This window comes from Mustelus asterias, chromosome 11, assembly GCF_964213995.1.
Source record: "Mustelus asterias chromosome 11, sMusAst1.hap1.1, whole genome shotgun sequence".
Taxonomy (NCBI): domain Eukaryota; kingdom Metazoa; phylum Chordata; class Chondrichthyes; order Carcharhiniformes; family Triakidae; genus Mustelus; species Mustelus asterias.
The window spans coordinates 75098272-76207118 of NC_135811.1; the positions used below are offsets into that span (position 1 = coordinate 75098272).

Sequence of the window (1108847 nt, forward strand, 5' to 3'; positions counted from 1 at the left end):
CATGACAGTAAGTCAGTCATCCATGTGGAGAATTGGCACTTGGCTGAGGTATTTATGGAGGGTTGCCAGACCATGTGATGACAGCAGCAAGAGTTATCACGTTCAAGTCTGAGATCACGTACCAACCGACTCAAGAACAGCTTTTTCCCTGCTGCCATCAGACTTTTGAATGGACCTACCTTGCATTAAGTTGATCTTTCTCTGCACCCTAGCTATAACTGTAATGCTACATTCTGTACCCTCTCCTTTCCTTCTCCCTTATGTACTCTATGAACAGTATGCTTTGTCTGTATAGTGCACAAGAAACAATGCTTTTCACTGTATACCAATACATGTGACAATAAATCAAATCAAAAAAGATTGAGGAAACTGGGTCCCTAAAATTTCAAAGAATGAGGGGTGACTTTACTGAAATTTTAAAGTTCAAACAGGGTATGCGAGGGCGGATGTAGATAAGATGTTTCCCCCGGCTGGTGAGTCTAAAACCGGGACAGTAAGGGTTATGGCTGTGAACTAGCGACTGAGAGGTTGTGTGTTCATAATCAAACTTGGGCAAGATGTGAAATAGTATTCATTGAATGTAGTTATTTTTGGTGCCATAAAAGCTGTCAGATTGTTGTCAGAAACAATTAGTTTGTGAATGCCCTTCAGGGAAAGGAATCTGCCAACCCTATTCACACTGACTCCAGTGCCACAGCTGGCTGATTTTTACTCTGGTAAGTTTCCAAAATTAAGTTGGCACAGTTAGAGAAATCTAAAGTAAATTCCCAGCAATAATGGTCCATTATTGCGGCACGATAGCACAGTGGTTAGCACTGCTGCTTCACAGCTCCAGGGTCCCAGGTTCGATTCCCGGCTCGCGTCACTGTCTGTGTGGAGTTTGCACATTCTCCTCGTGTCTGCGTGGGTTTCCTCCGGGTGCTCCAGTTTCCTCCCACAGTCCAAAGATGTGCGGGTTAGGTTAATTGGCCAGGTTAAAAATTGCCCCTTAGAGTCCTGTGATGCGTAGGTTAGTGGGATTAGCAGGTAAATATGTGGGAGTAGGGCGTGGGTGGGATTGTGGTCGGTGCAGACTCGATGGGCCGAATGGCCTCCTTCTGCACTGTAGGGTTTCTATGATTTCTATGAATGGCATCTGGGTAATTCGAAGTTGTCAATTAAAAATCCTTGCATTCGTATAGAGCCTTGGTGAGAGCTCATGTGAAGCATTGTGTGCAGTTTGGTCCCCTTTTCTAAGGAGGGATGTACTTGCCATAGAGGGTGTGCAATGGATGTTCACCAGATTAATCCCTGAGGGGGCGGGACAATCTTATGAGGAGAGATGCACTATCGAAAGCATTCTTTCTGGCTGTATCACGGCTTGGTATGGCTCCTGCTCTGACCAAGACCACAAGAAACTACAAAGGGTTGTAAACGTAGCCCAATCCATCACACAAACCAGCCTCCCATCCATTGACTCCATCTACGCTTCCCGCTGCCTCGGAAAAGCAGCATAATCAAGGATCCCACGCACCCTGGACATTCTCTCTTCCACCTTCTTCCGTGGGAAAAAAGATACAAAAGTCTGAGGTCACGTACCAACCGACTCAAGAACAGCCTTTTCCCTGCTGCCATCAGACTTTTGAATGGACCTACCTTGCATTAAGTTGATCTTTCTCTGCACCCTAGCTATTACTGTAACGCTACATTCTGTACCCTCCCCTTTCCTTCTCCCTTATGTACTCTATGAACAGTATGCTTTCTCTGTATAGTGCACAAGAAACAATACTTTTCACTGTTTACCAATACATGTGACAATAATAAATCAAATCAAATCAACAAAGATTGAGGAAACTGGGTCCCTAAAATTTCAAAGAATGGGGTGACTTTATTGAAATTTTAAAGTTCAAACAGGGTATGCGAGGGTGGATGTAGACAAGATGTTTCCCCCGGCTGGTGAGTCTAAAACCGGGAGACATAATCTCAGGATAAGGGGCAGGCCATTTAAGACTGAGATGAGGAAACATTTCTTCACTTAATGGTGATTGTTTGGAGTTCTGTATCCCGGAGGGGAGTGGAGGCTCAATAACTGAGCATGTTCAGGACAGAAATTGATATCATCGAATCATAGAATCCTACAGTGCAGAAGGAGGCCATTCAGCCCATCGAGGCTGCACTGACCACAATCCCACCCAGGCTCTATTTCTGTAACCCCACCATATTTACCCTGCTAACCCCCTTGACACTATGGTTAATTCAGCACGGCCAATCAACCTAACCTGCACATCTTTGGACTGTGGGAGGAAACCGGAGCACCCGGAGGAAACCCATGTAGACACGGGGAGAACGTGCAACCTCCACACAGACAGTCACACGAGGACAGAATTGAACCTGGGTCCTTGGTGCAGTGAGGCAGCAGTGTTAACCACTGTGCCACCCCAAATAGATTTATGGATACTAATGATTGATTACAAGGGTTATGGAGATATTGCAGGAAAGTGGCTTGAGGTAGATGATCAGTCATGATCTAATTGAATGATGGCGCAGGCTCGATGGGCTGAATGGCCTATCCCTGTTCTTTCCAGCTTGGAGATCAACAACAAAAAAGGAAAAAATATAAACATGTGAATTTGAACCACGTCTATACTTTGTATTGAATGGATGGTGTTCTTGAGTCAGTTATAGCTGTTCAGAAACTTCTGGAACCATTGTGATATATCACATTTGGCTTCAGAACACAACAGCATTATTTATAACAGGGTTAAATATTTTTACATTCATTTATTTTCTGATTCTGTCAGAATCCTTTTACAATGTCAATAGCATATTGATTGAAATGTTTATTTTTTCCAGATGATTGGACTGGTTCCTGAATCTGCTCAAAGCAGCTTAATAACATACCTTTGATGAATAATATTAGCTGAGTTCCTGTTACAAAGAGGTAGGAAAGCAGGGTCATGACCAGTAGCCAACTTTCAATTCATCAAACTTCTCAGGAATTCTCTTAGAATCACTACTCTCCCAGTACAACACCCAACTGCATGTTACCATATATAAAGGCCACAGGCTTGAACACATATAGCACGCTGTCAGGTATCAACAGAACAAGTAACACCCTTCCCTCTCAAAGGGCAACAGATCGAGAGGCTGTTTAAGGAGAAAAAAATGGGATCCTTGGCTGAATAATTAGAGGCATAGAGTACAAAATCTAGTACTTTAAACTTTATACCAGCTAGGCCTCATCATTACGTTATTCACCACCGAGGTCTTCACAGACTGGATTGTGAAAGAACAGAAAATTCCAATGGATACAGAGGCCGGAATTTTACCGACACGCCCGCCCCGATTCCGGTAAAATTCCACCCAGAGTGTCAGAATGCATCTGACAGCTTGAAAACTGTACTAACTACTACATCTGTTCCAGCAGCAGCTGATTATACAATTCAGTTTAAGTTAGCTATTGTGGCCAGTGATATGGATGTTGGTGCTCTGTTGCTACAAGATGCTGAACTGGAAATTGAAAACCCAGCAGAATACTTTTCATGAAAGTTGAAAGTATACCAGAAGAAATATTCAACTATAGAGAAACAGACTTGGTGTTAGCCTTGAAGCGTTTTGAAGTGTATGTTACAATTATTCAGGCAGTTATGTATATTGACCACAACCCTTTGAAATTTCTGGGGACAAAAATGGCAGACTGTTTCAGTGAAGATTATTATTGCAGCTTGTGGGCGGCACGGTAGCACAGTGGTTAGCACTGCTGCTTCACAGCTCCAGGGTCCCGGGTTCGATTCCCAGCTCGGGTCACTGTCTGTGTGGAGTTTGCACATTCTCCTCGTGTCTGCGTGGGTTTCCTCCGGGTGCTCCGGTTTCCTCCCACAGTCCAAAGATGTGCGGGTTAGGTTGATTGGCCAGGTTAAAAATTGCCCCTTAGAGTCCTGGGATGCGTAGGTTAGAGGGATTAGTGGGTAAATATGTGGGGGTAGGGCCTGGGTGGGATTGTGGTCGGTGCAGACTCGATGGGCCGAATGGCCTCCTTCTGCACTGTAGGGTTTCTATGATCTATGATCTATGGTGGCCTTGCCACTGATGCCCACATCCCTTGAAAAAATAGAGGGAAAGATCCACCCTTCCTCTGTGAACTCCATATAATCCTCAATTCCTACCTCCCACAAATGTTTATGTGGCATCCCCTTAAATATATTTATACTGTTTGCCTCAACTACTCCCTGTGTTTTTTTCGGAACCAGCAGTTCTGATGGAAAGTCATATTGACTCAAGCTCTGTCTTTCACTCCACATGCTGCCAGGTTTTCCAGAATTTTCTGTATTTATTTCAGATCTCCAGCATCCACAGTATTTTGCTTTTTCTTTACCTCGACAAAATTTCATTCTGATTCTAGTTACATCAGGAGGCTATTCAACTCCCCAGACATTGAGATGGGTGCAGGGGTGGGGGTGGTGGGAGGGGGGGGGGGTGCGGGGGGGGGTTCCGGTCTTCAGGATGTTGAGCAGACCACAGGGATCTTTTCATTGCCCCCAATGTGAGGGAGCTGGACCATCCTGTCTCCACTTTAAAATGTTCACCCTTGTTTTCAAATCACCTCCACAATTTGTCCCCTCCCTATCTCTGTAACACCCTCCACAAGTGACATGGTGGCACAATGGTTAGCCCTGCTGCCTCACAGCGCCAGGGACCCAGGTTCGATTCCCGGCTAAGGTCACTCTCTGTGTGGAGTTTGCATGTTCTCCCCGTGTCTGCGTGGGTTTCCTCTGGGTGCTCCGGTTTCCTCCCATAGTCCAAAAGACGTGCTGGTTAGGATGCTAAATTCTCCCTCAGTGTACCTGAACAGGTGCCGGAGTGTGACGACTCGGGAATTTTCACAGTAACTTCATTGCAGTGTTAATGTAAGCCTACATGTGACAATAATAAGTAAACCTACAACCCACCAAGATCTCTGCGCTCCTCCAGTACAGGCCTCTTGCTCATCCTCCATTTTAATTGCTCTACCATTGCTGGCTGTGCCTTCTGCTGCTTGGGTCCCGAGAGAAATTCCCTCTCTAAAACTCTCCTTCTCTCTTCTCCTTTAAGACTCAACTGAAAGACTATCTCTTTGACCCGTCTGAATATCTCCTTATGTGGCTTAGTGTCAAATTTTGTCTGAACACGCTTCAGTGAAAGGCCTCGGGAAGCTTCGCTGCTTTTAAAGGTGCTATATAAATGTACATATTTGTTATTTTAATGGTGGTCATTAGCATGGAATGGGCAAGCTGTTAATGCTGGACCTGTGCCCACACGCAGTTTGCCAATTGGGGACAAGACATAAGGAATCCAAAGGTTCCCCTGATGGTGGAGATTAAACTGTCAATCGGCAGTCAGGGCTTTGGTTACAGCAGCAGTGGCAATGAAGATTTCTGTGGGATCACACTGTGCCTTATCCCAGGAGAATCTTAAGATAGAACCATACCTTAACTGTTTTCAGAGTGAGCTGCAACAATGCTTCTTGAGACCCACTGGAGTGAGGCCTGTCACTGGGACCTCCATGTAATTGCTGTGGTTAAGAGGGGAGCTCCGCTGCCTCTGACGCATGGGTGCCAGCTTCACTTTGGAAAGCTGATACCGTGAGGGGGTATTTTGGAAGAGCTGCCTTTGAGATGAGGAGAATGAAATTTTCTCCCTGTCAGGTGAATGTAAAAGGTCAGCCTTGGACTGAGGGCTCTCAACCACATTGCTGTGGCTCTGGAGTCAGATGTAGGGCAGACCAGGTAAGGACAGCAGGCTTCCTTCCCTAAAGTGAACCAGATGGGTCTCTACAACAATTGACAATCGTTTCATGGCCATCATTAGACTTCAAATTGCAGATTTTTACTGAATTCAAATTTCACCACCTACCATGGTGGGATTTGAACCCAGGTCCCCGGAGCATTACCCCTGGTCTCTGGATTCCTAGTCCAGTGACAATCCCACTATGCTGCTGCCTCCCCATTGTGTTATCTCATATCCATCCCTCAACCTATAAATAACTAGTCATTTAGCAAGTATTTGTGGGCTCTTGCTGCGTGCAACCCATTTCCCTCCATTTCACAGGTAACTAGACCTCAAAGATGCAGACATTTTCACCCTATGAATTGGCTGTAGAGTACTTTGAGGCATTAAATCATAGAAGAAATCATAGAAACCCTACAGTGCAGAAGGAGGCCATTCGGCCCATCGAGTCTGCACCGACCACAATCCCACCCAGGCCCTCCCCCCACATATTTACCCGCTAATCCCACTAACCTACGCATCTCAGGACTCTAAGGGGCAATTTTTAACCTGGCCAATCAACCTAACCTGCACATCTTTGGACTGTGGGAGGAAACCGGAGCACCCGGAGGAAACCCACGCAGACACGAGGAGAATGTGCAAACTCCACACAGACAGTGACCCGAGCCGGGAATCGAACCCGGGACCCTGGAGCTGTGAAGCAGCAGTGCTAACCACTGTGCTACCGTGCCGCCTTCAAGCCTTCAGTCCTAGCTCCCTTACAGACCCGAATTTGAAGGCCGCAGTGAAACTGCATCTCTCAAATCCTTGAGATCAGGTTAGGTCAGCACAGACGGGTTTTATGTTCCTCCGCCACAGCCTAGATGAGGCATTTAGCCAGTGAGGCATCAAGAAAGCTCAGCTTTCCTTCCTCTTAACACCTAACCGTGTCCCTTGGGGTCGGTACAGTGCTGCGAGGGACAGCCATTTTAAATGATTACACAAGAAACAATGACAGACTCTAAAATTACAAGCTTGTATTAGCCAAGCTGCCCGGTTATGTCAAATGTCTAATCTCTGTAAAGAAGTTAAACTAGCCCTAAAGTATATATCTTCTCTAATAATAGGCAGTTGGCAGTGATTACAAGGCTGCCTTTCAGTCAAAGGGTTTAAAAGACTTCATAAACTGTGAGAGCGAAGCTTCGGTGCTTTACGACTGTCAGTAAAACCCCAGAGATTACAGTTTTACCAGCTAATTTCTTTTGGTGTATTAGGTGGCATAACAACAGGGTTGAGTCAGAGACAGCTGGAATAAGGGCAGGTGTCTCGTACATTTGACCCTGACAGTCACAGGGGAGCGCAGAAGGACCTGCAGAAATTATAGTGTTTCAGCAACAGGCAAGTAATAGATTCTTCACCACCTAATGGATTCTCGAGCAAGGCCAGTTCAAGCAGCGGTTCACCCTGTGTTTGAACTGCTGCGCCTAACAGTGCAGGTGAGGGCACTGCCTGGGAAAATGATTCACAGGGAGAGCGAGCACTGTGTGATGGTTTGCCTCGGGGATTGTGTGTGGGCTGCTTGGATAGATAAGCAGACAGTCACATCTCCTTCATTGTGAGCGGGTCTCGCTCATTCTGGTTAAATAACTGGCCAATTCTGAGGCACCTCACAGAATTTAACTAAATCTTTTTTTCTACCTAAACCTCGCTCAGAATGTTTCCATATTTCTCCTGGGCTCAGTTCTGGGAACTGACAACATCAGGAGGGACATTCTGCCTTGGAGGGGGTGCATTGAAGTCTTGGCTGAATTGAGGCATAATGAGGGCAGGTTGTGTGAATTGGGTTGCGATACAGCTGTGTTGTTCAGGAGCAAAATCAGGAGATGCTTTTTCACACCCAGGTTAATCAAAATGAGCAGTTCTGTCTCGTAGAAGACTATGGTTACGAGGACAATTGAAACTTTCAAAGCTGTGGCACAGTGGTTAGCACTGCTGCCTCACAGCGCCAGGGACCCGGATTCAATTCCGGCCTTGGGTCACTGTCTGTGTGGAGTTTGCACGTTCTCCCCGCGTCTGCGAGGGTTTCCTCTGGGTGCTCCGGTTTCCTCCCACAGTCCAAATATGAGTGGGTTAAGTTGATTGGCCATGCTAAATTGCCCCTTAGTGTCAGGGGGATTGGGAGGGTAAATATGTGGGGTTACGGGGATAGGGCCTGGGTGGGATTGTTGTAGGTGCAGGCTTAATGGGCCAAATGGCCTCCTTCTGCACTGTAAATATTCTATGATTCCATAATTAGGTAAGTGTATTAAGGGTATAGATCAGAGGCGCGCAAATGGAATTGAGGTTCAGAGCAGCCAATATCTAATTAGATGGACACAGTAAGAAGTCTCACAACACTAGGTTAAAGTCCAGTAGGTTTATTTGGTATTGCGAGCTTTCGGAGTGCTGCTCATTCATCAGATGAGTGGAGAGGCGGGTTCACAAACCCACTGAAAAACCCTCTTAGGCGAAAGACCCAGTTAGATGGAAGAACTGGCTCAAGGGGCTGAATGGCCTGCTGGAGTTTTGATCTTTGCACTTTGTGTGGGGGTGTAATTAAACAATTCTTCTCATCCTGGGGCGAGTCACCAGGATTGCTTCATATTCTTGTAACTCTTCTGTTTGCCCTACTATTGGTGGTGTGACTTCAGATGTGTCTTAAACCCTATCTCCTTTTCCTACCTTCTGCCTCAATATCTCTTTATGCAGCTTGGTATCACATTTTGTTCAGTCATGCTTATTTAAGTACCTTTGGATGAATTGCTACGTTAAAGGTGCTATATAAATGCAATTTATAATTGTTGCTGCCTAGTGTCACAGCTATATCTGTCCAATGGAGGATAGTGGCAGCGATACACAATGGGCCAATGGCATCAAACGTTTGCTATGACATTGAGCCGAGCAGGACTGAGAAATAGTTCTCTTTGCATCTTGGGATTACAATCTTCTACATCGTGGTTGAGGGGTGGAGGGTTGCTGCATGTTGAGGTTGTTCATGGCAACAGCTAACACCAAGGGTGAGATTCTCTGGCCTCCCTCCCCCACGGCGGGAGACGGCAGGCCGTTAGCCGGGGATGGGATCATCTGGTCCCAATGCTGACAATGGAATTCCCCATTGTTCCCGCTCAGTGCCGCTGCGGCTGGGCTGTGCCGTCAGCGGGACTGGAAGATCCGGCCGGAGTGAAGAGCCGGAATGTTCCGGCCCAAACTCTCCTTTAGGAATCTCCATTCCTGCTTGGATTTACCCACAGCAAGTGCCCAGAAACTACAATTTGATGACAATCAGGAAACTTGCCTGGAATTTTCAGGCTGTTTACACCCTGCTGCCGCTGCAAGCCAGGACAGAGTATTCGGTGCTCAGCCAAATCCCCATTCACTGCAGCGGGACTGGAGAATGCCGCCAGCATGAACAGCCGGAAAATCCCAGCCCTTAGAATCATAGAATCCCTACAGTGCAGAAGGAGGCCATTCGGCCCATCGAGTCTGCACTGACCGCAACCCCACCCAGGCCCTACCCCCATAACCCCACACAATTACATTGCTAATCCCCCTGACACTAGGGTCAATTTGGCATTGCCAAAGAACCTGACCCACACAACTTTGGACTGTGGGAGGAAACTGGAGCACCCAGAGGAAACCTATGCAGACGCAGGGAGAAAGTGCAGACTCTGCACAGACAGTGACCCGAGGCCGGAATTGAACCTGGGTCCCTGGCGCTGTGAGGCAGCAGTGCTAACCGCTGTGCCACCCCTTGGGTTTAATACTATTTGGTTGAGGGACAAATATTGGCCGGGACACCTGGAAGAACACCTCTGCAACTTATTCTTCAAAAATATGCTTTATTCACAAATGAGTAAAAGTGCATTGCAGAACAGTTCCAATTTAACATTACACAAAGTGCATTACCGATCAGGTTCTTTGAATATGGGTTACATGATGTGCTTCATATCACTTACAATTACAGGGCTGAATATAAAATATACAGTTTCTGTCACGCAGGAAGGGTCTGATGGGGAGGGCCTTTCTCACCATCAGCCAGATTATGGCTTCGTGCTTGTTTGACAGTTCTGGCGATGAGTCATTCCGCCGAATGACTTTGACAGTCTGCTCAGGGAACCATCCAACATGATGCACCATCTCCTCCGGAGGGCCTTGTGGACATTACATGTAAACCACTGCCCGATGGACTTGTGGTCAAAGGTGTTTTTCTGCACAAACATTTCCACCATGCCATAGCCTAAGTGAATGGAGCATTCCCTGGCAACATAGCCAGAGTCATCCTTCACAACACCAGGGGATCGAGAACCTCAGCACACAGTGACAGCGAGCTTCTACACACAGCTTGATGCAGTGGCACAGAAAGATGCCCATCAGGGTGGGTGCTATGTTGTGTACATCGCCCCCCACCATTTGTCTGGAGATTTTTACAGCATATCCCTGTGGACACAGTCCAGCTCTGATCTGCATATAAAGTGGAAGATGGAGCAAGCATCCACCCAAGCGGGGAATTCTCGGATCTGCAGGACATACAGCAACATGAGAGCATCTCACCCCTGACGACTGCGCTCTTGCCTGCAATGGAGAGGGGGCAATGCTCTCACTGCCTCAGTTCCTGTTTCACCATCACCAAATGCACCTTCCAATTTCTGGTATATGATACTGTCTTTCTTCAACATAACGCTATAAAAGCAAATCACACAGTCATTTATTTCTCCCTCTTTCTGCGTACTGCCTGTCACATTAGCCCTTGCAAGATCAGGAACTCCTGACTCGCTAATCGGTGATGGAAAGGAAGTGGTGATCGCGACAATCTACATTCTGGAGTTTTCAATATGGAGGAAAAGTGCAGTGGTTGAGAGGAGGGGAGGGGATGGAGAGTGGGGGGTTATGGGTTGGGTGGTGAGTGTCCGGGGGGGGTTTTAAGTTTAAGTTTATTTCAATTTTATTTATTAGTGTCACAAGTAGGCTTACATTAACACTGCAATGAAGTTACTGTGAAAATCCCCTGGTTGCCACACTCTGGCGCTTGTCCGGGTACAATGAGGGAGAATTTAGCACGGCCAATGCACCTAACCAGCATGTCTTTGGACTGTGGGAGGAAACCGGAGCATCCGGAGGAAGCCCACGCAGACACGGGGAGAACGTGCAGACTCCGCACAGACAGTGACCCAAGCCGGGAATCGAACCCGCATCTCTGGCGCTGTGAGGCAGTAGTGCTGACCACTGTGCCACCGTGTTGCCCTGTGGGGTGGGGGTTGGGGGGAGATGCAGATGGGAGGGGGCCAAGGTAGTGCACAGGCTGTGGAGGGGATTCTAGCACGGGGGCAGGAGGAGGGGTGGAGTATGATGGAACGCAGATGTTTTCGCTGAAAAGACATTGGGCAGAATTGTCCCAAATTGCACAGAGTGTTGGCTCAGGAGAAAAATCACTGTGAAGCTTGCAGGCTGCACGGCCAGCTTGTCTCTCCATGTTGAACACGCACTCTGTGCATTTTCACAGAGCAAGCGAGATTCACACAGTCAGCTGGAGGGACGGGGCTTAACGACGCCAGCTAGGCCCAGAATCTCAAGATCAAAAGAGCGCCCGATTCCCCAACTTAAATAAAAGATCCTCCTCCCACAGACATCAGGAACCCCATGCTCCAAAGCATCGGGCTCCCCCCCCCACCCGCCACACCCCCTCCCCCACCTCCCCCTCCCCTACATAACACAAACATCGGGGTGACCCAAATCCCCCCCATCCTCCAGCATCAGGGCTCTCCCTTGCCCCATCCACCATACAAAAGGGAAACCCTCAATGGGGTTCCCCATTTGGTCCATCCATGGCAGTGCCATCCAGGGTGGCAAAGCCAGGGTGGCACTGCCAGGGGGGGCAGATCCCTTAGCATCTGAGGGCTATACTTACATGTGCACCCCCATTGTGTTCATCATGACCTGGGTTTTCATTTTTGAAAACCGCTAGTGATTGGCGCTGACATGTTCCTATGCCACCTTGGTGGGAAGCTACGCCGTGGATAGATGTTACGGCGTCATGCCCATGACTATATGTCAATATATTGAAATTTATGGAAATCAGGTTCACGCCCTTTCCTGATTATGTCCCAGGCTGGGGGGGGGGGGGGCGGGGGGTGGCGTGGGGAGGGGGGTGGTGGCGGGGGGGGCGTGGGGAGGGGGGGTGGCATGGGGAGGATCTTAAACTGAGCTCTCACTGACACAATTCACATTCTTGGCCACTTGTGAGGTTTAGCAGCCAATGGGAAATTTGAGCCCATTTCTAACAGGGCGGCTAAATTGCAGCGATAACTTGTGTTATATTAAATTGCTAATGTGCGCTACAACTTGTGATGAATGGAAGCGCAGAAATCTTAGGATCACATTACATAGAAAGATATACAGCACAGAAACAGGCCGTTCAGCCACACCAGCTCATGCTGCTGTTTATACTCCACTTAAGCCTCCTCCTGTCTTTCTCCATCGAAATCTATCATCATAACCATCTATTCCTTTCTGCCTTGTATGTTGGTAAGCTTCCCCTGATGTGTATCTATATCACTGGCTTCAACAACTCTGTGAGTTTCATATTTTTGCCACTCTCTGGTTAAGGAAGTTACTTCTAGAATTCCCCATTGGATTTCTAGGTGACAAGATTATATTGGTGGTCCCTCTGCTTTCTCTCTGTAACCACTCCATCAAAACCTTTCAGAATTTTAAATACTTCTATTAGGCCAGCCCTCACTTTTTTTTCCAAGAGAAAACATACCCAGCCTGTTTATATTTTGCTAATATATATATCCACACATTTCAGCTATCATCTTAATAAATCTAGTAAAGTACCATCTCCAGTACCTCTGTATCCTTAGAATATAGTGAACAGAACCATATTCATACTCTACTTCATGTTCTTACTACAGCAACAAATTACTCAAATTTTCTATCCCTCCAAAAATATGCTCATTTTTTTGATGGCCTTGCTAATGTATGGCACAACTTTTAATGATTGATGTAGCTGCTCCTCAGCCCCCACCTAGACTTGCACCTTCCAAGTACTAAGTGACCGCTCTAATTTTCCCATCAAGATCTACCCCCTCACAAATGTCTGGGTTGAACTTAATTCACCAATTGTTTGCTGCATTCTTCAAGTTTATTAATGCCTGGCAACATGGTGGCGCAGTGGTTAGCACGGCTGCCTCACAGTGCCAGGGACCCGGGTTCGATTCCCGGCTTGGGTCGCTGTCTGTGTGGAGTTTGTACATTCTCCCTGTGTCTGCCCGGGTTTCTTCCGGGTCCTCTGGTTTCCTCCCACACTCCAAAGGTGTGCAGGTTAGGTTGATTGGCCATGCTAAATTGCCCCTTAGTATTAGGCGGATTAGCAGGGTAAATACGTGGGGTTATGGGGATAGGGCCTGGGTGGGATTGTTGTTGGTACAGGCTTGATGGGCCGAATGGCCTCCTTCTGCACTGTAGGGATTCTGTGATTCTATTGTAATTTATAGCAATCCTCCTCAATATTGACGATTCCCCCAATTTAGTGTCATCCACAAACTTAAAGATTGTGGAAGGGATTCTCCGGCCGCGCTCGCCTCAAAACCGCACAATCCCACCCGAGGTAAATGGACCTTTGCATGGTCCGCCCCCCCCCCCCCCCCCCCCCCGCTACAATTCGTATGGTGGGCGTGATGGGGGAATTCGGGCCTGTGTTTTCGATTCCAAAATCCGAATCGTTAATGTAAGTTGTGAACAGCAGTGGTCCCAGAACTGCTCCTAGTGGAACACCACTTCCACTCTCAGTCATCCCGGACTGTCCTTCACTCCCACTCTCTGCTTTCTGTTTGAAACTCCTAACAACCCATCCTGCCACTCGCCCCTCTGACTCCACATTCTCTGACCTCATTCCTTGCAGAAAATCAACTACTTTTCAAGTACAATCACTTTGGTGAGTTGGATTGGCCATGCTAAATTGCCCTTTCGTGTCAAGAGGATAGCTAGGGTAAATACATGGGGTTGTGGGGATAGGACCTGAGTGGACTTGTGGTTGGTGCAGATTCGATGGGCCAAATGGCCTCCTTCTGCACTGGAGGGATTCGATGATTCTATGTAGGAGGGCAGCCAATCTGCACACTGCAAGGCTCTACAAACAGCAGTGAGATTTTGACCAGATAATCTGATTTAGTGACGCTGGTTGAGTGATGGATATTGGGGAACTCCCCTGTGCTTCTTTGAATAGTGCCATAGTGCCACATGGGGCCTCAATGGTTTGTGACAGCCACACAGCCTCTGAGACTCAAAGATCTCACATTGAAATGCTGGGCTGCGCTGGGCAGCTCAAACCATGACTCTGTCAAAGCCACTTTCCTCTGAATCAGAAGGTTATGGGTTTTAGTTTCCCCGAGTATTTGAGGAGTTAACCCAAGCTGGGACTTTGCTTTTTCACAAGCGTCACTAACAGGTGGAGGAAACGCCTCGCTGTCCAGATCAACTGTCCACTTCCAATCGTATACAAGTTAACTCAATTCAACTTGTTGTTTATGGAGCCCTGTGGTGCAAAAAGGTAGCTGCTGTATTTGCTGATATAAGAACAACTTATTTCATCAAAGAGCTTTGGGATCTCTCTGCTTTGTATTTGTAAATTATTTTTACAGGTGGCCTCAGTATCACTGGGTTAGGAAAAGGAGATTAGCATGTGTGTCTGCATCATAGAGTCACAACGCAGTAAAGGCCCTTCAGCCCATCGAGCCTGCACCAACAATAGCTACCACTAAAGGTGCGCTAAACTCATTTTCCTGCATTTGTCCCATATCCTTGAATGTTATGACATTTCAAGTGCTCATCCAAATATTTTTTAAAGGTTGTAAGGTTTCCGGCCTCCACTTCCCAAGCAGGGCATTCCAGATTCTGTGGGCGGGATTTTCTGGCCACACTGGCCCCAAGATCGGAAAATCCTGCCCGAGGTCAAGGGACCTTTGCATGGCCCTGTACCTGGACCCTGTACTGCCCGCTACGATTCCCGTGGTGTCTCTGTGTTTTATCTGTGTGTCTTTGTCAATGTGTCTGTGTCTGTCTGTATCCATGTGTGTATGTGTTTGTGTCTGTGTGTATGTTTGTGATTCTGTCTGTGTCCATAGGTGTGTTTGTGTCTGTGTGTGTCTCTGTCTGTGTGTACGTGTGTGTGTGTGCATTGGACAGGGTGGAGCATGTCTCCCACAGCCACGGTCCGGTGGACATTCACCGCTTTGCTAGATGAATATTGACCCCCTCCCCCACCATCCCCCCCACCTCGGTTGATGAACTGGAGGCGGGTCCACCAGGGGACAAACCTCGTCAGGAGAGGAAGGAAGGAAGTCGGAAAAGGGAGAAGAAACCAATGGTCCAGGTTTTGCAGTCAGTAAATGGTGCTAGCCATTAATGACAATTAGAATATTGAAGCAGTTCTGCTCACCACAATATATAAAGAATATAGAGGTCTGGAGAAGGGGCAGGCAGATTTACAAGTCGGATACTAGACATGTGTGGGTTTTCCCATCAGTAAAGGATTGATAGATGGCTGGATGGATGGACAACGGGGGTAGGTGTGACCTATTGTAGGCCTTCAAGATAATACACTGTCTTGTTGGAATGGTAATAGAGAGAATGCTTCCTCTTGTGGGGAAGAGCATAACTAGAAGCCACCAATATCGTCACCAAGAAATCCCATAGGGAATTCGGAGAAAGTTTCTTCACCTAAAGAGTGGCAAGGAAGTGCTTAAAGAAAAAAGCATAAATGCATTTAAGGAGAAACTAGCACGCATTTACTGGAGGAGGGAATAGAGGATTCTGAAGGTAGATTTGGATGAGAAAAGCTGGGAGGAAGTTTGAATGCAGCATAAATACTAGCTTGGGTTGGTGAGGCTGTCTCTGTATAATGGCCTGTATCTTTCATAATCCTGAGTGATCCTGCTCACCGACTGGTCTTCTGTGGCCTTTTGCACTGGAACAATCTGTGATGAGCAAGCCTCTTCCAGCACCACTCTATTTATGGGTGGCACAGTAACACAGTGGTTAGCACTGCTGCCTCACAGCGCCAGGGACCCGGGTTCAATTCCGGCCTCGGGTGACTGTCTGTATGGAATTTGCACAATTTCTCCATGTCTGTGTGGGTTTCCTCCGGGTGCTCCGGTTTCCTGTCACACTCCAAAGATGTGCAGGTTAGGTTGATTTGCCATGCTAAATTGCCCCTTAGTATCAGGGGGATTAGTAGGGTAAATTAGAAGATTAGGGCACACGGAGTTGGGGGTAGTGTGTTAAAGTGGATTGGGGACTGGCTATCCGACAGGAAGCAAAGAGTCGGAATAAATGGGTGTTTTTCCGGTTGGAGGAAGGTAACTAGTGGCGTGCCGCAGGGATCGGTACTCGGGCCGCAACTATTTACCATTTATATAGATGATCTGGAGGAGGGGACGGAGTGTAGGGTAACGAAGTTTGCAGACGACACAAAGATAAGTGGAAAAGTGAATCGTGTGGAGGACGGAGAAGATCTGCAGAGAGATTTGGACAGGCTGAGTGAGTGAGCAAGGATATGGCAAATGGAGTATAACGTTGAGAAATGCGAGGTTATACACTTTGGAGGAAATAATAACAAATGGGATTACTATCTCAATGGAAACAAATTAAAACATGCTACCGTGCAAAGGGACCTGGGGGTCCTTGTGCATGAGACGCAAAAGCCCAGTCTGCAGGTACAACAGGTGATCAAGAAGGCAAATGGGATGTTGGCCTATATCGCGAGGGGGATAGAATATAAAAGCAGGGATGTCTTGATGCACCTGTACAGGGCATTGGTGAGGCCGCAGCTGGAATACTGTGTGCAGTATTGGTCCCCTTATATGAGGAAGGATATATTGGCATTGGAGGGAGTGCAGAGAAGGTTCACCAGGTTGATACCGGAGATGAGGGGTTTGGATTATGAGGAGAGGCTGAGGAGATTGGGTTTGTACTTGTTGGAGCTTAGAAGGATGAGGGGGGATCTTATGGAGACTTATAAGATAATGCGGGGGCTGGATAGGGTGGAGGCGGAGAGATTCTTTCCACTTAGTAAGGAAGTTAAAACTAGAGGACACAGCCTCAAAATAAAGGGGGGTCGGCTTAAGACAGAGTTGAGGAGGAACTTCTTCTCCCAGAGGGTGGTGAATCTCTGGAATTCTCTGCCCACTGAGGTGGTGGAGGCTACCTCGCTGAATATGTTTAAAGCGCGGATGGATGGATTCCTGATCGGTAAGGGAATTAAGGGTTATGGGGATCAGGCGGGTAAGTGGTACTGATCCACGTCAGATCAGCCATGATCTTATTGAATGGCGGGGCAGGCTCGAGGGGCTAGATGGCCTACTCCTGCTCCTATTTCTTATGTTCTTATGTTCTTATGTTCTTAAATATAGATAGATAGATACCCTACAGTACAGAAAGAGGCCCTTCGGCCCATCGTGTCTGCACCGACCACAATCCCACCCAGGTCCTACCCCCATATCCCTACACATTTTACCCACTAATCCCTCTAATCTACACATCTCAGGACTCCAAGGGGCAACTTTAGCATGGCCAATCAACCTAACTAACCTGCACATCTTTGGGCTGTGGGAGGAAACCGGAGCATCCGGAGGAAACACACGCAGACACGAGGAGAATGTGCAAACTCCACACAGACAGTGACCCAAGCCGGGAATCCTGCGTACACGCCGACAGATTGATTTGGCATCATCCTGACATTGCATACTTGGACAGAGCCATTTGTGGTGATTGTCCCTTTAAGGGCAACACAGCAGAGTAATGGTCACATGGTCTGTGTGACCAATCAGGACTCAGGGTGTGCAATTGTCCCATGGTGAGAGAGGCAGCGACGTTTTGCTGTACATTTCTCATTAATAAATCTTGTTGTGTTCACTAGTGAAGTCTGTGAAAGTGCATCTTTACACCTGTTCAAGCATCACCTGTGCTTTCTACTCATGAAAAAAAAAGCATCAATTAGCAATTTGGGCCCTATTTCTTAGTGTTGATTATAAAGGGTGGGCAGCCTGATTGCAGCTAAGTTACATTTTTGCAAAGAGGCTGGAAGTTCCCTGGAATGTTTTTGGGGATGTTTGCTGGTGAGTGTTGCCATTCAGCACTTCCTCGTCACTTCATGAGGGCCTGATCTGCAGCTGTACTTAGAATCATGGAATCCCTACAGTGCAGAAGAGGCCATTCAGCCCATCGTGTCTGCACCAACTCTGACAGAACTTCTGACCCAGGCCCTCCCCCCTCACCCTATCCCCGCAACTCCACATATTTACCAGGACTAATCCATTTAATCTACACATCTTTAGACATTAAGGGGCAACTTATCATGGCCAATCCACCTAACCTACACATCTCTGGAGTGTGGGAGGAAACCGGAGCATCTGGAGGAAACCCACGCAGACACGGGGAGAATGTGCAAACTCCACACAGACAATAACCCAAGGCTGGAATTGAACCCGGGTCCCTGGCGCTGTGAGACACCAAGTGACGGGAGGCTTCTTCAGTTCTATACTGTTGCTCTCTTTACTCCTCCTGTGGTTGCTGTGTCTGAGTGTCTGAACGTAGCAACTCAGGAGGGGGATGATTGGTTTGAGGGAAAGGGTGGTCGGATGGAAAGCAAGATGTTCTTGGTAGCTCCATCAATAGTTTGCATTTCATGTTGGGGGCAGGATGAGGATGTGTTTGGAGATGAGATGGACATAAGGCAGGAATGCGCCATTATCCTCAATGTTCACAACCCCATAGCCAGTGGCAAGTAATACTGAGAGCCATCTCATCCATAGGGCTCAGGGAAAGGCAGCCTCTTTGTCCCTAACCAGCTCTGCTCCTCTCTCCTTTTGTATGGAAGGAGAACACATTGTCTGCCAATCTGCTAGCACTGCTGCTATATCGGTGACAGCATTCAAAATGGCACAAAAACAGGATCTTAGAGGAGATTGGGTCTCTTCCTTCATTAGTGGTTGTATTGCATATAGAGTGCCTGTCATAGCTGACTGGCCGGAGCTATGGGGAGGCAGAGAGAAGTGGGTGTGAGCCTGGTAGCTTTGGTAGGTGTGTGAGAGTGTGGTGGAGTCAGTGCATGTTAGGCCTGAGTGCTACTGGGCGAGCGATGGGGGTGTGATGCATTCAGCAAATTGAGAGACTGATGGGACAGTGGGTTAGAGATGTCAAGTGGAGATGAATTCACTGACCTTGTCCACCCACATGATGTAATTAAACTTCTCCTGGAACTACTGTTAGGTCATCAGGTCTAGACTCCAGAAGTTGATTTTTCTGACCACCTGTTCTCACTCCCTTCTGGATCGTCAAGGGCCATGGCTTCTCTCCTTGTGTCTACCTGCATCAATAATACCTCCAGCACTGCGTCCCTACGGCCCCCACTCTCTGTCCTGTTGTTTAGCAGGAAGAATTTACATTATAGTGATCTCCCTGTGCATCTTCTCTTTGATGTGGAGATGCCGGCGTTGGACTGGGGTAAACACAGTAAGAAGTCTCACAACACCAGGTTAAAGTCCCAACAGATCCAACCTGTTGGACTTTAACCTGGTGTTGTGAGACTCCTTACCAACTTCTCTTTAACAGGCAGCTTGCTTTAAAGAAGAGGAGCAATGTTGTTGGGGCCTCCTACTGTATGTAACGTTTGCTGGCAGCATTTAGAAGCAGAGAGAGGACATGTCCCCTTTTCCACCTTCTCTGCCACTTTTTGTTTGGCTCACGTCCAACCTTTGTTGCCCCTTGCAATGCCTTGCCCTTATACTGTGGCTTGTTGTCTCCTTGTCCCCTGGAGCTTTTCCATTTTTATTTATGTTAGTCTTTTTTTGTGCGGAGTGGTGGATGGCGGAGGGGGGGGGGGGGGGGGGCAGGTGGGGGGGCGGGTGGGGGGTGGGTATTTGTGTGCTGGGGGAGTAAAGGGAAAGAGTGGTTCATTGGTTCAGGGGTATGTGGGGGGAAGGAGAAACTTGAGGAGGTAAAGAAGGGGCCTGAAGGAGGAGGGGGGTCGTGGGGGGGGCGGGGGCTTGTGTACTGCATTGGGTAGAATCCCGAAATATTCTGTAAATGCCTGGAGCGGCAGTGGTTAACAAAGGAGACGTTTGAATCAGTGTTGGGGGTGTACCAGTTAGCATCACAATCATCCAGACAAAGTGGGTACCTGAACTTTGAATGTTGCCACCTTGATCTGTACAAGTGCGGGCACGCCAAATATTTCCAGGCTTTGGAACCTAGATAAGGAAATGTAAATTGGAATATTGAATTCAATGTCAAACCAAGAATAGAAGCAAAATAAAGGGTGGAATTTACTCCTGCACATCCCATCCCCCCACAGCAACACCACCCCCCCCCCCCCCACCCCCACCCCCCTCCACAGGTGAGCCTGGAGCATTTAATTGGGCAAGAGGGTACGGGATTGGGGACCTGGCTGCTCTCCTGCCTAATTAAGTACAGGGTGGGAAGGTGCTTGCCCGATGCCAATGAAATCTCGACAAACCCTTAAATCCTCTTGTGTTTTCTTGCAGTCTCTAAGGTGGTGGGGGCAGGGGGAGGGGGGGTCACTCATTCAAAGCCGCAGTGCCTGAGTGAGGGATCTGTCATTGAGAAGGGGACCCGCTGAAATTCTGCCTGCTCTTGCCTCCAATCACCCGCCTGCCCCCTCCTGTGACCGCCACCCTCGTGACCTCCACCCCATGACCCCCTTCCCGCCTTAACCCATCTTTGGCCAAGGTTCCTCGTTGACCCTGGCCCTCTAGTGGTTGCATTGCATTGCCAATGGTTATCTCTGCTCATGGTGATGCGGATAGCACCCACCAGCCTATAATTGGCTGGCCATTCTCAGGGGGTATAATATTTCCAACCACAGGGTCCTCCTCACTTACAATCCTGACTTGAAAATATTTAGTTATAATAAGACCATAAGATATTGGAGCAGAATTAGGCCATTCGGTCCATCGAGTCTGCTCCACCATTCAATCATGACTGATATGATTTTCATCCCCATTCTCCTGCTATTTCCCCATAACCCTTGATCCCCTTATTAATCAAGAACCTATCTATCTCTTTCTTAAAGCCACTCAATGATCTGGCCTCCACAGCCCTCTGTGGCAATGAGTTCCACAGATTCACCACCCTCTAGCTGAAGAAATTCCTCCTCATCTCAGTTTTAAAGGAGCGTCCCTTCACTCTGCGATTGTGCCCTCAAGTTCTAGTCTCACCCACTAGTGGAAACATCCTCTCCACGTCCACTCTATCTAGGCCTCTCAGTATTCTGTAAGTTTCAATTAGATCCCCACTGTTCCTTCACTGTGGCTGGGCCAGAATCCCGAACAGCACTGTGGGTGTACCTACACCACAGGGAATGCAGCGTTTCAAGAAGGCAGCTCACCACCACCTTCTCACGGGCAACCAGAGACAGACAATGAATGCTGGCCTTGGCAGTGATGCCAACATCCCGTAATTAATAAAATAATCCTTGAGAAGGCCCACATTGTCCACTTAAGTGCCTGACGGACACTTAATACTAGTGAGCCTTCCCCAACGGTTGTGATGGGGGCTCCCACAGGTTCTCCAACTGGAGACCCCCATCGCAAACATTAGATCCTATCCAAAGAGTGGGAAAGAAAGATTAATAGTGACAGAGAGAGATAAAAATGAGAAAGAAAATGCTAAAAAGCCATCAATTTATTTTTATTTTCTAAATCTCCTACAATAATAAAATAATTACATGCACTAGGGTATATTTCTTGATGGATATAATTTAAAAACAGAGAAATGATTTTAAGCTAGTATAGAATCTTCATTAGCTAAAACCCAGAGCACTGTGTATAATTCTGATTGCTGTCATATGAACAGGGCAAAGGAGAAAGGGCAAGGAAGGCTGGAGCAGGGTGATGCCAGAACTGAGAGGTTCCACCTATCAGGAAAGTTTCAACAAACTAGGACTCTTTATTCTAGAACAGTGGAGATTGAAAGGTAACCTGATAGAGATCTTCTAGATCATTGAAAGATTTGATAAGCTCGATGTAGAGGAGAGATCTCTGCATGCCGGCAGGACTAGAACTGGGGAGTGTAAATATAAGATGATGGTGGTTGTATTCATGCAGGGAGCTGCTGTGGGGTGTTGTAGCCTGGAGCTTTGGGTCGTGATGGTAGAGGCTCCACTTCCTTGCTGTCACGTTAGTAGGGTGGTGAAAAAGCCATATGGAATACTGACCTCTATCATCAAGGCATAGATTACAAACGCAGAGAGGTCACGATGGAATTATATAGAACATTGATGAGGCCACAGCTAGAGCACTGTGTGCAGTTCTAGTCGCCACATTATAGGAAGGATGTGATTGCACTGGAGGGGGTGCAGACGAGATTCACCGGAATGCTGCCTGGGATGAAATGTTTAAGTTATGGAGTGAGGTTGGATAGGCTTGGGTTGTTTTCATTAGAGCAGAGAAGACTGAGGGGGCGACCTGAGCAAGGTGTACAAGATTATGAGGGGCATGGACAGAGCAGATAGGGAGCAGCTGTTCCCCTTAGTTGAAGGGTCAGTCACGAGGGGATACAAGTTCAAGATGAGGGGCAGGAGGTTTAGGGGGGATTTGAGGAATAACATTTTTACCCAGAGGGTGGTGATGGTCTGGAATGCGCTGCCTGGGAGGGTGGTGGAGGCGGGATGCCTCACATCCTTTAAAAAGTACCTGGATGAGTACTTGGCACGGCATAACATTCAGGGCTATGGACTAAGTGCTAATAAATGGGATTCGGTGGGAGGTCAGATGTTTCTCATGTGTTGGTGCAGACTCAATGGGCTGAAGGGCCTCTTCTGCACTGTATGACCCTATGATTCTATATGGTTGATCAGGAATCTCTCTCTGCCTCTTACTGTTTGTCATTGGTGTGTGTTGGAAGGATTCCACAGGTTGAAACAAAAACAAGTCATCTAGACTCAAAATGTTGGCTCCATTTTTTCCCCACAGATGCTGTCAGACCTGCTGAGATTTTCCAGCATTTTCTGTTATTGTTGCGGATTCCAGCATCCGCAGTATTCTGCTTTTATTTTTTCCCAGGTTGATGCTGTTTGGCCACTTTATGAACATCCCTTCCTTGACCATCAAGACCTGGGAGGTGGGACTCAAACCAGGAGCTTCTGGTTCAGAGACAGGAACCCTACCCACTGCGTCACAAGAAATTGTAAGATAGTCACTAATAAATCCAACAGAGGATTCAGGAGAAATGTCTTTGTCCAGATAATAGCTGGAATGTGAAAATTGCTACCCTGAAGGGTGAAAAAGACAAATAGCGTACATGACTTTAAGAGGAAGTCAGTTACACAAGGAAAAAATAATAAAAAGATACATCGGTGGGGTTAGCTGAGGAAGTTTGTGCGGAGGTTGGTGTGGAGCATAAACACTGGCATGTAACTGTTAGGCCAGATGGTCTGTCTGTGTGCTGTAAATGCTTCATAATAATTTGCCAAATCTCAATGAATGAGATGTGACACTTAAAAAATTATTTTTCAGTAACAGAGAGCTTGTTGTCAGACTTACACTGCAATAAAAATTTCCTTTCACCGTAATGGACAGGCCCAAATATTTTCTGGCGAGTTTACTTTACGGCAACTCTCATATTAGATATATTGCCCTTTGCTGTATTTCAATGCTGAATATCCTGCTGATGGTACTAAAGTAGTGAGGCTTTTGGGGGAGCAAGGCCAAGCAAACAGCACCTTCCTGATTTCCACATTTAACTACACAAGTTAAAGAGGTCTGTAAAATATTGAAGGGCATAGATCAGCTAGATAGTCAACATCTTTTCCCAAAAGTAGGAGAGACTAAAACTAGAGGGCGTAGGTTTAAGGTGAGAGGGGAGAGATACAAAAGGGTCCAGAGGGGCAATTTTTTCACACAGAGGGTGGTGAGTGTCTGGAACAAGCTGCCAGAGGCAGTCGTAGAGGCGGGTACAATTTTGTCTTTTCAAAAGCATTTAGACAGTTACATGGGTAAGATGGGTATAGAGGGATATGGGTCAAACGCGGGCAATTGGGACTAGCTTAATGGTTAAAAGAAAGGGGGCGGCATGGACAAGTTGGGCCGAAGGGTCTGTTTCCATGCTGTAAACCCCTATGACTCTATGACTCTAAGTCCCAATTTTATTGTCTGATTTACTCTTCACTAAATGGCCCCAGCATTATTTTTAACCGCAAATGTGGATGATTGAAACAGAAACATAACTTGAAAAATCCAATGATATGTTCTGGGTGCTTTGGCAAATAAAACCCTGCAATTCATCCTGAGTAGAAATTAAAATGTTGGTTTGGAAAAACCTCTTTCACTGCAGAAGTGACTAAAGAGGTGATAATTCTACCCAAGAAGCTTTTTGTTCATTGCTTTATTACAGCAAGCCCCAGAGATCATTCCTTTCCAGTAGCAGATCACATCCCGACTGCCTTGCCTAGTTTCACCTCCTCACTATTTTCTCAGCTAATTTGCTGAACTGTTAATTCCTGCCTGACACTGTTTGAAAGGTTTCCCTTTCATGTTGTCAGGTTTCATCTCCTGGGTTTTAGGGGCCTTTTCTTCGCAGCCTCTAATGACAGTGAGCCTGATAAAAGGATTAATAGTACTAACAATGGCGGTGTCACTGATCCCCTCCCCTTCCACTCTGGGTAATGTCAATCGCAGCCAATGCTGATAACTCTCACATTGATGTGAGGAAAGGAGCTGTCAGGACAGGCACCTTTATTACCTCAGCAGGGGGCAATATAGGCGGGGGAGTGGGGGGGGGGGGGGTGGGGGGGGGGGGGTTTGAGGGGGAATGGGAAGCTATTTACTGAGGCTTCATCCCTCCCCCACTCCATGATTTCTCGCACAGATTTTATTTATCAGAGTAGCATCTTAGCAAACAAGACAGCAACAAATATCTATCAATTCTATCTTTCTATCTGCAATCGACTCACAGTCTATTGTGTATCTGTCAGCCTTTTGCCTGTATGTCTACTTACCATCTATCTTACAGTTTACAGTGTAACTATATATATCTATTTGGGTGCCAACTGTCAGCTTGTTATCTATCTAGTTACCTGTCTGTTGGCCTGTTGTTTTGTCTATTTGTCTAGTTATCCCTCTTACAGTGTGTTGTCTGTCTGTCTGTATCTATCTATCTATCTATCATCTATCTATCTATCTATCTATCTGGTTTACTATCTATCTATCAGTCTATCTAGTTTTCTATCTGTCAGTCTATCTGTCTGTCTATCTATCTACCTGTCTGTCTGTCTATCTAGTTTACTGTCTATCTGCAGTTATCTATGTACCAGTCTACTGTCCGTCTTCTATCTGCATAGCTACTTATCTGATAATATTGCCTCTATTACACAGGCAAAGTGATTCTGTTTACATCAAATGTTCCAGTAACAGGTAAATGTGATTTGAATTATGCAGACATGACAGTGTGAATGTTTAATGTACATGTAGCAGGATCAAAATTTCACTCACGATAATTTTTTTTAATGCTATGTCTCACAGAACCGCATGTGTTTCTAAGGTTTCTACCCTGCCCTGCTCCCCACACCACTTGCTCAATGCTACATTCCTTTGCAACAGGTCTTTTGAAAACTCCCAAGTACAGGGTAAAAATTCTGAAGTAGCAAATTCTGTAGTCACGATCTTGGAGCACGTCCTCTGAGACAATCCCAACATTTGTGCTTCCACACAGCGCTGTGGCTCACCCACCAACAGCTGCCCACAATGAACAACTGGGTGCCTATTCGGGTAAGCGTTCTCCAAGGCGGCCTTCACGACACACGACGGCGCAGAGTCACTGAGCAGAGACTGATCGCCAAGTTCCGCACACACGAGGACGGCCTCAACCGGGATATTGGGTTCATGTCACACTGTTTGTAATCCCCACAGCCTGCCTGGACCTGCAGAGTTTCACTAGCTGTCCTGTCTGGAGACAATACACATCTTTTTAGCCTGTCTTGATGCTCTCTCCACTCACGTTGTTTGTATCTTAAAGACTTGATTAGCTGTAAGTATTCGCATTCCAACCATTATTCATGTAAATTGAGTCTGTGGCTTTATATGCCCTGTTTGTGAACAGAATTCCCACTCACCTGAAGAAGGGGCTTGGAGCTCCGAAAGCTTGTGTGGCTTTTGCTACCAAATAAACCTGTTGGACTTTAACCTGGTGTTGTTAAACTTCTTACTGTGCCTGGAAAGTGGCAAAGCTCCCAAAGTAAGAACTGGACACCCAGTTGCATTATGAGATATTAGGACAGGGTAACAACATTCTGAACATAGAGGCAGATTGTAAGGCTCTATCTTAGGAATATAAGAAATAGAAGCAGGACTGGACCATTCGGCCCATCAAGCCTGCCCTACTATTCAATACCATCATGGCTAATCTCTGGATTCAACTCCACTTCCCCACCCATTCCCATATCCCTTGATTCCCCGAGAGACCAAAAATTTGTCCACCTCAGCTTTAAATGCAATCAACAACGGAACATCCACAACCCTCTGGGGTTGAGAATTCCAAAGGTTCACATCTCTTTGAGGGCGGCACGGTAGCACAGTGGTTAGCACTGCTGCTTCACAGCTCCAGGGTCCTGGGTTCGATTCCCGGCTCGGGTCACTGTCTGTGTGGAGTTTGCACATTCTCCTCGTGTCTGCGTGGGTTTCCTCCGGGTGCTCCGGTTTCCTCCCACAGTCCAAAGATGTGCGGGTTAGGTTGATTGGCCAGGTTAAAAATTGCCCCTTAGAGTCCTGGGATGCGTAGGTTAGAGGGATTAGCGGGTAAATATGTGGGGGTAGGGCCTGGGTGGGATTGTGGTCGGTGCAGACTCGATAGGCCGAATGGCCTCCTTCTGCACTGTAGGGTTTCTATGTTTCTATGAAGGAATTCCTGCACATCTCGGTCCTAAGTGATCCCGAGACTATGTCCCCCTGTTTTAGATTCCCCAGCCAGGGGAAACAACATTTCTAAATTCACTCTGTCAAGCATCTTCATAATCTTGTAGGTTTCAATGATATCACATCTCATTCTTCTGGACTCCCGAGAACATAGACCCAATTTAAACAGACTCTCGTCATAGGACAATTCCTTCACCCCAGGGACCAATCTCGTGAATCGTTGATGTGCTGTCTCCAATGCAAGTTTCTATTATATTTCTATTATTTTATATTTCAGTCCCCTGAACCAGGTGCCACCTCTTCCACTCATAGTAACAGCTGGTGTTGTCACCATCTGAATTTCATCTGTAATTCTGGCACGTGTTTCATATTCAACATGTACACCCAGCACGTCACAAACAAATACTCTCTGCCTGACTGTGACTAACACACTCGGAGAGCCAATATCAATGTGTAGGTCCCACATCCCTAAGCAGCATTCTAAAATCTGGAAGGTCCCAAAAATCAGGTTTTGTCCTGGAAAATACAACCCTCATCCAGCATTGCAATCCATCACATAACCGGCTCACAGCGCACTGATGTCCTGCTCTTTGAGTCTGCGACTAACAGTGGAAACCAGCCTGATCCAGGCCCTATCCCTTTCTTTCCCCATCTCGGCTGGGTCCAGCTCAACTCAAAATCCAGAAAATCCCTGTATCCAGTACACATCGGGACCCAAGCATCCCAGATACAGGGTCCAGGATCACTTCCCCTTTTTAATTAATTCTCAAAACACAGGGAATTGTGAAATCGATATTGTCTGTGGGATATTCAATATCGCAGTGAAGCAAGCAATCGATCTCTCTGAAAATAGGAGGAATGATGGGAATCCAGCCTCAGAATTTGGTGAGGTCAGTTGAGGTCAGCTGCTGCATTTCATTTGATGACAGAACAAGCCAATTCTGGAAAGGCAAAGTCTGCTGCATATGAAGTTGCCCCTTGCCGGTACTATGGAATGTCCCTTGTTGCTACTGTGGGATATCCCTTGTCGGTGCTGTGGGATGCTACTTGCCAGTGCTACAGAATGTCCCTTGCTGCTACTGAGGGATGTCCCTCACCGGTGCTACGGAATGTCCCTTGCCAGTGCTCTGGGATGTCTCTTGTCAATGCTGAGGGATGTCTCTTGCCGGTGCTACGGAACGGTCCTTGTCGGTGCTGTGGGATGTCCCTTGTCAGTGTTGTGGGATGTCCCTTGTCAGTGTTGTGGGATGTCCTTGCCGGTGCTACTGAATGTCCCTTGTGCGGTTGTTTGACGGCAAGAAGTGGGGGTGTGGGGATGGCCTTGGCAAGATGTTCGTCTTCATCAATGACATGTTGAAGGCGCCGGAGAAGATGTCGTAGCTTCTCTGCTAAATATGCCAACATAAAGATGTTGGCATATTGAGGTGCAAATTGGTCCCCATGGCTGTTCCGTGTGTCTGGATGAAGAACTGGTTGTTGAAGGTGAAGACATTGTATCATCATAGAATCCCTACAGTGCAGAAGGAGGCCATTCGGCCCATCGAGTCTGCACCGACCACAATCCCACCCAGGCCCTACCCCCACAGTCCAGGATGAAGCGGATGAGTTGTAAAATTGCATCTGGAGATTGGCAGTTGTCGGCGTTGAGTACTGAGGCAGTTGCAGCAATGCCATCGTCGTGAGGGACGCTGGTGTAGAGTACCGAGACATCCATTGTGACGAGGAGTGCTCCTGGTTCAACTGCTCCATGTGTGCTGAGTTTCTGTAGGAAGTCCGTAGTGTCGCGACAAAAGCTGGGGGTTCTTTGTACAATGGGTTTCAGGATGCCCTCGTCGTAGCTGGAGAGATTCTCGCACAGGGTCCCATTGCCCAATACGATGGGATGGCCGGGTGTGTTTGCCTTGTGTATCTTCGGGAGGCAGTAGAGATCTCCAACGCGGGGAGTACGTAGGATGAGTGGGATCACAGGCAGAGACACAATGGCCGGAATTCTTGTACCTCGCCCACGGCTGGGATTCTCCAGTCCCGCTGCAGTGAATAGAGATTTGACTGAGCACCAAATTCTCCGTTGTCGCTGGCAGCGCCATCAGGGTGTGCGAGACCGGAGAATAATGACCAACATCCTGTTCGACAACTGTAGTTTCCTTGACACAGATGTTGAAGGAGAGTATGAACCAGATATGGGATGGATGATTCATGAGTCTTTGGAGCTGGTCTTCTGTCTGGGCAACATCAGTATTCCACACTTTGTCTTGGTTTTTTGTTTTGATAGATCGAGTTTCCTGTCTGATCATGTGTAGAGGTAGAATCCTTCCTGATTGGCAGGGAAAGCATAGGTCAATAGGAGAGAGGAAAAAATACAGAACAGAGTAATAGAAACATAGAAACTAGAAGCAGGAGGAGGCCATTCAGCCCTCCGAGCCTGCTCCACCCTTCATTTTAATGATGGCTGATCATCAAATTCAATATCCTGATCCCCCTTTCCTCCCACATCCCTTTAGCCCCAAGAGTTATATCCAATTTCTTCTTGAAATCAGACAACGTTTTGGCCTCAATTACATTCTGTGGTAGTGAATTCACCACCCTCTGGGTGAAGAAATTTCTCCTCATCTCAGTTCTAAAAGGTTTACCCCTCATCCTCAAACTATGACCCCTAGTTCTGGATTCCCCCACCATTGAGAACATTCTTTCTGAATCTAATCTGTCTATCCCTGTTAGAATTTTAGAAGTTTCTTTGAGATCTCCTCTCACTCTTCTAAGTTCCAGTGAATATAATCCTAACCGACTTAATCTCTCCTCATATGACAGACCTGCCATCCCAGGAATCAGCCTGGTAAACCTTCGCTGTACTCCTTCTATAGCAAGGACATATTTTCTCAGATAAGGACACCAAAACTGCACACAATATTCCAGGTGTGGCCTCACCATTATGCCCTATACAATTGCAGCAAAATATCCCTATCCCTATACTCAAGTCCTCTCGCTATGAAGGCCATTTGCCTTCTTGACTGCCCGCTGTACCTCCGCACTTACTTTCAGCGACTGATGCAGGAGGACTCCAAGGTCTCGTTGAGTATCCACCTCGCTCAATTTGCATCCATTCAAGTAATAATCTGTCTTCCTATTATTGCTACCAAAGTGGATAACCTCACATTTATCCAGATTATACTGCATCTGCTATGCAGATGCTCACATACTCAGCCTTAGAATCAACTACATCATTATCCACCTTGACAAAGAATTCTACCATATTATGGTCACTCGTCCCCAAGGGTTCTCTCACAACTAGATTGCCAACTGATCCTTTCTCATTGCACAATATCCAGTCCAGAAGACCCTTGTTGGTTCCTCAATGTATTGCTCCAGAAAACCATCCCATATGCACTCCAGAAATTCCTCCTCTATTGTACCGTGACTAATTTGACTCTCTCAATCTATATGCAGATTAAAGTCACCCATAATCACAGATGTTCCTTTAACACATGCATGTCTGATTTCCTGTCTAATGCTTTTCCCAACATTACCACTATAGTTTGATAGTTTGTATATCACCCACACCAATGTTTTTTGTCCCTTGTTGTTTCTTAACTCGACCCATACAGATTCCATATCATCTATGCTAATATCTTTCCTCAATATCGTATCAATATCATCTTTAATCAACAATGCAACTCCACCACCTTTTCCTTTCCATCTGTTCTTCCTAAACACTGAATAGCCCTCAATGTTTAATTCCCATCCATGCTCACCTTGGAGCCACGTCTCCGTAATGCCAACTATATCATCCCCCTTTACATCTATCTGTGCAAATAATTCATTCATTTTGTTTCGAATGCTCCGAGCATTCAGGTACAAAACCTTAAGGTGGGCACTTTTAACATTATTCCCTTTCCTACTATTTTAGACTCAGTCCTGATCTGACTCTGACCTTTGATTTCTCTGCCTATCACTTTCCTTATTCTCCTTACTGTCTTTTCTTCTTGTTCTTAATTCCCCCTTAGTAGTGACTAAGACATGACCCAGTTTCACCTTAATCTCAAATATGCGAGAGGTGGAGCTATCAAACTGCATGTTATCATGGAAGGACCATATGAGACTGCAAAGCTTGGGAGGAGAGCCGATTTTCCTTAGTAACTGGAAGAGACCACCCCTGTTCACAGTGTCAAATGCTTTTGTGAGATCCACAAAGGCAGATAGAATGTTGTCTGTTGCTCTCTGCCCCTCCTTTGAAGCTGACAGAGGAAGAAGATCATGTCTACCATGGATCTGCCTGCTCTGAGCCCACATTGGGCATTAGGCCACATTGAGTTGGCTCGTCATTGCAGCCTCATTAGATTGTCACTGAGAAAGGTCTTCCCAGTGACGCTGAGGAGTGAAATGGCCCAGTAATTGTTGCAAAGCCCTTGATCACATTTGTTCTTCTGTAAAGTAGTGATGTTTGCATTATGCATTTCCTATGGGACAGCAGTGGAGGAGGTCACTGCTGAGGTCTGGTAGCTGGTGGGGCAGTTCAGCTAGTGTGAAATAAGGTGTGAAACTAGTGTCATGATTAGGTGAGGAAAGTTGCACAAACTCCATTTTTCCCACTCCTTGGGTGATTGTAACGCTGTTTCTGTATATAAGGATAAATGTGCCAATTCAGTGTATATATTTAACAATTTATGTGCTCGTTGCAAAGAGTTCAGTCTGTCAGCTTTCTTGAGTTTAAAAGATAAGGGGTTAGTTCTTATTGTGCTAAAAATCCACCCAGTTAAAGGTTTTTAAAAATATTTATAAAGGTAAACACACTGTCTCAATCTACACACGCACCCACAAACATGCAAAAATACACGTTACAAAGTAGAAGAGGTTAACTTTTGCCAAATTAAGATTCAACAACAAAAGGCAAAAATATAAAGAGTTCAATGATTATGGATCCTTCACCTTTGGTAATGGTGGAGATAGCTCTTGGGCTATGGTTGGTCCTTAGGTTGTTCTCCTGGCAATGTTGTTTTGGAGTTTGAAGTTTTCTTTAGAATTCCTCTTTTTGCTGTCTACGGTCTAATATAAACAGGGAGGGTTCACTTTAGCTGAAAGAGAGGGAGAGGTAAGCAAACTATTTGCTGCCTTCAGATGTTCCTTCTGTAGACTGCCCTTAGCAAGCGGTGTTTTGTCATAAAATGGAGATCCCAATCATATGACTTCTCTCTCCATAATGATTGAGTAATCCACACAAGGTAATCAGTTAGTTCATATCATATCTGGACAGACCTTGGCTATTGTGTTATAGGCTAGGTGATTCACTTTTTAATGTCTAAGCTATCATACTAATTAACTCATTCTTCCACACTATGAGCCAGGAAATACATGACACAATAACTCTAAGTACCCATTGCTTCTCTAGAATCAAACCTGATGGAATAGAATGTGGCTTTTATAGTGATGCAAATGGTGGCAACCATTTTATGTTTCAAGCCATCTTTGAAGTAATCCTTGATGTGAGCAAGTGTGAAATTCCACAGACGTGTTGTCTAGAAATAACAGAGCACCTGAATAAGAATGGTTCGATCAAGCAGACGCAGCATGGATTCATGAAGGGAAAGTCGTGTTTGACGAATCTACTGGACTTTTATGAAGATGTCACTAGTGCGGTTGACAGAGGGGAACCGGTGGATGTGGTGTTTTTAGATTTCCAGAAGGCGTTCGATAAGGTGCCTCACAAAAGGTTGCTGCAGAAGATTGGGGTACACGGAGTTAGGGGTAAGGTGTTGGCGTGGGTTGGGGATTGGCTATCTAACAGGAAGCAGAGAGTTGGGATAAATGGGTGCTTTTCTGGTTGGCAGTTGGTGACCAGTGGCGTGCCGCAGGGATCGGTGCTGGGGCCTCAATTGTTTACCATTTACATAGATGATCTGGAGGAGGGGACTGAATCTAGGGTATTCAAGTTTGCTGATGACACGAAGGTGAGTGGGAAAGCGAATTGCGTGGAGGACGCGGAAAGTCTGCAGAGAGATTTGGATAGGCTGAGCGAGTGGGCGAGGATCTGGCAGATGGAATATAACGTTAGCAAATGTGAGGTTATCCACTTTGGAAGAAATAATAGTAAATTGGAATATTATTTAAATGGAGAAAAATTACATCGTGCAACTGTGCAGAGGGACCTGGGGGTCCTTGTGCACGAATCGCAAAAACTCAGTCTGCAGGTGCAGCAGGTGATCAAGAAGGCGAATGGAATGTTGGCCTTTATCGCGAGGGGGATAGAATATAAAAGCAGGGAGGTCTTGCTGCAACTGTACAAGGCACTGGTGAGGCCGCAACTGGAGTACTGTGTGCAGTTTTGGTCCCCTTATTTGCGAAAGGATATATTGGCCTTGGAGGGAGTGCAGAGAAGGTTCACCAGGTTGATACCGGAGATGAGGGGTGTAGCTTATGAGGAGAGATTAAACAGATTGGGTCTGTACTCGTTGGAGTTTAGAAGGATGAGGGGTGATCTTATAGAGACATATAAGATAATGAAGGGGCTGGATAGGGTAGAGGTGGAGAGATTCTTTCCACTTAGAAGGGAAACCAGAACTAGAGGGCACAGCCTCAAAATAAGGGGGGGCCGGTTCAGAACAGAGTTGAGGGGGAACTTCTTCTCTCAGAGGGTAGTGAATCTCTGGAATTCTCTGCCCATTGAAGTGGTGGAGGCTTCCTCGTTGAATATGTTTAAATCACGGGTAGATAGTTTTCTGATCGATAAGGGAATTAGGGGATATGGGGAGCAGGCGGGTAAGTGGAATTGATTCGCTTCAGATCAGCCATGATCTTGTTGAATGGCGGGGCAGGCTCGAAGGGCCAGATGGCCTACTCCTGCTCCTATTTCTTATGTTCTTATGTATCTTAGTTGTAATCCATATTGGAAACTTCCAGAAACTTGACCAACTTGTCGTTGCAGACTTGTCAGGTGACCTCTAGCAGCTATCTTAAGTTGCCACTCTATCTGTTTTCCTTATTATCTTGAAAATTTTGATCAATGAATCCCTTAATCTTCTCAATTCCAGGGAGTACAATCCTTGTTTCTGTAATTTCATGCTTGCAATTTAATCCTCAGAGTCCAGGAATCATTCTAGTAAATCTGCCCTGTACTCTCTGCAAAACCAATCTATCCTTCCTGAGGTGAGGTGCCCAGAACTGCTCACAGGTATTCCAGGTATAGTCTAAACCAGGGTCTAATATACCTGAAGCATGACTTGTAATCCTCGTATCCGGTGGCCAGTTCACCGTACAGAAGGCCTTTGGGTATATGGTCATCATTCATCTGATGAATGTGGCTGAGTCAGCGCAGATGTCATTGGCTTAGTAATAAGTGTATGGTAAAATCTTGAAATTAATTATAGACTCTAATAATTTCCAAGCAACAGATGTTAGGCTAACTGGTCTATAGTTCTCTGGTTTCTCTCTCTCACCTTTCCTAGATGTGTTGCATTTTGCACTGTGAGTATCCCATTGACAAAGAATATGATATAATATACACAGAATAGTGAAAACGGTTCCAAAACCTCGAATAAACTTGCATTCCTCCAACTCTGGCCTTTTGTCATCTACCACTTCCTTCATTCCACCAGTGGTGGCCTTGCCTTCAGCCATCTAAACCCTAAGCCCTGAATTTTTATTTTTATTTCTTCAGAAAATGTGGGCATTGCTGACTGGGCCAGTATTTATTGCCCATCCCTGATCGCCCAGAACTGAATGATTTGCTTGGCCATTTCAGAGGGCATTTTAGAGTATTGCTGTGGGTCTGGAGTCACATGTAGGCCAGACCAGGTAAGGTTGACAGATTTCCTTCCCTAAACGACATTACTGAACCATATGGGTTTTAATGACAATCGACAATGGTTTCATGGTCATCATTAGACTTTTAATTCCATATTTTTATTGAATTCAAGTTTCACCATTTGCCGTGGCGGGATTCGAACCCGGGTCCCACAGCATTACCCTGGGTCTCTGGATTGCTAATCCAGTGAAAATATCACTACACCACCAACTCTTTTCCTAAACCTTGCAGCCTCACTACTCCTTCTTTAAGATGCTCCTCAAAACGTACCTCTTTGACCAAGATTTGTTTGACTGTACTTAAGTATCCTTCTTTGGATCAATATCAATTGTTATTTAATTATATCCCATGAAGCACTTTGGGACATTTAACTCTCTAAAAGGTGCTATCTAAACACAATGTGTTGTAGAAGGAGGTGTTTAACAAATCTGTAGAAGTATTGTGGAGGCTGGAAGGTCAAAAGGTTAATCAAGAACAGGCAAGAACTTTCTGCCTCCAATCCCAACCGGCAAGATGTTGTGTATGGAGATCTACTGGTGCCACAAATTACTGGACATTCTCCAAACAACAGAATATGGAGGACAAAATAATGGAGAGACACAATAACAATTTCTAGAGATCATGCCTGCTCTCTCAGGTGGATATAATAGATTTGATGGCATTATTCAAAGGAGAATTAAATTCTCTTGAAGTTTTGGCCAACATTTATCTCTCAACCAATACGAGCAAGAACACATTGACCGTAATTCTCCAGTCTCGTTCGCCCAGCCACTGTTTCCAGGGAGAATGGAGAATTTGGCGCTCCATTCACTGCAGCGGGACTGGAGAATCCCTGCTGCGGGTGAGGTCGGAGAATTCTGACCATTCCAACTGTTGATCTATTTAATGGGTATTTGTGGGGTTCTGCAGTTTGTCTGCAAACTTTTTCCGACATTAAAACAGTACGCTTTATTTCATTGTTAGTGGGTCACGTCAGGGTCACAAAACCACGATATAAAAGTGCGATCTTTCTCTACATACAGTTCAAAGTTCAATTATAATGAATATTACCAATGGATATGTTGTGGTAGCTCCCAGTCGAGGAAGACTGGTGGTCCAAGCACAGAGGTGTCAATTGATATGTACAGGTTATTGGATCTTCCTCTAGATGCTCAGCAATGCCTTATAACACTTTGAAGAGATTGTCTAAATCCATTTTTTCATTGGGAATCTGTGGAAATCACAGATAGGATAAATATAGAGATACACTATCACACTAGCTATGCATTCCACTTTCTTAATGCTTCACACTGACATTACACTCATTGGGTGATGTAGAAAATGTCTTATATTCATATCTCACTTTTTGAAGACTATTTGCTGAAGTGAAGAATGCATTTGTTCACTTTCTCTTGTTATCCCAGGACATTATGCTGGCACGGGGTGGCATAGTGGCACAGTGGTTAGCACTGCTGCCTCACAATGCCAGGGACCCGGAATTGTGGTCCGGTTTCCTCCCACAGTCCAAAGATGTGCAGGTTAGATGGATTGGCCATGATAAATTGCCCCTTAGTGTCCCAAGATGTGTAGGTTAGGGGGGGTTAGTGGGGTAAATCTGTGGGGTTAAGGGATTGGGGTGTGGGATGGGTCTGGGTAACATGCTCTGCTGGAGAGTCGGTGCAGACTCGATGGGCCAAATGGCCTCCTTCAGCACTGTAGGGATTCTATGATATTATGATTCTATGATTCCTGCAGGGGCTCCTCAAGGTAGTGGCCTAGGCCCAACCATCTTCAGTTGCTCCATCAATGTACAGAAATGGGGATGTTCACAGTTGATTGTACAATGTTCAGCACCATTCGTGACTGTTCAGATACTAAAGCAATGCATAGACAAATGCAGCAAGGCTTCGAAAATATTTAGACTTGGGACACTAAATGACAAGTAACATTCATGCCAGACAAGTGCCAGGTCATGATAATCTCCAGCAAGAGGGAATCTACCCATCTCCCCTTGAATCTCCTCCCATCACTGAATCCCCCGCTATCAACATCCTGAGAGTTACCATTGGCCAGAAACTGAGCTGGATGAGTCATATCAATACTGTGATTACAAGAGCAGGTCAGAAGCTGGGGAAGCTGTGGAGAGTAACTCACCTACTGACTCCCCAAAGCTTATCCACTACTTACAAGGCTGAAGTTTGGATTGTGGTGGAATACCCTCCATTTGTCTGGATGAGTGCAGCTCCAACAACAGTCAAGAAGATCTATAGTACCCAGGACAAAGTTGCCCACTTGAATGGCACCCCATCCACCACCTTCAACATTCCCTTCCTCCACCACTGATGCACAGTGGTAGCAGTGTGTACCATCTGCAAGGTGCACTGCAGGAACTCACCAAGGCTCCTTGGACAGCACCTTCCAACTCCATGGCCACTACCATCTAGAAGGATAAGGGCACTATTATATGGGAACACCACCACCTGGAAGTATCCCTCTAAGTCACGCCCCACTATGACTTGGAAATATTATTGCTGTTCCTTCACCGTCACTGGGTCAAATCCCTCCCTTACAGCACTGTGGGTGTACCTACACCACATGGACAGCAGCGATTCAAGAAGGCAGCTCACCCTCACCTTCTCAAGGGCAATTAGAGATGGGCAATAAAATGCTGGCATCCTAAGAAAACAGTAGTCACAGCTTTCAACCAACTCATATAACTCATTCAAGAAAGAGATTCTAGACTGTTGGACTCATTTGTTGAAATTTGCTCACTCTAAAATTTTATTACTTTTTAAATTAAAGTAGGTATCGAAGAATTTCAGAACATCATCAAGCTTAGCTGAAGACTAATTTATTCCTTGCCTCGCAATGATGTACATAATCAGCCGTGGGACCATCTGCTCACAATAGAGTATAGATTTGTTCAGACTTTGTCTTCTTCTGTAATCCTGAAGCTATCACGTGTCTTGAAAATTATTTCATCGAAGTCACAATTCTGCTGGTTCTTGTTTCAGCCCAAATCAGTTTGGTAAGGTCGATTTATTATTCGAGGTTGCTTTGCAGCCTAGGGGAGCGCAGCTTTAAATGTTGTGCCACTTTTAAAGATGGCGCTTTTCAATGTTTCTTGCTGTGTTTGTTGGGTTTGTTGGGCTCCCCAAGGCAATCACAGACCCACCATCAAAGGAATCAAATTCTTGCAGCAATCTTTTTAATGGAAGATTTGGGTCCTTTCGAACATTCTCAAAGCACATCAAAGCGACTAAAAGGTGATTCCCGATCTCCAACTTCTTCCCTCTTACTGTCAATGGAGCTCAGACGCTGTGTGGATTGGCGCCAGCCCTGAACCCTGGCTGCGGTGACCAGTGAAATGGACTGCCCTGACTGATCAATGGCCCAAAGATCCACAAAGGCTAGTCTAGCCTTAGAACTGAACCTTAGCTGACCCTTGCCACACTACCAGACGGACGTGGAGGCTTTGGAGAGAGTAGAGAAAAGGTTTACCAGGATGTATTAGCTATGAGGAGAGATTGAACAAGTTGGGATTATTCTCCCTGGAAAGACAGAGGCTGAGCGGTGACCTAATAAAAGTTTATAAAATTATGAGGGGTATAGATAGGGTGAACAGTTGGAAGCTTTTTGCCAGGGCAGAAATTACAATTACAAGAGGGCACACATTCAAGGTAAGGGGGGAAAGGTTCAGTAGGATTGTGTGGGAGAGGTTTGTTTATACAGAGGGTGATGGGGGCCTGGAATGAACCGCCAAATGAGGGGGTCGAGGCAGACACGTTAGCAACATTTAAGACTTATCTGATTAGACTATTGAACAGGCGGGGTATAGAGGATACGGGCGATTGGTCTGGATAGAACAAAGTGATCAGCGCAGGCTTGGAGGGACGAAGGGCCTGTTCCTGTGCTGTACTGTTCTTTTTTCTACATTCCTGGACTCCACACATGCTCTGGTGAAGCCCCTTAGCTCCACAGTCAACCATTCTTCTGCCACTAAGTCTCCACGCCTACAATGGAGTCCCTCTTTAGGTGATCTCTGGCTGTGTCCTCAGTGCAGCTGCCCCTCAGCCAGGGCTGGATGCTGTTCCTTCAGTTTTTCAGACTCCAAGATCTTTCACCAACTTCTTTGGTCCTGGGTTCACTCATCAGCTGCCACCATGTTGTAAGATTTTGCTCGGAAGGTATCATTAAGTAGCTTAGGGCTTTCTCAGGTTGAACAGTAGTGTTTATTGGTAACACATAACTATTTGCACATGCACAAAGTATAGCCCAAACTATGAGCTAACTCCATGTTGGCTTCGACTAGACGCTTCTCCATACAACTCTGTCTTCTATCTACTGTCACGTGTCTCTCTACATCATACTGTGGGAAATACTATTCTCCAGTTCCACATTGACTCTTGCTATTCCGAACACCTTTATACTAAAAGGACACATCCAAAAATACAGAGGAAAATAAGAAATGCAATAGAGGAGGATATAGAAAGTATATTTTAGGGTTCTATTGAAAGTGGTTGTGTGCTGGAGGATTGAACGCAGAGTTAACCTGGGGAATCAGCACCGTCCAGCATGAAGCTCTATGGAAGATAACTTATAGACTTTGGTAAGCCCAAACATCTTGTGTGGCTAATACGAGAGCTTTCCAGAAATGCTTCAGGAGTTGTCAGAATTGCTGATGGGCATACAAACCAATTCCAGTTTGAGAATGGAGTTAGGCAGGGGTGCGTCTCTGTCACAGATGCTGTTTAATACTGTTGGAGAAAAGATAATAAGGTTGGTATAGGAAGAGAGATGTGGCTGCAACACAGGAGGTTGTAGGATATGGATTTTGAAGTATGCAGACAACATCACACTCACAGCCAGAACAAGGGAAGCACTGGAGACTGCGCCAAGCTGGTCAAAAGACATGGGGAGTCTTTTGGACTGGACATAAATGAGGGGCAGAGACCAACATTGTGGCTCTATATGGCAATGGAAAAGTCAAAATTGGAAGCACTGAGGTAGGGGCAGTGAAAAAGTTCAAGAACCTTGCCTCGATGATAAACACCAAAGTTACATCAAAGAATGAAACCCGGGTTAGATTAGATGTGGTGAGAGACACAAGCAGTGGCTTTTTCTTGTATGGAAGACCAAAGGCATCAGTATGAAACTGAAAAGGAGTCAGGTGCAGTCGCTCGCGGTGATCGTTGCACTCTAAGGATGCAGGAGTTGGACTCTGAGGAAAGAGGATGAGAGCAGGATTACAGCCATTGGAATGTGGGTAATGGCAGAGAATGCTCAGCCTCAGCGGGCTGGACAGAGAGACAAATGAGTGGATTAAATCAGGAGTTCAGGAACCTGGAGGGTTTTGAAGTAGAGTGAGAAAGATAGCCCAGTGCAGACATTGTCCTGGCAGCAATTGAAAGAGAAATTGAGGATAATAAAACAGAAGAGGAAGAAGATAAATCAGGATAACATTGAGATGAAGACTGAAGGAGGCTTGAAGAAAGTCAGAGAAAAAACAACAGTGACATTAAGGAAATGGTGACAACGGACAAACAAATTGAGAGGTTAGAGCAATCAGGAAAGATTGAGCAAGTTGGAGTCTTTTCTCTAGGAAAGAGAAGGTTGAGGCATTTTCTTTGCTCATTCATGGGATGTGGGTGTCTCTGGCTAGACAAACATTTATTGCCCATCCCTAATTGCCCTTGAGAAGGTGGTGGTGAGCTGCCTTCTTGAACCACTGCAGTCCATGTGGTGTAGGTACACCCACAGTGCTGTGAGGGACGGAGTTCCAGGATTTTAACCCAGTGACAGTGATGGAACAGTGATTTTGTTTCAAGTCAGTATGGGAACTTGCAGGTGGTGTTCCCATGTGTATTTGTTGCCCTTGTCTTTCTAGGTTGAAGGGTTCACAGGATTGGAAGGTGCAATCGCAAAGCCTTGGTGAGTTGCCGCAGTGTATCATGTATATGCTACACTCTGCTGCCACTGGGCGTCTATAGTGAGGGATGGTGGACAGATTCTCAATCAAGCGGGTTGCTTTGTCCTCATAGAATCAAAGAATCCCTAGAGTCATAGAGGTTTACAGCATGGAAACAGGCCCTTCGGCCCAACTTGTCCATGCCACCCTTTTTTTTTAAAACCCCGAAGCTAATCCAAATTGCCCGCATTTGGCCCATATCCCTCTATACCCATCGTACCCATGTAACTATCTAAATGCTTTTTAAAAGACAAAATTGTACCCGCCTCTACTACTACCTCTGGCAGCTTGTTCCAGACACTCACCACTCTCTGTGTGAAAAAATTGCCTCTCTGGCCACTTTTGTATCTCTCCCCTCTCACCTTAAACTTATGCCCTCTAGTTTTAGGCTCCCCTAGCTTTGGGAAAAGATATTGACTATCTAGCTGATCTGTGCCCCTCATTATTTTATAGACCTCTATAAGATCACCCCTCAGCCTCCTACGCTCGAGAGAAAAAAGTCCCAGTCTATCCAGCTTCTCCTTATAACTCAATCCATCAAAGAACAAAGAACAATACAGCACAGGAACAGGCCCTTTGGCCCTCCAAGCCCGCGCCGCTCCCCGGTCCAGGATTGAATCCTGAATCCAGGATCCCCGCCCAATTTTCCAGCCTATCTACATCCTAATATCCTATCCACCAAGCTGTCCCTCACAGCTACGATGCTTTGTCCATCACAACCTATTAACTCACCCCCACCCCCCCATTCCAGACCATGTGATCTCCAGGGAGAGGCGAAAACCCAGAGTGAAAACCCCAGGGCCAATATGGGGAAAAAAAATCTGGGAAATTCCTCTCCGACCCCCTGTGGCGATCGAAACGAGTCCAGGAGATCACACTGGCCCTGATCAGAAAATGCTTCCCAACCCTATTCATTTCCACTTCTGCTTTACGAACACCATCTGAATTTCCTGCCCCCGAGACAGGTTCCCAACTATCTGCAGTCTCGCTCTGTACTGGCACCAGCAAGATGATCATAGAATGAAGCCTTGAAACGAGAAACAAAGAACAATTAGCCCGCGCCGCTCCCTGGTCCAAACTAGACCACTCTTTTGTATCCCTCCATTCCCACTCCGTTCATATAGCTGTCTAGATAAGTCTTAAACGTTCCCAGTGTGTCCGCCTCCACCACCTTGCCCGGCAACACATTCCAGGCCCCCACGACCCTCTGTGTAAAATATGTCCTTCTTATATCTGTGTTAAACCTCCCCCCCTTCACCTTGAACCTATGACCCCTCGTGAACGTCACCACCGACCCGGGGAAAAGCTTCCCACCGTTCACCCTATCTATGCCTTTCATAATTTTATACACCTCTATTAAGTCTCCCCTCATCCTCCGTCTTTCCAAGGAGAACAACCCCAGTTTCCCCAATCTCTCCTCATAACCAAGCCCCTCCATACCAGGCAACATCCTGGTAAACCTCCTCTGTACTCTCTCCAAAGCCTCCACGTCCTTCTGGTAGTGTGGCGACCAGAACTGGACGCAGTATTCCAAATGCGGCCGAACCAACGTTCTATACATCTGCAACATCAGACCCCAACTTTTATACTCTATACCCCGTCCTATAAAGGCAAGCATGCCATATGCCTTCTTCACCACCTTCTCCACCTGGTCCCGGTAATCTTTTCTGCACCCTTTCTAGTTTAATAATATCCTTTCTATAATAGGGTGACCAGAATTGCACACAGCATTCCAAGTGTGGCCTTACCAATGTCTTGTAAAACTTCAACAAGACATTCCAACTCCTGTATTCAATGTTCTGACTGATGAAACCAAGCATGCCAAATGCCTTCATCACCACTCTGTCCACCTGTGACTCCACTTTCAAGGAGCTATGAACATGTACCCCAAGATCTCTTTGTTCTGTAACTCTCCCCAATGCCCTACCATTAACTGAGTAAGTCCTGCCCTGGTTCAATCTACCAAAATGCATCACCTCGCATTTGTCTAAATTAAACTCCATCTGCCATTCGTCAGCCCACTGGCCCAATTGATCAAGATCCCTTGGCAATTGGAGATAACTTTCTATGCCACCAATCTTGGTGTCATCTGCAAACTTACTAACCATGCCTCCTATATTCTCATCCAAATCATTGATATAAATGACAAATAAGAGTGGACTCAGCACTGATCCCTGAGGCACACCGCTGGTCACAGGCCTCTAGTTTGAAAAACAATTCTCTACAACCACTCTCTGGCTTCTGTCAAGAAGCCAATTTTGGATCCATTTAGATACCTCACCCTGGATCCTGTGAGATTTAATCTTATGCAACAACCTACCATGCGGTACCTTGTCAAAGGCCTTGCTAAAGTCCATGTAGACAACATCAACTGCACTGCCCTCATCTACCTTCTTGGTCACCCCTTCAAAAAACTCAATCAAATATGTGAGACATGATTTTCCACTCACAAAGCCATGCTGACTGTCCCTAATCAGTACTTGACTCTCTAAATGCCTGTAGATCCTGTCTCTCAAAATACCTTCCAACAATTTACACCTGCACCGACAACAATCCTACCCAGGCCCTATCCCCGTAACCCCTCATATTTACCCTGCTAATCGCTCTAACCTAGGCATCCCAGGACACTAAGGGGCAATTTAGCATGGCCAATCAACCTAACTCGCACATCTTTGGACTGTGGGAGGAAACCAGAGCACCCAGAGGAAACCCACGCAGACACAGGGAGAATGTGCAAACTCCACACAGACAGTGACCCAAGCCGGGAATCGAACCCAGGTCCCTGCAGCTTTGAGGCACTGTGCCACTGTGCCGTCCTGGGTGATGTTGAGCTATTTTGGAAAGAGCCGATAAATGTTTTTAAGATTATGAAGTGGTTTGATAGGCTAGACATAGAAAAGATGCTTCTGTGGCGGAACGAGTTAAAAACTAGGAGCCATAAATACAGGATAGTCATAATAAATCCAGCAGGGAATTCAGGAGGAATTTCTTAACTCAGAGAGCAGTGAGAATATGAAAATCTATATCACAAGAAATAATTGAGGTGAATAGTATAGATGCATTTAACAGGAAGTGAGATAAATGCAAGGGAGAAAGGATTGGAAGTTTTACTCTCAGGGTTTAATAAAGTAAGGCAGGAGGAGGATCATGTGGAGCGTCAACACAGATCGAAGCGAATGGTCTGTTTCTGAGCCGCAAGTGCTGTGTAATTCTACGTGAGGTAATCTTGTCCTCCCAGTAGGTGACGCTGGTGTGCACGCAAACTATTGAGGTATCAGTAAGTGTTGAGATTCTGATCAGCTAATTGGGTACAGGAGCAACTGTGGCGGGCAGAATGGCCTGCGCCTGTCTGTAATGTTCCTAGGATACCCTGTTCTGATTGTGACCTCCCACCAGACATCATGGGTTCCTTAGCATCGTGTGAGTAACAGGATTTTCATGGTCGAATAACCACACTCTCTTGTTGTTCCTGCTCCCAAGTGAAGAATGAGTGGCAGCATTATCTAGCTTTGGGCTGGGGGGCTTGTGGATACGGATCACCGTAAGTCTCCAGGGGGAAATGGGGTGAAAATCAATTAAAAGCAGGATTAAAGAGAAGCAGAAAGAAAGTGCCAAACGATTCCAGTTAATTTGAGGTTTGTATTTGCAAAATTTCACTTCAGCTTTCTTGTAGCCCAGAATGACAGCCTGGGATCAAGACTATAGTCTATTGGAGGAGGCAGTTAAATAGGCTTCAATGAACGGGTGATAGGGCACATTTAACCCCTCTCTAATATCTGTCACCATCAGTCACCAACTCCTCCCTGCCTTTCTCTCACTTATTGTTCAGTCCTGTCTCCTCTCTCTTGCTGTTCCACTCCCTGACCTCACCCTCCTCACTTTTAATCAAAGAATAAGAGAAAAACAATTAAACTCTTACAGATGCATAGCAACTGACTGAGGCATGCGCCACAAGGGCTGGGAAAACACTTCCAGGCTGATTACTGATTGAGAAACAAGACAAATAAAAAAGAGACGACAATGGGGTAAGAATGTGTAATTGGCAATAGGTCAGGATTCCAGCACAGGCCTGATTGATAGCGGAGAGAATCGCAGCTACACACACAAAAAAAACAACGCAAGGACCCCAGCCACCCTGGACCAGCCACAGAGCTGCAGAACTCCACATCTTCCCCTTTAATTCAGAGTCTTAAAGGGGCTGTGCCACCTGAAATTTTTTAACCGGATTGACAAAAATATTAATACTGGGTTAGGCCTGCTGTTTCCCAGTCCTTTCAACACATGGGAATACCTATCCAAGTTTGCGCTCCTGTTGTTGGAGGGAAGGGTGGCAGTGGGGGTGCAGGTAGGTGTGGTGGGCAGGGAAGGGAGGGGACCACATCCACAAATGACATAAATTGGACATTTTGTGCTTTCCACCAATTTCTTTTTTAATTCATTCAGGGGCTTTGCTGGCTAGGCCAACATTTATTGCCCATCCCTAATTGCCCTTGAGGAAGTGGTGGTGAGCTGCCTTCTTGAACCGCTGCTGTTGCGTAGATGCACCCACGGTGCTGTTCGGAAGCGAGTTCCAGGATTTTGAGCCAGTGTAATGGATGAAGAGCTGTCACTGACAGTTGCCTGGAATCTCAGCCTGTGGTACTACGTGTAGAGTCTTGTCAGGAATGTAAATCTGGAAAATGAGGCGGTTGTTCCTGGGATGAGTTTATCAGCTTCACCCGGGTGGTTATACCTAGGAAATTTAGATTTATGCTCAGGACACAGATTGCAAATCCATTAAAAAAGATGCAGTTGCGTTTATTTTGATTGGTTGAACATCTGTAGAACAACGGTAAAAGTGTAGTATACCTTCCTTTCTTTGTGCTTCTCACCTGCTGCCATCTCCAGATGTTAAAATCCACTCTTGGCATCAACTAAACTCTATTTTCTGATTCACCACATCTTCTCTCCTACACTTTTCAACATTTTGATGTCTTAACCTTGGTCCTTCTCTTTGCAGTGTCAATAGAAATGAAATTGCTTCTTTAGGCTTGGCAAGGAGATTGAAGAGAGGTCACCCCTCCCAACCTCTTGAAAGATCTCGGGAGGCCCAACCTTGAGCAAGCAACTCAGTTGCATCTGTTTGTCATGGAGAACCTGGTCCAGCAGTATGCCCAGTTTCTGGCAGCAATGTACAGAGACCTGCTCCCTATCACAGTAGCCACATGCAAGCTTTTGCTGTGGCCATGCGAGAGGGAGATGGAGCACCTTGGCCTCCCTCCAGGTGCCATTTTCCCTCAAGGAGTCCGGGATGGGCCCTCTGGCACACAAAGGGAGGACGAGAAGGAGCCTCAGGCAGACACCCCTGGAGCCTGCGCCTAGGACTCTCCAAGGTTGTCCATCCGTTCTGAGTCCGTCTGTTTGCGATCCTACCAGCTCCAGCCTCTGGGACTATGAGTATTTAGACAGGAAGATAAAGAGTTTGCATCTATGCAGTGCCATGTCAGATCTCTCAGAAAGAGCCCAACGCAATTCACAGAGAGGAATTCTAATGAAATGCACTCACTGCTACTGTCCTGTAATGAACGTGAATTCTGTAAAAAAAGGGAGTGTTTTAGATCCTTAAGACATTGGGTCAGTTCTAAGGGAGGTGGGGCCTGTACAGGGAGGGTGTCCTCGTGAAACTGCGGGATTGGGTGGTTGTGGGGGGGGGGGGGGGGGGGGGGGCGGCAGGGTTCAAACTCACTTGGCAGGGTGGGAGGGGAGGAAACCAGGAGCTAATGCTAGAGAGGGACGCCAAAGTGCATGACATGTTGGACGAGACCAAGAGTACGGGAGTGGGAAATGGTCAGTTATTACGTGGGCTCAATGTAAAAGGGCAAGTAACAAAGTCTACATTAGGGTGTTGACATTGGCAGCTTTTGTTCGCAATGGAGCTATTTAACTGCTGATGGAGCTGTGCCTCATTACAAATCCTTCTAGCATCCCCTGTGTCAGAGGACATCTGGGTAGCCTATCAAAGTTCTGAAAGTGTAGTCTTCATTATAAATGTGGTAGCCAATTTGCACACACCAAACCCCCACCAACAACCATATAATGATCGGATAACCTGATATTGGCAGAGAGATAAAAACTGGCTGGGACACCAGGGGAAAGCTCCCCTGATTGTCCTTGAAGTAGTGTCATATATTTTTTACCTTCACCTGGCAGGGCAGGTGGGGAACTTAGCTTAATGTCTCATCCAAAAGACTGCGCCTCCAACAAGGCAGCCCTCCCTCTGTACTGGGGCATCAGCCGTGATTGTTTCAAGTCCTGGATTCGAAACCAAAACTAGCAACTCAGAAACAAAAGTGCTACTAACTAAGCCGTGGTTAACACTCAAAGAAGCAAATGAAATGCAAATGCTGAAAATCTAAAATTTAAACAAAGGATAATGTCGGAACCACAATCATCAACACCTGAAAAGGGAAATGATTGGTCAACGTTTGTGATGAAGGATTTTCACCCGAAACTTGAAGCTTTCGTTGTTCTGTTTTCAGATGTTGCTGAGTTGGCAGTGTGTTACCCGCAGCTTCTCTTTGCATTTTACAAAGATACACTGATTAGTAAGTTTCCTTCAGTGGACATTGTCCTGAATGATCGAATGCCTGGGAGGCAGGGGGAGTCAGTTTGATCCTTATAGAGTGTCTCTGCACATTACCCTACCCATCAGGACTGGCAAACCTTTTATTTGTTTCATTAGAAAGGGTCCAGTATGAAAACCTTCCCCGTGGTACATGTTCTGCTATTAACTGTAAAGATTGGTGTTTCAAGCACCTCCTGAGACAGGAGATTCCAATTCATTAAGGATTTTTTGGGGGGAGATTGAATTGAACTATTTCCTCTGGTGGGTGAGTCCAGAACAAGACGCATCGCCTTAGAATTAGAGCCAGACTATATAAGGGCTGTCACGAAGCACTTCTTCACCCAAAGGTTCATAGGAATCTAATCAAACCCTCTGCCAAATAGTTGTAGAAGTTGGAAGTCAATTGAATACATCAGGGCTGATACATGTGCGTTTGGTAAAAGGATTAAGGAATATGGAACCAAAGGAGACAAATGGGGTTGAGATGGCATTACTGCCTCACAGCGCCAGGGACCCAGGTTCAATTCCGGCCTTGGGTGACTGTCTGTGTGGAGTTTGCGCATTCTCTCTGTGGGTTTTCCTCCAGATGCTCCGGTTTCCTCTCACAGTCCAAAGATGTGCAGGTTAGGGGGATTAGCGGGGTAAATGTGTGAGGTTATGGGGATAGGGTAGGGGAGGAGTGTGGTCGGAGAGTCAATGCAGATTAGATGGGCCAAATGGCCTTCTTTTGTGCTACAGGGATTCTATAAAAGATACACATCAGCCATGATCTAATTGATTGGCAGAATGGGCTTGAAGGGTTGAATGGCCTATTCCCATTCATATATTTCATAGTTACATGCCCTTCCTGTTGAAATCTTGCTGTTGTATTCAGGAGGAAATTGTGCAGATGGTGCGTGGGTGTTATTTCTAACTCAATCAACTGATCCGCCTACTAAATAGAAAGAGCAATCAAGCCAATCTTTGGATTTGTGGTTCTTGAGCAGAAACTGTTTGTGACTCTCCCCATAGCAACTCCCCACCATTAGAAATACACTTTTCTGACTTAATCTTAATTTAAGATAAATTATGTCACCCAGTTGTTGGCAATGCTGGGAGGCTGGCAATGGTCAACAATGGGTAACCCATGAAGAGGTTGGAAAAGTGGATGTTCAGCACTCTCGGTGAGCGCCCTGCTGTGTCTTTGGCAGAACTGGCTGGAAAATAAGCTACAAAAACTGGGAACCCTCAAATTCACAGAAACCAAGACTGAGATAAATGAGAAGGAGAAAGTAGCCAGGAGGGAACAACACTAAAACCTAGAGTGTGATCATAGAGAGCCCGAAGGAAAGACTCCAAGATGGTCAAACTCATAGTAACAAATGTAGACAGTGTGAATTCATTGAAAAGCTCAGTAATATAAAGGCAGCTAAGATTGTATACATCCTCCACGAGGAATAATCCACAGGAGGATTACATGTACTAACCTATTCAGGAAAAAAGTTTGTCACCAGCTCAAATATTTTTTTCACTTGGAGCAGAAAGAGACTATAATGTCTACCCAGAACCACACGGCTTCACAACCTTCATGATAGCAGCCAGGGAATGGGCAGCAAATCCCTGCCTCTGAATTTTTGAGATGTGATGAATTGAGGTTGTCTACCAGTAACACAGACTTAGAGAAACAACATTTCCCCACATTCTCAGGGCGGCACGGTGGCACAATGGTTAACACTGCTCCCTCACCGCGCAAGGGACCTGAATTCGATTCCTGGCTTGGGTCACTGTCTGTGTGGAGTTTGCACGTTCTCCCCATGTCTGTGTGAGTTTCCTCCGGGTGCTCCGGATTCCTCCCACAGTCCAAAGATGTGTGGGTTAGGTTGATTGGCCATGCTAAATTGACCCTAGTTTTTGGGGGGATTTGCAGGGAAAGTATGTGGGGTTACGGGGATAGGGTGGGATTGTTGTCAGTGCAGGTTCGATGGACTGAACAGCCTCCTTCTGTACTGTAGGGATTCTATGATTCTGTGCTTCCCCTCCCCGAGCCTCGAAGCTTACGTCTGATGAGCTGCCATTGGACAATGAACTGACACCCAAAGAGCTGGAGCCTTTGGGAGGAGAGGGCCAAGAAAACTGAACGGGAAAAGCCACGGTTCATCCTCATTTCACATGTAGCAATCATAACCTGCTGAGCCACAGAAGGAGATATTAAATGTTTCTCCAAAGCAGTAGGTTCTGAGGCTGCATCTTAAAGGAGGAGAGGGAGGTAGAGTGGTGGAGATATTTAAGGATGGAATTCCAGAGCCTGTGGCCTTGACAGCTGAAGGCAAAAACCACCTATGTTGGAACAATAAAAATAGGAGATATTGGAGATGTCAGAATTATCGGAGTGCAGAAGACTCAGAGAGCTGGAAAGTGGGCTGAGATTATAGAGAGAACCTCCACCAGAGGTAATGAGACCGTGAAGGAATTTGGAAACAAAGATGAAAATGTTAAAATCAAGGAGTTGTCAGATCAGGAGGTTAAAATTTGGAGTCAGAATCAATTTGGTCTTAGAATGGCCATCTCCATTGCATGTTGGTACACTGGAGTATTAACGAGGGATCCATTGGCTAAAGGCTTGGTTCTCCCACAATGCTGATGTCTAAATCTCAGCTGTATAACTTGGGGAAGCAGCGAGCACAGTTCAGGGAAAAGGTGGAAGCAAATTGTAACTCACCCAACTCTCAACAAACCATTGACCAAAAACTGAACTAGACTAGCCATGTAAATACTGTGGCTGCAGAGCAGGTCAGAGGCTAGGAATACTGCAGTGAGTAATTCACCTCCTCACCCTCTAAAGGCTGTTTTTGTTTCTACAGTATATAAGTCAGGAGTGTAACGGAATGCTGTCAAATTGATGAGTGCAGCCCCTCAAGAAACACTCAAGAAACTCAACACCATCCAACACAGAGCAGCCAACCTGGCTGGCATCCCATTCACCACCTCCACCATTCAGTCCCTCCATCACCAATACACAGTGGCAGCAGTGTGTACCATCTACAAGCTGCACTGCAGCAACTCACCAAGGCTCCTTAGATAGCACCTTCCAAACCCTTAGCAACTAGAAGGACAAGGGCAGCGGATACCTAGGGAACACCACCACCTGGAAGTTTCCCTCCAAGACACTCATCTGATTTGGGATAATATCACTGTTCCCTTACCGTCGCTGGGTCAAAATCCAGGAACTGCCTTCCTAACAGCACCGTGGGTGTGCCTACACCTCATGGACTGCAACAGTTCCAGAAAACAGTTCACCACCAGCTCCTCAAGGGCAGTTATGGATGGACAATAAAAATGCTGACCTAGGCAGACCCACGTCCTGTGAAAGTATACAAAAACATACACTAATACATCGATTCACATTTGATAGTTAGACTGTCAAAATGTGTAGGCTTTATGGTTTTATTTGCTTTGGCTCAGAGAGCAACACTTTGCCTTTGAATCAAAAGACTGTGCGTTCTAGTCCTACACTAAGGACTTGCAAACATAATCTAGGCTGAGATTCCTAGGCAGTACTGAGAGTGCGGGGCTTTTAGATGTCTGTTCTGCCCCGTCTGCTCTGCCCCGTCTGCTCTGCCCCGACTGCTCTGCCCCGTCTGCTCTGCCCCGTCTGCTCTGCTCTGTCTGTTCTGCCCCGTCTGCTCTGCCCCATCTGCTCTGCCCCGTCTGCTCTGCCCCGACTGCTCTGCCCCGTCTGCTCTGCCCCGTCTGCTCTGCCCCGTCTGTTCTGCCCCATCTGCTCTGCCCCGTCTGCTCTGTCCTGTCTGCTCTGTCCTGTCTGCCCTTCCCCTTCTGCTCTGCCCCGTCTGCTCTGCCCCTTCTACTCTGCCCTGTCTGATCCGCCCTGTCTGATCCACCCCATCTGTTCTGCCCCGTCTGCTCTGCCCCGTCTGCTCTGTCCTGTCTGCTCTGTCCCGTCTGCTCTGTCCCGTCTGCTCTTCCCCGTCTGCTCTGTCCTGTCTTCTCAGCCTCATCTGTTTTGCCCCATCTGATCTGCCTCGTCTGATCTGTCCCAACTGCTCTGCCCCGTCTGTTCCATCTGCTCAGCTCCTCTCTCAAGTGAATATAAAAGATTCTATTTGAAGGGGATTCCTCCTGATATTCTCATCAATACATTTCCCTCACCAAACATTATCAGAAACAGATGATTTGACTATTTATCTAATTTGCTGAATGTAACTTAAACGATTCCATTACAAGTACAAGTTGTGAAAGATGCTATGTAAATACAAGTTCTTCCTTTCTCACCCCTGCAGTTAAAAGATAATATATAATAAATATATCGCGCCCTTCATCAGCACCAGACATCCCACTGAGCTGAGGGCCAATGATGCGCCTTTCCAAGTGTAGTCACTGTTGTAATATTGGAAACAGCAAACAGTTAGCGCACAGCAAGCTCCCACAAACAGCCCTGCGATAATGGCCAATCATCAGTTCATGCAACATTGATTGAGAGATAAATATTGACCAGGACACAAGGTATAACTCCCCATTCCGCTTCGAAATGAGGGCAGACATCTCACTGGTTTAATATCTCATCAGGAAAGTGCACCCTCCAACACTGTAGCATTCCCTCAGTGCGGACTAGATCTTTGGTTTCAAACGCGAGAATAGGACTTAAATCTAAAACTTTCTAACTCAGAGAGATTAACTGAGGCACAGCCGATACTGTGTGTGCTGGTAATGGGAGATACTTCACTAAGTGGGCATCACACTGAAGGGTTTAAGTTGTGTTTACTTTACCTTCGCCCGAAAATAAACAGGTTAATGTCTGTCTGAAAATAGCACATGCAGGGATGTGCCCTGAGTTCCCAAAGTGTCAAACCTTCAGGAATAATAACTGAAAGTTTTGGAAATTCTCAGCAGGTCAGGCAGCATCTGTGGAGAGAGAAAAACTCTAAACCGTACCAGAAAATAGCAGAGTGTTGCCTCCGGTGAGAAAACAGGTGTGTTCTTCACCAGAGGGGGAGTTCTCCCGTCCCGCCCGCCCGCCCGCCACAGGAATCGTAGCAGGTGGGGGGGGGGGGGGCCGGAACACACAAAGGTCCACTGACCTCGGGCGGGATTCTGCAGTTTTGGGGCAAGCGCGGCCAGAGAATCCCATCCCAGATCTCACGACACCGATGTCATGTCGGCACAATGTCAATATACCACAAGGAGGAGGGGGGTCAACGTCTGGCGAGGCGATGGTTAATATTTAAATATATTCAAATAAATGTAAAGTAGGTTTACACCCATTATGGGCGTGAACCTGATGATGTCACTGGCGAGGTAGGGAGCGGGGGGAAGATACAACATCACATTCTCGTCCACTGGAACTGTGATTTCTGGACCTTGAGGCGCAGCTGGTATTTGCACAGACGGCGAAGGTTGGCTCAAGATCACCCTAAGATTTCAGTCGGTGACTTTTCATCAGAACCAGATCACGTTGTCCGAGGTTCTCTGGCCTCCCCTCAGTGTGTTTCTTGGCAGCGGGGGACGGTGTGCCATTCGCTGACGTGGGATCCTCTGGTCCCGCCGCTGTCAATGGGAGTTCCCATTGAAGCCACCCCACAGCATCGGGAAAACCCACGCTAGGGGGCGCGCCGCTGGCATGACCAGAGAATCCCACCGGCGTGAATGGCTGGAGAATTCCCGCCATTAGAAATGCGATAGGTTTGGAGCCTTTGGAAGGGGACTGGGAGGGTGGGAAGCAGAACGCAAGGGAACGTCCGTGACAGGGTGGCGGACAGTAGAGATTGAACGGCAAGTTGATGAGAATGTCATTGTGCCCCCAATGCCCCAGCAGTGAATTCTGCCCATATACACCCGCCTTCAGAATTTCAATGTAACACCACAAAATATCCTCGCACACTGACACCCGGTTAATCCTGCTGGCTGAGGTTGGAAAACGCATTCTCCACTAAGTTTCAGACCAACCCAATGGAAACAAACACACGGCCAGGTTTTCAGTTGCGGACGAGTCACAGAATGCTCACAAATAGACCTTATCAAAGGTCACTGGCTGTGTCCAATGCTTTCGACCACAACGGATTTCAATACAATCCAGCCCACCCAGGGCACACCCAGAGATGTCACTGGGACACATTGGTGTCAGTGTATTATTAATCGTGTCTGCGCACTCATTCATAAAGTGCACTGAGGATTGTCAAAGGCCCCCAGAAAACTTCTTTACACGTGTTCAGCGTGTCCGCTTGTGGTGAGGGCTTCCCCAGGGGGAAGCAGCGCGGCACATTTACAACAGAGGTTTCGGCAGATTCCAGTGAGGGGGAGGGTCCTACTCCCCTACCACCCCCACCCCCCCCCAAAAAAACATATCTACCCCCCTGCCCCCCCACAGAAACATCACCCCCCCCCCCACTCCACAGGAACAGAGTTCACCCCCCACAGGAACAGAGCTGCCTTCCCCACCCTGGGCCCTGACAACATACAAACACACAAATCAGAAGCAGGAGTAGACCACTCGGCCCCTGGAGCCCCTACCGCCCTTCAATAAGATCATGGCTGATCTGCTTGAAACCTCGAACCCCACATTCCTGCCTACCCCCCCAATGACCTTCTTGCTGTGCAAGAATCGATCGAGCACTGCCTTAACAATATTCAAAGACTCTGCTCCCACTGCCTGTTGAGGAGGAGAGTTCCAGAGACTCGCGGCCCTCATGAGAAAGATGTTCTCTTCAGCTTTGCCATCCTGTACTGGTGTTCCGAGCGCAGAATGAACACTATCTGCTGTTGGGCGTCGCAGGCAGTGCGGCTGAGGCGCTCTAAGGGTTAATGAGATGCTGCCGATAGTCGCCACCGCTCCGTAACAATGCTTCAGGGTCATTGCTCTGCTGCGCTGACAGGAGGTAGCAGTCGGCTTTCGGCCCCCTTCTGTTCGCGGGGGGAACCTGCTCCAGTGGCTGCCGGGTTGACTGTGCGGGCATTGTGAACTGACTCGATCGCTGCCTTACTCTGGCAGCCTGCCTGATGGATGAGCTGGGCTCTGGCTGTACACGCAGCTTTTCCCACGTGAAAGAGTTGAGAAAATGTGTCATTCTATTTAATAAGAGAAAAAGAGAGTGTTGCTCGTCCCCTCCCTACAATTGGCTCAAATTAAACTGCGCCGAGTCTCTCAGAGGCTACTGGGATTATACATTCTTCCGACAGGCCGATGTGATTTTCTCCATTGTTGCTAATAATGAGGGTTTGAATACTTTGGTTCAATATTCCTGTTTCTTAGCCTTATTTATGACGGTTTTACCTCCAACTGGGAAAAGAATCAGCAAGGGTTCACCAAATCTGTTAGCTTCTAGCTGTTAATTGTGTTAACTCCAGAATGTAATTCCCTTTCCAGTCAGGACTGAGGCACAGAGTTTATCCACCCAGTTTCTCACTGGTAGAGCTAATAAAGGGTGAATTATGCCCTCAGTTCATGGCTCCTTCTTCTATGACCCATTTAGTCTTTGTTGGCAGATACAATCGCCCCTGGGCACCTGCCCTGCAACGGGAATCTTCCAAAACTCCAATTTAAATTGCTTGCTTTGGATCCGGACTCTCTTACCTGAATGGTTCATAGAATCCCCACAGTACAGCAGGAGGCCATTCGGCCCATCGAGTCTACACCAACTCTCCAACAGAGCATCTTATCCAGGCCAACCCCCCCCCCCCACCCCGCCCGCACTATCCCTGTAACCCCATGAATCTACCCCACTAATCTCCCTAACCCACACATCTTGGGACACTGAGGGGCAATTTAGCACGGCCAATAAATCTAACCAGCACGTCTTTCGGACTGTGGGAGGAAACCGGAGCACCCAGAGGAAACCCACACAGACACGGGGAGGATGTGCAGACTGCACAAAGACAGTGACCCAAGGCGGAATTGAACCCGGGTCCCTGGAGCTGTGAGGCAGCAGTGCTAACCCAGGAAATGTTAGGAAAATAGAAACCATTTCTAATTCCTGGGTAACTACAGTACTGACCCTCTAACCCACCACAAGACTCCTTCTTCTGACTTATAGAACCATAGAACCATAGAAAATTACAGCTCAGAAACAGGCCTTTTGGCCCTTCTTGTCTGTGCCGAACCATTTTTTGCCTAGTCCCACTGACCTGCACTTGGACCATATCCCTCTACACCCCTCTCATCCATCAACCCGTCCAAGTTTTTCTTAAATGTTAAAAGTGACCCCGCATTTACCACTTTATCCAGCAGCGCATTCCACACTCCCACCACTCCCCCACTAGACTCCACCAACTAACACCCCTCATATCTCTCCACTTCCCAGACTACCCGTCTAACACCCCAAGGGACTCCAAATAATCTTTCGAGATGCCCCTCATGATCCCCCTCAACTACTCTACCTACACCCCCCTCAACTAACCTCCACCCTTCCTGACTATCTTACTGATCTCCTGATCCTCCACAGACCTCCCAACTCCCTAACCCCAACTACACCCCACCCCCTCAACTATTCCCCTAAACCCCTCTACCCCTCCCCATGGAAACCCCCTAGTTGCCCTCACTGGCCACCCTCCCAGCTGATTACTGCCCAACCAAGTGACTACCTGACACCCCCCCTCAAGCCTGTCACTCGTACCAGCTTCACTGGCCACCCCTTCCCCCACTGACCAACGAACCCCATCCCATTGACCACCTGAATCCCCCCCCGCTGGCCAACCTCTCAAAGACCACATGGCCCCACCACTGACCATCCTCTCCCTCTGACAACTGACCCCCCCCTTACTGGCCCCACAACTGACCACCTGATCCAACCCCCCCTCCCAACCCACTTATCTTTCACGCTGACCTTCTCCCTGCTTTATTCCCAGTGGGTGACCTTTAAACCTACCCCCTGTACAGCATATAGCGCTGTGAGGAAGGCAGCGTGGCTTCCTGTTCACTGACCTTCCTGCAGGCCTGGGGATCCCGCTACTCTGCTCCTCACTCATCCAGCCTGAGTCGGAAGTCCGGGTGAGAAAAGTGTGGCAGCTTTTCAGGGCAAGTAGCTGAGAGCAGAGTGATTGAGACTGTGATTGCTACTCCAAGGATGTTCTGACCCCATGTGGTGTGTGTGTGTGTTGGTGTGTGTGTGTATATGAGTGCGTGTGTGTGTTGGTGAGTGTGTGTGTACATGTGCGTGAGTGTGTGTGAGTGTGTGTGTACATGTGAGTGTGTGTACATGTGCGTGTGTGTGAGTGTGTGTACATGTGTGTGTGTGTGTGTGTGTACATGTGCGTGTGTGAGTGTGTGTGTACATGTGCGTGTGTGTGTGTATGCTCAGCATCAGTCTCTGTTGTGAAAGCTTCCACAGTCAAACAGCTTCCAACACTCACCACCTCAGTTTAGACATGAGGAGTAGTTGTTCGGTGATACACTGACGGGCACCTCAGCTGCCAGGCCCAACATGAGCCACCCAAAATTCAGAAATCCAATTACTGATCTGATGCCACACAAGCTTCTTGCAGTTGCCACAAAGAATAAATCATCCGGAATCTGTATCACAACACGTGGGTTTAGTTAGTGGAAATGGACTCACTGGCAGAGCAATAAGTATCACACCTGCTGACCTGGCTCCCGGGAACAGTCACCTGTTACATCAATGTTGCGTTAACTAGTCAGACACACTGGGATTTTACCACCGCGCGCACCCCAAAATTGGGGCAGGTGCAGTTCGCAGAACGGAATTCTCCGCTGGCCTCGGGTGGGATTTTACGGGCCTCGCCCGAGCGCGGTGGTAATATTCTGGCAGCTCCCACATTTCGACACTGTATGACCCCTCACTGCACCCTCCTACAGCTGATTGTCTCCACTAACGTTTCACAGGAGCCAGGTGTCGATGCAAGTGACCGTGAACCGTCCGTCTCAATTCCAGATTATGACCTTCTGCCACCCAGAATTAAGAGGAGCCATTCAGCCCCGAAATGCCAACTCTGTCTCTCTCTCTCCTCAGATGCTACCTGACCTTCTGAGTCTTGATGTGGAGATGCCGGCGTTGGACTGGGGTAAACACAGTAAGGAGTCTAACAACACCAGGTTAAAGTCCAACAGGTTTATTTGGTAGCAAACGCCACTAGCTTTCGGAGCGCTGCTCCTTCATCAGGTGATATCCAGTGCGGTCGGGATCACGCTGGAAACCAGCGGGAACAGCAGCAGACCTCCCACTCACCTGACGAAGGAGCAGCGCTCCGAAAGTTAGTGGTGTTTGCGACCAAGTAAACCTGTTGAACTTTAACCTGGTGTTGTTAGACTTCTGAGTCTTGCCAGCATTTTATTTCAGATATCCAGCATATCCATCCAATGAACATGATGGAGGCTGCACGGGTGTTTCTGGCTTAAGAATGAGTGTACACTGATGAAATTAGCACAGAACAGGACCTTTGAGCTGGTGGCCTGAGCTAACAAAAGATACTGAGGATAGGTCTGATGTGGGTGACAGTGGAAACTGTTCAATATTTTCAAATCCCTTTGGAACAGAATGACCAAGAAAAGTATCGATCTCAAACAAAAACAGAAAATTCTGGAAAATCTCGGCAGGTCTGACAGCATCTGTGGAGAGAGAATAGAGCCGTTGTTTCGAGTCAGGATGCCCCTTCATCAGAGCCCATCTATCTGATAGCATCTATCTCACCAGTTCTCAAATGGTAAGGATTTGAACTCAATAAAACTTCCCGAACGCTCTCTCTCCCTTTTCCATGAATACCCTGCTATACGCTCACTATTCGACATCCTTTGAAGCGTCGCACTGGATTTGAAAGATTAACTATGGTCGGGATTCTCTCGTTCGCCCCACCCCTGCTGCCAGCAAAACCGGGGAATTTGGCGCTCAGCCAAAACTCCAGTCACTGCAGTGGAACCGGACAATCCCAGCCGCGAGTGAAGTCGGGGAATTCTGGCCCATGTTTCCCTCTCCACAGATGCTGCCAGACACGCTGATTATTTCTGTTTTTATTCCAGATTTCCAGCATCGACAAGTTTTTCTTTATCTCTTTGAACCGAGGCTGTTATCTTTGCTGTTGCCTCCTCGCTTGAGTGCTGACCTTTGTGCGATGATGCTTCATGAGGAACTTTCAGTTGGGACAGGCGCTATACAAATGCAAGCTCTTGTTATTGTGGGGTGTCCTGATGCTGAGGCAAGTGCTTTATGTCACAAAACTTCAGTTCTACAGGGGAGCCTCGCCCAGAATGGTAACCCGCCTTTGCTGTTTTTGGAAGCTTTTACAGTTTCTGCCTCTGTGTCACAATGTCCCCAGACAGCAGACCTGAGGACTGTGTTCATGGAATGACCACTGAATCACCGCAGCAACCTGTGAACCACCCAGTAATGGAACAATGGAAACATGGTCCCAGGAAAGGGCCCATTTTAGAAGGTTCAAATAGCACTGAAACAATCAGCATCTGAAAGAGGGTAAGTGGCACAGTCCCAACCTGATTTGGAAACCTAGTTTTCAATACGATAAACTCATATTCTTTTTATCAGCGGAATTCTAACAACGCCCCATTAAAGATTAGAGTTGGAGCAGAGAGTGTGCCCCAGGAATGAGTGAGTGGAATTCTGGCGCCATCTCCTGCCTGATATTTGCAAGTGTCTCGGCCCATGTGGAATTGTAACAAAGTAAGAAGTCTCACAACAGGTTGTAACACCAGAATTGTAACAAAGCCAGAAACAAGTGGAAACTAGGCATCAGATCAGGTGGAGAAAACGATCTTGGGAATTGTCCCTTTCCCAGTTTCTGAAAATTAATCTCTCCGCAGACAGTGCCTGTCCTTCTGAATCTTTCCAGAGATTTTATAAAATATTGCCTCGGGTTTCTGTGTTATTATCACTTACCATAGAATCCTACAGTGCAGAAGGAGGCCATTCAGCCCATCGAGTCTGCACCGACTACAATCCCACCCAGGCCCTGTCCCCATAACCCCAGGCATTTCCCCTAGCTAGTCCCTTTGTCACTAAGGGACAATTTAGCATGGTCAATCCACCTAACCTGCACATCTTTGGACTGTGGGAGGAAACCAGAGCACCCGGAGGAAACCCACGCAGACACGGGGAGAACATGCAAACTCCACACAGACAGTGACCCAAATCGGGAATTGAACCCAGGTCCCTGGCGCTGTGAGGCAGCAGTGCTAACCACTGTGCTACCGTGCTGCCCCAAATCACTCTTTTAAATGTTCATACTCTTTTAATCTGTCTTTGTATTAATTAGAATTCATCATTTGCACTTTAAGAGACTCACTACTTAATTTCTCTCCCTACTCCCCCCTTGTTTTTAAACACATTCCTCCTTTGGTTGTGACTCTGTGGAATTCCAGCTCTTGGCCGGAATTCTCCGGCCGTTCACGCTTCGCCACACGGCCAGCAAGGATGGAGAATCCGGAGCTCGGCCAAATCTCCGTTCACTGCAGCAGAACCAGAGAATCCTGCTGGCATGAATGGCCGGTGAATCCTACCCCTTGTATTTCACACGTAAGAAGGTTGTGGGCTCAAATCTCACTTGATGAGTTGAGGATATCATCTGGGTTGATGCAGCAGCGCAATAGTGAGGAGTGCTGAATTGTCAGAGGCGCTTTCAGATTGGACACGCACTCGAAGCCCCTCTCGCAGGTGGATGTTAAAGATCTCATGACAATTTTCAACGAAAAGCAGGAGAGTTCCTCCCCTTGTGCCGGCCGATATAAATCCCTCAATCTAAATCACTAAAAACGGAGTTTTCCAGCCACCTATCTCGTTACTGTCTGTAGGAACCCACTGTGTACAAATTGGCTGAGTTATTTCCCTATATTACAGCTATGTGACAACACTTCAAAAATATTTAATTGGTTGTAAAGTGCTCTGGGACTTCCTTAAAGATGTCGTATAGACACAATGTTCTACTGAAGATATTGATTCGACAGCTACAAACACCTGCATTTATGTAGCACCTTCAACATCCTGAAGAGCTTCACAGGCAAAATTTGACATCCAAACAAAGAAGAAGAAAGTGGGATGGCACAGTGGCACAGTGGTTAGCACTGCTCCCTCACAGTGCCAGGGATACGGGTTCAATCCCAGTCTTGGGTGACTGTGTGGAGTCTGCACGTTCTCCCCGTGTCTGCGTGGGTTTCCTCTGGGTGCACCGGTTTCTTCCCACACTCCAAAGATGTGTAGGTTTAGTTGGTTGGCCATGGTAAGTGCACGGGGTTACAGGGATTGGGCTGGGAAGGATGCTCTTTCGGAGAATCAGTGCAGATTCGATGGGCCAGATGGCCTCTTTCTGCACTGTAGGGATTTTAAGGTTCTAAGACATGGTGGGATAGGTGGGCATTGAGGCGGGGAGGAGTGGTGTGGATAAAATCCTTGTCAATGAGAGTAGGTTTTAAGGAGTCTCTTGAAGGAGGAAAGGGATTTGGAGAGCGAAAGTCCCAGAGCTTGGAGGTTTGGGAGCTGAAGGCATTTCCCCACTGCCGGAGAGTAGGAACACAGGAAGGTCGGACTTAGAAGCAGGATTAGACCATTCGGCCCCTCGAGCCTGCTCTGCCATTTAACATGACCATGGCTGCTCTGGTTGGGGCCTCAACTCCACTTTGCCATCTGCTCCCCCACACACCCTCACAATAAACCTTCACTCTCCTGTCTATCAAAAACCTGTTTAACTCAACCTTGAATATATTCAGTGACCGAAGCTCCACTGCTCTCTGGGGAAGAGAATTACTCAAACCAACGATCTTCTGAGAGAAAAATATTTGTCCTCAGGCTTAAAAGAGAGACCTCTTACTCTTCAATGGTGCCCCTGAGTTCTCGTATCCCCCAGAAGAAAGAACAGGGATATGCACAAGAGGCCAGATACGGAGAAACTCAGAGTGTTTGGAGGCAGTGGAGATTAATGAGAAAGGGATCTGCACATGCTGGTTCCTTTCTAGGGCATAATTCCAAAGAGCCATAGAGTCCCTACAGTGCAGAAAGAGGCCATGCAGCCCATTGAGTCTGCATTGACTCTCCAAAAGAGCATCTGACCCAGGCCTTGGGTCACTGTCTGTGTGGAGTTTGCATGTTCCCCCCGTGTCTGCGTGGGTTTCCTCCGGGTGCTCCAGTTTCCTCCCACACTCCAAAGATGTGCAGGTTAGCTGGAATGGCCATGCGCAGTTGCCCCTTAGTGTCCCAAGATGTGTGTGTATTGGGTGGATTGGCCATGGCGTATGTACAGGTTGCAGGGTTGGGGCAGAGGGAGGGCCTGGGTGGGATATTCTTTTGGAGGGTCTGTGCATACCTGATGGGCCAAATGGCCTCTTTCTGCACCGTAGGCATTCTATGCTTCTATGGTACTGCCATCAGTGCAAGAATTTCCTTCCCTAAATATGGAGAACAAATTTGCACACAGTACACCAGGCGTGGTCTCACCAAAGCCAGGTACATTTTAAACAAGAGTTCTTTCTACTTGTACTCCAATCCCTTCCACAAAGACCAAGATAAGTGGGGTTACGGGGATAGGGCCTGAGTGGGATTGTTGTGGTGCCGGCTCGATGGACTGAATGGCCTCCTTCTGCACTGTATGGATTCTATGAAGATGCTATTTGCTGTTGTAACTGTTTTTTTGCCTGCATCCTAACTTTTTGTGTTCCTTGTATGAGTCCACCCAAGTCTCTGACCATCAACATGTGTAAGTTTCAGATATTTTCACAAATATTACGCTTTTCTATTTTTATGAATGAAGTATACTACTCACTGTGTGCTTGTCCAAATCATTAATATGGGTTGTGAATAGCTGAGGTTCCACCACTGATTAATACGGCATTCCACTAGACACAGCCTGCTAACTTGAAAATGCCACATTTATCCCTACTCTATGTTTCCTGTCTGTTAATCAATCCTTTATCCATGCTAATATATCACTTCAACTCCCTGCGCCCTTATCTTGTATATTAATCTTTTGTGTGGCACCTTATCAAATGCCTTTTGGAAACCCAAATGCACTACATCTACTGCTTCCCCTTTATCTACCCTGCTAGTTAATCCTTCAAAAAACTCTAATAAATTTGTCAAACAGGATTTGCCTGTCATAAAACCATGGGATTTTCCAGTCCTTCCTGCTGGCTGGATCTTCCAGTCTCGATGAAGTAGACTCACACTGTATATTCTCCAGCAGTGGGATGGACGAGCCATGCAAAATACCGTGGACTTCAACAGGACCAGAAAATCCCACCAATGGCCAATGATGGCCGCCTCCATTGCTGGAACACCCACGACGGGGAGGTGGGGGGGCGGGGGGGGCGGGGGGAGTGGCGGTGCTGGAAAGTTCTGAACTACACTTTTCTAAATTCTTGTTACAACTTCCTTGATGATAGGTGCTTTCCTGATGTCTGATATCAGACTAAACTGGGCTGTAGCTTCCTCTTCCTCTCTCCCTCCTTTCTTGAATAGAATTCACCGGCACCCAATCTGCTGGGACCATACCAGGATCTCGCAAAGTTTGGAAAATCACAGCCAGAAAAATCTCTTCAGCTATCTCTTTTGCAACCCAGGATTTAGGCCATCAGGTCAGGCAGATTTGTCACATTTTAGCCCCTTGAGCCTCTCAAGTAGTTTACTTTACTTCTTCTCTGCTGACATTACCTACCTTAATTACCTCACCCTTATTAACCTGCAGGTTACCCTCTATTTACGGTATATAACTTATATTTTCTCCCATGAAGACCGACACAAAATACTTGTTCAACATCAATTCCATTTCCTCATTTCCCATGATGATGTTTCCCTGTTTCTGCTTCTAAGGGACCAATGTTTACTCACAAACACGCAAGGGCCTTGCTGTACTGCCCTGGCCACCAACACTCTCCTGCCAGCCCAGTTACAGTGCCTTTTGAGGACTGGTGTAAAACTGGGTGACCTCATTATGTATGCTTGGCTGTGAGCCCACACCCAATAATAAGGTTCACTCAACAGAGTTTCTGTTTTGACAGCTGGAGAGAACTATTGGTTTTGATTGATTGACATCTTTAAGTGGTTATCATAAAATGTTCTTTCTGTAACCTCTTTGGTGAATGTCACGATGTTTATCTGCATAAAATTAAGCTATATGGACCAGAATTCTACTGCCTTGCCCGCCATTAATCGGAGCAGGCGAGGGGTGGACAATGGAAATGTCCATTGACCTTGGGTGGGAATTTCCAGTCCCGCCCAAGCAAGGCCGTAAAATCCCGCCCACGATGTTCTTGCAGCCTCTGCTATTGATATTTTAAAGGATTGCTTGATTGACACTTTTACAGGGTTGTAGGAACATCAGTTTTTTTTCAAAGGAAAATTTATGAGTAGGTGTTTTTTCTGAGAAGTTCCCCATATGCCATTGTCTGTACATGTCTATAATGAGTGAACGGGAATGGAAGGGCCATGAGTTGGCATGGAGGAGTTAAGGGACTATTGGGAGATGGGTGGAAAGCATGAGTTGACATTGGGCTAGAAGGAGGCATGGTGGTGGGTGGGGGGGCATGAGTTGACATTGCGCTAGAAGGAGCCATGGCAGTGGGTAGGGGGCATGAGTTGGCATGGGTGCTATAAGGGGCCACAGAGAGACAATTGCACCATTCAGGGGACTTTCAATCAAGGCAGGCCTAGTGAGTTAGAACATAGAACAGTACAGCACAGAACAGGCCCTTCGGCCCACGATGTTGTGGGAAATTTTCTTACTCGAGCTGCCCACATCGGTAGTGAAAATGGAGGCAGTTTGCTCTATTTCTCTCTCCACAGATGCAGACAGACCTACTGTGCATTGCAAACATTTCCTGTTTTTATTTCATATTTGCAGTGTTTTTTTTTCATTGAGACAATTGTTTGAAACAGGGTAAGACTGCTTCTACACCGCCCCATTAAGTATTACCAGGACAGATATAAACATTAATCAAAAACGGACAAAAGTTCTGGTGACACCAACCCACTGAACAACCTTCGTCTTGGAGTAGTGCAGTCTGATACAGTTCCCCTTACGCTCTCCAATGGTTACTCGGTGTCGACACATTGTAAATGAGTGTGTGAAAATTTGTGTGGTTCAAGTACTTGTAGCAAAATCAGTCGCATTCTTTCAAAAACAAGTTGACAATGTTGCCAAAACTAGCAAACAGACGTAATCTTCATGAAGGCGTTCACAATGTCGTTACACTTAGCAACCAGAGGAATTTGTACCCCAAGCGCCTTAATCCCACCTCGAGAAGGAACCCCCTACTGCACCACTGACAAGTCCATTTCCTACAGTGGCATTGTGTCTGAGGCATGTGAAAACTGAAAAAAAAAAGAAGTTTTAAAACAGAAAAAGAGCAAAGTTAAAAATAAGACAACAAAGAATAGCAGGAAGAAAAGTGGTCTGACAGAGTGAGCACAGGAAAAGGATTTAATTGGTGTTTTTAATGCTAAGTTATGATTTCGGTATTTAGCTTCATGTTTTGAGACTATTTTTGAAACATGAGTAACTTTATCTCAGCACAAGTGTTCATGAATTGGTAACAGACAGAACCGGTGAGGGACAGCAAGTTCGCTGAACCTACCCCAGAGTCTGAAGGTTAAAAATGGTTCTACACGATGTACGTGCCTGGTACCAAGGAAGACCTGAATGGAGCTTCAGTCAGCCTCACATTCACCTCTCACGTTCTGGACAGGGGAGGTCAGCAGGCATGAAGTCTCCATTCTGGCAGAAAGGACGCACTCGCATTTATTCAGCACCTTTCAAAACCTCAATATCCGGAAGCACTTCATGAACAATATAATATTTCTGAAGCGTAATCACTGTCATCATGTAGGAAATTTGTGCTCTCGCAAGTTCCCACAAACTTGCGTGGAGTGCAACACAAACTGTGTGGAGTTTGCACATTCTCCCCGTGTCTGCGTGGGTTTCCTCCGGGTACTCCGGTTTCCTCCCACAGTCCAAAGATGTGCGGGTTAGGTTGATTGGCCATGCTAAAATTGCCCTTTAGTGTCCTGGGATGTGTAGATTAGAGGGATTAGCGGGTAAAATATGTAGGGATGTGGGGGTAGGGCTTGGGTGGGATTGTGGTCGGTGCAGACTCGATGGGCCGAATGGCCTCTTTCTGTACTGTAGGGTTTCTATGATTTCTATGAAACACCAATGAAATAAATGATCAGTAACATATTTTGGGTGATGATTCAGGGATTAATGTTGGTCAAGGCACCAGAGAGAACTCGCTTCCTCTTTTTCAAACAAGATCATGAAGTCTTTTATATCCACCTGAGAATAAACATGTCGGCTGGAATTCTCCAATCCCACCGACAACGCAGCCCCGCCTATTTCCCATCGGCATAGGGTGACGTCAATGGGAATTCCCATTGCCAGCGGCAGGACCAGAGAATCCAGCTGCTAGCAAACAACTTGCCACCTCCCGCTGGGGGAAAACAAGCACCTGGGAGGCCGGAGAATCTCACCCCTTTATCTGAAATGTAGCATTTCCTAAATACTGCACTGAAACATCAGCTTAGACCATGTGTTCAAGGACAAAGCAACTTGATTGGCAACCCATCCACAAGCATCCAGTCCCTCCACTACTGATGAACAGTGGCAGCAGTGTGTACCATCTACAAGATGCACTGCAGGAACTCACCAAAGTTCCTTAGGCAGCACCTTTCAAACCCACAACTGTTATTTATCATCTAGAAGGACAAGGGCAGCAGATACACGGGAACACCACCACCTGGAAGTTCCTCGCTGGGCCACACACCATCATGACTTGGAAATAAATCGCCGTTCCTTCACTGTCGCTGGGTCAAAATCCTGGAACTCCCTCCCTAACAGCACTGTGAGTGTACCTACACCTCAGGAACTGCAGCAGTTCAAGAAGGTAGTTCACCACCACCTTCTGAAGGGCAATTAGGGATGGGCAACAAATGCTGGCCGAGCCAGTGATGCCCACATGCCGTGACTGAATAGATTAAAAGTCCCTGGAGTCAGTCCCATAGATTTGTTCAGTTAATTAACAGCTAGGAATATTATCAAAACAAAGTTCATAATCATGATACTTATCCTCTGGAAAGTTCTCAAATGTTATATAGTAAAGGCTTAAAATCATATACACCTTGTCTAGTATGTTTTACTTGAAGCAAATTTTGGTTGTGTTGAGGATTATTCTCATTGAAAACTTTATACATTATCTTGGACCATGACACCATTGAGGATAACGATGAGATGGAAAATATAGATGACCACTTAAAAAGAGGGACCCAGAACCCCTGATCACACTCTGTGCAGGAGGACTTGACATCTAGGGTGCGATCTTCCCCTGGCCATCTATTGATATCATTGCACAAGTTGGATAATCTACCAGAGGATAGTGGACTTATCAGCAAAGGCTGACAGGCTTTTACCCATCAATACCCCCTCCACACATTCAGACCAGAATGAAAGTTTCATTTGATTTATTCTTGTCACCTACATTGGGATACAGTGAAAAGTATTGTTTCTTGCACACTATTCTGACAAAGCATACCGTTCATAGAGTACATAGGGAAGAAGGAAAGGAGAGAGTGTTATAAAGTGAATGTTCATCTCCTTCCATTCAAATGGTTCACAAAGCTATGCATCCTGCTAACACCCAGATGGACAGTCAGATGATCACATGATGCAATGTCATCCAATTGAGTGGGGCACTGTTGGCCCAGCCGGTTGGTTGTCTGAAGTATGTGCTCACCTCACCGGGCAAAACCCAACCACTTCCCTCAGTTTAGCTCTGGGATGCAATCCTTCAGCCGGGATAGTTTCAGGGGCCGTTACACAGTGGGTGGTAATGACCTGGAACTTGCTGCTCATAAGGGTGGTGGAAGCACAAACAGTCAATGATTTCAAAGGGAAATTGGATAGGCACCTGAAGAAAATAATCTTGCAGAGTTACAGGGACCAAGCAGGGGATAGACGCTAACTGGGTTGCTCTGTGGGAAGCTGACAGTTACTCGATGGGCTGAATGGCCTCCTGTGCTGTAACTGACTATATGACTCTGTCATCTACTGAATTTGCAGAGGGGAGCCAGTGGATGCTGAATCTTTCCAGGTGGCATGTCAGTAAAGCAAGACAGTGGATGCGCATGGCACTCACTGCCAGCAGGAACTTACATTCCCGCCATTGTCCATGGGGTTTCCTGTTGAACACAGCCCTTGCCACCGGGAAATGCACGGTGGGTGTGTCCCGTCAGCGGAAACATAAAATCCCACTGGCTTAGACGGCAGCAAGAGTTCAGCGATGGACTTTCCAACACTTAATAGACAATCCTTCCTGGAAGCTAGTAGGAAAACAAATGTAGATAATAATATTGCAATTTACTTAATTTTTTTAATTGAATAAATAAATATTTATTTGTTCATTTATACATTTTTATACCTGTGGACAGAAATACTTTGTAAATTGATATATCTTAATAACACGCACTGGGCAAGTCTTGTGGCATAGTGGGTGGCTCTGTGCACAAGTCCCCTCCACCAAGGCTTGCTGGTCAAGGAACCTGAATTCATATCATGGCCAAACAAGTAAAATATAAAGCTGAAAATATTTCCAACACAGATCCGTGGCAGACAGCAAGAGTGGGAGAGATTTCTGGCCATCTGTGCAATGGAAAGAAAGTTGGAGCCTCTGCCATTGCTATTCATGACTCCAGAGTATAACATGCATGTACATGTGCATGTCATCACAGCCACTCAGAGTCTGAGTGAACTGCAACAAGCCACCACCTATGCATTTTTAAAAATTCATTTATGGGATGTGGACATCGCTGGCTAGACCAGCATTTATTGCCCATCCCTAATTGCCCTTGAAAAAGTGGTGGTGAGCTGCCTTCTTGAACTACTGCAGTCCCTGAGGTGTAGGTACATCCACAGTGCTGTTAGGGAGAGAATTCCAGGATTTTGACCCAGCGACAGTGAAGGAACGGCCGATATATTTCCAAGTCAGGATGGTGAGTGACTTGGGGGGGGGAACCTCCAGGTGATTGTGTTCCTGCTGCCCTTGTCCTTGTAGATGGTAGTGGTTGTCTAAGTGTGGGAGTCAGGGAGAAAGCATCATCTGCTGACGGGTTCAGAAGTGGATTTGTAGGGATGGGTCGATCAGTGTATTCATACAAATCCTGCCCTCAGGAGTTAGACAGGTGAGGCAGGGTCAGTGAAAGAATGGTTTATGTAAGGATGCACTTTGCAGGTACCACAGCCCTTTCACATTCCATGCTTTTTTATGTTACTAAATCACCAGGAAGTTTTGTTTGGGTCAAGTTTCTCCCCGTGCCTGAATGAAGGTTCCATGTATGCCACCAGCCCTCCAATATCTCAGTAGAATGTCCATTCTCCATGTCTGTGTCTAGACACTGGAGGGTGGTAGATTAGTTGATTCTGAACCCCAGTCTTATGCTAATTTAACAGCCACGGCAGCTGGATAGTGATCAGGTCCAGTCATCCTCAGTGAATTTCCCCCTCTCGGCTTGGGTTCCTGAGGTCCATTGTGTCCTCCAACTGGGTGAAATCAGAGCACCCAGTGTTGAGCGGGGCCTGAACTGGAAGGTTGTGCTCTGCAGGGATAGGTGACATCCTGACTGCCTGGCAACATTTCCATGCCCTATCCTTCATCTGTCACACCTGCCCCTGAAGCTAAAAGGGTAGGTGTACACCTGGGCTTGATTTTAATTTCGGGTAATGGTGTATAAAATGAATAATACCAGTTTTGCTGCCCAATATACAGGATGCCTCAAGTTATCTTCCATAAAGTCAATAGTAGGGAAAATCACACAGGGTGTATAATGGGTGGTTAATTCTATATTGTCTGTTTTACACCATTGACCAAAATTGACCGATTACTCCACGACCATCAATACCTCCAGTAACTGTTAAGTTTTCAAAGAAATGGCGCTCAAATCTGTTGCTCCTATCTCTCGCCACTCATTTCCAAAAATCTCACTCACAAGGAGGGTTCAGTGGAGGGAACCAGCAAGTGGGAGTTTGTAAAAAACTTGGATTGGAACAGCCCCATCTCGACACTTCTGCACCATCAGCACTCATACTTTCACAACTCCAGAGCTCCAGCTTTGGATCAGAGCTAGATCCTGAATAGGAAATGCAGGTCCAGGGAAGGGAAGCGAGCAGGAGAGTCGGCGAGCAGGAGGTTCAGCGAGGGCAAGGATTGATGAGTGGATGACTCAGGGAGCAGGAGAAGTCGCGAATTGGTGGGTCAGGCAGTGGGAGAGGTCATAGGTCAACGGGTCAATGAACAGAAGAGTTCATAGGTCAGTGGGTCAGGTAGCAGGAGGGGGCCACTGGTTGGTGGGTCAGGGAATGGGAGAGGTCACAGGTCAATGGGTCAATGAACAGAAGAGTTCATAGGTCAGTGGGTCAGGGAGCAGGAGGGGCCACTGGTTGGTGGGTCAGGGAGTGGGAGAGGTCACAAGTCAGAGGGTCTGGGAGCTGGAAGGGTCACAGGTTGGAGGGTCAGGGAGCAGGACAGGCTGCAAACCAAAGATTTGATAAGAGGGAGGGTCTGCAATGACCATAAGGGTCAGCGAGTGGAATGTGCGGCTTGTGGAAGATTCCGGGAGCAGGATGGGTGACAAGTAGAGAGTGCTGAAAGTAGAAAATTACCATATATCTTCTATATTTTAAATTTTATTTTATTTTCAAAGTTATTTTATTTACCAATGTAGGAACGTAGCAAACAACATATTTCAAATTAGGGAATATAATATTTTAATATTTTCTTTTTCTGATGAGGAAGGTCCTACAGAACGGAACCTCATTAGCTTTAATGAGAAAATGTGATTCGCTTAAAGTTGGCTCACTTAAAGTCACGATTTTCAGGAACGCAACTACAAACTTTAAGTAAGGACTTGCTGCACAAATCCTTCATGTCCAGCAGTAGTTTAATTTTTTTTATATTAATTCGCAGGACATGGGCGTCGCTGGCTGGGCCAGCATTTATTGCCCATCCATAGTTGCCCTTGGAGGGCAGTTGAGAGTCAACCACATTGTTGTGGCTCTGGAGTCACATGTAAGCCAGACCGGGTAAAAACGGCAGATTTCCTTCCCTAAAGGACATTAGTGAACCAAGTGGGTTTTTCCGACAATCGACAATGGTTTCATGGTCATCAGTAGATTCTTAATTCCAGGTATTTTTTATTGAATTCAAATTCCACCATCTGCCGTGGCGGGATTTGAACCCAGGTCCCAAGAACATTAGCTGAGTTTCTGGATTAATAGTCTAGTGATAATACCACTAGGCCATCGCCTCCTTATTAACTATGGATTACATGCTGATGGTTAATACTCCAAGAGTGTGCCAACAGTAAGGAACCTGGAGAACAAGTCATTGGTTAAGTCATTGAACGAATCACCTGCAAATGATTTGAAGAGTAAGAGGCAACTTGACTGAATCATATAAAATCCTGAGAGGACTTGACAGGGCGGATATGGAAAGGATGTTTCCTTTAGTGGGAGAATCTAGAACTAGGGGCCACTGTTTAAAAATAAACGGTTGTCCATTTAAGACAGAGATGAGGAAATGTTTATTCTCTCAGAGAGTTGTGAGACTTTAGAGTTCTCTTCCTCAAAAGGTGGTTAAGAATGAAACTCCGAACATCTTTAAGGCGGAAGCAGATGGACCCTTGCTGAGCAAGGGGGTGAAAGGTTACTGAGGGTAGGCGGGAATATGAAGTTCAAGTTAAAATTTGATCAGCTACAATTTTACTGAATAGCAGAGCAGCTCAAGGAGCCGAGTGGCCCACTCCTGCACTTAGTTCATAGGTTTGTACGTTAGTAACATTAAATATTAATATTACATATTAAATGCTAGCCTACTGACCAAACACAATATTAAACCATACCCTGCCAATTCAACACAATATTAAACTAGACCTTACTGGTCAAACACAATGTTAAACCATAGTCTGTCGACCATAGACCATATTAAACCATACCGCACCAATCATGTGCTGCCAATGAGCACTAAGTCTTTATTTATTCATTCATTACGCCAGTTCCTAAACTGCAGAAATGAGCTTGACATTAATCCACTGTCTCTCCCACAAGTCTCAGAAAGATTTTTTTGACATCTCAAACCATAGAATTGCAAAGGTTCAAAGTCACAAAACAAAATGTCAAACTATCTAACCAGCTTAATAACTCCAGAAAATGCATTCTCAAGCTCATTTAAAAAAAATCCATTCTTAAAGTTCCAAAGCCAATGCTCAGAGTGGAGAGGGCAATCCCGAATCCATTCCTTGCTTGCTCCAAAAATCAAATTCAAACTCCAATTGAATCCAATTCGTGGTCTCCACAAGAGAGACTAACAGGATCCAAGCATAAGGCTGAGACATCCTTCAGCCTTCAAGTAAAGATGACCATGTTCATTATCTGGGGTGCTTGGTAGGGTTCTGCTGGATATGCAGGTGGCTCCTATGACAGACTTGTGCCCAGAAGGTTCAGCTGTAAATAGGACAGAGTACTGCAGCGTTTTGCCTGAGCTGCTGGTTTCCCCTCTGCATCTGATATGCTTTGGGTTTTGAAGGCGTGGCACCTTTCTCTAGTTGGTTGCACCAAGTGCAGCAATCACGGATGAGCTTCTCCCAGGACTCATAGTCGATATCAAGACTCCTAAATGAAGCCTTCAGGGTGTCCTTGTATCATTTCTTTATCTACCATGGAACCACACCCCAGACTCAAGCTCTCCATAGAACATTTGCTTTGGTAAGTGAGTGTCAGCCATTGTGGTTACATGACCAGCCCAACTCAATGGTGCCTGTCTCAGTACGGTGTGGAAGCTTGGCATGCCAGCTCGGGTGAGCACCTCAGTGCCTGGGATTTTGTCATTTCATCTGACCTTCAGAAGTTTCCGAAGGTAGCTCGTGTGGAAGTGACTGTGCCTCTGGGCATGATGTTGGTGTCCAGTCCAAGTCTCGCATGCGTAAAGCAGAGGAACACTTCAGCAGTGATGGTCATTCAGCCTCTGATCTTCGGGTAAGCGTTCTCCAAGGCGGCCTTCACGACACACGACAGCGCAGAGTCGCTGAGCAGAAACTGATAGCCAAGTTCCGCACACATGAGGACGGCCTCAACCGGGATCTTGGGTTCACGTCACACTATCTGTAACCCCCACGCCTTGCATGGGCTTGCAAAATCTCACTAACTGTCCTGGCTGGAGACAATACACATCTCTTTAACCTGTGCTTAACGCTCTCTCCCCTCACATTGTCTGTACCTTTAAAGACTTGATTACCTATAAAGACTCACATTCCAACCATTATCTTATAAATTGAGTCTGTGTCTACGTTTGCCCTGTTTGTAAACACAACTCTTCACTCACCTGAAGAAGGAGCAACACTCCGAAAGCTTGTGCTACCAAATAAACCTGTTGGACTTTAGCCTGGTGTTGTGAAACTTCTTACTGAAGCAGAGGGGGCAGGACTTTGCTTTGTACACTTTCAGTTTGGAAGGCAGACTTACTCCCCTTCATTCCCAGACTGATTTCAATGTCTGCTGAAGGCTACACTTGCTTTGTCAATTCTTGCATGTGCCTCGTCGTCAGTGTAGACAGCTTGAGATTCTGTGCCACCAAGATAAATGAGCTTATCCACTCCAATACGTTCAGTTTAAGGACTGAATCTTTGGGCTTGAGACGGGGCTCTCCTGGAGCAGGCTAGTACATTACTTTAGTTTTCTCAGTTCTAATTGGAAGGACAAAGTTGTCGCATGCACTGGAGAACAAGTCCACGCTATGTTGCGGTCCAACTCTGAACCAGCGGCAGGTTGGGCAAAGTCATCGATAAACAGGAAATTGCCGAGGGTGTCCTTGGACACCTGGATCATTGTCCTGAGTTGTCTCAGGTTGAGCAGATTCCCCTCCATGTTATATCTGATTTTGATGCCAGGTTCACCATCATGGAAGACATTGGAGAGCGTGGCAGAGAAAAACATGCTGAAGAGGGTTGTCACTAGCAGGCAGCCCTGTTTAACTCCATTAGTGACTGGGAATGGGACAGAAGACTCACCATCATCCAGACCACACACAGGCATGTCACTCATCACAATTATGATGAATTTCTCAGGGAAACCGAATTTCAGTGTCATCTCCCAAAGGCCCGAATGGCTGACGGTATCAAAGGCCTTGATCAGGTTAACAAGCTTGGTGTCGAGGTCCATGTTCTGTTCTTACCATTTCTCCTGGCACCATCTAACTGAAAACACCATACCAGTGGTCCCTCAACATTTTCTGAAACTACATAAACTCTCTGACAGACGATTCTGGTCGAGATGTTGCACCAAGTGCTTCAGAAGGATTCTGGTGAAGATTTTACCAGCAATGGAGAGGAATGAGATTCCTCTGTGATTGATGCGAGATTGGCCAGTTCCTTTCCGTTTGTACAGGCGGACAAAATGGAGGCACTTTTGTATTCCTGCCGGGAGGTTCCTTGCTTCCAGGTAGACTGCAAGTTTTCAATGAGCTTCGTGACCAGGCATTGACCTCCAGCTTTGTGGACCTCAGCTGGGATAACATCAATTCCTGTCGTTTTGACGCTAGGCAGGAGTTTGATTGTGTTTGTTGTTTTTAACAATGTGGAAGGGTATTCAAGAGAGCAGTTGATGATAACTATGATTGCTGCTTCATTGATGGATGGAGGCCGATTGAGGAGGTGGGGTTTTTTATTCACTCAGGGGAAATGGGCGTCGCTGGTTGGCCAGCAGTTATTGCCCATCCCTAGTTACCCGAGGTCAGTTATAAGTCAACCACATTGTGATGGGTCTGGAGTCACATGTAGGCCAGACCAGGTAAGGACAGCAGATTTCCTTCCCTAAAGGACATTAGTGGAACCAGATGGGTTTTTCCAACAATCGACAATGATTTCATGGTCATCATTAGACTTTTAATTCCAGATTTTTAAAAATTGAATTCAAATTCCACCATCTGTCATGGTGGGATTTGAACCCGGGTCCTAGAACATTAGCTGAGTTTCTGGATTAATAGTCTAACGATAATACCACTAGACCATCACCTCCCCACCTAACCAGATTTAGGATACAACCCTTGAAACTTTTCCTTCAAAGCTCAAATGTCACCCTTGTGTCAATGTCAGCCATAATGCCCACCCAGATAAAAAAACAACAGTTCCACAACTCGATTGAGCAGGCGCCTACCACACAGAGCGCAGAAGCGAATTGGCGAGACACCGCCTACAATACCCTATTTTCAACATATGGGGAGCAAGGCAGGAAAAATGCTGACTGGTTTCACTGTTATGGAACCTGCCATTGAAGCTGAAAGGGTTAATAATCACACAAGCTTAAAAATCACATAAGCTGCTGTAAGAAAAAAAAGGTCTTTATAAAAAGTCTTCACAGATAAGCACCAAGGCCTTTAGTCTGAAAGAATTAATTAAATCAGACATCGGAAGCTGGCGTAAATTGAGTGACATAAAGACAGAGTCACAAGCTGGGACAATGATAACTTGTAACAATGATGGATTAGGTCAGGATTAAACCTTCACGCTGATTGGATATTATAATTAAACAAGCATGAGGTGATTATGATTGGTTTTAATATCTGTACCTTATGAATGATGTAACCTTAATCAATAACTGAGATTGGATAGAAATAACTCTTGGACCTTGATTGGTATATGCTAATTACTTGTAATCAAATTTGAAACTATAACTGCTTGTGTATTCCTGATTTCTGGGCTCTGGCTAGTTATCGGCACTAACTTTTGACTTCCCAGGAACTGAGCTATACTTGCATTAAAACAGCTGTTTAAGAGAACTTTGTGACTTAGTCTGGTTACTTGAAGGGTAAAATTGTGATCAATTTAAAGGCTGACATCAAAGCCCACAACAGATGCCAAGCAGTCCACTCTCCTTAATTACCAGAGAGGTCTGAATGAGAAGGTTCTAAATGTGCTAAGAGCAGTTTGAAGTGAAGCCCAATAAAATGGTAAGCAGTGTTTCACTGACTACTGTCCACAACTCTGTCAGAGTAACCAGATGCTATTCAACATAAGGAACGTCAGGGGCACACATGAAGGAATCAAAAAGGCAACAGGTCCATCAATAAAGAAAACTGTTCCTTGAAAGCAAAGGCAGGGGATGTGATTAAAGACTGCAATAAACAGTTGGCGAGATGGGTGGAATACTACCTTGAGTTGTACTTGAGAGAGAACTCTGTTACCGAGGAAGCTCTGGACACCTCAGAAAGACTGCCTGTCTTGGGCAGAGTTGGATATTGAACCCACAGTTGAGGAGTTTAGCAAAGGTATTGACTCACTCACCAGGGGTAAATCTCCAGGTGCTGATTCTATACCATCTTAACTCATCACATACAAGAAATCAGCATTCCTGTAGCATCTGCATTAATTTCTCTATTTTTCCTGGGGGGAGGGGGCTGTGGCCCAGGATGTGTGTGATGGAAAAGTCATGACTCTCAGAACAGGGAGGCCGGAATGATTGCTATATTTGTCAAGGCATCCCTCTGCTGAGCCTTGTGGGAAAGGTATTTCTCTGTGTTGCCCGAGTCAGACTGTAGCTCCAGGCTGAACGCTTCTACCCCCAATCCAAGTGTGGCCTCTGGATGATCGATGATTGACCTTCTCAGTCCAGCAGCTGCAAGAGAAACACTGTGAACAAAGGAGATCGTTATGTATTCCATTCATCGATCTCACCCAGACATTCGGCCATGTGAGCAGGGGCAGTCTATTTAAGCTGCTGGAGAAAATTACTTACACACCAATGCCACTCTCTTCATGGCAACAGGATGGGTAAGGTCAGCTATGACTAGACGACATTGGGACCCTTTAAATCCGCATTGGGGTCAAACATTGTTGAGTTCCAACATTGACACTCTTTGGCATATTCTTCTCTTTGCTGCTGCCATTTGCCTTCAGGTCTTGTCTACTTACAGACCCAAACAGATGGAAAGCTGTTCAGTCTTGCTTACCTTAGGTCTAAGACAAAGGTGTGTCAAGTCCTTATGAGAGAGAGAGTTGCTGATTCTGCACTAACATTTCAGACTGAGCAACAGATGCAGCAATAAATGGACAGACTCTCACACACCGGTAAAGAGTTTGGATTGGCCATCAGCATCAGGGAGACAAATGTCATGGTCCAAGATGTTGCCATACCACCATCCATCAGCATTGGCAATGTAACGTTGGAGTTTATCGATTCCTTCACATATGTGGGCTCCACAATCACCAGCAATCTGTCACTTGACGCTGAAATCAAAAAGTGCAGCACAAAAGCTGCAACTGTTAAGAATAAGTGAATGTGGAACTCCAGCAACCTGACTGAGAACACCCAACTGTGAGTTAACCAAGCCTACATCCTCAGCACATTCATTACTATGGTGAAACCTGGACAACACACGCTAGACAGGAGAAAAAGCTGAATGGTTTCTACCTTTGCTGTCTCAGATACCTACTCGGCATCTCTTAGCAGGACAAGGTCACCAACTGAGAGATGCACTCATTGCTAAGCCAACAATGTCTGCACTGGTTGGGCCATGTTCATTGGATGGATGATGGCTGTAAACCTTCTGTGTGGTGAATTAGCGACTGGGTCACGGCCTCTCTGGCACCCATACCTCCACTACAAGGACCCTGCAAGTGAGATATGAAGATGGCAGATCTTGACACTGACAACTGAGAGATAGTCTCTGACATCTGTGACCTCCGAGGGCATTGGAAGAGGAGAGATGAAATGAAAAGCTCAGAAAACAGAGGCCAGAAAATCGTGCACCTTCCCACTGTCATCCTCTGTAGAAAATGCAACAGAGACTGCCATGTCAGAGTGAGTCACACCAGGTGATGTTTAACATAGAGTAGACCAGAGTAGCACAACTTATCTTCATACAAGATGGAAGGCTACCAGAGAGGAAAGGTGTTGAGGGGTACGGAACCAAGTTGGGTAAACGGAGCTCTAACATAGATGAACCGTGCTCTAATAGAATGTCAGAACAAACTTGAGGGGCTGAATAGCCACTTCCTGTACCTTCCTACCAACATAGAGTGATACTTGAACCATCAAATTGACCTCGATATGTGATTGTTCCAGTCCCATTGAGTGAGAGTTATTGTTTCCAGCGCAAACTCATAAAACCTATTCCTTGATTTCAACATGGAATAATGCAGACAGTGGGGAGATTGTGTACAAAGCAGATTTGGAGCTCATGTGGAACCAGAGAAATATCCAGAGGAATAAGATTCCTCTGATTCCACAGTTGCCAATCTTAAATATTGCCGATGAGATTTGTAGCTGAAACTTTTTCTCTTGCACTCATCAGGACAAACGCAAGAATGCCAAATTTCAAAGGAGTTTTTACTGCAGGAAGGAAAGTGGGCTGATAGGTTGGCAACTCTACTCAATTGGCTGGTGTGCCGCCCTGGAGAAAGCAATGGAGAACTATAGACTTCCCAAGCTCCTGGGTAATTCAAAAAAAGGCACAAAGCTAGAATATATTCTTTCGTGTGCAGGGAGTGGGTCCCTGTGTATGAATGTCTGTCAGTTCTACAACTGTAAACGAGCCATGTTATGTGCTCAAGTGGTTTTCTTAAATTGGTTGTTCGTGTAGCTATTAGCGCACTCAGAATTGTTTACCAAGTGCTGCTCAATCATGAAATCACATCTAATGTATTGTTTTGGGTTTTGCAAGCGCAAGCTGGTTGAGTATAGTCTGTATTCTGCCTATTATGAACAACGGAAGGAACATAGGGCAGAATTTTACCATCGATTTATGCCTCTTTTGTGGCAGGAAAATATCGTAAAATCGTGCGTAAAGCGGCGAACGCGAATGGCGTCGGTTTTTGTGACCAGCACAATTTTACAACACCCGGATTTCCCGTGTGGTCAGCCTCTCACTGGAAATGAACAACAGGCTTGTTAATTTTTTGAAATTTATGGAAATGTTAATTTCAATGTGTTTAGTGAGCCTGGCACTCAATTGTCAGGACTCGCTTGCCTTTACGGACTCGCTGGGCGAAGTTCTCTCCAGTGAGGAAAACACCTGCTCCCCATGAACGGTGAACAGTCATGTTGGCCTCACTGGTGGAAATAGAGGCCATTGAGGAACCCTCGGGGAGGCCGAGTGCAAGTCAGGGGTGCCCCTTGACAGCGGTACCCTGGCACCTGGGCAATGCCCACTGGGCAATGCCGGGGGGGGGGCCTGTGGGGTAGGGCCTGTGTGGGGCCAGGGCCAATTTGGGGTGAGGCCTATGGGGGAGGGGCCAATGGGGATGGGGCCTGTGGGGGGTGGGGGGCCGCTGCCACTCTGCATGCACCAATGTACCCGGGGGAGAGAGGGGGTCTGCGATCGGTGGGAGAGGGAGGGGGGCTGCGATCGGTCTGGACAGTCGGGGGGTCAGCGGATGCTGCATCTTGGGCCGTGGGGCCCCACGATTGTGGGGAGGGTTGCTACTTGAGGCAGCCTACAATAGCAGGGAATGACAGCTCTCTCTCTGTCTGTCAGATCCCTGTTACTGTTAATGCGCATGTGCAGCATCAGAGGTCTACACATGCGCAATACCTCCCTCTACAGGCTGTCTGGTGAGTTAAGCTCTGCCCACAGCCTCTCTGGCCAGGAACAGATTAATCCAATATTTCAGAGACAGAGTGCATAAGATTGGATATAAAAACTTGCCCAGAAAACAGATCTGGAACTCTCCCATTTTCAGACTGGCTGGACACTTAGAAAAAATCTTATAAAATTCCAACCGTACTATTTGATTCGAACAGTCAATCATTGGGATGCATGGCGCACAAAGCTAGCATCGCACTGGCATTCATACATGACATTGCTCAATAGTGTGGTAGGAAAAATGTATTTTTGCTCTCATGGAAACATCCTGTTCTGGCAAATACCATTTGCTTGGCCAATGCATAGAAGCAGCATGAAACAGCTTGCTGTTCAGATTTTTAAGATACTTTACCTTTCCAGGGTAATTAGAATCAACTTGTCAACCAATCAGCACCCTTTTTCCTGCAATATAAATTGTTGCGACCATTTGAAATTTGGCATTCTTGCATTTTTCCTGATGAGTGCAAGATGAAAAACTTTAGCAACATGTATCTCTTTTCAGCAATATTCAAGTTCTGTACCACCCAGCGAGTGTTTAATTACCAATCTACACTACAGGAAATGGTCAAGAACTTCAAGTTTCTATGTGTCTATATCATCAACAACCTGTCCTGGTCCCTCCACGCCGATGCTATAGTTAAGAAAGCCCACCAATGCCTCTACTTTCTCAGGAGGCTAAGGAAATTTGGCATTTCCACTACAATTCTCACTAATTTTTACAAATTCACCATGGAAAGCATCCTTTCCGGATGTATCACAGCTTGGTATGGCTCCTGCACTGACTAAGACTGCAAGCAACTACAAAGGGTTGTGAACGTAGCCCCATCCACCACACAAACCAGCCTCCCGTCCATTGACTCTGTCTACACTTCCTGCTGCCTCAGAAAAGCAGCCAGCATCATCAAGGACCCCACGCATCCCGGACATTCTCTCTTCCAGCTTCTTCCATTGGGAAAAAGATACAGAAGTCTGAGGACTTGTACCAACCATCTCAAGAACAGCTTCTTCCCTGCTGCCATCATACTTTTGAATAGACCTGCCTTATATTAAGTTGATCTTTTTCTACACCCTAGTTATGACTGTAACTCTACATTCTGCTCCCTCTCCTTTCCTTCTCTGTGAACGGTATGTTTTGTCTGTATGGCGCGCAAGAAACAATACTTTTCACTGTATACTAATACATGTGACAATAATAAATTAAATCAAAGATGGGCCTACTCTTTTCAAAAGACAGAAACTTTAATTAAATAGGTTTTGGAAAATAGATATGAATAAACATGTGTAAATACCAAACCAGACAAAATATATCAAACTGTTCAAAATCTGGGCAAAATGCAATAAGCACACCAACAAATCACATACATATACTGTCATCTGAATAATAAACTGATCCAAATTGCAGAGGTGGCAATAAGCAGTGTGATGGCACAAGGGTGCAGATGCTGGAGTGGGGGCATTTCAGATACTCGCTCCTCCATTTTGTAGATCACTTCCATCCCTCACTTAACATAGCTGCCAAGTACAGCCATGCCTCACATAAGATGGCTGCCGACAATCTCAGAAGGAACTGGTGACCTTCAACCCAGAAGTGCTTCCACCTCAATCTTGGAGAAGAAGTTCAGCTGCAAACCCTTAAATAGACTATATAAGTAGATCACCGAGCAACAACAAAAAGAGGAAACCTTAGGGTGAAAGCAAGGAGGGCGTTGGATGCCTGTGGGGATTACATGCTGTGTGCTTTGTAGATTATGACCAGGGCTGGACAATGAACCTGCTTGGAAACCTGACCACAGGCTGTATGAAAACCTGCCTCGGTAACTTGAACAATTTTTCTGTTAATACAACCATGAGCTCGGCTTCTTGTCTTCACATGTGTTCATCAATAAATTGTCTATTTGACTTGGTCTTCTGGTTGCCTACTTTGTGTCTCTAAACCCGACCTCTATCGTCGCCTGACCCCTTGCTACATCACACCAGATATTTACCCATGAAGGGAGAAGTATTGTGGGCTGTCTCTGAGAGGGCTGAGATTGACAAAAAAAACAGCTACTGCTAATTCTGGAATTATTAGTGAAATGTTCAGTGTAAATGTGCACCAAACAAAATAGTCCACACAAGATGCAAATCTGGCAGCCATTCATTCACTGCCCTTGAATTTGAGAGCTTTCTAGGCCGTTTCAGAGGGCAGTTGAGAGTCAACCACATTGCTATGACTCTGATGTCACATGTAGGCCAGACCGGGTAAGGATGGCAGATTTCCTTTTCAATAAGAAGATGATTGACTCCAAAAATGAGCATGGGAAAAATTACAAGGCAATGAACAAATAAGGTCTAACTTTTCAACTTAAAAATTATTTTGTAACAATCCCTTACCTTTAGTAAATAACTTCCATTTAGATATTATTGAAATTTTATTTTGATTTCTGAAAATATTCGCACATACAACGGCTGCCATTCTGATCTCACTTCAACCTTAAATCCAATCTCAATAAAGGGAAACCAGAATCACATCATAAATACTCACAGTATATATCCCTCCAAGCTTACATAAGTTTTTTTTATTTGTTTGTGGGACATGTGTGCCAACATTTATCGCCCATCCTTAGTTGCCCTTTAACTGAGTGGCTTCCAAGGCCATTTCAGAGTCAACCACATTGCTGTAGCTCTGGAGTGACATATAGGCCAGACCAGGTAAGAACCGCAGATTCCCTTCCCTAAAGGACATTAGTGAACTAGATGGGTTTTTCCAACAATTGCCAACAGTTTCATGGTCATCAGTAGATTCTTAATTCCAGATAATTTTTTTACTGAACTCAAATTCTACCATCTGCTGTGATGGGATTCGAACACAGATCTCCAGAACATTAGCTGAGTTTCTGGATTAATAGTCTAGTGATAATACCACTAGGCATTGCCTCCCTGGGTAGCCTAAAGTGGGAATAAGTGTAGCCCAAAGAGGGATTGCAAAATAATAAAATCTCAGTAGCATGACTGTAACTGGAGTAAGTTTTCCCACGATCTCAGCAACTTCTTAACTGCAACAGGTGAAAAATAGTGGGCAGCCTATAAGTGATTTTCTGTGGGTCCTGGTTGAGGCTTTGGGGACGGACACTTTACACCCGAACGTGTGCAGGAGCAGGACAAACAGTTGGCAGTCATGAAAGATTCGTCAAATGTTATTTTCACCTGAATCAGTCAGTCTTATGAGAAAACGACCGGAATTGTACTGTCCTGCCCGCCACGGGAATCAGAGCGGGTGAGAGGCGGACAATGGGAAGGTCAGTTGATCTCTGGCAGGATTTTATTGTTTCGGGACGAGTGAGGCAGTAAAATCCATTGTGTCAAGGATCAAGCTCTTGTCACAGTCAGTTGACTAATGATTTATGAGCAGAGTTTTTACTTGGCTCAGAAGGTGGGAGTAGAGGTGATTTTGGGGAGAGGCACTGACTCTGTTATGCTGACACCAGTCTGAATGTGGTGGATAACCAATGGAATCCCTTGCGGGTTTAAATTAAGGATCTTCTCCAAACACCGAAAGGATTTTCAATCCAGTGCATGGGTTAACTCTCACACCAGGAGGTCCACTGTCAAACTGTGGCAGCCTCCCACTGTGACTATCTGAGGCTGTAATCTATTTGGAAGCTGCCACTATGAAAATGATATATTGTGGGAGGCTTTCCCCCTGATGTCTGAAGACCTGAATCCTCCAACTTTACTCATTTATGGCTGCTCACATGGAAAGATGCTGCTCTCCTATTGGCCCTCCAGACTGGGGAAACTGTCTGCCATCCTTCATTGTCTGATTGTCCTGGAGCAGTTGCCTCCTTCAAAACTGTCCTTTTCCAAGATGGCGCCGGAGCGAGGCGACTCCTTGTGAGTTGTCCCCAGCAACATACCCTCTAATTCTATCCTGTACTCTTGTTCTTCCCTGCTGCCATCAGACTTTTGAATGGTCCTATCATATACTAAATTAATCTTTTTCTTATTCTATTTTAGTCACCCGAGGTCGGATGACAGAATAAACATTTGTTCTGTCTCACGGGAAAGATTATAAGAGCATAAGGAATCGGATCAGGAGTGGGTCACACTGCTCCAGCATTCTGTAAGATCAACGTGAACATCCCACAAACAGTTAAATCAACTTATGGGGTCAATAAGGAGAAAGTGTTCTTGTTTTTGAAATGTTTGAGAATGGTTTAAAGTAATTGGTAAAACAGGCAAGCGCAGCATGAGGGGAAACGCTTTCATGCAGCGAGTGGTTAGGGTTTGGAATGCACTGCCTGAGGGTGTGCTCGAGGCAGGTTCAACTGAAACATTGAAAATGGAATTAGACTGTTATCTGAAAAAAAAGAATGGGCAGGATTATGGGGAGAAGGTGGAAGAATGGCACTAGGTGAATTGCCCATTTGGAGACTCAATGCAGATACAATGGGCCGAAGGGCCTCCTTCTGCATTGTAACACTTCTGTGATTCCTGTGATTCTGAATAATTCTCACATCTCTTGATTTCCTTGATGTCCAAATATCCATCGGTCAGTCTTGCACTGACTGAGTATCCATAGTCTTCGAGGCAGAGAGTTCCAAATTAAAGCCTGAGAGTTAGGAGCAGTAATTAAAATGACATTAAGCCGGTCTAATTCCAGTTCCATCCCATTGGGACCCATAGCAGCAAAAGTGGTCTTTCACCAAAGGAAAAAAAAAGTTATGAAGCCCCTTTCATAACCTCATGTCCCAAAGTGCTTTATAGTCAATGGGATCCTTCCAAAATGTAGTCACTGTTGGAATGTAGCAAGCGCATTCTTAATCTGGCCACATCCTACAAACAGCTAAATGATTTGAGTTAGTGATGTTGAGAAATATTGACAAAGTTATCGGGGGAACCTCCCTGAAACTTCTTTGAGATAGTGCTGTACTCAAGTCAAAGGTGACTTGTTGTGGCTTCAACAAATGAATGATTTATTATCAATACAATATATAGACAAGATGAGGGTCTGACAGAACTACAATACATGTCTACGCTCTTCTCCTCCCTGGCTCCAACTGAGATCCCTCCCGTTCCAGGGCGCACACCCTTGCTCCCGATTGGCTCAGCTTCCCCCGCAGACTCTCCATAGGGTCTGGCCCGATCACGTGACCCTCAAAGGATCGCCCCTTTAAAAGGGGCCACTCTGGCATAAATATGGGATCTTTTTACATCCATCTGAGGCAGCAGATGTGTTCTTTATTTAACATCTCATTTAAAGGATGGTGTCTCCAACAATTCACACTCCCTGAGTACAACACTAGAATGTCAACCTGAAGTGATACTTAAACCCAGAACCTGTGACTCAGGTGAGAGTGCCACCAATCAAGCGATGAGGAAAGGTTGGGTAGGTTCGGCTATTATCCATTGGAATTTAGAAGAGTAAGAAGCAACTTGATTGAAACATATAAGATCCTGAGGAGGCTTGACAGGGTGGATGTGGTGAGGATGTTTCCACTGGTGAGAGAGTCTAGAATGAGGGACTGCTGTTTAAAAATAAGGCGTTGCCCGTTTAAGATGGAGATTAGGAGAATTTTTTTCTCTCAAAGAGTTGTGAGTCTAAGACTCTCTGGAACTCTCTTCCTCAAAGGGTGGTGGAAGCAGAGCCTTTGAATATTTTTAAGCCACAGATAGACAGATTCTGTATAAGGAAAGGTGTGAAAGATTATCGGGGATAGGGGGAAATATGGGGTTGAGGTTCCAATAGATCAGCTATGATCTTATTGAATGGCAAAGCAGGCTTGAGGGGCCGAATGGCCTACTCCTGCTCCTAATTCATAAGTTTGCATGTATGTTCGCATGGCTATAGCAAACTCAGATGCATTAATTTTTGAAAGCATGTAACGCAAAATCATGGATTTCCATCCTGTAAATTGGCAATCATTTTCCAGAAAATTCAGAGGCTGGGAGCATGAAATGTTATTATTTGCTCTCCCAGTGGGCACCACAGGGCTGCACATTGGAATTTAGGCCGTTTCTATTTGTCCAGACTATTTCCCAATTTTTCTGCATGCACCCCCTTTGATGAAGGGATAAATGCTGTATTAAAGTGAGCAACTCCTCTGGCTCTTTTTACCAAATTCCTTCAAACTTTGTCTTCTAGTGACTGACCTTCTGGTCAGTGCAAACAGTTTCTTTACTTACTTCATCAAAACCCCTCAGAAGCTTAAATGGAATAAAAGGATAAATCAAAACCCCTTTATTGTGAGACGGCAAAATAATATATCATCCTCCTATCAGCTATTAATTGTTGTGTGACGAACTATGATGCCTAATCCTAAGCCCCTGAAAGATCTCTTTTTTTAAACTTTTGTTTCTCCCAGTGAACTTTGTGCTTGTTGTGATGAGGAATGTAACTCCCAGGAGCTGGAGTGATTCCCCATTTCAGACACTCTGTCATGACATCAAGCTTTCCAGATCAGCTATAGCACAGTTCCAGGGTGAATAAGGCTCCCTCTACTTAACACCAACAATGACTGAAAAGAAGCACTTTCAGAGACTCCATTGGTGATCGCAAGAGGTATTTATTAATAAGAATTGTTTAGCTGCCACGTCGCTGCAGCTAGCTTCCACATATCTCTTTTCCTGAGAGCTCCATCCCCTGGGGTGGTTCCCCACTCTGTGTCCCAATTAGTCACCCAAGTCAGGTGGGCGGCATGGTGGCACAGTGGTTAGCACGGCTGCCTCACAGTGCCAGGGACCTGGGTTCGATTCCCGACTTGGGTCACTGTACGTGTGGAGTTTGCATGTTCTCCCCGTGTCTGCGTGGGTTTCCTCCACAGGCTGAAAGACGTGCTGGTTAGGTGCATTGACTCAAACAGGCACTGGAGTGTGGCAACTAGGGGAATTTCACAGTAACTTCATTGCAGTGTTACTGTAAGCCTTACTTGTGACTAACTTTACTTTAAACTTTTACCCCTACTCTGCTGTGTTGCCCTTAAAGGGACAGTCACCCCAATGACACTCACCTCTGCTTCTCTAGTTGGACCAATAGTTAAAAGATACATGGTGTAAATTTCATCATTGAATGCTCTTGGAAAATTGTGCAGGTCACAAATTCAACACAACCACTCCCATGCCTGAGGTCTCCATTTACATTTCCATGATATCCGAAGCCACACTGGCTACATTGTAAACTGTAGACTAAACTGTAATGTTAACCCCATATTATATGAAAAACTATTTGGATTTATTCACAGATCTTAGCCTAAGATTTTGGGTGGAATTCTCCAATCATGTTCGTCCTGCCACCCACTGCCAGCGACAATGGACAATTTGGCGCTCAGCCAAAACTATTCACTGCAACGGCACCGGAGGATCCCAGCCGCGGACAAGATTGGATGTTTCTGATGCTTATCTTTGGCTTTCACTACTTTTGGGCGCAAACAGGAATCCGGAATTAAAGTGTACGCCTTTCACAACTTTTGTTTGTTGTTATTTGGATTAGCTTCTTCCCATACTATATTTTTGCCTCTGCTATTTCTTTTTCGCTTCCCTTCTGAAATTCAGTCTAGTTCTCATTTGTATTATAAACCATGATAACTATCATTTGCCCCTTTCTCAGCTTCATTTTATTCTCTAACTCTTTCATCATCCAGGGAAGTTGTCCTATCTTTCCCAGTAAGAAGTTTAACAACACCAGGTTAAAGTCCAACAGGTTTATTTGGTAGCAAAAGCCACACAAGCTTTCGGAGCTCCAAGCCCCTTCTTCAGGTGAGTGGGAATTCTCCACATCATGACTACCATCGACACTGCAAACTGCCGGCTCCAAGTCGAGAGGATCTCCAAGAAGATCGCGCATATCGACACAGACATCTTTACCCCAGTCCAACGCCGGCATCTCCACATCATGACTATCTTTCCCACTCATGGGAATGTACCTTGACTGTACCTGAACCATCTCCTCTTTAAAGACAGCCCTTGGTCTTTCACAAAGTTGCCCACCAATCTTTGGTTCCAATTTACCAGGAACAGACCTGTCCTCCTCCCATTGAAGTTGACCCTCTTCCAATTAAATATTTTTACTCTAGATTAGTCCTGGTCTTTTTCTATAAATAACCTAATACTGTGATCATTGTTACTGAAATGTTCCCCAACTGACACTTGTTCCAGTTGACCCACTGCAAGTTCCCAAATCAAATTCAGCTATGCCTCCTGTCTCATTGAACGAGCGTAGTATTAATCAATAAAACTCCCCTGAATGCACTTTCCTCTCTTCTCTCTGTCCTTTATACTGTTAGTATCCCAACCGAAATTAGGATAATTAAAGTTTCCCATTATCATTACTCTCTAGCTTTTTTTTGCAATTTCCAAGTTATTATATTTCCTGCTATCTTATATATTACACTCAGCAGCGTAATGACACCTCAAATGTTACTTAACACTAATCTCTCCCTCCACCACTGTAACGGTCTCCTTAATCAATTCTCTCACCCCTTCTTTTTTCTCACCTTCCCTATCTTTCCTGAATGCCTTGTGACCAGGAATAAGCTGCTCTACATTATTGCTATAACATCATGTTCCCACCAGGCTATTTGCACCTGTACCACACCAACCTTATTTACCACACTCCACACATTCAAATTAATGTCCAATTTAGACCTTATTGTATTCCTTCATAGTCTGTTCCCCCCCCCACCAATACCTTATTATTTTTTGCACTATTTCTAACTGTGTCTCCCAATCCTTCGTGAACCTTGTTTTCCCTAATTAATGTTATATTTTGGTGTTTACACCTCTTCCATTTTAGGTTAAGCCCTCCCCAGCAGCACTCGCCGACCACCTCACATGGATGACGGTCTACATTCTGCTTAATCATGACCATTGGGACCGTAGAGATCCCATTACCCCAAAAATCAATCACAATATCCCAGGATTCTAAACGCCTCCCTCCTGCACTATCCCTCCATCTACATATTCATCTGCTGATTCCTGGTGCATGGCACGAGGAGCAATCCAGATATTACCACCTTTGCAGTCCTGATAACTCATCACTTTCCTAGATCCCTACATCCGCTTGCAGGCCTTCATCCCTCTTTCTATCCACAGCATTGATAACGGCACGTGACCCAACCAGCTGAACAGTTCCATTGAAAGTAGCAGACATAACTTAATAGTGTAGATCTGTGAACAAGGGTTAGCTTTAATTAGGAGAAGAAATCCAGCCAAGGAATGGAGCTTGCCACTTAAGTCGTTTTAAAGATCCAAATGATAGTGAAGGTTTCTCTTTGACCTCCTCAGCTCCAGCTTCAGAAAGCCCCTTCAGGTTGTTTTCCTTGGGGGATGTCATCAAGGTGTACAAATCTATGAGGGATATGGATAAGGTAGGTAGAAGAAACTTTTCCCTAGCAAAGTGGTCAATAACTGGGGGCATAGATTTAAGGTCAGGGGCAGGAGATTTAGAGGGGATTTGAGGGAAAACTCTTTCGCCCAGAGGGTGGTGGGAATCCGGAACTCGCTGCCTGAGAGGGTGGTAGAAGTGAGAACCCTCACAACATTTAAGAAGCATTTAGATGGGCAGTTGAAATGCCATAGCATACAAGGCCACAGAATGCGCGCTGGAAAATGGGATTATGATGGCTGGCACAGACACAGTGGGCTGAAGGACGTCTTTCTGTGCTGTTTCCATGATGAGATGACGGTTCCTCTGGAAGTCCCTGTACTTCACCCGTACCAACTGATCTATCTACACACATGGCAGGATCCATCTTCCCACTAGGCTTTTAGCTGCAAGTCCTCCACTAAAATGTTTGAGATGGGTGGCACAGTGGTTAGCACTGCTGTCTCACAGGGACAGGGACCCAGGTTCAATTCTGGCCTCGGGTTATTGCCTGTGTGGAGTTTGCACGTTCTCCCTGTGTCTGCGTGACTTTCCTCTAGGTGCTCCGGTTTCCTTCCACAGTCCAATGATGTGCAGTTTAGGTGGATTGGCCATGCTAAATTGCCCCTTAGTGTCAGGGGGACTAGCAGGGTAACTAAGTAGGGCTATGGGGATAGGGCCTGGGTGGGATTGTGGTTGGTGCAGACTCGATGGGCCGAATGGCCTCTTTCTGCACGGTAGGGATTTTATGATTCTATGATATGAACCATGACCACGAGCTGTTCACCCTCCCTCCTCAGAGTGATCTAGTGCTACTCAGTGACAACCTTGATCCTGCCATCAGGGAGGCAACATACCATCCTGCATTCATGCCTGTTCCCATAGAAACACCTATCTGTCCAATCTTACCATTGGTTTCCCAATCTTCCTCCTTCCCCCTATACAGCTAAGGCACCCATAGACATGGCTCTCGCTGCACTTCCAGAGGAACCGTCATCTCATCATGGAAACAGCACAGAAAGACGTCCTTCAGCCCACTGTGTCTGTGCCAGCCATCATAATCCCATTTTCCAGCGCGCATTCTGTGGCCTTGTATGCTATGGCATTTCAACTGCCCATCTAAATGCTTCTTAAATGTTGTGAGGGTTCTCACTTCTACCACCCTCTCAGGCAGCGAGTTCCGGATTCCCACCACCCTCTGGGCGAAAGAGTTTTCCCTCAAATACCCTCTAAATCTCCTGCCCCTGACCTTAAATCTATGCCCCCAGTTATTGACCACTTTGCTAGGGAAAAGTTTCTTCTACCTACCTTATCCATATCCCTCATAGATTTGTACACCTTGATGACATCCCCCAAGGAAAACAACCCCAGTCTTACCAGACTCTCCTCATAGCTGAAAAGCTTCAGCCCAGGCAACATTCTGGTGAATCTCTTCTGCACCTTTCTAGTGCAATCACATCCTTCCTATAATCTGGTGACCAGAACTGCACACACTACTCTAGCTGTGGCCTTACAGAGTGTTTTATACAGCTCCATCATAATCTCCCTGTTCATATATTCTGTGCCTTGGCTAATAAAGGCAAGTATCCCATATGCCTTCTTAACCACTTTATCTAACTATCTTGTTGCCTTCAGGAATCTTTGTACAAGCACTACAAGGTCCCCCTGGTCCGCAGTAGTTCCAAGTGTCCTACTGTCCATTATGTATTCCCTTGCCTTGTTTGTTCTCCCAAAATGCTTCACCTCACTTTTCGGGAGTAAATTCCATTTGCCACTGTTCTGCACATTTGACCAGCCAGTCTAAAGTATCCTGTATTCTAAGGCTTTCCTCCTCACAAGGGACCCAGCACCAATCCCTGTGGTACTCTACTGGAGATAGGCTTCCAGTCACACAAATAACTTTCGAACATTACCCTTTGCCTCCTGCCACTAAACCAATTTTAGATCCAATTTGCCAAATTGCCCTGGATCTCATGAGCTCTTACCTTCTTGATCAGTCTCCCATATGGAACCTTGTCAAAAGCCTTACTGAAGTCTATGTAGACCACATCAACTGCACTGCCACCATCTACACACCTAGTCACCTCCTTGAAAAATTCAATCAAATATGTTAGACATGAGTGGGATTTTCTGGCTGCGCTCACCTCAAGACCGGAAAATCCCAGCCGAGGTCAACAGACCTTTGCATGGTCCTGTCCCGCCCGCTACAATCCCCGTGGCGGGCAGGATGGGAAAATTCCACTCATGATCTCCCCCTAACAAAGCCATGCTGACTATCCTCGATTATTCCTTGACTCCCTCCAAGTGCAGATTAATTCTGACCCTCAGAATATTTTCCAATAATTCCCCTCTTCAGAATTCGGAACTGTTAGAGAATGAGATGCATTCAGGGGATTCCTGCAATATCTACTCGGTCCTCCTTGACTGCTTTGTGGTCATCCATTCCCTCTCTACCTCCACACCCTTACGCCGCAGTGTGAGCACATCCATTAATGGGCGATCCAAGCTCACGGAATTGCCGCAATGATGACACCTTCTGCTCCAGCTCTGAAATCCAGAGCCTGAGTTTCTCCAGCTGATGACGCTTCCTGAACATGTGGTTGTGCAAGAAATGAGAAACACCCTGGAGTTCCCACATGTGACACAATGCGCATACCATGAGGCTGACGTGCCTGCCATGCTTTTATTTATTAGACTAACTAAAATCTCACAGAAATAAAGACGTATGAAAAAGTAATAAAAAAAACCTCCAGTATGTGAATATCCTCGATACGAACCATCCCATTTACAGGAACTATTTGGCAAAAACTGGCATCGGTCAGAAATGCAAGTTAACAAAAAGGTGCAAAAAGAAATTTACTTGGTACAAAGATTTTGGCATTGAAACAATCCTCCAACGTCAAATTACTAAACAAATTCACGTTGCAATGTCATAAATAGCTTCACTAGATATTTGGCTCTGCCGTTTATTCAGTTAAGAGTTGCAGTTTAATAATTAGGTGTTTAGCAGAGTTACCCACTTTGCTGAGTTCCCACCGCCTTTGGAGCTGAATGCGTTGTTTATTACCAACTCCCATCTCATCGTGACTGCTTGTCAGATTGCCTGCGGACCCCAAGCCCTGTCTGATAGTCTGATAGATCAAAGAGTCGGACAGTGGAAAATAATTTAGACAGCTATTCAGTCCGACTGGTTTAAAGAAGCACTCGGCAGAGGCAAGGCTGTTATAAAACCATCAGTGTTTTCCCCAGTGTCTGTGGATACGACACAAAGTCCCAGACAATGACCAGGAAACAGAGTGTCATTCAAGCTCGCGAGCCACATCGAATCGGATTCATCGTCTTCAAGCTGCTTTCTTCAACTAAAATGGACCCTGACCACAGGATATCTGTAATCAAACTAGACTCTCATCCTACTTTCATTTTCTGTCTAACATCTTTCAACAGTCACGGAGGATTGAAGATCTGACCCTCCTGTCAGTAGCTGTCAGTCTCTCCTATTCCCCTTTTCTTAGGCAGAATAAATGATATCTGCCCAGCAGTTTGATGTGAATGGTCCCAGACATGCAATCTGCTGGGATTAGTCTCCTGAAGACCCATTTTAACCATTAATCTTGCTTTTATGAAGATCTTGCCCATACCAGGTCCAGTGTGAGGAGCACTGAGGGTGGCACATCCGTCAGTGTCATGAGGAAAAAAGGAGAGGTTTATTGGAATCCCGCCGAGCTCTACCCCCTGCCAGGTCCCCTCATCCCTGTGTCTGAGCAAGTCAGAACTAATCACCAGGCACAAGAGCACAAGTGATATTTAACCCTTTCAATGGCAGAAGCCAAACACTTGACAGTATTTACAGAAACAAAGCATGAATGCTGGAAATCTTAAATAAAAACAGAGAATGCACAACAAGTCAGTGAAATGTGCTCCCAGTAGATTGGAAGAATAAAATGGCAGAGGTTCTCTCAATTAAATATTTGTCATTAGTTCAGTGTCTGTTTCTGACTTTTTATTTTTCATAATAACTCAAATTATCCACAGTTCTGAGATTATTTACAAACTGAGCCCCTGGTGTTCGTTCTCAGTTAAGAGTAAAATAAACCACGGAACTATCTCAGAAAAACGGGAATGTTTGTCCACATGTTCTGACCAATATTTATCTCCCAGCCAACATCATGGCAAACATCGACTGCATTCATTGTACACCTCCTGTGAAAAATCCCGTGTGGACAACTATGAAGTGAAATCTGACCAAGATAAACATTGCTGTTAGTGAGACCTTGCTGCGTGCAAGTAGGCATCACATTTCCCCCACATTATAACAGCGACATGGGACGGGATTTTCTGGCCGCGCTCGCCCCAAAACCGGAAAATCCTGCCCGAGGTCAGTGGATCTTTTCATGGCCCGTGACCTGCCCGCTACGATTCCCATGGCCGGCGGGACGGGAAAACTCTCCCCCCCCCCCCTCCCTACATTCCACTGTAAAGGGCTCCAGAACGTTCTGAACTCCTGCAGTCGTGAAGCAGATAAAAGGCATAAAATTCAATTGTCCAGCACTGCTCTAAAAAAGCACTATGGATACCTGCCTCTATTTCCCTGACGGTGTTCTGCAAGTTTACAGGCACATGTAGGTGTGACCCCTGTTTGTGCCGGAAGGTGCTGATTTAGCACTCTCCTGACGTCACGGCAGTTCAACAGGTTTTTATGATTCCAGGATTCCAAAATCTGGCAACAAAAATGTAGGTACCACCTGTATTGTTTATTCATCAAGAAAAGTATAAACTGCAAGCCAGGCCCTGCAAGTATGTTATTTAAAGGGCTAGTGTGGTGATTGTCCCTTTAAGGATCCATCTGCAAATTAAGGGTCACTTGATCCGGGTAACCAATTCATAGAATCATAGAATCCTACAGTGCAGAAAGAGGCCATTCGGCCCATCGCGTCTGCACCAACCACAATCCCACCCAGGCCCTATCCACATATCCCTATATATTTACCCACTAACCCTTCTAACCTATGCATCCCGGGACACTAAGGGGCAATTTAGAATGGCCAATCAACCTATCTGTGGGAGGAAACCGGAGCACCCGGAGGAAGCCCACGCAGACACAGGGAGAATGTGCAAACTCCACACAGGCAATAACCCGAGCCGGGATTCGAACCCAGGTCCCTGGAGCTGTGAAGCAGCAGTGCTAACCACTGTGCTACTGTGCCGCCCATACAATCATAGAATCCCTACAGTGCAAAAGGAGGCCATTTGGCCCATCAAGCCTGCACTGCCAACAATTCCACCCAGGCTCTATCCCTATAACCCCATATATTTACCCTGTTAATCCCCTTGACAATAAGAGACAATTTATCATGGCCAATCAACATAACCCGCACATCTTTGGACTGTGGGAGGAAATCGGAACACCTCGAGGAAACCCACGCAGACACAGAGAAAACATGCAAACATCACACAGTCACCTGAGGCCGGAATTGAACCTGGGTCCCTGGCGCTGTGAGGCAGCAGTGCTAACCACTGCGCCACCATGCTGCCCTTTGGGGAGAAAAGTGGGGATCAGCCTGGTCAGTTCAGGTTTCTGTTCCAGAACCTTCTCAGGAACTGACTGCAGCCATGAGGCTACAGGCCTCTGTATAGTTTAACTTATAAATAAGCGTGTTGTTGTTTTTCCCTCAACTGGTGAGCAAGAATTTGGTGATGATGATTTTCAAAGATCGATCCTCAGACTGAGTATCCAATTTACAATGAAGTTGAGTGAAGTTGAGACAAAGAAGAGTAATTTCAGAAATGTCCCTATTTGGATGGATAGATTCTTTTGACGCTTCCGTGGAGGACTGGACATAATACATAGAGCGTTGGGGCTATTACTTTCAGGCCAACGGAATAGAGGAGGAGGGGAAGAGAAAGACAATCCCCCTGAGTACATGTGAAACCCAGGTTCACAATTTGATTCGCAGTCTCAAAACTCCAAGTATGCCCAACTCCAAGTCATTCAGTGAGATCATTGAATTGGTAAAGTCACATTTCCATCCAAAACCATCGGTCATATTGCAGAGATTTAAGTTTAATTTAAAGGGGAAGAGCCCCAGGGGAAACTATTGTGACTTATCACCAAGTTGAAGCAAATCTCGGAACACTGCAACTTTAGAGCCACTTGCAATGATATGCTGCGGGACAGATTGGTCTGCGTGGTGAATAATAAGGCTATTCGATGGAAGTTACTAGCAGAGACAGACATGAATTTTAAGTATGTGTCGGGGACAGTACTGGCATTGGAGAGTGCTGGAAAGGGTGCACATGAGTTACAAAGTGTGCAAAATGTAGTTGTTCACCGATTAGGGCGGGAACCTGCAGTCAGCAGTGATGCCAAAGTGAAGATGTGATAGTGAAGCTGGAAGTGAATTCAACCACAAATAAAGCAGGAAGATTTAGAAGAGGAAATCAATCGGCAAAGATTGAAGCAGAATGTTAGCATTAGCCCCCTGAATCCTGCAGGAATGAAGAATGTTTTTTCTGTCACAGGAAGGTCCATTTAAGGCATCGGTGCAAAAGCAAGTCAAGTCTACCTAGTAGCCGATTAAGTAGAGCATCACAAAAATATAACGATGAAAAAGCTTGCACCAACGATTTAGATGTTCACTCCTTGTGTAATGTGAAAGCGGGCAAGGTAGCCCCTGTTACTGTAATGCTCCCAGTTAGTGAAAAGCCTCTTAAGATGGAAGTAGACATTGGGGCATCTGCTACTGTGATAAGTCAACATACATTTTGGTTCTTGAGAGAAGGAGCCCAGCCATTGAATTTAAAGAGTACTGCAGCAAAGTTAACAACTTACACAGGAGAAACCATAAAAATAATGAGTACAACAACAGTACCTGTAAACTATGGACAATTGTCTGCCCGGCTCCCTATAATAATGGTGTCAGACGAAGGACAAAACCTTCTAAGCTTCGATTGACTTAAGGAAATCAAGACCGAGATTTCCAAGTGCGGGAAGGGGCAGCATGGTAGCACAGTGGTTAGCACTGCTGCTTCACAGTGCCACGGACCTGGGTTTGATTCCCGGCTTGGGTCACTGTCTGTGTGGAGTCTGCACGTTCTCCCCGTGTCTGCGTGGGTTTCCTCCGGGTGCTCCGGTTTCCTCTCACATTCTGAAAGAAGTGCTGATTAGGTGCATTGACCCGAACAGGCACCGGACTGTGGCGACTAAGGGAATTTCACAGTAACTTCACTGTAGTGTTAATGTAAGCCTTACTTGTGACTAATAAATAAACTTTACTTTACTTTAAGGAGTGCTGTTCAGACTGATGAAGAAAATTGAGAGCATCTTCCGTGACGAGTTAGGCAGATAAAAGGCCTGCGGGCAAAAATCTATGTGAATCCAGAGATGGCCAGTTGATTTTTTTAGGGCAAGACCAGTACAATATGCCTTATGGGAAAAGGTGGATACTGAATTAAAGAGATTGGAAGAACTGGGCAATATGCAGCCAGTTCAGCTCATAGAATGGGCAGCAACCATAGTCCCTGTGTTGAAGCCAACAAGACCATCTGTATCTGTGGGCACTACAAGTTAGCAGTTAATCAGGCTGCCAAGTTGGGTAATTATCCAATCATGAAGACTGAAGTTCTGTATGCAAAGCTGGCTGGAGGTAAATCTTATATAGAACTGGATATGAGTCACACACATCAGCAACTTGTATTGGACAACACTTCCTAAAGTTATGTCACCATAAATAAGACCATAAGACATAGGAGCAGAATTAGGCCCCTGGACCCATTGAGTCTGCTCCGCCATTCAACCATGGCTGATATTTTTCTCATCCCCATTCTCCTGCCTTTTCCCCTGACCCCCTTATAATACACAAACGTTTGTTCCAGTATACGGGCCTGCCCTTTGTTGTGTCGAAAACATGTGCTATTTTCCAGAGGACAATGGGAAGTCTATTGCAAAGGTTGCCACAAGGTATAGTATACCTTAACGATGTTCTCTGGATCAACAGCAGGCAAGTACCTAGCTAACTTACAGGAGGTGCTAAAGAGATTTCAAGAGGCTGGAATTCGCCTCAAGCAGGAGAAATGGACTTTTCAAGCCACCAAGGTAGCCTACCTGTGGTACCATGTAGATGCAGAAGGATTACACCCCATGGAAGACCAGGGGCGGAATTTTCCTCTCCTGCCTGCCATGGGAATTGTAGCGTGCGGGACAGGACCATGCAAATGTCCGTTGGCCTCAGGCGGGATTTTCCAGTCTCGGGGCGAGCATGGCCGGAATATCCTGTCCAAGGTCAGAGCCATAAAGGAGGCACCAGCCCCAAAAGCACATCTGAGCTCAAGTCATTTTTAGGAATGGTGAAGTAATATGGGCATATTTTAATCAAATTTGGCAACCTTATTGACCCCTTTGCACATGCTGCTCAAGAAGCACTAGCGTCGGTTTTGGAACCCCCCCCCCCCCCCGCCCCGCCCCCCGCAGAAAGAAGCTTTTAACTGAGGAAAGCAATTGCTGCATTTTTCCAACATGTTGGTACATTCCCACCCTTCTCAGAAATTGGGGTTAACCTGCGATGCCTCTCCCGATGACATTGGTGTGGTGTTGTCCCATGAGATGGATGATGGATCCGAAAGGCCAATAGGCTGTGTGTCAAGAATCCTCTCAGAGACTGAAAAAGGCTGCCCACAAATTTAGAAAGAAAGATTATCAATAGTTTCTGGTGTCAAAAAATTCAAGAGGTGAGAATGTCTGTGATTGCTCTGTGTTTGGGTGATATGCCTGCCATAGCGGAAAGCTGGAGGCATGTGAAGACAAGGGAGAGGTGGGTATGAGGCTGACAGCATTGAATGATGTGCAAGGGTGGGGTGGAGTCTCTGGACATTAGCTGTGAGTCCTGAGTGCCAGGGGTGGCTGCCGGGTGAGTGATGGGGGTGTGGCACATTGAGCAACGTGAGAGACAAGTACAGTAGCTAGGAGACATCATGTATAGATGGATTCACTGATTGGCGACTCACATGTAGCCCTTGTACTTGTTCTGGCACTGTTGTCAAGTTATCAAGTTCAGACTCCAGGAGTTGATCTCCCTGACCACTCGTTCCCACTTCCTTCTGAGCGTGGCCTTGAGGATTTCATGGGACCATGCTCTCTCTCTTCCCATCTATCTGCATCATTAATGCCTCCAGGGTCACATCCCTCACTGCGGATCTCTCTCTCTATCCTAATGTTCACTTTATGCAGCAATATTCCTGTGCAGCATCCCTTGAAGTTATAGCCTGTCTTTAAGAAGAGCAGATTGCCTTTTCCTCACGGAGTGCAAATAGATCTCCAAACCTCAAGCTCTGTAAGGGGCTTGGTTGCAGCGTTCAGGAGCAGACAGCAGGGCTGGAGGCAAATTGGACAGAGACACAATCATGTAGATGAGGAGGTGGGTACCTTGACTGAAAAGGACATGGGCAGCTTACGAATCATGACTCCTCACCCAAAAACACAGTCCAATTTCTGGCCCCAAGCTCTTTCTTGTTAAAACTTCTTGATATTTTGGACCATGGGTCAGGATTGTTGAGGCAACTGTGGCATCCCTACCTCCATCCAGGGGGAGCTAGGTTGTGACATAGATCTGGTTCTATCGAGCTATAATATGACATGGGTTGGTGATAATGAAGCATACAACTGGCAAACACTTGGTAAGTGATGGAAGGATTCCTGAGCTGATTATCAGCCGTTTGAACTGTGTGATGAATGCTCCTTCCACGGCCAACAAGTCCTGATGTTGGACTCAAACCTGGAACCTCTGGTCCAGCAGTAGGGGTGCTACCACTGTGCCACAAGGTGATAATGAAGCATACCACTGTGTCACAATCACCCCCTGAAAACTGTTTAAACTCTTTGAAAATAAATTTGGAGCCTTTCTTAATTAATTAGAAATTAAATATGTTACCCTTGTGGCATTCTGGGAATCGCAACATTTTTCAGGCCAGGCAGTTACACTTTTCAGAACGCATTACTGATGGGCCCGTAACTTCCTCTGAGTGACAATCAGCGGTGGGCGGGTTGTCGTTCTGTAGCGACTTAACCTGTGCTTACAGTGGAAAGCGCCTGCCTCAGTGATTGATATCAATTATCCTCACGTTTCAGCAACATGTTCCCCAAGTCACTGATCATTTCCAATTGGTCACAAAATAGTAAATCTCGAATGTGGCAGCAGCCTTGTTGCACCCCATCACACAAAATATTAAAACATAGCTCTTACATTTTGTGTGTTTCTTCTTCTCAAAGGTATTCCACTCACTTTAGCAGATTTTTCTGTTCAAGAAGAAGTGGAAACAAAACAACTGCTGTCACCTACCTGTGTGTGTCTCTGTGAGACAGCCACACTCTACCTTTTTGGATCTGGATTGTCTTAGACAAAGGTCAGACCATATTTAAAGTTAAAGTTTTAAAGTTTATTTCTCAGTGTCACAAGTAAGCTTACATTAACACTGCAATGACATTACTGTGAAAATCCTCTAGTCGCCACACTCTGGTGCCTGTTCGGGTACACTGAGGGAGAATTTAGCATGGTCAATGCATCTAACCAGCACATCTTTCAGACTGTGGGAGGAAACCGGAGCACCCGGAGGAAACCCATGCAGACACAGGGAGAACGTGCAAACTCTGCACAGCCAGTGACCCAAGCCGGGAATCGAATCTGGGCTCCTGGCACTGTGAGGCAGCAGTGCCACCGCGTTGAACAGCAAGAAGGTGTTGACAGTGAAATGACAGACAAGTGCGCTAATCTGCTTTTAAATGTGTTTTAAAGCTAAGTATCACCTAACTTCAGTGTTAATATCCTCTCTTCTGTCTGAAGTTCAAGCCCTACTTCAGTGCTTTAACTGGCTGACAATTCCGTGCGCTACAGTGGGAGTGCTGTATTGTTGGAGTGCTGTCTTTCAAGTGTGATATTAAACAAAGGATCTGTCTTTCTGTTCATAGAACATCACAGCGCAGTACAGGCCCTTCAGCCCTCAATGTTGCGCCAATCTATGTTGTGAAACCAATCTAAAGCCCATCTAACCTACACTATGTTCAGTTCAATATAAAAGATCCCATGGCATCATTGAGCAATGATGTGGAGATGCCAGCGTTGGACTGGGGTAAACACAGTAAGAGTTTTAACAACACCAGGTTAAAGTCCAACAGGTTTATTTGGTAGCAAATGCCATTAGCTTTCGGAGCGCTGCTCCTTCGTCAGATGGACTGATCCATCTGACTGATTCCATCTGACGAAGGAGCAGCTTGGCATTTGCCACCAAATAAACCTGTTGGACTTTAACCTGGTGTTGTTAAAACTCTTACCATCATTGAACAAAGCAATTTTGTTTAGAGTGTATCTTCACACCCACACTGATTTTTACCCTGAGGGAATAGCTAGGTAAGTGGTGGAAGGATTCCTGAGCTGATTATCAGCTGGTTGAACTGTGTGATGAATGCTCCTTCCGTGGCCAACAAGTCCTGATGTTGTACTCAAACCTGGAACATCTGGTCCAGCAGTAGGGGCGCTACCACTGTGCCACAAGGGCTCCCACCAAAGCAATGAATACAAAACAGGACGTTTGCAATCAACAATATGTGCACAATGCATGTACATGCATTGCATCAAACTGCTATAAAAGAGTTAAGATGTGGAGATGCCGGCGTTGGACTGGGGTAAACACAGTAAGAAGTTTAACAACACCAGGTTAAAGTCCAACAGGTTTATTTGGTAGCAAAAGCCACACAAGCTTTCGAGGCTCTAAGCCCCTCCTCCGGAGCCTTCAACATGTCATTGATGAAGACGAACATCTCGCCAAGGCCATCCCCACACCCCCACTTCTTGCCTTCAAACAACCGCACAACCTCAAACAGACCATTGTCCGCAGCAAACTACCCAGCCTTCAGGAGAACAGTGACCAAGACACCACACAACCCTGCCACAGCAACCTCTGCAAGACGTGCCGGATCATCGACACAGATGCCATCATCTCACGTGAGAACACCATCCACCAGGTACACGGTACATACTCTTGCAACTCGGCCAACATTGTCTACCTGATACGCTGCAAGAAAGGATGTCCCGAGGCATGGTACATTGGGGAAACTATGCAGACGCTGCGACAACGGATGAATGAACACCGCTCGACAATCACCAGGCAAGACTGTTCTCTTCCTGTTGGGGAGCACTTCAGCGGTCACGGGCATTCGGCCTCTGATATTCGGGTAAGCGTTCTCCAAGGCGGCCTTCGCGACACACGACAGCGCAGAGTCGCTGAGCAGAAACTGATAGCCAAGTTCCGCACACACAAGGACGGCCTCAACCGGGATATTGGGTTTATGTCACACTATTTGTAACTCCCACAGTTGCGTGGACCTGCAGAGTTTCACTGGCTGTCTTGTCTGGAGACAATACACATCTTTTTAGCCTGTCTTGATGCTCTCTCCACTCCCATTGTTTTGTTTCTTAAAGGCTGGATTAGTTGTAAGTATTCGCATTCCAACCATTATTCATGTAAATTGAGTCTGTGTCTTTATAAGTTCTGTTTGTGAACAGAATTCCCACTCACCTGAAGAAGGGGCTTAGAGCCTCGAAAGCTTGTGTGGCTTTTGCTACCAAATAAACCTGTTGGACTTTAACCTGGTGTTGTTAAACTTCTTACTATAAAAGAGCTAAGTCATAATTATAATGAAATAGTGTTCAAAGTTTTAACTTTATGGAGATTGTGTTCATGTTTTTAGCATATGTGAAATCTGATCTTGTTTCTCATAAAAACACCCAAACCTTTCTTCATTTCCGATTATTCTGATCACTTTATTTATAGAAAGATTTAGTGAACAAACTGTGAGGTAACGCGAGTCACATCCTCAGGATTTCCCAAGGAACCTCACAACCAGTGCATTATAGTCACTGCCATCATATTGGCAAAAATAGCAACCAATTTTCACACTGCGAAATCTCATAAGGATAATTACACATTAATCTATTTCAGTTGAGGGAGGAATGGTGCGTGGAGTGCTGAGAATATTTCCAATTTATCTTCCCTTGTCTGAATCTCTCCATTTGGGTTTCTGCCCTAGGCACAGCATCAAAATGGCCCTAGATGAATTCAGAAATATCTTCCTCAATCAATCCACACCCATTGATGTGATTGACTGTGCAATCCAACTCTTGGAACTACACTTGCTTGGTTCCACTCTTAATTCTCCAGCTTGGCCAGAGCATCTTCCTTTCTCTGCACTGTTCCCTCTAGAGTCCCACAATGATCTATCCTTGGCTCCAACATATTCCACATTTTCATGTCACCCAGTTGGCAGCATCATTGACAGGTCAACTTCCAAATGTAAGCTCACAACTCTCATCTCTCCCTCACCTTCACCTGTTTTGAACAGAGGTCACCACTACCTCTGTGTTGTCAGACTGCTGATCCAACATGCAGTCCTGGGCAAGTTGCAGGTTCCTCCATGCATTGGGGAGAGTGTCCATTGTCTCAGGCCCCCGTCACAAAACTTTAGTTGTGCGACTGATGCCATCCCTCTCTCTGTATAATCTTTCAAGTTGAGGTGTCATATTTGATGCAGAGTGTGTTCCTAATCTCATAACCCCGCTGTCATAAAGATCACATTTCTTACCTCCACATCCTTACTACCCAGCACATTCATTTCTGAACCCTCCTCCCTGTCTTTATCACATTCAGACTCAATTATTCTGATGCTCTCCTGGACAACTTCCTCTCCTACACCCTCAGTACATGAGACTCATCCAAGCAATCCATCTCCTGCATCCAGCTTTATTTACTCATCATCTGCCATTGCTAATCTACATTAGTTCCCTGTTTCTCAACACACCAAATGTAATATTCTGATCTTTGATTCAATAACTTTATGGCCCCACACTTCCCTATCTTTGTGCTCTCCTCTAATCCTACAATTCCACACTCCCCAATTCCACATCTTCAACTCTAGTCTCTTGTGTACTCTCCCTCCCTTCGTTCTAGTATTGGTACTTGTCCCTTCCACTGGTTAAGCCCCACACTATAGAGGGGAGGTGATGGTGTATCGTTATTGTCACTGGACTAATAATCCAGAAACCTTGGTTCAAATCCCACTTTTGGCACATCATGAAATTTGAACTAAAAATCTGCATTTAAGACCTTAATGATGACCATGAAACCATTATTGATTGTCATAAAACCCCATTTGGTTCACTGATGTCCTTTAGGGAAGGAAATCTTACCTGGTCTGGCCTACATACATGGTTTAAAGAGCATTACAACTTCTAAACAATGATACCTTATCCTAGTTTCTACCTTTTCAAGTGTTCTCTTGAGACAAACTTCAGCATGGAGAAGAATTCTGGCACATATATCCAGGAGGATGAATTTTGGGTGGTTCAGTGCTGAGCACTGCTGCCTCACAGCCCCAGGGACCCAGGTTGAATTCTGGCCTTGGGTCACTGTCTGTGTGGAGTTTGCACGTTCTCCCCGTGTCTGTGTGGGTTTCCTCCGGGTGCTCCAGTTTCTTTCCACAGTCCAAAGATGTGCAGGCTAGGTGGATTGGCAATGCTGAATTGCCCTTTAGTGTCCCAAAATGTCTAGGTTAGCGGGATTAGCCATGATAAATGTGTAGAGTTATAGGATTAGGGCAGGGGAGAGGCCTGGGTACGGCACTCTCTGTCAGAGTCGGTGCAGACTTGATGGGCCAAATGGCCTCCTCCTGCACTGTAAGGATTCTAAGTTCCCCCCCTAAACCTCTTCCCTCCAATTCCTTCTCCCCTTTAAAATGTTGAAAGTTATTTGATCATCTTTCTGATGTCACCCACTTAGGCTTGATTTTTTAAATATAATGACTCTGTGGAGTGCCCTGTTCTAAAACACTGGGATCTGAAGGCCTGCAACAATATCCCTGGAATAAGAGAGCTATGTAGTTACAATCTGAGGGAACTGTCAACCATAATAACCAAATTTACCAAACAACTCCCAACTGAAGAAATTACAGACAAAATTGCACTTTTTGCAACTATTTCTTTAACGTGAATCTGAATCAACACAAATTAGACCTGAGTTAACAGGCAAATGATACTTCAAATAGAAAAGTAAATTTCACTTTAAATAGTTGATATAACCAAGACTGGCCTGCACAACCAGAAGCACCCACATCACTCCCTACAGATATGTGAAACAACATGCAGTTCTCAGCCTGTGGCAAGTAGGAACTCTCACTTTTCCATTCAATTGATTCAGCCTTTGGGCAGCTGCATTCCACCTGAGAACACCAGACAGCTCCTTCTTAAATGTGTTTTTTTCTGGCTACATGACTTTTTAGATCTTAATTTCCTTCCCGTTGATACTCCTTCCAGGTCAGGATCACCAGGTCACATGGATCAGTATTTCTTATTATCCAAAAAAATTGCAATTGATCCCTTTACTATTGATGCAAACTCTCAGAAGTCATTTTCAGATGTTCTTAAAAATAGTTACAGATTCCCTAGACATTTTAAAGAAATTACAATTTTTCCTTACTGTATTGCTTCTGAGTGAAAGATCATCACACTCTGCCTCCCCCTTGGGAAAAATAAACTTTACCATGGAAAAATTATCTTCACAATAGTATTTAGAAACAGTGAGTGGGGTTTTACGGCCTCGTACGACCCTAGACCGGAAAATCCTGCCCAAGGTCAACAGACCTTCCCATTGTCCGCCCCTCGCCCGCTCCGATTCCTGTGGCAGACGGGGCGGTAGAATTCCAGCGAGCAAGTTCAGAGCATAAAAAACACTCCAACTACATTTTACACAGGATGTCTCCTGTTTTACAAAGCCAGGTCATGACAAACGTACATTTTTTTGTTTGCAACCCCATGAAACCTAATATTATAGAATCATAGAATCCCTACAGTGCAGAAGGAGGCCATTCAGCCCACCGACTCTGCACTGACAACAATCCTACCCAGGCCCTATCCCCATAACCCCAAATATTTACCCTGCAAATCCTCCTGACACTAATTATCTGGCTTTAAGATATTGTTGCCATCTGTTGTTCCTTAAACTCTTGACAGGGCATCTTCTGGAATTTTTACAGTAACTTCCTCAGGTATTAATGTTAGCCCACTTGTGACACTAATAAATAAACTTTAAAAACACTGAAAAAAAATGTACTTGTTACATTCTGAAACAATATCCAAGTCTTCAAAAAAAAAAGGTTTCAACCAACTAAACATCTGAGTTGTCCTTCAGAATGATTGAGTTCACCTCATCCTCTTTAAATTCAGGATCATTCCGAACTTGCTATTCCCTGATTTAAATCCCTGATTTAACTCTTAAAGTTTCTTTTCCAGGATTAACACTCACTTTTGCGCAAGCAGTTCAATTTTCTGTGAGCAAAATCCTCTTTAGCTGTTTTAAGAACTTAGTTAAGGTTATGTCGATGTTCAGCGAAGAAAGCTTGATATTCTTTAATATTCAGTTCACAAATGTTCTTGATTTATTTTTTTTCCTCCTTCTGCATTTGAGCTTTGTTTAATTCTGTTTTAGCAAGAACAATTGCCTTTTCATTTTGAAATTTTGATTTACATTCAAGAATATGTATCTTTTCTCACAGCTCCATAATGTCAGCTTTTCCATTCTCTTTCACTGCTCTTGCTTGCATCATTAGTTCTGAATACTATTGCTCAATGCTTTGCCTCGTTTTGCTTGTAGTTTTTCTGCATTTTAAATTCAGATGGCTTTACACCATTTGAAACTGCTATTAACTTTTCCTCTTCAACCTAATGCTCCAATGTCATTTTTAAATTAGCAGGCTGAGCTTCTGCCTCGGTGGACACATCATAGAAATCATAGAAACCCTACAGTGCAAAAAGAGGCCATTCGGCCCATCGAGTCTTCACCGAACACAATCCCACCCAGGCCCTATCCCCATATATTTACCCGCTAATCTACGCATCCCGGGACACTAAGGGGCAATTTAGCATGGCCAATTAACCTAACCCGCACATCTTTGGAGTGTGGGAGGAAACCGGAGCACCGGGAGGAAACCCACGCAGACACAGGAAGAATGTGCAAACTCCACACAGACAGTGACCCAAGCCGGGAATCGAACCCAGGTCCCTGGAGCTGTGAAGCAGCAGTGCTAACCACTGTGCTACCGTGCCACCCCATCTTTAACCAAACCTAGTACCAGGTTTAGAATCAAAGAAATCATAGAAACCCTACAGTACAGAAAGAGGCCATTCGGCCCATCGAGTCTGCACCGACCACAATCCCACCCAGGCCCTACCCCCATATCCCTACATATTTACCCACTAATCCCTCTAACCTACGCATCTCAGGAGACTAAGGGCAATTTTTAGCATAGCCAATCAACCTAACCCGCACATCTTTGGACTGTGGGAGGAAACCGGAGCACCCGGAGGAAACCCACGCAGACACGAGGAGAATGTGCAAACTCCACACAGCCAGTGACCCAAGCCGGGAATCGAACCCAGGTCCCTGGAGCTGTGAAGCAGCAGTGCTAACCACTGTGCTACCGTGCCGCCTATGTTTACAAAACATAGTTTGGTTTTTATCACCCAGCTTTTCATGTACAATTTCAGTTTTAATAGGCTCAATGGTTTTCACAGAAACACTGGAGTCAGTGATACCTTATTCTCAGTCAACTCATTTCCCAACAAAAAATCAACACTTTCAACAGGTAAAGTAGGAATGACACAGACAGTGACAGGACCAGTAACTAAGCAACATTTTAAATTAACCTTATTCAAAGGAAGAAGTAAAGAGTTTCCATCAATATCCTGAATCAATCCCTTTTTATTCAGCAAACCATTTGGAGAGTTTTGTGTCACCTCCCAACATCAGTGATTGTGCTGATCTTGTATCTTTAAGGATAATTGTCGGCTGCCTCACCAGATGAACACGGGGACACTTAACTCTCGAGCAAAAAAAATCTTTAGCGATTTCCATCATATGATTCAGTGAGTGTGGGGAGACACCTTGCTCGTTGTGAACTTTACCAGTCAAGGCAACCAGACGGAACACCTCTTAACTGAACAAACACGACAGGTTTGATTGTTAACTTCCAGCATTTAGCCTTTCTTATGATAGAAGTAACATGTTGGGGTCCTCTTTAACTAAACCTGCCGCCTGAACCTTCACTTCTACCAACCCGAGGAGGGCCTGGGTCTTTGCCTTTTCCACCTATCACAGCACAGACTGAACATTTGGCATCATTGACTTTCTTCTCATTCTAGTTCCTCTGGAGAGTTTCAAAGTGGGACAAGTTATTAATCATCTATGAGTTAGCTCATAATTGTCTGTCATTACCATGACTTCCCTTATTTTAGAAACTTAATGGTCTTCCAGGTGAGACCTTAATCACAATAGGAAACCATTTTTGAATTACCCCACCAACACTATCTCCCTAAAGTTATTTAAGTTCAGTTCCACATTTATTGACCTATATCACCAATCAAATACCATTACCTTTTCCTGGCAAATTCTACACAGGCCTAGCCTATTCTTTTTCTCAAATGTTTACATTTCTGCCAGCAGGTCTATGCATTAACTCATAAGCATTAAGTGTAGCAGTCTTTACTTCCTGGGAGTCACACAAGTGCTCTGCTGGGAGAGTACACCTGAAAAGCCTCCTCCCTCCAAAACACTTTGTAGAAGCAGAGTTGCTCTTTTGGTCCATTCAGATTCATATTCGGATTGGTAGAGACATTGCTATAGCGAATGCACCAGAGAGCCATTGTCCTCCTTGCTTTTATTTATTCAAAAAAGGGGCAACATCTGGAGATATTCCTTCTTCCTGCAAAGAATAGGTCCCTGAAGATAAATATACGTTGCTTCTAGAGCTGAGCTACCAACCAATTCGTGCTCCTTGCAGTATAAATTGTTGTTCCCTTTGAAATTTGGCATTCTTGCATCTGTCCTGATGACTGCAAGACAAAAAGCTTCAACAGTATGTCTCTTTTCTCAGCAACACTGAAGTTTTTTACTGCCAAGCAAGTACTCATATTTATTCCTCTGAACAAAAATATGCATACTTTTGTGGGGTGTGTTTGGAGTTCAGGGCCATTCAAGGTTCTCAGTTACCGTATAATTTAACTATAACTATTTTTCTGGAAGTTAAAGGTTTATGTTACTATGTTGACTATTACCTACGCCTTGATTCCCCTCATGCATTTGCACATGTGCCAGCAGCTCCCTGGTATGTTTGAGTTGTGAGTCTTTCACAGGATGTTGATAGATTAAGCGTGGAATGGGGTTGGTGTGGGGTTAGATTCACAGCTCAGCCTTAACTTACTTTTACTTACACCCATGTACATTTTCTATTGGTGTGGCGATGCCGGCATTGGACTGGGGTGGGCCCAGTATGAAGTCTCAAAACACCAGGTTAAAGTCCAACGAGTTTATTTGGAATCACGAGCTTCCAGAGTGCTGTTCCTTTATCAGATCACTCACCTGTCCAGTAAAGGTCTATAGTCAATAAAAATTTTGGTTGATTTTTCCCCCTGGTCTTACTATGCTAGAAACTTGGAGGCCAAATTTAATGTCCCAAATGCCACAGATACTGTGTAACAATGTTGCCAGAAGATACTTTATCTATGAAGAAACTTACTGTAAATCCAATAATGTATATATTTTGTTGTCTTTTTATAAGGGAGAAGAACATGCTTCCTTCTCCAGGAAGAGTGAAAGTATTTGTTTGAGTTACTTGCTGCTTTGTTTGTCTCCTATCTTCAACCTGCACTTGCCCCTGAAATATTGCAAGTTTTAATTCATTTGAACTGAAGAAGTGTTTTTTCCTCTTGCAGACATCATTCATCTGCCCTTCTACCTACAGCTCTTTGTACGAACGCTAATTGCTTGTTTACAGCCTTTTGGAAAGAAAACAGACAAATAAATCAAGCATTTTAAAATCCTTTAAGCACTTTGCCAGCTCGAAAATCTTTATGATTTACTTTCAATTGTTTCTGTCCTTGTAAATTCAATTAATTTTTAAAATATAGACCTGCAAAAGATAATAATTATGCCAAGCAAACAAAATGCTGCAGACCCTGCAAATTACTTTCAGCTCCAACTCATTCAACAAAAGTTCAGAATAAAGATCATGGCAGATGCTCCAATACAGTACTGAAGGAGCACTGCATTGCCAGAGGTACAGTACTGAGGGAACACTGCATTGCCAGAGGTACAGTACTGAGGGAGCACTGCATTGCCAGAGGTACAGTACTGAGGGAGCACTGCATTGCCAGAGGTACAGTACTGAGGGGGCACTGCATTGCCAGAGGTACAGTACTGAGGGAGCACTGCATTGCCAGAGGTACAGTACTGAGGGAGCACTGCATTGCCAGAGGTACAATACTGAGGGGGCACTGCATTGCCAGAGGTACAGTACTGAGGGGGCACTGCATTGCCAGAGGTACAGTACTGAGGGAGCACTGCATTGCCAGAGGTACAGTACAGAGGGAGCACTGCATTGCCAGAGGTACAATACTGAGGGGGCACTGCATTGCCAGAGGTACAGTACTGAGGGAGCACTGCATTGCCAGAGGTACAATACTGAGGGAGCACTGCATTGCCAGAGGTACAGTACTGAGGGAGCACTGCATTGCCAGGGGTACAGTACTGAGGGAGCACTGCATTGCCAGAGGTACAGTACTGAGGGGGCACTGCATTGCCAGAGGTACAATACTGAGGGAGCACTGCATTGCCAGAGGTACAATACTGAGGGAGCACTGCATTGCCAGAGGTACAATACTGAGGGAGCACTGCATTGCCAGAGGTACAGTACTGAGGGGGCACTGCATTGCCAGGGGTCCTGTTTTTCAGATGGAGTGTCAGACTGTGGCCCCACTTGACTGCCTAGCTGGATGTAAAAGATCCCAAGTCCCTATTTCAAAGATGAGCAAGGTTATCCCCGGTTTCTTGCCAATATTTATCGCTCAATCAATGTTGATTGTACATCACAAAAACACAGATTATTTGTTCATTTTTTGACAATGCCATTAGTGAAAGTTTGCTGAATTAAAATTAGCGGCCGGGTTTTTTTTAACATGACAGCAATGATCACATTTCAAAATGTACTTCATTGGCTGTAAAGTGCTTTCAGACAACTGGTGGTCATGACAGGTGCTATATAAATGCAAGTCTTTCTTTCATTTCTTCCTTTTTTTTCTTTCAATGTGAATTTCCGCTTAAATTTTCACCGGCCCATTTCAGATTCACCCACATTCATCGGTATCCCCGTGATATTTATCCTTATTTTAACGACTGCTTCCACACATCATCTTGTCCACCCACTCTGCAATGTGCTGCTGCAGGCACATTCTTGAACTTTCTCTTCAGTGCACCAGCTCACTTTATTCCAGAGCTGTGTCAGGGGAAATGTGTTTTCTGAAGATATGTTTTTGGATTTTTTTTCCACTGGCTGGATTTTAAATTGGAATCCTCTGCAGACAATTGTGTGGTTTTTTTTGAAAAAAGAAAGCCCAGACAGATCTGCTACAAAACCCAATTTCACATTCCACAAAATTGGAATGAAGAGAGAGACAATCAACCCATGGAGAGCATCTCCTGACTATTCAATCCACACTCAGACTCTGCAAATGTTTCTGAGACGAGACATTTACCTGCTCTGAAACAATAACTGCAGCGGACATGAACTAATCAAGTCCCTCTGGAATATGCAGCCAGCAAGGTGTTTCAGAGGAACCCCTGTCAAGCAGGAGAGAGGAATAAGTGAATAGAACAATGCTATATGGAAGCAGGCTGCTGGAGTCATGTACCTTTTCTCCCTCACAAAGTATTGTGTCCAGTCTGTAAAGTGACGGCTGTGAGAAGGAATCAACTCTGAACCAAGATCTTTTAAAACATGGAAATTTGCTCCATACAACTGCATCGAGGGGAACAGCTAAACAAAATGTCTGCAGTGTTGAATTGCAGGTCCATCAAGGAAGAACTAACCCTCTGCTCCATTCTTTCATTCGTGGGCAGTCAATCCTGATAAACTTTTCCTCTTACTCTGCCATCTGTGCTTGTGTGTAGGTGAGCCCAGGTGAATGTGTGTGGCCATATGAAGGGTGTTTTATTTTATTTTAGCACGAGAGTAGTTTCAATAAACGTATCTCTTTCTTTGTTTAGATTAATTGAGTAAATCTCTATCCTCGGCATGTACATAGTGAGACACTTAGCGAATCGGCAAAGCACACTGTAATGACTTCAATCAGGCCATTGCGGTTGGCCTATTGGACTATGAACTCTCTGACTAGGAAGTCAATTGATGGGTCAATCAGGGAGTCTTTTCAAAGAACAAAGATCGAAGAACAAAGAACAATACAGCACAGGAACAGGCCCTTTGGCCCTCCAAGCCCGCGCCGCTCCCTGGTCCAAACTAGACCATTCTTTTGTATCCCCCCATTCCCACTCTGTTCATGTGGCTATCTAGATAAGTCTTAAACGTTCCCAGTGTGTCCGCCTCCACCACCTTGCCCGGCAGCGCATTCCAGGCCCCCACCACCCTCTGTGTAAAATATGTCCTTCTGATATCCGTGTTAAACCTCCCCCCCCTCACCTTGAACCTATGACCCCTCGTGAACGTCACCACCGATCTGGGAAAAAGCTTCCTTGAATTTACCCAGGAGTGTCAGTTCTCTGGCACTCCCGAAGGTAGACTGCTGACTGACAGCACTCTGTGTACTGCTGTTGGAATTGTAAATAAAGGGATTTTGGCAAAGGGACCGTTTTGAGGAAGGACTTCATTTAATTAGTAATTAGTAAGCATGATCCTGACCTTCCAGTGATTCGTCATTTTAATTTGCCTCTTTACTCTCAGTCTGACACCTCTGTTAGTGTGAAGGGCAAGGCCGGCAGGAATAGGGAACACTGGATGACTAGAGATATTGAGGCTCTGGTCAATAAAAAGAAGGAAGTATATGTCAGGTATAGGCAGCTGGGATTAAGTGAATCCCTTGAGGAGTATAGGGGATGTAGGAGTACACTTAAAAGGGAAATCAAAAGGGCAAAAAGGGGACATGAGATAGCTTGGGCAGATAAAGTAAAGAAGAATCCAAAGAGATACTACAAGTATATTAAGGGCAAAAGAGTAACTAGCGAGAGAATAGGGCCCTTTCCAGATCAACAAAGTCATCTAGCTGTGGAGCCTCAGGGGATGGGTGAGATCCTAAATGAATATTTCTCGTCAGTATTTACCGTAGAGAAAGACAGGTAATTTGGGGAAGTAAATAGTGATGTCTTGAAAAGCACCCATATTACAGAAAACGAGGTGCTGGAGGTCTTAAAATGCATAAAGGTAGATAAAGAAAATAGAATTTAATCAATAGTAATTTTTTTAGTCATTTATTAGGGTTAAAATTTTAAAATGTGAAGTCTTGATTCATTCTTTTGGCTATTAACTGGAAGCTTGATTGTTTTTAAGTTATTTGTCTCTCTGGGGATTTTAGCAATTCACAGACCTTCCCTTTTGTTCTTTCCTCCCCTCTGCACTCTCCCTGACCATTTTTAAAAATCATTTATGGGCTATAAGCTTCATTGGCAAGGCTAGCATTTGTTATCTATCCCTAATTGTTCTTAAGAAGGTGTTGCTGAGCTGCTTTCTTGAATCGCTGTAGTCCATGTGGCATAGGTACACCCACAGTGCCGTTAAAGAGTTCCAGGGTTTTGATCCAATGACAGTGAAGGAACACGGATATAGTTGCAAGTCAGGATGGTGAGTGACTTGGAGGGATTAAGGTTAGGGTTAGGGTCCCATGAGCCTACCACCATTATTCTTCTAGGTGGTAGAAGGTTTGGAAGGTGCTGGCAAAGGAATCTTGGTTAGTTGATGAACTGTGTCTTGCAAGTGGTACACACTGCTGCCACTATGAACTGGTAGTAGAGAGAGTGGATGTTGAAGGTGATAGATTAGGTACCAGATCAAGTGGGCCACTTTGTCTTAGATGGTGTTGAGTTTCCTGAATATTGTTTGGGCATTCAGACAGGTGGAGAGTATTCCATCACACTCCTATCTTGTGCTTTGTAGATAGTGGGCTTGCATAAAACCTACTATATCTATAATTTCTTCAGTTCAGACAAATCACAGAATTGTTACAGTGCAGAAGGAGACCATTCAGCCCATCATGTCTGTACCAGCTCTCTGCATGAGCAATTCACTTAGTGCCATTCCATGCCTTCTCCCCGTGACCCTCTACATTCTCAGATAACAGTCTAATTCCCCTTTGAATGCCTTGATTGAACTTGTCTCCACCATACTCTCAGGTACGGCATTCCAGATCTTAATCACTGGGTGAAATTACTTTTCTGCATGTTGCTTTTGCTTCTTTAGCCAATTACTCCAAATCTGTGACCCCCCTCGTTCTCAATCTTTCATGTATCGGGAACAGTTTCTTCCTATCTACTCTGTCCAGATCCCTCATGATTCTGATTTGATTTGATTTGATTTATTATTGTCATATGTATTAGTATACAGTGAAAAATATTGTTTCTTGCGCATTATACAGACAAAGCATACTGTTCATAGAGAAGGAACAGAGAGAATGCAGAATGTAGTGTTACAGTCACAGCTAGGGTGTAGCGAAAGATCAAATTAATGCAAGGTAGGTCCATTCAAAAGTCTGATGGCAGCAGGGAAGAAGCTGTTCTTGAGTCAGTTGGTACGTGACCTCAGACTTCTGTGTCTTTTTCCCGGTGGAAGAAGGTGGAAGAGAGAATGTCCGGGGTGCGTGGGGTCCTTGATTATGCTGGCTGCTTTTCCGAGGCAGTGGGAAGTGTAGACAGAGTCAATGGATGGGAGGCTAGTTTGCATGATGGATTGGGCTACATTTACGACCTTTTGTAGTTTCTTGCAGACTTCAGCAGAGCAGGAGCCATACCAAACTGTGATATAACCAGAAAGAATGCTTTCTATGGTACATCTGTAAATGTTGGTGAGACTCGTAGCTGACATTCCAAATTTCCTTATTCTTCTTAGAAAGTAGAGGTGTTGGTGGGCTTTAGGATCATAGAATCCTACAGTGCAGAAGGAGTCCATTCAGCCCATCAGGTCTGCACCAACCACAATCCCACCCAGGCCCTATTCCCATAACCCCATGCATTTACCCTAGCTAGTCCCCCTGACACTAAGGGACAATCTAGCATGGCCAATCCACCTAACCTGCACATCTTTGGACAGTGGGAGGAAACCGGAACACCCGGAGGAAACTCACGCAGACATGGGGAGAATGTGCAAACTCCACACAGACAGTGACCCAAGCGGGAATCGAACCGGGTTCCCTCACACTGTGAGGCAGCAGTGCTAACCACTGTGCCGCTTTTTTATCGGCACGGGGGGACCAGGACAGGTTGTTGGTGATCTGGACACCTAAAATCTTGAAGCTTTCAACTGCTTCTACTTCGTCCCTGTTGATGTAGACGGGGGCATATTTTCCACCACGCTTCCTGAAGTCGATGACAATCTCCTTCATTTTGTTGACATTGAGGGAGAGATTATTGTCATCGCACCAATTCACCGGATTCTCTATCTCTTTCCTGTGCTCTGTCTCGTCATTGTTTGAGGTCTGATCCACGGTGGTGGTGTCGTCAGCAAACTTGAAAATCGAGTTGGAAAGGAATTTGGCCACACAGTCATAGATGTATAAGGAGTATAGTAGGGGGCTGAGAACACAGCCTTGGGGGCACTGGTGTTGAGGATGATTGTGTATCAAATCTCTTCTCAACCTTCCCATCCCAGGAAAAAAATTTCAGCTTCCAATCTATCTTCATAATTGAAGTTCCTTATCCCTGGAACCATTCTTGTGAATCTTTTCTGCATTCTTTCCAATGCCATCACGGGCACGATTTTCCACCCTGCTACACTGGTCAAGTAGTTGTACCTTGTATTTTATATTATGTTCTTCCAACCAAAATAAATCACTTCACATTTCTTCATATTGAACTTCATCTGCCACTTGTCCAACGATCCACCAACTTGTCTAAGTCCTTTTGAAGTTCTACACTATCCTCAAAGTTCACAATGGTTCCAAGTCTTGTATCTCCCACAGATTTTGAAATTGTGCCCTGTACACCAAGGTCTAGGTCATTAATATATATCAGAAAAAGCAAGGATCCTATTACTGACGTCTGAGAAACTCCACTACAAACTGTCCTCTCACCTGAAAGAACATCCCTGAACCATTACTCTCTGTTTCCTGTCATTCAGCCAATTTTGTATCCATGTTACTTTTATTCCACGAGTTACAACTTTGCTCACAAGTCTGTTGTGTGGCATTGTATGGAATGCCTTTTGGAAATTCATGTAAAACACATCAACAGCGTTGTCCTTAACCCTCTCTGTTACCTCATTAAAAACTCAGGGAAGTTAGTTAAAGATGAATAACCCTGAACAAATCTGTGATGGCTTTCCTTACTTAACCTGAATTTGTCCATGTGACTATTAATTTTGTCCTGAAAAAGCTTCCTCACCACCAAAGCTACAGTGATTAGCCTGTAGAATCACAGAATCCCTACAGTGCAGAAGGAGGCCATTCGGCCCATCGAATCTGCACCAACCACAATCCCACCCAGGCTCTATTCCCGTAACCCCACATATTTACCCTGCTAATCCCCCGGATACTAGGGTCAATTTAGCATGGCCAATAAACCTAACCTGCACATCTGTAGTTGCTGGGCTTAGCTTTATACCTTTGTTCAACAGTGGTGGAACATTTGCAATTATCCAGTTCCCTGGCACCACCCCTGAGTCTAGGTAAGATGAGAAAATTATTGCTGGTGTCTCCACAATTTACATTCCCACTTCCCTCAGTATCATTGGATGTAACTCATCTGGTTCTAGTGCAGTCCTATGTCAATTTTAAATTTAGACAGTTCATCTAATAACTCCTCCTTATCAATTTTAAATCCTTCTTGTGCATTAATTACCTCCTCTTTCACTATGGCCTGTGTAGCATCTTCTTCCTTGGTAAGTGCAAAGTATTAATTTAATACCTCAGTCTGAAGGACCATCCACAGATGCTGTCTGACCTATTAAGTGTTTCCAGCATTTTTTATTTTTGGTTTAAGATTTCCAGAATCCTATATACATTATTTGTAAAATGTATGTATTAGTGTCACAAGTAGCCTTACATTAACACTGCAATGAAGTTACTGTGAAAATCCCCTAGTCGCCACACTCCAGCACTGGTTCAGTTACTCTGAGGGAGAGTTTAACCTGGCCAATGCACCTAAGCAGCATATCTTTTGGACTGTGAAAGGAAACTGGAGCACCTGGAGGAAACCCACGCAGACACAGGGAGAATGTGCAGACTCTGCATAGACAGTGGCCCAAGCCAGGAATCGAACCCGGGTCCCTCACGATGTGAGGCAGCAGTGCTAACCACTATGCCACCGTTTTTACATTAAGACTATTCAAAAATGAAAAATATACAGAATTATTTTAATAACGCTATGATTTTGCTCTTTGGTTGATTGCAGCAGTGTCCAGGAAATTAATCCCTAATTCATTGGAGATTCCACGACATTGAGTTGAAAGTCTTATTGTTCCAATGGGACATATTTCAACTTTGTTTTTTGACTTACTGTCACCAACAATTAAGGACTGGGCAATCATAGAATAGAATCACAGAATCCCTTCAGTGCAGAAGCAGGCCATTTGGCCCATTGCGTCTGCACCGACCACAATCCCACCCAGGCCCTATCCTGATAACCCCATGCATTTGCTCTAGCTAGTCCCCCTGACACTAAGGAGCAATTTAGCATGGCCAAACCACCTAACCTGCACATCTTTGGACTGTGGGAAGAAACTGGAGCACCCGGAGGAAACCCACGCAGACACGGGGAGAACGTGCAAACTCCACACAGACAGTGACCCAAGCCAGGGATCGAACCTGGGTCCCTGGCGCTGTGAGGCAGCAGCAATAACCACTGTGCCACCGTGATGCCCAGAAATTTTCCACAAATATTAATCTACATGTCCTCTTAAGGATTAATTGAAGAAAAGTCTATTGAACTTTTTCAAATTAATGTGACCATCAACTATGCACCTCTTGTGAAAAGTTCCCAGTGGAAGAGGTAAACCACATGGTGGTACAGTGGTTAGCACTGCCACCTCACAGCTCCAGGGACCTGGCTTTGATTCCTAGCTCAGGTCACTGTCTGTGCAGAATCTGCACATTCTCCCCGTGTCTGTGTGGGTTTGCTTCGGGTGCTCTGATTTCCTCCCAGGTGCATTGGCTATGCTAAATTCTCCCTCAGTGTACCCGAACAGGTGCCGGAATGTGGCGACTAGGGGACTTTCACAGTAACCTTATTGCTGTCTTAATGTAAACCACAGCGGCACGGTAGCACAGTGGTTAGCACTGATGCTTCACAGCTCCAGGGTCCCGGGTTCGATTCCCGGCTTGGGTCACTGTCTGTGTGGAGTTTGCACATTCTCCTCGTGTCTGCGTGGGTTTCCTCCGGGTGCTCCGGTTTCCTCCCACAGTCCAAAGATGTGCGGGTTAGGTTGATTGGCCAGGTTAAAAATTGCCCCTTAGATTCCTGGGATGCATAGGTTGGAGGGATTAGCGGGTAAATATGTGGGGGTGGGGCCTGGGTGGGATTGTGGTCGGTGCAGACTCGATGGGCCGAATGGCCTCCTTCTGCACTGTAGGGTTTCTATGATTTCTATGATACTTGTGACACTAATATAAATAAACTTTAAACCTTGCCAAGTACCAACTCCCAAATAGTTAAAAATAGCAATTAAACACTTTCTTTCTTACATTGTAAATCTGAACAACCAAGCGGGATGGAATGGAATTAAGGGCAGTTATAATCAGGATCTCTCCCAAACCTATCACATTGAGTCCTATCACACATTGAGGTGATCTTTCTCCTCACCCATCAGTAACTGTAACACTTTATTCTGCACCCTCTTTCCTTTCTAGTTTAAGTTTATTTATTATTGTCACAAGTAGGCTTATGTTAGCACTGCAATGAAGTTAATGTGAAAATCTTCCCTGTGTACTCTATGAATGGTATGTTTTGCCTGTAACAGTTGGCAAGAAACATGTATCCCAATACATGTGACAAGACTTTTCACTGCATCCCAATACATGTGACAATAATAAATCAATTCAATTCAATAGAAACAACAAGTGCCAACCTTGCTTGTATATACTGTTGGTTCCCATTCTGCTCTGTGCAGAGGAGAAAAACTACATTACCCACAATCCCATTGAGTCACAATGCGCATGCTCCAGGAGTGTGTGTGTGCGGTCACAGCACCGCCTTGCTGCGTAACCTACCTCATAAGTCGGAAGCGGCGGTGCGGCCCCGCCATGTCCTGGCGCTGATTGGGTGACCGTGCGGGATGACATCAGCGGCCCGATGACTAAATGGCTGGGGGAGCCGTCAGTCAGATGACGTTGAGGCCGCGCGGGCGGCGGGGGGGAGGGAGGAGGTGCGCGGGTTCGGTTGCGCCGTGGACGAGGAGGCGGGGGGAGGGGCGGGAGTTGATGTGATTGTCGGCGAGGAAAAAAAAGATGGCGGTAGCGGCGGCACAAGTGGAGTTCCAGCGCGCTCAGTCCTTAGTCAGCACCGACCGGAACGCCTCCATAGACATCCTGCACAGTATCGGTGAGTGAGAGCGGCCCGGGGGCCGGCCCAGTGGAGGCGAAGGGGGCGGGCAAGGAGGGAGCGGCCGGCCGAGCGGCTGCCTGGAGCGCGGATGGAGGGGGGGTGGTTGGAAAGACTAACGCTGCTGACTCACTGTGAGAGTGCGGGGCCCGGGGCCTAGTCTGCACTCACCCTCTCTCTCCCCGCTGTACTCCCCCCAACAGCGGGCAAAGGGGAGCCTGGCCCCATGAGGAGGAGCTCATAGCAAGCGGGCATCTCTTCCCTCACCCTCCAACTGCAATAATTGCGGCCAGGCTTGGGGAGCTGGATCCACCGGCGGATGAATGGAGGAGCGCCCGGCAGAGAGAGAGGTTTGAGATAGTCACTCTCCCCAGAGCATGGCTCCCACACAATTCTCTCTCTCTCTCTCCGGCAGAAAATACAAGTCACTTCAGGGAGAATCCAGCAAAGGGTTGATGAGAGGCAACTGGCCAGGAACCTGACCTGGATCTCCCAATGAGGGATCGTCCAAAAAATAATTTGTATTGATTTTAAAAGGCAAGCATTGGAGAAGGGGGAAAAGTAAATTTAAAAAGATCAAAGCATTGGAGTGGGAAGGTAGTCAAGGGAGGTCTAATTCCGAGCAAGCGACTGTGAGCTGATTTACTGAGTCATAGTAGGAACAGGCAGACATATCACCCAGAGTAAGTCAATGGGAGTGAACAGGGCCAGGTTAGAAAGTAGTGATATCGGGCAGGAAAATACACCAAGTCATTTCGCCAGGAGTTTCTTCCCAGGGTGACCTCATCAGTTTGCAGAGGGTTCTGGCACCAAATTTCTTTGACAATTGGACACTCTGGTGTAAAATGAGCTTTATATGAAGACAGGCCACAGTTTCTTGGTCAGTTTTGCAAGCAGGGGTGTGATGATTATGTAAATTAAGTACAGTACTCAAACTACTTTCCTGAGCATTCATAAGGGAGAGCTGAGCACTATACCCAGCATGCCCTCAATGGGGAAAATAGTGGTAGGCCGGAGAGGCCAGGTCACAACAGATCAACTGGTGTTTGGAAAAGATTTCACAAGTCGTGATTGACATGAATGAACAATGTCCAGAATGCATACACCACTAATATGCATAATTAAAATGAACTGAAATTCAATTGCACTCTTTATCTTGTGCATATGAATTTCATGTCGTAATAACCTGAACAAAGTTTCAAGACATTGTTACACTGGTTATTAACTTTTCTGTAACACAGGATCCATTTTTTAAAGATTCATAGCATGTATCCATGTATGCAATTTGAATACACCTGAGTTTTGAAACTTAAGTATTTTCTATTCCATTGTTTGGGTAGTATTCATGTACAATTGGAAAGTGTAAACAGTTGAAGCTATCACTTGGTCCCTGTCTGAGTGAATGATTCATAGTAAGGATCTGATTCATAAGGGATTCGATTGGATGAGTGTCTGACTCATCCCCCATCGATCAGGGATTGTGTTTTTTCAAGTTTGATACTTGTATTTACAGCAAATATTTTAAGCAAATTAAAAATAAATTGCAGGAAACAGTTGTCATGTCAGGCCGCATTTGAAGGGTGAATGGTCCAAGTAGGGGCAGCACGGTGGCACAGTGGTTAGCACTGTTGCCTCACAGCGCCAGGAACCTGGATTCGATTTCCTTCCCCTATCTGCGTGGGTTTCCTTCAGGTGCTCTGGATCCTCCCACGGTCCAAAAGATGTGCTGGTTAGGTGAATTGGCCATGCCAAATCCTCCCTCAGTGTACCCGAACAGGTGTCAGAGTGTGGCGACCAGGAATTTTCACTTCATTGCAGTGTTAATGTAAGTCTACTTGTGACAAATAAATAAACTTTAAATTTAGGACACTTCTTCAGATACATATCTAACTAATTCTGTTTTTGGACAGCTGGTTTGTTTAAAATTGTTGATAGAAAATTGGTGAGAATTTGAAATCTGTTAAAAATCTATTAACATTATTAAATATTATTTGATATGCTGCACGAGATCTAAACTTTACTCCTAGATTGTGAGTTGTCTATAATGGCCCTTTGGTGCAGAATTGTATCTCCGGTCTAGTTTTGCAGGGTTTTTTGTTTTGACAAGTTCTCATAGAAATCATAGAAACCCTCCAGTGCAGAAGGAGGCCATTCGGCCCATCGAGTCTGCACCGACCACAATCCCACGCAGGCTCTACCCCCACACATTTACCTGCTAATTCCTCTAGGCTACGCATCTCAGGACTCGGGGCAATTTTTTTTTTTAACCTGGCCAATCAACCTAACCCGCACATCTTTGGACTGTGGGAGGAAACCGGAGCACCCGGAGGAAACCCACGCAGACACGAGGAGAATGTGCAAACTCCACACAGACCGTGACCCAAGCCGGGAATCGAACCCAGGTCCCTGGAGCTGTGAAGCAGCAGTGCTAACCACTGTGCTACCGTGCCGCCCTGTAGTCTGTATTAACTTAGCAATTTGCCATTAGCTGAGGCTGATTGAAAGATATTTGAATGCAAGTTGAGTTTTATTTTAGTGACTTGTTGGTATTTAGCTACTTGTCTTTTTTTTTTCAAGTGTTAATGTTTAAACACTTTTAATTCTCTTGTGCTGTCTCGGTTTTGCATTGTCCAAAAGTTATGTAAACTGTAATATCTTTTGGGTAATAATGTAGAGAGAAAATCTCAATTGAAGAGAAGTTTTCTCGGGGTCAGATGTGGTTAGCAATAAGCTATCAAATGCATTTGGAAGGTGATAAACTTGTTTCTGAATGTGGCCTTGCAAATGTTCCTTATTGACAAGTTGAACAATTCCTCAACTCGACTATTTGCCTATGCTTGGAAGCAGTACACTCTTTATCATGACTCACTGAAATTTTGGACGGAACTTTTATGGTTGTCAAAAAAAGCAAACATTGTTTTGGTGCTATTGACAGTAGAATCACATACAAAAGCAAAGAGAGTGTTGCTGTAAGTTCTTTGTCTGATTTGTCTGATCTTCTGTACCAAGTTTGAGACTGCAATCTGTTGTACTTGGCTTGGAAAGTAAACTACTTGATTACACATGTGCATCACTTGTTGAGTAAATTAGATTTTTGCCAGATTGCTTTTTTGATGCAGCGGAAGACCTTGTAAGGTGAAGCTGTTTGTAAAGTTTCAATTTAGCTGTATAACTGAAAAGCCAAACGCTCATGTATCCAATGGATACATGATACAAGAAAAAAGAACTAATGTACTTCCAGCATGTCTAATTTATTACAATAACAAAGTGTATTTGTAATAAAACATCCCAAGGCACTTCACAGGAACATTATACACTTAATTTGTACTCTACTACATATAGAAATATTATGGCAGCTGACCAAAAGTTTGGTCCAAGAGGTACATGTTAAAAGTTTCTTTAAGGAAGATGGGGTGATGAGCTTTAAAGAGGGAATTAGAGCTTGGGGTATGGGGAGCTAAAGGAGACCGACAGCAGAGGAATGCAGATATCTTGCAGGATTGGAGGAAATTGGAGATGTAGGGTGGCCATGGTGGGATTTGAAAATATATCGAGTCATTACCAAGAGCCAGTGTCAGTCAGCGTACATAGGGATGAATGGGATTTGGTGCGAGTTAGGATACAGTCGGCAGTGTGTTAGATAACCTTGAGTTTACAGAGGGCACAAAATAGAGGCAAGGCAGAAGTGCATTGCAAAAGTCAAATCTAGAGGTAGTAAAGGCATGGATGAGAGTGATAGCAGCAGTTAAGGTGGGGCAGTCAGGCAATGTTACAGAGCAGGAAATAGGCAGGCAGTCTGAGTGACGGCGCGGTTATTTCAGTACATTCCACCATTCCCTTGATCACACATTGTTACCAAATTCCAAATATTCGCTCCACAGCCACACTTAAAAGAGAAAAATCTATCATTGAGCAGCATTGTACACAATTCAAGTGGACTTGCTGTGAACATTTCTCTTGTACATCAAATTCCTGCTTCTGTTGTATGACATTTGAGGCAGGTTGCATAAATATTAATTGTGCACTTTACATTTCAAGTGTGTTGATTTTTCATTGTGTTTTATAGTGTAGTCTCATAATTGTCTTTATGATGTATTTTGTCCTGTTGGCAACCTGGATTGTGCAAACATATATTTTAAAACCACAGTGCTGATGTTATTGCCAAGTCTATATCTGATTTGATCTTTGGTCCTGGAATCTTGACAGTTTTTCTTTTTGATATCCATATTTAACCATGAATTCTTTAATTGATAGAAACAGTTTTAACTTAGGTTGTGAATGTATTCAACTCTTGATCATCATTTCTCTTGCACTAAGATTGAGTTGAGAAATCTAAATAAAGTTTAGTGGGAATCTAGCATTTTAAAAATTTAAATGATGTAGCGTTACTGAAGATAGCAAGTGATTTTATGATTTATTGTCAGTCTTCAAATAAATGTTTCAATAAATGAGAAAGAAATATATTGGACTTGTGTTTAAATTGAAAAGTTCCCCAATGGCTCATTCAGTGAGTGGGTCAGATACGCAGTAGGACCAAACAAGCACAAAGGTCTTGCTTTGATTCCTGTTTCTCAAGTTAACTAATCTCAGCAATGGGGATGCTTCAATTAACCTGGGTTGTGTTCCTGCTCCTGATCACCATCCTGTGACTCTTCCTGAATTTGGGTGTATTTGGTGATAGTGTATTTGGGTAGAAATGATGACCATACGTGGATGTCATAACATGGAAACAGGCCATTTCGCCCAAACAGCCCGTGTTGGCATTTACACTCCGTGCAAGCTGAGAGTTCTAAAGGTAAGGGAGGTTTAGGCTCAACTGAATTGCCACTTCCCATCTCCAGTAGTTAGAGGCTGCTGGCACTCTTGTCAAGGCTCACATGCAGATAATGTCACTTGGGCTAGGTGCTGTGAAGCTATGATAACGAGAAGCAGCTGCCAGCAGATGAGACAAAGCTGGGGCAATGTAGAAGGCAGAGTAATTTTTAAGCCTTAAATGACAAATCATAGAATCCTAGAGTGCAGAAAGAGGCCATCTGGCCCATCAAGTCTGCACCGACCACTATCCCACCCAGGCCCTACCCCCTTATCCCAACACATTTGCCTGCTAATCCCTCTAACCTACGCATCTCAGGACACTAAGGGGCAATTTTAGCATGGCCAATCAACCTAATCCGCACATCTTTAGACTGTGGGAGGAAACTGGAGCACCCGGAGAAAACCCACACAGACATGAGGAGAATGTGCAAACTCCACACAGACAGTGACCCAAGCCGGGAATCGAACCCAGGTCCCTGGAGCTGTGAAGCAGCAGTGCTAACTACTCTGCTACCGTGCTGCCCCTTATTACTGAATCTTATTACCTGGGCATTTTGTTCTGCAATCATTTTTAAAAATCAGTTTCTAATATATTTTTCCTTCTGTTCAGTTAAATGGTAAGCACTGATGGAGTGATAGTGGTTCTCAGGTTTGACGCTGAGCGAACAGCATTTACAGTTGGTACTGAAGCACATTTTGATTATATTCAGTTATGGCACTTCAAGCTTGGTACCTACTTCAAATCTGAGCCCCAACAAAAAAATAATTGTGATTAACCAGTTATTAATTTAAGTATTAACAAAGAACAATACAGCACAGGAACAGGCCCTTCGGCCCTCCAAGCCCGCGCCGCTCCCTGGTCCAAACTAGACCATTTTTTTGTATCCCTCCATTCCCACTTCCTTCCAGTGGCTATCTAGATAAGTCTTAAACGTTCCCAGTGTGTTCGCCTCCACCACCTTGCCCGGCAGCGCATTCCAGGCCCCCACCACCCTCTGTGTAAAAAAAGTATTGAAGCGTGTATTCATAAATTTTAAGACTATTTTAATGAACAGTCACGTTTATTTTACAAATAAGTGCATTCCCCTTCATAATTTACAAATTAATACATTTCATTTGGTACTAATATACGTCAGAGTTGAGGCAAGAGTGATTGTTCTTTAGTGCAGTTGATTAGTTAGGCCTGAGGAGAAGGAAGCTGTGTGCTGGTGGTTGTAGTGTTTGGTGTCAGTAGATACTCTTGGCCAAAGTTGGGATGTTATCCTTGTCACAGGAAAAGACTGCATGTTTCTTTAAGAATGAAAATGAACTTCACTAAATTAAGAGATATCTTGTGGTGCCTACTGTTTGCAGGGCACTCTTGGGTACACTTTGTAAATGGAAAAACATGTTGCTTTTTAAAGATGCAAAGAAAGCATTGCATATTTTCAATCTCTGAAATAGAAATGCTGACTGCCCTCGATATTCTGCACCTGTGAAGAAAGCTGTTTTGAGTGTAAACCCTTTGTCAAAGTTCATCTGTTCTCCTCACAGTTGTTAACTGACATACTGATTATTTCAATCATCTTCTTTGGCCTTTCACAAAGTGTTGAATAGTTGTCCTCTGGTACAGAGGCATAAGTAAAAGTTAATGCGGTAATATATTATATAGGTAAAACCATATGGAAACTAATTAGTGGTCATGCTCGAAAATATCTTCAATTCAAATCTTCGTTTTCATAATTTACTTTTATTAATGTCCATATAGTCCAAAACTGAGAAATTGAGAGTAATGTGATGGTGTTGGGAGTCTAAATAATCATTATGGATGGAAAAAGTATGATGAATAGAATGCTGAAATGTTTATATTTTCTTTTGTCAACTGTAGTTGGCTTGTGGGTGCATGTCATTATTCGTAAGTTGTGCACATGCTGAACTTTTGTATACTGTATGACTGTACTTGGGCATGTCTGGAGAGGTAATGGTGAATGGTTCCCTGACTCGATATCTTGGGTGGAGCGCACACTGATTTTCACACATCTCGTTATATGGTCTTTTCACCTAAACAGTGCCTGAATTCCACACTTGTGTGTTGGTCCAGTGCAGCAGTGAGGGTGTTTTGAAGAACATGCAGTTAAGGTGTATCTAATAACATCTTAGAGAATAAAGTAAACCCAGATTATCAAGATGGGTGAACATAAATGGAAGTGAGTAAAAGTCATAATTATCAGTGAAACGTCTTTACTGAGTGCTAAATATATTGAATAATCTACTAAATAAGGTAACCAGAGTGAAGGTGCTGGCCTTAGCTGAACAGTAACATGCTACGCAATAGGGTCATGGGTTCAAATCCCACTCTAGAGACTTGAGTGCACAATCTTAGCTAATTGTAATATTGCTTTACTGAAGGAGTGCTGCTCTACTGGGGGCTCTGGTTTTAAAACCAAAGCCCTATATGCTCACCTAGCTGGATGTATAACATTCCAAGACTTTATTAGAGGAGTAGAGGTGTTCTCCCATGGCCCTGGTCGGCATTTAGCCCTCAATCAATACAATTTGAAATCAATTACCTGACCATTTTTATTAAAATAGCAATATAAATAACTAAATTTGCTGTCATATTTCCTATATTACTGATCATACTTAAAAAGTGCTTCATTGGCCGTGAAGCTTTAAAGACATCCCAAAGGCAGGACAGGTGTAATGCAGTTAGATCTGGGAGGGATAATGAAATTAGGAAAGAGTTTCAGTGGGTTTATTGGCCTTTTCCCGTTCCTGAGTGCTGACCATCTTTACTGTAATTTCCCCAATATTGTTGCATTCCAAAGTGGTGATCTTAGTTTGCTGCTTGCACGACTGACATGTTTATGTCCTAACCCCTAATTACAAGTAGCATCCAAGCAATCTTTCTTGTGATTGGTTGTAATTGCATTTTGAGGCATTTTTATAACATCACAATGATTTAATACAAATGAAAGAACCATTCTAACATGAAATAGGATGTATGGGTATTAATGAAATACATTGCTTAGGTTGCATAATTCTTTGCCCATGTGCAGAAAGGGTTTCCTTCAATTTCTTCCTTTTTAAAATCTTAAAAATGCTTGGTTTAAGAAGTTCTCCAGTTGGAAGATGGGTGGAACACTCGTCAGCACAAGTCAGTGTAAATTTTAAGAATGGCAGGAAAACCCCAAGATGCTCTGCTTCCTGGATATAAAATGCCTGCTTCTTCAGGCATATCTCTGCTGTTTGAAAGACTGCTCACTTCTGCTTCAATGTTTAGCTGCAGTTTCCGCCCCCTCCCATTCCAGTTTTCTTATGACTTATCTCATTTATTATATAAATCTTGCTCTTGTGTAAGGGAATTTTCAGATGATTTTGGAAGGCTTGTGCCATCTTTATGAAGCTTGTTCTTTGAGGGCTCAAATTGAGGTATTCTAGTGTGGAGATCAGCCCTGCAGAGTCCCAGAAATTGGAAGCATCACAAGTTGAGCAGACAGAACCCTGCATCCAATACTCTGATCTATGCTACTGTAGCCTGACTTTGTCCCATGTGTGACGAAAGCTTTGCAGGTTCAGTCTTTTACTACTTTTAAATAAATCTGTGCCATTATTGTGATTGTTGCTCTGCATCAGTGCTAAGCTGAAAGGTCTGTTGTAACTTCAGAGCAAAACATTGCTTGACTGTAGGGGTAGGGAAACAGTTTTAGGAAGGCAAAAGTATAAAACCAGGTTCTAGCTGGAGATAGGAACTTGAACTGCAGCAACTGGTCATGATGCATAGTGAATTGTTCCCTAGAATTGAAAATTGATGTGGAAGTATCTTTATTCTCCTGCTCCATATCCTGACTTGTCCCTTGTCAATTTCATCCATTGTTGGTGTACTTGCTGACCTACATTGGCTCCTAATCAGACAATGCTTCAATTTAAAAAGAAATCTCGTCCTGGTCTTCAAATCCCTCTATGGCTTTGCCCCTTCCTATCTTCGCAATCTGTTCCATTGATCGGTGGGATGTTGCATTTTTTTCGGGGAGACTTTGAGGATGTTCCTGAATGTTCCATTTGCCGCCTGGTAACTGCTTGCTGTGGCAAAGCTTGGAATTGAGCACTTGTTTTGGGAGTCTTGTGTCATGCATGCAGATGATGTGGCCTGTCCATCAAAGCTGACCATAAGATCATAAGAACTAGGAGCAGGAGTAGGCCATTTGGCCCCTTGAACCTGCTCCGCCATTCAATAAGATCATGGCTGATCTTTTTCTGGACTCGGCTCCACTTATCCGCCCGCTCAACATAACCTTTACTGTTCAAAAATCTATCTTTGCCTTAAAAACATTCGATGTAGTAGCCTCAACTGCTTCACTGCGCAGGGAATTTTACAGTTTCACACCCTTTGGGTGAAGAAATTCCTCCTCAACTCGGTCCTAAATCTGCTCCCCCTTATTTTGAGGCTGTGCCCCCTAGTTCTGGTTTCACCCACCAGTGGAAACAAATCGCTCTGCTTCTATCTTATCTATTCCCTTCAGAATTTTATGTTTCTGTAAGATTTCTCTCTCTCTCTACCCCCCCCCCCCCAAAGCACACCCAGATCCTCTCTGCACAGCAGAATGTTGCAATATTTTACCATTTAAATAATAGTCCATTTTGCGTTATTCCTACCAAAATGGATGACCTCACATTTACCAACATTGTACTCCATCTGCCAGACCCTTGTCCACTCACTTAAACTATCTATATCCCTTTGCAGACTGTGTCCTCTGCACACTTTGCTCTACCACTATCTTAGTGTCATCTGCAAACATTGACACACTACATTTGGTCACCAACTCCAAATCATCTATGTAAATTGTAAACAATTGCGGTCCCAACTCTGACTCCTGAGGCACACCACTTGTCACTGATCGCCAACCAGAAAAACACCCATTTATCCCACTCCTTGCTTTTTGTTACTTGACCTCTATCCATGCTAATACATTACCTGTAACGCCGTGCATCTTTATCTTATGCAGCAGCCTTTTGTGCAGCACCTTGTCGAATGCCTTCTGGAAATCCGGATACACCACATCCACAGATCCCCCATTGTCCACTGCGCTCATAATGTCCTCAAAAAATTCCACTAAATTAGTTAAACATGACCTGCCTTTCATGAACCCATGCTGTGTCTTCCCAGTGGGACAGTTTCTATCCAGATGTTTCACTATTTCTTTCTTGATGATAGATTCGAGCATTTTCTCCACTACTGAAGTTAAACTAACCTGTCTATAGTTACTCGCCTTTTGTCTACCTTTTTTAAACAGTGGTGTCACATATTCCCGGCCTGGGTCACTGTCTGTGTGGAGTTTGCACATTCTCCTCGTGTCTGCGTGGGTTTCCTCCGGGTGCTCCGGTTTCCTCCCACAGTCCAAAGATGTGCGGGTTAGGTTGATTGGCCAGGTTAAAAATTGCCCCTTAGAGTCCTGAGATGTGTAGGTTAGAGGGATTAACGGGTAAATATGTGGGGGTAGGGCCTGGGTGGGATTGTGGTCGGTGCAGACTCGATGGGCCGAATGGCCTCCTTCTGCACTGTAGGGTTTCTATGATTTCTATGATTTGCTGTTTTCCAATCTGCTGGGAGATTTGTCTACCTTTAGCCCCATTAGTTTACCTAACACTGCTTCGTTAGTGATAATGATCATTTCTAGGTCCTCACCTGCTATAGCCTTGTCACCAATTTTTGGCATGTTATTCGTGTCTTCCACTGTGAAGATCAGTGCCTGACAGAGGACACTGATATTGGAACACCTTGAATTTCATTGTCCTCCCTGAGAAGAGGCTCCCAAAGTATGAGAAATGATCCACATTCTCAGAAGACTAAGGAAATTTGGCATGTCAGCTACCTTTACAGATGCACCATAGAAAGCATTCTTTCTGGTTGTATCACAGCTTGGTGTGGTCCCTGCTCTGCCCCCAAGACCGCAAGAAACTTGCGGTCTTGGGCAGAGCAGGTCAAGAATGTAGCCCAATTCATCATGCAAACCAGTCTCCCATCCATTGACTCTGTTTACACTTCCCGCTGCCTTGGCAAAGCAGCCAACATAATTAAGGGCCTCACGCACCCCGGACATTCTCTCTTCCACCACCTTTTGTTGGGGAAAAAGGTACAGAAGTCTGAGGTCACGTACCAACCGACTCAGAACAGCTTCTTTCCTGCTGCTATCAGACTTTTGAATGGACCTATCTCGCACTAAGTTGATCTTTCTCAACACCCTCGCTATGACTAACACATTCTGCACTCTCTCCTTTCGTTTGCTATGAATGGTATGCTTTGTCTGTATGGCGCGCAAGAAACAATACTTTTCACTGTTTGCTAATACATGTGACAAATCAAATCAAAAACATTGTTCCAATGACTTGATGTGGATTTTGATGGTTGAGGAACAGTGTTGTACAGCAGAAGCAGGCTAGTAGAGGACTGTTGTCTTCTGGATGTTTAGCAGAAGGCCCATTCTCCATCCACCTCTGTGAATAGTCGATGACAGTTTGGAGCTCAGCCTCTGAATGTAACGTAATATACTAATCTATCAAGTTGAGTTCTTGGTTTTGTTTGATGTTGGCAATCTCCATGGCCAAGCTTCCAATACTGGGGGGTTGTGATGTCCAAAGGGGCCGTGAGACAATATTCTGGTACTGCGAACTTTGCAGCAGCAATGCTTGTTATGGAGCACTGACTGAATGTTAACAGCTGCAAGGTCCCTCTAAATCCATATGTTTGTTTGAGAGGCATATATGGCCTGGTTCCTGCTTCAGAAAACTAACTGAAAAGGCAAGTATTGGAAATATGTGAAGATTAAAAATTCTTCTCAACACCCTTTTCTCTCCCGCCTTTTCACACACGCGCGCACACTTTGTCAACTCGAATTGGGGTCCCAGTGGGGATATCCGGGTGGCCCAAGGATTCTGTTCTTTGAGCTATAGGTTAATTACTTATGCCAGGTTATTCTTCACAACTCGATTGGTCAGGAAAAGATTAGCTTTCAGTCACTATCGTTTGTTTATTTCAGAAATAGATTTGTCCAAGTTTTTACTCGAAGAAGGAATTTGTTAGGGTTTATAAATGTTTGAACATAATTCGATCTGAAGTTGGCATCTTTCATATTTCCCTGTCCAAAACCAGTTCCAAAATTTGTGTGTAAATAGTCTGGTGTGGGCATTGTATTTCAATGGAATGTGAAAATTGGAATCCCTTTCCAAATGAACATTATACTTCAGTCTAGGTATTCATTTGCATCTATTTTAGTTCAGTTGGTTACTTCTGATGGTATAATCAAGGATTCGCAATCTCGCTCGCTCGTGCGTGACATCATTGCTGCAATTCTCGAATACATCTGTTTGAAATTTAGGTTCTTTGTACTGGGTTGCGGTGGGGGAACTCGGTCACCTCCAAGCAAGTTTCCTGGAATGCAATTAACATTCATTTAAAGATTTTAAGTTAATTGGTTTCCTCTCCCCAGCCAAGCTTCAACCACTTTCCCAATCAAGACTGAGTCTTTTTTTACTTTGGTTGGTGAATACTGTTGATTTTAATAAATTAAAAAATGCACCTTCAGAAACAATGTATGGAGAGGCGGTAATAAATTAGGAGCTTGGGGAACTTTTATAATTAAAACTTTGATATAAGATATGCAATTTGCAAATTACTTGAGTAAAGTTGCTGAAAGGAAGTTCAAAGAGAACTGCTTAAATTCTGATTGGATTATTAGTTTTAATTCAGTTTAATGTTTGGCAGACATCTCTTACTGCTTACTTGTGGTTTTGAAGGCAGGTGGAAAGAGATTAAAAAATAAATTTTTAGTCTGAAAATGTACACATTCCCTGGGGGGAATTTTCCTGTCCCACCCGCCATGGGAATCGTGCAATGGACCGCTGACCTTGGGCGAGATTTTCTGGTTTTGGGGCGAGCGTGACAGGAAGACCACACCTCTGTCATTTAACAAATTTGCTCTAAAGGAACAAAGATTTCACAATGTGACTTTCGCAGCAAGTTTGGTGACCATTCCATAGGAAGCTTGGTAATCTGTGGGGGTAGGCAAGGACAAATGTGATGGTGATAAATGTATGGGTGAGTGACCTTAGTGGTGGTGAGCTGTGATAGAAAGATTTGACATGCAGTGCGAATAGAAATTAATTTGATCCAGTGCTGTTGTTATGAAAATTATTGACAAGTTTCAAACTGCTGCTGATTTAGTCAATATTTAAGTTTAAACATCAATGGGTTTGAGTTGATGCAATTTCATGCAATTCATTCCGTAGTAACCGGTTATTATTGGAGCACATGGTACTTATAATGAAAGCAGTCGTCACATTTAAATGAGTTAGTCGGCATCAAGCTTACAAATGTGAAATACAAAAATAACTTTGTAGTAACAGTATGCTGGAACACTGTTTCTCTGTCACATAGAAATGACAGTTATACTGTCATTTCTATATCTGACTGATGCCTCTGATCCTTTTGCCAGAAGCTACTTTTTGGTTTTTTGGGAATTCCTTTTTCAGTATCTCCTTCATTAGGTGATGCTAAGATCTAGTGAGTTACCTTCTGTATTTGTGTTGTTTTTTAAGGTTTCCATCTCTAGTTAAGGTGCCATAATTTCCAAATGGAATGAAAAATGCATGTTCACAATAATTGTGTAAACTGTTTATAAGATTTAAAGTGCGTTTTGTGCCAATCAATCACTTTCTAAGTGTCATTACATTTCGAGTTCTAAATCCTCATGTCTTCTTTGAAATCTATCCTACTCGTTATTCACGTATGCAGGATGTGCAATATGAGAGGTTGATGCTTCTTCGATGAGGTAGCTGATGATTGCAGATTCCTACCATACAGCTGAACATGTGGTCTTCTCACTTGCTTAGCTGCTTGGTACCACCTTGTTACAGTTGATTCTATGTCAGCGGGGCCCTCTAGAGTTATTGTTTCAAGTCCATGTGACTCTTCAGATCAGAGACTCTTAAGAGTCATACAGACTCAAAACTTTAACTTTGTTTCTCTCTCCACAGACGCTGCCAGAACTGCTGAACCTTTCCAGCACTTTCTGCTTTTATTTCAGATTTCCAGCATCTGCAGTAATTTGATTTTTATTGTCACATTATTGTGTCATGTCACACAGGACTTATTGGGCTATGATAACACAGTCAACTATCTCAGGTAGACCTACATTGTTTCTGGAAGGAGAAAAAGTGGTGGAATAGTTCCTCCAAAATATCTGTATCGTGTCTCACGGAGAAGAAATTTATAAGAGGTGAACTTTATTATTCAAAGAACAAAGAAAATTATAGCACAGGAACAGGCCCTTCGGCCCTCCAAGCCTGCACCAACCATGCTGCCCGACTTAACTCCTCTTGTTATCATCTTTCATGACATCAGCCTACTGCTCACATCCCAGGTTTTTGGGTAGGCACCAACAGTGGGGTAGCCCCTCTCCAATGTCATGAGCTCCGCTCCGAAAACTTATGGTATTTGCTACCAAATAAACCTGTTGGACTTTAACCTGGTGTTGTGAGACTTCTTACTGTGTTTACCCCAGTCCAACGCCGGCAACTCCACATCATTCATAGTGTAAGACAGAGCATGTCATAAATTATGGGAAACCAAGAGTAAAATGAGGAACTTGGATAATTAACATAACTAAAGAAAAAGTCCAGTGAAATTAATGGACTAAAGACCAATAAATGCTCTGGATCTGATGCCCTTACACTCCCCACCCCCCTCAAACAGGCATTTAGGCAACTAGCTATGGAGATGCTGCCCACATTGATTTTGATCTTCTGGAAGTTATTATATTCCAGAATAACCCTTGTGGATTAAAAGGGAGCCAGTGTAATCCTTATGCTTAAGTAAAGAGAGATGGGAAACAAAGAGCTATCAATTACCCTGACAGTTGATATCAGTGAATTACATAAGGGACTGAGTGTAATATGTGCCAATTCTGCTAACAGTGTAAATCTGGACAGAGAAGTAAGCTGTCAGAAGTATCTGAAGAAGCTGCAAGGGAACATAGACCCGTGAGTAAATGGGCAAGAAGCTTGCAGGTGGATAAAGTGAAAGTGTAAAATTATCCACTTTGGATGGAAGAATAAAAAGTGTTTTTTTGAATGGTTAGAGACTAGTAACTAATGATATTTGGATGGATTTGGGGCCCTTGTACACAAATCATGGAAAGGTAACGTGTAAGTTCAGCAAGTAATTAGGAAAGCAAATAATATGTTTGCCTTTATTGCAAGGGGGGTTGGAATATAAGAGTGAGGAAGTCTTGCTGCAATTGTATAGGACTTTGGTGAAATTACACCTGGAATGTTATGTATAGTTTTGGTCTCCTTGGCAAACAAAGACTATACTTGCCTTGGGTGGGGCTGGAATGGTTCATTAGCGTGATTCCTACAGTGAGAAGCTTTCCTATGAGGAGAGATTGCTTAGAATGGACTTTTATTCCTTAGGGTTTCAGAGAATGAGGTGATTGCGCTGAAATGTGTAAGACTTTGGGGCCTGACTGCGTAGATGCTGTTTCTCCTGACTGGAAAGTCTAGGATTAGAGGGTATTGTCTCGGGATAATGGGCCAACTATTTAGGGCTCTAATGTGGAGAAATTTCTTCACTGGGGGATGTAAATCCTCAGCATTCTCTACCCAAGAGAGCTGTGGGTATGCAGTTGATGAGTATATTCAAGACTGAGGTTTGGTACAAGGGGATATGGTGAAGAAGTAAAGCTGATGAAGTTCACCCATGACCTTGTTGAATGGTGAAGTGCTGTCAATGGACTGTATGGCCTATCCTATTTCCTGTTATTTTGTAGTGGTAATTGAGATTGCTGAAGATGTTTTTTTATATCTCCAATTCAACCCAATCAAAGTCCAATTCAAAGTCTCAACAAGTGAGACATTCCAGGTCCAAGCTGACATGCCAGGCAAGCCTCTTCCTGTCTTGAGCTAGATCTATATGATCCAAGCTGATTGGAGCAGGCATTGTACCCCCTCCAAGACTTGATCTCATTTGCATCTTAGCCAAAAGGTCTAGATGCCACTTTTAAAAAATTGCTTCAAATGAAGCCTCAGTGTAACCTCATGACTTCAACCAGTTGCAGGACTGCCGATACTATGCTTGATCTTAGCCAAAAGGCTGAGAAGCAATGAAGATGTTAGATTAAGAAAATGTACCCCTAGCTTTACACTTAACACTGGTTATGCGATTGCATGAGATCCTCTTTATAGCACATCCCTTATACCACAATGCTTCATTGGTTCCTGCAAGCTACATTTTAGCAAGTGCTAACTGGCATCAATTGTGATAAAGCCAGCTGTGCTTATCTACCCTTTTACATGATGGTTCATATCAGAAAGAGGTCTCCAGGTTTTATCATGCAATGCAGAGTCAGATGCAGTTCTATATGTAGGGAGTTAACTGATGAAATGTGGAGCGACCGCTAAGAAGATGGAGGCAGGCATCCACTTATTTGAGGCAAGAGAATTGAGCGAGTGCCAACAAAACATAAATTTAGAAAATGAACTTTTTAGAAATCCTCCCTACGACCCTGTGAATTTGTTGAGTTCTATATTTTGTTATACATCAATTTTTGTAGCACACTTGATTAGACACTGTTCTCCTTCTGTGGTGGAGGAAATGTTCAAGAATGTGTGTACATATTTGATACTGGACTGCTTGAGGGACAGTTTGGTTAAGTGCCATTACGGATTTACCATTTGAGCTTGGGTGTCAGGTGGACTATTTAGACTCCTTTCCACCTCCGTCCAAAATATTCATGATCTTATCCCCCCCCCCCCCGGCATTTAAATGCAGCCCTCCCTCCTTTTAAATTCAGGTTAGAGCATACATTTCTCCTGCTAAATGTAATAGAGGATATATCCATGTTAAAAACCATCTCTTCCAATGTGCTCTTGTAAAAATTGTTACTTTTGTTTGAAAGCGCAACTTCATTATTTAAGAAAGGGTGAGAAATCAGGAAATGATAGACCTATTGGTATAATGTCTGCTGTGATACATATTAGAATCTATAATTAAAGACAGAGAAACTTGAGCTAATTAAGAGTGTCAACATGGATTTGTACGGGTTGGTTATATCTAATGAGCCTAATTCATTTCTCTTTTATAGTCGTGAGGAGGGAAATGTCTATGGATGTAATTGGTTGGAGAAGGCACTTGAGGTTCGATGTAAGAGATTGTTAACTAAAGTTAAAGCGCATGGAATTAAAGACAAATTATTGTCCTGACCAGGAGATTGGTTAGCTGTTAGAAAATAAAGTACAGGTGTAACGGGTGTGCAAATTGGAAGAAAATAACCAATGGTGTTCCAGAACTATGCAAGGTCTCAACTATTCACTATATTCATCAATGACTTGGATAACACAATGGAGAACCATATGCAAGTTTGCCTTGCCTCAAAGGTTGGTGTTATAGTAAGAATTATAGAGGAAAACATAAAATTAGAGAGACATTGATAGATTAGGTGAATGGGCAAAACTGACAGGTGGATTCCAATACAAATAAGAGTGAAGACATCCATTTTGGACTAAAAATGGATAAATCTGAGTTGGCAGTGGAAGTTCTTCCTTTATTTGAGTTAAGACATCGCACAGGGTTGCAAGTTACTGTGATGGTTCTTCATGTGACTGTTGATTCTTGACCTGTGGATCTTTGTGCCAACTGATGCCCTCATCGATCTGAGTATTTAAATAGTGAAAGACTAGAAGCTGTGAAGGTCCAAGAGAATTTAGATGATGATTTTTGCAGGTCACTACATATTGTGGTAGTCTGGAACAAAGAATAATCCAAACATTAATGGATTGCTGGCCTTTGTTTTCGGAGCACCAGAGTATAAGAAGATAGAAGTCACGCGACACCGAGACAAAGCCCTAGTGAAACCATATCTGCCTAGAGTTCTGGACATACACCTTGGGAAACACATATTAGCATTGAAAGGACAGCAGCACAATTACCAGAATGTCATCAGAGTTCAAAGAGTTGGATTATAAAACAAAATTGCATTAGTGTTTTTCACAACCAGCAAACACCAGAATGCTTTACAGCTATCTGTAGTGAAGTACTTTTGAAGTGCAATTAGTTGTATGAAAAGCTGCTAATTGCATTCCGCTAACTCCCAGAAACAGCAATGCGATGGCCAGATCAACTAAAAATTTGTGTTGATTGAGGGAAACATGTTGGTCAGGACACTGGGGATAACTGCCCTGCTCTTTGAAGTAACGTCTTTTACATTCTTTGGAGCCGATACATGGAAAAGAGGGTACTTCCGGTGCAGTGAACTGTCAATACTACACGAGTGTCAACCGAGGAGAGAATACCTAAACTCGGGTTGTATTCCCTGGAGCGTTGATGGTTTAAGGGTGATTTAATTGACGTTTACAGTAGGGGTGGCACAGTGGTTAGCATTGTTGCCTCACAGCTTCAGTGACCTGGTTCGGTTCCCAGCTTGGGTCACTGTCTGTGTGGAGTTTGCGCATTCTCCCCGTGTCTGCGTCGGTTTCCTCCGGGTGCTCTGGTTTCCTCCCACGCTCCAAAGATGTGCGGGATAGGTTGATTGACCATGCTAAATTGCCCTGGGATGTGTAGGTTAGAGGGATTAGTGGGGTAAATATGTGGGGTGAAGGGAATAGGGCCTGGGTGGGATTGTTGTCGGTGCAGACTCAAAGGGCCAAATGGCTTCCTTCTGCACTGTAGGGTTTGTATGATTCACTAGATGACAGACTAGCCTGCACATGCCCAAATGCAGTGACATTATTTTAAATGTCACTGCCAATGAAGTCTCAGGCAGCTGCTTATAACAAAGATCTTGCTGACCAATTGCGTGCACCCAAGCAAATAAACTCTGCATTGACAAATTCCGCTTGGCATGCATGTATGTATTGTAGTCTGAAAGTCAGTTGAAAAAGTTCAAGTCCTGTACCCCTGGCTGTGCTCACCCCATTGCTGGCTCCCTCCCCGGCAGGGCTCGACTGTGCCTTGACCGCATCCAGGTCATCAAAGGCCACATTGTGAGACCCGCAGGCTGCCCTCAACATACCTGGAGATGCTAGGTCTGCACCTCACACCAGCACATGTAAATATTTCCAAAAGTTACGTGGACCCAGTAGGGCTGAACTGGTACGAAAACGGAAAATACTGGGAAATCTCAGCAGGTCTGGGCAAACGTTTAAAGAGAGCAAACTTTTAAAGAGAGCTAACGTTTAAAGTCTGGGTGACTCGTTGTCAGTGCTCGACCCTCTCCACAAATGCTGTCAGATCTGCTGTGATTTTTCCAATGTTTTCTGTCTTTGTTTCAGATTCCAGCATCCGCGGTAATTTGCTTTTATCTTGGGGTTCAACTAGTGCTTTATGTTCTGGCAAGTATGTTAGTCTTGTACTAAATAGAAATGTTTAATTGGTGTGAGCTCATGTGGACAGAGGGCAATATGAACTTGTTTGCCAATTACAATGTGGATGTCTTATGTATAGTCAGAAGTCTCACAACACCAGGTTAAAGTCCAACAGGTTTATTTGGTAGCAAATACCATAAGCTTTCGGAGCACAGCTTCTTCGTCAGATGGGGTGGATATCTGTTCTCCAACAGTGCACAGACACAGAAATCAAGTTACAGAAGTTCTGTATTCTGTAACATTCTGTAACTTGATTTCTGTGTCTGTGCACTGTTGGAGAACAGATATCCACCCCATCTGACGAAGAAGCTGTGCTCCGAAAGCTTATGGTATTTGCTACCAAATAAACCTGTTGGACTTTAACCTGGTGTTGTGAGACTTCTTACTGTGCCCACCCCAGTCCAACGCCGACATCTTCACATTATGTATAGTCAACAGGTGACAATGTGAGAACATTATTGCAAGGACATGTGCCGTTCATGGCCAGAAAGTAAAGCTGGTGAATGGATGATCCTTATTGACAACAAGGTCTTTTTGGGAGTGGGTCAAGTTGAGATGTTCCCGTGCGTCCACCTTCATGACTTGGCCATTGGCAGCAGTCAGTTGTAGCACCCCTTCAATTTAATTCTCTAGTTCCTCGTCCCATTTGTTAGATGAGGCATACACTTCCTCATCCTTCCTGCAGACTGATGTTCTCACCCCTTCTCCAGGTCAAGTTGTGTAGTGCAGAGCACATAATGACTATCCAGGCCACCCTCATTGCGTTGTGCTGCAGGGTCCCCAAAAGCAAAGACCAATGGTTTCCTCCATAGGGTTCCTTTATTGTGCCATGACCAGATTTACCTCTTCTGCCTCACTGCAAGGGGTTCTGACGGCATCTTCAACCAGATCTGAGCAAGGTGACCATGTCACAGATCTAATTTGTGGCCATGGGACAAAGGGATATAGACACCTGTAGTAACACTGCATTCAAGCATTGGCATGTGGCTGCTGACTGAATATCATGTTATTCGCATCTTGTGGTCACAGGCGATCTACATATTCAGCAAATAGGGTTAGGGTTGATGAAAGCTGCCAGATAGTCTTCTGCCGTGATGGCAACATGTATGCAGCCTATTGTATCCTGAACTCTTTCAGAAACCTGGCCATGGCTTCAAAACCCATTGCCCAACACCTGGAAGTCCTCATCTGTTCTGAATCTTGTGTGCTCTCCAACTCTCTTCTGCAACGCACTTGTAACCTTTGCAGTGGTGAATGGCAGCTTTTGAGATTCTGCACGTTACCAGTTGATCCCTGGGAGGAACTGGAGTCATGGGAGGTGTGGGGAGGGAGAGAGAGGGGTGTGAGGAAGAGTGGGGTCAGAGGCAGGAGGGGTTGCAGGGAAATGGTGGCAGGGCAGGGGCAGGAAGGCATGTGGCAGGGGATGGCAGAGGCAAGAGGGCATAGGGGCGGTGCAGAGTGGAGGAGGAGGGCAAGGGATTGGAGGCATGAGTAGGGGGAGGGGAAGTGGAGGAGGTGAGGGGGCAGAGCGGAGGTGAGGGGGAGAGTGGCGGGGGGAGGGGGTAGAGCGATTGGGGGGGGGGGGAAGTAGGGAGTGGGGTGGGGGCAGGCAGAGGGTGGGAGGGGAGGAGGCGGAAGGGGGAGGGAGGGGTCGATGAGAAGGACCAAGTCTGCGAGAGAGGGGCAGAAAGGCAGAGGGTATGAGCAAAGGGTGGCATTGAGGGGGAGGCCCCCCGGAGAGGGGGGGGGGGGGGGGGTTGCTCCTGACACCTGGTTCTCCCTGTCTCCCCCAACCCTGGGATCTCAACATGTTTGTCAGCCTATCATCAATAAATGTGGGAGAGAAACGGCATGTTATTTGGAGGAGCAGCACCTTGCAAAATTCTCCTCCTTTCCTGTCTGATTGGCATTTTGAAAACTGATTCCAGAGGCCACAGAGGATGACTTCACAGGACGCAATCTGGGCCGGAGATTGGACAAGCCTGTTGTAGCTCTTCTGCTGAGCTCCTTTCATATCTTGCCTATTGATCTTGGCCTGATCTCCCAATACTGCTTGAATCTCATCTGGCCTAAATCTCACTTTCTCCTGCTGTGCCGTAAATTATGGTTTTTGTAGCACTGTCGGTATATATAGTGGGATTCTTCAGGGTCCTTGTTTTCTGTTGCCTCGCTCTTTATTGGGAGCAGTGATACAGTGGTTAGCACTGCTGCCTCACAGCGCCAGGGACCCGGGTTCGGTTCCTGACTTGAGTCACTATCTATGTGTAGTTTGCACATTCACCTCAAGGCATGGGTTTCCTCCAGGTACTCGTGTTTCCTCCCACTGTCCAAAGATGTGCTGGTTAGTTAATAAGTAAATGGTTAATAAGTATACTTTAAAACTACTTTCCAAGAAAGCCTTGATAAGCTGTTGGAGTGTATGTTGATATAATTTTCTACCTTTTTTCTGCAGGTCTAAATAGGCTCCTTGCGTGACTTGGTGCCAACCCCACTTCCCTGGTACACAGAGTTTCTAACCTGCCCAGCCTTGCTTGATTGTGATAACCTCTTTATGGTGTGCTTTTGTGAACCTTTCGTTAGTGAGCTAGCAAGAGTTGATCAGCACAGATGGATTGGTGGTCCTTGGCTTTTTATTGGCAGTGCTAAAAGGGCTGAAATTTTCAGGAATTGGTAGAAAGCAGGGCATTGAACCTAATTGACTCCCAAGAGAAGGAAACACAGGTTCAAATTGTCTCCATCTGCACTGCAACATCACAGAACTCAATGATTCCAAATCGGGATGGTGTGTTACTCAGAGCGAGACTAGCAGATGTTGGTGTTACCATGAACTGAGAAATTATAAACTCTACTTTGATATAATTGTCACAATGTCAGCTGGAGTTGAAACTTCATGTGGCAGCGTTTTGTAAAACACTCCCTTTAAATTGTAACAAGCAAGCCTCAGTGGCAAAATCCAAAAACTGTGCAAAGTTTGAATGAATAAGCTTGTGGCCTAAAGGTTAAACGTTCATGGATCAATGTGTTACATTTACATCGCCTATATTCAAGGGAGCAGTATTGAGGTGGGTGGCAGGGAGGGGGAGGAGTGTGATGGCCAGGATAAGTACTAGGTTTAATTGGCGACAAAGTGCAATTGATGTGGCAGGCTGAGGCAGATGCTGGCCAGTTGGAAAATTGAAAGTGCTGTGCCATTGTAGGCATCAGGGTTCAAAATACAGGGCTGGGTGCAGAAGGTGGGTTTGCCTTTGAAAGCAAATTTGGCTACAATGCAGTCTGTCCTTTCATCCAAGTCACTAATATAAATTCTAAATAGTTAAGGCCCAGCAGTGATCGCTGTGGCACTCCACTTATTACAGTTTGCCAACCTGACAATCCATTTGTCCTGACTCTGTTATGTCAGTTAGCCAATCCTCTATCCATGCTAATGTACCAGCACCTTAAGCTGTTATCTTGTGTGGTAACATTTTGTGGCACCTTATCGGATGCGTTTTGGAAATCCAAATGCACTACATCTAATTATATTCCTTTATTTACCCTGCTTGTTACAATCCCAAAGAACTTCAATAAATTTGTCAAATATAATTTCCCTTTCCCAAACCATGTTGGTTCTGCCTGATTGTATTATGGTTTTCTAAATATTCAGCTACTACATTGGCAACAACATTTTCCCCATTACCAATGTTAGGCTATGGTTTCCTACTTTCTATCTCTCTCCTGTCTTAAATAGGGGTGTTACATTTCTAATCATAGAATAGAATCCCTACAGCGTAGGAGGAGGCCATTTGGCCCATCGAGTCTGCACCGACCATCCCCTATCCCTTTAACCCCACAGATTTATCCTGCTAATTCTCCTGACACTAAGTGACAATTTAGCATGGCCAATCAACCTAACCTGCACATCTTTGGACTGTGGGAGGAAACCGGAGCACCCGGACAAAAGCCACGCAGACATGGGGAGAACATGCAGACTCCACACAGACAGTGACCCAAGTTGGGAATCGAACCTGGATCCCTGGTGTTCTGAAGCAGCAGTGCTAACCATTGTGCCACCGTGCCTCCCTTAATCTGCTGGAACTTTTCCAGAATCCAGAGAATTTTGGAAAAATGCAGCCAATGCATCAACTATTTCTGCAGCTTCTTGTTTTAAGACCCTACAATGCAGGCCATTGGCTCCAGCGGACCTGTCAGTCTTGAGTTCCAATAGTTATCCTAATACTTTTTTTCATGAGTGATTGTTTTAAGTTCATCCCTCCATATTCCCCTGCTTTCCTACTGTTCTTGGGATGCTTTGTGTTTTCTCTTGTGCAGACAGGTAGCAAATACTTATTCAAAGTGTGCCATTTCCTTGTTTTCCATTATTAATTCCTAGTCTCGCTCTCGAAAGGATCAATGTTCATTTTATTTCCTCTTTCCCATATATATTTTATATTTTTGTACAAGCTATTGCAGTCTGTTTTATATTTCTTGCTAGTTCTCTCTCGTACTCCAATTTTTCCGTCTGTCATTCTTTTTCATCACCCTTTGCTATTTTCATCCACTCGACTCAATGCCACAAAGCTTTACATAGAAACATAGAAGATAGGAGCAGGAGGAAGCCATTTGGCCCTTTGAGCCTGCTCCGCCATTCATTACGATCATGGCTGATCATCCAACTCAATAGCCTAATCCTGCCTTTTTCCCATATTCTTTAATCCCATTCGCCCCAAGTGCTATATCCAGCCGCCTCTTGAATACATTTGATGTTTTGGCATCAACTACTTCCTGTGGTAATGAATTCCATAGGCTCGCCACACTTTGGGTGAAGAAATGTCTCCTCACCTCCGTCCTAAATGGTTTACCCTGAATCCTCAGACTGTGACCCCTAGTTCTGGACTCCCCCTCCATCGGGAACATCCTCCCTGCATCTACCCTGTGTAATCCTGTTAGAATTTTATAAGTCTCTATGAGATCCCCCCCTCAACTCCAGCAAAAACTATCCTAACCTAGTCAATCTCTCCTCTTACATCAATCCTGCCATCCACGGAATCAACCTGGTAAACCTTCGCTGCACTCCCTCGAGAACAAGAACATCCTTCCCCAGAAAAGGAGACCAAAACTGCACACACTACTCTCGGCGTGGCCTCACCAAGGCCCTGTATAATTGCAACAACATATCCCTGCTCCTGTACTCAGCCTCTTGCAATGAAGGCCAACATGTAATTTGCCGCCTTTACCTCCTGCTGCACCTGCATGCCTACCTTCAGTAACTGGTGCACAAGGACACCCAGGTTCCACTGCACACTCCCCTCTCCCAATTTACAGCCATTCAAGTGGTAATCTGCTGCCTTGTTTTTGCTTCCGAAGTGAATAACCTCACAGTTATCCAAATTATACTGCATCTGCCATTGATTTGCCCACTCGCATAACCTATCCAGGTCATTCTGAAGGATCTCTGCATCCACATCACTGTTCACCCTCCCACCCAACTTGGTATCATCTGCAAACTTTGAGATGTTACATTTTGTTCTCTCATTCAAATCAATAATATATATTGTGAATAGCTGGGGTCCCAATACCAATCCCTGTGGCACCCCACTAGTTGCTGCCTGCCAACTTGAAAAGCACCCATTAATTCCTACTTTGTTTCCTCTCTGCTAACCAGTTTTCTATCCATCTCAATACACTTGCCCCAATCCCATGCGCTTTAATCTTACACAATAATCTCTTATGCAGGACTTTGTCAAACGCTTTCTGAAAGTCCAAATATACCACATCGACTGGCTCCCCCTTGTCAATTCTACTAGTTACATCTTCAAAGAATTCCAGCAGATTTGTTGAGCATGATTTCACCTTCATAAATCCATGCTAACTATGTCTGATCCTGCAACTGCTTTCTAAATGCTCTGCTATAAAGTCCTTGATGGATTCGAGAATTTTCCCCATTACCGATGTTAAGCTTACTGGTCTAGAATTCCCTGTTTTCTCTCTACCTCCCTTTTTGAATATTGGAGTGACATGAGCTACCTTCCGATCTGCAGGGACTGTTCCAGAGTCTATAGAATCCTGGAAAATGACCACCAATGCATCCACTATTTCTGGAGCCACTTAAGTACTCTGGAATGTAGATCATCTCCTGGGGATTTATCTGCCTTCAATTCCATCAATTTTCCCAGCACCATTTGTATACTAACAGTGATCTCTTTCAGTTCCTCCCTCTCACTAAATCTTGCATTCTCCAACATTTCTGACATCTGATTTGTGAAGACAGAACCGAAGTATGTATTCAGTTGTTCGGCCATTTCTTTGTCCCCTCTTATACATTCCCCCGTTTCTGTCTGTAGGGGATCGACATTTGTCTTCACCACCCTCTTTCTCTTCACATATCTATAGAAATTCTTAGTGTCAGTCTTTATGTTCCCTGCAAGCTTACTTTCGTACTGTATTTTCCCCTTCTTAATCAATCCCTTGGTCCTTCTTTGCTGAATTCTAAACTGCTCCCAATCCTCAAACCTATTATTTTTCTTGGCCGATCTGTATGTTTCTTCCTTGGATCGGATACCCTCTTTCCTTTGTAAGCCATGGCCCTCTTACTCATTTTGCTTTTATGCCAGACAGGAATAAACAATTGCTGCAGTTACCCCATGCGTTCCTTGAATGTTTGCCTTTGCCTATGTCAATCTCTGTCATCCCTTTAAGTAACTCTCCCCAATCTATCAAGGCCAACTCGTGTCTCATATCCTCAAAGTTTCCTTTATTAAGATTTAGCACCATAGTCTCCGAATCAACTGCTTCACTCTCCATCTTGATAAAAAGCATTAGCTGGCTCTTTCTAATATTTCTCGTTGGCTTGAAGCTTTGCCTTTTTACCAATCCTCCCCATCCACAGCTTGCCATGTATACCTTCCTGTGGGTGCTATGAATCTGAAATAAAAATGAGAATTCTGGAAAAATCCAGCAGTTCTAGCAGCATCTATGGTGAGGGAAAGTTATTTCAAGACCTTGTGACACTTCAGAGGAAGAGTTATATGGACTCAAAATGTTAGCTCTGTTTTTCTCTCTGCACAGGTGCTGCCAAACCTGTTGAGATTTTCCAGCAGGTTTTCAAGCTTGCCGGTCTTGTGTAATTGAAGTCCGAGGCTAAATACAGTGTGCGCCTTGGGACTACCTGTTCTGTTGTGCAGATCATCTCGGTGCCCAGTTCATGTGAGCCTGTTGATATAGATCTATTTCTAGACCATTGTTTCAATTATCAGGACCCAGACTGAATCGGTATGTTAGTAGCAATCTAATTTGGTATTTGAAAGTAAAAAGATTTGCTGGACATTATAGGCAAAATTTGTTTACACATGGTGATCAGCCTGTTAATTACTCATGGGTTCCTGCGAAGGGTGTCTCACTCAGTCATGGCAACATTGGAAAGCCAGATCTATAAAACTTGCAATACAAATTAGTCACCTGCAATATTTATGGACTGCATCCTGTGTAAAGTTTCCCTTTCCTGGCCCTTTCAGTTGACCATCTAAAGTTGCACAGCTGGTTTTCCTGAGCGTTTTTACATATTTAAAACTCTAAGCACTAACTTTGTGAAGTACTTTTCTTCAACAGCTAAATGTTGTGTTTTATAAAACCATCGAAGTCTGCTTTAGAAGATGTCTACCTCCTTCCAAGTGATGGATCTGCAGGCATTTTAACAGTATATAAAAAGCCCAAGCTAGTACATTTTTCCAAAGCTACTGGACTAAATGTCTCATTTATTCTATCTTTCAGTGAAACGGGATATCCAGCAAGATGATGAAGAAGCTGTCCGTGTTAAGGAGCAGAGCATTCTGGAGCTGGGGGGTCTCTTAGCCAAAACAGGGCAAGCAGCAGGTAAAATATAGAGCAGTTGCCTCTCTAATTGGGGTGGTATATGTGCAGCAAGATGTATTGAGTGCCCGTGAGGCCTATCTACAAAACGTGTTTCTATTTAGAGCATTCTGTGTCCGTCTATTGCATTAAAAGGTAGTATGCTGCATCATAGAAGAGAAAAACCGGTGCCCAGTGATCCTTGCTTGTTTTTTTTTCAATTTGCAGATTTGCAATAGCGCCGATGTTTTTCAACTGGACCTATCCTGTGTGCAAACTGAAATAATTTTGGTAGCATTAGTTGAATGAGTTTAGAGCTTGAACTAACTTCTTAAAAATCTTTTTCTTCAGAGTTTCTGGACATTTTCAGTGATAAAGCACAAGGAGGCCATTTGATGCATTGTGCCTATGTGAGGTTTTTTTTGAAAAAGCTATCCAATTAGCCCCACTCTCCTGACTACCAACAGTGCTACATTTTCCCCTTCAATTATTTATCCAGTTCCCTTTTTTAAAAGTTACGATTGAATTCGCTTCTACCATGCTTTCAGGCAGTCCATTACATCATAACTCATTGTATTTGAAAATAATTCATTTTCTTCTGGTTATTTCTTTAAATCTATATCCACTGGTTTTCAACCAACCTTCTTGCTTAGAGATATAGTTTTTGAATATTGTAGCTTGGGGAACCTCTAATTTCCCATTGCTTTCTCATGACAATACCTCAGGCAATCAGTCAACTTGCCAGTCAGTCGGCACACTTTTGTCCTGCATTGTAAACTGTTGTGACTGTGATTTGGCATTCTTGTCCTGATGAGTGCAAGATGAAAAGCTTGAGCAGCATGCCTCTCTTTTCAGCAAGATTCAAGGACTGCTACCAAGTGACTGTTCAAATATTTGCTGTAAAAGGGTGCTTCATTGTCGCCTTTTCAGGGCAGTGTGGAACTTGTAGAGTAATTGTTGGCAAACCTGCCCCATGCAAGTCCTTATGGAACTGTATCAGTGATAAATTCTGCATTGGGTCACTGATTTGCATGCTTTTGTATAAAAGGTATGCTTATGTTTTTGATCATATGCTAAATAAAATGTCATCTCCAAGAAAACACTCACTTTTGAGAATGGAAGCATTGCGAAACAAACCGTACCCCATAATTTATTAATCAGTTCCCATTTTAAAATTGACCCCCATCTTAAAATTAAATCTGAAGTGAACTGTACCTATAACTCCAAGCTGGAATGCACTTTGTCTAATTTGATGCATGGATCATAATTCACTTTTTATACTAAAATATAAATTGATATCCAATTGTGACTCCCCAGTGGAAGTACAAAACTCCTGCTTTATCTGTGAAGTTTTTGGCAAACCTAAAAATCAATTGCATACTAAGAGAGCTCCAAAACCTAGCAACATATTTAAAAATCTTCTTTCATGAATACATTAGCATACTCCTAAGGAGACATTGCCCTTCTTTCACAAAAACACACTTTATTTCTTTGTTTCACCCTTTCTCTTTGAATTACTCCAATAATCAAGATTTGGGCAATAGTAATTAGGTGACAGACCATATCTAATGTGCATTTTCTAGAGTTTGTGGGCAACCACTGTGAAAGTGATCTGTAAGTTCTAATTAAGTAAAAGTTGGAAAATGCTCTCGAGTGTTTATTGGTTTCTAAGCCTTCAAAACATCTTCATTATAAAGAGAAAGTGCTGAACTGGTACCACTAAATTATGACTGGCCAAGAAATTCTGGATCTTGTTTTTCATTTTGCATATAATGGAACTCTGAACATTTGAAATTCATTCTGCCTCTCTTAAAGAGCTAGGGGGACTGCTGAAGTACGTCAGACCATTTCTAAATTCCATCAGTAAAGCCAAGGCTGCTCGGTTGGTTCGGTCTTTGCTCGACTTGTTCCTAGATATGGAAGCAGCAACTGGTCAAGAGGTAAGAGCGAACAGTGGTGAACAATTTAGCTGCCCAATGCTGATTTTCTGTTGAATGTTTAATCTTCCAAATAAAATCATAGAACCTAAATAGAGTAGCATTAATGTCATGACCAAAAGCTGTTGGACTGCAACATCTCATGCATACCATTAGTTCAGTGAATCCCACCAGCTTCGCGGACATGCATGGATAAAGGTCAAGTTGAAAGCCTAGTCCATCAATCCTTACAACTGTTGGTTGTTGTATGGTGAAGGGGAATTGCTAAATAAGCAGCAAACCACCTAATGCAATTTCACCATGGCTAAGTGATGGTCTCATTTGAGAATGGAGTATCTCGTCTAGGCTGGCGCATCTTTGTGATGCTGAAAGAGTACTGCACTTTTGTGATGTCGTCTTTCAGATGAGGCCCCATCTACCCTTGTGTCTGTAATAATCCAGGACACTTTCTTTGAAGAAAAGCAGAGGGGGTTCTCCAGTGTCTTAGCCATGATTCTCAGTGATCAACAATTTCACTCTGCATACCATGGCCCCACAGACAACAAAGCTGCTGGAACCTTTCTACACATTATTGAGACTGCAAAAGGTGGCCCACTAGATTGTATTAACATAATGGATTTTTGTTTGCATAGTTATATAAAGTGCTGTGCCCTCGCATCAGAAATAATTTAGCTTGCTTTTCCTTGTACTTGGCCATTGTGGAACTAACTGAATTGCGGTCTTCACAGGTTGAATTATGTTTAGAATGCATTGAGTGGGCAAAATCTGAGAAGAGGACGTTTTTACGCCAGGCTTTGGAGGTATGTTTCTGAATTTAAAATTGGTCTTAACAACGGAAGTAGTAATAAATAATATCCAGTTAAAGTCTCTGGTTCATCCATGAATTCAGAAGAAACTTCTGAATCAATTATTTTTCAATTTAACAAATGGGTGTTATTTTCATTTTTTTCTGTAAGTTTCTCGAGCAAATTACTGAAAACCCTTTTTGCAACAACGAGAAATCTTTTGACTAATTTTCCATTTTCAGTTTTTTGGCGTTGTAGATTTGGGGGAAAAAAACTTTATGTAAAATCATTGTTTTCGTTTTCTTGTATCATGTGGAGGAATCCCTAATGTTAATTTTGACGTTCAATGCATTGAACTACTAGAATTTTTTGATATTCAGGACCTTGCTAGTTTCCTATGGTAGCGAGAGAAATCATGTTGACCCAGTGCTTGTAAACTTTCTAGCTAGCAGCTGGTTGTATTGCTGCAGGAACCTTTGAACATGACACCGACCCACTGTCCTGAGTAAGGGAGTTGAATGACTGTTAGTAGTTTTGACTGAGCACTTCAACTATGGAACTTAGTTGCCTGTGGTGTGATTCATTGCAAAAATGGGGCTTCCAGATTTGTAAATCTGTATCTTATGAGTAAACACCTAACATTGCAGAATTATTGTTAGTTTGTCTGCTAGAAATATTAGTTCAGAATAGAAAAAGTGTGTACACACCATTTGTACTTCTAATCCATCGTCATTGACTTTAAAATTAGTGATTTATATTTCGGAGTTAAACTAAATCGCCTCACCATTGACCTTTGATTTTTTTTTAGCTTTGTGGACGGATTACTGAAGTTTCAGGCATGCAAGGAGAACTTAAAACTCGCTCTGATTTGCGGGGTTGGTGTTGTGGTGTAGAATGATAAATGTTTGCAAGGAGGTATCAGCCAGGAAAATTGCGTAGATAAATTTGAAAAGGGAAATGTGGAATAATTTTCAAGAAGTTTGTGAAACATTCACAGCTGAACATTTCCCAGAATCTTAATGTGCTTTAAAGTTTGTCTCAAAATATATAAAAATATCCTCAAGTCTGATATTGTGAGCTTGCTGTGTGGGAAGGTGCAGGTGAAAACACTCATACTTAGCACTCTGCATTATTTTAGTATAGCAACTTTCTTGAGAAAGGAAATCCTTGTTTATATTATGGATAATTATTTCAGCACCAAGCCTAAGTTCATAAATAACTACAATGTACAAAGTTCATAAACTGGGCATTAGTTTGATCCAATATAGTATTACACACTGAATTGCATAAGGGAAATTGGTGAGTAGGAAATCTGCAACTAGGCTCTGACTGTTGATTTGGATGTCTGGTGGCTCCAATTGCTTGTTTGAGTTAAAACAACTGAGGCTGGAACCTGCTAAGGGAAAAGTCCTGTGGAGTGAAGGTATGAGGTCCTTGAATGTGGCCCTTGAAACTTTGGGTACGTCAGAACAGTTGTGAAAATAGATGATTGGCACACCATAAAGCTACGATGATGTTTAGGGTTATGGTGTAGGCTTGTGTTCATCCACCAAAGGTTTCAATGCCACATAAGTTATCTTGTATTCCTGTTGCTAAAGATGTTTATCAGGATCAAAAAGTTCTGCTTAGTTAGTCCGAATGAATTCCAAGTCTGATGTTCAACAGGGTCACAAACATTCTCGGTATCTGGAGGAATCATCAAATCTTGTGGTTGACTCAGTCGGGAACAATCTTCTTTGATGTTGACAAAGTTCCTGGAGTGTAATGTGCGGATAGGACATAACCAACAATTTTACGAGCAGGGGGTGAACTCTATGCTATGTTAAAGATGAAGTGCAGCCATGAATGATGTAAATGTCTAGAAGTAATGATTTTGGAGCTAAGTGTTAAGGATTGTTGACTTACCTTGAAGCAGCCCATTTGAGGCTAGGAAACTGGCACTCCCCCTCTGTAGTTAGTATTTCTAACTCCAAGAAGGGAGATTTTAAATTAATAAGGCATCTTGCTGATTGCAACATCACCATCTTTCTTTCTTTTTCCTTATGCATCCTTCCTTCTCTAGAATGTTTGGCAAATGTATTGCGGCAAATGGGCTATAATGAAAACAGAACAGGATTTAATTGCCATGATTATTGTCTGAAGCAGGTTGTAGTGTAGCTTTAAATAAAATTTGAATGGTGTAAGTCTCCAAGAAAGTCGCTTATACTGCTTTCATGCACTGTAAGACTTTCAACCCTAGTGCTCATATCACCCTCTTGGAGAATTTGGAAGCCCATTGAATTTTATTCAGGTTGCGTACTTAAGCTCCAAGGTCCCACAGACAGTTGGAAAACTTGCTGAATATATTTGTACGTCTGCCCACTATCACCATTTCATTCAATACCTATAGGGTGTTGGGTAGCATAGTAAAGGGCAGTTTCAAGAGTATGTTTCATTCATTTTTGACTTGCTGTCCACTTAATGACTGAAACTTGCATGTCAGTTGTCTAGTAGCCAGTTAGGAATAGAACAGTATATTTCTAACATCTGTTGACTTTTGAGGTCAAAGAGCCATGCTTGATAATGGAAGATTATGGTGGCACTTTGATCTTCAGGCAGATTTAATTGTCTGATAATTGAATCACAATCACATGGACCATATGACCCAAAAGATTGTGGGTCTACTGACTAGCTGAACACATGGCGAAACTTATAGGGGTGGACAAGTCGTTGAAGCTAGAGTTATTCCCCCTCTGCTTTGCATAACACTGCAAGGCTGTGCTAACATGGATAGGATGAAAAGGAGCTGGAGTCTTGCCAATGTTCTTTGTTGTTAAGTTGCATGTTCAACTCCATTGTTTTGCAAAGCTTTGGCTTAGCCAACTTGCATTTAGGGCAATAGTCTACATTGCATATCAGGAATACATTGCCCACTTTGTAGATTTTGTCTGTTTGGTTTGAAGACTGGTATCAAGATAGACTTATTGTGTGTCAGCTGAGGGACAAAGTGGTTGTTTGTCAGCATATTTTGCTTAGGATATGGAACAAAACCCAGCATCTGTAGACAAACCAAGTGTTGTTCTTGTTGCAAGAAAATTGCTTTCTGAAACTCTACAAAGTAGCTGTCGTTTGTAGATATCCATGGATTATTTTATAGGAGGTATTGCATTAGAATTATGCTTATACTATCTAGCTTAGTTTGATTACTATCATGGTCATTATTTAGTTCAAAATATATAAGCTACTGCAGACAAAACTCATCTCTGTTGCATTTAGCTAAATCAGTGGGATGTTCTTCTGATGCAAACACATTTTGTTCAGATAGCTGAAGTGTACGAATCAATTGTAAACTAGTTGTAGTGACATTGTTCTGTGGATGTTCAGTTAACTCCAATCAGCTTTTGCAATTAAGGGTGGTAAATGGTCACTGCACTAGAGGCACAAACTAATTCTCTGGGGCTGTGCTCAAATCCCACCATGGCAGCTGAGGGAGTTTAAATTGCATTAATTAATATCTGAACTAAAACAACTAATCTCATTAAAATGAGATGATTGGAATTATTATTTATATCCTCTAAGAAATTGACGTTGAATATGACAGTAAAAAAAATCTAAGTCTGTATTAAGAAAATATGCAAGCCACTTCAGACAAAACCTGATGAACCACCCTGCATCAACCTCTGCACTAGAAACACCAAAGGCACTGACTGCCCTGTTGACACTGCAAAATTCTCCACTAACTTCTGGGGACTTGTGCCAAATTTAGAAGAGCTGTGCCCCAAACTGGTCAAAATGTCTGATTCACTGAATCAAACCTTACAATCAATGTTCAAGATTCCTTCATCACCATCCCCAGGTATATCCTGAGTAGCAGCACTGATTGAGCTAGTCCAGCCCTGAAGGCCATACCTACCGGATTTGGCCAGTAGTAAGGGGTGAGAGAACTAACGAGAGGGAAAAGCCTACTTGTCCTTGTCCTCATGAGTTCACCAGTCGCAGCTGCATCTGTCCTTGGCAATATTGGTGGAAATGACCACCACCTGCTCCTTACGAAGACAGTCACATTGTGGACTCACTTCATTGTTTTGTGTGGTACTGTTACTGTGCTAAATGATGGAGCGGTTCAAAATTGGGCTCCCATAAAGCAGCAGCAACAGAGTTGTAATCAGCCGCAGTCTGTAACCTCATGGTCCTGGCATATATCTCACTCTACCATTATCAAGCTAGGGAATGAACCCTGGTTCAATGAAGAGTGCAGGAAAGCATATCAGGTGCATCAATCGGCATACCTGGAAATAAGATACCGCAACAGAATCAGCATGTAATGGGTGGCGCAGTGGTTAGCACTGCTTCCTCTCAGTGTCAGGGATCCGGATTCGATTACTGGCTTGGGTGACTGTATGTGAAGTTTGCCCGTTCTCCCTGTGACTGTGGATTTCTTCCTGGTGCTCCTGTTTCCTCCCACAGTCTGGTTAGGTGCATTAGCCATGCTAGATTCTCACTTGGTGTACCCGAAAAGAAGACAAGAGTGTAGTGACTGGGGGATTTTCACTAACTGCATTGCAGTGCTAGTGTAAGCCTACTTGTGACAATAAATAAACTTAAACTTGGAGCTAAGTAATCAGACCAAAGTTATGCAGTCCTGCTACAGCACTGGACTCAACCCAAATGCCCAGGCTTGTGCTCTGGGGATTCGGGTTCAAATCCCACCATGACAGCTGGAATTTAATTCAGTTCATAAAACCTGGAATTGAAAATTAGTCTTGGTAATGGTGACCATGAAACCATAATTGATTGTCATAAAAACCCATCTGGTTCATGAATGGCCTTTAGGGAAGGAAACCTGTCATCGTTCCCTTGTCTGACCTACAAGTGACGACTTAACTGGCCTCTGAAATTATTTAGTAGGCTATTCAATGCTTGCTAGCGATGATCACAGCTCATAAAAGAATTTTTCAAAGTATAATGGGCAATTAAACAACTAACTGGAGGGAGAGACTGCACAGATATCAAAATCTTCAGTAATGAGGGATTCCAACATGTCAGTGCAAAACACGAGGCTGAAATACTTGGAACCATCTACATTTAAGTGAATGATGCATAGCCTGCTCCTAAGGTGTCCACCATCATACCAGTCTTCAACAATCCAATTCATTCCAAATGATGATAAATGGTTGAAAGGTACTGGATTCAGCAAAGGCAATGGATCCTGATAACATTGGGACTGCGGTACTGAAGACTTATTATCCCAAATTAGCTTTAATCATGTTGTCTTAGAGTACAGCTACAAAACTGACATTTACCTGGCAATGTGGAACATTGCCCTGGTATGTTCTGTCCACAAGATGTTGGACAAATCCAGTGAGGATAATTCATAGAATCATGCAGCACAGAAGAGGCCCTTCGACCCATCGAGTCCGCACCGACACATTAGAAACATCTGAACTCTCACCTAATCCCATCTGCCAGATACTTGGCCCATAGCCCTGGATGTTATGATGTGCCAAGTGCTTATCCAGATACTTTTTAAAGGATGTGAGGTAACCCTCCCAGGCAGCGCATTCCAGACTGTCACCACCTGGGTAAAAAAAGATTTTCCTCACATCTCTTCCCCCCCCCCCCCCCCCCCCCCCCCCCCCAAATCTCCTGCCCCTCACGTTGAACCTATGTTCCCTCGTGACTGACCTTTCAACTATGGGGAACAGTTCTTTATCCAACTCTGTCCATGTCTCTCATAATCTTGTACACCACAATCAGGTCGCCAGTGCAATCACATCCTTTCTATAATGTGGCGACCAGAACTGCACACATCACTCTAGCTGTGGCCTCACAAGTTCTATACGACTTCAACATGACTTCCATGTTTTTGTAATCTATGCCTCGATTGATAAAGGTAAGTGTCCCATATATGCCTTTTCTACCACCCTAACATGCCTTTCCGCTTTCAGATATCTGTGGACAAACACGCCAAGGTCCTTTTGTTCCACAAAACGTCCTAGTATCCTACTCTTCTTTGAGTACTTTCTTGTCAAATTTCTCCTTTCAAAGTATATCAGCTCACCCTTTTCAGGGTTAAATTCCATCAGCCACTTACCTGCCCATTTGACCATTCAGTCTATATCAACTTGTAGCCCAAGCCACTCTGCTTCACTGTTAACCACCCATCCAATCTTTGTGTCATCAGCAAATTTACTAATCCTATCCCCCACATAGTCATCAATGTCATTTATATAAATGACGAATAATAGGGGACCCAACACAGATCCCTATGGTATCCCCTGGACACTGGCTTCTAGTCACTAAAGCAGCCTTCTGTCATCACCCTCTGTCTTCTACAACTGAGCCAATTTTGAATCCACTTTATCAAATTACCCAGTATCACATGTGAATTTACCTTAATTCTTGTTCTGTCAATCTACTCTTTATCAGCCAAATAATGGAAGGTATCAGTGTCAAGTGGCTCTTAGCAACATCCTGCTTACTGATGCTCAGTTTGGGTTCCACCAGGGTCACTCTTACAACCTTGGTCCAAACATGGATCAAAGAGTTGGACTCAAAAGGTAAGGTGAAAGTGATTGTCCTTGACAATCACAACTCCTGAATCTCCTCACCACTGAATCAGTCAGCATGCAACAAGACCTGGATGGCATTCAGGCATGGGCTGATGAGTGTTAAGTAATATTCTTAACCACACAGGTCCAAGGCAATCTTTGAGAGAATCTAGCCATCTGCTCTTGCCGTTCAACAGCATTACCGTTGCTGAATCCCCATCAAAATTGTGGGCGGGTTACCATTGACCAAAAACATAATTGGATCAGTCGTAGAAATACTGCAGCTGTAAGAACACATCAGAGGCTATGAAACATCAGTTTGAATAGATCTGCACACCACCTCTACACCAGTTTTTCATTAATGACCTAGACTTGGATGTACGATGCACAGTTTCAAAATTTCCAGATGAGACAAAACTTGGATATATTGTTCACCATGGAGAAGAAAGAGTTAGACTTCAAGGGGAAGAAAGCACCAGTAAACTGGTGGAAGGAGTGTGCAGGTGGCAGATGAAATTTAGTGCAGAAAAGAGTGAAGTGATGAAAAATGTGTGACGGTGAGTAGAACTAGAGCCACCAGCGAGTATATGTGCACAAATGGTTGAAGGTGAAAGTACTGGTCGTGAAAATAGTTTAAAAAACTGTACAGGATGCTGGACTTGACAAATACAATATAAATTACAACAGCAGAGGTTGTGATGAACCTTGATACAAACTTGTTTCAGCCTGAAAGAGAGTATTGTGTTCAATTCTTAGCATTCCAACTTTGGAATGATGTGACAGCTTTGGAGATGCTGCAAAAAAGATATCCAAGAATGGTTTCAGAAATGAGGAGCTTCAATTAGATTGGCGAAGCTGAGTTGTTCTCAGACAAGAGAAACTTGAAGAGAGATTTGATAGAGGTGTTAAAATTCTTGAGGGGACTGGACAGACCAGATAGAAAATATTTCCATTGATGGCAAGCCCAAGAATCGGAGGACATCAATTTAAGATGGATAGCAAAAGAAAAGTGACTTGAGGCGAAACAATTTCACACTGAGGGCGAGATTTTCCAGCCGCACTCTCCCCAGGCCGGAAAATCCCTCCTGAGGTCAATGGACTTCTGTCTGGTCCATGTCACACCCGCTACGATTCCTGTGATGGGTGGAACCGGAAAATTCCGCCCCGAGTGTTTAAAAGTGGGGATGCATTTCCTGAATCTGATGGAGGCAAATTCAATTGTAGCTTTCGAAAAGGAATTAAATAAGCTCCTGGCGAGAATGGAGAAAGAGTGGGACCAACTGAGTTACTCTTGCTGAGAGAGAGCACAGGGAAGGATGAGCCAAAAGGCCGCCGCCTCTGTTGTAACCATTCAATGATTGTGATAAGTTTACTTTGTTCTTGGACACGCATAACTTGTCACTTGCATTGCATATGAATTAGGAGCTGGAGTAGGCCACTCAGTCATGGCTAGTCTGATTTTAACCTCAACTTCACAGTCCTCCCTACCCCAATAACCTTTCACCCACTTGCTTATCAACAATCCATCTCCCTCTGCCTTAAAGATATTCAAGGACTCTGCCTCAACCATCTTTTGAGGAAGAAAATTCCAAAATCTCCTGACCCACCTGAGAGAAAAAAATCCTCATCTCTATCATAAATGGGAGACCCCTTATTTTTAAACCTTGACCCCGAGTTCTCATTTCACTTTGTCAAGTCTTCTCAGGATTTTGTGTTTCAATCGAGTTGCTTCATAGTCTTCTAAACTCGAGCAGATACAAACCTAGCCTGTCCAACCTTTTCTCATCAGATAAGCCACCCATTCCAGTTATTAATCTAGTGAATTTCCTCTGAACTATTGCATTTAAATCATAGAATCCCTACAGTACAGAAAGAGGCCATTCGGCCCATCGAGTCTGCACCGACCACAATCCCACCCAGGCCCTACCCCCATATCCCTACATTTCTTACCCGCTAATCCCTCTAATCTACACATCTCAGGACACTAAGGGGCAATTTTAGCATAGCCAATCAACCTAACCCGCACATCTTTGGACTGTGGGAGGAAACCGGAGCACCCGGAGGAAACCCACGCAGACACGAGGAGAATGTGCAAACTCCACACAGACAGTGACCCAAGCCGGGAATCGAACCCAGGTCCCTGGAGCTGTGAAGCAGCAGTGCTAACCACTGTGCTACCGTGCCGCCCAGTTACATCTTTCCTTATGAAAGACCGGTACAATACTCCAGATGTGGTCTCGCCAGTGCAGTACAATGAGATCCCATAAACTCTAATGGGGTTACCACATATATACCCGTACAGATTTGGCATTGTTGGTGAGTGAAGTGTACATTTTAGTTTTGTATCCCAAGGAAGAAATGTACATGCAATATTCTGTAAGACACCTTAAGCTGTTGTATTGTCTGTGTTATTGATTAAAAGGCAGGCTTATTTACATCTATCAATTTGTGATGCAAAGAGCAGTAATGCTCTAGCTTTCGGAACAAGGTCAGAAGACGATTCATGTCAGATTTTTACTTGAGCAATACAAATCCGTACAATACCAGGTACGCGCGTGTAAAGTTAAATTAGTGACTTGAGCATGGCCCTTAGTGCTGAGCGTGAAGAAAGTATGATTGTATCTATAAAGAATCAAATTTGGTTCTTAAGATCTGAAGCATCTCTTCTGATCAGTTTGGGCATGCACATTTAGTTCTGATAACCTGCAAATTATATGTTGACACTTCAACAAAACGTTTGCCCATGATAAGGCTCTTGATATGTTGACCAATGCAAACACTGACTTCCATGGTTTTTATAACATCAGTGAGCACGATTTTGCTGCCACGGCTATTGTAATTTTTTTAATGTTGGCATTTTATGTTCACCAATACCAAATTTGTTTTGATAATGTTGTGTAAATAAGATGATTTTTTAATTATTTAAATAATAATCTTTATCACCAAATGTTGTGCATTTTTTAAATATCAACTTCAATTTAGCAGAGATTGACTAAGAGTGCAAGAGCACTAACTAGTGTAGCCTGATCCAGCTAATAACTAGTGCTTGCAGCTAACTGCTTGATCCTGGTGCTGAGGGTAGTTAATTGGCTTAAAGATGCAATTTAATGAGCATATTTTAAAATCTTCCATTTGTCATCATACGAGCTCTGCTGACATGCACATTTGAACAGTAATCAAACCACTTTTAGATACATTATTTTATTTGGATTTTATCCATAGTGGTTCCTTGCACTTTGAGTGCACTTTCCATGATGATTTGCTCATTATTAACTTCCGGCTGAAAAACTCACTTGGTTATCAAAAATAATTGGTGATGGCAAAGGAAATGTAAAGCAGCATAACACTGCATTTCTCCTGATTTAGTAGGGCTCAGATCTTGACTGTGGGTGCAAAAAAAGGAAACTAGAAGAAATAATTCAACTGCCCTGCTGCTGCAGAACTTTTTCTTGTTCCATTTTTCATCAGTCTAATTCAAACCGTTAAACTATTTTTTCACAATGCAACTGCACCTCAGAATAATTTTGTTACATTGATGTTTTTAGATGTTAGGATGGCTGTCAGCTAAGTATGGGTAGATCTTAAAAGATTTAAAGATACGGAAATTTGGCAAAGGAGCTAAAGGATTTTAAAAATACTTTTAAAAGTATAATTCAAACTATAAAAATGACTTGAGTTCAAACTTCAGTTGAAACACGTACATTTTAACTATTTTAATATTTCCTATACAGGCTCGCTTGGTTTCTCTGTACTTTGACACTAAGAGGTACCAGGAGGCATTGCAATTAGGTAACTATTGATACTGCCTTTCATCTATTGGGTAGCTAGCCTGGGAGCTGTGATCATTGTGGCAGTCAGTATGTTGTGGGTGGCTTGTGTTCTAAACTTCAATCCAAACTTGCTTCAAGGTAAATTAGAATGCAAGAATTTCCTCATCTTTCACTATCTCTTGTATATCTACGGTGATGGTGGTCATGAATTAGCACACAGGTTGAGTACTGCTGGTCTAAGTGCTGCATTTTGTTATTGGTTTGAAATCTGTGATTGCTTTAAGCTGTGTATGTTTTAGTTTGGGAAATGTATGGTTTTTTTAAAGCTGTTTTGGGTGGCTCTTGTGGTGACTGATTAGTCAGATACTTAAAAATGCTCAACTAGGTAGTGCAATCAAATGATCTAAACACTGCTCCCTGGGAAAACTATACTGAAATTGATTTAACACCAAGATATGAACACATACTTTTAAATTGTGATTTTAATTCAAGTTTGAGCCTAGTATTGACCTATTTAATATCCTGAGATGCTTTGTTTTGTTTTGAAACTGATTTCAGGATAAACAATCTGAATTTCCATATTTTTGTTGAGGTTCAAGAAGAAATATAGGAGTTTTTTTTTTATAGGGTCTTTATTGCATCTCTGATATGCATCTCCAAGAACTTCACAAAGTAGTACACTTTTAAGTGCTGTTACCATGCTTCAAAACAGCAGAACTATTTCTGGCCTCAGTTTAAAATGAGGCCAGTGTGTTGATTTTTGTATCTTGTTAGTTTGAGGAATATTAAGTCCCTTGCAATGCACTTCACAAAATATTTTAAGGCATTTCTCCTGAACCATTTTGGTTATAGCCATGATGGCTTGCTCTATCTAAGCCATTGGTTCTTTTCAGTGTACAACATACAAATTCCACTAGGGGTCAGAGCTCTACAAATTTTGGCTTGTGCATCCCTGACAGTCCACTAGAGGCCAGCACACTATTTAAGTATAATTGGATTTAGTTACAGGATATATGTTGGCACAGGTATGCTGAATTTTCACTGTTTTAAATTTCGGCTTTTATTTTTATAGTTTGAAAATATTTCAAGAGACTAGCCTTTATTTAGCACCTTTGCTGTATCTTGGAGAGACATTTCAAAGGCCCCTCCCATACCAAAGATGCATATCCTACAAAATTGAGTAGTTAACAGAATGGGTATTAGATTATTTTATTCATTAGCATGTATGTCCATTGCCCAAGTTATTAGTGTACAGGAGTTTGCCTTCATTCTGTCCATGTTAAACCATGTTCAAGATCTGTCAAAAAAAGCCAACTTGGATTTCCATTTTTATGCTTTGCACATTGTTTTCAACCTATGCCCAGCAGCCAGATACCATTGCTAATCAGTAATTTCATCTTTTCTGCTTCAATTTTTTTTTTCAAGTTTAGTGACCTAGTATTAAGTGTCGAGAGATGCAGCACCCTGTATATACACTGGCGCCTAAGTTTGTCTGAATTTTCTTGTCTGTTCTTGAAAGGTTTGAGGTGTTCTGCTGGAAGCGCAAAGTATGGCTGAAGTGAGAGAGCCGGGTAGTTGGGTATTGAAGAGGTGTGCTCCTCCACTTTTCAGCAGTGTAACAAGTGAGACAATAGCCAAGACCTAAGATCAGATCATCCACTTGTATTTGGACCAGAGAATGACTTTTGACCCTATTTTTAAAGGGCTTCCCATCATGGCTGTTTGGATTTGGTCAATAACCAGCCAAGCATACGTCTAGACAAGTCTCCGGTTCCGTGTCTCATCTGTTAAGTTATTGTATCTCGACAGTTAGAGTTGTGCTTAGTGACCCTGTTTCAGAATTTTTGCTCTTGACCACTTTACTGTGGCTTTGGCTGGAAATATGCACCTGTAAACATTGGGTGATAACAATGTTCCTGTTAAACTGGGTTTTCTGAAAGAGCAAAATAATTAATGTACGAGATGCTTTTTACTGATTGGAACTGGTCTTGTCAGCTCGCCCTTTTCTCCTAGAGGTGACCTAGACAATAGCTGTAGAGGAGAGGAAATGAGGTTTAAAGCTAAGTGTGGAAAGTGAGTAGTCTTGAGTGACAGGTGATGCAATGCAAGTCAAACTTTGACTCGTTTAGACCTTGCTTGTAAAAGATTTGGCTCAGAAATTGAAATTCACATCAGCATTGTAAACCGTACTTTGTGTTCATTCAGATGGTGGTGACTGGCCATTCTGAAAAGGTTTTTCCAATTATGCAGTGTCTTGAATACTGTGGAAATGCGCTCACACCAGCATGCACACATGTGCGCGCACACAAATTACTTAGAAATCTAGAACACTGCACCCCAAAAAGCTCCCAATGCTTGACCAGTTGAGATTATCAAGACGAAAATGTTGGGGAAGGATATCCTGGGTAGAGTGAAGTTGGAGTTAAGTTAAAAGTATGGATGAGCCATGATCTAACAGTGTAACGAGAAACAGACTTGAGGGGCTCACTGGATTATTGTTGGGTTACTATATGTGTTTGATTGAAACATTTTGATGCACTGCGCATTTAAAATTACATATTTTGTGATCCTGGGATCTGACATTAAGAATCTCAATCTCATCTCAACTATCCTTATGTTAATTAACTTGGTGTTAGTTATGTGATATATCTTTATATTGCAATGTATTTTAATCCAGGGATATCTCAAGAATTTTGTAAATTTATCAAGCCAGAATAGTCCATATGGATACAATCCAAACTGTCCCAATTTGTCTGCAGCTACATTTCTAAAACTCGTAATCCTGAATCATATTTGGCGACAGCAATGATAAATTTTAGAAATATTCAATAAAAACTTTTGCCATTTCCGCCAAATGATGCTCATGCTAAACTGAAGCAGTCCAAAGAAGGAAGAGGCATACAAATAGTTCAGAAAAAACAGCAGACCTGAGAATTTGGAGTAGTTTAGAATTCAGCAAAGGAGGACAAAGGGCATTGATTTAAGAAAGGGATAAGAGAGTAAGCTTGCAGGGAACATAAAAACTGATGAGTAAAGGATTGGTGAAAACAAATGTAGGTCCCTTACAATCAGAAACAGGGGAATTTATAATGGGGAACAAAGAAATGGCTGACCAACTAAGTACGTACATTGTTCTACCTTCACAAAGGAGGATGCAAATAACGCATCAGAAATGTCAGGGAACCCAGTCTTTAGTGAGGGAGGAGCTGAAGGAAATCAGTATCAGTAGGGAAATGGTGTTGGGGAAATTGAAGGACAATAAATCCCCAGGGCCTAATAATCTACATCCCAAAGAAGTGGCCCTAGTAATAGTGTATACATTGGTGGTCATCTTCCCAGATTTTATAGACTCTTGAACAGTTGCTACAGATTGGAGGGTATATAATGTAACCTCACTATTTAAAAAGTGGGGATAGAGAGAAAACAGGGAATTATAGACAAATCCACCTGAGGTCGGTAGTTGAGATAGCCAAGCACTTGGAAAACACTGACGGGATCAGGCAGAGTCCAAATGGATTTACAAACGGGAAATCATGCTTGACAAATCTGCTGGAATTCTTTTGGGATTTAATTGGTAGAGTTGACAAAGGGGAGCCATTGGATGTGGTTTATTTGAACTTAGAAGGCTTTTGACAAAGTCCCACATAAGAGATTAGCATGTATTGAGATGGATAGAAAACTGGTTGGCAGACAGGAAACAAAGAGTGAGAATAAACGGGTCTTTTCCAAATGGCAGTCAGTGACTAGTGGGGTACTGCAGGGATCAGTGTTAGGACCCAGCTATTCACAACATTTAGATTTAGATGAGGGAACAAAATGTAATATCTCCATATTTGCAAATGATGTAAGATTGGGTGGGAGGGTGAGCTGTGCAGAGATGCTTCAATGTGATTTGGACAAATTGAGTGGGCAGATGCAGTATAATATGGATAAATGCAAAGTTATCCACTTGGGTAGCAAAAACAGGAAGGCAGATTATTATCTGGCTATAGTTCAAGAGAGGGGAATGGGCAACAAGACCTGGGTGTCCTTGCACACCAATTGCTGAAAGTAGGCATGTCGGTGCAGCAGGCGGTGAAGTCAGTAAATGGTATGTTGGCCTTCATAGTGAGAGGATTCAAGTAAAGGAACGGGGATGTCTTGCTGTAATTATACAGTTCCTTGGTGAGACCACACCTGGAATATTGTGTGCAATTTTGGTCTCCTTATCTGAGGGATTGCCTTAGAACGAGTGCTATGAAGATTTACCAAACTAATTCTTGAGATGGTGGGACTGACCTATGAGGAGAGGATTGTGTTGATTAGGATTGTATTTACAAGCATTTTAAAGAATGAGGTGAGGAGGATCTCCTAGAAATCTAAAATTCTAACAGAATTAGACAGTTGATACAGGAAGGATGTTCTTGATGGAAAGGGATTCCAGGGCCAGGGGTCATAGCCTAAGGATACGGAGTAAACCATTTAGGACTGAGATGAGGAGAAATGTCTTCAGGTGAGCCTGTGGAATTTTTACCACAAAGAAGTTTAGGCCAAAACATTGTATGTTTTCAAGAAGGAGTTAAATATAACTCTTGGGGGTTAAACAGATCAAAGGGTATGGGGGTGAGGTGGGTGGAAAGTGAGAAGAGGTTACTGAGTTGAATGATAATGAATTGTGGAACAGGCTCTCGGGGCCAAATGGCTGTCTCCTCCTATTTTCTGTTTCATTTTTGTGATCAGTATTCATTAAATGCAGATTTTTGAAGTTTCTACACTTAATTAGATTTAATATTCAAGTTGAAGTTTTCTGCCAATTTCCTGATCTCTCATGTTATGGATGATTTTTTTGTAAATGCTTCTCAAAAGAATTATGTTCCTGCAGTACCCAAACAAGGAGACAATGGAAATGGTGCTCCCTGCTCAACCTCATAGCTCCGCACCACAACCTTTGCTCACTCACCTGCTGCTCTTTCATGCTGTCTGCCTCCATTGCATTATCCTCCCCATGACCCTTGTCCATTTCTACCCTCTCCAATCTTTCATGAAGCTGACCAATTAGAATAAAGTACAAGCCTTTGTTGGAAAGAAGCTGTTCCCTAATTGTACCCAAATCCATAATCAGGACAGAACATTAGCAGGTAGCTGCTTGCCCACCAAGTTTAAAAAGCCAAACGAGTCAGAAGAAATTTCGCAACTGGAAAATTTGAGTGAAAATTGGGACTTTATAGGATGAATAATTGTCCCTTATCTGATTTTTGGGCCACAGTTTAGGCCGATTTTGTCACCTTTCCCAAAGAGGTTCAGTGTCTTCCTTTTTCCTCCTGTGCAGCACTGCTGACTTTTATTTTCCAATGTCATGGGAACTAAATAAATGCAAGTTGTTGATCATCCTTCACCATCAAGTCAGAAAATGTGACAATTAGGTAGATAAACGGGAAATGGTTTAAAGGTAAAATCTCAACTTTTCTTAATTCGACTTTGTCGCCAGTAGGATTAGTATTGTTTCAAACTGACGACCCGTATTTCAGAAATACTTCTGAGAGCTTTGGTTTAGTCATGTGAATTATTACACCATTTGTAAAATCCTACTTGATACAGATTTGGAGCTCATCTTTTTATAAAAAAAGCTAAATTTCCGAATGTTTTTCAGGATCACAGTTGCTTCGTGAGCTGAAGAAGATGGATGACAAGGCACTTTTGGTGGAAGTTCAGCTGTTGGAGAGTAAGACATATCATGCTCTGAGCAACTTGCCAAAAGCACGAGCTGCCCTGACCTCAGCACGAACAACTGCAAATGCAATTTATTGCCCACCCAAACTACAGGCTGCACTTGATATGCAATCAGGTATGGAATACAAATAAAACATGTTACCTTTTTAATGCATCACAGTAGGACTTTTCCTTCCATTTACCTCATCCATGTCTTTGTCAAGGCCATATTATCGATGTGATCATTCACAACTTCATGGATGGTAAGGATCTTGTTCACAAGTGAATGGATGTTCTGGGATGAGGTGCAGAGATAATGGCCAATCCATTGGCAGAGTCCAAAGAAGTAGCGATGGGAGCAATGAGGGGGACTGAAAGGAGTTGGGCAAGATTAGCCCTTAGCAGGGATAAGTGCAGAGAGAGAAGTATGTGTTAAATGGGGTATGCTTGCTGGAAGGCAGCAACCAATACTTCAGTGGGTCTGTTGGACAATGGCAAGAGAACTAAGCCTGTGACGGTAACAGAAGAGTAGATGAGTGCTGAGGAATTGTGAAGATAGAGTACCCAAGGATAGAGAAAAGAGGAGAGGCACAGTGGTGAGAAGGATAAAGAGGAAAAAGGAAGAGAAAAGTGAAATTAGAAATTGATGGACTTGGAACTGGAGGAACAGCCAAAATGGATGTGGGATTTTTTCCTACTTTTGAAGTGGTTACATGCTAGGTCAAGATAATTAGGCCTTGAAATGCATGGCTTGTTGGGACAATGTGGGACAAGCTAGTTTAAAATCAGAGGTCTGATAAACCTGATAGTCGGATGGAATTAGCAACAGACTTTGGTGAGTGAAACCAGGTGCTTTCAACAGATGTATGTATTTCAAGTAATATACATATTTCCTGTGGCAGTATTAAGATTGCTGTTGCTGGCACTGAGACTTCTACAAGAAGACAAAGACAACTATTGGTGCCTTTGAATGGATCCCTGGTCATTACTGCTGATAAATATAAAAGTTGCAATAGCAAAAGTGCCATTTTGTCAACTATCCAACTGAGAATCAATTGCAATGAAACGAGTTTGATAGTTTCCCATTAATTTTAAAGGCCAGTAAGTAATATGCTGAAAACTAATTCCCCAGCTGTCCCCATTGGTCAGACCAACCACTGACCAGCTAAGATCCCTTGAAGGGAATTTAACTGAGGCAACCTGAGATCATAGAGCATGTCCTTCAGCAATAGCCACTCCTGCCTAGCCTTCACAAGAAGAATAGTAAGTTGGATTCATGCTGATGTTGATATCTTTTGTGTTTTTCTTTCAGTCATTGTACCGGTTGAAGTAGATCAGATGAAATGCTGTTAATCAGAAGGGTAGATCTTGTCTAACCGTTCTTAGCAGAAAGTCAACTCTCTCTAGAGCTGCCAAATCCCAGGGTGCCCCCCTGACCACCACTCCCAATGAAGTCATTGGGCGTTTTGAGAATCCAGGCTTTTAAGGCATTCCTGCTGTCATTGGTTTGGAACAGTTTAACCTAATACTAATTGAAATACTGTCCAAGTGGAGTTGCCCAATGTCTATTTGCCTGCTGGAGGTGTACAATGGGGAAATAGTTGATCCAGGCAAGAAAATAGCCTTCCTCTAAACCTGGCTGCAAATTAGTTTTGTGTTAATCTGAGATTGTTGCTTCTAGGTATTATTCATGCTGCTGAAGAGAAGGACTGGAAGACTGCTTACTCCTATTTTTACGAGGCATTTGAAGGATATGATTCTATTGATAGTCCCAAAGCTATCACAGCATTGAAATATATGCTACTCTGCAAAATTATGTTAAATACGTAAGTTTGAAAGCTTTTGATCAAAATTGCTTGTGCCGGGTTCGAAGGCAATCAAGGGATGTGGGGTTATTGTAGGAAGGTGGAGTTGAAGTGAACAGCCAGCCATGATCTCAATGAATGTCAACTCAGGTTTGTGCACCATATTACAGGCAGGAAAACACTGAACACATGGGGGAAAGAAATACATAATGTGAAGGCTTGGAGGCCAAAAAACTGATTTTGAAGGTAATTTCAGAATAATGCTGACACTGTGATGAAGGGCAGCACAGTGGTTAGCACTGCTGCCTCACATTCTGGCCTCGGGTGACTGTGCAGACTCCGCGCATTCTCCCCATGTCTGTGTGGGTTTCCTCCAGGTGCTCTTCCCACATTCGCAAAAATGTGCAGTTAGGCTGATTGCCCATGGTAAATTGCCCCTTAGTGTCAGGGTGATTAGCAGGGTAAATATATGGAGTTACAATGGGATTGTTGTCAGTGCTCGATGGGCCGAATGGCCTCCTTCAGCACTGTAGGGATTCTATGATATATGGGTTTAGGTGTCCAATTTATATTTTGTAGAATTTCTTGATGCTAGTGAAGACCGTAGCACATTCTCCTTTTCTTTTGACTATACTTAATGAAGATCAAAATTTGTGGTTTTGAAAATACTTGTGGAACTAATGCTGCAGAACGCCTTTTAAGCTGATGTCCACAATAACCTAAATATGTGGTATTTCAAAGATGCGTTACTCCATTGTGATGGCAATGCCTTCGCATTGCCTTGTGTTGGGGAGGGAAAAGGGTGAAGCTTGGTCAAGGGTGAGCTTTAGCAAATTGTATTTCAATATTTGAAGAAATGTGGGTCACTTGGCAATTTTCAATGTTTTTTTTTCAGACCAGAAGATGTGCAGGCATTGGTGAGTGGGAAGCTTGCACTCCGATATGCTGGCAGACAGGTAATAAAAAATTAAACGTTTAATTTTGGGAAAAGGGGGAAGATGAGAAGAAAGAGTAATGAATGTTTTCTTAGCATAGATTTTGTCTGTTACTGATGGATGGTTTTGGATCTTTTGCCTTCAATTTACTTGGTGTATGCATTTGTTTCCTTCCTATTATGTTTTGAAATCTGGCATAGTATGTTGCATTGTGGGGAAGTGTAATCTGTTCTCACATAAATGGACCGTGGGTTACTGGAAGATTTTGTCATCCATGCAGTCATGACCCAGAGTTGATCTTGACATCCATTTCCATGTGCGTATTACAATCGACAGGACTGGGCCTTTCAGGGGAGATTTATGACCATAGTATGGGCTACCTTTCATGGGTAGCCCTAGACTATATTTGAAGAAAGCAAGATGGAGTTGTCAATGCATTTACTAAGGACCCTTTCCATTTGGCTAGTTTGCAAAAGATATGAACAGTATGTGGAAAAACAGATGTGAGGCCAAGTCATTGGTAATTTCACCCTCTTCCCAATTAAGTATCTGAATTATTTTCCCACCTTCTCCAGGTCTGGATCTCTGGTGTGTTAGTGGTCTAGCGCAATTTAATTTTTCCATCAATTTTTCTTGCCTCCTGAAGCTATCCTTAATACTGGCAGATCTCTGGTATCTCACCCAAAAGCTTTGCAATTTGAACTTAGCAGATGTTCAGCTGTAAAGAGCATACACCTTCTGATGTGCATACACTTCTAGTCAGAATCAGAAAGCCTAGGACTATCAATTGTAGCACTTGTAGTGTGCTAGCTAAGATCAGTTGATTTTCAGACATTAAGGAACAAATCTACAGTCTTCATTCTCTTTATGGCATGGTTCCACCACTGGTCATACGTTTGCCCATTACGTGATTAGTGAGCATGTGGTGTCACTTTTGAAATTTGTAACATTCATGAAAGTTAGACTGTGAAGAAAAAGGATTTGAGCCTCGCATTTGGCTGAATTATTGTCTTTCCATAGAGTTTGTGTTTCAGCTTGAAGCATGTTGAGCCATGCAGATAGTGATGTATAACTGAGAAGGTAAAGTTTAACAGATTGAAAAAAGCATCAACTTTAGCACTGCCTCACAAATTCACTGAAAAACATGACCAAAAAGCACAAAATAGAGCTATGGATAGAGCAATATTCGTATTGGCCTGGCAAGGATAGTAAATTATCAACCTACTGTCCTCTCTCGGTCCTGACACACACACACAATTGGACTGTTATTGGCTTTTGTTGAAAGTTTGGAGTGAAATGGTATGACGCTTCGATAAAACATGAGTAGGTGATAAAATAAGTTTTGCTATTCTTTTGTGCTGCTAGTATGTTTAAATGGTGATTGTAGTGGACTCCAACTGCAACTAGTAATTGTACCTCTGTTAACAGTTACTTTTTGATTTATTTTAAGACCGATTCACTAAAATGTGTGGCCCGAGCAAGCAAGAATCGATCGCTGGCTGATTTTGAGAAGGTAAGCTATCATGAAACTCAATTGAAATTAATGAGAAATTTCACTCTTCACTGATTGCAGAGCCAATAGTGAAAGGGATGAGGCTTGCTGGGCCATGAAGTTCTAAGTAACCATGTTAGCTGATACCATATTTGACTTCTCGTTGCACAAGAAATAGAAGTAAGTTTAACCTATTTGTGGAGGAAAGGTTTCAAAGCTTCAATGAAAGGCTAATATATGTTAGCCTTTATCGAAAGAGGATTCAAATGCAGGAGAAGCAATGTCTTAAGTTGTATAGAACCTTGGTTAGACCGCACCAGGAGTACTCTGTGCAGTTTTGGTCCCCTTACCATAGGATATTATTGTCATAGGGGGAGTGCAGCAAAGGTTCACCAGACTTGTACTAGAACTGGCAGATCTGTCCTATGACAAAAGATTGAGGAAACTGGACCTGTCTCAAAATGAGAGGTGATTGCATTGAAACCTACAAAATACGAGAAGGGAAAGACAAGGTAGATGCAGGTAAGATGTTTCTCCTGGCTGGGAATCTAGAATATGTGAACAAATATGTGAACAGAGTTCCCACTCACCTGAAGAAGGGGCTTGCAGCTCCGAAAGCTTGTGTGGCTTTTGCTACCAAATAAACCTGTTGGACTTTAACCTGGTGTTGTTAAACTCCTTACTGTGTTTACCCCAGTCCAACGCCGGCATCTCCACATCATGGGAATCTAGAACCAGGGGCACAATTTCAATACAAGGAGGAGGCCACTTAGGACCGAGATGAGGAGAAATATTTTTACTCTGATTGTAAATCTTTGGGATTTTCTACCTCAGATGGCTGTGGAAGCTCAATCATTGCATATGTTAAAATTATTGATTTAAAGGGATGTGGGGATAGAGTTGGAAAAAGGGGCAAAAGGGATTGAAGTGGATGTTGTCCATTTAGGAAAATTATCCATATAAGGAATGGGATTTTGGCCTGCTATTTCACAACACAGGAAGTGTTCCACTGGGAGTTGCTTGTCCTCAAATATGACCATGTACTGTGAATAGCTGGTGATAATACATGTTTGTAAACTTGTAGCAGTTTATGCTCCTCAAAAGTTTGTTCACTAGATGTTAGCAAAACGTACTTACATCACTGAGTTGCAGTTGCTCTTAAAGGCTATTTATCCTAATGGTATTGCCTTTGATATTTATTTTGTGGCAAACATGTTTGTCAGGGCATTTTTATAAGCGCTGTTTCATTAATGTCACACCCAGCTTGAAGCAAAGTAATGTGCATCTTTGAACAATTTTCACATTGTTTGTCAAGACACTTGCAAACGATTCAAAGTAACATGTTAAGATTAGAAGAAAACTAAGGATTCAGTAGTGTGTTTATGAACTGTTGGTTGCTACAGTGATTAACGGGTTAATATTGATATTATGTGACTTGATAGTGGGATAAACATGTCCTTTTGAAACCAAAAATCTAAATTCAAACTGGCTGGGAATTCACTCAGACTTAGTGAATTTTCTGTTAAAGAATTTAAATGGCATCTTCCGCAACCACAGAACACCACAAAGCATTTTGCAGCCAATTAAGGACTTTTGTAATGTGTAGGCATTATGTAATGTAGAAAACAAAGCAGCCGGTTTGCTCCCAACAAGTTCCCAGAAATAGAAATGTTATCATTTATTTTTGGTGTTGACTGGCTAGAACACCAGGGATAACCTTTTCTTTGAACTAGGGCCGTGGAATCTTTGGTGCTCATTGGTGAGGACTGACAGGGCCTCAATTTAATATCTCTATCAAAAGATAAAGCCTCTGACAGTGCAATGCTTCCTCAATTTGGCACTGGAATGTCAGTCTAGTTTTTGTGCTCCTGGAGTGGGACTTGAACCCACAACTTTCTAACTTGGACAAGATTGGTGCTAATGGAACCATAGCAGATCTACTTGTTGCAATACGTAAGAATACGAAAGAGAGGCATTTGGATGGGCGTCTTCTATCGGAACAGTTCCTTTATTAACTGTCACTGGTGCAAAAAATCATCTTTAGCCAAGACTGGTGGCAAACAGCCACAGGTTAAATGCAAATGTCTGTTATTCTAGAATAGTTGACCTGGGGATTTTTGTCACTGTGCCAGTTACCCATGATCGGGCCTATCTTGTTAAATTTAGTCCTGTTTAAAAAACAAACTCATCAACCACATGAGCGTTACTTCAATTTGCTGAAGTTTGGGTTATCCTGTGAATTACAATTCTGTCCTTGTGTTCAGGCTTTAACAGATTTCCAAGCAGAACTACGGGATGATCCGATTATCACCACGCATCTGGCAAAGCTGTATGACAACTTATTGGAGCAGAATCTTATCCGAGTGATTGAGCCTTTCTCCAGAGTTCAGGTAATTGCAAGTATTTATGAATGAAACAAAGTCCCCATTTTACTTTTATACAATAGGTCTGGGATCCATCTTGAAATTAATTTCAATCTCTTAACTTCCATGACATTATTACAAAAATATTGGCTGTTTCAATATTGGTCAAGTGTAAACTGTTGATGGTTAATTTATAGTGGATTGTTTCTGAAATTAACACCACTTTGATTGCTAGAATGGTGTGTAGCACCCATGTATATCAGAAGATAGCATCCCTTTAGGTTCCCTTTTGTGTCTGTGTATTCTACTAGTTAGCTAATTTTTGTCATTGGGGAGATTAAATGCAAACTGGGTGACCGCTTTGCAGAACACCTTCACTCTGTCCACAAGCATGATCTTGAGCTTCCTGTCCCGTGCCATTTCAGTTCACCTTCATGCTCTCATCCTTGCCTTTCTATCCTTGGCCTGCTGCAATGTTCCAGTGAAGCCAAATGCAAACTGGAGGAACAGCACCGTGTCTTCCGATTAGGCACTTTACATTGAGTTCAACAACCTCCGACGGTGAACTCTGTCTTCCATTTTGATTTTTTTTCCCCTCCCACCACTTCTTCCCCACCTCCCCTACATGCCAGTCTGTATCTTGTTTTCATGTTTTCCTTTCAGAAACTGCTGGCCCTTGTTCTTTTATTAACACATTTTGCTCTTGCTTTCTGACCAGGCTGATCTTTGTCGTTATTAACACCATCTTTAATACTATCATTACCTGTCCATGCAGTTCTTACCTGGAGGGCTACCAAGCGGATAGTTGCCATCTTATCATTAATCTTAGTCAATGCCAAAAAGGTGTCATTGGCAACCTTTCCCAAAACAGAGGCCATATTGATACTTTGGCTGCACCATACCATAGAAGCAGGATAGAGAAGTGCTGAGTTTCCATGATAGTCCTCTTTCTCCTTGCAGGAGAAGGGAGAGGGGACAAAAAAATGTGAGGGATAACATAGCCAAGGTAGCATGATGCACGCCACTGTGCAGGTAACCATGGATATGCATGGTTATCACAGATCCATTTGGTTCCATTGAGAGGGTTCGGTAATGAGATCAACTGTGTGCCATTAGGGGCACAAACTATGATGTTAGCACCACAGGCAGTAAAAGTTTCCCAACATGATGACATTATTGCCTTGACACTGGAAGCATCATGGAGCTCTTGGTAAACCTTTATGAAGCTCACGCAAGGATGGTTCGCAGGATATATTAAAGGAAGGTTGATACCAACCTGTGTACCAATATATCTGAGGATGAGCAATTGGTAATGTCATTCAAGGGTGAGGGGGAAATGGGTTCCATTATTGAAACACCACGAAGACGTGTTCAGAGGATTGAGTGGGAAGCCTCTTATTGGCACCCCACCTTGCCCATTGAAAGGAATTTGCGAACAAATCCAACATTGAGAGGTTAAGCATGGGTATAGGACATGTAAAGATAAGTAACCTGTAATTCCCTAGGGGAGAGCTGGACAACCTTGGATGATGGATTCGCTGCACTCAAAAACATTAAAATTAACATGAAAATGGATATAATAAACGTGATGTCAACAAACACACTGGCTTGATTGTTTTGGCAATCAATTAACAGTATCTAGACTTAGTCTTTCTCTGTGGAGCTCTTTTGATGTGTGACACGTGGATCCAAGTTTTCTTGCCTTTGACTTTCACTGTGGAATGTGTGACGAGCAGAATGTGGTGGGGACCTTTCCAATTAGCATTAAGCAGTTCATATTGAGGTTTCGTGATGTATACCCACTCGCCTTGAACGATTTTGTGTCCGCCTTCGAGTGCCATCTCCCAAACAGCAACAACCTGTTGGAAACGGAATCTACAGCTTTGGTTGGTACTAGCATCTACATATTGGATGATAACCGAATTAGCCTGCAGTATCACTCGAAGGTAGTTTCGTAATGCCATATGATCAACTGTAGGGCTATTGTGGAATCCCTGAGTCTAGTCCATATGTACTGTTGTTGGTCTATTGCAAAAGCAAACCAAGGTTGAATCTCAGGTGCTAAGGGAACAGCCCAAAAGCCATTTGCCATTTTCATTACTGAAAACCACTTGTACTATGGTGAAAGGATGCTAGAGATGGTTAAAGGATTGGCTATCAAGGGGGCTAGTTTATCCACTTGTTGATTAGCATTCCTATAATCTATTGTCAATCTCCATTCTGTTCGCTTTCTTCACTGGCCATACAAGACTGTTGGATACACTTGAGTTTTGATCAATATTCCTCTCTCCACTAACTGATTCACGATGGGCAGGATTCCATCTATTGAGGTCTGGCTAATGGGATACTGCCCAGTGGAAGCATCCCAGTAAAGGTTACTGGGTCCATTTGTAACTATGCACAATCATTCTTGACCTTAGCCCAAACCAGGTGTTCCTTCAGTTTGTCTCCAAGAGCCTGATATTCCAGATGACTTTTCCCTTGGAGAAAAACAAAGCCAAATCCATCTGGGTGAGCACCTACGTGACTGGTCGTACCTTACACGCGTCTCGATTCTGGTCCCAGCTGTAATATCAGAGGAACTGTCTCTCACATGTACATCTGTTTCCCAGTTGTCCACCTAGCCCAGACAGGGGAACCTGTGGTAACTGATTCCTGGGTATATATGTTAATTCTGCTCCGGTGTCTTCACCTACCCTCACATTCACATGAAGGCTGTCGGCTCGTTGTTGCAAGAAGGCCAACAGCAGTAAAGTGAGGGTAGTGGCTACTCCCATTTTTTGCCACTAGCAGGGCTGCTTCCTGCTGTCGGGCAGAGAGTTGTTCAAACTGCTCTATTAACTTGTCCGGTTTGTCTTTAGCATTCTTCTCAGAATTCCCGTTCTGCCTTCCCTTGCCTCGCCTGCGTGATCAACATGTCTTTGCCCAATGACCTTCGTATCCACAATTATGACCTCGATCTAGGCGTCTGTCATTGGTTGAATGCACTGTCACTTGCGCAGCTCTAACATTGTTATATCCTGTTCTAACTGATTAAGGTATGTAACTAGCTGAGCCTCGGTAATGCCTTCCTCTTCCCAGTCGGGTTCAGCATTTTGGATAATTCCGATTTCAGGCCAGCTACAAACGCTGATTTTTAACGGCATCAACACACTTCCATCTATATTTCCCACAATTACTTCCCAAATGCCTGAGTGCTCGAGCCACATTGTCCTAAACTTTTCTTCACAATCAGGGATTTCTTCACTCACTGCTGACATGATGCTATTTTACTCCAGTCTGTCTTGCTTGGTGTGTATGCTGTACACAATCTAATCTGATTCCATCCTCCCTTAAGTTCTGTCTATCTTGACCCAATCCTCCTTGTGCAGCCGTCAGTAACGTCACACTTTTTTTTTCCATCTGGAACCATAAAGGGTAATATCTGCATACCGTCCAACGGATGAAGCCCATAAATTCCTTTCAAGCGTTTCAAAGCATCCCACGTTTTTGCTCCACTTTTTTTAGGATGAGGTATTTCCTTAGCCCATTTACCATTTTCTGGGTCTGTGGGTACATGGACTGCCGTGTAACCATATCTGTTCTTGGTACAAGTGACCCCATCTGCATCTGCTCTTTGAAACTCAATCTTTACCCTCTTATATTTCAAGGGAAAAATATTCTTAGGTGTTTCCTCCTCTCCTTCATTCTCCGAGTCCTCCGAGGGAGAAGACTCATCTCCCCCATAAACTTCCCTTAGCTGTCTTGCCTGTACCTGTTCTATTTGTTCCAGAACAAGATACATCCTGGGAATAGGTATTGATAGAGGTTTACTGTGCTTCAGGATCGCAATCTTGTTTGCTAGTTTCTGACAGTTCAGTTTTTCCTCCTTCAGAGAGGTACATACTGCAGCTAATTGATCCTGGAGTCCCTTAACTCTGTGCGACCTATAGTTTTGTTTCGCTGTCTAAGTTGACTCACCACAGTGAGGGACCAGCGAACACGGTCCTTGCTGGGCAATCTCTTGGCTTTCCCCCACGCTCGCTTAATATCATCCAAGGGCCACTGTCCCTTGGCGGTTCCATACTTCAGTTCAATTTTAATGAATGTTTTTAGTAAATCGAAATGCTGTCCTTCAAGCTCATTCAGTTGGTGCATCGTTCTTGCTCTTGCTTCCGGAGGGGCCATGCCACCCTTTTCTGTGGTAGGTAAGAGACTTTTGCTATTCTTTCCTGCCACCTTTCACTCCAAGTTTGGGAGTCTCTAGCCGATTCGGATCAATAATGACCATGGGCTAGGCCTTAGCGGAGAGAGTGCACTGAGTATGCGGCCTCGAGCTGAAATCTCTGGATGAGGTGTTCAAAGAATATGGAATCTCACAAGCAGCTGACTTAGTCGTGTAACGGAGAAGAACTTTTGATAAGAGGGTTTCTTACCTCTCAGCGCCAGTGGGTCTGTGGGGGGTGCGTGGGTGCTCCTCAAGTCGAGATCCAATTGGTGATCCTGTTAATGATGCCAGAATTAGATTCAAGAATTCACTGACAAGTTGGGCAAGTTTATTAGTTCATTCAAGATGTACACCAGCTTTTTAGTCGCTCTCTCTCTCTCTCACACATGTAACATGATGAACTTTCAGCAGGGATTATCCCATGTGAAAATGTTAATAAAAATATACCATAAATTTTATATAATGAGTGGCTTCCTACAACAGCATCTTCCCAACCCGTACCACCTAAAAAGGCAAGGTCAGCAGATGCATGGGAACGCCACCTGCGTGTTCCCATCCAAGTCCAGCGTGATCCTGACTTACAATTATATCAGCATTCTTTCACTTGTTGCTGGATCAAAATCCTGGAATTCTTTTCCTAACAGCACTGAGGGTGTTGTTGCAACTCATGGACTGTAGCAGCTTAAGAAGCCAGCATGCCACCACTTTCTCAAGGGCCTGTACGGATGGATAATAAATACTGGCCCATGCCATGAAGCTCACGTTCCATTAATGATTTTTTAAAAAAAATATCTCCAACTGACCAGTGACCCAAGTGTGGTCATGGCTAGTGTATTTCATCTGGTAGCTTTTGATTTGATTAGATGATAGCTGGGATGGATTCCTTTCTCAGCCAGAGTTCATTGTTTAAGCTGAATACATCTAATGTCGTCCCCACCTAGCTGATGATCTGGTTGTTCTGTGGAAAGGTTAGGAGATGATCCCATTCATACTCCTTCACATTGATTGTCTCTAGGATTTTCTAGTTGGGTTGGCTGTACATATTGGATTGGCTCTATGTAATGGCTATGGAATTTATCGGACAGTGATGCAAGCTTCCAACAATTTTGGGAGCGGCAGTTTCAAGTCGCCCCAGTGTGGCCACAGTCTTTTTTAAAATCCAATCAATGGTTTTGATCCTTTTTCAGTCTTTTTATAAAGCTTGGCTTTCTAACACTCCACTTGCCTGGATGAGTGCAGCTCCAATAACACTGGCAAAGTTAATCTCCAAACAGGACAAATCAGCCGTTTGACACTGCACCCATCACCTAAAACATTCACTCCCTCTCCTACTGACAGTGGTGATGGCAGCATGCACTATATTCAAGATACACTGGAACAATTCACCAAGGCTCCTTCGAAAGCATCTTCCAAACCCACAACTTCCATCATTTAGAAAGACAAGGGCAGCAGATGCATGGGGCTGCCACACATGCAAGTTTCCCTCCAAACCATGCAACATCCTGACTTGGAATTATATTACCATGCCTTTACTCAGGGTGACCAACCATCTTAGATTTGGTCCAGTGCCAAAGTGTTCCTTTCATTTTTCACCGGGGTTTGGTCACCCTACCTTTGACACTATAATTGGATCTAAATTATGGAGCTCCCATCCTGCACTCTGGCTGTACCTGCATCACAACTATTGCAGCAGTTCAAGAAGGCAACTCACCACCACCTCATGGGCAATTTGGAATGGGAAACAAATGCTGACCTTGTCAGCGAAGCCCACATCCTATGAAGGAATTTAAGTGTCAGTTAACAGCACAAAACCAGGCTGTTCTGTCCTTTTGAGTCCATTCTGGCTCTCTACAGTGGTCATCTCTGCTTCAGGTTTTTGCCCCATACCATGTAATAAGAAAACAAAGTTGTTCCTCACATTATCTCTCCTGTATCTCTTGCCCAAAACTTTAAATCTGTGTCCCCTTGTTACCATCAGTTTTTGGGAACAGTTTTTCTTTGTCCATCTTATTTGAACCTGTTTTATAATCTTGTACCAGATCTCTTCTCGACCTCCTTTGTTCTAAGGAGACTAACCTCAATTTCTTCAACCTAAACTTGTAGGTGAATTAATCTCTGGAACCATTCTAGTAATTTTAATTAATTAATGGGCTTGGCCATCCCTAATTGCCCTTGAACTGAATGACTTGCTTGGTCATTTCAGAGTCAACCACATTGCTGTGGGTCTGGAGTCAAACCTGGCCAGACCAGGTAAAGGACCGCAGATTTCCAGGTGGGTATTTAAAACAATTGACAATGGTTTCATGGTCATCATTAGAGTTTTTAATTCCATTTGCTGTGGTGGGATTTGAACCCAGGTTCCCAGAATGTTACCCTGGGTCTCTGGTTTACTAGTCCATTACGCCACCATTTCCCCCTCACTCTTGAGGACATTCGCACACTTCCTAAAATGAGGTGACTGGAACTGCACACATTACGTTAGTTGTGGTCTAACCAGAGCTTTATAAAGGATCAGCATTACATTACTATCCTGCTTTTGTACTCATTACTTTTATTTATGAAACCCATATGCTTTGCTAACTCGTCAAATGTATTGCCATGTAAGGTTGCCATTACTTTCAGACTGCCTACTGTTGTTTAATAAAGGCTCACTACTGTAAATATTTAAATTGTCATTTTGAATATTTTGTTATATCCACTTTTAGAAGTAGTAAGAGTGTAATCTCTTTGGCAAACGCTCTTGAACATTAAGTTGAAAGATGCAGCTTGTGTTGATTGTGTTTTGAAGATCCTTGCATGCCATTATGGCACATGATTTGCAACTGTTTCTTTTAATCCTGCCTTTTTAGTCGTGATCTGGAGATAGCAAAATAAAATGCTTTTTTCTTAATCTTACAGATAGAGCACATAGCAAGTATTATAAAACTATCTAAGGTAAGTTATCATTAATATTTAAGCAGGGAATGCAGAGCTGTGAATTTTGTTGATGTTGGTCTGAATCTTCAGCTTGACTTGCTTTCATCTCGGGCATAAGAGCGAGGACTGCAACCTCAGTCCAAGATTAGAACATATAATCTTCAGTGGATTGTTGAGGGAAACATTAAAATGAAATTTGCACTGTTTAGATCTGGTGGTTCAGATGAGAATTAAAAAGTTCAGTAAAAAGTCATTAAACATCATTTAAAAAGTTGCCATTATCTTATTCAAATATTATGTCATTGCAACATTCATCCCTGAGCCAACACGCTAAAAGTAGATTAACTAGTCATTGATTTTATTATTGTCGGGGGTGATCTTGCTGCAAGTACAATGACTGCCATGCTTCCCCATGTGTACATCTTTTCAAAGTAATTCATTTTGGTCTGCATGTGCTTAAAAGCATTTCAAAAGGTACTATAAAAATATAAGTTTATGTTGAAAATCTGCTTGATGCTTTTCTGCAGCAGCAACCTTATTGAGATGCCGCTAAAACTAAATGACCCCAAGCTGAAGCACTCTTCAGTTCCCTGGTGCTTGACTAACTGCAGTTGAATCTTTCAGACTAGGAAAGTCCCATGTAATCCTCTTCCTTTTGTTTAGTCAGTTGACCCTTGGCAAAAGTGCTACAATTAGCTTTGGCTAAGGTGGGCAATTGGGCAGCATTCGTGCACTTAAGTTTATCCAGGGACAAACTCCACTGCCCCCAAATTCTCCTGATGGAGTAGCCAGATAATACTCTAAACGTTAGACTTTACTCGAGAATAATAGACTCTGGAGCTGATTCCCAGCAGGGAATTAACACCACCAAGCAGAAAGGAAATTGGGGATTAAAACTGCAGTATAGTTCAGTTACTATAACGAATTATCTTTCACAACAATTATTGGGTTAATTTAAGATATTCTATAAACTGATGTTTTCTCAAATATTTGAATCTGCACATTCTGTAACAAAGCGAGATCCAAAGTAATGAAACAAGAGAATTATTTACACTCCCTATTGTAATCTGGTTTCTGAAAGTTTTCTAATTTGATACAGTGAAACTATAAAAGTTTCAACCTCCAACTGGCATCCTTCACCTTGTGAGAAACAAAAATAGAACCGGGTTATCTCCTTGCTCTACAACTGAAGGTCTTATTTTTGATTCTTTTTCTAGGGGAAAAACAGTAGTCTTTATAAAAAGCAGTTTTATTTTTAGTTATGCTATGTGGCAACTGGCCTCACAATCACACTGCACTGTTTCTCAAAGCCAAGCAAATGAAATTCACCTTGTCTCCCAGCGCCATTACTACTCAGCGTTCCCACTGGAGCAATGAGGGTGTTCTGAGTTGGGAGTGAATTATATGACATTTTTTAGTGCTGTATTAATTTTTCTGTTGTTGACAATGCATAAGAGTGCAGATGGCTGGTTTTATAATATGTAGTGATTCAATCACTGACCTCATGAGGTTATGTCCCAAGTAGTTCTGAGTTACAAACACAATAACACTCTTGTCAATGAGTCTCACGTTTTTATCCAGGCTTTGGAATTGAGCAAATTCACTGCTTGTTTGATTTAGGGAATTCATAATGGGGAAATGTTTTAATTAACTTCACGTCTATATCCATCCATGAGGTTGATGGTTAAAGCTATTGACCCAAGTGCTACTGAAATGATGACACTGTAACAGACCATCAAGTAAATTGATAGTTTCATTTTATCTAGAAACCTGCTAAGCTTCCCAATTAGTTATGTCGTTCCTTGGAAACTTGATTCGACTGATTTTTGAAATGCCATCCGCTCTGGTTCAGCCAAGATGGCAAAAGCCTTGGCAATTTTGTCCTGGATAATTCTACCAAAGTGACATATCTTCAGCTGGACAACTGTAAAATGCAATGTGGAGCTAACACTGTCCTGTAATTCTAGGGTGATGTGGAAAGGAAACTCTCTCAAATGATCTTGGACAAGAAGTTTCATGGTAAGTGTTGAACAATTTCTATATTGAACACAGGAGAAGCTGCAACAAAGTTAAAATCATACCCAGCTCTGACACGCACAATAATTGAAGCAAAAAAGAATTTTCCATGTAATTGGTTTAACTACATAACCTGGTCATGGTTGCAATTACAATTTTAAATGCAATATCTTTAAGGGCTAAAATTTTTGTCGAGTTACTTTTTATCTCTTCTCTTAGTCCTCAATAATTCATCTCAAGACACGTATGATTTAAACTTTGATCACATCTCTTGTTTGAAATAACTTTTTACCTGTTCCAGATGGGACGGAAGTACTAGCTGCAAGTGGCATTTTTGTTCCAGTATGCAGTTCCGTACTGCATGTCCTACAATATTCCTTTTGGCTGTTAGAAATGCCGTGCAGAATCTTAGATCGCTTTATGTTTAAAAATAAGTTAAATGGGGTGATTGCTTTTTATTGCCTTTAACCCTGTACATATTAGGATATTTTAAGCTATTAAAATAACCGACTGACCTATGGTTACTAGTGTGGGCAAATTGTCTCGAAGATTTGTTGGTATCGAAGGAACCAACCTCATCAGTATAATTAATCGAATAACATTGCTGTTCTCGATTGTATAATTTCACACTGGAAATTGTACATTATGTACCTTTTCCGGTATTGGATTGATGCTTCTTTAGATTTTAAAAAATATATAGTAATCCTAGCAAGGTAACTAGAAGATAAAAATATTCCTAGCGTGTTCTATTTCAGATCACATTTGTATTTTTTCTTGTATTTACTTCAGGTATTTTAGACCAAGGCGAGGGAGTCCTGATTGTGTTTGATGAGCCTCCAGTAGATAAAACATATGAAACTGCGCTTGAAACAATCCAGAATATGAGTAAAGTAGTGGACTCGCTCTACAACAAGGCAAAAAAGCTAACATAGGTGAGTGTAATATAATGTGAGAGACAGCATCCCTTTTGTAAAATAATCCTGTATAGGTGTAGCTGACGTTATGTGTCGTACCCAGCGGATATCTATGGTTCATACTGGAGGGTAATGCATTATTCATATGGAAGTATGGTTTCATTCCATGAAATTGGACATCGTGAAATGTTTTCTCTACTTTCAGTTTGAGCGGCTGCCTGGCGAGGCAAAAATCCAGCAACGGGCCTAGGCATGTGAGCCTGTTACAGCTGATATTAATTTAAAGACCAAAAGATTAAATATGTACCTTTCACAGTCACATTTAGGAACCACAATAGAATTCAAAGGGATCATTCTACTTCTACCATTTTTCTAATCAAACAAAACAACTTTCATTTTGAGTGTGGTTAGCTTGCACCATCAATTTATCTTGCTCAAACTCTATTTTGTTCCCCTCTCCCAACAAGTTGGGGTAGCAATCCCAATCAATTAATTTTGTCTCTTTCTCACAGCCAGATAATCAGCATTTATAATGCATTAGAAATGTATTCTTTGGACCTGTTTTATATCTACCTGTTAAATTTTAAATTCCAGTTTCTATGTTTTATAATAACTTGTCATACTATAATTATACACATCAGCCAGTGGAGACTGTGCACAATGCAATTCTTTCTGCACTCTGTCCAAATATCCACCTTTCACCCTGCTTTAATGTTAGCCCTTGACGCCCTATGTGGGAAATTGGTTAATATTTTTAAAAATCTTACAAAAGTGCACACTTTTGTTAGATATTCCTATGTCTGCATTTATATTGAAAGTGTGTATATAGATTAGTCACAGTGTAATTACAGCAATGTTGGAGCCTCAGTTTGGGGTGTCTCCGCTTCTTCACCTGTACTGCAGAGAAAATCCAAGTACTATTATTGCTTCCTGAGTTGCCGAGCATTTTGCTGTCTGACCAGGGGACAGAATGAAACATTTTAAAATAAGGTCTGAATTACCCTAGTAAAATTGAAACTTGGCATACTATCCTGCAGGCAAATTCAAGCCTGCCCTCCAGATCTACTTCATTTAAACACTAAAATAAAAACAATTTTTGTGGATGCTGGAATTTTGAAATAGAAACAGAAAATGCTAGAAATACTCAGGAGAGGCAGTGTCTGTGAAGGGACAAACAGGTAATATTTCGAGTTGTATGTGACTCTTCTGAACAGAAGGAAGATGCTGTTGAAGTTTGGAGGGGGTGGGGGGGAGAATTAAAAGGGAAAGTTGGGTAGAGGGCAGGAGAGATTAAATGGCAGATCCAAATGGATAAAAAGCAAAGGGAGTGGTAATCGTAAAAGAAACAAGGATTTGTTCAGAGTGAGTCTGAATGGCAGGATAATGAACACTGTCTGAAAGCAAAAATATGAAAAATAAGATTCAAATTAGCACAGCAAAAAAAAAATCAAAATGGGAGACAACTTTCACGTCGAACTCTGAACCCAGAAAGCTTCAAAATGTCTAATCAGAAGATGAGGTGCTGTTTATCGAGCTCTTATTCAGCTTCACTGGGGCACTGCATCAGGCAAAGGACAGAAATGTGACTGAGAGAGCAAGCTGGTGATAAAATGGCAAACAACTGGAAGCTTGGGTCAAGTTTAAAGACTGAGCAGAGGTACCCCACAAATCAGTCACCCAATCTGCCTTTGATCCACCTCATGTTGAGGAGACCACATTGAGAGTAGCGAATATGTCATGCTGAATTGAAGGAAGTTCAAGCAAATCATTGCTTCACCTGGGAGAAGTGGGTGGGGGGGGAAGGAGGTGAAAGAGCAGGTGTTACACCTGCAAATACATGTGAACGAGCCGAAAGAAGGCGGCGAGGGTGATTGAGGAGTGGAGCAGGGTGTTAACAAGAGAATATCAGTCTCAGAATGTTGACAGGGGAGGGGAGAATGTATTTGGTATTGGCACCATGCTGGAGGTGGTGGAAATGGCAGTGGCCAAATCTTTGAATATGGAGGTTGGTGGGGTGGAAAGTGAGCACAAGGGGAACCATGTTGCAGTTCTGGGAGCGAGGGGAAGGAGAGAGACTGGATGAGAGTTAAAATAGAGTACACTCGCTGTTCAATTCATATGTGCAATACCACTGGTATATTTATTATATACGCTAACTGGAATTAACCTCTCTTACGCAGTCCATTAAGTTGGAGGGGTTACAGAGAGGGGGTAACTTTTCTACCCTTCAGTGGCATCAGCTCGAGGCAGTGTTTCTGGCGTACACACCAGCAAAAAGCAATTGAATTGAAGCTACAATGCTAATGAAGCTAAAATATTTTATAGAAAGATATTAAAACAAAATATTTCATATTATTTTAAACAAGACTCCTGCCTTATTTGTCATAGCAATCCTCTTGTAACTGGACTGTTTCAATGCGGAGATAGATTTTTAGTTCTCCACTAAAAACCAAGAGGCCATACAGTTTGTGAGAACAGGATTTGAATGATTAAATGTGTTGCACCAAGCTCATCCAGGTTATAATGTCCTCTTGGTTTGAATTTATAATTTCTGATTATCTTTTTTTTCAATTAACTGATTACATTACTATCTTCCTCCTCATAATGGTGCTTACTGACATGGGCTATAATTCCATGAGTGAGGCACCTTTTAGATTCCATCCTCAATATGCGTGAGCCCACCAAGTCTGGAGCTGGTTGACCAGCCATCAGCATCCAAGCTCATTTAAGATTCCCACATGCACACATTTCAAATTAATTAAATTTGAAGGATTTGAAATCTAGTTCTGTGCTACAGGATTAGCCCTTCCTTTGATGGATTTTTATTAGTGAATATCATCTGTTGGGAAATCACTTTCTTCTGTTCGTTTGTTAGCCTTTCATCTTGTGTATGCAGCATACATAACCTAGAGATTTTACAGCATTTTATTACATTAGCAGAGAGGAAATTAGACCACATAAAGGCAGCCTTGATGGAGTCATGACAGGAGTCAAAATCTCCACATGTTTTCCCATCATCTTGGGAGCAGATTCTAATTGCCATAAGTGTTATTTTCTTCTCTCTCTCCCTTATGTTCTATATGGTATTAAAAATGTTCAGATTGTAGATTGCTCCCAGTGTTGATGCTTGAAATGTGCTTAGTGTGGGCCAATCATGTGGCTCACAAAGACTAATTAAATACCTAAAATGGAAACACAATCTGAAGGTTCCCCTATAAACGTTGCTTTTGTGTTGCACTGGCATTAAAAGCGAGCTTTCGGAGCACTGCTCCTTCACTCACTTGATGAAGGGGCAGTGCTCCGAAAGCTTGTGCTACCAAATAAACCTGTTAGACGTTAACGTGGTGTTGTGAGACTACTTACTGTGCCTATCCCAGTCCAATGCCAGCAACTCCACATCATGATTCAAGTAGCTCAAACCCAACATCCTGCCTGCTGTACCTTTCTTTAAGCCAGCTTCCAACTGCTTGCTTTGGTCCCAATCTACCACCTATTCACTCGACGCTAGTCTATAAAAAGCAAACGAGTCTTTTGTAGGTTTCCTAATGATCACAATTACTTCATTGTGTTGTGAAACCTTTGTCTTAAAAACGGTCACTTTCATCTGTCCATTGGTGTTCTTATTAATCATTTGCTGAGAGGTCTCCTGAAGTAATGCTCCTTTTCAGTGAGGGAAATTAATTTTGTAAGTAATCAAGCTTAATTGACCAGAAATAAATTACCCTGTCATGTTGTTAGAATTTTGTGCTGTTCTATCATAAAGCATTACAAAATAATGCTTCTTTCCTCTAGAATAGCAGTCAGTACAAAAGGGATGCTTCTACCAGCACGTAAATAGACAGAGTGGATTCTTTAAAGATATGTTGATGTATGTTTATAGGTTCAGGGCAAGGTTTGATTATTTGACAAGTTCTTTGTAACTGAGTTTAGAGAAGAGAAATCTGACAAAATATTAGAAAAGGAGGTGGTATTGAAAAGGCCAGCCATGCTAAGGGCAGATAGGTCACCTGGTCAAAATGGCTTGCATCCCAGGTTGTTAAAGTAAGTAATGGTGGCAGGAGTAGATGTCTTTCCTTTAATCTGTTATACTGCCCTAGATTTGAGGGAAATACCAGAATATTGGGCAGTGGCACATGTCCAGGAAAGCGTGCAAGGCCAGTCCAAACAACTGCAGTAGCTAAAGGTTTTGGAATCCATAATCTGGGTGAAGTTTGACTTTAGGACCAACCAACACATTTGTAAAAGGCAGATCGTGTTTGACTAATTGATTTTTAAAAAAAAATAACATGGTTGATGAAGGGAATGTGGTGGATGTTGCCTGTACGAATTTTAAAAACTTTTGAAAAGTGCCACTTAAAAAGGCTAGATAACAAAATTGAGGTTTGTAGAATAAGTATCCAGTTGGATAAAAAATTGACTTAATGACAGAAACATGAGTAGAGGGTTGTTTTTTAGACTGGAGGGAAGTGAACAGTGGTGTTCCCCAAGGGTCAGTGTTAGGACCATTCATTTTTTAAATTATATATTTATGGCTTGGATTTTAGAATAAAGGGTGAATTTTCTGAATTTGCTGATGATACCAAACTTGGAGTGACAAATGTAAGGATGATATGAATTGCTTGCAGCAGGACACAGGCAAGCAGAATGGCCAGAGAGCAAGGTGATGCATTTTGGCTGAAGGGCTAGTGAGAAGCAGTTTCGACTTAATGGCATAATTCTAAGGCGTGTTATGCACAGAGTACGTGTGCATCGATCTTTGAAAATGGCAGGACATGTGGTTAGCAAAATTTTTGGGTTTCACAAAGGGAGGCATTGAGTAAAAAAGCACGGAAGTTATGCTGAACCTTTTATAAAGCTCTAGTTAGGTGCCATCTAGAGCTTTGGATCCAGTTCAGGTCATCACACCTTAGGATGTGAATATCCTTGAGAAGGTGCAGGGGCAATTGACCAGAGTGGTTCCAAAGATGGACGGATTTTTGTTAAGATTAGGTTGGAAAGGCTGGGCTTGTTCTGTTTGAAGAAAATGAGATTGAGGGAAGATTTGATAGAGGTATACAAGTTATGACAGGCTTGGATAAAGTTTGAATGGGAAAAGCCCTTTCTTTGGCTAATGATAGAAGGTCCAGGTACGTGGGTTTAAGATTTTGGTGAAGAGATGCAGGGGGAATGTGAGGAACATCTTTATGCAGGAAATGTCAATGACCTGGAACACACTGCCTGATGTAGAAGTGGAGACGGTCAGTAATTTTGAAGCAAATTAGATGGACACTTGAAGGAAATAAACTTGCTACAGGGATCTGGGTGAATGGGACTGACTAGATTTCCCGCCTCTTCTCTCTCTCTCTTCACTCACCCTCTCGCCAGCGTAATAAAGTTAGCAACCAAATTTATGCTCTCTAATTCCATGATAACACTTCTGAGCTCAAATTCTGCACACAGCTTGAGGCTGGGATTTCCGTAGCCTGGTTTAATGCATGTCTTGTGTAGCATTCAATTGGCCATCTCCAACTATCTTGTATATAAATCACATCAGCACTCATCAGAACCTTGAAAGAAATTGGCTCTATATTTTTAGTGCGGTGTTTAATTTACTGCTTTGACAAGTGAGGGAGTTCTCTAGGGTCTTGGCTGGAGATCAAGGTAAGGCAGTGGCTTGGAAACCTTTCCCAATTTAATCGATCTTTGAGTGAATTTATATGCAGATTTCGCTATACACCTAAGTGGCACAAATTTGTGGGAAACTCTCAACCACAGTAGCATCCTAAATATAATTTATCTAGAAATATAAACTTGCTGCTTTGCAGGTCAAATGATTATAATGCTGGCCTGCTGTTTCATAGATATCTGAGAATGGCATTTTGGACTTGCTGTGATTAATTTTGAACATTATTAAACCTTGATTTGGTTCCTTTACTCCCTTCCCATAAATATACCACAACTTTAAAGTCTTTACGTTAACTGATCTCAACTGTCTTGTCATCTTTTACACACATTTGGAAAGATGTGCTGCTTTGAAGCTGTAGCTTAGTTCAGGGAAAGGTCAATTTATATGTGTGCAGCCCACTGTCAGATCTCACCGAATGCAGATCAGCAATACATGTTGGTTTGAAATATTATATGCACCCACATGAACTTCCTTTCACACTTCAACTAGCCCAATCAATGTATTCTTCTCCTTTCTCCTTCATGTGTTTGTCTAATTTCCCCTCAATAGACTGTGCTGGTTGTCTCAACTATTCCTTATTGAATTTATTACTGGATATCTTGTAATTAAGGGTCGTAGTCATGGTCTCTTCAAGTGGAAACGTCCGTGTCTGTCTCATCCAGCTTTTTAATAATCTTGACGATCTCTATCAGGTCACCCCTCAATCCTTTCTTGTCCAGAGTAAATAGCCCCAGCCTATTTCAGTCTTTCCTGATAATTCTAACCTTTCAGTTCTGGTATTATAGTGAGTGTTTTTATACCTTCTCCAGTATTTCTATGTTCTCCTTCTAATATGCAGGCTAGTACACAGTACTCCAAGTGTGGCCCGTAAGGTTTTACAAAAGTGAAATATAAAATGTTGTTTTTCAGTTTTATCCCTCAAGAAAGTAACCAGTGTTTTGCTTTGTTATGGCTTTATTAACTGGCACCTTTACTGTGGTAATCTATCCTTCTGGTCCCCTACCAAATGCTCATTTCCCAAAGAGCATGTGGCCTCCTTTGCTCTCCATGACACTTATCTATATTGAAATCTATTTGCCAGTTACGTACCCATTCTGCAAGTTTATTGATGTCTTCCTGCAGCTCTTCAATGTTGACTACAAATCTGCAATTTGGTGTGATTTAAACATTTTCAAGTTGTATACCTAATTCTCTGGTCCCAGCCAAATCTTTTGCACGATATCATTTCTTACCTTTTTGTCAGTCTGAGTGACAATCTTTCATCCCCTACACACTCATCTTGTAGCCAGCTTGCAATCAATTCTAAGACTCGTCCCCTGACTCCACATGTTCTGACCATAGTCACATGTCCAATGTGTATCTTATCAAAGGCCTTTGGAAATCCAAATATATTATGTCTGAATTACTCTTATCCACTCTTTCTGTTACTATCTCAAAAGAATTTAGTACGGTTGATCAAACATTTTTCCCTTTTGAGATCCGTGCTGACTATTCATTATATTTTCAGTTTCTAGATGTTTTCCTATTGCACCTTTTGACCATTGCCTGAATTACTCATTGTGTAATAAATGCCTTCGATTCACACAGCTTAAGTTATCCACCAGCAAAGGCAAGTTATTTCTTTGGATTCTTCTGTCATTGGATGTACAGAGCACAGATAGTTAGAACCTCAGATGACTAACCTGGCACCTTATTACTGTTACAAATGAGGATACTCCATGACGTGATGTTATTGGGTGCGAGACTAACTCCTCAGTCTCTAACCATGTTGCTGGAGTGAGGTGGGGCCCTGTGTCTATATTTACTGTTCCAGTTTAGTATTAGTGCAAACCCCACTTTTCTTCTGTCATAGCTGGTGTGTGATTCCAGGCTTAGATGTGTGAATGTCATTTCTGGATGTTTGAGTATTTTAAACAAGACTTTAGGTTTGAAAAATATGAGGCACAGTCATCAATGATTTTTAGTGAATAATATGTGTAGCATTGTTTTTCCATGCCCAAAATACTAAATTTAAGCCATTGCAAATAAAAAGTAATGTTTCAGGTTCATTTCTGTTTTGTTTATTAAACAAATGTTTTATTTAGGGAATTGCAAATTTTATTAAGTTGAGAATTTGCAATGACAGTTAATTGTATTTTCATTTTTTTAATAAAAAGCAGATTTCAGTTTCTGACATTTGTAAAGTTTGTATTCACTTGGTAATTAAGAACAAAAATGATTGATAAAAGTGAGACCAAAAAAGTCATCTGGTTATTTTGTTCATAGAATAGTTGGGCATGAAAATTACTGTACTTTGAAATTAAGAGTAGTGACCATGAATTTGGCATGGTAGAGAGATTTTGCCTTCAGCACAGAAGATTGGATGTAGAGTCTGAGATTAGGGGTGGGATTTTCCAGCTATGTTCACCCCAAAACCGGAAAATCCCACCCAAGATCAATGGATGTTTACATGGCTCCCCCCTGCCCCAGGATGGTAAAATTCCACCCTAGGTTTGTCGGCTGACCTACAAACTGAAATAAACGACTCCTGATCTGCCTCTTAAACAGCCGAACTTAAATTTTAAGGTTACATCCTCCTGTTCTGGATTTCTCTGTCCACAGAAATAGTTTATCTGTCTCCTCCAATGAATCCCTTTATCACTTTCTATTATATCATTTCTCAATCTTCTAAAATCAAAGGAAAACAAACCAAGTTAATATAACATTAATTTAATTAAATTATAACAATTTAACCTGAGTATTAAGGGCGGCATGGTGGCACAGTGGTGAGCGTTGTTGCCTCACAGCGCCAGGGACCTGAGTTCACTTCTAGCCTCGGGTGACTATGAAATTTGCACATTCCCCCTGTATCTGCGTGGGTTTCCTGTCCTCCAGGTGCTCCGGTTTACTCCCACAGTCCAAAGATGTGTGGGTAAGGTGGATTGGCCATACTAAATTGTTCCTTCGTGTCAGGGGGGGATTAGTGGGGTGAATATGTGGGGTTGCAGGGACAGGGCCTGGGTGGGATTGTTGTTGGTGCTGGCTCGATGGGTCAAATGGTCTCCTTCTGCACTGTAGGGATTCTATACCTTTTTTGAAGTTCTAAAGAGACAATCTGGTCCAGATGGTGTCCATTTTCAGCTCGCAGTCTGTTGAGCGCATTGTCCCTGTGGCTGTTATAATGGCTAATGGACCAAACGATAACCTCCTTCGGTATCAAATCAGTTTGTGACAACTTAGACCGATCAATTTTTGGTGGTGGCAAAGATGATTTGTCTTTTTTTTTTCCTATGAGAGCTGTGCTGTGTGTTCAAGTAGATTTTTCTTTGACTATAAAGTATGTAACCAATTTCAGCTTTGTCAGCCCGGCATTTGTGCAGCTTATTTAGCTGTTTTGTTTTTCCTCCCACAGAGAGCAACTGTGTTCCAGAGAGTTGGACTGTGTGACAGAAGAGAACGGAGCTTGGAGAAATGCTAGGATTTTTTCAGTGTGTCCTACTTTCAGTCTGAAAGTTTTTAAATCCCTCGTCAAACTCATTCTGTTCAGAACAAGTTTGTTCCGGTTTGATGTAGCCTTTAGCCAGCAGGTTATCAGGGGATGGTATGACATTTTTTTAAAAATCCTTTGTCATATTTTGTCCTGCTCTTCATTCTATTGAGGGTTTAACCAAACTCTCGCTTTGTTATATCCAGAGGTTTTTGGTTGACCGTTGACCCATGCTGTCTCTGGACCTGGCTGACATCACACTGCTTTTGACCTGACTTGTTTTCCAACAGTTTCCTACACATGCCGTCGCTGTTTTGGTTCTTGCCATCAATATCAAATGTACAAACGGTTCTTGCTAACCAACAATTATCAGGTATATCTGATGTTCAGATGAGTTCATAAATAAAGAAGAAAACATTTTTTTTCAAAGTGTGATGTGTGCTTTTATTTTTAGATTTCTAAATTAGTTTTGACGAGAAAGAGCAAAACCTGTGCGAAAAACTGTGTATATTGACTATTGGAATTCACAGGTATCAAAGAACCTTATTTTGGCTTCCCCACAGATGTCTGAATATTTTGAATGCAATGTTATTGATGAGTCATTCATAGTGTACATATTTTCTGCTTTATTTGTGAGCGTCTTTTGAGATCAGGGGAAAGGAAGAGTGTCTTAGGCTTTAATTTTTTCTGAGTTGGAATGACATGAGAGCTCTTTAAAAATGGCAGACTGAAACTGATTCCAGCTCCCATTCCAATGTCTGGCAACTTTTGTTAATGCAGGAAAAAAGCTGTTGGTAGCCAGTCCACATACAAAGAAAGAACAAAAAAAAGTACAGCATAGGAACAGGCCCTCCAAGACTGTGCCGATCATGCCCTAACTTAAAAAAACCTCCTGCCCTTACTCAGTCCATGTCCTTCTATTCCCTCCTTATTCATGTACCCATCCAGATGCCTCTTAAATGTTACCAATGTGCCTGCTTCCACCATCCTCTGGCAGAGCATTCCAGGCACCCACCACTCTGCGTGAAAAATTTCCCTCGGACATCTCCGTTGAACTTTCCCCCTCTCACCTTGAACCTGTGCCACCTTGTAACTAACACTTCCACCCTTGGAAAATGCCTCTGACTATCCATCCTGTCTATGCCTCCTGTAATTTTGTAGGCCTCTATCAGGTCTCCCCTCAGCCTCCGTCTTTCCAGTGAAAACAATCCTAGTTTATTCAACCTCTCCTCGTAGCCAACACCCTCAAGACCAGGTAACATCCTGGTAAACCATCTTTGCACACTCTCTAAAATTTCCACGTCCTTCTGATAATGTAGGGACCAGAACTGCACGCAATACTTCAAATGCGGCCTAACTAAGGTTTTATATAGTTGCAACATGATTTCCCAACTCTTGTACTCAATGCCCCGGCTGATGAAGGCAAGCATGCCATATGCCTTCTTAATCACCTTGGCCAACTGTGTTGCTACTTTCAGGGAACTGTGAAGCTGCATGCCCAGATCCTTTTTGTATGTTAATATTCCTAAAGGTTCTGCTATTTACAGTATAATTCATACCTAAATTTGATCCTCGAATGCATGACCTCTCATTTGTCCGGATTAAACTCCATCTGCCATTTCTGTGCCGAAGTCTCCAAGCTAGCTATATCCTGTTGTATCCTCTGGCAATCCACAGCACTATCGGCTACTCTGCCAATCTTTGTCATCCGCAAACTTACTAATCAGACCACCTACATTTTCCTCCAGACTATTTATTTATTATATATTAACAGAAGTCCCAACACTGATCCCTGCGGAACACCACTAGCTACAGATCTCCATTCTGAAAAACACCCACTGCTACTGTCTTCTATAACTATGCCAGTTCTGTATCCATCTAGCCAGCCTACCCCAAATACCAAGTGATTTTAGTTTTTGTACCAGTCTGCCATGTGGGACCTTGTCAAACTGCTTACTGAAGTCTACATAAACTACATCCACAGCCCTTCCCTTATCAATTTTCTTTGTCACCTCTCCTAAAGACTCAATCAAGTTGGTGAGACGTGACCTTCCCTGTACAAAACCATGCTGTCTGTCACTAACTAGTCCATTTTCTTCCAAATGTCCCTCAATATCTTCTCCAAAAGCTGCCCCACCATTGATGTCAGGCTCCCTGGCCTATAATTTGCTGGATTATTCCTGCTTCCTTTCTTAAACAAAGGAACAACATTGGCTATTCTCCAGTCCTCTGGAACGTCGCTTGCAGTCATAAAGAATGTGAAAATATCTGTTAAAGCCCCAGCTATTCCACCCCTTACCTTCCACAGTAACTGGCCCCAGGAATTTATCTACCTTAATGCAATTTAGGATACGCAACACTTCCTCCTTTGATATATTAATGTTCTCGAGAATTCACACACTTATCCCTGACCTCAACATCTGTCATGTCCTTCTCCTTGATGAATACCAATACAAAGTACTCATTAAGGAGTTCACCCACTTCCTGTGGTTCCACCCATAACTTTCCTCCATTGTCCTTGAGTGGGCTTACTCTTTCTCTTGCTCCTAATATATGCATCAAAAGTCTTGGGATTCTCCTTGACCCTGTTTGCTAAAGACATTTCATGGCCCCTTTTAGCCCTCCTAATTTCACATTTCAATTCCTTCCAACTTTCATTGTACTCCTCAAGGGCTTCATCAGTTTTTAAATGCCTAGATCTATCATATGCTTCCTTTTGACTAAATTTACAATTTCCCTTGTCATCCATGGTTTCCGAATCCTGCTATTTCTATCCTTTTCGCAGGGCCATGCCTATCATCCACTTCAATCAATTGGCCTTTAAAAGCCTCCCACATGTCAGACGTGAACTTGCCCCCAAATAGCCAATCCACCTTCCCCAGTTCCTGTCTAATTCGGATGTATTTGGCCCGCGCCCAATTAAGAACCTTCACCCGAGGCCACTCTTGTCCTTATCCACGACTCCACAAAATCTTATGGAATTATGGTCGCTGAGCCCAAAATGCTCCTCCACTGAAACATCGATCCCCTGGCCTGGCTCATTCTCTATACCAAGTCTAGTATGGCTCCCTCCTTGGTTGGATTGTCAACATACTGTATCAAAAAGCTCTGCTGGAAACATCTAACAAATTGCTCTCTAAGTGAGCCCCTGGCGTAAGGGATTCCCAGTCAATATGGGAGAAAATTAAAGTCACCCATCAGAACTACCCTGCTTTTTTCACACCTTTTCAGTATCTGACTACAAACTGCTTCTCTCTGTCCTGCGGGCTGTTGGGAGGTCCATAGTAAACTCCCAACATGGTGATTTCACCCTTTTTATTCCTGAGCTCCACCCATAATACCTCACTACAAGATCCCTCCAATGTGTCCTCCCTTAACATAGCTGTGATGTGCTCCCGAATCAGCAATGCAACTCTCCCACCTCTTTTGTTTCCCCTTCTGTCCTGTCTAAAACAACAATAACCTGAAATGTTAAGCTGCCAGTCCTGTCTCTCCTTTAACCATGTCTGCATAATTGCAATTACATCATAATTCCATGCAGTAATTCAGGCTCTCAGTTCATCTGTCTTACCTGTTATACTTCTTGAATTGAAGCAAACTCACTCCAAACCTACAGTCCCGCTGAGCCCTGTGGCTTCTCTCTGCCTGCTCTTACTCTGCGCTGTTTTTATCTCGGTCTCTCTTTCCCCAATCTCTACACTTACTGGCCTGCGGTTCTGGTTCCCACCCCCCTGCCACACTAGTTTAAATCCTCCCAAACAGCACTAGCAAACCTCCCACCCAGGATATTGGTGCCCCTCCAGTTCAGGTGCAACCTGTCCCTCTTGTACAGGTCCCACCTTCACCAGAAGACATCCCAGTGATCCATATATCTGAAGCTATATATCTACATGCAGCACTCCTGCCCTTGCTAGGTACATTGTGGAGTCCATTATTGTGGTGGGCAGTTCAACCCTCATGCCCTCCCCTTCCCCGAGTCCGGTCCTTTCTGGAAATAGGTATATTCATACGCCTCAGGGAGGAGAACCTTGGGGAATCTCAGCCCTGAGTCATCAATCAAATAAGAAAAATAGCCATTCAGTATTCCCATGGGAATACATTAGACCTCTTAGCTTCTGATAAAGATGTCAATTAATCTCAGCCATTTATATGATCAATGTCTGGAGCTTCGATTTACTTGAGTGAGTGGGAATAAGTAGTGGGAAAAAACTTAAAAGAAGCATGAGATTGTTGCAAGATAGGTCAATCAAGCAAAACTCTTCCTCCCTGCCCCCCACCGCTGCCACCTTCTGCAGCTGTCTCAACATGGCTTATTGCGATCTAAGTGCATTAGCCATTCTGGGAGCTCAGCCAGACATTCATAAAATGGTTATCTGTTTTGCCTGCTTTTGTTGATAAAGTTACCAGATGCCTTTATAAATGCTGGACTGAGCTTCAAGAATGGCTAATGTGCTTAGATTGCAGCGAGCAATGTCATGTAGCTGCAGAGAGGAGTAGTAAAATAAGTTGTGACAACGGTCATCCTGACTCAACGATGGCTCTATTCTCTCTCCACAGATGCTGTCAGACCTGCTGAGATATTCCAGCATTTTCTGTTTTTGTTTGTTTGATATCATTATTATCTTGTAATATCTTGAAGATTTCATTGCCTGTATGTTTATTTACATCAGAATGAGTTCTGAAGTGAATTTAAGCTTCTGACATTTATACTATGAATGGCTGCTTGATTGTCACTTTTAAGAAGTTGTTAGCTGAGCTTTTGTTTTTGAAGGGTCTTTGCAAAGCATCTGCTTATTGTTTCAGTTTCTGAATTATTTTCAGACTTGTCGGCCTTGCCAGTGGCTCATGGGTTCTGTACAGAGTGGATACTAGAAGAGTGGTTTTGGCAGATGCATGGGGGTATATGGAGGGGAGAGGGGGGTTTACTACTCTGCTGATGTCCCAGTAAACAGAGTCGGGCATTCCTGCTGGTGTCCCCATCTGTTGGCCTCCGTTGCCGCCTTGAGCCTGCCTCTGGAGGTGGCAGGCCCAACTCCCCCCTGCCCCCTCCCGGGCCTAACCGGACCGGGGCCTTTTGAAAGGAGACTGGGTATTTCCTGGCTCGATCTTCCCACTTCCACAAAAATCCAATCCTTTGAAACATCAATATCGACGCTACATTAATTTTATATTGAACATCAATGTGTTCGAAAGCTTTTGGGAAGGCTGAACCAAACATTTTAACTCAGCAGTTTGCTGCGGTGACCAGTGTAATTACGATTACCTTCAACTGGTAAGAATATTCTAACTGGGGAGATGGATTATTTTCAGGGTAGAGTGATCTGCATGTGTTTTTTTAAATGACTCTACAGTTCAAGGTCACTTGAGCATAATGATTGCTTGTTAATCTGGTGCACTAGTCGCTGGCCCCTTTTCAGAAGTAACTTTTTTAGAACCAGCACACTGTTTCTTTATGACTAGCCCATGCACTCATAATTATTTATAGTGGTACCAAATTTATTCAGTTACAATTGATTTCCATGATGTGAATGAGCTACTAGATGCTGGTTTGATTCAGAGCATGATGTTTTATCTGTGGTGTTAATGTAAATTTGGAATGCAATGGAATGATATTAAAATTACAAAGTGTTAGTTGATATTGTAGTGAGAGCAGCAGAAGATATATTGTTTCCAGCTAGTTACACCAGATGACTGAAGGTTGCACTGACGTGATCATCAAGCCCTGTGTTATTTTTTTTTTAGCTTTGGATAAGTCTTTTTTTATTTTGGAATAGAGCATTAAGTGACATTGCGAGATGAGCAATTTAAATCCGCGAAGCTGTCTTTAACTGGTGGCCGTATTACGATCACCTTGCTTTTCGGAGCACACTTTGACCGTGACTCCAGATTTCCCAGAAGTTGAACCTCTGTCGGCAGAAACAGCAGTTATTCTTTAAAACTTTGTGGGCAGATTTGGTACATGAGGGAATGTGAAGGAATAGCTGTAAGAATGGCATTGTGCAGTCTTTTGCAGTGTGATTATGGTGGTTTGCTTTGGGCACCTCACCTCAAAGTGCAGTGGAATACGATATCTTAGTTAGAAAATGCCAGATAAAAAAGAATAAAACTTGGGTGCCCCAAACGGAGAATGTTCAGCTCACAATCGGATATAAACCTTGCATGAAAAGTGGGAATTTTGCAAAATAAGAATACTTGCAGAGGTGAAAAGTTAAAAATCTTGGAAATGATCTCAAACCCAAAGAGAAATTGATTGAGGACAATTGCTGTTTTACCTGGATTATTTTGTGCTCAAGTATTTTGACAAAAATCCTATCCAGTTAATTAAGTAACACCATGTTATTTAACAAATCAAGATAGTTTCACTGACTGTTCTGAGAATTTTTGTTGTTGCTAAAACTGATTTAATGAGTAGCTGCTGGTAATAATCGCCATTAATTATACTTTGGGATGGTACATGCTGTATCTTTTTACTTGGGGTGGGGGACAGGGGGCGAGGGCTGTTGAGGCTAATTGTAGATTTATGTCACTACGTTAGATTGATCCTAATTAGAATGTACAGATCTTGTGCACGGATCTCCTCCATTACCGGCACCTGTCTTTTTATAATATATATAGACATTTTATATATATCTATTCATGTCTTTGTCCATATGAAATATTGGATGATGTTGAGGATGTTTGCATACTTCCACAATGTAAAAAAAAAACTAAATCTTTGATTTGGTGCATTTTAAGAGTTTTTAATTAAATGTTATGAATGTTTCACATCTTGTACAGTGTTTGTTCATATAGTTTTGGGGTTTTACTCACCACGAAGGTTTTTCTCTTCAAACTTTTGAGCTGGAACACTAATATCCAGGTCTGTACTTTCAACCAAACAGATCTTCTGTAAGATTGTTACCTTATTTGTTTAGTTTTCATGTGTGAGTAGGGATACAGGAAGATAGTCCTTCTCTAGATCCCTCCAGGTGGCAGATGACCTTCCTCTACTACGCTGTATCCTCATTCTGAGTTGCACAGCATTTTCGTTGTCTTGGCCAGCAGGTGGTTTGCCTGTTATCTCGCTCCCTATTTTATATTTTACAGTGTTCATTTTACCTTCACAGTTTTTCTTAATCTATTGAGAATTTTTGTTTGAATTAAAGTGAAAGGTTTTATTTTTCTCCAAGTTCTTCTACACATGTTTAAGGAGTCAATGGGTGTGAAACCTTCAAGGGACGCTCCAGCTTTTTAGAGGCCTAAACCATAGAATCCCTACAGTGCAGAAGGAGGCCAATCCACCCATTGAGTCTGCACTGACTCTCCGAAAGAGCATCTTACCCAGGCCCACCTGTACTCTATCCCCATAACCCTGTACATTTACTATGGCCAATCCACCTAACCTACACGTCCCTGGGCACCGCGGGCAATTTAGCATAGCCACTCCACCTAACCTGTTCATCTTTGGACTGAGGAAACCACCCAGAGGAAACCCAAGCAGACACGGAGAATGTGCAAGCTCCACACACACACACACACACAGTCACCAATGCAGGAATCAAACCTAGGTCCCTGGCACAGTGCTAGCCACCGTGCCACCTTTGGCTCTAGTTATTGTTTGGTTATAATTTTTTTTCACCTCCATAGGTCCTTGCCTACTGGTGTCACATGCCTTCCACTCTTCAAATTTTGGATTGCTCCCATGCTACTGTAGTAAGACATTATCTGGTACTGTTAAGTAGCCCTGAGCACAGCATGTGAATCAGTGGCATTTGCTCTATCAGTTGCTTTAGTGAGTGTTTTGTTCACAACAGGTGTGTTTTTGGGGTCTGAGATTTGTATGTTGCGCATATAAAGATTTCCACTTTGAACTGAAGTAACAAATACAATCTAAAATAATCACTTCCTTCACCATTGTACAATGTTATAACCAATCAGTCAGTTAAGGGACAGAGAGCCATTGGTTTCACCCAAAATGGGAGATGGTTCTGTGAGAAGTTACCAAGGTTCTGAGTGACATTCTCATCTTCCTTGTGGGAAATAGCTTTATTTTTCCTTGAGGACCTCGAGCAAATTATGTTAATTTAGGAGACATCTTTTATAAGCACCAGGCCATGTTTTGCAACAAAGCAGTGATGCTGTCTTGGATTATGAGGCTATCTAATAACTTCAAGCAATTTTCTCTGCCTTCATACAAGCTTCAACTTGAGAGAGCACTTACTTGGTAGAACCTATGATGTTGCACCCAAGCTGGTCTGTTCGGTTTAATGCTTCCTAAACTACAAAGAACATTTAATTCTTGCCTTACCAATTGTTGAAATTACGTTAAGTTCCTGTCTCTAGCTTTGATGAATTACCTCAAACATTCTGTCCTCATCTTATTTTTCCTTTTTTGCCCCAGCTTCCACGTTATTTAAATAAAATCGCAGGATAGGCAGGGAACTAAAACTGTTCATCCTTTGTATATTTGAATCTTGACTGCTAAATCTGGAGCACATTGCTGTGCCAGCCACAAAGAAACATACATCAAAATGAATGGCAGAGCAGGATCGAAGGATTGAATGGCCTACTCCTACTACTTGTTTCTAAGTATAGTCGCTGTTGTAATGTAGGAAATATGGAAGCCAATTTGTGCACAGCAAGGTCACGCAAACAGCAATCAGATCCTTTGTTTTTACTGATATGAATTTGGGGATCTCAGCTGCTTGTCGAACAACTCCACAGCAACAAGAACTATTCTGGATGGTCTACCTATCATTCAGAAATAATGTTGAGCGATTTTAAGCACACCATGACCTGGTGAATGATTTCTCCTCCATTTCCATTGTAACCAATATCTTCACTTAAGCCAGGAATATAAATGAGCAACATCCATAGCAAGACTAAGTGTAATGATAACTTCAACATTGGTGTGAATATTTTTGCTTTTGTATCTTTTTCCAAACTTCAGTAGTGTTATTTATCAGAGTCTCGCTGCACTTCACCCTGGTATCTGTAAGTCTCTGACTATGGATTGAGGCTGCAATTGCACAATTACTGTGTAGTAAGTGATAATGCTTAACAGCTACCATTCCACAATCTCATAGGGTCTGTTTCTTTAACACGGATGCAAGTCTTTATTGAAGTCACTAAAGCAGGCGCTGGGAATTTCCTTAGAATTTTGATTGATTTTTGTTAGGTTTGGCACAAAAACTCGACATGCAAATCAGGAGAATTTGAGCAGGGAAGTTGGGAGGAATGTAAGTTGCAACTCTGGAGTATATAATAATTTTCATTTTTAAAGCACTTTTTGTTGGTCTTTACCTTGCTGTTTTTTAGATTCTATATTCTTGATTATTCTCATTGAGTTGTAACTCTACTGTGGAGATTGTCTTCACTAGTCTGCTTTCTACGTTTGCTGGTTGATTAAACTACTGAAATTATCCTATTCCTAGAACAGATCTTTCTCTCATGTACAAAAAGTGAAAATATCACTTCAGCATTTTGACTAAATTTATTTAGCACTAAACAATTGAATAAATAATTTGTTCACTTACATTTGTACTTCATATAGCTCCTCAGAGGAAAAAAAATGTTTGCAATGTATTCAAAAGAATAGAGATTTACTATAAGGATTTTAATTGCTGCCCAATTTGTCTAAGTTTGAGATATCTTAAATTTAAGATTCCAACAGTTGAAGTTAGGGAGCATTTCAACGTGGAGGAATAAACAGGCTCATTGAGTAACTTTGTTAAAAGACACATCTTAGTTGTGTTTTGTTTTAGGTTTTAAAAAAAACTTAAAGTCAATCCAGTCAAAATGGTGTAGAAGGAATTTAAAAGGTGTTTTTAGAATAAATAGTTGGGACAATGGTCATTAATATAGCATCCTCATTGTCCAAGAGTTGTAAATCATGGCTCAAGCCTGTGGGGCAAGGCGAGCAGATGGGCCCCAAGGACTACCTCAGCTAGCACAGTAAGAAGCCTCACAACACCAGGTTATAGTCCAACCAGGTTTATTTGGAATCACGAGCTCTCGGAGTACCGCTCCTTCATCAGGTGAGGATTCCAAATAAACCTGGTTGGACTTTAACCGGTATTGTGAGACTTCTTACTGTGCCCACCCCAGTCCAACGCTGGCATCTCCACACCTCAGCTAGCACAGAGATTGAACCCACCTTGTTGCTGTTATCCTGCACCACACTAGCCAACTGATTCCCCCTTGATGGCTGTTACATATTTTAAAATGAAAAGTACAAGAATAACTGAAACAAAAAAAAAGATTGTGGCGACTGGGTGAGTGTGGTGCAACTCAATTCAAACTTAGGCGGTGATAGGGAAAGAGCAAATTGAGGGGCTGGAGAACTGCCTATAAAACTAATTTGATACAATGGTTGTATATAAATACTGATTTTATTCTCCCTTCGATCTCTGGTCTCCTGGACTTCCAACAAAATTATGGATAACTCAAACTGCCAAGTGATATGCACAACTGAATAAATAACAATATTGTTTGTATTATATGGCTTGCTTCCCCTCTCAAGCTTGTTATCTTTCAAGGCTTTGTTGAATTGCTACCAATGATTATCCCCAGGGCAGGGTTTTCCAACAGGGTGGACTTGGCACTGAAGGAGGGTGGGATGGAAATTCTGCTCGCTGACTCCTGAGTCATGTCATATCACAGCTGCATGGAAGGAAATCTCCCCTCCCATTGAAAGGTTGTGATGGTTGCATGTGGGCAGTCACAGGAGCAGAAACACGAGCAGCTGAATTTGAAACCAGTTTCAAGCCATCTGAAGACTGCAATGTCTTCATGTGCATGTCAAGTGTGTGACGATGTCACTAAACATGTGGCATGGCCATACTGGTGTCAGTTTCTCTTTACAAGTTCCTCCCAATATATAACATTTTTGGCAATGAAAAGTGTAAAATATTTTGCAACAGCAGCAGACACCACGAAGAACAAAATAAGTTTGCTTCCAGTGTCCTATCTGCTAGGATGTTAAAGGTTTTTGACTTGATTTTATTTGTTCCTGAAAATGTGTAGCTGCACTCAGTTGAACAGGCTACTGCAGGGTCCTAGTGTCCATTGAATTAAACTACTGACTACATTGCCTTTGGTGAGTTAGTTCTGATGAGTTTCACTGACAGGCCATCTACAACTTAGAAAACAAAGTTTGTGAAGTTTCAATAGAGTTCTTTGTTAACATTTCCCCAAGGGACATAATTGTGCATTAGGAATGCTTGTCTGAGTTTCAAAAGCTAGTAATCTCAACAGCAAAATGAGAGTTCAGAACTTGATTAACAATTTAAAGAGGCTGTTAAAGGATTAGTTGTCTTTGATGTGGGATCTGAATTTTTTTAAAAAAATTCTATAAGAGGTTAAGCACTTGAGATTTAAAAGCTTTGCGTTCCTTTTAATTTGCCCACCTCGTGCTTGCCCACCCCCACGGTTGCCTATGCTCCATTTCTGAGGTCAATGGGCCTAACTCTATCCTTTAAGGTGTTGAGTAAGGTCCAGTGAGGTGGGAAATTTCTCGACTCGAGTTAGCCCCTTCAGTAACAAAAATCTTACTGTAGTTGTACAGACCACCAAACAGTAAATGTGGAGCCTATCTATGGTTTAGGCTGGGACTCTAGTATATATTTATTGAAAGATAGGGTCAATGGATAAGTTGCAGCATACACAGATTAAGTACAGACCACCAGAACTCCGGACAGGTAAGTGTTTGAGATGTGTCCCTAGTGGCTTCCATCTAACAATATTATTTAAATTAAATGGCCTCTTTGTAATTTTGGTAGTGTTGAGGTCAAATAATTTTCAGTCCCATGAATATATAATTTGCATTTATTGCAAATATACATGCACCACTGAGTTGCATCATGTAAAACAACGAGCAACTTACAACTTCTCTGCTGTATATCTGGCAGCAAGAGCTAGGGCTCGGCTTAAATGGGTCAATGATGTGGTTCAGGTGGAGCATTGCTGGATACCAAAGGCAGTATGCTGCAGCCACAGGACATTAACTTGGATATAAAGACAATCTGAAAGTTAACCTCAGCGCTTGCAAGCTGCATCCCAACACGTGGGAAGAGAATGTCGGAAATAACAAATGGAGAAGTCGCTGCTTTCTGAATCATCTTGTGAGTAAGAGCAATCAAGTGTCTTCAGGCCAGGTGAGCACAGGGAAAAGCCAATGACTCCACCTATCCCTCCAACACTGACTTCATCAGCAGTCGGTTACATAAATCAAGACTTGGCCTAATTCCACACACGAAACAACATCAGTCTAGTTTTTTTTAAACTTGCTGAACACTCTTCCGCTGATGCAACAGGAGAATCCATCATAGCAAAATATATTTATACATCAGTTGAAAAAAAATGAAATTAACTCTGAATTGATACTTAAATATTTTAATTTTAAGATACATGCAATTAAAACTTTTTGTGGCTTTTGTTCCCATAATTCAAAAATAGTTTCTAATGCAGATTCAGAATCCCTGATATAATGGTTGCAACCATAAAACATGTACCTTGAACCAAAGACATTATAAGTATGATACAATGATATTACTCATTTATTTTGAGAATGATGATTTTCATTAAAGTAATCATTTGAAACTGTAAAGTGACTTGTCCTTTATCCCCAGATTAAAATCATGGCAGCGCGGTGGCACAGTGGTTAGCAATTCTGACCTAGGGTGACTGTGTGGAGTTTGCACATTCTCCCTGTGTCTGTGTGGGTTTCCTCTGTCTTCTCAAGTTTCCTCCCACAGATGTGCAGCTTAGGTGAATTGGCCATGCTAAATTGCTCCTTTAGTGTCCGGGGATGTGTAGGTTAGATGGATTCCATGTGTGGGGTTATGGAGATAGAGTGGGGGAAAGGGCCTGTGGAAGATGCACTGTCAGAGAGAGTTGGTGCAGACTCGATGGGTCGAATGGCCCCCTGCGGCACTGTAGGGCTTCTATAATTTATCAAATGGAAAATACTGCGGATGCTGAAAACCTGAAATAAAAACAGAAAATATTGGGGAACAAAAGCTCCGGTCTGGTAGCATCTGTGGAGGGAGAGAAACAGAATTAACATTTAGTCCAGATATGACTCTGATCTGTTGCATGCAGTCCTCTGTTTATTTTCTTCCCCTAATTTTTAAAAATGTTTTTTTCATGTTAATACAACCTAACTGGGGATGTTTAGGAGGGAGCCGCGGGTTTCACACCCCTGAATATAATCAGGCAAAAGTAACCTCCATCTGCAGTGACCTACAGTGAAGTGGAACTCAGTTGTTATTTCTGAATTAGTCAGGCGATGTCGCTCTTGGATGGGATTTCGCACAGAGCGCTGGACCTGGAGTCTCTGTAACACTAGCCAGAGAGACATGTGGAAGGAAATGTGCAGAGCACAACGGATTCCTGGCTCCAAATCATTTAAATGACTGTATTTCAGCCAAAGCCTCCCATCAGAACCCATGATAAAAACCCACTGCACACTGAATTAAATTGCTGTAAAGCTGACTGTGCGAGTGTAAACTCACACGAGGAAATAGACCAATTTTGGAAGAGAAAAAAAATGTTTCCTGTTTAAAACGGAAAACGATAGACAGATTCTATCCTCACAACTTGAGAGGGGAGCGAGGAGAACAAGTTACACTTGGGAGATTTTCTCCAGTCGAGAACGTTGCATTTTTATTAACTTTTAGTCCCAAATGAATTCAAATTGTCTTTTATTTCCCTTGATCAGCTCGGAGAAAATAAATCTACGGTTATTGAGAACATTACAGCTCCATCTGCCAGGGAGGATGTGGGCAGAATTGCAATGTACCCTGTCTGTCGCTTCACAGTGAGGACATGCTGACTGGGTAGAGAGGCGGAGCTGGGAGTTAACCCATTCATTTCCACTGTCTCTCCCCACGTGCAGTGCTGTTTGACAGTTATGCTGCTGAATTTCGCAGTAAGAAGTCTCACAACACCAGGTTAAAGTTCAACAGGTTTATTTGGAATCACCAGCTTTCGAAGTGCTGCCCCTTCTTCAGGTGATGGCCATTCACCTGAGGAAGGAGCAGCGCTCCAAAAGCTCATAATTCCAAATAAACCTGTTGGACTTTAACCTGGTGTTGTGAGACTTCTTGCTGCGCCCACCCCAGTCCAACGCCAATTCCATATCACGGAATTTCACAGTGGGGAGGAAACATTTAAAAACCTAAGTCAAAATCCTGGCCTCTCTGTCTCTATATCAGAACAGTAGGTATACCTACAGTGTGAGTAGGGAGGGGATGAGGCTTAAGAAGACGGCTCACCACCAAGGGCAATTAGGATGGGCAATGATGCTGGTCCAGCAGGGACACTTTCCTGCGATGTGGGCCAAGATCAATATTTGTCTCCCACCCCTCATTCCCCTTTAACTAAGTGGCTTGCTAGGCCATTTCAGAGTCAACCACATTGCTGTGGCTCTGGAGTCACATATAGGCCAGACCAGGTAAGGACGGCAGATTTCCTTTCCTGAAGGACATCAGTGAAGCAGATTTTTTTTTTTTGCAACACTCAGTGACAGTTCATATAGTCAATAATACTAACATTTGCTTTACCCAGATTTATTAATTTAAGTTAAAATCCCTTCCAATTGCTGTGATGGGATTTGAACCTATGTCCACAAAACATTAGCCTCAAGAACACGAGTCCAGTGACATAGGGCCGAATGGCCTACTCCTGCTTCTAGTTTCTATTGTAAGTATACCACCACCTCCCCAGTGTTGCATACCAATTTGCTGTATAAAATTGACAAGGTTGCTCCAGACCCACAACAATGTGCTTGACTCTTAATTGCCCTGGGAAATGACCACTCAGGAATGGACACCCATTTCCCATCAAAGAATGAAGAGAAACGATGCTACATAAACTCCACGCAACTGATCAGGCTACGGCTAAAACTTATTTCAGGTTATTTTTGTTCTCTTACAGTTGGGTGGCAGATACCTGGAGACTGAGGAAAAATGAATTATAATACTTCAAGTACATGTAGGATTACAGAAGAGCCAGAATGTGTGAAAATGTAGTAAACCAAGGGGCTGCAATAACGCTACAAGAGCCCTCATATCTGATCAATGTCAGGTTAACCTCAAGTTTGTTAAGTTCATGCAACAACTGCCAAACTGTTGTACGTAAAATTATTTTAACAGCTTTTGGGCCAGTACTTTTGTTTTATGGGCTGGGTAGGACAGGTGGAAGGGGCAAGGGGTGTATCATCCAAAAGACTGCACTGGAGTGTCAGCGCAGATCTTGTGCACACAGAAGACGTGTTCTTAATGTAGCCAAATGAGTTGATGATCAGCCTGTGAATCCTTTCAATAAACAATGTCAATAGACAGTAAGGATGGGAGAGTTTCCTGATCAGACAGACTGCAGAAGACAATGGCAAACCACATTTTGCCAAGCATCATCATGAACCAGTGGAAGTCCATGGCCACAAATCCCCTCTTAGGACATGGTACCTGACGAGGAGGAAGTTTTAATGCGGTTCAATGTGCTGCCTTAGTGTAGGGACAGTAAGAAGTCTCACAACACCAGGTTAAAGTCCAACAGTGTCTTTATATACCCTGTTAGTAAATTGAGTTTGTGTCTGTACATGCCCTGTTTGTGAACACAAGTCCTCACTCACCTGATGAAGGAGCTTGAGGCTCCAAAAGCTAGTGCTGCCAAATAAACCTGTTGGATTTTAACCTGGTGTTGTGAAACTTCTTACTGTGCTTATCCCAGTCCAACGCCGGCATCTCCACATCATTAGTGTAGGGACACATAGCACAACAAGTACCCAATGCAATGATGACTTGATCATTTTGTTTTAGCGATGTTGATCGAGGAATAGGCCAGGACACCAAGATCAGCTCCCTCATATGTCTTCAAACTTAAATCCACAAACTTCTTGTCTGACCCACACTGAACCACAGGTGACAGAGAATAAAATAAATGCCTGCAAGTGACTATGAGGCAGTAATATAATTGAAGGTTTCATGATTCAGAGTAAACTCTCTGGACAACAGTTGAATGGTTTCTAATGGTGCAAACCCAGGGATTAGCTCACTGCCTTGAAATTGCTTGGGTGGAGAGAACATTCTACTGCAAAAATAATGGATGGTTTTAGTCAATTCGATTTGTGTTTATAGGGACAGCAGCTGTCAACCCAGATGTCAACACCAGCATCATGTCATCAATGTCATCCTGATGTTCAAACTAAAATATAAATGATAATGATATTTGTGCTTTCTCAATAAACATTGAGTTCTGCGGCCATTATATATTAAGTAGCAGCTAATGACTGTCTGGGGTCGACTGCAAGACAGCAAAGAGTTTGGACAAAATGGCAAACCACAAAGCAAGGCTTCAATGTATAACCACAGTCTTGGTTCCAGGATTAGAAAATGTGTGCAGTTGCCTGCATGAGCTAGCATGTTATAAATATGGTATACTGATATCTGCGCTTAGAACAGCACCATACAAGGTAATAACCAAATTGCTGCACTTCATATGAAAGAGAAAGGAAAGTACTTAGATTTCTATACCATCTTTCACAACCCCAGGACTTCCCAAAATGTTTTACTGTCAATTAACTGCTTCTGAAGGGTTTTCGTGGAGATTTTGAGGTGCAGTGATTACATCCCTGCCTCTGGCCAGAAGCTTAGGGTGCAAGTCCCACTCCAGGACCTGATGGCCATGGCTGGTGTGTGCATAACATGGCCAAACTAGTTGATTATCAGCCTATAAATCCTTTCAACGTGCAATGTTAATAGACGGTAAGAGTGGGAGAGTTTCTTGGTCAGCCATATTGCAGAAGCTATTGGCAAACCACTGCAGTGCTTTGCCAAATAAAATCATGGGCTCTGATAAAGGGTCATCCAGACTTGAAACGTTGGCTCTATTCTCACGCCATAGATGCTGTCAAACCTGCTGAGATTTTCCAGCATTTTCTGTTTTTGTCGTTGATGAACATGGACCAATCCAGTGGAAGTCCATGGTGGCCAATGCTCTCTTTGGGCATGGTACCTGATGAGGAGGAAGTGCTTTAATACAGGTTAATGTGCTGCTTTAATGTAGGAAAACACAGCACAGTAAGCGCCCAATGCAATGATGACCTGATAATTTTGTTTTAGCGATGTTGGTTGAGGGGTTGTGCGGAGCTTCCACTTCACCAAAATAGTGACATGGGATCGTTTATGTCCATCTGAGAGGGTCTTGGTTCAACATCTCATCCAAAGTATGGCACCTCCAATAGTTAAGTACTAACTCAGTTCAGTATTGAAGCCTAGATAGACCTCATGCTGAATTAATAATAGATATGTATATATAATGTGGTCAGAAGCATTGATCAGAGATTGGAAATTCTGTAATGGCTAACTCGCCTCCTGATTCCCTGAAGTCTGTCCATCATCTACAAGGCACAATTCAGGAGTGTGATGTTAAACTCTCCACTTGCCTGGATAAGTGTGACTCCAACAACAGTCAAGACGCTTGACACCATCCAGGAGAAAGCAGCCCAGTGGATCAGCATCCCATCCACCCACCACCTTAAATATTCACTCCCTCCAGCACGGATGCATAGCAATGCGTACAATCTACAAGATGCACTGCAGTAAGTTGGCAAGCCTGCTTCAACAGCACCTGCCAAACCTGCAGCCCCTACAAGAAGGACAAGGGCAACAGATGCACAATGACTACCTGCAGGTTCCACTCCAAATCAGACATCATCCTGACTTGAAACAATATCACTGTTCCTTCACTGTCACTGGGTCAAAATCCTGGAACACCTTTCCTAACAGCACCACAGGTGTACCTCCACCAGATGGCCAGCGGCAGTTCAAGAAGGTAGCTCACCGCCACCTTCTCAATGGAAATTTGGGGTGGGAAACAAGCGCTGAATCTGTGAGCAATGCCCACATCCCATGAAGCAATAAAAAAGCCTTTGGATTAAGACCTGGACCTGCTGCCTTCGAGCTACCCACTAAGACACAGTTCACAACTTCATGTCTGCCTCAAAAACACAGTTAAAAAGAAAATCTGTAAAAGTGGATCTAAATCAGAAGCTCTGGAAATAGACAGCAAGTTAGTCCACACTGTAAAGAGAAAAGCAAGCTGATGCCTAGGGCTGGCTAAAGTTCCCCTCAGAATGCCACTTTGTTGGTTTCTGTTTACAGTTGAGCTTAACATGGCATTTTTGCCTGAGTTTTTGAAATTTACTGCTTTGCGTAAAATATTAATTTAAATGGCAATTTAAAAAAAAAACTTGTCACAAATTATGCCACAATCTGATTAACCCATCTAGGCAATTCTTTGGGACTTCCCCAAACTCCTGGTTACTCAATCACCTCATGTTGATAAGCTTCATCAACAAGTTTGTCAAGATAATTGAGGTAAATCATTCCCTTGACCTTATCCCAGTTTTTAAAACCAACTTTTGAAAAGCTCGCAATCAGCCCTTAATTTTGTATTGTTGGTTATTACGGCAACCATAATTATAAACAATGATCACACCCGCCCCAGCAAACTCATTATAAATGTGACATCGTTTAAAAATAAAATTCCCCACTCTACCATCGCTCAGTGTAGGATATGTGCTGATTTTGTAACAATATGTCTAATCAAGAACTTGTTCATCTTCTGTGGCATGGCCCACGAGGAAAATTAAAACCTCTCTTCCTTTAACTCTTTCTCCCCTCACTCTCTAATTCTATTTGCGTCCCCTATGTTTCTCTCTGCCTCCCCCTCTTTCAGCTGTCATGAGCTCTCACTTATTGTCGTCTTTCTGTTTGCCCTCAAATATTTGACCACTGTTTGGTCCCATTGTTAGTCCCTCTTGGATATGTTCCTATTCAGTTTGTACAAAGTGCCCACAATGTTCCTTTACTGACATAACATTAGGGCGGAAGGTCCATTATAAATTCACAGAATCACTGAATGTTTATGGTCCAGGGAAAGACCACTCTGCCCATCGTGCATGTGCTGAGCCACCTTGCCTAATCTCACTTTCCAGCATTTGGTCTGTGCCCTTTGCTGGCTACAGCACTTGATGTGTGCATCTGGACTCATTTTAAATGAGATGAGGGTTTCTGCAGTGAAATCCTCTGGGCGAAAACATTTTTCCTCATCCCCCCTCTAATTTCTCTATCAATCAATTTAAATCTATGCCCCCGAGTCACTGGCCTCTCTGCTAACACCCACGGGATAAGAGAAACTGGAGGTTGCTGTTAGGCTGAGGAGAAGTAATGACCTTAAGTCAGAAATGAACATGGGTGGGGGCTTGACCTGGAAGTTAATAGCAGATCTGGCTCCAGATGCTCCTCTTGATGTAGTTGCATTCGATCCAGTGATAACCCTTGCATTTATAAGGTTGACTCTGTAACTCAATAATGTCTTCTGAATTATTTGTCCCAACGCTATATTCCCACATCAAAAATACTCAAACTTTTTTTTTGTAGCTCTTTTCAACTCTTCCACAGCACATTTCACCAGTTGCTGGGAAAAACTTAAAACTAAATAGGACTTTGTACAATAACACAAACACTCCCTCTGCTACACCTCATGCAGCAATGTTTTCTTGCATAGTTTATGTAGGATAAGTGATCTGTGGCAAGTGTCTGCTTTAGGGATTGTATAATTACAAGTTTGTTCTATTTTCCTTCTTGCAGTCTCACAGAACTATTACAACACAGAAGCAGGTCGTTCGGCCCATTGTGTCTGTGCTGGCTCGCTGGATGAGTAACTCACTTAGTGCCACTCCCCCGCCATCTCCCTATGACCCTGCACATTCTTCTTTTTCAGATATCAATCTTTTGGATGCTATGATTAAGGCTGCCTCCACCACATTCTTAGCAGAGCATCCCAGACCCGAACTACTCATCACATGAAAAGCTTCTTCCCTGTTCTGCATGGTCAACTTCAGGACATTAGTTTAAAAAAATGTGAGTAAGTATAGAACTCACCCAAAACAATACCTAGAAAAGTTAATATGCTTTGGAAAGGAGGCATTTGGACTTTTCACAGTGTCATGACTTTCCAAAGCATTTTACAGTCAAATAAATAGGTTTGAAGTTCGTGTAGGAGTGCGACAGCCAATTTGCATGTAGCAAGCAATGAAATATAAATCACAGAAAATGCTGGAAAATCTCAACAGCTCTGGGAAGAGAGTTTATTTATTAGTGTCACAAGTAGGCTTACATTAACACTGCAATGAAGTTACTGTGAAAATCCCCTAGTCGCCACACTCCGGTACTTGTTCGGGTACACTGAGGGAGAATTTAGCATGGCCAATGCACCCTAAGCAGTACGTCTTTCAGACTGTGGAAGGAAACCGGAGCACCCGGAGGAAACCCATGCAGACATGGGGAGAATGTGCAGACTCTACACAGACAGTGACCCAAGCCGGGAATCGAACCCAGGTCCCTGGCGCGGTGAGGCAGCAGTGCTAACCACTGTGCCATCCTATGAGAAACTCTCACAGAGAGATGCTGCCAAACCTGCTGAGGCCTTTTCTGTTTTTGTTTCAGATTTCTCCTGAAATTTTGCTTCTGTGAACCACAGATTTGTTTGTCGTTATTCAGTGGACACCTTGACTGCTCTCTTTGGAAACACCCATTTTAAACTGAGCCATTGGCGGCAGCAAAAGGGTTAAAGCGACATTATAATACGTTTCCCCTATTTGGAAGGCGCTGTGTGTTATGACTGGAGGGGGGCGGAGTGTGCGAGGCGGAGGCAAAAAAAAACAGTTTCAGCGAGGAAGCGGCAGATGCAGAAAGAGGATCAGAGAGAAAGAGACGGGAGGGGAGGAAAGCGAGGCGTTTGCCGGGAGGGAGAGGCAGGCGGAGGCCGGCACACACCATCCTTTCTGCTCTGATCCTGGTTTTCACCCCAGGGCAGGACGCTGGCCCCAGCTCCCGCAACATGCAGCTCGGAAAGCAACCCCCGGTTTAGACACACAGCGAGACAAGACAGAGAGATTTCACCCAGAGGGAGCGGGGAGAGGGGGTGGGGAGAGACACTTCTTCATCCCCAAAGGCCGACCGGAGGAGGATTCATTCTGTAACCGGGAGGAGGGAGACGGAGCTGCCAGCCCAGCCTCGCAGCAGAGGAAGGAAAGCTTTGTGTGTGGATTTGGAGAGATTGGAGAGCCGTTTTGCTGCAGCGTGTAGTGTGCTCCAACACTGACACACAACCACTAATCTGAGTGCAGCTTTTCAGCAGCAGATTGGAGCTGCTGGGGAGAGAGGGGAGAACCCCCGGACACTGAGAGACTGCAGAAGATCTGGATTATATCTTGTTTTTTTATTTTCAGTTTATTTTGCAACTGCAAAGGGAGATCTGTGAGCTGGGGAGAGGACAGCCCGCGGTGAGAGCAGCCCAAAATCCGCAGCATCCTGCCAGAGGCTGAGAGAAGCCAGAGATTCATCGGCACCCACAGGGCCAGTGCCAGCCTCACCCCCAGGGCCAGTGCCAGCCTCACCCCCAGGGCCAGCCATGGGCACCGTACTCTCTCTCTCCCCCAGCTATAGGAAGGCGGCCCTCTTCGAGGATGGCTCGGCCACGGTGGGTCAGTACACGGCGGTGCAGAACAGCAAGAACTCCAAGGAGAAGAACCTCAAGCGGCACTCCATCATCTCGGTGCTGCCCTGGAAACGCATCGTGGCCGTCTCCAGCAAGAAGAAGAACTCCAAGAAGGTCAACCCCAACAACTACCAGAACAACGTCACCCACCTCAACAACGAGAACCTGAAGAAGTCGCTGTCCTGTGCCAACCTGTCCACCTTCGCCCAGCCGCCTGCCCAGCGCTCCAGCCAGCTGCCCAACAGCAAGAGCAACATCTGCTCGGTGAAGAAGAGCCCCCAGCAGAGCAGCGCCAGCCCCAGCTCCCCCAAGAGGGTGATAGTCCAGGCTTCCACCAGCGAGCTGCTCAAATGCCTGGGCGAGTTCCTGTGCCGGAGGTGTTACCGCCTCAAGCAGCTCTCCCCCAGCGAGCCGGTGCTGTGGCTGCGGAGTGTGGACCGCTCCCTCCTGCTGCAGGGTTGGCAGGACCAGGGCTTCGTCACCCCGGCCAACGTGGTCTTTGTTTATATGCTGTGCCGGGATGTGATCTCCTCGGAGGTGGCCACCGAGCACGACCTGCAAGCCAACCTGCTCACCTGCCTCTACCTGTCGTACTCCTACATGGGCAACGAGATCTCTTACCCACTCAAGCCTTTCTTGGTGGAAAGCTGCAAGGAAGCCTTTTGGGAACGCTGCCTCAGCATCATCAACGGCATGAGTGCCAAGATGCTGCAGATTAACGCCGACCCCCATTTCTTCACCCAGGTCTTTGCCGACCTGAAAAACGAGTGCAACCAGGATGATCGCGGCCGCATCCTCATCGGCTTGGATCGGTGACTGCTGTCCCCACCACTTTGCTGATTTCCAGAGACACCGACACTTTAATACATATACACCGAGAATCGATGAGAGCGTGTAACCGATACCTCGATGGACTTGAGTGTGCAACATTTTTCTTTTCTTTAGTGTCTTGGGGGTTCTAGTACAGACAAAAAAAAGGGATTTATTTCCATGCTGCTAAAAAAAAAGTGTTTTAGAACAAAAATTTAAAACCCGTCCTGCAAAAACGGCACGTTTCATTTCCTCCTCCTCTCTCTATCTCTCTTTAAATCGCTCCAGTGGTTATTGTGCATGCAAAAAGTATGTGTGTCCCTGAAATCTATATTAGTACAACTGACTAGCAACACTCCACGCGGCAAAAAGAAAACACAACAAGGAAAATATTGAGTATTTGGACATTTTTTTTGATTATAAATGTTTTAAAGAAGTATTTATCAACATGGAGACGAAGGGATTTAACAGCGACAAAAAAAAAACACAATAGTTTCTATTGTTTCCCGTTTGAAATCAGGTGATAGCGGAAGCTGCAAAGATGTGCCATTTTCACGCGGAAAGTCTATTCGGAGAGACTTCAGCTGTACATTCTGAAAGTGCTAATATTATGAACATGTTTCCCAGTGCAATTTGTTATTTAAGGAGAAGAAAATCTCTGTTGACCAAACGGTGTTATGTGTTGTATGTTTGTAGGGTGTATGTTTGTATGTGTATGTGTCGTATGTTTGTAGGGTGTATGTGTGCGTGCGTGCGGGTGAAATTGAGAATATTGGTGTCACAATGCTGTAAACAGCGGTGGCTGTGTTTTATGTTGATTTTTTTTATTTCTATTTATTTTTGTACTGTGATGAATAAAATGCACTGATCATTCATGACTGACTGAGCCTGTTTGGGAGTTTTATTTCAGATAATAAGGTGACATCCGTTAGAGCATGACTCTTAATTACTGATAATGTTAAAACAAAACATTTCTCAGTATGTCTTAATTTTTAATTTAATTCTGCAAGAGAAGTTGAGTATTTTTATTCTAAGGCAACAAAATGGCCTGGTTATTTGTGCCATCTCCCAGTTTATTCATCAATAATCCAACATTGCCATTGTATTATCTTATTTTCTGCATCCTTTGTGTACATTTAACATTTGCATTGGTCATAAGTCTCCAAGAATTATTTGCAATCTTGATGCTTTTATTAATTTTTTCAGTGCCTGAAATTTTGAATTGCTGTATCAAATTACCGACGCAGTTATATAATTTCTCTCTGAATATGTTTATACATGCCACAAATTATCCTCAAAGGGAATGATACAGAAATAAACACTAGGCTCCCAGCAAAACAAGGAGGTCTTGATTTTATGCATGTTAAAAATTCCTGTATTTCCTGTTGTCCTTGACTGTTTAGATATGAAAATAAGTACAAGGTAACAGGAACCGTCCAAAGCAACATTATGATATATCATCCCTATGTGAGGTTGAGATATTTTTCATATGTGAGGCTTTCTGGTGTTTTGCATTGACCTGAATCTGAACTCATCTTCAACCATCTCTCTTACCTTCTCTGAGGCCAGTTCTCCTCATCCAATAGCGAAACAGGGTTCAATGCTAGCAAGGCACACAAAACAGACAAATGCGAGTTGTATTCTTTCAGAGAAATATACATTGTTTTATCATCCTTTAGTGAGTTTCCAATTCTTCCCTGCAAACTACATCTATTCTGCTGCTTCTGAAATTGCTGCTTTTCTAATACAGGATTCCAATCTTCCTGAGCCTGTGAGGTCAAAAATTAACATTTAAAAAATTATTATTTGGACCTCTTGAAGAACTTTGCATCCTTTCTACTAATTCAAGTTCCACGTGGGGTATTTAAATGCATAGAAAATTTCCCATTACCAATTTTATTTTTGTGTAGGGGAGGGAGATACATTGAGACGTTTGGTCTGTGGAAACATCCAGAACTCCAGAATCTGCAACTACATTGTGACAGATGACAACAAAAGCCTTGGAATTGTTGGCAACAACAACTTATATTTATATAACACCTAAATTATTCCAATGTGCTGTAAAGGAGCATTAAACAAAATGGGGCACAGCACTTTACAGTGTTAAATAGTGCTGCAAGAGCGTGATCAAAAATTGTAATACAAATTAGACATTTCTATGACTTTTAATATATAGATACAGATGAACATACTGCATTGGCTATAGATAGCTCTAAGACCTGAGAATTTATCTCATTAAAGTTGATGAAAATAACATTTTCTCTGTTAACTCAGGATCCTGTATGAAATGAGCCGACCCTGTTCCCTAGTGGGAGTGAGCAGCATTAAAATTGCCCCTAATTTGTTACTGAATTGGCAGACATGGGAATGGCTGGCACGGAGAATTGGAAAATGTTACAAAGTTACATCAGAGTTTTTCTTCTCAGATTTAGAGTTAAGATATATCATTGCAGCAGTGTTGATGTTAGAGCAGATGAATGGGAATGTGCACTGATAGCCAGTCCTTGATGAGCATATTCTCCAAAGGTCAGTACTGTAGTAACAAAAGCATAAATAAAGATCATCTCAGCCTTTTGACTAAGATCGAGTGTAGTTCAGATCAAAACCAAGATGGGGTGCAATGCCTTTTCTCATCAGCTTGGATCTTGTACGTCTCTCTTGTGGGGCCATGAATTGGATTCATATTGAATTTGGTTTTTGGAGCGAGCAAGGAGGTGAATTAAGGGCTTGCTCTGTCCACTCTGCGCAATGGCTTTGTAACTTTACGAATGGAATAAATTTTTTTTTAAAGATAATAGAAATAAGGCAATGTTGTTTATCAGTTTAAACACTATATTCTGCACCCTCTACTTTCCTTCCCTATGTACTCTATGAATGGTATGTTTTGTCTGTATAGCGCGCAGGGAACAATACTTTTCACTGTATCCCAATACATGTGACAATAAATCAAATCAATTGAAAATTGCATGTTGGAAATACTGTAGGTTATGTATGGGATAAAAAGATAAAAACCAGAAATCACTCAGCTGACCAGGCAGCATCTGTGGAGAGAGAAACGGAGCTAAAAACCTTTTATCAGAGACTGGACATGTTTTAGGTTTTGCCGTTATAAAACAATAGTGACTACATTTCAAAAGTAACTAATTGGCCATAAAGTGTTTTGGAATGTAATGAGAATGTGAAAAGATTTTCCATAATGTGAGTTCTGTCCTTTCTGAAGGGAAAAAGGGAGATGGAAAAATAATCTGCCAGAGTTCCTGCTCCTGTTTCCATTGGGAACGATGTATGTGTGAATACCAGGTCAGGACAGGATTGGGTTTGGCCATAATGTCTCCTCTCCTCAATAATTCAATAGATTAATGACACTCTGCCCATTCTCACAGGTGGAATCAAATGCCCAACTTGAGCTCCCACCTGTAATGAAAGAGAAATGGAGTGAAACCAACCCCCTCCCCAAAACCACCTCAGTCGTTATTGCTAAATTAATGTCTGGAAGAATGTTGGACTGATCTCTGACCCAGAGGATTTTATACATTGAAACTCGACATTAACCTCACTGTTCCATAGTTGTATTCAAAATGGCCAAAGCTACATGTTAGTACGTGGGATAGAGAATAAGATGGGCATGGGGAGTTGCTGAGCTACCAAACTGATGGGTCCCAGGGTAAGAAAGCCCAGTTCATGTAGTCTTGTGCCCAAAGCTACAAGAAAAATAACAGCTGATATAGATATTATATTTTGATTGAGCATAATGGGGAAGCTGTGTAGATAGGGTGAGATGGAAAAAGATACACCTTCAGAGAATCATAGAAACCCTACAGTACAGAAAGAGGCCATTCGGCCCATCGAGTCTGCACCGACCACAATCCCACCCAGGCCCTACCCCCATATCCCTACATATTTACCCACTAATCCCTCTAACCTACACATCCCAGGACACTAAGGGCAATTTTTAGCATGGCCAATCAACCTAACCTGCACACTACCTTGGTCACTATAACAAGTAATGCCATAAATACAATATTTCTGAAAATCAATGTTTAATGGGTATTGAACAGGGTGGACCTTCACAGACACACTTGCAAGTTTGATATTCATATAATAATCAGAGCCCTCCTTCCCTGAAATTTGGCATTCTTAAGAAGTATTTGTACAGTTATAGGTTTCCTAATATTAATGCACAATTTCTATCTGTAGAGCTTCTGTTCACAATCATGAAGTGTTGGACTTATTTACACTGTTTTAATGGGGTCCCTGATCTCCACTGTATGGGACTAGAGGAGGAATAGCTGTAGAGTGTCACTAGAAGCAAATCCTTTTTTGCTGAATTTAGTAGTTAATCCCATGCACAGGAGCTATTTAAATGGTAAATGGGCTCCGCACCATCCTGTAACCACCAGATTTCCCCCAGCACCCAGGATTGCCATGGGTCAAATGACAGTATGATGCACTTTTGCCCTTTGAATATTATCTCAGTAACCTGTTCTCCCTAGGCAGAGAATCAAAACATCTCAGAGCAACTGAGATTAGGTAGAACAAAAAAGGGGTGAGTTTTGTCCAACTTTTGCAAATCATACAACACATTTGGTGGCCTCTGCCTACTGCTTGGCTGCCAGTACTTCCATACTACGTGGCAGGTGTTGAAAATGAATGTATCCCTAAAATGTTCTTCTCTCCCTATTCTATTTTGAAGGGGATTAAACTGTACGAACTGCCTCAGAATTTTTCCCACCAGAATATTACCAAATCTCTGAGTGCTATCTGTGTCTTGATTGATGTCCTTCAGGAAGGACCTGTTGTTGTGTCAAAATACTAGTTATAGTCAAATGGAAACAGGAAATGCTGGAACGACACAGCAGGTGTCTGCATCTCTCAAGACAAATAGAACTTAACATAACTGGAAAAACAAAAGGCGAGGGGAGAACAACAGGTAGAATTCAGGAACTGATGCTGGTTAATGGTTAAATGGTCAACAATTGGTGATTAATAATGTAAAGATAATCTTCATGGGACAACAGAGAGGCAGTCTTGAAAATGTTTTGTCTTTTAAGTTTAATTGTAAAACTGGGGGAATAGCATTATAAAATTATGCTTTGCAGATTTATTCTATCATATTATTCTGAAAGATTAAACTCTTTGCAAGCCATTGTGCAGTATATGGACCACAATGCAGATTAATACTGCTTTGAATTGCACACCTTAAGGTTTTTAATTTGGTTCTAAGCAATGGCCCAGGATTTGCAGTCATTCCTGGTCAGGAGATTCATGATGTGGAGATGCCGGCGTTGGACTGGGGTAAACACAGTAAGAAGTCTCACAACACCAGGTTAAAGTCCAACAGGTTTATTTGGTAGCAAAAGCCACTAGCTTTTGGAGCACTGCTCCTTCGTCAGGTGAGACAAAGGAGCGGCAAGCGCTCCGAAAGCTAGTGGCTTTTGCTACCAAATAAACCTGTTGGACTTTAACCTGATGTTGTGAGACTTCTTACAGGAGATTCATGGCATAGATTGGAGCGTGGGGGAGGGTGGTGGCTGGGTGGGGGTAGTGCTAGAGGCGTGTCATTGAGGACCGACATAGTGCCAGTAGGAGTTGAAGGGATGCTGGAGCCAGCCTATTCTACAGTTACCGGTGTGGCTTGACGTGGAGGGCAGAGGACTCATACCTATTCCTTGACATTTCTCTCTAAAATCATTTGCAAATTGCGCATCTAGGGAATTACATATATATTTGAAAATGTATGGGGAAAAACGCAGTGAGTGGTACTAATTGGATAGCACTTTCAAAGAGCCAGTTTAGACATAATGAGCCAAATAGCCTCTTTCTGTGCTGCCGGATCCTATGATTCTATGCATTTTGAGTGGCAATTGTCCAAGTATATTGTCAAACAGGTGTCAGGTTGTGTTATAACAGGATATTATTTGGAACAGAAGTTGTGTTTTTCATGGAGAGCACAGAACATCTATAATTCCTGAATTAAAGGGATTAAGAATAGTTGATCCAATGTGGGTGATAGTGCACCATCAAACTGCAGAGCCACAGATTGTTGGGAAGTAGATTTAATTCCCCTTCTCTACTGAGCTGCTGATCTCAGCTATACTGCTACTGCTGGCTCGCAGCCCAGATCAGATATTTCACCATGAAGGAAAATCTAGATAGGCTCCCTTGCAAGACCTCCTGGAAGCTAAAGGATAAAGGATGACATTGTCATCAGCCTTAGAGGTGGCCGCACGCCTTTTCAGCTGTGGGCTGGACAAGGAAGAAATAAAAACAGGAAAAGATAGCCTGCTTTCTTGCTCAGTGATGAATGCATTGTAGAGGATAGGACTATACATATTTTCGAAAAGATTCATGAAGCAATATAACACAGATGGTAGTGTGATGTTAGATGTGGTTTTATAGAGATTACAACATAACACTGAATACTTGCATTTATATAGCACCTGTATGTGGAATAAAGTCCCAAATTGCTTTGCAGAACGTATTTTGAGAAAGTGATATCTAAACTACTTGTGTACGGACTATAGCACCATATTAGAATCATTTCAGATTATAATGTGATATTAGCTGGTTTGTATAGATTGCAGTGTGATATTAGTATTGGTTTAGTATGGATTACAGTGTGATATACCCACCATATTATTAGAATATTCCATCCTGCATCATTTCCAGTATTACAAAGTCAGGATTCATTAGACCCTTTGTATGAAATCATTGATAACTGTCTCTTGTTCACTGCTGGTGTTGTTCCTTGCATACTGTATCAATGTGAGGAAGGGACAGGAAAATTGATTTCATAAACTCTATTCAGGTTTTTTTGAAGTGGTGATAGGGATGAGTTTAAATCAGCTCAGTTTACACCCAAGCACATAACCAAATACTGAGTTCAGCGTCAGTAAAGAGAATGCTGCTTTTTCCTCTTTGTCATTATTTTAACTCAAAAACACTGTCCAGAAAAATAATCATTCATGGAGAAAGCCAACAAAATACTTCAGGATGAGTTGTGGATGTTGGCAAGATAAAGGCCCAGAAAATTGAATGTGACCATAAGACTTAGGAGCAGAAGTAATCCCCGTGTGGGTTTCCTCCGGGTGCTCCAGTTTCCTCCCACACTCCAAAGATGTACGGGTTAGGTGACTTGGCCATGCTACGAATTAGCCTTTAGTTTCTCAAGGTGTGTAGGTTAGGGGGACTAGTGTGGTGAATATGCGGGATTACGGGGGTAAGGTGGGGGGCCTGGGTAAGATGCTTTGTCAGAGAGTCAGTGCTGGCCTCCTTCTGCACTGTAAGGATTCTAAGTAGACCATTTGGCCCATTGAGTCTGCTCTGCCATTCAATGAAATCATGACTGGTCGAATATGATAATCCTCAACCCAACTTTCTCGCCTTACCCCATAACCCTTGATTCCCTTACTGATTAAAAATCTGTCTATCTCAGCCTTGAACTTACTTAACGACCCAGTCTCTACATTTCTCTGCCATAAAGAATGCTGGAGGCATGTCCAGGGAAGAATCCTTACACCAGAAGAGATCCAATATCGTGCTTCATTACTGATGTATTGCAAACAATAAGAGGCATTTTGTCAATGAATTAGGATTGAAGATCGATTCAGCTATTGCAATGTCAACAGTGATCCCATGATGATGTGAGTTGTGGTGGTGACCAGGAAGAATGGGATGATCAGGAAGGGAAGTGATCAAGGAAAGAGGGGAGGGTGACATGGGAAAGCGAGTGACTAGGAAGGGGCTGATCATGTCAGAGGGTGTGATGGGGTTTAGGGTGGCGGTGTCAGAAGTTAATGATCAAAGGAGGCCTCAAACCAGCATTAAGCACCTAATTGGAATACAAAATGGAATTGATGCCTATTTCAGGTGTGTATGATGTGATGTTTACCAATATGCCATGTGCAGGCGCACTCCCGACTGCCATGTTAGAGGGTTAGGACACTGATGTCCAGGAAATAACTGCGGTACGGCTAATTTCTAGGCCAAAATGCATGGGTCTCTCTTGGACTATTAGGGATGAGACATTCATCATTGCTCTGTTTTTAAGCATGAAAGAGCTGAAATCAAGTAACCGCTTTAAATAATCACTGCATTAGAAAAGCTTCAATATATTATTGTGGTGGGCTCGAACACTGCCTTTCCATCTATGACTAGGGAAGGTGATGGCCCAGTGGTATTATCGCTAGAATATTAATCCAGAAACTTCAGCTAATGTTCTGGGGACCTGGATTTGAATCCCGCCACGGCAGATGATAGAGTTTGATTTCAATAAAACATTAATATCTGGAATTAAGAAATTACTGGTGACCATGAAACTATTGTCGATTGTTGGAAAAACCCATCTGGTTCACTAAGGTCCGTTAAGGAAATCTGCTGTCCTTACCCGGTCTGGTCTACATGTGACTCCAGAGCCACAGCAATGTGGTTGACTCTCAACTGCCCTCCAAGGGCAACTAGGGATGGGTAATAAATGCTGGCCAGCCAGTGACACCCATGTCCCATGAATGAATTTTTTTTAAAGTAGGGAAGACGTTTCTATTTGTGGGGAATCCAAAACTAGGGATAAGTGAATATTAGAGTCACTAAAAATTCCAGAAGAAATATCTTTACTCAAGAGAATGTGGAATCAGCTATCTTAGGAAGCAATTGAGGGAATAGTGATTTGCTGGCTGTGGCATGAAGGGTGTGCAATAAATGCCAAATCTTTCCCAGCGCCTACATATTTCAAGTTTCCAAAATTTCTCACTCTCAACTCCGAACAATTCCTGCTGGTGTATGCTTCCAAGGATTTCACATTGGGAAGAAATGGAAAACGTTTAATAGGAACACCGATGAACTTTCTCCCCACCCTCTCTGTGTTCTTGAACATATTGTTTACAGTTTTACACTCCTTACAATGCTGTGAATTGTTCCTTTTTTTCAAACCATGTTTTGAACATTGCACTCAGATTTGCATTGTGTTCAAGGAAGCAGTCGAAAGGAAGAATTTCTTGATTTTGAGTCTCCAACTTACTTCAAGAGAAGAAGTAGGCAGTAAACCTTTGACCATCTTCTAAGTATCATACTTTACTTTTGATAAAGGATTCCAATTACTGTGATCCAATTCCAATTATTGGAATCACTGGTTCATTTTTAAAATTAATTTATATTGCTCTAAATTTGTGATTAATAATGTTTTCTCTGTCCTGTGCCAATAATCCCTACAATTAATAAACATTCCCAGGAATCCCATGTAAAGAATGACACACTCCCAGGGATCCCATGTAAAGAATACCACACTCCCAGGGATCCCATGTAAAGAATACCACACTCCCAGGGATCCCATGTAAAGAATACCACACTCCCAGGGATCCCATGTAAATAATTCCATCTTCCCAGGGATCCTCTGTGATTATCCACATGCGCCTCAAAACCCTCGACAATTACTGACACAGTCCAGGGACCTCTTGTCCTGAATTTTGAAGGACAGTTTGAGATACCCAAAGAAAGATAACCCATTAGAAATGGCAGAATGTTGAGTTACTGCATAAAACCTCAGAAAAATAACTCTGGTCAGTTAGTCAGGGAATATAATAAATCTGGGTCATTAAATCATGGATGTACAGAAATCTGATGATTTTGGGGACCTGCAAAGGCTCAGGGCTCGAGGTTTAACCCTCAGAGTGGGATTTTCTGGCCGCCTTCGCCCCCCCAAACTGGAAAATCCCATCCAAGGTTAACGGACCTTTGCATGGTCCACTCTCCGCCCACTACAATTCCCGTGGCGGGCGGGATGGGAAAATTCCAATCCCCGCCCCCCCACCACCACCCCCTCCCCCCCGCCGCACACCCCCCACCCTGCACACCTCCCCCTTCCCCCACCCCCACCCCGCACACCCCCCCCCCTTCCCCCACCCATTGTCTGATTTCCTGATCTTGTGTGATTTCTCTTAAATATGGTTTATGCTTTAGTTTGAATGCACACACTGTGATGGTATAAAATGACCAGGATTATGTGACTGGTACAAGACACTCCTTGAACAGATTTCACTGCAGCTTTTACAGAATTGCTACGCTGTATTGTATAGATTTCTTCAACTGAAGGACCTTTGTTTAGAAACTATTCATTTTACGAGAACAGAAATAGGACGCGGAGTCAATGTTTGACCCCTGGAGCCTGCTCTGCCATTCAGTGTGATCACGGCTGAATCTGGCTTTAATTCCACTCTCCTGCCTATCCCCTTTGTTAACCTTTGGTCAAAAGTGTGTCTAACTCTGCCTTGAATATATTTAATGACCTGGCCTCCACTGCTCTCTGGATGAGTCAATTACAAGGATTAATGACCCTTGAAGGGAAGAAATTCCTTTTAATTTCTGTCATGGATGGGAGACCCTTTATTTTGAAACTTTGCCCCTCGTTCTAAATTCTCAGCAGCCGCTTAGTCAAACCCCCACCAGAATCTTACACATTTCAATAAGATCATCTCTCATTCTTCTAAAGTGCAATGAATACAGGCCCATCCTGCTGAACCTTCCCTCATCAGAGAACACCTTCATCCCAGAAATCAACTTAGTGAAGCTCCTCTGAACTGCTTCCTGTGCCACTATATGTCATTTTAAATAAGGAGGCCAGAACTGTACACAGTGTGATTTCACCAATCTCCAGTACAGCTGCAATAAGACTTAGTTACTTTTATATTCCATCTTCCCTGCAATTATGGCCAACGTTCCATTTGCCTTCCTAATTAGTTACTGTATCTGCTTGCTAACTTTTGTGTTTCATGTAGCTGGACACCCAGATCCCTCTGCACTCCAGCATTCTGCAGTCTTTCTCTGTTTAAACAATATTCTGCTTTTCTAATCATCCCACCAAAGTGGCAACTTCACATCTTCCCACTTTGTACTCTCCCAATTTTTTGTAAACCCAATTAACTATCTATATCCCATTTCAGACTCTCTGGATTTGACAGAGCCAGGTCTAGTGAGGCAGGTACGATTTGTCAGGAAAATTTTCAGCTTGATACATCACCCCCGGATAGCTGGATTTTCATTCTGGGGAGGCAGGATGTGCTGGAGTTGGACCCCTCAGGTAGTCACAAGGGCTGGTGAGTGCTGAGCGAGTTGGCTAAAAGGCCTGCCTCAGTGCTCTGGGACTTCATCCCAGTTGTAATAAAGTAGTTAGGCCCACTATCACCCACACAACCTCAATCCCCCCACCCATGCCCTATCCATGTCAACACATGCTCCTGCTGCCCCCCCCCCCGCCCCACCGCTCCATGGTTCCATTATCTTCCATGCCATTCTATGCCCTCTCTACCTACCCCCATTGTCTCTTATAACTCCTATGCCAACTTAATGCTAACTTATGTCTAGACATGCTGTCCCCACCCACCACCCTTTGTTCTTACACCCTCCACCTATTCACCCTATATTCATCATGGGCAGATCCTGGGAGTCATGTTGAGATGAAACAAAATAAAGTTCCAATTATCTATTGCAGACTTCACCATGTAAAGAACACTCAAATTGAAAACAGCGAATACATTCAAATCCCTTCAAGTATTTGTAATCATAACCCCACATCACAAACAGATAACTCCTCAATCACCTTCTGGAACTGTCAATCAAACTTTGAACTTACAAGTCCTCTGTTGTGATCATGATAGATTTGGGAAGCAGTCAAATAGTAAAAGTACTTTAAAGATAGCTCTTATATACAAATAGCTACTGAAATTATAAACACTGATTTTCTTTTCCACTGAGAGACACAGCAGACTGTTTCCCATTCAAAAATTTAAAGAACAGGGGATTTAAAAAACTTGACAGCTTGACAGTTCCACAGACAGTGTTTACCTTCGATGTACATTCACATCTGTCTCATTATACTTTGAAAATTGTGAGTCACTGCGGGACTGCGGGATTTCACTGCAGGAAATGGACTGTGTTCCAATGAAATTGGGGCCCGTTTGAACTTTGCATTGAATTCGAATGGCCCATTTGGGTTTGGGTTTCCCATGTGTGTGAATCACATCCCACCTCCATCCTCCCTTACCCCGATTAAAATAGGAAATGTTGGAAATGGGGGAGGAACCTCTAGATTCAGGGTCTTGGCCCATTTTGGCTCAGACACAGAATCTCCATGGCTGCATGAAAATTCAGACCTTTGTGTCCTCTTCAGAACTTGCTTTCTTACCTATCTTTGTATCACCAGCAAATGTGGCTCGCCATTAACATAGAATATATAAATAATATAGAACCAATGGAGCTGCTATCTCTGTAGCCACCTCATTTAAGACCCTGGACAGCAGGCCATCTGGTCCAGGGGCCTTGTCAGCTCTTAGTCCCATTAGTTTACCCAATATCTTTTCTCTACTGATAGTGATTGTTTTGAGTTCCCATTCCCTTTTGCCTCTCGATTTTCTGTCAATCTTGGGATACTTTTTGTGTCTTCTAACGTAAAGACAGATACACAGTATTTGTTCAAAGTTGGTTCCATGTCCTTGTATATAATAATTTAATATTAACAATGTAATAATATGAATCATTTCCTTGATGAATTCCCTCGTCTCATCCTCTAAGTGATCAAAATTACCTTGTCCTGGACCCCCAGAGGCCGTTTGGTAACTTAGCCAAATTGCTGTACTTGAGCATCATGAACCAAAATTATTGGCGGGCCTTTCAACCCTGGTGGTGAAGGGAAGGAGTTTGGACAAGCCTGACCTTGCCCTCACCTTGCTATATGTGCATTTCAGTAAGAATTGTTGATCTATTTTTCCTATTCATTCATGGGGTGTGGGCATTGCTGGCAAGGCTTGATAAATGACTTGCCAGACCCAGGAAGATAAGAATTGTCAGTTTAAATTTCATATGCAAGTCGCAAAGGGGGTTTGCACTGATGACCTTCTGACATACTAGCTTATCAATTGATAGCTGACAGGAAGAAAATAAAATGCAAATTATCTGCAGATAAAGAAGTTCTATTTCTGTGGAATAATGGAGGAGGCCCAACAACTCACGGACAGCTCATGGGTTGGGAGCCTTAGAACAGAAAATGAAATCACAGTCATGAGGAGGCCACAGAGAGAGCAGTTAAGTTTAAGTTTATTTGTTAGTGTCACAAGTAGGCTTACTTTAACACTGCAATGAAGTTACTGTGAAAATTCCCTAGTCGCCACTGTTCAGGTACACTGAGGGAGAATTTAGCATGGCCAATGCACCTAACCAGCACGTCTTTCGGACTGCGGGAGGAAACTGGAGCACCCGGAGGAAACCCATGCAGACACGGGGAGAATATGCAGGCTCCGCACAGACAGTGATCCAAGCTGGGAATCGAACCCGGGCCCCTGGTGTTGTGAGGCAGCAGTGCTAACCACTGTGCCACCATGCATGGGGGTCCTTCAAATTAGTTAGGGACCGCTGAACATTGAGTCAAGCTTGGGGATCAGAAACAAACAAACTGATGTAATTGCCATGGCGATGGTGTAAAACGTTTTGCTGTATGTGTGTGAATGGAAGGAGGTGACCTGAAGTGATCAGTGATGCACTGGCAAATGTGCCCACTCACAGCTGTTGATATGGTGTTGGAGTTTTCCCCAACAGGATGCCCCGGCCACTCCAGGAAGTGCTGGAGAACTCCTCTGTGAGCTGCTCGTATAGAATAGTGAACAGAATAACGTGAAGGAAGGAGCAGTGGACTTTTTTTCATTGTTGCTATGGAGATATGCAAATATGTTCCCCTTTTAGCTTTTGTATTTTTGTATCCTGTGTTTCAATTCATCTGGTCTATCAGTGTGGGCAGGAAGTCTTTATTCAGGCTACCAGGAGGTGTCAGAGACTGCCCAGTCATGGCACCAAACCACCAGCACCCCCTGCGACCACCCCCTGGGCACCCAACCCACTAGTATGTTCCCTTCCTCCAGCTTGATAAGAGTCGATGGTATTGGAATTAATTTATTTTTCAAGTGTCAAGTTCCTATATGGTTTTGCCCCATTCCTATAAAACTAGAGCCTGTTAATTTAAGAAATATCCCCTTATTAAAACTCAATAAACCCCAACACCTGGCTTGGAAGTCGGAAATAGCAAAAATATAATCATTGTGATGTTTCTTGGATAAAATGGGAACTGACGGTGTGAGATCTTTTCCTCTCAGTTTTTCCCTCGCCAACTGTGCATCTTACACATGTCAATTCCCTCCATGATAATAACGTGCACCCGAATATCATTCTTATTGCAATAAAATATTCCAAGATGCTTTGCAGACCCATAATCAGACAACAGGAAATTGACATTTAGAAGGAGAGATGGGCAAAAATAACCAAAAGCTCGGTCAAAGTGGTAGGTTTTAAAGAAGGTCTTTAAAAGAAGCAAAGAGGCAGAGAGATTCACCAAGGAAATCCCAGAGTCAAGGGTTTAAATGGCAGAAGGCACAGCACAAATGGTCAACTAAAAGGAATTGGGGATGAGGAGCTGAAGAACTCTCCGAGGCTGTAGGGCTGAAGGAAGTTATAGAGGACCATATGGAGATTTGAACACAAGGATGAGAGTTGTAAAGGCAGTGTGTTGGTGAACTGGAAGCCAATGTAGGTCATCAAGTACAGAGGTGATTCGTGAACACTTCAGGATACGGCAGAGCAGTGGTTGTGGAGGGTGGAGAATGGAAGGACAACCCGGAAAATATTGGAATTCTCCCTTCCTCAGATCTTCACTACCCCTTTACATTCCTTATAGAGGGAATGGTCACACCTTTCCCTCTATAACTTCCTTTACAAACAGGCAGCTATATTCAACACATGGCTCTTTATACTTCTTCTCTTCCCCCTCTTTCTTGAAGATCCTGCCTTTGTACTCGGATGTGTTCATTGTGCCTGGGCAAACATTCACCCAAGAGACCAATTTCCCCACCTCACCTCCTCTGATCTGGAGCCACTGACGACAATTGTCGATTCACTATTGTTACCCTGGCTGAGCTCAGCTGACTAATCGGAAGGTGAGCCTCAGTGGGGATACCAGTTGCAAATGTGGCTCAACATCACACAGAGAATGCCGTCATTCACCAGATATTAGGTTTTCATTTTTAAATGTAGTTTTCTGGTCTTCCTCTGAGACACCAAGCAACAAGTTGTATTGATATACAAATCCATAATGTCCTTCTCCTTCTCCACATGCACTGCGAGATAGCAGTGGTTACAGTCCTCACCTTTAGCCAAGAAAAATATCGCAAGTTGCTTCACAGCAGAATTAACTAAGAAAATTTGACATGGAGACAAATACTGAGATATTATGGCAAATGGGCGAAAACATTGGTCAAAGAGATAGGTTTTAATGAGTATCTTAAAGCAGAACGTGTGGTAGGGCAGTGGAGAGGTTTAGAGAAAATTGTAGAGCTTAGGGAATTAAAATAAAAAGGCTGGAATTGGCTGAGCACAAATTTCCCAGAGGGAAGAGATTCCAGAGATAGGGAAGAGTGAGATTCGGGAGGGTTTTGAAAAAGGATGACAGTTTTAAAATTAAGAAGCAGTATTTCCCAGTCCCGCCACAGCAGGGATCATCCAGTCCAGCTGGAAGTCAATGGACCTTCGGCTGGTTTGCTGAATCTCCCATACTGGATCTTGCCAGAAAATCCCGGCTGTTAAAGGCCAATTCAAGCTATTAAAAGCATCCCATAGAATTTTGCAGGAGTTTTATCAAATTTGACATTAAAGGTGTTCTGTCAGGTACGATTGAAAGGATGGGATTTAAGCAGTGACTCAAAGGACAAGAGAGAGATGGTGAGGTTTAGGTAGCAAGCTTCAGATCTTCAAGGCCTAGTCAGCTGAAGGTATGGCTGCTAAAGATGGAGCGAAGGAAACCAGGGAGGCACGAAAGCCCAGAACCCTTGGAGAGATCAAATAACAATTGCTATTAACAATCAATTGCTTCTGTATTCTTTGGCTGCCCATTTTGGGGTTTCACTATTTATGCACTATCCTCAGCCAAGAGACAGAGGAAGCACCCTAATCTCAGTCATCTAGAATTTAGCTGCAGAGGGGATGCACGAGAGGTGACTTTTCTGGAAACCACCTTCATGTATCTGTTCCTCATTTGGCAATGAGACTGCTGGCTGACTGCTTTGGCAGTCCATTGCAGAATACCCAGAGCACATTGCAGAGTACCCAGAGCACATTGCAGAGTACCCAGAGCACATTGCAGAGTACCAGAGTCCAGCGCAGAGTACCAGAGTCCAGTGCAGAGTACCAGAGCACATTGCAGAATACCAGAGTCCATTGCAGAGTACCAGAGTCCAGTGCAGAGTACCAGAGCACTTTGCAGAGTAACAGAGTCCAGTGCAGAGTACCAGAGCACTTTGCAGAGTAACAGAGTCCAGTGCAGAGTACCAAAGCCCATTGCAGAGCACCAGAGTCCATTGCAGAGAACCAGAGCACATTGCAGAGTACCAGAGTCCATTGCAGAGCCCAGTGCAGAGTACCAGAGCCCAGTGCAGAGTACTAGAGCCCAGTGCAGAGTACCAGAGTCTAGTGCAGAGTACCAGAGTCCAGTGCAGAGTACCAGAGCACATTGCAGAGTACCAGAGCCTAGTGCAGAGTACCAGAGCCCAGTAAAGAGTACCAGAGTCCAGTGCAGAGTACCAAAGTCCATTGCAGAGTACCAGGCATAGTGCAGAGTACCAGAGCACATTGCAGAGGACCAGAGCACATTGCAGAGTACCAGAGCACATTGCAGAGTGCCAGAGAGCTGCCTCATATTTTCAATGATTCTTTGGGGATCTGATATTTGTGAAATAAACTATCCGGTGTTTGCATGAGGCTTTACAACAACCAAAATCTTTAATGTAAGCTTTCAGTACAATCTGATTTTGAAAAAACGGTTCTAAGCCTAATATCTGGGACAAATAGACCAAATACAAAAGAGTTTGTGCTTTAGATAAACAACACAATGCTTCTAGCCTGTCAGAAGGTCGAATTCCTACTCCACACATGATAAGCTTCTGACTTGTTTTTCACAATTCAATCATTCTGATGGTACATGTGATGTAGAATTGTGCTGGAAATCCCCCAAACCCGATTCTAACCATGCTGTTGGAAGGTGTTTTCTCACAGCTGAGTTAATTTGCCTTACACTTTCTATGCAATGTGGAAGTAGCTTTTTTATGTTTGTTCTCAAGATGTGAGTAACCCTGGCAAGGTCGTCAATTATTGTCCTTCCCTTGTCCCGCGAAGGAGGCGTGGACCTTCTTATTGAAGCCAGTGTACCACTGGATTCGTTAGATCGCATTAGGGAGCTTTAAGTGTCAACCACACGGTGTGAGTTGGACTCCCATGAGCTCAGAGTGGGGAGGAATGTTATGTTTCCTTCCCTGAAACAATAAGTTTTTACAAAATACCAGCAGGTTTTTTTTGGTTATTCCCTCCAGCTTCAGACCACAAATAATCAGATTTATTGAATTCAATTCCTTAATCGCCACAATGACGTTTGTATTTATGAACTCTGGGTCACAAATCGGTGTGATAATTAGCAGAGAGTGAGGAAACAAGACAATGAATTGTGGATGATATCAGGTGTGGCTGGCTAATCATTCTATGTAGTAGCAAAAGGTGTGGCTTTTGCTGCCACATAAACCTGTTGGACTTTAACCTGATGTTGTTAAATTTCTTACTGTGTTCACCCCAGTCCAACGCCGGCAACTCCACATCATGACTGCTCATTCTATGACAATCATGATAACCTTTGCAAAAACAAGCAGAAATAATTGTATGCATAACACATAGAGGAATTTCATTTCTTAATGAAATTTGTCATCCCCTCTCCTCAAGTGATTCACTGGCCGGAATTTTCCAGATCCTCCGTGGCGGGTTTGCCCATGGCCACGGCGGGTTTGCCCGTAGCAGAGGCGGCTCACCATTGGCCACCGGCAGAACATTCTGATCCCGCCAAAGCAATTTGCAATGTCCGCCCGTCTGGCTGTTGGGGGCCCATAGTGAGGGTGGGGAGGGGGAATGACTTCAACGAGACCAGAAGATCCAGTTTGCCATCAATTGTGGGATGAAGGGAATGTTGGATTTGGATGAGGCCAGAATTGGAGGATTACACATTTCCCTGAGGATTATAGGGCTTGAGGAAGCAACAGAGATAGGGAGGAACAAGACCCAGGAGTAATTTGAGAATGAAGATGAAGGTGGTGGTGTAGTGGTATTGTCAATGGATTAGTAATTCAGAGACCCAGGGTAAGAACATAAGAACTAGGAGCAGGAGTAGGCCATCTGGCCCCTCGTGCCTGCTGCACCATTCAATAGGATCATGGGCTGATCTTTTCCTGGACTCAGCTCCACTTACCCGCCCATTCACCATAACCCTTAATTCCTTTACTGTTCAAAAATTTATCTATCCTTGCCTTAAAAACATTCAATGAGGTAGCCTCACTGGGCAGGGAATTCCACATATTCACAACACTTTGGGTGAAGAAGCTCCTCCTCAACTCAGTCCTAAATCTGCTTCCCCTTATTTTGAGGCCATGCCCCCTAGTTCTAGTTCGAGAAACAACTTCCCTGGTTCTATCTTATCTATTCCCTTCATAATCTTATATGTTTCTATAAGATCTCCCCTCATTCTTCTGAATTCCAATGAGTATAGCCCCAGTCTACTCAGTCTCTCCTCATAAGCCAACCCTCTCAACTCCGGAATCAACCTAGTGAATCTCCTCTGCACCCACTCCAGTGCCAATATATCCTTTCTCAAGTAAAGAGACCAAAACTGTACACAGTACTCCAGGTGTGGCCTCACCAGCACCTTATGCAGCTGCAACATAACCTCGCTGTTTTTAAACTCCATCCCTCTAGCAATGAAGGACAAAATTCCATTTGCCTTCTTAATTACCTGCTGCACCTGCAAACCAACTCCTTGAGATTCCTGCACAAGGACACCCAGGTCCCTCCGCACAGCAGCATGCTGCAATTTTTTACCATTTAAATAATAGTCCATTTTGCTGTTATTCCGACCAAAATGGATGACTTCACATTTACCAACATTGTACTTCATCTGCCAGACCCTCGCCCACTCACTTAGACGATCTATATCCCTTTGCAGACTTTCAGCATCCTCTGCACACTTTGTTCTGCTACTCATCTTAGTGTCATCTGCGAATTTTGACACACTATACTTGGTTCCCAATTCCAAATCATCTATGTAAATCGTAAACAATTGCGGTCCCAACACTGATCCCTGAGGCGCACCACAATCACTGATCGCCAACCAGAAAAACATCCATTTACCCCCACTCTTTGCTTTCTGTTAGTTAACCAATCCTCTATCCATGCTAACACATTACCCGTAACACCGTGCACCTTTATCTTATGTAGCAGTCTTTGGTGTGCCACCTTGTCAAATGTCTTCTGGAAATCCAGACACACCACATCCACAGGTTCCCCATTGTCCACTGCACATGTAATGTTCTCAAAGAATTCCACCAAATTAGTCAAACATGACCTTCCCTTCATGAACCCATGCTACGTCTTACCAATGGGACAATTTATATCCAGATGCCTCGCTATTTCTTCCTTGATGATAGATTCAAGCATTTTCCCTATTACAGAAGTTAAGCTAACCGGCCTATAGTTACCCACCTTTTGTCTGCCTCTTTTTTAAACAGTGGCGTCACATTTGATGTTTCCCAATCCACTGGAACCACCCCAGAATCCAGTGAATTTTGGTAATTACCACTAGTACATTTGCTATTTCTCCTGCCATCTCTTTTAGTACCCTGGGATGCATTCCATCAGGACCAGGAGACTTGTCTACCTTTAGACCCGTTAACTTGCCCAACACTACCTCTTTCGTGATAATGATAATTTCTAGGTCCTCACCTGCCATAGCCTTCCTGTCATCAATTTTTGGCATGTTATTTGTGTCTTCCACTGTGAAGACCGACACAAAATACCTGTTCAATGCCTCAGCCATTTTCTCATTTCCGGTTATTACATCCCCCTTCTCATCCTCTAAAGGACCAATGTTTACTTTAGCCACTCTTTTTCATTTTATATATTTGTAGAAACTTTCGTTTTCTGTTTTTATATTCTGAGCTAGTTTACTCTCATAATCCATCTTACTTTTCTTTATAGCTTTTTTCGTGGCTTTGTGTTGACCTTTAAAGATTTTCCAGTCCTCTAGGTTCCCATTAATCTTTGCCACTTTGTATACCTTTTCTTTCAATTTGATACCCTCCTTTATTTCCTTAGATATCCATGGCCGATTATCTCTTTTTCTATGTCCTTCCTTATCACTGGTATATAAGTTTGCTGAGCACTGTGAAAGATCGCAGTGTCCCACCATAAAGTTTTTGCTCCCAGTCTACCTTAGCCAACGCCTCCCTCATCCCTTTGTTGTCTCCTTTGTTTAAGCACAAGACATTGGTATTAGATTTTACCTTTTCACGCTCCATCTGTATTTTAAATTCAACTATACTGTGATCGCTTCTTCTGAGAGGATCCCTAACTGCAAGATCATTAATTATTCCTGTCTCATTACACAGGACCAGATCTAGGATAGTTTGCTCCCTCGTAGGTTCCATTACATACTGTTCAAGGAAGCTATTGCGGATACATTCTATGAACTCCTCCTCAAGGCTGCCTTGACTGACCTGGTTTGACCAATTGATATATAGATTAAAATCCCCTATGATAATTGCGGTACCATTTTTTGCTTTGAGGATCTGGGTTCAAATCCCACCATAGCAGATGGTGAAATTTGAATTTTTAAAAAATCTAGAATTAATGGGTGACCATGAAACCATTGTTGATTGTCATAAAAACCCATCTGGTTCAATAATGTCCTTTAGGGAAGGAAATCTGCCTGCCTTACCCGGTCTGGCCTACATATAACTCCAGAGACACAGCAATGGCTAACTCTTAAATGCCCTCTGAAATGATCTCGCACTCATGCCCTCATTCATTTTAAGGGCAATTAGGGATGGTCAATAAATGCTGGCCCAGCCTGTGACACCCACATCCCACAAAGGAATTAAAATAAATCTGATGCATTGGTAGAAATGAAACCTCCTAGAGCCCAACGACCAGGAGGCACACACAAACCTACATACAGACCTCTGGGTAAATCCTGGTCTACTTCTCTATGAATGAACTTATCAAGAGCATTACAGGATGGGGAATTGGAGTGGCTAAAACCTTCTTGGATTTTTAAAAGCTCTATGGTATTGGTTAGAAAATCAAATGAAATAATGACAGCAACTCACCCGAACGCAGCTGCCAGCAGGAAAACCGGAGTGTTTCCCGCTGCCATTAGCAGTGCCTGTCAGATGGGATTCATCCATTCATAGCATTTATAAATATGCACAACCTGAAACACACTGACCAGCCCTGCTTTACAGAGATCAGGGTGACTTTTTTAAAGGGCGCCCCAATCTCAATGTTGAGAGACAGGCTCCCTTCCCCCCACAACGGACATGGTGCCCACCACTGATAGGGGGAGCACTCCAAACTCCTCAGCACAGAGGGGCATCCTCCCCGTGCCACTGAAAGACAGGTCACCCCCCCCCCCCACCCACTCCAGCCAGAGGCCACAACTGACCACCCCCTCCCACCCCTCTCCCACCTTGCCCCCTGCAACAAGAGAGACATTCTGAGAAGGGGTTCCTTCAGTCCCCACTCCTCTCAGGCCCCCTAACCACACGGTGGTCTAACACCCACCTGGTTCCCATTTTAGCCCAGACCCCAATTTACACTGCTGTCGGGATTCCCGTCAGAGGCTAACGTGCCCGGTGAATCCCGGCCAATCTGTTCTCTAAATCAACAATGTAATTCTGTCAACAAGATGGACTCTGTGAGGGCCATGGGAATGGGAAGCGCTGATTAATGAATTTCTGTAAGAGGTAATTCCCTGGACTTATCCTTGTTTGCTATATAATCATAAGGCTGGATCAAGAACTCAATTAAGATACTTAATCAACATGGGAATCTTGTAATAAGTGCAAAAAAATGTGATATTAATCTTTATAAAACCTGACTTCATGGTAGCCAACAGTCCTATGTCTGCTATTGCAGTCCATTAAAACAGCCTCAGGATATGTGTTGCAACTGCTGGTTGAATAGGAGAGTATCGTTGGACATAAATGTGAGGTTATTCACTTTGGCAGCAAAAATAGGAAGGCAGATTACTACCTGAAAGGCGGTAAATTAGGAGAGGAGAGTGTGCAACGGGACCTGGGTGTCCTTGTGCACCAGTTGCTGAAGGTAAGCATGCAGGTGCAGCAGGCGGTAAAGAAGGCAAATGGCATGTTGGCCTTCATTGCGAGAGGTTTCGAGTACAGGAGCAGGGATGTGTTGTTGCAATTATACAGGGTCTTGGTGAGGCCACACCTAGAGTATTGTGTGCAGTTTTGGTCTCCTTTTCTGAGGAAGAATGTTTTTGTTTTCAAGGGAGTGCAGCGAAGGTTTACCAGGCTGATTCCGGGGTTGGTGGGACTGATGTATGAGGAGAGATTGATTAGGTTAGGATTGTTTTCGCTGGAGGTCAGATGAATGAGGGGGGATCTCATAGAGACTTATAAAATTCTAACAGGACTAGACAGGGTAGATGCAGGGAGGATATTCCCAATGATGGGTGAGTCCACAACCAGGGTCACAGTCTGAGGATTCAGGGTAGACCATTTAGGACAGAGGTGAGGAGACATTTCTTCACCCAAAGAGTGGTGAGCCTGTAGAATTCATTACTACAGGAAGTAGTTGATGCCAAAACATTGAATGTATTCAAGAGGTGGCTGAATATAGCACTTGGGGCAAATGGGATCAAAGGTTATGGAGAAAAAGCAGGATGAGGCTATTAATTTGGACGATCAGCCATGACCGTAATGAATGGCGGAGCAGGCTCGATGGGCCAAATGGCCTCCTCCTGCTCCTATCTTCTATATTTCTATCTCTCCTCGCCAGTGTATTAGAACGTGCTCTCTTTCATGCTCCCCTTTTGCCCTGTGACTGCGACTTCATGTCCCTGCCTAAAGCTTTCTGACTCCTCACTTCCCACTAATTCATTCAGGCCCTCCTTAGTCCATCTTTCTGACCAATAACAATCATCCCTCCTAATATCTACCCTTTGACCCGGTCTGTGTTTTTTTTAAGCACTTTGGGATAGGTTTCTCCAATAAAAGGTTGGTGGGGTTGTGGATAGTCTGGAGCGATGTCAGAAGTTACAGAGGGACATAGATAGGATGCAAGACTGGGCGGACAAGTGGCAGATGGTGCCATCAGTGGTGGTGGAGGCGAATTCAATAGGGTCTTTTAAGAGACTCCTGGATGAGTACATGGAGCTTAATAGGATGGAGGGTTATAGGTAGGCCTAGAAGGTAGGGATGTGTTCGGCACAACTTGTGGGCCGAAGGGCCTGTTTGTGCTGTAGTTTTTCTATGTTCTATGTTTCTATTAAATGCAACCATCCATTTTCACCCATCCTGGTAGGACGTTGAGTGCGAGATGGAAGAGGGCCAGCGAGGTAAGTTTTAAAATGTAATTTAGGAACCCTTAGGGGACCAGGAGGAACAGAAATATTCCAATGGGCCTCACAGGGAAGCTTTGGGACTCCCTTGCCCTGGGAACACTGCCACCTATCAAGCCACCCCCACCCTCCTGATGACTGCTGGGGACCAAACCCATGAGTCCTCAACTGTGGTCTCCTGTTGTTGGATTCTCACTTTGGCCTGATGGAAAGTTTGGCCTGATTTGGCCAGTACGCCAGGACAATCTGTCGAAATGATGTCTCGCTATCTTGCAACAAAAGCACAATACTGCGGATGCTGGAAATCTGAAATAAAATCAGAAAATGCTGGAAAAGCTTAGCAGGTCTGGCAGCATCTGTGGAGAGAAACAGAGTTAATCATTGGAATTTTCCATCTGTTTCCGCTGGTCGGATCTTGCGGTTCCCCAGAGCGTTCTCCAGCAGAGGGGGATGCATAAAACAGGAAACTCCATTGACAGCGGCGGGACCAGAAGACCGGAAGAGGGCCAAGTCCGCTGCCATGAAACATGCCGCGGGGGTGCATGGAAAGTCCCACCCAATGTTTAGAGTTTGTATGACTCTTCTTCAGAGTTAAAATGAGGGAGAAATTATATGCATGTCAGCTTTCCAAGCCCAGCACTTGGCGGGATTGCCACCTACTTTGGGAACTTTCCTAACCCCTTAAGATTGGGATCTGCTATCTTAATATCTTACTTGAGATGTTGTTGCAGGTTCTTTAAAATTCTATTGCTGCTGGGACTGGGCTAATCGGATTGCACATTTCTGACACGATGTAAATAGTGTCTGGGCTCCTTTTGTTTTCTCATGTCATTAATTACACGCAAAGAAACATGGAGACATGAACCAGAGAAGGAGGATTGATGTTTCAATGCCCTTTAATTCAGCCGTTGTGCGAAAATGTAAAGCTCTCTGGAGAGATATAAATAATGATTACAGATCTAAACAGATCTGCAATATATCTACATATCACATAGGCAGCATGGTGGCACAGTAGTTAGCACTGCTGCCTCTCAGTACCAGGGACCCTGGTTCGATTTCTGGCTTGGGTGACTGTGTGTGTGGAGTTTGCACATTCTCCCCGTGTCTGCGTGGGTTTCCTCCGGGTGCTCCGGTTTCCTCCCACAGTCCGAAAGACGTACTGGTTAGTTGCATTGGCCATGCTAAATTCTCCCTGGGGAAGGAGGTGGAAGTCGTAGACATCATCTCAGTTCAGCTTTATCGAGACACTGAGCACAGGGCAAGGAACAGGCTCTAGGAGAACCATTTTGCTCATGTTTCCAGTCAGCAGCTGCCAGTCCTGGTATTAGTTATGACCGATACCAGTTCCTGAATTGCTGTTATTGCTGCTTGACTGGCAACAAATGGAGAACCCCATAAGGCTGACTTTATTTCCCCATATCTCAGAGTTAAGTTGGAAGAGGCAATGGGAGACTAGGTTAAGTTTTACAATTGAGCAGAATCTGAACGTTTGCTCTGACATTTTTAACTTCTCGATAAATCTAATTTGTTGATTATAGCTTGAGATACGCAGTTGGAGACACCAGGAGAGTACAGAATAAGTCAGACTATTTGCAGTGAGCTTATCAGCAACTTCAGAAATGTAATGCTGATCCCACAATTTCTATGCTTCAATTTCTGGGAAGTGAAGGCTCGTTCATCGAACAAGAACCCAAATCATGAGTTATTTCCCCTAAACAGCACTCCTTATAGCCCAAGTCCATCCAAGATACTGCTCCCATTTCTGAGTGAGCTCCAACATCCTTTCATCTACTTCTGAATAAGGCTCAAGAAAGGGCTTGTCACCTGCCATGAAAGTCATCTTTGTTGTAACCTTTTACAGTGTCATATTGTTTATTGGTCACTCCTATAGCAAATACTATGTGAAATCCTCTTCCTTCAGTGACAGAAGGGAATCACCTTACATATGCCTCCTCCTCAAACATCATCTCCCTACTCTTCCTAGAATGTCAAAGAGTTTTAAAATCTGGAGACCTTACACTGGGCAAACCCAAATTAGAATGTGGAACCGTAAATTCAAATTTACCACCCAATTTAGTGAGGGGGAAGAATTGAGGGAGATCAATGTTAGTAGAGAAATGGTGCTGGGAAAATTGATGGGATTGAAGGCGGATAAATCCCCAGGGCCTGATAATCTACATCCCAGAGTACTTAAGGAAGTGGCTCTAGAAATAGTGGATGCATTGGTGGTCATCTTTCAGGATTCTATAGACTCTGGAACAGTCCCTGCAGATTGGAGGGTAGCTAATGTCACTCCAATATTCAAAAAGGGAGGTAGAGAGAAAACAGGGAATTATAAACCAGTAAGCTTAACATCGGTAGTGGGGAAAATTCTCAAATCCATCATCAAGGACTTTATAGCAGAGCATTTAGAAAGCAGTGGCAGGATCAGACACAGTCAGCATGGATTTATGAAGGTGAAATCATGCTCGACAAATCTGTTGGAATTCTTTGAAGATGTGACTAGTAGAGTTGACAAGTGGGAACCAGTCGATGTGGTATATTTGGACTTTCAGAAAGCGTTTGACAAAGTCCCGCACAAGAGATTATTTTGCAAGATTAAAGTGCTTGGGATTGGGGTAAGTGTATTGAGATGGACAAAAAACTGTTTGGCAGAGAGGAAACAGAGTAGGAGTTAATGGGTATTTTTCAAATTGTCAGGCAATAACTAGTGGGGTGCCACAGGGATCAGTGCTGGGACTCCAGCTATTCACAATATATATTAATGATTTGGATGAGGGAACAAAAGTAACATCTCAAAGTTTGCAGATGATACCAAGTTGGGTGGGAGGGTGAATTGTGATGAGGATGCAGAGATCCTTCAGAATAACCTGGACAGGCTGGGTGAGTGGGCAAATCAATGGCAGATGCAGTATAATTTGGATAAATATGAAGTTATTCACTTTGGATGCAAAAACAAGAAGACAGATTACTACCTGAATGGCTGTAAACTGGGAGAGGGGAGTGTGCAATAGGACCTGGGTGTCCTTGTGCACCAGTTACTGAAGGTAAGCAGGCGGTAAAGAAGGCAAATAGCATGTTGGCCTTCATTGCGAGACGTTTCGAGTACAGGAGCAGGGATGTGTTGTTGCAATTATACAGGGCCTTGGTGAGGCTACACCTACAGTATTGTGTGCAGTTTTGGTCTCCTTTTCTGAGGAAGGATGTTCTTGCTCTCAAGGGAGTGCAGCGAAGGTTTCTGCAGGCTGATTCTGGGGATGGCGGGACGAATGTATGAGGAGTGATTGACTAGGTTAGATTGTTTTCACTGGGGGGGGGGGGGGGAATGAGGGGGGATCTCATAGCGACTTATAAAATTCTAATAGGACTAGACAGGGTAGATGCAGGGAGGATATTCCTGATGGTAGGGGCATCCAGAACCAGGGGTCACAGTCTGAGGATTCAGGGTAAACCATTTAGGACTGAGGCGAGGAGATATTTCTTCACCCAAAGTGTGGTAAGCCTGTGGAATTCATTACCACAGGAAGTAGTTGATGCCAAAACATTGAATGTATTCAAGAGACAGCTGGATATAGCACTTGGGGCAAATGGGATCAAAGGTTATGGAGAAAAAGCAAGATTTGGCTATTAATTTGGACGATCAGCTACGATCGTAATGGCAGAGCAGGCTCAAAGGGCCAAATGGTCTCCTCCTGCTCCTATCTTCTATGTTTCTATGTAATTCCTGCCAGCAGCCATTTTGACTAGCATGGGAAATGTGGAAGGTTGTGATCCAATGCCCACTCTTAGTGATACTGCGTTCAGCTTTTTAAATGCCTCATTTTTGATTTTCCCCATATTTGATGTCTGCAGTATGGTGGACAGGTGCCTGAAAGTTGAAACACATCAGGTCATCAACTTGTGAACCTTGGGGGAAGCTTATTGTAGAGGTGGGAACATTTTGATAGGCAAGTTTAAAAGCTGTTGCCAACTTCAAGTGTCATAATTAGATGCTTTATATGTTAAGAATGTTTTTAATACAGTGATCGATCATCGGGCTCTGTCCTTAAAAGATAAGTGATCATTAATTTAGCCAACATTCTGTAAGTGTCCAGATGCATTGGAGTACTTTTGCCAGTTGACAAAGTGCTCTTCCCCATTCAACAGTATTGAGAATCAGATATTGTCAACTGGACCCTATGTTTTGATTTTGACATTCATTTAAATTATTGAGCTTTGCCTCAGGGACTGCAGCGGTTCAAGGCAGCAGCTCACCACCACCTTCTGAAGCGCAACTAAGAATGGGCAATAAATGCTGGCCTGACCAGTGATGCCCGCATATCATTAACAAATTTTAAACACTATAAGGGAGAATACAAGCTTTGTTTGGTATTCAGTTTTACCAGATAAAAGGATTAAAGTGTTTTGTAGGGGTTTTTGAATGGCTGTGCATTTTGACAGGTCTATGAACACTTAAAAGGAGTGATTTTTTAAAAGAGGAGTTTGAATGTTTGTGTTTGAAGGAGTTTTATGAGTTGGTAAGAGGAACAAGTTTTTTTCAAGTGTGTTATGACAGGTAATTATTTTATGAATATTCAGAGTTAGGGTTTGTGAGTTCTGTTCTTAGGGGATGCTGGCTGAGTGGACAAGGCAGATGCATAGGAATGTATAAGGAGTTTATGAGACGTGGAGAAGACATTGGGGTATGAAGGAGGCATAGAAGGTGGGTGAGGGCTCGGGGCCTTAATAGTTAACTACAAAACTGGGATATTGTTCCTGTAAATGGCGGTGGGCCTATTTGATTTGATTTGTCACATGTATTAGTATATACGAAAAGTATTGTTTCTTGCGCACTATACAAAGCATACCATATATAGAGAAGAAGAGTGCAGAATGTAGTGTTACAGTCATAGCTAGGGTGTAGAGAAAGATCAACTTAATGTGAGGTAGGTCCATTCAAAAGTCTGATGGCAGCAGGGAAGAAGCTATCTTGAGTCAGTTGGTATGTGTCCTCAGACTTTTGTGTCTTTTTCCCGATGGAAGAAGGTGGAAGAGAATATGTCCAGGGTGCGTGGGGTCCTTAATTATGCTGGCTGCTTTTCTGAGGCAGAGGGAAGTGTAGACAGTGTCAATGGATGGGAAGCTGGTTTGAGTGATGGACTTGGCTTCGTTCGTGGCCCCTTGTACTTTCTTGCGGTCTTGGGTAGAGCAGGAGCCATACCAAACTGTGATACAACCAGAAAGAATGCTTTTTAATCTCCTGTGCTGGCCATCCCCTGCCTCCATTCCCATTTAGATCTGTTTTGAAAGGTGGCAGCCCCAAATCCAGCCCACCCCAGCTCCCCAAGATGAACAGAACATGAGCTTGTGGGATTAGTCAGAATTTGGGAATGAGATGTTGAGAAATAGCCCGACTTGTGATTTTTGAACCTATCATGAAAATCAGGTTTCTTATCTCTCTTCGCCTTTCCTCCCTCCCACAATGGACAGATTGTTAATACCGAAGTTTATTACAACCTCGACTTCTCAACTAATGACATATTCTCTTCTGTCTTTCTCCAATCTTGTGCGTGTCCATATCTCTTCATTTTGGTTTTTTAAGTTCAAAATACCGACTAACCACATATGATAGCATTTGTTTATCTAGCAATCTTTGGAAGGGTTTTACTACTGGGACTTCACTGTTTGGGGGAAATTGGGGGGAGGTATTTATCGGCTTCAAGTTGCATTCTATGTGAATGAATAAAATTTGACAAGTGATACAGAAGCATTTGAACTGTACAAACAAAAAATTCAAAAGACACCAAACAGTACTTAGAAATGTTCTTTTAATTAATGAAAGCACTAAGTTCTCATTCTAGTCTGGGACATATCAAGCAATTACGAAAATAAATTCATTGTATATCCTATCACGGCTATAACTGGACGAAACAGATCAGAAAAACAACCAATTTACAAATTTAAATTGCATTTCAAATAAAATTGCACCATAACTTTTGATTGAAGCAAAAGAACAGAAAAACTTTTTGTTTTACAAAAAAGTTGCACTTTTGATAGAGTAGCAAGTAGCCACGTTTCATGGTTCATTTGAATTCTGTATATTAAATTTCTAAATATAAAGCTGATTTATACATGATACTCGATACATTAGTGATTAAATACACCATCTTATTACAATTGGCAACATTTAAGTCAATACCTACAGATTCCAGCTGCACATGTTCTAATGATTTGAATTCCAGGTTATTTAGGCACTTAGTGAGCAATGATCTGTTGCTGAATCTTTGTATTTCATTTTTTGTGATCTTTCAGTTCCCTTCTTCTGCTCCACCCCCCCCCCCCCACCCCCACCCCCACTATCTCCTCCTAAATAGGGGAAATCAGCTGCTGCAGTACAAGGCCAACATGCTCAAATACTTGGCACATCACCAAAACTGATCTGTGAGCACTTGACTATGGCAGGGACTGGGGTGACAGAAAACAAAATACTGGGTCACTTCTCTCCTTGCAGCCTGTGACATTGTGCACTTCCCACCCGACAGCACAATAGGTGTAGATGAGGCCTCCCTCAGCTCGTGCACCGTAACGCTAATGTTAGAAGCACGGCCCATGTCAGTCACCCTTCTGGCCTCTGGGTGAAGTGAACAAAATGCATGCAGGCTTAGAATTCCCACTTCAGGTTGCAGATGTGGAAGTAGTGCAATTTTATCCAAGCCAATGACCTTCAACTTAATGGTCAGATTTGACAAAGAGCAACCTGATCGAAATGAGGCAACTAGTTCAATAAAAAAAAAATGATCGGTTTGGTGTCTTAGCTGAGCAGGAATGCACAACCTTCCATCAATCATGAGCTCTGAAAGCTATATTAAATCCTTCTGAGGCTGGAAAAATCATTGACCATTCAACATAACATTGCAGATTACTGAGGATGCATCAAGCATGTTTAATTTGAGCTAAATAAATAATAATCAAGGTCTAACTGATGGCAAGCAGTATATGTGTATATCTTTGGTCGTTAATTCTTTCGTTGAAATATATATAGCTGAGTGTTAATTAGTAGCACTGCTTACTGATTTTCCAGGATTAATCTGTATATGGACAGGAAGGAAAATCCATAATCACCTCTCCACAGTGTGGCTTGACCTATTCTTTTAAAAAAAAATGGTACATTGAAGAAAAAGGGCTGTGGATGAGAGTCAATCTGTGTGGTTTTCGTCATAAGCCAAGTAAAATAGCTCTTTAATGTTACATGATAGCTAATGATAAATGTGGGTGATTTATATCCCGTGTTGGTTAAAAGGCACCTGTACCTGTACACCAACAAAAGGATCTCTTGTACAGCTAAATCCACTGAAGCAAATATTTTTGCTAAAAGGCACGGCATTTTCTTAATGAGTATATATAAACACAACAACTGAAGAACAGTCAAGCTTTCATATATTTAAAAATTATAATCTAGAACATACCCTCTGTCTAGCCAGTCACTGACTGGGTTAGACAGGTTCGTAGATTGGACGATGAGCTGATTGCACCCACCACAGTATCACATGGAGACTGACCACAGGGTCGAGCTGTAATGAGTGGGAAGTTGCAACTTCAGTCTGCCCAGCTTCACAACCATTTGAACAATATAAAGAAAAACAGTAATGACAGGAAAATGATCTCATTTGTGGGTGTCAGATAACATTGGCCTACAAGAGGGAAGTGGTTTAAAATCGCAGAGATGAAAATTTCAATGGAAATCATATTTAGCGATATTTTAAAGAAACAGTACCGACAAGGTCCTTTTATTCTCCAGTTGCCATGGCTTCGACATCACTGTTAGAGCACTGTGTTATGTGGACTGCAAAATTATAGGAAGAATGAATGAATGAACTTATATTTGTGTAGTGCCTTTGACATCCTGGCATGTTCTAAAGTGTTTAACAGCCAGTGAAACATGTTGTTTGTAAGCAATCACATCAGCCAGTTTTCACAGCAAGGGCTCACAAACAACAATGACCAGCAGCTATATACCATGACCAGCTGAGGAATAGCTTTTGGCCAGAATGCCTTTCTTTGGATCTTTTGTCTTCACGTGAGTAGGCAAGACAGGGATTGATTTTATGCGTCATCTGAAATGTGGCATCTTTGACAGTGTGGCATTCCCTCACTCGAGTCCTGGAATGGGATTTGATTCTATGATCTTCTGACTCAGGGTGTGATTATTACCACAAAACATGGCTGACACTGCAGAAAGTTATGCTGAACTTTTACAGCCAAGCATTCTACTGGAAATGCATTCCACATCTGAGGGAAGCAAGACAGGTGAACCCCCTCAGCGGTGTTTCTTCACCAGAGCTCATGGTAAATTATTTGCCACTTTCAGATGCTGATCAACTTACCCTGCTGTTACTTATTTCTTTCACCTGTGTGAATTTCTACTTAAACAATTTTCCAGACTACAGTGAGATCCAAATATTAACCGTGTTAAACATCTTTGTTCTTCCGATCTCCCATTCTAACGTTAGTGGAGATTGGGCAGCCTTTCAGAAATGTGACTCTCTTGGTGGTTACCTGTCATAATGTAGACAATGTTCCACAATCAGGAAACTGTTGCCAAAGGAAAATAATCACTGTTATTTTACTGTGAACTTCTGACGTGTGGTTACAAATCTTGTCGAAAATTATTCCCCCCCCCTCCCCCCTCCCACCCAAGAGAAACCAGTAAAACTTGGAAATGACTGGTACTGGTGAAAACAGGATTTTCATTTGGAGGTACACAAGACCAGTTCAGATCAATAGCTGTCATTTCTCTTGTTTTACTGTGTCTTTCCCCCTTCTTCAAAAACCATAGTGCAGAATTGAGCGCCTAGCGCTCCCAATTTAAAATATCCCTTTGTATTATAAATGCAAATGAACACCAGTCTGATTTACATTTATATCCTGCCTTATCCTTTGTAGATGCTAATGGAAATACAGTAATGAAAAATGGAGACCCATTGCACAAGACAGGTGCAATGTTTGTGCTAAAATAGAACTGCAGAAATATAAGTCTGTCACTTGATGCCACTGTGTGAATGCAGCTTTCAGTCCTCCTGTTCTCCTGATTGCCATGTTGTCAAGTAGGAATTATGGTAATGAATGAACTGTCTCCGCTGATTCAGGGAGGAAGCATGGGGTAAGAGTGAGGAAGCAGAGAGGACATATTGGGCTGATATTTCACCTTGAATGGTTAGGCCCCAGTACCACCTAACAGCCAGCTACAGGTGGCTACAGGTGGCACTGACTGAATCCTGAGGAACAGGCCATGTTCCCATTCAATCCGCTGCATTGGTCTCAGGCTAGAGGCAGAGGAAGGGGAAATTAAAATGCAGGAAAAAAAAGATTCTCATAAAAGATTTAAATAATTTAATGTCAAACCTTGTGATATGTTGTGGATAAAAAAAAATTTGGTTGTGAATCTACTTTCATGCACGCTAAGTTGACACAGTCTCACTTTCCTTGCAAGCAGGATGTGACAATGTGACCAGAAACTGTGGTGGAGGCACAGTAGAATTACTGATCTGATTAAGCCAAGTTTCAAAGTGTACATGCATTCAGGGGAGGTAGGCAGAAGTGGGAGGTGTGATAAACTTAGACTGGTTCAAAATTTGGCCCATGAGCAACATTAAGTATTCTCTTTAAAGCTAGATCCAGAAGCAGAAAATGATTTGCAACTGAGAGTTTTGTTCCTTTAGAAAAACTGGATGAGAGGAGAAAGGTGACCTGCTTTTTTTTTTAAACAACATTGTTTATCGTCTAAAACTTTATGGCGACCATGGGCTGGATTTCCATTTCTGAGGTGGGTAGCAAGTGTTTGGAAAATTATTGGTTTGTTCCTGCCTTGGGAGAGAGTGTCCACAAGGATGGGGTTTTCATTGTGTGTGTGTGTGTGTGTGTGTGTGTGTGTGTGTGTTGGGGGGGAGGGGGGGGGAGCTGCCGAATGGGATAAAGTTCGATGGCAGCCACAAGGGATCCTGGGTTCAGAGGCAGGCTGTTTGCAATGCTCCTATGGACCCTCATTCTTCCATGACAAGCAATGCTCCCCCCCCCCCTCCCCCCACAAACACAACTCACAGGCTCTCATGCCAATCTATGGCACTTCCTTGCCCATTCACCCACTTTACAAGAATCAATAAATCCTTTAGAGTTGTCAGGATGTGTCATAAAAGCTTTGAAAAAATTTCATTCATTAAATTTCATTCATTCCATGTAAAAAAATCCTTTGCACTCCAGCTTAATAAAAGTATTAGGACCATTTAAATTACTAATAACTGAAATTGCAAGCACTTCAAACTTCTTTGTCTTGTGTAAATAAACATTATGAAATTAACAGCATAGGTTAGAGCGCTAGAACTGTCATTAAGCAATGGGGCTGAGGTGTTCCAACAGGCTAATGGATTACTGGCCTCTTAGCTAAGCCTCATTCTATGCAATGTATAGTGGGTGAATGAGTTTGGGACACAAGGGGTTGTTTGGTGGGGGGGAATGAAAGATTTACAAGAGGGGCATGATGAGTCTTGGTGGTAGTTTGGGCAGGAGGGCATACCTTGGCATGGTGAACACAAGGAGGACCTTTTGAACTTACCTTCCAAAAGGTCCCAGCAAACAGTCTAAGGTTCACAATTCCTTAGAGGTGCCATGAACCACTACTCTCTGAAAAGCTGTCCCGACACCATGCAAATTGTGGAGGACTGTGAAATGCTTTTCCTTGCCATGGAGCTGGCCAGGTCAGGAGTGCAGGATGTGGGGACTCCTGAAGATTGGAATGTGGTCAGGAATCTTGGATTTGGGTCTTGGCCACCATTTCTAAAGGGTTCCTGATTCACCCCAACTTGGCGAAAATCCAGCCCTATACTAATTGATCACGCATCACAAGGACCACAGAATGAACTGTTTGACTCTATCTTCAGACAACAGTCTCAGTCTAAAAAATTATCCTAAACAGAGTAAGATTAATTCAGAAATTCAGACCCGATTCATTGCTGAACAGACACTTGAAGCCAAATTATTGACACAGGTGCTGGGACTCTAATTATGAAATATAGATTCTAAATCTGTAAGTTCATTTATCATTTTCATGATGTAGAATCTTGCTCCATATCTTTCTGGTATTAAAATAGAGGTTACTTCATTTAAATAAAGCAATAAATATTGAGTGCAAAAGTCCATAACCCTGAAAGACTACAGACTAGAGCCCGCTCTGCATGATCGTCATGTTTAAGGAGATCCAGGAACGAGGGAAAGAGGGAAAGAGAGACAAAGTCAATTCCAACGGGGTAGATGTCAAAGAATGTCACAAAGTATACTGAATACAGTAAAGCACTTAATACAGGTCAGACAGAAGAGGTGCGACTACTGAAAAGCAATACTTTTGAACTGAGTGTTTATAATGTTTAGCACGAACCAGTGCTGGCCTTATTCCCCCTGCTTCTCCCCCCCTCCCCATCATTAATGTTGCCAGCTTATGAATGAATTGACACTGAATGGCAAAGCTGGCTTTGGACAAATTAAACTTGAAAAGGCCGAGATTATTGCTAGTTTCCAGGCCAGGAAAGGACAAATCCCGAGCGCGTCTTGGTGAAGTCAGGCTGTGACTGGTTGATTTTGGTCTCCACCATGATGGTACACTTCTTTCCGTGCATGGAGCATTGAATGGGGTCACATGCTTTCACTTGGAAATGCCTCTTCTCACTAGAAACAGGGGAAAAAAAATAAAGACATTTAATCAACGTGCCTTTTTCAAATGGTTTCAAGACAACGCTCAAGCTTTCTGACAAGAATTACCATTACTGCATCGGCGTTGGTGCTGACCAAGCTAAGGGAAACTGGCAACCTTCATTATTTCATCATTCTTTGGTTGTTTTGCAGGAGCTAATTAGCATGTACAGCCCTTTTCAGAGCCACACTTCCAGCTTTTAGCACTGAGTGAGGTTCTCTCAACGACAACCCCACAGGGATAAGTATCCAGTCCCAAACCCAGCTGAGCACATTGGCAGGTTTTCAGGATTCATGGCTGTTGTTCTAAACAATAAAACTCCCTGTATAGCCTTTAAAGTCAGCAGTTTTGGTTTTGATTATTATGGATAACAACAGACAGAAATTTGCAGCAGTTTCAAAACACACATCCACGTTATCCAGATGGTGATTCTTCAGTTCTTTGTCTTTTGAGATTTTTTCTTGTGTAGACATTAGAACAGTACAAACACAAGTTTACAGTCAGCAACAAAATACATGGAACCTGGATTGAATCATTGCAGCCTTGCAACGCAGTGCCAGATAATCCCTCAGGGATTAATTAATTAGACAAATGTTGAGCTGAAAAGCTTGAAATCCTGTTATAAAATGGTGTCTGACAATGGCACGTTGGTCACCCCAGGGCAAAATAAAAAGATTGATTTCTAGTGCAGGTTTGAGGCAGCATTGCCTGATCCTCTCTGACACTTGTAGGCCATTTTCACAATTATTTAGCTTTAAGGTCATTTAATATTTATACTGGAGGGGGAGGAGTGTATAAAAACAACACATCAGCTCAAGTTACACGTCTGATGTACCAAGTCACTAGTCCTCATGATTTTGCAAAATGTGACCTGGCACTTAAAACAGAGAGAGAACTCTTATGAATATACAATAACTTCCCACTGATTGTCTAGTAATACTGGGTATTCATCTGAATTTTGGTAATCCCTGGTGTTGGTTAGCCACAATAGGAACTGGACTGAAATGTTTGACACACAATGCTCAGAATTTGAACATTTTGTACTTTACTCTCTGTGGTTGTTAGTGCTAAATTTGAAGTTCACTTGGCCTAATCACTCCCCATTTCTGTCAAACGCCAAAACATTACCCAGGAGGTGAAAACAGTCCAGTAGTTCCAAACCAACAAGATTACAATTTGGTTAAGACTCTTCTTTCTCCTTGTTTCAAAAGCCAAAACTGTGCAGGTTAGGTTGACCCTTAGTGTTAGGGGGATGAGCAGGGTAAATGGGGGTTACAGGGATAGAGCCAGGGTGGGATTGTTGTTGGTGCGGGTTCGACGAGCTGAATGGCCTCCTTCTGCACTGTAGGGATTCTATGTATCATCTCTTAAAAATACATTGTGCCTAGGCCACGTGTAGTATTTCCTAGCCCAATTTCCTGATGTACCCTCTCACAAGCAAACAGGGATGATGAATACACACAATATGCACAATTAAAAGATCAGCCAGGTAAGAGCAATTGAAAACCTTTTCTCTTTTAACAAAATGCAGTATAAAACAACAATATTTTATCAAAACTCGCAGTGCATAAGATTATACATCCAGATATAAACAGCACTTCCTCAATGTGAACCCCATCTCAATGTAAAAATCTCAACCATTAACTATGTTGAAATGAATTACAACAACAAAAATGAATTAACTAATTAAATTGTTACAAATCCAGTTTATATGTTTTTATAAAGTCAAGAGAGTCAGGGGTTAAAATAATTTTTCTAATGTTTACTAACTACTGGTAGTTTCAGGGCTCAAGGCTGATTTAACACTGATAAATCTTCGATGAGCCAAAGAACTGGACTTTCACAAGAATTATCTTGTTCTTGAACAGACAGTGGAAAATTGCAATTTAGGGATTGCAGGTTGGAACAATTTCCTTTTACATCCTTTAGCATTTCGAACCAATAAACAATGCTATGATTTTCAAATTGTGTTTATCTTACAGTCACTTGATTAACACAAATATTTGAGCATTTATTTGCTGACAGCTTGTGTGTGATGTGGATTTTTGGGCTGGTAATGGAGCAAAATGCAGCGATTCTAATACAAGGCTGAAGTGAATGGTAAATGGGTATTTTTCTGGTTGTCGATCAGTGACTAGTGGTGCGCCTCAGGGATCAGTGTTGGGACCGTAATTGTTTACGATTTACATAGATGATTTGGAGTTGGGGACCAAGTGTAGTGTGTCAAAATTCGCAGATGACACCAAGATGAGTGGAAGAGCAAAGTGTGCAGAGGATGCTGAAAGTCTGCAAAGGGATATAGATAATCTAAGTGAGTGGGCGAGGGTCTGGCAGATGGAGTACAATGTTGGTAAATGTGAGGTCATCCATTTTGGTAGAAATAACAGCAAAATGGACTATTATTTAAATGGTAAAAAATTACAGCATGCTGCTGTGCGGAGGGACCTGGATGTCCTTGTGCAAGAATCACAAGGAGTTGGTTTGTCGGTGCAGCAGGCAATTAAGAAGACAAATGGAATTTTGTCCTTCATTGCTAGAGGGATGGAGTTTAAAAACAGCAAGGTTATGTTGCAGCTGTATCGGGTGCTGGTGAGGCCACACCTGGAGTACTGTGTACAGTTTTGGTCTCTTTACTTGAGAAAGGATATACTGGCACTGGAGGGGGTGCAGAGGAGATTCACTAGGTTGATTCCGGAGTTGAGAGGGTTGGCTTATGAGGAGAGACTGAGTAGACTGGGGCTATACTTATCGGAATTCAGAAGAATGAGGGGAGATCTTATAGAAACATATAAGATTATGAAGGGAATAGATAAGATAGAAGCAGGGAAGTTGTTTCCACTGGCAGGTGAAACTAGAACTAGGGGGCATGGCCTCAAAATAAGGGGAAGCAGATTTAGGGCTGAGTTGAGGAGGAACTTCTTCACACAAAGGGTTGTGAATCTGTGGAATTCCCTGCCCAGTGAAGCAGTTGAGGCTACTTCATTGAATGTTTTTAAGGCAGGGATAGATAAATCTTTGAACAGTAAAGGAATTAAGGGTTATGGTGAGCTGGCGGGTAAGTGGAGGTGAGCCCACGAAAAGATTAGCCATGATCTTATTGAATGGCAGAGCAGGCTCGAGGGGCCAGATGGCCTACTCCTGCTCCTAGTTCTTATGTTCTTATGTTCTAAGAAATGATCACTCTTTGCTTAATACAAATCTGCCAATACCAATTCACTTGTATTTCCAGAATGTTGTGGATTGAAGAGGGAGACCATACCAGCAGTTAATAAACATTAGAGAAATTATTTTAACTCCTGGCACTTGATTTTATAAAAACATAAGTGCTGACAACATCATCAGAGGGCTGGCTGGGAAAAGTTAATGCGCCCATATGCATGAGCAAGCTGGATTAACAATCAAAATAACATGTCTGCTGTTTGTCCCATGATTATTGATATTAGTTCAGCTCCATCCCACTCTCTAACTCCAGGCTTCCTTCAGCCTAGCTTCCTCAAACAGGAGATTACTGAGATAAGCTAAATTTTGGATCGGTTCTTACAGGACTGATGGGACCTTGTTTAAATTCTGTATGATAATATCCCTGTAAACAACTTGCAATTTTTAATATATTAAAGCTGCCATTTGTTGATGTGCCCATTCATAAGCTGGTATTCCCCCACATATTAAGGGCTGCACCACGGAGAATCCGCACTACATTTTAAGTCTACAGTATTTTAGACTGATTAATACCAACCTTGTCCTGTGACTGTGTCTATGAAGGGAATTAGACATTCTAAGTTCTACATATCATTTATTTAGTTTGAATTTGAGATTTTGAGGCTGGATGACAGCTGTGATTCTAAAGGGAGACTGTTTTGCTGCAAGGGATTAAACTCTCCCAACTCAGTGGGACATTGCACTTTCATCTTCTGCCATCTGCTTCAGCTTCCTTGTGCAACACACACTCTTTCTAACCTGACTTATGTCGTGCTTTTTTTAAAAGGAAAGAATCCTTTCAAAAAAAACATCCTTGTGTTCCTACCACAATTTAAAGTGACAGGTGTTGGTACTATGATTGGGGAATTTTGTCTTTCAATTCAAAAGATCATTCAACCATTCTTTCCCTGCCCCCAAAATTCAATTTCAAAATTTATCAATATTCAATACAGAAGGCGGTCATTTGGTCCATCAAACCTGCACCGACTATCCCACCCAGGCCCTATCCCCATACCCCCATATATTTACCCTGCCAAATCCCCTAACACTAAGGGGCAATTTGCCACGTCCAATCAACCTAACACGCACATCTTTAGATTGTGGGAGGAAACCGGAGCACGCAGAGGAAACCCATGCAGACATGGGGAGAACGTGCAAACTCCACACAGTCACCTGAGGCTGGCATTGAACCCAGGTCTCTGGCACTGTGAAGCAGCAGTGCTAACCACTGTGCCACCGTGCCATCTGTATCCTATAGACTCTTCCCTCTGCGACCTTGTGGCTGCGATGAACATATGAATTAGGAGCAGAAGCAGGTCACTTGACCCTTTGACTCAGCTCTGGGTTGATCATGGCTGATCTGACTATAACCTCAACCCCACATTCCCACCTATCCCCAATAACCTTTCATCCGCTTGCTCATCAAGAATCTATCTACCTCCGCCTTAAAAATATTCAAAGTCTTTGCCTCCACCGCCTTCTGAGGAAGAGAGTTCCAAAGACTCACAAGCGAGAAAACATTTCTGCTTATCTCTGTACTACATGGGCGATCCCTTGTTGGTGAAATTCATTTAACAACCAGGTCATATGAAGGACCGTAAATTCTAGAAAATTAATCCAGCTCTTTTAGTGAGTGAGTACTGGTTAATGCTTATGCTACAAGTGCCTTCTAAAGCCTTTCTTTCATGAAGTTGTGTCCAATAAACTTTAGTTTCTTGTGATACAAGTGGCCTCACTAAGACTGAGCAGTTGTTTTCACAATAGTTTCATTGCAGTGTGAGTCTAAGCCTACTTCATAGAATCATAGAACCCCTACAGTGCAGAAGGAGGCCATTCGGCCCATTGAGACCACAATCCCACCCGATTCCCATAACCCCACATATTTACCCTGCTAATCCCCCTGACACTAAGGGTCAATTTAGCATGGCCAATCAACCTAACCTGCACATCTTTGGAATGTGGGAGGAAACTGGAGCACCTGGGAGGAAACCCACGCAGACACGGGGAGAATGTGCAAACTCCACACAGACAGCGACCCGAGGCCGGAATTGAACCTGGGACCCTGGCACTGTGAGGCAGCAGCGCTAACCACTGTGCCAATGTGCTACCCAGGGGACACAGTGGCACACCTGTGACTAATAAATAAATAAACTTTAACTTTGTGGATGGTTGCATTAATCAGGAGCTACTGATTAGATAGCACAAGTTTAGGATTTAAAAGGAAAGAAAATGACTCGAATTTTGTAAGCACATTCCGTGACCGTAATATGTCCCAAAGCAAGGAAGTGTTTTTGGACTATAGTCACTGATACAATATAGGAACCACGGCAGACAATCTGCACACAGCAAGATCCCACAAACTGTAATGCGAGGGTGCAGACAATCTGTATTTTTAGTAATGCCAGTCAAGAGATAAATATTGGCAAGAAACTGGTGAGAACATCCCTGCTCATTTTCAAAATTGAGAGATGCCTTTTTAACATCTCCTCTGAAGATTGGCACCTCTGACTATTGGACTGGTGTATCATTTTGCATTATGGGCTCAAATTCCAGGAGTGGGGCTTGAACCTACTACCTACTGACCCAGAGGCAAGAGTGCTACCAGGAAGCCACAGCAGACACTAGTAACTTAAGTTTAGGACAAGAGGGCTGAGTGAGATGAGGAGGTCCACAGTTTTAAAGCTTTCAGAAGAAGCATGGGTTAGAGAAAAATGCATCAAGTGAGATAAGCAAACTAGCAGCAATTAATACAAAATGGGGGAAGCTTTGTGCTGTGATTAATGCGCACTGAGGGTTGGACTGAGACAGCTGGAGCTCATTTCACATCCAGCAGACAGATAAACTTTTCAGCCACTCAGTGTGGGCTAGATTTGGGAGGTCTGGGAGATGAAGGACTGATGTCTAATCCAGGCTCCCTCCTTTGGGGTTTTGAAAAATAAGTGTAACTGTGTTCAGTTATTCGCAAGCTTGTATATTTCTGAACAAAAATCTTACAGCAGATTTCAGCATCTGAGGGAAACCACTCCACAAAATGGCCACCTTAATATAGAGTCATTTCACTGTGCACATTGCTGAACAGGTGACTCAATTGAAACTGCAACTAAATTTTTGTTTAATTCATACATAGTGCTATCAAAGTGAGTGATAAGAACTTCAGTATATGGTTTTAAAATAAAATGGTGGTTTTTAATCAAAAGCCATAACTAGTTATTATCCATATGATTAAATTCTCCCATTGTGGTTATAGGATTTTATTCATAGTCAGGAGCTGGAGACCTTTTCCATTTTGTGCAATGCCCCAAAATTCTTCTCTTAGATCTGTCGGTTTAAGCAGTGGGAACTTTGTACAAGACTGCCTACACAATTAGGTGCAAGGAGTCTGATGGAGGAAATCTGTTCCTCAGCTGCTGTCTGTACTTTATTAAGAATCCAGTGATCCATGGTCCTGAACCCAGTAAGGATCGCAGTACAGCTGCCTTTGGTAGACAGATTACTAAATCAACCCTATGGATTTTGTACCAGAAGCTAAACAGTACCAGACACTCAACATAAAATGAGGGTTGCATCTTTCATTGTTCTTTGACTGACATGTTTGTTCTCTTATTTTTATGTTGTAGTAATGGGACCAGCTGGAACATGGTATCTAAAACACTTTCTGATGCTGGTCAAGTCCCAGTAGCTGCAGGCAGTGGCTTTGCACAGACATTGGAAATGCCACGGTGCACATGGAAATGTATAACCACTCTCAAATTCCCTGGATCTGATTTTGACTGGTGTCTCACCAGACTGAGCAAATGAAAGATGAGAGATCAGACTAGAAAGTAGCAAAGGCAGTTCTGATACGGATCATTATGCATTCTACAAACCGACTTGGCTCTGAGTGTTGAACAGGAGTGAAACAAAGCTACTCCAGTCCAAAGTGATTTATTTACTGATGGGGGAATCTTACTGGATCCTTAGCAATGCAACCACAGTGCAATTCCGATGGTTGACATTCCAATTTCAGCACTACTTTTACAACACTGTAGTGTAAACTCGTCAAAAAATCCTCGCCAGGAACTAGTTTGCACAGATTGTCTGACTACTTTTCAGTCCTCATACACAAAAGGGTATTTGGCTAATTTAAGTCCCTCAATATCACCATTCTATAGTTCTTGCAGCCCAAACTGCCCGAACAGCCTGCTGCAATGTCTTTGGGATGTGACTGGCCTCCAACAACCATTCATTATATTTTGTGTGCCTGATGTTATTCCCGTAATTCATGGGCTTGAATAGAAAACTGTCCACCCAACGCAGCTGGATTCTCCAATCCTCAATTTCCGGCCTCTTGTGCATTTTAACTGCTCCACCATTGACGATCAGGTCTTTAGCTGCCTAAGTCTGAAGCTCTGAAATCTGCTGTCTGTCCCTCTCCGCCTCTCTGTTTTCTCTTTTCCTTTACGACACTCTTTACAAACTACTACTTTGGCCACACTTTTAGTCACCTGCCCTAATATCTCTTTTACGGCTTAGTGTCAAATTTTGCTCGGTAAAGTCCCTGCAAAGCACCTTGGGACATGTCGCTATGTTAAAGGTGTTGAATAAATGCAAGTTGTTGTTGTAGAATGATCCTATTCTATTCTTCCAGGTTGCTGGATTTTGTCAGGCCTGTTAAGGATGTGCAGTAAGAAGTCTAACAACACCAGGTTAAAGTCCAACAGGTTTATTTGGTAGCAAAAGCCACGAGCTTTCGGAACAGGCTGTCCCTTCGTCAGGTGAGTGGGAGTTCTGATTACAAACAAGGCACAAAGACACAAACTCAATTTACATGAATAATGATTGGAATGTGAACCTTTACAGCTAATCAAGTCTTAAAAGTAAAGACAATGTGAGTGGAGAGAGCTTTAAACACAGGCTAAAGAGATGTGTATTGTCTCCAGACAGGACAGGATGTCCCGAGGCATGGTACATTGGGGAAACCATGCAGACGCTATGACAACGAATGAATGAACACCGCTCGACAATCACCAGGCAGGAGTGTTCTCTTCCTGTTGGGGAGCACTTCAGCGGTCACGGGCATTCAGCCTCTGATCTCCGGGTAAGCGTTCTCCAAGGCGGCCTTCACGACACACGACAGCGCAGAGTCGCTGAGCAGAGACTGATAGCCAGGTTCCGCACACTTGAGGACGGCCTCAACTGGGATATTGGATTCACGTCACACTATCTGTAACCCCCACAACTTGCCTGGATGTGCAAAATCTCACTAGCTGTCCTGATTGGAGACAATACACATCTCTTTAACCTGTGCTTAATGCTCCCTCCACTCACATTGTCTGTACCTTTAAGACTTGATTAGCTGTAAAGACTCACATTCCAATCATTATTCATGTAAATTGAGTTTGTGTCTTTGTGCCTTGTTTGTAATCAGAACTCCCACCCACCTGACGAAGGGACAGCCTGTTCCGAATGCTCGTGGCTTTTGCTATCAAATAAACCTGTTGGACTTTAACCTGGTGTTGTTGGACTTCTTACTGTGTTTACCCCAGTCCAACGCCGGCATCTCCACAACAAGGGTGTGCAGCACAGAGACAGCATCATAGCATCTAATTGCTCGGTCAGTCCTGTGCAAACATTTCACAACTTAACCTGACATAGACTGAAGTTCAGGTTTATATGGAAAGGTCCCATCTCCTTGATTGCAAACAATACATCCGTTACACATTTTTCTCTGATGAAGAAGCCATTGTGTCACTGGGCTGAGACCAGGACCAATGGGAGGCCATTAACAGGAACAAGTGGGTTTCAGATACACTCAAGAGGTTTACTAAGTATAGCTGACTGAAGCTACACACATAAAACACCATGTTTCCTGTCCTGGTTGCTGCTCCGAGGAAGAACTCTGCACGGTAATGACTCTAGAAGCCCGAATGGAACGGAACATAGCTTATTGTGGAATGCAAGTAAAACCACTACCGTGGTGTACACACACTGCCTGAGTCTGCCGTACAGCAGGGAGATCAATCAGTGATTCCCCATGGACTTTGTGGGGGTTATCACATGCACACAAACTTCCGACAGCAGCAACATTTCAGGACAGCTAGACAACTGGCTTCAATAGTAAAAAGAATGCCACATTTCTTAAATTCTCAAACTTAAAAGAATTGTGAAGTTACTTGTCTTGAAGCAGTCTTTCAACACTAAATGCTCAGCAGGTTCAGGATGGTTGCAACATGCACTGCCCTAACATGGAATCTATATTAGAGATAGTGATGTGCTAAAGGTCAAATCAGGAAGTTTGGGACAATCACAATTCTTTACAAAGTAGCTTTATTACTTCTGTGGTAACTTTTTAAAGTTTAGGTGCTTTACAAATCAGGTATTATGAAACTGATAAATACACTTGTTATACCCAGTTTCACACACTCCATTACTTGTGCAAAGGATGTGTTACAGTTGCAGTGAGACATAAATAACTTGTGTCATGCTCACGCAAGACTGCAAGACTCATAGTTAAAGACAAGTAGTTGTGCATTGGCACACTGATTGTGCCATATTCTCCTAAAGATGTACATTCAAGGTACAAATGATCAGATAATGTATTCAATGCAAAACACAAATTTGAACAATCTGGAATAGACTAGTTTCTACTGTTCACTCTTGGTAGTTATGACCATACCAAGCCTTGAATAGGATGGAAAGGACATGACTGAATACGAGAATTCTGTTTTACCCATTTGCTGTCCCCAAAGAACTTGCCACACTGAACAAAACAATTGTTCAGGCCCGACCTTACCTTGGTAGTGTTTTGTGCAAATATCTGACAGCACCTACATCTGAGCAGGTTTAGTGCAGTTTATCTTTATGTGTTGCCTGCCTAGCATATAACAGCTGTTGCTAGCATAACACGAGCAGGATTTGTGGTTCAGCCACTGATGCATCTGTCACAATTGTGACTGTGGTCATTGCAAAACGTCTGCTTCTGCGGATGTTATCTGCCCGTCACACTATCTGCTGTCAGCAGCCTCTCACTGGTGCACAGCAACCACGGAACCACTTATGAGCACAGTGCTGAGTTCTCACACATGTGAAGCAATTCTATAACTGTTTCAATTCACAGCCAGTGCACGGATGACAACTTAGACTGTATTAGGTTTGTTTTCATGTGGAGGAAACAAATTCAGTAAGTTACACGTGTTCATTCCTTGAAACAGCCAAAGAGCAGAAGCCAATGTCATGGATCACATATCAGAGAGTGCACTTAATTAAATTACTCATATCAATACAGCATTCTTTTTATCTTTTTAAAATTATTATATATTGAACTTCAGTTTATTGCTATTAGCTTTGAAAAACAAAATGACTGCACTTCAGAATTACAGGAAGTGAGGGGATTTTCTCTGCAGCCTTTAGCTTGCACTGTAACTTTCCGGAAATGTGAGCTGATAATGGGAGCTTTCGCGAAATGTAAATCAAGGAGGATTAGCAGGAAAGCTCCCCAGTAAGGTGGCTGCGCTGTGGAAGCCCATTCATCGTCACCTCACAACATTGCTACAGCACTTCCTCAGGGCAGTGACCTTGGTTCAACTGTCTTCAGCGGGTTATCAATGACCTTCCCTCTATTATAAGATAATAGTGTAGATGTTTATTGATGGAGCAGTCCATGCTCACATGCAGAAAAATCCGAGAAAACAACAGGTTGAGATAATAGGTTGTAAGTAAGTAAGTGGTGTAATGATATTGTTCACAGACCCAGGGTAATGGATAACCCAGGTTTGAATCCCACCACAGCAAATGGTGGAATTTGAATTCAATAAATATCTGGAATTAAAAATCTAATGATGACCATCGTAAAAATATATCTGATTCACTAATGTCCCTTAGGGAAGAAAATGTACCAACCTTACCTGGTCTGGCCTACATGTGACCTCAGAACCACAGCAAATTGGGAGAGCTTCCCCACAGATTCAGCAAGGAACAGCCTGACGTAGTTATACTCAAGGAATCATACCCTACAGATACTGTCCCAGACAATGTGATCACCATCTCTGAGTATGCCCTCTCTCACCAGCAGGACAGACCCAGCAGAGGTGGCAGCACAGTGGTATACTGTCAGGGAGTTACTCTGGGAGTGCTTAACGTTGACTTTTGACTACATGAAGTCTCATGGCACCAGGTCAAATGTGCGCAAGAAAACATCCTGATGATTATCATGTACCGTTTCCCCCTCAGCTGACAAATCAGTACTTCTCCACTTTGAACACCACTTGGAGGAAGCACCCAGGATGGCAAGGGTGCAGAATGTACTCTGGATGAGGGACTTAAATATCCATCACCAAGAGTGGCTTAGTAACACAACTACTGACTGAGCTGGTAGAGCTCTAAAGAACATTGCTGCTAGACTGTGCCTGCGGCAGGTGGTGAGGAACCAACAAGAGGAACATGCTTGACCTTATCCTCACCAAACTTCCTGCTGCAGATGTATCTGTCCATGACGGTATCGGTAGCAGTGACCACCACATAGTTCTCGTGGAGACTTCACACTGAGAATACCCTCCATTATGTTGTGTGGCACTACCACTATGCTAAGTGGGATAGATTTCAAACAGATCTAGCAACTCAAGACTGGGCAACCATGAGGTGCTGTGGGCCATCAGCAGCAGCAGAATTATTATCAACCACATCCCCCACTCTAGTATTACCCACCAAACCAGCGGATAAACACTTGATCAATGAAGAATTCAGGAGGGCATGCAAGGAGCAGTTCCAGCCATACCTAAAGGTTAGATGTCAACATGGTGAAGCGACAACACAGGACCACTTGCGTGCCAAACAGTGGAAGCAGCAAGTAACAGAGAGAGCTAAGTGATTCCATAATCAAGAAATCAGATTCAAGGTCTGCAGTCCTGCCACATCCAGTTGTGAATGGTAGTGAGCAATTAAACAAGTTACTGGAGGAGGAAGTTCCACAAATCTCCTTATCCTCAATGATGGGGGAGTCTAGCACATCAGTGGAAAAGATAAGGTTCAAGCATTCGCAACAATCTTCAGCCAGGAGTGCCAAGTGGATGATACATCTTGGCCTCCTCCGAAGGTCCCCAGCATCACAGCTGTAGATCCTCAGGAAATTCAATTTGCTTCATGTGATATCAAAAAATGGCTTTAAGCACTGAATACTGCAAAAAACTATGGACTGCAATAATGTTCTAACAATAGTACTGAAGATTTTTGCTCCAGAGCTTGTCACACCCCTAGCCAAGCTGTTCCAGTACAGCTACAGCACTGGCATCTACCCAATAATATGGAAAATTGCCCAAGTATGTACTCCCCGCGTTGGAGATCTCTACTGCCTCCCGAAGATACACAAGGCAAACACACCCGGCCGTCCCATCATATCGGGCAATGGGACCCTGTGCGAGAACCTCTCCGGCTATGTCGAGGGCATCCTGAAACCCATTGTACAAAGAACCCCCAGCTTTTGTCGCGACACGACGGACTTCCTACAGAAACTCGGCACACATGGAGCAGTTGAACCAGGAGCGCTCCTCGTCACAATGGATGTCTCGGCACTCTACACCAGCATCCCCCATGACGATGGCATTGCTGCAACGGCCTCAGTGCTCAGCGCCAACAACTGCCAGTTTCCAGATGCAATTTTACAACTCATCCGCTTCATCCTGGACCACAATATCTTCACCTTCAACAACCAGTTCTTCATCCAGATACACGGAACAGCCATGGGGACCAAATTCGCACCTCAATATGCCAACATCTTCATGCACAGGTTCGAACAAGACTTCTTCACCGCACGGGACCTTCAACCGATGCTATACACTAGATACATCGATGACATTTTCTTCCTTTGGACTCATGGTGAACAATCACTGAAACAACTCTATGATGACATCAACAAGTTCCATCCCACCATCAGGCTCACCACAGACTACTCTCCGGAATCGGTTGCATTCTTGGACACACGCATCTCCATTAAGGACGGTCACCTCAGCACCTCACTGTACCGCAAGCCCACGGATAACCTCATGATGCTCCACTTCTCCAGCTTCCACCCTAAACACGTTAAAGAAGCCATCCCCTACGGACAAGCCCTCCGTATACACAGGATCTGCTCGGATGAGGAGGATCGCAACAGACACCTCCAGACGCTGAAAGATGCCCTCATAAGAACAGGATATGGCGCTCGACTCATTGATCAACAGTTCCAACGCGCCACAGCGAAAAACCGCACCGACCTCCTTAGAAGACAAACACGGGACACAGTGGACAGAGTACCCTTCGTTGTCCAGTACTTCCCCGGAGCGGAGAAGCTACGGCATCTCCTCCGGAGCCTTCAACATGTCATTGATGAAGACGAACATCTTGCCAAGGCCATGCCCACACCCCCACTTCTTGCCTTCAAACAACCGCACAACCTCAAACAGACCATTGTCCGCAGCAAACTACCCAGCCTTCAGGAGAACAGTGACCATGACACCACACAACCCTGCCACAGCAACCTCTGCAAGACGTGCCGGATCATCGACACAGATGCCATCATCTCACGTGAGAACACCATCCACCAGGTACACGGTACATACTCTTGCAATTCGGCCAACGTTGTCTACCTGATACGCTGCAAGAAAGGATGTCCCGAGGCATGGTACATTGGGGAAACTATGCAGACGCTGCGACAACGGATGAATGAACACCGCTTGACAATCACCAGGCAAGACTGTTCTCTTCCTGTTGGGGAGCACTTCAGCGGTCACGGGCATTCGGCCTCTGATATTCGGGTAAGCGTTCTCCAAGGCGGCCTTCGCGACACACGACAGCGCAGAGTCGCTGAGCAGAAACTGATAGCCAAGTTCCGCACACACGAGGACGGCCTCAACCGGGGATATTGGGTTCATGTCACACTATTTGTAACTCCCACAGTTGCGTGGACCTGCAGAGTTTCACTGGCTGTCTTGTCTGGAGACAATACACATCTTTTTAGCCTGTCTTGATGCTCTCTCCACTCCCATTGTTTTGTTTCTTAAAGACTTGATTAGTTGTAAGTATTCGCATTCCAACCATTATTCATGTAAATTGAGTCTGTGTCTTTATAAGCTCTGTTTGTGAACAGAATTCCCACTCACCTGAAGAAGGGGCTTAGAGCTCCGAAAGCTTGTGTGGCTTTTGCTACTAAATAAACCTGTTGGACTTTAACCTGGTGTTGTTAAACTTCTTACTGTGTTTACCCCAGTCCAACGCCGGCATCTCCACATCATGTCTATATACAAGAAACAGGACAAGTCCAACCTGGCCAATTACTGCCCCATCAGTCTACTTTCAATCATCACTAAAATAATGGAAGGTGTCATCAACAGTGCTATCAAGTGGCAGTTGCTTAGCAATAATCTGATCACTGAGGCTCAGTTTGAATTTCACCAGAATCACTCAGCTCCTGCCCTTATTGTAGCCTTAGTTCAAACATGGACAAAGGAACTGAAAATCCAGTGGTGAGGTGAGAGTGATTGCTATTGACATGAAGGTAGCATTTGACTGTATGGCATCAAAGAGCCCGAGCAAAGCTGAAGTAAATGGGCACCAGGGGAAAAACTTACTGCTGGTTGGAGTCATACCACAAAGGAAGATGGTTGTGGTTATTCATCTCAGTTCCAGAACATCACTGCAAGTAGTTCCTCAGGCCCAACCACCTTCAACTGCTTCATCAATGACCTTCCTTCCATCATAAGTGTGAGGATCTCAGCGTAGGGTGCGGAGGTTGGTGGGGAGGCCAGGGGGAGGGAGCAATTGCATGGGTCAGACCTTTTGGTGTGGGGATGCCCAATGTTACAAGAAGGCTACTGATAGAGGCTCCCTCCCACAACACTAATCGTTCCCCCATCTCCACCCACCCTTTCTGCCCAAGGCCTGAACAGGGTCACACTTCAGGCTTCCCCCTGCTTCTGAACTCCTCGCGCCAGCTTGAAAATTGAAGTTGGGCAGAAATCATCCCTGAAGTGGTCAGTATTTAGTCACCTAAGGGCCTTAATTGGGGAAAGGGTAAGTGGGCTGGCCTAGACCTTGCCCATCCCTGTGTAAAATTGCAGAGATGTTGGGTTGGGGAGGAGCCCGTGGGAAGGTCATCCGAAAAGTTTCACAGTCTAGTCCCTGCCTACAAACCTGCCAGAGGAGGTAAGTAAAGTTTTGCTTATGGAAGCACTTTATATTTAAGTTCCCTTGTAAGCCAAACATCATCCTGACTTTAACAACAGCTTCTATTTATTTAGTGATTTTAGGATAATGAAGATGTCTCAAGATGCTTCACAGGAACATTATAAATCAAATTTGACACTAAGCCACATCAGGCATGATTTGAGCAGATGACCAAAAGATTGGTCAAAGGGATAAGTTTTATGGTTCATTTTGAAGGAGGAGAGAGAGAGAAAGAGTGGCTGAAGTTTAAGATGGGAATTCCAGAGCTTGGGACTTAGCCATCTTGAAGCACAGCCATCAATGGTAGAACAATTTATATATTGGGGATGTGCTGGTGGTCAAAACTGGATGAATGCAGATAATTTGGATTTGGACATATATTGTCATTTGTTTATTAGTACTGGAGCAAAGTTTTGGAGTTCTCTACCTAATATACTTGTGGGAATACCTTCACCACATGAACTGCAGAACAAGACACAACATCAGCTTCTTGCAGGCAACTAGACATGGGCAATATATGCTGGCATTGCCAACCAAATTGTAAAAACACTACCTTTATTTTAAACAAATTCCTGATTTAAATTACACAAAAACAGATGTTCATGCTTTAAAACACATCCATTGCTCCAGAAATCCGAGAAACATTGAAAGCTCCAACAATTTTTAAACAGTTGTACAAATAACTGAAGCTTCAGTGAGATAAATGACAGGCTGATATGCATATCTGTACTTGTTTGATTTGCGGAAGTTAGAAAGGCCTCAGGGTCAAAAACGATATGATGTGATAATATGTGACTTCACATATTACAATGCATCTCACAGCTCACCTGGGAGGATCTCGGATCACCTGTTACAATGCAGAGTGCATTCCCTCAGTTTCTTCTTGACACCGAACCACGATTTCCCCTATAACTGCTGAAATCCTAAGCCTTGCTTTATCAATCTCTTTAACACTATCAGCTGTTGCTCAGTTGGCAGTCTTCATGCTCAAATCAGATGGTTGTGAATTCAAATCCCACTCTGGAGATTTGAGCATAAAATCCAGGCTGACACTCCAACGCAGTGCTGAGAGAGTGCTGCATCATCTTAGGTACCATCCTTTCAGTGAGACATTAAACTGGAGCTCCAACTGCTCTCTCAGGTGGGTGTAAACTATTACACTGGTCTGGAGCGAGGAAGCTATCCCCAGTGTCCTGACTGACATTTACTTCTCAGCCAACAGCTCTAAAACAGATCATTTCATCATTAGAACATTGTTGCTTGTGGGAGCTTGCTGTGTGCAAATTTAGTTGTTTTCTTTAAAGTGCAACCATGACTATGCAGCAAAAGTTATTGCATTGGCTGTAAAATGCTTTGGGATGTCCTAAAGCCATGAAAAGAGCTATAAAATATATTTTATTGTAATTACCCAACTATACAAGTCATAATTCATTCAGTGCTACAGCCCATGCACCTATCTAAAATCTTGCATATTTGACATTCATGCTGCAAGCTTTGGGGTTCCCTGTATCCAAGTAAGTTGGCTTCAAGATTCTCATTCACCTTTGCAAATCCTCCGTGGCCTTAGCCCAAGCAACTTCACCGACATCCTTCAGTCATATTAAAAAAACTCGTGATATACTTCAGTTAGTGAGTTACTGGTGAGAATAGCTTTAGGCAGGAATTAATTTCACAACTACATCTATACCCGTTCAATAGTTGCAAACGTATATTCCAATCTCATCTGTGCAGATTCAATCAATAGAATCAGAGAAATAAAGATGAAAAGATCCTATCTTTGGGACTTCAACCCGTGTGGGATCTAATTATTGTTGTTGGTAAGTTTTACTGGTGTTTGTTTTTAGCTTTTGCCTCAAGTAGATTGCTGTTCAGATACTTTAAATTGATAGGAATTCCAGTCAGAGAGCTTTAGTTGATAACAAGTTACTGCGCAGACACAGAATGAGTAGGAATTGTCTTTACAGATAAGAGATTCAGCAAGGCAACAAACTTTGTTAGCCCTAGTCTGGGAAAGCCACTTGCCATAGGTCTGGAAAATTAGGCAGTGCATCAAGTTATGGGAGCTATTCCTGTTAAAACTGAAATCCAGCTAATTGTATGAGGTAATACTTTTAAGTGTGTGGATTTTCTCAACCAGAGAGAAAGAAATGTATACATGTGTACATAAAACCAATCCCCTCGAGCAGAAATCTGTGACACAGAACTCTGTTACCTTGTATTCTAAGCGTGATGCTATAGATGCGTAATTATTAATTGCTATCATGATATGCTCAATTCCTATAAAAGTCAATAAATCAATAAATGCCTTGAAAACCCTTTGATCTTTTGGGATTATATATAATTCTAAATGTATGTTCCAAAAGTTGTATAAATGAAATGCCATTTTTAAAATCTGTATCAGATTAATCAATGAGAACTTGTAGAAATTTTTCTACAAAGTGCTTATGGCACAAAAACAGGCAATTGGCCCAATAGCTCCATGGTGCTTTTTATGCTCCACATGAGCCTTCTCCCATTTCCCTCCATCTAAACCCTTCAGCATATTCTGTTATTCCTTTCCCTCTCGTGTGTGCTTATCCAGCTTTTACCGAAATGCAACTATGCCACTGGCCTCAACTACTCCATGTGGGTTGCAAATTCCACATTCCAAACACTTTCTGGAAGCAGAAACAATAAATGGGCCATTACACTACTGGATGTATTCCATAGACCAACAACTAGAAAGTCAGGGTGTCATGTTGCAACTTTAAAAAACTTTGGTTAAGCTGCACTTGGGAGTATTGTGTCCAATTCTGGTCGCCACATTACAGGAAGGAGGTGGAGGCTTTGGAGAGGGTGCAGAAGAGGTTTGCCAGGATGCTGCCTGGATTAGAGGGTATGAGCTATAAGGAGAGGCTGGACAAACTGGGATTGTTTTTTCTGGAGTAGCGGAGGCTGAGGGGAGACCTGATAGAAGTCTATAAAATTATGAGAGGCATAGACAGGGTTGACAGTCAGAATCTTTTTCCCAGAGTTGAAATGTCTAATACTAGAGGGCATGCACTTAAGGTGAGAAGGGGAAAAGTTCAAAGGAGATGTGAGCGGCAAGTTTTTTTTTTACATAGAGAGTGGTAGGTGCCTGGAATGCACTGCCAGGGGTAGTGGTGCAGGCAGATACGATAGGGATGTTTAGATAAGCACATGAATATTCATATAAAAATAATCATACATATGAAGATGGATATGGACCAAGGGAGGCATCATGTTCAGCACAACATTGTGGGCTGAAGGGCCTGTTCCTGAGCTGTACTATTCTATGTTCTAAAGAAGCAAATTCGCAGGGAAATTACAGAGAGATGCAAGAACAGAGTCGGCATGGACCATGGTATTGTGGAGGGAAATGAAAGGGCAAGCAAAGGAAAGATATGTCTGGTAGTGATGGCGTGCTGATGCTATCAGGAATGGTGCAGAGTTATCATTCAACATGGAGGCTGGTGGGGTCAAAGATGAGGGCAAGGGGAATCCTATCATGGTTCTGGGAATGAGGGGTAGGGGTGAAAGCAGAAGTGCGGAAAATGGGACTGGCACATTTGAGGGTCCCAATAACCTTGCGGGAGGAGTCATTGGATGGCGAGAAAGGAAGACCTGTCAGGTTGAATGATCAGAACAGAGGTGAGTGAGAGGGAGAAACTGAGAGAATGGAATGTACCCCTTACAGTAAGCGGTATGTGAAATATCCATAGTCAGTGATGTTTTAGTGAATATTTGTTGGCAGCCTATCTCCAGAAATGGAGACAGGGAAGTCAAGGAAGGGAAGGGAAAATTCGATGATAGTCCATGTGGAGCCAATAATCTCTCCATGGCCTCCCCCTTCCCCATCTCTGTAGGCTACTTCGGACAAACAGCCCTCCTAGAATTCTGCATCCAACAATTATTGCCTCGTGTATCCTCTTGATCCTTTGCCCCACCGTTGGAGATGGGACCTTCCCTAAACCTCTCCAATATCCTCCCTTTTAAAACCTTCTTTGTCTCCTGTGAAGCACCATGGGATATTTTACGATGTTAGAGATGGTTTTGTAAATGCAAATATAATAGTAGAAATGACTGGATGATGATCCAAAACAGGAATTCAGGCTAAATTTCTTATTTTTAATTGTAAGTGGACAAAGTGTTGAGCTGATAGGAAATAATGTTGATATTCCTTTACTCTTACTAATGGAGTAAAATTCTAGGACTCTGTAGCAAAACAATTGCCTTTTTAGATGTTGTAAGAGTCTAGAGTGTAGCCCAATCCCTCTATTTCACCCAGATGTGTGCCACTGGTTCTTGGTCTGTCTCTGTATTTGTTTTTCTCTCTCTCCTCTGAATAATTGGTATTCAGCTTAGACTAAGGTGAGTAAAAAGTAGCTGTAAGCTGCCACAGTAAACCCCCGAGCAGCTGGTCATTCTCATTGGGTCCTGGCCAAACACCAATTTGTGCTGAGATGGTATCAAAAGCTGATGCTTTAAGGCGGAACACAATTTGTGGTTTTTTTGGATTCACTGGATTTGAATTGGCTTTGGGCCGACTACTGGTACCACCACTGCTGACCCCACATAAGGCAAAGGGAGAAGAGTTCAGACTCCATGAGGGATAGAGAGAAAATTGCAAGCCCACAGGAGAACAATGCGGTGGGATAAAGAAACGAGTGAAGACCCACACAGGGTGAAAGAGGGAAGAGTGGACGCCCACACGGGGTGAGAGAAGGAAGTATTCTTCCACTGAGCCAAGGATGACACTTGAAACACAACACTAAAACAAAGTTCTATATGCCTCCCCTTATGGGTATTGGGACCCTATCACAGTTATAAATGAAGAATGAGCATACGGGCAAGGTACTGCAGGGCATCAGGAACATGTGGACATATACCACAGCAAGAGCCAAAACCTTGGAAGAGATCAGAGGGAGGAGGAGAAGAAAAAGCAAGACAGAAAATGAAATGAGAAGCAATGGAATATGCATTGCCAATTCAGTTTTGTGCAGTCAGCACAATGCTGCATGTAATTTATTTTCAATTTTAATGCAAATAATTTGTAAAGTCATGAAATAGTCTTTTGTAACAGCTTGCATATTAGTTAGCTGCATGTTGTGACATTTAATTGACTATGGATTTGTGCACTCATCTATAAACAGTTTGAAGTGGCATTACTGCTTGCTGCCTGTCTGACTAAATCAGGATGGGTCTACACTGGGCAGGAATTCAGTGCTCAGTGACACCTGTTCACCCAATGGGTTTTGTACAGATTTAAGGATTTAACCTTTCATTTCTTTGAGGTGATGCTGTGTTAGTGGGTTGGTGTTGTCACAACGACATCAGAGGTTTTGTAACATAATTTAGCCAAATAAAAATAAGAACAAAGAAAACCCAGACTGCAGTCATTTGCAATGTTGTAACCATCGTTTACAAGTGATGCCACGATGGGCTGAACTTTACCATGGGCTTTGGAACCACAATGTGACACCAGCAGAGGAATCATACCGGAGGTTAGCCACTTCAGGGCCTGCAGTTCAATTAAGGATAGCAGGCAGCCTCCCAAACAGAGGGCAGCAGCTCCAGAACTTCAGCAGACTACGAGAGCTGGGCTTGGCTCAGCCAAATGAAAAATCTTGGGAGTTGGTATCATTTAAAAATCAGGCTGGTTGAGAGGGGAAGCCCCCTCCAATCAGAGGCGAAAGGCCTCCAGGGGGATTGTTGGCACCATTCCTGCCTGTGGCTCCCACTATGGGGCATGGAACCTCTGGCTCCAATGACCCTCCCTCCCTCCTACAGGGAGACCTTCTCCATTAAACTGGAGGCCTAGCCACACAGTGCGGGCCACACTGCCATTGGCAAAATGCTGACAGCCCTGAAAAATTCTTGTGGGGGACCACTGGTTACATCCTGCTAAATGCAGTGCCTGTCCAGTATGCTGTCCTTTTCCTTGACTGTAAATACTGGCAATGTAATGGTTCAAAATGTCTGCCTTTTCCTTATTTTCATTGACAATATCACCAGTTATCAGTTTTTAAGGTGCACAGATTGATCCTCAGCACACTCTTTTTCCTGTGATAATTGTAAAAATTTTCTGTGTTGATTGATTGCCTCTTGGCCAGGGATGAAATAACATACACAACGGAGGACTATTTCATGGATTTATAAACAAAAATACAATGTCACATTCATGAGATGACAAATGAGATTCACAGATAGACTACTGTAGATTTAAAAACTTGCCATAAAAAGTGAAGCAGTCTTTGTAAATTTCTAAAGTCCAGCTCCATTCCATACACATTCTTTGAACAAGTAACAGGATGAATAGACAAAAGCATTACTATAGGTGAGGTACAAATGGAATTTCAGAAGCCCTTTGACAAGCTACCACCTAAATGACTCAAGACAAAGTTAGCATAGATTTTATAGCACAGGAGCTGCTACAGGGTCCATCATGCCAGTGATGGTTCTTTGAAAGAATTATGAATTAACCCCACTTCCATGCTCTTTTCACATAACCCTCCTAACTTTTAAAGTATACTTCCAATTTCTTTTTTGAAAGTGACTAATGAAATGGCTAGGAAACAGAGGGCAGAAGTTATCAGATTCTTGGCTGGAACACTGTTGTTTACTATATACACAAATCGTTTGAACTCAGAAATTGGAACCACGGTGTAGAAATTTGAAGACAATACCAAATCGTGTGTATATGGAAGACTGACCCAAAATGGAGGAAGGCATAAAAGGGTTTGGAAAGTAGGTAGGTAAATGCCAAGTTAAATTCAATATAGAAGTGTGTGGTAGTTCATACTGATAAGAAAAATAAGACCACTTATTCTGTGGAAAGCAAGAAGCTACATGGGGTCGATGAGCAAAGAAATAAAGGAATACAGATACATAGATCACTAAATGTAGCAACACAACTTGATAAGGGCATAGAGAGTGCAGAGTACTGGGATTAATTTCCAGAGAAATAAGTACCAAGGCAATGAAATAATGCTCAATTTATATAGAACTCTGGTTAGACCACACTTGGGAGTACTGTGGACAGTTCTGTTTTCCATGCTACAAAACAATATTTAAGCACTGCAGAAGGTGCAGAATGATTTACAAGAACAGTATCAGAATTGATAGGTTGTAAGTATGAGGATGCAGACTGGGAGAAGATTAAGAGGAGACCTGACAAAGATCTCAAATTCTGAAGGGATCTGATTAGTCAGACATAAAGAAATTGCTTTAACTTGCGAGTGCAGCCAGAACAAAGGAGCCAAAATAAGCAACAGCTACAAACAGGTCAAAACAAAAATCAGAGCAACTTCTTCACAGGGAGCCACGAGAATGTAGAACTTGCTACCACATGCACCCCATTGAAGAGGGTACCATTGATCCACTTAATGGAAGGCTTGATGCATAACTGGGAGAGAAGGGAAAAGAGGATCATTAAGGCAGGGTGACCAGAGGTCATAAGAGTGGGAGCAGGCTCATGTGATTCTATCTTGTTGGCAGCCAGAGAATCATCTGCTGACAATACCCAGCAAACTTCACAACCACCTCTCTCAACCTCCCTCTATCCCCGATTTGTCACACTTCTCACCTGACTATCCAGTACTTGATGAACAGATATTTTCTCCAACTAAATATCGGGAAGCTCAAGCCATTCCTTTTTGGTCCACAAACTCAATTCCCGAGCCATCAACTCCATCCCTCGCAAAGAGAACTGTCTGTGGCTGAACCAAACTGTTTGCAACCTTGGTGTCCTGAGCAACCCTGACATGGGTTTCTGACTATATATCTGCTCTGTTGTCAAAACTGTCGACTTTCACCTCTGTTACAATACTCACTGCACCATGCCTCAGCTCATCTGCTGTTGAAATCCTCAACCATGTCTCTAGTACTTCTATATTTGACTGTTCTGATGCAGTCCCAACCAGTCTCCCATATTCTACCCCAACTTGAGGTCAATCAAAACTACACTGCCCATGTCCTAAATCACACAATGTTCTGCTCATCCACCCCAGATTGTTGATCTACATTAACTCCTGGTTAAATGAAACCCAGATTTTAAAAATTACACTAGTTTTCAAATCCTTCCATGGGCTTGTTCTTCCTTACCTTCAATCCCACAAGCCTTCAAGATCTTTGCTCCCCTCCAATATTGGGTTCTTGTGCATCGCTGATTATAATCGCTACACTGTTGGCGGCTATGCCATTAGTTGCCTCGATTCATCTGAGTTTTGTAATTCCCTCCCGAAACATCTGTTTTCCTGAGATGCTGCTTAAAATCTACCTCTGTGATCAAGCTCTTGGTCATCTGTCCTAATGTCTCTTTGTGGCTTGGTGTCAATTTGTTTTTGTTTAATATCACCGTGGGACCATTTACTACTTTAAAGCTGTCTCAAAAATGCAAGTTCTTAATGTTGAGTGTAACCACTGCCTTATACCATTTGAGTTGAACAGCATGTTTTCAGTGCTGGAGATTCCTTGTATTTCTTCTACAGAAGCTGAGAGATTTCTGGAATTAGATCTAAGACAATCTGAAGTGGGTTTGCAAAATTACAGCCTGCCCATCTGCAGTATCTTCAAAAACCAAACCAGATGAAGGCACAATTTTGGCTCAGCCTTGAGACCTTCCTTGGTCAAATAGCCTGTCTGCATTCATATGTAAAAAAAAATTAACCCATGAGTTTGCTGGCATGAGTTACTGCTTCAAGAAAATAAATGGAGGTGGGGCACTCATTTTAAGATGGCACTCTTTCACATAACCTCAGGATGATGTATGCAAGTTTGTATTCTGATTTGTATTTGATTAGTTCCCAACTGCAGTTGCATAACCAGGGAGAGAGGCAGTGTTAGGAGAGTCAGAATGATCACCTGGGCCACCTTTATGAATTCCTTAATGAATGCTCTGTAAGGATGGCATTTTGAGAGGTCTTTTGAGCATGTTACTTGCAACAGGCACAAAGTAAGAGAAGTATCTGAAGGATGTGGGATAAACAAATGGAAGAATGAAGATATATTGTTAATCTATTAGCCACAGCCATCTTGTACAGGCTTAACTGGTTTAATTTGCAAATGCTTTTTTCCTCATTAACATTCAGGAAGTGGTGTGGGGGTATTATTTGCATAAACCTTTGTTTCACTTTAGAAAAACAACTCTCGTCCTTTTGAGACACACAAGCTCATACAGAGAGCGCCACATTGAACTGGGTAAGGCTAAGCTCAAGAATGAGAAAGGTTACCAGACCTTGTCTGCTATATCCAGCTTTCAGAAGAGAGACTTGCTTCATTTAATCATAGAGTCATAGAGGTTTACATCATGGAAACAGGCCCTTTGGTCCAACTTGTCCATGCTACCCCTTTTTTTAAAACCCCTAAGCTAGTCCCAATTGCCCGTGTTGCCCGCATATTCCTCTATACCCATCTTACCCATGTAATTGTCTAAACGCTTTTTAAAAGACAAAATTGTACCCGCCTCTACTACCACCTTTGGCAGCTTGTTCTAGACACTCATCACCCTTTATGAGAAAAAATTGCCCCTCTGGACCCTTTTGTATCTCTCCCCTCTCACCTTAAACCTATGCCCTCTAGTTTTAGACTCCCTTATCATTGGGAAAAGATATTGACTATCTAGCTGATATATGCCCCTTATTATTTTATAGACTTCTAGAAGATCACCCCTAAGCCTCCTACGCTCCAGAGAAAAAAGTCCCAGTCTATCCAGCCTCTCATTTTCACTCAAACCACCAAGTCTCAGTAGCATCCTAGTAAATCTTTTCTGCACTCTTTCTAGTTTAATAATAGGGTGGCCAGAACTGTACACAGTATTCCAAGTGTGGCCTTACCAATGTCTTGTACAACTTCAACAAGACATCCCCACTCCTGTATGCAATGTTCTGACCAATGAAACCAAGCATGCCGAATGCCTTCTTCACCACTCTGTTCACCTGTGACTCCACTTTCAAGGAGCTATGAACCTATACGCCTAGATCTCTTAGTTCTATAACTCTCCCCAATGCCCTACCATTAACTGAGTAAGTCTTGCCCTGGTTCCATCGACCAAAATGCATCACCTCTCATTTATCTAAATTAAACTCCATCTGCCATTCATCAGCCCACTGGCCCAACTGATGAAGATCCTGTTGCAATCCTAGATAACCTTCTTCACTGTTCGCTATGCCACCAATCTTGATGTCATCTGCAAACTTACTAACCATGCCTCCTAAATTCTCATCCAAATCATTAATATAAATGACAAATAACAGTGGACCCAGCACCGGTCCGTGAGGCACACCACTGGTCACAGGCCTCCAGTTTGAAAAACAACCCTCTACATCCAAACTCTGTCTTCTGTCATCAAGCCAATTTTGTATCTATTTGGCTACCTCACCCTGGATCCCATGAGATTTAACCTTATGCAACAACCTACCATGTGATTCCTTATCAAAGGCCTTGCTAAAGTCCATGTAGAAATCATCAACTGCACTGCCCTCATCTACCTTCTTGGTTACCCTTTCAAAACACTCAATTAAATTTGTGAGACATGATTTTCCACTCACGAAGCCATTCTGACTGTCCCTAATCAGTCCTAGACTCTGTAAATGCATGTAGATCTCTCAAAATACCTTCTAACAACTTACCCACTACAGATGTGAGGATCACCGGCCTCTCATTTATTTATTTTTATTGACGCCATCTAGGACCTCAACTTGCTAACTCCCAACACTCCCAAGTCCTTTAACTTTACAGGAGTTCAGTTTCAGAGTCAATTAAATCCTTTCAATAAGTCACGACTGGCTCTCTACTGGCTCTAAGTAAACACGTTTTTTTTTAATAGACAATGAAGTCCAGCCACTTGATTCATACAAATGCAACAGTCAATTTGCGTGACAACCAACAAGAACAACTAGTCAATCTGATTCCGTAACATTGGCTATGTGGATGAATATTGGCTCGTACACCAGAAAACTCCCAATTCCTCTTTGTTAAACAATCATGCGATCTTTAATGTCCATCTAAACAGATAGGTCACTGCTTAAATGTTCAACTGAAAAGGTGGATAAAGCAAGTGTGAGCAAAATATTTATCCAGAAAAAGGCAACGTAAGAATGCAAGAAATAGAAACGGGCAGGGCATTTGGCCAGTCAAGCTTGCTCCACTGTTCAATAAATCATGGCTGCAATGAGTGTGACATAAACTCCATTTTCCTGCCTGCCCCCCCAAAACCTCTGGCTCTCTTGTACATCATAAATTTGTTGGACTCAGCTTTGAATACATTCAATTAACCAGCCTTCACTAAAGTAGGATTACAAGGTTTAACAACCATGAAGAGAAGAAATTCTTCGTTATCTCCCTCTTAAATGGGACCCCCTTTTTTTTGGAAACTATCCCTAGTTCTAGGTTCCCCATGATGGGGAAGCCTGTGAAGCCCCCTCAGAATCACATAGGTTTCAGTAAGTTCACCACTCATTCTTCTAAACTCCAATTAGTGTAGGTCCAACCCATTTAACCTTTCCTCAGAAGGTAACTCCTTCATCCCAGCAATCAACTTTGTTAAACCTCTCTGAACTCCTCAAATACAAGTACATCCCTCCTTAAAAAAAATCACAACTGTGTGCAGTACTCAATTGTAGCCTCACTCGTTGTAAAAGACTTTCTTACTCTTATGTTCTATCCCTTTATAATAAAGCCTAATGCTCCATTTGACTTCTCCCATACTTGCTATGCCTGCATGAGCGTCACTAAACATTTAATGATCCCTCTGTACCACAGCGTTGTGCAGTCTCCCTCAATTTAATCATTGTGTTTTGTAATTTCCTTGTAAAGTTTGCTGATCAGAGGCGTGTTCTGAAGTTTCTCTTCTCTTTGGAAATGCAAAAATGCCAAATTTCAAACAATCACAACAATTTATACTACAGGAGAAAAGCTTTGGCAACATGTTTCTCTCTTCACAATTGGCAAGGAAATTACAGAGAGTTGCAAGAATTATACAGTAGTTAAAATGGGAGATTATCAAGATACAGAATGGGATAGTAGTAAAGATGTAGAGATGCCGGCGTTGGACTGGGGTAAACACAGTAAGAAGTTTAACAACACCAGGTTAAAGTCCAACAGGTTTATTTGGTAGCAAAAGCCACACAAGCTTTCGGAGCTCCAAGCCCCTTCTTCAGAGGCTTCACGCTCAGTCACTGAGCAGAAACTGATAGCCAAGTTCCGCACACACGAAGACGGCCTCAACCGGGATATTGGGTTCATGTCACACTATTTGTAACCCCCACAGCTTGCCTGGACCTGCAGAGTTTCACTGGCTGTCTTGTCTGGAGACAATACACATCTTTTTAGCCTGTCTTGATGCTCTCTCCACTCACGTTGTTTGTTTCTTAAAGACTTGATTAGCTGTAAGTATTCGCATTCCAACCATTATTCATGTAAATTGAGTCTGTGTCTTTATAAGCTCTGTTTGTGAACAGAATTCCCACTCACCTGAAGAAGGGGCTTGGAGCTCCGAAAGCTTGTGTGGCTTTTGCTACCAAATAAACCTGTTGGACTTTAACCTGGTGTTGTTAAACTTCTTACTGTATTATAGTAGTAAAGGACAGAGAGGGGAGTTCTCAGAGTATTTCAGGAAAAGTTCTACAGTATTATTGTTATATATTTAAGTGGTTGCAGATTGCTTTAAAAGCTGATCACATGATTAGATGGTGATGCCATTAGGGTGTTGCACAAGCTGCTGTTTTAGTTTCAGTTTATCTTCTGTACAGGCAACAACTCCTAGAATAAATCTGTTGTTGTTAGTTTGAATCTATATGTGCAAACCACATTTTTTTTGTTTAAACCCCACAACCCATAACATAGTTAGGACATTACAAATACGTTTTCAGTCCAATGAGAAAATGATGTTGCACGTTTTATTAACTACTCTCTCAACTAATGGGGTTGGTTAGCTCAATTGGCTGGACAGCTGGTTTGTGATGTGGAGCAATGCCAACAGCGTGGGTTCAATTCCCATACCAGCTGAAGCTATTCATGAAGGCTCTGCCTTCTCAACCTTGCTCCTTGCTTGAGGTATGGTGATCCTCAGGTTAAATCACCATCAGTTAGCTCTTTCTCTCAAAAAGGGGGGAGGGCAGCATATGGTCCTCTGGGACTTTGGCAACTTTCTAACTCAATTCAAATTCTTACTTTCCCACTCCTAATTAAAATGAATACTTGATTTTCCTTAGAAAAGTCAAAAATACTCAGCAACCAATTGCTTACCTGGTTTCCTGTGATGTCACACTATGATTTTCTTTGCAGACATCCCACTGGCACTGTAATGTTCATTCTCTCCTTCACTCCTTTTATCTCCGCTCTGCTCATGCCTTTTCCGCTGGTCTTGCAGCGACTCCATCTGACAAATATTTGCCCACTCGCTTAACCTATCTGTCTTCCTTTGTGGACTCTTTTTATTCTTCTAACACTTGCTTTCCAACTATCTTTGTATTGTTAGCAAATTTGGCTATAGTACACCTTAGTTTGGAAATAGCATGTCTCCAGCACTCATCCCTTTGACACTCCAATATTTACAGCTTACCAACCTGAAAATGCCCCATTTACCCTGACTCTGTTTCCTCTTGGCTGGTCAACCTATAATATATTATGGTTAATATATTACCTCCAAGTAATATATTACCCATAAAACCACGAGCTCTTACCGTGTGTAGTATTACCCCCAACATAGCTTTTATCTTGTGTAGACCACATCTTGGGATGGCAGCCAAATCTGATTCAGTACTCAACTAACTGTCACATTCATTATTGGCTAGCTAGTCAATGAATAGTGATCAATTCCTAAATGGCCCAGCAATATTGAGGCCAATTGCAGCGTTTCAAACAAAATTAATTCAACTCCCTCAAGAAGAAACTATTAAGTAAACGTCTGGCCTGTGTGGCAAAAGCAAAACTGGACAACGAGATTCTTAAATTTAAAAAAATTGTAAATAGCAATCCAAGTTTTGTCTTTGGAATTAGAGGCTAGTGCCAAAACATTTCACTTTTCAATTTAATCTAACAACACAATTGTACCAAGGTTATTAAAACAGTCAACCATTTAAAAATAAACATAGGAAGACCAGTAGACCATTCAGCCCCTTGAGCATTTTTATCATTTTTCAGTTAGATCATAGCTGACCTCCATTTACCTGACTTTGATGCCTATCCCATATTACCCTTGCATAGCAAAATTCTGTTGATGTCAGCCATGAGAATTTAAATTGAGCCAACATCACAGATATTCAGAGAAGAGACCCAGTAGGAAAAAAACAGTTTGGGCTAGGATTCTTATTTCCCAGTTTCTACTGATTTTTCTTTCTGGGGATTTTCAGATTAACATTACCCTTGATTTGAAAAGATGCATCCTGATTTCACCCCTGAATGGCCAGCCCTAATTTTAAGATTGTAACGTCTTGTTTGGATTCCCCACCAGAGGAATCAAGTTCCTTGCATCTATTCTGTTGTAACCTTTTATTGTTTTAAACACTTGATTAAGCTCTCCCTCAACCATCTAAACTCAAGGGAATCCAACCCAACTTCACGCAGCCTGTCCTGATGTAAACGCCAGTATCACTTGTCATATTTCCAAGACCAATATCCTTCCTGAAGTGCAGTGGCCAGAAAAGAATCTAATACTTCAGATGAAGCCTGGCCAAGCTCGGTAGAAATGAAGCATCATTTCCTGCCTGTTGTATTCCAACCCCCCTGGGTTGCAGGTCAATATTCCATTAGCCTTTGTGATTACTTTCTGTACCTGAATGTATTCTGAGGTCAATTACAGATTGTTTGCTGTTGGGAAGGAAAACTTGCAGATTGACCTTAAGAAAATAAATGAAACTTTAATTGACCCCAGAATCTTCTATTCTGAATAATTAAACTTTGGAACATTAAAGGGATAGGCCTGTAGGTAAAACACTGAAGCGTCTCAACTGCAGAATAATGTTCTGTATATTACAAGGTATTACATCAGTGTCATTATACAGCCGTTACCACTTAACTAATACAGTGAAGTTAATAATTACCATTTAGAACCATAGAACCATAGAAAATTACAGTTCAGAAACAGGCCTTTTGGCCCTTTTTGTCTGTGCCGAACCATTTTTTGCCTAGTCCCACTGACCTGCACTTGGACCAGATCCCTCCACACCACTCTCATCCATGAACCCATCCAAGTTTTTCTTAAATGTTAAAAGTGACCCCCGCATTTACCACTTTATCTGGCAGCTCATTCCACACTCCTACCACTCTCTGCGTGAAGAAGCCCCCCACTAATATTCCCTTTAAACTTTTCTCCTTTCACCCTTAACCCATGCCCTCGGGTTTTTTTCTCCCCTAGCCTCAGTGGGAAAAGCCTGCTTACATTCACTCTATCTATACCCATCAAAATCTTATACACCTCTATCAAATCTCCCCTCATTCTTCTACGCTCCAGGGAATAAAGTCCCAACATATTCAATCTCTCTCTGTAACTCAGCTTCTCAAGTCCCGGCAGCATCCTTGTGAACCTTCTCTGCACTCTTTCAACGTTATTTACATCCTTCCTGTAACTAGGTGACCAAAACCGTACACAATACTCTAAATTCGGCCTCACCAATGCCTTTTATAACCTTACCATAACACTCCAACTTTTATACTCGATACTCCGATTTATAAAGGCCAATGTACCAAAGGCACTCTTTACAACCCTATCCACCTGTGACGTCACTTTTAGGGAATTCTGTACCTGTATTCCCAGATCCCTCTGTTCAACTGCACTCTTCAGAGTCCTACCATTTACCCTGTACGTTCTACTTTGGTTTGTCCGTCCAAAGTGCAATATCTCTCACTTGTCTGCGTTAAATTCCATTTGCCATTTTTCAGCCCATTTTTCTAGTTGGTCCAAATCCCTCTCTGCAAGCTTTGAAAACCTTCCTCACTGTCCACTACACCTCCAAATGGTAATTTGTGTACCATATACCTGCTAAATGTTTGTGGGTGAATTATGACAAAAGGGTACAAGTGGGATTTCATCAGTGAAATTAATTTAGGAATCTTGGTAATTACGAACATACAAACATATGATTTAGGAGCAGAATAGGCCATTCAACCCCTTAAGCCTTCTCTGGCATTCAATTGCATCATGGTTGATCTGATTGTGGTCTCAATTCCACATTCTGCCTATCCCTGATAATCTTCGACTCCCTTGTTAGTCAAGAATGTACCTATCCCTTCCTTAAAAATATTCATTGACCCTGCCTCCCTGGGGAAGGGATTTCCAAAGGTTCATGACCCTCTGAGACAACAAAATTCTTTTCAGTTCTGTCTTAAGTGGGAGACCACATATTTGTAAACTGTGTCTAGTTTTGATCTCTCACACAAGGGGGCTCTTCCTTTCAACATCCACCCTGCCAAGTCCCCCTCACCCCACCCTTCCAGGGTATTAGTCAAGTGAATCTTCTACGAAGTGCTTCTAACATATTTGTCTTTTCTTAAATAAGGAGACCAAATTTGTACACCAACACCCTGCAAGACTGCAGCAAAACATTCCTACTTTTATCTTCCATTTCCCTTGCAATAAACAACAACATTCCAATTGCCTCCCTAATTACTTGCTGCAGCTGCATGCTAACTTTTCCTCATTCATGTACCAGGACATGAATGTTTTAATTAACAATAAGGAGTTAAAACACCAAAGATATCTTTTCCCCCCCCAAGGTCATATATAAGTAGTGGTATCAAGAGACTATCAATTCAAATAAATTAGTATTTTGTCAAGATTTGTACTTCTGAAGCACAAGAAATATGCATTACAATATTAACAGTTGTTGCTGGAATCCAAAGGCAGCAGTTCAAAGGCTACATCCATAGATGATGTTGTCTGGTTCCTTGTTAGAAACAGAGTTGATCTGCAGGGAGGCAACATGACTGTATATGACTGTAAAGGTTAACAAAGATTCCAGCACAGTGGTGTCCTTCCCTGGTGCTCAAAATAATCCATTGTCATTTCATCTATCAAATGTGAAATATGATAATGGAGAGTGCTTCTGGTGGTACTGTGAAAGGGTGACAAGAAACAATGTTTGGTTTTAAACTCTTTTTCATAATTCACAGATTTGAGGGGGCCATGGCGTTGATTCCCTGGGGAAATAAATGCGCACCTCACCTACCACTATAAACATTCACTCTGCCCACTCCGGAAGCAATGTGTGCGATACACAAATATACTCATCAAGCATCCTTTGACAGAATCTTCCAACCCCGTGACCTCTACCACCTAGAAGGACAAGAAGTAGATGATGCATAGGAGTGCCACCACCTGTAAGTTCCCCTCCAAGCTGCATACCTTCCTAACTTGGAACAAGATAGTTGTTGCTTCACTGTCGCTGGGTCAAAATCCTGGAACTCACTTCCTAATGTTTGTGTACCTGCATCAGATGGATTGCAGAGGTTCAAGAAGACAGGCCATCACATCCCCAGAAATAATTAAAAATGAAAGACCCAGGAAAATAAACAAAGTTTGTGTAATCTCTCCTTGTAACTTAACCTGTGGAGTCCAGGTATAACTCTGACAAATCTTCAATGCATTCTCTCAAAAGGTTAATATACCCCATCTAAGATATGGTGCACAGAACTGTTCAAAATACTCCTGGTAAAGTCTAACCAGTCCTTTATACTGCTGAAGCATGATTTCTACCCACTTGTATTCAAGTCCTCTGGATATAAGATAAGCATTCCATGAAACTTTTTGAATACTTTCTGTACCTGCTCATGACATTTGAATGATCTGTGTCCCAGGACCTCAAGTCTCTATTGTACCTCCACCTTTTCTCGCTTCTTACCATCTGGAAAGCACTCTTGTTAAGTCCAAAGTGGATGACCTCACATTTGCTTACATTGAAATCCATTAGTCACAGTTTTGCCCATTCACTTAATCCAACAACATCGCTTTGTAATATTGAGCTTTCAATGCTGACTACGACTATCAGAAAATTTGAATATGTGGCTTTTTATTGCATTAGCTAAGTCATTAATAAATTCAGTGCACAGTTAAGGCCCCAATACAGATCATTGTAGACACCACTGATCACATCCTATCAATTAAGAGTACCTGTCCCATATCCTGCACTCTGCCTCCTGCCTGCAGTCAATTTCCTAACCAGGATCCCTTCAATTCCATGAGTTTGAACCTTAGCTAACAGTCTCTAATGAGAAATTTTCTCAAATGCCTTCTGGAAGTTCAAATAAATAACGCACATAAGCAGTTCCCCGTCCACTGGTTTAGTCAAATGTTTAAGGTAATCAGTTGGTTCTGTTAATGAGTCAGAAGGCTGTGGGTCCAAGTCCCATTCCAGAGACTTGAGCACAGACTGATACTTCAATGCAGAACTGAGGAAGTGCTGCAGTTTCAGAGCACAGTTTTTCCAATCAGACATTCAGGTGGAAGTAAAACATTGCAAAGCATTACTTGAAGACAGAGAACAGCAAAAAAGATTATCTGGTCTTCAAAGAACAGTACAGCACAGGAACACGCCCTTCGGCCCACCAAGTCTGTACCGACACAGATGCTCTCTAAAACTTTCTTGCCCCTACATGGTCCATATCCCTCTGTTCCCTGCCTATTCATGTATCTATCCAGATGCCTCTTGAACATTGTTACAGAATCTGCTTCCACCATCTCCTCCGGCAGCGCGTTCCAGGCATTCACCATCCTGTGTGAAAAACTTGCACCTTACATCGCTTTTAAACTTTCCCCCTCTGACTCTCAACCTATGCCCCCGAGTAATTAACCCTTCAACCCTGGGAAATAGACTCTGACTATTCATGCTATCCAAGCCTGTCATAATCTTGTAAACCTCTATTAGGTCCCCCCTCATCCTCCGACGCTCCAATGAAGACAATCCAAGTTTGTTCAACCTTTCTTCATAGTTCATATCCTCCAAAGGCAACATCCTGGTAAATCTCTTCAGCACCCTTTCCAACGCATCAACATCCTTCCGGTAGTGTGGCAACAGAATTGTACACAATACTCCAAATGCAACCTAACCAAAGTCTTATACAGCTGCAACATGATTTTTCAATTCCTATACTCAACACCCTGACCGATGAAGGCCAGCATGCCATATGCCTTCTTGACCATCTTGCCCACCCAAGTTGCCACCTTCAGGGAACTGTGGATCTGCATGCCTAGATCCCTCTGTATACTAATATTTCTAAGTGCTCTACCATTTACTGTATACTTTCCTTCTGCAGTAGACCTTCCAAATTGCATCACCTCACATTTGTCCGGGTTAAATTCCATCTGCCATTTTTTGGCCCAGGTCTCCGGCCGATTTATATCCTGCTGTATCCCCCGACAATCCTCCTCACTATCAGTTACTCCCCCAATTATTGCATAATCTGCAAATTTGCTAATCAGACCACCTACATTTTCCTCCAAATCATTTATGTATATTAAAAATAACAGAGGCCCCAGCACTGATCCTTGTGGAACACCACTTGTCACAGACCTCCAGTTAGGAAAGTACCCTTCCATTGCCACTCTCTGCTTTCTATGCCCAAACTAGTTTTGTATCCATTTTACCAGCTCACCTTGGATTGCATATCATTTCACCTTCTGCATCAGCCTGCCATGAGGAACCTTATTGAAAGTTTTACTGAGGTCCATGTATACAACATCCACTACCCTGCCCCAGTCAATTAAAAAAAAAATTCAATCAAGTTTGTGAGACACGACCTTCCCTTCACAATACCATGCTGCCTATCGCTAATAAGCCTATTCTCTTCCAGATGTGAGTACATCCTGGCCTTTAGAATCTTCTCCAATAATTTCCCCACCGCTGATGTAAGGCTCACAGGCTGTAATTTCATGGATTGTCTCTTCTGCCCTTCTTCAACCGAGGAACAATGTTAGCTACTCTCCAATCCTCTGGTACCTCACCTGTGGCCAAAGAGGATACAAAGGTTTTGGCCAAGGCCTCAGCAATTTCTTCCCTCACCTCTCTGTGTTCTGGGATGGACCCTATCTGGCCCTGGGGACTTGTTCACCTTAATGTTTTTCAAAACCTCCTCCCTTTTTATCTCAGCATGTCCTAGAATGTCAACATCCTCCTTTCTACACTCACCATCCACCACATCCTTCTCCTTTTTGAATACTGATGCAAAGTACTCGTTAAGGACCTCACCCACCTCATCTGGCTCCACACACAAATTCCCCCCATTCTCCTCGAGTGGACCTACCCTTTCCTTAGCTACCCTCTTCCTCCTTATATATTCATAAAAGGCCTTTGGATTCTCCTTAGTCCTGCCTGCCAAGGACATTTCATGGCCCCTTTCAGCCCACCTAAATTCCCGTTAAAGCTCTTTCCTACTATCTTTGTATTTCACAACAGCCTTATCCATTTTCAATTTCCTGAAATTTATTTATGCACCCTTCTTCTTTTTCACAATCTCTATTGCCATCCAGTGTTCCCGAATTTTTGCCATCTTTATCCTTCATTTTTACAGGAACATATTTGTCCTGAATTGTTAACAACTGACTTTTAAAAGACCCCCACATATCAGATGTGGGTTTACCCTCAGTCACTCCAGTCTACATTCCCTAGCTCCTGCCTAATTCGGTCATAGTTAGTCTTCCCCCAGTTTAGTATTTTCACTCTGGGACTACTTCTATCCTTTTCTACAAGTATCTTGAAACTTATAGAATTGTGATCACTGTTCCCAAAATGGTCCCCACTGAGACATCAATCACTGTCTGGGCTCATTTCCCAGAACCAGGTCGAAGATAGCCCCCATCTGAGTTGGACTATCTACATATGGGCGGCACAGTGGTTAGCACTGCTGCCGCACAGCACCAGGGACCCGGTTCGATTCCTGGCTTGGGTCACTGTCTGTGTGGAGTTTTCACATTCTCCCCGTGTCTGCATGGGTTTCCTCCGGGTGCTCCGGTTTCCTCCCACAATCTGAAAGACGTGGTTAGGTGCATTGACCTGAACAGGTGCCGGAGTGTGGCGACTAGGGGAATTTCACAGTAACTTCATTGCAGTGTTAATGTAAGTCTTACTTGTGACTAATAAATAAAACTTTAAACATATTGCCTCAAGAAGCACTCTTGGACACACTGAACAAATCCTGCCTCGTCCAAGCCCCTGGCACCCAGCCTGTATAGTGGAAGTTAAAATCGCACATCACAATAATTCTGTTGTTCTTACATCTCTCCATAATCTATGACATATCAGTTCCTTCACTTGACGCTGGCTGTTGGGAGGTCTGTAGTACAACCCCAACAGTATGATTGCATTACTCCTGTTCCTGAGATCTATCCATATGGCCTCATTGGTCTTCATTGCTCTTTTTGGAACATTGTGCTAAACAAATTGATTGCCACATTTCCCTCCATTGTAACAGTACAGACTACCCTGTTAAAAGGCTCCATGTGCAAGCTCTTGCCATGGACTCTTTGGGAATTATAATAAGTGCCCTACTCGCTTTGAAGGACTGCTACAGAGAGAGCAGCATAGTGTTTCAAAAGTACTTAATTACCTGCAAAATACTTTGGGACCTTCCAAAGTCGTTAAATGGGAATCTGTCTCTCTGCCATTCACCGGACAAGTTTGAGTATTTCATTATCCCACCAAGACAGACTGGAACATTGATATATAGTAACAGGAGCAGTCCATTCAAACCACTGAGGCTTACCTACCACACAAAACTGAAAATCAAGGCTGTGGTTGGCTGCACTAATCGAGAAAGTTTCTCTCCACATACCTAAGAATTACAGTTAGAATAATTGATATCGTGGCACCAAGTCCTTCCCCCACGCACATTGGTACATGGAGAGAAACAGGCATTCAGCCGCACTAGTCCATATTGATGTTGATGTTCCACTCAAGTCTCCTCCCAACTTTCCTCATCCAAATCTATCATCGTAACCAACTATTCACTTCTCCCTCATATTGTCACCTAGCATTCCCTTAAATATATCTATCCTATTCATTTAAACCATTCCCTGTGGTAGTGAGTTCCATATTATAATTTTTTGAGTGAAGAAGTTTCATAGATAGTAAAAATTTTGCTCATAGACATTAAGTTCTTCATCATGTAGAAAACCTGATCCCAGAGAACAACTTAAAGCAAAGCACACGGTTTTTGCTCAACCAATATCACCAAAAATGAAAATCAGATTAACTAGTCATAACTGTTTATGCAATACTGCTGACACAGAATGGCTGCTTTGTTTCGCTGCCCAAGAATACATGTGAAAATTAATTTTGTAAAAAACTGTGTGTCTGACAAGAAGAAATAAAAACACAAACATGTCATTTATTTTAGACGAATATTCTCCAAGCAGAAAATTCTCCTCCTCTGATCCACTATTACTACACCCAAAATTAACCTGACTGAAATAGGTCACTTTGTAGCAAGTTATTAATTTATGAGGAGAAAACCTTACTTAGCAGCTGTAGTAATAAGGTAGGCACTTGAAGCTTTATTTATAGTAATAGGGAACTTCATCCTATGAAGATCTCCAGAATCACAATTGCCAAGTGCTATGGTTCAGGTCAGAAACTCCAGAGTGTGTTATGGAGCCAGCCTGGATTATAAGTTTTGCACCTTGAATTTGGCTAGGATAAGCATGATGGGTCTCACCTCAGGTATGATTCAAATGACCCACCAGGGAGCTTTTATCAAACAAAGTTTATCTAAGAATATAGTTAACATGTATTGAAAGAAAATTAGCAATAACTTTCACCAATTACAAACAAGAAACAAACACTCATGATATACTATAACCCTTAATAAGAGCTGTCCCCAATTTGGATAATAAAGTTAGTCTCAGTAATTTAACTATCATTGATTGCCATAAAGACCCATTTGGTTCACTAATGTTTTTTAGGGGAGGAAATCTACTGTCCTTATCTGGTCTGGCCTAAATATGACTCCAGACTCAGAGCAATGTGGTTGACCCTTAACTGTCCTCTGAAATGGGCAACAAATACTGGCTTTGCCAGCAATGGTCACATCCCATGAAATAATAAAAAAAGTTCAGACACTGAGAGTAGGATCTTTGGGACCTGTTTGCCTCCAGGATCATTTGGTGGGGCTGCTGAATCTCCTGCAGCAGGTTCCGCCAAGAGAGGGCCAGAAAATCAAGGCTCTTTGACATGAGGGAGCATCAGAGTTGAGCCTGATCCAACCCTCATCACATGAATGCGCACAATTAGTCAAGAACAGTGATCCTATTTTATGCTTTGCCCTCTAATGCAAGGGTAGTGAGGTCAACTACACCAATCCTACCACCCCTGGCTACAGGTTGAACCTGGGGCACTTCCTCGGTCTCTACAGCTCAGCTACTCATTGCACACTATCTACGTATATTCTAAACCTTTGTTTCTTTCTCTTGGTTTAATATGTACAATTTCTCCCAACCATTTCCCAATCTTATTTTATTTTTTACGAAGTTGAGCATCCTTCTGTGCTTTGGCAATTTTCACACTCCACTCCTCCATCCACCTCCTCATCATCTGGGCTCTCTTGCGACATTAGTATACCTTTAAGAAAGTTTTTTTAAAAAATCATGATCTCTGGAGCTCTCACAGCTTCATTGTTTCTCACTGCTGCCAAGCTGTCTACCAGGTGTCCTTTTATTGCTCCTTAAGTGGCTTAAATGGGGGCCTCAGGTACTTTCTGAGATTACTTTCATGGCTCTGCACTGTTAGGAGGAAAACTGGTTAGCAGGTCAGGGGACAAGAGATCTTTCATTTTCAGTTCTGAGCTGCAGGTTACTTTTTTTTTAGAAGGGGCAGCAAGCTGAAAAGAAATGTCTCTCTCTCTCTCTCTTCCTGGTTTTGGAAATTCTGCGGGTTAGCTGAAAACCTTCCTGGAGTAGTAAATCTGCTGTTGGTGGCTTGACCAGAATCTACCTGGGGTTCTGGGAAGCTGTTCTGACTTCAAGCTGTTCTAGATGTGTCAAGAGGACTACTAGAACTTACAAGACTGAGAGTTTTCAATTCTCCAACCAAAGGACTCAATTCCAGTATCACATGAGATCTAATCTTTGCTGTGTTGAATCTATTTAAAGGGCTTTGTCTATGGCAAGGTTTTGTTTGATTGGAACATTTTAGATATATTTGTTAAAGGTTATACATTATCTTGGTTGTTTTGTTTTTGTTTGCAATTGATAAAACATTCTTTCCATACATGTTAACTATATTCTTAATTAAACTTTGTTCGATAAAAGCTCCCTCGTGGGTCATTTGAATCATACCTGATGTGAAACACACCAGGCTCATCCTAGCCAAATTCAAGCTGCAAAAACTATGATCTAGGCAGACTCCATAATACACTTTGGAGTTTCTGATCTGAATCATAACACAATTTCAGGGATATTCAGCCTCTGATTTTGATTTTTAAAACTGTTTTTGTTCACAGGATTCTTGCTGACTTCAGTTTTACAATGGCTCTTTGATGCCACGCTCAGTCAAATGCTTCCTTGATGTCAAGTGCAGTCACTCTCACCTGGCTTCTTGAGCTCAGCTCTTTTACTCATATTTGGACCAAGTCTGTGATGAAGGCAGGAGCTGAGTGTCTCTGGCGGAGCAGAAACTGAGCATCAATAAGCAGTTATTGCTGAGTACGTGCAGCTTGATAGCACTGTTGATTGTATCACTTTGCTGACTACATTTTTATGCAAAGTTGAGAATTTGCAGAACATATTTGCATCTCATCTTTACCGTTGGCTGTCTGACCCAATTCACTAGAATTAGGATATGTTGACTGTTCCTCTTTTTTTTCCTCCCTCACTATTCTGAAAATGTAAATCTGCGTAAAACCATGAACAGATAATGTGTGGTACAAACAAAAATGACTAGATTATCATGAAAATAAGCAAGGATCAAACCAGAAGGAAACCTCATCTTGAGTTCCTGGTGTAAGACAACTCAGCATGCCTCACAAGGCCGAAAAAGCTAAAATTTGAATGGGGAGGGTTTAGTTAATAGGAGGTTAGCTCACTTGGCTAAACGGAAAGCTTATGAATCAGATTAATGCCAACTGCACAGGGTTTAATTTTTGTTGCGTCTGACATGGATTCAGGGGCTGCCTCCTCACCCTATCCAGAACTACTTTTCAGCAGTTTGGCAAATAATCGTTCAGGGCTCGCCTTCGAATGGAAAACCCAAGGAGGAGGAGGTGTACAGTTAACACTGAGGAAGTTAAATCCTAAAATGGGCTTGAAAGTAAAACCTACTGATCTCTAGGTGAAACAAATACCAACTGAGCCACAATCAATTGGCACAAGTGCCAAGCCTTGATCAATGAAAACATAACTGAAATTTTAACTCATTCAAAACCCAGCCACGAACAAGCTTTAAATTGAACTCCTTTTTTCTCAACCACGAGGAAGATTGAAAAGATGAGAGATTAATATATTTTTAATAAGAACACTTACTTATTAATGAGATCATAAGGCTAGGTTTTACATGGTGCTGTGCTCCCCGAACCACCAGGAAAAAATAGTCAGAAACTCAAAAAGGAGCTCTGCTGCCATTTTATACCCAGAGGCTTTAATTGGATTAGGGCAAGACATTCACCTCCATCTGAGGGAGCTGGCTGCCAATTAAATTGGCCGACAACTATGTAGTGCCAACAGCACCAGGTTCAAGCGGTGGCCACTGCTGGGATTACAACCAGTTCCCCAAGGAGGTTGTTATAGAGGCCAGAATGAAGTTAAGCCTGGTGTATCGGCACGCACCGGCTGGAAGGCCCCAGCAAGAAGGGTGTGGAGGGCTTAGTTTGAGACACCAAAGAGTGGATGGAGGTATGACTTTGGCAGGTGCTCCCGATGAGCCCAGGGGAACCACGACAAAGTTCTTGCCCTTCTGCCACCCCATCCCTTGCTCAACATTACCTTGCCCAGTAAAAACCGTTGGGCTACCTGTTTGGTGTGGGCCTCCCCTTGCCATGGGTACAACAGTGGTGGACGTAGGATGAGACAAAGAACAAAGAACAGTACAGCACAGGAAACAGGCCCTTCGACCCTCCAAGCCTGTGCCGCTCCTTGGTCCAACTAGACCAATCGTTTGTATCCCTCCATTCCCAGGCTGCTCATGTGACTATCCAGGCAAGTCTTAAACGATGTCAGATTGCAGAGCCTTTGGCTTTGATCTTTGGGTCCTCACTGTCCACGGGGATGGTGCCAGAGGACTGGAGAGTGGCGAATGTTGTTCCTCTGTTTAAGAAAGGGAATAGAAATGACCCTGGTAATTATAGACTGGTTAGTCTTACTTCGGTGGTTGGTAAATTGATGGAAAAGGTCCTTAGGGATGGGATTTACGACCATTTAGAAAGATGCGGATTAATCCGGGATAGTCAGCACGGATTCGTGAAGGGCAAGTCATGCCTCACAAATTTGATTGAATTTTTTGAGGAGGTAACTAAGTGTGTTGATGAAGGTAGGGCAGTTGATGTCATATACATGGATTTTAGTAAGGCGTTTGATAAGGACCCCCATGGTCGACTTATGATGAAAGTAAGGAGGTGTGGGATAGAGGGAAAGTTGGCCGATTGGATAGGTAACTGGCTATCTGATCGAAGACAGAGGGTGGTGGTGGATGGAAAATTTTTGGATTGGAGGCAGGTTGCTAGCGGAGTGCCACAGGGATCAGTGCTTGGTCCTCTGCTCTTTGTGATTTTTATTAATGACTTAGGGGAGGGGGCTGAAGGGTGGATCAGTAAATTTGCTGATGACACCAAGATTGGTGGAGTAGTGGATGAGGTGGAGGGCTGTTGTAGGCTGCAAAGAGACATAGATAGGATGCAAGGCTGGGCTGAAAAATGGCAAATGGAGTTTAACCCTGATAAATGTGAGGCGATTCATTTTGGTAGGACTAATTTAAATGTGGATTACAGGGTCAAAGGTAGGGTTCTGAAGACTGTGGAGGAACAGAGAGATCTTGGGGTCCATATCCACAGATCTCTAAAGGTTGCCACTCAAGTGGATAGAGCTGTGAAGAAGGCCTATAGTGTGTTAGCTTTGATTAACAGGGGGTTGGAGTTTAAGAGCCGTGGGGTTATGCTGCAACTGGACAGGACCTTGGTGAGATCACATTTGGAATATTGTGTGCAGTTCTGGTCACCTCACTATAAGAAGGATGTGGAAGCGCTGGAAAGAGTGCAGAGGAGATTTACCAGGATGCTGCCTGGTTTGGAGGGTAGGTCTTATGAGGAAAGGTTGAGGGAGCTAGGGCTGTTCTCTCTGGAGCGGAGGAGGCTGAGTGGAGACTTAATAGAGGTTTATAAAATGATGAAGGGGATAGATAGAGTGAATGTTCAAAGACTATTTCCTCGGGTGGATGGAGCTATTACAAGGGGGCATAACTATAGGGTTCGTGGTGGGAGATACAGGAAGGATATCAGAGGTAGGTTCTTTACGCAGAGAGTGGTTGGGGTGTGGAATGGACTGCCTGCAGTGATAGTGGAGTCAGACACTTTAGGAACATTTAAGCGGTTATTGGATAGGCACATGGAGCACACCAGGATGATAGGGAGTGAGATAGCTTGATCTTGGTTTCAGATAAAGCTCGGCACAACATCGTGGGCCAAAGGGCCTGTTCTGTGCTGTACTGTTCTATGTCCTATGTCAGCGTGTCTGCCTCCACCACCCTACTTGGCAGCGCATTCCAGGCCCCCACCACGCTCTGTGTAAAAAACATCCCTCTAATATCTGAGTTATACTTCACCCCTCTCATCTTGAGCCCGTGACCCTTCATGATCGTCACTTCTGATCTGGGAAAAAGCTTCCCACCGTTCACCCTATCGATCCCCTTCATAATCTCGTACACAAGATACTTGACACTTAGACACTTCATCCCACTTGTTCCCAGTAAAATAGGAACTAGGTCGGGGTGGGTAGGAAGGTGTCAAGCAGGTCATAAACTGCATACAAGCTCTCCTGCCTTCAAATACATTGGAGGTGGGCTGTAAAATCCAGTCTATAGAATGGCTACATTACAGAATGAAGTAATTTGGCCTGTTATGTCTGGGCTGACTATCTGAAGGGGCAATTCATTTAGTGCCACTCCTCTCAACATTCTCTTCTCCAAGGAAAACAGTCCCAACTTCCACAATCTTTGTAACTGAAGTTTCTCATTCCCGGAACCATGAACCTTTTCTGCACCCTCGCTAAAGCCTTCATATTCTTCCCAAAGTGTGGTATGCAATCCTGCAGTTGAGGCTGACCAGTGTTTTATACAAGTTTATCGTAACTTACTCGCTTTGTACTCTATGCACCTATTGATAAAGCATAGGATGCTGTACGCTTTATTAACCACTCTCTTAAGTTGCCCTACAACCTTCAACAACTTATGCACACCTACACATGTTCCTTGATTCTTGTTACTGGTTCCCGTTTTAGAACCGTACCCTTTATTTCATAGTGGCTCTCTGTGTTTTTTCTGCCAAAATAAATCACACCACAATTTCCTGCATCAAATTTCATCTGCCACTTGTCTGCTCATTCCACCAGCCTTTTTTGGAGTTTAACACTATCCTTCTCACTGTTCACGATCCTCCCAAGCTTTGAATCATCTACAAATTTTGAAGTTGTGCCCAGTACCCCAAGGTCTAGCCCATTTTCATAGATCAGGAAGAGCAAGAGTTCCATTTTAACCCCTGGGGAACTCCACCATAAACCATCTCCAGTCTGAAAAACATCCACTACTCTTTGTTTCTTGTCACTTAGCCAATCTCTTCTATTCTATAAACTCGAACACCACTCACCAGACTATTGTGCAGCATTTTATCAAATGGAGGTCTATGTACCCCTCATCAACAGAATTACCCTCATCAACCCTCTCCACCACCTCATCAAAAACCTCAAGAAATTTACTTAAACATGATTTGTCTTTAACAAATCCATACTGGTGTTCCTTAATTAACCCACATTTTGTCCTGAATAATCATTTCTAGCCATTGAGGTTAACCTGATTGGTCTCTAGCTACTGGGTCTTTTGAACAAGATGTAACATTTTTAATGAAACAGAAAGTGCTGGAAACACTCAAGCAGGTTTGGCAGCACCTGTGGTGGGAGAAACAGTGTTAATGTTCAAGTCCAATATATGACTGTTCTTTGGAACATTTACAATTCTGTAGCTCTCTCACACAACCCTCGAGTCTCAGGAAGATTGGTAAATTAAGCCCAGTGCCTCTACAATTTCCACTCAATATCCTTGGATGCATCTGAAGGGTCCTAGTGCCTTATCAATTTTTAAGTACAGCCCAGCCTATCCAATATCTCCTCATTAAATTTAAATCCTTCAAGTGTTTGAACAATTTCCTTTTTCACCTTGATCTTAGCACCATCATCTTCTTTGGACAGAATACATGGTATCTATTTGATACCTCAGCCATGTTCCCTGCATCCATCGATAAATCAACTTCACTCCTTTTACCACCTTACTACTATTTATATACCTATAGAAGACTTGAGGATTTATTTTTAGGTTAGCTGCCAGTTTCTTCTTATACTCTCTCTTGCTTTTATATTTGCTTTTCAATTCTCCTCTGAACCTTCCATATTCAGCCTGGCTCTCAGCTATATTGTCCAGCTGACATCTGTCATAAGTACACTTTTTCTTCATCTTAATCGCTATTTCTTGTGTCATCTCATGAGCTCTGGATTTGTTTGCACTACATTCATGGAAATATATCTTGACTGTGTCCGAACGAGCTCTTCCTCAAATGCAACCCATTAATCGAATGCTGTTTTGTCTGCCAACATTTGATTCAAATTTCTCTGGGTCTGATCCATTTGTAGTTCATTGAAGATGGCTTTCCCCAATTTAATTATTCTGGATTGTTCCTTGTCCATTTTCGTAGCCAACCTAAACCTTGTGATACAGTGATCATTGTCCCTTAAGTGTTCACCCTCTGGCACTTCACTCACTTGGTGACCTCGTTCCCAAGAACCAGATCTACCAACACTTTCTGCCTTAGACTGGAAACATACCGCTGTTGCCATTTCTTCTGAAGTATATCCTCCGAAGAATTCTTGTCTCTCTCTGCCCTTTATTGAGCAGTAACATTTCACAATAACTGAGAAATGTAAATGATTTAAGTTAGGAGGTTAATTTCATGAAACTCTTTTACTTTTATTGCATTTGATTGAACAATACTGACCTAATGGGGTCATAATTCACCAAAATCCAAATACTAGCCACCAAAAAAGAGTCTGGTTAACTTAGTCCAGCATCTTTCATACTACGGCAATTCAAAAGATGTTTGGATGAAGACTTTTAGCCCATTTGATCTCATCTTTCCATCACATCCGAATTCTATTCTACAATTGACAGATTTTAGCCATTGCATGTTCTACCTTTCAAACCATAGCATCAATGGTTGAGAACTCGTTCCAACTTGCACAAGTCAATATGAAGTAGCTTGATTTTTAAACAGCTTTTATCAGCAGAAATGACTTGTGACTTCATTATATTTGCAAGCAAGCATCTAACAGCAGGAAGAGACCCAATACACAGGGACAAAAAATAGGAATTCATTCCAAGTTATTAAGAATGCAAAGATCATTAAGATGAAAGGCCACATTGGGCAACAATAAAAACACTTCTGCTACATCTCAAACTCCCCTACGTGACCTTCTTGCCGTAATCTCCACTTTTCTAAAAAAAAAGCATCTAGCTGTCTCATGTCTCAATTTAAATTGTTTAGTGCCATGACCTTCATTCCCTGGAAACTGATTTGTCTATCAGTCTTTTGTATGAAAACAAACTGCAGTGTTTTTCCTTTCTACCTTTGTGCTCCTATTTTTTAATTTGCAAAGATATATATTATACACATTCATGAGTATATGTGAATGTCTATACACCACTAGTTGCTTAGTTTTCCAAACATGGATGATAACAAACAGGTATTTTCCTCAACACTCTAATCTAGTTTCTCCTCTACGTGCATGCAGCGTAAATTATCACTATGTGAACTGGTGATAACCCATGCATACAAATCGGTATTTGGCACTAGCTGAAAGGCTTCATTCTTTCCCTGCCATATCTCACAAGTGACGACGACGTCACAATTTTATTTGCAAGACAGTTGTTAGAAACTACTTTGTCTTCTCCCTCCTGAAACTTATAGTAACATGTCGGTGATATATGCTTTACATCAGCTGTGGCCCAGCCTCATTCCTTGGATTGCATGTGCCACCTGGAACCAGCCCAGACATTCAGTTACAATGCAACGATGCAGCATGACATTGGAATGGGAAGCTTTTGTTGAATTCATGGCCATGTTATTGAGACTAATCTAGCTGGTTGGTTTGGCCTGGATCCCATGTTGGACAGTGCTGTCTGGTGGTGCTGCTGCTGATGTTTTGCTACTAACCCTTTCCTGTGCTCGCCTTATTCTGAGCTTTTGACCAGTGGATTGGCTGGAGCTGGCTGACAAAGCAAAGATAGATCATTGATGTGTGGGCAGCAAAGATGCCAAATATCGTTCGTTGGACTGGACATTTTGGGAGCTGGAAATTACTGCAGTTGTGCATGGTTGTGAGACAGAAAAAAGATGTATCGGGGTTGGGCTGTATCCACCCTCACCCCCCACCACCGCATCCCCATCTTGGCTGAGATCATCTAATTTTGCCCAGATCAAAAGATCAAACTTTGGACCTTGTGGTCCACAAGGTTCCACTGAACCAATGTGAAAGTCATAATGACTGATGAGACAAATTTGCATTTTACATACAAAACAACTGCTGACTTCCTTATTCATTTGGTTCTGTGGAAGGAACGAACCTCAGCATAATATATTCCAGCACCGTGGGAAAAATGTGGATGTTTGCCCAGGTTGCTTAAATGCATCATCATCGTGATCAGCTGAATGCTGCTTCTGTGAAGGAAACATTACCCCACTCATCTGACAAATTTAGACTGCTGAGGAGATAACCAAAGTACAACACAAAATGCTGCAGCTGAAAATCTGAAAATGAAACAGAATACTGGAAATCCCCAGCAGGTAGCATCTGTGGAAAGGAAGAGTTAACGGGTCCGATTTTTGTTCCAAGTCAGGTAGCTCAAGTTGGGGGGTGGTTGTGGAATGAAGTTGGGCCCATTGCACTTGGCTGCAGATCAGAGGTGGCCAGAGAGGCTGTTTAAAAGGTCTGCCTCAATTCTTTAGGACTTTGTGCCAGTTGTTTTATTAAATATTAGGCCCTTTAGCTCCCATTGTCACGCCCCACATCCACTCCTCATGCCCAATCCATGCAAACTCTCATACTCTCACTCCCCCCACCCCCTACATGGCCCCTCATACTTTCTATTCCAACTTATGACCACACCCTTTGCCCTTACCCTCCATGCCAACTCACACAGTATTCACCATGGGTAGACCTCAGGAGCCATATGGAGATAAAAATAAGATGAAAATCTAAATATCTATTGCAGCTTTCACTATAATGGAAAATGCACTTGCCCTCATGAAATTTCATTCAAAAATTTAAAAGCCTCTCAAGTACTTAATCCCTCATCAACAAAACAGACTTTCATTCGTAATCCTATTGAAAACAGCTTATGCTTTAATAACCTCTGAGCTGTCAATCAATGTGAACATACCATCTTCCTGCTGGGATAATTCTGGGTTGCAAAAATATCCTAGGGTCTGATTTTCAGAAGTCTGGCACTTGCATTGCAGAAAGGTAACTCTGAACGGATTCCTTTAGAGCTGATTTTCCCTTGATTTATGAGAATTAGTTTTGAGAAATTAGATCCTTTACCACAAAGGCTAGTTGATTCACAAATTGTAACTCTAAATTTGCAAGACTCCCATTAGAGATCGGGAGCACAGCTTGTACATTGTATGATTATTTCCTGGACTAGTAAACTAATTGAGGTCAGGGAAAAGGGTCTCTCAGGTCACCTACCCACCCCCCCCCCCCCCCCGCCCACTGCTTCTACTAGCAAAATGCCAAGCAGAAGGTGTAGCAGAAAGTGTGCTTCTAAGTCAAGACTCTATCTGTTTTTTGAAGTGGAATTGTTTTTTTATTCATTTGTGGAACACAGACTGGCTAGCATTTATTGCCCATTTCTAGTTGCCCTTGAGAAGGCAGTAGTGAGCTGCCTTCTTTAACAACTGAATGGCTTGCCAGGCCATTTCAGAGGGCAGTTGAGTTAACCACATTGCTGTGGCTCTGGAATCACACGTAGGCCAGGCCAGGTAAGGACAGCAGATTTTGTTGCCTAAAAGACATGAGTGAACCAGATGATTTCATGGTGATCAGTAGATTCGTAATTCCAGATATTTTTTATTGAACTCAAATCCCACGATCTGCTGTGGAGCGATTCAAACCCGGGTCCCCAGAACAGCTGAGTTTCTGGGTTAATAATCTAGCGATAATACCACTAGGCCAACGCTCCCCCTTAAAATATCCCCCAACTCTACCTGAAGTGCAATGAATTCCCCAGTGTCCTGACCAATTAACCAACACCGCCAGAAATAGATTGACCCTGCCATTCATCCCAGTTGCAGCTGGTGAGAACTTAACATCGGAACATTGGCTGCTGCATTTGTCTGCATAACACCATTGACTGCATTTAGAAAATTAATCATGGGTGGGAAATTTCCATGACACCCAGAGCACACAATAGCTGCTATGTAAATGCAAGTTCATTCTTAGTATAACAGACATTACACCAAAGAAATGTGATAGCACTATATAAAACTGAGCAAATGCTTCAAGGAAAACATTTCAAGGACATACAATGCAGAAATCTACCAAGAGTAGGAGTTACTTTCCCCTTTTCCCTCGAGATGACTTGACTACCAAAACACAGAAATCTCAAGGTTCTGCTCTAACTTCACTGATTTTAAAGATATACAAAATCAATGACTTGTATTTTCAGGAAAGGAGGTTCATCTAATCTAATACTGCCTCCTGGATGGAAAATAAATTGAGTTTATTGATAAATTGAGGACATTTTTTCCCCATACTAATAGCATTCATGTTAACAATGATAAAATGTAAATTTTTTTGAATATGGCATCAATCTTTGTCATAATTACAAATATCAGGCTGCATTATGTCCTTAAAAGTCACTAACATCTGTTTCATATTGTGTCAAAACAGATCATGTGTCACCTGCAGGGTTTTACTTCACTCAGTAAACAGAGCACAATATTGGAACAGTGCTTCTTTCACAGACAGCATCTATTCATATTTATCCATCAATGCAGTGTTACAACATACTATTCAATAAAACACTGACCTCACTGATATTAGTCAAGTGCAATCATCATAACATCCAAAGGTGTTTCATGCAATTTTTATTTTGTATTGGTGTTTTTGGTGAATGTCAGGAAAGGAAAGCAATGTGCTCTACTTTGGAATGTCCACTGTTGACATCAAACAACCCCAGATCAGGAAAGTACAAACTTCTCCAGCATAACATTTCTTCTTGCTCTGTTGTAATCCTGCAGAACAGTCCTTTTCTACCCCACCCCTCAATCCCTGCAGCAATTCCAGTGTTTCATTTTTGGTCTCTCCAAGGAAGAATGCTATCACTGTGCCAATTGGCAACAAATTGACCCTTGTGCTGTAGACTCATACTCATTAGAAACTATTTTGGAATTACCCAAACTTTTTAAAGATTCGTTCATGAGATGTGGATATTGCTGGCTGGTCATCCCTAATTGTCCTTGAGGGGGTAGTTAAGAGTCAACCACATTGATGTGGATCTGGGGTCACATGTAGGCCAGAGCAGGTAAGGGCGGCAAGTTTCCTTTTGTAAAGGACATCAGTGAACCAGATGGGTTTTTACGACAATTGACAATGGTTTCATGGTCATCATTAGATTATTAATTTCAGATTATTATTGAATTCAAATTTCACCATCTGCTGTGGCGGGTTTTGAATCCAGGTCCTCAGAGCAATTCCCTGGGTCTCTGGATTACTAGTCCAGATAATTTATCTAGTGGGGCAGGGGATGGTGAGGAAGAACTTCCATTATATCAATCTGAGCTAGATGGGAAACACAGCAAGTTAACACTGTTGAGTTGAACTTGGCCTCACTGGGCATCTACAGGCATTTCCAGCTACACCATCAAATAGTGATCAGGATTATAAACCCAACCTGATTCCCCCCCCCACCCCACCCACCCTCCATATCTTGGGGGCACAAATCCCAGCTAACTCAACAGAAACTAGGGAAGAGATCTGAAAGCTTCCTTGATCTGACACTACTGTACCAAAAAGCATATCATATATAGCCATCTGAGTGAAATAATCTTCCCCAGTCCCACTGTACATAAAACCTATTCTGTAATTATTCAGCTAGTTGCAGTAAAGGTACAAAAGTATAAACTGGTTGAGCTTCATGCTCATCAGTCAATTTTGATCCTTTTCAAATGTTTGGGATATCTTGATGAATTCCATTTGTTTTTGTTGATTAATATTGGTCAGTGCTGATGAAAGTCAATATATATCTGTATTTAAATTGCTTTTAAGGGATAGCAGTATGGCATTGCTAGAGATCCACTTTAGTTTCACTTTTGATTTTGAGGAGAGCACACACATGTTGTGAGATGTTGATTACATCTCAACAGGTTTGATGAAGCCTTTGTCATCCTTAGCAGGTTAACTAAGTCTTTATTAACAACTGCAACTATTTACAAATATACAGTAAAGTCTACAAGCTAAGCACTGTCTCCACGTTGGGACAGACATATAGCTCTGTCCACACCATACTGATCACCAGGTGCAGGTCATGAGTTCCCTTACATCACTGTGAGAGTGGTACTCTACTCAGTTCCACATTAATTCTATACGTCCCAGATCCTTATTACTACAACACACACAGCAGTCACCACTCAGCAATTTCAACACTCTCCAATCCTATGACTCTGTGCGGTCTGACCAGAACGTCAAGAGTTGTTTCATGCAATGTAGCATGATCCAAGGCTGCTCACCATGTTGTATCTGTTCTTAACTTCACTGCCAAGTGGTTTGTCCCACCACTGCCCCAATATAGTGTTGCTATATGATATAAAGGCTCCAAGTGCTCATAATGGATTGTGGGTTCATTTATTTAGACGAGGCACATGAGAGCACGTATACAAAGGTAGAAAGCGCAAAGACATCAACAGCAGAACTGTTCACATGTATGTGTGGTCTGCTCAAAAGCAAAAGTGAAACTGGTCTGAATCACATGACACATTTGCTTTCTAGTGATGACATACTGCTATCCCTCAAAAGGCATATTACAGCATTTACGACCATGTGTTAAAAACACGTTATTTAAGAGAAATTTTATCTGAGTGGGAGGACGGGAAGTTATTGATTCCAGAAAAGTTGTCTTCTGACAAATCAAAAAGCCATGACACACTTCAGTTTCTGAATTAGGAGCAATGCAGTTGTGAGAGTTTGTTTTCCTTTTTCACAATCTGCTCATTTTCTAAGAACTTTAAATTGCATTTCCCCAATACTATTGCTAATACTTTTCATGATGACATTTTTAGGACTACATTGAACTGATGGAACTCCAGCCCCTAATTGCATCTTGAAGATATAGAAAGTAACAGAAATGACACCATATTGTTTCTCTGTTCCTGCACCTGGTTTAACATTTGATCCTTTAGTTTATAATGCCTCTCCTCAGTCTAGGGTAAACCAAAATTGCCTTTCTTGCTACTACAGTTTAACCCTTTGAGTTTGACCCATGTCCAAAAATAACACAAGGCTGGAAGTCTTAAAGCCTTTTTCACTGGAGAGATCTGCCACTCATTAAGCATCATTTTATTATTCAGAAAGCACTGGGTTTTCATTATTGCAAGGTGTATCTCTCACATCCTAGAGGCCACATTGATAGTCATTTCCATAGCAGGCTGCCAAATACTTCCTAAAGTCAACAGCTTAATGCAATCACAGTGTGAAATTGGACACCAAGTTAATACCTCAGCAATCGGGACTACATCAAGAGCTGAACCTAGAGGTGGGAAGGGGCGAGAGGAATTGTGAAAACATTGCAGAGAAGCAGCATTGTTTTTGCAATTGTTTCTACAGCTGATGCAGAACAGGAAATGCTGGCAAATTCTGGAAATAATCACTGTTTTTACCAGGTGTTTATCAGATGTAACTATGACGAAAGCTACAGCTATTGCATTCTAATTCATAATGATGGGAAGACCAGTACAACAACTTGCATTTATACAGTGACCCCACGCACTGCGGATGTTCTCGCTCCTACCTTCTTCCGTCAGGAAAAAGATACAACCGGCTCCAGAACAGCTTCTTCCCTGCTGACATCAGACTTTTGAATGGACCTACCTCGCACTAAGTTGATCTTTCTCTACACCCTAGCTATGACTGTAACACTACATTCTGCACTCTCTCCTTTCCTTCTCTATGAACGGTATGCTTCGTCTGTATAGCACACATGAGACAATACCTTTCACTCTATACTAATACATGTGACAATAATAAATCAAATCAATCAATCAAATCCCTACACACTTCAAATAAGCATTATAAAACAAAGCTTTATAATGCTTATAAAGCCATATAAGCCAATATTAGAGTCAATGCCCAAAAACTTGTTTGAAAAGCTGGATTTTAAAAACTAGCTTAAAGGACAAAAGAGAGACAGGTAGATGGATACACTTAATAGGGAACTTCCGAGTTTTGTGTCTAGGCAGCTGAGGTTTTGGCCACTTACTGTAGGGCAATTAAAATCAGGAATGCCCAGAGGCCAGAATTAGAAGAGTTCAGATATCTCAGAGTGCTGTAGGGCTGGAGGAGATTACAGTGATAGGGAGGAGCGGGACATTGAAGGTGCTTCAAAACAAGCATGAAATTTGAAATCAAGAGGTTGCATGACTGGAAGTCAGTATTGGTCAGCAGGCACAAGAGTGATGGGTGAATGGGACTTGCCGCAAGGATGGAGAGTAAGCAGGATTTCAAATGGCTTGAAGTTTACAGAAGATAGAATGTGAGGAGCTGCCTAAGAGTGTACAGGATCAGACAAGTCCATTTCCATCTGCTTATATCTGATTTGGATGTAGGAGCTAACGTTATGGCTGCTAAATTTGCTAACGACCCAAAGATAGAATAGAATAGAATACCTGCAGGGCAGGTGGTGGCCATTCGGCTCATCGAGCCTGCACCGACAACAATCCCACCTGGGCCCTATCTCTGTGGCCCCACATATTTACCCTACTAATCCCCCTGACACTAAGGAGCAACTTAGCATTGCCAATCAACCTAACCCGCACATCTTTGGACTGTGGGAGGAAACTGGAGCACCTGGGGGAAACCCACGCAGACACGGGGAGAATGTGCAAACTCTGCACAGACAGTGACCCAGGAATCACACCCAGGTCCCTGGCGCTGTGAGGCAGCAGTGCTAACCACTGTGCCACTATGCTGCCCCATAGTAGGCAGGAAAACAAATTGCGAAGAGAACATAAGATGAATACAGAAAAATTGAGATAAGTTAGGTAAATGGGCAAAGATCTGGCATCTGGGAAAATATGAGGTTGTCCACTTTGGCAAGATGAATAACAAGCATATTGGGTGGAATTTTCCTCCCAAAATTCTAAGTGTCATGAGAGCAAGAAAACGGGAGTGCTCTGTTCCAGTCTTCTTGGCAAGCTCGGCAATCTTCTGGCACTCTGTCAATTTTTTTGACAGCTGGGGGTGGGAGCCTACACATGGCGGCGAAGCCAGCTTCAGAGCACTCTGGCACCATCTCGTAGGGCTCCCTGACCTGTTGGTGAACCGGGAGACCGCCTCCCCACCCCTCCCTTCATCGGTAGCATTGTCACCCCCCCCCCCCCCCCCCACCACTGACATGGGTTGCCAGCATCGGGGTATCAGGGCAGTCGCCACGGGTGCCCTGGCACCCCCAACATGACCCCCCTTGCATGCCACACCCCCCCTTCCCCCATCGGCATAAGACAACTGTCATAGCCCCTCTCCCACTCAGGTACCACCCTCTTGGCAATGCCTCAGCACACGGTGCCCAACAAGGCACTGTTAGGGTGCTGAGGGCACTACCAGGGTGCCACAGAGGCACTGTCAGGGTGCCTGGCGGGCACTGGCCAGCCGTGCCCCTGACCACCCAGGGGTTTCAACAGCCTCTGATTCCCCCAGTGTGGGCATGGCACCTGGCCTTCGTTAAGGTTCTTACTGGCATGACGCCTCGCCAGTGAGGTGGCAAGCATCAGGGAGGGGGGAAGCAGCCATGCCAGACTCCATAATGATATGGAGATCCAGGCAATCTTCTGGTAATGAGCTTTGCAGCCTTTCTGGGTGCAAAGCCATTCTCGCCAGTAAAACAGGGTCAGGAAGATAGCAACCCGATTCGTGGCCAAATCGGATTTTTGGCTCTCATGCTATTTCTCGGCTCACCATGCTGACTGACGGATCCCACCCATTATTTAAATGATAAGAAATTGCAGAACTCTAGATGCAGAGGGATCTGGGTGTCCTGGTACATGGATTGCAAAATGCAGGTGCAGCAAATATTTAGCAAAGTAAAATGGAATATCATTTGTTGTTTGGGGAATTAAACACAAGAGTAAGGTGGTTATGCTTCAGTTATATAGGGCAATGGTTAGGCTACATCTGGAGTACAGTATTCAGAATTGATCTCCTTGTTTTAGGAAAGCCATTCAGAGAAGGTTGAATTAATTAATACATGGAATGGGCAGCTTGTCTGTTGAGAAAGGTTGTGCGGGCTAGGTTTGCATCCATTAGAGTGTAGAGGTGAGTTGATTGAAAAATACAAGATCCTGAGGGGACTTGACAGGGTAGAAGTGGAGAAGATGTTTTCCATTGTGGGAGAATCTAAAACTACAGGTCACTGGTTAAAAATAAGGGGTCATCTAAGAAAATATTTTTTCTCTCACATGGTTGAGACACTATGGAATTCTCCTTCTCAAAAGGTGGTTGAGGAAGAGAGTCTTCTGAGTATCTTTTTAATGCAGTGGTAGATAGGTTCTTAATAAGCAAGGGGATGAAAGGTTATCAGGGTAGGCAGAAATGTGGAGTTGAGGTTAAAATTAGATCAGCCATGATCTTATTGAATGGCAGAGCAAGGTCACAGGGCTGAGTGGTCTACTCCTGCAGCTAATTCTTATGTCTGTATTCAAGTCAATAATCAAGAGAAAACAAAAACATGGATGAAAGTTTCTGAAGCAGATGAGCTGAAGAGGAGCAGAGGTGCGTGATGCAGCGGAAACAAACATTTTTAATGATAGGAGGTTGGAAGCTCATCCTGTGTGTCAAATATGACATCAAGATTGTTTGCAGTTTTGTTCAGCCTCAGAGTAGAGCTGCCGTGGAGAGAGATGGAGTCAGTAGCCAGGAATAGAGTTTTTTTTTTGAAGGAACCTAAGACAGCCCCAATGTTTGATTGGAGGAAATTTCTACTCATCCGGTACTGGACGAGCACAGTGATAATTTTGTAACAGTTTAAGAGGCTGGAGAGATTGTTGTCAGATATAACTGGGAGTTGTCAGCCCACATGCAAAAACCAATGCTGCACTTTTGGAAGATGTCACAGAGATGCAGCATGAATCACAAAATTGTTATGGTGCAGGAGGACATTCAACTCATTGTGTCTGCACTGGCAATCCAAATGAGCATTATGACTGAGTGCCATTCTTCTGCCTTGTCTCTGTAACCCTCGCACATTCTTTCTATTCAAATAATCATCTAATGCCCTCTTTAATACCGCAATTGAACTTGCCTCCACCACACTTCCAGGCAGTACATTCCAGACTTCAACCACTCGCTGAAAAACTTGTTTCTCACAGTGCATTTGCTTCTTTTGGTAATCACTTTAGAGTCATAGAGGTTTATAGCATGGAAACAGGCCCTTCGGCCCAACTTGTCCATGCCGCCCTTTTTTTTTAAAACCCCTAAGCTAATCCCAATTGCCCACATTTGGCCCATATCCCTCTATACCCATCGGTACTACCTCTGGCAGTTTGTTCCAGACACTCACCACCCTCTGCGTGAAAAAAATGTTCCTCTGGACACTTTTGTAGCTCTCCCCTCTCACCTTAAACCTTTGCCCTCTAGTTTTAGACTCCCCTACCTTTGGGAAAATATATTGACTATCTACCTTGTCTATTCCCCTCATTATTTTATATAAGGTCTATAAGGTCACCCCTCAGCCTCTTACGCTTCAGAGAAAAAAGTCCCAGACTATCCAGCCTCTCCTTATAACTCAATCCATCAAGTCACGGTAGCTTCCTAGTAAATCTTTTCTGCACTCTTTCTAGTTTAATAATATCCCTTCTATAATAGGGTGACCAGAATTGCACACAGTATTCCAAGTGTGGCCTTACCAATGTCTTGTACAACTTCAACAAGACGTCCCAACTCCTGTATTCAATGTTCTGACCGATTAAACCAAGCATGCCGAATGCCTTCTTCACCACTCCGTCCACCTGTGACTCCACTTTCAAGGAGCTATGAACATGTACCGCTAGATCTCTTTGTTCTGTAACTCTCCCCAACGCCCGACCATTAACTGAGTAAGTCCTGCCCTGGTTCAATCTACCAAAATGCATCACCTCGCATTTGTCTAAATTAAACTCCATCTGCATTCGTCAGCCCACTGGCTCAATTGATCAAGATCCCGTTGCAATTGGAGATAACTTTCTTCATTGTCCACTATGCCACCAATCTTGGTGTCATCTGCAAACTTACTAACCATGCCCCCTATATTCTCATCCAAATCATTAATATAAATGACATATAACAGTGGGCCCAGCACTGATCCCTGAGGCACATTGCTGGTCACAGGCCTCCAGTTTGAGAAACAACTCTCAACAACCACCCTCTGGCTTCTGTCAAGAAGCCAATTTTGTATCCATTTAGATACCTCATCCTGAATCCCATGAGATTTAACTTTATGCAACAACCTACCATGCGGTACCTTGTCAAAGGCCTTGCTAAAGTCCATGTAGACAACATCAACTGCACTGCCCTCATTTACCTTCTTGGTTACCCCTTCAAAAAACTCAATCAAATTTGTGAGACATGATTTTCCACTCACGAAGCCATGCTGACTGTCCCTAATCAGTCCTTGCATCTCTAAATGCCTGTAGATCCTGTCTCTCAAAATACCTTCCAACAATTTACCCACCACAGATGTGAGGCACACTGGCCTGTAGTTCCCAGGCTTTTCCCTGCAGCACTTTTTAAACAAAGGCACAACATTTGCCACTCTCCAATCTTCAGGCACCTCACCCGTGACTATCGATGATTCAAATATCTCGGCTAGGGGACCCGCAATTTCCTCCCTAGCCTCCCACAACGTCCTGGGATACACTTCATCAGGTCCCGGGGATTTATCTATCTTGATGCGCTTTAAGACTTCCAGCACCTCCTTCTCTGTAATATGTACACTCCTCAAGACATCACTATTTATTTCCCCAAGTTCCCTAACATCCATGCTTTTCTCAACAGTAAATACTGATGAGAAATATTCATTTAGGATCTCACCCATCTCTTGTGGATCTGCACATAGATGACCTTGTTGATCCTAAAGAGGCCCTACTCTCTCCCTTGTTACTCTTTTGCCCTTTATGTATTTGTAGAAGCTCTTTGGATTCTCCTTTGCCTTATCTGCCAAAACAATCTTGTGTCCCCTTTTTGCCCTCCTGATTTCTCTCTTAACTCTACTCCTACAACCCCTATACTCTTCAAGGGATTCACTTGATCCCAGCTGTCTATGCATGTCATGTGCCTCTTTCTTCTTCTTGACCAGGGCCTCAATATCCCGAGTCATCCAGGGTTCCCTACTTCTGCCAGACTTGCCCTTCACTCTAAGAGGAATGTGTTTACCCTGAACCCTGGTTAACACACTTTTGAAAGTGTGCCACTTACCAGACGTCCCTTTGCCTTCCCACAGACTCCCCCAATTAACTTTTGAAAGTTTCTGCCTGATACCATCAAAATTGGCCTTGCCCCAATTTAGAATTTTAACTTTTGGGCCAGACCTATCATTCTCCATAGCTATCTTAAAACCAATAGAATTATGGTCACTGGTCCCAAAGTGATCCCTCACTAACACTTCTGTCACCTGCCCTTCCTTATTTCCTAAGAGGTGGTCAAGTTTTGCCCCCGCTCTAGTCGGGCCATCCACATACTGAATGAGAAATTCCTCCTGAATACACTCAACAAATTTCTCTTCATCCAACCCTTTAATACTATGGCTGCCCCAGTCAATGTTGGGAAAATTAAAATCTCCGACTATTACCACCCTATTTTTCTTGGAATCACTTTAAATCTGTACCCTCTCGTTCTCGATTATTTTACGTGAGGGGAATAGTTTTGCCCGAGCCAGCCTCCTCATGATTTTGAACATTTCCATCAAATCTCCTCTTAGCCCTCTTCACCCCGAGGAGATCAATACTCATAACTGAAGCTTCTCATCCCTTGAACCAGAGAAATAGCAGGGATCAAGGATAGATCCTTGGGGGACATCACAGGTAATGGTGAGGGAATGGAAAGAGAAGCCAGTGCAAGCACTTATCTGGTTATAATTAGATAAGAAAAAGGAACCAGATGAGTGCAGTCCCACACAGTTGAATGGCAGTGGAAAATTGTTGGAGGAGGGTCTCAGACTCACCTGATGAAGGAGCAGCGCTCCAAAAGCTCGTGCTACCAAATAAACCTGTTGGACTTTAACCTGGTGTTGCGACACTTCTTACTGTGCCCACCCCAGTCCAACGCTGGCATCTCCACATTTTGGTACTGTGACATTGGCACAATCCTGATTGGACTCCAACAAGAGGTACTTGGATTTGGGAGGCAGCAACATATTCAAGGACTTTGGGGAGGTAAGGAAGGCAGAGATGGGATGGTAATTTGCAAGGATGGTAGGGCTAAAGGCTTCTTTTTTGAGAAATGGGGTGATAACAGCAGTTTTAAGGAGAGAGGGACAATATTTGAAGAGAAAGAACCAATAACAACATTAACAGGGGAACCAGGAAGGGAGGCTGTGAGATCAACAGTTAACTGCAAATAGGACTGAGAGTACAGGAGGTGGGACTCATTGGACACAGTGAGTTCATGAGGGAAGAGGAAAATTGGAACAAACGAGCGCTCAGCCCTAGGATAAAGGTAGAATTAAAGGAGATTTGGCCCAGTCAGCGAGTAGAAGGAAGAGCAGAGACAACTGATTATTTCATCCTCAGTAACAAGGTCCATGAGCTCCTCGCACCTGTTGTCGGCAGTAAAGGTCAAGGAGATGGGAGAGGGGTTTCAGCAGAAAGTATGCAGTCGAGAAAAGCAGCCAGCAGTTTTAGCAGGCAAGCGCATGTGGTGAACCATCGTTGGTTCCCACTGTGGGATTGTTCTAATGTTGTTGTTGGGTTGTTCTAATGTTGTTGTTGGGCTAGGGTGGGATTGATACACCTGTGGTTGTAACTGTTGTGGCACATCCCAGTCGGGCTCCGCCTCCTGGGAGAGGTATAAGACCCCCTGCTCGGGCGGGACCTCTTCAGTCTGGGATAGTGTGTTAAAGTTCTGTTAGTTCCATTGTTAGTTAATAAAAGCCTTCTTTTACCAAAGCTTTGTGCCTCGTGTCCAATTGATGCGCATCAGCGCAGGACCTGACAGTGTTTTAAAGGCAAAGTACTGTGGATGTTGGCAATCTGAAATAAGAACAGGAAATACAGGAAATAATTGGACAGTGCTTCCAGGCCTGATTACTGTTGGGTCAATGTGTTGCAAAGTGCGTGCTTGAATACAAAGCAAGGGACAGGAGTGTGTCTGATTATGTTGCTCCCCTTTTGACAAATAGCTGTTGACATTTGATATTCAGTCTTACACAAAGAGTAGCTCTTTGGTTGAGATTGAATTTTTTTGAAAACTTTTTTTTTTAAGCCTCAAACCTGCACTCCAATCTAGCCCAGAATGATAGGATGTTCGTTGCTCGGCCCTTGGATTAAATAATTTTGGCCATTTTAATTCCCGGGAACTAAACAACAATACTCTAATCCAACACCAATTTGGACTAACATCAACAATTCCATGCAAGAAGCAATATAGTTGGCGTGAGACATGGAAAATGCCATGGTGATGCAGTGGGGGGAGGGGACACTCCCTTTAAGGTTTAGGTACACTGTGTGCTCTGCTTGTAGCCAGGTTCTATACCCGACTTGGGAATGATTGGTGCTGACACTGTTATGTCTAAAATAGAAAATGTTCCACTCCCCATGCCGACATCCTTCCCTCTGAAGTGCACAATAAAAGCGGAGAAAGGAACAGCAGGCTGACTATCATTCATTCTCATTGAATCAAGAAGTCAGAAAATGGTTGTTCCTCCATCTTGTTTGATTTATTTCAAACAATATCTGGTGTTCCTATGGCTGAAGCAGATTGATCACTCTCCTGATGGCATACAAAGGACTGCAAGATCTTTTTATAGTCCTTTGGGTTTAATTTCACGACAGTTCCCTGGTGATTGGAGGCTGTGTGCACACTGAAACAACTGGTATGTTCAACCGGCTAATTCAATACGTGCACAGTAAATAAAGAGTAAAAAGGGATAAACACTATCGTGCTCTTTTACGGAACGTTTTCTGTCACAATCTCTGCTGGTGATTGACCAAAGTATATGCAGTAACCATGGTAACAGAATTATTAACCTTTCCATTTGCCACAATTACAGAGTTAGCCAATAGGAAGTCCAAGGGTAATGTTTCAGGGAGCGCAGGGAAATGTTCGCCGTGGTTGATGCACAGAATTGAGTTAAACGAACCGTTCAAGTCTCTGGCTTAACTGGGCTATTCCAGCTCAGTGACAATTCATCTGATCCATTATGTATTAACTCCTCTCATGATTGTGTTGTTTTCCATTCAAATGGGTAATTAAAGTAGTCTAAAGAGTCCATATCTCATCTATTGCATTCAGAATAGCAAGCATATCAAGAGCTGCACTTGGGAACACATTAGCCCCCAAAAAAACTGCTTTTCAATAAATTTCAACATCAGTAATGAGGTTCTTCGGGCAAATTGTCTAAGTGCGATTATCATAGCTATGAATACATTTCTTTTGATGATATTTTGGTGTATAGTCCTATACTCAAAGCCTGTAAGAGTCTTCGATACACAACAGCCTCCACAACATAAAATATCCAATACAGATTGCAACTACAAGCAGGAATACACTGCAGGACTTCCTTAGTGTAGTGTCCTAGGCCCAGTCATCTTCAGCTGTTTCACCAATGACCCTCCCTCTATCAAAATGACAGAATGCAGAGAGTTTGCTGATTATTCCCGTTATTACCATTTACGACTCCTAAATAATCAAGCGGGCTGTGCCCACATATAGCAATGAATGGACAACTTTCAGGCTTAGGCTGTTAAGTCGCAAGTAATGTTTGTGACACACATTCAGGCAATGAACATCTCCCACAGGAAAGAAATCTAACTGCCTCACCTTGACATTCAATGACATGTCCATTGCTGAACCCCTGATCAGCTTCCTGAGGGTTACTAGTGACCAGAAACTTAATTGGATCAACCATACAAATACTGAGGCAACAAAATCGGGTAAAGAGGCTGGAAATTCTGTGGCGAGTACCTCACTTCCCTACTGCCCAAAGCCCGTCATGAACGTGATGGATTACTCTCCATTTGTCTGGATGAGTGTAGCCTCATCTACACTCAAAGAAGCTCGACACCCAGCGGGACAAAGCATTCCATCTGATCGGCAGCCCAACCGCCACTCTAAACATATATTCCCTCTGCCATCGAAGCACAGTGGCAGCAGCATGTATCACTATCCAAAAAAGACAGAAAATGCTGGAAATATTCAGGGCATCAGTGGAGAGGAGAACAAAACTAGCATTTAGAGTCATAGAGGTTTACAGCACGGAAACAGGCCCTTCGACCCAACTTGTCCATGCCGCCCCTTTTTAAAAAAAAACCCGTAAGCTAATCCCAATTGCCCGCATTTGGCCCATATCCCTCTATACCCATCTTACCCATGTAACTATCTAAATGCTTTTTAAAAGACAAAATTGTACCCGCCTCTACTACTACCTCTGGCAGCTTGTTCCAGACACGCACCACCCTTTGTGTGAAAAAATTGCCCCTCTGGACACTTTTGTATCTCTCCCCGCTCACCTTAAACCTATGCCCTCTGGTTTTAGACTCCCCTACCTTTGGGAAAAGATATTGGCTATCTAGCTGATCTGTGCCCCTCATTATTTTATAGAGCTCTATAAGATCACCCCTCAGCCTCCTACGCTCCAGAGAAAAAAGTCCCAGCCTATTCAGCCTCTCCTTATTACTCAATCCATCAAGTCCCAGTAGCAGCCTAGTAAATCTTTTCTGCACTCTTTCTAGTTTATAACTAGTCTATAATAGGGTGACCAGAATTGCACACAGTATTCCAAGTGTGGCCTTACCAATGTCTTGTACAACTTCAACAAGACATTCCAACTCCTGTATTCAATGTTCTGACCGATGAAACCAAGCATGCCGAATGCCTTCTTCACCACTCTGTCCACCTGTGACTCTACTTTCAAGGAGCTATGAACATGTACCCCTAGATCTCGTCGTTTTGCAACTCTCCCCAATGCCTTACCATTAACTGAGTAAGTCCTGCCCTGGTTCAATCTACCAAAATGCATCACCTCGCATTTGTCTAAATTAAACTCCATCTGCCATTCGTCAGCCCACTGGCTCAATTGATCAAGATCCTTTTGCAATTGGAGATAACTATCTTCACTGTCCACTATGCCACCAATCTTGGTGTCATCTGCAAACCATGCCTCCTATATTCTCATCCAAATCAATAATAATGGACCCTGCACTGATCCCTGAGGCACACCGCTGATCACAGGCCTCCAGTTTGAAAAACAACTCTCAACAACCACCCTCTGGCTTCTGTCAAGAAGCCAATTTTGTATCCCGTGAGATTTAACCTTATGCAACAACCTACCATGCGGTACCTTGTCAAAGGCCTTGCTAAAGTCCATGTAGACAACATGAACTGCACTGCCGTCATCTACCTTCTTGGTTACCCCTTCAAAAAACTCAATCAAATTTGTGTGACATGATTTTCCATTCACAAAGCCATGCTGACTGTCCCTAATCAGTCCTTGCATCTCTAAATGCCTCTAGATCCTGTCTCTCAAAATAAAATACCTTCCAACAATTTACCCACCACAGGTGTGAGGCTCACTGGCCTGTAGTTCCCAGGCTTTTCCCTGCAGCACTTTTTAAACAAAGGCACAACATTTGCCACTCTCCAATCTTCAGGCACCTCACCCGTGACTATCGATGATTCAAATATCTCGGCTAGGGGACCCGCAATTTCCTCCCTAGCCTCCCACAACGTCCTGGGATACACTTCATCAGGTCCCGGGGATTTATCTATCTTGATGTGCTTTAAGACTTCCAGCACCTCCTTCTCTGTAATATGTACTCTCCTCAAGACATCACTATTTATTTCCCCAAGTTCCCTAACATCCATGCTTTTCTCAACAGTAAATACTGATGAGAAATATTCATTTAGGATCTCACCCATCTCTTGTGGATCTGCACATAGATGACCTTGTTGATCCTAAAGAGGCCCTACTCTCTCCCTTGTTACTCTTTTGCCCTTTATGTATTTGTAGAAGCTCTTTGGATTCTCCTTTGCCTTATCTGCCAAAACAATCTTGTGTCCCCTTTTTGCCCTCCTGATTTCTCTCTTAACTCTACTCCTACAACCCCTATACTCTTCAAGGGATTCACTTGATCCCAGCTGTCTATGCATGTCATGTGCCTCTTTCTTCTTCTTGACCAGGGCCTCAATATCCCGAGTCATCCAGGGTTCCCTACTTCTGCCAGACTTGCCCTTCACTCTAAGAGGAATGTGTTTACCCTGAACCCTGGTTAACACACTTTTGAAAGTGTGCCACTTACCAGACGTCCCTTTGCCTTCCCACAGACTCCCCCAATTAACTTTTGAAAGTTCCTGCCTGATACCATCTAAATTGGCCTTGCCCCAATTTAGAATTTTAAATTTTGAGACAGACCTATCATTCTCCATAGCTATCTTAAAACCAATAGAATTATGGTCTCAAAGTGTTCCCTCACTCACACTTCTGTCACCTGCCCTTCCTTATTTCCCAAGAGGAGGTCAAGTTTTGCCCCCTCTCTAGTCGGGCCATCCACATCCTGAATGAGAAATTCCTCCTGAATACACTCAACAAATTTCTCTCCATCCAAGCGTCTAATACTATGGCTGTCCCAGTCAATGTTGGGAAAGTTAAAATCTCCGACTATTACCACCCTATTTTCTTGGAGCTATCTGTAATCTCCTTACATATTTGCTCCTCAATTTCCCGCCGACTATTTGGGGGCCTATAGTACAGCCCTATCAAAGTGATTTCCTCCTTCTTATTTCTCAGTTCTACCCATATGGACTCAGTGGCCGAACTCTCAGATACATCCCCTCTCAGTACTGCCGTGATTCTTTCTCTAATCAAAAATGCAACTGCCACTCCTCTCTTACCTCCTGTTCTATCATTCCTATAGCATCTGTACCCTGGAACATTGAGCTGCCAGTCCTGTCCCTCCCTTAGCCATGTTTCAGTAATTGTTATAATATCCCAGTCTTACATACCCATCCATGCCCTGAGTTCATCTGCCTTGTCCGTCAGGTCTCTTGCATTAACACAAGAACATAAGAACATAAGAAATAGGAGCAGGAGTAGGCCATCTAGCCCCTCGAGCCTGCCCTGCCATTCAATGAGATCATGGCTGATCTGAAGTGAATCAGTTCCACTTACCCACCTGCTCCCCATAACCCTTAATTCCCCTACCGATCAGAAATCCATCTATCCGTGGCTTAAACATATTCAACGAGGTAGCCTCCACCACTTCAGTGGGCAGAGAATTCCAGAGATTCACCACCCTCTGAGAGAAGAAGTTCCTCCTCAACTCTGTCCTAAACTGACCCCCCTTTATTTTGAGGCTGTGCCCTCTAGTTCTAGCTTCCTTTCTAAGTGGAAAGAATCTCTCCACTTCTACCCTATCCAGTCCCTTCATTATCTTATATGCCTCTATAAGATCACCCCTCAGCCTTCTAAACTCCAACGAGTACAAACCTAATCTGCTCAATCTCTCCTCATAATCTACACCCCTCATCTCCGGTATCAACCTGGTGAACCTTCTCTTCACTCCCTCCAAGGCCAATATATCCTTTCGCAAGTAAGGGGAACAAAACTGCACACAGTATTCCACCTCACCAATGCCTTGTACAGATGCAGCAAGACTTCTCTGCTTTTATATTCTATCCCCCTCACGATAAATGCCAACATCCCATTTGCCTTCTTGATCACCTGTTGTACTTGCAGACTGAGTTTTTGCAACTCATGCACAAGGACCCCCAGGTCCCTTTGCACAGTAGCATGTTGTAATTTTTTCCATTTAAATAATAATCCAATTTGCTATTATTTCTTCCAAAGTGAATACCCTCGCATTTGTCAACGTTATACTCCATCTGCCAGATCCTCGCCCACTCACTCAGCCTATTCAAATCTCTCTGCAGACCTTCCGCTTCCTCCACGCAATTCACTTTCCCACTTATCTTCGTGTCGTCAGCAAACTTTGTTACCCTACACTCAGTCCCCTCCTCCAGATCATCTACGTAAATAGTAAACAGCTGAGGCCCCAGCACCGATCCCTGCGGCATGCCACTAGTCACCATCTGCCAACCAGAAAAGTACCCATTTATTCCAACTCTCTGCTTCCTGTTGGATAGCCAATCCCCAATCCACGCTAACACCCTACCCCCAACTCCGTGTGCCCCAATCTTCTGCAGCAACCTTTTGTGAGGCACCTTATTGAATGCCTTTTGGAAATCCAAAAACACCACATCTACCGGTTCCCCTCCGTCAACCACACTAGTCACATCCTCATAAAAATCAAGTAAGTTCGTTGAAATAAATGCAGTTTAATCTGGACTTCCCTTGCTCTCTGTCATGCTTTTGCCTGATCTGTCTGGTACTAGGATTACTGACACTGCCTTCACTACTTAATGTGCTCTCTTTAACTTCTGTGCTGTCCTCAAATTTTTCTTCTGTCTCCCTACTGCTTTGGATCCCACCCCCCTGCCAAACTAGTTTAAACCCTCCCGAGTGGCTCTAGCAAATCTCCCCGCCAAGATGTTAGTCCCCCTCCAGTTCAGATGTAATCCATCCCTCTTGAACAGGTCAGCCCTTCCCCAGAAAAGATCTCAATGATCCAAAAATCTAAATCCCTGCCCCATGCACCAGCTCTCAAGCCAGGCATTCATCTGCCTAATCCTTCTATTCATACTCTCACTAGCACGTGGCACCGGTAGTAGTCCTGAAATTACCATCTTCGAGGTCCTGCACTTTAGCCTTCTGCCAACTCTCTATATTCACATTTCAGGACCTCATCCCTTTTCCTACCTATGTCGTTGGTACAAATATGTACAACGACCTCTGGATGCTCCCCCTCCCCCTTAAGAATGTCCTGCAATCACTCAGAGACGTCCTTGACCCTGGCACCAGGGAGGCAACACACAATCCTGGAGTCTCGATTGCGGCCACATAAACACCTGTCTGTGCCTCTAACTAGCGTGTCCCCTATTACTACTGCTCGCTTGCACTTTGCCCGACCCTGTCCCACAGCAGAACCAGCTGTGGTGTCACAGGCCTGGCTGCTGCTGGTATCTCCCCCTGACAGGCTATCCCCCTCAACAGTATCCAAAACGATATAACTGTTTGAAAGGGGAATAGGTACAGGAGACTCCTGCACTACCTGCCTGCCTCTCCTGGCAGTCACCCATCTACCTGTCTGAACCTGTGGTGTGACAACCTCCCTGTAACTATCATACTCTCTGCCTCCTGTACGCTCCACAGTGCATCCACCTGCCGCTCCAACCAAACAATGCGGTCTGTGAGGAGCTGCAACTAGACACACTTCCTGCAGACGAAGTTGTCAGGGAGACTAGATTGCTCCCTAATTGCCCACATCTGACAGGAGGAGCATGCCACTGCCCTAGCTGCCAATATTGCCCCTATGCATGTAAAAGGATAAAAGAATCTCAACTCACCTCTCCCTTGCTTGTGGTCCTCCTGCCGACTTCTTTTTTTAGTTAGAGGAGGAGGTAGGGAGGGAAACACTGAAATAGTGTTTGGGGTTTAACTGTCCCTTCACAGCAGCTCCTCCACAAACCACCTTCTGGTCGCAGTGACTGCCCTTATGCAAATGTCACCTGCAACCGCCAATCACCTTTGCTGCTCTGCTGCCCTCACCTGAACACTTGCCTTCACTTGAAGTAGGAAGGTGACTCCCGGAAACCCACCTTCTGGTCTCAGTGACTGCACTTACGTCAAGTTGATGATCCTTTATCTGAATTGAGGAGAAGTCTGGAAAAGGTTTTTCCTTGTTCTGATGAAAGGTCATCGACCTTTCTCTATCCACATATGTTGAGTGTTTCCAGTATTTTCTGTTTTATTTCAGATTGGCTGTCCTGTCTGGAGACAATACACATCCCTTTAACCTGTGCTTAATGCTCCCTCCACTCACATTGTCTGTATCTTTAAGACCTGGTTGGCTGTAGAGATTTGCATTCTAATCAGTATTCTGTAACTTGATTTTGTGTCTCTGTGCCCTGTTTGAGAGCAGATTTCCAATCCATCTGACAAAGGTGCAGCGCTCCGAAAGCTAATGGCATTTGCTACCAAATAAACCTGTTGGACTTTAACCTGGTGTTGTTAGAACTCTTACTTATTTCAGATTGCCAGCATTTGCAGTATTTTGCTTTTACTTACAACATCTCCTGCGAGTAGAAGAAAGGCAAATGCATGAGAACGCCAACCCTTGGAGATTCCCCTCCAAGTCAGACACCATCCTGATTTGGAACTATATCCCAGCTCCTTCACTGTCGCTGGGTCAAAATCCTACACCTCCCTCCCTGACAACAATGTGGTATCCACACTACATGGATCATAACAGTTCAAGAAAACAGCTCACCACCACTTTCTCAAGCACAATTATGGATGGGCAATAAAATCTCTGACAAGGGTCGTGCAGACTCGAAACATTGGGTCTATTCTCTCTCCACAGATGCTGTCAGACCTGTTGACATTTTCCAGCATATTCTGTTTCTGCTGCAATAAATTCTGGTCTTACCTATGATGCAAATATCCTAGGAATCAATAAATCAAATAGAATTGCTACATTCAGTGGAATCTTGATTATTTAGCATAACAGATGGGGCTCTCACCCACTTTGCCCAAGCAGATATGGATATTAGTGGAGTATTGAGGATCCCACATTTCCCCATTTTAAGGATGGCTGTTTACCTGAATGTAGGCAGCTTTGACTAGTCTGCTGACTCACAGACAGAAGTGTCAGATATCACACCCCTGTTCAGTTTGCTGTTAGGTGCCGACAGCGCCCCCCCTAACGAGTCTTCTGACCCAGTCAGACAGCACCGTCCCGCTCAGTCTGTTCATAGCAACAGGGAGGAGGTTTAAAATGGTAAATTTAAAACTGAACAACAATAACTTGGCGTACTGGGTAGTTCTCCACTTTGCGTGTCTGTTGTTTTCCGTGCTCCAGAAGTACTCTGGCTCCTCCTGGCCCAGAGCAGTGCTGGAAAAACACTTCTAGATCTGGTAGCTCACACCTCCCTTTCACTGTCAAATTTCTGAGCTCCAAGCGACCGTTAAATTAAAACCAGAGTGACCCTTGACCCCAGTCAAGCCAGTTCGGAAAAGTTTGGCGAGTTGCACTTCGCTGCACAATTTCCATCAAGTGCTCCAACACTAATCAAGATTCCAACACTGTTTTCAATTGTGGCCTTACCAAAGTGTTGTCTAGATTCAGTGTGGCTGCCTTAGACTTCAACTTGATCACTGTCATAGATAACTTGGAAGATGTGGGGTTGGAGGAGATTGTAGAGATAGGGAGGGGTAAAGTCAAAGAGGGATTTCAAATCAAGGATGGGCATATTGAAATCAAGATATTGCTTGACCAGTAGTCAATGGACCAAAGTACAGTGGTGATAGATGAACAGGGCTTGTTGAAAGTTAAGAAATGGGTGGCAGTGTTTTGTATGGCCTCAGGTTTACAGAAGGTAGAATGTGGGAGACCAGCGAGGAGTGCATTGGAATAACTGGGACAATGGATGAGGGCTTCAGCAGCAGATAATCTGAGACAGGAAGTAGTCAAACAATGTCATGAAAGTGGAAATACGTGGTGTTCAGAATTGGCTTAACACGAGCCATCCATGAATGCACTTGCAGTCTGGACGCATTTTAGTAACCTCCTCTGGGTTACTCGGATGGCATTTAAATGAGGGTCTGTTCCTCAGATATTTGGAGCCATTTGAATTTAATGGCTGTGGGTATGGTAGCTTGGAGCTCAGAAATGTGACAGTGAAAGGGAAGTGCGAGCTACCAGATCCAGAAGGCAAGTGTCTTTCCAAAACTGCTCTGGGCCAGGAGAAGCCAGAGTACTTCTACCATCAGCCCTCCCCCCACCTCCCCACCCCCCTCCCCCAACTCCTCCCCACAGCTGAACAAGGAAATATGCAATTTTCAGACCACCCCCCCCAACCTTAATGACAATCCTTCTCTCCGTACTCCATTTTCCAACACCATCCCCCAAAACCCCACGATTGCCCCCACCTTCTCTGACTGCCAGATAGTGTCCGCAGAGGGCCCCAGTCATGGCCCCCTCCTACCTCTGAATTTCCCATCTGGTAGCTGGCTCGTGTCTCAACGTGACCGGCTGCCAAATGGAAAGTGGAATAAAAATGCAGTCCTGCCAATAAAGTTGACAACACCAGTGTGTCCCCAGGATTTCAGGGTTTCCATGTCATTGGCATCTGCCCCTTTTATTCTGTGCAAGTATCTAAGCTAATTGAATTCATTACACTGTCCAGGGACTATTCCAAGTGTTGATTACACCTTGACTGAAGACGATCTTCCTGACAAACTGTGTCAAACTTTCCTTTTACCATCTTCTTTTATCTGTATCCCTTTAGCTATCCCAACACATCTTGTGGTATTGTTCTGGATTCACTTTACCTACAAAGTTGAATATTTCCAATGCTTTAATTGGGATTCCCTTGAGTTCCCACCTTTTGAAGATTAAATAGCCCTAATTTCTCTAACCTTTACTCATAACTCAATTCTTGAATGTCAGCTGTGGTCGAACTCTCATCTCGAAGCCAGAAGGTAATGAATTTAAATTCTTTTGTAGAGATTTGAGAAAATAATGTAGGATGGCATTCCTATGCAGTACCATGGGAGTGCTGCACAGTCAGAGGTATCATTGTTTAATTGTAGTCTTAAACCCAGATTGAGTTTGCCTTTTTGGGTAGAAAAGATCCCATGACACTTTTCGAAAAGTGAGCTCTCCCAATCCTGTGGTCAACATTTATCCTTCAATTAACACCACCAAAAATAGGTGCCCCCAGTCATTTTTGCACTGCTGTTTGTGGGACCTTATTTTGCAGAAGTTGGCTGCCATGTTTGCTACAACTTTGCACATACTTTTAAAAAATCAAAGCACTTAGGGGCATGTGATGACAGTAATTCAATTGATCTAGATTTTATATATATTTATGTTTAAGGGAAATGTTTAAAAATTCAGTTTTATTCTACAGGCAGTCGGCATGTCTGGGGGGAATGCAGCTCAGATTTTGGGAGAGCAGAATAATTCCTCATTGCAGCCTTGCACAGACTTTTGTTTACTTAAGTTCCCTGGGATTTCTGATTGACAGGGTCATGTGATGATGTGGTTTATATGCAGAGCTTGCTCTGTGGAAGAGAGAAAAAAGCTTTTGCAGAAAATAATTAGTTGCAGCTGAAGCCTGGTTAAAGTTAGAAGAACTTTGCACATTTCTGGAACTCTATCCCTCTCTGAAAGCAAGTATGCCTAGGTTTGCTAGCTGGCTGTATTTAAAAGTGGTTTTGATTTATGAATGAATGAGGCTTATTTGGAACTTGAACAGTCATAAGCTAGAAAGTAAAGCGGCTTCCTTTTCATTTTTAAATATTGTTCAACTGTTAATAGTTAAGCTGTTTCATTTGTTAGAGTTATATTTAAACTATGATTAAATAAAGTTTGTTTCATAATATAAGATCTCTACCTTGTCAGTGGAATCATTCCTGGAAAAGAAATATCCTATCCTCACATCTATGCCAAAGTAGAAAAATTGTTGGGGTTGAGTCTGGCTTCATAATATACCTTGGGGTTCTGGTCCAGACCCTAACAAATGTCCTGAAGTCAGGAAAGGCACTTACATAAATGCAATTTATTTTTTGCTCAGAACATAATAGGAGCAGGTGAAAACCATTTGGCCCGCCAAGCCTGCTCACTCCGCCAGTCAACACAATCATGGCTGATCTTGGACTTCAGCTTCATTTTCCTGCTTGCTCCCCCTTTCCCTTAATTCTTCGTAAGACCAAAGGTCTGTTGATCCCAGTCTTAAATGCACTCAATGATGGAGCATCTACAATCCTCTGGGGTGGACCACTCCAAAGATTCACAACCCTTCGAATGAAGTAATTTTTCCTCATTTCAGTCCTAAATGATTGCCTGCCCACCCCCCGATCCCCCCCCCCCCCACTTATCCTGAGACTGTGCCCCCATGTTTTAGACTCCCCTGTTTCTCAGAATAGGATTTTGCAACTTAAAATAGTTAAGCCTCGTTTTACAGTGGGTCCAACTGTGTTGTCCACAAAGTTTGAACGGCGGGATGTACAGTCATCCAGTCTGAACTCTGGTTAAGTCTAATTGCATCCCTTTAGCAGCTCAGTTGCTGCTGTGAAAGTTTCCATACGGACGATTATGAACCTCACGATTAAAGTCATCATTCAGAGTCCATTTACAAATCGTATTTCTTGATCAAGTGCTTTTTAAATTAAACTATCAGCAGCTCCCAGGATTGAACATGGACTGGCTATTGCACCGAGAGAGAAAACATCTGCAGACCTCTACACTGAGGTGATGATATACAAGAGGCCTTTTATTTAAAACAACCCTTTAAAGGCTGGTTGCAAAATTAATCTCTGAATAAGTAACTGATTTCTCACTCAGATGAGCATTTCCTAAGATCTGCATTCAGTAAATCAAATTTGTCAGTGACTTGCTTACAGTAATATTCTCCATAAATTATTCAACAGTTGGGACAGTTTTCTACACAAGATTGGAGTCATATTTTATTCAAGTTAATGAGGAATTGCTGCCTTTGATTTTTTGACCTTCACACCTGAATTTCCTGTAAACATTATTTGTTTACGGGATTCACTGTTGTTGGGCTGAAATAATCAAAGTGCATTTGTTAATTTACTACTAATCATGCAATAATGGTGTACAATGAAGGAAATGGTCACAGACAGAGCTGGCAACTGCATATCAAGCTGCTCAAAATCCAGCCTGATTCCCGATTGATGTGCAACTCACAAAGCTCTGGGTACCCTTCAGCCCCTCACTGAATAGTCACTACCCGTGCTGGAGCCTATAGCTTGCAGCGTAAGCAAGTAATTTGAATGAGAGGGGTATAAATATATTTCATTAGTTCTGAAGATGGGAAATCCAACAAACATGAAATGAATGTTTTTTCTTCCTTTCTCATTGCTCAGCCATGCTCTCACCCGACATGCATGTTATTTTCCAAACGGGAATGCTATAAATAGTGGAAACGTGGATTGATTTTCCTCCAACTGGCCCTGAAGTGCTGAGACCAATGCAGATTAGGAATCAGTATGGCACAATTCAATGTATCATGAGGACAACTCATTAAATTATGATGGCCCAGTTTACGTAGAATGGAGTCTTTCTAACACTTTAAGGGTTGTTCAGTTTTCAGCACTTAAAAAAATATGACCGTCTAAGACTTCACACTTTACATTCAAAACACTAAAACTGGACCTTAGCAGAACAAGGTCCTTAAAATGGCTGAAAAGGTTCTGTGACCCCAGAACAAAAGAAACAACTTTGCAGTTCCCAGTTTCACACCTCGTTATCTCTGAGGAACCAGCAGAAGACAGAAGGTCTGCTAAGACAAATGCCCCTCAAACATTCCTTTCAAATTATAATGGCTGGGATATTTAGTACTCTTTGAGTCCCAGCTAAATTCCCGATGATGGGAACACATGCTTTGTTGAAGACCTGGAGGAGAGGCGTGAGGGTCATGTGACCTAGGCCTTTGGCTTGCTGAACTATGTGGCTCTTTAATTTCTGACTAGCAGCCTCACAGAAAGGATCTTTGCCTAGGATAAACACCTGGCCCCATCTACACTGCTTCTGTTGGAAGTTCTGCGCTATCTCCTACAAAATGGATTCATCTCTGCATGCCTGTCTCATCTTGTTAAGTAAGAACACCACTTTAAAACTGAATTATATAACATTGGTTTTCAGTCCACTGACTTCCATGAAGAAATACCTTATTGAGCTTTGATTCTGGATTTCAACTCACGTGAACCAATATTTATTTTTTTGGTGGTCAAATATATTCTCTATTCTTCTCTTTACCATCTGAGTGTGGAGGTGATGTTACACACCCTCCTTCCTGCATTTTGAGCACGTGCAAATAAATTAATCCTTTGAGTTCATCCTATGTCAAGTTTGTTGAGGGGTTATTAACAGAAATTTAGATAGCACAAAAAACTGAGGCGTTACGGAAATAGGCAACACTTTTAAGAGGGAGTGCTATTTAATTTAATCTCACTCCTATCCATAACAAAAACAAGAACCCAAATGTTTTCCAGATTCTTAATGACTTTCTTAATGCTTGATGATACACTACTAATGGATGTTTCTGATTCTTTGGGAGGTTCAATTCCTCCTGTTGATTGGTGCACCCTCACAACTCTCAGAGAGGGGCAAGAGCATTTCCAATGTTGCCTTTTTTGGCCAGGTCAAAAAGTAAACAAGTCATTGCTTTGAATCTTCTTTGTTGCTGCAAACGTCAACAGGTGAGACTTCCATACAATGGAATGTAGAAACAAGTGAAAAAAAAAGCCCTATTCTAAAATAAATCATATTTCCAGATGGCCCACTCAAAAACCTTTGGTCCAAAACTGGATAGGTGACCATCTTCTCCAAGGAGAGAATAGAAAGGTTTATATTAGAGGGAAAGCCCCATTGGTCTTGACACACACTTTGTGAAGAATGGCTGAGGAGAGAGGGCGGGCTTTCTGCTTGTCTGCTGGACTTGAATGGACTAATAGTAGAGGGATTGTGGAAAAAGCACCATTGAGTTTTTAAAAAATAATTCCCTCCAGAACTGTTTAGACAAACTGAAAATTACAGCTAATTATGATACTAAACATGACGACTCAAGAAAAAGTACTCCTTCAAGAGAGTACAGTTTGTAACTGGATTATTGAATATAGCAAACTGGTTAATTTTGTCCAGTGCCTTAGGAAATATCCTGCAGAGGGAGGGTGGTGAAGGGCAGGAATTCAACCCGTCACAGATCTAATTCACGGCCAAAGGAATCCCCACATTCATTAGACAATACAATTTTACAGTCGGTTTTCATTCACTGTGTTAACTGAAATGAAGCAAGATTTGCTCTGGAAGTGGAGTGACAGTCTATTTTTATGATTACTGAGAAATCTAGGTGAAGGCTCAAGGCTTGAAGTGCAAGAGTGCACAGGGTTCAAAAAGAGAAAAGGCGAAGGAGATATGAATGGAGATATTAGGTGATATTGAGTTTGCATTTTATAAAACCTAAAGACTGCTAGAGGAAGGAAGAAGAGAAGGTGGTATCAGGCATAAAGAGAGGATGCTAAAGAGAGAGAAATTGGAAACAAGCTCAGAGTTCTGCTTTACATTCCTTCAAAGTGCAGAGGAATTTGTAAGGCCAGGATTTTTTTCAACCTTATTTGCCTGTTAAAGGTAGTGGAAGGGTCCTTTTCCTTGATGGGTGAGCAGTTTGATACAAAAGGGAGGCTTCTTATGCCATTTGAGGGGCCGGTCAGGAGTCAATCATGTTGATGTTGTACTGACATCATATATAGGCCTGACCAGGCAAGAATGGCAGGTTTGCTTCCTCCAAGGACATAAATGAAGTAGTTGGGTGTTACAGCAACCTGACAACCTCGTGGTCTCTGATACTAGAGGCCGGATTTTCCTGTCCTGGATCTGACTGGAAGAGAGGTGGGAAAGTGGCAGGTAAGTCACACAGCTGAAAGTTTCCCCCTCCTTTTCCGTCATCATGGCTTTCATAAGGGAGAACGAGACTGCGAGCCTAGGAACTGCCCCGCACTGATTAACAGGTCAATTAAACTACTTAAGACCTGAATAAAAGTGTGACTTTCTGAAGTTCTAGAATGTTGGTGAAGGGAGCTGGCCTTTAGGCACCCGCAGTCGTCAAACACAGTGAGGGCACGCATGCAGCAAGTTGGAGGTGAGTCAGTAGAGCAGAAAACTTTATGAAGGTCTGGTTTAAGATGGAGAGTTACCCGCACTATTTAGAGCAGTATTCAATGAAGAGGAGTCATACTGGCGATATTCTGAGCGGTGGTAAACTATAGGAAGAGATTATGGCAAGGCTGACTCACAAGTATTGCCTTAACCTCTAGCTAGAGAGTGTGGAGCACTGTTCTCTAGGATACTGGGTTTGGGAAACATAGGAGCAGGAGTATACCATCCAGCTCATCGAGCCTGCTCTGCGAGTCTATATTATCATGGCTGATCATTCACTTCAATGCCTTTCTCTCCCCTGCACCCTCCCTCTCCCCTGCACCCTCCCTCTCCCCTGCACCCTCCCTCTCCCCGCCCCCCCCCCGCACACTATCCTCATATCCCTTTACATCATTGGCATTTAGAAATCTGTCAATCGTTGCTTTAAAAATACTCAATGACTGAGCTTCCACAGCCTTCTGGGATACGGAATTCCAAAGATTCATAACCTCCTGACTATAATATCTTTCCCCCCATCTTGGTCCTAAATGGCTTCCCTCTTATTTTGAAACTATGTCCCTTGGCTCTAGACACCCCAACCAAGTGGAAAGACAGGAGGGAGTTTACCTAGAAACAAAAACAGAAAATGCTGCAAAAACTCAGCAGGTCTGGCAGCATCCATGGAGAGAGAAAACAGTTAAAAGTTTTGAGTCCATACGACTCTTTTTTTTTTAGAAACCCTACAGTGCAGAAGGAGGCCATTCGGCCCATCGAGTCCGCACCGACCACAATCCCACCCAGGCCCTACCCCCACATATTTACCCGCTAATCCCTCTAACCTACGCATCTCAGGACTCTAAGGGACAATTTTTAACCTGGCCAATCAACCTAACCCGCACATCTTTGGACTGTGGGAGGAAACCGGAGCACCTGGAGGAAACCCACGCAGACACGAGGAGAATGTGCAAACTCCACACAGACAGTGACCCGAGCCGGGAATCGAACCCAGGACCCTGGAGCTGTGAAGCAGCAGTGCTCACCACTGTGCTACCGTGCCGCCCTAAGGTCTTCAGACCTAAGACGTTAACTATGTTTCTCTCTCCACAGATGCTGCCAGACCTGCTGAGCTTTTCCAGCATTTCCTGTTTGTGTTTCAGATTGCAGTATTTTACTTTCAGTTCATCAAGAAACATTTTTATGCTAATGACAACATGGCCGCAATTCTGCTGTCTGAGATAAAGAAACACTTATGGAAACCTTTTACAGATGGCCTTTCATTCTGCCCACTCTGGGGACAGCCCATTTCCATTCACATGTCCTGACCATCTAAGTGGATGGCAAGCCTGCCGATTACCTAATTAAGACCCAGACCACAGGAAAATCACTCCCGGTTTTGGTTTCACACCGGAGGCAGGTTCACAACCTGGAGTCAAACCAGCCTCCTGCTTCCTATCTCCTGCAGGAAAATCCAGCCCAGGTTTTCATTTAAAAACTGAATGCAAATTCTCAATTTGCAACTGAGAGATTTGAAATATTGCTCTCTAGTGTAGTAGTCCAGGAACATAATATCCACTACACCAGTGGTTCCTAACCATTTGTCACGCCACACCACTTATATTAGTAAAAAAATTAAGGCATACCTCCTATTTACTCTGTCCTCTTCCCTTACTGGGATCTTTGTTTCCCTGTCCTCTTGCCTGTCTTTTTTAAAATCTCTTGCAGTCTCTCACTTTTCCCAGGGTTTCGCTTTTAGTGCAGGTGCACGGGACCATTATCTTCAGCTCTAATTCCCGTTGGTCATATGCATGGACCAGACCAACGTATAAAATCTAAACTGCATGTGTGCGGCTCTTTCCTAGCTGGCATATGTGTAGGAGGCCCAAGATATATGGATCTTTGAGATGCCAACTACAGAGCTGAAGACAAAAATTAGTTTTACCTTAATTGCATAAATTTTGAATATTTTTGAATTTGCTTTTGCGGTCTTCACGGCACACTGGTTGGGAACCACTGCCTCTACACTACTGTATCCAGCATATAGATCCATTTATTTCAACTATATTTATCGATAACAAAGTCAATAGATAGCTGTTAGATTGGCTATAACTCTATATGTAAATACAACCACTGAGCAGGATTTACTTCCATCTGCATTCAATAAAGATTGAACCAAAATGAAAGCACTTCCCTTTGGTATGAAACAGTATTTACAATCCTTTAATAATAAAGATATAGCATTCTTCAGGTGGTCTGAAAGACCGCAATCTTATCTCAGATTCTCAAATAGCACATACAATGCTACAAAAATCACTCAAGGACCCTGATGCACCAATCAATGCTGAGAAGCAAACCAATTATAAAATAGGCTAGCACGGTGGTTCAGTGGTTAGCACTGCTGCCTCACAGCACCAAGGACCCAGGTTAAATTCCAGCCTTGGGTGGCTGCCTGTGTGGAGTTTGCTCATTCTCCACGTGTCTGCGTGGGTTTCCTCAAGGTGCTCCAGTTTCCTCCCACAGTCCAAAGATGTGCAGGTTAGGGGGATTGGCCATGCTAAATTGCCGCTTCGTGTCTCAGGATGTGTAGGTTAGATGGTTTAACCATGGAAAATGTATGGGGTTAAGGGATAGGGAGGGGCAGTAGGCAAGGGTAAGATACTGTCAGAAATCATAGAATCCCTACAGTGCAGAAGGAAGCCATTCAGCCCATCAGGTCTGCACCAACTCTCCGACTCAGCAACTTACTCAGGCCATCCCTGTCCTATCCCCTGTAATCCCATGTATTTACCAAACTAATCCCCCTAACTCAGAATTGTTGCAGACTCAATGGGCCGCATGCTCCCTTCTGCACTGTAGGGATTCAATGAACTCCCATGTTTCATGTCTGAAACCAAATGTTTTTAAGCCAACATCACTGTGGCCAAACGGGCCATCTAAAATTGCGATTTGTAAAGCTCTCTCGGACAGTTGGGCAAGAACTAAAATGAGAGGCTGCAGCCTAAAAGACAGAGACAAACAGGCTGCAACCCAGACGAGTGAATACACAGGATATGGGTCATCTCCAAGACAAAAGAGACTTTCTAGTCAAACTGGGTTGTTTACCAGACATAAGGGCGCCGTAACCACTTATGTGGGAGGGAGGTGTGAACCCTATGTGCCCCCAGCACCTACAGACATGGCCGTTGGGGACACACCCAGAGATTGGTGTGGCAGCACCCAATTGGACTTTATCGATCAGGGTGATCAAGTCCTGATCGATTGATTGGTAATGGCCAAAAGGAACGCAAAACCCAACGGGGTATAAAGGGTGCTGCACAACCAAGAATCGCTCTCTCTCTCTGACCCCACGAACGAGCTACAACACCGGTGACCATCGCCAGCGATGACCAGCCCGAGGAGAGCCACCACACCCGAGAAGGAAGACCAGAGTCAGAGTGCCACACCAGACCAAAGGACGACCGAGACCAGCACACAGCTAAAGGCCAATATCTGCTTGGGTACTTGCCAGTCACGCAAAGTTAAGTCAAGGTCTTATATTGGACTTGAACTCTTGTATTTTCTGTAAAGATAACTTAGGTTGTTGGTTCGGTGGGTGATTATTGATTGCATGTCTTAAATAAATATTGGTTGTACTAACAAGACGTCTACTCGTAGTTATTTGTCCACCGTACAAGGATTAAAACAGGTTGTGCGGCAGGCACAACATCACTATACTAGCAGGTTATTGACTATATGTAGCAATTATCTACTGTTGGCTCTTTCTGGACAATTTAAACCTCATTCTTGCAGATGTGTTTAAACACATTTTGAACAGTGATACCACCATTTTGAGCCACACACTCTTCAATGTGTGGCCACATAGAAGTGAAATCTTTGCCATTCCCTTTGTGAATGATAGATAAACTCATTAGAAATAGAGACATTGAACATCACATTCTACTCCTATCTCAACTTATGGTTCTGGGTTTTTACTTTTGACTCCCTTACTTTTACTAGTTTACCTCAATTATGACATGTTCTTATGTCATACAGCCTAGCTGAGAAGCTAAACAGCTGACTGGCGCCAAGGTCTTTGCCAATGTCAATTACTGCAACGTAGTAGCTCTGCATAATGTATAGGGAATTGCAGGCATCAGTGTACAGCCACTACATCAATGCACCATAATATGTAAGGAACAGCTGCCAACATCTTTTAATGAACCCAAACACAAAGGTTTGTGCTCCATGTGGTTTTCCTGCAAAAGAGTGTGAGAATCTATGAAACAAGTGCAGTGTTATTTCATTTCCAGGGTTCTGCAGAGGATGATGGACAGGACCAGTACTAACTCTTCTCACATGGGAATGGGAAACAGTCAGGGAGAAATTTCAAATCTCAAACACAGCTTCAAAAACAACTGCAATCAAGGTCACTCGACACAAAGCTCTTGCATTCCATTTCAGTCAAGTTGTCATTTTTTTTCCTGATCCATCTCACAGATGTGTTTAAGATTGATTTGCATTCCATCTGAAGTGCCTGACTAAGAACTATTCCATTAAAGCAAGGGTCTGGTTGTTACATGATGATCATTTCCTTATTTTGTGAGAGCTGCAGATCTGAAATTGGATTGCTCAATCTTGATTTTCTCTGATCTATACAGTACACTATAGAAAATTCTAATCACATTTACTGGCAGCTGCACATTCCATTAAAACCTGGTAGCACTGATTCCCTGCCTCTGCGGTTCCTTCATTACAACAGTGACTGGGAATCAAAAACATACTTCATTAGATGGAAAGTGTTTTGAGATGTTTGATAGTTGTGAAAAAGCATGATATAAATGTCAGTCTCTTCCTTTTTTTCTCTCTGAAACCTCATTGAAGTCACAGATCAGCTGCTTGACTAACTTTGCACTTCCAATGTGACGATTCTGAACTTCAGCAGACTCACTCGAGGAACTGGTCATCAGGTGTCAGAGCCTCAAAAATTGGGAGTTTTCTCAGGTACGAATAGCAGAGGCGCTGACATCTTGGTGACAATCTAAGTGTATCCAGGAAACTTCATCTGCTAAAAGTCTCTTACTCCCAATGTACTTGTAGTGAAGTTGTTCCACAGCCATTCACTTGTACAAAACAAGCTGTTAGAATAAAGACTTACCATCTTTTCCAAAACAACAGTGCACTGGCAGATATTTTAAAACATTTCTTAAACTATATTAATTTGATGTGGAGTTGCCGGCATTGGACTGGGGTAGGCACAGTAAGTAGTCTCACAACACCAGGTTAAAGTCCAACAGATTTATTTGGGGATGAAGGGGCAGCGCTCCGAAAGCTCGTGCTACCAAATAAACCTATTGAACCTGGTGTTGAGAGACTACTTACTATATTATTTTGCTGAGATAAGTGGCTGGTGCAATTATTTTATTATCTGTACAAGGATGTCGGAATACTTCTGCTACTCAACCTCCATTCGCCAGCAATTTGAAGTAGTCCAGGACACTGGATATGCCAAGCAAAAAGTAAGCCAAAGTTCAGCGGCAGCAGTTTCACCTGAGTATCAGAAGGTCGCGGGTTCAAATCCTGTTCCAGATTCTCGAGGACAAAATCTATGGCAACACTAGGCAATCTGAGGTGCCGTCTCTTGGATGAGATATTATACTGTGGCACTGCTTGTCCTCTCAGGTGGAGGAAAGATCGAGTTGGCACTCTTTTGAAGAAGGATAGTGTCCCAGACAATGGTTATCCCTTATCCAACATCACGAAGAGAATTTATCTGCTAATTTATCTGTTTGTGTGATGTTGCCTTGTGCCAATTGGCTGCCATGTTTGCTCCATGGCAACAGTAATTACACTTCAAAAGTAATTTATTGGCTGAAAGGCACTTGGGGACCTCCTGAGATTGTATAAAGGGGCTATTTAAATGCAAGTCTTTTCTTTCATCATGATAAGAGATGAAAAGCAGCACTTGTACCAAATAAAGGACAATTTCTGTCTGCTCTTGACATATTTCAGAGAACAAGTCTTGGCTCACAGGAAATATAAACTATTCCTTGTGCAATTAGGTTTAAGCCTTACTGGGGAGTCAGCTCTGAAATGATTGCTCTTCCATATTCTGAGAACAAATTACTCTCAACTTTACAAGGGAGAAGAACATTTGTCACTTGGTATGATGTGGCTTTGGTTGATTTGTACATTGCCCCAGTTCCATATAGAAAATTGTTTTATATTCAAAGAGTGCCTTCCCCAGATATCACAAACTGTATGGGTAACTGTGGACACATTCCATATCTCAGTATATTCATCGTGTCATCAAGTTATCTTGAGGTCATACGCAAATCTCATGTACAATTAATAAAATGTTGCTGCAAAATCTGATCTAGTTCTGTTTCTTTGGCCATTAAACTACACAATGCAAATATTAGCCTACAAATAGTTGGAAGCACTGGGATGAAATTCTTTTATTACAATAAAGCCTTACTAGGATCACACCTGAAGTACTGCATTCAGCTCTGAGACCTGCATCCCAGGAAGGATATGACCTTGGACAGGATGCAGCTCAGATACACCAGAATGTGATCGCAGCTAAAGGGCTAAATTTTAATAATTTAAATAAAATTGAACAAGTTAATAAAATATAATAATGTTAGACTTGGATTGTGTTCCCTATTCAGAAGATTAAGGAGTGGAATAACGTAGATGTTTTAAGATGATTAGAGGATTTAATAGGGGCCTGTGGTGGGGACACAAGTTAAAATTAGAGATGGCCCATGAGGAAAGGGGAAATTTAGAACTTGCTCCAGGCAAAGAATTATTGGGGCTGGGTTGAATTGGAAAACTTCAGAACTGAGATTGATAGTTTTTTGTTAAGAAAGGAATATGGAATCAGGGAGGTAAATTGAGTTAAAATGCAGATCAGACATGATCAAATTGAATAGTACATTAGGCGTAGCAGTTGAATGGCCTGCTCCTGTTTCTTTGTGCCATTAACCCTTTTTAAATAGCTGGGTTCGTACCCTCTTGAAATAGCACTCGAATTTCATGCAAGTGCATTAAGCATTCATATGCTAATATTTGCAGAGTGTAATTAAAAGGTTGATGGGAGAAATGCAGGCTGAGAAGGGAAATCACAGGAAAGAACGTCTAAAGTCGCAAGAATTTATAACGCCACTTGAAGTGTCTAAGGAAGAATGCAGCCAAGATAGCCTTACTGCAAGGTATTTCAAAAGAAAGTGATTAGAAATGCACTGACATAAAACAGTACACTTTACCAGAAGCCCATTTTTGCATTGCTCCAGACAGTCTGACATTTATTGAAGTGAGACTGTGGGGGATATCGATTCCTCGCAAGGAGGTCCTTGTTGAGTGTTTAAAGCTCTTGTCAGGTCTCCACTTCTGTAGCTGTAACACTTAGTTATTAGTAGCTGTTGCTCTCCGACAGTTCAATGAACTGCACATGGGAGAGTGTAGAGAATCATGGGCCACAATACTGATGTGGAAACTTTGAAAAAAAAGCTTTAAATAGGATTGGGCTAAGCTGCTGAGAAGCTGTCAAACTCTTTAAAGATTGAAGCGCCTCAGCACCATGATTTTTTAAAAAAAATATGCACATCTCACATGTCCACCATACATTGTAATGATCAAACCTCCTTGTAAAGCAAAGAGGTTTATTGTGATGGCATGTTTTTTTTGACAGAAAACATAAGCTTCCTTTCCTGTTAATGTGCTTTTCCTGGGCAATGCATTATTCTGTTGAAAATATAGGGGCATTCTTACTTCTGAGTTTTATCCATTTGATTCTTTATGTCACTATCTTACATTTATTTCAATACTGAAAAGCGAATAAAATATTGCTTTCCAGCATGTTCTCTCTCCTCCTGCTGGTATTTAGTTTTACTTGTTGTTAGGAATATAAAACAAACTAAAGGCAACAGAGAAAACAAAGATTTTCTAAAATGAAGACTTCATGGCTTACAAGGTTAATTAACACTAAGTTTTATCCATATCAGCTTCCATTTCTCTGATCGCCTCAAAGTATCCTGGCTTTAAACTGTTTTACACAAATCAGCCCTTCTTTATTGCACCCAGATACATATAAAAGGTCCTGAAGTCATCCAAATATTTGCTTCATGCTGTAATATTGAGGTTTTATGTCAAGCATGGTCAGGCAACAAAGCTAACTACAGAATTAATAGGATACGCTCAACTATAATAGTAAATTTTGCAATGTTAGTCTTTTGCAACAGCTGCAAGGTACTTTTATATAATGAGAATCCTGTACTAATGCAGGGTTTTTCATAATGATGATCAGCACAGTACAAACAAAGCTCTGCTAGGCTTCTCTGATCTTCGCCCGTGCAGAGTCAAAGTGTTGAGATTTTCCCATAGCACAGTGAGTGGATATACAAGGTCTGCATTCCAGTCCCTCTTCTTGAGGGTATAGAACAAAAGATGAATGTGAAGTGCTCCTGGGCAAGTTCAAGAATGAATTCAGCAAGCATTTTTTCCACACAGTGTGTTTGTCTTGGCTCAGGGGAACAGAGGCAACCAACTGGATTCAGGTTGTGCTCCAAAGATTGGAGATTATCTAGGCTGATACTCCTAAGCAGCACTGAAGGAGCGCTGGATAGGGCCATCTATCAGATGAGGTGTTAAGCTGAGGTCTCATCTGTCCTCTCAAGTGAACATAAATTGTCTCCAGACACTATTCAAAGAAGAACAAGAACTAACATGACTAAATAAAGACTATTTGGTCATAGGCCGTTTGTGAGATGTTGCTGCGGGCAAAGTGGTTGCTGCATTTTCCTACATTGCTAAAGTAACGAGATGTCACAAGCAATTCATGTTGGCCGTGGCTCAGTTGGTAGCACACTTGACTCTGAATTATAAGGTCTAAGTTCAAGTTCCACTCCAGTGCTTGAGCACAAACAAATCAACGTTGGAAGTCCAGTGCAGTATTGAGGGGGCAATACTGTCGGAGGTGCTGTCTTTCAAATGAGGCATTAAATTTAGGTCCCATCTGCTTGCTTGGGTAGATGTAAAAGATCTCATGGCACTTGTTCAAAAAAGAACATTGGAATTATCTCTGGAGTCCTAGCCAATAATATACATATGGAATAATTTACAACATCATAAAAACAGATTATCTAGTCAAATTAATACATTGGGCGGCACGGTAGCACAGTGGTTAGCACTGCTGTCTCACAGCATCAGGGACCCGGTTCAATTCCCAGCTTGGGTCACTGTCTGTGTGGAGTTAGCACGTTCTCCCCTTGTCTGCGTGGGTTTCCTCCGGGTGCTTCGGTTTCCCCCCACAGACTGAAAGACATGTTGATTAGGTGCATTGACCAAAACAGGCGCCGGAGTGTGGCGACTAGGGGAATTTCACAGTAACTTCATTGCAGTGTTAACGTAAGCCTTACTTACTGGGAAGTTATATAAAAGTCAGTTAGTTGGGGGGATAGTCCTCTTTGTTGCTTTGGAGAAAGGCAGAGGTGTGACTGGTGACAGGATTTTTGGGGTAAGATTTAATTTAAAGTACTTTTTCGCGGGTGTTAGTTATTTATTTAATTATTTTAAAATTTTGGCGCGAAACCGGCAGTGGCCGCGGGGTTTACTGGGAAGGGTCTTTTGAGTTTTTTTTAGTGCACGGGAGGTTTAAAAGGCAGGCCCCACTATCTAACGGGCAGCGTTGGGAGCGGGCAGCGGAGTGAGAGGGAGCTGAGTGAGAACTGAGGGGCTTTGGCTCATCGGGCTTAGGCAGAAAGGGCAAGCAGGGGTGAGTTTCTTATATATTTTTTAATTTATTTATAATTTACTTTTCTCTGTGTACCTTGGAAGAAAGGGTGAAATATGAGTGTAAAGCCAGTGTGGTGCTCGCAATGCAGTATGTGGGAGGTCCTGGAGGCACCTGGCCTCCCGGACATCCACATCTGTGAGGGGTGTGTCGAGCTGCGGCTCCTGAGGGCCCGTGTTAGGAAGCTGGAACTGCAGCTTGACGATCTTAGGCAGGTGAGGGAGAATGAGGAGGTGATAGATAAGAGCTATCATCAGGTGGTCACACCAGGGCCACGGGAGGAGGCCAAGTGGGTGACAGCCAGGAAGGGTAAAACACGGGTGATTGAGAGCACCCCGGTGGAAGTGCCCCGACATAACAAGTACTCCTGTCTGACTACTGTTGGGGAGGACAGCCCATCTGGGGGAAGCAGCAGTGGCCGTGTCTCCGGGGTGGAGTCTGGCCCTGTAACTCAGAGAGCTAAGGAAAGGAGGAGGAAGGCGGTATTAATCGGGGACTCGACAGTCAGGGGGACGGACAGGCGATTTTGCGGAGGCAGGCGGGAGTCTCGCATGGTGGTCTGCCTCCCTGGGGCTGGGATCCAGGATGTCGCTGGGCGAGTCCCAGAAATCCTGAGGTGGGAGGGAGAGGAGCCGGAGGTAGCGGTACATATTGGTACCGCTGATGTGGGTAAGAAGGGGGAAGAGAACATGAAAAAAGAGTATAGGGAATTAGGGAGACAGCTGAGAAGGAGGAAAGCAAAGGTAGTAATCTCGGGATTGCTGCCTGTGCCACGGGAAGGTGAGGAAAGGAATAGAGTGAGGTGGAGGATGAATGTGTGGCTGAAGGAATGGTGCAGGGGGCAGGGATTCAGGTTCCTGGACCATTGGGACCTCTTTAGGGGCAGGTGTGACCTGTATACTAAAAACGGGTGGCACTTGAATCCCAGGGGGACCAATATCCTGGCAGGAAGGTTGGCTAAGGCTACTGGGGAGAGTTTAAACTAGATAGGTTGGGGGGAGGGGATCAAAGCGACGTGACTGAGAGTGAGGAAGGTAGCTCGCAAACAGAGAAGGGTTATAGGCAGTGCAAGAGAGCAGGTGGACTGGGAACAGAGAAGGGGAGAGGTCAGACCATAGGATTGAGAGGTGTCTACTCTAATGCCAGGAGTATAGTGAATAAACAACGAGCTAAAGGAGGAGAGGGCTTGGGAGATGTTAGTAGCGCTTCAACAAACCGGGTCCAGATAAAGGCTGGCATAAAGACACTTTGCCTGAATGCACGAAGCAATCGAAACAAAGTAAATGAGTTGATGGCACAAATCCATACAAATGAATATGATCTAGTATCCATCACAGAAACGTGGTTGCAGGGTGACCGGGACTGGGAACTGAATATACAGGGTTATCAGGCATTTAGGAAGGATAGACAGGTAGAAAAAGGAGTTGGGGTAGCTTTGTCAATAAAGGATAATATCAGGACGGTAGTGAGAGACGACATAGGCTCTAAGGAGCAAAACGTGGAATCGTTGTGGGTGGAGATAAGGAATAGTAGGGGGAGAAAGACACTGGTAGGCGTGGTCTATAGGCCCCCAAATAATAACTTAGAGGTGGGGAGGGCTATAAACAAGCAAATAATGGATGCGTGCAAAAGTGGAACGGCAATAATCATGGGGGATTTTAACCTACATATTGATTGGTCGACTCAAATTGGACGTGGAGGGCTTGAGGAAGAGTTCTTGGAATGCTGTCGGGATTGTTTCATTGAACAGTATGTTACAGAACCTACGAGAGAGCGAGCTATCTTGGATCTGGTTCTGTGCAATGAGACAGGTAGGATTAAGGATCTTCTTGTGAAGGATCCTCTTGGGATGAGTGATCATAATATGGTGGAATTTCTGATACAGATGGAGGGTGAGAAAGTAGGGTCCCAAACCAGTGTCCTCTGCTTGAACAGAGGGGAGTACGATAGGATGAGGGTGGAATTGGCTAGTGTAGACTGGGCGAGCAGACTGGTAGGTAGGACAGCTGAGGAACAGTGGAGGATTTTTAAGGAGATTTTTTAAAGTACTCAGCAAAAATATATTCCGGTGATAAAGAAGGACTGTAAGAAAAAGGATAACCGGACGTGGATAACGAAGGAAATAAAGGAGAGTATTAAAATAAAATCAGATGCGTACAGAGTGGCCAAAAATAGTGGAGAATTAGTGGATTGGGAAAGCTTTAAAGAAAAACAAAGAACGACTAAGAAAGCGATTAAGAAAGGAAAGATAGATTATGAAACTAAACTCGCTCAAAATATAAAAAATGATAGTAAAAGTTTTTACAAGTATATAAAAAGGAATAGAGTGGCTAGAGTGAATGTTGGACCCTTGGAAGATGAGAGGGGGGATTTAATAGTGGAAAACGAGGAAATGGCTGAGACTTTAAATAAGTTCTTTGTGTCGGTCTTCACGGTGGAAGACACAAATAGTTTGCCGAATATTAGAGATCGAGAGTTGGTGGGAGGGGAGGTCCTTAATACAATTACTGTTACTAAGGAGGTGGTGCTTGGTAGACTAATAGGACTGAAGGTAGACAAGTCCCCGGGCCCAGATGGAATGCATCCCAGGGTACTGAAAGAAATGGCTGAGGTAATAGCAGATGCGTTAGTAGTAATTTATCAAAATTCGCTGGACTCTGGGGTAGTGCCGGCTGACTGGAAAACAGCTACTGTTACGCCGCTGTTTAAAAAAGGAAGTAGACAAAAGGCGGGTAACTACAGGCCGGTTAGCTTAACGTCCGTAGTTGGAAAGATGATAGAGTCCATTATTAAAGAGGAAATAACAGAGCACCTGAATAAGAATGGTTCGATCAAGCAGACGCAGCATGGATTCATGAAGGGAAAGTCGTGTTTGACGGATCTACTGGACTTTTATGAAGATGTCACTAGTGCGGTTGACAGAGGGGAACCGGTGGATGTGGTGTTTTTAGATTTCCAGAAGGCGTTCGATAAGGTGCCTCACAAAAGGTTGCTGCAGAAGATTGGGGTACACGGAGTTAGGAGTGAGGTGTTGGCGTGGATTAGGGATTGGCTATCTAACAGGAAGCAGAGAGTTGGGATAAATGGGTGCTTTTCTGGTTGGCAGTTGGTGACCAGTGGCGTGCCGCAGGGATCGGTGCTGGGGCCTCAATTGTTTACCATTTACATAGATGATCTGGAGGAGGGGACTGAATGTAGGGTATTCAAGTTTGCTGATGACACGAAGGTGAGTGGGAAAGCGAATTGCGTGGAGGACGCGGAAAGTCTGCAGAGAGATTTGGATAGGCTGAGCGAGTGGGCGAGGATCTGGCAGATGGAATATAACGTTAGCAAATGTGAGGTTATCCACTTTGGAAGAAATAATAGTAAATTGGAATATTATTTAAATGGAGAAAAATTACATCGTGCGACTGTGCAGAGGGACCTGGGGGTCCTTGTGCACGAATCGCAAAAACTCAGTCCGCAGGTGCAGCAGGTGATCAAGAAGGCGAATGGAACGTTGGCCTTTATCGCGAGGGGGATAGAATATAAAAGCAGGGAGGTCTTGCTGCAACTGTACAAGGCACTGGTGAGGCCGCAACTGGAGTACTGTGTGCAGTTATGGTCCCCTTATTTGCGAAAGGATATATTGGCCTTGGAGGGAGTGCAGAGAAGGTTCACCAGGTTGATACCGGAGATGAGGGGTGTAGCTTATGAGGAGAGATTAAACAGATTGGGTCTGTACTCGTTGGAGTTTAGAAGGATGAGGGGTGATCTTATAGAGACATATAAGATAATGAAGGGGCTGGATAGGGTAGAGGTGGAGAGATTCTTTCCACTGAGAAGGGAAACCAGAACTAGAGGGCACAGCCTCAAAATAAGGGGGGGCCAGTTCAGAACAGAGTTGAGGGGGAACTTCTTCTCTCAGAGGGTAGTGAATCTCTGGAATTCTCTGCCTACTGAAGTGGTGGAGGCTTCCTCGTTGAATATGTTTAAATCACGGGTAGATAGTTTTCTGATCGATAAGGGAATTAGGGGATATGGGGAGCAGGCGGGTAAGTGGAACTGATTCCCTTCAGATCAGCCATGATCTTGTTGAATGGCGGGGCAGGCTCGAAGGGCCAGATGGCCTACTCCTGCTCCTATTTCTTATGTTCTTATGTATGTTCTTATGACTAATAAATAAACTACTTTTATTGCTGTTTGGGGGAGTTTGTGGACTGCAAATTAGCTGCCATGTTCCCTGCATTACAACAGTGACTACACTTGAAAAAATATTTAGTTGGCTGTAAATGCTTCTAGGTGGTCATGAAAAGGTGTTATCTAAATGCAATTACTTTTTTTTCCTTTGGGAGATCCTGATGTGATCTAAAGGTGAGCGTTGACCAATTCTGAAACTTGCAACAATGAATTGCACTGAACCTTGTGCTGGCGGACATTGAATTCTGCCTACTGTGTTGTAAGGGTTTACATTGAAATGTTAAAATGGCCCACTCTTATCTGCACCAGCATGGCATATTTTGCATTGGCATCAGGATATCCAAGAGCCCAGTCTGATTAATTTTGCAGACTACCCATCAGTTTTATGAAATTGAGGCACACAAGGCAGAAAATTGCAGGAGAGGATTTCATTCGATCACTTACTATGTACGAACATAGAATATTTGTGAGGTTAGAAACTAAATCCTTACAGCATTTAAAATCAAAGACAGTGAACACACTGGAGTGTCATCTTGGGTTAGTTGGTAGTATTTTTGCCTCCAGGTCAGAAGGTTGCAGTATGAGTTGAGCATGTGTACCACATAATCAAAGTTGACACTCCAGTGCATTCTGAGTACAATTATCCTGTGGATCAGATTTGAACTTCAGTCCTTTCTGCCTATTGAGGTGAATGTCAAAGGTTGAGGCAGGAAGATTGTTGGCGAGAAGGAAATTAAATTCAACAAAAGGGTCTTCAACAGACCAGTTTAGTGCTGAGGGCATTAATACATCACTAAGATGGGATTTCCAACTTAAATAGAAAAATCCTTATTTTTGCTAACCATTCCTATTCTCACTGCACTCTCAAGTGGAATACATACGAACGTATGATTTAAGAGCAGGAGTAGGCCACTTGGCCCTGCTGCTCCATTCAGTCAGATCATGGCTGATTTGCTTGAATTACTGCCTAACACCAATAACCTTTCACCCCTTTTGGTAACCAAGAATCATTATCCATACAGGATCACTGGAATTATCAGTGGTTTCTGTTCTTAAAAAGTATCGGCAAGATTATAAACATTCAGGGTTGGATCAATGGTCTGGGAGCTGTTTGAAAAATGTAAGTTTCTGTCAGTAACATTAATTTCCTCAATCAGATTATCTGCTACTTTTGACACTAAATTATGAGATCATTTAAAACAAATATTTATTGAAATATTTCTTGGAAGATTGCTGTGATCTGCTTTAAGGCACAGTGATGATTAATTTAATTTTGTTTTCCATTTCTCTGTTATCTATAGCAGGTTTCTAGATTGTGAGATGTAAGAACCCGATTCTTCATTGTAAACTGAAACTCTTCGCAGATATAGCTAGAAAAGTAACTGATCCTATCAGGCTTGACTTTGCATCTGATACATTGCCACTGACCACAAAATCCAGGCCAAAGAAGAAGCCTTCTTCTGTGCTACAACTATTCTATTATTCTAGATCTGCATTCACTGCTAATCTTAAAGAACAGTAAGAAGTCTCACAGCACCAGGTTAAAGTCCAACAGGTTTATTTGGTATCACGAACTTTCGGAGCATTGCTCCTTCATCAGGTGAGTGTTCCGAAAGCGCTCCGAAAACTCGTGATTCGAAATAAACCTGTTGGAATTTAACCTGGTGTTGTGAGACTTCTTACTGTGCCCACCCCAGTCCAACACCAGCATCTCCACATCACAACCTTGAAGAAAGCTGCCCACAAAGGTCTAGTCTTTTCTGTGGCTCCTTACCAACATTATTTTCATTCTGGTGTCAGCTATAGAGTATGCCAGGATTTCAGCAAGGCTAATGTCATTAATCTAATCAGCCACTCACATTGAAAAATTGTCATAAACAGAAAACCAGGAAGTAAAAAGCACATGTCATCATTCATTTTTAAAATAATTTTACAGAAAGAGAAATTAAAGATTGGACACACACAAGATTAAGACATGAACTGAAATATCATAAACAAACTTTAACAAAAATTTAAAAAAACGATGGCAGCTTTAGTATCAATGAGGAAATCTGACATTCCGGAAATATAATTAGTTTTTCAGAACCAAAGGGGTTGTTTATTAGTCATTATAATGTGGTATGCCATTGAAAACCCAGCTACACCTCATTCAATAAGGTGGGACATTTTTTAAAGAAGTTACTGAGAGACTAATGGCATAGAAAAATGGAAGCTCACATCAAATTAGTGATATCTAATTAATTTCAATCTGTATACATTGCATCCTCGGGAAGCAGAGAATTACTTTCAGCAAATTCTGGATTTCCCTTTTTCAACTGCTCACGAGCGGATGCCAAAACATGTCAGTTTCATAGAATAATGATAGTGAAAGCTGAAAGCTTCAGTGTGTTTACTGGCCACTTCATTAATCCAATCATCTCCCCTTAGCAATGCTATGCTCCATCATTCTTTACATACAGGTCAAGATCATTCAAAAAGGATCCTTTAGTCCATATGCAGTTGCCAATAATTTTTGGTGCATAACTCATGAAATGCTCAGGCAAGAAAAGACTGGCGGATCCACCGAGCCTGCCTCACACTCATCCAAAGGTCGAGACACCATGATGAAACATTTACTTCCTGTCATAGAGCTCCTGTTTATTGGCTTCCCTCAATTTCCTCCCACAATCCTCAAAATTCAACCCCTCCCCTACATCTCGTCTACTGGGAGAAAGGAAGCAAGAGGAAAAATATTTCCTCCTCTTTCTGTACCCATTGTGACATTGAGTTCACCTACCATAACTTATTCTTCTTCTCGGTTCTTCTCCCGTTTATTTTCTAACCCCCCCCCCTCAAAATCTCATTTGTTAATGAAATACACCCCCTGTTCACTCAGATCTCAGATGCCATTGCACTCAATGTGGTGTTATTAGTTTAAAACCTGTAGTAATATTGTGGGCACAATCCTTTGAGCTGAAAGGTGATGGGGCATATTGAACTAACAGCATGTGCCATAATATATTCTAATACAGCAAAACCTGGCTCATTGTCATTCCTTTTCACTGACACTGAATCAATTGTCTGCTGCTGATGCAGTTTTTATTCCAGCTTAAAGGCAATGCTGCCAAATTCATGAACCAAATTTACTTTAGAAATAGGATAATCTAATGAAGAATAATGCAATCTTTCCCAGATATCCACTTGTATAGCCAGTACATTATTCCCTTTGTTAAATTACTGGCCCAGAATAACCAAACACTTCCTCGGATCATTTTACTGATTAACAGACATATTGGAGTACTCGCTTCCATTTCTGACTCTTCTCACTTGCTGTTTCACTGCCTGTCTCTCTAATTCACTGCTTTCTCTCTTGATGCCTTGCTGTATATCACGGCTCAGAGAGGGCGGCCAGAGCTAGCCAGGCCAGTGGAGTGCCCAGGGCTCAGGAGAGGGCTGCCAGAGCTGACGAGAGCTAGCCAGGCCAGGGAAGCATCCAGAGCTGACCAGGAGAGTGGTCAGAGCAGCGACCAGAGCCGGCCAGGGGAGCGGCCAGATTTGGACTGGAAAGCGAGGAGCAGGATGAAGTCTCGGGAATTAGGTCACCGATCAGGTCGTGCACATTCTGTTAACCCTGACGCAAAGTGTTTTCAACTCCTTGAAAATATTACTTGTTCTATCAATTGACCTCCTACTTTTTGTCTAAAGATTTGGTCTCAAAAACTCAACTTTTACACATGTATACAAGGACATAGCAAGTAATATGCAGAATGATAAAGTAATCTGCAAACAGTAATTTTAGTGCAATTATGGAGTAACAAGATTAATTCAACATGGAACGTGGGCTCGAAGGGCTGCTTGAGTCATTGTCAGAGCCTGAAAATGGAATATTTCTCAAACACTGGCAGAATATTCTACCTGAATATGACGGTCATAGAAGGACAGCAGTTGGTTTAATCCTTGTGGATTTGGATTACGTTTGTACCACTTAATATTGAGTCAGGATGGGTATGGTTAGAAGTAATCCTGGGATTCTGAGACCAACCTGATGTCAATTATACATAGGTCAGTTTGAGGAGGGAGAATTAAGAGACAAAAGTCTGAAAAAACCCACCAGATTTGGTTTGCAACAATGCAGCAAACATAGTGCTCATTTTCACTCACCATCTGCTGGAATCAAAATTCATCATGCTTAAGATTTCAGGGATTTTAGAGTCAGGAATTCTCAATGGAGAAAAGTATGCCAGGTCTTGTTGATACATCGAGTTCCAGACAGGTATTACAAATTAGGTTGCAATATTTCTCCTTTTTAATAGAACATGCCGCAATTCAGCCGTTATGGTTTATGGACTCTGCACTATAATTTTAAGACAGCTTTAAAGTGGAGCTGTGACTAAGAAGATTCAATCTCTGTAAAAGTAATGAGTTCCCCCCAACAATGCCCTGATAATCCAACTTCAGCATCTTGTCTCTTCACAAATGCATAGATGGTCTGTGACGTCTTGTATTTCTTAAGGTAGATGGAGTGGGAGAGACACACATGCATACAACCCCATCCTGCAGTGGGAGGACAGAATGGGATAATGCATTGGATTTTCATCCTGGAGCTGGGTAACAAGAGCCAGGAAAATTCCCAGCCTGGCCCCACCCACCCTGGGAGAAAGTATCTACAGGATGGGATTTTCATCATTGCGGCGGGGGGAAGCTAGTGCATGTGCAGTCAGGCCAGCTGGCCTGGGAGAGATTTAGTAGCAATCACAGGGGGTGCCAGGTGAGGTGGTGGCCTGTTTAAAAAGGCCCAACTACATTCCAGTTATAATGAAACCAGAAAGGCCCTCCAGCCATCATACCACCCCTACAATACTCCCCATGCCATCTCATGCTCCCCACTTACACCATGACGCTTTCATGCCTCTTTATACCAAGCTACGCCCTCAAACACCACCCGTGACCCCTATGCCAAGCTGTGTCCCCAAACAACACCAATGATCCTTCATGCCTCATGTAGTATTCTTGGCTGAGTGCCCAGGCATCCATTGCCTGTTGAAACACCTGAATATGGAGAAAATATTGCTTGATTGACAGCTATAATTCTCTGTTTCATGCTGCCAATTTCACAATGTTATTTACACAAGATAAAATGGTTTAAGTTGCTTGTAGTTTCTGCTACTAATACTTTAAAGAGTCTAGATGATTGACAGTTAATGGCATATAGTAAAAAAGGCTCAAGTTGAAAGCTATCAAATGAATAACCTTTTATTAAGGCATTTTTAAAACAAATACTCCTGTCATTATAGATTTTATTGGTATTATACGATGTGCAGTGGGTGAATGGGCATGGAAGTGCCATAGCTAGATGTGAGGGGCATGAGGAGCCATTGATGTTGCTTGGGGGCATGCCTACATATGGCAAGCATGAGGGGGCCATAAGGATTGTTTAGTGGGGCATCGCTTAGCATAGAGGGTACAAGGGGACATGAGGAGAACCATTTAAACTTCCCTTTTAGAAAGGGTCCCTCATACAAACTACAGTTCACGACACCTCTGATGTGCTGTGAATCACAATTCTTTGAAAAACTGACCGGACTCCCTGAAAATTGCAGAGGACTAGGACATGACTATACCCACAATGGAGACAGCCGGTTCAGGAATGCAGGCTCATGACCCAAATCAGCTCACACCCTCATAAAGCACTTCTGAAGATTAGAAACCCAGTAATGGAGTAGGAGAATCCTGGAATTGGGACCCAGCCGCAGGGCTCTAAACTCATCCCAACTCGGCGATGGCCAGCCCATCTTTTACTTACTCTGCTGTCACGTATCACTAAGAAACTACTTTCAGAACAGGGTACAAAGCAACTTCAGGGCAGAGTGGCTGCCACTTAACCAAAGGCAGGGAAAGACAGGAGGCGGCATTAAAAGAACCAGGAGAAAATTACCTCAGAAAAACAGTTCCCCTAAAGAAGAAAACTGTACTCTCAGTGCTATTAAGCAAAAATTATGTAAAAAAATTGACCGCCATTAATGATCTGACCAACTAGTTTCAGACTGTGGGCGATGTTCGCAAGGCCACTTTTATTGCCGATCCTCTAGCTTTCCCAAGGTGATGGGCAACCTTCTTCTTGAACCACTGAAGAATATTTATACAAAGAACTGACAGAACTACAGAGCATGGGACTGGGGTCACAAGTAGGCCAGACTGAATAGGATGGCAAGTTTCCTTCACCCTTATGCCAGCATGCATGGTTGTTTTGTCCTGGTATCAGCCCAGAAATAACCAGATTAATCAAATTCAATTTGATAATTTGCCACAGGTGGAATTCATCTTTTATGTCTAGAAAGCTGGTTCATTACCATAACCACAGCAACACTTGACGCACAGAGTGTTCCAGTTTAACTTCCTTGCCTCGATAACTGGGACCCTGGGGATTTGTCAATATGTACTTACAGCTCAGATACAGGTACAGAATACCTACATAACACCACTGCAAAATTAACTCTTAATATACTGGTAAAAATAAAATGGTCACTTAAGAAGATTCTAGGCTGTGCTGTTATTAATCAGGACAGCAAATAGAAAGTTTTTAAGAAGCCAAGTGTGACTGATAACAGATAATGAACTGTGTCATCAAAATGTGTTCTCTCTAATAATTACCATTCACATTGTGCACGACTTATTGCAAATAATGTCAAGTACATGAAGCCCTTATGCCTCAGCCTACCTGCCATGAATCCTGGTTGCTTATATTACATGCTGCAATATGTATTTACAAAGGGGTACATTAACTATGAGGACGGTTTAACTGACAAATTGGTGGCTCAGTGTCTTGTTGTATGTTGCAGCTGGGTGGAAGTGATTCTGACCACATTTATAAATTTGCAAAGCAAAAATCCACTCATTGAGTTGCATTATCAGCAGTTGGAAAAAAAACAACTAGGCAGGTGGGATTCACATTAGTTGCTGTGTTTTGGAACCCTACAGCAATGAACTGTCACATGAACATATGAAACAGGGTAGGCCATTTGGCCCCTCAAGTCTGTTCTGCCATTTAATAAGACCATGGCTGATCTTATTGTGGCCTTAATTCCACTTTCCTAATTGTCCTTATAATATGACTCCCTTGTAGATCAAATATCTGTTAAAATCTGCCTTGAACATGTTCAATAATCCAGCCTCTATTGCTCTCTGGAAGAGTGAATTTCAAAGCTTAATTTCCCCTTGAGAGAAGAAATTCCTCCTTAGTTTAGTCTTAAATGGGAGACACATTTCATTAACTCTGCCCTCTAGTTCTAGATTTCCCCCTCAAGAGGAAACACCTTCTCAGCATCCACCCTGCTAAGCCCCCTCAGAATCTTACATATTTTAATAGAATCACTCTCAATGAGAATAGGCACAACCTGCTCAGCCATTCCTCATAAGACAAGCCCTTCATCACAGGAATCAACCTAGTGAACCTTCTCTGAACTCTCTGCAATCCAAGTAGATCTACCCTTAAATAAGGAGACCAAAACTGTAAGCAGTACTCCAGGTGGAGCCTCACCATTTTCAGTTGTAACAAAGCTTCCCTTCTTTTATATTCCAATCCCACCACCCCCCCTCCCCAATAATAAAAGCTAAAGTGCCATTGGCCTTCCTAATTTCTGCCAAATTTTTGCCAACTTACTTAACCTATTGCTTTGTAGACCCATTGTGTCCTCTTCTTGCTTTGTAACATCAGCAAGTTGACTACAATGTACTCTTGTCCTTTCATCTGTCATTAATATAAATTGTGAATAATCAAGGCCCCAGCACTGATCCTCTGTGGCACCTCGCTAGTTTTGGTTTGTTCACTTGAAAATGACTCATTTATCCCAACTCTGTTTCCTGTTAAGTTAACTAATCCTCCAACCATGCTAATGTTACCCCAAAGCTATGAGCTCTTAGCTTGTGAAGTAACCTTTTATGTGGCATATTATCTTCTGCCTTTTGTAAATCCAAATACATCTACTGGTTGCTCTTTATCCACCTTGCTGGTTATATCTTCAAAGAATTCTAAGAAAAGGACCCTGTCCTTTCAAGGGATTTGAGTGTGACCCATCTGCTGCATTTGTTTTAAGATTTAAAAAGGAAATATTTCTCTTTGTGATCCTCTTTGGAATCTGTGGTTTTGAAGATTGTATTTTTCAAGGCAGACCCCAATTTAAAATGGAAACTAAAAAGGGAAACTGGAAAAGCAAAGAGAATGGAAATTGTCACTCCCCAGTTTCTAAGGCAATGAAAACCAAAGCTGAGATTTGGGAACCAAAACTTTTGGATACAGTGAAACTGGTTAAAGCTGTATATAGGGGTGCAGAGCCATCCAAGTTCAGTAGTAGCAGTTAATGAGTTCAGTGGTGCAGTGCAGTCAAGTCCCAAAGACAGAGGCCAGACCCAGAAGCTGATTATAAATTGCTGCAGGTGTTTCTGTTACTCAGAGAAAATCCACACCATTCAGACCGAGTTGAGGAGGTTCGGCAGACATGTGCCATTTGTGATGAAGACATTTGAGGATCAGACTTGTACATCCTGTGAGAGGGGCTGAAATTCTTTGAGAGGAAGACAATATTCTGAAGGACTTTGTGACTGAGTTTGATGACCTATATGCAGTGTGGATTACTGAGCTAATTCATAAGATCTTAGTTGTATGTGTCATTTAATGTTTAATTTATAGTTTCTAGTCAACCATAATTTGCCTGTTAATTTACATTGATTGGGAGCATCGGTGGTAGTCGAAGATAGTTTTTAGTGTTTTCTTTGTTTGTCTCTCGTATAATAAAAATTCTTCTGTTTTAAACCACAAAACCTTGGGGCTTCATTCTTTTACTAAGTAACTGGGATTTCAATTCCTTCTTTCTTCTAAAATATAGTTATTGGTCATTACTGAAACCATAAGATTTGTATAAAAAAAGTTAGGATTAAACATTTCACAAAATCTTTTGAAATCTGTAGTGATTCAAAGATGCAGGAAAAATGGAGAACTTTCAATAATTATGCCACTGATTGATGAGTATGAGATGAGTGGGTGGAGCTTTGTCTTGCTGTTTCAGAATTTGGTGCTGTTTGAAGTGTGGCAGCTCCATTCCTGTGGGACTGCTTACCTTGTCCCACTGAGTCATATGCATCAATTGCAACCTCACTATCTTTGTCCAAAATCAGCTGGCATCCAGGGCGTTTGTGGACATCACCTCATTGCACAGTTTGAATAGTTGGATGAAGATAGCTATGCTATTTGATGCTGTGCCATCCAACTGTGTCTATGCTGGACAAGAGCTCCCAGCCTCAAATCTGCTAGTATTGATATCAGGTCACATCTGTTTCCAACAGCTGGTGAGACTGTCGCCATGGTGTTGACTTCTTTCACACTGATGGACTTTCATACTCCCATTAGACATGGTTCCATGAAAAGGGATAAAAGGCTTGCACTTAAAAGATGCCTCGTCATGTCTCTGAGGTAAGTCACAACGCCTCAACATTATGCGATAAATTGTTGTGAAGGCAACCATGGTAGACATTTTACATACAAAAGTTCACAAACAAAGTACGTTGAAGATGAATTAATTTCTTTTTGACAGTTTTCATTGCAGAAGGAATGCTAGCCAAGATATATTTTTCAAATAGTACCATGGACATTTAAAACTTCCACCAGGTAAATAGAACCTTATCTTAAACAACTCAAACCAAGGATGACAGCTTGAGATTCAATGCTTTGTTCTAGTCACAGGTTCACATTGTCACTTTAGGGGAAAGAAGGCATCCCCCCTTTTCCAGTGGGCGTTGGAGCATTTCTTTAATCAGGACACTTTTTGTGGGAAGTTTCTGCTGTGGCAGGGGACATTTGCATATTGTTCCAATTGTGAATTTCTTGTTAGTCTGATACTGCATGTGAAGGGATTAAGTTTAAGAATTGTGAAAACTTGGGGGTTCAACAGATTGTCACATTATGTTAAGAGTGTGAGCCTCTGCACTTGCAGTGTGAACCTCTCCATGCAGCTTTGGATACAGCTTGAGTCAATACTCTTATCAGTACTTTTCAGCACAAGTTTGTCTCATTAAATCTAGGGTTTACTTCTGGAGACACATTTGCTTCCTCAATTATTTTCTTGAAATATTTCTCTGCTCACAGCAAAGCACATGAAGTTCCGAAACGAATCCCACCTTAAACCCCTTCTCTTCTCTTGATGTTGTTAGAAACACCAAGGTATTTTATGAAGTCAGATTAGAAACTAACAATTTTTCTATTTAGCATGAATGTGAGGATAGGATGTTTCACTTCAGGCACAATGCTACTGACAAACCAGGGAACTTTTATCAAAACAAACTTTATTTGACAACACAGTTTAACTATAACAAATAAATTAGTTCAACTTTTAACAATTGAATAGAACACAGAACATAGATAAATACTTAAACATATCAAGATACAAGTCTTAACTGCTAACACAAACTCAATTACCAAGAAAATCTTGTAATTATCTTGTAACTGAGTGTGTGTCTATAGATGCCCTGTTTGTGAACCAAATCCTGTACTCACCTGATGAAGGGGCAGCGCTCCAAAAACTCGTGCTACCAAATAAACCTGTTGGACTTTAACCTGGTGTTGTGAGACTACTTACTGTTCCTGAAAGCTTAGCTCCTTCCATTAATCAAATGGTTCTGCCCCTGTCAATTAACCTAATCAAAACGTCACATGGCTCTGCAACCTAGTCTAAAATTTCAGGGGAATCGGAATTAACAAAAGGTCCATTAACTCTACAAAGTAACACATTCCTAGTTAAAATCACAAATGATAGAATTATAGAATCCCTACAGTGCAGTGCCCATTGAGTCTACACCGACTCTCCAACAGAACATCCCTCCCAGACTCTAACCCTGTAACCCCATGCATTTACTCACTTAATAAGACCATAAGACCATAAGACATAGGAGCGGAAGTAAGGCCATTCGGCCCATCGAGTCCACTCCACCATTCAATCATGGTTGATTTCAACTCCATTTACCCGCTCTCTCCCCATAGCCCTTAATTCCTCGAGAAATCAAGAATTTATCAATTTCTGTCTTGAAGACGCTCAACGTCTCGGCCTCCACAGCCCTCTGTGGCAATGAATTCCACAGACCCACCACTCTCTGGCTGAAGAAATTTCTCCTCATCTCTGTTCTAAAGTGACTCCCTTTTATTCTAAGGCTGTGCCCCCGCGTCCTAGTCTCCCCTGTTAATGGAAACAACTTCCCTACGTCCATCCTATCTAAGCCGTTCATTATCTTGTAAGTTTCTATCAGATCTCCCCTCAACCTCCTAAACTCCAATGAATATAATCCCACGATCCTCAGACGTTCATCGTATGTCAGGCCTACCATTCCTGGGATCATCCGTGTGAATCTCCGCTGGACCCGCTCCAGTGCCAGTATGTCCTTCCTGAGGTGTGGGGCCCAAAATTGCTCACAGTACTCCAAATGGGGCCTAACCAGTGCTTTATAAAGCCTCAGAAGTACATCCCTGCTTTTGTATTCCAAGCCTCTTGAGATAAATGACAACATTACATTAATCCCCTTAACCTATACATCTAGGGACACTAAGGGGCAATTTAGCATGGCCAATCAACCCAACCGGTACATCTTTGGACTGTGGGAAGAAACCAGAGCATCCAGAGGAAAGTCACAGAAACACGGAGAGGACATACAAACTCCACACAGATAACCACCTAAGGCCAGAATTGAACCCGATCCCTGGTGCTGTGAGACAGCAGTGCTAACCACTGTGCCATCGTGCTGCCCCAATTATTAGTCTGCATTCTTAGCATCTACTGAAGGTTTACCAGACAAATCGACTCTTGTAACAAAACGCTGCCTCCTAAAGCAATCCCACTTTAAACACAAAGTATAGCAAAATAGCAGAGTATCATCACAATATTTAGTAGCTCAACCAAAAGACCATTACATGCATTCCAACATGGAAAGGGAGGTTGTGCCAGCATATCTAACCATGAGCCCAAGTTTGATTTTGGCTTTATCTAGCTGCCACTTCGCAACAGGGACAATAGATAGTGATCACAGAAAAATCTTGGCAACCGTCTCCTCCCACTTTCATTACACCTACTGGCACCCTGGTTCAGCTAACAAAGTCTAACAAAGTCAGCTAACATGACAGGGGACTGAACTGGGGATCCTCTGGGTCTGTGGCTCAGTACCACACCATTTACTCTAAAATGTATCAAAATGTTCCTCTAGAACATGTCAAGAGGATATCATCCGTTCAGAACAAAATCATATGACCAATTTGGTGAAACCAAAAATATTCAAAAGTTAACATAGTAATAAGATCAGATGAATTGCTACCACGGATATAAATTTATTCCAAAGATCCATCAATAGCAAGCAAATCATTGTTAACGTAGAACAGCAAATGATGGATTGAGGGGATTTGGCTGAACAGCATGCGTTCTGCTAATGAGCAGCCCATAGAATGGCATACATGCCTATCCCTATAATTGCCTTAAATAGAAAGCAAGAGATCTCAGCTGGAATAACGGAGCTACTTTTTCAGAAGCAAACCACAGAACAGATCACCCCTGCCAAAACAAATACATTCTGAAAGTGATAATTTCTGCAACATTACGTATCTCTGCTTATGGAATTACTTCGATATTGTTGCTGCAGGTTGATTGCATTGCAAGAATCTACACCAGGTTTCTGGATTCAAAGGTTTTATATGGTCTGGAGATGTTTCCAGCCTGGTACAATTTACCCATTTACACACAGTGGAATGGATGACAAGGCACAAACAGCAATGCAGGAACAACTGTTCTTCATGGATATTAACAGTTACTTTCAAGTCACTAATATGACCCAAATTTTGCAGCCAACAGTGAAGCAAATGCACTCTCCACTGACCTCAAAGAAAGCTGTGCTGAAAAATGTAGCGAGAACTTCAATTCTCTGACTGCAGCATATTTAACATGATCGCCAAGCATCCAGCTGCAGCAATGTCATCAGGCTGTCCAAGGGGTCAATTATATTAAAGAATTCTCACAGACAGCAAACCAGGAAGTGAAAAGCAACAAATAATCAAACGACTTTTAAAAAACTTTTACAGAGAGCGAGACAATGATTGGGGTATACACATGGGATTATGGTAGAAAGTCACATGTTATGAACACATTTTAAAAATTTAGTTTAGTAATTAATCATAGAGTCATAGAGGTTTACAGCATGGAAACAGGCCCTTCGGCCCAACTTGTCCATGCCGCCCCTTTTTTTAAACCCCAAAGCTAGTCCCAATTGCCTGCGGTTGGCCCATATCCCTCTATACCCATCTTACCCATGTAACTGTTTAAATGCTTTTTAAGGACAACATTGTACTCGCCTCCACTACCACCTCTGGCAGCTTGTTCCAGACACTCACCACCCTCTGTGAAAAAGTTGCCTCTCTGAACCTTTTTGTATCTCTCCCTTCTCACCTTAAACCTATGCCCTCTAGTTTTAGACTCCCCTACCTTTTGGAAAAGATGTTGACTATCTCACTGATCTATGCCCCTCATTATTTTATGGACCTCTATAAGATCACCCCTCAGCCTCCTACGCTCCAGAGAAAAAAGTCCCCGTCTATCCAGCCTCTCCTTATAACTCAAACCATCAAGTATTGTAGCATCCTAGTAAATCTTTTCTGCACTCTTTCTAGTTTAATATCATTTCTATAATAGGGTGACCAGAACTGTACATAGTATTCCAAGTGTGGCCTTACCAATGTCTTGTACAACTTCAACAAGATGTCCCAACTCCTGTATTCAATGTTCTGGCCGATGAAACCAAGCATGCCGAATGCCTTCTTCACTACCCTGTCCACCTGTGACTTCACTTTCAAGGAGATATGAGCCTGTACCCCTAGATCTCTGTTCTATAAACTCTCCCCAACACCCTACCATTAACTGAGTAAGTCCCGCCCTGGTTCAATCTACCAAAATGTATCACCTCACATTTATCTAAATTAAACTTCATCTGCCATTTATCAGCCCACTGGCCCAATTGGTCAAGATCCCATTGCAATCCTAGATAACCTTCTTCATTGTCCACTATGTCCCCAATCTAGGTGTCATCTGCAAACCTACTAACAATGCTTCTAAATTCTCACCCAAATCATTAATATAAATGACAAATAACAGTGGACCCAGCACCAATCCCTGAGACACACCACTGGTCACAGGCCTCCAGTTTGAAAAACAACCCTCTACAACCACCCGCTGTCTTCTGTCATTAAGCCAATTTTGTATCCATTTGGCTACCTCACCCTGGATCCCGTGAGATTTAACCTTCTGCAACAATCTACCATGTGGTACCTTGTCAAAGGCCTTGCTAAAGTACATATAGACAACATCAACTGCACTGCCTTCATCTACCTTCTTGGTTACCCCTTCAAAAAACTCAATCAAATTTGTGAGACATGATTTTCCACTCACAAAACCATGCTGACTGTCCCTAATCAGTTCTTGCCTCTTGAAATGCCTGTAGATCCTGTCTCTCAAAATACCTTCTAACAACTTACCCACTACAGGTATTAGGCTCATGGCCTGTAGTTCCCCGGCTTTTTCCTGCATGAGAGTTAAACAAAGGCACAACATTTGCCACCCTCCAATCTTCAGGCATCTCACCTGTGGCTGTCGATGATTTAAATATCTCTGCTAGGGGACCCACAATTTCCTCTCGAGCCTCCCACAATGTCCTGGGATACACTTCATCAGGTCCCAGGGATTTATCTACCTTGATGCGCTTTAAGACTTCCAGCACCTCCTTCCTTGTAATATGTACATTCCTCAATACATCACTATTTACTGCCCCAAGTTCTCTACCACCCATCCCTTTCTCAGCAGTAAATACTGATGAGAAATATTCATTTAGGATCTTACCCATCTCTTGTGGATCTGCACATACATGACCTTGTTGATCCTTAAGAGCCCCTACTCTCTCCCTTGTTACTCTTTTGCCCTTTAAAATGTATTTGTAGAAGCTCTTTGGATTCTCCTTTGCCTTATCTGCCAAAGCAATCTCGTGTCTCCTTTTTGCCCTCCTGATTTCTCTCTTAATTCTACTCCTATACCCCCTATACTCTTCAAGGGATTCACTTGATCCCAGCTGCCTATGCATGTCATGTGCCTCCTTCTTCTTCTTGACCAGGGCCTCAATATCCCGAGTCATCCAGAGTTCCCTACTTCCATCAGCCTTGCCCTTCATTCTAAGAGGAATGTGCTTACCCTGAACCCTGGTTAATACACTTTTGAAAGCCTCCCACTTATCAGACATCCCTTTGCCTTCCCACAGACTCCCTCAATTAACTTTTGAAAGTTCCTGCCTGATACCATCAAAATTGGCCTTGCCCCAATTTAGAATTTTAACTTTTGGGCTAGACCTATCATTCGCCATAGCTATCTTAAAACTAATAGAATTATGGTCACTGGTCCCAAACTAATAGAATTATGGTCACTGGTCACTAACACATCTGTCACTTGCCCTTCCTTATTTCCCAAGAAGTCGTCAAGTTTTGCTCTCTCTCCAGTCGGGCCATCCAAATACTAAATGAGAAATTCCTCCTGAATACACTCAACCAATTTCTCTTATTCCAAACCTCTAATACTATGGCTATCCCAGTCAATGTTGGGAAAGTTAAAGTCCCCTACTATTACCACCCTATTTTTCTTGGAGCTATCTGTAATCTCCTTGCTCCTCAATTTCCTGCTGACTATTTGGGGGCCTATAGTACAATCCTATCAAAGTGATAGAGATATTTAACAACATTCCATAATTAAAAATGTATTGTTTAGCAGTATCTATTACTCAGATAGCTCTTAAAAGCCTTGGTATACTTCAGTGTATAAGGTTCAGCTTTTATAGGGTTTCCAGCAATGACAGGAGAACAGAAATGGGAAACCGTTGCTGATTGATTCTGCTGATTGCATGCTTTGGGGGTGGGGTGAGGGGAGTGGGGAGGTGGGGGGAGTGGTTTGTGATTTCCACAACACAGCTGGCAGTGAAATAGTGAATGATGGATTGCAGCCTTTGGATTTTTGTGCTAAATTCTGAAGCTGCAGTCAAGATTCAGAGGCATAATGTTGGTGAATGCTGACAATTCCCCCTCAAAAAGTGAACACATTTCAGGTCCATGAGTGTCAGCACCTGGCCAAATATTGTACCTAATGCTGGACTGGGGCGGTGCATGGGGTGAGGAAAGGCTTGGGGACAGAGGAATGGGAGTATAAGGCCAACACTTGGTCACCAGAGCATAAGTCATGTTAGAAATTATTTATGTACATGTGTTGCTGGCAGTGTAGAGAATAAACCATACTCTACAATCTGGACTCCTGCTGGGGTACTAACTTTACCTTTTCTATAAGTATTTCTGTTGTAGTCAGTGATACTTTTCTAATAAATAGTGCCCCTATGACTAGAAATTCTGCTATCACATTTAACTGATGCACAAACTCAGATTGTGAATATCTTTGGTTTTCAATATAACACATGAAGAAATTTCTATTCCTGTTCACCAGCTCATGATGTGGAGATGCCGGCGTTGGACTGGGGTAAACACAGTAAGAAGTTTAACAACACCAGGTTAAAGTCCAACAGGTTTATTTGGTAGCAAAAGCCACACAAGCTTTCGGAGCTCCAAGCCCCTTCTTCAGGTGAGTGGGAATTCTGTTCACAAACAGGGCATATAAAGACACAAACTCAATTTACATGAATAATGGTTGGAATGCGAATACTTACAACTAATCAAGTCTTTAAGAAACAAAACAACGTGAGTGGAGAGAGCATCAAGACAGGCTAAAAAGATGTGTATTGTTTCCAGCTCATACACAGGTTCCTAAAGAAATGTTGGCATCAACATAAAAACTTTGCTTTTTCCACCCTCTTCACTCCTTTCCACTGAGCAGAGATTAGTGTAATCCTATCACAATTATGATCTGTGGATTGCTAACCATACTTATCTTGGTCTGACACCACAGTGATACCAACACAAGAAAATTCCATCACTCCCCACCTCCACAGTGATTACTGCAAAGACATAATCTGTATTACTCAGTAAAGGGATTACAGTGTCACTGCATCCTTTAATGGAGTGTTTTAGAGTCATACTCTGACAATGTCTTCATCACTTCCTCAGGGGTAAAGCTTAGGTTTCGCTGACATTTCAACATCCAAGTTAGCCAACTGAATCCAGGTGTCCCTTCCCCACTTTCGCCAACTTATCATACTTCCCCACTAGGACATGCATCTTTCATGGTTAGCCTCAACCAAATTTCTTGCTTGTTTAGTTTCTCAACTTAACAAAAAAAGAGAGAGGAACAGTAATGTAGTAGCTATTGTGGAATATCAATGATTTAGTGAGAGAGTACTGTCAACCCTCTAGTTTTAATTGCACACATTTTATAAACCTTAACACGAGGTTCTTGAATGGAGTCATGCTAGGTGCAACACAAGAAGTGGCTTTGATTAGATTGTGAACTCAGTGGATCAGGGCATGAACCTGAGTGATCTTGCTCTCAAGTGTTATGTCATTGTCTCCACTGACTGTAGATTCAACAAGAAATGAGTCCTTACATTAACTTTTAAAATTTATTCTTTCACAGATGGGGCAGCATTGGCTTGGTGAGCACTTATTTCCCATCCCTAATTGCCCACAAGGAAGTGAAGGTGAGCCACCTTCTCAAACTGCTGCTGTTCACGTAGTGTAAGTACACCCACAGTGCTGATAGGGAGAAAGTTCCAGTTCATTTATGAGTTAATTTTAAGGGCGATACACGCTCTGAGAACAAAATGCCAGCAAGGAAATTAACTTAAGATTCAAGGTATCCAGATGGTTGGACTTTCAAGGCTGACCACAGCTTAACTGGGTATATCCAACAGACCTGATTTATACACAGTGAGATTTGAGAGATTACAGTTTCCCAGTATGAATGTTGAGTGAAATGAAGCTACAGAGACCCAACTGTATGTACTAGCAATCAAATGCCAGAATGAATTTTGAGTAAGATAACACGAATAAACATTCAATTTCTTCTCCCATTTTTATGAAACCTAGCTTAAGGGTTGAAGTCCAGAGTGCAATACTAAGAGAGAGTTGCAGAAGATTAGATAAATCAAAATGTAGGTAGTTAGATCATGTTAACTGCAGGTTTTTAAGTATGTAAATGGCAGGAAAGAAATACTTGCATTTATATAGCACCTTTTAGGAGCTCTCACAGTGCATTACAACCCATGATGCACAAGTGTAGTCACTAATGTCGGAAGTGCTGAAAACTGAAGTCGAGAGGTCAGGAGGTTTCTGAGCCTTTGAGAATGAATTAAACTAGGATATGGTTATAATGCAAAAGATGTAGGGAGGAGCAATAGTGAGTGAGACAGCATATTCACAGCTGTGAGTTACATAGAACAGCCAAACAATACTAACCTTTAATTCTATTTATGGTTATTTATATGGATGCACTGTGGCACAGAATTCCCAGTATTATAATTTGCAGACTTGTAACATTGCATCCTTGTACTGCTGATTCAGTTTACTGTTGAGACACAATATGTAAGGCATCCCACGACCAAACATATCGGAGACAATTATTTTTGGCAGTATGTTAATTTCATGCAGCTAATCTGGATTGTGGCAATTAAAATTCACTTTAATTATCAAATTTAAATGTGGCTGCAGCGCTCTGAAGGGAATACAATTCCCTAATATTCCCAGGAAATCTCCTAATCATTGGCATAGCATCTGTTTTGCACGAAAAACAGAGATACCCTTGATTTGTTTACTTAATGGTTCAGATTGGATTCGTCAAAATTGAAACAAAGGAAAAGATGAATAATAAAAAACAAATTAGAATACAGGAAATTGGTAACATATCAGCAGAGTAAATGTAGTAATATATACATAGTCACACTATGCTACACAATGTTCAAACCCTGAATTACTAGTGCTGTTTCATTTCATAGCACTTTACCAGAATCTGTACAATAATTTCTTTAACATAACAGAGGGTTTGGATGATGTTGCATTATTACGGTCATTCTATGGTTAAATGGATGTCTATCTGACCTGTATTTAACTACAAATCAAAAATCTTAAGCAACAAATGTACATTGCACATTGTAAGACCTTTGGCAAGATGATTTCAGAGCAATTTTATATAAAAATATTAAATGTACTTCATTAAAGATGGTCTGCTCCTGATAATTCAAAGTTCTTCTCTGCTCAAAAATTTTGAATTATCCAATAATTTGAATTCAACAATGTAAAAATAAAAACGTTGCATGCATTTAGTACTCAAAAAATGAATTATTAGATCATTTGAATTAAGTGACTTTGAGTTAAGAGTACACTGCTGAAATGCTAATGGGATATTCAAGTAAACCTTAATTGTTCTGGGGAAAATTCAGCTCTGTGGAATATTGCCTTCAGTGTGGTTCAATATGCAAACTTCCTTTTTGAAAAGCTAATGAAGGCACAAATAGTTATTACATTGTAGACACAAAGCCCACAGTTCACCATTGTTATTATCTACCCAAGCCTCTGAAATAACAGGATGTCACAGAATGGAAAACCAAGTTATTATCACTATTATTCAGCTCTTATGAATTTAAGAAAGCTTGGATCCATCCGGTGCATCAAACCTGTTCTTTTCACAGTATTTTCAGAAATAGCTCAATCAAATGTCGATTACCATCTCTATACTCTCCCCTATTCCTTGCAGGCATTAACCCTTGAAAGTTTGATGTGACTGCTCAAATATCAGCTGTGCAATAACCACATGATCATATGATTAACTCCAGACCATTCTGAATAAAATCTGGGAAAATCCCTCCACCGGTGAACAATCTGCAGAACCACAGAAATATCAATGTAGAAAAAGGCATTCAGTTCATTATTTCAATCCCTTCTCAATTTATCCGCTCCTTCCCTCTATCAGATTTTTCTCAAGTCCTAATCTCATTCAGGTTTAATTCTCTCTTGAATACTGTGATTAATTCAGGCTCAATAGACACTTGCAGTGAGATATTCATATTCTAATAAACCTTTTACGAATAAGTGTGTAACATTCGAGACCCTTCAGGCCTTCGGTTCAATTTCTGTTTCCAAAGAATTTCATGTTTCCAAAGAATTTCAAAGTTAATTGCTCCAGCAATTTCATCAGGTGTTCTTCCGGGGCCTCCTTTATGCTTTCTAACTTTGGCCTTATGCTCCTTTGTTACTCATTCACCTACCACTGGAATTGCTCTCAAAACCTTTCAAAACTTTGAAAACTTCTATTATATCCTCCCCCAATCTTCTCTGTGATGCGCGATATAACACACGAGAGGCGTGATGTACTCGGGAAATAAAGGCTTTTATTGCCAACAATAACAGAGCTACCATATACAGTACACTATCCCAGACTAAAGGGTCACCAGGCAGAGCAGTGACCTTTATACCTCTCCCAGGAGGCGGAGCCGACTGGGGTGTACCATAACAACTATATTAACAGGTAGAACAGCCCAACCCTAACCCCAACAGTAACATATATACAGACTCATAGTACTGGCCAGACCATGGCTCAGCACTACCTAGTGGGAACCAACAATGGTTCACCACACGCTGTTCCACTGATAATGGGCCCGGTCATAGAGTCATTTCCAACACAGAAGGAAGCCATTCAGCTTAATCAGTCCACGCTGACTCTCCATGGCACAATCCAGCCAGTCCCATCCCCCCACTTTATTCCTGTAGCCTTCCAAGTTCATTTCCTTTGAGTCCATCCAATTTCCTTTTGAAATCATTAACAGCCACTGCTTCACCACCCTCATGGGCAACGATTTCCAGGCCATCACATTTATTATGTAAAAATGTTCTTTTTTACATTTCCTCTGCATCTTAAAAATCTTAAAACAATGTCCCCTCGTTCTTATCCCATCGGATAATGGGAACAGATTTTCCTTGTTGATGTATCCAAGTATGCTGAAACCTTATACACCAATCAAATCTCCCTTGCTCCAAAGAGAACAACCCCAGTTTCTTCTGCAGTTAAAATCCTCCATCCATAGAACCATTCTGGTAAATCTCCCTCCACACCCTCTCAAGGATGCTCATAGCTCTCCTCGAGTGTGATGACCTGATGTGTAGCAATACTACAGCTGTGGCCTAACCAGAGTTCAACATGAGTTCCCTGTTTTTTTTGTTCAATGTTTCTATTTATGAAGCCCAATAGTCAATATATTTTGCAAACCACTCTCTCAAAATGTACTGCCGCCTTCAAAAATCTATGTATTCCCCCCCAGGTCCCTCTGTCCCCGAATACCCTTTTGAGCGGTGCCATTAATTCTACATTGCAGCTCCCTATTCCTTCTGCCTAAACGCGTCACCTCAGAGCTTTCCATATTAAATTCATAGAATCGAATCATAGAATCGCCACAGTGCAGGAGGAGGCCATACGGCTCATCAAGTCTGCACCGACCACAATCCCACCCAGACCCTATTCCCACAATCCCATGTGTTTACCCTGCTAATCCCCCTGACACTAGGCTTTATTTAGCATGGCCAACCAACCTAACCCGCACATCTTTGGACTGTGGGAGGAAACCGGAGCACCCAGAGGAAATCCATGCAGACATGTGAGAATGTACAAACTCCACACAGACAGTGATCCGAGGCCGGAATTGAATCTGGGTCCCTGGTGCTGTGAGACAGCAGTGCTAACCACTGTGCCATCCCTAATAATTGTATCTGCCACTTGTCTGCCCATTCTGCTGGTCTGTCTATGCCCTGTTGAAGTCGATTAGCATCATCCTCACTGTATGCCACTCTTCCAAGTTTCGGCAAATTTCGAAACTTTATTCTATATTCCAATATCCAAATCATTTGTACATAGCAAAAAAGCAGTGGTTCCAGCACTGATCCTTGTGAGAAAATAATGCTTTGGAATGACACTCTGTAAAGAAACTAAGTCATGTATTAAAATTCGGCACATGTCTGCATAACTTCAAATACTCTAAGTGAACCTTTGTAACCCCAGCTACATACTTGCTTGTCACAGCATGAAACTGCACACAAGAGTTGATAAGGTGTCTGGAAGTGCGAGAACTCTCTTTCTTGGGAATGTTGTAGATTAGGAGTTAATGCCAGATGTCAGGGTGCAATTAAAAAACAATTATGTGCCCTGGTAACTGGTCAACTGGCTCGTAAAGGAGGCGACTAATTGCTATTTTGGATATACAAAAGGAAGTCAAAATCATTGTAGCAGGGAAAAGAAAATTCCAAAGGGAAGGGATGGTCCCTGTACGGGATCAGGGAACTATAGAAGTCTGAGCAAAGAAGAAAAGTCTGAGAAAGACAAGCAAGAGAAGTCTACAAGATGAATTTGCACATCCCATTATCTAAGCTGAGATGGGAAGTATAACCTGTTGTGTTAATTACTACCTAGTATTTAAAGTCATATTTTATGCCGAATAAATCTGTCCACTTTGCTACAATTTGACAGTGTTGATGTCTACTTATTCATTACGCCTCGATTCCTTACACCTTTGTGGAACACCACTATCGAGCATCCTTCAGTCAGAATAATAACTATCCTGACTCACTGTTTTCTGTCCTTATGCCAATTTGTTATCCAGGTTCACAATGACCACCCACAATATTGCTGACTAGCGTTTTATACGGTACTTTGTCAAACACTTCCTTGAAATCTGTATAGACAATATCCAATGCATTACTTCCATCAACCTACCCTGTTACTTCAAGAAATTCAATTGGATTAGTCAAGCATGATCTGCTTTTTACAAATCCATGACGGTTATCCTTTTTTAACTCAAATCTCTAAATATGCCTGTTGATTTTACTCTGATTTTTATTTCTAAAACCTTACCCACACTGATGTTAAACTAACTGACCTGTAGTTGCTAGGAGTGATCTTGCACCCTTTCATGAATAAGGGTGCCTGTTTCCGTTCCCCAATCTTCTGGCACCTTTCTGCAGAAATTTGGAGGATTATGGCAAGCCTTCCTGCTATCACTATTTCTACTTTCTTTAACAGCCTGGGATGCAAGCCTACTGGACTTATCCGCTGTAAGCATTTGGCTTTTGCTACCAAATAAACCTGTTGGACTTTAACCTGGTGTTGTTAGACTTCTTACTGTGTTTACCCCAGTCCAACGCAGGCATCTCCACATCATCTCAATTTTCACTCCATTCATTACTTGTACCATCTCTAACATTGATACTTTGTCAGATTCCTCTTCCTTAGTAAACTCTAATACAAAGTAGTTATCAAGTATTCTGGACTTGCCTTGTCTTATATCCTATATCACTATGATATAGGATACAAGGCAAGTCCAGAGCAGGACTCACTCCACCTCTTACTCCCCACTTAATATTTACATGCTGGTAGAAGATTTTCTGGTTCCCTTTTATGCTGACTGCCATACTGTTCTCATATTCTCTCTTTATCAGTCTTACTTTCCTCTTCACTTCCCCTCTCAATCTATTGGATTTGGTTCTTACTTGAGGAATTCACCTGACATATGCATCATACACCATCTTTCTTTGTTTTAATATATTCTCTATTTCCCATGTTACCCAAGGAGTCCTGGCTTTGTTTCTCCTACCTTTTACCCTGGTTGGAATGTACCTGAAGCATCCCTACCTGAAAGATCACCCATTGCTCTGTTACAGATTTTCCTCACAACACCAGGTTAAAGTCCAACAGGTTTATTTGGTAGCAAAAGCCACTAGCTTTCGGAGCGCTGCTCCTTTGTCAGGTAAGGAGCAGCGCTCCGAAAGCTAGTGGCTTTTGCTACCAAATAAACCTGTTGGACTTTAACCTGGTGTTGTGAGACTTCTTACTGTGTTTACCCCAGTCCAATGCCGGCATCTCCACATCATGACAGATTTTCCTGTCAGTCTTCGGTTTCATCTTGCTCTGGCTAGATCGCTTCTCATCCCATTGAAATTAGCCCTCTTCCAATTCAGACATTTTGCTTTAGATTGTTCTTTGCTCTTCTGTATTACAAATCCAAAAATGATATAATGGTCACGCTTGACAATATACTCTCCCACAGACACTTGGTTCAGTTAGCCCAACTCCAACGATCCGATGATGCTCCTTTCTAGTTGGGCTAAGAACAAACTGATCAAGGACGTTTTCTAGAACAGATTTAAGAAATTCCTCCCCTTCCTTAACCTTTACTCTAAATAACTAACTACCAGTTGGGAGAGTATTAAAGTCTCAAAATATCACAATTTTATAGTTCTTGCTCATCTCTGATTGCCCTGCAGATTTGCTCCTCAATATCTCTTTTCACATTGATCAGACCCGTTTAGCACCTCCACTTTAAACAAATTGATTCTATTCTTAAAATAAAAGCAAAATGCTGGAGTCTGAAACAAAAACAGAAAATGCTGGAAAATCTCAGCAGGTCTAACATCATTTGCGAAGAGAGAATAGAACCAACTTGTCTTCAGCTCTGACAAAGGGTCATCCAGACTCAAAATGTTGGCTCCATTTTCTATCCATGGATTCTATTCTTGTCTGTTAAGGAGATTCCCCCCTTTCCAACAGTACGATATCTTTCCGAATTAGCACTGACATCAACTTCCCTTTTCTCCTTCCCTATCTTTTCTGAAACTTTAATACTCTTGCACATTAAGCACATAGTCCTCACCATTTTGAAGGTGGACACCAGGACATCATATTCCCACATGGTTATCTATGCTTGTCACTCACCAGCCAACTTTGTGGTTTTACGTACATGAATTGTAAATCTGACTGTATTCCTCGTAGTCTTAGGTAGTCTGTTATTATCTAACATGGAACTACTCCTTTCTCTAGTACTGTCCAACATTTTATACACCTTATTTCTCTTTTTTACTTCTCTATCCTGGAGTCCATTCCCCTGCTCATACAGTTTAAGCCATCGCCAATCACACGGATGAAGCTCTCTGAAAGGACATTGGTCCCAGTCCTTTTCAGGTGCAACATGTTCCTTTTGAGTAGGTGCCTTTTGCCTCAGAACCTGTTCAAAAATCTGGAGTCCTTCCTCCCCAATCATAATGCCTTAAGCCACATGCTGATACTCCCTATCTGAATATTTCTACTCTCACTAGGGACCTGGGTTCGATTCCTGGCTTGGGTCACTGTCTGTGTGGTGTTTGTACATTCTCCTCGTGTCTGCGTGGGTTTCAGTGGGAGTAATCCAGAGATCACTACTTTTGAGGTCCTTTGTTTTAACTTCTTTCTTGGATTCAGAAAACCTGATTTCAGCATGTTAGTGGTACTGACTTATATCAGAACTTCCCCTGCAGAAAATTCTGCACCCTCTTCATCATGTACGTTATCCTACCACCACTGAGGCAACACATTATGCGGGACTTACTATGATGGTTTTAGAAATGCCTGTCTGTACCCCTTGCTATGAAATCTTTATAATGACTGTACAACTACTCTTTCTTCCCTCCTGCACAGTCCCTTGCCTACTGGTGTCACGGTCAGAGCTGCAGTCCTTCAAGGTGTCAACACTCATAGAATCATAGAAACCCTACAGTGCAGAAAGAGGCCATTTGGCCCATCGAGTCTGCACCGACCACAATCCCACCCAGGCCCTACCCCCATATCCCTACATATTTACCCGCTAATCCCTCTAACCTACGCATCTCAGGACTCTAAGGGGCAATTTTAGCACGGCCAATCAACCTAACCCGCACATCTTTGGACTGTGGGAGGAAACCGGAGCACCCGAGGGAAACCCACACAGACACGAGGAGAATGTACAAACACCACACAGACAGTGACCCAAGCCGGTTTTCGAACCCAGGTCCCTAGAGCTGTGAAGCAGCAGTGCTAACCACTGTGCTACCGTGCCGCCCCCCCTTGCATTCTCCCATGCAAGATCTAAAGAAAACCCTCTATTGCGTCTTTAACAATCTAGTTAGTACCTTGTTTAAATTTTTAATTTTAATTAATGCCTCAATACCTGTTCTGTGCTTATACTTATATATTAATTCCCTTACTATTATACTTACTCCAATTAAAAGTTTTCATTTCCCAGCTTCTAATTTGAATGGATGTCCTATTTCAGAGAGAGAGAGGGAGAGCAAGTGAAAAATACTCATCAACCATTACTTATCCGCTTTCCTGTGATGTCACCCTTTGTTTTGTTTTAAATATAGCTGGTTGGTTCTGAATACACCCAGCCCTGAGCACTTTCATCTTCCCACCGGTCTCACTGTGCTCTCACTCTGGGGGCTACTTCTGCCGCCACTCTTTTATTCTCCCTCTAGTCTCACTATGCTCTTGCTCTCAGTGCTGCCGCTTTGCTGTTTTATCACCCTACCAGTCTCACTGTACTTTTAATTCACTAGTTTTTAAAACTCCCATTTGTAATTACTTCAATGAAGCCATTGACGTTGGCCTCTTGAAATCCAAACTCGCAATCCGGGAGTCTTTTCTGTATATATAAGTGGGAGTGTCAGGTCTCCTGGCACTCTGGATGGGACACAGAACCTGTAGCACTTGTAAATAAAAGGGAATCTGGTGAAGGCACACTGGCCTCTGCTGACTTATTTCGCTATTGTAAGGGCATTTCCACATCTGTGGTGTCTATGCACTTCTATTTCTTTCATGACTCCAGTATGGAATAATTCCAACTCTAGTCTAATTCATGCCTTGCACATGCATCATCTCCTCACTTTTGTATTCAGCACCTCATATACAAAACTGTGAATACTACTTTCTCTTTTTTTGGGCTACTCTACACTTGCAACCCTATGCATCGGTAATCCTAGGTCTCTACATTTGCGTTCCGTTTACTGTACAGTTCAGGCATTACTTTCATTTTAATTCATCTCCCAGTTATCAATATTCAATTACATTTTTCACATAACATCCTTCTCTCCTTATGTTATCCTACATTTGTCAAGATCCGCAAACGACAAATTTTGATGTATGATTACATCCAAATCAGTTAGGTTTATAATCAATGTAATAATACACCAAGTAGATTCCTGGGACACACCAGGAGCTGTATCTTCTCAATACCAGAAAGATCTATTTACTCTCTCTCCCATTTACCCTCAGCCATCTCTCATCCATGCTACCAATTAACTACTAATAGCATTTGCCTCAACTTTACAAGTCCCTAGTTTTGATCAGGTGCCTCCGCTGAATCCAAATATACCATACCTAACCTCCTCAAAAATAACAAAGTTTGTAAAACAAGACCTTCCGTTCGCAAATCCTTGTTAACTGCCCCATGCTTTTTCTAATGTTACTTCTTGTGGTATCCAGCTCCTTACTGGCAAATATTAAGCAAACTTCTCAACAATTCCTGGTTTGCTGCTTTTCACTTTTGAAAGTCGAAGGTCGGGCGAGGTTGCAAGATTGCACCCTTAGAAATTTGTTTGGAGCCTGGGGAGATTCTCACTGAATTCTCCGACACTTAGAATTTATTTTTGGAGTGGCAAGGCGGGTCCTTGGAGATTGGGACGCCATTTTTAAAGTGCACCCTGATTTTCAGACAAACCTACACATCCCCTCCCACTCACCAGCTCACTCACTTCATCCCCCACCCCTCCTCCCCCCACTTTGGCACTTCCAAACTGGCACCCTGGCAGTGCTAACCAGGTTGGCACTGTCACGGTGCCAAAGGGCAGTGCCAGGGTCATCTCCCCGACCACTCAGGAGCTTCAATGGCCTCCAAACCCCTCTGGTGTGGACATGTGACTGGTTTCCTTATTTGGAAACCAGCAGTGTTTCATGCTGGCTTCCCACTGTCCCTGAAGAACGGAGAAACCTAGGAACAGGGAGAATCCAGCTGAAGACCAACAGAGCCTATTTAAATGAGGATTTAAAAATGCTAATCTGGTTCATGCCCTCACTGGACATGAACAAGATTAGGTCAGTGCGCAGGGGCTGGGAGAACCCAAAGGGAGCTACGGCCCCTCCCACACGATTCTCCAGCCCCCGTGCAATCTGCACCTGAGCCTGCGGGGATAAAGAATCGCACCCATTTTTTTTAAAACCAGAGATATGCTTGAAAAACAATGAATGCATGAAATAAATAGAAAAGAGTAGATTCCTTGACCTGTGCAGAGTTAAATTTAAGCCAAGTTGCTTTTTGGAGTGCTGCAAGTGGCTTCAACTCCCTTGGACTCAAAACAGAAAGAAGAGAAAGAAAAATCACCTACGGCTGATTCCCTCTTCCTGATTGTCATTCAGGAATGCCTGCTGGATCTTTATATGTCGACCCAAGGAGCACAGTGAGTCAATGCTCAGCTGTGATGTCTTACATGGTAATAGCCCTTATCATCTAGTCTCAGAAATTAAAAACAAGACCAAATGAATGAGGTCCAGTTTCCATGGAACTGTATCCCAACAAGAGGTGAAAACCTTCACTTATTGAAAAGTAAAAGAGGGAAAATAAATTCTCAAATATTGAGAGACTTTAGCTTCTAAGCAGCCATGTGCTCATTAAGTCGCTGGCCTGGGTATCCTGACATGCCATCATTTAGATGCTGATTCTGTTACCATAGTAACAAATCCTGTGCTTGACTGCTGCAGGCCTTGTTGGCAAGGCAAGCATCTCAAACCAAACATTCACTTCCAGAGGGAGGGGAGAGAAAATGGAATTCCATCAAATTGAAGCATCTATGTGTACAGCATTGCAATTTAAAAGTTACACAGAACAGCTCAGCCATATAGCTTGTATTTGAGAGATTAGTCGGCTAGTCACTATAGACGTTGTGTTAAGAGCTAAATAATTTGTTGTAGAAGTATGGTCTCTTCAATTTTTCTGTGATATATTTCTATTTGCAGCATAGTTATTTATCATCAAACTAATTATATTCCCATTTCTCAAAATCTTCAAATCAATGACAAAGAAACATAAAATCACACCACAATCTGTTCAAAACCCTAATAATAGCACACTGTCAGTTTCATTCATTTCCATCACATAAATTCAATAGAACCTGCTGAAAAGGAAAAATCAAACAATGGTTTGTTCATTTTGTTTGTCTTATGGGCACTCCCATCAATGAGCTGTTGTTATTATAGCTTCTGTGCTCAAACACCAACACCACAAATAATATCCGGATAAAACTGCAGTGCTCTCTCAGCAGGCATCATTAACTTTGTGGCTAGATCTCTGTAACATGTTGCTTTGATCCAGTTTTACCCTTCCTCACCACTGTGCGCGCAAGGGCACAGCTTATTCCCCCCCATCACTTGCCACTAGAGCTCTGAGACACGTTGTGGATCCAGCAACCTTCGTCCTCCATCTGAGCTTCCAAAGCATAATTCACTAGCTTTGTCCTTAGTGTTCTCCAGCAAACCACACTGACTCAGTTAAGGGTAAAACACTGCGGATGCTGGAATCTGAAACAAAAACGGAAAATGCTGGAGAAACTCAGCAGGTCTGACAGCATCTGTGGAGAGTGAATAGAGCCAACTTTTTGAGTCAGAATGATTCTTCTTCCTGACTCAAAACGTTGACTCTATTCTCTCTCCACAGATGCTGTCAGGCACATTGACTCACTGCATGACATGCCTTATGTGCTGTGGTTGATATGACTGTCGCTATCCACTGAATTCTGTTGTATGCTAATTGTGACTGGCTAAGGAGCGATTGCTGAGCCATTGATATCTAAGCTATAACTGATTTATTGGATGAACCTAACAATATATAGATATATAAATAACTAGGTGTTATCAGTCTGGGCATTCTCCAGACTCTTGGTGATGTTTTTAAAAATTCATTTGTCGAACATAGGCGTCGCTGACTGGCCAGCATTTATTGTCCATCCATAGTTACTCTTGAGAATGTGTCGCTTACATCATTATATGGGTGTTGTTATTACTCCCATTCCGTCAAATTCTATAATTTTGGTTGCCCCTTTCAGATCAGACCTGCAAAATTCATGAAAGTTGATTTTTTGAGTTTTCAGGGTCCTTCACACTGCCAGACACTGCTATGTCTGTACTATAACTGATCCATTGAATAAACATAACTATATCCCTAGCTAGGTCTTACTCATTCTCAGCCACGTACATACACCTTCTCAAATCTTGGATTTGTGTCTCTTATATCATCATGTGGTTGGTACAGTTCCTCCAATTAGCACACATTAATCCTTTAACCCTGATAATCCTAATCCTAATTCTCCAAGCCACCAAAGTGTGAAAGATTTACATACAAGGATGATCCAAATTGCTTTATAGCCAATGAAGTACTTTTGCAGTGTAATCATTGTTGCAATGTAAGAAATGTCAGCTAATTTGCACACAGCAAGATCTCACTGAAAAGCGATAATGATCACGTTGCCTGAGGGATTAATATTTGCTCAGAGAGGAGGGATAACTCTCCTGCACTATCTGCATCTAATACAGGTGTCCAATATATTACAAGTAGATATGCTGCAAATGTGCCATTGCATGCCCATTAATGTTCTGGCATGAAGGAGTCATGATACAAACAGCACTCTAGTACTGAATGTATCTCAAGGTTAGGGTTACAAGGTTATGCACCTCTAGTTTTGAAAATGCAATTTTTAACTTTGACTGGAAATTTTGCATTTTGAAAGGAGACAGAGCAAACTGCTTAAAAACACAAGGTCACTTTCCAAGGTGAAGGAAAGAAACCAGAAAATTACCTTCAGAGGAGTGTGAAGCGAGATACATTTCCTATAATCTACAGCCCAAAGATGTGCGGGTTAGGTTGATTGGCCATGCTAAAATTGCCCCTTAGTGTCCTGGGATGCGTCGATTAGAGGGATTAGCGGGTAAAATATGTAGGGATATGGGGGTAGGGCCTGGGTGGGATTGTGGTCGGTGCAGACTCGATGGGCCGAATGGCCTCTTTCTGTACTGTAGGGTTTCTATGATTTCTATAATCCCGACACCCATCAAAACTCGTAACTGTATGAGGAAGAGTCATTAAAAATGCAAATAATGGATATTGAACCAATGGCTGCCACAGACAGACACACCAAAATGACTTGGAAATACACAATGGGTGAAGTATTTCAAAGCAAGTTGCAAACCATTTGAGAGAAATTGGAGTGGGGGAGAAAGAGTGTGTGTGTTCTACTGAGGGTGAATGCTTGGTGTCACATTTTTATTATTTTTCTTAGTTCTAGTAGTTGATAAATTTCCTCTTTCTATGACTCAAGAAAACTTGGGTTGGCTCCTTATTGCTCACAGCTTAAATCGGAAAATACATTCTAATTTGGGAAAAGCATACTCTCATGAAAACCTTTATTTCGACCAACCAAGGAGGTTGAACAGAGGGAAGGCAGTCCACCGCTTCTCACTTGGCCATAACATTTGGTCACCTTTTCGTTATTGAGACTGGACTGTTGCTCAAACCATGATTCATTTCTAGTGTGCTTCACTTTGACTTTAAAGAACTCATCATGATGCCAAGAGATACCTTTCAATAATTCCACTGAATAACACTGGGTTTATATCCATTGTGGACTGGACATCTGTCTCCATGCTGATTTATTCTGTCTGTGAACAAAACCATTATCTATTCTTGGCATGTGCCTGGAGTCTGTGATGTACACATCAAAGGTCTTGGAGCAGTCTTTGGCTCATCTGATATGAGCAGCTCCAGCTTCACATTCGATTACCAATCAATCTTCACCCAGAGGAAGCAAATAGCAATGTCAGACTGTACTAATCATACAATGTTGGTTGCAGCAGGGTAGCACAAACTGTCACAATGCTGGAACACTGTATCAGTCACACAAGAAAAAATAGAGAGACAATGCATCAAGCAGTGCAGACAGAGGATTGTCTTCCTCTGGACTGCGTTTCATGAATTTCACATTTGCAATTTATCACAAAATTAAGTGGACATTGTGCCAGGTGTGACAATTAAAACAAAGCTCCTTCCTGCAAAATCCCAACCTGTAAAAAGTCTCCATTAACAATGTATTCTTCCTAATCAAGGGATATAGTTTGCTTCACTAGGCAGTCATGAGAATTTGGCATCAAACGTTTAAAATGTTACAATCATAAGTAACTGCCAAAAATAGAACCCTCAGAAGGCACTTTTTTGTTGCTGGTTTTAGCATGTGTTTGTTCCCTAAAACCATTCCTCACTTGAACACATTAATCATGGGAGAGATCTGATCAATGTTTGTGCAAGGGCTGGGGTGAAGCAATAGACCATTCCCAACCTGGGAACAAGCACAAACCCAGTGTTGTTATTTCATGGAGGTGAGCTATTGGTTGATCAAATGGTACTTTCAGCAGTTGGGGAAAATCCTTGGCAATTAACAGTTTTGCTTATTGATTAGAAAGCTGCATGGGCTAAACAAAGAACTTGTACTTACATACTGCCTTTTATGACCTCAGGATGCCCAAAACACTTTACAACAACACCAACTTGCACTGGTGTTCCAAGGTGCTTCACAAATATGTTATCAGGCAAAATTTGTCATTGAGCTATTTGCACAGCTGGCCAAATACTTAGTCAAAAAGCTAGGTTTTAAGGGCCATCTTAAAGGAGCAGAGAGAGATAGAGTGGCTTTGGGAAGGAAATCTAGAACTACCCTGCTCTTCTATGAAATGTTTGAAATATGGTATCTTTCACATCCAGCTGAAAGGGCAGATGAGGCCTTGATTGAATATCTCATCCCAAAGCGGCACCTCTGACAATGCAGTACTACACTGAGCACCTCAGCAATCCTTGTAATCCACTGGAGCTCAGAGTGCATGGATTGCTGAGAATATTTGTATGTCCTGTCGAGCATTGAGATCCATGATGTATTTCCTTACTCCTGTACTGAAGTGTCTGCCTTGAGACAGTTGGTGTGATTTTGTCCACCGCAAGCAAATACTTGGACTTTGCCCATGCCAGGTTAAATTTTGAGCCTGCTTCTGTGCCTAATAATGCCACCAAGCTGATATGACCGTGCCAAAAGCTTTAAAGTTCTTCTTGCACAAATTAGATGCATCCGTAATATCCTTCACATTTCGTGGATCAGATAGAAAGTGTACCAGGAAAGTGATGTGCAGATATGCTGCCCCAACTTAAGAGATTCTCATCTTATCCATGTGGATGTGTGGGAGCAAATTGGGAAACAAACTATGCCTATGCAGCACCAATGAAAAATCAACTAATTTAGCCATAATGGCGTGACAAGGTCTTTCACCATGGTGCTTGAATGACCTTTTAAAATGCAACTGTGTGTATATTATACAACAAATGATAATTGTGCAATTCAACAAAGGACAATTCAATTTACATTCTAAATCTCTAAGCAAGATGACTTGGGGTTGAATTTTACCTGGGGGCATATGGCCTGCCACCTGGATGAAATATCGGTTGCATGTAAGCTGACCAACTTTAAGGAAGGCTATCCCGCAGCACAAACAATTGTCCTTCAATGGAAGGAAGTCCCACCCTGATGGCCAATTTGATTGGTTGACAACTCTTGCAGTCCCAGAAATAGAGAGAAATAGTGGCCACTGCTGGGACATCAAGCAGGTCCACAAGGAAGAGACATGGACACAGGAGGCAGATAGGTTGGGCCTTTTAGGGCAGGGAGAGTTTGGGCACCCAGAGGTGAAGGGTGAGTTTTCCACGGCCAGGTGGTGGGGGGGGGGAACAAAGGTGGGAGAGGAGATGTGGAGACATGGGTGGAATCTTAGGGAGGGTGCCCCAATGCGCAGAGGTAACAAAATGGCCTTCCTATTCCATTGCCCAATTTATTATGGCACTGAAGGTGGATTGAGGTCTTTAAATGCCCACCAATTGGCCTAATAGGCTTAAAGGTAGGTAGGACAGTGGGTGCCTTACCCACCGCCCGTATTAAATGGCATTGGTGGTCTCGACTTTGGGAGGTACTGTTGGACAAGCCTTGGTAAGTTGCTGCAGTGTATCTATGGTGTCATGGTAAAGAATATCACTGAGCAGGTGCAGAAAATTTTGAGTGGGGGAAGGGTCACAGCTGGAAGTCAAATTCCATATAGGAACTAATGAGGTATGGAGGAAAAGGGTTAGAAAAAGTGCAGAACAGAATTATTGGAATAGCACTGGAAATGAGGGACTTCCATTATATGAGAGGTGGAAGAAACAACAAATAACCTAAAGGGAAGGTTAGACTGAGGTGTTCAAAATCATGAATGATTTTGATATGAGTACATAAGAAGAAACTGTCTCCAGTGTGGGATGGTTGTTAACCAGAGGACACAGATTTAAGACTAGTGGCAAAAAAACAGGTGAGATGAGGAAACATTTTTTACACAAGATGTTGTGATCTGGAATGCACTGCCTGAAAAATGGTGGCAACAATCATGATTTTCAATCAAGAATTGGACAAATACTTGAAGGGAAAATTTTATACGGCTTTGGAAATAAAAGCAGGTGTGACTAATTCCTCCAAAGAGCTGGCATAGCCACGATGGGCTGAGTGGTCTCCTGTGCTGTATCATTCTGTGGGTCCATCTTCTGGATACCACAGCTATGGTGTGCCAGCAATGGAGGAATGATGGAGATTTTGTGCAGTATTGTGTACAGACACAGCTGAAGCAGGCAAAACTGATTTGCAGATTTCCCTCAAGAAAACACAAACCTAATTTAGGCAGCTACAAATGATTTAATGCTGCAATTTCTGATATGCGAAACTGAGGTGCAAAAACGATGCATCGTAGGCACATCTCTCCATGGAAGTGGTGCTGTGTTTTAACAAGAATGCAAAATATAACCATGATTTTTCTATCACTCGAACTCAGAACTGAGCAAATTAATTCACGATGTAGGCACCTTGGCAGATTCAGTTGTGAATATTAAAATCATATTCTGCAATTGGCAATAAAGACCTCTCTACGAATTCAAGAGTACATTTAGTATCTGTTTACTGAACTGAAACATTTGCCAACCTATTTACATGGAATGGGCTGCAAACTACAGAATACAAGGATATTTGTCAGTTGCTGGTTGCAGAGGAAGTTCAGTAATCAATGGAGTAGTTTGTGGGGAAGAGAAATACAAAGATAAGCTTTCCTAAAAATAAAACTCTCTTACTGAATGCATTTCCCGTAAATAGGAAGCTTTTCTTTTCTGTTTCCTGTTTGTGAACTGAACACTTGCAGCTATTTCCTTCCCCATAGGTACACAACAGGTACCTGCTCCCATTTCTATTACTGAAGTCCTTTTACCAAGGCCAGAGCATGCAGGGGCCTCCTGTTTAACAAGTAATCATTCAGAGGATATTTACTTTCAGAGGGCATTTAGTAAGAGAAGATATCACAGCTTGGCATCTCCTTTCTAACTTTCAGATACTTTAAATTATACCGACCTGACCATTGTGGTGAAATGACTTCATTAACCATTAGAAAATGTGCATTTCATGGGATAATCTACAGCAATCGATGGCTAAGCAGTTAGAGGATGAGAGGCAGAAAGGAGTACTCGGGGCCCAGCAATCAGGTGATTACATAAGAACATAAGAACTAGGAGCAGGAGTAGGCCATCTGCCCCTCGAGCCTGCTCCGCCATTCAATAAGATCATGGCTGACCTTTTCGTGGATTCAGCTCCACTTACCCGCCCACTCACCATAACCCTTAATTCCTTTATTTTTCAAAAATTTATCTATCCTTGCCTTAAAAACATTCAATGAGGTAGCCTCAACTGCTTCACTGGTCAGGGAGTTCCACAGATTCACAACCGTTGATGTGAAGAAGTTCCTCCTCAACTCAGTCCTAAATCTGCTCCCCCTTATTTTGAAGCCATGCCCCCTAGTTCTAGTTCGAGAAACAACTTCTCTGGTTCTAGTGGAAACAACTTCCCTGCTTCCATCTTATCTATTCGCTTCATAATCTTATATGTTTCTACAAGATCTCCCTTCATTCTTCTGAATTCCAATGGTTATAGTCCCAGTCTACTCAGTCTCTCCTCATAAGCCAACCCTCTCAACTCCGGAATTAACCTAGTGAATCTCCTCTGCACTCCGTCCAGTGCCAGTATATCCTTTCTCAAAGAAGGAGACCAAAACTGTACACAGTACTCCAGGTGTGGCCTCATCAGCACCTTATATAGCTATAACATAACCTTGCTGTTTTTAAACTCCATCCCTCTAGCAATGAAGGACAAAATTCCATTTGCCTTCTTAATTACCTGCTGCACCTGCAAACCAACTCCTTGTGATTCTTGCACAAGGACACCCAGGTCTCTCTGCACAGCAGCATGCTGCAATTTTTCACCATTTATATAATAGTCCATTTTGCTGTTATTCCTACCAAAATGGGTGACCTCACATTTACTAACATTGTACTCCATCTGCCAGACCCTCGCCCACTCACCCAATTACACCCAATTCCTACCATTCACCTGGAGTAACAAATCCCTTCTTTTTGTTTCAGAACACAATGCATTTTAACATTACTCTGAAAAGCAAACAGTTTAAATAGATATATAATTCATCATTAATTATTTTACTGTATAGGGATATGGAAAAGCTATTTAAAATTTTCATTTAACAAACTCTGAATAAGGAAGATAAAAATAAAGCCTAAAAAAGGTTGCAGTGCACAACTATAATTCATCACACTGAAAGCGAGAACGTTGGTAAGATTCAACATGCAGCTGGTTTAGTCTTTTCTTTGTAATAATCTGAAGTGCAAATAATTCACATATTCATCCTTCTGAAAGCTCTGTGGCTCATTTAGTGGATGCTGTCAAGTACAGCACTTCAGCATGAGTTCAAAATCAAGATGTAGACTCAAAATGAACAGAATCAGATAAACAATTACATGAACGTAGAAGATGTAAATTTGATCAAAGTCTTTCCTTTTAATTGGAAGTTAGTAAGTCATCATTTGGAGAATCATAGAACAGGAGGTGGTCATTTGGCCCATTGAGTCTGCACCAACCACAATCCCACCCAGGCCCTATCCCCACAACCCCATGCATTTACCCTAGTTAGGCCCCCTGACACAATTTAAGCATAGCCAATGCACTTAACACGCACATCTTTGGACTGTGGGAGAAAATCGAAGCACCTGGAGGAAACCCACGCAGATACGGGGAGAATGTGCGAACTCTACACAAACAGTGACCCAAGCCGGGAATTGAACTCCGGTTCCTGGCGCTGTGAGGCAGCAGTGCTAAATTGGGGCTCAAACTCATGTCTTGATTGTACTTCAAAAATAATCAATACCAATAAAGCACTGAGAACTGCCATTCTCCACAGCACTGTACCCCAGCATGAACCACTGTTTTTACAAGAGGGAGGAAAATGGGTGCAAAACCCGTGTAAAGTACAGTGTGAAAATAGAGAGGAGCTAAGATCCAAAGATACTGCAAAATGACACGTTGGACAAGCTTTACAAATGCAGTGTCGGTGCATGATCATCTTATGCTTAGACTTCCAAATTTGCGGAAGTGGGGCATCTTTAAATTAAAGTTCGTTTTGGTTAAAAGGATGCAAGCATACAATCCCTCAGCAAATAGGAAAATGACATCCACTTCAAGGGACGCTAGAGTAGAATGTGACATTTGTACACAAATGGTTGTGGTCCTCCCTTGCACCATTACTCCTTGCAGTTATTTACAAAGGGGAACGTTGGTGGTTTTCATTGCCGATCATCACAGATCCTCAGAAGCCTAGTGCACTGCACACGCTCAAAACAAGAGCATCATTCTCTGGGATAATTAGAAAGATTAGATTATCAGTTGAAAACACACGCTGGGCTTTTCATGTGGTACGTTCATTTCTGTGAATACTACTTGGCAGGCCTGGCTTATTTTCCCCAAATCCAATGTTCCAGCAGCACTGGAAAGTTCTTTATACCATCCCCTACCATTACTGCCCTTTAATAAATTATATATATCAGAAAAGATAATTTTCTCTCCATTTTTAAGACTGTTGGCTTAAAGCAGAACCGATCTGAAAAAGGTAGAGTGCACCAATTCCAGATCAGCTGATACAAGAATGAATAGAGTGTTAGAAGTAGTTCAGTGACAGCACTTCTCCATAGAGTCATGAGATCATACGGTCAAATCTCACTCTGGAAAATTGAACACCAAATCCATGTTGACAGTCCAGCACAATAAGGAGCGCTAAACTGTCAGAGGTGCCATCTTTTGGAGATTACATTAAACTGAGGTCCCATCTGCCCACATATCAAAGTTCCCATAACACTATTGCCCTTAGAGGTCACATAAAACAATCAAATTGATGTTCGTATTGAGTTGCATTTATCTTAGTATACCTTGGGGTTCTAGCATGGCAGCTTTCATTAGTGAGGCACAGCACTAAAAATAGCACTTCCTAAATCACCAGGGCCAGATAATTCAAACAGAATAAAACAGCAACTAAGACATGACTGCAACCAGGAGTAAGTTTCCTGAACTTCAAGGGCCAGATTGCCAAAGTAAGGGGTCTAGATCCAATCTGAAGTCATGTAATTCAATTCAGAAGGTCTTTACGAATTCTCAGTTACAAGGCAGGGAAAAAACAGAGTGAAATGACTGTCAGGTCATAATGTTGATCCCACTTTTCTAGACAGCAGCTGTTGGTAATGATTCTTTATTCCCAAGTACATTTCCTCTAATCCCATCTGTTGTTTCTTTCCTTGTTCCACTAACATTTTGCTTTTACCTTACACCATCATCCCTTTTGTCAATTAATATCTCCTGCCTTTTACCCTACACTGACCTACACTCTCATTCTTTTTCTCCCATCCCACCTTTAGCCTACCCTCATACCTGGTTAAAATCTGTAGTATCTCTAACCTTTTCCACTTACGAACATATGTATTAGGTGAAAGAATGGGCCACTTCGCTTTCAAACTTATTCTATTATTGAATAAGATCATGGCTGATCTGATTGTAACTTCAAGCCCACTTTCCTGCCAACCCCCGATAATCTTTCAACCTTTTGTTAATCAAGGATCTATCTAGCTTTGCCTTAAAAATATTCAAAGACTCTTCCACTGCCTTTTGAGGAAGAGAGATCCAAAGACTCCAGACACTCAGGGAAAACAAAACTCTGCATCGCCGTCTTAAGTGAGCAACCCTATATTTTTAAACAGTGACCCATAGTTCTCGATTCTTCCACAAGAGGAAAATCCTCTCCACATCCTCTCCTGTCAATACCCCTCAGGATACTAAAGGTTTCAATCAAATCACCTCTTACTTTTCTAAACACCAGCAGATACATACCTAGCCTATCCAACCTTCCAGTTACTAGTATTAGTCTTGTAAACCTTCTCTGAACTGCTTCTAACACATTTATTATATTTTCTTAAATAAGACCAATACTGCACATAGTACTCTAGGGGTACAGTGTTCTGTGCAACTGAAGCATAACCTCCCTACTTCTGTAATCAATTCCTGATCAACTTCTGATGAAAGGACATCAAGTTTAAATGCTAAGTTTGTTTTTCTCATCTGCATAGGTCCAGCCTGATTTGCTGAGTATTTCCAGCAATTTCTATTCTTATTTCACAGTATTTTGCTTTTGGATGAAATGACTGTCATTGTTTTATGCTTTTGACATTTTGAAGTGTAAATGCAGGCCCTCTCAAAACTTTATTATTTTAAATTCAACTATAAAATCTTAATGATTTCATCAACAGTGCTTTATCCAGATAAAACTACTCCTTTAAACTTTGATATTCAAACTCCTACATGCTGCTTATGAACTGCTTTCTATTCAGCTTACCCCCAGCTCTTAGATCAGTCTCAAAATCATAGAGTGAAGAACGATTAAAGAACCATTATAGTCAGTCAGGTTCCTCACTGTAACCTTGTCAGTGATGACACTGCAGCTGCAGCAGGCTATTTCAAAACAACAAAATCATATATGTTTTACAATTAAATTTTAGGATAGTTAACCTTTCACATCATAATTTTAACAGGGGCCTCACTGAATGACAAGAGTTGGTTTGGGGATTCTCTTTAATCTGCTTAGCCTGCATTATTCTACTCAAATGGAATTGGTCACCTCAACATTAACCAGGATTGAGAGGAAGCAACACAAACAACTGGGCACAGGCCAATGGAGCCTGATCTTAAAAATGCTTTTAAAAGATTGCATTTTTTTTAATTAATGAGAAGTTGATAAGGTCATCAGATATTGAACCACAAGTTGAGTGAATGCTGGATTGAACTACCTCCCAATGCCCTTGAATAGTAACAAGAATCATTGAAACCAGAGAATATAACAATGCCAATATAACTACTCCTTCATGTCCTCGCTTCAGTTTAGCACCAGGTTGGGATTGAAAGAATGTACTTTTTGAATCTTCCAAAGCTGCCGTGCCCTTATTAAAATGATGATTAAAATGATTCCAATTTTCTATCCAGCTCTACAGGATTGTCAACATTTGCTTTACCAGAAACTCTCACCCTCCACGTCTTCTTGTGAAGAACACTAGGTGTTTACTCATTCATTATTCAAGAGGAAGTTGTTGCCATTTATTTTAGGGAATAATGTTGAAATTGTGTCTTTTCATGTCTCTTAGAATGCCTAAAAGCAGCATGTCTGGTACAAGAATTACTTTCAAGTGTTATTGTGGTCTAGCAATCAAGTACAAATAGATCTCCCAATGGGTGATCATATCCCAGTATTTAATGATATGGAAAAGTTGGACTACCGTGTTATAAAGGGTTTGGTTTCAAATGGAGGGGTTTTCCAAAGCTTAAAAACAAGTATTCTTCCCTATCAACCAATGAGGTCACGCTTTAATAAATGCCTTGATTGAAAAGTGTAAAAACGTTGTAGGTCAGAATAGACTCAAGTTAATGACGAGCTTTGGTTTTAGAAGTTGGAAGTTTATAGGCAGGAGATAAAACTAAGGGAATGGGATATTCCATAGTTACAAGGCACAGAACAAAACTAAATTGGAGTAGGAAGCTAGGTGACATTTCAGCACAGTAAGGTTTTGAAGGAAAATGAAGAGTTAGTGGCATGATTTACTTTAAGTTTAAATTTAATAAGTAACCTCAGGGTCCTCCAATAAGAGGGCTGCAGTGAAGTCTAGGGAAGAATTGGGGTTTACAGTGAATTAAGGACTTTGAGGCAAAGTATTTGGCATCAAACAATTTCTTGAGGTCAGCTTTCACAACACAGATGTGGAAAATTGACTTGAGGTGAATGAAGACAGTGACCAAGTGATGCGCGTTATCACACACGAGGCTTGAGATGCTCAGGAAATAAAGGCTTTTATTTGCTGTAACAACGAAGCTACTAATTATATACATGATCCCAGACTGAGGGGTCCCAGACAGAGCAGAGACCTTTATACCTCTCCCAGGAGGCGGAGCCCGACTGGGATGTACCACAATAACTATAATACAAGGTGTAACAGCCCAACCCTAACCCCAACAGCAACAAGTAGAACAACCCATCCCTAACCCCAACAGCAACATATATACATACTCGTAGTACTGGCCAGACCCTGGCTCAGTACTATCTAGTGGGAACCAACGATGGTTCACCACACCAAGGATGGGAAAAGATGTAGGAAGGGTATGGATGGAACACAAAATAAGAGATTCTATTTCTCTGGGCTCCAGCTATTCGCAATAAACATCAATAATTTTGATGAGGGAACCAAATGTAATATTTCCACGTTTGCTGATGACACGAAAATTAGTGGGAATGAGAGTGGTGAGGACGATGTTAAGAAGCTTCAACGTGATTTAGACAAGTGACTGAATGGGCAAATACATGGCAGATACAGTATAACATGGATAAATGTGCAGTTATCCACTTTGGAAGGAGAAACAGAATGGCAGAGTATTATATGAATAGTGATAGATTGGGAAATGTTGATGTACAAAGGGACCTGGATATCGTAGTACATCAGCCACTGAAGTAGTCACATAGATACAACAAGCAGTTAAGGCAGCAAATGGCATGTTGGCCTTCATTGCAAGAAAACTTGATTACAGGAGCAAGGATGTCTTACTGCAGCTATACAGGACTTGGTGAGACCACAACTGGAGTATTACGTGCATTTTTGATCTCCTTACCTAAGAAAGAATATAGTTGCCATGGAGAGAGTGCAGGAAAGGTTCACCAGATTGATTACTGGGATGGCAGGATTATCTTATGGGGAGAGATTGGATCAACCAGGTCTATATTCACCGGTGTTTAGAAGAATGAGAGATCATCTCATTGAGACGTCCAAAATCCTAACAGTGCTGGACAGACGGGATGCAGGCATGTTGTTTCCTGTGGCTGAGGGAGTCTAGAACAAAGGGTCACAGTCTCAGAACATGGGGTAGATCATTTAGGACTGAAATGAGTAAAATCTTCTTGTTTCAGAGGGTGGTGAACCTGTGGAATTCTCGATCACAGAACTCTGTGGAGTCCAAGTCACCAAATACATTTAAGAAGGAAATAGATAGATTTCTAGACTCTAAAGGCATCATAGGGGAAAGTGTGGGAGTATAGGAGATAAAGGATCAGACATGATCATATTGAATGGCGGAGCAGGCTTGAAGGGACTGATGACCTATTCCTGTTCATATTTTTGATATTACACCCGAGAGACATGGAAAGTTTTAACACTGAAGAATTAAAATAAATGTGATTTTAGTGTCCCACTGACAGGTATAGATAAGATTAAGAAAAATAATTTAGTCATTTCATTGAGAAAATATGAGGCTGTGTTCACTTTGGACATGTAATTGCCAAGAGATTGATAATATAGAATGAAATCATTTGCATGAAGAGATAGATTGGACAATGAGAAGATTGGACTCATGTGGACTTGTATAAAGACCCCTGAGATACCCTCGTCAGTAATGGTGATAGAAGGAAAGAGAAATCAACTGAAGAGACTGCTGTCTCACAGTTCCAGGGACCCAGGTTCAATTCCAGCCTTGGATGACTGTGTGGAGTTTGCACATTCTCTCCATGTTTGCGTGGGTTTCCTCTGGGTGCTCCAGTTTCTTCCCATAGTCCAAAGATGTGCAGGTTAGGTTGATTGGCCATGATAAATTGCCCCTTGGTGTCAAGGGGACTAACAGGGTATATTTATTTAGTTTATTTATTTATTAGTCACAATGAGGTTATTGTGAAATTCCCCTAGTCGCCTATCCGATGCCTGTTCATGTCAATGCACCTAACTAGCACATCTTTCAGAATGTGGGAAGAAACCGGAGCACCCAGAGGAAACCCACGCAGACACGGGGAGAATGTGCAAACTCCACACAGACAGTGACCCAAGCTGGGAATTGAACCTGGGTCCCTGGCGCTGTGGGGTAGCAGTGCTAACCACTGTGCCGCCCCATATAAGTGGGGTTACGGGGATAGGGCCTGGGTGGGATTGTTGTCGATGCAAACTCAATGGGCCAAATGGCCACCTCCCGCACTGTAGGGATTCTATGATAATAAGAGGAATTGGTTACTATCTATTTAAGGGAATAATGTTGATATTTTGTTATGTCATATCTCTTAGGATAACTAAAAGCATGCCATGTATAAGGAATTACTCTCTAAGGTTACTGTGGTCCAGCAGTCATTTTGTACACAGCATGTTTCTATCACCAGCAATAAGATAACCAAGTTCCAAATGTAACTTATGCTGGTGTTGGTTCAGGGAAGAATATTGGAGAGGACTCTAAGAAAACTTTCCACCCTTTGAATAACATCAGAAAATCTTCATCAATCTACCAGAGAGAGAATATCTTGATTTAACAAAGGATGCCACCTTCAGCAATGAGACATTCATTCACCAGTACTAGACTTAAGGATGAACCAAGATTTCATGCTCAAGTTCTGGACCCTTCTCTCTATTGCAATGGGAGTGACACAATTGAGCTGAAGGAGAACAGCAATCCTAGGAATTGACCAATATTTTACATTTTCCTATTTTACATAAAAATAGGTATAGAGATAAGAATAAGGATGTAACCAGAAGTAAGAGTTGGTACCTCTTTTGGTTAGACTCGTGAGATTGAGAAATTACACTGAGCGGGCAAAAAAGATTTACAAGGATGATACCCGAAATGCAGGGTAAGACATATGAGGAAAAGATTCTCAGGCTGGATCTTTTTTTTCTTGATAATAGAAGGATGGGTCTTTAAGATTATGAAAGGTTTTGAAGGATATCAAACAGTTAACTCTGACAGAGGGAATGAGCTAACTGATTTAAAACCTTGACAATGACACAGGTTGACTGTAATCACGAACTGTGAGCAGTTCCTGTTTTGAGAATGAAAGGAACATTTACACCTGAATAAGCTATGAGCAAAGCACCACTCATTGTGGGAGGGAAATCATATTATTCTTCTGCCGTGGAAACAGCAGGAGAATTGTCTACACCCTTGCAGTTCCGCACAGCTCAGGACAGCTCAGGACAGGGTAAAGAGGTTTAAAAAGCCAAACAATCCAGTGGAAAGTTAACCAAATCTGCACCTGAGGCCCAGGAGTGCGATCATGTGACTTGAATGCGATAAAAAATTGACCACGTTGAAATGTGGTTACTGCAGTCAGAAGAGGGAGGAGGACGGGGGCTGGTCATCTCCAGATTCAGGCCTACAATCAGCACCTGTAATGACCAACCGCGCATGTGATTGTAAGTTTTAGTCAAATCATAAAGGAGTTTGTACTGTGGTTTTGTGGGTTCAATAAAAAAATTAATCTAAGATTCAGCCAAACCCTGTTTGCCGCATGCACCTTGTTCTCATAGTTCCAGGGTCTAAGAACTACTGTAAGGAGGAAGGGAACACAACCTCAAACAGGTTTGATAGAGTGGATGCAGAAAGAATGTTTCCCATATGAGGAAGCGCAAACTAGAAGCATCATGACAATCACCAAGAAATAACATTGAAAATTCAGAAAAAACTCTTTTAACCCAAAGAGTAGTGAGAATGTGGAACTTGCAACCACAGGGAATGGTTGAGGTGAGTAGTATCGACTTAAAATGCTAATATAGCATTCGGAGGAAAGCATATGGAGGAGAAGGGAATAAAGGGTGATACTGATAGATTTAGTTCAAAAAAGTGTAAAGATAAGCCCAGGAACTACAGGCCTGTCAATTTAACCTCAGTAGCGGGCACAATTCTAGAAATGATAATTTGGGATAAAATTAAATGTCATTTGGACAAATGCGGGTGGCACGATGGCACAGTGGTTAGCACTGCTGCCTCACAGCGCCAGGGACCTGGGTTTGATTCCCAGCTTGAGTCACTGTCTGTGTGGAGTTTGCACATTCTCCCCGTGTCTGTGTGGGTTTCCTCTGGGTGCTCCGGTTTCCTCCCACAGTCCAAAGATGTGCGGGTTAGGTTGATTGGCCATGTTAAATTGTCCCTTAGTGTCAGGGGGACTAGCTAGGGTAAATGCATGGGGTTATGGGGATAGGGCCTGGGTGGGATTGTGGTTGGTGCAGACTTGATGGGCCGAATGGCCTCCTTCTGCACTGTAGGATTCTGTGAAATGCGGGCTAAGTAAGGAAAGCTAATATGGATTTTCTTTTAAGGGCAAACACTGTTTAATTAATTTGCATGAGGTAACAGAGGGTTGATGAGCTTAATGATGTTTATGTGGTGTATAAGAACTTCCAAAGTGCATTTGATAAAGTGCTACACAACAGACTTGTGAGCAAAGTTCGAGCTCAGTGAATAAAAATAACAATAGCAACAAGGATATAAAATTGACTGAGTGACAGGAAACAAAGGGGAGTGATGAAAGGTTGTTTTTGAATTGGAGGAAATCTTACAGTAGAGTTCCCCAGGAATCGGTGTTGGAACCTCTACTCTTCCTATTATATATTAATGACCTGGACATTGGTGCACTGGATACAACTTCAACAGGTGCAGATGATATGAAACTTGGAAATATTGTGAACGGTGAGGAAGATAGTGGAGAACTTCAAAAGGACTTTTAATGCAGAGAATTGCAAAGTGATTCATCTTGGTAGGAATAAACAGAGACAATACAAAATAAAAGGTACAATTCTACAAGGGATACAGGATCAGAGGGACTTGAGTCTATTTGCACACAAATCACTGAAGGTGCCAGAACAATTTGAGAGCATGGTTAATAAAGCATATTGCATCCTGGGCTTAAGCGAGGAAGGTATGCTAGATCTTCATAAAACACTAGTTCAGCTTCAACTGAGTATTGCTTCCAGTTCTGGGCACCACACTTTAGGAAAGATGTGAAAACAATAGAGAGGGTGCAGAAAAGGTTCATGAGAATAGTTCTCGGGATGAGGAACTTCAGTTACGTAGATAGATTGGAGAAGTTGGGACAGTTCTCCTTGTGGAAGAGAAGTTTGCGAGGAGGTTGAAAGAAATATTCAAAATCATGAAGGGTCAGGACAGAGTAGGTAGCGAAAAACGTCCCATTGGCAGCAGAATTGAGATCCAGAGTAATTAGCAAAAGAAGCAATTGAGACATGAGAAAAAGCTTTTACAAGCAACGAGTGGGTAGGATGTGGAATGCACTGCCTTAGAGTGTGATGGAAGCAGGTTCAATTGAGGAATTCAAAAAGGAACTGGATTATCATCTTAGGCTAGCATGGACATGACAGAGCAAATGGCCACCTTCTGCACCGTAACCATTCTATTCTATGATATTCTATGGACTGCTATGAGGTGGAAGGATGGGAGGAGGCTTGAATGAAGCATATGCACTAGCATGGAGTGTTTGGGGAAGATGATCTGTCTCTGTGCCATACATATAATTTCTGAAAATATTTAAGTTGCAATGCTATGAAAACACTGAAGATGTTCCTCCCTCCCTCCTTTTCTAACCAAAAAAAGGGCACTGTGTGGAGGTAAAAGCGAAGGTAAGAGTTTAATAAATTTTCTTAAATAATTTAATTGGTGCTAGAAATGTCGGTCAGTGGGGTTAAGTGCTGCACTTGTGAGATGTGGGAGAACCGTGACGCTTCCTGCATCTCGGACGACTACATCTGCAAGAAGTGCACCCAATTGCAGCTCCTTACAAACCGCATGGATAGGTTGGAGCGTCAGTTGGATGCACTTGGGAGCATGAAGGTGGCGAAAGTGTCATAGACAGGAGTCTTAGCGATGTGGTGATACCCAAGGTGCATGCAGATTGATTGGGTGACCGCTAGAAGAGGCAGGCAGTCAGTGCAGGAATCACCTGTGGTCATCCCCTCTCTAACAGGTATACCGTTTTGGATACTGTTTGGGGGGGGGGGGGGGGGGGGGATGGCCTATCAGGGGATAACAGCAGCAGCAATCAGAGCAGTGGCACCACAACTGGCTCTGTTGTTAAGCAGGAAGGGACAAAGAGGACTAGAGCAATAGTTATAGGGCACTCTATAGTTAGGGGTACAGGTAGGAGTTCTGTGGACGTGAAAGAGACTCCAGGATGGGTATGTTGCCTCCCTGGTGCCAGCGTCCAGGATGTCTCTGAACGGACAGAAAGTATTCTGAAGGAAGAGGGTGTAAAATGTAAAAGGTAGGAAGAGTGATGAGGTCCTGCCACAGCAGTTTAGGGAATTAGGTAGAAAGGTAAAAAGCAGGACCTCTAGGGTTGTAATCTCAGGATTACTCCCTATGCCATGTGCCAGTGAGGCTAGAAATAGGAAGATAGTACAGCTCAACATGTGGCCAAACACCTGGCGTAGGGGGGAGGGTTTCAGATATCTGGACAATTGGGATCTCTTCCGGGGCAGGTGGGACCTATACAAGAAAGACGGGTTGCATCCAAAATGGAGGGGTATAAATATTCTGGCCGGGAGATTTGCTAGTGTCACACGGGAGGATTTAAACTAGTTTGGCAGGAGGATGGGAATCAACACAAAGGTGAATTAACTGAAGGGGAACTAGAGAGTAGGGCCAGTAAGACTCAGAGGAAGAGCAGGCAAGGTATGGTTGCTAATCAAAGAGGGTCTGGTGGACTGCAGTGCATTTGTTTCAATGTGAGTAATGTAACAGGTAAGGCAGATGAACTTAGAGCTTGGAATAGTACTTGGAACTATGATGTTGTTGCCATTACAGAGACTTGGTTAAAGGAAGGACAGGATTGGCAGCTTAAAATTCCAGGATGTTTCAGGCGGGATAGAGGGGGATGTAAAAGGAGTGGGGGAGTTGAACTACTGGTTAAGGAGAATATGATGTGGAGATGCCGGCGTTGGACTGGGGTAAGCACAGTAAGAAGTCTCACAACACCAGGTTAAAGTCCAACAGGTTTATTTGGTAGCAAATAGCATAAGCTTTCGGAGCGTGCTGCTCCTTCGTCAGATGGAGTGGTTATCTGTTCTCCAACACAGAAATCAAGTTACAGAATACTGATTAGAATGCAAATCTCTACAGCCAGCCAGGTCTTAAAAGGTACAGATAATGTGGTTGGAGGGAACATTAAACACAGGTTAAAGAGATGTGTATTGTCTCCAGACAGAACAGCTGGTGAGATTATGCAAGACCAGGGGCAAGCTGTGGGGGTTACTGATAATGTGACATAAATCCAACATCCCGGTTTAGGCCGTCCTCATGTGTGCGGAACTTGGCTATCAGTTTCTGCTCAGCGACTCTGCGCTGTCGTGTGCCGTGAAGGCCGCCTTGGATCTTCAGGTAAGCGTTCTCCAAGGTGGCCTTCACGACACACGACAGCGCAGAGTCGCTGAGCAGAAACTGATAGCCAAGTTCCGCACACATGAGGACGGCCTAAACCGGGATGTTGGATTTATGTCACATTATCAGTAACCCCCACAGCTTGCCCCTGGTCTTGCATAATCTCACCAGCTGTTCTGTCTGGAGACAATACACATCTCTTTAACCTGTGTTTAATGTTCCCTCCAACCACATTATCTGTACCTTTTAAGACCTGGCTGGCTGTAGAGATTTGCATTCTAATTAGTATTCTGTAACTTGATTTCTGTGTCTGTGCACTGTTGGAGAACAGATAACCACTCCATCTGACGAAGGAGCAGCACACTCCGAAAGCTTATGGTATTTGCTACCAAATAAACCTGTTGGACTTTAACCTGGTGTTGTGAGACTTCTTACTAAGGAGAATATCACAGCTGTACCTTGGGAGGATACCATGGAGGGCTCATACAGCGAAGCAATATGGATAGAGCTCAGGAATAGGAGGAGTGTAGGCACAATGCTGGGAGTTTACTATAGGCCTCCCAACAGCCAGCAGGAGATTGAGGAACAGATATGTAGGCAGATTTTGGCAAGGTGTAAAAGTAACGGTTGTTGTGGTGGGAGATTTTAACTTACCCCATATTGACTGGGACTCACTTAGTGCTGGGGCATAGTTTGTAAAGAGCATCCAGGAGGGCTTCTTGAAACAATATGTAGATAGTCCAACTAGGGAAGGGGCGATACTGGACCTGATATTGGGGAATGAACCCGGCCAGGTGGTTGACGTTTCAGTAGGGGAGCAGTTTGGGAACAGTGACCACAATTCAATAAACTTTAAGGTGCTGATGGATAAAGATAAGTGGAGTGCTCAAGTGAAGGTGCTAAATTGGGGGAAGGCTAATTACAACAGTATTAGGCAGGAACTGAAGAATGTAGATTGAGAGCAAATCAACATCTAGCATGTGGGAGGCTTTCAAGTGCAAGTTGATAGGAATTCAGGACCGGCACATTCCTGTAAGGATAAGTATGGCAAGTTTCGGAAACCCTGGATAATGAGAGATACTGTGAGCCTAGTCAAAGAGAAAATGGAAGCATTTGTCAAGGCTAGGAAGCTGGAAACACACGAAGCAAGTGTGGAATACAAGGAAAGTAGAAAGAAACTTAGGCAAGGAGTGAAGAGGGCTAAAAGGGGTTATGAAAAGTCATTGGTCAGCAGGATTAAGGAAAATCCCAAGGCTTTTTATACATATATAAAGAGCAAGAGGGTAGCTAGGAAGAGGGTTGGCCCACCCAAGGACAGGGGAGGGAATCTACGTGTGGAGCCAGAGGAAATGAGCGAGGTACTAAATGAGTACTTTGCGTCAGTATTCACCAAAGAGAGGGACTTGGTGGATGAAGGGTCTGGGGAAGGGTGTGTAGATAGTTTGGGTCATGTCGTGATCGAAAAGGAGGTGGTATTGGGGTTCTTGAGAAACATTAAAGATTTCCACTCCATCTGACGAAGGAGCAGCGCTCCGAAAGCTAATGGTATTTGCTACCAAATAAACTTGCTGGACTTTAACCTGGTGTTGTTAAAACTCTTACTCGGTCATAGAAGACAGAGGGTAGCAGTGGAAGGGTGCGTTTCTGAATGGAGGGTTGTGACAAGTGGCGTTCCTCAGGGATCAGTGCTGGGACCTTTGCTGTTTGTAATATATATGTATATATATATAAATGATTTGGAGGAAAATGTAACTGGCTTGATTGGTAAGTTTGCGGATGACACAAAGGTTGGTGGAATTGCAGATAGTGATGAGGACTGTCAGAGGATACAGCAGGGTATAGATCAGTTGGAGACTTGGGCAGATAGATGGCAGGTGGAGTTTAATCCAGATAAATGTGAGGTAATGCATTTTGGCAGGTCTAATGCAGATGGGAAATATACAGTAAATGGCAGAACCCTTAAGAGTATTGATAGGCAGAGGGATCTGGGTGTACAGATACACAGGTCGCTGAAAGTGGCAATGCAGGTGGAGAAGGTAGTCAAGAAGACATATGGCATGCTTGCCTTCATTGGCCGGGGCATTGAGTTTAAAAATTGGCAAGTCATGTTGCAGTTTTATAGGACCTTAGTTAGGCCGCACTTGGAATATAATGTTCAATTCTGGTTGCCACACTACAATAAGGATGTGGAGGCTTTGGAGAGGGTACAGAAAAGATTTACCAGGATGCTGCCTGATATGGAGGGCATTAGCAATGAGGAGAGTTTGGAGAAACTTGGTTTGTTCTCACTGGAACGACGGAGGTTGAGGGGCGACTTGATAGAAGTCTACAAGATTATGGGGGGCATGGACAGAGTGAATAGTCAGAAGCTTTTTCCCAGGGTGGAAGAGTCAATTACTAAGGAGCATAGGTTTAAAGTGCGAGGGGCAAGGTTTAAAGGAGATGTACGAGGCAAGTTTTTTTACACAGGTGGTGGTGGATGCCTGGAACATGCTGCCGGGGGAAGTAGTGGAAGCAGATACGATAGTGACTTTTAAGGGGTGTCTTGACAAATACATGGAAAGGAAGGGAATAGAGGGATGTGGTCCCTGGAAAGGTAAGGGGTTTTAGTTCAGTTGGGCAGCATGACTCAGTACTCAGCTTTCTATTAAAAAGGGTTATGTAGCACAGAATAAATACATTCATTTCTTTTCCATCTTCTTTTAAAAAATGGCTTCACCTTTGGACAATTCCACAATAAATACAGATGTGGTTTCTTTCAACCTAGTCTCCCCAGCCCAACTGAGATACACTGAAGACTGTAACCCCTTCCATAGTATGGCACAAGAGATCAAAATTGTTTTCCTTTGTGTATCGAAGACCAGTTGTTTATGAGGCAAGGTTCAACCCTTGAACAATTTTCCTGTTCAGTGTCTGATAGCTCCATCTCAGACTTACTATCGTTAGTGTCAGAAAGACAGAGCAGTAAAAACGAGGTTTTGGAAATAACACTTGTCTCTGAAAAACAAAGGTTAAATGTTTCACCTGAATCAACGCTGTCACGATTAATGACTTCACCTGTTAATCAATATTTTAAAAGTCATATCCAATAAAATGATTGCTTGTGGTAGGAAGTGATTGGTTTGGTATTTAGGATATTGTTGGGCTTATTTTAAGTTGAGGTTAAAAGAGGACTGGAGGTTAAGCTTTAATAATGCACTTCAGTTTTTGGTTGTTTACTTTGATTCTGTTTTCAGAATGGGGACAGTCTCCTAGCTTATTTTTCTTTTCCCCTTCACTTGCAAAGGCACTGATTGGAAGGTACTACGCTCCAGTTCCATGGAAGTCGCTAACCCTCCAGCATCTGGTCCAAAGTGGTCACAGTTAAGTTTCTAAATATGGCACGATATAGTCAACGGGGTCTTTTATAAATCAACATAAACAATATAAACTGAGGATCTAACAATCTGAATCAGAAACAGAATTGACCTCTATTAAATGGTTAAATAGCCAATCCTATAAAAACAGCGATGTATATGGTTGTATCAGTCTGGAGTGCACAAGCTTGTAGGGTTTTTGATTGATTTATTCCACCAAATGCTTGGAAATTTATCTGGGCAATTCTCTATTCAGTGCATAGAGGTGCTGAGACAGAGTCATAGATTAATTTCTAAATATGGAAATGACAGAACAAGGCATATTAGAAATCTGGGTCAGATCAAAGTCTTGTGATTTGCAGACATTGCTCACATCTGGTGTCCATGGAGAATGCTAATAAGTGTTAAATGGAATTATGAATGAAACAACAGCCCTGGAGTCTTATTCTGTCAAGAAAATGTTTGCAGGTAAGGCATTTTCATGAAGAGCAGGAATTGCACAGGGCTGCAGTTATTCAACTGCTGCCTTTGAAAGAGAGCAGGGACAGGTATGTTAGCTATGTGGTAGCATACAATAGCCATTTCTGTTGCCAAGCAAACACAATACAGTAAAATACGCAAAATACTGCAGACGCTGAATGTGAAACAAGAACAGAGGATGCTGGAAAAACTCAGCAGATCTGGCAGCACCTGCAGAGAAAACAGAGATAACACTTCAAGTCCTTCGTCAGAATTGAAGGAAGGGCAAATGTGTGACAGCTGAGAGAGATTGCAACAAAAAGTAGCAACTTTAAGACCAAAATACAGCTGGCCTGGTGTGGGAGGAGGGGGGGGGGGGGGGTAGTTGCATTGAGGCAATATATGTATGGGATATTAAAAAGTGGGTTGTAAGATGGAGGAGAAAGGTCACAATCTAAAGCTGCCAAACTCAAAGTTGTGTTTCGAGGGCTGCAATGTGCCCAACCGGAAGATGAGATGCTGCTCCTCCAGCTCTTGCAAGGCTTCATTGGAGCATTGCAGCAGGCCAAGGACGGACTTGTGGACATACAAACAAGATGCTGTGTTAAAAGGAGCCAGGATGTCATCTTGGCGCAACATTCAGTATAAACTCCTACTCCATCTCTGCCCCTGAGAAATATCTGAGGCTGACACAGTTTGCAATCTAAGTGTCATATTTGACCCCCAGAGGAGCTTTCGACCATTTTGTGCCATCGCGAAGACATTATTTCACCTCCGTAATACTGCGAGACTCTGTCCTCCCTCAGCTCAGTAGAAATCCACACCCATGCCTTTGGTAACTTTGACTTAAACTTGACTATTCCATTGCATTTGTGGCTTGCCTCCCACATTCAGCACTCCTTAAACTTGAGAACCTCCAACGTTCTGCTGCTTGTGCCCTTACACACATCTAGTCGTGTTCACCCATCATCCCTGTGCTCACCACCCTACATTGTCTCCCAATCAAGTAACATCTTGATTTACAAGTCTCATCCTTTCTTTCCAAATTTCTCCATTACCTCACCCCTCTCTATCTCTTTACTCTCCTCCAGCTCTCAGAGCCTCTGAAATATTCCACTCATCCAATTGTGGCCTCAAGCATTCCTGATTTTAATTGCTCAATCACTGGTGGCTATGCTCAAGCTTTGGAATTTCCTCCCTAAACCTCTCCACCTCTTTCCTCCTTTAAGACATCCCTCAAAACTCACCACTTTGACCAAGCTTTTGACTATCTTAATAGTGCCTTCTGTGGCTTAGTGTCAACTTTTGTTTCAATAACTCTCCATTAAGTGGCTTGAGGTTTTTATTATGAGCCATTGTTGCTTAATTTCCACTAAGAAGGACCAAAGAATGGGTGGCACTACAAACAGAAATGTCAGACAAATTTAATACACATGTTATTCTAAGGCTGGGGTGCCAAAGACAAATTTTCACCCTTCACCTAAGCCAAAGAATAATTGACTTCGATGTTCTTCGTTCCTGACATCTGGCCACAAAATAAAGGAAAACTTTTACTTCATGCAGACTTTGTGTAGAAAGAACTCGCAGTTGTAAAATGTGCTATTTCCCAACTGATGAAAGTGCCCCTAAAGCCAAAATATGTAAAATCACTATAAATTCTCATGCATAAGGCCACTATTCACATTACTAGAGGGTGTTATAATGTAAGGAATAGAACACCTGGTTTTGCCAAGGTCATGCCAGTTATTCACTAGTTATATGCACTATGTAGCATGATTCTTGGAAGAAAGCCCAGCGAAGCACCTCTGTTCAGAATAAAAGCATTGCAATTGGGGGTTTCAGTGTCTCTGAGCTGTACAGAAGATTTTTCCTTGATCTCTAGCCATGTGACTATATATGGAAGGCTTCTGTGTAAATGGGCTGCGATCCACCATGGTCAGATAACTGATCTGGCATATTGAGTAGGCTGACTGCTAAGACAAGGTACCAGAGAGCTTCTAGCACCTGCAGAATTGAATTTAAGAATGAGTTAACACATGTCTGAAATCTTACTCGGTTCCAAAACCTCAAGTTCTCAAAGCCTCTGAAGTTTTAAAGTACAATTTTGGCTGTCTCAGTGCTACATCATAAGCAAATTAAGCAATATGGAAAATAACATTTTACTTACTAAACACTGAACCTTACAATAATGAGACCAAAGCATTATACATTGGAAGGACATCATCGAAGTCTTCCGGAAGTTGTGGAAGATAACACAACCTTCAAAGTTTAGTCATGAGCCTTAGCCCAGCCATTCTAAAAATCTTTTACTTCTCCGGAATAATTCATTTAGACCATATTTCATCCTTATCCCTCTTTCATTCCCCTTACATAGCTTCTTCTATCAATTTTCTTTGCTTGCATCTTGCTTCAACTATCACTCTGCATCCATTTTCCAGTTTTGAACATTATCTTTCTGCTGCCACACATTACACACGACTTTAAATTGTTGGCTACTAACTCAATGGGTTCAATTTTTACTCCTGGGTGATGAGCAGCTGAAGGAAATCTTGACAGATTTAAATGACTAGATCTCATGCTGCTTGCTGCCTTCCTGACCAAAACAGTCGGCAAGTCTTGAACCTGCTACCACTGAGAACACTACAGATGCATTTAATGGGACATTAGGTAAGTCTATGAGGGAGAAAGGAATGGAGGGTTATGCTGATTGAGTTAGAGTGGGAGGAGACTTGAGCATAGCATAAACGGTAACATGGACAATTTGGGCTGAATGGTCCATTTTTGCACTGTAATTCCACATGCAAGTTGGCAGGAAGTGCTTGCTTTGCTGTTAAATTCAGGTGGTTCAGAGGCTTAAAAAGAGCACTTGAAATACATTTTTAAAGCTAATTTTACAGGGTCCTCAACTGGTATGGTTTAGCCTGCTTGGTAAGACACTAGAATTTCTTCTGCTGAAGCCTCCCTTTGTGGAGGCCAGGTCTTTGAAGTTATTTTCGGTAGTGTTAGACAGGCTTTTGTTAGGCAAGGCGGACAGACAGGAAAGTGAAGCTGAGGCCATACCCCTTGTCATGATCATATTGAATGGTGGAGCAGGCTCAAAGGGCCAAGTGGCCTATTGCTGTTCCCAAATTCCTATGTTCCCTCTGAGGTCATTGGAACCAGATTGTTTATATATCAAAAATAAGAATGTTATCGGTGAATAAAATAACTTTTCTTACAAGTCCAGACTATCCCTCATCTTTTAAGAAATTTGATTTTCTCTTTAAGTATGTTCTTCTCATGTGGACATTTAATTTTAAATTGTAACTGCCAAAATCCCAGGGTGGCACAGTGACTAGCACTGCTGCCTCACAGCACCAGGGATCTGAGTTCGATTCCCAGCTTGGGTCACTGTCTGTGTGGAGTTTGCATGTTCTCCCATATCTGCGTGGGTTTCCTCCGGGTGCTTTGGTTTCCTCCCACAGTTCGAAAGACGTGCTGGTTACTGGGGATTTTCACAGTAACCTCATTGCAGCGTTAATGTAAGCCTACTTGTGACACGAATAAATTAACTTCACTTTACAGCATATTACTACCAAAAACCTTAATTGATTTGCAAGTTTGACCCACTTACTGCCCTTTCTCCCTGCTGGTAGTGCTTCAAAGACACAGAAAAACAGATGGATGAAACTTTTAACAACAAGCACTTTAACCACATCATATTGTTGTGAAGCTAAGTAACTCAGAATCTCACGTCATTCTCCCACTGTATGCAAGAGTTGGCCTGCCTGATAAACCGCAAGTCAACAGATGCAGTGATATGTTTTCCATTAATTTAATGAAGTTCATGGATTAATGCTCTTTCAGTAATATGAGAAGGAGCCAAATGTACAATCATGGCTTATGTGCAAAACTGTTTAAACAATTATACAGCTTGGGAAGCCACAATATTTTATTTCCTGTTTGAGCGTAGCACATGTACTCTGAAAACACTGTCCTCAGAGTTGAGAAAACAGGATTTGGCATAAACCACTAATATGGTCCTTTCTGTGGGACAGCAAGCCATGCCACCAGACGGTTCCTTCTCTTTATGCAGGGGGAACAGAATATTTCATCAACAGCAAACTAATTACTTCTGGACTAGGACAGCAGAGCATGTCACCTGCGGACTCATTCCCCTGTTCTAGGAGAGTGGGTACGTCAACTCCAGACTTTTTTCCCTGTGCTGGAGGAGCAGAACATATTACTTACAGACTCCTTCTCCGTGCTGGGACAGTAGGCCGCATAAGCTGGGGAGAGCAATGCACTATTTACAGCGGCCAATAACATAGAATGGAAACAGCACTGCCAGAAAGCTTAAATAAAAATCAGAAAATGCTGGATGTACTATGAACCATAAAAACCATAGAATCCTGACAGTGCAAAAAGAGGCCATTTGGCCCATCGAGTCTGCACAGACATCAATCCCACCCAGGCCCTATCCCCATAACCCCACGTATTTTACCCCACTAATTCCCCTAACCTACACATCTTTGGACAATAAGGGGCAATTTAGCATGGGCCATGCACCTAACCCACACATCTTTGGACAATGGGAGGAAACCCAAGTAAACACGGGGAGAACATAAGAACTAGGGGCAGGACTAGGCCAGCTGGCCCCTCGAGCTTGCTCCGTCGTGGAATAAGATCATGGCTGATCTTTTCGTGGACTCAGCTCCACTTAGCCGCCCGCTCATCATAACCTTTAATTCCTTTACTGTTCAAAAATTTATTTATCCTTGCCTTAAAAACATTCAGTGAGGTAGCCTCAACTGCTTCACAGGGCAGGGAATTCCACAGCTTCACAAGCCTTTGGGTGGAGAAGTTCCTCCTCAACTCAGTCCTAAACATGCAAACTCCACACAGTCACCCAAGGCCGCAACTGAACCCTGGTCCGTGGTGCTGTGAGGCAGCAGTGCTAACCACTGTGCTGCTAGGTTATGGTGTTCTGATGTATGACACTTGCTCTTTGCTTTACATATGCTGACTGGCCAGCTGAACATTTCAGGGGCTTCTTGCTTTCATTACAGGAAATGGTCTCGTTCTGGATCCTTTTTTTCTGTAAAAATGCTCTAAAAGTTGGGTTTCACCAGTTTCTTTCTCATGGGATAAGCAAGGAATGTGCCAGGATTACTAACGTTACTGCAGAAATCCTCACCAACAACTGTGCAGTCCAAAACTGCAATTAATAATCACTAGTACCTTCCTTGTCAAATAATTTCATCTAATAATTACTACATACAAATTGTGCGACAAATAAAGACCAAGGTCTTCTGTTTGTCTTCTATCAGCCTGGTAGCCGCATGATAAAACAAAGGAGTAATAGAATAAATAATAGTAATAGATAAAACAATGGAGTAATAAATTGCTGTCAACTAATTTACAATCGATTCAGCAGAACACCAGGAAAATTCTATTGGCAGAGCGCTTGGGAACCATAGGTCTAAAGTCACCTAATCCTCTCCATTATGTTACACTTGGCATATGTTATGTATTAAGTTACTTATATATTCTATACCATAGTATATACGTTATTCAATAAAACCATCTAATAATTACTAATATGCATTGTTCTATAAGTAATTAAAAATAAACATATATATATTATCAGAAAATGTTCACAGCAGGGTGAGACCACATCTGTAAGGATAATGTTTAAGTTATATTCCCTTTGGCAGAGGAGTATGTACCTGAATTATAAGCTGGTTATTTTTATTTACAGATGCTATCCAACATGGTATAGTAATCCAATTGCAGAATTCTTTGGGAGTTCAGATGAACACCAGTTGCAGTTTTGTTTCTTTTTAATTACTTTATTCTGGGAAACAATTCTTTTTTTCCCCTCTGGCCTTGACATATGCGAGTGGAACTACTTTGCAAACATTGCAGGCAGGCTTTCTGCTCTGTCACCTCTGCTTACAACCCTTTCAACCAGCATATGTTTGGAACAATGAGCAAAATTAATGGCACAAATCCGCAGTCAGATTGAACTGCGGGTGAGAATCTCTGCTAAGAAAATATTTCGCTCAGCCCTCTGAGTGGTTTTGAGACCATCCAGCATCATTCTCCCAACAGACATTAGATGCACAGTATTTTTGTTGCTACGGCAACAGCCACTCGTCAGCTGCCAGAAAGTGGCTTGAAATTGCCAGGTTATTTGCACATGGTTTTGAGAATATAGATGTTGTGGCTCCACCTATTTAATAAAGCAAACGAGAAAATTTACAATCATTGAGCATTTACCTGGAAAAAGTTCTTTGTTGCAAGAAGCTTTATACTTCATTTCAGGAAAAAATCTTCAGTTTAAATGTACCTTTGCAAAGGGTGTTTTAGCAGGGCTCAGGACTCAACAATACTTGCCATTTTGGGAAGCAGCTTTTTTGATGAGAAACAAAAAGCTGCTTGGCACGAAGACTGAAATGAGTAGGTGAGAAATTGAGATAAATCCAGATTGGGTGGGATGATGCTACGAGTTTTAAAAGCCTTTGGATTGTGAGAGGTCAGTAATTGAGGAGTTCCATAGCATTGAGGTTGCTGGGAGGGAATGAATCAGGGTAGGAGATGACAGTGCAATGAGTCTTTATCTTAATGCAGTGAGGTGGAAAAAGCAAGTTGGATAGCCCTATTTGGGATGTAGGTGTAGCAAGAGGTGGAATATTTATTTTTAATACAGGTAATTAAATGCATATTGTACCTGGACACACTGTTCTACGAGACATTGTAAGAAGTTTAACAACACCAGGTTAAAGTCCAACAGGTTTATTTGGTAGCTTTTGCTACCAAATAAACCTGTTGGACTTTAACCTAGTGCTGTTAAACTTCTTACTGTGTTTACCCCAGTCCAACGCCGGCATCTCCACATTATGACTATGAGACATTGCCACTTAAGCTTTCACACATCTGTCAAGGTCAGCAAATAATACCTCCAGACTCTTAAATTTCAACTCACTTCAAAAACAGAGGATTTCACTTTTTAATTGAACACACTACTATATATCTGGCATAAGGTGTGGAATACTTAGGCAAGCCAACACTGGAGCAGCTGTTTGGAACAGATGGGTCTTACAACTGCTCGCGTGGTATGTCTGTCGCAAATGGCTTGGTATGGTCACTTTGCTGAAAGGGGTCAAACAAATGTGGCCTTGGTGCCGTGTAACAGAATGCCATTCCAATAAAAAAAAGGGCTTATATTCCACAGAGCATGCAACAATAACACTGAAGTACGTCAGGTATGCAGATCAAAAAAATACTGAATACAATTGGGTGCTTTTCTCTTAAAGTGAAATTCAGGTGAAGAGTTTTTGTATTGACATTGTTTTAGTCAAGTACAAGAGAACTAAATAGTTAAATCAAGAATTGCACAATTAAACTGAGAATTGTACGTAAAATTATTACTTTAAACCATGCTGTAATTGCACAGAAATATATAGAATGGCCCAACTAGTCCACATTAGCCTCCTTCCATCCTCCTTTATCTAACCCGATCAACATGTCCTTATACCCTGTTCTCCCTCACCTTTATCTAGCTTACACTTCAGTGCACCATGTGACAGTCACCTCAATTACTCCTTGTTGTAGCAAATTCCACATTATAACCGTTCTTTGAGTAAATCCAGAGTAAATTTACTAGTGACTATCTTATATTTATGGCCCTTTCTTCCACTCCTGCTCAAGATTAAATAAGTAACAATGTTTTAGGCCATTCAGCCCATTGCACCTGTTTCAGTGCTACCTCCACACCTGGTGCCATGTACTGGGCTGAAACTATGACAGTAATCTAAATACAATTATATCTGCCACAATTACCAAGACTTTACTAAAATATCACTGGCCCCCTTACAGGATAAATTTTAATTAAACGTTAATCTGATTCTATCCTGTCTGCAGTCTCCTGTGGGTATTTCGGAGACCAGCCAGAAAAGGTAGGCTTCGAGCAACACAGTGTGACCCCTGCCAGGTTCCATCCTTTTATTCAATAAGGCACTCTGCAAAACAGCTGAGATCAGCATCTGACAGTTTAGGAGAAGCCTCAGTGTAAACACCTGCAGAGATAGATCCAAATCCAGGGTTTTCGACAGTATGCTGAACAATTGGACTGATCTGCATTGTTCCGAGTTTACTTTCTCAATCACAATTGTGTTTTCCATTGCTACATATCTGTGGTCGGGATCTTCCGGACTGCCCCGCGGCAGGTTTTCCGGTGGCGGAGGCAGCTCTCCATTGGCCACTAGTGGAATCCTCTGGTCTCGCTGAAGTCAATGTCCATTTCAGTTGCTCGGGTCACCTTTGGCGGGACAGGATGATTCCCAGCAACATGAAGGGCTGGAAGACCCTGCCCCATGTCTTGAAAAATGTAGAGTTAGAATCGTACAGCATGGAAGGAAGTCATTTGGCCCATTTTGCACCTGTGTCAGCTCTCTGAAAGAACTACCAACTGTGCTATTCCAGCAAACAAGAGCACAGGTCTCTAGAGTTATTGATTCACCAATAGAGTTTTAGAGCAGAAAGAGGCCCTTCAGCCTATCGTGTCTGCACCAACAATAAAACACCTATCTATTCTAATCACACTTTCCAGCACTTGGCTCATAGTCTTGTAAGTTTATGATGTTTCTAGTTCTTATCAAAATGCTTGTTAAATGTTGTGAGGATTTCCACCTCTACCATCCTTTCAGGCAGTGAGTTCCAGATTCCCACCACCCTCTGGGCTTTTCCCCAAATGCCCTCTAAATCTTCTGCCCCTAACTGTAAATCTATGCTCCCCAGTTATTGACCCCTCTATTAATGGGAAAAGTTCCTTCCTATCTACACCCTGCATAACTTTGTACACCTCAATCAACTCCCCCCTCAGCCTTCTCTGCTCTAAAGAGAACAACCCCAGACTAACCAGACCCTCTCCAGAGCTGAAACACTCCAGCCCAGGCAACATCCTGGTGAAACGAAACATAGAAACCCTACAGTGCAGAAGGAGGCCACTCGACCCATCGAGTCCGCACCGACCACAATCCCACCCAGGCCCTACCCCCAGATATTTACCCACTAATCCCTCTAACCTACGCATCCCATGACACTAAGGGGCAATTCTAGCATGGCCAATCAACCTAACCCGCACATCTTTGGACTGTGGGAGGAAACCGGAGCACCCGGAGGAAACCCACGCAGACACGAGGAGAATGTGCAAACTCCACACAGACAGTGACCCGAGCGGGAATCGAACCCGGGACCCTGGAGCTGTGAAGCAGCAGTGCTAACCACTGTGCTACCGTGCCGCTCCTGGTGAATCTTCTCTGCATCCTTTCTAGTGCAATCATATCCTAATACTAATCAATTAACACAGGTACAATCAATTTTCAATTCAAGGTAGCTATGCTTCCACTACTATCCTTATTTCCTTTTTAAAAAAAAGTTCACCTCACTTTTAATTTTAGCTTTCTTTTTTATAAATATAAAACAAATTCTTCTGCATGGATGCAAAATATCCAGCAAACTCAAGAGTTTGGCAACCCGGTAGAGTCTTGGTCCATTCAGTCTCTAGGTTCTGATCGTGTTCTTTCTCTCTTCAAGCTTGATTGCACCCCCAAGTCCCACCCAGTGACCGGAATTTTACCGGCCCTCCTGCGACTGGAATCGGAGCGGGCAACGGGCGGAGCATGGGAAGGTCTGTTGACCTCAGGCAGGAGTTTACGGATTCGGGACGAGCAAGGTCGTAAAATCTTGCCCAGGGTCTCTGTTTATGTTTCTCCAAGTCTACCCACAGAGCTGGGATTGGAAAATTAAAATCATTATTTTAAACCAGTAAAATAGCACATATAGCTTTTTTAAAAAATGAACTAGGCAGCTCTGTGTCAAAATTTCAACCATGTATTTCGATAGCTAATAAGTCAATTTACAAATGAAAAGTTGAAGTGAAAGGGCAAAAATCAGCTGAAAAAACCCAATCAGTAAATTAACTAACACTAAATGAGGAAGAATAAAGACTGTCTGAGCAAGAAAGAAACAATTTGAATTTGCATAGGATCTAAACATAAACAAATAATTCGCAAAGGGTTAAATGAAGTAAAGAAAACAGATGTCGAGCCAGGAAGAGAGATATTAGGAGAATTTACAGAAAGCGTAATCAAAGTATTGGCACTTGAGAAACTTTTTTTAAGGTGCGTTAAGACGTTGAGAAGAGGAGAAGCAGAGGGATTTACTGAGGGAATTCCTGAAAGTAGGGACAGGACACTGATGCCAATGGAGTGGTGAAGGAAAGAGAGAAATAAACAGAAAGCCAGAATCAGGGGAATGGAGCTTTTAGGAAAAAGTACTGAGGTGGACTGCAGATAGGATGGGGGCAACAATGAGCCGAATCACAGACATGAACTAGAGCTTTAAATGTAAGAGATGGCATTGACTGATTGAGGCAAGTGTTGTGGAAGACTAGTGCAGGACAGGAAAACTGCCATATTTTGAGCAAGAGACCAACAAGGAAGACATTTAAGTAGGTCTGAAAATGACAAAGGCATGTACAAGGCCTAAGATTGTGGAAGCACAAATAAGCAGTTACTGTATTTTGCTATTTGCTTTTATTTAAGCAGTTTCTGTGGTGGAGTGGATGTAGGGGTTTCAAGCTTAGCTCAAGGCCGAATGGGATGCAAGGTTGTGAAAGGTCTGGCTCCGCCTGAGTGAGTGGCTGAGTAGAGGGATGGAGTCAGAGCTACGAGAACAGTCTTCAACTGTGATTCAAAATTATGGCTTTGATCTCCCCAAAGTCGAGCTGAAATAAATTGCAAATACATCTGTGATAGAAATCAAAGTCTGATAGTACAAGGCAGTCTCATGATAACAGTGAAACCATTGTTAATTGTCATAAAAACCCATCTGGTTCACTTTAGGGAAGGAAATCTGCCGTCTTTACCTGGTCTGACCTACATGTGACTCCAGATCGACAGCAATGTGGTAGACTCTTAAATGTTCTCTTAAATGGCCTAGCAAGCTACTCAATTCAAGGGCAACTAGAGATGGGCAATAATGCTGACCCAGCCAGCGACACCCACATCCCATGAATGAACAAAAAAAGGTCCAAGTCAATTGAGGCACTGGAGAGGTGGAGAGGGACATTTTCACCATACAAAAATAAAATACTACAGATGCTAGAATTCTGAAATAAAAACCAAAAAATGCTGGAAATACTCAGCAGGTCAGGCAGTATCTACGGAGAGAAACAAAATTAATGTTTCATTTTGATAACCTTTCACCAGAAATCCCTAAAAAATATACTTTTTTCTTTTTTTAGCGTACGTATGGAAACTCACCACATACCCGTGGACGACACAACTGAAATTAAGGAAGAAGATGGATCCAAAGATAGAATCTTGCAGCATGCTGGGGGTGCTGTGTAAAAGATGGTAGTGAGACCATTGCTGGAGGCGCACTGGTCATGATAGAAAAGGTAAGAACGTATTTATACAAAGGGAGGCATCTAAGAACCAGACAAGGAATTGAGGAAGGAATTATAGGGAAGATGAACATGGAGATAATTGGCAATGACACATCTGAAGGCCTTAGATAGGAGAGTAAGTTTTGAAATGGGGCTAAAAGAAGTTTCTTTCTTTACTGAGTGAGGTGATAACAGCAGCTTTGAAAAGGATGAAAAAAGTACCTGATGAGAGAGGATGTCAGATAGCATGTGTATCAGAAAGGGGAGGTGAGTAATGGGGAATTAGGTGTGGAAATGATTGAAGGATCATTAGTAGCAATGAGGAGAGGAGGAGTTGGGAATTGGAGAGTTAGTTTGTGAGACATCTAAATAAAAATTTTCTTCACGAGTGGATGAAGCGAATACTGTGATTGGGGATGTGAGTGGAAAAGGAATCAAAAGATAGCCTTGTTGGAATCAAGCTTTTAAGTGCAGAGATACTATGAGAGATGACAAGGTCCAGAGGATGGATAAGAATGAGAATTTATGAGAGAGGATTGAGAGGGGCAAGAGGATTTTGTGTGTATTCATTTGTAGGATTCATGTGTCGCTTGTAAGGTTTGCATTTATTACCTATCCTAATTGCCCTTGACAAGGTGGTGGTGAACAGCCTTCCGGAACCACTGTAGTTGACATAATGAAGGTACACAAAGGCTGAGTACAGATATGTAAAATGAGTGGTTTTCAAACTGTGGTCTCCACATTTTGAGGTGTGATCCCAGCAGATTTCCAAAATTATCATTTTGCCCATCAGTTACACATATTTTAGACTTTATTCTAAATATCTGTATTTATTGTCTTACAGAGCATATATTTCCTGTTAAAATTTGCTTTTCTTTTGTAAATTTGTCCTTTTGTAATGATTGCATAGTTTTCCTTTGGGTATCTAGCATTATCTTACGGAAGTTAGAACAGGGGATTGACATGAGTATATCAATATTTGTTCGCGGTGCCTGACAGTATGTCAATACTAGAGCAGGATCCTTAGTTGTGTGTCAACATTTGAGATAGCATTTTCTCTCCCCACCCTTGGCAGAGAAAAGTTTGAAAATCACTTCATATGCTCAAGATTGTGAATACAATTCATTTTAAAATGCTAGAAAAAGGATTAATATGTTTTTTCTATGATGCAGACCTCCCAAAAGGAAAGACTGGACGGTAAAATTCATCAGGAAAATCAGAGAAATAGCTTAAAACAAAGTTAAAGTTCAAAGTTAAAGTTTATTTATTAGTCACAACTAGGCTTACATTAACACTGCAATGAAGTTACTGTGAAAATCCCCAAGTCGCCACACTTCGGCGCCTGTTCGGGTACACTGAAGGAGAATTTAGCATGGCCAATTTACCTAACCTGGACTGTGGGAGGAAAGCGGAGCACCCAGAGAAAATCCAGTAGACATGGGGAGAATGTGCAAACTCACACAGTCACCCAAGCCGGGAACTGAACCTGGGTCCCTGGCACTGTGAGGCAGCAGTGCTAACCACTGTGCCACCATATATGTAGTTCTTTCACAACCTTAAGATATCCCAAAACAATTAACATCTAATTAAACCCACATGCAGCCCATCTGGGTGCTGAGTGCGGCCCATGAGATTTTTGTTGACCATTGCTCACGTGTAGGGTTGCTACTTTCTGCTGATTTCCACCAGTGTAGTTTTTTTCTGACCAGTATGACTGACGTGATATGCAGATGTAGCAAGGGCACATGAGTGAGGTACACGCACACATCAACTGAGAGAGCCATGCGCTCCCTCTGTCTCCTAAGCATAAATATTTCTTCTGTTTTTAATGATTATAAATATAAATTATTAAGCATTATCTATAACTTATGAAATATTTGGTGTGTATTAAATGTATTTAATCTTATTCACAGGGTCATGATTAGTCTGATTTTAATTTTGTGACCCACTGAGTTGAAGGAGGGCCGCTCATGTGGCCCATTCACTACCTAAGTTGCCCATCACTGAACTAAACATTTGGAAGTGCAATCACTGTTGCAATCATGCTCTGTGATGATTTTACATTAAAATGTGCTATATAAATGCATTGTGTTGCTACTAGTCATGTAAGCAACACAGTAGTCGAATAGACAGTAGTCTATTTTCTTTGCACCTAGCAAGCTCCTAGAAATAACAATGAAATGATGATCAGGTAATCTGATTAAGTAATGTTGGCTGTGAAGTTTTTGAACTTATTGCTGTGATTACAGTCTACATTACTTGGTTGAAACTTGTAAAAGAATAAACTTGTATCGCATTGTATAATGCAAGAGGCCAAATATGAAAAGGCTGGAAGGAGGATGAGAGGGGCGAAGTTAGTGGTAAGCCACAGGGAAGGCTGGAGACTGTTCATGGACAAACCTGAGACACTTGGCACACATTCAATCTGCATGTTGACTATGGCACTGTGAGCAATGAACAGAATATACTATTTTGGAGCATGTACAAATAAATCACTCTCTCATTTGGTTGACTTAAAATTCCCATGCTTGCATTCAAATCTGTCCATGGCCTCACCCCTCACTATCTAATAAAGCTGCAGCCCCATAATCCTCCAAAATTCTGTGTTCTTCAAATTCTCACCTCCCGACCAGTTCTTGTCTTCAGTTTCGTGGGCTCGAAGCTCTGGAATTCTCTTCCTAAACTTCTGTACCTCTCTCCCCTCCTTTAAGATGTTCCTTAAAACCTATCTCTTTGGCCAAGCTTTTGGTTGCCTGATGTAATAAGTCTCTGTGGCTCAATGTCAAATTTTGATTGATAATAGTCCTGTGCAGCTCCTTGGGATACTTTACTATGTTAAAAGCACTATAAGAGTGCCAGCTGTTGTTAGTGAGAGAATGTTTGGTATGTTGGGAAAAATTGCAGTAAGCGGCAGCATGCTGTATATTCTCTGATTACACAAAGTGTCCGCAGAATAGCCGTGACGGAAAAGTAAACTAGGATGCCGTCGAACAAATCCCTGGAGAAAAGAGGCGAGGAGAAGATGCAACTAATGTTGGAGCAAAGTCATATGGCAGACATGCTGCAAATGATCTGCCTGATAAGGACGCTACCAGATGGAGGAGACAAAAGAGATTCCATTATCAGTGTGAAACCAAGGGTTTGAGCTGACTTTCAGCAAATGGGAACATGTCAATCAAAGGTTATCTTGATAACGAACAAGAGAAGACCTCCACAGATGAGGTAGAGGAATATATCAGGAGCCTGAGTGCAGGCTCGGCAGACAGAGAATGCACCCTAACATCAGTGTCTTTATAAATGTTACAGGAGAGTCTACGGGATTATAACTCTTGAAACTAAAATAAATGTCGCATCAGATATAGCGATATCTTCTCCAGGTGGTCTTGCAACAATGCCAGTAAATAGATTCACAGTTAGATAAATAATGCTGAGATTGTATTGGTGACAATGTCTAAACCACTTTGAATTGTTAATAGCAGCAGTAAAACTAGCCCATTAAAGTACCTCCCATGCAGTCTCTCTGTTGCTATTATTCAGTTTAAATTACTATTTTCACCAAACTTAATGTTGCAGTGCTAAACAAAATAAATGGATAGGAGTCAGAATTTTTCTTTCAGTAGTTTCAATAATACAAACACATTGCAAGTGACTAACCTGTTTATAATGGGCGAATGATTGCTAGCATGTTTCATGAATGTAAAACATACAAACCTGTCTCACAAATGGAGGCTATAGAATCTGGGTTTCTTTTCATTACAGAAAATTAGGTTAAGGGGAGATCTGATTGTGCTATCCAAAATTATGGAAAGCTTTGAGAAAGGAAATCAGGAAAATATGTTTCTTCTGGTCAGTGAGTTGATAACTTTTTTAAAAAATTTATTATTTGGATGCGTGCAATGCTGGCCATTGCTAGCTTCTCTGAAAAGGTGGTGTAACATTTTCTTTATCCTTTCAAATTCTTCCAGTGATGGTGTTTGAAATAATCATAAAAGAGAACAATTGTAGTTTTGACAGAAAATTGTTTTAAGCAAATACTTGTTAGTACAAGGGTTTGGGTTGGTCCTTAGGCTGGACTTCATAGGCATAGTTATCTTGAAGTGAAAATGTCAATCTAACCTCCACATCTAACTCGCACACTTGAGTACGAACACTGGTCCAAAGGAAATGCTGGAACGGCAGATGGATTGAAGCTGCCAATTAGTGTCGCGGCTGGGGCAGGGTGATGGGGCAAAATCCATAACTTAAAAGTCAAGTGGACTGAACAATTGAAAAAGAAACACTTAAAATGATTTGCAGACTCAGGGTAAGGGACCTGGGCGAAGTGGATAGTTCTTAACACGAAAAAGACACCTTCTTCTGTTGCTTTAGCATTCTTTATGTTTAGAATTAAAAGATAAACTGACCAAAGATTGCGTTCTAGTCCACTAGTGAAAAGTTGCAAAGGCAATGATGCCAACACAATTTGCCCTGCCCCATTTCACTTGGGCTGGACTCAGTCAATGAATATGGACTGCAAAAGCACAGCCACACCGTTTGCTGCTGTGGAATTTCAAGCAGAACATGGCAAACTATTGATTTCCTTTATAAAAAAAGCACGGCTTCAAAAGGAAGCCTCTGGAGTGCCTCAGCTAAGAGGGGAGGTTAATACAGTTTCTTTGTTCAGCTGACATAGAGATGTGATTTTAACCAGTGTGCCTGAACCATTTCATTCGCTGTGTGACTAATCTTCATTACAATCAGCCCTTCAGTGGTTATCTTATTCCTTACTGTCTGGGGATAAGACGAGCCATCTGCCTTGCCTGGCAGAAAAGGTCAAACAGATCAGACTTTTATCAACCTACAAAGAAATGAGTTACTTGATAAGAGTGAATGGCTAGATACACATTTCCAGGTCCATAATGTCATTCAAAATACTGAGTGGCCTTTACAGATTTTAAAAGAGGTGTTGGCTTTATATCTTGTAGTTGGGCGAGACCCCTATTCAAAAAGATATGCTTGATCTATCCGCAGAACTGGCCTCTGCAATTGTTTGAAGGAAAGCAAAATTGTTTTATGATGGGAAATTGAGATCAAAACTACATTCTAATAAATCAGAAAGTCTTTGTGAATAGCAGCCATAGGGAGCATGTCGGCCACTGCACTTCTAAGCTGCAGGTAAAGTGGATTTTATAATGGAGTTAACTCTTTGAATACTGGGTAAGATTCAAAGCAGTTGGACCTAAACTTTATTCTCCTTGTGTGTGATGCAGAAGTTTGAAAATGTTGTGCCCAATTTGCCAACGCTAAATTATGCCCAAGTATCCTCCCAATCTCCGAAGAACACCCCCAATCTTAGAATGGCCACAAATCAGCATAAACAATACTCAAGAAAACATCAGACCTACTTTAGGTTTGGAAATTTAAGTTCCAACTTATTTCACCACCGTTCATGCACATCAGCAAAGCATTTTTAAAGCCTGCAATTAGGGAAGCAGTTCAATTTTTTTACATGAATTACACTTATACATTAATGTGTCAGTGAGAATATTTTTTGAACACGATCCAGGAATTGCAGTTAAACACCAGGAGAATCCCATAAAAATTGAAGGGGGTGCAGCACAGATTCACTACAGTGGCACCAGAGCTTGGAGGTTTAAATTATGCAGACAGATTCCAAAAAACATGGCTGAATCTGAGGTCAACTTATTTTTGTCAGGTAAGGATATCAGGGGAAATGGAGCAAAGGCAGACAAATGGAGCTGAGATGCAGATGAACCATTAATGAATGGCAGAGCATGCTCGAGGGGATGAATGCTTATTGATGTGCCTCATGTTCTCATTAAACAAAATGGGTTAGAAAAAAATAAAAGATAGAATGGAACATTGTCAAAATTGAATTGACAACCTACTTTCCCAATGCAAGAAAATTAAGATTCAAGACACGGTCACCTCCATTTTTTCTTTCTCAGGATTTCAAAACTGTGCAAATTTTTAAAATCCCCTCTGTACCTTTGGTCCTTTCTTCTTCCCACAACCAACATGATTCCCCCCAATTAATTCCAAATTTCTTTCACCGCCTTCCCTCCATAGTACTCTGCTGTGCTGTGGGTCCTGCCCTTCCACTTGGGTTGCTTCATTATTGAAAAAAAACAAAGCAGGACTGAAATAACATGCCAGGAAATCATAGGTTGGAATTCTGTGTGATTAGGTTACAAATGATCAAGGGTTAGAGCCGCTTCTCCAAATTGAAAAATAAACTACTGTCTGCGACTTGTATGTTTTCAGGTGTTTGCACAGGACTGAAAGTAGGGCTTTGAAATTTTTCAGCAGTCGGGACCATTTTCAGTAAATTCCCTCCAGAGGTAATTTCATGGGAAGTGCCCGAATAAGAGGCCGCTTCCAGACTTACCATCCAATTTGGAGTGATATGCAGGGTTGCGGAGGCTAGAGGGTAAGTGAGTGCATGAAATTGCAAGACTTGATTGTGTGCGCAGTGAGAATGCTGCTGCTGTGTATGGAATGTGAGTGGCCCAGAAAAAAAATGGAGGAGTAAAACTGCTGGAGTCAATGCTGCCAATTCCTGAAAAACAGTTATTTCGGCAGTCTCCAGGAGATTGGAAAGAAATTGCAGGCCTCTGCCTGAAGGGGATTTCAGGCTTGCCACCTATTTGCATCTTAAGGCAGTACATTTAGAATATCTGTCAAGGTATTTTAACCTTCCATTCTGCACGCGCCTTTTGTTACCTGATAACCTGTAGACACAGAGGGGGTTCTGCACAATGCCAGTAAAATCTTCTTTACAGTGGACAATTGCTGCTAATTGACTGCTGATGAATCTCATTAGTTTCCCATCGGTGTTGTGCGGGTTGCTATCACTGCCTTGAAGCCAGGGAACACATTGAGGAATCGACACAACTGCTTTGCCTGTGATTTTCCCATCGTGGCCCTATGCCCTGCCACCAACCTTGAAAGGGATTTCTGAGTTACTGGTGGTTCAGATATTTTTGATCTTCTCACTTTCATTTTTTCCAAACTCCTCATCTTCCAAATCCTATCCAATGACTTCATTTCCTTAAATAAAAGCAAAATGCTGGGGATCTAACAAAAAGTTCTGGAAAAACTCAGCAGGCCTGACAGCACCTGTGGAGAGAGAAACAGAGTTATCGTTTTAAGTTCATACGACTCTTCTTCGGACCAGTGTTTCAAAAAAAGAGACATATCGGACTTGAAACATTAACTCTGTGTTCCGCCTTGCACAGATGCTGCCAGACATGCTGCATTTTTCTAGTGCTTTCTGTTTTAACTTTGTTTCCTTCGTGTGATGTGTTTTTAAACACATGAATATTCCTCAGTCTGAATCTGTCTCCATAAAGCTTGTTGAACCATGATGGAATATCCTGCACTGGCCTTGAACTGAACACACAGCATCTCAAAAACAGAATCAATAAAATCATGTCCTTCAGTTTAGACACAGTGCTACAAAGATTGCAGTTAAAGAATAAAACACACACTTAAATTGCAGTATTACAGTTTTCTAAAGGTTAAACAGGTCACCATTGGAACAGTGAGATAGATATCACCTTATAGTATTGCATCAAGCAAAGTTTGATGCATAAAGTGCATATTAACCTGATTGAAATACAGGTGTACTCCTCTCCTAGCTCTTTGGCTTTACCTAGCCACATGCCACAGAATCATTAAATCTCCCAGCTAAAGGAAGGCATTCGATCCATCGTACCCAGGCCACTGCTGGGATTTTGAAGGAGGTATCCAATGAGCTCAACTCTCCAGTCCTTGTTTCAGATACCAGCAATTTTCTCCCTTTCAATAAATTCCTTTGAAATTTACTATTGAACCTGCTTCCCAGTTCTTCCAGGCAATATATTCCAGTTCACAATAACTCGCTATGTATAAAATAATTCCCATCTGTGCACAGAGGAGATGGTGGCAAAGTGATAACATCACTGGACGAGCAATCCAGAGTCCCAGGCTAATGCCCTGGGAACATGGGTACAAATCCCATCACGGCAGCTGGCTGAATTTACATTCAATTAATAAATCTGGAATAGAAAGCTGATCTCAAATAAGGTGACCATGACATCGATCATAGATTGTTGTAAAATTCCATCTGGTTCACTACCGTCCATTCCTCTCGCATGGGACAGTAACATTGCTGACTCTTAACTGTCCTCTGAAATGGCCTAGCAAGCTATTCAATTCATGGGACGGACAACAAATGCTGACCTTGCCAATGACACTCACATTCTATGAAAGAGTAAAGAAGATATCAGCTCGGATTCTTTTGCTGATCAACATAAATTCTCTCTTTACAATCCCTTCTGTTACTGAACACTGAATGCTCCACCACCGAACCTCAGAAAAGAATAACGCTGACCTATAGCCAACAGAAGATTGGAGATTTGGATGAGGAGGGGTAATGTATCTGCTTGTCCTTCTTTTCCTCAGGAATTACAGGGGGAGCAAAGTTTAAAAAGTATCCAGCAAGGGAAATTGATGGAGTTAAACTGCTTATACTTCAATGCAAGGAGTATTACAAACAAGGTAGATGAGTTAAGGGCACAGGTAAACACATGGCAGCGGGATGTCATTGCTATAATGGAAATCTGGCTAAAGGAGGGGCAAAATTGGCAGCTTAATATCCCTGCTTATTGAGTCTTCAGACATGATGGGATGAGAGATTAAAAAGGAGGAAAGCAGCATTAATCCTTAAAGAATCAATTCCAGTTGTGTGAAGGGATGATATACTAAATGGGTCAACAAACGAGGGTTTAAGGGTTGAGCTTAGAAATAAGGGGCAGTAACACTACTAGGAGTATAATACAAAACCCAAATAGTGAAAGGGAGATAGAAGAACAAACATGCAGGCAAATTTCTGCCTGCAAGAACAAGAGGGCAATAATAGTAAGAGACTTTAACTGCCCCAATATCAACTGGGATTCAAACAATATAAGGGGCACCAAGGGAGAAAAATTAATGCAATCTGTCCAGGAAATCCTTTTTCACAAATTAGTGACAAACCCAATGAAAAAGAGATGCAATTCCAGACCTAGTCTTGGGGAATGAAGAAGGGGAAGCGGGTGAAGTGACAGTAGGCGACCATATCGGGTATAGTGATCACAATTCAGTTAGATTTAGCATTACCATGCAAAAGGACAAAGATAAAGCAGGTGCAAAATTTTTGAACTGGGGGAAGGAAAATTTTGCAGGAATGAAAAGGGACTTGGTTGAGGTGGACTGGACAGCACTGGTAGAGGATAAATCAGTGCAAAACCAGTGGGAAGTACTAAAAGGAGAGATCCGAAATGTACAATGTAGACTTTCCCCTCCAAATTTGATTGAATTCTTTGAGGTGGTGACCCTAACCATACTGTCTACTGTGAAAGGCACAAGGGAGGTACGGTGGCACAGTGGTTAGCACTGCTGCCTCACAGCGCCAGGTACCCAGGTTCGACTCCTGTCTTGGGTCACTGTATGTGTGGAGTTTGTACGTTCTCCCCGTGTCTGCGTGGGTTTCCTCTGGGTGCTCCGGTTTCCTCCCACAGTCCAAAGATGTGCAGGTTAGGTGAATTGGCCATGCTAAATTCTCCCTCAATGTACCCGAACAGGTGCCGGAGTGTAGCGACTGGGAGATTTTCACAGTAACTTCATTGCAGTATGAATGTAAGCCTACTTGGGACTAATAAATAAACTTAAAAGTTCCTGTGAGCAATTTAGAGAAAGAAAGCTAACCTGCCTCTCCCAAACACCTCCAGGAGACCATATTGCCTAGGACTCTTATATAATCATAACTACCTAATAATTTACCTCAGAAATGGAAATATTCCCTTCTCTAAGGTATTTGTCAAGTTCTCTTTGAAAGGAATGTGTGGTAGAATATTCAGCACATCTCAGTGGCTGTTTCAGGGGGACGTGTTTTCTATGAATAAATACATGCTGGGATCTAACCTAACTCTTGCCATATCAATTTTATAGACACACGCGACCAGCTCCATTCAATTCAAATAAGTTGTCTAGCTGGATTGTGTCCAATTTATTCATCACTTAAACGACCACAATCCCATCCCCTCTCAGATTACAAATTGCATAATCTTAACCTTGGAGTCAATCGCCAAAATAAACAGCTCTGATACTTTTGTTCACAAAACTTTAAAAATACCCACAGACTGTGCCAATTGTGAACGTGGAAAATGTACATGATAAGCAAATACTCAGGAACAAATAAACCACTGAGTCACACCAAACCCAATCAAATTATAAATTTCAATGATATTCCTGAAGGACCTAAAACCATACAAACCACACAGAAAACACAGGTGTGTCACTAGTGTAATTGTAATGATGATACACTCTACAGAAAGAACATGGATGCTGGTTGGATATTGTCACTCCAGTTGCAATCGCCATTCCCCCTTGGATGAGGCTCAAGTCAATTGCCAATTATTTACAGAGAGAATACAAATCTTAACAGCCCTATGCTGCCCTCTCCAATATCTTTCTGCCCTGTGGGTAATTTGACACACTGGTAAAAGCACTCAGTACCGGCCTAACTCCTGCTGACTCATATGAACCAATGATGCAGGGGAAAGTGCATCCTTTTGTTAGAGAGAAGGTTAAGAGGTGACTTAATAGAGGCATACAAGATGATCAAGAGGATTAGATAGGGTGGATAGTGAGAGACTTTTTCCTCGGATGGTGATGGCTAGCACGAGGGGACATAGCTTTAAATTGAGGGGTGAGAGATATAGGACAGATGTTAGAGGTAGGTTCTTTACTCAGAGAGTAGTAAGGGCGTGGAATGCCCTGCCTGCAGCAGTAGTGGACTCGTCAACATTAAGAGCATTCAAATGGTTATTGGATAAGCATATGGATGATATTGGAATAGTGTAGATTAGAGGGGCTTTAGATTGGTTCCACTGGTCGGCGCAACATTGAGGGCCGAAGGGCCTGTACTGTGCTGTAATGTTCTATGTTCTACGTTTTGCTCCTGAAATGACACCTTAAATTTTAGACAAACAGAACTGCGATAATCTGGTGGGCTTTCACTGACTCAGGAAGATGAAATCATCGGCCATGGGAAGGACTGAAACTCAAAACAGTGTCATTACTGGAATTATCTCAAATATATGCGTACTCCATGCTTCAAACAGAAGCTTCATGTACAACAACAGAATCTGCTTCTGTGCAGAATTTGCAATTTTAGAAACTACAGTTAAAGGAACAAAATTAGAGGGGTGATGGAGCTAGTGCGGCTGAAATTGTGTTTAATTAAGTGCCACAGAATGGACATTTAAGGAAATTTGCAATCTATGGGATCAAGTGGACATTGGCAATATGGATTTGAAACTGGCTAGGAGTCACAGAGCAGAGAAAAGTGGTGAAAAGCTGCTTTTGACATGGTAGGGGATGGGACAGGCGTCAGTGTCTTTCAGGTGTCTGGGTTTTAAATTTTTTTATTAATAATCTGAATTTGTTAAGAAGAATTGAGTAGAGGAAATGCGAGCTAAATGATACAATTTTAAAGGATATGTAAGAATAGGAACACTTGTACATATGCAAATATTTGAAAATACAAGTTGACAACACTGTTAAAAAAAAAGTCAGGTGAGATTCTTGGTTTTAGAAACAGAGGTGTAAGGTTAAAAGCAAGAAGTTATTTTTAACCTTTATAGATTACTGTTTAGGCATCAATTGGAGTAATGTGTCTAGTTCTGGGCACCATACTCTGGAAAAGACATCAAGATCTTCAGCGAGGTGGCGAAGCAGATTGACTGGAACGGTACAGGGATGTGAAACTTCAGTTTTATATATAGATGAGAGAAGGTGGTTTATTTCCTGAGAACAGAGAATGTTAAGTAGAGATTCAAGAGAGATGATGCTCAAAGCTGCTGATAGGGCAAATAAAGTGGCAGAAGCGCTGATAACCAGTGGACACAGATTTAAGATAATTGACAAAAGAAATCAAGGGGGAGAGGAGGTTTTTTTTAATGTAATAAATTGTTATAATCTGGAATGCACTCCCTGATGGGGGGGTGGATGCAAGATCTGTAGCAACTTTTAAAAGGGAATTTTATATACATTTGAAAAATTTCCATGATTATGGGAAAAGGGTAGAGGAATTAGAAAAATTAGACTGCTCAGGTTCAGAGTAATGGGCAAATGACCACCTTCTATAGTGTATCGTTCTGTGAAAAGTAAAATGAAAGGCTGCACATTTGTAGGAACACATCTTAATTCCAGCTTGAGTGCAAAAGCTTGATCTGTTTACATGCTACATTTGCACAACTGAACAGCCCTAAGAAGCAGTTATGCAATAACTAGGGTTCCATGCTATTGATGTTATCATATCATGGAGCAGTTTCCTAAGTGGCCCAAACACTAACCAATTGTATATACATTGTTCATTTGCAATTTGAAATTTTGCTTCTACTCCTGATCTTACGCAATGTCCAGCGAATAGAAATGCAGTTTCTCCAATCTGAACAGGAGGACCGAGCGCCGTCCCCAATCAATAGCCACAAAACTAGCTGCCCCTGTTCCCCGGTGGTGGTTTTTGTATGCCCACAGGAACCCCTACACTGGCACAAGAACCTGTGGAAACCAGCTTTACTTTGTAATCTCAGACTCTCCATGGGCAGCACCAATGCCTTTCAATTGGATGACAGGGCTGGTGCAGTCAGGGCTGACGTTGGCGATATCGTGTGAAAGTAAATACAGCATTAGGATAGCAATGAAGCAAATCCATTATTGGATTAGCAGATGCAGGTGGTTCAAACAAAGGCAGTAGTTAAATGATTCCTTTCACAACAGGCAAGCCAGTACTCTTAATTCTTTGTGATGACTGAATAGGCTTTTCCAGAAGTACATGATGTATAGCTGGCAGGATTGACTAGGTGTCCACAGCTTTCTCTGATTGACTCATAGTACAATTGGGCCTAAAGATGGATTTATTATATAATACAAACATATCAAAAGACGCTACAACTAACCACATTTTACACCCAATTGGTACACAGAATCCCTACCATGCAGGAGGCGGCCACTCAACCCATCGGGTCTGCACCAACTCTCTCAAAGAGCATCTTACTCAGGCCCACCCCCCCGACCCTAACCTAAAAACCCTGCGCATTTACCATGTCCAATCCACCTAACCTGCACATCTTTGGACTGTGGGAAGAAACTCAAACAGGCGCAGGGAGAACACGCAAACTCCACACAGTCACGCAAGGACAGAATTGAACCCGGTCCCTGGTGCTATGACGCAGCAGTGCTAACCACTGTGCCACCGTGCCGTCTACGTACATGGGAATTATGCTGTCTTCTAGTCAGTAGTTACCAGATGAAGGAAATGTTCTGCTTCCCACAGGGGTCCTCCCAATAAGAAGCTTTTATTATAATTACATCATTCTTCTAAATCATCATTCTTCCAGAGTTTGCACTGAGTCAACAGGATCAGCACAATAGATCTTTTACCTTAAAAGGTTTAGCCACGTCAGGATTGGAGATTGCTGCCACGATTTATGAGGAGTCCAGTTGAGTTGACAGAACCAGCAATTTTGACTGGCATGGGATAAGGGTGCCAGTAGTGAGCCTGCACCTAGCACTCCCTGCTCTTATCATCTTTATTGAGGGACTGGGCATTTCACCCCTTCCTCCCAGCAATTTTTAAAGAGACAGGCCTGTTCCAACATTGTTCACAGCACCTCAGCGGAATTGTGAACCATGGGAATCCTTGTTTTGAGTCGGCAACTGAAAAGAAAAGCTGTTCCAGCATTTCCTTCGATATACTTTGCCTCTCTTACCTTCTCAGAATGCTGTCAATCAATCACAGCCATTCATTATTTGAATTTTCAAGAAGTTTTTATCTACTTCAGACCTTTTAATTATGTATCAATAAACACATTGGCACTGCAAAACCACAAAGAATAATTTATTTCAAGAAATGTCAATTAAAAAAAAACCTGCACCTGCTGTTCTAACATTGAGCCCTAACTTCCACCCGGGGCATAAAATCATGGTCTGCTGGAACTACAACAGCGTAAAGCACACCCAGCTGCTCTGGAAAACCTCCACTGGCTAGAGCTGCTTGAAGCTTGTGGTGGGCATCGGGGTATGTTGGGTCGGGTCTGCTCTGGGGGTGGGACATTCTGTCCTAATATCTCTTAGGTGGCTTGGTGTCAAATCTTCATCGATAATGATCTTGGGAAGTGTGTCAAGATGCTTTACTACATTAAAGGTGCTATATAAATATATGTTGTTGCTGCACTGAGCTATGGCAAGTAGGTGAGATCAGGGTTTTAAGCAGTCCATCTTTTTTTTTGGCTTAATTGACTCATCTTTGCATGCTGTGGAATTAATCAGGTTGCATCCTATTTATTGCACTTTGGAGTGCTACCGATACCCAAATCCTGATTTGCAAGTACAAAGTTATGAAAAATATTTGTTTACAACCACCGTTGCTTAATTTAAAACAACCTGATAAAAGTAACGACAATTTTCACTGCACCAACTTCATAATGATTTGCTGGGTAAATGTAGTACAAAGAACAAAGAACAATACAGCACAGGAACAGGCCCTTCGGCCCTCCAAGCCCGCGCCGCTCCCCGGTCCAGGATTGAATCCTGAATCCAGGATCCCCGCCCAATTTTCCAGCCTATCTACATCCTAATATCCTATCCACCGAGCTGTCCCTCACAGCTACGATGCTTTGTTCATCACAACCTATTAACTCACCCCCACCCCCCCATTCCAGACCATGTGATCTCCAGGGAGAGGCGATAGTACTATATAGATTCTATATCAAAGGCACGTGGAAGAGCTGATTCCCTACAATATGAAGGGGATTTATCTTTTCTGACTAGACTCGTGTGAAAGCTGAAGACCTGAGGCCACGTATTATGTATTACAAGCAGAAATTGCAGCAGGTGCGATACCTGAGGGGAACTTCCATATAGGGATGTACTCATTAACCAAATCACAACTCTGCAGGAATAAAGAAAGCTTGTGCAATATGTTTCCCTGGCATACATACATTTCAATTTGCTATCCAGACCAGCTTCACGTCCCAAAAGAATAAGAAATCCATGTATCGTGAGAAACCTATTCAATCCCCAAAACTTTTTTTTTACATTTTATGGGTCAGTTTAGAATTAATATTTCAAGATTGACAGGAAATCTATCTTGCTGAAACAGAATGCATTTTTAAAGATTGGCTTAAAACAGCACAACACTAGTGCACTATATCTCAGACAGCTAGAATTTCGTATCAAGATTGTTGCATGCTCTAGTTGCAGGTGAATTTTAAGCCTTGATACTTATGTTGGACCATGCAAAGTTTTGAAGGAGAGAAAGAGTCCATTAATTGTCCCTCACTCAGTGTCAGTGTGAAATTTCCCACTTTAAAGTACAGAGATACCCCAATTCCTCTAACCTTCTGAAGTGATTGGCCACAACACCCACAAGCTCGCCGATGCGGTTCTCATTAGCCGGCTGCATTTTATCAAGGCACACAATGAGGTCTTTATTATCCTTGGTGTGGAACACCACAAGTTGATCCTTTCCTGTTGAAACGCTCACTCCAGTAACCTGCAGGAGAAGGGAAAATATAAAAATATATACTGTTGTGTGTGGAGCCAAATGCTATTTCAGAAATTGACAATTCATTATGATTTTACTGCAGAGAGATCTAACCCATTGTGTCTGTGCTAGCTCTCTAAAACATCTATCCACATCCCACCACCACCCCCCAACCCCACTCCCTTGCCATGTCACCAACAGAATCACAGAATGTTACTTTGATTTCCCTTTTAAAAATCTCCAAACCTTTACCAAGTATCGTAATTTGAACGGCACACCAAATGCTGGGGACATGATGGGTGTGGACTTATTGTATGAACACAATGTAGGTTACTGTGAGCTCTCCTCCTAGGGAAAAAAGAAACCTGCACAAAATCTGTGCCTCCGCTGTAAACTTTTATCTTGTTTTCAAAGAAAGTGTGACCTTTATACAAGAACAATTAAGACTGGAAGAGTAATGGAGTTGAGTTACCAAAATGAACTGACAGAATAGGGGGCACGGTAGCACAGTGGTTAGCACTGCTGCTTCACAGCTCCAGGGACCTGGGTTCGATTCCCGGCTCGGGTCACTGTCTGTGTGGAGTTTGCACATTCTCCTCGTGGCTGCGTGGGTTTCCTCCGGGTGCTCCGGTTTCCTCCCACAGTCCAAAGATGTGCGGGTTAGGTTGATTGGCCATGCTAAAATTTCCCCTTAGTGTCCTGAGATGTGTAGGTTAGAGGGGTTAGTGGGTAAAATATGTGGGGATATGGCAGTAGGGCCTGGGTGGGATTGTGGTCGGTGCAGACTCGATGGGCCGAATGGCCTCTTTCTGTACTGTAGGGATTCTAATTCTAAATAGTCTTGTTGAATACAACGTTAGCTGCTCCAAATCTAATCACCAGGAGTTGCAAGTGAAACCTGGCAATAGCCTGAAGACCCAGCACCTGGGCAGGGAAAGTTACAGACACACACCCATGTCCCACAGGTTGCTGAATTAGCACATCATGGGGTGAATTTTACCATCCTGCCCACCAGGGGAATCGGAGCAGGCGAGGGCGGACCATGGAAAGGTCTGTTGACCTCAGGTGGGATTTTCCAGTTTCGGGACGAGTGAGACCAGAAAATCCCATCCCATATCTCCTTGACAATGAGTTCAATTGATAAAGGAATGGAGGAGTTACAATCTACGCTAACAGTTGTGTGATTAGAAATTAAAGGGGAGTTTTGACATGGAATTAAAAAAATTATCTTTGGGTATATAAAATAATGTATTGACTTATGAACTTGCTGCTGTTTTGGTTTTGTTACTTATGATTTTCTTTCAGGGATAGTTAATGACAACAGAACTATGATTTTAGGTATCACAGCACATCCTGTGATAGTTGAAAACAGCACAGTGTAAGTGTCATCACACTAATGCTATTGTAGAAAGTGTTGCAAATGCTTTTACAGTGAATATTTGATAATTAAAATCAGAAAGTTTGATGCCATCTAAACAGACTTTAATCCAGTTTCTCTCTCATCAGGTACCGTGTCCTGAGGGGGCACTGGCTACCAAACACTTCTATTCAATCTTGCTCAAGAGGCATGGATGATCTTTGCTGGGGTGCATTCACCCAGTTTGAGGGGCTTTTGGAAAAGCTGTTCCTTTATCTACTATGATCTCTTTTACCATCGACCTTTCCCATCAACAGATTTTATAAATCATGATTTTAAATTATATGTCCAAGAAATTTTAACTCTCTTTTCCTGATCTTGGTCAGCAGAGTTCCTTTGGTCTCAGATTTTACTAGCACCTGTTCAATGACAGTGCGACTTCTGCAAGATATCCTCATCAATTGTCTCAAAAACCACAACTCTGCAGCCTTAATTCTTCTCTGCATCACTTCACCGATCGTCCAACACTCGCCTTCGTTATGTCAAAATTGGTGTGGTGCAGAATTCCAGGGTTCTCAGCTTTGGTTTCATGACTAAATTTATGTTGACCATAATCATTTTCATTTTTTGAAAGGGATTTTTGGCTAGTCAAGTCCTTGATCTTATTTCTTGGTCCTACTTTTTGTCTGATGTTAACATACTTCCCAGGTACAAAATTTATCTACTTGTTTGACCTTTGCATTTTTCATGGTGATTTTGGATTTCGGTATGGTCTTCTTTTGGGACATGATGGGACATTTTGTTTTCTTATTATTTATGCTCAGCTCTTTCTTCCCATTTTCACTCACTATTTTGTCTAAAATCTTTTGCGGTTTCTCTTCAACATCAGCAATAAAGATGGCGTCATCAGTTTATTCATATTATTATGGTTATGGTCTCCAACTAATAATCCAGGAAGGTTTTCAATCTCTCCACGAATGTTTTCACTGCACAAATTGAATAAATGTGGGACAAAACACACCCCTGTCTGACCTCTCATTTATTTCTGTTTAAAATTCTAAATTGGAATTCTTAGAATAGTGGCCGAATTTCAAGAGACACCACACCCTTTTCAAAAGAAATCAGGTGTCCATCCACCTGCAGAGACAGTAAGAAGTCTCACCACACCAGGTTAAAGTCCATCAGGTTTATTTGGTATCACAAGCTTTCAGAGCGCTGCTCCTTCATCAGGTGAGTCACTCACCTGAAGAAGAAGCAGCGCTCTGAAAGCTTGTGATACCAAATAAACCTGTTGACTTTAACCTGGTGTTGTGAGACTTCTTACTGTGCCCACCCCAGTCCAATGCCAGCATCTCCACATCATCGACAGACAGGCAGATAAATAAAGTAATGAAGATCTTATTTTGAATTTGTCATCTCCACACTTAAGTATAGGGTGAAGCAGCTTTCTTTATCTTAACACACACACCTGCCATTCAGAGGATTGTCCATTCTTACCTTTTTTTAAAAAGCTATATTCAATCAAATCCAATCAAAGTCCAATTCAACATCCCAACGAGTGAGACAGTACAGATCCAAGCTGACAAGACAGGTTGCCCTCTTCCTGTCTCGGGCTTGATCTACATGATGGGAGCAGACATTGCACCCCCTCCAGTGCTTAATCTCATTTGTATCTTAGCCAAAAGACCCAGATGCCGTTTTTAAAAATTGCTTCAAATGAAGCCTCAGTGTGACCTCATTGACTTCTATCAAGTGCAGGACAGCAAAACTACACTTGATCTTAGCCAAAAGGCCGAGAAGCGAGTATTGTCCATTCTTACTAATTCAATCACAGGGTAAATTAACTTACTGGTCTGCTAAGCCAATAAACCAGAAGTACTTCAGGACCATGCACTTTTAAGTTACTGCAGAATCAAAAAAATGGATAAGCCCAGATTCTGGGCAGGAGATTTTAAATGATCTGAGATACCCAAGAAGAAAACAAATTTCAGACACTTTGGGAGAAGCAGGAGACAATTTTACTTTTGTAGAGTTTATTTTATTCACCCATGCGATGCGGTGTTCCTCACTAGGTCAACATTTATTGCCCAACCCTCATTACCCTTGAGAAGGTGGTAGTGAACTGTCTCCTTGAACCGCTGCAGTCTCTGTGATGTAGGTACAGCCTCAGTGCTATTAGGGAGTTCCAGGATTTTGATCCAGTGACAGTGAAAGAATGGCAATATGTTTCCAAGTCAGGATGGTGATTGGCTCACAGTGGAACTTACAGATGGTGGTGTTTCCCATGTGTCTGCTACCCTTGTCCTTTCAGACAGTGGTAATAATAGGTTTGGAAGATGCTAACTAAGGAACCTTGGTAAGTTCCTGCTATGCACCTTGTAAATGGTACACACTGCTGCCACTGTGCATTGGCAGTGGAGGGTTGGATTTGTCCTGCTTTTTGTGTACAGGGCATACCTGAGCAAGTTTCCACATTGTCCATTAGATGCCAGTATTGTGGCTGTACTGGAACAGTTTGACTAGGGGCGTGGCAAGTTCTGGAGCACAAGGTTGCTCAGTCCTGAGTTGCTAGATCTGTTTGAAATCTGTCCCATTTAACACAGTGGTAATGCGACATGACATAATGGAGGGTATTCTCAATGTAAAGATGGGACTTTGTCCCCATAAGGACTGTGCTAATCCCTAACAATGCTGTCATGGACGATGCATCTGCAGCAGGCAGGTTGGTGAGGATGAGGTCAAATGTGTTTTTACCTGTTGATTCACTCACCACCTGATGTAGACCTAGTCTGGCAGCTATGTCCTTTAGGACTTGGCCAATTTGCTCTGTACTGTTGCTATTGAGCCACTCTTAGTGATGGACACTGAAGTTTCCCATCAGAGTATATTCTGCATCTTGCCACCCTCAGTGCTTGCTCCAAGTGATTCACTGGCTGAGTGGGGGGTGGTATGTGGTGATCAGCAGGTTTTCTTGTCCATGTTTGACCTGATACCATGAAACCGCTCATGGGGCCTGGGGTTGATGTTGAGGATTCTCTCCAGTTGTATCTTACGCTGCCAGCCATGGTGCGTCTGCCCTGCTGTTGAGACAGGGCTGAGTTTGTCGCTTTTATTTCTGGCGCCTAGTTGGTTTATCTGGTTTAATCCTTTTCATCTTTTTAGCAGTTTGACACAACTGAGTGGTTTGCTAGGCCACTTAAGAGGGCATTTAAGAGTCACTGACATTGCTGTAAGTCTGGAGTCACATGTAGGCCAGATTAGGTAAGGATGGCAGATTTCCTTCCCTATAGGACATTAGTAAACCAGATGAGTTTTTAACAACAATTGGTCATCATTAGACTTCTAATTCCAGATTTTTTATTCAATTGAAATTCCACCATCTGCCGTGATTTAATTGAAATATATAAGATTCTGAAGGGGTTTCACAGGATAGATGGTATGCTGAGAGGATGGTACCCTCCTTGGGGGAATCCAGAACTAGGGGGTGTAGTTTAAACATTATGGGGGTGATCTTGAGCCCCTGCTCTCTGCCTGTGGGAATGGCGGCGGGGGCTCAAGATCCGGCGAAACCCAGAAATTGCGAATCTCGCTGGAAAGTTTACAACTTTTGATTTTCACCACCCCTCGACGGTGATGTAATCAGGTTCATGTCCATAATGGGTGTAAACCTGATTAGAACACATTTAAATACATTAGCATGTCATTAAATGTGCCTGCGCCATGTGAGCCCCTCAACATATTTTCAAACCTCGCCAACATGATGTCACGTTGGCGTGGTTTACAACTGGTTTAATCTCCAGGGGTGCAAAGATGAGTATAGCCCTCGCAGGAGGGGGACATGGCCAGGGAGTGCCCTGGCATTTCCCCCAGCATCGGTTGGCACTGCCAGGTTGGCACAGTCCTTATGGGAACAAAGTCCCATCTTCACATTGAGAGTACCCTTCATTGTGTCACCTAACCACTATGCTAAATGGGATAGGAATTTCTTCTCCCAGAGGGCTATTTATCTTTGAAATTCTCTTCTCCAGAGCACAATGGGGGCTGGATCATTGAACATATTCAAGACTGAGTTAGACAGATTTTTGATCTACAAGGGTTAGGGTGAGGGAGCAGGCAGCAAGAAAGAGGACTTAAGGCCACAATTAAAACAGCCATGAATGGTTAAATGGCAAGCAGACTCAAGAGGTTGGATGGACAACTCCTGTTCTTATTTCTTATGCTCTTATGAGCACTGAGCTACATACAAAATAATAGATACTCGGGATTGAGTCAGATTGGAAATAACAGATTCTAGGGGGGGCCGATCTGCATGCAGAATAATTGACATTTGCAAGGCTATGGGCCACTTAAGAGGGCATTTAAGAGTCACTGACATTGCTATAGGTCTGGAGTCACACGTAGGCCAGATTAGGTAAGGATGGCAGATTTCCTTCCCTATTGGACATTAGTATATCAGATGGGGGAATCTGTCTGATGCTCTCTCCAAGAGTTGGCTCAGGCACGAGGAACCAAATGGCCTTATGAAAGCAAATAAGAGGGTGAAACTATTTATTATTTAATTTCTCTTTCGAGCTATTAAAACAAATTCTAAATTTAAAAATGTAGATTCCGCTGGCTGAAATATGCTGGTTTTCATCTGAGCATCTGACCTTCCATGCATCTCCACTTAAAGGGCTATAGTTTTAAATCAATAAATAAGCAATCGCAATCACATTCACTGTCCCTCCACCATCACCACCACCACCCCCACACCCGGCCTCATTTATTCATTCTTCCTCTCTCCTGGAGATTCAAAAGCAGCTTTGTACAGAATAAAAGCAATATGGACACTTGCCAGATTTCTATACAAGGAAAAGTGATGTCATTTTAATTTGTCTATTAAACTGGTTTCAGCTGTAACTGCAAGCATCCCGAGTTCAAGAGAAAGATAAATTGAAATGGGACAATGCAGCACAGGCACAGTCCAGTCACCCCATTTCAATCTGTCACTCTTTAATGCATATTAGTATACTCCACCAACATTCAGAGATCTATTAGTATTCCACTGCTCATCTTGAACACCAACCACTTATACTGTGAAGCTACAGACAGCTGGAAAGCAAATACTTTAACCCCTTCCTACTCTTTCAACAGCTTCCAAGATCCTCACAAGCTTCTGAACGCCAGGTTTCTCTGAAGTGTCATGAAATGGATTTAAAATTAATAACCAATAGCTGAATTCCTCAGATTAGTCACTCTAACGCCAAATAAAAAGGTAACCTGGTGAATGCTACTGAGTTCCACAAACAGTTAATTTGGAATTCACTACATAATTCCTGCTGACTTTGGTACTGGCAAAGTGCTTTGACCTTCCCTGACAGTGATTATTGCAGCAATCCTTTAATTTAGAGAGACACATTGAGGTTTGCAAGTCAAGCAACGCGATTATTTTCTGTTCACAGTGACTCTGTACCATCACACAGCGAGACATCAGCTGATGCAGTCTCCAAGGAGATCTCTATGGAAACTAGGTTACCACGGAAATGCTGATACTGAGCTATTCTGACAGTAAGATGAATTTACCAAGGATCATCCGGATGCATATTGCCTCAAAAATCTATCTCCAAGTGTAAAATATGCCCTTTCCAAGCAGGATGAAATGCATACAAAGCTGACAAATTCAACCCCTTTACATAGATTATGGTGAAAGGAAGCTGATGAACCAGTTATTCAATATATTGGATTTAAATTCTGTGAGGAACAGATTAACAATTAATAATATATTTTTCTGAATAAAAATTAAATGGCATTAATACATTAATTCATTCTAATATGTTCTGCATAGTTCTTTTTTGAAAAGAATAATCTGTTTATTTTACTGGTTTCAGTCTGCTTTTGTTGGTTTATGTTTAAAGAGAAAAGCGGAGGCTCAGAGAGCATTTGCAGAAAAATTGGTCCATTATGGTAATTAGGCTGCTGGGTTTTCAATGTATATTCACATGTGGGCCTTACATTAAATGCCAGTTCAAAAGAAAGGCTCATCATCACACAATTCCACTGCCTTTAGACAGTTGCATATGATTACATGGTCTATCCTTAACCACCGGAGAAAAAAATATTTGGTTCACCTTTGTTGCATGGTCAGGTTTTCATATTGTGAGGAGACAGGCTCTAGTGGGCTCAGGGAAAGTGTAGTCACAGGCATTTGTGCTACAGTTCATTGCACCTTGAAAAGGCAGAATGCAGGTCTGTGCCAGCAATTTCCCAAATGGCAATGATAAGTTGTTGGACCATCAGGTGAGGGAGGAACTGAAGGTGGGGGTCTAAGCTCGTTGCAGCTGCTTCTTTGCACAAGCCAGAAGGAAAGTACAAGGGGCAAGTCACTTGATGCTGCACCTGAGCCTAATGGAGGCCAGTTATACAGCGACAATCACAGCAGGTTCCTGGCTTAATTGCCTTATGGAGCAGACAACAAGGCACAATATGTGGGTGGGATAGAAAAAAGAGAGACAGGCAGTCAAAGAGCTTGCATTTATATACAGCCATTTCATTCAGACTCCATTGGAGTGTGACTTACATTATACAAAGGAATAGTCTTCATCACTTGATACTGCTTCAGTGGATCCAACTTGTATAAATGTCGGTCAGTGATGAAAATTGCACGGTCCTCAGATTTATTAAATCGGTTTATCTGTGACGAGATAAAGGCAAATACTGAATAAATACCAAAACCAATCCAAGGTAAAGTGCTTAGCAGCATGTCAGAATTATCACACCAAAACCTTATAGAATCAACACTGCACGTTTGCAGCCAATGTTAGATGGCCTTCAACAGGTTCAGGAGGAATCATAGTGACCCAGTTTCTGATTTCACAACTGTGACATGATCTTCAAGAGGTGCCCTGTGATAATTGCCTTTGCCTTCTCCTCGGAAAAAGAAACTCACAAGCCCAGTTCCATTACGAACACTTACTGCTCTGTAAGTTATTTTTAGCCATTATAAATGTGGCTGGCAAATTGCACTGTGCATGATCATTTCAGAATGTGTGGGGAGCTCTTTTACTATAGCGTAACTGAACAATACAACTGTGCTCTTCCTGCTAATGAAATGTTGCTGGTTTTGAAATGACCATCACAGTAAAGGTGAAAACATGGGAACTAGCATTAGCCCAAAAATATGACATCTAAGCTCCCCCCACCCCCAATGTTCCATATATGAGACTGAACCACACAGATCAGCAAGTTCTCAGGTTTAGGTTTCTGGTTTATGAACAGTTAGCTGATTATAGACATAGCAGATAGGAGGTAAAATACAACAGATATCATCCTGGCCTCTTACTCCTTATCCACATCCAGTGAAAAAGACAGACAGACTTTCACAATCTCAGGATACCCTCAAGTACTTTTTCTGCAAATTAACGACCTTTTTATCATCCATGGGATATGGCCTTCCTTCTGAAGTGTTTAGATTCACTATTATATGTTACGAAATGTTACAGCAAAATTATGCACACCAAACTCCCACAAATAAAAATAAGATAAATGACCAGTCAATCTTTAGCATGTCCTTTGACAAGGTCCTGCATGGCAGGCTACTCTGGAAGGTTAGGTTGCATGGGGTCCAAGGAGAGCTAGCAAATTGGATTCAAAATTAGCTTGATGGTAGGAAGCAGAGGGTGATGGTCGAAGGCTCTTTCTCAGACTAGAAGCCTGTGACTATTGGTGTGCCTCAGGGATTGATGTTGGGACCCTTGTTATTTGTTATTTATGTAACTGATTTGGATGTGAATGTGCAATGCATGGTTAGTAAGTTTGTGGATGATACCAAATTGGAAGGTATCTTTGATAGCGAAGAAGGTTATCAAAAATTACAGAGGGTCTTGATCAGTTAGGGAAGTGGGCCGAGGGTTGGAAAATGGATTTCAATACAGATAAGTGTGAGGTGTTGCATTTTGGAAAGTCAAACCCGGGTAGGACTTATACAGTGAAGGTAGGGTCCTGGGAAGTGTGAGGAACAGAGGGACCTAGGAGTACAAGTAATCGTCTGCTGAAAGCGGTGTCACAGGTAGACAGGGTGGTGAAAAAGATGTTCAGCAAACTGGCCTTCATTGGTCAGGGCATTGAGTATAGGAGTTGGGACATTATGTTACAGTTGTATAAGTCTTTGGTGAGGCTGCACTTGGAGTATTCCATACAGTTTTGGTCACCCTGTAACAGGAAACACATTGATAAACTGGAAAGGGTGCAAAGATGATTTACGAGGATGGGCCTGAGTTATAGGGAGAAGTTGGTCAGGTTAGGACTTTATTTCTTGGAATGTAGGAGGGGATGACCTTATTGAGGTATAAAAAATCATGAGGGGCATAGATAGGATGAACATAGTCTTTTTCCTAGGGAAGGGGAATTGAAAGCTAGAGGGCACAGGTTTAAGATGAGAAGGGAAAGATTTAAAAGGGACCTGAGGGGCAACTTCTTCACGCAGGTGGTGGTGCGTATATGGAATGAGCTGCCAGAGGAAGTGGTTGAAGCAGGTACAGTAGCAACATTTAAAAAGCATTTAGATAAGTACATGGATGGGAAAGGATTAGAGGGATATGGGCCAAACGTGGGAAATTGAGCCGAAGGTCTGGTTTCCGTGCTGTATTACTCTATGACTCTAATCTGCTTTTAGCTTTTGGTTCGGGGATAACTATTGCCCTGGACACCAGGGAGAACGCCCCTCTTTTTCAAATGATGCAGTTTTTTTTTAGGTTCACCCAGATCTCAGCTTAATGTCTCCTCTGAAAGACTTGTGTTGCTACGTGCTGTTTGTAGATGTCAGCTGAGGACAGGATTAGGTCAGCACCTCCCCCCACCGGTTCAGTAGCTTGTCAACCTAGCACATCTTAATGAGAATTCTGAAAAAGGAGAAGTTAAATCCCACTATACAATTGACAAATAAGCCATACAATTGGTACATGTGACAATAAGTCAAATCAAAATCAATCCCTGCAACATCATCCCATCAGTCACTCTAATGCACTTCTTCAAATCGTCCATGGGATTCTGAGAGAGATCCCACTGAACATTCAGATGGGTACCTCAGTTCATCAAATTAACATCAAAGTTTTACAGAGTCCTGGAACTAAAATTGCCATATGAATCATTATTCAGTTAATTCTATATTATAGAGCATGGTGTAATTGTCAAGCTGTAACATAGGGTGCAGTTGTGCAATTGAAGTAGTACTGGTATGTACAACAATTTTGCCTTTGGGGATGATACACAATCAATACCATACAAAACATACCATCCACTACAACCAGGTTTGTGTCAGGAAAATCACCTCTAGCAGAAAAGACAGCAATCTACAAAATTCAAACAAACTATCTTTAACACACAAGTGTTCCTTCAAGGTCCAGCACCTACATAGGGGAAAGAGGTTTCAAACCAAATGCTTTTCACTTTCTGAGAGCAACCCTTTTACTGTTTCACAGAAGTCTCTTGTAGCTTATCAACTGTAGAAACAAGTGAAACATAATAATTCTGCATCATATATACTGAGCACATTACATGTCGTATGCCATCAGGTGTGCTGCGGTTCAGTAATTCTCCATGTAACTCACTGCACAGATATACTGAATTTTGAAGAAATTGCAATAAGCAATGTGCATGTGATGTGTGCACACTAGGTTTACCCACCAACTAAAGCTGAAAATCATGGCATGGCTATGTGCATTCTGAAACTGCAAAGTTACAATACACATTTGATTAATACTCCTAGTGGATGTGGTGGCCAAAGTGACAGGGAAATCAAAGGGTTTTCTTCAATTACAATATTCAGCCCATATGGGGACTTGCATAAATTCAATAGAAAGCTGTAATAGACAGCAGAATTGTAAAACAAATGTACATATTAGCACCCTTCATGTCTGCAGAACGGCCTAAAACTTCATAGAATCCCTACAGTGCAGAAAGATGTCATTCAGCCCATCGCGCCTGCGCCGCCAACAATCCCACCAGGCCCTCAGACTATGAAATGTAGACACTGTTATAATTGGGAAATTTATGCACAGCAAACAACAAAAAGTAATGATATAAATTATCAACTAATCTGTTTTAGTCATGTTGGTTGAGGGCTAAATATTGGCCAGGAAGTGGAGCATTCTCTTGTTCTTCTTCAGATAGGGCCAATATGGCATCTTTTGCATCTACTTCAACAAGTAGAGGAAGGAGGTATTAGTTTAACATCTCATTTGAAAGATGATACTTCCACCCTGTGCTCCAGCTATGTGTGTCCAAGTTTCTGGAAAGGGGCTTGAACCCACAGAGGCAAGAGCGTTATCAATTAGTCAAGCCTTTTCTTTTAGAAAATAATTATCAAATGGAAAAGCAACTATGGATTCCCACATATTCCTGATAATGGTGAAAGTAGGTCTATTTATTTGAACATCATCTCCTGCCACCACATTGGAACAGGAAGTCTATGTCCCCAATGTCATCAGTGTTGCCTGGAACAATGAGGTGGTACACACTTTACCTGTAGACGTATGTGTGGTGCTGCTGACATCATTGTGCACTTGTTGAACACGTCCCACCTGCTCGCCCCACTCACCAGTACACTTGCCTCTCCACTCCGTGAACACTTGGTTGCCTCATTTACCGGTCTGCACTCTATCTGTACCTTTTTTAGGTACCTCTCTACCCTTATTTCCCTTGGAATTTTAATTGCGGCACAGGGTCAAAACCTGGAGCAGCTGTCAGACTCAGTTCATGGCTAGTGAACAAAATTGCAAAGGCCCTGGCCATTGGCACCTGGGCCACTGAGATTCTCTGGGAGACAGTGGTCTGCAGCAGAGTATGCCTGGGTGCAAAGAGGGCACCAGAGGATGCAAATACATCGAGGGCACGTGAAATCCTGGTTCTAATCTTCTTCAGGCTCTCAGGGTGCCCGAGCTCTCCAATCTCACAGCACAGCTGCAAAGAAAAAATGAAAAGTTGCAGCAGAAGAAAAGACAGGGCAACCATGTGGCAAAAAACGGAAGTGCTGGAGTCCCAAAATATAAAGCCACAAAATGAACTGGCAGAGTCAGGTATTTTGTCTATCTGCATACCCCTCCCCTTCTCTTACAGCAATATCAGTGAGAGAGAATGGAATTTTTGTCATTGCAGTTTGAAAGACAGCACCTAGAGGTGCAGTAGTGGCAAGTGTAAGGTAGCCACCAGCACTTTTAGAACCTGGAGATGCAGTCACAGATCTCTGAGGCAATTGGTGGCATGGTAATTAATCTTAAATGATTTTTATCATCAATGGTGAAGGGCTGCATACGTCAGTATATGTGATTGACATAATGGAATGAGAGATTTTCTTTTTTGAACATGTATTGACTGTATGCCCTACCACCTGCAGGTCCAATTGCCTGCTGGGGTCACAGTCAAGGTACACCCATGGGACTTGGCCTCTGGCCAGAGGACAAATTCACTTTATATGAAGACTCTGACCATTGGCATTTGGGGCAATGCGGGAGAGATTGGTCTGCAGCCGAGCATGCCCATGGTTCATGGGCAGAGGGGTACTCCAAAGCCAGCACTTTCACCTGTTAAACTGAAAACAGTGAAAGGTAATTACTCTAACGTAAATCTAGTGGCAATGCTCATCATCTTCTTCTGTGTCTTTGATCTCCTGCTGCTCTCACTTGCCTATATCACTTGTGCTGTGATGGCTTCGCTTGGTTATAATCCCCCTTTTCTTTGCCCACTAGAATGCTTTATACGCCAGCTCCATGCGCAGGGTCTCAGTGTAGAGGAAGGAAATCAGGAAAATGAACAATTACATCTCTGGCAAGATCCATGATCGAAATAAAAAGCCGTGTTTGGCAATGTAAATAAAGTGGTTCAGTTGAGTTTTACATTGTTTAATTTTTGTTTTTGCCATCAAAGTTTAAGATCAACAATGGTCTCCTTGACATTCTTGATCAACAGGTTAGTTACAATTCCACACATCTACATACTTATAAGACTTACTTCAGCGGGGTGGTCCTTCTGGGAGGTCAGAGATTCATTGAATGCACATCATTTATGTTGTCTTAGTTCAATTTTTCCCAACTTGAAACCAAATTCAGCCAGCGTCTTGACTATAGATTGTCATAACAACACACATCAATCTCACGGTGAAGCACAAAATGTCATTGTGGGTCAGGTCATGGTGCCATCATTTAATATTAAGGAAACTGCCCTGTAAGTGAGATTAACTAGATTTCAAACAAACTGAGATCAACTCCCCACTATTGACCAGGATTAACTGGCTTTCAACCACCCATGATTACCTGTTCGTTAACTAGAACAACCAGCTTCGAACCAATCAAGATAGCCGGGAATGACCGGATTTCAACTGTCCCAAAGCACAGTTGGGTACCAGTCTGGAACTGGTTTTTCCTTCTGGGCAGTGAGGGAATAGGATGGTGAGACAGGAGGAGGCGGGGGGGGGGGATCTGGAGCTACCAGTGAGGCAGCAAGCAGAGCGACGAGAAGATCACAATCATAGTCACAGGACAACTGGTGTTTTTGGTTCAATATTCTGTGAAAACTGCTAACCTTAATCATGGTGTAAAAAACGCATTGTATTGATACTGCACTTGTTAAAATATCTTTACAGTACTCAATATTATGATGGCCCTATCCTTATGGCAGCTCTGGCAGTGAAGTTACAGGCACTGTGATTCCATGTCTGGTGAATATGTCTCCTGCAGCTGCGGTGACAGCAAACATAGCCTTGTTTAAAATCAAAGCATTAGCTAACACAAAATTAAATTCACTGCTCTTTGCAGCAACTGGCAAATACAATCATTTGTTTTGGCCAAATGAACATGGATCCAGATTAAGTTAATAATTGTTTCACTTGAACAACTTTGAAATTGTCTGTAAAATGGCTATCTGATATCATAGGGGTTGTTTGATGAAGTTCTGCTGCATGTAGTTATAGGTTTACACAAGGGAAGCAAACTTTTTTTTAAATTAAAAAGCTCATGGCTCAGTGAATAGTGTTCTCACCTCTGATGCAGAATTAAGGCTGTGGGTTCAAATTCCATTCCACAAACCTCAACACACAATTTAGATTTGCATTCCAGGGCAGCACTGAGGGATGCTGTCTTTCCGGTGAGATGTTAATGTTAAGGCTTCTTAACATGCAAGAGATTCCTACGGTACGGTTGGAAGAGGAGCAGGGGCATTTTCTCTGGTGCCCCAACCAATATTTATCCGTTAAGCAACATTAATAAACAGCAGATCTGGTCATTATCACATCTGTGTTCATGGGACCTTGCAATGTGCAAATATGTTGTTACATTCCCTACACTGCAACTACACCTCATTGACGGCAAAGCACTTTGCAACATTCCAAGGTTGGAAAAGGCCTATATAAATTTTTGTTTCAAGGGAAAACCAAATCTTTGTTATATAGTGAAAAACGTGTTTTAAAAAACCTTTTGAAGTTGACAAGGTAACAATAAAAACAAATCATCAATATTTAGTAAGAAAATAGAATAGGTCTAGAAATAGCATCACTGCTCTCAGTTCAGGTACAACTCTTTTCTCACATTGACTTGCTATCGTGACTTTCAGGTTTAATGAACTTCCCCAACAGCAGCACTAAGGTCAAACCCCCATTCCCTTTCTGGCTCCTCCGAATAGAGTGCCTGTTAACACTGGAGAGAATGTTGTGCTGTGGGCTACTGATGGGAAGAAAATTAATTTAGATTGCTAAAACCAAATGCAACCCCGCACACATCACCCATAACTGATATGATTTTGGAGTGAGCAATAATTATAAAACTGTTTCTACACTTATGACTTTCCCTTTCCTCCTTCCTCCCCCAGTTAAATTGTGTGATGGGAACTCTATGTGCTTTAGTTGAGGACTACATGGTTTTGAGCAATGACTCAATGTGTAGAGTTAAATTAATATTAGAAGTAAGTTTCAGCAATCATTTCATTTCACCACTGTATTAATTTAGTTAATCATGGAATCATGATACAGCACGGAAAGAGGCCATTCAGTCCATCACAACTGTGCCAGCTCTTTCAAACTGTCACCCAATTAGTTCCACTCCTCTGCTCTTCATAACCCTGGCAAATGTTTACCCTTCAAGGGTTTATCCAATTCCCTTTTGAAAGCTATTATTGAATCTGCTTCCACCATCCTTTCGGACAGTGCACATCCAGATCACAGAGACAGCATAACTCCTCAATGCCAGTCTCCAACAAGCATGAACACTTATCATTTAACACATCAGTATTAGAAGTGCCATATGGAGAGAAATTTCGGGGCAGAGTTTCAGTTAAGACTGAAATTGACAAATATCTTTACACGTATAAACAGGTGTTGCCAAAACAAGCATGTGATTGGAGGAGTGGGATTTTTGCAATTTGAAAAAAAATACAGGAATGGTGCAATGTAGGATAGTACAATAAATCTGGAATGACAAAAGGAAATTCTTGGGAGGAAAAATAGAAATGTCCTTTGCGATTTTATCTATTTCAGTTTTGAAATAAGTGCAGATGTTAAACTTTGTGCCAAAACCTGGGAAGATCAATATCTGGTGAGATTTGGTGTTGTTTATTCCTGTGTATACTCTCAGTATTTTTTTATCCCAATGGAAATTACTGATATTGCACAATGTGAAACATGATCTAAGACCTAGCATGATCCTGTATTTTATAATATAGGTCTGCATTCACTCTGGAAATCTTTACAACTATGTCAACTGAAAGATGACTTTTTTCTAAAAATGCATAACTGGAAACATGGCTTTAGCCTTGCCAGCTATCTATCGTGTTTCACAGACCCATGAAAATTCATGCAACATATCTCAGTTTAGCTCATCATGTTTCCAAGAATATTTGGATGCAGTATTTTGTACAGCCAAGATACTGTGTGCCATTCAATAGCCCTTTTTAGGCCCATGTCTCAGTTGGCAAGAAGTCAGTAGCATTAAAAGCCATATGCTAGTGTCCCCACCTAGGTGTCTCAATGACAATGTGCCAGTGATAGCTAAGCTAGGTAGTTCATGCCCTAAGTGCCTGCATCTGCCCAGTGTCTGGATGTTGGCAGGAGGCCGGTAATGCACTTTTCCTGCCAGCAACTGGTATGACATTGTGAACATCAGGGGAGATTCTGGACAGAATGCCTAATGCAAGCACCACACCCCTAATTAGGACATGATTGCATAATACAATAGGGGCATTGAACATCAGTTCAGCTGTTAATGAGTATTGATATTGCTGCTGTGCATCTCATGGCCTCAATAACTGCTTCATTAAAAACTGAGCGGCAACCTTCCAACAGCAAAGGAGACAGAAGGCGCCTGTTTTTAAAAATTTTCCTTTAAGCCTGCGAGGTTTACGTGGAACTTTTAAAAAAAACCAATCTTTCATGGGCTGTTTTGTTTTCTCTCCTGTGTTTCAAACTTGTTTATTCAAAGTAGAGAAGAATTGCTAGATTCTAAATGGTCCCGGTGGATTGGAAAATAGTAAACATAACATTGTTAATCAAGAAAGAAGGGAAAGAGAAAACAGGGAACAAAGGCCTGTTAGCCTGGCATAACAGTCATAGGGAAAATGCTAGAATCTATTATTAGACCTGTGATAAGTTTTTTGAACTTGCAACTAAAGAGTGGACCGGGGGAAACATTGGATATACCTGGAATTCTTAGATACAGTTTAATGTGCTGCATTAGAAGTCAATACACACAATTAGGACTCATGCCAATGGAGATAGTAATTAACATGGATTAAGGATTAGTCAACAGACATGAAAAAGAGAGTAGAAAAAACAGATAATTTTCAGGTTGTTTGGGCGTATCTACCAGAGTACCACAAGAATCAGTGCTTGGGTCTCAACGACTTACAGACTTATATCAATAACTTAGATGAGGGGATGGGGTATCTTCTTTATTTATTCTTTCAAGGGATGTGGACATCACTAGCTAGGCCATCCCTAATTTTCCTTGAAAAGATGGTGGCGAGCTCCTTTCTTGAACCGCTGCAGTCCATGTGGTAGTTGCACACCCACAGTGCTGCTCGGAATGGAGTTCCAGGATTTTGACCCAGTGACAGTAAAGGAATGACGATATAGTTCCAAATCAGGAGAGTTTATGGCTTGGAGGGGAACTTGCAGTTGGTGGTGTTCCCATGCTGCCTTTGTTCTTCTAGGTGAGAGAGGGTTTAAAAGGTGCTGTCAAAGGTTACTGATCTCACAAAGTCAGTGGAGAATTAAGTTATGAGGGAGACGCAGGGGTTTTAAAGGGTATTGTCAGGTTTAGTGAGTGAGAAAGAACGTTGCAGATGGAAATATGTGAAGAAATGTAAAATTATTCACTTTGATAGGAAAACGGAATATTGTTTTAAATGGCTGAGAAATGTTGGTATTCAGAGGGAGTAGTCACAGAAAGTTGACATGCAGGTACAGCAAACAATTAGGAAAGGCAAACTTGTTCATTTTTCTTACATTGGCATTGGAGTATAAAGGCAGGAATTTCACGACCCAAGTCAGGAAATTTCCCAACTTGGCAGATCCATCTTGGCTTAAAACGCTGAAGCACACACAATTTTTATTTGGGAGGGGCGTGTGGGTATGGGATGGAGTTGTGTCCACCATCCCCAGAGGCCAATCTTAGGTTGCCATGCTGGTGGGTGAGTGCTGAGGCAGGCTGATGAGAAGGTTCCTACCTTTGTTCTGAGAGACTTTATCCCAGTTGTTATAAAAGTAGTTAGGTCCTCTGCCTCTCACTTGCCCTCCCCACCCCCCCACCAACTCCTCAAACCCTCTATGCTAACTCAGTCAAAATAAGCATCGAGATATTTGCAAAAGAAACCACAGAAATAACTTATTATAACCACTTAAGGATGTCAATTCACTTATCCAAACACATTCCCTGCTGAGCTAATGCTTTTATTGGTCTGGGCCCTCAGCAAAGCATGATTTATTTGCACAAGCTTAAGAGATGAGACATGTTTGAAACCTCTGTTATTGATACATTGGTCTGTCTGATTGACACTTTTATAGAGTTGCAGGAACAGCAATTTTTCTTTCAAGGAACATTCCTGAATGGATGTTTATTTTCCTTAGTAGTTCTACTCTTGCCATTGTTATTATATCACAGGAACATAGGAATTAGGAGCAGAAGTAGGCAACTCAGCCCTTCGAGCCTGCTCTGCCATTCAATCAGATCATAACTGATCTCTTTTTAGTCTCATATCCACCTCCCTACCTGTTCCCTATATCCCTTTAATCCATTAAAAAAAAAATCAGAATCTATCTCCTTCTTGAAACCATTTAATGATTCAGACTCCACCGCGCTATGGGGCAGCGAGTTCCACAAATTTATCACCCTCTGCGAGAAGTAATTCCTCCTCATCTCAGTTTTAAATCCACCGCCTCTCAACCTATGCCTATGACCTCTTGTTCCAGATTGCCCCACAAGGGGAAACATTTGGTCTACGTTTACTTTATCAATCCCTTTTAATATTTTATATACCTTGATCAGATCCCCTCTCACCTTTCTAAACTCCAGCGAGTATAAGCCCAAACTGTTTAATTGCTCCTCATACGTTAACCCTTTCATCCCCGGAATCAATCTGGTGAACCTCCTCTGAACTGCCTCCAATGCCACCATATCCTTTCTCAAATAAGGACACCAAAACTGGGCACAATACTCCAGATGTGGTCTCACCAACAACCTATACAATTGCAACAACACTTCTCTACTTTTATACCCCAGTCCTTTTGCAATAAATGCTAACATTCCATTTGTCTTTATTATTACATGCTGTACCTGCATACTGACTTTCTGCAAATCATGAACAAAGACACCCAGATCCCTCTGCCCAAATGCATTTTGAATCTGCTTTCATAGAACATTACAGCGCAGTACAGGCCCTTCGGCCCTCGATGTTAGATAATAATTTGCCTTTCTATTTTTTCGGCCAAAATGGACAACCTTACACTTATCCACATTAAACTCCATCTGCAAAATTTTGGCCCTTTCTCTGAGCCCATCTATATCGTTCATTACATATATAGTTCATACTATGTGAATGGGCATAAAAGGGCCTTGAGTTTAACTGAAGAGTATGCATCGTCATGAAGAGTAGCTGGGATGCATGGGTGAGGTTTTTTGAGTTTAATTTTCAAAAGTTATCTGAATCAAGACTATAGTTAACAACTCCAGTGACATGCCATGAACTACAAGTTAAGAGGACGCTGGCCCCACTCCACAAAATTGCGGGAAACTAGGAGAAGCCTAACCTCACAACGGAGCCAGGCAGGGTGGGGGTGCAGGGTGAGGGATTGCTACCAACACGCTTATCCCACACTGGCGAAAATCATCAGTGCTGGGAATAGGGACAGGAATCCTGGAATCTGGTTCCACCATCATTTTAAATAGCTCTGGAGTCTTCCAGACACTACAAAAATCCAGCCTAAGAATAAAAAGGTTGCATTATAATTGTATAGGTCCTTGATGAGGCCACACCCAGAATATAGTTTTGATTTTCTTACCAAGAAAAGGAAATATTTGCCTCAGAGGGGATATCATAAAGGTTTACTTGATTGATCATGGAATGAAAGATTGTTCTATGGGAGGGATTGAGTAGACTAAGCATAGAATATAGGAACTGGAGCAGGATATTCAGTCATAGAATCATAGAATCCCTACAGTGCAGAAGGAGGCCATTCGGCCCATCGAGTCTGCACCGACCACAATCCCACCCAGGCCCTACCCCCACACATTTTACCCCCTAATCCCTCTAATTTACGCATCTCCGGACTCTAAGGGGCAATTTTTAACCGAGCCAATCAACCTAACCCGCACATCTTTGGACTGTGGGAGGAAACCGGAGCACCCGGAGGAAACCCACGCAGACACGAGGAGAATGTGCAAACTCCACACAGACAGTGACCCAAGCCGGGAATCGAACCCGGGACCCTGGAGCTGTGAAGCAGCAGTGCTAACCACTGTGCTACCGTACCTTCGAGTCTACTCCACCATTCAATATCATGGCTGATCATCTAGCTCAACAACATACTCATGCATTCTCCCCATACCTCTCAACACCTTTAGAGTCTAGAGATCTGTCCATTTCATCTATTCAACCTCCACAGCCTTCTGTAGTAGAGAATTCCACAAGTTCACCATCCTTTGAGAGAAGAGATTTCTCCATGTCTCAGTCATAAATGACCTACCCTGTATCTTGAGACCGTGACCCCTTGTTATAGACTGGTTATGATGCCCTTGCCAATATTCTTCAATCAACAGATTATCTGTAATTTATCTCATTGCTGTTTGTGGGATGTTGTAGTCTGCAAATTGGTTGTCATAACCACACTTCAAAAATATTTCTTTAGCAGATAAGTTGTTTGGGATGTTCTGAAGTTATGCAGTAAAAGCAATACATTCAAGTTGGCACTTTACTCCAGTCAGTTAGGGGGTCAGAGAAAAATCATCAGGCTAGACATAAACATTGAAGGATAAAAGCAAAATACTCGGGATGCTGGAGATCGGAAATGGAAAGAGTGAAACATTAACCCTGTTTCTCTTTCCACACATGCTGCCAGACCTGATGAATATTTCCAGCACTGTTTAAAAAAAGATGTTCTTTGCCAGCCTGAACTCTTCCATTTTTTCCCTAACCATTTGAACCAACATGTAGCCTTCTTACCTCCATGGTATTCCACAAAGTCACAATATCTGAGAATATCTTGTGCTTATCAAAATAGTTGGGAAATTAAAGACTTTCTTCAATTTGAGCACACTCCTCCATTAGTATCAACATTTCCAGGTTAAGTAGAGCTTTACCTAATGCACGGTATGGAAATATAGCTCCTCTCACTCAAGTCTCAGTCCCAAAGTCAGAATGACATCCTTATTGTAATCTTGCTCCATCTCTCAATCCAGCCAACTCATTGGAGGAGAGACTGAGAAAGTAGAGAGAATTAGAATATCTTCTCCAGGTGCGCTGAAGTGCAGCTCAAAAATCTTTTAAAGAAGCCACTGTATTCGATGCACTGCATTGTGAAATATATGCATGTTGTAAAAATATGTTTTCTCTCCTGCACTGAGAAAGTTAGCAGCACATCTGCTGACATTGTGACTATTTCTGAATGTTAATTTCAGTGTACATCTGTTGGGCATTTATTAGAAAATAATTCTGAGACTATTCAAACAGGCAGCGTCTATTCTACCATCTCATGTTTAAAAGCTTTTGTTTTTTTTTCCTGTTCTTATTAAGAAAATGTCACTGTTTGGGAATGGTGCACTTGCACATTACTGTAAAGTACTGGTGTCAAATGCAGTAGTTATTTTGAGCACAAGATTATCTTATATTGAATAGCTCCTGCTTGATTTCCAAATGAAAAGTTCGAACGAAAGACTGTTTAGAATAAAGGAGCAGGTCCTGTGGGACAACCAACATCCTCCATTCCCAGAACATTTCCTCCTTATGCATGTTTTTCTAAATTTTACTTGGGAGGTAAGCATTGCAAGCACAGCCAAGATTTGTTTCCAATCCCTAATTGCCTTTGAGAGAGTCTTGGTAAGCCACACTCTTGAACCTAATATCTCCCCCCCAACTCACTATACTGTGGCTCGATCGAGCCAATATCTCATCCAAATGGACTTCTTTGTTTTGAACCTTGACAGAAATCTCAGCAAGTTTTCTAGTTTGAGCCACTGGAAACAGTTTCGATCACTTGACATAAAGGTTGGGGGAAGCTGGGTGGTGAACTGCCAAGGGGACTTTGGAGGCAAATGGTGAGGAAGTGTCATGGAATCATATAATGCAGAGGAGGCCTTTGACTCATCATGCTTGTATCAGTTCTTTGAAAGAACTATCCATTTAGTCCTGCCCCACATAGCTTGACAAATCGTTCCCTTCCATTTTAAAAATTACCATTAAATATGCTTCCATCACATTTTCAGGCAATGCAGGCAGTATAACTTGCCATGTGAAAAAAATATCCTCATCTCCCTGGTTCTTCAGGTGTTCATTCAGGTCCTAACCCTTTACTGAGTAAAAAAGGTTCCCCTCCTCCCAGCGCCATGTCGTCTTTGGTTCTTCTGTCACTTATATTAAATCAGTGTCCTCTGATTCTTGATGCTTCTACCAATGAGAAGAATTATCTCCTCTGCTCAGATCTCTCTTTGAAAACTCCCTTTATCTTCCTTTCCTCTAAAAAGAAAATTTTCACAACAATCTCTCATCTCTCCACATAACTGGAATCCCTCAACTAGGTACTATTCTCGCAGATCTTCCCTGAACCCTTTCAAAGGCCTGGACTCCCTTCCTACAGCATAATGCACAGAACAATACTCCAGCTGAGACCAAACTAGTGATTTATTTTATCAAAATTGAAAATAGCATTGGATAGGTTTGAGTGAGTTGGTAATTTAGAGTCTATGAGAACAGCTAGATAGATGGCTGACAGAATCTTTTCTTCACTTAATCATATAGAATGTATGCTGATTTCATTTATTTCCCTTCTGAGTTAATTGACAATGATTGTGACCATCTGGGATCAGCTAATTCAGGCTCTATGTTCTCCTGTATCGCAACAGGTGATTTATTCACTGAATTATTGGGAATGCAAAAGTTATACAGACTGATGAGAATTGAGATGCTTCTGTCAACTTGCCGTCAAAATAAATCATGCGCTTACCTTCCGTACATGACTGGAAAAGAGTGTGTTCATGTATTTGTCTTTTCGCTTCAGCTCACTGGCTCTTGCAGAGAAGGCAGGTGTCATCTGTGGGTTATCCCGTTTCTGAAAAAGTAACCAAGCGCTGGTAAGCGACTTTTTCAGTCCCATCACAAAGACAGTTGCTGACTTCTAGCCCTTCACCAAAATGACTGTGATTGTAATCCCACCAACGCGAGATAATCCTGCTTTTTGCTGTTCGTAACAATTATGTTTCAAAACTACCGTACTTTTTAAACATGAAGAAAGTGGTAATTAAAAACTTAATTGGAAATTATGGAGCCACTGTGAAGGTGAAACCAGTCCTGAAGTTGTGACTTGAAGACAGAACTCCCAGGAGGAATATCCCTTAAATTGAGACAACTCACTTCATTTGCAATGTGAAAAAATAACACTTTCAAGAACAATACATTAACAAAACAAACTGATTCATCAAGGCTTGTGAAAGTTGTGAAAAGGGAAAATGACATACAAATTGTAAATTTGGAGTCACGTTACATTTAGTGATTAAAATGTTTTAATTTGCAGTTTAGTTTCACACACTATCATTCTCAGCCTGACAGACTGGAAATAGATTCTGCTTGATCAGGCAACAGACTTTTTCAGGCCTCTGGTAGCAACCTGACACAGTGGAAAAATCAAATCCCTAGACATCTGATTCTTTCTTACACTGGGTATATGACCTCAGGAAAGTCATGTCCAACATTTGTCTTTAGACAGTGTCTAGGATCTATTTTTATGTTCTCTTTCTCAGATCAAAGTCCCAAGAAGGACGACAGAATTTGACAGCATAGGAGGGGGCTATTTGCCATTCGTGTCAATGCCAACTCGCAATCCAAAACTGAACCCACTGGTCTGCTCTCTCCCCATCACTGTTATTTTTCTCTGCTTCAAATATTTGACTCTTCCAACAAAAATGTTACAATTATCAAAAAGGAAACTAAAATTAAGTATTTAAAAAAATATTTTATCTGGTTATTTTTGATGGGTTGTGGATGTCACTGGAAAGGCCAGCATTTATTACCCATCCCTAATTGCCCATGAACTGAATGACTTGATGGGCCTTTTCAGAGGGCGGCATGGTGGCACTGTGCTTAGCACTGCTGCCTCTCAGCGCCAGGAACCCGGGTTCGATTCCTGCCTTGGGTGACTGTGGGGAGTTTGAACGTTCTCCCCATGCCGGTGTGTATTTCCTCTGGGTGCTCCGCTTTACTCTCACTCTACAAAGATCTGCAGGTTAGGTGGATTAGCCATGGTAAATGCGTGGGGCTAATGGGATAGGGCAGAAGCGAGAGTGGGATGCGCTTTGAGAGTCAGTGCTGACTTGATGGGCCGAATGGCCTCTTTCTACACTGTAGGGATTCTATGGTTCTGTTCCATGGGATTTAAGAGTCAACCACATTACAATGAGTCTGGAGTCACTGTAGGTCAGACCAGGTAAGGATGGCAGATTTCCTTCCCTAAAGGACATTAGTCCAGATTAAACCACTTGGGTTTTGGCGACAAACAGCAATAGTTTCATGGTCGTCATTAGAGCTTTAATTCCAGATTTTTTTGAATTGAAATTGCCAGAATGGGATTCAAACCTGGGTCCTTGGAGCATTATCCCAGGTCTCTGGATTACGAGTCCAGCAACAATACCAATGTATCAGTTTCCCCACTCCTCCCCTAAAGGACATTAATGAATTAGATGGGTTTTACAACAAACTATGATAATTCAATGGTCAGAGACTAGGGCCACGATTCTCCTATCTGCACCTGCCACTTTTCTGGCCGGGAGACGTGCGTCTGTGGCCTTGAACGGGAATTTGTGCATGCGGGGGGAACACATGCGCATCTCCCAGAGTCGGCAAGCAGTCGACTGCCAGACCACGCTGGAAACCAACGGGAAGGTAGGTAAGTCATTTAAATCTTTTAAAAATCTATTTTATGAATTATCGGGACCTTTCAGGTGCCAATCGAATCTTCCACCCCGCCAGAAGTACTTCATTCCGGCGGAGTTCAGACTAGCTCCCCATGTTTGGGGAACTAGCGGGAGACCCCGCTGGAATGAAGGGGGGTAATCGGGACACTCCAGAGAGTCAGGCAGCAGGGGGGGAATGGTGCCTCTGGGCACTGCCCAAGGGGCAAAGTGCCCATGCCCAGGGGGCACCTTGGCACTGCCCATTGGACATTGGGCAGTGCCAAGGGGACATGGCCTATTGTGGGCAGGGCCTGGGTGCAATCAGTCGGGGTGGGGGGGGGTCCCACTGCTACTCTGCATGGTGATGGGTCTGGGATGGAGGGAGGGCAGCAATTGGGGCGGGCTGGGAGGGGGAGGGGGTGTCTGGTGGGGTGAGGGGGGTGGGGGGAAAATCACCACTGCTGGGGTGTGGGGCCTGAGCATTGGAGCGCTCCGAGACAGAGGGGGGGGGCATGACTGGCCCGGGAATTGTTGTGGGGGCCGTGATCGGGCCATGGGAGGGGGCTGAAGGGGCAACACTGTGGCGGTCCCGGGCTGGCCAGCAAACGGGAGTTTGACAGTTTGGGGCCATTGCGCATGCACAGAGCTCCAGAACTGGCAAACTCCGGCGCGAATAGGCCCTGCCCCACTGGGTTTTTAATGAGAGTCACGTCTGGGTCCTCTGCATTGCACAGAGTGCAGAGATTCGGGTGAGAAGCTGACCTGTCAGAACTGGCGCAATCGAGAACAGTTTTGCTGCCAATACAGCACTTTTGGGAGAATGGCCCCCAAGATTTCAGTTCCGGACTGTATTAATTGAATTTAAATTCCACCAGCTGCCCAGATAGTATTATTTGATCTGGTGCCTGCCGCAGAGCATTAGCCTCGGCCTCTTTGTCCAGTGACATTACTGCTGTGCCACAATTTCATAAATGTCATTTATCTCTGTCTTCAGTTACATTTGTATCTCTTTACAAAAAATAAAAATGAGGGAAGTACACAGTGTAGGAACAATGATGAAATAATAAAATCTTACAACAAGGAGGCTATTTATTGTACTGCACCCACGCCAGTGTTTGGCATGAGTTAGCCACACTTAGACCCATTGGCCCTGATTTTACTGGCACGGCCGCCCCAAAATTGGGGGGGGGGGGGGGCGCAATCTTACGAGCCTTGGACGGCTCGTGCCAGTAAAACCAGGGCCATTCTCTTTCCTTATCCCCATACTCTTCAACATTTTTTGGTTTACAAATATTTCGCCACCTCCCTTAATGAAAGTTATTAAGGATTGTTTTTGGTACAGGATTCGATGTCCTAACACCCTCTCTGTTACAAGTTCCTAACTTCTTCTGTTCCTTTTGCATGAATAAAATCCTAAAACACTGAAGAAAAGATACAAGTCAATGCTTTTATGAACTAAGTTCTGATGACGGTTATCTTTTCTCTTTCAGTTGTGATTAGACTTATTTCACATTTCCATCACTTTCAATTCTCACTTCAAACTTCCAACAGTAAGGGGGGGGATAAGATACAAACTCCATTCCTTGCTTCATTTTTACCAGTATTTCAATCATTAGCACTGGGTTTGATGCAGTCCTCTTCTGTTCGAAGGCAGGATAACTGCACTGCAGAACTCCTTGATTTTTTTTCAGCTGCAGCGAAGCTATACTCAGTTCTCACAGAGAATAACATACTATGGCAATTTATCTTCTCAGAGCTTGAAATGCTGCATTCCCAGCACCAGTATAGCTTACTGATTTGAGTGTGGGGAAAAGGGAGTCAGGCCCCTCATTTTAGAATGGGATTTATGAAATAATCTCTGCTTAGCTAACTTACTTTTGATGACACGTTGGTCAAGGGGCCATGAAGAGGAGAGGACCATCAGATATTTTGAGTTTGACCCATTGCATAAGCACTCTCTCAATAAATGATCAGTGTGGTGCAACGGTCTTACCCATGTCGCTAGCAAGCTTCTTTCTCAAGTCCTCTGAAAGCACCAACTCTTGTGGGGTTTGCATCTATGGACACAATATCCATTGTGCAATTGGCCCAAATGGCCACTCTTCATTTGGGTGTAAAGGGGAAGCCTTCACAAGGATCCTTAAACTCCGATAGTAAGAAAGGCAATCCAACCGCATCAAGTCAACATGCCCAGCACTGAAGTACTAATCATTCAAAACCAGTTTTGCTGGGCAGGCCATGTAGTTCACCTGCATGACATAGACTCCAAAAGCAATTGCTTTACTCAGAACCTGAGCGTGGCAGGAAACTCCCAGGAATAGAATGGAAACACTTCAGGGATGTCCTCAAAACATCCTGGCCAACCCAGGGACTCCCTGGCATGTGACCAACCAAAAGGGAGAGGGTTATTCAGAAAGGCAAAGAGCACATCAAGGGACTTTATCAGGAGCATGTAGAGGTGATAGTGAGGTGCTGGAGATAGCACACAAACCTCCAAACACCTTATCTGATTGTCTCTTCAAGCCCCACCTGCCCCACACATGGCAGAGTCTGGAGACTGCATTGGACTTATCGGCCATCTCAGGATCCATCAAAATGGAGTGGAAATAAGTCTTTCTTAATCCCAAGGGACTGCCTAAGAAGGCGGCAAAGGAGTAAAAGGGGAAATGGCATTGACACTTGGTCAGCTGATGTCCACCATGCTTTAATAAAGGTCACAGGAACAGATGATGATCAGGAACAAACATCCTGGATGACTTTCCTTGGAATGTGCAGGCAATTACAACAACTACATAATCTGAAACACTGATCTATGTAGGATCATACTGGGCAGTTTATCAGCTCATCGAACCACTAAAGAAGTTGCTTCGAAGTTTGCATATCTGCTAATATGCTGCAAGGCCCATTGGTCTCCATCTCTTCTTTGCACCTCTAATTGAATTGGTTGGTAGTGTTTATTAATGTTGTGACATTAACGACTTGTAGAATGGTGAAAGCAGTGCTTGAAATTCTTTGCACATGCTTGTAAACAGCCCTTGTATTTAAACTGTGCACAAGCAGTTGTCTGATCCCAATGCATTCAGGCTCTACTCGTGACTGGCATGAAATCAATTTAATTGAACAAACAATGGCACCATTTTAACATGACGTGGAGATGCCGGCGTTGGACTGGGGTAAACACAGTAAGAAGTCTAACAACACCAGGGTTAAAGTCCAACAGGTTTATTTGGTAGCAAAAGCCACTTTTGCTACCAAATAAACCTGTTGGACTTTAACCTGGTGTTGTTAGACTTCTTACCATTTTAACATCCATTGCTTTACGTTTTATCAGATCATAGGGGATCATTCTTGCACATGAACACAGCATTTGGTACTGTTACAATGTGGGCTCCTCCCTCATTTGGAAAGACATGGAGGAAGGGTTAACACATCTAGGTCGAAATATAATTGAGAGTCCAACTTCCTTTTATCTTGGAACTAAATGGATAGCTTAAGGGACAACTATTTACAACACACATTCTCAACATGTTTCTGGGACTTTTCTCAGTCTCCATTGTTAACACATAGGCCATTGTCTTCACTGGTAAATATCACGCACCTTCTTCCCAGGAAAACAATCTCAGCCTCCCTCTGATTGCTAACATTCAAACTCTAACCCCCTAACCAAGGCTTACTGCTTACTGGAAGACAATAGAACAGGTCACATGACCCCCAAATTTTACCTTGGGTTTAAAGACACAGTCCCAAAAGCATAACAATCTTATACATTTCATAGTCGTATCACATTTATCTAAATAATTGCAAATTTCAACATCTTAAACATAACTGGTGTTTTACTGGCAGGGTACTTTTGTCAGTAACAGTATTTAATTGGTGTCCTGCATCTCTTTACTAACTATCGAGTTGGCCCAACATTGCACATTCGGATAAATTAAAGTGTTGTTTAAAAATGCACTGCTGATGGTGTCGCCAAGGGAAGAAGGCTCAAAACAGCTGCACTTTGTTCCTGCAGGAAAGTTAAGGTTTCTTCTCAAAAGTGATACATTAGATTTCTTCACACATTAATGTTGGGGAGTAGCTTATAATTTCACTACTACCTGGTGTCAGCACAATACTTGTGGCAGATCCAATCACTTTGCCAGTAGGTCTATGCAATACAAGGATAATGGATGCAAAACAGAGATGTCCATTTCAGAAATCTACATCTAGCAAGTCTTCTTTAACATTAATTACTAGGTGAAGGGCTGCAAGCTCTGGAGTACACCATCAAGATAGAAGTAATAACGCAGAAGACAAAGCAATGGGCCAGAGATGCCAAGCTTGGATTTTAAAATTCCGCATGCTTTAGGAGGAAGGAAAGATTGAAGGAGGTCAGGTGTTCCATAAATTTGCATTTTGCATTGACTGTGAAAGGATCAAGCCACTCATTGACATTTAATGTCAGCAGGATTTTACAGTTTAATATTTCATCCGCCGGAAGCAGCATGACCCAAAATCTGGCCTGAGATACCAAACGGAAGGAAAGGACACCAGACAGGGTTAGAGCCAACAAAGCATGTTGAGTGATATATTGCAAAATGAAAAGCAGCTTAAAAATAAAGCTTGGCATTCATCAATAGGAAATCATAACATTCAATTACATAGGAAGTAACCAGTTCATCTGATATCTTCTCTCTCTATCTCTCCTATCGCAGTCAAAAAAAACTTGCATTTATAGCACCTTTAACAGAATAAAATGTCCCAGGGTGTTTCACAGGAATGTTACCAAACATAAGATGATATTTGGACAAATGACCAAAAACTTGGTCAAAGAGGAAGGTTATAAGAACAGTCTTAAAGAGAGAGGTAGAGGCTGTGGCTCTAGGGAGAAAATTCCAGAGCCAACCAGGCAATTATGTAGTTGAAGACATGGCTGTCAATGGTCGCCAATTGAAATTAGGGATATGCAAGCAGCCAGAATTGGAGAAGCCTGAAGGGTTGTAGGGCTGGAGATTGTTACCGAAATAGGGAGAGGCAAAGCCATGGAAGGATTTGAAAATAAAGATGAGAATTTGAAAACTGAGAAGTCGATGTAGGTCAATGAGCACGGGTGATGTGAGGGCATGGGACATAGTGTGAATTTGGATATGGGCGGCAGAGTTTTGGATATGTTCAATTTTATGGAGGAGGTCTGATAGGATGCATCAGAATAGTCAAGTCTAGAGATAACAAGGATATGGAAAAAGGTTTCAGTGCAGATGAGCTAAGATAGGATCATATTCGGGTCATGTTGTGGACGTGCATATAGGTGGTCTTGGTGATAAAGTGGAAGCTCATCTTTGTGTCAAATAGGATGCAAAGTTTGTGAATGGTCTGGTTTAGCCTCAAGTGTTTGCCAAGGACAGAGATAAAGAGAGTGGCTAGGCAAAGGCAGTTGTCATAAGAACTGAACATAATAGCTTTGTCCACGGTCGCAAGATACAGGGTAGGCCATTTAGAACTGAGGTGAGGAGTAACCTCTTCACTCAGATTGGTGAACCTCTGGAATTCTCTACAATAGAAGGCATGGAAGCCAAGTTACTGAATATATTTAAGAAAAAAATAGATTTCTTGAGTCAAGGGTTATGGGGAGAGCGCAGGAGCATGGCATTGAGATACAGTATCAGCAATGATCATATTGAAAAGCGGAACAGGCTCAAAGGGCCAAATGACATTCTCCTGCTCCTATTTTCTATGTTACACATTTGTGACAAAGCGAGCATTTCTGATCCACCCCTAATTGCCACTGAGATGGTGGTGGTGAGCTGTTTCGTGAACCATGGTGTGCAGTGTTGTTAGGAAGGGAATTTCAGGTTTTTGACCCATTGATAGTGATGGAAAGGCAATATAGTTCCAAATTAGGATGGTGTGTGGCTTACAGGGGAACTTGTAGATGGCGGTGACCCAATGCATCTAATGCCCTTTTCCTTCTAGGTATAGGTTTAGAAGATGTTGTCAAAGATGGAGAGGCAAGTTGCTGTGGTACACACTACGGTCACTTTATGCTAATTGTGGAAGAAGTGAATGTTTAAGGTGGTGGATAGGATGTCGATCAAGTGGACTGCTTTGTCTTGAATAGTATTAAGCTTCTTGAGTGTTGCTGAAGTTGCAGGAATCCAAGCAAGTGGAGAGTATTTCATCACACTCCTGACTCGTGCCTTGTAGATGGTAGACAAACTTTGGAGAGTTAGGAGAGGAGTTACTTAAGTAGAATTCCCAGCCTTTGACCTATCCTTGTAGCCATAGTATTTATATGCTGGTTCCAGTTAAGTTTCTGCTCAACGATAGCCTCCAATATGTTGATGGTGGAGAATTCAATGATGTTAATGCCCTTGAACATCAAAGAAAGATAGTTAGATTCTCTCTTGTTTGAGATGGCGTATCAATGATGGAAGACCATGATGGAAATAGGGCCATTAAAGGGTAGATAGGATAATCCCACAAGTAATGACAGAGAAGAAATATTAATTATTTTGCTTTGGCTTTTTCCTAGGATGATATTTATGACATAGACATTACATTGAATGATGAGATGAGCAATGAAACAGGTCTATTTAAAATGAAAAAGAGGCACACTGAAGAAACTAAAACTCAGAGACTGCAACCATATACAATCATATATTTTAAAATAATCCAGGGAACAGATAGCAGAGACATTACCAAATATATTTAATAATTAATTAGAAAAGGGTCCTGTGCTAGAAATCTGGTGGATAATTAATGTATAATTTGTACATTTAAGTAGGACAAAACATGTCCAGAAAATTATAGACCAGTCAGCTGAACATCGGTGGTAAGTAGAATAATGGGATCCCTACTGAAGAATAGACAAACATGTAGCCATGAAAATATATAATAGACAACACGGATTTCAAAATGGAAAACTAGTTTTTTGCTGAGTTGACAGGGAGAGTAGGTAACGGTAATGAAATAGATCTCATTTATTTAGATTTTCAAAAGGCCTTTGATAAGGTGCCCCATAATTAAGGGAGGACATTAATAAGCCTGAAGAATGTGTAAATAATTGGCAAATGAAGTTGAGCATAGATAAGCGTGATGAAGCAGTGAAAGCGCATGAGCGAGAGGATTTCACAATGATCGATTGATGAGGAAAGATATGGAGGAGGCTTGAATGAAGCATAAACAGCAGCAAGGGCTGGTTAGGCCAAATAGCCTTTTCTATGTCATTATATCCTACATAATCTGATGTAGTCATAGAATCCTACAGTGCAGAAGGAGGCCACTTGGCCCATCGAGTCTGCATCGACCACAATTCCACCCAGGCCCCATCCCCCCATGCATTTACCTTAGCTAGTCCCTGACACCAAAGGACAATTTTAGCATGGTCAATCCACCTAACCCGCACATCTTTGGACTGTGGGAGGAAACCGGAGCACCCGGAGGAAAACCATGCAGACACGGGGAGAATGTGCAAACTCCACACAGACAGTGACCCAAGCCGGGAATCGAACCCGGGTTCCAGGTGCTGTGAAGCAGCAGTGCTAACCACTGTGCCATCCCTTTGCCTGGCATTAGTGTGGTTTAAATGTTATTGCACTTATCAGCCCATTGCTGAATTTTATCCAGGTCTGACTACATGCAAGCACGGATTGCTTCAGTATTTGAGGATTGTGAATGGTTCTGAACACGGCAATCATCAACAAAAATCCCTATTTCTGATCTAATGATGGAGCACAGGTCATTGATGAAGCAACAGTAAATGGTTAGACCTAGGACACTAAGTTGAGGAACACCTGCAGTGATGTCCTGGGGCTGAGATGACTGGTCTCCAACAACCACAGCCATCTTTCTTTGCACTAGACCCGACACCAGCCAATGAGCAGTTTCCCTGCTGATTCCCATCAATTTCAATTTTACTGCAGTTCCTTGATACCACACTCAGTTAAATACTGCTTTGATGTCAAGGGCAGTCACTCTCAACCCACCTGTGGAATATAGTTCTTTTATCCATGTTTGGAGCAATGGCTTAAAGAGGTCTGGTGCCAAGTGTCCCTGGTAGCACCCAAGCAGAGCATCAGTGAGCAGGTAATTGCTCTGTATTTGCCATTTGGTGTCACTGTCAATGACACCTTCCATCACTGTGTTGATGGTTGAGAATAGACTGATGGATGTTAATTGGCCTGTCTGGATTTATCACACTAAGACAACTTTTCACACTGTTGGTTAGATGTTAATGTATCTGCACTGAAACAGGTTGACTGGGGCACAGATAATTCTGGAGAACAAATCTCCAGTGCTACAGCTGGGATGTTGTCAAGGCCCATAAACCTTTCCTGTATCCATGCCTTTTGGCATTTCTCGCTATTGCATGGAGTGACTTGAATTGGCTGATGATTGGGGTCTGCGATGGAGCTCAGAAGAAAGCTGAGATGGAACATTTGCTCAGCTCTTTTGGTTGAAGATGATTACAAATGCTTCAGCCTTGTCTTTTGCACAGACATGTTCCCAGTTTAAGGAGGTTTGGATGCCAGGCCAGCAGACTGATAGATTTTGGACCATGCCAGAATCGAGTGAGGCTACGGTGAAGCATAGCTGTGTGTCACTATCATATGTATGTGCACACCAGCATAATCAATAATTTACAAGAGATTTAAACATTGCCTTCCTCCTCCCCTCACAGTTGAAAAAGGAAGGAGGGAAGGGTAAGATTCATGCTAAATGTGCTCTCATTCTCTAGCTTTCTCTTTTTTTATTCATGCTGTCTTTCTTCTTTGGATGTATACCACCTGATTTGTTCCAGGTGTGCTCAAATAGGGCAAGGCATGAAGGAAAGTTCATCTTGCAATCTCCTTGAAAGAGTCCAATAGGTTTGTCAAACACGATGATTTCTTTCTAAACTTGGTATTGATTCTTTCTACTCAGATCTTATCCTTTAGATGATTCTTTGTTCTACCTTTCTGCAGTCCTGTAATTTGAGACGTCACCCCTTGCCTCTTTCTTTAGTAATTGGGAATATTTGCTACTTTTGACTCTGAATTCTGATTGATTTCAATGATTTTTGAAAGATATGCAAACTCTTCAGCCAACCTATGGCCTCCCTTGGGCAGAAGGTGAAAAGAGCCTCATTTGATCGTAGGCTTTCCTACACCCAATATGTATTTCATATATTTCCTTATGCTGGTCAGTCTGATTTTTAAGGGTATATTTCTCTCATAACTCTCCTCCCAATGCCCTTTATCCTCAATAGAAAAACATGCCAAAAAATTATGGCTTAGCAATCCCGCCACCTTCCTCACAATGGATGAGGAAGGAACAAATTAACATTAAACCAGATGCATTTCTTATCATGATGTGGAGGATAGTTCTGTACATCTTAGAGTTGAGCTGAGAAGCATCCTTACTTGGCGACCAAACTCAATTAAAGATCAATGTCAAGCTGCCAAAATTCTTTCCCCATTTGATGAACTTTCATTTTCTTTACCCATGTAAATGTTTGCCAATACCTGACCTCTGCGAGTGTCACCTACGATGGCATAAATTCATGAAAGGCTAAAGGAATTCTATGCAAAAAATGTCAGTAAAAACAATACTCATACACTAATGGTCAGTAATCAACAAAGGGAGCTACTTAAATTGTTCAGATAGTGTCAGTGTGAGAATGAAACGCATATGGTTTGTGCAAATAAAGCAAATGAGAACAGTGCAGGCAGGAAATAAGCTACAGACCAGCCAGCATCTGAAAGAAAGAGAATGGGGAATATTTGCTAAAGGGCCTACATCCAAATTTTTAACTTGTCTTTTTTTCAGATGCCGTTAGGCAAAATGCTGGAAAAACAGCATCCTCTGATTTAATTTCAGATTCCCAGTATTTGCAATTTCTCCCCCCCCACTCCCGCCCATCTTTCATTAATCAATTAATTTAATATCCAACTTAAATTCAGTAAGAATTTGTTATCCTCAATCATGATGTGGTCTAATGCCTATTTTACATGATGTTAAATTTTTAGTTTCCTTCATTTTCATGTGAGGCAGTTTGAATACAGGTATGGTGGTCCCAGTGTGACACAGGTGAAAGGTTAACAGATAAATGTCATGGTACCTGAAAGCATACTTTACAATCAGACTACTACAGTTTAAAGCTTAGCTCCTGGTTCTTAACCAGTTTATTTCTGCAGTGCCTACCATATTATTACAGCACTGCAATAGATCAATCCATATTTTTATGGATTCTCTAATCGCACAGTTATTATGGAAGACTTGCCCATAATCTTCTCTCTGTCTAATATACGTGACTTTTCCTTCTCTTCCCACACAGTTGGCCTCTGTATCTATACTATTCTGCATTTTATGCTCCTTTAGTATGTGACTAATATTGGAGTCACAAGAATACTGACAAATACAATAAATTATTGTAACTTGAACTGAACATATATACACACAAATACAGGAACATGTTTGCACAAGTACTCTGCCAGTCTACACCCACAACTCCAGGGTCATCTGAGACATGACTTCACTCCCTTCAGTTACACTTCACTTTGTCTCAAAGTGAGCCCGCAACATCACCATTCTTTTCCAAAGGTTACAACATATCGCATTAATCAGAAAACATATGGACAATGATGTTGTGGTTTAGAGTAATTGTACAGGAATAAAACAAAATTTAATTTACAATTACACAAAAAACTAGAAATCTTGAAAACATAGTGCAAGTCTACTTATTCAAACCGATTTTCTGATGGTAAACCTCTGCTCCTAACTGTGATCATCTTCACAACTCTTCTGATTCACTGATAACTCAGAACTTTGGTCGACCTGTTCTTCATCTCGACTCCTGCACCCATGTCCTCACTGTTGAACCTTTACTTTGGCCTTGTCCAAGATGTGACTGGAGTGTCAGACGCAGAAACATTGTATAACTCTCCGAGTTGACTTTGGTTCTGTGTGTGGTTCTGTCTATGAATTGCACTATTGGGTGTTTTCACCGCAATTGATCTTGGCTGGTTTCACATCCTAGCAACCTCTGCGGGATACCAAGTTCCTGATGATTGAGTGATTATGCTGACCTCTATCCTACTCACAATCAAACCATTTCTGGTCCTGTGTGCCTGCCTTACGACATCTTCCTTTGTTGGGAAAGAAGTGCATCCTTTACTGTCGAAAACTGTAAAAGGTGAAGACTGGGCAATGTAGTTCTTACCTGCCTCTCAAGTAACAACTCTGCAGGCAATGGTATACTCATGTCTGAATGAGCTCGGTATTCACGGTGGAAAAAGACCTGGGTGGTTGTACTACAGGATTGAGGAGGACTGCAAAGATTGAGTATGTGGACATTAAGAAAGAGGATGTGTTGGAAATTTTGAATAGCATCAAGATAGATAAGTCGCCGGGACCGGATGGGATGTACCCCAGGTTACTGTGGGAGGCGAGGGAAGAGATTGCAGAGCTCTGGCGATGACCTTTGCGTCGTCGATGGAGACGGGAGAGGTTCCGGAGGATTGCGGATGTGGTTCCTATATTCAAGAAAGGGAATAGGGATAGCCCAGGAAATTACCGACCGGTGAGTCTAACCTCAGTGGTTGGTAAGTTGATGGAGAAGATCCTGAGGGACAGGATTTATGAACATTTAGAGAAGTTTAGTATGCTCAAAAGTAGTCAGCACGGCTTTGTCAAAGGCAAATCGTGCCTTACGAGCCTGGTGGAGTTCTTTGAAAATGTGACTAAACACATTGACGAAGGAAAAGCGGTAGATGTGGTTTACATGGACTTCAGCAAGGCGTTCGATAAGGTCCCCCATGCAAGACTTCTCGAAAAAGTGAGAGGGCATGGGATCCAAGGGGCTGTTGCCTTGTGGATTCAGAACTGGCTTGCCTGCAGAAGGCGGAGAGTGGTTGTAGATGAGTCTTTTTCTGAAAGGAGGTCAGTCACCAGTGGAGTGCCCCAGGGATCTGTTCTGGGACCCTTGCTGTTTGTCATTTTCATAAATGACCTGGATGAGGAAGTGGAGGGATGGGTTGGTAAGTTTGCCGACAACACGAAGGTTGGTGGTGTTGTGGATAGGTTGGAGGGATGTCAGAAGCTGCAGCGTGACATAGATAGGATGCAAGACTGGACGGAGAAGTGGCAGATGGACTTCAACCCGGATAAATGTGTAGTGGTCCATTTTGGCAGGTCAAATGGGATGAAGGAGTACAATATAAAGGGAAAGATTCTTAGTACTGTAGAGGATCAGAAGGACCTTGGGTTCCGGGTCCATAGGACTCTTAAATCGGCCTCGCAGGTAGAGGTGGTGGTTAAGAAGGCATATGGTGTGCTGGCCTTCGTCAATCGAGGGATTGAGTTTAGGAGTCAGGAGATAATGATGCAGCTTTATAAGACCCTCGTCAGACCCCACTTGGAGTACTGTGCTCAGTTCTGGTCGCCTCATTACAGGAGGGATGTGGAAATGATTGAAAGGGTACAGAGAAGATTTACAAGGATGTTGCCTGGATTGGTTGGCATGCCTTATGAGGATAGGCTGAGGGAGCTCGGTCTTTTCTCCTTGGAGAGACGAAGGATGAGAGGTGACCTGATAGAGGTGTACAAGATGTTGAGAGGTATAGATCGGGTGGATTCTCGAAGGCTTTTTCCCAGGGCTGAAATGGCTGCTACGAGAGGACACAGGTTTAAGGTGCTGGGGAGTAGGTACAAAGGAGATGTCAGGGGTAAGTTTTTCACTCAGAGGGTGGTGGGTGAGTGGAATCGGCTGCCGTCAGTGGTGGTGGAGGCAAACTCGATAGGGTCTTTTAAGAGACTTCTGGATGAGTACATGTGACTTAATAAGATTGAGGGTTATAGGTAAGCCTATATATAAGCCTAGGTAAGTAGGGACATGACCGGCGCAACTTGTGGGCCGAAGGGCCTGTTTGTGCTGTATGTTTTCTATGTTCTATGTAACACTGAAATCATTATACCACGTTCGGATTGCCTACACTTTAAAATTAACAATTTGATGGTATGAATCTTGTGTAGCTGCTTGATGATTGGAAATTTTGTGAATTAACTAGTAACAAGAACAAAATTATTATGAATGTGAAATAAGCACAGTAAGAAGTGTCACAATGCCAGGTTAAGGTCCAAGAGGTTTTGAAGTGCCGCTCCTTCATCAGGAGAGGATCTCCAAGAAGATCGCGCATATCAAACTCACCTGATGAAGGAGCAGTGCTCCGAAGGCTCATGATTCCAAATAAACCTGTTGGACTTTAACCTGGTGTTGTGAAACTTCTTACTGTGCCCACCCAGTCCAACACCAGCATCTCCACCTCATGAAATAAGCAGGTTAGTTAAAGAAAACGCAAAGATGTTTTCTCAATGTATTAATAGTAAAAAGTTAGTTAAGGAAAAAGTGGGACATATCAGTGATGAAGAAGGGAACTTGTTTGTAGATGCAGAGGCTGTGGGAAGAGTTTTAATTGAATATTTTGACTCCGTGTTTACAAAGGAAAGGGAAGAGGTAGACTTAGTAGCCCATGAGGAACACCAAGATATTGGATGGGACAATCATAAAGAGAGGAGGTACTAGAAGGGTTAATTCCTTGAAAGTTGATAAAGTCACCAGGGCCAGATGGATTGTTTCCAAAGTTGCTAAAGGAGATCAGGGAGGGGATAGCAGATGCTTCTAGGATGATTTTCTAGAAGCATCTGCTTCTAGATACATGGCTACATCTTGGTGAGAGGCACCTGTCTGAAATTCTTGAATCCCCACAAAGTTAATCAAGAGTGGCGTTATGCCAGGGGAAGTACCGGAAGACTGGAGAAATGCAATGTAGTTCCATTGTTTAAAACGGAATCAAGTGAAATGCTAAACAACTATAGGCCAGTTAGTCTTACATTGGTGGCAGGCAAATTAGTAGAATTAATCCTCAGAGATAGGATTAATTGTCACAGAGAAAGGGATGGACTAGTCAGGGATGGTCAGCCTTGATTTGTTAAAGGAAGATCTTGCCTCACAAACTTGATCAAATTCTTTGAGGAAGTGACAAGAAGGATTGATGAAGGTAGTGCAGTAGATGTTGTGTACATGGATTTTAGCAAGGCATTTGACAAGATCTCACATGGCAGATTGGTAAAAGTAGTAAAAGCTCTTGGTATATAGGGTAATGTGACAAACTGGATCAAAAGTTGGCTTAGCAACAGGAAACAATGAGTAATGGTTGATGGATGCTCTTGTGAATGGAAAGTTGTTTCAAGTGGTGTTCCACAGGGCTTGGTGTTGGGACTCTTGCTGTTTGTGTTATATATTAACGATTCAGATATGAACGTGGGGGAACAATTGGAAAATTTGCAGATGACACAAAGATTGGCTGAGTAGTAGATAGTGTAGAGGGTAGCTGTAAACTACAAAATGATATCAATGGGTTGGTGGAATGGTGGTAAAGCGGCAGATGGATTTTAACATGGAGAAGTGTGAGGTAATGCACTTAGGGATGTCAATCTGTTAGAGGGAATACACAATAAATGGGAATATACTAAGAAAGGCAGATGAAGTGAGAGATCTTGGCGCACAAGTACACAGGTCCCATAAAGACCGAAGTTCAAGTAGACAAGACGTATAGAATTCTCTCCTTCATTGGCAGAGGTATAGAATATAAACTAAGGATATCATGTTGGAATTGCATGAAAACTGGTGAGGCCACAACTGGAATGTGTGTGCAGCTCTGATTACCATATTACAGGAAGGATGTAGTTGTTCTGAAGAGAGTGCAGAGGTTTACAAGGATGTTGCCAGGGCTAGAAAAGTATAGCTATGAGGAGAAATTGGATAGGTTGGGCTTATTTGCCTTAGAACAAAGAAGGCTGAGGAGTGACAACAGAGACGTACAAAATTATGAGGGAAAGAGATAGAGTGGACAGGATAAAATTGTTTTTCTTGGTGGAGGATTCTAGAACCAGGGGACATAGATTCAAGATAAGTGGCAGTAGGTGTGGAGGGGACATGAAGAACAACTTTTTTTTAGACGCAAAAGGTCATGGTGTCTGGAATTCGCTGCCTGAGTTGGTGGCGGAGGCAGAGATTCTAAACTCTCTGAAGTGCTGTAAGCATCAGAGCTAATGGGCTGAGTTCAGGAAGGTGGGATTAGAAAGGGCACCTGTGGTCATCTTGGGCTGGAATGAACAAGATGGGCTGAATGGCCTCCTTCTGTGCTTTAACTTTTCTATGGTTCTAAGTCTGTGCCAATCTTTGCCGATGGATGTGGAGATGTTTCATTTGGAACCAAGGGTTCCTCTGTTGATTTGGTTGTTAGTTTTGACTTATCACACAGCATTTCACCAATTTCTCAACATCACTGACGACTCCTGGCCAGAAAACTGGCTCTCTGCTACATTCAATCCCTAAATGCCCTTGATGTAATTGGGTTAGAATATCAGAGCACAGAGTTTCAGGTATCAGAACATATTTCCCTTTAAAAATTACCCCATAGGATATACCCAGCTCATCTCGATACACCCCAGAATACTTTCTGTTTGGCGTCAGGCCATCTTTCCACAATGATGATATAATGGGGTCACATGTTGTCTCGTCTCTTAACTTCTCATATTTGTGAGCTCCAAAAACTCATGAGCTCAATCCTCAATACGTCTTCAATCTCAGTAACCATACTGTGGAAATGCAAATCCAGCAAGAAGTCAGTGTTTCTATTTGGGTCAGGCAATCTGCTCAGGAATATGACCATTATGCTGCCCAGTTTATATCAGCATCACAATCATACCTCTGAACCTTCAACAAAAGCTTCTGCAACCATGAAGAAGCACTCATAAGTGATTTGCATCATATGTTTTCCAGCGTCTCCATTGTTGAGTGCTTTTCAAAGAGGTAGATGTGAAACTTGGTTCTGCTAAAGACAAGTTTTGTGTTCAAATTTTGGAATAATTAGCTTGGGTCTGTGACAAACTCTTTGATGTGAAGGCAATTGGCTTCCCTTCCTGCAGATCATGGTATTGCAGTACTAACATTTGCCAACAGTCTCTTTTGCCACAAGTAGCATCTATCTTTGCATAGCAGTTCTCCAAGTGGAGCTGCTCACTCAGCAAAATTGTTTACATATGGGGCCAAAAGATTGAATGGCCCTAGGCACCAGTGTGGGTCCTCCTGGTCCTGCAAGTTAGCATGGCTCCAAAAGCCTCTATTTTTCCTAGTTCTGGGCATATTGCTTTGGTGGACTTAACTGACCCAAAGAAGTTGATGTGCCCTACATTCACCTGGCACTTCTGGTTACCAAACATATGGCTCTCACGGCAAGCAGCCAGTATTAACATATGGAAGTTTCAGTTGAGTTCTTCCTTAGTCCGCTCCATCACCGCAAGGTCTGCAACTACACAACACACAGTTCAAACCATAACCCTTGAAACAGTATCTCCTGAACGACATTCTAAATGCTATGTGAGCAGCTGAGACTCTTTGGCTGGGTGGACAGACCAAGAGTCCTGCTTTGCACCAAACTTGAAAAAATACTTAGTGCCAGTAAACATGGGATTCAGCTCCTTAAGGATTGTGATGATGTGTGGACATCACTTGAGGGCCAAGTTCAGCCATCTTGGATCTAAGCAAATCCTGAGGCTGATATTGGCCATCTGCTGCCATCTCATCATGCTCGACTTTCAGCTTCTCTCAAAGGTACGTGTTGCACTTCCTGATTGTAGGAATTACACCCTCCCTTACATGAAATGCGACATCTTCCTTGAAATCATTAATTACGTCAAACCTGCCCGGATAGAGCATTACAGATGTCTAACTGACTCAATGCACCCACTACAACATTTCATATATTTCGATGTGGTGCTGACCTCATGCATTGTAACAATTTTACTAAGGTAACACGGAAGGTTGATGAGGGTAATGTTGTTGATGTAATGCACATGGACTTTCAGAAGTCTGTTGATAAAGTGCCACACAACAGACTTATGGGCAAAATTGGAGCTCATGAAATAGTAGTTTCAGTAGCAACAATGTTACAAAATTGGCTGAGTGAAAGGAAATAGGGGGAAGTGGTTAATGGATGATTTTCAGACCAGAAGAAAACTTGTACTGGAGTTCTCCAGAGGTCAGTGTTGAGAGCTTGCTCTTCTTCACATAAATTAATGAACTAGACATTGGTGAAATCTAGGGCACAATTTCAAAACTTGTGAAAATTCAAAACTCCACTTCCAGTCTATTAAAGTGTTTCCACAACATGATACTCTTTAATAGGCAAGTAGAGGGAAGTCTTCAAGATCTTCTTTGACCTACTCTTGAGTCATCGGGAATGAGGGTAATTGCCAGACATGGACATTTTGGCTGGGTGGACAGACCAAGAGCCCTGCTTTGCATCGAACTTGAAAAATACTTAGTGGACTTATCATTGACTCTGAACAACTCATTTGCTAGTGGTGTACCATTCCACCCTTAGAGTTAAATATTCTCCACTCCTGGGTTGATAAGATTGAAGCTTGACCTCACCCTCAGGAAGAAGAAAGCAAGGCTTGAGCACTCAACCCTTTGGCAAGAAACATTTTCCTACACATTGTAGCCATTGACATTGTGCGTTAGCTTTGCTCAATTGGTGGCACTTCGTGTCAGAGGTAATGTGTTCAAAGCCTACATAAAGAATTTAGTACATAAACTAAGTTATCACTCTGCTTTGGAATGGATGGAACTGATACACTATAGGAGCCACTCTTCTCTGTTAAAGATCCCAAAACGCTGCGTAAAGAATAACTGGAAGTTGTTCTGCAATCCTAGCCAATACTCCTCTCAGCTCTTTACTGTATGTGAGGATGTTACCGGTTCAGTATGGCTGCTGCATTTACCTACCTAACAGTAACAACAAAAATAATTCTCTGTGGGAAGAGCTTTGTGATGTTTTGACATGATGAGATCTTATTTAAATACGAGGACAATTTCCTTACTGATCTTAATTTTATGCTCCAGGCATGAAGCAGTATAGGAAGGAAACTTGCTATTACTTGCACACTATAAATACATCAATGAATTCTGGTAGTGACAAATTTCCCAAACAGCTGCTGGACTATTCTTTAATAATGAAGAAAATTCCCAAGGATACAGCGTAAAAACTTGTCTCGTCGATTAGGTCATTGTTCATCTCTGTGAAGATGAAAAGCCCATCAAAGCTGCCAGACGCAAGTTTTAAGCCAGAGGGCTGCTGAAGCTCATTAATGCAGGCCCATTGGCAGCTGAGAGGAACTCTCTCCCTCACACACATTCAGCTACAGACTGATCCAATTTCTGCAGACACAGATCCCGCTGTGAAGCTCAGCGCTGCAAACAACAGCAGTCAGCGCGTCACTGGGCCACAGAAAAGCAGAAGGTGAAGGGTGGAGGGATGGATTGGAATTGGGAGTGGCCAGGTGCTAGCAATGCTACCCAACTCACAATGCAGATGTAATCGTTCCTAATCTGTAAAATATATCCCCTGGAAAAAGCACAGACAGCTCTGTGCACATAAACAAATTACTGGGGAGAGCCTAAAATTCTCAAACCAGGCAGAGAAACAAATATTTAGGAATAATGAATAGAAATTCTAGAAATACTCTGTAACCAATCAGTTTGAAGAGAGAAAGAAGTATCATTGAGGGTAAAGATTCTTTGTCTGAATTGACAAAAATGGTCTTTACCCAAAGCTTTGATCTATCTTTTCTTTAGGTGCTGATGGACCGGTGGTGTATTTCTGGCATTTCTTTTTTACTTTTGAAATATAGGACTGTAGGCTTTTTTCCTAAATATTTTGCCGCAAGTTTTTCAATAATTGTTGATAAAATGGTGATTAAACCTTCCCAAGCCACAAAACAAAACCTACTGAAGTCTTTAAAATGTCAAGATCTCTCAGGGGTCCCTCCCTGATAACCAGGGAGTGACCTTTGTCCCCACTAATTGCAATATTGATAAGGTTTGTAAGTTTGTGATTGCCAGAATATATTTGCTTAGAATTTTCATACTTCATAATGCAATCTTGTCTGTCATCACTCAGTTTGGTTTGCCCCTTTATTTTGTCTGTATAATTTTTTTTACGAATAACATTTCTTTAATAAAAACCAGTTGGGAAACTCACTATGCAAATGTTGTGAGGGGGGGGGGGACACTGTGAGAGGGGGACACTGTGAGGGGGGGATATCTTACCTGAGTCATCCCCTGCAATGCTCTGCTGGAAGGTATTATAATCAACTGGACATAATTTTCTCCTTGGACTGCCCCCCTCTCCATTCGGATATGCGTGGGGCAGAATTTTGCTCAGTCACACATTACGGGCGCAATCTTCCCCCAAAAATTCTAAGTGTCATAAAAGTCTGAAAACAGGAGTGTTCCACACTTGCTTTTTTGGGCAAGTTTGGCACTGCAATCTTCTCACACCCTGTCAGTTTGTGTGATAGCAGGGAGATCTGTACCAGTAGGGTGGGGGTGGTGGGGGGCAAGTACGCCAGTGAAACCAGCTTCAGACTGCTTGGGCCGCTATTGCGCAGGGTGCCTCGATCTCTCAGTGAACTGGGAGACCTCCTCTCACCCTCCTCATTGGCGGCATGTTCTCCTCCCACACTAACTCTGGGGCAGCATCAGGACCCTCGCGATGAGTCGCCTGGTGGAGCAGTGACGTTCCCCCCCCCGCCCCCCCCCCAACATTGCAGACCTCCCCTCCACTTGCAGAGCCTCTCCCACCCCCTCCCAACTTCTTGCAGAGCTCCCCCATCATGGCGCATCCCCCTGGGTCATAGCTTCATCCCCACTTAGGCCATTAAAACCCTTGGCACCATCCCTGGCACAGTTCTGGTAAGAAGTTTAACAACACCAGGTTAAAGTCCAACAGGTTTATTTGGTAGCAAAAGCCACACAAGCTTTCGAGGCTCTAAGCCCCTTCTTCAGGTGAGTGGGAATTCTGTTCACAAACAGAACTTATAAAGACACAGACTCAATTTACATGAATAATGGTTGGAATGCGAATACTTACAACTAATCCAGTCTTTAAGAAACAAAACAATGGGAGTGGAGAGAGCATCAAGACAGGCTAAAAAGATGTGTATTGTCTCCAGACATGGGAGGTTTTCAGGAGAGGATGGCAGGATAGCAGGATAGCACTGCCCAGCCATGCCCCCAACCACCTAGGGGCTTCAACGGCCTCCGATCCCCCCTGGCATGGCCATGGGGCCTGGGCGCCACTGTCTCACAGTACTGATTCTCGCCATCTTGATGTGGGAAGATTCTGGGAGGCCAGAAGATGCCGTGCGATGTGCGCTAGTGGGATTGAATGTATTCAATTCCATGCCTCGGAGTTGTGGGCCCTATCTGGGTGCAAAGTCGGTCTCGTTGGCAAACCAGAGCCGGGAAGATTGTGGGGCCAAACCGGTTTGTGCCGAGTGAACCAGATTTTTGGACTCACATAAAATCCTACTGGCTCACTGCGCCGGTTGACTGGCGTGGTGAGCCGGTAAGATTGTGCTTTACATCTGGGACCCAGTAGAAAGTTTATTGGAAAATCCTGGACGCATTCCCATTGTTCATTCGCATCAACGAATGGGAAATTACGCAGCGCTCGGGATTCCTGATAAACTACACAGACTACAGCTCTGAAACAGGCCATTTGGTCACCTTTCATCTAATCCTGTCAGCAGGTCCCTCTTTTTGTTTCTTTCTCATGTCCTTAATCTAGCTTCCCCTTAAATGCATCCCAGATATTTGCCTCAACTATTCTTTGTCGTGGCAAGTTTCACATTCTCACTCCTCTTGGATAAAGAAGTTTCTCCTGAATTCATTATTGAATTTCTTAGTGACTATCTTAAATTTATGGTCTCTCACCTTTGAATCTCTCAAAAGTGGAAACATCTTCTCTATACCTACACTGTCAAACTCCAATAATATTTTAAAGGCCTTTAACAGGTTCTCTCAGCCTAAAAATGCCCCAGCCTGTTCAGTCTTTCCTGAAAATGATCACCTCTCAGTTCTAGTATTTTTCTTGTAAATCATGTTTGTCTCTATATCCTTTGTACAGTATGGAATCCAGAACCATGTCTGACATTCACTTGCAATGTAACCAAGATTTGTTTTGATAAGTTTAGCATGACTTCTCTGCTTTGCATTTATATCCCTCAAGAAATAAACTCCAGTGCTCGGCTAATTGTCTTTTACGGCCTTATTAACCTAAGTCTACTTTTAGTGATCTGTGTTTCTACACCCCAGATCTTTTTGTTACTCTATGGGCCTGATTTACCATTGCGTTGCGCCCGTTTTCGGGCGTGAAAACGTGGTAAAGTCGGGTGTGAGGCCATTAATGCGATCTGCGCCCGCGCAGATTGCCACTTTACCAAAACCCGGGAATGGCGGCGATCCGCTTCACGCCCAAAACGGACGAAACGACGATTTAAATGGATTTGCATGCATTTAAATTGAATTAATGAACTGCCCGCCCAACTCTATCAACATTTCCCCCTTTACCACTGCGTTTGCCAATCCAGAACTGCGCCATCATGGACCTGCTAAATAAAAGTCTCAATCGGGTGCTCCAGCTGCTGAAGAGCGCGTTCAGTGTTTCCAATGGCTCTTTGACTCAGATCAGTGGTGGGGGGGAGGTGGGAGGCGGGTCAGATCATTCTCTGGTTGGGGGGGGGAGGGGAGTGAGGCCAAGTCGTTGTCTGGTTTTGGGGGGGGGGGGGGAGAGAAAGAGGAGGAGGAGGCGGGTCAGATGTATCTCTGGCGGGGTGGGGGGGAGAGGGCTGATCGTTGTCTGGTGGGGAGGGAGGAGGAGGCGGGTCAGATGTTCCTCTGGAAGGGGGGGGGGGTTAGTGAGGCCAGATCATTCACTTGGGGGGGGGGGTGGTGAGGCTAGATCGTTGTCGGGGGTGGGAGGGAGGAGAGGCCCGATCGCTCACTGGGGGGGGGGGGGGGGGCAGATGGATCTCTGGTGGAGGGGGGGGGGGGAGGGATGGATCTCTGATGGGGGGGGGCAGGGGTGTCCACTGCCACTCTGCGGGCGATCGGTGGGGAGGGGGGCAGAGGTGGTGATCGGCCTGGGTAGTGGGGGTGGGGTGGATAAGGGGGACAGTGATGTGTGGGGGTAGTGGGGGGTGGATAAGGAGGACAGTGATGTGTGTGGGTAGTGGGGGTGGATAAGGGGGACAGTGATGTGTGTGGGTAGTGGGGGGGTGGATAAGGGGGACAGTGATGTGTGTGGGTAGTGGGGGGTTGGGATAAGGGGGACAGTGATGTGTGTGGGTAGTGGGGGGTGGTGGATAAGGGGGATAGTGATGTGTGTGGGTAGTGGGGGGGTGGATAAGGGGCACAGTGATGTGTGTGGATAGTGGGGTGGGTGGGATAAGGGGGACAGTGATGTGTGTGGGTAGTGGGGTGGGTGGGATAAGGGGGACAGTGATGTGTGTGGGGCCATCGCTCCCGGGCCGCTTTCTCCGCTTTCTGCGGCCCGGGAACGATCTGACAAGGGCTCGCTTTTTCAAATTTATTTTCCAACTGCGCATGCGCAGTTCAAAGCTCTGATCATTTCGGCCGTGCTAAGCCCCGCCCACAGCGTGAATGGGACTGGAGATGGCTGAGTGCACATGGGGGCGCCTGAAAGCAGATTTCTAAATCGGATCTGCATAACGCCCAGATTCAGCACTTAGAATGAAAATGGTAAAATCGGGCCCTATATCACTGAAATCTTTTGTACTTAGCTGGAGCAGTCTGTGGCCTCCTTAATCTTCCTATCAAAATGAACCATCTGACACTCATCTATATTGCAAGTCATTGAAACTGCAAGTTTATTAAAGTCTCCTCATACTTTGTCACAATCTTCATTTGGTATTAACTATATTCCACAATTTGACACCAACACCACATTTAGAAATTACAGTTCAATTCTCCAATACGACAAAAACAGTGCTTTCTGCGTGTGAGGCCATGGTAATGTCCTTGGAAACTTACACCACCTTAAATCTTAAACTGGGTGGGTGACAGCCACATCTGTTTTTGCTCCATTGCAGTAAATATGACCAACAGCTTCATTGTGTTGCTGGGGAGAGCAACAGTTTATGAATTGAAAGAGGGAATCCTTTTAATCACTACCTTAGGTTACTTCAGTTGTAGAAAACAGTAACTTAATGGGGAAGGAGGAGAAGAAATCAAAGCAAAACGCCAATTCAGTTTTCTCAAAATTATTTAGCTGATGTGCACCTTGTACCACAGAATGGAAAGTGTGAAACACATAGGAACAGAGAGAGCTATTTTTGCCGGTCCTCTTTCACCTCCCACCCCCCATCCACCCCCCACTTCTTCCTAAACAGGAACAACAACACTGATTATTAATATCAGCAAGGCCTCTATTCATAGTAGGAAACAGCCCATGACTGGTGAGTTAGCCTTACCAGCCACGCACACCCACATTCTCACAATGAAATCATCCATGATTTTAACTGTTTTGACTGTATCTAATTGCAAGAACACAAAGTGGGGTGGAAACCACAAACAATAATCATCGCGAATGGAAAAAGAAATGATGTGGTCACTGGTTAGGGCATTATGTTTGAATTGTCCTTTTGTTCTTAGAGTTGGAGTTAGAAGGTACTTTTACCTTTAGACGTCTACCAAAACATCATATTGCTGTCTAAACTGACAATATATAGTTTTCCACTGCACAGCGCACCCCAAAACAGAAGTGACTTGGTTTCTGCTGAGCCAAGATATTTGGGGTCCTGTGTTCTGCAAGATTCCTTTCTGGATCCATCAATGCACAACTTGTTTAAATGCATAGGCAAGCTAAGGTGAGGACAGATTACTCACCAGTCTTTGGGTCCATGGCATACCCATTACATCATAGAGTCAAAGAGGTTTACAGCATGGAAACAGGCACTTTGGCCCAACTTGTCCATGCTGCCTTTTTTAAACCCCTAAATTAATCCCAATTGCCCACATTTGGCCCATATCCCTCTATACCCATCTTACCCATGTAACTGTCTAAATGCTTTGTAAAGGACAAAATTGTACGCGCCTCTACTACTACCTCTGGTAGCTTGTTCTAGACACTCACCACCCTCTGTGAAAAAGTTGCTCCTCTGCAGACTTTTGTATCTCTCTCCTCTCATCTTAAATCTATGCTCTCTAGTTTTAGACTCCCCTACCTTTGGGAAAAGATATTGACTATCAGTTGATCTATGCCCCTCGTTATTTTATAGACCTCTATAAGATCACCCCTCAGCCTTCTACACTCCAGAGAAAAATGTCCCAGTCTATCCAGCCTCTCCTTATAACTCAAACCAGCAAGTCCCGGTAGCATCCTAGTAAATCTTTTCTGCACTCTTTCTAGTTTAATAATATCCTTTCTATAATAGGGTGTCCAGAACTGTATACAGGATTCCAAGTGTGGCCTTACCAATGTCTTGTACAACTTCAACAAGACCTCCCAACTCCAGTATTCAATGTTCTGACCAATGAAACCAAGCATGCTGAATGCCTTCTTCACCACTCTGTCCACCTGTGACTCCACTTTCAAGGAGTTATGAACATGTACCCCTAGATCTCTTTGTTCTGTAACTCTCCCCAACACCCTACCATTAACTGAGTGAGTCCTGCCCTGGTTCAATCTACCAAAATGCATCACCTCGCATTTATCTAAATTAAACTCCATCTGCCATTCGTCAGCCCACTGTCCCAATTATAGAGTCATGGAAACAGGCCCTTCTGCCCAACTTGTCCATGCCGCCCTTTTTTAAAAAAAAAACCCTAAGCTAATCCCAATTGCCTGCATTTGGCCCATATCCCTCTATACCCATCTTACCCATGTAACTATCTAAATGCTTTTTAAAAGACTAAATTGTACCTGCCTCTACTACTACCGCTTGTTCCAGACACTCATCACTCTCCGTGTGAAAAAATTGTCCCTCTGGACACTTTTGTATCTCTCCCCTCTCACCTTAAACCTATGCCCTCTAGTTTTAGACTCCCCTACCTTTGGGAAAAGATATTGACTATCTAGCTGATCTGTGCCCCTCATTATTTTATAGACCTCTATAAGGTCACCCCTCAGCCTCCTGCACTCCAGAGAAAAAAGTCCCAGTCTATCCAGCCTCTCCATATCATCATAGAGGATCTAGATCATAGCCTCCAGTTTGAAAAACAACCCTCAACAACCGCCCTCTGGCTTCTGTCAAGAAGCCAATTTTGTATCCATTTAAATACTTCACCCTGGATCCCGTGAGATTTAACCTTATGCAACATCCTACCATGCAGTACCTTGTTAAAGGCCTTGCTCAAGTCCATGTAGACTTTAATGCACTCCCCTTCCAAATTCCACCCCATCAGCAATGCAAAACCCATACCCACATCTCTCCCTTACCTGCACTCCTCCACTCCTCTCCCTCCAACCCCCATCCAACCCCACTCCCAAAGGATTCCTCACAGCCCAAAACCCCAGACTTCCCCGAGTCCAGGATCCACTGGACCCTTCATCCTGGCCCTGTTTGAAGTCACTCCTGAGCGCTGGCCTCATCTACCTTCTTGGTTACCCCTTCAAAAAACTCAATCAAATTGGTGAGACATGATTTTCCACTCACAAAGCCATGCTGACTGTCCCTAATCAGTCTTTGCATCTCTAAATGCCTGTAGATCCTGTCTCTCAAAATACCTTCCAACAAGTTACCCACCACAGATGTGAGGCTCACTGGCCTTTCCCTGCAGCCCTTTTTAAACAAAGGCACAACATTTGCTACCCTCCAATCTTCAGGCACCTCACCCGTGACTATCGATGATTCAAATACCTCTGCTAGGGGACCCACAATTTCCTCCCTAGCCTCCCACAACGTCCTGGGATACACTTCATCAGGTCCCGGGGATTTATCTATCTTGATGTGCTTTAAGACTTCCAGCACCTCTTTCTCTGTAATATGTACACTCCTCAAGACATCACTATTTATTTCCCCAAGTTCCCTAACATCCATGCCTTTCTCAACAGTAAATACTGATGAGAAATATTCATTTAGGATCAGCCTGGCATTATGCAGCATCAAGAATGCTTTGGACCTGTGCCAATGAATGAGCCAGTTTTCTCTCAGTGGTCTCCAATGAGGCTGTGAAAAGCAGAGGAAAAGAGGAACAATAAATGCAGAGTGAAGAACAGAGGCTGTGTTGATTATAGAGAAAATGTTAAGATGGTGCAAGACTTTCCAAGACAATGGACAAAAGTGTAGTCAGTATAGATTGGTATGATCAATATAGCGACAAATAAGCATGAATTGGAAGTCTAAAACTCTCCAAGATTTTCACTAGTTTAGTGCTCATAATGAATTACAGATATGCAGGAATATGGGGTTGGATTCTAGAGCAGGTGTATTGCTCACCCATTCCACCCTGACTAAAAATTGGGTTGGAAACTGACCGACAATAAAAAGTCTGGCCTGCAGCAGTAACATGCTGCTGGCTTCAACAAAGAGGAAATTGTGGGACTTCGGCCCCTCAAAAGGAGAAATCCCACCCTCGGAACTCTGATTGGCCAGTGCTCAGGAATGAGTGCTCCTGAGACTTCAAACAGGGCCAGGATGAAGGGTCCAGTGGATCCTGGACTCAGGAAAGTCTGGGGTTTTGGGCTGTGAGGAATCCTTTGGGAGTGGGGTTGGGGGTCGGCGGGGGGAGAAGAGGAGTGCAGGTAAGGGAGAGATGTGGGTATGGGTTTTGCATTTCTGATGGGGTGGAATTTGGAAGGGGAGTGCATTATAATCTGGGAGGCTGCTCCTGATGCACAAAAGGCAACCCCTTGAAGATAGTACTCCCTTTCCTCCCTGCCTTTTCAAAAGTGTTTTTGAAAGAACAAACTGCCCTTGCCAAAGGTACAGCTCGGGGGTGGGCAAGATGATGGTGGGCTAGCCATCTCCCTGGCACAACTTTCCAGTTCTGCCAGCAGTGGGATGCATGGGGCGGCAACTTAACTTGGCAGTAGGCCAAAAATCAGTTTCCTGATGTTGGGATGAAGGTTCAGTTCTTAGGACTTAAAGGCAGGTTAAGGGGGGGGGTAAGAGAACTTTAAATCTGGGGGGGGGGGGGGTAAGAGAACTTTAAATCTGGGGGGGGGGGGGGGGGGGGGTAAGAGAACTTTAAATCTGGCGTCCGGACCTTTGAGTCCATGTTCATTGTGCTCTGCACGGATGTGTACCTTATGAGCTGAACAAGGCAAGATTCTGTGTGATCAAGCGTTCCCCTCCCACCTCAGTAATTACTTGCATTTCCATGCCTGCCACCAAATTTACACTTCAGAACGGAGGGTTCCGCCCCTCATATGTGCCCCCCTTCCCCCTGCTGAAAACATGCTCTGCAGTGGGATGTAAAATCTAGCCCATGATGTGTTCATGTCAAGCACCCTGTAGTATCGAAGGCAAAGATTTAAAAGATGTTGCAAATATTACAAAGAGTTTTGACAGAGTGACTCGGGAAAGCCATTTCTTCCGGTTGGTATGTCCATGATAAGGGTCATCAATTTAAAATCTTCATGAAGACAGGCGACAGGAGGATTTTTTTTTTACTCGGTCGCTGGAGCATGGAATACTTTGACACAAGGAGGGCTTGAGGCAGCATTAATTATATCTTATGAGGGAAAATGGAATGAATATTTGAGGTACGGGATGATAAAGAACCATGGGGAGAGTGCAGAACAGTTGGATCAGTTTTGTGATTGACTTAGCCAAGAGTCAGCACAAACAAAATGGATTGGGTGGTTTCCTTCTCTGTTGTAAAATTCTGTGATTCTCTGGTGATAGAATTTTTGTTTTTGCCTGGAGAGTAAATTGTTGATCCTAAGTGAGGTTATTAAAAGTAGAAAAAAACTACAAATTTTAAAAATTTAAACAAAAAAGTGCTGAAAACCATCACAGCCTTAAACCAGCTGAAATGATAAAAGGCAGGTTAATGGGCCTGGTGAACTGTAGGCTATTTTTAAAATAAATAAACAGTGATGAGAACATTCTCACAACGGAGTGATTGAAGTCAATACCAGAGGTAGGCTGAGATAATAGGTAGCAGAGGGTGGAAACAGCAGAAACTCTGACCACTCTTTCAATCCTCCTGGGACACTGAAGTGGTGCCAGAGGATTTGGGGATTGCAAATGTTACATCCATGTTTAGAAAAAAGCAGAGGGGGAATAAAGCTGTGAATTACACGCCAATTCGTTTAGTGTCAGGGTTGGGAAGACTTCTAGCGATCTCGTCAAGGTTTAAAATAATTCTCACTTAGACTAACGAGGATTAATAAAATGAGACGCAGCACAAATTTATCAATGGCAAATCATGTCTAAATAGCCTGTTTAACTTGTTTAATGAACAAATAGAGAATGTTGATGAAGGTAGTGCAGTTGTCTATATATGGTCTTTCAAAAGGCCATAAAGTATCGAATAACAGGTATTCGGAAAAAGAAACACATGGTAATATGGGGATGGTGGTAACTTGGGCTCGAAATTGGCAAAGGATAGGAGACAGTGGTGCTGAATAGATATTTTCCTGACTGGAGAGGAGCAAACATTGGGCTCTTGCAGAGGTCAGTATGAGGATTATTGCTTTTCTTGTTCTAAATAAATTACATCGACTTTGGAAACGGGAATACAATTTAGAAGTTTATGGATGGTAAGTGCAATAACTTGTGAAAATTATGTGCAGACTTCTGGAGAAAATAAACAGACTGCTGAAATGGCCAGACACATGCAGATGCAATTTAATGTGGATAAATGTGAAGAGATGCACTTTGGGAGAAACAACATGGAGAGGTATTATGGTCTAAACGGTACTATTTTGAAGGGGGTGAACGAATAGAGGGACACGGGGCAGCACATTCACAAATCTTTGAAGGTACTTGGGAACATTGGGAAAGCAGTTAAAAAGCATTTACAATACTTGGCTTAATAAGCTGGGGAATTGAACACAAAAACAAGAAAGTCATGCAAAACTTTTACAAATCTCTGCTTGGACCTTAGCAGATGTTTTGTGCATAATTCTGGGCACTGCCCTTTGATAAGGATATGGGGCAGCAGTCGGTGCATACTCAATGGGCTGAATAGCTCCTTCTGCATTGTAGGATTTCTATAATTCTATCAAGGCCTTAGCGGGGTTACAGTGGGGTTTATCCGCATACCAGGGATGAGGGATTTTATTAATTTGGAATTGTTCCTAGAACAGTGAAGGCAAAGAAGAAACCTAATAAAGGCATTCAAAATTGAGGGGTTTCAATAAAGAGAAACAATTTTTTTTGGCAAGTGGGTCAACAATCAGCAGTCACAGATTTAAAATAATTGGTAGAACAAACGGAGAGGAAATGAGAAGCAAATCCTTCACTCAGAGCTATTATGTACTAACTGAAAGAATAGTGGAATCCATTTCAATAGGAATCTTTGTGCTTGAAAATAACTAATTTGCACAATTTAGGGGAATAAAATTGGGATCGGGGACTAAATCGGTAAGCTCTTTCAGAGTCAGCATAGTACGATGGACCAAATGACTTCCTTGTGTGCTGTAAAATTCTATGATTCTAATGTATAATTACATACTTACATAGTAACTTAATTAGCATTTGACAAATTCAACTTTGCTTTCTTCATGTGATTAAAATTCAATGAGTGGAAACATTAAACGGACATGTAATTTCTGATCGTTTTTCTTTTTTTCCAAACATATGTTAATCTTGCCTCTGGATATAGTAAGTAAAGCATGAAAGAAAGTAAAAGAAAAAAAGCACTTATATAGTGTTTTTTACAATCACTACATGTCTAAAACGCTTTACAGCCAATGAGGTATAATTGAAGTGGTCACTGTTGTAATGTAGGAATAGCTGACCAGTGCTCCTTCACCTCAACATTCAAGTTATCAAAAAACATTTCCTTTTGGGAACAAGCCCATATTACATCCTTATATTTACATATTAGAAAATAATAGGAATTCAAAATATTTACAAAGCCAATAAAACATTTTTTATTGCTCTCTTGCTTCTCCAGAAAACGGAGTAAGTACACTTTGTGGGTGAATTTCCAAGTCACGAGGCAAAAAAAAGAGATTGTTGAGACTTCAGGACCTAAGTCAGTCTATTTGCAATGGAATGTTGATGTTCAGGGTGTGCTCAGAAGGAGCACAGAAACGTTGTTGAGTATATTTGAGGCTGGAATAGACAGATGCTTATGTCTCTCAGGGAATCAAGCGATATGAGAAACAGGTAAGAAAGTGGAGTTGAAGCTGAGATCAACCTCAGTCGTAATGAATAGTGGAGCCACCTCATACAGCCTTATTGTCTACTCCTGCTCCTATTCCTTACATTCTTATTATGCTCTATTGTAAAAAAACTCAACCTCATCCGATTTAAAATAGCCCAATTGCTCTTCATACCTGCCAGCATCCTAATGATTCTGCTTTGTAACCTTCTTTTGCCGCTATGCCATTCCTACAGTGCGAGGCCCAAAACTGCATACACTTCTCCAATAATGGTCTTACTAAGGTCTAATATAGATTTACGTTATACTTCAAATTTTATATTTTATACATCTTGCCACAAAACTCAATATCACATTAATTGTGTCATGGTCTTGCCCACTTGAGATGTTGCTTTCAATATCATGAAAATCATTAGCTTGAATCACCAAATCCATCTGCTGTTTCACATTATCCAGCATCCCTTCATTCAAAGTACATTCAGGCCAAAATGATGACAGAGGGTGGACTTTTCTGGGCTCCCCCGTGGCATGATTTCTGGTGGCAGAGGCAGCTCACCACAGATCACTGACGGGACCTTATAGCCCTGCCGATGTGTACACCGTTTTGCATGGCTCACCCATCTTGTCGCCAGGGAAATCAGGGATTGCTTTTGGCGAGACTGGAAGATCCCACCAGCAGGAAGGACCGGAAAATCTCACCCATGGAAATTCAGCTGCCGCTAATTTGCCTAATCCACCAGCCTATCACTATGCATGGTACAGTGATTAGCATTGCTGCCTCACAGCGCGAGGGACCTGGGTTCGATTCCCGGCTTGGGTCACTGTCTGTGTGGAGTTTTCATATTCTCCCTGTGTCTGCGTGAGTTTCCTCAGGGTGCTCCGGTTTCCTCCCACAGTCTGAAAGATGTGCTGGTTAGGTGCATTAACCCGAACAAGCGCTGGAGTGTGGTGACTAGGGGAATTTTACAGTAACTTCATTGCAGTGTTAATGTAAGCCTTATTTGTGACTAATAAACTTTAAATAAATAAACTTTAACTTTATTCTCTTTCAGTTTTGTCCTCATTATTATGCCTCCTACTTGGCTTCACAGGCTAACTATAAGTTTGGACACAACTTTAACTAACACTGGCATGTTCCTCAGTGGTGGGAGGCGGCCCACCATTGGCCGGCAGCAGGATCTTCTGGTCCTGTCACTGTCAATGGGATTTTCCACTAAAGCCACGCTGCCAGGGACCCCACAGCGCTGTCAGCAGGGCCGGAAGATCCCACCAGTGGGAAGGGTAGGAAAATCACGCCCATTATGTCGAAATCACTGATGTACGATGTACAGACTGCCCAAGAACAAAACCTCATGGGATTCCACTACCCGACTTACAACCACTCTGGCAAACCCCTACTTCCATTTCCTGTCTTTTAACAGGCAATCTGCCACCCTACTCTCATTTCATATTACTAATCTTCCCCAGTAACTACCTGTGTAGTACACCTTGATAAGATTTTTTGAAAGACAATTGTACTTCTCCACTCTACTGCATGTCACCACCTCATAAAATTCGACAGGTCCCTCAAGCACACATTTTGTTCTGAAATTCTGTAATGTGTGTCACCAATTATTTCCTCTTCATCTAGATATTTACTAATTTCATCTTGAAATTTCTAAACATTCCCCACCATAGATGTTAAACAAACCAGACTGTAAGTACTTGAATTAACTCTGTTTCCTTTTTTAAAATGGATATTTCATTGAACACTTTTGAGATTCATGACACACATCAATTCTCAATTGAAACCTGAAATTATAGTTTCTATGGGTTTCTGCTACTTGTTGTGCATTTGTCCTGGATGTTCGCAATCAGATTCTACTCTACTTTATTCTAACAAACATTACTAACATTTTCCCTTTATGTATTGTGAGTTATTTTGCTTATCCTCTCTTAAACCTTCCCTATTACAATCTGGTGTCCTTGCTTTTGTTCCAGCTTTCTCCCCTTTGAGTTGGAAGTTAGCATTGTTATGACCCGGTGTTATTTGCTCATCTTTCACTCAACTATATGACCTAGCAACACCTCTCCCCTTGTAAGCACATAGGAACATGGGAACAGAAGTGCCTCAAGCCTGTTTTCCACCATTTATTTCATTCATGGCTGATCTACACCATTGCTGCCTCCTAGCGCCAGGGACCCAGGTTCAATTCTGGCCTCAGGTCACTGACTGTGTGGAGTTTGCACTTTCTCCCCCTGTCTGCGTGGGTTTCCTCCGGGTGCTCTGGTTTCCTCCCTCAGTCCAAAGATGTGCGGGTTAGGTTGATTGGCCATGCTAAATTGACCCTAGTGTCAGGGGGATTAGCAGGGTAAATGTGCAGGGTTAGGGGAATAGAGTCTGGGTGGGATTGTGGTCGGTACAGACTCGATGGGCCGAATGGTCTCCTTCTGTACTGTAGGGATTCTATCATTATATGATACCCATCTTGGTTCCATATAAACAGACTGATTGAGGAAAGAGCCCTGCAGACAATTTTAGAATCATTGCTCTTTCTGCTGTTATGTCACCTTATCTTTATTTGTCTGAAGCGTAGTTCATTGCTATATTCCATCCTTTTAAACCTCTTGTTTTTATTAAAAATATATTGTTCCAGTCAGCACAATTGGTTTATAGCAGAAATAAAGTTTTATATTTTAAAATCAATTCCTCAGTCTTTTTCCATATTTTTTACTGGAAAGGACCAGAAAATAGAATACCTTTGGGTAAATGCAGCCTAGGTTACCATGACACACACATATATGGGATCGTAGATTAACATGTCACATAAATATGGAAATAAAAGCACTAGTAAAGATAAAAAATCCTTGAGATGTCTTATCTTAAATAAAGAGAAATATAATATTCAGGGAATATTCAAGGTGAATAACTGTCGAGAGTCACAACATGCTCAACTGGGTAGATTAGAACTTTCTAAATCATGAGTGAAAATGCAGAGATTTCTAACAAAGATCCGATTTCCCCAGTGAGATTACTGTCCAACATTTACTCACATTATGTACTTTTTTTGTTAGCACTAGTGCTTTGGTAGATAGCAGCCAGGATAAACTCAGCAGTTAATGCAGGATAACATTCCCCCGCGGAGGTCCAACAACTGTGACAATCCTTGTGATAATCCACAACAGATTACTAGAGAATAAATTGGCATTATGTAGGGTCCACCATGATTATTAAGATAGTATGCTGTATCTAGGTAAATATACAAAAAGAATGAAAAGATCACAGACTAGATTTAATGGATAGCAAATCATTATAGAAGGTCCCTGGAAAAACAGCCTGTGTAAAAGCATTCAGCTTTTTAACTAGCTGATCTACAGTGGCAGTATTCACAGGTAGTCTGGGGTATGGTGTATATTTTAAACTTTAGCTGGTAATATGGAGCTGTGCTTATCCGATCCTGACTTTTAAATGATACTATTTGGATGTTCCCTTCAGAAAACAAACTTAATTGTAGAGCAGTAGCTGCTCATGAATACCCAAATCCTGCACTAAATTGTCAAGATCTTGAACCAGTACACACAGCCACAGTGTGCTGCAGGATCCCGAAATAAGTTTCCAACCTCTTTTAACATCCAGTACTAAAACTGCTCACATTGCCATCAGCATCCTTCCATCTGTAAAAGATGATGGACAAACAACAAAAAATCCATTTCAACCTGTGTTTTCATATGGCACACTGAGTTGATGGTTTATGAGGCCAACCTTTGAGAGGCAGTTTCTTCCACAAGTGCCATTCATTAAGCTACCAAGTGTTACTGTGGGTTGTGGTTCTCTGCATTGGCATCTCTTGCCAAGCCACTGTAGTCATTGGTCATTGTGGTGGCACATGCCAGCTCACAGGTTGTGTTGCTTTTTCCCTCTGTTGTCAGCCGGTGTCTCCCAAATGCAATAACCAATGTCTAGGCCCTTCATGTCACACCTGCAAGCATCCTGGAAGCAGAGCTTTGAGCATCCTACTGGGTTGTCTAGCTGCGGCTACTTCATCATATAGAAAGTCCTTTGGAATGCAAGTGTCTTCCATCCTGCAGATATGCCCAAGCCAATGAAGCCACCTCAGTTTGATGATTGCTAACAAATTGGGACTTCTGCCTTTGACAGGACTACCACATTTGTGATTTTATCCTGCCATAATATACCCATAATGCACAACAGACAGCAAAAATGGAAATTGTTGAGCTTCTTTGCTTAATAGTTGGAAGTCATACAGTAAGGTGCTGAGAACATAAGCCCTAGAAACCATCAGCTTGGTCCTAAGGGCCCACATGGTATTATTCCATGCGTGCTTTATGAGTTGGGCAAAAGGTAGTAGATGTTTTCCCTATGTGTGCATCAAGTTCTGCATCAAGGGACAGACTGCCTGTTACCATGGAGCACATAACACTCTGTGAAACACTTCAAGCTGTATGTTATTTAGTGTGATCCAGGGCAGAGATGCAACACTTTGTCCCATGATCACAGTTTTCATGATGCTTTTAATCAGGAAGAGCAAGTTATAGGGTTAAGGGAGAGGTAGTCCATAAGTTTTTGTAGCTGAGTTTCCATGTGGGTGACTAGCACAGTATCATCAGTGTAGAGGCATTCCCTGATCAGGACACAATGTGTTTTTGTCTTCGCCTTTTACCTGACCTATAGAATGTAAGTAGGCTCCATTATCTGCAGGGAAGGCAAAGGTCAGGAGCATGGAGAGGAAGATGTCAAACAGAGTGGGGCTGTGAAACAGTGCTGTTTCACTCTATTCTTTGCTCTGATACTTATGGAAATGGAGCCATCAAACTGTACAGAGTGGCACAAGTTACCATGGGAGGAGTGGATGATTTCAGGAGCTTTAATGGACAGCTAATTTTCCCTAAAATCTGGTAGAGTCCTGCTCTGCTGATGGTTTTGAATGTCTTAGTGAGATCTACAAATGCAAGGTAAAGTGGTATACCCTGTTCCTTACACTCCTCCAGTAGTTGAAGATCATGTCCACAGTAGATCTGCCACCACAGAAGAAACTGCAGTATGCTTCTGATATATTCAGTCTGCAAGTAGATGGAATTTGTTTTACAAGTATGACCCTAGCAAACGCTTATGACACTAAGGAGTGAGATTCTCCTTCAGTCGTTTCACCCTCCTCTATCACCTTTGCTTTTGTATAGTGTGATGACTTTTGCATCATACATCTTTTATGGAACAGAACCTACTTTCCAACAGACAAGATGATCATAATTGTGGTAATAGATGGAACTTTCTGTGCTTGCTAGTTTGGCTGGGATTCCATTCTTCCGGGGTGTTTTTCTGTTTGCACAGGGAGTGTTCTTAAGCTCAAGTGATGATTGTTCTTCATGTATCTCAACCATGACAGGAAGGTGTGGGAGAGCTTCAAATGTGGACTGGGAGTTTTCTGTCGCATACAAGTACGACAACAACAAGTGTTCAATCCGGCAGAAAATCTGTTTAGTTCTGTTGGTTAGTACTTCACCATCTGTTGACTGAAGGGTGGAAAACTTTGGTGAGGGTAGGACCAAGTGCCCGCCTGGTCTCTTCATACACACCTTGCAGTTTTCAGTGTCACAGACAGTTTGGATTTCTTGACATAACAGATGCAATCAAAGGCCTCAGTGGGCGGACATAGGCTAACTACTGGCAGCAGCTGGAAGAGTTGATCAGGAAACTAGCTTGAACTGGTCTCTGTTGTACCTGGACTCATGTGGAGACTGGGGTAAAAACAGTAAGAAGTCTCACAACATCAGGTTAAAGTCCAACAGGTTTATTTGGTAGCAAAAGCCACAAGCTTTCGGAGTGCTGCCCCTTCGTCAGGTGAGTGGGAGTTCTGTTCACAAACAGGGCATATAAAGACACAAACTCAATTTACAAAATAATGGTTGGAATGCGAGTCTTTACAGGTAATCAAGTCTTAAAGGTACAGACAATGTGAGTGGAGAGAGCGTTAAGCACAGGTTAAAGAGATGTGTATTGTCTACAGACAGGACAGTTAGTGAGATTTTGCAAGCCCAGGCAAGTCGTGGGGATTACAGATAGTGTGACATGAACCCAAGATCCTGGTTGAGGCCGTCCTCATGTGTGCGGAACTTGGCTATCAGTCTCTGCTCAGTGACTCTGCGTTGTCGTGTGTTGTGAAGGCCGCCTTGGAGAACGCTTACCTGAAGATCAGAGGCCGAATGCCTGTGACCGCTGAAGTGTTCCCCAACAGGAAGAGAACACTCTTGCCTGGTGATTGTCAAGCGGTGTTCATTCATCCATTGTCGTAGTGTCTGCATGGTCTCCCCAATGTACCATGCCTCAGGACATCCTTTCCTGCAGCGTATCAGGTAGACAACGTTGGCCGAGTTGCAAGAGTATGTACCGTGTACCTGGTGGATGGTGTTCTCACGTGAGATGATGGCATCCGTGTCGATGATCCGGCACGTCTTGCAGAGGTTGCTGTGGCAGGGTTGTGTGGTGTCGTGGTCACTGTTCTCCTGAAGGCTGGGTAGTTTGCTGCGGACAATGGTCTGTTTGAGGTTGTGCGGCAGTTTGAAGGCAAGAAGTGGAAGTGTGGGGATGGCCTTGGCGAGATGTTCGTCTTCATCAATGACATGTTGAAGGTTCCGGAGAAGATGTCATAGCTTCTCCGCTCCAGGGAAGTACTAGACGACGAAGGGTACTCTGTCCACCGTGTGTCGTGTTTGTCTTCTGAGGAGGTCGGTGTGGTTTTTCGCTGTGGCGCGTCAGAACTGTCGATCGATGAGTCGAACGCCATATCTTGTTCTTATGAGGGCATCTTTCAGCATCTCCAGGTGTCTGTTGCGATCCTCCTCATCTGAGCAGATCCTGTGTATACGGAGGGCTTGTCCGTAGGGGATGGCTTCTTTAACGTGTTTAGGGTGGAAGCTGGAGAAGTGGAGCATCGTGAGGTTATCCGTGGGTTTGCGGTAGAGTGAAGTGCTGAGGTGACCGTCCTTAATGGAGATGTGTGTGTCCAAGAATGCAACCGATTCCGGAGATTAGTCCATGGTGAGTCTGATGGTGGGATGGAACTTGTTGATGTCATCATATAGTTGTTTCAGTGATTGTTCACCATGACTCCAAAGGAAGAAAATGTCATTTATGTATCTAGTGTATAGCATCGGTTGAAGGTCCTGTGCGATGAACGGGTCTTGTTTGAACCTGTGCATGAAGATGTTGGCATATTGAAGTGCAAATTTGGCCCCCATGGCTGTTCCGTGTGTCTGGATGAAGAACTCGTTGTTGAAGGTGAAGACATTGTGGTCCAGGATGAAGTGGATGAGTTGTAAAATTGCATCTGGAAACTGGCAGTTGTTGACGTTGAGTACTGAGGCAGTTGCAGCAATGCCATCGCTGTGGGGGATGCTGGCGTAGAGTGCCGAGACATCCATTGTGACGAGGAGTGCTCCAGGTTCAACTGCTCCATGTGTGCTGAGTTTCTGTAGGAAGTCCGTAGTGTCGCGACAAAAGCTGGGGGTTCTTTGTACAATGGGGTTTCAGGATGCCCTCGCGTAGCCGGAGAGGTTCTCGCACAGGGTCCCATTGCCCGATACGATGGGAAGGCCGGGTGTGTTTGCCTTGTGTATTTTTGGGAGGCAGTAGAGGCATACTTGGACTCAGCCGACCCCATTGTTTAGAAGATATAAATTCAGACATTTTGAGTGACCAGCATTGAATGAGACTTTGGACAGAGTGTGGAAGTTTGGTGAGATGGAGGAAATTTTAAGTATCTTTCCAAAAATCTAATATTGTTTATATTTAAGCCCAGCATTTAATTGCAAGTGTTGTTTAACTTCTAAATCTCATCCAGGGACCCAAGTAGTGGGACACAGCCTGTCTACGCTCAGCAGCTGAAAGAGTTAATTAATTAAGGAAACTAGCTTGAACTGGTTTCTGCTGAACCTGGCTTCAGCTAGTCCCTATGTTCAGAACATAAAAATTCAGACACCGTGACTTCACCCAGGGTGTGGCAGTTTGGTGAGCAGAACAAGTTTGGTGAAAGGGGGGGGGGGGGGTGGGGGGGAGTATTCCTTTGCTTTTCTAACTTGTTCACCTTGTAAAAATTGGTTTCTGCTGTGCCACAGGGTAGGTGGTGAACTGTTGATGAGTTACTGATGACTATACGTTAAGTGTCAAGGTCTATTTTTCAAAGATTTAAGATAGTACTGGAGTTTGTGATAAGATTAATATCTAAAAGAAAACAAGTAATTAAATAAAATACTTAATTAATTAAAGCTCATAAGTATGGCAGGGCAGGTGATGTGTCAAGGCTACAGCATGTGGGAGCTCATGAATACTGGTGCTATCCGGGCAAAAGCAACTGCAGTAAGTGATTGCGGTTTGAAGAGCTTTGGCTCAGAGATGTCGAGCTGGGGGCTGAGCTGTGGACATTGGGGCACATGAGGGAGGGTGACGGTTACCTGGATGCTTTTGTTCAGGAAGTGGTCACACCTCTTAGGATAGAATCATCTGGTTTGGGAAATGGTTAGGGTCAGGCGGACATAACTGCAGCTCAGGCAGGTAATGGGACCCAGAAGACTACAGTGTCAGGTTTGAGGTTCTTTCAATTGTTTAGATGAGTGTGGGGACTGCAGGATTGATGAGCTGACAATGTTTCATAACTACTGCCACCATGTTGTGTATCTGGCTGAATAGAAATGATCACATTAGGCTCAGAATACTGTGTTTCTTTCTGCTCTGCTCTCCATGTGGCTGGTAGACTGATTGATGGATACACTGTTACTCAGCATATGATTGCAGTTGAGCAGCAAAATGTGGCATCCCAAGTACATATTTCCACAATTTGTTCCGAGCTCTTTGCGCATAACTTAACAATATTAGTGGCCCCATCTGGACTTGTGTCACCGGATAGTAACTGCCTGGATTGGTAGAGAGAAGGGTCCCTTCGCTAACTTCCAGGTCAATCTAACCGCCTCCTCCCCCACCAACTTCTAACCAATTGTGTACTATGCTTGGATCTCACATGATGCAAGGCCCTGGCTCCCCACCAGAGAAAAGCCCAGCGGTCTCCCTCGCCTTTTCATGTACCCTCCCAGTTTTCGCTTCCCATCTTGTCCCTCTTGCTCACCGACACCCACAAACTGACGCTCTCCTGCCCACTATTTCCCCCCCTCCCCCGAACCTCTTGCTCACTGACTCACGCTTGCTAACTCTGACTCATCCTCTCTTACCTCTTAGCCGCTTCCTTCCCCAGCCTTCTCACTTATGAACTGTCTCCCGTTTGCTGATTTCCTCCCCAACCATGCTGCTCATTGATTTTCCTCACTTGCCAACCCTCCTGCTCACTGCTTGTAACTTTTTCACCGCCCTCCACTCTGACCCTCTTGTTCACCGACTCTCTCCTGCTCATTTCTTCTCTCCCGCTTACTATTTCCTTCCTACTATATCCAGACTTTCTTGCCAGGCTCCTGTGTCCCACACAACAAAATCTGTAAATTGGCCAAAATTCCCTTGCCTGCATCTTCTCCTGCATTAACACCTCAGCACCCTTCCTCGTGAGCCACAAGTCGCTCTTGCTCCTGAATGCATCAATATCCTTTTCTGTCAATCTTTTCTTGACCATACCCAACCTTCACGGGGGGGAATTAGTAACAGAAACAGTCTATATCTCAGCTTGTTTCTTTACCTTATATCCACTGCTTTTAAAGTGTTCTAAAAGTCAATTTTTTTCATCTCTCCAACCAATGCTCATCATCTGTCACCCTGCAAATGAGATCCAGGAAATTGTCGGCTCCATCTCCTCCTTGCCATGGTATTGATAGCAGACAGTGCCAATTAAATCGGCTCTCTTTCATGATACATCATATTAATGAATTTGCTTCAGTTGAATTCAGTTGTATTGATGTTTTTCATAACCACACAGATAATTTATAGGCAGCAACATTGTCTATAAATGCAATTGTTACTGTGCATTGGACCGTGAATATAAATTGTTAATCATTTTTTGGAACTGCTACTGAAACAGACTAGAAGAGATATAACTGTGTTTGGAAAGCCTTAGAAAAATCAAAGCAAACCATGCAAACAAGAACATTCAAATCAGAATATTAACCTAAACTTTTAGACCAGTACCCGTGTATATTCAAGAGATTCTTTTTCTTTCACTCAGTGCAATCAGTGTTTTGTTCCAGAAATTCACATCAAAAGTGACTGCACTATAACAGCAGTTGAACTGGAGAGAACTGAAATTCATTATGCCTGTTTTATGAAGATTTCAACAGCATGCAACTTGGAGCAGGAATACCAAATAATTCAAACATGAGTGGGAGGGTACAATGATCCCACTCAGCACTCTTGGCAAATAAGAATTGATTGCAAAGGCACTTGATTCAAATGACTGTAGTTGTATAACTGTAACTGATTGCATATGAGGAAGGTACCAGGTGTCACAACATTGAGTCAGAAGCTTGCGGAGGATTCTGCTTCTATATTTTATTGTGATACTTCAATACTGGGAAAATATCCTGAATAATTCATTTGAATATTCAATTCATTGTTACTATTTTATACTGTTCCAGAATTTTCTAGAGAGGGTCATCTTGCAACTTGCCCATTAGGTTTAGTCCTCACACATCAGCTTGAAAAACATCGAATGGCTGGAGTATTGAGCTAATAATGAATAATTAAGTCAACAGAGTATCAGGACTGTGGTGAGTGGCGGCGGGACCAACAGTCTCTCTCTTTATCAGTGTGTTTATGGGACAGAAAAACAGTTAAAAGTTTATTTATTAGTGCCACAAGTAGGCTTACATTAGCACTGCAATGAAGTTACTGTGAAAATCCCCGAGTCGCCACACTCCGGTGCCTGTTCAGGTACACTGAGGGAAAATTTAGTATGGCCAATGCACCCTAACCAGAACATCTTTCAGACTGTGGGAGGAATACAGAGCACTCGGACGAAAGCCATGCAGACATGGGGAGAACGTGCAGACTCCACACAGACAGTGACCCAAGCTGGAAATCAAACCCGGGTTCCAAACAGATGAAAGACAGAGAAGGGGGTAAATTAGAGTCAAATTATTTGTGGAGAAATGCAGAGGGAAAGAAGGATTGGATTAAGATGTTGTGAAAAGGATATTGTGGTATAATTTGAGGAGGAGATGGGGAATCGAGGGAGATGCTCTGGGCAAAGTTATCCTTCAACTAACACTTTGTCCATTTATGGCTTTGCCTGCAAAAATTGGCTGCTATATTTTTCTTAATTTTATCCATGGTGATGTTTTTCCAAGTAATTTCATTGACAGTGAAATACTTTGGTACTTCCTCAGAAGGTGCCATGGAAATTCAATTTCTTACTTTCTTAAACAGAGCCACATCATCACGGAGGCACAGGCCATACTTTACCAATGTGCCCTCCATGGTTTCACACACGTTATACAAGTAGCACGCAGGTTTTTTAAAAATGCATTATGACGTGTGAATATATCAGCAACAACTAATCTATACAAGATGGCGTTACTCCTGCAAGTCCAATCACTGGAATGTAATTGGTAGATAGTGCAATAAAAACTGAAATTGCTGGAAATACCCAGAAGCTGAAGTAGCATCTGTGGAGAGAAACAGAGATAATATTTCAGCTCAATGACCCTTAACAACTAACATAAGCTCATATTGATTGTTTAGTGTTCAGCACATCCCAAGCAATGACCAGGGGCATGACTTTGCCCTGTACACTACCAGAATACAACATTTGTTGCAAATTCTATCAGGTTTACAGGTGAGCACTGCCCCTGCCCACCACCCGCGATTCAATTTCCAGACCTCAGCAACCCAATTCCCTTCCAAGATCTTCACTGATAAATTATTTCTTAAAGTTGATCAGAAAAATACACCGAGTAGATTATTAATAACAAACCTGCTTATTTGCATGTTGTGCTGTACATGTCAAAAATTGCCAGAGCTGGGAGACTTCTATATCTTAGGTCTTGTCCTAATCTTGGGGTTAAATTCAATGAGAAGGTATTTCTTCCCTCGGAGGGTAATGAATCTGTGAAATTCTTTACTCAGAGAGCTGCAGAGGCTCAGTTATTAAGTATGTTTAAGGCTGAGCCAGACAGATTTTTAATCAGTAAGGCAATCAAGGGTTAAGAAGATAAGGTGGGAAAGTGGATTTGAGGATTATATAAGATCAGTCATGATCTCATTGAATGGTGGAGCAAACTCGATGGGCTGAATGACCTACTTCTGCTTCTACGCCTTATGGTCTTAAATCACTGGGCCCTGAACAGAGCTATATATTGTCACCTTTATGGTGATAGCCAATTAATTCAGGCTTTCAAAAAAGAACTGGATAATTACCAAAGGAGAAAAGATTTGCGGAGCTGGGGGTAGAAAGGAGAGAAAGTGGAACTTGGTGAGTTGTAATTGCAGAGAGCCGGGATCAACAAATTGGGTGAAAGTGCCTTCTCCTGTGTTGTAACAATTCTGTGACGCTATCGTAACAGGAGATTCAAGTGCACAGGCTACACAAAAAGTTCTTAAACAAGGTTTGTTCAATCAGCCAGCATCAAAACTGTACAAACTCTCAAAGGCAAGCTTAATGTCAAGGAACAAACTATTTACAGGGAATATTCAGGGCCGATTCTCCAGATCTCTGCCATATTTGTGACCACAGCACCTTGGCGCACTGACTCAGTAGTCCTGAATTGCAGCATCAGCTCCTTATTGCTGTTTTGCTCTCCTCTCTCTCTCCATGAGGGTTCTCAGACTTGGGGTTGCTACCATTTGGACTAACAAGGTCTTCAATTCTGCATCCTGGCTCTTGAGTCCAGATGTGGAGATGCCGGCGTTGGACTGGGGTAAACACAGTAAGAAGTTTAACAACACCAGGTTAAAGTCCAACAGGTTTATTTGGTAGCAAAAGCCACACAAGCTTTCGAGGCTCTAAGCCCCTTCTTCAGGTGAGTGGGAATTCTGTTCACAAACAGAACTTATAAAGACACAGACTCAATTTACATGAATAATGGTTGGAATGCGAATACTTACAACTAATCCAGTCTTTAAGAAACAAAACAATGGGAGTGGAGAGAGCATCAAGACAGGCTAAAAAGATGTGTATTGTCTCCAGACAAGACAGCCAGTGAAACTCTGCAGGTCCACGCAACTGTGGGAGTTACAAATAGTGTGACATGAACCCAATATCCCGGTTGAGGCCGTCATTGTGTGTGCGGAACTTGGCTATCAGTTTCTGCTCAGCGACTCTGCGCTGTCGTGTGTCGCGAAGGCCGCCTTGGAGAACGCTTACCCGAATATCAGAGGCCGAATGCCCGTGACCGCTGAAGTGCTCCCCAACAGGAAGAGAACAGTCTTGCCTGGTGATTGTCAAGCGGTGTTCATTCATCCGTTGTCGCAGCATCTGCATAGTTTCCCCAATGTACCATGCCTCGGGACATCCTTTCTTGCAGCGTATCAGGTAGACAACGTTGGCCGAGTTGCAAGAGTATGTACCGTGTACCTGGTGGATGGTGTTCTCACGTGAGATGATAGCATCTGTGTCGATGATCCGGCACGTCTTGCAGAGGTTGCTGTGGCAGGGTTGTGTGGTGTCTTGGTCACTGTTCTCCTGAAGGCTGGGTAGTTTGCTGCGGACAATGGTCTGTTTGAGGTTGTGCGGTTGTTTGAAGGCAAGAAGTGGGGGTGTGGGGATGGCCTTGGCGAGATGTTCGTCTTCATCAATGACATGTTGAAGGCTCCGGAGGAGATGCCGTAGCTTCTCCGCTCCGGGGAAGTACTGGACTACGGACAAGCCCTCCGTATACACAGGATCTGCTCGGATGAGGAGGATCGCAACAGACACCTCCAGACGCTGAAAGATGCCCTCATAAGAACAGGATATGGCGCTAGACTCATTGATCAACAGTTCCAACGCGCCACAGCGAAAAACCGCACCGACCTCCTCAGAAGACAAACACGGGACACAGTGGACAGAGTACCCTTCGTTGTCCAGTACTTCCCCGGAGCGGAGAAGCTACGGCATCTCCTCCGGAGCCTTCAACATGTCATTGATGAAGACGAACATCTCGCCAAGGCCATCCCCACACCCCCACTTCTTGCCTTCAAACAACCGCACAACCTCAAACAGACCATTGTCCGCAGCAAACTACCCAGCCTTCAGGAGAACAGTGACCAAGACACCACACAACCCTGCCACAGCAACCTCTGCAAGACGTGCCGGATCATCGACACAGATGCTATCATCTCACGTGAGAACACCATCCACCAGGTACACGGTACATACTCTTGCAACTCGGCCAACGTTGTCTACCTGATACGCTGCAAGAAAGGATGTCCCGAGGCATGGTACATTGGGGAAACTATGCAGACGCTGCGACAACGGATGAATGAACACCGCTCGACAATCACCAGGCAAGACTGTTCTCTTCCTGTTGGGGAGCACTTCAGCGGTCACGGGCATTCGGCCTCTGATATTCGGGTAAGCGTTCTCCAAGGCGGCCTTCGCGACACACGACAGCGCAGAGTCTCTGAGCAGAAACTGATAGCCAAGTTCCGCACACACAAGGACGGCCTCAACCGGGATATTGGGTTCATGTCACACTATTTGTAACTCCCACAGTTGCGTGGACCTGCAGAGTTTCACTGGCTGTCTTGTCTGGAGACAATACACATCTTTTTAGCCTGTCTTGATGCTCTCTCCACTCCCATTGTTTTGTTTCTTAAAGACTGGATTAGTTGTAAGTATTCGCATTCCAACCATTATTCATGTAAATTGAGTCTGTGTCTTTATAAGTTCTGTTTGTGAACAGAATTCCCACTCACCTGAAGAAGGGGCTTAGAGCCTCGAAAGCTTGTGTGGCTTTTGCTACCAAATAAACCTGTTGGACTTTAACCTGGTGTTGTTAAACTTCTTCTTGAGTCCAGTCCAACGCTGGCATCTCCACATCTTTAGCCATCCTCAGAGGCTTCAAACTGTCCTATTCATGGCTTGGCACCTTCTCTATTGCCAAGCACCATTCCTGGACCAGTGCTTGCTGTTTTCTGACTTGCTTCATGGCAGCTGGCTCCACTCCTCAGCTTGCCAAAGACGTTGTTCCCTGCAGAGAGGGGCCCACAGGAATCAACCAATTCCTTTGCTCGGTGCTTTCCCCCACTGTCACCACCTGCTGTTGGAGGCCCAGCTATGCACTTTTCTGCTTGAGAGCTACTATCCTGACAGCTGGACATGTCACTAGATAACTGTTTATCACATGATCAGAAGGTTTGATTGTTCTATGACAGTTAGCATATTTCATTCCACATCGATGGCAGCATTTCCTTTGTGCATCACTGATCTGGGCAAGAGGTCAGAGTTGGGATGATATTCAGCATTTGCCAGAGATTACCTTCTCAGCCCATCTTTCACACTGGTACTTTCACCAGCACCCAGGCTTTGTGATGGGTCAGCCACATAGGGGTCTAGATCAATCATTTCTCCACGCACTGCATGATCAGCAGCAGTGGTTGCTCCAGTTGTAGCCTCCCCCTCCCTGCTTGACATCTCCTTCTGGCACTCAAGTCAGCCTCCTGGTACTGGATGCATCTCTGGAATCCCTGATGCACATGTTCTAGAATTTGCCATTGCTATCTGACTCCTCTTCACTCAAGCCATGATCAGCTGCCACTTCAGGTTCTACTGTGCCGCTAAATGAGCTGCTTATTCCAACAATATCCACCAGACTTTTAGCAAATGAGCTAAGCTCCCATCTGGGAATGGTCTTCTGAGGTTGTCCTCCAGCTACATATTTGGTGTCATGGGTGTGACCATCGGTGCCAAGCCACTTCCCTGTTTTGGCCAAAGTACACCCCTCAGTTCTGGTGGTAGTTGGCAATATTGGTAGCTGGCAATATTGGTAGCTATCCTTGGCCAGTAGCACCATGTCCTTGCCAGAGCAACTGTGCGCTCTGACACTCGGTGTCCTGCCTGATAACGAACTGCGGTCATTTCTTAACACTTGAGACAGCCGGGCAGGATGAGTTGCTTCACTTCTTTCCCATTGTAATGAACCAATCAGAAATCCACCCTCCTGCCTGATCCCCTTGCAGTTGATGTAATTTTTTGGGCACCTTCATTATTCAGCATCTGGTTGGTAAAGGTTTGATCTTCTGGCTATCACCATAAAGGTGACAATATATAGCTCTGTTCAGGGCTCAGTGATTTAAGACCATAAGACTTGGAAGCAGAAGTAGGTCATTCAGCCCATCGAGTCTGCTCCACCATTCAATGAGATCATGACTGATCTTATATAATCCTTAAATCCACTTTCCCACCTTATCTTTATAACCTTCAATGTCTTCCTCAAACAGATGTAGCTGTCTGAGGCCCCTTAGTGGGATGAATGGCAAAGGTGAAACTGTGGATTGGGTTTAGATCTCCTTCATAAGCACATTGGTGATACCTTCCTGCATGGATTCCACAGAGGATTAGAGTGGGAATGCTGCTGTTTGCTTGAGGCCAGCACATGACGTCAAAGACCCTCTCTGAACTAGCAAAAGTCCCATGTTCAATCTTCTGGCTAAAGGCAGTTCCATTTCCTCTGTGGGGCCTGAGAGAGGAGGAATGGAGTTACCATGCCTGACATCTGCGATGTGAGAGATTGTTGAGAGCAATTGCGTTGGAAGTGTCCAACCCCATTGCAATTACTATTTGGTGTATCCTTAGGGTATGCTCAATTGCAAGGCTTACTGTACAGATAGGACAGCAGAGATTGGATTTTGCTTGCTATGCAGTCATCCCTTCTGCCTGAAATCTACATCCCCGTCTGTCCCGACCGTCACCTCCCTGTTGGTCTTCGGAGTTCAGTCTGATTTGGATGATGTAATCACATGTGTCAAAGAATGACAGTTGGGGCTTATCATTGTTAATTCCCTCCGGACATCTTCATCCTTTACCGCTGCAGCGAGGCAATTGTTCAGCTGCACGTCCCTGGTCAATTCCTCCTTCAAATCCAGGAGGACAATGCGGTCAAACAACTTCACCAGCTCCAGGATACAGAGACCGGGTTCTCTCCTTCAAACTGCTTGCAGTTTTAAAACCCCCGCTGCAGCTGTGACAGGCTGCTACTGTCTCCGACATCCATGCCAAGACTTCAAAGATCTGCTGTAACATTCATACGAACAAGGAGGAGGACATTGAGCTGCTAAAGCCTGCTCTGCCATTCAATAAGATCATGACTGATCTGATAGTAACCTCAAATCTGCATTTTGCGTACTCCTGATAACCCGTATCACCTGTTATCCCCTCTGCCTCAAAAATATTCAAAGGCTCTTTCACTGCCTTTTCAGGAAAAGAGTTCCAAAGGCTCACAACCCTCAGTGAAAATATTTTATCTCATCTCCGTTTTAAATGGACAACCCCTTATTTTTAAACAGTGACCCATAGATTTTCCCACAAAAGGAAACAGCCTCTCCATATCCACCCCGTCAAGACCCTTCATGGTCTTGTATGTTTCAATCAAGTCACTTTTACTATTCTAAACTCTGGTGGATACAAGCCTAGCCTGTCCAACCTTTCCTCTTAAGACAACCTTCCCACTCCTTGTATTAGTTTAGTAAACCTTCTCTGATCTGCTTCTGATGGATTTACATCTTTCCTTAAATAAGGCGACTAATACTGTACGCAGTTATTCCAGATGTGATCTCACTAGTGTCTTGTACAATTGAAGCACAACCTCCCTACTTTGGTATTCAAATCCCCTCACAGTAAATTATAAAATTCTATTAACTTTGCTAATTTGTTGCTGTACCTGCATATTCAAGAACAGAGACAGAAAGCTTAAAACTACAGGCGTTAGCTTAACATCATTTAGAAGTTAATATTAAAGAAGTTATAGCAGGACACAAACTATTTACAGTGAATATTCACGGCCGATGCTCCTGATCTCTGTCCTATTCATGGTCTTGCCTCCTTGACACAATGACTTGTTAGTCTGAAATTGCTACTGCAGTTCCTTGTTACAGTCCTGCTCTCCAAGAGGTTTCTCAGTCTCTCTTCAGACTGACTATGTCTCCAATTCTCCATTCCGGCTCTTTAGCTACTCGAGTTGCCCTATTCATGGTTCCTGCCACACTGCCACTCAAGTTCTGGACTTGTCCTTACTACTTTCTCCCTCACCTCATGGCATCTGATTCTGCTCCTCAGCTTGTCAAAGAGTGCTCCCTGCAGGGTAGGGCCCACTGGGGCCGACCAGTTCTCCATTATTACCAAGGCCCCACTACACTATATAAAGGGGGGGTTAGTTAACTCAGTTGGCTAGACAGCTTGTTTGTGATGCAGAGCGACGCCAACAGCACAGGTTTAATTCCTGTACCGGTTAAGGTTATTCACGAAGGCCCTGCCTTCTCAACATGTCCCTTGCTTGTGGGGTGTTGATCCTCGGGTTAAATCACCACCAGTCAGCTCTCAAAGGGGAGAGCAGCCTATGGTCATCTATGGCTACTTTACGCTTTACTCTTTTCACATCATCAAATAAATGATCAGAAGTTGAAAACATTAGTTATGAAACAGAATTTTGAAAAATAATCACAACTCAATCACATTCTTAGTTCACAAAATTCTTGAAATAGAGTAAACAAACTTCAATATGATATTGATTTTGGTGTGAAATTGCTCCCACAGCCCTCAGAGTCAGTACATTAAAATCTGGCGGAAACTTCATGAAGAGGTTTAAGGAACCTCTATGGACTGGCAATATTTCTCTTCTGCATCTGCAGCACTAGCCAAGGTCAAATCAAATTGATCCTGAAAGGGAGTGACAACTGGGATGTTGTTGTGGACTAAATTGCTCTCAACATGAACTCAATTCCCCATTTTGAAAGGTTTGGAATTGGAGCAGAATGAGTTATTTACACTGGATTTCTACAGAGTGATTTTGACTCCTTTGCATTATTTGAATATTACCATGTCATTTGAGGGGAACTATGAACATGGTTATAAACAGGCCGCATTTTAATATCTTTTCAGCATTTTTCTGTTTAAGCCACTACTGGGGTATATTAGAGTGTTTTATAAATTGGCATATTTCCAATGAATAGGATTTGCACTTAGTGTCGTATGTGATGCTCCTTAACAAATAGCAAAAGCCTGAAACCTACACTCTGAAATAACCTCTTTCTCAACCCATGCATGGAGATTCAAGGTCAACTGTATCCTGGAACAATCTGAGAGCAGAAGAGACCTTACAAGAGCAAACATAGCAAATGGTTTAAAAAAAACACACTTCATACTTAAAAAGGATTCGAGCCAACAATCATCACATCTAATGTGAAATTTATTGTATAGTGAGTTAATGCAGGAGCTGAAAGTACTTCTCCCTCCCTGATGAGGTTAACGGTGGTAAAAGCACTTGTCAAATTTGTGAAGTGAAGTGACCAAGTGCTAGTTTCTGAAATTCAGAGCTCAAATTTGCTGCATGCTCAAGTTTTTATTAATGTACCATGAAGTTAAATCACCTTACGAGTTCTTAATCCACCTCAAATTACTTGATTGATTATGCTATTAGATGAATTAATCTGGAGTAGGAATTACTACTATTAGGAGGCACCATAATTTATTTAAGGTTGATACTGAGTTTTCTATTGCTCTCCACTCTGCATCCTTTTATGGTTGTTAAAGCTTGTAATAACTGTACAATTGATTGCAAGGTTAAGGTTCAACTTATATTGCTGTGGAATCCCTTCAACTATCATCAGAAGTTATAATAAGAGACAATACCAGTTTATGACATTCAGTCTTGCGTTTGGATTAAAAATGATTGTAAATGTTTACTGGAAATATAAAGATTTGAAAACAGTAGAGGACAATCAGTACAGAATAAGCAAGGACATGTTCAGATTTATCCAAGTATTACTCACTGTTGCCAGGTAATTGCCTTCCCAGGTTCTCTGTAGGCCCAGATCAACCCTCTGGCCCCTGAGATTCTCCACAGCCGCAACCTTTGCTCTGACCTGTGGCAAGTCAGCCGGTGGGATACACTTAATCAGCTGATACGCTCTCCACCTATCAACAGAAATGGAATGAAAGCAAATGTAGTTTGAAGGTAAAGAAAGATTAGTACTTACATAGCTTTCTTCAAAGTCTCTGTATGTGACAAAGTATTTACAGCCAATGAGGTGAGAACTGTCGTCACAGCCACACATCAGCCTGACTTGGAAATACATCAGCCGTTATTTCACTGTCGGAGTCAAAATCCTGGAACTCCCTCCCTAGCAGCACTGTGAATCATAGAATCCCTACAGTGCAGAAGAGGCATTTGGCCTATCGAGTCTGCACCAACTCTTTGACAGAGTATACTACCCAGGTCCTTTCCCTGACCTATCCCTGTAACACCATACATTTACCCCACTAATCCACCTAACCTACATATCTTTGGACACTAAGGAGCAATTTAGCGTGACCAATCCACCTAACCTGCACATCTTTGGACTGTGAGGGAAACTGGAGCACCTGGAGGAAACCCGCGCAGACACGGGGAGAATGTGCAAGCTCCACACATACAGTACCCAAAGCCGGAATTGAACCTGGGTCCCTGGAGCTGTGAGGCAGCAGTGCTAACCACTGTGCCACCGTATCTACATCACAGGGATTGCAGCGGTTCAGGAAGGTAGCTCACCAACACCTTCCTGAGGGCAATTAGGAATGGGAAATAAATGCTGGCTGTGCTAGTCATGTTCACATCACAGGAGAATGAATAAAAAATAAACTTGGACATTTAATAAATAAGGAGTCGCTGGAGTGGCCTTGTTGCAGGAAGTTGGTATGGGGATATCCAGAAGACTGAGTAGCATGACATTCAAAGAACACTGGAAGACTTGCAGGGAAAAGGGAGCCTGATGAAAAAACCAGAGAAACTTGGAATGAAATTTTCAAAATCACATATCTGCTGGGAGCATGGTGTTCGGTTGTGTTAGTTAATGGTGAAGCAACCTTTTTAGTCTATTATACTTATTACCTGTTAAATCATGTTTTTTTTTTAAACAGTAGAAGTCTTAAAACATGACATCTTGTTCTGCAATTCCTCTGCTTCCATGCTGTAAATCTCTGACTCTATGCTGTTTGCTGTGCAATCCAAATCTGTTTTTTAAATATTATCAATCCCTATGGGAATTGGAACAATCTTAACTTCAAGGATTATGTTATGAAGAGGGATTAAACAAATTAAGGTAAATTCCCTGAAAGTTAGGCATTGGGGAGGCAATGGCCTAGTGGTATTATCATGGGACTATTAATCCAGATACTCAGCTAATGTTCAGGGGACCTGGGTTTGATTCCCGCCACGGCAGATGGTGGAATTTGAATTAAAATCAAAAAATATCTGGAATTAAGAATCTATTGATGACCACGAAACCATTGTCGATTGTCAGAAAAACCTATCTGGTTCACTAATGTCCTTTAGGGAAGGAAATCTGCCAACCTTACCGGGTCTGGCCTACATGTGACTCCAGAGCCACAGCAATGTGGTTGACTCTCAACTGCCCTCCAAGGGCAATTAGGGATAGGTAATAAATACTGGCCAGCCAGTGACACCAATGTCCCACGAATGAATATAAACAAAGACAGTTAAGGGGTGATTTGATTGAAAGTCACAAGGTATTAAGGGGAATAGATAAGGTAGATGGGATAAGTTTGTAACTGTGTTCTGAAAATGGCAATTAATACTAGATCAACTTAATTTTAAAACTGAAACTGATTGAGTTCTGTTAACAAACTGTTTTAAGAATTTGGTGCAAAGGTAGGTATATGGATTTAAATTCAGACCAGTCATGATCAAACTGATGGAACAGGTTTGAGGGACGAAATAGCTATTGATGTTCCCATGTTCTTTTCTAGGATTTCTTTTTAGGGCCTAGGTGTCAAACTGAAAATCATTTTAACAGGATTCTGGATTGGTTGAAGTGAAAGATTAATATCTGTAGCTCTTTCTTCATTGGAGTCTGGTTGCTTATCAGCAATTAGCTTTGATAGTTTAAATGACACATATTCATGCCTTACAATAATCCAAATAATTTTACATGGTCAAATCCTGTCATTATAAAAAAAATGCATCTCCTGGAAGCAAGCAACAGTACTCAAGATTTTCTGCTCTATAATCGAGCTGTCACATGCCAGGTATTATATGCTGTCATCTTAATACCTGTATTACAAAAAACAAAAGCAGTAAGCTGCTTGACAGCAAATATACTATTCTAACCGTAGCCTATCCACTGGTTTAAATCGACGCACATTGTACTCATGTGTATCTAAAACACCTTAGATCCTATACTATTTTTCTTTAAACATTAGCATTATTAACATGCTCTCAAGATGCCACAGAAGAGATTAGTGAGCAAAATTAAAGCTCATGGTATTGAGGGTAATGTATTAACATGGATAGAGAACTGGTTGGCAGACAGGAAGCAGAGAGTGATAATAAACAGGTCCTTTTCACAATGGTAGGCAGTGACTAGTGGGATACCACAGGGTTCAGTGCTGGGAAACCAGATGTTCACAATATACATGCATGGTTTGAACGAAGGAATTGATTGCAATATCTCCAAATGTGCAGACAACACTAAGCTGAGTGGCAGTGTGTGCTGTGAGGAGGATGCTAAGAGGCTGCAGAGTGACTTGGACAGGCTTGCTGAGTGGGCAAATACTTGGCAAATGCAATATAATGTGGATAAATGTGAGGTTATCCACTTTGGTGGCAAAAACAGGAAGAAGGATATTATCTGAATGGTGGCAGTTTAGGAAAAGAGGAAATGCAATGTGACCTGGCTGTCTTGGTTGAATAGTCACTGAAGGTTTGCATGCAGGAACAGCAGGTGGTGAGGAAAGCTAATGGCATGCTGGCCTTAAGAGCAAGAGGATGAGAGTCTTGGAGTAGGGATGTCTTGCTGCAGTAATACAGAGCTTTGATGAGGCCACACCTTGCGTATTGTGTGCAGTTTTGGTCTCCTAGTCTGAGGAAGGACATTCTTGCTATTGAGGGAGTCCAGCAAAGGTTCACCAGACTGATCCCCGGAATGTCAGGACTGACATATGAAGAAAGACTGGATCAATTGGGCGGCACGGTAGCACAGTGGTTAGCACTGCTGCTTCACAGCTCCAGGGACCTGGGTTCGATTCCCGGCTTGGGTCACTGTCTGTGTGGAGTTTGCACATTCTTCTCGTGTCTGCGTGCGTTTCCTCCGGGTGCTCCAGTTTCCTCCCACAGTCCAAAGATGTGCAGGTTAGGTTGATTGTCCATGCTAAAATTGCCCCTTAGTGTCCTGAGATGCGTAGGTTAGAGGGGTTAGCGGGTAAATATGTAGGGATAAGGGGGTAGGGCCTGGGTGGGATCGTGGTCGGCTCGATGGGCCAAATGGCCTCTTTCTGCACTGTAGGGTTTCTATGAAATTGGGCTTGTACTCACTGGAATTTAGAAGAATGAGAGGGTGATCTCATAGAAACATATAAAATCCTGATGGGACTGGACAGGCTAGATGCGGGTGAATGTTCTCAATGGTGGGGAAGTCCAGAACTAGGGGTCAAAGAATAAGGGGTAAGTCATTCAGGAGTGAGGTGAGGAAGAACTTCACCTCACTTTAGAGTTGTGAACCTGTGGAATTCTCTACCACAGAAAGCTGTTGTGGCCAGTTCGTTAGATATGTTCAAGAGGGAGATGGACGTGGCCCTTCTGGTTAAAGGGATCAAGGGATATGGAAAGAAAGTGGGATACTAAAAGTGCATGATCAGCCATGATCATATTGAATGGTGGTTCTGGCTCGAAGGGCTGAATGGCCTACTCCTGCACCTATTTTTTATGTTTCTCTCAGGTTCCAGCTACTGATGTTTATCCAGTGATCCCTTGTTTGAAAGTATGAGTGTACAACAGTGGGTGAGACCAGGATTATGGTCAGCTATGCCGTTCCTCTATCCAATTAGCCAACTGACACCAATGGACTAGGCTCATACAGGAAGTGTATCATTTGGGCGAAGTACAAGAGGGTTGATTGGTCAAGAATCTGTACCATAGCATCTTTCAGAAAGGAGAAGAGAAAATTGGGGATCATGAAAGGGAAAAAACGTTAAGACTGTAGTGGGAAGCAGGAGATCTGTGGCGCAGCCCTATCTCTGTCCAAATCCAGGATTTGATGGCTATGGAAGGCACATTCGTAACACCACCGAACTGATTGATTATAACCTACAAGTTCTTCCAATAAACCTATGGCAGGCGGTAAGAACAGAATCGTCTTTTGGTCAGCCATGCTTTATGCAGAGTGACCTTCCCACCCCCATGTTACACTGTTTGCTTCACACTAGTGACTGTTCTAGGAAAAACAAGCTAAAGAAAACAAACACAAGCATGCGCTTTGTCTGACTTGTATTTTTAGACATAGGAAGTTCTTCTAAATCCAAGTAATAGGAAGCACAATATCCTTTCACCTCTAGTGCAATCCAAACAGAAAATGTTGCCTTTGTTGGCTTTATGACTGGTTTAAAATGAATTTGGGCAATCTTAAATAGACTTGTTATAGGAATAGTTGCAGGCTGCATAACAGTACACAGAGAACCATTCTCACTCAAAGATTACATGGATACCTTGTGTGATAATAGGAAGCTTCCTACAGGTATAATGGGTATTGCTTCCCTGAACTTTGGATTTCAGCATTGAACAAAGTTAACTCTCACATTTTCAATAAAAATTGTACACGACATAGTTTGATACAATATATAATAGCAGAATATAGCTAATATTAGTGTTCACTGTTGGGTATCCATGTACAAAATCTTAATTTCTCCTTGTTTATTTTCTCCAATTTCTTCTACCAAAGTAGTCAGGGAGAAAAAAAGTGCGCCCGAGGTTAAAAATTAACCACTTCCTGATTTTTTTGGAGTTTACTCTCCGAAACCTTATGTTCACGATTGTACACTGGTTTCTGGAATCTTGTATGCACTTGATTCATTTTAAATTATTTAAATTTCTGTTTGACCTGGAGCTTGTGTTGTGAGCTAGAATGCATCAGATTCCCGTGGTATTGGCAGAGAACGAGCAACCCAGATAAATCATTGGTGCAGATGAGGTGCCCGACAGCTGGATAGAATAGATGGTCATCAGCTGGCGCTTCAGAAAGAATCAAGGACACCAATTTTGTTACATAAAATTTTGGAGCCAAAATAGGCAGACTTGGCACACATATTCAGCAAAGCAGTGGCAGCAACTTAAAATAAATAATTTCAACAAAATTGCTGCTTTGAGTGGTCAAAAGCACAAGTAACAAAGGTCAAAATATTCTTTCACATCAACAAATCAATTCTGTGTTAACTGTAGTTACCTAATAGGGCACCCTGCTGTATTCATGCACTGCTTTTAATGGAAGCCACAGAGAGATGAACGCATGGCTTTTGACACTGAGAAATGTTAGACAGCTGGGACTAAATAAAGCATCAGAGCTCAAACTCCAATCTTAGCAGAAATTAGGCTTTTGTTCCACTTTGCCACACATCTAAAAGGTTCACAGGCTTAACATTTATTAAAGAGACTCAAGTGTACAACTGCAGTGTTGCCAAATTAAGCTTTATGGAAGAAAAGATTTATTGCAGTGTAATCATTATTGGTTTAAATAATTTTTAACATTTCAGTTTACAATCTCATTTCTCTCAAAACTATTTCCAGAAGATATTGCATTTTACAGTGTTCTCTTCCTTGAACTGTTCTCGACTTTATGGAAAGCAATGATATACAGTCATATATCTGGGAATTAATAATAGAAAGAAGAGATGGCCAATAAATTGAACAGGTATTTTTCATTGGCCTTTACTATAGGGGATACAGATAACATCCCAGAAATAGCTGTAAATCAGGAATTGGAAGGGAGGAACTCGGGAAAATTACAATCACTAGGGAAGTGGCACTAAACAAATCGTTGGAGCTGCTGGCTGACAAATCCCCGAGTCCTAATGGACTTCATCCCAGGATGTTAAAAAAAACGTGGCTAATGAGTTAGTTGATGCATTGGTTTTAATTTTCCAAAATTCCCTAGATTCCAGGCAGGTTCCATTAGATTGGCAAATAGCAAATGTTTATTCAAATGTTTATCCCTTTATTCAAAAAGGGAGGGAGACAGAAAGCGAGAAATTACAGGCCAGTTATATCTGTCATAGTGAAAATATTAGAAGATATGAATGAAGATGTTATAGCAGGGCACTTGGATAAGCTCGACATAATCAGGCAGAGTCAACATTGTTTTGTGAAGGGGAAATCACGTTTAACCAATTGTTGGAATTCATTGAAGGAATCACACATGCTGTGGATAAAGGGAAACGGTGGTTGTTCTGTACTTAGATTTTCAGAAGGCATTCGCTAGGGTGCTATATGAAAGGATATTTTGGAACATAAATACTCATGGTGTAGGGGGTAACATATTGGCATAACTAGGGATTGTCTGGAAACAAAGTAGGCATAAATGGGTCTTTTCCTGATTGACAGGATGTAACGAGTGATGTGTCACAGGGATCAGTACTGGGGCCTCAACTTTTTACAATTGATATAAATGGTATTTATTTATTTTTATTAGTGTCACAAGTCGGCTTACATTAGCACTGCAATGAAGTTAGTGAAAATCCCGTACTTGCCACACTCTGGCGCCTATTCGGGTACACTGAGGGAGAATTTAACATGGCCCAACGCACCTAACCAGCTCGTCTTTCAGAATGTGGGAGGAAACTGGAGCACCTGCAGGAAACACAAGTAGAAAGGGGGAGAACGTGCAGACTCCGCACAGACAGTGACTCAAGTCGGGAATTGAACGCAGGTCCCTGGCGCTGAGAGGCAGCAGTGCTAACCACTGTGCCACCATGCCCCGTCATGGCCGGGGGGGGGGCCCTAAAATACAGTGAGTCATTCAGAAATCCATTGACTTTGGCAGAACTGGAAAATTCAGCCAGTCGGTGGGGCTGTAAAATTCCACCCATGGTGCTAAATTTGCCAATAGCTAAAAAAGTAAGTTTTGAGTACACAAGGAGGCTGCAAGGGATATAGATTTGGTGAGACCGCATGTGAACAGTAATGGTCTCCTTATTTAAAGGGTGTCTTTTGAGGAAAGGTTGAACAGGCTAAGCTTGTATCCCCTAGAGTTTAGAAGAATAAGAAGTGACTTCATTAAAACATATAAAATCTTGTGAGGTCTTGATAGGGTGATGTGGAGAGGATGTTTCCTCTTGTGGGAGAATCTGGAACTATGGTTCACTGTTTAAAAATAAGACAGATATAATGAAAATGTCTTTTTCTCAGAGGCTCTTGAGTCTTTAGAACTTTCTTCCCTCGAAGGCAGTGGAAGCAGAGTATTTAAATATTTTTAAAGCAGCGGTAGATAACCTTTTACCCCTTGTTTATTGGGGCTAGGCGGGAGATCACAATCAGGTCAGCAATGATTCAATTGAAAGCTGGAGCAGGCGCGAAGGGTGGAGTAGCCTATTCATGTTTCTTATTCATATGTCTGTATGTATATTAAAATATGCACTGTTATAATGCAATTGTGTTTCTTGAAATTTGTCTTTTTATTAAGACTGACTCCCTTATAATTTCCCACACACCATCATACATTATCAAAATTTAGGTATTGCAGTATATTTGGCGTATAACATAGAAATGGTAAGCATGGTGTTGAACTTGGAAACAGTTTTTGAGCTGATGTTTAGCATTCTCTGTATTCTGTGCAATAAGTGATTGATTCAGGAATAAATTGTTAAGCTCGAGTACACATGGTGAAAATGAAAGTAGTAAGTACTGGCTATCATAAGTGGTTGTATAAGTACTTATCAAAACTGAATCTAGCTATGAACATGAGGCAAAGCGTAGGGGGAAAGTTCAAAACTATAACATGAGCAGAAGATACAACATAAAAATTATGGCAAGAGTTTGAAGTGATAGTACATGATTACCAAACTGTGCTGATAACGATGCTTAGTTAGTTACCTTTGAAAAACAGACTGCAATGTGTCCTCAAATTTACGCAGGACCTTGGGTGGAGCTGGCCATTTCACGTGTTTTCCATAATCTTTCATGCTCCCAACATTCTGGAAGCGCCTGCTTACCTCCCGGATATAAGACTTCACTTTGTACTTTCTGTAGTGGTTTATGATAATGTAGACAGCTCTGGTACGTTTGTAGCGAAGCCGAGCTATGGTACCTCTCCAGACCTGTAAAAGAGTTAAATGCTTCATTACAGAGAATGGACCAGAAAGACCGCAAGATATCTGAAAGAGAAGAGATAACTGTGCAAGTATTCATAATCCTCAAGTAATTTAAGCCAAGTATCTACAAAAATCTAATATTCCAAGTTCGACTATAAGGTGAGTGTTGCTCAACAAAGGATTCCTGATCCCCTGTAGTTTTTATGTTGTGTTGATTACGTGCCATCCTTGGGCTCCCAAGTGCACATTGGATTACATTTACCATAGTTAGAACCTTCTTGGTTCAGATGGACAAAAATGTAAGATGCTTTCCCACTGGAAAAAAATGAACATTTCTCGACCTTGCATTCTTTCTCTCTCAAAGTTATTCTGCACCTTTCTATCACTGACAACACTAAGGTAATCTGATTTCTGGCCTTTATTAATGCAGCTCTGTCAACATCCTCCAGGAGAAATGTTGCATTGTGAAGCCTGAAGGTTAACTGAACCTCCACATTCTTGATAGTTTTTTTAAATAATCCACCTTCCTGCAGTTGCTAAGATCAGGAATTCGAAATCTAGAGAATCAATCATTTAAAGCCACAACTACTTGCTCAATGAGCAAACCTAACCAAACCCTGTTCAATCTTACTCATCCAATTTACAATTGCCCTTTCGGAGCCTGACAGATGATCAACAATTCACCCCTGGGTATTTCCCTCCCAAATATCTATTCACTAAAGAATAAAACTCCTGCTCATCAAGACATTACAGTAGATGAGTCCAATGACACCACACCTTTGACTGAAACTTGACTCATGGGTTCAGAGGCCTTAGCTCTTACTGAAACCTTTGTGCTTGCTTATATTTTTATTCTTTCATAGGCTTTGAGCATTGTTGGCAAGGTCAGCATTTGTTTCTCATCCCTAATTTCCCTTGAAGGTGCTGAGCCACCTTCCTGAATTGCTGTGATAGTGGTCACATCTTGAATTCTCCCTGTTATTTTGATGCCATTAACTCATTTGAACAACATACCTCCTCTCATGGCCATTCCCTTGAACTTGCCATCTCTTGTGGCCTTTCAATCTCTTTCCTCGGTCTCAAATCACTAACAAGGCCATCTCTGACCAATTCCTTGTATCCCTCACTTCCAAATCCCACTTCCTACTGCATCCCTTCTGAAAAGGCTCCTCCTCCTTCTCCAAATTATAAACAATAACACTTTCAAACACTTTACTGGCTCCATTTGACATATTTCTGTACCAATGATTTGCTGAGCTGCTCCTTAATCTCAACCCCTGATAGTATTGTTCCTAAGAAAATCTTCTATGGCTTATTTCTTGGTGCAAACCATATCTTTACTCCCTCATGTCTGAAGGACAAAGACTTGAGGGCATCTGGCAAACAGCTGGTTTAGCCAACTGGCCTGCAGTCTGGCAATGTGATATCAAGTATTATTGTAGCTCGCTCTCTGGATCACTCTGGAGAGTAAAGTATGCTCCAGATTATTTTCTTTATAAACCATCTCCATAAACCTTTCTCCCTGCCCTTTCAAAATGTTCATGGAGTTCATGGACTTTGTTGCCACTAAGACGGAAGTCATGCATCCTCTGCCTTTGCTATTTACTATCTTTCCAGCAAACCCTGAGTTTTCCTCAATTTCTCTCCCATCACATCAATGAGACCTACCTCCTGTCGCCTTGAATCTACTCCCACTGAAATGCTGCTGGTTCAATTTCCCTTTCCGCTAGTTGACACTGGAAGTGGTACCTTCTCTTCAGGTTACTGTCAGCCTTCTTTTAAAACCCAGCATCATCAACCCTTCCTTCAGAAATCCACTCTGTCCTTGTAAACTCTCATTCCATCTCTAATCTCCCTTCCTTCTCCAATATTTTTAAATGTATTATCACTTTTCAATTCTGTGTCCATATTTTCAACGCACCTTGTAAATCTTCCCAATCAGGTTTCTAGTCCCTGCTGAAACAGCCCTAACCAAAGTTTCGGATTCTGATTATGTTGCATTAACTCAACATCCTCCTTGTCTTCTCTGCAGCACAGCCAAAGCATCTCGAGTGATGACTTCTCTTTCTGTCACTGAACTGTTACCTGCGTGGCCTCCCAGGGATTTAACATTGGCAACTCTCCTCTTCCTCATTTATATTCTGCTTCTTGGGTATATTATTTGTGCACACGGGATTAGCTTCCAGATAAACGGTGACTACATCGACTACTCCCTGTATTACCAGACTGCTTTGCCTGACATCCAGCTTGGAATGAGCTGCCATTTCTTCTAGCTCAACAATGAAAGGCTGAAGCCATTATTTTCAAACCCCACCACAAAAGTGCACTTTGCTGCTGTTGTGGTAGGTGTATAGGATCTGGTGTTAATGTTAATGTCTTTTAGAAATTAGGCATGTATGTTACACATACAAAGCCTTCATGGAGTATTACAAGTATGAGGTTTATATGGCTTGCGTTTTGGGACTGAGTTTAGTTTAGGATAAATTGAAGGGCTCATGTGACCTGCTCTGAAGTCTGCTTAACAACAGGTCTGGCTGATGTGGCTGTTAAAGATTAAAGGGAGGCCAGGTTATTTTGCTGGAAAGAAGGTGCAAGGTGGTCAGTTTCAGACAATGACAGAACCATTGGTGTTTACAGTGGCGAGACCGGCATTCTCCAAACTCCCAGGAAGGTGTTGAGAATGTCAGCTTGTAAACAGTTATATTTTAAACTGTCTATTTACTTGAGCAGACTAGCTAATCAGCACTTCTGTTTGGACACTCGGTGATACACATTGTAGATGTGCTTTGAAAATCCATAGGAACCATTGAAGGATCAGGTTGCAGGCTTTTCTAAAATTTCAGTGGAAGTCACAAACAAGACAATCTCCCATGAACTGGGAGGGAGAGAGCAGTTAGAGACTGAAAGTCTCTATAGTTTGTCATGTAAAAATATGGGTGGGAACTTGCACTTGGATTGAAAAGACCAAATTCACATGGATTTACAAAAAAGGTTGGAAGATTCACCTAACTTGTGTCAGAGAGAAAGTTTTCAGAAAAACCTTATGAAGGAGAACTCTGGGTTAAAAATTACGAAGCTGGGAAAGAAATGTACAAAAGTATATCCTTGGGAACTAAGAACTGCTTTGGACTGGATCTGGAGAAAATAAAGGACTATTTAAGGGACAGTTTAAGGTATCCCTGTGAAGTGGACTTTTTGGTTGTGTTAGAAGTAAAAGAGGAACTTTCTGTAGTTTAAAGCATAAGTTTCGGCATGGTGGTACAATGTTAGCACTGTTGCCTCACAATGCCAGTACTCCAGTGTGACACTGGCCTTGTGTGACTGTATTGAGTTTCCTCCAGGTATTCCAGTTTCCCTCCCACAGTCCCAAGATGTGTAGGTAGATGAGCATGGGGTTGCAGGGCCTGGGTAAGGTGCTCAGTTAGAGAGTTGTTGCAGACATGGCCTCCTTCTGCACTGTCGGGATTCTATGAAAAAATAGTGTTTTGTCAATAGTGCTTTTAGTCTGGTTGTTACAGTAAAAGTTCCTAAAATGTGAAATCTTGTCATGTCATCCTTTCAGCTATCAACTGGAAATTTCAAATTTATTTTAAGTTATCAATCTCTACCTGGATTGTAAACTTAGTTTGATTGGATCAAGACAGATTAACCTTTACTCAATTTGACAGCTTAAGTTACATAAAGATATGTTTGGTAGAATCTTACAGGAATTTGACAAAGTGTCAGTTCTGGTGAGAAAACTGGCATGAAAGTCTCCAGATCTTGTGACTTTAAGTGTCAAAAAGAGTGGGTGTGGTTTGCACCATCAGTCTGGTGGGGCAGGAACTCAGGTTTGGAAACCGGCTCCACTGAGATTGGGGCACCGTTCTGAAAAGGAAAAAAAATATCTCCTCCTCTCACCCTCTCCCCACCATGGCCTTCTACCCCAACCATTCACCACCAATCATTGCTGGCAACCGTAACCCCTCCCCTCATCCCACCCATGGCATCAGCCTCCTTCCCTTGCTGCCGATTTTCAGTTGTCGCCAGATCTTGAGCCCCACCAGCGATCTTGCGGACAGACACTGTGGGCTCAAGTTCTTGCCCCTTGGCTCAGTAATGAAAAAAACGAGGGAGGAATTAAGGAGAAAATGCAAGACCAGGCTAGCTATGTGTAGTAAAAAGCTTTCAACAGAATGCATGTAGAGTCCAGCCATGCCTCACTCGTTATGCATTAAACCTGGAATTCCTTAGAAACAGCACTGGGTCAAATGTAGAAAAATAACTATTCCTCCGGCTAATAGAGTTTCAAAATAAGAATGTGTCTTCATAGTCACTAGCATGGAGAATGCTTTCACAATGGAAACCAGCAGGCATTTATCTGCCTGAAGTAGAAACGTTTTGTTTAACAGGAAATTAAGATAAAGGCGCGTCTTTGAGAATCTTAGAAACCCTACAGCACAGAAAGAGGCCATTCGGCCCATTGAGTCTGCACCGACCACAATCCCACCCAGGCCCTATTCCCATATCCCTACATATTTACCCACTAATCCCTCTAACCTACGCATCCCAGGACACTAAGGGCAATTTTATCATAGCCAATCAACCTAACCTGCACATTTTTGGAAGTCAATCTACATGCGAATTTGAGTGTATATTTAACTTTCCATTAGTATTCCATGGAATCAGTTTCATAAATGTTCTCCATTCAATCATGGATTATTGATAATGCTGTCTTTAAAGGAATCAAACTGTGTAAAACAGGAGGATTTTTTAGTCACTTTCAAGATGAACTTTCAGGAACTAAAGAGGATTTTGTACAAATGAAACAGAATCCCAGTTGTTTTACCCAATCGTACAGCACAGCAGGAGGCCATTTGGTCCATTGGGCTGTGCCAGATCTTTGAAAAATCTATTCAAGTCATCCTACCACCCCCTATAACCCTTCTAACTTTTGATTCCTTGTTAATACATGGAAGAATTGAGAAGCAGAGAACACAGATTTAAAGTGATTGGCAAGAGTTAAAGACTTCATGAGGAAAAGCTTTTTTAACACAGCAAGCGGTTTGCAACACACCTGCTGAGGAAAATTAAATCACAGCTTTCAAAAGGGAATTGTATAAGCATCTGAAGGAGAAAATGTTTGCAGGTCTATGGGGAAGAGGACTAGGGAGTGGGACAACTAAACTGATTTTGTAGAGAACCAGCATAGACTTGACAAGCCAAATGTGCCCTCCTGTGCTGTAACCATTCTATGATTCTATTCTAAGTATACATAAAATTTCCTTTAGTAAGCTACTGTTGAATCTGCTTCCAGAACCATTTCAGGCAGTGCATTGCAATGGAACCATTACATGACAAGAGGTTCAGGCATTTGGTGAAATAATGGTGCCCTAACCCTTTGTGGATCAAATCTGCTCGTCTCACCGAAATATTGTTCATTGTTAGAAAGTAAAATTCATGGGTATCATTTTATTTGTAAATAAATCTCTGTTTAGCCTGCATCAAATGCTTTGCAGGTGTGATGTTATCTATCATTTGGTGTAACAGGAAAATGCAATATAGTCTTGGCATCCGAATCAAGGGGCGATTGATAAGACTGGAATTGCACTAATCCAAAAACAAAGGAAAATAAGGATGCAACATTGCATAGAAAGCAAAAGCCTCCCGCCTCAAGTAGATGAAAAAAAAGTCTGAAGTATAATAATACTCACAACATTTATTTTAATCTGTAGGCTCTGTAATGTCTAGTTCAGAGAGTGACTAGATGGGAAATCAGGAGAGAACTGTCATGAAGACGAATGCAACAACATCAATAATTGACTATTCCCAAAGTGTACACAGAAATGCACTACTTTGCCAGAATTTGTACTTGATAATTTCTGCTAATGGAAGATGGTTTAAGAAAAAGTAAAACAAGAATTATCTGTCTGTTCCTTTAACTTATGCTCCAGTAGTTTCATGAAGGGAGTTTATAAAGGAAAAAAACGTTCAGAATGCAATTAGGTTTGGCTTTTTCCAACTTCTTGAAGCTTTAACAGAACAATCTTTTATTGGCTTTGTTCTACATTAAAGGTAGAAAATAAAATTAATTCTTTAGGGTGACATGCTGTGAGCAAGCTGCTTGTAAATTGCTTTTCCAAAACAAGCAGATGCAGCCTTTCACAATGTAGCTTGGAATGGATGGCTGGGGGCACTTGATGGGGGCATAAGGGTTCCCTTGGTAGTTTTGGGCTTGTGTATGATTGCATTCTGACTGTGATCCAGTGTAATGTTAGATATTACTAGCTGCACAAACAAAGATTATGAAGTAGAATTGCCCGCCAGACTCAAATTCAACGTATTTTAAATACATTATATAATTCATTGAAACTTGATAAAGGAACCAATATATTTTAAAATTTATGCTCTTCATTCTGCACGGTGGCACATCTTTGCGATTAAATTTAACCAAACTTTAGTTGCTTACAAGACAGTTTAAAAACAAAGTACTCAATAGGTTAAGTTGTTACTATTTTTTTTAAATGGCAGCTTTGCTTTATATAAAAGTTTCAGTCACAAAGCATTACTGAAGGCCAAGATGGTTAAGATCCCATTATTTCCCATCCAAATTTATCCCATTTCCAATAGCTCATTTACCAGCTCTACTGACCTACCATACACCAATTTTGTTTCTTAAATGGATGAGTGAAGTTAATGCATTCTAAAATCTGCAGTCTAAAGTCTTGGTGTGTTCTCACTTCATCATATTGTCATCGGGTCATCAGCCATCTCATCCCAGGCAGGGTTTTGGACTGAAGATTACAGGTTACGAAAGCCAGCTGTTTTCTTTACATGCACCATTGACCCACACGAAGAAAGGGACCATAAAGGAGGAATGGGAGGAGGGAACCAAAACTCAAAATATAACTTAATCTCCCAAAAAAGAGATAAATTTTAAACAGAGAGGGGGGCGATACTCTCGGCCTGCTGTGCTGCTCGAGTAGTGCAACAGACAGGGAGACATCAGCAAGGGCCGTTTCGCGGGCTTCCTGCTGGGCATCACTGCCTCCATTCATCTCTGGCACTAAGTTTTTCTCACGTAATCAGCTCTGCACTGGAAATCAGTGCAGTGCTGATTACAATATGGAAATCTTAATTTCCATGTGATTAGCTGGCCCGGGATGGAATTCTCTGGCCCACTAGCGTCTCTCCCTCCCCCCCCATCTCACGCTGGGAGTGGTTCCATCCAGCGGGGTTTACTCCTGCTCCCCACTAATGGGGAACAGGCAGCCTGACCCCACTATACGGAAGAGGGACCCTGGGAGGTCAGGGTAAGAGTGGGTGCTCCTTGGGCAGTGCCGGTCTGGCACTACCCAAGGGGCTTCTTGGCACTGCCCAATAGGTGGAAGGGGCTGGCCAGCAATCTGGAAGCTGGTAATGGGGGGGGGCACTGAACATGCGCTGGTCTCCACTCTGACAGATCGGCGCATGCGCAGTGGCCCGCTCAGCGCTATGCTGCCGGCCTCTCAGGTGGGAATTGGCCCCAACCACAGATTTCCAGAATGCATTACGCTGAGGCACTTTGTGATGCACAGTGTTGGAGATTCATTCTGGAAACCATTCTTAAAAAAAAAATGGTGGGATTTACTCCCATTTTCCTGCACGTTGGGAATTTAGAATTGTTTTGGGAGAATCCCAGCCAGAATGTTCTTAGATTTGCAAATTATTTGTTGAATCAACACATTCTTGAATTTAGGTCTTCAGTTAAAGGAATTATATTCCTCAGCAATTGATTTTATTTTTTATTGAAATGAAAATATATGACATGTCATCTGACGTGACTGGTACTTGACAAAGGTGTCAGAGGCAAACAAAGGGAAATGGCCTGATCAATTGAACAAAATAATTATTGTATTTTGGCATTATGCATATTGGCTCTTCACAACTTCAGGATATCCCACGGCACGTCACAGTCACAGGGTACTTTCTTTTGAAGCGCATTGAATGTAGGGGTTGTGGCAGCTCATTTTCTCTCAGCAAACCCTCACAAAATGCAAAACAGCACTGTGCGTCAGGTGTGGTTCAGTTTTGCTACACTTTTGTTTCCAAGTCAGAAGGTTAAGATTCAAGGCCCACTCCACAATTTGAGCACAAAAATAGAGTTTGACACTCCAGTGCAGTTAAGTAGAATCAGCGTGGGTGGAAATTAGGATTGGCTGAAGTCAGAAAATACTGGTGGGAGAAGTTTATAGGTCCCAACAGTATACTGATGGGCAGAGCACTAAGCAAGACATTATTTGGTGCTTATAACAAAGGAAATGTAATAATCATGGAGGGCTTTAATCTTCATACAGACTGGGACAATCAAATTGGCAAGAGTAGTCTAGAAGATGAGTCGGTAGAATGTTTTTGTGATAGATCCTTGGAGAAAATGTTGTGGAACAAACTATGGATAAAGCTATCTTAGATCTAGTATCATGTAACGAAGCAGAGTTAATTAGTAATGTCACAGTAATTTCCACTGGGAAATAATTATCATAATTACCATTCAATTCCATGCTAGGTTTGAAAGTGACATTCTCCAATCACAAACAAGCATCGTATCCTTGCATTTATGCCAAAATAGAAAAATTGTTGGGGGTCTAGTCTGGCTTCCTAATGTAATTTGGGATTCTGTTCCAGGGCCCTAACAGCACCTCTGGGTGTGGGAAGAGACAAGAAGATTCTAGATATTGAGGCTCGCAGTACATGAGGCATAAAAAGTATTATAGTAAAGGCACGACTAAGATGGGTTTATCACTCAAATGCCTGATACTAGCTTATCCAAGAAGGTATCATACAGTGAACCGCAGTTTGGTCAATGTTCTCATGGTGGTTAATTCAAAACGTAAGATTGCCTGAAGACCAATTTCATAAAACACATAAGAGGCATGATTACTTCATGAGGACAAAATAGCAAAAGATGAATCACGATGGCATGACAAAGTTTGAAGCAAGTTGTTATCCTGCTACCAGAAAAAAGGACCCAAAGGAAATCAAAGAAAAGTAAGCCAAAAGTAAGCCAAAGCATCTTGAAAATCAGATATCACAGTCGTTTGAGAACCAATATGTATTAATTGGATGAATCATAGGCTATTATCATCAATGATGGACATACCATCGTCATCATTAACCCTTGTTTTGGTTGAACTGATCAAGATACATGCAATAAAGTATTCATCTTAATGTAGGAGCAATTGACCCGAGGGATTTTAGATGGGAATAATGGTAGAGGAAATTAAATCTAAAAGCTTTCAATTCCCTTGGCCATGCATATCCAGATTGTGGTGGTTTATATAATTTTACAACTGATAGCCTTCTAGATGCCTACATTTGAGCTGCTATATCTGTCCTTGTTCTTTTACACTTAATTTGGCGGAATGCAGCAATATCTCACCATGGAGACAAGGCATTGTCTTCACAAGGACTGTGCAGTGGTCTATCTGCCAATAAAACTGTTTGAGAGCACATTTCCACTCCATCTGACGAAGGAGCAGTGCTCCAAAAGCTTATGGTATTTGCTACCAAATAAACCTGTTGGACTTTAACCTGGTGTTGTGAGACTTCTTACCAATAAAATTGTGGCCAGAAATGTTTGCAACAGGGTGCGAGAGATCAATCTTATTCAATTGTGCTGGTTCTCTCATCAGCTGATGCTGGCCCAGTCGAATAGCTATGAACCTCTGCACTGCTCAGTTAATGGAGACATGACCAACTCAATCTTGGTGGTGGACAATGAAACTGCCACCAAAAGTATGTTTTATTTTGTTGTTTGCCAAGGGCGTCCTCCAAAATAATAAGAGTAGTGATCAATAAAGGTGGTAGGTGGTGTTCAACAGGAAGTTTATCTGACCATATTTAATGTTAAAAGATGAGACTATACGGCATCTGGACTCAATGAGAAAAATGCCACTCCTACCTGCTTCCACCGCAAGTGGGTCTATTCTGCTGGTCTTATCCAACAATGGCGATGGAGGGGTTTGGCACATTGGCTGTGATTCCATGGCTATGATTTCATGAACACAGCTATGTCTGGCTGGTGGCTTACAGGTTTATTTGGTAGCACGAGCTTTCAGAGCGCTGCCCCTTCATCAGGTATGGGGCAGCGCTCCGAAAGCTCGTGCTACCAAATAAACCTGTTGACTTTAACCTGGTTTTGTGAGACTTCTCACTGGGCTGGTGGCTTGATTGTACCTTTGGATGGGTCTCACAACTTAGGCACCTGTGTCCAGATGTTGTGAAGGAATTAAGAGTTTGCTGGACTGAGGTTAGTTATAATCAAGCAACTTGCTAAACAACTTCAAAGAGCACTAACATTGAATCACATAATTTAGGACTAGAGTCATAGGTCATCTCATTATGTTGGTTGGGATGGCAGGCTTCATTCCCTGAAGAACAGTTGTGAATTCCTTAGGTTATGTAAAGCACTTGGAACTTACTCAATATGTGCTTCTTCAAAACCATGAGAACACCATGCAAGTAATCTCACTTACAGGCAATTCAAAAAAATAAAATTACTAGTTAGCTCTACAACTAGGCTACTGAAGTTTGGTTTTTGGGTTATTTCAGCTAGACTGGCCAGAGATCAATTTGGGGATTCGTAAGAAAGAGGACGGTGGGGTTGGCTCAGGTGAAGCATTGCCCACTCATGAAGTTAGTCAGGGTGAAACAACTGGTAGGCATGGTCAGAGGCCTAATGGTGGTGGGAATTGGAAGATCACAGCATAAAATGTGACGGTAAAGAGGTGGGTGACCTGAGGCTAGGGTGACCGAAGGTCAATGCTGAGGAAAGGTCTGGAGCACCTGTGATGCCCAGTGAAGTTGTATCCTATTCATAAATTTGAACATGGACTGTGTTCCAATGGAAGCTTCTGGAACTATCTTTTATATTTTAAAATGGACATTCTCAAGGTGGCTAAAATTGCTGCCAAAGGGTGAAGTTTACAACTTCAAAACAGACCATCTCAAGTTTCCAGTGAGTTCCTAGTTGAGTCTTCCTTGGTGGGAGACTTTTACTTTAGTGGATATGCCTAGACATTTACCCCTTTGTGGAATTCATTCCTGCCATCTCTGAAGTTAATTCCAAACACAAACTCAATGGATTTTTAGGCTCTAATTCTCCAAGTTTGCAATTTGACAGGAAAGAACTGACAGGACCAGTCATCCGCAAGTTAAAGGTGAATGACCACCATCTATTTCCTTTTATGGAGTGATGTCTTGGACCTTCCAAACCATTCGGGTTAGACAATAGCATTTGTCATGTGACTGAAACTGGCTGCCAATAACAAGTTTTGTTCCATTACAAAGACCCAGAAAATACCTGAGCAGCCTGCAAGAAGACCACTATCAGCTACAGAAAAGGCAGTGTCACGTTTGCCTTTTAAGATCGAGGAGGCTGTAAAGTTTTTAAAAGCCTTCCAGCCTGATTCCAAAACTCAAGTCCATCTGTAAAGAAATCTAATCCTACTATGAAAACCAGAAGTGTCGAGTTTCACCATCTGCTGAACATGCATCACTTCAAGAGAAGCCTGCAATAATCCAGATATCTACTTTCAGCAATTTGAACTCATCTGAACTACAATCCAAGAATGAAAGGGACTCCTTTCTCTACCAGGCTCACAATGACTTATCTATCCCCTACAAGGCAAATATGTGAAGAGTTAACTATTCTCCAAGTGATGTAGAGGTACTCAGAGGTTGGGGGAAAAGAGGAAATTGGACTGGTTGGCTGCAAGTTAATAGAATTGAGCTTTAGATGGGAAGGTAGGGCAACTGGATTGGAAGGGATAAATGAGAAAATTAACTGGGAGAAGGGCATCGAGGATAAATGCTAGGCCAAAAGGAACTGATAAATGTAGGAAGGAAGTCCCTAAATTGTAGTCATTTGCAGCCACAGGCTAATAAAAGAATGACATCACAGCACCATCTAGCTGGGAGGATCAGCTGGGATGATTGTCAAAGAGTACCACCATCAAAATGAATAGGATGATTCCAGCATGATGACAATAGTGTGACAGCAAACTAGTAATACTTCGCCCTATTTGTAACAGAAAGTCATCATTACTTAGCAAGTAGTAGGTGGTATAGAAGATTTTTATGATAATAAATTGATTAACATATATTATCCAACTTCTTATATTTCATTGAACATTGTACGGTGGCCTGGCCACATTTGATTTCTATTCAGACAGCATAGGTTTTAATATTTGCCTCAATCATCTTTCATTTTCTGCTACACATTTTAAGTAAGGTAACAGCATTGGGTTATTAATGGATTAGGCTGCAACGATAGAGCATTCAATCACAAACCAACCAGAAAAAGATGTTAAACACCCACTAGTGGAGACAACGTAACCCACTCTTTATGACATGCCTCTCATCAGTCAATACTGAGTGGTGTTTATGACGATGACACAGAACTCCACAAATGATCATCCTGGCCTCCAACTGGAAAGGAGGAAAATGTAGGAGTGAAAAGGCAAGTGGCAGGTTCTTCAAAACTAAAATTTATAGATTTCTGTGACATTAGAATGAGATATATAATCTTGTCTATTCATGGTTTCATTGTATGACTTAAAACAGGTAATGTAGTTCTGATTAGTAACAAAAAGAACACATTGCAAGAGATTACATAATAAATTGTATTTTTGTCATGATGCAGGTACACAGTTCAACAAATAAATGGCTTTTAAAATAAATGATGTGGAGATGCCGGCGTTGGACTGGGGTAAACACAGTTAGAAGTTTAACAACACCAGGTTAAAGTTCAACAGGTTTATTTGGTAGCAAAAGCCACAAGCTTTCGGACCCTTAAGCTCCTTCTTCAGGTGAGTGGGAATTCTGTTCACAAACAGGGCATATAAAGACACAAACTCAATTTACAGAATAATGGTAGGAATGCGAATACATTGAGAGAGGCTAAAGAGATGTGTATTGTCTCCAGACAAGACAGCCAGTGAGACTCTGCAAGTCCAGGCAAGCTGTGGGGATTACAGATAGTGTGACATGAACCCAATATTCCGGTTGAGGCTGTCCTCATGTGTGCAAAACTTGGCTATCAGTTTCTGCTCAGCGACTCTGCGCCGTCGTGTGTCGTGAAGGCCGCCTTGGAGAACGCTTACCCGAATATCAGAGGCCGAATGCCCGTGACCGCTGAAGTGCTCCCTAACAGGAAGAGAACAGTCTTGCCTGGTGATTGTCGAGCGGTGTTCATTCAACCGTTGTCGAAGCATCTGCATGGTTTCCCCAATGTACCATGCCTCCGGACATCCTTTCCTGCAGCGTATCAGGTAGACAACGTTGGCCGAGTTGCAAGAGTATGTACCGTGTACCTGGTGGATGGTGTTCTCACGTGAGATGATGGCATCTGTGTCGATGATCTGGCACATCTTGCAGAGGTTGCTCTGGCAGGGTTGTGTGGTGTCGTGGTCACTGTTCTCCTGAAGGCTGGGTAGCTTGCTGCGGACAATGGTCTGTTTGAGGTTGTGCGGTTGTTTGAAGGCAAGAAGGTGCCTCCCGAAGATACACAAGGTAAACACACCTGGCCGTCCCATTGTATCGGGCAATGGGACCGGCTATGTCGAGGGCATCCTGAAACCCATTGTACAAAGAACCCCCAGCTTTTGTCGCGACACTACGGACTTCCTACAGAAACTCAGCACACATGGAGCAGTTGAACCAGGAGCGCTCCTCGTCACAATGGATGTCTGGGCACTCTACACCAGCATCCCCCACGGTGATGGCATTGCTGCAACGGCCTCAGTGCTCAGCGCCAACAGCTGCCAGTTTCCAGATGCAATTTTACAACTCATCTGCTTCATCCTGGACCACAATGTCTTCACCTTCAACAACCAGTTCTTCATCCAGACACACGGAGCAGCCATGGGGACCAAATTCGCACCTCAATATGCCAACATCTTCATGCACAGGTTCGAACAAGACTTCTTCACCGCACAGGACGTTCAACTGATGCTATACACTAGATACATCGATGACATTTTCTTCCTTTAGACTCATGGTGAACAATCACTGAAACAACTATATGATGACATCAACAAGTTCCATCCCACCATCAGACTCACCATGGACTACTCTCCGGAATCGGTTGCATTCTTGGACACACGCATCTCCATTAAGGACGGTCACCTCAGCACCTCACTATACCGCAAGCCCACGGATAACCTCACGATGCTCCACTTCTCCAGCTTCCACCCTAAACACGTTAAAGAAGCCATCCCCTACGGACAAGCCCTCCGTATACACAGGATCTGCTCGGATGAGGAGGATCGCAACAGACACCTCTAGACGCCGAAAGATGCCCTCATAAGAACAGGATATGGTGCTCGACTCATGGATCGACAGTTCCGACGCGCCACAGCGAAAAACCACACCGACCTCCTCAGAAGACAAACACGGGACACGGTGGACAGAGTACCCTTCGTCGTCCAGTACTTCCCCGGAGCGGAGAAGCTACGGCATGTCCTCCAGAGCCTTCAACATGTCATTGATGAAGACGAACATCTCGCCAAGGCCATCCCCACTTCTTGCCTTCAAACAACCGCACAACCTCAAACAGACCATTGTCCGCAGCAAACTACCCAGCCTTCAGGAGAACAGTGACCACGACACCACACAACCCTGCCACAGCAACCTCTGCAAGACGTGCCGGATCATCGACACAGATGCCATCATCTCACGTGAGAACACCATCCACCAGGTACACGGTACATACTCTTGCAACTCGGCCAACGTTGTCTACCTGATACGCTGCAGGAAAGGATGTCCCGAGGCATGGTACATTGGGGAAACCATGCAGATGCTTCGACAACGGATGAATGAACACCGCTTGACAATCACCAGGCAAGACTGTTCTCTTCCTGTTAGGGAGCACTTCAGCGGTCACGGGCATTCGGCCTCTGATATTCGGGTAAGCGTTCTCCAAGGCGTCCTTCACGACACACGACGGCGCAGAGTCGCTGAGCAGAAACTGATAGCCAAGTTTTGCACCCATGAGGACGGCCTCAACCGGAATATTGGGTTCATGTCACACTATCTATTTATTTATTCGAGGAATTAAGGGCTATGGGGAGAGAGTGGGTAAATGGAGTTGAAATCAACCATGATTGAATGGTGGAGTGGACTCGATGGGCCGAATGGCCTTACTTCCGCTCCTATGTCCTATGGTCTTATGGTCTTATCTGTAATCCCCACAGCTTGCCTGGACTTGCAGAGTCTCACTCTCTGGAGACAATACATCTCTTTAACCTCTCTCAATGCTCTCTCCACTCACATTGTTTTACATTTAAGACTTGATTAGTTGTAAGTATTCGCATTCCTACCATTATTCTGTAAATTGAGTTTGTGTCTTTATATGCCCTGTTTGTGAACAGAATTCCCACTCACCTGAAGGAGGAGCTTAAGGGTCCGAAAGCTTGTGGCTTTTGCTACCAAATAAACCTGTTGGACTTTAACCTGGTGTTGTTAAACTTCTTACTGTTTTAAAATAAACACAGATCAAGAACCAGCAATATATGCAGTATCAGTGGCGTTTATAAGTCATAATATGCAGATGCTAAATACTCTTGTTTCTTTTGACTATATTCCTCCCATAGGTGCCACTGAAGTCTGTGGTTTTAATTATGCGATTGTAAGGCATTTTCAAGCATTTAATTTGTCTTCTAATGGACTTCAAAAGGGGTCGTTACAATGCCTTATGTTGCAGAGAGTAGAGCTGAATACACTTGTACCCAATCCAGAGTCGTTTCAGGCCTCAGTCTGATTATTTCAGAAGCGGATATGCAATGGATCCTTGTGACCAGGATTTGAATCTTTTTCTTAAAGCCAAATTACTCTTTTGCTATGAAATTCATGTTGTTTAATCCAAATTATTGCATAATTCAGATATTTCTACCTCAAAAAAAACACAATCATCTCCAACGAAGATAGATTGCAAATGCTCAAAAGTCAGCACATTGATTAAAACTGATAAATTGCTCATTCTGTCTTATAATTGTTTCAATTGTTAAATGCAGAAGAACAAGTTGCTCCCTCATCTTTAGAGCCTAAACATAGATTTGTAGATATGATGTGTAAATGTATAAGGAGAAGCAGCAGCAGCTTGGGGGTGATACAGTTTTGACTAAATCGATTGAAGCCTAATGTACTTATTTAGATTATCAGCCCATTCCAGTCTAATCCCATTTGCTAGCTGAGAGAGAGAGTATATGTACGGGCAGTTATTGACCTAGATGAACAAATAAACCTTTGGGCCTTGGAACGGATTGTCTGGGTTTTCGCTTTGAGATTGGCTTGTGTGGGATGTTGTGTTGGTGTGTCTGAGGGGGTGTCTGTGGGACTGGATATGTTTGCATTAAGAATTGTGGGTGTGAGAGAGATGGTCCATGTGCATGTGGGAGTGTGCACGCAATGCGGATGAGCACATTTATAATTTAAATCTTGATCATAGAAAGCTGGATCAATATTCTCTTGTGTTGCTTCACTCTGATTCTGCAGTGGTATAAATTTATACGGAACCTTGCCTCTGGAGGTTAAATGGGTAGTATGAAGAACTAGGGGTGATTTTATGTGGTTTGCAGAAGGGCTGCACTGGGGCACTTTTTTTCCATGCTTTATACTCTTAGATTGCACATCTGTCTTAACAAGAGCTATGCTGAGCCACAGCAACAGACTCGTATGCTCGCAGACAGATTTTCCATCACTTACGATCAATCACTAATGAAGCAAGCATCGATGTGTACATATCTGAAGTTGAATACATAAATTGTGAGAAGAGATGAGGGAGTATCAACATACATTATTTTGAAAGATTTAATTGTTGCTTGGATTGTGTTTTTTGTGTCTGTTTCTGTTCATGTTAAAATGCAAATGTTCAAAATTCAACAGCTAATAATATAATCAGGTTAGCTGACTGGGAGCTCTTCTTGACAATGCGAGACAGCTGAATTATTTGTAATTTAATACATGATGATTTTGTTAATTTCATTGCCTGTGTATGTTGATTTGACAGAATTACATTAGGCCTGAACTTGCTTGGATTGCCATTTTGTCCAAATACTTGTCATTTTTTTTATCCCAGCGTGCCCGACCTTCCAACTCAGGCCAGGCGAGATCCAGGCAGTGCAACTTGTCCCTGAGGCCCAGCGTCAAAATACAGGACAAAGTGAAGGAGGCGAAGCCCCACTTACTTACAGCAGTGTTTAAAGGCCCTGTGAAATGTAAAGGTCTTTGTAAGGCCAGGGTGAAGATAAGTGGAAGGGGGAGTGGGGGGTGCAGATCATAGGTGAGGGGGGCTGACAAGAATTATGGATGGGGGATCTTGTGCTGTTGGACCTAGGTGTACCCGAACAGGCACCAGAGTTTGGCGACTAGGGGATTTTCACAGTAACTTCATTGCAGTGTTAATGTAAGCCTATTTGTGACTAATAAATAAATAAATAAGCTGGGTGGGAGATTGGTGGCGGATGTTTGGGGGGGGGGGGTGGGCGGGTGGTATTGACATCATGGGGGATGTTATTGGAATGTGTTGCATCTTGGGTTAGGCATCAGGGAGAATGCATGGGGAAGAGTTATACAGATCTTGGCTTGGGTTCAGCTGAGCAGAGTAGTGGAGGTGCGGGGGGGGGGGGGGGGGGGGGGGGGGGGGAGGAGAGCCCCTGGGGAGTGCAGTGTGTGGGGGAGACTGAGGGTCGTAGGGTAGTGACTGACTGCGGGTAGCATCGCTGGGCCATGATGGGGTGTGCTCCTGTGGTCAGGGTGGGTGGAGGGGGGAGATTCCTGTGGGAGGTGGAGCTGGGTCTATATAATCGTTACCCAGAAGTTGGAAATAGTTCTAATCGTTGTAACTATTGGTGTAACCCAGTCGGAACCATCTGAAGTTCAGGTTTAAATTACATTTTCAGTTGGTTCCGAGTGCATTGCAATTGCCCAAGTTGCACTCTTACCTATGAACCTCCGCATGAGGCTCCCCAATGTATCTTTGAGGTTTCATCCCTCCGTCCTCCCAAACCGACCAATTGCTCTCCAATGTCCTTAATGATTTTTGACGAGAGCTAAGGGGCACCATTTAAGAACAAGAGGTCTCCGTCTTAAAAGGGAGTTGGAGGAAATGTCTTTGGTATTCTCTTACCCATAAAGCAGTGGAGACTGATAGACATGAGAGTGAAGGGTTATGGGAAGACAGACAGGCGAAAGTGGAATCGAGAACACAACCAGATCAGCCACATCCTATCGAATGGCAGAGCAGCCTCAAAAGGCTGAATGGCCTACTCCTGAGGCTTATGTTCCTCTAAACATTGAGAATGTAATATTTACAGGAAAAGGGGCTTAGAAAGAGAATAAAGGGTCAAGACCCTAAGCTTGAATGAAATTGCCCCTGTATTGAGAAAATCTGAAGACTTTTCGCGATGGAATGCAACACAGTGAATCTATAAAAAGCTATTGAAAATTCCTTTAGGTCCACTTGATGAAATATATTTAGTTGTGAACCTGGCAGTTCGTATATGGGTCACACTGTGGTTAGGTCTTCCTTAATAATTAGAAATTGTTGGCTTGCATTCTATTTGTTGACATTGTGCTCCATCTTACTTTGTCTATGCCAGTTTTAGTATTCCACAAAGCACGTGCTGCGAGATTCCAGGAGGTCTTTGTGTGAAAAATAAATCGATTAAGGCAACCAAAAATATGACAGAAGTAAGTGAATGATGGATGCTGACACAAATGATAAATGGTTTAATAGCAAAAGGCAGTCCTGGATAGTTTATCATCATTAATTTTTAAGTGAACGAGCTGCAGGTACATTTATTCATTCTGTACTTTCTGATGAAATAATTTCTGGCTTATTTGGCATTAAATAGGTAAAACATCACATTAGTATTAAGCTTGTTATTGGGGGAAAAAAAAGCAAGAATTCCCACAGTTGCTTGGTCAGTTTACCCATTAAATAGGCAAGCCAATAAGATCCCCAGTTTGTACTGAGTTAGTTGATCTCTGTCAGGGATTAGAGGGAGAAATATCTATTTTGGTGCACCAAATATTTTTCCTTTGCACTACTGTGAAGTAACCTCATGATGTTTTTTCCACATTAGAGGCGTTACCAGAAATAGATGCAGTTCCGGCAGTGCAAACATTGGGTAAGGATAAGAATAGGCTTACTTGTGATGCCTCACAGGGCTGAATCACTGGCAGACAGCCGTTGTCCAGGCTTATACATGAAGTATGGCCGTGTTTGCGAGGTTCTAGCACACAAGGGACCCAACCAACAAATGGATCACTGTCTTCAAGAACAAAGACTGGGACTAGAGTAAGGGAGAGTTACTCTGTCTTAATTTCTAAAATTTAACAGGAAAATGACCTTTGGCTGGTTGAAGTTGTTTGGCTGGGACCCTGAACAAAATGAGATATCTGGTAGTAATGTAGAAACTCACATCTCGCTTTCTCTGAACAGACACCAATGACACCTGTGGGCTGCAGAGACTAAATTCAGAGGGAACTAGATCAAGGCAATCTACATTTCAGAACGCAGCTGGCCAACCAGCAGCTACTAGGACAAAGACCCCTGCAACCTCCCTTTCAAATTCTTCAGAGTTGGAACATTAATAATCTCATGAACCCAGACAAAGGGATGTATACCTGTCAAAGCTAAATTGGAGAAGTGGGAGTCATGTGAAATTATGCCCTCTAGCTGATGGAACCTGCAATATTACCTTTCTTCAGCTGCAAAGCTCAGTCTGCCATCCTTCCATCTACCAAATAGCAGCATACAGGCTCTGTCCAGGTTTGAATGCCTAGCCCATCTACACTGTTTTTACTGGAACTTTGGTACCATTGCCTACAAGACTGATTCATCTTGCCTGTTTCATCGTAGAAGTCAACTTTACTGGGAAAGTGGATTATCCAGCATCAGTTTAGCCTGCCAACCTGTGTGAAGGAATACCCTGTTGGACTTTGATTCTGGACTCTGGACACAAATGAAACAATAATCCTTTTCTCTGTGATCTTTGCTCTGTAAATCTTTCTTTCTCTATCTTCCTCTTGAAAAGGAGGCCATGCTGCTAACCTCCTCCCATGTTGTATATGTGCGCAAATAAACTAACCCTCTGAATTCATCCCATCATAAGTTTGCTGTGAGGTTATTAATAGAAATTGGATCACATCAAAACGGAGGAGTTGAGAAATATGCTGCCGCTTATAAAGGAGGAAATCAAATCATAAATACCTTTCTGATTACACAGGGGTGGCAAGAGGAGAAATCAGGGCTGCTTAAATTAAACCTCTTCCTGTCCATAACAATCCCATAACTTCATAAATGAAATGCATAAAGGTCTTGGAAATTATCATGGTTTTGTGGTAATATAAATCAGGGTCTAGTTTTAAGGCCGATTAAATTGGATATCCTAGATTAAAGAATTGGGCATATTAAAATCAAACAGTCAAACTTTGGGCAGGTCAGACTTGACTACGGTCAAATATACAAACACACAGAAACATATCTGGGCCTGGCCCATCAATCACCCATCAAAGATCATTGCACTCTGAGACCCAGCAGGAGATCATCGCACCCCATTGAAATGTACGGGCCTATTGTTAGAAGCCCAGATCGGGCCAGACTTTGTCACCTAGAGTTCCTGCAATGATCGCCCCGGTGTTCTGTCAGGCAGACATCAAGAAACCCACTGGGTATTGGGACCTACTCCCAGGACATAATTGGCCAGAAGCCAGAGAAGTTTCTGGAAAGGCAGGCAGGTAGGTGGATAAAGGTACGCATCTCAGACACACCAGCAGCGAAGACTCGATGAGGGAGGCAACCTTGACCATCCAGAAGATTGACCAGAGAAGGAAGGAAGGAAGAAGCTGCCATCGAAATTCACTTTCATGACAATGGATCTGGAGGGTTGAGAATCGGGCCTGCAGTTTAACCAAACCATCTTTGCGGTTAGTATACTCGAATCTGGGGTACCCTCTTGTTTTACGAGGGTAATCTAAGGGTTAATAGTATTATTATTAACTAACTTATTGAACCTTTACTTGTGATGGTCCTTTGTCCATCTTGCGAATAAGGGCACCGGGGTAAAACCTTTGAGTAAGCAAACTGGTCGAAAGGTACAACAGTTTCAACTAATTTGCAAGTTGATATCACAAATGGAAGTCTTGATCTTGGATGCTTTTGTTCTATCAATCAATTTGCAACTAGGGATACAGCCTCTTGTGTGTTGCATTACATTCCTGCAATATACAACTTGCTTACTGTGGTAAAGGGGCGATCCTTTGCAGGTCAAATGATCGGACTGGACTGAATGGAATGGAAGTGTGGGAAGGGCCGGCCCTATCGGGAGTGAAGGCGCGCGTCCTGGAACTAGGAGGAGTTCAGTTGGAGACAGGGAGGAGAAGAAGAAAGCAGACCTGTGAGATGTTTTCATGAGACCCTTGAGTGTATATAGTTATATTAGTTAATAAACCCTTCTTGTTGTTGGAGCCACATTGAGTCACCTCCAGTTATCACACATCTCAACTAGAATGTTTTAAATACACACACACCAAGTTCTCTATTTTGATGCTTCTGACGACGCATTTAATAGGTATATAATTCTGACCATAAATCTCACTTTTGTGAAGCATCCATCAATGACATGCTTGCTCCATATAAAGCAAATTATGTTAGAGCTGAAATCTGAAACAAAAATGAATTATTGGGAATGCACAGTGGATCATTCAGCGTTGGAAAAAGATAGATTAGCATTTTAGTGATTATTCCCAATATTTCCTGTTTTATTTCTGAATACTCAAAGTTTCCAGGTATTATCATTGCAAGTCTTTGCTGGCTAGGAAAAATATTTTGTTGCTTGGCAACAGTGCTCCTGGACTACTGGTGTCCAGAAATTGTCTATTGGCTAGTCCAAAAATACTATGCAAAAAGCTGTTTTGATGCCATCTCGAAAAAAAGCTCCCATTGAACGTCTTTCCCCTTATTGAAAGATGATATATTTGCCTTTATATCTCACTATCACATCATAAAGAAACTTGTTGTGTGGAGTGCTTTATTTCTGGAGGACTAAGTGTTACTATAGGCAAAACAGTCATCTTGTGCCACTTGTATTTGACAAACAGTTGGGTGTTTGTATTTGGTTGTACTCGTTGAAGGGAGAATTTGACCCGAAGACAGGAAAACTCACTGGTCTCATTATAATCATACTAGGAGATCTTTTAATGTGCACCTAAATAGGCAGACAGATCCTTAGTTTATTTTCCTAACTGCAGGATAGACACATTATTTGTGTCACACATGATTTCTGTTACCGCTGAAAGGTTTATCATTGGTATTGCTATTCAAATTCCCTGATAGAACGCCCTAGTCAGAGAATTGGACCACACAAGTTAATAATCTTATTTAAATATGCATTAAATAATCTTTACTTGTAAAACATAGGTAATATGCTCTGAGGTATATTAAAGTATTCTGTATATAACTTTAATGAAGGATTTTCAATCAACAATGTACTAGTAGTGAACTCTGCCTTTACACCTCAAAGTGCCTTGAATACAATTATATAAAAAATAATTCACCCTCCTCAACAGTTCATTATTTACTTGTGGTGCCTTAGGTAATGAGAAATTTATTGGAAATAGTGCCTTCACTTTGGCTTGATGCACTTCACTGCATTGCTAACTGAGGAAGAATTCTACTTGTCTGGTAAGTCGGTTGTAAACTGGGATAACAAAGCTTGTCAGTAAAGTATAGTACAAACAAGCCACGCTGCTGCGCAGGAGAGGATTCTGCTTGGTAGAATTTTAATTGGGAAGACCAGCTGCTGCCTCCTGCTGTGTAAATACTGAGCTCTGAAACAACAATCTTGCACCCAAATGTTGCTTTTGGAAACATAATACATCAGTATAACTGAAGACTGCCATTAATAAACTTCAGAACCTACTATTAACTGAGAATGGACCTCTAATGTTGTCACATTTCCATTGCATAATATATGCTAAGAATATGGGAGAAATGCATAAATACATTCTGAAAGGTATAATGAGATTGTAGTTCCAGGGTTTTGTTGTCCTAAAAGCTAGATAGTCACTATCCCCATCTATAGAATCCCTACAGTGCAAAAGGAGGCCATTCGGCCCATCGAGCCTGCACCGACAACAATCCCACCTAAAACCCTATCCCTGTAACCCCACGTATTTACCCTGCGAATCCTCCTGACACTAAGGGGCAATTTAGCACGGCCAATCAACCTAACCTGCACATCTTTGGACAGTGGGAGGAAACCCACGTAGACACCGGAAGAACGTGCAAACTCCACACAGTCACCCGTGGCTGAAATCGAACCTGGGTCCCTGGCGCTTTGAGGCAGCATTGCTAACTACTGTGCCATGTCACCCAGGTCAGTAAATGGTTTCCCTCAGGCTACAGAAGTTCCCATTGAGAAAAGGTTACTAGTGTTTTGAAAGAGAAAATAAGAGTTCATACAGAAGAAAAATCAGAAAATAAACAAAACAAATCACAGAAACTTATTGCGAAGGAGGAAGTTATTCAGTTCATTATGGCAATGCTCTCTGAAAAGAGCTATCCAGTTCAATTCCACTTTCCAGCTCAAAGCCCACAGCACTTCAGGTTAGAGCACCTCAAATACTTTTTAAATGCGATGAGGGTTTCTGCCTTCACCACCCTACCAAGCAGAGAGTTTCAGATCTTCAGCATCTAGGTGAAAAAGTTGTTTTTACCTTCCCTGCAATTCTTCTGCCAATTACTATAAATCTGGGCCCTGGTCATTGATCACTCTGCTAAGAGATATGGGTCCTTCCTATTCACTCCATCTAAGCCCCTCAATTTTATAAACCTTAATTAAGACTCCCCTCAGCCTCCTGTCACGAAGATGTGCTATATGGAATTAATCTGATATCTCATCAGCTGGTTTCACATTGATTTTTTAAAAAGCGGGATGTTACACTGGAACAGAAAGGTACTAGCTGGGATTTCCCATCCCCATCTGCGTTGGGCAGGTTAAGCGATGGGAGTGGAGGATATTGCAAGGAGGTGCAAAATCGTGTTTTACATTGGCATAAACACTTGACAGGGTCCCAACGCCCTGTCAGTGATGAAGCATGTTTCGCGACCATTGGGATCATAATCTAAACATATTAACATTTAATTACCAGATCCATATGCCTGAATCATTCATAACCCCACCTCTCCCACACAAAATCCACCCACACTGGTGTGATGGTAGAACGGTGTGAAACCTGACTGGTCTCCCTAGGCGTGCACCTAGCAAGCAAACTCCCAGGGCGCTCAGGTGAGTTCAGTGCATGGGGAGAGAATGCCATGCCTGGGCAGTGCCCAGATTGTGCCGGGGCAATGCCAGTGCAATCCCAAGGTGGTGGAAGAGAGAATTGCCAGAGAGTATGGGGGGGGGTGGTGCTCGAAGATGGATTCCTTGGAAAAATGGCCTGTAAAAATGGTGGTCTGATCCTTGAGTGTCAAAGTTGCTGGCAGGGCAGGCAAATAAGAGGCCACCCTGCCAGCGATACATTGTGGGATTCGTCCTTTGATAGGGTCCGGCACTATATGACAGAAAAAGCTGCCGTTGCTGTAGGTGGCTTCAGCACCACATAGGTGGACTGGCCATGCTAAATTGCCCCTTAGTGTCCCAAGATGTGTCGGTTAGATGGATTAGCCATGGTAAATGTGTGGGGTTATGGGGATAGGGTGGGGGAAAAGGACCTGGTAAGATACTCTGACAGAGAGTTGGTGCAGACTCGGTGGGCTAAATGACCTCCCTCTGCACTGTAAGAATTATCTTATTTTCTGTCTCTCTTCGGCCGATTGCCGATTTCTGGAAAATTTTCGCCCACTGACTTAAAATGGCTACCAATTTGCATTTGTGTAGCCACAGTCCATTCCACGGAGATGTAAAGTCTAGAGAGAGATTCCAACAGAGACAAACATGGCACCCTTGGAGACGCAACCCACTCCTTCCTATCTCATCAAGGTGGAGAATGGATGTTTCAGGAGTTAATGGCTGGGACATTAAGAAATTAATGACCTTAGCTAAAAGATGGCTATAGTCAACCTAGGCATGAGGAATTAAGTTTCCTTTTGGAATTGACAATTAGAATCATAGAATCCTACAGTGCAGAAAGAGGCCATTCGGCCCATCGCGTCTGCACCGACCACAATCCCACCCAGGTCCTTTCCGCATAACACCATGCATTTACCTCAGCTCGTCCCCCTGACACTAACGGACAATTTAGATTGGCCAATCTACCTAACCCGCACATCTTTGGACTGTGGGAGGAAACCGGAGCACCCGGAGGGAACCCACGCAGACACCGGGTGGAGAACGTGCAAACTCCACACAGTGACCCAAAGTCGGGAATTGAACCCAGGTCCCTGGCACTGTGAGGCAGCAATGCTAACCACTGTGCCACCATGCTGCCCAAATTGATTTCTTTCAACTGCTGTGACTTTACTAAACCATAGACAAGTCATGTGACCCCAGCTCTTGTAATTGGATTTTTGAACTAAAGGACAAGAGATATTCTAGCTGCTGCAATGAGAGACTGTTTTCTTGCCCTCTCTCTCTATAAGGATCCATTTAAACTTTGAACCCTGTTTTGCGGAGTTAAAAGTGAGCCTATATATCTACAACATACAGAGACTCTCTGTTAAAAGCCAATGGATTTCTACATGTGTTTCCAGGTGAAAAAAGGGACATACCAGCCACGACTGTGAAACTAACTGCCTCAGCTGAGAATCATCATCTTTGGAAACATTCAGTGAATCTTTATTGACTTTCCTTCTTTTCAATCTGCAATTTAACATCTGATACTCTGTAAAGTTGTATTTCTTTTGCATGCTTGGCATTTGAGTTGTACTTAAGTATATTCGTGGGAAGTGGGAAATAATTGTAAAGTTTTAATATTTTTACCTGGATGGGTACAACAAAAATAACTCTTCCGTATTTAATACAAGTATACCTGTCTGGCTGAATTCTTACAAATGGCACACAGTTTAGTACATATTAAATTGGCAATGCAATTTTTGGATCAAAACTCGTGCTATAACCAAATGGAGGCAAAAGAAAGGAATCACTACACTTTTCCTTACCTGGTTGCGACACTCACTTGGTGCAATGAAAACAACTCTAGCCTATCCAATCCCTAGCCTATCCAAAAGAATAGCTAAAATTCTCCAGTCTGAGCAACATCCTCACAAGTCTCCTTTATGCTCCCTTTAGTAAGATCTCATTCTTCCTGTAATGCAGTGGCATGAACTGTATGCAGTCTCTAGTGATATTATGCTGTTCTAGCATAACTTCACTTTTCTTATATTCTGTATCCAGGCTGACAAAGGAATGCATCTCTCATGCCTTCTTACTACTTTATCTACCTGTCCTGCTATCTACAGGGATCTGTGGACAAGCATTTCCAAGGTTTCTCTTAAAATAACAGGAAATGCTCGAAACGCTCAGCAGATCCAGCAGCATTTGTGGGGAGAGAAAGAGATTAATGTTTCGAGTCCATATGTTCTGTAAGAGGGTCATAGGGTTTATCCAGCATTTTCTGTTTTTATCCAATAATTCGCTGTTCCTTTGCACCTCTCAATAATGTACTCTTTAATGTGTATTCCCTGGTGTCGTTTGTCTTTTCCAAACCCATTATCTCTCATTTCTCAGGATTTAATTCCATTTGCCACATTGATATCTTCCTGCAGTCTATACCTTTCTTCTACATGATCAACCATATGCTCAATTTTTGTCTCATTTGCAATATTCTTGCCCCTTTCATTTAAATCCAAATTGCTGACAGCAAGGGATCCTGTATTTTCCCAATGGGAATAGCCGCCCAGACACCAAACACCTGCTGACCATTGCCTTTCGTTTTCTGCCACTCACCCAATTTTGGATCAAAATTGCCCCTTTCGCTTGGATCATATAGGCTCTATCATCGCTGACCAGTCTGCCATGTAGGACCCTGTCAAAAGTCTTGTTAAATGCACCTGCATCGGACAATCACTTCAAGACAGTGGATAGAATGTAAGTTCAGCAGAAAATATTTTGCAAGGTTGGGGAACTCAGCAAAAAGGTGAAAATAAAAGTGCCAGGCAATTTGCATAATGATGATATACTTTCATACCTAATCAACACGATTTTCAGGATAAAGGTGATCCACAGAAGGGCTAAGAACATAATTAAAAATGTAAAGCCAAGCACGTAGGATGGATATATACCCAGAGACTTAGCAAGGATAATGCCAAACTAGATTGGCACACTAATCAAAAGAGAAATAACAAGAAAGCAACCTTTACAAATTCAGCGTAGAGAAAGGTTTATTGGGATAAATATAAGAATATGCAGCTTTAACAAAGCATGGCTGGTGGTTCCGAGACTGAGCAAACGTCTAGCTGTGGATTCTAAACATAATAGCAAGATGGTCTTTCAGTATTAAAATACAAAGACAGTCACAGAATAAGTGACAATCATAAAATATACTTATGAAGTGAAAACTGAAGGTGAGCATAATACGGTTAACGTATTAAATAATTAATTCCTCTAGCTATTCACTAAGGAACCCAAAAGTAATGTGCTTTCCTGAAATAGTAAAATTTATTCCTTTGACGCAAGAATATAAGACTATAAAAAAGAGGAGGAGGAGGACGACATACTCCTTGAGTCTGTTCCATCATTCAATATGATCATGACTGTTCTTCTGCCTCAGCTACATTTTCCTGCTGCTTCCTCGATTCTCAGAAAATCAAAAGTCTAACAAACCTAGCCTTGAATATATTCAACAATAGAGCATCCACATCTCTCTGGGGTAGACAGTTCAAACACTCATCAGCCTCCGATGAAGAAATGTCTCCCTAACTCCATACCACTTGCAGGACCGATCAAGTCAGAGTGTCAGGTTCCTTTCCCTGAAGGACATTAATGAACCAGCTAGGTTTTTTTTTAGTGTCAAGTTTTAGCTTACGGTAGTAGTTCACAAATTGCCAGTCTTACTGAATCCAATTATGCAGTTTCCCATGGTGGGATCTGAACTCAAGACCTCTTCTTCAGTACCACAAGCCCTGAAATACTGTAGTCTGACAGTTGCCTCTTTGCTAATATTAAAAATATTTTGGAAGAAAGCACCTGCTAATGTCTACACCCATGTTTTATTCTGAATCCATGAAGCTAAATAATAGTTCTCCCTGTCTGGTCTACCCTCCAAATAATGCGAGTCCCAAGCTGTAATTTGACTCTCACTGCCCTCTGAAACAGCTGAGCAAGCTACACATTGTAGAAGCAGTTATGAGAAGAAAGCTCTCCTGATCAGGGAAACTAAATGCTACAGCAAACAAACGCGACCATACAAGCGCCATCTGCATCCTGAGAATTAATTTTTCAAAAAATGCTGTTTGCCAGTAGAAATTTAGCCTGCATTTGGACATCAGTGAGCAAAGCCCTTCATTGTAAATCATGTACAGATCTTGCTTTCCACGGCCAGAGAGCAGTGTGGAGCAAGCACTGAAACCGTACTGCCAGAACACATCCCTTTAAATTAGATATTCAGTGGTTAAAATGGTACCAGGAGCACGGCAAAATCCCGAAAATGAGACAGTGCCAATCCCAATAAGGGTCACCTGTAAGAATGAGGAAGTGGTGATCTGATTTGGAAATGGTTTAGTCAAACCATAAGGTGATGGTTCGTTTTTCTGGGAAGCAACAGCTGTCAGAAACCAAAGGATGCAATAGCAACACATCACTGCAGTGTGCACAGCTTTTAATCAAGTTTTTACTCTGCATAGCATACACTGGGATTAATGATAGAATTCATTCTGGAGAGATAAAGCTCTGGTGCCTTGGTTTCTAAAATACAAGGTAACAGGTAGTTTTTACAAGCTGGCTCAAAAATAGAAAACAGAAAGTAAGGGTTAAAAGCAACTGACTGGCAAAAGATGTGAAGTGGCATCATCATTCATTAAAAATATTTTAAAACATTCATTTAAGGGATGTGGGTGCTACTGGCTTGGCCGACATTTATTGCTTCAAGAAGGCATTTACGAGTCATACACATTGCTGTGGGGCTTAAATCTGAAGTTGCGTGTGGGCCAGACCAGGTAAGGATGGCAGGTTTCCTTCCCTAAGGAACATTTTTTTTTAATGACAATCGACACTAATTTAATGGTCAACATTAGACTTTTAATTCCAGATGTTTTATTGAATTTAAATTCCACTATCTTCCTGTGGACATCGGAAGAGGGAGAAGGAAACAGAAGGATATGTTGAAGAGGTTAAGTGAGGGAGGCTTGTATGCAACATACCTTTGGGTCAATTACCTGTTTTGTTGCTGCAAATACTAGGCAGCAGGCATTGCTTTCCAATCCTGTTAGAAAGGGATTGTTATGTAATCTTGTTTGCAGTTTAATTAATGATCAGCTCACTTCTTAGCTCAAATGAGTTGTAAAGTGGCTGAAAGTGATTTTGTTCCCCTGGTTAGTCTTGAGTGAATACTGATCAGCTTCAAAGGGGCAAGGGAAAGAGAAAACAACAACCACCTGCTGGCTCTGTCAAGAATCTTTCCTTGTTTGGGAATCTGAAGCCAAATTAGAAACAGCAGATAGTTCACACTCACTTTGGATTTTAATGCTACATGACACATTCAGGGCAACCATAAGATTTCTGAATGTTGGATTTTTCACATCTAAAGATGATGCAAACTGAACACTGGCCAGGTGCAAACATTCTTGAATAATTATGTAGTTTACAGTGCTGTAAAATCTGATTTCAGTGATTATATATATATATATATATATATGAGTTAATCAGCAACTTAAAAGGAACAAAAGGTCACACCAATATTTCTGCTTAATGGCTGAACAGACTCCAAAGTGAGATATGCTCTCTTGGTGGCAGAACACAGTCGCTCCAGGCTCATCTAGAGGAAGAAGTTTTGGAAGCAAATGTGAGTGCCCACATGTAGTGATGGCTAGCATTTGTTTCAACGTTGCTGACCAGCCAGTTGTACTTCTATTGCTACCTCGTATGAACCATTAGCAACCTTCAGATCCTGACTGCGACCAAAGGAGTAATCCTGTGATGGCCAACTTTAACCAACTGTGCCAAGCACTCCAGGGCATTCTTTATCTGACAGAGGCATTTTTCTGCAATAACTAACTGATAAAATAATTGGGATGGAATGTTAGAATACGGGCAGTAATTGCTAACTGAATTGCATAGTGGATTAACACATGCACATTTAAACCTCCCAAATGGTGAATTCAGCCCAGAGTGCTGGGATAAACACTTCTCATGGAAAGGATTTCCACTTGAAACATATTTGAGAGTTTTAACTTAGTTCCTGTGGACATGGGCTAGCAGTGGTTCCCAAAGGGTGCGGTGCGCCACACTGGTGTTAAATCTTAACACAAAGAGAGATGGCATGAAATCTGGAAACTTCTACATGAATGTTTAAATGTTTCTTTGATTGTCCTTGAATCTTCCCGCCATCCTCTCTCGCCGCACCAGTGTGGCGCGCCGCATCCTTTGTGAACCACTGCGACGCATACTGAACAATTTTACTTACAAGTCATTGGCATTGTTGCTTTTAGAAATGGTCCAAAGGGTTGTTCTTCTAAGATTAGATAGTAATGAATGCAAGCTGTTCAAATCACATTTTCAGAACAGCTGTTACATTGAAACAGACCATTCAGCCCAACTTGCCCTCATCAGTGTGTCAATATTTCTGCCTCTTCATTTTATTTTAAATTATTTCGCAGGATGTGAGCATTGTCGACAAGACCAGCATTTATTGCCCATCATTAGTTGCTCTTCAGAAGCTCTTGGTGAATGCATTAGAGGGAGTGCCGAAGAGGTTTACAAGAATGGTCCCAAGGATGAGAAAGTTCAGTTACGAGGATAGAAAAGAATCAAGAATGAGAGGGTGATTTGCAAAATAAGTAAGTGTGATGTGAGAAAAAGCTTTTTTACACAACAAGTGGTTTGGATTTGGAATACACTGCCTGGAAGCGTGGTGGAGGCAGGTTCAATCAAGGCATTCAAGAGAGAATTTGATGATTATTTGAATTGAAACAATGTACAGGGGTATGGGGAAAAGGCAGGGAATGGCACCAGGTCATAATGCTCATTTGGAGAGCCGGTGCAGACATGATGGGCCAAATGATGACCTTCTAAGCCATAACAATTGTGTGATTCAATTTTATCCCTTTTATTTTATGGCTTTATTTAACCCAGATTTGTTTATTTGACTTCCAAATCTTTTTGACCCTCTGACCCATTTAGATATTTACTTTCTAAGTATATGACTCATTTTTCTTACCAAAATAGAATATATCACACTTGTTGGGAGTTAAAATTTATTTGGCAATTATGTGTCCTTTCTGATGAAAGGATAACTGTTTTGCTCTCCACAGATGCTGCTAGCCGCATAGGAGACTATTAAATAAGTTAAGTGCCCATAGTGTTATGGGTAAGATCCTGGCATGGATAGAGAATTGGCTGACTGGCAAAAGGCAGAGAGTGGGGATAAAGGGGTCTTTTTCAAGATGGTGGCTGGCGACTAGTGGTGTGCCTCAGGGGTCAGTGCTGGGACCACAACTTTTCACAATATACATTAACGATTTGGAAGGAGGAACTGAAGGCACTGTTGCTAAGTTTGCAGATGATATAAAGATATGTAGAGGGACAGGTAGTGTTGAGGAAGCAGGGGGGCTGCAGAAGGACTTGGACAGGTTAGGAGAGTGGGCAAAGAAGTGGCAGATGGAACACAATGTGGAAAAGTGTGAGGTTATGCACTTTGGAAGGAGGAATGGAGGCTTAGGCTATTTTCTAAATGGGAAAATGCTTAGAAAATCAGAAACACAACTTGGGAGTCATTGTTCAAAATTCTCTTAAAGGTAACATACAAGTTCAGTCAGCAGTTAGGAAGGCAAATGCAATGTTAGCATTCATGTCGAGAGGGCTAGAATACAAGAGCAGGGATGTACTTCTGAGGCTGTCGCAGGCTCTGGTCAGACCCTATTTGGAGTATTGTGAGCAGTTTTGGGCCCCATATCTAAGGAAGGATGTGCTGGCCTTGGAAAGGGTCCAGAGGAGGTTCACAAGAATGATCCCTGGAATGAAGAGCTTGTCGTATGAGGAATGGTTGAGGACTCTAGGTATGTACTCGTTGAAGTTTAGAAGGATGAGGGAGAATCTTAGGGCGGCACGGTAGCACAGTGGTTAGCACTGCTGCTTCACAGCACCAGGGACCTGGGTTCGATTCCCGGCTTGGGTCACTGTGTGTGTGGAGTTTGCACATTCTCCTCGTGTCTGCGTGGGTTTCCTCCAGGTGCTCCAGTTTCCTCCCACAGTCCAAAGATGTGCGGGTTAGGTTGGTTGGCCAGGTTAAAAATTGTCCTTTAGAGTCCTGAGATGCGTAGGTTAGAGGGATTAGCGGGTAAACATGTGGGAGTAGGGCCTGGGTGGGATTGTGGTCGGTGCAGACTCGATGGGCCGAATGGCCTCCTTCTGCACTGTAGGATTTCTATGATTCTATGATTCTATGAAACCTGCTGAATATTTCCAATATTTCTATCTTTACCTCTCCTCCATTGTTCAACTCACTTGCTCCGCTCTTATCTATGTCACTGCAGCCTCAACGGCTCAGGTAACGTCATTATTCACACCCCCACACTGCTGTTTTTGGAGTTCTCCAACCATCAATGCATAACCACCATCTGGCCCCAGCCTACTTTTCTACATGCTGCTCATTTGGCAAGGTCATCCGAGTGCATGTAATAAAATTCCACATACACACAGATGCCCAGATCCACTGATGATTGGTCTCGACCTTCTAACACTTGTGTTGTCAGAATGCTTCTCCAATATTCATTCCTTTATCAGTAGCAGTTACTGCCATTTAAAGAATGGCATCGGTCCTTGGTCCATGCTACCGTTTTTTTTAGGCCTCCCGGGCCATTTTCTCAGGTTGAATCAAACTGCTTGCAACTTCAGCACCCCTTTTGACCTTGAGCTTTTGCTTCTGACACCATAACCTCTCTGTCAGAAAGACCTTTACTTCCACCTCCATAATATCATCTGCCTCCATTCCTGCTTCAGAACATCTGCTATTGAAGGCTTCATGTATGCCTTTATTCCACTGTTCCTGCCTGGCCACTTACCTACTCTCCAGAAATTTCAGTTAATCCTTGTTGGCTGTATCCTATACCCACACCAAGGCTCACCTTCCCATCGTTCTCCTTTTCTCTCTTTCTTAAAGCGACTTCTTAAAACTTTATCTCTTTGATCACACCATTCCTTCACTTTGACTCTACATTTATTTTTGAATAATACTTATGCAAAGTATTTTTGATAATTTACTATGTTAAATATGAAAGTTGTGCTTGCTGTTGTTTTCTGTATGTCTGTAATGCAAGCACAGCTTACTATACCCCAGTTAACAAAGATTGAACACAGTGTTCAACGTGCGGTTTGACTGGCACATTGTAAAAACCTAAGTCACTTCAGTAGACTTGTAATCCGCTGTTCAGACATGTTATTAGCTTTTTTTTTCAATTGTCTACCACATTGTTGGAACATTGAAAATGGCATTGTTCCATTAACTTGAATTCTTAACTGCTTCATGAAGTCTTTGAAGAGCAGTTGTGAATAAGTGGTAAACATTGAGCAGAAGGGCTACCCAAAGCTAAGTCGAGCAGTATATTTTTCACCCCAATGGCAAACAAGAAGTTGAGGGATGTGGAGCTGGAACGATTTCCTAGCAGCACTGGGTTCAATCATCATAATGAGGAGCAACATGAAATTGACTCATGCTGCAGGGAGGAACATCAGCTTTAACAATAAGGAAGTTGAAAATTAATACCAGCTGCTGCTGCCCATTAGTTTTTTGCCCATTCGACCCCACCCTATTATTTGAGCCCCAGCGGTAGCTCTGTTATCAGCCATAGTCAATTTGAATGGCAATGCATGCTCAAGGGGCTGAATTTTTCTTTTTTTATTCTTTCATGAGATGTGGGTGTCGCTAGCAAGACCAGCATTTGTTGCCAATCCACAATTGCCCTTGCATTGAGTAGCCTGCTAGGCCATTTCAGAGAGCAGTTAAGAGTCAACAACATTGCTGTGGATCTGGAGTCACATGTAGGCCAGACCAGGTAAGGAAGGCAGATTTTCGTCCCTATAGGGCAGTAGATGGATTTTTATGACAATCGATGGTAGTTGTCATGGTCACTATTACTGAAACTAGCTTTATATTCCAGATTTTATTGGTTGAATTCAAAGTTCACCATCTGCCATGGTGGGATTCGAACCCATGTCCCAGAGCACTATTCTGGACTGTTAAATTACTAGCCTGGTGATATTACCACGACACCACCATCTTCTTCAAATGGCCTACTCCTGTTAGTATGAGTGCCAAGGATAGAAGGGATGAGGTGCCAAATACACATTTATCTGATCCTTACAGTAGGACATCATCTTACATTCAGATAAATATGAGCCACTTTGTCATTCTGATGCCATTTTGCACCATTCCAGCTGCAGGAATAAGCCAGATCACTGAATTAATGCTGCTGTACAAAGCAAATGGCACCCATTTCAGAGAACTTTAAATAATGGGCTCTCTGGCTAATCAGCGAGAACTATGACCAACTAACTTCAATGCTTAGGAACTGTACCAACACCATAAATATAATTTGAATTCAATAATTGCAAATGCATATCATTGTTTTTAGCAGACTCTGCAAATATAAACTTTCCTGTGCAATATCTGTATACCTGATAAGGGTCTGTAAATGTAAAAAATAATTTTAGGTGTACAGAATACTGACTTACTGTTTTCAGTCAAATTATACAGAAAGGATGTGGTTCACCTCCAAGCTCTGTAACAAGTTCAAGATGCTTCACAATTGTTTTTCTCTCTCCATCCTGTTGTAATTGAGGACAAAGGCAGAAAGTTGAACTTTAAGCCACACTTTGGTCTCACCGCCCATGTTACTTCTCTGACACCATCTCGTCCATGGAACACCTCACCTTGTTCTACCCACATCTTTCTGCTATAAAATCATCATTGTCTACCACTTCCCAAATTCCCAATGGAGTTTTCCAGCAAGCTGTCCTCTGTTTTCCTAATAGCCACTGTACAGAGCAACTTCCCAACCTTGGCCTGCTGCAATGCTCCTGTGATGCCCAAGGCAAACTGGAAGAACAACACACCATCTTCCAATTAGGCACGTTACAGCCTTCTAGACTCAACATTGACTTCAGCAACTTAGAAGATTTATATGATGAGGGGGATAGAGTGGAGGTTCAGAGACTATTTCCTCGGGTGGAAGTAGCTGTTACTAGGGGGCATAACTATAAGGTTCATGGTGGGAGATATAGGAGGGATGTCCGAGGTAGGTTTTTTACTCAGAGTTGGGGCGGCACGGTAGCACAGTGGTTAGCACTGCTGCTTCACAGCTCCAGGGTCCCGGGTTCGATTCCCGGCTCGGGTCACTGTCTGTGTGGAGTTTGCACATTCTCCTCGTGTCTGCGTGGGTTTCCTCCGGGTGCTCCGGTTTCCTCCCACAGTCCAAAGATGTGCGGGTTAGGTTGATTGGCCAGGTTAAAAATTGCCCCTTAGAGTCCTGGGATGCGTAGGTTAGAGGGATTCGCGGGTAAAATATGTGGGGGTAGGGCCTGGGTGGGATTGTGGTCGGTGCAGACTCGATGGGCCGAATGGCCTCCTTCTGCACTGTAGGGATTCTATGAGTGGTTGGGGTGTGGAATGGACTGCCTGCTGTGATAGTGGAGTCAGACACTTTAGGAACTTTCAAGCGGTTATTGGATAGGCACATGGAGCACACCAGAATGATAGGGAGTGAGATAGCTTGATCTTGGTTTCGGACAAAGCTCGGCACAACATCGAGGGCCGAAGGGCCTGTACTGTGCTGTACTGTTCTATGTTATTTAGATGGTGAACATTCCCCTCCATCTTGATCCCCTTTTTGTTTTTCAGTTTCCTTGATTTATCCCAATACCTTTGATTTGATTATTGTCACATGTATTAACATACAGTGAAGAGTATTGTTTCTTGTGCGCTATACAAAGCATACCGTTCATAGAGAAGGAAATGAGAGAGTGTAGAATGTAGTGTTACAGTCATAGCTAGGGTGTAGAGAAAGATCAACTTAATGCAAGGTAAGTCCATTCAAAAATCAGCAGGGAAGAAGCCGTTCTTCAGTCGGTTGGTACGTGACCTCAGACTTTTGTCTCGTGGAAGAGAGAATGTCCGGGGTGCGTGGGGTCCTTAATTATGCTGGCTGCTTTGCCGAGCAGCAGGAAGTGTAGACAGAGTCAATGGATGGGAGGCTGGTTTGCATGATGGATTGGGCTAATTCACGACCTTTTGTAGTTCCTTGCGGTCTTGGGCAGAGCAGGAGCCATACCAAGCTGTGATACAACCAGAAAGAATGCTTTCTATGGTGCATCTGTAAAAGTCGGTGAGAGTTGTAGCTGACATGCCAAATTTCCTTAGTCTTCTGAGAAAGTAGAGGCGTTGATGGGCTTTCTTAACTATAGTGTCGGCATGGAGGGGACCAGGACAGGTTGTTGGTGATCTGAACACCTAAAAACTTGAAGCTCTCAACCCTTTCTACTTCATCCCCGTTGATGTAGACAGGGGCATGTTCTCCTTTACACTTCCTGAAGTCAATGACAATCTCCTTCATTTTGTTGACATTGAGGGAGAGATTATTGTTGCCGCACCAGGGGAATACCTATCCCCTTCCCCACATGGCCATTTGTCACTTGTTTGTTTTGCTTCCACTGATCAGTGACCTTTGTTCCTCTATTAACACAGTCTGATATCTTATCTTTATGCCACTATTAGCACTTCTTCAGTCTTTAATGCTACCATTAACAAACCCTTTGTTTTATGTCCATGACATCTTTGTTAGTCTCTCCTAAGCTCCAACCTATCCCTGAACTTCTATTCTGCCACGCCACCCCAACCATATAATTCATTACATTTCTATTCCTTTTCAGTTCTGGAGAAGAGTCATGTGAACTCGAAACGTTAACTCTGTTTCTCTCTCTACAGATGCTGCCAGACCTGCTGAGTTTACCCAGCATTTCTGATTTTATTATAACTTCTCATCCTTGGTGATTTCGAACTCACTTTCCTCTCCCCACTCTGAATTTGATTGCCCTTTTGCCTCCCCTAAGCTTTTTCCTCAGTAAACCTTCTCTCCCATATACACTGCCAACTCCTTAAATTCAGCATTTCATGTAGCCACTCCACTCTCGTGGTTTTGATCACTCACAAGGCCACCTCCCAATGCTTCCTCGTACCTTTTGTCAATAGTGGCACTTTATCCCTTTCAGCTCCATTTCCTTCAAGGACTAATCCCAACAAAAAAGCTATTTCTCCAGTCATTCACAACTATACTTCCAAATTACCAACTTCCGAGTGTTTGGCTATCCATTCACCACAGTACATCTGCAGCTGTTCAATGTGCTCAATCACTTCCTCACCAACACCTTTGATGCTCTTACCCCAATTAAACCTTTACTCCCACTTGTCCAGTGGTTTCCTCTGGCATGACTTGCATCTTTGATTCTTCAATTCCAAGTGGTGAAAACTTGCACATATCTGAAACACAACTAAGTTACCCTCCAGCAGACTGACTTGACCACATCAAATGCTCTTGAACATCATTCAGCTATCCACTACTCCAGAATCATCCAGGAAGGCAAATATACCAAAATTCTCTGTTTCTCAGACTCTGACATCTGTTGTATACTCCATTGCTTAGGTCCACTACTGACAATGATACCTTCATCTGCCGAGGCCACACACTTTGGTATTTCCTGCCTGAACCTATACGCTTCTCTCTATTCCTTTAAGTCCTGTTCATTGATCAAGCTCATCGTCATCCCTCCCAGCATCCCTATTTAGCTTGACAGTGAATTCAATCATAGATATCTTGGCCTGTTTTTTTGGGTTACATTAACGTAAATAATGCTTGATACAAAAGGACACAATTTCTCTCGAGACCCAGTAATATTTTTTAATAAATGCTCCACTGAAATGGGTACCTTGTAAAGACTGGGTATTTCAACTGTAGATGGTAATATGGCCCATAACATACTTCTGGAATGACCAAAAAACTTGTCAACTTCACCAAGGGCAGACAAGGAAGCTATGCCAACTTCACTGCCACCACAAACACAGACAGCTATATCAAAACCACTAAATCCCATGATGTACACCAAGCTACAACAATTCACATCAGAAAACTCCCAAGGCTCTTCATGGAAAGCTGATCAAACACAAAATTGACAGAATCACATGAGGAGATATTAGGACATGCCAAAAAGCTTAAAGCATAAGAAGTTGGGGAGGCTTAAAGGTTTCCAATATGCTTCTCACACAGAATGGAGCACTTAAGACAGTCTTTTGTCTGTTTCCATAGCTAGTAATTCCTGGAACAGGTAGATACATTACTGGTTGTAGGTAGGACTCGAGCCCTGAGCTTCTGGCTCAGAGCATGGTCGCTACCCATTGCACCATAAGACCTTGGAGGTTTAGGATGGAAATTTCTGAGTTTAAAGACCTCAGCAACTCAGCAAAAATAGAGCAATGAAAAACAGGCATGCTCAAGAGACTAGAATTGGAGAATCACAGATCTTGAGGTGCTGTGGAGCTAGAGGAAACATGGAGAGATTTCAGAACAAAGATGAGAATTTTAAAATCATGATGTTGGCGGACTGGTATTAAGTTTTAATTTAACTTTGTAGGAAGGGCATGTCAACTGAGGGCTCATCCACACCCTTCCCCATCGCTCCCACTGGATTGATTAGGGCAAATCAGTGACGAATAAATGCAAAAGCTCAAGATACTGTTTGGGTAACTTAGAAATTGTTCAGTAAAAGGTTGTTTTTGCCAACTTATATTTTTATCCAATAGTCTTGCTTGGTCTTGCAATGTATTTTGTTTCCAACTGCTTTCAAAATGCAAGAATTCCAAACTCTTTCTGTAAACTGACCCTGTGTAATTCTCGACTGAAGTGCAGTATTGTGCAAGATATCATGGAAGCATGAATAATTGGTTAACCAGAGAACCACCACTAAGTAACACTTCACACAGGTGCAGGCAATTTGTGTGAAACAAAAAAACAAAGCTACAGTTTACAAAACAAAAGCTTTTGCACCGACATGCCCCAAACAGGAAACTGGCTGTCAAGTGGAAGGTCTGCGCAATGAACAGTTGCTTTTACTGGACAAACCTGGCTGTGAGTGAGAAAAGTTTTAACCATCTGAGCAGCATGCTGTTGTTGTTTGTGTATATGTTGTGTTTGTGTAAACATCTGGATGTATGTACTTGCACTCACTCCCATATCTGTACAACATTGTGTTGCATCATCTCACTTTTATCTTGTTCTGGGTTCATCTGCTCTGCTGCATTCCTTACCAAGAGACTTGCTGTGGCTTTATTTTTGTCTCAATTTAGATCCTATTTTCAAATTACAATTAATTTTGTCTTCTATAAACAGTCTTCAGGTGATGCAACTTTGGTTAGAAGGGGGAGGCAGTCCTTGAAATTTGATCACAAAACAATCACAAATGTTAATGCATTTACCACAAAGGCTGGGACACCTGTACTTGACTCTCTTTACTTGTGGGATTGCACCAGCAGCTGTTGTGCAGGAAGCTTCAAGAACCTGGAGGCCACCCTTCAGCTTGGGGAAGAGGAGAATCTGAGAGCAGGGAAGATGGGGGAAGGGTTGACAAGGGGGAAAAGTAGAGGAAACAGGAACTTTTGTCTAATAGTGTCTAATAGTAACACACTAAAATTGAACCAATAACTAACAGAAATACACAAAACCTCAATTTAATTAACATAACCCATTGATAGCCTCTATGTAAATGATAACAACCTATAAAGCTCCAATCTGCTGCCTGTAAGTAGCGGTAATTCAATATTCATTCTGTAACTAAAGCAAAAATCACCCTGACACTTCCCAAGATATGGTTAGCCTCCCTGACCCCCATCTCTCACCCATCTACTAGTTTGGATTGAGCTGATCTGTAATAGGACTTCACATACTGGAACATGAACCAAACCAGGACATTGTCCAAAGAACAGTGGACTTGGTGCTTAGGAGCATTTCTCACTGAGCACATAGTCCTAAACTCAGTTCAGCAGCAATATTTCCGAACTATTATCTGGATTCAGACTCAATAAAGGAAACCCTATCATTCTGTTCCTTTCTCCCTCAGCTGTTTACCCAGCTTCCTCTTAAAAGCATCTATGTTATGTGCCTCAACTAGTCCTTTCGGTGCTTCTGCATTCTAGCCACTTAATGAGCATTAGGCAAGCCTGATTTCACCTGAAGACAATGATTGATATTGAACAGGCATGAGAATAATGCTGGTGTTGTTTTGCATTTATTGTAAATATGATACAACAAGAAACATGTTTGTATTGCAATTAACCTGTACAAGATTTTCGCAATTATGGTTTTTTAAAAAAAAACTTGTCTCTCTATATAGTCATTAGACTTGGTATTTGCAGTTCCTGCATCGACCACTGCTGCTGTGTGGATTAGCACTTTGCAAAATTAGAGCTATACACACCAAGCATATTGAATGGATATGATTTGCACAGAAAGTTGATGAAATTCAATGGCCACAATGTTAACCTGTTTTACTCTTACAGATTTTTTTTTGTACTTTTCCAATTCAATCAATTCAAATCCAATTCAGAGTCTCAACAAGTTGAGACATTTTCGATCCAGGCTGATAAGACAGGGCGAGCGACCAAATCACCCTGTCCTGGGCCTGATCTACATGAGCCAAGCTGATTGGAGGAGGGAAAGTAACACCTCCTCCGAGACTTGAGCTCATTTGCATCTTAGCCAAAAGGCCGAGATGCCGCTTTTAAAAATTGCTTCATATGAAACATATGAAGCTTCAGTGTAACCTAATGACCTCAACCAAGTACAGCATCCTATCCATACTACACTTGATCTTAGCCAAAAGGCCGAGAAAAATAAAGGAAGGCTTGCATTTACTTTCAATGGCCACAGGGTACACCAAAGCAGCTTACTGCCAAAGAAGTACTTTTATAGTGTAGCCACTGTTAAAATGCCGGAAACAAACATCCGCTTTAAATGACAACAGGAGGAGAGAAGTGAGTAGCTGGTAAGGCTTTTAAAAAAAAATGTAGTAAGTTTCTCTAATAAATAGCGAAGTAACAGGGCAGTTCCAACTTCTGGAATGTACATTCTGTTCCATATGGAACTCCAGGACATTTCATGTGTCCTGGATTACCATGTGTGCAGGAAGTGTCGTCAGCTACAGTAGCTTGAGTTCCTGTTTCAGAGCTGGAGCAGCAGTTGGCAGGAATAGGAAGATGGAGCAGATGAATGCATGGCTGGAAAGATGGCACAGGAGGGAGGGTTTAAGATTCTTGGGTCGTTGGAATCAGTTATAGAGAGTTGAGACCTATACAGAGCAGATAGGTTGTGCCCAAATAGAGCAGGGACTGAGTTCCTCATGGGACAATTTGTCAATGTTATTGGGGAGGGTTTAAACTCAACCTGGCTGGGGTGTGGGATCGAGGTGGTGACACGAGAGAGGGATAGTAAGGTGGAAGGAATAATGGAAGAGATAGATAGCACTAGAGTAAGAAATAAGAGTATGATAAACAAGATTGGTGAGCTGTCGACACAGACCACCACAAAAAACCCACATAATTGCTAATTCACCATGTAGAAATGTGATGCTGTGCTGATAACAGAGTCCAGGCTCAAAGAAGGGCAGGACCAGGTATTAACTATTCCTGGATACAAGGTGTTCAGGAAACATAGGAAAGGAAGGGCTGCAGTGTTAATTAAGGGAAAATATGCAGTTTTGGAGTTAAGGATGCCCCAGAGGGGTCAAGGACAGAATTTATTTGGCTAGAGTTAAAGTTAAAGGATAGAAAAGTTGCAATTACATTGATTCGGGTAGTCTATAGGCCACCAACTAATGGGCAAGTTGTAAAAGAACAAAGTTGCAAAGAAATTACAACGAGGTGCAAGAATTCTAAACTAGTTTTAATGGGGGAACTTTAATCATCCAAATATAGGGATAGTAGTAGTGTAAAGGACAGAGAGGGTAAAAGTACGAGAAGTTCAGGAAAATTTTCTGCATAATGTTTCCAATCCAATGACAAAGGAGGTACTGCTGACCTGGTTCTTGGAAAAGAGATGGGCTAAGTGGATCAAGTGTCAATAGGTGAACATTTAATGAACAGTGATCATTTTTCTTTTTATTTGTTTATGGATATGGGCAGTGCTACCTAACCCAGCCCAGTGCCCATCCCTAATTGCTCTTGAGGTGGTGGTAGTGAGCTGCCTTCTTGAACCACTGCGGTCCATGTGGTGTAGGAACACCCACAGTGCTATTAGGGACAGAGTTCCAAGTTTTTGACCCAGCGACATTGAAGGAACAGTGATGTAGTTCCAAGTCAGAATAGTGGATGACTTGGAGGAGAAGTTGCAGGTGGTGTTGTTCCCATCTCCTTCTAGGTGGTAGAAGTCATGGACTTGGAAGATATCACAAGGTTTTGGTTGGTACGGAAAAAGAACATGAGAAATCCAAAGTTAAAAAAATTAACTGGGATTAAGCCAACTTCAATGGGTTAAGAATGGATCTGGTCCCAATCAATTGGAATCAAAACTGTAACTGAACGAAGGGATACCCCTTAAAACAGAGATAATTTAAGCATTGGCATATTCCTACAAAAGAGGAAACTAGGGCAAATAAATTCAGAGCTCATTGGATGACAAAATAAAGAGAGTGATTATGATGAAGAAGAAGAAGAAAGTGTGCTTATGACAGATATCATGTGGTTACTATAATTGAGAACCAATTATTAAAATTTCAGAAAGGAACTGAAATAGCAAAACAGAGAAGGGGAGACATGAGAGAAAAATCTGGGAATCCAAAAATCTTCCATAGACATATAAATAGTAAAAGGGCGGTAAGAGGAGTAGTGGAACCTATTAGTAGTCAAAAAGGGAATTTACGCATCGAGTCAGAAGGCATGGCTGAGGTACTAAATTAATCCTTTGCATCTATCTTTATCAAGGAAGATTCTACACAGATCACACTGAAAGAGGAAGTAGATCAGTTACTTGAATGATGTAAAATTGACAAAGCACCAGGACCCATGAGATGCATCCAAGAAAGAGAGCGCGGAAATTACACAGTCACTGACCATAATTTTGCAATGTTCCTTGGATTAAAGGTTGGTGTCAGATGACAGCAGAATGGGTCAAAAAAGTGTACTGTTATGGGCAGGAGAGGGGTTGATTTGAAAAGCACTAATTTTCCTCTCACCACCTGTCCATAAACAGAAAGGTGGCAAGGCTGAAAAAAAAACATTAAAATTGTAATAATTTTCTGTTGGTAATTTCATTGTCATATTTCTTATGTACGAGAAGATAAGCTGTTGGGGGGGTTTGTATGGTAACTGGAGTGAGAGACAGGGTACCTGTGAGAATCTAAGCTAATCGTCAGGAGGGGTTTTGATATGGTACTGAAACAAGTTTACATCAGATAACAACAGAAGTAGATTTGAATGGGTTGTTTTGGTTCAAGCGAAAATCTATACAAATTGTAAAAAAGATTCAAGTAGGTAAAGATAAGTTTAGTTTTCTTTGAAGGGCTAAACTAAATAAAATCAAATAAGCTTTGGGAATAAAGCATTTCTAAAGAAAATGGGTGAGATAATGTAGTGATCAAAGAAAGGATGCACTTAAGCAGATACTGAAACGTATGTGAGGGTGTAACTATTTAGATCACCCAGCAGACAGCAGGAATAGCTGGTAAGGACTCCCAGAACCAGCTACAGCCAACCTCAGAGCCATCCTAGAAAAAAAAGTGTTAATTACTGGGATTCTATAGATTTTAAAATCTCTAAGGAGTTGCTGAACAGAAAAAGGGAAGGTTAGCTCTGAGTAGTTCGGATAAGCTACTTTGGAAATGTTTTGAAGTATGGTCTACTTTGTGAAGCCATTTATTTGTGTTTAAGTGTAATTCTATTGTATTTTTCTTCTTCTTAATAAACACTTTACTATAAAATTATCACAAGTAGTTGGGGTATCTGTGGTGAACCATAGTTGGTTACCACTGAGTACTGAACCATAGATGGTCAGCACTATGGGTATTTGTAGATATGTTACTGTTGGGGTTAGGGTTGGGCTGTTCTACCTGTTGATATTGTTCTGTGGTACACTCCAGTTGGCTCCGCCTACCTGGTGAAGTATAAAGGTCACTGCACTGCCTGGTGACCCTTTAGTCTGGGATTGTATTGTATCTAGTGTGCTCCATTCTTATTAGTAATAAAAGCCTTTATTTCCCGGGTACAATCTAGCCTCCTGAGTGATTTAATCGCGCATCAGTATCATTTCCAGATCTCCGCATACTATACAAAATGTAAAATCCATTTCGGCAACTGTTTCAAGCTTCCTTTCTGGAAGTTGGGCAGCTCAGCATTTATCATCAGCCATATTAACAGAATAATTCCTCGATTGACTTGGAATCAGTGAATTTAAAGGCAACAAGGATGAGAAGAATACTAAACCAGGAGTAGTATTGTGAGATTTTAAAGTGGGAGATGACAAAATGGCATAATGTTGGAAGCCAATCATCTCAGCCGCAGGGAACTGCAGCAGTAGTGTCCTAACCACAACCATCTTCAGCTGCTTCATCAGTGACCTTCCTTGCATCATAAAGTCAGAAGTGGGGATGTTCGGTGATGATTTCACAACGTTCAGCACAATTCACGACTCTTCAGATACTGAAAACAGTCCATGTCAAATGTAGCAAGACCTGATCAATATTCAGGCTGGGCTGACAAGTGGCATTTACACCACACAAGGGCCAGGTAATGACCATACCCAACAAGAGAGAATCTAACCATAGACCATTGACATTCAATGGCATTACCATCACTGAATCCCCCACTATCAACATCCTGAGGAAACGGAACTGGACTAACCAGAAAAACTGTGGCTACAAGGTCAATGGCTAGGAATCCAAAGATGTACAGGTTAGGTTGATTGGCTATGCTAAATTGCCCTTTAGTATCAGGGGGATTAGCAGGTTAAATACATGGGGCTATAGGAATAAGATTTGGGTGGGATTGTTCTCAGTGCAGGCTCAATGGACTGAATGGCGTCCTTCTGCACTGTAGGGATTCAATGGAATCCTGAGGTGAATAACTCACCTCCTCACTTCCCAAAGCCTGTCCACCATTAACAATGCATCAAGTCAGGAGTGTGATGGAATACTCTCCACTTGCCTGGATGAGTGCAGTTCCAAGGACACTCAAGAAGCTTGACAATATCCAGGACAAAGCAGCCCACTTGAGTGGGCTTCCACAAACATTCCTTCCTTCCATCACTGATGCACAGTGCCAGCTGTTTGTACCATCTACAAGATTCAGTTCAGAAACTCACCAAGGCTCCTCAGAAATTAGGAAAGGGCAATAAAAGCTGGCCTAGCCAGTCATGCCCACACCCCATAAATTAATTTTAAAAACTGATAGATGGCAGATTGAACTATGCAGTTCAGCAAGACAAAATATTTGTTCCACAAGTCACAGACCCATGCCACCTGACTCCTACCTCTCCACCATCTTTGACAATGTATATCCATCACCTGGATTACAAGGACTGGTAAATGTCTCAGCCATTAGGAGTTGAAAGGAAGGTTGTTGGGCTTTTGTTTTAGCAGACAATCCAACTCCTTTTGACCAGCCCGAGTTATTAAATGCAGATGGACTTTGTAGGTGAGCTGTACAATCCACAGAGGGTTCGTTTGAGCCTTCTCAGAACCGAGAGAGTGTTTTTCTTAAACTGTCAAATAGCTTCTTTTATTCAGGGGTCACAGACAGACACAAGTTTCAGCCATTTTAAAAGGTTGAGTTTTAAATGATTTAGAAAAAAATGATGAACATATCGATATGTATTTGTAAAATAAAAATACACAGCGTGAGGTCTTAGTTTCTCATAGGATATGAGCTCAGCAACTACATGCCAACCAGGGGGGAGCAGTGGGCTAGTGGTATTATTACTAGACTATTAATCCTGTAACTCAGTTAATGTTCTGGGTTTGAATCCCACCACAGCAGATGGTGGAATTTGAATTCAATCAAAAAAAAATGGAACCAAGAATCTACTGATGACCATGAAGCCATTGTCGATTGTCAAAAAAAACCATCTCGTTCACAAAGTCCTTGAGGGAAGGAAATCTGCCATCCTTACCTGGTCTGGCCTACATGTGACTCCAGATCCACAGCAATGTTGTTGATTCTCAACTGCCCTCTGAAGTGGTCTAGCAAGCCACTCAGTTCAAGGGCAACTAGGGATGGGCAGTAAATGTTGGCCAGCCAACAATGTCCATGTCCCACAAATAAAAAAAAAACCTTAGTCGCAGGGAAGCTTTCAGAATTGATAATTTGAACAAAATTAATAGTCAGTAGGGCAAATACAATTTAATTAAAGGAAAGTCTGCAAGGATTTGCTAAATTGTGTTTAACTAATTTACTTGAGTTTTTGATGAAGTAACAGAGGGAACTGATGTGGGTAATGCTATTGATGTGATGGACATGGACTTCCAAAAGACATTTGATATGGTGCCACACAGACCTGAGAGCAAAGTTACAGAATAAAATGGATATGAAACATGTATATCAAATTGGCTGAGTGACAGGAAAATAATAGTAGGGATGAATGTTTGTTTATCAGGCTGGTGAAAGGTCCATAGTGTTTGCGTGGGTTTCCTCCGGGTGCTCCGGTATCCTCCCACAGTCCAAAAGACGTGCTAAATTCTCCCTCAGTGTTCCTGAACAGGCGCCGGAGTTTGGTGACTAGGGGATTTTCACAGTAACTTCATTGCAGTGTTAATGTAAGCCTACTTGTGACACTAATAAATAAACTTTAAAATATATTAATGACCCTGGCATACAGCGCACCATTTCAAAATGTGTGGATGTTGCACAACTTAGAAATACTGGGAACGACAAGGAGGATAGTGTAGAAATTCAAAAGGCACATACAGATTGGTGGATTGGGCAGAAAATGGGAGATGAAATTTAATACCGAGAAGTGGGAAGTGATTTGTTTAGGTAGGAGCAGGACAGAGATAATATAAAAGAAAGGGTATAATTCTAAAGGGCAGCAGGAATAGACAGACCTGGGCACATAGTTCACTGAAAGTAGCAGGACAGATTGAGAGAACAGTTAATAAAGTATATGGCATCAATAGGGGTGTAGAGTACAAGAGCACGGAAGTTATGTTAAATTTGTTAAAACACTGATTTGGCCTCAATCAGAGCATTGCATCTGGATGTGAACGCATTAGAAAGGATGCAGAAAGATTCACAAGAATGGTTCTGGGGATGAAGAACTTCTGTAAGGTAGAAAGATTGGAGAAGTTGAAGTGTTTTAGGTTAAGGGGAGATTTGATAGAGATATTTAAGCTCATGAGGGGCCTGAATAGAGTAGAAAGGATGAAACTTCCCGTTCGTGGAAGAATAAAAAACCCAGAGTATTCAGATTGAACATAATTAGCAACTGAAACAATAGTGACATGAGGGCAAACCTTTTTACACAGTGAGTAATTCGAATCTGGACTGGACTGGACTGCCTGAGGCTGCAGTGGAGACCAGGTCAATTGAGACTTTCAAAAATAAATGGGAACATTGTCTGAAAAAGAAAAAATGCAGGACTATAGGGAGGAGGAGGAGGAGTAATGGCACTAGGTGAACAATTCCTTGGGAGGGCCAATGCAGTCATGGCAGGTCGAATGGCCTCCTTCCATGTCGTAACCAGGCTGTGATTCTATACTTTGCGCACAGGAAGCTTCCAGAGACAGCGATGCAATAATAATCAGATCACTTTTTTTAGTAATGTTGGTTGATGGATAAAATTGGCCAGGACTTGGGTAGAACTTCCTTGTTCCTCTGTCAAATAGTCCCATGGAATATTTTACTTTCACCTGAGACAGATATGTCTTGGTTCAACAAGCACCTCCAATAGTGCACCACTTTTCAGTACTGAACTGGATTGTTAGCCTACACTGTGTTCAAATCTGTGGATTAGGGCATGAATCCATAAGACGTAGGAGCAGAAGTAGTCTATTCAGCCCATTGAGTCTACCCTACCATTCAATGGCATCATGATAGATATGATAATTCTCAACTCCACATTCCCACCTTATACCCATGAGCCTCGATTCCCTTACTGCTTATAATTCTGTTTCTCTCAGCCTTCAGCAGACTTCATGACCCAGCTTCTACAGTCCTCCATGGTAAAGAATTCCTTTACCACAGAGGATTGTAATTCTCTCTACCTTCAGAGAAGAAATTTTTCCTCATCTCTGCCTTAAATGGGCAACCCCTTATTCTGAGATTACATCGTCGGGATCTTGAATTTCCTACAAGGAGCAAAAGAACCTCTCAATAACTGTGCTGTCAAGCCTCCTGAGAATCCTATGTGTCTCAATAAGATCAGCTCTCATTTTTCTAAACTCCAATGAGTGAGTACTAGCCCAACCTACTTAACCTTTCCTCATAAGAAAATCCCTCCATACCCAGGATCAACCTAGTGAACCCACTCTGGACTGCCTCCAATGCCAGTACATCTTTCCTTAGTTAAGGGGATCAAAATTGTTCACAGTATTCCAGCTGTGGTCTAACTAATGCCTAGTATAGTTTTAGCAAGACTTCCCTATTTTTAGACTCCATTCCCTTTGAAATAAAGACTAACATTCCATTTTCCTTCCCTATTACCCTCAATTTTCTGGCTCAGTGCAAAAGTGCCAGGTCTCAGCCATGGCTGACAAACGTTGTTAAATAAGAAAAATGAGACTCCCTTGGTGTCTCAGTTGGTAACGTGTCAGATGCTGACTCACATTTTGATCAATGATCTTTACTATCGACTGATCTCAGTTCGGGTGGTGACATGGGATGCTATGATTGATTAACTTCAACATGCAAAGGTTTAGGAGATGGAGAGAAAGAATACGAGTTGAAATGCTGACTCGTGACTGTTATCCAATAATCCCCTCCTCCCAGTTATAAGGGAAATTGTCTCCAAGTGTACTGCATATTTCCAGTAAGCTAATGTAGTGACAGTCCCTTAGAAACCGCATCTCCAGTAGTCCATAAAATATACGTAGCGAGGCACAGATCATTTTTGTGCTGACGTGGCCCTCTGACATGGAGAACTTTGTTCCCAAATGTACTGTAGATTTCCACTAACTGAGAACAGTAACATTCCTGGGAAGATGAATCGCCATAGTCATGTGGAGAACCACAGACCACTTCCATATTAAATGGGGAGAGAATGGAATGGGACAGGATCTGGCTTGAGCGTGATGTTACCAGCAATGTTACAGGCAACGACATGATGAACAGAATAATTACAAAATGGACTTCAGCTAATAAAGTAGAAGTGTTCAGTTAGCATACTAAGCACCATAATTTCTACCTTATAGCATGAGCATCCGAACATTATATCAATTAGAGGTATTTGCATTCAAATTACCCAGTTGCCTTATTAATATTTAATTTTTATTTGATAGCCAAAATGCTACTATGGCTTTCAAAGGCTTAATTAAGCAAGAAAGGCAAGCAAATAAAAAACAGAATGAATAGTTAACTCTCCTAAAACTCTTGCATTTGGCTTAGACTCTCATCACCGACTGAATAATTTGTGAAAGGAGTAGAGTTGTGGTGTGCTTGTTAAATTTCCACTGCTTGCCAAACTTGTTAACCGATAGCCAAAAGCAATTGCAACATTGCGTTGGATTTCTCTCGATGTTTTTGATCTGCCAGTTTGCTGTGGGAGCCATCTGTTTCAATGTAGTTAAATTTAGGTCTGGCACAAGTTCTCTTTTGTGTTCAGCATATTAGGAAGTTGCAGTGCTGCAAAATCATTAAGAATTTTGAAGCACGAGCACTAGTGAGTTGTATCTTTGCTGAAACAACATACCTATACCAGGAGGTCAGTGGTCAGGTGTCCACCTAATGATTTGGACAGAAGTGTGCCACGGGCAATATGAGATATGTTTGTCTGTCTGCTCCTCCGCTTGAAAGTTGAAGCTCAAAAGCTCTGCCATTCTGAACAGGTGCCAACCAGATGTCAGGCTATCCAAAACCGATCATTCTACTGTAATATATGAATCAGCATCGTACTCAATCCATATTTAGTTTCATCTATTTCATTTTTCTCCATCAATTTTAATTTCCATACCAGGAATGAACAAAGTTCAGTGAAATTGCTTCACATCAGTAAGACAGGGACATGAGGCCTCTGACATTGAGCTCATTAGATCTTTCATTTTTGGATATGTGGGAAGGGTGTTAAGTAGAAGAGGAAGTAATCAGTAACAACAGTTCTAACTTCACTCATCATCAGCCCTTACTTCAAAATCACTTTCTTCCCCTTTCTCTGTGGCACCCTATGTGTACCAATTCCAAACAGATTATCAGAATAAAATGGACTCTTGGCCTGAGCTCTTATATTTCGCTGTTGTTGCTGCTGAAGAAAATTCACCAAAAATCCTAAGCTCAGAGATAAGTGATGTTATACCTTGAGTAAAGGAAGTGGAAACACAGGCAGTTACTTAAGAAAAAACATAGCTTGGGCTAAATATTCAATTGCTCCTCAAAGCGGATGTGTGGTTCGTAAGAGGCGATGAACCTGAACCAGTATTACAGGCAGTTTTCACACTTGCTTTGCCTGCTAATTATAATGATTGCAATATGCAGCCCAGGGCCGAATGTACTGCTGAGAGACTGTACACCAAACAGGAGCCCCAGAATTGTGTGAGATTACCACCACTTAAAACAAAGTTGCACTACTTAAAGCCAGACTGTATCTCTTAAAGACGAGGTGCATTCTTGCTGCGTCAGGGGCTGAAGCTGCTAGAAGATGAGTGGGGGCCCAGGAGGAAGCTGGAGAAATGGAGCAACAGGCAAGTCAGGATGCCCCCAGATTTTCTGATGCTGCTGCGCAGGAGTCAATAGTCCAGGAATTATTTCAAAGGAGAGATGACCTTCCACCAGGGACTGGGAGGCCTTCAGAAGCATGCTTATAATGTGGTTGGAGAAGTTAGTTATGGTAGTCAACACCACCAGTTTAATGTCAAGAGTCTGGATCCAGCACTGCAAAACATTTAGTGACTTAACACGAGTGGCCAATGTCAGGGAATGCATCTTCTGCTTTTAATTTGTTCATGCGATGCAAACATCTCTGGTAAGGCCAGCATCATCCCCCATCCCTAGTGGTCTTTAACAAGCTGTTGGTGAGATAGTTATTGGAAAGATCCAGAGAAAAAGATAGGGTTAACTCACCAGGTCAATGAACTTCTGTCAGATGGTTAAAGGTCATCGACCTGATAAGTTTACAGGTCCTTCCTCTCTGTACAATGTGACCAGACCTGATGTGTAGCTTGTTTTCTGCTTTTGTTTCAGATTTCAAACATGAATCAAAAAAGGTTCAACTTAGCCTTTTAAATATTCTGGGTGCATTTTAATCTAATTACCGACAATTTTGCTAAACATACAAAGAACACCATAAGATGCAACAATGTACTTTCATAATATAACCAAATATCATTCCCTCATCCTGTCAGCATATTATGGTCGACAGCAAGAAGTGTTTTTTAATTATGCATATTCACACTACATGCCTCAATGCCTGATCATAGTAAATAATTCATAGGCATTCTACATTAACAGCCTCACAGGAATGTCAGGTTATGCAGGGAAAGGGTTCAAAATGTCACACAGTCATTGAGCTTCAATCCTGTTACAGGATTTAAACAATGACAAATTTTAATTTTATGTAATTTGCATCTCAGCAATTTTAGTAATAGATCAATAAACAAAAATGAAGCTAATAAACTCAGCACAGTGCAAGGGCATAAAACTACTGACAATATTTTCTTAAAGCACACATTATGGCACTTGAGAAATATGCGATGGCAGATTTGGGCCAGATTTTGACTGGTACCTGCCATTCATTACACTTGTTCATAAACTTTTAATTGGGCGCTGCAGGGGAAATTATAGTAAGGTAGAGAGCCGTTAGAGTTCATTCAGGGACTTCACGTTGCTGTGGCATGTGCACTTGTACATGCATGTTGTCACAGAGCTATGGATAGCAATGGGCAGAGGCTTCAACTTTCTTTCCATCGCATGACTGACCAGGAATTTCTCCCACTCTTACTGCCCGTCACTGGCATGTGTTGGAAGGATTTACAAGTTGATACTCACTCAACCGTTTATTTGGTCACGTTACAAACACACACTCCTTGGATAAGAAATCCTGGGGTGGGACTCAAACCCAGAGCCTCTGGTTCAGAGGCAGTGACGCTAGCAACTGTGCTTATATATATTTAGGACTGTCTTTTTAACTTAGAGTAAAATGGAAGCATGGTGGGATCATGTATCTTGTTCCAAATTCTGCCCGTCAACCACCTCCGGTGGCTTGGTTGTTAAAGATTGAGGGGGGGGGGGGGGTGGTCCCAAGGTGTCTTCCTGGGAAGAGGCCTGCAGACAATGAACAGAACATCTGTGATGATATTGGGTAGACTGTTAGGTCTCCAAGTCTCACAGGGAGGTGTTCGGGCTGTCAGGTTTTATAAATGGTGATACTTTAAGCTATCTATTTAAGTTCAGGACGGGATGGAGTTGTGGGTCTAAAGGATTTTCCCTCTTTTTAAAGTTAAATGAGGGAAAGTTTTCTGTTTTTAGGGCACAAGTTGCCTACTGAATAATGTTCAGAAAATGTTGATTTCAGCTTGTTTCTTACAATAAGAGTCTTAAAATTGAATTTTTTTAATACCATCTGCAGTAGATAGCCCTTTATTACACCATCCTTCCAGTCAGGCTCTGGAAATTCCAATATCTTTTTAAAAATACTCAGTCTCTACAGTCATCTTAATAAAATATGTTAACAAAAGGGAAGCAAGGCTAACTGCATTGTTCTTCTGACAGTTGACATACACAATGGATTAAATGGCCTCTTTCTTGCTGTACCTCACATACGAACATACAAATTAGGAGCAGGAGTAGGCCACTCAGCCCCTCGAGCTTGCCCCATCATTCAATAAGATCATGGCTGATCTGCTTGTAACTTCAACCTCACATTCCTGCTTACCCTGATAACCTTACACCCCTTTGTCAATCAAGAATCTGTCTAACTCTGCCTTAAAAATATTCATGGACTCTGCTTCCACTGCCTTTTGAAGAAGAGTTCCAGAGACTTGTGATCCTCAGAGAAAAAAAAAACTCATTTCTGTCCATCCATGATTTTATGGAACCTTCTATGGTTCTATGTCAAATCAGCTTGAATATGTGGTCAAGTCTCTAGAATGGGATCCAAACATACAAATAAATATTCTGTAATGGAATGACGGGTTATGAGGAAAGGTTGAATAGGATGGGCCTGTATCCATTGGAGTTGAGAAGAATGTGAGGCGATCTTGTTGAAAAATGTAAGATCCTGAAGGGGCTTGACAAACTAGATGCTGAAAAGATATTTCCCCTTGTGGGAGAGGCCAGAACAAGGGGACACAGTTTAAAAATAAGGCAATTAATTCAAGATGGAGATGAGAAGAATTTTTTTCTCTCCTGTAGGTCATGTGTCGGTGGATCTCTTTTCCCCAGAGAGTGGTAGAGGTTGGGTCATTGAATGTTTCGAAGACAGAGGTAGATAGATCCTTGACTAACAAGGGAATTGAAGGGTATCAGGGTAGGCAGGATAGTGGCATTAGGGCCACAATCAGATCAGCCATGATCCTATTGCAAGGCAGAGCAGGTTCGAACGGTTGAATGGCCTACTCCTGTTCCTAATTTGTGTGTATGTATTGAGCATTCTGGGTATATTAAAGGAAGCAAAGATAATTTTTAAATGGCTCCATGCCACATCCCTCCAAACTGATCGAAGTGCATCACCTCCAAATTCTGTAGCCTGGGGCTTGGTTCCTCCTTCTGTGACTGGATCTAGGACTTCCTAGCCCATAGACTGCAAACAGTAAGGATAGGCAACAACACCTCCACGATCATCCTCAACACTGGTGCCCTGCAAGGCTGTGTCCTCAGCCCCTTACTATACTTCTTATACACCTATATCTGTGTGGCCAAATTCCCCTCTTTTCAAGTTTGCTGATGACACCACCGTAGTGGGTCAGATCTCAAACAATGACGAGACAGAGTACAGGAAAGAGATAGAGAATCTGGTGAACAGCTGCGCCGACAATAATATTATGGTTCAGGTCAGAAACTCCAAAGTGTTCTATGGAGCCTGCCTGGATCATAAGTTTTGCATCTTGAATTTGGCGAGGATAAGCATGATATGTTTCACTTCAGGTACTTTCACTTATGGTAATGACCCACTAGGGAGCTTTAATCAAAGTTTATTCAAGAATATAGTTAACATATATCGAAAGAAAATTAACAAGAACTTTTTCAATTACAAACAAGAAACAGATAAACCACTATAATGTATAGATTAAAAAATATATCTAACGTCTTCAAATCAAAACCAAAACCTTCCACAGACAAAACCCTTTAAACAAATTCAACACAGCAAAGACGAATGTTCATGTGATACTAGAAATGGAGTCCTTTGGTTGAAGTCTGCAGTCCTCTGGATTCACTCAGAACAAGCTGAAGTCAAAACAGCTCAGAACCCCAGGCAGACACATTCTGGTCAAGCGACCAATTGCAGAATCTTTAACGCAGGAAGGTAAGACCTTTCTTTCAGATAACCAGCAGAATTTCCAAAATAACAGGGCGAGAGAGAAAACACATTTTTAGCTTGCTGTCCCTTCCAAAACTCAATTCTAACTGCAGCCAAACACAAAATGAAACCTTAAACTCACTGGGAAAAAAAACTGTCCAAAAACACATGACTGTCCTCTTAACAATGCAGGATCATAAAACTAATCCCAGAGTAAAGACAAACAACCCCGTCTAAGCCACTTAAGTAGCAATAACAGGACATATCCAGTCAAACCGGTGCCATATGGGGAAAGCTGAGAGCTGCAGAAATCATGATTTTAAAAAAAACCTTTCTTTAAGGTACACTAACGTCACAATAATCTCTCCCTCAATGTCAATCAAACGAAGGAGATAGTCAGCAACTTCAGTGGAGGACATGCCCCTGTCTACATCAATGGGGATGAAGTAGAAATGGTCAAGAGCTTCAAGTGTTTAGGTGTTCAGGTCACCAACAACTTGTCCTGGTCACCCCATACAGAAAGCCCACCAACGCCTCTATTTTCTAAGACTAATGCACCATAGAAAGCATTCTTTCTGGTTGTATCACAGCTTGGTATGGCTTCTGCTCTGTCCAAGACTGCAAGAAACTACAAAGGGTCGTGAACGAAGCCCAGTCTATCACACGAACCAGCCTCCCACCCATTGAAACTGTCTACACTTCCCGCTGCCTCGGAAAATCAGTCAACATAATTAAGGACCCCACGCACCCCGGACATACTCTCTTCCACCTTCTTCCGTTGGGAAAAGGATACAAAAGGACACATACCAACTGACTGGGATCAGGGGTTATGGGGAAAAGGCAGGAGAATGGGGATGAGAAAAATATCAGCCATGATTGAATGGCGGAGCAGACTCAATGGCGAGTGGCCTAATTCTGCACCTATGTCTCATGGTCTAAGAACAGCTTCTTCCGTGCTGCCATCAGACTTTTGAATAGACCTACCTCGCATTAAGCTGATCATTCTCTACACCCTAGCTATGACCATAACACTAAATTCTGCACTCCTTTCCTTCTCTATAAACAGAATGCTTTGTCTGTTATAGCAAGCAAAAAACAATACTTTTCACTGGATACTAATACATGTGACAATAATAAATCAAATCATAAAAAAATACTTTAAAGTAAATGTCATTATGCAGATCAACACAAAAGTCACTTTTCTACACAACAATGAGAGGAACAACCAGTGTGTCTGTTTAGCTATTCTGGTTGATGGGAGGGGGTTGTCGAGCAAACTGGCAGCCTAACGGGACCTTTGCCATCTGCCTGAATCTCTAGAACAATCAGACATGATTTCAATATAACACATCTAAAGGACAAGACCCCAACAATGCACTATTGCACAGAATTATTAACCAACACCAGTTGGCTCAAGTTCTGGGGTGTAACTTGAACTAGCCATCTTCTAACTCAGACACCATGGGTTGAGCCAAACTTATAGCGTTGGTAACAAATCCCATGGGCAAGTATACATTGAACTTGATACGATTAACATTACCCGTGCACTCACACTATACTAAGCTTTCATTATAATTGCATCCCTTAGCATAACAACTTAAAGTTTGCAACTTTCATGCTAAACAAAACATTATAATCAGTGAGCAACTAACCAACTGACTAATGCAATTATGATTTGCACTTTAGACTAAGGCCTATTAGGATTTGAGCTCAAATATCCCCTGTTCATTTCAGTTAGAATGCTCAGAGCGAAAAGAAAAATGGAACACACTTATTCCCAGGTGATGCACAGTAAGCAATGGATGGGGTAAAAAAACACTTAAAGATGAATTGTTTGTTGGAGGGCTAGAGGATGATTGCAGATTTGATCTTCCTTTAAAAAATGTGAACGGTTAGAAAGGATGATCAAATAATATTGTGATTTCCATTACAGAATATTTGTGTGCACACGTTTGGATCCTATTCCAGAGAATTGAGTGCGTAAGCAGGCTGACACTGCAGAGAAGTAATGAGAGCACACAGCTCTCCTTTCAGATGAGACATCTATCAAAGATCCGCTCTACACTCTAGGGGTTAATATAAAAAAATCCTGAGGACTTTTTGAAGAAGGGCAGGGGTGTTTCACCGATGGCATTAGCAATATTTATCCCTGGAATGGGAACTGTGCAGGGAAAATGGGGGAAACAGGGGTGGGGGAAAACAGGGGTGGGGGGGCAGGGGGGAGTTGGGTGTCAGACATGAGGCATGTTGGTCAGGCTTTATGTATCAAAAAAATATAAGGGCGGGATTCGCCGATGAAGTGTTTGCAAGGAAGAATGAGGTGAGGCGATATGAGCTAAACTGTATAATTTTAAAGAGGGTGCAGAACCAGACAGACCTTTGAAAGTACTTACCAACATCTTTGCAGCTGCATTATAAGTTAATAAGGCTGTTAAAACATATGGGGAACCCCTGGCTTTACAAATAGAGGCATAGTGTACAAAAGCCAGGATGCTGTGCTAAATATTTGTATTGTATATCATATGGTTGGGCCTCTGCTTGAGTTGTGGGCACAACACCTTAGGAAGGAGTTAAGGCCTCGGAGGGGATGCAGAGATGATTTTCTAGAATGAAAGGCAATTACACAGGGAGTCTCAAGAATTTGGTATTATTTGTCTGAGAACAGAGAAGATTAAAAGGAGATTTAATAGAAGCCTTCAAAATCACGACGGATTTTGAGAGAGCCAAACGCAGAAAAAGTGCTTATGTTGGCTGAAGGGTCAATAACTGGAGGACACAAATTCTAAGTATTTGGCAAAAAGGCAGAGCAGAGGGTGACTAGAATTTTTTCACATAGCAAGTCTACTGCTTGAAAAGGTGATAGAAGCACATTTAAAAGTAGCTTTCAAAATGAAATTGCACATATACTTGAATGGGAAAAAATTGTCAAGCTATGGAGAAAGAACAGCAGTGTTGGATGACTCTTTCAATGAGCCGATGATGGACTGAATGGCTTCCTTCTGTGCTATAAATTTTATGACATTTAGAAGAGTAAAATGACTCTTGCATATCGTCCTAACCCTATTTGCAGTTAAGCACTGGAAAGCAGATAGCTCTTTAGCTAACTTCTATTTAAAATAGTAGAAATCGTTTCTCTTTTTTTAACCAGTTTTATGTCTGTATACGCAGCTGTGACTTGCAGCGTGTGCAATGAGCAAATCTCAAATCGATTTCTTTATCATGTGAACACTGCTGTGAAACATGAACAGGAACCAAATAGAAGAAATTAATTTTGATGTTGCAGCAGTTTGCTAAGCACTCTGCAACATTCAGCCAGGGTTTCAATTAATGGTCAATTGCAAGAAAGATGCTCTTAAAATTGAAATATGGAGAAAAGCAATAATCAAAGACATTATGGAATGAAATAAAATTTATGGTAATTGGAAATTTGTTGAAATAGTCAATTGTAGTGCTTGAACCATCCTTGTTGGAATACGATGCTACATAAATAGATTGGAGAAGTTAGGACTGTTTTCCCTGAAGAGGAGAAAGTTGGGAGGAGATTTAATAGAGGTATTCAAAATCATGAGGGATCTGGGCCTGTGGTGGGCAACCTGTGGCCCACAACCTGTGGCCCAGGAGTCACATCGGTCCATCTGGGTTCTGAGTGTGACCCAGGACAGCTTTTGTTGACTGCTGCCCATGCGCAGGGTTGGCAGATTCCACTGGTTTCCTTCCATGCGGTTTTTTTTTCTACTGGTATGATTAAAGTGATACGCACATAAAGCAAGGGCATGTGAAGTGAGGATCATAAACAACATTGACTGTGGGATCCGTGCGCTCCCTCTGCGTCCTATCAATATGTAAATATTTATTTTGTTTTGATCAAAGTTGATATTCTTTATCACATTATGAAACATTTAGCATGCATTCAATCTTATTCATGGGGCTCATGGTTAGTGAACAAGTCTGATTTTAATCTTGCGGTGCACTGAGATGTCAGAGGGCCACTCATGTGGCCCACTCACTCGACTAGGTTGACTATCTTCAGTCTGGATAGAATAGATAGGGGGAAACTATTCCCATTGATAGAAGGGTGGAGAACAAGAGGGCACAAATTTAAGGTAATTAGAAAAAGAAGCAATGGAAACATGAGGAGAAACTTTTTCATGCAGCGAATGGTTACAATCTTGAATGCGCTGCCTCAGCATGGTGGAGGCAGGTTCAATCAAGGCATTAAAGAAGGAACTGAATTATTATCTGAAAAAGAAGAATGTGCAGGGTTACAGGGAGAAGGCAGGGCAGCGGAACTAGGTGAACTGTTCATTCAGAGAGTTGATGCAGATACAATGGATTGAGTGGTTTCATTCTGTGCTGTAAACATTGTGATTCTGAGAAAGGGGCCATTTAGCTCCTTGAACTTATTCTGTCATTCAATGAGATCATGGCTAATCCGAAACACAACTTCATATACCTGCTATAACCCCCATATCCCTTCATAACTTTGGTTATTAAAAATCTATCGCAGCATTACATATGATACATGTAACAGAACAAGGCCATTTAGCCGACCATTCCATGCTGGTATTTGAACTGCACGAGCCTCCTCCCATCTTTCCGCATCTAAATCTACCATTGTAACTATCCATTCCCTTCTCCCTCAAATGGCTGTCTAGCTTCCTCTCAAATGTGTCAATACTATTCACTTCAATTATTTCCTATAGTAGCAAGTTGTACTTTCTTAATTCTTCCACATTCTTTGGATGAAGAAGTTTCTTCAGAATTCTTTATTGGATTTACTGGAGACTTTCTAATATTTTATAACTTCCTTATACAGTGCGTTATGCTCTTCCCTGCAAGTGGAAACATTCCGCCTGTATTCACTATCAAAGCCTGTCATAAATTTAAAGAGTTCTACCAGGTCATCCCTCATCCTTTTTGTTCAAGAGAAACAAGAGAAAAAAGATCCAACTATGATACTTCATAGAATAGCTAGAGTGTAGGAGGCGGCCATGCGGCCCTAGAAGCCCGCACTGACAACAATTCCATCCTGGCCCTAGCCCTGTAACTCCACAGATTTACCATCCTAATCCCCCCTCACATCAAGGAGCAATTTAGCATGGCCAATCAACCTAACCCGCACATTTTTGGACTGTGGGAGGAAACCGGAGCATCCGGAGGAAACCTATGCAGACACGGTAAAAACATGCAAACTCCATAGAGACAGTGACAGGAAGTAATCAGAGGTGGACTTATTTGGAAGAGGCACAGTGGGAGTGGTGAGGCCACATGAGATGGCAAGATTGAAGAGGTGGCTGTGAATATGGCTAGTAGAGTTAATGGGCTGAACTTAATGCATGTGGCACGGGTATCGGTGATGGCACCAGAAGCAAGTGTCATCGGCGCACTAAAATTCTGGAAAAGTCAAATGCTGGAGAAAAGCTCATGCATAGTTTGCAGTTTAAGGCTGCACAACATTAGTTTACTAATGACAAGGTGGGTAACAGCACTGTTTGCTGCAGCATTGAACACAGACCAGGAGGTTCCATGTGTAATTTCCCAATTGAGTGGCAGGTAGAGTTCTGTTATTGGCTTCAGAATGTCTGGATGAGGGCAAGGAGACAAAGTAAACTTCCTGTTTTGGATGGCAAAACACTGACCAGGGCAGTGGAGTGTGTATATATGGATGCCAGTTAAGACCCTAATATGATAAGGTCCACAGCCGTCAACACTCTCTGGATACCAGAGGACTGACTACCTGCAGCAAAGAGCCTTATCCCAGCAAGAGTTTGTGCCTTCAGGAAATGATGAATAAAATGGAAACATATTTTGAAGGCTAAACAAAAGTGTTGTGGAGGAGGTGTTATTATTCGATGTGAAGCAAACTGCCTTCCGTAAGAAATTCATATACATTCAGTGTGTATATTGCTGCTTAGATTATAAGTGTTCTTTGGACATATGCACATTATTAAAATTTTTGTGGTAAACAATGAGGAATATAGTAAAATTCCACATAAACCCTCAAAAAAATATTAAAACACAAAGGAGAGAATATAATGAGATATTAGGATGTATCAGCTGTGTTTCATAAAGGGTGAATAATTAATTGTTACTATGGAAACATCAGGCAATACTGCCACAGTACAATCTGAGAGACTTTCTGCTGCATTAATGTGGGGAGGTGGGTGCACAAGACTGGAATGTCTAAAGCCTGCAGGACTAGCACTGCTTTCAGGGAATAAAATAGGAAATGCTTCTTGTAGGCTTAAACATACTTCGATAGGCTAGTTTAGGGTTTTGATGGCATGGCTGTCATCGTGCAAAACTAGACCAATAACAGTATTAGATCATTTGGTTGACCAGCGCTTGCACATGTCAAAATCTATTCCCTAGCATTTCTGGATTCAATCTTCAGCTTCACTCCAACTAGTCTTGGAAAACATAGTCTGTACACATCTTGTGTGACACTTTGCTGTTCATTGGATTTGTAAGACCTCCGTCCCAGCACATCCATCATCAATTTTTTGACTTTTGTTTGCCCTACAGTTTATTGTACATTGAGGGAAACAACCTGCAATATGTTCGTCTTCTTGAGAAGTCTGTAAAGCACAGAATAGAATGGATATTTGAGAACACAGAGGGGTTAAGTAGAATGGGCAAAAACAGAAGCAATTTTAGAAAAAAAATCTACTAACAGTTGCATTAACATAGGTTACACAGGCTGTATCATGGTATGCCTGAATCTAACCTAACTTATTTGCCCCCAAATTCTTTCTGACCTATGGCTAAATGATTTTCTCACAGGCTATTCAGCTACAACAAAGGAATAAGACCGAGAGAACAATATTCCTTTAAATGATCAATCTTTCATTTGGGAAATGACTGATCCCTGCCTGGCACCTTCTGAACAATAAAGCTGGGCCCCATGATCCAGATGAATGGAGGAATGGAGCGTAATTTTATTTTTGGATGCAAGTTTTGTTGGCAAGGCCAGCATTTATGGCTCATTCATCGTAGAGAGCCACTTCTGTGAACAGCTGCTTTCGTTGTGGTGAAGGCACATTGCTTTTAGTTAGCAAGTTCCAGAATTTATACCATGATAAAGGAACAATGATATAACAAGTCAGTATGGTGTACGACTTGGAGGCAGACATGGGGCAGCATTTTTGAATGGCATGATTTCCTGCCCTGACATCTGAAGTGTCAACAGGGAACGTATCCCCACTGATACCTGCTGTCCTGCAGTTATTTAAAATAGCTGGAGATGGGACTGCCACCCCTCACTTTGGAGGAAGTCACGCCTCAGAGAGCTGCTTCTAATGCGATTGGCTGGCAGCTCTGTAGTCCCAGCAGCAGTGACCAGGACTGCAATGATAAGCGGTCCCCAGATTCAAAGTTGTGGAGTCCAGGATCAGGTTAGCACTAGTGGTCTCATGGCTGCTGGGAGGTGAGGTTCAGGGAGGTGAGGAGAGAGGGGTGGGAGCATTGATGGAGAGGCCAGGGACAGGGAGGGAGTGAGCACCCACAGAGAGCAGATTTGGCGGACAGGGGGCTGTTGAGGGAGGCATTCCCCAACCCCCTCCCAATGCAGGCTCGAGCAGGGTGACTTGTTGGATTTCTCTCTAGCTGAGCTCTGCCCACCAGCCTCAGAATTGAGGCCAGCTGGAAAATGTCCTTAAATGGTCATTAACTGCACTTAAGGGCCTCGACTGGGATTAGAGCAGGCAAGCTAGCCTTGGCCTAGTCCCCTGAACAAGTTGGGGCAGAGATGATAGTGGTGTGAAGGCTATCCAGGGGATTTTACAGGCCATCGTATGCCTGCAAAACTGGCAGAAGGGGACCAAAAAATTCTGCCTGTGGTGTTGGTGCTATTCCATTGCACCCTTGTCCTTTTGGGTGGTAAAGCCCACAGCTTTGATGAATTGAAGCAGTGCATCTTGTAAATGGAGCTCACTGCAGCTATGGTGTACTAACCTAGGAAGAAATTAATGCGTAAAATGGTTAATGGAGTACCAACCATGCAGGCTTCTTTGTTTACAGAATCACAGGATTGTTACACTGCAGGAGTCCATTCAGCCCATCGTGCCTACACCGTCTCTCCAATTGGGAAATTCCCTTCCTGTCATTCTCCAACCATCTCCTCAAAACCCCACACGTTCTTCTTGGATAACAGTCTAATTTCTTTTTGAACACAGATTGAACATGCCTGCACCAAACTCTCAGGTAATGAAATCCACAACTTAACCACTTGCTGCGTGAAAACATTTATTCTCACATCGCTTTCGCTTCTTTAGCAAATTACTTTAAATCTGTACCCTCTGGTTCTCAATCCTTTTATGAGAGAGGGCAGTTTCTTCCTATCTACTCTGTCCAGGCACCTCATGATTTTGAAAAGGTCAAGAAAGTCTCTCAGCTTTCTTTTCTCCAAGGAAAGCCGTCCCAGCTGCTCCAATCTATCTTTATATCTGAAGTTTCTCATCCCTAGAACCATTCTCGTGAATCATTTCTGCACTCTCTCCAATGCCTTCACATCTTTTCTATAGTGTGGAGCCCAGAACTGGAGGCAATACTCCACTGAGGATCAATTAGTGTCTTATATAAGTTCAACATAACTCCTTACACTTGCACCCTATTAATAAAGCTTAGGATACTGCATTCTTTGTTAACCACTGTCCCACCTGACCTGCCACCTTCAATGGCTTATGCACATACATACCCATGTCCCTCTGCTCCAGCACCTCTTTTAGAGTTGTATCCTTTATTTTTTATTGTCTCTACAATATTCTGAAGATGGTTGGGCCTACACAACCCGAGGATCTCCTGCAGTGATGTCCTGAGGCTGAGATGATTGGGCTCAAACAACCAATTTTCATTGTGATTGGTAAGACTTGAGTCAGTGGAAACTTTCTCACAGTCCTTCCCAGCCTGCCACCCCACAATTCCCATGGAGTTCAATTTTACTCAAGCTCTTTGGTGCAATTGCACTCTCTGCTGCAATAACACTAAAAATATATTTTCTAACATCAAATCCCCCGATGCCTGTTTACAACAAAATGTACTTTTTGAAAGCTCTAGTCTGATACATTTCACAGCCGCAGGATTGATGGGTGTTGATACCATTAATGTTTTGGAGTTGGTCACTTGAAGTTGGAGCCAGTAATTAATTACAGGTTGTATCAATCAAACCAGAAGCAGCAAAAGATGGACAGCACAGGAGAGAACAAGAGAAAGAGTGAAAGGAGAACTTTTAACGATACACGCAGGACAACAAAAACCACCCCCTTCCTCAGCAGAAATCGGGTAACTTGCAGTTACATAGATCAGCAACAGGAAACTGCAGCAAAAAGAAGTTCAACTAGTGGCACATAAAGGTCTGCAGACTAAGTATAGACTATTCCTAGGAATATGTTGTGATAGAAAACCAAATGTATATTCAAAATAACATCCTGATAGAAAGTTAGTTTGGTGTAAATAATAATTTCCAGACACAGCAACTTTGCCAAGTGAGGTAGTTAAGGGGCACACACTCAACTCTGACATTCCACAGTCTAAATCTGACCAAATTATGTTGGCATTTGTGAAAACCCTGCATTTGTGCAGCAAGCAGCTGAAAAGATGAATTGTGAAAGTAAATTTATGTACAAGTATAATCACTCCCAAAATTCAGCACACCCTGACCTAGTTTCTCGTTACATTTCAATCTCTAATACAAAGCACAAAAGATGGAGAATTAGCACTGCAGCTCCAAGTCTGCCTCAGAGACATCTGATCAGTTGAAAATATAATGGAGGCCAATGTCTGCTTCCAAGAAGTAAAATGGATAGCTCATGTTAGAAGAATGCCTGTTTTTGATTTATATTAATCACTAATCCAGAGACTCAATGTGAATTGGCCAAATTAGGAGGGACAATTCAATCTGAGGGCAGTGTAGTAACTATAAAATGAGCAGGGTATACATGGAAATGGATAGACAGATGAAATTTAAAACAAAAAAATATTGTATTTAAAGGTATTGCAAAAAGGGAACCTTAAGTTCTTCATGAATGGCATTGAACACAAAGTTGAGAGGTCTAAGGGGTCTTAGTAACTCTTTGATCAATTAGCACGTTCTACTACGATGGAGCAGCAATTGACAAATGAAATGCTGAATTATATAGTCAAGTAAGTAGAATGTAAAGTACAGAAAAACACTGCTGCATTTGGGTCACATTGAGACTTGTGGGCTCTACTGGTCATTGAGACACAAGGGAGACATTCAGTCACTGAAGACAATCCAGTTAAGAGCTGCAAGGCTAATCCCTAATATCAGAGAACGGAGGTTTGAGGAGAAGCTGGAGAAACCTGAACTTCTAAGCCTTGAAGAGAAACAATCAGAGATGGAAGGCGACAATTAGACTCAAAAAATTGCCTGAAATTGAACAATCAGTAAGACAAGTGGTCACAAGATAGATACTCCAAGGTTAAGAAAAGACATACCTCTTTCCATATAAAAACATACTGATCACAGTCAACAAGAGAGCATGTATATTCTGTTCATGATGATAGTAATCCACTTTTCTTAAAATCAAGTTCAAGTGGAGCACACTTTATTAAGCTTTCTACCGCAGCATGTTAATACTTATTTTGTGGGTCATGGGGGCAATTCTGGAAATGTCTTGCACAATAACTGACATATCTTCTTCCTGCTTATTTGTCTACCTTAAGTGTCACCGTGCCTCAGTTCGTGGAATTCATGCCCAAGACTTCAGCACAAAATCTAGGCTGCTACTTCAGTGGCATACTAAGAAACTGCTGCACTACTAGAGATACCACCTTTCAGAAAGGTCATTAAACTGAGGCACCATCTGCTCTTTCAAGTGGACATAAAAGATACAGTGGCATTATGGGAACAGGAAAGGGAGCTTTCCTTGTGTCCTGACCAATATAGATCTTTTGATCGACATCATTAAAGATACATTACCTTATAATTTATCTCTCTGGTTCATCTACGGATCTATCTATGCCATGTTCTCCTGAGGTGAGACATTCAGACATCAACATTGTTTCAGATGCTGACTCAGCTGTATTTTCCAATACAGATTCACAGCACTCACCACCTTTTCCAGTTTTAGATGCTTTTTGGACTGCTTTCTAGAATTTTTTTTTTAGAAGTCTGGATTCTAATTTTAAGCTAATTAAAAAGTTATGCTAATATATAATGGCAAATTTGTAATCTCATTTATAACAGAATTTACAATAAAAACAGAAATCATTCATAATGAGCTGTGCAAGGACACTAGTGCAGCACGATGGCACAGTGGTTAGCACTGCTGTCTCTCAGTGCCAGGGACCCGGGTTCAATTCCCGGCTTGGGTCACTGTCAGTGTGGACTTTGCACGTTCTCCCTGTGTCTGCGTTTCCTCCGGGTGCTCTGATTTCCTCCCATAGTCCGAAAGATGTGCTGGTTGGGTGCTTTGGCCATGCTAAATTCTAAAATATACATAATGGGATATTTAGAATTATTGGTATAATTAAAAACACTATTCCCTTTCGGGTTTTATGTAGTGCAAAAGCTGCTTTCCCTGCAGCTGAGTCAATATATCCCTTCTGGCTTAACCTAATTTCACTGGCGGCATCTCCCATTCATGTGAGTGTATGATTATAATTATCTTGCTGCATGTTAGTCTGTCATTTAATGTTTTCTCCAATTCTCTATCAGACCTGTTTGCCAAGGTTACTCCTGGTGTCCCTCTGTGCATTTGAGAACTGGAAGCAAACTCGACTACTTAATGAGCACCTAGCAATAATTTCCATGGCTCGTTTATTCATGATCACCGATGCAATTTAAAACTGAATCCTCACTGTTATAGATTTAGATTTTATTTAAAGGTGTAGCACATGATAACAGAAAACACTACAGATTGCTTACAGGAGTGAATTTACTTAACACACAACTGGCCACAAAAATGAAATGGGGGTTGGGGGCGCAGGGCAGAATGTACTGCTTCTGCTTCAAGAGTTCAAAAACATTCACTGATAAGATGCATGCCCTATTCAACGTTGCCTTACTTTCCCTGTAGGTTTACCTAACATGGAGCTGTGTGTCAAACATGATTGTTATTATGTGCAATATATGCTGCACTTATTCTCAAAAGTATTGCATTTCTCATTTCAAGAGTCTTTATTTTAAAACTGGGCCAGTTGAACAAGTCGGCATGATGCACTGAATACATAATATCATCAATAAATAAGCTGAGGTAAATTTAATAAAGATACGAAAAAATCCAGCAGGACTCAAGAAACCAAAATATTAAAATCAGCTTGACTTTTAAATAAAATAATGGTTACTAAAAAGAAATGTGTCCATAAACCTATAGTGATTTACATAAATGATTAATCACAATCTTTTGCCTGGGTAGTTTGAAGCCAGCAAATAGGCCTCATTATTTAAATTGCTGATATTGAACCACTCCAAGCAACATCCCTTTTCAATATGCACATGTCTTTGCTCATTTGAATTGATGCGGTGGAGCTGGAGGCAGCAACGTTCTCTGTATAATGTGATAGTATAATCTGTGTTTCTTTGGGCAATTCTGACAAGACTAGACATCTCTAATCCACTGTATTAGGCAGGAAGCCTCACAGCATATATACTTAGTGGTGCAATCTTTGCAGCAGTTTAGGGACCATGTGCAATAAACAACAATAAAATGGCAGCGCTTAATCAGTAACCTTGATCTTTGCAGCAAGCCTAGGATATGGAAATTAGATTGAGGAGGTTTCTTTGATTTTAATGTGATTTCAGTAGATAATGCAGATTAGGTTTCTTATTTGCAGATCATCAAAAAAGGCACATACTTAAAGTAAACAAGTAATTCACATTCTCTTGTAGCAAATTCATTTTTGTAAGTTTGATTTTTCTATCATCGAGTTCAACAGTTCATTGAGTATCTCAACTCTGCAGAATTAAAAGATATCAAATTTGATCAGTGTTGACTGAGCTGATCTCAGTCAGGGCACTGGGAGAATGTAACTAGCTTTATGTTCAGGGGTGAGGAAGGTGGAAATTATTCACAGTCTCACCTCCCATTTGGCTGAGGGTCTACCCAAAAAAACAAACCACCACTTGTCAAAGTCTTATGCATGAAGAATGACCATTTGATGAGTCAAGGAAACAAGGAGTATCTGTTCCACTGTACAACTTGCATTTATATAGCACCTTTAACATAGAAAAATATCCGAAGGCAATTCACAGAGGCACAAAGAAAAAACAAAAATGTAAAGCAAAAGACGACAACATACTGGAATTATACAAGGGATGAAGGATTTCCGTTACATGGGACGAACAGGGAGCGGAGACTGTTTTCGTTAGAACAAAGAAATTAAATAGAGATCCTGAAAACTATGAAGGGCTTTGACAGAGTAAATGCAGAGGGACATTTTTTACTGACGAGAGGGAGGTAACCGCATATTTAAGATAATGGGCAAAAGTACCACAGGAAAGATGAGGAGAATTTCTCTGGATAGAGCAAGTTGTCATGATCAGGAATGCACTACCTGAACAGGTGGTGGAAGCCGAATATATGCTTAAAAAGGAAACTATGCAGGGCCACAGGAAAACAGCAAGGGACAAAAGGTAACATGCAAAGGATAGCGTTGAGGTGAACAGAATGAATAGTGATTTTTGCATCATATCTCTGGTGTTCAGTACAGCGACTCTCATTGTGGGTGAGATAGGAGACAGGATGCAGTTTTAAGACAGCGACACGGTTACTGCTGTAATTGTGCATCGGCTTGTGTTGTTCAAGTCACAGAATCACAACAGCACAGAGGGTGACCATTCAGCCCATCAATGCATGTAGCTCTCTTTTGAGTAATCCAATCAGTACCATGCCCTGACCCACGCTCTGCACATTTATTTTCCAAGTGGTCATCCAATTTCCTTTCAAAATCGTTGATTGCCTCTATTTCCACCATCCTTATAGACAGCGAGTTAGAGGCCATTACCACTCACTGCATAATAGACCTCTTCCTCACATGCCCCTGAATGTCTTTGCCGTAACAGAATCGGTGTCCCCTAGTCCATGTCAGTTAATGGGAACAACTTCACTTTGTTAGCTATATCTAAGATTTGTATCTGTTCTCTCTGCCACCTCCTTTGCTCCAAAGCAAACAACTGTGGCTTCGCACTATCGCAGAATGGTTACAGCATTGAAGGAGGTAATTGTGTCTGCATCTAGTGCCATTCTCTCCTCTTCTCCCTCTAGCCTTGCACATTCTTCCTTTTCTGATAATCCAATTCCCTCTTGAATGCCTCAATTGAACCTGCTTCCATCATACTCTCAGATAGTGCACTCCAGATCCTAACCACTCACTGCATGAACAAGTTTCTCATGTCACCTTTTTCCTTTGCCAATTACTTTAAACCTGTGCCCATTTGTTATTAATACTGCAACCAATGGGAACAGTTTTTCCCTATCTACTCTGTCCAGATCCCTCATGAACTTGAATACCTGTATCAAATCTCCTCTCAACCTGCTCTTCTCCAAGGAAAACAGTCCCAGCTTCTCTCATCTGTCTATATGACGGAAATTCCTCATCCCTCAAATCACTATCAAGAATCTTTTCATGCATTCTAATACCTTCACATCCTTTCTAAAGTGTGGCATCCAAAACTGGATCCAATACACCACACCAGTCAAGCTTGAACAAGTGTTCTAAACAAGTTTAACATAACTGCCTTCTTTTTGCACTTTATGCTTTATTAACCATGCTCTCAACCTGTCCTGCCACCTTCAATGACTTATGCACATATAGTGGAGATGCCGGCGTTGGACTGGGGTAAACACAGTAAGAGTTTTAACAACACCAGGTTAAAGTCCAACAGGTTTATTTGGTAGCAAATACCATTAGCTTTCAGAGTGCTGCTCCTTCGTCAGATGGAGTGGAAATCTGCTCTCAAACAGGACACAGAGACACAAAATCAAGTTACAGAATACTGATTAGAATGCAAATCTCTACAGCCAACCAGATCTTAAAGATGCAGACAATGCGAGTGGAGGGAGCATTAAGCACAGGTTAAAGAGATGTGTATTGTCTCCAGACAGGACAGCCAGCAAGTCCAGGAGGCAAGCTGTGGGGGTTACTGATAGTTGGGTTTATGTCACACTATCAGTAACCCCCACAGCTTGCCTCCTGGACTTGCTGGCTGTCCTGGAGACAATACACATCTCTTTAACCTATGCTTAATGCTCCCTCCACTCACATTGTCTGTATCTTTAAGACCTGGTTGGCTGTAGAGATTTGCATTCTAATCAGTATTCTGTAACTTGATTTTGTGTCTCTGTGCCCTGTTTGAGAGCAGATTTCCACTCCATCTGACGAAGGAGCAGTGCTCCGAAAGCTAATGGTATTTGCTACCAAATAAACCTGTTGGACTTTAACCTGGTGTTGTTAAAACTCTTACTGTGTTATGCACATATATCCAGATCCCTCTGTTTCTTTAGAATTGTACCCTTTAGTTTGCATTGACTCCATGTTTCTCCTACCAAAATTAAGCATTTCACACTTCTCTATATTAAATTTCACCTGCCACTTTTCTGGCATACTATGTCCTTTTGAAGTTCTACACAGTCCACAATACTTTCAAGTTTTGTATGATCTGCAGATTTTTAAATTGTGCCCTATACACCAAGGTCTAGGTCATTAATATGCATCAGGAAGAGTAGGAATCCGAACACCTACCCAAGGAACTCCAGTATAAACCTTGCCCAGTATGAAAATCATCCATTAACCACTACTCTCTGTTTCCTGTCACTCAGCCAATTCTGTGTCCATGCTGCTATTACCCTCACCAACCCTCTCTGTTAACTTTATCCAAAAACTAACCTTGGAGCTAATTGCTCTGAACACTGGAAGTATTATGGTAAATATCCCCTGGATTCTCTCAAGGTCCTTCACATCCTTCGTAAAATGTGGTGACCAGAACTGGACACAACAAATTTGTTGTGGCCTAGCCAGAGTTCAGTCTTGACAACCCTGGAATCTCAGCTCAGGTTAACGTAGAAATTAACAAAAAGGAGATAGGAACACAGGAATAGGAATAAACCATTCAGCCCCTCAAGCCTATTCTGCAATTTAATTAGACCATAGCTGATTTTCAACTTAACTTTATCTACATACCTTGGTTCTGTAGCCCTCAATAACATTGCCTAGCAAAACCTATCAATCTCAATTTTGACATATTCAATTAACTTAGCCTCAGCAGGCTTTTGGAAAGAGATTTCCAGTTTCTTTTGTGTGAATTACCTCCTGGCATCACCACCGAGCCATTTAGCTCTCATTTTAAGATAATGCCCTTTGTTCTGGACTCCTTCACTCGAAGGAATTCTCTCTCCCTATCCACCCGATTAGTAACCATTGAAAATTCAATCAGTTCACCTTTTAATGTTTGAAACCTAAGGGATTACAAGTCCAGTCAATGCCATCTGTTATCGTAATTTAACCCTTTTAGACCCATTATCATTCTGGTAAATCTGTGCTGCAATCCTTCAAGGAAAGCATATCCATCGTCAAGTGTGATGCATAGAATTGAACACAGTACTCTAGGTGAGTTCTAACAAAGTTTAATGTAACTAACGAATCTTCTATCTCTTTGTAGTCCAACCTCGTGAGATAGAAGCTTTTAAAAATCTTTTAGTACCTATTCACCAGCTTCAAGTGATTCCTGTACTTTGGGCCTCTAAATCACTCTAAATTTCCAGTTTCTGCTTCTCATCATTTGAAAAACATATTCAAATCCATCTTGCTTAGGTCCAAAGTGAGTCACCTCACATTTCTCCATACTGAACTCCAACTGCTGAAGGACCTTCCCACTCACTTAAATCGATCAATGCCCCTTTGGACTTTCTACTCCCATCTGCACTATTTTCTGTGCCAGCTATTTTGGTTTCGTCAACAAACTTGAATACATGACTCTCTATTCCTTCATCCAAAACATTTAGTGAAATGCTGAGGTCCTAGGAAAGGTTCTTTGGAGGACACTGTGAATCACATCCTGTCAACTGGAGAACATCCCTACTGTGTCTCCCATATTATACTCAATTCCCTCCCCATATCAATAGAGTACCTCCTGTTCCAAACACCCTTACTGTTGTTAACAATTAAGCGTTGTGTGTTGAAAACACTGCCTTCAGAAGTAGCTAGAAGAGAAATAAAATTCATAGGTACTTATAGTCTAGGAATGCTAGAACCTAAAACAGTACAAGATCCTTGCAGGGTTACAGCTTCTGGATTATGAGAGATGCAAAATCTGCTTAAGCACAACACAGGGGAAGCAAGAGAGGAGACGGCTGGTGTAAGTATTCTAAAATTACACTTCAAGACAATTGTGAAATGTCAGTCCCACAATTGGATATTTACATGAGTTTGTATTGATAGAGTAAAGTATGTTACAAGAATTTGTACATCAGTATAGTCATGTTATACACTAGCTACCAATTTAGGTATCAATGTTTTTAGTCGAGGTGGGGAGAAGAACAAAGCCAGAAAGCAGTCACAAGAGCTAATTCGACATTCTCTGGATTGTGTCACCATTCCTGTGGTGCATGGTGAGGATTTTCTGGTTTGCATCAGTACATCAGCAAGTCTGAAGGGGGCATGATCTAAGGGTACAAGTTCATAGCTCCTTGAAAGTGGAGTCAGAGGTGGACAGGGTGGTGAAGAAGGCATTCGGCATGCTTGATTTCATCGGTCAGAACATTGAATACAGGAGTTGGGACGTCTTGTTGAAGTTCTACAAGACATTGGTAAGGCCACACTTGGAATACTGTGTGCAATTCTGGTCATCCTATTATAGAAAGGATATTATTAAACTAGAAAGAGTGCAGAAAAGATTTACTGGGATGCTACCGGGACTTGATGAATTGAGTTATAAGGAGAGGCTGAATAGACTGGGACTTTTTTCTCTGGGGCGTAGGAGGCTGAGGAGTGACCTTATAGAGGTCTATAAAATAATGAGGGGTATAGACAAGGTAGATAGTCAATATCTTTTCCCAAAGGTAGGGGAGTCTAAAACTAGAGGGCATAGGTTTAAGGTGAGAGGGGAGAGATACAAGTGTCCAGAGGGGCAGTTTTTTTCACACAGAGGGTAGTGAGTGTCTGGAACAAGCTGCCAGAGGTAGTAGTAGGGGCGGGTACAATTTTATCTTTTAAAAAGCATTTAGATAGTTACATGGGTACGATGGGTATATAGGGATATGGACCAAATGTGGGCAATCGGGATTAGCTTAGGGGTTTTAACAAAAAAAAGGGTGGCATGGACAAGTTGGGCCGAAGGGCCTGTTTCCATGCTGTAAACCTCTATGACTCTGAGGTAAATCCGGCTGGGGATCTTTTGTGCAGATGAACCGAATTTTCACCTGTTATTGGGAGACAGTGCATTTAACAAATGCTGCTCTGATATCCTGAAATGCAAAGCAGTGATAATTATACTAGACAGATCTACATTTTGTTGCAAAGCAGGAAATGCAGTATGATTCTCCAAGTATAAAACTGATAGCTTTCCTTTGTGTTACTGAATCTACTCATGTTTTATATACATAACCTTACATATCAGGTCATGTATTAAGTAAAGCATCAGTGTTCGAGTACTTATCCCCCTGAAATGATTTATATGCATGTGCATTTGAAATTTCAGTAATAGGATTCCATGTGGAGAGTGAGGGAAGGGGTCATTCAGGGTAGTGCACAGAATGAATCCAAACCACCCCCCCCATCCCCTCTATTTTAATCACATGGTAGTTCACTGTCATGTCCCTCACCCACATTTCATATCCCTTCAGCCCCAATCAGCATGAGGCTGTCACAGGAAAAATACACAGCATCGATCATACTCTCTAGTCACCGAAAATGGAAATGAGAGTTATTGTTTAAAGTCACTGGAGCTTTGAGGTCAACCTCTTGACCTTTTGAATAATGACCTTGCATTTAAAAACCCATTCAGCACCAAAAATAAGCCATTGCTCCAAATGCCTGCTGGAGAACTGAATTAGCGTTCAATTTATTTAGAAGATTACCTGAGCTGCAAGATGAGACCTGCATCTGGCAGTGCTAACATCATTCTTATTCTTTAGCCAAGTGGAATTCTCCTTTTATAATTATGCTTCTCCCTTTCATGCCCTCTCTCTTCAAGGTTAAGTACAGATAGACATGATCCAATGGTCTGTAAACCTGTCAATTGCTGAGCTACTGGTATCATGGAATGTCACAAGGAAGGGTGAATAATGCAAGTTTGTGTAAAATTACTTAAATGTTCTGGAGCTTTGTACAATTTACTTCTAGAGGCCACAGACTGAAAATTTTCAGATGCTGTCCTTGCGAGACTGCAAGAGTGAGATTGGGCTCATGATCGACTGAAAAGGGTCATTCCTAAACCCATGCTGCCCCGAAATAATTACTTACAACAATTTCTAACATTCATTTTGCTCTATACTTTGACTGATAGGAAACTAACTGTTCTAGAACAAAAATGGAAGGTGCTCTAACCTTTCTTTCAATGATGGTTTGTAGCTTTTTTGCGTCTCTTACCGGTTATTCAATTTATATTTTTCCTAGTAGAGTGAAAAGGTTCACATCACTTGTGCATTACTCTTAAAACCAATTGTCTCAGTCTTGTGGGAAGCATCACAAACAAGTAATACACATGTAGACTGTATCTAGATAAACAAAAACTGACACAAGCACTTCAACATTCAGTAAACCCAAATAGTTCCCTCAATCTGTTGACCTCCAAACTATGCACAATATGGTGCAGCTAACACCCATGCAACCCACCTTTGCAACTCATTCATTTTTAAATTAAACATAGGGAGCGGCAATTTGGGCAGAGGAAAACAATTAATGTTGCATCACAACAAAGGTTCACCAAACTGATTCCTGGTGAGATTGTCTTATGAAGAAACAGTAAGAAGCCTCACAACACCAGGTTAAAGTCCAACAGGTTTATTTGGAATCGTGAGCTTTCGGAGCGCTGCTCCTTCATGAGATGAGTCAAGAGCTCCGAAAGCTCGTGATTCCAAATAAACCAATTATACTGTTGGACTTTAACCTGGTGTTGTGAGACTTCTTATTGTGCCCACCCTAGTCCAACACCAGCATCTCCACTTTGTGAAGAGAGATTGAGGAGATTGGGCCTGTAATCACGAGTTTAGAAGAATGAGAATAAGAAAATAAAATTTTTTACAGGGCTCGATGCAGGTAGGATGTTTGCCCTGGATGGGGGGGATGGGAACTAGAACCAGAGGGGACTCTCTCAAAATAAGAGGGAGGTCATTTAATATTGAAATGGGGAGGAATCTCTTCACCTCGAGGGCGTTGACTCCTTTGAATTCTCTACCCCTGAGGACTAAGGCTCAGTCATTAATTATGTTCAAGACAGAGCTTGATAGATTTCTAAATGTTAAAGATATCAAGGAACATGGGGATAGTGTGGGAAAATGATACTGAGGTCGAAGATCCAATTGAATAGCAGAGCAGGCCTGAGGGGCTGAATGGCCTCCTGTTTCTAAGTTCCTTTGTTTCATTTAAAAATGAATGAGTTGCAAAGAGACTATTGAGCATGGGTGTTAGCTGCACCATATTGTGCATAGTTGTTTGGAGGTCAACGGATTGAGGGAACTATTTGGGTTTACTGAATGTTGAAGTGCTTGCGTCAGCTTTTGTTTATCTGGATACAGTTTACATGTGTATTACTTGTTTGTGATGCTTCCCACAAGACTGAGACACTTGGTTTTAAGGGTAATGCACAAGTGATGTGAACCTTTTCACTCTTCTAGGAAATATATAAATTGAATAACCAGTAAGAGACGCAAAAAAGCTACAAACCAGCATGTACATTTGGAAAATCAAAACCCTCATTTTCAGTGCCCAGTCCCTTGGTATTATTTTTGATACAGCACTTTGACATCTCTCAGGCTAAGCGAAACCATCTCCAACATCAATATTGTATTTGAACCTGAGCTAAGCTTTAAATCGCACATTCTTTCAATCATCAAGATTACATACTTCCATGTCTGCAAAATGCCCAACATCACTGCTGAAACATTTATCCATGCCTTTGTTAACTCCACAGTTTCTCCGACAGACTCCCTCCATAAGCTCCAATGGATCGATCTCAGCTGTCTGCAGCATATCTGGGTCACTCCATCACCTATGTTGGCTCCCTGCTTGCTAACATTCTTGATGTAAAATTCTAATCCTCATCTTCAAATCTCTCCATAGTCAAGCTCCTGCTGACCTCAGACATATTCTCCAGCCCTGTTATCTCCCCCCAACTCCCACCACCCACCCCTCCACATACCCTTTCAACATCATACCAATCTGTCCCCTCCCTTGGCTCTATCACTAGCAACAGAGCCTTCAGTTACTTTGGCCTGACTCCCTGGAACACTTGCATACGCGCTCCTCCTGATATAAACTACCTTGTCGATGCAGCCTTCTGACACTCAAGATAATCTCTCACCCATAGCTTGATTCCCTTTGATATTATTTCCTGTTGGGCCGTTTTGTATGCAAAAACATTAAGTGCAAGCTATTGTCAAACTAACTAAATACTATAGGTACAGATAAACAAACACAACGCTCATTTAATTTTTATTAAAATTAAGACTCAAAACAATTTACACAATGAACAAATATTTCCAAACAGTTAAAATATTCATGGACAAGAAGAACACTATCCTGATCCATGGAAATGGCATTATTACTGCCACTCTCCCTGGGGTGTGCTCAAGACAAGGTTAAAAATTCTGAATCAATGGACTGCTCTCCCATTGCTGAAAGGGTTTAAATGTTTTTTCTGCTCATCAGTTCTGCATGACTTGACACAGCAATTGTGAAGAAGTGGCACATCCTGAGAGGCCACCATCACTCCACTACAACTGGCTTAAGATCAATAGTTGGAAAAAGCCTGAGGCACAGAGCAGTGACAGAGTAACTATCTGAAAAAGCTGATACACACATTTAACAGGGGACTGTATACTCAGTGGACAGTTGAGCAGCTGGATGGAAACATCAAATACTTCCTGTAGTATACTCTGCCAGTGTTGTGCAAGGTTTATGTCCTGCAGTTGGGCTGTGTATTCTCTCAGTTCTGGCCCTTATAAAATATCTGGAAGTGGTTAGGTGGGTTGGAAGGGGAGCAGTTCATGAGGTGTTTACTGAAGATTTAAAATAATGGTTCATGTTTTTTGCAGTAGCACGTGCATTGTGCCCAGAGGCCACTGGTGGTGTGTCTCCTCTTCACCTTTCACCCATGATAGATTCTTGCCTATAGCCTCTGATGAGGTGGTTGAGAACAGGCTTGATAGAGAATCACAGGCACAGACTGGGTCGTAAAATGAGGTTTGAGCACCTGTACTAAAAAATTAGCAATAATTCACTAAGCTTGCAAGAATAAGCTCAGGTTAGACAATTGCTCCCAAGCATTAACCCATTTGTTCATTTAAGTTTTAAGTAAACTTTTGATACATCAGTAAATAATACCATGGCAGCTTCTAAGAAAAGCAGGGACATTCTGGTCAAATTTAATCACACAACCAACTTCACTCAAAAAAAATGGTTATCGGGTCATTATTATGTTGCTGCATGGGACGTACTACTGTGTGTAAATTGGTTCAGTAAGAAGTCTCACAACACCAGGTTAAAGTCCAACAGGTTTATTTGGCAGCACTAGCTTTTGGAGCCTCAAGCCCCTTCTTCAGGTGAGTGAGGACTTGTGTTCACAAATAGGGCATATAAGACACAAACTCAATTTACAAGGTAATGGTTGGAATGCGAGTCTTTATAGGTAATCAAGTCTTAAAGGTACAGACAATGTGAGTGGAGAGAGGGTTAAGCACAGGTTAAAGAGATGTGTATTGTCTCCAGCCAGGACATTTAGTGAGATTTTGCAAGCCCAGGATTCATGGTGAACAATCACTGAAACAACTATATGATGACATCAACAAGTTCCATCCCACCATCAGACTCACCATGGACTACTCTCCGGAATCAGTTGCATTCTTGGACACATGCATCTCCATCAAGGACAGTCACCTCAGCACTTCACTTTACCGCAAGCCCACGGATAACCTCACGATGCTCCACTTCTCCAGCTTCCACCCTAAACACGTTAAAGAAGCCATTCCCTACGGACAAGCCCTCCGTATACACAGGATCTGCTCAGATGAGGAGGATTACAACAGACACCTGCAGACGCTGAAAGATGCCCTCATAAGAACAGGATATGGCGTTCGACTCATCGATTGACAGTTCCGATGTGCCACAGCGAAAAACCGCACCGACCTACTCAGAAGACAAACACAAGACACGGCGGACAGAGTACCCTTCGCCATCCAGTACTTCCCTGGAGCGGAGAAGCTACGGCATCTCCTCCGGAGCCTTCAACATGTCATTGATGAAGACGAACATCTCGCCAAGGCCATCCCCACACCCCCATTCCTTGCCTTCAAACAACCGCACAACCTCAAACAGACCATTGCCTGCAGCAAACTCAGCCTTCAGGAGAACAGTGACCACGACATCACACAACCCTGCCACAGCAACCTCTATAAGACGTACCGGATCATCGACACGGATGCCATCATCTCACGTGAGAACACATCCACCAGGTACACGGTACATTCTCTTGCGACTCGGCCAATATTGTCTACCTGATACGCTGCAGGAAAGAATGTCCCGAGGCATGGTACATTGGGGAGACCATGCAGACGCTACGACAACGGATGAATGAACACCGCTCAACAATCACTAGGTAGGAGTGTTCCCTTCCAGTCGGGGAACACTTCAGCAGTCACGGGCATTCAGCCTCTGATCTTCGGGTAAGCGTTCTCCAAGGCGGCCTTCACGACACACGACAACGCAGAATCGCTAGCAGAAACTGATAGCCACATGAGGACAGCCTCAACCGGGATCTTGGGTTTATGTCACACTGTCTGTAACCCCCACAACTTGCCTGGGCTTGCAAAATCTCGCTAAATGTCCTGGCTGGAGACAATACACATCTCTTTAACCTGTGCTTAACCCTCTCTCCACTCACATTGCCTGTACCTTTAAGACTTGATTACCTGTAAAGACTCGCATTCCAACAATTATCTTGTAAATTGAGTCTGTGTCTTTATATGCCCTGTTTGTGAACACAAGTCCTCACTCACCTGAAGAAGAGGCTTGAGGCTCCAAAATCTAGTGCTGCCAAATAAACCTGTTGGGACTTTAACCTGGTGTTGTGAGACTTCTTACTGTGCTTACCCCAGTCCAATGCCGGCATCTCCAAATCATGTAAATTGGTTGCCACGTTTCCTACTTTACAACATTTTTAACTGGCTGCAAAATACTTTGGTATTCGGAAGGGTTGAAAAGCTGTTATATGCATTTTTTTTTCCTTTCTGCATGGACAACGAGCACTTAGCTAAAGGACTCAAATACAAAATTCATAATTGCCTCAGGCAACGTTAGGACTTAGAGGAAATTTTTTTCTCCCACAAGATAGTTGATCTGTGAAATAGACTGCCAGAAAATTCTAGGTCAATCAGTACCTTTGACAAGAAATTGGGTCAATGCCTGCCAAGAAAGAGATTAGCGTTATAGAGATATTAATAAATCTGCTTGATTCACCTGGGGATTAGAAAGGGAGTATAGAGATCCTCAGCACAGGAGAGAAAACCACGATTGAAGGAGGTTATGTGTGGACGGCAGTAGAATTGGCCTTGATGGGCTTTTTTTGTTTCAATATTTATGCTCTCGTAGGTTTACACTAAAAATGTAACATGTTTCATATGACGATAAAGGAATCAATGTCTCAAATTAAATAGTCCCTTGACATGCAAAAGAAAAACCAAAATATGTGCATGGCAAATTCACCTGATGGGGCTGGAAGTTCTTTCTAAAATAGAAACAAAATAGAATTACAACCTTAAATGTGGAAGGAAATAGGCGAGGCAAACAGTCGCAAAGGTGAACACAGAGTGATGCAGAATACAAACTACACAATGTGCAAATATATGAAAGGGAAGAACGAAAAGTGGAAAGGAAGGTCCAAATATAGCAGGAGAATTAAAATGACATGCAAACTCAAACTGCAGGATAAACAGTAATAGTTCATCCTCGCAATTCAACCTGACGTCATAAGTTCCTTTTAAAAATGCAATGATTTGTTTAAACTGCAAGGAAACACAAGCATGCAAGAAAAAGGTATACTTTATTGCTTGAAGGGCAGTTAAAAAAAAAATTAACAGCAAACTGTCTGCGCTATGCCAGATTACCGACTCCTGCACATCTAAACAACACAAAGTTTGGAGGTACATAAAAGGAATAAAAACATAATTGCCGGCAATCTGAAGCTAAAATGGAAAACACTGGAAACACACTCCGATGCCAGTACTGAAGACTAAACCATTTAAACATTAGTTTATTATTGCTGATAGTGGATTTACTTTCCAAGTCCATCATTTCTGCTTTCTTTTATTTTTTCATGGGCAAGGCCAACACTTTTTGCCCAACTCTCATTTCTTTCGGCTCAATGCAGTGCTGCACCGATTTTAGCAATTATTCAAACTCTGATGTCCAGTTGTCAAATGGTTGCTCGAAACTATTTTTATTTTACACAGTGGTTAAATTAAACATTGGCTATGCTGCTATGGCATAGAGACCCATTCCAAGTTTTATCCCTGGTTTGTACTCAGTCATCTGATTTCAGACAGGACAGTGGCAATTGCAATATGCTTGTGCTCAGTTTCCCTGGGCTTGGGTGGGGAGACAAAAAAAACAGAATGAATGTGCCAGTAATCCTGCTCCAGATCAATGTATTGTGAAATCTGATGGAAGTACTTTGTGGGAACACTGGGTGGTCTGTGGATACTTCCTTCTGCTGAGCCCTACACGTCCTCCCCTTTCTGCTTCCTTCTCCTTCCTGTGTTCCTGCTTCCCTCTTACCACCCTTTCACTCCTCCCCTGCTTGCCACTTGCTTCTCATCACTCCCACTTGTTCACTCACACCCCCTACCACTCTCACTGCTTTCTTCTCCTGACACCCTCACTGCTACTCCACCTAACTCCTCATTTGTTACCCCTTTCCTGAGCCCTTAGAGTGAAAAGGGCTCTGGAGAGGGATAATAAGAGGAAAACAGTGAAAGGGTCAGAAGGTTAGCATGATGGGGGAAAATGAGTGAGAGGAAGTGAGCAATGTGACCACTGTATGCGATTGTAGGAAGTCAGGAGGAGGACAGTGAGCTGGAGAGAGTGAGGAGGAAACAAGTGAGATAGTGAGAGATTGGCAGAGAGGGGGTCAGGAGAGGGCAGTGAGGGACTGGGAGAGCAAGTTGATTGGGAGAGGTGGCGAGTGGGTGGATGCAAACAGAAGAGAGGGGAATTTAATGGATGGCGTGAACAGGCTGGAGTGAGGTAGTCAGGAAAGGCAGCGAGTGGGAGGGAATGAGCAGGGTGGCAAAGATGGTAAGTGAGAGGGAGTAAGTGGGAGGGAGTAGTGGTGTGTTTTAAAAAAAAAAACAAACGTGCAGTCACATTACAGTTCTTGGCATGTGCATACCCATGCTAAAACAAAATGGGGGCAACGCTATTCGGGTAAGTTCTGCTATTTACAAATCAGGCTGAAATGGAAATGTGCTATTAGTATGTGCTTCAAACAAGGGATACCTGTGCAGCAGTTGTGCACTTACGTTTTTCATTAGTGAATATTTAATTACAAACACTGCAATTGCTGCATATCCAAGTTCAACCGAAGAGAAAATAGCAAATTTCATAATGCTAAATCAGAATCTAATAAAGCACAGTAAAACATGGACAACCTGCACATATGCATGTTGCTTGACTAAATTATCAATGCTGAAACTGGCAAAACTACGACCATGACAATGCTCCTGAAGCAACTGGAACTATTATACTGTGTAAGGCGCAACACAAACCACAACAAATAGAAACATTTCTCACAACTTGCAGCATTTATTGTTGCTTCAGCATTGGATGCAATGGCACCATGATGCACCACAAATGTTCATTCCATTTGTGAAGCAGAACTAAATACATCTCCCTCTGAAGTAATGCCACTCACTTTTTTTTGGGACCATGTGTAATTTGATAATGTGCAGCCAGGCACACTGATCGTTAATACTATTAATAAAATGTTTCAAGTCATAAAGGTTTACACCATTTAAAAGACAAAATTGTCCCTGCCTCTACTACTACCTCTGGCAGCTTGTTCCAGACACTCACCACCCTGTGTGTAAAAAAATTGCCCCCTGGACCCTTTTGTATCTCTCCCCTCTCACTTTAAACCTATGCCCTCTAGTTTTAGGCTCCCCTAGCTTTGGGAAAAGACGTTGACTATCTTGCTGATCTATGCCCCTCATTATTTTATAGACCTCTATAAGATCACCCCTAAGCCTCCTACGCTGCAGAGAAAAAAGTCCCAGTCTATCCAGCCTCTCCTTATAACTCAAACCATCAAGTCCTGGTAACATCCTAGCAAATCTTTTCTGTACTCTTTCTAGTTTAATAATATCCTTTCTACAATAGGGTGACCGAACTGTACACAGTATTCCAAGTGCAGCCTTACCAATGTCTTGTACAACTTCAACAAGACATCCCAACTCCTGTATTCAATGTTCTCACCAATGAAACCAAGCATGTCGTCTCCCTTCTTCACCACCCTGTCCACCTGTGACTTCACTTTCAAGGAGCTATGAACATGTACCCCTAGATCTCTTTGTTCTATCACTCTCCCCAACACCCTACCATTAACTGAGTAAGTGCTATCCTGATACCAAAATGCATCAGGCTGCAGAGTATTAACATTTTCCCACTGGTTTTCTATAAGTCATGGATGGATCAGAATTGATCCCTTCCACTTTTTGGAGGCAGGAAGGGAAGAAAAGCAAAGACTAGCAGAAACTGAATAACAATAACAGGAGAGATTAAACACTACTGTTGTGCAATTGCAGTCATTCTAGAGGGAGTTGCCCTTTGTAAAACATATTTAAGAAAATGCATTGGAGTTTCATGTATTTGGCTATTATGTCGCACATGAAATTTATAATGCAACCAGTATTTCTATGCTTCAGACAAAGCAAGTGTAGGCTGCACAGGATAGCTGATATGGAATAGGATAGTTTATAACATTAGCCAAAGGGCAGAAATGATTTCTGGAAAAATTCCCAAATAGGAGGATTGAGATAGGAAAATTTGGAAATCTGGAGCAGACATCAGTCTGGGGTTTGAGTGAGAGGAAACAAGATAATTGCATCTGGGATCAAATTAATGTTGCATGATGATTGGTGTCATCTGTCTGCTCTGCATACTTGTGTGCACAGCTGCAAATTCAAAGCAGGGTAAAGTTGCATTGCCAGTGGTTATGAAGGTGACAATGACAATGAACCATTTTGCATTTGCCTCTATCCAGGGTGCAGCTGGAGATATTTTCTACATCTCGCAATTTCCCTTTCACTTTTATATAAGTGAGATCACAGATGTTTTCTATTCAATGAAACTCACAATTTTTCATTGTCTCTGGCCAGAGAAGCAGGCACATGGCTTCGCCAGGACTATGTTTCCCCAATGGTGCATGTAATAGTGGGCATCACATGGCAACTGTTCCCTAAACTGCAAGTTAAAGAGATTCCGCTCCCTCAACAACCAGCCGATGTATGACCAGACACAGAGAACCATACAGGTCAGTGCCAGGTATCCTGGCAAGCGTCATGTTGCTTTCACTCTGTGGCAATCCGCTGTTGCAGCTCCCCTTAAACACCGTGGCAAACCGAAGGGTAACTACAGGGTGACAAAGACTACCTGCTGACCATATGGCTAATACTCTAGTGTGCAACCCATGTGCATGTGCTCAGCACACATACAATGATAGCCATGCTACCACACAAAATGCAATGAAGCAGACCACTGGTGTATCAAAACCCCATTTTTTGCTGCTTGGACCACTCTGGAGGAGCCCTACAGTACTCAGCAGAGTGGGTGTCAAGATTCAAGGTAGTGTGCAGAATTACACCATCTTGACCACTCATGTGGGGTCATTGAACTTCTTATAGCACTGCACTCGGGTCTTGAGTCTTGACTTTGGACATTGATCTACCCAGCGATCTGCTTCCATTGACATCTGAGCATGTGTCTGGAGAGCATCCTGACTCCTTGTAGTTACAGAGCATCTCTCCTCCTCTTTTCTACCTCTTCAAAACCTCCACAACAGCACCTGAAAACCCTTGCATTCATTCTCTTCCATGTTGTGCTATTCTACACGGTTTCCCAGATCGGATTAAATTTTAAAAGGTCTCCTAGTACCTGTTCCAGCAACAATTCACATCCTATTTAACAAGAAGCTACTGGATACCAGCTTAGATGTTATTGTGCTGCTTGTATTGGAATCAAAAGGCACAGGTTAGCAGCTCATTGTGATATTAAGTTTAACTCCTTGCATCACCCAAGTTTTAAAATCATAATTACACTGAAGCTCCAAAATAGTTAAGAAGCTTGACATCATCCAGAACAAAGCAACCTAAACACTGATGTACAGTGGCAGTAGTGTGTACCATAGAAAAGATGCACTGCAGCAACTCACCAAGACTCCTTTGGCAGCACCTCCAAACCCACCATCTCTACCACCCAGAGGAACAAGGACAGCGAAGCATTGGAACACAGCGACCTGAAAGTTGACCTCCAAGCTATCTCATCATTCCTTCACTGACACTGGATCAAAATTCTGGAACACCCTTCCTAATATCACTGTGGGTGTACCTACGCCACATGGGTTGCAGCATTGAGAAGGCAGTTCAGCATTATGTTGGGCTAGTCGGTGATACCCACATCCAATAAAGGAATAAAAAAGATACAGAATCTAAAGCTTTTGGGGAGCATTAATATAATTTGCCAAGAAGGTTTCACTTTTCTGCTCTAGGCATGTCTTGATTGTTAAATACTTTAGCAACTCAGATTTATTGTCGACACTGATCACAGAATAAATAAGATCCTTATTTATTGAACACCCTCTCACTTCTTATATAGCCTGGGGCTCCCATCTCTTTTTGGTTTTTGTATTTAGCGCACACAAACAATGATAAATGTGGCTGCACAGAGGGAGTTCCGTTTAACATAATACTGAACAAGGTAGACATGCTGGTATGATACAGCAAGATAGCCCAGGTTAAAAAAATGGAGAAGCTCTGACAGGACTGTAACTAGTTGAACGTCCAACTTCAGGGGAGATATGTGAAAAATATATTTGTCCCTCAAAACTTAGGTAATTCAATCATTTCTGCAGCACTCATTATTGTAGCAAACTAATCTATTTAAAATGCAACCAGGGTGCTGCAGGTTGTCATTGTGACATTTTAGTGAAGATCCATGAAAGACATACCAAAGTTTCATAGAGTAAGAGGAAGACTGGCAAACTAAGCAGTGGTAATTTAGTACATAAAGCTTTAAAAACTTGCAATCTTCGGCAAATGCGCAGATCGATGTTCTATAGTTGAGATAATGGAAAGAATGGGCTAAGAGCACAAGAGTGCACTATGTCATTATTTTAATATGGGAAGAATACTTGTTCAGCGACAGCACCTACTTGCATTGCCACAACAGACAAAACAATGGTTAGGATATCAGAGGTCCAGTCGCATGCCTCGCTCAAGTGTCGCTCACATCAAGTATTATCTCAAACAACAAATTTAAACAAATCTACTTGATTTAGTTATTCAGCCTGAGAAAATAATTCTCATTCTTTCATGCCTTGGTAACTAAGCTTACTGCCAGTTGCACGTTTGCTCTTTCATTTCAGTTTCTTTATCTGTCTCTCCTTCCTCACCGAGGTCCCATTTTGTCTCCTTCACTTTCTTCTTACTGAATTCGATGATTAGCCATGATCAAAATGAATGGCGGAGCTTGAAAGGCCATATGGCCTACTCCTGCTTTCAGTTTCTATGTTTCTTCCTTTTCCTTCCAACAGTGTTCTGTCTCTCTCCCTGTCTCCCACAGCAGTGGAGCAGACATCCGAAGCGATTGTAGAAAGGAGATAAGAGAGCCAGACACGATTCTTAGTTAGCAAAAATTAGTTGGTAAATACAGCCAGCACGTGGGACTATTGAATAAAAACTGACAAGCCAGCCAATACTAAATATTAGCTATGACTTTCCTAAACACTCTGGACAGTGGTTGTGGAGATATCGCTCCCTTAATCTGACAGCCAACACACAATGGTGCAATAGAATTGCTAAATTAAACTGAACTGGTCCAGAGTACATCAGGAAATGATTTGCATTATTGCTAATAGAAGTCCATGTTGAATTTCCAATCCTTTTTTTTTGTAATTAGATCTGCTCTGCATCCCTTTGTATTAGTGCACAGTGTGAAACAGAATCATTTAATTCTGTAGATATAAACATTGTTAGCATATTACTGGGTTAGCTAAATCTTGGGAGCCACATAAACTGTAATTGCCAATCGGAAGGGACAAGACAATATGAAATTCAGTCTCAATTTTGCAGCTTTTAAAAAATATTTGGTGACACCATTAATCTGGAGGACTCCAATTGAATTCCTTGCTTCCTTGATAATTAAACAAGAATTAACGTCAAAGCAGTTGATTTGTTTTCTAATATACAGGGAGTATTCAATCAAATTTATCCCACACAGGAAAATTAGCTTGGTGTGCCCTGGTTGCCAGCATCAGTTGGTTTTTGACCAGCAGCAATTCAAGAGGCTGCAACATTAAAGCTTAAAGTTAAAAATGGTCTCCCCAGGATATCTGTAAACCAACTATGCTTTATTTTGAGCAACAGTTTTAACAAATTTATGTATATATTCTTCTCTTTGTTTGTGAACAATGGCCATTACTGCCTTATACTGAGTTGGAGAATTGCATGCGTCAGATCAGCGTGTGTAATGATGGAAGTGTAGGAACACAACAGAAGTTGATATTATAGGTGAACAATTACAACAAAGATAATCTGAATGCTTCCATGTAAAACAGTGCAGATTACAAAGAACAAGGAAGTGCCCAACTCCTGTGATGATAAGCCTGCAGTCGAGAGGGAGGGGTTGCAGTTAGCTCAGTTGACTAGGCGACTAGTGTGAGAGATTCAGAATAACGCTAATATTCAATTCTGGTTCTGGCTGAGTTAAACTTGGGGCCTGGCTCCTCGCCCTGCCCCATGATAAAATCACAATAGAAGCCATGGTTTGGCAACTCTTGTATAATCGAGGATACAATCTGGAGAAGATAAACCTGCAGTACCCAGAGACATCACCTGAGATTCATGCCATCAAATTTCACATTCTTGTACTTGGATCAGAGAAACAAATTAGGTAAGGAAATTCATAATAGTGTTTACAACAGGCTCAATTATCTCACATGTTCATTTCACGTGCTTGACAATTACCTCCCTACTTCCTCTGTTTCACCAGCTCAAAGCTTTCTTGAACGTGCAGACTGGCTGTATCATGTCAGATTTAATTCTCAGCATTTTACCCTTTTGCTTTTCAACTGAGACAGTGATTGCAGAACTCACTCTGCACTTTACAAGTGTATTCCATTTCATTCCACAACAAAACGTGAAAATTTTCTGAAATACTGTATATTTGTTACATGTATTTTATTTTTAAGAGAGTTAAAGCTATAGCTGCTTTGGCATAAATCTTGAAGGGATATTTACTTAGTAAAGTAACTTTCAATAAAAATAATATGCTTTGTCACACCGAATATACTTTTTCACCATTCTTAATTTTGAATAATTACTTTATCATTGTTTTGATGGTGGTGGAGCTGTTCCACACTCTTACTCCATACCTTCTGTAGGAAGAGCACGATCCTTTCAATCATCTGTGTTCGCCGATCCTCCAGTGCGAACAATGTTCTTGGAGTCCGAATGAAGAGTTTGGTCTTCCCGTAAGCCACATCGTGCTGAAACCCGCAGCACTCTACCAACTTCTTCACGGCTTCTTGATCGGAGCTCATGTCATGGTTTGGCCATGTGAACTCAGAGATCATCTTATATCTGGAAAGGAGGTGAGAAAGGGAACACTTATGACTGTCTATTACAAGGATGTGAAAACATAAATCTACTTAAATGCATAAGAACTCACCTACAATTATACTTAAATAAAATCAGTAAGTGCAGGGAAAACACAGCTGGTCTGGCAGCATTGTCATAGAGTCATAGAGGTTTATAGTATGGAAACAGGCCCTTCAGCCAAACTTGTCCATACCGCCCCTTTTTCTTTAAACCCCTAAGCAAGTCCCAATTGCCCACATTTGGTCCATATCCCTCTATACCCATCTTACCCATGTAACTGTCTAAATGTTTTTTAAAAGACAAAATTGTACCCGCCTCGACTACTACCTCTGACAGCTTGTTCCAGGCACTCACCACCGTGTGAGTGAAAAAATTGCCCCGTGGACCCTTTTGTATCTCTCCCCTCTCACCTTAAACCTATGCCCTCTAGTTTTAGACTCCCCTACCTTTGGGAAAAGATGTTGACTATCTAGCTGATCTGTGCCCCTCATTATTTTATAGACCTCTATAAGGTTGCCCCTCAGGCTCCTACGCTCCAGAGAAAAAAGTCCCAGTCTATCCAGCCTCTCCTTATAACACAAACCATCAAGTCCTGGTAGCATCCTAGTAAATCTTTTCTGCACTCTTTCTAGTTTAATAATATCCTTTCTATAATAGGCTGTCCAGAACTGTACACAGTATTCCAAGTGTGGCCTTACCAATGTCTTGTATAACTTCAACAAGACGTCCCAACTCCTTGGAGGAAATAGGAACCCGGCTAATGTTTCAAATCCGAAGAAGAGTTAAATTGGGCTTGAAACATTAACACCATTTTTCTCTGTCCACAGATGCTGCCAGACCTTCTCAGTTTTTCCAGCAGTTTGTTTTTATTTCAGATTTCCAGCATTCTGCACTATTTTGCTTTTACAATTATACCTCAGCTCGCATGCAATAAGCTTTATTTGTAAATGATGCACTTCCCATCATCAAATGATGAAAATGTACCAGCAGTCAATATGATGGAAGCATGCCATATTTCTCCCTTCATTATTGGCTTGCTATTGTGGCTCCAGCAGATCGCACTTCTGGTCTTAACACAATGCCTGTTATGAGTGGAAGAAATTTGACTTACAAAACAAGGTTCCAAGTTCAAGTCCCATTCCAGGGTTTGAACGCAAAAAAAATAAGACTGACACTCCAGTTATCTTTTGGATAAGATGTTAAACCGAAGCCCCATCTGTCTGTTGGGGTGAATGCAAAACACTCCCTGGCACTATTTCAAAATGTTATCCGCTGTGGCCTGGCCAAACTTTATTCCTCAGTCAACATCGCAAACACTGATCATTATCAGATTGCTATTTGTGGGGTTTACCGTGCACAAATTGGCTACAAAAGTACTTAATTGGTTGTAGAGTGCTTTGAGACATCTGGTGAACATGAAAAATACTAGAATAATAGAATTCCTACAGTGCAGGAGGTGGTTATTCAGCCCATCAAGTCTGCACCAACTCTCCGAAAGAGCATGTTATCCAGGCCCACGCCCCCACCTTACCCCCATAACCCCACACATTTACTATGGCTAATCCACTTAACCCTACACACCTTTAGACACGAAGGGCAATTTATCATGGCCAATCCACTTAACTTGCACAGCTTTGGACTGTGGGAGGAAACCGGAACACCCGGAGGAAACCCACGCAGACACGGGGAGAACATGCAAATTCCACACACACACACACACACACACACACACACACACACACACACACACACACACACACACACAGAGTTACCCCCATGGTTGGAATCGCACCCGGGTCCCTGGCGCTGAGAGGCAGAAGTGCTAACCACTGTAAATGCAAATCTTTCTTTCAATTTAAGTTATATAGTTAACAACAACTGCCGGCTTACAACCCTAACCCTCACGGCTGCTCATAGAACAAAAAGTAATCATGTCAATGCCTACAGGCAAATCACGAATGCGCCATAACCTAATGCAGAGCTATCTAAGCTTTCTTTTGGCCATCTAGTTGGACACCATGGAGGCTAAAAGACCACACATGAAGTTAAAATCACTGGTTTTAATATATTTCAATATGCGTAAGATAACAGAATCTGAGTTAGAATCTATTTATTAATAAGGTAACAGCCCCATAAATAACATCAGGACGATAGTTTGAACTGTCCAAAGGACCTTAGCTTCAGGATCCAGACTGGCAACACTTGTGGACATAAGTTGGTTATCCCATGAAGTAGAGCTGGATATCATCAGTGCACGTGCAAAAACTAGCACGGCACTTTCAGGTGATTTCTTGGAGAGACAGCATTTAGATGTGAACTAGGACGAGACCAAAGCTAGATCATTGGGAAAAACCAGAGGTAATGGTGTAAGAGTAGGAAGGGAAGCCACCTTAAGTGTTTCTCTGGCATAGATTAAGTAGATAAAAATGGAAGCAGGTGAGAGAAGATGCATAGTGCAACTGAAAGACAGGAAAAGACATTGAAAGAGGATATAGAGTGGTCAACTGTGTTAAAGGCTGCTGACAGGTCAAGAAGGGAAAGTTTACCCTTGGTACAGTCACATAGGATGCCATTTATGACTCTGATAAAGAGCTGTTTTGGTATTATGGCAGGGGGTTGTGGACTGGACGAAATTGGAGAGAGGGGGAGAGATGAGGCCATGGAGAGATTTGAAAAAAAAAGAATTTTAAAACTTCAAGTGTCAGTGAATACCGGAGTAATGGGGTTTGGTGCAGTTAAAGTCATAGGCAGCAGAGTTTTGGGTAACCTCAAGTTTGTGAAGGCCAAAATATAAGAGACTGACTAGGAGTGCTTTGGAACAGTATAGGGGTAACAAAGGCATGGATGATCATAGAATCCCTACAGTACAGGAGGTGGTAAGTCGGCCCATTGAATCTGCACCAACCACAATCCCACCCAGGCCCTATTCTCATAACCCCAATATTTACCTTGCTAATCCCCCTGACATTAAGGTCAATTTAGCATGGCCAATCAACCTAACCTGCACATCTTTGGTCTGTGGGAGGAAACCGGAGCACCTGGAGGAAACCCATGCAGACACGGGGATAATGTGCAAACTCCACACAGCCAGTGACCCAAGGCCAGAATTGAACCCGGGTCTCTGGCGCTGTGAGGCAGCAGTTCTAACTGCTGTGCCACCTTGCCGCCAGCCGCAAATGAGGCACAGTCGGGCAATGTTACAGCGGCAGTAGTCTTGCAAATGGCACAGGTGTGTTTTGGAAACCACTGGTAATGAGAAATAAAAAAAATAGACAGGGCAACACTTTCCTACACACACACTAATGCTGGGAGGCATGAATTAGGCAATAAGAGTGTGTTGGACAAGAACAAAAGCAGACTCAAGCTGTCAAATAAGCTGCCAACACACTCAGTCTCAGCTTACATATGACAAACTTTGGCAAGGTATTGGAGAGTGGTGTAACTGCAGCCCCTGAAAATGTCTTCAAAAGGAGAGAAAACCAAAAAAGAAAAGAAAATAAAGGCAGAATGAATACACAAATGATTTCAACATTCTTCCAAAACAGCAGGCCTTTTATTTGAACGCAAAGAAAAAGTCAAAACACCAGCAAAGACGACAAATTTGCACCTTGAAGAATTAACCTGTGCTGCTTGCTGACTTGTGCAGGCCATTCTAAACACAACAACGGACAATTTCTCTACGCTGTATTAGAGTGCATTGTTAATGCATCCCAGCAGTCTGTGTAGAGGTGACGCAGAGCACCATCTGCTTCATTATTTTGTGATAGTGAAATATTCCCATAATAATTAACAGACTGGATGAGTGTATTTGTCACATTAAGTGAACCTGCATTTTAAAAGCACACATTTTAGAAAGAGTGAGTGATCACCAGGATTTTAGAATGTGCGTGCGTGTGGGGGACAGAAGTCTACATTAACACAATGCTAAATAACATTCTAAAATGCAGCGTAGAATTATAGGTGCTAAATAAATCTGTGTGTTCTTTTTGTTTGCATTTGAGCCGATGACGATGAAACAGCAAATAGAAATAAAAATGAATACAAACTCCGTTGCATAGAAAATGAGCTATTGTGCTAATGAGGTAAACCCAATTGTAGGGATGAAATAACCCCTGCAGTTGCTAACAGCACACTAACTGCCAATTGAACCAATCCAGTCTCCACTTTCAGCTGCCTCCCGTAATTGTGAACAGTGTGACAGCTGATGGAGACTTCTGCTGTCTTCAATCAGCTGTTGGTGCTGTTAACAACTGCGGGAGTTATTTCATTTTTACAATCTAGTATGGCTTTACTGTTTACCGTGTTGTTGGTTACTGCAAGAGACAGGGCTGATGTATTTACAACCATCTTCAGTCAGAAGTGCTGCATGGATAATCCATCTTGGCCTCTTTCTAAGGTCCCTAGCATCACAAATGCCAGTCTTCAGTCAATTTGATTCACTCCACATAGTTTCAAAAAAGGGCTGGAGTCACTGGATACCGCAAAGGCTATGGGCCCTGACAACATCCTGACAATAGTACTGAACACTTTGTGGTCCTGAGGTAGCGGCACGCTTAGCCAAGCTGTTCCAGTACAGTTAGAGCACTGGAACTGGCATCTGCCTGGCAATGTGGAAAGTTGCCCAGGTATGTCCTGCCCACAAAAAGCAGGGCAAATCCAACCCAACTAATTACCACCCTATCAATCTACTCTCGGTCATCACTGATGTGATGGAAGGGGTCACCAACAGTGCTATCTGTGGCACAAACACAACAATAACCTTCTCACTGATGCACAGTTTGGTTTTGGCCTCGCAGCCCCTGACCTCATTGCAGTCTTGGTCCAAACTGGACTAAAGAGCTTAACAGAGGGGTGGGATAGAAGTAACTGCCTTTGACATCAAACAGCATTTGACCAGCTGGGCATCAAGAAGCCCTAGAAAAGTTGACGTCAATGAGAATCGGGGAAAAACTGGCTGGAAACATACCTATCACAAAGGAGGGTGTTAGTGGTTGTTGGGAGTTCAGTCATCTCAGTCATAGGATATCAATACAGGAGTTGCTCAGGGTAGCAAATCTTCATGTTGCTTTGTCAATGTCCTTCCTTCCATCGTAGGGTCAGAAATGGGAATATTTGCTGATGATTTCACGGTTTTCAGTGCCACTTAGAATTCCTCAGATACTGAAGCAGTCCATGTCCAAATGCAGCAAGACCCGGAAAACATTCAGAGTCTGGCTGACAAGTGGCAAGTAACATTCATGCCACACAAGTGCTGAGCAATGACCATCTCCAACAAGAGAGAATCTTACCACCTCCCTTTTGACATTCAACGGCATTACCATTGCTGAACCCCCAGCTATCAACATTCTGGGGGTTAACATTGACCAGAAATGTAACTAGATCAGCCATTTAACACTGTGACTACAACAGCTGGTCAAAAGCTGGGAATTCTGCAGTGGGCAACTTGCCCCCTGTCTCCCCAGAGTCTGTCCACCATTTAAAAGGAACAAGTCAGGAGGAATACTCTCCACTTGCCTGGATGAGTACAGCTCCAATAACACCCAAGAAGCACTTGTCAAGCTAAGTTAAAAATAATTTGCAGGGCTCCCCAGAGGTTCAGGTTTGTAACAAGTGGTTTAGCCATACACAACTGGGAGGGCTTCGATTCAATATTTCTGATGGCGTAGTAAGAGTGTTACAATTAGTTCCCAGGATTCAAGGAAGTGATATGAACAATTACATTTTAGACAAGTTGGACTGAAGTTAATGTATAGAGCTACAAACAAGCTCAGTCAAATTTTCTTGGCGCATAGGGTGGGTATTAATTGACGTCAGAAAGGTTAGATGGTTGCGGAATCTCAATAAACATGCATCAGGACTGAAGGATTATCCTGAATTTCAAATTAGGATTAAAAACAAACTGAAATCCATATGGGGAAGAACTGACTGATTGAATAGATGTACGTAACACAGCAGGCCAAAGATTGATCTTTTTCTGATGCATTCCTTAGTTTTAATTGTAAATACATTTGGTTGAGAGGCAAGAAAATAAGGAAGAATATGCTTTGTATTTCATATACCCTAAACACCGCCATTATCCCCTATACCACCGTGACTCCATATAGTTCAGGTATGTATTCTCTCAAGTTATGGAGATATCTAGAGAGACAATACTCTCAACCTTTAACACGCAATATTTATTTTTAACATATATTTAGGGCGCAATCTTACCAAAACATTTCTAAGTGTCAAATGAGCGAGATATGAAAGAGTTTCAGACCTGTTTCTTGGGCAAGTTTGAAAATCTAATCTTAATTGCACTCGTCATTTTTTTGGATAGAAGTACGATTCTCACCAGTTGGGAGTGAGGTGGGGTGGGAGCCTAAGCTCGCTGTTGAAGCTGGCTGCAGACTGCTTGGAGCAAATTGTGCAGGCACCCCAATCTCCCAGCAAACTGGGAGACCCCCACACCCCATCATCGGCGGCAGTATAACAACCCTCCCCATGGCAACAGAGTTCGCCAGCATTGAGGCCCTGCCAATGAGTCCCCTGTCACAATCCCCTTCACGGCCTATCCTGCATGCCCCCCCCCAACCTGCTGATCCCTCCCGCTGGTCTTGCCCACCGCCTGCCAATCACTCTCCTGCTGATCACCCCGCTTTGTCTCTCCCCTCCCCCACCCACCCTGCGGAGCTCCCCCCCTTGCCCACCCATCCTCTGGGCTCTCCCCTTGCCCATCCCCCTGCAGAGCTCCCCCCACCATATCCCCACCCCCACTATGCTAAGCATGTCATTAATATGCAAATCAGCTTCACACCTTTTTGGGCGCTATGACGATCCCACTGGCAAAACAGTAGTGTGCGCGACGAGAAACTGATTTTTCGTTCTGCACGCAATCATATTGGCTTGCTGCGTCGATTGGCTGGCACGGCGAGCCGGTAAGAGTGAGCCCTTCATGTTTTATTGAAGAGTTCCATGAACTTGTCACACATTGCTCAATTTCGACGGTTAATTTACAATAATTATGCAATTTGAATAAATTATAAGAGGACAGACTCCTTATCAGCCAGAGCCCCCAGATTCAGATCGCTGCCCAGTGCCTCTGCAAGAGAGTGCTGTATGTGGATTTTGAATGAATTTATGGCTACGATCTCCCCTTATAGTTTAACAATGACAAGTGGCCTCTTGGATGGAGTACTGGACAGTTGCCTGAGACTTTGGCAACAGAGTTTAGAACAGTGGTGGGCAACCTGTAGCCCACCAGGATTCTGAGTGCGGCCTGAGGCATTTTGTTGACTGTTACCCACACGCAGAGTTGACACATTCTCTGGTGTAGTTCTTGTGTAGTTTTTTTTCCTACCGGTGTGACTGAAGTGATATGCATGTAAAGCAAGGGCAAGTGAAACGAGGTGTGCGCTGATTGTAAACAACATTGACTTTGAGAGCCGTGCGCTCCCCCCCTCTGTGTCAAATGAAAGCATAAATATTTATTTTGCTTTCACCACTTGAAGTTGATGATAGTTCTATTAATATTGAATGATTAAGCATTTTCTATAGCTTATGAAATATTTGATGTGTATTAAATGCATTCAATCATATTCAAGGGTCACAGTGAACAAGCCTGATTTCAATTTTGCGGCCCACTGATATGAAGTTGGGGGGGGGGGGGGGCACTCCCGTAGCCCACTCAGAAGTCTAGGTTACCCATCACTGGTTTAGAGGTTAAATCACGAGGGCAGGCTGCACAAACCCGAGTACAGGAGATGGAAGAATGACCAAATCATACTATTTGATAGGAAGTTCCAGGATTTTGACCCAAGGTGCAGCAAAGAGGTCCATGGTGGGGTGCTGTGTGACTTGGAGAGATGCTGTTGCCATACACCTGTTACCCTTGCTGGTGGCGGTTATGCCTTGGAGAGAGAATGGCACTAAGTGAATTGCTCATTTGGAGAGCCAGAGCGGACATGATAGGCCGAATAGCCTCCGACAGCACTGTAGAAATTCTATGATTTTGTGAAATCCATGAGGGCTGTAAACACCCAGCTATCTCGAACAGCCAGAAATGAACATCGCTGGTGGAAATAAAACCTTACGAAAAAAATTATGGGGGGAGCAGGGCATTTTGAAGGTTCTATAAACAACTGGTTGAATACTTCAAAAATTATCTCCGTTAACAAAATAAAATTACAGCAAATGCATAGCTTAAATAAATCTAAACATTTATCATGTGGAACTTTTAGGAACAACAGCGAAGAGGAGAAAATAACAGGGGTATGCTCAGCATGCATTTAAATCATCTCCAAATTGTGAATTTTTTGATTGAGAGCAGTTTACTGAAGTGTATACTTCGATCAGAGGTCTGTAAAAGGGCCTGGAGGGGACGGGGGGGGGGACGGGGGGGGGCAACGGAGGGGAAGGGGGGGGGCCACGGAGCGGGAAGGGGGGGGCCACGGAGCGGGAAGGGGGGGGGCCACGGAGCGGGAAGGGGGGGGCCACGGAGCGGGAAGGGGGGGGCCACGGAGCGGGAAGGGGGGGGGCCACGGAGCGGGAAGGGGGGGGGCCACGGAGCGGGAAGGGGGGGGGCCACCGAGCGGGAAGGGGGGGGGCCACGGAGCGGGAAGGGGGGGGGCCACGGAGCGGGAAGGGGGGGGCCACGGAGCGGGAAGGGGGGGGGGCCACGGAGCGGGAAGGGGGGGGCCACGGAGCGGGAAGGGGGGGGCCACGGAGCGGGAAGGGGGGGGCCACGGAGGGGAAGGGGGGGGCCACGGAGGGGAAGGGGGGGGCCACGGAGGGGAAGGGGGGGGCCACGGAGGGGAAGGGGGGGGCACGGAGCGGAAGGGGGGGGCACGGAGCGGAAGGGGGGGGCACGGAGCGGAAGGGGGGGGCACGGAGCGGAAGGGGGGGGCACGGAGCGGAAGGGGGGGGCACGGAGCGGAAGGGGGGGGCACGGAGCGGAAGGGGGGGGCACGGAGCGGAAGGGGGGGGCACGGAGCGGAAGGGGGGGGCACGGAGCGGAAGGGGGGGGCACGGAGCGGAAGGGGGGGCACGGAGCGGAAGGGGGGGCACGGAGCGGAAGGGGGGGCACGGAGCGGAAGGGGGGGCACGGAGCGGAAGGGGGGGCACGGAGCGGAAGGGGGGGCACGGAGCGGAAGGGGGGGCACGGAGCGGAAGGGGGGGCACGGAGCGGAAGGGGGGGCACGGAGCGGAAGGGGGGGCACGGAGCGGAAGGGGGGGCACGGAGCGGAAGGGGGGGCACGGAGCGGAAGGGGGGGCACGGAGCGGAAGGGGGGGCACGGAGCGGAAGGGGGGGCACGGAGCGGAAGGGGGGGCACGGAGCGGAAGGGGGGGCACGGAGCGGAAGGGGGGGCACGGAGCGGAAGGGGGGGCACGGAGCGGAAGGGGGGCACGGAGCGGAAGGGGGGGCACGGAGCGGAAGGGGGGGCACGGAGCGGAAGGGGGGGCACGGAGCGGAAGGGGGGGCACGGAGCGGAAGGGGGGGCACGGAGCGGAAGGGGGGGCACGGAGCGGAAGGGGGGGCACGGAGCGGAAGGGGGGGCACGGAGCGGAAGGGGGGGCACGGAGCGGAAGGGGGGGCACGGAGCGGAAGGGGGGGCACGGAGCGGAAGGGGGGGCACGGAGCGGAAGGGGGGGCACGGAGCGGAAGGGGGGGCACGGAGCGGAAGGGGGGGCACGGAGCGGAAGGGGGGGCACGGAGCGGAAGGGGGGGCACGGAGCGGAAGGGGGGGCACGGAGCGGAAGGGGGGGCACGGAGCGGAAGGGGGGGCACGGAGCGGAAGGGGGGGCACGGAGCGGAAGGGGGGGCACGGAGCGGAAGGGGGGGCACGGAGCGGAAGGGGGGGCACGGAGCGGAAGGGGGGGCACGGAGCGGAAGGGGGGGCACGGAGCGGAAGGGGGGGCACGGAGCGGAAGGGGGGGCACGGAGCGGAAGGGGGGGCACGGAGCGGAAGGGGGGGCACGGAGCGGAAGGGGGGGCACGGAGCGGAAGGGGGGGCACGGAGCGGAAGGGGGGGCACGGAGCGGAAGGGGGGGCACGGAGCGGAAGGGGGGGCACGGAGCGGAAGGGGGGGCACGGAGCGGAAGGGGGGGCACGGAGCGGAAGGGGGGGCACGGAGCGGAAGGGGGGGCACGGAGCGGAAGGGGGGGCACGGAGCGGAAGGGGGGGCACGGAGCGGAAGGGGGGGCACGGAGCGGAAGGGGGGGCACGGAGCGGAAGGGGGGGCACGGAGCGGAAGGGGGGGCACGGAGCGGAAGGGGGGGCACGGAGCGGAAGGGGGGGCACGGAGCGGAAGGGGGGGCACGGAGCGGAAGGGGGGGCACGGAGCGGAAGGGGGGGCACGGAGCGGAAGGGGGGGGCACGGAGCGGAAGGGGGGGGGCACGGAGCGGAAGGGGGGGGCACGGAGCGGAAGGGGGGGGGCACGGAGCGGAAGGGGGGGCACGGAGCGGAAGGGGGGGCACGGAGCGGAAGGGGGGGCACGGAGCGGAAGGGGGGGCACGGAGCGGAAGGGGGGGCACGGAGCGGAAGGGGGGGCACGGAGCGGAAGGGGGGGCACGGAGCGGAAGGGGGGGCACGGAGCGGAAGGGGGGGCACGGAGCGGAAGGGGGGGCACGGAGCGGAAGGGGGGGCACGGAGCGGAAGGGGGGGCACGGAGCGGAAGGGGGGGCACGGAGCGGAAGGGGGGGCACGGAGCGGAAGGGGGGGCACGGAGCGGAAGGGGGGGCACGGAGCGGAAGGGGGGGCACGGAGCGGAAGGGGGGGCACGGAGCGGAAGGGGGGGCACGGAGCGGAAGGGGGGGCACGGAGCGGAAGGGGGGGCACGGAGCGGAAGGGGGGGCACGGAGCGGAAGGGGGGGCACGGAGCGGAAGGGGGGGCACGGAGCGGAAGGGGGGGCACGGAGCGGAAGGGGGGGCACGGAGCGGAAGGGGGGGCACGGAGCGGAAGGGGGGGCACGGAGCGGAAGGGGGGGCACGGAGCGGAAGGGGGGGCACGGAGCGGAAGGGGGGGCACGGAGCGGAAGGGGGGGCACGGAGCGGAAGGGGGGGCACGGAGCGGAAGGGGGGGCACGGAGCGGAAGGGGGGGCACGGAGCGGAAGGGGGGGCACGGAGCGGAAGGGGGGGCACGGAGCGGAAGGGGGGGCACGGAGCGGAAGGGGGGGCACGGAGCGGAAGGGGGGGCACGGAGCGGAAGGGGGGGCACGGAGCGGAAGGGGGGGCACGGAGCGGAAGGGGGGGCACGGAGCGGAAGGGGGGGCACGGAGCGGAAGGGGGGGCACGGAGCGGAAGGGGGGGCACGGAGCGGAAGGGGGGGCACGGAGCGGAAGGGGGGGCACGGAGCGGAAGGGGGGGCACGGAGCGGAAGGGGGGGCACGGAGCGGAAGGGGGGGCACGGAGCGGAAGGGGGGGCACGGAGCGGAAGGGGGGGCACGGAGCGGAAGGGGGGGCACGGAGCGGAAGGGGGGGCACGGAGCGGAAGGGGGGGCACGGAGCGGAAGGGGGGGCACGGAGCGGAAGGGGGGGGCACGGAGCGGAAGGGGGGGGCACGGAGCGGAAGAGGGGGCACGGAGCGGAAGGGGGGGCACGGAGCGGAAGGGGGGGCACGGAGCGGAAGGGGGGGCACGGAGCGGAAGGGGGGGGCACGGAGCGGAAGGGGGGGGCACGGAGCGGAAGGGGGGGGCACGGAGCGGAAGGGGGGGGCACGGAGCGGAAGGGGGGGGCACGGAGCGGAAGGGGGGGCACGGAGCGGAAGGGGGGGGCATGGAGCGGAAGGGGGGGGCACGGAGCGGAAGGGGGGGGCACGGAGCGGAAGGGGGGGGCACGGAGCGGAAGGGGGGGCACGGAGCGGAAGGGGGGGGGCACGGAGCGGAAGGGGGGGGCACGGAGCGGAAGGGGGGGGCACGGAGCGGAAGGGGGGGGGCACGGAGCGGAAGGGGGGGGCACGGAGCGGAAGGGGGGGGCACGGAGCGGAAGGGGGGGGCACGGAGCGGAAGGGGGGGGCACGGAGCGGAAGGGGGGGCACGGAGCGGAAGGGGGGGCACGGAGCGGAAGGGGGGGCACGGAGCGGAAGGGGGGGGCACGGAGCGGAACGGAGGGGAGGGGGAGCACGGAGGGGAGGGGGGGCATGGAGGGGAAGGGGGGGGCACAGAAGGGCCACGGAGGGGAGGGGGGGCACGGAGGGGAAGGGGGGGGGGCCACGAAGGGGAAGGGTGGGCACGGAGGGGAAGGGCCACGGAGGGGAAGGGGGGGGCCACGGAGGGGAAGGGGGGGGCCGTGGAGGGGAAGGGGGGGGCCATGGAGGGGAAGGGGGGGCACGTGGCACAATGGTTAGCACTGCTGCCTCATAGCGCCAGGGAGCCGGGTTCAATTCCGGCCTCAGGTCACTGTCTGTGCAGAGTGTGCGGGTTCTCCCTGTGTCTGCATGGGTTTCCTCTGGGTGCTCCGGTTTTCTCCCATAGTCCAAAGATATGCGGGTTAGGTTGACTGGCCATGCTCAATTGCCCCTTAGTGTCGCGGGGGCTCGCTCGGCTAAATACACGGGGTTATGAGGATAGGGCCTGGGTGGTATTATTGGCGGTGCAGACTCGATGGCCCGAATAGCCTCATTCTGCACTGTAGGATTCCAATGCCCTTTAGGGAATGAAATCTGCATACCTTACTGACCTGGTCTATATGTGACTCCAGACCCACAGCAATGTGGTTCATTCTTAAATGCCCATCGGAAATGGTTTGGCAAGCCAAGGGCAATTGGGGATGGCCAACAAATGATACCCACATCCCATAAATGAATTAAAAAAAGATATAAAATATCCCATGGCATTATTTTGAAGAGAAAGGATGTTTTCCCTGATGTTCTGGGCAACATTTATCCCTTAATCAATATGAGTTTAAAATAAAGTGGATTATCTTATCATATTGCTGGTGGGAACTTGCTATGCCCAAATTGGTTACCACATTTCCTCACATTGCAACAGTGGCTATATTTCAAATCTCCCTCACAGACTTGAGTGCTTTGGCATATTGATGTCACAAATGAAACTACGCCAAGGCAAGTGGGTGAAAAAAGTTGCATTAGCTGCTGCTCAAAATTTATAAAGAATTGTATTAATTTATAGAATTCCTACAAGGCAGATGGAGGCCATTCGGCCCATTGAGCCTTCACCAACAACAATCCCACCCAGGCCTCATAACCCACGTATTCACCCTGCTAGCCCCTCTGACACTAAGTGGCAATTTAGCATGGCCAATCAACCTAACCACCCACATAATGTCAGCTATAATCGGTCTGTGTATTAAAGTATTTGCAAGTGGAAGGACCATTTAAACATGCATTTCCAGAACTAAGACAGGTTTTTGCTCTGTTTCGGAGAAAGTGCTCAATTGCTATGCCCAAATTGGTTAAATGGAATAAGGTATTGCTGGGATTTGAACCCAGGTTCTCCCATTTACTCGACAGACACTTTAGCCAACTAAGCCACAGAGCCTGGGGATATCATTACAATTTATTGTAGCATGCTAAAATTGGCCACCATTTTTAACGAAGGATGTAAATGCATTGGAAACAGCTCAGAGAAGGTTTACTAAACCAACTCCTGGAATGGGTGGGTTGCTTTATGAGGAAAGATTGGACAAACTAGGCTTGTATCCACTGGTGTAGAAGAGTAAAGGGAGACTTGATTGGGACATATAAAATCCTGAGGGGTCTTGACAGGGTAGATGGGAAGAGGATGCTTCATCTTGTGGGAAAATCTAGAATTACGGGTCACTGCGTAAAAATAAGGGATCACAATTTTTTAAATGGTGATGAGGAGAATTTTTTTTCTCCCAGAGGGTCACGAGTCCTTGGAACTCTCTTCCTGAAAAGGTAGTGGAAGCAGAAACTTTGAAGATTTCTAAGGCAGAGGTGGATAGATTCTTGGTAAGCAAGGGGGATGATAGCTTATCCCGAGATAGGTGGGAGGCAGATTTGATGATCTTATTAAATAGTGGAGCAGGCTTGAGGGGCTGAATGGCCTACTCCTGCCCCTTGTTCATATGTTTGTGCAATTATTTTCTCATCAACTTAATGAGCTTTGCTGCTGCATAGCCAGTCACAAAAATCAGGAAGGCCCTATATTACAGATGTGGCGATGCCGGCGTCGGACTGGGGTAAACACAGTAAGAAGTCTCACAACACTAGGTTAAAGTCCAAGAGGTTTATTTGGCAGCAAAAGCCACTAGCTTGCGGACACACGCATCTCCATCAAGGACGGTCGCCTCAGCACTTTACTGTACCGCAAGCCCACGGATAACCTCACGATGCTCCACTTCTCCAGCTTCCACCCTAAACACGTTAAAGAAGCCATCCCCTACAGACAAGCCCTCCGAATACACAGGATATGCTCAGATGAGGAGGATCGCAACAGACACCTCCAGACGCTGAAAGATGCCCTCATAAGAACAGGATATGGCACTCGACTCATCGATCGACAGTTCCGACGCACCACAGCGAAAAACTGCACCGACCTCCTCAGAAGACAAACATGGGCAGAGTACCCTTCGTCGTCCAGTACTTCCCTGGAGCGGAGAAGTTACGACATCTTCTCCAGAGCCTTCAACATGTCAATGAAGAAGACGAACATCTCACCAAGGCCATCCCCACTTCTTGCCTTCAAACAACCGCACAACCTCAAACAGACCATCGTCCGCAGCAAACTACCCAGCCTTCAGGAGAACAGTGACCACGACACCACACAACCCTGCCACAGCAACCTCTGCAAGACGAGCCGGATCATCAACACGGATGCCATCATCTCACGTGAGAACCACCATCCACCAGGTACACGGTACATACTCTTGCAACTCGGCCAACGTTGTCTACCTGATACACTGCAGGAAAGGATGTCCCGAGGCATGGTACATTGGAGAGACCATGCAGACGCTACGACAATGGATGAATGAACATCGCTCGACAATCACCAGGCAAGAGTGTTCTCTTCCTGTTGGGGAACACTTCAGCGGTCACGGGCATTCGGCCTCTGATCTTCGGGTAAGCTTTCTCCAAGGCGGCCTTCACGACACACGACAGCGCAGAGTCGCTGAGCAGAGACTGATAGCCAAGTTCCGCACACATGAGAATGGCCTCAACCGGGACCTTGGGTTCATGTCACTATCTGTAATCCCCACGACTTGCCTGGGCTTGCAAAATCTCACTAACTGTCCTGTCTGTAGACAATGCACATCTCTTTAACCTGTGCCTAACGCTCTCTCCACTCACATTGTCTGTACCTTTAAGACTTGATTACCTGTAAGGACTCGCATTCCAACCATTATTTTGTAAATTGAGCTTGTGTCTTTATATGCCCTGTTTGTGAACAGAATTCCCATTTACCTGACGAAGGAGCAGCGCTCCGAAAGCTAGTGGCTTTTGCTACCAAATAAACCTGTTGGACTTTAACCTGGTGTTGAGACTTCTTCCTATATTACAGCCCAGACTGTGCTAAAGTAACTGATCTCATCTGAAGTGCTACAGAGGCTCCGACTGACCCTAATGCCTGTGCTGGGTCAGAAGAAAATTAATGTTAATATCCGGCGCACTTCTGGGAGTGTGCTTATGTTGATCTCTGGTGAGCAGATCTGATGGGACAATAAAAAACAAAGGGACATCATCTTAAATGGGACTTTAGGTGAATAAGTCTCATAACGTTGTGGATGCATGGAACAATTAAAATTAGTTAGGTAGGAGTATGAAGGGGCATAGAGCCAAGATGGGTAAATTGAGTTGAAGTACAGATCAGTAAAAGGTGGGATCAGCCTCAAGAGGCTGAGATTCCTATTCCTCTGCTTATAGAACAAGCATTTCCATTTATGTACCATCTTTACATTGTAAAATGTCCCAAGGTGCTTCACATTACCAAATTTGACAGCCATTCAAAGAAGCAGTAGGACAGATGACCAAAATCAAAGAAGTATATTTTAAGAAGCATTTTAAAGGAGGAGAGAGTGGGGTTTAGGGAGGAAGTTCCAGAGGCTGGGGACCAGGCAGTTAAAGCACAGCTGCTAATGGTGGAGCAATTGCAATAGGCATTGCTTCTCGGCCTTTTGGCTAAGGTCAAGTGTGGTCTGCTGATGCTGCACTTGGTTGGGGTCATTGGGTTGCATTTAAGCTTCATTTTCATATGAAGCAATTTTTAAAAGCGGCATCTCGGCCTTTTGGCTAAGATGCAAATGAGATCAAGCCTTGGAGGAGGAAACCTCTGCCTGCTCCAATCAGCTTGGCTCATGTAGATCAGGCCCAAGACAGGGTAGGGGTTGCATACCGTCTTGTCAGCTTGGATCGGAAATGTCTCAACGTGTTGAGACTCTGAATTGGACTTGATTTGATTGAATTGGAAAAGTATTTTAAAAAATTGCAATAGGCAATGCGCATCAACATATCTAAAGTCAACCAACACCACCTATTGCAGCAGGCTCTGGGTAAGGCTGATATTGAGTACTGCTGCAATGTCATCTCTGAATGAATTCAGATCAGTTACAGGTTACATTGCATGTGATAACTGCTTTCACAACCTTTCAGTAATAGTGGGGCTTTTGGTTGTCAGCAGCAAGTTTACATCATAAAGCAGCTCAGTTGCCTTCAGACTTTTACCACCTCAATCAATATCCTTGCTTTCATAAATTCCTTCACATTTTCAATGTTTCAATGTCATGTCTCATTGCTGCATGCGTAGTGGCTTCAACTACCCCATGTTTATATTTTATTCTCCACAGCATTGAATGCTCTTGTTCCAGCACATTCTCTTCAATGCCTTCAACTCCTATTCCCTGAATGAGCTTTCCTGAGAGTTCAATCCAATTCTCAATGCCCTTAGGTAGAGGGAGTATTGCTGCAAAGAGCTCCATCTAGTGGCTCAGTTTTTGATGAGAGAGACATCCAAAGAGGAATCTATCAGCAGTGTGTGTGTTACCGTGTTCTGTCTGCAGCAAGCAGACTATCAAAAGGACATAACAACATGAAAAAAACTGAACTCCATGCATCTAGCCTGTACTCAGTGCAGGGCTTTTTTGATCAGAAGTGTGGTCATTCAAGCACCTGGAAGTATATTCTCACTTCCTATCAGCTCTAGGACATGACTGATGACACAGGTGCAAATGTAACAAGTGCACAGAAGGCATGGCTTTCAGCTTGAACAATATGGCGTTAAGACACAGGCACAATATAAAACTAACTTCAATGTTAATCAAGGATGGGATCCAGTGGAGGCCATCTGACCTGAACCACCTTCCTAAGCACTGTGGGTGCAACTACGCCACATGGACTGCAGCGTAGTTGCACCCACAATTCACCACCACCTTCTCAAGGGCAACTAGGCATGGGTAATAAATGCTGGTCTAGCCAGCGACGCCCACATCCCATAAATTAATTTTTAAAAGTCTACATTCTGAGACTAAAACTTCTACAACCCAAATCCCAATTTATACGTCAAACACCAATTCCAATCTTTCATTACTCCATGTTTGATGATTTAACAGGATGTATGACAATATTATAGCTTTGTGTAATCAGTTATATTGTTTCTTTCTTCACAGCGTATTGGATTTTATCCTAAATAATTACCTCTGAAGGAATCTATCATAAGTCTGTCGGTAAGCGAATCCTGCCCTTCGAACACGTACGTTTTCCATTAAACCTAAATATTCAACCTGGTGCTGGCAGCGCTGGTTATCAAACAGCAGTGGAGATTTCTGCTCATTGGGCTTGATACAACGGACATAATAGGGTTCCTGCCAAACAAAACAGTCACTTGTAAATTGCCACATATAATATACAAAACAGTTGCTAGTACTGACAATGAATTTTGAATGTGATCTGGTGATAATGTGATTGTGCATCGATGCATCGTGACAATATCAGAAAACCATGCATCAGTTAGACCAGTCTCACCCTTAGGTACATTGGTGTCAATACAATTACAATTGCATAAAAGGCAATATTGTTGTACAATACACATAAATCATTACATCAAATTGTTCCCACAATCAATACTTTCCAGTGCTTGTATAGCACATCATTCTGGCTCTAGAAACACCCCAAATGTTTGGAAATTAATAGCTATGATGTTTTGTTCAAGGAGCGACAATCCAAGATTTTTATAAACCCATCTGTCCACATCACTGACATCAGTGGCAGTTGTTATTTGTAGAGTTACATAGAATATTATGTTTACATACTATATTCTATGTGCATGAAAGGTCATTTGACCTGAGCCAACATTTATACTCTGAGCCTCTTTCCATCCTTTCTCATCAAACTATCAGCATTGCCTCTATTCCCTTCTCCATCATAAGCTTATCCAGCTCCTTCTCAAACCATCCTTATTATTCACTACTCCTTGTGAATGTGAGTTCTGCATTCTCACCACTCGAGTTAAAAATGTTTCTTCTGAATTCCGTTTCATTTCTTGGTGACTATCCTATATTGATTAACTCTTCCTCACAAGTGGAAACACTGTGCCTGCTCTATTGAAATATTCATGATTTTAAAGATCTCCATGAGGTCACCCCTCAGCCTTCTCTTTCCAAGATAAAGAGAGGCTCAGTTTGTTCATCCTGTACTAATAGACATAAAGTCGCATTTCTGGTATCATCTTTGTAAATCTTTGAGCTTTTTCCAATGTATCTTTCTGATTTCTATAATATGGCAACCATTTAACAATATGGAGTTAATATGTAATTGTAAGTGTAGTCTAACCAAGCTTCAACACCAGTTTAGCATAGCTTCTCTATTTTTCAATGCTATCTATAAATAAACTTTGTTTTTTATTTTTAATGGTCTTATTAACCGATCACTTTCTGCAATATTTGTATTTACGGATTCCTTTGCTCCTTTACCCCATTTAGTTTTTTTCCTCATTCCATACACAATACGCAGAAAAACAGACATGTGAAGCATCATGACAATAATGCAGACATAAAGTGCATCTAACAAACTGTACAATTTAACATACAATTCATTTTCAAATACTGTTTAGTAGCTCAGGGACTAACACTAACATTCTGGAAATTGAATCTGAGGTTACACCTTAGAGAGATCTTTCATCACTAGATGAAAGGAAATATTTTGTTACAATTAAAGCCCTGACATAATTCAAAATCCTAATATCATTAGATTGTTTTCACCCATTCCGTAAGGGCAAAGGATAAATTACTGTGCCAGACTTAAAGGAAGTCACCTAACTCAATGAGGAAAGGATTGGAGAGAACCTATTGGTAAATAAAAATTGGAGAAAGATAGCAGCACACAGAACACTAATTACTGACAGCAAACATTGTAACAAGAGAAACTCAAACAAAGAGGATGAGGGGAGTAAAGAGAGAGGAAAAGGGAAAAAAGAAATTGAGAGGAGAGGGGAAAAAGGGAACAGAAGAAATTAGAAAAGAAAAGCAGAGAGCAAAAGGTGTGACTGAGGACAAGAGGAGGAGAAGAGAGGAAATGTACAGGAGAGGGTGGGAATGAGGAGGAGATGGAAGAGGTGACATAACAAAATGGAGAAGAGGAGAGAATGGAAGACAAGGAAGCAATAGAAAACCTAATTAAGATTAAAAACAAGAATGCTGTTCTGACAACACATAAACATAGCATTGCTTTTTCAGATGAATGTTATACTGAATTGCTTTTGTCAGTTTATTTTCACATATGTAAAAACCTGTGCAAGTGTGCACCATTTACAGACTTTTTCTTAACCAACTTTCACTATTCAAGAAACGAGGGAGATAGAAAGCTATTAGTCTAACATTAGTATTTGGGAAAATGCGAGAATACATTATTAAGGCAGCCTCATCAGGACATTCAGAAAATCATAATACTATCAGCCAAATGTGCCAGATACTCATGCTACAGCTGGGTCATTGAATATATTCAAGGCCAAGTTAGACAGATTTTTGATCGATAAGAGTGTTAAGGGTTATGGCGACATGCAGGAAAGTGGAGGTACCACAGTCAGATAACCTATGATCTTATCGAATGGTGGAAAAGGCTCGATGGGCTGAATGGCCTACTCTTACTGCTACTTATGATCTTATGAATTTCACTTATTAAAACAACTTTGACCTAAGAATAAGGCAGTCATGCTACCTTTGTACATTGATATCGATTATTGATATAGATTCTTACCGGTTATAGAAAGGACGGCTGTCTTTCAGATTGAGGTAGGGTTTTGCATTATCATCTTTCTTGGATAACTTCAGCAAACTTTCACTATTTTACCATACACTAGGCAAGACTAAAAATTAAATGGAATCAGCCTAGGACGTTGGTTAGTACATGATCTATGTGCCACTGGCAGCTCTCCAGTATTCTAGGAGCAGATGGAGGTGCTTGGATTCCTTTGAAGACTTCACTGTAAAAATGGCAAGGACCTAGGTGCTGAGTTTCAGAGTGAAAGTTGCAAGGACATACTCCACTGACGTAGGTGTACATTTTCAGAGACTGTGCTCTCAGCAGGCAGTGTCACTCTGGGACTGCAGAGCAGATGATTGAACAGAGGGGTCAGTATTCCAAATCTGGAAGCCCATTTGATAAGTTCTATACTGAAAGCAGAATCCCCCAATAATGTATTTATTTTACACTCATTTTATACTACAAAATGATAGAAACCAGTTAAAAAGTATAATCTTAAATATGAGTATTAAAATCCTAAATTATGTCAACAATTGTTATTCAGAGGACTTAAGTTGCCACCAACTATGAGTATGTTACTTATGATCTTATGATACTAGCTTGTTACTAAAAATATCGCACATGAAAACTACGATTATATCCAGACTAGTCACACAACAAATCTATTTTGATATCTCTATTGTGCAAAGTTAACAACAATATTATCTTGGCTACATCATTGCTCTATAACAAATTAACTGTGGTATATTTCAAGGAGGATTCAAGGATTGAGGGCGGCTTTTGTGAATCGGATGACAAACTAAAGGTGTAATAATGGAGGGATTTGGAGACTGCCAATATCGCATTCGGGACAAGAATGTAATCAATCACCACTGTCAGCTTAGATGGTTAGTGTCCTGAAAAGTAAATTAAAAAAAAAACAGCCAGCATTCTGCGACTTTCCATCAGGCAAAAAAGCAATCTTGGAAGTATAATGAAGGGCAAATAATGTATATCAGGCAGCTTCCCCTTGACAATGTTATAAATCAGGTCATAAGAATACGGTGAAAAGACACAGAACCTCTCTCATTCAGTTTTTGCACACCAGATGATCAGCAGTCAGCTTCAATACTCCCAACCCAGACCCATCAGAAGAAACACAGCTCAAATTTGGTACAGACATATGGTATGCCAGCACAATAAAGTTACCGATGATCACACGACATCTGACTTTTACTTTGCACTGTGTTTCGCCAAAAATGTTCTTTTACCTCTTATATCAATGATTGTAGAAATGATTACTAAACTCTACATGATATGACTGCAGTGAAGCTCTCAGATATTGGCATTTACAGGTGAACTACTGCTTTATTTTCAACAGCCCATTCAATAGTTATGCATGCCAAGTTAAGATTTCTGGATACAGCCCAGGCAAGAAAAGAAGTCCACAAAATCATGATGTGGAGATGCTGACGTTGGATAAAATCATGTGCAATGAAAACCCTTACAAAAAGACATTTTATAACTTGCTCTAACTGCAAAGAGAGAAATTGAATTTTGAGAAAAGTTATGAACTTCAATTATTCTTGCTGCCTCACACCTTTCCTCATACTTGTCCTTCCTTCAAAATCCAGTCCATTTTTTGTTGAAGATCTAACATCGGGTTATTGCATATGTGATGGATTCCTTTGAAATGGCCAAAAAACAGAAGAACATAAGAAACATAATAGGAACAGGAGAAAGCCAGTTGGCCCCTTGAGCCTGCTTTGCCGTTCAATAAGATCATGGTTCACGGTCTTAACTCCATTTTCCTGCATTGCCCCCTCATAACCAGTGACTCCTGTGCAAAGCAAAAATCTGTCTTAATCAATTTTGAATGCACTAAATGACCCAACCTCTACAGCTCTCTGGGGTAGATAATTCCAAAGATTAAAATCTCCGAAGGAAGAAATTCCCCCTCACCTCAATTTTAAATTGGAGACCCCTTATTTTTAAACTGTGCCTCAACTTCCAAATTTCCCCATCTACCCTATCAAGCCATCTCAAAACCTTAAATGTTTCAATATCACCTCTCATTCTCTAAACGCCAATGAGTACAGACCCAAACTGCTCAACCCTTCCGTACAAGACAAACCTTCCACCTCCAGCATCAGCCTAGTGAACATTCTCTCAACTTCTGCCAATCAAAGTATATCCAGCCATAAGTAATGTCAAGAAATTGTAATATTTTTATGTCGGCAATATCATTCTCATATTCCTTATGTACCAGAAGACAAGCTTTTGGGGGTTTGTGATTGTGGTAATTGGAGTAAAAGATAGGCTGGCTGCAACAATCTAAATTAATAAGTGCTTTTGATATGGGGATGAACTCAGTAGAACTTCAATGAGATGTTTACATAAGCCAATAACAAGATAAGCTGTGAATGGGTTGTTTTGGTTCAAAGGGGAATATAGGCAGGCTGTAAAAAAGGTGCAAGTAGGTAAAGATAGGATAATTTTTTTAAAATCCTAAGATCTTTAGTAAATAAATAAACCTAATTAATTCTGGGAAGAAAGCATTTCTAAAGATACTGGATGAGAAAACGGAGAGATCAAAGGGAAATAACATATTTACGCCTATGCAGCTTAGATCTCTCCGCAGATAGCAGGAATAGCTGGTCAGAATTCCCAGAAACCAGTGTGAACAAAGCCAAACCTTAACAACCAGCTGCTGACAGCATTAAAGAACACCCCAAAATAAAAGTACTGTTTACTGCGTGAAGCCATTTTTGTGTTTAGGTGTATTTGTTTCTTTATTTCTTAATAAACCTTAACTAGAAAATCAACACAAGTAGTCAGGGACATAATTTCCAGGTTTCAGCAGCTCTCCTTGTAAAAATGTATTTTGACAGCTGTTTCAAGTTTCCAATTGGGATTTGGGCAGCTGGCATTTCCCATCAGCCATGCCATTATAGTAAGGAGATCAAACTGCATGCAATTCTCAAGGGGTTGTTTCACCAATGCCCTGCACAACTGTAGCAAGTTTCCCTGCATGTACACACCAACCCCCTTGCAATAAAGGCCAACATTCCATTTGCCTTTCTAATTACTTGCTATATCTGCAAGCAAGCTTTTTGTAATTCATGTACAAATAAAGCCAGATCATACTGTACCACAGCATTCTGCAATCTCTCTCCATTTAAGTGATATTATGTGTTTCTGTTCTTCCTGCCAAAGTGGATAACCTCATATTTTTCCAGTGTATTGCATCTTGCAAATGTTGCATTACTCACATAACCTATCAGCATCCCTTTGTAGACTCGATGTCCTTGTCACAACTTGCTTACTTATCTATCTCTGTACAGTCTGTCCTTTCATTCAAGTTATTAATACAGATTGTGAATATGTTGAACCCCCAGTAGTGATCTCTGTGGCACTCCACTAGTTAGTTTGCCAATCTGAAAATAACCCATTCATCCCCCATTCTCTGTTTATTCTTAGTTAGCAAATCCTTTATCCATGCTAACATATTAACCCAATAACAGGAGCTCTTCTCTTGTATCTTTTTAAAAAGCACCTTATCGATTTTGTTTTATTCATTCATGGGATGTGTGCATCACTGAATAGGCTAGCATTTATTTCCCACCCTTAATTGCCCTCAAAAAGCTGCCGGTGAGCTGCCTTCTTAAAACAGGTGCAGTCCATGTAGGTGCACCCACTGTACTGTTAGGGAGAATGATCTAGCAGTAGTGAAAGAAAGGCGATATAGAACCGAGTCAGGATGGTATGGGGCTTGGAGGGGAACTTACAGGTGATGGTAGTCCCATGCGTCTGCAGCAAGAGGTTTTCCCTCTTGTTTCCCATACCACTCAGTTTAGCAGCTATCTCCTTTAGGACTCGGCCTACTCAGTCTGTGGTGGTGCTATCGAGCCACTCTTGGTGATGAACATTGAAGTTCCCCACCCAGATCCAACCCATCACCATCTCTGGGGTGAAGGAAGTGGGGGCAGTGGTGGGGGTTCATCATTTATGCTGTTGCTGCAAGAGCAGATAAGAGGGAGGTTGGGTATTCTGTAGTAAGTAACTCACCTCCTGACTCCACAAAGACTGTCCACTCCCTACAAGACACAAGTCAGCAGTGTGATAGAATACTCTCCGTAGATCTGGAAATTGCAGTTCCAACAATACTCAAACTCAATATCATCCAGGACTAGGCAACTGCTTGATTGGCATCCCATCCACCACTTTAAACATTAACTTTTTCCACTACCATCGCACCTTTCAAACCCAGAGTCTAAAAGAAAAAGAACAGCAGATGCATGGGAACACCACCACCTGCAAGTTTCCCTTCAAGTTACACACCATCCTGATGTGGAAATCACTCTTGCTTGGTCAAAATAGTGAAACCATTTCCCCAACAGCACTGCTGGGAATACCTACACAACATGGACTGCAATGATTCAAGGCGGCAGCTCAGTTCTATCTTCTCAATGGCAACCATTGATGAGAAATACTTGTTACCCTTGCTAATGACATCTGGATCCCAAGAACAAATAAAAAATAATACAAAATTGGCCAATTGCAAAGTGATTGGGGTGGGGGGAATTGTTATGATTTTGTTAAACAGGCAAAGTTGTTCCTTTTCACAACATCACACACGAGCAAACTATGGTTGGGTTAGGTAAATAGTACCCTTGTAAAGTTATTGCTTTATTGAATGTACAACTGCAATTGAAGCATATTGACTCTAAGAGGGCTCTTCATGTGAAACAGAGAACTTAGAAAAGGAAAAAAAGCCAAAGTCACTGACTCCTCGGTCAGCACAAAATATGTCAATTGCTGATAAATCACAGACTGATAAAAAGACACTCTGGTTGAACAAGCTGTCTCCCACATTCATAGTCCAATTATTTTCTTTCTTCAATCGATCTGTACAATAGCCATTTGTTCTTCACTGTCTCTAAAATCAATATCGAGAGAGCCTTTCATGTCCAATAAGAAAGAAGAATAAAACACCTTCATGCAGAGATTTTTCTCTAACAAATAGCAGAAAGCAATTTAGTTTTGGATTTCAACACACCGCTATTTTAGTTTTCTGTTGACTGAATCATTGCTACAATCATCATACACTCACAATTACCCAGTTAAGTCTTTTGTTTTCTGGTTCAGACTAAAGTAAAAATGCCTTCTTGACCCAAGAGTGCAACATCAGGTACTGGAAACCTTTCAAAGGACCAGGAACAGTTTTTAGTTAAACTCCAGTCCTAGAAACATTTGGTCTGTACTGCTAACAGTTCCAGCAGCAGCTTTCGCATTCACTGAATCTTACAACAAATACTTGTTTTTTACAATACATTCTCCAAGGGCATCAGGACTCAAACTTAAGTTTCTATTAGCTCAACATCTAATGAGAAAGATTGGAAAGATTGGAGGGAAGCTAGTGTTGAACTTGCAGGGGCCCTGGCAGACATATTTAAAATGTCAGTATTCACGGGGGAGGTGCCAGATGATTGGAGGGTGGCTCATGTTGTTCCGTTGTTTAAAAAAGGTTCCAAAAGAAATCCGGGAAATTATAGGCCAGTAAGTTTGACGTCGGTGGTGGGCAAGTTATTGGAAGGTGTGATAAGGGATAGGATCTACAAATATTTGGATAGACAGGGACTTATTAGGGAGAGTCAACATGGCTTTGTGCGTGGTAGGTCATGTTTGACCAATCTATTAGAGTTTTTCGAGGAGGTTACCAGGAAAGTGGATGAAGGGAAGGCGGTGGATGTTGTCTACCTGGATTTCAGCAAGGTCTTTGACCCATGGGGTGGTAGTAAATTGGATTAGACACTGGCTCAATGGAAGGAGCCAGAGAGTGGTTGTGGAGGATTGCTTCTCTGAGGCCTGTGACTAGTGGTGTGCCGCAGGGATCGGTGTTGGGTCCATTGTTGTTTGTCATCTATATCAATGATCTGGATGATAATGTGGTAAATTGGATCAACAAGTTTGTTGATGATACAAAGATTGGAGGTGCAGTGGACAGTGAGGAAGGTTTTCAAAGCTTGCAGAGGGATTTGGACCAACTAGAAAAATGGGCTGAAAAATGGCAAATGGAATTTAACGCAGACAAGTGTGAGATATTGCACTTTGGAAGGACAAACCAAAGTAGAACGTACAGGGTAAATGGTAGGACTCTGAAGAGTGCAGTTGAACAGAGGGATCTGGGAATACAGGTACAGAATTCCCTAAAAGTGACGTCACAGGTGGATAGGATCGTAAAGAGTGCCTTTGGTACATTGGCCTTTATAAATCGGAGTATCGAGTATAAAAGTTGGAGTGTTATGGTAAGGTTATATAAGGCATTGGTGAGGCCGAATTTGGAGTATTGTGTACAGTTTTGGTCACCTAGTTACAGGAAGGATGTAAATAAGGTTGAAAGAGTGCAGAGAAGGTTCACAAAGATGTTGCCGGGACTTGAGAAGCTGAGTTACAGAGAGAGATTGAATAGGTTGGGACTTTATTCCCTGGAGCGTAGAAGATTGAGGGGAGATTTGATAGAGGTGTATAAGATTTTTATGGGTATAGATAGAGTGAATGCAAGCAGGCTTTTTCCGCTGAGGCTAGGGGAGAAAAACACCAGAGGGCATGGGTTAAGGGTGAAAGGAGAAAAGTTTAAAGGGAATATTAGGGGGGGGAGCTTCTTCACGCAGAGAGTGGTGGGAGTGTGGAATGAGCTGCCGGATAAAGTGGTAAATGCGGGGTCACTTTTAACATTTAAGAAAAACTTGAACGGGTTCATGGATGAGAGTGGTGTGGAAGGATATGGTCCAAGTGCAGGTCAGTGGGACTAGGCAAAAAATGGTTCGGCACAGACAAGAAGGGCCAGAAGGCCTGTTTCTAAGCTGTAATTTTCTATGGTTCTATTGAGATATCAACATGTTCCTGTTCTCGTAGCTTCAGGAAAGAGATAGCACAAGTGTAAGTAGGTGAAAGAAAAGCATGAATGAATTAATACCATACAAAGGCACTGCAATACCTCATTCTACACACATTTTGTTTACGTAGTTTCTTTACTATGAGGAAACTATAAGCTACATCAATATGCGCAGATGAACACTTAATTGTATTGATGCACTATTTTACTGCAGGCAATAACCCACTTATTTTAAAAGGATTATTAGCTCCTTTGAAACTGGAAAACCGATGTCATACAAACATTACAATGGCAAAATCTAGGCTTCAGAGCCCAGACTAAGTGGTCCTTGTCTGCTGGAGGGTATTTCCTACTGGGTAATCATTCAAGACCCAATGACCTTTTGGAAGCCATCACCGATTCCCAAGGGTTGGAACTGTGCACTTTTTCCACTCCATTTGTCGGCATCCGCAAAAAAGATTGCAGAATACCAATTGAGAATGTATTATTTCACTTTTTGCACATTTTGTGGTACCATAGAACAGGATTTTAATAAGTGTCAATGCTGTCTCTTGTAGATTGTGGTTTAATTAAAAGAAAATATTGTTCATTGAAAGGCAGAGATGCTAAAACTAAAGACAATTGGTTAATGATTTCACCATAAAATTTGCTTGTTCGCGTGCACTTTTAAGGTAGAGAAACGAGGTGAGTTGGGTATGTTAAATACTTAAGTTGACTTACTTTTGATGCCAAGTTTTCTACCAATGCAATCATGGAAGATTTGAACAAGGTGGCAGCAGTTAATGGGCGTTTAGTTACTTCTGTGATGCTGAGCTTTCCCTCTGGCCACATATTCTTCAGCACAGGATTTGAGCTGGTGAAGTACAAACAAAGATGTGTGTCAATCAAAACTTTTGAACACAGCAGATGAGTCAACGTCAATCCTCAATGGTTGTACATGTCTCAGATTTTGACAGTGGCAGTAGTCAAGGAAAGCAAAAGAAAAGGTAGCTGATATGGTTAGGTTAATAATAAAAATCCAATGCATAGCTTATTAAAACACATTGTAAAAATCTTGTTCATAATCAATCAGCTTTATGTATAAAACATTGGTTGCCCACTAATAATGCTTCAACCACATACTACACCATCCAAACACTGGGAGCCATTAAAGTTAAACCTCTGGGATAAAAGTAACTTTCTTTCTTTTTCTTGTCATTATATGTAATTTTTCATGAAATGAACAAGGTATCCGAAATGAATATCTGTAAGGACAATAAGTTTGAATTGGATATGAAAAGATTCCTCAAGAAACACTACCAGCAGATCTACACTTACCTTTCAGTCAACTTTCCTTCAAGTTCTTTGTGTGCACCAGGTGAACAAATATTTCAGCGCTTATTGTTATACACATTTTCTTGGCTGAATGAAACATCAAATGCTACTGTACGTGACACTCAAAACAGGTTAACGAATTTCTTTTAGAAAAGTTCAGTTCAAATTCGTAACAAGTGTTCTAGAATTAATTCACTCACTGAATGGTGAGATTACAGAAAACATTGTAAAAACAAAGTAAGATACTTTATCGGAGAATCAGTGCAGATTGGATGGACTGAATAGCCTCCTTCTGCACTGAAGGAATTCTATGGTTCTAAGCTTCTACTGTTGAAAGTGCTTGTTATCTGGCTTTTAAGAGCATTGGCTTGTTTTAAAATAAATGCTTCCCTCTTTCCAGGGTATGATGGCATCTTTTCCCTCCATCTCACCTCAATTCAAGTTAGTATTGCCTTTTGTTTTCATACAGTTTCCGTAACCTTTGCTCTTTTCACATCAGTCTTTACAGTGGAAGACACCAGTAACTTACCAGAGAGTCAGGGGGCAGAGGTGAGTGTGGTGGCCATTACTAAGGAGAAGATGCTAGGGAACCGAAAGGTGGATAAATCACGTGGACCAGATGAACTACACCGAAGGAGATAGCTGAAGAGGTTGTGGAGGCATTAATGGTGATCTTTCAGGAATCACTGGAGTCAGGGACGGTCCCAGAGGACTGGAAAATTGCTAATGTAACATCCCTGTTTAAAAAGGCAGGAAATTACAGGCCAGTTAGCCTGACCTCAGTTGCTAGTAAGATTTGAAATATTATTAAGGATGAGATTTCAGAGTATTTGGAAGTGCATGGTAAAATAGAGCGAAGTCAGCATGGTTTCATCAAGGGGAGGTCATGCCTAACAAATTTGTTAGAATTCTTTGAGGAAGTAACAAGCAGGTTAGACAACGGAGAGCCAGTGGACATTATCTACTTGGATTTCCATAAGGTCTTTGACAAGATGCTGCACAGAAGGTTGTTGAATAAGAGCACATGGTGTTAGAGGCAAGGAACTAGCATGGATAGAAGATTGCCTGACTGGCAGAAGGCAGAGGAGTGGGGATAAAAAGGTCCTTTTCAGGATGGCAGCCGGTGACTAATGGAGTTCTGCAGGGGTCAGTCAGTGTTAGGACCACAAGTTTTCACTTTTTGCATCAATGATCTAGATGAAGGAACTGAGGGCATAAGTTTGCAAATGATACAAAGACAGGTGGAATGTCAGGTAGCATTGAGGAGATGGAGAGGCTCCAGAAGGACTTGGACAGGTTAGGAAAGGGGCAGATGGAATCCAACATGGGAAAGTGTGCGGTTATGCACTTTGGTAGGAAGAATAGACATATAGGCTACTTTCTAAATGGGGAGAGAATTTAGAAATTGGAAGCGCAAAGGGACTTGGGAGTCCTCGTTCAGGATTCTCTTAAGGTTAGCTTGAAGGTTGAGTTTGTAGTTAGGAAGGTAAATACAATATCAGCATTCATTACGAGAGGACGAGAATACAAAAGCAGGGATGTACTTCTGAGGCTTTATATAGCTCTAGTCAGACCACATTTGGAATATTGTGAGCAATTTTGGGCCCCATATCTAAGAAAGAATGTGCTGACCTTGGAGAGGGTCCAGAGGAGGTTCATGAGAATAATCCCGGGAACAAAAAGCTTGACGTATGAACAGCATTTGAGGACTCTGGGTCTGTACTGATGGAGTTTAGAGAGATTAGGGGGGATCTCATCGAAACTTATAGAATACTGAAAAGCCTGGATAGAGTAGACGTGGGGAAGATGTTTCCATTAGTAGGAGAGACAAGGATCCGAGGGCTCAGCCTCAGAGTAAAGCAATGACCCTTAAGAACCGAGATGAGGAGGAATTTATTCAGCGAGAGGGTGATGAATCTGTGGAATTCATTGGACGGGATTTTCCTGCTGCGCTCGTCTCAAAACCAGAAAATCCTGCCTGAGATCAACGGACCTTTGCATGGTTCGCACCCCGACTGCTTTGATTCCTGTGGCAGGCAGGATGAGAAAATTCTCCTGGTGTCATAGAAGGCTGTGGAGCCCAAGTCATTGAGGGTATTTAAGACAGAGATAGATAGATTCTTGATTGGTAAAGATTACAGGGAAAAAGTGGGAGAATGGTGTTCAGAAACATATCAGTTGTTACAGAACCCAGAGGTAGGAAGGAAGTGAGCAGCACTGTCTCCAATGAGTACTAGGGAGTTTAAGAGTGTAAGGGACAGAGGGTGCTGGGCAGTTCCATGGGGTGCAGGGGGTGGGGTGAAGTGGGCATGAGGCTCTACTCACAGTAAGGGTGAGGGTCACAGTTGGTGTCTGTTGTCTTGGAACATGCAGTTGGTGCTGTGCGAGCATGAGTCTGCATTGAGCAGTCTGTGGCATTGGAGTCTGGAGTGGAGGTGGCTACGGCAAACATGAGGTGGCGAGTGTGATGTGATAACAGCCATAGAGTCAGGCCTAATGGGTTGGGTGGATGAGACCCTGAAAGAGAAAGCAACAGTGTCCACAAGGGTTGGAAGCAGCTCAACCTATGGATTAGCTGTCCAGGAGGCTTAAATGTCCAGGCATGACAGCAATGACCTCTCCGAATTACGCAGCCCAACTATACAGGGTGCCTATTAGCTCTGCCTCCCCCGAAGGAGAAAGCAATTGTGCCCTGTTACGTTCCTGCAACTCACGTTCGTGATATTAATTGGCCATCAAGAGTTCGAAAGGAGTTTAAAAATGTTTTTTAAAAACACCTTCTGTTTTTTGGAGCAAGGTGGTGGATTTGAGTTTGTCCTGTCCACTTTGTAACTTTAAGAATGGAGTTTTTTTTTTAAACCTTCTCGGCCTTTTGTTCTTCCTGTCTGACTAAGATCAAGCGTTGTTGGATCAAACCCAAGATGGGGTGCAATGCCTTATTGTGAAAGCTTGGATCTTGTTTGTCTCTCTTGTGTGGATTCAATTGGAATTTGAATTTGATTTTTGGAGAAGCAAAGAATGGATTTGGGTTTGTCCGGTCCACTCTGAGCATTGGCTTTGTCACTTTAAGAATGGACTAAAAGATTATCTTAAAAAAACAGCTTCTTGGTCTCTTGTGAGAACCATGTATTGGATTCAAGTTGAATTTGTTTTTTGGAGCAAGGTGGTGGATTTGAGTTTGTCCTGTCCACTTTGTAACTTTAAGAATGGAGTTTTTTTTTAAACCTTCTCGGCCTTTTGTTCTTCCTGTCTGGAATGAAAAATTGTAATGTTCTCAGTACTGAACTGAAGCTCCTCAGAGTCATCTTGATCTCTGGAGAAAATGTGAATATCATTGCACGTTCCTGTTATAACAATTCTAACGTGTTGTGATGTGCCTTTTGGATTGTGTGTGAATATGTTTTTGTAATTGGCCATCATGAATTAACCCTTAGCAATGTCAGCTCTCTAGTCTCAAAGTCAAGGAATGGGATGAATCCTTGGGTTTCAAGCCTCAAAGCTTGGTGGCACAGGGTGAAGAGACAATGGGGTCGCTTCTCTGCCAAGGACTTTAATGCCTGCCAGTCATGATCAATCATTACTCCTCACCCCGTCCCCAAGGTGGACATAACCATCTAGTTGGCTTTGGCCTTTTGGGATGAGCAAACACATAACCCTCCTATAAGAACCCCAGTGATAATGAGCTTAAGGGAGGGGAAACCCAGACTGAAAGCTATAGACAAGTCTAAGTGGGCGAAGGCATATACTGGGATCAGCCCTGTTCTAGGGATGGGAGGGCATCCAAACTGTGAGTGTGTAATTGCTGCCAGGAAAAATCTAGGACTGGCTGATTACTGGTCAGGAAGGCCAATGGGTCAGGGGAGATCATGATGGTTAGCAGCTGCAACACCAACCTGACTTTCTCTCACCCCTCGCAGGATTTTGATCGATATTGGGATGGAGCCAGTGGAGCTGGCTATCTTACTAATCACTGCACTGGAGCAACACAGCCTCTAGCAGCAACACCCTGCAGAACAAGACAAGGGAGCTGCAGGGCAGGATCAGGGACCGGAGGCCATACCAGACATGCAGGGGGCAAAAAGGCGCCAAAGATCAAGGATCTATCAGCGCGCTCCATGGAGCTGTCTGACACCACTTGCCATCAACACCTAATCATGGAGACAGTGCGGCACTGTGCCATGTCCTTACAGGCTTGACGCCACATGGCGGCAGATGTCACCCACTTCCTGGGGCCATCAAAGTCACAGCAGCCCCCAACTTCTTCACCCATGGGGTCGTCTGTGGTATTTCACAGGCATCCACCTATGAGGTATCAGCAAAATGTTCACCAGCCTTTGGTTAGAAAGTATTTGCACTTTGGTCCAAGGTTCCAGACTCATTCAGTCATCCTGCCAACTCTCTTCTCATGCAATATAAATTGCTGTTCCCTTTACTTTTCATAACTATTCTGATGCAAGATGAAAAGTTTTGATGACACGTCTCTCCTTCGGCAATACTCATGTTCTGTACTACTACATGACTTATTTCATGGCGATTATTACTGTCTCACTTTCCCTTCAGTTGGGCTCCTTGTGACATGTACATATCCCAGCTACAGGTGTAAGAAAAATCCCTTTTTCCAGCTTCATTTCTGAATTGGAGGCCAAGTGAAACTCATTTTATATTTTTGTGTTTGCTTTGGGGCAATAGTCTTGCTTCAACTGGCAGCCTGTTCATAGCATCGCAGCCACTTTGAACTCAACACCTGAGAACCAGGTACACAAGTCTGAATTTACAACATTGAGACAGTAGCCAAGAGTGTCAGCAAGCTGTGCCACAACAGGACACTTCAGCTCTAGAATATTGCATAACTTTAAAATTAGATTTTCTGCTAAATTTAAAAAGCTACATTTTGTCATGGAATAGCAGGAGACAAACTTAATTTCAATGTAACATGCATGCAACATCTAAAGCAAAACTGGCACAGTCATGGACTGACCTACCTCATTTCCCTCGCTACCAATAAAATGCATGATAAGAGTCACGACTGAGAAAATAAAAGAAATCAACCTCAAAGTTTTCCCTGGATAGAATCATTTACTTCTTTTGAAAAAAAAATCTTGGTTAATAGTACAAAAATAAATTATTCTCAATCAACGTAATTCTACAGGCAGTAGATCAGACAACTCCTGTGGGTTATGTAAAGTTATCCTGCTCCACAATCACAAGATGAAATTACCAAAAGTGCAAAGGAACAGTTTAATGAAAAAACCACAACAGATTCATAGGTAGATGCCCTTTGTGTGCACCTCACTATATTTAATTCTAGGTGGAACTCTGTTTACCTGTGAACATTTTTATTTCTGTGGATAAAATTGCATTTATTTGGGTTGAGAACACCCCACAATTGGTCAGAGTATTCTCCACTAAACATTGGCAACAAGACAGTGCGAGGCCTTCAATCACAGATAAAGAATAGTACTTCTGTAGCCATATATTAAAGCACACTGATTTACGCAAAGCTTTGGGCTCAATACCTGCTGTGATTCTTTTTTAGCTACAGCAATTCAGGTGTGAAATATATTAAAAACGGTCAAGCAAGTGACATAAATCAACTTTGGACATATTCACATGATTAGCCAACTTTATGAAGAGAGCCTTGTATATTTCTTTCTTTTAAAGATCAGTAAAATTATTTGAAATCTCCTACCTGTTATACATTAGCCGTTTGAAGTCCTGGAACAGAGTGTCCTTGTTTTTGTCAATGAAGCCAATAACGGAATAACTTCATAGAAACAACAAAAGAGCATTTTTTAAATGAACGTGGAAAAATGTCAGGCAGGAAAAGACCATTTAGTTCATCAACCCTGCCCACAATCATGATGTCTGAAGTATCATGATTAGAGCTCCCATACATCAGCGACAACTATTTGAGTTTCTGTGCATGTGTTGCACAGGAGCACCCTCAGACACAAATTATCATACAACCAAGACATCTGGACTGTTAGTCGAAAGTTTAGTCAAAGTCATAAATTTTAAGAAGCATCTCAAAAGGGAGGGGGGCTGGGATGTATAAAGCATTAGGGAGGGAGTTTCACAGCCGAGGTTCTACCTGCATGCTGACAGGTGTCAGCCATGATTCCGGTGATAAGATCACAAGAACTCTCTCCTCTGAGTGAGAAGGCTGTGGTTTCAAGTCCCACTCAAGCTCTCAAAAATCTCAAATGCCAAGGGAGTGCTGCACTATCAGAGGGTGTCATCCTTTGTTAAGCCAATGCCTCTACTGCAGTTTCAGCCTGGTGTAAGAAACCCAATGGCAGTATTTGGAAGAAGGAAAGTGGATCTATCAATATTGATTCTTGAATCAGCATTGGAATAACGTTGATTCAAAACAAAGAGATCTAGGGATACATGTTCATAGCTCCTTGAAAGTGGAGTCACAGGTGGACAGAGTGGTGAAGAAGGCATTTGGCATGCTTGGTTTCATCGGTCAGAACATTGAATACAGGAGTTGGAATGTCTTGTTGAAGTTGTACAAGACATTGGTAAGGCCACGCTTGGAATACTGTGTGCAATTCCACACAGTATTCCACAGAAAAGATATTATTAAACTAGAAAGAGTGCAGAAAAGATTTACTAGGATGCTACCGGGACTTGATGGATTGAGTTATAAGGAGAGGCTGGATAGACTGGGCCTTTTTTCTCTGGAACGTAGGAGGCTGAGGGGTGATCTTATAGAGGTCTATAAAATAATGAGGGGCACAGATCAGCTAGACAGTCAATATCTTTTCCCAAAGGTAGGGGAGTCTAAAACTAGAGGGCATAGGTTTAAGGTGAGAGGGGAGAGATACAAAAGTGTCCAGAGGGGCAATTTTTTCACATGGAGGATGGTGAATGTCTGGAACAATCTGCCAGAGGTAGTAGTAGAGGCGGGTACAATTTTATCTTTTAAAAAGCATTTAGATAGCTACATGGGTACGATGGATGTAGAGGGATATGGGCCAAATGCGGGCAATTGGGATTAGCTTAGGGGTTTTTAAAAAAAGGGCGGCATGGATCGAAGGGCCTGTTTCCATGCTGTAAACCTCTATGACTCTATAATGGTTTATCAACCACCAGTTTCTCAAAAGCAGTTAGACATGGACAATAAATGCTGGCCTTACCAGTGATTCCTACACTCACTTAGAAATCATAGAAACCCTACAGTGCAGGAAGAGGCCATTCGGCCCATCGAGTCTGCACTGACCACGATCCCACCCAGGCCCTACCCCCATATCCCTACATATTCTACCCGCTAATCCCTCTAACTTACACATCTCAGGACACTAAGGGGCAATTTTAGCATGGCCAATCAACCTAACCCGCACATCTTTGGACTGTGGGAGGAAACCGGAGCACCCGGAGGAAACCCACGCAGACACGAGGAGAATGTGCAAACTCCACACAGACAGTGACCCAAGCCGGGAATCGAACCCAGGTCCCTGGAGCTGTGAAGCAGCAGTGCTAACCACTGTGCTACCGTACACCCTAAAGAAAGATTTACAAACCTCCACAATTTTATAACCGTGGTTCTAACAATATCATAGAGCAGATGATGGCTTAGATACCTGCACTGGCAGAAAAAATGGTGCAGGTCAGATAGCTAGCTGAGGGGCTAGTTAAAAAGCTGAGCTGTTTAAGAGCTGAAGAACATCTCGCTATCTTATTGTCTCAATTATCAGTCATCAATATTGCACTGCATTGCTATGACATTGTCCCCAGAAAGAGTTAATGTCTTGAAGAGAAGAGAGAATGTGGATTTTTGGATCTGCAAACAAATAATTGGGTGCTCGAAAGCTTACCTCGCTGAAAATTATTGGCAATGTGTTTGCTATGGCCCACTTTTTTGGCATTCTTGGAAAGTTGGTTCCAAGGACACCTGGGACTGATATTTTCTCTGAGCTATTAGAGGAAATGGAAAGGGGAACAGTGTTTGGGTGACCATATAAAGGATAGTGTCAACATCAGCGCTGCCAAACTTACACAACATGTCCAGCATAGTGCTTAATCCGAAAATCACGATCAAAATCCAGGGTCTTATCAGTTGCACAAAGCTGAAAAAAGAGCAAGATAAAATGAGTAGATCATTCGGCTTTCTTCACAACAGCTTGCTAGTCACTGCACCAAAAATGGTGCTAGAATACTCAGCAATGACACAATGGTTACTTGTACTAGCAAAATGCAGCATTTATTTCAAGTTCTGACAGCTAGTTCCTAGATCGTATCAGAGCACGTGGTCACCTGATCTTTACAAAATAACCTTTGTTTTACAATTAATTCATTTCAGTTAAAGAGAGTATTGCAGATGAGTAGATTTTCTCAGGTTATTTGTCATCAATTGCTCAGGAGTAGCTTCTGATCCCCAGACCAAAAAAATGCTTTGTTGCAAATGATATATTTCCATGATCGATTGTGAAATGGATAGGATATTACTAAGGTTTTAGTATTTCCCCAGGTAAGACTGGATGCGTGTTTGGAATCATGTAAACGTGGTCAAGCTCCATTTACATAAATGTTTACTTTGATATTGTTGTTACTAATTGCATTTCTGGATGTGATCCCATCAAATTTTGTCTGATCATAACTTCAAAGCGATCAATGGTGTTTGCTTATTGTTAACTGTATTTCTGTATGGAACTTGTCAAATTTTCATCTGATTGGCCAACTACAGAACAGATCAGTACTTAAAACAAAACAACAACAAAAATACTAGAGGAGCTCCCATGTGGTTTTTAGTGGTGTAAATTCCTTGCAGAGAGAAAGGAGGAAAAACCAGTTCAAAATGTTCAAATTGCAGTAAAAATTAATAAAGCTGGAGTTCCATTTTAAGGTATACAAGACCAGTTCAGACAAGCTTTACTGGAGCCATTTATTTCCAAGTGTCATGAAGCAATACTTCCTTATTTTTGAAATCTGATTTTCAAAACCTTCACTGACTGGAAATTCTGTAATTTGAAATGAGTCAGAATAGGCTACTTCAGAATGAAAGGCCACCTTCCAAGATGAAGGTGGGAAAAGGCAAACGGTTCCTGAAGTCACCATACCAAAATGCCAAGATCTCGTAAAAATTGCAATACCTTCTTCATCTGACTGCTTCCACGGATCTAATGGTATTTGCTACCAAATAAACCTGTTGGACCTTAACCTGATGTTGTTAAAACTCTTACTGTGCTTCCACGAAACCAGCCGCAACGCTTAATGTCTACGCTTCAAGGACAAAAGCAAATAACTGTATATTCTTTTAACTTTTTATTTGGACACTAATGTTCCTTACTTCCAATACATGCGTGAGTGCGTGTGTTCTTATTTTTTCCCTTAGTTTAGTGGCTAATAAACTTGCTCTTTCTTTGACAGAAGAAAGTTTCATTTGATCGGCTCCTTATTGTTCATGACATAGTTAGAAAAGGCAAACAAGAGGAACCTAAATTTAAAAATCTTTCTTGTGAACAACTGAGGAGACTGAAGAGGAGAACCAGTTCACTCCTGGTTGCAGCACAAATTTTAATGGGTTTTCTTTGTTTGGGAAAAAGAGCCTGCTCATTAAGGTTTTAAAATCACAATTGTTGAAAACCCCAAAATATTCTTAAAATACCTCAAAAGATATTAAGAGACATCAACTCCTTATGGGCTTTGGTCAACTGTAGTATATTTTATTACGAGTATTTACCAAACTCCTCATGTTTCAGATATTTTATAAATGTATTTTTAGCTCTTCTCTTAAAATGAATTCAAATTTATACCTAGGCACATGCTTAGCAAATCAAAGATATTGGTTCTCATAGAGGTCTGCAGCACAGAAAAAGACCCTTTGGCCCATTGAGTCTGCGCAGGTCAAAGACAAACCACCCAACTATTCCAATCCCATTTTCCAGCAAGGCCCATAGCCTTGTTTGCCTTAGCATCACAAGTGCAGACCTAAATACTTTTTAAATGCTTCTGTTTCCAGCTCAGACATTTCTATCATTGCATTCAGTCCATCCTGTTAAACTGAGTTGGACTCACAAAAGTTCTATCACAGTTTCAACAACAATAGGGAAGATCAACACCATTTGTCATCTATTCGAAAATCGGAGGTATAACATTAACAAACATGGTTAATATCCCTACTGAGAAAGCACAACAGAAACTTGCCTCGATGTACAAAATCCATTTCCCTGATCAAAATAAAGGGTTGGAATGGTCCTATTCAAAATGATTTGCTGCAGGGAATACATTGCACACTTTCAATATGGAGACATCCTCACGGTCAATGATTAAAATGTTATCGTGGTGTTGCCCTACAGGCAAGTGGTTAAACAATTTAGTTTCCAACTGATTCAAACTTCTCCATCAGATATGCAATGGAAATTGGTAAATGCTGAAATAAATATCTCTATTCATATCAATTTATGTTTATATACAGGATTAGATGCAGATTATATACATTAGTGTGATGATGTTGCTTGACATCAATGACATTTTTTGGAAAGCAGACTGCTTTCTGAAAGCAAGGTAAAAAGGGTTAGTTTAATTTTAGTTGCAGTCACTATTGAATATCTGGCCCCAGCAATAATTAAACTACTAAGGCAGGAGTTTCTGCTAGGCTGCGCCGCTTCAGTGCACAATTTGTCCTGAAATTGGCCCAAAAGAAGAACATTTACAAGTGCATGTTCAATGCAAATCAAGTTTCTGCAGTCTTCTGTGCTAGTTTTAAAAATATCCTCCTAGAAGCTGGCCCCACTCAAAAACAGGCCATGCTGCCTATTGATTGAATCACCCTCACATCTCTGCTCATTGTGCCCATTTGCAAGCCTTCAAGAAAGCTCTTAAAATTAAGCATCTTTTCAAGTAAATGAACATTAACAGGATTTGAAATGCTTTTAACTTTTTATTCACCACTAAGAAATTGAATATTGGACATCAATGAAATGAGTCAATGTCTCGATATTGTTTTTAAAGTCACTGAGAGTTATTCAAAATTGGGTTACTCACAGGTTGTAGATAAATGTTTTGAAAAATGCTTATTTTTGTGATAAATCCATTTGCACCGGTATTAATAAAGCTTTCATCTAGGAATACTGTTAATGCAATTTTTAAAATTACTTGCGCTTTAAAACACCGCCTATTGTGTTGGCTCATTGGAGAATTGACACTCACTAATATGCAAATAAGTTTAATTGGAAACATGAGAAAAAACATCCATTTCCCAAAAATTGCATAATTGAGTGAAATTTGCGCTTGGACCATAACCGAGGCCAAAGCCGAAACTCCTTTGCTAAAATGATTTTTAATCTTCTCAAATAGCGCATAGCTTCTAATGTTGGCTCAAAGATTCAAATGTAGACTCACTGCAAAGATATTTAACCCATTGTCTAAATGACTCAATGGAGTTTCCAATCCACTTCAAATGCTCAGCTGAACGCTGACTATTTAGCTATCGAGTCCTCCTCAGGATTATGGATCTAAATTCAATACCCTCTGACCTGGAACAGATCATAAACAGGATTGTGTAAATCTGAAGAATTAGACTGATATCATGCACCATGTTGATAGCTACTCCAGTAAAACTTTTATTGGCTTAGTGTTGGAACTAATTAGAGCGTGAACTGAAAGGCTGTGTATCTCTGTTCTGTCTTCAACTTGAATACAAAACACACAGGAGAGAGCTTCAGCAGTACAGGGTAGTTGTGAACTTGACCAGTACAACTTGCATTTTTTTTAGAAACTGGTCTCAATAATGATCAAGTGATACAATGTGAAATTAAGCAGCATACAAATCACACTAGTTTTTTTAAAACATGTATAGCTCACACTCAGTTGCCGATTACTTCGCCAAAAGAACCAAAGATAACACGAGGGAACTTTTTTTTTGATCCAGGTAGTATTTACAATCCAATGTCATTAGGCTATCCAGAAAAGAAAATGATTCTAGTTGTTCTATTCTTTTTTATTCCACTGTTATTTTGCATCAAAGTGCAATGACTGTCATATTATGTACATAATGCAGGTTCTTTATGTTGCAGTGGTAGTGAGTTTGAGATCTTGAGGCTTGTGTGTTTAAACATAAACACCTTTATTGGTAGGCTTTAGCCATTTACAGTTCCAGGTACGAGGTTGCTACCACCATGCAGGCCAGCTGCTTACAGTTCTAGACTGTTCTCTGACTATGTGACTACGTACATCACACCACAGGTGGTGCCACTCTCCAGTGCCACATTAACCCTCGGTACATTGTACCAAGCATCTTTACATTATGAGTGCACATATAATCACCACCCACCCACCCACCACTTCCCCTTTGTTTTTCAAAAACATTACTCCCTTCTAACAGAAAATACAACATAATGTTTACTTCCTATCACAGTATAACACGGTATTAAGTCTTGACAGTTCTTTCACAACTTGGTATGTCATGTGTGAAGAAATGGTAGCATTACTCTGTTCTATAAGCACTGCATGCTTAATTACTTGTATAAACATTTTCTTCAAGGTCTTATTCTTCTGATTCAATTTTTCCCTGGACTTGTTCTCAAGTTCAAGTTGCTTGTCATGAAGTTCAGCTTATTCGTCTTCTGGGGTCTTTCATTGGTCTCCTTCTGTTGCCTCCTATTTGAGGTCTTACATTTCCCTCTTTCTGGGGTTTTATTTCTTTCTTTCTGAGGTCTTTGTTGCCTTTCCTTTGAGTCTTCATTGTCTCTTCTTTGATGCCTTTGCCTCCTTTCTGAGATCTTCATTGCCTCTGAGGGTTTCCGTTGCCTCTTTTTTGAGGTCTTCCATTGCCTATGGATCGTTTTTGAGAGTTGCCCTCTATTTGGGGTCTTCTCTAATTTTCCTGTCCATAGCCGTTTGTTTTCTTGTGGTTGCTGCTTTAAACATGTTTCCACTTTAAATGTAATATCTCTTTAAGAGTATTGCTGCTTTAAGCCAGTCATCGTTGTTTTCCACCAAACTGTCAGTTCAGTTTCTGCTTTTCCCACGTTTTTGGCGTTTTGATGGGAATGTGGTTGTTCTTTCTCAACTTGTTAAAACTTATATGAAAAGGTCATTACCCAGCAATCTCTGAAGCTTTTTAAATGTGCTGGGTTTTTTGTTATTTCTCCTGCACTTGGAGACCCCAATTTTTTTTTGATTGAAACTCATCAATTGTTATCACTCAACCTCCTGAGACTCTCCTCCAATCCTACACATCAGGAGCTACTCTCAGCCTGTCAGCCCCAGCCCATTGATCCTCCTGTGCTTCCAGAGACCTTGTTGTGGTTCACTTCGGCCATTTTCTTTTAATTTAAAGCTGTACCATTGCTTTCTGCGTGCTCTGTTTTGTTAAAACGTAGCAGCAACTCTATTTTTACTTCAAGTTTTTTCCCAAACCTGACGTCAGAGCTCTTCTGGCTGCCAGCTCTGCAGGGTTATTTTCTCTTTCCTTTTTACTCTGTTTCTTTTTTAAACCTTTGACTCTGCTGGCCAATTTTACAGGTTTTCTTCTCTGCATTTGTCTTTCAGCTTTTTCAAACTACTGAACCTCCCGGGACCACCACCTAGTCTACAACGTGTACAGATGTTTTTCTGTGTTTCACTCACCCTTCTTGTGTATTCTGACCCAGAGGTCTTGCCGTGTTTTCTCAGTTGTTCACCAATCTCGCATCTGTCCATTTTCTTTGGCCCCACCTTACTCAGCGTCTTTTTTTGTTTTCTTAGGTGCACATCGCTCTATTTAACCTTCAGTGTTCCACATCTTGTGGATGCACTGTTCTGCATTCCTGCAGTTAGTTGCCACCTTTCATGTCGCTGTTGATCGCCACCATCAATCACCATGGTACTACCACCAAACCCCACTTCTGACACCATGTCACATTATGTGCGTAATATCCAAGTTATGCAGCATTTCAAACATTTCAATAATCACAAGGAAAAGTAGAATGATTTTCTTATCTGGTGAGCCGAATAACAGTTGATGGGAAAAGTGATCATGACATCAGGAAGCGCTCAACACTTGCAAAACAAAACTTCCCAAAATCAGACCTCTTTAGAAATAAGAAGCGGAATGAGATTACTAAAATGATCCATCTGATCAACATTACTATATGGATGTGAATGATAGAATATAATCAAAGCAATGGAAGCTGAATTAAAGGCAAAGGGATGTGATTTCTGAGATGTGATGAAGATTAGTTGGACAACTTATATAATTGATAAGAAGCTTTGAGGAAAGAAGGTATACAAGAGGAACTTTCTAGATGATCACCAGGAGACAACTACAATTCCTTGGGCACCTACTTGAGAGAGAAACTAGAACATCTGGTAAAACTGAGGTCAGCAGAACAAGAGGGAGGCAAAGGAGGAAATACACCGACAGTTTAAAAAGCAGAGAAGATATAAGATTTGAGATCACCAGGATATTGGCTGCTTTCAAGAAACGTGAAGGTTGGAGACTCATGATAATTGACATTACAAGACATGGCAACTGAAGAAGTGCTTACAACCTGGTATGCACTATTGGAGGAGAGTGTGGTGAATGCAGGTTCGATTGTAGCTTTCAAAAAAGAATTGGAGAAGTACCTGAAGGAAAAGGAAATTGCGGGGCTACAAGGAAAGGGTGGTGGAGTAGCTATGTACTCAATGGGCCTCTTTCTGTTTTTGCAACCATTCTCTCATTATTCTATATACTCCAAATTTTTCTCCTTTGTTTTGCTTCAAGACATGGCGGCACGGTAGCACAGTGGTTAGCACTGCTGCTTCACAGCTCCAGGGGCCTGGGTTCGATTCCCGGCTTGGGTCACTGTCTGTGTGGAGTTTGCACATTCTCCTCGTGTCTGCGTGGGTTTCCTCCGGGTGCTCCGGTCCAAAGATGTGTGGGTTAGGTTGATTGGCCATGCTAAAATTGCCCCCTAGTGTCCTGGGATGCGTAGATTAGAGGGATTAGTGGGTAAAATATGTAGGGATATGGGGGTAGGGCCTGGGTGGGATTGTGGTCGGTGCAGACTTGATGGGCCGAATGGCCTCTTTCTGTACTGTAGGGTTTCTCTGATTTCTCTCTCTGACATTGATCTTTAGAAGCTGGAAATTCTATTCTACACAAATTCTAATTCATTCAGATCTCTGCCACACATGTCCAATTCTGTTCAAGGTTAACAATCATCAGCTTGCATCAGCATCTTTTATTGAAAATCGTTGCAATCAGAGCCAATTCTAAAAGTTGTTGTTGGCAAGGGTGTAGCAGTAAGGGCATCTGGCTGCAAAACCACCTAACAAATCTAAAATAAAAAATGTTTGTTGTTATAGAGGGTGCTCAACCAGCATTGCAGCAATCCTAAGTAACGGGATGGGGGGGAAGCTGAAGGAGAAGGAAGGTAGATTGACGATAATGACATATCAGTTAAGCTTGCCAGTTGCCTGGAGGTTTCATCTTGTGACCTCCTGTCTTCAACCACCACATTCCAGTCATTGGTCACCCAACTGGAGCTGGGGATTAAATCAGGCCTTGCCAAGGCCACCAATATTCCAATAATGAATGATAGTAAAAATAATAAAGTATTCAAAGCAAATGAAAAAAGAAAATTTATTTTAAGAGCCAATGACGTTTCTACAGGTTTGCTCACAGCAGGGCCCAGGAAATTAATATTTAATTAGTCTGCAGAGTTGGGCATGTTGTCAGCCTTCCTGTACTTCACAGCATATCAGCAGAGTAATTGACAAGAGAAGATGGAGGAATCAAAGCTGAACACGGTTCTATCCTTAGCCAGTGCCCACATGCATATTTTTCAGCAATGGTCAAGGATGGGAACTTTAATGATGTGCCTTGGTTCTCCCTCCCGCCCACCCCCCATCGTTCTCTGGTTAAGGTTAGTTGAGATCAAAGGCCATGGATCACACCTGTTATCCTTCTCCATGTAATGCATTCCCTTACTTCATGAGAAAAGAGGTCAGAAAAGTTTATTTTCACATTCATTTCCTTGGAGGGGATACAGCGCAGATTTGCCAAAACAATGCTAAGATTCGGAGGATTAAATTACGAGGACAGACCTGCATAAACTTGGGCTGTATTCATGAATATTGAAAATTGAGGGGTAATCTGGTCAAGTTGTTTAAAATGTTAAAAGAAATCGTCATAGTTGCTACATGTTTTAATCCCTCCAGTCAGACCTGCCATAGTACCAAAATGGTTCTCAAAGTCACAAGTGACACCCTATGTGACTGTTACAAAGGTAAACTTCATCTGTTGCTATCTGCCTGAAGCCTTGGACAGGTTGACCACATCAACTTCCTCCAAAACTACACAACGATCAAACAGCTGGGTAGGACTGTACTTGCCTGGTCCCATTCTCATTTAATTAATTGTATCCAGAATATTATTTGCAATGGTTTCACTTCCTGCTCCCATACAGTAACATCTGGAATCCTCCAAGGATCTATCCCTTGGCCCCGTCCTGTTTCTCTTTGAAACACTGCCCTTCAGCAATATTCTGAAAGCACAATATTAGTTTTTAGATATAGACAGTTCTACCTCATCACCACCTCTCAACTGCTCCACTGTTGCTAAACTATCAGACTACTGGTGAGGTGAAACTGACTGCCCTCGGCATCAAGGCAGCGTTTAACTGAGTGTGGCATCAAAGAACCCTAGCAAAACTGGAGTCGATAGGAGTCAGAGGGAAAACTCTTGTTAGTTGGAGTCATATCTAGCGCAAAGGAAGGTGGTTGTGGTAGTTGGAGGTCAATCATCTCAGTTCAGGAACATCACTGCAGGGGTTCCTCAGGGTAGTGTCCTTGGCCCAACCATTTTCAACTGCTTCATCAATGATCTTCCAACCATCATAAGGTCAGAAGTGGGGATGTTTGCTCCACAAATGCTGAATCAGTCCCTGCACACATGCAGCAAGACCTGGAATCCCCTCACTAAACCTCTCCAATTCCTTACTTCCCTTTCGTCCTTTATGATGCATGCATTACCTTTGTCAAGGTGGATGGTGAGGTAGTTGATTCTGAGACCAGGGTCCTGAACCTCAGTAAAAGTAACTATGATGGCATGAGGCACGAGTTGGCTATGATAGACTGGGAAACATTAGTTTAAAGTTTATGTTTATTTATTAGAGTCACAAGTAGGCTTACATTAACACTGAAATGAAATTACTGTGAAAATCAATTCACCAACTTTTACAGGTGCACCATAGAAAGCATTCTTTCTGGTTGTATTACAGCTTGGTATGGCTCCTGTTCTGCCCAAGACTGCAAGAAACTACAAAGGGTCGGGAACAAAGTCCAGGCCATCACTCAAACCAGCCTCCCATCCATTGACTCGGTCTACACTTCCCACTGCCACGGAAAAGCAGTCAGCATAATCAAAGACCCCATGCACCCCGGACATACTCTCTTCCACCTTTTTCCGTTGAAAAAAGCATACAAAAGTCTGAGGTCACGTACCAACCGACTGAAGAACAGCTTCTTCCCTACTGCCAAGAGACTTGTATTAAGTAGATCTTTCTCTACCCCTAGCTATGACTGTAACACGACATTCTGCACTCTCTCCTTTCCTTCTCTGTGAACGGTATGCTTTGTCTGTATAGGGTGCAAGAAACAATACTTTTCACTGTATATTAATACATGCGACAATAATATGCATGGCGCGGTGGCACAGTGTTAGCACTGCTGCCTCACAGCACCAGGGGCCCGGGTTAAATTCCCAGCTTGGGTCACTGTCTGTGCGGAGTTTGCATGTCCTCCCCATGTCTGTGTGGGTTTCCTCCAGGTGCTCCGGTTTCCTCCCACAGTGCGAAAGACATACTGCTTCGGTGAATTGGCCATGCTAAATTCTCCCTCAGTATACCCAAACAGGCACCAGAGTGTGGCAACTAGGGGATTTTCACAGTAACTTCATTGCAGTGTTAATGTAAGCATACTTGTGACAATAATAAATAAAAACTTTAAAAAAAACTTCAATCAAATCAAATATGCTGTGTGATTTCAAGGAGGAATTAAATATAGCTCTTGGGGCTAAAGGGATCAAGGGATTTGGAGGTGGGGGGGCGGAGGTGGGATCAGGATATTGAATTTGATCATCAGCCTGATCATGGTGAATGGAGGAGCAGGCTTGAAAGGTCAAATGGCCTAATTCTGTTCCTATGGCATTAGAAGGCATTAATATAGATGGCAGAATGAGGATGCAAAGATAATTAATACAACATTGAAAAAACTGCAGGCATCATAGGTACTGGAAGACATTTGTTTTCCCCAATGCAGCAGATGCTGCAGTCAATCTCCGTCTGTTGATCATCCTTGGATTCCCCTTGTCCCAAAAACTATCACAAGTATGCCCTGGATTAAGTTTAAATTCAAGGTCATCATGCTAGAGAGATATTAGATAGTTTATTAGTGCAATTAGTGAATCTTAGACATTCTTATAAGAATAAAACCCACATGCATGGAGTAGTTTGTGCAAGGGTCAATCCTGTAGCACCAGTAATTTAAAAAACTAAATTGACCAGCAACTTACCAGTCTTCGATAGATTTAGCCAAAGTGATTTACAGATGGAAATGCACGTACGTATCTATGAGGCTCCTCGACTGAGAATCATGTCTCAGTGCTTTGTGAAAGTCAGATACAGAGCAGGAAAGAATAATCAGAAAAACACAAAGCAGGGAGAACACAATTAAAGCAGGGTTTTGAGGAGACTCTAAAAGCAGAGGCAAAAATGAAAGAATAATCATTTAAAGAAAAGCGATTACATTTGTCCCTTTTATCTGAAATTAAATATTGATGCCCACATCACATCAGAATTACAAGATTTATCGCAGTTAAATAATCAATTTCTTATCAACCATATTTTACAACATGATCCAACATGTGACACAGACAGTTTAGCCAGCAATCAGGCTGGTACAAAAGCTTCTGTTTAATTCACAGATTTTTGTTTGAAATAATTAATACTCTTCCTTAACCCACTCTTCCATTTTTGTCTGAAGGCAAGACTGATTATTGTGATGCAGTTCCATGAGTTACTGTTACTTTGCCCAAGTGAATGTTTATTGATAGAGTAATTGTTACAAGACTACCTGACCGTAGGAGGTCATCACAACCCAGCAGTTTTATTTTCGCTGGAGATCCCCATGTGTGCCAACGTTAGTAGAGATCACCGAATTACCATCAGGAATCATGACTAGCTTTCTCCTCTCACCCATGCCGCAGTCCAGGAGCGGTGTTACAACCCATAACCAGTCCTTAGTGCCACAACTGAAGCCCCTGCTTTCCTCTGATAACAACAACCAGCAGTGATCAGATCATACAACGCATTACTTCAGGAGAGAGAAACAATGTGGAGAAAGGCTGAAAATCAATTTAAAACAGTGGGAAGAAAGAGAAGCTTCAGTGAGAGAAACAGCATGGAGAGGGGTGGAGAAGCAAGCAAAAACAAGGGGAAGGGAGATCAGCTTCAGAGGGAGAAAGTGTGGAGAGAGGCAGAGAAGTGAGTTAAAACAATGAGGAAAGTGAGATGCGGGGGCGGAGTTCATAGTGAAAAAAAATATGAAGAGCGACATCAATTGGATCCAGAAGAGCGGCGTGGGGCAGGGTGGGCCAGGAGGGGCAGCACAGGGCAGCGCGGGGCGAGAGGAGTGGGGCAGGCTGGAGCAAGACTACAAAGCACGAGGGAGAGATGGAAAATATCACAATTGAAAAGTGATGACACTGACTCGCAAGTAGATGATGGTGCATGATGTTAGTTTGTTCATCCTCGTTCTACAGTACAGCCTGGTCTCTAGTCGTCTGGATTTTCCTGCCATTGTTGCAGGATCTTATTCTGCTGGGATTATGTGGTGGTTGGTGTGCAATGACCACCCCACATTAATGGAATCCACGCACAGGCCTCACCCAACCACACCCACCCAAATCAACTTAGGGACATGGAACATCAGGACCCTTATGGACAATCCCAACAGCAGACCTGAACGTCACACTATCATAGTCCAGGAACTCCAGCGCCACAACACTGACATCGCCGCTGAGTGAGATATGCTTGGCAGGAGAAAGCCAGCTTAAAGAACAAGGCAGCAAATACACTTTCTTCTGGAAAGGCAAACCACAAGAAGAACTTTGTCTCTACGGGGTTAGCTTCACCGTAAAAAAAATAAATTGGTTGGACATTTCAACAAACCCCCGTGGAGTGACCAAACGCTTCATGACCCATGGTTCACCCTGCCCCAGAAGCAGCACCCACACCCCAACACTAAATAAAAGAGGCATTCTTCTCTAGCCTCGAACATTCGCTGTCCCACATCCCAAAGGGAAACAAGCTGATTCTCCTCGACAACGTCAATGCAGGAGACAGGAGAGATGCAAATCTTTGGAAAGGCGTGCTAGGCAGGGATGCATGGAGAAAACCAACACCAACGGAGCACTCCCCCTGACAAAATGTCTAGAACCTGACATGGTCATTACAAACACCCTATTCCACCAAAGGGACAAGCAGAATACCTGATGCCAACGTCCTGCTCAAAGGACTGGCACCTAACAGACTACATCATTAGCCGAGTAAGGGACTGAAAAGATGGCCACAACTAGAACCAATGATTGCTGACTGACCAATGACTAATCTGTTCAACCATCTCCAAACCGGCAAAGTTGGAAAAAGCTCTGTCATAGGAGACTCAACGTTGCTGGACTCAAAGACACTGAGAAGAAAGGCCTACTCAGTTGGCACCTCCAAACTAACCTGGTGATAACCCATGAGCCAGAACTGCCCACAGTGGCTAGTCCGCCTTAAAGGCCACTATAGTCAGCACCTGCAAGGAGACGCTCGGGCTCGGGACTAAGAAACACCAAAACTTGTTTAACAAGAATGATCAGGAAATTCAGATTTCCTTGAACGTAAACAGTTCCTGAACTGGCAGCTCTACCAAACCTAGAGTGGAAACAAGCCTACAGACCAGTGAAGGCCGAGATGCAACAAAGAACCCGCGACCTAAAGAACAGATGAGGGTGAAAAGAGTGCAGGAGACACAGCAACTCTCCGACAACTATAACATGTGCGGCTTCTTCAGCGCAATTAAAATCATTTACGGTCCGAGTCCCCAGGGTGCCATCCCACTGAGAACCAAAAATGGAGACATGCTCATCAAAGACAGAAGGGCAGCCAAAGCACACTGGAGAGAGCACTTTGAGGACCTCTTCAACCAAGATGCAGCCTTCGACGCAAATGCCCTCGACACCACCCCGCAACACACTACCCGCCACCATCTCAGCGCAACCCCAGCTCGCTGTGAGGTCGAAAAAACCATCTGACAGCTGAAAAACAACAAAGCCTCTGGCGCAGATTGAATCCCCACTGAGAGACACACTTGTCAAAAATCCACAAACTTATCACCCTTGTCTGGAACCAAGAGAGCATGCCAGGGCACATCAGAGATGTCTTAATTGTGGCCATCTTCAAACGAAGAGACAGCTCTGACCCTGGAAATTACAGAGGGATTTCCCTACTCTCTGCCACGGAAAAGGTCATCGCGTGAATTCTCTTCAACCACCTCTTCCAGTGGCTGAAGAGCTCCTCTGAGTTTCAGTGCGGCTTCCACCCATCAAGAGGCATATTAGACCTGATCGTCAGCGTGTGACAAATCCAGGAAAAGTGCAGAGAACAACATCAACCTTTGTACAAGACCTTCTTAGATCTCACAAAGGCCTTCAACTCTGTCAACTGTGAGGGAATGGGGAAAAATCCGGGTGCCCACAGAAATTCGTAACCCTTCCGTTGCCTGCTCCACGATGACAACCCATGATCCTCACTAACACAACCACTGTAGACCCAATACTTGTGCAAGCTGGGGTCAAACAGGGCTGTGTCATCACACTGATGCCCTTCTCCATCTGCCTAACAGCAACATTCCAGCCCATCACCTTGAAGCTCCCCACTGGAATGGAGCTAACCTACCAGACAACGGGAAACTGTTCAGCCTCTAACACCTCCAAGCCAGAACCAAGACTACCCCAACTTCTGTCATCGAGCTGACGTCTGCACACACGCGCGCACGCACGCACGCACGCACACAGAGGCTGAGCTAAATTCACCAATGCATTCACCAAGGCATGAGAGAGAATATGCCTCAGGCTAAATATCTGGAAAACAAAGATTCTCTACCAGCCCGCTTTTGCCACACAAAACTGCTGCCTGACCATGCTGAGCTCCTGGACAATGCAGATCATTTCCCATGCCTTGGGAGCTTCCCCTTGGCAGAAGCAGACATTGACGATGAAATCCAGCATCAACTCCAGTGCGCCAATGCAGTCTTCTGACACCTGAGGAACATATATGAAGACCGAGACCTCAAATTCAACACCAAGCTCGTGGTCTACAGGTCAGCTGTGGTTCCCGTCCTCCTGCATGCATCAAAAACATGGACAATGTACAGCAGACACCTCAAATCCCTGGAGAGATATCACCAACGTGGCCTCCGCAAAATCCTGCAAGTCCACTGGTAGGATAGGCATGCCAATGTAAGCATCCTCTCCCAGGCTGATATCCTCAGTATTGAGGAACTGGTCACGCTCGACCAGCTGCGATAGGTTGGCCACATTGTCTGTATGCCCAACACAAGACTCCTGAAACAAGTGCTCTACTCCAAGCTTCACAATAGCAAGTGATCACTAGGAGGGCAGAGGAAATGCTACAAGGACACTCTGAAAGCCTCCCTAAATAAATGCAACACCCCCATCGATATGTGGGAATCGCTTGCCCTCAAACGCACAAACTGGAGAACAAGCATCTGTGAAAAGTGCCAATCACCTTGAGCGTCACCAGGTGGAGCATGCCGAGACCAAGTGTAAGCAGCGGAAAGAGAGCGCAGAATCCAGAGCGCCGCACCCACCTCATCAACCACCACCTGCCAAGCCTGCAGCAGGGTCTGCAGCTCCTGGATTGGACTATTCAGCCACCGCAGAACCCACCTCCTCGGAGTGGAAGCATGTCACCTTCAACCCGGAGGGACTGCCAAATAAGGAGATAACTCAATACTGCCATCAAACAAGTGTCTTTATTCCAAAAAATCATAGAGGCTAAACTACTTTAATATTCCACCAATAACAAATAAAATGGACAGTGGAGGCAAAAAAAAAAACTTATCCAAAGTTGTTTAAAATAGTACAGGTTTTACGGATCCTGGGTTCCATAAAGAATTTGTCCACAAGCCATTTTCCCCTTGCTTTGATGATGTGATATCTGTTCATACATTGCTGCTCACTTTTGGGTCTCCCGTTATTCCTGAACAAAGCCATGATCAACAAACTCCCACTCCAATGACTCAGACAATACTAATCCTTAATCAGCTTCAAGTTGATTCATTGTAGTGACTCAAGACGAACTCTCCATTCTGCTTCTGTCCTTGTTTAATGCTCATGATAGAATGAGTATGATTACTGACTCAAGGTGTGGCAGATGTCATTGCTCCACAGCAAGCACTGACTCCAAGGTACTATGCTACCAATTATCTTTTCTTCAAAGACACAACATGACATTCAATGTTGTTTGAGATTAAAATGCAAAAGAATATGGGAAGTATGTGTTTAACTGCCACCTATCAGCCGCAGAATAATGAGGACATGATCTGCTGCTATTATCCTTTTTGGGATGAGTGTGATGTTAACTTTCTTAATAGTGCAAAATTTAAGATGTATAATGAACCCATTTGTCACTTGCCAGCATTGGTACAGAAATTCCTGCACCACTGGTTGAAGTTGCACTTGTCAAGGAGCAAGAGCTGAATAATGCTGAAACAGGTTAAAACAGCAATAGCAGCAGCTCAGGAAAGACAGCTGTCTTCTTCCTTGTACTAAGAAAAATGTGCAATATCTTTCCTAAGAAATTAAAAAATTATAAACACCCACTCCATCTCATGGCAGAATTTACATAAATGCAACTCCGAGTCTTTACACGTGTGTTCAAATCTCTCTAGGCTGATAGGAAAGAAACTCTTCTCTCACTTCTCCCCTGCCCCCACACACTTGCACAGCAATCTGCCTCTTTCACCTTAAAAAAAATCTAGGCCAGCAATAAGTAGGTCAAATAATCCCCATGCGGTATCAAGGGAACAAATTGCAGATCACTGTGACAGCTTTCGGCCAGTTAGATTTCTGCCAATCGCAGGAGAAGGAATGGAATACAAGATCAATCTTTCATTATCAGATTGCTGGATTTTAATTAACAGCATTTTTCTTTCAAATGTTACTCTATTGTCCTGTGCCAAGTGGATAAGATATGGACATGTTTTTGTGATTTCTGATATTTTGAACTCCTCTTGTGCCCACCTAGTGCTCACAAGGAGGAGTGGAGGGGCGACCAGTCACTTCCTCAGATGGGAGGTGTTACTAACAGGTAACGCTAGTCATATCTGATATCATCATAATTCAATAACCACACAAGCATGAGTGATGCAGCTAAACCACCAAGCATCAATCTAGGCACTGGAAACAATAATGACACACACAACTTCTAGACGCTGCAATGTGCTCCCCACTAACACCTGGGAACTTGTGCCAGAATTGGGAGAATTGTTCCACAGACTGGTCAAACAACAGCCTGAAATAGTCACACACACTGAATCATTCCTTACAGACAATATTCCAGACACCATTAACATTTGGTGGCATCACCATTGCTATAGCCCCAATATCATCATTTTGGGAGCTACCATTGACCAGAAGCTTAACTGGACAAGTCATATAAATACTGTGGCTACAACAGCAGGTCAGAGGCTAGGAATTCTGAGGTGAGTAACTCATCTCCTGACTGCCCAAAGCCAGTCCACCATCAGGAGTGTGATGGAATACTCTCCACTTACCTGGAAGAGAACAGATCCAAAAACACCCAAAAAGCTCAACTCCATCCAGGACAAAGCAACCTGCTTGACTGGCACCCCATCCACCACTGATGCACAGTGACGATGGGTACAGAAAGTACACTGCAATAGCTCGCTAAGCCTGCTTGAACAGCATCTTCCAAACTCGCAATCTCTACCATCTGGAAGGACAAGAGCAGTAGATGCTTGGGAAAGCCACCACCTGCACAATCCCCTCAAGCCACACTCTATCCTGACTTGGAACAATATTGCTGTTCTGTTATTGTTGTTGGGTCAAAAACCTGGAACTCCCTTCATAAAAGCAATGTGGTTGTACCTACACTACATGCTTTGCAGTGGTTCAAGAAAGTGGCTCACCATCACCTTCAAGGGCAATTAGGGATGGGCAACAAATGCTGACTTAGCCAGTGATGTCCACGTCTATGAAAGAATTTTTTTAAAAAGCACTGTTTGTTCACTTACATCCCAGGATTGTAATCAGCTGCAGAGTCTAGGGAGGACCCTCGATTTGGCACCACTTTGATTCAAGTCAGTTGATCTCAGCCAGAATCGGACTATGATTGGCTTTACATAATGCTCATATAATTTTATGGTATCTGCTGTTGATGTCAGGGTCACCTGTGATACTCACATCACCTTACTAAACATGATACAGACAAATCTGCAAAAATATCAATTAAATTATCAATACCCAGGGGGTTTGAACAGACAGACGCACCCATTTTAAGAAATGTTTAAATTAAAAGGAAACATTGTTTATGACTGCATCAGTTAAGTTTGCTCTTTGCAATCTTACAGAGAAGAATGGGACTATGTTGCAATTCACTCAAGATTAAATCTGCTCAGTTATTGACCACAAGCTGGCCTCCACAAGTTTTATTTACCCACCCCCGACCCTGTTTTAATACATGCAATATTTCACTGTGCTCAAGGTTTATGCATATTTTATGAACAATATGAATTAATATGAAGCAGCAAGGGAGTTATTATGAGTGTTGTTGTTCAGTGGCACACTTCATTGGAGTTTTGATTATCAAGTGACGAGTTTTGAGTTTGTACCTCCTATGCCGTCATTCTCCTGATGTGCCAATGGACACTTCCTCATGTTGGCAGGGGTGTGTGGGAAAGCAGCAGGAAACAAAAAAAAGAAAGAAAGTGGGTAATGAAATGAGTAACCATACCTCTGTTGCTGTCCTTAAGGATTCTACCAAACATAGAGTGAGCAGGTCTAAAAAGCATATATGGTCACACCCTATCTGGCAGAGGTAACAAATTTCACTTTAAAACAGAGGGGTACAAGTGTACGCGATAAAGTACAATAAAAATATCATTTCACCTTAAATCTTGTTAGTGTGGAACTACTGTTCTGCGAAGGGGGAAAGATCTGTTTGATCTGAGAAGCAAGATCCAATCGCTACATTGAAACCCTGCCATCCACTTGCATTCACCTACTAAATTCAGTTGCACAGTGTAAACCATTAGATGACAGACATGACAAAGTGGAACTCACACTATATATCGAAAGGAAGCTGAAGCTGAAATCATTTTCATTTAATTACAGAAATATCTGAACAAAATCAGGAATTTGTATTAATCCATTTGATTGACCATATAGAACAGATTATCATTAATTTTAAAAGGCAACAATTGCATGAACTGAAACATCAACTGAGATCTCACTTTAGCTACTTCTAGCTTTACTGATAATATATTTGTGCAAAATTTCTGGTTCTACTCCAATGGAGTTAGCTAAACTGCTTCAAATAAAGGGAATCGATGAATGTACAAAATGCATAGAAGAGTTTTGTACTAGCCTGTTATCCAATTAAATCTCATCCCCAAATGTGTTTTATTAAATAACAGAATTGCGATAAAGAATGGGATTGGTTAGAATGTCAAAGCATGGTGCTATTTTAAAACGCTGGTTCTATATGGCACAATGCATGAAGCGAAACAATCTATCAGTATTATAGTGAAAGCCGGGACCAGCCTTCACAAATTCCAATTTTCGCTAAGTTAATGTACAATCTGGCAACATAAATACTGTGCATCATACAAAATTAGGCAGACATGATTAGGTATTTGAAATATCAGATGTTCCAAATGAGCACAATGCTGTTCAGAACTGCTTTGTTATCCTTAAGTGCATTCAACGGAGGTATGAAATGGGCATTGACAGCCCTCTATAGGAAATGAAAATTATTTCAGTTTTTAATACAGGAACAATCATTTCAGCTCTTCTGCGACTTCTTTTGCACAATTTGCTAACCACAGTTTAGACAGGCACTGACTCACAGTGTGTAATTTCCTGAAATGATTCCATTTGTCATATTACACTGTCACTATACCATCATCAGCCACTTCCACCTTCTGAGAAACAGTCTGAATGTGTTAAAGCAGCTGGTGAACACTGCAGATGAGATCATTAGGTGATACTTCAAGTCAGCCCAATGAACATAAACCATTAAGAGCGCTGCACAGGAAGAGGGTGTGATCTCCCTTTAGTCATTGTGACAGCATTCAGATGGAGTTTGTCATTAAATGCTCATTTTAACATTTTCAACCTTCTTAAGCTATTAATTAATTGCATGTGCTAATCCTTAAACCGATCATGGAGAATCATTTATATTCCACGTTAAAAATATCAGAGCTGCTTGCATTTCCTCTCTGTGCCATTTCACTTCCTGTTGTCACAGCTTTATCTCACCCATGCGTCAACCTTTTCTGTAATAAATTCCTATGCCACATCCTTACTGACAAAAGCCCATGTAAACTCATCAGACAGATTGCATTATCAAGCCTCCAGGTTCCCAGACTTCTCTCAAAAGGCTGTTTTGTTTTCCTCTCAATAACTCAAATTTCTAACATCTAAAATACAAAAACATACACATTTTACAATAACGAGCTTATTTATCCATTGAGTTATCTTTTAATACTTCACTAAAATTTAAGCTTGAAGGCCAAAACTTCACACTAAATCATGGACTTGCAGCCGATACTTTTGCCCAAAGCAACAAGGCCTTCAGGATGAGTATGTGTGCGGTACATAATTTCCTAGGATGCCTTAGGGACAGGCAACTAAAACAAATAATTTTGCTTCCTTTACCCCACAGGTTGCTTTGTGAAAAATATTCTGAAGCTAGAGAGAGATAACTTTTTTTTAAAAACTGACTCAGACAGAAAGAAAATTACAATGATAAACCTAGTTGTGGCCTTCATTTAGTATTTGATATATTAGAATATGAGAGACTGAGGTGGGGGTGGGGGGAAGGGAATGCACTGGAAGAAGCGGAGAGAAAGAGGTGCACTGAGGTCAGAGACAGAAATGTGTGCGCCTTATTACAATTTTACTTGAATTTCCAAAAAAGCAGCAGCAGTTGAATTTGAAAACATGCCAATTATCTCCATCTATTTTGTTGATCATAGAATCCTTACAGTGCAGGAGGCCAATCGGCCCATCGAATCTGCACCGAAAACAATCCCACCCAAGGCCTATCCCCATAACCCCACCTATTAACCCTGCTAACCCCCCTGACATTAAAGGTTAATTTAGCATGGTTAATCCACCTAACCCGCACATCTTTGGACTGTAGGGGAAACCGAAGCACCTGCAGGAAACCCACGCAGACACGGGACGAATGTGCAAATTCCGCACAGACAGTCACACTAAGGCTGGAATTGAACCTGGGTCCCTAGCTCTGTGAGGCAGCAGTGCTAATCACTGTGCCACCCTGATAGTTCAAATAGGTCAATGATAATAGTCAATGATAATAGGTCAATAGTAACAGGGAGGTGGAGGAGCAGATAGGGAAACAGATCCTGGAGAGATGCAATAATAGCAGAGTTGTTGTGATGGGAGACTTTAATTTCCCAAACATAGATTGGAATATCCCTAGGGTAAGGGGATTGGATGGGGAGGAGTTCGTTAGGTGTGTTCAGGAGGGTTCCCTAACACAGCATGTGGACAAGCCTACAAGAGGAGAGGCTGTACTTGATCTGATACTGACCAATGAACCTGGACAGGTGTCAGATCTCTCAATGGGAGAGCATCTTGAGGATAGCGATCATAACTCCATCTCCTTTATGCTTGCATTGGAAAAAGAGAGGATCAGGCAAGCTAGGAAAGCGTTTATATGGAGCAAGGGGAAATATGAAGACATAAGGCAGCAAATTAGAGGAGTAAATTGGAAGGAGGTATTCTCGGGGAAATCTACTGAAGAGAGGTGGCAGTTTTTCAAGGAATGTCTGTCGAGAGTTCTACAGGACAACGTTCCGAGCAGGCAGGCAGGGAGTTGATAGGTTAAAGGAATCGTGGTGCACGAATGCTGTGCGGGACCTAATCGAGAAGAAAAGGAAAGCATACAAAAGGTTCAGAGAGCTTGGCGAAGATAGGGATCTAGATGAGTATACGACTTGTAGGAAGGGACTAAAGAAAGAAATTAGGAGAGCCAGAAGGGGTCACGAGAAGGCCTTGGCAGGTAGGATTAAGGAAAACCCTAAGGCATTCTATAAATATGTGAAGAGTAAAAGGATGAGACGTGAAGGAATAGGGCCTATAAAAGGTGAAGGTGGGAAAGTCTGTACGGAACCAGTAGAAATGGCAGAGGTCCTTAATGAGTATTTTGCCTCGGTTTTCACAGAGAAGGACCTGGGTGGATGTATTGCGGGCTTGCGGTGGACTGAAAAGATTGAGTATGTGGACTTTAACAAAGAGGTTGTGCTGGAATCTTTGAATGGCATCAAGATAGATAAGTCGCCGGGTCTGGATGGGATGTACCCCAGATTACTGTGGGAGATGAGGGAAGAGATTGCAGAGCCTCTGGCGATGATCTTTGCGTCGTCGATGGAGACGAGAGAGGTGCCGGAGGATTGCAGATGTGGTTTCTATTTTCAAGAAGGGGAATAGGGACAGCCCAGGAAATTACCAACCGGTGAGTCTAACCTCAGTGGTTGGTAAGCTGATGGAGAAGATCCTGAGGGACAAGATTTATGAGCATTTAGAGAGGTTTCGTATGCTCAAGAATACTCAGCATGGCTTTGTCAAAGGCAGATCGTGCCTTACGAGCCTGGTGGAGTTCTTCGAAAATGTGACTAAACACATTGACGAAGGGAAAGTGGTAGATGTGGTTTATATGGATTGTAGCAAGGCGTTCGATAAGGTCCCCCATGCAAGGCTTCTAGAAAAAGTGAGAGGGCATGGGATCCAAGGGGCTGCTGCCCTGTGGATCCAGAACTGGCTTGCCCAAAGGAGGCAGAGAGTGTGTATAGATGGGTCTTTTTCTAAATGGAGGTCGGTCACCAGTGGTGTGCCCCAGGGATCTGTTCTGGGACCCTTGCTGTTTGTCATTTTCATAAATGACCTGGATGAGGAAGTGGAGGGATGGGTTGGTAAGTTTGCCGATGACACGAAGGTTGGTGGGGTTGTGGATAGTCTGGAGGGATGTCAGAAGTTACAGAGGGACATTGATAGGATGCAAGACTGGACGGAGAAGTGGCAGATGGACTTCAACCCAGATAAATGCATAGTGGTCCATTTTGGCAGGTCAAATGGGATGAAGGAGTACAATATAAAGGGAAAGACTCTTAGTACTGCAGAGGATCAGAAGGATCTTGGGGTCCGGGTCCATAGGACTCTTAAATCGGCCCCGCAGGTGGAGGAGGTGGTTAAGAAGGCGTATGGTGTGCTGGCCTTTATCAATCGAGGGATTGAGTTTAGGAGTCTGGGGATAATGATGCAGCTATATAAGACCCTCGTCAGACCCCACTTGGAGTACTGTGCTCAGTCCTGGTCGCCTCATTACAGGATGTGGAAAAGGTTGAAAGGGTGCAGAGGAGATTTACAAGGATGTTGCCTGAATTGAGTGGCATGCCTTATGAGGATAGGCTGAGGGAGCTCAGTCTTTTCTCCTTGGAGAGACGTAGGATGAGAGGAGACCTAATAGAGGTATATAAGATGTTGAGAGGCATAGATCGGGTGAACTCTGAGGCTTTTTCTGAGGGTGGAAATGGCTGCTACGAGAGGACACAGGTTTAAGGTGCTGTGGGGTAGGTACAGGGAGATGTTAGGAGGAAGTTTTTCACACAGAGGGTGGTGGGCGAGTGGAATCGGCTGCCATCAGTGGTGGTGGAGGCAAACTCAATAGGGTCTTTTAAGAGACTCCTGGATGAGTACATGGGACTTAATAGGATGGAGGGTTATAGGTAGGCCTAAAAGGTCGGGATATGTTCGGCACAACTTGTGGGGCCGAAGGGCCTGTTTTGTGCTGTAGTTTTTCTATGTTTCTATAATTGGTTGACACCACTTAATTTCTGAGGTCTAGGAGCTAGATAAGGCATGGAGGCTTTATTTGTTAAAAACATGTCTTAACTTTGGAAAAGAAACAAAGCCTCTGAATTAAAAATAATGTATATTCAATCCAAACATTTCTTTTTTTAAAAACTATTCTGAAGCCATGTAAGGCTTTGAGCAGCATGGAAACTAAATATTCTGCACACCCTGTCAAGGAGATTGATCAATTGAACTATCTAAAGGGTGATTCCTGCTGACCCAATTGGAAAGTCTTGTCATACAACTCCAAGATCATTCTGTTTTGGAAAGTGATTATTTTCAGTACAATGGATAGTGCATTTCACCTTTCACCAATGCAATCGAGAGTCATCCCAGCTCTGTTAAGTATTGGGAAGATTTTTTTTTCAATATCCTGCTATAAATCCTGTTCCCCAACTCCTCCTGCAGCTTTCTGAGGCTGAACAAGACTTGTTTTAAACCCTGAGCTTCTGACCATGTATTTGTGTCATCTCGAAGACCTCTTTAACAGGGACAACATCCCTGCCCCAGCTCACCTGCTGCTGAAGACTTGACACCTCCAAAGTACTCCTCCCATGCTTCAATCTCCATAAATCCATTTGGCAACTAGTTAAAATTTCTAGCTCTTTGGCAATCAAATGTTACAATACAATTTGTTTCTTATATATGAATAAAATGGGAATAGAGGGATATGATCCCCAGAAGGGTAAGAGGTTTCAGTTCAGTCGTGCAACAAGGTTGGTGCAGGCTTGGAGGGTCGAAGGGTCTGTTCCTGTGCTTTTCTTTGGTCTTTCTTTGTTCTCTTCATACAAATAAATTCAATTGCCAGTACATAGATGGGCCATCACAACCCAGAGATAGCACAGTTTCAGTTCAGGATTTAGTTTATCCTGACCTGATCTAAGTATATTTATTTTTGTGGTACTATTAAATGCTATCAAGTTTTTGAAAAGCCTTGATATTCTAGCAAAATGCAGTTATCTCACCGAGTCCACACTTTTCTGTCATTTTACTTCTGCTTTTATGAAAGTACAAAAAAAATTAAGTCATGTTTGAAATGTTTTGATTTGTGGCAAAATGCTCATCTCACTGAGTTCACACTTTTTCTGTTATTTTGTCATCGCCGATTTCTGTCATCAAAGATAGCTATTCCTCATTTGCATCAAGTCATCTGTTGAGTGCTCTAACATGGCTGTGGAGCCCAACTACAGACCTGCATGGCTTTCTATGGTGCTGATTTTGTTGGGACTGCATAGTCTTTATTGTTCGAAACAAACAATGCCATTACTTGAGGTTGCTCAGTTCTTTTGTGTGCACCTTTCTCCCAGTCTGTGGTGGACATGCCGTATTTTTTGAGGTTTAGCCTCAAGGAGTCCTTAAATCTTAATCTCAGCTACCTAGCAGGAGGTGTCCAAATTTAGGTTGTGAATATATGATCGCCTTTGGGATTTTATCTTATGTCATATGGACTACATGTTCACTTCTCTGAGCTGGGCTCTGATGATCAGTGCTTTAATTCCGGCCATTTCTACTCAATGTTGGGTATTTTTTCCTCCCATTCGATACCCATGATTTTCTAACTTCATCTCATGTGGAATGTGCCCACTGCTTAATATGTCTGGAGTAGGCGGTCCATGCTTCAATGGCATATAGGAGGGTAGTTATTACCACAACTTTCTACACAGCAACTCTTGCTATCTTGTTTCCTCTAGAGTCTCGTGTAAACAGGCAAATGTTGAATTTTCTCTCGCAATTCAATTTGCCACCTCGCTGACAACACAGACATTGCTGGAGATTGCGCTTCTGAGATAGGTGAAGTTATCTACAGCTTTCAGGCACATGTTATTGGTAATTATAGTAGATGGGGTATAGTCAGAAATAGAACATAGAACAGTACAGCACAGAACAGGCCCTTCGGCCCACGATGTTGTGCCGAGCTTTATCTGAAACCAAGATCAAGCTATCCCACTCCCTATCATCCTGGTGTGCTCCATGTGCCTATCCAATAACCGCTTAAATGTTCCTAAAGTGTCTGACTCCACTATCACTGCAGGCAGTCCATTCCACACCCCAACCACTCTCTGCGGAAAGAACCTACCTCTGATATCCTTCCTATATCTCCCACCATGAATCCTATAGTTATGCCCCCTTGTAATAGCTCCATCCACCAGAGGAAATAGTCTTTGAACGTTCACTCTATCTATCCCCTTCATCATTTTATAAACCTCTTAAGTCTCCCCTCAGCCTCCTCCGCTCCAGAGAGAAATTGATGGTGGTTGGAGGAGATCTCTGTTTTCCCTAAGCTGATGGTGAGCCCATAGCCATTAGCCACTTTTAAAAACAGTCCATGATCACGTGAAAGTCGTGTTGATAATGTGACACGAGGGCACAAACAGCAATTTCTGTATTGGTCTATGATACCTTAGTTGAGGATTTCAGTCATCTCAAAGAGATTGCCATCTATTCTGAAATAGTTGCACATCACATCAACATTTCCATCAAGTACCCCACAAAACAGACAGCAAAGAATATAGTAAAGAGCTCAGGGACCATGACAAACCCCTCATTCACGCCACTGATTACATCAAAGGTGGTCAACACATTCACCAAGTCAGTGACTCTGTGCAACACTCCACCGTGAAGTTGTTGTATCAGATGTACAGCTCTATCAGGACATCCAGGTTCGGTTAAGGTTTTCTGCAAGGCCTTGATGTTTATTGTGTCAAAGGCCTTCATCAGGTCAATGAATTGACAGTCGAATCCCACCTGCTCTTGGTGGAATTTCTCTTGTCTTTGCTGAAAGATGGCAATGATGTCACAAGTGTCTCTGCCTTTCTTGAACGCACTCTGACTTTCTGTACATGTTCTTCAATGTGGTTTGCCAGCCTGTCGAGTTGAAGCTTTGTTCAAATCTTACCAGCTCTCACAAGCAGTGTGATTCCTCTGTGGTTTTCACACACAAAGTTTTGTCCTTTTCCTTTGCACAAGTGAACAATCATGGCATCCTTGAATTTGAGAGTGTGCATATTTGTATGATGCATTTTATGTTGATCTACAATGCAAACTTCAACAATTATATAGTGAATGTTACTGCATTGCTTTATTGGCATTTTGTTTGTCCTGGTGTCTGATGTCACATAAGGAACATCGGACTTTCAAGTGTTAAAATAGGGTCGTATTGGAAAATAAGTGCTATAGCAAAATTTCACCAATGTGCACTGTTGAATAAACATTAATACAATAAAGTGTGATTTTCCCAGGTAGTACAATATATGGATTTAAAGTGCCTGTTCAAGTACACAGATGAATTTGTGTGTCAGTACATTAGGCATCTTTACAGAGAAGGGAAGGTGAGAATTTACTGGGCCTCCGATGATGGTAGAAACAAAGCTGCTAAGTGAGGCCTCAACATACACTAAGACTGTGTAAACATTTCAGCTGGAATATTGTGTACGTTTCTGTGTGCCACACTATAGGAACAATGTGAACATATCGGAGAAAGTGCAGGAGAGGTTTACAAGAATGGTTCGAGGGATGAGAAACTTCAGTTATGAGGATAGATTGGCGCTGTTCTCCTTGGAGAGAAGAGGGCTGAGAGGAGATTTCATAGAGATGTTCAAAGTCATGAGGCGGCTGGACAAAATAGACAGGGTAAACCTTTTCTCCCTCATAAAAGGATCAGGAACAAGACAGCACAGATTGAAGATGATTTGCCAAAGAAGCAAATGTGATTTGAGAAAAAACATTTTCACGCGAGCAGTACAGGTCTGGAATGCACTACCTGGAAGTGTGGTGAAGGCAGGTTTAACTGAGGCATTCATGAGGGCATTAGATGATTACTTGAATAGAAACAATATGCATGGGTATGGGGTAAAACCAGGTGAATGGCACTAAGCCACAATACTCATTTAGAGATGTGGTGTTGACATGATGGGCTAAATGGCCTCCTTCTGCACAGTAACAATTCTGTGATTCTTTCGGTCCAATTTATTCAGTCTCTCATTCCAGGACAACCCAGTGAACTTTTGCTTAGCACCTCCCATATAAATATATCCTTTCCCAAATATGGAGACCAAAACTATATACTCCTGGGCACCTGCACAATTGTGGCAAATATTCCCATTTTTGTACTCTAACCCTCTAGTAATAAAGGTCAATATGCTACTTGTCTTCCTAATTGCTTTCTGTCCCTGTGTTTTTATGTTCTTGATACAAATACATGTAGGTCTCACTGAACAAATTTCTTTCAAAAATATTCTGCTTTTCTATTCTTACGACCATAGTGAATAACCTCAGTCTTCCTACATTATATTCATGTTCTACATTGCTGCTCACTCACTTTACCTGTCTATGCTATCTTTGCAACTACTGTGTGTTCTCCTCACAGTTTACATTTCTATTTAAATTTGTATCATCTGCAAAATTGGGTGCATTATTCTTGATCTCTTTTTCGGAGTTATGAATAGAGATTGTAAGTTTCTGAGGCCCCATTACTGTGTTGTGAGGCACTCCATTTGTTGCAGTCTTGAAAATGCACTGTTTATTTCTACTCTGTTTACTGTCCAACACCACTTTCAGAATATCCACAACTCCATAAGCTCTTATCTAGTTCATTACATTTTATGATGTAGCAACTTACCGAATATTTTTTGAAATTTAAATTTATTGCATCTGCTGGTTCCCCATTTTCTACACTCGTGGTTACATCCTTTTGCAAATCTAATAAATTTGTCAAATACAAATTTCCTGTTGGATGAAGCCTCTTTTTTGTTTCGAATACAGGAGAAATGAATGAGTGTAGAAGTTATCAAATCAAATTGTACGTGGACTATACTAAAGAAAGCAACTGGAGAATTACTGCACTGAGGAACCCTTCAATGTCGGAAGATGTTCCATTCTCAGGTCACTTCTGTAGTCATAGATGCAACAGACCACCTTAATGCTGGAATTTGGCTCTCAATCTTAATTTTCTAACTTTTGCTTTGCATGAAAAGTGGAAGGATAGATCCATGATGGCATTTAAAACAACTCCCTGATCTTAACCATAGAAAATGCTCTGGCTTCATGGCTTAGATGTAGAGATATCACAAAATAGCTTACTTATATCACAAAAACTGATGAAATTTCAGTCTTTCTCAGGTGCAATTGCATACACTATCTGCTTTGGAAAGATCACTTTGGATTACATTTGCTTGAAGATATTTTGAGTCGAGCTTGATGATGTTTGATGCACCAACATTACAATCACCTTTACAGCATAGCAGCTACAAATAGCGTTAAATTCCTGATAGCCAGTTGGTGAAGGAAGAAACTAGCGCCAGTTGTTACTTGGAAAAGATTTAATTCAAAATGAACTATTACTGGGAACTATCTCCCCATTCCACTCAACTTCTGCACCAGTAAGTGTCTCTTTATATGTGCTCAAGTAACCATGCAATCAATGCTCTTCACCTGTATGTACTTAACCTCAATTGGTACAATTAACAAACAGTACAAATGCATAATTCAGGACAGGCTGAATGTCACAATACTTAATCAAGACAAAACAGGCAGAAAGTGACTAGTCATACCTAATTATGAAAAACACCAATGGATGAATCACTAACAATAACTTCCATCAGTACAGCACTTCAAATATAAAAAAATGTAAAACCTTCCATGAAACTTCTCTGTTCTAGGAAGATCAATGCCAGCTTCACCAGTCTCATGTAACTGAAGTCCCTTATCCTTGGTAAAATCTCCCAGAGGTTTATCAAAGTTTAACCTAACTTCCTTGCTTTTGTACTCCATGGCTCTATTTATAAAACAAAGGATCACATTTTTTCTAAACATCCTTTTCAACTTGCTCTGCCACCTTTAAATATGTGTAGGTGAGTTCCTAGGCTTTTGGTCTTCCTGCACCCCCTTTGAAACTGTACTACTTTATATCGCTAGTCCACACTGCTCATCCCAAAATGCATCACTTTCACACCTCTATGCATTAAATTTCATCTGCTACATGTCTGTCCATTTTATCATGTCTATGTCCTCCTGAGATCAGCTGCTACCCTCAGTGTTCATCACATTTCCAACTTTGTGTCATTTTTGAATTTTGAAATTATATCCTGCATACATAAGTCCATGTCACTAAACAGGGGGAACAATGGTCCGACCTAACATTGACCCTAGGTGGACACTACTTTATACTTCCCTACTGTCCAAAAAACAATTGCTCCCCACTGCCTTCTACGTTCTGCCCCTTAGCCAATTTTGTATGCACTGCCCCTTTAACTCCACAGACTTAAATTTAGCTAATAAATGCCTTTTGAAAGCCCATACCAAATGCACTACCTCCATCAACCTCCTCCGTTACTTAATCGAAAAACAATTACCTTCCGGCTGGAGTAATGCGCATGTTTTTGCAGTTTGGTGTTCAGAGCATCCAGGAACATCTTGTCGGTGACCTTCCCCACATTTACACAAGCGTCATCAAGAATTGAAATGATGCCCTTGTGTTGCTGTTCCACCAAATCCACAATGATCTGATTGTTAAAGTAGTCGATCTGCAGAAAGGCCAAATAAAGAGAAAGCCATTTTCCATTTGAGCATTCGGACTTTAATCAATTACAGAAGCAACCCTTTAAGCAGCAATCAAAATGATCAGAATTATCATATCATACAGACAATTTGAAGTGGGTATAAGGTGGGGGTAAAAGATCACATTCATTGTGCAAAGCAGCTATCTGTCTGGACTCTATTCAAAGAAAAAATTCAGCAACTACTGAAGCAGAGTAAAGGTGGGGAGGCTTAGGAGTTTAGAGGATTTAACATTTTTGCATTAGGCTAATGTTTCGAGTGGGCTGCAGAAAGAGCAGGGGTGTCCTGGATAATAATTAAAACAGATGATCTGATTGTTAATCATACTGATGATTATGGGATTTTGCTTTGTGCAAACTGGCTACTGAAATCTGACTACTTTGCACTGTCACTATACTCTAAGGTGCGTGTTAAAATTTAGCTGCAGGATCACACTTAGCACTGAAAAATAATGGAATTCACTTTACTTTTAAAGTCAAAATCTGACTAACTCAGTCTTAATTTTCTCCCCAGTTGACAGTGTAGTCTCGAATTGTGGGTTGATTCATGCAGGTATATGAGAAGTACATGAATAAAAGTTACACTGATGAAGCAGGCAGTGCCCTTCTGAAGTATATCATTGCAGTGCCCTTGGTAGGAATTTGGCATACATAACGGACTCATAAAAGGTAGAACAAGCATTAAGTTATGAACAAGAACATCCCAATTCCCCAGCACCTCATTATGATCAGACATGCACACACAGAAAGTAAAACTGTTCTGTTCCTTACATGTCTCCAGGGGATGCCTTCACGTTGATACTCCTCCTGTTCCTGCTTCAGAACAAGCTGGATAAAAAGCTGCTGCAGTTTCTCATTGCAGTAGTTAATACAAAACTGTTCCAAACTGCAGATACAGAAACATACAGTTACCATCAGTAACGTTCAGACTCGCCTATTTTGCTGTTTTCAATTAAATTTTTCCTGGTAATTTAGAACAAATTGAGAGGGGACATAATGTAGGTTCCTACGTTGTGACTAATTCTAATCCTTAAAACTGATTCTGTCCAGTTCTAAAGTCACGATACAGATGCTCATCATTACCCATGTGTCCATTTCTCACGTGAAAGCCTGGGCACTGGATGTTGGCATGAAAAGACAAGCTATCACAGCTGAATGTTTTTTAAAATTCATTTGGGGTGATATGGTGGCAAAGTGGTGAGCACTGCTGCCTCTCAGCACCAGGGACCCGGGTTCGATTCCCTGCTTGGGTCACTGTCTGTGTGGAGTTTGCACATTTTCCCCGCATCTGCGAGTGTTTCCTCTGGGTGCTCCACTTTCCTCCCACAGTCCAAAGATGTGCAGGCTAGGTGGATTGGCCATGCTAAATTGCCCCTTAGTGTCAGGGGAACTAGCTAGGGTAAATGCATGGGGTTGTGAGGATAGGGCCTGTGTGAGATTGTGGTCAGTGCAGACTCGATGGGCCGAGTAGCCTCTTTCTGTACTGTAGGGATTCAATGATTCATAGGTTCAATCCAACAATAGCAGCTAATGGAGTTGAAATTCAATGAATATATCGGGAATATAAAGCTAGCCTCAGTAATGGTGACCAAGAAACTACATTGATTATTGTAAAGACTCATACAGAAGGAGCTTTGGCCAGGTTACAGAATGAGCCCCATCTTCTACCCTATTTCTGCTGAAAGTTCTGCACCATCACCAACAAAAACTGATTCATCCCTGCAGGCCTATTTTATCTTGTGAAGTCAACCCCATTGTGAAAGCGAATCTTATATCACTGCTTTTCAATCTGCCCCAACCTCAGTGAAGGAATTCCCCATGGTACTTTGATTCTGGGCCTCACATGAACCAATATTTATTTTGGATAGCGAATGTGGTCCCGTTGTTTAAGAAGGGTAGCAGGGATAACCCAGGAAATTATAGGTCGGTGAGCTTGACATCCGTGGTAGGGAAGTTGTTGGAGAGGATTCTTAGAGACAGGATGTATGTGCATTTAGAACGGAACAATCTCATTAGTGACAGACAGCATGGTTTTGTAAGAGGGAGGTCGTGCCGTACAAATTTGGAGGAGTTTTTTGAGGAAGTGAAAAAAACGGTTGATGAAGGAAGGGCTGTGGATGTCGTCTATATGGATTTCAGTAAGGCATTTGACAAAGTCCCACATGGCAGGTTGGTTAAGGTGGTTATGGCTCATGGGATACAAGGAGAAGTGGCTAGATGGGTGGAGAACTGGCTTGGCCATAGGAGACAGAGGGTAGTGGTCGAAGGGTCTTTTTCCGGCTGGAGGTCTGTGACCAGTGATGTTCCACAGGGCTCTGTACTGGGACCTCTGCTATTTGTGATATATATAAATGATTTGGAAGAAGGTGTAACTGGTGTAATCAGCAAGTTTGCGGATGACACGAAGATGGCTGGACTTGCGGATAGCGAAGAGCATTGTCGGGCAATACAGCAGGATATAGAAAGGCTGGAAAATTGGGCGGAGAGGTGGCAGTTGGAGTTTAATCCGGATAAATGCGAAGTGATGCATTTTGGAAGAAATAATGTAGGGAGGAGTTATACAATAAATGGCAGAGTCATCAGGAGTATAGAAACACAGAGGGACCTAGGTGTGCAAGTCCACAAATCCTTGAAGGTGGCAACACAGGTGGAGAAGGTGGTGAAGAAGGCATATGGTATGCTTGCCTTTATAGGACGGGGCATAGAGTATAAAAGCTGGAGTCTGATGATGCAGCTGGTTAGGCCACATTTGGAGTACTGCGTCCAGTTCTGGTCGCCGCACTACCAGAAGGACGTGGAGGCGTTAGAGAGAGTGCAGAGAAGGTTTACCAGGATGTTGCCTGGTATGGAGGGTCTTAGCTATGAGGAGAGATTGGGTAAACTGGGGTTGTTCTCCCTGGAAAGACGGAGAATGAGGGGAGATCTAATAGAGGTGTACAAGATTATGAAGGGGATAGATAGGGTGAACGGTGGGAAGCTTTTTCCCAGATCAGAAGTGACGTTCACGAGGGGTCACGGGCTCAAGGTGAGAGGAGCGAAGTATAACTCAGATATGAGAGGGATGTTTTTTACACAGAGGGTGGTGGGGGCCTGGAATGCGCTGCCAAGTAGGGTGGTGGAGGCAGGCACGTTGACATCGTTTAAGACTTACCTGGATAGTCACATGAGCAGCCTGGGAATGGAGGGATACAAATGATTGGTCTAGTTGGACCAAGGAGCGGCACAGGCTTGGAGGGCCGAAGGGCCTGTTTCCTGTGCTGTACTGTACTGTTCTTTGTTCTTTTGTTCTTTGTTCTCTTTGATCTCTGTACGGTAAAACTTTCTTTTCCCTATCCCTCTCTTTATTGTGTGTATAGGGGGGGGACGTTACAGAATGTGTGCAATAAACTAATCTTTTTGGGTTAATTAGTAGGAATTGGATCACACAAAAATCATGGGGTCGGGAACTCTATAATTTATCAAATAAGAAACAAATGAGCGGCGAGTGGAAAAATTAGTGCTGCTTGAACTGCCCCCCCCCAATCCCACACACCTATCCAGAACAATAGAAACTTCATAGAATCATAGAAACCCTACAGTGCAGGAAGAGGCCATTTGGCCCATCGAGTCTGCACCGACCACAATCCCACCCAGACCCTACCCCCATATCCCTACATATTTACCCGCTAATCCCTCTAACCTATACATCTCAGAACACTAAGGGGCAATTTTAGCATGGCCAATCAACCTAACACACACATCTTTGGACTGTGGGAGGAAACCAGAGCACCCGGAGGAAACCCACACAGACACGAGGAGAATGTGCAAACTCCGCACAGTCAGTGATCCAAGCCAGGAATTGAACCCAGGTCCCTGGAGCTGTGAAGCAGCAGTGCTAACCACTGTGCTACCGTGCCGCCCTTATTAGCTTCTGGCCTCTCGCGCTCTCTCTCCCAGACCCTGGCAGACTACTGTGTCCGGGAGTTTTCAGGGGTATCTTAGAAACGCTTCTCCTCAAAATCCATCTCCATGGCAACATGAATCACCTGGTTCTTGTATCCAGATAGAAATGCTGATGAGTTAACTTGAGAGGCCAGCTCTCTTCCATCTTGGAACTAAATAGACAGCTTAAAACACAATTGTTTACAACTCAACGCTTGCCTGGAAATTTGGAGACTCAGTCTACCCACTGTCAGCACACAAGGTGCTGCCATTGTCTCAAGTTTAAACATCTCTCACCTTCTTCCTAGTAAAATAATCCGTGTCCCCTTTATTCTCTAACAATCAAACCACCCAGACTTGCTATCAGACTGACTTCAGAACAGATCACATAAACTTCTTCAATTGAAGGCACAGTTCTAAAACCTAACAATCTTATAAACTATAACACTTTCCAACAGAAGCCAGTAGATACAGCAACAAGGAACATGAGACAAAAATAAGCTCAAATTTGTTGAGTGCAATTATATTGAATTCATCACCTCACCAGTTTGCAACCCGTTCAGTCAGTATGAACTAGGGATTGTAATTATAGGATTCCCATTCAGATGGCTATCTGCCCTTTGATCACTGCTTTGTCTTTGCATCATAGGAATCAAACATCCTTCAGCCTTTCATAAGTTCCTTTGCCAAAGCAAAATAGGAATTAATTTGCAAGCTCTTAATGATCAGCTTCTGTAACTTGGGCAGAAGACCAATAGAAATCATAACTAAATATTGCAAGTGCTGCAGGCCAGGGCTTTCATAGATCATCCACCAATTAGGAAACCCCTCACTGAAATTCACCTTCATAATAGCTTAGGACTGCGAGTATCTGCACTGTGAAACCTATGAGCTAGGGAGGAAACAATAAGACAAAGTATTTATCCAATAAAACTGGAAGTGGCATGAGGTAAAGACCTGGCTGTCCTCTAAACAACAGTGCTAGAATCTCTAAAGAAATGCAGCTTACTTACAAGAAGAGTTTAGTTCTCTAAATTGGAATCAAAATTTCTCATGTCAAAGCAATGTCACATTGAATAGTTGACTTAAAATTTGTTCTAAAAGTTTTGAACAATGTGTACCTAAACTTGTGAAGATCTACATTAAAGTGAACTGCCATCTAATGAAGGCCAAAAGAGCACTATTTTCAAATATCTCACATTAATTAAGAGATGAACGTATACCTCAATAATCCAAAAGGGTCATGAAGTAAAGTTGAATGAAACTGGGCTTAAGCATGTGCCAGAGATGTTCGAAAATCTCCAGAATACGTGGATAATTGCTAACCCACTTACTAAAACACTATTGCATCAGTCTCTTCAGCCTTTCATTACAAATTATATTGGTGGATGTGGTATGGAACAAATCAAGTTATCCATCATTGAAGACAGGAAACCCTGACCTAAAAGTTGTCGTACTGCAAGAAGCAGGCTGCCAGAAGGATGTTTCATGGCTTAGTTACAATATCGATCTCAGACCTCTGCGAGGTCTACCCTGTGAAACAGTCGGTTAGTACCTTGGATAAGTGTTGAAATATTGGAGAATCTTGGTTTTTAACCTAATAAGTAGTCACTGAATCAGTATTCACCATTTGTACTTGTATGCTTTGAGTGGGAATAAGGGACAAACTGTACTTTACAAAAACCTTTTATTTGTGATATATATTGAAGTAAAAATGAAATTAAATTCGGCCAGTTCTGGGAAAGGAATGTGTAATTGGATTGCTTAACAGTGAGGTTATTTCTGAGACTTGACAAAGAACAAAGATCAAAGAAAATTACAGCACAGGAACAGGCCCTTCGGCCCTCCAAGGCTGCACCGATCATGCTGCCTGTCTGAACTAAAACCCCTTACCCTTCTGGGGGACCATTTTCCTCTATTCCCATCCCATTCATGTGTTTGCCCAGGCGGCCCTTAAAAGTCACTATCGTATCTGCTTCCATTACTTCTCCCAGCAGTGAATTCCAGGCACCCACCACCTTCTGTGTAAAAAACCTGCATCGCACATCTCCTTTAAACCTTGCCCCTCCCGCCTTAAACCTATGCCCCCTAGTAATTGACTCGCCCATCCTGGGAAAAAGCTTCTGACTATTCACTCTGTCCATGCCCCTCATAATCTTGCAGACTTCTATCAGCTGTTCCAGTGAGAACAAACCCAGTTTCTCCAACCTCTCCTCATAGCTAATGCCCTCCATACCAGGCAACATCCTGGCATTCATATGGAGATGAGAGCTGGGTAACCAAAACAGGTAAGCAGAAGTTAATTTTAACTTGTGCTGCAAACACCACAAACTCACAGAACTCCTGGCGTGTTCAGGAGAAGAAAGCAGAGCTCTCATCAAAATGGTCAGTTTTCTGTTTGGCGGTAAGAAGAAAACAGAACCCCTGGAACTCTTTTGGTGAAGCAATATGCAAGCTAGCCATGTGGTACTGAATTCTAAAAGCAATGTAAATAGTTCAGGCATGCTAAAGAGCTGACTGCTTGCATCATAGGTGATCAGACTGTGACCCAGTGTGTTGCTGATTGGTCAGTTGAAAAGGAACTCTGGAAAGCTACACCATCAGGACAGTCATGACTCGAGGGAGAGCGAGAAGGGTTCCTTGTCAATGGCAATCACATCTGCCTACCTCAGATGGAATAAGGAGACTCAAGGGCCAAATCTAGAGTGGAAAAGTCAGAGATCCTACTCTCAGAGGCTTAGTTTGAAGACAATGAGACTCCACATGGAGTGATGCAGAGACAATTGAGAGACCTACCTTTGTTGAATTAACTATTTAAAGTGAAAGTCATTGTTTCTACTGAAATGTAAATGAGGATGTAAAAGAGTTGGAAGCAGTACAGAGGAGGTTTACAAGATTGATACCTTGACTGAGCAGGTTGTCTTATGAAGAAAGTTAGACAGATTGGGCTTGTTTCCACTGGAGTTTAGAAGAATGAGGGGTGATGTGATCGAATGTATAAGATCCTGAATGACACTGACAAGGTGGACGTGGAAAGAATGTTTCCTCTTGCGGGTGAGTCCGGAGCTAGAGGGCACTGTTTTAAAACTAGGGGTCGCACTTTTAGGACAGAGATGAGGATAATTTTTTCTCTCCGAGGGTTGTGCGACTTTAGGACTCTCCGCATCAGAAGAGGTCGGAGGTGGAGTCATTGAATTTTTAAAGTTGGAGGTAGATGGATTCTTGTTAGGCAAGGGGATCTAAGGCAATTTAAAAATCAATGTTGTCTATCCGTTCCTTTCTTCAGGGTGGTTTGGGATTACTTAGTTTTCAGGTCATTGGTCTCTTAGCGGATTGTAACAGGAACTGGAGGAAAAGGATATTGAAAAATAGGGTGGTAACAGTAGGGGATTTTAACTTTCCCAACATTGACTGGGAGAGCCATAGTATTAGAGGGTTGGATGAAGAGAAATTTGTTGAGCATATTCAGGAGGAATTTCTCATTCAGTATGTGGATGGTCCGACTAGAAAGGGGGAAAAACTTGACCTCCTCTTGGGAAATAAGGAAGGCAGGTGACAGAAGTGTTAGTGAGGGATCACTTTGGGACCAGTGACCATAATTCAATTAGTTTTAAGATAGCTATGGAGAATGATAGGTCTGGCCCAAAAGTTAAAATTCTAAATTGGGGCAAGGCCAATTTTAGTGGGATCAGGCAGGAACTTTTAAAAGTTAATTGGGGGAGTCTGTGGGAAGGCAAAGGGGAGGCTTTCAAAAGTGTGTTAACCAGGGTTCAGGGTAAACACATTCCTCTTAGAGTGAAGGGCAAGGCTAATAGAAGTAGGGAACCCTGGATGACTTGGGATACTGAGGCCCTGATCAAGAAGAAGGAGGCACGTGACATGCATAGGCAGCTGGGATCAAGTGAATCCCTTGGAGTATAGGGGGTGTAGGAGTAGAGTTAAGAGAGAAATCAGGAGGGCAAAAAAGGGACACGAGATTGTTTTGGCAGATAAGGCAAAAGAGAGTCCAAAGAGCTTCTACAAATACATAAAGGGCAAAAGAGTAACAAGGGAGAGAGTAGGGCCTCTTAGGAATCAACAAGGTCATCTATGTGCGGATCCACAACAGATGGGCGAGATCCTAAATGAATATTTCTCATCAGTATTTACTGTTGAGAAAAGCATGGGTGTTGGGGAACTTGGGGAAATAAATAGTGATGTCTTGAGGAGTGTACATATTACAGATGTGGTGGTGCTGGAAGTCTTAAAGCGCATCAAGGTAGATAAATCCCCGGGACCTGATGAAGTGTATCCCAGAACATTGTCATGCTATGGAGAAAATTGAGAGTCCTTTAGCAGAGATATTTGAGTCATCAATAGTCACAGGTGAGGTGCCTGAAGATTGGAGTGTGGCAAATGTTGTGCCTTTGTTTAAAAAGAGTTGCAGGGAAAAAGCCTGGGAACTACAGGCCAGTGAGCCTCACATCTGTGGTGGGTAAGTTGTTGGAAGGTGTTTTGAGAGACAGGATCTACGGGCATTTAGAGATGCAAGGACTGATGAGGGACAGTCAGCATGGCTTTGTGAATGGAAAATCATGTCACACAAATTTGATTGAGTTTTTTGAAGGGGCAATCAAGAAGGTAGATGAGGCAGTGCAGTTCATGTTGTCGACATGGACTTTAGCAAGGCCTTTGACAAGGTACCACATGGTAGGTTGTTGCATAAGGTTAAATCTCACAGGATCCAGAGTGAGGTAGCGAAATGGATACTTGGCTTGATGGCAGAAGCCAGAGGGTGGTTGTAGAGAATTGTTTTTCAAACTGGAGGCCTGTGACCAGCAATGTGCCTCAGGGATCAGTGCTGGGTCCAGTGTTATTTGTCATTATATTAATGATTTGGATGAGAATATAGAAGGCATGGTTAGTAAGTTTGCAGATGACACCAAGATTGGTGGCATAGTGGACAGTGAAGAAGGTTATCTCGGATTGCAACGGGATCTTGATCGATTGGGTCAGTGGGCTGACGAATGACAGATGGAGTTTAATTTAGATAAATATGAGGTGATGCATTTTGGTAGATTGAACCAGAGCAGGACTTACTCAGTTAATGGTAGGGCATTGGGAAGAGTTACAGAACAAAGAGATCTCGGAGTACATGTTCATAACTCCTTGAAAATGGAGTCAGAGGTGGACAGAGTGGTGAAGACGACATTCAGCATGCTTGGTTTCATCGGTCAGAACATTGAATACAAGAGTTGGGACATCGTGTTGAAGTTGTACAAGACATTGGTAAGGCCACACTTGGAATACTATGTACAGTTCTGGTCAGCCTATTATAGGAAGGGTATTATTAAACTAGAAAGAGTGCAGAAAAGATTTACTAGGATGCTACCGGGACTTGATGGTTTGAATTATAAGGAGGGGCTGGATAGACTGGGACTTTTTTTTTCTGGAGCGTAGAAGGCTGAGGAGTGATCTTATAGAGGCCTATAAAATAATGAGGGGCATAGACAAGGTAGATAGTCAATATCTTTTCCCAAAGGTAGGGGAATCTAAAATAGAGGGCATAGGTTTAAGGTGAGGGGGGGAGAGATACAAAAGTGTCCAGAGGGGCATTTTTTTCACACAGAGGGTGGTGAGTGTCTGGAACAAGCTACCAGAGGTAATAGTAGAGGCGGGTACAATTTTGTCTTTTAAAAAGCGTTTAGACAGTTACATGGGTAAAATGGGTATAGAGGGATATGAGTCAAATGCAGGCAATTGGGACTAGCTTTGGGGTTTTAAAAAAAAGTGGGCGGCATGGACAAGTTGAGCCGAAGGGCCTGTTTCCATGCTGTAAACCTCTATGACTCTAAACCTTTGTACCTATGGACGAAGATTGTCCAGCCTCCATGGCAATAATCTCAGTTCCTGAACAGAAATGCAGGAGCTGATGGGTGTCTAGAATAGCAAATAGGTGTACTTCTGAAATAAGCAACTTTTGAAAATATCATGAACCATCTCCAGATACATCCTTCCCTTGGAAGCATGAACTGTAAGGTAACTGAGGGTTTTCTCTCCTATGCTGTTTATCTTGTTTAAACAGTGAACAGAGATCCAGAAAACAGGTAGTAGCAGGACCATGTCTTGGTGAGAGGATGTGGGAACATGTCATCCTGTTCCACTTGCTAAATGTTGTGCTGCCTGATGACATATACACAAAATTACTTTGTACAATGGCCTGTCAACTGATTAATGTGCTGAGCAGACTGTTCCAGATTCCACTTTCCTAGTTGTCTTGAAGATGGCTGTGTCATTCTGTTAGAAAAGTACCCACTAACACTGCCAAACCTAAGGGAGGTTATCAGGTCTTACTGGTTAATAAAGGCATCAGTTGGTGACAAAAATTGTTCAGTGTAGTGTCAATTTGGCAACTCCGGTACTGGATTGTCCTCAGTGTTGCCTGAATTCATCAAATCTTTGGTACGGACCATGTAATGTCAGCACTTCCTTCACACTGATTCATGTTAATGTGCATTCACTGATGCCCGACTCAGCATGGCTACATTTCTTTAATTTGTGTTTATCCATCTTGCTCCGATTAATACCACAGCTGGGCCTCATGGGTACAGTACTCAAACCAACAAACATTTTACATGCTGCAACAACTTTTTAGGCCACAAATATTGTACATAATGATTGTGAATGCTAGCAATTTTGAACAGACTATTGTGTTTTGCACATTAACTAATATATTGGCACAGACATCACAGAGATTTAACATTGAAGGTGCATCATTTTGAAATACTGAATCTATTGCGAGGGCCATGGGCAGATGGGACACTCTCTCGATGCTGATTCTGAAATTCCAATTTGCTCCTGTTAATGTTTGTTTATTGCCTTATTATGTTTGCTTTCACACAATCACAATCTGCCAGTTAGAGTCAAGGCTACAGCAATATGGCTCTGACTCGACAATTCACGGTGCCTGGGAGCACAGATTAACACTGGAGTTTCAGGATTGTGGAATCATATTGTTCCACTTTAACCATAGATGGGAGAATGTTAGCCAAGCTGGAACAAAAGAGATTGCACATTGTTCAGGTGTGCTCCTCTATAAGCTTTGCAGCTCTGGCGAGCCAGAAATCTTCATTTCAAAGAACATATTCCACTCTCTTTACCACTTTCTTCTATTACCTCACCTGATTTTCTGAAGTTGCCAGTTTTCAGTAACTCAGTTTCATGGCTTCTGGGAGCACCCTGAAAGCTTCTCTCAAATAGCCAATTTTTCATGTATTAGACTAAACAGAGATGCATTTATTGAGCATTGCAGCCAAACCCAGTGCTGCTCCCCTGCGATACCTGCACATGTGCATTTTCACAGCAGGGTTGCTAGATAGTTTGAGAAACGACAGCTTGTTGTTTTGTTCATCTCTGGCACTGATTTGATGAGGCCATCGGACTCTCTCGTAAATTGCTCTTAAGTGCATACCTGTTGTTGTCAAAGATCTCAAAGCCATAGATGTCCAGGACACCAATAACTGTGTTTTTCCCATGGATTTTGGCATCATAATTCTTAACTTCAATAATATCATTGATTCGGTTGACAATCCAACAGAAAAGGCGGTCGTATATTGCCTGCATTGTGAAAGCAAACAAATATTAACTGAATAAATGGTCATAGAATCCCTACAGTGCAGGAGACGGCCATTTGGTCCATCGAGTCTGCACCGACCACAATTCCACCCAGGCCTATCCCGTAACCCCAAGTATTTACCCTGCTAATCCCCCGGCACTAAGGGTCAATTTATCATGGCCAATCCGCCCAACGTGCACATCTTTGGCATGTGGGAGGAAACTGGAGCACCCAGAGGAAACCCATGCAGACACGGAGAGAACGTGCAAACTCCACACAGTCAAACGGAGGGCGGAATTGAACTGGGGTCCCTGGCGCTGTGAGGCAGCAGTGCTAACTACTGTGCTACCGTGCCATCCCTAAAGAGCTGTCCACAGACTAATTAAATTTCTACATATTTTATAGTCTAGCCTAGCACAGAGTGCAGCATGGTCTGTTTATCTTAAAAGGACAAATAAATACAATGCGATTGTCATAGAACTACATGAGTTTTTATGACAATGATTTAATGGTCATTATTAGACATTTAATTCTCGATTTTTATTGAATTCAAACTTCACTATCTTCCATGATGTGATTTGAAACCAGGTCCCCAGAGCATTATCCTAGGTCTCTGCATTACAAATCCAATGATGGTACCTCCATACCATTGTCCCCCTTGCCTCAGTATTGGTAACTATTTGTTAAGTGTCAGCATTCTCAGTTGAGCTTGGATAATGTTTCTGGTGTCAAATATGAATCATAAAGTCAATAATTTGATCGAATCAGTCCAAAATGAATCATGGTTGACCATTTGGCCCATTGTATAGTGTCTGGAACTATCACCTCCAATTAATTTCCTTCCTTTCCTTCAATTATTTCATTCTTGAGACATGGCAGTTCTGGAAAAGCCACATGTATTTCCCACCCATAGCTGCATTGAAGTGGTGGTGATCAAACATATTTTTTATCTAAATTTTTTATACAACTGAGTGACTAGCTAGACTACGACAAAGGAAATTAAAGACTGGAGTTATGCATAAGCCAGACTGTCACACTGTTATAACTGCTTCTTCCCAAGTGTCAACAGAAATGTTAGCAAATTTATTAAATCCATTTTACAATGTGAAAACTCAATCTCTTGAGTTGTGCAGTTCCAATGATACAATTTGTGCTGCATGCGAATATTGATCTCTGCTGGGAATTTAGGATTGCAGAAATCTTTTTTGCTTCACTTTAACCAGAGATGATTTGATAGCCTATTACAATAATCATGATAGCACCAGACATAACTGCCTTTACCAGTAACCCAAGTCTCTGGTTTAATAGTGACGTTAAAGCAATCCAGATTCTAGTAACTGCGTTTAAGAAAATCATATGACTTTCCTAAATTCTGTCCTCTTGAGGATTTCCGATTTTGAATTGCTCTGCCATCAGCGGTCATACCTTTAGCTGCTGAGGTTGTAAGCTCTAGAATTCTCTCCCTAAACCTCTCCACCTCTTTACCAATCTCTTCTCTGCAAGACCCTTCTGAAAATGCGCTCTTTGATGATATTTGGTCATCTCCCCAAATATCTCCTTTTGTAACTCAGTGTCATTTCCTTCAGAGGGTCATTCTTCTGTGGAATTCCCAGAGAGCAGTGGAGGCAGGGTCAGTGAATATTTTTAAGGCTGAGTTAGATAGATTCTTGATTGACAAGGGAGTCAAAGAATATAAAGAGTAGAAAGGAATGTAGAGTTGAGGCCACAATCAGATCAGCCAGCATCTTATCAAATGGTGCAGCAGGCTTAGGGACTGAATGGCCAACTCCTGCTTCTAATTCTATGTTCATATGGTTGTATGTGTCAAATCTTGCCTGTAAACGGCCTTGGGTCTCTAGGAAAGAGGCTACATAAATGCTAGTTGCTGTTACAGGTTCACTGACAACTGAAGACAATCTTTCACAACTTATTTTCTCCAAACTTTGCATAATTTTTAAAACCTATGAAACCAACTGAACAAAGCCCAATTTTTTTGAACATTCCTCCAAAATGATAACTTTTTATTTCTTCTATTACTTCACTGTGCTCATTTCAGAACTCTTACTCCCTTCCTGTAAGGACGACTCAGAGAAAGTGTGTTCCAGCTTTGGCCAGCCAATAATCAATACAAATTCGAAATCACTTCCTTGCTTTTATATTGAATGGCTGTGTATAAAGCACAATTTCCTTATTCCAATGCCCTTGTCTAGCTGCACTGTCTCTTCGACTAACTACATACTTGCATCTTTCTGTTCTGCTATTATTCAAAGTCTGACTATTTAAAGTAGATTTCCTTTCACTTATTTTCTGCTACAAATTTATTAAAATTTCACCTATTTGCATTTTCCACCAATGATCCTACCCCACTGAGCTGCTCATGCCTTCTTGCATTCTTCCCCACAATTTGCCATAACTCTTAACCATTAAAGTTAAAGTTTAAAGTTTATTTATTAGTCAGAAGTAAGGCTTACATTAACACTGCAATGAAGTTACTGTGAAATTCCCCTCGTCGCCACAGTCCGGCGCCTGTTCGGGTCAATGCACCTAACCAGCACGTCTTTCAGAAAGTGGGAGGAAACCGGAGCACCCGGAGGAAACCCACGCAGAGACAGGGAGAACATGCAAACTCCACACTGACAGTGACCCAAGCCAGGAGTCAAACCCGGGTCTCTGGCGCTGTGAAGCAGTAGTGCTAACAACGTGCTACCGCGCCGTCCCAAATTTCAATTGCATTCCTTTTGTGTCTATGTCTAAATTATTTCTTTAAATGCAATACCAGCAGAGATTTCTAGGTTTCACAGGCCAACTCCAGTGAATACAGCAGGATATAGATAGGCTGGAAAATTGGGCAGAGAAGTGGCAGATGGAATTTAATCCGGACGAATACAAGGTGATGCATTTTGGTAGATCCAATTGAGGTGGGAGCTATAAAATAAATGGCAGAACCATCAGGAGCATAGACACACACAGAGATCTGGGAGTACAGGTCCACAGATCCTTAAAAGTGGCAGCACAGGTGGAAAAAGTGGTGAAGAAAGCATATTGCATGCTTGCCTTCATCGGACGGGGCATTGAGTATGGCAAATTATGTTACAGTTATATAAAACATTGGTTAGGCCACATTTGGAATACTGTGTCCAATTCTGGTCACAACACTCCCAAAACACTCTCCTGTTAAAAGTTAAAAAAATAGGCTTCCCAATCCCACCCCGCTGCTCACTGTGGGGAAATATTCCCACTGTGGTCCCCTTAATATGATTTAGGGGCTTTGGAGAGAGTACAGAAAAGGTTTACCAGGATGTTGCCTGGTATGGAGGGTCTTAGCTATGAGACCTATCAGACCTTAGCTATGATTGAATAAACTGAGATTGCTCTCCCTGGAAAGACAGAGGCTGAGGGGCGACCTGATAGAAGTTTATAAAATTATGAGGGGTATGGATAGGGTGAACAGTTGGAAGCTTTTTCCCAGGGCAGAAATGACAATTACAAGGGGGCACAAGTTCAAGATAAGGGGAGAAAGGTTCAGTGGAAATGTGCAGGGCAATTATTTTTTACACAGAGGGTGGTGGGGGCCTGGAATACACTGCCAAGTGAGGAGGTTGAGGCAGATGTTAGCCACATTTAAGACTTATCTGGATAGACATCTGAACAAACGGGGAATAGAGGGATATAAGCAGTTGGTCTAGATAGGACAATGTGATCGGCACAGGCTTGGAGGGTCAAAGGGCCTGTTCCTGTGCTATATTGTTCTTTGTTCACATCTTACCAGTCCAAATAAAAAATCCATTTAACTCATTCTTTGCTTTCTACCTTTAGCCATCTCTCTATCCAGACAACTAGAATCTCTTCCAGAAAATACACCGAACTTTTTACAACAAATTTCAGAGGCCGAAGTATGTTTCTGAAAAAAAATGATATAATAAACATTGGCTGCAACTCTGCCTGATTAGCCTGTGACTTTTGTAAGAAATCATTAATTTCATTATATCTCCTAGTTCCAAGGCATATCACTTGCACCCTTTTTGAATAGGGGAGCCCCAGTATCCAGTTCCAACACAGTTTCCATTCCTAAAATTTTCCGCAAAATTATAGTTCAATAGCTCTCCAGTATTTCCCCTCAACCCTTTTAATTTTCTACAATGCCTATCATCAGAGCCTGCTGAATTTACCACATTTTAGGCCCACTTATTTCATAAAAACTGGTGTCACACCCTCCTTAGGTATGCCTGCAGCCTTCCTTTCACTTTCCTCTATAAGACGTTGGTGCAATTTCTTAGTCGTTCACTCCAGAGAAGTCCACTGCCGGGACTGCAGAAGGAAAAGAAAATCAAGGTTCATGGATCCCTGGAACAGGTATGTCTGAGGTCTTAGGGCAGGGGGAATCTGCAGTGAAGGAGGTGAATTTAAGAGAGGGAGCACATAGAAATGGGGCAGTTCAACTTAAAAGGGGACAGGGGAGGGAAGAGTGAGGGGCAGCCCATGATCGGTAAAAAGCAGCTCCCGAAGAGTGACCCCGTCCACTTCTCTCCTGCCCCTTCAACAAATAAGTTAAAAAAATAGGCTTCCCAATCCCACCCTGCTGCTCACTGCGGTGAAATATTCCCACTGTGATCCCCTTAATATGATTTAGGATCCTTTTATTAAGAATGACTGGGAATGATCGTGCATTATCACTGTTAATAGTGACAACAAAAAAAACTTTGAGAGAAGCAATTATCCAGAATTTAGACTTTTCCAAAATTAAATTTTGTCACAAATGTGCAGGAAAACATGAGATGAGGGAAAGCTATTCAACCTGTCAAGACAACACCTTCCAGAATTTTCCTTCTCTAAATGAACAAATCCTAAATCACGGCAATTTGAGAAAAAAAGGTACCTGGAAAAATAAACTTTCGAGAAGCTTTAGACTCTCCTGAATCTGATTTAGGATCTTTCTGATTTAAGAATGGCTGGGAATGACTACACATTATGTTGTCAATTGAGATGCCTATAAATCATTGACAGAAGCAATTTTCCAGAGTCCAGACGGTTCCACATGCTCACATCCAGCTCAAAGGCACTTTCCCATCCATTTACGCAGCAGCCTTAAAAGCAAACCTTCAAAATGTAATCAGGACCTTGATTAATTTAAAAGGATACTTCAGATTGAAGTACATTTCCTGAAGGCATTTTGAAGCTGGTTTTGTTTTGAACGAATTGGAATAAACACAGTGTAATTAACCTTTGTTCTCCTGCTATCAACAGCACAAATACAGTACTTTGATTAATGGTGTTCGGTGAAGAACATCAGTTATTGACTCTAAATTGGTGACACCAAACGACATTCTGGTTTTCAATTTGCAATAGGAATTTTGGTTGCCACCTCTCCCTGGTGCCTAGCAACACCATCTTAGAATAGAACTTGAAGCACTTAGATAATGACATACCATTGAAGTATCACAGTCACAGGAAGTCTCAGAAAAATCATTTTTAAATCTAACCTTGGTAACCACAAAATTCTCTAAAATTGAAAATGCATCTTGTATGTTAAAATTTATACTGATTGGAATAAGTACTCCTCTGATTATTGGTATTAGTGCAATGATCAATATCTGTGTGTTACAAACTTCTCTTGCTATAAAGTCATAACAATTATGAAGGTAATGCAAGAACATACACCATTAAACTAATCTATCAATATGCTATGGGTAAAAAATTCAGCAAAATATTTTGAAGGAAGAGCACTTCATCACCTTTTTAAAAAAAATAGATTGAAGTTTATTTATTCGTGTCACAAGTAGACTTGCATTAACATTACAACGAAGTTACCCTAGTCGCCACATGGGGAGAACGTGCAGACTCTGCGCAGACAGTGACCCAAGCTGGGAATCGAACCCAGGGCCCTGGCGCTGTGAGGCAGCAGTGCCAACCACTGTGCCACCCCAACTCAAGTTGGAACTACCACCATGACAGAGCCATTGCACCTAGGAATTAAAATGTTCTTCCCAATCTAAATCGTGTTCCAAGGTGTTATATCTTCATTCCAACACAATGTTCACTTCTATTTTTTTAAATTTATTTGTTCATGGGATGTGCTGGGCCAGCATTTACTGCCCATCCCTAATTGCCCTTGAGAAGGTGGTGATGAGCCATCTCCTTGAACAGCTACAGTCTATGTGGTGTGGGTATACCCATAGTGCTGTTGGACAGGGAGTTTCAGAATTTCAACCCAACGACAATGAAGGAACGGCGGTGATACAGTCCCTGTGAAGAACCTTGAAACATTTTTGTAAGTTACAGTTGATTCACAAATGAAACCCGAGGCAATTTTATAATTAAGAATAGGGTGGGATTATCCCGCCCCTTTGTGGCAGGTCCCCCAAGGGAGACTCGGTGGCCCAACGACAAGTCCACATTTGGCGGGACAGGACAATCCTTCCCAAGATGTTAAAGTGCTCACTGTGAACACTCCACATACCCATCATACTTCATAAAATTCCATTTACAGAACAAAGGGCTGCAAAACCTGACTACAGTTTCTCCCGGTGGGGTGGTCAATAAACACTTCACCCAACCTTCAAATTTCTGCTGCAAGGCAGGCCTGCTTTTAGCTCCATTACCTTGGCAAATGCATCCCGTCCGTAGCTGGCCTCCTGGTCTGTGTGCTGTTTGTCAATCACATCACGGCCTGTGGCCACAGTCCGATACAACAAGGCTTTCTCCACCACGTCAGTTTTTGTTGAAAGCAGTTCTGCTATTACGGACACCAACTTACTATTCTCAATGAGAACGGAATCACCATCCATTGCGAACTTCAAATTCCCCTGTTTAAAATAAAAACAGATAGGACAGGGTAAGCCATCATGAGCTGCTCTGTTGCTCTGTTTAAGTAAAGGGATGGCCAGAAAACAGATTTCTAGGATCATACATCCTTTTAAAAAGACACCAATAGAGATGGAGTGTGTGAAGGACTGTCACACGAACATCAGAAGCAGCAATAAATCAGGTACTTTACTTCAATCAATTCAACTTTGGGAAAAGTGTCATTAATTTCATCAAAAGAGAATGGAAAAACTGCAAATGTTGGACATGTGAAGTTAAAACAAAAAGTGCTGGAAATGCGCAGCAAATTCATCAGCATCTGAAAAGTGTAAAGATGAGCTGTGATGTTTTGGGCACAGTAAGGAGTCTAACAACACCAGGTTAAAGTCCAACAGGTTTATTTGGTAGCAAACACCACTAGCTTTCGGAGCGCTGCTCCTTCGTCAGGTGAGTGGGAGTTCCCACTCGCTTGAGAACTCCCACTCACCTGACGAAGGAGCAGCGCTCCGAAAGCTAGTGGCGTTTGCTACCAAATAAACCTGTTGGACTTTAACCTGGTGTTGTTAGACTCCTTACTGTGTTTACCCCAGTCCAATGCAGGTATTTCCACATCATGTTTTGGGCATGCATTAATCACCAGCATGTGAGGAGTCTCTGCCTAAAAGCATCGTCAATCAGGTCTCCATTCAGAAGTAACACTGTGTAACCTCATCCATTCAGAGCAATCACTTGGAAATGGTTTGGTTTGTTGTGAATAGAATGGCCTCTCAGACATTGGGATCGCTGACAGGGATCAGTGGCAGAGTAAGTGACGTGGGGCAGAGGCAGGTAATGAGGCTATGGTAGTGGAAGTGAGCGATCTTGGTTGTGAAAATAAGGTGAGGGTTCAGTGTACAACATTCAGAAAGTTCAAGCAATCACAAAATAAATGGTGAAATCTGGGAGTTAGCTGGAAACAGATAGGGAAATGATTGGAATACATTCCAGTAGGTAGTGAAAAGAAATAAATTAAAAGTTATAGAAATGGAGGAATAAGAAAAAGTAAGGAAACAGAAAATGATGATTGGGTTTAATCTCAGTTGTTTGGGTTTAATATCAGTTGTTTGGATTTAGTATCAGTTGTTTGGATTTAATCTCAGTTGTTTGGGTTTAATCTCAGTTGTTTGGGTTTAATATCAGTTGTTTGGGTTTAATATCAGTTGTTTAGGTTTAATCTCAGTTGTTTTGGGTTTAATATCAGTTGTTTGGGTTTAATATCAGTTGTTCTGGGTTTAATCTCAGTTGTTTGGGTTTAATCTCAGTTGTTTGGGTTTAATATCAGTTGTTAATATCAGGGATTTGTTCCCAGGAGCAGGCTGAGGGTAAGAGAGTGGGTTTTCTGACTTTAATTAATTATTTATTTATTTGTTTCCTTACACTCTTATTAACTTTTCACTGTCTTACTTGACATAAAGTGTCCAGTATGAGTGTGAAACCAGTGTGTTGTTCCCAGTGTAGGATGTGGGAGGTCCTGGAGGCATCTGGCCTCCCGGACATCCACATCTGTGAGGGGTGTGTCGAGCTGCGGTTCCTGAGGGACCGTGTTAGGGAGCTGGAACTGCAGCTCGAGGATCTTAGGCTGATGAGGGAGAATGAGGAGGTGATAGACAAGAGCTATCATCAGGTGGTCACACCAGGGCAACGGGAGGAGGCCAAGTGGGTGATGGCCAGGAAGGGTAAGGCTAGGGTGGTTGAGAGCACCCCAGTGGATTTGCCCCTGCACAACAAGTACTCCTGCTTGAGTACTGCTGGGGGGGACAGCCCGCCTGGGGGAAGCAGCAGTGGCCGTGTCTCCGCAGTGGAGTCCAGCCCTGTAACTCAGAGGGCTAAGGAAAAGAGGAGGAAGGCGGTATTAATCGGGGACTCGATGGTGAAGGGGACAGACAGGCGTTTCTGCGGAGGTAGGCGGGATTCTCGCATGGTGGTCTGCCTCCCTGGGGCCGGGATCCAGGATGTCGCTAGTCGCGTCCCGGAAATCCTGAGGTGGGAGGGAGAGGAGCCTGAGGTAGCGGTACATATTGGTACCGCTGATGTGGGTAGGAAGGGAGAAGGGGTCATGAAAAGGGAGTACAGGGAATTAGGGAGACAGCTGAGAAAGAGGAAAGCAAAGGTAGTAATCTCAGGATTACTGCCTGTGCCACGGGAAGGTGAGGGCAGGAATGGAGTGAGGTGGAAGATGAATGTGTGGCTGAGGGACTGGTGCAGGGGGCAGGGATTCAGGTTCCTGGACCATTGGGACCTCTTTAGGGGCAGGGGTGATCTGTATACAAAAAACGGGTGGAACTTGAATCACACGGGGACCAATATCCTGGCCGGTAGGTTGGCTAAAGTTACTGGGGAGAATTTAAACTAGATAGGTTGGGGGGAGGGGAGCTAGAAGAGTTGACTAGGATCAAGGAACTAATTGATGGGGTGGAGGATGCAGGGGTAAGGGGAATTACAAAATTAATGGTAGAGGAGAGGGTGCAAGTGAATGAAGGCGGTAATTTAGATAAGGGAGTAGAGGGAGAGGGTGTTCGCGACTCATCAAAGCGGGTCCAGATAAAAGCTGGAATAAGGACACTTTGCCTGAATGCACGAAGCATTCGGAACAAGGTATATGAGTTGATGGTGCAAATCAGCACGAGTGGGTACGATCTAGTGGCCATTACAGAAACGTGGCTGAAAGGTGACCAGGACTGGGAGATGAATATCCAGGGGTATCAGGCGTTTAGGAAGAATAGACAGGAAGGAAAAGGTGGTGGGGTCGCGCTATTAATAAGAGATAATATCAGGGTAGTACTGAGGGATGACATAGGCTCTGAGGAACAAAACGTGGAATCGTTATGGGTAGAGATGAGGAATAGTAGAGGGAGAAAGACACTAGTAGGTGTGGTATATAGGCCCCCAAATAATAATGTTGAGGTGGGGAGGGCTATAAACAAGCAGATAAGGGATGCGTGTAAAAACGGAACGGCAATAATCATGGGGGACTTCAACATGCACATTGACTGGCAGACTCAAGTCGGTAAGGGTGGAATGGAGGAAGAGTTCTTAGAATGCTGTCGGGATAGTTTCCTTGAACAGCATGTTACGGAACCGACGAGGGAACGAGCTATTTTGGATCTGGTATTGTGTAACGAGGTAGGTAGAATTAAGGATCTTATTGTGAAGGACCCTCTTGGGTCTAGTGACCACAATATGGTCGAATTTCTGATTCAGATGGAAGAGGAGAAAGTTTGGTCCCAAACCAGTGTCCTCTGTTTGAACAGAGGGAAATATGATAGGATGAGGGATGAATTGGCTAAGGTAGACTGGGAGAGCAGGCTGGCAGGTAGGATAGCTGAGGAACAGTGGAGGATTTTTAAGGAGATCCTTTTCAGTTCTCAGCAAAAATATATTCCAGCAAAAAACAAGGATTGTAAGAAAAGGGAGAACCAGCCGTGGATAACGAAGGAAATAAAGGAGAGTATTAAAATAAAAACAGCTGCGTACAGAGTGGCCAAAAATAGTGGAGAAACAAGTGATTGGGAAAAATTTAAGAAACAACAAAGAGAGACTAAGAAAGCGATAAAGAAAGGAAGGATAGACTATGAAGCTAGGCTAGCAATTAATATAAAAAATGATAGTAAAAGTTTTTATAAATATATAAAAAGGAATAGAGTGGCTAGAGTGAATGTTGGACCCTTGGAGGACGAGAGGGGGGAGTTAATAGTGGGAAATGAGGATATGGCTGAGTCTTTAAATAAGTTTTTTGTGTCGGTCTTCACGGTGGAGGACACAAATAGTTTGCCAAATATTAACGATAGAGGGTTGGCAGCAGGAGAAATACTTAATACAATTAATGTAACCAGAGAGGCAGTGCTGGGTAGACTAATGGGACTGAAGGTGGACAAGTCCCCGGGTCCGGATGGAATGCATCCCAGGGTATTGAAAGAAATGTCAGAGGTAATAGTGGATGCGTTAGTGATTATTTATCAAAACTCGTTGCATTCTGGGGTAGTGCCGGTTGATTGGAAAACGGCTAATGTTACGCCGCTGTTTAAAAAAGGAAGGAGACAAAAGGCGGGTAACTATAGGCCGGTCAGCTTAACGTCTGTAGTAGGGAAAATGCTGGAATCCATTATTAAAGAGGAGATAGCAGGGCATCTGGATAGAAATGGTTCGATCAATCAGACGCAGCATGGATTCATGAGGGGAAAGTCGTGCTTGACGAACATGTTGGATTTTTATGAAGATGTGACTAGGGCGGTTGATGGAGGAGAACCGGTGGATGCGGTGTTTTTGGATTTCCAAAAGGCGTTTGATAAGGTGCCCCATAAAAGGCTACTGAAGAAGATTAGGGCACACGGAGTTGGGGGTAGTGTGTTAAAGTGGATTGGGGACTGGCTATCCGACAGGAAGCAAAGAGTCGGAATAAATGGGTGTTTTTCCGGTTGGAGGAAGGTAACTAGTGGCGTGCCGCAGGGATCGGTACTCGGGCCGCAACTATTTACCATTTATATAGATGATCTGGAGGAGGGGACGGAGTGTAGGGTAACGAAGTTTGCAGACGACACAAAGATAAGTGGAAAAGTGAATCGTGTGGAGGACGGAGAAGATCTGCAGAGAGATTTGGACAGGCTGAGTGAGTGGGCGAGGATATGGCAAATGGAGTATAACGTTGATAAATGCGAGGTTATACACTTTGGAGGAAATAATAACAAATGGGATTACTATCTCAATGGAAACAAATTAAAACATGCTACCGTGCAAAGGGACCTGGGGGTCCTTGTGCATGAGACGCAAAAGCCCAGTCTGCAGGTACAACAGGTGATCAAGAAGGCAAATGGGATGTTGGCCTATATTGCGAAGGGGATAGAATATAAAAGCAGGGATGTCTTGATGCACCTGTACAGGGCATTGGTGAGGCCGCAGCTGGAATACTGTGTGCAGTATTGGTCCCCTTATATGAGGAAGGATATATTGGCATTGGAGGGAGTGCAGAGAAGGTTCACCAGGTTGATACCGGAGATGAGGGGTTTGGATTATGAGGAGAGGCTGAGGAGATTGGGTTTGTACTCGTTGGAGTTTAGAAGGATGAGGGGGGATCTTATGGAGACTTATAAGATAATGCGGGGGCTGGATAGGGTGGAGGCGGAGAGATTCTTTCCACTTAGTAAGGAAGTTAAAACTAGAGGACACAGCCTCAAAATAAAGGGGGGTCGGTTTAAGACAGAGTTGAGGAGGAACTTCTTCTCCCAGAGGGTGGTGAATCTCTGGAATTCTCTGCCCACTGAGGTGGTGGAGGCTACCTCGCTGAATATGTTTAAAGCGCGGATGGATGGATTCCTGATCGGTAAGGGAATTAAGGGTTATGGGGATCAGGCGGGTAAGTGGTACTGATCCACGTCAGATCAGCCATGATCTTATTGAATGGCGGGGTAGGCTCGAGGGGCTAGATGGCCTACTCCTGCTCCTATTTCTTATGTTCTTATGTTCTTATGATGAATGGAAGCAAAAAGCTTCAAAAGCTGGAAGTTTGCAGTTGAAACTGAAATGGTCTGAAATACACAGCAGGTCCATCTGTACCTGAAAATAGTGAGGACAGGTTGACCTTTCAGATGCAGAGCCCTTGTCAGATCCTTCTAATCAAGTGTCACAAGTCGGCTTAGGATGGCACAGTGACACAGTGGTTAGCACTGCTGCCTCACAGCGCCAGGGACCCAGGTTCGATTTCTGGCTTGAGTCACTGTCTGTACGGATTTGCATGTCCTCCCCGTATCTGCATGGGTTTCCTCCAGGTGCTCCGGTTTCCTCCCACAGTCTGAGAGACGTGCTGGTTAGGTGCATTGGCCATGCTAAATTCTCCCTCAGTGTACCCAAACAGGTGCCAGAGTGTGGAGACGAGGGAATATTCACAGTAACTTAATTGCAGTGCTAATGCAAGTCTACTTGTGATATTAATAAATAAACTACTTTGAACATATCAGGCATTCTTTTCTCTGAAGAGCGATTTCTCAGAGTCATAGAATGATGGTACACAGAAGTGGGCATGAGGCCCATCATAGCCCTTGGAAAAAGCTATAAAATTAGTTCCATTCTGCTGTCCTTTCCCCTTAGCCTCCAACTTCTCCTTTTCAGTATATATCCAATTTCCATCTGAATGCTACTATTGAATTTGTGCATAAATCACAAAAAGCTAGCATGCAACTTCAGCAGGTAATTGGGAGAGCAAATGGAATGCTCGCCTTCATTTCAAAAGGAATGGAGTATAACAATAGGGAAGCTTTGCTAAAACTATACAAGGCACTAGTTAGATCATACCTGGAATACTGTCAACAGTTTTGGTCCACTTATCTAAGGAAATATACACTGGCATTGGAGGCAGTCCAGAGAAGGCTTACTCGGTTGATCTGGGTATGAAGGGATTTTCTTTTGAGAAGTTGGGCCTGTACTTTTTAGAGTTTAGAAGAATGTGAGGTGACCTTAGAGACATATAGGAATCTCAGGGGGCTTGACAAGGGTGGATGCTGAGAGAATGTTTCCTTTTGTGAAAGAATCTAAGACCAGAAGGCATAATCTCAGAGTAAGGGGTCACCCACTTAAGACAGAGATGAGGAGGTATTTCATCTCTCAGAGGGTAGTAAATCTGTGGAAATTTTTACCTCAAAGGGTGGTAGAGGCTGGGTCATTAAGTATGCTCAAGGCTGAGATAGACAGATTTTAATCAGCAAGGGAATCAAGAGTTATGAGGGTAAGGCAGGAAAGTGGAGTTGAGGATTATATCAGATCAACCATGACCTCATTGAATGGCAGAGCAAACTCAATGGACTGAATGGCCTACATCTGCTCCGATGATTTATGGTCTTATAGTCTTTCTGGACCCTTTCGGACAGTGCGTTTCAGGTTACCATAACTCACCACATTAAAAAGTTCTCATCTCCCCCTGAATATTTTACCAAATAGTTTAAATCTGTTTTCTCTGGTTACCAACACTCCTATCAGTGGAAACAGTTTACCCATAATTACTCTATGAAATTAAATTTATCTTTTTAATTATGTCTTATGGTTTTATTTATTTTGGTTTGTTTTTAAAGGGTGTTAAAGTGCAGTAATACATGCAGTCAAAGAACCAAGGCATAAAGGATCATAGAATCATACAGCAAAGAAGAATGCCATTCAGCCCATCATGTATTTCTTTGAAATAGTTGTCTAATTAATCCCACTTCCCCCAGTCTTTCTCTGCAGTTTTGCACATTTTTTTATTTTCCAAACCTGCATGCATTTTCCTTTTCCTACATGCAAATCCCACGTGAAGGTTGTTTTTTAATCTGCTTCCATGATCCTTTCATCATAACTCACTGTGTAAAAACATTTCTCCTCAACTCCCCCACACCCACCTCCCTGCTCTTTCGTCAATTATGTAAAATGTGTGTCCTGATTACCGGCTCCTGCCAGTGAAAGGTTTCTCTCTTCATCAAAACCCCTTAAAAACAAGTCAGCAACACGTGAATGCTTTATGACAACATTTTTGCTCGTCGTTTAGCACAGAATGGTATCTGAACACTTTTATCAGGGCAATATATGTGTCAAATTGTTAAAGCTATGCACACAGCTGCACATATGTACATAACATTTGGCCTCAAAGCACTGCACAAAATAAACCCAGAAGTAACATGAGTAAGGAGGTTCAACTAAACTCTAGATATTAACAGAGGCAGTATTCTAAATACAGAACTGCTACACACACATTGACAAAAAACTCAAATAAACAAAAGAAAATAGTTGCGTAATGAATGAATCAGGTAAAATTGTTTCAAAATCCTAGGTACTGCTTTCATTTGACATTCCTAATGTTTTAATGTCTAAATAACAGAGCACTTAAGTGCTTTTTAGCAGTGAATCTAGCACTGAGTGATGGGGTGATTTTACTGATAGCATTCAATTTTAAATCTAATTTTAAATCTGGCAAAAATGGGTATACCTTGGTACATGGCTGTGTTCCGCATATTTATAATCTGCATCTTAAGAGTGGTATTATATGATTCAAACAGGCAGTGAGTCAGAAATGCATATGCCCACAACACATGGAGTGATTCTATGATCAATGAAAGGCAACTGACGTCAAAAATTGTGCACAACAATATTCAAATTAAACTAGCAAAACAAACTCCTTTATCACTTCATGAAAAAACTTCCTGCCAATTTCCAAAAAGATAAACATCATCCTGATGAACTCAGCTGAAGTCCTGAGGTTAGTTCATATCCACTTCTATGGGTAATAAAGGGGCATTTAAATAGTGCATAAGCTCAGGATTTCCCAATCTTGTTGAGAGCCAATTAAGCACTTAAGTCCAGCCTCTGCTGTAACACAAGTGCATCAATTTGAGCACAGTATGATCCCATAAACAGTAATTAAGTAAATGACCACAGCATCTATCTTAAGTGTCAGTTGAGAGATAAATGTTATCCAGGAGAACGCTCTTGAATTTCTGTGAATGTTGCATTAGTTATTGAGGGAATTCCCATGTCAGAGATGTCATGTTTCAGATGAGAAAGTAAACCATATTCCAGTCTATCCAAACAGCTAGACGTAAAATATTTCTGGCCAATAGTCATCTTTCAATAGACATCACTAAGAAAACAGATTAACTGGGCCATTCAAAAGCACAGCCTTTGTTTTCATATGTACACTGACGACACCCAGCTCTACCTCACCATCACCTTTTGATTTGATTTGTCACATATATTAACATGTATTAACAATACATGAAAAGTATTGTTTCTTGCGCGCTATACAGACAAAACATACCGTTCATAGAGAAGGAAACAAGAGAGTGCAGAATGTAGTGTTACAGTCATAGCTAGGGTGTAGAGAAAGATCAACTTAATGCAAGGTAAGTCCATTCAAAAGTCTGACAGCAGCAGGGAAGAAGCTGTTCTGGAGTCGGTTGGTACGTGACCTCAGACTTTTGTATCTTTTTCCCAAAGGAAGAAGGTGGAAGAGAGAATGTCTGGGGTGCGTGGGGTCCTTAATTATGCTGGCTGCTTTGCTGAGGCAGCGGAAAGTGTAGACAGAGTCAATGAATGGGAGGCTGGTTCAATTCCTGCACTCTTGATGAATCAGACTGCTTATCCGGCATCCAATACTGGACGAGCAAAAACCTCTGCTAATTTAATATTGGGAGGACTAAATCCTATGTTTTCAGTCTCCACTCCAGTCCATTCCCTCTCTACCCCTCTCCCTCGCAACAGTCTGAGGCTAAACCAGCCTGTTTGCAGCCTCCTCCCTGAAGCTGACTTCATATTCATGCCATTACTCAGACTGCTTACTTCCACCTCCATAACATCGCTCGACTTCATCCCTTTCTCAGTTCATCTGCTGCTGAAACCATTATTCATACCTTTAGTACCTCTAAACTTGATTATTCCAGCACATTGATGGCTGGTCTCCCACAATTTAGTTTTGGTAAACTTAAGATCATCCAAAAATCTGCTCCCCATATCAAGTTCAGTTCCCTATCACTCTGTGTCTGCTGACCTACACTGGCTCTCAGTCAAGCAATGTCTTGATTTTAAAATTCTCATTTATTTTTGAATCCCTCCACACCCTCACCACTCCTTAAACCTGTAAACTCCTCCAGCCCCACAACACTCTTGATAACTATGCTCATCAAATTATGACCTCTTATGCTTCTGTGATTTTAATCACTCCACCATTGCTGACCATGCCTTCAGGTGCAAAGGCCCAAAGCTCTGGAATTCCCTCCCTACTCCTCACCGCCTCTCTAATTTGTTTTCCTCCTTCAAGATACCCTTCAAAACCTACCTCTTTGACCAAGCTTTTGGTCATATGACCCACTATTTCCTTATGTGTCCAAGTGTCATGCTGCTTTTATCATGCTCCTATCTATCCTATGCTTTATATATTAAAGATATTATTTAATTCTAAGCTGTTGTTATCATCACATCACTGTTTGTAAGAGTTTGTTGTGCATTGGCTGTAGCATTTCCAACTTTGCAATAGTGACTAAACTTCAGAAGTATGTTATTGGCTGTAAACAGGTTGTGGATGCTGAAGTTGTAAATGGCACTATTGTATATAAATGTGAGCCATTCTTCTGAGATAGGCATACAATGCTATAACTACTTTTGATGTTTGGACATGCATTTTAGAGTCACGCGTGCTTCAACAGCGAAGAGTTCAGGTTCTTAGAGGGTGGAATTTGGAATCGCATCAAGCGAGCTTAGGGGGAAAAAGAAGAGCCCCCATAGTGCTGATGCAACTTCCATACAATAGTTGCCGATGAGTTCTACATTTAGAACTTTCAGATGAAATGTAAACTAAATCATGGGGACATTAAAAATCCTCTAGAATTATGCAAAGAAAATTTGGGAGTTATTCCTGTGTCTGGCCAATATTCCTCATTCAAAAGACAGAATTAAACCAGATTTAACACATCAGCCAGCTCAACGCTGTTTTTCGGAGACTTATTATACAAAATCTAGCTGCCAAATTTGCTTACATAACAATAGACAAAACATTTAATTTTGTCTTTCATTTCAGGGTGTTTTTGTTAAGGTATTAAATAAATGCAAATCTTTTGTCATTGGTTAAATGATAGCAATTCCATACTGGCGTTACATCTGTAGTAACCTTTAAATCCACATACATCTTTGACAATGTTTTCCTATTCATCTATCTTTTTAGATCCTATGTGACTTGGCATCAAATTTTGTTTGGTAACACCTTGGAACATTTTACTGCATTGAAAGCCAGCCATAAATGCAGGTTGATGTAGCGGATTGTTAAATTCACAGCACACATTGTCAGTTTATGGAAAGGGAAAACCCCTTTTTGTCTCAAACTATATCAACAACATGGCTTGTCAAGGATCATATAAGTTGCTATTAAGCAATAGAAAACAAACCCTTCCAAATGCACCAATGAAGACAGATAGCCCTAAAGGCACCTGTTTTCTCTCAATATAGCTGTATAAACAGTACTTCTATGGGACTGTGAAGCACAAGGGAGTTTTCTAGTGACCTAGCCAATACTTACCCCTGAACCAACATCACTAAAACAGATCAGAATGTTATGTTTCAGAACCTTGTTTGGTATCAATTGATTGCATTGCTTCCTATGTCACAAACAGTGAAGGCATTTCATTGGCTGCATAGCACTTAAGAACAACCAAGATTGTGAAAGATGTTATATAAATGGAAATTCATTCTTTATTTTTTTCTTTACCATTAGGGCTGCCTGTTCAGTCTCTCTCAGCCAGCAGCAACCACACAGGAAACCTTCAGATTCACTAAATTCAGCATTCCGGGAGTGGGGAAGGGTGGCACTTGGACACCTCTGCATGCCTATAGGTATCAGCAATATAAAACCAAGTTGTCTCAAAAATGGACATTGGAACAAGGCTAAATAACATGAGCCTCGTGATCCCTTGTAACACTAAATACGACAATAACACAAAAAGGGAACCTATCAGCAATCTGCATGAGCAGACAGAAACAACAGAGACATGTACAATATCAGCATCAGGCCATCGTATAAATCATCATCAAAATAACATCTCTGCAAACACTGGTTCACTCCCATACTGCATATTTAACTAGCCCAAGGAAATACAAACAATTTTTCATCCCAGGACTCTGTAGCAGAACCCTCTTTTCTGCAGGACAATTCACTGCAAACGAAAATCAACTCTATATAAATATCACTTTCATCTCACAATTCAAGCAAGCAGACATCAAGCAAATTATCTTTGTTACTCTGTGCCTTATGCCTGCTTCATCTTGTATTAGGGGGTCTGGGTGGGGGTTCTGTAGGGGTTGACTGTTTCCCAAGGAAAGCTGCTTAAGTCTGTCGTTCTTAGATTTTATATTTATATACAACTTGATGTACATCTCAGTAACTCTAAATGAGGTTGGACTTCTTCTCCCTCCAGACATCCTGTTACTTAGCCATGTGATATGCATCACAGTCACAACATTAGGTGCTTCTGACAGTAACCCTTTACTCAACGCCCAAACACATCAACAAGTGAATTTTGCATTGATTGCTGTTTGTTCCATTTCCTCTCCTCCTATCAAACAGTGGAAATATTTATGCAAACACGCATGGCTTTCCACGGGTGTACAAATTTTCCACCAGGGTAACAAAGATTTAGCTGCATAAACGCAGAGAACCAGGTCTCCCAGAATCCAAACTTAACCAGCCCGTGTAAAATGTTCAAAAATGGTGTTGAGCTGACCCTTCCACAATATTAGCAATTTAGCCACTTCAAAATTCAAATTTTCAAGCCTGGGTTATTTGTCGGATTTTCAATCCATTTCAAGTTGTTTTTACTCTTTTCCCTCCCCTCCTGAAAGCTGACAAAATATTTGTACTCAAACTCTGGTGTCTTATCAAAGTGGACTTCATACAGAATTACAGAATAGGCCTAACCTAACAAACCAGAAACAGGACTTTGGTTCAATAGGTTTATGATCCACACCAGCTTCCTCCCTCCTTATCTAACCCGATTAGCCTCTACCGATCATGAGGCCCTAACTAAACTAAAAATAAACCTTCTGCCCTTACTCAGTCTGTATCCCTCTATTCCCTCCTTATTCATGTACCCATCCAGATGCCTGTTTGTTAATGTGCTTGCTTCCACCACCTTTGGCAGCGCATTCCAGGCACCCACCACTCTGAAAAACTTCCCCCACACATCTCCCTTAAACTTTCCCCCTCTCTCTCATCTTGAACCTGTGTCCCTTTGTAATTGACACTTCACCCTGGGAAAAAGCCTCTGACAATCCATCCTGTCTATGCCTCTCATAATTGTGTAGAGTGTAAATATTCAGCTGTTTCAGTAATACATACATCAGTAATAAAACATTGTTTTTAATAGTTCATGATGGACATTAATTGTTTGAATAAGGAAACATATGGTACAAAGCTTATTTTAATTATGGAATCAGAATAATTGTGCATAGATGTGACCACTAGATGGTGCTGCACGACAACTTTTTAAAAAGACATTTTTTACTCTATTTTTAAAGTGACAAAGCCAATGCTCAGAGTGGACGAGGACAATCCATTCCTTGCTTCTCCAAAAATCAAATTCAAATTGCAATTGAATCCAATTCATAACCCCTACGAGAGAGACAAACGAGATCCAAGCTGACATGAGAAGGCATTGCACTCCATCTGGGGATTGATCTGATGCTTGATCTTAGTCAAAAGGCCGAGAAGCGATGCTGCTCTATGACAATCTGGCAACTGCACAGACAAGAGACTGTCAACTCTCCATGTTCAGGAGTGACAGTCACAAGATAGATAGGGATTTGATACCCATTCAGATTCAGCTTACCTAAACATTCACTTTATCACATTATCCTCTGAAATGATTTTTGTGTTTTTTCTTTCATTCTATGCACTGACCTGATTAAGAAATTTACACAATATAGGAGATATAAAGTCCAACCCAACCAGTCCATGTTTATGCTCCATTTCGAGCCTCCTTCCATACTTACTACATCAACATAAACCTTTTATTCTTTTCTCTCTTATATTCTTACTTAGCCTCCCCTTTGCTTTAACTATCCCCACATGGTAGCAAGTTGCACAATCTCTCCACTCTCTGGGTAAACAAATTGCTTCACAATTTTCGGTTTGATTTATTGCTAACTATTGATATCCCCGAGTTTCCTCTTCCCCACAATGGAAACGCCATTGTTTGCTCTTATCGAAACCTTTCATAATTTTAAAGACCTCTAGTTGATCATGCACCAGTCTTCTCTTTTCAAGAGTAAATAGACCAGTATGTTCATCCCTTCCTTGTTAACCCTTATTGCACTCTCCAGTGCCTCTATATTCTTTTTATAATATGGTACTGAGAACAATTCATTCCTCTCCAAGTGGGGTTTAACAAAGATTTGATGCAGGTAACATAGAAATTAAAGCAGGAGTAGGCCATTCGAGCCTGCTGCATCATTCAATCTGATCATGGCTGATCCTCTACCTCAACACCATACTCCCACGCTCTCCCATACCCCTTGATGCCTTTAGAGTCTAGAAATCTATCTACGACCTTCTTAGATATGTTAACTACTCCATGTTTAAATTCTATCCCTCTATAAATAAACCCAAGGGCTTGCCTTGTTTTATAACCTTATTAATCTGTGTTGCCACTTGTAGTGATTCTGTATTCTCCCCGTCCCTGTTGTATTCAATTGGTCAGCGTTAGATCATATAATGTCTGTTGACTGTTTACTGAACTGTACGTTGCGAGTCAAACCTGTGGGTGTGGTTACAGAGAAATGAAACTAAGCTGTGTATGAAAAAGCAACTTTTTTAAAGCATTTGCAATAAAGTTCCTGTTCACACAAGAAAAACTGGTGAGATCACCTCTGCATATCTGAGGTACAAAATACCATTGTCCCCTCCACCCTCACCTCCAACAAGTGCAAGGTGCTCATAACTTATTTCAAAACCAGCCAATCAGCTGCCGCTGCCACTTCCCTCCCTTCTTCTAACCCACGAGGCAAAATATCCTTTCATCATCTTCCTTGTCCTAGCCCTGAACTCACATCTTTCTCTAGCTTCTCTCTTAGGGCAACACGATGGCACAGTGGTTAGCACTACTGCCTCAGTGCCAGGGATCTGGGCTCAATTCGGTCTTGGGTGACTGGGTGAAGTGTCTGTGTGGATTTCATCTGCGTGCTCCGGTTTATCCCCAGATCCAAAGATCTGTAAGTTAGGTGGACTGACCATGCTAAATTGCCCCTTAGTGTCCCAAGATGTGTAGGTTAAGGGAATTAGCTATGGTAAACATGTGTGGTTACTTGGATAGGGCGGAGGAGGGGGCCTGGGTAAGATATTCTGTCAGAGATTCGGGGCAGACTCCATGAGCTGAATGGCCTCCTTATGCACTGTTGGGATTCTATGATTCTACCTTCTCTCTGAGGTCATGTTGTCCATGAGATCCACTTCCTATTCCCACTAAACTGATGATCACCCAGCTTCCCCTCCTAACTGCATCTCTTTCAAACAAATGAAACAGTGTAATAATGCCTTTGCTATTTCTTGTTCTAAAATGTCTGGATCAGGGTTTTTAAATCACAGAATTGGTACAGCACAGTACGAGCCTATTCACCCCATCACTTCTGCACTGGCTCTCCGAAGGAGCAATTTACGTAATGCCCCTCCCTGGTCTTGTTGTCGTTGCCCCGCATATTCTTCCTTTTAAGACAACAATCCGATTCCTTCTTAAATGACTTGACTGAACCTGCCTCCACCACACTCGGGGATAGTGCAGCGCAGATCCCAATCACCAGCTATCTGAAAAAGTTTTACCACATGTCGCCATTGCCTCTTTTAACAATTACCTTAAATTTGTCCGCTCTGGTTTTCAAAGCTTTCACAGTTACTCCTATTTACTCTATCCAGACCGTTCATGATTTCAAATCCCTCTATCAATTCTCCTCTCAACCATCTTTTCTGCAAGGAAAACCATCCTAGATTCTCCAATCTGTCTACCTACCTGAAGTTTCTGATCTTTGGAAACATTCTTGTGTATCCTTTCTCTGGCCTTTCTAATACATTCATATCTTTCCTAAAGTGTGGTGGCCAAAACTGGACACAATACTTCTGTTGAAACCAAATCAATGTCCTGTACAAGTTTGGCATAATCTCCTTGCTTTTGTAGTTAAGGCCCTATTAATAAAGACTAGGATGCTGCACGCCTTTATTGACATCCTTGTCAACCTTCCTGCCATGTTCAATGACTTGTGCACATATACACCTTGGCTCCTCTGCTGCTGTACCTCTAAGAATTGTATGCTTTATTTTATTGGGTCTCACTGCATTCTCACTACCAAAATAACTGCATTAAATTTTATCTGCTACTTCTCTTCCACTAACCTATGCTCACCTGGCACGGTGACACAGTGGTTAGCACTGCTGCCTCACAGCAGCAGGGATCCAGGTTTGATTCCTGCCTTGGGTCACTGTCTGTGTGGAGTTTGCACGTTCTCTTCCGGGTGCTCCGGTTTCCTCCCACAGTTTGAAACACATGCTGGTTAGGTGCATTGACCGGACAGGCGCCGGAGTGTGGAGACCAGGAGAATTTCACTGTAACTTCATTGCAGTGTTAATGTAAGCCTTACTTGTGACTAATAAATAAACTTTACTTTTTTTGAAGTTTTGCACTAGCTCCCTCACTATTCACATGCTTCCAAGTTTTGTCTCAACCGTAAATTTTGTGAGTCCTGTACACCAACATCTAGGTGATTATTATACAACAGGTGCGAGGGTCCTAACACTAACCGCTGGATAACTCCTTTACAAACCTTCCAGCAGTCTGAAAAACAGCCATTATCCATTACCCTCTGTTCCTGTCACTCAGCCAATTTCGAGTCCACGTTGTTACTGTCCCTTTTATTCTATGAGGTTTGATTGTGCTCTGCGGTGTAGCATTTTATTCAATGTTTTTTCAAAATCAATGTGTTCTTTGAGTTAGATTAATTTACTAAATACACCTCTTTTTATTTTAAATGTGGTTATATAATGCCTGATCTCATTTTTTAATCACCTCCTCCAGATCTCTCTCTCTGGTAAAGACTGAAGCAAAATAATTATTTAATATTTCTGTCCTTTCACAGTTGCTCCCTGTGGCTTTATCACTGTCCATCCCTAAGTGACTTTCCTTTTCTAATTTATGTGTTCTTATTTTTTTCTTTGATAATTTAATTTCATACATCCTCTTTCCTTCCTAACTGTGTTAACTAATGTCTTAATCTCTTCATATTTCTCCTGCTATCCTTGCACTGAATGTCTGGCTCTTTGTCTCCTATTTTGTCTTATGCCTTTATTCATCTATGAAGTCTCATTAATGTTACGCTTTTTTAGGAGAATTTTTTTTCCCCTGAACATTGCTGAAAACTGCTCTAAATTTTTCCCATTGCTGTTACACATCACTGCTTATCAATATTATTCTCTCAAGTTACAAAGTATTTACAGCACTGGAACAGTTATATTCTCAGTCCCTCAAAATGAACTTTCGAATGATCTACTGTATTTATCCTGGTCTTTGTCATACTCATGTCCTGTAGACTACCCCGATTAGTGTGGTGTAACCTTAATCTGTTATCTCCAACCATGTGGATTCTATTTCTGTCTTTCTGATGACTAGGTTACTTATTTTTATTAAACTGTCATTATGTTTTCTCAAATAACTACAGCTGCGTGGCTGTTAATCCAACTTCTCTTTTTCCTGCATACATTATACCCTGCGATGTCTAATTCCCAGTCTAGATTTTTCTGCAGCCATATTCTCAGTAATCCCTATCTAATCCTTGCAGTTTATTATTGCCTTCAGATCATGTTTTATTACTGACACCATGTGCAATGCTGTATAGAGAGTTTAACAAATAGCTGAAGGATGAGGGATCTGCAAGAAATGAAAAAGAAAAAGCAGTTCCTCTCACTTTATTTTTAAGCATAATTTTACACTTCTGTTTTTTAACTCTATTTGTTCTCCAACCATTTATTTGCCTCCTCCCCAAGGTAAAGTCAGCCTAGTCCCAGATGACCATAGGCTGCTCTCCCCTTTGATGGGGAAAGCTGACTGGTGGTGATTTAACCTGAGGGTCACCATATCTTGGGCAAGGTTAAGAAAGCAGGGCCTTCATGAATAATCTTAGCTGGTATGTTAATTGAATCTGTGCTGTAGGCGCCACTTTGCATTATGAACCAGCCATCCAGCCAACTGAGCTAACCAACTCGATCCATCTTAGGTCTATCTTATGCTCTCCTTTCCCATTTCAGTTACGTTCAGGCTTGTTTCATTTCTTGCAGATCCCTCATCCTTCAGCTATTTGTTTAGAAATTGGAGAACCAGGAGACCCTGGCTCCTGGAAGAGAAAATTTATATTTAACTACTCCATAGGTGGTGGGGCCTACATAAGCAATCATTGTGTAAAAGGTTAAGGTGGGAAATAGATATTTGAGGGAATAGGTGTTCGATCACCTATCAAAGCTCGAGGGGCTGAATGGCCTAGTTCTGCCCCCATTTTGCATGTTTGTATCAGTATTAACTTTTGGAGATAGCCAGATATGTTTCTACTCATGTGACAAAGTTAAAGTTTATTTATTAGTCACAAGTAGGCTTACAGTAACACTGCAATGAAGTTACTGTGAAAATCCCCTAGTCGCCACACTCCAGCACTGTTCGGGTACACTGAAGGAGAATTTAGCATGGCCAATGCACCTAACCAGAATTATAATTTGACATATGTAAATTAATTTGCAACTGTCTCACTGAAATTAGAAAGCCTTTTTTATGTTGCGAGCAATCAAATAAAGGCCTTTGTGAACCAACTGGACAGATTGACTAATCTTTCTAATTCTTTTTCCTGATATTTCATGGTGAGACAACAGCTTTTCCTATTTTAAGCTATTGTAACATGCAGTGCCACTAGCTACATCATCTACTTATCCCATTATTTATATAGTGCATGTGTATCACTTCCCTTTTTCACAACTGTTGATAGGTAAATTTCCAATTTAAATTTTGACACCATGTAAACATTCAGAATGGAAACTGAATGGCAAATGGCATAGCAAGAGGATATCGAGAAGTGATAGTATGGGAAGGGGCTTGGAAGAGGAGAAGACAGTTTAGAAGACAAAGGAGGAGGAAATAGGAAACAGATCAACAAGGGTTGAAGGACTAAAACTTGAAATAGTCAGCCTGAGAGGAGGGAGCACCATTGTGGACAAGTTGTGCAATTGAAAAAGTACTATAAAATGAACTGATGGTCTATCCTCCCCCTAAGTCTGACTGTTCCAAGGTCTCATCCTTCTGTCTTTGCTGATTTTAAGTTTTAGGAGTGCAAGGGGCAACTACAACCATTTGGATGTTGGGGGAGAGCCAGTATGGAGGAAGGACGATAACAGCTACTGGGCAGGTGGAATTGTTCAGTTTCGAGCATGGTTTTGTCACTCAAATTCAACAACATTAATCTTTGGTCCATTATTTTGCTGTTTTCCCTCTTCTGCTGCTACAACCCATTTTTTACACTGCTTTTTAAAAATTCATTCATGGGATGTGAGCACCGCTGGCAAGACTAGCATTTGTTTCCATCCCTAATTGCCTTTGAGAACAATTAAGAGCTAACCACATTGCTGTGATTCTTGAGTCACATGTAGGCCAGACAAGATAAGGTTGGCAGATGTCCTTCTCTAAAAGAACACCAGTGAGTCAGATGGGTGTGGCCAACAATCAATGATGATTTCATGGTCACCATCACTTAGACCAGCTTTCAATTCCAGATATTATTAATTGATTTCAAATTCCACCAATTCCCATGGTGGCATTATTCGAGGCCTCTAGATTACCAATCCAGTGTCTTTGCCACTGACTATGTTAAGTAAACTAAAAAAATTAAAGATAGTAAAACGTTGGTATCAAACTAAGATACCAAAAAATTGGACAGAATGTGAAAACAACACAGAATGACTAAAAGATTAATAAGGAATAAAAAATTTGAGTATGAGGGAAAGGACGTCAGAAATATAAAGACAGTAAGGGTTTCTATAGATATTTCATAAAGGAAAGAGTCAAAGTGAGAGAAGTCCTATAGAAAATGAGCCTCGGAAATTTATAAAGGTAAATAAGACAATGGCAGATGAATTGAACTGGTATTTTGCATTGGTCCTCACTATAGAGGATTGCAGTGGTTCAAGAAGGCAGCTCATCACTATCTTCTCAATGACAATTAGGGATGAGCAATAAATGGAGGCCTAGCCAGCGACGCCCACATCCCATGAATAGATTAAAAAATGGAGTAACATTGTTGCAATCTTACATCTCACCATAGGATAACTAACTAATAAAAGCAACATCCTAGAAATAGCTGTAAATCAGGAAATAGAGGGAGGAAGTCAAGAATATTATAATCACTGGTGTGGGTCCGGGCGAGGCAGCCAGAACAGCAGTGTGGGGTCCAGGTGGAGCAGCCTGAGCAGTGGAGCACACTGGCATCTGAGTGAGTGGCTGAGGACTGTGTAAGAGTGTGCAAGGGGATGGTGAACAGACAGTGTGTGTGAGGGGGTGGGGAGAGAGAGGGTGGGATTTACCGTGCAACCTGCTGTGTGTTTAGCAGTGGCGGGAGGCAGCCCGAATTGGACGGTGCCAGGATCCTCTGCTGTCCATGGGGTTTCGCATTGAATGCACCCCTCAGCACCATGAAAACTGCAGTGAGGGTGCACCATCGGCAGAACTGGGAGATCGCACATGCATGAATGGCTGGAAAATTCCAGTCTGAGAGTGGGCGATGGGGAAGAGAAAGTGGTGGAGAGAGTGCAGAAGGTGGGGGGGGAAGAGAGTGGGGGAAACAAGGCGAAGAGATCTGATGAAGGAATTTGTAAATTGTTTTCTTTTAACCTAGTTATCCATTCCTACTGAAATGAAATGGAGGAAAAATAGATTTTATTTTATTTATTGTCACATGTATTAACATAGTGAAAAGTATTGTTTCTTATGCGCTATACAGACAAAACATACTGTTCATAGAGAAGGAAACGAGAAAGTGCAGAATGTAGTGTTACAGTCATAGCTAGGGTGTAGAGAAAGATCAACTTAATGCGAGGTAAGTCCATTCAAAAGTCTGACAGCAGCAGGGAAGAAGCTGTTCTCGAGTCGGTTGGTACATAACCTCAGACTTTTGTATCTTTTTCCCGAAGGAAGAAGGTGGAAGAGAGAACGTCCGGGGTGCGTGGGGTCCTTAATTATGCTGGCTGCTTTGGCGAGGCAGCAGGAAGTGTAAACAGAGTCAATGGATAGGAGGCTGGTTTGCACAAACTCTTGTCTCCTGTACATTCACACTTTCAAACCATCTCACTCTCTTGTACAGAACACATTTTTCTTTAGTATCTCCTATGGTGCAAAGCTCCCAGCAGTTTGAACATACACAGGTATGGTTGTCAAGGTACTGAACTCAAATCGAGCTAACATGAGCTGTCACTGTTCAAAAATAAAATATTACTTCACATCCCACAGGAACAAACAAAGGACCTACCAGGTGGAGAATAGTGGCAAGAATTTTATAGACCGTCTGAATCTCTTCAGCAGTGAAACCAATCACTTTCATGGCATCTGCGACAGCTTTAAATTCAGCAGCATCGTTTATAGCAGACTGTATACAGAGACAACACAAAGTTAGAAACACATTTTAAACACAACATAAAACAAACCTTCTAGAGGTACATTGTTAAACTTATGCAAATATGTTATCCCATCCAAATCTTTCACCAGAAAATTATTCAGTATACACAATATTAACAAATCATTGGATTCTCCAAAGGAATAAATGAGATTGTTCAGTGAGTAATGTCACACAAGAAGGTCCCCCACGGTTTCTCAGATAGATCATCTCAGTCAGTTTATGGCAGAGGCTGCCAGAATAAAGAATGGTCCCTGGATTAGGGAGGACAAGGTTAGCAGCTTTTCCTGCTCCCGGTCTCGACCTACTGACTCCTGCAGGAAGTATACATACACAAGCATAGGTGCGAGACTGCGCTCAGCGGTCATAGCAACACTGCCATATGCCTCACTCCATCCACGCCACATTCCCATCCCCTAATGACTAACAAGCCAACACTTCCAGGCCTGCTCTGGCTGGCTCAGTATAGCATTGGACAAGGCACTGCCTGTTTAGCTGCAGTAGGCATTAAAACATGTGGTATTGGCTCCCCACTCCCCTCAGTTTAATTACATGTTTCAGGGAGATGGAGAGGAAGCACAAAATTAACAGCAAATTTCCAGTTATATATTTGTGAAAAATGCATTTTTTTTAAAAATCCCTCTCTGGTGTAACATTTCAGTTTTTGAGAGATAGGCAAGGGAGGAGGTGAAACAAATTGTTTAATCTCACTCTCTTTTCTTACACTGTAACCGTACCTTTACCTCCCCTCCGACTTTGATGAAGTTGTAGGCAGTTGGGTTTTTCTGAATGTGCAAAGTCCGTAGTAGTTTCTCAGGAGCACCAGAGAGTAACTAAAATACAAACAGCATTTTCAAGTCAATGTATACAAGAAGCACCTATACCACATTCATATTTTTTTCTATCCTGTGGAGGACACATCAGTGAGGACAATAACTAGCAGTGGCCATTTGCAAATAATGGTGCAAGTTAATACCTTCCTTTTGCAGGTTCCCTGTTTTGTGAGCTGTTTCCGTATTGTGTTAAGTGTCATGCCGTTGTGGGATGCTCCTGAAACACAGGCCTCACACAACTACAGGTAACACTGAAGAACACTTGCTAGTTTTATTTGGGCCAACACTCTCTCAAAACCCGGTGATACTGATGGTCAATCAGTAAGGCCACTCTGGGATTTCCAGCAGATGTGCAAGATTTCCCCTTTTTCAGGGTCTCAGCATTAGTATCGATCTCACATGATACAGAAGCAGCTTTGATCCCATTTCTAGAGGAAGCTCTGAATTGGCAGTAAGAAACACTCCAAACCGGCCGAGCAGCACCCAGCCCTTCATACCTGAAGATCTCAGGTCTCGATTCCCGGTCTATGCTGGGTTAGCGGACATCACCAGCAGCTACAACTGGAAGCCAACACTGATTTCAGCTGTCCTGGGTAGCTAATCAGTCACTGCTCCTGTTCATGGAAAGTACCGAATCCACTCTGAAAGGTGAACTGAGTGAGTGCTGCACAGTTGGGGAGTTATCCTCTGAATTACACTATAAACCCAGAGCTTGTTTGCTCTCGGTGATTTACATGAAGGATCCCATGGAATTATTTTGGAGATGAGCAGCGGAGTTCCTCCCTGGTGTCCAGTCCAATATTTCTCACACAACCATCATGAGTAATATAAATCATTTTTGCTGCATGCAAGATTAGGCTGTGAACAAACTGGTTACCACATTTTTTTATTGTAACAATACTTAATTGACTGTAAAGCACTATGGAAGGTTCTGAGTCACGAAAATTCTATATAAATGCAAGTTTTTTTTTGCCGGGCAGAAAGCGTGTATGTTTGGACTTTATGAGAGGTGAGATGCCCTTCACATGGCACAAGCCACATGGCACTCAGCATCCTAGATTAACATTAGAAGAATGGACATTTGGGCAAGGCGTTAATGAGCAACCTACATCCTGACACTGTCCCCATGTCAGAGCCAGCACCTTGAAGAGCTCCTTTCCAGCCATTCAAACCAGTAGGATGTTGCGGTCCCGCTGCAAGGGGTGCACCCCCGCTGTGGGTTTCATGGGGGCGAGGGGTGCATTCAATGGGAAACCCTGTTGACAATGGTGGCCATGATGTGGAGATGCCGGCGTTGGACTGGGGTAAACACAGTAAGAAGTTTAACAACACCAGGTTAAAGTCCAACAGGTTTATTTGGTAGCAAATGCCACTAGCTTTCGGAGCACTGCCCCTTCAGCAGCCAATAGCTGGCTGCCTTCCCCCGCCGTGAAACACGTGGTGTTTAAAATTTTTTTTATTAGTGTCACAAGTAGGCTTACATCACCATTGTAATGAAGTTACTGTGAAAATCCCCTAGTCACCACACTACGGCGCCTGTTCGGGTACACAGAGGGAAAATTCAGCACGGCCAATGCACCCTAACCAGCACATCTTTCGGACTGTGGGAGGAAACCAGAGCACCTGGAGGAAACCCACGCAGACACGGGGAGAACATGCAGACTCTGCACAGAGAGTGACCCAAGCTGGGAATCGAACCCAGATCCCTGGCACTGTGAGGGAGCAATGCTAACCACTGTGCTACCGCGTGAATAGTGGGGTGCAAAACTAAAGGATGAAAAACACTATGGGATGTGGGCAGGGTGCAGAGGTCAACAGACTTGCCATTTGGCTCTGGCTGAAAGATTTTCAGCTGCAAGCTGTAGATAAAAGTCTAAATAATAAAGTAAATTGAACCAGAATCAAACATAACATGGGACCTTGAACGGTCTGGTCAGTTTCTGAGCCTTATTTATTCACACTAACCTGATGAAAGGAGTGGAAGTTTCGTTCTCCTCGTTGTTGTACAATAACCCGAGACTGTCAAACAAGGATCAATAAAGTTTTAGGTAAAGCAACAACTGGGCAGGGTTTATTACAAGCCTGTTGATGCTACATAGGCAAATGCTTTAATCCCTCAAATGACTAATACGCAATAGAATTCTTTGCCACTACAGAAGCTGGACATTGTTAAAAGTTCTAAATACCTTTGCTGCAGGACTGTGTAAAGCACCTGATGAAATTAAAAATTCAGCACCAGAAAGATCTTTACAGCATCAATTTAAACTACCCGGCCTGAAGTATTCTCTGTTGGCACAGCACGGAAGCTGCACCGTTTTGAAAATGTCAGAGATCAGTCACTTTTCTCTTTTCCCCTTTTGCTCCAATAAACAGGCTAGTTAGAAACAAATGAATTTGGTAATATCAAAGCTTACTTTTTCCAGCAGGTAGTTACTGATGTGCCCCCCTATAGGGTCACCTTTAAAGTCAAAGTTAATATCCATATACTTTCCAAATCGACTGGAATTGTCATTACGGTTGGTTTTGGCATTTCCAAAGGCTTCCAATACACAATTAGACTTTAGCAACATGTTCTTTACCCTGCAACAGAAGAAAGAATCATTAGTGTATCACATCTTGCTAACAATACCTTCTGGACATTGACTTGTAGAAACCCATTCATATTTGCACATACCTCAGTACCCCACATATTAGTTACATAATTTAAAATATCAACTATCATTAATTGCTCATCCTGGATAACAACTCATCATTTTTGAATTTAGCTCAACTTAACAAAAATAAAATATTGTCAATGCAATGGGAGCTAAATTGTCCTTTATGGAACGCTGTGGCATTATATGATTAATTTGATCAAAATAGTCCTCTCAATGTCAGATGTAAGGTCTCCTTTTGAAGAAAACCTTTCATCTATAACTGGAGGAAGCTGCAGAGGAACCCAACTATCAATAGGTGGTCAGTTTGTAGATAACATTGAGAGCAACCATCCGTAGTTTGGCCTGAGGGACCACGACATCACACCAAAGGCCACAGTGCAACTGTCTTGGAATGCAGCAATGACATATTGTGAACATTTGTCCTCAGATTGAAAATGATCCAAATCAACCCATGGTGAAAAGCCTATTTGATGAGCGAAGTTGTTGCAGGGCTCCACCTGCACAGTGCAGTGTTAGAAAGGGAGGGCTGTGCAAATTTGGTGATAGCTGTACCATACTTGGAGCACAAAGGGAAAAGCAACAAGAAAGAACTCCTCCTGACTTGTTGACATACTACACAACAGTAGCACTGCTTCCAGGGAACTTCTCTCTTTGATGCAAGCATGTTCTTCAAAGAAAAATAGGGTTGACTAAGTTGGCTGGGGCACCCTTTTGCACCAAGCTATTTGGTTGGGTTTCTGTTGCTTTGAGATCTGTCCATCATATTATGTTGCAAATGGTCATCAAGTCAGAAGGCATCATGTATTCGGGCAATAGGTTGTGTTCTGGTTGACCTCAATACCCTCAGCTAATATTGTCAATACTCAAGGTATCTGATGCAAAAATCTCACTCGCTGAGGGACTCAGCTGAGCCAACCTCCGAGACACTGCGGTATTAGGATCATTTGCAAAAGGATGCCTGCAAATTACATGGAAAATTTACACAACTCTGCCACAATCAGCGATTTACAATCATAATCCTAGGATTTGTGCAAAGTGGGTTAGTTTCTCCTGGAGGTTGTTATAACTGTCTCTGTTGTGGATTATATGAAGGGTTAAGAATGTTAAGAGTTTTGCTTTCAGTTTAAGGTGAACGGGGTTTTTAAACTTTTGGTTTGGTTTAGTATGTTTGTGTATGTTTACAATCTTTACCTCACCTTTCTTGCTTCTAAAAGCCTGATGTTGCTATGGAGAAAATTGTTGAGGATGGAAATATGTTCTAAAAGGTAAAATGGGGGAGTTTGTTTTAAGGGAAAAGTGTAAGAGAAGCTGACCCGGAGGCTGAAGCCAACCAGTCTGTTGTGTTTAAGTAAATAACTCAGTTTTCCATGTTTATAGAGGAAAATAAGGAGTTCTAGGGAATTGGGTAGGACCAAGTAACTCAGCAGAGAAAGGAGAAGTCCAGCTATGAAATAGATGCCAAAGGAGCATCTATGTGTCTCTGGTGGGTTGTGCACGTAACCATCCGCGATGCCTATATTTGGATCAGTCCTGTGTAGCCAAATCCAGAGAAAAATGAACGACCTTCTAGAGTATATGTTTAAACATCTATCAGAGTGAAAACTACCATAAAAAGGTTAAGTTGTGCCAAGTCTGTTGGATTGAGTTCAAGGTAGAATCTCACATTGTTTAGATTCAGTTTCTTATTTGCTCAATGTAGCTATTTAGTCATTATTGCTTGTGTTTGTTCTGTTCAAGTTAGCATAAGGAAAATTTGTTTAGTGTCTCAATTTAATCTTGGAGTCCTGATGCCTATTTCTTCACCCTTGGTTCTTCCATGCAGTACATTCTTTAAGTGATTATGGTCTACCAAGCTAGATCCTAACAAGTTTGTCCAGTGTTCACATGGCTCGGAATATAACATGGTCCTTAATTCCATAAGATCTAAAATAGAATATATTAATTGGGGTCAAGGTTTTCAGGAAAAATTTTGAATTGAGAGAATTAGTACGGTACATAACCATTCTTTAAGCATTCCTCTTTGTGGCATAGCTCCTTCACACCTTCTTCATTCCATCTGTGTAAAAGATTGCTTATAAAATATTGCTAATTAACGCCTACTGATGGAGATTGTCCTATTGGGCAGACGCAACATAGGTTCATGAAAGGCAGGTCATGTTTTCTGGAATTCTTTGAGTACATTACAAGCATGGTGGACAATGGGGAACCGGTGGATGTGGTGTATCTGGATTTCCAGAAGGCATTCGACAAGGTGCCGCACAAAAGGCTGCTGCATAAGATAAAGGTGCACGGCATTATGATTAATGTATTAGCATGGATAGAGGATTGGTTAACTAACAGAAAGCAAAGAGGGGGATAAATGAGTGTTTTTCTGGTTGGTGATCAGTGACTAGTGGTGTGCATTGGGGATCAGTGTTGGGACTGCAATTGTTTACAATTTACATTGAAGATTTGGAGTTGGAGACCAAGTATAATGTGTCAAAGTTCGCAGATGACATGAAGATGAATGGTAGAGCAAAGGACATTGGAAGTTTGCAGAGGGATATAGATAGTTTAAGTGAGTGGACAAGGGTCTGGCATATGGAGTACAATGTTGGTAAATGTGAGGTCATCCATTTTGGTAAGAATAATAGCAAAATGGACTATTATTTAAATGGTAAAAAATTGCAGCATGCCGCTGTGCAGAGGGACCTGAGTGTCCTTGTGCATGAATTGCAAAAAGTTGGTTTGCAGGTGCAGCAGGTAATTAAGGCGGCAAATGGAATTTTGTCCTTCATTGCTAGAGGGATGAAGTTTAAAAACAGGGAGGTTATATTGCAGCTGTATAAGGTGCTGGTGAGACCACACCAGGAGTACTGTGTACAGTTTTGGTCTCCTTACTTGAGAAAGGATATACTGGTACTGGAGGGGGAACAGAGGAGATTCACTAGGTTGATTCTGGAGTTGAGAGTGTTGGCTTATGAGGAGAAATTGAGTAGACAGGGACTATACTCATTGGAATTTAGATGAAAATTATGAAGGGAATAGATAAGATGGAAACAGGGAGGTTGTTTCCACTGGCGGGTGAAACTAGGACTGGGGGCATGGCCTCAAAATAAGAGGGAGCAGGTTTAGGACCGAGTTAAGGAGGAGCTTCTTCACCTCAATGGTTGTGAATCTGTTGCATGCCTTGCATTAAGAGTTTTCTGAATAGGAAGGAGGCGGTTCCATCTTATGGTAATGCAAATCTGTAGCTATCTCTATTGGTGCTGGTCAAGTGTCGTGAAAAAACTATTCCCTTGCCTTTACATCAGTCAAGAATGATGCTACGGACACTGGTTTCTGAGTCACTATTTGAAGGAGGAAGAATTGTGTCCAGTGTTCCAGCCAGCATTTATCTGACAAAAAACAGATGAATTGTTTTTCCATCCACAGCTCTTTTTGGGATATTGCTGTGTATCCTGAAACTTGCCTACACACCAACAGTCACTGCATTTCAAAGTAGTTTGCTGCAAATGAAGTACTTCTTTAAAGATTACTGAGACGAGCTCAAGCACTATTAAAAATGCACACGAGTCCGGAGGTTGGTCGGGATCAGACGTGGACTGGAGAAGGTTGTATGAATGTCATAAGATTATGGAACCCTTGTCCAGCCTTGTAGGTCAATGCATCACTTTTGGATTTTTCTCCATGAGGTGGTGATTACAAGGGCCAATTTTGTTTCCTGGCCTGGAGGTGGAGTTATGTTTTCTGGTGCTCGATGTATGTTATGGTGCATGAAAGGATGAAACTTGGGCTTTCTTTCGGAGACCATTACAAAATGTGTTATGCAATTTGAATTAAATTATTTTATCATAATGAAGGCAACAAGAATCAGTCCAACATATCTTGCACTTCAGGCTGTTCAGCAGTCTCCACTCTGAGAACATTTCTCCCCTACATGCAGAGTTGAAAGAAAATATTAAAGTGCATGCTATGAAAGGAAACAATTACTCAAATTCTGCACAAGTGAAGGTCTCTATTTATTACCTTTCCACTTCCTGACGCTGGTTGGGATTTGTAATAGCGGCAATGAACTGCATGATGTATTTACTAGCTTCTGTCTTACCAGCACCACTCTCCCCTGGAATCCAGAAAGAGGAAAAATTAACAGCTATACTGACGCTGCTGCAGATTAGTAATACTGTTACAACATAAAGCCATTGCTGGGAGAGGACAACAAACCAAAGTGCAGCCAAATATAGTGGTTTATTTCAGCCATACTCTCTCAGTTCAAAACACACCTTGCTTCACAGCTGAAACCAGTCTCCTCCCATTTAAATATTCTAAAACAGTACATCAACCAAAATAAGATATTCACAGGGTGGAACTGAGTAACTTGCTTTCCTTTAACACAAGTGTCATTTCCAGTTCTTGTTAAAGCTTGTCTCCTTCTCTCATCCTTCAGACATCTTCATTTATTAGTCATTTTACACTGTACATGCTAGAGCAGCTGCGCTTCTCCGCATGGAGGATGTCTTAGTAATCAACAGGGTACTTGCTGTACTGTTCATCTTCATGTAGTATATCATGACAAAAGGTGTAATGCAATGTGATTTGTTATCTTGGTAAAGTCCAGAAGCCAATAGTTGGTGTCTTGCCCAAAAACCATCAGGAAGACTTTAATTGATAAAATACTGATCAATTCCTCATTTTCCAAATTGTACAACTCCTGTTAGTTTTCCAACATGCTGTGATGTGGAAATTGCAGTTTCTGGGACCATCCAAATGATAATTGCATTTCCTATATTACGACAGTGAATAAAACTTTAAAAGTGATTCATTGGTGGTAAAGCACTTTCCATCATCTTGAAATTGTGCAAGGCACCATCTAAATACATGCTCACATGGAACCTCTCCAGATTAACCCCATGTTACTAGATCACTGCTAAACTCAGGTGGATGCACAGAATGGCTAACAATTAAAAATCATTTGCCTGAAGTTGATCTCATATGAAGAGGGACCTTTAACTTATATTTAGAGCGTGAAGCCAAGTATAACTATGCCAGCGAATGGTGACACCCAAAAATACAATGTAGATGAAATCAATTAAATAGAAATCTATTAAAAAATTCTTCCGACTAGCCCACCATTTTCTGTTAATTAAGCGCTCCCTACCTGATATGACTATGCAGGTGTCCTTTGCCCTTCGCTTCATGGCTTTATATGTTGCATCTGCAATAGCGAATAGGTGAGGTGGTCTCTCATACAGCTCACGTCCCTTGTATTGCTCAATGGTATCCTTTCCATAGATATTCAAAGGACGGTAAGGGTTAACAGAAACCACTACTTCACCGATGTATGAATAAATTTTGCCCTTCTCAAATCTGTTGGGAAGAAAGAAAAAGCACAAGTTAAAAAAGGCAATTTTTCTAGGCAACTGCATAGAAATTGTTGTATCATACAATATAGGCCATGTTTAAAGATAACAATTCTTACAATTCCCATGGGGGATCTGTAAACCAAAATAACCAAATTTACTAAATATCCCAACCCCCCCCTCCCCCCCCCAACCCACTCCCATAAAGAAATTACCAACAGGATTTCACTTTTACTTTAATATAAATTAGGACGCTTTACAGCTGATAAAAACACTTAAAAGTCCCTTTCAAACACTGTTAAAACAATTATAGGTTCCACACACCTTTTAAATAAATTACAAAATCTTCCTTACTCTATTGGTTCTGGTTCAAAGGACGCCACACAATCACAAGAGTTTGTGCAAGAGATAGGTAATGTTTACTATCTATCTGAAAATTTGTATAAATCAAAATTTTGGTCTTATTATCCTGCAATTTACTTAAAATATATCAACTGCAAGTATACGAGTTGGCACAAGCACACTGCTCTCAAACCGTACTGTAAAGATTTGGGTTGAGGTCTCCAGACTATGACCCCACCTCACCAATCACAAAGCATGGCAATCCAGCCATAAAGCCCAGAGAACTTTTGAATTGTGCTTTTCTCAGACTTGCTGTTTCACCCAGTTGGTCTTTTTGGTCCTGAAGTCTTAGAAAGGGCTGCAATTAGCACTATTCTCTAATTGGTGGCAATATCAGAACTTCATCAGAAACTTCAAATATATGCAAATTAGTTCAAACCCAGATTTAAACTTTTGAAGAAGCTTCTGAGGTTTTCTGGTCACCTCTAAGTAATCCACAGGACAAGCTTCAACAGCCCAATTTAAATTAGTTACTCCCTATGCAATAGTTTCCCGATTTATTCACCAGAGGGCAGTAGATTGCCTTATAACTTCTGATCAAGAATATCATTTCTTTTTCAATACTGGTCAATATAATAATGTTTAAACTTAACAATGTTCACTGCAGACCTTATTAGAGTGAAGAAGTTCATCATTATGCACAGCTTTATTTTCCAAATGAATTTCAGAGAACTAAGTTTTTTAAATAAATGCATAAATTGATGTGGACTAAAATCATAGAATTGTTACAAAGCAGAAGGATGTCATTCTACATTTCAAATGCATACTAGCTCTCTCTGAGAGCAACTCCGCTAGTTCCACTGCTCTGCCTTTTCTCCTAGCCCCACAGATCTTTTCTCTTTGGATAATTACCCAATTCCTGATTGAAAGCCATGTCTGAATCTGCCTTTCTGGCACTGTATTCCAGATCCTAAACACTTGCGGTTTAGTAAGTTTTTCCCCATGTCTCCAATGCTTCTTTTGCCAATCACCTCAACATCTTCTGGTTCTCAACCCCACCACCAATGAGAACAATTTCCCACAGTCTACTCTGTCCATCCCCCTCATGATTTTTACCACCTTTATCTAACTTTTTCTGCTCTAAGAATCTCATGACTCCAAACAAAATAATAGGTTTTTTCCAGTCTGTGTACAATGATGAAAATAAACCTGTGCATAATGAAGAACTTCTTCACTCTAATAAAGTCCAAAGTGAGCACTGATTAAGTTTAAACATTGTTATATTGCCCAGCATTGAGACAGAAATGATATTCTTGACTAGAAACTATAAGGTCATATGACAATCTACTGCTCTCTGGTTTGACACAAACTGAAGTCTATCCCATGTTTAAAATCCTCTAAAACAGATTTCCTGTGAACAAAATGGAGGTGCAAGTCCTGAAATTACTTAAGAAGCAAATGTGTACAATGACGTATCTGGATCTAAAAGACTTAACAATGCATAGGTACAACCCAATGCAAAACTTCCTGCTGTTCATCTAGATAGGTTCATTACAGCTTACTATTTTAGCACTGGTTTGTGAAGTTCTCTGTTGGCATGGGGTTAGATCACCAGGCATCCCTGATAGGTCTAAAAGTTCTATTAGTGAGCCAGATTGGCTATTTTAAGGTATACAAAAACAGTACCAGAACACTTATTTCCCAGTTTATTTTTTTTTCCCTTGTGGGGGTTTTCCTGGTACACTGAGAACTTGCCTGTTCAGATGCTGGAATACTGAAACTGCCTCTGAGAATATACTTGGTTCAAAAACTCCAACAGGCAGGGTCATCACAAGCTGCCTAGAACCGAAGACGACTCTGCTTGGCTCCCCACTTCTCCGCATGAAGATAGTCATCAGATGGTTATCAGACAATGGAGAAGCAAGAGCCTGAGCCCTTGTTTTAGGTGGACAATTTCCAAGGGGCTCCTCCCTTCGCATAGTGATCATTGCACCTCACCATAAAATGAGAGCGTTGGCACCTTGCACCCGCCCAGAGACAGATACACATTGCCATTAACCAGAGATGTAGAATTTCAGCTGCTTACCTCTGCAGCCCAAACTTTACAAGTATTAAGGCTACATGTGAGTGCATATTCACACATCTGGGCTCCAAGTAATACCTTCCAGCAGTAGTCTACCAGGAGCGAGGTCGCGGACTTTCCTCCGCAACTGCATACTAGAAGGATAAAGGGCGGTTTACTTCATGTCCTACGTTCAAGTCTAGTACTGTGTGTCAATCTTACTCAGCATTAACTCCCTTCTTCACGTCCACACGAGGGTCTTTGGCAGTGACGTGACCATTTCACATGATTCAATGTACAATCTACAGGATTCGATAACTAGTCCCTCCAGGCTACAGCACTCTCTCCATGCAGTTGCTAGCTTTTTCCCCCCTTATACCCAACCCGAGAATGATGCTGCAGGCTGCACATGGTCAGGAGAAGCACAGCACTTTGAAACTATGAAAGAGGTGTGTTTTGACAAGTTCTATATGCTACAAACTTGACCCTCATTAAGAATTGGCTGTAACTGACTACAAGGACGACTGAATGCTTTTCACCCTTCCAGTGCATTATAGAACAGGTTGAAAGAAGATTGCAGTTGCTCAGCAGGCAAATAGTTTGTATGAAGTGATACTATGGTAGTCCTAAATTTGAGCTCCACTGAATGCCAGATTAGTTATAATTGCCACTAGCATCTCCAATCCTTGGTATGGAAAAAAAAAACAAGATAATAAATTTAATACAGTTGGAACTCCCATGTCCTCATTGCTGTCCAGAAACGCCTGCTGGAGGGGCACGTACAGATCCAGAGTGGTCAGGATTTTGTGTGACTCAGTAATGGAGAATGGTCCACTTCGACAAAGAATAGGCCTCCTGAGCCCCATCCCAGCATAAACCACCTTTTTCAGAAGGGGAAGATTTATGAAGAAAGGACAGGACAAAATAAATTTGGGGGGAGAATTAACTTTTATTGTTTTCAAGCATCTTGTTAGAATACTTGAGAGTCAGCTAAATGGCACACATTGGTGGGAGTTGGGAAAAAAGTGAATGGCTCAATTTCTATGCTACTGAAAATTTCTGGTTGTAAAGTACTCCATATGTGAAATTAAACTGAAAAATAAATACTTGTTTCATTATTGTGTTGTTACAGTGAAATGATTGACAGAGGGGCACTTAGTAGCTTAGTGAGTTAATCTCCCGAAATGGAGAGCTTGAACCAGGCCTCAGGGTGGCTCCTGTCTGACAGCAAGAGTTAGAATTCAGCCCCGACACCCTAGACACTTCCTTCCTTCACAGTAGACCTTGGCTTGCCAGCTGCACTGTGACTAAAACACCTCCCACATCCAGATAATGCTTCCTTTCAGCTCGCTTGACTCACACCAGATTGTACACACCATGCCAACACCACCAGGGAATTTTTTAAAATTTAAAAATGTAATTTTTTAAATAAGGAAAAAAAAACTTAGAGCAGAAGGAATGAGAAACTATACAGTTTTCACTATTTACCTTCCAATTTAATAATGACAGCTTATTTAGAACAATAAGGTACATCATTATAAACTTTAATGCACAGATAATCATGACTGATGGAAGTAAGCCAATGCCACCTTGTTGTGACTGTATAGACAAAAAGCACGAGAAAGTCACCCTACGACTTATGGTTAAGGTGAAGTCCTGGGTGAAAGGCACAATCTGTGACTGAAGGTTGTCCACAGCTTTGGTGAAGTAGTTGGCAATTCCAAATAAATTAATAAATAGTGGAAATTGTGTGTCGCTGAAGACTCTGGCCTTCCTTGACCCCAACATTTATTTGTGATGCCTTAGAATTATTATTGAAAATTGCTGTTTAACCAGCAAACCTTTGCACACAAGAGTAATCACAACACAGCCGTCTAATTATTAGTTCTCCGCAAGATGTTAGCCAGTCAGGTAAGATGTTAGCCAGTCAGGTCTTTATTAGGAGCATGACACTTCTTTAAAAAACTCCTTTTTGTATCAGTTTAGAAACATAAACAACACGATGCCTTTCAGCCCATCTTAGCTGTACTCCTCCAATTCATTTTCATGGCTCATGCAATGATGTTTCTCCAATTTACCCAACACAATTAATTATCTGTGACAGGCATGCACATAAAGAGCTCCTCAAAACTTAGCTGGCTTAGCAATGAGTATATATTTGATTTATTGTCACATATATTGGGATACAGTGAAAAGTATTCTTTCTTGCGTGCTATACAGACAAAGCATACCGTTCGTAGAGTACAAAGGGGTGAAGAGTACAGTGTTACAGTCATAGCTATGGTGCAGAAAAAGATCAACTTAATATAAGGTAGGTATAATATATTGTATCTTGCGTCAAGTTCTCTTCATCCATCACCCCTGTGCTGGGTGTGACAATGCCTTCATGTTATAATTCTCATCCTTGTTTGTCCATGGTTTTTCCCCTCTCAATCTCTGTAACCTCTTTCAGCCCAACACCCTTCCATGATACCAGGCTTTATCAAATTCTAGACTATTGTGCTTCAGCTGCCTAGGGAGCTTTCAAGCTAAACCTCTTCACCTCTCTTCCTCTTTCAGATGCTTCTTTAGATACATCCCTTTGGTGAAGGTTTTGGACACCTTTCCTCCCAATTTGCTCAGTATCACATAATCTGGACTGGCACTTTAATGCAATACACCTTCAGATCTCCTGAAGGAGTAGTGAATCATTGTCGGATATGTTGTTCTTCAAATAACATTAAACTGTTGTCTCCATCTGCCTCTCTGAGGTCAATGCAAAAGATTCAAATGGCATTTATACAGAAATAGTGGCAACTTTCTGTCTGGTAAGCGAATAGTTTGTGCCAAGGTTGTTAACTCTGATGTGGATCAGGAGCCCCACTCCTGGCATGGCAGTCTCTGCTACAAAGAATAACAGTAGGTTCAGAAGGTGCACAATTCTCTGGCCTCTGTTTTCTCTTGGTCTAATTCTCTGCCAGCTGGGTTTCATTCCTGCTCACCTCTTCAAATGACTTTTTGACAAGTTAGTCTCCAAAGGTCATGCATCAGCGACCATCTCCTAGTTGCTAGTGTCAATGTCCACCATCTTCACATATCTCATGGAGATGTCCTTGTAGCAGATGCTCAGACATCCAGGAAGTCATGACCCAATGGTGAGTTCAGAAGGTCTTTGGTCATCGACGAACATGGCAGAGATGACGCAGATATCATTGGCTTAGCAGTGAGTGTATGCTGATAGAATTAGCACAGTCCAAGAACTTTGAGTTGGTGTCCTTGTCCTGCCAAGTGATGCTGAGGATACACCTGAGACAATGAAGTTGGAAATATGCCAAGGATTGGTAGGTCAATTTGGTGTTCTTAGTCATGTTGCTGTTGTTCCACAATCTCTTATTCAGCTTTGACATAACAACTGCAGCTTTTGTGATAGGTGTTTGATTTCAGCAAATGGCAGGTCCTTTTGGCGTAGCACCCTCAGTACTGTCAACCTAAATTATGCGCTTAACTCCTGGAATGGAGCTTGGACTCATTTCCTCATGACTCAGAATGAATGTTACCAACGCCCTGTGATACACAACAATAAGATGAGCTGTGTGGTTTGCTCCATGGTGATAAGTCAATGGTTTTTGACATCATGTCCAGAAGAAAGACCTTTCAGAAACTATGGCCAAGATCATCAGCAAAGTAATGGCTTCTACTGAGTGCATCATGGTTACCCCAATAGTGAGCTGCTGAGCCAGAGCTTCGGACTTGATTCCTCGATGCCAAGAAGTGCACATTTTATGTCAATATCTCTATTCAGACAGCAATGTCCTATTTTTTTATGACTTCAGTGCAGTACCAAGGGAGTGCTCCAGTGTCAGAGCTAGCGCTGTTCAGGTGAAACTTTGAGGCTATGAAAGGCGCTATATAAATCCAAGTTCTTTCTCTCAAATTATTTCGAAGGCAACCAATTGTCTAAGTCAAAATTACTCTTGAGCAAACATGATCAAAAGACAGCTAAGTTGGTCATTCATTTTATCTGCTTGTAGGATATTGTGAACAAAATAGCTGTTAGCAATGAAGTGACCATATTTCAAAGACCTCCAGCCCTCAGAGATCTCTGTGCTCATCCAGGTTTGACTTCTTGTGCATCCCCGATTTAAATAGCTCCACTGCTGGCAACCATGCTTTCAACTGCCTAGGCCTCAAGCTCGAGGATTCACTCTGAATTTGCCCCATGGCCTAAATAATAGGTTCCAAAAATGTGTGTGAAATGCACATGTACCAACGCATTATTGGGCACAAAGACATTGGGTCACATTCATGGTGTCATCGTGCCAGTCTAGAATAATATGGATAATAAGCAGGTTTGGAAATTGGAAGCCCGCCCTTTGCGAATTGAAGGTAATAGGCTAGTTGTTCTCATTTGCACAATCACACAATTGACTGCCATAATATGTGCAGGCTGGAATAAAACACTTTCAGAGTGGGATTTATACCAGCAGCACTTCCCATTTTTCAATAAGGCAGACTGTAATGATGGGTCGAGGGCAGAGTTAACTGTTGGCTGTTCAGTGTTCTTTGGCCGTTAGAAGTGCTTTGTGGAAGTAGTAGATGTATATTAACTTAAATTCACGATTTAGGAACCTGAGACCTCAATGCAGAGGGTCCATTCCTGCACTGTACTGTTGGAGAGGCCAGAGTGGCCCTTTAGGTTACAGGCCATGACCTCATTGCAGGTCACAGTTGATGAGCACCGAAGCCAAATATCATAGAATCCCTACAGTGCAGAAGGCAGCTATTCAGCCCATCAAGCCTGCACCGACAACTATCCCTGTAACCCCACATATTTACCCTGCTAATTCCCTCGACGCTCAGGGGCAATTTAGCATGGCCAATCAACCTAACCCACACATCTTTGGATATACTTCTCTGATTGGGCAGGATAGTCTCAGTCTTTGACCTGGAACCCACCCAGCATTCTTAATTGTCCCAAATGACAATTATTCAGCATCTTTGGGTGGCGGATCTGACGAGGGTGAAACCATGATCAGGCAGGGGATGAGGCTAGCCCATTGCACTGTGGGCATGCTAGTGCCTGCAATCGTGGTTTGCCCAGGCTAGAGTAGAGTAAGGGATCAGGGTAGCCAATGAGGTTAAACTAAGGCTTTACCTGATGCAATTTTTCAAAGCCATCTTGGCCTTTTGGCCAAAATGAAGCGCGAGATCAAGCCCAGGAGGGGGTACAATGCCTCATCCTGTCAGCTTGGATCTTGTTTGATGAAGCCCAAGGTGGCATGCAAAGTCTTGTCAGCTTCATTCTTGTTTGTCCCTCATGTGGGGGACAATGATTGGGTTTAATTGAAATTGGCTTTTTTGATTAGAAATAAAGGACTGAAAAAAAAATACCAGCCGCATCAGGGTGCATGGCCTGCGTGTCGCATCAGTGCTCATTATTCAGCCCAACGTCTCTCTCTTCTCCTGAAGAGGCTCCTTAGAATCTAAATGTGACCAAACATTTGGTCACTCATTGTCACATCTCATGTGGTTTAGTGTGAAATGTTGCTGATAGCACTCCTGTGAATCACCTGGTGACATTTTACAACTTCAAAGGCGCTATATAAATTTAAGTTCTTTGAAAAACACAATCAGCCACTACAGAAATAGAAGTCATAGAAACATAAACAAGAAGCTGGAGTAAGCCATTTGAGCCTGCTCCGCCATTCATTTTTATCATAGCTAATCATCGAATTCAATATCTTGATCCCCCCTTCCCCCATATCCTTTTAGCCCTATTATCTAATTTCTTCTTGAAATCAGACAACGTTTTGGCCTCAACTACATTTTGTGGTCTGAAATTCCACACATTCACCACCCTCTGGGTGAAGAAATTTATCCTCATCTCAGTTCTAAAAGGTTTAGCCCTTATCCTCAAACTATGACCCTTGTTCACCATTGGGAACATTCTTTCTGAATCTACCCTGTCTAACCCGGTTAGAATTTTATAAGTTTCTATGAGATCTCCTCTCACTCTTCTGAACTCCAGTGACTCCACTAAGTGTTTTTCTTTTCAAGGTTAAAATAGTCCAATATCAATAGTGTGATTCCCCAGCAGGATGTTCAAACATGCCCTCTGGTTCAGTATCCAATACACAGCAAGTTACTATTAAAATCTCCATTGAAAAGGAGCAGAACTGGTCAGCAACACGGTTCTCAATAGTATAAACACATTTTATTGAGGAGGAAAATTGCTTTCAATATAAAGTAATTTCTTCTTCATGTCTTCCATTATTTGCTGACCTATTTGGCTGTCCCGGTTAGTATGAATTTTTACATTGATTGAAAGCCTCAGGGATCAGCATTGAGCCTCAAGGAGAATGACATCTGTACAAGCAATGCAAAAGTCACTTGCTGATGATCTTACTATTTCACGCAAAAACCTGTATTTATGTCGTACCTTTAACACAATAAAACATCTCAAGGCCCTCACAGGACAATATCAAATAACACTGAACCACATTAGGAAATATTAGGATAGGTCCCAGTAGGTTTTAAGGGACATCTAAAAGGATGAAGAGATGGAGAGGTTGAGGGATGGAATTCCAGACCTTAAGACCGAGGCAATTTAGAATCTACAAACAGTCCAGAAAGACAGTTCCTAAATAAGTGGAAATCACTGTATCGCAAAGATAGGGAGACTAGACTGTAAATTAAAAGTGAACATCAGATGAAGAAGATATGGCAGAAACAATGGATTTAATGGGAGAGAGGTCTTAAACTCGAAATTGGAACTAAACAATTTATTGAGTACAGTTCAGTGAAGCTTCTGAAGAGCACTGATAATTGAATTGATACTTTACTCTTGTGCTTGACCTGCCAAGATGTGATTACCATGACCTGTGCAGTGTTCAATATTCAGTAGCAAACAGTAACATAGCCTTTGAGAAGACTTGCCAGAATTATTTTCCTTAATTTCATTTGGAACCAGAGACTTGGGAAATTCTTTCAAGTGTGAGGAATTCATAAGTTCTTCACTTTGGCAGATAGAAGGTGGAGACTGAAGCACTGGTAACATTTGATAAATCCAAAAAACGTACAGCATTTCCCTATAAATGTCTTGCCACAACAGAAGAATTGAGAGGGGTTGAAATGTCTTAAAATCAACTTGGCCACTTCTTTCACTCTCATGATTGAGGCAACGACATAAAGTAATACCAAGAGATGATTTATGTCTCTGCCAGCCAATCTAAAATATAGAATGTTTTCACAATTACTGAGTATCACCAACTAATTCATACAATGCCAAAAAGGTGCTTCAACGGAACGTAATCAAACAACAATTTGCCTCGAGCTAAAGGAGACAAAATGACAGGCGACAGAGAGGTAGATTTTAAGGAGCATTTTAAGGGAAAGGTAGCAAGGTGGAGAAGTTTAGGAAGTGAATTCCCAGAGCTTAAAGTTTGGGCATTTGAAGGTGCAACCATCAGTTCTGAGGCAAAAGGGAGTAGGGGTTGCATAAGAGGATAGAGTAGGTGGAATTTAGAGTTCTCAGAGGGTTGTAGGGCTGGAGGAGGTTACAAAGATCAGGAGAGGTGTGACCACAAAGACATTTGAACAGAAAGATGGAAATTTTAAGAAGGTAGCGTTGCTAGATTGTGAACCAATGTAGGTCAGTGATTGAATGGCACTTGGTGCCACAAGGAGAAGTAAACTGCATGGAGGAGAATGTCATAATAGGTTGATTGTGGTAGTGGCCTCCAGTATTAGATACAATATGGTACACACTGTACTTTGTGGGGTCACCTGGCCTGGCGGGTCAAAGGTCAGATAACACACATAAGGGAAGGTTGTAACGAGGTTGCAGGTACCTTGCAGTTGTGTATTCATATTCTGAAAATGTTAGTAACACAGTTAGTTTACAGCAATGGTATTGGTCCTCCAACATAAAAACATGGTGTCAACAATAAACTAAACAACAATGCAGGTTTTCAAACCACCTACGGAGCTCAGTTTGGAGGGCAATCTTGCGGAAAATTGGAGGAGATTACGGCAGGGCTTTGGCCTGTACCTCTCAGCAATGGGCAGTGATAAGAAACACATGCAGGTACAGTCTTCCATCACATGGCAGGAGAATGTAAGTTTGAATCCATGTTGACAGTGGGCACAGTAAGAAGTCTCTCAACACCAGGTTAAAGTCCAACAGGTTTATTTGAGCTTTTGGAGCGCTGCTCCTTCATCAGGTGAGTGGAGAGTTGGGTTCACAAACGGCATATATAGACACAGACTCAATTGTAAGATAATCTATATAATATATATGCCCTGTTTGTGAACCCAACTCTTCACTCACCTGATGAAGGAGCAACACTCCGAAAGCTCGTGCTACCAAATAAACCTGTTAGACTTTAACCTGGTGTTGAGACTTCTTACTATGCCCACCCCAATCCAACGCTGGCATCTCCACATCATGTTTGAAAGTGATGAGAAGCAAAATTACATGAAAGACTAAGAAAAATATCAGCTATGGAAGATACAATTTTTTCACGCGCACACATGGCAGTGACAACATTAGTCAGTACGTAGCTGAGCTGAGAAAACAACTACATTGTGTGAATTTGGAGAGCTTGAAGAATCACTCTTCAAAGATAGATTAATTTGTGGGATAACAAATTACTCAGAACAGTTTTGAGAGCAATGGACATAAGGCAGGAGAAAGCAATACATATCTGCAAAGCAGCAGGGACAACAAAATGCCAGATTAAACAGAATGATAGAAGTCGTTACACTGCACATGGTCAAACATTTACATGCAGTTAAAACAGAAACAGTGCTGGGGGAAAACAAATGGAAAGCCTGAAGGTTAAAAACAAAACTGCTATTCAAACATTTAAGTGCATTTGATGCAGAACAGAGCACTTACCACATAGTTGTCCAGCCTACAGAAAGCCACGTAAGAGCTGTGATCACTAAATCACTTCGCTAAGAGATGCACCTTGAAAAATGTGCGCACAATTGCAGATGATGACGCAGACACTGAAACTAAACTTTTCATTAGTGTAGCAACAGGAAATGCTAAAGATGAATGGAAGGTAGGTTTAAAAATTCCAACGTTCAAGCTTGATACAAGTGTACAAGCAAATGTAATTTCCATAAACCTGTATCATGTAAGGAAAGGAAAAATGCTAACTAAAACAAAAGTGAAGCTGTCTACTTACACAGCTGAAAAATTGCTGCAGAATGTCATTGCACACTTAAAATGAAATGCAAAATCCAGTCTCAAGCACTTCCATTTATTGTGGTGAAAAATTATGCAATATCCATTCTTGGAATCAAAGCTTGTGAAAATCTAAAGCGAATCAAGAGAATAATAATTGCTGCGTCTGAGTGAGTACAAAGAGGTGTCAAAGGGGATTGGTTGCCTAAAGGGAAAACACACCATCAAGCTTGACAGAACTGTAACACCCAAGACACACCCACCCAGGAAGTTACCAGTAATGCTGACAGACCAACTGAAAGCAGAGCTGGACAGAATGGAGAAATTTCACATCAAGAAAACTGAAGAACCGACAACATGGGTTGATCGAATTATAATTGTAGAAAAATCAGATGGAAATCTGCAGATCTGTCTGAATTCCAGAGATCTAAGCCAGGTAGCACAAGGAAAGCATTATCAGTTGCCCACAGTAGAAGAGATTACATGTAAGCTAGCTGATGTTAAATACTATTCAGTCTTGGATGCGAGTTCAGGCTTCTGGCAGATCAAACTGGATGAATGCAGCTTCTGTCACTATACCTTCAACGTACCATTCAGGCACGACAAGTGTTTACGCTTACCTTTTAGTATTAATTCAGCTTCTGAGGTGTTCCACAGAACAGTGAAGCAGCTGTTTGATGGGTTAGAGGACGTGGAAACCTATATCAACGACGTGGTCTGAGGAGCCTCACGAGAAGAACACAACCACGGACTCAGGCAGGTGTTAACAAGAGGTAGACAGAGGAATCTCAAGCTGAAGAAGGAAAAGTGCTAAATAGGTCCTTCTGAAATCAAGCAATTGAGAAATGTAGTAACAAGTGAGGAATTGAAGCCAGACCAGAGTAAAACTGAAGAAGTCGTGAACATGAATGAATGTAAGAATGACTTGGAGAGGTTTTTGGGCATGGTAACCTATCTTGGGAAATTCATTCTGCACATGTCAGACCTGACAACACCTCTCAGGGAACTTCTACAAAATGATGTGGAATGGTACTGGGGACAAAGTCACCAAGAAACTTTGACCAGTCTAAAGAGAACACTGACCCAGATACCAGTGCCAGTCAACTGGTCAAGAGATCAGCGAGTGGTTCAAAAACCAGCCCAGGAACTGTCCACTTACAAAATGAGGCACCGGTGGCATACGCTTCAAAGGCAATGACTGAAACATAGCAATGTTATACCCAAATAGAGAAAGAAATGCTAGCAATTGTGTTTGGCCTAGAACGCTTCGAAAGAAATGGAGGTAAAGTCTGATCATAAGCTTTTGGAAGCTATGCATAAAAAGCTCCTGAACTGTGCACCACCAAGAATCCAAAGATTACCACTGAACTGAGAATAGCAGAATTATCATATGCATACTTAACCGCCACAGAAGAAGAGGAGAAAGAACTGAAAATGCAGGTTCACATGCTGACAAAGAACTTACCTGTGGCTGTAACCAAACTGGATGAGATCAGGGAAATGACCAAGAATGGCTCTACCCTGAGATAACTGCAGGGAAAGACTCTTAGTACTGTAGAGGATCGGAAGGACCTTGGGGTCCGGGTCCATAGGACTCTTAAATTGGCCCCGCAGGTGGAGGTAGTGGTTAAGAAGGCGTATGGTGTGCTGGCCTTTATCAATCGAGGGATTGAGTTTAGGAGTCCGGGGATAATGATGCAGCTATACAAGACCCTCGTCAGACCTCACTTGGAGTACTGTGCTCAGTTCTGGTTGCCTCATTACAGGAAGGATGTGGAAAAGATTGAAAGGGTGCAGAGGAGATTTACAAGGATGTTGCCTGGATTGAGTGGCATGCCTTATGAGGATAGGCTGAGGGAGCTTGGTCTTTTCTCCTTGGAGAGACGTAGGGTGAGAGGAGACCTAACAGAGGTATATAAGATGTTGAGAGGCATAGATTGGGTGGACTCTCAGAGGCTTTTTCCCAGGGTGGAAATGGCTGCTACGAGAGGACACAGGTTTAAGGTGCTGGGGGGTAAGTACAGGGGAGATGTTAGGGGGAAGTTTTTCACTCAGAGGGTGGCAGGCGGGTGGAATCGGCTGTCGTCAGTGGTGGTGGAGGCAAACTCAATAGGGTCTTTTAAGAGACTCCTGGACGAGTACATGAGACTTAATAGGATGGAGGGTTATAGGTAGGCCTAAAAGGTAGGGATATGTTTGGCACAACTTGTGGGGCCGAAGGGCCTGTTTTGTGCTGTAGTTTTTCTATGTTTCTAAAATTGAATAAAATGGCTGGCTCACATTTAGAATACCCAATCTGGTATTGAACAGAAACGTGTATACTAGCAATCATGGAAACAGCTCCTAGTTTGTATCCTTTATGGTATATTTGCAAATGGTTCCAATGAAGACTTGCAGTTAGCTTACGCATGACTAAGAAAACTTCTTCAGCCTACCAAATTGTAACCAACATCCTCCAGAAATACAGTTAGTATTACACTAAGGAAATGAAAATCCATAGGAAATCCATTCCTAATATGTGAATTAGAATATTTAATCCTTTTTATTGAATTAATGATAAACACACACAGCATTGTAGGGTGGCTTGGTGGCAGAGTAGTTAGCTCTGCTACCTCGCAGCGCCAGGGACCCGGGTTTAATTCCGGCCTTGGGTGACTGCCTATGTGGAGGTGGCATGTTCTTCCCATGTTTGTGTGGGCTCCTTTCAGGTGCTCCGATTTCCTCCTACAGTATAAGATGTGCAGGTTAGATGGATGGGCCATGGTAAATTGCCCCTTAGTGTCCCAGGATGCGTACGTCAGATGTATTAGTCATGGTAAATGTGTGGGGAAACTATGCAGACGCTGCGACAACGGATGAATGAACACCGCTCGACAATCACCAGGCAAGACTGTTCTCTTCCTGTTGGGGAGCACTTCAGCGGTCACGGGCATTCGGCCTCTGATATTCGGGTAAGCGTTCTCCAAGGCGGCCTTCGCGACACACGACAGCGCAGAGTCGCGGAGCAGAAACTGATAGCCAGGTTCCGCACACACAAGGACGGCCTCAACCGGGATATTGGGTTTATGTCACACTATTTCACATAAATATTTCTGCTTTTTTCCTCCTGAGTCTTTATCATGCGATCCTAGAATCAGAATTTATGTCACACTATTTGTAACTCCCACAGTTGCGTGGACCTGCAGAGTTTCACTGGCTGTCTTGTCTGGAGACAATACACATCTTTTTAGCCTGTCTTGATGCTCTCTCCACTCCCATTGTTTGTATCTTAAAGACTTGATTAGTTGTAAGTATTCGCATTCCAACCATTATTCATGTAAATTGAGTCTGTGTCTTATAAGTTCTGTTTGTGAACAGAATTCCCACTCACCTGAAGAAGGGGCTCAGAGCCTCGAAAGCTTGTGTGGCTTTTGCTACCAAATAAACCTGTTGGACTTTAACCTGGTGTTGTTAAACTTCTTACTGTGTTTACCCCAGTCCAACGCCGGCATCTCCACGTTGTGGGGCTAGGGCAGGGTAGGATACCTCGGTCAGAAAATCAGTGCAGACTCAATGGGCTGAATGGTCTCCTTCTGCACTGTTGCGATTCTATGAGCACGTACAGAAGGTAGGGGAAGCAGCTTAGTGATACATTGCTGAGCACTAGGCTCCAGGTTCTCAGTTTGTTTATAAAGAGGAAGCATCCTTCAGAAACATGTTGCATTCTCACCAGGAGAAAGAAAAATCAGTTTGGAAAATGTTTGCATTTTTCCTGACAGCAGCATTGATACTGGCATGCAATAAGCTTCAAAATGTTGCTAGAGGATGGGGAATGTTGTAGAGATAAGATCATAAAAATAAGTGAAGTAGATATGCATCAGCCTAACCCAGTAGCAGTGATCTCATTTCCATATCAGGCGATTATGAATTTGGGCCCCACTCCAGGGATTTGAACAAATAATCTCAACTGGCACTTGATCAATGTATCAATGAGGGATGAGATGTTGTACAACAGCTGGTGGAATTTAAATTCAGTTAATAGAATCTGGAATTAAAAAGCAAGTTTCGCTAATAGTGAGCATGAAACCATTGTATTTTGTCATCAAAAACTCATGTGGTGCACTAATGTCCTTTAGAGAAGGAAATCTGCCATCCTTACCTGGTCTGGCCTGCATGTTTATCACCCTTTCAGTAAAGGCATTTTCCTAAAATTTGGTTTAAGTTTTTTTTGCTAATTTAAATACATGTCCCATTGACAATGATTACCATGTAAAAATCTGGGTTCATGTTGTTCAGAGGAATGAACAAACTTTTATTTATAAAGCATGTATCATTACCAAAAACATTCGAAAGACAACACATTGAAACATGTACAGTTACTTCTGTACAGGGCTTTGCCACCAGGGGCTCTTCTATATATTGTGACAAGTCGAATAGTCTCAATAATATAAAGATACAATCAAGTCAGGCTCTTACTGTTGGGCACCATTTGTACATAAGACTTCGTGTGTCACTGACTTTTATGCCAGTATTTATCTTGGCAAGTTTTTTTTGCTTCCAAGGTCATAAATTCTCAGTTATTAACTTGCACATTTGATAAGAGACCACTTTTTTCCCCTGAATAAACTTGTGTTTGAATGGCAAACTGTCATCACATGGCCTTGGGAGTAGGGAAAGCAGGGTGAAGAGGTGGCAAGAGAGTTTCCAGTGTCTGGGTTTGCAGTTAATAATCAGGATCTGGCACCATTCTCTCCTTCAGTATCTTCAACTGTGTCAATAAAACAGATGAAAGCCTCATCACTATTTTTCTCATTCCTTAATCTCAGAGCTTCATATTCATGCCATGTGCGTCTGTCAAATAAAAAGAGCTAATCTGGTCCTCGTATCCTTTGGGTTGATATTATTGGCTAATTGTTAAGGGCTGGGGGAGGAGGAAAGAAGGACCTGACTTTGACACAAAGATTTGTCATGATGAGGTGGGTTGAGTAAAGTTGCTCCAGGTCTCATCTGGGGTGAGCATTCTGCAACCCCCCCCCCCCCCCCAACGCTCTTCCAGCCCACTCCACATCCCGGAAGCAAAGTCAACATGGAGCCGACCCACTCCACGTCAGCCCGCCCTCATCCAACAAGGGCTCAATGGAATTTCCACCCTTTGCTGGAGAGGGAGTCTCCCTCTCATGAGCTGCCGGCCAATTCGATTGTCGAACTGTTCCTTCAATTCCGGCAGCACCAAGAGTGCCTAAGTGGCCACTGTCTGGACTGCAAGAGGAGAAGGAAGAAAGCCCATGGGTCTCAGAGACAGAAAAGTCCAGGGTCTTAAGAGCAGTTGGGAAGGTCAGGGAGGGGGAGAGGTGAGAAACATTGAAGGCTGCAGAAAGGTAGGAAGACGTGGAGGGGTTCTAGTTTGGCAGGGGAAAAAGTAGCAAGGCTGAGGATTTGGAGCAGTTCAGGATTCAGCAAAGGAGGACTAAGAGATTGACTAAGAGGGGAAAATGGAGTAGGAGAGTAAACTTACAAGTAACATAAAAATGATCTGTAAAATCTAGTGTGCAAAAAGAAAAAGATTAGTGAAGACAAATGTGGGTTTCTTAAAGTCTGAATTGGGATAATTTATAATAGAGAACAAGGAAATGGGAGGACAATTAAACAACTACTTTAGTTTTGTCTTCACAGAGAAAGACAAATAAATTCCTAGAAATGGTAGGAAACCAAGGGTCTAGTGAGAAGGAGGAATTGAAGGAAATTAGTATTACTAAAAGAATAGTGCTGGAGAAATTAAAGGGACCAATAGCCAATACATCCCCAGAGCCTGACAATTTATATCCTAGGGTATTAAAAGATGAGGGCATGGAAATAGTGGATGCATTGGTTGTCATCTTCTAAAATTCTGTAGATTCTGGAACAGTCCCAGCAGACTGGAGAGTGGCAAATGTTAGAGATTTACAGTATAATATTATATTATACAGTATAATATTATATATAATATTACAATATATATATATATTTACCCTGCTAGTCAAAAAAGACCGGAGGGAGAAAACAGGGAATTATAGATCGGTTAGCCTTACAATTCAATGCTCATACCTACAAGAGCTGAGATGGCCACGTCAAGTCAGAAAGTTTGCCTCTAGCATATTATCCCAGGGAGGAATCACAGAATTGTTATGGCGCAGAAGGGGGCCATTTGAACCATCGTGCCTGCACTGTCTCTCCAAATGAGCATCATGACTTAGTGCCATTCTCCTGTCTTTTCCCCATACCTTTGCACACTGCTTCTATTCAAGTTATCATCTAATGCGCTCTTGAATGCTTTGAATGAACCTGCCTGCACCACACTTCCAGGCAGTGCATTCCAAATCCAAACCACTTGTCTGAAAAAGATTTTTCTTGCGTCACATTTGCTTCTTTTGCAAATTACTTTAAATCTGTGCCCTCTCATATGTATTTTCCTAGCTGATAAGAAACCTGAACTTCTTTAGCACTGAATGATGATGTATGAATAGCTAAACTGGGTTACTTCGCAGACATCAATTTCAGTGAAATGAAAAAAAGCTAAGCAAGGTGGGAGGACTCATTTCCTTGCCCAGCATGAAAGAATTGACACATTCAAACAGATATTGCATTACGGCTATGTCCTACCTCTTGCATTCCTTCATTCAAGGAAAAAATGCTGACTTTAATGTAATCAAACCACAATTGGCAGCACACCTTTCTGGCCTGCATGACAAATTTACTCATTTTTTTAGAACTCATGACAGACCAATCTGCTACAGGCCCCTTTAGTGAAAAATACTGAAGCTAAAATGCAACCCCCTTTGTCCCAAAGCTGTTAGAAGAGCTCACTGAAATTTCATTAGACAGCTCCCTCAGAAGCAAGTTCAGTGAAATGTCACAGAAAGATGTTTTTATATGAGTGAATGCTGCAATGAATTCAGCATTGCTCTTTCTGCAGCACTGAAAGTATTGGCCGAACTTTATTCTACATACTTCCTGTGAAACTGGATTTTCAGCAATGATGGCAATGAAAACAAAGTACTGATCTGGGATGGACATTGACCATAGCATGTGCGCGCTTGTCAAAGATACCTCCATGTTTGACAGACACGTTGCACAATACCAGCAACGTGTTTCACATGCTTGGTTTCATCAGTCAGAACATTGAATACAGGAGTTGGGGTGTCTTGTTGAAGTTGTACAAGACATTGGTAAGGCCACACTTGGAATACTGTGTACAGTTCTGGTCACTCTATTATAGAAAGGATATTATTAAATTAGAAAGAGTGAAGAGATTTACTAGGATGCTACCAGGACTTGATGGCTTTTGTTATAAGGAGAGGCTGGATAGACTGGGACTTTTTTCTCTGGAGCATAGGAGGCTGAGGGGTGATCTTATACAGGCCTTTAAATAATGAGGGGCATAGATCAGCTAGATAGTCAATATCTTTTCCCAAAGGTAGGAGAGTCTAAAACTAGAGGGCATAGGTTTAAGGTGAGAGGGTAGAGATACAAAAGGGTCCAGAGGGGAAATTTTTTCACACAGAGGGTGGTGAGTGTCTGGAACAAGCTGCCAGAGGTAGCAGTAGAGGCGGATACAATTTTGTCTTTTAAAAAGTATTTAGATAGTTACATGGGTAAGATGGGTATAGAGGGATATGGGTCAAATGCGGGCAATTGGGACTCGTTTAAGGGTTTAAAAATAAGGCGGCATAGACAAGTTGGGCCAAGGGCCTGTTTCCATGCTGTAAATCTCTGACTCTATGAACTGTATAACTCATCATTGTGGAGAAAAAAAACTACGTGCATTACAGGGTACCCAAGGATTCTTTTATATCAGAGGAAGGGGTTCTCAGAGCAAAAAGGTTGAGAACTCCTGATATAGGAAATGCAGTAACCAAATGCGCATGGCACAATCCCACAAACACGATTAACAAAACAAAATATCTGTTTTAATGGTTGCAGTAAAGTCAAAAGTGACTCATTGTGGCTTGAAGAAAGAATTGATTTATTAACAATAAAATATACAAGACAAGGGTCTGGCAGAACTGCAAGACACATCTACTCTCTTCCTTCCTGGCTTAACCTAGGGTCCACACCCTCCCAGGACGCACATTCTTGTTCCTGATTCGCTCGGCTTCCCGTGCTGTCTGATCATGTGGCCCTCAAAAGATCGCCTCCCCCCCCATCCCCCTTAAAGAGGCCACATTACCAGTGTGATGCTTGAGGGATATATATATTGATCATGGCACAGAGACATCTAGTTCAAAATCTAGTTCAAAACAACACCTACACAAGAAGATAGTCAGAGGCTCGGTTAAATATGGTCTGAAAGGCAGCACACTCCAATAATGCAGCAGCACTCCCTCAGTGCTGCTCCAAGGTGGCAGACTGGAGCAAGTGGTCAGCCAAAATCACAAACACAGGATATTTGCTTTCCTTCTTTGCCCTACATTTTACCTTTTGTTTCTTTTTAATGTATTACAACTGATTTTTGGAGATTATTGATGCAAACTGCATTGGTAAAGAGCTGGTCATTTTAATTCAAACGTAGTGTACAGACTTTTGATAGCCATTATTCTATGCAGTGCACTCTGTTGCCACAATCATTACTTCCTGGTTTCACTGGTAAAATGTGCTTATTTAGCAAATCTCCATTGTATGGCAGCAATCCACTCAATGTGGGATGATTCAGCTTGAACTGCGTGCTTCCTTTTATTGTGTATTTATTGCCTCTACATTTGTTCATACTGTAGTATTCCATAAACAATGAATGAATCACATTTTATTTTTTAGTTTTTGAAGAATTATTAGTAACAACAAACCATGACTAACAAACTATTCTTGCCCTCATGCACTTTAATCCTGCTATGAAAATGGTATGGTCAGGTGATGTTGACAATCAATTCAGACTACATTACTCTACTGCATTTTTTGAAAAGTTGCGTTTGTCACTTGTAATGATAAATTAACAAACTTGAATCACAATTCACATCAGCACAAAAATAGCTGATTTCATACCCACAAGAGCAACAAAACATATTCAAGATGGACAAACACCCTCTGCACAAGATTACTTTTCTGCTTGGTTGCATGTATTCATGTCACCTTGGCATTTTCAGCAGTAAGGTTGCCAATGTGTTACAACTGATTTTTAAAGACATTATTAACGCATTACATTAATTTTCATGGCATATCATCTTCTCCAGCCAATGGGAAAAATAAACTGATTCTTTGGATGATTCTTGGCTGCCAAGGAACCTTTTTCCAATCTCCAACATCTTTGTGACTAATTAACAAAATGTTGAAAGAAAATGTATAGATTTCTTTTGAAATCACTGACTTTTCTAGGTTGGCTCCTGTGCTATCTTGGAGATTAATCTTTAATTTGTGAAGACTCTAAAACGATCCTGGAGTTTTGGCAAGCGGCAGTGCTACTCACTAGACGCATGGGCATATATTGGGAATCCAAGGTCCTCCAACCCAGATTATCTCAGGGTATCAAATGCCCAAGGCTCATTTTGGCCATCATATTTGACCCCAAAGCAAACTTCCGACCTCATATTCATACCATCACTAAGACTGCCTACTTCCAGCCCCATATCACCGGACTTCAACTGTTTCAGTTCATCTGCTGAAACCCTCGTCTGCATCTTCATTACCTCCAGACTGGATTATTCCAATTCACTCCTGGCTGGTCTCCAATATTCTACTCTCTTTAAGCTGGAGGTCAACTAAAATGCTGAAACCCGTTGTTACGATCCAAGGCAGAAACTCCAAGGCGTTTATGAAGAATTTGGCATGGGTGAGAACAAGGTGTTTCACTCCAGGTATGATTCAAGTGAGCCACTAGGAAGCTTTTATCAAATAAACATTTATTTAAGAACACTGTTAGAATATAATCAGAAAAAATAGCATAACTTTTATCAGTTACAAGAAAACAACCATAATATTGTATAAACCTTAACAGCTAAATATACTGTTCCAAATCAAACCCCCACAAATATGCACCCCTTTCTAGGTTTGGCACAGAAAGCAAGTATGCTCAAGTGATGCTGGATTTTGCAGCTTTTTAAACACCTACTGTGAATTGGTCCTTTGGATGTTGAATTAAAACATTCAAGTTTTCCAGCCCTGGAGCTTTCAGCACACTTCGACAGAGACACTGCTTGCCTCTTGCTAGCAACCCACAGACAGCAGGATTTCCAACACCAGGGAGAGACAAAAAAAAACACTGCTTTCAGTCTGCAGTCCAAACAGCTTCTGACAAAAATGAAATTAAAGCCTGAGACTTTGCTGTGAAAAAGCTGTCTTCCAGGCATCAACTAACCTGTCATTCATTCACCACCAGCAATTCAATAGGGTCATAAAAACCCCAGGACACTGCATTAGACCAAATTAAAAATAAACATTGCTTCAATTACCCTGCTTCAGCAACAATAAAAGATATTGGTTACAGACATAACGGAGCAGAACAAAAAGGCCCAGCCTGCTTGAAAAAACTGCAGAGAAATATGGTTAGAATACATTTCTTAAAGGCACAGTATCAACACACCATGTCTTAACTCACACTTAGTCCTGTTTCCCAATCAGCCCCTGTGATCACTGACCTACACTGGTTCCCATCAAGCAAAGTCTTGATTTTAAAATTCTGAGTTTTGTTTTCAAAACATTTCATGGCCTTGCCCCTCCCCATCTCCGAAATCTCCCACGACCCTCGGAGATATTTGCGTTGCTCTAATCCTGGCTCCCTGATTTTAATTGATCCACAATTGGTGACCAGGCCCTTGGCTGCCCAGACCCAAAGCTCTAGAATACCCTCCCGACACCTCTTTACCAGACTCTCTCGCTATTCTTTTTAGTGCAATCTATAAAAACCCACCCCTTTACCTCAAGCTTTTGGATATCTGATCTAATATCTCCTTACGTGGCTCGGTGTCATGCTTTGTTTTATAATGCTTCCATGAAACACCTTTGGATATCTCATTATGTTACGGGCGCTACATAAATACAAGTTGTTTTTGTGTTTGATGCTTCAGTGCAATGATTCCTGTTGTAACCTCGTAGCAGTTTTCTATTCTGCCTTTCAGTAAGGCTGCTTCCAGTTTATTAGTTCTGGTAATGCACTTTATTTTCAAATTTGGAGTTTGATCAATTGGAATTGTACAAGTTTACAGTACAAAATATGCCCACCTTGTCCGCATTACATAGTTGCTGGAACAAACCAAAATTAACCCCACTGCTCTTGTTTTTACCCCGTTCATTTGCTTTGGGGGAGGTGGTGGTGCACTGGTATTATTGCTTGATTAGTAATCCAGACACCCATGGCAATGCTTTAGGGTCCCAGGTTCACAGCCCACCCTGGCAGATGGTGGAATTTAAACTCAATAAAACATCTGGAATTAAAAGTCTAACGATTACCACGAAACCACTGTTGATTATCGTAAAAACCCATCTTATTCACTAATGTCCTTTATGGAAGGAAATCTACCGTCCTTACCTGTGACCCCAGACCCACAGCAATGTGGTTGACTCCTAATTGCCCTCTGAAGTGGCCCAGCAGGCCACTCAGTTGTATTCAACCACAATGAAAAAAATACAAATGAATTAAACCGGACCGACCACCTGCCATCAATCTAGGCACTGGAAACGACAACGGCAAACCTAGTCCTGTCGAAGTTGCAAAGTCCTCCTTATTAACATCTGGGGGCTAGTCTCTAAATTGGGAGAGCTGTCTCACAGACTAGTCAAGCCTCCCTAATGACACTGCGGGTGTACCTGCACCTTAGGGACTGTCGTGGTTCAAGGCAGCTCACCACCCCCTTCTGAAAGACAACTAAGGATGGGCAATAAACGCTGGCCTAGCCACCTCCCTCAAAATGAATTTTTTAAAAATCTCCACGCTCCATTTAAAAGACACAATGGTCTCTTGTGATTCTATGCTCCAACACTTGAGATAGATATTGCTCCCAATTACATTCCTCACTGAATGGCAATCTTAAAATTAATGACCCTCTCATTTTTTATGCCCTTAGCAGATGAGTAGGGTTACAGGAAAAAGGCAGGGAATGGAACGGAGTTGCCCTTGCATAGAGCCAATATGGGCTTGATGGGTCAAATGACTACTTCTGTGCTGTAACCAGTCTATGAGTCACTCGACCAAAATTAAGAATCAAACTTTTTTTAAAACCTCTATTAAATCCGGTGGTAATAGTCCCAAGATTCTTTTCATCACTAAATGCTCTTTTTGTTAGCATCATCTTGGTGAATGAGTATGATCCTTGTGTCTTTAATGTCCTTTCTAGTTTAAAAACTGCATTTTTATTCTTGTGACCTATTGGCCATTAGAGAGAAACTATACTGCATTTGCTGAAACCTCTACCTGAAATAGGCTGAAGTTTCTGTATATTTACAGGTGCTGCTCCATCAAAGTTACAGAATGGAAATCAATCATCTGTCAATATCACTCATTCCACCTGTGCGTGAAGTTGGAGCATGTGGAATAAAGATACAACAACAGTATGGATGTAAAATTGGCTGAGTAATGGAAAACCTGAATGGTTGTTTTATCAGAATGGAGGAAGGTTGATAATGAAGTATCCCAGAGGTCGTGTTATGACCTCCCAGATTATTTTTTTTTCATGAATCCTTCATCACCAACTGGTTCCCATGAGAAGCAATCAACTAGACAAAGCACAGTGATCAAACAGACTGAAATATCTCCCATCCCACCGCAACGAATGAGCCCCATCAATTCTGAATATTAAGTTATCATAATTCTGTCAAACGGAATTTAAAAGGTGATATGACTATGAATTCCAACAGTGTATACTGAACAGTTGATCACTCGTATATTTTTATAAATTGTCTTATTGTACTCCTACATACCGCATTTTAACTACTTCACCAGAAGTGCCGCAGATTAGTTTATCCACTTTAAGTAGGGTTTCTGGCACACTTCTAGCGAAGGAATGCCAACAGGGCAAGATCAACTCCCAAGAATTTCCCTACCCTAAGGCTCTTCTCGAGGCACACTGGTTGAACACAACTGCAATCACAGCCCAGAACAAAATTCTCCTCACGTCTACTTAATTCGTGCTTCTCTGCAACCGGAATCAACTCCCCTCCCAACTCTTCCCCTCTAAACTAATTCATCATCTCTTCACAACTTATAGGCCTTATGTCCTGAAATAACTCTATTCCCTCATCTGTAATCTGTTTCCAACGCGTCAGCATCATTTGGAAGACACAGACCCAAACTTGCACATATTCTATCAAAACAAGCTTCTTTGATCAGATATCCTTGACATGTACTCTGGGAGTTAACCCGCCCTATTCCACATTAATTGGTCATCAGTGAATGGCCAGCAATCACACAAAAATCCTTTCTCCACCTCCCTCCCCATTACAAATGGACATCCATACATTGTGTGTTGCATTTATTATTACAATATCCATTAGTTGATAAATATTCACAATTATTTCCAACTGCATAGTTTTTGCACTGATTCTTTTGAGGCTATGACTGGCCTTTCTCAAGCCACTGATTATATACATCGGTGCCATTATCATATTTAAATTTTCCAACACTAGACCAGTGATATCCAATACATCAGCCAGTAGTCACTTTCGGCTAATTATATTATTGATTAGTAAATAAAATTGAGCAATTAACACCATCGTTGGATGTGTGATTGGAATGCTATTTTGCAGGGTGTATGTACATGAACTTTAACAACTGTGGGTGTTTGTTTTCTAAAAGAAAAAGAAAACAAAACGTTTGCTATTTCATTCCTTGGTTACTGCTTATTGATCATTTTCTAAACTGGTCAATTTCAGCTCTGATACATTCAGCAATCAGAACAAACCATGCTTATCTTACTACTAGGTTAAATAATGATTATATTTAGGATAAATTGAGAAAACATCAAGAAATAATCAATGTCTGCATTCAAAGCAGAGGCTTGTTTTTGAAAATTATCAAGCACCAGGTTAAATAATTAGGGGAGTTTGTTAGCTCAGTTGGCTGGACGGCTGGTCTGTGATGCAGAGTGACAGCAACAGCGTGGGTTCAATTCCCATAGCGGCTGAGGTTATTCATGAAGGCCCCATTTCTTAACCTTGCTCCTCGCTAGAGGTGTGGTGACCCTCAGGTTAAGTCCACTAGTCAGTTGTCTCTCTCAAAAGAGGAGAGCAGCTTATGGTCATCTGGGACAATAGTGATTTTACTATTTTCTCTGTGTTTGCGTGGGTTTCCTCCGGGTGCTCCGGTTTTTTCCCACAGTCCAAAGATGCGCAGGTTAGGTGGACTGGGCATGCTAAATTGACCCTTAGTGTCCCAAGATGTACAGATTAGGGGGATTAGCGGGGTAAATCTTAGAATCTTAGAATCCCTACAGCACAGAGGCCATTCGGCCCATCGAGTCTGCATCGACCACAATCCCACCCAGGCCCTACCCGCATATCCCTACATATTTACCCACTAATCCCTCTAACCTACGCATCCCAGGACACTAAGGGCAATTTTAGCTTGGCCAATCAACCTAACCTGCACATCTTTGGGCTGTGGGAGGAAACCGGAGCACCCGGAGGAAACCCACACAGACACGAAGAGAATGTGCAAACTCTACACAGACAGTGACCCAAGCCGGAAATTGAACCCAGGTCCCTGGAGCTGTGAAGCAGCAGTGCTAACCACTGTGCTACTGTGCCGCCATATGTGAGCGGTTACGGGGATCGGGCCTGGTTAAGATGATCTGTCAGACTCGATGGGTCAAATTTGACTCCTGTACTGTAGGGATTCTATGAAATAATGGGGCTAATCAACGTTCTACTGCACAATGATCACTCCTCACATATAGAAGGACTTCTCAGAACTCTTGAATAGGGTAGTAGACAACAGCTGAAAATTAAACAGTAAAACAGCAAATCATTGAGTTCTGATCGATGAAAGTCTAGTTGAAGGAAAGCATCTTTAGATGGCTTTTAAAGGTATGGTAGGAAGTAGCAAAGCAAATGTTTTGGAAAGCTAGATCCAAGTGAATAACAACTGCCATTGGTGGGAAACAGCATGACCGATGAGAAGTGACTTGAATTTAGGGCAATGGATTGTACCACAGGAACATATGATTCAAAGTGATATGGGGACAAGGCAATCTTTAGATTGGTTACCATCAATCAGAGTCAAAGCACATAGGCTTGGACCTTCTGAGGAATGGCAATCACCATTGCATTGTTCCACTCTAACTTTCCCGTCTCGATGATGTTCCGTATTTCTTGCTGGGTCTTTCAAGTCAGACTTACCCAAGAAACATGGAGCACAGCATCCCTCGGAGAACCCCATCAGATGATAGTAAATTCAGGGGAAGACAAAGCACAACCCCTTCCAGTGTGAATGTTAGTAAATTAGTGAGGTGGGTGAATTAGTGAGGTGAATGAACGAGAAAGGTGGGTGAATTGGCAGGCAGGGTGACAGTTGGTGAAGTGGGTCAGCAAGGCTAATCAGGTCAAGTCGTGGGATAATTAGGATATTGGGGGGTTGGTAGTCACGTCTGGTCGGGGTTAGCTTGATGAGGAGGAGTAGTCTGGTTGGATAGTCATGGGTTCAGGGACTAGTTGGGGCATAGAGGGAATAATCAAGGAGTTAGTTGGCACAGAGGGTCACTGGGTAGGCAGTCGGGAGGTCTGATTGAGGGGTTTGTTAGGGTTTCAATTGTGTAGCTAAATCGACTTTATACTAGTTTTTATATCAGTTGAATGTTTCCTGAATAACTGTCCAGGTAAGTAGATCAAAACTGTCTGAGCTCCAAGTCAGAAACATTAGTGGAGGATGTTGGGCAGCAGAGGAAATGTTCATCAGAAGTTGAAATTTCCCTGGCAATTTCCAGAGGCCCATGCATCAGGAATTCTGCAGAGTCCCGACACACATCTTGGATCGTAAGTCTGGTTCCCGCTGATCTGGAGACAGAAGATCTGGGCCACAATTTTCTTTTGTATGCAATTTACATGTGCGTCTTTCCTCACTGTCATCCCACTCCTACATTTTGTTTCCTGGGTCATAGAAACCAACAGCTAATGATTTTCTTCTGGGTGACATTCAGCGTCGCTTCAGACAGCTACTGTCCTCATGTGGAAAGCGGCTGGCCTAAGCTTGACACCTCTCCATGCACCCGAGATGAGGAATTTGGAAGAATAGAGCTGAATGCCCAGCATGACATCCCACGACTGGATAACAACTCACTAAAATAGGAGTAAATTGTAAAATGTGACTAACTGGAAATGTAAATTTGCTTAAAGCAATGACCAGAAATCTATACTTCAATATCTACTCACCCTCTGGACAAGAATGAAAATGTTAAATGTGAACGCGCCACCAGTGGAATAATTTCATTTCCTTTAATAGTAGCCATATTTTTTTAAGAACCTTTATAGTCTTTTAAGCTCTGCTACTAAGCGATAAATATCAGCTGCATTAAAATTAAATACTGTGTAAATAACAGCACATTGCGGAGGATAGTATCCAAGGTTTCCATCATTTGCATTCTGAAAAACAGCCAGGTGCTTTCTCAAGGTACTCTGGCCTGGTTCTGAAAGCATTCCTCCCTTTAGAGAGAAAAGCAAAGCTTACTTATCACAGAACTGTATATTTGTGTGGAACAAAAAATAAACAAATCATGCTCACCTAGATTAGTTGGTCATCTGAAGTAACAGGTGAAAATGCCGAAAATACTGAATAGGTCAGTCAGCATTTGGGGAACAAATAGATGAGTTAACATTTCAGGTGTAGAACTGGGAGTTCTGATGACAGACCTTTATCCAAAATGTTGACTCATCTACTCCCTTCACAGCCCGTGTTTCTATAATTTGCTTCGGATTTTCAGAATTAATTTTCAGCTGTTAGCTGGTTAATTGTCTCTTTGAAGAATAGTTTTCACATGTGCCTACAAGTCACTCAACCTCAGTGTAATTAACTTTAGTAGTAGTAATTTGGAATGTTACAAAGGCTCACCACACACAAAGGAATAATTTGAATACGAGAATGCGTGAATTACCTGATCTAATGACAGGCTAGTTGAAGTATAAATGTGTGCAGGACACTGGAGCAGCTTTTTGCTGTTCTCAAATGATGGCATGATTCCACTTGAAATGGCAGACAGTCTCATCTAGCTCTCATCCAAAGGACAGTCAAGTGCTCTTTCGGGACGGCACTGAAGTAGCAACCTAGGCTAAAATGTCAGAGAGTTGCTGACAGACAAGCACTGTGCACACTGAGGTACCACCTTCATGAACAAGAAGAAAAACTGAAGACATATTCATCAAATCTCACTTGTGAGGTGTTGCGGATTTTTCCCTCCCCCCAATGTTCTTCCATTCAATCCTGAAGGACAGTTCCCACAGCTGTTGTTTACATGCAGATTTCTGAGCAAAATCAACCCGTTTCCTACAATACAATGTGTCTTTCAAAACATTCCTTAAATACAATAATGAAGGAAGAACATTTTCAGAAATATTTAATTGTATTTCTTCATTCTTTGGCTGCAAACAAACAGAAGGTGCAAGTGGAAATTTTTAGCTTGACACTAGAGATTTTACATGCCTATTTTGTCAAACCCCCAACACTGTTAGGTTAGAAGGGCTGGGCCAGATTGAGCCAGGATGTGCCACTGCAACCTATTAACAGGATGATTTTCACTGTGACTTGCCTCCTGGTATATCCTGTGCTGACAACTCATTCTTGTGAAGCTTTACCTTAACCTTTAAAAAATGTGTCTTTCAGAAGAGATTAGTGATACAACATCCTCATGAGCTGTTATGAAAGTTAAGTACCCTGTGAGGCATTGTATCCTGGTGACTCTCAAGGTTAATGCAATTCCTGGAAATCTATGAAAGACCCATTACCAAAGATTCAAACTCCTTCAAATTCTGTGCACAACATTATTAAGGAATTGATGTTAAGAAAGTATAGTGGGCAATTGTCCTCAAAACTGTGAACACAATACACTTTTTCTAATCCCATGACCCTTGTGGCATTGGTAAATTCTCATTGGACTTCCCATGTCCATTGGACATTACTTTGAAATAAAATTCCACATATTAAGAGGCAAGTATACTGCTCTTAATTCAAAGTTGATCAATTCAAATTCTCTTAGCCATTTTACATATTGTTTACTTTGAAAGATTGGATAGAAATTGGAAAGCATAACTCTTTCACACAAACTACTTGTGGACTAAGGTACCAGGGAAAAGACATTGAAACAGACAGCATTTTTGGCTTCATGAGATGATCATTGATTGTTGAAGAGAAAAGAAATTAAGAGATATTATGAGGTGGAGGAGAAATGATCAAAAAGGGAGTAAGGTTAATGGCCTCAGCCAATCTACAAAAATTGCTACACATATCCTGCCCTCATGGTTATTAATGTCTCAATTCAATCGCAGCACTACAGGTTTCACCAATGATTTAAAAGAATTTATATACACCACACATTATGGGTAGTTAGCCATGAATTATTAAGCTGTTGAAGGTTTTTTTTGCGTATTAGTAATGCTGTCACACTGAGAACAGCAGGAGGTACATAAAGAATGAAGCATAAATCATTGAAACAAAAAATATTACCATCTTTTAAAAAAACTCTCTAAACATTCAAGCAGTTGCATCCTTACTAACCATAAAAACAGTGGGTCATGCTCATGTTTTGGTAAGCATACCATCTTTCGACTATCATTGGTGCAAATGCTAGCAGTGCAGTATAAAGGCACAGGCTGATTCAGTGCTGGGACATCACTGAGGTAATCTAATGTTGCTTGGGGTTTGTACCAATAGCTTAAAAAATGAGAAAAGAGGAGAATTTAAGACAGGCTGATGAATAGTAGTTTTACCAATGAGAAGTATTCCTCTTCAAAACTCTGACTCGTATTTGAGGCCACTAATGTATGAACAGTGCATTTGGAATACCAACAGTCGACATAATCTGTCTAAGGGCAGCTCCTCTACTCAAATCTCTGTGCCTTGGTCCTATGGTTTCCCATTTAGTTTCTCATAGGAGCCTTCCATTTTCAATTTCAAGTTGTTGAATACCTTCCAATAGCAGCATCTTGTACAACTCTGTTCTTGAGATAAGGCAGTTGGTGGGCAGCAAAGTAAATCCAGGGAGCTGGCAGGTGGGAATTGATCTCTTGCCACCTCAACCAACAGGGGCCAAAGGTTAAAAAGAATTGCAGAGGAACTAAGGACCCATTACCAGAAACTGAGATTGAAAAGTCTAAGAGATTAGGTAACCTCATAAATAAAAATAATGTTCAAAAGTAGAAACACACACAACTATATCAGAATTCTCACAGAATCACAGGATCGTTATGGTGAAGGGGAAGGCCATTCGGCCCATTGTGTCGACAGCAGCTCTCCAAATGAGCATTATGACTTAATGTCAAACCCTTCCTTTTCCCCATAACCCTTGCACATTGCTTCTATTCAAATAATTAACCAATGCCAGATTGAACCTGCCTCCACCATACTTCCAAACATACTCTCCAGACCCAAACCACTCACTTGCAGACCTTGCCATAGTCAGTGGACGTCTGTATGGCTAGTGGGGGACTCCAGCTTGATTCGGTACTATCCCTTGGCACCTTTGATAGTTCTCCATAGATCATATCTGGATTTCTTATAAGTTTAAGGTAGTAGATAGTAGTAGTGGTGCTGATCAAGTCAGCTGCTTTGTCCTAATGACGTTGAACTTCATCTGTTGGACCTGCACTCATCCAGGCAAATTTCTTTCTCACATTACATTTGCTTCTTTTGCAAATCACTTCAAATCTGTGTTCTGTCAGTCCCCACCAAACAAGCGCCAGGCAATGACCATCTCCAACAAGTCTAATAATCCCCCCATGCCATTCAATGGCACTATCATCATTGAATCTCCCACTATCAATATCCATTGACCAGAAATAGAACTGGAACAGCCATATAATTACTGTGGCTACCAGAGCAGGTCAGCGATTGGGAATTCTGTAGCGAGTACCTCACCTCCTGACCTCCCAAAGTGTGTCTATCATCGACAAGATAAATGTTAGGGCCACGACAAAATACTCTTCATTTGCCTGAATGAGTGCAGGTCCAACAGAAGTTCAACGCCATTAGGACAAAGCAGCTGACTTGATCAGCACCACTACTACCATCTACTGCCTTAAACTTATAAGAAATCCAGATATGATCTATGGAGAACTATCAAAGGTGCCAAAGAGATGGTATCGAATCAAGCTGGAGACCCCCGCGAGCCACACAGACTTCCACTGACTATGGCAAGGTCTGCAAGACATAACAGGCTACAAGATGAAGGCATGTAGAATCACCGACACCAATTTACCCCTCCCCAATGAGCTCAATGCATTCGATGCTAATTTTGAGCAAGAGGTCAGTGAGAGGACGCCTTCGGCCCCAGAAGCCTCAACCAAACCTGTATCCAAAGTTACCATTGCAGACGTCAGATCAGCCTTCTCGAAAGTCAAGCCTTGGAAAGCGACTGGCCAGGATGGGGTAGTAAGACAAGCACTCAGATCCTGCATAGACCAGCTTGTGTGGGGGGGTGGTATGCAGTGACATCTTTAACCTCTCTTTACACCAATCTGAGGTCCCAACCTGCTTTAAGAAGACAACCATCATCGCTGTAACAAACGAAAGCCAGGCAGCGTGCCTTAATGACTATCGCCTGGGGACTCTGACATCCATCATTATGCAGTGCTTCGAAAGGTTTATCATGGCACGGATCAACTCCAGCCTCCCAGATTGCCTGGATCCACTGCAGTTTGCTTATCGCTGCAACAGGACCACAGCAGACACCATCTCCCTGGCACATCTGGTTAACAAAGGAACTTTTGTCAGACTCCTATTCATTGACTACTGTTCAGCCTTCAACACCATTATTCCCATGAAACTCATCTCCAAACTCCATGGCCTAGGTCTTGCCTCCTCCCTCCATGACTGGATCCTAGTCTTCCTAACCCACAGACTGCAATTAGTAAGGATAGGTAACACCTCCTCCATGATTATTCTCAACACCGGTGCCCCCGAAGGCTGTGTCCTCAGCCTCTTTCTATACTCCTTATACACTTATGACTGTGTGGCCAAATTCCACTCCAACTTGAATTTCAAGTTTGCTGATGACATCACCGTACTCTAGGAATGGTATGCTCTGTATAGAGCGCAAGAAACAATATTTTTCACTGTATCCCAACACGTGACAAGAATAAATCAAATCAAACCAACAGGAAGAACAAGGGCAGAGGTCACATGGGAACACTACCCACCCGCTAGTTCTCCTCCAAGCCACACAGCATCCTGATGCGAGACTATATTACCATTCCTTCACTGCCGTTGGGTGAAAATCCTAGAACACCTCCTTAACAGCACTGTGGGTATACCTACACCACATGGACTGCAGTGGTTCAAAGCAGCAGCTCACCACCACCTTCTCAAGAGCAATGTGGTCAACAAATGTGGACAGCACGGTGGCACACTGGTTAGCACTGCTGTCTCAGTGCCAGGGACCCGGGTTCAATTCTGGCCTCGGGTCACTGTCTGTGTGAAGCTTGCACATTCTCTCCACGTCTGCGTGGGTTTCCTCCAGGTGCTCTGGTTTCCCCCCGCAGTCCAAACATGTGCAGGATAGGTGGATTGGCCGTGCTAAATTGACCCTCGTGTCAGGGAATAAGCAGGGTAAATATGTGGGGTTATGGGAATAGGGCCTGGATGGGATTGTGGTCGGTGCAGACTTGATGAGCCGAATGGCCTCCTTCTGCACTGTAAGGATTCTATGATTCTATGAAATGCTACGAGCCTCACCAGCAGCTTGGTTCACATCACAAGAATAAATAAATAAATAAATATATATATACCTGGCGACATTTCTGATAAAAGACGCTATGAAATATGGCATAAATTTTCTAAGCTGTAAAAAGTTGGTAGTTGTACAAGAATTCTGTGCTACAAAGTAATGTGTTCTAAGCCATGAAACAACACAAATTACACTGAACCACTTCCAGACTGGCGTTAACCAGACTCAGCAACAAAGCATTTCCGTGCATGCATAAACACAAACAATTTTAATTGCTCTCATTTTTAGTTTTTAAGGTCATGTTTTTGTTTTAGTTCTCATTTCCTCCCACTCCCACCTCTCATTGCTTAAAATTGGTGGTGCACACAAATGGAATGAGAGCAAAGATGCAACAAATCCCTCCACTAAACACATCCAGATTAAACTGTTTTTTTTAACAGGAGAAATCTTTTGACCCTTTCAGGCTCGCTTTAGAGTTTTGAACAGCTTGTTCTAAAGAAAGAAAAAACAAGGAAAGCTGTGTCATTGGATGCTAGGTTCCCAAACTCTGGAACTCCCTCCCTAATTTCATGTTAAGTAGTTCCTTAAAACCAACCTCTTTGACCAAGTCTTTTGGACACCTTTCCTAGTATTTCCTTACGTGGTTCAGTTTCATATCTTATCTGACAATGCTCCTGTAAAGAGCCTCGAGACATTTTTCATGCATTAAAAACAATCTATAGATAAAAGTTTCTCCTGTTGTTCTGCTTTTGTTTTTTTAATAGGGCCAAGTTTATGAAATGTGCAAAACCTTCACATTGCTCAGTGTACAATATATTGATGTGGAAAAGTTGCTAGATTACAAAAGGCAATTACTGCGTACTCTCTCTACAAACACCTAGTTAAATGAAAGGGCTATTTTATCTAGAACTTCCTCTGAAGAAATAAAACTCCAATTCCAATCTCAGATGACACACCGACGATCGCATCAGGGCACTGACTCAGATTCCTCTGTTACCAAAATAAGGCAGATCACGCCACATGATGCAGTATTATGTAAAGAAACAACGGATGGACAGTAGAACTGGAAAGTACCATCTAATTTACCAAGAATGGATTAGCTCTTTTGGCTTAAAATATATATTAAAGATCAAAAAGCAGCAGTGATCAGAATGAACTCCAGCTAATAATTAGACTGACTCGTGATTACAGGATTGAAAGTTGGGCTCAGGATGAAAGAGCTAATGCTTCGTCAGCATTTAATGTTTCATTCTGTGGTAAGATGCATTATAGAGCATGTCTCAAGGTCTAAAACTGGGATCAAGATTTTATTTGAGATTTAAAATTTTAGGAAAAATGTATCTGTACATGGTTAAGTTTCTAAAGACAGGCTCTGGCATAGCTTTCAATTACCTTGCATTTAAAAAGTGCATTGATAGTTTTGATTCGTGCTGGCTTGAAGAGCTACTTTTTGGACCAAATATTATACACTGAAAAGTCAATTAGTGTAGGGTACTGTGAGTAGGATTTGAGTATGCTCAATACAGCATTGCTTGCACCAGTGCTTTGTCTGTTTATATTTCATACAAGGTTTATTTTCGTTTGGATGTTTATAGCCCCTCACTGCAGTGCAAAGAACAGAAATTCATTATTCTTATTTTGTAATATTTCAGATAACAAGTAATCCTCAGCAATTTCTTTTTGCTCATATCGACCAAAGTCAAGTTTTTGCATTGTCCCTCAGCCTATTCTTATTGAGTGCTGATTACCAGACCCGGCAGCTGCTTTCCTGGAGAGTGAGTGTGCTCCAGGATGTCCAAGCCTCAGTTGAAGACACAACAGGAAGTTCCTGGAACAAAAACTATTAGACATCTTTGACCAACATCACTAAATTGGCATAATCACAGCATCATTTGAGAGAGCTTGCTGTCTACAAATTGGCTGCCTCATTTCCCGAATTACAACAAGTGATGACACAAGTATTTAATTGATTGTAAAGCGCTTTGAGATACCTGGAGATCACCCTGAAGTTGTGAAAGCCTATTTTTAAATGCAAGTCTATTTCTCACTTTAGAACAAATGCATCTTCAAGAATACTCAGCACATTGAAGAATATTCCCAATATCGTGGATTTTTAAAAATTCATTTGACAGAATGTCACCGGCTAGGCCAGCATTTATTGCCTATCCCTGGTTGCCCTCGAGAAGGTGGCTTCTTGAACTGCTGCAGTCCCTGAAGTGTAGCTATACCCACAGTGCTGTTAGGGAGTGAATTTTAAAATTTTGATTCAGTGACAGTGAAGGAACATGTATAATATTTCCAACTCAGGATGGTGAGTGATTTAGAGGGGATCCTCCAGTTGGTGGTGTTCCCAGGTATATGCTGCTCTCGAATTTCTAGATGGTAGTGGTCATGGGTTAGGGAAGTGCTGCCTAAGGAACCTTGATGAGCTCATCCAGAGCATCTTGTAGATGGTATAAACAGCCGCCACTGTTTGCTGCTGGTGGAAGGATTGGATGTTTGTGGAAGAGGCAGTAATCAAGTGGACTGCTTTGTCCTAGATGGTGTTGAGCTTCTTGAGTGTTGTTAGAGCTGCACACATCCAGGCAAGTAGAGATTATTCTATCACACTCTTGACAGGCTTTGAGGAGGGTCAAGAGGTGAGGTACACACTTAGGATTTCTAGCCTTTGACCTGCCTCTAATACAGATCTTTAATTAGACCACAGAGTTCAGAAGGGGTTTAGATGTCTATCCATCTGATGCTCTGCAATGTTAAGTACACTATTTTGAGAATATATTCTACATTTTGACTTGTTGACTTACTGGCATTCTGTTCCTGTTCCAAGTAAAAAGTTTCCTTTGGGTATCGGATACAGTATTTCAAAAAATAGATGGGAAAGTCTGAGAGATTATTATACCTGTGGGGGAGTATATCAATATTTGCAAGATTCAATAAGTTTCAGCATATAAATGCTAAGAAAACATTAGCTCCTTTATCCTCAGCTCAAAACTCAAACTTGGCCTAATATTAGCTGCAGTTAATTCTCGACAACACTTTTTTTCTTTAAATATGTAAATGTAAATCAAAGGAGATCATCCAGTCTCCAATGCTGCTGTTTCTTTGCACAATACTGATTATTGCAAATATATATTTTCCCAAAGAGAACAATCTGAGAATCATTCCTCTACATAGGCTGAAGATTTTTCTATTGAATGTAGTGCAGTACGTTGGGGGGGAAAAAATAGGTTTGACCAAGTCTATAGTTTTCAGGTATAACAACAATTTGTACTTGCACAGCACCTCTAAAATAGTTAAAACAACCCAAAGGGCTTCACTGGAACACAATCAAACAAAATTTGACACCAAACTACATAAGGGATTTTTTTTTGGATGAGTGATGAATAAGTTGATCAAGGTGATGAGTTTTAAAGAGCATTTTAAAGGAGGAAAGAACTTAACAGATGCAGAGAGGTTGAGAGAATTTTAGAGCTTCACGCCCTAAGATGCAACCACCAATGGTGAAATGGCTAAATTTGTGCAAGAAATCAGAATTGGAGTAGATATCGGAGAATTGTAGGGCTGGAAGAGGTACAGAGATATGGAATGGGTGAGAGCATGGAGGGATTTTAGAAGACTGAGAATTTTAAAAGCACAATGCTGACGAACTGCTGAGTCGCAATCTATTTTCACACAAGATGTGAATTTCTACTAGTTCTGGAACTTGCAATCTAACCACATCATAGGAGTAACTCCACTGCATGAACTGCAATGGTTCAAGAAAGCAGCTCACCAACAACTTCTCAAAGGTAAGCAGAAATGGGCAATAAATGCTGGCCTTGACAGAGGTGCCCATATTCCATAAATGAAGAAGAAAACAAGTAACTTAATGTTAAAACCTAACTTAATGAAAAAAGTAAATCCAAAATATTATTTTAAATTAAACCTTGGGAGTAGAACAAAGGGACAGGTTCAATCTAGATTTTTAGAGCCATTATCAAGAAATTCTTTTGCAAAAATGTGATTCTTTGGAACATAATGGTACTGAATGCTGAAGGCAAAAATACCTGAATCCAAGAAGCAATTGGATACTATAATAGAGGAACTGTCATGAGTTAAAACATAGAAAATGGGAGCAAGAGTAGGCCATTCGGCCCTTCGGGTCTGTTCTATCATTCATTATGATCATGACTGATCATCAATAGCATGATCCCACCTTCCCCTTGCCCCTTTATCCTTTGATCCTCTTTGCCCCAAGAGCTAAATCTAACTCCTTCTTCAAAACATACAATGTTTTGGCCTCAACTGCTTTCTGTAGTAGCAAATTCCACAGGATACTACTCTCTTGGTGAAGAAATTTCTCCTCATCTCAGTCCTAAAAGGTTTACTCCATAGCCTATGACCCCTAGTTCTGGACACCCCCACCATTGATAACATCCTTCCTGCATCTACCCCGTCTAGTCCTGTTAGAATTTTATAGGTTTCTATGAGACCCCCTCTCATTCTTCTAAACTCCAACATTACAATAGTGACCACATTTCAAAAATATTTAATTAGTTGTAAAGTGCCTCGAGATACCCAGTGGATGTGAAAAACACCGTATAAAATACAGCAGTTTATTTTTCTTCTTTTACTTGTTTCATTACCATCCTCAGCCATAATTATCTTACAAAATAAATAATAAAAAACTTTTGAAGGACAAAGATCTAAAAAAAAACAAATATTTTTTGTTCATTCGTTCTCAGGATATTGGCTTCACTGGTGAGGTTAGTATTTTTTTAACCCATCCCTAGTTTCCTTGGGAAGCTGGCAGTGAGCCTGCCTCTTGAACGATAAATTCATACTCTTCCATGTTGAAGGCACCAACTGCAGGCTGGTAGTGCTGGTGCCAATAGCAGAAGATTCCCTTGCCCATGTTTGAGCTGACGTTATCAGGCCTCGTAGCATCCAGGGTCAATGTTGAGGCCTTCCAGGGCACGTCTGACCCTATCGTACACTGTGTCTTTACCACTGGTGAGGGGCTGTCCTGACAATGGGACAGGTGATGGAGGGGAATGCAATGTTAGCTACTGGGCATGATTTTGTGAGTATGCTTAAGATTTTGTTTCCTCCCTCTCCAATTTTCTCAACTTGTTCCCCATTGAGCTCCCCACTAATGACACTGGCCCTTATTGGGGAATAAATCCATATGTGCTGAGAACCATCCAGCATTTTAATCAAAGTAGCTGTTACCCATGTAGAAGCCCGGCTATGAATGTCAGCAAGATATTTGACAATGGTGGCTGTATTAGTGGAGGAGCTGGAAAACCACAGCCAAACCCCAATACCATCTTCATCAAATATCCATTTGCTCGCTTCTCAGTAGAGCTTCTCAGATCAGCAATCAGGAGTAAAAATCGTGTCTGAATTTCTCAATCCATGCCCAAGAGAGTAAAGTCTAATTATAGCTGCCTTGGCTAAGTTTAGAGCTATACTGAAGAAAAATAGATTAACTTTCTTGACTATTATTGTGTATTCATAAGGCATCGTGTACAAAAGCAGAACTGGCACATGTGGACACACAGCAGGGCAGGAAACAAAGACAATTAAATGGCTTTCATTTAAGTAGTGCACGACTCTTGTCTGCAGAGCAGCTTTGAAAAATCCGTAGCCAACTTCACAACCAAAGCATGCAATTATTCGTCAGAGCAAAAATCTTGTTTTGGAAGGCAGCTATTTTTAAAATGCTCAGGAAACATTCTGTTTAACACTGGCTCTCATATTACACAGTATTTTCATTCTCTCCATGGCTGCATCAATGTTCAGCCGAGTGCTACCACACTATCACAGCATAATCTGGCTTTGATTTTCTCCCAGATGTTGGGCCAGACAGACTATTTTTTGTTTAAACTGGGTATGCCAGGATACATTTCCTGAACTGAACTTCAACATTACAAGCAGACAGGATCACAAGGCAAGTGGCGAACTCTTCTGGTAGCAGCAGGGCTGTTAGTGGCTAATGGGACAGAAAGTGGGTGACACTTCCACTTGGGGGTGGGACGGCTGGCAGTTTAGGAAGCAGCCAGCCAGTTAGTGATGTGTGTGAAGAGTGCCATGAATCATGCAGGAAGCCTTGTTACCTTAGAGGGGGGGGGGGGGTCAACAGTCTGAGTGCCATATTTAAAGGGCATCCGGACAGGCATTCATCTCTTCAAGCCAAAAACCTCAGTCAGGCTATCGTTCTGGAGATGTTGACACTTTTTCACATGGTGGAAAACTTACTACCGCTAGCATCATGCTAGAGCGGACAACAATTCAGTGCCACGGTTCAGTGATACCTCCTGCATGTTCTCCTCTAGGGCTGTGCAGGAAAAGTGGGAGGTCCTATTTCCCTGGAATGGCAGCAGTGGGTTGTCCTGTCTGACCAAAGCAACCTGGATGGAGACCACAATGCCTGTGGGACCAACTCCAAATTCTGGGTAGGAAAAGGATGAATTTACTGCGCTCTGCCAAGATAAGTGGCACCATGGAATCATTGCAAAGTGATCTCTGAATGGCTCCAAGTAATGTTCATGTGCAAGTGCAGAGTGATGTCAGACTGGAGTTTGGGTTGTAGGTCTCAGCAGCAGATGGGACATGTTCACTGAATGTGTGGGAGCCACTTGACGCTGTGAATGTTGTCCCACTTGCAGTACTGTAGGGTGTCAATCCCTTACTGGGAAGAGCTCAGGAACTGTTACGGGCATGCATGCTCACAAAGCGGTTATGGGGATGACAATCAATCACTCTTTCAGTCTGCAGTAGGAAAACGTTCCCAACTGCTGGGAACTATCAAAGACTGGAGGAAGTATTCCTGATATTAGAATCCTAACTCCATTTGAGGAACAGACTGCGGAACTTTCCGGGAAGGATCGGGATCGAGCCTGCACGGATGGACAGACAGGAGTTTCTCAGCCATCCCATATCTCCAGTCTGCTATTCACAGGAGTACCACCTGAAACATTATTGAGAAAAGGGGCTGCACATAACCATTAGCTAATTGTTTTTGTTCTCCACTGCAGATTCTCATGGTAAGTCAAAATCTAGAAAGGGAATACAATCTTCCCCCCCTGCTCCAGCAACACCTTGAGAGGATGCACCATCACAGCTTTCCCCTGAATCCTCCCAGCAGCACAGACATTTTCCCCTCAGTGAGTGTATGCACTAAATGACACTCAGGGCCACAATCTGGTGAGCACATCACATTCACATGGTGAAGGATGTGACATTCAAAGTTCCTGGCACTTGTAGGACAGCTGGAGACCAGGCTTATGCTGATTCCCATTCAGATCATGAGCCTCTGGATTTGACCATAAGAAACCTGATGAAGATGCAGAGACAGGCAGGGAAACATCAGGCAGAGGCGCCAGAGGCCATACGCAGACCTGCATGAAGGCTGGAGGAGTCCATCCACAGTATGAGTACTGTCATTGTCCTGCATGTGAATGCTTCGCTTCCTCCTTCCAGGTTCTGGTCTGGAAAGATATACTGAGGGAGCCATATATGCGCCCGGACTTGCATTCCATTGCGGTAGACATGGGTGCAGTGAAGCAATGACAATGCGAGAGGGGGAGGAGGCACCTCGACCTTCCTTCTGGTGCCATTTCTCCTCAAGGAGTCAGGGAGGTGCCATCTCACATTGATAGGGAGGGGGAGAACCAGCACAGCACCCCAGGAGCTTCATTCCAGGACATGCTTCTCCACCTCCTCTCTGCCAGTGACCCCATCACCTCCAGCAGATCAGATCAAGGAGTGTGTTCCTGCACCGCTGCAGGAGACCCTCACTAGAGGAGGGCATCCAAGGTCATCTCAGGCAATGGGGACTCGCAGTCAGCAGGCTGCCCCCAAATGAGCTGGGGCTGCACCATGGCATAATGATATTAAAAGTAATATTAATTATAAAGGCGCAAACGGTGACAAATGTCTAATCACTGTACATATGAAACACACTTGTAAATATATGTTCATTGCACTCTTTGTGTATGCTATATTTTCATTACTTTGCTAATTGCTGAAATGGTCATGTGCATTTGGGAACATTGCGAGGGGTATCAGGATTGGGCTGGAGTCTCCCAGAATTGAAGGTCAATCTCCAAGACACTGTTTTGTGCAACCTTGGAGAAAAATCATCGGGACATCAAAGAAGTTTGGGGTTTTTTTGTTGTTTTCTGTTAACATTTCTCTTTATCAGATATTAAAATATTGAATGTGTGATTTTAAATAAAGGGTTTGCGAAATATCATTCAATTTGCTAATGAGTCTTTTTGCTTTCCAATTGACATAGGAAGGCAATGCGTCACCAAGGTGAATGTGCTGGCTGGCTAATGGCTGGAGTATGTGATGAAACCACCAGAAATAAATTTAATCCCGGTTGGCAACCCAAAGCCTTTTACTTAATTACCAATTGACCTGGATGATGTGGTCCTATGGATACATTATTCTGCTGTCTTGTCAGTAGCTGCATCACTGAGTATCCTGACATATGTAGGATTGAAGCTTGGGTATCATTTGTAAAGTTGTAGTCTTGGAACACATAAGAACCCATCAAGTACTGTTCACCCAGTTATCATCTTTCTGAGGCTGCTGTCTGAGCAGAATCTGCAGCCGAAGTATTGCATACCTTGCTGGTGTCCACTTGACAAGAGTTCTTTGGAGAATGTGTCATTGAGACACGAGTGTATTCATGCCAAATTAAGAGTGAGTCTGCCTTCCAATGTAACATGCATATGGGATTGCTTGTACCAAGGGCCTGCAGCACTTTTCCTCACGTGTACCAGAGGTTGTGGGAATATGCAGCGTTTATACAGATAGTGTTGCATTCACGCTGCAGTGTTATCAGAGCAGCACATCTTGCAACTGGGAAGCATTTTGTTTCAGATTAACCCGTACAAGCATCAGTGCTACTGTGTTTGGAGGATGACCATACAGAGGAGGACACACCTGAGCATGGTGCTCATCCAGTTGCTTCATGATTATTAGGCCCTTTAGCCAGGCAATTGTGCTCACCATTAATTCCAGCCACTTGAAAAGACTGCTCCCACTTTCTGGGATCACGCTTACTGATAGACTGTGTTTTCTCATTGAAATAAAAAAACATGGGGGACAATCTTCCCAAAAAGTTTCTAAGTGTCATACAAGTCTAGGAAGAGTTGCACACCGTTTTTTTGGGTGAGTTCAGCACCGCAATCTTCCTGCACTCTGTCAATTGTTCTGACAGCTAGGAGTTTTGCACTAGTGGGGGACAGAGCCTAAGTGCACCAAGGAAGCGGGCACCATTGTTAGGGCACCCTGGGACCTTCTCCCACCCCACCCCCACCTCTCTCAGATATCGGATCCCACCCCTCCCCATCATCTGCAGCATTGCTACCCCCCCCCCCCCCCCCCCCCCCCCCCCACACCAACACAGGTTACCAGCATCAGGATCATCCCAATGAGTTCCCAGGCAGACCCACGACATGACGCCCCCCCCCCCACCCTTGCAAAGATCCCCCCTTCATGAGCCCCTCCTCCCCTCCCCACTGTCATCGTGCATCACCAGCCCTCCCACCATGTCATGGCCCCAGCACATTTATGGTGTCCAATCAGCCACGGTGCCAGTGGACAATGCCAGGCTGGCACTGCCTGGCCATGCCCCCAACTACCCGGAGGTTTCAATGGCCTCTGATTCCAACCCACCCCCCGCCCCCCAACATGGCCATGGCACCTGGTCTCCACTGGTGGAGATCAGCAGTGCTTCTCACCAGCAGGAAGATTCCAAGAGGCCAGAAAATGCCATATGGGAGCAAGGTAAGCCCTTTTAACTCTAGCTAATAGGCTTCACGCAGTCTCTGGGAGCAAAGCTGGTCTCGTCAGCAAAATAGGGCTGGGAAGATAGGTGCGAATTGGCTTTTGTCCTTACCTGCAATCTTTGATTGACTGATGCGAGCGAGCCGGTAAGATCACGCCCATGATGCGTGTCAGCTTTCAGACATGTTCCACTACCTTGTATCCTCCCGTCACCCACTAACCTCATCCATCACCCTTGATCCACCCAATATAATAACGTCTCTTCTCTTTCATTCTTGAACCTCCTTCAGTGACCCTTGATCCGATGACCATCATCCTCTACATGCCTTCTTTTTCCTCTGAACCCATACCTGTTACTATTCCCATCCCCACCCTGATCCTCTTTTCATTTCTGTCACCTGTTTTGTCTTTCTGTGATTCCTCCTCATGATACCATTCACAAACCAACAGTGACACTGGACCTGCCACTCCACTGCATGCTACTACTCCCTCCTCCTGCGACCGTTCCATCTGCCCGTCCATACTTTCAGCTCAACCCCCAAGGCTCTATTGTAGGCAGCACTGACTTCACCCTTTAGGATAATCTCTCTTCCACCAGCCCTGCCTGGAAACACTGGCCCCACTCAACCCCACACCCAATATGCAAGGCCCGTCCCTCCCTCCCACATTCCTGCAACCTCACTTTCTCTCCTGGCTCTCTCCTTGCCCCAGACATCCTGCCTCCTTCCGCGCTCGGGACATCCTGCCTCCCTTGGCCAGCCTGCCTATCCTGTGCCTCTTGGACTGCCGTCACCCGATCATTAAATTGTTTAACAATGTTCCCCAAACAGGAAACAAAATGGCTACTCACTCCAACTTGAGCAAGTTGACTACTTTGCCTGCTGCATGCCACTTATATGCAGTTATAAAACTGAAAGCTGGTATTTCTTGTTCATGGATAACTCAATTGGGAGGGGAAACTATTTCTGAGAAGATGCCTCTTAATTAACATACCCAACATGCAGATGAATGCAAGTGCTTTCTGGCATTTGTTATCTGGTAGTTTGAACCGCCTTCAAACATCCTTGAATTTAATAACGTAGTTTCATCCCATCACCAAGACGCTGATTTTTGGTCTCCCGCTCAATTAAGTTCCCCCGCCCGCTTTGCTTCCCATTCCCAGGAGCAGCACAAAATTCTACCTTAGATATTTGAAGTTCTTTCTCCTATCTTTAAAGTAAATGGGAGTAATTCACAGTCAAAGCCCAGACAGTTTTACACTACCACTATCATTCTACATTCATGATTAATGTTCACAAAGGCCACTTTCAGTAATGCATGGTCAGTTTTTATTGGCTTGATGCCAGTATTATTGTTACACCCTGGTTTTGTAATTGTGCTCAATCTAGTTGTTATTCTTTTCATCTGAAAAAGGCAAATGAAGGAAACCATTCTGGTCATTGTACCCATGTACTGAATGCTCCATCACTTCACCCCAGTAGTTTAACTACTAATACTGTTAATAGTAAATAAAACTACATTTTAAAATATTATTGTCAAAGCTAAAGTATGTTTCAAAACTGAGGCAATAACTGTGGAAACTCAAATTTTGGCTTAGGAAAATGTATTTTACATAAAGTGCACCACATCCTTGTAAACACAAGCTTATAGGCCATGTGATTCTGCCATAATTCAAGAAGAATCCTCTAAAGGGAATGGCAGAAACTTGGTTATGCTGAGTCTCTAGGATTTCTGGGAGTTTCCACATTGATACATAAAGGGCAGAACTTGCATCTGACCTCAACAAACAAATGATCCAACAAAGGCTCCACACTTTGGGCCGAGCACTGACATGCTGCCCAGTATGCTGAGTGATTAGAAGTAAATTGGCCTCTACGTTACTGTTCACTCTTGTTCAGAAAACCAATAGGACAACTGCTAGGGTGCTTGGCAATGGTGTGAGAGGGGGTATCCAGCTGCCCTGCCCCAAGTGCAGGAAATTCCATTGACCCTGGTTCTGCTGGAGGGTACCATTGGCTCCAATCAGGTCTGGCGTAACCACTAGGCAAACCAGGTGACCACCTAGGGTGGCAAAAGACTGAACTGAAATTCCACAAAATCATCGGAGCAAATTTCCAAAAGTGGTCAAAGTTTCCACAGATGAATCCAGAACTCTGGAATTTTCTGAAGCAGGTCTTTCCCAGCTCCCTCACAAATCTAGTGTGCAGCACCGAGGAAACATGGTGCTGAAAAACTATGGGAGACTGAGACCGGAGTGAAGGTAGGCCATAAATAACAGCTGCCTTTGAGTTTGACAATTTTTAGTGGTTGTGACGAGAGTGGGACTGACAGGGAACAAATGTTCGTCCGATTTTACTGTATGAATTTAGGAAAGTTAATTGTGGAGGCGACGGGAGTTTCAGGGCGCAAGGCTAAAGGTTCACCTTGGGTGCCAAATACCCTTACACCGACCCTGGGTGTTATTCCAATATGAATTCACCATGACCCTGGAATTTCTCTGCTATCGTTTACGACATTTTAAAATTTGTAGAAGAACAAAATGTGAAAACTATGCTTCAACATGCTTGGTTAAAATCGGTGAGACTGTACCTAGAGGGCTGTGGACAGTTTGGGTCTCCTTACTGAGGAAGGATGTACTTGAATTGGGACCATTTCAGAGAAAGTTTACGAAGCTGATTCCTGGGATGAAGAGTTTGTCTTAGGAGGAAAGGTTGAACACTTTGGGCCTTTACCTATGGGAATCTAGAAGGGGAGGAGGTGCTCATTTCGCAACATTTAGGATTCGGAGTAGGCTTAATATGATAGATGCTTGATATAGATAATGCATTTTGGTAGATTGAACCAGGGCAGGACTCACTCCGTTAATGGTAGGGCGTTGAGGAGAGTTACAGAACAAAGAGATCTAGGGGTACATGTTCATAGCTCCTTGAAAGTGGAGTCACAGGTGGACAGAGTGGTGAAGGCAGCATTCGGCATGCTTGGTTTCATCGGTCAGAACATTGAATAAAGGAGTTGGGACATCATGTTGAAGTTATACAAGACATTGGTAATGCCACACTTGGAATACTGTGCACAATTCTGGTCACCCTATTATAGAAAGGATATTATTAAACTAGAAAGAGTGCAGAAAAGATTTACTAGGATGTTACCGGGACTTGGTGGATTGAGTTATAAGGAGAGGCTGAATAGACTGGGACTTCTTTCTCTGAAGCGTAGGAGGCTGAGGGGTGACATTATAGAGGTCTATAAAATAATGAGGGGCATAGACAAGGTAGATAGTCAATATCTTTTCCCAAAGGTAGGGGAGTCTAAAATTAGAGGACATAGGTTTAAGGTGTCCAGAGGGGCAATTCTCTTCTGTGAAGGCTCTTCTCTGGAGCCTTCAACATGTCATTGATGAAGACGAACATCTCGCCAAGGCCATCCCCACACTCCCACTTCTTGCTTTCAAACAACCGCACAACCTCAAACAGACCATTGTCCGCAGCAAACTACCCAGGCTTCAGGAGAGCAGTGACCACGACACCACACAACCCTGCCACAGCAACCTCTACAAGACGTGCCGGATCATCAACACGGATGCCATCATCTCACGTGAGAACACCATCCACCAGGTACACGGTACATACTCTTGCAACTCGGCCAACATTGTCTACCTGATACGCTGCAGGAAAGGATGTCCCGAGGCAAGGTACATTGGGGAGACCATGCAGACGCTACGACAACGGATGAATGAACACCGCTCGACAATCACCAGGCAAGAGTGTTCTCTTCCTGTTGGGGAACACTTCAGCAGTCACGGGCATTCGGCCTCTGATCTTCGGGTAAGCGTTCTCCAAGGCGGCCTTCACGACACACGACAACGCAGAGTCGCTGAGCAGAGACTGATAGCCAAGTTCCGCACACATGAGGATGGCCTCAACCGAAATCTTGGGTTCATGTCACACTATCTGTAACCCCCACTACTTGCCTGTGCTTGCAAAATCTCACTAACTGTCTTGTCTGGAGACAATACACATCTCGTTAACCTGTGCTTAATGCTCTCTCCACTCACATTGTCTGTACCTTTGAGACTTGATTACCTGTAAAGACTTGCATTATTAACCATTATTTTGTAAATTGAGTTTGTGTCTTTATATGCCCTGTTTGTGAACAGAACTCCCACTTACCTGACGAAGGAGCAGCGGGTGCTCCGAAAGCTAGTGGCTTTTGCTACCAAAATAAACCTGTTGGACTTTAATCTGGTGTTGTGAGACTTCTTACTATGCCAGTAAATGTCAAGGGACGATGGTTTAATTCTGTCTTGTTGGAGATGGTCATTACCTGGCATTTGTGTGTCATGAATGTTACTAGTTCACCCAAGGCTGGATATTGTCCAGGTCTTGCTGCATTTGGACACTGATTGCTTCAGTATCTGAAAAGTTACGAATGATACTGAACTATCAGCGAACATCCCCACTTCTGACCTTATGATGGTAGGAATGTAATTGATGAAGCAGCTGAAGATGGTTGGGCTTAGGACCGTACCCTGAGGAACTCCTGCAGTAATTTCTTGGAACAGAGATGATTGATCTCTAGTACACACGACCATCTTCCTTTGTGCCAGGTATAACTCCAACCAGCAGAGGGTTCCCACCACATTCCCATTTTGTTCAGGTTCCTTAATGCCATACTCAGTCAAATGCTGTCTTGATGTCAAGGGCAGTCACTCTCACCTCACCTCTGGAGTTCAGTTCTTTTATCCATCTTTGTACATGAGGTCAGAAGCTGGGTCTTCTTGGCAGAACCCAAACTTAGTGTCAGAGCACAGTTATTGCTGAGTAAATGCTGCTTGATAGCACTGTTGATCACCCCTTCCATCACTTTCCTAATGATCAAGAGTAGTGGGAAATATGCTTTTGGGAAATACCACTCCAAAACTGAATTTAAAAAAACAAGCCATCTTCTTTGTGATCTGGCTTGGTTCATGTGTGACATTGATAAATTTACTAAATGTAAATTAGGTTCTGAATTATTTTTTGTAGCCATCCTTTAGGGAAAATATCCATCTTTTCTGAAATATTATCTTGCATTACCTTTATGTGGCACATGAAATGTTTTACTTGCAGTACCTTTATGTCGTTGAACAAAATTTGTTATCTATGTAAAGTTTATTATTGTGCTGTTTAATGTTTTAGCGGTTAGGCCATCAATAATGGTTCTGTAATTGCAAAACATCATTTCTCAGATTTGGTTCAAAAGAAATATTTTCTCATATAAACTAAAGATCAAGCCACAAAGTCCAATCAGGCCCTAACTCAAAATGTTCCTGCTCACAACCATTAGCATCACCCATTGCCTTTTTGAACTGATTGCAGTAAAATGAACTTTCCTTCTGTTGAGCACAACAACTTCAAAAGTGGCAATGACTTTGTAAACTTCCTCAAATTTACTTTTATTATTTATGTTCTGGCTGGTTAAGCCAAGAGTTGAACTTGCATGATAAAAGTGCATTTCAGATCAAGTCCCAACATTCCACAGCCGATTATTTCTGTTGCAGTATGGTCACTGTTGTCATGTAAGCATTTATGGCACTCTATTTGCATACAGAGCACACCAATTAGGTATTTCTTTTCATACATGACCTGTTAATCTGTTTTTGACATTGACTGCAAGCTGCATTTTAACCTGGACATCAGTAGAGCCTGCTGTTCTTTCTCAAATTGAGCTGCAAGATCCTTCAGTTATCCTGACCAAGGCAATCTAGGTGCGCCATCTCATCCAAAAGATGGGGTGGCATGGTGGCACATTGTTTAGCACTGCTGCCTCACAGCTCCAGGGACCTGGGTTCAATTCCAGACTTGGGTGACCGTCTGAATGTGGGGTCTGCATGTTCTCCCTGCGTCTGCATGCCCCCCCCCCCCTCCCACAGTTCAAAGATATGCAGGCTAGGTGGATTGTTCCTGCTAAATTGCCCCTTAGTGTTCCAGGATGTGTGGGTTAGAGGGATTAGAGGGTTAAATACATGGGGTTACGGGAATAGGGCTGGGTAGGACACTTTGGGGAGGCGAGGGAGGGAATATTGGTGCAGATGCGATGGGCCGTATGGCCTCCTTCTGCACTGTAGGGATTCTATGATGACACCTCCAACAGTGCAGCATAATGCATGGTGGCACAGTGGTTAGCGCTGCTGCCTCATAGTGCCAGAGACCCGGGTTCGATCCAATCTAATGATCTAAACTGTTATTTAAACATGGGACTGGTGCAATGTTGAAGGTGCCATTCATTTAGTTTAGTTTTTTTTATTCGTGTCACAAGTAGGCTTACATTAACACTGCAATCAAGTTACTGTGACAATCTCCTAGTCGGCACACTCTGCCGCCTGTTCAGGTACACTTAGGGAAAATTTGGCATGGCCAATGCACCCAGTCAACACATCTTTTGGACTGTGGGAAGAAACTGGAACACCCGGAGGAAACCCACGCAGGCACAGGGGGAACATGCTGACTCTGCACAGACAGTGACCCAAGCTGGAATTCGAACCCGGGTCCCTTGCACCGAGGTAACAGTGCTAACATTCGCTCTAGCACTAACATTAGAGCACAAATTCCCATCAGCTATCTTTCTGATCACCTCCAGACTAAACTATTCCAATGCTCACCTGCCCAGCTGCCAAATTGTGTAAACTTCAAATGCGTTGTCCATACCTTATCCTGCATCCGCTTACAGGCAATCCGTCTCTGCTGACCTACTGGCTCACAGCACTCAATGTCTAAAACAGAAATGTTCATCCTTGTATTTCCTGTCCCTTCATGACCTTGCCCCTCCATACTTCTGTAACTTTCTCCAGTGGCAGCTCTCCTACCCATTTCTCCAAATCAGACCTGTTAAATATTCAACCTCCCTTCATACGTCAGCAGCCGTATTGTTATTTAGGAGTTTTGGAGCAAATCTCACACATGCCAGTTCAAATGTGAAGCAGTAAAACTGCGCAGGGACTTTGTTCTACAAAACAGGATTCAGCATCAGGCTTACTAACCAAGAAAGCCAGTCAGTGAAGGATGAAACTGTCATCAATCATTCCTCAGGCTTACATTTGTCTACAGAGTTAAACATTGCAAGAATACACCTCCGAACTCAATAAGTGTCTACTTAACTGTCCACCATCTGCGCACAATTAAACACAATTAATATACTACTATTGAGAGCTTGAGGAAAAACATCTCAAAGGGGATTCCACATGGAGTTAAACTCAGACCATATGTTGAATTTATCCTTCTGCAATCTGTTGTCTGTGACTTCAGCCCTTATTTCAAAGAAGTGTAGGGAGCTTTCCCCAGAGCTCCGATCAACATTTATTTATCAGCCAATATCTAAAAACAGATTTACTTATTTCTCCCATGGATGCTTGTTCTGAATTTTATCTGAATGTTTATTTTATTTAAAAATGTACAATTTGTACCACATTGATGGAGTGGGATACAAAAGTTTTAATCTTCCAGAGCAGCGAGAGATAAATATACATCCATTAGCTGCCGACAAAGTAGTTAGGAAAATTAACGAAAACAACTTTCCTCGGCTACAAGTTATAATCCTGAAGGTCTGAAAATAAGGTCATTCAAATCACTGGATTTAACTTACATGTGAAGATAATCCCAGTAATGTCCATTTCTGTTAAAGCAATTATTCTAAAAATGGAAAAGACGGCTTGAGATTGCCTTTACCCAGCATGTACCACTGCAAGCATCCAATACTGCACTGTGCTGGTAATAGAAATGTACAATGAACACACTGCATACTAGTATGGATGTTCCGCTATCAGTACTAGGCAATGCTGCATACATGCATGGCACCAATACCTTCACATCTGTAAAAGTAACCATTCAATACAAAATAAATAAACACAGAATCAGCTCTGACATTTTCAGTGCAACCTATTCCTATACAATTGAACACGAATGACATCTTCGTCAAATTGAGGAATGTTAATGCTGGAAAGGATTGCTCTCTCTATTTAACACTTAATTTTCACAATTACTTCCACATCAGGCATCCTGAGGGTTAAATACAGCAAGCTTTCTTCAGCAATGCCTCAGCAAATTTCCCCTGACCCCAGCCTAAGGACAATATCTTTTAATGTTGATATTTAAGTATTACTGCTATCCAATTTCTTAGTATTTTGGATCACATTCACTGGAGGAAGGCAGACAGAACTGCTCAAACATCTTTCACACAAGACCAAGTGAGTGAGGGCACAAGCAAACTGGGGGATAGAGCCGTAAAGCAGGCGGTACAGTGGCACAGTGACTAGCACTGCTGCCGCACAATGTCAGAGACCCGGGTCTGATTCCAGCCTTGGGTGGGTGACTGTGTGGAGTTGCATGTTATCCCCATGTCTGTGGATGTTTCCTCTGGATGCTCCGATTCCTTCCCACAGCCCAAAGGCATGTAGATTAGGCATGGTAAATGTGTGGGGTTACAGGGTTAAGATGGAGGCGGGGGGGTGGGGCTGGGTATGATGTTCTTTTAGAGACTCGATGGGCTGAGCAGCCTCCTTCTGCACTGGAGGGATTCTATGGTTCTAAGAGGAGTCATACAGAACATGTGCGTCTGTGCCAGCTTTTTGAAGATGACACCGATTTCCTCTTTTCTCAGAATCCTGGAAGTGATTCTTTTTCAAGTACTTTTCAAATTCCTTTTTGAAAGTTATTATTTAATCTGCTTCCAGCCTGTCAGGCAGTGCATAACATAACAGATCATAGCGTGTAGCCAGCGGGCTATTGACTAATATTGAAATGCTCAACCAAGAAAAGGACACTGCTATGGCCTGATGGGAACTATGGCTAACTTCAGAAAATAAAATTTAAAACTCCAGGCTGAATTTTTGGACTGCTCAGTTTACTTGTGCCAATGGCTTTGGTTTTATAATGGGTAATAAAGTCAGCAGGATACTCGACACAGTTGTTTTCAAAGGGGAAGCTGTAACAAAACATCCATGATAGTGAAGTCATTCTAATCGATCAAATGGACAGGAACCAAATACAAATGGAGCTAGAAGTCTGATTTTAAGTGTTACACAGACTTAGGACACTGTCCTAAGCTCAGACAGCTACAATAAACCAATGTGGATGATATGCCTACAGTCAGTGCTGACATGCGGAAATGCATGTGTTCGAGCCAGTCTCAAGGAATAAATATTGGAGTTTTGAAGATGAGGAAAAGAGAGGAGAGGAGAGAAGTGAAGTCTGATCCCTCTCCATGTCTGGCCAGCGTGAGTGGTTAAAGACACTCCTACAGGCTCATTAGCTAAGTATAAGTAATTAAAATCTATGTTTGCATACTTGTTATAGTTTTTATAGAGGAATAAAAGCGTTGATTTGTGATACCGTGTGAGAGAGTCAGTCCTGTAGCAGTCATAAGTATTTAAATTATTGTTACATTTTCCTAATACAGACATGAAGTTTTGGTGTCGATCAATTAACTGGAGTAAGAGTCTCAGTTAACAAATGACTTGCTGCATAATAAAGTTTCTAATCTCTCCTCTGGTTCTTTTGCAGTTTACCTTAAATCTATATCCTCTAGTTATTGACCTGTCAGTGAAAAAAGTTTATCCTGCTTGACAGGGAGATGCTGACGTAATGTTAATAGAATTGAACTAGTAAACTAGAGGCCTAGGCTCCTGGAAACATGGGTTCAAATCCCACAATGGCAGCTGTTGGAATTTAAATTCCATTAATATATCTGAAATGTAAAACTAGTCTTAGTAATGACATCCATGAAAATATCAATTGTTGTAAAAGCCCATTTAGTTCACTGACGCCCTATAGGGAAGGAAATCTGCCAGTGTTACCTGGTCTGGTGTACATGTGACTCCAGACTCACATCAATGTGATCAAGTCTTAACTGCCCTCTAAAATGGCCCAGCAAGTCACTCAGTTGAAGGGCAATTGGGGATGGGCAACACATGCTGGTCTGGCCCGTGATGCCCATATCCTATGGAAAAATAAAACAAAACTTCATCAAAACCCTTCATGTTTTGAACACTTCTATTTAATTTCCTCTAATTTCCTCTAAATGGGCGGCACAGTAGCACAGTGGTTAGCACTGCTGCTTCACAGCTCCAGGGACCTGGGTTCGATTCCCGGCTTGGGTCACTGTCTGTGTGGAGTTTGCACATTCTCCTCGTGTCTGCGTGGGTTTCCTCCGGGTGCTCCGGTTTCCTCCCACAGTCCAAAGATGTGCGGGTTAGGTTGATTGGCCATGCTAAAATTGCCCCTTAGTGTCCTGAGATGTGTAAGTTAGAGGGATTAGCGGGTAGAATATGTAGGGATATGGGGGTAGGGCCTGGGTGGGATTGTGGTCGGTGCAGACTCGATGGGCCGAATGGCCTCTTTCTGTACTGTAGGGATTCTATGATTCTATGATAAACCTCCTTTGCTCTAAGCTGAACAAACCAGCTTCTCTATTCTCTCCGTGTAACTGAAGCCCCTCAACCCTACTAGACAATGAGAAAGACAAAGGTATTTTCACTACAAAATCTGAGCTGGATTGAAAGGCCCCATAGGACAATGCCCCACCCAGCCGAAAAAAATGTTTTAATATAAGTATGGAGCTGGCCAAGGTCAGCCAGACAGACAGATGGTTAAATATTCCTGTGTAAAGAAGGACATATGGTTGTTATTTCCTTCTTACTTTCAAAACTGTTTCAGGAAAACAAAATATTTAGGCTGTGGTTATTTTGGCAATTGGAGCCCAATGAAGCTAGCAACAGAAGAATGAGAGAATGGTTGGAAACAGGTGTCTACAGGTAAGCAATCTCCAGTTGGCTGATAATTCCAGATCAGACCACTCACTGGACGCATGCAAAGAATACAGCTATTTTTAACCACTCAAATTTAAGGGAACAATTTGATTTGGCTTTGCCACAAGTGTTCTGTGTCTCCAGCTGAAGGAATGCCCACAATTATCCTAACAATCCTGTGAATGCAGAACAGTGGGAGTACAAATGGATGTTGTACACACCACAAAACTTATAGAAATAACCTACGAGTAATGACACTGACACCCACACAACAAAGGGAAATTTTTTTCCAAAAGGTTCTCCACCCGCTGCTAAAACTCTCAGCCCATAATTTACATTCCACAGCATTAGTGCTTTCTGTCCCATTAACATATGTTGGAAATGCTTCCTATTTTCTTTCTGAAAAAGTACATTTGTTCTCTCCCAATAAGATACTTCTGTTAGTAAGAATAATAATGCTGCATTACCCTAAAAGATCAATATACGCTATGACCACAAATGTATGTTTTCCTTCATTTAGAATATGCCTTGCATTAATCCCATTGACAGTGACATCCTCACAAAACATTAGAATCCAATAATATTGCACACCAAGGACTGAGCAATGAGTCTAGTTATGCTGCAGCTTTCTCATCTAACCCAGACCATTTCCTACAAAATATTTCACTCAAAAAAGGACCCATGAAGGGTACTTGTGCATTTCATGACTTCAAATCGTCTTGGAAGAGCTTCACAGCCAATTAACTACTTTTTGTGCAGTCACCATTATAGTGTAAGAAATGTGATCGTCAATTTGCACACAGCAAGCAAGGTTTCACAAGAACAGAATATTCCATTTGAATGATGACGGTTGAGGGATAAATATTAATCAGAGAATCTGAAGAACTCTCTTGCCTTTCTTTGAGAAGCTATGGGATCTTTTCCATCGGAGTGCAAATAGAGTATTAAACATCTCAACACTCCCTTTGCTATTCCAGCACTCCCTCAATACCGCACTGAGTGAGTCAACTTTTCATGTTCAATCCTGGAGTGGGACTTGAACTCAACCTTCTGACTCAGGTTAGTATATAACTCTCAGAGTCCACATCTAACACATGAAAGATAGCTAAAAATGTTAGTCCACAATTTTAAGACAGAATGCCAATGTGCATTCATCAGATTGCTTTGTGCAAGAGTTAAATCAGATAAAAACATTACATGAACTATCATAAATACCAGTAATAAAACAATTTGACATCCTTATCACAGAAAGAACCAAAACTGCTCTATACAGATAGAAAATTATATGTTTAGCACATGGGCACTTAGCTATATTGCTATGGACAGGAAAGGGTGGAAAATATAGAAGGAAAGCTGAAGGTGGGTTTTATTTTGACCAAAAGACTGGTTTCTTCTGGGTGGCCTTTTCAAACACTTATTGTAAATTGTCTGTTACTAAATTTACAATGTATTCAACTTACGCATAATGGAGCGCAGGTGCAATTCAATCTGAAATTCAGGCAGCTTAATTGGTCTATCATTTACAAGTTCACTTTCTCTCCCAGTTTCTTCGACTGCCAAGAAACGGAATCAGGAAATCTGATATCATGATCCATGTTTGGAACAGGGAACGCATGCAGTAAAGCGGGTGGTCAAAGTCTTTTTAGAGGTCTGGAAGCCCACTCCCACCTTGCAAACAAAACCAATCCCAAGGGTAGGCATTTGTCTACACAGCATGATCATGTTAAATGCTCTTTGTAGACATTAATATTTTATATGCAGAAAATACAGGTACACCCAGCATTAAGAGCTGTTATCAATCATTGTCAGAACAACCCAAAGTGATTATGAAGTTGTTCACTGTATATTAATTCCAATTATGGTTCAACATTGTAAGGAAAAATATTAAGATTCCTGCACAAAAAAGTGTTTACATATAATATACATCAATGAAAATGATTCAGTTACTTAACTGGTATAAACAGTAAACCAGGATCCAGCTGGAAACATCCCCACCCTACATTTGTTTATACATTATACATAAATATACACACCCACTTAACAGGTATCCCATGTTAGTTAAACTTTATTAGTGACTCTCTTGTACTTTGGCTTATGGAAAACATATTCAAAGCAAATTTGGTTTGGACTCTGTCAGTGATGTTACTAGAGGAGGTAGAGGAATCATTGGTTACTGGAGCTTATGAAGTGTGCAATCGCAGGCATGGCTATGAAACAGGCAACTTAATAATGGGAAAACCCCGATTGCTACAGCATCTAGAGCCACTACAGAGTGATGGTACCCAAACAAGAACTGAATGCCCTTTATGACAAATATTATTCATTATTGATGGCACATATTCCCTCATCCTGATGAAAGGTTGCAGACCTGAAACATCAGGCAGCATCTTTTGCTCTTGCCGGTCATGAACTTGGATGTAGGAAAGGCTGATGCACTGGAATCTTGCTACCTTCCTGTCACTGCCAGAACTAAGTTCTGGCAATCGGGGGGGGGGGGGGGGGGGGCACCCCCATGCCCTTGCTGTCAACTTCCCTGCATCCCTCTCCCTGCAACCCCCATCCTGTGAAAAATCTCCAATCCACATTACTTCCCTGTGGCCTAGATCACACTATGATCCTGAGATTCTACCAGAAGTTTTCCCTGCAATAATTACCGCTTCTCAGTGGCACTGCTGAACAGAAGAGTTACCAACCTCAATGGCCTGCAGCTCCTGGCTCCTCTCTTATGCTGCCTGTGTGGAGTCTTGATTTCAGGAGACAGCTAGCCTGGCTGACTTGTGGTTTGATGGGCTTACACAAAAGAAGAGGCAGTCTGAGTTTCCCATCACTCCAATGAGGCGGGGGGTGGGGGTGGGGGGGCGGTTCTGTGTGTGCGTGGCAAAAACACCTCAACAAGATTCCACTCATTAAGTCTGTTCCCCTCTCTCCTATGCTGCCAGGCCTCCTATTTCCAACATGCTGTTTGGGTCCAAAACACATTCAGAAGCAGAAAATGCCAGGTTTAATTTGCAAAACTGAACAGAAGGTAATGGCCAAAGTGCTTTAAATAAATATCTACAACTCTATTCCACTTTTTGAAGACTCAAGAGTCTTGGCAAAGTCAATAACTAGAACTCAAATGTCATCTTCCCCTCTGAGGAACTCTGTTCAGCTGCTTCAAAGAAATTACTAGATCCCACACATTAGAATGACAAAAGAGACATGGCGGAGGTGGGGGAGGGTTTGGTTGTCGTGGGTGAAAATGGCAACAGCAGCAGAAAGTCCCCCAAGACCAAAAGTCTCGCCGGTGAGATCTCGTGCTTGGATTTTCCCTGCCCCTCGCCAGTGATACAAAAAAGTTCCTGTCTCAGCGAGATTTACAACAGCTTCTGCACAACTTGAAGCTGTCGAGGTGAACATGCGGGGACACAAAGGTCAATCGGACAGTCCCATGATAGCAATGCGAGGGACAGGCCCTCTGGGGAGCCCCTTTAAAAATAGTGTCCAAATCTCCAGCATTACCAACTCCAAAAGGCCACACCACATCAGAGTGACAGCATAGAGAGTGCCAGAGAATCTGGTGAGAGAGCTTGGCTGTGGAGCTGGAGAGCCACCCGTTGGTTTTCTCACTGAAACTGACACTCTGGCAAATTATAGGAAGATTCTGCCCATGACGTTGACCTTTTTGTCTTGCACTCATCAGGACAGATCGCAACTCCAAAGATGTGTGGGTTAGGTGGATTGGCTGTGCTAAATTGTCCATTAGTGTCAGGGGCATTAGCAGGGTCAATACATGGGGTTACAGGGATAGGGCCTGGGTGGGATAATTGAGGGGGCAGGCTCGATGGGCTGAATGGCCTCCTTCTGCACTGTAGGGATTCTAAGAATACTCTTGGTAAAGGGAATAACAATTTATATTGCATGTGAAGAGAGTGCTGAATGGTTGGCAAGTAGACTCTAATTGTTAGAGTTATTGCAATGGAGAATTCACCAGGAAAGTTTGTTTTGCTCAAATTCAAACCAGGCAGGTCGACTCAGATTGGTCAAGGCATTTCCATGGGGAATGAACCAGGGAAAGGCCATCCCTCAAGCTTTTGTTTAGTTGACAAAGGTACAATGTATGGACATGCTTCTTCTGTCTACAAAGGGCAATACCACGTATGTGAATATATGGAACCTCTAGCATGCGTAAATCAGCCACACTGCATGCCAGGCTGATAATCTTAAATTGGTTTTCAGTGTAATCCTTAGTACGATCAGGATTGTTTAGCAAGTATTGTCTGATCATTGTGTGTTGAACACGATGTTGTGTGTTTTGGAAGTATGGTTGATTATGTATAGTCAGCTCTTTGCTGGATGTAAAAAGCCAAAGGGGCGTGGTTATTGATACGAGTGTGAATCGTGGGGGCATATGCCTACATACCTGGCATCACACTGGCACAAATTCATATACCACGTTACTCATTTGCGTGATCCACAGACCATCCTTTTGGCTAAACAGCAGAATCCTGTTAAAGAAGAATGCTATTCGTGTTGCTACTGCATATTAACAGCATGACATGGCTAGCTTCACCTGTTGCTGAAATTATTGAGGCACCTTACCCTTCCAGGGAATCCAAGGTAGACTAGGCACTTTTCAAGAGCTTAAATGGCAATCATTATTACTGTTAAATGGCCCATTCATGTATTTGCATGATACATAGCTAGCAATAAACTGATCAGTGTGGCCACTGTCCCACTGGATGGCTTTGATGCACCCTATTTCAACAATAAACTTACATGGGGAGCAAATGGCTCAAGCCATAGTTACAAAGTTGCTATTTAAAGCCAATCTTAAAGCATGCATGCAGAACTGAAGGAATCCAAATGAGTCTGACCAGTGAAGGCAAGCTTGCAATAAACAGGAGTAGTGGAACCATTAGCAGATTTCTCAACTAGCACATCGAGGAAAGGGAGCTCATTTGACGGCTCCATTCCAAAGGTGAATTTGAGTGCAGGATGGAGCCTGTTAAGTTGTGTAAAGAAAGCTTTTACATTCAGCTGCAAATTCAAATATAGCAAAAATATCAACCTAACAGAAAAATGCACTGGGTAAGAGGTTCGGTGTCATTCCATTGATGATGAAAACCAACAAAGATGTTTGTGAAAGCTGGGACTAGACGGGATCCCATGGCAACACCATCAATTTGGGCCTAAAAGAGAACTAGTTGCTGAATTCATAAGTTCAATGAATACAGATTCAGACAATGGTGGTGCACCTAGATCACCTAGGTGCAAATGTCTAGGACTTCCTTGAGCAGGTCATTAGTGAATACACTAGTAATGTCAAATGAGCAAATGGTCATGTCATTGCTATTGTATGCAAGTCGTGTGTGGTTTTTGCAAAGATGAAGGAATCCTTCATCCTTGCTCATAACTGGTTGTAGCAACTCGTCCAAACCCCCTTTGACCATTCATATTGTACAGAACCAGTCATAAATAAGATAAGGCATAAAGGAATATCATTGGGCAGATCATACAAATGCAGACACAATGAACAATGAGGATGAATCCTATCAAATATACCACCTGGCAGCTCATTGCTCTAACACAAGTCCAACAAGCATTTTTGTAACCTGCTTTCGAACAGGGCTGTCTGACCATGCATAGCGGCAGATTCAATGGATATGAATTTGAACCCATCATTAAAGAACCAGAACTAGAACCAGAGGGCACAACCTCAGGCTAAAGGGACGATCCTTTAAAACAGAGATGAGAAGAAATTGCTTCAGCCAGAGTGTGGTGAATCTGTGGAACTCTTTGCTGCAGAAGGCTATGGAGACCAAGTCATTGAGTGTCTTTAAGACAGAGATAGATAGTTCTTGATTAATAAGGGGATCGGGGTAATGGAGAAAAGGCAGGAGAATGAGGATGAGAAAAAAATCAGCCATGATTGAATGGCAGAGCAGACTCGATGGGCCGAGTGGCCTAATTCTGTTCCTATGTCTTATGGTCTTATTAAGAATTGCAATGATAGTATGCTATTGCTATGGATATTGATTTTTTCTAATGTTTAAGGAAATTGTTTTAAAGTTGCTTTTTTCTTCAGGTAGTCAGTATGTCTGATAGGAGTACAACTCAGATGTTGGGAAAGTTGCTCATTTTAACCATGTAGTTTTTGCTTAGGGGAGAGCTAATGGACTTTAGAAAAGAAAAGGTCCCTGGGGTTTTTGATTAAAGGAATAATAAGTGGGTTTAGATCGATAGGGTCATGTGATAATGTGGTTAATGGAAGGAGCTAAGTACATAGCAGAGAGAAAACAGCTTTTGAGTTCTGGCTGGGGTTTGTTTTAAGATGGAGGTCTGCAAAATCTCTGAAAACTTCAAGGCTTTTAACACTCATTATAGCAAGTATATTTATGTTGCTAACTGTATTTAAAGTGAATTTTGAGTCTGTAAGAAGAATGTTACTTATTTGGAACTGAAACGGCAATAAGTTAGAAATTAGAGTTGTTTCTTTTCATGTTTAAATATTGTTCAATAGTTAAGCTGCCTCATTTATTAGAGTTGAACTGCGTTATTAACTAAACTTTGTTTTACATTAAAATATCCCTAATTTGTCAGTGGAATTACTCCCGGAGTGAAGCATCCTATCTATCATCTCATTAATGCCACAATAGAAAATTGTTGGGCCTAGTCTGGCTTCCTAATGTAATTTGGGAATCTGATCCAGGGCCCTAACAGAATGTCATGCATATTGCCAAAATAGTCAGGCTTGTTAAGGATGACAAGCTCAGTCATTCTGTCAGGTTTACAAATTTGTATGCCTGGATGGGCCTTGAGGCCTCACAGCGCTACTAGACATTTGCAATGTCTGCAAAGTCATCCAGAATCCCACAATATGCATGCACTAGATCAACCAGGTGCACTTTCAAGAATTCAGCATCTTCTGTAAATGCTGGTGGTGACAGGATAACTTAGAATGGATGGGTCCAACTCAGCGAATACCTCCTAGAAACATAGAAACCAGAAGTTGGAGTAGGCCATTCAGCCCTTCGAGCCTGCTCCACCATTCATTTTGATCATGGCTGATCATCGAATTCAATATCCCGATCCCCGTATCCCTTTAGCCCCAAGAGCTATATTTAATTTCTTCTTGAAATTACACAGCCTTTTGGCCTCAACTATTTTCTGTGGTAGTGAATTCCATACATTCACCATTCTCTGGGTGAAGATATTTCTCCTCACCTCAGTTCTAAAAGGTTACCCTTATCTTCAAACTATGAGCCCTAGTTCTTGATTTCCCCACCCTTGGGAATATTCTTTCTGAATCTATAACTTTGGGGCATTAATACGCTCATGGAGATATTTGATAGATAGCTTAGTTGTTTTTAACTTCTCCATGAGGTAAACCATGGGAAATAATTGGGGGAAAAACAGTACCTTGGAAATATAATTCCTGTTACTAGAAGAAAATTGGAACATGTGCCCATCTATTCATAATGAACTCTAACTCTTGCTCTCTTCCTTTCCTTCGGTGAATTCCAAAATAGATTGAACTTGAACTTTTAGTCATTTGATAGTACAGAACTTGACTATTGCTGAAAAAAGAGATGATGTCAAAGCTTTTCATCTTGTACACATCAGGACAGTTCACAAGAATACCAATAGTAAAGGGAACAACAATTTTTACTGCATGAAAAGAAAGCGCTGATTAGTTGGCAAGTGGACTTTGGTAGAGGCGCTGTCATGGGGAATACACCAGGGAAAAGTTAACTGCCAAGCTTTTGTTCAAATTCAAACCAGGCAGGTCAACAGTGCTGATGAATGCAAGACAAATATCCCAAATTTGGTCTTGTTGTGCCTCTATCTCAGGTATGCAAATAGTTATTTGGTTGTATTGAATTTGAATATTGCTGAAAAGAGAGAGACATGCTGTCGAAGCTTTTTGTCTTGCACTCATCAGCACTATTGACCTGCCTGGTTTGGATTTGAACAAAAGCTTGGCAGTTAACGTTTCCCTGGTGTATTCCCCATGAAAATGCCTCTACCAAAGTCCACTTGCCAACCAATCAGCGCTTTCTTCTCATGCAGTAAAAATTGTTGTTCCCTTTACTATTGGTATTCTTGTGAACTGTCCTGATGTGTACAAGATGGAAAGCTTTGACATCATCTCTTTTTTCAGCAATAGTCAAGTTCTGTACTATCAAACGACTAAAAGTTCAAGTTGGTTTTAAAAATATTAGGTCTAATCTATTTTGGAATTCACTGAAGGAAAGGAAGAGAGCAAGAGTTAGAGTTCATTATGAATAGATGGGCACATGTCCCAATTTTCTTCTAGTAACAGGAATTATATTTCCAAGGTACTGTTTTTCCCCATCCTCTGCCATAGGATACACTGGCAGCCCTCCAATAGCTTTCTTCAAATCAAGGTATTTTGTATGTTCCTAACCAGGCACTATAGAGGACTTCAGTGCCTTCCTATACTCTATCTACAAGTGGCATAAACATACTTTACAGTTGATAGCGATCAAGAGCAGGAAACCAAGTTGATTTTTAATTTCCTTAGTCCTAGGATACAGGCTGACTGAATCATCCTTGATTGCCACCCAGCTGAGATCAGTCAACTGAACACAGACAAAAATGTTAGGCCTTCCTCATCTGTATGGCTCAGTTACAAAGTGGGTAATTACCTTGCTAAATGAGGTATCAGGGGAACTGGATTATAGTGCTAATCAAATGTGCTGCAGCATGGAAGATTTATCCAACAGAAAATTTTGAAGCGTTTATACCACAAGACTAAGACAGTTCAATTATTTCTAGTTAGCAGTCTATTAATGACACCAGTTGCAGTTTCATGTACGATCAGCTCCTACGTACATGGTCCTGAGCTAAGGTTCATGCTGGAAATATTTTAGAAGAAAAATTGTAAACTGATTGCATTCTGCTTACTAACCCAAAACTCCTCCTCTGCCTCCCTCTCCCTTCTAAATGCTTGAATCTACCCTGTCCCTGGGCTTTACATAAATTAAACGTGATTATAGGAGGTTGGAAGATTAGACATTTCAGTCATGACCGTCATGCTACTGCTGTAAGACAGTGGACTTTTAAATAGTAAGCATATCTTTCTTTGTTTGGTCAGGGCAGAGTACATTATGTTACTGGGAACCTGTTCAGTGTAGACAACATAGAACAGTTACTGAACATAGAACAGTTACTGAACATGAATCGACTGGCACATGACGCAATGCACCGTGAGGGCAACATAAGATAAAGATAATGCCTGAGCAATAATTGGATCATTTCCAGAACCAATGAACATAGCATCTTCTGGCTGATAAATAAAATAAGGAATTTAGCTGCATTTACATCACTAGCTGTGCTTAGATCTTGCATGGCAATATTTACACCAAGGCAGAGGCTACGCAGTTTCATAAGGGCAGCAATGTGACGTGTAGTATACAGTGCATTATTCTAAGTGGACCTTCGTCTAAGACGGTTGACTTCCACGCAGACACATCACCTAACTGACCACTAGATTGGCAGCAATTAGAAGCAAAATATTGATGAGATGTTTGCAAATGGCAAAATGCTTGTAGCTCTCAGATCCAGTAAGAAGTCACCACAAAGGGGTTGCTTTTTCAAATTTTTATAAATACACGTAACAATTTGAAGTGCAATACTAAAGCATGATGAACACACATTGGAGTCATACCCACCAGTTATACTTGACGCAACACACAGTTACTGGTCAATAACCTCCATGTTGCTGCACAGCAGGGGGCCAGGCCAATTATAGTCTTCAGGTGAAGTAGATTAAAGGATGAGATTAATTCAATCGGGTGGGCAGGCCCCATTCAATCAGTACTTTATAATTATATATCCTGCCTTCAATGTTCTATTTCTGTTGTAAACTCCTAGGTTCATATTTATATTGGAAAGTGCCTACATCAACTTCTGTCAGTGTAATTACATCCTCCTTCCAGTGTCCTCATGAAGGAGGGCATAGAATTCTAAATGTGAACTTGGGAATTTATAATGGATGATGAAGAAAGGATTTTTGACAATATTTTTAATACATTTTATTATGCACGTATAGACATATATATGTACAGACATGCATGCTTTAAATTGAAAGGAAACTTGCAAAGCAAGAAAGAAATCGGGGAATGAACTCTCAAATCGACAGTGGTAGTTTTATTATTTTTTGCTTTTCTTCTATCTCCTGTTTTTCTCTCTCTGCTCCAGGCATGAGTCAGCTTTGTGGAATTAGTTTTCATTCCAGGAGGACTCAATGATTCAGCTGGGACTGAAGAGCCCAGTGTACAAGCACCCATTTGGTGCAAATTACACCCTTTATTTTGACCTCTTTATAAGTAATTTGATGAGGGCACATTTTTCCAGATCATTTTAGATTAAATTTTTGGAAGAATGCATGCCACCCTAGCCTCACGCTCCTTGCGTTGACACATACATCCTATAACTAAGAAGGCTGCCAAACCACAAACTGACTCAAACTGCTAGAAACATGAAAATTTCCTATGCATGAGTTATTAATACCTTATAGTCTCACAGTGGAATTCTTTCAACCACTCCCTCAATCTGATCCATCCTCAGCTCATAAGAGGCACTGGCAAGTTGTCCTGATTTCCAAATTAAACTGAAGCAATAAGGGTTAAATTATAAGGCTTATGAAGCTTGGGCTTGTATTCCAGAGCACAGAAGATTAAAGGGATGATCTAATTCAGAAGTTTATGATTAAAGACTTAACAGGGTAGATAGAGAGAAACGTTTTGCTCTGGTGTGAGAGTCCAGAATGGGAGAGCTTACAACCTCAAAATTACAGCCAGGCCATAGTGGTGGTATCAGAAACCAGTTGCTCACACAAGAAAACCACCCTCCCTCCATTTCAACAACCAACTCTCCCCCCGCCCCCACCCACAAACCAACCCCAATAAAAATCTGTAGATGCTTTAAGAATTGCAAAGTTCAAAACTAAGATTAATAGATTTTTGTTAGGCAAGGGTATTAAGGGTTACAAATCAAGATGGCTACGCAACGTCAAGATCCATATTGACCACTATGTAATGAATGATGGAATAGGTTTGAATGGCTGAACATTCTGTTTCAGTGTCCAAGCCAACCATACAACTTGCATTTATGTAGTGCCTTTAATACAGACACCTCCTCAAGTTCGATATCAGTGTTATTTAGGCTAAGAGAAAGCAGGAATGTGGGCTCGGGGTAACAAAGCAAAGAATTGTTTTCATTGATATAGCATCTCATGTCTCTGAAACTGAGCCATGGAAGGGTTTGAAGGCCTGTGAAGTTGGTGACAAGGTTCAGAGGAGGTCAGTATGAATGAGGTAACAGACAAGAAAGATATTTGCAAATGAATTCTAAAGACATTGGAGTTTATGAAATATGGTAGACTATCACTGAGGACATGGCAGGAACCATCCTAAACAAAGCAGCCTGCTTGATTGGCATTCCATCCACAAACATTCACACCCTTCACCACCAATGCACAGTGGCAGCTGTGTACATCATCTACAAGATGCACTGTTCGAACTCACCAAAGCTCCTTAGACAACATCTTCCAAACTCACGACCGATATTAACTAGAAGGACAAGGGCAGCAATTACATGGGCACAACATAACCTGGAAGTTCCCCTCCAAGCCACTCACCACCCTGACTTGGAAATATATTGCTGTTCTTTCAAAGTCATTGGGTCAAAATCCTGGAACTCCCTAACAAGCACTGTGGGTGTACCTACACCACATGGACTGCAGTGGTTCAAGAAGGCCACTCACCACCACCTTCTCAAGGGCAATTAGGGATGGACAATAAATGCTGGCCTAGCCAGTGGTGTCCATATTCTGTAAAAATGAAAGTAGCAGCAAGTTTAATTTGTCAAGATAATCTGAGCCATTTCAAAGAAATAAGATGCTATATAAATTAAAATAATTCTTTGCTCCACTGTCTCTACCCCATGCCCCTGCTTCATCCTCACCTAAGTTTACAATTCTTTTTCATCCATCTGTATTTTGACAACTCCTTGGGTATCAGTTGGGTCTGTAGTTCCACATCCAACATAATAGGAAGACCATTCTAGGTTAACAGGCTATAGACACATGCTCCTGACTGTAAGCACAAATAAAAGAAAATTTGTGGAACATGACGACTCATATTCCTAATCTACACGGCGACCAGTAAAGGATAGCAAGGTATTCCCAAAATTTAATTACTTTAGCACTGGGAAGAAAGGGTCAGTTTCTTTGAGATTAAACAGGTCGAGTAGCTTTGAGTATTAGTTGAGTAGCATGTGATGCATTCACATGAAGCTGACTTAAAGGCCCAGTGTGTTTGGCTTACACTTTATCAATTACCTAATCAGACCATTGTGCCCTCTCCAATTTATAGAAATGTATGTTCTTTGAAATGAAAAGCCTCTTTAAAAACTGGTTACCACTGCAGATACTGGTTTCTTTCTTAAACAGACGCTATTTTCATTCACTCTTGCTGTCTGATATACATACAAACGTATGTTTTACAAATGCAGTTAAAAAGCATTGTGTGCATCATACTGTTTTGCAACAATTACATTTTCTTTATCAATATTTTTTGCAAAGACAAAGCTATCTTGTTCCAGCAGCCAGAATTCCAAACTCTAAATTCAACCTATGAGACAAACATTTTAACATCAGGCATTCTGTGTACACAAAACTGAAAGCAATTGCAGATTTTTCAAAATATAACAAGAACACGTGCTAAGAAACATGAGTGAAATTGCGCAAGATAAATATCATGTTAAATTTAATGGAGCGCCGTTCTGGGAAGATCAGTTTATAGTAATTCCACTATCAAAACTCTATTGGATGTGTGATGGGACCAAATTAATTCTCCATTCTAGGCTTTGTAATCCAATACCAAACCAGGGAGATTAACAATATAGTTCACTAACATGGTCTTGATGGGTATACCCATCCTCAAAGGAGTAGAATCTAGGCACAAGGCTCCAGTTAGTCCCTAAGCCAATGCTGTATTGGGTAGGTGGTCTTAGTCAGACAAGCAAATGGGAGGTTTTAAAGTGCTCTGTGCAGGTAAATTGCTGTTTTATCTGGCTGTCCCCAAGCCGTATGCTTTGATCTCTTGACCTGGGGAAATTAGGCATGTTTCAATAAAATGTGGGGCACTCTCAGCCAAATAAACTTAATTACATGGATCTCCCCGCAGCATAACAATGGGCTGTGATTTTTTTGGACAGTCAACTAACAAAAGAAGTTTGTCTGCTGTTATTATCTTAAATGGCATTTTCTTTCCCCCAGGGAATATATCACATGTTAACTGAATATATTTACATGGTGTAGTAGGTAACATATTGGCATGGATTGAAGAATGGCTAGCTAACAGGAAACAGAGTTTGCATAAATGGGTCTTTTCCTGGTTTTTGACAGGATGCGATGAGTGCAGGGATCAGTGCTGGAGCCTCAACTTTTTATACATTGTATAAATTACTTTGATGAAAGAACCAAAGATATGGTTGCTAAATTTGCCGACAACACAAAGATAGCGAGGAAAGTAAATTGTGAAGATGCCGTAAGGAGGCTAAAGGGACATAGGTAGGTTAAGTACTGGGCAAAATCTGACAGATGTAGTACAACATGAAATTAGGGTTACCCTAATATGAAATTGTCCATTTTGGAAGGAAGAATAAAAAAGCTTATTATGTAAATAGCGAGAGATTGCATGGTTCTGAGGGGCAGAAGGATCTGGGTGTCCTAGTGCATGAATTACTAAAGCTATTATACAGGTATAGTAAGTAATTAGGAAAGCTAACAGAATGTTATCAGTTATTGTGAGGGGAATGGATTACAGAAGAGAGGAGGTTATGCTTCAGTTAGACAGGGCATTGGTGAGACCACATCTGTAGTATTGTGCACACTATTGATCTCATTTCAGGAAATATGTAAAAGCGTTAGAAGCTGTTCAGAGAAATTTACTAGGCTAAAAGCAGGAATGGGCAGGTTCTCTAATGAGGAAAGGTTGGAGAGGTTAAGTCTATATCCATTAGAATAAAGAACAGTAAGAGGCAACTGGATGCAAACCTTTAAGATCTTGGAGGGTATTGACAGGGTGGATGTGGAGAGGATGTTTCCTCTTGTCGGAGAATCTAGGACTAGGGGTCACTGTTTAAAAATAAGAGGTTGCTCATTTAAGACTGAGATGGAGAATTCTTTTCCCTTCGATTTTGATTTGATTTGATTTATTTTTGTCACATGTATTAACATAATGAAAAGTATTGTTTCTTGCGTACCAAACAGACAAAACATACCGTTCATAAAGGAAATGAGACAGTACAGAATGTAGTGTTACAGTCATAGCTAGGGTAAGAGAAAGATCAACTTAATGCAAGGTAAGTCCATTCAAAAGTCTGACAGCAGCAGGGGAGAAGCTGTTCTTGAGTCGGTTGGTATGTGACCTCAGACTTTTCTATCTTTTTCCTGATGGAAGAAGGTGGATGAGAGAATGTCCGGGCTGTGTGGGGTCCTTAATTATGCTGGCTGCTTTGCCGAGGCAGCGGGAAGTGTAGACAGAATCAATGGATGGGAGGCTGGTTTGCCTAATGGATTGGGCTACATTCACGACCTTTTGTAGTTCCTTGCGATCTTGGGCAGAGCAGGAGCCATACCAAGCTGTGATACAACCAGAAAGAGTGCTTTCTATGGTGCATCTGTTAAAGTTAGTGAGAGTCGTAGCTGACATGCCAAATTTCCTTATTCTTCTGAGAAAGTAGAGGCGTTGGTGGGGTTTCTTAGCTATAGTGTCAGCATGTGGGGACCAAGACAGGTTGTTGGTGATTTGGACACCTAAAAACTTGAAGCTCGCAACCCTTTCTACTTCATCCCCGTTGATGTTGACAGGGGCATGTTCTCCTTTACGCTTCCTGAAGTTGATACAATCTCCTTCATTTTGTTGACATTGAGGGAGAGATTATTGTTGCTGCACCAGTTCACCAGATTCTCTATCTCATTCCTGTACTGCGTCTCGTCATTGTTTGAGGTCCGATCCACTACGGTGGTGTCGTCAGCAAACTTGAAAATCGAATCAGAGGGGAATTTGGCCACACAGTCATAGGTGTATAAGAGTACAGTAGGGGGCTGAGAACACAGCCTTGTGGGGCACCAGTATTGAGGATGATCGTGGAGGAGGTGTTGTTGCCTATCCTTACTGATTGTGGTCTGTGAGTTAGGAAGTTCAGGATCCAGTGCAGAGGGAGGTGCCGAGGCCAGGCCACAGAGTTTGGAGATGTGTTTCGTGGGAACAATAGTGTTGAAAGCTGAGCTATAGTCAATAAATAGGAGTCTGACATAGGTGTCCTTGTTACCTAGGTGTTCTAGAGTTGAGTGCAGGGCCAGCGAGATGGCGTCCGCTGTGGACCTGTTGCGGCGGTAGGCAAACTGTAGTGGATCCAGGTAGTCTGAGAGGCTGAAATTGATTCATGGCATGACTAGCCTTTCGAAGCACTTCATAATGATGGATGTCAGAGCCATTGGCCGATAGTCAGAGCGTTGAGGATCTCTGGAACACTCTTCCAGGCAGCAGAAGCAGAACCTTGGAATATTTTTAAGGCAGAGCTAGACAGATTCTTGATTAACAAGGGGGTGAAAGGTTATTGAATGTAGACAGGAATGTGGGGTTGAGGTTACAATCAGATCAGCCGTGATCTTAATAAATGGCGGAGCAGGCTTGAGAAGGCCTAGTGGCTGATTCCCACTCCTAAATCGGATATTCTTACTAATTTTGATAAGCAAGATCTTTAGTTTAAAGGTTGAATTTACCTAGTCAGTAACCTAAATGGTTGCAAAATATGCTCCCTAGTCTTTTACTGTTTCACCTCATCCACCATCACAGCTGCAATTTTTAAAAAATATTTTACTCCATTTTTAATGTTACAAAGCCAATTCTCAGAGTGGACTGGGCAGACCCAAATCCATTCCCTGCTTGCTCCAAAAGACCAAATTCAAAATCCAACTGAATCCAATTCATGGTCCCCACAAAAGAGATGAACAAGATCCTAGCTGACAAGATAAGGCATTGCACCCCATCTTGGGTTTGATCTGACACTTGACCTTAGCCAAAAGGTCGATTAACACCATAGAACTTAGGTATCACAAACAGAGGAACTCAGGAGTATCTGCAGTAGCTGACTAATAAAGGAAGCATCAGTATTTTGATCACTTCAGGTGCTAATGACATTCAAAGCCAATGGAGTACATCTGGAAACAGGTGAACAGGTTACTTATCCATTTAATATTTGAGAGATCTTGCTATAATGCACACTGGCTCCCATACTTGCCCTGAGAACAGTAACTTCAAAATCAATCATATTGAAAACCAGTACCAACTGGAATGAGTTTATTCCAGTTTGACTATATGGACGAATGGCCACGTGGGTGCTATTACAGTTTCTGAGAATCGGGGTTATGGTATTTTGTTGTTATTGTAGAACATGACAAAAGGAAGCACAGGTCCTTATATTGGCATCTCATTGATTATTAAATGTTTCAGGGCATCCTGAGGAAATTATAATTCCCAATTTAAATGCATGTCCCTCCTTTCTTGCAAATCCAATGTTATGCTTTATAAATTTAAGACAAGAGAATTTCTAACAGTTTTGGCACCTTAACATATTTGGATGCCTAATTTGATGTTATAAAAGTTTAACAGCACACTCCAAAAGTAAATTTTTATGTTCAGAATAATTCCCGTCTTGAATTTCCCAAAATGGCATGTATCAGAGAAAGGAGGTTGTTGTTCCAGCAAGCGACCAAGGAATTCTCTGACCCAGTAGACTGTAGAGGCCAAGTTTTTTTTTATTCATTTGAGACATGGGCGCCATTTTTTTCATTTTAATCTGCTGCTTGCTCACATGCTGGCAGTTTGTTTTCTTCCTGTCCATTTACCTGCTGCCACCATCTAATGTTGTGTTTGAGTTGTTGCTAATGACTATCGTTGGAGTCTTCTGAGGTAGGGCTTAACATCAACTTTATTCAAAACATAAGGAATAACTACATCTAAAATGAAAATTCATCCTTGCCATGAGATTGCCAAAAGGAACTCGGTCATGGTAGTCATGTGATCACACACAACTTCCCCAAGATGATGTGAACTGTCTCATTTATATGTTCACATAATCCTTTACATGGTCTATTTTAACAGCATCCCGAAACATGGAAGACATTCAATTTTGATTGTGGAGCAAGTACACACACTGCAGTTCTCACTAGATTTGTAGTATATTGTGCATAAGTAAGTAGATCAGATGCCAATTTAAGGACCTGTGCTTCCTTTTGTCATGTTCTACAACAACAACAAAATACCATAACCCCGATTCTCAGAAACTGTAATAGCACCCTCGTGGCCATTCGTGTATATATGTCCATATAGTCAAACTGGAATAAACTCAATCCAGTTGGTACTGGTTTTCAATATGGCACACACTCTTTTCTGTTCTGCAAAGATATCACACAGAAGCTTGCTCAGTTCATTAGGTTGTGTCATAATTTGAAGATATCTGTAGAAGTAACAAAATCCATTCACTATGAGGCTTGTTATAGAGGCCTGCGGAGTGCTATCTCACAGTGGATGAAGCGAGCCACTAACTGCCAGCAGGATCTTCTGGCACTGACAAAGTTAATAAGCTTTTGCTTGGCCTGCCCTGCCGCTGGGGAACCCACTGTGAGGGGTCAACTTTGGCAGGACCCAGAAGATCCCTGTGGTGTGGTAGGCTGGAAAACCCTGCTCATACTGTGGAGCAGGTTATTTTCCCAGAGAATATTGCTGCACTTTTCACAGGTGTTTACTCCATTAAAAATATTCTTACTGTGATTACTGCAAAACTATGCTGAGCCAGAAGCAAAGGTTATCAGCATTTGTAATACTCTCAAACAAAATGGATGTATCCTAACCCATGAATTTGACTGTGTATGCAGTTCTACTATATAGGGTTATCTTGTATCAACTAAAGTGGAGGAAAATAATCTCAAAGTTAGTTTTAGATATCATAGTTATAAATTCCATCCATTTTTTTCCCTCATCCAATCAGCCAATAACTGTAGTAAAACAGGTTACTTCAGGGCGCAGATTTAAAACCATTGGCAACAGAAGCAAAAGCGATATGAGAAAAAGCTTTTTCACGCAGCAAGCACTTAAGGTCTGGAATCCATTGCCTGAGAGTGTGGTTGAGTCAGGTTCAATCAAAGCATTCAAAAGGGAATTAGGCCGTTATCTGAAAAGGAAGAATGCACAGGGTTGCAGGGTAAAAGCGGAAGAATCATTGAATTGCTCAGATGAATTGGTCATTTGGAGAGTAGATATCTTGGAATAAATGGTCTCCTTTCACGCTGTAACAAAGTTAAAGTTTATTTATTAGTCACAAGTAAGGCTTATATTAACACTGCAATGAAGCTACTGTGAAATTCCCCTAGTCGCCACACTCTGGCGCCTGTTCAGATCAATGCACCTAACCCGCACGTCTTTCAGACTGTGGGAGGAAACCGGAGCACCTGGAGGAAATCCACGCAGACACAGGGAGAACATGCAAACTCCACATAGACAATGACCCAAGCCGGGAATCGAACCCAGGTCTCTGGCGCTGTGAGGCAACAGCGCTAACCATTGCGTCACCGTGCCACCCCAATTCTTTGATTCTCATCTTTATAGGTTTAAAGAACTAGCAGCAACTTCACCCCAAATGTTTCTATAAACAGGGGCATGTGGCCATGATTTCTGTTGCCTAAAACAATGATCATCAGCACAAAGGAAATTGAATGTAATCTAAAAGATCATTTTCTCCTCGCAATTTTTTCCACTGTTGTCCTGAAGATATCAATCCAAGAGGTCACAATCGCACACACGGAAGCAGCCCTACTGTACTCCACCAAATGACAATTTGATTATGAAATGAATCACAGGGAAACCTGATCCTACTTTCATTCATGCACAAAATGTTTTGCAGCTGCAATTTTAAACAATTTGCTTCTAACCAGTTTACTTTAGGTTAATTGTAACACCTAACTCATATGATGGGGGTGGCACAGTGGTTAACACTGGTACCTCAGCACTAGGGACCCGGGTTCGATTCCCAGCTTGGGTCACTGTGTGCGCGGAGTTTGCACGTTCTCCGTGTCTGCATGGGTTTCCTCCCACAGTCCGAAAGACATCCTGGTTAGGTGCATTGGCTATGCTAAATTCTCCCTCAGTGTACCCGAACAGTTCCGGAGTGTAGCGATATGGGATTTTCACAGTAACTTCATTGCAGTGTTAATGTAAGCCTACTTGTGACACTAATAAATAAACTCCTGGCTGAAATCTTGTAGCCCATCACAGGCTGGGATCACAACCTGGGATTTGCTAGATATGTACAGCTTAGGACCGAACCAGCAAACCAGCATAAGGTCTGAAAAAGATTCAAAGCTTCACTGTTGCACAGAAATCTTTGCAAATTCTTAAAATGCTTCCTGCACTTAAAATGTGCAGTTTAGTCTTGAAGATACATTAGTTATTTTTCTCTCTACTTATTTCTAAAATAGGCCTACTGGTTGATTCGCCACAAGGATATTTGTTAAAACAGCCACTGGTTCAGTGCAAAATTCTTTTGATTATTTTGTTTTCTACAAGACAATTTTGTTACTTGCTAAATATACATATCATCCTTTAAGATTCCTTTGCAAAAAACGTAACGTGATGACCAGAAATGAAAGATGCGTATTAAAACTGGGCAATTGTTTCAACTTCATTTGTCCTTAATCTCCAAAACGAGAGCATAAAAGCAAAAATTCCCTATCTAAAGTTAATTGACTCTCTCTAGCCCAATAGAAAGAAACATTTTTGTAAGATCATCTCTTTTTAAAAGAGGCTATCCTTTTGCATCCTTCCATTATCCTTTAGTCAACATATTTCAGGCTCCATTCCCTCATAGTTTCAATCAAACTAGTGCATTTGGAAACTTTTAGGAATTATTCAGGAGACTACAGCACAGTTTGATTAGAATTTCAAGAGGATACTATGGTGTAATGGTAATGTCACTGGACTAGTAATCCAGACGCTCAGGTGCTGGGAACACAGGTTCAAATTACAACATGCAGTTGGTGGAATTTCAATTCAATTTGAAGCTAGTCTCAGTAATGGTGACCATGAACCTATCATAAGACCATAAGACATAGGAGCAGAATTAGGACACTCGGCCCATCGAGTCTGCTTCGCCATTCAATCATGGCTGATATTTTTCTCATTCTCCTGCCTTTTCCCCAGAACCCCTGATCCCCTTATTAATCAAGAACCTATCTATCTCTGCCTTAAAGACACTCAATGACCTGGCCTCCACAGCCTTTTGCGGCAAAGAGTTCCATAGATCCACCACTCTCTAGCTGAAGAAATTCCTCCGCATCTGTGTTTTAAAGGATCGTCCCTTTAGCCTGAGGTTGTGCCCTCTGGTTCGAGGTTTTCCTACTAGTGGAAACATCCTCTCCATGTCCACTTTATCAGGCCTTGCAGTATCCTATAAGTTTCAATAAGATCCCCCCTCATCCTTCTAAACTCCAAGCACAGACACAGAGTCCTCAACCATTCCTCAATTGTCATAAAACCTGATCCGGTTCACAAATGCCTGCATAACAGTCGGAAATCTGTCATCCTTATCTGATCTGGCTTACATACGACTCCAGATCGAGAAGAACATGGTTAATTCTTAACTCTCCATTGAAATGGCCTGGCAAACCATTCAGTTTAAGGGCAATTAGGGATGGGCAACAAATGCTGGCTTTGCCAACAATGCCCACATCCCATAAAAGAATAAATAACCTATTTGAAATTCATTTGAAATAGGCCACCATCTGTATTGTGGGCAAAATAAAGTCTATCAGGTATTACCTGAATTACAGCACATACAGCTAGAGAAGTATCTTGGGAATGAATTTGCAGCTGAAGACTGCATACCTCTGTATCCCAATGATATGAAAGATAAACCATTTTGATTTATAAATTGAGGCCTCTGTTTTAAAATTCTGGAGAATCCCATCCTCAAGTAGAATGTAGTGCATCTTTTACACTATTTTGAAGACTGAATGGTTCAGATTACCCAACACTGAAAGATTCATGTCTCAGATTGCACATTTTGTACTACAAGCTCTATAAATTGTCAACATATGCTAATGGTGTTGCAGTGCAGGCTCGATGGGCTGAATGGCCTCCTTCTGCACTATTCTACGATATAATTGCAAATATAGTACCATACCTCTGAATAAGTCCATTACAGCCTAGGGATATCACTTATGATGCCTTTGGCAACTTGTACAAAATGAATGGGTTAGCATTCAGTCTATAAGAAAGTTTTACTCATTAAGATTGAATCACTTCAGTAGTGAAATAAGGAGTTATTCTGTTTCTTATCATTACCCACTGACCCCTGTTGGAAAGTGGATTTCCGTGTAGACATCAAGTAAAGATAGCATTGGACTTGGTTGTGATGACATCCACAGTCTAAAACCTGGCCAAAAATTGAGTTCAATTTTCCTTGGTGAGATACCAGTTAGCTTCTGGTGGCACTGGAATTGTATTCAAGTACAAGTCACTGCCCTCTAGAAGTGGAAGAAAATAACGGGGTGAGAATGGAGAATGTTGGTGGGAGTGTTGAGTGAGGACAAAGGTCCTTAAATTATGTGATAAGATAACTCAGTTAGATGTGCAATTATTTTTCTGAGGGCCAAACATTTCAATTGACTCTGGAATAGATGATATGGAGTTGGGCCACATAATTGCTCAGCAACTTCTGCCCCAAGGATAGCTATGGTTTTCCATGTTATATCTAGCCAAGTATGGTCCCAAATCGTCTTCCAAACAATCAGTGCAAACAATGACAATGAGCATGCTGCCAGAGAGCAAACTATTATTTGTTGCAACATTGGTTTGTTAAAACAAAAGTCAGAACTGTGACCAGATTGGAGCTTGACTATTCAATTCAACACCTTTCACCAGATAAAGTGTGAAATACGCCAAAACCAACAGCTTCAGTGTTTAAAACAATAATTCATCCTGCAATGATGCACGCTGAAGTTTTTGTCAGAAACACAAAGGGTATTTATTAATTAGGAAGAACTATACAGAGACTGGCAGTCCCCAGCTGCCCATGGAGCAGCCATCAGCTGCCCCAGTCCAACGTGTCTTCGGACTCTTCTCCCCAAGAGGAAGTTCCATCCCCTGGGGTGATTATCTACTCTTAGTCCTAATTGGTCCCCTAAGCCAGGTGACCCTCTTCTGCTATGTTGTCCTTAAAGGGACAATCACCACACATCCAATATTATAACGATAGCCTCCCATATGCAGCAATGATTTAGGCTTTTAAAAAAAAGGCTGTATGAAATGTTGAGGTACAAAATGAAACATATGTACCTTCATCGAGGTTTCCCTTTCAGTGCATGCATCAGTAAGCAGTATGATGGAGGCCATCATTAGCATTGGAGTGGATTAAAACGGCATTCCCAAAATAATCCAGTCAAAATGACATGCTTTCAGTGCAGTGGGATTCTAATTTGAAAATCCTATGAAGTGCTATGCATTCAGCAACAAGTTTTCAATTACCGAATATTTTTTGTGGTTCCAATCTATGTTTTAACCTCAAGATTTTATATCCTCTTTTCTCAAGGCAGTGATTTAGGGATAATACGTTGGATGTTAAAAATACTACAGTGATACAATTTGACTTCACTATGGATGGATTAGTAAATTTGCGGATGACACTAAAGTCGGTGGAGTTGTAGACAGTGCGGAGGGAAGTGGCAGGTTACAGAGGGACATAGATAAGCTGCAGAGCTGGGCTGAGAGGTGGCAAATGGAGTTTAATGCGGAAAAGTGCGAGGTGATTCATTTTGGAAGGAGTAACAGGAATACAGAGTACTGGGCTAATGGTAAGATACTTGGTAGTGTGGATGAACAGAGGGATCTGGGTGTCCATGTGCATAGATCCCTGAAAGTTGGCACCCAGGTTGATAGGGTTGTTAAGAAGGCGTACGGTGTGTTAGCTTTTATTGGGAGAGGGATTGAGTTTCGGAGCCAGGAGGTCATGCTGCAACTGTACAAAACTCTGGTGCGGCCGCATTTGGAGTATTGCGTACAGTTCTGGTCGCCGTATTATAGGAAAGGTGTGGAAGTGTTGGAAAGGGTGCAGAGGAGATTTACCAGGATGTTGCCTGGTATGGTGGGAAAATCGTATGAGGAAAGGCCAAGGGACTTGAGGTTGTTTTCGTTCGAGAGAAGAAGGTTAAGAGGTGACTTAATAGAGGCATACAAGATGATCAGAGGATTAGATAGAGTGGATAGTGAGAGCCTTTTTCCTCGGATGGTGTTGGCTAGCACGAGGGGACATAGCTTTAAATTGAGGGGTGAGAGATATAGGACAGATGTTAGAGGTAGGTTCTTTACTCAGAGTAGTAAGGGCGTGGAATGCCCTGCCTGCAGCAGTGGTGGACTCGTCAACGTTGAGAGCGTTCAAGTGGTTATTGGATAAACATATGGATGATATTGGAATAGTGCAGATTAGAGGGGCTTTAGATTGGTACCACTGGTCGGCGCAACATCAAGGGCCGAAGGACCTGTACTGCGCTGTAATGTTCTACGTTCTATCTTTTTCTCTCTATAGTCTCCCAACTCCACACACTAAGCGGAGTTCACATTGAACCGTTCCAAGCTTTGCTTTCCTCCCTCTGATGAACCACTTGGCTTCTGCTCATTGATGAGCTTAAACAATGAATGCACTACCTATAGGAAACACAGGCAAGTTTTAAAATAATAGATCACTTCACTAATGGTGGAGCAAATCCCAAACTGAAATAGTGATGTGCAAGATTTTCTCCTACATTAAAAGACCATCCTTTTCTTGACCACCACTACATAGCAGTGGTGGACATCATATATTCCGTTCACTAAGGCTTAAAACAAGACCTTGCAATTCTGTTTCTAACAATTACATTTAATTTTGCTGTCAGCCCTATAACCCTTTTGAGATTTCTGTGTTCCATCAACTCTGGCCTCTTGTGGCATTTTCCTTCACTCCACAAATGGAGGCTGAATCTGCAACTGCTTATGACATCCTAGAATTCTCTCCCGCTTTAAGATGTTCGTTAAATTTACCTCTGACCACCTGTCTGTAATGATGCATGCTACAGACTGTTAGGAACACAAAGGATTGTTATTAACAAAGGAAAACTGTAAAGGCTCACAGCCTCACTGGCTGCCCTGGAACAGTTGCTCCAGTTCCTACATGTCTACGACATGAATTCAGAGAGTCTTCTGCCTAAGAGAGAGCTCCACCCCCTGGGATGTTACCCACTCTGTCCCAATTGGTCACTCAAGCCAGGTGACCCACTCCTGCTGTGTTGTCCTTAAAGGGACAATCACTGCACTGTCCAAGTATCTTTTTACGTGGCTCAGCATCAAATTGTGCCTGGTAACACCCCAAGGAATCACTGTGGGACATTTACTGTGTTAAAGGCACTGTATAGAATCACAGAATTCCTACAGGGCAGGAGGCGTCCACTCAGCCCAATGAGTCTGCACCAACTCTCTGAAAGAGCATCTTACCCATGCTCAATCCACCCCCCCATCCTTATAACCCCGCACCTCCCCATGGCAAATCCATGGACACCAAGGGGCAATTTAACATGGCCAATCCACCTAACCTGCGCAGCTTTGGACTGTGGGAGGAAACTGGAGCACCTGAAGGAAACCCACACAGGAAGAATGTGCAAACTCCACAGAGTCAGTCAAGGCTTGAATTGAACCTGGAACCCTGGAGCTGAGGCTGTGCCGCCTTAATGCAAATAAATGCAAATTTAGCTGATGTTTTAAAAATGTATTCAGTTTCCCCAGTAGTTCAGTGGACAAATGCAGTGCACAGTAAATCTAGGAGGAGTCCATGGTCAGCTAGGTGATCACAGATACAGCAAAAATGAAACAGCACAATTCACATCAGTGTACCACAGCTGAGGGGTGAGGAGGTCGGGGAGGAAATTTTTATCTGGTATCAATTCAAAAGTGCACATTTGTTGATATTGGTGAAAGGTAGTTTCAGTCTTAGTCATGGGATGCCCAGGTCCATTCATTTATCCATTCACCTCCTGCCATCACCAGTTTAACAACTAGTTGGCAGTCATTGTCCAGGTTCCCACAAGAGTGAACAAACTGGTCTGTACATTAGCCGAGATGAGGGTCAAATTATAACGGTCATTGAATCTTTGAAATAAAAACACTCATGATAGCAAGATGAATGATTCCAAGTGGCGAGTTGCTACAATTGACTTCAGCGTTGGGAAGGTGAAGCAGAAACAGGGACCACAGCCCCAACTCCTATTTATGACTTGCCCCTGCTGGAAGTATGCATGCATGTGGACAGAATTGAATCCGACTGGATTCTGTAAGGGAAATTGTACTGGATATTGTATGAGTTTAGTATGAAATTCAGATTCACAGGTTTTAGTGAAATGATATAGCAGATTTAGGTGAGTAGTGAGATGGGTATATAACCTAAAATAACTTCGTGTGACCTAATATAATCAAGTGTAGTCGATATGATCAAAGTGGAGAAACTAGAGAAGTAATATAGCAATCACTAATTAAGGAAAGCAGACAATAGTCACTTAAGAAAACAAGGAAGACTGCTCGGTGGTTCAACTTAATAGTGGACTATAAACCAGCAGAGAGAATGTCTTTTCTGCTAAACACATTAGTGGACCATAAATCAGCAGGGGGATGTCTTTTCTTCTAAACACATTCGCCTTAGCTTACAAAACCACGATTATTATACAAACAGAAAAATTCAGATAAGAGCAAGAGTTATAACCACCATGGTTTAAGAGACAAAGAGATATAACAGGGAGCGACCAATTGCAAAGAAAACAGATAAAGGGTCAACTAAAACTAATGGTGGCCAAAGAAAGGTCAGGCTGTAGGGTAAGATAACAACCAAGGACAGGCTGTAAAAGGGAGAGGAGGATCTTGAGATAGGAGGCTGAAATGTACATAAAAGATTGTAAGCCCAAGGGCTCTTTGGAGTGTTCCGGACGCTCCCGGCTTTGTCTCTTGTGCTGAGAAATAAAGTCTTTTGCTTGAAAGATCGCTGCTCAGACTCTCTGTTTTAAACCGATGTGAACGAATTGTCGTCCTGGGGAACCACGACAAAATTGGCGCTGCGAGCAGGGTTGGTGAGAGATCGCCCAGAAAAGCATCTGGAAGGAGTGGCGGAGACGGTGGTCCAGCCGGAACCGAGAGGTCCCCAGCCGGCCTTCTGTCAACAAGGTAAGCAGACTTGCATGCATGTAAATCCTTGTTGTCAGAAAGGGGTTTTCTCGAGGCCCGGTGCGCCCGGCTCTCTGCTGGTCCTGGATCTCCCCAACCCAAAAAGATATCCTGCACAGGTAAAACCAAATTGTGTAAAAATTTTTGAGAGACTGAGTCTGATCTGAAGAGCAGAATTTTTGCATGCAAAAGCGCGCTGCGAATACTGTATTGTCTGTGAATGGGTAAAAAGTGAGACGGGAAAAAGGCCGAAAGCTAAAGTAATGCAATTAGGTTAAGTCAAGCGGTTTGGAGCGGGTTTTTCAGGTCACGACTTGCCCAGAAGAGAGTAAGTGTGGGAAAATCTGCCAGTCCAAACCTACCCAGGACCTCGGGTAAGGGACGTCAACCGAGAGGGAGAGAGATCAGTGAGAGATCACTCTCTGACCTAATACAGTAGCCAAAAGCACAGGAGTGGATTTTAACCACAGGAAAGGGGAGTAGCAGCTAGAATAGAGGAAGTAAAAGACCAATTTGAACAAACTGGTCTGAGAAAACAGCGTGAAGGACAGAAATAAGAGAGAGAGTCGGAACATAGGTAGGGTAATAACTAACAACTTGAAAAATTACCCTGACAAAACTGCCTGGTGACAAGATTGAAAATAACTAATCTTTGAATAATAACAAAAACGGAAGCAACACTGGATTGGAAAAAGATTACACACATAATTAACTTAGAGGAGATAAAGAATGAGTGGCCGTATGTAAAATGGGAAAGAGTAGTCGATAGGAATTGGATAGACGAAATAAAATTGGAAACCCTAGAGAAATTAATAAAGGGATCTGACCGATACAGGATTCTTATACACATAGACGAGCAAGTGAAAACCTACTACCCTCTGGCCCGGGAGAGGAAAATAGTGCCGGGACAGGGGACTACGGGGAAGTGGATATCAGGACCCCGGTTAGAATTACAGATATTGGCAAAAGAAATCCAAAGGAAAGGTAAACAGGGGACTGAGCACGGAAAAACAATACAGCAAGTAACAATCACTGTGATACCTAACTCTGACAGACTAAGTGACAAAAATTGCGACAGTGATCCAAAAAGATGAGTAATGGCGCACCAAGTTAAGACACCAGTGGAGATGTTAGGGGATAAGTTCCCAGCCCTTAGGGGAGATATAGAACACGTCTCTAAAAAATGGGCCAAAAGAACAAATAAGACCAATACACAGTGGCCGGAGGAAGGCACATGGTCCATAGAGAGGTGTGAGGACCAGAAGGGAATGATAAAGAACTATAAGATTAAGGATAAAACGAGCAAAAGAAGGGAAAAGCGAGAAAAGGAGTTAGAGATATTAGCCCTATTCCAACAAGAAGGGAAAGAGAGAAGAGGGGTATGGAGGGGAGGTAGAATGCAGATGCCAGTACAACTTGAGGAAAAAGCAAAATTGGAAGATCCAAACGTAGCCCCACCCCCATACTTAGAGAAACAGAGCTCCACGGGACTGTACCCAGTCATATCAGGCACAATGAATTTTGAGGGAGAATATGACATAGAACAGATGACGAAGGAGGGAAGGGCACAAAGGGAGAGAGAAAAGAGACAAGATATAGAGAGATGGAAGGAGAAACAGAAGAGAGTAGTGAAGACGAAGGGAGGCAATCAGTGTTAGGGGTGCAAAGAAAATCAAGGCGGGAAAGGCACCCACCTGTAAAGTTTCCAGATGTGGATAGGAGAGGGAAAAGGGTATTCCCGGTGATTCTGAAGGGTGGCAGACCGCAGTATATCCCTTGGTCAGGTCAGGATTTGCCTAATTTAATTAATGAATTACCCAATATTTTGGATGGGGCTGGAAGGTGGATTGGACAGTTGGAGGCAGGGATGGTGGGAAAAAGGATGGCACTGGGCGACATCAAAGCTCTCCTGACAAAGGTGCTAGGAATGGACCAAATGGCGGAAGTAATGAGACGTGCTGGCATCCCGACCGCAGCTTATGACCCAGCGGTGGATGGGATACTAATGGACCAGTACCGCCAAGACATCTGGCAGGCACTGCGGGATATGTACCCCAATCGAATGGATGTAAAAACCCTAAAGGGAGAGCCACTGGGTGAGGAGGAGAATGCAGCTGTGTATGTGGAGAATCAATTAAAAAGGTGGAGAAGGGACACGGAGAGGGACATTTTAATAGACCCACTGACCAACTCCATGTTCCGGGCTGCAATCCTAGAGGGCTTGCCAGCCCCAGCTAAGACAAGGCTGGAGGAAGTGGTGGGCTTGGACTCAAAAAATTACCGAGAGTTTGTGGATTATGTTGCCCATGCAGTAGAGAGACATCGCAAAGATGAAAAGAATGCAGACAAACAGCTGAAGGAGGTACAACGTAAACTCCTTCAGGCACAGTTGGAGGAGATCAAAAGCAAGGATAAACTGAAGGCAAAAGAGGATCTCGCACCCAGAAAAATAGCACCAATGATGGTGGAGCAAAAGCCAGAGGAAATACCTGCACTAATCAAAGGGGGGAGCGGAGATGGAGGCCAGCCCGTCGTAACCTATAACATTTCTGCCTTCCCACTGTCCATGAACCCAGGAGCCTATGGCCTAAATTATCAAAACCCATACGCCCTGCAAAGTCAGACTGACTGGAATAGAAATGGGAAAGGACAGGGAGGTGGTAGGTCACCCTATCAGAATCAGAGAGGACAGGGACAGGTTAATCATCAGACTCCGAGACAGGGACCACTGCCTGGCCCTTCAGGTGTGTGTTGGGGGTGCGGGGAGGCAGGGCACATAAAAAGGAATTGCCCGCGGAATTTCCCCAGACAGGGAGAAAACCAGCAGCAGACAGGCCAACAACTGATCCAAGGGTCGCCAAACAGCATCCCGATGTTTCAAGGGCCGGTAAACCATCAGAATTCCCCATAGGGAGGCCCAGAGAACCCCGAAATGGTAGGACAGTACGTACAGATAACAGAAACTGCAGAGCAGGAACCTATAGTTAACGTTAGAGTAGGAGGGATCGAGGTCCCCATGATGATAGACACCGGCGCCACATGTACGTGCATGCAAACGAAGTATGCGGATCACTTACCATTGTCAAACCAGTTTGTAAAAACTGTGGGGTTCTCGGGGAAAGTAACATTAGCTCGAATGACGACGCCGGTGCCTGTTACCATTGGAAATAAGACAACCCATGTACCTATTTTAGTATGTGATAAAACTCCTTTAAATCTATTGGGAAGGGATGCAATCCTAGGTTTAGGACTGAAATTAGAATGCACTGAACAAGGAATTGATTTGATGGGAATGTATCCACTTGAAATACCAGGAAAGGAAGGGGTTAATGTATATTGGTTGGGAGATATAGAGGAACAAGTTAAAAAACAGATATGGGAAGTTTGGGGAAAGCTTATAAACACTTGGGTTCCACAAGCCAAATGGCCAAGAACAGAATTACACAGTACAATGATATTTGATGAAGGGCAGGAACCTGAGATACAGGAGAAATGGGAAAGGGAGGCAGGACGAGAACAGGAAATAAAGTCAGGAAGTATTTTAATCGGACTAGAGGGAGTAGCCCTCACCATTGTTAGGAATGAATGGGTTAACAAATGGTTCTCTGTATCTGGGGCGGAGCCACATGTCACATTGAAAGTGAATCCGGGATACAGATCAAAAGACCTAGGACCAATGGTGTTGAGAGCACAAGATTTAGAATTTGTCCAGACAGACAATGTAGATATTTGGACGTCCAGCAATGGACAAATGACGAAAATAATTTTGGATGTTAAAATGCTTGGGAAACCGAAGCAGATAACAATAGGAGTGCAAATCGAGAAACAGGAACTGGAGTGGAGAGAGAGGTTAGAGCAGGATTTGAACTCCCTCCCGCAGGAGTTGTGGTCCAGACAGGACACGGATGTAGGGAGGGTCAAAAACGCTAATCCAGTTGAAGTCAGATTAAAGATAGGACGTCAGGGGCCGTATAGGCCGCAATACCCAATCAAGACAGAAGCAATTGAAGGAATTAGAGGGACGATTAAGGGATTGATAGAAGCAGGGGTATTAAAAGAAACCCGGAGCAGGTGTAATACACCGCTACTACCAGTGAAAAAGGCGGACGGAGAAAAATGGAGATTGGTGCATGACCTAAGGGCAATTAATGAGGTAGTGGAAGATATGCCAGTAGAAGTCCCAAACCCTTATACCTTGTTAACAAATATACCACCTGAAAGCAGATGGTTTACTGTAATAGACTTATGTTCGGCATTTTTTAGTGTGCCACTAGCTCAAGAAAGTCAGTATCTCTTGGCATTTACATTCGAGGGGAAACAATACACATACAATAGGATGCCCCAAGGATTTAAACATTCCCCACATGTATTCAATCAGGTGTTGAGAGCAGATTTAGAAGGAATACAGTTGGAAGGAACACTGATACAATATGTGGATGATTTATTATTATGCACAGGAACACAAGAACAGTGCAGGAAGGATAGTTTAAAACTATTGAAAAGGTTAGCAGAAGGGGGTCATAAAGTTTCCAGGAAAAAGCTGCAGCTGTGCCAGAAAAAGGTAGAATACTTGGGAAGAGAAATATCAGCAGGACAGAAGGAGATAGCTTCACAGCAAATAGAAGCAGTACTAAAAGTTCCGAAACCACAGACGGTGGGACAAATGATGACATTTTTGGGAATGACAGGATTCAGTTCAGAATGGGTGGAAAACTATGCCGAAAAAACGCAGGCACTACGAAAGATAATGAAGGAGGCAGGGTGCGAAGAATTAAAAGCCAAACTAAAATGGGATAAAGATGCTTCAGACGCATTTGAGAATATAAAGAGAGAAATGGCACAGGCACCAGCCTTGGCTTTACCGACCTATGACAAACCCTTTGACTTATTTGTGAGTAACAGAGAAGCCGGATTTGCTACAGCAATGTTAATGCAGGAAAATTGCAAGGGGAGACGAAGGCAGGCTGTAGCATATTACAGTACCAAGCTAGACGACGTAGCAATGGGATACCCTCCGTGCTATCAAGGCCTGGCAGCAGCTTGGTGGGCGTACGAAAAGGCAGCCACGGTCACAATGGGATATCCGATAAACATACATGTATACCATAAGGTAGCTGAATTGATTGAGCAAGGAAAATTTGTGCTGACACCTGCTAGGATCCATCATTATCGAATGCTAACCACATTTCCAGATATCACGATAATAAAGTGCAACAGAGTAAATCCAGCTGATTACATGCCATTACCTCATGAAGGAGAAGAACATGAATGCTTAAGAGAAGCAAAAACATTTATGAAACTGAGAAAAGGTTTAAGAGCAGAGGGACTAGTGACAGAAGGGAAAAGGATACTGTATGTAGATGGCTCATGTTACAGGGATCACTTAGGAAACCACGCAGGCTATGCCATAGTTGAACAGAAAGGGGAAACACTTGAAGTTATAGAAGCAGAGAAATGTGAACAGCCCTGTTCAGCCCAACTGGCAGAACTTAAAGCATTGACCAGAGCATGTGAGCTAGCAAACGGGGAAGCATTGGAAATTTATACTGATTCGGCCTATGCCCACGGGGTCTGCCATCTGTTCGGGGCAATATGGAAGCAAAGGGGATTTATGAAAAGCGGAGGAGGACCAATACAACACGAAGGTCAAATCAGGGCTTTAATAAGGGCCATGATGGGTCCAAGGGAATTAGCCATAATTAAGTGTCAGGCGCATAAAAAGGGAGCAGACAGCATCACACAGGGAAACACCAAAGCCGACAAGGCAGCTAAAGAAGCGTCAGGATGCATTGAGGCTACGATAGCCCCAGTAGAAATAGCAAGGCCGCACCCAGGGCCAGGTACGGGGGATATCGAACCTCATATTACATTAGAAGATGTAGCACAGTTACAGGAGGAAACCTCTGTAGCTGAAAAGGCAATGTGGAAAGATAGAGGAGCACTACAGGGACAACAGGACAGGATATGGAGAAATGGGGAGGGATTAGTCATAGCACCCACATCATTACTAACCGTACTAATTAGCGAAGCGCATGGAGTGGACCACTGTGCAAGAGGAGAAGTGGCTAGAAAGATCAAGAAGGAAGGATTCTGGTCACCATACCTGCAAAACTCGATTGACTCCATACTAAGTCAGTGTGAGGTGTGTGCTCAGAATAACATCAGGAAGGGCATTACTGCCCCAATAGGGCATATACCCATTCCTGAAGGACCATTTAAACATCTATGCATGGACTATGTGGATATGGGAAAGGTGGTGAGGGGGAAAAGATACATGTTAGTGATTATTGATAGATTCAGCAGATGGATAGAAGCAACGCCATCCAAAGATCAAGGATCTGGAACGGTGATTAACTTCCTGTCAAAAGAAATTATCCCAAGATTTGGCATACCCACGCAATTAAGTTCAGACAATGGATCTGCTTTTATAGGAAGGGCACTGAGAGAGACACTCTCGGCACTCCGAGTAAAGCAGAAGTTTGGATGCGTATATCACCCCCAATCCCAAGGAATGGTGGAGAGAGCAAACGGGACCCTTAAGGCTAAAATAAGCAAAATTTGCAATGAAACAGGGAAAAACTGGATAGATGCTCTGCCATTGGCTCTAATGCAATACAGGAGTCAGGAAAACAGAATCACACATTTGAGCCCACATGAAATGATGACAGGAAGAGTAATGCCGGTACCTAAGATCAGGGGATCAGGAGGTCCTACGCTAGAATGTTTAGATCAAAGCACAAAAGAATATATACAACAATTAACTGTTATACATAGAACTATATTTGAACAGGAAAAAGCCAAGGAGGAGGAGAATCCGGTAACAGAACATCAGATCAAACCTGGAGATCGAGTATACATCAGAAAGTTCCGGAGACGTTGGAACGAACCGAGACGAGAAGGACCGTTTGAAGTCACCAAAGTGTCTCCCACGGCGTTGCAAGTAGAAGGCAGTACACTGTGGTATCACTTAAACCATTGTACCAGAACGGTACCAGGGGTAGGGGAGAGAAGGGAAATTGAAGAAGTACACAGAGTGGATAGAGGTGATAGCGAGGAAGAAATAGAAATACACGGGGAGAATCGTGGGGAGGAGGAACAGAGCCAAGGAAGAACAAAAAGAATAGAGGATGATGAAAGTAGTTCTGTACATGAGCTGGCTGATGATACAAATGCCCAGCCTGAGCCTATTAGTCAAGGTGCCGAGGGAGGTGAGGACAGGGAAGGGGCCCCATTCCCCACCTGGGAGTTGGAAACTATTTCCCTTAGGAACTTCCGTGACCCATAGAAAAGGAGAATGGGATACAGAAGACATAAGGGTGCAGAATCAGGAAGATAGAGTATTAAGACAAACAAGACGTAAACGATTTGTGAGCACAAATACTATTTGGGAGAAAGCGCAGAAAAACAAATGGTGGAAATGGGCTGAGTATACAGGTCAGAAAAACAGTGATGGGAAAGAGTGTGTAGTATGTGCATCAGAGAAACCTAACACCCAAGTAACTGATATACCATGGGGATCAGGAGACTGTAGAACCAGGAAACAAAGCTGGAGAAAGGAAAATTGCCGTCCATATACCACATATATACGGTATCATATGATAGGGAATCGGAACTACTCGTATGAGAAGATAGACTGTTCCGGATCCGCATGTGATAACCTTTGTAAAGGTGAGCCGCCGTTGTGTCAATACCACTGCATCCTGTTTGCTGGGGTAAAAAAGGGCATCTACAACTTGGCCCACAGATGTCCAAAGTGGCCAAAAACGGCAGTGGACGCGGTCCCAAAGGAATGGAGTGTAGAGCCCAACTTACAAATCCAAGATTGCTATTGAAGGGAAAGTAGCACAGGAAGTAGTGTGGGAAATTACACAGGAGAGTGTGAAAGGATTTGGAATATAACCGATGTTCTTAATCTGATCCTCTCAGGAGGGGGATGGGCACCCCCTCCTTATGTGTTAGACTATCAAGAAAATCAACTGGCCGATCTCTGGTGGCTTTGTGGCCCGGAGAAAGGGCTATTGGCAAAATTACCACAGAATTGGAAAGGACTATGTGCTCGAGTTATGCTTGCCCAGAGCACTGTGATACTACCGGTGGAAAGAAAAATTAAATCACAAAGAATTAAGAGGGCATATACCCCTGACCCTACGATAAAATTGGACGCAATCGGACAGCCCCGCGGCATCCCGAATGAGTTCAAAGCTAGGAACGAAATAGCTGCAGGGTTTGAATCCCTCTTTGTTTGGATCACACCCAGCAAGAATACTGAGTGGATCAATTACATCTATTATAATCAGCAGAGGTTTATTAATTATACGAATGATGCCCTGGAGGCCTTAGGAGAGCAGTTGGATGCGACTAGCAAAATGGCGTGGCAAAACCGACAGGCGTTAGATTGGCTCCTGGCAGAGAAAGGAGGGGTGTGTGTTATGTTTGGGGATCAGTGCTGCACATTTATCCCTAATAACACTAATCCAGAGGGGTCATTTACACAAGCCATGAATAAGTTAAGAAATCTTAAGAAAGAAGTGAAAGAAAATGCTGGGTTTGGGCATGAGGTATGGAGTTGGCTGGACAGAATATTAGGAAGATGGGGGGCGTGGTTTGCCAAAGCTGGAGCTGTAGCAATCGCAACAATAATCATTCTGGGATTGATATTTTGTTGTTTTTTACCCGCCCTGAGATCCTTCCTTACCAGAATGGCAGCGCGGCAGATGGTGACGCGGGTGCTAAGCAGCTCACGCTCGAGAGAAAAAACAGAGGAATGGGAAAACCTTGAGCCGCCCCCGCTGAGTGGATTCACAATGACCTTGGTCGAAGTTGAAACTCGTCACTCTGTAAAATAACTACAATAGTGGAAGATCACCTTGTGGAAACAACAGCACCTTGCTGAAGTCCGCGCGAAACCAGGGGAACTTAGTCTGTACACAGGAATCAGTCTTTTTCCCTTCCCTAGACAAGAGTGGGAAGGTTTTTGGCTGATGACTGTCAGGGGCAGGCAATCTGGAGGAGCAACCCAAAAATCAGAACCAGGATAGACAAATTATGATAAAGTTAGAATAGGGACACTGATCCCTGACCAAAATAGTCGGCTCCTCCACATCGCCTGGGAAAAGTGATTAAAATAAAATACAAATGGGATTGAGCGAGGGGATTATTTGAGCTTGGTAATTGGGATGAGGCTAGGGAATAGCCTCAAAGGGGGGACTTGTAAGGGAAATTGTACTGGATATTGTATGAGTTTAGTATGAAATTCAGATTCACAGGTTTTAGTGAAATGATATAGCAGATTTAGGTGAGTAGTGAGATGGGTATATAACCTAAAATAACTTCGTGTGACCTAATATAATCAAGTGTAGTCGATATGATCAAAGTGGAGAAACTAGAGAAGTAATATACCAATCACTAATTAAGGAAAGCAGACAATAGTCACTTAAGAAAACAAGGAAGACTGCTCGGTGGTTCAACTTAATAGTGGACTATAAACCAGCAGAGAGAATGTCTTTTCTGCTAAACACATTAGTGGACCATAAATCAGCAGGGGGATGTCTTTTCTTCTAAACACATTCGCCTTAGCTTACAAAACCACGATTATTATACAAACAGAAAAATTCAGATAAGAGCAAGAGTTATAACCACCATGGTTTAAGAGACAAAGAGATATAACAGGGAGCGACCAATTGCAAAGAAAACAGATAAAGGGTCAACTAAAACTAATGGTGGCCAAAGAAAGGTCAGGCTGTAGGGTAAGATAACAACCAAGGACAGGCTGTAAAAGGGAGAGGAGGATCTTGAGATAGGAGGCTGAAATGTACATAAAAGATTGTAAGCCCAAGGGCTCTTTGGAGTGTTCCGGACGCTCCCGGCTTTGTCTCTTGTGCTGAGAAATAAAGTCTTTTGCTTGAAAGATCGCTGCTCAGACTCTCTGTTTTAAACCGATGTGAACGAATTGTCGTCCTGGGGAACCACGACAATTCCCACCCTGTGGTTAAATAGCCTATCAAATTCACATTTAGTCCCACACTGGCAAGCTAGCAGATAACTAATAAATAGAGCCCCCAAAGCCATTCCCCAACAAAGAATCAACATCTTTAGGCAAGGAAGCAGGCAACATTTCAGAATATAACCAAAAGAAAAACCCAGGTGTCTTACTAGACAGAGAAAAACATAATTGCGCCTTTCAGTTTGAAGTGGAAAAGCATAGCCTCTAATGGATAAGAAAGGGGAACAACTGAAATCATTAATCAATAAGCACAAATCATAAATTTACCAATGGGTGCTGACAGGCCCATTACTTGCCATTCATCTGGAAAACATGAAAATACATAAGCTTATGTTTAAGGACTTCATCATGTCTGTGGTTCATGCAACTACTTATCAGATGCATCAAGAATATGATCACTTGACCTTCATGCATTTATATGGAAAAATGCACATTAATTAAAATATGATCTGTTCTTAACTCTAAGAACTGGTTAAAATTCCTTACCATATCTGCAAGAGTTTTGGTAGTGTTCTGTAGGAAAATATGGCAACATAAACGGTATGTTGAGAAAAGTCAGAATTTTCCTCCCAGCATATGCACGCTGTGGTGAACCATAGATGGTTACCACTATGGGTACTTGTACATATGTTACTCTTGTTACTGTTGGGGTTAGGGTTTGGGTGTTCCACCTGTTATCATTGTTTATGTGGTACACTCTGTTTGGCTCCGCCTTCTTACAGGAGTATAAAGGTCACTGCTACTTCCTAGTAGCCTTTAGTCTGGGATAATATTGTTAAGTAGTGTGCTCCTATTTTGTTGTGAATAAAAGCCTTTATTCCCGGGTACGCCCTAGCCTCCCGTGTGAATCAATCACGCATCACACGCAATTACCAATTTTCTTAATGACACATTTATTACTGTGCCAGCCCTCAGTTCCAACCAAAACTTGAACTTATTTCTCTGTTTAGACACCGACTGACCTGCACACTTGCACTAGTTTATTCTCATTATCACATCTTCTTAAACCTTTGGCCTAGGACTAAAATGAGCTAGTTACTGGCCTATTGCACAGCTGGTTTCTAGTCTATACCTGCACCATCAGGCACCCCATTTTCCAGTCTGTCAGAATAAACAAGCCTCATCACTTTGTAGGAGTTCAGTAACAGGACTTTAAAACTGAATGAAAGACAACCACAAGATTTATAAATAGCTGTCATTGGGGTCTGGACTTAGGAACTATGGGTAACTCTACGAGAAGATTTGTAATATTTCCTAAGGTGGCTGGTTGTGGTGGATTTATCTACATTGTGCAGACCTGATAAAAGTAACAAATGCAGACCTCTTCATGATCACATATTCTAAGACCCAATTTTCCTGTCAGAACCGAGAGAAGACAATGACGAGTATATTGAGAGATCTGGATCAGAAGCTCACTGTTTATAATTTTCAATGTTTTGATGTCATCATTTAAGCCCAAAACAGCTTGTTTGTGGTTCAGCCATTGGTAAAACACAACTATGGAGTCTGGTGTCTGAATGCACATGATTATATCCCTAAATATAAAACAAAATGATATTTATACCTTTATATCATCCAGATTCAACTGAAAAGGTAACACAGGAAAACAACCTATGCATCAGATAAAACAGGAGGAAACTTGAGGAGCATTGTGAGCGAGGCCTAGAGTGAATTTAAATAAGAGGGAAGAACTAGAGTGGCAGAGTACTGCGAAAGGAGTTCAAAATGAGTTTAAGCAACAGGGGGCGATGGGCCTCATACTAGGACAGGAGAGAGCTGTGCTGTTGTGCCTGAACCAGGTGTGGGTTAAAGTTCCAGCAGAGTGCATAACCGGGCTGAAAAAACAACTTCAAACCAATAGAGAGGAGGAAGGATTGGGGAGAAATAATAACCCAAACATAAGAACATGGATGAGAGCAAGTCAGGCCAGAAGTAATCAAGATGAACTCATGGTACAGAAAAAGTATGGGCAAAATAACAAAATAAATGATCAAAATAAAGGAGCAATATAAGCATTTTAAATTGCCTGCATAGCACAAAAGGCTGGAGGCAGATGATAGGTTTCATGAATGGGTGGTTGGGGGATGAAGAAAATATAGAGATAAATGGAAAAGTTGTGGAATATCCAACAGAAAAGAAGATCAGGCAGAGTGTAAAGCATGTTGCTGATTCTCTAATGCTAATTCCATACTCCTGGCCAAATTCAAAGGCTCTGATCTTCCTCATGGTGAACTGAACTAAGTGAAGACACATCCAGGACTCGCAGCAGAAAAACAATTGACAGGGTGAAGAGGAGATGGGAGAAAGGCATTCAGGTGGAAGCTGTTATATGATAAATAAATATTTGAATGCAAAAGTTAGTATTAGGGTGGTTTTCTGCACAACTTGTATTAGAGGCATTAATAATATTTTTCAATTGGATAATTATCCAAATTAGTTGAACTGATCCAGGTTTTATGCCATTTTAAGATTTCTCAATACACTGCTCGACATTTAGGGGTTGTTAAAAAATCTTACAAGATTTTAGAGTAAAGCCACAAAAGACTAAATGTAGCCTCTTTGCCATTGCGCACCATGTATTTGTACTGTCACCATCTGTTGCAAAATGATGCATAACACATTGATGCTTTGCCCTCTTGTGGGATATAATTATGTTCAAATGGCTGGATATGATGTGGCATAATAGGATGTAGTTGCAGACAACTGTAACAAGGCCAACTTTGTCTCAAATTAGGGCACTACCTTGACTGGGAGCCGACGTATTTGGGAAAAAAAGAACAGTTATCTTTCCCATAAATGGCAGATTGAGGACCTTTGCTCTTTCAGCAGATTCTCCAGACACTTGCATCACTTGCTAGATATTCAATCTTTTCTGGCTCATTGATTGTTCCAACAGGGATTTTCATCATGTAAATTTAGGAAGCTGTATAAGGCCAGATATATATATAGGTCAAAGGGCCAATTGGCAAGTTTGTTGTTACGTAGCCTTGACTGCCATTATCCCCAAAACAGCTGAAAGCCTGTGGCAGTAGTCAATTGTCCCAACTGCTCTGCTGTACATTATTTCACAGCTCTTGACATGCTGATATAGTCTATGACAAACCGTACAGTAACTTCACAACAATACAGTTTTGTATTCGCCTTTTAAGGGCAATAAGTGAACCTACAAAAATTAAATAGAAAAACACAAGCAAAATTACCTACCTAAACCATCCCTGAGCTTTCCCTTAGAAATCAACACATTGGAAGCAATGGAGCATTAGCAGATAAAGTTCAACTTTCAGTCATGCAGTTTATCCTAACTTAATTGCACACTAATTATTTTTGTATGTCCAACTGAATATGTTAGTGGGAGCTTTACTGCTCACTCAATGTGAAGTTGAGATGTGTTCCAAGGCCCTGGAGAAGGGTGATCAACCAGCATTTCAGTGATCCTGTATATCGCGGAGAAAGCTGAAAGAGCATAACAGAGAAAGAGAGAGATACATTCCAGGGCACTCTTGTACATGAATTCTGACTGACTCCTTGAACTATTTCACCCCTTCAAAACTGTACCATTTTCAGATTCCATACAACAATCTGAATGAGCATTCAAAAATCAACTGCAACACAACGAATTGTATGTTTAAAGCATACCCTGCTGTGTTTTATTTTTAGATCTTCCCAGAACTTATTACTAACAATTATGAAGGATGGAGCATGATGTTGCACATTTAAATGATAGCACTGATTGGTCTTTTTTTTTGCTCTACTTTTCTTACTGAGTTCCAGCAGGGGAACTAGCTCCAATAAGGATTTCCAATTTCAATGGAGAGGCCATCATGCCCCACTAGTTCAGTATCTTTGTGGTTATCTTCACAATTCAACCACCTCCTAAATCGTGGAATACAAGAGATTTATTCCAGCAAGATTTACACAATTCCAAGGAATCGGAGGGAATAAGGATAGAAGTGCCATCACATTTGCTCCTTTTGTCCAGGATTCTGCTTGTAATTAGGTTATCTACAATTTAACAGGACAAGGATAAGCTTCCCATTGAAGAATATCTTTCTAACCACAGTTTATGATGCTTCAATGAACAGAAGAGTAAAGAGAGGAGGCTGGTAAGAGACAAGCTGTTATCTGGCCTGTTACTCAAACACAGAGAAAGCAAAACATCTAACATGATTAGGCAATGTCAGTTATTGTACCATTTTTAACAGAAACAGTAATTTAGAGAGCCTAGCATGGCTACTAAACCAATCCCAAATCTCCTGAGGGATTGACAATGCAGACAAATTATATCCCAAGTGGTTTCACTTGCATGGTTAACTGGGTTAAATAACAAAAGTAGTAAATATTGCACTAAATCTATTTATAGATTAGAATCCCCAACTGACTCAACACACAACTACATTCACTACTTATTAGAACCACCAATACTATGGAAATTTGGTAAAGCTGCATTAGTGTTAAATTCCAATGCTAAGAAGCTGCTTTCATTTCTTTATGCTCTTAAATTTAATATTCTTATGACCATGAAAGCAACACCTAAAAAATATTCCTAAGAAATATTTCATACCTGAATGTCAACGGTCTTGTATTTTCTCAATGGATGCTGAGCACCTCCAGAATTTGTGATTTCATTTTAAATTTTTGCTCTCTCTAACAAGTAATCCTAATCTAATATTGAAATTCTACCAGTTGCTTTCTCTACACTTCTGGTCAATATGTCCATCCCTCAAAAGGGAGGCAGTGGTGTAGTGGTATTGTTGCTAGACTAGTAACCCAGAGACTCATGGTAATATTCTGGGACCCGGCTTTGAATCCCACCATGGCAGATGGTGAAATTTGAACTCCATAAAAACCTGGAATTAAATGTTGAATGATGACCATGAAATCATTGCTGATTGCCGTTAAAAAAAACCATTTGGTTCACAAATGTCCTTTAGGGAAGGAAATCTGTTGTCTCGTCTACAGCAATGTAGAATATGAACAGTATGCTTTATCTGTATAGCACACAAGAAACAATACTTTTCACTGTATGTTAATACATGTGACAGTAATAAATCAAGTCAAATGTCCTTTACTCTTAATTTCCCAAAATAAATGGACAAATAAAATTTAAAAAACACAATAACACTAGAACACTATTGGTCATTATTTCATTGCTGTTTGTGGATCATTGTAAAAATTGGCTGCTATATTTCCCTGCATTAAAAAATAGTACTTCATTGGTTTTAGCGCTATGGGACTTCATGAGGTTGTGAAAGGCACTATATAAATGCAAGTTTTTATTTTTGCTTACTAAAATCAGAATAATCTCTTTATTTTTCTCTTTTCTACATGCTTTACCTTCCCAGATGGGACCTGTTTTCTATGTGATATGCCTTGTTCACTCATCTTCCTGCAATCCCATTACTGTTTCTATAATATAAAAATGTTTGGTCTGCTCATCAAGACACTGATGTATGTATATTGATAGTATTTCTATGATGATCCTCTTAAACCACGAACAGAAATACTAGTTCTAATTGTTTATAAATGACAACTGATAGTGAAACTAGTTTTTCTGATCAACTCCCTCAAATTAGCCTGGCAGCCGTTTTAGCAAGTTGTCTACTGCACTGATTGGGTGAACTCTGGTCTTCAGGGGATTTGGTGCTGGTAGCTAATATAATGATGTGGAGATGCCGGCGTTGGACTGGGGTGAACACAGTAAGAGTTTTAACAACACCAGGTTAAAGTCCAACAGGTTTATTTGGCAGCAAACACCATTTGCTACCAAATAAACCTGTTGGGCTTTAACCTGTTGTTGTTAAAACTCTTACTGGGCTAATATAATGCCATCTTTCATTTCTGGAACATAGACAGAATTCAATCCCAAACTATTGTTAAAACCCTTCTTTGATTTGGGGGAAATCTCAATCAGAGTCCCACAGATTACAGATTTATCAAGTAAAACAGCTCATAAAATTGATGCTCATTCAACATAACAATAGAAGTAAAAGATGCACGAAGGAAAATGTGAAATAATTATTATACAAAGTGTTTCTCCACCTTGGGGACTAAAGAGTTAGGTCTGAAAACGATTTGTAATTGCAAATCAAAACGTGTGATGACGTAAATAATGTTGACATAGATCAGTGCATCAGGACATGGTTCGCCGCCCTACCAAAGCAAGTTGTCAAATACTCCTTCCAAGAGTGAGTTTTACCTTAAGGCACATTGCTTAGAAGAGCAGAGTGGGTTTTCCAATTGGTCAATACTGAATCGTTAAGTCTGTTTTTAAAACAGGTTTTGCAAAGCAAGTTCATGAATTGTGAAGAAAAACTAACTTCAACAGACTGAACATTCAATGCATCAGGACTCGTACTTTTCTATGCAACTTCAATGGGATAGCATGCCACAAGATTAACAATTCCTGAAGATCAACTACCCCCAATCTCTCTGGTCTATTTCTAAAGGTAGCATCATACTGTCGGAGAATTATATCCAGGTTAAAACTAATCAACATGTTTACGGAAAAGGGTAGAAATAAGGAAACAATGGAGGTCGAACCAGTCCAAAAAGCTCAAATATCCTTTTCCAATCATATTTATTGCATAATTTGATGAACAGCAGAACTTATGAATGATACACACTGTCATGTGTTTCCCAACAGTATGCTTATACACAAGACAATTTTCCTGCCCCATTGAGAGAGTTTAGCTAGCATTTTAGGTTCAGCTGGAATTATAGATTACAGGAAAAGCCCACAACCTTTGCACAATTTTCTTCTTCAAAGATAGGTTCCATTACCAAGCTCAAATATCCTATAAAAGGGAATTGTATGCATACCATTAAACAATTTAAATTTACTATCACGCAAATAAACTCATCACAGTCTGGGTTTGAATTCAACACATTACAGAAACAATAGAAGGGCATCATATTAGCTACTACTACCAAATCCCCCGAAGACCAGGTTTGACACTATCAATGGGGTACAGTAGGCAACTTGCTACAATGGCTGTCAGGCTAATCTAGGGGAACAATGGAACGGATTACAAAGGCTATTTTTGCTGTCAGTTACCATGTAAAAGGAATTAGCATAGTTCTACTTAACAGCACAAATACCCGTTTGCTGAGGAGATTTATGTTCCTGAATTTTTACTCAATCTCTCCAGGCTAGATGGAGAACAATTTAAACTTTGAAGTCTCATTCCTAGTCGCCCTAACAATGAAAAAAAGGAATTTAAAAAACTTTAAAGTTTAAGTTCATTTATTAGTGTCACAAATAGGATTACATTAACACTGCAATGAAGTTACTGTGAAAATCCCATAGACGCCACTCCGGCACTTGTTTGGGTACACTGAGGGAGAATTTAGCACAGCCAATGCACCTAACCAGCACGTCTTTCAGACTGTGGGAGGAAACCGGAGCACCCAGAGGAAACACAGACACAGGGAGAATGTGCAGACGCCACACAGACAGTGACCCAAGTAAGGAACCGAATGAGGCAGCGTTGCTAACCACTGTGCCATCTTGCTTTCTTTCTGTCTCTTTGCTCTCCTTTATTATTCAATTCTTTCCCATCTCTGTAAAATTCTCTTCCTGCACACGATTTGCTCCACCCGAGGCCAATAACTCATCAAAAATCTTTAAAGCAATTGATCCTCAGAAGATCTACCATGAATGGAATGATGAAGATTCCCACCAGATGTCATGTGGTGTTTCAGTGAAACATTTCATCACAGGGTTTCTGAAAACTATCATAAATGGGTGCAAGAGATGAAAGGATGGGAAGCAAGAAGCTGTTATTGTGGTAAGTGGATATTACATAAGACACAAGGACAACGGTCAACCATTTTACAAGCTTATAAATCTAAAGATTAGATATTACCTTCAATTGCTGTTCAAATGTTTCCTGTTTATGTCACATAACCTTGTACTTTCGCACAATTAATATTTTGCTAGGCTTCTTCTTCCCTTATGTTTCAAGTTAATTTCTCTGGTCTCTAGCAGTCTCAAGTACCAAGAGTAATTGACACAAATCTGTAACAACATTAGTCTGCACTACTCATAAGATAGTCAATAAAAACGGTTATTAAAAAGGGAAGCACACACCTATCAGGATCTGAAAGCTGACAGGCTACACATATAATAAAAACAGAAAATGCTGGATAAACTCAGCAAGTCTGGCAGTATTTGTGGAGAGTGAAACAGAGTTAATGTTTTAGATATGAATGATCCCTCTACAGTTAGATTCAAAACGTTAACTCTGTTTCTTTCCTCAAATACTGCCAGACGTGCTCGGTTTATCCAACGTTTTCTGTTCTTATTTCAGATTTCCAGCATCTGCAGTATTTTGCTTCTAATTACTACACTGTTGAGCTCAAATGAACGGCACAAGGGGGTTCAATGTGAAATACTAAATTAACTTGTCTCATTTCAGGTGCTGAATTCCTGTATTAATCTCAGATTTCTTGCACGCACAATGTGACTTTATATCTGCAAAACAAAAGAGCGTAATTTATCCCCAGCTTTACATATTTGCTTTGAAACATGGATCAAAAACCATGAGCAAAGTTGCAAATAACCTGCATCTATTTCATGGTATAATGAAATTTACAAATCTATCATCTAAATGCTTATGGGTAGCTGACTTGAACCTGCCAGCAAACTAGGAGCAGTTTAAACTCGTGCAAATATGAACTCCTGACAACATTCAATACAAACTCCAGCATTTCAGGCAAGGCAAGGCAGTCATTTATTTTTGAATGGATTCATACCGAGTGCTCTTTCTGAAAGTGATAACAGTAGGAGCCGAGTCTAGAGAAGGACATCTATAGTTGCAAGGTTCTGCCCATAGTCAATTATAGTTTTATAACAATGATTATATATCCTCCATATTCCATTGGGGTTTTGGTAAAATACGCAAAGTGCTCAAGCTATACTTGTAGTTCAATACATCACTCAAAGACAGTACTCTCCTGTACAATTCATTGCCTAATATAGACTACAGAGCCCAATTTATCTTTTCGTAACAATTACTCTCTCTGGCATACAAGTTACCACAACAATAAGAGTCAAACAGGTACTGAAGATGGTAGATCTCAATACAAGCAGCACAGACTGACCCACAAAGAGCATACATGAGTAATCCCGAAGTAAATGAAGCCTAACATAGTCCTAACTGTTTGTCATAGTTAGCAAATTATTCACAAGGCACTCCCTCAAACTTTGTGCTCAACGATGGTTCAACTGATCTTATCCAAATAAAACAAATTGCTGTAGTGTTTTACTGGTCAAATGCCAGGCATTCGGGAAAGATCTTGATCAGACTTATCTCCGTTTGAAACTTTGCCCCCTAAAAGAACGTTAAATTGTTTACATTAATTTTCTGTTTGTCATTACTTCCCACATACTTCATTCCCCAAAGCTGTGTGTAATTTTAATGCAAGGAGAAACCAGCTGCTTTTGCCTAAGCTGATAACAACAGAAGCACAAGTTCACGTTTTTTCTTATAATTCACTCGAGGAATTTCAGATTGTATCTTCATGCTGTCTCATATAAATTGAAAACGCTGAACAATAAAACACCGAAATAAGGTGGAACTGCTTCTGTAGACCTTAGAGTTTATAACAGCTTGCTCAAAAGCATAATGCAATACTGACTTCCAGATTCATATTTCTATGTCAACATGTATTCATGAATTAAACTAGCTGGTCTGGTTCTTCAAATAATTGAAATACTAAAATTGCTATCCAACATGGTAAGCACAAGAGAGGCTCAGGTTCAGTTTCTAGTCTTTGTTTGGTTTTGTCACCCTCAAGCACCCCTCAACTGGTGCAGAGGGAATGGAATTAGTAAGGGTTCTGACTGCAGATTGCTACTCATTTTCACCTGTCAGAAGTGTGGAACTTACTGGAACATCTCAAGACACTTCACAAAAGAGACTGACTCGGCCCAGAGGAGGAACTGGGAGTAGAGTTTGATGTGAACAGAGATTGGTTTGCAGAAATTTCTAAAGGTGGGAGAAAGGCATGAGGAAATTCAGATAGTGATGCAATTTTGTTCTCCCATCCCAAGCTCAATTTAATGCTTTCAGCTGAAACATGTTTGATGACGAGGAGCATTAAATCCGGCAGGTGGCTGGCACCTGCCTTTTGTCCAATTATATCTCCCGCCGCCATTCAAATTCACCTTACAGGAGTGCATTCCATCCTATTCTCAGAAGCTGCCCTACCTTCCCAGCAACATTCAGAGTACTGTAGCATCTCTTGCGCCTCTCTGGCTAAGATTAGTTAACACACCTCTGCCCTTTGCAGCTGATTGCCATACACATGGCATAGTTTAAATAGTGGTAGTAATAAAATAATAAAGTGTCAGCCATAGTTCAGTGATATATCTCTTGTACAAGTCAATAAGCATAAGTTTGTGCTCCACTCCAAAGAAACAAAATCCACATCAACACTCCAGCTCGGTATTGAGGAAGTGCTACACTGTCAAAGGTCTTTTCAAAGAGACATTAAACCAAGGCCCCACTTGCCCTCTCAGGTGGATGTAATAAATCCCGTGGCATTATTTTGAAAAGAACCAGAGGACTTTTCCCCAATAGTGTGGTCAGTATTTCGTTCCTCAAATCAACATAAATGAAAGATCTGAGCATGATCACATTGCTGCTTCTGAAATCTGGCACAGTGGTTAGCACCGTTGCCTTACAGTGCCTGGAACCCGGGTTCGATTCCCGGCTTGGGTGATTGGCTGTGCGGAATCTGCATGGGTTTCCTTCAGATGTTCCGGTTTACTCCCACAGTCTGAAAGACGTGCTGGCCATGCTAAACTCTCCCTCGGTATGCCTGAACAGGCACCGGAGTGTGGCGACTAGGGGATTTTCACACTAACTTCATTGCAGTGTTAATGTAAGCCTATTTGTGACACTAACAAATAAACTTTCTTTAAAATGTGCACAAATTAACTGCCTCATTTCCTACATTTCAACATGACTGCAATTCAAAAGCACTTTAGTGATAGTAAAGCAGTTTAGGATGTCATACGATATTGGACAGTGCTATATAGGTTTTACTTAATAAACCTAACTAACCCATCACTCATTTCATCTCACACCTGCAATTCTCCCTTTCATCCTCAAATTTCTGCATGGCTTCAGATTACTCTCCTCCTACAAACTCCGTCAGAGTTACTTCTATTTACTTACTTCTATTCCGCATCACTCAGCCATCCCATTCTGGCCCCTGCGCATCCCATTGTACCCACCTACTATCGATGGCAAAGTTCTTAGCCATCTTCAGCCCTGCTTCTGTGAACTTCCTCTGGAGACTCCTGCAAAAACTTTCAGAACAGCCTGATTCAATCTCCCTGTCCTGGCTTCACTGTTTCATTCCTCGTCAACTCTGGGAATTTGGATAGCAAATTTACTCTTGGCAAAATATTTTCATTTGTGAATAAATGTTGACATTTCATAAATGGGGAAAAAATTGTTTCTCTCACCACAGATGCTGAGTTTTTATTTTATATTAAAACAAAGTCTACATTATGTTAAGATTTATGTTTTTAAACATGACCATAGAGAAATCTATAAAGTAGTGAGGGTGTGCCACTGCCCTACAGTCAGGTATGCCTGAATCTACATAATCCTTTGAGAAACCTGGAGATATACCACCACACAGCCTTTCAGCGGGAACATGGGCCCGAATCGTCCGAGGAGTGGCAATCACCATCGGATTGCTACTTGGCTACAACTTTTCTGTGGCATGCTGGAGCTCTGAATTCCTGGCCGGGCCTCCTGATCCCAGCTTCTCCGGAAATGCAATGGAACTGTTTCTTCAGTGCACTGGATTATTTGGGGAGGCAAACCACACTCCCTCTTATGGACACCAGCTACTGCATTCTGGTAAGTAAAGAATTTAAATGCCCTAAAGCTTCTTTGAAAATCTATGGAGAGAAGGTAGGGGGGAATGGAGTGGGTAAGGAGACTATATTACAAAGGGAGAACAAAAGGTTATTTAGGACAATAACAGGTAGCACAAATCATCACTGTCAATTGCAGGATACTCCCCTTTAGAAGTTCATTATCAGTTCCAAAACATTGCTCCAATTACCCAGTTGTCAAATTACCCAGCATTAAATTGCACTATTAAATTTGCATAGGGAATTAGCACCAAAAGCAGTCGATCCTAGAACCAAACCAAAACTAAAATGTTGAATAAATATTCAAATGTTAAACCGTCTTGTAAAATATGCTTTGCACAATTTAAATGGGAAGTGTCAAAACTGCAATCTAGTCAAAGCCCAAACTAAAAGGTTCATTTCTTTACTCCAATCTGCTTCAAGATGATGAGCATCATCCCTGTATCAAAGAAAAGCCAGGCAGCGTGCCTTAATGACTATCGCCCAGTGGCTCTGACATCCATCATTATGAAATACTTCCAAAGAGTAGTCATGGCACGAATCAATTCCAGCTTCCCAGATTGTTTGAATCCACTGCAGTTCGCCTATCACCACAACAGGTCCATAGCAGACATCATCTCCCTGGCCCTACACTCAACCCTGGAACACTGGGATAACAAAGACACCTATGTCAGACTCCTATTTATTGACTACAGCTCAGTCTTCAACACCATTATTCCTACAAACTTATCTCCAAAGTGTGGCCTGAAGCTTGGTTCCTCCCTCTGTGAATCTTAGACTTCCTAACCCACAGATTGCAATTAGTAAGGATAGACAACACCACCTCCTCCACGATCATCCTCAACACTGGTGTCCCACAAAGCTGTGTCCTCAGCCCCTTACTATACTCCTTATGCACTTATGACTGTGTGGCTAAATTCCCCTCCAACTCGATTTTCAAGTTTGCTGATGACACCACTGCAGTGGGTCAGATCTCAAACAATGATGAGACAGAGTACAGGAAAGAGATAGAGAACCTGGTGAACTGATGCGACGACAATAATCTCTCAATGTCAGCAAAATGAACGAGATAGTCATCGACTTCAGGAAACATAGTGCAGGACATGCCCCTGTCTACATCAATGGGGATGAAGTGGAAATGGTCGACAACTTCAAGTTTCTAGGTGTCCAGATCACCAACAACCTGTCCTGGTCCCTCCACTCCGATGCTACAGTTAAGAAAGCCCACCAACACCTCTACTTTCTCAGGAAGCTAAGGAAATTTGGCATGTTCGTTATGACTCTCACCAACTTTTACAGATGCACCATAGAAAGCATTCTTTCTGGTTGTATCACAGCTTGGTATGGCTCCTGCTCTGCCCAAGACCGCAAGAAACTTCAAAGAGTTGGGAACGAAGCCCAGTCCATCACTCAAACCAGCCTCCCATCTGTTGACTCTGTCTACACTTCCCGCTGCCTAGGCAAAGCAGCCAGCATAATTAAGGACGCTACAAACCCCAGACATACACTCTTCCACCTTTTTCCGTTGGGAAAAAGATACAAAAGTCTGAGGTCACATACTATTCGACTCAAGAACAGCTTCTTCCCTGCTGCCATCAGACCTTTGAATGGGCCTACCTCATATTAAGTTGATTTTTCTTTCCACTCTAGCTATGACTGTAACACTAAATTCTGCACCCTTTCCTTTCATTTTCTATGTACAGTATGCTTTGTCTGCATCGTGTGCAAGAGACAATACTTTTCATTCTATACTTATACATGTGGCAATAAAACAAATCAAATCAAAATTGAAAAACAAAATTAGTTTGAGAATTCATGCCACACAAGCTTTCCCTGCAGATTTTTTGTAGCGATTTTCTAGAGATATAAAAGCATAAATTTCCCTTCTTCCTATTAGTATGGGACAAGTGGGGGGGGGGGTTTGATAACATGGGCAATACTTCCAAACTGAAGTACAGGTAGTCTTCTAATGGTTAGGTTTATAAAGATGATGTATCACTGACCAATACAAACCACAGGCTTCAGGATTCATTCCAGATCTGTGCTGAGTTCACTGACTAAAGTATAGTGGTGGCGAAATTAAATTCAGTGCTTCATGTTATAGAAGGATCATTAGTCAGTGGTCAGTCAACATGGACGTCCAATAAGGATGAAACTGAACACAGCTGTGATGCTCCCCTTGGTAAAATAGTTTGCTAACATCGACATACACAGGCACAAGGACTAAATATTTCTTAAATGATCCATCATACCACATTCTTAATACAAGTTAAGTGACTAAATATAATAACATCCTGTTCTACCTATGTAATAAATAGAGTTGTGTTAAAGCAACTGTTAATGATATGATTCAGTCTGGGAAGCAAAATGGGGAATGAAATTCTCACCAGCCAAGATACAGTAATTAAGAATGCTTCAATGATCAAAAGTTATTTAGACTGCAAGTAGTCATTCAGACAACTCCTCCAAAATAACTCCCAAATGATGTCATCCGAAGCCAAATTGACAAGCAAAACATAAAGCTGAACCGCATTTCAACGTGCATTTTCAGATTTTCAAGGATAAAATCTTTGCAACTCTTTATAATGGAGCAGTTTATTTATGTGTTACTCTGAAGTCCACATACACAGAGCAACATTTTAGTTTCTCTCTCCCACTTTTACATTTGCAGTGGGCAGTCAGTGGCCTTTCCTGGATAGGGTAGTGTACACAGTAAGAGTTTTAACAATACCAGGTTAAAGTCTAACAGGTTTATTTGGTAGCAAATTGGTATTTGCTACCAAATAAACCTGTTGGACTTTAACCTGGTGTTGTTAAAACTCTTACTGTGTTCACCCCAGTCCAACGCCGGCATCTCCACATCATGACTAGGGTAGTGTAACCAATGGTGTGACCAACTCACAATCACTGGTGCTGCTTTCTTATTGTTACTTTAACTTGGACTCCAGAAGTCCAACATCTATGAACCAGCTCCTGATGCTTATGCTATTAAATCTGTTTTCCACAGCCTGCTAATAGACTATTGGGTAAGACTGGGTTTAATGGCCAGCTGCTGGGCTACAGAAAACTAATTTAAAACCAGAAGTCAGATCCTGGATATTAGGCTGCCTAAACCAAAATTATATTAGAGCAGTAAAGAAATATGGAATCAATAACTATTTTGAAGTGCAGTTACTATTGTGTAGGCAATCCCATTTCTGACTTTATAATATGGATTGACAATACATACAAAGGCCTATCAAAATACTATGCTGAAGGACAATGTCCTATTTTGTTGCAAAACACTCCCATCCAAGCCACATAACACAAAGGCACACAGCAAAATGTGGCTGCCAGAATTAATACAATCAACTATTTGTGGTGTGATACAATTAATAGTTATACATAAGAAACTAAGAGTCAACTGGGATTGTGTCTTGACAGTGATAATCACAAAATGTTAAATCCCCACTCCTCCATTGTCTCACAGCCTTGTAGCACACTCCTAACCATCCTCTATTGTTCAGAATGTAAGCGTACAGTCTTAACTAATTTAAAGTAACCATCTGATCTTGGGATTCAAGTTCCAAGAAAATCATCCAAAGCCATTTTCAAAGAGTCACACCCACAGGGGAGGTTGCCACTTGGACAACATGGCTATGCGGATTCTCTGAAAGGGATACCATTTAGTCCTACTTTCTTGTCTTTCTCTAAAGTCCTGGAAGTATTTAAGTACATAATCCACTTCCATTTGGAAAGATATCTGTTTCCACGACCCTTTCAAGGTAATACATCCCAGATCATAAAACTCTGAGTAAAGAATTTTGGAATTGCAATTCACCAGGATGCTTATTCATATATGTGAGCGAGTATGTGCATGTGTTTATTTTACAAAAGTGGAAAGAATAACCCTGACAAAGTTTGGAAGTGGAGGTGGAATAAAGCGGAAACATATCCCTCTAAACATGCCCACCTCCTAGGCTGTGCCACCACTCATTATCACAGCAGCACAGTGGTTAGCACTGCTGCCTCACAGTGCCAGGGACCTGGGTTCGATTCCCGGCTTGGGTCACTGCCTGTGCAGAGTCTGCAAGTGCTCCCTGTGCTCGCATGAGCTTCCTCCGGGTGCTCCGGTTTCCTCCCATAGTCTGAAAGACGTGCTGGTTAGGTGGATTGACCATGCTAAATTCTCCCTCAGTGTACCCGAACAGGCGCTGGAGTGTGGCGACTAGGGGATTTTCAGAGTAACTTAAGTTTTAAGTTTAAGTTTATTTATTAGTGTCACAAGTAGGCTCACATTATCACTGCAATGAAGTTACTGTGAAAATCCCCTAGTCACCACACTCCGGCGCCTGTTCGGGGTACACTGAGGGAGAATTTAGCATGGCCAATCCACCTAACCAGCAGGTCTTTCATTGCCGTGTTAATGTAAGCCTATTTGCGACACTAAATAAACTTAAACTTATAAAAAGAGGTAATTGATGGAAACAGCCACGAAATTAGATATAATCACAGTAACAGTTACCTACTGCCATACAATGTCCCACATTATGCTGCAACACACCTCTACTCAGGTTAATTGTGAAACAGAAAACAGCACTTGACAAGTACAAGTTTTTGTAACACCCCCAGATACAGATAGCATCGCCAGAGTTGACTCGCTATACTCATTCCAGCCATTCCATGAAGTTTGAATCCACCCAGGGGTAAAGGAGCAGGTAGGTAGGTCCCCCTTGAGTTTATGCAATCTTTCAGCCCCCCATCTCCACCCAGATTTCCTCTCCTTTCTCTCTTTGCAAAGCACCCTCTTTTGTGTAAAGGACAAACTGTGCGTGGTCCAAAAACACAACCATCCCTCAAACCTTGTTTAAATTCTCTCATTATTCCTGTTCCCTCTTCTCCAATCCCCCCCTGTGCTGTGTGTATGGGAGGGTGGGTGAGGGAGGGAGGGGGGGGGTTCTCCTATCCCCCGCCCCCTTACCCTCTTTCTCTCACCTCAGTTTCAGGTTTGCCATGAATTCTGACATGTTGACTGTATCCAGGAGGACGAAGTCTGCCTTCCCGAACTCCAGGCTTTCCTGCTGCGCCATGGTGCCTCTCCGGACCGGCAGAGAGAGACAGAGAGAAAAGGAGTTTCTTTATCCCGGACTCCTCAAGACTTTTCTCACAGGTTTCCTTCAGGTTTAATTTTTTTTCTTTTTTTTCTCTCTCACTTCTTCTCTCTCTCTCTATTTCGCTCAGTGCTGTGGTGTTGGCAGCTTTCCCGTTGTTGTTTTGAGTGTTTTCCTTTCTTTTTCTTTCTCTCTCCGGTCTCCAACCGCTCCGCGAGCCGCACCTCACCTGGGCGAGACTGTCAGCGCGAGCGAGCGCGCTCCCGGCCACTGGGCGCGCGAACCAGGCAGCGCGCGCAGGGAGGGGGGGGGGGCGGGAACGCGCGCGTGAGGGTTAGCCAAGATTGAACGCGCGCCACCCTCCCTCCCCTGGCGCGCGGCGGCGGCAGCTGGGCGGGGCTTGTTCCCTTATTAGCCACGCCCCCTTCTCATTTCCCCCTCTCTCTCTTCAACAGGTAAGGCAACTCTCAAGACAAAAGCCATGTGTCATGGAAAGACGGAGGCTGAGGTGAGATCTATTAAGAAGTCTCACAAGACCAGGTTAAAGTCCAACAGGTTTGTTTGGTATCCATGATGAGGAGTTGCTAGCGTTGGACTGGAGTAAGCACAGTAAGAAGTCTCACAACACCAGGTTAAAGTCCCAACAGGTTTGTTTGGTAGCACAAGCTTTCGGAGTGTGGCTCACCTGAAGAAGGAGCGACACTCCGAAAGCTTGTGCTACCAAATAAACCTGTTGGACTTTAACCTGGTGTTGTTTGGTATCCACAGTAAGAGTTTTAACAACACCAGGTTAAAGTCCAACAGGTTTATTTGGTAGCAAATACCATTAGCTTTCGGCGCGCTGCCCCTTCTTCAGGTGAGTGGAGAGGTGGGTTCACAAACACCCTGGTGTTGTGAGACTTCTTTACTGTGCCCAACGCCGTCATCTCCACATCGAGGTGAGACCTAATCAAGGTCTACAAAATTATGAGAGGCACAGACAGAATGGATAGTCTAGAGGCTTTTTCCCAGGGTGGAGGTGTCAATTACAAGGGGGCACAGGTTCAAGGTGAGAGGGGGAAAGTTTAAGGGAGATGTGTGAGAAAAGGCACGGTGGCACAGTGGTTAGCACTGCCACCTCACAGCGCCAGGGACCTGGGTTCGATTCCCGGCTTGGGTCACTGTCTGTTTGGAGTTTGCACATTCTCCCTGTGTCTGCGTGGATTTCCTCTGGGTGCTCCGGTTTCCCCCCACAGTCCAAAGATGTGCAGGTTAGGTGAATTGGTCATGATAAATTCTCCCTCAATGTACCTGAGCAGGCGCTGGACTGTGGCAACTAGGGAATTTTCATAGTAATTTCATTGTAGTGTGAATGTAAGCCTACTTGTGACACTAATAAATAAACTTTAAAAGGTTTTCATGCAGAGAGTGGTTTGTGCCTGGAACGCACTGCCAGAGGAGGTGGTGGAAGCAGGCACATTAGCAACTTTAAAGAGGCATCTGGATGGGTAGATAAATAAGAAGGGAATAGAGGGATATGGACTAAGTAAGGGCAGAAGGTTTTTTTTTAGTTTAGTTAGGGCATCATGATTGGCACAGACCTGGAGGGCTGAAAGGCCTGTTCCTGTGCTGTACTTTTCTTTGTTCTGAAGGACTGGGGGTTACTGAGTCATAGAGATATACAGCACGGAAACAGGCCCATTGGCCCAAGTTGTCCATGCCAACCAGGTTTCCTAAACTGAGCTGGTCCCATTTCCATGTGTTTGGCCCATATCCCTCTAAATCTTTCCTATCCATGTAACGGTCCAAATGTCTTTTAAATGTTGTGATTGTACCCGCCTCTACCACCTCCTCTGGCAGTTCATTCCGTATACGCACCACCCTTTGTATGAAAAAGTGACTCCCTCAGGTCCTCTTTAAGTCTTTCCTCTCTCACCAGTAGTTACTGGAATAACAAAGTCTAGAAGTAACAAAGGCATGGGTGAAGATTTTAGCAGCAGATGCACTGAGTCGGGGCAGAGTCAGCCAATGCTACAGATAGTTGATGTCAGTGATCGTGATGAGGAGCTAGTATGTGGTAAGTGTCCTATGAATGTCACTGAGTTGACTTAAGATTAAGGCCCTGTTCGGCAACAACAACTTGCATTTATGTTAAAAATAAAAGCAAATCGCTGCAGATCCTGGAATCTGAAACTAAAAACAGAAAATGCTGGGAAAACCTCAGCAGGTTTGACTGCATCTGTGGCAAGAGAACGGAGCTAACGTTTCGAGTCTGGATGACACTTTTCATCACAGCTTCATCGGTTGCATTTATGTAGCGCCTCTGAAGTGATCAAACATCCGCAAGGCACTTCACAGGACCTTTATAAAACATAATGCAACATTTCAGCCATATTAGGAGATGTTGGTCCATATCGTTTGGTTTCTGGATGGTTGGAGACTTGATGTACCTGGCAGGATGCACTACAGGAGACCTGGGAAGCCCCAAAAGCAAGACTCCATGCAAATTTCCCAGGAATTTTCAATTTCCAATGGGCAATTTCCCTGTATCCAGACCACTCTGAAAGAGTCTCCAACTCAGTTACAGTCAGAGTGTTCGGAGGGTTCCGCCTCATTTACCTGGTGAGTTACCAAGGAACTATTAGACAGGGGAAATAACATGTCTAACTCCTGGGTAACTGTACAACTGACCCTCTGATTTCCCACTTACCCTATTGACCTCCCAAATTGAACTTCTGATTCATTGACCTTCCATGACCCCCAACCCTCCAACCCCTGACCCTTCAATTCCCCCCTCATTCTCTGACTCCTGTCCCAATCCTCCAACTTCCCTTACTACTCTCCCCCAACCCAACCTGACCACATCGTCTTACCCAGCCTGCCATCCTGCCCTTCTGGCATCCTACCATTCTGCCATCTACCACCCTGCCACCTTACCCAAACTATCCACTTACCCATTTTCCTCACTCACACTCATTCACTAACACGCTGAAAAACTATTTACATCCCAAAGCTTTCTATTGTTTTTTGTGAATTAGACCTTACCAAAATACGATAGCTAGTGCCACAAAAAGGAGAATATCTTGGCTTCCCCTGATGACCCAGCACTACAAAGGAGGAATCCCAGAGCAGTTACTCTCCACGTTTCTGAAGGGACACAGAACGGACATCTGGACCAGAAACGCAGAGCTCCATCTTAGTGTAAAATAATCGGAACGGAGAAGCAATCGAATGATGATTGCCACTCCTCAGAAGATTTGTCTGTTAGGTCATTTGACCAAAAGCTTGCCCAGATTGGTGGGTTTTAAGGATCATCTTAAAGGGAAAAAGTCAGGTACAAACAAATGTATGAATTAGGAGCAGAAATAGACCACTCAGCCTCTCAAGCCTGTTCTGCAATTCAATAAGATCATAGTTGATCTGATCTTAACCTCAACTCCACATTCCTGTCTACTCCCAATAACCTTTCACCCCCTTGCTTATAGGAATCTATCTACCTCTGCATAAAAATATTCAAAGAATCTGCTTCACTGCCTTTTGAGAAAGAGAATTCCAAAGACTCACTATCCTCTGAGAGAAGGTTTTTCCTCGTCTCTGTCTTACAGTGACCCTTGGTTCTAGATTTGCCCAGAAGAGGAAACATCCTTTTCATGTCTACCCTCTCATGACCCCTCATGATCTCGTATGTTTCAATCAAGTTGCCTCTTATGCTTCCAAACTCCAATGGATATAAGCCTAATCTATCCAGCCTTTCTTCATAAGACAACCCATTCCTTCTGGATATTAGTCTCATAAACTTTCCCTGACGTGCTTTTAATGCATTTACATCATTCCTAAAATAGGGAGACCAGTACTGTACACAGTATTCCAGATGTGGTCTCACCAATGCCCTCTTGTCCTGAAGCAAAGCCTCCCTACTTTTGTAGTTGATTCCCCTCATAATAAACAATGATGGTCTACTAGCTTTCCTAATTACTTGTATTATTTGCATACCAACCATTTGCAATTCATGCACTTGAACACCCAGATCCCTCTGCACCTCAGTGCTCTGCAATCTCTCATCATTTAGAAAATATACTTATTTTTTATTCTTCCTCCCAAAATGGGCAATTTCACATTTCCTACATTATGTTTCATTTGCCAGATTTTGCCCACTCACCTAACCTATATGTAGCCTCCTTATGTCCACTTCACAACTTACTTTCCCACCTATCTTTGTGCAATCAACAATTTTAGCAACCATACGTTCAGTCCTTTCATCCAAATCATTTATATAAACTGTAAAAAGTTGAGGCCCCAACACTGATTGCTATGGTACACTACTCATTACATCTTGCCAACCAAAATATGATCCATTTATGCCTCGTCTCTGTTTCGTGATAGCAACCAATATTCTATATTTGCCAATATGTTACCCCCTACATCAGCACCTTTTATTTTCTGCAATAACCTTGATGTGGCAACTTATCAAGTCCCTCTGAAAATCTAAGTACAATACAACCACCAAGCACACGTTACTTCTTCAAAGAACTCCAATTTGGTTAAACGTGATTTCTCTTTCACTAAACCATGTCCATCCACTCTTCTTCATTACCTTGAATTTATCTAAGTGCCCTGCTATAATGTCTTTAATAATAGCTTCTAACATTTCCCCTGTGACAGATGTTAAGCTAACTGGCCTGTAGTTTAATGTGATCTGTCTCTTTGCCTTTTTGAATAAAGGAGTTACATTCACTATTTTCCAATCTAATAAAACCATCCCTGAGTCGATGGAATTTTGGAAAATTAAAAGTAATGCAGCAGCTATCTCACCATCCATTCTTTTAACTCCCTCAGATGAAGTCCATCAAGATCTGAGAACTTATCAGCCAGTAGTTCTGACAATTTGCTAAGTACCACTTCGTTGGTGATTATAATTTTCTTGAATTATAATCATAGAATCCCTACAGTGCAGAAGGAGGCCATTCAATCCATCGAACCAACACCGACAACAATCTCACCCAGGCCCTATCCCCGTAACCCCACGTATTTATCGTGGCCATACTAAATTGCCCCTGCCAATCCCCCTGACAAGGGGCAATTTAGTATGGCCAATCAACCTAATCCACACATCCTTGGACTGTGCGAGGAAACCAGAGCACCCCAGAGGAAACCCACGCAGACACAAGGAGAACATGCAAACTCCACACTGTCACCCAAAGCTGGAATCGAACCTGGGTCCCTGGCACTGTGAGGCAGCAGTGCTAACCACTATGCCACCATTCCGCCCTTCCTTCCAATTCTGAATTTACAGCTTTTCTGGGATGCTACTTATACCATCTATAGCAAAGACTGATGCAAAATACCTGTTAAATTAATCAGCCATCTCCTATGACTGTGACACTTCATTCTGCATTCTTTCCTTTCCTTCCCTATGTACAGTATGCTTTGTATAAATAATGTGCAAAAAAACAATACTTTTCACTGCACACTAATACATGTGACAATAATAATAAATAAACATAATTCCCCAGACTCACTTTGTGTAGGACCAATGATCACTTTGTTAACTCTTTTCTTTCTTAAATATCTATAGAAATTCTTACTATTGCCTTTATATTTCTAGCCAGCTTTCTCTTGTACTCTCATTCTTCCCTCCTTATTAATCCTTTAGTCATCCTTGTATTTTTTATATTCTGATCAATCTTCTGAACTGACCCCTATCTTTGAGCAATTATATGCATTTTCTTTAAGTTTGGTACTCTCCTTAATTTTTTTAGTTAACCACGGATGAAAGGTCTTCCCCTTGGAATTTTTCTTTCTTGTTGGAATGTATCTAATCTGTGTATTCTGGAATATCCTTTAAATGCCTGTCATCGCATCTCTATTGACCTATACTTAATCTAATTTGCCAGTGCACATTAGCTAGGTCTGTTTTCATGCCCTAATAATTGCCCTTATTTAAGTTTAAAGTGGTAATCTTAGGGAGGGAGGTAGAAAGGTGTAGGAAAGTAATTGCAGAGTTTGTGGCCTAGGTAACTGAAGATGAAACCACCAATAGTGGATTGATTAAAATCATGGATACACAAGAGGCCAGAATTAAAAGAGTGGAGATATCTCTGAGAGTTGTGGGATCGGAGGAGATTGCAGAGATGAGCAGGGAGCAAAGCCAAGGAGGGATTTAAAAACAAAAATGGGAATTTTTAAATCAAGGCATTGTTTAACCAATACAGGTCAGCAATTAAGTACAGAGATGATATGTGAACAGGATACTGGTCCAAGTAAAGACACAGGTGGCGGAGCTTCGGATGACTTCAAGGGTATAGTATATTCACAGGCGGGATCTTTGAAGGTGGGCTGGGTGATGGGAATTCTTTGTGGGGTTTTTCTGAGCAACATTGGGTTGTCCTGAAATCCAACATTTTAAAAGTACTGGGCAGGAAAAGTCATTTTTATTCAAATGTCCTTCTGATGAGGCTCCCAGCTAACACCACCCATAAATTTAAGCTCATCTAATACCCCGCTGCCTATATCCTAACTCAGGTCAAATTCTAATCTTTCCTATGCTCGTCAGTGTTTTGAAGGAACATTCTGAATTGAGAGTTCTTAACTTTGTATTCTCTATGCCTAACTCCCTCCCTATCTCAGTGACCTCATCCAGGCATACAACCCTCTAAGAACTCTGTGTTCTTTCGTTCCATCTTCTTGTGCAAATCCACCCGCTTCACTCCACCATTCATGCCCTGGACTCTGGAATTCCCATTCTAAACCTCTCTTCTCCTCTAAGACACTCTAATACCAACCATTTTGTTCAAGCTTTTGGTCATTTGTCACCTATTCTAATACTCCTTGGTTCAGCGTTGTTTGACAATGCTCTTGCGAAACAACTCTGCATGTTTTAATATGTCAAAGGAGAGTTATAAATGTCAATTCTTGATTTATACAATGGCCAGAGGGAACATTGACCACAGGCAGTGTGTATCACAAATTCATGCACACATTGGTCGAATTTCTAATATGCGCTATTGTAAGGGAAAAAGGTTCCCCAAAGGCTGCACTTGGCACATAAAGTTGCTGCTTATAGACCACATGACTCCTAACTACTTTAATTTATAAAGTTCCATTCAGTTCACATTTGAATTCAGATCACCTGTCCTCATGGTTCCTATAGATGGTCTGTTCCATCGCTTGACCATTGTCATCTTCCAGCTTATTATGAACTTTCAGTCAATACTTTTTATTTTTACAAACTGAAAAGGCTGATAAAGGTGGTAGCTCATGGATCACCTGACTTCTTTTGTGGATTGAAACCACTGCCCCATCTGAAGAGGGAACCTTCCAGACTGATGTTGTATCAATGCCTTTTCCTGAAACCAGTTGAAAAGGGAGTTATCAATTGAATGGGTCAGTCAAACACAAAAACACTGGCCATCTCAAACTCCCAAGGTGTCAAACAACAACACAGGTTGCATAACCAGCGCAACACTCTGTTTGGAAAATGGATTTTGAAGTTGAAGCAGTTACATGATGAGACATGACAAGCTGTTTGTTGTCGGCATTTAAATCAGCAAGATGTGGCTTGCAGAGAGAGAGAGAGAGAAAGAGAGTTCCACCAAAAACTATCAAACCCACTAAACAGCCACAGTAATAATCAGCAATACTCTGAAAATAGACTTCCTCCAACTTTGAGTTCATCTGCGAACCTACCTCCTGAAAATTCAGATACAAGAAGGCTTACAACCTACTGAGAATCCTTTGCTTTCACAAACTTTCACTTCAACTGTAAAGCATCATCTCCATCTAAGAAACTATTGACATGCCATGAAAAAGACTGAGTTAACAATAAAAGCAAAATATCATGAATGCTGAAGATCCAACATAAAAACAGAAAGCACTGAAAAAGCTCAGTAAACCTGGCAGCATAAGTGGAGAGAGATAAAAAGTTAACGTTTCGAGTCTAATATGACTCTTCTTTGGAACAGATAATTATAAGTTGCAACCATATTGTGGGTCATTGTCTCTGCAGAGTCTGCATGTTCTCCCCATGTCTGCGTGGGTTTCTTCCGGGTGCTCTGGTTTCCTCCCACAGTCCAAAAGACGTGCTGGTTAGGTGCATTGGCCATGTTAAATTCTCCCTCAGTGTACCCAAACAGGCATCGGAGTGTGGCAACTAGGGGATTTTCACAGTAACTTCATTGCAGTGTTAATATAAGCCTACTTGTGACTAATAAATAATCTTTACTTTATCTTCATCTGTACCTAATCACTGTGTGTGAGGTGAGTGAGTAAGATGTCACGTTTAAAATTCTGGGGCAAGTGTGTGAAAATAAGTAACCTCCATTATTCTAAACTCACAACAAGCTTGCTGCCGAAAATTAGTTAATTGTGGGTCTCAGTCTGAAGGTAAGAGAACACACATTTTTCTTACACAAACATGCAGAAAGGAAACATGTAAATTCATGTGACACTATGGTCTTTGTAAAGTAGCTAAAGTAAAAACTACTTGGTCTCCTTCCCTTTTCTGTGTCTGTCGTTCTTGTAGTAAGGTTTGTGATTACGTCATATATTATCAGATATAATTCTATGTATACCACTTTAATAAGATTGCATCCCCACCCCTACTCCACAGGCACACACACTCAAGCCTCCTTTTGGGTTGAAAACCTCCTCAGGTTTTGCAGCTTCTCCTTATAGCCAAGGTATCGAATGGGGCTATCCTTCTTTAAGCCTCTCCAACTCCAGGATGCGCCCAGAAAATTGAGCCCAGAGATATGTAGTGTCCCAAGAGAAGCTAGCTCAATGTTTTTTACAACTTAATTTTAACTCCTGGGTATATTCTCTAATCCTTTGAATATACGCCAAAACATTTTGTTTGTTTTCTGTACAACTGATGGTTTCGGCAAGACAATGTAAACACTTGCAGCTACCTCACTTGTGTAGTTCCTGTTCCTAACTATTCCCTTACCTAATTGCATCATCTTCCATTGATCCACACCTACCACATGTATGTCAGATATGTTAATCCTTCAAATTCCTTTTATTTGATCCATTTTTCTTTTCCCCATTATTTCCAAGGCCCCCGTTCAGTGGTATCACTATAGCAGACATCATTGTCTCTGACACCACTCTGAACCTAACTTTGATTCCTGTTCAGTTTGCTGGTCACCTCCTTCCTTACAAATACAGCTCCACATGAAAATGCCCTCTATTTATCTCTGATTCTCTCTGAATGAATGTTTTACAGCATTAATTCTTGCAGACCAATTCCCTGTGCTGCTTTGTGTCATAAGTTTTCACTAAAATCTAAATGTTTAATGTCCAGTGAGTTCCCTGTTTCCACCAGGTCTCTTATTTCTTCAAGTTATCCGACAAAATTGAAAATCATATTGATTCCTTATCAGTCTATATTTACTGTGTTGCTTCTTCTTTGAGGGTGCCTTCAAATGCTTGCCTATTACAGATATGAGGCACATTTACTATAGTTTGTCTTTTGGCTTATATTTAAGTCCATCGCCTATATATTGGTGTGAGGTTTGTTCTTGTATAATCTTAGACATCCCTCTTATTTCTAATAATTCAGTAAACATATCCATTGGGACATGACCAATTTCATTATCTACTTCCCTGAGTATACCACCACCCAAGTCAGATCATTTCTCTGAAATGTTACATTTCAGCATGCTCACCTCTGAGTCAGAAGATCATTGTCCCACCCCAGGGACTTGAAAAGATAATCTCAGCTGATAGAGTACATCTGAGCAGTAAAGCTTTGCCTTTTCTACGAGATGTTAAACTTAGGCTCTGCCTGCTCTCTTAGGTAAAGAATCTCATGATTTATTCAAAGAAAAGCAGTCAAATTTATCCGTTGACTAACATAACTTGCAAAACAGATTATCTGGCCATTTATCGGATTGTTTTTTTTGTGGGACCTTGCTCTGTGAAATCTAGCTCCAGCATTTCCTTACATTACAACAGCAACTACATTTCAAAAGTACTTAATTGGACATTAAGTGATTTGGGACATCCCAAGTTTGCAAAAGACACACTGTGTAATTGCAAGCTCTTTCGTTAATGTTGCCAATTTGTCCCACATTTCTCTTTTATTTGGAATTTCTCACTATTTTCTTTATTTTTTGCCCTGTAAATTCTATCTCTGTCTTGGGAAGGTAAGCCATAATTCCATAACAGATAAAATGTCATTTAGGATCTCTGCTACCACTTAATTACTCAATACTGTGACAACCTTGGGATTGTTCAATAGTCTTATTTTTTCTATGACCACATATTTCTGCGAGTGTACATTTGTGACAATGCAGAATATGGTGTTCTCAATTCAATACAATCTTGGCTCTTGTTTTAATTTTAGCTCTGCTGTCCCATTTCTTACATTCTTTTGATGTGTCAGATGTGGGCCACTGGGTAACATTCTTGCCTCTGAATTCCAAGGTTCCTGGTTGATGTCCTTCTCAAGGGCGTGAACAGAAAAAAAATCAAGGTTGACAGTCCAGTGTAGTACTGCAGTACTGTTTGGATTGGGCACTAACTAAGGTCCTATCTGCTTACTCGAGTGGATGTAAAAGATCCCAAGGCGCTGTTCTGAAGATATCCTGGCTAATATTTATCTCTCAATCAATTTCAGAGAAACAGATTATCTGGTCATATTACATTGCTATTTGTGGGGGCTTGCTGTGTGTAAATTAACTGCTGAATTTCCAACATTATAACACCTACCACACTTCCCCGTAGAGCCAAATAAGTTTCTAAAAGAGTTTTGAATTCCCAGTGATCAATTCATATGATCACATGACAAAATTTCATATTTTAAAACTTTTATTGTAACAAACAAATTAAAATCAACACTGACTAAGCATCACTTAGTAGGCAATTAATATATTAAACTACAGATAGTATATTTCTCCTTAACTTCCTAACAACTGAAAATCCCAAACTGTTTTTATATGTTACACTGCACTCTCTGCATGAGAGTACAGACTTTACAGGAACTGGTCCAATGTTACTCTCAGCTTCCAACAGGCTTGCTTTTACCTGTTTGACTGAGATGTAAGTTGAAAGCCGTTTTCCTCAGTCTTCTGAGAATTCCCAAACCAGCTTCCAGTAGCAAGGCTCACTCTAGTGACACCTTCTCCTGGCCACAAGGCGAATCTTGCGGTGCCCTTAAATTTCCACAGACCCCAAAGAATAGGCTCCCACCAGCATCCTGTCTGAAAGCAGTCTTTTCCTCTGCTATACACACCAGCTGCCATTTCTCTGTCTCTCTCTCTCCAGGACTCACTCTCCTTCTCTGGTTCCTGAGGCCAGCTGCCTATTGCTTTGTCTCCAGGTATCAAAAATTTGAACCTTGCTTTCAATAGGTTTCAAGCTGGGTCCCTGTCCCCATAGTAACTCAGTCACAAAGGCCTATTGCCAGGCAGTGCCACTCCATGCCACTCTCCACTTTGCTCTGAGTTAAGAGAGAAATAACCATCTTATAAAACCTTGACTTTGTAATACCACCCTCCAAAAAATGGTAATTTTACTGTAACATTATCAAGAGATTGTGATAGATGTCGAGAGATTTGTTGGCCTAACTTTTTCCCTTTCTCCTCACCTCTCAATTGTCTGCAAAAATAAATGTTTTAGAGGGAGTATTTTAATCTTTTAGTGTTGTAATTTTCAGTTATAAACATGAGGTAGGCTTTCAGGTAAGTTTAAATCAGAAGATAATGGCCTGAATTTTCAGGATGCCAGGGACTCAGCCCCTACAAGCCAGAGTCAATGGAAAATACATCCTCGCCGACTCCAGCAGTCCTGATGCCATATTTACACCTAATGAGCATTAATTGGCATAAGGTGGGACTTTTGCCCCTCACCTGGGAGGAGGTCCCACCAGGGAGAGCTGCCGGCCAATCAGATTAACCTGCAGCTGTTCAGCCCCACAGTCCCAGCGCTGCAGTGGCCGGAAGAGACCCTGCAGGAAGCTATCTGGTACTAAGCCCTGGGAACTGGAGGGCAGGAAGAGCATGAAATTCTGGCCAATGTTTATTCACACAACCCCCAAAATGTAAATGCAACAAAACGTCCTCCCTCATACACACACACACCTGGACACACACACACACACACAAATAAAGATGGATTCTGGAGACAAGACTTGGGTTTAGGTGTTTAGCAGAAACACAAGAAATAATTCACATGTTCAAATTTCAGTCTTTTAAGAGGCACATTCATTGAACTGGTGAAGGTGGTAGATGCGCATCTGGAAAATGTAAATTATTGCTTTTATTTTTTATTCATTTGTGGGACTTGGGCGTCGCTGACTGACCAGCATTTATTGCCCATCCCTAGGTGCCTGAGGGCAGTTGAGAGTCAACCACATTGCAGTAGCTCTGGAATCACATGTAGGCCAAACAAGGTAAGGACGGCAGATTTCCTTCCCTAAAGGACGTTGGTGAACCAGATGGGTTTTTCCGACAATCGACAATGGTTTCATGGTCATCAGTAGATTCTTAATTCCAGATATTTTAAATTTAATTTAAATTCAACTATCTGCCGTGGCAGGATTTGAACCTAGGTCCCCAGAACATTAGCTAAATTTCTGGATTAATAGTCTAGTGATAATACCACTAGGCCATCATCTGCCCAAGTAACCTCCCAGATCCTGTTTATTCAGAAACAAACAAACAGAAATCATCTGACTTTCCGGTAACCACTTAGAGAGGGCAGAGTGTCCGCTTTTTAAGGTCAATTTCAAAAAGTCCCCATGCGCTAGAATTGGACTGTTGAAAGTTACAAATATGATATCTTTACTGGGCATGACAGTAAAACATTGTAAACACCCGAACACCAAATGTACTACATACAAAGTAAGCAATACTCTTTCTCTATTAAACAGTCTTGGCAACAATATAAGATTATCATGTACCAACCACATTCCATCACTGATTGCAGCAAATCTCCTTTCTCATTTCAAGTAGTTTTTACAGGTTTTCTATGTCCTGGGTTAGGACATTGTATTCTTGGTTTGGTCTTGTTAAATTTGTCAATAACAATATTGTTGACTTCTGACAATCCCTCCAGCTGTCTGGTACTGGCAAGCATAAAATGTAAACCAAGAAGAAATCCTTTGTCATAATTCTTCTTAGCCTCTGGATTCAGTAATTGCCTTTATTCTTCTTCAAGACCAGTCTTGTCATCAAAGTTTTGAACTTTTAATGCAATATTTGAACCATTCTGTTCAGGTTTTAGCTCCGGACTGCTATTCTCGACCATGTCTGCAGTTTTCTAATACCCAGGTCTGTTTAAAAAAAAGTCTGAACCAGCCGTATGATATGTCTGAAATGTCTTCATCCTATTTAAATCAAAAATGACTTTTATCTTTAAATTAATTTCCATGTTTTAAACATTCAGTGTTCTTTTTTTGGTCAGTGCAGACTTGATGGGCCGAGAGGCCTCCTTCTGTACTGTAGGATTCTATGATTCTTTTCCAGGAGAAGCAGATCTGTGCCTGTTTGTGCAATCAATACATTCCTCTGTTGAGTAAAATCTTCATTAAGGGCTTAAACTGTTTCATTCAGGTTATGTCATTGATCAGACACAAACATCTTGATACTCCTTTCTAGTCAGTTTATGACTTTTAAATACTTTTTGCTTTTTATCTTTCCACTCAGCATGAGCTCTGACCAATTATTTTCTGACGAGCAATCGCTTCATCATACAGCAGTTTTATTTTACATTCAAGGACATGTATCTTTCCACGTAGCTCCTTGGCATCATTTTTGGTTATAGCTGAGACTTACAATTTTTAAAAAAGTTTATTTATTAGTGTCACAAGTAGGCTTACATTAACACTGCAATGAAGTTACTGTGAAAATCCTCTAGTCGCCAAACTCCGGCACTTGTTTGGGTACACTGAGGGAGAATTTAGCATAGTCAATGCACCTAACCAGCATGTCTTTCAGACTGTGGGAGGAAACCGGAGCACCCAGAGGAAACCCCCGCAGACACGGGGAGAACGTGCAGACTCTGCATAGACAGTGACCCAAGCCGGGAATCGAACCCAGGTCCCTGGCGCTGTGAGGCAGCAGTGTTAACCACTGTTCCACCATGCCGCAAAACAATGCTTTTCTTTATTTTATCATCAGTTTTGAATACTGCTGCTGTCTGCTTTGACACCTCTTGCTCAGGTTCTGCCTGCAGGTTTAATTCAGACAGCTATAATTTTTCTCCAGCTGCCAGTCAGTCTTGTTGTTAGTTTGATGTTCCAATGTCTCTTTAACATCAGCAATCTAGCTATTTGATTCCTTGGACCCATCTTTAGTTTAAACAATAATTTTGACAGCAGACTTGCAGAGAACCATGCATTTCTGTACATCATTTTATTTCCCTTGTACATTTTGAGTTTTAACAAATTCATTGGCTTTTTCTGACATCATTGGAGGTGTTAACACCTTATCTCCAGCTAGTCCATTTCCTGATAGAAAATAAAACTTTTTAATAGGTAACGTAGCCAAAATCCCACAACTAAAATACGGGAAAATAAACCAAAATTTAAATCTACTTTATGCAATGGAGTGGTTAATCTTCCACTAATACCCTGTATCAATATATTTTTATCTAAGAGATCACAAGCATCAGCAATTGAGGTAGCTCTGTATCTCTAAGAATATTAATCGGCTTTCCTGCCTTACCAGACAAAAATGAGGAAACAACCCTTGAAATGTCTAAAATGTTCTAAGGTCTTATCTTTTCCAACAGTAAATACATTCAAAACTACTAATTCATTACAAGGTCCACCCTCTGGCACAGCGTTTTCTGAAGAGATGCCATGCAATCTAATAAATGCTACGGTGGTGCTTTTTAATTTTCAACAATCTGGGTGGGATTTTCTGATCTCGCCACCCCCCACCCACCCACCCCGGCGTGTTTTCAGCTTTTTCTGCTGGCGAAGATGGTTCGGCATTGGCTGCAGCTGGGATCTTCCAGTCCTGCCAATGTTTCCAGCGTTTCGTGTAGCTTGCCCATCCTGCCTGCTGGGGAAATGACCGTGGGGGTAGGGAGGGTGGCATGGCACCTTTAGTGAAACTGGCAGATTCCATCAACGGGAAGGGCTGGAAAATCCCGCTTTCTGTTTTTACATGCCCTCTCCTATGAATCATGCTCACCCTCATATTGTGTCTTTTACTTCTTTGAGAAGGATATGTATTTCATTCCTGCTTTCTTCCTCACGGTAACCAGTGCTTCGCTCACTCTCAGCCTTTTTATCTTTCCAGTTTCTGTGTGGATTTGCAAACAAAGGCTTACTGCTACTCACAGGCTTGTGTGACGATTCATAATCATCAGCCATAACAGCAACTGCCCTTATCTTAAAAACGTCATTGTCTTCTAGGTGAGATCTTGTTCCCAAAGGACACTATTTTAAAATTTGTTCATTCGTATTACCTCTCTAAGGTTTTCAAAATTTTGCTCAAACTTCATAGACCTGTACCACCTATCAAATATCATTTCCCTTTCTCAAGTAAATTCCACAAAAGTTTAATTCTGTTTCTTCCTTAAATTAGAAAAAGTTTCCCTTTACAGCTCCGGAGTTAACTCATGTGGATTGAGAAAAACAGTTTTCACTATATCGTAATCCCTCGATTGTACGCCTGGAAAGGAAGCGTACAGTTCTTACGCATTCCCCATGAACATACTTTGAAATGAAGGTTATCCCGAACCAACTAACGTATGGCAGCCTGGTCACAGAGGCTTATCAATGGGTAAAACTAATAACACGTCACATGCCACTCTCCACTACTCTATCTTACCTTGAGTTAAAGGAGACAGTTTAACATCTTATAAAACTCCACATTTGTAACAACTGAAAAAGTAATTCATTGTCTGTAAAGATCTTTGAGATGTTCTGAAAAGCACTGCACAAATGCATTTTTTTTTCTATTGTTATATTATTCTTCATCTTTGGTTTAGGTTGATCATAGTTCATGTTTTTGACCTTGTTGCGAACAAGGGTTTCAACATTCCTCTACTACATCTCTTTCTCAGCGGGAGATCATTGAATCCCTACAGTGCAGAAGGAGGCCATTCAGCCCATCGAGTCTGAATCAACTCTCTGACAGAGTATCTTACCCAGGCCCACTCCCCCGCCCTATCCCTGTAGCCCCACACATTTACCATGGCTAATCCATCAAATTTACATATCTGGGGCACTAAGGGACAATTTAGCATGGCCAATGTACCTAACCTGCACATCGTTGGACTGTGGGGGGAAAGTGGAGCACCCAAAGGATACTCACGCAGAACACGGGGAGAATGTGCAAACTCCCCTCACACAGTCACGCAAGGCCGGAATCGAACCCGGGACCCTGGCATTGTGAGGCAGCAGTGCTAACCACTGTGCCACCCTGTTTAGTATTGTATTTCTGAAATATTTATTTTTATCTCTATATTGATCTCTGTTAACACAATGTTCCAATCCAGTCCCCGCTCAGTTTTCCATTCAATTCCATCAACATTCACATTCCTAAAGTTGGCAGTCTCGACCGCACTCAATCCCTTCTCCATTATAACCAGAATAATTATAAGCAGAAACAGAGAAAAATGGCTTGAAGGGGCTCCATGGTCACATTGAACTATTTCAGCCTCGAAAGAATTGCTTATGACAGATGAGAATGGTTACATTTTAATTGCACAGATATCCCAGCCGCAATGACCCGAATTCCATTCGTAACATATAAGCAAAAGGTCAGAATTTCACTGGTACTGAAGAAAACTACTGCAGACAGGGAAATATCTCTCATGTGGGCACTCACGTCAGCTGAACCTTTGATTGAATGACGCATTAAAGACTTTCTTTGAAGATAAGCTGAAGTATGTACTGTTCATGCTAGCTCCCTCTTCTGGTTTAAACTCAACATTGTAGCCAGAAAGGCAAAGGGGGGAGTTTACCCGTCCTGCCTGCCACGGGAATTGTAGCAGGCAGGGGGCAGGAGGGGGGAGGGGGGCGGCGGGGGGTGTGGGGCACAGACCCATGCAAAGAATCGTTGACCTCGGGTGGGATTTTCCAGTCTTGGGATGAGCATGGCCAGAAAATCTCACCCAAAATTTTGAAAGCCAGTCTTATCAAGTGTTTGGATTGATGGTTTGCAACCTGCAGCCTGGGGACCACACGCGGCCCATCTAGGTCCTGAGTGCGGCCCACAAGACATTTTGTTGACCTTTGCCCACATGTAGAGTTGCCACATTCCGCTGATATCTGTTCGTGTAGTTTTTTTGTCCCACAAGTATGACCGAAGTGATAAGCATGTAAAGCAAGGCCAAGTGGAGTGAGGTATGTGCTGATTGCAAACAATATTGAGTGTGAGAGCCGTGCGCTCCCTCTATGAGCAAAGTGCAAATATTTATTTTGTTTTTACCATTTGAAGTTGGTGAGAGTTCTATTAATATTTAAATGATTCAGCACTTTCTATAAATCACAGTGAGACACCATGGTGCGGCCTGGTGACACAGTGGTTGGTTGGCACTGCTGCCTCACAGCGCCAGGGACCGAGTTCAATTCCGACTTCGGATGATTGTATGGGGTGGAGTTTGCACGTTCTCCCCGTGTCTACATGGGTTTCCTCCCACAGTCCAAATATGTGAAGGTTAGATTGATTGGCCATGCCATTGTCCCTTGGTGTCAGGGGGATTAGCAAGGTAAATACCTGTGGTTACATAGATAGGGACTGGGTGGGATTGTTGTTGGTGCAGGCTTGATGGGCCAAATGGCTTCGTTGTGCACTGTCAGGATTCTATGACTATTGAGGACAGGTTGAGGGAGCTAGGGCTGTTCTTTCTGGAGCGGAGGAAGTTGAGGGGAGACTTAATAGAGGTTTATAAAATGATGAAGGGGATAGATAGAGTGAACGTTCAAAGACTATTTCCTCGGGTGGATGGAGCTATTACAAGGGTGCATAACTATAGGGTTCATGGTGGGAGATATAGGAAGGATGTCCGAGGTAGGTTCTTTACTCAGAGAGTGGTTGGGGTGTGGAATGGACTGCCTGCAGTGGTAGTGGAGTCAGACACTTTAGGAACATTTAAGCGGTTATTGGATAGGCACATGAAGCACACCAGGATGATAGGGAGTGGGATAGCTTGATCTTGGTTTCAGATAAAGCTTGGCACAACATCGTGAGCTGAAGGGCCTGTTCTGTGCTGTACTGTTCTATGTTCTATAACTCGCAATGAAATATTCAGCATGTATTAAATGTATTTAGCTTACTCATGGGGTCACAGTTAGTGAACAAGCCTGATTTCAATCTTGCGGCCCATTAAGATGAAGGAGGGCCACACATGCGGCCCACTCACTAGCCTAGGTTGCCCATCACCAGTCTGGACCTTTTTGCATGTTCCACTATGTTTATTCAGGTTGTCCTGTGGAACTAGAAAATGGTTAGCACGGGCAGAGGGGTAGTATGAGAAATTAAAATTCCTCACTCACAAATATCAGCAGCTATGCAATACAGGATAGAGCCACCAGCTCGGATTGGACACATTTCTGGAAGCGACATTGAATGGCTGGGGGGGTGCGATGGCCTAGTGGTATTATCGCTAGACTATTAGTTACAGAAACTCAGCTAATGTTCTGGGGACCTGGGTTCAAATCCTGCAACGGCAGATGGTGGAATTTGTACTCAATAAAAAATATCTGGAATTAAGAATCTACTGATGACCAAGAAACCATTTTCAATTGTCAGAAAAACCCATCTGGTTCACTAATATCCTTTAGGGAAGGAAATCTGCCATCCTTATCTATTCTGGCCTACATGTGACTCCAGAGTCACAGCAATTTGGTTGACTCTCAACTGCCCTCCAAAGGCAACTAGGGGTGGACAATAAATACTGGCCAATCAGTGTCGCCTATATCCCACGAATGAATAAGAGAAAATCTGTCCTCTCCCACCCACCCCACACTTCCACCATCTGTTATAAGAACATAAACATAAAAACTAGGATCAGGAATAGGCCATTTGGCCCCTCGAGTCTGCTCCGCCATTCAGTAAGATCATGGCTGATCTTTTTGTGGACTCAGCTCCACTTAGCCGCCCGCTCACTATAGCCCTTAATTTCTTTACTGTCCAAAACTCTATCTTTCTTTGCCTTAAAAACATTCAGCGAGGTAGCCTCAACTGCTTCACTGGGCAGGGAATTCCATAGATTCACAACACTTTGAGTGAAGAAGTTCCTCCTCAACTCAGTCCTAAATCTGCTCCCCCTTATTTTGAGGCCATGCCTCCTAGTTATGGTTTCACCCGCCAGTAGAAACAACCTCCCAGCTTTTATCTTACCCATTCCTTTCATAATTTTATATATTTCTATAAGATCCCCCCTCATTCTTTTAAATACCAATGAGTATAATCCCAGTCTACTCAGTCTCTCCTCATAAGCCAATCCTCTCAAATCTGGAATCAACCTAGTGAATCGCCTCTGCACCCCCTCCAGTGCCAGTGTATCGTTTCTCAAGTAAGGAGACCAAAACTGTACACAGTACTCAAGGTGTGGCCTCACCAGCACCTTATACAGCTGCAACATAACCTCCCTGTTTTTAAACTCCATCCCCATAGCAATGAAGGACAAAATTCCATTTGCCTTCTTAATTACCTGCTGCACCTGCAAACCAATTTGTGATTCATGCACAAGGCCACCCAGGTCCCTCTGCACAGCAGCATGCTGCAATTTTTACCATTCATATAATAGTCCATTTTTCTGTTATTCCTACCAAAATGGATGACCTCACATTTACCAACATCGCACTCCATTTGCCAGACCCTTGCCACTACCTTAAACTATCTATATCCCTTTGCAGACTTTGTGTCCTCTGCACACTTTTCTGTACCACGCATCTTAGTGTCATCTGCGAACTTTGACACACGACACTTGCTCCCCAACTCCAAATCATCTATGTAAATTGTAAACAACTGCAGTCCCAACTCTGGTCCCTGTGGCACACCACTAGTGACTGATCACCAACCAGAAAAATACCTATTTATCCCAAGTCTTTGCTTTCTGTTAGTTAACCAATCCTCTATCCATCCTAATACATTACCCATAACATCGCGCACCTTTATCTTATGTAGCAGCCTTTTGTACGGCACCTTGTCGAATGCCTTCTGGAAATCCAGATACACCACATTCATCCGTTCCCTGTTGTCCACCGAGCTCATAATGTCCTCAAAGAATTCCACTAAATTAACTAAACATGACCTGCCTTTCATGAACCCATGCTGTGCCTTCCCAATGGAACAATTTCTTTTTAGATGTCTCGCTATTTCTTCCGTGATGATAATTTAAAGAATTTTCCCCACTACAGAAGTTAAGCTAACTGGCCTACCATTACCCGCCTTTTGTCTACCTCCTTTTTTAAACAGTGGCAACACATTTGCTGTTTTCCAACCTGCTGGAACTGCCTCAGAGTCCAGCGAATTTTGGTAAATTACCACGGGTGCATTTGCTATTTCCCCTGCCATCTCTTTTAGTACCCTGGGGTGCATTCCATCAGGGCCAGGAGACTTGTCTACCTTTAGCCCCATTAACTTACCTAACACTGCTTCTTTAGTGATCGTTTCTAGGTCCTCACCTGCCATAGCCTTCCTGTCATCAATTTTTGGCATGTCATTTGTATCTTCCACTGTGAAGACCAACGCAAAATACGTGTTCAATGCCTCGGCCATTTCTTCATTTCCCATTATTAAATCCCCCTTTTCATCCTCTAAAGGACCAATGTTTACCCTAGCCACTCTTTTTTCTTTTTAGAAATTTGTAGGAACTTTTGCAACCTGTTTTTATATTCTGAGCTAGTTTACTCTCATAATCTACCTAATGTCATGTCATCAAACATGGCTATACCAATTGGAAAGCGATTTTGTTTTTTGTTGATGTATGCTAAACCGATTAATTTATGTGCACTGTACCTTCAAATTATTTTGTGTGACCACACAAGCTGGGTATCGTAAAGCAGACACTTGTGTGCGGCCTGTTCAGTGCACACTTCAGCTTAGCGAAAACATTGTTCTCTTTAACTGATTGGACAATGGTTGGCTCTCAGTCAAACAAGTTTTTCTTTGACAGTAGACAAATGTAAATATCACGATATTAGCTCACCTCTGCCAAGTTTCACATTCGTTGAAGTCATGACCCTTTTTGGAAACTGTGGCTCCTTTGGTTGGATTAAGAAAAAGAAAGAAAATGCTTCCATAATGAAAACCAGGGAGTGACGTAAATGGAAATATGTTGTAAGGGCACCTGGGAGTTAAATGTAAGCAGGTTTTCAGCAGCTTTGACATTTCTCAAAGGAGCAATTACAGAGTTGTTCCAATTCTGAAGGTCTGGAATGTTCGTACACTGGGGTGGCTGGTAATTAGGAGCAAGATGAAAGAGAGCAATCTTGTAGGACATCCCTGTAGATTAGAGAGCCGAACCCCCTCCAGTACATGGCACCTTGTGGCTTTTCAGCCATTTTGAGGTCCCAGCTGCCAACATTCTTTGCCAGGTAACAGGATCACTTATCACACTGTGGAACCCACCTTGGTTTACTTCTCCTTTGAGCAAGTTGGGCCAAGTGAATCTCTCATCTGCAGTGACACAATTCGGGAACTGGAATACACATTCCATTAAAAAATCCACAATCTCATGGTCTGGTTCCATCGCTTTAAACCTCTTCATGAAGGTTGCTTGAGGCATTCAGCCTAAAATCTCTTGAAAGTCAATTAAATACATTTCTCCTAGACCTTACAGTAATCTATGATCTTATTGTAGTCTGCCCTATGCAATCATCATGGCAGCAAAATCTAGCTTGTTTCTTTTCTGAATACCATGTATACTATGTCAAAATTCTCTGGCAGACTGAAGGTGCCTGTACTTTGGAACACATGAGAGATACATGCCTCAAACAGAATCCCATTCACCTGCTTCAGATTAGGACAGATGATGGTTCACTGCATTGTTCTCCAGGACTACTGATGTTCTCCTCTCTCTCTCGCTCTCTCTGAGAAACCTTTAGTAAATCATCATGCATACAGAACACCCACATCTGTTGCCTTCCTATAAGTTGAACAGTGCTGGTCCACATTCAATACATACTGACTTATCAAGGTATTCTATCTGCTGTAGCATATCCCATCAATTTTCCCAGTCCCCACCTTACTACTGTTTGTTGAGTCTAATGGCAACACTGCGTGGTACTTAGTCAAGGTCTTGAGGGTATCATCAGCTTTGTTGGAGAACAACAGTCCTCATGAGATGTTCTATTATAACAAACCTTTACGGTAACTCTTGATCACTCCAGAAGGAATTTCTTTTAAAAAGTACCTGTTCGAATAAGGCCCTCTGATTTTACATAGGATTCTCCAATAGTTGCATAAATGGGAATCTTATATTAGGACTGATACATTTGTCAAATTATACAATGATTTATTTTTGTTCTCTGTTTACAGGGACAGGGTAGGAAGATGTGATTAGAATAGAAAGAGGATTGTATTCACTGACATGAGGCAGTTGGGGGTGATTTGTCTGTCCTTGTGGTGCAGATTTGATGTAATTTATTGCTTATTTTTGAATTCTGAAACATAATTTCTTGAGCTGTTTGGAGAACTGACAGTCTGGAGTTGGGAGATAGTTGTGCTGATTGTCTCCATCTAGAGGTCACAGTATGATCCTGAGCTCCCTGTAGCGTATGCTTTGACATTACCTCCCAAACCCCATTCTCAGCTTCTTCCATGGTGGAAACCAAATTCATACAAGCTTTTCAAACAATATTTAATCTTTCTTCTGGGCATGAAGGACTCCTCTAAGTCTGAACATTGACCCCAGCAACTTAGAATCTATAGAATCCCTATAGTGCAGAAGGAGGCTATTTAGCCCATCGAGTCTGTACCGACTCTTGAAAGAGCATCTTACCCGGCCCCCACCCTAGCCCCATGTACTTCTCTGCTATATCCTCTATTTACCTTACAGTAGGGCTTTTCTGTGATTGTGGAGTGGGTCTGCAGATGGAGAAATAGAACATAGAACAGTACAGCACAGAACAGGCCTTTCGGCCCACGATGTTGTGCCGAGCTTTATCTGAAACCAAGATCAAGCTATCCCACTCCCTATCATCCTGGTGTGCTCCATGTGCCTATCCAATAACCGCTTAAATGTTCCTAAAGTGTCTGACTCCACTATCACTGCAGGCAGTCCATTCCACACCCCAACCACTCTCTGCGTAAAGAACCTACCTCTGATATCCTTCCTGTATCTCCCACCACGAACCCGATAGTTATGCCCCCTTGTAATAGCTCCATCCACCCGAGGAAATAGTCTTTGAACGTTCACTCTATCTATCCCCTTCATCATTTTATAAACCTCTATTAAGTCTCCCCTCAGCCTCCTCCGCTCCAGAAAGAACAGCCCTAGCTCCCGCAACCTTTCCTCATAAGACCTACCCTCCAAACCAGGCAGCATCCTGGTAAATCTCCTCTGCACTCTTTCCAGCGCTTCCACATCCTTCCTATAGTGAGGTGACCAGAACTGCACACAATACTCCAAATGTGGTCTCACCAAGGTCCTGTACAGTTGCAGCATAACCCCACGGCTCTTAAACTCCAACCCCCTGTTAATAAAAGCTAACACACTATAGGCCTTCTTCACAGCTCTATCCACTTGAGTGGCAACCTTTAGAGATCTGTGGATATGAACCCCAAGATCTCTCTGTTCCTCCACAGTCTTCAGAACCCTACCTTTGACCCTGTAATCCACATTTAAATTAGTCCTACCAAAATGAATCACCTCACATTTATCAGGGTTAAATTCCATTTGCCATTTTTCAGCCCAGCTTTGCATCCTATCTATGTCTCTTTGCAGCCTACAACAGCCCTCCACCTCATCCACTACTCCACCAATCTTGGTGTCATCAGCAAATTTACTGATCCACCCTTCAGCCCCCTCCTCTAAGTCATTAATAAAAATCACAAAGAGCAGAGGACCAAGCACTGATCCCTGCGGCACTCCGCTAGCAACCTGCCTCCAATCCGAAAATTTTCCATCGACCACCACCCTCTGTCTTCGATCAGACAGCCAGTTACCTATCCAATCGGCCAACTTTCCCTCTATCCCACACCTCCTCACTTTCATCATAAGCCGACCATGAGGGACCTTATCAAACGCCTTACTAAAATCCATGTATATGACATCAACTGCCCTACCTTCATCAACACACTTAGTTACCTCCTCAAAAAATTCAATCAAATTTGTGAGGCACGACTTGCCCTTCACAAATCCATGCTGACTATCCTGGATTAATCGCATCTTTCTAAATGGTCGTAAATCCCATCTCTAAGGACCTTTTCCATCAATTTACCAACCACCGAAGTAAGACTAACCGGTCTATAATTACCAGGGTCATTTCTATTCCCTTTCTTAAACAGAGGAACAACATTTGCCATTCTCCAGTCCTCTGGCACCATCCCCGTGGACAGCGAGGACCCAAAGATCAAAGCCAAAGGCTCTGCAATCTCATCCCTTGCCTCCCAAAGAATCCTAGGATACATTTCATCAGGCCCAGGGGACTTATCGACCTTCAGTTTATTCAAAACTGCCAGGACATCCTCCCTCCGAACATCTATTTCCTCCAGCCTATTAGCGTGTAACACCTTCTCTTCCTCAAAAACATGGCCCCTCTCCTTGGTGAACACTGAAGAAAAGTATTCATTCATCACCTCGCCTATCTCTACTGACTCCATACGCAAGTTCCCACTACTGTCCTTGACCGGCCCTAACCTCACCCTGGTCATTCTTTTATTCCTCACATAAGAGTAAAAAGCCTTGGGGTTTTCCTTGATCCGACCCGCCAAGGACTTCTCGTGTCCCCTCCTAGCTCTCCTAAGCCCCTTTTTCAGCTCATTCCTTGCTAACTTGTAACCCTCAATCGAGCCATCTGAACCTTGTTTCCTCATCCCTACATAAGCTTCCCTCTTCCTTTTCACAAGACATTCCACCTCTTTCGTGAACCATGGTTCCCTCACTCGGCCATTTCCTCCCTGCCTGACAGGGACATACCTATCAAGGACATCCAGTATTTGTTCCTTGAAAAAGTTCCACTTTTCATTAGTTCCTTTCCCTGACAGTTTCTGTTCCCAACTTATGACCCCTAATTCTTGCCTAATCGCATCATAATAATAGATTGCTATTTTGACTGAAGCACCTCCACCATCAACACACAGAGCAGTGGAGTTTACACCCCACCTGTTAACCTAGTCTTCCTCATTTTGCCATTTTATATGCTTGGAAATGTCTTCTGGTTAAATTGAAACATTGATCCCTATGCGATTTGGTTTCTTTCTCTCCCATCTCACCACCTTTTCACTGCAGCTCCTAATGCTTTACCTATCTGTATGTCCAGATCTGGCGAACTGATGCGGCAACAATAATCTCTCCCTCAACATCAACAAAATGAAGGAGATTGTCATCGACTTCAGGAAGCGTAAAGGAGAACATGCCTCTGTCTTCATCAATGGGGACGAAGTAGGAAGGGTCGAGAGCTTCAGGTTTTTAGGTGTCCAGATCACCAACAACCTGTCCTGGTCCCCCCATACTGACACTATAATTAAGAAAGCCCACCCATGCCTCTGCTTTCTCAGAAGACTAAGGAAATTTAACATGTCAGCTACAACTCTCACCAACTTGTACAGATGCACCCTCGAAAGCATTCTTTCTGGTTGTCTCACAGCTGGTATAGCTCCTGCTCTGCCCAAGACCACAAGGAACTACAAAAGGATGTGAATGTAGCCCAATCCATCACGCAAACCAGCCTCCCATCCATTGACTCTGTCTACACTTCCCACTGCCTCGGTAAAGCAGCCAGCATAATTAAGGACCCCACGCAACCTGGACGTTCTCTCTTCCACCTTCTTCCTTCGGGTAACAGATACAAAAGTCTGAGGTCACGTACCAACCGACTCAAGAACAGCTTCTTCCCTGCTGCTGTCAGACTTTTGAATGGACCTACCTCACAATAAGTTGATCTTTCTCTACACCCTAGCTATGACTGTAACACTACATTTTGCACTCTCTCGTTTCCTTCTCTATGAGCAGTATGTTTTGTTCAATAATAAATCAAATCAAATCAAACATCCTTTCTTATCTTCGATGCTTCACTGGGATAATCTGTGGCACGATCCAACAATCATTTCATCCTCTGTTCCTGTCTGTTTATACCTCCCCAGGTTTACAATTCTATGAATACATCAGTTCAACTTTTATTTTGTAGGTCTGGAGAAGAGGACAAACCCAAAAGGGCGACTGTCTGTTCCCTCCACAAATGCTTCATGTGTTTTCAGCTTGTCTGGTTGTTACCTCCAGTGTGCCAGCAGAGGTGGTGTTTTGCTCTTAATTTTGTTCCCAGATGTCGGCCGAATGGGGATGCGATGGGGTCATTGCAGACAGACGTCAGTGATGGGAGGAGAGAGCCGAGCAGTATGAGAAAGGACCAAGCATAAGGAGGGAAGAAAGTCAACTGCACAAGAGAGAGAAAGGAATGCATCCAGAAAAGAAGTGGAAGACGTGAAAACGAAGGAGAACAAGTCTCATTTTGTTGTCTGAAGTTCTTTTGTCAGAAGTGTTTGGTGGCCTTGGTTTTACTTTGTTATCATAGGAACCTGCTGTTTATTTTATGTCATGTCCTTTAGACGTAGGAAAATGTGGTGCTCCACTAACCTGATCAATCACTACTTCATAGACCATTGTCCAAACGTAGATAATGTACCTGCAAGTGTGTTACAGGGCTAAGGGTTCAGAAGTCATTATGAAGGACAAAAACAGCACTTGCAAGACATCTCAATCCCATTTGAACCCTGAAGTGGAATCACAATTCTCTATATTTAATCCTTAGAGCCACATAGCAATGTTTCTTTCTCTTCATTTATGCGATATGGGTACAGCTGGGCCAGCATTATTGCTGATTCAGAGTATTGCTTGAACTGTGTAGTTTGCGAGGCCATTTCAGAGAGGCATTTAAAAATCAACCACACATTGCTGTGGATCTGGAGTAATATGTAGGCCAGACCAGGTTAGTGAACCAGATGGGGTTTTTACAACAATCAACTATAGTTTCAGGGTCAGCATTAGACTAATAATTCCAGATTTTTATTGAATTCAAATTTCAACATCTACCATGGTGGTATTAAACCCAGGACCCCAGAGAATTGCCTGGATTACCAGCCCACTGAAAATTGCCATTGCCTCCCCTGTCGTGTTGATTGCCCATGACAGACACTTTTGGGCATACACCGGTGGGATTCTCCAATCCCACTGGCAGCACAACCCCTCCTGCAGGTATCGTGGCAGCATGAGGTGACATCGACGAGCAATCCCCTTGATAGCGGCGAGACCAGAGAATCCCGCCACCAGTGAACATCACGTCACCTCCTGCTGCCGGGAAACACGGGGCTGGGAGGCCGGAGAAGTCCCCCTATTTCATTCGCTTTTGAAAGTTACGATCAAACCTACTTCTCAAGCAGTGTGATCCAGATTGTAACCACTCATAGCCTGTCAATAATTCTCCTTACATCGCCCCTATGTTTCCCATTTGCCGATTCCATTAAATCTGTCCCCTCTGGTTACTGCCCCCCTCCCCTGCAAGTGAACATAGTTTTATCCTTATTTACTCTATTAGAACTTCCCTGAGGAAAAAAAACAATAAAAATGGGGAAATGAGGATAGTGGTCTGAATTGCTCTTGTGTTCCTTGACATGGAACATCAGTGATACCTGGGAAATAAGAATATTCGTCTGAACTGTTTTTTCCTAACTGATGATTTTGAAGACCTCCAGTGAAGCTTCCCTAACCTCTCTGCCCTCAGGAAAATAATTCCAATTTCTCTTGTCTCTCTGCAAGACTGAAGAAATCAAGGCTTCACATGACAAGGGGCAACTCATGATTGTCTGAAGTGAGGATATCAAATATCTCCTGACTAACCACGAACAGATCAGAAGCGGTTCAACTGAATCATCGGTAAGAGTGAATTACAAGTAAGCAGAAAACTGAACAGTGAATTCAGTTCAATTGTTTTTGAAAGCTACAATCTCAAAATGGCAATAGGAGCTGACCAATAAAATAATCAATAAAGTAATTTTGCAATGTTACTTTAAGCCACCATCTTAAATTTTCAACTGCCCGTAAAAGTAGCATCCATACAATCAAACGAAAGGATAAACAATTCAGAATAAAATGCTTAATCTTACCCAGATGCTGGAATTCTACCGCCTCGCCCACCGGAGGGTTGTAAGATTCCGCCTGAGGCCAACGGAGGATGTCATTCTGCGAGCCTCGCCTGCCCTGATTCTGGGGCGGGCGAGGTGGCAACGTTCTAGCCATAGAGTCATCTATTTGTTGGAGCAACAATGTTCCCTTAGAGAGGCCTGTTTGAGAGGCATACTATAGCCCTCAGGCTCAATTTGGGGCTGGAGCTTCTATATTTGACTTGGGATTTACTGAGGTCAAAGCTAGTGGACATGGGTACGTACATGGTGTATTTTTAATTATGCTGCCAGTTACATCTTACAGCTGTGCCCATTTTCTTCCTCAGTGCTGTTGTGTGCATAGTCTTTTCTCAGCCTGTATGAGCCACTGCAAATTGCTCAGGTGAACTATTTCCTTGGAACACTCGACAGGTAAGTCAGCATCTGGAGAGAGAACAATAGTTAACATTTCAGGTCTGCGGCCTTTCATCAGAACATCCTGAGATTTCCGCTGATGTCCCACTGGAGATCCCCCCTCAGAAATTCTAGGAGCTGCTTACCTTCATGAACTTCATTCTGATTAGAATGAGATACTGAGGGGCTGTCAGTGTCTGAACTGCCAGTTCCTGGGTGGCAAGGTTCAGGTTTCAGTGAGGAGCTGCAAGTAAGACACTGTCAGTGTGACACTAGTCTGCCCGTGTCCGAGCCGCCAGTGTCCGAGCCGCCAGTGTCCGAGCCGCCCGTGTCCGAGCCGCCAGTGTCCGAGATGCCAGTGTCCGAGATGCCAGTGTCCGAGCCGCCAGTGTCCGAGCCGCCAGTGTCCGAGCCGCCCGTGTCCGAGCCGCCAGTGTCCGAGCCGCCAGTGTCCGAGCCGCCAGTGTCCGAGCCGCCAGTGTCCGAGATGCCAGTGTCCGAGATGCCAGTGTCCGAGACGCCAGTGTCCGAGACGCCAGTGTCCGAGACGCCAGCGTGAGCCGCCATTGTCCGAGCCGCCAGTGTCCGAGCCGCCAGTGTCCGAGCCGCCAGTGTCCGAGCCGCCAATGTGAGCCGCCAGTGTCCGAGCCGCCAGTGCGAGCCGCCAGTGCGAGCCGCCAGTGTCCGAGCCGCCAGTGTCCGAGCCGCCAGTGTCCGAGCCGCCAGTGCCCGAGCCGCCAGTGCCCGAGCCGCCAGTGCCCGAGCCGCCAGTGCCCGAGCCGCCAGTGTCCGAGTCGCCAGTGTCCGAGCCGCCAGTGCCCGAGCCGCCAGTGTCCGAGCCGCCAGTGTCCGAGCCGCCAGTGTGAGCCGCCAGTGTCCGAGCTGCCAGTGTGAGCCGCCAGTGTCCGAGCCGCCAGTGCCCGAGCCGCCAGTGCCCGAGCCGCCAGTGCCCGAGCCGCCAGTGCCCGAGCCGCCAGTGCCCGAGCCGCCAATGTGAGCCGCCAGTGCCTGAGCCGCCAGTGCGAGCCGCCAGTGTCCGAGCCGCCAGTGCCCGAGCCGCCAGTGCCCGAGCCGCCATTGCCCGAGCCGCCAGTGCCCGAGCCGCCAGTGCCCGAGCCGCCAGTGTCCGAGCCGCCAGTGTCCGAGCCGCCAGTGTCCGAGCCGCCAGTGTCCGAGCCGCCAGTGTCCGAGCCGCCAGTGTCCGAGCCGCCAGTGTCCGAGCCGCCAGTGTCCGAGCCGCCAGTGTGAGCCGCCAGTGTCCGAGCCGCCAGTGCGAGCCGCCAGTGCGAGCCGCCAGTGCGAGCCGCCAGTGTCCGAGCCGCCAGTGTCCGAGCCGCCAGTGTCCATGCCGCCAGTGTCCGAGCTGCCAGCATGAGCTGCCAGTGTCCGAGCCGCCAGCGTGAGCTGCCCATGTGAGCCGCCCGTGTGAGCCGCCCGTGTGAGCCGCCCGTGTGAGCCGCCCGTGTCCGAGCCGCCAATGTCTGAGCCGCCAGTGTGAGCCGCCAGTGTGAGCCGCCAGTGTGAGCCGCCAGTGTGAGCCGCCAGTGTGAGCCGCCAGTGTGAGTCGCCAATGTGAGTCGCCAATGTGAGCCGTCAATGTGAGCCGCCAGTGCCCGAGCCGCCAGTTTCTGAGCCGCCAGTGTCCGAGCTGCCAGTGTGAGCCGCCAGTTTCTGAGCCGCCAGTGTGAGCTGCCAGTGTGAGCCGCCAGTGCTCATCAACAAGATCCCTTGTGCAGAGGATGAAAGAAAAATTTGAATAGCGCCGACACCACTTTCCAGTCAGAAATAAACTGAAAGTATCTATATTCCTGTATGTTTCCCATAAAGACATTTACAATTTTTTTTGGTAGTTCCTGTGTGATATTTAATAATGTTCAACGTCGCATCGACATGACAGAGCAAACAGCAGCTCCCTCTGTTGGTCAGTGATGTGTCATGATCTGAGATCTGAAGAAGAGAAAATGCTGGAAATACTCAGCAGAGACTGAGCAGTTCTGATGAAGGGAGATCAGCCTGAACGCTGGGCTGAATTTTACCGGGGGTTCAGGACACCAATATCAGGCCAAAGAATCTCTGTAGAGTCTGCACTTGTCTGCAGTGTTACCACCTTGACCATTGTAGCAGCCTCTTCATATGATGTGGCCATTCTAAAATCAACAAAACATCAGCAACCCTGTAAAATGACCCCTTTGATTATGTGGCTGTCATTATATTATTAATTATATCAGCTGCTCACGTCATGCCTCCATTACCACCAGCCAGGGGGCTAGTTGAATTCAGCCTGTTAACTCTGCTTCTCTCTCTGCCTGATCTGCTACATATTTCTAGTATTTTCTGTTTTTATTTCAGATTTCCAGCATTTGTATCTGAACCCTGGACATTTGATTATCAATAAATTGCGCAATAATTTGGGATCATTTGCACCCAGTTTTGTTTTGGGGGTGGCCTTGGTGCTCCAATATGCCATTGGCAGTCACAGGCTTCCTGTAGGGTCTTGTCATGATGTGGAGATGCCGGCGTTGGACTGGGATAAACACACAGTAAGAGTTTTAACAACACCAGGTTAAAGTCCAACAGGTTTATTTGGTAGCAAATGCCGTTAGCTTTCGGAGCGCTGCTCCTTCGTCAGATGGAGTGGAAATCTACTCTCAAACAGGGCCCAGAGACACAAAATCAAGTTACAGAATACGGATTAGAATGCGAATCTCTACAACCAACCAGGTCTTAAAGATACAGACAATGTGAGTGGAGGGAGCATTAAGCACAGGTTAAAGAGATGTGTATTGTCTCCAGAGTGCCAGAGATGAGGGTGTTGGTACACATGCACTGAGCAGCTGATGGAAAAGTGCAGAACAGACAGATTATAGAATCATAGATTCATAGAATCCTTGCAGTGCAGAAGGAGGCCATTCAGCCCATCGAGCCTGCACCGACAACATTCCCACCCAGGCCCTATCCCCTTAGCCCCAACTATTTACCCTGCTAATCCACCCGACATTAAGGGGCAATCTAGCATGGCCAATCCACCTAATGTGCACATCTTTGGACTGTGGGAGGAAACCGAAGCACCCGGAGGAAACCCACACAGACACGGGGAGAATGTGCAGTCTCCTTTTTCTTTGGTCAAAGGTTTTTGAAGTCAATCAATGTGCAAAATTGAATTGACAGGACTGAAGCCATTTTGAGGCTCAACGCTGCACTCTCTTAGCTCCGGACAGCCAAACATGAATTCAGCAACATGAAATAACTCTCTCCACCACCACCAGTGCTATTTCAAAGGCTCATCAACAACTTAGTCGCTAGTTGCTTTCTTCAGGTTGTGGCTTCAATTAAATTTTCTCTTTCTACAATTGTTTAAAGTTGTAAAAGCCTGCAGATAGTGGGACGGCAAGTTCTGAAGAAAATTGTACCGTCTTAAAAGGCTTCTGCGGAAACCAGTTGCTTCCGGGCATGGGTGCACTAGTAGTCCTTGTCTTGGGATTGAGTGTGACTGGGGGAATGAACAGAGGAGGGCACAGTGAGCACCTCAAGCTGCTGGAAGGGGGAGGGGGTGGAGGAGTGGACCAGCTCGCAGTGGGAGGCCATATCCGACCTGTGGGCTCAGAAAGGCAAGTCCACTATATCAGTGGCTCCCAACCTTTTCAGTAACACGGCACACTTCAGTGAGACAAACAATTCCACGAAACACCCACTTTTTTTTCAGCTGAATCGATTGCTCACAAATACTCCACAATGTAGTCGTGAACCAACAGTGAGCAACCACATACAAAGGGCAGGGTACCTGGTGTGCCACTCTTCATCAATCAGCCACAAATGAAATGTTTCCTTATCGTGTGGCTATTATTCCCGCTGCCTCGGAAAAGCAGCCAGCATAATTAAGGATCCCACGCACTCCGGACATTCTCTCTTCCACCTTCTTCCGTCGGGAAAAAGATACAAAAGTCTGAGGTCACGTACCAACCGACTCAAGAACAGCTTCTTCCCTGTTGCTGTAAGACTTTTGAATGGACCTACCTTGCACTAAGTTGATCTTTCTCTACACCCTAGCTATGCCTGTAACACTACATTCTGCACTGTCTCCTTTCCTTCTCTATAAATGGTATGCTTTGTCTGTATAGCACGCAAGAAACAATACTTTTCACTGTTATACTAATACATGTGACAGTAATAAATCGAATCAGAATCAAATCCTGTGTGCTCAGTCTAAATCAGCATTTGGATTGAACCTCAGTTTAATTCAAAGCTGCTCTATTCAGTGCAACAATAATTCCAGGTGACAGATATTAGACATAAAGATGTACCAAACAATGTCAACCAGAAAACAAGTAAAAATTGTTGCACTGGTTATAATTATATATATATATATATATATATGTGTGTGTGTATAATACATTATAACTGGTGCCCACACTCTATGAGAACAACTTTTCTTACATTTATCAAGTTAAATGTCAAATCTAAACACCAAAGTTAGTTTTGTGTAACACACTGTACATGCTTGTAAACTGTGAGACTTGAATTTAATTTCACAGTCCTTAACAAGACACATAATTTATTTGCTCTCCATTAACAACACATGGTTTGTGTTGACATCATTTTGTGTTACACTCTGTAACCCTATTACACATCCATGCTGTGCGCCAAATGGTAGCAATATATTTAATATTAGATAATGACTACATACTTCAGAAAGATTGTTTTGGGCACTTAATTGGAGGATAGTATGAACTTAAAGTTTTACTGTCGCTTTTAGATTGAACCATGTTTGTTCTGTCAGTTTATGAAACCTACATGCAAAGCTCTGTCAACATTATATCACACACGATCTTAATAATCGTGTATTGGTTCTCCGTTGCTTCATTGAGGTAGATTGAGACTGCAATATTCAGCAGGTATTTGAAATGAAGTGCTCCACACCTAATTTGAACCTTATATGTGAGATAACTTGCATCAGGCAGTGCAGGATATTTTAAAAAATCAACGTATAGTATGATTGATACTATGCAGAGGGGAAATGAGACTGCAATAGGGCACAAACATATCTTATTGCATAGATTTCTTTGTCGTATCCTGAAGTAAGAATAACAGACAAAGACTCCCAAGGAGCAGAGAGAGAGCCACAGATTCTCGCTGGGTATTTTCTCCATTTGAGGATTTGACCACTTTGCCCAACGTCACTTTCTGATGGCAGCCAGTGATCCAACACGTGGCAAGGCACTGCTTTTGGCTCTCTCCTAACCCCCCTTCCCCACCTCAGGATTGACCATGGTGCAAGTGTACCTCAGGGCCGGCTCCACGGCAACAACCTCGGCCCTTTCCATCAACCCCAGTGCCTGCCAGCGCTCCCCCCCACTCCCTCCCGCCAGGTAGAGCCAAAACTAGAGCCTGAACAAAACCGCTCAGCCTCACACTGCAAAACACAGCCGTCACTCCCTCTCGACTTTCAGATACTCCCTTTGGAAAGAAGTTTCTGTGTATGGTGAGGAGTAACCGGAGTGACTGCGTCCCTGGTTGAAGGAGTTTGCGGTGACGGTTGAGTCTTATTGCCTGGCTTGATTTCAACAAAAAACAAAGAAAATTACAGCACAGGAACAGGCCCTTCAGGCCTCCAAACCTGCACCGACCATGCTGCCCGACTGAACTAAAACCCCCTATCTTTCCCGGGACATATCCCTCTATTCCCATTCTATTCATGTATTTGCCAAGACGCCCCTTAAAAGTCACTATCGTATCTGCTTCCACTACCTCCCCCGGCTGCGAGTTCCAGGCATCCACCACCCTCTGGGTAAAAAACTTGCCTCGTACACCTCTTTTAAACCTTGCCCCTTGCACCTTAAACCTATGCCCCCTAGTAATTGACTCTTCCACCCTGGGAAAAAGCTTCTGACTATCCATTCTGTCCATGCCCCTCATAATCTTGTAGACTTCTATCAGGTCGTCCCTCAACCTCCATTGTTCCAGTGAGAACAAACCAAGTTTCTCCAATCTCTCCCCATAGCTAATGCCCTCCATAACAAACAAAACCTTGGTAAATCTTTTCTGTACCCTCTCCGAAGCCTCTCCATCCTTCTGGTCGTGTGGCGACCAGAATTGAACACTATATTCCAAGTGTGGCCTAACTAAGGTTCTATAAAGCTGCAACATGACTTGTCAATTTTTAAATTCAATGCCCCGGCTAATGAAGGCAAACATGCCGTATGCCTTCTTGACTACCTTCTCCACCTGCGTTGCCACTTTCAGTGACCTGTGTACCTGTACACCCAGATCCCTCTGCCTGTCAATACTCTTAAGGGTTATGCCATTTACTGTATATTTCCCATCTGTATTAGACCTTCAAAAATGCATTACCTCACATTTGTCTGGATTAAACTCCATCTTCCATCTCTCCGCCCAAGTCTCCAACTGATCTATGCTGTATCCTCTGGCTGTCCTCATCGCTGTCCGCAATTCCACCAACTTCTGTGTTGTCCGCAAACTCACTAATTAAACCAGTTACATTTTTCTCCAAATCATTTATATATATATACATATATATATATTACAAACAGCAAAGGTCCCAGCACTGATCCCTGAGGAACGCCACTTGTCACAGCCCTCCATTCAGAAACGCACCCTTCCACTCCTACCCTCTGTCTTCTATGATTGAGCCAGTTCTGTATCGATCTTGCCACTTCACTTCTGATTCCATGTGTCTTTACCTTCTGTACCAGTCTGCCATGAGGGGACCTTGTCAAAGGCCTTACTGAAGTCCATGTAGACAACATCCACTGCCCTACCCTCATCAATCATCTTTGTCACTTCCTTGAAAAACTCGATCAAGATAGTGAGACACGACCTCCCCTTCACAAAACCATGTTGCCTCTCGCTAATATGTCCACTTATTACCAAGTGGGAATAAATCCTGTATCAAAGAATCCTCTCCAATAATTTCCCTACCAGTGACGTAAGGCTCACCAGCCTGTAATTATCTGGATTATCCTTGCTACCCTTCTTAAACAAAGGAACAGCTTTGGCTATTCTCCAATCTTCTGGGACCTCTCCTGTCGTCAGTGGGGCCCCAACAATTTCATCCCATGCCTCTCTCAGTATTCTAGGGTTTATCCCATCAGGCCCTGGGGATTTGTCTACCTTAATGTTTTTCAAGAACCCCAATGCCTCCTCCTTTTTGATCTCAACATGACCCAAACTATCTACACACCCTTCCCCAGACTCATCATCCACCAAGTCCTTCTCTTTGGTGAAACTGATGCAAAGTACTCGTTTAATACCTCGCCCATTTCCTCTGGCTCCACACATAGATTCCCTCCCCCGTCCTTGAGTGGGCCAACCCTCTCCCCGCTACCCTCTTGCTCTTTATATATGTATAAAAAGCCTTGAGATTTTCCTTAATCTTGCTGGCCAATGACTTTTCGTGACCCCTTTTAGCCCTCCTTACTCCTTGCTTAAATTTCTTTTTACTTTCCTTGTATTCCACACTTGCTTTGTGTATTCCCAGCCTCCTAGCCTTGACAAATGCTTCCTTTTTCTCTTTGACTAGGCTCACAATATCTCTCGTTATCCAAGGTTCCTGAAACTTGCCATACTTATCCTTCATCCTTACAGGAATGTGCCAGTCCTGAATTCCTATCAACTTACACTTGAAAGCCTCCCACATGCCAGATGTTGATTCGCCCTCAAACATCTGCCCCCAATCTACATTATTCAGTTCCTGCCTCATCTTGTTGTAATTAGCCTTCCCCCAGTGTGGTGAACCATTGTTGGTTACCACCAGGAGTGCTGAGCCATGGTCTGGCCAGTACTATGAGTCTGTAGATATGTTACTGTTGGGGTTAGGGTTGGGCTGTTCTACCTGTTAATATAGTCCTATGGTACACCCCAGTTGGCTCCGCCTCCTGGGAGAGGTATAAAGGTCACTGCTCTGCCTGGTGACCCTTTAGTCTGGGATTGTATATTGTATATAGTAGCTCTGTTATTGTTGGCAATAAAAGCCTTTATTTCCCGGGTACATCCTGCCTCCCGTGTGATTTATCGCGCATCAATTTTATTGCCAACAAGTAAATTCTTTTTTTTTGAAAAAAAAACACAAAGAAAACATGGAGCAAATGCTTAAACCCGAACGGCTTACGTTGGACCCACGTGCGGCGGGAGCATCGAACACTTTCGACCACTGGTTGAAGTGTTTCCAAGATTACCTCGACGCCTCCACAGCGGTCACCGACGACGCCGACAGACTCCGGGTCCTCCACGCGAGGGTAAGCGACGCTGTATACTTAGCGATCCGTGAGGCCCCCGACTACAAAGGGGCCCTCGAGCTTCTCAAAAAGCGATACAACAAACCGCCGAATGAGATCCATGCTCGACACCTTCTAGCCACTCGACGGCGGCAGCCCGGTGAAACGACGGAACAGTACGCGTGCGAGCTTCAGCAGCTAGCCAGAGCCTGCAACTGCAAGTCAGTGTCGGCAGCCCAGTACATGAGCGACTTAGTTCGAGATGCGTTCGTGGCGGGAATCGGCTCGTCGTACATCCGCCTTCGGCTGTTGGAGCAAGGTAACCTCGATCTCACTAAAACCATAGAGTTAGCTGATGCTCTAGAAACGGCCTCCAAAAGTCTGGAGATGTACCCCGACGACCGCGTGGAGACATTGTGGCAGGGGCAGCCGCAGACTCCACTTTATTCAGCGGGACCGAAAAACTGCGCGATTGCGTTTCCAGCCTCGGACCTGACAACGGCAGCAGCTCCAGGTGGCCCGCGGTGTTACTTCTGTGGGGGGGTGAAACACCCTCGGCAGCGATGTCCAGCTAAAGCGGTGTTGTGTTCCGCCTGCGGCAAGAAGGGACATTATTCCAAAGTATGCCGGACCAAACCTCCATCCAAAAACAGTAGTGCGGCGTGTGACTCCCCGGAGCCGGCCTCCTTGTCTTCTGCGTCTTCAAGGTCTTCTACCACGTGCGATTCCAGGACGTCACCATTCTGAACGACGGAGTCGCAAGACACGTGCGACCTGCAGGGGCTGCAGGTTTTGGCGCCATCGTCCACGTGCGACCTATGGGGGCAGCCATTTTGGTCGGCACCGACCGCGAATGACCAGCAGGGGTCGTCATCAACCATCTCAGCTGCCTGCAGTTGCACCCACGAACCAACGGTGGCGTCGATCATCCTGGACCAGGCCAAGCCTCACAGACTCGACAAGTCCATGATGGACATACAGGTAAACAGACGCCAGATTTATTGTTTGTTTGACAGCGGGAGCACGGAGAGCATAATTCACCCTGACACCGTGAAGCGGTGTGGTCTCCAGATTCAGACTGTCAAGCAGACAATTTCGATGGCGTCAAGGTCCCGGTCTGTCACCGTGCTAGGGAGCTGCGTGGCCAATCTGACAGTGCAGGGCACGGTTTACGAGAATTTCAGGCTCCTTGTGTTACCGCACCTTTGCGCGCCAATACTCCTAGGACTAGATTTTATGGTCCACCTGAAGAGTGTAACCCTGCAGTACGATGGGCCACTCCCTCCACTTTCAGTGGGAGACCCGCAGCCTCTAAATTGCCCAACACGCTCCACATGTAGTCTCTCAATGCTCAGGATTACCACACCCTCCCTATTCCAGAATCTCGTGCCAGGCTGCAAGCCTATCTCAACAAAGAGCAGGCGTTACAGCGCTGAGGATCGGATCTTCATTCGATCTGAAGTTCAGCGGCTCCTCAAGGAAGGGATCATCCAACCTAGCGCCAGTCCTTGGAGAGCGCAAGTCGTGGTGGTTAAGAATGGGAACAAACCCCGGATGGTCATAGACTATAGTCAGACCATTAACAGATACACGCAGCTGGATGCGTATCCCCTCCCGCGCATATCTGACATGGTCAACCAGATTGCGCAGTACCGGGTGTTCTCCACCATCGACTTAAAATCTGCTTATCACCAGCTCCCCATTCGCCCAGAGGACCAACAATACACGGCCTTTGAGGCGGATGGTCGCCTGTACCATTTTTTAAGGGTTCCTTTTGGTGTCACGAATGGGGTCTCGGTCTTCCAGCGTGCTATGGACCGAATGGTGGACCAGAACGGGCTGCGGGCTACCTTCCCGTACCTGGATAACGTCACCATCTGCGGCCATGACCAGCAGGACCACGATGCCAACCTTCTTAGATTCTTACGCACTGCATCTCGCCTGAATCTGACCTACAACAGGAAGAAGTGTGTATTTCGCATGCGTCGCCTAGCTATCCTCGGATACGTGGTGGAAAACGGGGTCCTTGGCCCTGATCCAGACCATATGCATCCCCTCCTCGAACTCCCCCTGCCCACTGGCATCAAAGCATTGAGAAGATGTTTAGGCTTCTTCTCATACTATGCACAGTGGGTTCCCAATTACGCGGACAAAGCCCGTCCGCTCATCAAGTCTACCTCCTTTTCCCTAACAACAGAGGCTCGCTTAGCCTTTGCAAGAATAAAAGCCGACATCGCGAGAGCCACGATGCACGCTATCGATGAGTCCATCCCCTTCCAGGTGGAGAGTGATGCATCTGATTTTGCCCTGGCCACCACACTTAACCAGGCAGGCAGGCCCGTCGCCTTTTTCTCTCGCACCCTCCAAGGCCCTGAAATTCGACATTCGGCGGTGGAAAAGGAGGCCCAGGCCATTGTGGAGGCCGTTCGGCATTGGCGCCATGACTTGGCGGGAAAACAGTTCACTCTGCTCACGGACCAGCGGTCCGTGGCGTTCATGTTCAACAACACGTTACGGGGTAAGATCAAGAATGATAAAATTTGAGGTGGAGAATCGAACTCTCCACCTACAATTATGATATCATGTACCGTCCAGGGAAGCTCAACGAGCCCTCGGACGCCCTGTCGCGTGGAACATGCGCTAGTGTGCAGGAGAATCGATTCCAGGCTCTCCACAATGACCTCTGCCATCCGGGGGTCACTCGGCTCTTCCACTTCATAAAGGCCCAGAATCTACCCTACTCGGTGGAGGATGTCAGGTCCATAACCAGAAGCTGCCGGGTATGCGCGGAATGCAAACCGCACTTCTACCGACCTGACAGGGTACACCTCATTAAGGCCACTCGTCCCTTCGAAAGACTGAGTGTGGACTTTAAGGGCCCCCTTCCCTCGACAGATCGGAACGTGTACTTCCTCAATGTGATTGATGAGTACTCACGATTCCCTTTTGTCATTCCCTGTTCTGATATGACCGCTGCCACGGTTATCAAGGCATTTCGTGATCTTTTCACCCTGTTCGGTTACCCCTGTTATATCCACAGCGATAGAGGCTCGTCGTTCATGAGCGACGACTTGCGGCAATACCTGCTCTCATATGGGATTGCCTCTAGTAGAACCACGAGCTACAACCCAAGGGGTAACGGACAGGTTGAACGAGAGAATGCTACAGTCTGGAAGGCTGTCTTACTGGCGTTGAGGTCTAAAGGTCTTCCAGTCTCCCGTTGGCAAGAGGTACTCCCTGATGCGTTCCACTCCATACGCTCACTCCTGTGTACGGCAACCAACGCTACTCCTCATGAGAGAATGTTTTCATTCCCTAGGAAGTCTTCCTCTGGGACCTCATTACCATCTTGGTTGATGTACTCAGGACCTGTCCTCCTGCGGCGGCATGTTAGGACCCGCAAGTCCGACCCTTTGGTTGAACAGGTCCATCTCCTCCACGCCAACCCTCAGTATGCCTACGTGGCATATCCTGACGGGCGAGAGGACACGGTCTCGATTCGGGATCTGGCGCCAGCAGGGGGCTTGGAAACCCCTGTCGCTCCCACACCCCCAGTTAGGGACCCCCCAACCATTATCTCCCCTCCTGACACGGCGCGGGCAGTATCGGGACCACCACTTAACCCTCTTACTCCCGTGTACAGCTTGCCTGAGTCCAGGAGATGGTCGCCACTTCAAGGCATGCCTGAGTTCAGCCGATTGTCACCACCTCGTGGTCTACCGGCCCATGAGGAACTGGAGGAGTCGCTTGACACCGCCTTGGAGAGAACGTCACTGCGATTGCCTGAACCGGTGTCATCGCCGGTGTTGAGGAGGTCACAGCGACGGTGCGGTCCCCCAGACCGTTTGAACTTATAGACAGATGAACAATTGTTCTGTGTTTTGTACCCCGCCGGCCTTTGTTTTCAAAGGAGGGGTGAATGTGGTGAACCATTGTTGGTTACCACCAGGAGTGCTGAGCCATGGTCTGGCCAGTACTATGAGTCTGTAGATATGTTACTGTTGGGGTTAGGGTTGGGCTGTTCTACCTGTTAATATAGTCCTATGGTACACCCCAGTTTGCTCCGCCTCCTGGGAGAGGTATAAAGGTCACTGCTCTGCCTGGTGACCCTTTAGTCTGGGATTGTATATTGTATATGGTGGCTCCGTTATTGTTGGCAATAAAAGCCTTTATTTCCCGGGTACATCCTGCCTCCCGTGTGATTTATCGTGCATCACCCAGTTTAGCACCTTCACTTGAAGACTACACTTATCTTTATCCACCAGTACCTTAAAGCTTACTGAATTGTGATCACTGTTCCCTACTGAAACGTCGACCACCTGGCCTGGCTCATTCCCCAATACAAGGTCCAGTATCGCCCCTTCCCTAGTTGGACTATATACATACAGTTTCAAGAAACCCCCCTGGATGCTCCTTACAAACTCTGTCCCATCCACGCCTCTTGTTCTAAGTGAGTCCCAGTCAATATTGGGGAAATTAAAATCTCAACAACCCTGTTACATTTTACAGTTTGCCAAATTCTGCCTACATATCTGTTCCTCTATCTCCCGCTGGCTGTTGGGAGGCCTATAGTAATCCCCCAACATTGTGACTACACTGTTCCTATTCCTGAGCTCTACCCATATTGCCTTGCTGTATGAGCCCTCCGAGGTGTCCTCCCACAGTACAGCTGTGATATTCTCCTTAAGCAATAGTGCAACTCCCCCACCCCTTTTACATCCCCCTCTATCCCGCCTGAAACACCTGTATCCTGGAACATTAAGCTGCCAATCCTATCCTTCCCTTAACCAAGTCTTTGTAATGGCAACACCATTGTTCCAAGTACTAATCCAAGCTCTAAGTGCATCTGCCTTACCTGTTACAATTCTTGCATTGAAATAAATGCACTTCAGTCCCCCAGACCCTCTTTGATAACAACCACACCCTGCCTGCTCTTCCTCTGAGTCTTACTGGCCCTACTCTCTAGTTCCCCTTCAGTTAATTCACCTTTGCTTTGGTTCCCACCCCCTCCTGCCAAACTAGTTTAAATCTCCTGTGTGACACTAGCAAACCTCCCGATCAGAATACTTATGCACTTCCAGTTTAGATGCAACCCATCCTTCTTGTACAGGTCCCGCCTGCCCCAATGGCCCAGATATCTGAAACCCTCTCTCCTACACCAGCTGTTTAGCCACATGTTGAGCTGCACTATCTTCCTATTTCTAGCCTCACTGGCACGTGGCACAGAGAGTAAACCTGAGATTACAACCCTAGAGGTCCTACTTTTTAACTTTCTACCTAACTCCCTAAATTGCTACTGCAGGACCTCATCACTCTTCCTACCTATGTTGTTAGTACCAATATGTACCATGACCTCTGGCTGTTCACCCTCTCCCTTCAGAATGCTTTCTGCCTGTTCAGAGACACCCTGGACCCTGGCACCAGGGAGGCAACATACCCATCCTGGAGTCTCTTTCACATCCACAGTAGCGTCTACCTGCACCCCTAACTATAGAGTCTATAGTTATTTTTAACTATTGCTCGCTGTAACTTTGCCAGAAGATTGGTGGAGCCCCTGGAGAAATAGGATAAATGGGTAAAAATGACAATTTGTGCCATTTATTCAGGGAGCCTGACTGTTTCCCATTGAAATTATAGCGAGATCAGGAGAGCTCCAGAGATATTTCAGGGCTTGGGTGTAACCGAGCCATAGAAATCATTTAGGAACTACGTTTGGCTATGAGTTCTTAATCAGTTCACTAATCTCAGCAAGGATGGCCATCAGAGGCCTAAATGCCCCTTGGTTAAAAAGAAATCAGCCCCAGTCCCTGTTCCTATTGTTATCCTTTGACTTTTGCTGTAAGGTGTTTGAGTGTACTGAAGTCGGATGTGAACATCGGAACATAGATCATAGGAACAGGAGTAGTCCACTCAACCCTTTTATCCATTTAATATGATCATGACTAACTCTCTATCTCAACACCATATGCCTGCACTCTCTCCATACCCCTTGACACCTTTAGAGTCGAGATACCTATCTACCTTCTTCTTAAATATATTCAGTGATTTGGCCTCCACAGCCTTCTGTGGTAGAGAATTCTGCAAATTCACCATCATCACAAAGAACAAAGAACAGTAGAGCAGAGGAACAGGCCTTTCGGCCCACCAAGTCTATGCAAACATAGATATCTCTCTAATCTCATATTTTCTTTCCTCTACGTGGTCCATATCCCTCTATTTCCTGCCTATTCTATATCTATCTAGGTGCCTCTTGAACATTGTTATAGAATCTGCTTGCACCATCTCCTCCGACAGCGTGTTCCAGGCATTCACCACCCTCTGTGTGAAAAACTTGCCCCTTACATCTCTTTTAAACTTTCCCCCTCTTACTCTCAACCGATGCCCCCGAGTAATTGACCCTTCAACCCTGGGAAAAAGACTCTGACTATCCACTCTATCCAAGCCTGTCATAATCTTGTAAACCTCTATCAGGTCCCCCCTCATCCTCCAATGCACCAATGAAAACAATCCAAGTTTGTTCAACCTTTCTTCATAGTCCAAACCCAGCAAACCAGGCAACATCCTGGTAAATCTCTTCTGCACCCTTTCTAATGCATCAACATCCTTCTGGTAGTGTGGCGACCAGAATTGTTCACAATACTCCAAATGCGGCCTAACCGAAGTCTTATACAACTGCAACATGATTTTCCAATTCCTATACTCAACGCTCCGACTGATGAAGGCCAGTATGCCATACACTTCTTGACCATCTTGTCCACTTGAGTTGCCACCTTCAGGAAACTATGGATCAGCATGCCTAGACCCCTCTGTATGCTCACATGTCTAAGGACTCTTCCTTCTGCAGTAGAGCTTCCAAATCGCATCATCTCACATTTGTCCAGGTTAAATTCCATCTGCCATCTTTCGGCCCAGGACTCCAGCTGATTTATTTCCTCTGTATCCTCTGACAATCCTCCACACTATCTGCTATTCCCCCAATTTTTATATCATCTGCAAATTTACTAATCAGACCACCTACATTTTCCTCAGATGATGTTTCTCCTCATCTTATTCCTAACCGATCTACCCCATATCCTGACACTGTGATCCCTTGTTTTCAACTCTGCAGCCAGAGGAAACAACATCCCTGCATCCAGTGTGTCCAACTCTGTCAGAATTTTATATGTTTCAATGAAGTCCCCTTTCATTCTTTTAAATTCCCAAGAATACAGGTCCAGTTCAACCAATCTCTCCACATATGACAATCCTGCCGTCCCAGGAATCAGGCTGGTGAACCTTCACTGCCCTACCGCTCTGGCAAGTTTTAGATAAGGAGACCAAAACTGCACACAATACTCCAAGTGTGGTCTCACCAAGACCCTGTACAGCTGCAGTAATGATGTGGAGATGCCGGCGTTGGACTGGGGTAAACACAGGCAAAACTGTTCTCTTCCTGTTGGGGAGCACTTCAGCGGTCACGGGCATTCGGCCTCTGATATTCGGGTAAGCGTTCTCCAAGGCGGCCTTCGCGACACACGACAGCGCAGAGTTGCTGAGCAGAAACTGATAGCCAAGTTCCGCACACACAAGGACGGCCTCAACCGGGATATTGGGTTCATGTCACACTATTTGTAACTCCCACAGTTGCGTGGACCTGCAGAGTTTCACTGGCTGTCTTGTCTGGAGACAATACACATCTTTTTAGCCTGTCTTGATGCTCTCTCCACTCCCATTGTTTTGTTTCTTAAAGACTGGATTAGTTGTAAGTATTTGCATTCCAACCATTATCCATGTAAACTGAGTCTGTGTCTGTATAAGCTCTGTTTGTGAACAGAATTCCCACTCACCTGAAGAAGGGGCTTAGAGCTTCGAAAGCTTGTGTGGCTTTTGCTACCAAATAAACCTGTTGGACTTTAACCTGGTGTTGTTAAACTTCTTACAGCTGCAGTAAGACACGCTTGCTCCTGTACTCAAGTCTTCTGGCAATGAAGGCCAACATACCATTTGCTTTCCTCACTGCTTGCTGTACCTGCGTGTTTGATTTCAGTGACTGGTACACTAGGACACCCAGGTCCCTTTGTGCAGCAACATCTCCCAATCTATCACCCTTTAAATAATAGCTGTTGGTTTGGTTGTAATGCCCCGCTTGCCAAGTCAAATAGCTTGCTAATGCATTTTGTGCAATCCCTCATCTGGAGAATGGCCAATGAACTGAATGATAGATAATGGCAGCCTTCAGGATAGGGAAGGAAAAATGGAAGGAAGGATTTTTTAAAAAATAGGTGAAGGTAGCCAGCAGGAGATACTCATTAGCGCACAGGTCTGAAAGAGATTCAGGTGGCCCAATCACGAGGAACACATTTACAAAATGCAAATTTTAATTTGTCAGCAAAAGAAAATGATAGAGTTTACAGGTTGTGTTTGACAGAGCCTGCATCAATTCATTCTACATGACCATGTGACTGAGCAGGAATGTCCCATGTAGAGCACGGCTAGGCATATTGCACAAAATAACATTCGCGCCACACACGTGTCAGGCAATGACCACTTTCAACAAGAGAGAATCTAACTATCGCCCCTTGACATTCAATGGCATTACCATCACTGAATCTCCCACTATCAACATCCTGGGATTACCATTGACCAGAAACTGAACAGGACTAGCCATATAAATACTGTGGCTACAAATATTAGGTCAGACCCTGAAATTCTGCAGCAAGTAAAAGCTCCTGGCTCCCTAAAGTCTCTCCATCTACCAAGTACAAGTCAGGAATATGATGGATTACTCCCTATTTGCCTGGATGAGTGTGGCTCCAACAGCACGCTAGAAGATCAATACCATTCAGGACAAAGCAGCCCACTTTTATGGCATCTCATCCATCAAGTTAAACATTCACTCCCTCCACCAACGACACACAATGGCAGCAATGCTGCACTGCTGCATTGCAGCAGCTCCATCGATAGCACCAGTGATCTCTACCAACTATAAGGACAAGGGCAACAGATGCATGAGAACGCCACCACCTACAAGTTCCCCTGCCTGACTTGGAACTATATCGCCATTCCTTCACTGTCATTGGGTCAAAATCCTGGCACTCCCTCCCTAACAGTGTTGCAGATTTGTCCACACCACTTGGACATAAAGGGTTCAAGAAGATGACTCACTAGCATCTTCTCAAAGGCAATTAGAGATGGACAACAAATGCTAGTCCACATGAATGCCCACATCCCATGAAAGAACAGGAAAAAAATTCACCTTGGCCAAGGTATTAATTTAAGGCACAGTATCAATAACTACAGCTTGCATTTATGTAGCGCCTTTAATATAGTTAAATGTCTTAAGGTACCTGACAGGAATGTTATTAAACAAAATTTGACATGACACTACATAAGGAGATAATGGGAATAATGACAAAACACATAGTTAAATGGTCAAGGGTGGCACGGTAGCACAGTGGTTAGCACTGCTGGTTCACAGCGCCAGAGACCTGAGTTCGATTCCCGGCTTGGGTCACTGTCTGTGTGGCGTTTGCATGTTCTCCCCGTGTCTGCGTGGGTTTCCTCTGGGTGCTCCGGTTTCCTCCCACATTCTGAAAGACGTGCTGGTTAGGTGCATTGACCCAAGCAGGTGCCGGACTGTGGCGACTAGGGGAATTTCACAGTAATGTCATTGCAGTGTTAATGTAAGCCTTACTTGTGACTAATAAATAAACTTTAAGTTTTAAGAAGCTTCCTTAAAGAGCAAGAGAAGCAGAGAGCTGGACAGGTAGAGGGAGGGAATTCCAGTGCTTAGGCCCTTGGTGGCTGAACACATGGCTGCAAATGGCAGAACAACTAAAATTAAGGGAAATGTAGATAAAACCAAGACTTATGGGACTGCAACATCCTGGTAAATCTCATATAGGACTGCAATAGTTTACAGTGATAAAAGGTGTTTGAGAACACAGTTGCTTAATCAGGAACCAGTATAGCGTCAGTGAGCACATGGATGACTGGTAAACATGACAAGGGGCAGAATTTTAAAGACAGTGGTCGGTTGTCGCTCATAATGCTGGGAGTTGGCACATAACATGCTCCTGCTGACTCTCAGAAGCCCACTCCCATATCATGCCCATTGAGTTCTGATGGGCAGTGGGCGGAACCTCCATCTGCCCTTGGAAGGAAGTCCTGCTTTGAAGAGCCGTCGGCCAATTTGATTGGCCAACACCTCTCCAATCTGTCCAGGCACAGCGCTTCAGTGGCCAGAAGAGGTACCACATCTCACTGCTTGGATTAGACCCAGGGATTGTTGTTAAGGTAAGTCCTGGGGTTTCCGGGGGCAGGAGGGTAGGGGATGCCCTTGGGTGTTAGGTGAGATGGGATTGCAGCATCAAGGGATAGGCCAGCAGGTTTCAGCAGCAGCTCAGGCAAGGGCAGAGTTGGAAAATGTTGCGAAGGTGGGAGTAGGTGGTTTTAGTCAGAAGCCCCTCTCGGAGTCAAATATAACACCAAGGTTTTGGACAGCCTAGTTCAGCCTTTGACTGTTGCCAGGGAGAGGGGGAGTGGGGAGTCGGTGACTAGGGAATAGAGGTTGTGGCAAGGACCAAAGACATTGTCTTCAGACATCCCAATATTTCTTTCACCGGAGGAACTTTCTACTCACCCTGTTACTGAATGGCAGACAAGAAGTCTGAAAATGTAGAGATTGTGGAGTGTTGAGGGAGGTGGTGTTGAGTTGGAGCTGAGTGCCATCAGAATACGTGTGGAAACTGATCCTTTGCTTTCAGATGGTGTCAATGTCGGCCAATTTACAGGAGAAATAGAAAGTGGCCAACGATAGATCTTTGAATCTAAAGACCTGGATTTTGATTCTTTAATTCAGTAGAATGGAAGTAAGCAAAGCTCTGGGGACCCGGGTTTGAATCCCACCATGGCAGATGGTGAAATTAGAAGTCAATTAAGAAAAAACTGGAATTAAAAGTCTAATGATGATCACGAAACGGTTGTTGATTGTCGTAAAAACTCATCTGGTTCACTAATATCCTTTAGAGAGGGAAATCTGCCATGCTTACCTGGTCTGGTCTCTACATGTGACCCCAACAATGTGGTCACCTCTTAAATGCCCTCTGAAATTGCATAGCAAGTCACTCAGTTCAAGGGCAATTAGGGACGGGTAATAAATGCTGGCCCAGCCAGCGATGCTCACATCACCTGAAAAGTTAAAGGAAAGGGCAATCCCACCTGACAAAGGAGAGGATCGGAGCAGAATAGTGTGGCCAACGATGTTAAAATTGCAGATAGATCAAGGAGAATGAGGAGGAACAGGGTATCAGTCACAAATAATGTCTTGATTTCCTAATCAGTGCTGTGACTGGGAATCTCAATTATTAGTCAACAAGTGATTCAGTTATCAGCCGGCACAGGTTGCAAGATTGCATTCAGACTCGGAAACTAAAAATGCTGCAGCTTTCCAATGTAGCTTTGCCACTCTGACGTGAATACTACTCTTTGTTTTCTTAAGTCTTATAAAAAAAACCTTCCTCTTCAACTGATTTTTTAAAAGATCCTTTATTCCTCCACCCCATATCCACAGCCCCCATTCCCAGCACTCACTTCACCGCGATGTCACTTGTGCACTCATTCATTCTGAATCTCCTGTTTTTAAGGTAATATTATTTTACATGCTGGCTCCTAAATAAGTTAGGTTGCCTTTGCACAAACACAGCTGTTCTCTTAAGGAGAGAGGAACTGCATCAGCTGTTAAATACTATAACCCTGAATGTGGGAGGAAGAAATTTAACCTGCGACACATGATAGGATAACGATCTAAACACACAGCGCTGTGCCAAATATAGTATGATGATCTCTCATGGAAAGTAAGTGCCTAGCAACAAGGACTACTGTTGGCAAACTTCATGACACACAGGTTTAGGTATCTGAAGGCCTTACACTTGCTTCCAATTATCATTTGCAAACTGCGTTGGCTAAGGTCATGACTCAGAACTAAGGGTTGCTCATTTATCATGTTATTAAAACTAACAACATTTATTTAAGCCAGATATGAAAACCCAATTTTTATCTGTAACAAGTGAAATAACTTAGAGTGAACAACATGCGTATTCTGTTTTGATATGGCATGTCTTTTTCTTTTGGCTCAGTAAGGACATAGAAAAGGAAGAAAGAGATCATAAGAACATAAGAACATAAGAAATAGGAGCAGGAGTAGGCCATCTAGCCCCTCGAGCCTGCCCCGCCATTCAATAAGATCATGGCTGATCTGACGTGGATCAGTACCACTTACCCGCCTGATCCCCATAACCCTTAATTCCCTTACCGATCAGGAATCCATCCATCCGCGCTTTAAACATATTCAGCGAGGTAGCCTCCACCACCTCAGTGGGCAGAGAATTCCAGAGATTCACCACCCTCTGGGAGAAGAAGTTCCTCCTCAACTCTGTCTTAAACCGACCCCCCTTTATTTTGAGGCTGTGTCCTCTAGTTTTAACTTCCTTACTAAGTGGAAAGAATCTCTCCGCCTCCACCCTATCCAGCCCCCGCATTATCTTATAAGTCTCCATAAGATCCCCCCTCATCCTTCTAAACTCCAACGAGTACAAACCCAATCTCCTCAGCCTCTCCTCATAATCCAAACCCCTCATCTCCGGTATCAACCTGGTGAACCTTCTCTGCACTCCCTCCAATGCCAATATATCCTTCCTCATATAAGGGGACCAATACTGCACACAGTATTCCAGCTGCGGCCTCACCAATGCCCTGTACAGGTGCATCAAGACATCCCTGCTTTTATATTCTATCCCCTTCGCAATATAGGCCAACATCCCATTTGCCTTCTTGATCACCTGTTGTACCTGCAGACTGGGCTTTTGCGTCTCATGCACAAGGACCCCCAGGTCCCTTTGCACGGTAGCATGTTTTAATTTGTTTCCATTGAGATAGTAATCCCATTTGTTATTATTTCCTCCAAAGTGTATAACCTCGCATTTATCAACGTTATACTCCATTTGCCATATCCTCGCCCACTCACTCAGCCTGTCCAAATCTCTCTGCAGATCTTCTCCGTCCTCCACACGATTCACTTTTCCACTTATCTTTGTGTCGTCTGCAAACTTCGTTACCCTACACTCCGTCCCCTCCTCCAGATCATCTATATAAATGGTAAATAGTTGCGGCCCGAGTACCGATCCCTGCGGCACGCCACTAGTTACCTTCCTCCAACCGGAAAAACACCCATTTATTCCGACTCTTTGCTTCCTGTCGGATAGCCAGTCCCCAATCCACTTTAACACACTACCCCCAACTCCGTGTGCCCTAATCTTCTTCAGTAGCCTTTTATGGGGCACCTTATCAAACGCCTTTTGGAAATCCAAAAACACCGCATCCACCGGTTCTCCTCCATCAACCGCCCTAGTCACATCTTCATAAAAATCCAACATGTTCGTCAAGCACGACTTTCCCCTCATGAATCCATGCTGCGTCTGATTGATCGAACCATTTCTATCCAGATGCCCTGCTATCTCCTCTTTAATAATGGATTCCAGCATTTTCCCTACTACAGACGTTAAGCTGACCGGCCTATAGTTACCCGCCTTTTGTCTCCTTCCTTTTTTAAACAGCGGCGTAACATTAGCCGTTTTCCAATCAACCGGCACTACCCCAGAATGCAACGAGTTTTGATAAATAATCACTAACGCATCCACTATTACCTCTGACATTTCTTTCAATACCCTGGGATGCATTCCATCCGGACCCGGGGACTTGTCCACCTTCAGTCCCATTAGTCTACCCAGCACTGCCTCTCTGGTTACATTAATTGTATTAAGTATTTCTCCTGCTGCCAACCCTCTATCGTTAATATTTGGCAAACTATTTGTGTCCTCCACCGTGAAGACCGACACAAAAAACTTATTTAAAGACTCAGCCATATCCTCATTTCCCACTATTAACTCCCCCCTCTCGTCCTCCAAGGGTCCAACATTCACTCTAGCCACTCTATTCCTTTTTATATATTTATAAAAACTTTTACTATCATTTTTTATATTAATTGCTAGCCTAGCTTCATAGTCTATCCTTCCTTTCTTTATCGCTTTCTTAGTCTCTCTTTGTTGTTTCTTAAATTTTTCCCAATCACTTGTTTCTCCACTATTTTTGGCCACTCTGTACGCAGCTGTTTTTATTTTAATACTCTCCTTTATTTCCTTCGTTATCCACGGCTGGTTCTCCCTTTTCTTACAATCCTTGTTTTTTGCTGGAATATATTTTTGCTGAGAACTGAAAAGGATCTCCTTAAAAATCCTCCACTGTTCCTCAGCTATCCTACCTGCCAGCCTGCTCTCCCAGTCTACCTTAGCCAATTCATCCCTCATCCTATCATATTTCCCTCTGTTCAAACAGAGGACACTGGTTTGGGACCAAACTTTCTCCTCTTCCATCTGAATCAGAAATTCGACCATATTGTGGTCACTAGACCCAAGAGGGTCCTTCACAATAAGATCCTTAATTCTACCTACCTCGTTACACAATACCAGATCCAAAATAGCTCGTTCCCTCGTCGGTTCCGTAACATGCTGTTCAAGGAAACTATCCCGACAGCATTCTAAGAACTCTTCCTCCATTCCACCCTTACCGACTTGAGTCTGCCAGTCAATGTGCATGTTGAAGTCCCCCATGATTATTGCCGTTCCGTTTTTACACGCATCCCTTATCTGCTTGTTTATAGCCCTCCCCACCTCAACATTATTATTTGGGGGCCTATATACCACACCTACTAGTGTCTTTCTCCCTCTACTATTCCTCATCTCTACCCATAACGATTCCACGTTTTGTTCCTCAGAGCCTATGTCATCCCTCAGTACTACCCTGATATTATCTCTTATTAATAACGCGACCCCACCACCTTTTCCTTCCTGTCTATTCTTCCTAAACGCCTGATACCCCTGGATATTCATCTCCCAGTCCTGGTCACCTTTCAGCCACGTTTCTGTAATGGCCACTAGATCGTACCCACTCGTGCTGATTTGCACCATCAACTCATATACCTTGTTCCGAATGCTTCGTGCATTCAGGCAAAGTGTCCTTATTCCAGCTTTTATCTGGACCCGCTTTGATGAGTCGCGAACACCCTCTCCCTCTACTCCCTTATCTAAATTACCGCCTTCATTCACTTGCACCCTCTCCTCTACCATTAATTTTGTAATTCCCCTTACCCCTGCATCCTCCACCCCATCAATTAGTTCCTTGATCCTAGTCAACTCTTCTAGCTCCCCTCCCCCCAACCTATCTAGTTTAAATTCTCCCCAGTAACTTTAGCCAACCTACCGGCCAGGATATTGGTCCCCGTGTGATTCAAGTTCCACCCGTTTTTTGTATACAGATCACCCCTGCCCCTAAAGAGGTCCCAATGGTCCAGGAACCTGAATCCCTGCCCCCTGCACCAGTCCCTCAGCCACACATTCATCTTCCACCTCACTCCATTCCTGCCCTCACCTTCCCGTGGCACAGGCAGTAATCCTGAGATTACTACCTTTGCTTTCCTCTTTCTCAGCTGTCTCCCTAATTCCCTGTACTCCCTTTTCATGACCCCTTCTCCCTTCCTACCCACATCAGCGGTACCAATATGTACCGCTACCTCAGGCTCCTCTCCCTCCCACCTCAGGATTTCCGGGACGCGACTAGCGACATCCTGGATCCCGGCCCCAGGGAGGCAGACCACCATGCGAGAATCCCGCCTACCTCCGCAGAAACGCCTGTCTGTCCCCTTCACCATCGAGTCCCCGATTAATACCGCCTTCCTCCTCTTTTCCTTAGCCCTCTGAGTTACAGGGCTGGACTCCACTGCGGAGACACGGCCACTGCTGCTTCCCCCAGGCGGGCTGTCCCCCCCAGCAGTACTCAAGCAGGAGTACTTGTTGTGCAGGGGCAAATCCACTGGGGTGCTCTCAACCACCCTAGCCTTACCCTTCCTGGCCATCACCCACTTGGCCTCCTCCCGTTGCCCTGGTGTGACCACCTGATGATAGCTCTTGTCTATCACCTCCTCATTCTCCCTCATCAGCCTAAGATCCTCGAGCTGCAGTTCCAGCTCCCTAACACGGTCCCTCAGGAACCGCAGCTCGACACACCCCTCACAGATGTGGATGTCCGGGAGGCCAGATGCCTCCAGGACCTCCCACATCCTACACTGGGAACAACACACTGGTTTCACACTCATACTGGACACTTTATGTCAAGTAAGACAGTGAAAAGTTAATAAGAGTGTAAGGAAACAAAAAAATAAATAATTAATTAAAGTCAGAAAACCCACTCTCTTACCCTCAGCCTGCTCCTGGGAACAAATCCCTGATATTAACAACTGATATTAAACCCAAACAACTGAGATTAAACCCAAACAACTGAGATTAAACCCAAACAACTGAGATTAAACCCAAACAACTGAGATTAAACCCAAACAACTGAGATTAAACCCAAACAACTGAGATTAAACCCAAACAACTGAGATTAAACCCAAACAACTGATATTAAACCCAAACAACTGATACTAAATCCAAACAACTGATACTAAATCCAAACAACTGATATTAAACCCAAACAACTGAGATTAAACCCAAACAACTGAGATTAAACCCAAACAACTGATATTAAACCCAAACAACTGATACTAAATCCAAACAACTGATATTAAATCCAAACAACTGAGATTAAACCCAAACAACTGATATTAAACCCAAACAACTGATATTAAATCCAAACAACTGATACTAAATCCAAACAACTGATATTAAATCCAAACAACTGAGATTAAACCCAAACAACTGATATTAAACCCAAACAACTGATATTAAACCCAAACAACTGATACTAAATCCAAACAACTGATATTAAACCCAAACAACTGAGATTAAACCCAAACAACTGATATTAAACCCAAACAACTGATACTAAATCCAAACAACTGATACTAAATCCAAACAACTGATATTAAACCCAAACAACTGATATTAAACCCAAACAACTGATATTAAACCCAAACAACTGATATTAAACCCAAACAACTGAGATTAAACCCAAACAACTGATACTAAATCCAAACAACTGATACTAAATCCAAACAACTGAGATTAAACCCAAACAACTGATATTAAACCCAAACAACTGATATTAAACCCAAACAACTGATATTAAACCCAAACAACTGATACTAAATCCAAACAACTGATATTAAACCCAAACAACTGATACTAAATCCAAACAACTGATACTAAATCCAAACAACTGATACTAAATCCAAACAACTGATACTAAATCCAAACAACTGATATTAAACCCAAACAACTGATATTAAACCCAAACAACTGATATTAAACCCAAACAACTGATACTAAATTAAATCATTCAGCTTGTTTAGCCTGTTCCTTCCATTTATTGTCATACAGCTTGTTCTGTCACACATTCAATCCAGTCCGCAAAGTTTCCTGAGAAAGCATTTGCAAACTTTGAACCCCTTGCTTCACTCGCCCGACATCAACCAGACAAGCATAGAATCTAGTAGCTTAGAAGGAGGCCATGCAGCCCATTTTATCTTTGTGTTGTCCTTGAAAGGATTTCCCAATTCATCCTGCTCCCTCACTCTTTTGCAACGTTGTTAAATGTTTCCTTTTTCAAGATTTTATCCCATTCCATTTTGAAAAAAGCAATTAAAATCTGCTACCAGCACCTTTCAGACAATGGGTGGGTTTTTTTTTGGCCCTTCCTGCTGGCAGGATCTTCTGGTCCTACCAAAGAGGTTCCCCGTCGGAGGAATAGGTGAGCCATATAAAATGATGTCGACGTCAGTGGGACTGGAAGATCCTACCGGCAGCCAATGGTGAGCCACCTCCGCTGACGGAAAACACTGCATGGGGAGGCCAGAAAATCCCGGTGATGTTTTCTAGATCATATTGAATAAAGGGTTAAATCCCAAGGCAAGCCAACAATAACAGAAATCATAGCAACCAGTAGACCAGAACATTTCATCATCAGTTCAGAGACTGTTGTACCACAAACACTTAATTATCTCTATCTACATTTATCTCTGTAACTAAGTTCTATTCCTAACCAGATATTCAGGAAGCAACGAAATGAGGTTATTTGTTTCAGTTGAAATCTGTTTTAGAAAGCCATACTTCTTTGCAGCAAAACCTCTGAAATAGCTGGAAGATTCTGAATTTCATGTTTGAATAAGCTCATTCAGCAGGGAGCTTGAATTGGCGCTTCATATTCTCCAGAACATGTCAAAGACACTTTCCTTCCTTCCTTGGTTCTCATTTAATTAGACTGAAGTTTACATCATCTTTAGTCATGAATCTAAACTTCCTCCACCAAGTTACTAAGGAACTGTTTAGAATAATTTACCAGGCAATTTGACTAAACAACTTGGAAAGGTATTCATTAATTGGATGGACATTTTCACAGTATTGTTTCAACCTATTATCTGATCTGAACCTGCAACTGTGCGTTATGGCCAGATTTAATGGTTCAGCCTGGTTGCTAGAACATGGAACAACAGCAAACAAGAGAAGGTAAGGTTCTCTCAACTATCAGCTTTAAGATTCTTACCTCTGGACAAGTTTGGTGGTGTGATGAGATGAGATGTGCCTCTCCCTTTTTCCTCCCTCCAACAGTGATGACCATATCTGCTGCCATCCGGGTCCTAAGCTATGGAATTGCCTCTGTAAACCTCTTCATCTTTCTCTACTCTGTTAAAACGTTTGTTATGACATACCTCATCAACCAAGGTTTTAGTCATCTCTCCTGATATCCATTTCTCCGATTTAGTGTCAATATTTGGCTGATAACACTTGTGTGAAGGACCTTAAGATGTTTCACTACATCAAGGTGCTATGTAAATGCAAGTAGCTGTTGCTGATGGATTCCTCCTTCCCAGCACGTTGTCTTGGACTTTGTGGAATATTTGTTTGGTACTGTATGTCAGGCTTCTCAATCACACCCATACACTTATACTAGCTCAGGAGAACACCTTCCACAGATTGCCCTGTGCTTTCTGCAAAAATATATTTCCTCCTCCACTGATTTCATTTGATTTGATTTATTACTGTCACATATATTAGTATACAGTGAAAAGTATTGTTTCTTGCGCGCTATACAGCCAAAGCATACCATTCATAGAGAAGGAAACAAGAGAGTGCAGAATGTAGTGTTACAGTCAGTCATTGCTAGGGTGTAGAGAAAGATCAACTTAATGCAAGGTAGGTCCATTCAAACGTCTGATGGCAGCAGGGAAGAAGCTGTTCTTGAGTCGGTTGGTATATGACCTCAGACTTTTGTATCTTTTTCCTGACGGAAGAAGATGGAAAAAGAGAATGTCCGGAGTGCATGGGATCCTTAATTATGCTGGCTGCTTTGCTGAGGCAGCGGGAAGTGTAGACAGAGTCAATGGATGGGAGGCTGGTTTGCATGATGGATTGGGCTACATTCACGACCTTTTGTAGTTTCTTGCGGTCTTGGGCAGAGCAGGAGCCATACCAAGCTGTGATACAACCAGAAAGAATGCTTTCTATGGTGCATTTGTAACAATTGGTGAGAGGCGTAGCTGACATGCTAAATTTCCGTAGTCTTCTGAGAAAGTTGGTGGGCTTTCTTAGTGGGTTGCATTAAAGGATCCCTCCCTGTCTAATGCCAATCTGCTGGCAAGTCCCAGATACTGAAGGTTCTACCACAATTAATGGAGTGTAGGGGGGAGGGTGACAAAATCGCCAGGAGGCAGAGGAATAGAATGATCTCTGAGGAATATGGATAGATGTTTCGTTTCGGCCTCCTCCTAAGGTCCCCACCTTGCACAGATGCCAGTCTCCAGCTAAATCAATTCGCTCCACTTCATGTCAAGAAACTGTTGAATGCACTGGATGCAGCGATGATTATTGGTGAAATTCTCCCCTCTGGGGACTAAGTCCCGTGGCTGGGGCGGGCTAGTGGAATGTTTCCTGGTTCAGAGGCTGGCAAGAAAACGCACCAAATCTTCTAGCCTTGACCTCATTAATTGGGAAACTGAATGTTTTGTGCCGTATTCCATGGTGGGGCAGGCCTGATGGTGCGTAGCCCTCCTTCATGTTTTGGTGCCATACTGTTAAGGCGCCCAACATCACTGACCCTCTGTTGAAGAAAGAAGGTGGACCTCCTGAAAATGAAGATGGATATCCAGGGACATCATGAGGTTGAAAGAGGGACCCCCTCCAGGACACCAAATCTGAAAGATTCACCTGTAAATATTTCCCTAACCCACTGCTGCGCTGTTCCAGGGTCCAGGGTTGCTGCCGGCCTCCATCCTGCACTCTGGAAGCAGCCCTCAGCATTGTTCAGGTGAATCCCAACATCTGCATGCCACATTGTTCCAGATGTGTTCATACTGGTGTATTTTCCCACAGGTGCCGCGGAGAATCTGGTGTCGGTAATCAAGCTTTTATTAAACTTTCAAGAGTTTCACCTTATCCTACAGTAGGTTACCCAATCCACCATGGCAGGCACCAGTGGAAGATCCCACTGTAAATTCATGCTGGTATAAAGAATTCTTCCCCCAGCCTGTCATTGAACCCATTGCGGGGGTTTTGGACACCCAATGGGTCCCGACAAAATCCTGTCTGTTGTACTGAAGACTTATGCTCTTGAAGTAGCTGCACCCCTTCACCAAACTGTTCCAGTACAGCTACAACTTTGGCATCTGTCCGAGGTAAGGCACCTGCACACCAGGGCAAATCCAATCCTGCCATTAATCCCCCTTTAGCAAAGCGATGGAAGGCGTCATTGACAGAGCTCCAACTTACTAAGAAGCTGCCCAGTAATGCTCAGTTTGTACTCTACCAGGGACCATGCAACTCCAGACCCTATAACAGCCTCATTCAAACATAGACAAAAGAGCTGAACTCCAGAGGTGAAGTGAAAGGCATTATCTTTGACACTGAGACAGCATTTGACTGGATGTGGCAATAAGGAGCCCGAGCAAAAATGAGGAAACTCACCGTTGATTGGAATCATATGTCGCTAAATGCAGATTGTTATAATTGTTGGAAGCCAATTATTCTCACCTGCTGGCCATCACTGCAGAGGTTACTCAGGTTAGCAACTCAAACATCTTCAAATGCTCCATCAGTGACGTACCCTCCATATAAGTGATGCGCGTTATCACACACGAGGCTTGAGATGCTCAGGAAATAAAGGCTTTTATTTGCTGTTACAACGAAGCTACTAAGTATATACACGATCCCAGACTGAGGGGTCCCAGACAGAGCAGTGACCTTTATACCTCTCCCAGGAGGCGGAGCCCGACTGGGATGTACCATAATAACTATAATACAAGGTGTAACAGCCCAACCCTAACCCCAACAGCAACAAGTAGAACAACCCATCCCTAACCCCAACAGCAACATATATACATACTTGTAGTACTGGCCAGACCCTGGCTCAGTACTATCTAGTGGGAACCAACGATGGTTCACCACAATAAGGTTAGAAGTAGGTGCTTTACTATGGTTTAGACAGGTTTTGAGTATAGTCTCTCAGGAGTATGCTGCTCAAGCCAATAGTCTTTTTAACCAGAATGATTTATTTATAGAAAATATTTGTACATCTGGACCGCCACACAAGGTAAGATCTTCCGTTCTGTTCAAAATCTCGTTTACTTTTTTGTCATGTGATCTGACATCATCTGACATCAGCACCATGTATGCTTTTGATATTAATTCTTTACTCTACATTCCCCACCTCTCACCAACTCTTTAGCCCCATCATATTTACATCCTCCTATATCTCCCCACAAAGTCTCAAATTTCAGGTGGCATGGTGGCACAGTGGTTAGCACTGCTGCCTCACAGCACGAGGGACCTTGGCTCAATTCCATCCTCGGCTCATTGTCTGTGCGGAGTTTACACATTCTCCCCACGTGGGTTTCCTCCAGGTGCTCAGTTACCTTCCACAGTCCAAAGACGAGGGGCTTAGGCTGATTGGCCATGCTAAATTGCCCCCTACTGTCAGGGGATTAGCAGGGTAAATATGTGGGGTGACAGGAGTAGGTCCAAGGTGGGATTGTTGTCGATGCAGACTTGATGGGCCGAATGGTCCTTCTGCACTTTAGGATTTCTATGATTCACTGGGTTAGTCTCTGAGGTCCTTCACCAATCTCCCTGAACTTGTTCTGTTCTCCTTTTGAGGTCAAAAATATTTAGACTCTCTCTTCTGTCAGTGTGAGTGATCTTCTCCTGATTGACTGCAGAGCTTTCAGTAGGCCTTTCCTTTTCTTCGGGAACTGTATGGAGTTTGCACATTCTCCCCATGTCTGTGTGGGTTTCCTCCGGGTGCTCTGGTTTCCTCCCACAGTCCAAAGATGTGCAGGTTAGGTTGATTGGCCATGCTAAATTGCACCTTAGTGTCAGGGGGGATTAGCAGGGTAAATATGTGGGATTACAGTGATAGGGCCCTCGGTGGGATTGTTGTCAGTGCAGGCCTCTTTTTGTACTGGAGAGATTCTATGATTCTAACTGAATAGTAAGCCTAAGGCTTTCTCTCTGAGTATATTAACATCCTGTAGTTTATCCTTTTAATACCCTGGCCTGTCTCAACCCTGTATGATCTTAATTGTGGAGCTTTTTGTGGTACTTTTCCTTTGCTGGCCGAAGTCGCAGACATTTTCCCCAAGCTTCAGCACTGGTAACCCACATGCTCTCTGCCTGTGATTAAAGCTCTGAGCCTGGTCATTTCTCCGTTTTCCTCATGATGTTTTACCCTCTCGTGGTCATTCATGATGAAGTTGGGTTTGAATTTCTGTGTCAGCGATGGAAGCTGTGCTCTCAATTTCCTATTGATTAGCAACTCTGATGGTGAGAAATCATTCTGCAGTGGTGAGGATTGGTAACACAGGAGAGCTAGATTAAGGTCTCTGCTTTTATTCTGTTAAATTTAGCCCTCTCAACTATGAAGTTCTAATGGATGCTGAAATAAGAGCCAAAAGCTTGCATGACTTCTTCATAAGAAGCTGAGATCTCATCAACCCCTTACTTTGCTACCTTATTGTCAATGATGGTTCCTATAGGATAAAGTAGGGTACTGATCCAGTCTTTTTTTTAATCCTGAAGTATTTCTTTACCTTTTGAAACTTTATCTCCAGTTGTCCCACTTTGGGGCCTGCTGTAGGCCTTCCCTACTCTAAAATGGTTCTGGGAGTGGAAGGGTGGATGCCATTCTTTTTGTTGAGCCCTGGAATTGTTCCTGCCCTTGATCCTGCTTTTCAGCTACTGCTAGCTGTCTGGGCCTGTGCTCACGGTTGTCTGCTCTCCGGGTCTATATCATGGTTTTTCTCTGCTGCTCCCACAAAGTTCCAACATCTTGGTGAGCCTTGGAATTTTTTTTTCTTTTGTCCTTCCTTCAAGGCTCTCTTTTCTTGCCAGCCCTGTAGTTTCCTTCGGTATTCGTTGGATCACCCGTCACTGATATCATGTTTTATTGAATGATAGGGGCTTCGATGGGGTTTGAGGGATGTCTGATCTCCTAAAAATATGCTGCTCAAGTCCACTGTCTATTTAAACAGAATTATTTATTTACAGCCAGTATTTACACATTTGGGCAGCACGGTAGCACAGTGGTTAGCACTGCTGCTTCACAGCTCCAGGGACCTGGGTTCAATTCCCGGTTTGGGTCACTGTCTGTGTGGAGTTTGCACATTGTCCTCGTGTCTGCGTGGGTTTCCTCCGGGTGCTCCGGTTTCCTCCCACAGTCCAAAGATGTGCGGGTTAGGTTGATTGGCCATGCTAAAATTGCCCCTTAGTGTCCTGGAATGCGTAGATTAGAGGGATTAGCGGGTAAAATATGTAGAGATATGGAGGGTAGGGCCTGGGTGGGATTGTGGTCGATGCAGACTCGATGGGCCAAATGGCCTCTTTCTCTACTGTAGGGTTTCTATGATGATTCTATGACTTCCCCATGAGATTAGAGATTCTGCTCACTTCAAGATCTCTCTTACTTCTCAGTCATGTAATCTGACTTTAGCACCATGTCTGCTTCTGATGTTAACCCTTTATTCTACAGTGGGATGTTTGTTGATGATTGCATAATCTTCAGTACCATTCATAATGGCTCAGATACCAAAGCAGTCCGTATTCATATGCAGCAAGACCTGACTAACGTTCAAGCTTGCGCTGATAAGTGGCAAGTAGCATTCATGCACACAAGTGCTAGGAAATGACCATCTCCAACAAGAGAGAATTTAACCATTTCCCCATGAAATTCAATGGCATTGCTATCACTGAAATCCCCATTATCTACATCCTGGGGGTTACTATTGACCAGAAACTGATCTGGACTAGCCATATAGATACAGTGTCTATAAGAGCAAGCCAGAGGCTGGGAATTCTGTGGTGATTAACTCACCTCCTCACTCCCCAAACCTGTCCACCAACTACAAAGCACAAAACAGGAGTGTGATGGAAATCTTTCCATTGCCTGAATGAGTGCGGCTCCAAAAACTCAAGAAGCTCATCACCATCCAGAATATAGCAGCCCGTTTGAGTGGCACCTCACCCACTACCTTAAACATTCATTCCCTCCACCATCAGTGTACAGTGGCAGCGGTGTGTACCATCTACAAGTTGCATTGCAGCAACTCACCAAACCTCCTTTGGCAGCACCTTCCAATCTGCAACCTCTACCACCTTGAAGCATGGTGGCACAGTGGTTACCACTGCTGCGTCACAGCACCAGGAATCTGGGTTCGATTCCAGCCTTGGGTGACGGTCTGTGTGGTTTGCACGATCTCCCCGTGTCTGTGTGCCGAGGTCAGTACACGCGCAATAGCCTCGCACAGCCGGCCTCCCGATTGCTGGCCAGCTCGATCACTAGCCAGCCCCATGACCCCCATTGCTGCCCCCTCCAATACCCCCATGCCCCAATCGCTGGCCTGCACAGCAACCCCCCATTGCTGGCCATGCGACCCACACCTCCCCCCCCCTCCATTGGAAGCTTGCTAAACGGCCTCCACTTGAGTCTCCCAGCCTGCTGCGCTGCCTTGAGAGAATTACCCCCCCACTTTTCCCCCCTGTTCCTCATATCCCTTGATTCCATGACAGACAAAAATTTGGTCTATCTCAGCTTGGAGTATCTTTAACAATTTAGGATTCGTAACATTCAGAGGTAAAGAATTCTAAAGGTTCACCACATTTGAGTTAATAGATTTCTCCTTATATCAGTGCTAGATAGTCAGCCCTTTATTCTGAGACTGTGTCTCCGAGTTCTAGATTTTCCAGTCAGAGGAAGCAACCTCTCAGTGTTGACCCTGCCAAGTCGCTTCAGAATCTTTTGTTTCAATGAGATCAGCTCTCATTCTTCCAAACTCCAGAGAATATAATTCCAATTTAATCATCTTCTCACCACAGGACAATCCTCTCATCCCAGTGACCAAAGTAGTGAAACTTTGCTGTACCAATTCAAGAATATCCTTCCTTAAATATGCAGAGCAGAATTGCACACAGTATTCCACACCATCCTGACTTGGAACTATATTGCTGTTCCTTCGTTGTGGCTGGAACAAATACCCGGAGCTCTGTACCTAACAGCTCTGTGGACTTACCTGCACTATGTTCTGCATCAGTTAAAGAAGGTGGCTCACCACTGTTTTCTCAAGGGAAGTTTGAGATGAGCAATAAATGCTGGTATTGGCAGTGATGCTCACATCCAGGAACATAGCATGTAGCTTTCAAGGAGATTGCAACAATCGCTGGAGTTAGGGACAGGAATGGAGTCAATGGAGGGATATATTGTGCTAAAATCCTTGTCTGTCAAGTATGGCCCAGCTATGTGTATAAGTGGTTTAATCATCATCAATGTGTCCTCTCAGGACTGAAGAGCTGGATGTGGGATCAGCATGGATATATCAGAGGTTCATATTATAATTGGTGGAGTTTGGGGGGAATGTCTGGTCCTCCTCTGGGTATGGTGGATACTGTGATTTTATCACAGATGGCAATGCAGAAGTTTGTCTCTTTTATCGGGTGTCCTTGCGTTACTGGCCACTTCGTTATCCTGTGAAGATCTTGGGGTTTCTGTGATCATCTGCGCGGGAGACATGGCCTGCCCATCTGAACTGAATTTTGAATTGGGTTTCACCAAACACCAGCAGTGACAATATGAGCTATCAGTTCTGTGGACATCCATGTCAATTCCACATTCGACTCTTCAGTCATGGGAGGACACACTGAAATTGATTGTCATTTTTATATGTGGCGTGGACATACTCAAAAAAATATGTGGTTTCCATGCAATCGAGCCCAGGATGATGGAGGACCATGTTGTTTGTGATTTTGTTCTGCCATTAAATTCTTATGAGGTGCCATTGTTGGAAGCTTATAGCAGACCCAGGATTGCGCACTATACAACAGGGTGGCTAGGATAATGCCTGGTAGAGTGCGGATTTAGTTTTTCAGTTTAATGCCATGCATTTCCAAACATGATCATGGCTTCGACAGTAGGCAGGACTTGATTTCTGGATACATGCACGGATATCTTCATGAATAGTGGCATCCCTAGAGAGCACAAGACTGAGAATTTTTCTACTGCCACAGTCTTGAGATTGGTGTCATCAATGGTTATGTCTGGTACTTCATAGCCTGTGTTTGCTCGATCTAGAAGGCACTGATCTGAAAACAAAAGTTCTTGGAGAAACTCAAAACTTGGCTGCCATTATGTCTTTCTTGTTGTGGGTAGCAAAGACACAGCTATCTGCAAATAGAAACACTCTGATTACTGGATCTGTGACTTTGGTTGAGGCATGCAGTCTGGAGGAATACATCCATGAATATGTGCTAAGCGATAGGTGATAGGGAAGGGACAGGGGTCACCCTGGCAAGCAGGGCCTCGGGATACTGAGTAGTGACATCTGATGGGAGTGGTGACATCTCACATAATAGCTCGCTGTCTCTCCTGATGGGAAACTGCGAGTCAGGCTAACAACCTGACCATGTACGAGGGGCTTCAGTATGGAAACAACCCAGAACACAATCTGCTAGATATGAAGCAGTGTAAGAAATAGGTTCCACCATTGTGCTGCTCGGCACAGGAGAGAAGTAAAAGACATGGGTAGAGGCAAAGAGCATTGGAGTAGAGGTAGCTGAGGTTTGAGATGTTGGAGTTCATGGAGGGCGGAGGAATGGAGGCTGGAAAGGAGATGGTTGGAGTAATTGAATCTGGAGATGATGAAACTGCATGAGAATTTCAGCGGTGACGCAATTAGAGTCAGGGTAGAGGTAGGAAAAACTGCAACAGTGCAAGTAAACAATATTTGCTGTGGAGTGATTTACAGGATCTCAATCTTAACTCAAGTTTGAATATTTTTTATTCATTCATGGCATGTGGGTGTCACTGGCTGGGCCAGTGTTTATTGCCACCCCTGAAGACATTTAAGATATTACTGTGAGTTATATGTAGCCATGATGTGGAGATGTCGGCATTGGACTGGGGTAAGCACAGTAAAAAGTCTCTCAACACCAGGTTAAAGTCCAACAGGTTTATTTGGCAGTACCAACTTTCAGAGTCTCAGGCTCCTTCATCAGGTGAGTGAAGAGTTGTGTTCACAAACAAGGCATATAATGACACAAACTCAATTTACAAAATAATGGTTGGAATGCGAGTCTTTACAGGTAATCAAGTCTTAAAGGTACAGACAATGTGAGTGGAGAGAGGGTTAAGCATAGGTTAAAGAGGTGTGTATTGTCTCCAACCAGGACAGTTAGAACTTGATTAAGTCCTTGACAGACAAGACTTGATTACCTGTAAAGACTCGCATTCCAACCATTATCTTGTAGCACAAGTTTGTGAACACAAGTCCTCACTCACCTGATGAAGGAGCCTGAGGCTCCGAAAGCTAGTGCTGCCAAATAAACCTGTTGGACTTTAGCCTGGTGTTGTGAGACTTCTTACTGAGTTATATGTAGGCCAGATCAGGTAAGGATGACAGCTTTCTTTCCCTGAAGGGCATTAATGAACCAGATAGGTTTTTACAGCAATGGTTTCAAATTCTAGATTTTTATTGAATTCAAATTTCACCATTGGCTGAGGTGGGATTTGAACCCTGATCCTCAGAGCATTACCCTGGGTCTCTGGATTACTAATCAACCGACAATACCACAACGCCACTGCCCCTTTAATGGAGATTTCTGTTACTGAGACAGTGGCAGAGGAAAAAGAAACAGGGGAATGGAGTTCATATCAGGACTTGGAGATAGTGGGGCGGGATTTTACAGCCTTGCTCATCCCGAAACCGTAAAATCCTGCCCGAGGTCAACAGACATTTCCATTGTCCACCCCTCACCTGCTCTGATTCCATGGTGAGCGGGGCAGTAAAATTCTGGTCAGTGAGTTTAACCCTCCTGACATTGAACTGAAAATATTGTCATCATAAAGTTGTGTCACAAATGCAGGAATACTTATTTGATGCCAACTAATTTAATTGCTAACTTTAACTGCTAGGTTTTGTGAGGTGTTAACAAGCTGCTGTATTTCAAGATGAGGGTTGAGTTAATAAATTATTCTGACCATCCTGTTATATCCCAGGATGTCATAATTCAGAATAGTCTGTTAAAAGACAGGAGCTACATCATGTCACATGTCATGAATGATTTTGGTGCTGTACGCCGGAATTCTACTGCCTACCCACCATGGAATCGGAGTGGGCGAGGGGCAGATAATGGAAATGTCCGTTGACCTCGGGCAGGAATTTCCATTCTCGCTCAAGCGATAAAGTATCAGAACTTTAAACACAAAATCTAGGCAGACTCTCCATTTATACTGAGGGTATGCTGTACTGTCAGAGGTGTCTTATTTTTCCAAATAAGATATTAAAACAAGACTCTTTCTATCTTTTCCAGCAGGATTTAAAACATTCCTCCAGCACTATTTCAAGGATGATCGGCAATTTTCCAGGTGCCCTGGCCAATATTTATCCATCAACTAACACCAAAAACTTTCATTCATTATCTTGTTGATGTTTGCTGCAACTTGCTGAGCACAAATTGTTTTCAAGAAGTTAGATATAGCACTTGAGGCGAAGGGGATCAAAGGATATGGAGGGGGAAGGCAGGCTCAGGCTATTGAGTTGGACGATCAGCTATGATCATAATGAATGGCAAAGCAGGTTCAAAGGGCCGAATGGCCTTCCTCCTGCCCCTATTTTCTGTGTTTCCTACCTGGGGTGACATGGTGGCACAGTGGTTAGCACTGCTGTCTCACAGCACCAGAGACCCAGGTTCAATTCCAGCCTTGGGTGACTGTGTGGAGTTTGCATGTTCTCCCCGTGTCTGTGTGGGTTTCCTCCGGGTGCTCTGGTTTCCTCCCACACTCCAAAGATGTGCAGGTTAGATGGATTGGCCATGCTAAATTGACCAGCAGTGTTGGGGGATTTGTCGGGTAAATATGTAGGGTTACCGGGAGGATGGGATTGTTGTTCACTCAGGCCCGAAGGTCCAATTGGCCCTACTCCTGCTCCCATTTTCCAAGTTCCTACCCGATAAGAATGACTATATTTCAAACGTAATTCATTGGCTGTAAAGTGCTTTACTTCTGGGACATCCTGAGGTCATGAAAGATGCTATATAAATGCAAGTACTTTCTTCACTAGGTGTCTTTTTAAGGTTCAGAGGACGGATAACAGGTCTTTGCAGAAGCAACTACCATGCTGTTGCCGCCCAGCAGAGGGAGCGACCAGTTAGGAGATTCACTCTAACGAGGATTAATATTAAACTGCGAGCACCGGGGACCCCAAAATAAAATGAATATTGTAACAAAGTGGCATTTGTCTGCGGTGGGGGGGTGGGGAGGGATATCAGAGACATCTTCACAGAAGTCAGGGACATGTTGAAGTCCTGTTCACTTGCTGCTAGTGTGTATGTGTCACTCTGGGTTTCTGAGGGCTGATGCTGTAAGGAGTATTTTTAGCCCCAATAAAAGGCTCGGTTTCAGTTTTGTATTTAATCAGCTCGGAGCTGCTGCCGTGGATTAGAAGTGTCACCGGTTCTCTCACCCTCTGCTTTTGGGACAGGAGAGAGAGAGAGGGGAATAAAGAGCGACCCCTAACTTGTCTGGCTCTCTCACCTGCCCCGGGATCCCAGGTGCGTGTCAGGAGCTGGTGGGAAAGCTTGTTGTGTTATTGATGTGAGAGAGGCTCTGTTCCCATCCCCGGTGAGTTTGAAAAAGATCTGAAGCGTAAAATGGCTGCTTTGGTTTGAAACAAAAAGAGGAAGTTTGTTTAACTGCGCCGAGGACATTTTATAGATATCTTTAAACTGTCCAACTCTCCTCCCTCGCTTTTAGTGCAGTCTCTAGTTTGGTTTCATGGTCAAGTTTTGGTCCCAACGTTACCTATGTTTCACCAGCCAGCGAGGTGACGTTAATACATTCCTGTCTGGACAGATATTTCAAAAACGCTTCTGTTCCTCAATTCAATAATAGCTTTAGATTGCAGTGTTTGAACTGGGGAGAGGTGGAGAGTTAACAGGGTTGCCAGTCTTTAACGTCTATTTAATTCGACTACTCAATTCACTTGTAATGGAGACTTGAGGATATTTTTTGCAAACATAATTTGTTTGTACGTTTTGAATAGGTGTGATTGTGTGTAAAATTCTCATTCTGAATGCCACTTGGGCCATAGCCAACAGCGGTTGGCACCTACCCCCAGAATCTAGTGGGGTGGTGGGGGGCGGGTGGGTAGTGTGGCAGGATGAAGGTGGAAATGAGCAGTGAATTTGGGTAGGGAGCTGTTCTGCATATGTAGCTGTATTTTCAACTGCCATTTGATAATATTCAGGAATAAAAAATGTAATCAAAATGTATACAACAGAGTTAATTTTGTTCAATAAAACCCCAGTGAGGTAAAATAATGTGAAGTGTATGAATGATATATAACATAACACCTGTAATGAATACAGCATTGCAATGCAGTATTGCTGGTACATCTTGTATTTTATGTACAGGACTGCCATAATTGTTCTTGTAAGGTGTATTTATGCCACCACTTTTGCATTGATGCAAAGTTGTTTTGAATGCGCATTGTTGCATATGGTAACTTCAAAAATTCCAGAACATTTTAGCGCCTTGTTGTATGAGACCCCCTACAGGTGACCATGTTCAGCCAGTTTAACTTTCCAATTCGCCGGCAGTGGAAATCCAACCATTAAGGGGTCGTGGAAGTAAAATAAAACCCACAAAAAAACAGCAAAATGCAGCATGTTGGGCAGCACCTGTGGAGAGAAACAGAGATAATGTTTCAGTTTGCTGATGATCCAGGAAGGGTCAACATTGACCTGAAACATTAACTCTGTTTTTCTTTTAGGATGCCGCCTGATCTGCTCAGTATCTCCATCATGCTGTTTTTATTTCAGATTTCCAACATCTGCAGTATTTTGCTGTTGGACTTGAAAATAGAATTCCTTGTTACTGTTTGGATAATGTTCAATAATTAAGTTGAAGAGAAGAAAAAGCCCCCCCCCGGCCCCCAAAAATACTAGATGGACATTCAAGCTTCCCTCAACCTCTCATTGGATAATTGTTTTTTGCCACTTAAGGCCTTACAACCTTGAATGTTGGAGGATTCGAGACTGGCAAGATACCTGTCTCAATTACTGACCAATTCCCCCATCAACTGTTTAAGCTTTCCACAGAAATGCTTAAAGCCCTGTGGACATATAACACTGTGATTACCTCTGTGTACTTTGTGGATCTTGAAGTTACTAAAGGCTCTTTGACTGATTTTTGGATGGTCAAGCACGACTGAATCTGTGACTGAAAGACTTGCTGATTGGTCTCTCATGGCCCAGAAATTGTTGCAAGATTCTTACTTAGTGTTTGAACCGCGATTGTCATTGGGGATCAACAATTCAGCTTCCCCCAGGCTGATTCAAGGTTCTTTAGTCAAGATTTGTCCAGCCAAATTCTAGTGGTTTCCTTGATTGGTCGCTCAAGACACGTCCCAAATCATCACTAAAATTACCCCAAGCAATAGAGTGAGTCTTCCAGGGTAACATTTAAGGTTATCACAACATTATGTTGAAGAGTTTTCAAGTCATCAACCATATTATTCCCAATTAGAGTATAAAATTATGCCACTGCTCATGATTTCAATTCACAGGTCCCAGAAACTATTCGAAGGAAACCAGCCCCAGGCCAGTCTGATTAAACTATAAGGAAAGGAGTATGCCATATAGTCCCTCAAGCCCATTCCACCATTCGATTCGAGCATTGCCAATCTGTATCTCAAATCCACTTACCCTCTATATACCTTGATAGCTTTACCTAATCAAAATCTATTGATTTCTGTCTTCAAAATTCTAATTGATCCATCAACCAGTCGTTTGAGGGAGAGAATTTCACATTTCCGCTGCCCTGGGTGTGAGAAAGGTTTTCCTAATTTCAATCTGAATGGCAAAGCTCTCGTGTCAAGGTTGTGGCCGGTTGTTCTGTACTTACCTAAAAGCAATAACTTCCCTGAATCTGCACTATCAAATTATTTGATAACTTTAAGTGACTCGATTAGACCACCCTCAACCTTTCAAATTCAGAGGGCCACAAACCAAGTTCACGCAACCCATAACCTGTAAACTCTGGTATAATTTTAGTGGCTTCCAAAATCAGTACTATATGCCCTTGCTGAAGTGTGGTGCCCAGAACTGAATCTAGTACTCCAGATGAGGCCTGACCAAGGCTCTGTCCAATTGAAGCATAACTTCCTCTTCTTTTTAATTCCAGCCTCCTTGAGGTAAAGGCCAACTCACCATTAACCTTTCTGAATACCTTTTGCATCAGCCCAACAATTAATAGTGATGATGTACTAGAATGCCCAAATCTCCTTGCTCCTCCATAATTTCCAGTCCCGTGCCATTTAGAAAGTATTCTGATTTTCTTCAGAGTCTGAAGCCTGCGACTGGTATTTGGGACATTCCACTAATAAAAATTGTATCTGTTTTAAGGCAGCTGCACTTCTCAATGAGTAGCTGCCTCTGTGAACCACTGGTGCGAAAACTACAATCTGTCTCCCGGCTACCCCGGCAAAAATGGTGGTTGCTGGGTCCAGGGTGAGGCTTCTGGAATTGGTGCCATTTTGGCTGAGTCAGAGATCACTTCCTTCCCTGCAAAAATTCAGGCCTAAGTTACATTTAAATGACTGAACCATTCTAGTTCCAGTGTTTGAGCCAGCTTAAAGCACATAGCTCAGTTTACACATTTATTTACCATGTGGTGTGGGATTCAGAATTATTTTGATGCTGAATATGCATTTTCTGTATACCACTTGACATAAATTTGGCTGGTGATACATCACAATGTAATTTTACAGTTGTAAACACTTTTACATGGTGAAGAAGTCCAACACTGAGTATTGCTTAAAAAAAAGTGACATGTTGAAGTTTTTCATTTTGCACTCATCTGGACTGTTTGCAAGAATACCAATAGTAAAGAGAAAACAATTTATATTGCATGAGAAGAGAGTGCTGATTGGTTGGCAAATGGACTCAGGTAGAGGTGTTGCCATAGAGAATGCACCAGGGAGTCATGCTTTTGTTTAAATTCAAACCAGGAGGTCGACTCTGGTCAAGGCAACATTATTTCATTGTTAAAATTTAATTTAAACTGCACTTATAATTTTTTCTGAACATATTTAAGTTTTGCTTTTATTTAGGCTAGATAATTAAGGAATCAGCTGATATTGCTTCTCTCTGATCAGACTCTGGGTCAGCTGGACTAACATGTGATTACTATCTTACACCATAGCCGACACAGTATTGATCAGTCTCTAGGGTGGGTGAGGAGCACAGGCAGAGAGTTTGCAGACCTAGAGGGAGAAGGATTGCCATTCCTGGACATGGATCTGGAGGTTTTAATCACAGGGCTGCCTGCCTGCAGCTGCACACCAACCAATTAAATATCTTTTTCTCCTGTTCAAAGAGAATGAGAAAAGTAATCACTTTTCATATAGTGATAGAATCCCTGGTGCATTCTCTATCACTGCAGTGCAGAAGGAGGCCATTCTGCCCATCAAGCCTGCACTGACAACAATCCCACCCAGGCCCTATCCCCATAATCCCATGTATTTACCCTGCTAATCCTCCTGATACAAAGGGACAATTTAGCATGGCCAATCCTCTTAACCTGCACATCTTTGGTGTGGGCAGAAACTGGAGTACCCGGAGGAAACCCACGCAGATGCGGGGAGAATGCGCACCCAAGGCCAGAATTGAACCCGGATCCCTGGTGCTATGAGGCAGCAGTGCTAACCACTGTGCCGCCCCTTTTAATCCCTCTGTGCTGTTTCTCCTCTGTTGCTCACAGTATTATCCTGGGGAGATTAATCTTTAATTCCTGGAGACTCTGGGATAATCCTGGAAGTTTGGCATCCCCAAAGCCCCAGTCTTCTCAGGTTCTTGACTTTCAAAATAAGGCCTATGTTTACTTTATTAGTTTTCACAAGTAGACTTACATTGACACTGCAATGGAGTTACTGTGAAAATCCCCTAGTTGCCACACTCTGGCCCCTGTCCAGGCACACTGAGGGAGAATTTAGCATGGCCAATACACCTAACCAGCACGTCTTTCGGACTGTGTGAGGAAACCGGAGCACCGGGAGGAAACCCATGCAGACACAGGGAGAACGTGCGGACTCTGCACAGACAGTGACCCAAGCTGGGAATTGTGCTGTGAGGCAGCAGTGCTAACCACTGATCCGCCATGCCATCCTATGGTATGGTCTCAAAACTATTCGTTGCAGTTAATTTAAAAAAAGGATTTAATTCTGATTGACTGGTGACGAGGTAATCATCGATCGATGACTGTACCAGCAGTGTGTGTCGGCACTCTTTATTTGCGTCAAGATATCACAGTGGTGTGTTTACATACCATATAGTTGGAAGAACTCTTTAAGCTGTTTTGACACTAACACCAGCAATGACCAGTTCGAAGCTAAGTACTTGCCGTATGAATATGGAACATTAAGTCTCCCTGAATCTGGATTTACAGTGTGACTTGAGAATATGTACATTTCATGCAGTGTACACTGTTTTACAGAATGTTCAACTTGTGACATTCAGCAGTTCAGAGGCATCTATACTCATTTCAAAAGCAGCTGTTGCTTAAATGTTGCTGTAGAAGTTCGAGTTTGAATCACACAAGGGAGTTTTTTAAAGCAATGTAACTGCGATGATAGGTTTAGGTTTCTGGAAGAGAGATTTGATGAATTCAGCCTTCCTTTTACCAAACTCAGAAAAAAAGCCCAGCAAAGTGACTTGCTTATGACTGGTATGCTTTGGAGTTTGGTGAGTGCGCGCGCGCAGCTAATTTCTAAAATCTAAAAGACAGGAGGAAAAAAATTAATTTCTCTATTGGAGCACGTTTATTTTCGACAAAACATCTTGTGCCCATGATATATTTCTTTGGCAAAGCAGGACACACTGGCCTTGGCTAGGCATGTCGCTGAGAGATTTATGTTGCAGCACTAATACATGGCTGACAATAACAGAGCAGGTCGCCTGCCCTTGCAGTAGTAGTGGCTTAAGAATGCCTTGTCTGATGGTTCTCCAACATCTGCTCAATGTCACTTATTCTGAAAGTAACAGGAAAAATTAATAACCGGTGTTTTGTTGTGCTATATTTTTGGCTTCTGTGTGTGCAGCTGGTCATGTACGTGGGAGTCCTGTACATTCCTGGAGGGCGGAAGGAGTAATATTATAGCGTAACCCTGCTAAGATGAGTAATTTTTGAAATACGATCGGAAAGAGAATGGTGAATAGGAAGAGAGTAATTCCAATAATCTCACTGTGGGGTTCACGTGGGACCACAAGAGTGAAGCTTGAGCATGTTTACCATCTAAATCACAAGTTTCTGCTAAATTCTAAGTATGTTCAAGGCTGTGATAGACAAATTTTTAATTAGTAAGGGAATCAAGGGTTATGGGGATAAGGTGAGAAAGTGGAGTTGAGGATGGTCATTTCAAATCAGTCATGATCTCATTGAATGATGAAGCAGACTCAATGGGTCAAATGGCCTACTTCTGCTCCTATGTCTTATGGTCTTATGTGTTGGGATGGTATCATTAACTAGGCTGAAGAGGAATCTAAGACAAGTAAGCCTTTTCAGCCAAGCAATGTATGTCAGATTCTCACTGTAACAAGTTTGAGCTTTGAGACCTCACAAGCTACATTTTTTCTGGTACTTACTGAAGGATATACTTCACGTTGAAAGTTTTTCTCTCTCTTAGCAATGGAATTACTGTCTCTTAATATGTGGCCCTGGTTGGAACATAATGTAATCTTCATACCATCATCATAGACTATTGACAATAAAGAAGACAGTTACCAAAATGCTGCCTCCACTGAAGCCTGTGGGTGGAAGTTACAGCACTGCCATGGTGGTGAGAGGGTGGAAATCCTAAAATGTGGCAAACCATTCATAAGTCCTTTGACTTTGGTGGGACCATAAAATCGCCAGTGTAATGTTCCGCCCCAAATGTGTAGATAAATCGAAAGATAAGCAGACTCTTGGCCATGTTGACCAATGTCTCCTTCCCCATCTCACAAATGTAACAAAAGTGTTTACTGTAAATTTATAGTAGGCAAACACCCTGCCCCTCCAACATATGACAGGATTGAGGCGTTAGAGTGACAGTTATATCAGGCTGATTTCTCACTTTTGTATATGCTTGTGACATTATATGTAGGACAACAAAAAAGAAGCAGCCAATCTATAAATGACTGTCCGATATCACTACAGTACTGTCTAATCTGTATGTGGAGCTTGTGACAATTGCTGGTATCTCAGAACATGTTTGACTGTAATGCAATTTGGTTATTTCATAGAACCACACATTAGCTGCCCAGTTTAACCGTTTAAGGACTGGCTCAGGCATTTCTGCTGGATTAGATTGGATTTCCTAAGTTTATTCTTACAAATAGCAATGGAAAAATTATTAAATAGTCATCCCTTCATGAACGTGCTTGAATAGAGCACATGGCGAACGGCATGCTGAGTTAGGTGAGACACTGGCCTTTCAACTCGTCACCATGTGTTCCATCAAGGGCAGGCCGATGGGATATCCAAGTGAAATCAAATTGAGGAAAGTTCAACCCTCCTCTGGACAACACAAACTAAGTCCTTATTCAGCAAACATTGGCAACATCATGCTTAGTTTGTGCGAAGAAATATCAGATTGATAGAATAGGAAGGTATTTTATAAGATGTGAATGGAGCAAATTGGTGTAGAGAGAGCTTTGATCTCCACCTACTTGTTCCCTCTCTGAACTGATCCATGTTTGATGTGCACTGAATGCCTCAATGTGTTCCACTTCACTAACATCCCTCGTCCTGATATGTACAGAAAGTAGCAGGCTGATGATATGCATTGTGACGAGAACAGTCTGGAAATACACTTTTACATCCTTCTGTCATATGATTCTATAATCAGAATTAACTTTCTGCATTTGACAATGCCACCTCTGAGATGAGAAGGTTAACAAGGATGGCGGGGGCGGGCGTGCAAGTTAGTGTGATGATTCGGATGGGGCTGAGCAATAATGCTGGAGGAGAAAGTGGCCAGTCTGATAATATGGAGGAATGAGAGAGAAGGGCTAACGCGCGTGGGAGCTCAGAAGAAAAAAAAACAGCAAATCAGTTAGCATCTCAAAGAGAAAGATAAGGGTAACTTCTCTCACCCATTTCGGATTTCATGAGCAGTTCTATTTCCCACATTTTGTTTCAGGTTTATGGCAAGTGCTGGGTTTTCTTTCAATCATTTTACCTTTACAATGGATTGTATTGAAGTAAAGAGAGGAGGCGACCAGAGAAACAGGACGAGAAAGGATGGGATTAGCACCAATAGCCCCAATGGTTTAAAATTTAATCCTGCATGAGGAAATCTTTAATCTGTTTAATGTTCCAAACCAGGAACTATGACATTTCTTGATAATTGGGTGAGGTAGCTGGAGAGGGGAGACGGCTTCCTACCAACCTGGACAATATACATAATGAATATTTTGAACAGAGGCATCTTCTATATCCTTTTGGAACAGTTAGATCACGCTAGGAAAAATCACCTTGTTTGGGAGTTTAAAGGGAGAGACTGTTTCTACTGACAGGAAATTTGATATGCAATTAGGGACATGTCTTTAAGATAATTGTCAAAATAGCCAGGGAGAGATAGGAGAATTTTCTATGCAACCCGTCATTCTCTCGAGTGCACTGCCTGAAGTGGTGGAGGAGCAGATTCAACAGTCAGTTTCAAAAGGGAATTGGATTTCCTGCCTCTCCAAAGGACATGGAACACTATCCTTTCCATTTAAATGGACAGTGTTTTTTTTTTACAATCATTAAATACCAGGATAACATTGTGGTTTGAAAAGAACTCTTCCAGTAATCTGTACATCTCCGCGAGAGAATATCATGATTACATTCCTGTAAATTTATACCTATACTGATGCTCATCCTATGCTGTTTTCTAACTCTATAGCGTCACACACCGACGGACTCTGTGTTATGAGTCGCTTCCTCAGCTGTGCAGTCAACTCATGACCATCTTACACAAAAGGGCAAAAACAAACACTTCAATGTCGAGGCCAAGTTACTGAACATATTGAAGATGAAAATAGATAGATTTCTTCCAGATACTAAAGATGTCAAGGGTTTCTTGAGACAGAGGATCAGCCATGTTCATATCAAATGGCACAGCAGCCTTGAAGGGCTGAATGGCCTACTCTTGCTCCTATTTTCTATGTTTCTGCTGCAAGGCTGTTGGAGATTACAGAGATAGGGAGGGATGAGGCCATGGAAGTATTTGAAAACCTTAAGTATGAAAATCTTAAAGTCGCGAAGTTCCTTGAATGAGAATCTAAATAAGTCAGCAAACATGGTGGGGGGTGATAGGGGGCCAGGGCTTTCTGTGAGTTAGGGCATGGGAAGCAGAGTTTTGGATGACTAAGTTGACAAGAGGGTGGAACGTTGGAGTCCAGCCAGGACTGCATTATAACTGTCAAGTCGAGAGATAAGAAAGGTTTCATCAGCAGGGAAACAGAGATAAGCTTCTCAAAAAAGAGAGAAAATTGATATATGTTATGTAGTATCACACAGTCCAGCAATTCATCATAAATGTGTGTGGGTGGAAGGGGTGGCTTTATCAATATTGTTTTACAGGCCTTAGCATTAGATATGCTTATGTCTGGGTTTTCCTTGATTGATCATTTGTTTTCACACGTATTTGATTTCACCTCTTGAAAAGATCCCATGTTTGCAATAATGTTTTGAAAAATACATTTTATTTTTCTTTTTAGTTCTAGATGCTAAAAGCTTTGGGGTGGCACGGTGACAGTGGTTAGCACTGCTGCCTCACAGCACCAGGGTCCCAGGTTCAATTCCAGCCTTGGGTCACTGTCTGTGTGGAGTTTGCACGTTCTCCCCGTGTCTGCATGGGTTTCCTCCGAGTCCTCTGGTTTCTTCTCACACTCCAAAGATGTGCGGGTTAGGTTGATTGGCCATGCTAAATTGATCCTAGTGTCAGGGGGATTAGCAGAGTAAATGTGTGGGGTTACGGGAATAGGGTTTGGGTGGGATTGTGGTCAGTACAGGCTCAATGAGCCAAAGGGCCTCCTTCTGTACTGTAGGGATTCTATATTTTGCCTCTGACTGTTGTCTGCCCTGCAGTGAGTTGGTTTAACCACAAACCGCCTGACTATCCCGAATCCAGACCAACCTGCTGTGTTGCCTTTCACATGCGTTCTGAACAATTTCCTCCAAAATCTTCCATTGATTAATAATGTGAAACAAAATAAAGAAAACTGATTTTCATGGCCTTAGCATATCCCACTGTACCTTAATGAAGTATTTTTGCAGTGTAGTCACTATAATGCAGAGAACGTCAAACTGGACAAAGCCAACAATGTAGGCAAAATAAAAACACAGAAAATCTGTTTTAGTGATATTGCCACTTTGGATTTCTCTCACATCCACTAAAGAGGGAAGATGGAAGTTTGTTTCCTCACCTGAAAGATGACATTATTGAAATCCCATTGGGGGGGGGGGGCTACTCCAAATTTGATGGTGACCATAAGAAGTGCAGTTACCTGGGGACCCAACTCAGTGCTTTATAGCTCCAGTTACAGCGCTTTCTATTTCTTAGCTTTTTTTCCCTCTCTGTTTCATTTTGATTGAGATTAGATAACAGGAAGGTAAATAGCTCAAGGGGACAGTGAATGAAAGAGTGAGGAACAATGATTTGCTTATTTTATGCAGGAGCAGGATTTTCTTTGCTTCTTGTTGAGTGCCATGTGAATACTATGGGGGGAGGGATTAGTTGGTTGGTTCTTCTTTTGACTCCTCCCATTGAGCCTATGGCGTTGCCCCAATGCTGGTTGATCACCTTCATATTGACCCATCATTTTTGGATTTGGCGGGTGGTTTTGCAGCCAGGTGCCCTTCCTGACTGACCCTTCCCATTTATGATGTGGAGATGCCGGCATTGGACTGGGGTAAACACAGTAAGAAGTTTAACAACACCAGGTTAAAGTCCAACAGGTTTATTTGGTAGCAAAAGCCACACAAACGTTCGGAGCTCCAAGCCCCTTCTTCAGGTGAGTGGCTCACTCACCTGAAGCCACCTGAAGCCCCTTCTTCAGGTGGCTCACCACTCACCTGAAGAAGGGGCTTGGAGCTCCGAAAGTTTGTGTGGCTTTTGCTACCAAATAAACCTGTTGGACTTTAACCTGGTGTTGTTAGACTCCTTACTGTCCTTCCCATTTATCCAGACTGGGACCAGGCACTGATGCACACTGGGCTGCATGTAGCGGATGAGAGCTGGAAGGCTGTTCTGTTTTTCTGTTAACTGGGATGAAGTCCCACAACACTGAGATGGGCCATTTAAGCTCGCCTCAGCATAGAGCAACCCCAGTGACTGTTTCCTACCTCTTCCCAACTCCAGCCTGCACCCACACCATCTGGCAATGATGATCCCGCCTTTGCGGACGTTTTCTCCCAAAGTGGGCTGGCCATGCTGGGAAATTTTTCAGACTCCCACAACCCACCGGGACCACAGTGGGTAACCTGCTTATTTGCGGGGCAGAAGCCTGTGGGTTCAAGTGCCTTCGCAGGATGGTCACCAGAGGTATCCCTGGTGTCCTAGCCAATTGCATAAAATAACAGATTACTTGGCCATTATCACATTGCTGCTTGGGGGGACCTTGTTGTGCTTAATGTGGCCTCTATTTTTCTGAGGTTAAAACAGTAATATTGGCAGAAGTTAGAAATAGGAAAGGAGCGGTCACGTTGTTAGGAGTTTACTATAGGCCCCCAAATAGTAATAGAGATGTGGAGGAAGAAATTGCTAAGCAGATTTTGGATAGGTGTGGAGGTCACAGGGTAGTTGTCATGGGTGACTTTAACTTTCCAAATATTGATTGGAACCTTTATAGGTCGAATAGTTCGGATGGGGCAGTTTTTGTACAGTGTGTGCAGGAGGGTTTCCTGACACAATATGTGGATAGGCCAACAAGAGGTGGGGCCACATTGGATTTGGTACTGGGTAATGAACCGGGCCAAGTGTTAGATTTGGTTGTGGGAGAGCACTTTGGAGATAGTGACCAAAATTCGGTGTCTTTCATTATTGCAATGGGGAGGGATACGGCAGGGCAAGGTTTATAATTGGGGGAGGGGTAATTATGATGCGATTAGGCAAGAATTAGGGTGCATAAGATGGGAACAGAAACTGTCAGAAAAAGGCACAAATGAAAAGTGAAGCTTGTTCAAGGAACAAATACTGCGTTTCCTTGATAGGTATGCCCCTGTCAGGCAGGGAGGAAATGGCCGAGTGAGGGAACCATGGTTCACAAAAGAGGTTGAATATCTTGTCAAGAAGAAAAATGAAGCGTTTGTAAGGATGAGAAAACAAGGTTCAGTTGGGTCGATTGAGGGTTACAAAATAGCAAGGAATGAGCTAAAAAAAGGGCTTAGGAGAACTAGGAGGGGGCATGAGAAGTACTTGGTGGGTTGGATCAAGGAAAACCCCAAGGCTTTTTACTTTTATGTGAGAAATAAAAGAATGACCAGGGTGAGGTCAGGGCCGGTCAAGGACAGTAGTGGGAACTTGTGCATGGAGTCAGAAGAGATAGGAGAGGCGATGAATGAATACTTCAGTGTTCATCAAGGAGAGGGGCCAAGTTTTTGAGGATGAGAGTATGATGTAGGCTGGAGGAGGTAGATGTTCTGAGGGAAGATGTATAAGCGATTTTGAAAAACCTGAGGGTCAATAAGTCCCCTGGACCAGATGGGATATATCCTAGGATTCTTTGGGAGGCAAGGGATGAGATTGCAGAGCCTTTGGCTTTGATCTTTGGGTCGTCACTGTCCATGGGGATAGTGCCAGAGGACTAGAGAGTGGTGAATGTTGTTCCTCTGTTCAAGAAAGGAAATAGGAATGACCCTGGTAATTATAGGCCAGTTAGTCTTACTTCGGTGGTCAGTAAGTTAATGGAAAAGGTCCTGAGGGATAGGATTTATGACCATTTTAGAAAGACGCAGCTTAATCCGGGATAGTCAACACGGATTCGTGAAGGGTAAGTCTTACCTCACAAATTTGACTGAACTCTTTGAGGAGGTAACTAAGTGTGATGATGAAGGTAGAGCAGTTGATGTCATATACATGGATTTTAGTAAGGCATTTGATAAGGCCCCCCATGGTCGGCTCATGAAGAAAGTAAGGAGGTGTGGGATAGAGGGAAAGTTGGCCGATTGGATAAGTAACTGGCTATCTCATAGAAGACAGAGGGTGGTGGTGGATGGAAAATTTTCAGACTGGAGACCAATTACCAGCAGTGTACCACAAGGATCAGTGCTGGGTCCTCTGCTATTTGTGATTTTTATCAATGACTTGGAGGAGAGGGCTGAAGGGCGGGTCAGTAAATTTGCTGATGACACCAAGATTGGTGGATGAGGTGGAGGGCTGTTGTAGGCTGCAAAGAGACATTGATAGGATGCAGAGCTGGGCCAAAAAATGGCAGATGGAGTTTAACCCTGATAAGTGCGAGGTGATTCATTTTGGTAGGACAAATTTAAATGCGGATTACAGGGTCAACGACAGGGTTCTAAGGAATGTGCAGGAACAGAGAGATCTTGGGGTTCATATCCACAGATCTCTGAAGGTTGCCACTCAGGTGGATAGAGCCGTGAAGAAGGCCTATAGTGTGTTATCATTTATTAACAGGGGGTTTGAGTTTAAGAGCCGTGGGGTTATGCTGCAACTGTGCAGGACCTTGGTGGGACCACATTTGGAATATTGTGTGCAGTTCTGGTCACCTCACTATAAGAAGAATGTGGAAGCATTGGAGAGAGTGCAAAAGAGATTTACCAGGATGCTGCCTGGTTTGGAGGGTGGGTCTTATGAGGAAAGGTTGAGGGAGCTAGGGCTTTTCTCTTTAGAGCGGAGGAGGTTGAGAGGCGACTTAATAGAGGTTTATAAGATGATGAGGGGGATAGGTAGAGTGGATGTTCAGAGACTATTTCCTCGGTTGGATGTAGCTGTTACCAGGGGGCATAACTATAAGGTTCATGGTAGGAGATATAGGAGGGATGTCCGAGGTAGGTTCTTTACGTAGAGAGTGGTTGGGGTGTGGAATAGACTGCCTGCTGTGATAGTGGAGTCGGACACATTAGGAATTTTCAAGCGGTTATTGGATAGGCACATGGAGCACACCAGAATGATAGGGAGTGGGATAGCTTGATCTTGGTTTTGGACAAAGCTCGGCACAACATCGAGGGCTGAAGGGCCTGTACTGTGCTGTACTGTTCTATGTTCTAGTGATTATACATCAAAAAGGAATTAATTGGTCAGAAAGTATTTGAAATGTCCTGAGGTCGTGACCAGCACTATAGAAATGCAAGTTTTTTTGTTGAGATATATTTATAATTTTTTTCTTCATTTCCAGTATGTATTTGGAACCCTGTCAGATTAGTTGGAGCAAACCCAACTTCCTTGTTGTGTTACATGCATAGTTACATTCCAATTTAATATTGCTTGGAGTGATAGCCACTCATTTCCAAGTCAGCTCATTAACCAGTTCATCGGCAGCAAGGGTGAGAATACGCTCTCTCTCCTTGCAGTGAGGATGTTGGCACAGACACTTAATAGCATTCAGTTAAATGACATTCAAGACCTCAGAATATCCCAAAAAGCATCTTATAAGCTACAAATTGGGAGGTCTTGTGGCACAGTGGGTAACATCCCTGCCTCTGAGCCATAAGCTCTGAGTTCGAATCCCACCTCAGGATTGGTGACCAAGGAAGGTGCGTTAATATTGTGGCCAAACAGGTTGCATGTCAACCTGCAAATCCTTCTAAACATGCCAATGGCTGGCGGTAAGAGTGGGAGAGACTCCTGGTCAGCCATGCTTGATGTGGAGTGGCTATAAGCCTCTGGCGACAGACTAGCAGCCTGTTCCGGGAATTGCTAGCTATGGAAACAAATGGAAGACTGCCTTAGTGCACCACTAGTTACAGGAAGAGAATTGGAAGCTACAAACTAATTACCCATTGCTTCGGGATTCTCTGAGAGAATTTCAGGAAGCTCAGTGTCCAAGAAGGGAAATGTTCATTCATGTTTCCATAAAATGTATCCTTTGTTGAATATATTACAGCAGATCATCTCATCTCTCAGCCGAACCTTTTGGCCTCTGTGTGTTTGGCTTTGTATCATTCTAAAAAAAGTAGCTGAAATGCTGGTTCTTCTATGATATAGGGGGAGGTCTATAGGGGGGTGGCCTAGTGGCATTATTGCGAGACTATTAATCCAGAAACCCAGCTAATGTTCTGGCACCTGGGTTCGAATCCCGCCACGGCAGATAGTTGAATTCAAATTCAATAAAAAATATCTGGGATTAAGAATCTACTGATGACCATGAAACCATTGTCGATTGTTGGAAAAAACCCATCTCGTTCACTAATGTCCTTTAGGGAAGGAGATTTGCCATCTTTACCTGGTCTGGTCTACATGTGACTCCAGAGCCACAGCAATGTGGTTGACTCTCAACTGCCCTCTGAAATGACCGTTTGAGCCACTCAGTTGTATCAATCAAACGCTCAGCCAAATCTCCATTCACTGCAGCGGGACTGGAGAATTGCAGCTGCGGGCGAGATGGGAGGTTACTGGATTGTCAGTGTGTTAGCATTAATTCCAAGAGTGTACATTGTGATTCGAGCTATTTGGGTGGGGTAAACCAATACAATGATGGTTTGGCAATTTGAACTAGAAGCCAGTCTTTCTCAGTCATGGTTACCAATGGATGTAAGCTTTTTATTAGTGATGCGATTCTCCTTTAGAAGTTTCCATAATATAAACAGAAAAGGCTGGAAATACTGAGCAGATCAGGCAGTAACTGTGGAGTGAGAAAGTGTTAATGGGTGGAATTTAATGCCCCCTTCCTCCCCCCAAGCATATTTGAAGGTTGGGTGCATTTGATCAGGCTAGCTGGTGCAGAGTGGGGATCTCACCACCTTCCCACCTCTACCATCTTAAATGTCCCGGGCAGCACTTCCACACCACCACCAATTTAGCCCCTTAAGTGGCTAATTATCCCCCCATTGCTGGTAGTCACCCAGGTGGCTTGCCATGCAGGAACCTTGAAAAGAAAACCCCTGTCGATTTTGCTCATGGGATTCTGGGTGGGAGGGATGGTCCTCGCTGTCAGGCACTCAGCATCAGAAAGGAGGAGCCCACTGAGAGTCACCCCTTAGTCTTTTCTTCTGACCGGCCTGACCTCCCCTAAGTAGTGACACCCTCCATGAGATCTCATCCTACCCTCAGTCACCTGTGGCCTGAGTTCCTTTTCAATCCCAGGTCTCCGGGGTACATTGCCAATGAGCTGTTGTCACTCCTGGTGGTGCTGCCTGCAATGGAGACCTGAGGGAGGATGGGGGGAATCCCCACCTCTGGGATCCTTGTTCCTGCAGTAAGTGCCTTGCTGTCACTGAGTCTGACACGTCCTCCCCAGAGGAGGTTGTCACCAGCTCTCCAGATGTATAATCACTAGCTGTCACCAGCTCTCCAGCTAACAGGAGCTGCCCCATCACCGAGATAAAATTCCGTCTGTTTTTTCTGGTTAATGACCTTTCAGCAGAACTTTATTTTAGAAACATTCACGTTCCTGAGCATGTAGAGAATAGGAAAAAGGTGGCGGTGGGCGTGGAGTATGGTCGGTGAGGTAGAAAGGAATGTCTATGATTTGTTGAGGGCAGGAGTGATTAAATGACAAAAGGGAAGATGGTGGTCATGGGATAGGTAGAGAAACACAAGATGGTTCAGAAGCAATGTAAATGGTCACAATGAGGAGCCGCTGCTTATTGTAACCGCTCCTCCTGTAGTTGGCATGTATCCAACTCCAGCACCACCCAAAAGTAGACCTGGAAAGTGGTGTGTGTTTTGACTGTAAGAGCAGCTGCCACATCAACTATCTGGCAGCTTCCTTAGCCAGGTATTTGGACAGGGTGAGGGAGGGGGGAGCAGAATGTTTGAACTGATGCAAGTGCTGGTGAGTGGACAATACCCATCACAATTGTAGTCAGTTTCCCTAGCAGATACTGCATGATTTTCAGTGCTGAACCGCTTGCCTGCATGTTCCTTCACCTGTCTTCATGCCAAGCTACCCGATCTGTCAGTGTGCTGCATGAGGAAATTTAAGCCCATTGCCAGTGGATGGGCAGCTGTCATTGGCATCTTGCCCATGCCACGCACCTACTCTGATTTCTTTTTGCAGTGGTATAAATAATTCCTTGGGCAGAGTGTCCTCTTATGGCCTATCTCCCCTTTATCTGTGTCCCTCAACATTCTGCACTGCATGTCCCTTTTGACTTCTATCCTTTTATTTGTGACATTGCTGCAATGCAGTTTGGAAATAAATAAGGAAAAGAATTGCATGTGAAGTGCACCCTTCCCAACCTCAGGATGCTTCCTAGTTAATGAGTTACCTTTGAGGTGTAGTGATTATAGTCATGTAGTAAGTAAACTTGTACAAAGCAGCCTGTGCCTCAGTGTCCCAAGATAGCTGGCCAATAGAGGTGAGACAATTTTAGATGCTAACATTATCTGATCTAATTGCATAATTAAACTAAGAGGATGGAGTCCAGGAATAGGAGCTAAAAATAGATTCGGTAACTATGTTATGCACAAGATACGATTAAGTACAAGGGCCAGTTTGCCTCCTTCCCCATGGGGCAGTTGGCAGGGCTCAGCAGCAGTGTAGCTACAGTATCTGATGCCTTCCCAAGCTGAGTTGCACCCAGTTTGGCATTCCATTAACGTGGCTTACCCAGGCCTGCCCCAGAGAAGGTTGTATGCGGTTGAATGAGGCCTGGATGACCGATTTATAGAGCTGGCCATTGGATCTGGGCCTTTGGACCTGGTATTAACCAGAAAGCCCCCAGGCTCCAATGTTCACTTAGTTGTGCAAAACAGTAAAATTGCCGAGCTTCCAAACTTGCTGCTCTGGGCTCTTGAGCATCCACTAACTCCAATAGAAATCAAAATCAGGAGAGAGATAAAGGGACTACTGACTTGCTGTCACCGATCTGCATCCGGAAGGTTCTGCTGCAAACAGGTAAGGATTCTGCAGACTGGGTTTGGGATTAACTGCTGGCTCAGGATTATCTCTCCTTGCACGTTCTCTCAGCCTCTGATAAGTGCTTGCTTTTGAAAGAGGCAGCACCCTTTCTTATTTGGTTGTGCCACATGCAGTGATCATGGGCAAGCTGCTCCCAGCACTCCAAGTCGATATCAGAATTCCTAATGAAGCCTTTCCTGGCTGCCTAAGTGTTTCCTTTGACCGCCATGCAAGCACACCCCAGACTCAAACTCTCCATTGAAGATTCACTTTGGTTGGTAAGTGTCAGGCATTCCGGATACATCACCAGCCCAACTCAGTTGTGACTGTACCAGTATGATGTGGATGCTTGGCAATGCCAGCTCAGGTGTGGTACCTCAGTGCCTGGTATTTTGTCAGGCTCTCTGACCTTCAGAAGCTTCTGAAAGCAGCTCAAGTAAAAGTGGGCTACTCCTGTCCTTAACTTCCTATGTCTCAATGCCAGCCGTCACCTCAGCATGTTTTCTACGTTGCTGCTTTCTAAATGGGTGTCCACACAATGTTCAGGAGGTGCTGCATGATGTAAAATATTATTATAGACCCAGGGGAACAATGTGCTTTGTCATCTTGCAGTGATAAACACTATATCAAAGTTGCTGTCCTCTTTAATTAAAGCAAAGCATTTTGGTTCTGCTCCGGGAATAGGCTATCAACAAAATCACTTTGCCCCAGTGGAAATCTGGGGACAGTGGGTTAAGGAAGACACTCCGGTGCAGTACTGAGGGAGTGCTACACTGTCAGGGGTGCAGTCTTATGGATCAGAAATGAGGCTCTGTCTGCTTCTTAGGATGTAACAGATCCCCTGGCACTATTTTGAAGAAGAGCAAGAGAGTCCTGGCAGTGTCCTGGACAATATTTAGCCCTCAATCAACATGAGTATAACAGATTATCTGGTCGTGATCACATTACTACCTATGGGAGCTTGCTGTGCACAAATTGGCGACCGTGTTTTTTGTAAATTGCAAAGTTATTTATTTGGCGGAATGTTTTGGGACGTCCTGAGGTTGTGAAAAGTGCAAATACTTAATTTTTTTAAATTTCAAGACAGAAATTCAGTTTTAATTAAGTCAGGCATGGGTGAAGACAACAAGCCTGTTGAAGTTCCTTGTATTTTTGACTCTTATTTCGGGGCAAAAAACATCCTTTTTATGACATGTCAAATTGTCCTGCCATTAAATCTTGATTTAAAAAAAAATGTGTTCATAATGTTTGCCTGTCAGAGCTCGGCTATCAAAGTGTTTTGAAACCTCCAGTTTTTATTTTCTCTGGAAAGAGGAAACTACTTTTTCAGTAATTAGTAGACTAGACTAGTGAACATTCCTGGTGCGTCCCGTTCTGTTTAGGTAAACCCAGTTTCAGACAGTTATATACAAACATATTGTGCAGCATCCAGATTTCAAATGGCTTAATTTCCTGTCTCCGAGTGCTCTGGGTGGAGCTCCCCCAACTTTGGCCTCCTAAGAATCATCTGCATTCATTCACCCGCAATGCGACATGGATTTCACACTCTCATTCCCACACACAGGAGGTTTGGAGGCTTTTTAGCACTTTACACGATGCAATCTTCTGTCTGAAAATATCTGCATTTAATTCAGCCACTGCTGAATTGACTTAACCTTCGGCCGTCGAAATGATACAGCACAGAAGGGGGTCATTTGGTCTACCTTGTCCGTGCCGACCCAAAGACACACAGGTGCCCTTTCTAATCCAATTTTGCTGCACATGACCCATAGCCATGCAGCTTACAGCAGTTAAGGTGCAGATCCAGGTATTCTTTAGAGTCCAGGGTTTCTGCCTCCACCACCAACTCAGGCAGCGAATTCCAAACACCTACCATGCTCTGTAAAAAAAAAAAAGGGTTTCCTTGTGTCCCCTCTAATCTTTCTACCACTTAGTTTGAATCTATGACATAGAACATAGAACATTACAGCGCAGTACAGGCCCTTCGGCCCTCGATGTTGTGCCGACCAGTGAAACCAATCTAAAGTCCCTCTAATCTACACTATTCCAATATCATCCATATGTTTATCCAATAACCATTTGAATGCTCTTAATGTTGATGAGTCCACTACTGCTGCAGGCAGGGCATTCCACGCCCTTACTACTCTGAGTAAAGAACCTACCTCTAACATCTGTCCTATATCTCTCACCCCTCAATTTAAAGCTATGTCCCCTCGTGTTAGCCATCACCATCCGAGGAAAAAGGCTCTCACTATCCACCCTATCTAATCCTCTGATCATCTTGTATGCCTCTATTAAGTCACCTCTTAACCTTCTTCTCTCTAATGAAAACAACCTCAAGTCCCTCAGCCTTTCCTCATACGATCTTCCCACCATACCAGGCAACATCCTGGTAAATCTCTTCTGCACCCTTTCCAACACTTCCACATCTTTCCTATAATACGGCGACCAGAACTGTACGCAATACTCCAAGTGCGGCCGCACCAGAGTTTTGTACAGTTGCAGCATGACCTCATGGCTCCGAAACTCAATCCCTCTACCAATAAAAGCTAACGCACTGTATGCCTTCTTAACAACCCTATCAACCTGGGTGCCAACTTTCAGGGATCTATGCACATGGACACCCAGATCCCTCTGTTCATCCACACTACCAAGTATCTTACTTTTAGCCCAGTACTCTGTATTCCTGTTACTCCTTCCAAAGTGAATCACCTCACACTTTTCCGCATTAAACTCCATTTGCCACCATTAGCCCAGTACTCTGTATTCCTGTTACTCCTTCCAAAGTGAATCACCTCACACTTTTCCGCATTAAACTCCATTTGCCACCTCTCAGTCCAGCTCTGCAGCTTATCTATGTCCCTCTGTAACCTGCCACTTCCCTCCGCACTGTCTACAACTCCACCGACTTTAGTGTCATCCGCAAATTTACTAATCCATCCTTCTACGCCCTCATCCAGGTAATTTATAAAAATGACAAACAGCAGTGGCCCCAAAACAGATCCTTGCAGTACACCACTAGTAACTGAACTCCAGGCTGAATATTTCCCATCAACCACCACCCTCTGTTTTCTTACAGTTAGCCAATTCCTGATCCAAACCACTAAATCACCCTCAATCCCATGTGTCCGTATTTTCTGCAATAGCTTACCATGGGGAACCTTATCAAACGCTTTGCTGAAATCCATATACACCACATCAACTGCTTTACTCTCATCCACCTCTTTGGTCACCTTCTCAAAGAACTCAATAAGATTTCTAAGGCACGACCTACCCTTCACAAAACCATGCCGACTATCTCTAATCAAATTATTCCTTTCCAGGTGATTATAAATCCTATCTCTTATAATCCTTTCCAATACTTTGCCCACAACAGAAGTAAGGCTCGCCGGTCTATAATTACCAGGGTTGTCCCTACTCCCCTTCTTGAACAAGGGGACAACATTTGCTATCCTCCAGTCTTCTGGCACTGTTCCTGTAGACAATGACGACACAAAGATCAAAGCCAAAGGCTCTGCAATCTCCTCTCTAGCCTCCCAGAGAATCCTGGGATAAATCCCATCCGGCCCAGGGGACTTATCTATTTTTACCCTTTCCAGAATTGCTAACACCTCCTCCTTATGAACCTCAATCCTGTCCAGTCCAACAGGCTGCATCTCAGTACTCCCCTCGACAACACTGTCCCTCTCCTGTGTGAATACCGACAAAAAATATTCATTTAGTGCCTCTCCTATCTCTTCAGACTCCACGCACAACTTCCCACTACTGTCCTTGACTGGCCCTAATCTTACCCTAGTCATTCTTTTACTCCTGACATACCTATAGAAAGGCTGAGAAAGTAGAAGCGTTGATGGTTTCTTTTAACTATAGTGTCGGCATGGGGGGACCAGGACAGGTTGTTGGTGATCTGAACACCTAAAAACTTGAAGCTCTCGACCCTTTCTACTTCGTCCTCGTTGATATGATCTGGAACCAAGCAAGGCTGCTGCCCCAGTGTCCCCCTCCATCTTCACTGGCTGATCCTCCAGTAATAGTGATCCAGTATTGATGAGATGAGACGTGAAGGCTCAGTTAGGGCGCTTGAGAGTTACAAGTTAGCCAGGAAGGACCTAAAGAAAGAGTTAAGAAGAGCATTGACCTCTAGTTTTTCAACCCTCTGCCAAGGGAAACAGGTTCCTCCTGTCTACTCATATCTCTACCCCTCACAATTTTGTATACATCAATCATGTCACCCCTCAGCCTCCTCTGTTCCAAGGAAAACAACCATAACTTCTCCAATCTCTCCTCCAGCCCTGGCAACATTCTAGTAATTACATACTTCCTATAATGTAGTGACCAGAATTGCACACAATACTCCAGACACCATTGTCTTATACAGTTCCATCATTATATCCCTTGTTTTGAATTCTATACCTCTGCCAATGAAGGAGAGCATTCCATATGCCTTCCTTACAACCTTATCTACCTATACTGCTACCTTTAGGGGCCTGTGCACTTGCAAATCAAGATCTCTCACTTAATCTGTCTCTTTTAGTATATTCCAATTTATTGTGTATTTCCTTTTACTGTTTTTCCTCCCTAAATGCATCACCTCACACTTACCAGAGTTGAATTCAATCTGCCACCAACCCACCCATATCATTTTGGAGCTGGCAGCTTTCCTCTACACTAACCACTATATGGCCAATTTTGTATCATCTGCAAATTTCCCAATCATGCGCTCCACATTCAAGTCCAAATCATTAACCATGGCCTTGTTTATTCAAGCTTGTGTAACAAATAAAAGGCATCATGTGTAATACAATCACAGCATATTTTTGCCAAAGATACATTAACAATATTCCTTTTGACTTGAAACTTCAGCCATCCCCCCCACCCTGGATGATTGCCATCCAAATGATAGATCAAACTTTCAAATTTGTGACTTGCTTGTATCAGTCCTTGCTGGTCGTGTACAATATAATGTTACTACCTTGCAAGATTGGCCTGTAGCCTACAGGATCCAGGACACTGCTGTGTGCAACCCTGAGAAAAATCATCAGAACATGAAAAAAGATAGTTATGTTTTGTAAGTTTCTTTAAACATTTCTCTTTACCAGATAGAAAAATATTGAAAATGGGGGACAAAGGGGTGTTTAGCTGACAGCTAATCATTCAATTGGATAATAATCTTTTTCCTTTCCAATTGGCATAAAAACTCAGTGAGTCACAAAGATGGTGTGTTGCTGAAGTGATACGTGGAGCATGGGAGCAAGTCATGTGACAAAACCTCCAGGAATATATTTAATCACAGTTGGCAACCCTATGTACGAATTAGATATTCTCTCAACGCCTGAAGAAACAAACCAACCCTGTGTCCAAGTTTGCGGATGTTACAAAACTAGGCAGAAACGTGAGTTGTGAGGAAGATGCAATGTGGCTACAGGAGAATTTGGACAGACTTAGTTAGTGGGCAAGAACATGCCAGCTGGAATATATTGTGGAAAGATGTGAGGTAATCCATTTTGTTGGAAGGAACGGATGTGCAGAGTATTTACTCAGTGGTAAGAAATTAGAAAGTGTAAATGTGTGAAGAGACCTGGATGTCCTTGTCCATAAAGTCACTGAAGGCTAACATGCAGGTGCAGCAAGCTATTAGGAAGGCTAATGGAATGTTAGCCTTTATCACAAGAGGATTTGAGTACAGGAGTAGTGAGTTCTTTATTCAATTGTACAGGAGCTTGGTTAGACCATGCCTGGAGTACTGTGTGCAGTTTTGGTCCCCTTACCTCAGAAAGGATATTATTACCATAAAGGGAGTGCAACGAAGCTTCACCAGACTTGTTCCGGGAATGGCGGGACTGTCCTATGAAGAGAAATTGGTGAAACTAGGCCTGTATTCTCTAGCGTTCCGAAGAATGAGAGGTGATTTCACTGAATCCTATAAAATACTTAAAGGAATAGGTAGGGGAGATGCAGGTAAGATGTTTCCCCTTGGTTGGTAGTCTGGAACTAGGGGGCATAATTTCAAAATAAGGGGCTTGCTACTAAGGACTGAGAAGAGGAGAAATTTCTTTACACAGAGGGTTGTGAATCGTTGGAATCTTCTACCCCAGAGGCTGTGGAAGCTCAGTCATTGAGTATGTTTAAAGGAGAGATTGCTAGATTTCTGATTTACAATAAAGTAAAGAGTTATAGAGATCGTGGCTTCAAAAGGCATTGATATGTCGGATCTGCCACGCTCGTATTAAATGGTGGAGCAGGGCTGAAGGCCAACCCCTGTTCCTATGTTCCTATTCAATGAAGAGGAAAGCAGTTCTCCTGATTTGTGACCCAATATTCATCTCTCATCCGATATTATTAAAAACAGAGGAGGCAGTGGTGTAGTGGTATTGTCGCTGGACTAGTAATCCAGAGACCCCACGGTAATACTCTGGGGACCCAGGTTTGAATCCCACCATGGCAGATGGTGAAACTTGAATTCAATAAAAGAAATCTGGAATTAAGAGTCTAATGGTGACTGAAACCATTGTCGATTGTTGTAAAAACCCCATCTGATTCACTAATGTCCTTCAGGAAAGGAAATCTGCCATTCTTACCTGGTCTGGCCTACATGTGACTTCAGATCCACAACAATGTGGTTGACTCTTAGGTAAATAATAAATAAAACATGGTTGACTTTTAAATGCCCTCAGGGGTGGGCAATAAATGCTGGCCCAGCCAGCGACGCCCACATCCCATGAATGAATAAAAAAAAAAATTAGAAACAGATTGTGTTAATTTACCTCACTGCTGCTTGTGGTAGCTCACTGTATGTCGTATTGTTCAATATATTTCCATACATCACAGGAGCGACAGCACTTCTGAAGTACCTTGTTGACTGTGGTTCTTTGTTTCCTGATATGAACACAAGACATTGTTGTCAGAGCTGCATTCTGTACTGAGCTCTGGTTTCTGGTTACTGTTTTGCTGCAAGCCACTGCCGACAAGTTACTGTAGAACTTGGGCTTGACATTGCATGTGCGTACACAGCCTAGTCCCGAGAATTCAAACCTATTATTTGTCCCTTTAAAACAAAGTGAATGAATCAGTTGCATTAGCGGGGCACAGCCAACCTTTTCAATGCCGTTCACGTTACTCAGTACTTAAAGGACAGCTTTATAGCAGGAGTAAACTATAAGTTGTTGTTGTGCTGTTACTTTACATGGGGGGAACGTACAACTCACTTACTTACAATTAATCAGATGTCACAGTTTACAAAGTGTGGGTTTTTTTTGGTTTGGTTTGAACAATGTTTTGTTGGTGAAACACATTTTATTTTGTTGGCAGATGACAGGTTGACCATCAAGATTTCCATATTGCCGTTTAAAAAGTCAAATCAAAGGTATTATGCAAACTTGTGCCGATCGGGGAATGTGTAGCTTGATCCTATGTGAATGTACCTGAGGAGAACTAGTGTACATTATTCTCACGCAGATATGAGGTGCATCTTATCAGTTAGTATGGAGCCTTGCTCAGTGAAAGGGAAGATTAGATAATCAGCCAAAGAAGTCAATGTGACCGATCAGGTGAGCTGCAGTTGATGAAGAATGGAAAAGATGAAGGTTAGCCAGGAAGTCATGTCTATTGGGTGACTAAGTTTTGGCTGTGGCTTCCTGAAGCTGGTGGGCTGAGGCAGGGAAGGAGATGGGTGATATTGTGGAACTGGAAGTAAACAGTCTTGGGGTTAGAGTATTAAAGTAATGAAGCAATGGCATATTTGAAAGTCACATTGGTTAGGCTACAATTGGAGTTTTGGGTGCAGTTTTGGGCATCCCATTACAAATGATATTGAAGCCACAGAGTCAGATGGAGCTGCATGAAATGCTTTTTTAGGCCACAGCTAGATTACTTTGTGCACTTCTGGTCACCACACTATAGGAAGGATGTGATTGCACTAGAGAGGGTGCAGAGGAGATTCACCAGGATGTTAACTGGGTTGGAGCATTTCAGCTCTGAGAGGGGCTGGTTCGGCTGGGGTTGTTTTCCCTAGAGCAGAGAAGGAAGGGGGGGGGGGAACCTGATTGAGGTGAAGAAAATTATGAGGGGCATAGATAGGATAAATAGGAGATTTAGAGGGGATTTGAGAAAAGACTCTTTTTCACCCAGAGAATGGTGGGAATCTGGAACTCACTGGCTGAAAGGGTGGTAGAGGTGGCAACCCTCACAACATTTAAGAAACATTTAAATGAGCACTTGAAATGCCATAAACATACAAGGCTATGGACTGAATAGGATTAGAATAGATAGGTAGGTGCTTGAGCGTGAGCTGAAGTATGGTGGGCTGGAGGGCCTCATTTTGTGTTGTAAAACCCTGTGACATGATAGTGTAAATTCATAATTTGGTGAGGCTTTGAAGTCCTTTTTAATGTTTTAACCATCAGCACTAAAACACAATAGCCAGTCATCACCAATTGCTTGTTGTGGAGCCTTACAACCAAAAAGAAAAATAATATGTATGTGAAGTGCTGAGAGATGTTATAATGAAGTGAAGGAATTCAAATGTTACACATTGAAAGGGAGGACTGGCATTTATATAATTGTGCTCACATCCTCGTTAGGAAAACCAAAGGCACTCTGCAACTATTAAAGTATTTTCGAAGTGTAGTCACTGATGATGAAGAAATGTGGTGCTCACACAAGCATCAATTTGATAATGAGCAGATAATCTGTTTTAGTGAGATTGGCCAGGACTGGTGGCACGGTGGTTAGCACTGCTGCCTCACAGCGCCAAAGATCCTGGTTCAAATCCGGCCTTGGGTAACTGTGTGGAGTTTGCACATTCTCCCTGTGTGGGTTTCCTCTGGGTGCCCTGGTTTCCTCCCACAATCAAAAGATGTGCAGGTTAGATGGATTGGCCAACCTAAATTGCCCCTTAGTGTCCAAAAATGTGCAGGCGTGTAGAAATTTCTTCTTGCAGATGGTGATGAGTCTTTGGAATTCTCTACCCCAAAGGGTGCTGGATGCTTGAAGTATTTAAAGTGGAGGTGGATAAATATTTGATAGATAAAGGAATGGAGGGCTATGGGGAAATGGCACAGAAAAGGAGCTGAGGCCGGCATAGATCAGCCATGATTGTGTTGAATGGTGGGGCAGGCTTGAAGGGCCAGGTGGCCTCCTCCTGCTTCTAGTTCTTGCGTGGTTAGGTGGATGAATATGGTAAAAGCGTGTGTTATGAGATTGGGGTGGGGGCTAGGTAAGATGCTCTCATAGAATCTAAAGTGTAGGAGGAGGCCATTTGGCCCATCGAGCCTGCACTGACAGCAATCCCACCCAGGTCCTATCCCAGAACCCCACATATTTACTCCGCTAGTCCCTCTGACACTAAAGGGGCAATTTATCATGGCCAAACAACCTAGCCTGCACATCTTTGGAGTGTGGAGGAAACTGGAACACCCAGAGGAAACCCACGCAGACACGGGGGGAACATGCAAACTCCATACAGTCACCTGAGGCTGGAATTGAACCAGGTCCCTGGCGCTGTGAGGCAACAATGCTAACCACTGTATCGCCCTGTCAAAGAGCCGGTGCAGACTCGACGGGCTGAATGGCCGCCTTCTGCACTATTGGGATTCTATGGACAAGGTGCAGAACTCCCTTGTTCTATTGACTCCCATGGATTGACAGCCAGCCTGGGCTTCAGTCTAACATCTCAGGTGAGCTCCCTACAGCTAGCTCTTTGTACCAAGTGTCCAGAACAATAGAACAGTAAGAATGCCTGGGAACAGTTCGACCGGACCTGCCACCCAAACTGGGACATGCTCGTAGCAGCCAAGCCTGTTTTCAGTTAAGAAAACTTCCTGGAATGAGCTCGGACTATTCCTGTAAATCAGGAACAATAGCAGCCAATGGCTGGGCCGGCTTCTGGAGCTGAGGTCACTGTTTCTGTGCTATTGGTTGAGATTCTGGCTGCTCGCCAGCACTTTACACAGAGAGAGGAGATTGAAACTGAACAGTTCCGAGGCTGGGCTCGCTTCCTCTCTGCACAAGTCGTTTCTCAACATCAGAGGAGACTCATGTAACCCCCATCCCCTGAGTTGCAGCCTTTGGGTATGTATGTGTGTTACAGTTCTACAGAGGTTTTTGTTTGAAATCTGTCGCTGGGTGTGTAATTTCAGGAGAATCAGAGCTTAAAAACCAAAGGAGGAAACTGGAGAATAGGGAGTAAATCGTACAAGCGGGTCATTGGAATAACACGAAGGGTAACTGTATCCTTGTTTCCAAACCAGGAACACACGATCCTTCCTATCCCTTCCCCAGAAACAAAATGACTGGGAATTGTTAGCAGGCGGTTTGTTTGTTTTTCTGTTCTAACTCTCCCAGTATAGATACAGTTTGGTTATTGTTGCATCCGAGGTGCTGAGACGCTACATACTTTCCGTCCTTGCGGCTTATTTTGGTGGTGTCATGTTGGTTAGCAGCGAGTGTGTTTCGGATAAACACCGTAACCTTCTCCATTCTGCTGAATTCCGGAAAACAAAAGGGCCAGGTGCTGTCTGAGAATACATAGATTCTGGTTGAGATAGGGAGCGGAGTACAGTGACAGACAGACAGAATCATGATGCTGGCGGCTATAGAATCCCTACAGTGCAGAAGGAGGCCATTCGGCCCATCGAGTCTGCACGGACAACAAGACCCTATCCCCTGAACCCCACATATCTACCCCGCTAATCCCTCTAACCCCTCTAACCGACACATCCCAGGACACCAAGGGGCAATTTAGCATGGCCAATGCATCTAATCCGCACATCTTTGGGAGGAACCCGGAGCACCCAGAGGAAACCCACACAGACACGGGGAGAACGTGTAAACTCTGCACAGACAATGACTTTCAAGCCAGGAATCGAACCCGGGTCCCTGGAGCTGTGAGGCAATAGTGCTAACCACTGTGTCACCGTGCCGCCCATATCAGTTTATTTTTCATTTAGAACAGGCATATTTGTACCAGAGTTGATTTGCTACGGTGTCCCTTTACCCTGGTTGTCAATATTCCAATGTCACTGTTGTCAGAGGTGACTGCTTCTGCAGCGTGTGGTTAGCTGTGTTCAGTTCCCCTCTGTGCCCTTTTAAGAAGTTGGGCTGAATCCAATGAAAACAGTCTTAAGTTCAGAAGGTGTGGGCAGACTGCTGTTTTAAAAGTTATTTATTTCTGGGACCTGGTTCTGTACCCTGTCCAGACATGATGTAAAAGACTCCTCTCTTTATTGCCACTCAAAGGGCTCCTAAGTGGAATGTGTGCAGGTAGTCTCAGTTCATTTCCTAGTTGACACAAGCCCACATCATGCAACCAACAGCAGATCTGTACTGAGATGCCAGGTTCACTCAGAGAAACCACAGGCTGGCTGAAGGTGAGAGAAATTAAATAATTTGCGCTGGCCGTATAGACTTCTCTTGTAGTGCATCGGTTGGAAGATTGTTTGGAGGTAAGTGGTTCTTTACTCAACATCTAGTTTAGGCTAGGGCAATCATAGAATCCCTACAGTGCAGAAGAGACCATTCGGCCCATCGAGTCTGCACCGACTCTCTGACAGATTGGACAGGATTTTATGGCCTCACTTGCCCTGAAATCCTGCCCGAGGTGAATGGACCTTTCCATGATCTGCTCCGATTCCTGTGGCAGGTGGGATGGTAAAATTCTGGGCATTATCTTACCCAGGCCCTCTCTCCTCCCCTATCCCCGTAACCCCAGATGTTTACCATGGCCAATCCACCTAACCTACAGATCATTGGACAGTAATGCCGGAATTCTACTGCCCCGCCCGCCACATGAATCTGAGCAGGCGAGGGGCGGACAATGGGAAAGTCTGTTGACCTTGGGCAGGATTTTCTGGTCTTGGGTCAAGCGAGGCTGTAAAATCACGCCTTAAGGGGCAATTCAGCATGGCCAAACCACCTAACCTGCACACTTTTGGACTGTGGAAGGAAACCGGAGCACCCGGAGAAAATCCAGGCAGTCATGAGGAGAACATGAAAACTCCACACAGACAGTGACCCAAGGCTGGAATTGAACTTGGTCCCTGGTGCTGTGAGGCAGCAGTGTTAACCACTGTGCCTCCGTGCCACTCCTCGTGACTCCTGCCACCACTGTTATTCCTGGGAGCAACCAGGATGTCAAAATATTTTGTTTCCAACACAGATGATCTGCAGGTTCACCAAATGAGAAATAGAAATTTAGACAATTTCTTTGCCCTGAAGTAAATGGATCTTGTGAGGAGTGAATGTGATAAATTGGGACCTCTCTGTGAAAGTAGCAGCTTGTGTTGTGCTGATGTTTTGATTGGCTCACCCTATTGGATAATAGTGACTTGTGTGGAATGTAAACACCAACATGAACCCAGTTGGACCAAATGGCCTATGTCTGTGCTGTAAGACTCTGTAAATACTACCCCATTTATTTGTTGACTTGCTCCCTTCCCTTCATCTGAGGAATTGCTGCCAAGCAAGACTATATTGACATGGACCATAGTTTTTGGCTGTGTACCCAGCCCCCACTCTCTCCAGTATGTTGCTCGAATGGTCATTATTTGTGTAAACCTGGGCAGTGAGTGCCACCAGGAATCACAGCAGGGGCATCACATCCAGACTCATCCAGTTCCACCCCCAAGAATCTTAACTGAGGTCATTGGACAGCAATCTAGAACAGGAACCATACCCAGTTTTCCTTTTTATAACCAGATGGCACTGAGGCCAACCCTATCTGAGAACAGCAAACTCTGCGTAGGCTAAGATTCCAGAATGATTCTTTCTTGTTCCTGGTCTGTGTGTCTGAGTTAAACTTCTTGTGTCATTGGAAAAACCATATTATCCAGTGTAAATCGTTCTGGAATGAAATCCAATCCCGGTAGTGCTAAATGTGTCCGTCTGAACCACTGGTAGTTTTGGCCGCACCGGAGGACCTGTACGTGCACAGGATTGGTGCAAACACAGTTCCTCCACTGTATGGACAAAGAAGATCCAATCTTTCAAAAGATGCCAAAATTGCATTGCCGGATTGTACAGCTGCACTGAGAGACCATGCCCTCCCAGGGCTGAAATAAAATGGCAAAACCAAAGGCAAGCAGTCTCTAGTGGTGCGTTTGGCATCTGGAGTCTACTGTAGATCTGCCTCTGAATGCTGGATGCTAACTTCTGGCCCGTATTTATCTCTACATCAACATATAATATAGATGATTTGATCATAGAACCCTCAGAATCATAGAATCCTGACTGTGCAGTAAGAGGCATTTGGCCCATTGAGTCTGCACCGATTCTCCAAAAGAGCATCTTACCCAGGCCCACCCCACCCCTGCCCTATCCCTGTAATCCCTTGCATTTACCATGGCTAATCCACCAAACCTACACACCTTTGGACACTAATGGGCAATTCAGCATGGCCAACCCACCTAACTAATTGTGCTTGCTGTGCACAAATTGGCTTCCAAGTTTTCTAAATTACCTTGGATGTATTTTTTTATGCATTTGTGGGACATGGGTGTTGCTGGCTGGCCAGCATTTATTGCCCATCCCTAATTGCCCGACGGCAGTTGAGAGTCAACCACATTGCAGTAGCTCTGGAGTCACATGTAGGTCAGACCGGGCAAGGATGGCAGATTTCCTTCCCTAAAGTGAACCGGATGGGTTTTTCTGACAATTGACAACGGTTTCATAGTCATCAGTAGATTCTTGTATCCAGATTTCTTTTATTGAATTCACATTTCACCATCTGCTGTGGTGGGATTCGAACCCGGGTCCCCAGAACATTAGCTGAGTTCCTGGATTAATAGTCTAGCGATAATACCACCAGGCCATTGCTTCCCCCTATTTAGATGTAATGTGCTGTGTGACGTCCCAGAATTGTGAAAGATGTGGAATAAATGGAAGTCTTTCTGCTTTCTCCATCTCTAAAACAAGAGGCACATGAATGGTTCTTATTGTGAACTTATGCTTTCAACAAGTTGCCATACATCAGCGTTCTATTGAATAACTCTAATGTAACAATGTACAAAGAATTTTCCTAGTTTAACCTGTGATTTCACCAAAACAATCACATTCAAATTTGAAACCAACATCAGAACTGCTGGTTTGAGGAATAGATACTGCAGTGCTGATTAAAATACATCCGAACAAAGAGATTGAAAAGCAGAATCTGCATCCCCACCCCCATGGGCAAAGAGCTTAAAGAACTATGGGTGGAATTTAATGTTAATTGGTGCTGATTTTAGCCCACTGCTTGGCGGGTCGGTAGGAAACCTGTGCCATTTCTGAGGGGGAACTCTGACCAGATTAAGTGCCTAACTGGCCAGCGTCAGACCTTCCCCAGGATTTAAACCCCCTGAGGTGGAAATTCGCCTGCCCAGAGCTGCTGGCCAATTGGAGGCTGCCACTTTCCATTGTACAGAGCTCTGTTGGGAGTGATGGTTGCTGCCAGTGGGGCACCAAAGGAGAGGCCCAGGATCACTGATGGACCCAGGCCTCAGGTGAGTGAGCGTGGGATAGGGATTGCTGGGAGGAGGTGTGGGGCAGGAGGGTGGATAGTGGCTTTCAGCAGACACCCTCCTGCCCAATGCCAGCTCCCTCGCACAGGAACTAATCACAGGCAAACCTAGCATGGTTTGCTAGGTGGGCTCTGGGAGACATGAGAAAGCCGTGCCACTTGCATGTAACCCCTGAGCCACCACGCAATTCCAATGGGTCCAGAGATAATTAGTGTCAAGTGGCTCAATAATGAGCCTCATTGACAACATACCATAAGCATTCTCCCCGAGGCCACTCCTGCCTCCAACTTAATAGTGGGAGGGTTTCTGCACTGTCTCTCTTGTGATTAAATGGGCCTGGCCACCATATTTCCCATCGCAATGGGCTACATTAAATACTGTACTGCATATATACGTCAATGAGACACTACAGGTTTAGAGAGAGTGACCAGCGTCACTCAGTTCCACTGTTAACCCTCGTCGTGTATCCCAGCTGTAAAGATGGTTTGGAAGCAGATATAGCCTAGAAATTACTTTTACAGTGCATAGAAATCATGGCACAGAAAGAAACATTAGGCCTCGCCAGTCTACGCTGATGTTTATGCTCCACACAGTCCTCCTCATGCTCAGTTTACTTCATCTCAATAAACCTTCAGTTCCTTTCTCCCTTGTTCACTTATCCAGCATCTCCGTAAGTTAATCAATGTAGTACCATGCATACCACGTGTTACCAGTGGCTGAGACCTTGGCACCATCAGAAATCCCTTCACAATTTTAAAGGAGTTGTTTGTGAGTCCCTCTGCAGAAACTTCAGCACATAGTGGAGACTGGCACTCCAGAGCCCCACTAAGGGAGATCCACACTGTTCAGATGAGATATCAAACTGGAGCCCAGTCTTCCCTTTCAGGTGAATGTAAAGGAGCCCAGGTACTATTTGAAGAAGGGCATGGGCATTCTCCCCAGTGTCTTGGCCAATGTTTATCCCTCAGTAGAAAGCAGATTCCCTGGTCACAATTTCATTGCCATTTGTGGGATCTTGCTGTGCACAGATGTGTTTTCCACATTTATAATAATGATTACACTTCAAAAATACTTGATTTTCTGTGAAGCACTTGGGGAGGTCAAAAAATGATTTAAAAAATGTATTGTTTTAACTTTATTAAATGGGTTAGTATAGAATTACAGCCAGACCTGTCCCCTACCTACCCAGGTCTGGCTTTGTAGTACACCCCATGATGACAACTGTTACAACTAAATCAAATACTGTATGCAGAGAGAGATCCATCAAATACATACTCCTCACACCATCTGTTCACGTTTTTGTATCATTATTTAACAGTGAAGGAATTCAGGTATTTGGTGAGATGGAGATGATGAGATGAATCTGGGATTGTTCTCCTTGGAGCAGAGAGGCTAAAGAGATTGATAACAAAGATATTCAAAATTATTAGAGGTTTAGATTGGTGTCAATAAGGCTCTACTGGCAGGGGGTCAGTAACTAGAGGAAGCAGATTAGCAGAATTGTTATGATTTGTAATACATTTCTGGGAAGGCTGGCAGAAACCACTAGAGTCATAACTTTCGAAGAGAATTTGTATCCTAAATGGAGAGAAAAATTCAGGGCGACAGGGAAAGAGCAGGAGAGTGGAATTTATTAAATAGCTCTTTCAAAGAACTAGCATAAGTGTGATGGGCCAAATAAGCACCTTCTGTGTTGTATGATTCTATGGGTGGAATCTTCTGTGGGTGTCTCCCATCCTGCCTGAGAATGTGGTGAGACATACAAGCTGACTCTTAGGAAAAGGCCCAGTGTATCTTCTGCCTATCAGGCACTTAAGAGGACAGTGACGGGTCCTCCTCCCGGGTGAAGGCCCCGGGGTACAGCATCCTGCCTGCTTAGAGCAGCTGGTCAATCGAAGGCAAGCAGCTCTTACATTTGGCAGTGCTGTGGAGGAGGCCGTGGCTGCGGCTGGAACCCCCTGCTCCAAGTCCCAACATCAATGAGTGACCAGGAGGAATGTGTGGTGACAGGGAGCCTCATGGGGTGGGAGTTGCAGAGAAAGGGGGGGGGTGGGGAAGGGGTTATGGGGGGTCAGCAACAAGGACAGAAGGAGTGGCTGCCAGCGGCCACACCCTGCCATACATCCATGCCCTTGATCATGCATAGATTATTGCAGATTGAGGGATTCCCCCCTTCCCACCCATCAGCTGCCATGCAGCCTGCACAGTTTAACCAGTCACGCTGGCCACATGATAGTAGCAGAGGTGGGAAGATACCCTCATGTCAACTGAGCACTTAAGGGTCTCAAGCGCAGATGGGCCCTTCCTGCCTGGAACTTACCCAACAACTTCCCACTTGTATCAGTTCCAATGTAAACCCACCTAATTTTCAGGCCCTCCCACCTCCTTCCTCGCTTCTCATGGGGGCAGAAGATTCCATCCTATATCTTAAGACCGCAAGGTGTTAGCTGGCTGATCGTGCTGAGTAGTCACTTGGCCAAGAGTCACACTGAACTCTGGCTTGATTTATAAGATCTGGTTTTTTTTGCCTGCTTTCCAGGTCAAACAGAGGAAATGGCAGTCAAACGCTCATCTCGGCACACTGCTGAGTCCGTCATCAGGGACCAACAAGAACTCCCGATTAGCCAGATGGAGAGCAAGCGATCCGAGATCGGCGAATACAGGCGCTGTACAAAAATGTGCCTCCCGGAGAAAGTTTTAACCGAGGGAACGGCAAAACAGGAAACGGATGAACATGGAAGCAAATATTCCTACATCGCACAGGCGACAGGTGGGTAGAGAATCCTGCTGTTGTATTGTATTGGACTTAAATGACATCAGTCACTGAGAAGAGGGTTGGTAGAAATCTATTGGAGTCACCGATCTGGCAGGTCAGCACTTTTTCATTCTGTTGCAATGACGCTCTTGGATGCCAGATACTAACCATGTCCACAGACGCACCATTGTTCCCGAATGATTTTGCTCTTCTCCAAAAGGTTAAAATTTGTTAGCTTGTTGTTAACAGTAAGAATCTATTCTGTAACAGGAATGGAATTGAATCCAAACCCACTATTGTGGTTGTGTTAATAGCACCGATTGCTGAGTGGGTTCTTGATGTTAAAGGGCATCACCCACTGTTTCCCATTGTAGCAGAGGCACCGTATTAAAAAGGAAACATTCACACTCATTCTGCTTTGGAGTTCTTGAATGATCTAAAAGCCAATCCAAAGTCATTTTAAAGAATACAGGAACATAACCCTCCTGAAAAACTGGGAAAAAAATAATTGACAAGGGAATTGGAAATATAAACCTGTCTGTTTAACAGTAACTCCGAAATTACAGACTGCCAGAGCCCTTCGGTATTTTACTCATTGAGGATTTATTGACCCCAGTGAGTTAGATCCCAGAAGGTAAAAAACAACTCCTGGGATGTCATTAGCTCAGGAATTGCTGCCCCAACCCCCTGCCCATTCCTCCACCGCCACCCCCACCCCCAAATAAAAATCCAAATGAAGTTGTTAGCTGCATATTCCGATCTTTGTAAATGAGTTTGGGCAGTTTCTTGTGTTTGGATTAGTATGGCACTCCAGAGTTCTACTGGCTGTCTTTTACGTAAATTTTAACAGATTATTGGTCTTTACAGGTGTGGGGAACCAGAAGCTCATTCCCAGTTGTGAGAAGCCACAGTTTATAGCAACACCGAACAGTTACAGGTAAGGAGCTTCCAAACATTCTGCAACTAAGGACATCATCGATGCATTTTTAAAAAATTCAATCATGGCATCTGGACGTCGCTGGCTGGTCAGCATTTATTGCCCATCCTAATTGCCCTTGAGAAGGTGGTGGTGAGCTGCCTTCTTGAACCACTGCAGTTCACATGCTGTGGGTTGAACCACTGCAGTTCACATGCTGTGGGTTGACCCACAATGCCATGAGGGAGGGAATTCCAAGATTTTGACCCAGTGACTGCGAAGGAACGGTGATTATTTCAGGGTGGTGTGTGGCTTGGGGGGAACTTGAATGATCTAAATGCAAATCCAAAGTCATTTTAAAGAATATAGGAACAAAACCCTCCTAACTAACCAGACAAAAATCATTGACAAGGGAATTGGAAATATAAACCCATCCGTTTAACAGACTCACTTGTTCCCGTGTATCTGCTACCCTTGTCCTTCTAGATCGAAATGATTGTGGATTTGGAAGGTGTTGTCCAAGATTCATTGGTGAATTGTTGCAGTGCATCTTGTAGATAGTACATATGGCTGTTCCTGGTTTGAAGGAGAAGAAAGGGGGGCCTGGGACAGAGTAAAAGCTAATGTGGGATGTCACGATGGCTCAGTAATGCACAATTGTTGAGGGATCGGTCTGGTAACAGTGAAAGAGAAATTCAGAAAGTAACGCAGGTTCGAAGAGCAACCCCTCTTGTGACAGTGGCTGGGAAGGAACATGGATACAAGTGTGGGCCTTTCAATTCCTCCATCCTGTTTCACCATTCAGTTGGATCATTGCTTCAAATGCATTCACCCACCTTTGAAAGGTATCCCTTTGTAATGTTGCCTGGTGAAAATCTATCAGTTTCTGTCTTGGGAGCTCTAGTTGACCTCCGCATCACAGAGAGAGTGGGGGAGAGAGTTGGAAGAGAGTGTTCTAGATTTCCACTACCTTTTGTATAAAATGGTGCTTCCGGATTTCATTTCTGAACGTTCTAATCTTAATATCGTCCCCTCTTGCTATGATTTCCCCATCAGATGAAGTAGCTTCTCTAACTAATTGATTTAACCATTTTAACTATCTCAATTAGATCACTCCTCATCTTTTAACAAGCCAATTTTGAAACTATAAAAATAATGTTTAAAAACTTGTGTGAAAATTTAAACACTCTTGGATTGCAAAAGCTTTAAGTTTGAAGGGTTATATTGTAGAGCATATTAAAAATTGAATTCTGTGAGCATAGCACAATAATAATCATGTCAGCAGTTATTTCTTTGACCAGATCTTCTTCCTTTCCTCAGCAACCATTCGGAAAGATTGAATTTAGAAACTGTTCCAAACAATGTGGCAAAGGTGGTCGGAGGACAACTGCCCCGGCTGCAACAGGACCGAGAGACCAATAAACGCCCCAGAAGGAAGCATAGGAAGAGAAAATCCAAACACAAGGTCAAAGGCAGGACTAAAGCTTCGCAAAATCGGTCAAAGACCCCTGAGCAGGAGAGCTGCCCTCCAATACCAGTGCAAGTATGTGGCGCCCTTTCTCTGATCCTCACTTTGTGGTGTAAGCTTTAGACAGATCCACAGTTATCCTCCTGCGATGATCTTGATGATCACGGTTATAGTTCCCTGAAATGAACTGAACTAGAAGCCCAGTTTGCTGCCTTTACCCAAACAGAAAATGTTGAAAGTACTCAGCAGGTCAGGCAGCATCTGTGGAGGGAGAAGCAAAGTTAACATTTCAGATTGATAACTTTCCTTGTCACTCTTGTTTTTGCCAGAAAAGTGGGCAGATTCTTATCGGATGATTAATTAACCAAAATGTTCAAAGAAAATGAAGCAAAAAACATGTTTTTAAAATATCTGTATAATTTTCTCCAGGTTTACTTGCTGGGAAATTAATCCTTAATTCCTGCAGCCTCCTGGAAGGTTGGCAACACCAACCCTCTGCCAACATCTAATCTGTAGCCTATTTTAAAATAGATTTTCACCCTTCTTTTGTCTTTGAATAAATGGGCTGCCACCCATGGCCTACCATTTTGTAAAGTGAGCGTGGCAAAGGAGAGGCCTCTGCTAACTCCACTCCCGGCTCTGTGACTCCACTGCTGTTTATAATGTGTCTTGATTGCTCTGTTAGTGAAGTTCAATATTTTAACTTCCAGGAAGATGATGCAGAAAACAGCACCTCCGACTTTTGCAGCAGCACGGCAAGCAGCAGCAGCAGCCGTTGTGAGCTCGAACAGGCTCACCTCAGCACGGCCGGGAGAGATTCGCATGCCTTCTGTGGATTGAACCTGCAGAACCGCTTGCGGGAAGATGAAAGGATTGAGAACATGTACTTCAACATCAAACACTTTGAGAGCAGAGTGAAGAAGTCCAATGTCAGGCCCATACCCTCATCATCCATGAAACATGGTGGACTTGTGCAGAGCGTGGCCTACCCAAAAATGGCAAATAACTTTGCGTGGAAATCAGGCATGGACAAAGTGCCACAGCCTGAATTGAACCAGAATCCATTCGGGACACTGGCCTGCCTCAAAAAGCAGGAACTTTGTTTGAAAAACAATGCCGCCATGCTCTACATCAATGATGAAGGAGGGGACACTGGAATACGTATTCCCGATTCGATAAGTGCAGAAGAGACTTCCCCACCACTGCCCTCTGCCTTGCACCCTGATGGTAGGAAGGGCTACGTTACCTCTGACAGTATAAAGTTGTTGACTAATCATGCACTACAGTGGGCAAGATACTCAGTAGGGTGGAAACAAAAGGAAAAGCTTCCAGAAACCAATGAGGGCATCCTTCAACATGAGGTAGGTAATACAATACGTACCAGGTGCTAAATTATATAGTAGTTTACCGCAATGCTGGCACCCAGCCTGATGTCATTTCAGACATCGAGGAATAGGGAAAACCAATTGCTTTCTCATTTTATGCAACTCCTTAACCAGGTCCAGGTCCATCGTGGTCTTATTTGGGGCCAAGAAAGGGAGGTGGGAGCAATTTGATAGATTAAAACCTCTCTTTGAACATCCCTATCCTGTTCTGCTTTAGGAGCATGTGGTCTCTCAACCACAAACCTGGAGCAATGCTCTGGGGTTCCAGGTTCAAATCCCATCGCTGCAATTAAATTTGAATTCTAAAATAGACCTCAACCGCGCTGAGGGATCAGTCAGCTGAACTTGTCAGCTTGAGTGTCTCCTTGCCTCCCACACATTGGCTATTAAATGGCTTTAACTTTGATGCAGGCACAAGCTATTTGCTGTTACTCTCAGGTTCTGACTGGGTTGTGATATTCAGAAGACCTAAAGGAGAAGAAAATAGGCTTGTGTTTTATATGATGCCCTTCAAATCTGCTGGACATCCCTAACTGCTTTGTAGCCAACTGTTTTCATTGAATTGTAGTTAAAAGTGGTGGCCAATTTGCACACCAGGTTCGACAATCATCACATGAATGACCAGTTAATTTACTTTGGTGACTTCGGCTGAGGAAAAGTATCGGCCAGGACACCGTGCAGGCTCCTTATTCAGGTTCAGTAAAGATCCGTGGCATTTTAAACTGTCCATCTGAACATATGGGCTTCAGTTTAATCGCTCATTCTAGAGATGGAATTTCTGACAATTTCTCAAAACTACTTTGAAATGTCAGGTAGGGTTTTGTGTTGAAGTGCTGGAGGTGGGGGAAGGTGGTTTAACATACAAACTTCTGACTCAAAGGCATAAAAACTGTTCAACTCAGCAAGCTAACGCTTGACTTAGCTGCACAACTCTTGCCTCTGAGAAGAAAGTAGCTGACAGCGCTTGAGAAGGGGTGAGCTTTGTTCGCTTTGTGATTGCGAGCAGCCAATGTGGTCAACTTTCTCAGAGTGAAGTCTTGAAAGATGGAAGCTTCCTCCAGCTGACATTGTCTTTTCACTATGCAGAAACTAACGCCTGTGGACAATGAGTACAAAGAAGATCTGCAGTGGTCTCTCATCTCCACTCGTCTGGGTGTTGGAACCTTTGGAGAAGTCTATATGGCAAAGGATCACTCAACTGATTTCACCTGTGCTGCTAAAAGGGTCAGTTTGGACAACTAGACATTATCATATTTGGGAGAATATCAAGGCAGTAATTAAACCAATAGCACCAATTGCACTACCTGGGTTCCTGTGGTATTTTACTAGAACTTAACATGGAAAGAAACCTTTTATCCAATTCTTATTATAATTCACATGGGGAGCAGCTCAGTCAGTCTTGTCATGTAGCCCTAACAGCCCCATCAGATCCCCAGTCTGTGTGATGTATATCTTAGCCAGGATGCCTCTGCTAAATTTCCCTCAGTCAGAAAAGGGGAAATTAGAGAAGAGTTCCTGCTCCTATCATGATGCAGTGATACCTTGTGGAATTGTGCAATTTGGACACTCAGTTCAGCTGCTAGGCCTGTCACAATTAAATAGCTTGCCTGCCCTCACTTTCAAGGCTTGTGTATGAAAGATGGCAAATTGGATGAGGTACTCATAGCCCAACAAAGTCATCAAATTTATAATGGGAGGGGAGGAAATGTCTACTGTCCTGCTGGCAACATGGTATCCATAGGAGCAATGTGTGGCTGAATGCTTAAGAAGGTTTGTGGCAAAATGTAAGAGCCTTTGAGTAACTGAAACATATATGGAGTTAGAAAAATAACTGATACTCAACACACCAAGACCATTTTTGTCCAGTGTACTGGTGGTCTGATTCTCCTTCAAGTCTTCCTGTTTATAATATTTCATCTGTCTCTAACATTCACGGCAAGTGTTGCTTGTTTAAAATCATAATTAAATGAGCAATCAAACTGTGTTAATCCTTCAACACAGTGATAGGCATCCTAGGCTAGTGAGTGCGCTGTATGAGTATCTCTCCGACATGTCAGTGGGCCACAAGATTGAAATTGGGCTTGTTCACTAACCCCCATGAGTACGATTAAACACATTTAATACATGCCGAATATTTCATTATGAATTATAGAAAATACTTCAACATATGTTAATAAGATTGAAAACGTTTAATACGAGTCGAATATTTCATAACAAGTTATAGAAATTGCTTAATTGTTCGTATATTAATAGAACTATCAACTTTAAATGGTAAAAGCAAAGTAAATATTAATGCTTTGATTGGACACAGAGGGAGCGCACGGCTCACAGACAATCAGCATGCGCAGCACTTCACTTGTCCTTGCTTTACATGTGTAATACTTCAGTCATGACAGTAGAAAAATAAACTAAACAGATGGTAACCAGTGGAATCTGCCAATCCTGCGCATGGGCAACGGTCAACTAAATGTGTCATGGGCCACACTCAGAACCCTGATGGGTTGTCTGTGCCCCCGACCCTCACCTCTGCCTCCCCCCACCCCAGGCTGCCCACCACTGCCTTTGCAGCCCTTAGTTTGCAGAACGGAACTCACAGCACTATTTGCTCTGAATCTTTACTTAGATTTGGATTTCAGGCTAATGGTATCCAAAATTAACTTGTGCAGGAAGAATCTGCCTGAGAGTGCGTCGTCCATTAAAACTGCTCTCCTTTTCCAGATTCATGTGAGTAATTTCCAAGCACAGGAGTTGCTGACCTGGAGCAAGTTGAACTCACCGCGAATTGTTCCACTGTACGGGGGAATACGGGAAGGGGAGATGATCACACTGTTTATGCAGCTCATTCAAGGTGAGACACAAACCTTGGTATAAATGCACTTCCTCTCACATTGTGTAAATACAGCTTCATCCAGTATTCCATTTTAACCAGTCTTTTATTGGATATCAGTAATCATAAATTAACTTTCTATCCTGGGTGACTTGGGGAATATTTTGAAATTTTACACATCAATAAAATTTTACTAACCGATGCCGACATGGTGGCCCAGTGGTTAGCATTGCTGCCTCACAGCGCTAGAGACCCAGGTTCAATTCCCAGCTTGGGTCAGTGTGTGTGGAGTTTGCACATTCTCCCTGTGTCTGCGTGGGTTTCCTCCGGGTGCTCCGGTATCCTCCCACAGTCCAAAGATGTGCGAGTTAGGTTGATTGGCTGTGCTAAATTGACCCTAGTATCAGGGGGATTAGAAGGGTTAATATGTGGGGTTATGGAAATAGGGCCTGGGTGGGATGGGCCGAATGGCCTCCTTCTGTACTCTAGGGATTCTATGATTCTATCATTTCAATATTGTAATGGGCATTATTTTTGAGTCACATATTTCTTTACTGTGAAATTATCTAGGTCTCTTTCCTTTGTTAAGAAAGTCCTCTAAACCTATCACTTTGACCCTGTGTCCTGCTGTCTCCTCCTTTGGCTCTTAGTCAATTTTCATTTGGCTGAATATATTCCTGTAAATCCTTAGGACAATTCTGTATGTTAAAGACGATACAAAAAAGTTGCTGTAGACAACAACACTCCAGAAGCTCAACACCATCCAAGACAAAGCAGCCCTCTTGATTGTTACCACTTCCACAAACATTCAATCCATCCACCACCGATGAACAGTGGCAGCCGTTTGTACTATCTACAAGATGCACTGCAGGAGCTCACCAAGCCTTAGACAGCACCTTCCAAACCCACGACCGCTACCATCTAAAAAGACAAGGGCAACAGATACCTGGGAACACCACCACCTGGAGGTTCCCCTCCAAGTCACTCACCATCCTGACTTGGAAATATAATCACCGTTCCTTCATTGCTGCGTCAAAATCCTGGAATTCCTTCCCGAACAGCACTGTGTGTGTACATACACCTACAGTGGTTCATTAGGCAGCTCGCCACCACCTTCTCCAGGACAGCTAGTGATGGACAATAAATGCTGGTCTGGTTAGTGCTGCCCACATCCCATAATTGAATAAAAAAAGAAAGAGTTGAAGGGAAACCAAGCTAAATTAGCACTGAAATTTTATAGGATGTGGGCATCGCTAGCTAGGCCAGCATTTATTACCCATCCCTAATTGCAATTGAACTGAATGGCTTGCTAGGCTATTTCAGAGGATATTTAAGAGTCAACCACATTTCTGTGGGTCTGAAGTCACCCGCATGCCAGACCAGGTAAGGATGGCAGATTTCCTTCCTTACCAATCATTTTCGATTGTTGAAATTTAATTCCAGATTTTTAAAATTTAATTCAAATTCCACCATCTAGCGTGGTGGCATTTGAACCAGGGTGCTCAGAACATTAACCTGGGTCTTTGGATTATTTACTCCAGTGACAATACCACTACACCATTGTCTGCCCTTTTATTATAGATCAGTGGTAGGATTCTGTTTACATTTCAGCACAGCTAACTCCACGAGCGATGGGGAAAATCTCAGCAGGTTGGTGCTGCTCAACACCTGGATAATGCAGCAGATGTTAGCATTAACCCAGTCAATGTGTAAGACCCGTAATGTCACCAATGTGTAGCAAGTTAGACTTGAGATATTTTCCTCATATCCGGGAACAGCATTTGTGAGATTTCTTGCCTGTTTTTAGGTGGATCAGTTGCGCAGCTGATAGTGAATAAAGGGCCTCTTCCTGAAGCTCTGACTCTGCATTACACGGGACAAGTACTAGAGGCACTCGAGCACCTACACTCCCATGGAATTGTGCACGGAGATATAAAAGGTAAGGTCAAAACTGACCAGTGCGTCATATTCAATGATCTTTCTCTTCACCCGACCTGTAACTACAACACTATTATCTACATTCTATCCTTTTCCTTTTCCCCATGTACTCTATGAACAATATGTTCTGTCTGTTTGCACCGAAGAAACGATACTTTTCACTGTATCCCAATACATGTGTCAATAATAAATCAATTCAAGTCTTTTTGTTACTATTGGTCCAGGTTCTATCGAGAGGTACACTTTCAATGTGGCATTGAATTTACACACTGGCCAATCTCATCATAAAATGAACTTTATCATTCTACTCCCTTAGATATAGCTGTGTATTTTTAAAGCTGAAAGTAAGCTTTACTCTTAGACCAGACGCTGCAAGTTAAATAATGACCGTAAAAGTTCCTAGCCAATGTTGACGATCTGCGTGTTATCCTTTCCTCAGCGGACAACGTGCTGATATCACAGCGAGGCTTGGAGGTTTATCTATGTGATTTCGGACATTCAACACAACTAACATCGGCAGGAAGGAGCACCTCACATGGTAAGAGTTAAATATACAGGCATGGTGAGCACATTGACCTTTACAAAAACCTAGCTTGGAAGAGACGTGAGGGGAGGTAACAGAAAAACTGGAGGAAGAAGGGGCCAGGGCAAGGGTTAAACACGGCCATTAACTTTCTCTCATGGGCTACAAAGGGCGGCACGGTGGTGAGCACTGCTGTCTCATAGCATCAGGGACCCGGGTTTGATTCCCGGCTTGGCTCACTGTCTGTCTGTGTGGAGTCTGCACGTTCTCCCCTGTCTGCGTAGGTTTCCTCCCACAGTCCAAAGATGTGCGGGTTAGGTGGATTGGCCATGCTAAATTGTCCCTTAGTGTCAGGGGGACTAGCTAGGGTAAATGCATGGGGTTATGGGGATAGGACCTGAGTGGGATTGTGGTCGGTGCAGACTCGATGGGCCGAATGGCCTCCTCCAATGCTGTAGGGATTCTATGATTCCACAAACTTGATGACCATGTGCTTATTTGTTAACTGACCCCAGCTGGTGGGCTGAAGGTGGGAGAGCCTGCTGCAGAATGTCTTCAGAAAGCCAGGCTTCAGGGGAAGCGGTTCTGCAGAGGGTGCCAGGTTTGGATTATAAATAGCATGGCTGTGTTATGTGGAGGGGTTATTGTTAGAGAGGCACTTCTTCCGAAACTCATGCTGCACCTTTAGTAGATCCAGTTGAGTGCAGGCTCTGACCAAGGCTTAGGTGAGAGCAGCCACGTACCCCCATCAACAAGCAGCTAGATGAAGTCAGTTGGAATTTTATTCAGGGCGAGGTATGCAACCAATAAATCCTTCTGGGCACTGCCCACTTTGACCACCAGGTTTCCAATGGAATTGTTACCAAATAAAATGTCTTTTATTTCCCCCTCTCCTTGTAGGCAGTCAGTGCCTGGGTACAGTGACGCACATGGCTCCAGAGGTAGTTGCAGGCCGTGAATTTGGTGTTAAGACAGATAGCTGGAGCGTTGCTTGTATGATGCTGCACATGTTAACCAGCCGCCATCCCTGGAAAAATATACCAATGAGTCAGCTGCTCCTTAAGGTAAGTTTAAGTTAAAACCGTGCAGTAGCTACGTTATGCCTTTGCAATAACTTCACATGAATTGGGGTATCTATGCATGACCCTCATGAAACCTTGATCTGCAAACGGGGTTGAGACCCAAAACTTGTGTGGAGAAATGCTAAAAGGAGGTTTTTTTTTTCCAACACAAGGGCGACTAAAGTCCAAATCAGACTGGACCGTTATTCTATCCGTGACAGCAGTCAGATGAAAGCTAGCACAGGACCCCCAAATCTTCCCGTTCCCGTTCGTTGTAATTAAAACAATTGTTCTGGAGGTCGCTACCCCACAGGTATCAGTGGCACTGACTTCCTGGTCTCTCTCCCAACAGATTGTGACACAAGACCCTCCAGTGGATGAAATTCCACCCACGTGCAGTCCACACACAGCTAATGTGATCAGAGCTGGTTTGGTCAAAGATCCAAAATACAGAGCTACTGCATCTGAACTTCGTGCAGAGGTGAACAGAGCGTTAACTGTACTGCGACAACGTAAGTAGAATTATCGAACTGCCTTTCCTTTATTGCAGCTGAATGTATTTGTGTCCACATAGTGCTCAGTGAAGGCAGAAAACGCAACAAAATCTTTCATTGTTGTCAAAAATGCACTGTATTTTCTACCAGTGTCTTCTGCCAACTGTTTTTTTAAAAATTTGTTCATGGGATGTGGGCATCACTGGCTGGGCCGGCATTTATTGCCCATCCCTGAGAGCATTTAAGAGTCAACCACATTGCTGTGGATCTGGAGTCGCATGTAGGCCAGACCGGGTAAGGATGGCAGATTTCCTCCCCTAAAGGGCATTAGTGAACCAGATGGGTTTTTACGACATGGTCGCTTTTCATTCCAGGTTTTTATTGAATTCAAATTTCCCCATCTGCCACGGTTGGATTCAAACCTGGGTCCCCAGAGCATCACCCTTGGTCTCTGGATGACTAGTCCAGTGACAATGCCACTAGGCCACTACCTTCCCATCGGTCCTGACTGATGGGATGAAACTCTCCTCCTCTTGCTGACTGTACATTTCCGAAGTGAGTGAGCTTGAAACGTTTCAGCTGAATTTCTCAGTGGCTCGAATCTGCACCTCTGAGCTGCTGACAAGTGAGCACTGAATTGGCAATCTCACTTACAGTAACCATCAAACTGTCGCCGTGAAAAATGATACTGTGGTATGAATGCAGTAAGAAATGTCTCCCTTGTATTAGAACTGTGCCCGCTCCAATCTCCTTGATAAATATTTTTCCCCTTTGAAGTGAGGGCACTGTAAGCCTCTTACTTTGACTCAATAGTGCAATAAATCATCTCATCCCGCAGGTGGCAATTTGTACGTAATACATTGGCATAATATTTGTAAGCTTCTTTCATCCTATCACTGTGTGTCATTAGTTGACGTAAGCATCATCGGAGATCAGTCTCCTGTGGCCAGTGACCAGATGAAGTTCAGCAGCCAGATAGCTCAAAGAAAGTTTTTTTTTGCATTAAAATATGCAGTCTACAGTGAGTGTTCTTCCAATTACATACACATTTTTAATAGGGGAGTTTTTGTGAACCCATTTGCTTGATACTTTCATTGAAAGCTTCCTGTCACATGAAACGTTGTAGTATAGAAGCTTGGATTTTTGGATATTAACTAGGTACCGCAACACCCAGACTTTGAGCTTTTGCTCCCTAATCATGAGGGCACAGTAGTTAGCTCTGCTGCCACACAGCTCCAGGGACCTGGGTTCAATTCTGTCTTCGGGTCACTGTTTGTGTGGAGTTTGCATGTTCTCCCCTTGTCTGTGTGGATTTCCTCCGGGTGCTCTGGTTTCCTCCCACAGTCTGAAAGACGTGCTGGTTAGGTGCATTGGTCATGCTAAATTCTCCCTCAGTGTACCCAAACAGGTGCCGGAGTTTGGCGACTAAGGGATTTTCACAGTAACTTCATTGCAGTGTTAATGTAAGCCTACATGTGATACTAAATAAATTTAAACTTAATCAAGACCCAAACCATTTGAGGATAGTTACTCAGTGAATATTAAACACATTCCCCTCGAAAAAGAGGGAAATCCAAGTGTGATTCAGCCCATTAAACTTTTATGTCTCCTAGTCATATGAAGAGATGCCCCTTTCATTGTGGCATCCAGAAAATGGTGGGATCAACAGGGCTATTCTAAAGATGGGTGGAATTTGTAGTGTCCCAGTTAAGGCAAGGGAGATGGGACTGAAAGCATGTGATATATGTTTGTTTTGCCAACTTTGGTATTCATTTGTCTTTTTATTTGTACTGCAGGAGCTGTGAGTGGTTCTCAGACTAATCATGTTCAGAAAGTGAATTGTGCTGCTGAGTCAGATGATGGCAACAGTAATGGTTCAATGACCCCTCTGTCGACGGATCAGAGTGCTGTACACTGTGCCACCAAAGACCGGCCTCCTCCAGGATCAGAGCCAGTGCCGGCTGGCGTGGACTCAGACAAGCACAGATTCCATCACCTGAAGGGAGGTCAACTCAGCATGGGCAAAATGGGGACATTGGAAAACATGACCAAGAAAACTTCATCACAGGCCTGCCGAAGAAAGCCGCGCCCAAAAAACCTAATTAGGCTGGCCTGTAACTTTAACCAGCTGCTCCTGCAAGATGAGGAGATTCAATTCCCTGAAGAGTTGGCTGAACCTTTGAGTGATGAAGAAGATTTATCTACTCCTTCACCACTGTTGTCATTGCCTTCACTGCAGAGCGACGAGGCAGACAAGAAACTCCTGGAGGAATACGGGAAACTGCAGAAAGGTAACACATACTGCTCTCTATCTTCTGAAATAATGATGAGAAAATGTTTCTTTTCTCATGATCCCCAAGTATTGAAATGTTTTTGGACTGGCTAAAATGACGGCCGGAATTCTTCAATGTTGTTTGCCCTGCCATCGCTACAGAGAATTTGGCGCTCAGCCAAACCTCCATTCACTGCAGCAGGACTGGAAAGTACCGTGCGAACGAGGTTGGAGAATCCCCGCCGATATATTTGTTGATATTTTGTGCAGTATGGTATAAGGGCTGCCACTTTAAGCGCGCGATATGGGTAAAACCCCTCTTGGAATATTTTCTGTCAGGTTTCATCAGGAGAAATTAATTCCTGGTGGTCAGTGCCTCCAGTAAGGATACTCAGCTTGGTGAGCAGACCATTTGATGTTTCACTCATGCAACCCATGACGTGGGTCTCCACTTGCGATTGCCCTCAAGGTGAGTTCCTCACCTCAGTCACCAGAAGAGATGCAGAAACAAATTGGAGATCTTGCAGTGCGCTGCCTAGTGCCAAGTTCCAGAGTGGCAGTGGCAGAAGCCTGTGGGTTGGCCTCCTGCCAGCCAGAGGAAAGGGGTCTGACAACAAGAGTAATGGTGGCATTGCAACTCAGCGCCAGGGACCCGGGTTCAATTCCGGCCTCAGGTCATTGACTGTGTGGAGTTTGCACGTTCTCCCCGTGTCTGCGCGAGTTTCCTCCGGGTGCTCCGGTTTCCTCCCACAATCCAAAGATGTGCAGGTTAGGTTGATTGGCCATGCTAAATTGTCCCATAGTGTCAGGGGGATTAGTAGGGTAAATACGTGGGGTTATAGGGATAGGACCTGGGTGGGCTTGTTGTTGGTGCAGGCTTGATGGGCCAAATGGCCTCCTTCTGCACTGTGGATTCTATGTTTCTAACTACATTTGTGAAAAACGTTCTAGAAATGCAAGTCTTTTACTTGAATGAGTAAAGAATATAGGAGACTGTAGAATTGAGGTACCTTTTGCTGCTTAATTGCAAGCATACTATTTTCTATCAGAATCCTCTTATTTGGAAGCAATCATGATTCAGTGTTGGTGTTGTTACTGTTGCTGTAAACTGTTTAGCCTGATTGAGGCTTGCAGTCGAAACTTGGCATCTTGACTCTTTTTTTTCTCACATTCTTTTTTGATTTGACATTTCAGAATTTCTACTCTATAACTTATCTCAAGTGTTCCCAGAAAAGTTGGAGGACCAGATATTAGATGTGTTAAGCAGCGACGCATACAGTCTAATGGAAGACTATGACAAGGTATGATTAGCCCATTGCTACGCTGCGCAAAGCGTATATTATTATATTATAAAATATTATTACTTGGTAATTTTTTTTGTCAAAAGCAGCAAGTCAGAGCAGTGGAACCAATATGTAAATCAACATAATCTTTTGTTTTAATCTCGCGTGATGTTGCATGGGAGGCTGTCGAGACCAGGGGAGAAATTTTAACCCAATCTGCCCAGTGGGAAATTGATCATAGAATCCCTATCGTGCAGAAGGAGGCCATTCGGCCCATCAAGACTGCACTGACAACAATCCCACCCAGACCCTATCCCCATAACCCTGCATTTACTCTGCAAATCTCCCGGCAATGCTCCTGATTGGAGCAGATTAGTCACCCAATATAAATTGAATGGGTGGAATGTGAAACAGACGACCAATCCTAGCCCCCTAGTGGGGCAGTTTCCTATCTATCCTTACTTGTAATACATTTTGATTTTGTGTTCTTTAGAGTAAGATGAGCAGTAGCTGGGGAAGCAGCAACATTGATTGGAGCACCAGGATTCCTCTGTAATACAACTTCATCACCTAAACTGCGACAGACAGTGACAGTACTGATGGAAGGGGGGACATTACAATACTGCAAATGTGTAGAGGCAGTTTCTATTGTAAATTAAAGCACAGGAATTTATAATGAGAAAAGTTAGCACAAAAGATTATAGTTGAAAGTGAATATGAACTCTTTGCATATATGTATTATGTAATACAGATTTTATATTCTGTGATGGATAACAATGTAACATTGGGAGGTGCTACCTACAGAATCTCACCAGTTTACATTACTGTACCTGATGGCAGCATGGTGGCACCGTAGTTGGCACTGCTGCCTCACTGCTCCAGAGACCCTGGTTCAATTCTGGCCTTGGGTGACTGTGTGGAGTTTGCATGCCCCCCCCTCCTCCAGGTGCTCTGGTTTCCTCCCACTCTCTAAAGATGTGCAGGTTAGGTAGATTGGCCATGTTAGTGTCCCAAGATGTGTAGGTTAGGTGGATTAGCCATGGGAAATGTGTGGGGTTATGGGGCTAAGGCAAAGTGGGTGGGCTTGGGTAGGTTACTCTGTCAGAGAGTCATGCGGGGCTAAGTGGCCTCTTCTGCACTGTGGGTATTCTATGATGACATTTCATTGCTAAGCAATTCTTAAGTGTTGCAGTCATCAATTCCTGCCTACTATTGCTTATTTAGGTGCAGAAGCAGAACTTTTGAAGAGTTGGTGCTAAAGGATTTTTTCACTCTAATAATTATCTACCATGACCGAACTATATTGGCCTAGATAGCCCACAACAGAGAGGCTTTTGGTAAATTCTAATGCCACAGCTTTGTTTCTCACCAATACATCACACTGCTGCAACTGACATTTAATCTGGAATGTTCTGTCTTTTTCCAGGATTCCCAGAAAGGAATGCCGAGCCTGAGTGGTAACTACAGTTCTGGAATTCACTCAATGTCATGGAATAGTCAGACGGATGGATTTAGTGCCAGCTTTAGCCTCAGTCAACGTCTGGATCACCAGCAGGACATGCCAAGCCTCTTTAATGGTAAAATAAATGCTCAGTAAGAACTCCCAATTGAAAGCAGCATCGACAACAAGGGAAGGCCTACCACAGTATTGTCAAGCTGTAACTCAAATTCATGTGTAAACAATGTAAATTGTGGGCCTATCACTATTATCTGAACCTTGAGGGAAGCAAAGTTGGGATGGCCTCATCAAGATACAGGAAGTGAAATTAGTCTTGGTCAGAAGCACAAAATGGTGAATTGCGAATCAGCCAGCTCTGTTACAATCCAGCCTGATTTTCATCACTCTTAGCTGCAGTTGAAAAAATAATTGGGTAAAGTGTAAAACGGTAGCTGCAGCTTGCTGTCACAGTTTACACTGTTGTCCAAACCAATCCTGTCTTCATAAAGTATTAAATAACTTGGATAGGTGAACCCAGGATATTACGATAAGTCAGGCCAATAGAATAAAAACAGTTTTAAATGAGTGAAAATGATTTAAAACTATCCACCGTAAAATGTCTAGTGATAAATATTTGAAATAATCTTGACGGGCGGCAATGCCTTAGTGGTATTATCGCTAGACTATTAATCCAGAAACTCAACCAATGTTCAAGTCCCGCCACGGCAGATGGTGGAATTTGAATTCATTTAAAAAAATCTGGAATTAAGAATCTACTGATGGCCACGAAACCATTGTCGATTGTCGAAAAAACCCACCTGGTTCACTAATGTCCTTTTAGGGAAGGAAATCTGCCATCCTTACCTGGTCTGGCCTACATGTGACTCCAGAGCCACAGCAATGTGGTTGACTCTCAAGAAATAGAGGATGGGCATTAAATGCTGGCCAGCCAGCGATGCCCATGTCCCACAAATGAATTTTTAAAAAGTAGGATGGTGGAGTTGAGTTTCCAAAATTCATACGCTCTCTAATATTGGATATTAATATGTAGAAAAATTGAATATTCTCTGACATCAATCAGCAAAATAAACTCTGCTAAATTACTTATGTTATTTGTTTCTGGAAAGCTTGCTGAGATTCTTGCAAGACCTCTCTCTTGATTTGATCACAACTTGTTAAGATGGCTAAAAGCAGAGTCATGATGTGGAGATGCCGGCATTGGACTGGGGTGAACACAGTAAGAAGTCTCACAACACCAGGTTAAAGTCCAACAGGTTTATTTGGTAGCAAATACCATAAGCTTTCGGAGCGCTGCTCGGAGCAGTGCTCCGAAAGCTTATGGTATTTGCTACCAAATAAACCTGTTGGACTTTAACCTGGTGTTGTGAGACTTCTTACTAAAAGAAGAGTTCCAGTGTTCTTTGAGACTAAACACAATGTTTCTATTTTAGGGGTTGAAGCTAGAATTCACACTTTCAGCGGAGAATGTTTGGTTGTACATGACATGCGAAGGGCTACAGTTGGCCAGGTGGCTACAGGAATCAGTAATCTGGTAAGTGTGTTTTATTTTTTGAAGGAGAGCACATACAGCCGACACTACCAAGAACTGACTTGTTGGTGTTCTCTGGAATTTAGAAGGTTGATTAGATCAAAGTTTTCAAGATAGGAGTGGGAAAGCTGATGAGATAGATAGCGAGGAACTATTCCTGTCGGTCTAGGTCTAGCCTCAAATCTAAAGCCAGACCTTTGAGAAGTAAAATTAGGAAATCTTTATATATGCAAAGCCTGGTCAAAGTTCCAGACTGGCAGTTGATGCTAAATCATTGTCGGTTTTAAAACTGAGAGTGATAGATTTTTGCTAACCAAATTTATTAAGGGATATTAGAAAAAGGCAGGTAGAGTTAAGTTGCAGATCAGCCTTGATCTCACTAAAAGGTACAGTAAGAAGCCTCACGACACCAGGTTAAAGTCCAACAGGTTTATTTGGAATCACAAGCTTTCGGAGCAGCACTCCGAAAGCTCGTGATACCAAATAAACCTGTTGGACTTTAACCTGGTGTTGTGAGACTTCTTACTGTGCCCACCCCAGTCCAACGCTGGCATCTCCACACCATCACTCAATTGTGTGACAGACTCAAGAGACTAAATAACTTATTCATTTTCCTATGTATATAAAACTTAAAATTACAGTTTAGTAAAATGATTTAAATGTCTATACAGGAAATGAAATCCAGATGTTTAGAATAAAGTTTAATTTATAAGATCTAAAAGTCTGTCGACTTGTAGATCGAAAACGCTAATATCTGACTCATTTCTCATTCGCAGATACAGGTACCCAGTTTCTCTCTGGTGAAACAAAATGGACATCCTATTTCTTCTGACTTTGAAATCCCAGCATCTGGAATTGACCTGAGGTGCATCCCAGCTTCCAACTACAGCAATTCCTGGACCTGGCGGGTTAAGGATGGAAACCTTAATTTCAAATATTAGACTGTTTTCTTGTCTATCTTCTGTACTCTGGGATTATAACTCCCACTTCTCATTTCAGGCTCAGATCCTCTCAACCCATTTGGATACCAAAATCACATCAATAGTCTAAACCACAAGTAGGATCTACTGTTCTTAAAGTTGTTGTTTGGTTATTTTTAAACGCAAAATTCCCAATTTGTTGTGTCATTTGCAGTGCCTAATTTGGATCATTTGAAATTGCAAGGAAATAACTTCTAATTAAGCAACTCAGACCATCTAATTGTTTACAAGTACAGTACTTCCTGTTTATAACTGCACGATGCCAACGCTGGTGACCATTACAAACAAAATAACTTCATTGAGATCCCTCCCACATCCTGAGGGGATTAAAATTGCTGAGAGTCTGCACACCACGTCCTTCTCTGCAGCAAGATTCTCTCTTCATCTGTTGTTAACAACAGAAATACTGGAAAAAGTTCATCAAAAATTCATGTCATTTCTCCAGGATTCCTGTAAACCTTCTCCTGTTGTATTGGGAGAATCCATGGAAATCCAAGCCCAATGTATGCAAGTACAAATAACTGGCAGATAAATTGTTATTTCACAACCTCTTCAAATTAAGTAGGTCTGTGACTTAATACATACACACACACACACACACACACACACACACACACACACATGAAGCAACAAAGAGTAATGTGTAATGTAAGGGTCAGGTACAATGGTGGAATCCTTTAACAAAGTAACTGGAGGACTAACCTCCAGAAACCGGACTGCACAGTTATGCCTCCGTGGTTATTTTTAATAATTAATTATGCTTGGCATCAATTATCTTTGGTTCAGATAAGACCTGCCATTGTACCCAGGCACACGCTCTTGTGAAATGGGGGGTATCACCTCTATAATCGGTTTGTGCAAATGGGTTTTCGAGGGAGATTTGGGCCAATGCTTTTTTTCCTGTTGCTGCTTCAATTATACATTTTTCCATAACTTCCAGTTATGTTTTAGTATTGTAGGTTTTCAATATAATGCTTCTTTCATTTACAATGTATTTTGGTATCACCGGGAAACAGAATCACCTTCAATTGATTCAAAAGTATAAGGAGATATTACACTGGGCATTTGAGATAAGTTGAAAATATTAATAGTTTTTTTTTGGCCCATTATTTTTCTTTTTGCCACTGCCATCAAGCCTGACAGGTAGCGGTTCGGTTGCCTGTCGACATTTTTTTTTCTCCCCCTCCGGTTGAGGCTGTTTAAGCCGTTCACGACACCGTGTTCAGTGGGGATGCACCAGATTGTAGGCCGTGGAGGCTGAAGAGCAAAACTGTTGGCCGCCACGTGGAGTCTGTCGTCCCGCCGAACGTGGCAAGGGGTGAGATAGTCCACCTCGCGCGGGGTCACGGTGATGCCCTCTCTCCCCATTAAAAACACGACTTTGTGTCGACTGTGGTCCGAGGTGGTGACGATGCCATTGGGATCTGCAGCCTGACCACCTGCCCTTCCAAGAGGCAGAATCTCCGGAAAGGAGAAGCTGCCATGGAATGGGAAGCGGGAAGGAGAAAGTGAACGGTCTCTCCTTTTTAGGAGAATAAACCAGCGGACAACCATATTGTGTTTATTTGTGTTCTGTGCAAGAACGAATGTACTCGAGATTGTAATGAGAGTGGATCACAGAGGATTACTCCTGAGGTGGAGCTTGGGGGAGGGTCACAAAGGATCCTTTCTATTCATGTCCAACATAATGAATATGATCTCTTTGTTACTGGTCAGTTTTAAAGTGATTTTCGTTGCTGGGAAGTTCTGAAGCGATTTGCCCAAATTCATGTTACAATGAAAAGGTGTCCTCAGATTTATCTGGATATATTTAATAAGAAATAAACACTGTGATATACTTCTCCATGTTAATGATAGGATTCTGTATAGCAATATGAAATTCCCTCCCTAACAGCATTGTGAGTCAACCCACAGCACGTGGACTGCAGTGATTCAAGAAAGCAGTTCATCACCACCTTCTCAAGGGCAACTAGGGATGGGCAATAAATGCTGGCCAGCCAGCGACGCCCATGCCCCACGAATTATTTTTTAAAACGTTGCTATGAGTTCACGGTGATCTGTGTGGAGACTGGAGGATACTTTCTATTTGTTGGCATTTGTGAGTTTGCATGTAACTTTTCTATTTCTTGCTACATTTTACAAAGTGGGATTGAGAAACGGCATCAGGACTTGAAAAAAAATCTCCAGTTTTGCCAGTCAGCAAGTCATCTTCAGTCCGCAAGACTGCTGAATGTTCTTATGTGCTTTCAGCCTGCCACACCTGAGACGGGGCTGTTTGTAAGTTCTGGGGGTTACCTCAGAGGCCTGGTATAAGTCTCTGGGTTGTACTGAAAATGAGATGTTGGCACTTACTGTTTAAAATTAGATCGTTTAGTTTGTGGAGCCATTGAACAGAACAGCTTCAACAGAGTTGAATCAATGATGATGGCTCATGTGTATGCCTCAAAGAAAACTGTGGTGGCCCACAACTAAAGGGCAAGTAGGCAGCGGTCACATCAGTACAAACTTCCATTAGCAGTGGAAAAATAGTGCTCTTTCCCTCAGTTGAGTTTGAGCTGCCAATCCGATATATGGGACATTTTTTCCCATAATATTTTTAAATATAGATATATATAAATATATTTTTAAAATTGTATTTCTTGAATGGAAAATATCACTTTAATGTTATAATATTAATATAGCTATTAATCTGAAGCTGGGACTTTGCTGTACTGAAGAAACTTAAGGAAATTGAAAACCTTTTAAAAATGGCAGGCAGGACACCAATGTTAAAGTCCCACCCCTATTTCCAACTGCCCCACTTGTAGTGAGGGTTGGCTGGATTAATGGGCGTTAGTTCGATATGTAGCAATGGATTGCAGTTAGGTTAAAACTGAAATGGTTTGTTGTGTCCTGATAGGGTGGAATAAGAGTAGCATACGTTTAAGGAGAGTTCAAACTTTTTTTGACGTCATAACAAAACTTTACTGACTTCACCAGCAATTAATGCACAGCTTAAGAGAGTCAAGGATATTGTATAATGTTGTTACCGATCATTGTCAGTGTTTTAATATCTTTCTTTACAGAGTGAGTTTTATGCTCTGACATACATTACCCGAAAGGGTGCTGGAGGTAGATTCAGCGGGTGGGGTTTTCCAGTCCCGCCATAGTGGGTTTCCTCGCGGTGGATGCGACGAGCCATTCCGTTAACTTCAGCGTGACGGGCGATCCCACTGGCGAGAGTGGCCGGAAAATTCCACCCGATAACTTGCAAAAGGCAAGTGAATTAGAACTTATTGAGTAAAGATTGCGAAGGAAGGGCAGGAGAGTGGGATTAATTAGATAGCTTTTTCAAAGAGCTAGCAGAGGCGCGAGGGGCCAAATGAGAGTAGAAAATGATAGTGGGAGAGATTTTCGGCACAACCCTGCGGCGGTGGATGTGGCCTGCCATTGGCTGGCAACGGATCTTCTGGTCCTGCCATTTTCAACAGGATTACCTGTTGAATGCACCTCTCGCCGCTGGGAAACCCACCGCTGGGAAACCCACTGCTGGTGACAAACCTTCAATCCTCAGTATTCCTGCCTATCAGCCTACAGCCTAAAAGACTTGCTTTGAAATGTGAATCTAGAGGGACAGTTTGCACCATTGGATCTTTTTCATTTCTGAAGTGAAATGTATAGCTTGAGAGATTCTGACTCCCATTCTTATCTTTTAATGAAATGGTAGTAACAATGCTGCTATGACTTTAATCTGATTGTGCGTGCTGGTGCCACATTTCAAGTCCTGTGCCCTCCCCAATGTTTTATTGAATGTGTCTTAAAATGATTATGCTACTGACGGGTGAATGTAACCTTTATTGTGATGATTGTGACCACATTAGCTTTCATCCAATGGAAATGTGTGAAAAGCTTGTTTCATTTGTCTAAACAAGTGAAATGTTTGAATTAAGTTTACTGTGAAATGTTACGCTTTTCTGAAATATCAACTTGCACAATGTAATTGAATCCAAAGTAAAGTAATAAAGCATTTTTGAAGCTGCATTTCTGTTTGTTTGGGCTCATTTCTCATATTGCTGTCAATGAGAGGAATTGAAAAAGTACTAGGCAAGCGTGCGGGGCGGCACGGTGGCACAGTGGTTAGCACTGCTGCCTCGCAGCGCCAGGTACCCAGGTTCGATTCCCGGCTTGGGTCACTGTCTGTGTGGAGTTTGTACGTTTGCGTGGGTTTCCTCCCACAATCTGAAAGATGTGCAGGTTAGGGTGCATTGACCTGAACAGGCACCGGAGTGTGGCGACTAGGGGAATTTCACAGTAACTTCATTGCAGTGTTAATGTAAGCCTTACTTGTGACTAATGAAAAAAGAAACTTTCAACTTAAATGGTACTAAAGGCTGATAAATCCTCTGAATACGATGGTCTGCATTTCTTTGATATGACGTGGCTGTCGCTGGCATTCGTTTCCCAACCCTAACTGCCCATGAACTAAGCTACTCATTGGGCCATTTCACAGGGTGGTTAGGAGTCATAGAAATCATAGAAACCCTACAGTGCAGAAGGAGGCCATTCTCCACACAGACAGTGACCCAAGCCGGGAATCGAACCCGGGACCCTGGAGCTGTGAAGCAGCAGTGCTAACCACTGCGCTACCGTGCCGCAACCACATTGCTGTGGGTCTGGAGTCGCACATAGGCCAGACCAGGTAAGGATGGCAGATTTCCTGCCCTAAAGGAGAGATTGTTTTGTGAGACTAACTTGAAGTTAAATTCCACCAGCTGCCATGGTGGGGTTTGAACCCATGTCCCCAGAGCATTAGTCTGGGCCACTGGATTATGAGTCTAGTGGCATTGCCACTACACCACCATCTCCCCGTGTGTTCTCGTGTCTTCAGAGAAGTAGCTACAGAGGGAGGGCATGTATTAGTTGTAATCTTTCAAAATTCTCCAGATTCTGACAAGGTCCCAGCAGATTGGAAAACTGCAAATATCAAATCTCTAATCATACAAGAAGGACAAGAGAAAGCAGGAAACTATAAACCAGTTAGTCTAACGTCAGTCTTTGGGAAACATGTTGGAATTTATTATTCAGGAAGTAGTTACAGAACATTTGAAAAATCATATTACAATCAGGCAGAGTATATGAAGTTTTGTGAAAGGGAAATTGTATTTGACAAATTTATTAAAGTCCTTTGCGGATGTAACAAGCAGGGTTGGTAAAGGGGAATCAGTAGATGTGATGTATTTGGACTTCCAAAAGGCAACTAATAAGGTACCACATAAAAGCTTAATGGACAGTAAGAGTTCAGGGTATTGGGGATGATATATTAGCATGGATAGAGGATTGGCTAACATCAGGAAACAGTAAGCTATTCATGGTGGGATTTGAACCCATGTTCCTTGCACCTCTTGTTGCTCCTGCTGCCTGATTATGGTGGATCTGGGGCCTATTGCACCTTCCTTTGCAACTCTTCCATTGTTCATGGATCCAGGAAGACTGGAGTCCATCTTTGAATGACATCTCCTTTACTGGCTTGGATGAAATGTCCAATAGTTACCCCTCAGCTCCTCAGAGCTGCCCCTCTCCTTCACATGTTTGCTGGCTCCCTCTTTGGTGAAAGTTTGCACTCCAATGAAAGGAGACACAGTAGTTAGCACTGCTGCCTCACCGCCAAGGACCCGGGTTAGATTCCCGGCCTGGGTGACTGTCTGTGTGGAGTTTGCACGTTCTCCCCGTGTTTGCATGGGTTTCCTCTGGGTGCTCCGGTTTCCTCCCACATTCCAAAGATGTGTGGGTCAGGTGGATTGGCCATGCTAAATTGCTCCTTAGTGTCAGGAGGACTAGCTAGAGTAAATACATGGGGAAAGGGCCTGGATGGGATTGTGGTCAGTGCAAATCTCGATGGGCCAAATGACCTCCTCCTGCACTGTAGGGATTCTGAGAATGGCCCATCTTCCCCCCCCCCCCCGCCCCCTCGCCCAGTGCCTGAGACCTTGCCTGGAAACCGCCATGTTTTATTTGTCAGAGCCCTGATGGCCCGTGAACCCATTTGCAGCTTGTTAAATTGAGAGAGCAGAATTTAATTCCTCTGAATACTGATGCGGCTGATGGTTCATCTGGGGAGGGCAGGCAGAGCTAAGCACTGCAAGTGACTCAGCTGTATAGGAGAGGGCACAAGGAATTTTGGAAGAGCAGTCGGGATTTGATAGGTAAACAGGCATTTTGCAGCCGTAGATGTGAATCCAGGATGCTGTATTGTCTCCCTAGTGCTCGGGTCAAGAACGTCACTGAACAGCTGCAAGGACAGTAATCATTGTATCATAAAGTTTAGGCTGACTATGGACAAGGACAAAGAACAATCCGTAGTAAGAAGAATTAACTGGAGGAAAGCCAGCTTTAATCATCGGATCTATAAACATGCTCTCCGTGTTGATAGGAACAGATCTGAGTCAAATAAATTGGAGTCAAAGGTTGGCAGAAAAAATGATCAATGGGTTTCCTTCAAAGAAGAGATGATTCAGACACAGGCAAGATATATTCCCTCGAAAGGGAAAGGTGAGGCAAACACAACCAGAGCTCTCTGGATGAGAATGGAGATAGAAATTGAGAACCAGGCTGAATATAAAAGGTTCAGAGGGGAGGTGAAGAAGCAAATAAGAGAAGCAAAGAGGGAGTATGAAAAGAGACTGGCAGCTGGTATAAAAGGGAATTGCCAACATCATCTATAGACAAATAAACAGTAACAGGGTAGTAAAAGGAGGAACAGGGACGGAGAGGGGACAGAAAGAGAATTTACACATGGAACCAGGGGGCCTAGCTGAGGTATTAAATGAATGCATCTGTATTTACCAAGGCAGAAGATGATACCCAGGCCACGGTAAAAGAGGTGGTAACTCAAACATTAGAAGGGTTTAAACTTGAAAAGAAGGAGGTATTGGGTAGATCGTCTGTACTTAAAGTTGATTAGGCACTGGGGCTGGATTAGATGTATTCAGTGAGAATTGACATTGCGCTGGCCATAACTTTTTTCAGCCTTCTTTAGTCTCGGAGTGGTGTCAGAGGACTGGAGAATTGCAAACGTTACACCCTTGTTCAAAAAAGGGTGTAAAGGTAAGCCCAGCAATTACAGACCAGTCAGTCTAACCTCTGTGGTGGGAAAACTTCTAGAAACAATAATTCAGGACAAAGTTAATAGTCATATGGACAGATGCAGGTTAGTTAAGGAAAACTAACATGGATTTATTCTGGGAAATTCATGTTTGGTTAATTTGCTGGAGTTTTTGAAGAAGTAACACAAAGGGCTCACAAGGATAATGCTGTGGATGCAGTGTACATGGACTTCCAAAAGGCATTTTGATACAATGCCACACAACGGACATAAAAGAATGACTAGGGTAAGATTAGGGCCAGTCAAGGACAGTAGTGGGAAGTTGTGCGTGAAGCCTGAAGAGATAGGAGAGGCGCTAAATGAATATTTTTCGTCAGTATTCACGCAGGCAAAAGACAATGTTGTTGAGGAGAATACTGAGATACAGGCTATAGGACTAGACGGGATTGATGTTAATAAGGAGGAGGTGTTAGCAATTCTGGAAAGTGTGAAAATAAATAAGTCCCCTGGGCCGGATGGGATTTATCCCAGGATTCTCGGGGAGGCTAGGGAGGAGATTGCAGAGCCTTTGGCTTTGATCTTTATGTCATCATTGTCTACAGGAATAGTGCCAGAAGACTGGAGGATAGCAAATGTTGTCCCCTTGTTCAAGAAGGGAAGTAGAGGCAACCTTGGTAATTATAGACCAGTGAGCCTTACTTCTGTTGTGGGCAAAGTTTTGGAAATGATTATAAGAGATAGGATTTATAATCATCTAGAAAGGAATAATTTGATTAGGGATAGTCAACACGGTTTTGTGAAGGGTAGGTCGTGCCTCACAAACCTTATTGAGTTATTTGAGAAGGTGACCAAAGAGGTGGATGAGGGTAAAGCAGTTGATGTGGTGTATATGGATTTCAGTAAAGCATTTGATAAGGTTCCCCACGGTAAGCTATTGCAGAAGATACAGACACATGGGATTGAGAGTGATTTAGTGGTTTGGATCAGGAATTGGCTAGCTGTAAGAAGACAGAGGGTGGTGGTTGATGGGAAATGTTCATCCTGGAGTTCAGTTACTAGTGGTGTACCGCAAGGATCTGTTTTGGGGCCACTGCTGTTTGTCATTTTTATAAATGACATGGATGAGGGCGTAGAAGGATGGGTTAGTAAATTTGCGGATGACACTAAAGTCGGTGGAGTTGTGGACAGTGCGGAAGGTTGTTGCAGGTTACAGAGGGACATAGATAAGCTGCAGTGCTGGGCTGAGAGGTGGCAAATGGAGTTCAATGCGGAAAAGTGTGAGGTGATTCACTTTGGAAGGAGCAACAGGATTACAGAGTACTGGGCTAATGGTAAGATACTTGGTAGTGTGAATGAACAGAGAGATCTCGGTGTCCATGTGCATAGTCCCTGAAAGTTGGCATCCAGGTTTATAGGGTTGTTAAGAAGGTGTACGGAGTGTTAGCTTTTATTGGTAGAGGGATTGAGTTTCGGAGCCAGGAGGTCATGTTGCAGCTGTACAAAACTCTGGTGCGGCCGCACTTGGAGTATTACATACAGTTCTGGTCACCGCATTATAGGAAGGATGTGGATGCATTGGAAAGGGTGCAGAGGAGATTTACTAGGATGTTGCCTGGTATGGTGGGAAGGTCTTATGAGGAAAAGCTGAGGGACATGAGGTTGTTTTCGTTAGAGAGAAGAAAGTTAGAGTTGACTTAATAGAGGCATACAAGATGATCAGAGGATTAGATAGGGTGGATAATGAGAGCCTTTATCTTCGGATGGTGATAGCTAGCACAAAGGGACATAGCTTTAAATTGAGGGGTGATAGATATAGGACAGATGTCAGAGGTAGGTTCCTCACTCAGAGAGTGATAAGGGCGTGGAATGCCCTGCCTGCAGCAGTAGTGGACTCGCCAACATTAAGGGCATTTAAATGGTCATTGGATAAACATATGGATGATATTGGAATAGTGTAGGTTAGATGGGCTTCAGATTGGTTTCACTGGTCGGCGCAACATCGAGGGCTGAAGGGCCTGTACTGTGCTGTAATGTTCTATGTTCTATGGTCTATATGAGGAAAGTTGTAGTTTATGGAATTAAAGGGACAGTAACAACATGAGACAGAATTGGCTGAGTGACAGGAACCAGAGAGTAGTGGTTAATGGATGTTTTTCAGACTGGAGGAAGGTTTGTAGTGGAGTCTCCCAGGGTCATTGTTGGGACCCTTGTTTTTTCTGATATATATTAATGACCTAGACCTTGGTGTACAGGGCACAATCACAACTTTTGAGGGTGTTACAAAACTCAGAAGCATTGTGAGAGGATGGTGTAGAACTTCAAAAGGGCATCGCCAATTTGGTGAAATGGGCAGACAGGTGGCAGATGAAGTTCAATGCAGCGATATGTGAAGTGATTCATTTTGATAGAAAGGACATGACGAGACAATATATATATTAGAGGGTACAACTGTAAAGGAGTTGCAGGAGCAGCGGGGCCTGGGTGTATATGTGCATCAGTCATTGAAGGTGGCAGGACAGGTGGAGAGCAGTTAATAAAGCATAAAATATTCTGGGCTTCATTAGGAGGGACATAGAACACACGAGCAAGAAGGTTATGTTGAACTTACATAAATCACTGCTTTGGCCTCAGCTGGAGAATTGTGTCGCGTTCTGAATGTCGCACTTTAGAAAGGATGTGAACACATTGGAGAGAGTTCAGAAAACATTCACAAGAATGAGGACATAGGAATTAGCAGCATGAGTGGGCAATTCATCCTTCGAGCGTGCTACACCATTCAATACCACCATGGCTAATTTAATGTTCACCTCACCTTTCTGCTTGTTCTCCATAACCCTTCATCCCTTCATCCCGCTACTAATTAAAAACCTATCCCTCTCCTCAAATTTGTTTAGTGTTCCAGCATCCACTGCACTCTGGGGTAGAGAATTCCACAGATTCACGACCTTTTGACTGAAGTCATTTTTCCTCATTTCTGTTTTAAATCTGCCACCCCTTAGCCTAAAACTATGGCCTCTTGTTCTAGAATGTCCAGCAAGGGGAAACATCTACTCTATGTCTAACCTGTCAACCCCCCTCATAGCATCTTATATACCTCAATTAGATCTCTTCTCATTTTTCTAATCCCCAGCGAGCATAGGCCTAAACTGCTCAATCTCTCTTCATAAGACAAGTCCTTCATCCCAGGAAGCAATCTAGTGAACCTTCTCTGAAATACTGCTAATGCATTTACATCCTTCCCCAAGTAAGGGGACCTAAACTGTGCGCAGTATTTCAGATCCGGTCTTTGTTCAGTTGCAACATCACTTCTCCACTTTTATATTCTATTCCATTAGCAATGAATGCCAAAATTCCATTGCCTTCCTTATTACCTGCTGCACCTGCATACTAACTTTCTGCAATTTATACATGAGGACACCCAGGTCCCTCTGCACTGAAGCTTCTCTCCATTTAGATAAGTTGCCTTTTTATTCCTCTGATTAAAATGGATAACCTCATACTTATCCACATTAAATTCTATCTGCTAAACTTTGGTCCACTCACTTAACCTACCTATACCTATTTGTAAGTTTCTTATTTCCTCATGGCAACTTAGTGTCATCTGCAAATTAGACTGTAGTACATTCCATCCTTGCATCCAAGACATTAACCGATTGTAAATAGTTGGGGCCCGAGGACTGAACTCTGTGGCACACCACTAGTTACAGCTTGCCAACCTGAAAAAGACCCATTTATCACCCCTCCCTGCTTTCTATTGGTTAGCCAATTCTCTAGCCAAGCTAATATATTACCGTGAGATGAGGAACTTCCATTAAGAAGCTAGATTGGAGAAGTTGGAACTGTTTTCCTTCGAGAAAAGAAGGCTGAGTTGATTTGATGGAGATATTCAAAATCATGAGGGGTTTGGACAGGGTAGATAGGGAGAAATTGGTCCCATTCATGAAAGGATTGAAAATCAGAGGGCACAGATTTCAAGTAATTAGTAAAAGAATCAATAGTGATCTGAGGAAAACCTTTGTCACGCACTGAGTGGTTAGGCTTTGAATGCACTGTCTGAGAGTGTGGTGGAGGCAGGTTCTACTGAAGCATTCAAAAGGGAATTAGACTGTTATTTGAAAAGAAAGAATGTGCAGGGTTACAGTGAGAAGGTGACAGAATGGAACTAAGTGATGTCCATCTGTGCTGTTAGAATCCTGTGATTCTGAGATAAATAGCCGAATAGAAAGAGATGGCGAAGTGTTGAGGGAGGTAGCGCAGAGATAAAAGGGTGATACCATTGGACTCTGTAGGTGATGGTGGGAGAGAAGCTAGAGATTGTATTGGGTCTGATTAGATAGATATGGTGGAAGCAAGTGAGGACAGTCTCATTGAGCTAACAAACAGGTAAGAGGCATTGGACAGGAAATAAAATACACAATTATATGCACTGAGAGGTGTATTGCGAGATGAACATACGGACAAGGGGCAGGAGTAGGTTATTCCATCGAGCCTGTCTGCTCTGATGCTAACCTCAATCTACCCTGGATAACTCTTACTTACCAAGAATTTATCCACTCTGCATTAAAAATATTCAAAGACTCGGCTTCCACCATCTTTTCAGGAAAAAGACTCAGAAATCTCTGAGAGAAAACGTATCGCTTCACCTCCGTGGGCAAGTGGGCAAACCTTTAATTTTAAACAGTGACCCCTAATTCTAGATTCTCCCACAAGAGGAAATGCCCTCTCCACATCCAGCCTGTCAATAACCTCTCAGGATCTAATGGGTGGGGTTGTACAGTCTCGCTCGACCCAAAAATGGAAAATACCACCCGAGGTCAACAGACCTTTCTATTAGGCTATTTATCTCAGAATCACAGGATTGTTACAGCACAGATGGACATCACTTAGTTCCATGATCCACCCCTCGCCCGCTCCGATCCCAATGGCGGGTGGAGCGGTAAAATTCCGGCCTATATGTTTCAATCAAGTCACCTCTTACTCTCCTAAACTCCAGCGGATACAAACCTAGCCTGAATGTGGTAGTGAGCTGCCTTCTTGAATGACTGCAGTCCCTGTGGTGTAGTTAGAGCCACAGTTCACTCTATCCCCCAAAGTTCTGCAATATCTCTCCACCATGGGTGGCATGGTGGCACAGTGGATAGCACTGCTCCCTCACAGCACCAGGGACCCGGGTTTGATTCCCACTTGGGTCACTGCCTGTGCGGAATCTGCACGTTCTCCCCATGTCTGCATGGGTTTCCTCTGGGTGCTCCCTAATCACAGTGGCACAGTGATTAGCACTGCTGCCTCACAGCTCCAGGGACCCGGGTTCAATTCTGGCCTTGGGTGACTGTATGTGTAGAGTCTGCACATTCTCCCCGTGTCTGCGTGGGTTTCCTCCGGGTGCTCCGGTTTCCTCCCACAGTCCGAAAGACGTGCTGGTTAGGTGCATTGGCCACGCTAAATTCTCCCTCAGCGTACCTGAACAGACGCTGGAGTGTGGCAACTGGGGGATTTTCACAGTAACTTCATTGCAGTGTTAATGTAAGCCTATTTGTGACACTAATAAATAAACTTTAAAAAACTTAAATAATATTCTGTCTCCCCATTTCTCCTGCCAAAAGAGACACTCACTTAAACTATAATTCCTTATGTCTACTTCACAACTTACTTTCCAACCTAAATATCCCCAGTCCGTGCTTTGCTCTCAGCAAAAGATGAGGTGAGCATGTGATCTTGGACTGCGTGGGTCAATACCTAAATTCAGCACTGACATCAAGAAACCTTTCATCTCAACACTGAGGATTTGGTGGTCTCTGTGGCAGCAATGTTAAGGGTCAGTTTTCACTAACAGTGTTCAGAAAAGTGAAATCAGAATTGTTTGAGTAGAATGGACTGAAATTGATCACTGGAATCCGGATTTCACTGCACATGAATGAGTCTCAACAGGTTGTCTGCAGCAGCTAATAAAGCCTGATGAGACAAGATGTCTTTGTGCTTGCCATTGAATCATTAAAAACCTTTATATACTACCTATTCTGAGTCAGCTTCTGAAAGTTCGTTCATGAATTATGTGGAAATAAGACTGTCGATTTTGAGGAAAGTGATTTCCATGAAATTTATAAATGAGGCATTTCCAAGTAATGGTGAAGTATTATTTCCAGATTGTTTGATAGTATGCTTGGTGGGTGTGTCATTCTGACATTGTCTCACACAAACAGGAAAAGGCAGAGTGGGTTTGGTGGTTTTATTTTCACTCACTTACTGATAAACTGAATATCTTGTACATGTTAAAGTAAACCCACATGTACAATTCCATACTGAGTGCATTTATGCTGCAACTTAAGAGTCCAGTGATTAAATTGCTGGTTTGACTTTAGGTGGGTGATGAAATGGAAACACAACCATTGGGAGTGGAATGTGTAGCAACTTAAACCAGGCAGTTAGAAAGAGGTATTGAGCAAAGGTGAAGAAAGATAAGGACTTGCTTGTACTCGGCACCTTTCTCAACCACAGGATGTCTCAAAGAGCTTTACAGCCAATGAAATACTTTTGAAATGTAGATCCTGCTACAATGTGGAAAATGCAGCAGCCAATTTCCCTGTAGCAATGTCCTACAAATATCAATGTAATAATCACCAGCTAATCTGATCGTGAGATATGAATCGACAGGGACAACTCCCCTGCCCATTCCCAAAATAATACCATGAGATCTTTTCTGTCCCCTGAGAAGACACACAGTGACCCTGTGTACGTTTACAGGGTGGCACAGTGGCACAGTGGTTAGCAAAGCTGCCTCACAGCGCCTGGGTCCTGGGTTCAATTCCAGCCTTGGGTCACTGTCCGTGCGGAGTCTGCACATTCTCCCCGTGTCTGTGTGGGTTTCCTCCGGTGCTCCGGTTTCCTCCCACAGTCCAAAGATATGTGGGTTAGGTTGATTGGCCATGCTAAATTGCTGGGGGACTAGTGGGTAAATAAGTGGGATTATGGGGATAGGGTCTGGATGGGATTGTGGTCGGTGCAGACTGGATGGGCCATATGAGCTCCTTCTGCACTGTAGGGATTCAATGACCTGATTTAACGTCTTATCCAAAAGATGCCCTCCAAATATGAAAGCCCCATCATGTCACTAATCTAGAAACCAACTCTTAAAATTTGAATAACATTCATGACTTGCGATTTTTTCCAACGTAAACCAATAGAGACTAACAGCCAATTTATAAACTGCATCAGCGGCTGAAGTAATCTCTAACGGGTCAGAGCTCTTTACAAATCTATGGGTGGAGTTTTCCACTCCGGCCAGTGGTGGGAGTTGTGGCGGCTGAGGCACTTCATCTGGTGGGAGGCAATAAAAGCTGCTTCCCTGCCAGGGGGATAAACTGCTGGAACTCTGTTCTCCCCGACTCTCAAGGCAGGTTGAGCTTCCCGACGATAGATGTTGGGAATCTCATCTGAACGCATAGGCATCTCATGCATACTCATTAAAAGGCCCCTTCCCAGGAATTGTCCTCCACATTAAACTCCCCACCAGCGAGAGTTTAGAACGTTCAGTTTTACGACTTTGTCACTTCCGCCGTGGCTTTAAGGTCCAGAGACATTCCATTCTCCTTGTTGGGGACCTGCTTAACTTCACTCGGATGCTGTTAGCAAGCGCTGCGCCATGGTTAGACAAGGGAGGCAAGAGAAGGCTGGAAGGAGTAAGGGGAGGGGGGGAGGGTACAAAGGTGGAGTGAAGGTTGGGCAGGAGAGGCATGCTTACAACAAATGTTGGGGTAGCAGGCGTTGGGGTAGAGGGGGTGAAATGTTTGGGGAAGGGGGATTGAGAGTATCCAGCCAAGTGGGGGCAGTGCATCTTAGAGGTGGGATCAGGAGTGTCGATGGTGGGATTCTGGGGGAAGAATCCATGTTACTAGTGATAGGAGGGAATTGTCACCATCAGAGTGGGGAGTGGGATGTGGTAGGGTAGCAGATCCAGGGTGAGAGTCTGGTTGGTAAAGGTCTCATCAGGTGGGTCATGGAGAGAGACAAGAATGGTAGATTGAGGGTAGAGGCTTCTGGTAGGCATGGGGATGATAACGGGTACCAGCTCTGAGGGGTGGAAAGGCTTGTATAGGTAATAGCGTCCAGGATAATGGGGGAAGATTCAAGGGTAACAGAGTGAAAACAAATGGTGATATTAGTGGGTCAAGGGTATGGAGGGAGGTTAATGGGGGGAGGGTGGTGGATTGAGTTTGAAAGATAACACACACCATTTTTCTAAACTGATCTTGATGACGCAGTCAGTCAGTCCATGAGATCACTCAAAGTGGCTGGAGGGTCTTTCTAGGTGGGACGAGTTCAAGATCAGCACAAATGGCTGACTAAAGGGACACCCAATAACTATAAGGCAACTGGATGTCTCAGATGCTCAGTTGTGTTCTCCTGTCTATGGTGCAGGTGCGCTGCAGCAGGTTTGCTCCTGACTCATGGGACTCAACACATCGAGATCCCAGCAAGGTGTGGAGCTCCCAACCATTCTGTACCACCTGCCATTGGCTGCAGTCAAAGGCAGGGATGAAGTCGGAGGGAAGTGGATGCCACTAAGGGGCACGGCTGGTGGAGAGCAACCAATTCACCACCCAACACCTCCATCCTCATGGATGAATGGTCATTGCTCACAAAAAAATCATACAGTTAATCTTTTTATGCTGCCAAAGCAGTGGTCTCACTACAGAGTCTCAAGGGTAATAGAGACAAGCGGACAAGTATCCATGTGAGGCTTCTTCACATGGCTCTCATCACCCTGGTCAAAGATTTGATTTGATTTGATTTGATTTATTATTGTCACACGTATTAGCATGAAAAGTATTGTTTCTTGCGTGCTATACAGGCAAAGCATACCATTCATAGAGAAGGAAACGAGAGAGTGCAGAATGCAGTGTTACAGTCATAGCTAGGGTGTACAGAAAAATCAACTTAATGCGAGGTAGGTCCATTCAAAAGTCTGATGGCAGCAGGGAAGAAGCTGTTCTTGAGTCGATTGGCACGCGCCCTCAGACTGTTGTATCTTTTTCCGACGGAAGAAGGTGGAAGAGAGAATATTCAGGGTGCGTGGGGGTCCTTAATTATGCTGGCTGCTTTTCCCGAGGCAGTGGGAAGTGTAGACAGAGTTGATGGATGGGAGGCTGGTTTGCGTGATGGATTGGGCTACATTCATGATCTTTTGTAGTTCCTTGCAGTCTTGGTCAGAGCAGGAGCCATACCAAGCTGTGATACAACCAGAAAGAATGCTTTCTATGGTGCATCTGTAAAAGTTGGTGAGAGTCGTAGTTGATATGCCAAATTTCCAAAGAGCAATGTCTCTATACACAGTCATATATCTCTGGAGGAACACACATCTCTGGTCCTCCAGGGTGCCTCTTACCTAGAAGGGATGGGGTGGGGTTGCCGTGTCGTGGCGACTTCTTGCGAGCTGTGCCCAACATACCCTCTAATTCTATCTTTCACTCTTATTCAATGCTTTTAAAACTCTACTCTAGCTCTTTTAAGCTCTCTAACAATGCTCTACACCCCAGCCATGACTGTAACTCCCCATTCTCCACCCTCTCCTTTCCTTCTCAATGAACGGTATGTTACAGCACGCAAGAAACAATACTTTTCACCGTATGCTAATACATGTGACAGTAATAAATCAAATCAAATAGATCAAGGCCAAGTTCACCCTGGTTCAATGGAAAGTGCAGGAGGGTGGGAGCAGCACCAGGCATATCTAAAAGTGAGGTGTCAACCTGGTGAAGCTATCAAACAGGACTACCTGCATACCAAACGGCAAAAACAGCAAGTGATAGAGCTAAGTGATCCCATAATCAACGGATCAGGTTCTGCAGTCCTTCCACATCCTGTTGTGAAGGGTGGTGGACAATTAAACAACTCACTGGAGGAGGAGGCTTCACAAATATCCCCATCCTCAATGATGGAGGAGTCCAGTACACCAATGCAAAAGCTAAGGCTGAAGTATTTGCAGCAATCTTCAGCCAGAAGTGCCGAGTGGATGATTCAACACGGTTTCCTCCAGTGGTCCCCAGCATCTCAGATGCCAGTCTCCAGCCAGTTCGATTCACTTCACGTGATGTCAAGAAATGGTTGGAGGCACTGGAAACTGCAAAGGCAATGGGTCCTGATAACATTCTGGCAATAGTACTGAAGCTCCAGAACTTAATGCTCCCACTCTAACCACTGCCCCTTGACATTTAATTGTGTAACCATCACTGAATCCCCCACTGTCAACATCCTTGGGGTTACCATTGACCAGAAACTCAACTGGACTCACCACATAAACACAGTGGCTACAAGAGCAGGTCAGAGGCTAGGAATACTGTGGCGAGTAACTCATCTCTGTCTCTCCAAAGCCTGTCCACCATCTACAAAGCACAAGTCAGGAGTGTGATGGAATACTCCCCACTTGCCCGGATGGGTGCAACTCCAACAACACTTAAGAAGCTTGACACCACCCAGAACAGAGCAGCCCACTTGATTGGCACCACATCTACAAACATTAAATCCCTCCACCACCGACGCTCAGTAGCAGCAGTGTGTACTATCTACAAGATGCACTGCAGCAATTCACCAAAGATCCTTAGACAGCACCTTCCAAACCCATGACAACTTCCATCTAGAAGGACAAGGGCAGCAGATAAATGGGAACGCCACCACCTGCAAGTTCCCCTCCAAGCCACTCCCCATCCTGATTTGGAAATATATCTCCATTCCTTCGCAGTTGCTGGGTAAATCTCCTGGAATTCCCTCCCTAACGGCATTGTGGGTCAACCCACAGTATGCGGGCTGCAGCGATTCAAGAAGGCGGCTCACCACCACTCTCTCAAGGCCAAATAGGGATGGGCAATAAATGCTGGCCAGCCAGCGACGCCCATGTCCCACAAATGAATAAAAAAAAGTGAGGGGCTTAGCACTTAGCCGTTGGCTTTGAGATGAAGGGAAACCTGTAAAGGGCAAGCTCACTAAATGTATCACTTTAATTCGTTCACAGCTCCATTGAGGCATTGATGATGCAGGCTGCAGGCAACCCTGGTAATGTCTCTCATCCAGATGAGGAGGAGGAGGGCCTACCACAGGCTGGTGCAGCCGTGAACTAATCTCTTGTATCTTATCTTTATTAGGATCCCTATTCCATTCCAATGTTTCTCATTGCCTGTTCACACCCCACTGCTGCTAACAGCAAGGACGGAGAATTTGGCACTCGGCCAAATCTCCATTCACTGCAGCAGGAACAGAGAATCCTGCCGGCATAGACGGCTGGAAACTTCCCCCCAAAGTCCTTATATTCCACATTTCTAGTCTCAGGAAGCTATCTGTTCCATTGAGTGTAATGGCCTAGAAACTGAGGTCCGTTGTGAGCTTAGGTCAAGTTATCGTAAGTTTGTTGGTTATATTGTTGTGCAAAGATCTCTCTTTTGTTATCAGTATTTATAACAGGATTAGAAGTGATAACAGAAATCTCTGATCAAATATACAGCTCACCATACATTCCAAGTGACTTGAGATGTTTTATTATTCATTACTTACTAGAAAAACATATGGCATTGGAGTCTGATCATTTTACAAAATCATAGAATGTGTCATTTATCATAGAATGCCTACAGTGAAGAAGGAGGCCACTTGGCCCATCAAGTCTGCACTAACTTTCTAACAGACTATGCCACCCAAGCCCCATCCCCATATGCCCCATTAAGCCCCCTAACCTACACATCTTGGGACACTAAGGAAAGTTTAGCATGGCCAATCCGCCTAATCCGCACATTTTTGGACAGTGGGAGGAAACTGGAGTACCCGGAGGAAATCCACACAGACATGGGGAGAATGTGCAAATTCCACACAGACAGTGACCCGAGGCTGGAATTGAACCCAAGTCCCTGGCACGGTGAGATAGCAGTGCTAAGGACTGTGCCACTGTGCCACCATAAAGTAATGTTTTTACTTAATGCGACATGGGCCGTCAGGTTATGCACATTGCATACAAATGTTAGATGTATAAACCATTCAGCATTTGCAATGCTGCAGTTGTTGATGTGATTACTGTGTGCTGTATCTTTAACAATAATAGGACGCTTTCCCTTTAAATATGATAACTGTTATTTTGTAGGAAGTGATAAGGGTTTGAACAATGGCTGATTTGTGTCCTCGCGGACCAACTCTCAGTTATCAAGTTGCTGATCTCCAGACACACAGGAGCGTGTTCAAATCCACCTCCTTAAACAATGTCAGCAGCAGAAAAATCCCAAGGTTTCAGAGTCCTCTTCTCCCATGACAAATTTACATATCTTAGCATATAGGTGGCACAGTGGTGGCACGGTGGTTAACACTGCTGCCTCACAATGCCAGGGACTTGGGTGCGATTCCAGCCTTGGTGATTGTCTGCGTGGGTTTCCTTCAGTTTTCTCTCACATTCCAAAGATTTGTTGGTTAGGTGGATTAGCCATTGCACATGCGCAGGGATTATGGGGATCGGGCCGGGGATGGGCCTGGGTAAGATGCTCTGTTGGAGAGTCAGGGCAGACTCGATGGGCCAAATGGTCTCCTTCTGCACTGTAGGGAATCTATGATTCTACGCAACGCCAACAGAGCAGCACCTTTTCAGCACTGCGCTGGAGTGTCAGCCTTTTGATTGTGCTCACAACTTTATGCCTCAGAAGTGCGAATGTTACCCACCCACTGAGCTACAGTTAATACCCAATTAGGAAAAAGAGAACTAGGATGCCAGGTTACGACTGCAGTTACTTCAAAGCAAAGTGATTTTTAAAAATTCATTTATGGGATGTGGGTGTCACAGGGTAGGTCAGCTTTTATTGCCTATCCCTAATTGCCCTGATTTGCTTGCTCAGCCATTTCATAGGACATGAGTCAACCACATTGCTACGGGTCTAGAGTCACATATGGGCCAGAACAGGTAAAGATGACAGATTTCCTTCCCTAAAGGACATTGGTGAAGCAGATGGGTTCTTATGACAATCACCAATGGGTTTCATGATCAACATTCAATTTTTAATGCTGGATTTTATTGAATTCAAATTTCACCATCTGCTGTGGTGTGATTTGAACTGGGCAGGGCAATATCCAGGGTCTACTGAATTGCTAGTCCAGTAAAAATACCACTGTGACACCATACATGACTATCAAATTGTCTGAAGTCTTTCTAAGTAGAAGACATTTATCTGCAAAAGCGAAATACTGGCAATTTAGCAAATACTGCTTTGCTGTCGCTTTTAACAGTTCCACGAGGTGAAAGGTTGTGCAAAGTTGACCATCTGACTGGATGTTTCACATAATCCAAGTCTTACACGTCAAGCGGATTGTCAGGGAAGCTGTTATGAGTCAGGCTCTTGGCATTGAGGGGTTAAGTTACCTGTTCTCAAACACAAAGAAACGCTCAACACATTGTGAATCAAACAAGTATTGAAAGCAGTTTATCGGTGAAGAATGCTGAAACCAAATGAGTCAATTGGCAGAAAATTGCACACATTGAAAGTAACTACGTCTGTCGCTGTATGAGTTCACTATTTGTGTCCCAGAGACAATTAGAGGCAGCGACTCTTCTGCCTTTTTATAACCGCGTGAATCACTCTTTTATTTTACGCTTCTTCTCTAGATGCTGTGATGATTGGGCCATAATGGAATGGAGTGTGAGGAGACTGTTTGGGTGTATTCACACCCCACAAGTATCCTGTTGGTGGAAAGCTGTGATGGTTGCAAACTGCCATTAAATTTACAGTGAAAATGAGAGTTGAGAACCCAGTCTCCTCCAGAAAGTCTCTGCACTTCATTTGGTGTCTGGGCGTTGACTCCATGTTCATGACACTTACACTTTCTATTGTACCAGTGTGGGGAGCAAAACCTCTTTCACTTATCATAGAATCGTAGAATTCCTATGGTGCAGAAGGAGGCCATTCAGCTCATTGAGTCTGCACCTGGCCCACCCTGGCCCTATCCCATAACTCCATGTATTTACCCTAGCTAGTCCCCCTGACACTAAAGGGCAATTTAGCATTGCCAATCCTCCTAACCTGCACATCTTTGGACTGTGGGAGGAAACTGGAGCACCTGGAGGAAACCCACGCAGACACGGAGAGAACGTGCAGACTCTGCACAGACAGTGACCCAAGCCGAGAATTGAATCTGGGTCCCTCGTGCTGTGAGGCAGCAGTGCTAACCACTGTGACACTGTGCCGCCTACATATATTGCAGATTTAATATAAAACACCTTAATTTTTCCCTTCAGATTTGGGATCCCAGGGCATATTCAAACTTCCTGATCTTTCTGTTAGTCTCATTCAGCTATGAAGCTGGACGTGTAATGGATACTGACCTGATCCTAATGAAGTTCTATTAGAAATGACAGGAAATTATATGGCACTGAAACTGTTTCCAAGGTGCAAAATGAGTGTCAAAGAATCCTAAATAGTGAAGAAAGAAAAAGGGACTTTCAGCACCACAGATTGCAATGAGGTAAATGATTAGATAATCTGTTGTTGTGATGTTGATTGAAGGATGAATATTGACCAAGGCATTAGAAATAACTTCACATGCACTTCCTTCAATCTGGTCTATTGCATTCACTGCTCCTAATGCGGCCTCCTCTAGATCGGAGAGACCAAATGCAGACTGGGTGACCACTTTGCAGAACACCTTCGGTCCATCCACAAGCAGGACACAGACCTTCCTGTCGTTTGCCACTTCAACACACCACCCTGCTCTCCTGTCCACATGTCCGACGTTGCAATATTCCAGTGAAACCGGACGCAAACTGGAGGAATAGCACCTCATCTTCCGATTGGGCACTTTACAGTCTTCCAGACTGAACATTGAGTTCAACAATTTCAGAGCACGAACTCTGTCCTCCACTTCCACTCCACCTCCATTTATTTTACTCAATTTCTTCTTTTCATCTTATTCATCCATTGCTATAACTTTATATTCTTATTTTTATTTTTCCACTTATAAAGTCTCCCTTTCCATCTTGTTTCAGTCCCTCCTTCCCTTCGACCCACCCCCTCCCTCCACTAGGGTCATCTGCCGCATTCCTACACTCTGAACCTTTGTTCTGCCATTTACACATTCCGATCTCTTAATGGATGCTCTTAGCACCATTCCTAGCCTTTATCATCACAATTTACATCCCCTTTGTCTTTTTGTCTATGCCATTTCTATCAACACCGCACCATCACAGTATAATTCTTCTCTGATTTTCTGATGAAGGGTCACCCAGACTCGAAACGTTGGCTTTATTCTCGCTCCACAGATGTTGCCAGACCTGCCGAGATTTTCCAGCATTTTCTGTTTTTGTATTAGGAATAACTTTCCGGCCCTTCTTCCATTGGGACCTCAATCCTTAATGACCACCTTACAGAAGTCAGACAGGACCTTACTTTGATGTCTCGACACCTCTGACAGAGAAAACTAGTATTGCATTATAATGTCAACCTAGTCAAATGAGTAGGAATCAGCCACAGATGGTATCAACATCCTTTCTGTTGCCCAATAAGCATTTTATTCGAAACTAGACTCACTTCATGTACTCACTTCTGAAAACACGATGATAAATGGAGCCTGAGAGTAGCTCAGCGCAGATTGGGTCAGGTTAACAAAATGACAAATTAAACTTTGACTTGGGCCTGAATTTTTAGCTTGTTGGGCAAGCATGATTGGTGGGACCTGAAGCAGATATGAAATCTGCTTCTGTCCATGACTGGCTCCTGACATCAGTTTCACTCTAGTTGGCCAATCAACTGCCGGCTAGTGTGACAACCGCACTGAGACAGGCTAGCACTGCCAGCGAGGGCATGAGGTGGAGATGCCAGCATTGGACTGGGGTGGGCACAGTAAGAAGTCTCACAACACCAGGTTAAAGTTCAACAGGTTTATTTGGAATCACGAGCTTTTGGAGGTGAGTGGAGGTAGGTGAGTGGAGGTAGGTGAGAGGAGGTAGGTGAGTGGAGGTAGGTGAGTGGAGGTAGGTGAGAGGAGGTAGGTTCACAAACACGGCATATAGAGGCAAAGACACAATTGCAAGATAATCACAGATTGGAATGTGAAGAATGGTTGAAATGCGAGTCTTTACAGGTAATCAAGTCTTTACAGGTGCGAACAGTTTGCGCGGGCAGAGAGGGCGGGCAATGGGACCACTCAGGGTGCGGTCTGAGGGGTAAGATGATGTTCCCTGAAGGTTGGAAGTCTGTGTTGAAGAGCCTCACGGAGCTGCTTTGAAATTTGAATTATTTGACTCATCAGTTCAAGTTTTGAACTGTTAGTATCTGCAGTATGTTATTCACATCCGGAATATTCGTGGATGTCTTTTATTTTTGACATAGAAGTAAATAGGCGAGGACAGTTTTGTGCTGTAGATACTTAATCACTAGGATTGAGACCCAGGGGTAAAATCTTAAATGGGGTAAGTGGGAGTTACATTTTATTAGCCTGGGAAACACAGTTTCTCTTGTATTATCATATAAAGTTTATTCTTACCTTTTCCACTGAAAAAGCACACGCAGAAAGCGTGCATTGCATGTGTGCTAACTCAGCGCATGATCAGTGCACAGAAAGCACATGCTGAGTATATGCCGAGTGTGCAGGGGGCAGAAATCACGTGGTCAGCTGGAAACGAGCTCCTGATCGACCGTGATCGAGATCTTGTGCACCTCCGACACGGGGGCTGGAATTCTCCAGCTGATCACACCAGCGGGATTCTCTGGTCCCTGCCGCGGGTTTCCCAGCGGGGTGGGCTGGCTTCAGTGGGAATTCTCATTGAGACCGGTGGGACCAGAGGATCCCGCTGCCAGTAAATGGGATACCACCTCCCGCCACAGAGAAAAACACTGAGGGGGAGGCCAGAGAATTCGGCCAATGGGTTATAATTTGGAACACGTGTAATGGTGGTAAACATATGTTTACCTTCAATTTTAAAATAATAAAATTAAAAGATGATATGCTACAGTCTTAGGCCAGGATTTTATTGACTGCCTTACTAATTCTATTCTCACTATCAACCGGAGCCAGATTTTCACTCATACTGATGTAATGAGTTTAATTTTAAATTCTTTTTTGTGATTGGAGCATGTCATTTTCATTTTAATGGTGGAATTTGACTGCATTATGATCACCGTTTCCCAGTGGATCTTTTACTATGACATTACTAATTAACCTTGCTTCATTGCACAACACCAGATCTAAAATAGTTTTATACCTAGTTGGTTACACAACAGATTGCTCCAGGAAGCAGTCACAACTGCATTCTTCAAACCCATCTTCCATCTACCTTTTCCAATTTGATTGATCCTAAGGTAATTTGATAAGGTGGATACTGGAAGGATATTTCTTCTGGTGGGGGAGATTAGACGTAGAGGACACGGGTTACGAATTAGGGGTTTTTATTTTAAGGTGGAGATTCAGAAGATTTTTTTTCTCTCAGAGGGTTGTTTGTACAATTCTTTCCCCAAAAAGCAGTGGAAGCTGGATCATTGAATCTATTCAAGGCTGAGTTACAGAGATGTTTGACTGACTCAGGAATCGAGGGTTTTGGGGAGCAGACAGTAAAGTGGAGTTGAGTCTAGTGCAACTAGATCGGTCATGATCTTATTGACTGATGCAGCAGCTTTGATGGACTGGATTACCTACTCCTGCTTCTTAAACATAGAAACATAGAAGATAGGAGCAGGAGGAGGCCTTTTGGCCCTTCGAGTCTGCTCCATCAGTCATTACGATCATGGCTGATCATCCAACTCAATAGCCTAATCCTGCTTTTTCCCCATAACACTTGATCCCATTTGCCCCAAGTGCTATAGAAAGTCCTCTGTTCTTGTGTCTCCACTCTGTGCTGTCGGAGAAGCTGTCTGCTTTTATAGAGAAATGATGACTCACATCCAAATTGCAAACTTCCTGCCACGGTTATTAACACCTTTGAAGTAACTACTTTCAAGTGATTGACAGATAACTGCCATTGCCAGGCAGATTCTGTTAAATTAGTATTTTAACTAATTTGGAGTTTTAGAGTTCTAAAATTGCTAATCTAAATTGTAGCTCGAAGAAATCTTACCGGAGAGATATCCAACCTACACAAAATTTTAAGTTTGCACTTGTTCCTCATCACATTCAGTCCTCACCATCACCAAATCTTGACTGGAATTTAGAGGAATCTTTCACAGTTATTATCCATTCTGATCAGAGCTGACCGCTGCATTTTGAACATGTTTCCACCTCCATGGATTTACTATCCTTGTGCTTTAAGCATGGACAATGGTTCATCTTCAAGGACTAAGAATATTCTGGAAGAAATATTCATGGACGAAAAGAAATTGGTTTAGGTTGGAGGGTCACAGTTTTTTTTTTAACTGGTCGGTGCAACATCGTGGGCCGAAGGGCCTGTTCTGCGCTGTAATGTTCTATGTTCTATGTTCTATGTTCTAATTTTGTGTTTTCTTTAAAGACCTTGTCCCTTAAAATGGAGATGCCGGTATTGAATTGGGGTGGGCACAGTAAGAAGTCTCCCAACACCAGGTTGAAGTCCAACAGAATTATTTGGAATCACGAGCTTTTAGAGCACTGCTCCTTCATCAGGTATGTGGCTCAGTGCTGATGTTGTGAGACTTCTGCTTGTCCCTTAAAGAGCAAGGATTCTTGTTGATGCTGTCCCTGGGAAAAAAAAAGAACATAGGGGCAGCATGGTAGCACAGTGGTTAGCACAGCTGCTTCACAGCTCCAGTGGACCTGGGTTCGATTCCCGGCTTGGGTCACTGTCTGTGTGGAGTTTGCACATTCTCCTCGTGTCTGCGTGGGTTTCCTCCGGGTGCTCTGGTTTCCTCCCACAGTCCAAAGATGTGCGGGTTAGGTTGATTGGCCATGCTAAAATTGTCCCTTAGTGTCCTGGGATGTGTAGATTAGAGGGATTAGCGGGTAAAATATGTAGGGATATGGGGGTAGGGCCTCGGTGGGATTGTGGTCGGTGCAGACTCGATGGGCCGAATGGCCTCTTTCTGTACTGTGGGGTTTCTATGATGATTTCTATGATTTCTATGAACATAAGAAATAGAAGCAGGAGTGGGCCATCTGGCCCCTCAAGCCTGCTCCCCCATTCAATAAGATCATGGCTGATCTGATAGTGGGTTCAGTTCCACTTACCCGCCCGCTCCCCATAACCCTTAATTCCCTTATTGGCTAAAAACCTATCTATCTGCGACTTAAATACATTTAATGAGGTAGCCTCTACCGCTTCATTGGGCAGACAATTCCAAAGTTTCACTCCCCTCTGGGAGAAGAAGTTCCTCCTCAACTCTGTTCTAAATTGACTCCCCCGTATTTTGAGGCTATGCCCCCTAGTTCTTGTTTCCATTGTAAGTGGAAACAATCTCGATGTTTCTACCCTGTCTAGCCCCTTCATGATCTTATATGTCTCTATAAGATCTCCCGTCAACCTTCTAAACTCCAAAGAGCACAGGCCCAGTCTGCTCAATCTCTCCTCATAAGCCAACCCCCTCATCTCCGGAATCAACCTAGTAAACCTTCTCTGTACCCCCTCCAAAGCCAATACATCCTTTCTTAATTAAGGGGACCAAAACTGTACACAGTACAGTATTTTATAGGAAAAGGTAACTGAACAGTTTGAAAGGAGCTGGAAACTTGATGCTTGATGGACTGTGTACAAGAGGGTCACATGGTAGTTTATGGCTTTGAAAAAAACTATGCCTGGAAAATGTGTTTAAAAGCTGCTAGATTTTTACTTTGAGGAAAACGAGAAGGGTCAACAAATAAAAAGCTCCTGACCCAATCCAAATAAAATTGGAAATTGCTCAGAGTTTGCTCTACATTCTAAAACTGACTGACTGCAAGTTTTCCTCAAAGTCCACCTGAAAATTAGTGCAAGAGTCACCGACTGTTTCCCAGACCAACGCCGAGGAGTCCATCACTTTCTTTTGTCTTTGCCTGGCCCAGTAAACACCAAATTTTGCCAGAGTGTAATCCCACAGATACCTGTAAACATTAGACTATCACTGAAGTGGCCAGCATTGAAGTGTAGGCTCAGACACTAATCCTTCATTGTGAACAGCTGAGGAGAGCTCAGTTCTGTCTTTGCCTGACAGTGTCATGTGCAGTTGTACCGTGCACCCTCAAGAGAAAATAACCTGCCTTGACTCTGAAGCAATTCTTCACATTCCCAACATCATAAGACTGTAAGATGTAGAAGCAGAAGTAGGCCATTCGGCCCATTGAGTCTGCTCTGCCAATCAATGAGATCATGGCTAGTCTGATATAATCTTCAACTCCACTTTCCCGCCTTATCCCCACAGCCCTCGATTCCCTTGTCTATCTCAGCCTTGAACATACCTAACAATCCAGCCTCTACAGACCTCTGCAGTAAAGAATTCCACCGATTCACTCCCCTCTGAGGCAAGAAATTCCTCCTCATCACAAAGCTGTATATAAGTGAGGTGAGTGCTTTGAATAAAGAGACGCTCTGAGAAAACAACCAATTCAGGAATGAAGTCACCTGATGGTGACTCTTCCTCTCAGACCATGCGACCTGATACACTTGCCTGGTTTCCAGGTACATCTGGAATGGGGGGGTGGGGGTAAGTTAATAGGTTGTAATGAACAAAGCATCGTAGCTGTGAGGGACAGCTCGGTGGATAGGATATTGGTATGTAGATAGGCTGGAAAATTGGGCGGGGATCCTGGATTCAGGATTCAATCCTGGACCGGGGAGCGGCGCGGGCTTGGAGGGCCGAAGGGCCTGTTCCTGTGCTGTATTGTTCTTTGTTCTTTGTTGTTCTTTGTTACACTATTCTCCCATTCAAGCTGGGACCTGCCCCAGGAATTTGCAATGCGTGTAGCAGGGAAGAGCTGAACAGCTCGGAGTAAGGCCTCCATATCAGTCCATGACTCTATTTCTTATCTCTGAGGAGGAGATCTCTACAGACCAATGACCCTCTAAGGGAAACAAATTCCCCCCCATCTGAAATTCATATATCATATTGATCACTTGTCTGGAAGGCAGAATGTCTTTCAGTTTGATGGCAGCATCCTGTTAGTGGAACAACAGGTGAATAAAGCTGTTTCATGTTGCTAGTGGCTCTTCTTCACTCCTCTATCCCTCAAACTGAATGCAAAATTCGATCGTATTATGATCACAAATGCCAAGAGGTTCCTTTACAACGAGGTCATTAATTAATCCTCTCCCTTTACATATTGCTAGGTCTAGAATAGCCTACTCTCTGGTTGGCTCTGGAACATGATCCTCAAAGAAACAGTCCTGCACACCCTCAATGAACTCATCTTCCAGGCTGTCCTCACAAGTTGATACAACCAATCTATACATAGATTAAAATCACCCATGATTATCACTGCATCTTTCTCAGAAGCTCCAAAATTTCTTCTTTATAACCAGTCCCACAGTGTCATTAATGTGAGGGGCCTTATGAACTGCTCTCACACGTGACTTCTTCCCTTTGCTCTTTGTTATGTCCACTGAAACTGATTCTACATCTCGATCTTTAGAACAAAGATCACTCCTCAGTACCGTTAATTAACAGAGCTACCCCACCACCTTTCCTCAGCTTCGTTACCCTGCAAAATACCATATTCAGGTCCCAGCCTTTGTCATCTTGCAGCCATGTCTCCCTAATGGCTATCAGGTTACACATACTCATTTCTATTTGAGCTGACAATTTATCTGTTTTTGTTATGAATGCTATGTGCATTCAGATACAGCCTTTAGTTTTGCATTTGTACTATTTTTGCAACTTCATCTGTTGGCACACTCTTCAGTTTGTGCATTCTGTCCTTTCCTGCCACACTTTCATTTTCAATACCCACATTGCCTCGTCCTCTCCCTTTACCTTCCCTCACTTGATCCCTTGCCCCCACTATTAAATTCAAAGCCCTATCTACTGCGCTGGTTACGACTCACCAGAATACCAGTCACAGCATTGTTGCCCATTCACTTAACTTTTCTAGAATGTGAGTCATTTCTATTAGTTCTGCTAACCTCACTCACCTGTGGCCCTGAGTTCAGAGCAGGAATGTCTTTGGAATTAAAATGCTTTTGGAATTTGCCCAGCCTGCTTTCTAGATTAATCATAGAATCTCCACAGTGCAGAAGCAGACTATTCAGCCCTTCAAGTTAAATCTCACAGGATCCAGGGTGAGGTATCTAAATGGATACAAAATTGGCTTCTTGACAGAAGCCAGAGGGTGGTTGTAGAGAGTTGTTTTTCAAACTGGAGGCCTGTGACCAGCGGTGTGCCTCAGGGATCAGTGCTGGGCCCACTGTTATTTGTCAGTTATATGAATGATTTGGATGAGAATATAGGAGGCATGGTTAGTAAGTTTGCAGATGACATGAAGATTGGTGGCATAGTGGACAGTGAAGAAAGTTATCTCCAATTGCAACGGGATCTTGATCAATTGGGCCAATGGGCTGACGAATGGCAGATGGAGTTTAATTTAGACAAATGCAAGGTGATGCATTTTGATAGATTGAACCAGGACAGGACTTACTCAGTTAATGGTAGGGCATTGGGGAGAGTTACAGAACAAAGAGATCTAGGGGTACATGTTCATAGCTCCTTGAAAGTGGAGTCACAGGTGGACAGAGTGGTGAAGAAGGCATTCGGCATGCTTGGTTTCATCGGTCAGAACATTGAATACAGGAGTTGGGACGTCTTGTTAAAGTTGTACAAGGCATTGGTAAGGCCACACTTGGAATACTGTGTGCAATTCTGGTCACCCTATTATAGAAAGGCTATTATTAAACTAGAAAGAGTGCAGAAAAGATTTACTAGGACTTGATGGATTGAGTTATAAGGAGAGGTTGAATAGACTGGGACTTTTTTCTCTGGAGCGTAGGAGGCTGAGAGGTGACCTTATAGAGGTCTATAAAATAATGCAGGGGCATAGACAAGGTAGATAGTCAATATCTTTTCCCAAAGGTAGGGGAGTCTAAAACTAGAGGGCATAGGTTTAAGGTGAGAGGGGAGAGATACAAAAGTGTCCAGAGGGGCAATTTTTTCACACAGAGGGTGGTGAGTGTCTGGAACAAGCTGCCAGAGGTAGTTGTAGAGCCGGGTACAATTTTATCTTTTAAAAAGCATTTAGATAGTTACATGGGTACGATGGGTATAGAGGGATATGGGCAAATGCGGGCAATTGGGATTAGCTTTGGGGTTTTAAAAAAAAAGGGGTGGCATAGACAAGTTGGGCCGAAGGGCCTGTCTCCATGCTGTAAACCTCTATGACTCTATGATTCTAAGTCTGCATCAACCACAATCTCACCCAGACCCTATCCCTGTAATCCCACATATTTACCCTAGCCAGTCCCCTGACATGAAGGGTTAATTTAGCATAGACAGTCAGCCAATCTTTGGACTGTGAGAGAAAACTGGAGCACCTGGAAGAAACCCATGCAGACAGGGGGAGAATGTGCAAACTCCACACAGTCACCCGAGGCTGGAATTGAACCTGGGTCCCTGGCTCTGTGAAGCAGCAGTGCTAATCACTGTGCCACAGTGCTGCCCTAATAATGACTAACTAACCACCAAACAATCACTTGACTCAAGAAATAAACCTTTAAAGAAACAAGTATTGGACAGATGGACTTAAAGCACACCACACTCTTGTTCCTGCAACAAACTCCTTCCTTCCCACGGAAAGGCTACCTAAAAGGAAGCCAAATCTTTCCCCTCATTCAGAAAGACACATTTACAGGCCCAAATGCGTTTCCAGTCCAAATCTCCATCTGAATCACAGGTTGGACTTTTCCAGGCCATAGTAGGTAAGATTGGAGATGGAAGTACTGGAAAATCAGCATGAAATAAAGCAACAGTATTCGCACCTGAGGGTACTTTTTTAGGCATTGCAGCAGTGAGATTTGGGGTGGAGTTGGGGCTGGGGGTGGGGTGGGGTGGGGTAGAGGGGTGAGGTAGAGGGGTGAGGAGCATGCATGATGACAACACATCCGTCAGTGTCAGGAAGTCAATTAAGATATTTATGGAGGCAATAGACTACATTTTTGGAAGGCTGTGAAATTTTGGGACCAGCACTGTGTCTGTACCTCACAGATGGCGAGAGCAGAGCGGGAGGTTGGGGTTTATAAGCAGTGACAACTTTAAAGGTTAAAATTGGCAAATGTCAGGACATCCATGTTTACAGCTGTTTTTTTTATCACCCTATAGATGGATGCACCAGCTAATGCTGGGTGTGAGGAATTGTCGGCCAGTCCCCCAGCAGTGTAACACTTTTATCTTGCTTCACTCTCTCCTTCTCCATTCACCTCAGCAGCACACAGCTTCCATTGTGGGTCTCGCCAGCCACCCTTCATTTTAGACGCTCTGATTGACCTCTGCGCATCCGCAAGATGTCCTCCCATTCTGTTCCTTCTGAGAAGTTCCCCTCCAAGCCACTCACCATCCTGACTTGGAAATATATCACCGTTCCTTCGCAATCGCTGGGTCAAAATCCTTCAATTCCCTCCCTAACGGCATTGTGGGTCAACCCACAGCACATGGACTGCAGCGATTCAAGAAAGCAGCTCATCACCACCTTCTCAAGGGCAACTAGGGATTGGCAATAAATGCTGGCCAGCCAGTAATGCCCATGTCCCACGAATGTAAAGAAAAGATCTCTCCAGCTTTCCCACCACATTTCTATCTGTGTTCCCAAACCTGGAATTGGCCTGATGTGGGATTTGTGACTCAAACAGGAAAATTCAGCTGCTAATGCCTTTCCTTTCTCAGTGTAAGGTTATAAAGACAAACAGAGGAGAGAGATAGAAACCAATCTATATAAATCTTTGAGGGCAAATCTCAGGGCATCAATGGTTAGGTGTGATGCATTTATACATGGTATTAGCTATGCCGCGGATGGGTATCTTCTTATAACTGATGTCTCAGTGATTGATTTGAATGCAAGTGGTTCACACACTTCAAGGATGATCTAAATATGGAATTTGAAAGGACACTAATCATGTTCTCCCCGTGTCTGCGTGGGTTTCCTCCGGGTGCTCTGGTTTCCTCCCACAGTCCAAAGATGTGCGGATTAGGTGGACTAGTCATGCTAAATTGCCCCTTTGTGTCTGTAAATTAGATGGATTAACCAAGGTAAATGTGTGGGGTTACAGGGATAGGGTGGATAAGGTACTCTGTCAGAGAGTCGGTGCAGAATCAACGGGCCGAATGTCCTCCTTCTGCACTGTTGAGATTCTATGATTCTATGAGTCTATGAAAGCCAGTTAATAGAAGCAGATTTTTTTTTATTTCTTCATGGGACATGGGCGCCACTGGCTGGCCAGCATTTATTGCCCATCCCTAGTTGCCCGGGGGCAGTTGAGAATCAACCACCTTGCTGTGGCTCTGGGGTCACATGTAGGCCAGACCAGGAGAGGATGGCAGATTTCCTTCCTTAAAGGACATTAGTGAACCAGATGGGTTTTTCCGACAATTGACAGTGGTTTCATGGTCATCAGTAAATCATTAATTCCAGATTATTTTATTGAATTCAAATTTCACCACCTGCCGTGGCAGGATTTGAACCCAGGTCCCCAGAACATCAGCTGAGGTTCTGGATTATTAGTTGAATGATAAGACCACTAGGCCATTGCCTCCCCATGTTTCCTCCCTATAACTAAATGTTACAATATCATGAACAGAAGCATCTCTGCATGGAGGACAGAGACAGAAAAATGGACAGCCTACTCGAGGTACCATGATCTAAGAGGGCATTGGTGGCCACGAACTTCCATTGGATTGGTCCATGATGATGCTTGGCATTATTGCATTGGTTTGCGATTGCCTTCTGCAATATGGCTGACCAGGAAACTCTCCCACTCCTGATACTCCCTCTCCCTTGATACTCTTCCTTGAACCCAGAGATTCCCTCCTAGAGGTTGGGGTGTTTTCATTGCGTCACACGACCTGCTAGGAAGAAGAGATCTCTGCTTATTTATTTTGCCCGTGTGTAGATGAAATGGTTAATCTGCAGATTGAGGCAACAGCCTTGGATCAGAATCCTCCAGCTACATTTCACTCAATTACTTTTTGTTTATTTATGACTTCCTCATATGAAAGTTTATTTTGTTGATTTGCTCAGGATTTTGCAACAAATGTAAATATTAAATTGCAGGTCGCTTCCTTTGTTTATGTTACTTCATCCTGAAAGACTTTAGTGCGATAGGATGTGGGTTCCTCTATACGCCTCTCTGCAAAGTGAACTTCCGGACTTGGCTGCTCTATGGAAGAGGCTGAATTCTTTCTGAGAGAGGAAGGAGTGGAGGATACAGACGCGTGGTGAGAGGGATGGAGAGGGAATTGGCAAAATGGCTTGTAAGTCAACCTCACACGACTCCAAGCAATTGTCATGGTGTCACTCTGGCTGAGAACAAGCTGCTTGTATGACCACACACCAGGGACCAGATCTTCCTCTGAGCTATCTCGCGCCATCCAAAATGCACACACGACTCATGTGTGACGTTGCCGGTGGTTTTGATTTTCTCCCACAGGGGTCAGGTTCGTGATGCATTTTTCAAATCACGATGGAGTTTGTGAGAGTGTCGGTGAGGCACAGACAGGCTTGTTAGACGGCCCTCTTCACTTCTCTTGCGCAACAGTTTGGCTCCCAACATTGTTTGAAGGTCGAAATCCCTCCACCTACCCTTCTTGTCACCCTATATCCCCTCAGCCCATGCCATGTGAGATCATCCATGACTCTTCCATGCCCCCTCACACCACTACCAACCCCAATGCCAGCCTCTGCCCCATCAGATCCACCATGTTATCTTTATGCCGCACCATGCCTCCCCTCCCACTCACCCCATATTCCATCGCATTCCCCCTTATCCCACCCACCCTCCCTGCACCCTCAGATCTACATGACCTACCCATTCCCCCTCCTCCCACTCGTGTCTATGTTGCCCCCTCAGATCTAGATATACACTTATGTCCCTCGCCCACCCCATGCCAAATCAGATTCACTATGCCACCTCAATGCCACTCCTTTAACCTCCATAGCCATCCACCCTTTGTGCAGGGTGTGCCATGCATTGGAGATGTGCATTGGCAATGGGGAATATCTTAAGATCATTGGAAAAAATTAAAACTCTAATGATGTAATAAAACCCTGGAATCACTGATATGGAGAAGTGAAAAACTATTTTCCCACTGCACAAGATTCGGAGGTAAGAAGTGTTGGGAGCATCTGTTAATGATACATTATTGGTTGCTTTGATAGGGTGATAGAGTAGCAGTTTCTTTTGAAAAGAAGGTTTGTGAATGGTTGTTTTTTTTAAACAGTTTCACACATGCCATTGTTATTATAGAGCTCATTGGTTCTGTACATTGTGTTTACTGGGTAAATGGGCATGCAATGGCTATGAGTTGGCATGAAGGATATGAAGGGTGATTGGGCGCTGAGTGAGGGATATGGGTTGGCATGAAGGGAGATGGGATATATGGGATGTCATGGGAGTATGGAAGGAACATGGGGGATGGTGCACAGGCAAGGCCTTTTGGAAATACCTTTAAAAGATTCCGGAACCCATATTTTGGATCACACCTCCTCTGGGAAGTCATGGAGGAGCTGACCCAATTCCATGAAGTCAGGAGTTTAGGTTGTTGACTTGCACCCTTGTCCTGCAGCATGAAAAGTTTAGGGGGGAGGAGGGCAGGAATGGTGGTGGAAATCCTGGAATTTGGGCCTACCCATCATTTTTAAATAACTGCAGAGTTGTTTTGACTCCACAAAATCCAGGCCTGATTTTAGTGTTCACACTTCCATTAAAAGATGAAAATATGATGATTTAAGAATCGTAGAATCCCTACAGAGCAGGCGGAGGCCGTTTGGCCCATCGAGCCTGCACTGACATCGATCCCACCCAGGCCCAATCCCTGTAACCTCACCTATTTACCCTGCTAATCTTCCTGACACTAAGGGGCAATTTTAGCTTAACCAATCAACCTAACCTGCACATCTTTGGACTGTGGGAGGAAAGTGGAGCACCCAGAGGAAATCCACACAGACATGGGGAGAACATGCAGACTCCACACAGACAGTGCCCCAAGCTGGGAGTTGAACCGGGTCCCTGGTGCTATGAGGCAGCACCACTGCGCCACCGTGCCGGTGGGGAATTAGCTTAATATTTATAAATAGTGATGGCAGGATAAACCCTCACCACTTTCAGGATGCCCTCACAGCAGCGCTGAACAGGTCAAACTTCTTGTCGGCCCATGGGAGTCCCTTGCTGGTGACCAACCAAAATGATGAAGCTTCACCTGGGAAGCCAGCGGATTCACTGAAGTACTTTGATTTTCCAGTTTTTTTGGGGTGGGGTGGGGTGGGGGGGCCGGCGGGGTGTGGCGGGGGGGGGGGGGGGGGGGGGCGGGGGGGGGTGGTGGTGGTGGGAGATGGGGCGGAATTGGCAGCGGAGTGAAAAAGCGGAATTGGCAGCGGAGTGAAAAATCCTGCAGGATTCCCAACACGTGTTTATGCCAGCGGGATTTCGCATTGCGATGAGATAACAGGAATCCCGACATTCGATGTTGGGATCCTTATTTGAATGAATTTAAATGTTATTATCAGGCCTTGCCACCTGATAGTTCCTTCCTCCTTTTAGATGTCCCTTCTCGGCAACATGAATCACAACAGAACCCCCACGATATGAACCAAGCCAACAGAACCGCCTGAGGCGCGCAAGAGAGGACAGCCACCGTGGGAAAGGAGGCCAGACACTATCCCCGGCACTTCCTCCTGGCCAGGCAGTGCCGGGGGGCAGTGCTATGGGGCAGGGCCAGTGCTGGGGGCAGTGCCACAGGGCAGTGCCAGGGGCCAGTGCTGGGGCAGTGCCAGTGGCAGTGCCGTGGGGCAGTGCCAGTGGCAGTGCCATGGGGCAGTGCCAGTAGCAGTGCCATGGGGCAGTGCCAGAACAGTGCCAGGGCGCAGTCCCTAAGCAGTGCCAGGGGATGCTCAGCGATGGGGTTGTGGAATTCCATGCTGGGTGTAGAGGTCGATGGGGGTTTGGGGGATTTTGTTTTTAATTCTTTGTATCGGGGCTTTTTAAAACTGAAGTTGCCGGTGGGGTGAGATCCGATTGAGTGACGTCATGGGCCCCGCCCCTTTTTATACAAGAGCCTAACAATTCGACCGAGGAAGCCCTTGGGGCCAGCCGCTTCCAGCCCTTTCTCCCCGCCCACTGCACCACTCTGCAGAAAGTGAGAACATTTCGCTCTTCGTCAGGAGGCAAAGCTGAGGCGTGGGAGGAAGCGGAAATAACCTCCAAACAACTCACTTGGCCGACCCACCAAACACCACTTGCCTTGCATATGGCAGAGGCTGCAGATTGTCAAACTTATCAGCCATCTGAGAACTCATTGAACCAGAGTGGAAGTTAGTCATCCGCAATCCCAGGAGGCTTCCTACGATATGCCGGTAGATATGTGCATGCACCTGCCTCTCTTGGGTTTGTCTTCTCAGAAGTAGGAAGTGAATAATTTTAACATTTTGCTTTTTTGGGTTTGGGGAAGTTGAAAGGAGATTAGTTGAATGAAGAATAAAAATATCTTGACACAATAATCCAGAAATTATTATAACAGGTCAATCAGCAGGTGGTTAGACATTCATAGAATCCCATCCAACCCATTGAATCTGCACCGACACTCCGAAAGAACATCCCACCCATCCCCATAGCTCCATGCATTTACCATGGCTAATTCCCCTAGCCTACATATCGTTTGGACAATTTAGCATGGCCAATCCACCTAACCTGCACACCTTTGGAGTGTGAGAGGAAACTGGAGCACCCGGAGGAAACCCATACAGACATGGGGAGAATGTGCAAACTTCACACAGTCACCTGAGGCCAGAATTGAAGCTGGGTCCTAGGTGCTGTGAGGCAGCAGTGCTAACCACTGTGCCACCGTGCTGCCCATTCAATGACAATGATATTTGGACCTGCAGGTTGCTAAATGTGGGGGCATGGGAATGATATGACATCCTCTCCAGAGCATCTGGGACCTGAGTCAAAAAGACAAACAATGGGATGAGAGAGTTTTCCCATCAACAGAAGCTCCGTAAATTGGCCTCTCCTCTTTGGAATTGAAAAGAATGAATGGTTATCTAATTTCTCCAGAAATGGGAGCTCTGCTGTCCATGTCTTAACTGGCAACAAGTCCCGTTCCCCTCTCACCCCTTGCACGCTGACCTACAATATGGCTCCCGTCAAGCAAAGCCTTGATTTTAAAATTGTCATCCTTGTTTCTCTCCATGGTCTTTCCCCTTCCCATCTCTATAATCTCCTCCAACCCCATAATCCTTCAAGAAATCCACACTCCTCTAATTCTGGCCATTTGTGTATTTCCAATTCTAATCCCTCCACCATTAATGGCCATGCCTTCTGTTGCCTTGGTCTCATGCTCAGAAATTCACACCTATATGCCTCTTTTCCTCAGTTTCCTCATTTATGATGCTCCTTAAGACTTATCTTTTTGGCCAAGCCTTGGTGATTTGACCTAATATCTCAATATGTGGCTGGGTGTCATACTTTGTTTGATAACGTTCCTGTGAAACACCATGGAGAGTTTCATTGTGTTAAAGATGTTGCAACATTCCAGATTCTGAAGGCACTGGATATGATGCAAGCTGAAAATTAGTTGGTCCTGGCTGGGGAACGTAGAACAGGAAGGCCGAGACTCTAAGTGCGGTGGAAGCTGGAACAGTGAGTAAACTTAAGGAGGAGTTAGACAGATTTTTAATTGGTATTGGGTTGAAAGATTATGGGGAGAAGGCAGGAAAATGGGGATGAGGAGCATATCAGCCATGACCGAATGACGGAGCGGACTCGATGGGCCGAATGGCCTAATTCTGCTCCGCTATCTTATGAATTTATGATAAGGGGCCAATAGTTTGGGACTGACATTAGGAGAAATTCCTTCATTCAGAAGGTTGTGAATCTTTGGAATTCTCTACCCTGGAGGGTTGCAGATGCTCTGTCACTGAATATATTTAAGGCAGGAAAGTGAAGTTGTGGGAGATTATCAGCCACAATGGTATTGAATGGTCGAATAAGTACGGCAGCTGTACGGTCTACTCCTGCTCCTATTTCCCGTGTTCTTATCTTCTGAGCTGATTGGGATTGAGGGATTGTCAAATTAACAGCATAAATATTGAGAAGGAAATTTAGAATGGTGAACTCAATGTCAAATCAGATAGAGAAAGAGAAAAAAAGATAGTGAAGGGAGGATTGGATTATGAGAGAGAAGGAAAAGTGACAGCAGGTAAAAGCATTTTAATTTCAAATAAAATCTCCAAATACAATTAAAACCTGAAGGAATGAGCCTCCATATTTGTAATAATGTTCAGGTGGGTTGATAGGTGCTAATTAAGACTTATTACATTGTTAAAACGTTAGACTTGATTTAACTTTCTGTGGCAAGACTGTTTTATATCTACTGTTTGATATCTATTGTGAAAATACAGCGACTTCAGGGCTCCGGTGTATGTCAATGGTGAGACAGACTGAAAGATGCTGTTTTTTCAAAGCTAATGGCAGAGTAGCACATCTCTGATAGCAACTTCTTGATTTTGGGTTTAATTGCACACCTGGCTTCGTCTGAGGTTGCTGAAACATTTAAAGTTAAAAAAGTAAAGTTTATTTATTAGTCACAAGTAGGCTTACATTCACACTGTGTGGTGAACCATCGTTGGTTCCCACTGGATAGTACTGAGCCAGGGCTGGCCAGCACTAGGGGAATGTATATAGGTCACTGTGGGATTGTACTAATGTTGCTGTTGGGTTAGGGTGGGATTGATACACCTGTGTTTGTTACTGTTGTGGCACATCCCAGTCGGGCTCCGCCTCCTGGGAGAGGTATAAGAGTCCCTGCTCGGACGGGACCCCTTCAGTCTGGGATAGTGTGTTAAAGTTCTGATAGCTTCATTGTTAGTTAATAAAAGCCTTCTTTTACTGAAGCTTTGAGCCTCGTGTCCAATTGATGTGCATCAATTTTATTAACTAAAATTAAACTCTCGACGGAAGAAAAAAAAGAAAGGAGAGTATGGAGCAAATCCTCAAGCCAGAACGTCTGACGCTAGATCCACGTGCGGTGGGCGCTTCTAACACCTTCGACCACTGGCTGAAGTGTTTTGAAGATTACCTAGCAGCCTCCGCAGCGGTCACCACAGATGATGACAGACTCCGGGTCCTCCATGCGAGGGTAAGCGACACAGTCTACCTTGCGATCCGTGCGACCACCACTTACCCGAGGGCCCTCGAGCTTCTAAAGAAGCGCTGTACAAAACCTCCTAACGAGATCCACGCTCGTTACCTCCTCGCTACACGACGTCGGCAGTCGGGCGAAACCATGGAGGACTACGCCAATGAGCTCTTACAGCTAGCCAGGGGCTGTGACTGCAAAGCTGTGTCGGCTGAGCAGAGCATGTACGACTTCGCCCGAGATGCGTTTGTGGCCGGGGTCGGGTCTTCATACATCCGTCTCAAACTGCTAGAAAAGGGGAATCTCAACCTTACCCAGGCCATCGAATTAGCTGAAATGCTCGAGTCGGCTTCGAAGAACTTAGTCTTATATCCAGAGGACCACGTGGAGACAACGTGGCAGGAGCAGTCGCAAATCCGTCCTCGCCCCTCGGGCTCGAAGTGTTGTGTTATGGCGTGCTCCGATGTGGGCCAGACGACGGCTGCAGCCCCATGCGGCCCGCGGTGCTATTTCTGCGGAGGAGCAAAACATACCCGACAAAAGTGTCCCGCTAAAGCGGTAATCTGCACCACATGCGGTAAAAAAGGGCATTATGCAAAGGTGTGCAGATCGAAGCCCAGGAACGGCAGTGCGGCCTGCGACTCTTCGGAGCTGGGATCATCACCATCGTCGGCGAAGTCCTCGTGGGGTTCGTCCACGTGCGAGTCCAGGACGACACCATTGCGGTCGACGGAGTCGGAGGAGTATGACCACCAGGGGTCGCTGAGTTTGGCGCCCTCACCCATGTGCGATTCATGGGGGCAGCCATGTTGGTCGACGATGACCACGAGCGACCAGCAGGGGTCCTCAGCATCGACTTCAGCTGCCTGCAGTGGTGTTCATGGACCAACGGTGGCGTCGATCATCCTGGACCAGGCTAAGCCTCACAGGCTTGATCGTTCAATGATGGATATCCAGGTAAACAATCATGTGCTTTATTGTCTGTTTGACAGCGGGAGCACTGAGAGCTTTATCCACCCTGAAACTGTGAAGAGGTGTGGACTCCAGATTCAACCTGCCAAACAGACAATATCTATGGCATCAAGGTCCCGGTCTGTCGCCGTGCTAGGGAGTTGTGTGGTAACCTTGAAAGTACAAGGCACAATTTACGAGCGTTTCAAGCTCCTTGTGTTGCCGTATCTTTGCGCACCAATTCTTCTCGGACTAAACTTCATGGTCCACTTGAGGAGTGTGATCCTACAGTACGGTGGGCCACTCCCTTCGCTGGCAGTGGGAGAACAGCTGCAGTCTCCAAATTGCCCAACGCGCCCCGCCTGCAATCTTTCTACGTTAAAGATCACCACACCCTCTTTATTTCAGAATCTGGTACCAGGCTGCAAGCCCATCGCTACTAAAAGTAGGCGTTACAGCACTGAGGATCGGATCTTCATCAGATCTGAGGTTCAGCGACTCCTCAAAGAAGGGATCATACAGCCCAGTGTTAGTCCGTGGAGAGCACAGGTTGTGGTGGTCAAGAGCGGGAACAAACCCCGGATGGTCATCGATTACAGTCAGACCATTAACCGATATACGCAGCTGGATGCGTATCCTCTCCCGCGCATATCTGATGTGGTCAATCAGATTGCGCAGTACCGGGTGTTCTCCACCATAGACCTCAAGTCCGCCTACCACCAACTCCCCATTCACCCAGAGGACCGACAATACACGGCCTTTGAGGCGGATGGTCGTTTGTATCAGTTTCTTAGGGTTCCATTTGGTGTCACCAATGGGGTCTCGGTCTTCCAGCGTGCTATGGACCGAATGGTGGACCAGAACAGGATGCGGGCTACCTTCCCGTACCTAGATAATGTCACCATCTGCGGCAATGATCAGCAGGACCATGACACAAACCTCCATAACTTCTTACGCACTGCATCTCGCCTGAACTTGACCTACAACAGGGAGAAGTGTGTATTCCGTACGCGCCGGTTAGCCATCCTGGGATACGTGGTGGAAAACGGGGTCATTGGCCCTGATCCAGACCGTATGCGCCCCCTTGCTGAACTTCCCTTGCCTGCTAGCGCAAAAGCACTGAGAAGATGCCTAGGCTTCTTCTCCTATTATGCGCAGTGGGTCCCCAACTACGCGGACAAAGCCCGTCCGCTTATTAAGTCCACGACTTTTCCACTCACGCCAGAGGCCCAATTGGCCTTCAAGAAATTGAAAGACGACATCGCGAAAGCCACGATGCACGCGGTAGACGAATCCATCCCTTTTCAGGTGGAAAGCGATGCATCTGATTTCGCCCTGGCCGCCACACTTAACCAGGCGGGCAGGCCCGTCGTGTTTTTTTCCCGCACCCTCCAAGGCCCCGAAATTCGGCATTCAGCGGTGGAGAAGGAGGCCCAGGCCATTGTGGAGGCCGTCAGACACTGGCGCCATTACCTGGCGGGAAAGCGGTTCACCCTGATCACGGACCAGCGGTCCGTGGCGTTTATGTTCAACAACACGCAGAGGGGCAAGATCAAGAATGACAAGATCTTGTGGTGGAGAATTGAACTCTCCACCTATAACTACGATATCATGTATCGTCCAGGGAAACTCAATGAGCCCTCGGATGCCCTCTCGCGCGGAACATGCGCTAGTACTCAGGAGGATCGCTTGAACGCCCTCCATAATGATCTGTGCCATCCTGGGGTCACTCGGCTCTACCACTTTGTCAAAGCCCGCAACCTGCCTTACTCGGTGGAGGACGTCAGGTCGGTAACAAGGAGCTGTCGGATTTGCGCGGAATGCAAACCGCACTTTTACCGACCTGACCGGGCACATTTGGTCAAAGCCACTCGCCCCTTCGAGAGGCTGAGTGTTGATTTTAAGGGCCCCCTTCCCTCAACAGATCGGAACGTGTACTTTCTGGACATAATTGATGACTACTCCCGGTTCCCGTTTGTTGTCCCCTGCTCGGACACATCAGCTGCCACGGTGATCAAGGCATTCCGTGATCTTTTTACCCTGTTCGGGTACCCCAGCTATATCCATAGCGACAGGGGCTCGTCGTTCATGAGCGATGACTTGAGGCAATTCCTGCTCTCATACGGGATTGCCTCTAGTAGGACCACGAGTTACAACCCTAGGGGTAATGGACAGGTGGAACGAGAGAATGCTACAGTCTGGAAGGCTGTCCTATTGGCGTTGAAATCCAAAGATCTTCCAGTCTCCCGTTGGCAGGAGGTCCTCCCTGATGCGCTTCACTCTATTCGCTCCCTCCTGTGTACGGCAACCAATGCTACTCCCCACGAGAGGATGTTCTCATTCCCTCGGAAGTCTTCCTCGGGGATATCTTTACCAGCCTGGTTGACGTACCCAGGACCCGTCCTCCTGCGGCGACATGTAAGGGCCCGCAAGTCCGACCCCTTGGTCGAACAGGTCCACCTCCTCCACGCCAACCCTCAGTATGCCTATGTGGCATATCCTGACGGGCGAGAGGACACAGTCTCGATCCGAGACCTGGCGCCTGCAGGGGACGTAGCTACTCCTGTCGCTCCCATACCCCCAGTGACGAATCCATTATCTCTCATTTCTTCCCCGGACATGGCACGGGCAGCATCGGGACCATTGCTTAACAGTTTTACTCCAATGCACAGCTTGCCTGAGCCCCGAAGATGGTCGCCACCGCAGGACGTGTCAATATCCCCTGCACTACCGTCTCATCAGGGTCAACCGGCCTGTGAGTCCGTGGAAGAACAGCTGGACGCTGTTTTGAGGAGAACGCCACCGCAAGTGCCTACTCCGGTGTCACCGCCGGTATTGAGGAGGTCACAACGACGGTGCGGTCCTCCAGACCGTCTGAACTTATAATCTGCTGACATTTTATTCTGTTTTCGTACCCCGCCGGCCTTTGTTCTCAAAGGAGGGGTGAATGTGGTGAACCATCGTTCGTTCCCACTGGATAGTACTGGGCCAGGGCTGGCCAGCACTAGGGGAATGTATATAGGTTACTGTGGGATTGTACTAATGTTGCTGTTGGGTTAGGGTGGGATTGTTACACCTGTGTTTGTTACTGTTGTGGCACATCCCAGTCAGGCTCCGCCTCCTGGGAGAGGTATAAGAGTCCCTGCTCCGACGGGACCCCTTCAGTCTGGGATAGTGTGTTAAAGTTCTGATAGCTTCATTGTTAGTTAATAAAAGCCTTCTTTTACTGAAGCTTCGAGCCTCGTGTCCAATTGATGTGCATCACACTGTAATGAAGTTACTGTGAAAATCCCCTAGTCGCCACATTCCGGCCCCTGTTCGGGTACACTGAGGGAGAATTTAGCACGGCCAATGCACCCTAACCAGCACGTCTTTGGACTGTGGGAGGAAACCGGAGAACCAGGAGGAAACGCACGCAGACACGGGGAGAATGTGCAAACTCCACACAGACAGTGACCCAAAGCCAGAATTGAACCCGGGTCCCTGGAGCTGTGAGGCAGCAATGCTAACCACTGTGTCACCGTGCCGCCCCAAGACATTTGCACAGAGCTAACGAATTGCGCAACTTTTACTTCACCTTTACCTTTGACACCAACCTTTGAGCCAAAATCAATATGCTGACCTTCATTTGGCAGCAGGTGGTTGGGTGTTGCAAACTTGCATCTTATTCAGAAACTCCAGACAAGATGTTGGCAGCTTCTCCAAACCTGCTGAATGGGAACTCTCATCCAAAATATCTGGGTCAGGTGTTTGGATCCAAATCCCAGCGATGAAAATAGTTTGTAACATTGGGGTGAAATGTGTGTGCCTCCAGCAGGCATGCTTTCCACGTGGGTGCGAGGGTGAGGGGGTGGTGGGTGGGGGGTGGGGTGGGGGGGGGCGGTAGGAGACAGGTAAAATAGTGTGGACGCCCATTGTACCACATTTCCATCCACCCCTTAGCTATCTCCCATAATCTGGTGGGCACGAAAGTGATAGCCCACCCATCATATTTAAATCCACAATCAAGGGTCAATTGGGTTTGTTATCAAGCCCCAATTGATCCTTATTATATGCTGGCCATGACATTAAAGTGTTTGATGTGGGCAGCCGGATGCAAGGGGACAGTTCAATTTTTTAAATCAGGTGCTTCAAGGGCGGGCGGATTTGCATTTCAGGAGCTGCCCTCTGCTGATTGCAGAGTGCCACCCCCCACCCCTTAGGTCAAATGCCTCCTTCCTAGCTGCCCACTCCCTCCCTTAAACTCCATCCCGTCCTCACAATCCCCACTCCTCTCCCTAACCTACCCAAACCCTCCCAGCCCATTGTTCCTGCTGCGGGGATCCACGGCCTTGATTTTCTTCAGCTCCTGTAGCCCTGGCACCGGTTGCTGAAACCTTCCTGGTGCTGCAGGGACAAGTGGAGTTAATAGCTGGACAATTGGATTAGCCGGCAACTCAAGCAGGTGGCACGCTGGCACAGTAGTTAGTACTGCTGCCTTCCAGCGCCACGGACCCGGGTTCGAATCCCAGCTTGGGTAACTGTGCGGAGTCTGCACATTCTCCCTGTGTCTGCGTGGGTTTCCTCAGGTGCTCCGGTTTCCTCCCACACTCCAAAGATGTGCAGGTTAGGTAAGTGTTCGGGGTTACGGGGACAGGGGCGGGGGCGGGGGGATTGCTGGAATGGCTAAGATGCTCTTTTGGAGAGTCGATGCAGAGGCGGCGGGCTGAATGGCCTCATTCTGCACTGTATGGTTCTGTGATACATTCCACTCAGCCCTCGTTAGTCCACCCCGCGGTGCCTGATGGCTGTGAGGCAGGTCGATGTGGAGTTTGTTGACTGTATATCAACATGGTTTCCAAAACCCCCCAGCACCCCTTCCGCTCCTCCCCTCATAATATCCAGCGAGAGGTCTGTTTGCACATTTTTGTCCCGAGATTCTATCCCAAAGATCACATCTGTGTGTTTGGCTAGTTGTACCATTGGGATGTGAGAGTGAATAAGGCAGTGCCTATAACTCACACAGTTACTGCTTCAATAAATGCCACACATACCTTAACGTGATCGAATTACCCATACTCAGGAAAGCATTTCCTCCATTGGACCTAAAAATACAGAAGGCAATTCTAGCAGCAGCAACCTCCAGTGCTGGGATCATTGTCAGAACTGTTGTTTGAACGAAAGAGAGAGAATGAAGATTTGCAAACATATATTTTTCTTTCCTGAAACTTCATTATTAGAAGTTTCTATCCTGGAAATAACTAGTTTCAGGTTCTTTTTTTTAAATTTCTGAACTGAAGTATTGCAGGGTTTCTGAGGGATGATCAGATAGTGGGTTAATTAATTCCCATATGTGACTTTCTTTATCTTGATTTGGTCATTGGGGAATCTGTTAATCAATCTGGAGTTGACTCTTTAAAGCAAAGCAAACAATTAGGTACAGTCCCTCCCAGACGCTCTTATTGAGTACAAGGAACTTGGAACGGAGCTGACAGTCTGATGGGTGAACTATCGGACGGATACATAAGCAAGTTGAGTTTGCATTGTCTGTTTCTCTCCTTTGCGCATCTGCCACAACGCTTATTAACTGTGGCTAAAACCGCAGTGTCCAGTTTGCTAACACCCTGTGGATCATACATGGCCTTTGTTCAGGGAAGACAAACATTGAGGGCATGTTTTTGAATGTTTTGTTATTTCATCATACTCATTTTTCCAGTGTTTCTAACCGATCACGACAGAGGGAGAATTCTTTTGGGATCAGGTTACCTCTGGGAGTCGGCCACGGCTCTGCGGCAGTGGTCTCGGCTCTGGGTCAGAAAGTGGGATCTTCAAATCTCGCTGAGGTGGACTTACAGGCTGTGGTGAACCATTGTTGGTTCCCACCAGGTAGTGCTGAGCCAGGGTCTGGCCAGTACTATGAGTCTGTATATATGTTACTGTTGGGGTTAGGGTTGGGCTGTTCTACATGTTACTGTTGGGGTTAGGGTTGGGCTGTTCTACCTGTAATATAGTTCTTATGGTACATCCCAGTCGGGCTCCGCCTCCTGGGAGAGGTATAAAGGTCACTGCTCTGTCTGAGACCCTTTAGTCTGGGATCGTGTATTATATATGGTAGCTCTATTGTTGTAGTCAATAAAAGCCTTTATTTCCCCGAGTACCTCTAGCCTTGTGAGTTATATCGCGCATCACAGGCACAGCTGGGAGAAAAATGTGAAAGTTGCACGATGGGGCACGTTCCCACCTCTGAGCGATCTTGCTGGAGGTGGGCTCCAGGCGGTAGAGGCTATCCAGCTGATAGTGCAGGTAGCTAATTTGGATCAATTAATAAGACCATTAGAGCATAAGATATAGGAGCAGAATTCGGCCATTCATCCCATTGAGTCTGCCATAGAGTCATAGTCATAGAGGTTTACAGCATGGAAACAGGCCCTTCGGCCCAACTTGTCTATGCCGCCCCCTTTTTTTTAAAACCCCTAAGCTAATCCCAATTGCCCGCCTTTGCCCCATATCCCTCTATACCCATCGTACCCATGTAACTATCTAAATGCTTTTTAAAAGACAAAATTGTACCCGCCTCTACTACTACCTCTGGCAGCTTGTTCCAGACACTCACCACCCTCTGTGTGAAAAAATTGTCCCTCTGGACAGTTTTGTATCTCTCCCCCTCACCTTCAACCTATGCCCTCAAGTTTTAGACTCCCCTACCTTTGGGAAAAGATATTGACTATCTAGTTGATCTGTGCCCCTCATTATTTTATAGACCTCTATAAGGTCACCCCTCAGCCTCCTACACTCCAGAGAAAATAGTCCCAGTCTATTCAGCCTCTCCTTATAACTTAATCCATCAAGTCCCAGTAGCATCCTAGTAAATGTTTTCTGTGCTCTTTCTAGTTTAATAATATCCTTTCTATAATAGGGTGACCAGAACCCTGCCATTCGATCATGGCTGATAAGTCTCTCAACCCCATTCCCTCCCACTTTTTGCCCCTAACCTTTGATCCCCTTACCACTCAAGAACCTATCTATCTCTGTCTTAAATACACTCAATGACTTGGCCTCCACAACCTTCTGTGGCAATGAATTCCACAGATTCACCATCCTCTGGCTGAAGAAATTCCCCCTCATCACGTTGGATGACACACTTTGGGCCAGTGAGCAGACACAGCAGGGATTTACCCAGTGAGGCTCCAAGCTCCCACTGAGTTGGGCAATCAACAGTAACCAAAAGGTGGCCTCCCAATGATAGACATAGGGCCAGTTGTCCATCATCTATCTGACCCCATTATTGAGGATGGGTTACATACCAATCCCGTGGCTTGTAATGAAGACAGGAATCAAGCTGTCAATTTCATTAAAACAGCCAAGTATTTTCATGTTCGTGTGTACTATATAACCATGTAATTCCATATGACTAGAGAAGTTAACACAGCATCTCACAGATTTCTCAGGAGGCTAAGGAAATTTGGCATGTCTACAACTCTCACTAACTTTTACAGATGCACCATCGAAAGCATCCTTTGTATGACTCCTGCTCTGTCCAAGACTGCAAGAAACTGCAAAGGGTTGTGAACATAGCCCAGTCCATCACGCAAACCAGCCTCCCATCCATTGACTCCGCCTACATTTCCCACTGCCTCAGAAAAGCAGCTAGCATAATCAAGGACCCCATGCACCCTGGACATTCTCTCTTCCGCCTTCTTCCATCGGGAAAAAGATACAAAAGTCTGAGATCACGACTCAAGAACAGCTTCTTCCCTGGTACCATCAGAGTTTTGAATGGACCTGCCACATATTAAGCTGATCTTCCTATACACCCTAGCTATGATTGTAACACTACATTCTGCACCCTTCTTTTCCTTCCCCCTTATATACTCTATGAATGGTATGTTTTATCTGGAGAGCGTTCAAGAAACAATACATTTCACAGTATCCCAATACAAGTGACAATAATAAATGGCAACACTATATTCTACACTTTTCTTTCCTTCTTCCCTAAATACACTATGTACGGTATGCTTTGTCTGTATAGAATTCAATAATAAACGGCAACACTATATTCTGCATCTTCTCCTTTCCTTCTCCCCCATGTACTCTATGTGTGGGATGCTTTGTCTGTATAGAGTTCAAGAAACAATACTTTTTACTGTATCCCAATACATGTGACAATAATAAATCAAATCAATGATAATAAAACAGAGAGTGCTGGATAAACTCAACAGGTCTGGCAGTATCTGTGGAGAGAGAAACAGAGTTTACATTTTGGATCTAAATGATCCTTCTTCAGCACAGTATTTTGCTTTTATATACCTAGTTTTGAGTTGGACATTTCAGTCAGATGGGTAATGACTTTCCATGGTATTTGTGCACTGTAAGTGAAACTGAGCTTACTCATAAGAGGAACAAGCTGCCAAAGTGATTTCAGTTCTACAGTTCTTGTAGCTCACAGTTCCTTCCAGGCGGGGGTTGCTGTTCTAATGTCTCTCTAGAGTACAGCAGCCTGGATAAATTACATCTCAGCAACTAAATGGGACACAGCCCGGATTTTGTTTTTAAAAGTTGGAGGGGATTGAGGAAATGCTTTTTTCCTTTTCAGTTTAAGCTAAGCAAATGCCGAGCTTGTGCAGTGAAGCATCTGGCAGCTGAACATGAATAACCGCTGGGATATTTCCTCTCTCACCCACACACTGTGCTCTTGTGGCCTCTCACAGAAAGGTTGTTGAATCACTGCTCTGAACTGCTGATCCCAGGAGACACTTGTGTTTTGAGGCACTTCACCTCTTTGGGTTTTCAGTCAGGTTTTGCAATACATCATCACTTCATTCGCTTCACAAGCCAGGGAACGGCAGAAGTTTTTTCTGTTCCTCTTTGGCAGAGTTTGTGCTCCTCAAGTGCGAAACATTCCACTGGAATTTGGAACACTTTTCCATTCCAAGTAACTGGTCTTAGCCTCAAACACTTAAGTTAAGAATAGCAACTATTTATTTCCCTCTTCATTGCCCCAGCAAAGTGCCGAGACACCCACCCTTAGAGAAACATTCCTTATTGCACTTCTGTGGATTTTTGTATCCACAAAAGAACGGGCAATTTTGCAACATTCCAGGATTGTACCATTTCACTGGCCACCAGCAAGTTAGAGAGATTTGTGTTTAAATAGCACCGTTCCCAAACTCATGACATCTCAAAGTGCTTCCCAGATGATCAATTACCTTTGAAGTGTCGGCACTATAGGAAGCATGGCAGCCATTTTGTAAACAAGATTCCATTAACAGCAATATGATAGTGACCAGAGACTGCCTTTCCCTTTGTTAATTATGTTGATTGAAAAATAAATACTGGCTAGACTTTGTTCCACATCCAAAAGTGTACTCAGTCCCTCAGTATTGTTCTGAGTTATGTGCGCAAACCTTGTGGGACTTGAGTTTCTAATCTTCTCACTCAGAGACGAGGGTTTTATCCAGTGAGCTACAGTTGTACACTAGTTAACAAAAGGGAAGACCAATCAAAAATGTGCTCAATCTCTGTTGTTTATTCATTATTCTCAAACAGGGCTACATCCTGGGCAGCAATTCAACTGGTGAAGTTGCAGCTGAGAAACATGGAGCATGCTTCTTTCCTTGTGACTGAGTCAAAGTTCAGGTAAGACTAGGACTAGACTCAGACAGAATCATAGGGTCATAGAATCCCTACAGTGCAGAAGGAGACCATTCATCCCATTGAGCTTAAACCGACCACAATCCCACCCAGGCCCTATTCCCGTCAGCCCATAAGTTTACCCTGCTAATCCGCCTGGCACTAAGGGGCAATTTAGCATGGCCAATCCACCTAAACCACACATCTTTGGAGCGTGGGAGGAAACCAAAGCACCTGAGGGAAACCCACGCAGACGCGGGGAGAATGTGCAAACGCCCCACAGACAGTGACCTGAGGCCGGAATTGAACGCAGGTCCCTGGAGCTATGAGGCAGTGGTGCTAACACTGCTAACACATTGTCATAGGTGGGACGGAAAATTTGGCGGACCATTTAAAGGGCTGTTGACCTCGGGCGGGGATTTCTGGTCTTGGGGCAGGCGCAGCAGTGTGGGCGGCACGGTGGCACAGTGTTTAGCACTGCTGCCTCACAGTGCCAGGGACCCGGGTTCAATTCTGGCCTGTGCCACTGAGGCTTCTGCCACTATGCACAGGAATGGCCGTAATTCCTTTATAGCAGAGTTAGCCATGCGTGGTGTCAACTTCCTCTGTGCACCCCCATCCTGAATCGGTTTGGCACCGAGGAGAACAAAATTACATTTTGATTTTGCTTCTTCGATGTAAGAACTTTTCCCACTTTATGTGAGTTTTAAGCTGGACGCTGTTCTGACAACTGTAAAGACTGCAGAAGGCCATCAATAGACTTAACCGTGGGCTTTGTGGAGTAAGAGGTGTCTAACTGAGCAAGCAGAGACTCACCCAATGGGAAGAAGCCAGCGCAGGTGGTTTTTAACCCTGTAACTTTACCCGGGCTGGAGTTGCAGGTCCCGAGGTAAAGACTACCTAGCTGTAAACTGTGGGAGTGGCCTTTTCCTTCGGTTCACAATAAAGGGTGTTGGCGGCGGCAAACTGGTGTGTGGCTGAATTACTATCGATACATTGCTTTTTTGGAGTTAGAAATTACTGCATCCGAGTCTCATTCCAGAGATATTGGTCGGAATTCTCTGACTTTGCCCACAGCTGGGATTTTCCTGTCCCACTGCATAAAGGGCTGTTGACTTCACGCAAGGATCTCTGGTCTTGGGGCAGGTGCGACAGAGGGGCGGCACGGTGGCACAGTGGTTAGCATTGCTGCCTCACAGCGCCAGGGACCTGGGTTCAATTCCGGCCTTGAGTGACTGTCTGTATGCATTTTGCACGTTCTCCCCGTGTCAGCGTGGGTTACCTCCGGGTACTCCAGTTTCCTCCCACAGTCCAAAGATGTGCTGTTGATGAATTGGCCATGATAAATTGTCCCTCAGTGACTCAAGTTGTATAGATTCGGAGAATTAGTGGGGGTAAATATGTGAGGTTATGGGGATAGGGCCTGGGTAAAATGCTCTGTTAGAAAGTCGGTGCAGACACAGAGGGACGAATGGCCATTCTGCACAGGATAAAAGCAAATTACAGCAGATGCTGGAATCTAAAACCAAAAGAGAAAATGCTGGAAAATCTCAGCAGGCCTGGCAGCATCTGTAAGGAGAGAAAAGAGCTGACATTTCGAGTCCAGATGGCCAGCTTTGACAAAGGGTCGAAACGTCTGCTCAATGATGACCCTGTCCTCAAAAGAGGTAACTGACGGGTCACATTTAAACCTTTCTGACCCAAGAACAGACCAAAAATAGCCTGGGGTCAGAAAGACACAACAAATTGAAATTTATAGTCAAAGGATCCTAAATATTTTACTTTCTCGACTCCATTCCCGCCTTGATTAGGAGATGAAAATCCAACCCTCAGTGTCAATCATTTATATAAGCTTAAGGATCCTGTATAGCGCTCAGTTACCTCAGGCGCCTGACTTTCTCCAGTCTTTTCTCATTGCTTAGTAATTGATATCTTGGGTGGGATTTTCCAGGCGCGCTCTCCCCGAAACCGGAAAATCCCACCCGAGATCCACAGACCTTTGTATAGTCTCTGTCCCACTCGCTACGATTCCCATGGCGGGCGGGATGGGAAAATTCCACTGCTTGTGTCTGAAAGTGATTAATTGTCTTTGGCAGTGTACAAAACGGAAGAACCAAAATGATTTCAATCATCAGGCATCCACGTTATGAAGGGCTGAAGATCGGTTGGTTCCATTTGGAAAAAGATTTTGGTGGAAATTGTTTTTCAAATTCTTTCATAGAATGTGGGTGATGTTGTCAAGGGCAACATTTGTTGTCCGTCCAAATTTTGCTTGAGAGCGTAGCGCTGAGGAATACCTACTAAGGTTTCCAAGTTTTCAAAGGGAAGTTACATAGTTGATCCAGGAAAAAGGCTCAGCAAAATGAAGGTTTAAATGTTGTCGGACACAGGTCAATTTAGCAAATTATAAATAAGAGAGGAATTGAGGTAGAATTGGGGGGGTTTCTTCCTGGTGCTCCGGTTTCCTCCCATAGTCCGAAAGATATGCTGCTTAGGAGCATTGGCCATGCTAAATTCTTCCTCAGTGTACCCGAACAGGCGCCAGAGTGTGGCGACTAGGGGATTTTCACAACAACTTCATTGCAGTGTTAATGTGTGACACTAGTAAATAACTAAATAAAGAATTGCTTAGCGATAAGATTCCTTCTGTGTTTGTGATGGTCGATCCACCTTTTGCTGGGGAGTCGGTTAGCCCAGTGGGCTGGACAGTTGGTTCATGATGCAGACTGACACCAACAGCGTGGGTTCAATTCCTATACCGGCTGACGTTATTCATGAAGTCCCCGCCTTCTCAACATTGCCCCTTGCCTGAGGTGTGATGATCCTCAGGTTCAATCACTACCAGTCAGCTTTGCCCCTCAAAGAAGAGAGCAGCCTCTGGTCACGGGGTGGCGATGGCCTAGTGGTATTATCGCTAGACTATTAATCCAGAAACTCAGCTAAAGATTCTGGGGACCCGCGTTCGAATCCCACCACGGCAGATGATGGAATTTGAATTCAGTATTCAATTAAGAATCTACTGATGACCATGAAACCATTGTCGATTGTTGTAAAAACCCATCTGGTTCATTAATGTCCTTTTAGGGAAGGAAATCTGCTGTCCTTACCTGGTCTGGCCTACATGGGACTCCAGAGCCACAGCAATGTGAGTGACTCTCAACTGCCCTCGGGCAACTAGGGATGGGCAATAAATGCTGGCCAGTCAGTGACGCACATATCGTATGAATGAATAAAAATGAAGCCTGTGGTCAACTGGGACTATGGTGGCTTTACCTTTGCTGCCTACATCATCTGCCACTGTTAAATGTTAAAATCGACCATGTTGCTTTTGGGTAATATTCCTGTTATGTTACTGGAGGGGTTAATCCTTTAAAATAAACACATTCACATTTGATTTAAAATTAGCAGACAGGAAAATATACTTGTTAAACATTTGTCCATGAAAATGTCGCCAACATTAATGTCTAGGTTTGTTTTGGGAGGATGAAGGGATAGAGAGTAAAATGAGAAGATGTGTGGGCGGGATTGAGAGGAATCAAAGTAGGGTTGTGTTTGGAGCCTGATTATCTTACAGTCTCCTGGAATTAAAGATACATCTTTTGGCTATTGCTGCAAGAATAAAGAGGAATGAACTAAATGCTTTCAATTATTTTCTTTGAATGTTTTTGTTTATGCTGTGAAAATAATGAAGATTGAGGCAAAGGCTGTCTGACTGGGCGAGAACAGGAAGGTCATGTGATTCAACCTCCAGGAATACATCCAGCTAGAGTTGGCAACCTTAGCTTATTGGCTTAGACTTCTCCTTAAAATAATTTGTAACCTTGTGTTCTGTGAAGGAGCCGGTGTAAGCCATACAGTTCAGGGCGCGTCAGTATAGTTGTCAGTATCAGTCAAATCTTTAAAAAAACGTCCAACACGCAAAACGAAGAAAGGAAAACAATCCTTTCCTCTAACACCCTGTTAAAACATCCCAACATGTTACACAGTAGAACTAAAAGATTACATTTCAAATTTATTTGACAAGTACAAAAGCCAATTTCTGTCAAAATAAAGATCCACCGTGAATAAATGAATCGCAAGTTTGGGCGGCACGGTGGCACAGCTGCTGCCTCACAGCGCCAAGGACCCAGGTTCAATTCTGGCCTTGGGTGACTGTCTGTGTGGAGTTTGCACATTCTCGCCGTGTCTGCGTGGGTTCTCTCCGGGTGCTCCGGTTTCCTCCCACAATCCAAAGATGTGCATGTAAGGTTGATTGGCCATGCCAATTGTCCCTTGGTGCCAAGGAGGTAAGCAGGGTAAATATGTGGGGATATAGGGATATGGCTTGTGTGGGATTGTTGTTGGTGCAGACTCAATGGGCCGAATAGCCTCCTTCTGTTCTGTAGGGATTTAACGATTCTAAGTTGTGTTTTGCTCAGGTTGTTTGCGGGTGCAATAGTGGAGAACTTTCTAATTCTTCTCCAAACTGGGCCATGGGACATGAGCAGTCAGACAAGGCCTGGCCTTCAATGCAGCAGTTCTGACAATTCAGCACTTCTGCATTCTTTCTCTGAAAGGTCAGTCTCTGATATATTATGTACTGAAGTCTGTAATGAAGAATGAGGAACAACACCTACATCCTCTACCTCCACACACCACTTCCCTTTTCGGTCTCTGATCAGCCCTCTCTTTCCTGGATTAGCTTCTTGCTCTCTTTGTATTTACAATGCACCTTTGAGTTTTCCCAAAGTTAAGACCTTCTGATTCAGAGGTGAAAGAGTCAGACAAGGTAACAGGTGACAAAAGCGCAAATCCTGTGACAATGTGAATAGTCTTCATTGGAAGAGGGATTTCACTGGACACTTAGATCACGGGGGTAACAAACAAGTTAGAAACATGGAAAACATAACAGCCATTCTAAATGAAGATTAATATTATTCCTCAGAAAGTTTTTCCAATAATGTACCTATCACAAAGATTAGGTTGACTGACTTATAATTGCTCAATCCTCTTTTAAAATTGTGAACAAAGCCCAGTCCATCAGGCAAACCAGCCTCCCACCCATTGACTCTGTCTACACTTCCCACTGCCTCAGAAAAGCAGCCAGCATAATCAAGGACCCCACACACCCCGGACATTCTCTCTTCCGCTTCTTCCGTCGGGAAAAAGATACAAAAGTCTGTGATCACGTACCAACTGACTCAAGAACAGCTTCTTCCCTGCTGCCATCAGACTTTTGAACTAAGAACAAAGAACAAAGAACAATACAGCACAGGAACAGGCCCTTCGGCCCTCCAAGCCCACGCCGCTCCCTGGTCCAAACTAGACCATTCTTTTGTATCCCTCCATTCCCACTCCGTTCATATGGCTGTCTAGATAAGTCTTAAACGTTCCCAGTGTGTCCGCCTCCACCACCTTGCCTGGCAGCGCATTCCAGGCCCCCACCACCCTCTGTGTAAAATATGTCCTTCTGATATCTGTGTTAAACCTCCCCCCCTTCACCTTGAACCTATGACCCCTCGTGAACGTCACCACCGACCTGGGGAAAAGCTTCCCACCGTTCACCCTATCTATGCCTTTCATAATTTTATACACCTCTATTAAGTCTCCCCTCATCCTCCGTCTTTCCAGGGAGAACAACCCCAGTTTACCCAATCTCTCCTCATAACTAAGCCCCTCCATACCAGGCAACATCCTGGTAAACCTCCTCTGTACTCTCTCCAAAGCCTCCACGTCCTTCTGGCAGTGTGGCGACCAGAACTGGACGCAGTATTCCAAATGCGGCCGAACCAACGTTCTATACATCTGCAACATCAGACCCCAACTTTTATACTCTATGCCCCGTCCTATAAAGGCAAGCATGCCATATGCCTTCTTCACCACCTTCTCCACCTGTGATGTCACCTTCAAGGATCTGTGGACTTGCACACCCAGGTCCCTCTGTGTATCTACACCCTTTATGGTTCTGCCATTTATCGTATAGCTCCTCCCTACATTATTTCTACCAAAATGCATCGCTTCGCATTTATCAGGATTGAACTCCATCTGCCATTTCTTTGCCCAAATTTCCAGCCTATCTATATCCTTCTGTAGCTTCTGACAATGCTCCTCACTATCTGCAAGTCCTGCCAATTTTGTGTCGTCCGCAAACTTACTGATCACCCCAGTTACACCTTCTTCCAGATCATTTATATAAATCACAAACAGCAGAGGTCCCAATACAGAGCCCTGCGGAACACCACTAGTCACAGGCCTCCAGCCGGAAAAAGACCCTTCCACTACCACCCTCTGTCTTTTGAATGGACTTATCATACATTAAGTTGATCTTTCTCTGTACCATAGCTATGACACTAACACAATATTCTGCACCCTCTACTTTCCTTCTCCACTATGTACTCTATGAACGGTATGTTTTGTCTGTATAGCGCGCAAGAAACAATACTTTTCACTGTATCCCAATACATGTGACAATAATAAAACAGATCAAATCAAAAATAACAATACAATGCTAGCTGTCCTCCAGGCTTCCGGCACCATATCTGCAGCCTGAGGGGGGTCAGAAAATTAGGGTCAGTACCTGTTATTTCCTCCTTGCTTATATTAGCAATATTGCATATTTTTTACCTGAAACTGCAATTTATGTACTTTTAAAGATGCTAAAATTATTAATATTTCCTACAACAGTATGTTTATCCAATCCAATATTTCACACTCTGCTTCATTAGTTATAATGTCTGCAATGTTCCTGTGGTATCTTGTCAAGACAAAAGCATGGGTGCACACGTAGGAATTTCTGGATCCCAACTGAACAGGTTTATTCTGGTTTTGATTTATGTACATATACACACAAGCAGCCAGAAGAAGGTATAATTGCACTCCTCCAAGTTCCATACAACTTAGATATATTTATTATTTTCTCCAATTATTTACAAATCCAATTTAACCACTGCTTTCCTATTCCCAAGATGATACTGCTGTTCTTGATCTAAACTTTCTAAACTTGGGGAAGGATCTTGTCTCAAGTCTGAGGAGAAATTTTCTCCAAAAAAGACTGATTTTGTCCTTGATCATTCCTTGAATTTCCCATTTCATTAGACATGTCCATCTGAATTTGACTTGGATCTGTGCTGGTTTCAGGCACAGCTTGTGTTAGGGGTAATTAATGATACTCTACCTATATCTCAATCATCCAATTCATCAGATTTATTCGGTTCTTCCCAATTTAATTTTTTATTGTGAACCTCCGAAGGTAAGGCACAATCTATATGTATAGACTTAACTTTTCCATTACCAAACATCTTGGCAAATATGCGTGAGGACCACATATTTCCACAACTCTTCCTGGTAGCCACTTATCCACTTGTGGTGATCTTCCACCGTAACCTTATGGTTTAACTTCAGATTTCTTTCTCTCACTCTAATCCTAACTTGATTCTCTTTCTACACTGATTGATGCTCTTCTATTGATGCTGCTAAATGTAGACTCAGCAATGAGAATTTTGTGCCTAGCTGTCTTCTAAGAAACAATTTTGCTGGTGTTTTGATGGTCACATTCTGAGGTGTGTTGCAATAAATAAGCAAGAAATTTGCCAGTTTATGGGTCAATGGCACCTAACATTTTGTCCAATTTTTATCCGGCATTTGTTTAACAAGAGCGTGGTGGCACAGTGGTTAGCATTGTTGCCTCACAGCGCCAGGGACCCGGGTTCAATCCTGGCCTCGACTCACTGCCTGTGTGGAAATCATAGATAGAACTCATAGAAACCCTACAGTGCAGAAGGAGGCCATTTGGCCCATCGAGTCTGCACCGACCACAATCCCACCCAGGCCCTACCCCCACATATTTACCCGCTAATCCCTCTAACCTACGCATCTCAGGGGCAATTTTAACCTGGCCAATCAACCTAACCCGCACATCTTTGGACTGTGGGAGGAAACCGGAGCACCCGGAGGAAACCCACGCAAACACGAGGAGAATGTGCAAACTCCACACAGACAGTGACCCGAGCCGGGAATCGAACCCGGGACCCTGGAGCTGTGAAGCAGCGGTGCTAATCACTGTGCTACCGTGCCGCCCCTCTGGGATCTCCGGTTTCCTCCCATAGTCGGAAGATGTGCGAGTTAGGTTGATTGGCCATGCTAACTTGACCCTTAGTGACAGGGTGATTAGCAGGGTAAATACGTGGGGTTACGGGTATAGGGTTTGGTGTGATTGTTATTGGTGCAGGCTCAATGGGCCAAATGGCCTCCTTCTGCACTGTAGGGATTCTATCAATATGCACTGTGTACTCTGCTGTTCCAGGTAATATGGTGGAACTCTAGTGTGTTTTATCCCATTCATTATATGATTTTAGAAACTCTTCTGAATAAAGCTGAGCTCCGTTGATGGACGCAACTCATCTAAGTGTGAAATAAAAATATATCTTCTTGTTGGATTCTATCTCTGATGGGGATGGTAATCTCGACATCACACTGGCATTTCAATGATCTTCTGATTACCATGTAAACCCTACAGTGGGGGAAGAGGCCATCCGGCCCATCGAGTCTGCACTGATCCTCCAAAAGAACATTCCACCTAGACACTTCTTTCCACCCTATCCCCATAACCCCATGCATTTTACCATGCCTAATCCACCTAACCCGCACATCTTTGGACTATGGGAGGAAATTGGAGCACCCGGAGGAAACACACGCAGACACAGGAAGAACGCAAACTCCACAGAGGCAGTCACCCAGGGCCAGAATTGAATCCGGGTCCCTGGCACTGTGAGGCAGCAGTGCTAACCATGGTGCTCCAGTGCCATTGACTCCAGTCGTGGCATTTTCCTAACGTAGACAACCACCTGAGATATAACCTGGATGGAAATGGTAGGGGCTGTGTGATTCTCAGAATACGTACACTGATGATGAGCTAAAGTGGCACCGTTGATCACAAGTAAGCCCAAAAGGCAATGAAAAGAAACAGCCTCCATTAAAAGTAGCAGTTGATGGAACTTGCTTTGACCTTACTGAGCACTCCCTACCTTAATATTGGCAGAGTGTAAATTCTCAATCTGATTGGATCCTAACCTAAGCTGAGTCATTATTAGAATCTGCCCAAGGAAGTGTAGCAGCATCTGACTCATTGTTGCGATTGAGAGTACTTGTGGTGTGGCTTTTTGTTGTTGTGGCTTCTTTGCTTTGCTAGGTACCTAAAGAGAGCTCCAGAGTCCACCAATCCCCTTTCAATCTGGCTCAGGGGAATTCTGCTGGCCAGTAGCTTTTATTTTGGGGGTTTTCTGGATTGCCGTTGGTTGTTTTGATTGTGAAACTTTCCACTTGCTATATTTCATATTTTCATGCAGCATATATTTAATTTTATTGTTAACTCAACATTTTACTCATCCTTAATTTGGTGTTATCATTATAAATCTCACTGTGTTATTTACAAATCACTTTCATTTTAATTTTACAAAGTGGAGGCTGAGCATCATTTCATATTTTCTCTTGTTCCTATTCTAAACGCAAGGCAATATGTTGTGGGGGAATGGGGTAGCTCCACAAAATAGAACTCATCCACAACTCTGTTTCCCACAGTCTGACCTCCACCTGGTACCACTCATTCACCTTTCACCCCTGTGCTCACTGGCCTAATTAGCTCGCTGTTTGGCTCTCCAGCAGAACGGTGGCACAGTGATTAGCACTGCTGCCTCACAGCGCCAAGGACCCAGATTCAATTCCGGCCTCGGTCACTGTCTGTGTGGAGTTCGTACTTTCTCCCCGTGTCTGCATGGGTTTCCTCCGGGTGCTCCGGTTTCCTCCAACAGTCCAAAAATGTGCGGGTTGGGTTGATTTGCCATGCTAAATTGCCCCTAGTGTTAGGGGGATTAGCGGGGTAAATGTGTGGGGTTATGGGAATAGGGCCTGGGTGGGATTGCGGTCGGTACGGACTCAATGGACCGAATGGCCTCATTCTGTACTGTAGGGATTCTATGATTACACACATGTACATACACACATACACCTCAATATTAAAAACCTTATCCTGTGTCCAAATCCTCCCATGGTGACAGCTTTGTATATCTCTGAAAACTCCTCCAGCCCTACAACACCCTCCCGCCCTCTAACCTGAGAACTCTGCTACCAGTTAAAGGGCGGGTCGGTAGCACAGTGGTTAGCACTGCTGCTTCACAGCTCCAGGGTCCCGGGTTCGATTCCCGGCTCGGGTCACTGTCTGTGTGGAGTTTGCGCATTGTCTGCGTGGGTTTCCTCCGGGTGCTCCGGTTTCCTCCCACAGTCCAAAGATGTGCGGGTTAGGTTGATTGGCCAGGTTAAAAATTGCCCCTTAGAGTCCTGGGATGCGTAGGTTAGCGGGATTAGCGGGTAAAGAAAAGGGAATAGCGGGTATGGCCTGGGTGGGATTGTGGTCGGTGCAGACTCGATGGGCCGAATGGCCTCCTTCTGCACTGTATGGTTTCTATGGGTCATTAAAAACTGAGGTGAGTAGAAAATTCTTCTTGCAGAAGGTGGTGAATCTCTGGAATTCTCTGCCCCAAAGAGTAGTGAAGGCTGGATCAGTAGAAGTATTCAAAGTGGAGGTGGATAAATATTTGATACATCGAGGAATAGAGGGCTATGGGGAAATGGTACAGAAAAGGAGTTGAGGCTGGCATTGATCAGCCATGATCATATTGTGTGCCATGTTATTCCCTTAGAGAGGTGCAACAAAGATTCTCCACATTGATTTGTGGTGACAGGACAGTGCTGGTGAAGAGGGATTGTGTAGAATGGTGTGATAATCTGTGAGTGGAGAATAATGTCAGATGATCAATCTCTTTGAGAGGGCTTTACAAGGTGGAGGTGGAGAGGCTGAACTTTGCAAGTTTTAAAATATGCCTTTAACTCAAATTAATCCAGAGAATTCTGGAAAGGACAGTGTAATTAGCAAGTCTGATAACCAGAGAAATGCTCAAATGATCCAGTTGCTCTGGGGAGAGAGACTCAGATAGAAACCCACTGAAATGGAGTGGCCATTTTAACACCTTTCACAACCTCTCACAGAAAAAGGCAAGTTGCGATTGAGATGCAGAAACAGAGAAGTTACCACTGTGGAAGAGCAAGGAGAACTGTTCATGTGTTAATGACCAACAGGATGCTTTTGAGAGTTCAGTTTCTGTTCATAGAAAAGGGCAGTAAGAAGTCTCCCAACACCAGGTTAAAGACCAACAGGTTTATTTGGCAGCACAAGCTTTCGGAGCCTCAAGCTCCTTCATCAGGTGAGTGAGGACTTATGTTCACAAACAGGGCATATAAAGACACAAACTCAATTTACAAGATAATGGTTGGAATGCGAGTCTTTACAGGTAATCAAGTCTTTAAGGTACAGACAATGTGAGTGGAGAGAGGGTTAAGCACAGGTTAAAGAGGTGTGTACAGTCTCCAGCCAGGACAGTTCGTCAGATTTTGCAAGCCCAGGCAAGACGTGGGGGTAACAGATAGTGTGACATGAACCCAAGATCCCGGTTGAGGCCGTCCTCATGTGTGCGGAACTTGGCTATCAGTTTCTGCTCAGCGATTCTGCGTTGTCGTGTGTTGTGAAGGCCGCCTTGGAGAGCGCTTACCCGAAGATCAGAGGCTGAATGCCCATGACTGCTGAAGTGTTCCCCGACTGGAAGGGAACACTCCTGCCTGGTGATTGTTCAGCGGTGTTCATTCATTCATTGTTGTAGCGTCTGCATGGTCTCCCCAATGTACCATGCCTTGGGACATCCTTTCCTGCAGCGAATCAGGTCGACAACGTTGGCCGAGTCACAATAGTATGTACCGTGTACCTGATGGATGGTGTTCTCACGTGAGATTATGGCATCTGTGTCAATGATCCGGCACCTCTTGAAGTGGGTTCTGCCATTTACTGTACATTTCCTGTCTTTATTAGACCTTCCAAAATGCATTACCTCACATTTGCCCAGATTAAATTCCATCTGCCATCTCTCCGCTCAAGTCTCCAACCGATCTATATTCTGCTGTATCCTCTGATGGTCTTCCTTGCTATCCGCAAATCCATCAACCTTTGTGTCATCCGCAAACTTACTAATCAAACCAGTTACATTTATATATATATTTATATATATTACGAACAGCAAAGGTCCCAGCACCAATCCCTGAGGAACGCCACTTGTCATAGCCCTCCATTCAGAAACACACCCTTCCACTGCTACCCTCTGTCTTCTATGACCGAGCCAGTTCTGTATCCATCTTGCCAGCTCACCTTTGATCCCATGCAACATCACCTTCTGCACTAGTCTGCCATGAGGACTTTGTCAAAGGCCTTACTGAAGTCCATGTAGACAACATCCACTGCCGTACCCTCATCAATCATCTTCATCACTTCTTCGAAAAACTCAATCAAGTTAGTGAGACATGACCTCCCCTTCACAAAACCTTGTTGCCTCTCACTAATATGTCCACTTATTTCCAAGTGGGAGTAAATTCTGACTCGAAGAATCCTCTCCAATAATTTTCCTATCCCTGATGTAAGACTCGCTGTCCTGTAATTATCTGGATTATTCTTGCTACCCTTTTAAAACAAAGGAACAACGTTGGCTATTCTCCAATCCTCTGGGACCTCCCCTGTAGCCAGTGAGGATACAACCCAGACAGTGACCCAAGGCTGGAATTGAACCCGTGTACCTGGCGCTGTGAGGCAGCAGTGCTAATCACTGTGCCACCGTGCAGGATACTGTGTCCAATTCTGATCCCTCCATATGGTGCATGATGTTGTCACCTTGGAAAAAGTTCAGAAGAGAGATTCAAGAATGATTCCTAGATTACAGAAACTCAGACACACAGATTGGCTCAAGGATCTTGGCCTATTTACTTTCGAGCAGTGCATTCTTAGGGGAGACCTAATGTGGGGAACAAAGTCGTTAAATGGCTGCATAGCAATCATATTCATAGAATCTTAGAAAACATAGAAACCCTACAGTACAGAAAGAGGCCATTAGGCCCATCGAGTCTGCACCGACCACAATCCCACCCAGGCCCTACCCCCATATCCCTACATATTTTACCCACTAATCCCGCTAACCTACGCATCTCAGGACACTAAGGGGCAATTTTTTTTTAGAATGGCCAATCAACCTAACCCGCACATCTTTGGACTGTGGGAGAAAACCGGAGCACCCGGAGGAAACCCACGCAGACACGAGGAGAATGTGCAAACTCCGCACAGACAGTGACCCAAGCCGGGTCACTGACAGGTTATTGACAGGTTATTTCAGTTTAACACATTGGAGAGGATCACGGAACATGAGTTTTAATTATGTAATGGTAGGAGTATTCTGAATGTTAGACAGCTTTACTTTATCCAGAGAGTCGTGAGCCTGTGGAATACATTATTGGCTGCTGTGCTGGGTGCTAAATCTCTGCACAGCACCAAGAGGCAAGTGGACCAGAACAAAGAACAATACAGCACAGGAACAGGCCCTTCGGCCCTCCAAGCCCACGCCGCTCCCTGGTCCAAACTAGACCATTCTTTTGTATCCCTCCATTCCCACTCCATTCATATGGCTGTCTAGATAAGTCTTAAACGTTCACAGTGTGTCCGCCTCCACCACCTTGCCTGGCAGCGCATTCCAGGCCCCCACCACCCTCTGTGTAAAATATGTCCTTCTGATATCCGTGTTAAACCTCCCCCCCTTCAACTTGAACCTATGACCCCTTGTGAACGTCACCGCCGACCTGGGGAAAAGCTTCCCACCGTTCACCCTATCTATGCCTTTCATAATTTTATACACCTCTATTAAGTCTCCCCTCATCCTCCGTCTTTCCAGGGAGAACAACCCCAGTTTACCCAATCTCTCCTCATAACTAAGCCCCTCCATACCAGGCAACATCCTGGTAAACCTCCTCTGTACTCTCTCCAAAGCCTCCACGTCCTTCTGGTAGTGTGGCGACCAGAACTGGACGCAGTATTCCAATTGCGGCCAAACCAACGTTCTATACACCAGCTCCTGACTGGGGGAGAGGTGACACCCCATACAAAGTATAAGGCCAGAATTTTCCAGCACCAACGACCCCCACATCCCCCCCACCCCCCCGTTCCCCAACCCAGTGCCCCATCTTGAGTTTCCGCAGTGGGGCTAGCAAACCATTGGAACCTCCATTCATATCAATGGGACAAGAAAGTTCCATTGGAAGGGAGGGTTGGAAGATTCCGGCCTCAGTTAGTCCATGTGATCTCCTGGATTGGATTTGATTGTTGGGGGGGGGGGGGGGGGGGTAGTGGGGGAGGGGTGGTTGGAATGGCCTTGCCTTCCCTTGCCTTTCCTAGGGAATTATAGGTGAGATTTTCACGACTTAAATCGGTAGCTTCACTTTGGAAATGTTCTGACCCACCATTGTAGGAAGTACATTGTCAAGCCCAATTAGTGCCATAGCGGATGTCTGGACCCTCAGTCAAGAATACATAATGAGGCTTGGCTGAGAGCTCAGAAATCCATTTGCCTTTTGAAATGCCTATTCCCTAGAGATAACATTGTTTGATTGACAGCTCTGGATCTCTGATCTATGCTGTTAATTGCACAGTGTTTATTTACATAAGCTATTATTAAAGGCATTTTAACAGTGCTGCACTCAGATAAATTCAAGGCAAACAGGCAGAGTCAACATGGTTTTGTGAAAGCAAAACCATGTTTAACCAATTTAATAGAGTTATTCAAAGATGAACAGGTGCTGTGGATAAGGGGGCTTGATTGATGTACTGCACTTAAGTTATCAGAAGGCATTTTATAAGGTACCTCATCAAATGTTATTGTGGAAAATTAAAGCTCAGGCTGTAGGGGTAACATTTTGGCATGGATAGATGATTGGCGAGTTAACAGGATACAGAGAGTAGGCATAAATGGATATTTCTTTGGTTGACAGGATGTGATGAGTGGCATGCCACAAGGATCGGCGCTGGGGCCTCAACACTTTACACTTTATATAAATGATTTGTGTGAAGAGACCAATGGTGGGGTTACTGTTTTTCCTGATGACACAAAGATAGAAAGGAAAGTAAGCAGTGAAGGAGACATAAGAAGGCCACAGAGGGATATAGGCAGGTTAAGTGAGTGGGCAAAAATCTGGCAAATGGAGTATAATGTGGGAAAATATGAAGTTGTCCATTTTGGCAGGATGAATAAAAAAGAAGCACATTATCTAAGTGATGAGAGATGGCAGAACTCTGAGGTGCAGAGGGATCTGGGTGCCCGGGAGTGTGAATCGCGAAAGGACAATAGAAACAAGAGTAGGAAGATTATGCTCCAGTTACACAGGACATTGGTGAGACCACATCTGGAATACTGTGTACAGAATTGGTCTCCTTATTTAAGGGAGAATGCAAATGCATTGGAAGCAGTTCAGTTTTACTAAATTAATACCTGGAATGGGCAGGATGAGGAAAGGTTGGATAGGCTTGTCCTGTATCCCTGGAGTTTAGAAGAATAAGAGGCCATTTGATTGAAATGTATAAAATCCTGAGAGGATTTGGTAGCGTTGATGTGGAAAGGATGTTTCCCTTTGTGGGAGAACCTAGAACTAGGGGGCACTGTTTAAAAACAAGGGACCATCTATTTAAGATAGAGATGAGGAAAACATTTTTCTTCAGAAGGTTGTGGGCCTTTGGAAATCTGTTCCTCAAAAGGCGGTGAGGAAGAGTCTTTGAGTATTTTTAAAAGCAGAGGTAGAAAGATTCTTGATAAACAAGGGGGTGAAAGGACATCAGGTGTAGGCAGGAAAATGAAGTTGAGGTTGCAGTCAGATCAACCATGATCTAACTGAATGGCAGAGCAGGCTCGAGGGGCCGAGTGGCCTACTCCTGATCCTGGTTTGTGTGTTCATACATTCATATGTTAAGAGGCTTCAAGTGCCTGCAATTGCAACTATAGCAACTTTAAAGGGTCTGGATTATTGACAAAGTGAAAGTAAAGACGTAGGTACGGCAGGCAGTCAAGAAGCAAATGATACGTTGGCTTTCATAGTGAGAGGATTTGAATTTAGGAACAGGGATGTTTTACTGTAATTGTATAGGGCGTTGGTGAGGCCACACCTGGAGTATTGTGTGCAGTTTTAGTGTCCTTTCCTGATGAAGGATGTCCTTGCTATAGAGGGAGTACAGCGAAGGTTTACCAGGCTGATTTCTGGGATGGCAGATCTGTCATGTGAGGAGAGACTAAGTCAGTTTAGATTGTATTCTTTGGCATTTAGAAGGGTGAAAGGGAATCTCATTGAAATGTACAAAATTCTAACAGGGTTAGACGGGGTAGATTCAGAAAGAATGTACCCATGTGGTGAGGAAGTCCAGAACTGCGAATCATTGTTTGAGGATAAGGGGTAAACCTTTTAGAACTGAGGCGAGGAGAAATTCTTCACCCAGAGGGTGGTGAATGTGTGGAGTTCTCTGCCACAGAATGTAGTTGAGGTCAAAACATTGTGTGATTTCAAGAAGAGATTAGATACAGCTCTTGGGGCTAAAGGGATCAAGGGATATGGGGGGGGAGGGGGGGGATGGATGTGGGATCAGGATATTGAATTTGATGATCAGCCATGATCAAAATGAATGGCGGAGCAGGCTCGAAGGGCCGAATGGTGAACTCCTGCTTCTAGTTTCTATGTTATCAACGACTGTAATTTTGAAAATAAATTTGCACATCCTATTGTCACTTGAGGAATTGTGGCTTCCATACAGAGTGGGTAAAAGAGCATGGAAGTGTCATAGCTAGGCATGAGAGACAATGAAGTTGAGGTGGGGGGGGGGGGGGGGTGCTTACTTTGGCATGGAGGCATCAGGTGGACCTTTCAAACCCATTTTTAATAAGATTCCCTCACGCACAGTGTGATTCACGATGCCTTTGAGGTGCTGCGAACTCTTTGAAAAGCTGCTCCCCCTCCATGTCAATTGCAGAGGAGTCAGACAGTCCTATCCCCGCAATGGGGCCGCCCAGGTTGCGAATGCAGGGCTTGTGCGGGCTTTTGACCTGAACCAGCTTGAACTCTTTTATGGTGCTGTTAAAATTGGGAAACCACAGGAATGGGGTCAGGAATCCTGGAATCGTATCCCCTGGCCACCATTTTCAAATGCTCCCAAATCATCGTGACTTGGTGAAAGTCATGGTGGCAGTGTGCAGGTTGAGGATGTGGCAGGGATATTATTACTGATTGAATAAATGACTTAATCATTCGCATGCTCGCTGGAATGGATTGTCTAGTGGCGTCAAATGGCTCGTTGATTCATTTCACTAAAACTGATATCTGCTTTCGGTCAGGTTGGGGGTATTGGGTTCTTATCCAGAATAATACAAAAGGATGCACAAATCACTTGTTGTTTGTTGTTTCTGTTGGGTATATGCTGATCTCACTGATGGTGTCCTGATAACCCAGGGCTGCAGAAACCACCTTGGTTTGAAAATAACTTGCTGCATTGAATAACAATTCATTTCTGAATTTTTGAAACATTTTCTTTCTGCTGTTCATAGAATCCTACAGTGCAGAAGCAGGCCATTCGACCCATTGAATCTGCACCAACCACAATCCCACCCAGGCCCGATCCCTACAACTTCATGCATTTACTTTTGGTAGTCTCCCTGACACTAAGAGACAAATTACTATGGCCAATCCACCTAACTCGCACATCTTTGGACTGTGTGAGGAAACCGGAGCACCCGGAGGAAACCCATGCAAAACAGGGAGAATGCGCAAACTCCACGCAGACAGTGACACAAGCTGGGAACCCGGGTCCCTGACACTGTGAGGCAGCAGTGCTAACCACTGTGCCACCGTGCCACTGTTCCACCTCATGAGAGTTTTAGATGGGCTATGCATGTGGTGGTAAGCTGTGGGTTGCTGTGAACAGTGTTAGGCAAAAGATAATGACAGGAAAGACAGTTATACAAGGATGGCAACCTCTGTATCAATTTACAGACAAGGTGTGATTGATTGGAAATGCACTTTGGATGTTGTTTATTGAACCAACATGGATTCCAAAGATAATTGAAACTACACAATCTCGTATTATAACGGGTTATCAAACCTTTGGTTTAATGAATAATATTTGTAATCAAAGTACAGCTGTGTTTTTCACACCTTCCCAATTTCAATGGGATTAAAGATTAAACAACAAAGCACTTTCAAATTTTGAGACATTTTAATGGTGATTACGCTCAATAAAACACTTCATTCATCTTATTTTATACAAAGTTTCCTCTTCTTGGTTTCATTTTCCATGTCTATGAGGAGAACGAAACAGAATGTTGCATGGCACAAGCATTGTAATGTGAGCTGTGTGTGTAGAACTGGCCAGCGTACCTCAGGGAGGGCATTAGTGTCAGGGAGATTTGGATAGGCTGAGCGAGTGGGCGAGGATCTGGCAGATGGAATATAATGTTAGCAAATGTGAGGTTATCCACTTTGGAAGAAATAATAGTAAATTGGAATATTATTTAAATGGAGAAAAATTACATCGTGCGACTGTGCAGAGGGACCTGGGGGTCCTTGTGCACGAATCGCAAAAACTCAGTCTGCAGGTGCAGCAGGTGATCAAGAAGGCGAATGGAATGTTGGCCTTTATCGCGAGGGGGATAGAATATAAAAGCAGGGAGGTCTTGCTGCAACTGTACAAGGCACTGGTGAGGCTGCAACTAGAGTACTGTGTGCAGTTTTGGTCCCCTTATTTGCGAAAGGATATATTGGCCTTGGAGGGAGTGCAGAGAAGGTTCACCAGGTTGATACCGGAGATGAGGGGTGTAGCTTATGAGGAGAGATTGAACAGATTGGGTCTGTACTCGTTGGAGTTTAGAAGGATGAGGGGTGATCTTATAGAGACATATAAGATAATGAAGGGGCTGGATAGGGTAGAGGTGGAGAGATTCTTTCCACTTAGAAGGGAAACCAGAACTAGAGGGCACAGCCTCAAAATAAGGGGGGGCCGGTTCAGAACAGAGTTGAGGGGGAACTTCTTCTCTCAGAGGGTAGTGAATCTCTGGAATTCTCTGCCCATTGAAGTGGTGGAGGCTTCCTCGTTGAATATGTTTAAATCGCGGGTAGATAGTTTTCTGATCGATAAGGGAATTAGGGGATATGGGGAGCAGGCGGGTAAGTGGAACTGATTCGCTTCAGATCAGCCATGATCTTGTTGAATGGCGGGGCAGGCTCGAAGGGCCAGATGGCCTACTCCTGCTCCTATTTCTTATGTTCTTATGTTCTTATGAGGACATTAGTGTCCTTGAGAGGATGGAGGCTAATTTAAAATTTCAGGACTCCAAATTGTGAACATTTCTGTCTAGACAGTGCCTTTGATGCCCTCAGGATATCCCAAAATGTCTCAGGAACAATTAATTACTTGTGAAATGCAGCCGTTGTTGTGTTGCAGGACAATGTGGCAGCCATTTTAGATCCCCAATACAGGAATGAGTCAAATGTTGGTGGAGAGGCAAAGTTTAGAGAGGACAAATACCCTGCTTTTCTCAAAAATATTAGGGACGTGAATTAAGATCTAAAATTAAATAATAACTGAGTTATCTATTCACAAATTAACATAAAGGTTCATTCTTTCATAGAATATTTATCAAGGATGATTGTCGGAGCTTTCTAGAGAAAGGAGGGGGGGAGCTGATGGATACAGTAGTCAAGCAGAATACTGAAAATCAACCAAACATCAATGGACTTGTTTGATCAAATGTCCCTTACCTCTTCCTAAAGCCGTCTACAGTCTCTGGGGTTTAATTTTCCCGTTCCGCCCACCTCGGGAATTGTAACGGGCGGGGGGCGGACTATGGGAAGGTCTTTTGGCCTCAGGCGGGATTTTCCAGTTTCGGGGCAAGTGCAACTGGAAAATCCCAGCCTCTATATTTCTATCAATATGTATTGATTCTCCAGGGTCAAATCGGAATTCTCGCTGGGCGTTAGACCCATTGTGAGTGTCTCAGCCTACTGCACCTGGCCAGATCAAGATTCTTGCCCAGAGCAGGCAAGAACCTGATAGGAACTAATTTAAATACATCTCCATACAATTAGTGAATTGGAAATCTGATTCACCAGCTGCCTGGGAGGCACCCCCCCCCCCACCCCCCCCCCCCCCCCCCCCCCCCCCCACCCCCCCACCAGCAGGAAGTCACGCAGATGCCAATTAGTGCAGATGCTGTGGACTCAGAGAGAGGAACAAGAGGGTAAGCACCCTTATTAACTTTCTACTTGGATGTAAAGGGGTTGCGGAGGTTCTACAAGTTACCTGGGGTAGAGGGGGAGGCCCGTGCTGGGAGGAAGGACTCGACCTTGGGGGGCCACCCCTGGGATGGAGGTCTCTTGGCTGGGTTTCTTCATGTTGCTGTTAAATCACTTTTAGGCACCTTACTGGTAATAGTAATGATTCCTGTCTAATTCATGTAAGAACTTTGAGGTCTCCAGTTCACTCAAAAATCCATTGCCCTCAATATCTGGAAACCTTCAGTTGTACCAGCACTCCATTCGACCTGTTGGAATCCTTGGTTGATTTCAGGAGCCCCGGGTGTTGTCCGTCCTCTTTGATCTCCTTTGATTGGCAGCTCCAGAGCAAATCAAAGAGGGGATTAGCCGAAGTTTGTTTACACAAGGAACAGGTGGTCCATTAGCTGCTGAAAGCCATGTTGGCAGCCAGCCCAGGTCACATCGAAATGAAGTCAACACTTTATTGTTGACATAATCAGTTAACGCTCCACGAAGCCTCAATTGCTTTCTCTTTTCACCACAGCTGGTCAATCCAGCCCCATTTGTCTTACAAAGCACTGGTTTTTACACTCTTACCCGTCCTGGAGAGAAGGACTGCTTTCTAATGCTTTGATTTTAAACAGTGGCTACATTTTTTGTGGCTGCAAAATTTCCTGCAAACCAGAAACAATTTTTTGACAGCGTTTCTCTCCACACGGTTCTCTCAACAAAGGCACACAGCTGTCAAAAACATTCATCTTTAGGTTCACTTCAGCATCTTAAAAAAGAGCTGCATGCCTGCAAAGTGTTCACATCCGCCCCACACCAGCATCTGCCGCTGCTCACACAAGGAGGCACAAGGGTCTGTCAATGAGCAACAGCCCCCCACCCCCCTCTCCCCCAAACCATTTGAGTCCCTGGGTAACCCATGGTAAGGGCCCCAGAGTCCTTATTAAACACCTTGATGTTGCTGCCACTGGCCCTGAGGGATATTGGCTCCTGAGTTGGGCTGGAGTGGTTGTGAGGATTGAAGGTTTTCAAAGAATGGGGCTGGATGCAAGTCACTGACGGGGACGGGGCTGCGGTGTCAAGGCAATGTCCTGGAAGGGGGTGGGGGTGTTGGGGAGAGAAGTGTCAGGTCCTACAGTGGCTATCTTGCTGTATGGAGTGAGGCTACTTGCCTGGAAGAAGGAGGCGTGACTTCAATCCTGATCATCCGTTGGCCATCCATCTTCATCTCGGCGAGCACCTGTGCCCCCTCGCATTCCTATCAGTCTTGAGCCTCCTATCAACTGTCCACCATCACCAGCCTCAATATCCCAGGAAGGCTCAGGGAAAGAGGCAGGGCCTGAGGCTCACGGACTGGGCATAGTGAGGGATCGCTCGGTGCCTCGCACCATCGGCCACACGACTGCACTGGTGGATCCAGGAGCCAGGGGGCCACAGAGGGGAGTCCACTTTCACCAGGAAATGTGACGCACCATAACTGATGAAGTGAAGGGAGGGATCAGCTGGATGTGAGGCCTTGGATGACAGCGAGGGTCCATGGGGCAGTGTCTGTGATTGTGCAAGTTAGTTGTTATGGACAACAGCTGCACTGGGTGACGGGAATGGTGAGGTTTGGTCAGCTTTCAAACGCAGGATGACTTTAGGAGTTGGGAGGATTTGAGGGTCCAGGGATGGATGACCTTGCTAACTCTCTCTCTCTCCCTCTCTCTCTGTCTCTCTCTTTCTCTCTCTCTCTCTCTCCCTCTCTCTCTGTCTCTCTCTCTCTCTCTCTCTCTCCCTCTCTCTCTGTCTATCTGTCTCTCGCTCTCTGTTTCTCTGTCTCTCCCTCTCTCTCTCTCTGTCTCTCTCTTTCTCTCTCTCTCTCTCCCGCTCTCTCTCTCTCTCTGTCTATCTGTCTCTCGCTCTCTGTTTCTCTGTCTCTCCCTCCCTCTCTCTCTCTTGTCTCTCTCTTTCTCTCTCTCTCTCCCTCTCTCTGTGTCTATCTGTCTCTCTCTCTCTGTTTCTCTGTCTCTCGCTCTCTCTCTCTCTCCTTCTGCACCTTGTCACAGATTGAAGATTAATTTCAAATTGCAGCTATCCCAGGTTGCAATATTCCTGGTGACTGCCGCCAAGGCAGACAGACGATGGCGGGAGCGCCGGGCCCAGCCCAGGCGTGACCAGCACCGCTTGAGTCTGCACCTGAAGAACAGAGGGCCACCGCAGAGGCTCAGATCAGCCCCCCATCAGGCTGAGGAGTGGGTAAGAAGACAGCAATACTCTAAGCCACAGGGCTGCCGGAGGCGCTGGAGTTTTAACGAGCAGTCAGGCAACTTGTGCCGACGAAGACTTGGACTTCACAGGGAGGCGGTGTGGCACCTGTGTCGGGTACTTGCAGACCTGGAGGAGGAAGATACCTGCTTCCAGCGTCCATGAAGATCACAGCTGCCCTGAATTTCTTCACCTCCGGCTCTTCCCAGGGCTCTAGCGGGGACCCGTGTGGCATCTTTCAGCCGTCAGCGCACAGGTGCATCTGCGCCATGACGGATGCCATGTATGCGCAGCCACTGGACTGCATGACCTTTCACCTGGATCAGGCCCCAGCTCCAGGAGGCAATTGATGGCACCCATGTCCCCTTGGGGCACTGACTCGACAGGGCGTGCCCTTCATAAACAGGAAGGGGTTCCACTCCCTGAACATCCAGATAGTGTGTGGCCACCAGCTGAACATCATGCACGTCCATGCAGGCTATCCTGGGAGCGCGCACGATACTCACATCCTGGGACACACACAGGCACCCAGTGTCTTTGAGGATCAGCCTTGGCTGAAGGGTTGATTAATGGGGGACAAGGGTTATCGACAAAGGTCATAGCTAATGACGGTAGTGAGGAAGCATGAGACTGATACAATGAGGCCCACCAGGAACATCATCGAGTGGAGCATTGGGATTCTCCAGATGCAGTTCCACTGTCTGGACCACACTGCCGGGGTCTCTCAATCACCTTCCAGAATCATAGACTCACAGAATATTAAAGCACAGAAGGATGCCATTTGGCCCATTTAGTCTGTACCTGCCCTCAAAACAATTCAACTAGTTCCACGCCCCTGTCCTTTGCCTGTAACTCTGCACTCTTTATATTGAGGAACTTTTACAATTTCTCTTTGAAACCTGGAGATTAAACTGCTCCAGCTACTTCTTGCACATGTGGCTACAGGAAGCATCCTGGAATCCCACATGGACATGCACTCCATGGGACTGAGATGTCCTGTCATGCCTCTATATTTTAGACTAATTAAAGTTAACAGAAATAACCAGACTTATTATAAATTTATATTTAAAAATAGTTTATCCAGTTCATCAATTTAATAAGGTAACATGAAGTCACACATTCCAAACCTGAGTTTGGCACATCATAGAAACCCTACAGTGCAGAAGGAGGCCATTCGGCCCATCGAGTCTGCACCGACCACAATCCCACCCAGGCCCTACCCCCCACATATTTACCACTAATCCCTCTAACCTATGCATCTCAGGGGCAATTTTAACCTGGCCAATCAACCTAACCCACACATCTTTGGACTGTGGGAGGAAACCGGAGCACCCGGAGGAAACCCACACAAACACAAGGAGAATGTGCAAACTCCACACAGACAGTGACCCGAGCCGGGAATCGAACCCGGGACCCTGGAGCTGTGAAGCAGCAGTGCTAACCACTGTGCTACCGTGCCATCTCCCACACCTTAAAAAAACAAAGCTGCAATACTCTCAAACTAATCACCTCCTTGCTGCCGTGTAAAATCATTCCGTGATTGCTTGTTGTTGATCTATTTTCTCTGTTTTTGAGTTTCCTGATGTCCTGATCTCTGCTGTCACCGTGCTGCTGAAAGATTTTCAGTTCTCTCCTGCGATGCTCAAGGAATCCAATTCCCAATTATTTTTGCATAATCTAGCCATGATGTTGGTGATCTTCTTTGAACCTCTTCCATTATGTTCTGGTGATCACAACTGAACTTGGAATTCAATATCTGAGCGGGCAATGTGCAGTTTCAGCGCAGCATTTCATAGAACCATAGAATCCCTACAGTGCAGAAGGAGACCATTCAGCCCATCAAGTCTGCACTCACTCTCTGACTAAGCATCTTACCCAGGCCCACCCCCCACCTATCCTTGTGACCCCTTACATTTATCCCGTTAAGCCCCCTAACCTACACATCTTGGGACACTTGGGTGGCATGGGACATCTTGGGTGGCACGATGGCACAGTAGTTAGCACTGCTGCCTCATAGCGCCAGGGATCTGGGTATGATTCCCGGTTTGGGTCACTGTCTGTGTGGATTTGCACGTTCTCCCCGTGTCTGTGTGGGTTTCCTCTGGGTGCTCCGGTTTCCTCCCGCAGTCCAAAGATGAGTGGGCTAGGTGCATTGGCTGTGCTCAATTGCCCCCTCATGTCCCGGGATACGTAGGTTAGAGGGATTAGCAGGGTAAATACAAGGGGTCATGGGGTGGGATTGTTGTCGGTGTAGACTCGATGGGCCGAATGGTCTCCTTCTGCACTGTAGGCTTTCTATGATTTCTATGACTAAGGGGCAACTTAGCACGGCCAAACCACCTAACCTGCATATCTTAGGACTGTGGGAGGAATTTCTCGCTGTGAGACTATGTCCGGTGCCTTGCTGTGCTCCTGAGATAGTGTGGGGCGCCCATGCCTCCTGTAACATGAACGCTCATTTGCCTCTTTACCAACTTCGATAGGCTACCCACCATTGATGGGCACGCAGCTGCTGCCACACGCAGCCTGTCATCAGGAACGTTCCCTGGACTCAAAAGAATTTCCGATGGACCACAGATCAATTTCACATCCCCATTCCTCCAAATCACCTCCCAGTGGCTGGGAAGATACATCCCAGAGGAATAGGGTGGGATTTTGCGGCTGTGCTCGCCCCAAAATCGGAAAATCCCGCCCGAGGCCAAGGGATGTTTGCACCGTCCCCCCGCCCACTACAATTCCCGTGGCGGGCGTGATGGGAAAATTCCCCCGTAGTCTTCCTCTAAACTAAATGGAGGCAAATCAACAGCCTGGGGGTTGCCATTGACCAGAAACTCAACTGGACTAGCCACATGAATACTGTGGTTACAAGAGCAAGTCAAAAGCTAAGAATCCTGCAGAGATTAACTCACCTTCGGACTCCCAAAAGCCTGTCCTCCACCAGCAAGGCACAAACCAGGAGTGTGATGGAATACTCCTCACTTGCCTGGATGGGTGCAGCTCCAATAACACTCAAGAAGCTCGACACCATCCAGGACAAAGCAGCCCCGCTTAAGTAGCACCCCATCCACAAATATTCATTCCCTCCACCACTGACAAACAGTGGAAACAATGTATACCATTGAGAAGATGCACTGAAGGAACTCACCAAGGCTCCTTCCAAACCCATGACTGCCTCCATCTAGCAGGACAAGTGCAGCCACCACCTGGAAGTTACCCGACAGATCACTCACCGTTCTGACTTGGAAATATATCACAGTTCCTTCACTGTCGCTGGGTCAAATTCCTGGAACTCCCTTCCTAACAGCACTGTGGGTGTACCTACACTACATGGACTACAGCGCATCAAGAACACAGCTCACCACCACCTTCTCAAGGGCAATTAGGGATGGGCAATAAATTGTGGCCTCGTCAGTGATGCCCACATCCCATAAATGAACTTTTAAAAAAGGTATGAAATCATAGGAAGAGCTTCCTTCAGGTGTGTGTCCACTTCGCGGGAAACATTCATGAACCCATTCCAGATACAGTTATTTATCTCAAAGATTGGTCAGATAGCTTTCTTCTTCCGCATTTATCTCAGGACATATCATAGAATTAATTCATGGCATGATTATCATAGAACATCTGCAGACAGAGAGAGAGAGAGAGAAAACACATGAAATTTAAGAATCTCCTTTGATTCTAGAGTGTTTGAAGAATATTTTATCCATGTGGCATTCCATAAGTCTTTGTTTTAAAGTTTATTTATTAGTGTCACAAGTAGGCTTACATTAACTCTGCAATGAAGTTACTGTGAAAATCCCCTAGTCGCCACACTCCAGCACCTGTTTGGGTACACTGAGGGAGAATTTAGCATGGCCAATGCACTCAACCGGCACGTCTTTCGGACTATGGGAGGAAACCAGAACACCCAGAGGAAACCCACTCAGACCTGGGGAGAATGTGCAGATTCTGCACAGACAGTGACCCAAGCCGGGAATTGAACCCGGCTCCCTGGCGCTGTGAGGCAGCAGTGCTAACCACTGTGTCACCACACTGCCCTGTTTTGCTGTTGTTTTGTTAAGAAAAGCTCATTGGGTTGAAATTTCCCAGCCTCACGGAGGTGAACTCAGAGGCAGGGAATGGGGAAAATCAGCTCGTTGCTTGTCAGGATGGCTACCTGACATGGTCCTGCCTCCAAACAAGTTTCCCAGGATCTACTGCGTGGTTGCCCTACCTGTCATCTGTAGTTGGATGATGAACGCAGAGGAGTTGGCGCCACCCATAAGATTGTGCTGGGGAGGAATGGAGTGGCGTGGGCTTCAGACTCCAGTGGGATTGGGACGTGGAAATAAATCAGGCCCCAACAACACCCGCAGAAAAATTCGGTCTGAAAGTGTGGCGACTCGGGGATTTTCACAGTAACTTCATTGCAGTGTTAATGTAAGCCTACTTGTGACACTAACTTTAAACTTTGTGAGGTGTTAGTTTACTTTTACGAATACAATGACTATCTCTCTTCCATTTGCTGTGCATGCAGTCTGGCTAATTTGGCGCGGAGCTTTATCTAGCTGGAATTTGAAGTCAAATATTATAACTGAGCTAATCTATCATGCATTATAAATAAAGATGTTGTCGTTGTCCTTATCTCTGTCACACTGTTTGGAGATTTGCAGTTTGCCATTTAAGATTGGGTCAATGGCTGTTTGAACTTGTGCGGCAGGGGATGACTGCTACCTTGCCGAAATGGGGCAGTGAAAAGAAAATGTCCAAGACAAATGAAGGAAAGTTGAAAGCAGAACTGGGAAGGAATGACAGTCAAAATAGGCAAATGCAAAGTGATTTGATTTGTTACTAGTTCCTGGCATTGATGTGAGTTATTTACACGATGGCGAATTCCGATCTAACAGTTCAAATAGAAAGTTTGATAAACCTCACAGCAAGATATCACACCACATTGCATACTGCTTACCGATTGACTGAATTCAGTCAAATTGCCCACACCCCGCTTGCTGGCAGGAGCTACCTTGATCCAAAACTGAGATTAGTGCAGGGCATAAGAAGAAGAAAGTGAGGCTCATAACTCGTGGCAGTGTGAAAACATGAAGATATGGAAATAAAATTATTATTCACTGAAATTAAATTGATACTTCTGTTGGAGTTATCAGTCCAGAATCTCAGTGGGTTACAGGGTAGAGAAGTGGCCAGCAGGCTTATGGTCAGCAGCAGTGACCTGTATCCACATAGAATGGCTGGTGGATGACTGGAGCTGAATCCCGTGGGATGGCCATGGTCGCAAAGAGCAATCTATCGGAGTGACTGGTTTGGAACACAAGAGGTTGTATGGCACCAGCGTATGAACTTTGACTGGTATTATAATCATCTTAAGCTGTTCACTCAGCTGCTACCATGACAATACGACTTCAACCCATTGGTGATGATTCACTGACTCACAAAGGCCTCCTTTTCCATGATCCAGGATCTTCCTCCCTTCGTCACCCAAACTGTGATCGAGTGCTGGATAAGCCGCTGGAAATCATAAAATCATAGAACCCTACGGTGCAGAAGGAGGCCATTCGGCCCATCGAGTCTGCACCGACCACAATCCCACCCAGGCACTGTTCCCATAACCCTAGCTAGTCCCCCTGTCACTAAAGGGATATTTAGCATGGCCAATCCACCTAACCAGCTCATCTTTGGACTGTGGGAGGAAACCGGAGCGCCCTGGGGAAACCCACGCAGACACGGGGAGAACGTGCAAACTCCACACAGACAGTGACCCAAGCATGGAATTGAACCTGGGTCCCTGGCACTGTGAGGCAGCAGTGCTAACCACTGTGCCACCCTGTGTCACCCTTTTCATTCCTCCCTCTCTCCAGTGGAGTAACACACGGCTGGCTGGCACTTTCCATCTCCTGGTGGCATTGGCATGTGGGGAATTGGCAAGTTTGGAGTCTTGCTATTGATATGATGGCATCAGTAGATTTGATGCTGCAGTTGTGCCACCATTGCATCACCCAGTCACAGAGGCGGCTTAACCATTAATGCTAGCTAGTGCTGTTAAGTTAGACCAGCTGTGCCTGTTTATTTTATGATTCCAGGTGGCTGTACAAATTGTGATCAACCTTTTGATCTGCCCTATTCACATCACAAGAAAGCTGTTGTTTGGATCCATGTGACGGCAGTAAAATCTTGATTATAAATGCGGTGTAATTAGATAGTAATGGGAATTCAATGAGCTATAAAGTCATATAAATATCAGTTATCTTTACAAGATAAGTGTAGCTAAATCAAGTCAAAAAGGGCCACAGGATCGACCATTCAACAGTGTCCTACAGTGTCTTACACCCAGGCCACCAAACAGGACCTGTCAATACCAGATGCGATCAACCCCTGGCAGTCCACTGCCAGCTGTTTCCTCCCCCAGCATTGACATGCATGTTTTACTGTACTGGTGCACTCCAGCGTGGTGACAATGAGAGGCAAGGAACCCAACAAACACAGACAACCTGTTTCTGTGTAATAAAAGCAGTGTAAGTTTGAGGTCAAGGTACATCCTGAAATGTTTAACAAACAACGAACCACAAAGAGTTCCCCTTGTTTACTCGATAAGCACACTGCTTACTTTTTATTTGACCTCTATGGTTGAGGAATGTCCCAGGGTTGAAGATTGATCAGACAGGATGACTTGTGCCCACACCAGAAAACAACCTTGCTGCGCCTCGCCCAAGTGGATGCGATGTACGCATGCACCACGACACAATGAGGGATTGAAGGGAAAGTTAGCTCTGTTCTCTCTCCCTACAGATGCTGCCAGACCTGCTGAGTTTTTGCAGCATTCTCTGCTTATTTCCAGATTCCAGCATCCCCAGTGTTTTGCGTATTTGAGAGATTGGTGGAGCTTGGTTTGTGTGTTTGCGGGTGGCATTGGGGAATGGGAGAGCAATTAGAGGATTTTGAGGAAGGTACCATAGTCCCAAGTGTGCACTTTCCAAAAAAGGAGGGCCAGAATTCTCCCATCCCGCCCGCCACTGGAATTTTAGCGGGCGGGTTGCGGAGAATATGAAACGCCATTGACGGTCGGGTGGGAATTTCCAGCTTTTAGACCAGCGTGGCCGGAGAATTCCACCCGAGATGTCTGGCTAGTGATCAGGGGAAGCCTTTGGATTGGGATGGAGTGGTATTACAATTCTGTTGTTCAGGCTGAATGGACTAGAGTGGGACTTTTCCTCTTTCTCTCTCATTGTTTGTGTGTTGATGCATCCTTTTTCCCATTTTCTCCCTAACTCTTGCTGTGGAACAGTTGTCCTGTGGTTCTTTATCCTTGTGTGTGAAATAGCTCAGCTATCTCAGAAGGAAGAGTGCCAGAGGCAATTCTGATCATGCTCTCAAGAGATCCATCGAAAGGTGTCAACAATGGCTCAGTGGTTGCCCTCATGCCTCTGAGCCAGAATGTCGTGGGTTCAAAATAGGCTCGAAAATTGGGCGGGGATCCTGGATTCAGGATTCAATCCTGGACCAGGGAGCGGCGCGGGCTTGGAGGGCCGAAGGGCCTGTTCCTGTGCTGTATTGTTCTTTGTTCTTTGTTGTTCTTTGTTCAAATCCAACTCAAAGAGCTGACCATGGAACCCAGATAGCTAACCCCGTGCTCTCCTGATAGAGTGCCATCCTTTGCACGTGACGTTAAATTATTAAGACATGTTGCCATAATATGAAACTTCGGTTGCGGATCAAGTTAGATCTCTGAAATTATTGCCTCTGAGACCAGATTCCTGTTGTACCCAGTAGATGTGGAAGGATGCATTGTTCATAAGTATGTGGATCACTGGAGAGATGCTCCAACAGTCAGTGTTGCCATCAAGAAATGTTTTCGAACCTGTAAGCACTGAAGTACCTGATTGACCTGTTATAGACATAACTTCTCCCTCAGTGTACCCAAACAGGCGCCAGAGTGTGGTGACTAGGGGATTATCACAGTAACTTCATTGCAATGTTAATGTAAGCCTACTTGTGACCGTAATAAATTAACTTAAACTTAAAACTGATGTCTGTGTGGAAGCAAGTAGTAATGAACTGCCTGTGCCAGGAGAGGTGCCCGTTATTTGCCCGTTGATCCAGTGGAAGCATCTCAGACTTACAGAATTACACCATTCTTCACAGAGCAGAAAAATCCTTCAAAGATTCCATTTATAATTGTCCAATTTATGTGTGTAATGTTTAGTTAGAATTTAGGTTATTTAGTAAGTTGGTTATTGAAGATTGAAAGGGTTAATAATCACACAAGTTTAAGAATCACTTAAGCTGCCAAGAGAGAAAAAAAACAGGTCTTTATAGATAAAAAATGTGGGGGTTAGGTTGATTGGCCATGCTAAAATTGCCCCTTAGTGTCCTGAGATGCGTAGGCTAGAGGGATTAGCGGGTAAATATGTAGGGATATGGGGGTAGGGCCTGGGTGGGATTGTGGTCGGTGCAGACTCGATGGGCCAAATGGCCTCTTTCTGCACTGTAGGGTTTCTATGATTCTATGATAAACACAGATAAGCACCAAGGACTTTAGTCTGAGAGAATTCATTAAATCAGGCGTCTGGGCATGACACAATCACTGACACAATCTGGGACATCAATGATAACTTGTAACAATGATGAATTAGGTCAGCTAACATGATTGGGCCTTCATGCTGATTGGATATTGTAATTAAGTGAGCAGGAGGTGATTGTGATTGGTTTTAATATTAAATTACCATATGAATGATGTAACCTTAATCAATAACTGTTAAGTGGATAGAGATAACTCTAGTTGCTATATGCCAATTACTTGTAATTGAATTTGAAACTATAACTGCTTGTGTATTCCTGAATTCTGGACTCTTGTCTAGTTATGGACACTGACCTCTGACTTTCCAGGCCCTCGCTGTAACTTGATTAAAACAGCTGTTTAAGAGAACTCCGTGACTTGGTCTGCTTACTTCAAGGTTGAACATCAAAGCCGGCAACAAAGATTGTAAAAAGTGTTAAGGGGTGGGGGGCAGATGGTTAGGGTGCATTGACCCGAACAGGTGCCGGACTGTGGCGACTGGGGGAATTTCACAGTAACCTCATTGCAGTGTTAATGTAAGCCTTACTTGTGACTAATTAATAAATTTAACTAGATGTGGTGATTGTGGTGTTGTCCGTAAAAGGACAGCACCACAATCACCACATCTGGTTAAATTGTACTTTTAAGGACAATGCAGCAGCAGAAGGTCACCCGACTTGAGAGACCAACTGGGACTGAGAGTGGATAATCACTCCAAGGGGTGCAGATCTCTTTTAGGCAAAATACAATCTGAAGACATGCGGGACTGGGGCAGCCAGAGGGCCACTGGCCTCTTTACAGTTTTTCCTAATTAATAAACATCCTTTGTGTTCCTGACAAAATCTGTGAACATGCATCATCATAAGTTGGACTGTAAAAGCTTTTGGGATGTTCTGAGGCTACGAAGAGCATTGTAGATAAACACAAGATTTTTTAGCATCCATTTTCCAGCAGGAATCACTCAGATAGATTTTGTTTCTCTTCCTAAATCGGGGAAGCAAAACTCAGAATAACGAATTCAGCAGAAACTGGGCACTGGAGCAGAAATGTTCCAATCATGTGATTTATTTTGCATCAGATGGTGCCTTTAACCAGCCAGTAACTACACTTGTTATTTTGAAACCTGAATTGCTACCTTTTAAAGATAGTTCCTGACCACCGCTCTCTGCTTCATGCGTGTGTGAAGTAAGTTGGAAGTGAGAAGGGGGAAGTGATTTTGCCCATGACGCACATTTTCTGCAATAAACATGTTTGGAACATTAGGACAAGTTAGAAGATGACACTACATATGCAAACGTAAGAAAGAGGCCAAAGGGCCCCTCGATCCTGCTCCACCCTTCAGTAGAATCATGACACATCTCTACACATCTTCTACCCAAGACTCATACTCCTAGATTCCCTAAAATTGGTCGATCTGATTCTTAGAAATACTTACTGAGTTTATTTTAAGCATAACCTCACACATACATTTTCCCCTTTTGGGGAAACAGTGGAAGGATTCCCGAACTGATTATCAGCCGGTTGAACCATGCAATGAACGTTCCTTCTATGGACGAGTCCTGGTGTTAGACTCAAACCCGGAGCTTTGGGTCCAGAGGTAGGGATGGTAGCTACTGCGCCACAAGACCTCCCACTCATTGAGTGATTACCCACGGCCCACTGAGGTAGGGAATTCCAAAGCTTCCCAACTTTCTGAGTGAAGGAATTTCTCCTTATCTCAGTCGCTAATGGCCAATCCATATCCTGACACTGCACCCACTACTTCTAGGCTCTTCAGTCAGCGGGGTACCATCTCGCAACATGCGGAATTGACTTGAACTTGATCACAAAGTACACAGGATTTTTCCATTGTCCCTGATCCCTTCCCATCTGGGTCATGGGAAGTGAATTGTGGGACTTAGTTGGCTGAAGAAGCTGTTCTGATTGGAATCTTTCTTTCTCATCTTTGTGATACTAAAAACACGAAGTGCTCCATGCATTGTTTGTGGATTGCCAGCACCGTAGCGTACAAACTCGCAACTTCTACCATCACCTCCATAGAGATGGCCTCCCAGCTACTTGTGAATCCAGTCTACTTTCATTCGAAATAATATGGGTTCAGATCTTCCGTCCCCTGGGTGGTCAGACCCTGGCACCCCTTAGAAGATGCGCAGGGCACCCTCAGAATTCCATAGGCAAGGACTGCGCACGAATTGCACGGGAAGTTTCAATTTATGATGGCCAATCAGCCAGTGCCTGGGACAATCCAAATAAGATTTAAAGTTGAAGAATTTGGATTGTTCTGGCTCTCCATTGGGTCACCAGACTGCCCCCAGAGCACCCTCTGGCTACCCCTTATCTCCACCTCCTCTCCTAGCCCTTTGATCCCCTAATAAACTCCTTCACACTTCTCCCCATTGTCTACCCTCACTCCCTCTGACTAACCCACCCCTGAATATCCCCCACCTCCCAACTACTCACCCACAGACTATCCCCCAACCTAACACCACTCTGACTAACCCCGCACATCCTCTGCACTCATTCTACATACTTACCTTGCACACTTACTTTCTCTTCTGTCAAAGTGGCTGGGACCTTTGAACTTAACGGTTTGTAGCAGCTAGTGCCATTGAATGGGGATGAATCTCCACTGCACTGAAGGGACCCCAGGAGCAGCTACACTGCTCACAGAGGGCCAGGTGAGAAATGTGCAGAAATGGACTCGGATCAGTAAAAATGAACAGAGTGGTAATCTAACAGTGATTGTCACTCCACAGAGGATTGGCTCAATACATCTGAAATGTAGTGATATGTATTGGGCAAGACATCAAGATCTCAAATCTCCCATAATACTGCACACACAAGGTTGGGAGATACACTGTGTTAACGAAATGGGAATATTGTACCAATGTAATACTCCTCTGCTAAAGTGATGTCTATTGGTATCAAATAATTCAAAGTCTCTTCCTGCATCGAATGGTGTGCAAAGCAAACTTTCATAGTGAGGCTTTTCCCAGAACAGGTCACTAGTTGTCACTCGAGGCTTATAACTTGAAAGGCGCACTCTACATCAAACATGGCTGACCAGGACTCTGCCGCTCTTAATGCCAGCCATCGGCATGTTTGGGTGGATTTGCAGGTTGATTCATGATGCACCTTCCTTGGTCGTCAAATCCTGGGGTGGGACTCGAACCCAGGGCTTACTGGCTCAGAGGCAGGGACGCTACCCACTGCGCCACAAGAACTCTGGTATCAACAAAATAAGCACAGAGTTAAATCACTCTTTGGTGAGGGAAAGCTGATGATTGGACACTTATCTTAAACTGCAGGATGCCGGGGAGAATACTGACAATGCTGGACTCTCCACTCCCTTCTGTGTAAATAAGATTGCTCAGATATGACAGACATTTTAGTTTCTGTGGTAGCAAGGTAATTTTTACCCTCTAGAGAGGTTTGGCTGCAATTTGCAAATGGTACACAGATGTTTTTAACATTTTGTTTTTGAAGTGTGACACAGAAATTTGAATATACTTGGATGTCAAAAAGAAAAGAAAAACTTTCATTTATACCCCACCCTTCTTGACATCATCTCAAAGGGCCTTACAGTTGAAGATCTGTTTATTTTTGTAAGCATAGTCACTATTATAATCTGCAATTTCCTAGTCTGGTACCTTTTAACCCCATAGTCACAGTCAGGATTTTTCTTGCCAATTCTCCCTCTAATATAAGCTGGGTGAATCTTCCACCCTCTTTTCAAATTCTCACAAATTCAATCTTTTCAATCTGCGTACAAGCTCTCACCTGTGTTCCTGCGTGGTGAATCATCCAGATTTATGGACTCTCCCTTGGATCCTAGCAGACTGCCTCTCTGTGAATTTTCCAGGATACCTCCCTCTCAAAGTTTGTGTCCAGCTAGAAGTGCTAATCAGCTATCCATAAGACCCCAACTCTTTTTTTTATCTTGGAAGTAAATGGATAGTTTACAGGCCAACATTCTCAACATCTTCCTGGAACATTGGAGACGTGCAGTCTAACTACTGTAAACACAGATGTTGCTGCTAATGTTTCCAAGTGGAACCTTCTTCCCAGGTAAAACAGCTGGGCCTCTCTTTAATCTGTAATAGCCACATCACCCAGGCCTGTTGCCAGGCGGACTTCAGAACAGGTCAATGGGCCCTTTTATTTGGTCCTTTTTTAAAGACACAGTTGCAAAAGCATAACAATCCCAGAAAACCTCACATTTGTAAAACATGGCCCAGTGGAGCCCTGCCAAGCACTATATTGAGACAAGGCATCAGTGCCAAGATTTCTCCTGGTGTATTCCTCCATGTTTTGAGAAGGTAACCTCTGTCATCGAGGAGCCATCCATTGGGTCATGTGATATGCTTGAACAGATGTGGTAGTTGTGACTGCCAGAGGATAAATGGGTCATGAATGTTTCCCATGAAATGGGCACACACCTGAAGGATGCTCTTCCTACGTTTTCATACCTTTTTTGAGGTTCATTTATGGGACGTGGGCATAATTCGGTACTAGGCCAGCATTTATTGCCCATCCCTAGTTGCCCATGAGAAGGTGGTGGTGAGCTGCATTCTTGAACCGCTGCAATCGCTGAGGTGTAGGTGCACCCAGAGTGCTGTTAGGAAGGGAGTTCCAGGATTTTGACCCAGCGACAGTGAAGGAACTGTGATAAATTTCCAAGTTCGGATGGTGAGTGGCTTGGAGGAGACCACCAGGTGTGGGTGTTCCCAGGTATCTGCTGCTCTTGTCCCTCTAGATGGCAGTGGTCGTGGGTTTGGATGGTACTGTCGAAGGAGCCTTGGTGAGTTCCTGCAGTGAATCTTGAAGATGGTACACAGGGCTGCCACTGTTCATTGGTGGTGGAAGAACTGGATGTTTGTGGATAGGGTAGCAAACAAGCGGGGGCTGCTTTGTCCTGGATGGTGTCATGCTTCTTGAGTGTTGTTGGAGCTGTACTCATCCAGGCACGTGGATAGTATTCCATTACATTCCTGACTTGTCCCTTTAGATGGTGGACAGGCTTTGGTGAGTCAGCAGGTGAGTTGCCCACGGGAGGATTCCTAGCCTCTGACCTTCTCTGGTGGCCACAGTATTTATATGGCTAGTCCAGTTCAGTTTCTGGTCAATGGTAATCCCCAGGATGTTGATAGTGGAGGATTTAGCAATGGTAATGCCACTGAATGTCAAGGGCCAATGGTTAGATCCTCTTTTGTTGGAGATGGTCATTGCCTGGCATTTGTGTGGTGCAAATGTTACTTGGTACTTATTAGCCAGAACCTGGATATTGTCCAGATCTGATTGCATTTGGATATGGACTGTTTCAGTACCTGAATGGTGCTGAACATTATGCAGTCGTCTGCAAACATCTCCACTTCTGACCTTGGAAGGAAAGTCATTGATGAAATAGCTGAAGATGGTTGGGTTTAGGACACTACTCTGAGGAACTCCTGCAGTGATGTCCTGGAGCTGAGATGATTGACCTCCAACCATCACAGCCATCTTCCTTTGTGCCGGGTATAACACCAACCAGCAGAGAGTTTTCCCCAGATTTTCATTGACTCCAGTTTTGCTAGGGTTCCTTGGTGTAATACTCTGTCAAATGCTACCTTGATGTCAACGGCTATCACTCTCACCTCACTCCTGTCATTCAGCTCTTTGTCCATGTTTGCACCAAGGCTATGATGAGGTCAGGAGCTCCCTACAGACATGGGAAGTCTGCAATAGTCTCAAAGCCTACAAACCTCTCTGCCTCACTTTTCAGATCTGTACAGAGGTGCCAGAGCCGTTTTGAAAGAGTGTTTGTGACTTCTCTGATACAGCTTCCTGTGATTTCCAGTAAACCATTGAAAATGCCCAGATGCATAAACATTTACCATAGCAGAGATCTTTATTGTAGCGGGCATTGAGTGCCCAGCCAGCTCCATCAGATGCAGGACATTCTGCAGCAGTGTACATCACTGACTCCCTGGGAGTTTGCAATCTCTGGCTCTGTTGCTCCGACAACTGCAGATAGTTTATTTGAATCCTGAGTACTCTGGAATGAAACACTTCCATCTTCTGCCTCTCTCCTGGGTAGGCTCCCCGTGATGCCCTGCCCAGCTGTGGACTACACTACTTGGTACTCCTGGTGCCCTGGGTCATGCAGCCGCTAATGTTTGGAGCCCCTTTCCTCTGTGCCTTTCTTCCATTCTGGGTGCAGTAACATTGTGCGTATCGTTCTCATTCCCTTCACTCGCTGTCTTTCTTGTATTCGACGCCGAGCTTCAGAATCTTCAGCCCCTCCCTTGCAAAGTCCTGCCAGAGCTTCTGCCCCTCAGCCTCTCCACAGAACCTGCCCTACAATGTTTCTCGCACCTTCCCTTTCCTTGCCTGATGACTACTGAGGTTGCAGCTGAGAAAGGGCTGGCCTTCCGGTCAGGAATTGCGACCTCACCTGGAAACTACTCATGGCCAGTTCCCCTCCAAGTCACTCACCATCCTGACTTGGAAATATATCGCCGCTTCCTCCGCAGTCGCCGGGTCAAAATCCTGGAATTCCCTCCCTAACGGCATTGTGGGTCAACACACAGCACATGGACTGCAGCGATTCAAGAAGGCAGCTCACCAGCACCTTCTCAAGGGCAACTAAGGTTGGGCAATAAATGCTGGCCAGCCAGCGACGCCCATGTCCCACGATTGAATAAAGAAAAAGTTGATTGATGGCCCAGGGACCCTGCGTGCTACCTATTAAATTCAGAAGGCACCATTAAATCGCATTCAAGGAAATACTAATGATAGATAAATGCCTTTTCAATTGATTTAATTAATCTCCCACTGTTTTGTTAATAAACACATCGGTAAAGGGCATGAACAGCTCATTTAGATCACACTTGGGGTTCTGCTGTAACTCCCCTGGCCCCTTTGGCCGTCGAAGGAGATACAGGATGGTGAAAATCAACCTTTGCAAAGTAAGTTGTACTGGATCACTCAAAGATGTGATGACTCCACTGAACGGAAGGATTTAATGACAACACATCCAAATTCACAACACTATATAATCAATTTTGACGACACCTTTGTCCATGAGGGAACATCTAATCTGACACTGTCATGCAGTACTGAGGGAGTGCTGCATTGCTGGAGAAGGGGAGGGACTGAACGTTAATGGAGCTCACAAGTGCAGGGTGAAGGGGGTATATAATCGCGCAGGAGGCTGATGCCAAAGCATTGTTTCCTTCCCACCCCCGACGTAATCTGGCTGCTCCTGCTTTGAAACTCAGGCCTGAATTTTCCAGCCCTTCCCACCAGCAAGATCTTCCGGTCCCGCCAAAGCCAATGAACATTTGAATGGTTCACCACATCTGCCTCAGGGGGACATGCCACTGCGGGCCAGAAAATTCGGGCATCAAGTTTGGATGTGTTGTCACCAAATCCTTCCGTTCAGTGGAGTCATCACACCTTTGAATGATCCAGTGCAACTTACTTTTTCAGGATTTGATTTACATCATCCTATATTTGCTTCAATAGTCAAAGTGGCCAGGGGAGTTACAGCAGAGTCCCAGTATGATCTGAAGTAACTGTTCATGCCCTTTGCATGAACCTTTCAATCTCTACAAAATTGGTCCAAATTAGGCCCAATGGGAGTAAGTTTGGATCAAATTTTATGGCTGCCATATTCCACATCAGAAGTGGAGTGCCGAGAAACAACTTTTCTTGAACATATTGAAACATCCCAAGGTATTTCATAGAAAGTTTGGAAATCAAAACTAGACACTGAGCCACATATCGCAATATGAGGACCCATTGGCCTAACGTTAGGTCAAAGAGGTTGGCTTAAGGAGGGGTTTCAAAGAAGAAGGCGCGTTCGCGAGACAGAAAGGGAATTCCAGAGCTCGGGGTCCTGGCAACTCAAGGCGGAGTAGTTAAAATCTGCAAAGCCCAAGAGCTCAGACTTAATTGGAGTGCGGATATCTTGTAGTGGGACTGAAGGAGGTACAAAAAATAGGGAGAGGCGAGGCCATGGGGGATTTGAAAACATGGGTGGGAATTTTCTCTCAGTACAGGCCAATAGATAAGCTCGGAGACATTTAGATTAATCAATACAATTAAAATTCCATTCATCATCTTGTTTAACTTAACAAGAAGTCTCACAACGCCAGGCACCTGATAAAGGAGCAGCGCTCCGAAAGCTCGTGATCCCAAATAAACCTATTGGACTTTAACATGGTGTTGTGAGACTTCTTACTGTGCCCACCCCAGTCCAACGCCGGCATATCCACCTCTTGTTTAACTTAAACAGACTGATCTTCTTCTATCCTCTCCGACAGGCTAGCCAATACTATTGTGGGCTACACTTGGGGAAACCAGCATTGGGATCGCCTAGATGTTTTAGCAGCTTTCCTGATTGTGGAGCAGGCAAGTACAGGGGTGCTTCTGCCCACTCCATATTAAAGTACTTTGGGACGTCCTGAAATCACGAAAAACTCAGTGTAAATGCAAGTTCTTCTTGACATCTACTTTCCAGTAGAGATTGCAGAATAACAGTTCAAGAATAGAAACCAGGGTTAATAGGTTTGACGATACTTCCTAAACCAAGCAAACAAAACTGACATTCTCACCGAGTTGACCTAATTCAGCAGAAAGTGGATAATTTGGGATGTGTGTATGTTTTGTAATGCACCAAGTGGTGGTTTTATCTATCTCACTTGTTCCTATTTAAAATGGTTTCTGACCATCACTCCCTGCTTCATAATATTAAGTAACTTGGAGGCTAGAAGGGGGAAGTGAATTTATCCATGACACATTTTCCGTACAAACATGAGCATAACGTCAGTTGTAGTAAATGGCACCACGTAAGGCCTCTGAATGGAATGGGAAATCTGTAGCGTCTGTCAGCACTGCGACTCTTCTGACGTTGAGTAGAAGTGTCTTTGGGATGTGGGCTATGGGCTTGATTCAGTAAGAAGTCTCACAACACCAGGTTAAAGTCCAACTGGTTTATTTGGGATCACGAGCTTTCGGAGCGCTGCCTCCTTTATCAGGTGCCTGGCGTTGTGAGACTTCTTATTAAGTTAAACAAGATGATGAATGGAATTTTAATTGTATTGATTAATCTAAATGTCTCCGAGCTTATCTATTGGCCTGTACTGAGAGAAAATTCCCACCCATGTTTTCAAATCCCCCATGGCCTCGCCTCTCCCTATTTTTTGTACCTCCTTCAGTCCCACTACAAGATATCCGCACTCCAATTAATTCTGAGCTCTTGGGTTTTGCAGATTTTACCTGCTCCGCCTTCAGTTGCCAGGACCCCGAGCTCTGGAATTCCCTTTCTGTCTCGCGAACTCGCCTTCTTCTTTTGGAGCGCTGCTCCTTCATCAGGTGAGTAGAGAGTAGGTTTCACAAACACAGCATATATATAGACAAAGACACAATTGCAAGATAATGGTTGGAATGCGAGTCTTTACAGGCAATCAAGTCTTTACAGGTACAGTGTGAGTGGAGAGAGGGATAATCACAGGTTAAAGAGGTGTGAATTGTTTCAAGCCAGGACAGTTAGTAGGGTTTTGCAAGCCCAGGCCAAATGGTGGGGGTTACACGCAGTGTGACATGAACCCAAGATCCCGGTTGAGGCCGTCCTCATGCGTGCAGAACTTGGCTTTCAGTTTTTGCTCGGCGATTCTGCATTGTCGTGTGTCTTGAAGGCCGTCTTGGAGAATGCTTACCCGAAGATTGGAGGCTGGGCTGGCCTGGGCTTTCAAAATCTTACTAACTGTCCTGGCTTGAGACAATTCACACCTCTATGCCAGGCAAGATGTTGGAATGCTCCTCTTGCAGGATGTGGGAGATCAGGGAGACCTCCGGTATCCCTGACGACAGCACCTGCAAAAGATGCATTCAGCTGCAGCTGCTAGCTAAGCGTGTTAGGGAACTGGAGAAGGAGCTTGATGACCTCCATCTAATTCGGGAGAATGAGACGTATATAGACAGTAGCTTCAGGGAGATAGTTACACCTAAGCAGCAGAGCACAGGAAATTGGGTTACTGTAAGGAGAGGAAATGGCAGTGTGAAAGGACAGGCAGAGCAGGGTTCCCCAGTGGACATACCCCTCCACAACAGGTATACTGAATTGGATACTGTTGTGGCAGATGCTTTACCTGGGACAAGCTGCGACAGCCGGAACTCTGATACTGAGTCTGGTTCTACAGCGCAAAAGGGTGGGATGAAGAAGAGGAGAGCAGTACTGATAGGGGACTCGATGATCAGAGGTACGGACCGGAGGTTCTGTGGTCGGGACAGAGACTCCCGCATGGTTTGTTGCCTCCCAGGTGCCAAGGTCAGCGATGTCTCTGATCGCGTGCACAGTGTTCTAAAGAGGGAAGGTGATCAGCCAGATGTCGTGGTACATGTCGGTACCAATGACGTGGGAAGGAAGAGTGAAGAGGTCCTAAAGAGTGAGTACAAAGAGCTTGGAAGGAAGTTAAAAAGCAGGACCCCGAGGGTAGTAATCTCAGGATTGCTACCTGAGCCACATGCCAGTGAGGGCAGGAGTAGGATGCTTGGGCGGATAAACACGTGGCTGAGGAACTGGTGCAGGGGGCAGGGTTTCAAATTCTTGGATCACTGGGACCTCTTCTGGGGCAGGTGGGACCTGTACAAGAGAGACGGGTTACACCTAAACTACAAGGGGACCAATATACTTGCAGGGAGATTTGCTAGTGTTATTGGGGAGCGTTTAAACTAGATTTGCAGGGGGGTGGGAACCAGAGTGCCAGAGCAGATAGTGGAGCAGGGGTAAAAAGACAGGTTAGTTCAAGCAAAATCACAAATGGAAGGGGAGAGTGTGGTGGAAATAATTTTTTGAGGTGTGTCTATTTCAATGCCAGGAGTATTGTAGGGAAGGCAGATGAGATGAAGGCGTGGATAGACACGTGGAAATATGACATTATAGCCATTAGTGAAACTTGGCTACAGGAGGGGCAGGACTGGCAGCTCAATGTTCCAGGGTTCCAATGTTTCAGGCGGGATAGAGGCAGAGGGATAAAAGGTGGGGGGGTGGCATTGTTGGTCAGGGAAAATGTTACAGCGGTACTCAGGCAGGATAGATTAGGGAGCTTGTCTACAGAGGCCCTATGGGTGGAGCTGAGAAACAGGAAAGGTATGACCACATTAATGGGCTTGTATTATAGACCACCCAATAGTCAGCAAGAATTGGAGGAGCAAATCAGCGGAGAGATAGCTGACAACTGCAAGAAACAAAGTTGTGATAGTAGGGGATTTTAATTTTCCACATATAGATTGGGACTCACATACTGTTAAAGGTTTAGACGGGGTAGAGTTTGTAAAATGTGTTCAGGAGAATTTTCTACATCAGTATATAGAGGTGCCGGCTAGAGAGGATGCGATATTGGATCTCCTATTGGGAAATGAGTTAGGGCAGGTGATGGATGTGAGTGTGAGGGAACACTTTGGATCCAGTGATCATAATGCCAGTAGTTTCAACCTGATCGTGGATAAGGATAGATCTGGTCCTCGGGTTCAAGTTCTGAACTGGAAAAAGGCCAAATTTGATGAAATGAGAAGGGATCTGGGAAGTGTGGATTGGCACAGGCTGTTCTCTGGTAAGGATGTAAATGGAAAGTGGGAGGCCTTCAAAGGAGAAATTTTGAGAGTGCAGAGTTTGTATGTTTGTATGCCTCTATCCCGCCTGAAACATTGGAACCCTGGAACATTGAGCTGCCAGTCCTGCCCCTCCTGTAGCCAAGTTTCACTAATGGCTATAATGTCATATTTCCACGTGTCTATCCACGCCTTCATCTCATCTGCCTTCCCTACAATACTCCTGGCATTGAAATAGACACACCTCAAAAAATTATTTCCACCACACTCTACCCTTCCATTTGTGATTTTGCTTGAACTAACCTGTCTTTTTACCCCTGCTCCACTATCTGCTCTGTCAGGATTAAAGGCAAAGTAAATAGGAATAGGAACCTTGGTTCTCGAGGGAGATTGTAACACTGATTAAGAGGAAGAGAGAGTTGTATGAAATGTACAGGCAGCAAGGAACACATCAGATGCTCGAGGAGTATAAAAAGTGCAAGAAGCTACTTAAGAGGGAAATCAGGAGGGCTAAAAGAAGACATGAGGTTGCTTTGGCAGACAGAGTGAAGGAAAATCCAAAGAGCTTCTATAGGTATGTTAGGAGCAAAAGGATAGTGAGGGATAAAATTGGTCCTCTTGAAGACCAGAGTGGTACACTGTGTATGGAACCAAAAGAGATGGGGGAGATACTAAATGGTTTTTTTGCATCCGTATTTACTGAGGAAACGGGCAAGGAGTCTACGGAAATAGGGCAAACTGGTAGGGAGGCCATGGAACCTTTACAGATTAAAGGAGAGGAGGTGCTCGCTGTCTTGAGGCAAATCAGAGTGGATAAATCCCCAGGACCGGACAGGGTATTCCCACGGACCTTGAGGGAAGCTAGTGTTGAACTTGCAGGGGCCCTGGCAGACATATTTAAAATGTCAGTATTCACGGGGGAGGTGCCGGATGATTGGAGGGTGGCTCATGTTGTTCCGTTGTTTAAAAGAGGTTCCAAAAGAAATCCGGGAAATTATCGGCCGGTAAGTTTGACGTCGGTGGTGGGCAAGTTATTGGAAGGTGTGATAAGGGATAGGATCTACAAATATTTGGATAGACAGGGACTTATTAGGGAGAGTCAACATGGCTTTGTGCGTGGTAGGTCATGTTTGACCAATCTATTAGAGTTTTTCGAGGAGGTTACCAGGAAAGTGGATGAAGGGAAGGCAGTGGATGTTGTCTACCTGGATTTCAGCAAGGCCTTTGACAAGGTCCCTCATGGGAGGTTAGTTAGGAAGGTTCAGTCGCTGGGTATACATGGGGAGGTAGTAAATTGGATAAGACACTGGCTCAATGGAAGAACACAGTAAGAAGTTTAACAACACCAGGTTAAAGTCCAACAGGTTTATTTGGTAGCAAAAGCCACACAAGCTTTCGAGGCTCTAAGCCCCTTCTTCAGGTGAGTGGGAATTCTGTTCACAAACAGAATTTATAAAGACACAGACTCAATTTACATGAATGATGGTTGGAATGCGAATACTTACAACTAATCCAGTCTTTAAGAAACAAAACAATGGGAGTGGAGAGAGCATCAAGACAGGCTAAAAAGATGTGTATTGTCTCCAGACAAGACAGCCAGTGAAACTCTGCAGGTCCACGCAACTGTGGGAGTTACAAATATTGTGACATGAACCCAATATCCCGGTTGAGGCCGTCCTTGTGTGTGCGGAACTTGGCTATGTCCCGAGGCATGGTACATTGGGGAAACTATGCAGACGCTGCGACAACGGATGAATGAACACCGCTCGACAATCACCAGGCAAGACTGTTCTCTTCCTGTTGGGGAGCACTTCAGCGGTCACGGGCATTCGGCCTCTGATATTCGGGTAAGCGTTCTCCAAGGCGGCCTTCGCGACACACGACAGCGCAGAGTCGCTGAGCAGAAACTGATAGCCAAGTTCCGCACACACAAGGACGGCCTCAACCGGGATATTGGGTTCATGTCACAATATTTGTAACTCCCACAGTTACGTGGACCTGCAGAGTTTCTCTGGCTGTCTTGTCTGGAGACAATACACATCTTTTTAGCCTGTCTTGATGCTCTCTCCACTCCCATTGTTTTGTTTCTTAAAGACTGGATTAGTTGTAAGTATTCGCATTCCAACCATCATTCATGTAAATTGAGTCTGTGTCTTTATAAATTCTGTTTGTGAACAGAATTCCCACTCACCTGAAGAAGGGGCTTAGAGCCTCGAAAGCTTATGTGGCTTTTGCTACCAAATAAACCTGTTGGACTTTAACCTGGTGTTGTTAAACTTCTTACTGTGTTTACCCCAGTCCAACGCCGGCATCTCCACATCAATGGAAGAAGCCAGAGAGTGGTTGTGGAGGATTGCTTCTCTGAGTGGAGGCCTGTGACTAGTGGTGTGCCGCAGGGATCGGTGTTGGGTCCATTGTTGTTTGTCATCTATATAAATGATCTGGATGATAATGTGGTAAATTGGATCAGCAAGTTTGCTGATGATACAAAGATTGGAGGTGTAGTGGACAGTGAGGAAGGTTTTCAAAGCTTGCAGAGGGATTTGGACCAACTAGAAAAATGGGCTGAAAAATGGCAAATGGAATTTAACGCAGACAAGTGTGAGATATTGCACTTTGGAAGGACAAACCAAAGAAGAACGTACTCGGTAAATGGTAGGACTCTGAAGACTGCAGTTGAACAGAGGGATCTGGGAATACAGGTACAGAGTTCCCTAAAAGTGACGTCACAGGTGGATAGGGTCGTAAAGAGTGCCTTTGGTACATTGGCTTTATAAATCGGAGTATCGAGTATAAAAGTTGGAGTGTTATGGTAAGGTTATATAAGGCATTGGTGAGGCCGAATTTGGAGTATTGTGTACAGTTTTGGTCACCTAGTTACAGGAAGGATGTAAATAAGATTGAAAGAGTGCAGAGAAGGTTCACAAGGATGTTGCCGGGACTTGAGAAGCTGAGTTACAGAGAGAGATTGAATAGGTTGGGACTTTATTCCCTGGAGCGTAGAAGATTGAGGGGAGATTTGATAGAGGTGTATAAGATTTTGATGGGTATAGATAGAGTGAATGCAAGCAGGCTTTTTCCGCTGAGGCTAGGGGAGAAAAAAACCAGAGGGCATGGGTTAAGGGTGAAAGGAGAAAAGTTTAAAGGGAATATTAGGGGCGGCTTCTTCACGCAGAGAGTGGTGGGAGCGTGGAATGAGCTGCCGGATAAAGTGGTAAATGTTAAACTTTTAACATTTAAGAAAAACTTGGACGGGTTCATGGATGAGAGGGGTGTGGAGGGATATGGTCCAAGTGCTGGTCAGTGGGACTAGGCATAAAATGGTTCGGTACAGACAAGAAGGGCCAAAAGGCCTGTTTCTGAGCTGTAATTTTCTATGGTTCTATGGTTCTTTAACCTTTGATTATCCCTCTCTCCACTCACTGTCTGTACCTGTAAAGACATGACTACCTGTGAAGACTCGCATTCCAACCATTATCTTGCAATTGTGTCTTTATCAATATATATGCTGTGTTTGTGAAACCTTCCTCTCCACTCACCTGATGAAGGAGCAGCGCTCTGAAAGCTCGTGAATCCAAATAAACCTGTTGGACTTTAACCTGATGTTTTGAGACTTCTTACTGTGCCCACCCCAGTCCAACGCCGGCATCTCCACATTATGGGCTTGATTGGCTGAGAAATCTTAAATCAGCTGAATAGGACAGGCTATAATGTGAGTTGAAACTCAGTCAGAAGGCCCTTCTTTCTGACTTGACTAGGAGCTGTTTTTCTTCTCACCCTTCCGATATTTAGAGTGATATACTGATATTGTTGGATCATTCGGATCATAGTAATAAATCATATACATGCAGTCAGCAGCTCCAACCAAGTGGCCTTTTGAATGGAATGGAATTGATTTGATTTATTATTGTCACATGTATTGGGATACAGTGAAAAGTATTTTCTCTTGCGCACTATACAGACAAACCATAACATTCATAGAATACATAGGGGAGAAAGAAAGGAGAGGGTGCAGAGTATAGTGTTACAGTTACCGATAGGGTGTAGAGAAAGATCAGCTTAATATGTGATAGGACCATTCAAAAGTCTGATGGCAGCAGGAAAGAAGCTGTTCTTGAGTCGGTTGGTACGTGACCTCAGACTTTTGTATCTTTTTCCCGATGGAGGAAGGTGGAAGAGAGAATGTCCGGGGTGCGTGGGGTCCTTGATTATGCTGGCTGCTTTTCCAAGGCAGCGGGAAGTGTAGACAGAGTCAATGGGTGGGAGGCTGGTTTGCATGGTGGACTGGGCTACGTTCACGACCCTTTGTAGCTCCTCGCGGTCTTGGTCAGAGCAGACCTTGACTTGCTGTCTCTTCACCTGATCCCACTATCAATTTTTCCCCGGATCTGGGGCACAAAACAAAGTACATGCTCCATTGTAGCCTCACCCATTTTCTGGGCTATGTAGCAGATGCATAGTTTATCAAAGTTTATTTATTTGTTAGTGTCACAAGTAGTTACTGTGAAAATCCCCTCGTGGCCACATTCTGGCACCTGTTCGGGCACACTGAGGGAGAATTTAGCACGGCCAATGCACCTAACCAGCACATCTTTTGGACTGTGGGAGGAAACCGGAGCACCCGGAGGAAACCCACGCAGACACGGGGGGAATGTGCAGACTCCGCACAGACAGTGACCCAAGCCGGGAATCGAACCTGGGTCCCTGGCACTGTAAGGCAGCAGTGCTAACCATTGTGCCACCATTTAAGTGAAAGCAAAACTGCGGAAACACGACCCCTGCCATTTTTTCTGCCGCTTGCGTATTTGAAAGTGGATTCAGCAGGCTGCGTATCTAATGTTTGAAGATTAACAGAGGGAGCAAGAATGAAAGTCTTCCCCGCGGAGTCCCTGTGGCTGCAGGTTTGTGCAAGCATTATCAGTGAAATGAAAAATATTCAGGTGAAAAGAAAAAATGCGCAGGCAGGTTCCCAGTCCCAGGCCTGTCACAGCAAGTCTGGACTCCAGTATTGGTGCAGACCCCAGGCTGAGCTTCACTGGGAGAAAAAGAGCAAAATAACTTGTGACAACTGAACACATTTTATTTCTATCTAAATCCACCCACATGCAGAACAGATACCTGCTTACTCACCAGATATATGCAAATACAGTTTCTGGGAAAGTCCACATAGTTCCCTAATTTTGGATTCCATCTGGACTTTGCTGAGCAATTAAATTGGTTTTACAGGACTGTTTAATAGAGAGACTGGTGATATATTTTGTGTGTGTGCGCGTGTGGGGAGGGGCACAATGAGATGACTGGATCTTTAATCCATAATTTTGGTTAAGGTGAAGTAGCCTCTTGAGAAATGATTCATGAGATTCCAATATCAAATCAAAAATGTATACATTTAATTTCTATTATTTTGAATTTTTCAAATAAATGAAAGTCCCTCACAACCTTTTAGGTATGACTGTCAACCTGCAAATCCTTTCAAACATGCCAACGGCTGGCAGTGAGAGCGGGAAAGACTCCTGGTCAGCCATGCTTGATGTGGAGTGGCGCCACTTAAGCTATAAGTCCCTGGCGACAGACTAGCGACCTGCACTGGGAATTACTAGCTATGGAAACAAATGAAAGTCTGCCTAAGTGCACCACTAGGTACAGGAACACAACTGGAATTAATTGTTCATCCCTTTCGGAGTCAACAACACTGCTGTGGATCTGAAGTCATCATGTAAGCCAAACCAGGTGAAGATGGCAGGTTTCCTTCCTTATAAGACACGAGTAACACTAATGAGGCAGTAAGTGGTTAGCACAGCTATCTCACAGCACCAGGGACCTGGGTTCAATTCTGACCTTGGCTAACTGTCCATGTGAAGTTTGCACATTCTCCCTGTGTCTGCGTGGGTTTTCTCTGGGTGCTCTGGTTTCCTCCCACAATCCAAGGATATGCAGGATAGGTGGATTAGCCATGCTAAATTGTTCCTTAGTGTCCCAAGATGTGAAGGCTAGAGGGATGAGTGGGGTTAATATATAGGGTTACAGGGAGAGTGCCTGGTAAGATGCTCTGTCGGAGAGTTGTTGCAGGCTCGATTGGCCGAATGACCTCCTTCTGCATTGTAGAGATTCTATGATTCTAGTGAACCAGATGGATTTTTCTGACAACGGTTCCAGAATCTACAGCTGTCTTTATGGGGTTACTAGCCCAGGTACTGGATCACTAGCCCATTCACACTACCACTGCCAACTGCCACACCCACCATGCACACTGAGTGGACACAGTGACATGGGTTTGATTTCTTATCTACAAACTGGCAGTATCAACAACCTAAACCTATCGTGGTCAAAGTCTAACCAAAAAACAAATAACCCCTGTCAGACAGAAAGATAAACACAACATGGTTAAAAACAATTAGAATTAGATGAAGTACATAAAAGATATCCAGCGTGTATTTCCAGCATTTCAACTCACCTTGTCAGCATCCAAATGTTTTGTCAATTTATTCTCAATTTATTGTCAATCTGCTTGGCCATGTTCAGAATGTGGATATCATTGTCATCCTTCTCTCGCTGGTCAAAGTGATAGGACTGAGAGGTTCGATAGGCTGGGTGGTCGAGTGTCAACCATTTTGAAGTGTAACTGGAGTCACGGTAAACCGGATTGGATGACAGACTGCGATGATTCAAGATTGAAGTTCACTACCACCTTCTCAAGGGCAATTACGTTGTTTCTTTTTCCACACCCAATGGTGCACAAGACAGACTACCATCTTCCCACAGCGGGTCTTCCAGTAATAGTTTGCTAGTCTGTCGCCACAGGCTTATAGCTTGAGGGGCAACACTCTATATTTATCGTGGCTGATCCAGAGTCTCTCCCACTCTTATCGACAGCCACTGGTGTGTGCTGGAGGGATTTTGAGGGTTGATACTCAATCTGCTTGGCCATGTTTATGAAGGCACCTTCGTTGGCCATCAAGTCCTGGGGTGGGACTTGAAGTGGAGATGCCGGCGTTGGACTGGGGTAAACACAGTAAGAAGTCTCACAACACCAGATTAAAGTCCAACAGGTTTATTTGGTAGCAAAAGCCACTGGCTTTCAGAGCGCTGCCCCTTCATCAGGTAAGTGGGAGTTCTGTTCACAAACAGGACATGTAAAGACACAAACTCAAGTTACAAAATAATGGTTGGAATGTGAGTCTTTACAGGTAATCAAGTCTTAAAGGTACAGACAATGTGAGTGGAGAGATGGTTAAGCACAGGTTAAAGAGATGTGTATTGTCTCCAGCCAGGACAGTTAGTGAGATTTTGCAAGCCCAGGCAAGTCATGGGGGTTACAGATAGTGTGACATGAACCCAAGATCCCGATTGAGGCCGTCCTCATGTGTGTGGAACTTGGCTATCAGTCTCTGCTCAGCGACTCTGCCTTGTCGTGTGACGTGAAGGCTGCCTTGGAGAACGCTTACCCGAAGATCAGAGGCCGAATGCCCGTGACCACTGAAGTGTTCCCCAACAGGAAGAGAATACTCTTGCCGGGGTGAATTGAGTTTGTGTCTTTATATGCCCTGTTTGTGAACAGAACTCCCACTTATCTGATGAAGGAGCAGTGCTCCGAAAGCTAGTGGCTTGTGCTGCCAAATAAACCTGTTGGACTTTAACCTGGTGTTGTGAGACTTCTTACTATGGGACTTGAACCCAGAGCTTCTGGCTCAGAGGCAGGGATGTGACCCATGGTGCCACAGGACCTCCCACAAGGATAATTATTACCCACAAGGATGGGTAATAAATGCTAGCTTAGCCAGCAGTGCCCACACCTCATAAAATGAATTTTTAAAAGTCTTCTAAAGAGAGTGATAAAGCAGTTGGGTTTTAACAATAATCCAACAACTTCACGGTCACCATTACTGAAACCAGCGTTATTATTTTCAGGTTTAAAAGTTAACTTCAAGATCTCCTCCTATTGTGGTGAGAATTGAACTGCCAATCACATCATTACCAGTTCAGTAATTCCACCATAAACTTCCATTCATTTCACGCAGTTTACATCTGTCAGGTTCTTTATTGAGTCTGCAATCTGCTTTGCCCGATTCCCCCACCCCATTGGTGAAGGTGAAAATCACCCTCACATTTCCATCCCAACCCCAGATATTCAATGGAAATGTAACTGGTTGAGAAAAATGAGAGGGCATTTCACTGAACATGCATTACCATTGGAAAGCTATGAAAGAAGGGGTTTGTATTGTAGCATCAATGTTACCGTGTTGTATGTTAACCCCAACCTGATTCAAATTGCCCCTTAGTGTCCCGGGATGAGTAGGCTAGAGGATTAGTGGGGTAACTATGTGGGGTTATGAGGATAGGGCCTGGGTGGGATTGTTGTCACTGCGGGCTCAATGGGCTGAGTGCCTCCTTCTGCACTGTAGGGTTTCTATGATTCTATGATTTAATGATTTATTATTTCATGGGAGGTGATCATTGCTGGCCAGGTCTAACCACCCCTAATTGCCCTTGAGAAGGCAGTGGTGAACTGCCTGCTTGAACTTCTGCAGTCCATGGTGATATAATTCCAAGTAAGAAGTCTCACAACACCAGGTTAAAGTCCAACAGGTTTATTTGTAGCAAATGTCACTAGCTTTCGAAACTGGCTGTTCCTTCGTCAGGTGGGTGAGATTTCTGATCACAAACAGGGCACAAAGACACAAACTCAATTTACATGAATAATGATTGGAATGTGAGTCTTTACAGCTAATCAAGTCTTAAAGGTACAGACAATGGGAGTGGAGAGAGCATTAAGCACAGGATTAAAGAGATGTGTATTGTTTCCAGACAGGAAAGTTAGTGAGATTTTGCAAGTCCAGGCAAGTCGTGGGGGTTACAGATAGTGTGACATGAACCCAAGATCCCGGTTGAGGCTGTCCTCATGTGTGCGGAACTTGGCTATCAGTCTCTGTTCAGCGACTTCCAGTACTTCCCCGGAACGGAGAGGTTACGACATCTTCTCCGGAGCCTTCAACATGTCATTGATGAAGATGAACATCTCGCCAAGGCCATCCCCACACCCCCACTTCTTGCCTTCAAACAACCACACAACCTCAAACAGACCATCGTCCGCAGCAAACTACCCAGCCTTCAGGAGAACAGTGACCACGGCACCACACAACCCTGCCACAGCAACCTCTGCAAGACGTGCCGGATCATCGAAATGGATGCCATCATCTCACGTGAGAACACCATCCACCAGGTACACGGTACATACTCTTGCAACTCGGCCAATCTGATACGCTGCAGGAAAGGATGTCCCGAGGCATGGTACATTGGGGAGACCATGCAGATGCTACGACAACGGATGAATGAACACCGCACGACAATCACCAGTTCTCTTCCTGTTGGGGAGCACTTCAGTGGTCACGGGCATTCGGCCTCTGATCTTCAGGTAAGCGTTCTCCAAGGCGGCCTTCACGACACACGACAGCGCAGAGTCGCTGAGCAGAGACTGATATCCAAGTTGCACACACATGAGGACGGCCTCAACCGGGATCTTGGGTTCATGTCACACTATCTGTAACCCCCACAACTTGCCTGGACTTGCAAAATCTCACTAACTTTCCTGTCTGGAAACAATACACATCTCTTTAACCTGTGCTTAATGCTCTCTCCACTCACATTGTCTGTATCTTTAACACTTGATTACCTGTAAAGACTTGCATTCCAATCATTATTCATGTAAATTGAGTTTGTGTCTTTGTATGCCCTGTTTGTGATCAGAACTCCACCTACCTGACAAAGGAACAGCGCTCTGAAAGCTAGTGGCGTTTGCTACAAATAAACCTGTTGGACTTTAACCTGGTGTTGTGAGACTTCTTACTGTGTTTACCCCAGTCCAACGGCGGCATCTCCACATCATGATATAATTCCAAGTCAGGGTGATGTGCGGCTTGGAGGAGAATTTGGTGTTCCCATGTGTCTGCTGCCTCCTTCTTTTAGGTGATGGAGTCTGTGGTTTTGGAAGGTGCTTTCGAAGGAGGTTTGGTGAATGATTGCAGTGCATTTTGTAAATGTTACATACTCTTGCCACCATGCAGCAGTAGCAGAGGGAGTGATTGTTTAAGATAGTGGATGGGGTGCTGATCAAATGGACTGCTTTGTCCTGGATGATGTTGAGCCTCTTGACTGTGGTTGGAGTTGCACTCATCCAGGCAGGTGGAGCGTTTCATCACACTCCTTACTAGTGCCTTGTGCACGGGCTTTTGGGGAATCAGGATGTACGTTACTTGCCGCAGAATTCCCAGCCTCTGACCTTCTCTTGAACACAGTAAGAAGTTTAACAACACCAGGTTAAAGTCCAACAGGTTTATTTGGTAGCAAAAGCCACACAAGCTTTCGAGGCTCTAAGCCCCTTCTTCAGGTGAGTGGGAATTCTGTTCACAAACAGAACTTATAAAGACACAGACTCAATTTACATGAATAATGGTTGGAATGCGAATACTTACAACTAATCCTCTTGAATGACAGTGGCACAGTGGTTAGCAATGTGCCACCCAGCACTAGGGACCCGGGTTTGATTTCCGGCTTGGGTCACTGTCTGTGCGGAATCTGCACGTTGTCTGCATGGGCTTCCTCCGGGTGCTCCGGTTTCCTCCCACAGTCTGAAAGACGTGCTGGTTAGGTGCATTGGCCATGCTAAATTTTCCCTCAGTGTACCCGAACAGCCGCCGGAGTGTGGCGACTAGGGGATTTTCACAGTAACTTCATTGCAGTGTTAATGTAAGCCTACTTGCGACACTAATAAATATTATTATTATTCTCTTCTCATCACGGTATTTGAATGGCTGGTCCGGTTCAGTTTCTGATCAATGGTACTCCCCAAGATGTTGATAGTGGGGGATTCGGTGATGGTAATGTTGTTGAATATCAAGGGGAGATGGTTAGATTCACTCTTTTTGGAGATCATCATTGCCTGGTATTTGTGTGGCACAAATGTTACTTTCCATTTATCAATTCAAGCCTGAATGTTGCCCAGGGCTTTCCGCACACGCACTGCTTTAGTATCTGAGGAGTTGTGAACGGTGCTGAACAATGTGGAATCATCAGAGTTCATCCCCACTTCTGACCTTATGGTGAAGGGAAGGTCATTGATGAAGCAGTTGAAGATGGCTAGGACACTGCCCTGAGGAACTCGTGCAGTGATGTCCTGGGGCTGAGTTGATTGACCTCCAACCACCACAACCATAGAACATAGAACATAGAACATTGCAGCGCAGTACAGGCCCTTCGGCCCTCGATGTTGCGCCGACCAGTGAAACCAATCTAAAGCCCATCTAACCTACGCTATTCCAATATCATCCATGTGTTTATCCAATAACCACTTGAACGCTCTCAACGTTGACGAGTCCACCACTGCTGCAGGCAGGGCATTCCACGCATTCTTCCTTTGTGCCAGATGTGACTCATAACCCATGGAGAATTTCCCCCTTGATTCTCATTGACTCTAGCTTTGTTCAGGCTTCTTGGTGCCACACTTGCTCAAATGCTGCCCTGTGCTTCATACTGGCAATGTGGGATTTGTGGTAGTACCCATGGGCACCTCATTCATTTAGATTTACTTAGCTACTGTGTTCAGGAAGGAATAATGACTTGGATTTTATTTTTGTGTGGGTAGATCGCATCGGTTTACAGCCAGGGGCAAACCATTCCAATCCTGAAAGATATAGCTCCTGACATCACTGGTGACAAGTGTTGGAATATTTTACTGACAGGATTTAAGTGGTTTAATGTCAGATGAAAACCAGAATTTGCTATTCAATTATTTCTCTTTGCAAAGCCGTAAATAGGTCCAATATTCAGGGGAAGGTTTGTGCTCCTGCTCCTCCATCTGTTCCCAGCCCATGACCAAATCTGAATGAATCTCCCCCCCCCCCCCGCCCCACCATGAGGCTCCCACTGGGGCCCTTGGCACAGGTTGGCATGGCATGTGTCAAGGAGGAGTGCCAGTGGGCATTGTCAGGCCACTGCCTGCGCATGTCCCGTTCCCCCGGGGGCAATACCCACCTTTCTGCTTCCTGGGGAGGCCCCCAAGAACGGTTCACGTCTAAGTGAACCTGTTGAAAATGGCACCAGCGTGACATCACGCCTGCAGAATATCCGGTGAAGGGGGGTGTCCTGGGGAGGTCGCTAATGACATGTTAATATATTAAAATGAGCTTTCCTGCAGTCCCACGGCGTGTTTCACGCCACTCTGCCGGCAGGGGGCCGGGAAGATCGGGGGGGGGGGGGGGGGGGAAGAATTTTTCCCAAAAAGTGTCATAACAGCGAGAAAACAGGGCGCGAAACAGTCCTTGACATTAAAAGGGGGTCACAAAACTAACAAACTGTTCAGCGCTGGGCCCGATTTGGCCTTTTGGCATCACATGCTATTTTCCCAGCTCGCCATGCTCATCGACAGGCGGGCTGAGGTGATGAGACCGCACACCAGAATTTGGAAACTTGCCGGCGTGAATTGCGTTTTCCGGACTTTGAGCGTTCCTGCAGACAGAGAGTGTGGCCTCAAAACTGCCCCCAATATCTCTGAGCTCCTTTTAGTTGATCTGCTTCCACCTAACATAATAGTCAGCTCATGTAGGACAAGCTTAGTATATGATTTAACAACCTTAAGCCTTGCTTGACCGAAAAGGATAGGAGAGAAAGTTGAAAATATGAAGCAAAACAAATGCTTCCAAAACAATAGTTTTAGAATAGAATCCCTACAGTGCAGAAGGAGGCCATTCAGCCCATCGAGTCTTGATGCACTATCAATTACGCGAAGACTAGTTAGTACGCAAGAACAAATAGGCTTTTATTCACAAAAGACTTGGAGCACACCCATGCTGATGAACTGGTCCGGCGACTGAGGCAGGGGGGTTGGGAGCAGTCCCCTTTATACCTGGACCAGGGGGGGAGGAGTCTCAGGCAGGAACCAGCAGGGGCGTGTCCAGGCATGTCACACATACACACAGGCAATAGCTTAACAGTGGTTTACCACAAGTCTGTACCGACCACAATCCCACCCAGGCCCTATTCCCGTAACACCACATATTTGGACTGCTAATGCCCCTGACACTAGGGTCAATTTAGCATGGCTAATCCACCTAACCCACATACCTTTGGACTGTGGGAGGAAACCCACGCAGACACAGGGAGAACGTGCAGACTCCACACAGACAGTGACCTAAGGCCAGAATTGAACCCGGGCCCCTGGCGTTGTGAGGTAGCAGTGCTAACCACTGTGCCACCGTACTGCACATTCTGGAAACAGTTGGTCCAAAGTCCCAAACACTTCACGTTGTGAGGTTCCGATATCCTAACTAGATGGGCCACTCTGAATGTCGAGCACAAGGGTATGGACGACAAGCAATTCATCTTGAACCAAGGGCAGAATGGAATCAGCTGCCTGCCATACTCTCCAATCCAGTGTACTGGACTGAACGTCTGGTGGAGAGTATAAAATGACCCAGGTGATGTAGCCAGATTTGCGTCACTGCCTAAGATGAATTTCTACCCCTAATACTTCATGAATCCAACTGTGGTCTGAGAACTAACAAATCAAAGATAGAGTGAAAGCAGCCATATTTGATTCATTGCTCTTTTCTCTCCACTTGCCTGTCATTGTTAGGGTTGGAATCAAAAGTGACCCCTGTTGGAAAGTCAGATAATGACAGGATCTTGCATGGCCATGATGTCCTGTTTGCTGAATAGGGGGTCGGTTAGCTCAGTTGGCTGGGTGGCTGGTTTATGATGCAGAGCCAATGCCACCAGCACTGGTTCAATTGGATGGCACGGTGGCACAGTGGTTAGCACTGCTGCCTCACAGCGCCAGGGATCCGGGTTCAGTTCCCAGCTTCGGTCACTGTCTGTGTGGAGTTTGCACATTCTCCCCGTGTCCGTGTGGGTTTCCTCCGGGTGCTCCGGTTTCCTCCCACAGTCCAAAGATGTGTGGGTTAAGAGGATTGGCTATGCTGAATTACCCCTTTGTGTCGGGGGACTATCTAGGGTAAATGCATGGGGTTATGGGGATATGGCCTGGATGGGATTGTGGTCAGTGCAGACTCGATGGGCCAAATAGCCTCCATCAGCACTGCAGGATTCTATGATAATTTCTGTACCGGCTGAGGTTATTAGTGATGGCTCAACCTTGCCTGAGGTGTGATGATCCTCAGGTGGTGATTTAACCTATTTGGCCCATCGAGTCTGCACCGACCACAATCCCATCCAGGCCCTATCCCCATAACCCTATGCATTTACCCTAGATAGTCCCCCTGACACTAAGGGGCAATTCAGCATAGCCAATCCTCCTAACTTACCCCCTGAAAGGGGAGAACAGCAGATAGTCATCTGGGACTATGGTGACTTTTATTGACTGAATAGCCTTCGAAAGCCACAATCTAGGCACACACATTTAAAACAAACTGACCTATCAGGCGGATATGTTGGAGAATGGCTGGCACCTGTGGAAACTAAACAGAGCATGACTCATTGTCTCCAGGAGAGAAAACACTATAAAATCACAGATTGTTTGAGTGAGTAATGACGCTGGCAGTTAAACTAAAGAGTTTGGATCACTTCATTAACCACAGCCTGAACATTGAACTTCTGAAGTTGAATTCCACTATCTTGTTCCCAGGAAAGCCATTATTTCAGAGAAAAATGTGTTAATAATCTTCAGAACAGAGGTAGTAAGAGGCTAGAGTTGAGTTGTAGGAGTCATTATATAATTACAAAGGATCAGTCTGTTATTTTAACTATAGCTCTATCTAAAATGGCCACTTCCTTTCAGGGAAGCAAAGCTTAATTAAAATAAATAGATGCCATTAATGAGGCATGATTTTAGATTGACGCTGCTTCTAAATCCAAGTTTCATTTTGACACTTGGAAATGTGGGGCAGGATTTTTAGGATGGTGGTTTCTCTTTTTTTATTCATTCGTGGGACATGGGCGTCGCTGGCTGGCCAGCATTTATTGCTTACCCCAGTCCAACGCCGGCATCTCCACATCAGCATTTATTGCCCATCCCTAGTTGCCCTTGAGAAGTGGTGATGAGCCGCCTTCTTGAATCGCTGCAGTCCATGTGCTGTGGGTTGACCCACAATGCCGTTAGAGAGGGAATTCCAGGATTTTGACCCAGTGACTGCGAAGGAACAGCGATATATTTCCAAGTCAGGATGGTGAGTGGCTTGGAGGGGAACTTGCAGGTGGTGGTGTTCCTATTTATCTGGACAGGGTTGGTACGGTAGGTCTTCGTTCCTGGTGTCCAGGACTAAGTAAGAGTGGGGGTCGCAATGCGGGTGGCGGGGGAGGGGGGGGGAGGGGGAGCTGAGGCGTGGTGGGTTGGGCAGAGAAGGGTGGGCTGTTGGTGACAAGGCCAGGGGGAAAGGGAGGACCCAAAGGGACCAGGCTCTATGGATGGAGAGAGTGTTGGGGATGATTCATGTTGAAAGGAGGCTGTTGATGGAAGCCCCCCATAAACATCCTTGCTGCCCAAGGCCTGAGCAGGACCTTCCCCCCTCCCTTGCCACCACTGAACTCCTCCCACCAGGCTGTAAATTTGGTCTGGGTCTGAAACAGCCCTTTTGTGGTCATTAATTGGCCACTTAAGGACCTCAATTGGGGCCTGGACCGTGGCTATTCAACTATAAAAGAGTGGGGAGGTCAGGGTGGTGGGAGCCTGGTGGGAAGGCCATTGCAAGGAACTTCAGCCCCACTGTCTGCAAACCCACTGATGGGGGGAGAGTAAAATTCTGACTGTAATGTTTGAAACATGCCAAATGTGTACTGCAGGGAAGCCAATTAGTTATCCCAATTATCTTCCATGGCATTGCTCACAGAAAGATGGAAGGTGCAAAGATATTGAGGGGATGGGCAATATTACAGCATTAAAGGCGCAAGATATTACTCTGCTGTTGGAGTGAAGCTCAAGGCCAGAACACTTGATAGTGTTCAGTAATTACAGGATGAAATCTACCAGAGTGTAATAAAGGCTTCCTTTTACTTAGTGTTTTGTTTTGGAAATGGAACAGAAATTTGAATATTGCAAGAGGTCAGAAAAGAGGTCAGTTGGGCCCTCAGGATGTACAGCACTAGATTCATTGAGGTGTAACCGCTATTGTGATGTGGGAAATACAGTAGCTGATTTGCGCACAAAAAGATCCCATTAAATCCTCACAGCATTACCCTAATCCCCAGATTATTAGACCAGTGAAGATACTGCCATCTCCCTGTATGTCAACTCTGCCTTGGGAGGAGTTGACTTTGATTTGATTTGATTTATTATTGTCACATGTATTAGTATAGAGTGAAAAGTATTGTTTCTTGCGCGCTATACAGTCAAAGCATACCGTTCATAGTGAAGGAAAGGAGAGAGTGCAGAATGTAGTGTTATAGTCATAGCTAGGGTATAGAGAAAGATCAACTTAATGCAAGGTAAGTCCATTCAAAAGTCTGACGGCAGCAGTGAAGAAGCTGTTCTTGAGTCGCTTGGTACGTGACCTTTGACTTTTGTATCTTTTTCCTGATGGAAAAAGGTGGAAGAGAGTATGCCCGGGTTGTGTGGGGTCCTTAATTATGCTGGCTGCTTTTCTGAGGCAGCGGGAAGTGTAGACAGAGTCAATGGATGGGAGGCTGGTTTGCATGATGGACTGGGCTATCTTGACCTATATGGTAGCAGGATTTGGATGAGCAGCAGTAGCGCCCTCTGTGATATGTTCTGAATGCTGTACCACAGGTTCCGCAGTCGGAGCAGGGGTTACTGTGCTCGGAGTGAGGCAATGGAGCTGCGGCAGCACCATTAAGACTCAATCCCACTTTCTGAAGCAGAAAACCAGAGCTGAGGTTTACTCAGACAAGACACGGGATGGGATTTTCCAGCTGCGCTCACCCCGAAACTGGAAAATCCTGTCCAAGGTCAACGGACCTTTCCATGATCTGCCCCTTGCCCGCTCCAATTTCTGTGGCAGGCGGGATGGTAAAATTCAGCCCTTGGTGCCTGAAATGTAGTTTTGCTGGAATGTGATTGGTGAGCTAACTAAGTGGAAAGCAGAAGAATCCAGATGACATTGATGTGAAAAAAATACCATAAGAATGAATGTAAATTTAAGAGTGATAAAAGTTGTTGCAGAAGCTGTAACTTTACCCATTGGTTAACATGCCAGAGTTCACTCACTTCTTTGGGGGGGTGACACGGTGGCACAGTGGTTAGCACTGCTGCCTCACAGTGCCAGGGACCTGGGTTCGATTCCCGGCTTGGGTCACTGACTGTGTGGAGTTTGCACATTCTCCCCGTGTCTGCGTGGGTTTCCTCCAGGTGCTCTGGTTTCCTCCCACAATCCAACGATGTGCAGGTTAGGTGGGATTGGCCATGCTAAATTTCCCCTTAATGTCAGGAGGATTAGCGAGAGTAAGTGCATGGGGTTATGGGGATGGGGCCTGGGTGGGATTGTGGTCGGTGCAGACTCGATGGGCCGAATGGCCTCCTTCTGCACTGTAGTATTCTTGAGGGAACCTTCTTAAATGTCCAGCATCCATAATACAACACAAGTCTATGAAACAGTTAAGTCAGATGTTAGTGATTAGGTGATGTCCAAATTAGCTTTAAGCCTGTAGATTGAGGGAAAAAGAGGGAGGTAATTAGTTCCACTGGATTATGACCTGAGCCATGAGCAAATTGGCATCGGGAAAAATAAGATGAGAGATGAATGGTGGCTTACAGATTGGTGTGGGAGAAATGGGTTTCCATTCATGGGGCATTGGCACCAGTACTGGGCAAAGAGGGAGCTGGACAATTGGAACGGCTTTCACCTGAAATGTGTGGGGACCAGTGTTCAGATGAGTTGTATAACTGGGGCGGTAGAGGGGATGGGATCATGTGAGAGGAGATCTCGTAAATAAAGGAAAGAACAAAGTAATGGAGCAGGGTGGAAAGTTGGATAAGGAACTCCAGGGTGTGACAGGGAGGATCTGAACTTACAATTTTAAGAGTCACCAGCAGATGAAGCCGAAAATGATAAAAACAGCAAAGTTTGAGGTCTTGTATCTGAATGCATGCAGCATTTGTAACACAAAGGATGAATTATTTGCACTGGATAAGTATGGGTACAACCTGACAGATATTACAGAAACATGGTCCAAAGGTGACCAAGGTTGGGAACTGAATGTTCAATGTATAGAATCGTAGAATCCCTGCAGTGAAGAAGGAGGTCATGCGGCCCATTGAGTCGGCACCAACAACAATCCCACCCTATTCTTGTAACCCCACGTATTTACCTGCTATTCCCCCTCACACTAAGGGACAATCTAACATGGCCAATCAGCCTAACCCACACATCTTTGGACTGTGGGAGGAAACCAGAGCACCCAGAGGAAACCCACGCAGACACGGGGAGAATGTGCCAACTCCACACAGACAGTGTGCCGAGGCTGGAATCAAACTCAGGTCTCTGGCGCTGTGAGACAGCAGTGTTAGCCACTGCGCCGCCGTGCTGTACTGGGCTGAATGGTTTTTGAAAAACTGGAATGATCGGATGTTTGGAGACGGTGGTGGGGTATCTCTGCTACTGAAAGAGGACACTTCAATACTGAGAATGATCGTAACTTGAAAGATAAGATGTTTGGCGGAATTTCCTGACCCTACTGCAGTGAACAGAAATTTGGCTGAGCGCCAAATTCTCCACGCTTTCTTGTAGCGGCACTGCTGTCTCAGTGCCAGGTCCCTAGTGCTGTGAGACAGCAGTGCTAACCACAGTGCTGCCGTGCTGCACTGAGCTGAAGGGATCTTCACTATAGGGATTCTATGATTCTATGATTTGAACATTCAGTTCCCAACATTGGTCACCTTTGAACGGGGCGTGAATGGCCGGACAATTCCGACCATGGGATCGGTTTGGGTAACGATAAGAAACAGTAAAGGTAAAAGGTCACTTGTGGGAGTGGTTTACAGGCTTCCTAACAGCAGTTACACTGTAGGTCGGAGCGTACAGGCAGACATAAATGGGGTGTGTAAGAAAGGTACTGCTTTGTTATAGAGTTTAATCGAGAGATAGATTTGGAAAAATCAGATTGGCAAAGATAGCCTGAAATATAGCTCAGTGAGTGCATCTGGGACAATTTCTTGGAGCAGTTCATTCCAGAGCCAACCAGGGAACAGACTGCCCAAGACCTGGTAATATGCAATGAGACAGGGTTAATCAATAAACCTCATGGTAAAGGAGCTTCTGGGCAACAGCGATCACAACATGGTAGAATTTCATGTTCAGTTTGAAATGGAGAGGTGTGAGTCAGTGGCACAGTGGTTACAACTGCCGCCTCACAGCGACTTGAGTTCAATTCTTGGCTTGCGTCATTGCCTGTGCGAGGTCTGCACATTCTCCCCGTGTCTGCGTGGGTTTCCTCCGGGTGCTCCGGTTTCCTCCCACAGTCTGAAAGACGTGCTGGTTAGGTGCATTGGCCATGCTACATTCTCCCCCAGAGTACCCGAACAGGCACCGAAGTGTGGCGACTCGGGGATTTTCACAGTACCTTCATTGCAGTGTTAGCGTAAGCCTACTTGTGACACTGATAAATTAATTTTTTTGCAAAAATGTACTTATTCATAGAATATCTGAAAGAACATTAGAAACATTCCAAAATGGCCATCACACAATTTGCAGTAGTATTCAGGTCCTATGTGAAAGAACTCCTTATTGGACTCTGACCCACGGCTCACTTGAACTAATACTCATTTCTGTGGCTCTTGTAATGTTATTATCCATAGTTGTAAATCTTTCTTTTTTCTATTCCCCTTGGTGCGTGTGCATGCATGCATGTGTGCGTGCTTGCGTACATGTGTGTGTCTGTGTGTGTGTATGTGCATGTTTGTATGTGCACGTGTATGCGTATATCTGTTCGCGTGCGTGCATGTTTGTATGTGTGTGTGTATTCATGTGTGTTTGTGTGTGTGCACCTGTGTGTGTGTGTGTGCATGTGTGGTTGTATGTGGTGGAACATTGTGACACTCCTCCCTGGGTTTTGAATGTCTATAAACTAACCCTCTTAGTTAATCAAAACACAAGTTTCCCGTGAGTCATTAGTAAAATTGGATCACCCAAAACAAAGGGTTTGGGAAAATACACCACAGCATACTTTAAAAATAATTTTAAAAACCTGCTTAGCTGGCGGGAGGAAAGAAATATCGCTTGTCTGTCTCTCCTGTTCATAACAATAAACAGGACTGCAAACATGTGATCGAGCTTCCTGACGTTAGTTGAATAAATGCACCATTCTGTTTGGCCATGAAAACCTGAGATTCCTTGCTTGATCCACACTGAATTAGTTTATCTCACCCATGGGAGCAATATGTGGAAAGGAGGAAGATTTCTGTCAGTGCTCCTGCCCTTGGTTGGTATCTAGTACAGAAAAGTGCCCAGTGTGATATAGGATCAAACTTAGCCTCACAGTTAAATTAATCACTGTTACTCTGAGGGTGTGCAGGAACAAACTTGAGGAACAGAGAGAGATGATCGACTCCAATCAATGATTTTCTTATTGATTATTAGTATCACTACTCATATTTCCCTACGCATGTTGACATTTCCAAGATGCATGGTGAGGACTAGCTGCCTCGTTACCAGGGTAACAGCATCAGGAATGTGTAAAAACAACAGCTTTCAAAGTCACAGAACATAACCAGGTGATTAACAACTAACCCAGAATCCAATCCCACTCCCTATTGTGTTTTCACAACCCAGTACTTACCCAGCGCAGTGACAGAAATGCTCAGATATAATCACACAAGGGAACAGCTTGCTTGCAGCTTTTTAATATCAGCGAAGGATCAGACAAAACAATCCTTCACTCAAAACCAGAGTCAAACCGATTCCAAGAATCTTCCTTTGGATCATTTAAACATTTTTAACATCTGAGTTTTAGTATGATGTAATATTTTTTCGGTGGAAAAACATTAAATAACTGCATCTGTAACCATGATTCTTGCTATTTCATTTTATCACAAATATCCAATTTTATGATTCAAATGATTTCCGAGTATAGCTCTCAGTTTGGGAATTGAAATGTTTAAATGTAGGATAAATGAAAACACCTGGGGCAGAACTTTCTCAAAAACATTCTAAGTGTAAAACAGGCAAGAGAACAGGCGGTTTCCGTGCACGTTTTCCCACTGGAGTAAGTCATGGGGCTCGACGGGCGCGAAATTGTGGTTAAGTTGGGCGTCGGGCCTAAAACACGGTCCAGACCCGACCCAAGGCCAATCGCGCCTTTACCAATGGCCAATCCGGGCGCCGATCCGGCGCACGCCCGAATCGGCCAGCTGGCCGATTTAAATGCATTTGTATGCATTTAAATTGGCGTAATGAAGCGCGCGCCCAACTTTACCATCAATTCCCCCTTTACCAGCGTTCGGCCCAATTCGCGTCCGCGCCTTTACCGACCTGATAAATAAAAGTCCAACTTGTACTTTTATTCGGCAGGGGAATCGCCGAGGTCTACCCTTCGCGGACACCCCCCCGCACCGCCCCCCCCGCCCCCCCTCTGGGATTGGACCCCTCTGGGAGGCAGGCCCCCCCGGCAGAGTGCAGCCCTAACCTACCTCGACCGTGGTCTTCCTCCACCATCCTTCCCGCTCACCTTCAGTCCTTCAACGGCCTGCAGCACGTTCCTGGACACTGACTTCCAGCCACGGCTGAAGCGACCGGGCTTCACACAGGTCCGCTGGCGTAAGCCGGAGGAGGGGGACGGGCCCAGTTGGAACTCTGGTGGGAGGGGGGGGGGAATGAGGAGAGGGGGCGGGCCCACATCGCCCTCTTGGGTGGGGGCAGGGTGGGGGGGAGGGAGTGTGACTTATCATCCCCTTGGGGGGGTAGGGGGTGTGACATATCATCCCCTGGGGGGGCGGTGGGAGGGGAGGGGGTGTGACGGATCATATCCTGGGGGGCTGGGAGGGGAGGGGGTGTGACGGATCATCCCCGGGGGGGTGGAGGGAGGAGAGGGGGTGTGACGTATCATCCCCTGGGGGAGAGGGGGGTGGAGAGGGGGTGTGACGGATCATCCCCTCGGGGGCGGGGGGGGGGGGGGGGTGGAGAGGGTGTGTGACGGATCATTCACTGGTTCACTACCAGCCACAGCCATCTCTCTCGCTCTCTCAGACCTGCAGGGAAGAGTAATCTGTGGCTGGTAGTGTCCCAGTGATGGTGCCAGGAGGGATCGGCCGCAGACAGGCAGCGGAACCCCCCCGACCAGAGGATGATCGGTCACACCCTCTCTCCCCGCCCCCCCCCCAGGGAATGATAAGTCACACCCTCTCCCCCCCTCCCACCACCCCCCCCCCCCCCCCCCCGACCAGAGGATGAACGGCAGAGAGGCTCTCTCCGCTCTCTGCTTTTTGTTTTGCGACCGGGCGCGTTCTGTCAGATTCTTCCCAAACTGCGCATGTGCAGGTCGGCGCTCCGACAGATGCAAATGCGCTAGACCCCGCCCACTAGACCCATGCCGAAAAAAGACATATGGGGGCGCTGGAGCGTGGCTGCCGGGCGCGGGTCTGACTGACGGCCGCACCCGGCACTTAAAGCCGATTTGGTAAAATCGGCCCCATGGTAATTTACAGCATTCTGTGCAATACAGAGGACTGTAATATGAATCTCCCCAGTAGGGGTAGTTGGAGTCTCAGCCCACCTGTGAAGCTGGCTGCTGAGCTCTAGGGGCGCCATTGCGCAAAAGCCCCAATCTCCCAGTATACCATGTAGACACATATTAGGTGATTCTGTCACCTGCCCCCCCTCTAATCGACGCCCAGCTGATGTCCCCCCCCGACCACTGGGGAAGCTGGAAAACAAACCTAAAGTAATGGCAAACCAAAGGGAGCTTATATTTGTTTAATAAGATTGTAGTAGGCAGAATTGGAAATTAGAAAATAATTACCTCCCTGGGCTTCTTGGCTCACGGAGGTTATCGACAGCTGTTCCAATACAGAGTTTAAATGATTCATATAGTTTCCCATAACAAAGGGAGCTTAGGGAACTAAAAAATAGTTTAAAACTCTATTTGGGACATCCCACGGGTGCCACTGTCAGAACATATTGCAGTGATTTTGTTCAATCAGTTTTGGGTTTTTATCTCACTGATTTTTTTCTATTAAAGATTGAATCAGAAGCTGTAAATCAGATAGGTCCAGTAGCAGAAGAATATAAGAAGCAAGTGTTGTTTCAGATTTGGAGTCACGAAACAAAAATGTTGTGAGACCCCTGCTTAAGGTGGGGAGTCTACAATCATAAAGTGTTAAAGTGAGAGTTGTGCGATTCACCTAGGGCGCCAAGAAATCTCCTGCCTCGGGGAATACCTGAAACACTATGGAGAATCAAAGTGAATTCTGGAGAGTTGTGGCAGACCTCAGTTTGGTCCCAAGGGATGTGAAGGAAACCCTTGCAATTTTCTAATATATAGTGTTAGGAATCCACATCTCAAAGAACTTTATGCTTTTTTAAAAAATGGAAGGGCATTGAATGATTTGGAAACACTCCTGAGCTTTTTTGTTAAAATACAAGTTCCCTTTCAATTGTAAGCAAGCTGAATTTATTGAGAAATCATGTGATTTCAGCAAAATGACGAGCAAAACACCTGAGGAGACAAACTTATTTTGTTTATCTGAGTTTAGAAAATGAATTGGTTGACGAGGGAAGGGCCGTGGATGTCATCTATATGGACTTTATTAAAGCGTTTGACAAAGTCCCTCATGGTAGGCTGGTGAAAAAGGTTGGATCTCATGGGATAAAGGGGGAGGTGGCTAGATGGGTGGAGAACTGGCTTGGTCACAGAAGACAGAGGGTGGTAGTGGAAGGGTCTTTTTCCGGCTGGAGGCCTGTGACTAGTGGTGTTCCGCAGGGCTCTGTATTGAGACCTCTGCTGTTTGTGATTTATATAAACGATCTGGAAGAAGGTGTAACTGGGGTGATCAGTAAGTTTGCGGACGACACAAAATTGGCAGGACTTGCAGATAGTGAGGAGCATTGTCAGAAGCTACAGAAGGATATAGATATGCTGGAAATTTGGGCAAAGAAATGGCAGATGGAGTTCAATCCTGATAAATGCGAAGTGATGCATTTTGGTAGAAATAATGTAGGGAGGATCTTTACGATAAATGGCAGAACCATAAAGGGTGTAGATACGCAGAGGGACCTGGGTGTGCAAGTCCACAGATCCTTGAAGGTGACGTTACAGGTGGAGAAGGTGGTGAAGAAGGCATATGGCATGCTTGCCTTTATAGGACGGGGCATAGAGTATAAAAGTTGGGGTCTGATGTTGCAGATATATAGAACGTTGGTTCGGCCGCATTTGGAATACTGCGTCCAGTTCTGGTCGCCACACTACCAGAAGGACGTGGAGGCTTTGGAGAGAGTACAGAGGAGGTTTACCAGGATGTTGCCTAGTTATGAGGAGCGATTGGGTAAACTGGGGTTGTTCTCCCTGGAAAGACGGAGGATGAGGGGAGACTTGATAGAGGTGTATAAAATTATGAAAGGCATAGATAGGGTGAACGGTGGGAAGCTTTTCCCCAGGTCGGTGGTGACGTTCACGAGGGGTCATAGGTTCAAGGTGAAGCGGGGGGAGGTTTAACACAGATATCAGAAGGACATATTTTACACAGAGGGTGGTGGGGGCCTGGAATGTGTTGCCAAGCAAGGTGGTGGAGGCGGACACACTGGGAACGTTTAATTATCTAGATAGCCATATGAACGGAGTGGGAATGGAGGGATACAAAAGAATGGTCTAGTTTGGACCAGGGAGCGGCATGGGCTTGGAGGGCCGAAGGGCCTGTTCCTGTGCTGTATTGTTCTTTGTTCTTTGTTAAATTGTTGTTGGCAGGTTGTGGGCTTCTGCTGATTGGTTGAAAAACCGTTGGCCTGAGAAAAGTTCTGTCTGAATATATTTCTTTTGAACTCAGTATGTGTCCTGGAACAAATTGTGAAGGAAGTTTCTCTTATCTCTCTCTCTCTCCCTTCCAGTATGGCCTGTAGTCCACAGTGGCTGGTCACTTTCAGATAGAAAATACTCATCTCAGTATAACTCACCAGTATTTGAAAGCCTGTGAAGCTGCAGCAAGTGAGAGTTAACAAAAACAGCGTTTCACTGAAGATCATTTGGAAAGGACTTCAGACAACAACTATGACTAATGCTCCTTGTTTGCTCAAAAGAACACCAAATCAACAGCACTAAGACCTTTTCAAAGTTTATCCTTTTTTAAAGTGATTTTTATGCCAAACCTCTGCAGAGAACTTTATTTGTCTTTTCTTTTTTGGTGAATGTATGTGTGTTTTGGGAATTTAAAAGGGGCAAATCATTACACTTCCGGATTACAACCAGTTGTGCAACTTGTGTTAAAAAAAGATTTGTTTCTTAATAAATCAATTGTTCTGAGTTTATTGGAAGAAACCTGGGTTAAAGTCTCTTTTATTCTGGGTCATTGTAGTGATATTGGTGAGTGAATTAAGCATTTACACTTATATTGTGACTTGTAAAGTAATGGGGCTAGAAAAACTATATACTTCTCCCATACCAGTCATAACACTAGGGAAACTCTTGAATGGACATAAAAGTAGAATAGGGAGTGTTCTATTGAGATATTTGGATTTAAAGTATAATGTGTTACGTGAGTAGTTCTTGCTTTGTTTAACACTTGTACAGTAAAATGTTTTGTATAAGATGTGGCCTCGCGGCCTAATTCTTTTAGTTAATAATCAGGAATTCATATTTCTTTTCACAAGTTTTCGACTGAGATCAAAATAATTTTAGAATCCTTCTACCGCAGATTTGTCTTTAATCACTAATAAGGAAAAGCAACATTGGATGGATTAGCTCGAACAAGATGCAGCTCAGACACTGATTGGATGAAAAATGACTGACTGCTTGCTTACTTTATGATCACTCTGACCTCCAACCAATCTAGTTAACTCCCACTGCCTCTGTTCTATTCTTTTGGTTATTTATCTATTTATTTATTCATGGGATGTGGGTGTGTCGGGCTAGGCCAACATTTATTGCCCATCACTACCTTCCCTTGAGAAGGTGATGGTGAGCCAAATTCTTCAACTGCTACAGTACAGGTGGTGTAGGTACACCCAGAGTGCTGTTAGGGAGGGAGTGCAAAGATTTTGACCCAGTGACAATGACGGAACAGTGATACAGTTCCAAATCAGGATGATGTGTGGCTTGGAGAGGAATTTGCAGGTGATAGTGTTCCCACTCACCTGTCCTTCTTGGTTGTCGAAGTTGTGGGTTTGGAAGGTGCTGTCGATGGACTATTGGTGAGTTGCTGCAGTGCCGCTTGTAGATGGCACACACTGCTGCCATTGCTTATCAGTGATGGAGGGAGTGAATGCTTAAGGTGTTAGATGGGATGCCAATCAAACAGAAGGGGGGGCGTTGGGAGGGGAGGGAAGTGGGATCAGCAATGGTAATGCCATTGAATGTCAAGGGGAGATGGTTAGATTCTCTCTTGTTGGAGATAGTGATTGCCTGGCACTCGTGTGGCACAAATGTTACTTGCCACATATCAGACCAAGCCACAACGTAGTCCAGGTCTTGCTGCTGAACGGTCAAATCTTTAATCAGAATCTCTTAATACCTTGAATCATAAGTACAGCCTTTGTTAACAGGCACCAAAAAATGAGCTCCAATTTATGATAAACTAACAAAAACTTTTAACCTATAATTTTATTCCCTGTGTCTACCATACAGTTCCACCAATCAGGAAAGGCCTCAAACAACTGGAAGACACTTTGCGCTCTTTCTCAAGGGATTTCAATGTGCAGGTATAATTGTGGAAAAGGGGAAGGGAGCTGGAATGAACACCTCCAGTGACCATGCTTTTCCTGGACCTGTAAATGGGGAAGTTATCCAGGCCCAAGAGCAGACTGCTGAGGCCATCATCCCATGTTCCCACCACAGCCTTGCTCCTGCTCTTCAACTAAACTGGAGCCTTCCATCCCCCCAATCGATCTGATTTCAAACCCAGCAAATAAAAGTGATACAGTTCATACCACTTGCTTTGTTTTCTACATATTAAAGATATCAAATGTAGAAAGATATTCAAGATATTAAGGGATATGGGGATGGTGCTGGGAAAATGGCCATGAGGTAGAAGATCAGTGTGCCCAAATGGCCAATGGCCTGAGCAATTAGGCCCAACATAAAAATTGGACATTTTAAATTAATATACAGCTAAACTGTTTCTACAAGCAAGGCCTGATGGAATGCTGACAAGGTTACCACAGGTCAAAGGCCAACAGAACCAGCCCAGACCTGTCTTGCGTACTGAACCGAGGTCTTTGAATTTAACAATGTGGGAGTCGCTATGATTTTAAACCCATTAGGAGATGTTCAGCCATATCTTGAAAGGAGAGCCCAGACCTGTCTTACATATTGAACAGAGGTATTCAATCTTAACAATGGAAGAGTCGGTCTAACCCAAAACCCATCAAGAAATACTTATGAGGTGGAGGTGTTGGCGTTGGACAGGGGTGGGCACAGTAAGAAGTCTCAAAACACTAGGTTAAAGTCCAACAGGGTTTATTTGGAATCACGAGCTTTTGGAGCGCTGCTCCTTCATCAGGTGAGTGAAATATTTAGAAATACTTAGCCTGAGCAATTGAAAAAGGCACATGGTTGTGTATTCTCCAGTCTTAGCCCGACGGGACAATCCTTTAAAACACAGATGAGGAGGAATTTCTTCAGCCAGAGAGTGGTGAATCTGTGGAACTCTTTGCCGCAGAAGGCTGTGGAGGCCTGGTCATTGAGGGTCTTTAAGACAGAGATAGATAGGTTCTTGATTAATAAGGGGATCAGGGGTTATGGGGAAAAGGCAGGAGAATGGGGGTGAGAATCATATCAGCCATGATTGAATGGCGGAGCAGACTCGATGGGCCGAGTGGCCTAATTCTGCTCCTATGTCTCATGGTCTCATGGACTCTCTGCCATTAACCATATCTTGAAAAGGGATATGTACACCTCGGGTGACCTGGCCTAACCTCACTAGGTGCTGTGATGGACATTTTAAGGCAAACTCCAGCGAAGACTCAACTGGCCTAGTGATGACAGAAGAAGGCGTGTGAGTTCCATTTACCTTCGTACCAAGAAAATCTTGAGTTCATCTGTCGATGCGAACCCAGTGAATTGAATCCAACAGCCTGGTCAACTCCACCAGAGCGGGTAATATCTGTGTTTTAGGAAGTCAGCCTAGTTTGGGGAAAGGGTAACTGAATTTTATTGTGTAAGAATTGTTTCTTCAACTTGCAAGTTTTTTAAATAAAACTAAGTTTGAATCAGAGTCCTTTGTCTGTCCCATAGAGTAAGAGCACCTGGGTAAACATGTTTTGGGTAATAAACTGGTTGAAGTCTCTGTATAGAGTACTGCACAGGCAAGATCAGCTATGATTGGGCAGCACGTAGGCACAGTGGTTAGCATTGCTGCCTCACAGCGCCAGGGACCCAGGTTCAATTCCAGCCTTGGGTGACTGCCTGTGTGGAGTTCGTACGTTCTCCCCGTGTCTGCATGGGTTTCCTCCGGGTGCTCTGGTTTCCTCCCACACTCCAAAAATGTGCGGGTTTGGTGGATTGGCCATGCTAAATTGCCCCTTAGTGTCAGGGAATTAGCAGGGTAAATATGTAGGGTTATGGGGTAGGGCCTGGGTGCGATTGTTGGCGGTGCAGGCTCGATGGGCTGAATGGCCTCCTTCTGCACTATAGGGATTCAATGAGTCAGTGATTCTATGATCATGTGACAATGCAGGTGGAGAAGGTAGTCAAGAAGGCATACGGCATGCTTGCCTTCATCGGCCGGGGTATTGAGTTTAAAAATTGGCAAAGCATGTTGCAGCTTTATAGAACCTTAGTTAGACAGCACTTGGAATATAGCGTTCAATTCTGGTCGCCACACTACCAGAAGGATGTGGAGGCTTTGGAGTGGGTACAGAAAAGATTTACCAGGATGCTGCCTGGTTTGGAGGGTAGGTCTTATGAGGAAAGGTTGAGGGAGCTAGGGCTGTTCTCTCTGGAGCAGAGGAGGCTGAGGGGAGACTTAATAGAGGTTTATAAAATGATGAAGGGGATAGATAGAGTGAACGTTCAAAGACTATTTCCTCGGGTGGATGGAGCTATTACAAGGGGGCATAACTATAGGGTTCGTAGTGGGAGATACAGGAAGGATATCAGAGGTAGGTTCTTTCCGCAGAGAGTGGTTGGGGTGTGGAATGGACTGCCTGCAGTGATAGTGGAGTCAGACACTTTAGGAACATTTAAGCGGTTATTGGATCGGCACATGGAGCACACCAGGATGATAGGGAGTGGGATAGCTTGATCTTGGTTTCAGATAAAGCTCGGCACAACATCATGGGCCGAAGGGCCTGTTCTGTGCTGTACTGTTCTATGTTCTATGTTGCTTGGTATGGAGGGCATTAGCTATGAGGAGAGATTGGAGAAACTTGATTTGTTCTCACTGGAGCAATGGAGGTTGAGGGGAGACCTGATAGAAGTCTACAAGATTATGAGAGGCATGGACAGAGTGGATAATCAGAAGCTTTTTCCCAGGGTGGAAGAGTCAATTACTAGGGGGCACAGGTTTAAGGTGTGAGGGACAAGGTTTAAAGGAGATGTACGAGGCAGATTTTTTACACAGAGAGTAGTGGGTGCCTGGAACTCGTTGCCGGGGGAGGTAGTGGAAGCGGATACGGTAGTGACTTTTAAGGGGCGTCTTGACAAGTACATGAATAGGATGGGAATAGAGGGATATGGTCCCCGGAAGAGTAGGGGGTTTTAGTTAAGTCGGACAGCACGGTCAGTGCAGGCTTGGAGGGCTGAAGGGCCTCTTCCTGTGCTGTAATTTTCTTTGTTCTTTGTTCTTTGAGTTGAATGGCAGACCGGGCCTGAGGAGTGAAGTGGCCTACTCTTGCTCCTATCTCCTATGCTCCCGTGTGTGTGAACTTACTCTGAAGAGTCACCCCTATTGGGAAAATAGCACCAGCCATTGTTCATCAGCATAGGGTCCGGTTGCAAAAATAACTTCAATATTAGGTGTGCTGACTCTTTCAGTCCAATAGCTGCTAACCCATTTCACAAGCAGTGCTTTTTTTTATTTGTGGGACATGGGCATCACTGGCTGGTCAGCATTTATTGCCCATCCTTAGTTGCCCAAGGGCAGTTGAGGGTCAACCACATTGCTGTGGCTCTGTTGTCACATGTAGGCCAGACCAGGCAAGGATGGCGGATTTCCTTCCATAAAGGACATTACTGAACCAAATGGGTTTTTCTGACAATCGACAATGGTTTCATGGTCATCAATAGATTCTTAATTCCAGCTATATTTTACTGAATTCAAGTTCTACCATCTGCTTTGGCAGGATTCGAACTTGAGTCCCCAGGAGATTAGCTGAGTTTCTGAATTCATAGTCCAGTGATAATACCACTAGCCAATCGCCTCCTTGTTGTCTGTGCGGTACTCTATCCGGAGACTTCAACCAGTTTATTACTCAAAACATGTTTACCCAGGTGCCCTTACTTTATGCGACAGACAAAGGACTCTGATTCAAACTTAGTTTTATTAAAAAACTTGCAAGTTAAAGAAGCAACTCTTACACAAGAAAATTCAGTTACCTTTTCCCCAAACTAGGCTGACTTCCTAAAATGTGTTTGAGAGCACATTTCCACTCCATCTGACGAAGGAGCAGCGCTCCAAAAGCTTATGGTATTTGCTACCAAATAAACCCGTTGGACTTTAACCTGGTGTTGTGAGACTTCTTACTGACTTCCTAAAACACAGGTACTACTGCTGGTAAGGTGCTGATAACAGCCCAGACAAGTCACACAGTTCTCAATTGGCTATTTATACCTCATACAAGTGACAAGATTCTGGACGGAAATGTTAACAATTAGGACAGGCTGTGGCTAAGTGAAGACTTCCTTTTTTAACATATGTTAATAATTTTGCCCTTTATTGTAACCACGTTTAGTGACACATTTTATTCCCACTTACGCACTCACTTTAACCCACTATAAACAGTGGATTTCTGATCCAGGAATTGAAATACTGGCCGTCAACATAAAATAACCCATGATATGAACAGCTTGAGTGAGGTACTGCAACACCACGGCAGGGGTATTGATGTAACTGGAGCTGAGTAAGAGCCATTACCTGAAGGAGAGAGAAAAAAGATGAGGAAAATAGATTTTATTGAATGATCAAACACTGCTTGGAATGTGACGGGTCCTGTGTTTCAGGAACCGCAGAGAGTGGAATGTAGCTGGCGGGGTTTGAATAATGTAAATGATAATGTTTGAAGATCCATTGCAGTTTTATCCAAACACCGTGAGGGAACTAGGGTGACATTTCTGACTCTCTCGGATTCGATGCCTCACTTTTCACAGGAGATCACTCTGTTGGTATAATCTACAGGCATTCCAGAGATAGGGTGGGGGGAATGGGCCTGGGTAAGATGCTCTGTCAGTCAGTGCAGACGCGATGGGCCAAATGGTCTCCTTCGGCACTGTATTAAAAGTAAAGTTTATTTATTAGTCACAAGTAAGGCTTACATTAATACTGCAATGAAATTACTGTGAAATTCCCCTAGTCACCACACTCCAGCACTTGTTCGGGTACACCGAGGGAGAATTTAGCATGGTCAATGCACCTAACCAGCACATCTTTTGGACTGTGGGAGGAAACCAGAGCAAACCCACGCAGACATGGGGAGAATGTGTACCCAAGCCGGGAATCGAACCTAGGTCCCTGGGGCTGTGAAGCAGCAGTGCTAACCACTGTGCCACCCCTATTCACTCTGCTTAATGGCAACTTATGCTGACTTCAGAGCAGTTTTATGCCACAGGCCCTTGCGGGCTTTGAAATGTTGAAGAGTGTGATCGCCAACACTCACTTCAGTCAGAGGAAGCATTGATCTCATGATTCTGAACGCAAATCTCAAATGTTTGTCGCATTGAATAGCTCATTTGACTGTTTAATTGGGTTTTAAATTGTTCATTGGAGCCTTAATGGAGAATCCTCAAAACTACAGCAGATGAAGATGGTTTTTTTTAAAGTGATGAGCAATTATTTGAGGAAACGAACTTGTCAGTCCTGATGGGGCTGGAAAGTCAGTAAGAAAGGGAGCTACAGTGAGGCTTGTTGATTTGATGCCCTTCCATTTTGTGAGCTTTCACTGTGTGACAAGAATTTGCAGCAGAGCCCCACTGCAGGCTGTCACTGTGCAGCTTTGCTTCCTGTGCCAACCCTTGATGTCTCTCAGGATGAGTGTAAATCACCACAAGATCAACAGCAGTTGCCAAGTTGGGTAATTAGTCAGCACGCATTTGAAAATGCAGTTGGTTAACTTACTTTCCAGCGAATGGGCCCTGCTCGCTTTCACAGGTAGTTTACAAACCCCAACGGCGGGCTGGCCAACCTCACAGGAAATTTCCCGGACTTTTGTCCTCCCTGACAATGTTGCAGAGATTAATCGATCTTCAGAGAGCTTTCAAAATTTCCGTTTTGTTTCCCACGCAAAAGAAAATGGCTTTTGGGTCTAAAATAGATCAAGATCAGCCACCAGATATCTAAGGCGAGATTCTCCGGCCTCCCAGCCGTGTGCTTCCTGCCGGCGGGAGGTGGCGCTTTGTGCACTGGGAATGACCCCAACCAGTGGAAAATTTTCCAACAATGCCCTTTCATTCCAATTTTCCTAGGTCTTCTTGGTGTCAAGAGAGATTTTGGTTCTGGGGGTCAGTTTTGATGAACACGTCTTTGGGCAGACTGTCGCATGCGTTCTTAATGCACCTGGTCACGTCAACATAGGATGTTCTCCTGCAGACTAAATTTCCGATATCTTCAGACTCTATTCATATATAAGTCAAAGCAGCAAGTAAGATGAGGCCTGATCCTCGAGAGAAAAGAGACTCCTCTTATACACTGAAAAATATGGCACTTTTTGATATTTGGTCACTGTTGTAATGTAGGAAACACAGCAGCCAATTTGCACAGAGCAAACTCCCACAAACAGCAGTATGATAAATGTCCAAATAATGAGTTTTAGCATTGTCGACTGGGGGATAACTATTAGCTAGGAGCCCAGGACAATGGGGCGAACTCCCTGAATGCCCCACCCCACTACATCAGAAGCCAATCTTGAAAACAGCATCTCATGAACATATTTCACGCAGCTTATGCCTACCTTCATCACCCTAAATGATGATGATTTAGCACTGGGAATCATACCTGTGTCGATCATCTCACTGCTAAATTAGCCAGCTTCATGCTTGGTTTAGACCTCAAAAATAGATGCAGTGCAAACTAAACTCTCTCTTAACACCAAGAAGACCTAGAAAAATTGGAATGAAAGGGCTTGGTGGAAAACTTTCCACTGGTTGTAGTCATTCCCAGTGCAAAGGAAGGTGGTTGCGGTTGTTGGTTGTCTTCAGGATAGTCTCAAAGATCTTCAATTGCTTCAATGGCCTTCTTTCCATCATAAGGTCAGAAGTGGGGATTGTCAAGGAACATTGCGCAATGTTCAGCACCATGCACAAGTCCTCAGAGATTGAAGTAATCCATGTCCATATGCAGCAAGACATGGATAACATTCAAGCTTGGGCTGATAAATGTCAAGAAATGTTCTGATCATACAAGCGTTAGGCAATGTCAATTTCCAAGTAGAGAGAATCTAACCATCACTTCTGGATATTAAAAACATTACCATTACTGGATCCCCCCTCAGCAACTTCCTCAGAGTTACCATTGACCCGAAACTTAACTGGACCAGTCATATGTATACCGTGGCTATGAAAGCAGCTCAGAAGCTTGGAATTCTGCAGCGATTAACTCACCTCTTGACTTCCCAAAGCCTGTCCAAAACCTACAAGGCACAAGTCAGGAGTGGGATCGAACACTCTACAATTGCCTGGATGAGTGCAGCTCCAAAAACAGCCAAGAAGTTCAACACCATCCAGAAAAAAGAAGCTTACTTGACTGGAATCCCAGTTACCACCCTAAACATTCACTCCCTCCGTTACTGCTGCCTAGTGGCGGCAATGTGTGCCATTCACCAGGTCTCCTTCTACAGCACTTTCCAAACCATGACTTCTCTTTTCGTGAAGGATGAGGGACATGGGGTCATCACAACATGCAAGTTAGGAATTCCCTACCCCAAAGTGGAGAACCAGTCACCATGTTCAAAGCAGAGGTCGATACATTTACAGATATCAATGACATCAAGGGATATTGTGGGAAGGTGGTGTTGAAATAAAAGGGCAGCCGTGATTTAGTTAAAAGGCAGAGCAGGCCCGAGGGCCAAATGGCCTACTCCTGCTCCTATGTTCCTCGTCAAGCCACTCACCATTCTGACTTAAAACTATATCAAATGCCCCTACAGTGCCTCTGGGTCAGATTCATGGAATTCCCTTCCTAACAGCACTGAGGATGCACCTACACCAGATGAACTGCAACCGTTCAAGGCAACAGCTCACCATCACCTTCTTGCTATGGCTCCTGCTCTGCCCAAGACCGCAAGAAATTACAAAGGGTTGTGAATGCAGCCCAATCCATCACGCAAACCAGCCTCCCTTCCATTGACTCTGTCTACTCTTCCTGCTGCCTCGGCAAAGCAGCCAGCATAATTAAGGACCCCACGCACTCCGGACATTCTCTCTTCCACCTTCTTCCGTCGGGGAAAAAGATACAAAAGTCCGAGATCACGTACCAACCGACTCAAGAACAGCTTCTTCTGTGCTGCCATCAGACTTCTGAATGGACCTGCCTTGCATTAAGTTGATCTTTCTCTACACCCTAGCTAAGACTGTAACACTACATTCTGCACTCTCTCCTTTTCCTTCTCTATGAACGGTATGCTTTGTCTGTATAGCGCACAAGAAACAATACTTTTCACTGTGTACTAATACATGTGACAATAATAAATCTAATCAAATCCAATGAAAGATCAAATCAAGGGCAATTAGGGCTGGGCCGCAAGTGTTGGCCTTATCAGCGACACCTGCATCCCATGATAGAATTTCTAAAAGCCTCCCAGTTGACTCCATTCTGTGTCGATTATTTTCTCATTGTAAATTCCTATGTCCCGAGTTATAATCTTAGTGGCTGGTGTGAACTCACCCTTCTGAAATTGCACAATCCCTCAAACTGAATTTCAGATAAACTTAATCCATCAATTTTTGTCCCAGTAACTGAAGTTATTAATGTTCAAAAACCCGGGTTTGAAAATAATATTTAGAACTGTTAATATTTTACAATCACATTAAATGGATCCCTCGAATTGTCTTTTGTTTCTGACAGTGTTATCATTTAATTCAGAGGTGGGAATCTTCCGTGAGGGCAGTGGGTGTCTCTCAGCTGAGGCAGCCAGTGAACACTTCTTGCCACCAGGGGATGCCCTCTTTGGGCACAGTGGAGGCAATGGAGTAATGGGACTGTCGCTGAACTTGTAATCCAGAGACTGGGGTAATGCTAGGAGCCGGCACATTATGTCACATTATGTCACATTATCAGTAACCCCCACAGCTTGCCACCTGGGCTTGCAGAATCTCACTAGCCTGGAGACAATACACATCTCTTGAACCTGTGTTTAATGCTCCCTCCACCCACATTGTCTGTACCTTTAAGACCTGGCTGGCTGTAGGGATTCGCATTCTAATCAGTATTCTGTAACTTGATTTTGTGTCTCTGTGCCCTGTTTGAGAGCACATTTCCACTCCATCTGACGAAGGAGCAGCGCTCCGAAAGCTTATGGTATTTGCTACCAAATAAACCTGTTGGACTTTAACCTGGTGTTGTGAGACTTCTTACTGTAATGCTAGAAGCCAGAGTTCCAATCCCATCATGGTAGATGGTGAAATTTGGAATTAAAAGACTAATGATGAAACAATTGTCATAAAAACCCACCTGGTTCACCCTGACCCGGTCTGGCCTATCAGTGACTCCAGATCCACAGCAATGTGGTTGACGCTTTATTGCCCTCAGGCAATGCCCACATCAAGTGGTGTCCACATCCCATTAATTAATAAAAAAGTGTGTAATCAGGAGGGCACTTCCATCATCCCCCCCCTGACCAGGGTGGGCACCAGGGCTTTTTTAGTGACTACTCAGGTGCTAAAATGCTAAAGGTGGTGGCAAAGTGACAGCCAATACCACTCCCTGCCATCCCACCCGATTTTCCCTGGCTCCCTTCGCCCCCTTCCTCCTAGCATGCTCCCTGGAGTCCCGTAAGAGTCTCTGTCCAGTTTACTGGACAGGATGCAGGCTGAATTTCTCCTGAGGAGGTGACATGAACTGGGTCGGTCAGCTCTGACCGATCTGTCAGCTTGAATGGCCTTTTCTCATCCTCTTCTTGAATTCTAATGAAGCAAAATTCAACTTGAAAATACAATCGACTTAAATGTATATCTGGCACCACCCTGTGGTACTCTCAGCTGTAGCATCATTACTGTGTGAGTGTTTCTGTTCCAGCAAGGGGGATATTCTATCTGATGCTACTTGTGGTAACTTGTGAAGTTCCATTGTTCATGTGCAGCCAAGTTAGATACAAGTGGTCGTTGGAAATTCACCAACAAAACTCAGCCCAGTGTCACTGCATCCACATTCCACACCTCAAAGAGAGCCTGCTGACTGGTCAACCTTATTTACTGATTCCTAAGTTGTACAGGAGGCTTCATTTTGAGTTTTCCTCTCCTACAATCGTCTAGAAATAAAATCTGTTATGACCAAGGGGAGATATATTATCATTTCCGAGTATAGCACTACAGGTGGGATGGTGCAAAAGAGAACTCCCATGGAAGTTCTCCTGTTTATTCACCATTATGTTGCAACAACTAGAAATTAAATCAACACTGACAGTCAGGAAAAGTCCCTTTGGTCGCTCCAGCCGGTTCCACATGACTTTGTTCAACACAAGATCTACATAGACACACTACACCTGAAAGCCATGGGATCTCCCGGGAATAGTAGAGAATATAGTTTTGGGGAAAGGGGCGGGAGATTCAGAGGGGGTTTGAGAAAAAGAAATTTCACTGCCTGGGAAGGTAGTGGAGGCCGGAAACATTTCAACCTTTAAAAAAAATTTGGATGAGCACTTGAAATATTACAAGGGGGACAAGTGCAGGAAAATGGAATCAGCATGTCTTTAATGGTAGTAATTGTCAGTGCAGACTCGATGGGCCAAAGGGCCTTTTCTGCAAAGGTTACAGTATAATGTCCTGCCTGATTTTACAACTGTTTCCCCAGGAGATGATGTGGAGATGCCGGCGTTGGAGATACCATACTTGTACTGATAAGACCCCAGGAGATACCATACTTGTACTGATAAGACCAAAACGATCTCACATGTTTGTGGTCATGTCAAATTGAATCAAGCCATCCTTCAGTGATGGTTTTCCACGGTTTCTGTCGTTTGCCATTTCTCCTTGCAGCTTCTGGCATTTGCATTGTGCAAAATATACCAGACCAATTTGGAGAATATCTTCAGATTCAATGTCAATAAAGTCAACTTGTAGATCTAAGGATATATCGCCCATTTTCACTGGGTTACACAGTCTGCTCGGTGTATCCAATGTGATCATCAGGTCATCTGGTTTGTACCTGATCTCACAGTCACAACCTTGAATGGTTTTTGCCAAATAATCTCCAGTGGCTTGTGATCAGTCTGTACCACAAAGCTTTTGCCAAATAGAATGGTATGAATATACATTGCAGACAAAGATTTTCAAGCAAGTGCAATGCATTTGCCTTTTTTGTAATATACATGCATCCAGGCCGTGCTGTGAGTCATCTATGTCCTGGATAGGGCGGTATGGTGCCACAGTGGTTAGCACTGCACCCTCACAGCTCCAGGGACCCGGGTTCAATTCTGGTCTCAGGTTACTGTCTATGTGGAGTTTGCTGGTTCTCCTTGCGTCTGCATAGGTTTCCTCCGGGTGCTCTGGTTTCCTCCCACATGCCAAAGATGTGCGGGGTTAGGTTTATTGGCCATGATAAATTACTCCTAAGTGTCAGGGGTATTAGCAGGTTAAATACGTAGGGTTATGGGGATGGGACCTGGGTAGGATTGTTGTCGGTGCAGGCTCGATGGGCCAAATGGCCTCCTCCTGCACTGTAGATTCTACGATTCCAGTTGTCTTTCTAGGATCTTAAAAATGCAATGTCAATTCTTCTGCTATTGACTGTCTCCTTGTTTTGAAGAGGTATTGGTGGTCTATATCACAGGAAAGTTATATCCTTTCTGAACAACTTCCTTAGCGATGGAGATTTTGAAAATGTCGGCACTGGGATAAATGGAATTGAGGAATTTGCTGCATATCAATGTTGTTTTCAGAGTGTTGAACACCAGTTCTTCACTACATTCTGCTTGCAAGTAAGTGTAGATTATAGTCATGTCCCTGCGTTATTCTTCCCACGACAGCAATGTCATCTACGATACAGATACGTCCTGGCACAGTACATGTAATGTGGATCATGTAAGCTTCAAATAGATCCTGGCTAACAGATAGCCCAAAAGGAAGTCATTGAAATTGGTATCACCTGAATGAGGTAAAAAATGTAGCAAGCATTTGGGAGTCCTCCACAAGGTGTACTAACCAGTAACCGCGCTCGGCACTGAGCTTTCAGAAGAATTTTGCACCTCCAAATCTTAGATTTAATTCTTCTAATGTGCACATTTTGTAAGGGCAATGTTTCAAAGCTGTGTTTAAATGGCATGGATTGAGGCAGACTCTCAATGATCGGGCCTTCTTTATGATATGTGTTTGAGCCGCACTAATCTGTGTGCTTTTGTACTCTTCTAACAATTCTGTCTTTCTCCATTTTGCCTAGTTCCGTTTGTCTTGAATGTGGGTGCACTTACGCTGCACTTATGTGGTGGATCAATCGACAGACTTGCATTCTCCTGCAAGTGTAGATTGCATCCCTCATGGAACTGTCAATTTTATCAAAATACCTCTGCTATTTCAATGTTGGGTCATGAACTGAGGTGATAGGAGTAGTTTCTGAGGTTAATCTTCCTTGTGATGTCTGACCGATTCTATGGATTGTGGCTAGTGCGAGGTCACGACATGCCGGTTTACCTGCAACCATTGGGCCTTTAGTTTTCACATTGCAGACCATCCATTATACCAGGAGAGTTGATTGTATTTTCCCTCCAGGATTATAGATCCTGCACATGGAATTAGGGAACCATTGTACGTCGAAAGTTGAGCAGTAATAGGGTTTCGTCATAGCCTTCCACATCCATGGATACATGTCTTTTGGAACTCATCTTGGTATCTCGGCATTTGCTCCGTATCAATCTTGGCTAATAACAATTAGTTGCCAACTTTCTTCGCACAGTTAATTTGAACCTTGGCAAACACTTTGCACGGTGTAATAGCATCTTTGCTTCTTATTCAGTTTATTGTTCAGCAATTCTTGAGGCTACTTGCTATAATGTAACCCTCTCTGGCCTGATTTTTATGGTGGTTTGTTTGTTTGACTTTACATTGCTTGCTTGCTATCTATCCAGCTCACACCCTGGTCACTCACCTTTCTTAACGGGCTAACCCGGGGCTGGTCCTCTCCATGTGCTGTCCCACTCATGGAACTGAAAGGTTATACACGGCAATCTCACCACAATGGATCTGTCTGCTTACCAGCCCTTTATTTGAGCACTGGCTTGGCGCTGTGTCTCCAAATCCTTTCTTCACAGTTACCCATTGTGCTTTCAACATTCTCCAATGCTGCCAATTTGTTGCCGTCTGACCAAAACATAAGGGTCATTTCATAAAGTTTAAGTTTTAAAGTTTATTTGTTAGTGTCACAAGTAGGCTTACATTAACACTGCAATGAAGTCACTATGAAAATCCCCACGTCGCCAGACTCTGGCATCTGTGCCACTCATGTAGCCATGCCGTGTAGCATGATCAAAGTCTGTTCATCATGTCAGATACCTGTACTTAATCTTGCTGTCGGCTGTCTTACCGTTGCTGATCATTATGTCATATAATTATAATAATGTAAAAACTTGAGATTATTTACTGTACAAGACCAATCGCTCTGAAGGGATTGGGTATTCACGTTGTGGGTTCATTAATTAAGACTATGCACATGAGAACAGTTGTACATAGATGTGAAGACATCAGAATTGTGTGCGTGTACTCAGTTCAAAACAAAAGCGTAACCAAGACTGGATCCCATTAAACATTTCCATTCTAGTGATGCCATGCTGATATCTCTATAATACTTTGCAGGAACTTTATCAAATAAAATTTGCCATTGAGCCACCTCAGAAGGTATTGGGAGAACATTTCCAGGCACGAGAGGAATATTTGCAAGTGTGTGCAGAGTTCATAGAATCCCTATAGTGCAGAAGGAGGCCATTTGGCCCATCAAGCCTGCACCAACAACAATCCCAGGCCCTATCCCCGTGATTCCATGTATTTACCCGGCTAATCCCCCTGACACTAAGGGTCAATTTAGCATGGCCAATCAATCTAAATGGCTGTCCTGTCTGGAAACAATACACATTTCTTTAGCCTGTCTTGATGCTCTCTCCACTCACGTTGTTTGTATCTTAAAGACTTGATTGGCTGTGGGTATTCGCATTCCAACCATTATTCATGTGGGTTGAGTTTGTGTCTTTGTATGCCCTGTTTGTGAACAGAGTTCCCACTCACCTGAAGAAGGGGCTTAAGGCTCCGAGGGCTTGTGTGGCTTTTGCTACCAAATAAACCTGTTGGACTTTAACCTGGTGTTGTTAAACTTCTTACAATCAATCTAACCCAAACTTCTTACAATCAATCTAACCCACACATCTTTGCAATCAATCCCTTGAAGCTGATGTTCAAACTGGGTCTCTGCCAGCTTTCTATCACCAAGATTGAAGTCTAGTGGGGACCCTACTAGACCTCTCGAGTAAGTAGTTAAGGTCCTTAAAAAAAGCAAATTAAGTACAGTTTCAACAGTCTATTTTCTATTTCTCTGTGGCTCCTGTTTCCCAGTCTACACACCATGGTGTCTGTGGAGAGCTCACAGTTGGAAAAGCTTCTTCAGTGAAACTGACCGGCTGGGAAGTGACACTGAAAAGCTTCAGCCATGGCTAGGGAACAGGAACACTTGTTCCTTCGGAGAGCGCCATCACTGCTTGACAGATGATTGCCAATTTTTTGGAAGACATTTCACCTGCCTGGCGCTTCACCTGTGTGCTGTTCGCCTTCCCCACAGCATGGGAGCGGCTTCTGCAGCTCCATCTTTGATCTGGGCTGAGGGGCAAGAGCAGACGCAACACCATGATCCAAAGCACTAGCAGCAACTCATCTTCAGCCTTATCCTCAGCCGTATCCTCAGCTGCTTCACAGGGAAATTAGGATGGACATCCAGATCCAGCTGATCAAGACGGGACCCACAACACAGAGGTTACAGACAGAGAGGGTCAGCTCTCTCGGCATGTCTGAACACCAGCATCTCAGAAGGCTCAGCTTTTCATGGTCGGTGGCTGCTGAACACCTACAGCCTGCTGGAACAAGATCAACTTCCCAGCAGAGCAGGCGGGCTCATGGCCAGTAAGGTGCCAGTCACTGGAGGGCCTCACCCACCATCCCCGCCCAGGTCTCAGCCTCTCGCCAAGTTGTCTGTTCTCTTCTCCTGCAAGGAGTGAGAGCAGAGAGGTGTGAGTGATTGCAATCACTTGTGTGGCGAGGAAGAAGGGACACCATTTGTGGACGGTGCCTGTGAGGCAGGGGTTGTGAGGTAACAACAGGATGAGGTTGGAGTGTGGATAATGGTAGATCAGATGAGGGTGTGCATTGCCTGCACAAAGAGGAATGTGTGGAGCCTCAAGGCATGTTGTCCTGAGGTGAGCTGTGCAGGATAATGCGGGGCAAGTCAGATAGTGGGCACCGGCAAGCATTATGCCACTCACTTTTCCTGCCCTTCTGAGGTCTCGCATTCTCTCGGCACATTGTCTCCTAGTTATCCTTCCCATTGTTGACCTCCTCAACCACTTCCATTCTTGCCTGTTTTGTTGTAGGAATTGTCCTCTTCCTCATACCGTTGGGAGAGCTCACCTAACTGCCACCCCTTTGATCCCATAACCAGACCATCAAATAAGAGGGAGCAGTCTTCTGAGAGACTTCTCTCCTTTCCTGTGGTTGCTACAACTTCAACAATCCAAGAGCTTTGCAATTCATGTCATGGTCCCTTTAATTAGAAATCCTTCCTTTAAGAGAATGGGCATATCACCCCCCTCACCCTCCTGAGTGGTTCGGGGACCAGGAGGAGGATAATGCCAATGTTTTGGGAAAGAGCCTTGGCAAAGCTGAATAATTAGTGAACCGGGTTCCTGACTCCAAGACGGCCCCACTCTTCCAGCTGGATCTAAGTGATGAAGATTCTTCAATGCGGAGAGGTGACAAAAACTTAGTCAAAAAGGAAGTTTTTAATAGGCATCACAGGAGGTGGTGAGTGTCTGGGAGGGGGATGGCAAGTGTCTGGGATGGGGGGGGTGAGTGTCTGAGAGGGGATGGTGAGTGTCTGGGGGGATGAGTGCCCGGGAGGTGGGGTGAGTGTCTTTTTTTTATTCATTCTTGGGACAGGAACATCGCTGGCTGGCCAGCATTTATTTCCCATCCCTAGTTGCCCTTGGAGGGCAGTTGAGAGTCAACCACATTGCTGAGGCTCTGGAGTCACATGTTGGCCAGATCAGATAAGGATGGCAGATTTCCTTCCCTACAGGACATTAGTGAATCAGATGGGTTTTTCTGACAATTGACAATGGTTTCATGGTCGTCAGTAGATTCCTAATTCCAGATATTTTTTATTGAATTCAAATTCCTCTATTTGCCATTGTGGGATTCGAACCCAGGTCCCCAGAACATGAGCTGAGCTCCTGGATTAATATCCAGCAATAGTACCACTCGGTCATCGCCTCCTTCTTTGAGGGGGGAAGGTAGCAAGTGTCTGGGGAGGCGGGGGGTGAATGTATGGGAGGAGGGAGGGTGAGAGTCTGGGAGGGGGGTGAGTGTCTGGGGGGGTGTGAGTGTCTGGGAGGGTAGCGAGTTCTGGGGGGGTGAGTGTCTGGGAGGGAGTTGAGTTCTGGGGAGTTGAGTGTCTGGGAGGGTGTTGAGTTCTTGGGGGGTGAGTGTCTGTGAGGGGATGACTTTCTGGGTGGGGGGGCTGAGTGTCTGGGGGTCAGTATCTGGGAGGGGTGAGGGTGAGTGTTTGGGGGGGCAAATATCTGGGTGGGGGAGGGCGAGTGTCTGGGTGGGGTGGGGGTGAGTGTCTGGGTGGGGCGCGAGTGTCTGGGAGGGGTGAGGGTGAGTGTCTGGGGAAGGGTGAGGGTGAGTGTCTAGGTGGGGGGGGGGCGAGTGTCTGGGAGGGGTGGTGAGTGCCTGGGGAGGGGTGTTGAGTGTCTGGGGGAGGGAGGGTGGCCAGTGTCTGGGAGGGAGGAGACATGTGCTTGGGAGGGGGTAGTGAGATTCTGAGAATGACAGGGGAACACATGAAGGCACACAATTGGTGAACAGCAATGACGACCACCAGTGGAGAACTGAGCAGACATTAGTGGGCAGATTGTGTGCCAAGCGAGGGCCTGTTCAGAACTGACCCTGTGTGGCAGCAGGTGTTAAATCAGAAAATGTGCTGTACTCACAGTTGGCCACCATGTGGTGCTATTTCTCAAATAAAAGATTTTAAATTACTCTTTACAAGCAAGATGAAGCTTACCTTCACTCAAAACCTCAAGACATTCCAAAGCACTGCTAATGATGTATATATTGCTATTGTCACTATTGTAACGCAGAAAACACAGTTATCAATTAGAACAAAGTACAAAGAAAATTACAGCACAGGAACAGGCCCTTCGACCCTCCAAGCCTGCAACGACCATGCTGCCCGACTTAACTAAAACCCCCTACCCTTCCGGGGACCATATCCCTCTATTCCCATCCTGTTCATGTACTTGTCAAGACGCCCCTTAAAATCACTACCGTAATGTGCCCCCGAGTAATTGACTCTTCCACCCTGGGAAAAAGCTTCTGACTATCCACTCTGCCCATGCCTCTCACAATCTTGTAGACTTCTATCAGGTCTCCCCTCAACCTCCGTCGCTCCAGTAAGAACAAACCAAGTTTCTCCAACCTCTCCTCATAGCTAATGCCCTCCATACCAGGCAACATCCTGATAAATCTTTTCTGTACCCTCTCCAAAGTCTCCACATCCTTCTGGTAGTGTGGTGACCAGAATTGAACACTATATTCCAAATGCGACCTAACTAAGGTTCTATAAAGTTGCAACATGACTTGCCAATTTTTAAACTCAATACCCCGACCGATGAAGGCAAGCATGCCGTATGCCTTCTTGACTACCTTCTCCACCTGCGTTGCCACTTTCAGTGATCTGTGTATCTGTACACCCAGATCCCTTTGCCTATCAATACTCTTAAGGGTTCTGCCATTTACTGTATATTTCCTATCTGTATTAGACCTTCCAAAATGCATTACCTCACATTTGTCCGGATTAAACTCCATCTGCCATCTCTCTGCCCAAGTCTCCAACTGATCTATATCCTGCTGTCTCCTCTGTTGGTCCTCATCGCTATCCGCAAATCCACCAACCTTTGTGTCGTCTGCAAACTTACTAATCAATCCAGTTACATTTTCCTCCAAATCATTTATGTATATATAGTGCATAACAAATTGCCTTAAACAATAAAGACATTGTCACCAGGGAGTCCAAGAGGGCCTGATTTTAACTCAACTCAGTTACATACAGTAAAATCAGTCGGTTTTAGTGATGGAGGGATATGTTTTGGTCAGATCCCAGGGAAAGCTCCCCAGGTTTCCTTAGAAATTGTACCATGGGATCTTTCATTTCTACCTGTGAGGGCAGACAGAGTACTGAGCAAAACACAGCAGCACTGACAGTGCAGCACCTTTGATTTCCAAATAATGATTCACTTCCAAAGAAAGGAACTTCTAAAGCTCAAAATATTGTTTTGAAACGTGTATTCAGCGTGGAGGTTAAATATGGTAGCTTATCATCTGGCTGTGCAGTTCTGCATTTGTCTGGCTATTTTCCATAAATAAGTTGAACTAATAATTTTGTGCCAGGTTCAGTGATCTTGCAATGTGCTGTTTATCTTCTTTCGTATTGACAGTGGGGCAAAGTGAATACCTCACACAAAGTGCTGAAGAGAAATTGTTCCGCTAGTAGCGTGTTATCATTGTCACAGCATGTGTAAGCTTACAAAGCTCTATTCATAGGAAAGTCAGATCTGCGGTGAACACACATTAAGAGTTTTGGGAAGGCGTTTAATTGTAACTGCAACATTCCTGCACACAAACAGTATCAAAGTCAATCGCAACTCTTATCTATCTTTCTTTCTGAGAAGGACAACCAGAAATGTCCAAATTAGTTTAGTCATGGTGCACTGATTTCCAGTAAATCATTGTCCAAGTGTTTATTCCATTTATTCACAGTGTCCCATGACATTAGGAACGGGAAATGTGGAAAATGCTCCACTCGACATTATATTTGATTATGAGTTGAAATTTGCAAATTTAAGAAATCAGTGTTGAAGCAAATAACAGCACCTTACCATGAAATGCAACCCTGAGGGAAAGATCAGTAACATCAGCAACGGGCAGCACGGTAGCACAGTGGTTAGCACTGCTGCTTCACAGCTCCAGGGACCTGGGTTCGATTCCCGGCTTGGGTCACTGTCCGTGTGGAGTTTGCACATTCTCCTCGTGTCTGCGTGGGTTTCCTCCGGGTGCTCCGGTTTCCCCCCACAGTCCAAAGATGTGCGGGTTAGGTTGATTGGCCATGCTAAAATTGCCCCTTGGTGTCCTGGGATGTGGGTAGGATATGGGGGTAGGGCCTGGGTGGGATTGTGGTCGGTGCAGACTCGATGGGCTGAATGGCCTCTTTCTGTACTGTAGGGATTCTATGATTTCTATGATCAAATTATCACGAGTAAGGATCTGTTTTATCTGAATGGGACATTAAATCCACAGCCAGTTTCTCTGCCATCTCGACAGTAAGCAGAATAAGCACATCTTTGGTTTTCATTTTTTTAAATCTTCATTTGAGTTTTCCCATCTTTTGCTTTTCTCTTCTGGCCTTGGACTTTGCTTGAGAAAGTTCTGTCAGCTGTTTAGTGCATGGACATGGTAGCTATTCATGTGTGTGTGAGTGTGTGTGTATGAGTGTGTGTGTGTGTGTGTGTGTGTATGTGTGTGAGAGTGTGTGCGCGTGTGAGTGTGTGAATGCGTGTGTGTGTGTGTGTGTGTGAGTGAGTGCGTGCGTGTGTGTGTGCGTGTGTGAGTGTGTGAGTGTGTGAGTCCGTGCGTGAGTGTGTGAGTGTGTGTGTGCGTGTGTGTGTGAGCGTGTGTGTGTGTGCGCCTGTGTGTGTGTGCGTGCGTGTGAGTGTGTATGTGTGTGTGTGTGTGTGCGTGTGTGTGTGCGTGTGAGTGTGTGTGTGTGTGTGTGTGCGTGTGTGTGTGTGTGAGTGTGTGTGTGTGAGTGTGTGTGTGTGTGCGTGTGTGAGTATGTGTGTGTGCGTGTGTGTGTGTGTGTGTGAGTGTGTGAATGTGTGTGTGCGTGTGTGGGCGTGTGAGTGTGTGTGTGTGCATGTGTGTGAGTGTGGGTGTGAGAGTGTGTGCGTGTATGTGTGTGTGAGTGTGTGTGTGTGGGCGTGTGAGTGTATGTGTGTGTGTGCGTGTGTGTGCGTGTGAGTGTGTGTGTGCGTGTGTGGGCGTGTGAGTGTGTGTGTGTGTGTGTGCGTGTGAGTGTGTGTGTGCGTGTGTGGGCGTGTGAGTGTGTGTGTGTGTGCGTGTGTGTGAGTGTGTGTGTGTGTGTGTGTGAGTGTGTGTGTGCGTGTGTGGGCGTGTGAGTGTGTGTGTGTGTGTGTGTGCGCGTGCGTGTGTGTGCGTGTGTGTGAGTGTGTGTGTGTGTGTGTGCGTGTGTGGGCGTGTGAGTGTGTGTGTGTGTGTGTGTGTGTGTGTGAGTGTGTGTGTGCGTGTGTGGGCGTGTGAGTGTGTGTGTGTGTGTGTGCGTGCGTGTGTGTGCGTGTGTGTGAGTGTGTGTGTGAGTGTGTGTGTGCGTGTGTGGGCGTGTGAGTGTGTGTGTGTGTGTGTGTGCGTGCGTGTGTGTGCGTGAGTGTGTGTGTGTGTGTGAGTGTGTGTGTGCGTGTGTGGGCGTGTGAGTGTGTGTGTGTGTGTGTGTGTGTGTGTGTGCGTGCGTGTGTGTGCGTGTGTGTGAGTGTGTGTGTATGTGTGTTTGTGTGTGTGTGTCCGGACAATGCGTTTTGCCAGATTGCGCCAACATGCAGGACATCAAAGCCAAGTCCGATTCTGTTTTCATTTGATGCCTGCATGGCTCAGGGGAGGCGGTACCAGATTAGCAATCCAGAGAGGGTGGGACAATGTTCTGGGGACCAGGGTTCGAATCCAACCGTGGAGAAATTTGAATTCAGCAAAAATCTAGAATTAAAAGATCTAATATTGACCATGAAACAATTGTTGGTTTTTGTAAAAACCCCTCAGGTTCACTAATGTCCTTTAGGAAAGGAAATCTGTTGTCATTACCTGGTCTGGCCTACATGTAACAGCAGACCCACAGTAATGACTCATAACGCCCTTTGATATAGCTCAACGAGCCATTCAGTTGAAGAGCCATTATGGATGGACAATAAATGCTGACCCAGCCAGCGACAGCCACATCTCATAATTGAAAAGAATCACTGAATCACTCCAGCACTGAGACACTGAGGCCCATTGCAGTGCTGGGCAGAGAGAATCCTAATTTAACACCAACTAATAACATCAAACGGCTACCTGAGCTTCCAACTCCACGGAGCAAGTAAGTTTTAGATGGTGGATGAAGAAATGCCAAAATCGAGAGCTTGGGAGTAATCAAATCAGACGGTGATGAAGTACGGATAAAGGTTCTGGTGGTGGTGAAGGGAAAGGGAAAATGGACAATGTTTTAGATGTGGAAGTAGGCGGTGATGGTGATGGAGAAGATGTTGAATATGGAAGTCATTCGATGCAGGGGTTGTGGCTGGATTTGTTCAGTCTGAGTGAACAGCTAGAGGAAGGAGACAGTATCATTGAAAATGATTGTTTGTCTTCGATGGAAGATTGATGTTGGATAGACAGTCTGACAATTAAGTGTTCTTAGGATCAGGAAGACAGGGGGAGAGGTATGTCTGGCTGCTACCGCTGAACAGATTGAAGATGATCTCAGTGATGTTGCCAAAGGGTCGTGTGAATAGGAAGGATTCGAGGATAGATCTCTGGGGGATCTCTGGAGATCTTTCCTTCGCAACCTTCAAATTCATAGTCCCCCAACACTGCACAGCTTCTACCTCCTTCCCCAAAATACACAAACAAAACTGTCCTGGGCAGCCCCATTGTTTCAGGCCATTCCTGCCCAGCTGAACTTATTTCTTCCTTTCCTGCATCCATTCTCTCTCCCCTTGTCCGGTCTCTTCCCACCTACATTTGACATCCCTCTGATGTCCTATGTCACAGCAAAAGTTTTCAGTTTCCTAACCGCCTCCTCTTCAGTCTAGACACCCAATCCCCCCCCACCTCCATCCCCCCCCAGGAGGGTCTGAGGGCTCTCTGCATCTCCCATGAGCAGAAAGACCTGAGCAATCCGCACCCACCAGCACCCCCCTCTGCCTGGCTGAACGTCTGCTCTCATTCAACAATTTCCCCTTTAATTTCCCTCACTTGCTTCTGATAAACAGTGCGGCCATGGGAATCCACACAGGCCCCGGTTATGCCAGTTTATATGTGGGATAAGTGGAACATTCCTTGTCTTACTCAGGGCTACTCCCACAACTCTTTCTGTTACACAGATGACATTATCATGCTCTCATCTACACCTGGAAACATTTATCGATTTTGCTTCCAATTTTCACCCCTGCCTCAGCTTGACATGGTCTACCTCTGACACTTCCCTTCCCTTCATTGAAGTTTAAGTTTATTTTTTAGTGTCACAAGTAGGCTTACATTAATACTACTATGGACTTACTGTGAAAATCCCCTAGTCGCTACACCCCAGCGCCTGTTCGGGTACACTGAGGGAGAATTTAGCATGGCCAATGCACCTAACCAGCACATCTTTCGGATTGTGGGAGGAAACCAGAGCACCCGGAGGAAACCCACGCAGACACGGGGAGAATGTGCGGACTCCGCACAGACAGTGACCCGAGCCGGGAATCGAACCCAAGTCCTTGGCACTATGAGGCAGTAGTGTTAACCACTGTGCCACCGTGCCGCCCTAGGCCTCACTGTCTCCATTTCTGGTGATAGACTGACCAATATTTAATACAAGAAAGAAAGAAACCCGACAGTACAGAAAGAGGCCATTCGGCCCATCGGGTCTGCACCGACCACAATCCCACCCAGGCCCTACCCCCATATCCCTACATATTTTACCCACTAATCCCTCTAACCTACGCATCCCGGGACACTAAGGGGCAATTTTAGCATGGCCAATCAACCTAACCTGCACATCTTTGGACTGTGGGAGGAAACCGGAGCACCCGGAGAAAGCCCATGCAGACACGAGGAGAATGTGCAAACTCCACACAGACAGTGACCCAAGCCGGGAATCGAACCCAGGTCCCTGGAGCTGTGAAGCAGCAGTGCTAACCACTGTGCTACCGTGCCGCCCAATAACTCCCGCAGCTACCTTCACCCCACTGCCTGTAAGGGCTCCATCCCAATCTTCCAGCTTCTCCGCCTCCATTACATCTGTTCCAATGATGTCACCTTTGAAAATGGTGTTTCTGACATGTCTGCCCCATTCCTGAACCAACCCTCCCCCCAACACCCCCCTGCTGTTGTTGACAGGGGGTCAATCATGTCCTACCCATCTTTCCTCACCCCTTCCTCCCATCATGGGTTTCCCTTGTCCTCACTTTTCATCCCACCAACCTCAATGTTCAAAGGATTATCTGCTGCCATTTCCGCCAAATCCAGTATGACTCCATCACCAAAGATATTTTCCCTTCACCTCCCCTGTCAGTATTCTGGAGGGACCACCCACTCTGTGACATCCTGGTCCACTCCATTACCTCCAACACCGCATTCACTTCCCACAGCACCTTCCATGCAATCACAGGATGTGTAACACCTGCTCCTTTACCTCCTCCCTCCTCACTGTCCAAGGCCCTGACCACTCTTTTCGGGTAAAGCGGCGTTTCACTTGTACCTTGTAAGTTTTAGGGCAAATCCCCCATGATTAAAGAACCCAGAGATAAGGAAAATGGCCGACTGGTTGTCAGGCCACATGAATATGCAAGAGGCTGGAAATAACGAGAAGGTCGAGACAGGGATAATCTAATCAACAGGAAACAAAGGAGAAACCATGACCAGCAGACAAGAAGTAAATAGCCCAGCAGCAAGACAATGAAAACAGAGATCATTCCATCCACAGACAACATCAATGACTCAGCTCACTGATGGGATTCCAATCAGGATGACTCAGAGAACATTTAAAAGACATTAAAATGTCAATTAAGGCGGTCGGCCCTTTTGTCCCAGTCAATCGAAACTATCAATGATCAGAAACTGTTTTGTGTGAGAGAATCACTGCTTCAGGTTTTAAAAAGGGACAAGTAAGCTCTGGTCTCTCTCTTTTCTCTTCGGACCAGCATGGCAACACTCTCCACTCTCTTCTCCTGTTCCTGCCTCTCGTTCGTCTCCAGCACGCAGCCCGAAGCCCACTGAGCAATTTAAACTAGGATTGTGAGTACCCTCCGGTAATTCGCAAAGTTCCCGAGATCATCATAGTGGATGAGGCTTTGGGGAAAGGGGGGTGCCTTTTGCATGCACCTTTCATAGTTTAAGACACTGGTAAACTTGTGTAAAGTAAGCATTCCGTTGTGCCCGTTTTAGTATTCCTTCCATAGCTATAGTCTTATAGAGCATAAGGCATTGTGTGTTGTTTTCCTGGTGTTTGGTGATTGACCTTGATGTTTTAACAAATATATATATATATATATATATATCTTTGACTTCCATTGGAGTCCGTTTTGATCTTTTCAATTTCTCACCAACGATCTCTGACCAAGTCACAATATTAAATATCCCTTACCATAATTCCGGAGTCTAGAACTGAGGGTACCCTGGGCGCTTTGAAACCGTCCACTCAGGAAAGGCTGCCAGGTAGTGGATAGGCAGCAGTTTCCTTTTCTCTCTCTTGGGAGCGCTACTCTAGTGAAGTAGACGCAAGGTGGCCGTTGTTCCATCGGCGAGAGAGAGAATCACTCGGGCATTGGTGGGGTTTGGGTAACGGAGAACCAAACCTAAAATAAGCCCAGTGGAGTTAAAAAGAGGGATCCCGCTACAACCTCCTACAATGTTGTCTGTTGCATTCGCTGCTGCCAAGGCAGTCTCCTCTACGTTGAGGAGACTAAACGCGGATTGGGTGACCATTTTGTCGAACACCTTCACTCAGTCCGCAAATATGACTCTTGATCTTCCTGTCATTTGCCATTTTAACTCACAATTGTGCTCCTGTGCTCACAATTTCACCGTTGGCCTTCTCTGTTGCAGTGAAGCCCACCACAACCTGGAGGAACAACACGTCATCTTCCCATTAGGAACTTTATAACCTTTTGGACTTAACCTTGGGTTCAACAAAGTCAGACCATAAACTCTCTCCTCCATTTTGATTTTTTTCCTAACCCTTTCTCTCACAAGGTGACTTGTTTTGCTTTCACAGAATGCTGATCCTTGTTCTGCTTTTAATGCATTCTGCTATCTTACCATTCTGCCACTATTGGCACCTTCTTTAGTCCATTAATACTCCCTTTATCTTGTGTCCGTGACATCTTTATCAATCTCCCCTGAGCTCCCACCTATCCCATACCTTCTATTCTGCTCCTCCTTCTCCATCCTACTCTCCAATTATGGAGCCCATCACATTTCTACCTCTCTTCAGCTCTGAAGAAGAGTTGGACGGACTCGAAACACTAACTCCGTTTCTCTCCCCACAGATGCTGCCAGAGCTGTTGAGTCTTTCTGGCATTTTCTGCTTTTAATCTCTGGAGGAATTCTAACATTAATGGTCTGGAGAAGAGGGAGGAGCCAATGGAGACATTCGGATTTTGGCAAGACTCCCACAGACCTGGACAACAGAAGTGAGAAAATGGAGGAAGATCACTTGGCCAACTGTGTCAAACTCAGTGTAGAGCTTCAGGGGGGCAAAGGGGCATGATGCATTATAGTCACAAATAGCTGCGATGATGACTATGCTTGGATCCATCGTGGTATTGTAACTGAGCTGAAGCCAGAGAGGAGATACCTGAACAGGGAGCTTTGGGGGGGGGGTCAAGGTAAAGGGGGCAATGACAACTTCTTAAATCTCAGGAAGTAACAGCAAGGGGCGGCATGGTGGCACAGTGGGTAGCACTGCTGCCTCACAGTACCAGGGATACAGGTTCGATTCCCACTTGGTTCACTGTCTGTGTGGAGTTTGCACATTCTCCCTGTGTCTGCGTGGGTTTCCTCCGGGTGCTCTGGTTTCCTCCCACAGTCCAAAGATGTGCGGGTTAGGTGGATTTGCCATGTTAAATTGCCTCGTAGTGTCAGGGGGACTAGCTAGGGTAAACGCATGGGGTTATGGGGATAGAGCCTGAGTGGGATTGAGGTCGGTGCAGACTCGATGGGCTGAATAGCCTCCTTCTGCATTATGTATGATTCCATCCATCTAAGGAATGGGAGTTAGGACAGATAACCGGATGATGATTTTGGTGGTTTTGTAGGGAAAACGGTAATGTCAGGCAAAAGTGAACTGCTGACAATGTCACAGGGGCCCCAGGGGTGGGCGGGGGGGGCGGGGGGGGGGGGGCAGCGGGGGGGGGGGGGGGGGGGGGGGGGGGCAGCGGGGGGGGGGGGGGCAATGGCATGATCAGGAATGGAGATGGAAGGAAACTGGCAGATCAGAGCAACTTAGAAAGAACAAGTGGGAGAATGAGGGGGAAATTGGAGAGTGATGAGGCTTCAGGGCTGGAGTCGAGAGTTGGGAGAGGGAAAGTAGGTTGGAGGCAGTGTGTCTGAGGATGGAGTAACAGGAAACAAAGCTGCTCAGACAGGGTTGAGTAACCCACTCACAAACTGTTGTGTACTTTGGCAAAGCGAAAGATCATTCAGTCTGCACGGTGTCACCACAAGGTCATGGTAAAGAGAACTAGCTTAAACTGAGCAATGGAAACAGAAATAAGGGCCTACAACAAATCAGGACCAGTCAAAACTCTAATAGCTGCTCAAGAAAATGAAAAAGCTCCAAGGTACTGGAATTCTGGGGCCCTTCACGCCGCTGGGATTCTCGGGTCCCACTGGCAACGCACCCCCTGCCACGGGTTTTCCAGCACCATGGGGTCGCTTCAATGGGATTTCCCATTGCCAGTGGCAGGACCAGAAGATCTCGCCACCAGCGAACGGCACGCCACCTCCCGCCACTGAGAAAAACACTGAGGAGAAGCCAGAGAATCTTGCCCCGTATCTCACACTCATAACACTCCCGAAACCCAATCTCTAATGTAACTGTAACGCTGACTGTCAAAAGTCAGTTGCTGAGAATCAATTTGTAAGTCCTAAGAGGCTTTGCCTGTCCATTAAAAATATCCTGGGGCAGCAGCAACTGCTGAACACAAACATCAACCATGCAGTTTCAATCAATGGGTGGGAATGAGAAAGATTTCCAATGAAGTGTGGAGTCAGGCAGTCCCATCATCTCTCTCCATAAAAGCAAAATACCGCGGACGCTGGAATCTGAAACAAAAACATCAAATGCTGGAGAAACTCAGCAGGTCTGACAGCATCTGTGGAGAGAGAATAGAGCCAACATTTCGAGCGGCCAGTTGCTTTGACGAAGGGTCACCCAGACTCGAAACCTTGGCTCTATTCTCTCTCCACAGACGCTGTTAGACTTGCTGAGATTTTCCAGCATTTCCTCTCTCTCCAGTCTTGTTTGCGTGCTGTATTTAACTTTTTTCCTGAGTCCATTAGGAAGGTCCACATGGGCGGCACGGTAGCACAGTGGTTAGCACTGCTGCTTCACAGCTCCAGGGTCCCGGGTTCGATTCCCGGCTCGGGTCACTGTCTGTGTGGAGTTTGCACATTCTCCTCGTGTCTGCGTGGGTTTCCTCCGGGTGCTCCGGTTTCCCCCCACAGTCCAAAGATGTGCGGGTTAGGTTGATTGGCCAGGTTAAAAATTGCCCCTTAGAGTCCTGGGATGCATAGGTTAGAGGGATTAGCAGGTAAAATATGTGGGGATAGGGCCTGGGTGGGATTGTGGTCGGTGCAGACTCGATGGGCCGAATGGCCTCCTTCTGCACTGTAGGGTTTCTATGATTTCTATGATTTCTAAGGGTGCAGACGGAAGGAAACTGACAATCCCAGGGTAGTGTCATAGTCCCAGCCGGGCCATAGCTTCCCTGAACGAGGGCGAGGCAGTCTCCCACTCGGATCCACTTATGGTGGGCGGACTGGGCTTTAGGGGCAAAGTAAACTGAAGCAAGACTGGGGCCAGATTCTTTGGGACATGCTCCGACTGATCCTTTGTCCCCTTCGTCATCAGGTCGGATTACCTGAAGGTGCTGGTGATAGGGTTCAGAGGGCCGGGTCGTGTGCTAAAATTTGGAAGGAGCATGTAGCGATAATGAGACAAAAACTGCACATGTGGGAGTGACTCTCCCTCCCCGTTGCTTGTGGAATCTGGTCATCAGGTGTAGGCGCTTTTGGTGTTGCTGTATGAGGCGCAGGTCTGGTCCAATTCTACCCCTGTGTTGTGGTTGATACTCGAGCCAAACTTTGTTTTATCTGGCGGTCAGAAATGGGCAGGATTCACAGGCACACAATGTACAAATCTCTAGATAATGGGGAGGAAAGCTATACCCAACAATGTTCCCATCCTGATGGTCACCTCTGTCTGTGGCTACATCAAACTGTGCATTGTCCCTCAGTACAGTAAGGGATCAGATTAGAAACTCCAAGGTACATTATAAAGTTATCTAGGCCCCAACTGTTTCTGATTTTGATTTTGGCATTAGTGCAAGCGCAAGGTATTTCATTCCAGGTGTGATTCTATTGACCCACTAGATAGCCTTTATTAAAACAACTTTATTTAACAACATAGTTAGAACATAACAAAAAGAATTAGCATCACTTTTACCAATTGAAATACTTAAACATGACATCATTCTTAACTGCTAGCTGCTTTCATTAGTTCCAATTTAAGCAATATCCCCAGAGACGCAAATTCCTCTTCAGAATCAGTTAGGTGAATTCCCAGTCCTCCGGCCTTTTAACCCTTCTGGCCAGAGATACAGAGAAACACCCGTCTTCTGACCCTCATACAGCAGCCTCCAGAGAAAAACCTGTCTTCACACAGCAGAACTCCAGTGAGGGAAAGAGGGAGAAAACACTTCTTGCCTTTTGCAGGCCTCCGGAGAGAAAAAATTATTTTCCGGCAGATCCCCAGACTTTAATTTCCAGAAAGAGAGAGAGAGAAAAAGAGCTACTGCTCTTTTGCAAATTCAGACTGCAACTCCCTGTTTTTCCCTCTCTCTGTAAGCCGAGCTCCACCCACTCATGATTTTCTTCTTGTCAATCTGCCTAATCAAACCCTACTCTGAAAACCCCAGGAAACAACCCTCACATAACAAAACTGCAGCAGTCCAGATTAAAACAAACACTCCAATAATTCGGAACAATTAACCTGCTGCACGCTCGGCATGTGAGCTGCTGGTTGTGGACAATTAGGCCTCGTTAGACAAAGCTGAAGTATAAACAGTCCCTTCAGAAGAAACATGACACAAATACAGTTCTCAGAGGCATAGTATCGACACAGTGCATAAACACCAAGTGTCACTACGTGCTGAGGTTTTCCTGTCCCTGGTGTTGTGAAGGATGGGTCTGGTCACACTCCTGTGCAATGTTCCAAGCAATTGGACCATGCCAACCACATGTCCCTTGTGGAAAAATCAGGCAATGGCCTGCATGTGACATCCTTGAGGCCTTGTGGGAAAAGGAAATGGTAGATCCTGTCTAATGGTTCCCCAAACAGACTCTAGAACCTTTGAACAAGCACCAAGGAGTAGCTTGGCTGGCAGCGAGGAAGACCCTCCCTTTCCGACACACTCAGAGTATCACCGCCTGCACACTTTGCCCTCGAAGTGGCTGTGGTGGGGAGGAGATCCTTGTTCACTTCCTTGTGGAATGTGGAAGGTCTGGGAAGACTTGGAGTGGGTTTTTGTTGGGGTTCATCTTGAGCAGGTTCATGACGCAGAACTCTGAGTTCAATGGAACTTTCCCAGGGGCACACACCGGGATAAACATCAACTGCAGTTGTGGGGTACATCGCCTTAGTAATAGACACTCTTTGATCTGCAGGCAACTTGCTGGCCTTCTAGAATCATGGTTAAAGTTAACGTTTATTTATTAGTCACAAGTAAGGCTTACATTAACACCGCAGTGAAGTTATTGTCGCCACAGTCCAGCGCTTGTTTGGATCAATGCACCTAACCAGCATGTCTTTCAAACTGTGGGAGGAGACCAGAGCACCAGGAGGAAACCCACGCAGACACGGGGAGAACATGCAAACTCCACACAGACAGATACCCGAGGTTGGAATTGAACCCGGGTTCCTGGCGTTGTGAGGCAGCAGTAGTAAACACTGTGTCACACATTAGAGGTATTGATCATGCGGTCTCACGGCCAAAACCGATTTCAGACAACAAATCGTGTTACTTTGAGAACCAGCCTGAGACAAATCAATTTGGAAACTAACAGAACAAGAATGGCCATTCCTCCAACAGGGAGAATAGAAGCCTGCTGGAACAGCCAGTCAACTCTGACAGTGGGAGAGACAGAGAGGCTAATTTGCCCCCACCTGCAAAGATTCACCTCGATAGAAATTTGGCTACAACTTTTTCTGGAAACCTAGAGATTTATAACTTCCATTCATTCAAAAGAGCATGAAAGAGAACTCACCTAGTCCCGCAGCACATGCATCATGGGTGGCACGGTGGCACAGTGGTTAGCACTGCTGCCTCACAGCGCTAAGGGCCCGGGTTCAATTCCTGGCCTCGGGTCACTGTCTGTGTGGAGTTTGCACATTCTCCCCGTGTCTGCGTGGGTTTCCTCTGGGTGCTCTGGTTTCCGCCCACACTCCAAAGATGTGCGGGTTAGGTGGATTGGCCATGCTAAATTGGCCTAGTGTCAGGGGGACTAGCTGGGGTAAATGCATTGGGATAGGGCCTGGGTGGGATTGTGGTTGGTGCAGACTCGATGGGCCGAATGGCAGCCTCCTGTACTGTAGGATTCTGTGATTCTATCTTAAATAATTAGATTTAAAGACATAATTTGCTTCTTGTATTTATGTTAATAATCTAATAATCATATTTAGAATCTGTCTTTATTTCTATGGGCCTAATATGCAATGAGAGAGTGAGAGTTTGTTGTTGTTGTTCACATTTTGGAACATTGTGGGAATAAATGTTATCTTTTCTTCTGATTTTGACTTTTCAGAAAGCCTGCTTTCTGTCTATTGCTGAAAATCAAAAGGTTTAAAACACTGCCTCTAAAACCCACAGCCGGAATTCTCCGGCCGTTCATGCCGGTGGGATTCTCCAGTTCCGCCGGCAGTGGGAATTCCCATTGACAGCGGCGGGACCAGAGAATCCCGTCGCTAGCAAACAATGCGCCACCTCCCACTGCTGGAAACACGCGGCTCGGAGGCCGGAGAATCTCGCCCCACATCTTGTCACGGACAACCGAGAGGTGAGGAAGAATTATCCCACCAACTCTCTCCTATCCGTAACTCCAGTCTCTCTCTTTCCCTGCCCCCCTGCCCCCACTGCAATCACCCTCCTGACCAGGCTTGTCCCATCCTTCATCCTTCCCCTTAAAGATCTCTACCTCAACTGATCTGCTGCTGGGCTGGAGCGTTCCCCACCCAGAGGGGAGACAAGGATGCCAATCAGACTGTGTTCCAGGTGAGAGACTCGTTGGCAAAAAATAAAACACGCAAACACCAACATTCTCCACTTTCCTAAGCCTGGAAACCCTGCTCCAGTAACTATCAGGATCAGTGGCTAATATCACAGTCATTTCTCCCTAAAATATTGAAGCATTAACCATTTTATTTTTGGAGTCCACATGGCTCCTCTTTAGAATTAGATGCAAATGGAAATAATGGGACTGCTTTTTATTCAGAATTAAACAGATAGAGAGATGTTTGGGTGGCACACTGGCTAGCACTGCTGTCTCACAGTGCCAGAGAGCCGGATTCGATTCTGGCCTTGAGTTACTGTCCGTGTGGAGTTTGCACATTCTCCCTGTGGCTGGGATTTTGCGGCCGCACTCGCCCCGAAACCGGAAAACCCCGTCCGAGGTCAATATATCTGTCCATGGGCCGCCCCTCGCCCGCTACGATTCCCACGGCGGGCAGAACGGGAACATTTGCCTTTGTGTCTGCGTGGGTTTCCCCCTGGTGCTCCAGTTTCCTCTTACGGTCCAAAAATGTGCAGATTAGGTGGATTAACCATGGTAAATGCCTGGGGTTATGGAGACAGGGTGGGTGGGCCTGGGTAAGACTCTTTTTCTGGAGAGTCAGTGCAGACTCAATGGGCTGAACGACCCCCTTCTGCACTTGTGGAAATTCTATGGATTCTATGTTGGGAAGCCATGCAGCATGGCCCTTTCTGAGTTAGCCTGAGGACTCTAAGTGTTGCCGTTCACTAACTATGTGTAATGACGACTTGTTAGTAGCTTTTCTGGGAAATGTTTTGATTTTTATTTCAATTTACAGTAAAATTCCCAAAAAACTGAGCACGAGAGTTTCTAATCAGAAGTGGATTCCTGTTTAGGCTACATGCCACATTAGCAAGGCTCCAGATGATCAAACATTCCCAACTCCCACACAGTTATACTTCAGGACACAACTTGTTTCCCACACGGTCAGGGAAATGCTTGAGTAAGGCGTACATGTGAGTCTTTTTTTTACTGTAGGAGCAAGAGTAAGAACACTGCAGGACATGTTCCTCAAGGGCCCACAGAGAGAATTCTGTCAACTGATTTGATGTACATAATCAGAACCATTACGGGGGAACAAGTGCTTTAAGTCAGAGGGCGGGGCGGTAAAATTCCAGCCAAAATCTCTCTTCCTCTCTGTCTCTGATTCTCAGTTGAAGTCAGAACTTGAATTTGTCCTGAAGCAATGCATCTAAAAAAAAGTAGATTCTGGGGAATCTATTCCTGTTGTCTGATATTGGAGTCAGGCTGCGTCCATGTGACAACTGCATCGTAAGTGTGCAGCGATAGCACAAATGCTCTTCGGATTGGCATTATTCCAAATGGAAGTGAGACAACTGACCTACACAGTAAATGTGGCTCGCTTCATTGTAAAGGACAGGAAAAGCTGACTAATGGGACGCTAGAGAGGAGGCCATTTGTAATCGAGGCACAGAAATCTAGTCTGTTTGTGTGAGATTGGATGACTTATTTTAGTAATTGCAATACATCGAGTTTAATCAAACATTTCTCAGAACTAAAACCACATTTCCTCCAATAAAAGGCTGTGGAAATGCCTCAGTAATCGCTGTTAAAGAAAAACAACATTCTAAAGTTAGAGATGCAAAGTGTCTGCCCAATATGGCGCCACATATACAAATAAACCAGGAAGACCCCACATGCAGACTCTGTTTATGACGGATTTGGCGCTATCAGCTTACGTAGCCATAGACAGCCTATGATTAACCTACAGGTGGCAGTTGGCAAAGACAGAATGAGACTCGCCCCTGCCCAGAGCTAAATAGCCAATCCTCGCTCAACATTCACACTTGAAGAATGTACACGTGGGTGAGGTTCCAGGAGATTAAATGAGCCAAGACCTTTCAGAGAGGAGGGAACAAAAGGAGACATATGTAACGTTTGAAAATGCACGGTTCAAGGCAGAATTACAAGACAGGAAAAACACTGTTGCAAAACTCATGAGTTGAACAATCTTCAATGAAATAATCTAACTCATCCTCTGCTGTTTCCAACTTGGGTAAGTGCTATGACTATGTTTTCCTTTACATTGTTAACAATGCTTATCATTAGAAAGCACCATCCTAAAATACCTATCTTCTGCACCAAGTGGCTAATAATACCCAATAAAGACTTGGGACTCTTAACTCACATCCAATAATTGTTTGCATGCACTTGAGGTGAATTAAATTGATTATTATTGGAAACCAAAAGAGCAAATGCTGGAAAATCTCAGCAGGTCTGGCAGCATCTGTAAGGAGAGAAATGAGCTGACGTTTTGAGTCCAGATGACCCTTTGTCAAAGCTGAGTGATGACAATTGCTTTGACAAAGGATCATCTGGACTCGAAACGCCAGCTCTTTTCTCTCCTTACAGATGCTGCCAGACCTGCTGAGATTTTCCAGCATTTTCTCTTTTGGTTTCAGATTCCAGCATCCGCAGTAATTTGCTTTAATCCAATGATTATTATTGGACATTGAGCACTGAGCATCCTTAATGGGTGAAAAATGGTGCGGCTGCAGATTGTGTTTGCTAACCTTCTGTAGCTGACAAAAAGAAGATTGAATTTATATAATGCCATTCATGACCTCAGGACATCCCAAAGTGCTTTATAATCAATTAAATAGGTTTGAGTTATGGTCGCTGTTGTAATGCAGGAAGGGTCACAGCTAGGTTATCTACAACAAAGTCCCAAATACAGTAATGTGCTCATGACCAAATAATCTGTTACATGTAATGTTTATTGAGGCATGAATAGTGGGCAGATCACTAGAAAGCTCCCTTGCTCCTCAGAGGCCGGTATCCCTCCCTTTATTTAAAAGCTTATCTCCACACCTAGAATGCTTCAGGTACAAAGTCAGAATCCAAAGTGCCAGTGGACTTGACACTCCCAATTTTATATACAGGTGAGGCTGCCTGATTGAGCAGGCAATTATGACCTCAATCAGGGAGTTCGTACTCCAAGAGCTCAACCTCAATGTGCCTCGTTGAGTCATTACAAATTAGCTAAATTTTTTATATCCACCTGAGAGAGCAGCGAATACCTCAGTTGAACATCACTTCATGAAGACTGCAACTCTGGCAGTGTAGCACTCCCTCAGTACTGCCGGAGTCAGGGTTAGGGTTTGACTTTTGTACTCTGGTCTCTGAAGCTAGTCAGCACCAATGAGGACAATGCTGGGGTACTGGGGGAAAGGGAATGCACCCCGACCCTCTACAAGGAAGGATCGATCTCATTAAATTACAGCAATGGAAGTTCCTAAGACATTTCAGTCAGAGAGTTCTACCACAATAGACATGTCCGCCCAGAGGGAAAGTGCTGACACTTCATCGATTGTGTCACGCAGTCAGGTCACATAGGAAAGATACAGGCAAATTACTGCGGATGCTGGAATCTGAAACAGAAACAGAAAATGCTAGAAAATCTCAGCAAGTCTGACAGCATCTGTGGAGAAAGAATAGAGCTAACGTTATGAGTTGGCTCTGTTCTCTCTCCACAGATGCTGTCAGATCGGCTGAGATTTTCCAGCATTGTCTGTTTTTGTGTAGGAAAGATACATCAAGGTCCCCAAAAAGTGGCAATTGCAAAACTGCTAACAGTACAGTTCCCTGATGATATTGTAGCACATTGCGCAACTGAGGTGGATACTGTTGGCAAAATAGGTGGCATTTCAGTTAATCCGCCTGTTATACTGGTTAGAAACCATCACTCCCAAGATGTGCGTGTTAGGCGGATTGGTCGTGCTAAATTGACCCTTAGTTTCAGGGGGATTATCAAGGTAGTTATGGAGATAGGACCTGGGTGGGATTGTGTTGGTGCAGGCTCGATGGGCCGAATGGTCTCCTCCTGCACTGTCGGGGATTCTACCCTTCCTCGAAATTGAGAGTCTGAATCGATGAAAAGCTGTTATATAAAATTTTCAGGGAAACTCTGGAGCCAGAATATATGGATCCTTCTGTCATTCATTCTCCCAAACCTCAGTAATCTCTGTGAATAGAAAATGTATTTATAGCTTAAAAATATTCATTTGTTACAGTATCCATGATCACTTCAGTATAGCTACTTAATATTTGAAATTGAGATACATCACAATCATTCACTAAATTGGTATTTTAGCTGAATGACAGTAAAAACACAAATACCACTTTGCTCAAACCTAAGTAAGAATATGTGGACTGGTGTCAAAATACTCAAGACAGTGAAATTCAGTGCCATAGCATGTCTGGTTTTGGCATTATTGATTCTATTTTGGTTTCCAAATGATGTCTCTGCCATATGCACAAACACCTAGTGTGGCTCTCTCTCTGGACCAGTTTGAGAAGGTGTAAGGAATGTATGCTGGAGATTTGCAAAGTAGCAGATCGTAACATCAAACAGCATGTAATGTTGATTTGATTCCAGCAATGCCAATTCCAACCTCATCACTCTAGCTAAGGCCTCGTCTTAGCATCACGCAGCTGAACACATGTTGAACAGCAAGGGCACCTCACCAGTATGAAATCATCAGCAAATCTTCAGATTAGTTGCTGATTCATTTCTGCTGGCACTGTCTGAGTGTGCATAGTACTTCGTGGTTTGTAGAATTGTTTAATTCTTCAAGTTGGGAAGGAGTGCTACTGCATGTAGTGAAGGCCTTGGTTTTGACTGCAAGAGCTTTGGTCAAACCACTCACTCCCAGTTGTGGCAGTTATAGTTATAACATGGGTGCGGTAGTTACAATATGAATGCTATAGTTGTAGTTCCAATATGGGTGTTGTAGTTCCAATATGGGTGTTATAGTTCCAATATGGGTGTTGTAGTTCCAATATGGGTGTTGTAGTTCCAATATGGGTGTTGTAGTTCCAATATGGGTGTTAGTTCCAATATGGGTGTTGTAGTTCCAATATGGATGTTGTAGTTCCAATATGGGTGTTGTAGTTCCAACATGGGTGTTTGTGGTGGATCTCAGTTGTGCCTTTGTCCTATATGGACCACCGTTGTGTGTGCTTGTCATACCTGGACACACCCCCTTCCAGTTTGGTTCCTCCCCTCGGCACCTAGTATAAAGGTGGCTGTCTTCTCCCCCTTGTTCAGTCCAGGTCGGTTACTTGTTGGGATCTGCTCCTGATTCTGTTGTGAATAAAAGCCTACACTTGTATTGGCACACCGGTAGTCTTTCACCTTATTGATAGCGCATCAGTGTTATAGTTCCAATATGGATGTTATAGTTCCAATATGGGTGTTATAGTTCCAATATGGATGTTATAGTTCCAATATGGGTGTTATAGTTCCAATATGGGTGTTGTAGTTCCAATATGGGTGTTATAGTTCCAATATGGGTGTTATAGTTCCAATATGGGTGTTGTAGTTCCAATATGGGTGTTATAGTTCCAATATGGGTGTTATAGTTCCAATATGGGTGTTGTAGTTCCAATATGGGTGTTGTAGTTCCAATATGGGTGTTATAGTTCCAATATGGGTGTTATAGTTCCAATATGGGTGTTATAGTTCCAATATGGGTGTTGTAGTTCCAATATGGGTGCTGTAGTTCCAATATGGGTATTGTAGTTCCAATATGGGTGTTATAGTTCTAATATGGGTGTTGTAGTTCCAATATGGGTGTTGTAGTTCCAATATGGGTGTTATAGTTCCAATATGGGTGTTGTAGTTCCAATATGGGTGTTATAGTTCCAATATGGGTGTTGTAGTTCCAATATGGGTGTTGTAGTTCCAATATGGGTGTTGTAGTTCCAATATGGGTGTTGTAGTTCCAATATGGGTGTTATAGTTCCAATATGGGTGTTATAGTTCCAATATGGGTGTTATAGTTCTAATATGGGTGTTATAGTTCCAATATGGGTGTTGTAGTTCCAATATGGGTGTTGTAGCTGCAATTCTCCTTGGGCTGTTACATGGGAAGGAGATGGAGCACAGACAAACGGAAGGGCAGAGGCTGCTCACAGAGAGAGGAGGGCGTGGGGAGAATTCTCATCAGGAGGCTTTATATGTTGCAGGTTGTTGGTTACTGTTCACTAGTCTGTAGTCATACTGAGGGTTAACTATGTATTTATTAACTACTAGAACTATTTACAAATATACAGTAAAGAGTAGAAGTTAGGATCTGTCTCCATGCTTACTGGTACACATGTCTCTGTCCAACACTAGAATGAACTCAATGTGGAGGGGGCATGTGTTCTCTTCCATCACTGTACTCAGTCCCATATTAACCCTATACTACATTATCCACCCAGGGTCTTCTGAGAGAGTTTCTCTGATCTCAAGCTAAATCAGCAGCTCCGTGTGCTGCCTCTGTTTTACAAAGGAGGTGATCAGAGCCTCCTGTGTCTCTCGCAGTCTCAGAGAAAAACAAGGCCGGCGCTGCTGGTGAGTGCGAAGGTGACCGTGGCTCAGAATTCCTTTGCATCGGAATCCTTCTAGCCTGCAGCAGGTAACATCTGCAATATTTCCCAGTTCAGAATCCACTGCTGCACTGCAGGAGGTGACAGGCACTCTTAACACCAGGAGAGGGGAGTTCATTCTCTCTGACCCAAGACAAGCAGATGGAGCATGCTCATGGCTTTGACAAGATCGCTGGCAGCCCCATGGTGCAGAATGCCATTTACTGTGCACGCCAGGCTTCCCAGAGGAGAAAACAGTAAACCAGGGACATTAGAATACTGGTCTGAACTGGTATTGTATACTTTAGAATGGAACACCAGTAAAAGGGTATTCAGACCAATAAGTATACTGGCCTGAACAATAGTTTCCTTCTGGGTTTGCAGGCACTATATCAACATGCTGAGGTGTTCCACAACCATAGATGTTCCAGTCCCTGAATGTGCAGTTGTTGTGAAGCCATGCCCAGCATATTGTGCTGGTAAACACCCACTATCCTTACAGCAGGCATGACGTATTTATTTTGGACTGAACCATTGCAGTCAGAGTTGACCACTGCATTGCTTTGAACGCTTGAACCAGGACCACAGCCTGCAACCACTCAGTAGCACATTTCATTCTGGATCTGTGCACAGATATTATTTAAATCTCCGGGTAGCATGAGGTTGGGGTGTTGCCTGCATCACATTAACTGGGCAGGGATTAATCGCACATCTCAGCCTGAGCCTGCTGGCTGGTCTTATCCAATATTCCCCGCTTGGAGTTTTGCTACACACAGTGCACCAGACAGTGCAATATTCTCTTGTTCAGTATCTGGGAATAAAACACTAATCTCACACACTGCGCTCAAAGGTCTTTGGAAAGAGGTAGTCTATGGTTCTTCTGTTTTCCAAACAGAACAGCACCAAACTGTAGTGTTAAACAGAGAGTGAAATAGTCGTGGGATATGTCACATTTACCAGTAAGAAAGCCTGAGAAAACCACCGGAAGTCAAGATGAGTCAGTGTCCAGAGTACAGACTCTAATCAATGAGCACTTTGACCCTGCCTGTTCACGCACAGATAAGCAACTTGCAGTATGACCAATGGACAAAATTAAAATCCTAAAAATGGCTCAATATCTTTACAGGCTATCTGTCATTTTTAAAAATACAAATCTATCCAAACCCTTTTCGTGGTTAGCACTGCTGCCTCATAGCCCCAGGGACCCAGGTTCAATTCTGGCCTTGAGTCACTGTCTGTGCGGAGTCTGCACATTCTCCCCGTGTCTGCGTAGGTTTCCTCCGGGTGCTCTGGTTTCCTCCCACAGTCCAAAGATGTGCGGATTAGGTGGATTGGCCATGCTAAATTGCCCCTTAGTGTCAGGGGGATTAGCAGGGTAAATATGGGGGGATTATGGAGATAGGGCCTGTGAGGGATCGTTGTCAGTGCAGATTCGATGGGCCGAATGGCCTCTTCCTGCACTGTAAGATTCTATGATTCTATTCTATGATTTTTCGATTTTTCCAAACAAAACTGCACCAAACCATTTTGTTTAACAGATTTTTGCATTGTTTCCAAACTGTAGCAACTGGGGAAACCAAGCTTCCATTTTTAAACTGTTGTCAGCATGATAACAGTCTTGATGCTGAATGCATCACGGCTGTTAACGGGCATTTGAAAACTTGTCATTGTCTATATTTTTATATTATTGTAAGCTGAGCTGCAGGAAGCTTTGTGGTCTTTCACTGTGTGACACCAGTGCAGAGCTGTCAGCTTCTGCAAGCCACTTCGCAACGCATTGCTAATGTGCAACACAAGAACTGAGGAGGATACGTAATGAGGGGGAGAACTGGGGTCACCCAATCTGCTCCTTCACTGGACTACATTATAAACCCACCCCGACTCATCCTCAGACAGCTCAGTTTCCAAGGAAGTGGTTCCCTAGTGGTAACCCAACCAGCCAGATTAATACTTTTTCATAGAATCCCTACACTATAGAAGGAGGCCATTTGGCCATCATAAGCCCAAAAATTTACCCTGCTAGTCCTCCTGACACTAAGGGGCAATTTTTAAAAAAATCATTCATGGGACATGGGCATCGCTGCCTGGCCAGCATTTATTGCCCATTCCTAGTTGCCCTTGTTCAGAGGGCAGTTGAGAGTCAACCACATTGCTGTGGCTCTGGAGTCACATGTAGGCCAGATCAGGTAAGGATGGCAGATTTCCTTCCCTAAAGGACATTAGTGAACCAGATGAGTATTTTCAACAATCGACAATGTTTCATGGTCATCAGATTCTTAATTCCTAAAGTTTATTTATTAGAGTCACAAGTAGGCTTACATTAACACTGCAATGAAGCTACTGTGAAATTCCCCTAGTCACCATACTCCGGCTCCTGTTCGATGTAGTGTTACAGTCATAGCTAGGGTGTAGAGAAAGATCAACTTAATGCGAGGTAAGTCCATTCAAAACAGCAGAGAAGGAGCTGTTTTTGAGTCGGTTGGTATGTGACCTCAGACTTTTGTATCTTTTTCCCGAAGGAAGAAGGTGGAAGAGAGAACGTCTGGAGTGCGTGGGGTCCTTAATTATGCTGGCTGCTTTGCCGAGGCAGCGGGAAGTGTAGACAGAGTCAATGGATGGGAGGTTGGCTTGCGTGATGGACTGGGCTACATTCACAACCCTTTGTAGTTCCTTGCAGTCTTGGTCAGAGCAGTAACCATACCAAGCTGTGATACAACTAGAAAGAATGCTTTCTATGGTGCATCTGTAGAAGTTGGTGAGAGGACAGGTTGTTGGTGATCTGGACACTTATATGCAGTCAGACTGATGATTAGTTTCTGTCAGTGAAAAGATTGTACTATTGTCCTGCACTGACACAGCGGCACTGCATGTATGACCTTTGAGCTTTGTACTGAAAAGTTTAATTAAAAATATTTGTAAATAACAGATGAGCAAGACAATTGAAAAGTGATAACGAAGTTTTATTCTGCTTATGCTCCATCTTGGTAGCCCAAAGGAAGTCCTTGTCAGGGGAGATTGAAACTTATAGTGAATATTTTCTGCCTTGCCTTACACCAGGTGGAACTGAATTGGGAGCCGTGTAGCCCAGACATTGCTGAACAACACTCTTAATAATGTTTGCTTTTTTTTTTGAAAACTAAAGCTGAGGCATTTTAGTGAGATAAAAGCAAAATATGACGGATGCTGGAAATCTGAAGCAGAAAATTGTAGCAACGCTCAGCTGCTTGAGCAGTGTCTACGGAGAGAGAAACAAAGTTAAGAGGCAGTATTTCCATTTCGAGGTTAGGAACCTGGGCCGGACTTCACAGACTTCGCACCCCCCCTCCCCCCGCCCCGGTGACAGCGGAGAATTTGGCGCTCAGCCAAATTTCCATTCACAGCAGCAGGACCGGAGAATCCCAGCCACAAGTGAGGTTGGAGAATTCTGGCCCTGATGTTTGGACCAGTTTTGGATCCCACACCCCCACATGACTTGTTCCTGACATGCCCGCCACAATTTTTAATGTGCGTCGCTGGCTGGCCAGGATTTCTCGCCCATCCCTAGTTGCCTAAGGGAGTTGAGAATCAACCACATTTGCTGTGGCTCTGGAGTCAAATGTAGGCCAGACCAGGTAAGGACGGCAGATTTCCTTCCCTAAAGGAAGGAACCAGATGTGTTTTTCCGACAATTGACAATGGTTTCATGGTCATCAATAGATTCTTAATTCCAGATATTTTTTATTGAATTCACATTCCACCATCTGCCGTGGCAGGTTTCGAACCCAGATCCCCTGAACATGAGCTGAGTTTCTGGATTAATAGTCTAGCGATAATACCACTAGGCCATCACCTCCCTTGTAGATGTTTCCACTTGTGGTGAAGGTCAAAATCAGATGCCATGAATATAAAATGGTCACAATAAATCCCAGAGGGAAGAGAAACTTCTTTAACCAGAGACTGGTTAGAACGTAGAACAGGGAACTATATGCAGCACTTGTGGCAAATAGCATTGATACAGAAAGGGAAGCTAGATATGGGCATAAGGGAGAAATAAACAGAAGGAGGTCATTTATATTAATGTCCAAATATTAATGATTTGGATGAGAATATAGGGGGCATGGTTAGTAAGTTTGCAGATGACACCAAGATTGGTGGGATGGTGGACAGTGAGGAAGGTTATCTCCAATTGCAGCGGGATCTTGATCAATTGGGCCAGTGGGCTGACAAATGGCAGATGGAGTTTAATTTAGACAAATGCGAGGTGATGCATTTTGGTAGATTGAACCAGGGCAGGACTTACTCAGTTAATGGTAGGGCGTTGGGGAGAGTTACAGAACAAAGAGATCTAGGGGTACATGTTCATAGCTCCTTGAAAGTTGAGTCACAGGTGGACAGAGTGATGAAGAAGCCATTCGACATGCTTGGTTTCATTGGTCAGAACATTGAATACAGGAGTTGGGACGTCTTGTTAAAGTTGTACAAGACATTGGTAAGGCCACACTTGGAATACTGTGTGCAATTCTATTATAGAAAGGATATTATTAAACTAGAAAGTGTGCAGAAAAGATTTACTAGGATGCTACCGGGACTTGATGGATTGAGTTATAAGGAGAGGCTGAATAGACTGGGACTTTTTTCTCTGGAGCGTAGGAGGCTGAGGGGTGACCTTAAAGAGACCTTTATAAAATAATGAGGGGCATAGACAAGGTAGATAGTCAATATCTTTCCCCAAAGGTAGGAGAGTCTAAAACTAGAGGGCATAGGTTTATGGTGAGAGGTGAGAGATACAAAAGTGTCCAGAGGGACAATTCTTTCACGCAGAGGGTGGTGAGTGTCTGGAACAAGGTGCCAGAGGTAGTAGTAGAGGTGGGTACTATTTTATCTTTTAAAAAGCATTTAGATAGTTACATGGGTACAATGGGTATAGAGGGATATGGGCCAAATGCAGGCAATTGGGATTAGCTTAGGGGTTTTTAAAACAAAAGAGCGGCATGGACAAGTTGGGCCAAAGGGCCTGTTTCCATGCTGTAAACCTCTTTGACTCTATGACTCTATGAGATGTTGATAATATTCAATGAATTAGGGCGGTCCATGTAAAGCATTAAAACACCATTATTGACTATGCCACCATCTCCCCTCGATTTGCTGCTGCATCCAGGGTTTTATCTCCACATTTGACTATTCCGGAATATTCCTGACCAGCCTTCACAGTCCATCCTCTGTCAACTTAAAATCCATTCAGAACCCAACAGCCCATGTCCTAACGTGCACCAAGTCCTGCTCACATGTTGCCCCCTCGGCTACTTGGCTCCCAGTAAAGCAGTGGGCGGGATTCTCTGGTTTCATCCATGGCGGACCAGTAGAAGGCAAGAAAAGAAAATTTATCATTCCAGCCAAAGCCCCGTTCACTTTCAGCAGCATCGGAAAATTCCAGCTGTGAAAGAAAGGGAGATTTTGGTCAAAGCTTCGGTTTTAAAGTTCTCTTTGTTTTCTAAATTGTTGCATGGCCCTACCCCTGATCTCAGCAAACTCCTGCAGCTTTAGAGCTGCCCAGACCCCTGTGTTTAATAACACCAGCCACTTCAGCACTCGTGACTTCAATTACCCCAGCGCTGTCAGCCACGTCTTCAACTGCTGGAGTCATAAGCTGGGGTTCGGGGGAGGGACTCGCTGGGGATTGCGGGGGAGGGGGGGGGGGAGGGGGCAGGGTGTGGTGAGACTCTTTGGGGATTTTTCTTTTGGTACCTAGCAATTGACAGGCCCACACTAATGTTCTGGGGACATGGGTTCAAATCCATCATGGCAGCTGGTGGAATTTAAGGTCATTAATAAAATCTGAATTAAAGGCTAGTCTTGATAATAGTCACCGTGAAACCATTGGCAGTTGTCATAAAAAACTATCACTAATGCTCTTTAGGGAAGGAAATCTGCCATCCTGACCTGGTCTGGCCTACATGTCACTCCAGACCCTCAGCAATGTGGTTGACTCTTAACTGCCTTCTTAAATAGCCTAACAAGCCACGCAAGTACAAATGCTGGCCTTGCCAGTGACACCATATCCCGTGAATGAATGAAAAAACCACAAAGTTACACATGAAATACAAGAGGCTGATTGTGTGTGGCATATTGACAGAGCATAATGTCCATCTCAGAAGGTTAGAAACAGTCACAGTGGAATCTTGTGTTGTATTCAGTGTGGTACATCACTGCTTGTTTTGATTCTGTCAAGTGTAAACCCAGACCTTTCTGTAACTTGACCTTTGACTCCAGCCAGACCTAAGCTGACAGATGGACTTCAGCCGAGGGGTTATCAATTCTTCAGGATCCCCCAGGAATTAAAGATTAATCTCAGGGAGGCAGGCACAAGCGCACTGGGAGGGGGGGTTTATCGGGGCATTAAAAACACAGAAGTGTACCTTTCTTTTCGTTTTCAGTGAACATTTTTGTTTAATGGTTATAAAATCAGACAGATTTGCATTTAAACATTGATGATTTGGGGAAAAAAGAAATGGTTTTACTGAATTCAAGTGTCAAAAACAACTTGCCTTTTGATAGCAACTTCAAAGGAATAAAGTGTTCCATTGGAGCTTTCCAAACCAAAGCACATAAGGAGATATTAGACCAGGTGACCAAAAACTTGGCCGAAGAGACAGATTTAACACCACCATGCTGCACTCGTAGAATCCCGACAGTGCAGAAGAAATCCATTTGGCCCAGCGGGTCCGCACCAACTCTTACACAGGCTTACTCCATAACCCCACTTATTTACCCCGCTAATCCCACTAACCTATGTATCTTGGGACACTAATTTAGCAACACCATTCAACCTAACCTGCACACCTTTGGACTGGAAGAATCATTCCTCGTGCTTTTTCCAGGATCTCAGAAGCTGAAGCAATATGTGGTGTTGGCTGAAGAACGATGTTAGCGCTGGGAGAGTGAAATCCATGTGTCCACATTGCTGCCTTAATCCATCAGCTCATCAAAATCAAAACTTGGGACATAGACTGTTTGGTGCTTCAGCAACTTCCCTCCACATAAGTAGTCTCCTTAATCTCATGTATCCTCTCTTTTTGCCCCTATCTCTCAACAAACGCAAAGGGCGGCACAGTGGTTAGCGCTGCTGCCTCACAGCGCCAGGAACCTGGGTTCAATTCCTGGCTCGGCTCACTGTCTGTGTGGACTTTGTACATTCTCCCTGTGTCTGCGTAGGTTGCCTCCGGGTGCCCCAGTTTCTTCCCACAGTCCAAAGATGTGCAGGTTGGGTTGATTTGCCATGCTCAACTGACCCTAGTGTCAGGGGGATTAGCAGGGTAAGTGGGGTTACCAGAACAGGGCCTGGGTAGGATTGTGGTCGGTGCAGACTCGATGGGCCGAATGGCCTCCTTCTGCACTGGAGGGATTCTATAAATTAAATAACCAGTGAAGATATTCTGAAAGGATGACAAGATATTCTCTTTAATCACTCACTTATTTGATCAAGGGTTCATAAGATGATTAGTGGAATTGAGATTGTGTGGTGTTGAGAACCTGTTAAAATTAAGTAGGTTAGGGAGGGCCGAGGGTTGACGATGTTATGTGAAGCTAGTACGAGCTTAGATATTGGAGGTGATTTTTGTTGCTCATTGTATTGTGAACCTGTGGAGCATTGCCACAGACTGCCTGTCTGTGTGGTGGCTGCTCTGAGTTCTTTCACACACGAGAGAGACCTGTTTCTGTCTGGGGTGGAGGGCACTTCCTGCAAACTGTTTGGCATTAATCAGGCCCAAAGTGGACTAACCCCCGGATTAGTTTTGATTGCCAGGTTGGGGTCAGAGAGGAATATTTTAGTTTCCCCCACCCCATCCCGATAATTTTTGTATTTCTATTATCTGGTTTGTCACTGATGCGCGATTAAATCACTCCATGGCTCAGCACTCACCATTAATAGATATACGCAGCTGGATGCGTATCCTCTCCCGCGCATACCTGACATGGTCAACCAGATTGCGCAGTACCGGGTGTTCTCCACCATTGACTTGAAGTCAGCTTACCACCAGCTCCCCATTCGCCCAGAGGACCGAAAATACATGGCCTTTGAGGCGGATGGTCGTCTTTATCACTTTTTAACGATTCCCTTTTGTCATTCCCTGTTCTGATACGACCGCTGCCACGGTTATCAAAGCATTACGGGATCTTTTCACCCTGTTCGGTTACCCCAGCTATATCCACAGTGATAGGGGCTCGTCATTCATGAGTGACGAATTGAGGCAATACCTGCTCTCAAAAGGGATTGCCTCAAGTAGAACTACGAGTTACAACCCTCGGGGTAACGGACAGGTTGAACGAGAAAATGCTACAGTCTGGAAGGCTGTCTTACTGGCGTTGAGGTCTAAAGGTCTTCCAGTCTCCCGTTGGCAAGAGGTACTCTCTGATGCGCTCCATTCCATCCGCTCACTCCTGTGTACGGCAACCAATGCTACTCCACATGAGAGGATGTTTTCCTTCCCTAGGAAGTCTTCCTCTGGGACCTCATTACCGTCTTGGTTGACGTACTCAGGACCTGTCCTCCTGCGGCGGCATGTTAGCACCCGCAAGTCCGACCCTTTGGTTGAACAGGTCCATTTCCTCCACGCCAACTCTCAATATGCCTATGTGGCATATCCTGACGGGCGAGAGGACACGGTCTCTATTAGAGATCTGGCGCCTGCAGGGGACTTGGAAACCCCAGTCGCTCCCACACCCCTAGTTAGGGACCCCCCGACCCTTATCTCCCCTCCTGACATGGCGCGGGCAGTATCGGGATCACCACTTAATCCTCTTACTCCCCTGTACAGCTTGCCTGAGTCCAGGAGATTGTCACCACCTCGAGGCGTGCTCGAGTCCAGCAGATTGTCACCACCTCATGGTCCACCTGTCCGTGAGGAGCTGGAGGCCGTTTCCATAGCGTCAGCCAATTCTACTGTCTTAGCGAGGTCTAGATTACCTTGCTCTAGCAGCCGAAGGCGAATATACGACGAGCCGATTCCCGCCACGAATGCATCTCGGATCAAGTCGTTCGTATACTGGGCCGCCGACACTGGCTTGCAGTTGCAGGCTCTGGCTAGCTGCTGAAGTTCACACAGGTACTGTCCTGTCGTTTCGCCGGGCTGCTGCCGTCGAGTGCCTAGAAGGTGTCGAGCATGGATCTTGTTTGGCGGTTTGTTGTACCGTTTCTTAAGTAGTTCGATGGCCCCTATGTAGTCTTGGGCATCGCGGATTGATAAGTATACAGTGTCGCTTACCCTCGCGTGGAGGACCCGCAGTCTATCGGCGTCGTTTTGAATGGCTGTTGAGGCATCGATGTAGTCTTGAAAACACTTTAACCAATGGTCGAAAGTGTTCGACGCTCCTGCCGCACGTGGATCCAAAGTAAGCCGATCGGGTTTCAACATTTGCTCCATGGTTTTGTTTTTTCAAAATTTTGTTAGTAATAAAATTGATGCGTGATTAAATCACTCGGGAGGCTAGATTGTACCGGAAATAAAGGCTTTTATTACTAACAAGAATGGAGCACACTATATACAATACAATCCCAGACTAAAGGGTCACCAGGCAGTGCAGTGACCTTTATACCTCCCCAGGTAGGCGGAGCCAACTGGAGTGTACCACAGAACAATATCAACAGGTAGAACAGCCCAACCCTAACACCAACAGTGACAACAGTAACATATCTACAAACACCCATAGTGCTGACCATCCATGGCTCAGCACTCATAGTGGTAACCAACTATGGTTCACCACAGTCATCTTGCCTGGGAAATCACCTAACTTTCCAGCGGGGTGGGGTGAGGTGTGTACATGTTCTGAAACACAAGGCATTGGGACAGACAGGTCAGACCAGAATGCCTTCTCCTGTTGTTGTTCATATTTTTCAGTCATCTCGAGCCTCGGAATTCTGTATGTGTATATATATATAAATTGTCCTGCTTCACGACTTGTGAATAATCGTGTATCTATGTGCCCTCATTATAAACGTTTCAACCAATGAAAACAGTTAGTTCCTATCTGCTTTGTGCCATTCTTTTGTCATCCCCTGTTCAAACAAGAACAGCCCTAATTCCTCAGGCTTCACTTTTATATTTAGGGCGGCACAGTGGTTAGCGCTGCTGCCTCACAGCGCCAGGGATCCGGGTTCAATTCCCGCTTGGTCCACTGTCTGTGCTGAGTTTGCACGTTCTCCCCGTGTCTGCGTGGGTTTCCTCTGGGTACTCCGGTTTCCTCCCACAGTCCGAAACGTGTGCAGGTTAGGTGCATTGGCCATGCTAAATTCTCCCTCAGTGTACCCAAGCAGGCGCCGGAGTGTGGCGACGAGGGGATTTTCACAGTAACTTCATTGCAGTGTAAATGTAAACCGATTTGCGATTAATAAATAAACTTATACATTTTTTGTAATTCCTGATCCCAGGCAGGAGCTCAGTGAATTTGCATTGAACTCTGTCCATTCTCTCAAAACCCTTCCAGTCCTAGGAAGCCCAGAACTGCACACAGCAGTTTTGCTGAGATTTTAGATATATCCACCAATGTTCTAATTGTGTTCTTTAAAATTGCAAATTTTTAAGTGAAACAATGTTAATTGAATAACATTTTCTCTTAAGAATTAAAGTACAAACTTGAATTAGGTTTCACATTGAATCTGTCCCTTAATCCCCAACAAAACATGGGGGGGGGGGCAGCACAGTGGTTAGCACTGCTGCCTCACAAGCCAGGGAGCCGGGTACAATTCCCAGCTTCGGTCACTGTCTGTGCACGGTTGCATGTTCTCCCCATGTCTGTGTGGGTATTCTCCGGTTTCCTCCCACAGTCCAAAGATGTGTGGGTTAAGTTGAATGGCCATGTGAATTGTCCCTTAGTGTCAGGAGGACTGGCAGAGTAAATATGTGGGGTGATGGGGAAAGGGTGGGATTGTTGTTGGTGCAGGCTCGATGGGCCAAATGGCCTCCTTCTGCACCGTAGAGATTCTATGAAGTCTCTTCCTTGATTCCCCAGTGAATCTTCCAGTGAGCGTCTTAAAGCAAGGACTTACTTCAGATTCAACAATACACCTTGGTTTTCATATTTTATGGGTTGTCCATAAAACCCAGTTTTTCATTAACATTTTTATGGCCTCATCCACTGAAGGCACTTCTTTTAATCTCTTGTGGATTTTCCCTCTTCCCTCTGAAGCTGGCTGATCGGAGGAGATTCAACATCCTTTTCCAAAATTATGGATGGAAGATCACCTGGGATCTCGGGCCTTGCAGTCGGGATGCCGTTTTGTAATTTTCCCTCACTTGTTCTGAGTTGGTGCAGCGATATAGGATGCAGTAGAATCAATGTTTTCCAACAAGCCATCTCCTGTGAGAATCTTACAGGGAACTCCAGAGAACTCTGCGACTGCATTTCAAAAAGCTGCCTCTTAATCAAAGTATAGCTACAGTTTTTACATTTCCACCAAAGTTTAACCCCTGACATTGTATCTGACGCTTTTTTGCCCATTCTGCGTCGGCTCAATATTTGCAAGCCTCCTATTCCAGTATCATTTGCAAATTAATGCACCATTGCTGCTAGTTTTGTATTTAAACTATTAATGTACACAGTGAACAGAAGGTAATCGCATGCAATTCTGCACTTTTAGAGATTTTGGGCAGGATCTTCCAGCCATTCACTGATGGCGGGATTCTCTGGTCCCATTGGCAGTGCACCCTTGCCCATTGGGTTTCCCATTGGCATGAGGTGGCTTCAATGGGAAATCCCATTGACAGCGGTGAGACTAGAGAATCCCACCATCAGCAAACGGCACGCCACCTCCCGCTGCCGAGAAACACACAGCTGGGAGGCCAGAGAATCCCGTTCTTCATCAGTGAACGAAGGATTTATTGACAAGGATCTACAAGAGCAGCAACGTGTCTGCTGCTAGTTCTGAAATGCCTCTGCCTAAGAGAATTCCTCCCTCTGGGGTGATTCCCAATTGGTCACCCAGACCAGTTGACCGTAACTCTGCTGTGTTGCCCTTAAAGGGACAACCACCACATTGCAGAATGCTATGAGACATCAGTGTTCTCTTCAAACCACTCTGAGAAACTTTCCTCAATCGTGTCGCTCTATTTCATTCCTATATAGTGAACCTTTAATGCAATTCATTGCCTTTTCTGTAATTCCATATCCCCTAATCCCCTGCAATGGTCCCTTGTGAGGAAAGGTGTAGTCACAATGTTGGGAGTTTACTATAGGCCACCCAACTGCCAGCGGGAGATAGAGGAAGAGATATGTAGGCAGATTTTGGCAAAGTATAAAAGTAACAGGGTTGTTGTGTGGGAGATTTTAACTTCCCCTATATTGATTGGGACTCACTTAGTGCTAGGGGTGTGGATGGGGCAGAGTTTGTAAGGAGCATCCAAGAGGGCTTCTTGAAACAGTATGTAGATAGTCCAACTAGGGAAGGGGCCATACTGGACCTTGTGTTGGGGAATGAGCCCGGCCAGGTGGTCGACCTTTCAGTAGGGGAGCAGTTCGGGAACAGTGACCACAATTCAGTAAGCTTTAAGGTGCTGATGGATAAAGATAAATGTAGTCCTCAAGTTAAGATGCTAAATTGGGGGAAGGCTAATTACAACAATATTAGGCAGGAACTGAAGAATGTAGATTGGGGGCAGATGTTTGAGGGCAAATCAACATCTGGCATGTGGGACGTTTTCAACTGTAACTTGATAGGGATTCAGGACCAGCACATTCCTGTAAGGATGAAGGATAAGTATGGAAAGTTTTGGGAACCTTGGATAACGAGACATATTGTGAGCCTAGTCAAAGAGAAAAAGGAAGCATTTGTCAAAGCTAGGAGGCTGGGAACACACAAAGCAAGTGTAGAATACAAGGAAAATAGAAAGAAACTTAAGCAAGGAGTAAGGAGGGTTAAAAGGGGTCACGAAAAAGCATTGGCCAGCAAGATTAAGGAAAATCCCATGGCTTTTTATACATATGTAAAGAGCAAGAGGGTCGCTAGGGAGCGGGTTGCCCACTCAAGGACAAGGGAGGGAATCTATGCGTGGAGCCAGAGGAAATGGGCGAGGTATTAAATAAGTACTTTGCGTCAGTATTCACCAAAGAGAAGAACTTGGTGGATGATGAGTCTGGGAAAGGATGTGTAGATAGTTTGAGCCATGTTGGGATCAAAAAGGAGGAAGTATTGGGGTTCTTGAGAAACATTAAGGTAAACAAGTCCCCAGGGCCTGATGGGATATACCCCAGAATACTGAGAGAGGCAAGGAAGGAAATTGCTGGGGCCTTGAGAGAAATCTTTGTATCTCACTGGCTACAGGGGAGGTCACAGTAAGAAGTCTAACAACACCAGGTTAAAGTCCAACAGGTTTATTTGGTAGCAAAAGCCACGAGCTTTCGGAACAAGCTGTCCCTTCGTCAGGTGGGTGAGAGTTCTGATTACAAACAAGGCACAAAGACACAAACTCAATTTACATGAATAATGATTGGAATATGAGCCTTTACAGCTAATCAAGTCTTAAAGGTACAGACAATGTGAGTGGAGGGAACATTAAGCACAGGTTAAAGAGATGTGTATTGTCTCCAGACAGGACAGCCAGTGAGATTTTGCACATCCAGGCAGGTTGTGGGGGTTACAGATAGGGGAGGTCCCAGAGGATTGGAGAATAGCCAGTGTTGTTCCTTTGTTTAAGAAGGGTAGCAAGAATAATCCAGGTAATTACAGGCCGGTGAGTCTTACATCAGTGGTAGGGAAATCATTGGAGAGGATTCTTCGAGACAGGATTTATTCCCACTTGGAAATAAGTGGACGTATTAGTCAGAGGCAACATGGTTTTGTGAAGGGGAGGTCGTGTCTCACGAACTTGATCGAGTTTTTCGAGGAAGTGACGAAGATGATTGATGAGGGTAGGGCAGTGGATGTTGTCTACATGGACTTTGACAAGGTCCCTCATGGCAGACTGGTGCAGAAGGAGAAGTCGCATGGGATCAGAGGTGATCTGGCAAGGTGGATACAAAACTGGCTCGGTCAAAGAAGACAGAGGGTAGCAGTGGAAGGGTGCGTTTCTGAATGAAATGCTGTGACAAGTGGCGTTCCTCAGGGATCAGTGCTGGGACCTTTGCTGTTTGTAATATATATAAATGATTTGGAGGAAAATGTAACTGGTTTGATTAGAAAGTTTGCGGACGACACAAAAGTTGGTGTATTGCGGATAGCGATGAGGACCATCAGAGGATACAGCAGGATATAGATCAGTTGGAGACTTGGGCGGAGAAATGGCAGATGGAGTTTAATCTGGACAAATGTGAGGTAATGCATTTTGGTAGATCTAATACAGATAGGAAATATACAGTAAATGGCAGAACCCTTAAGAGTATTGATAGGCAAAGGGATCTGGGTGTACAGGTACACAGGTCACTGAAAGTGGCAATGCAGGTGGAGAAGGTAGTTAAGAAGGCATACGTCATGCTTGCCTTCATCGGCCGGGGCATTGAGTTTAAAAATTGGCAAGTCATGTTGCAGCTTTATAGAACCTTAGTTAGGCCACACTTGGAATATAGTGTTCAATTCTGGTCGCCACACTACCAGAAGGATATGGAGGTTTGGAGAGGGTACAAAAAAAGGTTTACCAGAATGTTGCCTGGTATGGAGGGCGTTAGCTATGAGGAGAGGTTGGAGAAACTTGGTTTGTTCTCACTGGAATGACGGAGGTTGAGGGGAGACCTGATAGAAGTCTACAAGATTATGAGAGGCATGGACAGAATGGATAGTCAGAAGCTTTTTCCCACGGTGGAAGAGTCAATTACTAGGAGGCACAGGTTTAAGGTGCGAGGGGCAAGGTTTAAAGGAGCTGTACGAGGCAGATTTTTTACACAGAGAGTAATGGGTGCCTGGAGCTCGTTGCCGGGGGAGGTAGTGGAAGCGGATACAGTAGTGACTTTTAAGGGGTGTCTTGACAAATACATGAATAGGATGGGAATAGAGGGATATGGTCCCCGGAAGGGCAGGGGGTTTTAGTTAAATCGGGCAGCATGGTCAGTGCAGGCTTGGAGGGCTGTAGGTCCTGTTCGTGTGCTGTAATTTTCTCTGTTCTTTGTTCGCTTTGTACCCTGCCAAAGGCATTGCAATAGTCCATGTAAACAACAGCCATGTATTAGCCTCATCTACTGTAAATGTCACCTCCTCAATGAACTCTCTGCTTTATCAAACACAACCTTTGTTTCTCAAATCCCAGTTGGCTCCTCCAAACTATTTGCTCACATTGTCATCTTTAATTCAAAGTTTCCAAAATGTTTCAAAGTTCAGTGATTTGTAACCTCCTAACAAGCCTTTACAAAACAACTTGTGCAGCACATTGGAATCTGAATGTGCAGTTGCACATCACATGCTGGTCTAGTACTGAACTAGTGACCTAGTCGTTGTACATTCAGTTTTCAAAAAAAAATTGCTTTGTCCATGAGCCACTAAAAGCTAGAATGCAGGTGCAGAAAACAATAAGGACGGCAATGTGGTAAACCACTGTTAGCTTATTGCCTGTGTGCGTGACATGCCTGGACACGTCCCTGCTGGCCCTGCCTGGGACTCCTCCCCCCCGGTCGAGGTATAAAGGTGACTGCTCCCCACTGGACCAGTTCATCGGCATGGGTGTGCTCCAAGTCTTTTGCTAATAAAAGCCTATTTGTTCTTGCATACCAACTAGTCTTTGCTTGATTGATAGTGCATCGGGCAAATGATATGTTGGTCTTCATTGTAAAGGGTTTTGAGTCCAGGAGTAAGGATATCTTGCTGCAGATATATAGAGCCCTGGTGAGACCTCACCTGGAGTATTGTGTACAGTTGTATTCTCCTTATCTGAGGAGGGATATGCTTGTCATCGAGAAAGTGCGACAGAAGTTCACCAGATAAATCCCTGGCGTGGTGGGATTGCCTTCATAAGGAGAGATTGAGGTTACTGGGTAAAAGCAAATTACTGCAGATGCTGGAATCTGGGGGTGGGATTTTCCGGCTGCGCTTGCCCCACTGCCAGAAAATCCCATCCAAGGTTAACGAAACTTTGCATGGTCCGTGTCCTGCCCGTTATGCTTCCCGTGGTGGGCAGGACAGCAAAATTCCACCCAGGGTCTCTATCCCCGAGAGTTTCAAAGAATGAGGGGCGATCTCATTGAAACTCACTAAATTCTTACAGAGTGTGCCAGGGTGGGTGTAGATAAGATGTTTCCCCACGCTGGTGAGTCTAAAACCAGAGGACATAATCTCAGGGTAAGGGGCAGGTCATTTGAGACTGAGATAAGAAGGAATTTCTTCACTCAGAGAATTCTTTGGAATTCTATATCCGGAAGGTTCAATCATTGGGCATGTTCAAGACAGAAATCGATGGATTTCTGGAGACTAATCACACCAAGGGATATGGGGATAGCATAGGAAGGTGGTGTTGATGTAGATATTTGGAAGGCGGGTGACTTGGGCATACTGTGTATGCCCTGGAAGACAGAGTGGGCAGATTGTGCCGCCAGTCAGCAACATGGCTGTTTGGGTGCCCGACCTGCTATTTTAGACCTTGTTAATGCCCCCCACATAGGGCTGAGCTTGTATCCAGCTGCACCAGGGACTCCCCATCGGTGCTATTTAAAGACATCGGCTTGAGACTTCCAGGTGAGGGGCTTTTGAGTTTCGTGCGCTTTTGCAGACTAAGTGGAAGTAGAGAGTTCAGTGTGGTTGAAGGAGCTGACACGCGTTGCTTGAGACAGAAGGAAGTGGTGCTGGACATTTGCAAGGATTGGAGTGGATTTTGATGGTCTCTGAGCAGAAAGCTTGTTCTCACTCATGGGGACTGCAGTTGCAGTTCCTCTTGGGCTGCAGCACGATGGTGAGCTGGGGTCGAGGCAGCAGAAACAAGACGTGTGCAGGAAGAGAAGGTCGTGGGTTCAAACCCTACCACTACAGCTGGTGGAATTTAAATTCAACTTTATCCAACAACATTTCCAATAATAAGTACAAAACTGAACCATTCACACATCTGCTTTCTCTTAGCCTTGTGAGTGCCGTTACATAGCCTAAACGCTCCTGAGCAGTGCTACCACAATGGCTGTGGCATGATTGGTGGAAGCTTTTTAATGGTGGAGACATTGCAGGACCCCTCAAGCAACTATGATCCTTGAGGGCCCCAACTTTGCTCTGCACCACCTTGGCGTGGGTAGCAGCAGTCTGGACAGGCTGTGTAACTGACAAACAGTAAGGCACTGGTGCATTGGCAGCAGTGAGTGCGTGAATGCTGGCATCCTGAAAGAGAGCAGCAGATTATGCACCACATGGCCACTGGCCCTGAGGCAGTGGCCTCAACATCCCCAGTAAAATCATAGAATATCTAAAGTACAGAAGGAGGCCCATTGAGTCCGTACTGACCACAATCTCACCCAGGCCCTATTCCCGTAACCCCACATACTTACCCTACTAATCCCCTTGACACTAGGGTCAATTTGGCATGGCCAATCAACCTTACCCGCACATCTTTGGATTGTGGGAGGAAACTGGAGCACTCAGAGGAAACCCATGCAGTTACGGGGAGAACATGCAAACTCCACACAGACAGTCACCTGAGGCTGGAATTGAACCTGGGTCCCTGGCACTGTGAAACAGCAGTATTAACCACCTTGCCACTCTATTGTTGAAGGACAGATGGCTGGTCTGCTATGAAAGCCTGCAAATCCTTTATAGTACTGGCATTCAGATATATGATAGCAGAACTCTGAACTTGCATGCTGGGCTTACATGGAAACAAACTGAGATCTCATCATTCCAGCGTGATCGTCTGCTGCAATAGAATGGCATAGTGGCACAGTGGTTTTAAATTTTTAAAATTCATTCGTGGGACATGGGCATCGCTGGCTGGGCAGCATTTATTGCCCATCTCTAGTTGCCCGAAGACAGTTGAGAACCAACCACATTGCTGCATCTCTGGAGTCACATGTGGGTCAGACCGGGTAAGGACAGCAGATTTCCTTCCCTAAAGGACATTAATGAACCAGGTGGGTTTTTCCGACAATGGTTTCATCAGTAGATTCTTAACTTCAGATTTTTTTCTTTTATTGAATTCAAATTCCACCATCTGCCCTGGCGGGATTCAAACCTGGGTCCCTAGAACATTAGCTGAGCTTTTGGATTAATAGTCTAGCGATAATACCACTAGGCCATCGCCTCCCCATTAGCACTGCTGCCTCACAGTGCCAGGGACCCAGGTACAAGTCTGGCCTTGGGTGACCGTCAAAAGATGTGCCGATTAGGTTGATTGGCCATGCTGAATGCACGGGGTGATGGGGATAGGGTTGAGGGGGTGGGCTTGGGTAAGATGTTCGTGGAGAATCGGTGCAGCCTCGATGGACAGAATTATCTCTTTCTATGTTGTAGGAATTCTATGGAACTTGAAAATGCTGTAAATAAAGTTCTTGAGTTCTGATGAAAAATGGTTCCAGGGATGAGAAGCTGGTGAGAGTAGATTGGGGAGCTTGGGGCTTGGAGAGAAGACGGCTATGAGAGACTTGATAGAGATGGTCAAAATCATGAGGGGGCTGCACAGAATAGACAGGGAGAAACTGTTTCCACTCATAAAAGGATCGAGTACAAAAGGGCACAGATTGCAAAAGAAGCAAATATGATATGAGACAAACACCTTTTCACACAACGAGTGGTTCAGGTCTGGAATGCAATGAACAAAGAACAAAGAACAGTACAGCACAGGAACAGGCCCTTCGGCCCTCCAAGCCTGTGCCGTTCATTGGTCCAACTAGACCATTTGTTTGTATCCCTCCATTCCCAGACTGCTCATGTGACTATCCAGGTAAATCTTAAATGATGCCAGCGTGTCTGCCTCCACCACCCTACTGGGCAGCGCATTCCAGGCCCCCACCACTCTCTGTGTAAAAAACGTCCCTCTGATATCTGAAATGCCTGGAAGTGTGGTGGAGACAGGTTCAATTGAGGTATTCAAGAGAGCATTCAATGATAATTTGAGTAGTAACAATGTGCAGGGGTAAGGGGAAAAGGCAGGAAAATGGCACCAAGTTATAATGCTCATTTGGAGAACCGCGCTGATGGGCTGAATGGCCACCTTTTGCACTATATCTGCAAAGATACTCGTTTATTTACAGGTTAAAACTATACAGAGGCTCGTAGCCTTGTGGCTGCAATCAGCTCCCAAGATGACCCAGAGTACTGAAGCTTGCGTTTACCAGGGTAACCTCCCACCCTGCTCCTTGATTGGTTCCCAGGTCATGCGACTCTTATTCTGCATATTGATCCTTAAAGGGACAATCACCACATCCTTCCCCCTCTAAGTCTTTATACAAATGTCAATACTTAATTTACACAGGTAATTAAACATGAATTGAGTCAGTTATAAATTAAAGCCAGAATGTTACCACCATTCACGCTGGCGGGAATTTCCCATCCCGCTGCAGTGAACGGGGATTTGGCTGAGCGCTGAATTCTCTGCCCTCGCTGCAGCGGGAGCGTGACGTAAACAGCTGATAAAATCGTGCTTTAACGGGATTTCCAAATCCTTGTGGAGCAGTGTAACCCCTCTCTTTGGGGCACTTCCACAGGATTACTGTCAGCCAAATCTAATGACAGGTGTCTCTTCAGGCACAGGCAGTTCAGTTCTATCTGTTTCCATGGAGATGTCGGTTGTGCCTGCTACAGGAAGACCAGGTACTTCCGTGCCAAAATATTTCCTGATGGCAAAACTGGCTGATGGGCATATCTCCTTTTCTCAAATGATCCATGTGTTTTCAGACAATCCTTCCTTCTGTGTCGACTTGATAAGACAGAGATCCAGCTTTCGAGATAATGCTTCCAGGGACCCAGCTCAACCCACTACCAAAATTCCTCCCATACACAGCATCATCTGCCATAAATGACCATGTTGATTGCCCTGAACCGTGACTTACCTTCTAACTGCTTTGGCTGCTGTCTACTCCCCCCAGCAAATTTGGAAACATGAGGCTCAGTTTCTTTCTGAGATGATGGTTCATTAACAGTTCTGCTGGCGGGACTCCCATTGTTGCACGTGGAGTGGTTTGGTAGCCAAGAAGGAAGTGTGAGATTCTGGTCTCCAGTGTTCCTCTTGACTGCTTCTTCCAGCCAGACTTAAAAGTTTGGACGGCTCACTCAGCTAATCCATTGGATGCTGGGTGGTAAGGCACAGTTCTAATCTGCTTTATACCATCGAGCGTGGTGACGTTTTGAAACTCAGCACTTGTGAATACTGTGCCATTGCCAGAAACTATAGCTTCAGGTATTCCGTGGGTGGAAAAACATTGGTGTAATCTTTTAATGATAGCGTGCGATATAGGAGACTTCACTCAAAAACATCCACCCACTTAGAGTGTGCATCAACAATGAGCAATGAATGGACCAACGTAATCAATATGGACTTGTACCTATGGCCAGCCAGGTTATTCCCAAGAGTGCAATGGGGCTGCAGTAGGCAACCTTTGCTGCAGTTGGCACTATCCACAGTCCTTGACTAGGCTCTCAGCGTCAGTATCAATGCCAGGCCATCGCACATAACCTCTGGTGAGCATCTTCACCTTTGAGATGCCCGGATGAGCACTGTGTAATTCTATTGGAAGCGGCACTCTTTGCCTGATACAGGAACTGACTATTCTTGCACCCCAGAGTATGCTGCCATCCTGGCAACTCCATTCATCCTTATGGGTAACAAATGGTTTCATTTCTTCAGAAACTGACTCATTGATACAACCTGTGAGTACCTTTTGTCTCACTTTGGACAGAAGTGGGTCTCAACTGGTCCAGTACCTGATTTGCTTTGCCGAGACTGGCAACGTATTCAAAAAATTCAATGCCAGGACAATTTCCTGTGATACTGGAGCAGCTGCAACACTTTCTTGCAAAGGTAGAGTGCATCCACATTGGTTGTGTGTTCCAGGTCGATGCTTGAATGTATATTCATAGGCGGACAGAAACAACGCCCAATGTTGAATTCTTGTCAATGTGATTGGTGGAATAGCCTTGTCTTTAAAAAGACCAATGAGCAGCTTGTGGTCAGAAATGAGGATAAAGTGCCCATCATATACGTACTGATGGAATTTCTTGACACCAAAAACTATTGATAATCCTTCTTTCTCAATTTGTGAGTAGCCTTTTTCAGTCTCTGAGAGGATTCTTGAAACATAATCTAATGGCCTTTCAGATCCAACGTCCATCTCATGGGACGACATCGCACCAATTCCATATGAAGAGGCATCAGAGGTCAACACCAGTTCCTTAGATGGGTCGAGATGTACGAGCAAGTTTGAAGAATGCAGCAATTGTTTTACTTTGTTGAAAGTTTCTATCTGGGGGAGGTCTTCCAAGACCGATGCTGATGATTCTTCAGTAGAATATGCAAAGGAGACAAGTGAGTGAATCTTTAAATCGTTTGTGCTAGACTCTTCCACATTGAATACTGGTGACGCTAGATTTAATTGGGTAATCGGTAGACTTGACTTGGCTCTGAACCTATGCCTTAAGTGGCCTCTCCTCTGACAGAAAGAAAACACACAGCCTCCTTATACTTGCAGGATTCAGGGGAGTGGTTACCTCGATATCAGTAGCATTCTGCTTCAAAACTTTGCTAATTGATTTACCTCTTCTAAATCATCTTGTTTTAATTGTGGCTGAACTCGTTTCCCACCTCACGGTTTTGGTGCCATCTCTAACTGCAGGTTCCTGCCCTTAACTGGCGAACGGCACCATTTTGTAACTCTTGTGCACCGTTTTCAGTGCATTCCATTGCTTGCACTATCTCCATTGCTCATTTAAAATTTATATCAACCTCTGCAAGTAATCTCCATTGAATTGCCTCGTTATTCACCCCACAGACTAATCTATCCTGTAACATTTCATTCAAGGTGACACCAAAATCACAGTACTCAATATCGGTTTCAAGTTGATGATATAAGTCACAATTGTTTCACATGGGACTCTCCCCTCTTGAATTAAACTTGAATATCTGGAGTATGAGGGATTGTTCAGGCTGGAAATGTGACTTTGCCAATTCCCCAAGCTTGCTAAGTGATTAGGAGTCGGGCACGCTTGGGGCTGTGAGCCCGCGAATCAGATTATGAGTTTGTGTTCCACACGCACCCAGGAGAATTGCATCTGCTTCACATCCTCCCCTATTTCATTTACCTGGAAGTATTACCCAAGGCGCTCTACGTATTGTGTCCAGACTTCCATGGAGGAGTCAAATGGATCTATCCGTCCAAAGAAGGACATCTTAGAACGTACTCTTTTCTTTTCTCAACTTCGATGTAAACTGGATACTCAAAATCTGAGGATTGTTTTCATCTTTGTCGCCAGATGTAAAGATGCTTGTTCACCAATTTGAGGGAAACACAACTCATTTGTTGACAGGTTAAAACTACACAGACGCTTGCAGCCTCGTGGCTGTGATCCGCTCCTGAGATGACCCTGAGTATAGATCCCCCCATCCTGCTCCCCGATTGGTTCTCTGGGTCATGTGATCCTCACTCTGCAGATTGATCCTGAAAAGGACAATCACCACCTGTCAATTCTGTGATCCTAAATTGAAATGTCACAAGATCCACTCCAGCTGCAAGTCTAAAATTGCCCCTTCAATTTGTTTGGAGGTGTCTGATCTTACGTTGGCCTGACAGGAGCATATTGCCACTCCCCTGAGTGTGGTGCAAGGCTGTCTGTAATCTTTCCTTCAATTATAAACTCTAAAGGTTACCCTGTCAATCAGGACATGAATAATCCTGGTCACGGAAACAGGTTTTACAACTTTGTCTTTGCTCCATTATTTCACGGGGGTGAGGACACTGCAGGTGGTTAGAGGAACTACACACGCTAGTTACCCAGGGATGGAAGGGCTTGGGGAACATGAAAGAAGCATTACTGTAAATGTGATCTTAATGGCAGCTCTTCTGTTACTGTAAGAGTTTTAACAACACCAGGTTAAAGTCCAACAGGTTTATTTGGTAGCAAATGCCATTAGCTTTCGGAGCGCTGCTCCTTCGTCAGATGGAGTGGAAATCTGCTCTCAAACAAGGCACACAGACACAAAATCAAGTTACAGAATACTGATTAGAATGCGAATCTCTACAGCCAACCAGGTCTTAAAGATACAGACAATGTGAGTGGAGGGAGCATTAAGCACAGGTTAAAGAGATGTGTATTGTCTCCAGACAGGACAGCCAGTGAGATTCTGAAAGTCCAGGAGGCAAGCTGTGGGGGTTACTGATAGTGTGACATAAACCCAACATCCCGGTTTAGGCCGTCCTCATGTGTGCGGAACTTGGCTATCAGTTTCTACTCAGCGACTCTGCGCTGTCGTGTGTCGTGAAGGCCGCCTTGGAGAACGCTTACCCGAAGATCAGAGGCTGAATGCCCGTGACCGCTGAAGTGCTCCCCCACGGGAAGAGAACAGTCTTGCCTGGTGATTGTCGAGCAGTGTTCATTCATCCGTTGTCGTAGCAACTGCATGGTTTCCCCAATGTACCATGCCTCAGGATATCCTTTCCTGCAGCGTATCAGGTAGACAACGTTGGCCGAGTTGCAAGAGTAGGTACCGTGTACCTGGTAGATGGTGTT

The 1108847-nt window shown here is 43.4% G+C and overlaps 4 protein-coding genes across 8 annotated transcripts; 3 read left to right on the plus strand and 1 right to left on the minus strand.

Moving 5' to 3' along the window:
- Positions 1 to 117362: 117362 nt before the first annotated feature.
- On the plus strand, positions 117363 to 189507 carry LOC144500597 (26S proteasome non-ATPase regulatory subunit 11). Its single transcript, XM_078223775.1, has 14 exons — positions 117363 to 117553; positions 144512 to 144613; positions 146405 to 146529; positions 147255 to 147326; positions 157573 to 157630; positions 163241 to 163435; positions 164981 to 165125; positions 166000 to 166060; positions 167490 to 167552; positions 169796 to 169921; positions 177000 to 177035; positions 178985 to 179036; positions 179823 to 179965; positions 189004 to 189507. Exons 1-13 carry the CDS (start codon positions 117460 to 117462, stop codon positions 179963 to 179965), a joined length of 1272 nt encoding a protein of 423 aa, XP_078079901.1. The 5' UTR covers positions 117363 to 117459; the 3' UTR covers positions 189004 to 189507.
- Positions 189508 to 209808: 20301 nt separating this feature from the next.
- On the plus strand, positions 209809 to 212311 carry LOC144500598 (cyclin-dependent kinase 5 activator 1-like). Its single transcript, XM_078223776.1, has one exon. It carries the CDS (start codon positions 210538 to 210540, stop codon positions 211438 to 211440), a length of 903 nt encoding a protein of 300 aa, XP_078079902.1. The 5' UTR covers positions 209809 to 210537; the 3' UTR covers positions 211441 to 212311.
- Positions 212312 to 246364: 34053 nt separating this feature from the next.
- myo1d (myosin 1D) lies at positions 246365 to 808798 on the minus strand. Its single transcript, XM_078223777.1, has 22 exons — positions 808431 to 808798; positions 701099 to 701307; positions 699970 to 700063; positions 695719 to 695884; positions 695270 to 695323; positions 693209 to 693304; positions 692328 to 692444; positions 671048 to 671251; positions 664305 to 664450; positions 653705 to 653819; positions 652730 to 652900; positions 623222 to 623292; positions 620910 to 620984; positions 614627 to 614759; positions 604468 to 604634; positions 586652 to 586859; positions 498811 to 499034; positions 490727 to 490871; positions 438725 to 438829; positions 423611 to 423724; positions 415552 to 415706; positions 246365 to 246607 (listed from the first exon to the last, which is right to left on the minus strand). The coding sequence occupies exons 1-22, from the start codon at positions 808523 to 808525 to the stop codon at positions 246451 to 246453; spliced, it is 3021 nt and encodes a 1006-aa protein (XP_078079903.1). The 5' UTR covers positions 808526 to 808798; the 3' UTR covers positions 246365 to 246450.
- A 66584-nt stretch (positions 808799 to 875382) lies between these two features.
- map3k14a (mitogen-activated protein kinase kinase kinase 14a) lies at positions 875383 to 932402 on the plus strand. 5 transcript variants are annotated; one of them, XM_078223778.1, is made up of 16 exons: positions 875383 to 875579; positions 910040 to 910270; positions 911123 to 911192; positions 912492 to 912714; positions 913350 to 914000; positions 915111 to 915248; positions 916743 to 916872; positions 918659 to 918790; positions 919229 to 919327; positions 920213 to 920376; positions 920726 to 920885; positions 922664 to 923158; positions 924334 to 924440; positions 925849 to 925999; positions 927312 to 927412; positions 928186 to 932402. In XM_078223778.1, exons 2-16 carry the CDS (start codon positions 910054 to 910056, stop codon positions 928348 to 928350), a joined length of 3003 nt encoding a protein of 1000 aa, XP_078079904.1. In that variant the 5' UTR covers positions 875383 to 875579; positions 910040 to 910053; the 3' UTR covers positions 928351 to 932402. The 5 variants fall into 5 exon arrangements, with proteins under 5 accessions (XP_078079904.1, XP_078079905.1, XP_078079908.1 ...); XM_078223779.1 differs by having other exon boundaries at positions 875383 to 875509; XM_078223781.1 differs by lacking the exon at positions 875383 to 875579 and adding an exon at positions 892913 to 893005.
- The last annotated feature ends 176445 nt before the right edge of the window (positions 932403 to 1108847 follow it).

Bases quoted from the DNA above. Each gene is read 5' to 3' on its own strand.
- LOC144500597 (XM_078223775.1), top strand. From the start codon at position 117,460: ATGGCGGTAGCGGCGGCACAAGTGGAGTTCCAGCGCGCTCAGTCCTTA. The intron at 167,553-169,795 runs GTAAGCTATCAT...CCTTGTGTTCAG, and splicing joins CGCTGGCTGATTTTGAGAAG to GCTTTAACAGATTTCCAAGC. The intron at 177,036-178,984 runs GTAAGTTATCAT...CTGTAATTCTAG, and splicing joins GTATTATAAAACTATCTAAG to GGTGATGTGGAAAGGAAACT.
- LOC144500598 (XM_078223776.1), top strand. From the start codon at position 210,538: ATGGGCACCGTACTCTCTCTCTCCCCCAGCTATAGGAAGGCGGCCCTC.
- myo1d (XM_078223777.1), bottom strand. From the start codon at position 808,525: ATGGCGCAGCAGGAAAGCCTGGAGTTCGGGAAGGCAGACTTCGTCCTC. The intron at 664,451-671,047 runs GTAATGGAGCTA...TTCACAATGCAG, and splicing joins GACGGGATGCATTTGCCAAG to GCAATATACGACCGCCTTTT. The intron at 604,635-614,626 runs GTAAGTCAACTT...TTTGTTTGGCAG, and splicing joins TAGAAAACTTGGCATCAAAA to GAACCCTATTATGTCCGTTG.
- map3k14a (XM_078223778.1), top strand. From the start codon at position 910,054: ATGGCAGTCAAACGCTCATCTCGGCACACTGCTGAGTCCGTCATCAGG. The intron at 911,193-912,491 runs GTAAGGAGCTTC...TCCTTTCCTCAG, and splicing joins GCAACACCGAACAGTTACAG to CAACCATTCGGAAAGATTGA. The intron at 918,791-919,228 runs GTAAGGTCAAAA...TCCTTTCCTCAG, and splicing joins TGTGCACGGAGATATAAAAG to CGGACAACGTGCTGATATCA.